This window comes from Drosophila melanogaster, chromosome X (genome assembly GCF_000001215.4).
Source record: "Drosophila melanogaster chromosome X".
NCBI lineage: Eukaryota > Metazoa > Arthropoda > Insecta > Diptera > Drosophilidae > Drosophila > Drosophila melanogaster.
In genome coordinates this window covers 7,711,975-8,826,147 of record NC_004354.4, presented here as the reverse complement: position 1 = coordinate 8,826,147, position 1,114,173 = coordinate 7,711,975, and the positions used below count along the sequence as shown (strand labels likewise).

Sequence of the window (1,114,173 nt, the reverse complement as noted above, 5' to 3'; positions counted from 1 at the left end):
TTCTTTCGCTTTTTTGTTTTTTTTTTTTTGTGTTGGCTTGACATATATCAAGGCGTTGCCACGCCCCCTTTGACCAACCAGTTGGCAGTTGGCTTCTGTTTTGTTACTCAATTTTGCACGTTTCTCCACTCTTTGCCTTAATATTTCCAAGCGTTTTTATTTTGGCATTTAATTACAGGGCAGCAGCAGCAGTGGCAGTAACCTTGGCCAGTAGCAGGGGTATTATCCGCGAAAGCAGCCCGTGGAAAGCCCCACATTCTTGCCCCTCACAACATCTTGGCATCGTTCGCGTGCCGCAGCGATTAGATGCATCCGAAAGATACGCGCACGTTTATTAGATTCCATTAACTGATTGCAGGCCCCCAGTTGTCGTTCAGTGAATGCCATAAATATATTGTACACATGTATGTATGTTTCGTATGCATTGTATGTGCATATACAGCATATGCATATTTCAGCTTGCCACGCCCCATTGTTGTCGTCTGGTTTTCGCACCCGTCAACGCCCACAAACGCTTTGGCCGCCTATCGAAATCTATTCAATTAAAATGCAAAAGTCATAAATCTCGTAAATTATTGCATTTTAAATGGCCTCCATTTTTAGTTTCGAACTTAGGCATGCAATTTATGTACATTTTCGCCTGATCGATCGGCCATCGATTAATTGTGTCCATTATGTCCATATAGTTTTCGCACTGCTTATCGCTAGCAACTAATTGACAATGTATATCAAAAACTATCAGCTTGTGTTAGCAGAGTATTGCAATTTATGCCAATTAAATGTGGCTGTAATTGCCCCAATTCAGTAGCTTAGCTAATACTTTCTTTAAGAATATCAAAAATATTATGAAATTTCATTTGCAATTGAAAATAATTCATAATTTTTAGCGAAATAATTCTGCAACAAATTGAACAACTTTGTTGGAACATCGTGGTCACAAATTGTGCAATTCTCGCTGCATATATAATTTATACATACATATATATATATGAAAAATCAGATTTTAAATTAAAGTTAAGCAGAATAGTGACGAAAGAGACAAAACAAAAAAAGCGTTTAATAACTTTAGCAGCATGAACGGTTTTGTGTATTAAGTAATATAGTAATTACAATTTAATCCCAAGCGTTCGAGCACACGAACATTATGTTTTTCTATATATGTACATATAATTGCAATGATGCGTAGTTGTGTGTGAATTACATATTGCATTTACATATTTTGCACGTTATAGCGGATAAAAATCCCCCTTCGCTTTCCATCAACATATGTAACCTCAATTTATTGCAGTGTTTTCTTTTTTGCGATAGAATTGAAACGCAGAACCCACTAAATAATCTTGGTTATGAAATGCAATACTCAGCTACAATTTAATGTTCGAACTATAATTTATTTTCTTAAATTCTGTTTCTGTTAAAATTGTATTAAGCAGCGCAAATATCATCAGCATGCTCGAATAAATTCGATGCTCATATATAGCATATGCTTAAAAATCCAAATATTTACTGAGCCACGCGCAGCGTAAAATTATTATTATTATTATTATTGTAAATGTGCAATGTTCGGGAGCAGCAGGAAAAAATGAAATAAAAATAATTGCAATGCCAAAATGGCTGTAACGTGATTATACGAACTAAGTGTACCTACGAAATTAATTAATTATTATTCAATAATTAGCATAAATGAGTTTACTTACACTATAAACAAGGATTTATTAAAGGAATAGAGTGTAGCCAAAGTATTGTTAATTGTATTAAACTATAATATAGCTACATTTAAGCCACGACTCCACATTCCCAAGTCGAGTTAATCCTTTTGACGAGCCATCAGATAAATTCCAGGATATGAAAAAACATAAAAACAGCTACAAAGTTGCATTGAAAAAACATGGCAAAAACATGTAACATGCATAAATATGTTTTTGTTTGCCAATGCATTTTTTCCCGCTTTTCTTTTTTTTTTTTTATTATTATTATTATATTGGTTGTAGTTGCTGTTGTTGTCGACACCATCGACAACAAAAAGAGTTGGCCATTGTCGCCAGTTGTCGTTAATTCAAATATTTTCGCATACAAATTTTTTTGTAACCAGTGCGCAGTCCTTGTTTTTTTTTTTGAATGGCCATAATGACAAAATATACTTTTGCCCATCAACACGATGCAGTTAAAGAAGACAAAAAAAAAAAAAATTGCATTAAAATTGCTGCAAATATGGCGAGGTGCACACGCCTGTGTAGGTATAATAAATATTGTATATAATCGACGTGGCCAGCGGATATGGGGGAAATGCAAATATTTTATAGGAAAAAGTAAACACGCTCGAAATTATTGCAATCATTTACGTTTGACGAGGTTTTTGTCCAATATCCCAGGTCAGAGTTGATTGATTTGGTTGAACAACACAACAAACTTCAATTGGGCGAAACTCGTGGCATTTGCCCAACTTAAAGCAACTCATTTGAAATGCTTTTATTTCCAATTTATTTTTTGGCAAACAATTAGCTTATTCCTTACGGAAATCGAGTACATTTTTTTTTTTTTTTTGGATAACTACAATATTTGATCCGTGAATTAAATTGATCCGATTTGCGCAAATGGCGCTTGACCATCATCCATCATCCATCATCCATCATCCACCATCATCAGCATAATGCATGAATGAATGGATCATGTTCGGCTTTCATGTTTCGCTCTGCTATATATGGCCATAGCTTTGGCTTTAGCCGATCTTTCCTACTGATTTTTCCCGATCCACACAACATCGAAGAGGAGGCAACACTCCACTGACATAATCGAGACAACGACCAGGAGTTGTTTGGCCGCTGCTCCAGCTCCTTGGAGCTGCATTGCAATTTCGTTTTAAAAGAAAAATTAACGTGAATTATAAAAAATAACTTGAAAACGAAGCGGCGAGGAGTTGAGCGTAGTGCAACCGGCAGAACAACAACAAATAATTGGTAATCTTGCAGATATAATGATAATCACAACAGCAGCCAGTTCCCGGCAGCCACTTCAAAAAAAAGAAAAAAACAAACTAAAAATAAAAGCAAAAATCCAGCAGAAAAGGAAAATAAGCGAAAAAAAATCTAAAAAAAAAAAGAAAACGAACCGAACCGAACTGAACTCAACGTGCACTGAATGTCCTCATTGAAGTGAAGGTAAAACAAAAACGCAAAAATACAACCAGAAGGATAATTCCTTTTGGCCAAAGCCCAGCGGCAAATACACTATTCGAAAAATAAAAATGCGAAACATCACACTTTTTATAAGGCAAAATATTTAAATGCTGTTAAAAAATGCAATTAAGTAAACCTTAAACCATTTAAATAGCGCGAAATAAATCTACTATTTTTAAACCATAAAAAACAGAGGGATGATTTGCTATTTAAGTCTGATGAACACCACGCTATTAGATATTATTATTATATAATAGAAATAATTTTAATTCCTACTTGACTTGACAAACTCCGCCATTTACAGGGTATCGAAAATATAACTAAAATGTAGCGGAAGAGAAAATGGCAACGGCCATTGAACAGCAGCGGCAAAGCAAACGAAGCTGCAACTTGCAACGTGCCCGGTCTGCCGGTACACTGAAAAAAAACTAGCATAGCATATGATAATAACATTAAAATATATCCATTGCTCGATGCTTAAGTGTTTTTAACACTCGAGATATTTAAAATGGAATAAACATTTCATAGATCTGTTTTATTTTTATATACAATATATATTTCCAATGTAAATCTTTTGCTGCTGCTTTCTGCCGTGCAACCTGGAACCTGGAGCCAGGAGCTTGGAAGCTATGGACCAGGCTTATGCCCACACCCACCAACCCCCATCCACCATCTGCCCTCTCTTTCGGACCGGCTCTATCTGTCTCTATCTCGCGTTGCGACCGCGTTGCTACGTGAGCTGCACACGCGGCGCGATTACCAAAGTCCGGCGGTCGAGAATCGAGAATAGAGGTTGAGGTTGCGGTTGCACCTGAAAGCCGGCCACTCGCAGCAAAATGTGGCAAGGTGAAATAATTGAAAGGGCGTTTAAACTCGGCAATACCATGCGATTTTTCCATTTTAATATGAAAATATATATAGAGAGTGAGTGTACTTTACAAGAAAACGCCATTAAATGTAGCTAAAAAATAGTTAATATTTAATTATAATCTATGAAATATAAATTGGCATAGTTTGTGGCAAGTATATATTTGAAGTTTGTGCTTTCAAATTGCACGCGAATTAAATATGCTATCGCATACCCTTTAATGGGGAATCAGAAAAATGTGCTGCAGTTGAGGTGGAAGCGGCCTGGCAACGAGAAGAGCAACTGCAGCAATTGCAACTTTGTGGCGTATAGAAGAAGTGCAATTCAAATGCCCCTCCCCCTGCGGTACGCCCCGGCACCCCCCTCCCCCCCTTCTAGCCCACTCTTTTATAACGCCGAAGAAACTTGCAGCCATTGAGGAGGCCACAGCAGCCATAAACATAATTTCATATCTGGCAAGCCCAGCAGCATATAAACTATATACGTATATATGCTCATATATATATACCTGCACTCCCCGCCCCTCCAACGCCCCCTTTTCCTTTTTGTTCTTTATTTTTTATTTTTTTATTTATTTATTTTTTTTTGCTGCGGGGGGAGTGGCGCGAAATCAAAATAAAACGATGGGCGTTTATCGTTATGCGAGCTGAATAACTTCTGGAAGTTTGTTTTCTATCCCCGAGAATACTCCACTTCCTTTTGGCCTGGACATCGGATTCGGATTCGAATGCGGACTGGGAATGGGTTTTCGACTTGGGATTGCAACTTGAGATTGGCCTGAACTTCTGGCCCAGAACTTCCACCTCTTTTGGCCCAGAAAAGCTGCCTTTGATTTGCCTTCACTGTGCTGCGCTTCTTGTTTTATTTATATATTTTTGCAGTTTTCCCATCATTTATGTAAAGATACTTTTGAGTTTTGAGCGTTTTAATTCAAGTACCTGTAAGTGTAGTTATATATTTACTGCATACCATATCTTAAGTGCTCTCCTTTTGACTAGCTCCATGGTATTTATTTCCAGCTGACCCTACTAAAAAGTCCTCATTGTGCGCTAAAGATCGCAGAAAAACATCGGCGTGCAATTTGTACGGCTCGGCTATTTATGCTTTTTTATGTTTTTTATGTTTTTCGGTCATTATGCGAACTGCGGCATATGACGTGCAGCGATGGAATCGACAAAACCGGCCGATAAGATGGGGATCCCTCGGTGTTAACCTGTAGCCACCTCGACGGGGGGACAGACTTTTCATTGCCTTCTGGCGGCGTTCGGCGTTTTGCCTAATTAGCTTTTCGGTGCGTGCGCCATTTGGCAGGTTGCCATATATATATATATATATATATATGTGTGTGTGTATATATTTTTGTTTTATTTTTAAGTATTTCTCTTTCATTTCTTACTGCCGGTCTAATGAATTTTCAATTGTTAGTGCCTCGTTTACGAGGTGTCCCGTGGCGTCGTCGAGCACTTTGTTGCGTAACCCGGAGCACGGGGTTCTCGGTACGGGGGCTCTTCGCTAACTGGCCCCACCGACGACGACGACGACGACGACGACGACGACTGCTGGCCAAAACTCTAATTACAAATCACAAATGGCTAAAACGCTACGAAATGGCCCATAAAAACGGTAGCCAGTCGAGCGCATTACGCAAAACGTTGGCGGCGATGCGACAAGAGGGGGAGCAACAAAACTAAGCCACTGAAGAAAATAAGAAACAAAACCTTTTTTGTTTTTTTTTTTACATATTCAAAGAGCGAAGTTTGCATTGTAGAAAAAGGGGGGGTGGAGGGGTAGGAACATAAGCGGAAAATTGAAAAACCTACGGGCGATCGGCAGCTCGCTAGTTCGCATTGTAAAGTTAAACTATTAAGTGCGTTTGGTAGCATCAAATGCTACTAATTCACATTGAAAATTGAAATTGAAAAGCAAAAGCACAAATGTAAATTGGCTTTAGAGTTTTTTGTAGATTTTTTAAAAGATTTTTTATATTGCTCAAATATAGGCAATTAAACTATTTACTTTTTCTTAAGTTTCTTAAGTTACCTTGTGCGGTTTCTTATGCTGTATATTGTGATGAGCAACGCAAGTAATATTATATAATATTTGCCTGAAATTGGATGCTCATAACTATTGTAGATGATATTATGTTGGTCGCTCTGTTCACATTGTTGTTCGCTTATTACGCATACGCCACGGTGGTGCTGTAGTTGCTGCTGTTTTGAATGTTGCTGCTGCTGTTTTGGATGTTGCTGCTGCTGTTGTTGTTGCTGCTTCTGCTGTTGTTGCTGCTGCTGCTGTTTTGGATGTTGCTGCTGCTGCTGCTGTTGTTGCTTCCGCTGTTGCTGCCCCGACACGACGACGCGTCGGCATCAAATCACAAATGGCGCCAGTCCGACACAGCAGCAGCTGTCGGGGTGAAAGAGTGAGAAAGATAGAGAGAGAGAGAGAGAGCGAGAGAGAGAAAGGGCAACACTGGCGGCCAGGGGCGGCGACAAAGGGGGGAGCACAATGCGGAAAGGGGGGCACAGCAGCAGCAGCAGCAGCAGCATTTCACATCACATCACTTCGCACGTGACCGACGGTTTGGGGCGCAGCTTTTGGTCAAGTTGAAATGCAAATTGCAACTTCCGTTAAATTGCAGCAGCTGTACAGCTGTGTAGGCTGCACCGAGAGAAAAAAAGGGGTCTTAAAATCCAGACAAGTTAAAGCATACTAAAAAAGTAAAAAAATTTAAGCTATGCTCTTTTAGAGGATTTTAGTTGAGAGTTACGCTAAACTAAACAAGACTGTATAAAGATCTTATCTTAAATCTTAGCTCCCTAATATAGCTGTACTAATTTTTTTCCAGTGCACAATATCGAAGGCGAAGGACAGGGGCAGACATTCATTGATGCTCGGTTTTACTGGCTTGGATTTGGGTTTTTCAGTTCTGGTTGTGGCATTCGGTTTCAGTTTCGGTCTCGGCCAGTGGCGGTGGCAAATGGCGTTGAGTTGCACCTTCAACCTTTGGCCAGCCCCCGGAACCTACCCCCCCCTCCCCCCACTTCGATGCAAGCGATTCACCTGGCAGTCAATCACACGTAGGCAGCTTCTGCTCGTCAGGCCCGTTGATGAATTATGGCCATGGAGCTGCGAGCTCCAAGCTGCAAGCTCGTCTCTTTGTGGCCTTTGTGCCTCCGTTTCGAGATGGCGATGGTATTGCCGATGGAATTGCAATTGGAGATGGGGCTGGAGTTTGGAGTTGTAGCTGGAGTTGTAGCTGAAGCTGTTGTTGCCTTCGATACCCTTTAGTTCGCATCTCTTTTGGGCTCTTGGGATCGCGAAAAAGGTAAAGGCAGCTGTGAATGGAAAAGCAATTACCGCAGAAATAGATTCCATGGGTGTCTTGTCTGCCATGGCTGAAGTGAATGCAAATTAAGTGGGATATGAGATGTATCATACTTGCAGGCTTTGTGTCTGAGACTTTGAGCGAAAAATCATAATAAAAACAAGGCAACAAAGCCTAAAAATGCAACTTAAAAATAAGTACAAAAAAAAAAGATTGCATACCGGAAATTATTACTTGCATTAAATCCGAACCAAGTTTTTTACTTTTTGTTAATCCATTGAAAGTGGTAGACAGTCATATCTATAAAGATTTATGAACTTGTTGAGATTTTTAATGCCACGTTGAAGCTATTAATGTCCTTGAATATAAGCTCCTGTGTATTTTTGCTACATACTGGTTTGCCGCTTGATTTATAGAAAAAGTTGCAGCCAATAAATGTCAACATAAACTTGTGCTATCCCCCACAATGTTCCGTCTCTTTCGCCTCGGCCATTCGCCGTCTCGCTCTGGTCGAGTTTCAGTGGTAAGCAACATTTTCTAATTACAAAACTAACATTTACAATGTAACTCGAAACAAGAAGGACGAGAGCGAGAGTCGCCGGCGATGAGAGCGGTTAAATGCAACAAGTTGCATACACAATTAGCACAAGGATACAGCAGCACTCACACACACATGCACATTGCAGGAGCGCACTCACCAATGTACACAGATACAGTTGGCAGAACACACACACACACACACGCACACACTCAGACAACGGAAAATCCCTTTGGGCCGTGGAAGCGTCTGTTTAACTTTCAAGTGGCGTTCTACGATACTCATAAAATTTCCTCCAGGTAATTTTCTGTCATGTTTCGGCTGCATGCGTGTGTGTGATTGTGTGTATGTGCGCATTGTTTCACTGGACTTTCCACTCACACACACACACACATACACGCACACTGGCTTCCTTAGACTGCTGACAATCCTTCCCGCCCCTTTGGCCTTAGCCAACTTCAATCACATTGCACTTTTGGCCACTTAAAGCTCGCCATGCTGCTGCTGCTGCCAAAATACCCTAACTTTGTGGCAGGATAATGCTGATCGGGCAGAAGGAGATTAAAGGATAATCGCGTAACAATATATTGTATTTCAAGGCGCTTTTGGTCATTTGTTAAACGGGCTTATAGCAATTTTGCTATAGCCAATAGTTTTGATTAAGTTTTGCTACTCTCTTCAAACAAAAATATTTTATAAAATATTAAATATCTTTCATAAATGGTAACATTTCATTTAGCTTATTGTTTTGTTAATATACTTAAACTTATATAATGTGACATTGTAGGGCATTAAAAATTGTGTGCTTAAAATTGTTTTTATTCCGCTTCCGTGTTGTTGGCTTGTTTGTTGCTGTTTGTTTGTTGTTGATTTTACTGCATTTAATGAACGCTGTCCGCTGGCGCCTGCAAGTATGCAGCTTGAATTTTGTCAAACGCATTAAAACATTATTAAGAGCCAACTCGCCACTCGCCGCCACTCGCACTGCTCTCCATGTACGTGTGTGTGTGTGTGTGTGTGTGCGAGTGTTTGTGCCTTAAATATTTAATTATATTTAGCTGCCTAAAGTACTTACAGTTTTGCGCTCCTATGGACATCCGTGCGGACAACATGGCGTATGATTAACATGTGTGCTTTTGCCGCCGGCAGCTAAATTTTGTGGCTGCTAATCGCTTACGCAAGACTACTCAGCATAATGGCCAAAATGTCGAGCCAAAAAAAAAAAAAAACCAATGAATCCGACAGATACAGATACAAATACTGATTCATACATACACACATACATACACACTAACAAACACAAGTGCGCGCTCTACTCCGGCCCAGCAATTTTTCCATAAATAATTTCCATAAAAACTTGTTAAAGTTCAAGACAAGTAAATAAATAAATGGAGTGAGAGGGCACACACCAGAATATCCATATGTTCGTGGAGGATATGGATACGGATGTGGTGACGAGGGCGGGGTTTGGGGCCGGGCATTGGCGGGATTGGGGAACAAGATATGTCCATGCAGTCGACTTTATGCCCCGGAGCATAAAGTAAACACTTTTTGGTGTCTCCCTCACTCACTGTGTGCGTGCATCCTGGTTATTTAAATACCCAACACTGATACAAACGGGTACATGGCTTTATTGGAAGCTTCAATTGCTGCTCCATTATGGGAATGATGTTGAAATAGGCTTTTGAAAAATTGCAATAAAAACAAGAAAGCAAAACAATGTTAATGGAATTCAAATTGTAAATGTTTTTGAATTACTTATAACATTTACCAAACTATTTAAATATCATAACCAAGCATTAATGTAAAATGTATTAATATTAAATCATACCTTGCTTGCCTAGCATATTTGTGGATTGAAGCATCAGAAGAGCGACAGATTTTCCTTGAAAACTCGCCATTCCCTTTCATGTTTTTCCCGACTCACTTTTTCTTTGTATATTTTTTCTCCGATTTTTCTTGTCCATTTTTTTCGTGTACTTCTCGGTGCCGTAGTTTTTCGCTGGTCTCCGTTTTGTTTGGCAACTTTTCGTGGCTATAAACACGTACGCGTTGCCATCGCAGTTTCAGCTTTTCCGCACACACACACACACACACACACACAGACACTCACACATATGCGGGAATATAAAAAAATAACACATGAAAAGATCGCTTGCTGTTGTTGTTGGGAAAACTCAATTTAGCTTTTTGCAACCTTCACAGAAAAAATAAGAAAAAAAAGAGCGGAGAGTAGCTGCAGAAGAAAAGGGAAAAATCCGGGAGAAATGCGGAAGATGCAGGCGAACAAAAAATGAATTCCTTTCTTTTTTTTCTGCAGCCATCTCGCTCTTATTCGTTTTATCTCGCTTGCTCGCTCGCTCTACTTTATTCATGTCAAACGAGAAAAATCCACTAGAACACACACAAACAGACACACATTCGCACACTCGCAGGGAAAACAACAACAATAGAGCCCCTGTCAACGTTTTCACCCCCCACCTCCCCTCCTGTAGGAAAATAGGGAAAAAGAGTAAATAGAGGGGAAAAAAATAGGAAAACAAGAGCCTCCCAAAAACTGAGAGGAATCTTTTGACTAGAAATGGACTGCATGTCCTTCTCCGCCTGCCACGCCCCCTCTTTCAAAGCCGCCCCTGTGCGCCTGTGTGCGTGTGTGTGTGTGTGTGTGTGTGTGTGTGTGTGGTACGTGCCTCGCTTGCCGCTTATTAGAAATCAAATCCCATAAAAGCCACACTGAGCCACCAGAGCAAGAGGCGCCCGGAAAAGCAGTGGAATGGGCAGGAAAAATGGGGGGGGGGGGCGAGGCAGGAAAAATTGGGGAAAAGCAAAGAGCACTAGATGATAGCGCCGAAGGGCACATGAAGGCGCAGCTCCAGTTGTTCCACCACATTTTGGTCTTATTCTTTAAAATGTTGTATTTAACTTTGCATTTATTTATGTCATACGAGTGTCATTGGTCATACTTGTCGTATACGCAATATTTACTTGATTTTATTCTATTTAAGCATACTTTTTTCCTAATTTACTATATTTTTTTAATTTGCTCAAATATGTTAAATATTCAGTCGAATTTATACAAATGAAATAAATAATTCCACTAGTCGTGTAAATAAATCTTAAATTCATAAATTCATATAAATCAAATAGATAATTCCACTAGTCGTATACTTGATATTTCACATGATTTTTTTTTCCCCAACTACAGTTCGTTTTATTTCTTTTGATTTTCCCAACTGATTTTCCCACCGTTCAAAGTGCTCGAATGCTCCAAATTCGCACTGGATCGCAATTTTGGCTGCTGGGGCCGGAGGCCAACAGAAAACAGAAATAGTTAGTCAGCCCGGTTATCTGCGGCTTTGTCAAATACACACACACACACACACACGTGTGTACAGAGATGCACTGGGCTCAGCACAGGTTTATATATGTATATATACATATATATGTATATATTATATACATAAATAAATTCTCCTGACTTTGCGGTTGGCTTAACATTGTTTGCCTTCTACCTGAAAATCGAAAAATAAAAAAAATAAATGCCATCAAAGATTTCGATGAGATGGGAAAACCTTTGGCCCTTTTGTTCTTTTCAACGGTAGAGTCTTAAATTCGAAATCATATTTCGATATATTTAATATAATAGCGAATAAATATTAGAGTTTGTTGTCTCTTTTCGGCGCAACTTGATTTCCTTTTGATAACCACATTTTTACGCTTGCAGAACCTTTCATTTTCAAAGTTGATTTTTTGATTTCGACTGCTTGTAAATCGGGAATATTATCTTTGCCATGGCAAGGACATGCACATGGTAGATGTTGATGGTGTGGGGGGGGGGGGTTTTGAAATGCTGACACTGCACACAGTTGCCACTTAAAACCGAAACCGACACACCCGGGAGGCGTGGCATCCAATGGGGGCGTTGGGCGGCGAAGAAGAAGAGCGACAGTGACGAGGACGAAGGGGACAAAAGCTGACAGACAATCCGCACTGTCCCACCTCCAAAAAGACAACCCACCCACTGACTCCCATGATCACCAACCTCACTGCTTTCAGTGAACCCCCCCCCCCCCCACCCCCCGCCATCGTTCTTCTTATACAGAGAAAAAATACTTTTGCTAAAGCTAGAGTTATAAAAAAAGAGTTACGGAGCAAAGAGCATTTTTATTGGTATACTATTTCAAAAGTATGTGTCTAAGCTAAATTAAATGTGGACTCCCCATTTAATTTCTTCAACAATAAAATGCCCACTTTTTTGTTTCAGTGCAACAGCTGCCCCTTTTTCCTGGCCGTTTGTCCACCGGCCTTCGTTTGTGTCTGTGAATCGCACAAATCCCCAAGTGCCCTCAGAAATGAATGGAGGCTCGAAAGGGGAAAAAGGGTAGCGGTGGGTAGCGGGGGCTCTCAGTGGTCAAGGGGCGGCGGTTACAGAGGATAGGAGCGTGCAGGGGGGGGGTTCGGTTTTGGTTCGGAGCGGGGTTTGGGGGGGGGGGGGTTTATACTGTGCGACAGACGACAGTTGCCATTGCCTTTGGTCTGCTTGATATTTTGTCATTTGTGTCACGTTCGCCATTCATGATGATTTCGTTCTCGTTCTCGTTTTGTTGGTATCCTTCTCGCTCTGTGTGGGTTTTCCGCACCGACCCCCCTCCCCAACCCCCTCGGAATCCCCTTTGGCCTGACGTTGCCGGCCCATTCATTCAAGTTACCCCTTCCGCAAGCCGCCCCGCTCTCTATCTCTATCTCTCTCCCACTCTCTCTGTGGCATTTTGTGCGCCATTTTGCCGTTTTTATTTATGGAATGCAGCTACTCTCTGGCGTTGTCGTTGTTGTTGCTCGTGTTCGTGCTGCCCCCTGCCACGCCCTTGCCCCTGCCCCTGCCCCTGCTCGAGCATCCACATCGCCGAGTGTCCCTGTGGTACGTGTGTTATCCTTCTGCGTTCATCCATTTCGAGTATTCCGCCTGCCACAATAATTCCCACGTACACTACGCTGTTGCACTGAAAGAAAATGTTTCCTTGTAGTATGATCAATGATTTCAAATCAAAAATATGATTTTCAATATTCGAGTGACATTTTTGGATTTATTTATTTGCCAAATTTCACATATAGACGTTATATTTTAGCTTATATAACTTTGTTTTACATGTAAGCAATTGTTATCAGTAATTTCTTTCGGTGCAGCTTCCAACTTCAATTTCCCACTGCAAGCCGAAACTTTAGGCTCTCACTGTCTCTTGCTCTATAAATGTATCCACTTTCAGCATTTTTCTCTGCCACACCAACACCACCCCCCCCCCCCTTGACTTTTCCCCACTCCCCCCACAGCTTTTCTTCAGCCACCTTTCTCCGTATTTTTTGTGTCAGTGCAGAGCATAAATTTCCAGCATTTTTCTTGTTGCCGCCTGTTTGGCAAAGAGAAAAGTAGGGACCAATCCCACAAATCGGTGAAGGGGGGGAGAGAGGGGAAGGGCACAGGGATAAGCGCAGATAACGTCCGGCGATTTTCTATAACATGAGTGGTTTAAGAAGTTGCCGAGAAGTATATATTTTTAAAAAATAAAAACTTTTAAGTTTGTTGAAATCCAGAACTCAGAAATCACATAAAAATAAAGACTATTTCCATTCAGGTAATTACATATTCCTTCATAAAAATGTAATCTTCGGGTATTCTTTTTGATAACATTTTGTATAATCTATATTTTTAAATATATTGAATAATATATATTTACATAAAGCTTTTCATAACACTTTGAGCCACCTCCTCTGTGACTGCCATTGCATAGTTTGCTTTGCTATTTTTTCGTTTTTGGTTATTTGTGGTTGGGTCCCTTACTCGTTTACTTTCCCATTTTTTTTTTTTTTTTTTTTTGGTTACCCAGGTTTTGTGATAGTTAAGCCGAATTTTTTTCCTGTTCTTGAGTGGGAGAACCTTCCATATTCCCCGATACTCCGAAAACGTTGTCAAGTCTGCATGGGATTTGCATTTTATTTGCACAACCGAAATTTATAAAACAACACAGGAAAGATGGTTTCATATTTTGGAATGAAACTTAAAGATACCCTTTAATACAGGAGATATTCTCTCAAAAAACCTAAGATGTTAAAAATGCTTGAAATCTATTGAGCAATTATTCTATTCGTGTCTATTGTCAGTAATTAGGATACAACTAGAGGGAAGTAGCTAAATTCAAGCATGAAATCTGCCGTAAAGGACTCAAAAATTGCCATCGCATGGGGAGCACAAATGCTGGGCAGGACATGTATTTGACATAATATTTCAGTTATTTACATTCGGTTTTAGTTTCTTTTTGTCCGCTTCACGTTTTTTGGACACCTAACGGACGTCAACTTTTAGGCTAACAAGCAGACAAAACCAGAAAACATAAATCTTGGCCACATTTATGTGGCTGCAACACCTTCCACAATGCCAAGCCCATTTTCCAACCCAAAAAACAAAAGCAAAAAAAAAAAAAGAACACAAGTCCCGAAAGCTACTTTTTCAGGTCCTGTTTTCCCCAGCGATGGCCGGCAAAAACCCAATGAAACTTTATGCATATTAAACTTTTTACATTATTTTTTGTGGCCATCGCCGAAAGTTGGAACAACCGAGTAACAACAGCTACAACAACAACAACAACAAAAAGGCAAGAAAATCCCAAAACACCCAAAAATAAAACAAAAAAGCAACAACAACAAAAATATATATGAAAAGGATGAAAATAAAAAGAAATTATGTGAAATGGAGGGCGCTAAGCCACGAAATATTTTTTACTTTATTGTTTATTTTTGTTGGCCAAAAGGTGAGAAGCTTAAAAGCGGTATAAATTTAACCGAACAGAAGGTGCCGTGAAATAAATAAATGCAAAATTATGAAAATAGTTGGTAAACTTTTGGCGAACTAAGTGGAAATTTTCTTTTAATAAACGCGTAAATTGTTTTCATTTACTTTATATTGGCAGAGATATCGAAGCATATTAAAGTTGAGACAAGAGCACATGAAGTTTGTAGTTAAACTCTCGAACCTATCTTAAGTTTTGGCAACACAAAACGAAACAATAAATTTGAGCCAAGATCAGATTGAAATAACCCTAAAATATACAAGTGTCCACAAAACCTGCTGCTGCAAATTATTTACAACGATTTATATTTCCAAATCAAATTTAACGCAGTCAGCCGGAGAAGTCCGCAAAAATTCCTAGACACAAGACGAGTCACAAATCACACACAGATACAAACGCACAAACACTTGTGTGCACAGAGTTTAAATTAACAAAGCAGCCAGCAGATGCAAAGATACAAAGATACAAAGATACACAAAAGATACTTCATGGGGTAGAGTAAGGGTGTTCGGTTATTATTGGGGCTGGGGGTATGTAAATGATATGAAAGATGCGAAAGATACCGAAGACAACCAAAACTGCAATATGATATAATACAATACACTTGCACACACGCTGGCATACCGAAAATATCTTCAAATGGCAAAGGGGAGATCTAAAACAAACGCAAGTTGAGTTTTTGGAAAATTCGTGGTCTACTCCGGAGGCACATTGTTTGCGGCAACCAAATAAATTGCAGGGAAAAAGGTCAACCAAGAAATACAAACATTGCACAGTGGAATACTCCATTTATGCTTACTATATACAAAAATAGTGTGACCATGCAAACTCTCTGTGCAAACATAGAGAGACCATAAGCTTCTTTTGTTTCGCCTTGTTTTATATTACAATATTATATTGGGCTAATAACCATGCCTTTCTGTGCAGGACAATATTATAAAATTTCGTCTTGGTTAGGGTTGAAGACGTTCTTACGTGGAAAAAAGAAAAATTTCAACTAGCTATATGCAAAACTGAATCAAAAACAACACGAAAACATAAGGTTTTAGGGGCGGGCGTTAAGCTAACAACTGGGGGATGGGAAATCAGTTCACATGCATGTCACAAAGAGCACAGAGAAAAACTTGAAACTTGTCTGACATTACGTGAAGTTGACAACATGTCAAAAAACGAGAAAAGATATCCCCCCGAAAGGAGGGGCCGTGACAGCCAATGGGGGGAGTGAAAAACTACAAGAACTTGGCAAAAACCAAGTGACAACATTCATGTTGCCAACGCAAACAAACAGCAAGTGCAAAAAAAAGCAAAAAAAAAAAAGAGGAAAAATAATAGAAAAAAGGGCGGAGAAGCGGGTGAAATATAGGGGAGGATATCTAGGTACCAACTACATTGCCCTTTGCTAAATCAGAAGCCCCATAATATTTGAATAAAATACGAGGGAAAAAATGCAAACAAATAAATCCAAATAAAATGCAGGCCAAGATAAAACCAAGCATGGTGGATAGAATATTCCCCCAAGTCAGTACCCAATATGCAAGAGGTGCAAGCGAGACAGAAGACGAGACACCCACACACACAGGGGGTGGTGGTGAAACCCCTTTTGAAAAACAAATAAGAAAGAAAATTCGAAACTTTCTTCGAAAATGCAATGGGGGAATCTTGTTTTCTTTATAACATCAGGTAAGGGGATAAAGCTTGTGATTTTTGTATCAATAAGGAAGTGTGGTATAATATCTCATATTGGAAAACAATCACTTATAAACTATATTTTTCACAATAATTTGTTAAATATTTTTTGATTTTTTTTGCAATTTGCACATACCCCACCGCTGAGAAGAGTTATTTTTCCGCAACAAACAAGCCAAAGTGACAACGAACAGCAGATTTTGACTTGCATTTTTTGTCAGTGTTGCAAACAGTGTTGCAAACACACACACACACACATACTGGCATAAATGTGCACTAGGGCGTGGCACCCAACGACCGCCCACTTGGAACGGCGATTTACTTTAGCACAGCGTTCGCCTTTGGGTTTGATTTTAGGTTTACTACATTCCATATCTTTTTTTTTTTTGTTTTTGCCATGCGATTTTCTTTGTTCTAGTCGGTGATTTGCGGAAAATGTGGGAGTGGGTGGCTTTTCGATGGTTTTCGAACGCTTGTGCATATCAATCGCAATGCGATCGACCTTTTTCTCTGTCAGTATTTTTTAGGAGACACACTCTAAAAAATATAACATAACATTACATGTACTCCCGTATTTTAATACTTAACCTTAATTTATTGCTGGTTTTTGGCTTTTTTTCCATATTTTTTAGAGAGCATCACTATGCTCATTCTTTTTTTTTGATTCGCCCCTCGTTTTCTCCTCATGCCGCTCCCCTCCTTGTAAATCCTCTTTCTTTTCGTGACATGGCGACGTCCGTTTGCTGTTTGTTCAGTTCGTGACTGGTCGCATTTAGGGGGCGGAATGGGAGGGGCAAGTGGGCGTGGCGGGGCAACCACTTGACTCCCAAAACTTGGGAGCCGCGTTCTTCGTTGTTGTCAGAATCCAAATCATTTTTCGCAATAAATAAATAGTAATTTAAGGTTAGGAGGAATCAAAATTATCATAAAGCTTAGAATGCACAGATATCGAAGATATATTCAAAAACAAAGTATTTAACAATATTTTCACAAATTTTGTAAAATTTGTAATTTTTTTTTTTTTTTTCAGCCACTATTCTCTTGACCGCAGCTGTACACCCCGGCCCCCAAAAATATCGCCTGCCAAAAGTTTATGGCGCGTCGCGAAGTTCGTCGCGCTTTTCTTGCCTTTCATGATTTTCTTGCTTTTATTGTTGATTTTGTTGTGGCCATCGACCTGCCACCCCCACTGCCGCCCCATTTAGGTGGGCGGTGCTGTTTCTGCAGTGTGGGCGTGGCAGTTAGCTGCGGCTTATCACGGCCTGTCCAACATTTTCTTACCGCTACTTGTTTGTTTTCGGTCGAGTAGTCGTTTTTTTTTTGCAATCCCCTCACCAAAAGTCCGAATATTTTGGTACCTGGCCAGATTTAAAATATTTATTTTTCCTTTAAAACCGACATCTAAAGTAATATCTAAAGTAATAGTGACTGTGGCTTGGATTTGAACAATTATTCGTTAAATGGGGTTCATTTGATTTCAGAAAGAGTATTCAAGAACATTGTTTTAAAACTGTTGTGCTCCTGCTTGTTTTTCGTTGCTACTGCGATTTTTTGATAACTGACATTTGTTGGCAAAGGTGGAAGGAAGGAGGTGGGTTAAGTGGAGATGAGGACAGGACGCCAAGTGAAGCTAGAGGGGATGCAAAAAGGAAGCAGAGGAACCTGAGCAGTTACAGAAGCCAAAGGTAAAGGTAATGTTAAGGCAAAGCCAAAGGTAACGAGCGCGGCTGAATGAGATGACAGATTAGGGATCACAATGTGCTGTGGGTGGATCCCCAGCTTGGCTCTTATCCTCTATTCCTTATACCCAAGACATTCTCCTTTTCCTTGTGTTCTTTTGGGGTCTTGAATGTAAATAACTTGTTGCTTGCCAAAAAGTGTATTATAAATATCTTATTCCTCGAGAGTAGTTATGTAAGTGTTTTTGCTTCAATATCCTTTTTATTCCATTCCTATTATGTCCTCATCCCTTTTGCTCTTACTAAATTTGGGGCAAAGCAGTTTTCAAGGCCGTCAAAGATCAACTGATTTCGATAACTTTTCGATAGCGCAGAACAAGTGAAAAGTGACACGCACACGCAAAAACAAAAAGCAAGCACTTCACAGCTTAACACCCTAATGTGCAATATTTTTGACTACCCCACATCCACGCACACAGCAAACGGCGCTCTTTAACCCACCACAGCCCCCTTATTTTGTGTCGAACATCTTCTTCTTCCTATCGAAGTGTGAGTGAGAGGGAAGACCGTAAGGAGTGAATGAGAGCGGGAGCCTCCTCCCCGACCTTTATAATGCGTTCTCTTTTACTCTCACTTATTTTATGCATTTTTTTTATTTTATCCAGTTTTGTCTTTTCTTGTTGTTTGTTTAGATCTTTGGCATTTTTGCAATTTGAATCCTATATTATTTCTTATGGTTTTTATTGGTTTTTGTATTGGTTTATTTTTACGATAAGTGTCTTGCTATAGATTTATCTAAATCGAAAGCTTATTAAAATTGCATTTGTTAAAGAAAAAGAAAAAGATATAATATTTTGCACAATTTTAAATGTTTTTTTCTACTAATTTTTTGTTACTTGCAATTTATCTAACACTTTTTCTTTGCTTTTTTTTCTTCGCCTCCGTTTTTTTTTCTTGCTGTCTCCAGTGCGTTAAAACGCCAAAGGGGCGTCCCTCTCCAGCTAACGCCCCCACCACCCCCCGCCACTAGTGCTCTCCCTTTCGCACTGCTAACGACAAGTGACAAACACAAGTTGCAGAAGAGGCAGCCGAACAAAAACAACAACTAAAAATAAAAAAGAAGGAAAGAAAAAAGTTTTTGCGACCAACAGTTGACAGTCGAAAAGCATTTGACATTTTACCTTGGCACGCACACAAGCACCGCCAAGTGCGAAAGGGACAAAACGCGGGCAAATGTCACTTTGAAAAATGCCATTGGCCCGGCCAGCGAGTGTGAGCGAGAGGGCGCGACGGCCGGAGAGCGTGAGAGCGAGAGAGCGCCATTTTGCGCATCTCTCAATGAAGCAACAATAAAAAAACCAGTTGCTTAGCAACGCCCCCTCTAACCGCAAAAAAGAGAGCTGGAGAGCAGGAGAGCCAGTGTTGCAACAACAATGGGCAAAATGGAAGGGCAACAACAGCAACAAAAACCAAAAATATCCTTACAGGAACAACGCCAGCACCAATCTTGAGAAAAGGATCAAAAGCCCAAGATCAACAGAAGAATGTGTGTAGAATTTAAAAAAAAAGTGAATTTTTGGATTTTTAAAATCTTATGAATCTAACAAGCATCTAGTAAGGCTAACTAAATATTTAGTTATCATGCTAAATATATCAAAATTTTCAAAGAACTTATATTGTGTATTATCGAACAATCACCTAAATTAAATCCTAAAAAAGGAAAAAAAATTAAGATTTCTTGATATTTTTTTCCAATTGTTATGAAATTGTATATCCTTTTCCAAAATATTTTTAATAATAATCTAGATATGCATACCAAATATTCTAGTCATATTTTTTCCATTTTTTTAGAAAACGTTTTGAAAAACAATTTTTTTATTTAAGAATAATATGATTTCTTCATGCCCAACACGAGAGAGCCAGGAGAAGCGACGGAAGCGAGAGCGAGAGAGCCTGCGACTCCATTGCAGCGCCGCCAGCAGCGCAGTCGGCGTCGCAGCAGCCCCAGCTCAACATTCGCTGCATCTCGCTCTGGCGCAGGCGAAATATGCGAGCACTGCTTGCCGCATTCGGTAGCACGAGTGCGAGCGATGCGCCTGCTAGCATCTCGCTCGCACCCAGGCGCGCCATTCGTCGCCGCTTCGGCTCGCCGTTCGTGTGTGTGCGTGTGCGCTCGGCTGGCAGCTATCGGTAATCGGGCCGTCCGCTTTGCCGTCGCGTTTGCCGTTTTCCGTTTTCAGTTTTTGTTTGACGTTCGCGTGAAGCGCCCGCAAAACGCAAAGCGCACGAGGCAACGCTCGAAAAAGGAGCCAACGCAGCCGTTTACCGTTAGTCAGCTGTTTACCGTTCCGCCGCGAGATCGAAAACCGAGAATTTTTGCCGTTGTTCAAATTTTTTTGCAAGTGAGAATCTTGAACAACAAGAAGAATATACAACACATAAATACAACAAAACCAAGGAATCGCCGAAAAGCCGATAGTGCAAAGTGTTTAAAAAGAAAAGAATCAATTTCATATACAACAACTAAAGAAATACTGGAATATAAGGCATAATAGAAGCGGAGGAAGTTTCTTCAACTCAAAGAGGAGCGGAATTTCGCGCTTTGTTTTTGTTTTGCCAAATTTGCCGCCGGCACACACGTGCTATCCCCCTCTTGCTCGCACCTTGCCACCCAGTCTTTATGTGCGTTAACCGTTAAGTGTGCAGTTGGGGCCCGCTCCTATCTTTCTCTCCCTCTCTCTCTCGCTTCCGCACCCGCACACACACACATATATCCACACCCACGCGCGCCTCGTTCACATACGCACACACACGCGGGACTTAACCCATTGACGGCCCCCCCAAAAAAGCAGTCACTCTTAACCCCCCCGAAAAAAAGAAAAACTCCATCCCCCCGGCATCAAGATATTCGACAACAAAATTCTCACCGAGGCCTCAAAAGCGCCCCTGAGGGCCGTCGCACTGGCGTCATATCTGGGCGACGGGTTCGCCGCCCTCGGTAGCCGCGCCCCCCCGCCCAAGGACCATCTGATGGCGTTCGGGGCGGTACTACACACCAGCCAGCACAATATCGGTAAGTGATCGTTTTGGGGAATTTAGGCATTAAGCGGTTAAGGGTCCAGGAAAACATAGAAAATCTGGGGGGTTTGCAGTGAGAATCCCAAACAGGCAAGTTCTTAAGGTTAGTCACATATAGGATACTGCAATCGAAATCATTTCATCCAAGAATCAGCACTAAATCTTTGAGTTGTGCTTGTAGTTCTATAGAATAATATCATTGGGAAGTCAAGGATGAAACATTTTACAGATCGAAAATAGAAGTTGTTTACATCTAATCTAGATTAAGTAATATTCATGATGTCCTCTATCGAAATAGAATGAAAACACCTGTTTGTAGGCTTCGTATAATATTTAAATTGTTTATAAAATCTGTAGACGAGTGATCAATGACACCAATGACACATTTCAAAAATACTTTTAAAAGATGGCAAAGAAGTGAATTTTCGAAAAATGTACTGACAAAAAAGTGGAATCTATTAAAAATGGCTTGATCGCTATGCCGACGGGATGTGGTCTTAGATTTTCAACTGGTGGTAGAAAGACATAAGAAAAGTAGGGTCGAGTGCGGTCGAAAGTCCTTAAAAGGAAGTCAACCCCTTGAAGGATCGGCGAAATGCGATCCCTAGGATGGTGGGTTAATACAATACCGCTTGCCCGCAATGGGTTAAGATGGCCAAGGAGTTTTTAATGGCGACGGCTGGGCAGCAGCAAAGTTTTTGCACTTTTGAACTTGCTTCCCGTTTTTAGGGGACCGCCGGCGAGGAGGAGAGGGGCGTCTAATGCCCCGTCGTCCATCTGCCGTCTCTTTTTCGCATTACCATTTTGTATGCTTTTGAAGTTCTTGTTCATCTGTTTTTGTTTCGGTTTTGTTTTTCCTCCTCTTGTTTTCCCGTTCGTTTTTGGACTGAAAAACTTTTGCGCAGTTGTCAAAGTTTTTCAGCTTCTTCTTCTGCCGTTCTTCCTCTACCCCATCTCATTTTTTTTGGCTTTTGTTTTATTTCATTTGCTCTCTGTCAAATTTTCACTTTTGCTGACTGTTTAATGTCAGGAACAAAAAAAAAAAAAAAAAAAAAAAATAGTAAAAAGGGAGCAAAAAGTTCAGAAATGAAGGCTCCCCTCTAGTTTTGTATTTTGTGATTAGTTGGTGAGGAATATTTCGTTTATATGTATGTATGTAGCTCCCCATCAATTTGAATAACTATAAAAAACATTTATAAACTACAAAATTAAGGATCTGCAGAGATTTAGAGACCGAACACTCTTTTCGAGTATATTTTGGATTCTTATCAAAAGAAATGAAATGAGAAATGATTTAAGTACATATTAGTAAAAATGTAGTAAGGTATTTTATACCACAAAAAATTTTTCAAAAATATTCTAAAATCCTCAATAGCTTCGTTTTCGAACCAGTGAGGTTCGATGGAAATTGCAACTGCAAATTCTCCATTTAACTTGTTGACATTGGACATACAGCGGCCGACACCTTACTTCCCCCATAAATTGGCTAGAGAACTGTTGGGGTTTTTGGGCTTGGGGCCTGCAGCTCCGGGGGCGGTTCAAGTCAAAAGCTGTCGACATTTGACTGGAAAATGGATGTTCAGGAAGCCGTAGACCCGCACAGTGGGCCACCTTACGACGGCGGACTGATGCCAAGTGGAGTCGTAAAGCTGCCAAGCTTTCTTCTTCCTGCTTCTACTGTTTCTCGGTTGGATTTTTTTGTTTTTGTTTTATTTCTCGCTCATAGACATACCCATTAGCTAATGACTAAGTGTTGGCAGTTATGAACTTAACTTGCATTTAGTTGGGGAAAACTACAAAGTAAAGTACCACTGAATATAACTCGGCTTAATGAAGATAACTTTTCCGCGCAGTAGCTGTATCTTTTTTCGAAAGTTCGTAAAGTAATTTGGAATCAGGAAAGATATCCAATTTTTTATGGTATAGTTAAGGTTTTGAAATGAGATGGAAAAAATGTATTGGAAATACTTAAGATAGGATACCAATTTAGGTCGTTGAATCTTTGGTAATGTGTTTATTCTTAAGGAATTTAGTTTTCAAAACTTCAATAGAATAGGGTAACCCCTCGTCGTTCAATTACCAATATCATCGGCCATTTCTCTGGTCGACTGCTCATTTTTCTTCGCATATATCTTGGTGGCAGCATCTTTTCAATTTTTATGTTGCTGCTAGCGAACACGGCAGCAACATGCAGCAACAGCAACGTGCAGCAACAGCAACGTGCAACAGCAGCAACGTGCAACAGCAGCAGCAGCAGCAACAAAAGCTCAGACCGGCAACGCCTTCGACAAAAGTTTGCGCTGCTGTTCATCAACATTTATGACTGGCCACAAAGGAAGATCATTACGATCCCGAAGATTACGATTATGGGGTGTAGTAGGCTCATGCATACATATGTATATACTCGAATGTATGCAGGCAGGATGGGATCGTGGGGTCTGTGGCTCCTCTGTTTCTGTGCAACATTATTTCCGTGGAAGCTTTTGTCCAAGGAAATGTGATTTTTCTAGCCGTTTTTAGACCTGCGCTGTTGGACATTTACGACGACAGCAACGTGGACTCAACTGCAGCTTCAACTTGTCCATCAACGGCTCTATGGATCCTTTCGTTGATTTATGGGGCAAGAAGCAAGAAGCGTAGACACGGCAGCCGTGCTTATGCAGCTGCCGCATTTAGCAACTTCAAACTGCAAGTCGACAGTGAGGGGTTAAGGTCTAGTTCCAGGGCGTGGCACGGCCCATAAATTGCCATGCATAATGAGGCGTTGAGACCCTCTCTTCTTGTCAATATATTGTGCGATTTTCACTGCCTTCTCCGGTGGTCGGTCGCCAAACTATCGCTGGCTGGAACAAAGAAACACACACACACACACACACAAAATTGGTAATTGGAAACCCGTTTCTCGATCAACGCCACTTTCAAATTAAAAGTCATTACAATAAAGTCGCTCGATCCAAGACGCAGATTGGCGGAAGTCAGCCGAAGAGTCTAATAAAACAAAATCGAGGCGGTTTTAGAACTTTGTAGAACAGCAAACTAAATTATACATCTTTTCTTAGCGTGCCTTCAGTTTTTATATGAAGAAATCCATTATTACAAATCTAAAATACTTTTATGTTTTTAATTTGTTTACGTAGTTTAGGCTTAAACTGATAACCTGCCATTGTTGAGAAATTGCAATGCCTTTATTTGAATATGGACAATATGAAATCCTTTACCATAGTCCATTTGATCGCCCCCTCTCGCTCTTGTCACCGCTCTCCATCTCTGTCTGACGCCTGTCGCCGTCTCTGTCTCCGTGTCTGTTCCTGTCCTCTGTCCCTGTCTTCTGTCCCGTGCTATGAGAGTTATGAGGGGCCCCCCAACTGTTGGGAACTTTTCAATTTCTGCAATCCGGGGCTTGGCCCAAACCAAAGCGAACCGAAACCGAGCCACAAACTGAAACTGAAACTTGGCCGATGGTATAAGGCAACGTCGTCGCCTGTGTCCCCTTTTGCAGCTCTGCCCCCTTGCAGCGCCACCCCTGCAAAGAGAAGTCCCCCCGCCACCCCACGGACCGACCCTTTTTTCCCCGACTGGGAGCGCTTTTGGGTCGAAAACTGAAATAGTAATTCACATTCATGGACTTCGGTGTCTGGGCCATGGTTTTCTGGGCTTTCTGGTTCTGCCTTGGACTCGCTTCACTGTATTTTCGCGTTTTGTTTCTGCCGTTTTTTTTTTTTTTTTATGGATTTCTTGGGCCATTTTACGATTATTTTAGAGCTGTCAATAGTCCGGCAACGTGTGAGATAATTTATATGCCATAAATTTCATTTGGCAAACTTCTGCGGCCCCACTTCCTTCGCCCGCCGAGCCCATCCCCCTACTTTTTTCCCTTTTCTTTCTCTCTGCGCAATTTTTTTTTATTATTATTTTTTTTTTTTTTTGCTTTCTTAATTCTTTTTTCTAGCATTTTGGTGCCGTGTTGTTTCGGTGGCTTATCGCCTTCTTGGGGCTTTGATTTACAGCCCGGCACTCAACAGGTTAAGTCGCCTAACCCTAAAAAGGCTCTTTCTCTTTCTAATTATAATTTACTATTACACCGAAATTCTTGCCAAACTTTTTTTTTTCCCGTACTGGCAGCAGTACTGGCCAAGAGGCAACTAAAAACAAGAAGAAAACGGTAGCCGAAGCCTCGGGGATTGATTTATAACCGAGAGATTGCGAAAAGCCCATGCGCAAATGGAGGAGAAGATGATGGAGCAGCCAAGATGATGCGAAGCAGCAGCCGTGGAAAAATAAAATTGACCAGCGGGTACACGGCAAATAAATGTGGCGAGCATCGATACAATATACCATTAAATGGTTAATGGAAATATGTATTTGTTTAAGCAACAATATACAGTTTTCGGACTTTCAGATTTAATATTTAATGCAAAGTAAGCAGCATGCAAGATAGTCAGATCATTGTGCAACCGCGTTTTGTGCAGTGCATCATAAGTTGTGGCGACTTTGGCTGTGTTAGCAATTGAGCCACTTGATGCTCTCACGCAGCAAGTTCTTTGTGGCCATGGGGGAGGCGGGAAAGGGGCAGGCATGGGGGCGTGGTCGCCGAAGAAGGCGTAAGGGCAGGCAATCGGAGGTGGAGTAGTGCCCGGGCTGACCTTTAACCCGCTGAACCCGCGCGGGAAAGAGACCGTCGCGGGTCGAGTTCGTTCGGCTTCGGCTGGAACCAAAGGAAAACGATCGCAGACCAGATGACCGCATCGAACGTCGATTCGTTCCATGTGCTCCAGCAGTTCCAGCATTTACAGCAGCAGACGAGCCAAAGCGGCAGAGGTTACAGCAGCATTTGCGGTTGCACAGCACACACGGTTTTCAAAATCGTTTTTCAGACTTTGAAAATTATGTATGGCATTCTGTGGGATGGATTAAGTCATCGAAAATGTAGTGAAAAAAAAAAGAAAAATATTACATAAATTGTATTGATCTTGAACTGATTTTCAACTTTGAATCTCAACTTTAAAAGTAGAATTTATATATATATATATGTATGTATATATTTGTATTTAAGAGTGGTTCCTGTTCTTTTGTTGGTTGTTTTTCATTTTCGTGCGTGGGTGTGTATGAGCTGTGTCCCCATATCATCAGTAAATCGTGGGTAAAAATATAGGCAAAGATCGGCATAATGATCCGTGTAATGCTGCTGCTGCTTCGACTTCCCAATCTAGCCATCTCTTTCGCCGTCCCTATGCCCATCTCTTTCTACGCAGTGTGTCTCCAACTTCTTCACTCATCATCGTCATTATAATCACTATCATCATCATCGCCATTGCCATCGCCTCGCATCAATTTGTTATGCATTTTTATTGTTCGTTTATTAATTTGATTATACGGCTGCATTATAAAACGCTCTGCCGCCGTCGCTGCCGCTGCCGCTGTCTCAGTCGACGTCGGCGTCGCGGGCGCCAAGAAATTAACGCAGCTCTTACTTTTTATTGCTCGTATGCAAATTAATTAATCAAAATCCGACGCTCCGCACACACTTGCCAAGTCTCTTCTTTATGGCCTTTGTTGGTCTTCTTCCTTCTTTGCCCCCCCCCCCCCCTTTATTTTCTCTTATTTTTTTCAGATCGTTTTCTCAATTTTTTACTTGACTTTTGTTATGGCCGGTGTTTGGCAAATCATTTGCGGCAACATCAAAACGCAGCAGGAGCGGCTAAGTCTTATCAATGGGGCCCCCAAACCCAAATGAACCGCGCATTTCGGCCCAACCGGAACCAATCGAAACGGTTACGAGCCGAAGCGGTTAAGTATTGGCAAATGGGTTAGTAAATATTTTCAGATTAGCTTGCATTTACCGCAAGTGTATCTTATGGCCACTATTGCTATTAAAAAGTATTTATTACTTATTATACCTAAATCCCTTGAATGTTTTATTCGGTTTTATTTCAAACCGATTGTGTTTACCAACAGTTTATCAATGGCATCTAATTGCATTAGTATTCGAACGAAATCTGTTGAATAAGCTTCTTTGCTTGCTGCTTTAACACGCCGAATGTAACCCGGTCATTAAATGTTGTCCCAGTGGTTTTTAAGCTCTCGCCGAAATCAAATCGCTTTAACATATAAAAGCGGCACTTGTTGGAAAATCGAAAGCAGGCCACAAGAGGGGGAAAAACTGACAAATGCCCAACCCATAATGCTCGGTTTTTCTTATCGGCGAAACAGACGGGCCCCCGTTAAAACGGATTTCTTTCCGTTTTTCACTGGCACGTTCACCCCAGTCGCCGGTCCTTCGTCCTGCGTCCTGCCGCCTTCACCGCGCACAGTAGTAGGCAGCCCAGCCAACCCATCGCCGCCCCTTTTTATTTTTTTGGGTGCGTGTCCTCAGCTGCTGCTGATGCTGGTCCACTGATAAGCCTTGTCAAAAGTTGACTTTCCACCAGAGGGGGATGATAATGGCGCAAGTACGGTCGACTCCCGGCTACGTGCACTCGCATTCAAGGTTAAACTGAGAAAAGATTGCGATAAAACGATAAAAGAAGAATTTCATGTTTATGTTTCGTTGGCGCAAATGGCCGGGGTAAAGGGCATAAATTTTGAGCTTATCGCTTGGCAGCCCCAGATAAACTCGCCCCCGGAATGGTAACCGCAAAATCCTGACCACCCCAAGTGCGCCAAAGGAAGTGTATTTATCGATAGTCAAATCACTGTGAGTGATATTTGATATTTTAGCCAGAGTTTTCTGTGCAATCATACCGCATTCATCAAGTGATCATTTTGGAGTGACATTTGATATTTAAGCTAACTAAAAAATGGTTGTAGGTAACGCTGTTCTCGTTTCGATAGATAAAATCGATAAAATCGATAAAATCGATACTTGATATTTTTGTATAGTTCGATTCAAGTGAATCGTACTTGCTGTTATTATCGGGCAATGAACGTTTTTTTTTTGAATTTATTTGATTTATCCATAAATATGTCGATCACTTAGAAATGTGAACAAATGTGCAGTTTTAAACTAGTGCAGTTTTAATTATTATTTTGCTAACTCAATCGTTGGATAATTTGTATTTGAGTTGCATCCCAGTTAATTACAGCTTATTATAAAATCAATATTTGGGATTTTCCTCAATGTTAGCCGCTTGTAGAATATGCCATTTTGTGCTACTGGATGCGGCGTAATTTAATTTGCAGCTTTCCTTAAATTTTGCGAAAGGTCCTAAACCTCTAACCACCTAAAACAATATCTCATCGATATATTGATACGACTTTGGGCTGCCTAAATTTGGGTTGGTTCGAACTGTTATTGCTGCCGAGACGGTGCCAAGATTGTTTATTATTAATTGCATTTTGGGCTGGCAAATGCAAATGCAAATGCAAATGCGAATGAAAATGCAGCCGGACTTGCACGGCAAAGCGGCGAGCACAAAGCGCAATAAATTTTGCAAAATTAATGCGCAAAACCAATTAAAGGACAATTTGTGCCATGTGGCAAGCAGCTATGGCCGAATGTCCTTGCTGCTGATCATTATAATATGCATAATATTATGCTTGTCTTGGCCCACAAAATGGGGCCTGGCTAAAAAGTTGCCAACTTTGGCCAGGCTTCGAGCTAAATTTTGCCAATCAAAGCAGAAATTTTCCAGCACATCAGTGCAGAGCACTGGTCGTTTTGGGGGTTGGAAAATTGCATACGCTTTATTTGGCACAAAACTTTAAACCTTTAATCGCATTAAGCGAACCGACTAAAGTCAGTCGGGGAGAAAGGAAAGCGCTTTTCCCCGCACACAATTCGACGTCGAAAAAGTAAAATACAGATAGCGAGTGCATTCGACAAAGACAAATTCGCACATTTATGAGCGCCACGCCCACGCCCACGCCTCCGCCCGTATTAAATATTGAAAAATGCAAATTTACAAATACATCAATTTTCAATGAATCGCCAACACCAAAAGCATTTAAAATCAATCAATGGCCAGCAGCGCAAAAAAACAAAGGCCTTGCGGCTGGGTGTTATTTTTGGGAATGGGTGGTTGGCAGTGGGTGGTGGGTGGTAAATACCACATCAAATGAGCCCGGCCAGGTAACCGCTGAACTTAGCCAGCGAGCGGAGCAGCAGAGTGTCGCAATATTAACAAAATAAACAGAGAGCAAAACCCCGAACAGAAACCTGAACCAAAATCCCCCAACAGCCGACCGCAATGTGATGCACATCATGTCCTTGCGGCCAAAATTGCAGGACTGCAGGATGGCAGGATGGCAGGATGTCAGGTGGGGCGGTGAAATGGGGCGGTTACAGTGCCTGGTCTTTAAACAAAAATTCATTTTAGTTGGTCGTTCAGAAATGGCGAAACAAAAGGAGCACACCAGAGCACATAATGTATTGGAATTATATCAGCATTTAATATTCAAATATTAATGACCAATTAGTATAGCTCTCTAAATTCTATATTAAATGATACAAAGTGGATTACACGAGTTTATCGGTACATAGTAATAAATAGAGCACTTTTATTGAATTTACTAAATTATTGCAAACTATATCATTTACTTTATTCTATAAATGCTGCAAATTTTCATGCATTTTCTATTTACTGCCAAAGCACAATTCCTGAACTTTGCTGGCATTACATACATATATATATATGGGTTCTATCACCCAAAACCCCCTTCATCTTTCTCGTTCGATAAATATATATATATATATTCCCCGCATTTCTTTTTTTTTCGTTTTGCTGAAATGCCATCGGCATTCGCTGGGCCTGACTTAGAAACCACTCCTGGGGGTTGTTGTTGTGTGTGCAGTGCAGCCAGCATATCAAATAGGAAAACCTCGGCAAAATATGGAATAAAAAATTGGGAGAACCCAGGACGAAGCCAGGAGGGTGAGGGGGGGGGGGGGTTGGTGTCTGGGGGGAGGTTGTTGTCCCGTTGGCTCGTGTTTGTGTCCATGGCACATCACTCATACGCTAAGGCTTATCATTGGCTATCTGTCTGCTGACAACAAACAAGAGCAGCAACAGCAACAAACCTCCCAGGGGGGGTTGCTTCGCCGGTGGTTGGGGTAGCTTGTGGGTGGTTGGGGGCTGGCCAGGGTGGTGCAAAGAAGAAGAACCTGAACTTACGAGCCACCCCAAAACTGTTGCCATCTCGCTCCCCATCGAACGCCCCATCTCACTCCGTCCTTTTGGCCAAGAAGTGTGATTTTTATGGGGCGACAAAAGGAGGCAAAAAAAGAAAGAAAAAAAAAGAGGAAAATATATATATATACATACATACAGCACAGCACAGCGCAGTGGAGAGGAGAGGAGAGTGAAGAAACGACTGAAGAATCTCCCTTTGGGGGGGCCTATAAAAATCTCTGCAACTGACGACAATGTTGATGATGACGACTATGAAAATGGAGATGAAGATGAAGATGGAGATGGCGATGGCGATGACTATGAAAATGGTTGATGAGATTGAAATTGAGATTGGGTATCGTGAGTGGCAGCGCAGAGAGTTAACTTAAGAGGTTCCCTTAAAGACCGGGCCATAAATATTGACTAATTGGGTGAAGTTAATGTCGAGGGCTGTTATAACGAAAAACGGCTTCATATATCGATATATCAACAAAAAAAAATGCATTATTGATGTATAAAAAAAAAACACAGTTCTTACTATAACATTTAACAGTCGCCTAATTGCTACAGGTCTTATTATATAACATATATGCAACTTGCATTGTATATCACTATTTGATTATCGACTATCCGTTGAGTTTTGGCTCACAAGAATTGGCCAACTTATTGTATTTAGCAGAACTACCCTTTCCCTTCTTTCCAGCTCGGCCATTTTTGTCATGTAAATTTTTGAGCTCTTGTTTTCTTTCGTATTTATATTTTTGCAACACAGACAACCAAGAGCCAAGGGGAAACGGGGGGGTGACGGCGATAAGGAGAGAGTGGGTCTGCGAGAGGAATACGCCTCCTTTTCTGTAACTCATGCATATAAAGTATCTGCTAGATACACAGACGTGAAGCCAGCGAATCGATGGGCCTGCGAGGAAAGGGGGGCGGGGGACCGGGCCTTTTGGGGTCTGAGGTGAGGCCTTTGGATGTAGATAGGCGGCAGCCCAGAAGCCATCGTCTCGCATCATGAAATTGTTTACTTTGCCATTATATTCCATCCACCCCCGGCCCCCAAAAACCGGCTAAAATAAGGGGAGTGGGAAGTTTGGTGGTAAGGGAAACAAAAACCAGAGGCGGCTGAAAGAAGACCCCCTTGCTCGTCATTCATCGAATCCTGGCCAATATCGAAGGTACTAGCCCTTAACTTACTTCATTTTGTGCGCCTTTTCCTCTTTTGCTTTTTCGAATTTATTTATTGTTTTTTTTTTTTTTTTTTGCAACTGCATACTGGCCTCTTTCATATCTGCTTGTGTCCAACGACTTTGTTTCTGCTTTTCTTGGTATTAAAATTCAGAGGCCTGAGATGAAAAGACATGGGGATGAGGAAAATGACGATGGGTATATTTAAATGCCACATCCTTTTATCGGGAAAAGCGGTGCAAGGAGCTTAAAGGGTTAATCTCTTGCGGTGAAACTGCTTGAATTACTCTAGTTTTTTTTTTACAGGCTACTCAATGGCGCGATTAGTTATTGTTTACCGAAGTTGCCGGAATAAATAAATACAGAGTTTTTCATTCCCTTCCTTCCGAATGTTATAGTTTCTATTTTAGAGCTTCTTTCTCCCCATATGTACATATCCATATCTTGGCCCCTGGTTTTTCACCTTCTCCAGACCCATTTAGCTATTTTTAATGCAATTCGTTGCGCCTGATTTGACAATTTTGATTGCATTTTCCACTCGTTCCCTTCGGTAGCTCGCTTAACCCATGTCTGCCCACGCTTTTGCGCCCCTCTCAGCCTTTTTCGTATATATGCATGTAAATTATTCGGAAATATCAAAATCCATAAAGAATATTAAATGTTGCGTTTGCTTCGAGGCTAAAGTTCAACCGCTTCGTTGCGGCTGTCTCTCTTTATTTCTTTTTTTTTTTTTTGTATATTTTTCTCTTTTTCTGATATGCTTGAAATATTAATATAAAGCTTAACACCTATTTCTCTACGTTTTGTTGTTGTCATCGATCCGCGCTCGCGTTGAACTTGTTAACATTTTAATTACATAATTAGTTGCGATATTAGCAAAATAAAGCAAGAAACAAAAACTGTGGGCAAGAAAAAAGAGAACAAAAATGTAAATAAATAAGACACGACAAAAAAAAAAAATAATAAAAAAACAGAATATTAATGAGATTTTATGGCACATAATATGGGTTGGGTACAAAGAAACCTGAACGAGGGTAGTGGGAAGATTTCACGCTTGTGACTTCGGCATAGTTGCAAAAATGTTGTCAGGGGTTAAAAAAAAAAGAAGGGGAAAATGTTTAAAAGTAAAGCACTGCTTGAGATCTATATGTGATATATGTGAAATATCAGATAAAAGATACGATTTGCCCACTAATACGTTATCAGTTGATGTTTTTTTTTTTTATTCCACACTCCCCCCGCTTTTCTTTATCTCAGCATTTTCCCATTTCCATTCCACTTAAGCCATTTGTTTGGCTTTTTCCTTCTTTGGCTGCTGCATTTCCATTTGGATTTTTGCATAAGATTTGCCAGCACCCACAAAAGGAGGAGAAAAACATGGCTTGAAGTAGAAACAGCAGCTGGAAAAAAATGATTGCGATTGAGCGACGGTTGCTGCTGCTGCTGCTGCTGCTGCTGGTTTGGATTTTCTTTTCTTTCCCGTGGCTTTAACATTTTAGTCACGTTTTCAGCTGGGCCATGGGGCGGGGGGCGGTGGGCGTGTCGGAGGGGGGATGCAAGAGGCGGGACAGGGGGCGTAACCAACATGGCGCAGCAAGTGCTTTGGCAAAAAGTTGAAGCTGATTTTTATTATTTCTCCTTTTTTCTTGTTTTTTTTTTTATTTTATTTCACTTTTTTTTTTTTGTAGCTCTGCGTTGATGTCGAACGAATTTTTCACAGTTTGTGGCGCAGACGACAATGGTCAAAAGTTTGTTGTGGTTGCTTCTGTGGCCATTGTGCACAGTGGGGTAAATAATTGAAAGAAGTGCGGATGCGGCGTTCAAAGTTGAAATAAAATGGAAAATCCGTTGTAATTTCGAAGAGTTAACGCTTCTAGGAGCAAATAATTCCATAGATAAATGCATTAGATTCATTATTACAATATAAGCAAAATATTTCCTGGCCTTATTTTTTCTAACTTTTTTCTTATTGACGCCTATCAATAGGCCAACTGTGCGTGGCTTCACTGTACTTTTTGTGGTCGAGCTGCAGCATCAACAGCAGCTGGGTAGCCGAGTTCAGTTCATTTGTTATTTTTCTACAGCCCCATCCTTATATTTCTTTTCCTTATTTTTTGTATTTTTTTTTTGTTTTTGGGCTGGTCTTTTGGGTGTTGCCAGGAACGGCCCAGCGAGCCATGAAGAAGCTGCTGCATTATAAATGCAGTTAGTCTGTGGATTGCGGAGAAGCTGGAACACAATTATATAGCTACACAGTGTGTGTCTATGTGTGTGTGGTGTGTGTGTCTGTGAGCGCGGAAAATGTTGTGCAAAATGCTTTGTACGTGCTTCGGCAGCAACTTTGCACTTTTCTCTCCGTTTTTTGCGCTGCGGTCAATGGCTGCCGTACAGATCAAAAAAAAAAAAAAATGTACAGCGAAAAAAATATAAAGTTAGTTATAGAACAAAAGAAAAATAAGTACTCATAAAATAGATACCATTTGTATTTAAATCTTTGGCTACAAGTCGACTGTAGTTCCCAGTTCTTTCGCCCTGAAAATCAGCTTAAAGTCCCCCGATATATTTTCTTTCTCTGCCGGGAAACTGGGAAAGTGGAGAAAAGAAGAGCGAAAAATCCAGGGTAGAGAGTGAGTGAGCGCCTAGAGCCGAGACATTTCGCTTCGTTCCAGTAGCAGGGCAATTTTTCACATCGTTACATAAATTTCAGCGCAAAATAAATGGCCAACGGTAGCCAAAAGTGCACTCAACAATATTTAAATTGCGACACTTAAGCGGCAACAACAACACCAACAGCAGCAACAACGTTGTCGGCGTCTGCAAACAACAATTTGTCGCTTTTTAAAAACGCGCCAGAAGGCACGAAAAATAAAGTCCAGAGAGCCGTCAATGTGCCGGACACAACTGACAGACCAGACGGTCAAGAAAAAAAAAAAATGTATATATATTTAAAAATTGAAGAGGAGCCCGAATAAAAGCGCCGAAAAATTGGCAAAAGACAGCGGAAAGCACAAATTGCTGATAGATTCGGGCGGCTTAAATGCCACAGAACAACGAATTAAAAATGCCCTGAACTTTGCAGGAAACAAAGCCTCTTATGGCAATCTATTAAGACCACAAATATTAAACAGAATTAGTCTCAATCTTGGTGTCTTGCACTTAGTAAGACTATCACTAACATGGTGATCAGGGAACTTGCAACATGCACATGAGCAACAGCACGCAGAACATTTAACCCATGCTAGCAACTTGCAACGCTTTTCGCCTTTTTTGCGTTTAGTTCATTGAGCCTCGAACTTAAAACCTGAAGACAATCGCCCTCTTCTTCTTCATTTTCTTCATCAACCTCCGCCTCCTTCTCCCGATGCCCCGCGTCCCGCCCATTTCGTTCCGTCTATAAACGTCTATAACCTTCATTAAAAATTGTCTGCAGCGGCATGAAATGATTGATAACATCCGTCAATTTTGACATATGCGGCAAGGTCTGGACTTGAAACTTGCAACTTGCCACTTGCGATGATGTTGCCCGCTTCTGCTGTTGCTGTTGCTGTTGCTTTTGCTTTTGCTCATGATTTGCTTGTGCTCGTGCTTTTCTGCTGCTTTTGCTTTTGCTGGCGTATTCGATGCGATGGATGTTCGTTATAATTCTTTGCTGTTCTTCGGGCTCTCCTTTTTGGTTTTGGGGGGCTTTCTGTTAGCGAAAATGAGTCAATTCGTCAATCAATCAGTGTGTCAGTTGCTCATTTATAATGGCCAAGCATGCTCGTGTTATATTTTTTTTTCTTACCAACTCATCCATCCACGGGGTTCATTCATTCATTTGGCCAGGGTTTTATCAGTTCGCTCGAGGCAGTGGCTACTGTCGGCTCGGTTGCACGGGGCGTATGAGCAACAGAAGGTATAAAATAAAACAAAAAAAAAAAAAAAAAAAATAAAAAAAAAACGTGAGGAATGGTTTTGGCATAGCAGCTCCCTAAGCTTTATTAATGTGGGTCATTGTGGGTGGGAAGGGATGGTCATGGAGGCGGTGGGAATTTTTCGGGAGGGCTACGGAATATGATATATTTCACTGGCAGCAGATCCGCACAAAAATCCAGTTCGTCATCCACCTCAATTTGTCTTCTGGTTTACGCTTGCCTTCTCCTTAACATAGCTTCATCATCCGAGTTCCTTAAATATTTATGTATTTGTTTTGGCAGCTTGTAGCGCTAATTATCAAATATCTTACATTTTTGTTCTTTAAAGTTGCACTTTCGTATTAAAACCTTTATTTGATATGGAAAGTGCAGTGTTTTTTTTTTTTTTAACTCGGTTCTTTTTCTGTACTTGCCTATCGAGTTTGCCCATCTTCTTCGTTTTTGGTCGGCAACCCTCCCACTTCCTTTCGCCATTCATATTGCCCTTCCCCTTTCCCCTTCCTTCTGCCTTCTTCCTCTTTTTCTCACCTTCACCGCCTCTTCGCCCCTTGCTGTTCGAAAACTTTTTGAATGAAAACAACATTTTCACACACAAGTTTGCGTTTTATTTGGACTCTCCGCTGCTTTGGCAGCGTCCTAAAAAATTGTTTTTTTTTTTTATTTCTGTTTTAAGGTTCTTCCCCCTTGTGTTTATATATGTTTTGTGCCTGGTCACGCCCCCAAATCGGCCCCACCTGCAAATGTTCCACAAACGAAGACAAACGCTGTTGCGTCGTTTGGGAAATATATTTCTTTTAAACGATATTTTAGCCTCTTGCAACTCCATTGACTGATTGACTGCGAAAGGAGGCTGTTTTTTCTGCTCCTTGTTCACGGGCTTCTCCTCCTTTATCCAATACTCCTCCTACTCTCCATCCTACGCCTTCCCCCCCCCCCATCTTCACTCATTCGCCCTCCCTTTTTTTTTGCGACTCAAGTTTCTCAGGCCTCGGGGCTCCATTTTAGCCTGGCCACTATCATTATACGGTTGCACTTCTCTCGATTCGCATACAAATTTGTATATATCATATATTATATAGGTATAACTAAATATATATACCAATATGCGTGTGCCACGCCCCCACGAACGCCCTTTTGTGGCAGAACCAACGAGACTGAAAAATGTTTGATTCACAGAAAGTTCACTAGATAGTACAATATTGAAATGCTCGCATGTCATAGTCAGTTAAAGATCGTTAAGTACGTAAATACTTAATACGCTATTGAAAAGGGCTAATGAGCTTGGACCAATGGAAACACACAAGCTGATGGAAAGTGGTCAAAGTGGGAAAATAGTTGGAAAAACCGGATGTTGCCATTCCCCGCTGGCAGCCGGGCAAATTTATCTAAGTGCAAAATGCAGAGTGCAAATTGTAAATCCTCAAATGTTTGCATCCGTCCAAGGCCACGCACCTGGGAATTGCTCATTTACAGGTGTGCTACCTGTGTGGGTGAGGGGGGGGGGTGGTTGGTGTAGTGTGCGGTAGTGTGTAGATGAGTATGCGTGCGTGCCCCACACACATGTGCAAACTTAATGAGGCAAGCAGAGCGAGGTGCTAATTTGCGCCTCGAAGGATTTTCCGACGCACAGTTGAGTGCGCCCACATCGCCCCGCTCTCCCAACGGTTTTCCACTTGAACTGACCGCCCAACGCATCAGAATTTCCACAATTAAAAGGTCACTCGAGGTCAGGCCACTAATCGTTTGGGAAATGATTTTACTATATATTTACACAAATTAATCTTTTTTAATTTTTTTTTTTTTTTTTTACCAAAAACCAGGTCGCAGTGAACCGCCGGTGGGCGTGGGCGATCCCTGCGCCGGATGCAACAAGCCCATCCTGGACAAGTTCCTGCTGAATGTCCTGGAACGCGCCTGGCACGCCTCCTGCGTCCGCTGCTGTGAATGCCTCCAACCGCTCACCGACAAATGCTTCAGCCGCGAATCGAAGCTCTACTGTCGCAACGATTTCTTCAGGTGAGTTGAAATAGCCAATTACAAATGCTAATGCTAATGCTAAATCGCATTGTTAGAGACTTAAATCCCTGTTCACCTAGGCGTATATAAATAATTTCGCAGAAAAATTCTATAATCTTTACATACACCAAACCTCTTGTCAATTTAAATCCACGCTTCCAACTGGAATCGCTTAAAAGACTAGAGCTCAAAGCCAGAAATAGAAATAGAAACAAAGACGTGGACAAATCAAAACCGAAGCAATTAAGTCAAGTTGGCAGTCGCGACTTTTGTGTTCCATTTGATTTCATTCCGTCGTCAGCTAATTGAAAAAGAAAAATCGACGAAATGGCGAAAAAAAATCTCGAGAATGGCTGGCGAAAGCAATTAACATGCAAAATACCTGAGCAAATCAAAATGAAATCAAATCCACCGTGTGGCCCCTTGCAGTTCCTTGATTCGCTAAAAAAGGGTGCAAAGTACAGGGGGGGGGGGGCGGCATAGGACCTAGGTGTGTGTCCCATCAATCAGCGCCAGTTGAAAAAGGTTAACAAGTGACGGCGACAGACAAAAGCCATTCCATAAGCTAGAATGGTTCGAAAAAAGGGGGGCAGCAAATCGAATGGATCGGGCTTGAAAGGCATTCGAGATAATAAATAAAAATGAAATGAAAGGACTATTGTCAACTATAAGCAAGCGATGAGACTTCAATTTCAACAAACTTCAACTATCGGGAAAAAAAGGATTTTGTTGGGAAAAGGTGGACATCTATGGGAAATACGAATTTATATCTTAATTGTTGACTAGCAATGTATCCATGGGCATACGCAAGCCGAAAGATCTGTTTATGACTTTTGTATCCTTTGCATTCTTTCATTGAAATTACATGATTATTAATTTATTTTTTTCCGCCCACAGACGTTACGGCACCAAGTGCAGTGGGTGTGGCCAGGGTATCGCGCCATCGGATCTAGTGCGAAAGCCCAGGGACAAGGTCTTCCACCTAAACTGCTTCACCTGCTGCATCTGCCGCAAGCAATTGAGCACAGGTGAGCAGCTCTACGTGCTGGACGACAATAAGTTCATCTGCAAGGACGACTATCTGCTGGGCAAGGCGCCATCCTGCGGCCACAATTCGCTGAGCGGTAAGTTCTGGCCTATATGCCTGTGTGTAGCAACGTAGTTTTAATCTACAATTTATGAATGCCTTTATTTTAAATTTAGTAGAATTTTTATTTTTTGGGCCACTACTTGGCTGCAATGTTTGGGGATTGCAGCGGAGTCCGGCCTAATCAGGCCACCATAAATTTTCCGGACATCCCAATTGGGGCTCATCTTTGCTAATGAGAGCCACACCATGGGTCCAACCGCTCTGGCCATTTATATTGTGGCATGGAACCTAAAGCCCCTCACGTATCTGCAATTCCATCAGCAATAAATACAAAATTACGCATACGACACGTGGAACGCTTTTGGGTATATTTAGGCGCAATTTGTGCCACGCGTGTTTCTGGCCAAAAATATTTTAATTTCTGACGCAGTTTGTCTATTTGTTTGCACTAATTGTTTATCGTTTGCCATAGAAATATTTGCCATTCAAATTACCGTGGGAATAAAAGAAAATGTTCCCATTGTTTCGTTGTTGCTGTAAATGTCGTTGTTGCTGATTGTTGATTTTTCAAGCGCAGCTTTTTGTTAGGAGGTTTTTTCTTTTTTATTATTTGTTTGCACATTTTTTCTGTTGTCTTTGGTAATCCCGGAAAAGATATATTTTCTGCACTTTTGCGACGCCCAAGAAAAGCGTGCAAAAGTCATGGGCTAAATGCTTGGCAAATATTGACACAAATCGCATAAATAAAACAAAGGCATGCATAAGATAATAGTACACATGATGGGGAGGGAATTGGGAAAACAAGGACAGTGAAAGTTGCAGAGGGAAATTAAATTTGGATAAAATATTCTCTCAGAATTGTATATTCGTTTTTCGTTGGCTAAATGCAAAATATAATTAATATGATAACTCAGTCGATGTTAGGAATGCTTTTCTAACATTATTTTAAACCATTCCTGCATTTCCTGCTAATTTAAAAATTCCGTTCCAGCAAAATTAGATCCTTTAAAGGTTTTTCCTACCATAATTCTCACATTCCTTGCGTGGCCGAAAAATTCAGCAAAATGGCGAGAAAAAGGAAAAACTGAAAACGCATTAAAGCCAAAAGCAGCTGCAAAATGGAGCCCCTGCCTCTTTGCCTTTGTTTACCCTTTTCACTCGACGGGCAAAGTTTTAAAGGATGTGTGTATATATATGTGTGTGTGTGTGTGTGTGTGCGTTCGAGTGCGAGCAAGGGTTAAGCTTTAAAGTTGGCAGGATATTTATTTGACATTCGCCAAGTTTTTACTGGCCAAAAGCGGCAATTAAAGCCTTAAAGGGAGTTGTCATTAAATTTGTATCATGCAAACATTTTTCTACATACAAAATTCAGAGACTCTAATGCTTTGAGTATTTGAACTCAACTTTTGGACTTTTTAGCTTCCTTCTTCATCTCTCTCTCTCTCTCTCTTTTAATGGGCTGAACTTTATTTTTACCATCATTTTCGTTTAGCTAAAGTAACGAAAGCAATAAATACGTGGAAATTTGTTCGCTTGTTGGGAAAGATATTTTCGTAGCATACTTAGCGGCGTTAAATATTTCAACGCTGCCATTTTCTCTCCCTTTCCACGGAGAAAGAGAGCAACTGTGCGACGCGAGAGGTTGGGGTTGAGAGAAGTGTAGAAAGACGGAGAGCGGCGGCGGCGGCGGCGAATGAGAGAGCTTCTCTTCTCATCGCAGCTGCGCATTTGCGGCGGGCGCTAGAGCGAGATGCACGATGGCAATGTGACGTCGTGCTGTCGACGTCGACGCAGGCAGAACAAAATGGCCGCGAGCCCCAAAAAGTAGGCAAGCATTTTCACCCGCTCTCTTTCGAACGCTCCTTCTCGCTCTCTTTTCGCAACCATTCATAATCCAGCCAATAATTCAACAATAATTATTATTTATTTCAGTTGGAATTTTTCTCAACAATTTCTTAAAGCCACCACAAAAAAAAAAAAAAACAAAAAATGCAGAATAATGAACAAAAAAAATTGCAGGGGAAAACTCTGCTTGTCTTCTGCCCAAATGGCTGCAGCGACGTCGACCGCTCTGCTGCGCCGCAGTCGACAGCGACGTCGGTCCAAAAGGAGCGCAGGTCATTAATGTTTTGATTTTAATTGCGTTAATTACGTGCAACGGATTTTTCACTTAGCCACAACACGAGTCCCACCACACAGTTTATGCAACTATTTCTTTTTTTTCGACAAAAAAAAAATGAAGAAGTGTCAACACATCAAGTATACGCCACTTTGAAAACTCCACTGCAGATCAAAAGACAAATGAAACACAACAGTTTGTAAAAGGAAACGTGTGACTCTTTTTTTTTTTTTGTTTTTGCCGCTTCGACGCGTCAATTTATTGCTTGTCATATAAATTAAACTGTTTGCTGTGTGATAAACAACAACAATGAATGGCCGGGCAGCGGCGGCGTAACTGAGGTAATAAATCAAGCAAGAAATAAAAAACATTACAAAAAAAAAAAAACAAAAAAACGCAAGGAAGCGGGGAACACAAAGTGCAATGAAGTTGAAACTTTTGAGATAAAAAGAATGAAATGGGTTCTAAAAAAAAAATAAATAGCAAATAGACCTAATTACCAAGTGTTTGCAAGTTCCCGGTTCATAAACCAGTTAAATAATCTTTTTTGAAAGTTTCAAGGCTAAAATCTTTAGATTTGTTGAAACCAGATAACCACTGTTGACAATTTAAATAAAAGGCAAATAGCTGAAAAAAATAAGCAAATGCTAAGAGGTATTTAAGCCATACATTAAAGCAATTAATACGCAATATTGAATTAGCCAACTTTTCGTCATTTTCGCCCCCACTGTAAACCCTAAACTTTGTGAGTTATCATCAACACTTCGAGTGACTTACGGCGCTCGAACATAAACATTTGGGAGTCCTTCTACATACATACATATGTGTGTATGTGTGAGTTGCGTACTTAATGACCCTTAAACGACCTTAACTCAGACTTGGCCTGTTGTTTTTGAGGGATTCTGTTGTTATTTTTATGACGGCTGAAAACAAAATTTTTATGAACCCACACAAACAACACACGTTCTCCTGCTTTATTGTCCTGTTTGCTTTTGTGGTTGTTGCCGCTTTTGTTGCTTTCTTACGCCTACTTTTTTTCCGGCTTTGTTTTGCTGGCCAAAAGGGTCAAAGGCATATGGCCAAAAAAGTCTCTAAAGTTCAGCTCATCTCCCACTGTTTATCGTTATCTTCTTTGCAGCGATAAACAGCTGTTGTTGTTGGCCTTTTTTTTTTGGTTAAAGCCAACATTTAAAATTAAAGTTGGACCCAAAGTACGAACTCTTAGTCAAATGTTTATCATTTTACAGGGTGCCAACGTGGCGTATTAGTAATTTCATATTTTCGGTTCGAAATGAAGCCACTAATTTAAACTGAAATTTGAAAACACATTTATTATTAACTATCTGATTGTCTGAGAAAACACACTTTATTTGAATGGGTAATGGGTAATATTATATAGCATAAACCTTGGTAACCTCAACCATTTTACTCCCTTAAAGTCCGTTCGACCACATGAAATATACCGCAGATTTACGGTTGTCATTTTGCCGGCTGGTCACGTAATATAGTACTCTTTATTCTCGATGGGACCCCGTTGGTAAATCGCTGGCTTCATCTACGCCCTTGGCCCCTTGCCACGCCCCCTTTTGGGGGCATCCATCCTCACCCCTTGATACGCCAACAGCCTTGCGGTTGCTACTTCTTCTCTAGGAGTTTTTTTATTATTTTTATTTTTATTTGCAGTTTCAGTTTTTGCAGCGGTGGCAGTTTTTGTTCAGTCAGTTCGGTTACATGACTTCTATATGTATGTACATATTCGTACACAGCAAAGAAAGTATTATATTATATTATAATAAAATCAAATGCAAATATTATGCAAGTAGATTTTAAGAATGAAATTTCAAAAAAGAGTTTCTATAATATCCTTTATTTCCAGCAAAAGTTTTCGAATTTTTGGGCTTATACATTGTGGTTCACTACGTTTCTTTGTGTGTACATATATTTACACACCAGCTATATAAGTATTTATATGTACTATAATTTTTTTGTTTTTTTTTTGGCCTGGGGCTTTGCAGCTCGAAAAGTTTATGGCTTTGGCTGCTGCGGCTGCCTGTGGTCCAATCTGTTTCCCGGAGAGAAAAAAAAAGGGAAAGAACCGAAGGAAAAAAGTAAAACCGTTAAAGTTTATTTGACATTTACTTGGGCTATTTTTTATTTTTATGACTCTCTGGGTTTTTACTTTTTGTTATATACACGAGAGTGACCACAGCCCCCTCCTTTTTTCAACACCGGACTTTCCCTGCGTCTTTTTTTTTTATTTTTTTTTTGTTTTTAATGTTTTTTCTCTCACTGTATGAACGTTGGGATAATAAATTTGCGGCTATTTTGGGGCCACGAATTTAATACTTTACCGATGTGCGATAAAAAAAAATAAAAGCCCGTACCCGGAGCGAACCAAAAAACTGGTACCTTCCTCTTCTAACGCCTTTTCAACGCCTTCGTAAATCATTTGGCCAAGTGCGTATGTGTTGCCAACTATTTTCCATAAAACGCGGCTTTGATTTGTGGCGACCACAGGAAAAGTCCAAATAAAAATCCAAATTTATAACGCCCAAAAGGTGGAAAGGCCAGTAGACTTTTGGCACTCACTGTGGCGGAAATGTCGCCATTTTTAGGCGGAAACAGTGGAGAAAAAAGGTTTGGGCCAAGTTCATAAATCACGAGCATAATAATTCAAAGGTATTATTGCTGGATGTGGATAAAAATAAATGCCTAAATATAACGAGGGATAAATACACAAGTTAATTGGTTGGGAATGCCTTAAAAGCACCATTTATGGTATTTAAGTAAAGCAATTTGCTTTAGTTCCTTTGTTAATCTATGGAAATACTTGCCGACGGTTTTTCTGATTCAGAAGAATCTCTTCTTTTCTAATACTTATGTATCTTCTATCCGCCGTAATCGATTTTAAATTCAAATGTTCAACCTGTCGCCGGACTTGTAACTTTTCAAACACCACCCCCCTTTTCTGGGTAATAACTCTTCCCCACACACGCACACACACATTCACTTGTTATTGTTTATTGTTTATGGGGCATTTGTTGAACGACTTGCGCGCCTTAATGACAAAACTCGTAAGGCTACGAAATAAAATGAAAACGAGGCCCAGACGCTGCAAGGAAAAGAAAATGGTGAGAGGGGGGTGGGGGGAAATAAATAAAAAGGGTCTTCTCAGCTCAGCGTTTTCAGCATTTTAATGTCTAACTAAAGCGAGCCCGGGGGGCCAGTAGAGGGTTAAGGGGCCAGTCATTTGATGATGTGTCGGGGCAAATTACGAGAGGCGTTAAAACTAGAGCAAAGTCTTTTTGACTCGAGTGAACTTTAGTGCCGAAAGCGGACTCGTAACTTGTCCCATAAATCTCCAATCAAAAATTGAGTGTCTCTTTGCTTTTTAGGGGGCTAACTTGATGAGCAAACAAAATCAAGTCCCCTGATAATGACAATGAGAGAAGTTCAGCTTCGGTTTCAGTTTCCAGTTACCAGTTGCCAGCCAGTCGGTTTCCACTTGGCTTTTGTTTTTTTTTCTTTGATTTTTCCTTATTTGGCTCTTTTGGTGGATCTCCATAAAAGAGCTTTAAGTGCGGCACTTTAAGGAGCTAATTTCCCAAACTCTCAGCTCTAAACAACTGAGATTTACGAGCCGACGAGTTAGTACACGGAGAAAATTTGATTTGGTTTCCAAAAGATCGTGTAATTGTTAACAAAGTAAATAGGTTGTTTCTTTTCCATACATATATATATATATATATATATATATATATATATATATATATATCTTGATATATTTTTTATTTGGAATGTTCTCTGCGCTCTTCCCACTGCGCTTTTTTCCATGTGTACTTAGAGCCCCCAACTTCTTGTAATCGTGTCATATTTCAAGCTTGGCCAAACATTTTCACCAGTCAAAAAATAGAGTCGGAAAAGCGCAGAGCAAAAAAAAAAAGAGGAAAAACCTTTCCCAAACCCCCCTATCACCCCTAAAAAAAGGGGGGGATTGGAGGGAATGGTTGGGTGGCAGAGATAAGCGTCGACTGCGTCGCTGGCAGCACACACAAAAAACGGGGGGGGGGGGGAGAAAAAAAAAGAAAGGCGGGCCTCGGGCCAAAAACCAAAGGAGATGGCAACAAACGAAATGTCCAAAAGAGGGATGGCAATAGCAGGAGCGAAAGCCAAAAGATGGTGAAGTGGGGCTGACAGTGGCTGGTGTTAGTGGGTGGCTGGGTGGGTATGGCGCTTTTGGGGGTGGCTTGCTTTGGCGGATTTCGCGTTGGCGGCTGACTAAAGAAAACAGCAGCCGCAAAAAGCGAAGAAAAACGAAACAAAAGGCGAGAGGAAGCTGCAAGCGAAAAGGGGCGAAGCCGTGGCGAGGAGTGGAGAGGTGAAGCAGTGGAGTGGGCGGGACAAGTGGGCGGGGTGGGGCATTCGAGAAGGACTTTATTCTGAGGTCGCACAGCACAAATCCAACTGTCGAAACCAAAAGCACGCAAAGCTTCACAAAAACTGCTGCAGGTGGCATTTGCCAAGGAAAGAGACAGCCGCAAAAGAGTCTGGGGGCGTTAGAACGAGAGGGCGACAGCATTGGGGGTTGGCATCTAAGGGTGGCCATGCCAAAATGTGAATTGAGGTTATGTATACAAAACGGAAACGGAAATGTGCAGAGCTTTGTGTGCAAAATGATGTCTGCCAATGTAGGAGGCAGGCGGGCCAAAGAAAGGCGCTTGGGTTTTTTCATACAACCACCACTACATACATATATACATATATAACACCACTGGCTTAAGGCCCCTTGGAAAAGCTTAGAACGGCGAAAGATTCCAAGCACTCGAAATACACGAAATCGATTTCGATTCTCTCGTTTATTTTATTTCCCCTCTCTGCCAACTCGACTCGCAAATAAAACACAATGCCATACAAATACCGAAAATGGCTGGCACTTTAAGCTTAAAGTTTCCTCGTATTCGCAGTGAAATTTTTTCACCGAAGGGGTGGCTTTTCCTTATCTCGCTTCGCAGATCTTTGCCATTGGCTGCGTTCCTTCTTTCCATTCCCTTCCTTTTTATTTTTGCACACTCATAATTCATATTTGTATAAATATGTATGATATATGTGGGCATATGTTCAGGGGAGATAACTGACTGAGTGGCAATGTATGTTATGGTGTTATGGTTTACCAAGAGTTTTTTGCGACTGTTTTCGGGTTTTGAAGTAAGAGATACTCGGTGGATCTTTACACAATTGGTTTTTCATCTGACGAATTTTCGATACATAAGCACAGGTACCCATAAGCGCGATAGAAATACGAACTTGCCCCGATCTTCGGTAACCCAGATAAAACGCACCTGTAACCGCTGAAGCGAAACCATTGCAGCATAGATAAATTCCGAAAACCGAAACCCGAGCCCACTTGTCGGGGTCACCATGCCGCACCAACGTTCTCCAAAACCTTTACTTCGAACCTGTTCCCAATCTCGTGTATATTTTACGAGTACTCCCAATTCGAGGCATGTTACTGTTTCTGTTCTGTTTCAGTTTTAGGTTTTAAGTTTTCTATCTCAAAAGCCCGCACTTGGGGAGCAGTTAATGTTTATTTTATTTTTAGTTTGGCTTTATTTTTTACAGCCACTTCGGTGCTAGTTTTAATGGCCTTTTACTGCCGAAGCACTTTTTGGAGCCTGACTTTGGAGTCACAGTTGTTGCGCCGCGTCTCTTTTCTCTGCGCTTTTTATTTTTTTGTTCCTTTTGTTTTTTTTTTTTTTTTGCTTTTTTTTGTTTTGCGCGCGTTTTGCGTAATGCGCGTGAAAATAAAGTTTTTCGCTTGAAAAAACGTTAAATAGGCGGCTATAAATGACATAACAAAACGGCTACAGCTCAGGACCCCGAAGTTTTCCACATTTTCACGCCTGACTCACGTTTGCCAATGAAAATGACTCAGTTTTCAAGCGGCGGCGATTGCAATGATCCATCGGATCTCAGTGACTCAGTTTTGGCCGGCAAAATGGCACAACGCAACAACGCTTTTGAAGAAATATATACAATATATATATATATATATATACAATATATATATATAGATTTGTGTGGGCCAGGTGAAAAGGGCGGGGCAGTGGGCCACGCAATGTGGGTCAGGCGAAAATGCATTTTCCGTCTAGAGAGAAGTTTTGCCTTCATATTTCGAATGGCTGAAATGCGAGATCAAGTGTAGATTGCGTCTGGGAGTAGGTGCTAAAAAGATGAATGAACCGCAAACGGTGGAACTAATGAATCACTTGAAATATGACTTTTAAGATCGCTGAAACTGGGCTTGCTACGAAGATTTATGGAGCGCTGACCTTAAAGATAAATTACCATTTCATAGAAGTGTCGCAAGGAAGTAATATCTGAACTATCAGATTTGAGATATTTTTAAATGCAAAGGAAGTTAAACTACTGCAAAGCAGCAGCTTGATTTCCCACCAATCTAGTTTGCATTAGCTCTAGATGCCACAGCCATATCTCATCACCTGCTGTTTGGATTTTAGCTCCCCTTTTTTTTTTTGTGGCAACTTACTTTTTAGGTTGGCGCCCACTTCCCACTCCGGTTTTTCATTCTGCAAACTGCAAGCCAACATCAAATGCACAATTCATTTGCGCATAAATTTGCGCAGATTTTTACAGCTGCAGATTGCGACTGTGTTGGAGTGGGGGGGGGGGGGGGGGGTTCGGTGTGGCAATAAAAAGGGGCAAGCAGTGACAATTTCTCGGGCTCCGCCAGATTCCTCAGTTCTCGCGGATGCCCCAAGCGCGGTTTTTGGCCCACGCCGGCGCTATGCAAATGTCACAAATGATAAACGCAATAAGCATAAATAAATAAAGGTTCCGCATATCCCATAAAGTATCCACGAGGAAGATGGAGTGCGTTTAAAAATGTTTAAAAATCGGTTTGGGGGAAAAAAACGGTTGGTGGGATAAGGGGTAAGGGTAAGGTGAAGGGTAAGTAAAAAGGGGGAAATGATAATGCAGGCGGGCTTTTGTTGCTGCCTTATTTATTAGTGTCACAAATCGTTGGAGTTAATGCCTGTTTTCGTTTTATATGTGTTAATCGATTTGTTGTTACTCTTGTTTACGGCGAGCATAAATTTATTTTCTTGTTCGCCACTTCCAAACAAAATTTGAGTGTGATTTATAATTTTGAACTTTGCTCGTTTTTCGGCATTTTCTGCATGCAATCCATCAAAAGTTATAACAAAACCCAGGCTACAAAATAACAAAAAAAAAAAAACAACAAAAAACACGAGATACGTGGATGGCGGGCAAAAGAAAAACATGTCAGAAATCTAGCAAAGAAAACAAAAGCAGAAATGCTGACAGACAATTTATGAACAAACAAATAAAACAACACAGGGACACATAGAAAGAGATGGCCAACACACGCCGCAGAGGGAGAGGGAGAGAGCAATAGCCGGTCCGGAGGAAAATTCGCTTTGAAATTGATATGTTTGACAGCGGGGCCGAAACCGAAATAGTAATAACAAAATACGGGTTGGGAAAACAAACAGAAAGGGAAATCCAACTATAACAACATGAAAATCTGGGAGAGTCGGCCGCGAAAAAGGGAAAGTTGTCGAGGTGGAAAATATGCCAATTTTTGGTTAGACTCAATGTTATGTGAACTAATTTGTGATTTTATTTAACATGTCTGGCTAATTTTGTATGCTTGTTGATTGAAGTGAAGGAGCGAAATGAAATCGCAATCGAAATTTTACTTGGATTTTAAAGCAAAAACGGATTAAATATTTATTATTCATCACAATCTCAGTTTTCCATTAATTTATCGTACTCAACCCATCCATCTATCCATCAACTTCTTATTACTTGGAAAAATCACCAAAATTACTCCAATTAAGGCAAATATTGTGTTGGCCCACCAGCAACTCATTTACTTTCACTTTCTGCGGTCTTATGCCATTGACCCCGCCTCCAAAAAACAAAAAACCAAAAAAAAAAAAACCAAATGTTTCCCCCTTCTTAATAGCATCCAAAACTAAATCGTTTTACGGAAGTTCTCTGCGAGATTGGAGACGCAGATGTGGATTGGTTTTGTTGCTCGTGTCTTAAGCTCAATAATCAGGCCATAAACTTGTGCACAGTAAGAAAATATATGCACTTAGCATATACATTTTAACTGCACATTTTTGTAAAGCTAACTTTGTGTGTGAAACCTATAGTTTTCTACAGTAGCATAATATCCAACTATAGTTGTCTGTTAGTCATTAAATATATATATTATTATGCTATGCTGTACTTTAAGCATTTGCATACGAATTTTTCTCACTGTGTAGCTGCGGGCCTTTTGTCATAACCGCAGAATCCACCGCCACCGCTGCTGTGGCGGCTTCGCCTCTAATCCGTAAAAAGATCTGTTTTACAAATCCCCCGACGGATGCCTGACTGGCATAATAATCTAGGCGCGCTGATCTCTGATCTGCCCTCTCCTCTCCTCTCCCTCTCACTCTACCACCGCCACGACTATATGGTATATATATATATTTTCGATCGCGTGGGCAGGTAGACAAAGTTGTTATTGTCCCATTCGTCAATGATCCGACAGCAGAACGCGATCTGGGGATCGTCTGGGGTTTCGGCCACGGTTATTTTCGGGCCTGAAAACTGAATCTCGAACTGAAACTGAACCTGAAATCGTATCTGTAGCTGTAGCTCTCGCTGTATCTGTATCTGTAACTAAAACTGCGGCTTAGGCTCGCTTTTCGACACTTTGTTTGGCACGGCTTTAAGCCAATTGTTAATCGCAATGGCAGTGCTCCTTTTTTCGGGTCACAATATAACCAGCTGAATCCGGGGTATAAGCGAATGGGCATAATCCCAATTGACAAAAAGTCAACAAAGCGCATCAATTCATTTGCAATTCCCATTTCACAGAAGGTCATATACATATGTGTGGTCCCTTGGTTTCATCGATCCTTAAGGTTCCTTTGGGTTCCATCCCTTTTGGTTTGCTCGCTCGTGTTGCGATGTCAACACATATTTGTCATCTGTGTGGGCATGGTCCATAGTGTCCATAGGATCGGCTGATCTCAGGATCAGAGCTAACTGCCGTTTCTGTTTTTATTTTAGTTTTTCCGCCTGGTTGCGGTTTTCGATTTGCACGAATGGTTTTGAGGTGGATTAATAATAATAATAATATTAAAAAATATATTTTGATAATAATATCTTGTGCTGAACATTCGTTCGCTTTAAGAACTCTTCAAAGTAAGCACTCGCATGTAATTGAGCAAACGCAAAGGGGGCAGACGAAACATCCTGCGAGTCCTTAACTTCCATTACTTCCGCTCGTCGCATTTTGGTGGCTCAAAGCGACGCCATTTTGTTTATGGGCAATTGTCCTTGTGTTGTTCCTGCTGTTGTTTTTATTATTGTTATTCCTGTCAGTTGGTTCGTCGCTCGCCAAAAAGGAGTTCACCTTTGCTTGGCCCGGCCCTCTTCCTTAAATTCCCTCTTGTTTCATTTTTATTTTTCCCAAACGAGAGGCGCGTTGAAATGAAAGAATAACACTACAACGTACGCAATAACAATAAAAACAAAACGGTTTCGTTTTGTTTTTTTTTTTTTTGGTTTTTTGTTTTTTTGGCAAGGATACTGAGCCCGAACATCATTGGTATCAATTTCAGAGCGAAAGACATATATATGTACAACTGTATATAGAAAATGTTAAATGCCAACAGGGAAAACGAAAACGGGGTTGGGGTGAAAAGCGAAGAAGGGTAAGGCAAATCCTTTTTGGCACAGCTCAACGCGTTCCAAGGGAAAACGCGAGCCTCGCAATCCTGTTGCTTTAGGCGGAGTAGCAACGTCCTGACAGCAGCATCGCCAAACACTTCAAACAAAACAAGAAACATATAACAACTAAATTTTAATTCAATCCATATATGTATACCTCTTTAATTACGTAGAAGGTCCACAAAAAACTAAAATTTAAAGGCCATGTTTTCAAGATATTAAATTATGTAATACATGATGGTTTGTAGTTAATGAAAATGTATTGTTCTTTTGTTTATTTATTCAAATTTAGTTGTGACCACAATACTTGTGCTCTAACTATACATAACTATAATCCCATGTAACTTTACTTCCTATGGGCTAGAATTTTTCGCAGTGCAGCCACAGCGATTTAAACATGCGATGAAAACAAAAGGGAGAAAGGTCCTTTGGTCCTTTCGGTGCCTGTTCGTCTGGCTGTAAAACCAACAGCATGGCAAAAAAAAAAGGGATCACTTTACAAATGCCCACAAAATGCGGCCGGTTCTTGTTGTTTTGTTGTTCTTGCATATTGTTGTTGTTGTAGATTGTCGCTTGTGGCACTGCCACAAAATGCTTGAAATAACAAAAGCAACAAACAGCGGTGGACAGGCCACATTTGGCACAACAACAAGCCGAAGGCAGTTGCCCAAAAAGGTAACAGAGCGTACTCACTTTTCTAACTGTTCTTGCTCCTCGCTCACCGCTTTCCCGTTTCCCATTTTCCGTTTTTCGTTTTTCCAGCCAGCAACCCCTTTTACGATTCCTTGAGCATTTGTAAGAAACACGCATAGTAGTTATTGTGCCCGTAATGCCAATCAAAACAAAGATTTTCGGTTGGCAAAATGGGGTTTTAGCAACAGGAGATTATTCAAAGAAGCAAGATGTTTGTATTCGCTTGGAAATTAATGACAGGGAACGATTTTAAGCAAGTTTCTTAAGCCAATTTAGTTGAAATATAAATCTGCATTAGAGTGGTTAATTTAAGCCTATAGTAATATATTAGAGATTGTTATTGGCACTTGGTCTGTTTCTGTTTTCGGCTAAATTTGTGCTAAAGGATATCGTAAGGATTCAACACTTGACAGTTTGCTTGCTGCCCTTCATGTTTGCCCCTTTTCATTCGCAGAAGAACTTCAAGTTTATTGTTTGCAGCAAAGTGTCAAACAAAACGAAGTTCGAACTGAGCCAACTTGTCTGATTTTCCCCCGCGCATTTACCCATCATTTTCCACATAAAGTTGAGGCGCTCAAAACATCATCAAAAGTCAAAGTCACAAAGGCTCAAAAACTGTTTCTGACACTTTGAGCGGCGGCCACGAATTTCGAGACAGATATGGCTGCAAAACTTTGAACTGAAAGCCAAAGCCACGGCAACGACAAATGAATTAAACAAATGTTATGCACTGGCCAAAAATTGTGGTGACTTGTGCGAAATGTGCCTACCAAATGTGTGCCCACTTGAGGCAAATAATTATAAAGTCTTTCAATTACTTTTTCCATTGAAATAGGCTTCCATTTCACTTCTGAATCTTTGAATCATCTCGATTTCTCTCAGTGCAACTGCGTGTGTATTTGCTTGTCTCTGGGTGTATTCGTGAGTGTGTGTGCAACTATTTGCGAGGGTGCAACGGCAACAACAAATACCACAACAATTTGTAATGCCGCATCAAAGCGTGAAGAACGTGAACCAGTCAACAGAAGGAGCAATTTCCACCAAGGTGGTTGGAATGGGAATGGATGTGGGAATGGGGATGGAATGACGATGAGAATGGAGTATGCGTATGGGGTATGGGGTATGTGGGGTTCGCCACTGCTTGTGGGTGGGGCAGCAACTTCATTTAGCCGTCGAGGGGTTGGCACTACACTTTCCACTTGACTGAGCATGCCAAGTGGCTAAATCGGAAAAGCGGGGAGCCGAGCACAAGGAATTTCCCAGTGCTATGCCCACCCCCACACCCCACTATGTGGAACCAGGGGCAGACGACTGCTGTTTGTCTATAAATTTTAAATGTTTGTGCACGCAACACACAAACAGAAATTAAGTGCAAACTGCCCGGGCAGCAACTTGAACAGTTTTCCCCAACTTGGTCAACTTTGGACACTCATTACCAATGACCCAAGGCTCCAACCGTATACATATATATATTTATATCTATATATGTGTGTGCGTGTATTTATACCCGTGCGGGTGTGTGACCTTGACATGACGCTGGTCAGTTTGTCGCTCAAGTGGCACTAAATGCCAACAGACGACGACGCCCGGCAAATTGATGACTCCGACGGAAGGGAAAAACACGAAATGAAGCCAAAGTGCAGGAAAGAAAGTAAAAAATTAGTCTGTCAATGACACGAGATATAAAAACCAAGGGGGGAGGGGGTGGGGTGGAAATGGGAAAATTGGTCTAGTTCCTTGTAAATCCAATTTTGGACTTAAAGGCCAACTGTGGCGCTTTTTGGTTGAGTGACAGATTCTAATAGAATATCCAGTTCTAAGTTCAAAGTCTTAAGTCTGCAACTTTTATCGAATGATTTTCTAGAACTAGAAATAGAACCTCTTGCCTTTAAAGCCACCGAATATATATTACTGAAATCAAACCGTTGGCAGCTTTTATCGCCCATCGGCAATCGGCTATCGGATCTCAGCTGGGGATTGCATAACATTTGCCAACTCACTCGATTTGACACTTTTCTTGCGTAACTGTCACATATGGAAAAGAGTAAAAAAACGAAAAGGAAAATATAAACCCCGAGAAAAAGCGAAAGAGCAGAAGTATACATACATATGTACATGCATGCATCCATGTAGGATGAGGATGAGAGTCAGACAGTCAGGGGATTAGAGTCGTCGTCACTAAGCCGCGATCGGAATGGAGCTTGTCGGTGGGTTAAGAGGGGTTCCGTCGGTGACTACTGGGGGCCATGAGGAGGCGCAGAGGGGCTGCTGGTGGGAGCCTCGGAGGAGGAGACGTCAGCGAACGTCAATGCGAATGGCACTCAAAGTGCGAGTAAATCCCATGCCAAAGAGTACGAAGTTGAGAACCAGGTGCCAAGTGTATGCACTGCGACAAAAATGTATCATTAGCAGGCCCAATGGCAAGACAAAATATCAACATTTATCGTTATTTCAACTAATGATTATTATTTAGCTGGCTCAACTCCTTTTCTAATGCACTCGAATCGATATGGCGGCAAACAACTCACAAGCGGAACCACATAGTATATTAGCAGGTGTTCATTACTTTATTGTTATTACGAACATACCAGTGTATATAACCCTCCTCTTCTGTGACAATTCAAATCAGCAACGCACTGACAGGAATTAACCTAATTTTACAGCCAGCAAATGCGCGACTCCCCTCGGATTTCATCCGATGAATGGAGAATGGGAAGAGCCCAAGAACATGCAGAGAACCCAAGAGAACCCAAGAGAACCCAAGAACCCAAGAACCCAAGAACCACGAACACCGAACTGGGAATCGAGAATCCAGAATGACTATATAGTATAGTATATGGCCATGTCTGCGCTCGGCGTTGAGGCGAACGACTTTCAGAATGCGCTCATGTAGAAAATCCAGCGATCTGTTCCACGTCCATGCCGCATTTTTCATGCCGCACTACGTTGTGCACTTAATAGTTGCCCATAAACACGAACCGAGAAAAGAGAAAACACACACACACACAGGATGGCCAGAGTGCCAGAAAAACCAGCTGAAAATGCTGGGGAGCTTGGGCATTCGATGAGGACGATGGTTCGTTCAGCGTTCAGTTTTGTGAAAAGGAAGGGCGGGAAGAGATGGTAAGGGGGGCCATTGGGGGGGAAGGGAACGGAGAGGAAAACCCCCCTCGATTTTTCTGCATCGTGAACCACATGATGCAAAACTAATTCGAAATTAATGTGTGTGCGCTTTGTCTACGTCGATTGGTGGTGGCTGCTGCTGCTGCTGCTGCTGCTGCGGCTGCTTTCTCCATCCTTCGCTTCGATTTTGAGTCCTTGGGGTGGAACAAACCACCCACTCGACTTTCCCCCCCGTTTTTCTCCCTTTTGGGCGGATGAGGCAATGACAGGTAGATATTCGATGTCCTGACAAAACTATTTACGTGGGGCAATAAAGTTTTCGGGGTTGGCCAGAAGTTGAGCGGGGAATTTCGAACATTTCACCGAACATGATATGGGTTATTTCAGTTTTTTGTTCTCGTTTCTTGTTGGAGGGGAAAAATCGTTTAAGGTGCCTGGACATGACCTGAATTCAAAAGATTTTGCAGCAAGTCCGCAGGGATTTTACACTAATTTAGTGTATTCAAATTTTTAGCTGCACCCGCTGTGACATTGTATTTTACTTAACGAAACTATAAATTACTTGCCATAATACTTTCCTTTTTAACGTGGCTCAGCCATTCTAAGATTCTAAGACCTTCAGACTTCGGCCGCTGATCCACTCGAAGTGAACCGCCCAACGAACAGGTGACATCACAACACAACACTACCACCCACCCACCCACTCAACCTTTTTCGAGATCTTCTGCAAAGATGGGCGAAATCTATTCAGGACTTGGAAACTGGAAACTGTTGCACTTGACTATGCAAACAGGCCACGGAGTGGAAAAGGAAAATCGAGGGGGTGGCACATTGATGGATTCATGCCACCAGGCGGCGGCGCCTGTTGTTTATTTATGTGCCTGTCCTGCTTGTTTGCCCAATGATTCAGCTCTCAAGGATCTCGGCACTTGTTCGGCATCCTCGACAGCGGACGTGAATGTGGATGTGGATGCGGATGTGGATGAGGATGCGGATGTTTGCCAAAGAAAAACATGAGGAATGGCGAGGGGGATATTGGGGGTTGGGGCAAAATTCAGAAGGCCACGAGGTTACTGGAAATATTTTTCTAAGCGCGAAATGAGTGTTTGAACTTTTATGGCTGCCGAGGGTTGCTTCAATGGTATAATTGCTATTGCTACAACAACAATTACAAACAACAACTGCCGCAGGGTCAGGGGGCGGTTTTGGGTAGTGGGGTGGTTTCCCAGTTTCCCGGTTTCCCTGTTTCTTTTTTTTTTTTTTTGGTTTCCACCAACGTTTTCTGTGGCAATCAAATGAAGTGTTCCTGAATGGTTTTCAAAGTTAATTTGAGTGATGCTCGAGCCAGTTGTTGTTGTAGTTCTTACTGGTACTGACAACCCTCGGCGTGTTTATTAACATGTGTTTACAACAACTTAAAGCGCCCATATGGAATCGAATCGTAGGTATGAAGGCACCAAAACCATTGACCAGGGATCTTTTGGGCTTTAAACCACCACCACCAACGGCACCATCACCACCCGCCACCCACTTGAGCTACGCGAAATATTCGAGGCATTCGGAGTATTCAGAGCAGCATTCAAAGCATTCGAACCATTTGAACCACCCAGTAAACGATGCTGGTAAACACTTGAAATTTCCGTACCGTTGGCTCTGTCTGCGGGTCAATTGTTGAAGGACCTTTTTTGGCATCCAGCGACACTCGACCAAACGCTCGGAACACTCCTCGAACTGATTAAGATCTCTTGGGTTTTGTGTGGCTTAATCGGGGGCAACCAGATGGTGGGAAGTTTGTAGATGAAAGGATTTTACTAACAGGCTACCAAACTGGAGATTCCAAAACTATACTGATTGGTATAATAATATATACATAATAGTGATATGTATAAGAAAGAAAAAAAAAAAAAAATAAAACTGCAGCTTGTCAGCTCTTTTTCTTTACCTTCATGGATATCTAATTCGAAAGCTACCCCCCATCGACTAACCAACTCATTCAGAGACGTCTGGCGATGATTTCGCATTTGAATCACTGGAATCTCATCATCATCTCCACTCATCCCATCAGGCCGACTTGCATTCATCTCGGGATGAGTTAAGCTCTTCTTCTCCAGATTCAGTCGATGTGACAGGTGCCAGATGAGACCATACCAAACCAGACTAGACCAGACCAGACCAGACCAGACCAGACCAGGCGAGACTACGACAGACCACGACTGAAATCGCAGAATCACAGTCACAGAGCTCTGATCGTTGGAGAGGACAACCCCCTTGGGTTGCATCTGGTGCGGATTAGATTATGCATAATAAAGTGTAATTTATTTCTGGCAACTGTCCCTCGGGAACACGCTTCTCAGTGCCATACTGTCAGGTCAGGTGCTCCCCGAGGGTTACCGCACAGATTTACCAAATCCTCGAAACTTCCAGACCGAAAACCATTCAAAACGCGAACGTTGTTTCCTTTGAGTGACACGTTTCGAAGCTCGTTTTCTCGCTTATCTCGAATGGAACATAGCGCAGGGACACTGGGTAAGCGATGAAACTCGAACGCGTGTCAGCATTTTGCATGGCCCAGAGCTTAATAGTCAGCACCAGAGAACTCAACAGAGATAAGACCCCCCTGCCACTCCTCCTGCCACTCCATCGACCTAATCAACTTATATAGAAATCAGCGAGCAACAACTGCAGTTGACACGTGACCCGAACACCGAACGCCAGTTAAGGGAAAGACCAGCTACTTAGAGCATGAAATGGCGACACGTGACCCAGTCAGCCAAATAAACCCAATCCAAACGCGATTCCAGCGTCGTTTTGGGCTTAGCCCAGCGCAAATATTATTTATTGCAATTGTATTTTAAGTGGAATGCCCTACAATCTACAGGCCCAGCAATTTGTTCAAGCTGTGCTAGTAACCCCCGCTCCCCCCCGCCCCCACCTTCTATTTCGAAAAACCTCACACTACTATATATCTCGCTTCGATTCTCGATTCTTACAGATTCATTAATGGGCTCGGCGAGCGAAGACGATGACGACGATGATCCGCCGCATTTGCGGGCCACGGCACTCGGATTGGGCGTACTGGGGCCCAACGGACCCGACTCAGCGGGCGGACCTCTGGGCACATCGGATATATCAGTACAAAGCATGAGCACCGATAGCAAAAATACCCATGACGATTCCGATCAGGTAAATATCGTTGCCGATGTTGCATCATTAACTTGTTTTCCACGTTTTTCACTCGAGTAATGAATGGAGTGTGGCTACCCTGTTGTTTAGAAACTCGGAGAGTTTACTGCTTTTCAAAATTAGGAGCTTAGGAGCTTAAACTAAAGTTTTGATTCATTCGAATCCTTGTGTAGCTTATTAGTCATCACTAACATCAAGATTAATATCATATTTGGCTAAAACTACTTATCCAAACTGATTAAGTACACTCAATTGAAAAAGGGTATTTGTGTAATCTCATCCGAACAAAGCGGACCAAATAGGCTTTGATGACCGTTCGGTTAGGTGGCATTGTTGGGGTCTCACATACACTCGGACTCGACACTCCAACATCCACACTCGTTTTGATTAATGATTGGCAAACGATTATGAGGCCCGGCATTGTGTGCACTATATGGACAGCACATAACCATACATCCCCTTCTCTCTTGAATTCAGGGCTCCTTGGACGGCGATCCGGATGGACGTGGCGATTCCCAGGCGGAGAACAAAAGTCCCGACGATGCCAACGGATCGAAGCGACGCGGTCCGCGCACCACCATCAAGGCCAAACAGCTGGAGGTGCTCAAGACGGCCTTCAATCAGACGCCGAAGCCGACACGCCACATCAGGGAGCAACTGGCCAAGGAGACCGGGCTGCCCATGCGAGTCATACAGGTGAGTGCCATCTGCTGCTATAGGATATAAGGTGCTGGGATCTTAAGTTAATATATATCGAAAAAACCCTAAGAAACTCCGACTGCGATCTGAAACAATGAAAGTCAGTGTCAGAATCTATGATCTAAAAAGTGCCCAACAATCTGTAGCAGTGCATAATCATAATAGGGGGGGGCTATCTTGTTTTAAGTATAAAACTATGCCATTTCCTTATTATAACCCGTCCACATACATATATGTACCATCTGAGAAACGCATAAAAGCCGGCAAGAAATGAATTTTAATTGGTGAACCCATGGATTTGCCGCCTTCCGTTGAAAAAGGCAAGTGCAACCCGAAGCGGAAGAGGCCAAGATGTTTTGGATTCGAGCTTTACTTTAACGATTCCATTTGCTCGATAGCTGGCGACTTTGTGTTCATCGAGGTGGTGGTGGTAGTGGTAGTAGTAGTTCCACCAGCGACCTCCAAGTCTTTGGGTTTTGGTTTGGCTTTGGGTTTCTCGAGTGGCGTGGAGCGGCCCGTCTGCGTTTCATCAGCATAAAAAAGGCATAAATTAAGCTCGCTTTGACTGGCAAATGTTTAAACTAAAGCAAACGCGGTCATCGCCGCAGCCCTCCCCACCGCTCCGCGAAGTCAAAGAAAAAATAATAATAAAACAAAAAGAGAGAAAGAAAAAAAAAATCATAAAAAATAGTCGGACGCGATTTTTCAACGTTGCCGTTGCCGCCTTGCAACGCTTCATTGCCTGGCCAGTAAAACCAACAACAAACCAAATACAATAAAACTAAAATTAATGTCGGAACGAGGGCGGACGCAGTCGCATGTGGGCGTGGCAGCGCATTAAAAACGGAAGTTCAATGCGCTTGAAAAAAAGAAAATAGCCAGCGAAGAGCAATTTGCCAAAAACGAACAAGTTTAATGTGCAAAAATTCCAGAACGACCCTCCTTTGTAGAAATGAGAAGCTCTGAGAAAGGCTTAAAAATGTTAACTAACATGCAATATTGCGATTACAGGAAAATCAGGGCTAGAAGCCTACATAATGGGATTAGAAAAATTGCTTACAAATTGAGCACATTAGCTAGGCAAGCAGAAAGTGGATAAGCATTATATCTAAAAGACCTTGGTTTAATTGAGGAAGTGTTGCCAAAGCAGAAACTTAATTGCAGCTTAGTCGATGCACTTAATGTTTGAAGTCCACCGATCGTAAGTAATAGGATTTCATATGATTGTGAACTAGGGAAACTCCAATTACATAGTTCGTAGTAAACATTTAGTGCTGTTGAAAGTGTACTCATAAATCAATGTGTTTTATAGCACTTCAATTGTGGCAAACGGTTTCAATAAAAGTTAAATGACTACTTAACTATACCATCACCTTTCCAATTCAAATTCCTTGCTGACAGATCTCTAAGTTGAAGTTCCTCCCAGTTTTTTTTTTTTTTTTTTTTGGTTCTCTCGTTTTAAGGTTGCCATCACCTTTCGAATCCTTTTCCCATCGTTAAGCAGCTGTTCGTTTGACCTGTCAAGGATATCCGCAGCATATGTTGTCTACGATCTGACCGCAACAACATCATTATGCCGACTTTTCTTTCGCCTCGCTGCGGCACCTTGCTCGCATTTTCATCAGGTTACTAGAGCTACAAATTTTCCGTACCCTCCCTCAGTGGGTTTCCCATTGTTTTCTTGAACTCCACGCGATCGGAGGCACTCGAAATACCCAAATTCCGATCCCATGAGCACTTAACGGAGACTTAAAGATGAGCACGGGTTCGATTCGGTGCGGTTCGGTTCGAATGGGTTTGGTTGGTTCGGGATCGTGAGCACTGGGCTCTAAACTCGGGATTTCGGTCGCTGGCCTTTGATGTGTCATTGGTTACAGTTAAAGGATATTTAGGCGGCGTTCGTTTCTTGTCGCTCCTCCGGATTCCATGCGCTCTTTCTCTTGAGGCGACAAGTGTGACACAATCAACACCTCTTTGGGGTCCCTCTTCACAACTAAACGAAAGTGACAAATGCCAACAAGTTGAAGAGGAGGCACACCAAACAAATCTTAATCTGCTCGAGAGAATCGGGAGTATCGCCGGAGGTGGTGGAGAGGGTCTGGGAGGGGGACATCTGTGGGCTGTCAGCGGCAGTTGAAGATACATTTGCATCTTCATTAAGGCTGCACTCTTTTTTTTTTTGTTTCATTTCACCAATATCAAGCGTATCAAATGTCTGTGGCGGCATACAGATATATCAACATAGATATAGGCAGCTTCCAGCTGATTTTCTGGGGAAATAGCTTTGAGTAACTCGATCCCCATCAAAGCGTTGACTTCGGGAGTTCGTCAGCTCATCAAGAGCAGCGGGATGGGTATGGGCATGAGTATGGCTATACGAATGGGTTTTGGATGTGGATTCGTTTGGGATTGGGGGAATCTCCTCCTTTACCCCGCCAGAGATGTCAACGAGAAAATTTGTACAACTTTAGGGGGCCGGGGAGCATCTTTCTCTTGAGCGGCCGCCCGCTGTGAGTTTTATAATAAATTTTACAACAACAGCAGCGGCAGCAACCTGAGGGCATGACACAAAAACTTCTTAAGAACTTTTGCCGACACACAGATGGTGGAGGGCTGTGGCGGGGTGGGGCGGGGCAATGGCCGCGCCACGGGACAGAAGTTGGGCCCCACGTTGGGCGCCAATACAAACAGTATGCCCCGACTTCATTCGCCATACCCACCATTCTTGGCATGTCTTGAACTTTGACATAAAAGCACTGAACTCGAAGGCAAAGCAGCAAAGCGTATCCAGATCGAAATAGATCAGAAACTTGACCAGACTCAACTGACAAGTTTCCACATACATATAAATATTTCTCTCTACTATCTATTACTAAAAAATAATTACAAAATCGTATGGCATTTAAATAATGCATCAGTAATCTAACTTTTGAAAAGATAAATGTAATTTCATGTTAAGCAATTCATTATTTTAATTTGAGTTCAGCATCTGAGAAACCCACTGCAAATCATTCCCATGAGAAAGGCCATAAAGCATTTGTTTAAATGATAGATAGGTGGATATTTCAGCATATCTAAACAACATAACTACCATAGGCAGACATAAAAACCAAATGCGTTTCGAAGAGTTATGGCCACAAATGTCGTATGGGAAGTGGCCGAGACAGATATTCCGGGACAGAAAGAAGTCAACCTGTTTTGCGGGCGCCTCGAGATAAAGAGAGGGGGTATCTCTAGGGTCAGAGGCGGCGGATCTCTGTTTTTTTTTATTTTATTTTATTTTTTTTTGGGTTTCTTTCGCTCCATTTAAGATTTGAAAAATTATAAACAAATAAACGAGTGGAGACCGTGGGGGCAAAATCACACAGTCGACGGAGCGCGAGCGGCAGCTAAACAAAAATTTTAATGTGGCATGCGCTGAGCTTGGCGCCACTGACTTGGAGATACAAAGATTCAAAGATACTCAAATGCCAAGATACTCAGATACCCAGATGCCCAGATGCGGATGCGAGGAGCCGGACATTTGTCAAGTGATGTCGCGCCGCCGTGCAGAGGCGTTTATTTGTCAACAGAAAACATATTCGAGAGCATTTCCAGTCGTGATTTGCATTTGCCTGCCCCCTTTTTTTGTTTTGTTTTAAGATTTATACTTTTTATATATTCTATTTGGTATCTCTTGCGGCCGTCGGAAGTTGACAAATTTAGGTGGCTCCTCCGTATAGAGTTTTCGTTTTTTTCTCGTGCCTTATGGACAACTAATTAGTCAAAGATCTGAGCTGTGCTTTTATTAATTGAGCGGAAATTGTTTTGATTTCGGTGGGCCAACAAATGCAAGGGCTTCGGCAACCGCAGAACTTGAAAAGAAAAAGAAACTGATCTTCAGTTTCGGAGATTGAACCATTCACAAGAGGCTAATTTAACGCATTTATTCCAACATGAATTGGTAGTTCAACTCGGGGCGCCCTCTTGCCCATGACTCGGCAAATGATTTCGATGGGGGGAGGTAAAATTATAATTTCAACAACTCATCAAGTTGCTATTAATTTCGATTGAGGCGCCGGAGCTACCAAAAAAAAGGAACAACTGGAAAAGTGGCCGAAAGAGAAATATAACCCGAAATCGAAACGCACAAAACTAAAACTGCTGGGTCATGCAAGGAGCTCTCCTCTTTCAGTAACACCTACTAAACTATGGGAACAAAAAAAAAAAAAAAAACAAAGGCCCGAAGCGAACGATCCACCTGAGATGCGGATGGAAAAAAGAAGAAGTTAATTATCTGTTAACTCTTACTCGAGGCCAATTCACGCCTCACCAAATCGGTAAAATCGGTAGAAAAAGCAGCAGAAACACACTGAAAAACAAGAGGGAAAACGAGCGGTAGTCATCGATATGTTGACTTGAGGGCGTGACGACAGCCCCCCTTCGTCATTCGATAAATGCAAATCATCGGCGAGTGCTTGAGGTCATCATCGTAATCATCCGAATCGCCATCGGAGGTCCGTCCGCAAAAGGATTGTCGGCGCTTCTAACATATATCGTACCCAAATCTTGGGTATCCATTACATGGCATTTGTCTGGCTAATAATCATATATCATATGCTCGAAGAGCCGCTCCTTCAGGAGAATATGGAATCGTTTGTTAATCAGATTCATATTTATGGTTACAAGAAGATCGATCACAGAGCAAGTCTAGTATTTCGAAATACAATTTTTTAGCAGAACCACTTTTTTGAAGGGGTTACGTTTTGGGCAATCTTAAGATTACACCGATCGCAAGGGTAACCGCAAAATTCCAGGAAATCCCTGCGATTTTAGATTATTTTCGATTTTCTTGGTGCCAAAACATTTCACGTCTTGAATGCCGCCGTTGATTAGCTTTAAAAATGCTTATTGCCAACTTCGTTTGCTACCATTGTGGCATAAAAAGCCAACCGAAGTTGCCCCATTGTTTTTGGCAATTAAGCGGCGAGTAGCAGCAACAACAAAACAACATGAAAAGGCAATCCAAACAAAATAACAAACAAATCTTGCCGCATCATAGCAAACTAATTTAACAAAATAGCCAACGAACAAAAAAAAAATAAATGGGCGGCTAGAAAATGGTAGCCGCCAAACAATGGGCTAATACCGAATGGGATTTGGTATCAAAGTCGGATGGATCGTATCACAATCACAAACACATCTCATATCTCATATCTCAAATCGCAAATCGCACCGCAACCAATCATATCAATCAGAGGCAACCAGAAACGTGACACACATTTGGCTGCCCCTTTTTTTCGGAGGATCGCATTAAGATGGTATGGGAATATATATATATATATATATGTGGGTATGGGTATTATATATGACCCCATCGCTCAATCGGCGAAATGAGCAACGAAAACAAAAAAAATGGGGAGGGGCAGGTGGGAGGCCAAACGCGCTGCCGTTTAACATAATTTGCTATAATTTCCAACACAATGCAGATGGACGTCGAGGAAGGTAGGAGAGCACACCTCGGTTAACTTAACCCTCTGTGGCCGAGGAGCTCCCTGTTCCACACTGAGAGAAAAGAAACTAGCCACAATGACTTAATGGGTTGCAAAAGAATCAGTCCAGGGAAGATAAATTAGGATTCGGATTTCGAAAGATATACTTAAATTCGATTGAAAACATATAGCCTTGCATCAAATCGAAATTACGTCCGGATTTCGCGCAGTGTGTGGCTCCGGCTCCACTCAATGCAATAATCATTTTGTTATGTGAGGGATTCGGTTCTCGGGGGCCGACCCCTTGTGATTGCTACCATGGGCCATTATGCTACGTTGTTTGCCCTTTTATGTCAGAGCCTAACCTATAATTTAACTAAATGTTCAAATGTTGCTGGCCGCGTGTTCAACTTAGTTCAGTTTAAGTCCACCCCCCCCGCCCCATTCACGGTATTCCCCATTCCTCGAGTCGGAAATTTGTTGAAAGCTCCAAATTGGAAACAAATTTCGGCTGCCCAAGTGCGGAAATAAAATATTAGCCGTACATTTTTCAAAATTGCCAACAATTTGGTGAGGGCAAATGTGTGTATGTTCCGCTGGTAACCGTAAATGATGCGATTTTGATATATCATAATATCCGATGATATGATGATATCCACATAATAAGCCAGAGGGCAAAATGTGAAAAAGTGCGCGAAAAAGCGAGCGAATCGAGTTGCTAAAACTAAAATTAAAATACACACGAGCGCTAACGAAAATATATATATATGTATGTATGTACACACACATGCGTGTGTGTTATTGCAACAGAGAAAAAATATATGAAAGCCCCAAATCAAAGGCAGAGGAAAATATTTTTCTCAAATTTATTGCGGAAAAATGCTTTTCACGCCCATTTGCTGTGCGCCAACAAAATTGTTGCGCTGAGTAAACTGGAATTTTGATTGCCCGATTTTGGCCGTGCACAGGAGTTTCGAAAAATTAAATGATATTTTAGATTTTAGATTTACAAATAAAGCGTATGTTTTGATTATGTTCGAAATAAATGTGCTTATTTCATCAAACCATCCACTTCGTTGGCATTTCATTCGTATGTGCCCACCCATTTCGATCCCCAAATCTTACATAATATATGGATAAACCTTTTCGCGCAGTGTATGACGCCCACATCCAATTCGCAATTCTGCGTTATATTTTTTTTTTTTTTTTGCACTGCTATTTCCATTTTGTTGCACTTTTTGTTGCCCCACTCCATTTGCCATTTGTTGCTATTCTTTTTCTTTGTGGTCTTAACAAAACAATGGCGAAATGCGCCGCAGAGTACAAAAAACTCAAAGAATTGGGAAAACTAAACTGAGCTGCTGAGCTAAAAAGGAGCAAAAACGCAAGGAAAACAAATTCAAAACTATTGTAAATGCATATTTTAGCTTACTCTGTACTCTTTTTTTTTTTCAAACAGTTTCCCACTCCCTTTATTGTTGTTGTTTCTTTTGTTTGGTGTGCATATGAAAATGAAAAATTATGTGACCGCAGGGCCCACAGAGGCAAATATCGCATATATGGAAAAATATGGCAAACACAGTGGAAACGATGTGGTTTTTGTGGGCTGTTCGCGGGTGGTTCTGTGGGGTTCTGGGGGGATCAAGGGGTTCTGGTTGGGTTTTGGGTGGCTCGAGGGGGTCTCACCTTTTATTTATTTCGCTGCAGTGCTACGTGTAATTGAAATGCGGTGGCAGCTTAGCCGCGTGTTCTGCGGATTCTGCACTCTTTGTTGGTTACCCTTTGTGTGCATGCACTAGATGTTTGTGCCTTTTTTTCCGCCGATTCCAGTTTACTGCCGGATTGAGTTTTGCCACGTTTACGACGTTATCAAGGTGATTACGTCATGGGTTGGATTCCTTTACTTGGAGCCACAATTTTACATATGAAAGGCTCTGCTCCACCCACATAAGTCGAATGTTTCAACACTTCTACAAATCTAAATTTTAAATAACAAAAGAAGAAGATCCATTAGCTAAGCATAATATGCTAAATGAGAGTGGTAGTGTGGGAAATCAATTAGCTAAATGAAAGATATATTTTGCTCCTTTGCTTGGCCAATTTGCATGGCCGCATTAGATGATTCCTGTGTTCCCATTTGTGCAACTTCTCCAACTTCTCGCAGCGGATTATCTTCCTGGCTGTCATAAAGTCACACGCTCCGCCAAGAACTCGAGATGGTAACGTGGCTTAGGATTGAGATTCGGTATGGTGTACGAGTATACGAGTATATGCGCTATATGTTTGGAAGACTGCGATCCAACTATGCACAGCATGTTACTTCCTTTTGTGTGCATCCTGTTTGCCGACAAGAGATGATGAAAAATGAAAAAAAAAAAAATAAAATAAAATAAAAATAAGAGGAAAAAGCTTCGCCTTCTCCTCATTTTGCCATGCTGGTTTCCTTTTTGCCGTTCTCAGTTCTCAGGCCCCGAAAAAAGGCTTTTCTAGCGAAATTCGCTGCGCCGCCGAATGTGTCAGTTTATAAATGTGAAATGTGAAGGGCCCCCCCGACTTATATGCATGTCTAGTCTACCCGGGCGAGTTCATAAATTCAAATGAACTGCAGAACGGCGCTCATCATTAAAATTCACGCTCAAATTGCCTCCTAAGACTTTTGGCCAACAGCTGCACTGGGTCGAAAATACGAAAACAAAAACGAAAAAAAAAGCTAAGAAACACCAGAATCTAAGCCCAATTCATTGGAAACTATTTGCCAAAAAAGCGGAATAATAAAATAACCAAAAAAAAAAAAAACATATGAAGAGCGCGGCGCGCAAAGACATAAATCAAAAAGTTTCATTGAGAAAAATATATGAAACCAGGAGAAAATCAAAAAAGTTGCAGCAGATCATTAAAAGAGCGTCCCAGATATGAATATTAAAAGAGCCAGGCGAAAAAACGCAAAAAAAAATGAAAAAAAAAAACAAAGGAGAGGAAATAAAAAGGATGAGAATAACAAGCGAGGGACAAAGGATCGGCGGAGAGCGGCCCCAGAAAGGTGCCACTAAAACTTTTGAAATATGTTTTTATTTTATAACTTTGCATGCTGGGCACGGTGCTTCTGGAGCACCCGGAACGTAAGCCAAAGAACCGAACCGCAGAACCCAAGAGCCGAAAACCCACAGCCAGAACGTCGTAAAAATGGCATCGATGTCTGCGAAGATGCGTCTTCTGTCCGCTGTCCGCTGTCTTCAGTCCTCTCGATTTCTGTTCTGTGTTGTGGAGCGAAGTGAACTGATGTGGTCGAGTGGTGTGGGGAATGGGGCTAATTTTGCGACGGCCGCCCGGTGCGGCGGTAGCATCAATGCAAAAAAGGCCACAGCCAGCCACCAGCAGAATCAGAATCTATAGGGCCACAAGAATCGCGGGGCAGCAACAATTAGGCATGCGCCTCCATAAAGCGATGCATCGAGACATCGCAACCGGATCCACAAAGAAACCAAATAGGTTGTCCTAAAAACTCGTAGGGTGGGATTACCTAGATGCAGTACAAGTGTTCATTCCAAATAGTTTATTTAATAATTCGTACATTTTGAAAGCCTTAAACTAAACTTGTATCTACTTCCACTCAATTCATTTCCAGGTGTGGTTCCAGAATAAACGGTCGAAGGAGCGACGCATGAAACAAATCACCAGCATGGGCCGCCCGCCCTTTTTCGGTGGCGCCCGGAAAATGAGGGGCTTCCCCATGAACCTCTCGCCCGGCGGACTGGACGACGGACCCGGCTTTCCCTACTTCGCGGCGGACGCCAAGTTCGAGTTCGGCTACGGCGGACCCTTTCACCCGCACGACGGACCCTACTTTCCCGGACATCCCGGCGGACCGATGCCCTTCAATGCGCCAGGTGAGAAAAAAAAAAGCAAAGAAATAAAGTCTCAGTAGATGGAAAGTAATTACTGAAAATATTGTGATGTTATCATTATTTTTAACTAGTTTACAAAAATTTAAAGATGATAATTGTATCTTAGAAGGGACTACTTCAATTATGGCAATATACATATAGAAGAATTGAAATTGAACTGAAATTGCTTTGCCATCAAAAAGTAGTCGTATTTGGGGTATCCTAGAAACTAGCCCCTTTTGAAAATCATAAAAAAAATGAAACTAACCAGCAACTCTCTTCCAAAATCTTAGGTGGCCCCATGGACCACAGCGGACCCATTCCGATGGTGAACGAGTTCGGACTGACGCCGGAGGCGACGTTCCTTGGGCAGGCGGGCGGTCCGCCAATGCAACTGCAGTCGGCCGTCGGACCGCCGCCACCGCCGCCGCCGCCGAGCGCCGAGCACTTGATGGCCGCCGCAGCGGCAGCGGCGCAGCAACAGGCGGCGCAACAGCAGCAGCAGCAGCAGCAACAACAGCAGCAGCAGCAACAGCAGAATGCGCAACAAGCGGCGAATCAGACGCAGCAGCAGCAGCAACAAAATGGCCCCCGCACCAATTCGCCGGAGTTCATGAGCTCGGCGAATTTCAGCGAACCGCAGAATATGCAAAATGAAGGGCTCGTTTGGTAATATACGAAACAGTTGGCAACGCGGCTGCTGCTCTTCGGCAGAGAGCGAGAGCGAGAGCGAGAGAGAGCGGCGCGAGTGGAAGAGTAAATGAGAGGGAAGGAGAGTCAGATGTAGTGCCGTCTCGTTCTGGCCAAAGGCTAAGCCCCACCCCCTCTGCTACGTTTTGTTTTTGTTATACTTTTATTATTATTATTATTATTAAAACTGTGCTATTTTTTTGTATTTCAATTCGGCGCCAAAATATTTGTAAATTATAAAACAAAAAACACAAAAAAAAAAACAAATAGACAAAGGAAATCTCTCTTAAATGTATAAAAATCAAATAATGGGCGCTGCACATAGTAAACAATTTTTTTTAACAAACAAAAACATAAAAAACACAAAAGAAAAGCTCTAAAAAAATTAAATTAAACCCAAACACTAAACGTCTTGTCTGTAATTAAAACAAAAATACTATTTATGTGTATCAGTGTATAAAAACAAAATGAAAAACTGTAGTCTTAAAAAAAGGATCTGCATAAAGAGATTTTTTTTTTTGTAAATTAGCACATTTTATTCGTATATCTAAAATTTGTTTATTTTTGCCTGCATTTTTTGACGAAAAACGTTTTTTTTTTTTTATATTATTACACGTAACATATGGATATATATTATAATCGTTGTCTAACAACATAAACGTAACTAGGCATGTACTAGCTCCTAAGTCTACATAAACCAGATATTATATATACAAGAGCTACATACGGCAGCACACACGTACACGGCAAAAAAAAAGAAAAGAAAAAAGAAACACATAGCAAACTAAACTAAACTTTTTTTTTTTTTTTGTGGTCTTAGAACTTAAGCGAACGTAATTTATTATAAACAAATGGATAAAAAAAATGAGACGAATGGGAGGAGGAAGCAGCAGAAATGCTAAAACTAAATGTAAACCTAGAAAAGGATGACACCTAAACAAAATTACACGTATATATAAAAGGTATATGAGCATAAATATATAAATTTTCCAATTATAATGATATAGCAGCGAAAAAAAACGAGACAAAAATCCCCCAGCTAACAATTTTGATTATTATTATGACGATGCGAATTATTATTATTATTGTAAAAAGTATTTAGTGTTAGCATAATGAGTAAGTTTATTAAAGAACAGAAACAACAACAACCACAAAACAGACAACTAAATCCTTATATTCATCAAGCGATTAAAAATGAAATGTGCAAACGAAACGGCAGCAAAAGAAAAGTAAAGAAATATAATAAAGGCTAAAAAGGAATGTGAAAATTGCAAGGAAAGGCGCCCGAGAAATTCACATAGGAATAAGCGCGCGGCAAAGGAGGAAAAATCAATAATAAATAAACACAAATTGTTAACAAAACCTAAAACATAAAAAGCATGACGATGAAGAGCAACAAACAAAAAACGGAAATGAAAGAAACATTTGATGAGAAAAAAATATATATAAAATAAAAAATTAAACAAAACTGTGTGTTTAGCTTTGGAACAGGTTGCTATAATGCGGTGACTTCTCTTGACCCATTTACAGGGTATTCTACATTGATTTGATCTGAAAAAGAGATAAGTAAGTAATGTCTGCATTTGCAAAAATCGGTAGATCTCACTAACTTTATTGGTCCTAAGATAACATCCCTCTAATTGGCTCTTCCGAGTAATTCAACTTGCAATGTAAACAAGCTAAGTAACTCAAAGATGCATTTAAATTCCTCTAACTAATAACACCCTATAAATATTGTGTTTATTCTTAAATATATTTGTGAAGTGAATGACCATTAGCAGGGAGCTCATCTGTGCGGCAGCGTCTTTAATCGCACTCTCTTGTCGGCCAAGTTAATATGCGTGGCTAATATCGGGACAGCACAGTATTGATGCCCAGGACATGCACATCCCAGGAACATGCACACATGGACATGGATGGGGATGCGGATGTGGATGTGCATGTGGAAGGGGCCTGGGTGGTTGGTTAGATGGCTGGCTGGCCAGTCAGCAGTGCCTTTTGTTCGACACATGTGCGCGCATTCACACCTACGACCGAAAACACGACCACGAACAATGAAAATGTTCGTCTGGGAAAGGGGGGCCGGGGTCCAAAAGGGGGCCACTTGAGGGGTGGTGGACACGGCAACGTAGATAGCATTTAATGCAAAACAATGCCACACTGTTGTTGCCGCAGGAGAGGCATGCAACAGCAGCAACGCAGCAACAACAACCATGACGAATTTCGTACTCGCCATATAGACACATACATATATCCACAGATGGCCACAAACATACATACATATATGGCCACATATATCCACATCTGCAGGCGTTGCAAAACGGGGCACGCACTTGGACATGGAAATGGACATGGACATGGACATGGACTGGCACACACGCAACAGTGGGGCCTCGATCACAGAGGTCGATCAGCAAAACAAATATATATACTTTATGAGGAATTCAAATAGAGTTGAATAGCTTTAATTTCTTTGATTTTGTGACCTAAAGGAATCTCCCCATTCTTTTACGCTTGCTTCCCCATTAGCCAGGCTCCACTGTACCCATGGCGTTCAGCTGAGCGTTGCCCTGTGATGTGTTGCACTTCACACACGGATGCGGCCGCACGCACACCGCTGCACTCGTGTGCTAGTGGCTTGTCTAAAACGCATATTAAATGTCCATCAGTAGCTGCTGTGTGCGTGAGAGTGAGTGTGTGTGTGTGTGTGTGTATGGGCGAGTGCGTGTGGGTGAGCCGTTCAATCTGTCCTGGGCCATCAATCCACAAAAGCGTCGAGCCAGGACGAGTTTCTCCTCTGGTCCTGTCCTTTTCGTCCTGCCAACCGCCCAAAGTCCTGACGTGTGACGTTCGTTTATCAGTTGGCAGCCGCCCGACGGCCAGCAAAGGGGGCATGGTCGTTGCAGAGTCGAGCCATGGGCGGAGGTCAGGCGGAGGTCAGGGGGCGGACGTGAATGATGGACGTGAACGGGGCCATGCCACTGCTTCCAACAACATTCGCACAGTGAGCAAAGTAAGTCGAACAAGAACGTACTGGTATTATTCCATATACCAGTAAAAATTCTTTTCCCAATAAAAAATAACAATTATTAAAAATGCTTTGAAAATCTTTATGTTTGTGAATTTTTATCCACGTTGTTAGATTTCAATAGTTTTTTGCCTATTTAACCCACTGTACCTGGCCGTGTGTGAGAATTTGCTGTTTGCGTTGTTTCCGTTTCCGTTTGTCGCCAAAAATGAATTTGTTAACATTAAATGGCATTTAGACCGGTGTGCCAGAGGCGGCAGAGGTGTGTGTGTGGGCGTGGCCAGGCCCATCCATTCCGCTCGCCACACCCCATCCCCTTGCCCACCGCCCAACGACTTTCCACTTCCAGAGGTCCTTCATCAGGCATTCATTCATCATCACTCATGTTGGCATGTCCAGCATTTGAGCAACAAACTGTAATTGTAGTTTCGGACTGCGACTGTAACTGTCGTTGCAGTTGTGATAAATGCTTTCGGACTTTTGGCTTAGGACACGCGTTGCCATCATCATCGGGGTGAATTTTTCAAATGGGGTGAAAGATCGTTTATAAGGCAAAAAAATTATAACGCAAAATAGCCCTTAAAGTGCCCGAGATCAGCGGAAAACCCACGCTATGTTACTTAAAGTTAACAAAAGAAATCACACAAATCACTAAATGATATCATTAATTCGTCGATATTGTGCACTCAAATTTATTTTATAACTCATAAAAAAGTATTTTTAGTGTTATATATTTTTGTATGGAATAAAAGAAACAACTGCGTTCGTTTAAAAAGCAATTCAACCGTAATAAATTTCGATTTCAAAGTTAGGATTATCACGCTTAAAAATTACCCTAGATCTTGTTATGTTTTATAGAGCATCGTATATTTCTGTGTAGCTACTGTTCGTTGTTGCTTGCTGTTTGTGGTTTTCATCGGTGTTTGTTGTTGTTTGCCGGCATTTGTTGATGTTTGCCTGATTGCCTCCATGAGCGCCGTCTAATGACTCAATTTTCGATCAAAACCCGAGACAATTATTGCCCCACAATTATCGGCATGTGAGTCACACAGTGGTAAGGCGAGACGGGCACGGGGGAGGGGGGGTGTATGGTGCACGAGCGGTACGAGCGGTATGTGCGTGCCACGCAATGACAGCCGGAGCGACGATGTTTGATTTGAAGCTGTCGAAAAGCAGCTCAGCAACATGGAACAAAGAGCTAGAAATTGGAAACAAAAAAAAAAAAACGAGTAAAAGGGTTTGAGAAAGGGTGGAAAGTGGAATCGATCCACCGATACCCTAAATAAGTGGCTTAGAATTAAGCGAATTAAAATGAGCCTGAAATTGAATTCGATTTAAGCGAATTGACAAGTCGAGCGAAGAGTATTTAAGTTTACAACGATAATAAGTTTTTAGCATAAGTTACAACAAAGTACCTCAACAATTTCGTATTAAATATTCGACAGGGTATTCCCGAGTGCTGAAACAAAAAGCCCACAGCTGGGGCCAAAGTGAAAAGTTCAAGTTGTGACGGCAGACAGGACGCCAAAGGATCCAAGGATGGGAACCGAATGGAACATCCACCAGTGTCTGTCCAGATGGCCAGGAGGGGGTCCTTTTAGGGTTCTGCCGAGGTGATTTTGGTACTGCGATAGTGCTACTGTTGCTGACACGCAAACGTACTCCAATTTCCAGGGTCCGTCCGCCCAGCCAATCCTAACCCCTCCACTTCTTTTGGCTGCCAAGTGTCGGAAAACGAGCAGGAGGGCAAAGAATTCCGCTTTCGACACAACGCTGACACCTCTCGGGGATTTTCAGGCAGGGTATCGAAAAAACATTGGCATCAGGGGTACTGGTTGTGGATGTACCCCTGTTTTGTCATTAAAACGAAGCAACTGCAAATGCCAAACAAAAGCAGCTTATTAGTTCAGCTAAGTGGTTAGTCTACCGACCGATGCACACTAAACTGCTCTTTCAATATTCATTATTATTGACATTCCATATTTGGGTAATTATTTCCAATGTTATGATCAAAATACCGATTATTTTTTTCACAAAAAATCTGGAAATTATTCTTGGCAAAAAACTCAATTTTCAAGTTGGCTTTTTTTGCTATAACTTGACTAAAAATGGTCACAGAGCAAAAAGAAGTACCATTTTATACTCCTTAAAACCAATACTAACAACCCCTTTTACTTTTAAACTGATTTTGTAAAATAAATTTTTGGCCAAATTTTCGCATTTTCATCAAAATTTGCAAAAAATTGAAAAATCCTAGAATTCCCAAACTTGAATGCAAATCGATTCGAATTTAAAAAACAAACTCAACGAGGTATAACATTCCATATTTGGGTAATTATTTCCAATGTTATGATCGAAATAGCAATTATTTTTTTCACAAAAAATCTGGAAACTATTCTTGGCAAAAAACTCAGTTTTCAAGTTGGCTTTTTTGGCTATAACTTGACTAAAAATGGTCACAGAGCAAAAAGAAGTACCATTTTATACTCCTTACAACCAATACTAACAACCCCTTTCACTTTTGAACTGATTTTGTAAAATTAATTTTTGGCCAAATTTTCGCATTTTTTGTAAGGGGTAACATCATCAAAATTTGCAAAAAATTGAAAAATCCTAGAACTTCAAAACTTGAATGCAAATCGTTTGGAATTTAAAAAACAAACTCAACGAGGTATAACATTCCATATTTGGGTAATTATTTCCAATGTTATGATCAAAATACCAAATATTTTTTTCACAAAAAATCTGGAAACTATTCTTGGCAAAAAACTCAGTTTTCAAGTTGGCTTTTTTGGCTATAACTTGACTAAAAATGGTCACAGAGCAAAAAGAAGTACCATTTTATACTCCTTACAACCAATACTAACAACCCCTTTCACTTTTAAACAGATTTTGTAAAATTAATTTTTGGCCAAATTTTCGCATTTTTTGTAAGGGGTAACATCATCAAAATTTGCAAAAAATTGAAAAATCCTAGAATTCCCAAACTTGAATGCAAATCGATTGGAATTTAAAAAACAAACTCAACGAGGTATGACATTCCATATTTGGGTAATTATTTCCAATGTTATGATCGAAAAACCGATTATTTTTTTCACAAAAAATCTGGAAACTATTATTGGCAAAAAACTGAATTTTCATTTTGGCTTTTTTGGCTATAACTGGACTAAAAATGGTCACAGAGCAAAAAGAAGTACCATTTTATACTCCCTACAACCAATACTAACAACCCCTATCACTTTTAAACTGATTTTGTAAAATTAATTTTTGGCCAAATTTTCGCATTTTTTGTAAGGGGTAACATCATCAAAATTTACAAAAAATTGAAAAATCCTAGAATTCCCAAACTTGAATGCAAATCGATTGGAATTTAAAAAACAAACTCAACGAGGTATAACATTCCATATTTGGGTAATTATTTCCAATGTTATGATCAAAATACCAAATATTTTTTTCACAAAAAATCTGTAAACTATTCTTGGCAAAAAACTCAGTTTTCAAGTTGGCTTTTTTGGCTATAACTTGACTAAAAATGGTCACAGAGCAAAAAGAAGTACCATTTTATACTCCTTACAACCAATACTAACAACCCCTATGACTTTTAAACTGATTTTGTAAAATTAATTTTTGGCCAAATTTTCGCATTTTTTGTAAGGGGTAACATCATCAAAATTTACAAAAAATTGAAAAATCCTAGAATTCCCAAACTTGAATGCAAATCGATTGGAATTTAAAAAACAAACTCAACGAGGTATGACATTCCATATTTGGGTAATTATTTCCAATGTTATGATCGAAAAACCGATTATTTTTTTCACAAAAAATCTGGAAACTATTATTGGCAAAAAACTGAATTTTCATTTTGGCTTTTTTGGCTATAACTGGACTAAAAATGGTCACAGAGCAAAAAGAAGTACCATTTTATACTCCTTACAACCAATACTAACAACCCCTATGACTTTTAAACTGATTTTGTAAAATTAATTTTTGGCCAAATTTTCGCATTTTTTGTAAGGGGTAACATCATCAAAATTTGCAAAAAATTGAAAAATCCTAGAATTCCCAAACTTGAATGCAAATCGATTGGAATTTAAAAAACAAACTCAACGAGGTATAACATTCCATATTTGGGTAATTATTTCCAATGTTATGATCAAAATACCAAATATTTTTTTCACAAAAAATCTGGAAACTATTCTTGGCAAAAAACTCAGTTTTCAAGTTGGCTTTTTTGGCTATAACTTGACTAAAAATGGTCACAGAGCAAAAAGAAGTACCATTTTATACTCCTTACAACCAATACTAACAACCCCTATCACTTTTAAACTGATTTTGTAAAATTAATTTTTGGCCAAATTTTCGCATTTTTTGTAAGGGGTAACATCATCAAAATTTGCAAAAAATTGAAAAATCCTAGAATTCCCAAACTTGAATGCAAATCGATTCGAATTTAAAAAACAAACTCAACGAGGTATGACATTCCGCATTTGGGTAAATATTTCCAATGTTATGATCAAAATATCAAATTTTTTTCATAAAAAATGAGGAAATCAACTTTTGACAATAATACAACGGCTTGGAATGGTTTTTCAAACACATCTTGGCTGAAAAGTGTCGCACAGTGTTTTCAACAGACATTTACCAATGCTTAGATTACCCAAAACGAAATAGGAAATACAATTGTATATTTATATAATATTTTTTGTATCTGCCCTCGTTAGCCTGGAATCGAGCATGTCCCGGTTCCATTCTGTTCACCTTTCGCATCCAAATACCGATTCACGACCACAGCCGCGTCCCCACATGCAATGCTACTGTTCTGGGCTGTCAGAGTTCAGCTTGTCCACTTCCCTCCTCTTTTCTTGGCGATTCCAGCGATTTGAAAGCGTGCACGCAATGTCATTTTCATGCTAAATGCGAACAATTCGAAATCAATATCCGATATCGAGGTACCCTAATCAACAAAAACTATTGCACGCCCATATCATTTGTTTGCTTATTTTGTAAGAGACAACAATAGTAAGTTCACTTCATTCGATTCCACTTTATAAGTATTAAAAATTTAAAAATATATCAATTTAAATAACGCAATCCAGTCTGAAAGGTTCTAGACATTTTCGAAGTTCCAGCGGAACAGAAACAGGGACATGTCCATGTCTATATATCAGAGGTGGGGCGAAAGTGGTACCAAGATGAAGGGTGGGGGGTTTCTTCAGGACATGCCACGTAACAGCGGAAGCCGGCGCATGCGTGGCAGCTGGGGTTTTTTTTTCGAGGGGGCTTACGTGGCTCTTACGGTGGCTTTGGAGTCTCAAGAAGTGGGAGCCGCAGATGTCAGCGCTTGGAAATGTGTTAATATTTGATAAGCTCAATATGTGGTCCGAAATGCGATCGGCGAATGCATGGAGCTGGGCTTCCGATGGTGCGTGGGGCAGTGGTGGCGGCGGCAGGGGTCAGTGCATGTCGCACGCAAGCTAACCGAAGAACCCCGTCACAAAAAAAACCCCTCTGACCAACACGAAATGACACCCAAAACCGTATCGTTGGAAAATTGTAACAGCAAAGTATTAAGGCCTTGTCACTTTGACACCTTTCGCCCGAAAGGGGGCGGTGGAGGGCGAACAGAAGCGTGGAAGGGGATTTTTGGAGGGGGGCACGACTGACAGAGAACCGAAACAAAATGCTGCCAACTTGCTCAACTGTCACTTTGCATTCGATATGGTCGATGGGTAACCGAAGGCAAAAAAAAAACAGTGCAGCCATCAAAGGTTGCGGGGTGGCAACGTAACATGCGATGGTCATGTGTCTTTAATTCCTGGCGAATTGTAACCTCGATTTTAAATAAAAAAAAAATTGGGAAAATTAGGCCACAAAGTAGGGGAAATTGCAATGGATTTAATATCTCGAATTGACCTGAATCGAATCGATATTCGATTTTCAATTCGACAGTAGCCAGAGAGCAGTCAATAACAATTAAATGTAATTTAAGAGTGTCCCAGCCAGCCCCTTAAATTTCCATAATTTATTGATAAATAAATCCCATTAAGTCTCTATTTAGTGAAAACAATGGCCAAATACCGAGATGCATTTGAATGGAAGCTGCTGAGGCAACAAAGTGTGAATATTAAGACTGCCATTTCCTGCAATGTGGCCCATTCGGTCGTAAATTCAACCGGCGACCACCTTTCAGTAATTTCCATAATGAGCTTTAGGAAGGGCTTAAGATACAGGCGAGTATCACAGCATCTGGGCATCTGCATCGATGCATCGAAGCATCTGTTTTGACTCCGACCTCAATAAGATGTTTTCGCAATTTGCATTCATTTCAATATTGATCGAATCGAGCAGACCGAAGCATTAATCTGAGCCCACACACCCACACTTGAAGCGCGTGTGCATGGAAAATATATGCGACTCCTAGCATAATTAATGTAAAATACAATACGATATACGATTTGTTGGCGAAAAAGTTTTAGCAAAAAACAATATATAAAATATAGAAAAAAACAGAAATTCTAATCTATAAGCGTTGTTAGGAATTTATTCCACTCAGTTAGAAATTCACATGGTATGAGAACTAACGTACCGACTAGCTGCCATCTGATATTCTTATCAAAATACGATACATTTCAATAGAAATCACATCGAATTGCTAGTATTCTGACCGCAGTCGTATTGCCCACCCACTCGCAGATACAGATATCGATGCATGTAAATGTGCATCCTTCAGATACACACGCGTATCTTTGGCAGCGAATCCCTCATTGCTCGTGTAATAAAGCTGTCCGCCTGTCTATATCTTTCACCATGTCCGCCGTCCGATGTCGGCTGTCTGTTTTCCCAAAAAGGCGAACACGTGTCGTCGTCACCAAAGCATCAGGGCAAAAGAGCAGAAAAGCAAAGCAGGAAAGCAGAAAAGCAGAAAAGCAGAATGGCATCGGCCCACGTAGCCCCACCTTTTCAGATGTCTACGCAGATAGATTGGACTAGATTGCAGCTGAAACAAGTAAGAGTTCGCTCGTTTGGAGCTACAGACCCGAAAAATACCCAATGCCATTGCAGAATATACATATGTTCAAAAATAATTCAAAAAAACAAGATTCTTGTTACTCAACTGATTAATTTAAAAGCAATAAATATGCTTTCATATATGCACCTTGTAAAAGTTAAAAATCGCCATGTTCTGCAATTACATTGTTTGTAAAATGTATTTGTATTAATTCATTGATTTAACTAAACTAGAAAATACATACTCGACTAACTCTAGATACCCTAATTTGTCATATTACAGGGTATAAACCGAGCGAAGAACAGGAATCAGAGCAGAATAGAATGGAGCATGGATGGGGGTACGAATATTGGACTTGGGGAATGGGAATGACTATCAGGCGCCGTCAACATGCCTGTCACACACACTGCCACACACTCGCACACACACACACACACACATGGATACTATGCAGACTTGACAGTGAAATGGCCTTCGGTTGGAAGTCGGATTGGGTCGCTTCATTTGCATTAAATAAGCTGAAATTCAGCAGCGGCATGCTCCATTTAAACGCTTTATGCTCGGCGGTCAATCCAAGATTTCTCGGGAACAAGTGCACCATCCATCCGCTTTGCTATACAAAACTATATATGTATGTGTATATAGCGAGTGGTTTTGGCCTGAATGCTCCACTAAAATCATGCGAAATTATCGTGTAATTAAGCGTGGCGCCTGGGCAATGGCAATTAGGGCTTGCCAAGGGGTTAAGCTCAGGGTATAGAGGGTTAACATCATCTGAGGGATACTAAACAAAAATAACAAGCGAAAATGCTATAGTGGATTGACTCGACTATCACGTACCCGTTACTCAGCTAGTGGCAGTGTGAACGAAATATTTCTTTTTGGTATGGAATAAAATGAAAAAATTGTGTCAGTTTCGTGTGGCTTGTGGGCGTGGCAGCATGGGTCAACAAACTTGCGCTGCCAGAGTCCTTTTTATACTTTTTATACTTCTTAACTAATCTAGTATACCCTTTAACAATATGTGTATCGGGTATAAAAACAGCAAGTGGCTTGCCACCGTTGCGCTCGATTTGTTAGATTTTATCCCGAGATGCGAGTGAACTGAGTTTTGATTGCTCAGAAATTCCTTCCATGATTTAATTTTCTTGCAGTTCAAGTGGTTTATAAGCCATTCGAATATCAAATGACTACTTAAATATTGGCAACCTAATTGAGGATTGTTTAAGAATAACCAACTTCAATACTTCAATACCAGTTCCAATATTTTACGAAGCTCAAACCATTAATGCAATTCCATCGTTTTGGGGCGATATTTTTATGAATGCACCGACCCTTTTTTGGTCGAAATAAAATAGTCATTGATATGTTATTAAATATGGCGTCGGCTGTGCAAACAGAGGACGAAAAAGGGACATAGAGCCCACAGGATGATGACACACATGTATGCGTATTTATGAATATGGCTGCGAGTATATACAACCAGATACGAATTTGCACAACACTCACACCCACCGAGCATACACATTCACATTCACATTCACATTTACATTCACAATTCAGGGCATTGTTTGCTTTGATTTTATTACGATTTTTGTGTTGATTTTGCTTTTATTACAATCCAATGTTGAATACTCCCGAATGCGAATATGAATATTCATTGTATGCCTGTTTTGCCATTGTTATTGTTGGGGGCCACATGAAATTCAGCAAAAATCAGAAAACCGCAAACACAAAATGCGCTTAGATCGACAGAAAAAACAATCAAAATCCGGCCAAAGACAATTCCAAACGGCCAATAAAAATTTCATCATTTATTTACGCACACACAAGACCATAAATATAATGTCTATATACGGATATTTTGTGTAGACATCGATTTCTAAAGCCGCCGATCCATTTAATAGTTGTGTTTTCTGCGCATTTAGTTTTGGTATTCGAACAACTTAAATTCATTTGTCCCATAAATGGTGATTAAATGCATTTAAGGTGAACAAAGTGTTAGATTTTAGATGGGCAATAGGTCAAGCAAATCATTTTCTAAGCAATGAAGGTGTTAAGCCCTTTCCAACAAATATCTCAATAAGTGATTGAGTTTATTCAGCTATTTTAACTTTAATGCTTCATTAATGGTTAATATTTGCGATGGGGAAAAGCGTAATGCCCTAATAAAAAATTTCGCAATTTTTCACATGAACTCCTCGATTATTTGACTTTTGCCGCATGTTCAGAGAAATGTTGGGTGGCATTTTCCCCGATTGCCGTACTGTAGATTTCCATTCCCCCATTTCTAACAACTCTTACACAGCTTTATGTTTGTTTTGTGTTTAGCAGACAAACAGCAAAAATGAAAATCAACAAGAGATTTCCACCGCCCTCGAGTCATTTTTCTCGTTGAATGGCCTACCATTCAATCCTCTTTTGTCTCTAAAAATATCACAAAATAAAATTCTTATTAAAAATTTTTCATTTATTTATTTTTGCTTTGCTTTATTATTTGTTTTGCCATTTGCTACACACACACACACACACACAAACACACACACAGGAGAAAGCAAATCGACAGGGGAAAAGTTGGGGCTGGCTGGGTGAAACGGAGAAGCAAAAATTTATGTGTGTGAAGCATTTAAAAGCTTTACAAACATTAAAATGTCTGTCTAACAGTGAGTGGGTGTGTCTGTTTGACTGTCTATGCACTGGACAAAAAAATGGTTACCATTACAACACTATATTCTGCAGCACAAAAAAGAAACGTATTTTGGCAGAAACTAAAGTTCAAATATGAAATGATTTTTTGTCAAGAAAAATAATCAGTATTTTAGAGAATTCGCAATCGATTTGTATTTAAATTTTGGAATTTTATTATTTGCCATTTTTGTTTTTAATTTTTCATGATGTTATACCTTAGGAAAAATCTGAAGAATGGACCAAAATGCAATGTTGCAAAGTCCGTCAAAAGTTGAAAGTTATAGTTGGAGTAAAAAGCTGTAACTGTTTGAGCATTTTTAGAAAAATCATATAGAAAAAACCAATTGTAAATGGAATAGTTTTTATTTCTCTGTGTGTGTGTGCATGTGTGTACGGCATCAAAAATTGCGTACGTGTGTGCGCGAGTGTATCTGTGTGTGCGAATGTATCTGTGTGTGCGAGTGTGTGTCTCATGTTTGCGCAAATCGTTAGAGCGAAGAGTTGTGTAAATATTTGTGTGAAAAATTTTTCCAAACGTGGATTAAAAACTTTTACCATGTTGCTTGGTTATAGTGCGAGCGAGACGGTAATAGCAGGTGGGTGGGGGGGCTTGTGCTGGTACAGGTGTACGAGGGGCGTGGCAAGTGGTGAGCGGTGGGCGGTGGGAGGATTGCATTTAGTTGTCGTTGGCTATTTGGTTGCCTCGCATATCTGCTATCTATTACAGATTTATTTTGAAAAATTTATTAGCATATTTATTTACTTTTCGTGTGCGTTGGGGCTTATGTTTTGGTTATTTTTGGCATTACGCAATTTTTGGGCAACTGTGCTGTTCTGCATGTGATAAGTTGCAGCATTTGCATTGGCTAAATGATTACGAAATCGGATGAGTGTAGACAGACGTGGTCGGGGATGAACAAACTTCAAACGGCTTAAAGCGCTTAAAGAATTTGGCTATATGTATTTATATATTATATTTCAAGGTGAGCTTTGTGTTGCTCTAACAAAATCTGGCAGTATAAAGTGCTGGCAATTGAATTGAAAAGCGAGAAGGAAACATTTCAATAACGACAAAAGAAGTATGATTTTTTTTTTCTATGAGACTTCCATTTATTTTATTAAAGTCAATGGTAAATTATAGTTTATTAACAAGAAAGAAAAAGCTTTGAAAACCACAAGCGCCTTAATATAATATTAACTTCATACACAAACTCAAATATGCTCACATTTGCCCAGCCTTTAGCATTTCTGCTACTATATCTCAGTGCCAAAAGGTGTCCCTCTGGTATTATATGGTTGGGAAATGCCCAATCTAAACTTTACCTATTTCAACGGCAGGAGAAAGTCCAGTGAAAAGCCTGGAAAAATGTTGCTCAAGTTAAATTGCGACAACTTTTTCGCTTTAAACAAGGCAAACAACAAAATGGGGGAGAGTTGGAGGAAAAAAGTGTGAAATTTTAAGTACTTGAAGTGCCGTTGGGGCGAAGTCAGCTTCCCCGACCCTCACACACACACGCACACACACACACACGCACACAAGCAGCCACCCACACACGCGCGCACACAAACACAGAGAGACTTAAACAAGCAATGCGTATTCATAACGCGTATACGCCATGTTGTTGTTGACAGCCATTTTGTAGATGATGCGCGCGCGCCCCCACTTAACAGCAGGGAAAAGCTGGGGAAGCGAGAAAACAACTCCCCCCGGGTGGAAACAGGCACCTCCCCAAACGCCTCGACTTTCCCTCAGCAATCTGCATCCGTTACACTCGCAGAAAAAAGTGTGTGAAGATTATGTGCTTTCATTTTGTTCTGCATTTTTGCGAAAGTAATTGTATAATATATGTTTTCTTTTACTTTTCGTTCGTAAAATTGTTCGTTTAATGTGTATTCTTAAATTGGTAACTTAATCCATGGATCTAATAAATATTAAAGGAAAGGAAAAATATTAATATTTCTGATGTTCTCATATTTTTTTGCCCAGCTTCGATGCTTCGTTGTCTCTTAGAGCTACAAATTCGACGAGGCGTTCGTTTATTTGAGCAGCGCCACCTTGGCGTGGCGAAAGCTCATTTCGGCCTGTCCACCCCACCCCCACAACTGAAAAGCAGGCTGCCATCCACCAACCTACCTCCCACCCACCCAAAGTCAGAGCAACAAAACGCCCCTGTCCTGGATGCCAAAGAACCCCCTCCCCCCCCCCTCCTCTCGGCAAGCAGGGCACGTAAATAAACACAGCTCAAGCGAAATATATTGACGATGTTGAAGCGGAAGAGCATCATCATAGCGGTAATCATGTTACCTCAATTCGAAATGAATTCATAACTGAATTTTCGCATTTTCCACCACACCACCACACTTACCCAAAAACTAAGCAATCCAACCGTCCAACGAACGCCTCCCACTCGAACCACTCAACCAGCCCGGGAATGTCACTGGCTAACCCCAAAAAAGCAACACAAACTGATAGACACAGGTTGGTTGGGCACAAAAAAAAAACAGAAAACAGAAAACCCAGGGAGGAGTGGAAAAGCTGACTGCCAGGATGTCATGTTGATGATGACGCCGTTGATGGGCATGGGCCCCTTGAATCCTGTTGCGAAGGCCTCGAATCGTGTTTTTAAAGCGTAGCAGGCAAAAGCAGCAACAACACGGCGACTACTGGGGCAGCAACAAATATGAAATCAGTAGGTAGTCGTCCTTCGGTCCAAAAACAAGACGCACCAGGACATACACTTCATTTGATTCCAATGATTGATTCCAAAACTCTAGCTTAGCTGCATATTCGAACTATTTTGAATTTATTTCAAAGCTAAAGATTTTTCAACCTTCTCGGTTTATTTGGCATTCACTTTAAGCTTGTGTATTATATATTTTGAAAAGCCATCCCCTAGTTGCGAGGACCCTGTTCGGGCGCCATCGCAACGTAGAATGGAGAAAACTCGTTAACTGGCATTCCACTGCCCATCGTCTCTGTCTCCCGTCTATGTGTCCGTCCAGGATTTGCAGCTGCCTCGTCTGAAGGACAGAAACGATGAAGAAATGTGGGGAAGGAAAGAAGGAAGCGGTAGGCGATAGGCGAAAGGAGGAGGCGACAAGGGGCAGAGGGCAAGGACATGAGGTGAAGGGGTGCGCGACCTGATGAGCGTCTGATGGGCAGATGGCGGCCTTCTATTTGCCACCGTTTCATGGCCTGTCCATATCCTCGTTATACACTGAAAAGAAATAGAAAAGCTGCTATTCTTCCAAACCGATTATAAGTGACTGCCAAAGCTGCGCAGTTTTCGAATGTGCGATGAGTTTTCGAAATGGTTAATCAAAAGACTTTCTAAATATCTAAGAATGTCAAATCTTTGTACTATATATAATATAATGAATCATAATGTAGCCCATCTTTTCGCTGTGTGTATCTCGACCGAGTTGTCCTTGTCGTATAATGTATTTCGTCGTGTCTCGCTTTCTCCTTTCAGCATTCTCCTTTCCCGAGCATGCATTTTATCTTGTTGTCGTCATCCTTGTTGCGCTCCCCCGGCCATTCCAAACCCCCCCCCCCCTCCCACCATCCTGTCCCCCTTTTCCCGCATTTCCCAACTGTATGCGCAGGATGTTGCTCGTTAAATTTTCTTTATGAAGTTAACTGTAAATGTCCCTGCTCGTATATCCCAGGTCCCCGTTTCTGTTTTTGCTGTTTTGCTCCTGCCTCACTTCAATTTCATTGCGCGCAAAATAAAATGAAGGCAGGCAGCAACAGACAGCGAAGATGGTCGGGAAAGTGTGGGAAAATGCGGGGAAAATTGTGGCAGCAGCAGCATCAGCAGCAGCAGCAGCAGCTGAGAGGGAAAAAATTACTCAGTAATGCAATTTCGCAGCTGGCAACTTCTTAAAGCTTTAAGGCGCAACTGTTCGCCTTGCAATGCAACTCAATCTGCTGTTACACCTTCCATTTCTCCATTTTCCACTTCTGCATTTTTCTTTTTTTTTTTTTTTGCAAAGATCATCGCAACAACAACAATGCGTTTTCCACCGTGCCATGTGAATTTCGCTCGATTTTCCAGCGTCACCGGGGGAAACTCCCCGTCGGAATAAAACAAAAACAGCGAAATGCAAATATTTAAATTGCATTCGCGACTGTCGCCCACGCCTCGTCCTTTTTTTTTTTTTTTTTTGTCCTTTCGCTCGAACAACATTCACCTTAAATCATTCGTTCCGCAAACAGATAATTTATGTTCTACAAGAAAATACCCAGGAAAATTGCACACAAAAAACTACGCGAAAGGATGTGCCAAAAAATAACTACCTAGATATTAAGATAACTTTGAATTTCTTGAAACGAAATTTGTGTATCTTTCAACTTCTTCAACTTTTTGGATTTATACCTCTGATCAATAGAAAGTTGCCGTGTGGAAAGCACAACAACTTTATTGTATATAAGTAACAGAAATGGAACCAGCAGCCAGTGGAAAAATAAGAAGCCATTCAAAATGGGAAAAAGAAAAATTACAGAGTCGAAAAAGAAAGTCATGAAAAATGCTCCAAGTAGTCGAGTAGCACAGCAACAAACATGGCGAGGGAAAAATTGAGCACAAAGTCATCTCGAAGGGGCAAACATAGGGGGATTGCTGTGGAAGTCTGTGGCATATTAAATGGCACCGAAAAGTAAAGAAGTAAAAAGTAATATGGTACAGGAAAATCGGGCAAAACAAGATTCAAATAGGAATAACTACTTATGATTTTCAGCTAGCTTGAAATAGAGAAACTCAATTAACAATAACAACTGGCGTTCACTAAATCGAAATATACAAAACATCTGATTTATTCGCATTATACTATATATAATTGCGACTTAAACGAGCTATAAAGCCCTTAGAAGATGCAACAAATTGTATGATTAAAATAGTATTTTACACCGTTGATGCCACAATGCCATTTCCCAATAAAAGCGCCAAAAGTGGAAAAATACTAAGGGTAAGGGAAAACGAAATGTAAAGGAAAAACGAAGGGAAAACGGCAAAGGAAATGAAGCAAGAAAAATTACAATTCCCGACATGGATGTTCTTGGGTTGGCGAAAGGTGCGGACTCAAGATGGAGAAAGCTGGGGGGGGCGTTAGAATTGAGTTTTGGTGCCAGGACGAAGGATAAACGCGCAGCGTACCAAAGTGGGCGGGGCTGCTTGGTCTTTCGCCATTTTGTATGCAGGTGAATTGGCAACACAACACAGCTGCGTAAGGGTGTGCGTGTGTAATTTTTATCTGCCAACTTTTATCATTTTTTATTTTCATACACATTTCGTTTTGGCTGACTGTGTGAGCCTCATAAAGAGCGTCAAGGTAAAACGGCTGAGGAAATGAATGCTGGCCGTGTGTTGGGGTAAAAACAAATCCCCCCCCTGTCCCAACTCACCCCACACTACCATCCAACAACACACAAGCACACATGTGTGCGTGTGAATAGAGGACGCAAGAAAAATTGCGTTCAACTTTGAATGAGTTTTCCAGCACCAGCATCTACTCAAGCAATGGAGATTGAAGGACGCAGTGGCTCTCAAGGCTACTGACTGCTGACTGGTGGCTGGTGGCTGTTGGCTGTGGTGGCCACCCAAACCCACCTGATGAACAAACAAACAACGAAAACAACAAAAAACTGGCATTGTCATCGTTTTTATTGTTGCCAGGGAAAAAAAAAATAAGGAGGAGCAACTGAAACACAATTACCTGTCGCCGGCGGGTGATATATACACACTTGCACACATTAAGGATTCCAGTTGTGTAACATGAGACGCTTAAGGATCTGATATTTTTGGTAGCTCAGCGCACAAGTTCAAATCGAAGTTTAGAGCCTTAAGTTTTGATCAAGTAGTGCACTTCCTAGAAAATTGTATATATCCACTGATATTAAAACCCAGAACAATAAATTTAAAGGCAATATGATAGGATTAGTGTCTTGCTTCACTATTTGTGGATGTAGATATGGTGTATCTCAGGATATATTTATAGGTGAGGTTCAAATTTAGAATTGTCCTTTCTGGTTTCGCCAGAATGATTTTTCATTGAGTTTTTTAGCCCAGGTAGCCAACGATGGTCGCTTCTCTGGCTTTTCCGTCTTCCACTTCATTGGGGAGAATAACAACAACAACTTAGCTGGCAGCCATCTTGACTGACTGCACCACCCCCCCCCCCGCTTTTCCCACTCGAAATTTTTCCCCAACTTTTCCGACTTCCTTCTCTATCTGTTTTATGCCCGAATCACTTTTGCAACTTTTGCACACGCTCAAATACAAAAGGGAGAAAATGGGGCGCTGTAAAATGCAGGACTTGGGCGGGGTTAGATGGCTTAAGGAGTTCGAGGCAAGGAAAAACTCATTCCGAAATCATTTTTGGAAAATCGCCTGTGGCTGTGTTTTGTTAAAAACTGAGAAAAACGGAAATACTACAGCAGAAAATGTGCCATTCCGATTTTCCTCTGGTAAAGTGGCTGAAAACCAAGGGGATTCTTCCCTTGCCGTCTTGTTTAACTTTCACTCAAGTGGATTTTTGACTGCAAACAAAAAGCAGAAGAAGTTGTACAGAGGCAATGGGATGGAGGCAATTCGGTAAAAAGAGAAAGGACTTGTTATTTTGCATCAAATATAGAAAAGTTTTTATGATATTCCATCGGAACTATACTATTTAAAATTAAAAGTACTCAATAATTCTTCTGAATTGCCTTCAAGTTGGAAAATATAGAATAAATTCCCATTTTTATTCCAATAAGAACAGATATTAAATAGATAATGTTTGAATTTGGCAAATGGGTGTTATTAAATTTAGAATTTACCATTATCCTTATAATAGCTATTCTATTGTGATTATTTTCTTCTAAGCTTTTTTATTGTGAGTCCTACGATTTCTTTTTGGTATTTCAAATTCACTGCATCACTTGGTCGAATTTTTTTTCATAATCAAATGTTGAATATATCGGCGAAGGAAGTTATTGTCAGCTTCGCAAGGAGGACATCACCCCAGCGAATCAATTGCTGAGGGACGAACAAATAAAAAAAAAGATACAGATGCATTTAAGGGCACATATGGCAGTTTCTGGTCAACATCCGCGGTCGAAGGCGCACCGAGCCAAATCAGGGTAATGTGATATATGTCCGGTCTATAAACCCACACCCTATATATGTATATATATTCCCTTTACATCTGGTCATGTGCCAGGGCCCGAGCCTTTTGCCCTTGTAATTAGATGATCCCCAAATCAGCCGCTAATTTTTCCGCAATTTGCTTAGTAATGCAATCTAAATACAAACAAAATTGTTCCCTTTTTATTTTTCGACAATTCCAGGGGTGGACCGCTCGGCAGGGTGGCCCGGTGAAGGGAGTCAGCATTGGGAATGAACGTTTGGCGGGCCGTGAAATACACACTCGAAAAAGTGAATGGCATATGCACACATACGAGTATATGCCCCGGAGTGTTGCACATGTCCCTGTGCGGCAAGGCAAACAACAACAGCAATAGCCGATACCTAAAGCTGCCATTCGCGACAGTGTTGCAAAATAATATAGCCAGACTTTGTGGCCAACATAGAGAGATGGGAAATAAATATATAGAAGAACACAAGTTTTCTTAGTTTAAAGATTTTAATTTTTAAAAACAAGGAAATTCCATATTTTCATCATGCTACTTTACATTTTACATTTAGGTAGTGAAAAGTTCAGTTCATAAAGTTCAGCTATTTGTGTCATCACTTTTTGGTCCTGCATTTTGGTTTGTTAAATCCAACCGACAAGCGATGGGTAAAGGACCCAGGGCCAAGGACGAAGGAAGATGCGGCGCATCTCTCTGATCCCAGCGGGAGTTCTGCAAACTGCCCGAAAATCACAGCAGGGGTCGAGGGTTCGCGGCTGGTGCTTTGAGCTCTGTTTTTGGGGTTGACCTGTCGCCTGCCGTCGACAACTCGAGCCCTCAATGTCCTTGCGTATTTTGCCATACAGTTGCCATGGACGAAATCCTGCTGGTTTTCCCTCTATGCACCCTTCACCATCGTACTCATGCTTTTCCTCCTGCTCCTCCCTGGCCCACATGCCGCGCTCTTGGCTTTAATTTCAGCGCATTTGGCTTTTGTAACGTGATTATCAGACGATTTGATTTGGCGCTAAATGCAATTGCCAAATGCCAAAGTCAACGGGCTGCGGGATAACACCACGGCCAGAGCACAAGTGGCAATTGTTGCTGGGACAAAAAGTGCGCCTCTGATAAGCCAATTATATCGGAAAGAGATACGCAAAAGATAGAACAGCGAATCGAAACTAATAGTTCTCTATAGACGAATGTGTTAGTTTAGTGCCTATATCATCTATTAACTAGCGTACCAGTTTTTATTAGGATTTCATGTAACTCAAGTGTGACCTTTAAGTTTGTTAAGTTTGTTGTGTATATATGCCACATCAATCGATAAGTTATATACTGTGATCGCGTCGGCGGAGTATGCTTACATTATTGCCTAGTATGCCATTGCTGGCTGGGATCAGGTCGCCACATGGGACCCATCATATTCGGAATCATCATCTTCATGCGCACAACATTTTTCCTAACAGATGCTAACTTCTGGGCTCGCTTGCTCAGGATCTTCTTGCCTCCCGTGGGAGCAGTTGCTACCGTTGGCAGGGAAAACACCTCGCCGGCACACAGGTCAACTCTATATATACATACATATATGTATGTGGATATATAACCCTCGTCGCAGCGATTTCCCTGTGCCATTTTCCCGTAGCGTAGTCTCCCGTATCTTCATCTCCATCTAAGCGCACATAAATATGGTAGAAGGAATAGCCGGGGAAGGAAAAAAAAATGCAAATCACTGAAGCTCAAAAGCCCCGAAGGGTGGTGGGTGGCCCTGTTCTGTTTCTGCCGGCAAAGTCAAGCCATGCAAAAGTATTACAATAATTATGATAATCTATGCCATAAAAAAGAGAGCCCAGTCAGTACCCAAAAAGTGAACCTGAACCGAAAGTCGCATTTGTGGCTTGACTTGCTGTCGGATAATGTGGGTGGCTGGGCGCTCTGGGTGTGGTGTTTTCGGATGGTGCGAAAGGAATTACCATACTTTAAGCTACCGCAAGTAGAACCAGAATGGGAAGCTAGCTGCTGGGAAAATGTGCATAAAAGTCTCCGAGTTTCCATCTCGGGTATCCCCACTTCGAAGGGAATCAGGGTATCGTTTTTTATCGCAAACAAATTAAATATTTAGGTTGGGAGTATAAAATGGTACTTATTTTTGCTCTGTGACCATTTTTAGTCCAGTTATAGCCAAAAAAGCCAACTTGAAAACTGAGTTTTTTGCCAAGAATAGTTTCTCAGATTTTTTGTGAAAAAAATAATCGGTTTTTCGATCTAACATTGGAAATAATTACCCAAATATGGAATGTTATACCTCGTTGAGTTTGTTTTTTAAATTCCAATCGATTTGCATTCAAGTTTTGGAGTTCTAAGATTTTTCAATTTTTTGCAAATTTTGATGATGTTACCCCTTACAAAAAATGCGAAAATTTGGCCAAAAATTAATTTTACAAAATCAGTTCAAAAGTGAAAGGGGTTGTTAGTATTGGTTGTAAGGAGTATAAAATGGTACTTCTTTTTGCTCTGTGACCATTTTTAGTCAAGTTATAGCCAAAAAAGCCAACTTGAAAACTGAGTTTTTTGCCAAGAATAGTTTCCAGATTTTTTGTGAAAAAAATAATCGGTTTTTTGATCATAAAATTGGAAATAATTACCCAAATATGGAATGTCATACCTCGTTGAGTTTGTTTTTTAAATTCCAATCGATTTGCATTCAAGTTTGGGAATTCTAGGATTTTTCAATTTTTTGCAAATTTTGATGATGTTACCCCTTACAAAAAATGCGAAAATTTGGCCAAAAATTAATTTTAGAAAATCAGTTTAAAAGTGAAAGGGGTTGTTAGTATTGGTTGTAAGGATTATAAAATGGTACTTCTTTTTGCTCTGTGACCATTTTTAGTCAAGTTATAGCCAAAAAAGCCAACTTGAAAATTGAGTTTTTTGCCAAGAATAGTTTCCAGATTTTTTGTGAAAAAAATAATCGGTTTTTCGATCATAACATTGGAAATAATTACCCAAATATGGAATGTCATACCTCGTTGAGTTTGTTTTTTAAATTCCAATCGATTTACATTTAAGTTTGGGAATTCTAGGATTTTTCAATTTTTTTCGGCCACTTTTTTTTTGGCATGTGCAGCTTTCGAACATTGGCTTGATTTTTATCTGTGTACGTGCCGTGGCTCGCAATTCCACCTCCTGGTTTTCCTGCTCCACATCCATTCCTGCAGCAGCAACAGTGTCCCCGGTGTGCGACGTGGCCAGTTGAACGGTGCAAGTTGCCCATTGCATGTTGCACGTTGCCTGCTGCACTGACGCCTACATATCCTTGTTGCCCAGCAGTGTTGTTGCAGCTGCCAGTGGTATTGCTGCTGATTTCAATGTTGTAGCTTCTAGTGTCCTTGCTGTTGTTGCTATTGCTTTAGCTGTTTCTGTATTGTTGTCGACAGGCGATCAAAATCAGGCAACGCTGCTGTTGCTCCCAAAACGCTCGTATTTCGTTTACAATTTGACCCCTTAAAGGCACACAGACAACAAACAAACAGCGGCCATAGCCAGAAGAGAACGACCACAGCGAGGGCTGACTGTAAAGTACAGAAATGTCTGCAAGGATCTATCTTAAGCGGTTAATTTTCATATTTCCGGATTTATATTAGATTTATATATTATTCTCCAAATCCATAAAATGCTTTATTCTATCATAGAATAGCTTACAAAGCAAAGAACAAACGAATGTACTTAAAATCATTCTTTAAGGACAAGCAGTTCTATTGGAACGACCCACGTCTATACTGCAGTCGGACGACAGGTTGCTGTTCTATGGCTTTTCTACTTTTTTTTTTGTTTTTTGTCGTTTGGGGAAAAGGTCGTGGAGTTTCCATGCCCAAGCCCGCACAAAACTGAGCCTGTGTACCATGGGTAGTTTTGGTAAAATGTTTCAATGGCTGAACACATAACAGTTGACTGGCTGCCCGTGTCTGTGTTAGTGTTATTTTGTGACAGTGTGTGCGTGCTCGGTGTGCGTGTGTGTGTGTGTGTGACAATGAGCATAAACTCCAATGGAAAAAAGAAAAACTCAGTACACAGCGAAGCCTGAGGCTGAAACTCTCAAGCTCACGGCTCATGGCTCCCAGCTAACAGCTAACCCCCCAAAAAAATATATACATATATATATATATACATATATCTATATATGTGTTTGTATATATCAGCTCCACAAATACCCCCACCAATCCAAAAATCATGTTGCTGCTGTTGACGATGCAACGCTGACTGGCATTTTGGGGTGGCGACGGTGATAAAAAGTTGTGCTTGCTCCAATAAAAACAGGGTCGAGAACTGTCGCCGATGTTGATACTACAGCACAGCCATGGCCAAGTAGGTAGGTACACCCCGAAAATCGGGACACTAATAGATCTCTAACTTTATTCAAACTTGAACTTAGTAGCAAAGCTTCGCACTTGGGAATATAAAGAATGAAATATGTACTTAATACGAATGTATTTCTTTTTTAATTTATTATTTTATTTCTAGCTTCTGGAATCTTTTGTTTATATTTCTAAGCAGCGAAAACAGTTTTCAAGTTTTAAGAAATAACCTTAAAGAATAAACATCAGCAAACAAATAACATGGTATAAATATATATACATATATTTTTATGCATTACATAGCTTAACTTAACAAAACACATCAACGAAATATCAAATTTCAGTTTTTGCATTTACGTCTTAGTTTTGCTACTTATTTCATAGACAACACTTTTTCTCTAAGTGTATGAGGTGGCTTGGGGCCAAGACCGAGTGAATGAGGCTATTTGGTACACAACGATTTCGCGAGGACGACAACGACAACGCTTCTGATTCTGATGCTGATACTTACGAGAATGGAGATGGCTGCTAGCCGGGAATAAGGATGAGGATGGGAATTTGGTTGGAAAGAGGACGAGGATTGAGATGGAGATGGGAATGGGAATGACGATGATGATTACACGTTGACTATGAGGACTAAGTCGCTGCCGCTTTGCCTCCCACTCAAACTGACAATTTTATCAGCTTTTACACAAAGAAAAAAAGTTATTTTCCAAAACTTCATTATAATATTGAATAACATAAATAAAATGCCCAAAAATATTTATACCGGACTAAAAGATGTTAAGCGTTGATATTATAGATGAATTTTTCTTACAATGTATGTTTTTTGTGAAGTTTCTTAATGTTGATTGGCCGCAATCTCTTTATCTGTATTTCGGTGTAGATTTCCCTTTACCACTTGCCCCAATGCCAACAATTCTCCCACTTTCCGTGGAAGATATTCATCGAAAGCAGAATGACAGCCTAGAGACACATTCAAGGCGAAGGCGAGAGATAAGAAATGAATGACAGGCCCAAGAAACCAGAACCAGAACCAGAATCAGTGTTTGGATTTAGGATGGCGAGGGGCCAGGATATGGGCGGCAGGATCCGGAGGCAGGAGCTGGCCCAAGGACCTCCAGCTCCGGCACATCAGTCAGTGTCAGTGTGAATGCGAAATTGCGTTGCTTTTACGAGCTCGCCTTGGCAGCACAACTGCCACATAAAAGTAATGCCTGATGGATATATCCCAACCCCTGACGTTCCCACCTCGCCAGATCCATAGATCCTGGGCGAAAGGTAAACCCGAGTCCTTGCCATCGTTAGAAGATATATATCTGTGCGTTGGGGGGGGGGAGGTGGGTGGTGGGCTTAAATCACAGTTGCTGGCGTTTCGGGGCCAGATTTGTGAAGCTAGAGTCCTGAATCCAGAATCCAAACACGATGTTTCAACGGAATCACAGCCCATTTGGCGCACAAATAATTAGTTGCCAATGCAATACCAACTAATTTTAATATTAAGATGTTTCAAAATTATTCTTTATATAAGCCACCAAATTAAACTGCGTTGTTTAGACTGAAGGCAAGAAGAAAAAACTGAAAATGAAAGATTTTGGTTTATGATTCGATTTCAAAATAGAGTGTTGTAATTTCCTTTCTCCCATTTCGAAATCCTCCTTTCACGCTGCATCGAATTCAAAATGGACTAAAACTGCAGTTTGCAGAATGCATTCTGCTGGCAAAGCAGGAATGTCAATAACTAATGTCAATCAGGTGGCTGCCCGTTTTATTTCTTACCATATTTCCAACGCTGCCAATCGAACTTTGCTCTAGGAATTATGCTTATATAAGGGGGCAAGTTCCACAAATCAGCAGCAGCAAATACGTGCAACGACGATTCAGTCACGTACCGGGATCGAAAAAAAAAAAAAAAAGGAAATGGAAAATCAGGGTGGAGGACAAAGATAAAGTCGAACTGGAGCTGCCGAGAAATATTTCCATTTCTCAGCAAAGCAGAGCACAGCAAAAATACCAGCCGGATATAAGCAAAATACAGTTCGCATGGGTGCACTGGGAAAAAAATATATTTAAAACCGAAAAATAACAATCACAAAGGAAGTTTTCTTGTGCCACAGCAAAATCATATCGAACTTTCATCTTATATTAAGTTTTATTGTAATTGTTAATATTTTTTTTTGAGCTGAATAAAGTACTACTATTATTGTGTAATATGTGTTCTTAAATGCATTTCGCGCAGTGCACCCATCCACTTGTTTTACATGGACACACCGATATATGTATAAATATACAATATCTATATATCTGCTTGTGGGCGTAGCATGTCAACTGTGATGGAATCCTGAGGAGGGGGGGCGTGGCAAGTGGATTACGTACCGGGTGGAAAGTGGAGCAGGTGGGGGTCGTTTTTCGGGTGGTTTTCTGGGTAGATGGCCACGCTTTGGCGGCCATGCCATAGTTCCCTCATCCTTCAGTCAACGTCGGCCTATCTTTGGCCATACATTTCTATATGTACGATACGAGCATATCTGCCAAACAGACAGCCAGTTTGCGGGCCTTTCTTTCAAATCGGAGCACAGAGAAACTATGGCATATATCTACAGTAACTGAAAGTAACTGTTCAACGAATTCGTATCTATAGATGTATCTTAAATATCCGTAACGCTTGATAACTAGGAATAGTAATTATGTATCCATGACCCTCGAATGTAGGGTTGTAAACTATCTTTACATTATTATTTTTAAAGGCAAACAAAAATGGAAAATTACTGTGTTATATAAGCCTGCGTGGCCTAAAATAACTGTGTAGCCTCTGCATCGTCGGTTAACTTTGACACCCGACCGCTCCTTGTGGCGTAATAACTTTATGCGAGGATAACACGGAGGTCGCCGACAACGGAGGTTAACCAAAATCGGGCCCAAACAAGCATAAAACTTGCCAAACGCCAATGGGTGCGAGTGCCTGTGTGTGTGTGCGTGGACATACCTGTGTGCGTGCCAAGCCCTCGGATTCAGATTCAGATTCTGATGCGGATTCGGATTCTGAGACGGAAGGCAGAAGACAGAAGACAGCGGATAGAGGAGCGGGGACAGCAGACAGACAACGATGGAGCTCCTCTGTGCGTCGTGTTTCCTTCGCTATATCAGCGCAGTCATCATCGATATAAACTCTCGACTGGCTGAACACACTGACAAACTGACAGAAACGGCCATGGTTAGACAAGCACTGAGCGAAAATGTGCTCAGTTCAAATATGTTAACAAACTTTAAGCATGTGAACTTTAAACTAAATTGTCCTTAGCTATCAAAAAAACATTAATGCAGCTCTAAACGCAAACATAAAATGCAATTTTTTAAAATTATATCATATGTTAACTCCCCACCACCAGTTTATCTCAGTGCACCTGCGCCTTTCCCAGGCTCTCATCTCTTCGATCCCAGCTCGCAGTACCTCGGGATTTCCTCGGAGCTGCGCTGAGCCGGGCTGAGCTCATTCATCCATTCATTCATGCCGGCTCTCGGTTGCGCTATAGTTCAGTTCAGTTCAGTTCAGTTCAGCTGAGCTCAGTTCGGTTTTGGTTTTGGTTTGGTTTCGGATGTGTTTGTCGCTCCTTTCGGCTTCAGGAGGTGGGGGGAGGGTAGTGGGACATTGCGGGCGTTTGCTGTCCGGGAGAGGGGGCGTGGCATTTGGGGAACGCAGCCACATAGCCGCAGACAGACGACAAGGAGGTTGGTTGGTTGGCTGGCTGGATGGCTGGATGGCTGGATGGTTAGATGGTTGGTTGGCAGGGTCCAAAGTTTGCGGGTCCCGCCATGCGTATACGTAATCTGGCATTAGATTACTGATCCATGTCAAATCTTTGGCTAAGGTCCGTCCGTCCTTCCGTTTGTCCGTCCCGCTGGCCGTTCACTTCGCTGGGCCTCCGTTCGCGTTGTTTTGATTGATACGAAGGACCGGCGAAGGGACAACTACACTGCGCGAAAAAAAGGGGTGGTATTCAAAGGAATACCAAATTGTAAGGAACTTAAATGTTCTATAATCATATGTTATGTCATTATTATTTTCAGAATAGAAAAGGAATGCACATGAAGTTATATATGCAATACAAGATTTGTAATCATACATTTTCATACGATTTATATGAGTATTTTATTTTTTTTTAAATATTTTAATATTAATATTATGCTCGAAACTGAAGCTTTGTTTGTACTGTGTACTCTACCGTCTGGACTGCTTGCCAGGCTGCTTTGGTGTCGACAACCTCCTGCTCCTTCCACAAGAAAGCATACCCCCTCCCCCCTCCCCCCTTGAACGACCCTGCACTCTTAAGACCCCCCCCCCCTTTTGGTCACCACCCCCCCCCCCCTTTCTTCCTGCCATACGCGCCGCTGATTTTATGCGCATCGTTTCCACATCACAAAACAGGCGGCGAAAACGCTTCCCAATCCCCCATTTCCACGGGGCGTATAGCCACCAACCTGCCAAGGGGGCGGGGCTAAAAAGGTGAATTACTTATAATATTAAACAGTGGCCAAAACGGACACGAGGCGGCGGCAAGTTGAGCAGGTGAATTATTGGCTTGAGTTCCGGGGCGAGTTTGAAGAAAATTTCAGTTGATTGAACTTTTATTTGCTGGGTGGCGTAAGGTTATGGAAGGGGCGACTCAACCTATGAAGTGGGTGCGCCAGGCGGAATCCAATCTCGCACTTCACTTAGCCGGCAAAAAAAAAAAACAAAAAAAAAGGCTAAGGCCGCTGACCATTGTAATCAGCGCGAGATTATAACCAGATTGCGATGCGGCCAGGAATAAATTCTCATCTGCGGTTCTCATCTGATTAGGTGGTTATAAGCCTCACTGCGTCTAAGCGATTAATTCGATTAGTTGTTGGCAGAGGATCTCTCTTCCACCTCCGACTGCACAGAGTATTATCCTGGGATCCTTTACAGGGTACATGTGCTTGGAATTGATAGTTTACAGAAAGGTTTACAGATGCATTCTTCTAGTTTTAAATTTAAAATCTAGCTAAAAGGTTAGTTAGTTCCAAAGAAGTCTATACTTTATTATTTCAATCGAAAATTCGATGTACAAGCTATTTCCTCCTACTGCCGCTTAACTATTCACATTAAGCTTGCCATCTATGATATTCAGCTGTGGCCATTGTTTTAGCCCATGACCCTTCGATGAAGAAAAGTGAAAGCCCAAACAAATACGACCCCTTCACGTTAGCGTTTCGTTTTCCCTTTCGCTCTTTTCGAGTCCTGCACTTCATTAATAATGCACAGTTTACCTTAAGAGGATTTTCAACGCCTCCTCTGCTAATAATCAGGACACAAAGGCACATACACACACACACACACGCGCTCATTCGCGCGCCACGCCCCCCACCACAGCCACCGCCCCCTGCTCGGCCCATTTCACCCACGCCATTTGGGAGGCACAATATGAAAATATGTGAGAATTCTGTGATGCGCTGGTTCTTAGAGATCTTTTTTGGGACAAACTAAGGGAAGAAGCTTCATTTGCTCTGAACTTAAGTACACTGGAAAAAAATTACAGCAAAGTTTGACAACTGAAAGTAGTTATGGAAATTATGTTCATTCTGCGTGCACTGTTATTAAAATAAAAACAAAATTATATAGAAACCCAAACACAATTTCTCTTTGTGTACCAGTTTATGAGGGACGCGAATGGAGACTTTTTTTTTCCCAGCACGCCCTAATTTCAGCTTATTATTAACCAGCTCGCTTGTGTTTGGTGGACTCACAAGGGGGATGGTCGGCAGCGGGGGGTGTGAGAGAAGGTGCTGAGCAGGGGGCGCGGTGTGTGTGGGGGCGTGGTCACAGTTAACGGCAACAACATCTGTGAAGATGCCAGCATAATTATAATAATCATTTCATAATCATATTTTATTTGTAGTTTGCTTTTTGCCGCGTCCACCCCCTGCCTAACATACCGCACCCTCCCCCCCCCCCCAACCTACGTCGTCACTGATCGCCCGCTGTGTGCCACGCCCCCGTCGCTGAAGACGCCTTCCCCTTGGAGAATTCACAACCCCGCAGCTTTGTGCTTATAACCATTTTTTCGAAACAGTTGCCAAAAAAAAGGAAAGCAAACGGACCAAAAGGGGAATCTGTACACTGAAAATAAAAAGTGGCTGCAATTATAGTTTAATTCCTTTGTGTTTAATATCAGATGCTGTCTGTGTAAATAGTTATAGTTTCTAAAATAAAAGCCATAATAGTTAATCAAAGTCTAAGTAGTGAAAAAGTTCATAAATGATATTTACTTGCTAACTATTATCTATATATTATCAAATATTATACATATTTGTATTTTTTGCAGTTAATAGTGAACGAAACTATATAGTTAAATATTAACTAAAATAAATCATATTTAAAGTGGTTTACACGTAGAGTATTTAATAATATATAAGAAAATGAACAATTTCGTTTAGGTAACTATATTTTCGCGCCGTGTAGAGCTCAGTGGCGTAGGGGTTCCAGCCTCCAGGGGGGGGGCAAGGATGCGGATGGCAATGAGGATGTGGATGCGGATGAGGGCGAGAGTTCGAGAGTTCGAGGGGCTAGCAGACACAAGAGCGACAGATGTGTTTCTCATTCGATTTTTAATATGCGGCCAATCTAACTGTAATTGGTTTGTTATTGTCTCCCCCGGCAAGGACGACTGGGTGCGACAGGGACGGCGCGAGTCAAGTCCCTGGTGTATCAAAGGACTCGAGGGTTCGCCATAAACCCCCCCCCCCTCTCTCACTCTCCTTCAACTCAGTTATTTTTTCGGGCGGGTTCCCTGCTGCGGTAAATATCTATCGTTTATTGTTATTGCTCTTGTTCGCTCTATTGTTTTCATTGTTCTGTAACACCCCTCCCCTCCCCACCACTCCCCCCGCCCCATCATCCTCAACGTGTTTGGTTAAATTTATGAAAAATGTTGTTCACACTTTTCTTGCCAGCCGAACAACAGGAGTTGCTGCCAAGGGGGAATGAAAGAATGGCAACAGTACCGAAGGCCACCTGCTGAGGGGGTGGTGCCACCGAACGAACAGGTGGCGATGGGCGATGGGCGGTGACCTCTTGTTGGTGTACCAAATGGGTTACACGCTCGCACATGTGCCACACTCACACTCCCCCAGATTAGTCCTCAAATGCTTGTTACCACTTAACCCCCAAGCCCAATCCCAATCCCAATCCCTATTCCTATCCCTCGGTCTCGAAAACCCAAATCCCACAACCAATAATCCAACCCGAAAAGCCAGCCAAAGTTGTTAAGCTCTACATGACAAAAACTAACATCCAAAAAAAACGTGTATCGAAGTTGCCACTTTGTGTACGATACTTTATAATGGCTGACCAGATTTTAAGAGGATCAACATGGTCGAATGGAGACAAGGACCTTCAACAGCGCCAGATAATATGGGCTTACTTTAAGACGCTGGCTATTTGAGGCTTTCATAAAAAAGGCTTCTAAATGGGAAATGAAAGCGATTTGATTTGATTAGAAACTACATCTTAAAATTTGAACTTTTCACTTCAGTGATGATCTCCTGTGATGATTAATTCACCATCTCCCGTTTTGTAATTAACCAAAAGTCCAATTTTTATTTGCAAACCAAGTGCCTTTCATTGCGGAATAAATCCAAATGAACTTTGCCCTGCTCACCTTCGGTCAAACTGCTTCCGCTAGTTTGCAAACCCTTTTCCATTCCGGCGACCAAATGGCCACAACTTCTTCTGACCGCCATGACAATCGCATCAGTCAAGATGCACTGCGAGAAATATGTGCTTATGTGCCAGCTAGATGGCTTAAATCTCAATTGAAACTAGGCCTTAAGTAGGAGTTAACAAAACTAATGCCATTGAAATCGATTTGAATATCTTAGCACATTTTATGTGGATTGTTTTTATACAACTAGGAATAGTTTACATTACATAGTACATTCAAGAAGAAACTAGAAAATTAACTAAATTTACATTTCTTATTTAGCATAACCACTTCTTCCTTCCAAGTGTCCTTCGGGATTTGGTAGCTGACGGAAGGGGTGACCATTTTTGTGGGTGTGCGCTTTACACGCACATAATCCTCGACCGGGGACGCATCTGAGTCCGCATCCTCATCCTCATCTCCATCCCAATCTCATATCAGATTTGTCGCTATCGCCAACGCCCGGCGTCGTGGTCTAAACGATTGATGGCACTCGTCGACATCGTCTGCCATGTCAAAAATGCTCATCCACATCCATTTCCACATCGACGGCAGCAAACCCCCTTCGCACTGGGAATTTTGAAAGTGTGTGCACGGTGTTTTCTGTTGAGGAAATGATAAATTGCGCATTTGGGAGTTTTAAAGGTCAATTTAGGGGTTAGTCTCACACTGTCAATTCCGATTACGTAACAAACTGACTGAGAGATGAACGTATAGAGGATAATGATTTCTATATGTTGTTTACTTGGCTTTTTATAGATAACTAAACATTTTAGATAGTAGTTAAGATGGAGTGACATTAGATTACTAAAATCTAAACCAGAACTTTTTAGGTTGATACAAATGCTTTTGAAAACTTCTGTGAAAATAGCCAGCGCTGTCTATAAACTAGCTAGATGAGCATCGCTCATCAAGCCATTCATATAAACAGCGACACTTCAAAGTTAACTCGCCCAATAAAAAGTCCATGTACGATTGCGACTTACGGATAGTAACAGGGTTGCACTTCAGTGCGGTAGTCCTTCAGATTCGTAGTCCTCGCCCTGCTTTGGATTCCGATTCGGATGCGGATGCGGATGCGGATACGGGTTGGGATCCGGGGCCCGAAGTCTCGGGATCTTTGCACTTCGACGGGGGGTAACTGCGTGAACCGAATTTGCTTATGGGATTTGTCTAGTGCGCCTGTTGACTTGCCAGTTGGCGTTTATATTAATGGCTCAGGTTGGGCTCGTTTCACTCCTCAACTCGTTTATGTTTTTTCCACCGGATTGTTAGGGATCGTTGCGAACTGACGCGTGCCCGCTTTTTTCGGGTTTCCATTTAGGGTTTTACGGGGTGGTTTTGTATTTTGTATTTTGTATTCTGTATTTTTTCTTTTTTTTTTTTTGCTTCCCCGTTGTCGTGTCACTTATAAGGTGCCCAATGGCAGGTAAATCATAACTGTAACTATGATGACAGACAGATTGTCTAAAGCAAATGTCATGGCAGGGTTGTCACCGATTATTTTGATTTAAAAAAAAATGTAATAGATAACGTTCTTATTTAGTGTTTTTTAGCTCCATCTTAGTCATAAGGAATTGCACAGCTACAATTATTAAGAGAAAATATATTTTAGCGCAAACTTAAGCATTTTTTAAGGATTGCCATCGTACAAATTTGCAAAGACTAGACAAAATATAATTATAAATATTGTGCATCATTGATAGAAAATGTAGTTATAAGTTTAGCGATGCATGACATTCCATTATTGAAGAACTTCATATTTTTTCATGGGACTTTAAGCTGTAACTTTATTTTTTGATATTTTACTTGACATTATTTATTAATTGAATGTCATTCAAATGTATAACAGGTAAGAAATTCAAAAGAAATTGAAAAACAATAGCAGCATAATTGTAATGATTTATTTGACGACTGAATTATAATGGCTTTTATGCACTTAGCAATTGTTTGATCCCAGCATTCTTCAGTTCCCAGCCACGCCCACCCCCGCACAGCCCACACAGCCCACTCGCGTCAAATCCCCGTAATTTGTTTATCAATCTGGAATTGGCTTGCAAATGACATCTCCGGACTGCCTTCGAAACCCCTTTTCCCCCTGAACATTTGCCGTGCATCCGGTTCCCAAGCAAGTGCCACGCCCACAGCCAAATCGCAGTCACTAGCCGCCCCCAGAACCGTGACATTGAACGGAAACATCGACGTCGCTTCACAAGGCAAATGCGCACTGCGCAAAAAGTTAGCTACTTTTGTATCATGCAACCATTTTTATAAGAATATTTTAAGTCTGTAAAGCCAATATCTAAATATCTAAATATATATCTAAAGGTTAAGGTTCTAAATCTTAAGGTTTTTTACCGCATTCTTCTTCTGCTGCTAGAATATTATTTCGAATTTCCGTTGCATTGATTATTTCTCTCTGTGCAACCTTAGCGTCTGGTTTTTTGGCTACGGTCGTGATGGAAGGCACGTGTAAAAGTTTGCATCGCCGGTCACGTGACCGCACGTGTCCCGCCAGTTGACCGCCCATCCAAAAACCGAAGTCGACACCCCCGATAAGGAGTAAGGGCGTCAGGAACTCGGCGACTGGGCCGCCGTGATAAGCGCAACCTGACAACTCAGCGCGTGTTCCTGACTAGATGTCACAGACCAGGTTCAGTAACTCTTGGTCCCGGGACTTCTGCAGTTCTGCAGTTCTTGAGTTTTGAAAGTCTGGGAGTTCCGCTCTGGGCGAGGGCCGCCTATCAGCGCGTGTGGATCTGATCTGGGATGAAAGGGACTGGTCCAACCTTCCATCATTGATGGTTTTGTTAGCGTAAATATCTTAATTCACCGCTTCGCCGCCCACGACACGCGTGAATCGTGTGCATTTGACATGGGAACCGCTTTCCTTTACCCCACTTCGCATTCGCGGCGAAAAAAATATTTCACGCAATTCATTCTCACACACACACACACACACACAACGCGATTTAACGAGCTTACAATGAATGCTTAATCCTGTTTTGGGAACAGGACTCCCAACATGCTCATATCCTCTTTTTTGTGGACTGCAACGTGGGAAGTTATGAATCATTGGAAAAGTGCGAAATGTTTTAGATAAAATCAATTTATCCATATTTATAAGTAATCTACATGGATATGGTGGTCTATATAGCCTTTGAATGAATCCATTTTATATTCCTTCACCAATCCTTTTGCAGCATATGTAATATTAAAAGTCAAAGCAATGAAATCCCTTTCCCAAACACAAAATAACCATATTTTATGTTTTTTTTTTTTATCATTATATGAAACAATCATTTATAAATTACCCACCAATCGTTATTAGCTGGGGTTTGTCTTTGCCATTCTGTAATTATATTCGTTAAATTCGGTTTGAAGCAAACACTTAAGCGCGAATTTGCTTTGTCCATTGTCAGGGGCAACTAATATTCAGGGAAACCTTGACCTGCCCGCCCCCAGATGGGTAAACAAAAATAGAAACGAAACATACACTGCCACCCCAGTTGCATGCATATTCATTCGGAGCAGTCACACACATGTGCCCACCGCAATCACAATACCATTTCCATTCATTCATACCCAATACCATTTTGCCCGAACCCCTCGCAGTTTGGCAGTTAAGTTTCAAATTACAAACCCAATTGATGCTAGTTAAAAAATCTGTGCAGGTTTTGCGTTACCATTCGGACTCATCCTCAACTTCATCCCCGATGAGCCCGGTTTGTTGTGATGCACTCGTGACAAGTCCGATTAGGTTAGCCGTACACCGCGGATCCGATCCGATCCCATCCATCCCATCCCATTCCCATTCAAGTCCCTTCCATCCCCTTAACGCCGGTCTCTAGCCATCTATTGTTGTGGAAAGTGTCAACATAGCGATCTATTTTATGCATAATTTGGCGTGCCAAAATGCGCGACTCATCAAAATGGTGTCATATGTTTTTAATCGGGGAAAACAAGGACCAGCAGGCAAACAAAAAAGAAAAAAAAAAAAGAGATACGGGGAGTGTTTGCCCGGTTGTCTGTCGCCTGCGGTTTTCAATTCGAAAAGTTGCAGCCGGTTGCTTATTTTTACAAAAGACAAACATAAAAAAGTTACATTGAATATTGAAAACTTATGTTGCATACACTAACTTGCAAGAGCACATATAAAATATTAGTCTTGAAATGTTCCTCGGAGATAAGAAGAATGAATTTAAAAAATAAGCTGACTTTTTAAATAAAACATTACAAATGTTTAAATTCAGTTTGAAGTTGGGGTCATGACTTGGCTAAGCGTACCTAACTTAACGAAACTCGCACTAAATTTGGTTTGTGCCCTGGAAAGATCTAAATTTCGTTAAATATTTAACGAATCTGAAAAAAGCGTTTAGTCGAGTTACATACCCATTCGCTTTTACTTTTTCTTGTTTTTTTTCGGTATATATTATTCTATTCGGTATATATAAATATTCTGATCAGAACATTCGAATTAATGACCCAAAACTAGGATGCCATATCTCATTTAACTTGTTACTTGCATTTGAATTGCATTCAAAATTGGGAATTATATATGTAATTCCTTAATCCAAAACAATAAAAATCATAGTTTTGTCAAAAGTCTTCAACTAACACTTAATTGCTTTATTAACTAGAGGGGAAATATTCTATTTCTTGCGTTCGTAGCGGAATTTGTAGACGGGCGCACTGTCCTTGGTTCCCGGCTTTATTTTCCTCGGCTTCAGTAGGCGTGGCTGCTTGAGGGTGTTCTTCAGCTGAATCTTCTGCTGGACGATGCCGAGTTCCCTTTCACGCTGCTCGCGTTTCTTCAGCTCGTTGATGCGCTGCTGTTTGATGGGGTTTGGTTCAGTTGTTTTCTACAAAAAATTTAAAGGCAATCGTTACACACAAGTAGAATCATAAATCATAAGTATAATATCAATTATAAATTAGTTTCTCACAAAAGCTTACAACCTCGTTGGTTTTAAAGAGGTGACCTACCGATTTCTTCTTCTTTTCCTCCTCTTCCTCCTCGTCATCATGCTTTAAAAGCCATTCGCCCATGTCCAACTCCATGTATCCGTCTTCGTCAAATTTGATACGTTTGTTGGCTGCTCCCTTAATGGCATCCACGTCCACCAGCGAGGCCTTCAAGCGTTCGATCTTCTTGCGCTCCATGGTGCGCTTCATCACCACGTACTTGAGGTCCTGCGTCTGCATGAGGGCCAATTGCTCGGGCGTGTGCTCGTCCTTCGTGTCCTTCTCGTGGTGCTCATCGTTGGACAGCTTGGAGTTGATCATATGGTGGTAGAACTCATCGGGATTCTTGTTCTGCGCCCGGCGGTACAATAGCTTCAAGGTCTTTTGCTTTTTCTGTGCGTCGATGGCTCGCTTCTTGTAGTCCTTTTTCTTCTCCAGGAATCCCAGATGCTGGCGCGACTCCGGCTGGTGGCGCTCCCTGTGCACCTTCTGGTTGCTTTTCGACGCATTCTTCCACGATGACATCTTCAATTTATGCTAATCCTCGACAGCAATCAAATATGTTCTGTTTTGATAAACGTGCGCTTGGGGAATTAGAGATGCACAACTACTCGATAAATGTATCGCATTGACTCAAAACATCGAATGTGGTGTTAATCGGGAATTTTTAAAAAAATCTCATTGGTAGAAATTCAAGCTGCCTTCTTGAAGACATCAATACAAATCCCACCCGAATTCTACGATTTAAGACTTCGTGTAAACAACATTCATGTGCATTTCACAATGGTAATATGATTGACGATTTCCGTGACATTGTAAAGTAGATAGTTGAGTCGCGACTATCGACAAAGCGCCCATCTCTAAACCGCACACGTGCATTTTGAACGGGCAACAATTTCATTTGCATTATTTACTTCGGAAAACCGGAGTTTTTAAGTGAAAAGTGAACGCAGGAAAGCCGAAGCATGGTGAAGAAGAAAATAGACAACCGGATACGCGTGATGATCGAGAATGGGGTCAAGCTGGGCCACCGAACCATGTTCATCGTCATCGGGGACAAGGCGCGCGACCAGGTTCCCATTCTTTACGACATCCTGACCAAGTCGACGGTCAAGGCGCGACCCACGGTCCTGTGGTGCTACAAGAACAAGGATGAGGCCATCTCCAAGTGAGTATCCAACTGTAGAACTATTACACAGAAACTCAGCTAACTAGATACATTTTTAGTCATGGCAAAAAGCGAGCAAAGAAGATTGCTGTGGGCAAAGTGGATGTCAATGAGGCGGACCTGTTCGATTCCTTTCGAGTGGCCACCACCATTCACGGCAGATACTACTCCGAGACGCACGCAGTCCTCGGACGAACCTACGGCGTGTGTGTGCTCCAGGACTTCGAGGCCCTGACCCCCAATCTTTTGGCTCGAACTGTGGAAACGGTTGAGGGCGGCGGTCTGATCATCCTGCTGCTGAAGACACTGCAGTCGCTGAAACAGTTGTACACCATGAGCATGGATGTGCACAAGCGATTCCGCACAGAAGCCCATCAGACGGTGACCTGTCGATTCAATGAGCGACTCATTCTCTCCCTGGCGGACTGCAAGCGCTGTCTGGTGGTCAACGATGACCTCACCGTGCTGCCACTTAGCTCCAAGACCATCAACGTGGAGCCAGTGAATGTAAGCTGATGCTTGTAAATCTTCTAAAGCAGCTAATACCATTTGTTTCTAAACTTTCAGCCCGCAGGCGCCGGTCGATCGCCCAACGAGGCTAGCCTCAAGGAGCTGAAGGAGAGCCTGCTCACAGTTCAACCAGCAGGAGCTCTGGTTAATCTCTGCAAGACCTACGATCAGGCCAATGCCGTTGCCCAGTTCATTGAGGCGCTGGTCGACAAGCAACTGAAGCCGCCCATGTCCTTAACAGCGGCTCGTGGTCGTGGTAAATCGGCCGCCCTGGGTCTGTCGATTGCCGCCGCCGTCGCCTTTGGCTATGTGAACATCTACGTTACCTCACCGCATCCGGAGAACTTAATCACGCTCTTTGAATTTGTGCTCAAGGGCTTCGATGCCTTGGAGTACCAGGAGCATGCTGACTACACCATTATACGCTCCACCAATGCCGACTACAAAAAGGCGATAATAAGAATAAATATTACGAGAAGCAGCAGGCAGACCATTCAGTACATAGCTCCCAGCGATACTCATCTGCTGAACGCAGCCGATCTTCTGCTGATCGATGAGGCGGCTGCCATTCCTTTGCCGCTGGTAAAGAAGATGATCGGTCCGTATTTGGTATTCATGGCCAGTACGATAAATGGATACGAGGGCACTGGCAGATCGCTGAGCTTGAAGCTCATTTCCCAGCTGCAAAAGGATAACAATGCAAGGCCGCCACTGAAACTGGAGGAATCGATTCGGTATCAGGAGAACGACGACATAGAAAAGTGGCTGATCAACCTGCTGTGCTTGGATGCCAGTACGGTGCCGAGTATTAGCTCGGGCTGTCCCACGCCGGATGCTTGTGAACTGTACTATGTGGACAGGGACGCCCTGTTTTCGTATCACAAGGCTGCCGAGGCCTTTCTCCATCGCCTGGTCTCCATTTATGTGTCCTCGCACTACAAGAACACACCAAACGATTTGCAGATGATGAGCGATGCCCCGGCGCATCATCTATTCTGTCTACTGGGTCCGGTTCAGCGAATGGACGCCCTGCCAGAGATATTGGTGGTTATCCAAGTGGCACTGGAGGGTCAGATCTCCGCCCAGAGCATCAGCGATTCCCTGGGCAGGGGCAAGAAGGCGGCGGGCGATCTGATTCCCTGGAACGTAGCCGAGCAGTATGGCGATCGAGATTTTCCCAAGCTGTGTGGCGTTCGCATTGTGAGGGTAGCCACGCATCCGAATTACCAGAGGATGGGCTATGGCAAGCGGGCCATTCAGCTGCTCAAGGACTACTATGCAAGGAAGCACACTAATCTGGAGGACGGTCCAGTTGCCAGCAAGGATGCTGGTAAAGGTGAGTGCACGCACGCCAATGGTTTATTATGCACTACATAATACTTTAAATTTTGCATAGGTATCGAGGAAGTGGAGGAGGAGGAACTTAGTCTGCTGAAGGAACAAATCCGGCCACGTAGTCGTATACCCACACTTCTGCAGCGCTTGCACGAACGTGTCCCGGAACACGTGGACTATATTGGCACATCCTATGGCCTCACCACCGAGCTGCTGAAGTTCTGGAAGAACGCCGGCTTTGTGCCCGTCTATTTGAGCCAGAAATCTAACGAACTGACCGCCGAGCATAGCTGCATTATGCTGCACACGCCCAATGCCACGCCCTGGCTGGGCCTGTACTACCAGGACTTCCGCAGGAGAGTCCTCAAGTTGATGGGAAAGACGTTCAGGGAATTCGAGACGAAACTCTGTTTGGCCTTGCTGAAGAACAAGTCCGTGGACACGGAAGGTAGTGCACTGAAAGTACTCGATAAGCCAATGCTGGATGTTTACTTCTTGCCGCACGATCTGCAGCGCTTGGAGAGCTACGCCCGCCAGCAGTCCGAGTTTCGTCTAATCATCGATCTGCTCACGGACATTGCCCAGCTGTATTTTCAGGGCAGGATCGATGGTCTGCAGCTTGACCTGGTGCAGCAGGGCATCCTTTTGGCTCTGGGCGTGCAGGGCAAGACTGTGGATGCGTTGGGTCTGGAGCTGAATATGCCGGGTAACCAGTTGTTGGCGAAATTTTTCGATGCCATGAAACGGTGCAATCAGTGCTTCCGGTCGGTACTGGAGGAGCATATCGAAGGCGGCATGCTGCGGGAGGCGGATCTGTCCAAGGGCGAGGAACTGCAACCGCTGACTCTGTCCCTCGACAAGGAGCTGGATCAAACCGCTCAGAAGCTGAGCAAGCAGCAGCGCAAGGAGCTGAAGCGCCTGAAGGCCGAGCAGCTGGACGAATTCCAAATCAAGGGCACCGAAGAGGATTGGTCCAAGGCGCTGGAAACAAACGGAACAGGCGGTGGCAGCGGGCTGCTCTCCGTCAAGAGGTAGGTGCGCCTATTTTTTTTAATAATGTGCTTAATACATAACCACGTTTATTTATTTGTCTCCAGTTTCGTTTTATTATAAACATCACTCAGTTAAAAAAAATATAACTTATTTCGTATTTGCCTCTCTTTCGTTTCAGTGGCGTAAAGCGACTGGATGGACCAATCGAGACGCGTGAGGATGGCGACCTGGCAGCTCCGCTGTCCAAGAAGAAAAAGAAGAACAATCCGAAACAGAGACGCAGTCAGGGCAAGTCCCTGATCTAGAGTTCATAATTTTTTTCGTTTGGGGGGAAAAAGAATGTGGATTTTAATTCTATAGAAAAGTACATATTGTTGTAAGCTCCGTTAAAAATAAAGAGACCTAATAACTGAACTATATCTTGATATTGGCAGTAGCCTTGGCTGCAGCGGCGGCCGCCCTGCGCCGTTCCTTGAGGTCATTATAGCTAACGCCCGGCTCCTTGTGGGAGTTGCGCTCGAAGCGCTTGACCTTGGACTTCTTGCGGCTGACGAGCTTTGTCGTGGGCAACATATTGTTGCGTTGCAGCGTGTGGAAGCGGTCCTTCAGCAGACTGCTCTCAGTCTTCACGTTGCGCAGATTTCCGGCGATATCCTCGGGCAGATTTACGTCTAGGTCTGGCTCCTCGAACTTGTGACGCCCCAGGCGTTTCGGCTCAAACTTGGCCTTCTCGGCGCGCTGCTTGCGGCGCTTCTTTAGATCATTCAGGTCCTCCTCCTCATCGTCTAGCTCGTGGCGAATCGATTTGATGCTGAATGAAGAAACACAATAGAGATTAGAGATGGACCACAACGCCATCAGTTAGAAACTTACCGTATCAGGTCAGCCGTCTGTTGCTTGAGCTTCCTCTTGAGCTCTGTTTGACGCGCCAGCTCCTTTTGCTTGAGCTCGTTGCGGCGAGCCTGCTTGCTCTTCTTTTTGTTCTCCACGGGAGCGTTGATTGTGTGATATGGCTTTTCATCATCGTCCTCCTTTTTCTTCCCATTCGTTTGGACATCCTCATCGAGCTCACTACCCTCCTCCTCGTCCATGCCTTGGCTCATTTCATTTAGGCGACGACGATCTCTCTCCTCGGGCGTCACCTTGGAGAACATGCTGGTGGTCACGCGCTTAAGGTGCTGTTCCTTCTTAATGATGCCCTCCTCGCGTTCCACCACCTGATCAATAAGCGCCTGATGATCCTCGGGTGCGGGATTGTAGCTCATGCCCGGATGCGGGAGTTCGAATTTCCTAAAAGACATATTACAATCAATAATAACCCGACTGCTTAAGGCCCAGCAAAGTGTGCTCACTTGGCTTTGGTGGTTTTGTGGTGCAGACTAGCGTGAGTTTTCACCACCTTCTTGCCAATATTTCCAGCTGTGTGCAGTGCCAGTTCGCGACTGATCCAACCCTTCTCGTCCTTGAGTCCAGGAATCTCGTCGCGAAAATCCACCTCCTGCCAGATGTCCTTCTCGACATCAAGCTTCTTGTTCTTCTTGTCGGCCAGACGCTGTTCCAGTTTTACGTAGTACTGAGCTCGATCGCTGTTGGCCTGGCGATGGCGCGGCTTGGTTGGATTGCACACCTCCAGCTCGATGTTACGTCCGTTCTTCTTCTGGCGCACATGGTTGCTGCAGGGATTTCAAGATAAATGAGATCGCCTGTCAGGGATATGCTGCAAACTCACCGCTTGGCAATGGGATCTTGGACTTTGGATGTGTTCTCCAAAGCCTGGTAACTGCGCATGGGCTTCTTGGCATTCAGCTTCCGCTTTTGCTTCACACTCAGAACGGTGGCCTTGGTCTTCGGGAGGCTGGAGTCCACAACGAACAGATCCTCATCCTGTTTATCCGCGAACGTTCTGTAATAAGCGCAGTACGCAAATGAATGATTCCGGATGGCCACATTGTTTACCCGCTAACTCACCCAACGCGCTCCTCCTGGCGCTGATCTTCGAGGAACTGCTCGACATCCTGGATGTCTGTTTTGCGCCATGCCGATTTGTTCTTCTTCGAGATGCGCTTCTTCTTTGTCGCTGGCTCTACGGCCGTCATTTCTCCGGATTATTTGGAAATTATCAAAGTACAAAAAACAAATGTTGAGCGGCACACGTGCAATCTGCACAGGCTTTCCAGCACGTTTGGCGTCGTTTGCCAACACTGGCAGCTAGTTGCTGTCAGCTGCTTAGAGATGGCAAAAATCAAGTGTGCTAAGCTACAAAACTAGAGTTGGAACTCTATATATAAATATGAATTAAACTATTACTATATGCATTTGGTTTTAATAGCTTGGATTAATTTCTATCAATGGAGCAACAGGAAAGTAGCTTAAAAGCGACGCTAGCTCTTTACCAGCTGGAAACTGGCTTGCGCATCTCTAACCCTGCCTTCACTCGGATTCAAAACACCTGTGTGCGTGCATGTGCCTACATTTGTGTGCGTGACCAACTGAGCTGCTGCTGCTGTGCATTGTAATTCATTTCGAATTTATAGCCACCCGCGATCCGAATCAAAATCAGTAGCACTTGCGACGAGCTGGCGGTCAAAAGGGCAAAACCATAAACGTCACCGAAAACTCACGCACGTGTGTAAAGTGTGAAAAACGCCGGTAAGTGAGAGCAGCGACGTCGACTGCGACGGAGGCGTAGACGCGGCTGACGTGTACCAAACAAAACGCGGTAAACAAACTTGTCCGCTTATTTTTATTTGTATTTGGATACTCTTGCAAAGGGTGTGATCACTTAGACATTCCGAACGATCTAATGTCTATATCCTATAGCTCTTAAGGCAGTATTAATTAATAATTAATTAAAAAGATAATCATATAAATGCGAGGGTATTCAAGCATCAGCAAGCAGCCTGCTCACGTTTTTTTTCCAATTGCTATTTTCTTTTTTTCTATTTTTGTTTTTCACCGATTACGCCGTGTTATCGCCGCGCTGAAATAGTTTAACTCGTTACAAATAGCAGATCGCGATCTCCGGCAGCGACAGACACACTTTGGACACCACCACGATGAGCACCTTTCCCAGCTTCGCGGACATTTCGGCCAAATTCTCGGAGGCGACGCTGGACGAGATCATCCGAAACGCGGGCGGCACCCGGCACACCTCGTACAAATTTGGCCCAAGTGGCAAGAAGGGCGACGCCTATCTGAGCCGTGTCTTCCGCATCACCATCTACGGCGTCAAGGAGGCGGAAGAGGGCCAGGATGAGAAGCAACTAGAGATCAGTGTGATCGTGAAGGCCATGCCCGACAATCTGCACCGTCGGCGACTCTTCCGTTCGGTGATATTCTTCCGCAACGAGATCAACTTCTACACCAAGGTGTTGCCGGCCATCGAGGCATTCCAGAAGTCCCGCCAGCCCGCGCCTAAGAAGCCCTTCGTGGAGTACCCCCGCTGCCTGGCCAGCCTGTGCGATGGCGTCAACGATTTCATCGCCCTGGAGGATGTGGGTCCCAGGGGCTACAGGGCACCTGTACGGTTAGTTTATTCCTCCTCCTCCTCCTCCACCCCTTTCGTATGAAATCAGCTTTCTATAAATAAGTGTAACTACACTATCTGTCGACTTCCCATACAATAGATTATTTCAATATCTACCATTAATACCATTAACCCTTATTGATTATAAATTATACAACTACATTTACTTCAATTACCTTACCTTACCTTGCAGTCAAGACTACATTTCGCTGGAAGATGCCCTGCTGACGATGCGGACCCTGGGTCGTTTCCATGGCGTGGCCCTGGCCTTCAATGCCCTGGATAGCAAGAACTTCGAGAAGGCTGCTGGTTCGCTGGAGGAGACCTACTATGGCGAACACACCCGCGAGTGGTACACGGGCTTCCTCCTGCTGGCGGAGAATGTGGCCACGGACGCCGTCAAGCAGATCTATCCGAATAGCAAATACGAGACTGTGGCCACAAACTTCCTGCAGCCGCCGCTGTTCGATGATCTGATCAATCTGGTGTCCACTCGCTCCAAGTTGAGTGTCTTCGGGCACGGCGATTGCTGGACGCCCAACTTTCTGACCAAGTACAACGAACGGGGACAATCGGAGGAGATCATCATCATTGATTTCCAGTTGGCCAGGTGCTCCTCCTTGGCCCTCGACCTGAGCTTCTTCATCTATTCCTGCACTAGCCAGGAGCTGAGGGAACAGCACTACGATGAGCTGCTCCGCGCCTACCTGGAGAGCGCCCAGGATTTGATTCAGGATCTCGGTGGCAATGCAGAGTCTATCATCTCCTGGGAATCACTGCAAGAGGAGCTAAAGAACTTTGGTCGCTTTGGTTGCGGCATGGGCATCGAATCGCTGCCGATGACGATGATGGAGGACGATGAGGTGGCCGATCTGGATGGAATCAAGGAGAACGCCATTCTCACCGACATCTGGAATATCACACCCTTCAAGGAGTCCGCCAAGCAGCAGCGACTGGCTGATATCTTCAAGCACGCCATCGATCAGGGCTACATTAAGTGAGCTCATTAATTTCTATGATAAAATCGAATTCATATAGTATTGGGTATTTCGTAATTGTAACCCATATAATGTACAAAACGTAACTCCAGATAATTAAAAGCATATTATAAACACATTTTGGATTGGATTAAAAACAGATCTTTATGGGCAATAACTGATGAATAAAATAACATAGTTTGAAAGGTATGTACATGGTATGTGCTGGTGCTAAAACTAGGTTCGGAACGACCGATTTAGAGGCACTGTCCTTCGTGGAGGACGCACCAGTGCGGAATAACTGCATCCGCATGGATTCCGCGCGCCAGGAGTCGCTCCCGGTAGCGGTAGAATCTTCTTTGGGCCAACAGGGCTGAAGACTTTGGATTTGACCACATTCGCTCGGCTGCTGCTCCAGCTCGCGGCCAGATTCGGGATTCTGTAGGGGATTGGATTGGGTTTAATTAAATGGGTTTGGTTCACCGTTTGGTTCCCTAGCGTTTACATACCCAGTGAGTTCTGATCCACATACTCGCTCCACATGCACACCTCACCGCCGAGAACCTGATCCTTGCTGCGACCAACGGGCATGCCACTGGAGTACACGGTGCGCCAGTTGTAGTACGATGTGCTGCCCCAGAAGCCGTGATCCAGGTACCAGGCATTCTTCGTGGACACAATCAGTCGGTAGCCTCGCTGCAATAGCTCCCGATTGAGGGCATCCTGTGACTCCACCCATGTCTGGATTATGAACCGCTCCTTGGGCAGGTAGGTCTCGATGTACCGGGGATTGGTGAGGTGACTGGACCAGATGATCACCGACTTCGGCTCCTTGATGCCCGGATACATACGCTCGTTAATCTCGTCCCATGCATTGAGGTTCCGCTGATGGAATTGCGACCACAGCCGCAGGAAGCTCTGCTCGCTGAGATCGTAGCCACGTGCCCGCATCCCATCCCGAATCTCGTCGGTGTTATTCCAGCAGGGAAGGAACACCTCGTCGCCGCCCATGTGCAGGGTCTCCTCGGGAGCGCCCACCTCGGCTACGTCCTCGAAGATCTCCTTGAGCACTGCGTACATATGATCGTTCAGGGGATTCAGTTGGCCGCACGGTGGCTGTACACAGAATCTCCTCCAGGGCGATTGATTCAGGCACACGGACATGTTGCCCAGTCCGGCGGCAGGACCCCATTGCCAGCCATTGCCCGCATGCGAGGGTCCATCGATCTCGATCAGTATCCGTATGCCCCGCAGTCGGGCATATTTCACAAGATTCAGTGCATCCTGGCGCGAGTACGTCTGCGATGAGGAGTACGCTCCGTAACGCTGCATCTCCGGCACCCTGGTGATCTCCAGCGGAAAACTGTGCGTGTCCACCACATGCCAGTGGAGCACATTCAGCTTACTGGCCGCCATCGCATCCAAGGTGCTGCGTATAAACTTGAGCGGCACAAAGTTACGGGCCGTATCCAGAAGGACGCCGCGATGCGAAAAGGCCGGACGATCGGTGATGTTGGCCGTGGTGACCATCAGCAGGCCATTGGACAGGCTGCCGGTGACCAGGTTGCTCAGCGTCTCGAAGGCATGACGTGCACCGTACACCGTCGTCGCTTGGATGTCCACAAAGGTGGCCGTTTCAGTGGTTCGCACCACCAGGGCGTAGCTCTCGTCGGTGGGCCAGTCCAGAACGAGGCTCTCGTTGGCCACCGTGGATCTGACCAGAATCTGCTTGCTGGTCTCCAGCGTGCAGTTTCGTATGCACTCCTTCAGCAGATTCGAGACGAACAGCCGGTTCGTCTCCCTGAGAAACTGGGTGGCCGCCTCGCCGGGCGCCACAACATGGAAACGCACCTTCCACGGATCGAATCGTACCCGCCTGTGCGATATGGTGCACTCCTTGCCGGTGGGCATGGGCCAGATGGCTCCGTACTTGCCGCACGACAGTCGGCAATCCCGCTGGCTCTCGAAGATCTCCGGCGCGTACTGCAGTCCGGCCACCATCTCGCCCTCCGCGGTGCAGATATCCGTCCGGCTGCACAGCCATTTCCTGGAAATTCGGAAGATATTGCTATAATAAAGCTAAGTACATATATATTTAGATACATAAAGCAGATTTCACTTTATTTATTGCAAATTCTTTTCAATAATATATGCAGCTGCATAGAAAGTAGTTCTTATTCTGTCGCTTTGCCTTTTGCACTTGTTCCCTTTACGAAAATTGCACTTGGAGCGAATGCAAATTAACATGTAAATGCATTTGGCACAGTTAAATTTTCACCTGTTTTCTTCTGTTTGTTTTATTTTCTAGTTTTTAAGACTGATTTCACTTGTTGCTCTCAGTTATTTGAGGAGATATTGGATATCCTGCTGAGCATAGACACCAACCATTTGTTATCCGTTGGCAGTTTTTTAAAGTTCTCTTTTGTAGAATGAATAGATTTCCTTTAATATATTTAAAAGTAGTGGACTTTTTGGACTTTTTTTCACTAGTCTGCTGAGCGCATATAACACTTGAAATTTCATTGAAAATAAAGAACAGTCAGTTTTTTGTATTTTCACTGCATTTTGTTAGCAAAAATTGTTATACTTCCAAAACAAAACATGTATTTAAAAAAAAACTTGCACTTGTTGCACTGATTTCCTTTATGAAGCAAAGACACAAACCTGCTGGCGCTGCCGGCGTCGGCGTCGCTGCCGACGTCATCTGCCCGCGTCAGCGCAGCGCCGACCGCGAAGGATAATAGGGATAATAGCAGCAGCGATCCAACAGCAGAGCAAAAGCACTGATAACGATTGTAGCCGCTGAACCGCATCGTTTCTTTCTAACGGCTTCTTTGGCTGCGCCGCTCGCTTTTATAATTTCTGTTCGGTATTTGCTATATTTGTTGTGTTAGGGGGGTGTGTACGGTGTATTCGCTATTTTCAACCGGCCGCCCACCCGCTCCGCTCGCCGAGCACAACAACACTGAAGAGCTGAAATCGAAAAAGCGAATAAAATAAATCCAGCGAAATTTCACTTGCAGCGCAGTAGCGGCCGCAACAACAGCAATAACAAGTCGAGCTTATCGTCAATTGAATTGAAGAGAGTGCAAGAGCGCGAGAGAGCGCGGATTGAAATTACACTGCGAGAAACGCCAAGTCCTTGCATTACACTGCTACTCCACATTAATGCTTGGCAATTAGATTTTACAGCTTTATTAAATGAGCTTCCCTATACTAACAGGACACTTGATGCATGAAGTGCCACGTCTTTTCTGCCTGTGTAGTGCTGTGAAATCAGCATATCTCCCACTCTTTGAAGCAAACCCCACCCCCTGGAGAGTGGCCCACATACGGAAGTTGTGGGGTGAGTGATAAAATGGAAAATATATACATACATATGTATGCATGTATGTATGTATATGCGGTGCAAGAACCGCAGCAACAACAATAATCGTGGGCTTGAAAACTGCCAGCGTGCAAAACACCAAAAAGAATTTAACTAAATCAACCTAATTCTTCACAAATTTCGGCACAAATGCAGTTAAGAAAGCCAGCATATTAATTAAACATAAGTACATACACACATGTGTAGTATGTAGATACATGTAGTATATGCCAATTGAACTTGCAACATTTAAGATTCCAATAATACATCTCGAAAATATTATTCAAATGAGTTTCCACCCTCGAGGTAAACAAAGCAGCAGTTAATTATAAACAAGATAGAACGGTGTATCAATTTTCAGTTAACACAAATAATCAAAAAATTATTGTTTATAGTAGATAGATAAACAACTCAGCAATGGGGAATGGAACCACCGTCTTATCCCTCCAAAGATACACAACTATATTTGTGCTTTTTTAGTATTTATCATTTGTTTCTGCGTCGATTTTTCGTTGAGTTTTCGCATTTGATTCGTCTTGTATTATCATGTTGTTGCACGTACAGTTGAGGCCGTGACTGTAAGGCAAAATAAAAGATGTATTCCCTTAGTTGAAATGGGTAATGTTGGGTAATAAATTTGAATGCATTCATATAAAAACTCTGCATGCACATTACTTTAAATCCATTTAATTGGCTTAATAAGTTAATTAAATCAGTGACAAATTGATTTGTGTACCACTCAGCCAAACTGATTTCATAGCAATATGAGTAAGAACATTTATTTTACTTCAAATTAACAACGAAGTGAACATATTGCTAAAGCAACTAACTAACTAATCACTTTCTTAATAAATTTATTTACAAAACATCTACTTGTTTTAATCTGGAACATAATTTTAGTCGCGAAACGCGCTGTTGTTCCACCCTCATTATGATTTCGATAAAAGCTTTGAAGTTGAAAACAAATGAAAAAAAAAAAAAATGGTGAAATAAAAAACATTATTTGTGTGTGCGACTGGGCATTGTTGATTATTATTTTATTGTATTCGGCATTCGCACATCTAGTTCTTGTATGCGCCCATGCATCTCTCTCTCTCTCTCTCTCTCTTTTATTAATAATATGTATTATTATGTGGTCGCTGGCTTGGATTCCAATTCCAATTCCATTTCCATTTTAATTCCATGGGCGCCTTTTGTGCGCCTTCGAAATGAATTTTGAATTATGCGATAGCGCCGCCTTCGCTCTTTATTCTTTTGCCCATTGTTGTTGCCCGTGAGCATGTGTGCGTTTCTGTGTTTAGAATGTAAAATTATAATAATTAAAAAGAGTACGTGCGAGTGCTGTAATCGGGCGGTTGAGATGATGGATGCGGGGATGTTGGCTGAAGCGATAGTTGCACATTACGATTCCCCTCACTCACCATTCAACACGATCTCGAAACTCACCACGACTTTTCTCGAAATAATCCGTGCACTATCTTTTTCGTGCTTCATTGAAGCCACAAAACTATTGAATACGCACATACATATTTCAAAACTAACAAGGTTTTGAATACTCACCACTTTTAAAGGTAGCTGGTAAGTTAGCTTTCCAACATATTTATATAACAATAACAATAGTAAACGCATTTTGATTATATTTAAGTGAACAAGATATATACCTCATATGTGCACTTCTCACGCGCTCATCCCCAGGATTTCACACATGTGGGCGGACCAAATGAGTTTTGCCCAACTCGGACATCAGGTCCTGAATGGAAATCAGCAGGCGGAGGATGAGGAGGAGTTGGGGCAGGCTGCGGGGATTGGATGTAGACATGGTTATGGATATGGGAAGGCGGTAGACTCTATGATGATGAGGAGCTGCAGCTGTTCCTGTCGCTCCAGGACAATGCAGATGCACAGATGCGTCTGCACTGGGAAAAATAAGGTCAAAAGAATTACTGAAGCTTTCTAAACCGAATGGCTAGCTATCCGATTAATAACAATATTATAAATTTTAAGTCTTAACTTAAGTTAAGTGCTCAAGGTGAAATGAAAAGTAAACATATTGGGCTTTTATTTCGAGTGCATTCAAATGGATGGGGGGGGGGAGGGGGTTGGGGGTTCATCGCCACTGATTATGATGTTGATTACATTGCGGCCTCTTCCTCCCCTCACCTGGGCCACGCCCCTTTTGCACAGAGAGAAAATATTGTTAGTTCATTTCATGGATATAAATTATTTGCATTTAACTTTATAATAGCAACTCAACAAAACCAAACAAGAACCTGATGATTTTAGAAATATGATGATTATGATTATGATCTTAAAAAAATGATATGAACTTTGTTTTCTCTGCACGACTTTGGACAGGATGCAAGTGCCGAGTCCGTCAGCCGCTAGGTTCTTCATTCCGTTTGCGTCAGTCAGCGCTGACTGCCACACACCCCCCCCCCCTTGTGTGCCACGCCCCCCTCATAGGCCACGCCCCTGGATGCTGCTGCTTAGAACAATGCAAGATTAAAAAACTGTAACAAATTACAAGCAAAACGGCAAATAAATTACACAAAAAACCAAGAGCTGGAAATGAAAAAAAAAAGAAAACAAAATAAGAAATAAAATAAAATGAAAGGAAAAAAAAGTAAATCAGCAGAGGAAATGCAAAACAAAAAGCAAGCGCAAAAAGTTGCAGCTACCGAAGAGGGGTTTGGGCAAAAGGGGCGTGGCTGAGGTCAGCGGCCCTGGGGGTTGTCATATGATTCCCAAAATGGGGGTGGGCCGGAAAATTGGGCGTTGGGCATGTGTGGAAATGCAAAGTTATAGGAAAAGTTAATTTGGGTTTTGTGTCTGCGGGGGGCTATTGCAAAAATGGCTTTGTCCTTTGGCCGATTAAATCAGAGTTTGTTGCAAGGAATGCACTTGGATTCTCGAAATATTTATTGTTTTTTAAAAATATTGTTATTTCATTCGTGAGTAATATATTTAGGGACTATTAAAAATGTAAGCTAAGAGTATAGTAAACTAAATAAATTAATAAATTCAGTAAATTATATATAAATTATATATATTTTTACCTATGGGACTCTTGAAAGCGTAATAAGCAGGTATCTAATAGTCGAGGTTTTCGTATACAGGGTATGCGGTATAGGTGGTTACGAATATCGAGAGTTCTCAGCATGCAATTGCCATCAAAAATGAAGAAAATAATAAATATATATAATGGATATTATACAATATTATATTTTATTATATTATTTTATAATATAGTTTAAGGAGCCTACAAATCCAATAATGGGCTTACAAACTTAAATAAAATATTTTTTTAAGCCGTTTATCGGGTTTGTAATGTCACTTGGCTGCATTTTGTATTGTTTGCGATGGGCTGACTAAACGCTTGGCCTTCGAAGGGAATTGTGGAGGGGGGGGGGGGGGGGGAGTGGGGTGTTGTGGCAGAGGTAAGTGGGCGGAAGGGGGTGTCGAAGTGATCGCAAGTGGATAAGGTTTGTTCGCCCGCTGTGGTTGTTGCTGTATAGTTGTGCTTGTTCTTGTTGTTTTTGTTGCGTCCGGGGACCGTCAAACAATGCAAATTGCATGAATGAATGCCATTTTTCATTTCATTTCAATGCCCAGCACCCCACCACCCCCTTGACCCCGTTGACCCCCGTGCAGCCCCTTTTTTCCTTCTATTTATTTTCCCCTCTGACGGCCCTGGTGAACCTGACTGCATTCTATTTTTCTTTTGATTAAATCAAATGCATAAAATGTTTTCAATTCAATCAGAACAAAAAAAAAAGCACACGAAACCAACTACAAGAGTACAAGAACAACGGGAAAAATCACATTTACTGAGGTAATACTGTGCATACCCTTTCATCGAGGGTAATCAGTTTGTAATATATGTACATAAATACTGAAGAAATTGCACATAGGATCTTTATGCTTTTTTATGATATTTACTTAAATCTAAAAAAAAGCTCATAATAACTGAAAACTGTTATATGTTATCTTTTTGTCATTTGTTTATATTTTTGAAACGGAAAATGAAAGTTGTGCGTGTATATGTAGTCACCCAATTGTGACACCGTTTAAAATATTGGCAATTAAAAAGCAACAGGAAATCGTTAAAACTGATTAGTGTTAACCTCTGTCATTGTTTTTAATTCGAATTGTTTTGAATTTGATTTTGAAATAGAGTCAAGGTTGCTTTAGTTAGCATTAAAAAAAAGGAAAGTGACTAAGTTTCTAATTTGTACTATATGCATTTTTTAGCATGTAATGTATAGCATAACTATCAGTTTATACGGTTTAGGATTAAATTAAAAATATATCTGCAATCAAAGGGTAAAATTGAAGAAAAATGAAGAGTGAGTGCAGGAATACGTAGAGAATCGAATGCACAGTCTACCATTCTTTTCGTTCTATTTTTATTTTTATTTTTTTTCTTTTTTTAATTTGTGCAAAGTTTTCTGCCTTTTTTCCACACACACACACACACACATGTGGTCTTTTTATTTGTCTGCCCAACCAGTGTGTGTGTGTGAATCTAGCTTTTTAATTAATTGCACTAACCGCCCCCTTTTTCCACACACACCCCCACTTTTGCCAGTCGCTGGTTTTTTGTGTGTTTTGTTTTTGATTCTTTTTTGAGTCGTTTTTTGATTTGATAATCCAACAATTGTTGTTCAAGTTCAAGGCCCTGCGAATGTTCTTTGATTCATGAATTAACTTTTCAGTTTGCTAGCTTTTTATTTGCTGATTTATTTGTGTTTTGATGGGTTTTGATGGGTTTTTGATGGCAACGGGTTGAATTTCGAATTGCTAAATATATATGTATACTTACTAGTATGAAATGAGAAGCATTGTAATTATAAGTTAGCTAACTAACTGTTTAAAGATACATTTGCGATAATTTTGAATAGTATTGTTATGCTATCCTTTTCTCATATATCTTTGACGTATCTTAACCTTTGTCAAGTTGCATTTTAGTAATGTTTTTCATGAATGTTTTTGTTTTGTTTCATATGTTTTTAGTCTTAACAAAAAAAAACCGAGGGAAACATCTCAATTTCCAGGCCTTTACGTTGTGAATCGAATTTTGGTGTCCTTTTTTGTTTAGCAATTTCAGAATGTTGCCGAGTTGTTCGCCTTCTTCTTCTTCTTCTTCTTCTTCGCTGGCAAACCCAACCAACCCCAGTGTCGCCGTCCCTGTCGCACCCTAGCTGTCTTTGTCTCTGTCTCTCATTGGAAGGCGCCAACATAATCAGTATAACAAATGAGATCCTTGTCGACAGTTGTTTGCTGCTTTTGTGTCAGTGGCGTCGTCGTCATCATCGTTATCATCATCACCAACATCATCATCATCTCAATGCTGCAGCAAGGGGGAGGGGGGTTGGTGCTGGTAAGGGGGTGGTACTGTGAAACGGGGGGTACTGCTGTCAACGTCTATCTACTTTCTGCCCGACGTTCTACATTGTTATTGTTATTATTTTTGCTGCCTTTATGCAATGTTTTGATTAATTTTTGCCGCAGCCATCTTAGCCCCTCCCCTCGCGCTACAGCCCCCTCTCCATCCAACCCAACGCCCCTGAACCCATACCTCTAACCCAAAGCCCCCCCCCCTCCCCCCTTCACCACACCCCGCGTGCATTTGCTTGACTGCATTTTCCTAGCTGCCTCTGACTTTTATGCACTGAAAAATCATTCATTAGATGATCTCAACTATTTTTAGTTGTCTGCTTAAGTATTGCTTATAATAGTATTTCTATATTTCATTTATTCTACATTACTTTTACACATTATTTAGTGTGTCAATTTAAGTACTAAAAATTATTAAATATGCTACTTTCAACACACATTTTTCCACAGTGCTTGTGGAAATGGGAAAGCGCAGGAGGCGCTGGAGTAACGGCACTGACTGGTGCTGATGATGGGCGGTTGGAAGCGGTGGAGTGGGCGTGGCTGTTTTGTTTAGTAGTTTTATGGTCTCAACTCGCGGTAAACAATGAAAAATTCTGTCGCTGTTCATTGTCTCGAGTCGAAAAACTTGGGATAAAAGGAGACGAACATTTCTGGGTGATGGTGAGCGGGCAAAAGAGTCCAGAGATTCAAATGGAAAACTGGGAAAGCGGGGATTTCATCTTTGTAGATTTCATAAATCAAGATGTCGTTGGTGGTTGCAAGGATAACGACAATATTATCCCGATTAAATGGTCATTGAAGTGTTCTTCTCGTGCACTAATAATTAAATGATATTAATTAAATTGAAGCAAGGCCACGTACATACATATGTCTTGCCCATTTTATTTTGGCCAATAAATTTCGGCATATCGCAGCCCAATCAAAATCAAAATTGCAAGCAAAATGCATTTGCATTATTGCACTTTTCCAACGCACCTGCAATGCAATGCTAAATGCAATCAATATAATTGATGCAACATCCGATTCTGTGGCTGCTTTTCCCCTCATCTTCCGCTTTCCCCAGCCATTTCCATTGAGACGAGCCACAAAAAAAAAAAAATAAAAGGACTTAAATGTGCATCCATTTATAAATTCATTCACATAAACTCCCATAATACTTTATAATTTACAAAATTGATTTTGGTCAAATGAATGCGAATGATTTCTCGGCTTTTGGCAGGAAAATCAGTGATTGCAGTCGGCAAATAACGCGTACAGTTTTCTTTCGCACGGAATTAAAAAAATTCGTCTGACTTTTTAGTATTTTGATCAAAATATTAGAAATAGTGACTCAAATATGGAATGTCATACATCGTTGAGTTTGTTTTTTAAATTCCAATCGATTTGCATTCAAGTTTGGGAATTCTAAGACTTTTCAATTTTTTGCAAATTTTGATGATGTTACCCCTTACAGAAAATGCAAAAATTTGGCCAAAAATTAATTTTACAAAATCAGTTTAAAAGTGTAAGGGGTTGTTAGTATTGGTTGTAGGGAGTATAAAATGGTACTACTTTTTACTCTGTGACAATTTTTAGTCAAGTTATTGCCAAAAAAGCCAACTTGAAAATTCAGTTTTTTGCCAAGAATAATTTCCAGATATTTTGTGAAAAAAATAATCGGTATTTTGATCATAACATTGGAAATATTTACCCAAATATGGAGTGTCATACCTCGTTGAGTTTGTTTTTTAAATTCCAATCGATTTGCATTCAAGTTTGGGAATTCCAGGATTTTTGAATTTTTTGCAAATTTTGATGATGTTACCCCTTACAAAAAATGCGAAAATTTGGCCAAAAATTAATTTTACAAAATCTGTGTAAAAGTAAAAGGGGTTGTTAGTATTGGTTGTAAGGAGTATAAAATGGTACTTATTTTTGCTCTGTGACCATTTTTAGTCAAGTTATTGCCAAAAAAGCCAACTTGAAAATTGAGTTTTTTGCCAAGAATGCTTTCCAGATTTTTTGTGAAAAAAATAATCGGTATTTTGATCATAACATTGAAAATATTTACCCAAATATGGAATGTCATACCTCGTTGAGTTTGTTTTTTAAATTCCAATCGATTTGCATTCAAGTTTGGGAATTCTAGGATTTTTCAATTTTTTGCAAATTTTAATGATGTTACCCCTTACAAAAAATGCGAAAATTTGGGCAAAAATTAATTTTACAAAATCTGTTTAAAAGTGAAAGGGGTTGTTAGTATTGGTTGTACGGAGTATAAAATGGTACTTCTTTTTGCTCTGTGACCATTTTTAGTCAAGTTATAGCCAAAAAAGCCAACTTGAAAATTCAGTTTTTTGCCAAGAATAATTTCCAGATTTTTTGTGAAAAAAATATTCCGTATTTTGATCATAACATTGGAAATATTTAACCAAATATGGAATGTCATACCTCGTTGAGTTTGTTTTTTAAATTCCAATCGATTTGCATTCAAGTTTGGGAATTCTAGGATTTTTCAATTTTTTGCAAATTTTGATGATGTTACCCCTTACAAAAAATGCGAAAATTTGGCCAAAAATTAATTTTACAAAATCTGTTTAAAAGTGATAGGGGTTGTTAGTATTGGTTGTACGGAGTATAAAATGGTACTTCTTTGTGCTCTGTGACCATTTTTAGTCAAGTTATAGCCAAAAAAGCCAACTTGAAAATTGAGTTTTTTGCCAAGAATAATTTCCAGATTTTTTGTGAAAAAAATATTTGGTATATTGATCATAACATTGGAAATAATTACCCAAATATGGAATGTCATACCTCGTTGAGTTTGTTTTTTAAATTCCAATCGATTTGCATTCAAGTTTGGGAATTCTAGGATTTTTCAATTTTTTGCAAATTTTGATGATGTTACCCCTTACAAAAAATGCGAAAATTTGGCCAAAAATTAATTTTACAAAATCAGTTTAAAAGTGATAGGGGTTCTTAGTATTGGTTGTAAGGAGTATAAAATGGTACTTCTTTTTGCTCTGTGACCATTTTTAGTCAAGTTACAGCCAAAAGGCCAACTTGAAAATTGAATTTTTTGCCAAGAATAATTTCCAGATTTTTTGTGAAAAAAATATTTGGTATTTTTATCATAACATTGGAAATAATTACCCAAATATGGAATGTCATACCTCGTTGAGTTTGTTTTTTAAATTCCAATCGATTTGCATTCAAGTTTGGGAATTCTAGGATTTTTCAATTTTTTGCAAATTTTGATGATGTTACCCCTTACAAAAAATGCGAAAATTTGGCCAAAAATTAATTTTACAAAATCAGTTTAAAAGTGATAGGGGTTGTTAGTATTGGTTGTATGGAGTATAAAATGGTACTTCTTTTTGCTCTGTGACCATTTTTAGTCAAGTTATAGTCAAAAAAGCCAACTAGAAAATTCAGTTTTTTGCCAAGAATAGTTTCCAGATTTTTTGTGAAAAAAATATTCCGTATTTTGATCATAACATTGGAAATATTTAACCAAATATGGAATGTCATACCTCGTTGAGTTTGTTTTTTAAATTCCAATCGATTTGCATTCAAGTTTGGGAATTCTAGGATTTTTCAATTTTTTGCAAATTTTGATGATGTTACCCCTTACAAAAAATGCGAAAATTTGGGCAAAAATTAATTTTACAAAATCTGTTTAAAAGTGAAAGGGGTTGTTAGTATTGGTTGTACGGAGTATAAAATGGTACTTCTTTTTGCTCTGTGACCATTTTTAGTCAAGTTATAGCCAAAAAAGCCAACTTGAAAATTCAGTTTTTTGCCAAGAATAATTTCCAGATTTTTTGTGAAAAAAATATTTGGTATTTTGATCATAACATTGGAAATAATTACCCAAATATGGAATGTCATACTTCGTTGAGTTTGTTTTTTAAATTCCAATCGATTTGCATTCAAGTTTGGGAATTCTAGGATTTTTCAATTTTTTGCAAATTTTGATGATGTTACCCCTTACAAAAAATGCGAAAATTTGGGCAAAAATTAATTTTACAAAATCTGTTTAAAAGTGAAAGGGGTTGTTTGTATTGGTTGTACGGAGTATAAAATGGTACTTCTTTTTGCTCTGTGACCATTTTTAGTCAAGTTATAGCCAAAAAAGCCAACTTGAAAATTCAGTTTTTTGCCAAGAATAATTTCCAGATTTTTTGTGAAAAAAATATTTGGTATTTTGATCATAACATTGGAAATAATTACCCAAATATGGAATGTCATACTCGTTGAGTTTGTTTTTTAAATTCCAATCGATTTGCATTCAAGTTTGGGAATTCTAGGATTTTTCAATTTTTTGCAAATTTTGATGATGTTACCCCTTACAAAAAATGCGAAAATTTGGGCAAAAATTAATTTTACAAAATCTGTTTAAAAGTGAAAGGGGTTGTTTGTATTGGTTGTACGGAGTATAAAATGGTACTTCTTTTTGCTCTGTGACCATTTTTAGTCAAGTTATAGTCAAAAAAGCCAACTAGAAAATTCAGTTTTTTGCCAAGAATAGTTTCCAGATTTTTTGTGAAAAAAATATTCCGTATTTTGATCATAACATTGGAAATATTTACCCAAATATGGAATGTCATACCTCGTTGAGTTTGTTTTTTAAATTCCAATCGATTTGCATTCAAGTTTGGGAATTCTAGGATTTTTCAATTTTTTTGCAAATTTTGATGATGTTACCCCTTACAGAAAATGCAAAAATTTGTCCAAAAATTAATTTTACAAAGTCCGCCAAAAAGTGATATGAATTGTTAAATTTGGAAATGTGATGCAGCAAAAACATATTCTCTTAGCTGTGTGACCATTTTTAGTCAAGCTGTGATGTAAGTTAGTCGAAAATAAAGCATTTTGGCCAAAGTCGTTTTCCTGATTTGTCGTCTAAAAATAATGTTCAGACAACAAAATGGCTTATATTGGAATCTGCAATCGATTGGCATTTAATTATGTCTAACTAAAACCATAAAAGACGGCATACGAGCACCTCTTTTAATTCGTGAATCAACTTATCCTGATGCAATTTCCTTTGTCATCTGTCTCTCACTTGCCACGCGTATTTTCCCCAGCCGTTTTCACTGCACCGGAGCAGCCTCCACATTTTCCAGTTGCAGCGGCATGTGGAAAATTAGCGCTCAATGTTAACATTTGCCCACATTGTTGCGTTGTGTTAATGTATTTTAATTTTCCTCAGCCTCGAGTCCTCTGACATCCTACATTCTGGCAAGATAACTTTGGTCTCGTGTGCTGTTTATTTATACATAACAGAATTTAGTATAGTTGTTCGAATTTTACATATGTTGTAAAGGTACGTTTTTATAAAGTGCAACAGCAGATTTCGAATATCAAATTTGCCATCAGTATTTGGTAGGTCATCTTGATTTCGTCTTAACCGGATTGAAATCTTCGTATCTTACAGACTTATTGCACAGCCGCTGTTGCTGCTGCTGCTGCTGTTTTTTTAATTACTTTTTTTTCCAACTCATTTTCTTTTGTGAAATGCAACCGGGCTCTGACTGATGCCGAGTCCTTGCTGGTTGAGTTGAGTCGAGTTCCCGGATACGGCGGTTTGTCGTCCTCACAGTTCATCGTGGCTGTTGCTGTTGTTTTTGCTTGGCTGCATTTGCAGCATAAATTCAGTTTCATCATCCCGTTCCCCTGTAATGCACACTGCGAGAAATGACAATTAAATATATTCACCATGACAACAATTCGTGCTTAAAATATTCCCCAAATGAAACGTACATTTATTCTTATACATTAGATGATTCTGAGCAAGTGCACGGATTATGTATTTGTAAGATACATATGTATCTTTTACACATTTGGAGTTAACAAGATAGTGTTGCATACTTTTCAGTCATCTAAGTATAGATACATTACCTATTTGTGTTGTCAAGCTATAAAATAATAGCTTATATTTGAGTTTTTTCGCTCAGTGCATCTTTCATCTCGTTTCGGCTCGTCTCCGCTGACAGACAGCTGTCATGGGCGCCTACTGAGCCCCCCTTTTGGCCCCGCCCCTGTCCCCTCGTTTAGCCCAACCCCCTGGCAAAATGACATTGTGACTATGCAAATAGTATTATGAGAAATATTTTCTCATGTTTTTCTGCATTATTTTTTTTTCGCCCTCTTTTGCAGCTGAGGTGCCCGGACCACGCCCCCCTTTCGACGCCCCCTCGCAAAAAAAAACATCACGGTGTGCTTTTGTGTGGCGCTGATTATAATTTTTGTGTAATTTTTGTTTTTTTTTTCACCCTTTCTCTGTCTCTCTGGCGTACAAAAAATGTAATTAACTTAATGATTTTCATAAGCGAGTGCCAGGTGGGCCAATGTGGGCGAGGGAATGGGCATGGGGAGTGGGGAGCGGGGAGCGGGGGTGTTGCACTCATTATTGGGGCAATTAAAATGATTACAAAATGCAACAGAGAGGCATGAAAAATATTAAATAAAAAGCAGCGCCAGGGAAGGGGTCGGTGGATTGAGATTACAGGACCTAGTTTTATGCGTAATGTACTTAGGGTATAAAAGGAAATTCCATCTTTATATTTTGTTTTCGTCCCTGCCTTTGTTATCCTTTTGGTTTCGCACCAGGACACTTTCCTCATCCTCTCCAACTTGCTTTGTCTTGTCCTGCTTTTTGTTTCGGCTTTTCCCCTCCGTTTTTTTCTGTTTTTTGTTTTTTTTTTTTTGTTTTGCTTTTTTCGCCAGCATTGACAAATCATAATTAAAAATTCCAATTAACTAGCGTCTTTGGCGGCGAAGAAACCAACTGAATAAAACCACCCAAAATCCTGTCGAAACCACCCACTAACATCATCATTTCTTTCACCGCAGGGAATTCTTCTTTATTCGCGCAAGCCACGGTAAATTGTATTGTTTATGCTGGGTTTTGATGTTGGTTTTCACTAGATGATGGGTGCTCAAGTTTCGGTTATGCCAAACATTTGCATCTGGATTTCAAACTTTAGGTTAGCAAAGAAACTATATAGTTATATATGTATACAACTTAATTATTAAGACATATGTGGGAATACAAGTCTTAGCCTAGATTAGTGCAGACTTTGAAATAAAATGTTGGCACAATCTTAATAATATTCAAATAATATTCGGTTTGAAGTACTTTTAAGTAGAACCAAAATAACAATTGTAAACGATCATCATAGTATACAACATTTCCTAATAATTTCACAGATACAATTCAGAAATTACCATTATTTACTATGTAGAAAACGTCTTTTCAGGCAAAACTCTGCTTAAAAAGTGTTGCCTACTTATGAGCGCACGACGAGCAGACGCCATTTTGTTTCTGTTTTGGCGGCATATTAAATCAAAAAGCGGTAAATAAATGGCTGCACAAGTGGTAAGGGGGTTGGAGAGAGGGAAGGCGGCAGTGAGACAACAAGAAGCGGAAGAAGAGGAGCGCGCTAAAATAAATAATTAACAACGGCAGCAAAAGGCGAGAGCGAGAGGCAAAACAACAATGGAGGGCGCTCGTTCACTTACTCACTTACACACACACACACACACACACACACACGCATGCAGAGTGAAAGACCAATCAGCGCGACAAAACAATGGACACAGACACAGGGAAACGGAGAGTAAGAGAGCGGTAAAAAGTGGGTGGGAAAACTCCTCGCTCAGGTGGAAAGCGCGTTGCCTAATGAATTCCAACAACAGCAGCAAAGGGAAAACGGAAATGGGAAACAACAACAAGCGCATAACAGGCCCAGCATCAAATTACAAAATTAAAAATGGTGCTGAGGGAATGCCATGAGGAAGGAAGAGAAATGTAGAGAAAAGGAGAGAAAGTGGGTAGGCGGAAATGTAAGCACGACAGTTAAGAAGCCTCATAAACTTACTGAAACTAACAGGTACAAAAATTAAACTACCAAGATTCATAATTAAAATAAGAACTTACTAAAATTTAGAGAAATATTAAAATAATACTCGAAAGTGGCACAGTTTTAAATCGGTTTTTATAAAGTTGGATTACATGAGAAATATTTTTATATTATTTTAAATTATATTAAAATAAGTCTAATAATATTTTCTGTAGATTTGAGCTTTCCTGCTGTTATTCCTTAGAAGTTAATTAAATATTGTTAATTATTAAACAAAAAGATAGTTCGAATTACATGAGATTGGTTTTTAAGCTCATACATATTTTTGATGTTTAGATAAATTCATGCTCTTGGAAAACTTTGCGGTACTACTTATTGTAATTACCCAAAACGACAGTAAAAAACGAACTGAAAATTATAAACACAGATGAAAACAATGAAACGTTTCTGTGATAATTTCGCGTAATTTGAATGACCTTTCAACGTCGAGCTGTCACTTGTTTTCAGCTCGTTATCCTCGATATCCTGGTCAACCCTCGCACACAAACACACATGCACACTGGGACTTGAGCACCAACACATGGACATCTGGTCTCGCTTATGATTGGCCTGTGTGCAAAAGGAAGCAAATGAAATAAAAGGCGGCACACAAAAGCGTTGGCAGGTGGCGAGGAGGGGGTGGTGGGTGGCTGCTGGGCGGTGGAGTGCCACGCCTATTCTTCATAAATAATAAATAAATATAATTTCCAGCGCAAGCGCAGCGCACAAAAATAAAAGCGAAACAAAAACATAGCACAATGTAAGGCAAATGAGAAAATTACATCCCTTCATTTGTTTAACACACACACACACAAACTTGCACAGGAGAGGGGGATTTCGGGAAGAAGAAGAGACAGTCATTGTTTCCCCTCTCCATCCAACCACCAGCACTTTACCACTCCCCCCCGTCATCGTCATCCTCATCAGCTGTGGTGGCAACCTCATTTTCTTATGCGCCCTTTGTGCTCTTCCGTCCTTCCCACCACACCATCTCGTCCTTCACCCCCCCCCCCCCACTGCGTATGTGTGTGTGTGTGTGTGCGGGGTGTTGCCTTATTGTCATTGTCCTTCTGCCGAAGTCGGCGTCGCTGCCTACGCCGCTGCCGGCAGCATTAAGTGATTTGAATTTTATTATTTACAGGTATATTTTCATATACGAAACAATACAGTGGGGCAAAATGAGAAAAAATAAAACTTTAAAAGTATGATTGGCACTACCAAATGACTTACGAACTAAATTAGAAAGTTTTAAACTTTAGGAGAGCAATAACAAAAAGGTTATAAAACACTACAAATAAAAAAAACGTTGAAGAATTTGTATTATGGATCTAATCATTCATCTAATCATATCAGTAAATTCAGGTTACATAAGATATAATTATTATTATTTACTTTTTATAAACAATAGTACTATGCTTATGCTTAGTATCGCCATTTCGATAATGCAACTTAAAGCTTGAAAACTGTTGTATAATATTTTGAATGTGTTTTTTTGTTGACTCCTTTAGACTTTTTGCCCACTGTGCGCAAAACAACAACGCTTATGACGTTTTTGTGCTTGTGCCGTAATTTAACGAAGTCAAAACGAGAAGACAATAACAACAACATCCTGAGAGAAAGGAGAGCCGCGGGAGAAAGCTTTAGCTGCAACAAATGAGAGAGCGAGATTAACAATCGGAGGCTGCGCAGCGTGGCCAAGGAAAGAGGGAGATGGCAACAGCCAGAGATAGAGAGAGAGGGAAAAACAACAGAGCAGGACAAAAATAATTTTAAAAATGCAATTAAAACATAAAAAATAATATATAAAAAACAATTACAAATAAGCCCTTTCAATAATTGAATAGCATTTTTTTTAATAAATCTAAATTTTAAACACTTGCTAAGGCAACAAGTAAGCTTTACAAAAATGCAATTAGCTGCATTGTAAGTGTGTGTGTGAGTTTCTTAATTATAAAGCGAGTCGCAGGCGCACCCTCACACACATACTACGAGACAAACACGTACATACATATTAGCCCGAGTCCTTTGGCAACTGCATAAAAGCCGCAGGATGCTGCCTGCATTTCCACAGTCGCTGGCCAAACGCTCAGCGAAAAGCAACGAAATCAACCTTTGCTAGAATTGCCAACTATTTTTTTTTTTTTTTTTTTTTGAAAGTGGCGCCAACTGTTGGCGATTTAGAAATCAAATGTTAAAACACAATTTTTGTTTCGTGTGCCATAAGTGAAAAATTATGAAAAACCACAATCAATATCAATCTATAACCTAAACAAAAAAGGAAACGTGATGAAATAATATACAAATCTAGCAACACAGTATTCAAAACTAAAAAAAAAGTGTTCAGTAACATAGTAACCTAATGTCATTATAGTCGTGACACTACGACAGTTTTATTTTTGTGTGTCATATTAAGCATACGAAAAACTAGAAAATTCACAAAACAAGTCCACTCGTGCAGCTAAAGTGTACAATTAATAAGCATTCGAGTAACCGAAACATTGAACACTAATGGCAGGTCCTTTTATATCACCGCTGCCCGGCGATCTGCTCACGGAGTATATGTTTGGCCGTAGGCGACAGCGCCGGAACCGGACGACCTTCACGCCACAGCAGCTGCAGGAGCTGGAGGCACTCTTCCAGAAGACCCACTATCCCGACGTCTTCCTGCGCGAGGAGGTGGCCCTGAGGATCAGCCTCAGCGAGGCACGCGTCCAGGTGAATTCCCCCTACAGACCAGGCAAAGTATCCACCCAGTTGATCCGCAAACCTGCGAGATCCGATTTAAAATCCTATATAGAATTTGGGTGATTCGTAATGGGTGATTAGGAATTAACTCTTTTGGGGTGTTATTTATAGTTAAGGTACTTCTTCTTACCTTTAATGGCTTAGAAATAATTAGTACACGTTTCTTTATTTCATTTAATTCAATTTCCCATTTCTTGTATAAAAAATATAATTTAATGAATTAAAACAAAACACACTGAGTTGTAAGAGCGCAATGTGCAATATGTACAACAAATATAAGGAAATTGAAGTGATTTTGATTAACTTGGTCAAAAATATAAAAATAAAATTTTAGCTTTACTTGGCCTTTTGGATTATTATCTCATAAAATCTTGCAAATATTTCAAAAATATTAAAAGAATATGAATCTAGATCTTCGTTTTTAGATCCAACAACAAAAGGCCAAATCTATATAGAGTAAATTACCTTTTTTAATTGCAGGTGTGGTTCCAGAATCGCCGGGCCAAGTGGCGCAAGCAGGCACGACTGCAGCTCCTCCAGGACGCCTGGCGGATGCGCTGCCTCAGCCTGGGCACGCCCCCCGTCATGGGCGGTGGAGCGGTGCAGGGCGGATCCGGCAACGGAGCTACGGCTCGACCGCCCAGCCAGACGCCGGAGAACCTCTCTTCCGCGAGCAAGGATTCGGAACTGGCGGAGGTGGGCAATGGACCCAATTCGGGGAGCTTCACCATGATGCACCCGGCATTCCAGCAGCAGCATCAGCAACAACAGCACCAGGGACACCAGCAGGCCACGGATCAGGATAAGCTATCGAAGACCTATACAGAACTAAAGCTCTATAAGGCGCCGTCGCACGGCATGGAACTGGGCGGAATGGCCGCCCTATCCGGACACTCCGACGAGGGTTCCGATGGATCCGATTCCGAGGAGATTGATCTCACCTCCGGCGCCTGTATCGATTTCTCCCAGAGCAGCAAGCTCCAGCAGCAGCAGCAGCAGCAACAACAACAGGGAACTCAGGGGGCGGCGGGATCAGCGGAGGCGAATGGAGGCCTGTAGACGAGGACTTTTATCAAGATACGGACAGATATAAAGATGCGGACACGGATACGAATGCGGATACAGATACTGAAACTTTCACTTGTACAGTGCTCACTCCAATAAAAGATTCGAATAACCACTTCATAAGCATATCCTAAACATCTGTATGCGTATCTAAAAGTGGTTTCCTTAGGTGATGAATTTCTAAAACGGACACAACACATTTTGAATATCCTAAATTTCAAATTCGAGCGCAATCTGTACACATAAATATGGCGATGTATATACAAAACGGACATTTAATGTACACTTTATTTAATCAATTACATCTGTTTAGCAATAAAAAAAAGATATATGAAACCCAGTATCAAGTTCTTTCTCTGTTTAGATATATATTTATATATACATTAGTATATACATTTCTATTATATTTTAATATTCAAATATTACAAGTAGGAATATTTTTTTTTTTAATCCAATAGATAAGATCACTTTTTAGGTTTTTTATTGGATTTTTTCTTACAAGCAACTGTGGAAGTATTTTGAAATTGACTCAAATCGGCAGAAAAGAGAATCTGAAATAATGATATTATAAGAAACACACAGACTAAATTGCAACTTTCAGTGTACTTACAGCTTGAGCCCAACCGGCATACTTTCCGTGTAGCTTTTGAAAATGTTTCGAGACCTCTTCGTAAATCTTCTTGGTTACGTTCTTTTGGCCGGTTAGATGTGGCAGGTAGTAATTTTGGGCAATTCTGTAAATATGAATGTCGACGGGCACTGACTCCAAGTGACCCATTGACATAAGGCAGATGCAATCGGCCACTTTGTATCCGATTCCGGGTAGCAGTGTCAGCTCCTCGCGAGCTTTTTCGAACGGCATGCTCTTTAGGCTTATGAACCAGTTTTGTCCCCCCTTTTTCTGGATCTCTTGCAGCGTTTGTGCTATGAACTTGGCCCGATAACCGAACTTGGCAGCCCTTAGCTGGGCATTAAGATCCTCGCATGGGATGTCGTGGAATCTATTTATCGTGGGAAATGTATACGCATCGGCACCATTGAAGTGACCAATCTTGGTGCCAAATGTAGCGCAAAACCATTCAATCATAGATGATATGCTAAGAAGAAACCAATTTACTGTATTTAATGATGGGATTCGCATTTGATTGAACCACCTACCGCTTGATGTTATTGTTCTGACTGCAAAGGAAGCTAAAAATGTTTTCGAACGGCTCCTGAGAAAGGAGGCGCACAGGCTTACTCAAGAACTTCACAAAGTTATCATCTTTGCTTAACCAATCTTTTTGGTTGACCTTTAGGTCGAAATCAACACGTAGGTAGTCAGATATCAAGGAAGAATAGTCCTTCGTGGCCAAAGGACTGCTGGTTCCGTATGCCTCGTAAGTTATGAAGGATTCTTCTTGCTGGAGCACCCAGTAGGTGTTGAACACCACTCCGCCATATTTCGTTCTATTACCATCGCATATGGATCGCCATCTGGCATGTAAAGTTGTTTTGAGTACATATGTTCATTATTAGTATGGATAGCGCTTACCGGAAACTCTGTCCTCCAAGCAAAGTTCTTTCCAAATCGCATTCTTCGAGGGATAAGCCTATGACACCCCGATCCTGTAAAACAGCCTTCATGTTTGAAAAAAGGCGCTTTTTATGGAAACCTAGGTTATGAGCCAGCATCCGGTTTTATAAACAACTTAAGCCGTGTTTTGGCATACTTAACAATAGTACTTTGTCACGTTTAAATAGTAAACCACATTAAAACTCGAGTTTAAATCGAAAGAAACAAACTCGCTGAATAAAATGTGTTATTGCTATCAGCTGTTTAGCATTTGTTTACCGTTCGGGGTATTCACAACATTCTACTTTTGCTTAGACGCCAGTGTTGGAAAATGTAAATTTTCTGTTCACAGCTGCACAATAAAGTACCAATAAATGCAGCAATGTAGACGAGGGCTTCGAAAAATGCACCTAATTGAACAGTTATATAGTCAAGCCTGTTGCCTTGAAAGGAAAAATAGTTGCAGTATTTTTCATGTTGCGTTAAAGCACGCAGTACGAAATTACCTTTAGGTATAAATAAGACCAGGTACATCCCGTACATGAAATATCCCGATTATATTATCGAACCATATATTATCGATAGCAGACGACTAATTTGATTTGCAAAAATTGCACTCCAACAACAATGATTTCTATCTGCTGTTCTCGTTTTTCATGCATTTTATTTTTGCTGTTCCTGATCTTTTCCCTCGTGCTGAGCTACATATGGTGGAGCCCGACGAAAGGAGGAACCAATCCGGAGGTCCTGCCGGTCGTTCTGTGGCACGGAATGGGCGACACCTGCTGCGTACCCTTCAGCCTGGGTGCCATTATGAACCTGATCGTGGAGCAAACAAAGGGCGGCTATGTGCGATCCCTGCAGATCGGCGGCAATGTTTTGATAGACTGGCAGAGCGGCTTCTTCATACATCCCAACGAACAGGTGGATTACGTTTGCAAGCAACTACTGCAGGATGAGCACCTGGCCAAGGGATACCACGCCATCGGATTCTCGCAAGGCGGCCAGTTTCTGCGTGCGGTTGCCGAACGTTGCCCGAATCCGCCAATGAGGAACCTTATCACACTCGGTGGGCAGCACCAGGGCATCTTCGGACTGCCCATGTGCCCCACCTTAACCGAAAAGCCCTGTGATTATATCACGAGGCTACTGGACAACGCCGCCTACGCACCGTGAGTCTATCTGTTGTTAAGGAATCCTAATATAATATAATTCCTGGAATTTACATGCTTATTAATCCAACACCACCATGTCGCCATCCTTGTCGTTTCCGTGTTAATTCTCTCTTCTCTCTTGCATACCATACACCCAGTGAAGTGCAGAAGGCATTGGTTCAGGCCACCTACTGGCACGACCCGATCATGGAGAACAAATACCGCCTGGGCAGCACATTTCTCGCGGACATTAACAACGAGCTCTTCATCAACAAGTTCTACATTGAGAATCTGCAAAAGCTTAAGAAGTAAGCGCGTATTATACTTATACATTTATCAAATATTATTAACCTCTGCTTTGCAGATTTGTGATGGTGCAGTTCCTAAACGACACAATTGTCCAGCCGAAGGAGTCCCAGTGGTTTCAATACTACACCACTGGGCAGAACAAAGTCATCCAGCCCTTTACTGAGAGCAAAGTCTATCAGGATGTACGTATGCATATCTATCACCTAACGTTCTAATATGAAATGTACATTTTTTCCTAAAGCTGGGACTGGACAAGATGCATCGACAAGGACAACTTGTCTTTCTCGGCGTCGAAGGTGATCACTTGGCCATATCCAAGGCCTGGTTTATCCAGAACATAGTGCCTCTCTTACTCGAAAAATAAGATGGTGCCCAAAAAGCACGTATTGTGACAAAAATGTTTGCATAGGTTTAATCCATTCTTCCTATTAACATAAGCATTTTAATATTAATAATGACTTTTTGATACTTTTATACATGTTTAATTAGATGTTTAATAAATTCAGTTTGGACATACAAAATGTGTTGATTTACTGTTCTTATTTTCCTCTTTTTCTCGCTTTCACTGTTTATCTTAATAACTTAAACGTTAGGATTACGTCTCTTGTAGATGTCTTAAGTAGTTGTGCCCGATATTTCTCTGAAATATTCAATGCAAGGCAACCGCGTGCTCCGACTAAAATTCCATACACGTATCCGTATCGTAAATACTCCGTATATATATATATATATATATATATATATATATGTATGTATGTATATGTATGTTTTGTTAGGTATATAACGCTATGTACATGAGGCAAATAACAAAAGCAGCTTACAGACAACCATAGACAGATAAATGTTTACACATAGCTATAGTTTAGATAGGCGATTGGGCGGAGAAAATTGCGCGAAAGGTTGGAAAAAGGAAAGTCAGCGGGAGCGGGAATTGTAGAATTGTATCCAAGTCATATGGCAAGCACATTATAACTTGGACTTTGGATTGGTGTTGCGCGCAAAGAAGATTTCCGGATCCTTGTGCGGACGCTGGATCTCGCGATAATTGTTGACTATCTTTTTGGACTCATCTTTGGGACACGATTGCAAATTGCGAAACACCTGAACCTGCAAATCAAAAGAGGTTTCTCAAATTTAGTGTTCCAAATGAAAGTATTTGGGGGATCATCTTGGTGAGAAAAACACGCACCTGGCCGCGAGACACATAGATGGGGGTGCGGTATATGATCCAGGTGACACTCTCAAAGTACGGCGCCGTTGTCAGCGAACCCTTGTACGTGTAATAATGTTTGCTCAGCTCCTGCAGACCAATCCATGATAGGCAATCTAAAAAAGCAGAGCCAAGAGTAATAGAGTAAGTCACATTTTTAAAACCATACTCGGTGAAAATTGCACACGCACCGGAATCCAGCGATGCACTCGTATGGATCTTTTGAACGATGCGGATGCCCTCGGTGATCTTCTTGAACTCGGGACAGTCCTTCTCGCCGCAGGCCTGAATAAAGAATGCGACGACGGCCAGGCCATCGGGCTTGTTCTTGGCCTCCGTGAAGTCCTTGTACTTCGAATTGTAGTGGACGGCATGGGCCTCCATTGAGTACTTCATGCCCTCCAGTGTATGCTCGCAGCCGGATTCATCGCAGTCCGACCAATGGAAGTGCAGCTGCTCGAACACGTACATGTCCTGCTCCAGGGCACCGCCGATTATGTATGGCTGTTGTTTTCGCTTGCTGAATGTGACCATTGCGGAGGTGCCTGTGTTCTGTACCCGGGCCACGCCCACCGGCTCCCAATGGCCATGGTACTCTAGTGGATCCACATCGTCAATGTGCTCGATGGCACGGTTGCTGATCTCAATTGGGGATTGTACGGGCATTGCGCTTTCCCAGATTCCTCCTCGAATTAAATTATGCTAAAAAACAAAAGCACATCGACATTAGAATTCGCCAAATATTTCATAATTAAGATGATCAAAGCCAGTGAATTCAAAGCTCATTCATAATAACATAAGAAAAGACGAGCCAACGATCAATGTATAACAACAAGTGATCAATGATCTCAGATCTCAGTGCATTCCGCACATATGCACCTTTTTTCCAGTTTTGATCTCCTAATCCTAGCTCCTAGCACCGATTCCTAGCACCCAAACCGCACTGGCTACTCCACTCCTCCACCGACGACGACTCCCTATGTGATATGCGCTGCGTTCAGGTATTTCTTCTTCCGGAGCTTGTACACACGCCCGCGATCGTCGGCGCTGGCGTCCAAATGCTCGGCTGGTGACAGCAGCGCGGCTCGCGGCGGCGGTGGCGATGTCGACGTCGTGGTGGCGACTGCTCCGCTGGGCGCTCGCGTCTCGGAAAAGTTCTCTATGCCGGCGCCTCCAACGACCGACGCCTGCTCCTCCTTTTCAGATCCACGGATTGGTTAAGCCCGCTTGGAAATGCACCTGCAAGAGGCAGAGAAATCGAGTTAATAATGTTCAGCTACTTTAAGGATATAAACAAACGCGAATTCATGAGCATCTTCCGTTTTGGGTGTAATTTCTATAACCGGATATATCCAGCAATATCAAGTGTGTAAAAGCGGTAATTTCCTGTATCCAGAGCGAAACGAGAGTCTACCATTCACGGCCACGGAATCAATTAAATGTTTAGCGACTCGCGTGCTGTTGATCCGCCCCCTTCGCCATCCCCCTTCACCAACCCCTTAACCAACGAAAATTGATACTCCGCGGCCAATGCATTTACCACCCGCCACCCGACCATCCGCCTTTGATTAGCCATTTGTGTAATTAAAGTGCGTCGAAGGACAGAATAAATGTCTCCATTCAATGGTGGAGCACCGCCTCTTTTGGTCAACTGCTTAAATATTCTGACGACCAGAGTACCAAACAAAGTTGTCATCTTGTTTGCACAATTTCCAATTGACTCGTTATAAAGTAATTTTCATCTATTGATTTTCACTTTATTTGCAATTTCAATAAGGCACAATTGAGGCGAGCTTTCGACTGGGAAACGTTGCCACAATTAAATATTGATTGGCAGCGAAATTCTTGCAATTGACGCAATAATGGAGTGTTAAGGATATGCACAAAAACCGATGGCCAATTTATGGGTCTATTAATCTATAAAATCGATAAAGGGTTTGAAAATTCCGAAGATCCCAGTAAATGCGATGATTGCAACACTCTGGTTAATTAAGAAAATACGTGGATTAGACATTTGGATGATCATTTATTAACTAATCGTCAATCAGTCTTTATTTATAGTCATTTATAGGAATGTCATTAAGATATGCAATGCATAGGCTAGAAAGTCCATCATTTCTGGCTATCAACAATTCAAACTCACTGCGATTATTCGATTTTAATATAAGACCGATGAGTGTGCCATATACCAAATTAGTTAGCTATCGATTTATGGCAACAGCTTAGAGTCCAGATTAACGCGACTGGAGTTAAATATTTGGCAGTCATAAAGCGAAATATGATTTTAATTGACAGCTTTATAATCCGCCAGTCGACGCACTCAGCGCGATATGGAACTAGAACCGCAGTTCCAGACATACGACTTATACGACATACAGGTGCAAGTGTCAAGAAGGCGATTGGCAGACGAGGAGCGAGGAGCTTATCGCCGGGCGATAGCAACTTGAGCTATGTACATTACATACATACATACATGTATGTACGTACATATTTACGACAGACATAATGGGGCGACTGGAATAAACGATCGGCAGGCGATCGCAACGAAAGCATTATTTCCAGATAACTCCGACTTGACTGCCAATCCGTTCCAAGACGATCCGCGACCTCGATTCGATTCGATTCCGATCCATACTCCTCAGTTTGGTGGTCACCAGAGACTTCCAGAACGGATTGACTCAGCCAAATGTTGAGTTTGCACTGTTCGTTGGCCTTTGCAGCACTTTGGATGTGTTGGCATTATAAATCGATCGAATAGCTTATCTGATATCTGATTATTAAACTTAACACTTTGCTTCCGACGTCACTGATATGTATGTACATAGGCATGTATTTGTTACATGGCCTAGTATATGAAACTCAATCGCTTCTCCTCACGTGATTCTTGATTTCTTCCAATAGTTTCCAGCTAAGGAATTTCGACTCTATCTTATCTTACATTTATACTCATGTTTCGCTAATCAGATGATTCAATTCTCTTAGTTAAATACATTTTTTTCGGATATTAATTCGGCTGTTAATTTGTCATTATTAATCCCAATTCCAATTCTATCATTTTACTTTCAGTTTTTTGTATTTATTCTCAACTGTATATCGTATGCACCCACACAACTAATGGGAGCAACTTGCTCTTTCCAGTTCGCACTGGCTTTTCTGTGTGACACATGAGAGCACCTGATGCTTTTGGCCTTATCTTATCCAAATATATATGATGTTTTCGTACTTCTCTGACATCCATTTTCCATTTATCTTGTATTTATTTGATACTCCAGACGCACAGTGCCTGCTAAAATTCGTTGCAGCAAGTTGAGAATATTAAAGTTGAAGATCATCTTGTGCCATCTGGTGCATCCCTGCATCCCGAATTTGTTCCTAACTCTTGCGACGACTCTTTCCGAATTCGGATTCAAACTTTATTTCTGATTGTGCTGGTTTTCTAACTTAAACGTGTTCCCAGATTAGAAATAGTTTATATCCTCGTTTCCACTGCACTGGCACTGAATGCTTATCTCGCCTAACTTTTTTACTATCTGCATAAAATTACACAACTAATGATGGGTAAACACAAAGGGGGGAATCGTATTTATAGACCGGTCGCCGCTATTTGAGTTATCATTATGATAGAATTTGCATAGAGTGGAGAGTGGATTTCTATTTTTTTTTTTTTTTTTTATATATTTTCGGCTATTGATAAGGTGGCAGGCGGTTGGGATTCGATGGGTGGAAAATTAACGGAGCCGAATTCAAGTGGCGGATTGATTCAAGTGCCTCCAACGCGTCACCGGTGGCCTTGGAGGAGGGGCTGCGATCTGGGCGCGGGATTAGGGGCGTGGCCGGAGTTAGGCGGTTTCGACCAGATAAAAAAAAAAAAAACTAAACATGACAATCAGTCATGTTTCCACTATCAATTGACTTTTGATTTCCGATACGAATCGGGAGCACTGTCAAATTCCATTTTCGTGCAAAAAGCGTAGGTTTGAACGAAGCTACTAGAATAATTCGTATTCGAATGTATTTAAACTTGATAAAGATATTGTGTCATAAATGATATGAAAACTATTGTCATCGGTCTTGAATCATACTAAAAAATTACTTAAAAAATTACTTAAAAAATGACATAAAAAATTCCATCTAGCGTCATACAACTTGAATCACTATCCTTTATATTTTACAATGCAAGCATTATGGGCATTTTCAAAGGTTCAAAGCTCAGCGATAAGTGAAGTTACCCATGAGAATTGAACAAGTTTTTTGCACTTAAGCATTTCGAACATACTTATTTACAGTTAGCAGAGTAAGTATATCTATCCCCTATCGAGATGATGTCGAACCGAAAACGTCAGCAGTTTCACTTAGTTGACATCGTATCCGAATTGGAGCTTATCGCACCAGCCACGGGACTTGTTCCCCCGGATGAGATCGACTCGAATCGAATCGGATCGGATCGGATCCATGTCTCTGGAATGGTGTGGAATCAGCGCAATTTATGCGGTTGCAAGTGACCGTGAAATGGTCATGTAGCTATGTACATACATGTATTGTTCGTACGGGTAGTATGTATGTACATAAGCCGGTCGGAGCGGCTTACTCCGCAATAAATAAGTGTGCTTAAGTAATTGCATTGACCGATGGCCCCATTGAGCAAATAAGTCAACAAAACACAGAACTACTCGACGAAATGCTGGCAATACAGTAGCACGTTTGGCGAAAGATGAACCATGGAATTATTTGCCTGTCCACGTTCCCGCATCACTTCAGGTTGTATTAATTGAGAAGAGCTTTTCATTTAGGTCTGGGTGGGGTTCAGCTCCATTTTTTTTTTTTAGAGTGCCATAGACCGGAACAGGAGTTCCAGTAACGACAGCTACGTTCTCAGCCTTATATGACCTCATCCAGCCATCAAATCCAATGCGTTATCCAACTGGCCATCCCAACTGGCATTTCATATGGGCAAGCCAACGTTTGGCTAGGCGACAGAAGGAGCAACAGGAGCCAGCTATCGACCAAATAACACGTGTCCTAACGACTCAAAGCCGACGATAGTCGAAGGTGGGGTAATAGTAGGTCGGGAAAGGTAGTACTTGTACTTAAGTACACATGTATGCGTATCATTGGGTTTAATTAAATGCGGAGCGTTCTATTTTTATGCAACAAATATCAATTTGCAATTGGTTGACAAACAGTCGAATAAAATGTAAACAAAAAAACATACATAGTGGTATATAGTATGGTAAATATTCGTTATAAATACGCTTATTTTTGAAGTGTACAAGATCAATGCTAGGGTTTGAGGAAGAGTTCATAAAATCAAAGGATCTAAAGGATACCCTTTATTTTTGATTAATATCATTTTTTGTTTACATCTACGCATGTTTTGCATGCCCAACAGATGGCGCTATCTTGCCAATCTATGCTCCCTATTCTTCTCTTTTTTCGTTCTTAGTGTCGCTTGTCACGCGACATTATGTACCCGACTCTATGTACCCTGTAATTATAGGGTATTTCAAGTTTAGCCTCAATCAGCTGTTTTTCTGATTGCTCTTTTTGCAATGGCATGGAAGCAGGAAAAGAAACCGCAAGAGAAGCGGAAAAAAAGTGAAGCAAATCAATAATATACAATATTTTTGTTTTTGCTCCAAGTCCAGGGTCATAGTTGACCTTCACATGGACGTTGTGATGGAGCGAGAGGGGTGGAAGAAGTGTGAAATTCACGTGGACATTCATCTATTTCTGGTAGAAGGGAGAGGGGTTGTAAAATTATGATTAACTGCGGGAGCAAAGACAATATGTGTAAAGACAGCCGCTATCTCGGTCGCTCTTTCGCCGCTCTATGTGCTCTTCTTTACACTCTCTTCCCTGCTCATTCATTTGCATTTCGTTTTTGGGTGTTTTTTTTTGTGATTTTTGGGACAAGCGGCCGGCGTTGTTGTTGTTTCTTTTTAAGTGTTTGTTTTTTTCCGTTAGCGGCGACAGACATTTTTAATAGCGAACACACACACACACACGAGCACTCCTAATTTGCGCATGTGTGTGTGTGGCGTGAAGAGGAAGAGCGAAGTTTCGGAAGTTTTTGTGCCATCTTCCTATTTCGCTGGCAATATTTACCTGTTGATTTAGTTTTCGCCTATTTGCCGTTCTCCGCTCGTTTTCCCGATATTCGCCGATAGCTAATTAGCAAACAATCGACGGCATTTATTTATGCTTGTAATTTCGCATTTGCCGCCGCGCACACAAGTACCACACACATGTACACACGCACTGCGCAAAAAAACAAGAACAAAAACCGTGTACGAACGCTAAACGCGAAGTTCGAAGCGAATTAATTTCAATTCCAGAACGAAAATTCAATGCGCGCAGAGTGAATTGCGATTGGTAACTAATAAAATAAACCCATGGTTCACTTCGCGTCCATTGCGGTTCGTTGGTTCCGATTCCGAAGTTTATGGGTGCAAAAATCACGAACTAGTTGCAGTTCGAGATTCGTGTGCGATGCATCGGGTAGTTATAACGTAGTTTGCTATTGAAACGAATTTGTTTGGCCAAGGGATCTTCTAAAAGAATGTACAATTAGGCTATGCACTTTTCCAACTGCTATTATTTTGTTAGACTTAATTTTAGTTCGTAATTTAATGACGTGTACACCCGGCTCATACAGAAACACTAACGCGTTCGGCAAAATACCAAAGAACTGGTTCTTCCCAGAATGGAAACATTTTTTTTTAGCGGTTTCTAGGAATTTCAATTTTTCAGATTTTACAGTTTATTTCCATAATTATTAAAAACTTCCTGCTTTATTTTGCCATTGCTCCAAACGTTTTATATGGAATGTATATTTTGTAAGGGAACTTTGTTTTCCATACTTCACCCATTTAAATCTTTAAAAAACTAAAAATTTTAACATTTTTTATCTACAGAGCCAATAAACATTTTACAGTGGGGGTTCCCCCCTCCATGACTCACATAATAATGCCTCCCAGCGAGAAAAATATAGGATGAACAAACTATTCGTATCGTATTTGTTATATATGTATGTATAAAATCAACATGGGTTCACATCTTTCGCTTGAGGTAAACGATTCTCATAACAGTTTTGGTAATTTAAATGGTTATTTACAGTAGTTGTATAAATATAATAATAGTTGTTATGTAAATATATAAAATCACTAGGGGGAAGTGTGAATTCGACCTCGGAAACTATAGGTTAAATATCCGTTTTTGTTTTTTTTTTTTTAACATATTTTTAGAATATTTAGTGTGTATGTGACATGTTATTTGTTATTTAATAATAAGCAAGCTTTTTTTAAATAATACTTTCTTAAATAAAAATTCGTCTTTTTCCAGGCAAATAAGTGATGTTTCAATTTGGTTCTAGTTTCGTTTAGAAGCAAATGGATCCTAAAAGAGATTTTTTATAAACAAATTACTTACGGAAAGCAACATGTTATATATTCAGCAATACCTTTACGAATAAGCAACTTTGGATTTACAAAAAAAAAAAGGCCTAACTCTAAAAACTATGCGAATTACAAAAAACAAAAAACAAAAAAAAAAAAAAACAAATTCCTATCGCCAAAACCAAATTTTGTATATACAGTTTCCGAGGCGAAAGTGGATTTCACTACATTTCTTCGCCAATTCCTATCCTGCCCTTCGATTTTCTTTGATCGGATGTTAGCTGGCACGGCTTTGAAGGCGGGAGCACCTGGGACAAGGATCGTTTTGGTTGCGACACCGACTCCTGACCTTCCAGCAGCCGTTGTGGAAGCAGGCACCGCACCGATCGCAGCGTTGGACTTTTCGCTGCCACGGATAGATGAGCTCACCGCCCTTGCAGTGCTCACAGACGAAGGCACGACCTGTACATAGCTGAAATATATGTAAGATATAAGATCAAATAACGATCAATGAATGGTGCTTTCAGCCATCCCATTTCGGACTACTAACCACACAGTTGTGGACGTGCTGTTCGCTCAGTGCGATCACCTCCTTGATGGAGCGATTCATGCTGGTATTTTGCACGTCAACGAAATCGCACATGGACCACATGTCCGGATCCTGGGTAATGTGCGCCGGAATGGCATTGAAGAATGACTGCTCCCTGCACAAGAGGAAGACATAAAAGAAGTGATTGCATAGAACGCTTTGTTTCTTTACTGTCCCACTTACCTCGTTGCAAATCGACAGTTGGCTATGAATCCCTTGACCGCCTGCAGTTGCAGCCTCCTCTTTCTCGCCTTCGCCAGTTCCTTGTGCTTGTACAGTTGGCTATTCAGATCTGGGACGTGGAACAGCGGAAAGGCGTACATCTGCTCGATTAGACGGTAGGCAAATGAGCAGACTGGATAGCAGCGAAAGTCCCAGGAGCGCAGAATCCTCGCGGGAATCGCAGAAATCTGATTGCGATGACAGCCGGTGCACAGGTATTTGCCCAGGTAAGTGCAGTAGCGAAAGTGCTGCTGCAGGTGCTTGGCCACCCGCATTCCACAGCCGGCACAGCGATGATTCTGCTTTTGCAGCACCTTGGATCGGCTCTCCGAGGGATGTTCGGTGAATATGATCTGCTGACGCGGCGGCGCCCAACTGGAGGTGCCTCTGGTCAGACTGGCCTGCTCATGATCCTGTTTCGGCGTGGGCAGCGGCAACAGTTGTTGCGGTGCCTCCTGCTCGGAGACCAGCCACTTGAGATGGCCCAAACGGGGTAGCTGCTGCTCACTGAAGCGGGATATTAGCTGGAGACCCACGGCCTCAGCACTGTGATTCTGCATGCCGCCGCCGGGAATCTGCTCTGCATAGGGCATCAAATTCGGCTCCGACAGATTATGGCTCGTCGGACCCGCTGGTGTCGCCAGTCTCCTGCTCCACTTGACGTGCTCTATGGCCGTAATGCAGGCCTCCGAAATCCTGAAGTGAGCGTTCTCCTTCTCCAGTTGTGTATTGTTGTGCGTTTGCCGGGACATTTGCAGGAAGGAGGCCAGCGATTGCTGGTCCATCTTATCGCTGCCGGGCGTAATGCTCACAGAACTGGACGCTGTTGTGGAAGTGGTACTGTCGCCGGCTGATCCTTGAATATCCCATGGTGCCGACGAGATGCAGGCTGTGGAGGATGCCGCCTCGTCCAGCATGCTGACGCCCTCGAAGAGGGTGTGCTGCTTCTTTAGCTTTCGACCGTTCACGGGCAGGAAGGTGTCCAACATACCACCATCTCCCGAGGCATTCAGATCGTCGCCGACGCCGCGATGAAACCAACTGGTATAGAGAGGCGGCGAGCCGAAGAAGCTGCCCAGATAGCCGCCCACTGACGTGGACGCTTTGGATGCCTGTTGCAACTTTTCGTGCACCTCCTCTGGCACTTCCTGGGGCGTTTGGTCGGTCCAGATCTTTATGTCATCACAGTTGATCAGCTGAATGCGTCTGGGACTGTCGTGGGACGAACAAGAACTGGTAGATGGGGCATCCAAGTGATCCTCCCTCAGCTTGTGGCTTCTGGAGCTGCTGAATGTTTGGCAACGCCGTCTGAAGGCTGCTCTATCGTCCAGCTCCTCGTCCTCCTGACTTAAATTTGGTAGGCTCTTCAATCGCCGCAGGAAGATGCGTTTCTGCAGTCTCTCCTCCGGCACCGCTTGCAGTTTGGGCGATATGCTAAAGTTCGGCTGTGAGCAAGTGCGTCGGTGGCGCACCTGATGCCTAACCTCCAGCTGGCTTAGCAGTCCGCTCTGATTGAGCTGGACAGCCGTTAGGCAAACGAACAAGGCGGTGGCATCACCGGATCGTCGCAGGAAGGCTTCCTCGCTGGGATAGTACAGCTCCATTAGCTCCGGATCGGAGACCAGCGTCTGCAGGCACTGCGAAAGGCAACGGGCACGCAGGCAGCGGGTAGTCCACTCGCCGAGAAACTCCTCGACTCCGTTGACCATTGACGCACTGTCTCGGGCGGCGTAATCCGGTCGATAAGGCTGCGGTTTGGTCTGCTGTTGCTGTTTTCCCGCACTGGCCAGCAGAAACTCAAAGTCGTCCGCCAGTCGGCGAAGTTCCACGGGCTGCAACTGATAAGAATGGAGAGTGAGGCGTTGCATAAATACAATTCGATTGCAAAACAATGGGGAAAGTCTACGACACGCGCGCAGCGAGTAGCTGATACTCTCTTTATGTGGGACAGACATTCAGGGAAATTCATTTGAATACATATGTAAATGTTTATATCATATTTGATTGCTTACTGCAAAGAGCTGATTGCATAGACTTTAGAGACTCCCCTACTTTATAATTAGTTATTGGGGTATTAGGTTCACTTGATTCTGTAGAAATATTTACCACTTGAGCTGAGTTAAGATGATTTATCTTTAAATTATTCAACTATTGTTTCATAGTGCAAGATGAATGATCAAATCAACATGCCTCGCTCTAAGTGTAGGGTATTCGCCGAGGTGTGTGCGATGCTTTCGGGATTTCCACGGGCAAATGCGACTCACCAGTCCATGCTGCAAAATTCTAGTGCAGCTTTGGGCCAGCAACTGCAGTCCGTCCGTCGATTTGGCCGCACGGAACCAGAAATTCGTTGACCTTCGCAGGTCCGCCAGCAGGGAATTCCTCGCTAGCTGCTGTTGTTGTTGTTGCTGCTGCTGCTGCTGCGGATGGTCATGTTGATGATGCAGTGCCTCGCCTGCTGCGTACACCGCGCCTTCAATTGCGTCTGATGCGAGCGTGGGCGGTGGCGGGGGCGTGGTCATGGCTGTGCACACTGTCAAAGGGGCGCGGGGGGGCGGAGCGGTTGCATATTCGCGGTGCGCGATTCAATTGATTCCGAGTAACTTCAGCTTGTTTTGATTGTTTTTTAATGCGATTTTTTTTTGTTATTGTTTGATTCGATAATAATCGATGTGTCCGAGGCCCATCGCCAATCGATACCAAATCTTCGCAGTTTTTCGTTTGCATAGACAGGCGTGCTGCGGTTTGTGTCATGACTACGCCGGCTCTTGTATCCGCTAATAGGCCTTGGAAGTGTTGCTGGGCTGCCGGCAGATGTCGCTCTGTGAACAACACCTGCTGTTCCCACTATTACCGTTATGTGTGTGGGCGTAGTTTTGCGTTTGGAATCCACACTTCTGATTGGTCGAGAGCGTCATGGAGCTGCGCAGTGTGGAATTTTCCAAAATGTCAAAATGCTGGCCACGCCCTTTAAATGGTTTTTGAACTGTTTCATCTTCTTTCTTCTTCGTCGACTGCGCTGATTTGGGAAACACTCTTCTTCTTCTTCTTCTTACTCCTGCTTTATGTGTGTGTTCGTTGGCTTGTTTGTTTGTTTGTTTGTGCTTCGTTTGTCGTATAAGTGATGAGTCAATTAACCCAACATTCCTTTCCTGGAGGCCACATATTGCTTTAATTAAACAGACAAACAAAATTGCAGCAGCAGCAACAACAATATCGCACTACTTTTGCCACCATTTTGTTTCCAGCTCCGCCCACCGCATCCGTTCCACAATTTGTGACTTTTGCCAAATAAATATTTGCATTTATTTTCCACACAAAAGCACACTCGGACACACAAACACGCGCACATCGTATAAACACACGCACACACATGCAACCTTGAAACAAAAGCAAGAAGAAGCACTGTACTGGGCTCTTAATTAAACTTTAATTACTTGTAATTAATAAAGTTGATTGATTTGCTGGCCATAAAATAAACGCGCTTTATTTGCATTTTTTTCTCATGTTTTTTTTTCTTCTGTGCTCTTCTGTTGCCATGTAAATAATGCATTTATAGTTAATGGCGATTTTTTGGTAATATTTGATTGGTTCTGAGTGCTAAATTCTATTCTAATAGTACAGGACTTGGTCTAAAAATCAGAGACGCATTAAAAGCTTTTAGTTTAAACATACATATATTGTTTGGAAACGGTTTTTATTTTTTATTTGAAGAAGTCACAGAGTTTCTCCATTTAATTGATTTTATGCTAGCTCAATGAGTGGTATTTTTAGACGCCTTTAACATTTTGTTGCCAATTCTTTATTCTGCACACAATCTTCCAATCAGTTATACTCAACACTTTTCCAGATAAGCTCTCCTATTCAGCAATTAAAATCCCTTCAGCCGGAATCATTTATTCCTGCATCTTTGTGTAATTATTTCGATTCACCCGAAAAACGCCCGGATATCCCCCTATTCGGGAATCCAAAGTGGCCCCCGAATGTATGCTGCAAATTTGCTTATTAGCTTACAAAAGGTTTTAAGCAATTTCGGGGATTAATTCACTAAGAACAGGAAGGATCTTCTCGAAGATTTTGCATTCCCCAACGAGGACAGGATTAATTGAATTTTGTGTGGGCGTTTCTGCAGGGCAAAATCCTTAAGATAGTGTCCGTAACCCAATTTAGTGATGTCTATTAAACTATTTTTACAAGCAACATAGAAAGCAAACATTTGGTTTTCATTTACTACATCGGAGAATAATAAAGATGAAGTATGGATGTAATCAATTTGATTTCATCTGCTATTCTAAAATAATTAGGGATAAGAAATTGACCGTTGACCAACTCCACCGTTTATATTGCATTGCATTTTTAGTTGTCTATTTCATTTTCCAGCTCTTGGTGTTCGATTTGTAGTAGTCCTCCATTGTGGGTTAATTTTCCTTAAATATTGGCTCACTTTTAGCAGCCATAATTCTTCGTTTTGCGCCCAGACAAATTGCCGACTCGAGGGACACTCATTATCCTCTGTCCGCAAACATATCGTCCTGACCACGACGAGGATGATGAAGGTGATGATTGGGTGACTATGACGGACAATGGGCTGTGTCAGTCGCAACATATGCAGATGGATGCAGCCAGAATGGATGTGGGTTGGGAATAGGAATAGCGATAGAAATAGGGATAGGGATAGGGATAGGTGCCGGGATAGACAGAGGGCGATGCAAATTGCTCTGGCCAAAAGCAATTGAAAGGAAGCAAAACAAAGGCGGCAGACACACAAGTAGGAATAGAAACCGAAATAGAAGACGCTCTCTCTCTCTCTCTCTTTCTCTCTCTCGCTACCGCAACTACTGCACAGTGGAAAAATTGACAATGGACGTTGAACAATGGAATAGAACTGAAAACAAATTTTGCATGCAAAATGCAACAAACAAAAATAGCATTTCGAGTACTGGACTGGTGTACTGCAGGCGCAAATGGGAGTTTGGAATGGGAGTGGGAATGGCAATGGGCATAGGAGCAGGAATATCGCACTCAATAAAGGATTTCCACTTGAATGTTTTTCGGGAACAACACAATGGGTAAATAGGAAAACAAGAAATCATGAAAATGCCAAACAAATGGCAATGAAACGAAGCTGCAAAACGAATTTTCTCCGATATTTTTGTTTTCCATCTCTTTGGTTGCTTGTATAAGCCGCAAACTCTAAATAACGTGCGTTTCAGAAGTGTAAAGCAATCTTCGGGTATTCAATTAGAAGTGAGTTTTTAGTCAGTGTCCTTGCATATTTGAAACTTAACTGTCAATTAACTTAATCGAAATAAACATAATTCTAGAAAATATCTAATGATGCAGCTATTTCGATTTATTGTTAATTTGAATAAAGAATGTGCCATACAGTGGCGAAACGCACTGTCGCACTGTTGCATAGGTGCGGATTGAGATACATATTTAGATGCAGATTGCAGATACCGACTGCAGATATGTACATCTGCGCGACGCATCCACACTTGATCGACTTCTGACTTAACGCAGCTCGGGCGTTCAGAATGCAATTTAGCGAGCCTCGCAAATCTCGCTGAAGGGAAAACGGAATGGAATCAAAGAGATAAAGAAAATTGGGATATGAGAGGGCAATCATCAAATAAATATGTACGTATGTATGTATGTTTGTATGTGAGTGCCTCTCCAAAGTGCCGAGTCCTTTTCATTTTCAATTCGAAGGCGAATGTAAATAGAGGGGCAAACAAAGGCGCACAAAAAGAATGGAGAATGGAAAATGAAAAAAAAAAAAAAAAATCGAGGCCCCGTCAAAGTCGAAGTCCTTTGAACATAAATTTGATACAAATTGGAAGCGATGATCTGGAAACGTCGAGTTTCTGCGTTTCTGTGCAGATACTATCTGGAAGATGGTAATGATGATGCCAATGATGCCGATGCCGATGATGATGATAATGATTGTTTATTTGAGGCAATTTAATTCGCCAGATCGATTGCGGTAGTTGATCTTTGGAACGTAATTCCGCACCAAGCGATTCGCTCGACTTGATGCGAGTTGAGTTGGCCAAGCGCATGGATGGAATCGTGGATGAATGAATTTGAATCGAAGGAGGTGGTATCGCCATTCGCGATTATGGATTCATTGATAGGAAACAAAGTTGTGAGAATCGTGAATGGAGGCAGACAAAGAACACAAATGCAGATAGAAACGCGGAATGCTATATGAAATATATATAAGAAATATATCTTGTCAATCACGAGCATGGTGGAGATACAGTCTTACTAATTGATAGATGGAATAATCATGATTATTATTATGAATTATGAAGCTGGCATTAAACTATAGAAAGGACTCTTGACCCTCCTTGCCTTCTATGCTATTGCCAACTTCCTGTCCGCGTGATATTTATGGCATCTCGATCGAGCATCACTAAGCCAATCAATTGCCATCTGCGAGTCCTTTTTTCGATTCCCTCTCACTTTTTATAACTTCCGCTCGTTGGCCAACAAAAAAATTGCATTAGGAAAAATCATTTTGGGCACGCATGTGTCCTGTGTTCTGTGTCCTCTTTCTGACCCCTCTGCCCTCTGACTTTTGGTCCCCCTCCGATTTCATTCGAGCCCGAATTTGGTGTATCCCTTTGTTTTTTGCACGTCGCGCGCCGCCCGCGACGAATTGGATGTCCTTTGCAACTGCCTTGACTTCCTCGCCTCTTTCGCCACGATTGCACAGGATTCCGTGTGTCCTGCGCCCTTTGTCCTTCCTTCCTGGTAGAAAGAATCTTCGATCAGATCCATTTGGAACTGGGCACAAAGTGCTATCAACATCACGTATTGGATACTTTTGAAAGGCATGTTAATTACAAGGATTAAATAGCAAATCACTCTGCTGTGAATTATGAACTAAAGATAACGACAAATGCAATAAGTTGCTACACTTTCATATAATACTTTCATTATTTCAGATAGTTTTTTCTTTACTCTAATGACATAATTGCTTTCGTTACGTTGCTTTCGTTTTATTGTCCATTAAGTTTTTCTTTTTCGTCATAAGCTGCTTTTATTTCTAGTTCTTTTTACATTATGTTCCTAAGCTTTCATTGTTGAATTCATAGAATAAAGTTAAATGTTAGATCACTTCTATGCAGTACTCAACGCATTCTGATATTCCAGTTAATAAATTGTTTATTTATATGTACATATTTACTTACATTAATTCATACCTATGTTTTTTTTCCTGTGTAACTATTAATTATGTTGCCTTTTTACGACCGTAGAACGTAGCACATAAATGTGGTTTTTGGACTGTAAGTGTGTGTGTGTGACATGTGTGTGTGTGTCATGTGTGTGTTCGCGGAGGACAACGACGACAGTTAGTCTGGGCAGAACGGCCATCATTTGGGATTAGTGTGAGTGTGTGTGTGTGTTTGACCTTTTGCATCTGCCAGAGGTCGCTGCTAGTGGGATGGGAAATGGGCCAGGGGGGAGGCGAGGGGCAGGGGGAATGCCGTGCTCGTTACGGAGTCACGCTCTTTTTTAGCTGCCTCTTCTTTTTATTCCACTACTGGCCCGACTTCCAATATAAATTAAGATCCCTAAATGCTGACAAAGGCCACTAATTCAATGGCAATAAAACGGATATTAAACACACATCGAACTTCGGCTACCGACGAAAGTCAGCCGAAAAGCGAGGGAAGTGGTGAGGGGGTTTTGGAGGATTTGATCACCCCCCATGGCGGCCGATCACTATGCCCCCACCCCCTTCTAGCCCCTTTACACTGTAACAAAACTTTAAGTAACTATAGCATTTCAATATAGGCACTTTTCTAATGTTTTAAGTCATTTAAATACTTATTAATTGAAATTAAAATATAAGCTAAGATTTAAATAGCAACTTTTTATATTTTAAAATAGCACAGTATATTCTTACAGTGTAACCCATACCATTCCAATTGCCGTGCATCGTTTGCATTAATGAATTAAAAATTGAAGAATTTGGAGGGGGAAATGGTAGCTATGGAAAAATGCGTTCAACTGTTTTTTTTTTTTTGAAATTTTTTATGAAAGAAACAGAAAAATGTGGCAAGAAATCGGTGGGAAATACCCTGTAACTTTAGTTTTAGTGGGGAAATGATGAACGCTTCGTTTGCCAGGTCAAAAAAACAACTTTTTTTCTAGATTAATTTTCGAATCAAACGTGTAAATATTTGTGTTTTAAAAAATGTCACATTCAAACGCCATCATCGAGCCCACTGAGGGTATACAATAATTCGTATCTACTTTCTTTTCCAGCTTCCCCAACACTTTTTTATGACCCACCGCCCGAGCTGATCACTAATTCATTTTTCTAATTTTCCAAATGTCCGAGGGGGAAAAGGTGAACCGCAATGCGTGTGTATTGTGTGTGTATTGTGTGTGTGTGGGGTTATCGGAAATATCGGAGGGTCCGAGTGTGGCGATCGATTCATTATGTGCCGTAATTTATGTGCCGCTGTCAACTGTGAACAATTGCGCGGCTGCAACTGGTCTTCAATCGCCTTTTGGCCCTCATTCTGGCCTCAATTCGGTTGCCCCCACTCGCTTTGCCGCTTTCCCGCTTTTCCTGTGCCAAAGGTCACTCACATCGAATCAGGTGCATCCTCTGGCAAGGGGCCTCATAAATTAGCCATTACCAACCAATTATCAAGGCATCGCTGGACAATGGATTGGGAAAACTGCTGAGGGCAACCCCGGGAAAGCGGCAGGGAAAACAGGAAGTTATCGCCTCTGTGTGTCACTGCTCGTTATACGAACTCGATTGTCCCTTAAAGAGTCCCATTCCCGATCCAAATCCGAGTACGAATACGATTTTTAACGGGCTTCTGGAATCTGCACAGAAAAAAAAAGATCTTAACTACTAATTAAACATTGCACTCATCTATTAGGTTAGTTATTAATATATCATTCTTTTTATCATAATAAACTAGCATTTTTTATATTTTCATTAAGTGTTGCCAATTCTTAGCTCATTTTGGTGCGCATTTTTCTCAGTGTAGCTACTGTGCTACGGTGACCACATGGGAAATGGTTTGATTATTTGCGCAAAATGCGGCCAAAACATCGATGACAGGCGCAGGATGAAGGTGGAGGTTTGTCCACAAGGACGAGGGCGACTCCTTGCGGAAGTGGAAGTTGACCGGATATTGAACAGTGCACGATGCCATGGACGGGGTCCCCAGATCCCGAGCACTTACAGGTGGGTGGTCCGCAACTCCATTGCCACGGGATCTAACAGAATAATCAGTGAGTCCTCACTCACTGGGCCACTTGGAGATGATTAAAGGTGGGATGCTAAAAAAGAAAAAACAAAACCAAACAGTCCAAAATCTGTAGATGTATTTAAGCAATTGGAATACGACTGCAAATCCTGAGATTAATGAGTAGCAGACAAATTAAAGCTATTCAATTTGGAATACAACATCATTGAATTTAAACGACCCACAAAGCTGTAATTGAATGTTTGTTAAATATCAATTAATTGATGGGTTTTTCTCGAAATTTTCCCAGGCTCTTTAGAGATTTCCCAGGGTTTGTTATCCCAAGCGAAATGGAACTCATGTTGCATGTCGAACACCCCGTGACCCCGACAACCAAATCGAAAAGCATTAAACTTGTCCAAGCCCCCCTGCCTCACAAATCGAAATCAATCAAATCGGACAGAAGTAAAACAGATGCCCATTTGGCCAAGTGACTACCGATTCTGGCCAAGCTAAGGGCGACCACCCTGCGCGCACTCAAGCCAAAGTCCGGCAGCGAAAATCGGTGGGTGGGGGGGGAGTTACACGGAGCTAAAGCATATATGTACATATATGTATATATTTATATGTATATTCAGGAGGCGGAGTAACCGGTCGCCGGTCCCGAGCTGTCTGCAGTTTGGAACCTTTGGTCGCGACCCCAACTCCAGGGATCTTTTCCAGCTTCTCCAGCTGCTCCAGACTGCAGTTCGTGTGGCAAGTGTCTCGCTATGTTCATACACAGCAAAAAAAAATGTGCAGACTTGCAGTCGGTTTTTGGATGAATGTACTAGCACTAATGATCTTTATACAATAGTTCCTAAAGCAATATTTCTCTGCACTTCCTGCGCTTGCTTAGTTATTGTGAATACTTAGTATTGACTACTAACTTTAGCATACATTTTCTCTATCTGTACTTAAATTCACCCACCTCACCCCCCCGCCCCTTCTGCCGGATGCCATGCTGTGCCGTTTATTAATGACACACAATTTTTGTATCATTTACGGGTCACAATAATGTGCCCCGCTTTTCCAGCGCTGCATGCCCCTGCGAGTCCCAAAACTCCAAACTCCAAACTCCGATATATATTTATTCTTGTTTTTTTTTTTATTTTTTTGTTGGGAGGGGGGAGGGCGGTTGAGGTGGCCTGCAGTGCACAGAAGCGCATTCTTTAAGCTCCCTGGCCGGTCATAATTTATTATGCGAGAAATCTTATTCACGTGACTTATTTGCTTCTGAATGCCGCCAGAAGAATCGAAATCAGCAGCAAAACTGAAACTGAACTCCGAATCCGAGCCAGAAATCGTGGACAATTCGAACGGATGACTCACTGGACTGGAGTGGAGTGGACGCAGCTAGATAATGGCGGTCGCCTTGATGTGGGTCCAATTCCCGATTCCCAATAACAATTTTTGATACCCCCACACACACACACACACCCAGCGAAGCGATCCCGCGAATCCCATTGGGGGGCACAGTTCAAAAAGTATAAAAAAATAGTAAAAAAAAATTATAAAAAAAAATAAAAAACAGTATTGAAAAGTAGTAGTCTCTTGTGACGACAGCGGGCAGGGATCACAAAATTGGCTAGTTATGTTATGTTTATTTATAGAACTGGCGGATGTGTGGGAGGTATTCGAAGTACAGAAAATAATTCAAATAACTTATGGAAGGTATTCGAAATAAAAGTTAAGTATTCAAATGACTGCAAATAAATCAAATATAGAAGCGATGTATTATTAAGATATTTGATAAGCTAATTTAATTAGTTTAGTATTTAGCCATGCAATTTGTTTAGTCTATGAATATGTTAAGGATTTAAGGATTAAGTTTCAATTAAATAATAAAAGTAGTATTGAAGACGGTGAGTTTGGAAACTATTTTTTTTTTCTTGTTGATAGAGCATTATTATATTCGGCTTCGCTGTTCGCATTTGCTCACCTTACCCATTTAATATTATTTTTCTCGCTTTGCCTTTGCGCTTTGCTTTAATTTATTTTCATTTGGGGCCGCGTGCGATTTTTATGCTCATTTTTGTCGAAGACATTTAATGATCGCATATATAATTTGAGGGAATGCGCATATGCATAGCCGTGTCCCAAGTCCCAAGTCCCACGTCCCACGTCCCACGTCCCACGTCCCACGTCCCAAGTCTCTGTCCGATTCGCTGGCATTATTGAAATGAGACTGTCCCTGGATCGGTGGCTCTTTGGATCTTTGGATCTTCTCAGCTTCGGTTCGTCGGATCCTCGGATCCTTGGTGGCTTCTCGATTTGCTGTGAAGTGATGGAGTTGCAGAGCTGGAGAGGATCCCCCCCCCTTCGTTGCAGTTGCTCATAATTTTATGGGAGCTGCTTCGGCAAATACACTCGCTAAATTTATGCACATTCCAGCCGACCCCCCGCTACCCATTGCTCTGCCCTCGCAGAGCATAGTCAATTTGCATACCGAAAGGAGAAATTTTGCAACATATTTGCTTGCGAACTTGTCATACCCTTTTTCTGACGAAAATGTTGGGAAAATTTGATGAGCAGATTATGCGGCCAATCGATGTGAAGATTGTTATGCGGCTGCAAGCATAAATAATTAAAATGAAAATGGATCAATTAAGCAATATACCCCAACCGTGGCTAGGGTATTTCGCCAGTTCACCAGGTGCACGGACGGATCGCCGGGCACTAAAAAGGAGCCGCTCGCTCAGTTGGAGCTCTTAACAAATTTGTTCGGGGCAACACGCCCAAAAAAATGGCAACAACAATTGAGTTGGGATCGCGAGGGAGATCCAATATGTTAACCCCTCTGTTGGACGCTGTGCCAACTTGACCACACACCCCACACCCCACCCACTCCCCCTTCCTGGCCACGTTTCTAATTACGAGCTCGTGTGCTGAGCTGCGTTTCGGTTTATATTTTTTCTGCATTTTTTTTCCCCCACCTTCGATTTGTGTTCTGCCTCTGATTTTTCAGTTTTTGTTGGCTTCGATCTGTTTCGTTACGCTTCTGGTTTTTGGTTTTCTTTTCACTTCTGCGCTGCGGTGACAACATGAAGAAGCGGCAAGAGGCAAGTCCAACATCTGAAAGGCCGCAGCAACAACAAACAAACAGGGGAAAAACAACAGCGCTTGAAAATACATATAAATATATACATATACAATATATATATATGTACATGTATATAATAACAATGACAACGCCTTGGATAAGCTGGGTCAAATTAGGAAAGAAAAGGGATTTGGAGGGGGGGGGGCGAGGAAAAGGGGGCTTTTCGGTAGCCCGCCACTTGTAGGCGCGCCACTGATTAACCCGCAACTCTGCCCCTTTTCCCACTCTTTTCCCCCACCTCCACGTAGCCCATTACTTTTGACCAATATCCCCCAGCCTCTTTCTCAGTTTTTTTTTCTCCCTTTTTTATCTGACTTACGGTAGCGGCTACATCATTTTTTCTTTAAGTGGTCCAGATTGAAGGATTCTCAATTAGGGTGTGGCATAAAAACACAGCGCTGAAAACTCGGGAGAAAGTAAATGCCATAGGTATGCTAAGATATCTCGAAAAAGAAAAAACTAAAAAAAAAAAAAAGTAATGCAATGTTTTACACACTTTTAACTATATCCTTGGTGTACGAAATGAGATTGGTGTTTAATATCCTATCACAACAATTCAACACCTTGAAGTGAGCAGCACACTTCACATTTTGGTATCGATTTCACGATAAGCATCCTTCAGATCAACTATCAATATATCACATGCACATCTCCTCACCTCCTCAAGAACTTTGCGAATAATTCCCCATTGACGACGATGTGCCAAAAGTCAGGCCAGTGTTTCAGCTGATCTTTGACCTCCTCCGAACACGCCCTGAAAAAATCCAATTGAGATTCAGATTTCAGATGTGAGATGCGAGTGGCCAGATCTCCTTTCAATTAGCCAGGGGCGTTGGCCAGGCTAATTGGGCGAAGATCAGACCCAAAAGATATGCCGTGGAAATTCGATCGCCGTAAAATATCGAATTTTTTGTATACGAAACATTAGCTCCGTTTGTATGGATGGATCTGCGTTGAAGAAAGATTCTTAGGCATTTTCCTCAAAATAGAAGTGCGCAGGCAGATCAGCGACAACAATTCATCTCAATATGCCAAAGTCGCCTTTCAACGATCCCATTGTTTGGACATTGGAAAGAAAAGGTGAATATAAGGGTCCCCCGGATTCTCGATTCCCGTTTCCCAGTGCCCAATACCCAATCCCCGGTAGAAAAAGGGCCAGACTTTGGGACGCCCAAAGACCCAATTTTCAGATCGAGAAGTTGCCGGCAGCTTAGCAGAAGAAAGGCGAAAAAGAAAAGAGAAAGGAGACAGGGAACTATGTATGTAGAACCAGCACAAAAAAAAAGCAAGAACAAGAACAAGAGCCCAAGAAAATGAAAATGAACAATAGGGCAAGGATTATCCCGGCAATGATCAGTGGCCATATAGAATGAAGACATCATCTTCCAAACAGTAGGCCAATTCTCACACCGAAAGAGATGGACTGAGAGCTCAGAAAGAGATGGAGAACAGGAGTTGAAGTGCACGGTCAAAAATTATTAATATCCCAAAGTATCAATTGGAACATGATTAAAAATCATTGATTTCATTTATATATTTTCAATATATATATTATATATATTCAATATATATATTATATATTTCAATTTTACTGTGCTGTAGAAGCTTTGTTATATTTTCAAACAAACCCCCCCTTTTTGCTCAGTGCAGGCTGAACAACTTGTAGCGGAAAATGGAAAGGTTACACAAAACAAAGGTCGACCGCCGGCAAGAAGGGTAGGGGGGGGGGATGCTGATGAGGTCGATTGGTGGGGGTGGGGGCGGTCTCGACAGGTAACGTCGGTAAGTAAAAATCAATTTCAACTCGAGCAACACAATCACTTACTCATATTGCGTTCACACATTGCACTGAGAACAATTTTTGTAACGTGGTTTTCGCTCAATTTTCCTAAAAATTGTCACACAGTTAAAATAATTACAGTTTTTTGCAGCTTATTATCTAAACTAACCAGCCATATCATATTTTTGCTGATTTTCGGAAATTAAAAATTTGTCAAATTTTCGCATTTTTTGTAAGGGGTACCATCATAAAAATTTGCAAAAAATTGACAAAATTAAATATTTTTAGGCTTGAATGCAGTTCGATGGGAAATTTTGTAACGAATTCAGCGAGGTATGCCATTCCATATTTGGCCCCTTACTTTTTATGATATAGCAAAAATACTGCATATTTTATTGTAAAAAATTGTGTTAAAAATCTACGCAAAAAATTGATTATTTTTTATGTTTCTTTTTTCCATTACATGTTCAAAAATGGACTCACAGCTAAAATAATTACAGTTTTTTGCAGCTTATTAACCAAACTAACCAGCCAAATCAAATTTTTGCTGATTTTCCGAAATTAAAAATTTTTCAATTTTTCGCATTTTTTGTAAGGGGTACCATCATAAAAAATTGCAAAAAATTGACAAAATTAAATATTTTTAGGCTTGAATGCAGTTCGATGGGAAATTTTGTAACGAATTCAGCGAGGTATGCCATTCCATATTTGGCCCCTTACTTTTTATGATATAGCAAAAATACTGCATATTTTATTGTAAAAAATTGTGTTAAAAATCTACGCAAAAAATTGATTATTTTTTATGTTTCTTTTTTCCATTACATGTTCAAAAATGGACTCACAGCTAAAATAATTACAGTTTTTGGCAGCTTATTAACCAAACTAACCAGCCAAATCAAATTTTTGCTGATTTTCCGAAATTAAAAATTTTTCAATTTTTCGCATTTTTTGTAAGGGGTACCATCATAAAAATTTGCAAAAAATTGACAAAATTAAATATTTTTAGGCTTGAATGCAGTTCGATGGGAAATTTTGTAACGAATTCAGCGAGGTATGCCATTCCATATTTGGTCGATTACTTTTTATGTTAGAGCTAAAATAGTGATATTATATTTATTTCTCAGTATTTGGCTAACTATACTTTTCTCCCAGTGCAATTGTGTAGGCAGCCGAAATCGAAATTTGGTTCGGCTGTCTTCAATCTCCAGTCTTCAATCTGCACACACAAATAGTGTCAATCAAAAATGGTTGCACAACTGAGAAAACGTCGAGGCGGGTTTTCATTTTTTGTTATTTGGGCAGCAGATAAACGGCGTAAATCTGGTGAAATCCGTTGCACCGTTCTCAGAATTCCAGGAACGAAGATATATTCTGTTATATGTATATACAATATATATATATATATTTATCCCTACTCTCACACCATTCGAAAATGTTTGGGAAACTCTACGCGCATTGACAACATTTTGATTTGATTTGATTCGATTCGATTCGATTTAACTTGCTGCGTAGGGACTTAACTGAAAACTGAATATGCCCCATAAGGCAATCTGTCCACTGGCCATTGTTCATTGTTGTTATATTCCAGTTGGTGTTTTGTCAGCATTGCTTTTTAAGCCACGGAAAAATAAAAGCAGAAAAAAAAATAAACGCTGATTGACAACGCTCATTGTTGAGCGTTAGCGATGGATTTTCCGAGGAAAAGGAGGGAAAAGGGGGGGAAAATCGGGGTCACCTGCCACCGAATTGGAGTCCGTGGGTTAAGTCGGCGACTGGAAGTCAAAAGAAGACGGAAAATGTCGCCATCATTTGGAAAACTTTTCGTGTTCAACGCAATCAATCGGAAATGTTTTTTTGATTGGAAACTAGATTGGTAGTCAAACGGAAATGTTGAAGAATGTGTACACCTAATCTTTGGAAACAAAGATTACTAGATGAGTGATGTAAATGATAAGTTTTAGTTAGTTACGTTTTAGTTACCAATGTTGTGAATAAAATTTAATGAGCATTTGCCTTTATAGGGTTCAAATTTAACCAGATTGTTGGACACTCAAATCAATCAATATCAAACAAAACCGCAAACATTTTTCCCAACACTTTGCAAAAGTTGTTTTTCACCCATTGAAAGTTTTATGAAAATTGCGCATACGCCGCATGGCCATCTCCGCATCGCCCTTTCTCTTTCACGCGCCGTCGCCCCGTCTCGCTCACCGCGAAACGTTCAACTGTAAATAACGATGGGGAAATTTTCAATTCGAAATTCCAATTTCCAACAATAACACACAAGATATGTATCTACATATCTTTATATCGGTTATATTCTGATTTTTTTTCGGCTCTTTTTTCGTATCATATTTTCAGTTTTTTGTGTTTTGTTTCGTAGTGTGTATTGTTTAGGCATTTCCGGTGTGCGGCTATGAAGGAAATTTTTATGACGTCAACTCGCACACAATGGCGATCGACTCCACCAAATAAAAAGGAATGAAAATAGTAATAATAATAAAAGAAATGATTGAAGTTGAAACTTTAAAGTTTTCTTCTTTTTATTTTTTCAACCCGCTTGCAGGCCAATAAAAATGAGTTTTCGAACAGACAAATGCGGGATCGAATAAATAAAAAAAAAACTGGAAAAGTACAGTGGTCATTCGGAAATAGGAATTTAGTCATATACAAGATTCGGATTTTTTAATTTGACATTGTACGATTTTCAATGGTATAAACACAATAAAAATCCTTTATGTACATCATGTATGTACATACCTCCTTTCAATGGCATGTTTTCTATATATTATATACATATCTATTAAAATAATACCTAATTTATTTGATACATATAGATTTTGTTTCTAACCTCCAGCGATCACTGTTTATTTTGTTTTGTATTGCTGTCGTATTTTTGTTGGATTCCGTTTTGTATTTTGGCAATGAGCCTACAAATTGGCTTGCTTGTCTCGGGCCGCATATGCATAATTAATTTTGTTTTATTTTTCTTTGACAACCCCCACCCCCCCCCCCCCCCTCCCCCGATCCATCCGCCTCATCATTTATTTTTCTATGCAAGCTTCCGAGCAGATACAACAAAAAATTAATAACACAAAGGCAATCCCTGCGACGCTGTCTTCCCTTTCTTCTTCAACACTAAAAAAAAATCAAAAAAGAAAAAAAAAAATACCTTTTTCGCTGGGCTTTTTTGTTCAATAATGAGACGACATTTCGAACGCATAAAATCGTCATAATAATTTTTGATATATGAAGCAGCACAGGGCGATACCAGAGCGCTAATATCAAACGAATTCTTTTCAAGATAAAGCAGCCTACAACAACAACAACAACAGGCAGCAGCAGCAGCAGCAGCAGAAGACGCAGTGGCAGAAGAAACCGAAGACCCAACGAGAAGACTCTCGTGTTGGAGTCTCAAGGTGATGCCCGAAATCAAGCTGAATTAAATATCAGTTAAGGCGTGTGATTAAAGCAATCAGGTGTAAATTAAGAATTTGTAATAATTAAATCTACACAAGCTACTCAATTTAATAGTAATTTCAACTTTTTATTGCATTTCCGCAATATTAGAATAAAATAAATTGAAAATATGCTATATATATAAATATCTAAATAATTATGCTTATCACATAAAAGTATTATCAAGTAATTAGTTCTGCTTAGAAATCTGCAATAAAAGTGAAGAAATTCACACATGATCTAATATGTTTTAAATTATTAATTATTATTATTTTTTTTTATTATTCAAAGATATTTATTTCCCTCTAAAAAAAATAGCCAGACTTGAAGGTCAAAAAAGAAGCCAACTGGTCAGCATTTTTGGTCAGTTGGAAACTTGATTTTGTTTTTGTGGAGCGACAGTAGCTCAGTTGCAAATGGGTGGAGTGGCCACTGAGTAGGGCAGCAGCGGCGGGGGGGAGGGGGGGCTATATGGGAGGGGCAGACTGATGCTGACGCTGACCAATTCTTATAAGAAAAGCCCCAAAAGAGGCAAAAGGCGAGGGACATAAATAAATAAAACAGCCACAGAGAGTCAGAAAAATCGACAATAACAACGGGCGAAGAGTAGGGGGGGGGGGCGAGGTAGTGGGGAAAGGTTGTGGAAGAAGGGAGTGGCGTTGGATGAGCGGGGGGATGGGTGCGGGGGATGGGTGCTGGGGGGCAGCCCAGAAAGAAAGAAAGAGGAAAAAAAGAAGAAGCATTAATCGTAACAATGTTATTAGTCGTACAACAGGGGATTAGGCTACCGATTCGTGCATCCAAGGAGTTGGAGTTGAAGATGGAGATGGAGATGGAGATGGAGTTGGAGTTGGAGATGGGCAGCCGGAGAACTTGGCTGTTGTGCTCCCACTCTGTTTCGCTCTCGCTCTTGCTCCTGCTCCCTCTCTGTCGCTCTCGCTGTCTTTGTTGTTGTTGTTTGCTTTTTGGGGCGGGTAACCTGCAGCTGCCATTCTGCTGCTGCTTCTTCTTCTACCCATTCTCCACTTCTTTTGGCTGCTGCGCGCGCTCTTCTTCTTCAGTCTTCAGTCTTCGCGGCTTCTGATTTCTTCAGCTGCCTCTTCTTCTTACCCAACTCGCGATCTTCACCGGATACCCTCTAAATGGTATATTGCGGTATATGATAAGAACTTACTTATCTTCTAAGATATATGGTACTATCAATATCAAGGGTTTACAATTTTAAAGGATTTAAATTATGTTTTTATCACAATATATATATATTTGCTTTTAACAATGTTTATCAACACATCTTAGTGTCATCCGTGGCAATCACAAAATGTTAAAATATTCAATATAAGTAAGTAGTATTTTTTCTCTATCCAAAAATCACCGCAATGCAGGCTGCTGACTTCCGTAAGTGAAATCTTTCGGATAAGCCCATCCGAGGGGTAAACTCTAGTCAGAACACTTCACACATAATGCGATTCTGCTGCCCTTCTTCCCCTTACCTTCTTCCCCTTACCATGCCCTACCCTCTCCCCCTCCCCACGTTTTGGGCGCATTTTATGGACAATCTTATGGCGGTGATTAAATCATGTTGCACGGGGAATGATGCTGCACCCGATGGGTGGGGTGATCAGGGGTCATAAGAAGGGGTGTTCCTGGGTGTTCGGCGGACTTGGGCGGGGTGTGTACAGCGCTCTGTTTGTTATTCCACCAACGCCAGATGGGTCATGATTGTGATTGTGCGATAATTGCAAGTCACGGTGCTCGGAGTACCCTATACAAAGTACCGAGTGGCACTTTTTATTGTTGCTAATTTTATTGAAGGCGTTGCCCTCGAACGGGGGATGCAATTGCTATTTATTTATACTTCACAACTACATAATCATATATATAAGATAACTCAGAGTCTAATCCACTTTATATCGTTAACTAATACCATTTATAAACTTGCTTGAAACATATTCTATTTAATATTGTTTATTATTGTACAAACACCAATTTGTTGCAGCTTCCCATGAATTTACTACCCATGGCTAGAATGTTTCGTTTGTTGTTCGACTAATTGCATTAATTAAATGCAACAGAAGCTCCTGAAAATACCAAGAAGAAGCTGGAGTTTCAAGGGAAGACTGGTCATGAGTCCACATGAAGAGGATGCTTCTCCTTTTCGTTCGGCAAAGTTCTTAAAATATTTTATGATGTTCGGTTTTCAACATTGTTGCTTTATGGCCCAAAACAACTTTCACTGCATTGCCAAATGGCCAGCAAATGAGTTATTACTGCACAGTGGCAACTTGCCGCCTTAAATTCGTTTTTACCTTGGATTGTAACAGAAAGAGCTAAGAATATTTGCAAATTTCAAACAAATTATACTTCCAAAAATAGAATACAAAAATCAAATTGCCAAATAATTACATAACTTGCCAATTCAATACACAAATTTGCCAAATCAATCGTCATAAAATCTGGAAACGCAAACGACACCAATAAATGAAGACATTAAAAATACCGCCGCCTGTCAACACGTCACTCCCCTAAGTGCCACGCCCATTTGCGAATCCGCAGAGGTGAACAGCAAAAAAAAAAAACACACACACACTCAATGAAAAACGCCCAGGAATAAAATGAAACGCTCGGGGCGAAAAGGAGGAAAATGGCATGGTAATCGGGGAGGGGTAACCGCAATGATCGATGATGGCCATCGAAACTAGAAGGAGGATCTGGGAAAGTGAGGAGAACAATAGGGTAAAAAGAAAGCGGGAGACCTCTTGCCGTAATTGCCCAATAATAATGAAAGGACCTCTTCGCTGCTCTAGATCCTCATCTGATCCTGGCCCGCAGCAAAGTTGCTCCTTTTTTGCACTACCTATTTGCACATCGGTTTGCCGTAGCGTCTGTCTCTTTTTACCATTATTAATACACACAGAACATTGGTAGTTCTATTGTAGTAAATGAAAAATTTAATGGAATACTATTTAAATTTTAGGTTTTAGGTTTTAAAAAATATAACTTAAGATATTCCCTTGTTTCTTTAGTGATTAAGATAACGTACAATTAATTTGTTCATTTTTTGTTGCTGTTTGTTTGCTTATGCGTATAACTTTTTTCTCAGTGTACCTTTCAGTCGGCCCAAGCAGGCGTAATTAACGCGAGTCGAGTAGTTGAGGTGCAAAAAAGGAGGTGTTAAGAGCAGGGGATTCGGGTAGCGGGGCTGACCGAGTTTTTAATTGAATGCATCTTGGCGTAAAAGGTGAAAATACTCTGTCTTCCCCCCTCCCCCCTCCACCACTTCCTCCACCACTTACGCGTTAAAGGCGAAGGACCAAAAATTTGCGGTGAGTATATATGATGATATATGATATGATATGGTATCATGATGATATATATGATATGGTGATATAGCGATAAGGCTGAGATAAGAAAAGTGTTAAGTTTAGGATGATAATAAACTGGCACAGCTATTTGGGTACTAAAATATAATTTATCAATAATCAGTTTATGAATACATATATTTTATTGATAATTATTAATAATAAAACATTTTAGCTTTAGAAATTTGTTTTGTTTTAGTTTTCATTAAAGCTTTCCAATTATCTTGTATTTCGACAGATTTTTAAGATATAGAAACCTTTTGCTGCATGGAGTTTGAGTTTTGGGTGGCAGGGAAACCCTATCCAAGAAAACCCCATCACCCCAACCCCCCTTTTCACTGCTTTTACACCAATCCACCTCACCACCACGCCGTTCATCGTTCATCGTCGACTAGCTTGTGGCCTGTTTGCTTCGCTGGCTTGCCAATTTCCACTTTTCCGGTTTTAAGCTCTCACCAACACACACATGACTGGCGCTCAGCTTTCCACTCATCCCCGCTCCGCAGTCCCGCGCTTTTCCAGCACCCCCCCCCCCCCCGCCCCTCGGCCTACCATTCCTTTGGCTCATTTTCCATTCGCTTATGCATTTTTCATCATTGGCGTGAGTTAACGAAAGTTCTTTAAGTAACTTTAACCAACTGTTAATGGTGCTTTTGTTCCTGAGACGCGAGTCTCCTTCTTTATCCTTTTTAAAACAATAGCTACAACAATATGTACAAAGAGCAATACATCAGTGAAGGGATTACAGGTGCATATATGAAATGTGTAAGCAGATTAAAAGCATCTTTTTTTATGTGTACATTTTGTTGTACATACATACATATATATGTATACATATATATAAACTTATAAACTTATACAATCAGCTAGATAATTTGGATAAACCCCATTTTAAAGATCGAATTCGCATGTGAAAGTGAGTGGAAAATCAAGAGGCAGTGGAAAATCGCAATATGATGAATGTTGATGTAGCCGCTCGGATCGGTGTAAATATCAACTGTAAACATTATGGCCTGCTAAGCACACTTCGGCTTGATTAACTGCAAATTGCTGGCGAAACATCAACAGAAATCAGCGGCGAGTTTATGATTCTCCATACTCCCAATATATCCCCATATAAACATAAAACAAAAAAAATGTTCGCATCCCAAACGAGCTGAAGAAGTGAAAGATCACAAAAACAAACGATGAGAATCTTCAGCGAAGCGTGCAACAATTAAGTTTTTTTTCCGCCACCTAAAGAGCTAAACAAAAAATATGATTTTCATTAATAAAAGTTGCGTTGATGAGGAAAACCCAAGTCATCGTTGGAGTTTGGTGGAGGGGGGGGGGGCGGGGGATGGGGGTGAACCGAAAGCAGCCGAAAGACAAAAAATAAATCAGCTAAAACCAGAGGAGGCCGCAGATTGTCGCTTGTCTCTGGTTTCTCGCTGTTTGATCGACAGCCTCCACTCCATCTTTCCGATCCCCAGCTCTCGCTCCCGCGCGCTCTCTTTCTCTCTCTCTCTCTCTCTCTCTCTCTCTCTCTGCATCGGTATATATGTGCCCGTCTCTTTCCCCACACACTATGCCCCTCTCTTTCGCGGACCACGACGACGACCGTTCATCATATACCCTTCAGTCCATTTAACACGTTTCTGACACTAATCCTGCCTTGATGAAACTAATTTTTTTCTCCGCTCGCATGTTTCCTCTACCCTCCCCCCCTCCCTTCTACCATATACCCCCCCCCCCCCCCCGCCTCCATCGTTTTCCATGTGGCTCCACCAAAGCCCAAGACCTCGTAACCCCGCTAGGCAACGAGCAGCCCCCCATTTGGCCGAGCAGCCAGTTGATTTATTTCAGCGTGCGCTGCTGGTGATCTCCGATGCTTAGACAAAGTATATGGCTATATAAACTATATACTAAACCGGGCATACACTGCAAAAGAAAAGTAGAAAAAGAAGTAGCTGAGTAATTTAGTTAATTTCAAAAGTTGCAAAAGTGCAACAGATGTCAACAACATTTTGGGTTTAGCAACTAACTTCATTGCATTGCTAAATTCTCGTTTTGTGTATTTTAATTCCACTTTCGCACTGCCCGTTTCTCTGAGTGCACTGAGTGACTGACAGGCGACGTGTTTTCATTGCCGCAGCTTCTGCTTGGGCTCATCGCATCTCTTATTTTTTTCTCATCGCAACTCAACTCAACTGAAGTGAACCTGACTGGCCAAGAAGTCGGGAAGTCGGGAAGTGGAGTAGTCGGGGTACCCAGAGATAAAGACGGCGATTCGGAGGATCGGATCGGTGGATCGGATCGGATCGGGTACTGGGACTGGGACAGGCTCTCTCCGCGAGCCGCGATGTCTTGCTGTGATATGTATGGCTATATCTCTGGCATGATCTTGCCACAAATTAGTTTGGTTAGCTGCCGTTGCCAGTTTTCGTTGGCCTGCTCTAAATGTGGCACCGCCGTCCGTTGCGGTTCCCTGTTTATTTTCACTTCGTTTCGATTCATTTTCCTTTTATTTTTTGCCCTGTCAATCATTGAAATGTTTGCGGGGACCCGAGAACTCAAAGTCGAACTGAAAAGTCGAAGCGTGGTTAAAGCGACTTCAAGTCCGCTTCGATTTGCTTATTAGTTTGTAGGGTATGCTGCATGTTGCACATGCACTTGTTAGCTTGGTAAATATTACTTGTAGAATAGTTAGGATGATAATCGATTAGGATGACGTATCCTAAGTATTTGTCATATTATTAACTCTGTCGTGCATTTCCCGAGGTATCAATTAGTCGTAGATCCTGCTGCTGCCAGACTTTCTGGTTCTTCTTCGGACATTGCAATGTCATGCTTCATTTCCTGGGTTGTCAATTTGTCTGGCAGTGGTCGTTGCTGATCGGCAGCGAGTGGAAATCAAATGAATTATCGCTTAAATGCCAGCAAATGATCAAAACAGCAGGTGTACGCGGCAACTGGATCGTCGCCAGGGGGGGGGGGGGAGTTGCCTAGGCAATGGCAAGGATATCCTGGCACAGCTTAAGGTCTTACAACATCATCTGGCCTAACGACCAAACAAAATCAAAAGTCGGAAATCACAAATCAGAATTGGGAAATGTGAGAACAACCCTCGATGCCAAGTTTTGATTCCGTTTCGGATGCCAAGTGGATTGAGATAACTTAATTGCTGCCAAAAAGGGGGAGGACTCTACTTCTACATACATACATACGCACGTACTTTCAAAAATACGAAAAAAAAAAAACCTACCGCTCAAGCTCAAGGGGTAAAAACGTAAATCTCATTATCGATAACGCGATAATCGCCTGATAATCGGCCATGTTATCATCATCATCATCATCATGAGGCGGCGGCGGCGTCTTGGGCCCTTTGTCATCATCAGGTCTTCTGGCCCTTCCCAAAAGGGGTTTTTCCAGCGAAATCCGTGCGCATCATAAACTCATAATCACCACGGTCGGGAAAAAAAGGGGTTCGATGGATTCTGGGCTTAGTTACCGGGCTTATTACTATACGGGATAGGTCAGTTTCGTCAACGATGGCAGGTCACTATCAACTCCTTCACCATCACTTGCAGGTCAGGTTGATTTGCATCCGTGGATGGCACGTTTATGACCTTAACCGCAATTTTAGATGCCGGTTCTATTGTTTAAGCCGCAGCGGGTTGCATTGTGCTTTTAAGTGTTTCAAAATTCCCTTTTTCTTAATTTTAAATTAACAATTTCCTAACAGAAGATGCAGAAGATTGTAGGTTTTTAATGTTAGCACTTGAATGTCCCTAGAGTTGAGTTCAATTTACTTAATATTTCGATTATTCAACACTTCATTTGAGTCGTTCGGCTGGGTGTCATCCATATGGGTCAGGTTTAACTGGACCGTCTGGTGCCCTGTCTTGACCAGCAGGTCAGATGAGTCCTGCGGCAGGACTTCACTTCACAGGTCGGCCTAGGCCCGAGATTAAGTACCGCCTTCGCCGCCCGTCCGTCCGTCAGTCGCCTCGCATTTGTATTGTTTCCGCGCACTGGGACAACAATGAAGGCGATTAAAGGCGTTTTATCCTGCTAACCGCAGCGTGGTCCTTGGCGGTCCATGTCCATCCTTTTGGCATGCGGTTAATCCTTTGGCAATGTCGCACGCGAGGCGAGGGCGGAAAAAAAAAGAAGACGAAAGGACTTGGCTCGCTGGGCTGAGCGATTGGGCGAACGGCGAAGGACCGTCTACCGCACAGGTACTCAAGGCATTACCCAAAACTTGTGCAGCTTACGCGAAAGTCCTTTGCCTGAGTCCGGACTACCAACTCGGTCCTGGCCACGTGCACTGCGAGAAAAATATAAGTTCCTTTTTGGCCTCAGTATAAATACACAGTATCAATTCGTATCAGTTTTAACCGTATTTATAAGTAATGAAAACTTATATATCGAACAGGACACATTAACTTTTACCTATTTAAAGTTGTTATTCGTTTGCATTGAAGGCAAACATTGAAATTCCAATTAGTTTCTTTCCACTCTTTTCTCGCAGTGCACTCGCAGTCGTCCTTGTCCCGCTGCCTGGGCTCCTTGCCACTTGGTCCTGCGTCGTGTGCGCGGCCACTTTGCGGTTGCGAGCGCTTAACCGCATCATAAAACCATCAGCGAGCATAAAGGCAAGCCATTATAATCATCGGGCCACGCACTGCGAATTAAGACCGAGATCCCGGTAGCCTTGGTACTCGGATCTAGGATCTTGCATCTTGCATCTCGCATCTCGCATCTGAAGAACCTACCCGCTGGGCTCTACGCCTACCTAGCCTCCTTTACAGATGCATTGATCCTGCGGATCGCCTTAATGAAACTGGGTAAAATGCATTGAGATATTGGCAAATCCACGAGATCTGTATCCGCTGCACTTGCCGCACAACAAACTAATCGTGCTGCTGGTTTTTCCTCGGTTTTCCGCTGATCTCTTGACATTTTTATTGATTCAAACGGTTCGCAGCTCAAATGTTATAACATGCCTACCCATTTCTACCCAATGTTGATTAAGGCTATTAATCCATAAACTTAGATTAAATTGAGATTACACCGCTCGAGTGCAATTGAAATGTAAAGCCTGATTATCTGGGTATATATAAATGAAATATAGAAACCAATTCCCTTTGAGTGGGCTCCTTCTGGAAACAAACTTCTTCAATCTTTGATGGACTGTTGCCGGGGTAACGAGCTTATTTAATCAGGCTGTTCATGCCACGCCCACACAACCGCCTCATAATGCCACTGCCACGCCCTTTGGCCCCGCAATCTTAGATCCCCGCCACAGCCCCGGCCAGTAAACCAAACCCCCTTTTGCGAAGACAATAAAGACAGCGGCTTGAGGCTAATGAAATTTACTGGCTCGCAAGGAAGACGAAGGGGGGGGGGGTGTCATAAGGGGGACCCTCCCCACACTGCAAACAATATTGTTCGAATTGCCACATATTATAGAAACTGCAAAGTTGAAATCGATTTATTCCGGCAGTTATTAAGATGTATAAAAATATACTTTGAATGAAATGTATAAATGTCATTCGTTTGTTGCCTTCAAATTCTTTACTCATATTTATTTATTTTGTGCAGTGCATGTTGCATGCCACGCGCCTACGACAGAGGCTAATGAATGTGCTGGGCAATAAAAAATCAGCCAAACGAATTGTCGTTAATCAGCCAGCAAAAAAAAAAAAAAGCGAAAAAATTGTGAAAAAATGGGCAGAAGAAATCGCAATAAAAAAAAAAGTAGTGGAGGGGGGTAAGCAAGGCAAGTTGCCTGCGTTTCTAGTCGAAAACCTGAACACCCACACATAAGACCCCCCGCCACCGCCCCTTCACAGTTCTTTTTTTTTTTTTTCTTGCCCCACGGAGCAATCAAAACTGTCGCCTATGAAAAATGTTTTGGGGCAAATGGCGGCGAACTTTTCGCGGCTGGCGACTCGCGAACAAACAAAACAGAAAAAAAAAATAGGGAGAAAATAAAAAATGATGGCAAAAGTACACCCACGTGTACATATGTGCGCTCAACTTTGAGTATTTTCATTTTCAAATCGGTTTTTTACTTGCTTTGCGTTTTTTATTCGCTGACGCTGAAAAAGGCCGAACTAAAAAAGATACAATTTTCATGTTGGCAGTTGTAGTTTTTATTCGTATGTAATGAAATTTACGCGTTAGTTACTTACATATACTCCAAAAGATAAGACCTATAATTGTTAAAGTCTTATTTCAATTTTGGTTTTTCACAATTGAAATTGAAGTGAAAAAAAAAACAAACTTCCTATTGAAAGTTTAAATTAACTATTTGTAAATTGTGTAAGTAAATTACAGTTTTTGTCTAACTAAAACTTTTTCATTTGCGCGCAGTTTTTGCCTCCGTGAATTTTACTCCAAAAACATTTTACATTTCCCCGCAACATTTTTCATGAAAATTAGGTTTTTGTTTTATTTCATTTCGGGCTCTCTGTACAATTTTTTTTTCGAGATTTCCCGTTCGTTGTGTCCGAGTCCCAATTTGTGCGCTAAGCTTTTCCCCTCGAAGGGTAATTGCCTCATGTTTCATCTACACATCAATTAGCCGCAACAATTTAATTTGCCCGCCTGGAAATGGGAAAAGTGCGGTAGCTGGATAAAAAAAAAATAATAAGCACACAGCAATTTCAACAAGAAAAATCCATAAAATATTTGTGCAACATTTTCTCGCCGCCCAAACCTGCGGGCCGTTAGTGCGAGTGAGATGGCCAAACAACTGTCGTCAGCTATTTCAAATTGTCATAAAAATTTGATAAGGTTTTTTCCGCTGCTCCCCCAAACCACCCAACTCTGCGAATTTTTATTCCTGCGTCAGCTACAAGGCAAAAATATAACAGAAAAAAATGTTTGGGCACAAAAAGTGTTGGTTGCTCGAAAATATCATTTACAGTTAGACTGCCATGGTAGAGAATTTATAAATAAGCTAATTAATAATTATAAGCTAGTTGAAAATTAAAACTAACAAAACCGCTTTGCAAAACTAAATCATAATTATAATAGCTATATCTATTGAAATCATTTATTAAAGACCTCTTTTGAGCAATTCTTAGCCCACGAATAGCAAACTAGACTTTAAACCCAAATCCACCTTAAGTTTCGATTCTTTTCGCCTCACTTTGCGTAAATGATAATTGAACAATGGGGGCCGCCCATTGGGGCGAAAGAGAGGGGGCGTGCCAAGTGTGAGTGGCTGGCTCTCCCCATCCCTGTCGCGCTTTCGCCGCTGGTGTTGTGTGTGCATGGCAATTTGCGACGCAGAAGTAGAAGAGGAGGAAGCTAAAGAAGAAGCAGTAGCAGCAGTAGCAGCAGCAGTAGCAAAAGTAGCGGTACTGACCAGCGTCCTTTAAACGCCCGTCGCCACCTACCCCCGTTTCCTTATCTTTCGCTGTTAGCTAACAAATTTTTGCGTTGTTTTCGCTGTCTTGTCGTTTTCATTAAAATTTCATTGCTGCCGCGCAAAAATACGAAGGTACGTTGTTGCTTTTTTTTCCTCCTTTTATGACTATGTATTTTTTGCTCCTCGTTTTTTGCTCTTGTGGCAACAACAAAGTTGTTGAACTGAATTTTTTTGGGGTGTGGTCCCACACTCAAACGCACACCAGCAACGTACACACACGCTCATACACGCGCGCACACACACGCGCAGCAGCAACAACACAGCGGTAAATACAGCTGCTCAGCAAACGGTACCACCAGCAGTTGTCTCGCTCCCACTCAGTCAGGTTGTAAGCGGCGTGCGAGAGAGATGCCGCAAGAGAGTGAGAGAGAGAGAGAGAGCGAAATACTGAACGACTGGAACGGAGCGAAACTACGGCTATCTCACTCTGGCGCGCGGTAGAGAGCCGGGCAGCCATTGCTAAAAGCAGGCACTCACTCGCTCTCCCTCTCGTTTCCACCACCGCTGGTGTTTGTTTGTTGTTTTTTTCCTGCTTCTTCTTCCAACATTTTTTCTTGTTGTTTTTCTTTTTTCGCAGACTCTGGTCGAACGACTTTTGCTCTGCCCGCTGCTCGCTGCGCTGCTGCCGCCGCTGCCATCGTCCGTGGAAGGTGTACCGCAATTCATTTCCAGAGTAACTTTCGTGCCGCTCGGGTTGTTTTTGTGCGTCGTCCGTCGCCCAGTTGCTCAGTTGCTCATTCGCCCCGTTCGCCGCTCGTTCGATCGCTCTCGCCACTCGCCGCGTTCGCCGATAAGCAAGCAAGCACCAGCGCAAGCCAATAACAACAATCAATTCGCCGTCGCCAAACCGAATCAAATCAAATCGAAGCAAACTAAACCAATCAAACACAAATAAACAAATATCAACACGAGAAGCTATAGCTAACACAGCTATAGAGAAACAAAGAGCCCCAGAGGAGAATACTAAGTAATACAGAGAGATATATCCTTTTGGATATAACGCAGTGCCAAGTGACGAGAATCTGTTTTTTTACCGTGTTGCCAGTGCTAAACCATAAACATCGCCCAAAAAACATACATCTCTGGAATACAATATTTATATATATATAAATATACATATATATCTTTATATATATGCATGTGTAAAATATACTCATGCCATAACCATATAGTAGTTGGATCCGAAAACAAGTCACCATTGGAATACAGCACCGTTTTGCTTCTAGTTTTGTTTGTGTTTTTTTTTCGGTGAGTGCGATCCGCCGATATCGAGAAATCGGTAGCAATCTATATATCCAGCAAGGAATGTGGAGCCGAGAGATAAGCACGGATTACATGGGGAATCTGTAGACCTAAGTAGTTTTTGGGGGAGCGGGAATCTATCTTAGGGATTACTCTTATCAACTTGTTTATTTAGCAGAGATATTAGGTCACAAGTCTTACATTATCTATGACATATTTGAAATACACTCTTTAAACTTGGAATAATATTGAAAGATCTAACACGCTGTAAAGCTTAATTATTTTCTTTTTCGTTATCGCTTCAACTTTATTCTTGAGCCAATCTTCATTCTTCATTATAAAGCTCAGACTTTAGAGATATGTTATAATATGTTTGGTTCACTATTTTCGATTAGCCGAACTTGACAGATCTTTTGTTTTTCACTTACACTTCTACATATATTTACAAGGTTAAAATGTTCTTCCAAATGCTATAATCAACCGATATTATTTTGCCACATATACTAGTCTTTATTTAGCTTCAGATTCAATGGATCTTAGAAGTCTTTAATTGGAATACTATTCATTGATTTCGGGGACTCCCAAGTCCAACAATAGAGTTACCTATTCCATGCCCGAAACTTTGTTTCAGTTCCTTCAGCTCTTCGTGATATGATGGAGCCTTTTTTTTAAAAATCTGGTTTCGGTCAGGAAATTTCCGCCTATGACTAATGTGCTGATCGTAATGTGAGAAAATGCGCGTTTCGGAGATTCGTTATGATTTTCATAATTTTAATGGGCATATTAAGGCCGCCTCCCCTAATTAGGCAAAACAAAAAGAAGCCAGCAAGAGCCGACCAAATCGATACGAGAAATGTGATATAGAAAAAAGGCTAACAAAATGATAGGGCCAACGGCGAAGAAACCCCAAGAAAATCAATACTAGATACAATAGAAGACAGCCGACGGACCCGTTCGGGTCACATTATTCACACATATTCCCAACATCCCCACATCACCACATTCCCACTTCCCGATGTTAGCGATCGGATCGTCTAATTTCAAAGCGGCGGCTATAAATTAAAATATCTGAATAATACGTTGACTCCTCGCTGGCTACTTTGTTGTTCTGCTTTATTATTAATTTGCATATGGTTTTCTAACATAAAGCAACTGAATATTAAATATGCAAGTCGATTCATTTTTCTCCCATTCCGATAGTCTTTCTCCATTCGAATCAAAGTGTTGAGAATGGGATTCGGATTCGGCTTCAGATTCGGATACGGAGTTCGTGCAGTTGGTGTAGCTGGTGAAGCTGGTGGGGATCTCTTGGGATCTATTCGGTCCCACCCACGCTTGTGCTTGCTGGCCCTGCCTAGATCCCCATAGTATCACAATACCTCAATGTACCAATCTTCCAATGCCAATTCATTCATTCACAACATCCGCCCAGCGTTGTCGATTGTGAATTGAAAGTCGCCGAGATCGCGTCGCGACACATTTGATACCTTATCGCGGATATCCATAAAGCTCAGCGAATAAGTGAATTTCGCTCTAGGAAGCACTGAAAAAAAAAGTACTCGAAGTTGTAGATTCACATAGCAATGGCATAGCTAAACATTAGATCAAGAATTCATTGGAAGTACGTTGGTTCGATATGCTTGTGGGACATGATGTGATAGATATTACAACTAATAGTATTTATCAATATGTTAGCATTCCATATTTTGTACTATTGATTAAGTATTGAACAATACTAGTAGTTCTAGCCTATTCCATAGTGGTTTTTGAGTTATATTTTAATATGTGGGCATATTTTCGCTCACTGTGAAACGGTATCCATTGTTCCGCTTCCCTAGCACGCCCCAAATCTTTCGGATCGGTTTGGTTGCGATCAACTCGAACTCCCACACACTTGGCATGGGTATGGATATATATGCTCGTACCTGGGAGATCGGGTGTTGCCTTTTTTTTTTTTTTGTTTTGTCGTCATCTTTTGTCAATCTCTTGTGGCGTCGCCTCGCCTTAAGTGAGGTTTCATTTCGTTTCAGTTTATTTCATTTCATCCAGCGTTTCTTGGACTTGGACGCACTTACTGACTTTTTTTCTCCCAATTTTTTTTTTTGCCTACCAATTATTTGTATTATTAATTTTTATCTCTCTTCACTCTTTGCTCATTACGCGATACTGGCGGTGTTGTTGCTATTCGCTTCTCAAATTTCGTTGACAAAGCCATTTAAATAGAAATCACTCAGACGGAGGTTTATTTTTTTTTTCAGTTTTCAGTTTTCAGTCTTCAGGTTCCATTTCCAGTTTCGACTTATCAAGATCACATTGACAATGCGTCAAATAATAAGTTTTTCTAGCCGCTGTCGTTGTTTTTCTTGCTGTTTTTGTTTGTGCTGCGATTCGACTGGAGCTCTTTACTCTATTAGTCTATTATTGATATGTACAATATATTTTTTTTTTGTATTTTTGGTCCACTGTCCATGATGCAATCATTTGTACAAGGCAACAACAATAACCAAAACAACAAGCGCAATTCATTCAACATTTTTTTTTCTGTTATTTTTTGGTTGGTTTTTTTTTTGTGTGAATGGATTTGTGGGAAGAGGCAGAGAAAATGATGTAAAGCCAGAAATTTATTGAATTAAAAGCAATTTTATGGAAATTTATTGGGTTTTGTGTGTCAAAAAAGTGGCTTGTGAATGAACAGGTAGATCTAGGAATATAGGTATATTCTGTTTGAGAGCACTTTACATCATATGGAAATATAAAAACTTCTTGCTTATACAATTGCAATTCGTTTAACTCACTCGTTTATATGTGATAACCATATCGAATCGCTAATTGTTAACTTAATGGGAAAGCAATTAAAAGCAGCAATTTGTTAGCATAGTCGAGTATATCCATCATATATCGCAATTCTCGTTGATAGGGAGTACGTTTTACTTGGACAAGTCGTGGGGATTATGCTTAAATCTATAGACGATAGATTACTATGATTGAGCAATCTGCCTCGTATCTGTTAATTACACCGACGTCTGCTCATGTGTCAATTCGATTAGGTAAATAATAAATAATTTGCCGTGCGATAAGCGAAAATACAGAAACTAATTAAAAAATGTGGCCAAGTGGAAAAGTTGTCGCAGCGCCGCAAACAGTTAGTCGTTTGATTTCTAGGCCATATGTACATACATATGTACATATATTGCAACTGTGAGTGTTCATAGTCGGAGGCTAGATTTTAATGCCTCTTAAACTTGTCAAATCTTCACACTTTTTCAATTATTTGGCACGTTGCTTAATTAAACTTCAGCCAACGTCAACGTCAAAGTCAAAAGTCAGTAGCTGGAATCCACATCCACATCTCATCATCATCATAATCGCGATCCGATCCTCCAGCGGCAGCAAGGTTGCACTTTTCACCAAAGCCAGCTGGAATAAATAAATATAATTTTATGCGAAAATTGCAAATTTAAATGTCAAAATGCATTTGCGTAGAAATGGCAGCGCGACTAGCTCCGAGTTTTCCTACCCGTTTTCATCTCTTCGTTTTATTTTTCTTTTTCTTTTTTTTGGGACGTGACTGGTGCAGTGGCTACTTTATACTTTATACTTTATACCTCATACTTGGGGGCACCACTTCTGCTTCGCGTTCTTTGTTGCATTTATTAAGTTGCATTATTGCCACAGAGACAGACAGACAGGCAGACAGGCTTATTATGCTAGACCAGAAACAGAAACTCAGACTCTTAGACTGAGACTCGAACTCGGACTTTGGGTCTTCGGACCGTCTAGTTTTAAGTTTGAGTTTGGGTTTTATGCCGCATATATGTATGTACATACATACATATGTATATAGCATATTCCAGTAGCCGCGGCTCAATGTAAATGAGCCTGAGAAATGCATTTTTCATCTGCCACCTCTTTCGGTTTGTATGCCTCCATCTCTTTCGCTGCCATAACGCGTTATCCATATAGACGAATATATGTGACTAGCTAACACTGGCTAGAAACTTGGGCTTACTAATGCGATTTGTGCATCCTAAGATGGTTTTCCAAAGCGATACACTACCGATTCCAATTGCTGATTGCAAAAGAAAGCCAAGTTTAACAATATTACTATGTTGTTATAAGAGAACCTTTAGATTTGATCGTTTTCAGATAGCGATGGTAAATAAAATTGATTTTGCTTGATCAACTGAAATGGCACTCCAAAACAATTGAATTGCATTTCACCTGACCGCTAACCAGTGTGCAGTAGGAAAATGTGCAATATGCCCGGGCACATTAAGTTGTTGCGATGCTTGTTAAGGCGGCTAATAGCAGCGACTACCAGAAACTAGCAGCGATTACTACTACTACTAATACTAACTGCGATCCGGCGACTGACAGGTTAGCACTCCTGACAGCTGCACACCGCTGTATGCCCGACTGACTAAATTTAAATATAGATATAAATATGCGATCGCCGAGACGGCATTTAATATTTCATATTAGTCAGAGCCAAATGCGTAGACCGAAAGTTATGCAAAGACGGACCATTAATCAAACGGGCAAACGGCGTGGAGATCCACAATTCCCATGGCCCAAATGAACAGTAGCCAAGTGGCAGTTCGATTTCTATTCGAATCTTGAACTCTTCGACTTTCCCAGGGACCGTCAGTCGGATCATCAGCGAACCAAAACACTTGGATGTGCGGGCTTATAAAGGGTTCAGTACCCCCCATCCCCCCCCATCTCTCCATTACAGCACTCTAGAAAATCTCTAAAAACCCCCAAAATCTTACGGTAGCATCGCTGAATCTCTGGGCTTTATTTTGTTTTCCTCCCGGCTGTTTGTCCAATAAATATTATTTTGACCGTAATTACGCGCGGACAAACGAATTGAAATGTTTGTGAGGCGGCGGAAATGGGAGTAGATATAGAAATCGAGAGTGAAAATTGAAAAACATTCGCTGAGAATGGAGCAAATCAGAAGATCGTACCGAACCGAAAATCATGAAAATGCCGAATGGAATTTATAATGAAAGTGTCCGCCGTTCGTACGTGATATATGTCCAGCCCAAATGATTTTGTCTCGACTCGTTTCGGCCTCACAATGGATCTCTTCAAAAAAAAAAAAAAAAAATGAAAAAAGTGCCAGCGGGGCCTTCTTGTTTTCTTTTTTTTTTATTTTTTATTTTGCTCTTTTTGCCATTTACCATGATTTTTCATAATCAGCGAGGGCGGAAGGCCAAAGGGGGCTGTGAAATGTCTAGAAAATCACGTAGTGCCGTAGATCGCCATTTCATTCCATATTCCAACCCATTTCTTTGCCGGGATGTTTTCGAAAATGTGTCACATTCGGTTTTTTTTTTTGACAGATGCTGAGAGTTTGACGACGAGGTTTTTTCTTTTTTCTTTTTTGGAGCTACATTTCACATTTCTACCTTCTTCGATCGTTTGTAAAATTTTGGTTAATGGAAGTTGTTGGTTAAATAAGAGCCATGGGAACTTTAATGGGATGGGGTAAATAAGAAAAAGAGTTCGCTTAAAACTCAAACGTGATTAGTTTGGTTATTTAAGCTCACCTTTTTATTTCTTGTTAATAGCTCAATAGTTGCGATTAGCTAACTTTTTTTTTATATTCTGGTATCACAACCTGTTGTGCATATAATCATAATGCTATTACTATTATTTAATTATTACTTTAATCAACTTAATGCAACTATCAATTATGGCTTTGGTTTCGATCAGCTTCCGTTTAGTTGGATTCCCGAGATGGGCAGCGAACCGAAACGGGCATTTTGGTGGATGGTTAAGGGCGAATCCTTTATAGAGCACATCTCTCGCTGTCTCTTTCGCTGTGTTCTTTTTTTTTTTCTTTTATCGCTGCCCTGCCGAATCTCGAATTGAAGCCAGATGTGTTATTAATTTGCGTGTGCGCGTGAGCATGTAATTTGGCAATTCGAAGGGCAGGAGGAACAGGCTCCGGGTCTGTCAACGCACATCGGGGATCGGGGATCGGGTGCTATATCAGGGTCGGGTTCGGTTGGGTTTCTGTTTCTGTTTCGGTGCTTTTTGTTTTTCGCATCTCGGGATCTCGATGTATTTGCGGCTGCATTTTGAGGCCAAAATGCATTGAGCCATGAAAACGACATGACAAAACAAAACAAATTTTACATACACTCATCGTATGTGGATATCTTTCTCTCTTGATGTGACAAATAGTTCCGTTTTCCGTATTCCATGTGCGGTATTCAATTTCAAAACAATGCGAGAGGTGTTCGTGCTAATTCCGCAATTACAACCTTCTCTTTTTTTTTTTGAAACTATTTGGACTTTCTTTCCCTACTTTCCCCGTCCAAATAGTGCTAATTTTTTTCGCACGAAAACCGACGAGAGTAGTGAAGAACAGGACAAAGGGAATTTAATCCAGGCTAGTTGTCTCTTTCTGGGCTTAATCTTAATGCCCATTGTCCTGGATCAGTCCGTCTCCTCCCCGTAGATATTCATCGTGTGTGTTAGTAAGTGTCTGAAATAATCCTGCGGCTAAGCGCAGATCAAAGATCTTTAAACCGCAAGATAAGCCCGAATGCGACTTCGTATCGGTGTTCGGGTTTTGGGATTCGGGATCTCGCTACTCGGGATCTCGAAATCTCGGGATTCGGGTCCCCGTTTTGGAGGCGGTTGGGTAATCTTCCTCGGATTCTGTGTGCGCTGCCCAGATTAGAAGATTTTACATCATAGGCAAACGTCGGGATTAAACCGCAAGGAACGATCGTGAGTGGGCGATAGAGCGCGTGAGGGCGCGACAGAGATGGTAATAGGCGGCAGACAGAGATGGTGGCACAGACAGCCACATAGATCAAGACCTAGACCTGCCATATAAGTCCCGGTTCTGTTTGGTCTCGATCTTAGAATGTAATTGGAACTCGTGGCAAGAGCTTAGCCCACCACAAACAAGCATCTTATCCCATACAGAGTCTTGGCGGAATAGCAAATAGTGAATTTCACAGATAATTGGCGAATTGTGAGTGATTTGTTGGCATCAAGTGGTTTTCGCACAGATTTTCCTAACTCACCGACTCATAATTGCTTGCACTGCATTTTCCTATCTTATCGCAACTAAACCGATAAAGAATCTTATGTGTTCTACAGTAGCATAGGTGACATTGTTCATTATAAAATTCAACAAGCTGTATTCTCTCGATACTATTACTTTGTTAAATCACTAATAATAGCTAATAACTTATACCATCTTACAGATCCTACTGAAAGGACCTAGAGCGCACTAACCAGCGATTATCGCTCTACTTGACTATCGATCGGAATACGTGAGTGACCTGGTGGATAGATCCAGCCAGTTCCAGCTCCAGCTCCAGCTTCAGCTACAGATACAGATACGGATACGGATACGGATTATAGAAGCCTGAGGCCAGTGGAGACACACAGCTTCAACGTGGCGCTGCACTCGACCGAGGCCTTAATGGCGGCGGGCTTCCTCAAATCGGGCGATTTGGGCCCCCATCCGCACAGTTACGGGGGTCCGCATCCGCATCATTCGGTGCCGCACGGACCCCTGCCGCCCGGCATGCCCATGCCATCGCTGGGGCCCTTCGGCCTCCCACACGGACTGGAGGCCGTCGGGTTCTCCCAAGGTATGTGGGGTAAATATCGCAACAACAATTTTGGTATATGCACAAACATAATTGTGCAGCACGTAAGCAAATCAGATCGCTCAAATGTGCTGAAAGTTTGGCAGAACAAAATGCCAGTGACATGCGTATCGTTCGAAAGTTAAAGTTAAAAAAAAACATAACACAGATGGAATATGGGGAATTTTCGTATGTTGCGTTTTTTTTTTTTTTGCCACTGCATAGTTCGGCTTCCTCTTCGTTTTGCTGGCTTTCAATGTCAGTTCGCATCGATATTGCATCATTATCAGTTAAATTGTCAAAATGAATAATGAGCTTCGGGCAGTTTTCGAAGTCTCCGTAGTCTTCGGTCTTCGCGGCGACTTTATCTTCAAGTTTTCAGCTTTAGATTCAGCTTTTCGGTTCCAGTTTTTTTTTTCGCTTCCCTCGGTGACGCTGCAAATGACAAACAAAAACCTGACAAAAATCACAAAAAATTGGCTACAAAATGCCAACAAAAGACTCTCTGTCCAAGCGGCACACACAAAATTATTGAACGGCTACAAAAAGAAAAGACTAAAAATCATACAAGAAGAAAAAAAAAAAAGAAAAATTATAAAAAGAAAACAACCATTTCATACTCGTAATCAATTTGTGTAGTTTTGCCTTGCGTTGCCTTTACTGCTGTAATAAGCCAAGTAATTGACAGAATTTTAACTTGTTACATAAGCCAGTTGTATTGACAATGAAGATATAATATGATGAAAGAGGCCATAATGAAGAAAAACATTAATGGCGGAGAAAAAGAAAACAAGTATCAGACAACTTACGGTGATAAAAAAAATATAACAAAAAATGAGCACTTCTTTAACAATCTGAAATTCTGAAATCTTAGTTAGACAAACCTTGAGCTATTTTGTTCGATCAAAAAGCTGCGAGACCTTCCAAGAAATCCCATAAATTAGCCATAAAAAAAATATTATTTGAAAGAAGTCAACAATTTATAGGTGCAGTTAATTAAACGAACGCGCTCTCTCCATAAAGCCAAGGCAAAAAATCATAATATTAAGTATCCCAAAAATATTAAAAAAAAAAAACGGCAGACAGACACAAATTGCAATTAATTGTGTGGATATAAAGAAATAAACCAAGTTGGCAACCATTTTGAAAGCGAAAACGAAACTGAAACTGAAACAGACACTGAAACGTAAACGTAAACGCAAACGAAATGCGGCAGCTGCAAAGTGAAGTGAAGTTTTTTATTCAATTTATAAATTCATGACCAAAATGACTAACTCATTAATTTTTGATAGAGCCAGAAAGGGAGGGCCATACAGTCGTATAGTCGGCATGGTCGCATGGTCGGGGTGTATTTGGGACAAAAAGAAGTATAAATATAGGGAGTGGGCCGATGGCAAAGTCTCGATCTTGATGTTTCGGGTTTTTTTTTTTGGACTTTTCGAGCCATCATCGAGGGTGAGCGATAGAGAGAGAGAGAGAGAGAGAGCTGACAGGGCAAACAATGCGGCGGCTTAGTACGCACACACACGCACGCACGAACTCTCACACACACACGCACGCAATGACTATATACGCCTTACATATATAAACATTATGTACTGGAAAAAAGGGAGTCGTTTCTTTGGGGCGGCTGCTGCACGGGGGTTGGTTCCTTTGCCAGTCCTTTTTATTCTTTTAGGGGTTGGCCGTCACATTTTTCGGGGGTTGCTATACAGCCACATCACACACATAAAAGTGTAGTGGTAGCACACACACACACACAGGCACAAGGGGCAGCAAAATAACGGTTACTGTCGAAAATATTACTGGGAAAAGTCACGACATCCATGGCGTATACGTAACTTTCCCGCGATGAAGAACTTTCAGCACATTCGGTTAGGCACTCGTTTCGGCTTGTGAACTTTATAACTTATAATTTGTATCCTTTTTCGTTTCTCCCCTTTATGCGATCTATGCTATCCAGGCGTCAACACACGAAAACAGCGTCGCGAACGCACCACATTCACACGCGCCCAATTGGATGTTCTGGAAGCGCTATTTGGCAAGACCCGTTATCCGGACATATTCATGCGCGAAGAAGTGGCGCTCAAGATCAATCTGCCCGAATCTAGAGTACAGGTAAGCATACAATCATAACTTGGCAACCTATAATGCTATCGATATTGAAACTTGACAGAAAAGAAAGTGAGTTATTTAAGCAAGGATCATGTGAGGTTTTCAGTAAATAGTACAAGCTAGTTTCCTTGATTAGAGCATTTAATTGAAATCAGTTTTTTACATATTTTCCTATGAAAGATGTGCCATCCAGAGTACTAACTTGCTAGGAATTACTTCCCAATCTTCTTTCCAAATTTCCCCCCCATAAATTGAGTTAATTTCACTGCCGGTATCGCATTTCCTTTAACTTTTTCTCCGCCCCAAAACGCAAATACAAACACTTGCGCTGACCTGCTAACTCGTTTTTTTTTTTTTTGACTTCGAAAGCCTCAGTGACTTGGGCACACGCCCATTGCGATTACGATTACCAGCACATGTGAGCTTTTTGTGAACCCACAAAAACTCGCACAGATACACTTGTATAGTTGGTTTAATTAGGCGAAATGCCCTCGAAAAATGCCGACAAATGCGGCGGCGGACGTCGAAGGAAATCCATAAAACAAACAAATTACAACAGCTCGTAACAGATTGTTGAGAAGGATAGACATATTACATATAGCCAGGATATGAGGGGGTGGTGGTGGTTGCTACCATGGCCATGTACGCATATGGAGCGCACAGATTTGATGACTTTCATCCAATGCAAATAGACTGGCAGTTCCGTTACCGAGAAGTCCCTGAATTTTCCCCCTCAAAGGATAACGGCGCGATATAAATTGCCGTATTTGCCGAACGTATTTGCGGGGTATGACAAGTCACCCCTTCAGGATATTGGATAGAAAATAAAATGCCGAAGTAACTGAAGTTTGCTCAAGGCATTAGGCGAGCATAATTTGCGCTAATTTCTAGCGTCAGCCAGATGATCACGATGACGGCAAATTGTACAACTCAATTTTCGGGTGAATAAAGACGGAGCGTTGGTACCTCGTCTATTTGTTTAGGTGTCCACGATGATAGGGCCTAAATAAACAAATCCAATTCCCTAGCGCCGTTGGCCCGAAAAACTGCCAAATGGCCCAAAAACGATCACAGTTTCCGGTCGTTGGAAAAAAAAAAAAAAAAACTGTCATCTCCTTTGGTAATTTCTTGGGCAAACACAGCCGCAACATCGATCGTTTTTGGACACTGAAACTGCAATGAAAACACACAACGCCAGGCGAGTGTACAAAAAATAAACATTATTGGCAACAGAGCTACACATTGATCTATCGATTTGTTTGCTTTTCTTCTGCTTCTGCTTTTGCTCTTGCTTTGCTTTTGCTTTGCTTTGCTTTGCTTGCCCTTGCTTTGTTAGCCGCTGCTTTTGTCCGTGTAATTTGAGGACGTGACACTGCAGGGTTAGAATCATGCAACTTTCATCAGGCTTATGAAAGATATAAACAGAAACTTCTGTAACAAGACGTCTAACTTTAGTATAAGTTGATAAGTTAGTAGAGCGCTCTAAAGATAAAGATAAAAACAAGAGATAAAAGATATGAGAGTAAGGATACCAAGTTAGCTACTTAGATAACGAGCACGCTTTAAAAGAAAGAAAGAAAGAAAGGCAGTTAATAGCAAGTCAACTTTAAAGACCTGGCCGTAAAAAGCAACAGCGATTAAGGAGGAAGCCCCTGCAGTGGTCGGCTCCGAATGAAAAACGACACGTTCTATTTTCGAAGGGGTGGGGAGGGGGAATGCAGACCGAATGAATGGTGAGCATGGAAAGAATACAGCAAGGACACCTTGCACATGTCCCATGAATCGCCTGCTACTGTATTGTTTCCTTTTCAAAGTTACGTTTTTTACACAATTGATTCGAGTAATGCACACCGGCGAAACCAAGGGGCGATATACATATGTATGTGTATAAGGAAGTGTGGATGGATGTACTATATATGAATGTCGGGGGTGTAGCTGGGAATTGACATTTGTATAGATTTTCACATTTTTCCACACATGTCGCTTCTTCTTGGTTAGTTTCTTGCGTTGTTCTTGTCGCCACGGCTTGATTGATTTTCAAATGCGAGTACAGTGGTTGCATCATCGGAATATTTCAATGATATTTACTAAATCGTGTGCAAATTTCTTGCAAATATCATATGATATAGTACCGATTACATTCAAATCTTAACCCCATTTCGTGCCACTGTACCTCTGGGTAGTAACGCAACATGTCAATGCATCCATCCACTGTTATAAAAACACATAGGCACCCACACTCGGTCACGTATCAGATTACAGGCAGGAAAACTAGGAAAAACCTTAAAAAACCCCAACCGACTGAAAACTGCGAATGGAAATGGAAATGCTGGCCAAAAAGGCGGGGAAAGAGTAGCAGCAGTTGGGGCAAAAAACACGATTCGCTTGCATGTTACAAGGCGTCTGGCTTTTGGTTTTCGTTTTGGCTTGGCTTTCGGTTTGGGTAACTACTGGGTATTCAGCATTGGGGATCCGATGGTCTGGCCTGGCCTGGTCTGGTCTGGTCTGGGTTCTTGAGAATGGGGCTTCGTGTTTGGCACTGCCAAGGAAGCCAAGCAACTCAATTAGCCCGAGCAAAAAAACTAGACTGCCGACGGCAGGGGTAAAGAGTTAGTAGCTGGTTAGTTTGACTAGAATTTAAAGTGGATTATAACAAATACATATTGCCTGAGATAATAATAATTGAGAACTCGTATTAACTAGAACTATGATGCTACCCATATTGAGAGTGCAACCATAGACAGACCACCTTTAAGACCATCATATTATCGTTACGACATTAACATTGAGTCCTCGCAACAGGAGGCCTCCATTGAAAGGTCACCACGTTGTCAGTGGAACAGAATATCATTTCACATAAATAATCATTACCGCCGAGGTGAGAATCAGTAACAGAATCTGAATCCGAATCGGAATCCGAATCAGAATCAGAATCAGCATCCCCGCAACGAAAGCGGAGTCATAATCAGAAGGACGGGGCTTAGGGTCTGGTAAATATTAATTGAATGATAGGCATCTTTATGGCCCAGTAGCGAGATTCAGAGTTCAGAATCCGGAATCCGGTATTTGGCATCCGGGGGTGGGTTTACCCCGTCCCCCTGTGTCTCGTTTCCAAGTGAGAGGGCGTTGATTGCAACCAATACAAATAACGTAATAATTTTACGCAGCTTATCTGCACCAGAACAGAGCAAACATTTACGCCCAAATGTTTTCATTCGCCGTTCGAGGGTGCGGATCGGGTTTTTCACTTCTCTTCTCTTCTCATCTTTTTTTTGTTCCATTTTTGGTGCCTGTGGGTCGGTGGTCGGAGTTTGGATGGCTGCCATCGCTAGCAGTCATAAATCACGGGGAAACTGGCAAACTGGTAAACTGGGAAGCCAGCAGCGGCAGAAACATCCCAATCCCAATCCCAATCCCAGCCAGGCAAGCAGGCACCCCTAATAATAATAACCCCTCTGCAGCTCCTGTGCACTAAAAGAAAATCTTCCGATTTTAAATGGAAATGTTCGAAAACAGAAGTTCTTCAAAGGGGGATCCCTGTTTAGTAATAACTTGTATAGGTTTTCAATAGATGAACAAACACTATCCTAATGAAGTCATTGAAAATGTGAAGGATCTTTAAGACATGAGTATTTCATAAAGCATACAGTTAGATTGCAATCATACTATATCTCTGAGAGATCATACTATATCTCTGATAGATCCTATATTTATAATGGAATTTTTTCCATGGTGTAGCCTACCCCTTCTCGTGGGCTCCCTCCCCCCCCTTCTGCCCCTTTATCACCACGGATTCCAGATATGTTCGCCTCGTTTTCAGCTGTTCGTCGTCGGGGGTTGGAATACGAGCGCGAAAGAGACGGCAACAATGGGTGCGAGGGAGAGGGCGAGAGCGCACCTAAACTTAGCCAACTCTTTTTTTTTTTTTTCTATACGTTTTCCATTTTCCCTTTTCCTTTGTTGCAAAAGGATTTGTCTGCTGCGCGAAATGAGGGGAGAAGCGTAGAAGGGAAACTTTTGCCGCACAGCTGTTTTATAAAATTAATTTTCCCATTGCGGATTAACAATTTCCACTCCTTCCACTCATGCCCATTTGCGCGAAAGAGAGCGACCGATGCATCATATATGGAGCTTAGAAAGAGACGCTGCGAGAGTTATGCATAATTTTCAATTTGTTAATGCAATGCGGAACATTATATGTGTGCTTAGCTAAAAGTCAGTCCGGGAATCGAGTTAATAAAAATAGAGACTATTACACACTTGCTAGCAAAAGAACTGTTCATTAGTAAGCATAAAAAATAAAATGGGTAACTTGCATACTTAAGCTCAGCAATTATCTTTAGAATGTCGGCTATAATATTTAGTTCAGCAATCAACTTTAGAATGTCGGTTATAATATTTAGCTCAGCAATCATCTTTAGAATGTCGGCTATAGTATTTTCCAACTTTATGTTTACTCGGGAAATTCCATATATGGAATATTATTTTGGGAGATCTTCTCAAGGAACCAGATATCCAGAATTCTCACAGCCTCAACAATTTTTGCCTCAAGTGTTGTTTGCCTTAGTCAAGTGTCTCAGTAAAGTTTGCTGTTACTGAATGTTTGCGTTTGTTTGTTTATTTGTCAGGGGGGAGGCGTGAAAGTGGGCGTGTGCCTGATGGCCGGCGGCTGCAATTTTCCCACATCAATTAGTTTGCCCGGCGAGCAATGAATAAATTATGCGGGGGGTGTTTGCGGGCTGTCCTCCATGGCTGGCTGTAAATGTGGAATGGTATGGGTTGGGCTGGGTTTGGGATCTCTGGACCCACAACAAGTGCAAAAAGTCACGCGCTGTTCTGAGAGAGGAAAAGTTACATCAACAGCCGGCGGCCAAAAAATTGACTCGATTATATTGTCACACGGAATCACACGACCCCCTGCCACCCACAGACATGAAGTGGTCCGGAAACCCATAACCACCCACTCAAACGCGCCCCTGGGCGAAAAACGCATCCCCTTGTGGACCGGAGAATAGAGTAGAGTCCTGGAGACAGGAGGACAACAATAAACAGCCCATAAAGCGGCACACTCGAGCGCAAGGAATTCACTTAGTCTTGTTTGTTATGCTTAAGGGGCTGCAAACAATCCGCTAAGTGCCAGTTCAGACGGCACACGGCGGCTTTCCAGCCAAAATTAGGCATTTTAAAGCTAAAAAATAGAAAATATTCTTTCAAAAAGCGTGCTAGTTCGAAATGAATGATAATTCTAATATGGTTTTAAGAAGTTCAAAAAAGAATCTCTTCAATTCGGACAGTACGTTTAACTAGCAGTTCTATGCATTTGAAAATTGCTCAATACCGAAAAACTCTGGCAACTCTGGCTGGCGGAAATCAAAGCACAAGCAGTGCTGTTCGTCAAGCAGTCGAATTGGAAAAGCAGTCGGACCGATGCTGACTGCATGGCAAATGTTATTTCAGTGATTTGTTGTTTGGGGTTGGTGTTGCTTGCTAATGGCTTGTGCTTTGGTAAACAGCTGAATTTATTACCGCCCCACACCACCCACTCAGCCCAACCGAAACCCCCCCCTTTTTCGGAAGTTAACACTTGCCACGCGGCTGCGGCCACTCGAGCATTTCATTGCCGTTTTCTCTGTTGATTTTCATGGGGAGTTCGAGGATGAACCTTTCCACAAAAAAATAAAGAAAAAGGGGGAGCCAGTCGTGGAAAAAAAAAGAGCATTAAACAAGGCGTATCAAATTTCATTATTTGTCAGCACAACGCATTGGCCCATTCCACTTGAGGCTGGAAGGAAATTCAATTACAATTTTCAATTCCATTTTGCATTCTCGTAAATCCCCTTTTGTGATTTGACTTCGTCCGCTCTGATTTCCTATGACATTTTCTTTGATTCCGTTTAATGAACTGCTCGCAAATTTCATAATAATATTGAAAACACTAAGCTTGGGAATTTTTGCAAATTTTAGCACAAATTTAGACAACATTTGGCGATGTTTTAAAACGACGACAACTTGATTTGTCCCTCTTCTAATGAACTTCAAAGGAAAGTCAGGGTGGGCCAACTTCAAAGTGATTTCTTTTTATTTTATTTTTTTTTTATTTTTGTATAAATTGTTGGCTCGTTTGCGGTTTTACCTTGTTTTTCGATTTTCAGGACTTAGCGGGGGATGGAGCTTTTGGAATTTGTGTGCACATGATTTGCTTGAATAGCCACGAATTTGTAATATCGATGGTTGATTGATTTAACAGAATCTTTTGGCGGGGGGTTGCCATTTCAAATTGTGATTGATGTTAAGCATTTATGAAGTGGTCGAATTGGGAAATTTTCCTAACTTTGCACCCAACTTAAATCGAAATAGAACCCCCACTAATTAACTTCAATTTTTTGGCAATTTTTTCTAGGTGTGGTTCAAGAATCGCCGCGCCAAGTGCCGCCAACAGTTGCAGCAGCAGCAGCAGTCGAATAGCTTGAGCAGCTCGAAGAATGCCAGCGGTGGCGGCAGCGGCAACAGCTGCAGCAGCTCCTCGGCCAACAGTCGCAGCAATAGCAATAATAACGGCAGCAGCAGCAACAACAACACACAGAGCTCCGGCGGCAATAACAGCAACAAGTCGTCGCAAAAGCAGGGCAACTCACAGTCCAGCCAGCAGGGCGGTGGCTCCTCCGGTGGCAATAATAGCAACAACAATTCGGCAGCAGCGGCAGCCAGTGCAGCGGCAGCGGTGGCAGCGGCCCAATCGATTAAGACGCACCACAGTTCCTTTTTGAGCGCCGCAGCGGCGGCAGCATCGGGCGGTACAAATCAGTCGGCCAACAATAATAGCAACAACAACAACCAAGGCAACTCAACGCCGAACAGCAGCAGCAGCGGCGGCGGCGGCGGTAGCCAAGCGGGCGGACACCTATCCGCGGCAGCAGCAGCGGCTGCCCTAAACGTGACCGCCGCCCATCAGAACTCCTCGCCACTGCTGCCCACGCCGGCCACGTCCGTCAGTCCGGTGAGCATCGTTTGCAAAAAGGAGCACTTGTCCGGCGGCTATGGATCCAGTGTGGGTGGCGGCGGCGGCGGCGGTGGCGCCTCATCCGGCGGCCTCAATTTGGGCGTCGGCGTCGGCGTTGGCGTTGGCGTCGGTGTGGGCGTATCGCAGGATCTGCTTCGCTCGCCCTATGATCAGCTAAAGGATGCCGGTGGTGATATTGGTGCCGGAGTGCATCATCATCACAGCATCTATGGCTCGGCCGCCGGCAGCAATCCGCGCCTGCTGCAGCCGGGTGGCAATATCACACCGATGGACAGCAGCAGCAGCATCACCACACCATCGCCGCCCATTACACCCATGTCGCCGCAATCGGCGGCCGCAGCGGCCCATGCCGCCCAATCGGCCCAGTCCGCCCACCATTCTGCCGCCCATTCGGCCGCCTATATGTCCAATCATGATTCGTATAACTTCTGGCACAATCAGTACCAGCAATATCCGAATAACTATGCCCAGGCGCCCAGCTACTACTCACAGATGGAGTACTTTAGCAATCAGAATCAGGTCAACTACAACATGGGCCATTCGGGCTACACGGCCTCCAATTTTGGTCTGTCGCCATCGCCATCCTTCACGGGCACCGTGTCCGCGCAGGCCTTCTCCCAGAACAGCCTGGATTACATGTCGCCGCAGGATAAGTACGCGAATATGGTGTAGAATCTACTCTTCCAATACTGCAGCGGTGGCAGCAACAACAACAGTTCAGCGGGGGCAAGTGGTTCGGGTTCGGGTTCGGGTTCGGGTTCGGGTTCGGGTTCGGGTTCTGGTTGTGGATCTGGTTCTGGTTCTGGTTCTGGTTCTGGATCGGGGAGCAATAGTTCTCCCCAGCTGGAGCAGCACCATCATCAGCAGCACCAGCACCAGCTACAGCAGCATCAGCATCACCAGAATCATCACCAGAATCAACACCAGAATCACCACGGCCATCATCATCATCAGCAGCAACACCATCATGATGATGAACAGCGACAGGATATAGGGCATCAAGGAGATCAGCAGCAACTGGATCATACGTTCGGTTAAGATTGATATAGCGAGTATAGAGCCACATGGATACATATCTACAGCCCACATAGATACAGCCCCCGACACTCCGCTGCATTCTCAGAACAAATTCGAAGACACACCGACCGTAGATACACTTCCTTTGCGATCGTATTTGTTGGAAATAGGAAATTCAAGTTCTCATTGATTTCGAAAGACTCTTCTTGACTCGTATAAATTCAGAGTGATAGATATATAGATTTCTCACATTATTGATTGTTAGATTAATTATTAAATTTCATATTGAGGCATTTAGATTTCAATATCAATATCGTACATGGTTATTTATAGATTCAAGAAAATTCTTTTAAGTCTCAAACTTTCGAACATCCAATTTAGCAATGCCAACTATGATCGCGAAATGGAATGCACCGCGTTGGAGGTCTATTTCCATTCTTTTTTTTTTTTTTTTTGTGTAGTTAACAAGAATTTTTTTTTAAATATATATATATATATATGTATTAGAAGCGTGTGTAAAAAGCGGGGGGAGTTACAAGTTTATACAGCCCAAACATAAACGTAAATCTATAACTAAACATAGGTATTATAGGCCTAGCTTAAGCCGCCAGGATCAACGAAGTAAATGAGTGATAAATCAAGGAAAAAAAACCGATGACAAACATTTGTTAAAATCCAGAGAGTAAATGCATGCGAGGATTGCGAAAAGTGGGGCGTTAATTGTAAGTTGGCAGGAGAGTTTTTAAATGCAATACGTAGACCATTACGTGGTACAGCCAGGGGGGCGTTGGGTGGCAATCAACCCAAAAAAAAAAACGTATGGGGACATTTGGGGATCGCCAGTAAGAGGAGAACAGAGCTGCACCACCAACACCACCACCACCATAGAACTGGTGGTTTGGACCAGCTCAGCATATCATAAAGCTAAAACTTAATTCCAATTTCAAGTTCTTTAAACCAAACTAAGACATAACATTATGAAAACAAAAAAAAAACAAGAAAAGGAAAAAAGAATGTTTAAAGTTCAAATCATCATTTTGTCGTCTTTATATAAACAAACTAAATGAAAAACAAAAACGAAATCGAAAAAAAAACAAGAATATTTATACATAATATATATATATATATAAATATAAAAGATATATAGAGAATACAAACCCAAATCAGCTAAAACGAATTAACATTTCAGACTTAAAAAGCATAAAATAATATGAAAACGAAGGGAATTCCCAACTAAGGGAAAGAGTATTTAGCAACTAAGCGACTCGAAATGATAGAAATGACGAAGGCAAATGATAAATGATGGAACTCCACACATGACGATTGATATAAATTATATATAGGAAATTTTATTGCAAATAAAAAACAAGCCACAATCCAAAAGCGAAACAAAAACAACAGCAAGAAAATATTTATGAAATAATTTAACGTAATTTTTAAAAAATGTACAAAACCTAAAAAAAAAAACACATGAAAAATTCTTGGTAAATATATATATATAATGATATATATGTGTGTGTGTAAATGTTCTTCATAAAGTACGATAAAAGATTTATAAATATATATATATAAATAAATAACGAACAACTTTTGTAATATTAAAACACACACGACACAGACAGACCCACAAACAAAAGTTAGTTCAATGGAGTTCTTCTGGAATTTTTTGTTTAGTTTTAATTTCAATTTAATTGTAATTTAAGCTTAACAATTTGTTTAAAAAACACAATCACACACACACACCACACACACACACACACAACGACAAAACAACACACACATACAGACCACACACTCATAAGCGAAAAGCATGTAAGGAAAATCGAAGAATATTTAGCATTTAATTCACTTAATCTAAGAACATTTTTTTTCCGCGGGATACATTTTAAGCGAAAAACGATGTAAACGATGATCTGGAAGCAAGAGAAAGATAAACAAAATTAGTTATTAATATTTAAGAGCGGATCTATATACAGCATATATAATTATATATATGATCCCTATATATATATATTATATATAATTATATGCTAACGTTTAAGCAAACTGGTTAATTCTTTTTTTTTTTTAATTATAAAACCGAAAGAAAAACTAAAATAATTGTAAAAAGTTCACAAAAATATGATCAGATGAATAATATATATATAAAGAAAAAAAAAACATAAGCACGTCTTTTTATTTATTCAACTCTCTGCAGGTTTTAAGCAAATGTTAAGAAATAGTTTAATCAAATACAGTAATAATCTCGCAATTCCAACTGGCTTGAGTCACACGTCTGGCATTCCCAACTCACCTGAGTTATTCGGAATAAATAAACTAAGGATGCGGAATTTGGCTGGGCAAATAAAACACGATCCTTAAAGGCTACCAGGCTAACATTCCGTTGACGGCTAAAATACAATCACTTCTGATCTTCCAGTGGCTCTGGCTCTGTTTGTTTGCATTTGCGCATTTATTGGCAGCCGTGGGGCACGCGTCTGCTGATCCCGATCCCGATCCCGATCCCAAAAGGTAGCCCTACAACAAAACCCATACCCATACCCACACCATTTCCATTCCCATTTGCAGTCCGCGGAGTGCAAAGCGAATTGGGCGAAAAAGGGCGAGTCGAGTCAGCAGCCATCATCATCATAAACCATTAATTCAGATCATAAAACTTATACAACTTGCCACGCCCCGCAGCCCACTGCTACACTCAACGAAATGGGTATTAGGTATACGCGTTTTGCATGCGTTTTAGTTCTCTCAGCGAGTTCAGCGAACTTTCGGAACAAAAAACTCCGACGGTTTAAAAAAAAAATATTTTTTTCCTATCAATTTTTTTGCCAAAATAATATCAGTTTTTTGGCCAAAACTTCAAATATAATGGTCCAAAAGTGGAAAGTTATAGCGCGTTGAATTCGTAACGAAATTCCCAATCGAATAGTGGCGAAAGTTTGGAAACTTAATTTTAAGCCATTTTTCGCAAATTTTAATGATGTAACCCCTTACAAAAAATCGAAAAAATGACTAAAAATTTGAGTTTTTAGAATTTTTCCAAAAATGATACAGATCGTTAGCTTGGCTTTCCAGCTTCAAAATACAGTATGCCATTTGACTATGCGTCTGATTTTGACCAAGTTACAGCTGAAAACCTGGCCAAATAGCTTATTTTTGATTACTACTACTAATAACAACTTCAAATAACTACCATAAAATGCTATATAAATACCAACGAATAAAGTGCAATAAAGTTCTATGAAGTGGCATGGCTACCATTTTCTAACCACAAGTGCCCAGGTATTTACCTTTACCATCATAGCCCATTTTGGAGTTAATCTACAACGACCAACGCCGCTTGTTACTTGCGATTAATTATGCTAATGAAAATGCTATGAAATTCATTTGCCATTTGCGGCTAATTGTCGCACCAGCTGGCGGCACGTGCGGCAGCTCAATCAGATTGCGAATCTGAGAAGTTGAAGTTGAAGCTATCCTATCTGGGCGATCCATCGATTCCCAAAGTTCTCGGATGGCTGGGAACCCCTATACCATACTTTCTTTGCCAATTCGTGTGCTATCTGTCGAGACACGCGACCCATTTCTATTTCCATTGCTTTCGCTCGTGTTTTTTTTTTTTTTTCATCCATTTCCATTTCTATTTTCCAGAACAGAACCCCAATCCATCTCCATCGGCAGTCGTCGTCATCAATGGGCGCGTGTTGCTTATAGAATTACCAACTAATTCGGTATTTATGAGGCTTCGTCGAGTGCATTTTGCTGGTCTAGGAATCGCTGTCGGTTGGCTTTCCTTTCCTTTCCATTCCATTCCATTCCTTCTGTTCTGTTCTGTTTCGCAGGTTGTTTGGGATTGGATGTGGGTTTCGGTTTGGGTTTGGGTTTGGGTTTGGGTTTGGGGGGGTCACCCAGCAAGGAAGCCAGCAAATTGAGATGCTTCCCCCTGGTAGGCAGGAAATTGTTTTTAATCTTCCGCTGCGCCTTTTCAGCGGCACGTAACCCCAAGCCAAAGAGCGGCGCTAAAATAAAATAGCATCCACTCATTATTTTTGGTAGCATGTCAATTTTTGGGGTTGCTACGATTAAAACTGGGCTCTGATTTACCAGAGTGCAGCGACAAAGATTTGTTGCGGTTTGGCACAGATACATAGAAGATTGCTAGCAAAAAGTGCCAATTAGTTGTTGGCCTGCAAAGGGATAATGCTGCTGCTGCCTGATTTCAAAGATGTCCAATTGAATGGCCATGACTAATTGGATGCCTGACCTTAAGTTGGCACTGGAACGTAGAATATACCAGGTGATAATTGGGTTTTGAATACATTTAATTGCATAATTCAGTATAACTATGATTGAACTAGCTAGGCCATCACATATCAAATTTAAGTAGTTGCATAAAATATATCAACACATCCATATTTTGCCAACAGCAAACATTTCAACCATACATATTTATATATATATGCACCTTATCGCTTGCCATTACCAAAAAATCTATTAGAGTGGACCACTTTTTCTGCTGATTAGCGGTTGCCTGCCGCTGGTCGATTTGTCAGTCGCCACGTGACCTGCCGGCCCCCCCTTCATCTGATTAAAAGCCACTGAAGTCCCAGGGTATCCAGATGCCAGTTTCCGATCCCAATCCCAATCCTGATGCTTCGGCAGGAGATGATTGGGATGATGATGAGCCGTCCGTCAATGTTTTCATCTTTCACGCTGGGCGACGGCGTTCTGCCTCTTTGGCATTTTATTTATCAACTTAATTTCTGGCCTGGCTTCGGCTAATGGAGAGCCATGTGAACCATGTGAATCACCCCCACCATTTCACCATTTTACCAGCCCACCACCATTGACTTCAGTCTCACTGTCCCTGCAGTGAGAGAAAAAGGGTAGTAAGTACATGCGTATGGCGTTGTAATATGATTTAGAGTAACTGTTACACTGATCCAAATGGAACAATTAATGTTTGCTTGTGATAAGCAGTATTGAATAGTTTTCTGCATGGCATAACACCATTTTTTTTGCAGTGTAGCCACCCCGTTCCGACGGCGCCTGCTGCACTTGCCCGATAATGTGCGGCGTGTGTGTTTATTTTGATTTCCAGCACGTAACTCCGCCTTCGGAAAGTTTCCCCCCGGAAAACGCTGAGATGCCAGAAAAGCACTGAAAAATTCACCCACCCCCTCCCTCGCAGCAGGTTGAATGGCTTCGCCTTTGAAGTGGCCCGCTGATCAGCCGTGAAGTCGGCAAAAAGTCGATGAAAAAACTTATGCTAAACAGAATCATCAAGTCGAAATTTCGATGGGGAAATCTCACTCACACTCATCAACACTGCCTTTTTGTCCATCGCTTGACAACTGATTAATTGAGCTGGAACACAAAGAGTTTAACAAAGGACGTTTGTTTGGCACATGGAAAATTTTTGGCAACAAACTCAATAGACATGACCGAATTCAGTATGAGAGAAAATCTGGGGAATTAAAGCCGCTAATTAATTCCATCTTGTGTTAGCGGATCACAGCCTGATCGAAGCCTGACAAATTAGTCGGGAGATCTGTTTATTCAAGCGCCAGTGGAAATCAATAAATATGAAATATGTTATAAGTTGTTAATGGATATGTAAAGTTGCACAAAGAATGGGCAAGTTTCTTGGGGTCAAGTGGAATTAGCTATCGAAATATCGTTAAATACTATCTCCTATATGAACTATATAGTAATATCAATAACTATCATCACATGTGAAAGCCTCACATTGAACATACGCAAATTGAAGGAACAATTTGGAGACTGGAAGATAACAAAGTCCCAAACTTTTGAGGTGCTTCATCTCGTTGGAGCTGGAGCTACTTGCCCACCTTCGCATATTTCGGCATTCACCCCATGCCATTCCCCCCATCCATGGGATATTTCACTGATGGTAGCTGGGTAGTCCAACAACAAAAGGTTAAGCTTAATTTGATTAATTAGTATGAAAAATGTTTTGAAAAATACCCATTTAATGCGCAAGCGAGATGGCAGCACAAAAATACGATGATTCCGAATACGTTTGGCTGCTATTTAGTACATATATACATACATATTCTTCATAAATATAGATATATATATATATATAAAAGTGTGTGTATATGGATTTTCGGGCCTTTGTGTGCTTCGGCTTTGGCAGTGTTGTGGCTTGGAATGTGCTACTTGTATTGAAAAATGGCCCACAACAAAAGATGAGACTTGGAAATCAACGATATTACATATTAACATTTGCATATATTTGTTATTAAACACGCATTGCTTTAGCATGTGATTTAAGTTGAATTATTTATGCGATTTTATGCTATTTTTGCAGCAACAAAAACGCCACGAATTTATTATTGTTTTTTAAATACAATATTTAAATGACTCGGAATCGCCCGCCCGAAATGCGATAAATAATGCAGTTGGAGTTTGGGTTTGGGTTTGGGCTTGGGCTTGGGCCGGTACTCGACTCCTGCTGCTGCTGCTGCTGCCCGTTTCTCCCTTTGTGCTCATCTGATCTGATCTGACACTGTCATTGCATAAATTTCGGTTTTTTACAGCTGACAACAAAGCGCGTCCAGCTGACAAGAAGAGTTCGTTAAGGGAAGCCAAATAAATAAATAAAGAAATGCCTCCACGGTGGCTCACTCCGTTCATTTCGCTCGATTCCCGTTCATTGTGCTCCTGATAAAAATATAAACTTACTTTATGAAACACAATCATTTGCGACGACGATTCTACGTCGGTGAATTGAATTGGATCTATGGTTGGTTGGCAAATTCCAGTAAGCAGTGCGGTAAAAAAAACTGATGCAATTTCAAGGAAAAACAACCAATAAATAGAATAAATTACATTTAAATTGTGTGTTTTGTGTGTATCATATTTAAATTACATTAAACTTATATTTCAATTTAGTTATGAACATTCATGCCTAGGAAACTCAGTGACCTAGTTTTCAATTGAATTTATTAAGAACTTTGCTCTTTGGCATCTTCTTATAATATGAAACTTAGAATGCGTTTACTTAAATATTTTACATATTGCTTTTCATATTTTAAGCTGAAACAGAACTCTTATAAATCAAATAGCAAACTTAAAACATAGGCCCATTTGAAGCATAGTGAACGAACTCTTCTCGGACCGTTCCCAGCACCGGTTCTGTTCCTACTGTTCCCAGTGCCATGTGGAATGCGTTCCACACGCTTACACGCGCTCCACTTGCGTTCCAATTGCGCCAGTCAGGCTCTCTCGCTCCCACTCGCAGCAACAACGCGTATGCCCATCTCGTTCTGCCGCGGAGGGCGTTCACAATGTCGCGACGCAGCGCGTTGCTTACCGTTAAATTGTCGCCATTGCAGTGCGAGCGAGACGAAAACAGGAGTCGCACATTAATATGTGCTTGTGTGTGTCTCTCTTTTTGTTGCATGTATTTGTTTGCCTTTGCGTTGCTTACATTAATGTTTCGTTTCCACCTCTTCTTCCGTTTCTTCCATAACTCTTGGCTCTTTCTCTGCTCTTTCCGTTCTTTTTCCGTTTTTTTTTTTTGTGGATCCGAAAAGCCACCTTCAACAACATTTTTCGCCTCTCGCACTTCAAAGTCACAAAATTCGTCCTCTTTTCCACCTCTTTTGCTGTCTTCTTTCACCTCTTCCTCCTCCACACCACCCCTTCCCGTATTGCGATTCCTCTTCTTTACCCTCTTTACCAATCTTGTTGTTTTTCTGGGATTGTATGCGGTTTTTTTCTTGCTCTTTGTGAAATTGGGGGGGGGTCTGATTTTCTACCGTGCTGTTTTTCCTCTTTTCCAGGCATTTTTCTTTTCTTTCGCTACATTTTTCCCTTCTTCATTTGCTGGCAAAAATGTTTCTTTTCATTTGGCCAAACAGGCAACGCCAATCAAGCCAACCCCCATTCCCCGATTTAACCAACCCCCAAAAACCCCCTTTTTTCGGTACATAAGCCCCCTCCCCATCCTGCTGGTGGTAGCCCAAATATCGTACATAAAACTCGGGGAAAATCCAGGAGGGTTTAGGGGGTGGGCCATTTGGTCGTAGGGGTTGGTATAACGGCACCAGAGATAACGAACTAACTAACTAACTAACGTTGAAATCAAAATCAAGCAGGCAAAAATTCCACCTCGATGGAATGAAACGCGGGAAGGAGTACGATGGCAATGGAATACGCATGATAGGGGGTGAAAAATCGGAGGGAAGCTAGAAAGAGACCAGAAAATAGGAGAATGGGTGAAAGTACAAAGGCGGGAGGAATGTCGAAAAAGAAAACAGGAGGATATATACAGGCAATTGCACGAAGAAAAATAATTGGGCCTCTACTCTAGATCGGTGCTAATAAGCAATAGTTGTTAATTCAATATTCAATGTAAGAATATTATATACATATATATAATATAGGAATAAAGTTACATTATGATACCATGTTATAGAGCTGCAAGATGTAGTACGTAAAATATAAAGTGTTAATTTTAGCCAATAAAGTGTTAGATAAGTGTTTCATTTTTTCGCAGTGCACCCAAGAAAATCTATGGATAGTGCAAGGATACGTAAAGGGTAGTGAAATAGGGGGAGTGAAACAGGGGGCACCATATAGGGGGTGCTCATCAGGTCTTGCACCGATGTAGATGCATGTACATATGTACATCTATATATATAGTTACATATCACTGCTGACTAGGCCTTCTCCCTGCGATTTCCTCACCCGATACGTTTTGCAACAATTTTTCAGTTGACTTCTTCCTTTTTGTGATGTTTGCTCCTGTTTGTCTCTGTTTGTTTTGGATTAATTGAGGGACTAAGGCAATTAGAGTAAAAATTGATGGGCTTGAGGGATTTGGATTTTCACCAAAAATTGGCCAACTTTATTGGCTACCAATTTGTTTCGCCTAGAGGAGTTTCAATTAAGATCGCTTTAAAGTGTGTGGAAAATGATAGAAAATCCGCTTAGAAGAAGAAGATTAAACAAAGGTGTTTATAATTTGTTGAGATTAAGTTGGCAAATAAATGTAATATTTAATAATATATAAATGCAGTTTTATTTGTATTTAATAGAAGGTTGTTTAATTTTTCTGAAAACCATCTTGAAGAACCAATTGTTCACCTTCAGTCTTAATGAAAAAAAAAACCTTAAATATAGCAGCTAAACAAAAGACAGACAATCAGGCAAAAGACAAACAAATAAATGTCGACGAAATTAAAGAAAATAAAACCGTATAAAAAATGAGCGGATTTTCGTTGTTATTATTATTTGGCATTATTATTATTATTCTGATTACATTTTGTTGTTTATTGTTTTCATTTCTGACTGCCTTTGTAGTCGCTTTTTGCTTTCGGGTAATTTGCTGATTAAAACAACACAAGGTAAGACAACTTGATGCTGTTTTACCTGTCTGTTTGCTGTTTGCTGTTTTCAGTTGCCAGTTTTCAGTTTTCAGTTGTCCCTGTGTGTGAATGCTTTTAAGCATTAAGCATTTTGAGTTTTCAATTCATTTGACTTTTCATTGCAAATGCCAGGGTATTATCCACACGCTTTTAAATTAATTAAATGCAGCACCGCCAGCACGGCAGTCACATTTCCAGGGTGATGTCAGGGGGGGGGGGGGGGGAAGCCGCAGGGGGTGAGGAGTTATATGTGCATTTGCGTGTGTGTGTGTGTGTAAAAACACTGCAGACAAATACAGGGAAAGCAATCCCAAAACTCAAACCCAATGCCAAGTACCCTACGGTAGTCAAGCAGCAACATCAGCAATCATAATCGTTTGACGACGAGTCGAGGGGATCTAACAGAGCGGGGTGTTGCGGGGGGTGGATGAAAATACCCTAACCCCCCCCCCCTCCACACACACACACACACACACACACACACACACTCACACGCCCCTGACCCACCCCCTTTTTGCAGTGCCCAGTGCACACAATCAAAAAATACTCCATAATTACCAACACAGTTTATCTTTTTTATAATGCAATTACAAGAAAGCTGTTAATACTTTTATAACCTAATTAGAACTAGGAACATCAAAAAAAAGCTGCTAAAAAGTCACATAAAACTACTAGTAATTTAATCGAAACATAAAATAAGTTATAATTTATTCCTAACCAATTGTTTGTTGCATTATTTTATTGAATTTACAATAAAGTTATTTAAGACTTTCTAAGCTTTTCTTGTTAAGCGAATTATAACTTAAAATTCGAATTTAAATTCATACAAATTCCGTTCGGTGTGGAAATTCGATAATGATGTCGATAATGCGAACTGGACTGGAGATAAATCTACGAAAAAACAAATCCTATAGACGAAAGGCCAACCCTGCTGCCCTCTTAACCCCCGTGAAACCCACCTCTTAACCCACCGATGGCCACATTTTCCCTTATGCTAATTGGCATATGGTAAATTAAGCAGTGCGGCAACCAAAGCAACCAGCAACAAAATTCGATTGCAGCTAAATGGCAGCAAATGGCAGCAATTTCTGAGAAAATTACACTAGAAATCTGAGGCAGACAACTCGCCAAAAATATTTAAATTAGGCCTTCAATCGAGGATATTATATATTAGATATATTATTATCATCATTTAACATTTGAGATAAGATTTCTGGAAAAAAAAACATTTTAGTTTGCAAACGTTTGCGAACAACACCATAGATAAAGTTGCTGTGGCAACTGCAATGGCTACAAAAATGCAGCCGAAATAAAAGCATCAAGTGTAACGAAAGAAGCCATAGTGCTAATGCCAAAAGCCGAAACACAAAGCAAAACAGTAGTGACAAAGACCTCTCACGCCTCGTCACCAACTTTAACTGGCAGCCAACGACATTTTCAGCTGAAGAGCGATACATTTCCCTATATTAAATAGCTTCGTAGGAACTATTTTAAAAAGCTGATAACATGGTGACACAGAAATGCTCTTTCTATACGTGATAAGTTGATATCATGATATATCGATAGCTAGACTTATATAATTCCGCCCTTAAGCTACAAAATCACAAATGATTAAGGTGGCAAGCAAACTGATATTATAACAGTATTGTATTGCGCAAAGTTCTCTAAGAACTGAAGGAAATCCATTGCAAGTTGCAGCTGCAACACTCAGCAATGCCAAGAGCAACATCTCAAGCCGCTTTGCCCAACTAGCAACCTGCAAATCCGGACAGGAACAACGGAATATTCATCATCGACAGGAGCAACAGGAGCAGAGCAGGAGCAGGAGCAGAAGTAGCCGGAGCAGCGGGAAGGAGATGAAACAATTACCGGGGCAGAGGGTTTACCGACTGATTAGATCGGGGTAACTAATTTCAGAGCCGCATTTCCATTTTCCATTTGTTACGCAACATTTGCAGAGCAAGTGCGAGAGATTGGGATAGCAAGAGAGTGTGCGGTAGTGGGAGAGCTTCTAGAGCTGCTACTGGGATTTTAAAGGGGCAACGCTGGGGTTTTGGCCCGGGATTTTCAGGGGGATTCGGCACTCAAGATTGCGTTGCTAGGTGTTGGCATTAACTCGCTGGCAGAGCAGGAACATCAGTCATCATTTAGCCATAATCAAAGCAATCACCCGCAACCAGGGGTATTATTATTATTATTATAATGGGAGGATGGGGTTTGGTCTTCACAACGGTCCGGAGAGTTTAAGTCAAAATGTTAATGTACCGTTCCATTCGGATATTCTCGTGTTCTCGTTCAAGTTAAATGCATATGTCAACATTTTGTGGCATTTTCAGGGATTTTCCATATTCAATGAGGAAAAAAGGGATAATGCCAACTGCCGGAGGATATACACACGCGTATATATGTATAAAATATAAGGAATAATGAGCGGGGTGTTTCGGCTAATTAATGAAATTTTTCACTAGCTTAGCTAGCAAAAGGCGTTCGTTTACATTCCGTAATTGAGTTGTTTTCGAGTGCGACAGATATGTAATTATCTCGATTTGCATTGAATTGTACGACATACAACAAAGTTATTGATTGTTAATTGAATACACGATTTATATGTATGTATATTCAGTTATTATTTATTAGCTATTACAGTCACTTTGTGGGTATTTATACTCAGATAGAGCTACCTGGCGGCCAAGGAAGTATTTAGCACATCTTAATTAATTGCCTATATATCAGATTTATTTAGCACATGTATTGAAAATGCATTGAATTTATTGTTTGTTAATTAAACCTAAAGGTTCTTCGGGTTTAATGAAAATTAATGATGCATTTTTTTACTCAATAAGGCGTAGATACGGCTATATATTATTATTTTATGAATTTAAAGTTTTTATGGACACTTTGGAATCCCTTAGAGAGGCGATCCCATTCCGTTCTTTTTAACAAAAGCAATCAACACCCGAGGCAAAAGTTTGTCCCTTTGTTTGGTCGCCAACTCTCGATAGGTGATAGTTCCAATTTCAGAGTTATTTCCCGATTCAGATTCACTGATTCCCGGCACTCTGAGGTTTCCAAACTGTCAATCAAGCGATCGGCTTTCAGATGGACAAAAACAAAAAAAAAAAAAAGTGCACTCAAAAAGGAGGACTCCGAACTCATCTGTTCCTCCCCGAAATCGAAATCAAAATCAAAATCGTGGCATCCATTGTGTTGATGTTTTGTGTGCTGCCGATGGCGACACCATCGATATACAATATATATATATTGCCAAGATCATCTTTGCGTCCATTGTTCTCGATATATATATATATATGTATGTACATGCGTATAATGATGATCTTGAGGCAGGCGGACAATCCTTGCATTGACATTTCTCACTTGGGCGCGATAAGCGATCAGGGATCTGAAAACTCGCATCTCGAATTGGAAGCCGGCGAGTGTCAAAAACCATTTGAGGCCAAAATAGAGCAAACATTTCAATTAGGCAATATCTGGTAATTCAATATGCCTGGGCTGAGCTCTTTTTTTCATCTTTTTTGTTACTTTCAAGTCCTCACAAAATGGCGCACCCATTCGATTGATTGAGTAAACTATAATAATATCTTAAGTATTTCAAATGGTATTTAAATATAGTTAGGCCAATCCACATATAAAGTATATATACAAAAACATGCTCTTTACTATGTCTACGTATTTTTTCCATAAATAGTTACATTTTTAAAGCTCTTGGCATTCCCTTGCCGAATTTAATATGACTTTTCCGCCATTTTGCACTCTACCACAAGGATCCTTGAACGATCCCTCCTACAAAACTTGTACTGCGGAGCAGGAAAACTAAGACTCCAATTAGCCTGGCTCTTCAGCTCTGCCCACCGAGGCTCATTATATAGTAGGTGGGTTTCGGTTCCGGCAGAGGAGTATTTGCAGCGAAACGTTCGTGTGTCTCCAGTTCAGGGAAAACGTGAAGCACTTGCTGTGGGCCCTAACACTTGGCATCTGGCCAAGGGAGAGCAGCCACGGGTATCTGGTGACAACAGCAATGCTGGCCAATGGTCCACAACAAGAACAGAACAGCACACACACAGAAATCGGCGTATCTTTAAGAAAAGTAAAAATGTAATGTAATATGTACATATATAAGCCGAATGAAAGGATGTACCATAGCCAAGCGACGACGACGATCCCTTGCCGGCACATCGTGTTGCCCAAGTCCTTTGAGCTTTATGGAAATTTTGATAATCACTAACTTTTCTCCAAGTGCATGGATGTGGGCTGAGCGGGGGATCTTATAATGTTGCTGTAACTATGCTTCAGCTTCAGGTGGCCAACAGGTGAGCGGGGATTGGAAATGGGCTTGCTTGCTTGGTTGGTTGGTGGGGGGAAGGAAAACGTCAACATAAGCAGGCAAGGTATTATTTTTAAGCTCTTCCTTCATTGTCTGCCCTCCCAGACGTTGACCAACGACATGGGGAATTGGGGGAAGACAATGGCGATGGAGGACGGGCATCGGGCATCGGGAATTGGGAATTGGTAAACGTGGGTCCAAGACCAAGACCAAGAAAAAGCCTTAGCCGAAGCTGAAGAAGAAGATGTTGACGTTGACGTTTGGATCGAACTAAATAAATGTATTTACTTGTACTTTGTGGCTCAATATAAGCAGGGGGAAACAACAACAGAGGTGGGCGGAATATGGGCTGAAGGGTTGGGGTTGGGCGGTTGTAATTCAAAACCCTCGCGAACTGAGCAACTGAAAGAAGTAAATTAAAAGAACACAAATGCCAGCGAAGACAACGGAGGCGAAAAGAGATGGCAACATATATAAATAGGTAGACAGATAAAGTTAAAAGATACAGGGAAAATGTATTAAATAATAAAATACCATAGATGAAATCTATTTTTAATATATGATCAAATAGTTGATCATGTTAAATTAACAACTTTAGTTGATTGTTATGACATTAGGACTTTGCCATTTTGTGTTGTTCCTAAGATATGTATGTTGTTCTATTTAGCGAATTTCGACTGTAGAACGGGAAGCCTAAGTCGTAGCTGGCGAAGCACAAATGAAATGCCAAGAAATATGTCAATGAATTCCGAGTGCCCTGACAACCGAGCGAAGGGAGGGACCGCGAAAGAGACGGCCATATGCGATGGATGTCGGTGCGAGGGAGAGATGAACAGCTAGGGACTTAGTGTGGTCCAGTCCACGGTGCCCATGTCCAAGTGCCCAAGCCCCAAACCAATCCAATGGAACCTGGACTGAACTGGCCACAGGGAACGCTCAATGTTGGATGTTGGATGTTGTACGTTGGACGTGGGACGCCGTCACATTGATGGACGCGAAATGGGATGATGCGGGGGACAAAATCCGGGGGGCTATTCGAGGGTGGGCGGGGTTGTTTCGATGGACACAGAGGGGGCGGGGCAGCGGCTTAAGCTGGACCCAACCAAGTCTGTCGCTGACTGTGGCCCCCGGTTTTCGGGATACCCTAATATCGATGGCAAGGGTAAGTGGCCACTTATTCAAGCCACATAAAATTAAAAAAAAAATTTATAAATATAATACGTTTATTTACTCTAATTCAAAGTGGAATTATTTATATACATAGCTAGCCCGTATATTTATACTTATTTCTTTGTTAAATATTAGTTTTTAGCTTTGGTTTTTAGTAGAAACTCAAAGCTATGACGCTGTTTCTTGACAACTAACTATAATATAATATTAAATTTAGAAACACTAGACTATATTTTCGTATTTGTTTAGTTTCGCAGAGCATCACGAGTGCGACTTGAATTCAGTAAAATAACTGCCTGTTGTTACTCGCATTTTGATGAGGAAAAATGTGTGCTCTAATTGACAGTTTTTAGATTTTAATCTTTGGCCTCTTGGGAGCCGGCAGGCGAGGGGAATAGAAGGGAATAGAAGGGGATCGGGGATTGGGGATTGGAGAATAGGGAATGGGGATCGGGGATGGGGATCCAGTGAGCGAGAGAATTCGACTCCTCGCTAATGCATTTTTAGCGTTTTTGGACGCCCATGCGATGACGATGGACGTGGATGTGGATGTGGAGATGGAGATGGAGAGATGGCGAGATGGCGATGGGAGCAGCTTATGGCCACCAACAATGACATGTGTGATGGGCGGTGTGGGTATATTCATATATTCATTCATGCATCCCATATGCTCTTTGTCAATTAAGCAATCAGCAGGAAGTTTGCTGCGCACTTTGCCTTATCATCGTTCGCTCTCTTTCTAGCCGCGTGTCGCCGTCTCTTTCATGTGGAACTCGCTTCATTGCATCAGAAAAATCACATCATCAAAAGCCTGCGTCTTTTTTTTAACCGATACCCTCGATCGGGATAATAAAGATGGGGTTGTATGAATTCCAGTCAGTACAAAAAATAGAGGAAGCACTTTCAACTGTGGATAAGTAACTTTCACCACATAACTTTCAAATGTAATGTTTTAATATATTTGCCATTTTTGTAATACCTTAGAACATAAGACCACTTTTTGCCAAAAGTGTAAACGTTAAAAACAAAAGGAAAGTGTATTTAAATGCGTACACGGTATGCCCATCGTCGATCATTCTGTGTGATCTTTTCATCCTTTGCCGTTTGCCTTCTGACACTTGACGTTTGTCGTTTGTCGGCGGGCGATTTTCATTTTCACAGCAGTCGCCAAAGAAGAAGGAGGGTTTACAAAATAAAAAAAAAAAATAAAAAAAGAAAGAAAATAAATGAAAGGAGCGAGGGAAAAAATGCTCGGCGAATTGAAAAGAATGTTGAGCCGCATATTAAATACCACCGCCTGAGCTCAAGTGTCAACAGAACTCTACGACTCCGTCTCCGCTTGCGAATCAGTTGCCCACCACTCCTCTTTATTCCGATCCGGCTTCGGATTCAGCTTCAGATTCTGATTCAGGCAATAATCGCGGCAACAGGGGCGAAATGGCAAAAGTAAACCGGACCCGGCAAAGACCGCCCGCGGCGTAATTGAATATTTGGAGTGTAAAAACCGCACCCGGGTTTTATGCATCAGCGGGAAAATTATATTATACATAGGTGGTGATGGCCATCTTTGGTTCCTTCACCCTGGAACTTTGCATCAAAAGATCTACCGATGATTGCTCATATGAATCGAAGATTTGCGCAATGATAGGTGCTAATATAATGTATCTAATTACATTCAAATCTTAGTTTATCTGGCTAAATAAAATGGTGTACCAATTTATTTATACCAAAAAGTATACTTTCAATTTCATCGATCAGTTCGCTAGGCGATTTACCACTGTACGTCGTAAGGGTGAAAGGGTAGTGTGGGATGTGTGTGTTTGATGTGTGTAAATAAAATGAATGACTTTTTGCACGCATGTGGGCAAGTGGCTTTTGGGTGAGTGGGAGCGAGTCAAGTCGCCTGATTATTAAAAAACACAAGTACAATAAAAATATAATAATAATAAGCAGCATAATGACGAGCTCAATAACCAAACGAGCACTACAAAAGGCGGCGACACAAAATAATGCCCGAAAAGAGGGGCGCGTCGGCAAGCAGAAGAATCCTCATTGAGTCTCTTGCAGTCTCTCTTTTTTTTTTTTTTTTAAACGGCCAAGAAGGAGCTGTTGCAAAAGGATGTGGAACGCGAAAAGTGGGGGGGTGGGGGGTTTAGGAAGGGGAAAAGGCACTGCGACCATCCTCAAGTAGGGTTGCCAACAAACTCATGAATTGCTCATTTAGTTGCCAGAGCTGCCACTCGAACGAAGAACGCTCGAGTGCCGAGTGCCGAGTGACGAGTGCCGAGCGACGAGCTTTGTGCGCGTCTGAAGAAACTAGCGGAGGTCCTGCGTCGAGTGAACAATAAGGAAATACCCTGGAAAAAGGGAAGATCCTAGCCGTAGGTAATCTAAGGCGAGACAATATTACTCCATAATCCTAACATTCTGTTCGAAGATAGTATTAGCTAAGAGTTATAACGACACAAGTTAAAACTGAATAAACGAAACATAAGTATGATATGATTATGACATTATTCTGGTAGGTAGAAACTACCATAGCTTGCTTGTACTCAAAAGCAGATCCTATCAACGATATACCCTGCAAAATTGCCAAGCGGCGACAGGGTATCGGAAACAAGGACAATTGTGCCCCGTGTCGAGTGGTCGCCGAGTTGGAAAACAATGCCAAACAATTGACAAGGACCGTACGTATGTACATACATACATAACAATATATATACATTAAGATATATATATTCATATTTAATTGTATATGTATAGTGTGGCTGGGGTGAATGGGAGCAAGTGGCACCTGTGCCTGGCTTCCAACATCGCTGGCACTCCCACATAAGTATTTGTCTTTGGCATTTGCCATTTGGTAGCGATGACTTTCCTTTCCCATTTTCTTTGTGCCGCTCCTCGGATCTCCACCCCTTGCATTTTCCCAGCTTTCCCATTTAGTTTGCCCAAGAGCTTAGTGCTCCCAGCCCAGAGTGGAGTTCGCAGTTTGGCCTGTTTTTATCGGTGCAAAGGTATAGCGATAGCCGGATATAGCCGGACTCGCCCGGATCACTGCCGGATTATAGTGACAATTCAGGACCAAATGCGATAAGTGATTAAGCCACCGATCAGCCGGCGGATGAGAAAGAAGCTTACCCACCGCGGTTTACCCAAGGATATGGTTGATATGGTCACTAAATGGTAATAGGCCAAGGATCTTGTGCGATCATCCTAATCATATTTACCGATTGTGCAAATTTGGTGCTTTCCTCGCCAAAAATGACCGCTGAACGCGTTGAAAAATGTTTTTCATTTAAACGACATTTGTCAGGTTTTTTTTTTTTGAAGACAGTACATTGGCCCCTTAAGCCAAGTCGGAAATCATGGAATCGGTGGCTAATTGCTCAGCCATTGTCCAAACAATGACGCAGTTGAATCGAGGAAAACCCGCCGAGCACTTGATTTAATTAGCCCTAATGACCGACGACCATCATCACCCTTTACCAACGCAACTCAAAGGCAATCGAGTCGCTAAGTCATGACGGTAATTGCCTAGAACCAGGTGGGCACCATATCAATATCATCATATCACGCCGCCTAATCGAAAATAACTGCCTCATGATCTTAAAAAAAAAAACGACGGTGAATACCGCCAAATTGAATTCAAGTTGTAGAAATGAACACAAACATTACTTTTCTATACTTATTTATCGCATATTTTTATGCGATTTTTACTAAACCATAATGAGTATTTTTTCTATAATAAAAAAAGTAATTGTTCCTATCGAACTGCATTCAACCCTGGAAATATTTAATTTTGTCATGTGATTTGGCTGGTTAGTTTAGTTAATAAGCTGCACAAAACTGTAATTATTTTATCTGTCAGACCATTTTTGGGAATGTAATGAAAAAAAAACCATAAAAAATAATCCATTTTTAGCGTAGATTTTTAACACAATTTTTTACAATAAAATATGCAGTATTTTTGCTATATCATAAAAAGTAATCGACCAAATATGGAATGGCATACCTCGCTGAATTCGTTACAAAATTTCCCATCGAACTGCATTTAAGCCTAAAAATATTTAATTTTGTCAATTTTTTGCAATTTTTTATGATGGTACCCCTTACAAAAAATGCGAAAAATTGAAAAATTTTTAATTTCCGAAAATCAGCAAAAATGTTATATAGCTGGTTAGTTTAGTTAATAAGCTGCACAAAACTGTAATTATTTTAGCTGTGAGACCATTTTTAAGCTTGTAATGGAAAAAAACCATAAAAAAATAACCAATTTTTAGCGTAGATTTTTAACCCATTTTTTAACAATAAAATATGCAGTATTTTTGCTATATCGTAAGAAGTAGTCGACCAAATATGGAATGGCATACCTCACTGAATTCGTTACAAAATTTCCCATCGAACTGCATTCAAGTCTAAAAATATTTAATTTTGTCAATTTTTTGCAAATTTTTATGATGGTACCCCTTACAAGAAATGCGAAAAATTGAAAAATTTTTAATTTCCGAAAATCAGCAAAAATGTTATATAGCTGGTTAGTTTAGTTAATAAGCTGCACAAAACTGTAATTATTTTAGCTGTGAGACCATTTTTAAGCTTGTAATGGAAAAAAACCATAAAAAAATAACCAATTTTTAGCGTAGATTTTTAACCCATTTTTTTACAATAAAATATGCAGTATTTTTGCTATATCGTAAGAAGTAGTCGACCAAATATGGAATGGCATACCTCACTGAATTCGTTACAAAATTTCCCATCGAACTGCATTCAAGTCTAAAAATATTTAATTTTGTCAATTTTTTGCAAATTTTTATGATGGTACCCCTTACAAGAAATGCGAAAAATTGAAAAATTTTTAATTTCCGAAAATCAGCAAAAATGTTATATAGCTGGTTAGTTTAGTTAATAAGCTGCAAAAAACTGTAATTATTTTAGCTGTGAGACCATTTTTGAACATGTAATGGAAAAAAGAAACATAAAAATAATCAATTTTTTGCGTAGATTTTTAACACAATTTTTTACAATAAAATATGCAGTATTTTTGCTATATCATAAAAAGTAATCGACCAAATATGGAATGGCATACCTCGCTGAATTCGTTACAAAATTTCCCATCGAACTGCATTCAAGCCTAAAAATATTTAATTTTGTCAATTTTTTGCAATTTTTTATGATGGTACCCCTTACAAAAAATGCGAAAAATTGACAAATTTTTAATTTCCGAAAATCAGAAAAAATTTGATTTGGCTGGTTAGTTTGGTTAATAAGCTGCAAAAAACTGTAATTATTTTAGCTGTGAGACCATTTTTGGGCATGTAATGGAAAAAACCATAAAAAAATAATCAATTTTTAGCGTAGATTTTTAACACAATTTTTTACAATAAAATATGCAGTATTTTTGCTATATCATAAAAAGTAATCGGCCAAATATGAAATGGCATACCTCGCTGAATTCGTTACAAAATTTCCCATCGAACTGCATTCAAGCCTAAAAATATTTAATTTTGTCAATTTTTTGCAAATTTTTATGATGGTACCCCTTACAAAAAATGCGAAAAATTGACAAATTTTTAATTTCCGAAAATCAGAAAAAATTTGATTTGGCTGGTTAGTTTAGTTAATAAGCCGCACAAAACTGTAATTATTTTAGCTGTGAGACCATTTTTGGGCATGTAATGGAAAAAACCATAAAAAAATAATCCATTTTTAGCGTAGATTTTTTGATTTTTTTTGCAAATTTTTAGCTATTTTAGATTAGGCTTAGAAAGTCTGTAGAAGGCGCAGTTCTTCTGTCGCTGAAAGCCTTTTCCCTCTCTTTCACAGCAGCTCTCCATCTCTCTCTAAAAATCTGCTGTGTTGTTGCTTTTTGTGTGGATGTAAACACGGGGCTGGCCGAACAATAACTGTTGACAGCTCGTAAATTAATAATTTTGCACAGGCCCACGGCGGGGAGGGGGGGGAGGAGCGGCAGCGAAAAGGGAGTAGGAAAATGGTGAGGGAAACTGGGAATGGAAATGGTAATGAAAATCCGGGGCAGGGGTGCAAATTAGCCGCGTTTCCGCCTCGATCCAACGATCCAACACGACAACAATGATGACAAATAGCAGCGGCAGCAACAAATAAATAGAAAAATCTCCGTGCCCCTGAGCCCTTCTGACACTTCCTGACTTCCTGTGGCCTTTTGCCATATCCCAAATGTGTTCCACATTTCTGTAGATACATATGTATGTACATATATACATATATGCACATACATATATGTACATATGTCTGCTCGACCCAAGCATTCCATGGTATCGCACATTGAACGCTCGAACGTTCGCCTTTGTTGCCACATTTTCACTCTCCAAACAAATTTCAAATCGAAATCAAAACAACAATTTCGATATGCCCATCACTTCGTCGTTTTTTCCTTGGCAGGAGTTTGTTTTGAAAGTAGCCGACAATGGTGCAAAAATAATAATAATAAAAAAAAAAGGGCATCGGAACTCTGGCTCAATTATCCTTACTCCAATTGTTCAATTGCCAAATTGTTCGATTGCCAATTTTCGAAATCTGTGAATTGTGCGAGTCGATCTTTAATGAAGTAGCCGCAGTGGGCGGTATCCTTTATCCTTTTCGGATTCCCTCAGTGCAGCATGTTGATCAGAAATCTCACGAAAAATCATTTGATCATTAGGGAATCTTTAGAATAAATGGATCGGCAATAGGTTATGGTCTTATTTATTCACTTTAGTTGCAGTAGAACCAAGTAGTGATACACAGCTTAGATGGAGAAAGTACACACCGATCTTTCGACTTTGGCTCCCAAGGCAAAGCAACCGAAATGGAAAACTGCCCACCGAATGGCGATGACTGGCAGCTTTCCTCAATTTGTGCGGATGACTGGACTGGGAGTCATGGTCAGAGATTGTGGACAGCCAGATTGGAAGCCCCGAGAATGACAGATGATTTGTACGATTGCGATCGTAATTTCAAGCTAATTTGCTGCAATGAAGCTTACAGAATTCAAAATCAAAAATGAAAATAATACTTATCAAGAAAAGAAATATAGAAAAAACAGCAAAGTAAGTATAACTGAAATGAAATGAATGAACTTGGCTTAATTTCCTGTGCAGTGGAAACGGAATTCAATCTGACAGCTATTTATGGACGCCGATCGACAGGTTCGATCACAAAAGATTCGAAATGGAATCGAATGAATGGAAGGAGGAATGGAAAATCGTGGGCAGCCAGGGGAAAAGTGAAAAGTGTGGGAAATACGTGTTCTTGGAAATCAAAGTCCGGAAAATATCCGAAATACCCGGCGTAAACAAAAGTCCCATTGTTAACCAAGGAAGTTGCAGTTGCCCAAGGCAAGTGTGTCAATCCGACTGTCCCTTTCTTCGGCAATATTCGCCTCTCTGTCGCACTATCCATTCAGTTTGATCCACCTGGCTATTTTATATATAATAGTTATAGTATATATTATCGCTTATTTTGCTTCAAAAACATATGTTTAGTAGTACATGTAATTAATATTATATAGTAAGACTAGCACGATTCCATTTTGCACAACGATCCATCCAGAATTTTAGCTCAGATTTGACAGCATTACCTGTCGCGTTCCCAGGCGGACGTTGCTACCTGATCGCCCCGCCCCCTTTTATGCCCTTTTTCGACCACCGCCCCCGCCCATGGACCGCTGTCAATGTCTTTCCTTTCGGACTGCTACAATTTTAATGCGTGTCCGCTGCGTCAAACGGCATAATAAAGCAGAGGCGGCGGATGAGAATGCGGACGAGGATGCGTATGAAGGAGGTGGGGTCCATCGGCAGTGGCTAGAGAATGGAAAACTAAATGCATGCATGCGTGCGTCTTTTATATTGAAATAAAATAGCATAAAAATGGGCAACTAATGAATTTTCACAGCAATTCCTGCGGGAATCGACCTTCGGTCCACTTCACTTCTGTTCCGTTTCGATATACACAGCGCATAAATATGTGTAACATTTTGAAACAAATATAAATAAATTATTACCCTTAAATTACAGAACAACCTAACATTTAAAATCTAATTTTAGGTGTGCAATGGTAACTGGAATTAAAAATTGAAAATATATTTATTAAATAGTTTCCAGTGTACTCTATGCTACCACTCAAAGAAGCCACAAATATACAGAGAAAGAAAATGCGGCGGAGAGTGGGCGCTCGAGAGGTGGTATTCACGTTAATCGCCAAAACCCGAACCCCATTCAAGGAAACAAAAAGAGACATAGTCCAATCCCACCCAGAAAGCAGCCACTAGGCAAACAAAAGGAAACTCAAACCGCAACACTCGACCGCCCACCGCCCACCACCCCATGTCCACCACCCCCTGGCGAAGGCTATTCAAGCAAATGTTGTATGAATGTAATTCAATACTTTTTCAATCTTGTTGCCGTTGCCGGTTACTTTTTCCGCGATGCACTGAGAACAACTGAAGGTAAGTTCTGCAATAGCAAATCTTTAGTACTCAATTCGATAGGAATACATTCTTGTTATAAACTACGAACTTTAATAATAGCAATTTCTCTCAGTGTTTCAAAATGTAAGAACAATGAGGGGGAAAATGTTGCTGGCGAAGTTAGAACAAATTGGAAACACATTTTACCCTCCTGCTTGCTTAAATACAATAAAAACTCAAAGCGAATTTGTTAACTATTTATGGTTCAAATTTACTAGCAGCAGTGTTGTTTTGACTTTAATAATATTATATGAAAATGATGAACGAATTTTCCGACATTTTACAACGCGCTTTCCCATTATTTTCCAGACTCTGACAGTCGTGTCACTTATGCAAGCGTCACGCCAACAGGTCTCTAATTTCAACTCGCTTGTCTGCGCTTTCTTTCTCAACCCCTTCAAAAAGTGCACTTTGTTTTGGTACACTCAAAAAAAAACAGATAGTTAACTAACAAAATAAACAAGTTTTGCTCTAATACATCCTTTTTGGTAAAAAGAGTCCTTTTTGTAAATGGCAAATAAAAGTGCGTACCAAAAGTGGCCAAGTTGGGAAATATAAAAAACGCTGCTCCTCCTGCTCCTCCTCCTCCTCCTCCTCCTCCTCCCCCTCCTCCTCCTCCTCCTCCTCCTCTTCCGTCTCCTCATCCTCCTCCTCCTCCTCCTCCTCCTCATCCTTATTTCGTAACCCAAAACCGTTTTCGAATCAAAGCCTCTGTCTGTTTTGGCAAAATGTTCAAAGTGTTTGGCCTCTTTTCGCGTCATCAAAAGGGAAAATGGGACGACTGATGCCTGATGGCCACGCCCCGCGACATCCCCTGCCATTTCACCACGCCATTCACCACCACCACCACCCGCCCGAATGGTGGGTGAGGCGGCGGAGGGGGCCGCTAATAGATTTTCTATTACCAGGGGAAGGCAAGGACGCTACAGGATACTGGTTACCGGGTACCGGGTACTGGGTACTCGGTATACCGCACCCGTTCACACGCATGACCGAATTCCCATTTTACGCCCCGTCTCTTCCGGGGCCATCGGTCGTGGGCCAAAAGTCCCAGCGGAATCGATGCGGCATTATTATTATTATCATTATTAAAGGAGTCGATATGTGGCGATGGCAAATCCCGGCCAATGCGTATAATATGCCACATGTCCAACCCACTACATCTGAACCCTCCCCCACCCCTCTGATTTTGTTGTATATATGTACATACATATATATTTAATTTTTCCAAAGAAGCCACAAGCGGCGACCGCAATTTGTATCTCATGTGAATTGGATTGCACATGTCAGTATTAGTCATCAAGATTTGCACTTTAGGGCCGTTGCAAGTGTTTTGTTTAAAAAAAAAATAATACTAATAGTTAGTACCCACAAATCACTTAAATATGTATCAATTCTATCTGATTATTATCTCACACCAGATTAATCAAATCATTACTTTTCTTTTGAGTTTACAAGCTAGGAGTACTTCATGGGATAATAAATCCAATGCATCGAAGTGCAATTGCAATCAGAATTATGCGCATGCACACAGTATATATGTATGTATAATCACAGAGTAGTTGGCGCCCCCAAATCCATCACCTCCTCCTCCTCTCTCCCCCCCCCCCCCCCCTTTGAGCTGTGTGTACGTGTTGGCCTATTGAAACAAATTGTAATTAAATGAAATGTATTCCAGGCCGCTGCGACGCAGGCTGCAGCCGGAGGCAGGATCTCTCATTCTCCCTCGGTTTGGGTCACCATGTCAACCAGGTCGCCAGGTGGAAAGGGGTCAACAGTGGCTATGACTGTGGCCGCAAGCATTTTTCCACTTATCCGGGATTAGCAAAAATGCCACATTAAACTAAGTAAACAATTATCGACAGTGGGGCGATATTTGTTAGCTGCATCAAAAGGTAACAATAACTACGTACCCAATCAACCTGATAGCTTGCAGAAATGGAATAAACTTGGGAAGACGACAGTATTTAATTGTATTTAATTATTCACAAAAAGCTCGCCCAGGGTGCACAACAATTAGCATTGTGTACTTTCGCTTGCATGAGTAGTTTTCAATGTCTATTTCAATTTTATTGCTCACTGTTCTGGAAAAGAAATTAATAACAAAACATTAAGAAAACGGCATTGACTCTAATTTGATATTCTTGTAAACAATATAAACTATTAAAAGAAATAAATCTTACAAATCTTACAAAGACATTTTTAAGTTTCTCCACTTCGCTATTTATGTTTTAAAGTCTCCACAATTAAGCTAAGCCAATAAAAAGGACACAAGGATATTCCTCTTTCTTATCTAAGTTCCCCACCTCCTCCGATCACAGTTTAATTCTCCAATTTGCCATAGTTTAATTCTCCAATTTGCCATAGTTTGACTCTTCACTTTGCCATATTAAAGACTTCTACCAAGACTAAAGTCTCCACTGAAACAATCAAAGGATTAGTGGGTAAAATTATCCACGGGAATAATCTACTACCACTAATCCTTTGATTATGGAGACTTTAGCCGTATGCAGGATCACTCTTATCATAGTTTTCCACCACTCGATCGCTTGCCAACACTGATGCACATTATATCGATCTATCGAGCGCGCGATCGGATCTATTGGCGGCAAAGCGCAACCGCAACTGCCATCGCTAGTGTGTTTTCACCGCCTTTTTTATTAAGCGAATAACAAGTGAAGATTTGCTGGGGGAAAACAGGAGCCGCAGGAAACAGGAAACAGGCAGACAGAGAGTACAGCAGAATGCACGCTGGCGTTGTTAAGACGCCGCTCAGCGGCAGGAAAAAAGATGCGGCTGTGCCGGCCAAATCAGCGGAAAAGACGGCCAGCGGTGGCAAGAAGTTCGTGCAGACGCGTTTGCCCTTTAAGTTATTAACGCCAGGCGGTGGGGCGGTGCCCACATCCTCCTCCTCCTCATCGTCCCCCGCCACTATCGGCTCTGGCCCCGTCACTGTAATCCTGGATGAGGACGATCCCGCTCCGCGCAAGCGAAAACTTTCGTACGACGATGAGTCGCCATCGGAGGGCACTGGCTGCTCTACGGGGCAACTGCGACGTTCGACCAGCAAGGAGAATCTGGATCTGGCCAGTTCCATAGCCACTAAAAAGGTCAAGACCACGGATTCGGTAGTGGAAGATGTCATAGAACTGGATGAGGACGAGGCCGACAAGGAGATAGAGGACCAGGATCAGTTGGTAGAGGCCAAGTCCTCCAAGGAGGTCAAGTTGAAGCCCAAGAAGTCGGAGGGCAAGAAAGGCTCGCCGGCACCCATACAAATCAAGCTGCCATTGGTCAACAAACGATCAAAGCGCAGAAAATCCCTGAAGAAATCTGAGGAACCGCTGGAGACTTCGACCGCGGATGTTGCCAAGGGGGACAGCGAGTCCAGCGATGACATAGAGATTATCGCCGAAGAACTGAACCCCCAGAAGAGGCAAAAAGTACAAACGCCGCGTGAGAAATCCCCAGAAAACAGCTCTACAAGCGGCAAGCACACGGAGGAGGTCATGCAGAAGAATGGAAAGGACTCAAAGAAGCAGGAGGAGTCCATGAAGGCGGTCAAGGAGTCGAAGAAGGAAGAGCCAAAGACCGCAGAACAAAATAAAAAGAACGATCAGGCCACAATAGATCTCTTTATGGGAAAGAAAATGGAAACTAATAAGAAGGATAAACCGGAGGTCAAGACCACAGCTAAAGACAACAAGAAAGATCCACTGATTGCAGAGGATTCCAAACCAAAAGAAGTCCCTAAGAAGGAAACAAGCAAAACCGGAGGAAAAGGCAAGAAGGAGGGAGCAAAACCAGCTGAAAAGAGTAAGAAAGAAGAGAAGGAAGACAGCACAACAAAGTCAAAGAAAGAGAAAGCAGACTCACCTGCAAATAATCAAAAAGAACAACAAATTGGAGTCAAGAAAAAGACTTCTGAACCAGAAGATGCATCGAACTCACACAAATCGGTGACGGCCAAAAAGGATTCCAAGAAAGACGAGGCATCTACTCAAGTTAAGTCGGACAACGAATCTCCGGAAGCAGCAGAAATCTCGATGATCCTCTCGACCAGCGAGGCCAACAGTTCCAGCAGCGAGCACGAGATGGATGCGGATACGGACACCGCGGCCACCGACAGACCCTCCGCCCAAAAGGAGACTCGCCTGAACAGGAAGAGTCTGCCGGAAGTAACCGGCGCCCCGAAGGGTCTTACGCCCAAACAGCAACGACTCATGGAGCAAAGGAAAAAGGCTCGCGAGGAGAAGGAACAAAAGCTGGCGGAGGAGCGTCGCCTCAAGCAACAGGATAAGGAGCACCGCGAGCAGCAAAAGAAACAGGAGCGCGACGAAAAGGAACAGCAGCGGAAGCTGGAGAGGGATCAGAAGGAGCAGCAGAGGAAGATGGAAAAGGAGGAGAAGGAGCGCAAGCGACAGGCGGAGGTGGACTCCAAGAACGAGGAGAAGCGCAAGCGCAACGAGGCCAAGGAGGAGGTGCAACGCAAAAAGGACGAGGAGCGTCGCAAGAAGGAGCAGGAGCGTGAGGAGGCCGAGCAAAAGAAGAAGCGCGCCGCCGAGTCCTTCTCCAAGTTCTTCGTGCCCAAGCAGCCCAAGTGCGGCAGCGGATCCAACAACACATCCTACCTGGAGCACGAGCAAAGCAGCTGCGACAGCTCCAAGGCCAGCAGCCAAACGCTGGCCTTTCGACCATTTCAGATCAAGGACGACATGCTGCTAGCACCGATCGTGCGCAACTCGCTCGGCCAGGAGCAGCGCTCCCAGCTAGATGGACTTTTTCGACACCGGGACGAGGAAGCTGACGACGAGGAGGAAGAGGAGGAGCAGGACATCGTCAGACGAAAGCCGCCGAATCGGGCTAATCTCTATCTTAGTGAGTTGAGCAGCGGACGGCGCAAGCCGCTCAAGATGCAGCGCGATGTGAAGCTCCAAAGACGCACCAAGGACGAGGAGGATGATGACGATGTTCAAGTGATAGGTAGGATATGGCTGCAAGATATTAAAGAAGCATTTGTTCTTCACCAATCATCTGCATCTACAGATTACCTTTCACCGGCGGGTCTGCCCATCGAGGTGGAGCAGCCCAAGCAGCTGACCCGAATGAAGGCCAAGTATCTGCATTTCGCCGACAACCGGAGGCCACCGTACTACGGCACCTGGCGTAAAAAGAGCAGCAGCATCTCCGCCCGACGCCCGCTGGCACAGGATAAGGTATGGATCACTTCTTCTGGCTTAAATATCATAACACAAATATCAATAATCATATAACGCAGGTGCTCTTCGACTACGAAGTGGACTCCGATTGCGAGTGGGAGGAGGAGGAGCCGGGGGAATCGTTGAGCGCTAGCGAGGACGAGAAAGAGAAGGAGTCCGAGGAGGAATCGGAAGAGGAGTACAACGAGTGGTACGTGCCGCACGGACATCTCAGCGACGAGGAACTGCAAAACGACGGCGACGGAATGGAAGACGGCCACACGCGGGAGGCGCAGAAGGCCAAACTCCAGGTGCTGCAGCAGGAGTTCGCTCAGGAAATGAAGAAGCAGACGAAAAAGATCAAGGCGCGCCTGTTGGGTCCCGTTTGGCTGGACGAGAACGGCAACAAGTCCGAGCTATTCCCAGCTATCTTTGCCCACACCATCGACATGTACGCCTGTTGGCAGGTGGAGCCACTCAGCCTAGAGCCTCCGCCAGAACCGGAGCGTCAGGATCAGACGCCAGAGCAGCCGGTGCCGCTGCAGCTGGACGATCGTCTCATGCAGCAGCTGGTGCGCCTTACCCACGGCAATCGGAACTCGAAGACGTTCCTGATCAACGAATATTTAGAGTACCTGAAAACCCAAGCGACCGCCGAGGCCAATCAAACAACGCTGCCCTCAAAGGCTGTGCTGCGCGAGAAATTCGACGAGCTTGCCAGCTGGAAGACCGTGGAGCTGAGCACACCCGAAGCCGCTGCCGCCAGTGCCAACAGCGCCAAAAAGGGCAGGAAACCGAAGAAGCGCCTCTGCTGGGTGGTCGCCAGCGATATGCTGGAAAAGTTCCAGCTGCCGGATCTCCAGTTGCAGAATCAATGGAACTACACGTTGACGCCCAAGGTTAGCGACGGACCAGATGCAGCGCAGCAAGAGCAAAGTCCACCAGCGGATGCGGTACCAGCCGCCTCGCCCGCTTCCAACCAGACCACAAACTCGGCACCCACAACGCCCATCAGTGGACAGACGCAGGCGGGTCAGGGCGTCAAGAAGCGGGCCACCCTGATCATGTCCGTGCCCAGGGATCAGCCGATTCCCTCGGCCACCAAGAACAAGCTGATTAGCCAGTTTCTGCAACGCCAGAGCGATGCCAGCAAACCCAAGGAGAAGATGCAGGAGAAGCCACCGCCCATTGTCTTCGATGATGTGGTGATGCTCTCGGATTAAGACTAGGATTAAGCTAGATCCCCTAAGGATCTTCCGCTTCCTGCTAAGCGAGTATTTTAAGAATACACATTTTTTTTGTCGCTAGTTTCACTCGTAAGTTGATTTAATTTTAAATGTTCCGATGTACGTTCGACTTGTATGTCCTTCTCAGCCAACCCATCCCCACCAGGGTCACCCCTGCCCCAACCAGCATCCCACCCACTCGATCGCAAAGTTTTTAAGAAGTTGAGCAACAGAAGCTCGCAGGATTGCAATTTTCATTGAGCCAACTAAACATATATAGTATATATGCAATAATACACTACCTACCTGATGATGATCTTTCATTTGATGGCGATTTTGGGTTCGCATTGGAAATATATAGACACAATACATAAATCTATAGCTACATTTTTCATTTCAGTCCCAAATTATTGGGGGTTTCTTGGTGGAAATCAGTGGAAACAGCGCTTGAAGTTATTTTTAAAACTTGTTTGTTTATTCTTTTTGCCATTTTTGTTACGATTTACGTTTCAATTAAATGAATTATTTAATATACATTTAGTTAAGATTCCCGACAAAAAAAATTAGAAGTGTGTGTTTGGGGATGTGTTGTCTTTAAAAACGTGGACGTGAACGTGTGTCGTACCATTAGATCTGCAAGAGTTAGAGTCCCATCTACATTTAAATACGATTATCCGATTATCCATTAATTATTGCTATTGTAATCGTTGTTTAATTGTTATCTGCCGTCGATATTAGTTAACCGCCGCCCCCCGTTTATCCTCCTTCCCACGTTCCCAAAAGTTTGCTATGCTAACTAAAAGAGCCGAGCATTGTGAGGAAATCTCAAGTTAAAAAAAAAGTGCGTTTACACAGGCGATTATTTTTGAAATAACCGGATGGTGGAGAGGATGGAGCCGCGCAGGAGAAGAGGCTGGGGGTTCCGCTAACAATGCTGATTTACAGGATCGCACATATAGCTTTGTATGTACACGAATATGTATCGTTATATTATATATAATAAGGCAAATCTGACGAGGGGCAATCAAAAGTGTGGCTTCCTTTCGTGTTTTTATGGATAGTGGTAAGTGCAGTGCGTTTCGGCCGTGTAAGGCCTCGTTGTTCGGTGAACCGTAGTGCAAAATGTAGCGTCATCAGAAAAGGCAGTCGTTAGACTAGGTGAGTTGGTCGTAAGTACAAAATATTAGGAGGGGCGTTAAACTAATCCATTGCTGCTATTACACCTATGAAACGCACTGCCTGAACGCATTCATGTATTGTCACAGAAACCAGTCATTCGTGTGTGTGTGTGTATATTTTTGATTAGTTTTAAACAGCGAAAAATCGTTAAGTACTTAAATGTTAAGATCAAGTCATTTACAAAATCATTTGCATGTTTTCACAATGCAACACATGTCAAGTTGGGGCTTTCACTTAGGAAAGTTCGTTTAAGAATTTAAATATTCTGGCTTGTGTACAAGTACAAGTAAATTGAGGACAATTCTAAAGAAGTTTGCCCAGAAGGCTTCCTCGCTTGGGAAAAAACTATTAGTTTGAAAACCTAAGAACACTTCGAATCAAGTATTTTTTTTTTTTCGTTTAAAACAATTACATTTTTATAGCCTACTAGGAATAGTTCCAAAATACCGTCCTTTTCTTTTCCGTAACGTAAATAAGAGCTCTGATATCTAAGTAAAATTAATTCATACTTGTCCCATCTATAAAATCGACCCAGCCTAAGGTGTGTGATAAGCGTTTCGTTGTCGTCAAACTCTCCCTTCGTTTCCATTTTGTTATCAAGTTATTTGGTCGTCTTGTCTTTTAGGCTTCGGCTGCTCCACTCATGTGTCCACTTCGGCATCGCTTGAAGCTGCTCCTGCCTCCAGCTGGGAGCCACTGCGTCAGGGCAGCAGAAGCGGGCGGAAGTAAGCACGACAGAAGATCGTCGATGCCGAGGGCGGCAGATCCTGATTGCGATAGTACATGTTGCACTCCCGCTCCGTCAGCTTGTCGAACACGGCTGCATACTCGCGATGGAATGTGGCCAGGTCCACGTTGGACCTACCGATGGCGGTCAGGGCCAGGAAGAGTATGTCGCGATAGAACGAGTGCGATCGCTCCACGCCGTTGCTCTTCAGCTTGTGTCGCTCATTGGCCAAGCGCTTGAGAGGAGTGGCGAAGTCATTGCACCGGATGGCCGAAATGATTTGCTGAATGACACTGGGTGACACAGAGACATCATTGGTATAAGCACTAACTACTATCTTGTTTGCATCTACTCACTTCTTGTTGAGCTGCGCCTGATCGGTGAGCAGCGCCTTGATGAGCGGACTCGTCGGCTGGGTCTCCCTGTACAGCAAGTACATGGGTGGACCACTGGCCTCCGTATGCAGGCTCAGATTGTCCCACAGGCACTGGATGTGCACCGTCTTCACCTTGCTCAGCGGATCGATGTGCTCCTTGTCGCTCTAACCAGTTGAGAAATCAAACAATGGTAATCAATGGTACATCATCATAAGGAGCCACATTGAATGACTTACCGGCACGGGCAGACAGAGCTCGGGCAGGTGCGTCTTGCTCTCGATGCGCTCCATCAGCCAGAGCAAGTTCCAATAGATGATCGGGTGCTCATCGACAAATTCCGGTTTTATCAGCGCAATGTCGCCCTCCTGCGTGAGTATGTTCTCCAGCTCCTTGCGCAGCACCAGCGGATTTAGATACGGCACGGTCAGGCTGGTCTTGTGGCTATTGCCGTTGGCTATTTGCTCCTTGCCGTCCTGCAGCGGATCCGACTGTTCCGACTCCTCCACCTGCCGTTCGATCTGTACGCTGAGGAAAGGCACCGTGAGCTTGTTGCAGGCATGGCAGGTGGTGTTCAGGTTAGAGTCCTCCGCCGTCCAGCCGCTCATGATCTCCTCGTCGTAGACGAGCACCGAGCAATTGTGGCACTGCGAGCAGGTCGTCAGCTGGATCAGCACATCGCAGTCACGATCCGCGGCGTTCTGTGGATTTAAAAGTGCAAAAGTGGTTGAGGATACAATCACATTCCAGGCTATCAGTACTAACCTCGCTTGTTAGACTATAGAGGTTGTCGGGCACAGCGGGAAAGGCGTGCATGTGAAGGGCGCCGGTGGAGCTGTTCTCGCCGAGCGGCACGAGGTTATTGTAGCTGGATTTACGCGACTCGCTGAGCCTGCCCCATGGATCCAGGTCGCTTGAGACGCGACGCAGCTTGCCCTCCTCGTGGACGGCGGCATCGTGCTCCTCCTGCTCCGCATTGCCGTGCTGCGAATGATGATGATGGTGGTGGTGCGGATGATGGTGACCATGATGCAGGCCATGCGGATGGTGTCCATTGTTCGTTTTCGTCGGCGTTGAATTGGCCGATATCACGCCTTTGATCTCGTCGAACTTTTTGGTCAGCGAATTGGCCGCCGATTTGATGCTGCTCAGACTGCCCTGGATCAACTCGTTCGACTTCTTGCCCGTCAAGCTGGGACTGGATGGTACAAAAGTCGAGAATTAATTGGGTTGATTGGGCTTAAAGGCTAAACAATAATGAATTATCATATTTCTATGTACAACGAAACGAGAATGAGTTAATGTCATTAGCAGCTGATTTCTCTGGTTTTATCTTAGCAATAACTGGTTAATATTATTCTTAAGTCTTACGGTAGTTTTAGGAAATCCCTAAAGTTAATCCAAAAGTTATATACATATATGAGATCGGGGAAATCAGCTGCTGGTGGTGCTGTTATATATCGCATGGTGGTGCGGTGCTTGTGAATGGCCGTTAGTTAGTTAGTTTGTTCGATTTAATCGAGTTAGTGTGAATGCTTTGCGTGGCTTTAGTCAAACCTTGAATTGCCCGCCACCAACGAAGTTTTTTTTAAGGAGATTATAAACCATAACCATAACTGTAACGGTAACCGTACCCAGAACACAAAACGAAAACAAGAGGTTAAGACTCTGTTGTGTGTGTGGGTGTGTGTGTTTTGTTGTGCCGCTGTGTGTTAATTGCCGCTGTCCACTTGTACATTGCAAATTATTAGTATTGTCATGTTTTACAAAACATAAAACAAATTTAAGTACAATATAGTATTTAGAAATTAAGAAGACAAGACATAGGAACATCTCTGAAAAACTGAAACATATAACATAAACTTAAGATTTACATTTGAACACAAGGAACAGATCAAAGTGGGAAATGAGATTATCTTAACTTATCTTTCAAATAAAAAAAAAACCTCCATCACCGAGAGAGCACAATTTGAATTCCAGGTGAAATAGCGTGGAAAGCAACACAACACACAAGTGGGTGTAGTTTTCGGGTGTTTGTTTGTCAAGTTGTTCTCTAAGAAAGGTCTCCACTTACCTTATGCTCGATATATTTTCTATAATATTGGCGGGCAATTTCAAGTCTTTCTTAAGGGACAATCGTGCGGGTGAATAACGTCTAAGATATAATTATATATATATATATATGTAAATAAATCATAAACGAAATGTGGCACAGAAACTGGTTCGATTCAGAAAGAGGTAGTAGAAATACATGGCTTCTCCAGTTTTCCACACCATTTGATTGAATTGAAAAATTCAGAGCATTATCAAATGGTTTAAGCTTATAACAAGTGATGTGAAAAAGGTGAAAAGCCATGTTAGTTAGGGAAGAAAATTCGAAAAAAAAGGGGAAACTAATCCGCTTGTTTTGGTGATTGGACTGTGGAATGCTTGTGGAATAGTGTGTTCAGATGATTTAAGGGAGATACAGAATGAGGGATCGGAGGAGGAAAGGCTGTGGAACGCCGGAGTTACCCGAACGTGAACTTCAGCGAGGATCCGATGTTGGCCAGGCTGTTGGTCACACCGCTGCTGGCCACCGGCATCGTTTCCGAACGGTGCATACTCTTCCCGATCTGCGTCGACTCGTCGAAAGTGGCGCTCCTCTGGCCCCGGAACAGGATCGGCTTGTCGCTGTATATGCTGCTGTCGATCTGCGACTGTGAGTGCTGCTGCTCCTGCTGCGTCTCCTGCGTGGGCGTGGCACTGGCGGCGGACTCCTCCTCGTTGAGAGCACCCAGTGGATCGTTTTGGGTCACGGGCGTGCGTGGCGAGATTCTAAAATATAAAGTCTTAATTCGATTTCGATAAGCTAAGTAGTATTCCCAAACTCACTTGGTTGGACTCTGCACTCGCTGACGTGCCCGCTGTGCGGCCACATGCTCGTCGACTTCATCTTCGTCCTCCTCGTCCGCCTCGTAGTCTCCTCCACCGGCGTATTCCAGGTCATCGGCGCCCGCTTCCAGTTGCTTTTGCGGCGTGCTCGGCGATCCGGCCGTGTATTCATCTTCGTCCTCATCCTCATCATCGTCATCGCCGCCGCCAATGCTCATGATCTGTTTGCGTGGCTGCTGTTGCTGAAGTGCCTTGGCCAGGATTTCGGTGTCACCGCCATAGGTCGGCGTATTCGGGGCGCTGAGTTCGCCGGGTATGAGCAACCCAGTGTTGTTGACCGCATCGCCCATTGTCTCGTTATTGCCGCCCGTCACCGTCTGCCGCACAATGCTGCCCAACTTGTTCCTGAGCCGATCGAAGGCGGCAAAATCGAGCAGTCCATGGCCACCGCCATCGCCGGAGGAGGAAGCCAAACTGGTGCGCGACTGTCCGTCCACCGTTTCCAGGGTGCTGAGGTTCTGGTCCTGGGACGCACTGAGCGACTTGTTCACCTTGGAGGCGGCCCTTTGTTTGCCAGCCTTGCGGAACTGCGCCGCTCCCAACACCACGTTCTTAATGCGATTCCAGCGGATCTGGCTGATCGTGGTACTGTCCTGGGGCCACTGCGACTCAAGGACGCAGCGGTTGTAGAAGCCATAGGTGAGCGCATTGGCCTGCACGCCAGAGCGTTTCATCAGGTAGTGCAGACGGACGGCCAGCACAGGCAGATTGTGAATACCGCATAGCTGCATCATGATCCTGTAGCAGAACTCGTCACAGGTGATCTTTAGACGACTGGCTCGCACGAGGACATCGTAGGCGGCGCGCAGTATCTCTGGCTCCTTGCCGGCGTGCCGCGGATCCAAGACCATGGATGGCAGGATGAGGAAGTACAGCGAGTAACAGGTGGCCAACAAGTATTTGGACCACGCCTCCGGATGCTGCTGACAACGGCTGGCCATCTTCTGGGACAGCTTAATCTCGTGTTTGGTTCGCCGGGCAATGGGTGATCCTGGCGAGAGGGAAGCGTTCAGCTGCAGCTGCAGAAATTTCGATAAAGCCGTCTTCTTCGTGCTCTGCAACAGTTCCGGTTGCAGCGTAAAGTTCTCGTAGTTGTAGGCTAATCCTCCTCCTCCGCCGCCAGGCTGAGATCCCGCCGGAGTTACGCTGTCCGGCGGAAAGATGTACTTGGTGCGCTCGCTGTTCTGCCCCGTGTCCCAGTCCACCAAATGCAGCTGGGCGGGCGTTTCATCGTAGTTGCCCACCTTCTCCGCACACTCGTCGAAGAAGCTGAGACCATGATCGCCATCGGAGACAAAGGAACGCTCCTCAATGAAACGGATGAACATCTGGGTCTTCATCATCAGCTCGAAGAACTTCTGGTGCGACTGTTCGTGGGCAGTTCAAAGTGTTTTGTCTGACTGACTAAGCAAACAATACTAAAACAGTTTTCTTACCTTATCACGCGATCGCAAAAAAGCCTTCAGCTGGAAGAGGGCACTTGGATCGGTGGCTCCCACCGATGGTGCCTTGGATATGGGCACCAGAAAGTCTCTGTAGCCGCGCAGAATGCTGGCCATGAAGAGCAGAAAGGCCTCCTGGATGCGCTGCTCCAGCACCAGTTCTCGTTTCCGCTTTCGAATATCGCGATCCAAACTGTTTGTGGAGTCATAGCTAATGGGCTTGGCATTCTCCAGTTCGGTGAGCGTCTGGCGAAGTAGGCGGGCTGCCCGTTTCGGCAGCAGCTTGGGTGACAAGTGACGCTGCGACTCACATAGCTGCAAGTATGGTAATAGGTGCGATATTGATTCATTAGGAACACATTTCCAATCGGAAAACTAGGCCCAAACGTACGCTAATGTTGTTGGTGTCCAAATCGATGCAGGTGACATCCGTGGGCGGCTCGTACAAATCGAAGAAGCGCGAGTCCACGCCAATGAGATAAGGCAATGGGGCATGGAGCACCTCCGCCAAGCCCAGCGGACAAAGTGGGATGTACGGACACTGCCACTTGAACGGAAACAGCAGGGAGACAATGGCTTCGGCCACAGCAGTCAACGTGGCAGGTCTGCGGCGCGAATAAATCGATATGTAGGATACGGTAAGGATATTCGGTACATGTGATGCACATACCTGAGTGAGTGGATGAGTATCTTCTGTTCGGTGAGGGCCAGCAGCAGCACATGCAGACAGTTGTCGGTGCCCAGGTTCTGGAGCAGTATGTGGAAACCGGCGCCACTTCGCGGCAGCGGGGAATCTTCCGGCTGTGTGAGCAGTATGCGATCGTTGGACTCGCTGGACAGCTGCAGGTGAATGCTGGGCGCCGGAAACGGTACTTCGTCCAGCAGCTGGGTGATGTAGCGCTCCACGGGAATGGGTATATTAACGTCATACAGAACCATTCGCTATAACGATAAAACCAGATATGGATTAGATTCTATCAAAGTTATGGGGAGTGTAAGCTCACATGAAGGTACTTCAGCCATTTGTCGAAGGTGTCGCCAAAGGGATGATGCGACAGCAGACATATAGCCTTGATCATGTGCAGCGAGTGCTGGGCGCCGAACTCCTCGTCCCAACCGAGCAGCTCCTTCTGCTCAGCCGACAACTTTGACTCACTGAAAGTGTAAATCCTTAGTGTATATAATTTTTGAAATATATTCAATTGCAATTTACTCGTAATCCTCGTAGAAAGTTAACGCCGATCCGTAAACCTTGTAGGTGCCATCGCTCACGGTGAGCACAAAAGTGCTGAACACCGGACTGATGGGTTTCCGCTTCTCCGTGCCGTTGACGTGTGGCCAGGCCTCCAGGGAGGCGCCCATTGGCAGGCAGAAGAGCGGCACGCTCGGGCACAGATTCAGCGGGAAGTCGGTGTGGTCGAAGGTGGGGTAGCGCAGCAGGATCTCCGGCTTGTAGCTGATGTGCTTAGGCCGGTACATGGACTTCTTGTAGCACAGGTAGACGTCGCTGCCAACATAGCCCTTGTTCAGGGTCTTGTAGATTAGGCAAAAGGCGTGCGGAGCCCGCTCACCCTTGCTCTGGACAATGACGCACAGTTCGGTGACCACCAGCTCGTTGCAGGGCATGTCCGCTCGGGCGCGTCGGTACGTGAGGAACGTCTTCGCGGACGAGTTGTTCACATTGGCCACCCTGCCGCCAGGCGTCTCCGCAACGATTTCCGCATCCGACATGATCCGCTCGTGGCCATCGTACAGGACTCCTGCAAGAGTGGAAAAGATTAATATAAAAGTCAAGTTTTATTACTTAGAAATGACGACGCAAGCATTTAATCACCTATAACTGTACATTTTATATTGACTGTGAACGATTTTATTTGATTTAAATAAGCAACAATTTGTTGGCTTTATCACGAGTCGTGTCGAGATTACAATATTTAAATTTACTTTCGTTATCAAGAAATAAAGCCCAGTCTTTCATTTCGATTTCTTAAATCTACCAAAAATAACTTGGAGTTCTTAGAAAAAAAAAAAACACAACCGGCAGAAATGCACCCACCTATGTCCACCAGCGGCGGGCGATCCTTGCCACGCCGGAAGTAGATGTAGCAGTCGGTGGTGCGGACCGATCCGTGATTGAGGTTCGCCTGTAGACCCGTGGGCGTGTGCGAGAGGATCTCGTATCCCTCGGGCACCTCCTCGCCCAGCAGCGGGAAATAGACGCCGATGTCCGTGATCGGTTCGATGGTGGTGGCCGCTCTCAATCTTCCCGAGTCATTGAAGCTGTTCTCCTGCAGCAGCTGCGGATTCTCCGGCATTCCGGCCACCACAAAGTAGTCGGCGATGCGCTTTTCCTCCATGGCGGCGCCGTTTCCTCTGCAAGAGACAGCAAAAGACCCCGAGTGAGTGGTTAATTTCTTGGCATGGCGGGACTGGCAGACCAGATAAGATAAGGTCGACAGGGAACACCAGTTCTACTAGTTGCGGTGGCTCCCAATTTCACATTAATTAATATTTTGTTAAGTAATCATCACCTGGGGCCAAAGTTAATAGTTCTTCTTCCGAGGGTAAGATTCAGATAAGCGGCACGCACAAGTAATCGTGTGATTCCCTTGGTTCGTGCAACGGACATGAGGAAACATATATAAATCTTTATGTTTTTAAGATTTCATGAAAAGAAACATGTTTACTTTGCGGTTTTTCGAACGATGTGAAAATGATGTTATCTCTTGAAAACCAAATGGTAAAAAAGCTGAGAACTGATATCTTTAATATTTCATCACATCCGATCGCATTACCCACAAAGAAGAACCGCAAGATATTATGATTATTTTGTGGGTGACCCACTGGAGTACTGGTTGGTGACACCAAGCGCATGCTTCACTGTATCTTTGCCCGCTGGGCGCAAAATGCTTTTGTTTACATATCATATAATGTCGGCGTCCGATTGGAATTGCATGCATTAACTGATATTCTGATTGGACTTTGTATGCTGGCGACTTTTTTTTTATGCTTCGCGCGGCAGCAGCGACAAAAGCAACAGCAACAACAGCGACAGCAAGAACAAATGGAGCTGGGGAAAACAAGTTCCGCTTGATGATTCAACTTCCTTCACTTCCGCTTTACAGCACAATAGCACCAACGCATTTTGTTTGTGTTGATTGCTGATGCGATGTTTTTGTTTACAGGAGTCCAATTGGCAGGTGTGAGTGGAAGACGTAGGGCACAGGGCGCAGGGGAAGAGGGGCTGGCTGGTTAACTTACTGCACTCCCGTTAGTTGTCCTCCAAGGGGGCGCGGGGACGAAGGGGGCGTGGGCAACCTTCAGTTGCTTTTGCTGTTCGCCTTGGACTGCAATTGTCGCTTTTCCTTCGCTTTTCTTCTTCACACTACGTTAATTTCCACACACCAACACTCACCGCACGCACACACACACACACGCACACACAGTTGGACTACTTGAGAGTTTTCCTTTACATCATTTTCACAGTTTTCCAATTGGACTGCTTAACTGGGCCACTTTGACTAAGACGCGCCAAGTGCGTTGAAATCCACGAATTTAGCTACTTTAAAAGCTACGCAAATACGTGTGGAGTGCAGTGGACAGAAAAGTAAGGAATAATGTTCATTTAACTGGCCTGCCAGCCGTGTGCGCGGCTCGGTGTGACTGGCGGAATGTGCCAATCGCCTGTATGCGCTGCTTGGCGAACTATATAATTAACATGCAATACGAAACACGCGACTATTATTATCGGATTTACTATTATTAATAACTATTTGGCCTTTGCTTCAGGCCATTTTCAGCGTTGCCAGATAAGACTAGCTTTTGGTCTATCGATAAGCCTAAATGCTGATTACTTTGAAAGTATATCATCGCCAATCGCAAACTTTTTCCGCCTGGTTGAATTATAATTTTCAAAGACTAATTTCAAACAATTTGAACGGAGTAATTACAGAGGCCACTTACATGGATGCGTAATAATTTATTCTTTATTCTTTAATTTTGACAGCTGTTTTTTTATTTCTATTTGATATATTTAACGCTTATCAAATCGATAACGATGCCTTTGGATGCCTACTACTCTCGATAGACTCACCGTGGCATAAGTTGCCATCTCTAAATTTCTGGCCATCTCAATTGCAAGCTTGAAACGTGTGAAATATGGAACAAAATGCGAAGCCTAAACGCTCCTTTAAGCGTCCGTTTACCTTTCCAAAGAACTGTGTTTACCGCCCTCTACGTCAGATAAGCAACATGGAGCGTAGCCAGAAGCTGTCCGCCGAACAACCCACCTGTGAGTAAGCAATGAATGTGGATTCGCAACGGCATCCATATGTGTACTTCACATTGCAGACTTCACGCTCAATGCACCGCCCTCGTTGGTTCCGGCCAAGAAGTACTCGGATATCAGCGGTCTGCCCGCTCCTTATGCCGATCCGCACACGAAACTAAGGTTCGCCAGCGCCGACGAGTACGCGTCCATGCAGCACATGCCCTCGGACATCGTCAATGGCTACCTCATGGTGCGCGGCTATACCAGCGCCGTGGGATAGTTTGTTCGATCCATATACTGCATACATCCCAAGTACTCGCTGTGTTCCGCACCTGGAGGCCTTGCGTTGCAACTACCACTCATAATAGGCAATTAGAGCGCTGCTGACCTTACTCTTACTGGCATTGCGTGCGAGGCTGTTGCTTTCAAGTGATTCGATGACTGTTTCCTGCCTGGAACACCGCGTTCAAGGGGAGTTACATCCACAATTACCATATATATATATATATGCATACACTGCCTAAAAGGAGATGATCTCTGTAAATTAGTTATAGAGATTTGTCACTAGTTTGACCGCAAAAATAGATTAGGTAATTCCAAGGTGAGATGAATACCTTGGCGGTTTGAAAGTGTCTAAATTAACGAAACGGCTGCCACATAGATCCTAATGCGAAAAGCAAATATTTAAACAGCCGACTCGTGCAAGTTTGGAGTTCGCAATGAACGGCCCACAGATTAATATAGTGTTAAGTTAACCAGCTATACAAAATTCAGCAAGAAGGCAAAGTAAACAAAACTGAATAATATGATTAATGAGTTTAAGATATTATATTCATTTTCTTATCGGGCATTTTGGCGAAAGGACGATTTATAAATGTTTCATCAACTATATTCTATACTCGCATAGTCATTATTATTGTGTATTATTTGAGGACGATTTATAAATGTTTCATGAACTATATTCTACATTCGCATGGTCATAATTATTGTGTATTATTTAGCAGCTATCAGAAGTACCAAAAGCAAGTTTCTAAAACTTTTGTAATTACTGGGGCTTCTCCCTCGTTCGCTCAGGTCCTCCATTCGTCATCTCTCCCGAAAGTGTTATTCGAGCTCCAATACAAAGAACCGGACTAGTGGCTCCGTGATTCAACACCATTTTTCCACCTCATTCCATTTTGTGGCAGTCGACTCCGGCTTATTCCTTACGGCTTTGGACGCTAGCCAGCTTGGTTGATGGGCCGGCTAATACTGTTCGGCTGTGTCAGCATCTGCAGGTCCGAGCGGAAGCTCCTTGGCAGCCCCGAGATGTCCAGCTGGTGCTTGAGCACCACCATGGTGGCCAGGGTTTTTAGAGTGGGCTCAAAGTCGAGCACATGCAGATCGCTGTAGTCGATAAGCGCCACACCGGGCGGAACAACTCCGCCAGCCGCTGCGGCTCCGCCCGTCTCTTGAGTGGGTGAAACAGCTGCCGGCGAGCTGGAGGAGCCGCTCCTTGGACTGGTGCCGCCAAACAGGAACATCCTAGTGCCCATCACAATGGCGCACTGTCTCCGACGCGCCGTCGGTGCCTTGCCGTTGGCCCGTATCAGGTTCCACAGCTTGGTGCGCGGATCGAAGGTGTACAGATCGTTGAAATGCTGATCCAACAGGCCATTATAGCCACCGAAGACATATATCAGCTTGTTGTAAACGAACATGCTGTGGCTGCGTCGACCAACGGGCACCTTACCGGCCGTGAACGGTCGATGCCACACCTTGGTCTTCATGTCCAGGTAGACGATCTCGTGACAGTAGGTCTCCTCCTGGCTGTGGTACGGACTGTGCTTATCGCCCCGCCCGCCGAAGATGTACATTCGCTCCTGTTCGTAGGCCACCGACGCATGAAAATCTCTGTAGCTGGGCGGCACGCCAAATGTCTGAACATAGCGCCACTCCATGGTGTCCAGATTAAGGGAATGCACATCGCTGCTGAACTCGTTGATCTCATCGACGAATCCACCGAAGATGTACATACTATTGCCAATGACACAGGCCGAGTGACCATCCCGCGCTCCGGGTAGACAGCCAGTGACCTGGGGCCTCGACCACTGCGCTGTCTTGGGATCGAAGCAGTAGAGGGTATTGCAGAGATTCTCGTCGTTGCGACCGCCCCAAATGTAGATGCGATCCTTGTAGGCCACCACCGTGTGTCCGTAGCGCTGGAAGGGCACCAGCGGATACTTGAGTGGCACACCCGCGTCGTCCAGCTGCTGGGGCACCAGAGTCCAGCGCATTGTGTGTGCATTCAGGGCGTGCACATCGATGGGCTCATTGTAGCGATAATCGTATCCGGTGCAGTAGCCACCAAAGCTGTAGATGAAGTCGCCCACGCCCACCGCTGCGTGATTGACCCGCTGTGGCCCACCGTCCAGATGCACCGTCCACAGCATGTCTTGGCCAACTGGATAAGCTGTGCGCTGTGGGCTGCGAGCCGTGTAGCACCAGTGTGCTGTGCGAGGAGACGGAGATCTTTGCTTTGGGCCCAAGCTGCCCGAGCAGCCCAAGCAGCCAAAACACACAAAGGAAAGCAAGTGCGCCGCAGTTGTCGCTCCTTTTGGGAGCGGGGGCAGGGTGGTGCGGGCGCAGGTGCGAGCAATTGAAGGCCACACAGGTATAAACACTGATACCAAGCGCTAGCTGCGCTCCGCTCTGCCAGTTTTGCCAGATGTTGAAACGAAACGAAACGGATCGAATTTTTGAACAACACAAGCACACAGAGTTGCGTGCGTGAGCGGACGCACGAAATAGCAGGGCTCCACTGGGTCGTGCTGTTATCGATATCGATAGTATAGATTTCTGATTGACAATTGCATTTAAAAAATGACAAATTCGAAAATCCAATGTATTTGCATTAAATATTTAGCTATTTTAGCGAAACAGTTGCAATGGCAATGTGCATTTACACTAGATTGATTTTTAAGATGAAGCTCCAAACAATGAATTAGAATATTCTAATGTCTTTGGTCAATTTACCTGAACTTTTTTTCACTCAATCACAAATTCTCATTGAATATTCTTAGTTTTTGCAAGCTTAGTTGCGATATTTATTTACTGTTGTATATATGTGTTTTTATATACGTCAAGTGTTTGTGTGTAAATTAGATTGATTGTAGTACAAAAGTTATAACAAAATAAATAACAAGAAATCATTTAATACAATATTACGCGAACATACATTATATATGATGCAATCTATGCACATTTTGGTTTACGAATAGTGGTCCCCATGTGTCTGGCCACAAAAAAATAAAGGGACGCCGCAGCGGGATTGGTACGAAAATTGGAGGCAAATCAAATGCTACGATTGCAGGGAAGGGGTGGGCGGGGGGGTTGGGGTGTAATGGAGGAAATGGGGTATTCGAAGCCCCGCCTCCTATACATTCGTGGGCGCGTCCATGCCGCAGATAACCGACTTAACCACCGACGCCGCCGAAATGGCAGCGAAGTTTTGCCACTTCCTGGTGGACGTGCCGTCCTTGTAGTCAGCGATGCCCTTCACCAGTATAAAGCTCTCTCTGCAATTGCCAATGATGCTGTCCAGCACGCTGCTCATCTCCACATCGGTGGCCAGTAGGCCGTACTTCCTGGCGAACTGGGTGCGCAGCTCGTCGCTCCTCACCAGATCCCTTCCGGATCCAATGGGACCCAGATGGAGTCGCAACCGATTGACACCGTCCACCTCGTCGGCGGCAATGGGATGGGCCACCTCGATCACCTCGTTATTTCCAATGTTCATAAACAGTTTGTCCGTCCGCGCGTCCGGCCGGTTGAAGTCGGCATCCGTCTTCTGGGCCAACGCCTGTTGGGCCTGGTTCAGGTAGTCCTCCCACGGCCGCTTCACCTGCATGTTGGCCTGCAGGCTCTCGGCGATCTGCTGCAGCGAATCGTTCACCGGGAAGTAGGTCTTCACGTCCTCGCCGCTCTTGTACAAGTACACGTACGGTTTCTCCTTGCTGTGAAGAGCCATACATGAATGCGATTGATAGATTGAAGATTTTATATTCGTGTAACTTACCTATTGCTGATCAGTGCCCGCTGTTTGTCCACATACGAGATGACCACATCGCCCAGTCGCACGTGCTTCTTATAGTCCGTGTAGTGGGGAACGCCACCGGCTACGCCCACGATGAAAACATAGTCGACCTTTTGGAATGTGCCCAACAGACGGGTTGTGGTATTGCCCGTCGCCGTCATCGCCTCCCGATTGCTGCCCACCGACGGGAGCTTGGTGCTCACGATCCTGTGCGCCCCGATATTGCCCAGAGTATACACATTCGATTCGCCTGTGGAGTAGAGAGAAAGTTTGGATCAATTGATTGGCTTACAGAAAGCGGTTTACGTTCAGGACATTGATAGATACATATATACCAAATTATACAAAGAGGAATGAAAAGAACATGAAATAAGGAACAAATCATATTTAAAAAAAGAAAAAGAAACACCAATTATAATTTTCCATACATCCCATATTCTTTTGCGATCAAAATACAAAACATAAACCAATTAATGAACCGAGTGTGTGACGGATCTAATCAATCCGTCTAATGACGTAGTTACATGTGTATATGTACAATATAAGGTCATGTATCCTGGGGCAATCCTTTACCATAACAACAAAACAAATGAAACAAAACAAAGCACCGACGACGATACAGCACAGACACACAAAGGACACGAAAGTTACAACAAATCGAATTATTCTAGGCCAAGTTCATAACTTTCTATCCAAGTTTATGGCAACTCATTCGCGTACAGTGCGCACTCGATACATGCGAACGCTCCATGTTCAATCGATTGCATTACTATTGTTATTTTTGATTCAAAGATGATTCTTTAGAGTATTAATGATCTAAAAAAAACTCATGAACTTGACCTTGGATATACATATGGGTGCTTCTGAGTTAAGGAGTGGATTCTGGACATTTAGCTTACCGAATCTTCGTTTCTTTTTGGACTTTCTGAGTGAGTTCGTTAGATTGGGATCGGAATCTGTTACATGGTTTGGTATTTTTCGATTCGGGGGAAAGGTGAAAGGTTTGTATTTAATTAATATCATTGCAGGCAAGTAAACATCAGCAAATTTGTATGCAAATTCATTCGTTTATGGCGAAATTTTCGTGGTGATGAGGATATATATATATTTTTTTTTTGTTTCCACAAAAGTCGAGGTATTTGGGATACAGAAGTGGAAAGAGAGAAACAGAGAAAAGACGGTTAGACGAGAGTTTGATTAGTAAGAGTTGAGGGAAATTCGATTCGCTATCGAACTGAACTGAACTGAACTGAACCACCTACCGACTGTGGTGTATCGGACGAATGTCTCCTTGTTCTCGAGCATTGCGTCCACGGCGAGCTTCTCGCAATATTGCGCCGTGATGATGGCAATGGTGGGCTGCTTGTTGGAGGCGATCGTGGGCATCTGCTTGACCACCTTAATCTCCTTGTCCTCGTGATGGATGCGAGTGTACGCATTGTACTCCATCGACTTGATCAGACCGCGCTCCTGCAGTGACTTGATCACCAGCAGCACATCCTGCTCGCTCCAGCCGTAATCCCTGCATTAAACAAAATGAATTAATTACATCTCAGGTCTAGACTTCAAACGGATCTTGATGTACTCACTTGGCCAGATCCTCGGGGGACACGGGATTGGGATATGCCTGCTCGATGAGCTCCAGCACCTTCTCCTGAGTCAACGGCGGTGATTCGAACTGCGATTCCTCGAGCGAAACTACGGGGATGAGAGCAAAGGAAACAACAAACACGATTAAAGCACAATGTCTGGGCAATTCCCGCTACCAATGGTTATACATTTAGCAAGGACTCTTCTGTTAGCGGGCAATGACATCTACTCTGAGCGGTGGGCGTGGCTGGTTAGGCGGTGTCTGTTAGTAAAGGAAACGCACAGGCACACGAGCACACACACACACAGTCAGACGGCTGGCAGGGCGGTCAATTAAGTGCTCAAGCAGCGCATTTTAATTGCAGACAGCAGACAAATTGGACACTCGAGATGTCAACTGCATTTTGAGGATAACTAAAGGGGTAGGGAATGCTTTCGGGAGTTTCAAACCAGCACAGGATGCGGAAGACAACAGCACAAGTAGAAAGACCAAAATTGCAGGGTATTATTTTTTCCGACAGATTTCCAAGTGTAGATTCACCACCTAGCTGAATTAGCAATGGAAACTCATGTGGCATCCTTGTGGATTTGGAGCAGTAACTGCAGAGCATTTGACACTAGCAATTTTATTTTATTTTATTTCGCTTTTTTACATATCCGTTCTTTGTTTTTCAATACTCTGAAGTGCACAACACTTTTTGTGTACATATTTAATGCGTTCTGTTTTTTTTTTTAGTGAGTTTTTAGTGCGTGCATTAGTACGAAAAGGAGAAACGAAATAAAAAAACGAACGAACAACAGGAAAGGCGGCGAGGAAATGTGCAACGAAGCGGATACAAAACGAAGTTCGTTGAGCGGATTGGATTAGATGATGATTAGTTGTGGGGAGCACTGGAGCAGTGGGCCATTGGAATCGGGATTCATTTCCGCCGGGCGCTCAGCTGCTCGGTGTACATGTCCAGCCAAATGGCCTTCATCAGATTGTCGCCGTCACCTGTCTTTCGCTGCGCCATCAGCGCCTCCTCGAACTTTCGGTTGCAGTCGCCGTAGCAGTAGATGATGTACCCATCCCGGGCTGATATCCAAACAAATAGAAATAACCACCCGCACAGCCCAGAGGATAGATGGAGCCATGTAGTTCAGATGAAAAGTCAATTTCGCATACTACAATCGACTCGGAAAGTTAAGTAAGACATGGAATTTGATATTCACCGAGCAAAAATGCATAAAAATAGGCTACTCACAATATGCAGTGGCATAAATTTGATTCAAATGGTACAATAACTCGAATATCAAGTTCCCTCTTATTACATCCGCATAGAAAGGAATAGGGTATACTCACGTGGTCGCGAGGGTGGTGCGGATGTCTCCTCCAGGATGCGCAGCTCAATCTCGATCGACTGGATCTCCGAGTATCCGTGCTGCAGGAGCTTCATTATCTTCTTGATGAAGCCCACGTAGTCTGTAAAGAGAAATAAAAAGCAAATCAAGCAAACCTAAAACTTCTCATAACCGCCTTCTTTACTTTGATAAGAAGTTCTGGATTTTCTTATCATATTTAATACAAGTAAACCATAAACCATATGTATACATTTAATAGAGGCTTGAAACCATTGGTTCTACTATCAAACCACAACTGCTTTCAAATCAATTCAGACCCACCTCTGGGAAAGTCCTGCGGACTGACCAGCTCCTTGAAGAAGTCCTGGGCTATGTGCGCCTGCTTCTCCTCGTTGGTCAGCCAGTCGCGGAACCAGAAGCGCAGGGTGCGCGACTCCTGCGAATGCTTGCCCGTATTGGCGCTGACCAGAAAGACGCGGAATTCCAGCGATAGCGCTGCCGCCTTGCTGGCGCTCTTCTGTCCGGCGACCGTGTCCTTGTTAATGATGATGCCCGTATGATCACCGCCGGCGACATGAACGCGATCATTGATCTCATCGACCAGTTTGCGTTCGATGAGGATCACCGTACTGTTGGCCGTTTTACCGCGTGGCGTCATCACAACCTGTTCTGTGCGTGGTGGCGACTGGCTCCTTTGAACGCCGCTCGAGTTCTGAGCCAGCGGCTCCTGGTCTTGGACTGCGACAATTTTGTTATAGTTTTTATTGCCATTCGGCAGGGTTCCGTTGCCAGTGCCCGTTCCTATGCCTGTGCCGTTCCCAATACCATTTCCATTGGCTGTCTGCGATTTGTTTGGCTTGGGGGGCGGCGGTGGCGGCGCCATCTGTATGTGACTCCTGCGCTCCGACATGGTGCTGGTGCTAGTTGCTCCGCCTTGCTCCTCCTGTTCCTTGGTGCTGGAACTGCTGCTCCTTCGATCCGATACGATACCGCTGCTCCGGCGACGTCCTTGAGCCCAAACTTGCTGCTGCTGGTGCTGCCGAAAGAAAGCAAAAGTCGACTGTCATTAGTGGCTGACAAACAGGGAACTTTGCCTACGGTGGACACTTATTTAATAATTAAGTATGATGCAAAATAAACAAATTTCTAGCATAAGAATATCTAAAACTTAGTTTCTATAGTTTATTTGTTTTCTGGCTTCAAGCAATGTAACCCATTTGCCACACGTGGCAGTTAAAATATCGCTAGTAGCGACTCTGCACTGTGCCAGCTGTATTTTTAGCCCGGTACTCGGATTACCATATTTTGCCCCACCCGAAACCATCGGTCATATCAAATGTAACCTGTACCCTTCGACGCCTTTGGAATTCGGGGCTTCTTTCGCCTGCCTGTCTGTCTGTCTGTCTATCTGTCTGGCAGTGGGCCAAACAAATTTAGAATTCATAAATAATGGGTGTCATAAATACGAAACCCCCTCACCATCCTCCCCCCTTTTTGGCCGCTTACTGCGACCCAGTGACTTCGATTCGGGCCTACGGAATAATAGCACTAAAAGAAACCAAAACAGAACGCCAACGGAAGAAAATCAATAGGAACGTGGTAACGCCATCTGCATGACAACCATAAAAATTAGGGCTACGAATGGTTTACAAAAAAAAAAAAAAAAAAAAAATAGCCTTGGGTCAACCAAGTCAACCTGCCACCCCACAGCAATTAAAGGCAAAAGCCAACTTCCGGCCAAATGTCACCAAAAGGGCCACAAAAAGGTTTTTGAACTCGCCCAGGGAAATGGCGACAGAGATGGAAAATTGGTAAGAAAATGGGGCGGCGGTGTGGTGTTGTTGGTGTTTTCCTTGGGGGTTGAGCTGCCGCTAAATTTGCATAGGACAAACAACAGGAGATTTCGCCCCGCGGGAAAACGAGGGGCGAATGAACTGGGCATGAAAAGCGGAAAATGCAGGGTATATGAAAATTTACATTTTTCAAATGCCAGTTCGTGGAATTCTCGGTGGTCCCAAAAGGATGCATGTATATATGTTCTTTATATGTTTGGGTTCCAAAACAAAGACATTAGTCATGTGAATTAATTCGGCTTTTTGTTTACTTGCCGCTGAGACAGAAAGTTATTGTTATTATTCAATTGAAAATATAGAAACTCCAAACGCACTTATTACATATTTTGTTTTTCTTTTTTTAGGTCTGCACTTTGTGCGCTGAATGAGACATTATTTTATCCATTCCAATCATCCCGTTCACTTAATTAGATTAAATCACTTCAGCCCTCTTCAATTTTCATCGCCAAAGGGTGCAGCACTCGAATTTCACGGCCGGAAATTATTCGCCGTCTGCAATTTCAATTAAAAACACTGGCAAAACAATAAATATTATATGATCAGATCTCGGATCAACTGCAGCACAGCACAGTACAGTGCACACCCGCTTGGAAGTTTGGAAGTGCATTGCTTCACTTCCGCTGGCCAACGGGTTTTTTTTTTTTTTTTTTGAGTTCGTTAATTTGCCGATCTTTTTTTTTTTTTTTTGGGCGACGTCCGATATGGAAATTCCTATCGCAAGTGCCTGGCGATGCGTAACTGCCACAACTCCAGCGTATCCCGAAAAGGGGCAAAGGCAAAGGCCTAAGGGCTTGGCTCCCCATCGAAAACCCTTCACGCTTGACAGCATCCCAGTCACGTGTCTTGTAACTAAAAAAAAAAAAAATATAGTAGCTACACATTGTGCAGATACTACGAAATCAAATTTCATACTATAACTATATATGGCTGAATAAAAAACAACAACAGCACACACACACAATTTCCATCGTTAGTGCCTTCCTCCACAACCCACAGTTGTTGAAAACCACTCTTTTCACAGGCTCACTTTTCCGCTTTTTCCCACTTTACAAATGAAGGAAAATGTTGGAATGTGTGCAAATTAGCCAAGTTTATTCATTTATAATTTAAAATAAATATTTACTCAAACAAATGCTTTGTTTGCTCATCGCTGATAATGGAACAACAACACTCGATGATTAACTCATATACGTTTGTTGATTGAATTCAGCTAGTGTGCTGTAAGTTTTAAATAGATTCAAGCTGCATTTAACTGCACTATTTTCTCGCAGTGTGCCGCTTAAGTGAGGCGTGGACCAAACCGGGCAAACTCAGCCAGAAAGTGGGTTGTCCGTGGGCCCACACATGAAACTGTCATATGTAGACACTTTTCGCCGGCAATTTCCTGTTTGCCACATTTTTTATATTTTCTTTTTTTTTTTGCGTGGGGCTCCCTCATTTGTGTACTTGCCCCAAAGAAGTTGCATAGTAAGCGCCCGAAAATCGAGACCAAATCTCAATATTTTCGCAAACTGATCGCATGGTGGATTCGTTTTCGGCTACTGCAAGCGTAACAAGCGCTAATTACCGCATAATTTCAGTTAATTTCAGTTCCCTTTGCCGTAATTAGCAAAAAGGGGGGCGAGAACGTGACTCAAAGTCAAAGTTTCCTCCTGAACCGCGTCGCTTCACAAACGAACGCAATAAGCTGCAAAGTAAACTAGTGTACTTAGTGACTCACGGCGGCAAACGTGATTCGATCGAACTTTGTTGATTCAATGGTTAATTGACAATCAACTGCATTGACCTGACTTATCCGGCGATAAGAGAAGATATAGTCGCAGTACATATTACTACATACATCTGTTCTCATCGATTCATTGGGCAATGGAAGAGATATATGTAGATATGTAGATACGTTTGTCTGCATCTTGCCCCATCGAGCTGTAAATAAACTGTATCTACAGTCAAACCGAATCTCTGGACATTTTCATAGTCTCGTTTCGCATGTCAAGGTTTTTCGAAAATCAACCTGCTGCCTTCATCGGAATGGCTGTCGGTTGTTTATGAAACCATTTTGAAAATGTTGTAGCCATATTTTTGTAGCAGCTTCTTGTGGCAATTTATTGGAAACAAGAAAGAAAAGAAAAACAAACAACAAATTTGGCAAGAAATTCGGTATCGCAAATAGAGGCAAGTGTTCATTAGAACTATATAGTGTGATCTTAAAAATATACTTCTTTATCGAATAGTTGCGTGCCTCGAATGATATGAAACTAAAAGCAGACATCTAACTAGCGAATGGAATGGAATTCATGACCTGATCTTTAACTGAAAATCGAATTTGAATACAAATTCAATCAGTATTTGCATATCTATGCATAACGTTTGAAATTGTTTTTCCATTTCGGTTAATTGAGTTCGTTCGATCGTTCTATTTGATTTTAATTTGGCTAGGCGGCTTGGGCTTGTGCGAGAACCTCATCGAGATTGGGATTTCTCGACCAGGCCCAACCAAATCTGCAATGACGTCAGCCCCTCAAATACATATATACATATATACATATATATATAATGAGTGTATAGTATTGTATTTCATTATGATGACTTTTATCGCCCGTGACGCAATATTCGTGGCATTTGCGACTATTGAAATCGGCAAACCAGTTGCCATCTGAGCGCTCTGACCTTCAAAAGCAAACAATCTGAGCTTGGAAAAGAACACGATAGCTCGGGAAAACCCATCTAGTGCTTATCTTCAGCTTTAGTGGGCCACTCCATTGTTACTCACATATTATTCTATGTATGTTTCGCTGACTTGTTACCAAGAGATCATCAAATTAATAAACTTCCTATCGTCAGTTTGTCTGGACTTTCGAATCGCCGAGTGAATCATCTGCCGCCGAATGTTGCGCAAATTGGAAAAATATTTATGCTCAGATAGCAAGATTTATTTATCTTTGCCCAATCTCTCGTCAGATGGCTCACAAGAACTATTCATCGAGTCTCTTGTGTGGGCGATAGGGGAAAAACCTAATAATACAATAATAACATTAAAGTTCTCGGGCGAATCGGTTTGATGCAATATTTTTGGGGCGGCTCTTCTGTTCTGTGGCGACATCGCTGTGGCATGCGGCATTACCCATGCGCCCCACTACCCAACATCAATTGGAGTTCTACGAGTGGATCATTCGATCAATTAGCCGCGGATCAATACTCGGATGCAGTGCGTGGGTTCCAATTAATTCCCTCACTCCTCGAAATGACCAAACTCCATCATGGCCACTACATCCCCATTTCCATGTCCGCTGGCTTTTATGCCCTTTGTGCACGGAATAGAAATGGGATTATTAATACGCAACATGTGCGACTAATAGATACACTACGCAATCATTTGAAAATGCTTTAAATCGGAAACAAGCAAACAGTCGGGCTAACTTCTAATATATTTTCTTAAAATCTATATTAATAAATATGCCTATATCATTACTAATCTAATAACGTGATTTGCTTACTCTTTTAATTACATGTATATACTATTCTTACTAATCAGATTAAATGAACGTGTCTAAGAACAATAATAACCCTTTGCAGGCTGCACAATAATTTCCTGGCCATATATATAGTTTGGAAAATCGTATGAAAGCAATTACAGAATGCGTCCTATAGACGATTTCCATTAATTCTTAAGCAAAAACCCTTAAGATACGTGCTAGAAGTGCATTCGTTAATAAGTTCACTCGAACACGCGAGAAAAGAAAAGTCGGCTTCCCTTTGCTAACACAATACACAAGGCAATATTCTGGGAATTAGCGTGGCAAAGTTCAGAGCACCACCCTCTTCAAAACACAAGAAAAAAAAAAAACCGTGGTGGTTGGTGGGTTTGGGTGGATTTGGTGGTGCTCCATAAATTAGAGCAACTTGGCAATATGACCAGCCAGTCGGACAGTTTTATGGCCACGGAACATAGAACGCACATCGAAAATGCAGTTTACAAATGCTGAAAGACCCCCGCTTTTCCACACACACACAACCCCCATCCCCCACCCCCCTCCCCACCATCGATTTCAAAGAAAACCCCTTTTCCTTTTTGAGGGCAAAGTTCTTTAATGTGCCAGTGGGCGGTTTTCGCTTTTGTTTGCTGCTTTTCTTTTTAAAGGAGCGTCGATTAGAGGCTAATTAAGGCGTCATTAAGTGGCCTAGATAGCGATTAATAAATGAAATCGATTAATAAATTAAAAATAATGCCAATTTGGACTAAATTGCCATGTTTAAAACGCGATTTTCGACGTAAATTAATCAAAAGTGGTCACAGAACTTAAGGAAGTACCGTTTTTTAATCCTTATTACCAATACTAACCATTCGTATCATTTTTTGTAAAATAAAAATTTGACCAAATTTTTGCATTTTCTGTAAGGGGTAACATCATCAAAATTTGCAAAAAATTGAAAAATCTTAGAATTCCCAAACTTGAATGCAACGAGGTATGACATTCCGTATTTGGGTAATTATTTCCAATGTTATGATCAAAATACCGAATATTTTTATCACCAAAAATCTGGAAATTATTCTTGGCAAAAAACTCAATTTTCAAGTTGGCTTTTTTGGCTATAACTCGACTAAAAATGGTCACAGAGCAAAAAGAAGTACCATTTTATACTACTTACAACCAATACTAACTACCCCTTTCACTTTTGAACTGATTTTGTAAAATTAATTTTTGGCCAAATTTTCGCATTTTTGTAAGGGGTAACCATCATCAAAATTTGCAACAAATTGAAAAATCTTAGAATTCCCAAACTTGAATGCAAATCGATTGGAATTTAAAAAACAAACTCAATGAGGTATGACATTCCATATTTGGGTAATTATTTCCAATGTTATGATCAAAAAACCAAATATTTTTTTCACAAAAAATCTGGAAACTATTCTTGGCAAAAAACTGAGTTTTCAAGTTCGCTTTTTTGGCTATAACTTGACTAAAAATGGTCACAGAGCAAAAAGAAGTACCATTTTATACTCCTTACAACCAATACTAACAACCCCTTTCACTTTTAAACTGATTATGAAAAATTAATTTTTAGCCAAATTTTCGCATTTTTTGTAAGGGGTAACATCATCAAAATTTGCAAAAAATTGAAAAATCCTAGAATTCCCAAACTTGAATCCAAATCGATTGGAATTTAAAAAACAAACTCAACGAGGTATGACATTCCATATTTCGACCATTATTTTCAAAGTTTTGCACAAAAAACAGATTTTTTCGAATCAAAATTTGCCAATTAAATGCCAAAATCTAAAGTCTAAAATTTGATTGGCGATCGTTTGAAAATCGAATTAGAAAGACCACCAAGGTACGACACTCCATTGTTGGTGCATTCTTATGATAAGGATATTGTTACGAATTTGCTTTGAAGGAATACAATAATGGGCATACAAAGTTGCAGCAAGGCCCTTCAGATTCAGGTCACATCCACTCGCATTTCCATGTGCACAAATATGAGCATATTTCCCCCAGCTCTAATATTACAAAACAACTTTCAAATGGGCCGCCAAACGCACAGAAATGCGGGTGAAATTCGCAGCTCATCTCGAATTGCATTTGTTTATCGACAAGCGACAATGAGGTTGAATTCCCCATCGTCCCGCTGACAAAGCATCCACATATCATTTGACACCAGTTGCAGTTGCAGCAACGGGCAGCCGCACGCCTCATTTCATCCATGTAAAAGTGGCAACGCGATCGGGCCACAAATGGCAGAGGAACTCAAGTCAGGAGAAGATTGAGTGGAGATTATTTTTAAATGCCGAGCCGGACGATTGACCGAAAGACCGGGCAACCGGGCAGCCGGGAATCCGGCGGAGTGGCAGTGGTTGGGACTCCCAGTTGAATGACCCACACACCGGCGCCGAATATATATATGTACATATACATATATATATGTATATATCGAACAGATAATTATAATGAGAGCAGATGGTCTCGTCTCTTCGGGCTGAATTCTACATAGTAAGTGTATATGTACATATGTATGTATCTGAATTGGTAAACTCATCAAATATATATCAAAGTTCTAAGTGAAGAAATAGCATAGAATAGTTATTAGAATATTATTCAAGAAGTTATTTGAGCGATTATCTAGTTTTTTCATGATTCATAGCTGTCGAAAATTCTAGACAATGAGTGAAAATAGATGTGGCATCTAAGATTGCCTAGTTCTCCTGAATCTTTTAGAATGTGCAACAAAATTGCCTGGGCACAAAAACTGGAAAAAAAAGCCAAAAAAAAAAAAAAAAAAAAAAAACTGTGCCAAGTAAGCAACAATAAATATGAGAATGAGATCATTTTTGGACTTCTCTCACGAATCTTTTTCTTTTTCAGTTTCTTCTCGCTCTGCTCGCCGTTGTATACATTTTGTTAACCAAATGTTTTTAGCATCGTAGAAATTGTTCGAATTTCCACCGACTGGAAGAGCGGAAATATACACAAAAAAAAAAAATAAAGTGCGGATAACGTAGAGGGGGGTAAATGCAGGTCAGACGAATGAATTAGAAACAAAGCAATGGCAAATAAACTGCGACAACGAAGCGGAAATGGATTTAGATAAAACCAGTGTAAACAACAAAGAGGGCAAATAATGTTATCAAAGCAGCAAGTGCAAAATGTACCAAATACAAAATACGAATTATATTCAAATAACAACGAATACCCAGACTCATAAACGGCAATCATTCCGGTTAGTTTAGTGGGGGTCAGTATCGTTATACTCACTTGGCCTTGCTGCTCAAATTGCTTGAATTTGATGAATTGAAATTAGAAAATTCAAATGCAGCACGACAGCCAATTGTTTGTTTATGATACCCTCGCACTGCAAATTGTAATATGATTGTCACGTTCTTGGGCATAGTTCATTTTTTTACGGCACATCAATTTTTGGGAAGCTAGGAGATACATTTATTTGCAATAGAAAAATATATATATAATATATAATATATGTACATATTCCTCCTATCTGCTCTTAAGTAAAACGAAGTTACTAGATTCATTTATGGCTCATTAAGCTGGTAGACATTATCTAATCGGGCGATGAAACCAACCAGTCAAATTGTTCAAAAACTGACCAAAAGTGGCAAAGGAAACTAGTCTTTTTGTACTCGTAAATAGCCGTCATTATGGCCACCAAAAAATTTTGGTGAAAGTGCCACAAAACAATACAATTACCACCCGCATTTTGCCCGCTTTTTAGACTCACCTGTTGCTGGATCAAACAAACGAACAAATGACGTGTTTTATTTGCCACTTGATTTGCAACCGGTTCTCCCTTTTCGGTCACTATTATTTGCTTAATTTGTTTTATGTTTTCCTTGCTGGTTTGCTTCGTTTATTCCACTACTTCTAAAAAACAAAAAAAAAACAACAAAAAAACGCCAACGAACGTGTGTGTTAACAACTTTTCACAGAATTCTGATTGATGCACAGCGCATGTGGAAAAAAAAAGAATGCGAAACACGCGAAGCGAAGAATGTTTATATCTTATCTTATCAGTGATTGGATGGCAAAGGGGGTGTTGGGCAATTTTTCATTATCAACTGATGATGATAGTGCCGTACACATCGATATTTGCTCTGTTTGCTGTTTGCCCTTTTGCTTGTTGTTTTCTCGCAAGTAATAGTCACCAATTGCTTAGCATTTCTAAATGTATCCAGCTGACGTCAGAGCGTCAAAAGTTGTGCGATCTTCTGAATGCACCGCAAAAAACTAGTGGATCGATTCCGAGGCACATACTTTACATTTTCAATGACATTATTACTCATCAATTGTTGGTTTGGCTTTTTAAATACTTAGCATTCATTAAGTGATCTCTTTTTGTTCAGTGCACCTTAGTCATCTGATCTGTAAAACGGTTTTTAGTGACGTCATGAATGACAATAGCAGAAAGAGATGGCAATAAAAGGGTTGCACTTGAAATGAGCCAAACAATAACAACAACAGCACACTGGTTCACCTTCAGCTGATCAGCGGGTACTGCCATCTCCCTCCCACACACCCCATTCAAACTTCAAACAATTACAATTCTCATTCTGTTCATATTGTTCTACACTTGCAAAAACCAACAGGCAAACAAGAAGCACTGGCAAGACAAAAAAAGAAAAACCATTAATGCGAAGAGTAGAGAAGCTCACGTTCGCAAAACAAAGTGTGTATTGAATTACGCGCTATTTATATTAATTAATGGCACACTGTTCGCATTTTCACCGTTAGTGCGCGCGGCGCATACGACGGACGGTGGATGGGAAAGGGAAAGGTCGCGGCAAAGGAGCGCGCGTACACTTACGCCAAAATGCCGGCAAAAACAAAATGAAAACACGGGGATAGATGTTGATGGATGGAAACCCTTTTCAAAGTCCGTTTTGTTCAAAGTTCGCTTTTCAACTGACCAGATTCGGCTTTCGGTTGCGCGGCCAAAAATGCCAAATGCCGCGCATAGTGTGACCATCCGTCAGTGCAGCGTGAATACCGAAAAGCTCACGCGCTGATGCTCCGGTTACACTACAACAAAAGCTTTTGGTACAAATCGAAGCTTACAACAGCTTTTTAAAACGCAATGAACAAAATATTTACAGAGTATTTACACGACGAGCTTTTTTTTTCAATTGTCAACTAATTGAAAAAAAGCTCGTTGTGTAAATATTTTTGACAACCTCTGTGTATATATACATATGTACATATTTAATATGTTACACATTTTTTGAAAAATAAATAATTGGCGCAATACAGGGCCACTTTGGTTTACATAGCACAGGCAAAACATGTTGCTTCGGAGATTCTAATACACGATATAAACGTATGAAAACAAGCATGAACGAATATAAAGTCCCTTCGGCTTTCCAAGCCTGCTGGATTTATCTTCATCGGAGGTTTCATCTGAGGTGATATGGACGAAGATGGAATGACGAGGCATTTTTTTCCGATTTACACGCAGAAGCAGCACGAGCGTCCTTTTTATAGCATTTTAATATGATTGTACACAGTTCGATCGTCACTATGCGATTGTTTAATCATTATTTAAGCTTTTCAAGACATGTGACCAGATTTTAGTCGCCTTTCAAGCTGAGATTCCGAAAATCAGATACTTTATACTATGGCGCCATTCGCGCAGCCTCACACTGATTGAAAACAAGTAAGCTGATAGCTGGATACGCTGCAAGGCAAAGTATAAAAAACATAAAGTAAACAAATGTAAACAATTCATATAAGCCAAGTTCAATGAGCCAAATCCAAGTAAACAAATGAATTTAGCGGCAGAACCGGTTGTTCTTGCTTATATAATACAATATATTGCTTTCGTTTCGATTCTGGCTGCTATCAAAAAAGCCCAAAACTCGTGTCACAAAAGTCAAGAAGCGACCGAGCAGATAATACAGCTCGGGAATTAAACAAATGCGTATTTTTTTTGTTTGAAATCAATAAATCCAAGTTGGCACGACAATAATCAAAATGTATAATGAACGCGAATAACCTTTATTGTATTTCAAACAGAAAGTACAAATTTATTTTAATGCTTTTAGGAATCTATATGTGCAAAAAAAAAATGCACTATGTTTGCTCTACACTTTCAAGTTTATAGAATTCAAAAAATAAATGCACTTTTGTACTCCCCATCTATATTGTATGTATATTGTGTCGCTTTTCTCACTGTGTGTCCGTTGGCTTTCGGTTAATTGGCACTTGGATGTTGGAAGTTGCCCGGCTGGTTTCTGCTTTCCGATCTGGGATCGCCACTTGTCGAGCTGACCCCACTGCAGTCCGCCGCTGGCGCTGATCAAGAACGGAGGATGAGCATTCGGTCTACCCATTGCATACCCACTCGTGTGTATCTGCACCTTCTGCTGGTGTCGCTACCACTTTTGGCAGGTGAGTACAGGAATATCTGATCGATCAAGGGGTTTTCCCAGCTCAGTCGCGTCGAGTGACTGGCTGACTCACATGTATTTCACATCCATTCAAATGGTACTTTTTTCGTCGAAGTTCACGCCACGCCCGCCATAAGTCCGCAATCGTTGCGCGGCATCATCTTCCCCGTCGAAACCTTCGATGAGTGCCAACTGGAGGACGTGGCGCGGACGAAGGGCACCTGCCGGCGCATGGAGGACTGTCCCAGTGCCCTGAACGGCTGGCTAGAGCGGCGCGAATCGCCCAAGACCTGCTACTTTGTGAGGTTCGACCACTATGTGTGCTGCGCCCCAGCTGTAGCTCCAATTGTCACCCGATCCAGCCAGCAGGGTAAGCTGACCCACCTCAACATATCCATAAATAACAGACATATTGTATTATTGCAAGTATATGTATCATTTGGCCCTAGTTTCGAGCCTTATAATGTGTTGTCATCCATGACTAACCACAGGGTATCCCCTGACGTTTCCATTTCCCCCAGCCTGCAATGAACTGAACAAGGTGTCAAAGGTCAAAGAGATCGACGAGTTCTTCGTGTCGGTGGTGGGCGGCATGCCCACCCGTCCGCGGGAGTTCCCCTTCATGGCCGCATTGGGCTGGCGTTCGAACTTCGATCAGAGGATATACTATCGATGCGGCGGCGCCCTTATCGCCAACAACTTTGTCCTGACCGCAGCCCACTGTGCCGATTTGGGCGGGTAAGTTGGAACGCTAATCTGCATGATTGGCGGTTTTTCCCTGGCAATGGAAATATCCCCTGATATTCGTATGTACATAGATTGTTGAGCTCTCAATCCTAATGTCGCTTCTTCTCTTCCAGTGAGCCACCCAGTCAGGTGCGCCTCGGTGGCGACAATCTAACCCTGACCGAGGGCGAGGATATAAGCATTCGGCGCGTGATCATCCATCCGGATTACAGTGCCAGCACGGCATACAACGATATTGCGCTGCTTGAGCTGGAGACGGCGGCCAAGCCGGAACTGAAGCCCACTTGCATTTGGACGCAGAAGGAGGTGACCAACACGCTGGTCACGGCCATTGGTTATGGGCAGACCAGCTTCGCCGGTCTATCCTCCGCTCAGCTGCTAAAGGTGCCGCTGAAAAGCGTGAGCAACGAGGAGTGCCAGCACCACTACCAAAAGGATCAGCTGGCTCAGGGCGTGCTGGGCACGCAGATGTGCGCCGGCGATATAACCGGCGAGCGGGACACCTGCCAGGGCGATTCCGGCGGACCGCTGCTCATGCAGGACGGCCTGCTTGGCTATGTGGTGGGCATCACATCGCTGGGACAGGGATGCGCCAGTGGACCGCCATCGGTGTACACCAGGGTGTCCAGCTTCGTCGACTGGATCGAGGGCATTGTGTGGCCGGCGCAGCAGGTGACGAACGCACCGCAACCCAACCAGATGACCAGTTTCAGTCCCGAATTCGATCTGCGGGCGACGATCTGAGTTTTGCTTTCGAAAGCTCCATATATATACAGGAATAGATTTACAAAATGATCCAGCAAGAAATTATTTGAATATTTACATACACTATTAGGTAAATCAACAAATTTCAAGAAATATTTATTTTTGAGCTCGTTTAGTGTTTAAAACTTTATTTAAACTTAACCGTAAGCAAAAGCCAACTGCATAATAGCGCATATCGAATAAACTTGCTAACAAAATCAACAATTGAGATTTTAAATAAACAAAACCATATTTATAACTTTTCACTCATGTCCGTTTGTTGGATTGAGTTTCTTGTTTGGAATCATGTTGCTATTTCAGCCGATACCCATTGGATAAACAGCTGCGCAGCATGGATATATAAGTGGCCAGAACCGCAGGAGACGGATACTTGAGCACGAACCGCTGACCACTGATGTACCGCACCGAGACTCTGCTGCTAATCCTGACGAGCGTCGGGATACCGTCACTGGCCTATCTGCCCGATGTGAACATATTCACCAACTACCGCACCGAGGTCTATAATGGTATGTATAATAGGAATTGTTTGTAAAGTGTGGCGGACTAATAAAGAAATCCCACAATATCGCTAGGCATTCCATCGGAGATTGATACCACACCGTTCGTGCGGATCGGGGACAACTATTACTACATCGAGCCCATGAATAAGGTGAATTGGTTTCAGGCGGCCGGCGCCTGTCGCATGATGAACGCCCACTTGGCCTCCATCGAGGATAAGCCGGAAATGGAGGCGCTGATCAAATACATGAAGGCCAAGGGGTTCAAGAACAATGATTACTTTTGGATATCGGGCAATGACCTGGGCACCGAGGGCGCCTTCTATTGGATGTCCAACGGCCGCCCGATGACCTACGCCCCTTGGAACGGGCCCAAGCAAATGCCGGATAACTACGGCGGCAACGAGAACTGCGTCCACATGTTCGCCACCCGGGAGATGATCAACGATGCCAACTGCAAGATCCAGATGCTGTACGTCTGCGAGGCGACGGAACCGAAAACCTTCAAGTTCACCTACATTAAGTGGTAGTTTTCGATTGGTTCTAAAATAAAACCAGCATTACATACATATATTAAAATAAGTTCAATTGAAGTTGGGGCAAAACCGAGTTGTTTTACGAATATTACGAATATTGGTACATATTAAAAACAAAAGTTGTAGTTTTTGCCGGCTTTTATTTGTCGCATCGTTTTGCTTATCGCATCCGTTATTCTCTTTTCGCTAATTATACAATCAGTTAGATTTACGATTTTTGCATACTAAATTGTTACGATTCCGATTCTTACACAGCTATTGAACTCTATCATATACATACATGTATTATCGATCGATTCATTTGATTCACTTGAATTGAATTTAGTTGCGTTAAATGTAGTTAATTAAATTTAATTTAATTTATTAATACCCACTAATATCGCGACGACAAAAAACTGTGTATGTTTCGAGTATATGCATGTGTGTTATATAACAATAACGGCACACGTAATATGAAAGTTGGGAACTGCGAACGGAGCGCAAACTGAAACGAAAACGAAGGACTGAATGGGCAATGATGGACGAAGGATGAAACGATTTCGAATGCATGGAATCCAGTGGGGAAATGGGTTAGTTTTACAGTTAGATCTGCGGCTTACTTGCTAGGCTAGGCGAAAACGTGATCGATATTGAAAAAATCTACGACATAATCTCAACATTCATAGCGAGTATGCATGTAGTGGTGTATTCGTGTGTGTGTGTGTGGGAGTGCTTATGTGCTTACATATGCTCTGGTACACAGTTATGTAGTCTAAGTAGTTGTCGATTTACGATTTACCATTTACGAGTCTTACGTGGCTAGATTGCTAATTCTAAACATTTGTTTGTTCACATTAATCCACAAGTTATGCATATAAATATTGTATATTTATCAATTAGTTAATATTAGTAACTACATACATATAATTCATATAAATATTCAACAGACGAGTGCATAAATTTAATAATTCTTATATGTTACTCTCGCTCGCTCTCTATTTCGTTCCTTATTACTTTATCTCGCTCTATCGCAACCGCTTTCTCATTCTTACTAACGGCTCATTGCCCCGTCTTCCCCAACTTTCTATGCTAACTTTATCGTTAAGTGTCCCTCTCTGTTCGGGTATCTGTGTGGGGGGAGCCTTTGCGCTTGTGTGTGTTTGTGATGTGAGTGAGAAAGTGTGTATGTGTAAGGTGGGCTTCAAAGCTGCCAGCTTGTAGGAGTCGTCGTGCGAAAGGGAGAGCGCACCTTCGGCCTTTGTCAACATTGAACATCGCTTTAATTCACACTAGGCAACAGAAAAAAAAAAGATATTGAACCTAATCTCGATTTTTCTGAAATATCGAGGGTCCTAAATGACGTTTCTCTTTCACACACATTTCGAAAATTAAAAAATTAACTTTAGGTTTTGAACCACTCAAGGTCGATACTTCAGATTCAATACTATGAACTCTTAGCTCACGATTCACAAACAAGCTTAATGTCGCAACAGTTCACAAATACATACATATGATCGAAAGGAAAGCCAAATGAGAAACTATAATAGAAGTTAAATATTAAGACATTAGACATTACAGAACTATACATAAATGATGCAAACAAAAATTGTGCTATCACACCATACAACAGAGAAATCCATATTCAAGTATTGCAACATGTTTTGATGTACATTTAAAGCCGCGTTTTTTTTTTTTTGTGTATGTCATTTACAATCTCCAAGAATCAGAAATGTTGCACTTTCAGAATGAAATTTTAAATGTTGCCGCCTAGTATTACAGAGCTCTATGTTCGCGACTCGATTGACAAACATGTTCGTAGACTATTTAGGTGACTTTACAATTAGTTGGGTTTATGTTTCTGGTTTGGGCTTTTTTTTTGTTTTGCTTTCTTTGTTTCTTTGTCTCTTACAAATGGAAAAAGAAGAACAGCCTAAAATGTTATACATGTACAAAGTCTAAATCTTCTTTTCTACTCTTCTGCTAGCTCCTTTTCGACGTGTTTTTTAAAAACCTTTCTCAAAATGGCAGTGCGTTTAGAAGGGGCGTGGTGGGTGGGGCGGGAGGCGTGGCGGTGCGTCACAGGGGGATGGGCGGTAACTAAGTATTTACAGAGATTTGTGAACAACTATACAAACAAATGGCAGGAATCTATGCAAAATGCACAACATTGCATAATCATAATAGTCAATTAATCATAAATAAGTTTAAACAAAAGATGCGTTGTAGGTTTTTTTTGCTTTTTTTGTCGTTTTGTTTTGTTTCTTTGTTTTGTTTTTTTGTTTTTTTTTTTTTGTTTTAGCTTTAAAACACAATTGCTTTGGGGTTGGACAATGTGTTCGAACAATTTAAGTAGGCTCACAATTTTTTTTACCTTAATTATAATAATAATAATTAAAACTAAGTATAGGCTTCAAATATAGGCTTAATCATAATAGTAATAGTGGTATCATAAAAACATTTACATTTTAGGCATAAAACTAACTCGGAATAATATAATTAAACGAGTTTTTGGAAGTTACAAGGGTCATTGCGCATTTCTATTATTTCTTTGGAAAATGGTAATTTTCAATTGCATTAGCGGTTATGTTGCTTTTTTTTACATTTTGCGCGCAAATTCACTTAGTAATATTAGCGTAACATTTTGCGCGCGTGATTTCCGTTTTTTGAATTTTTTTTTTTTTTTTGTATGGCAGGAAATGGGGTGGATAGGGAATTAGTTACGTTTGCAAAAATGTTTACCATTGCACTAGACGGAGAGCATTTCAGAAACTACAAAATACTTTAGAAGCTTGAATGCGCATGATGATGGATAAAAAGGGGGGGGGGGGGGTATGGGAAAAGAGATTAGCATAATTTCATACTTCAGTTTATCGATCTTTTAAACCCTTACAATCTACTTATGAGCTAACAGTTATGCTTATGGTACAATTTAATTTAATTTAATATATATCTATATATATAAATATATATATATATATATATATATATTCTTTGCTTTCATGTTTATTTTAGAAACAAACTGAAATACATTTAGCGCGATCAGAGGCAAAGTTCCTAACACTAGGCTTAGTAGGTCTGCGTCGCTCTCCCAATTTAAGCAAGACAGCAGTGTAAAAGAAAATCTGATCGCAGTTACATTGGTTGAGGAGATGCTTTCGGATTAGGTAGAGGCGGGGGGGCGGGGGGGTCAATGATATTTATTAGAAAAATGCAGCGTAGTTTACAATTAACCTGAGAAAGAAATGTAACCCATAAATATTGCTAACACCGTAACTATCTCTTTCTCTCTCATTCTCTGTCCCTCTGTGTCGCACTCTCTTTCTCTCTGTGTCATAGACATACACAATATCTTCCTACATCCTATTCCTATCGCTCGTCACGCTGCTGATCCTGACCGGATCTTGACGAACTGGAGCTGCTGCTAGCAATGGATGATTCTGAGGATATGGAAATGATTGATATTGCTGACGATGAGTTGACCAGCGTGCCCCTTAGCGGCGGCAGTCGGCTGTTGTTGCTGCCGCTGCTGCTGCTGCTGTTGCTGCAATTACTGCTGCTGTTCGACGCATTGCCAGCACTGATGATGGGCGATCCGCCCAACGATTTCTGGTATCGATTGCCGCCGCCCACACGCAGATGCTGCGGCCGCTGCTGGTGGTGGTGCTGCTGCTGGTGGTGATGCTGTTGTCGGTGACTATGATTGCCATGGCTGTGGCTGTGATGGTGTTGCTGGTGATAGTTGGAGGAGGAGTTGGACTTGCTCAGCTGCTGTTGCATCGGCGGTGGCACGTAGTACTGCTGGTGGTAGTAGCCGCTGGAGTTGTGGTTGTTCCGCTGGTTGTAATTGCGGCCGCCACTGCCGTCACCGCCTCCCCTGTTGGAACCGGTGCCGACGTCACCCGGTCGGATGAAGCCATTACCTCCAGAAGTCTCTTGGTGCTGCTGTTGTTGCTGTTGATCCTCAAGCTCGGGGTCCATTTCCTGGGCAGCGATGTGTGCGATTTCCGGCTGTTTTGGTGGTGAAGAGGTTATATATGTGTGCTTGCTGCTGCTGTTGCTTCTAGTCATGCTGGCTGCAGTTGCTCCCATGGTCTTTGGATGAAATTTTGTTTGGGCTTTCGGTTTCAGATACAACCGGGACTCAACTGCGGCCAGCATAGGAGCATAGCCGACCACCTGATGCCTGGGCATTAGGCAGCCGGCCACCACCAATCATCATGTGTCAAGGCGGGGGATTGTGTGCATTACCGACGAGCCCGTGGATGAGCTGCTGTTTCCGTTTCCATTGCCATTACCGCTCCAACTGTTCGACGCAGGCATTCCGACAGCATGCACTGGCATGGGCATGGACATGTTGGCCAGGCCATTTGGCGTCGATAGCGCGATGTCAACGACCTCCTGAGCACTCGACGTCGTCTCGACAACATCGCCGTCCTTGCTATCCTCGGAGTCATCGCCCGACGAGGTGCTGCCGCGTCTATGGCGCGACTGCGATTGGTTCTGTGTCTGCTGTTGCGAGTGGGTATGGGCCGTCGCATTCTGTTGCTGTTGCTGCTGTTGGACTCCGCCGGCTGACACGCCCACGGTCACCACCGCCATCGTTGTAGTCGTCGTTACAGCAGATACAGTGGTCCCGGTCACATACGGCTGGCACAGATGGGCGCCAGGATGCGCGTGCCCGTGACTGTGGCTGTGCGCATGGCTGTGCCCGTGAGCGGTGGGCACCTGCACCGGATGATGGTACAGCTGCTGGACAACGGCGCCCGAGGGCATAATCACATATTTTGGCGCCCCATTGGCGGTGGCGTACGCAGTGGGAGCGGCAGTGGGCAGCGGCGAGATACGATCCACCACCACCAGATGTTCGAAGTTCTCGCGGATCCATTCGCGATAATCGATCACGTCGTCGGTGATGTGAATGATTCGACCTGCATTAGCGAACAAAGGAGACCATTACAAATCCACATCGATTCCACGAAACTAGTGTATATACGCGCATATAACAAAATTGTTGTTATCAACGTGTCCAGCAGTAAACATTGCTTAGCTATGTGCAATTTTGTACTGTGAACTGTTGGATTGCATTAAAATATTTGTATTTTTTCGTTTAATTAACTAATAGAGCGTGACTATCACTTACCCAGTATCGAGTTGACGCGCGGATCGATGCCGAGAAGGTTGAGCGGACTGACGGCAAGGGCGAGCACGCGGTAGGCGCACTTGAATGCCTGTTGCACCTGGAAGACGCCGTAGCTGCTTCGACCGATATCATTGCCTGGCGTCAGCGGATCCTCGATGCACAGGAGCGAGGGTCGATGGCCATCGACCATGTCACGCTGCAGCTCATCCTTGGGCATGTAGCGGCCACCGTTCTTTATGGAGATGCCGATCTTCATGTAGTTGAAGCGACGTCCATAAAGTTCGAAGAACTCGAGGAGAAGCACCCCCAGATTGGCTGTATCGTGGTAGATACCGCGCGGATGCATCTGCAGGAAGCTGATGCACATAAGGATCAGCGAGTAGGAGGAGATGCCGCCCGTGAACACCTCGTTGAGATCGCGAAGTAGTAAGAACTGCTTCAGCACAAGCACTAGCTTCTCCAGCACTGGATAGTCGCGCTTAAACTTCTTAATCAGCTCCGCCGACTGAACACCACTCTGCATGTTGAACGATATGTCTACCTTCACTTGCGTTTCCCGGTCCGTCAGCTTGATGATGGGCACTGATGCCTTGTCCAGAACACGCACCGTACAAGCCTCGGCGATACCACGGCTCACTAGCTCGAACTCCAGCGTTCTCAGCGGCAGCTTCTCCCACAAACCTGAAAGTAAATTGAAGAGATTAGGATAAGATAATAAAGCCAATGCATAAATAAAAAGTCAATGCATGTGGGGGCCACTTAAAAAGCTAGTACCGTCCCTTCACTCACCTAACACAACGAGATCTATGTCGGAGGTGGGCAAAAAGAGGCCAGTGCGAAAGGAGCCAAAGATCTCGACTACTGCCTGTGGCCAGATGGAATGGACAACGGCCTCGATACGCTTGACCACCTCGTTGCGGATGGCGTGTTCGCAGGGCGTGGGCAGGACGTACTGATAGAAATGCTCGATCTCCTCGTGCAGCCCGATAACGCCCTCGCCATACGGATAGTCCGGCTTGCGCCACGGTTCGCCCTTGTACTTGGCGATCATCTCCATATGGTTGTTCATATAGTAGTGGGCTCCGCCAGCCTTGTTCTCCGGTCGTTTCTTCCGCGATGGATTGTAGTAGATGCTGTTCGTGCGGCTGGCGGGCGTGGTCGTTGATTGTGGCGGGTTGTTGCTGGTGTCGCTCATACTAGTGGCTGGACCAGTCGTGGTCGCAGCTGTGCTTGACGCTGTCGTCGCCGGACTATTTGTACCGGTACCTCCTGCTCCTGTTGACGTTCCCGTTCCTGCTCCGGGTCCGTTGGTTGAACTGCTATTGGCGGGTGAGTTATTGTCCCGATTCGTGGTGGAATCTGCCGACGAGCTAGTGCTGCCGCCGCTTGTGGTATTGATGTTGGTGCTGTTGCGCTGAGTGGTCCCGTTGAGCTGCTGCTGTTGTTGTTGCTGCTGCAGGATCTCCAGGGAATCCGCTCGGAAATTGAGCACCCGATTTAGCGAGCTGTAGGGTCGCGATAAGTAGGGTTTGGCCGATGAATTGTTACCAGTGTTATTGGTCGTGTTGGTGATAGTGTTATTGATGATGTTATTGTTGTTGTTGTTGTTGTTGTTACCACTATTGCTGCTGCTGCTGCTGCTGCTCGTGCTCCCGTTGATCGTCGTCGCCTGCTGTAGCTGTTGATTAAGCAATGCGCCCATCTCTTGGGCATTCGTCTCCCAAATCTTTAACCATGTGCACAGCGATGGTCCCTCCTGTTCCTTCTGAAACCAGCCAACAAATGGATCCATTCAAGACGGGTTCACACGGCTGTTGGCTGGGCGGGAAACGAGGGGGGCGCGCGTCTCTCCTTCGCTTCGTCCTTTCACCTCTATCCTCTGCGTCCTGGTGGTCTGAATATATAGACGTGACTCTATATAGATCCGATGTGATCTTTGTGCTCCACAGGGAAAAATTAATTAAAGTCGCTGCCGGGACTAAACCTCTTTGAATGCTGTCAGCATTCAAGTGCTGTAAAGAGTGTCACGAAAAATGTTAATTAGTTACCGGAGTAGGAGTTATGCGTATCCTATTCTACTACCTCTACATACGTTTAACGGTTCAAAACAATAGAATTCTCAGTTATGATCACAATATTACACTAAAGTCATTGCCATTTTAATTTCGGTATATTCTGGTATAGTAGGTAGACTTGTCAATCTTATTTGTTAACAATTAATGTGAAACAAGGCAGAACACCTAATTTGATTAATATTATTAACTTATCACTCAATAAATATGCCAATGTTCGCAGTTTTGCGAAGAGAGAGAGATTGGCTTATATTAGGAAAGTTCTGGAAGAACAAATACCCTCCATTTGTTCACTAAGTACAACCATATACATTTCGATATAATCTACAGCAGTTGTATTTCGAGGCTTTAACCAGTTTGGGACTCATTGTTTATAATAATCCTAAGTCAACTTCAAGTAATTTGATAAATCAAATAAATACTGATATCAAAATACTGTTATTGATGTACAGGTTTTAGGTTAACTCGGGGAGATAAATAAACAAAGGAATGGGGTTGAGATTGAAGGAAAGGAAACAATAGTAACAGTAGTTGTTGGTGCTGCTCTTGTTATTTTTGCTCTTTAAAAGGGGTTTGCATGCATTTTACACAAAATGGAAAGCGTAAATGGCAAACTATTACAAATTATGCGCTCTTTTTCTACAAATAGAAATGCCCCGCTCTCTCACACATCCCCTCCCTCCCACCACTTTCAAGCGAGCGCTCTTATTCACTCCTTTTTGCAAACCAATTGCAGCTGAAGCGTTTAAAGGCGCCAGTCGAAAATTGTTTTTCAGAGCGCGAAAAATCACACATACACACACGCGCTAGAAAAAAAAAAAACAAAAATGGGCCACAACAAAAAGGTTTTTCACATACGAAAAGCAAATCAAAATGCAATAAAAACAACAAGCAATTCGAAAAAAAAAAACAGAAGGAAAAACAGCTCACGAGACTCCGAGACCCGCAAATAAATGACTTCCCAAGTGATATTATATCTCGCACCAATACACTGATAGCTACTCTAGTTTTGTGCAGCGTGCGTGTGACTCTGTTGGGTGTGTGCGTTTGTGTGTGAGTGTGCAAGGGCGTACAGGTGGCCGTAGTATGGGGGTGGGAGTGGGAGCGGGACAGCACACATGCACATGTACCGAAAGGCGGCTTCGATTATGCAAAAAAAATATAATACAATAAGAAAAAAGGGAGAAGAAAGATGGGCAGAGAAACCGCTAAATGCGCACACACCTACACCTAATGCATATTTTACCCGATACGATTTTCATTTGCTGGCTGAATTTTCGGTAAAAAAAAACTTAGTTGCATTTGACAGAGGAAAACTCCCGTACACCCACACACATTTACAGCAGGCCATCGCGCACATGTACTTGTACATTTTAGGCAAATTAACACTTTCTTAATGTTCGCCAGTGTTGGCTAACGACCCAAGGAGAGCAAGTGAGAGAGCGGGGCGAAGTGATATTGAAGAAAGGCAGAAAGAGAGAGCGATTTATTGTTTTAACCGGCAAAAAACATACAGAGGCTGAAATTAGTCGGAGTAATTAATTGCAGTGGATATCGATAGACGGGCCTCGGTGTTGCCACCTGGCTTCGAAGGGCTCTCTCTCTTTACAGCACTGTCCGGGGCAAATGTAAACATTTAATTTATGCAACCGCTGCAGTAATTAAGCGAAAATCAATTAAGCAGACTACTCCAAACGCACGCCCGCTCTCATCCTCGTATTCTATCACACGCACACACATGCGTATCGAACTGCTCTTCACATGATTTCTCGCGTAATTCAGTTGGAATTTTTCACACACAATTCGTTTCTTCTTTTTTTTTAGCCGTTTTACCTTGACAAGTTTTGGTTCTCGTTGCGATTGCGTTGTATTTCAAGTTTATCACACATACATATACTCACACCTACACACGCAGCAAAACGTGAACAAAATACACATGTTGGTTATAAAAAATAAGCCAAGTTATATTATGCCAGTTGTATTATTGTGCAGCACAAAACCCGCCCAAAAATTAATGGAAAATTACAGTTGTTGTCGGTCGGCGTCGCTGCTGCTTCTTCCGTTCTTTCTTACTGTCTCACTCTCCCTTCTCACATATCCTTATAAGCACTAACAATTTCTGCTTCTCGCTCACTTTCGTTGCGCTGCCGATGGAGCTCTCTCTTTCACTCCTTGCTGCCTCTATGCCTTTTATGCACTCCCCACACACCCGCACACAGAGTGACATTTGAAGCACATACAGACGCACACGACTGGTTCTTTCGAGAATCGAACATTACCGAATTTATCAAATTGCGCTTCGCAATTGTGCATTTCCTGTGCAGATCGCAGGCCTCAATCGCGGCACGATTGTTTTTCGCCCTTTAGCAACGTTCCCTGTCAATTTCTGTGGATTTATATTGCAATTTGCGTGCGAACACGCGACCGTTTCGCGATAGAGCTGGTTCACGAATCGATTGATGAGCGATGTTATCGATAGACCTGATAAGCGAGAGGTGGATGTGCTCGCTAGATTCGCCAAGGTTGATGACTCCGCTAAGTGAATGGTCCTATTACAAAATATCGATGACATCCAAATTGCTTGTTAAATATAGTTTCAAATTTAACTGTAACATAAAAAAAATGTATTAAATCAATTTTAAAAAAACCCAACTTAGCATTTGTTATTTGGGGAAAGTCCATGCTATTCCCACCTACTCAACTGACAGGACGCATCACCAACTAAATTCGTTAAAAACATTGTGATTATTATAAACAATTAGTATTATTTATCCTGTGGCTTATGCGATTGGTTGTCATGCGATATTCTGGCTTTCACCATGTTCTCTGTACTACTGTACAGTTCCGCCGCTAATCAGACGTCGTCATCACTGATTCACCAGTTACTCATATGTGATGAGCAAGAGGGAGTTTTTGCCCGTGCCCTTACTTTCCCATTCGTCGCCTAGCGAAGGCAATGATGAAACAGCGAGGAATTCCATTTGGAGCTTAACTGTGTAGCGAAGCGAATCGCTTCCATTAGGGACTTTCCTCAATTCATAAACTAAATATACATATGTATTCACTTTAATGCTAAAAATTAACGAAGCAATGCCTGAAATCAAGAGACTTTGCCTCGCCACCGAGAATAGTCATATCGCAGCCAATGCCATGCTGCTAACAAAGATAGATGGTATGTTTGTGACATACATATCTTATAACACCGGATCATATTACATTACCTAACCCACTTAGAACTCAATTCCCAAGTCCTGTCGCAGCGCGCAGAAATCGAAAACTTGACGAGGGCGGTTAAGACACTTACGGAATTCGTTAAGCAGTCGATGAAAACGACCAAGCCGAAGGCGAAGGGAAATCCGGACGATGATTTTCCAATTATGTATGAGGAGGATCTGGTCGAAGTGAATCACAAGATAAGCCAGGACTCCAGGGGGATCTATGTAAGTTTCTCCTTCCTCATGCTTTTCCATCAATAGAATATTATATAGTTGTACTTATATGATCCCTGATCAGACGAATTCCATGCGGAAATTCCTGCGCCAGGGAAGATTAAGCCGCACCATAAGACTCATTTTCTCCGAGGACATCCTTCTGAACTACAATATTGATGGGAATCAGAAAAAGAAAAGACTAAAAGATCACGAACATCTGTTTCGTTCGCTTATGAGTAAGTTTAGTGCTCGACATCCAACTTTTAGTGATCCATTCAATAATTATCCCCAACTACAGACGCCATCGGTCAGGTGGAACCGACGCTACCCTCGGAAAAAGTCTTATTCAAAGCCATGAGATGCGTTAAGAATTGCGCAGCCAAAAAGAAGGGCAAGGTAGATGATGACCCCTTGTCCGTTTTGAGCGTGGAGAAATCATAACTGTGCCCATGTGAGATGACATAGTAGAAACAAGGATTTAAATATAAGTAATGATTTACGGGCGAATCAATCCGAATTGAGGATGAATACCCAAATAGTGGTTGATGGATCATCATCACTTTGTTGAGAAGTTATCACTTCATGGAGAAGAGCGAGAGCAAAACAAAAGACGAAAAGAAAACATCGATTTTTCACTATACTATCGATGTTTCACGCCTTCAAAGTGAAATGTCCAAAAAATATGCCTCGTTTTCTTTATATGATTACTAAATGACACATTTTTTTAAAATAATATAATTATTAAATGCCTGGTGATATTAGCATTATCACTCTTGTGAAAGCAATTTATTTAGTTATGGGTTATCCACCAGCAAGAACCTCTTGCGCGGTCACGATGCCATCGCTAGTGGCGGGTGGTTGGCATCAGTGGTGTGCCATCTCTAATTTGCGGTTTACCTAAACCAGGTGGAAGAGTGCAACTCTAGTCTGCATTGGTTGAATCGCGCAAAGGAAAAGGAAACCATGGCGCTGGCCATTAAGAAGCGCGTAGGCACCTACGTGGAAACGGTGGACGGGTCGCCGCCGGTGAAGAAGCTGCGTCTGCAAACGCTGGCCGCTGATGCCAAGGGCGGGAAATCCGGAAAAGTGGGCAATGTGGAGCGCAAGCTGACGGCGCTCAACCAATTGGACGCCTATGTGGGCAACCTGCCCGCCGGTGCGTTGGTCCTGCCCACTGGGACACCAGTTGCTTCGACGGGAGCCCCGTCAACAGGTGTCATCGGAAATCCGCCGGCTGCGGCGACTGGAGCTCCCCCAATGACGGCCGCGAATAGCAGGGAACTGCTGGAGCTCTTGGTCAAGATAACCGATGAGATATCCTATGAGGACGTGGAAATGGGCGAGCTTAAGGAGGTGGCCAGCAAGATCTTCCAACTGTATCAGCTGCAGGAACGCGATAGCGACACCTCCATCCGGGTGAAGCTGCTCGAGCTGCTGTCCGGATTGGGTTGCGAGTGTGCCACCGAGCAGGCGCTTACCATGATCATCGACTACTTTATCTTCTTGTTGAGGAAGGAGGTGTCCCAAAAGGTGCTCGCCCAGGGCATGATGTGCCTGTTTCGAATCGGGGAGCGCAGGAAGCACATGTTGCCCATATCGTACAAAACCCAGGTGGCCCACCTAGCCAAGGAGCAGCTGCGCTCCGGTTCGGCGCATACGCAGAAGAACGCCATGCTGGTAATCGGTCGTTTTGCCACCAAAATGGAGGGTGAGCGTCATTACGTATGGAAGTTAGCCTTCTACATCGACTCGCAGGACTCGAGCGTTCGTGCCCAGGCTCTGCACGCCCTGCTGACCCTCGGCGAACGGGGATCCCAACTGCCGGCGGTGCTCTATAAGCGTGCCGTCGAGGCCATGAAGGATGACTACGAGTGTGTGCGCAAGGAAGCTCTACAGCTGGTCTTCATGCTGGGCAATCGGCATCCGGACTACATTTTACCCTCGGACCGCCAGCAGGAGGAGCTGCGCATGATAGACGCTGCGTTCAGCAAGGTCTGCGAAGCCCTGTGCGATCTATCGCTGCAAATTCGCGTGCTCGCAGCGGAATTGCTCGGTGGGATGACCGCCGTAAGCAGGGAGTTCCTACACCAGACACTCGACAAAAAGCTGATGAGCAATCTGCGCCGGAAGCGAACGGCGCACGAGAGAGGTGCTCGCCTGGTGGCCAGCGGTGAGTGGTCATCGGGTAAACGGTGGGCGGACGATGCGCCGCAAGAGCACCTCGATGCTCAGAGCATCTCAATTATAGCCAGCGGCGCCTGTGGCGCCCTTATACATGGCCTAGAGGATGAGTTCCTCGAGGTGCGTACTGCGGCAGTGGCCTCCATGTGCAAGCTGGCCCTCTCTCGACCGGATTTCGCGGTGACCAGCCTAGATTTCCTTGTGGACATGTTCAACGATGAGATCGAGGATGTGCGGCTGAAGGCCATCTATAGTTTAACGGCCATTGCCAAGCACATAGTGCTGCGCGAGGATCAGCTGGAGATAATGCTTGGATCGCTTGAGGATTACTCCGTGGACGTGCGTGAGGGACTACATCTCATGCTGGGCGCCTGTAGAGTGTCCACACAAACGTGCCTGCTAATGGTGGTGCAGAAGCTGCTAGATGTGCTGGCCAAGTATCCACAGGATCGTAACTCCACCTATGCCTGCATGCGCAAGATTGGCCAGAAGCATCCACATTTGGTGATGGCTGTCGCCGTTCACCTGCTTTACGTGCATCCCTTTTTCGAGACGCCCGAACGCGATGTCGAGGATCCAGCGTATCTGTGCGTTCTGATACTTGTCTTCAATGCTGCAGAACATTTGGTGCCCATTATCAGTTTGCTGCCCACGGCCACCCATCGCCATTACGCCTATCTGAGAGACTCGATGCCGAATCTGGTGCCCCAGTTGCCCATTGAGGGTGCGTCCTCGGCGAGTGCGACGCACAGGATCGATTCGGCTATGCACCAAGCGGGCAGTTCGGCGGAGTACCTGCAGATGATTCTCAGTCACATCGAAGAGATCTTCACCATGACTGACGAGCGCTTGGAGCTGCTCCAGACTGCCCAATCTAATCTGCAGGTTTGTATGCCCGCTGGGCTTACTACAATATAAATGAACACTAATGTTTACTATGTTTTTTTTTTAATAAACTTTAGCGCCTGGGATCCATTGATGCGGGCATGTACGGCACCTCAAACTTTCTAGAGACCTTCTTGGCGGCCCAGATCCAGATCGAACAGATGCAGCGTTGCGCCAGCACGCAACGAAGCAGGGTGCCCTTGAAGGAATCACTGGCAGCACTCATCCGAAACTGTCTCAAGCTGCAGCACACTTTCTCCGGCCTCAATTACGGCGATATCTTGCAGGTGAAGCAGCTGCGCCTGAGGGCTTGCGCGCTTCACTTGGTCCTCGTGGTCAGGGATCGCTCACAGAGTGCATTGGGCCCGTGCCAGATGCTTTTGCAAACCGCCGGCGATATAAGTGAGTTCATCAAGGCGAATACGAAGGATGAGGAGGAGAAGCCACCGGTGGTAGAGACCGATATGCCCATGAAAGAGTCGGTCAGTAGGGATGCCCAGCCGGATAGCTTCACCCGCCAGCTGCTAATCAAACTGGATGGCATATCGGATCCCAAGCCGGGTCGCGTCTTTCGCGAAATTCTGCCGCTGGTCCAGCAGGCTCCTCCGCTTGCATTGCCACCCGCCAATGACAAAATACGCCGCTGTGTGGCCAACATCCTTGAGCCGTGTCCGCTGCAATCGCAGGATAATGTAATTAAGGTCACGGCTGGCCTGATAGCAGCCGTTCCTTTTGTTGCGGAAATCGACAATCTGCTGGAGTCCCAGAAGGCGGACATGCGGATCAAGATCAAGTATCCGGACCAGCACATGCACACCGTGGTGCCGAAGCAGAGTGACTTCAAGCCCATTATGACGGAGCAGGGCGAGCACAAGACCAATGTGCGCCTGCGCACCACAATCCTGCTGTCGCACAGCGTTTGGACGGAGTCGTCGCTGGTGGAGATCCAACTGTGCCTGGCCGTGCGTCCCGGCAGCGAACTGGAGCTCTGCAAGCCGGCAAAGGTGCTGTTCGCACCCAAACCAGTCAGGCGGGGCATTTAGCCTGACTTCCAGGTAATGGACTAGGTGCTTTTTGTCCTGGCGACGCGGAGCGAGAAGCTGACAAGGCCACACAGCCGCTGGAGGAGGAGGAGAAGGAGGGGGAGGAGGAGAGCCCAGGGAATTGGCGCAACGAGCAACTGTTATTTAAATATATGTATGTGATTGTTTAAGATACCATAGCAGTTGGTTGCCAAAGTTCTTTCTAAATCGAAAAAACCGAATGTTTAGAGCATCAGTTGTGCGTAGCTTACTTATATCATAATCATATGTTTAAGATGAATTCATTTCAAATAAAGTGTGTACCATAAATCTTTAAGAAAATCGTACATCATTTAAAATACTTACTGTGGGGGGGAATGAAATGCCTAAGACTTGTTCTTTTCATATAGTTTCTATAGTTTATTTCTCATTATAGGTTTTACAGCTTACACGTTTTCTGATCATTTTTCTGGATAACCTTTTCTCCATTTTCTCGTTTTGATTATTCTCCTGCTTTTTCTGATCTGGTTGTGGATTTTGTAGACGCTGCTATCATTTATGCTTGTTTGTTGTATACGAATTTTTTTTTAAATCTTAAGTTTATATTTGATTCGCTAAAAACTCATTTTAAAAAAGTACTTTGTATTCTTGTTGTTTTATCATTTGTTTTCGATTTCATTCTGCGTTATATTTAAGTTATTGTTTGGGCCTTTGGTTAGCAATAATAATCGTAATAATCATATGCAAGTAAATTGATCAAGTTGGATATTACTGAGTGGTTAGATAAATAGTTCTTGTTGCAAACATTTTTCAGCATGCTGTGAAAAATATACGTACAATACAAACACATCGATTTCCAAACCACACAAACACACAAAAGTCGATAATTAATAGCGTTTATCGTTAATTGTTCATCGTGTCTCATTGTTTCTTGCTAGGAATCACAGTATTGTGCAAATTACCTTTATTAGTTTCAAAATGTTTGCTTGGGATGTTGTTTAGCTTTCGGCATTCTGAGTTTTCAATTCTGAATTCCTCCGACTGGCGCTTATTAGAGTGTGTGAATTCTTATGATTCTGTAAATGTAGATGTAAATGTAAAATAGAACCCGACACAGGCAGTGCAGTTGTTGTTGTTGTTCTTGTTGTTGTGGTTCTATCGCTATCGAAGTCTAAGCTCTGTCATCGAAGACGAGCGATTATTTCGAAAATTCCACTGATGAACACTTTAGTTAGTTTTTTATTTCATACGACAAAGGAGGAAATATTAGTTTAGTTAATTGGTTTACGTTTGGTTTCTCAGTTTCCACATTGTTATTGACTATTTTGAGTTTTTCTTTTTTGTTTTTGGGAAATCACAATATCTATGCAAAATCTTATACATCTCTCTATATGTTTTGTATGTATATATATATATCGCTTTGTCATGAACATTAGATTTAGATCGTTGTCCTCTATACTGTAAATATATATCATATATCCATATATACGTTTGTATAGCAAGTTTTGTTTTGTATTGTTTTATGTAGTTCTTTTGTCTTGTTGTCCTTGCATGTCCTTTTTCCGATCTAGTTTCCTAGTTTTCCCTCCGCTCTACTTCCTCATCGTATATCTGCTATATCAATCGTTGGGATATGCGTGGTGCAGGTGAATTATGTTTGTGGATCGTTTCGGTTGTCTCCCAATTTTTTTTTTAGTGTGGGCTCGGTTTTTGGGGAGGCTGGGTATTGGTTATTCGATTGAAAACTATGCTGAAGCCGGATATTATAGTTCATTATACATACATAGGTAGCTAATTGAAATAACAACAAACAGAACGCAGTGCACAAAATATGAGTCATCCAATTACACGCCTACACCGGCAATTATGTTTTTCGTAATCCGTAAATCTATGCAAAAATTTGACTAAGCAACCCTGTATGTTCGTTAAAGACCAAATTATCATAAGCTTATTTATCCACCTAAGGTATATACTTAATATACTGCCTAATTCGCAAATAAAGCCGAACCGATTCGAATTAACGTCTCAAAAATCTAGTCAGTTATGGGATTGTGTTTTTGTTGTTGTTGTTTTTCATGTTCTTCGGGTGTCGATTAAAGCGCAGTGTGTACACTAAAAAATATATATTACTATATATATATATTTTGATCGAGTTTCATACAAAGTTCAAAGCGTTTCTTCTCTCAAAGCGGCAAAGAAGATTTTCAAAAACTAAAATTGTATTTTTTTTTTACTTCATTTGTTTTTATTGTGTTTTTATTTCATTAGACTCTAGTGCCACTTTGTGTGTGTTTTTTAGTTTTTAAAAAAAATTATGAATACATCGTTATTATTACAGATATTTGGATTAAAGTGAAAACCAGAGACGCAACTGGCATCTCGAGGGTTTTTGTTTTTTTAACATTTTCATTCAAATAAGAGGGAGTACTATGTGGAACAATTATAGGTTTGTCAGCTGCGTATTATTCGTTTAATCATATAGGTTACAATGACCGACTCGTGCGAGTGGGCCAACTAATTTGTTAATTAACTAATTTGCTTTACTTAACTCATTAATGGACAAACTGAAAGGATTCTGTTTAAATACTAGACGCGAAAAATTGCATTAGACTATGGACGAAAATCGGAACTTATACGATACACATACATAAATATACATATATGCGAATTGCCGACAAAGGAAAGCTGCTGCTGCCTCAGGCTCTCCTGGATTTTTTTTTTTTGAATTGGCGCTGGAATATCTGCTCTGCCCTTAAAGTCTTTGATTGGCGAACAGTTGATCGAGTTCAAGTTGAGTATTTGACTTGCTGCTAGTTGAACACATCGATATATTTTGGTTAGTCATTGGACATTGAGGAGCAAAATAGTCAAGGCATTTTCTTCGCAATTCAGTCATTGATCAATTGATCGAAGCTGCCCGATGGTTCTCATTTAAGCCTTGGTTTTTTTTTTTGTACATTTTGAACAGTTCCTAGTTTAGCTGAGACCGGAATCGATATATAAACGCATATATCTGTCGCTATTGCCTCCATTCCCTCACTCGACTCCTTGGTTCGCCGGCTCTTTGGCTTACAAACTCGACTTGGTTTCCATGTAGACAATGATATCCTTGTGCCACCAATAACTTAAAGGTATTTTTGTTATAAAAAAAAAAAAATTATTACACAAAACAGGCATTATCATTAATCGTCCTTCTACTTCTCCATACATTTGTCAACGTTTACATTCATTTTTTGTGTTTTGGTTTCTTTTTTTTTTTTTAAGCTTATACAAAAGTTTCTTTGTTTTTGTTTTGGAAAAGGCGTTTAACTGTTTGCTATAATAATTTCATAAGCCAAAAGAAGCAAAATTATATGCTTTAAATTCATGCGAGTTTTTCTTCACTTTACAATTGTTTCTCGATTTGAGTTAATTATAATGTTTTTTCTTCTTTCTTGTTTTTTTTTTTTTTTTTGCAGACACTTAAAGCAGTTTTCGTTTTACACATAGAATTACACAGTTTCTTTTTTGTTTAAGAGGCGTTTGAATCGTTTGGTAGAAAATCAGGAGAACAATGGGGCAAGTGAATCCCAGCCACGCCTCTTAGACGTAGGTGGCCACGGCTCCGGCTGCAGCTCCTCCATTGCTGGCAGCTGCTCCTCCGGCGGACGATGCTCCACCCGATGCTCCGGCTGCTGCTGCCGATCCGGCTGCTCCCGATCCTCCGGCAGTTGGCGCCGCCTGATGCGCCGCAGCGGAATTGTTCAGTGGCTGTGGGCTAACCGGCGGTTGGAGCTTTCCAGGAACATATTGGCCAATGAAGGAGCCATCCTCGGTAAATTGTCCTGGGATTAGAAAGATATATACAATATTAGTTTTTATTCTATTTACAATTCTCGATTCATTCTATTACAACCCCATTGCAATTGTGTTTTTGCCGGTGCAAAATGATATGTTAAATTGTGTCTTTTCATTGTGTTACGAATAATGTTTATAATTTAGGTTAACCACAACCAACACCAGTGAAAATTTCGTTATCGCGTTTTAATATAATTCAAAAGTAAGTTAGTTTTGTTATAATTCGTATTCCGCTTATTTAAGGATGAAAATTTCGGGAAGTTTGGGTTAAACTACAACTACTTTGTCAGGCAAACTACAGAAACAAATAATTACTTAAAAGATAAAATAATAATAATAATACTTGAAATTATACTCAACTTTACCTGGCAAATGCGTCAGTTCAAAATGAAGAGAAGCCAAAATGGAAAGTAAATGAATTCGGTTTAACCAAATATCAATAACAAGCCTACTCTGGCATGCATTTTTGTTTAATTAAAAAATACAATAATTGAAAATAATGTCTACACAAATGTCATTGTTTATTATTCGGTTTTCTTTATTTTATTTGTTTTCTTTCTAAATTTATATGCGAACGTACATCAACATATGTAAAAAAAATTATATTTTCATATAATTATGATGTTTTCGTCATTCATTCTTTAATATTAAATACACTGAAAAAATACACTTCATTTTTGTTGCTCTTCCCGGAAAACAAACACGAGGCTATACTAAAACATTGTTTCAATTTCAAAGCAAAAAAATTCAAAGTCATTACACGAACTAAAAAAAATAAAATAATGAAATAAAAACAAAATACACACAATAGGCTTAAATAAAGTAGTAAACATGTAAGCTAAAAGAGAGTTTCATTTCGATTTACGACCAATCTAAAACGGAGATTTGACATTCAAGTGCTGTTGCTTTATAAAAAAATTACTAAATTATAACTTATTTACGCTTTATATTTATAAATATATATGCATTACAAGTAGAGAAGGGAGAGAGCGGGACAAAGATATACAGAGTACCGGGGACAGAGTGGGACAGGTAGACATGTGCGCAATATAGAGATTTCATAAGCGAGCTTCATTATTTTCCTCATACATAGTTTCTTAAATTTCTTTAAAATAAAAAAAAATTACACGCATCATCCCCATAACGTCCAGAAAATTATATGATTTTTTTTTTCATAATTCGGTTTGATTCGCATGCATTTCTTTTTCGATAACTACTTCTTCCGATATGAAGACTTTTATTTTGATAATAGCCTTTTTGCTGCATTCTCGTTGTTGTTGTTTTTGCTGTTGTGTTGCTTGTTGTTCAAGTTGTTTGGCAGTATTGATTTGCATTCATTTTGTTTGTTTGTTTTTTTTTTTACACATTTTAAGATTTTAATAGTTATATATAAAACCTCTATTTTTATATATACTTTAAATTAGTCGTGGTGTTTGCACTTATAGTCGAATAAAATGTAGGCTACTATTATTTTCATTAATTTTTTCATTTTTCTGCTGTGATGGTGTTTGGTCTTGTTGATTTTTTGATTTTTGGGGTTAAGGGCTCGGTTTCGATATTATTTTTGAGTTGCTGTTGCGGTGCGCTGCTTACTAATTAAATCAAAGTCCTTTGCGTCCATATTGGCCAATAAAGGATCCATCTTCATTCATGCCTGGATATTGGTTGTCGTTGTCGATTTAATATTGATTGTGATTGTGTTTATTTTACGTGTTTAGGAAAAAGAAAAAAAATGATACAAATATAATATAAATAAAATAGAGTGCAATTTAAAGTAATAAACAATATGGAACGTATAAACAAAGAACACATAACAAGGAACACAAAATATGTAAGTGGCTCGAAATGATTTGATGATCGATTTCCATCGATATTTTCGATAGTCCACTGGTGGACAGCAGCAAATGAACGAATATTCTCATTGATGAGCATGGTTAGTATTAGAAGAGAACGAACAATCAACAAACTGGAAGGGAAAGCAACTTCGTGCAGAGATCAATAAATCAATGGGGGAAAGCAAAAGCGCAGGAGCGGCCTTATAACGGCAAGTGGCTCTCTTCGGTTGCCTGCAAGGAGTTCGGCAGAGCCTTGAACTTCATGCAGCATCTTGGAAGCGGCATAAGAGAGAGGAAGCACGACACTTGCAGAAGCAGTCAAATGTATAGCAGGGTCAACATTTTTGGAACAGCAACATTAATTTAATGCATAATCTTCATAGTATCTACTTTACACTAGTATTTTCGTACTATTTTCATTTTTATGTGTGCTTCCACTACTGTATTTGGCACTAAGCTCTCTTTAAAGCGCAAGGAATTGAGCCGCAGGGGAAACAGAACAGCCAGCGGTACGAATTAAGAGAGAGAGAGAGAGAGAGAGCTACCTGGCTAATTGGATAACAACAACAACATTGACTGGGAGAGCGAAAGGATCGCTCCCCCTTTTCACCACACTCTCTCTTAGGCCTTGCGGTGCTCAGCATCCGCCACGCACAGTTCGTAGGAGGGCGGGGCAGCAGTGGGGGAGTTGGAGGTGGAAGATGGTGAGGGTGAGGGTGAGGCCAAGGAGATCAATGGAACAGTTGACGCCGACGTCGACTGAGGTTGTTCCTGTTGTTGCTGCTGTTGTTGTTGTTGCTGTTGTTGTTGTTGGGTAGACGTTGGCAGCGACGTTAACTTGCTGCGTGCTGCGGCAGCTGCACGAGCAGCGGCTGTGGCCACAGCTGATCATCATTATCATATCCCCAAACACAATCGTCATCAATGCGAAATAAAACCAAAAACAAATGTGGCAAAGGAAATCAAGAGAGTGAAAAAAACAACCAAAGAGAGACAACAAAAATGTAATGAGCAGTTGTAGGTGGGGTGGTGTGCTAGATGTGACTCCAGTTGGATAACTCTATCAAGTACTTCCATAACGGTAATGCAGCGTTTTAACATATCACTATCGAAAATGTATACAGACAAAACATGCGACTAAAAAAATACATTTTTATTTTTAAGTTAAGATCACAAAAATCTAATAAAAACGCATTTAGATCTTCAGTGCTATCTACTCTGGCCAAAAAAAAAAATAGTGTAAAAAAGTTTCCAACGTAGCATTACCGCATTCGAGGATAGTAGGAAACTCAATGTGAGTAGCACTGGAGGACACACTCGTATGATACATACGTAAATGATATCAGAGAGAGTTGACATATAAAAAGGACTCTAACCTGTATCGCCATCACCGTATTCGGCCATCGAATCAGTATCGCTTTCCACGCCCGGTTTGTTCGCTGAACTCACGGATTGGCGACCAGCGCTCTTGTTATCCAACCTGTAGTATTTAGAATTTGTTATTCGATTTGCTATTACGAATTGATTATATGATTTTGGGACTTACGGTTGCGAGTACTCGTGGAATCCGCCCTCTTCGGGATAATCCCGCCGGCCGTTGGCCAGCTCCCGATCGTGGACATCGTACTTTCCGCCCCGATTGCGTCGGATAATGCAGATGATGATGAAGAGGATGATGATGAAGGCCAGGGCCAGCATCATGCCAATGAACCATCCGGCATTGGCCACCGTCTCGTTGGCCACCATTATTGGTCCCTCAACGGTGTTCGTGTCGATCTCCTGCGTGGCACTCTCCGTGTTAAAGTGGCCATCCACGGACACCACGCGGAACTCGTAGGCGGTCTCCGGATCTAAGCCACCGACCTCCTGGTAATCGGAGTTCTTTTCCTCATTCTCGCGTATCCATTGGGTTTCGCCCTTGATCCTGTACATGGAAATATATTCAATTATCACTTGCTGTCAGTCGAATATACATATATGTGTATTTTGATCATACCTGTGCATCGTAAAGAAGTGAGTGCCTGGATGACCCTCGGTACTTGGCAGCCAGTTGATGCGGAACTTGGCTAGTCCATTGTCGGATGGCAGTTGCTCCCAGGAGAAAGATGGCGTGGCAGGGGCCACATTGACGGCATCCTTGAGCGTGGTCTTTTCGATATAGTGTCTATAGAAAGCAGGACGAACAATTAGTTAGTTAAATACAGACAGAAATACTTATGGAGTACAAAATATACTTACTCAGATCCCTCGCCCATTTTCGTGGTGGCAGTGATGGAGATGCGGTACTTGGAGTTGGGCTTCAGGCCGGCCATCTTCATGCGTGTGACCCTGGGATCGGTGATGTGTGGATCGTATTCGCGTCGCTCGCCCACATAGCTCTCCTTAACCTCCTCGTAGTAGATCTTGTAGCCAGTGAGCTTGCCATTGGGATACAGCGGCTTCTTCCAGTGGAGCATGAAGGCCGAGGAGCCCAGAGGATAGGCATCCAGTCCCTGAACCGGCGATGGTACACCCTCCGGAGTATCGAAGTCGATGACGGCACTGGGTGGGCCATTGAAGCGTCCATTGTAAGCCAAAATGCGGGCATAGTTCTTTGAATCGGGCTTGAATTGTGTGACCAGAGCGTTGTGGGTATCACCCTTCACATGGATCTCCCGCAGACCCTCCTCGCCCTCGTTCTCCGTCCACGTTTGGATTTTGTAGCCCTTGAAGTGTCCGCGCACCGATTCCTCACTTACCGGCGTCCAGGCCATGTAGCCACTGGTCGATGATGTGATTTGCCTCATTGTGAAGTTGGTGGGCGCATCCAGGGGACGATCTTCGCCAGAGTAGCCAACCACCTCCTCGGCGGCCACATTGGACTCACCCCTATCGTTGATGGCCACCACCTTGATCAGGTATTTCACGAAAGTCGGTTGATCGGCAATCACAATGTTGTTCTGTCGCCAGTCGAATATGTTATTGTTTTCCCACGCAGCGGCAGGAATATCGCGTTTCCAGCTAACATAATAATGGAAATTGGGGGCATTGTGCTCGATTTCGGGCATGGGAGTCCACGAGATGACCAGATTGTTGGGCTCAGTGCCCTGGCCAACGACATTGTCGGGATTCTTGAAGGGCACATCCGGCTGGGTGGTGCAGCTATCGCTGTGCGCCGACGGCGGCGAGGCTCCGATCTTGTTGAAGGCAATCACACGGAACGTATAGTTGGCCCACGGTGACATCTGGACGACGAACGAGGAGTCCGTGTTGGGCACCTTCTCGTAGGCGGCATCCCAGGAGGCGGGCGTGAACGATGTATTGAACTGAATGGTGTAGTGCAGAATGGGCGAACGATTGTCACCCTGCTGTTCCCAGTGGATCTCGGCCTTGTCGGCCTGGCAGGTGATGCCGGTCAGTTTTGGTGCATTCGGCACATCCTGGACAATCAAATTCGCCCTGGCCGTTGCCTCATCCAAACGCGTCCGGGCCACGCACGTATATTCGCCAGAATCCAACTCCATTGTCTTGGCAATCGTCAGGGAATTATCATTGGTCTTCACGAATCGCGGCTGGGCCTCAAAGTCAATGGACTGGCCATCCTTCCACCAATCGATCTCAATCTCCAGCGTATCGTCGTGGGCCTCGTTACAGCGGAACGTGGCCGATTGTCCGGCGGCCACCTCGTAGTTTTGCGGCTCTTGGGTAATTCTCGTATGCTCCTTGACCACCAGCGAACCATCGGCTTGAATTTCACCAAACTTGTTCTGCGCATAGCATGTGTATTTGCCGGCATCCGAGAATGTCACATCTTGGATCTCCAGGTCACCGTTAGCTTGGACATTGTAACGACCTCCGGTCAGCCAGTTGCTGGCCCTTAGCCATTTAACCAGAGGCTTGGGGGAACCGTTAACCCTGCACTTAATGGTCACATTCCTTCCATCGACAGTGGATACAGCTGCTGGAGCTTCGGAAATCGTTGGCGGCTCAGCCTGGACATTTAGATAGACATCCTTATACACATATCCCAGCGAATTGGTGGCGTTGCAACCGTAGTTACCAGTATCGCCCTTAACCAGATTGATAATGCGAATTGTGTTGTCCGTAACCGTTCGTCGGGGATTCGGGGTGCTCTGCTCGATGGGCTTACCATTGTGAATCCAACTGATCTTGGGCTCTGGTACACCAGCAGCGCGACACTCGAAGACAACCTCTTCGTCTTCGGCGGCGGTGGCGATTTCAGGTTCTTTGGTAAAGTACGGCACGGAGTTAACATTCAGAATGATGGAGAAGGATTGGGCATTGCCCACACCGTTGGACACGTCGCAGGTGTATGTGCCGGCATCATCGAAATTTGTCTGCCGAATGACCAGTGATTTGCCATAGTGTCCTTGCGTTATTCGATCGCTCCACTGTATACGCTGGCCATCCTTGCTCCACACGGTCTGCGGCAGCGGTGTTCCACCGTAGATGCAAAACAGTTCCATTCGCTTGCCACGCAACGCCAAGGACTGGCGACGGGAAACATATTGACGCACGGGCGGATGCTTGTTCTGCGAGGCACTAACGCCCATCTGTTTGACATCGAGGAGCACCTTGTTGCCAATCTTGTATTCACTGCGAAACACCGAGGTGGCCGAGCAGGCATAGTAGAAATCGGAGCTGGCATCCTCACGGGTAACATTCGAGAACCAGAGATTACCCTCAGGATCGAGGGTCATGCGAGAGTTGTTGATCGACTTGATGCTGCCATCGATGGACTCCTGGATCATCCAGTTGACTGTCGGACTGGGAAAACCATCGGGTGCGGCACATTTCAGCATAAAGGGCTCACCCTCGACGGCCTCCAGTGTCTTGGCCGCCTCATCCTTGAAGGCATTCAGCTCGGCCTTACGCACATATACTGAGTTCGAGGTGGCCGTTCCGAATTCATTGGACGCAAAGCACTGATAGTGGCCGCGATCCTCGTCCTTGGGTATGGTGATCACCAGGGTGCCACGTCCTGGCTGCCGCAGCATGCGGTTATCGTACGCCTGCCAATCGAACTTCTTGCCGTTCTTGATCCAACTATATCTGTGGGTTAAAAGTAGAAATAGTGGGGGGTGTCAGTCGATAATGAATACCAATAGAATACTAATACACATAATAGTTTGCCTAAATTAATACATATCTGCCACACTAACTATTTAATATTATTTGTTATATTTCTTTTTTGCCTCGGCACTTTGAATTGCATCTCTAATTGGTTATTTCAACAACAATTTGGACGCAGTTTTCCGCATTTCCTCACTTGCCAATCGACTGACTCATTAAGATCGAGACTCTCTAACAAGTTAATTACCACATTTAATTTAGCTTAATCAACATTTCTCTTAGGCGGCGCGCTAAGAAGAAAATTAAGACACTTTTTATGCACAAATTATGACAACTTGCTTAATTTCCAATTGCGAAAAATGTTGATTGAAGTGTGCGTGGGGATGAGGGGGTTTTTTTTTCCTCTTTTTTATTTTTGCTTGTTTCATGTCTCAAGTAATTGCAATTAAGCCGCAAAAAAAAAAAAGGAAGTCAACGAGCTGAGCCCAGTTTTTGCTGGTTTAATTCATATAAGTTTGTGCATCATCTTGTATTTTTCTTGAATCATTTTTCTTGTAACTGTAACTATGCCAGACATTTATATATATTTTTTTATTTAAGGATAAAATACATAGCACTTGGCACTTTAAACTTGAATCAATTGATAGAAACTATAAGCAGTTACTAACCATATAAAAATATATAAAATATTCTATAATCCCACTATTATTTTCACCGCAATTGTGAATAGTTGTAGACTTGTTATATATATATATAAATATGTATATGAAACTGAAAAGCTCGAGTCAATTATGTGAACAAGCCGCGCTGCTTGAGCTTGTTAAGCATTTTCTTTTTATTTATTTCATTTTTTTTTTTTTTTTTTGCCATACTTGAGCTGGTCTTTTTTTTCAGCTCTTTTCATCTGGGATCTTTTTGGGTTCGGTCTTGACGACGGGTCATGCAATAGGTCAATCATTTGAATTGTTTTTAAGTGTTGTAAGTTGAACTGTGTAGAGAACTCTGGGGCATTTGCATCGGCGAGGGGGGGATCGGTCAGTTTGTTGAACTGCAGTCATTCAAGTGACTCAACTGATTTTATGAGTCGTGCTGGTAGTATGCAGATTAAGAAGTTACAATTTAATTGGTGCCGCGTACTCCAATTAGATATTCTAGTTAACACTTTTATAGTTTCAACTACAATTACTTTTCACATACTTTTCAAATGTTAATTGAATTTAGCCCAAAGTGTTAATTTGTGTCAATGAAAAGTGAATTTGTGAACCCTCGTCGCGTGGTTTCAAAAGTCAAGCAATGAGACAGCGAAATGCCAGGATATTGCCATCAGGCCACGTGGATCAAAGTATAGAAACTTAACCCCCTGATGGTGAAAACAGTCTGAAAACCGTTGGCAATGACACATTAAGCGTAGTTCAACCCCGACAAACGGCAAACACTAAACCAAACTATGCGCCCCAAACAAACTGGTCGGCGGGTCAATAAATTGTTTCTGCCAAGTGGCAGGTAACCCAGGCAAGGATACCAATGGTGGCAAAAAGAAAGAAAAGGGGCAGTCAATCGGTAAAGCACAACGTCTGTCGCCATCGCTCGACACCATCAAAACTTTGGCTGGCTATACCTTTACCGCTTTAGCGTTCTGCCAACGGCGAGGCGGTCACCTGAAACGGTTGCCAAAGACAACAGCTAAATGGCCAGACAACAGCTGCTGGACACGCCCCCTCCCAACGCCCACGACGGCAGGAATTCACCCATTTGCAAGTTGAACGATTTGTACATTTATATTCTTATGACTTGTTTTCTAGAGGGTATCGTATACATGTTAGGGTATGCTCAACTGCGCGCACAACAGTAAGCTAAGTAACTGAATGTTTTCAAAAAGAAAACAGTCGTAAAGAAAGTTAAAAGTAAACCATTATCTTGTAAACTTTCTTTAAAAAATCTTTACACAGCAGACTAGGGGGTATATGTATTTGAGCTTCATTTCGTAGCTCGACACCACTTAACCCCAAAGTGCGCTGATAGTTTTAGGGTTGACTTGGCTTCACTTAACTTGCCCGCCCCCTTTTTCCGCCGCCAGTGCAAGCCAAGCGAAGTCAGGCCCCTCTCAGTGGATTTTCCTTCAGCTGGCTTTTCCTTTCCCCTTTGCATTTCCATTTGCCAGCCATTCATGGCGATAGAAATCTGTATGGAGAATGCGCCAAGAAGTGCCAGGATATGGCTGCTGATGACTCATCAGCCCGGCTAAAACACACAAACAAAACACACACACAAGCACACACACACACAAGCTGCTTTGCATAAGTGTGGTTGGGGGTGTGTGTGTGAGAGCTGAGGGGGTTTGGCGGTTGGGCTCCATTTGTGCATTACTTTTTGGGGTTGCAAAATAACAAAATGCCGTAGCATACTTTTTTGCGCGCTCACTGACAAAAAATAAACAGGGAAGTGGTCACAGTAAGGGCAGATATACATACGTATGTAACCCAGTTATATACAATACATATATACAGACATACATACATAAGCCTAGATACATATCCATAAACAGACATACAAATACAAGCATTCAATTAGTATTTTTCGAAGTTGCTATGCACAATGCAATAAATAACTATGTCTACATAGATGAAACTCATAAAAACAAAATAAATATATAATTCAAAGAAGATCCCATCTGTTTAAGCACTTTTCTGCATCGGGCTCTATTAATGTGACCGCAATTGTGGCTACTCTGCCAGGGCTGGAAGTAAAAGAAAAGGAGCCAGGCCAAAACCGCTTTTAGCCAAAGGCAAATTTCCACCATCAAAGGAAGAAGGGAGGCGGTCGAGAGGTGGAAAAGTGGGAAGTTGGGAAGTAGACGGCGAGACAGTGGACTGAGAGGCGGGCGGAGAGGGGGCGTGGTGGGTGTGTTTCTCAGACCGAAGTTAAACAAAAGGAGCAAAATGTGTATTAGGTCTTAGAATGCCGCATCCTGCACTCAGCCGCAAATTATTACTGTCAACAGGTGGAAAAGTTGAGGCATTTTTTATTAGCCATCCAAAAATATTGATTTAATAAATATTGATTTCATTAACAATTATTCCATTATCCATTAAGATAACAATTAATTTTTGTATATATAATTTGTAATTATTATATTACATGTTTTCACTTACACATACAACTGCTGACTTTATTTAATTTATACCATTTAATGACTCATCCTAGAACATTTAAATTAATTAGCTCGTTTCTTGTATTATTCATTGCCCAAATTAGTCACGTTTTTCACCTTCCCGTGAGACTTTAGGGTACATTAATTCTTTTCGAATTCATTTCGTGAATTTTGGCATTCGGACAAAAAACTTTAAATGGCCTGTGGCTCCATTTGTTGTATTCTTGTATTTTATTTTTATTTTTTTTTTTTTAAGAGGGGGTGGAAATTGAGAAAATGCCGCCAAGGGTTGGACCGCAGTCCATTTTTGAGCTTGGGCTGCTGTAAAACAGCAGAAAGCTCTTTTGGCTAATACAACATCGGAAAATCCAGCTGAAGAGGAAATGGAATTGAAATTCGCAAGAAACTGGGCGTGTTTGCCTCATCTTCGTCAGTTTTGTTGACATTTTTCGCATGTCAAACGAGCAATGACACCGAATAGCACTACAGTGGAGCTTCAACAACTTGAACAAACAACTTTTCTGCTGTTCTGTGCTTGCTATGAATTACTTCCAAAGAAAAGCGACATAATGTGCTGCATTGCCTGTATTTCGTAATAATAAAAAAAGGCGGGATATCGCATAGCGGAAGTGGGGAAAACGGAAGCGTCTCCAAGGTATCAACTACACTATACTATAACAACAATACGAAGCACGAAAATAGGACATTGGACATTGGGCCGAATGAAATGGGGGAAACAGCGCTCATTAATGGCCAACAAACATGCAAACAACAATGTTTTTTTTTATAGTTCGATGGAGAGCCCAAAAAAGGGAGCAGCAGCAAAATGCAGAAGGAAGAGGAAGGGGGGGGGAGGGGGGAAAGGTCCTTGCAGGAGCAGGTGACACCCGACCAGCGACCTCTGGCATGGCAACAGTTGATGAATGGCCCCAAAAGAGCGAGCGACTACAAAAATTAGGTGTGACAACGACCCGAGGGAACGCAAAATACAAAAAAAAAAAAAAAAAAAAATGGTAAGGTAACACTACTAACTGAAAAATCTCGAGGGTCCTGTCCCACCCTCAGCTGGTCAGCCTAATAAAGTTAACCAAATCATTCCGCTTTTGTGTGACAAATTGGGTAATTCCACGAACAAATTACACACATATATGCATATATTCGTAAGTAGAACAGTCAGTACTCTTAACCATTATTTGTTAAAAAAAACTCAAATTCTTTAGCATCATTGTAATCTTGTAATGCTGCTAGTGCTACTACCAACTTAAGTAGAGCATACAAAATAAGTTTCATACATTTTGCAATCGTGTAAGCGCCAAGTTTTCGTGATTATTGTGCTTTTCTTGTGCTTTCTGATCGAGCAAAAAAAAAAAGAAAAGCGTAAGAAAAAAAAAAAAAAAAAAAGAACAATTGACATTGTCGTGCCCTTCTGTTGGTTGCCCAATCTGTTCGTCCATCTGCCGAAAATGACAACATCAAGTGAAATAAAGTAAAATTACAACAGACACGCAGCAGTAGCATTGAAGATGAACGTTGGAGCATTTGGGGAAACGTCTGAATCACCGGAACATTTGGGCAATCATCAAGTCACCGAGAGTCCGACGAAATTAGCTTGTGGCGATCGGTTGTAATTTTTCAGTTCTCTTTTCTTTCATCGAGGTTGCTCAAGTTCAAGTGGACTACCCGATTACATATATGCACTAAATATATATATATATTTATATATGGATATGGCTTCCTCGCATTTGTCTAGTGGCTTTTGATTTGACTCATCATATCAACAATGTCAAATGTCAGTTATGATGTTTCTTTCAATGCGTTTTCAATTGCAATTATAGCATATTAAGAGCTCAGATGTGCAGAGAAAGAAATTTTTAATGGATAACAACCTTTAATCGTCATGAATTTTGGTATGTGAGCAGTTAATGGTTAGATATGCACACATAACAAAAATCAAATTCCATAGAGTTTGAACTAGCAACATATTTAAAGTTATATATATCATATGATTATATTCGCTGAGTGAATAATCTATTGATTTGCGAAGCGAATGAGAGAAGCGCAAAGGGAGGCAAAAACCAGATGGGAAAGGATTAGACGGGAGCAACAAACGCTTTTAGCTAAAACAAACAGCAAAGGAGTTGCCACGTGCCGGTTTCAGCGAGAGGGGCACGAAATGGAGGGGGGGGGGGGTAACTTGATGGCCAGAACTGGGGGGAATGGGAAAAGGGGGCCAGGACGATGACTCATCCAGCCAGGCATAACTCCACTGAGTGAATTGAATGAAAACGCAGCCACCTAAGGGGGCAATGTAAAGAGGAATGGCGGCACACCGAAGTTTGTACTTAACATCTGACATGAAAAACAACATGAGACTCCGAGCTCCAGGTACTGTGGAATAATTAGACAAATACTAGATAAAAAAAAATATAACTAGAACCTAAATTAAGTTGTTTCTTTCCAATTTTAGAATGATTTTGTTTGTTATAAGCAGCCAATGCTTAAGACAATTCAAATGATTTCTAAACATCTAATATATTGATTCCACTGTGCTGGGGGAAATGGAAAAGGGGAATTCCTCTGAAGGGTTGCACCCGCATTCCAATACACTCACACACTCACACACCCACGCACTTGAATCGAATGAATGGAGTTCCTTTCTCCTGAAGTTGAACTTTTTTTTTCCGCTTTATGTTGCAACAGGATGCCGCAGCATCAAGCAAGGGAATGAGGGTTTGAGTAGACGTCTAACGAGTTGCAAATATTGTCTGTGTGTTGTACATATTTAAAAAGCCGTTTTTCGGTTTTACAAGCTATAAAAGATGATGACGATGATGCGGATTGTGTGGGAATTTAGGAAAAGGCTTAGGAGTTTAGGGCTCAAGGGAGAAGTTGCCCCAGTGGCAAGTTGAGTGCGCAGAGGTTTTTGGGCTTTGCTTTTGCAAAAAACAAAAAAAAATAATCTAATTGTTTAATTAGAATATGAAGAACAAGTAACTTGCATTCCATTTCAATCATTCCAAAATATTATGGATAACTTAGCATTTTATGTGTGTACCCAATACTGGCTCAATTTGTTGGCCTTTTTGCGCAGCATATGTGTATGCATGTTGGCCAGTTAACTACCATATTAGCCTTCAATTTCGATAGCAACAACGTGTTCCGCCCAAGGGGCATCCCCCAAATTAACGTTTGCCATCCCGCTTGCACATAAATCGATGGCGAAGGAAATATACACTGAGCGATTGCGGATGCATCTACAAATTAAAATTACAAACCATTGTAAATCAAAAGTATACAATTTTCGAGTACTTTGCTTCTATTCTATTTCAATTTCTATTGAACACAAAAGACACATTATCTAAATTAGAAATTATATGCAAAATGTTACATTCATTTCTTGCAGTGTGACATTTGTTTAGATACCGCTGTAGATGATGCTTCTGTTCTTGACAGTCGAATCAAACAAACATAAACATTTGGTGACTTGAAGAACGGAAGGAATTCCTGTGCAAAATGAAAACAAAACCGGCCACAGTTGATGGGCCGCAGAGAACACCTGTGGTGGACACACCTGGACCGGAAGTCGTCGGGGTCTAAAAATATGTTGATATCATTTTTGGGTTTAGCTATATTTAAATTCTCAACGTTATGCAACGTCATTAAAGTCACGAAACTTGAACGAGTAGCAGGCGAAAGAAACGCACAAAACCACTCATTTCATTCCGTTGGTAATTGTTATGTGCGTAATGTTTCTTGTGCCCCCATCTTGGGCTCCACTGTAACATATAAAACCGTAAAAGGGTTAAATGAGTGCTCGAGCCACCGTTAGACGAAGTCGTCGGCGAAAGAAGAAAGTTAGCCGAGAAGTATGGTTGGGAAATCGAGGAATCACGATCGTGAATGCATGCACTACGCAACGTGAGAAAACTTTGGGAAAAGCTACAACACAAAGTTCTCAAATTTTTTTTTTTTCAGTTTTTCGGGTTTCGGATTATGAGCACAGGTTGGTTTTTTTCTCACTTTAATCTTGAGCCAGAGATCTGAGTGCAGACCTTTATGATTTATTTCATCGTGCGGAGAATTTCAACTGCATAATAAATGGAGAAATGGAGCAGATCCCGAGATCTTTTGGGTTATTTAAGTGCATAAGTACTTTCATGAAGTTGAAGTTGCTGCAACTCAAACGTTCTTCATGGTTTCTTGTCTTCACTTTTGTAATACAATTAAGAGCTTTCGTAGGATTTAATAATCAATCTTCTAAGTACATCATTTATTACCCTCGAACAATGAGTCACTTTCGGTTCGGTAAGTAAATAAGTAATATCTCCATTTACTTTCCACCCTCCAAAGCTATAAAACACAAATGATATAGGAAGCCCTACTCTTATTACTCGTTATGTCTTATTTCTGCCGCTGTCGCAGTTCATCGATTTTCTTCAATTTGGCTGCATTAAATATGCTAAGATTCCCTTCGATTTTCACTCCCTTTCCACAATTGTTCGTTAATTCTTCATATGCGCAATAGCCAAAATAAGTCGGAAGAATGAGCCAAAGAAGCCGAATAAATGACAAAAATGGCAAGAGACAACAACAATGGGGACGTGTCGTCATCAGTTGACTCCCACCGCTCACTATAACCTTTCACCCCTCTCCCACTTTTCGCCCTTTTGACCAAAAAGTTTGATTGATACGCATGAATCATGCTCTGTAAGGGAGACGAGAAAGACCAAAAAGGAAGTACAGTCGACTTTGGCTATGCTAAGCCATTCAAGGACAGAGTTGCTTTTCAGAACACGAGCAGTGTGACCATGCTTTTAAGAAATGCATCATGCTTTAAACAACATCGGTGCGTATATTTAAATAATATTGTATGCCCAGCAAAGTTTGCGTTCCTCTTAGCTAGGTTTCACCGTACTCAATCTTTCACCAAGTCATTTGATGACTCCATCACTTTGGGGTTGCAATTTCCGGATTTTAATCGGACTACTTAAGAACCGAATTGTTCAGTTGCAGTTTTTCCCAACATTTTGTTTTCCCTTTTTTTTTTCCCTTGATTTTGAATTTTTTTGGGGGTGGTCGCGGCCAAGCTGGCGCCAAGCTGACGAGACAAAATCATTAGGGAAACATGAAGCTAAAATAACAAAATTAACGAGGGGAAGTCGGGAAATGAGAGAGGGTGGGCCAAGTGGAGGAATGAAGGAAAATAACATTCAAGGACATGAACTAGTAGCGACAGCTTTTGAAGGACTTTGTGCAGCGTGGTGTGAAAAATCAATGAGCCTTCAAACTCCACTCATTTCTCCATATTTTTATCTCTACTCGTATTTATCTTCCAGCAGCTGGCATACACTGCGTATGTGGAATATATTCTGGGTACGAAAGGATAAGCGATAATATTCTAATTGGCTGCTTTAAGCTGAAGCTTTGTGAGTAGGGAATGAACTAAATAGATTAGTATGGAGTTTTTTTTATTATATAAACAAGCATTTTCCATGACAATCGAAAAGCTCTGCTTCAGTTTCGTGGCATTTTTCAAAGCATCAAAAGAAAAGAAAAGCAAAGTATTTGTGTGCCTTAAAGTTAATATGACTGCCATGGCTCCCACACATGCATAAACATAATGAAAAAAAAAAAAAACTGACGAAACTAGTTTTTCTTCAAAGTTTAAGCAAACAACTTTTCAAAACCAAACGGCGTAAGTTTTTTTTCTTTGTCCTATACTGCCAAGCCTAAAACCCTACAAATTCAAGGGCAGTTTAAAGAATGCTTTTTACACTTTTTACAAGTTTAAACTGTTGACAAAGGGGAATCGAGAGGTTTAAATAACTGAGCTTTAACCCGATTCAATTGAACTGCTTAACCCCAGACTGCCAGAAACGAGAAGAAGAAAAGGCGAGGCACAAACCATATGGAAATAGTTTCATTTGAAAGAGGCAAGAAAAAGTCAAAGAAAAAAGGGAAAGTAATACGCGGATAATCGTATATTATTTCCCTTAGGGAAAACTTTGTAACACTAATGAAATGATAAATGATTAGAAAACACGTTTCTTGACTTCAGTTTTTTTTTTTTTTGGTTTTCAATTCACATGGATTAATCATCTTTCGATGCGTCAGATTCTTCCAAAGTGTGCAGATGTGTTTGCAACCTATACATATTATTTAATACAATCAATTGAAATATGCCTGGCAAAATTCTGACTCATTTTTATTGAGTAGAAATAGAGAAATGGAATTCTGTCGAATATAAACATTAACGGGAAAGAAAAAAACCAAAGTATTTATGAAACTGTAACTGAATATAAACATGAATCAAAACTGTAACCCTGTCTTTAATCGATCGTAGTTCGGTCATATATGGGTTTTGTTCGTTTGTTGCCTCAATCATTGTTTCATTAAATTATTGTAATTTCTAAAAATATCCACGTTATGCATTTGCCACTGCAATAGCAATAGTCACATTTTCACAGCAGCAAAGTAGCGACATAAAACGCAGAAAATGCGACATCAGACATCAGACGGCCAATGACAACAATAAAAGTGTGTCATGCTGAATCACGGAGGCGTATAGATAGATATAGATGTGGATATATAGATAGAATGCAGCACACATACAAAAAAAAAAGCTCAGATACGAAAAAAAAGTAATAGAAAATCGGGCGCACGTCTGATGTAATGCAAACAGGGGAAAAAAAACGTCTAATATGAATATAATTTATGCGGCCTGAATTTGGATTTTATACACTTTAAATAAAATTCAATGGTATTACGCAAATAGCTAGTAAAATAAAATATATTCTCTAAAATATCATAGTTATTTCTATTAAAATATCCAAGGATTTCTTTGTTAAGTTAACAAGCAAATCCAAATGCCAACTTTTTCTCTGTGCATTGAAACCAACACAAACCAGCTAGCATAACAAAATTATTATGAATTAAAAATGGAAAGAAAAAATGCTAGTAATTTCAGCTTATTACATGCCTAAGATAAAATATGAAAATTGGACAGCAATTTCCGTTTTATGCCCACGCTGTTTGCATTGTAATAAATATCTTTCGCAATAGACTTTCGAATTATTAAATCGAAATCTTTGTGGCATTTTTTAATCGATTTTAGTTAAATAGCTAGTTTTCCCAACTATCCATTTAATAACTAAGCATTAAAACTAGATGTTATAACTGGCAACTAAATATAGTAACAATTTTCGCCTGTAGATGGCGTCCGAAGTGGAAATCTATGGGACACTAACCAATTTCCTTAAAATTCTATGAAAAAACTGTTAAAAATTGTCCGGTGAAATTACGTAATGCCTAGCCGGCACAGTTGAGTAAATTTCTTTTTTTTTTCTTTTTCTCTTCAACAATTTGTTTCCATTTCGTTTTGGTTAATATTCTCAACGTGCTTGGCCATCCGGTCAAACTGGTTTTCTGTGATATTACCGCTTTTTGAATCTGATATTTTTTTTTATTATTTTCTAACACTGTACCTGAACCACTTGCTGTGACAGAGCGGGATAGTGATCGTGATATATGGGTAGAGAGAGAGACAGAGAGAGAGAGAGTGGGAGGGGGGAGAGAGAGAGGGCCAAAGGAAAAGCGCACACATTTCCCACTATTAACCCATTTTAGTTTCGTACGTGTAAAAATAAACAACACACAATTTTCCCATTCCTTATGCTTCTTCTTGCTTTTTATTCTTAGTATTCTCGCACATTTCTCACGTTCTGCACTTGTGTGTGTGTGTGTGTTTTTTTTTCCTATCTGTGTGTGTGTGTGTCTGTCTGGCATTCGGCCATCTGTTGCTATTCTGCCAACGTCGACTGCGCTGCTGCTGCGCTGCTAGCACTTGTTGCCAATTTTTTATTGCAATACAGTAAATATCAACTAATAAGCTACCAAATCCGCAAATTTTTAATTTAGCAAAATAACTTTATTTGCAATTAGATTTTAAGAGCGAAATGTTGAAGCTGAATTTTTTCTATGTCGTAATTTTTTCTTATAGCCAATAGCCTCTGTATTTAATGCAATATGCATGTAGCTTCGTAAAACACTGCTTTGAACATTTTTTTTTTTTTGCCTGTTTATGGTAATATTACTATATTAAGAAATTTTGAAGTGCAAAATGAGAATGAGGACCAAACTATTTTACACCACAGTTCTATTTTCCAGACACTATGGAATTTCACAATGTCTTTGACCACACCACCACCACCACCCACCCACACAGTTATCGGGCAATGAGGTCATGCCATCATCATGTAGTCATCATCATCATCGTCACCAGCCACTGTTTGCCCTTTGTGCACAAAAATGTTAACTTCAAATTCCGCATTTTCCAAAAGGGAATGACTCAATTCCACTGCAATGGTCACCCACCCAAGTACATGTTCTACTAATAAAAATGTGATCTAAGCTGTGTATATGAATAACAAAATCGAAACGAAACGTGTTTCGTAAACAGGTTCAAATCGAAATTTATGAAGCAGGTCTATGTGTATTACGCAGAGTAACGAAAATCACTTCACTTCCTCAATGCGACCTGCATCATGACGAAAATAAAATAACAAGTAAAATGAGAGGGGAGCCCCCAATATTCTAAAAAACTTCTAAACACATTTAGAAAGATGTATTTTTGGACATTTCGGCGACACAAATAGCGCAGTCACAAGAACAAAGCCATGTGTTTGATATACGAAGTATTTAATACCCTTTAAAGTGCAATTTGAGCAGAAGATTGTATATTTGAATGTTATTTTTTTAGCCCATTTTTCGTAAACGAAAAAATCGATTAAAATTCTAGCTAAATCATAGCACAGCACCGTATAGCATAAACTATGTTTTATTTTCCATTTATATGCGAGTTTCTCAAATGAGTTAAAAATACTCGTGACGACGCGAAATATTTCGTAAAAAACAACCCGTCTAGAACAACAAGGCTGAAATGAAATAAACAATAAAATGCGATTTCTTACACGCACTCTTTCTCTGATTTGTGAAACTTTGTAGACGCGACTGCTTAAATTTGATTTATGTGAATTAAAATAGAGGGCATCATGATGAGCAGAGTACATAAACATATATATATATATATATAGACAACGAGCTGATATAAAATAGATCCAAACTAAATGTTCTAATTCCCCCAAGATCTCTGCTCTTCTTCTCGTGCCTTTGCTATTCGATTTGGATGATGCTCCAAATCTTCAGTTGACTTACTCTGGCTCGGGTTGTCCATCGGCTTCGCACTCGATTATGAATGGATTGTCACTTTCCTTATTCTGTTGCGCCACTTTGAAGAGCAATTCTCCGGGTGCCGGTTGTTTGGTGATTCTTGGTGGGCGATTGCCTGAAAGAATTCGTGAAGGGGAAAGGAATGGCAAGATCGATGAGCATTGGTTGGTGGTTTTAGTCTACTAATTGATCGCATAAATTGAAGATTTCCCCAACCCATTAAATGCTTGGCGTATTTATAGCAGTGACTAATTTTTGAAAACACGCTTGGGGAATACGAGGCATTAGGTTTTGGTTGAAATCTTCAAGTGATCTATGATCGAGCAGTTCCATAAATTGCACTTAATATAGATACGATTGAAGCCCAAGTGGGTTATCAATTAATTATAGATTTTTTTTTTAAATATATATACTGATTTTGATCGCTTACCTTTGCTTTCTGCACTGCCCGCACACAAAAGAGCCACTAGTAACGCGGCCAGTATCGTTGACTGCCGCCACATTTTGGTCGTTTGGCTCTCCGCTCGCCCCCTCGAGTGTGTTTCGTTTTGGTTTAAACTTTTATTGGTTTTCTGGTTGCTGTTTTTTTTTTTTTGTTTTTCTTTTCTATTATTAATTTGGCTTGGAATGTGTGTGTGTGTGTCTGCTGCTGTTGATTCCGTTTATTCCTCGGTTGCCTCTTAAATATCAAACAATTTTCCCACTAATGAAAATTGCATGCGAGCCGAGCTTTTATTACTTTCTGCTGTTGCACTGCAAAAATGAGATTATGACAACGCTGATAATGGTGTCTAGAACTTTACACTTTTCAATTGTGAAAATTGCGAAAATCGCGTCGCGACGAGCGTGTGAGTGCGAACGAAATGGCGTTATGGCTGTTGGGTGGTGTGGGCGGTATACGCTTTTAATATGGCACGTCTCATGTCTGCAAAGAAAGTGGAAAGAGTGGAAAAAGTGACGTGAGTAATGCGATTTACTTAACTTGATTTCAATGAGAAAAGTGTTCGCCTAATGACTACCAGATGTCTCATCCGAAACTCTTCTTTGTTCGCGCGACTTTGTTCAACAATAATGTTCAATTCTCACTTTCAGAAGCACGCAATACAATCTGGTTAGATTCTTAATGATTAAAATATATGAAAAAAAATAGAATGTTTTTAACGATCTACTATTTCACTATAACTTCGCTAGAAAGGATCACTTCTTTTCATGTGAAAAATCAAAACTTCAATATACTGCGTATAATGCGTTTTTTCAGCATAACTTGGCCGAAAATGGTCACACAACTAAAATAATTACCGTTTTTTACTCCCAATTACTAATACTAACCATCCCTATCACTTTTTGGCGGATTTTGTAAAATTAATTTTGGGCCAAATTTTCTCATTTTTTGTAAGGGGTAACATCATCAAAATTTGCGAAAAATTGAAAAATCCTAGAATTCCCAAACTTGAATCCAAATCGATTGGAATTTAAAAAACAAACTCAACGAGGTATGACATTCGGTATTTGGGTTATTATTTCCAATGTTATGATCAAAATACCAAATATTTTCTTTACAAAAAATCAGGAAAACGAATTTTGGCCAAAATGGAATATTTAAGTAGGGTTTTTAGGGTATAACTTGACTAAAAATGGTCACACAGCCAAAAGAATAACAGTTTTGTGCTCCTAATTACCAATACTAACCATCGCTATCACTTTTGGAAGGACTTTGAAAAATTAATTTTTCGATGAATTTTTGCATTTTTTGTAACATCATCAAAATTTGCAAAAAAATTGCAAAAAAATAAAATTCCAAAATTTGAATGCAAATCGATTGGAATTTAAATAACAAGCTCAACGAGGTATGACATTCCAAATTTGAACCATTATTTCCAATGTTATGATCAAAATACCGATTATTTTCTATTTCGAAAATCAGACCAAAAAAAAAAGGGTTTAGTTTGTACACTTATTGTTGGTTGTGAGCAAAGAGACTCTACAATTTCGATATCGAATGCGTTTTACCATTTCGAATCATTAACCGCACAAAGGCAAACAAAAAGCTAAAATGCAAGAACACAAAAAAAAAGAAAACAGCGAGAAAAACAAACGCAGAGGCGACCGAGAATCGATTATTGCGAATTTATTACTTTTGCGACGATATTTGCCTTGGGACAGTGAAAACAGACGCGAAGGAAATGGCCAAGAGAACTGTGACAATTGGTAAACGAAATGCAGCGAAGGACCAGAAAACTAGAAAACCACACGCACAACCGCACAATGAATCAATATGTACATACATACATATACATACATACATCTATGTACATCACATTTGGTGGCTATGCGAGGTGGTAACGTCATAGACCTGGTTAGAAAATGTGCCAGGGCAGTTAGCATAAAAATAGTTCGAAATGAGATGGAAAACAAGTTAAAACGATAGTGCAAAAAGGGTGTCGACAGCGAAGTACCCTTTAATTCGAAAATTGCTATGCAAAGTACAAGTTGCACTTTAGTTCTTACAAAGCAAAGACTGTTTTCGAAACGAAAGTATTTGAAATGATTATATAACAATTTAAAAACTGTGGCTTTCTTTCTATGCTTTGATTTCTTTGACACCCGTTTGCTTTAAAGTGAAACACCCTGCAAATACCTCTTATTTCGACCAAAACAAAGGGTTGAAAAATCCCCCGCATGCTAATTGAATTAGCGATTTTCCATTGACAGGTGCCAGTGGCGCAGCCATAGTTCGTATTTTTCTGCACTATTCTCTGCCGGAGCCTCTTCAAATAGACTAAAATGCTGAACTGCATCGGACGTTCCATGAATTCCGTTCAGTTTCCGTTTTTGTTTCTGTTTCCGTATCGGTTTTGGTTTTGATCTTCTATCGCATTGCTGATCTAGTGGATAGTTAAATAGATCTGGGCTAGCTTGGTGCCATGAGTCACCAGGAGCAGCAGTTCCAGCACTACCCTCATCATCAACATCATCATCATCATCATCATCATCACATCCATCAGGTGCAATCGGAAACGCAGTTGGAGCAACGCAGCTCCGACTTGGAGCCAAATCGCAGTAGGAATACGGATCGGATTGGTTCCTCTATGGATTTTCGAAATCTATGCCAACGCATCGATGTGGACGGTTTGAAAGGTAGGAAATTGTTAGGACAATGGATTCGTCATTTTTAGACCAAGGTCGATATAGTAGAATCAATCAATATCAATACTTATAGTATAGGCTAGATTCCTTATTCCTTTTATCATAGTATTTGATGTTAATTATAATCTTTTAATCATAGCCAAATTGCCACAACTAAAGTTGCCCAAATCGCTGCCCAAGTTGCGTGGTCGCAAGATATTTCGCAGCTCCAAAAGCGGATCGAATGCAGCAGGAGGAGGTACAGCGGGTGGATCCGCGAAAGATGGCGCCGGAGCAGCGCAGCAAACGCACCTTCAGGTGGCCGGTCAATCGCAGCAGTTCATCAACAGGACGCCACAGAGAATCTCCACCATCAGTTCGCTAATGTACGAGGGTGAGCAGGAGGAGATCCGTGCAAATCTGGGACAATCACAGCCGGGAACGTATCGAAGTGCTGGTAGTCTGGATGACGATTACTATGCGCCTGGCAGCGGCGATAGAGCCTCGCGACCCATAAGTCCCATTAAAATTCCAGTCGTTGGTGCATTGGATGACAGCTCGCCCAGTGAGAATGGGAATGTACGCACCACGTTCACCCAACGCCTGCAGAGGGGATACAAGAGTCTCAGCGAACTGAGGATCAAGCACATCTTTGCCAAGCAAACGACAGTGCGAAGGGACAACATCGAGGTGGATCGCTATGTGGAGCAGTACGAACGGGAATTGAAATCGGAGAAGCTGGCCAGGGAGCGCAGGGATCGCGAGATAGCCGAGAACTATGACATTAAAATCAAAACATTGGCGGGCACTCGACAAAACACCTTCGATGACGACGACGTGGAGCACGAGCAGTTCGAGAGGGGCAAGATAAGCCACGAAACGGATGAGAGCGGCATGGAGGCTACACCGCCATTGCCAAGTCGCCGTAAGCCCGGTATAGCTGCCACCAGATTCGCCAAGGTCAGGAAGCCACCACTGGAAATGGAGGAGGAGCAGCAGCAGGCAGCGGCGGAGGAATCTCCACAAGCTAATCCACCACCACCACCACCACCACGTCCCAGTAGCTATAAGCAATTGCTCATCAACAAGTTGCCCCATCTACCCAGTCTGCCCAATTTACCCCAGTTTTCCAGGACCAAAGAGGAGACAACAAAAACTGCAGAAAATGCTGACGAAAACAATGCCAGCAGAAAGCTGAGCATAAGGCAGAACATCAAGAGACTCAGAAAGTCCATTAAACGACCGAGCAAGATTAAGTCCAAGGCTGCGGCTCCAGTTCCAGATTCAGACGAAGAGGAAGCAACGCCGGATGGTCAAAAAACGAAAGATGCACCTACCAGAAGCTCCACTGCAAATCTGAGAGCTCGTCTCAGTCGATTTGCATCCACGGAGCAATTGCAGCAGCGCTGGCGAAAGAGTTTCAAGGTTGCCAAGGAACCCGAAGAGCTGGAAACCAAAGCGGAAGGTAGTGCTACTGGTGGTGCATCGGGAGTTCTGGGCGGGCTGCTCGTTGGAAGTCAGCTGGAGAAGACCCTGGCCAAGCTGAACGAGAAGGTGCATCAGCTAAAGTTTTTTCAGCGTAACGCCAATAATCAAAACGCGACAACGTCCAAGCAACCGAAACCCAATACAGTGGGTCACGAACCGATCGAAATCGATGATGATGAACTGGAGGCCACCTACCATCGCAGCGATAGCCTCGAGGCTGAGAACGGGAACGGGAACGAGAACGATGACAGCGGCGAGGATATATCCGCTGAGGAGGCATTTGGCCAGATCCAGGAGGAGGACAACGAGGAGGATCACAGCCAGGATCAGACGAAGCGGGGCCAATCATCCGTATCGGGAATTGCGACCGCCCACGCTGCTCGCCAGATGGCGAAGCTGGCTGAGATTCAGGCGGCGTCGAAGAGCGGAGCGGCTGCCTGGAGCAGTGAATCGCTGGAGGAGATCGCCGACGAGGACTATCCCAGAGTGCTCATCCATCAGGAGCACTCCGATGCCTACGAATCCACGCTGATCATAGCGGTGGCGTCGAAGGGGAGCTCGATGTCTCCGGTCGTCCGAAGTTCCGGACTTAAAAGTTCTCCAGCGGCGGGGCCAAAAACATCGCCCCATCCGGAGATCAGAATTTCAGCCTCTGGACCACAAAAAAGCATGTCGTACTCTCCAGGCAATCCGCGTGGTGAGCCTGTGACCAAGAGATCACCATCGCCGGAATTCAAAACTCCTGCTGGGGGCAACAAAATCGTGCCAAAATCTGAGACCAGCGCCTGGTTGCCCAACGAACAGATCATCGCCGGCTTCAAGGAGCAGACATCGTGGCCAGCTCCAGCTTTGTACAAGCCCAAGAGCATCGATATATTCGAGGCATCGGCCGGTGGATCAGCTGCCTTTGCCGATTTCGATGAGGCCCTGCGAAATGCACCCGTTTTGAGGATCAGTGCTGGGAGTAGCATTGATACCAGTGGCGAGGAGGCGGACGACAGTTGTTCGCGGGTCACAAGGATACGGGTGCAGAGTCCACAGATCGGGAACAGTAGGGAGAGCCTTATGGCGCAGGAGGAGGAGGACAAAGAGGCGGAGAGGGATTCGGAGGAGGAGGAGGAGGAGAGAGATCCCTCGGAGCGTCCGCCATCGGAATCACCGCCACCGCCGCCACTACCACAGCGACGTCCGCCTACGAAACGCCCAGCCACGCCTCCCATTTACGATGCAGTGCCTCCGCCGCTGCCAGTCAGCAAACCACCGCCGCCTCCGTCGGTCGAAACTATTCCATCGGTGGCATCGCTTCCCTCCCCGGCTCCCGTCACCCGGTCAATGGCGCAGAGAAGCGCCTCCATGTCGAGACCGGCCAAGCCGTTGGTCAAAACCAGTTCCCTGCGCCTCACCTACAACGAACAGGTGCGACCAGGCGATGTGGGCAAGGTCAATAAGCTGATATCCCGCTTCGAGGGCGGCAGACCACGACTTTGCCCACGGCGGATGCACAGCGAGGAGTACGAGCGATGTGCCCAGCCCGAGGATGAGGAACCGGAGATGGAGCAAATACTGGAGCTTCAGATAATCGAAAGACGAGCCGTCGACTCGGTGACACCAACGAATCGCGCTGTGGTCATACCCCAAATAACTGTCAACAACAACAATAACAATGAGCGGCAATTGGAGCAATCGGATCAATCGGATCAATCTGCTCATCAGGAGATCACCGACACAAGGAAGACGAAGTCCATGGAACTGGCCCTGGATCGACAGAACTCCAATTGCAGCAGATCCGAGTACGGTTCGCCGCTATCCTTTCCCAGCAGTCGTCGCAGTTCCACGCCCACCAATCTCAATGCCAACTCGAATTCCAATCCGAATCCCAGTACCAATCCCAATCAGAATCCATCGCAAATCCTGCAGCATCAACGACGTAGCCGACGTTCCATGACCCGCGATGATGACAATTTCTATAGCTTCGATAGCGACGAAGGTAAGGTTAATTCATAGATATTTTCCATACAATTACTCGAATGAAGTTTATAAAACAATATAAATTCACTTTCAGAGAATAGCTACTACTCCATTAGTCCCTCGGGCAGCAGTCGCTATGTGGTGGAGATCTGAGCGGATGAGGATTATGTATAGAGGTTAAGGATCTTGAAACTCTATATAGTGCTTCTAACACAAACATAAACGTGTATTCAATTGAAATCAATTCTAAATTATTGTAATGTTTTTTTTTTTCTTTTGTATTTTCAAAATTGTAGTTTCGGTAACCAACTTGCGTTTTTCGTATGCCCAAATATAAATTTTCGAACACTACTTCAATATGCTATTTACTACTAACACTATTTATATTCAAATCAACTTGAATAATTTTTTTTTCTAGCCTAAGCCAAGAGTAATAAATAAAGAGTACAAGTTGTATAACTTTAACAACAAAATAAACAAGCGGCATATAAACAGATAATCGTAGCTTTTGGCACAAGTTATTCAAAAGTTAATTCCATTTGGAAGCAGATAAAATCCATTTTTCGGGGATGGAAGTTGATTAATAGCGCTAAAATGCATCGGGGAGTGGAAAATGCTGATATAGGTGCCAGCTGACGCTCGAATTCACCACCATATATGTACATATATACTCCATATATATATAACTATATATATATATGCATTATTGGTAGGGGTGGTTGCAGCGATCCTGAAACCGGAATTTACTTCCCCTATCGCCCGCTGTCGGCAACTGACTCGAATCGCTGACTGAGCGCATTTTAATTGATAATTTATGCTAATTAATTAATTTGGTGGAGGGTGGAACTTGGCTGCAGACGCACATTATAGTTTTTTTTTTTTTTAGAACGCAACATATGGCGGCTATAAGGATAATGCCCTGCTACCTTTAATAGCCGTAAACTGCGAAGGATCATGCCGCCAATACTTACAACATCTGTTGTTTAGTATAACCTTTTAAGTAGTGCAGTTTCATGTGGGATTTTCTTTAGTTTTCCCAATATTCTGCAAGCCATTGCACATTTCGTTTGGCTTTCTGACTCGGGTTTTTTTTTAGTTTTTTTTTTTTTTTGGTGGCCTTGGCCCTTTGATTCGACTGCAATGCAGTGCCCATATTTGTAGCATGTACGTATGTCTGTTGAGTTCAAAACTAGCCCCCACTTTTACCCCACCCGATTGCCCTTTCATTTTCACAGCTTAGTCATTTTCCGGCGGACCGATTCATTAGGCGGCTTAGAAAGCCCTTTCTCCTTTTCCTTCTCACTTTTCACTCATCCGTGTGAGCGATTGAATGACTCTTGTGAGGTCATTTGGTGCCTTTAATCAGAGCAAATTAATAAGCACACACACACACACACACCGCACACCATCCGCCCCGTTTGATTAATTAAACTCAGCTTGTTGTGGTGACTAATTTCCCCGCAGTGTGGAAAATTCATTTTTCTTTTTTTTTTTATTGGCGCATTTATGCTGCATAGCAGTGTAATTTCTCGCCCTCATGCCAATGCATTAAATGCCAATAAATTCTATAAATTAAGAATGGGCATTGCTACCAGCATTTCGACATAACTCAATCGAGAAAACTGTTGACTTTCCGTGGGCAATTAAGAATGGAAAGTGAAAATTCTCCGGGGTGCCATGGGGCGAAAATAGTAAATAGTAAGTGCAAAATTGCTGACGATTTTAGGTAGCTGGCAAACAAAAACAGGATACTACTTACTATAGATGCGTATATCCTTAATATCCCACACACACACATCACAATCGCATATCGTATATGGACGTACATATTTGTATTTTTGCAACCCTCGGGAAAACAGCTGCAGCAAGCACAGTTATTTGACACGCGACCAAACACCAATATGCAGCCATCCAAAAGTATCTACAAAGTCGCAGAGATACGGATACACACGCCGTTAACCCCTGATGTGATCCAGAAATCCAGAGCCACCCCAATCAATGTGAATGAAATGAAATCCGCAACGCTTTTGTCTTTTTCCCTTACTCTGTTTTTTTTTTGTGTGCGGTCAGCATGGAAAATGAATGAATGAATGAATGAGTGATTGAGTGACTGATAGAAGGACGGCTGACCAAACATTATCTCATTTTTCTATCTATAAGTTTCGAATTTCACCAAAAAGTTATCTCATTGTAAACATAAAAACTTTGTTTAATTTATCCACTATTAACGTAAAACAAATATCTATATTTACACCAGCTTGATCACTTAATTAAACCGCTTTTTAACCCACTAAAAAAGTAAACTTTTCCGCAATCAATCAATCACGCAAACACAAATTTCCCCCGCACCGCGCTCTCCCACAACGAGCATTTCCACCGCGTGCGGAAAATTCAAAGGAAGTGAGCAAAGCTGACGCAAAACTTTTAACCAAATGGCTGGAAGGAAAGTGGGTTCGGGGTGGCGCATTTTCCACTGGGAGTTGCTGTCAGGTTTCCGGACCACAGACGAGAAGTTCAATGCTCCTCTGGCGGTGGCAACTTTGCTCCATTCGCCGGCAACATAATGCAATTTATGAAACGGGAGCTCTCGTCGCCCCACCAACCCCACTAATATCCACACTATATCCACAACATACGCTAGTATCCTCAGTTTAACCACATTTAAAGCGGGCCAACTAACGCACTAAACGGAAGTTTAGTAGCCCCACAACACGAACAAAAAACTAAAAAAAAAAAAAAAGAAGTATAAGATATTCATCAAACTAATGGATTTCTTTAGAATTCCCAAAGGTCAAAGAACAGCAAATAAATATTACAGATAGATATTACAAAATATTCCAGTTACTTTTTAGCTTACATAAGTGCTCATTATGTGGGTCAGTCGTCTGTTAATTGCCATAATTATGTAGATACTTCTACACTTAGCAGTTAGCCACGCCTAAACTACACACATACATACATGCATACATATATGTATGATTCAAACTGATATAACTGTCAAAGATCAATTGTACAATTCCATTTCCCACCAAATCTGAAGAATAAACAAAATAAGAGCGGCAAAGAGAGAGGCTCAAAAAAAAAAAAAGCACACACACACACACACAAGAAAAAAGTGGCAGCTTGTCATACAAATTTTTTCTCACTGGGTGTGTCCGATAATACATAAATAAACAAAAAAAAAAAAAATATACCTGAAAAAAAATGAACAAACACACAAATCGGGAAAGATATAAGCTTGAATTGGCTTTGAGTCACAATTTGAGGCTGGAAAAAAGCTCCATAAAACGACGAAGCTTTATTTGTTGTTTGTTTAAGACTGGAAACAAACTAAATGATAAATTCGATCAAATACGAGTAAATGCCGGCAAAAAAAAATTGTTTGCATTTGCAGAAAATGAAACGCGATCGCCTGTAGATCGCAAATATACAAGTAAATAATGATAAAGTTTTCAAGATAATTTCACTTTATTGCGTTGTCTTGTTGATTGATCAATTAAATCGCAACAAAAGTTCAATAATCTGTAATTGTACATTACGTATTGCAAATGCAGTAAGAGGAGCAAGTTAACCCACTTAAAAGTAGTTTGCAATGATCGTCTGAATGGTAATTCAATTGAGATATTTTTATTTCGAAATACCAGTTGCCTTTCAAACTCAGCGTTTCTTTCAGTTTAATTAAAAAAAAGTGCCATGCCCCTTTTTCTACGCCTGCTCGCATTTAACCCAAATGACAAGAGGGTCCCCAAGTAGCCCCATTGGGCATGGAAAATGGTGAAAATGGTGAAAATGCAAACAAGAAGTTGGCGGTGAGTGCACAAGAACTAAAACATAGCGAAAAGCTAATGCAAATTGCACTCGCTACTCCTGTCTGTCTCCCTTTTTCCCATATTTTTTTTTTTCTACTTCTTTTTTTCGTCTATTTGCAACTGTGCCACATGGGGCTTTTCTCTGGCGTCTTTTCCCGCTTTCCATCCGATTTCCCAGGCCGAAAACACTTAAAAGTGCAATGCACTTTTAGACGCCGGCAGAGCAGCGGTACTGGCACCTAGAGCAGCCGCAAAAACGGCTGATAAAACAAGCGAAACTAACAAACTAACAAAATGCACTTGGCAAAAAAATGGGCGCAGAACATAGAAGCCAATTATTAGTCAGGAAATCAAAAATGCAATACTACAAGCACTTATTTTTTAAATGCTATAATATAGTAGTGTTCTGCGTTATAATTGGTATATCAGCTAAAGTTAATATGAATTTCAAATATAAGCAACTTTAATTACAAGATTAATTATTTAAAACAAGCACATTTTTTTTTCTCAGTTTCGAAAAAAAGCTTGGCAACGAAAAATGATAAATAAAAGTAAAACAACAGACATCTAAGCGCGATAACCGCGAAAACCGCGAACCGGCATCGCATCCCCTTAACCCACAAGAGTACAGGCACACTTTGCCGCCTTAACCCTTATGCTTTCAACAAAAGTTTAGCTAGAAAGAAAATTGAGATGATTGATTCGGAATTCTATGAAGTTTTTTCGGTGTTTATCTTTATTCAAATCAAAGCACATCCGCTCAAAAAATTGTTAAGCTTATATCAAATGCTACAAATATATTATCAATTTAAGTAATAATACATTTTCCTACATTTTTATACGAAGAATTGGTAATCTTGATGAGCGTTTCAAATAACTAAATGTTGGTTCATTTACCAGAAAGCATGGTATGCCATGCAAATAGCAAATCGGATATGATATATGTATATAGTTTGTTTAAATAGGGAAAAAAAAAATGAAATGTGGGGAAACTAACCAAGAAACAGGCCAATTCTCGAAGGCAATGAATGATGACATCAGCACGCCGTTTTTGTGTGTTTTCTGTTTGTTTGCGGAGTAGCGAAGTGAAAAAAAGCTGTATTTCCTGGCTTTTACTATTGATTTTGTGAACGAGAAAGGATTTTTTTTTTTTTTGGATTTTTTCATTTTTGTTGTTCTTTTTTGGCCTGAGGCCTGCGACATGCGACATGCAACATTTGAAATGACATCATAAAAGGATTTTGTTCGTGGCCAACGGACGGAATTGGATTAAAAACTGGTCGCAGAGCGGCAGAAATGTCGAATGAAAATGACGCAATCGCCATCAGCCACAGCTGTTCAAGAGATGAAAAGACTAAAAATGAGATCCGAGAAGACCGTCCACATGGTAGAGCTTCGAAAAAGATACAGATCGCGGCGATGATATCAATATATATCCAACACACACACACACACATTGCCGCACAAAAACGCATAAATTTATAGGTACATATATACATATGTATGTATTTATCCACTTGGAACGCACAAATTTGTGTACGAGTATATATGCCTGCTGATTCCTACCAGCTCCCCCAACTTTTTGGGGCGTTCCATTTTAATTATAACAAATGCCAGGCAATTGCACGCCCAAAAAAAATATGAAAATATCAACATAAATCTCTCATAAATTGCGCGAGAGTTCGCAGATAGATATCGATGATATCATATTATGTATGTATGTATGTACATTCAGCAGCCAACAGAAGTGACAAAACCAATATAGTGCCTCAAGTGTGAATCAAGAATTGATCGACTCAAAAGTAGATAACACACAAATTACAAAAGCCCCAGGAGAATTGATAAACGAAAAGTTCGCCTCTGGCGTTCAAGAACAATTCAATTACGAGGAAAATCACCCAAGATCATACACATGTATGTAAGTGGCAATATGGAATATATTTGAGGTTTAGGAATCCAAGATATAGGAAAAAGCTCCCAAGTAACCAAGTAAATCCAAGAACATATAAATATATGTAAGAGAGTAATCAGTGATCTGCGTATGATTTATTGTTGACAAATTGAAAATTTATATGCGAAAAATCACCAAATAGCAAATAGGCGAAGCATGACCAAAAAAAAAACAGTAAATAGTAGATGCTTTGTACCTATTCAAATGGCCTCGAGTGTGAGTGTCCATTTCAGTACCTACTCAATTAATGAACTGCTTTAATTATGCTTGACTTTTCCAATTGTTAATGGCATAAATTATAGGGGATGTTTCTCTATCGATAAAGCTTCAATGTTTCGTTTCAAGTTCTTTTCTTATCGCTCTCATTGAAAACGATCCCAGTTACTGGAGGTTAGCCTCATTGAAAGGGGACTTGAATTTATAAATAATAGTAATAGTCTTTCACATGCAACATGGAAATATTCTCCGATCACCTTGGCCTTGATTTTTTCAAAGTCAAGAATGGCCGAAAATTATCATCACACTGTGCTTGAAATAAAAAAAATAGCTGCGATTACATATCAGCAAAGTGACTTTGGATTTGGTTTCGTTTGCTTAAACATTTATTCTTGAATTAACTTTTGAAATTTGCACTTAAATTTTTTTTTTTTTTTTTTTTTGCTGTTGTGGTCGCCGGTTGATAAAACTTGTTATCAAAAACTCGTACAATTTTAGCAAATATTTTTTATTTAAATACTTTTAATATGTTGTAAGCATGTGAAGTAATATCTTCATCACTTATTGTATCTTGTATCTTTAGCCGGACATCCCCACACCAAAAGGCCAACAAGGGCATTTATTAACTAGCTAATTTTTAATGCTGCTTCAGTTGACGCAGTTTCAGTTTCTGTTATTTCTTTATTTATTTATTATTATTTTTCTTGATACGTTTTTGGGTCGATTCGGGGCGGAGGCATTGCTGTCGACGGCGTTGCTGGGGCGGAACGAACTGCCATATACATATGCATATATGTACATACATATATATAAACCTATTCACAACGATGACGTCGTCGCGATGACCGCATGGTCAAAAGCAAAAACCACAAAAAATAGCGGAGAGAAGTACAAAATGTATATATTTACCTAACTAAACTCAATTCAGTTTGCAATTGAGAATCATTGAAAAAAATTGAAAATCAGTTGTTTCAGATATTGCTAAATTTAAAGAATTTTAAAGTAAATGAATTAAATGGCTTAGACGAAAATAAAACTGAAAACGCTAAAAGATTGTTTGTTTTTTGTATCTTCTAAATTGTAAATGGAAAACCCGTTATCTCTGTACTTGAGGTATGAAATCGAAAGAATTTAGAGAGAAATCGCTAGGAACGTGGAAAGTACATGTGAAAATGCGAGAAGAGCGCCAAAGTGGCGACGAACGAGGGAGAGGGCAAAAAACGTAAAAAGAGCTCAAAAAGTGATCTCTTGAAGCTGCCCCACCTTACACACACACACACACACACACACCAAAACAAGAACACCGACACACGCACACACACATGCCGTAATTCGCGCTCATTGTCTGCGCTCTTCTTCTTCGTCACCATCTTCGCTAGCTGCTAGAAAACCTGTTTTAGAGCCACCAATAAAAATGAAAAGAAAAAAACAGTGTGTGTGGAGTTAAGATTACGCCCTTGGACGAAAACTTGGTTCAAATCCATAATGCTTACCTTTAAGTCATAGAAGCCAGCAGCAGCAACAACAACTAGATGACGGGATTCTGCCAAAAAGCGCTCAAGAATCCAAAACTCAAAACTCAGGTAAGAGAGAGAGAGGAAGGCGGGAGAGGGCGACGCGCCAAAGCGTGAGAGACGGAGCGAGTGAGAAGGAGCCACTCAATAACTCGCTTACGAAGTTTTGGCTTCGTGGTAAATACATATGTACATACAAAAACAACTAGAATACAACAAAAAAATAGGAAAAATAAAAAAAACACAGAGCTTTAAATGTTGAGGTTTTGAGCGCTCTTGTACAGTTAATGGCGCCCATTGTTGCTGTTGTTGTTGCCTTTGCGTGGCTTTTGGCGTCCTCCGATTTGCTCTCCTTCTCCTTTTTTGTTGTCATCGTGTGCTTCGTACAATATTGCATTGCCATTCATTTTTAATCAATTGCATTAATGAAAACCATCAACTATTTAACTTTTTGGGTGCGGCACAGTGTGCAAAGTAAAAAAACAACAAAAAATGAAGGTGGAAGTAACGCAAGGAGACAAACAATTTTGTTTTGGGTTTTTTTTTCTTCCTTTCGTTTGGCAACCAATTTTTCTTATTTTTTTAAAACAATTCCCAGACAAGCACACCCGCACACTCACACACACGAACGCACACTAAAAAAAAAAAGCGAAGGCAGAGCTAAAACCAATTTATATATTGGCGGAGTAAATAAGACAATTTTCTACGCGGCGTCAGTTCGTTTTTTTTCCTCTTTTTTTTACTATTTTATTTTCAATTCCCGGCGCTCACTAACACTAACACCGACGCATATACACACACACTGGGACAGTTATGTTATACACGCGGAATTTTTAGGAAAAAATAAATAAAGTTAGTGCTTAAACACCCAAATAACGATATATATTCGCTCGGCTGCGAATATGTATCGCGGTGTTTTCGGCGTAGTTTTCAGTAAATACGATTTGGCGGACATACACAACCAGCAGCGCGGATATTTTCTTTTCGAATGCGGAGAGGAACTGCCAGCCTCGCGAACGGTAACAATCGGACGCACGGAATGCGGGGTGGCATCACCGACAAACTGGTTTACGGTTATCGATATTTATCTAAGATATACCAACTATCGATTGATTACCAGGGATGCGATATACTTTTAAATAACCTACGCTCTTATCGATATTTGTAACTCTTTAGAGACTCTTATCGATAGTGTGTTCAATGCTACCCATAACATGAATGATATATCGATTGATGAACTGGGCGCCAAAATATTCAAATTCAAATGGTTTTACGTTTTAATTACAATTCTGAGCAACGCTAAACAGAAACATAATTAATTATAAAGATATTGAAACTATTTGGATTTCTTTCGTTTATTCCAACATATTTATTTAATTGGTATTATTGTTTCAAGTATTACACAATATTGATGCCTTTTCTCTTACGTTTTCAATTAATTTATTATTATTATTATTATTATTGTTATAACTAAATATCGATCACATTTCCTTTCAGAACGTCTCTCATTCTCATCATTTTAATCCCTGTTCACTTTTTGATGCGGAGCAGAACGCACAAACTCCTGCATACACACTTCCTTTCCATCGTCCTAACTAATTTGCAATCATATATATCGCAATTCGCGGTTTAATTATTGCTTCTCCTATTTCTTTTTATCGCTCGCGCTCTGCGGGGGGGAAATGGAAAGGGGGATGGAAGGGGACAATGAGAAAAGTAATATTAAAAAAAAAAACAAAATCGAAAGCGAGACTTGCAAAAATCAAATCTGCGCTAATACTACATAATTGGTTAAGTGTAAATTAAGGATTTAAGTAGGCTCTATTTACGTCTACGTTTTGCAATTATTATTTGGCTGTTTAAGGTAATCAAGAGCGAAAGAATCAAGAACCAAAGTGGGAGAAAACAATTTGCGTGGCGTAAATGTTCTTTTAGTAATTCTTCGTCGTCTTTTTCTCCCTATACAATGTATATACTTTTCTTTAAATGTGTATAATATTGTCCTAAAAGCCTTAAAAAATATGACGCAGCGGCCTGCAATTCTACATATGCCTATATATAGCCTGTATATATACCATAATCGCACATAATTTCTCGGTAGAGCAAAAGGAACACAAGCAAAAGCCATGTGAAGAAGGACACAATGTAAAATGATATCATATCTCTTAATATCTCTCGCCTCGAGCATTCGACATGCATCATTAAAAGTTAGTTCGTTTTATAGCGGTTTCCGTTTCCGTTTCCGTTTGGTGTTGGGAGGTTTTTTTTTTTTGTCTTGGATTTAAGATTTTTGGGTGGCTGGAGGAGGCTGGCTATACGTACAATTTCTATGTTTTCTGTATATTTGTTTTAGGTACATAACAGTTCTTTATATTGTATGGTGTGTGTGTATGTGTGGCTGCCTTGTTTATCGTTCTACGTTACTCCGTACTCCCTATTTCGTTAGCTACATTAGTTAGGTGCGTTTAGTGTCTCCATTCCGGATCCGTACTGCATGCCCACCGACATGGTGAAGAGCCACGCCACCGCCAGCAGACTGCTGCCGAGCAGATCGCCCAAGGCCGTCAGGTAGGGTATGGCCGAGTTATCCGGATCGATCTTCCACTTCCACATCGCGTGCACAATGATGTGGGCAATATACAGCAGCAGCATCACCTGAAACGATCGCAGCACATTAGCGTTGTGTTTTCGGAGGGTTTATAATGACATATGTATGTATGTATGTACATACATCAGCAAACGGCCTTAGCATATTCAAAACTCACCTGAACCAAACTGGCGGTCAAATAGGAAAGCACAAACACCCAGGTGACCGTCGAGGTGCTATAGTTTATATAGTCAGCAGCAAAGATGAACAGAACATTGCCGGGTATGGACATGGCAATAAGTATCCTCGCTGTCTTCGCATAGGGAACTGTATGAAGAGCACAAATGAATAATAACCCGATTCCATTACCAATTGCCAATTCTGATTGAGACCTACCTCCTTTGAAGAGCGCCCGCCAAGGCCACTCGAAGATCTGCGTGTGCGGTGGTATAATCCCGATAATTGAGCTCTGGTGCAGCATTGTGGATATCTTGCTGGCCTGCACCGATACCAGATTGCCGCCGATTCCGTTGATGATCGGTTGAAACACTACGAATCCATTAAACACCTCGACGGCGGCATCCAACACAAGGCCACCCAGACTGTAATGAGATGAGGGAATGATTCAGTAATCGGATCAGTTAAATACAGCAGTCAGTAGTTGCACTTAAACCCATTGTTGACTTCATTTCATTTGATTTTAATTCTGATTCGAACCAACTCAAGTGTGTTTGTCTTTTGAAGTTCTATTGCCGTAAATTTCCCAGTCATGGCGAGTAATTACGCCCGGGAATTCAAATCCTAATGCTAAATTCTAATTATAAGAGCACTTGACCTGTCGCCAAACACGAGTCAGGGACATCAAACCGTGCGAATGATTCCCATGGTCTCGGCTACTCATTACTCCCCACAAAAAACAATCGCCTGGACATGATTGGGCATTAAATGAAACGATCTGATATATCTAAATATAGCGGCCAGCTTGACGTCTTTTCTGCTTATCATGGTACCCCAATTTTATTGTCCCTAAGATTCGAGAGTTCGATCCAATCGAATCGAATTGATTTGCCAGAGTGCGCAGTTCGTAGTTCCCAGTTATTATTAGTACGCAGTACGTACCCACTTATGCAGAGGGCCGAGAGGACGGGAACCCATCCGCTCTTTAGCACCGGCCGCGTGTACTCGTTCCTCAGCACGATCATCACCCACATGGGCAACAGCACCAGGTAGCAGGTGACCACGATGAATGTGATCCACAGGTGCGTTTCTGTGCGAAAATGAACAGCCATTAGTTAGATATACACAAATGGATAATATAATATAATATAGACACATACTGATATGATCGTACAGCAGCGAGGCGATAAAGGAGAGCAAACTGATGGACACCACGTCACCAATGGAGGCGGCCAACGGTGTGGCCAGGTTGTCCGGATTGAGGCGGTACTTCTGCGAGAACAGGATTACAGCCACCAAAACGAAGTCTAAAATTAAAGAAACGCCATTAATATAATTGAGAGTGTATGGAATGGAAAAGTCGCAGGTGCAATCCTACCCAGCACAAAGCACGACGAGGTGGCCGTGAACATGGCCGAGGCAGTCAGCAGCATCATGTTCTCGAAATAGAAGTCACCGGTCATGGCCGCGCCCACGCTCACCGCAAACATGGCCACCAGAAAGGAGGCCACCGTCGCCTGGACCTGCACCAGTGCTATGTTCCCCACTATCATCCGTATTACGCCCTGTCTGCTGGTCATGTTGCCCAGATTCACTTGCGTGGAGAGACGCGATGCCAGGCACATGTCCAGGTTGCCCTTGAGACCCAAAAGTGCCGGCACCAGGATGAACAGCTCGCTTACGTTCTTGAAGACATACCATTTCTGGTTAAATTGGGCGAGAGAAAAGGGAATATAAGAAATTAATGAACGGATAGATCGGATTACTTACTTGGTTACAACAACTTATTAACAAGTAATTATATTTTCGTTGAGAACCTTATTAAAAATACACCTTCTCTAATTCCCAATTAAGTTCTAAAGCAAATATTTGAGCATATTTATGGCTCAGCAATAAATCTCCTCCAGATTTAACCAATATTTTCAGTTCGTTTCGGGCATTGGCCGCCTGTAACTGGCTGAGTCTCCAGTTTGGCCCAGAAGTTTTACCATCAATTAGCGGGCAAATTAAACGTTAACTATTTAACACGCATGTACTATGCATATCTGCATGTGTATACTTCACAGCCATAAATAAAACATTCTAAAAGGAATTGTGCCAATTCACCAGGTACACAAATCGTGGGGAAAGGTTTAAAAATAGCCGAGCTTTGTCTGGTTTCAGTTTGATTGAGTGGCTCTTGAAGTCTTGAATCTCGAACAGATTGTTTAAGTGTAATGCGTACTTATAGCTGATTTCTAATTTTATCACGTGGCTTCATCGCACAGGATTATTGATGAGGCAAAGCCATAAAGTGTCCTTATCTGCATAATTGTATTTGCTGTAATTTGTTGGTCTTATCAAATGGTGACATATGCTTGCAAATAAATATATAATCTTGTCACTTCTCATAATCATTCGATTTACCTATGGATGTATGTTTACTCTTTCGCTGCTTGGAATTTTCCCACACAATATGATGAATTCAGCTCAAATGTGCAATTAACTAATTTGCGATTTACTTTGTACTTGACTTGGTGTAAAACCCATTTTATGGGGCACCCATTCCATAGAGCAAATTTTTACAATTTTACAATTTAATTTGGCGTAATTAACGCTGTCGTTTCTATTCGCCTTTCTTGGCGTTTGTACTTGTCGAACTGAAGGGAGATTAAATACCTTAAACTGTATCAGTTTACCAAGTCTATTCTATTGCAATTTAATTATATTTAAAGCTGTCTAATTGATGGATAAATACGAATACACAAAGTAGGGAAAGTACATTTGCATTTCAAATTAAAAGTATAACTATTCGAACATCTTATTGCTATTATTTGCTTCTATTTCATATTAATATACTATTGATTATAACAAATGGACTCACCTCAACGCGTCCCAGGACAATGCCAGCTCCGATGGTACCAATCCCGGCCAGAAAGAACGGAATGGATACCTGCAGTAGGATAGTTGTCCACTTCTCCTGCTTGATGCCGGGTCGATTGAGCGCCAACTTCTCCTCGGAGCTGCCATTGATGCCGGCAATGCTGGAGGCATCCGCTGCCACCAGGGCACCCGATCCGATACCGCCATTGCCTCCGCCGCCGCCGCCGCCGCCACCTGCTCCTCCTATTCCGCCGCCGCCGCCGCCGCCGCCGCCGCCGCCGCCGCCGCCGCTCACCGCTCCAGGATCCGGTTCGGAGGATGCTATGGACGTCGTGATGATTGAGCTTAGTGAACCGGTTGTCGAATGTGGTAGGCCCGACAATTTCTCATTGTCGGGATCTGGGTTTTCAATCGGATTATTTCGCACGGGGGAAAGAAACGAAACGAAACGAAACGAAACGAAAGAAGAGGATTGCAAGATGCGGGTTAGTTTTGGGGATCAAGGCGCAGATCGTAGATTAGATGTGTTCCAAGTGGGTCGCCGGATTAGGTGCTCGGGTCTCTCTCTCGTACATGGCTACTACTTTTATATATCATATAAATAATTGTTGCATGCATTAAATAGACTAGTGCCAGTGCTTGAGTGTGCGTCTGTGTGTGGCATGCATTTAAATTTAGCTGTATTATGCAATTAGCAAGGCAATTAATTAGCAATGCTATAAATTAAGCATCTACACAAATAAATATAATCTATGTGCTTGTGTCACTGATTTTCTGTGTTTTATTCATTTCAGTTTTTTTTTTCGACAGTCTCCAGGTGGAGTCTTCTTCAAGCAGAAGCAAAAAAAAAAAAAAAACAAAGAAAAAAGGGGCAAAAAAAACTCGTTTGATTAGAATTCTCGCATATATATTTGCGTTTTCGGTTTCTGTGTCGACTCGTAGCCAAGTTCATAAACCACAAATCGTTCGTCCATAAACAAATTCGCAAGCCGCCGAGACAGCGACAATTAAACATCACAAAAATAACAATTAAGACTGCCATAGTACAAGATGAATGGGTATAGACCATTAACTACCCCTTGACTGTTGTTAGCTAAATGAGTTGAAAGTTAGTTATAATATATATATATATGATATGCATATATATATATTAAGTTCTCAGAATGCTGTATACCAAATTTCATATGTATAGCTGCTTATTTTATCTGTGAGATACAATCATTCTAGACTTCTAAGAGGTCATATGATGATAGGTCCCATTTTAGGTGCAACCCAATTTTTAATAAATCATATTTTGTTTAATCAAGGATCATAGAGATCCTTGAAACAGCAGTGTGTATCATTAAAATACACATGCTTATAAAAATTCCATATACCGCATTTGGTTTGGATTAAGGATCAGTTCCCAGACGAAGTGGTAGCTTCGAATCGAGATATACATACATACATACATATTACGGGTGAGGCAGAGCATGCATGATAATTGTTTGGTAAATATTCTGTGGGTTTTAATCGCAATATAGTCGAGACATTTGCAAGGCAGGGCGATTATTGCATGGGATTAATGTAATATAAAAAGGAGTATAAAGAATATGGATATATGGATACGAAGGTAAATATGTTGTAAAGTGAACAAAAAAAAAAAAAGAAGGGGAAACCAGTCTGGACGCTTAAATATAAATATTTGCATATCAAGAGTAAATACAAAAGATAGTAAGATAAAGTCAGCGACAGAGCGAGAAAGATTTAGAGGGAGAGAGAGTGTGAGACAGAGAGAGAGAGAGAGAGCGAGAGAGATAGAGCGCAAAGAAATCAAGGAAAGAATCAACAATACCGATGGTGTTGTTTCTCTAGTGTTTTAGTGTGACCAAAACCTCATAATAATTCCCCAAAAAGGCCTATCTACACGAGAGCGCCGAGTATTGCTGCCGTCTGTTCGATGTTGATGTGGAACATGTGGAACTCATTTGATTTCATCGTGTTGGATTTTTATCAACGGGGGGAGGTTGGCTTTTATACTTTTATACTTTCGTATACTTTCACTCACCGTTTCCATTGAAAATGGTAAACAATCTGTATTTATCATCCGGTGCCACATCTAGCGGTGTTGTTGCTGTCAGTGTGGACAACTGTTGTTGGTATATTGGTGGTGTGGCATATGCAGATGGTGGCGTTGTTGATGCTGTGTTGTTGTTGTTGTTGTTATTATTATTATTATTATTTGTATTATTATTGTTATTGTTGTTGAAGAGGCCAATGTTAATGGTGGTGGGCGGGGGATCATCGCCAGCATTATCGCTGATCGCTTGCGGATTAACGTAGCCCGATAAACGACGCACATTCAGTGGCGTCAGGCGGTGTTTCAGCTCATTTGGTTGTGTGGTTCTTGTGGATGGTGTTGGTGTGGATGGTGTTGTGGTTCCTGTTGCCGTGGCTGGTGTCTGTGTGTCTGCGGATGCTGGTTGGCTGGGATTGTGCGGCAAGTTTGTCTGTTCGTTGGGCAGCGACATTTTCGCATTGATTTGGCCTGTCTTCGTCCGTCTTGTCGTCGTGTGTGGGGGTCTTTATGTGTCGGTGTAGAGCAGCCCCAAACGGCGGGCGTGCATGCGTGTGCCTGTTCGTGTGCGGGGGACTTCTCTCAAGCGAGTATTCGCAAATACAACTCATCGACTAAACTACTAATATTTGAACTAAATCCTGAGTGTCTAGGCTTTGAAACTATAAATTGGCTTAAAATCAACGGAAACTAAACATTCAACACAAATTATAAACTGTGCTCTAATAAATATAGTTTTTTGTTTTATTTTTTTTTTTAAGAATTACTTGTCTATGGGTTTTGCATACTTTTTGTTTTGGTTTTTTTCTTTCTATTTTTTTTTTCAACCTATGACTAAACACAAAAAAAGATATCACAAGATGGTTTTATTTTTCGATAAATAATATATATAATAAGTTAAGAATTATGGAAAGTGCATTGATTGCTGTTCAGTATTACGTAGGCTTACGTTTTTTTTTCGGTTTTTTGTTTAAGGAATGAATGAAGAATACAAATCGGAACAAGAATTGAAAGAATCCGGAGAATCGTTTGGTTTACATTTTATTGAAAATGTGGGAAATGTTGGGGCGCCGTGTGTCTGTCGCAGGATGTGTGCGTCGTAATGTCCGTGGTTTTTGGGGGCCAGGATGTCGTACTACTGGGGATAGTGAGAGGTAGTAGGTAGTAGGTAGTAGGTAGAAGGACTGAGGCTGAGGTCGAGGTTGAGAGGTTGAGCTTAGTCACCGGACCGTTGATATGGCTGCAAGGCAACAATAACAACGCATTTGGTTTATTTCTTGTTTAAGTTATGCATTTAAATCGATTTGAATAATTACTACTAGATCGGCTGGAACGTGGAATCAATGTAAATCAAGAAAAGCAACAAAAGATCGGGTCACAAGTCTACAAAAAAGCGACAACAATTTGTTTTCGGTTTTGAAAAGTCGAAAAGTTTATGCCGCATATCCTTCTTTAACGAAAGAAACGCCAATTTTTGGAAATTTAATAAGGACCAAAACCTTTATAAGATTTTACTACACCTTCTCACTCATTGAGACTCTTCTTTTTTGGACTGTTTTATAAGTTAACAATATAATATGTAGCAAATTTAAATTAATGATATAGATTATTAGATGTTTTCAATAGATTACAAATGAAGCTATTGAGTCCGCTTATTTTCTGCAAAAATTCGCCTCTGACCTGCCCAAACATTTTATTTGGAACTTCCGCATGGCCGAGGAATCGAAAGGCCATGACCAAGATATAGTTAACATAGTTTTGGTTTTCATTTTTTTAACCTGTTTGCTAACCGTTTTCGAGATCGTTTGCATTTGTGTGTCGATGTTTGGCCGCATGATGAGATGAGTTGGAGAAAAGGAAGTTTGCTAGTTATCCAGTTTGTTTCCAGTCTTTTTTTTTTTTTTGCTTAATTTCCAATGAACTTTAAAGGCTCTATATAAAGTCTTGACAACATCTCCAGAGCCACTCACACGCCTGTCGGCGATAAGATTTTAATATTGCTTATTTGCCAACGCGTTGACAACAGTTGGACACAATAAATTGCCGCCACTTGGCTTTGACAACTAGAAAATACATTCATATATGTGTACAATACCGTTGACAGGAATGATTGAGAAGCGATTCTACATATATTGAATGATCCACTCGAGACTAGCAAAGGGTTTTTACGCGATTTTTTTCTTATCGTCGTGAAGTGAAAGCCTTGCGCTCGCAATTCAATATCACGTCACAAATCAGCCCCACGCGTCGGCTACGTAGCAGAAAAACAAGAAAAAAAAGAAAATACAACTTGATAAGTGCAGCAAATAGCTTATAGCACCTGCATGTTGGTCTTATCTTTATCTAGATGCTCTTTAAAATGTCACCATAAAACGCAGGAGAAGTTGCTATAGATCATCGCATAATATAAGCAATTATATATATGATTGTGTCTGTGATTAGTTAATAGTAGAAGTCCTTTAATCTTTTATTTATAAATTATTGAGCACAATCACCGAGTCATGAAAAGTTCCCCTGGCCATTGAACAAAACGCTGGTTAAACCTTACAACAAATGCCATAAATTTCTAATTCTGACTAAAATCGTTGCTGACTAAGACGTTTTCGATTACAAACTGTGCTATTGTGTTGTTTTCTTTTTTTTAATAGTTTTTGAGACCAATCTTATCGGTTAACAATCCTATGCGATTACCGCTGATTAGTGGGAAATTGTCGAGAAAGCCGCACGGAGTAGGGACTTTGCAACAATCATCTGTAAACAAAAGAACCAGCGACGAAAGATTTCCTCAACGTTGTGGAAAACACACTTGTCAACGGAATGGAATGGATATGCATATAACGACAGCGAAAACATTTCACATCAATGGTAAATTTAATATTTAAATTGTCAATTCATTTGTCACTTTCTTGTCAGGTGTTAAGCGATAAGCTTTCTTTACCTTTGTACCATCTGATTCACATCGGTTTATTTTGGGATATGGAAAATTTATGACTATCGAGATAATAGCATGGTTTCATATCAAGAAGTTATGATTTTCTACTACTTCTTATCCAACAAGTAGCAAAATCATTTCTGAAATATATTTCACCCACAAACAGCAGTCAATTGGTTGTAAAAGACAAAAAAAAAAAAAGAAAACTATAAAGTCAACTATTGATTATTTACCAGAACCCGATAAGCTTATCATGGGCCCAGCACAACTTTAGACTGATCGAATAACGAAGGGCAATCCAAACTATATTTACGTTACGTATACGCAGCGTGCCCAGAAATAGCTAGTGAGTTAATTTAATAATTTTTTTTTTTAATGTTATGTTAAATAGTTATACTTTACATGCACAAAACAATTTTAGTGGCGATAAATCACAGTAACCGAAAAAAAAAGACACCGAAAAGAAAGAGTAAAGTAAAAAATTACGTATACGCAGTGTTTCCCAAGCGGCGACTGATTTTTCTCTTTATTTTGTTCAAGTTCAAAGTCAAGACAAAACCAAAAACATATGGATGGATGGGCGCGTGTGGGCGTGGCAGTTCGCTTGGGGACTACATTTTCAATTTTGATTCCCTTTCGCCCCCAACTGTTTGCATGCGGAACTGAGTATCGCAATTATATAGCCGACGGATCGGTGGGGCATATAAATGCAACTTGATTAGTGGATCAGCCGCCGGCGCAAAAATTCGCCGGCAATCCAAAACACAATCGATCGATCGATCGTCAATAGACTTTGCCGCCTTTCGGTCTTGGTTTCTATCCACCTATTTTCTTATCGATGCGATTGGGGCAGCAGTAACCAATTGATTTTCAATGGTTATTGTTTTACGATTCGCCCGCTTAAATGTCAAAAGTTGTATTCATAATTTCTTGTTCTCTTTTTCCTTGCGGGTTTTTTGGTTTTCTGTTCGCAGACGATATGTCTGCGAAATTCCAGTTGGGTATGGAAATTTACAGAATGCCAAGAGCAGGTTTTATTCGGAACCAGTTGCAATTGTGCATGGTCTAAACTGAACTAGTTCACTTCTTTTTTTTTCGAAATAAATGTATATTTTTAAGGTAAATTAAATGAGAGATATGTGAGTACAATAGAATATACACTCATATTTATGAACATATAAACATTTGTGAACATTTAGATGCTAACACCAAACAAATATTAATATTTAGTTAAATTTGCAAACATTAAAAACTAAATCAGGTTTCAAAGTGGTAAAACGAGAGCTTTAGTCCCAATAAATTAACTAAAAACTAGTTCAGCTTTTTAAGACTAACACGAGTCCAGAAAGAAATCTTAAATAACTTAAGTAATTGTGATATATGCATGCCATAAACTAAAACAAACTGATAAGTAAACAAAGTGCCGCCAAATGTTAAATAGAACATAATTTGTTTAATGGCACCGGTCTTAAGAGATTTCGACCCACATATCTTGAGTCATAAAAATATTTAGAAACATATCCAGACAGTAAGCTTTGAATCTACAAGATAGTTTACGATGAGGCGCCCTACAATAAACTATTCCTATCTGAGGGCTTCACATGAAGATTTGTTCTTTTTTTTTGTGCTAAGTACATATATAGTATATTATTATCTAGCGAAACTAAAACGCCATAAACCAAGCAATCTTGGAGCTGGTCAAGATCTCAAGGTTGAAGTGAAGTGAAGTCTGCAGCCAAAACTGATAATAAATCAATTAAATGGCATTTAATCACTTTTGTTTGAATTCTGCACGGCAGACGATTAGATTGCAAACAAAAGATTAATGATAGATCTTCTCATGTGTTCTCATTAATGGGAACAATAAAAATCACAAGATTCGGCAAGATTTCTTTGATTGGGAATACAAGTGTCGGTCATATGGCGCACATTTAACCCAAGAATGCCCACAGTCATTGTCGGCATTAATTAGCAAAACGTGCGCTAAATATTAAATGTGCAATGATGCCCCAGGCTAATTTCTATTAAGTGCGCTTAAAAAGTCGCTGTGTTCGCTTCTCGTTCACATACATATGTGCATACATACATATATAATGTGAACTCATATATATGTATGTACAATATAGGCGAGAACATATGTTTTATGATTAAATTGTTCCCAGGCTTCATTAAAAGCGATTTTTGCCCTCCTGTGCAAAAGTACTTTCGTACTAGGAAATGCATTTTAAATGGGCTCTGCTACCCTGAGTTTTCATATTTATGCAGGCATATGGGTTTGCCATTCATTCGATGGCATTACATATTGATAAAATAATATACGATATCACTATCGCATACCCATTAAATGCCAACTAGTAGCCGGTATTTAGCATTTGAAACATCAAACGTAATCCTCTTAGCGGATTTAATACTATATATCTATCTATGATATATGCATATTTCTCACGATGCGGCGAGTAAAACGTGCGACCCACTCGGCCGGCTGCGTAATATACGAAAATTTCATTAATTCATAATAAAAAGTGTGCATAAATATGCAAATCGTTCACGTGAACACAAGTTGGACTCATCTACCCGCCTCATTTGCATGCGATGTAAACGAACTCTGGCCAAAAGATAGAAAAAAGCAATCACATTCGAGATTGGAAACGCTTTTCATTTCATTTCATTTCATTTCAGTTAAGAGAGAGAATCATTTTCATAGCCCTGGCAACAGATAAAAACTAAATACACAAGTCTTTCATATGGGATTCGCTGCTGTTGTTTTGGTTTTATGGCTTTTATTCTGTTTTATTGTTGCGTATGTCGCAGGTGAAATCGAATTCGATTCTGGACACAATAATTTTTGTTAATGAATCGCCTTGTCAGCCCTAGAGACCCAAAAAAAAAATGTGTACATATATATCCGTGCGAAACAAACAAATTGTTTGGCCGTTAATTCGAAAACGAAATTATTTAGCCAGGTAATCAGCTAACCGGCTCGACTTTCATACATACATCTATATATGTAATTCTTTCTAAGGTGTAAAGTGTAACGAAGTGGGATTGAAAAAACTGGAAACGATTCCAAAACCGAAACTGTATCAAATGTCATTCAACTTGGCAACAATGCGTGAGCTCAGATTGAAGTTAAGTCAACAACATATAAATACATATACTATACACACATATTTATATACATATAATTTGTTCATACCGAATCTAAGTCGTGGGAAGATTGGCTAGCGAAGAGGATGTCCACCTGTTGAGTGAATCACTTTGGCCGCCTGCCACTTGCCTGCCATTTATGGATTTCTTTCATTTTGAATACACATTATCAGCATTTTGGGTTGCGGATGATATAATCAATTAAATAGCTGAGTAATTTCGATCAAATTGTATTTATTTACCCCATTGAATCACTGCGTTGACAAATCTCCAAATTGATAATTGGATGAGCACAATGTAAACTCAAAGCAGTTGTTTTAAGGACTTTAAAAATAATGATTATTATTTTGGATTAAACGATGCTAGGGAATAAGAAAGTGTTTATTTTTAAAAGTAATGAACAACAAGTCAAGATTGATTGATTCCAATTTGTGTGTAATTTAATAAACAAGTTAATGGCAATTTTAATTTGCCTAAAGAGTAAACAATCAAATTGATTTATTCAAACAACAAAGTCATATCGGACTTAATCAGATTGAAAGCAGTATTTATAAAACAACAAATTGGGCAAGTCATCGAGCTAGTTAAAAGCCAACTTAAGACAAATTAGGAATTACGATAATTAAGAAACTAAGAACTACAATCCTATAAAAAATCTGGCCTTTGATGCTCGCACATTTCTGGGAAATTCCCCGCCCCGAAAAACTTGAGCTCTGTGCGACCCAGCGACGACCTTGCCCACCCAGTTACCCAGTTTGCAATCTGCAGCCGGCCAAGTTAGCGAAACCAAATCGAGTGAATGGCAGCAGTAGCTAACTGGCTCGCTAGAAATCAGATTGGAGGACCCAACGAAGCTCATTAGCCACACGCAGCAGTTGGGGCACCCAGTTGGGTGTATCTCGATACTTGTTTGCGATCATGTCGGAAAATTGGGAGAAGTCAGTTAATACACAAAAAGGTAGATTCTCTACGAGATGGGGAAAATCCAATCGAATCGAATCGGAAACCCTAGAGGTGCAGACATTGAACCGCCTGCCAAAAGCATAAAATCCAATTCCAAATGCAATTTGGCCGTGAAAACGAAATACCAGCAAACATAAATTAATTATTATTGTTAATAATAGATTTTTTCTTTTGTTTTGGTTTGGTTTTCTTCTTTTGGATTAACTATGCATAAACCCAAAGCTTTTCAGCCTTTCGACGTTTGTAAAGCTTTATTTATATATTCATACACATTTTTTTTGTTTTGGTCAGTTAAGGTTGCTCTTCAAATACGTGTTCATACTATTTATAGTATTTTATTTTAATAACTTGGTTTTAAGCATAAAATTAGCGAAACGAAAGAAAACGGCATTAAATTACATTTGAGAATACAACTATTTATGCTTTGATTTATTACTTGAAGTTTGCCGAGTTCAATTAGTCCAATGTAAATTGAAATACACCAACATGGCTAAAATAGTTAGCAAAAGAGGAAAATGCAAAGATCGTTGAGAAAGAGTTTCTGGCAGAAGAGTGAGATCATCGTAGGATCTTCTTAAGAAAATCGCTGTTCTAGGTGAAAAGAAATCCGCGCAAACTGTTAACCATCGATCAATGACACACGTTTGGCAAAGACCGAAAAAAAAAACAAACTAAAAAGTGTTGGCCAAAAACTTGTTGGCCAATTCGCTGCGAGTGGGAGAAACGACACGAAAGACTAGAAATATGAGATCCGAACGGATTCTGTTCCCAATTAACGGCAGTGGTAATTGTGATAGTAATAATGACTTCAAGATTCCGATTCCATTGATTTCCGCCTTTCAACCTTTCGCTGCGGGATTGTACAAAATCTGGGCTTACTTTAGTCAGCTGTACTTCCTGGGGCGATTTTCAATTCACTGGGTTAATAATATATTTTTTGATCTTTTCTTTTTTTCTTTTTTTAACTTTTTTTTTTTGTGGTCACTTCTAGCACGTGTTTGCAACTACTGATTGAGGTATGTTTTGTACTGATAATGACTTTTATTTTGTACTCTTTGTTTTGTCACAATAAAAAAATAATTGTTTTGACTTAAAGTCAAAAGTTTTTCGCGTGGCTTGTTTTAAGTTTTGAAAGGGCAACCTTTTGTGTTTTAGCTTTTCTTTTTCTTGTACTTTTTTGATATATATGTATATATATAACTTTTTTCTTTTTGTTGTTTAGCTCGAATCGTGTGATCGTGGCGAAAAGCGTTGTCTGCACCGTCCGCCGGGATATCGCACACTGAATGTCCAAAGACGGCAAACACTTGTTATTATAACGCGTCAAAGCGTTTCCATTTAGCGCTGACTGCGACGCCGACCGCGACAGCGACGCCGGCAGCGGGCTCATCGCTCGCGTCGAACAGAAAAACGGAAAAAAAATATATATACATATGTGTGAAATATAAATGACGATGCTGACGCCCGAATCTGGCCCGAATCAATAAGCCACTTGGGCCTGTCGTTGGTCTTGATAAGAGCGTCAGCAGAGGCGGCGACTGCGACGCCGGCAGCGGCAGCGACGACAACATCGAGCGGTACGACAGGTGAGCGTTTACGCTCTCGAATCCACCTGTTATCAGCTGCGATCGCATATCGAGTGCATGAATGAAATCGCAACAACATAACAACGTTGAAAGAAATCGAGTTATCAAAAGTGCGGAGGCTTATTAGCAAATGATAAGGCAGAAGAATCTTCTCAACGAGTGAAAGGATCGTTGCTAAAACATATTTCTATTCTTAGCTATTGGTTCTAGCGAAGATGAAAGATAATCTTACAGTATAAAGTTGGGATCAAGATTATCCTTATGATGCCAAAGGAACTAGCTGAAGATCAGCTAACTTATTAAAATTAACAAGGATTTGCTATTGCAAACGAAACCCCAATTCAGAAAGGTTTAGTACCTGTAATTCCCCACAGAGAAGATCCAGCGAATTACCTGCGCCGGCGTCTCTGCTGCTGCGACGCGACGCTCGTGGCGTAGACCGTTAGAACGAGGCAAAGCCGAAGAGATGAGAATACCCGATGTCAACTTCGTGACCGTTCGTGGCGATTCGTTATAATTGACGATGATTTTTGACAGTTAGTTGGCTCATTATACGCTGGCAACGCGGCGTATGAGTGATGCGAACGCGTGATTTTAAACCGAGAATTATCTATGATTTACTATTCCCACAACCCTTTCGCCCATTTTTTTTTTTTTTGAGCATCTGCATCAGATAATAATTCAATATTAAGTGTTAAGTCCAGGCAACACAAAGTTTTAATTTATAGGGACAACTAGGCGTATGAGTGATGCATCTCATGTTTTTACAAGTTAAACTAATAAATAAGCGCAATTTTCACGGCTAATGTCTAATGAGTGATGTCTAGTTGCTATCTTTGAAAGTGCATTTAAAGTTTCAACACTTCGTTAACTTAAAACTTTAGATTATCGAAAAGCCAAATAACAACACATTTATTTAAGAAAGTTGTACACATTAGGTAAACGTAAATGAAAAATTATTTTTTAATGCGTTCTATGTACCACTGTGTATCTTACAAAACCGATTAACCGAATATACTAATGTACGAAAAGAGTCACGTAATTTTTCCAAAAATTTCTACCGTTGCAAATAAATAATTATTTTTGAGGTACATTTTAATCAAAAATCTGATTTGCTTTAATTGACAATTATTTTCGAACCGATATGACTGTTGATTGGGGGGCAAATGTGACAAAAATTCATAGATTATTGTACCTATATAGATGTTAGATAATGATTACGATGTATTAAATATAAAATAGAAATGCTTACGCAATAAATTTCCTTTAAATCGGATCATGATCCTCTGACCAAACCACTTACGTCTTAAAATAGATTACCAAACCAAAAATAGTTAACAAATATAAAAACGTTTGACCCAGGGGTACACAAAAAGAGCTAAAAGAAAAAATAAAAAGCCAAACAAACAAGGAAAGTGTTTTAAACTTTGCCACTCGATTGTGAAGCACTCTCTCAAATTTGACAATTTGTTTCTGTTTTTTTTTTGGTATGTGCCAAGATTGAAATTACCAACATCTGTACTTGAATTTACTTGGATTTCGTTTCGTTTCGTCTCGTATCGTATCGTTTTATTTTATCTACTTATTTTCGAAGCTTTTTTCATATACATTTAATTTGTTTTTATTTCGATAGACCAAACTGGTTTTCCGCACCCGGATGAATTGTGCCGAGAGAGTCCAAGTCGAAGAGCCGAAAACAAAACACCGAAAACGTACGCCCAAACATCTGGCATTTGGAATCTCGATTGGAAGCCGCCGCGGGGCTTTAATTAAGATTTGAATTCGGAATTGAGAATTGAATTCGCTTGGCTTTCAGGATGTTGTGAAGAGATCTCTCAATGGATGACCGCATGAATGAACCGAAACGAATGGCAACGCGTTTACAAATAGTTTTTGATTATAAGCTACAACGTCAACAAATTGTAAATGGTAAACCAATGTTTGCTTACTTTGATTGGAATCGCATTCGCGTATTTAGGACATCAATCTACCGCCCTCTGTGTTTTTTTTTTTTTTTTGTCTTTTTTACTATCTCAAATCACTTGTAGATCTAGATTTGCACTTTAACTAGGTTATCTTTCTTTCCTTTTAGCTGGAACTGGACAATGAGACAATTGATCGGAAAATATTCCCCTCTGAGGAATTCCCCCTCCCATTAAGACATGCAATGTTTCTCGCCCAACCCCCCCTTTGTTTATTTTTCCACGTACAGTTGCCACCTGAACTCGAACGGGGAAGTACAATATCGATCACTGGCGAGCAAATAGAACAATAAAATAAACAACAACAATCAGACAAAAGATACATTTGCCGCTTATCAGAGATACTATTCGTTTCGAATAGTTGATTTACATGCACATAGTTGACATCGATGAGCCCGCTGGCTTTTTTCTTTGTAATTTTCCGTTGCTGTATTTGCCGAGGAAATTACTCAAATCGATTGGCAATTGATGAACTACCGTTGGTTTTTCGAGGGTATATATATACATATATATATATCTTTTTTTTTGTTGACCTGTTCAATCAAATTGCCTGTCAGCTAATTACAATCTACTATTTGCCGGCAGATCAGCGCCAGTTTCGTCAGTAAATTGTTTAAGTCTGCCCCTTTGTCGCATTTTTTACGCCCACAACTGAAACCCATTCCTGGCCTACACATAAAAAAAATATATGAAAACTATTGAAGAAAAAAATCAATTTTATACAGCTAATCAGCTGATTGCCAGCTGTTTCATTGCAGCGCGACCATGCCCACTAACTGAATGATTCCTTTTTTCTTTAAGTGTATGTTGAATACCATATAAATAAGGTCATGAACTTCTCGCGGTGTGGGTAAACCCTCAACTTGAACTAAGGATTGAGAGACTTGTTTTGAGCTTAGCACGCGATTGAAATAAAATTAGCAGCTGCAAATTGCAACATGAATTATTACGCCGACGTCCCTTGGCCTTGAACCACCCCTTCGAGCCACGCCCCCTTGTAGTCTTCACCTAAATACCAACCAATTATACAAATATAATGAGCTTTAATTGTGTTTTAGGGAAATAATTTGCTGCACACCCAACTATTGACAGGTGCCAAGCAAGCACAAGCGACCAATAAAACAATAAAATCGTTGCGAAAAAACCAGAAAAAAAAAAAAGAAAAAAACTCCGAAGATGTGCCCGAGAGCTCATAACACAATCTTATCGTGCAAGATGTGCATATTAATTGCATACGAGAGCGAGTATATCAAACGCCTGACAAACGATTACATTATATTCAACCGTGTTTCTCCACCGAAAAATGACTGAAATAATCGAGAGGGGAAAAAAACATGGGAGATACCAAAAAGATACTTAGATAGAATACCGTCAACCAATTTGGCTACGGGGTGTAAATGTCTTTATATGACTCATTCTGGAATATCCAACAATTGATAGCTGGGAACTTTTGTGGATGCCGCGGGATTTCGGAAACTTTCCAGTCGATTTCCAGAAGATAATTTACTTTATCGAACTATATGCAGCAATGCAACTAATTGAAAGATTATCGTTCACGTAATAACATTTTAATAGCCGATGGCATAGTTGATTCTTGGCGAATTTTTAATGAGTGTGGCATTTCAAAGCTGCCAAAAACTGTCATGCAAACGTTTGTGTATGTAGAATTTAAATATTGATGACATCAAGGTAGTCAAGGTTTAGGGGAACTGCGCACATATGCTTGAAATGGATGATATTTGTGATAATACAAATTGGATTCAAGTTATATGGTTTTTATATACATATAAAGTAAGTATTTTGGTTCTTGCGTATGTGACAAAAAAAAAAAAAAAAAAAAAAATTCAAGACCAAAACAACACTCGTAGGCCAAAGATAATGACAGTTATCAATACTGTACTGTTTGGGTCACCTGAATAGGTTCTTTGACTCCGCCTGACCATGAGTGAATCAGGTATTATTGTCCGATGGTTCCGATCTGATCCCACTAACCAGTACCACTCGGCTGAGCATTGAAAGCCGTTTAAGAGGCCACTGGGCGAGATAATGGTTATCGATCGATCGATCGAAATTGGCAGAATCGTGCTGGACATAAGTGCCTGCCGATGACGCAAAGTTAAAACCGAAAATCATAAGACACAGGCCCCCTTCCAGCGCCTCATCCTTTTGACCACTTGAGCGATACAATCGAACGGAAAAATGTGAGCTACTACTGAGACGGCAATAAAGATGCCCTACCTATGGTAAATACTACAACCTTGCATCAATATTTACTTTCCAACACTTCATTTAATGTCTTTTAGCTCTACTTTATATCTTCGTAGTTACTTTTATTTTGCAATAGCATGCTTCCTTGTTCTTGGTCTAAAGCGTGATTTCCCAGTGCATCGACCCTTCCGACACTTCGATAATAAAGGGTATTCCCTGGAAGCGTGCGTGAATTGCAATTGCGTCAGGTAAAATGGCTTTATCCCGCCGATCGAGCCGTATTGTTCTGCCCTTTTCGCGGTAGTACCCTCCTCTACCTATTCACCTAGTCGGATGGATTTCGTGTTTCGATTTCATTTCCTTTGGCATTATCAGTTGTCACGTACATGGCAAAAAAAAGTTATCTCTGGCATACAGCTCATACAAACTTGATCTTGATGTGAAGTACCGCAAGTGAAGTCCAGGAATCCGAAAGGGGGCGAAGATGCAGGGCTGGACACGATGGAGGCCATGGAGTGGAGCCTGTGTTTACACAAAGCTACATATGTGACAAATATGTATGCAGGTACATTGTACATATGCGAATCTAATCGCAGGGGAACTTTGCACGAAATCTCTATTTTTAATTAAATCCAATAAGCACGTTTGCATTCCGTAGAATTTAGATTTTAAGATACTGCACGGTTGTTAAGAATCTGTTCTTTAGTGACTTTTGACCAAATACATTTGAAGCCAAACGACAGTTGAATGGTTTAACAAGTTATGTATGATCATTATTGGGATTCTGACAGACGTACCCGGAATCCTCGCCAGAAACGATGTGATTCCCATCACGTCGAGTGCATTCACAGTGCTTCCCAGGTGTTTTTTCTTTTGTTTTTTTTTTTGGGTTTGTGCAACTTATCAGCGGGTTTAATCACGGCCAGCAACGAGGCTCTTTCTGATGTCGATTTCGGATTTTTCTTCTTTCTGAAGAGTGGAGACAAAAGCCAACGACACGCGTCATTTGCCTTGATTAGTATTCCCAGCCACAGATACAGATACAGATACCGATCGAGATACAAATACAGATACACCCCGCCTATAGATACGGATATGTGTGTGCGAGGCGTTTATGTAATGTTTTCTCGTTAGGCGTTCAAAATGTTTTTATTTAACTTTTTATTTTGGGTGGTTTGGCATCTGGCCTTGCCCCTGACCTTGGATTTTTATAAAAATTGTCGGACGTGGTCGTTGACAAGTTAGCGCCACTGTCTTTTTATTGGATCACCTCATTATCACTTCCTCGTAAGCATTACAACTTTGAAGTGCTCAGCGATAGACGATCGAAAGTTACAATTAAAATTACTTAAAACTGTCATCCACTCTGTTTACTATCTTTGAGAATTCTCCCTAGATAATGATGTTAAGGGAAGTTCCCGAACGAATGAAAATGATAAGATTATACAAAGTCCAAAAACTCCCATTCTATACAAAATGTAACTTATTGCCAAAAACGGAAGTTTCCAACGATTGAGATAGCAATTACTCTTCAACAACTAAAAATGTAGTGAATTAGCTTTACTAAAAAAAAAAACAATTTAAATGCGACTAAAATTATATAATAACATTTTTGTACTTACTTTAAATTTTCCAAATTTGACTTAATTTTTTTCACAAAAAATCAGGGAAACGATTTTTGTCAGAAAACGCAATATTTAAGATGGGTTTTTGGCTATAACTTGACTAAAAATGGTCACAGAGCAAAAAGAAGTACCATTTTATACTCCTTATAACCAATACTAACAACCCCTTTCACTTTTAAACTGATTTTGTAAAATTTATTTTTGACCAAATTTTCGCATTTTCTGTAAGGGGTAACATCATCAAAATTTGCTAAAAATTGAAAAATCCTAGAATTCCCAAACTTAAATGCAAATCGATTTGGATTTTAATAACAAACTCAACGAGGTATAACATTCCATATTTGGTCTATTATTTTCAATGTTATGATCAAAATACCAAATATTTTTTTCACAAAAAACCAGGAAAACGAAATTTGGCAAAAAATTTAATATTTAAGTAGAGTTTTTTGGGTATAACTTGACTAAAAATGGTCACACAACTAAAATAATTACCATTTTGTGCTCCTAATTACCAATACTAATCATCCCCATCACTTTTTGGCGGACTTTGAAAAATTAATTTTTGCCCAAATTTTCGCATTTTTTGTAAGGGGTAACTCATCAAAATTTTTAAAAAATGCCAAAAAAATAAAGTTCCAAAATTTGAATGCAAATCGATTGGAATTTAAATAACAAGCTCAACGAGGTATAACATTCCATATTTGAACCATTTTTTCAAATGTTGTGATCAAAATACTGATTATTCATATAGCAAACAATTTTCTGTGTAACTTGGAAAGTGGTCTCATTTCCGATTTTGTTTACTGAGTTTTCATTAATATGAATCAATTCCAAAGCAATGCGATCAGCCGAAAATATTTGTATGGCCCAATGATATGGACAAAGCAATTCGAAAGGCGCAGTCGAAGAAATCTAAGATTGAGGCAGGACTATACGGTGTTTACCAATCACCAATCTTGACCCATGTGAATGAAAAATGATTCACGAGCCCAAATTCGGGCATTCATTCATTCATCCATAAATGACGGATATTATCTGGTATGGTACGACTGGTAGACTGGTGCTTATCAACGGCATTATGGGGAAACCTCTATCAACGTCGAAAACAACAAACAATTCAAACGAATTGCGACGGAGCTTTATTATTTTACAATGCTCGGCGAAAGATGATCACCTTTTTTTGTTTGAATAACTCAATTCTTAGAGGGCAGCGCAAGCCGACTGTAAAAAGCGAACAGCAATGGCAATAAAAAGAAACGCAATTGTAAATTTGATAAAATAACCAAATGACAGTGTCAACAGTTCGCTGATTGCACAAGGAGTCAGATGCTAAGCGATAAATAATAGCAGACAAAATAGTCAAATTATTTAAGGGTTCTATGTGCTAGCGCATCAAACAATCAAACAATCAGATAGACCTGATCTCGAATTACCACATTAGTCTAGTGAATATAATTATTGTAAAGTGAAAAATGAAATGAATAAATCGTATTTCCTTAGAAAATAAATGTTTTTTTCCTGCATAAAGCAGGCGTCAGAAATGTATTATCATAGCAAATGTCAACAATTATCTGAGCAAACATGTTGTAGCGACGCAAACAAACAATTTAAAATCGACAATTCTCCGTCAATTTTCTCTCCGTCTCAAAATCTTTGTGCTCACTAACTTCCGAAATTATTAATTCTCTGAGGGATTCACAGACATACCTGCCTCATCGGTGCTTTCGTCATCACAGGTGTTCACGAGTCGGGCGTAACCGCAGTATGTGCCACGCCCACACCGCCCCACTTGGCTACCCAGCAGCCGATCCATAATTTCGATTTATATCTTGAGATCGTTCAATCTATATCAATACTAATATAGCACAAAGTTGTCCTTGAAAAGGCAACATAATTTTTTTTTAGAAAACAACACGAAAAATAACCGATTTTGCACAAAAAAAAAAAAACATTCAATTTTCTATCTCAATTTTGATTAATTCCACCAACCGATTCTCAATGTCGACTAAGTTCCGACTAGCAGGGCCACAGTTTCTTATTTGATTGCTCCAGAAACGCGCATTTGCTGAATATCTCTATTTAAACACATGTGTTATGTAGAAAACTCTCCAAAGGAATTAGTTTTTGTCTTCGAAAGAGCAGCAAAAAAAAAAGAAAAGCAAACGGACTTTTGGTAAGAGTTAGGGAAGTTCCACTGTACGATGCCTTAATATTTTCAAATCAGTAGCACTTTTAATGGTTTCAGGTTGTCGAAGTGGACCCAATTAATTAATTTATTTCCCATAGATCAATTTGCAGTGGGCTCCTAATTCCCGCTGAGTTATCAAAGACAACAAATGACGTTGTCTGTTAACTGGAAACCAAAGATGAGGTGTTAATGCCAATATTGACGCGATTGTTTACCAGGCAGCATGAATGCAGAACCACTGACGTCATAACGAGCACATTGGGTCTTAGAAAGCTTTTGAGACACCTACGCAAAAAGACGCAGCTCATTCTGAGCACCCCGGATATACACATGGGGTAGAATTAATAGTAACAGCAATCAAATATTCGAATTCTATTCCAAACGCATTAAATCAATTGTTAATGTATATATTTCTGCAATTCGCAAGTCAGTTTAGCAGTATATATGTATACACTATACGCATTCTGTTGCTATTTTTTCGAACGCAAGTGTACCCGTGTAAGTGGGCGCGTGTAAGCCCTTGAGCCCGAGATCGAAATGGCCAAAATCCACTCAAAAAGGGTAAACAAAGGCAGCGAAAAAGCAAGATAAATCGAAAATGATTAAACGCTCATGCGCTGGGCACTCAAAAAACCGTTATGCGCCGCTGCCTTTTAAAAAATTATATGAATACAAACAAAAAAAAAAAGGGTGAAAAGCCGACTATGGCAATGAAAATAAATAAACAAACAACAAATGCAACTGCAACTGGAAATGTTTGTAAACAATGCCGTGAAAAATAGGCCCCAATAACATCAAACTAAATGTTACTAGGCTAAGTTATTCAATTCACGATTCATTGGGCAAGTCATAACCTATAGAAGATATCGATTATGTTGCTCAATATGCACCAATGACGTGACTCGACCATACAGCTTGGGTGCGATTAATAGCATAGCTGTATTTCAAATTAATGATATAAATTAATTAATATACATTCGAATTACATATGAATAAAGGTTATTAAAGGGTATTAATTTGTTAAACGACACCCCCCACCCCACTTCTGCTGACAATGCTAGTTAGATGACCGCCGCTGTAGCTTAAATGCAATCGATTAAGCTCCGCATAAACAGCTGACTGCGATGAACCGTTAAAGCCTCGTCATCTGGCAATGGCAATGAAAGTGCAACTGCAAGTGTCATTATAATATTGCAACCGAGCAGCCGATTGCAACAAAAAATAAAACCACACAACAAATAACAACAAGCTAACAAATAGACGCTGGCGTGTTTACAGAAAATAAACAAATGGCACCAAGTTGGGAGTCAAGTGAAGTCGGGCCAACTCAAGCAAGAAGTTAAACGCCATTTCGGCGAAGCAGTACACTGCTTGCACGCTGGCCTTAAACTTTGCGTTTCAGGGCCACGTTAGCAAAACCAATTGTTAGCATAATGCAATTAGTGTAAAAAATCAAACAAACTATAAATTAATACTTAGCATTACATTAATTGCTGCGAAATTCCTCTTTACTGCGTTCTAAAAATAGCGTGCAGCAAATTATGGGAAAATGCAATAAAAGATGTCAAAGCGAAACAAACAAACTAAAATAAACTTAAGTAAAACAAAAGGAAAACGGAGAGAGGCCTCTAGGAATTTGTTTAAAAAAAATTAGTAGCGATTCGAATTACATTTTACAGTGGTGGCTGTGAAATTGCCAATTTCTGGCACTTAATCGTTAGCTTAAAATCGTTAAATATTTTTTATAAATAATATGGCAGTTAGAATTTGCAATTAAATAAATGCATTTTTTGCACTCTGTTAACCCCAAACAGTAAATATAAATATGGAAAGTGTACCCAAGGTGGCCATTCAAATATTAAATTAGCGTTAGTAAATAAGGTTACACTAAATAAATGTCAATTAAACAAGCAAATAAATGAGAGTTTAACTTAAGATATAAAACGGTTAACTTAGCATCGGGGATTAACGTAATTCGGGGTGAAGTGCAAAAATATGACGGTCTTTTGGATAAGGTGTCAAAATTTAGCTTACATATGGGCCGGCGGCGCATGCGGGTCTCATTTTTCTCGCCGCCACTGTGGGCACCGCTACTGTTAAACGGCTGCATCTTGCGACTGAGACAACAACAAGTGGTAAGCGGTATTTTACCGATTCGATTGGCAAAGCAAATACGTGAAAAGAAAAAAGAATCAAAAGAAAAGCAAGAATTTAAGTAAAGCAAAACTATAAAGACAAGGATAATAATTTTGTTGTTAAGGCAGCATTACACTGTAGGGTTCGAGCACCCTGATATTTTTAATGAAATCACTTGAAAGATTTTTCGATACTGAATTTGTCAAGCTATTTATAAAAGAACAACAACGAACTGTGTATTACTGCCCTATTAATATATTTGCGCTTTGCAAACCAGGCACTTCGCAGACAGATGGGTGTTCCTAATAGTTGCGTCCACGACTGTGTGCGGTTCGCTAGAGTGAAGCTAATAAAATAACCGGTTCGTGGCAGCCAAACAAAAAAAAAGAAGATATTTCTCATGCACAATTCACTTTTTTATTTGGCAAATGTTGCTTCGGATTCTCTTGGCAAGCGAAATTCTCTTTGTTTTGTTTGGACTGTATGCTTTACCTCTTACTTCCCCTTTTTATTTCAGCAAAGACGCGACGAGCTAAAATGTTCGAAGGCAACTAAAAGCAGCAAACGGAAATTCTTAGCCGCCGACCGGCAAACAATCGCATCAGAAAAAAAAAACAACAAAAGCAGAGAAGACAACTTTCGAGATGTTCCCAAATTCAGAAACTCACTGTGCTATTTCAAAGATGGTTGGTATTGTTTGTATTTCTACACCATCAAACATTTCATTTCGCATATTTGTGAAATTACGTTAATATAATATTATCACACAGCACAAGATTTTGAAACCACTTATAAAAACAACATTTAGATGTTATAAAATACCATGCAATATCAGATATAAAGCTTTAAAGACCTTTATATTTTGGAAAACAAAGTGATGGTTTTTCGAAAACAGGAACGTCGATTTTTATCACATGAAGAGTTTAAGTCGTTAATTCGTGTTTGAGGGACACATGTCAAGAACCGCGAGCAAGCGAGATGGAGCTAATGGAGCACTTATCTGGGAGCCCGACGAGTCCGGTTCAAGAGACCTATATTTTTGTATTTTCTTTATTTTGTTTTTGGTGATAAGATAGTTGCGGGAACAGGATAGTTGTATAATCGGTATATTGATAAGACGACCGACAATATATTGGCCGAATCATTTAATCAATTAATTGCTGACAAAAACGAACCAAAGTTCGAAGGTCAGCAGACGGCATTGCAGAAATGTCCGTGACATTGACCTCGGCACCTGGAAAATGAAATACCACCCAAAAAAAAAGAACATCATATCTATGTCACCATTTGACCCAGTTAATCGAAAATCGTGGAATTAACGAAAAGGAATCAAAGAAATATTATTTCGTTGGGCCGTGTGTGGGAAAGAGAGGTGGCGCAAACAAGGCGAGAGAGAGACGGGGCGAACACGCGTTCAACAAACTTGATTAACGGTTTATCGATTTGCCATCGCACTCGCACAAGCACGTGCTTTGTTTGTCGCTCCTATTGATTTTTACGGCATTGCTTGGATATGAAATAACCGCACATTTCTACTTCTTCCTTTTGTGCACTCCTTCCAATTTCATAACGTTGTTTATTTGCATGTGTGTATCGCATGTACAAATGTCCATTGTTGTGTGTGGTTGAGTCCACGTGTGTTGTTTTTGTTAATGACTGTGATTTTCATATGTAAAACTCTTTGTTATTATTATTCGATGGAAGGAGGAGGAAAACGAAACAGATGAACATGGCGTAAAGTTGATGAAACACCGAGAGGAAATAGAATTCATAGTCGTTGCGTTTTGCACACTCGCAAGATAACCAACTAACGACATTTACTAACAATAAACAAAAACATAACTTTACACGAGAACACAAAAAACACAAAAAAAAAACAGGAAAACAAAAGGCACACACAGTCACACACTCACATCTCTTCCAGACAACTTTTGTCGCGGTAACAGCGCGAACTGAAAGTTTGCTCCTGGCTTCATTGACTCGCAATTTCGAACTGAGTCTGATGAACAAGAACAACAGTGCGCCGTGTGGAAAGCGGCATTTTCCACCCCCTAAAAAGCGGGCCAGCAACAACAGCAACGACAGTAACAAGAACAATTTGAAGGTAACAGAAACTTTTGGGGATGACACGGAACAGATGATGCCGCTATCGGTGTCATCGATAGACGGCGATAACAGGAGTTTTTTAACCGCTCAGCAATATATTTCAAGTATATCATACACTTGTGTATTTCATTTAGAAAGTATTCAACAAGATCAGATATATTTATTTTGTTGATAAAATCACGAACCAACTCCATTGATTCATTTCCGCACATCACTATTGCCCAATTTCGTTTGTCGGCATCCTTCCAGGCACTGGAAGTTCGTTCTTATACTTTTCGTTCGCATTCTAGTTCGCGGGTTCTCTGAAAGGCTAGATCGCGCCATTCGCTTCAATTCTTCGTGTAACGGTGCTAGGTGCGGATGCCAGTGTTATTTTTAATTGTTAATTTAATTGTTAACTATTTATAAAAATAGAATTTGTACAACAGAAGACGAACAGCAGAACACCGGTAATATCTCGATTCGATTTTAACTGTATTAGTTGAAACATTTATAGTAACGGTAATTTGTCAAGTGACGAAATTAACTAATTAAGCGCAGCATGAGAGGCTTTTAAATCATTAAATTTTAAACAAATATTTAATTTTCATCAGCTTCATCACATTTAATTTTGCTCTTTTGCTTCATTTGCCTTTCTACTGCGCCATCTTGAATTCGCAGGTGCATATTGTCATCTCGCTCTGAAGCCCGGCTTGTATGGAGTCGGTTAATAATTGGAATATATTTGTATTGCAGCAAATTTGCTTTAAAACTATTAAAGTTAAAAAAACTATACAATAGTTAACATAAAATAAGTAATAAAGCTTAGTATGCGCACTTCTTAGTGAAACGACAATAGATAGCAGTTGAAAAGTGATTGTGAAGGTCAAATAGATCGAGGTCAGGGCCCTCTTCTAACTGTTAATTGTGCAATACTTGTATTTCAAAGGGAAAACATGACAAAAAAAAAATGAAATGAATAAAATTTAAGTTTCTCGATTCCAGAGTCGCCATGGACATGCAAGTGCAGCGCCCCATTACGTCAGGCAGCCGGCAGGCCCCGGATCCGTATGATCAGTATCTGGAGAGCCGTGGACTCTACCGTAAGCACACGGCCCGGGACGCCTCCAGTTTGTTCCGTGTGATCGCCGAGCAGATGTACGACACCCAGATGCTGCACTACGAGATTCGGCTAGAGTGCGTCCGCTTCATGACCCTAAAACGACGCATCTTTGAGAAGGTAGGCCTCTAACAATCACACATTTTGTAAAAAAAAAAGAAATAATTTTATTTATATCCCAGGAAATTCCTGGCGATTTCGATAGCTACATGCAGGACATGTCCAAGCCCAAGACATATGGAACCATGACAGAACTACGCGCTATGTCCTGCCTATATCGGTAATTAATCCTTAGTTACTATTTTCTATTAAATTCTACAAATATATATGATTTCTGTACGACTTCCAGCCGCAATGTTATCCTGTATGAGCCCTACAACATGGGCACCAGCGTCGTTTTTAATCGTCGCTATGCGGAAAACTTCCGTGTCTTCTTCAACAATGAGAATCACTTTGATTCGGTTTATGACGTTGAATATATAGAAAGAGCCGCCATTTGTCAATGTACGTAGCCTATTAATATATCCAATTTTGCTTTTTGTATATGTACGTTGCTTTCAGCAATCGCCTTTAAGTTGCTGTACCAGAAGCTTTTCAAATTGCCTGACGTATCCTTTGCTGTGGAGATTATGTTGCATCCACACACCTTCAATTGGGATCGCTTCAATGTGGAGTTCGATGACAAGGGCTATATGGTTCGCATTCATTGCACCGATGGACGAGTTTTTAAGCTTGATCTGCCAGGGGACACAAACTGCATACTGGAAAACTATAAGCTGTGCAATTTCCATAGCACCAATGGAAATCAGAGCATTAATGCTCGAAAGGGAGGCCGGCTGGAGATTAAAAACCAGGAGGAGCGAAAGGCATCCGGCAGCAGTGGCCACGAACCAAACGATCTGTTGCCCATGTGTCCAAACCGATTGGAGTCCTGTGTCCGCCAGCTGCTAGATGATGGTCAGTAGAGGTGGTTTCAAACATCAAATGCTTACATAATACTCTCTTTTTAGGTATCTCTCCGTTTCCCTACAAAGTGGCCAAGTCCATGGACCCCTATATGTATCGTAATATAGAATTTGATTGCTGGAACGATATGCGCAAGGAGGCCAAGCTTTATAATGTCTACATAAATGACTATAACTTTAAGGTAAACTGTGCAGAACATTGGATTATCGTTAGCACACATACACACGCACACCAACACACGTTTCATGTCAACCACCCATCCAAATTAACACCCTTTCATTTTCATCTATACACTGGATACACCTTATACTTTACTATACATGTATGTCTTGCCTTATCCTTCCTCGTCTCGTCGCCGTGTTATTTGTTTTCCAGGTGGGCGCCAAGTGCAAGGTGGAATTGCCGAACGAAACGGAGATGTACACGTGCCACGTTCAAAATATCTCCAAAGATAAGAATTACTGCCACGTCTTTGTTGAGAGGATTGGCAAAGAGATAGTGGTACCTCTTCTTTTTATCTGATTTTCTAGACCCTTGCAGAGAAATGCAAAAATTTCGATTAGAAACGATTATCATATTTAACAATTAGTTAAATTTGTTAAAGTTTAGTTAAAAGTATATTAATTGTGGCCCAATGAACTGGTATATAAGTCTATAAAATAATTGATCTGCAAGGGCTAAAAATGTTCGGTATCCGAAGCTAATTGTAACTATTTCGCTTTAATAGAGAGCTTACTAATATACAAACATATCTGTTGGCTTAGGTCCCGTATGAATCGCTCCATCCCCTGCCGCCAGATGAGTACCGCCCATGGTCGTTGCCATTCCGCTATCATCGCCAGATGCCTCGCTTGCCGTTGCCCAAGTATGCCGGTAAGGCCAACAAGTCTTCCAAATGGAAGAAGAACAAGCTGTTCGAAATGGACCAGTATTTTGAGCACAGCAAGTGTGATTTGATGCCCTACATGCCCGTGGACAATTGCTATCAGGGTGTGCACATTCAGGACGATGAGCAGCGGGATCATAATGATCCTGAACAAAATGACCAGAACCCGACTACGGAGCAGCGGGATCGTGAAGAACCGCAGGCACAGAAGCAACACCAGCGCACGAAGGCATCAAGGGTTCAGCCGCAGAACTCGAGTTCCAGCCAAAACCAGGAGGTTTCGGGTTCGGCTGCCCCGCCACCCACTCAGTATATGAATTACGTGCCAATGATACCGAGTCGTCCTGGGCATTTACCGCCACCTTGGCCTGCATCTCCGATGGCTATTGCCGAGGAGTTTCCGTTCCCCATTTCAGGAACCCCGCATCCACCGCCAACCGAAGGTTGTGTATACATGCCATTCGGTGGTTATGGTCCACCACCACCGGGAGCTGTTGCTTTATCGGGACCGCATCCATTTATGCCGCTTCCTTCTCCACCGCTAAATGTTACCGGAATTGGCGAGCCACGTCGTTCTCTACACCCAAACGGTGAAGATTTGCCCGTGGATATGGTGACTTTGAGATACTTCTACAACATGGGCGTGGATTTGCATTGGCGCATGTCGCACCACACGCCGCCTGATGAACTAGGAATGTTTGGATACCATCAGCAGAACAACACTGATCAACAGGCAGGACGGACTGTAGTCATTGGCGCCACAGAGGACAATTTGACTGCCGTGGAGTCAACACCACCACCTTCGCCAGAGGTGGCAAATGCCACAGAGCAGTCACCGCTTGAGAAAAGTGCCTACGCCAAGCGCAATTTGAATTCGGTTAAGGTGCGCGGCAAACGTCCGGAGCAGCTGCAAGATATTAAGGATTCGCTGGGGCCAGCGGCATTTTTGCCCACTCCAACGCCATCGCCAAGCTCGAATGGCAGTCAGTTTAGTTTCTATACTACTCCATCGCCGCATCATCACCTGATAACACCGCCGAGGTTGCTCCAACCGCCGCCACCGCCACCGATATTCTACCACAAGGCGGGACCACCACAGCTAGGGGGAGCAGCTCAAGGACAGGTAGGAGTGATACATGCACTAACAAATTCAAAATATTCTATAGGCAATCGACACTCGACCATTTTTAGACTCCCTACGCCTGGGGCATGCCAGCTCCGGTGGTGTCCCCCTATGAGGTGATCAACAACTATAACATGGACCCGTCGGCTCAGCCACAACAACAGCAGCCAGCCACCTTGCAACCAGCTCCCTTATCTGTCCAATCTCAGCCGGCAGCTGTCTATGCTGCAACGCGTCATCACTAAACAAAGAAAGAAAAAAAAAAGGGAGCGGGGGCAAAAAACAGATCACTTGAAAGAGAGAGGCCATACAGATCGAAGGCATTACATTCCATTGCAATTAACGGCTTTTAAAATTTAATCTCACTTTTAAATTTGTAGTTAACTTTTTATAGGCCATAAGCGTTGGCGCTCTATCATAAACCATTCAGCTTCTGTACAACAATCGATTGCATAACCTAACGCAAATGTCAACCCAACTTCATTTTAAAAATGTAATTTAACGTAATTTTATGCGAATTTTTTTAAAGTTAGCCGTCACGAAATCAAAGAACCACCTATTTATATGATTTATTTAAAACCCTTCTAACCAAAAATATCTACATACTATCTACTATATATATACATATATATATATATATATATTTATGTGCTCGCTGTTCGGCTAGAGACTCACCTATGTAAAGTGTACCATCAAAAATTAACCATAAATAAAACAAGATTCAACTGCAGCGCAAGAGACAAAATGTACAAAAGACTTTTGCAGGTGCTGCAATTACGTGGTATTCTCGTGTTTCGGCGCGATTTCAGATAGCAAACAAAAGGTGTGGATTGGCTTGGATTACTTTGATTCACCTCGTCACATCACATCGACGCTGATCTTCGAAACGATAAAGAACTCTGATGTAATCCTTTAGTTTCATTGTAAAAGTTTGTTATTATTGTATGTACTGTCTTTATTTGTGTCATAATTTGTTTGTCTATGTTAGTTTTAGAAAACGCTGTTATTTTTGATAAGCAGATAGTTTTTTAATGCATGGGTTTATATTGTAGCATATTACATCAAATTAGTGCATACTAACTAAGAAAAAAAAAACAACAAAAAGTATTTACAACTAAGAAAATTAGATATTAGAAAATTTATAAGGTTCATTAGTTCAATCAATCACGATTACTTTAGTATGTAGTACATTGAAAATGTTTTGAGCTGTCAACATTATCCTGCTAAAACTAACCCATGTTAAAACCATCCAGAATGCTGAAGATAAGTTGAGTTAAGGAGTGCAACGCCTCCATACTGGTTTCCGTTGTCCGTTTAGATAAGGGCTAGTTGGAATAAATTATGAAAATAAGTATCTTAAACAAAAATTACAAAATATGCTAAAGTACTAAAGAACTTGGAAGCTAATAATACGATGGTATCACAGAAATCTTTGTACATAAGTTTAATATTTCAATTCACCAACGTACCTGTATGGTTTGTTTAATTTGAATCGGCCAATAAGCAATATATGTCTCTGTAACAATTTCGGTTATAAGGACTTTCTGTGATACCCTGGACAAAATTTGTTATAGGTATTATTTGTTGTTATTCTATGGTTAACATATCAGTCATTGTTAAAACAATACTAACTTGTCCAGAACAGTAGGCGATTATTGCGAAACACAAACCCATTACAAGGAAGCATAAGTGACTCATTTCGCCTCTGTTGTTGGTTATTTGGTTTTGTTTTTTTTTTTTTTATCACCGAAAAGTGTTCGCAAAAAAAAATATTTGAACTTGAAACCGATTTGTTTTGGCTCGCTTTAATAATTCTGTTTAGTTGGTTATTTTATTAATGCTCTCAATTTATTTCTGCTTACAGACTGAAATCTCTGTGCAAAGGTATCGCATTTTTATGCTGAATTTTCAAACTGCCAAATGGGCGGCACTGGGCGACCTAAATTGCGATTCCACCTGTCATCAGCCGAGCTCTTCTTTGCCTTACCTATCATTATAGCCGATTTTGCCGCCCGTTTGTTATTGAACAATTGCGTGGGATGCCATTGGCATAACGCACAACAATGGGGAAGGACAACCAAACGATGTGTGTAATGACAGCCTGCGTTTCGGATTTATTGTATTTATTATATGCGACACTTGTTGCTGCGAATAAAGTTGCGGGTAAGTCAGTTCTCCCATCATTAAATCGATTCTCATCATATGCACTTTGTGTAACAATAATTATATAATAATATCAATGATATTACTCACTGTCTATGCTATAAGTGTATCAAGTTTAAAATGAGTCGCAAGACTATCAATAACTATCAATTAGAGTATATATCTAATGATAGTTTAATTTAAATATAACTAGCATCTAGATTTCACCCTTCATCGAAAACAACATTCAGCTTGGGTATAATTGTTTTTTTTTTTTTGTTCAAATTTTTTATTTGTTTTGCAAAGAAACCTGAGTGCCACGCCCCTCCTGGGCCGTTGAATGGGTGAGTGGGTGGTATTGGGGTGTGCATGAGTGGGCGTGGGCGTAGGCATGGGCGTTGGTCGATCAGGCTGTTTTTTTTTTTTTTTTTTGTAAAAAAAACATAGTAACTAATCAGCCGGATAAGCGAATGACTAAACCAGCCGCTTCAGTTGATTCCGGAGCCGCAGCAGTCATCCAATCCGTAACTCCTCCGCATCTGTTACCTAATAGGCGGGAGCAGCATAGCCGCCATGTCCGGCTGGACCGGCGCTATAGTGCTGATGGCTTGGAGCGGGACCATAGGGACCCTCACGCTCGCCGGCGATGTTGGCAAGAGCGGACAGACCCTGGTTGCCGCTCTGGAGCAGCTGATAGCCAGCGCTGGCGGCAGCGGAATCAGCTCCCGAAGCGTAGGCGGGCAGAGCACGGCCACCGTCATGGGGTCCAGGACCATGGGGTCCAGCACCGTGTCCACCGTGTCCGTGTCCGCTGTGTCCGTGTCCATGGCCACCGTGTCCATGGCCGTGTCCGTGGGACTGCGAGCCCTGTCCGTAGCCCTGCTTGTTCTCGTTGACAAAGTACTTCTCTGCTGGGGGCTTGACCACATTGACGAACACGGGCTCAACCTTGACGCGACGTGGGTGGTGCTTGACGTAGACCTTGCGGAGAACGATTGCTGGGGGCTTGTGGAGCACCACGGGAGCGGGCTTAACCACCAATGGTGGATGGTTCACCAGCACCTTGGTGGGCGGACGCTTGACAATGATGGGAGCGGGACGATGGATGAGGATCTCGCCCTTGTTCTGCGGGTAGGTGATCGATGAGGTCAGGGTGTTACCCTTGGTGTTCACCGGCTTGTACGGAATGTTCTGGTCGGATCCGTAGCTGCTCTGGCCAGCCTGTGCCACACCGGCGGCATCGGCTCCGGATTCGAGAGCACCAGCACCGGCGTTAGCACCACCGTACTCGCCACCAGCTCCACCGGCACCGCCGGCAGCTGCTGCGGCCGCTGAAGCGGCATCAGCACCGCCATCGGAGGCACCGCTTCCGGACTCGGGTCCATAGCCCTGGGAACTGCCGTAGTTGGCGCTTGCACAGGCCTAAAAGTAAATTGAGGGGGGGGGGGTGGATTAGAATTGGATCGACATATACATATACTTAAAATAAGTCTAGCATCGATAGATAGCTTGATTCCGTTTCAAGTAATTTAAAGGAAAGTCAATTTGCTTTTCATGTACGATTTACATGGCACAAACGAAAGCAGTCAGAATTGATAGACTTGGTTTTCTTGGGATTAATCCTAAGATTTCGAGCTTGAACACTTACGATCAGGCAGGCGGCCAGCGCCCAAATGTAGGTCGATCTCGTCATCTTGTCTCCCAGTTGCAGTTCCAGTTGCTCTTCGGCTTCTGGTGTGCTCCCGCTTGGACTGTCTGCTGTCTTCTGCTGCCCTCCATTGGTGGCCGACTACTTTAAATATGCTCCGGACGCGTCTCCGGCTCCGGGTACGTGACATTTGGATTGATGCCAACTCCGGTGCCGGCTGTTCCGCTCCGGGCCCACGCGATGCGAACGAAACATGGCCAAATGTTGATAGATCGCACGCATCGCTGCCAGCGCATATCACGGCGTCTCTTCCACTTACGTAGAAGCCACAACCCGAAAACCCCACTGCCCACTGCCCAGTTGCCATTGCCCGTTTTACAATAACAACGAACACATTGCCACCGAATCGGAATCAACAGCCGGGCTGTGAATCTTTGCCGCATATCGAGGTCCGAACGTCTGTTCAGATAGCGAAAATAGTTCCGCATTGGCAGACACAAGACTCCGGGAGTCGGAATAAGAGGTAATCCGAGGTGTAAGTGGATAGGGGGAAATGATTAGCCACCCAGCTGTAGTCCTTGAATTTCACACGGATTGCGCAGATTCGATTGTCTTTCTATTGTATTGTATTGTATTGTATTGTATTGTATTGTATTGTATTGTATTTCTTACTATAAATGTGATTAGATTGTTAGAAGAGTGGCTATCTTCACATGACCATTTTTAATTTAGAAAATCCATGTAACTGATTAAACCATCAGTTTAAAGTACCATATAAAAATGTATACTTAATAATTGCCAGATAAAATAAATCTCTAGTTGCAAAGAGATTTGAAGATGAAATATGGATCTTTAGCTATTCCAATTAGGAATTCAAAGGCTTACAAACACCTAAAAAGATTTCCAATTCTTCAATTATTATGTTGTTATGTTTTAAAACAATCTTATGAAACTCTAATATGAATTTGGCGTTTCAAAAGAAAAGGTTTAAATACGTATTTAATGCATTAAAAGTGCTATATTCTTTGTTTAAAAGAAAAGAGGCCGTAAAATTATAGTTGCTCCATTAATTCATAGTTATGTTATTATTTATTATTCATTCCGGAATCAACAATATGTTGATAAAGATGACCTTTTGATCCCATTCTTTGCAATTAAACGATAACTGGAATAAGATAGCTACCATCACAAGAGTGTGAAATAATTTCATGCATGATAATGCTATCCAATATCTTTCGAATTGTATCTCATAAAATGCGTACCATGTTTATGCATATTTATAGAATAGTTAAAATACTTGTATGACCGTAGAGATTTCAATTACAAACTTATTTATACTCGTTCATAATTTTATGTTCATACTTTATACCATTTTCCCCTTTATTATTTATTTTTGAAGAAAACTAGATATAATTTTTTGTTCTCTCATGCATTCGTATATATTTATATATTCATAAATATGTGCTTAATCTGTGTGCTTCATTGCCACTCAGGTAGCCCCTTCCGGTCGAAAATAATTGATGACAAAACGTTTACGTTTCAAGTATTTTTTTTTCATTTATTTGCGCTCAGTAGTTCGGCAAAGAAAAAAAAAAACAAAAATTTAAATTAAACCAGCTGTCGCAGCTGAGGAGCAACCCATGCCCAGGATGAGCACCTTAGTAGTTGGGCTGGCCATAGGGCGCGGGGCTGTTGTACAGTGGAGCCTCGTTGCCGTAGGCATTGCCATCGGCAGAGGAGGCGGCACCGGCGGCGGAGGAAGCAGCTCCGGCACTACCATAACCCTGGGGCTGGCTGTACTCCCTGGGCTGGCTGTAGACGGGTGCAACCACCGGGGCCAGTGGAGCCTCGATCTTCTTGCCGGGCTTGTAGACCTTCACGTAGACGGGGTTGAGGCTCAGCGGAGTGGGCACCTTGTTGATCACCTCCTGTTGGTAGATGACCGAGGGCTTGATCTTGTAGATCACCGGATTGCCGCGCACCACAGTCGGTGGGCCGCTGTTCACATGGGCTGGTGGTGCACCAGGCTGGTGGACAATGATTGGTGGCAGGGGCTGGGTGGCGATCACCTGGTGATTGTTGTGGCCCGATGGCACCAACAGGGAGCGGAACAGATGCTGGTCAACGAACTGTGGCGACACCACCTTGATCTTGCCCTGACGGATATTGCTGGCCAGATTGGTCTCGGCCAGAGATTCGGCAATATCCTCGGAGTTCTTCAGCTTCTGGTAGTTGGGATCGGCATTGAGGGCCTGAAGTTGGGCCTGGACGCGACCCAAACGACGGGCCTCCTCCGGCGTGGGCTGGATCTCGGCCTGTGAGGCGATCTGATTGGCAGCCTGCTGGTTGCCACCAGACGCCACATTCACGTACTCCTCGAGTCCGGCATTGGGACCGGACAGGTACTGTCCATGTCCATGTCCGTGTCCGTGTCCGCCAGCGGGACCATAGTTAGCGCTCACCAGCTAATGAGGAGGAGGTAAGAGAGAGAGAGAGAGAGTTTGCGAGATTAGCGGGATGCCCAATGCGAATGCCATGGATAAAAGCTACTAACCGGCGTGGCGGCGATGGCCAAAATGCCAAACCAGAGACCGAGTTGCATGTTGCCGTTTACGTGTGGATCGTCTACTGCTCGCTGTCTGGCGATGACTCCGGCTCTTTATAGCGCCTATAATCGCTGCCCGCCATGGCCGGCTACGTGATCCATCTCCATTTCCGATTTTGCGCCGCATCTTTGTCTCGCCATCGTGCCCAGATCTCTAGACAACCAACCTCCTATGCACCTATGCACCGTGGTGCACCACTCTGCTTTCCGCTCGTCGCAATCTTCTATTTTTTGGCAGTTGTTTCCCTTGGCTTGAATCATAGCTCTTCCAAAGATCGAATATGATGCCAACGCTACGAGAGTCTCGTTTTGGTTGCCTTGTTGCGATGATTACAGCTGTGCTGCAATCTCTCTGCAATCCTTTGGGTTTGAAGTTAATATCCTTTATATGTTTTTACATTGCATTTTAACTTGGGACTTATACTGAAATGTGTACATAAACATGCCCTGCAGCAATGTTTTTTTTTAATCACCCAAATTTAAAGATGTTATCTATAAACTGATAAATATCTTACGCTCGAGATATATGAATAGATAATTTTTGTAAAAATTTCCGAGAAAGATATACCATGTAAACCATATTAGCAGATTATATTAGATATATAAGTACATTTATAACCGCATTCAATTCGATGCAGTTTTAAGCTTTAAGTTTGTGTTTATTAGCCATATAATTAAATTCAAAGGTATTAAAGACATTTAAGTTATTCCTCTTAAAAGGCATCTTTATTTTTAAAAATAAAATGCAACATTCTTATATTTTATGATTTTCGGTGGATTGTTTCGTCTCAATGTGAAATACAGTATCTTATATTTAAATCATTTGTTATACCTAAACTTATATAAACATTGTTACTAAAAACCTGAGCAATGAAAGTTAAATTGTTGATTCAATTTAAACTTGTAGAGTAGTGTATTATGAGTCACTGAAATTTTTTTCTTGATAAGCTCTTAATTCAATTCAAACACAACAAATTTTTGTATATATATATATTTTTTTTGTATTAATTTTATTATTTTTTTTAATAATTTCCTTAATCTCAGTGTTTGTGTAGTTCGTGTTGTGTGTAATGTGTTGGCGTGTGTGTATGTGTGGTGTGTGGTGTATGGTGTGGCTCAGTCCCATTTATAGAACTCAATGGTCTGGAGACCGCAAGTCTTTGGTTTGACGTGGACATGGATTTAGCTTCTAGAGACCCCGCTTATAAAGAAGGTAGGTGAGATCTCGTGCTGGTCGACTGCCGTAGTCATTGAAGGGTGATTTGAAGTTGAGCTGACCGCCAAAGGAGTCAAACTCCTCCTCGTGATGTTGTCGATCCTCTCCAGCTGATTTCATTGGCGAGGGATTCGATTGCTCGGCGTGCAGCTGATCTTCGCTAGAGTTGATAATATAACTCTGCGGCTTGTAGTTCTGCTGCCCATAATTCTGAGGCATTGCATACGTGTTTCTGTGCGGTGTGTGCTGTGGGTATTGTGGTTGTGGTTGTGGTTGCGGTTGCAGTTGTGGTTGTGGTGCATAGTGTTGTGCATGCTGTTGGGCATAGTTATAGCGTTGCTGGGCAGGATGCGATTGCTGGGTCTGCTGATGGATGAGATACTGCTGTTTCATGGCCATGGCTCGATTGTCGAAACCCTGACGATAAGCTGGACGCGATTGGTGTGGCGCAGGTAGAGGAGATGGAGGCTGGACTGCGCTGCCAGGTCGTTCGGCCCCCGGTAAATACTCGTGATGCACCTCCTCGTGGACACCGTTCTGGGTCCGGTTAATCAGGCGATTGTACTCTTCGTTGGTGCCGCCCACCTGCAGATGGATGGCATGTTTGAAGTCATCGCCCAGATGCTTTAGCCAAAAGCTTTCGTCCACTTCGCCGGTGGTGTAGATTCTCGTGGTCTGTCCACTTCTGGGCTTGCCCATCACCGTACCGGTAGCTGTGGCCACATCGATCACATCGTACTGCTCCCGATCACCCTTATCGTATGGCTCAACGCGAGCAGCCAAGCGATTGGTGGTCTCTTCCAGCGGCGCACCCGGAGTTGTGCTCACATTGTATTCCTCATCGGGGCCGGGCGTGGATTCACTTAGATTCTGAACGAATAATGAAGAATATACAAGCATTATTTATTTATTGTATAAACGGAGTGTATATAATGAACCCACCTCAGCGTGAATAATGGCCTGTGTTGAGACCAACAAGAGTAGTATAGGCCAACTGCCGTCGGCTGCCATTTCGACTGAGGGCCCCGGCTCCCATGGAATCCATTTAAATACCCACAAAAGTAGCTCGATTCGGTTAAAAAATAAAATGGCGTGCCGGGACGTGATCTATAACCAGATATGCCATATTCACTATTCACTAAATGTCTCATCCACGAATCTCCAGCGATCTTGATGCGTCAGAGAGAAGAAAAAAAACAAAAAAAAAAAAAAAAAAAAACTGTGAGAAACACCAAGCCAGGGTCATTCGAATTCTTTGGCACTAGTCAATGGGTTCGCTTGCAATAATTTAACGATACTTTAGTTGGTTTTTTAATGGGTGTATGTGCCATTAATTGGATGCTGTAAAACATTGTTGACATGCCGAGAATTACAAGGTCTTGGGATTACATCGCATTCGATTCTACAAAAATCGCACAATAAACTATGTTACTAAACACCCTACTTCTTTAATCAAAGGATAAGTGAGTAAGTCTGCCTGACATATTTTATAAAATTCTAGTCTGAAACGATAGATTAATAACCAGTTATTGCATTTTGCATACTATACATTATTTATTATTACTTAGTACCTATGAATCTTGAGTATTCTTCTAGAAATGTTTTGCTCTTATGGTCACGAAGTTCAGTGAGTTTTTTGTGGCTTTCGGTTGCGAGTATCTTTTGGCTTTTCAATAGTATGCAATCGCAAGAATTTTGTCGCTGAATGATGAACCACCACCACCATTTGTTTATGTAGAACAATAAATATTTGGCCATTAACAGATCGTGATCGTATGCAAATAAATCATATATATTATATATACTGGCTCTTTAATGATAAGTGAGCTTACTAAGACTAACGACTAAGACTAAAAAACAGAAGAATTGTGTTAGGTAAATAAATGCTAAAACCCTTAATTATTTATCAAAGTAATATGCCATTAGGCTATTATAATATTTGAAATGCTTAGGATTAAGAGCTGTTCATTTCGGTGGGCATACTTTTAGGGGTATCATATAGCTAGCTCTTTCTATGCCAAAGGTGCACCCAATGGAACCCCAAATCATCGAATCGAGCACATTTTAATCAGGCAAACACTTTATTAACCAGTTAATTGGGGCAACTTCTTGAAGTGCCGACAAAAGCGGAAAACGTAAACAGAAATCGGAGGTTGGATTCATAACTTCTATAGTACACGTAGATACATATATATATATATATATGTACATATATACAAGCGAATGGAGACCCGAAAGCGGAGTGCTCCACTGGCCTACTTTCGGCTGGATTTTAAGCCGAGCTCAGCAGATCGATGGGTTGGGTTGGGTTGGGTTGCATTCGGTTTGGAGTTTTGGTTTGGGTTTCGGTTTTGATATTGTTGGTTTATATGTAAGATCTCTCTTCAGTAGCCGTAGCCCGCGTCTTCGCCGTAGCTGCAAAGAGAAGAAAGACGAAGACGTTGGGTGAATAAAGAAAGAAACACCACAATGTATTTTCAATTTATTATATTCTGTTTTTTTTTTGTCTTTTGTTTTTCTTTTTGTTTACTTTTCGTCTATGATTTTCTCTGTTTTTTTTTTTTTTTCGTTTAAACTAAGTTCTAAACACTATGTATTTTATGTTGGTTAGATTGGGCACTAGAACCAGGCCCTCAGGTAATCCGTAATGGGTGGCGCATTATAGGTGTCTATACTGTAGCCATTTTGGGTTTGGCTATTATAGCCATAGGTCTTCGCGGGTTGTGTGGAGTAATCATTGTGTAAACTGTGCTCGGTTTCCGATCCCTGATCGAAACCCCAGCCGCCCAGCCGGCCATCGATGAGTTTCTTGAGAAAATCCGTCGTCTGTTGCTTTTGAATTGGCTCCGGATCGACCAGACTGCCCTCGGTGGAGTAATGATCGTAGGCAGGATGATTGTACACTATCCCGGAGATAATGCTGTCCAGTTGGGAGTCGGAGACATGCTCCACGGGATAGCCACCGCCGAGACTCGTTAGTGGTACACCATAGGATCTTCTTGTAACCGATTCCAAATCACCGGCAAACTGTAACGGCGTGGAGCTATACTCCTGCGGATCCGGCACAGAAGTGGTGGACAACAGGCTCCTAAGCTGCGAATCATCCACGAACTTGTAGTCCTCCCGACGGCCCAATGGCGAGGGAATCTGCAGGGGATAGTAACCATAGGCGGCCCTCTTGGCGGGAATCGAGTTGAGCTGCTCTGGCGGTTCCGTTTGCACAGGCTGCGTCGTTTGAGGCACTTGCTCCTCCTTGGGCATTGGCTCTTCTGGTGGTGGTGCCGATGCTGTCATCGCTCCACAGCCCACGTGACACTGACCGGGCCTAAAGTCCGGATTCAGAGTCTCGGGCATAAACTGGATTATTTCCGGCGCAGTCAGATCTATCTGGGATCGTTCTTGTTCGAGCAGATCAAACTCTCCCTTAATATCTCGCTTTTTCAAACGCCTTCCCAATCCCATCCAGCTCGGCTGGGTTTTCTTCGTCTTTCTCTTGGTTTTGGGTGCGGCAGCCACTGACTCTGGTGATTCCACGGGAAAGAGGCCAAAAAGTTTAAGCTGATGCTTCTCCTGCGCAGGAGTCAAATCCTTGTGATAGAGCTTCACAAAGCGTGGCGGACGCTCCTGGATCTTTTGTTGGCGCATTAGCCGACGGCGGAGCAGTGAACCTGGCTGGCGAACATCCCGGCGACGACGAATGGCATTCGGCGACCTGACCGGTGAAGCTACGTACCTGGGTTTTTGGCCGGAGCAACTCGAGCAGCCGCATGTTGACTTGTTCTTGGCCTGGCAATCTGTATAATATAAATCATAGATAAAGTTGTTAGAGGAAAACATGGAGAAACATGTATATAGAGAAATGTCCGCCCAAGAGAGAGAACTGTCCGCTTAAGAGAAGTTTTTCATGAAATCATTGGTTGTTTTGTTTGCACTTACCCGCTTTGTTGACTGTGATCCGGTCCACCTTGGCATACAGCTTGGCGGGATTGTTCTTGGGCGGCGCCGGTGTCCTCGGCTGCTCCACAGTGAAGTCAAAGCTGTAGGTAATCTTGGCTTTCGTCTGGACGGGCTTCTCCACCCGATAGCCGTACTCGCCACCGACATACTTCTTTGGCTTTGGGGTATTGGGCACATTTAGCTGGTAACCCAGTTGGGTGGGACAGGCGCAACTTTCGCCCGTGTAGACGACCTCAACGGGAGCGGCGTGGATCAGTGCTACGAGCAGCAGGCCCAGAATCGGGATCATTGCCATGGAGTATCGCATCTCGGTTAGATCTTCTCGGTTGTCTGCCTTGCTGGCTACTAGCCGCAGAATGTATTGTCACATTCTTTATATCATCTCGGCCAGCACGCGGACCCCAATGGTCTTGACTTTGGGCAAGGTCTTCTTCCCCAGAGACGCCGGCTTGGCCACTCTGTTTGTTTTTGTTTTCGCTGACCTTTTCAAATAGTTCGCGGGTCATGTTTTCCGTCAAAAGTCATGTTCCCGACGTTCGCCGCTTTCTTCAGTGTCGAGTGTCTCGATGGCTTGAGATCCAAACGCCAAACGCAGAATTGTCCACAGTGGAACCTAGCCAATGCGAACGGAAAGTAAACATTTTAGTTTTAAACGTATTGTGAAAAACATTTTGAATTATGCCAGCTTATACAAATGTTTGTTTATATATAATCAATTATTTTCTTGTGCAACATATCGCATTACATGGCATTCATTCAAAAATAAACACACTGTATTACAAACTATTAAACAGTGTAAAATCTCTATTAGATATGCTCAACTGTAATAATGCAATTCATAAACAAATAAGTCAAATAATATGTCGTGGGAATATTTAAAACACTTAATGATACATTTAATACATTTAAAGTACACTTAATGGTTTATTTATAGATTTAAATGCAAAGTAAAATTCTTGCATTCTATTTTCATTGGCCTCATATAATTTTCTAAGCCACATTTAAAACTATTAAACAGTGCCATGAAATAGTTAACCAAGTTAAAAGTAATAAAGTATTTTTAGAAGAAAGCCAATTGCTGTGCATTTTTTTTAAAAACGTATGTATATTTTTTAAGACTAACTTAGACAAACATCCATTCTCTCCTTGGCGTATATACATATTTACAAACGTAAGGATTGGAATTGGATTGGATGGGGGGATGGGTTTGATTCAGTAGTAACCGTCGTCGGACTCCTCTCGTTTTGACTTCCGGTACGAGGTGATCCGGCCGGGCTTGAAGCCACAGTCCACGGACACCTTGCCGGCCACTTTACCGTAGCCGCTCTCGCTGGAATCCTTGTAGTCCTTGTACGCATAACTGGAGCTGGAACTGCTGATCTTCCTGAACTTGGGGTTCTTGTATTGCTCGGTGATGTAGCCCAGCTGTTTGTAGGTGAGTTGCGGTGCCTCCTCATCATCGGAGGACTGTTCCTGCTCCTGCTCCTCCTCGGCGTACTCCTCCTCATCCTCCTGCTTGGTCGCATAGGTGCGCTTCTTCAGCGTGATCACGTCGCTCTTCAGCTTGAAGAGATTCTCCTCGGGCACGTTGGAGAACACCACCTTTTTCTCACCATCGACGGGCTTCTGGGCAAATCCGTAGGCCAACTTGGCCTCCGGCACATTGATGGCCTTTCCAGCCTGGGCGGCCAGACTCACGCTGATGGGATCCGCAGCTGGACTGTTGTCCACTATCTTCTCTGCGGCATAGTCGATTCTGGAGAAGATCGGTTGTGATTAGATTCTATAATATCGCACGCGGTTAGGATTTTCCTTCTATACTCACTTTCCGTACACGGATCCTGAGCTGGAAGAGGAGGCGTAGCTGCTGTCGGAGCTGATCTGCTGGCACGAACAGGTGGGCTTGCATGGCGTGGTCTGTGTGAATTGATCAAATCGAGAGTTCAGTTTCGGTTCGGATAATCGGTGGATGGTGTATCTAAATGGGTTCTATCGCATGGAGCTTCGCATAGCTCTTGATTTTTAGGAGCACGTACGCGGCGATATATGAGGGCGTTATGCATATATTTGGATGACGATGCTATGTTCTGATCATGGTGACGCAAAATTGGTACGGTGATAATGATGCACGATGCGGAAATCGTAACTGCAGCTGGGGGGGGATGACGTTGGATGAATGCCACTGCCACTGGTTGCTGATTATAGGTGTCGAAACTAATGCTAATGCTTATGATAGGTAACACATATTGTTTAGCTATAAACGTGGAGTAGCATATAAAATATAGTAACTACATCTGAAATATATTGTACAATTGAAAATTGTACATGATATTTTCCAACTCTTTCGTGTATTGCATATGTTTAGTCTGGTGGATAGGGTCACTGGTCACTGGTTATGGTTATGGATGTGCATGTGGATTAGTCATGGATGATTATAGCTGATAGCGATGGCCGGAGGCGCCCCTCTTGAAGCAGTCGATCCGCTCCAGACGCTGCAGCCGTTCGGCCAGACGCTGTGCCGCCAGCGTCTTGGCTTCGATGGCGCCCTCGAGCATCCGACGGCCCAAGAGGTTGTTGAAGGCGTTCATGTATTGGAACAGCTCACGTACTTTTCCGCAGGTCTTGGGCAGTTGGGCGGGTTCGATCAGCTGCTTGCTGCACCAGCAGTTGTCTCCGATCGGCGGCAGGTTAACGTCACTGGGCTCGTAGTATCGGGGCTTCGGCCGGATGACCGTGGATCCCTGACAGCTTTGGCAGTAGTCCGTTCCCTTTTCGGAGCACACGCAGGCCGCCATCAACTGTAGGGGTAGTTAAGGTTAGTTATTAATAATCCTTGTTCTTTGTCGGTTCAGTTCTTTAATATATTTGTTAGATCCAAGTAACACATGGGGTATCATCCCTATCTCCAATTGCAATTTCACACAGTGTTCATTGACCAGCAGCATCCTTTCATCTGTTCAATCCTTTTATATTAACTATTCTTAATTCACGGAAACTTCTTGTATCCCTTTATCCTTTAACCACCCAGTAAACAGTGTTAAAAATCTTTCTAGGAAGCACTCTTAAGCTTTTGTAATCACTGCACACTAAGCAGTGTTGATCAGTTCGTTCGAAAGCTTATCCTTGTTTTTTTTTTAACAAATTCACTTTCTTTCTAATGCACTCCCACTTCGATGGACACTAATCGATTTTTAAGTTTCTTACCAATTGAATGCAGTGCATTCCCATGACCAACGCGAGAAGAAGCTTGCAGGCTAGCATGTTGTAAAGGTTCTTATCGGATCACTGTGTTCTTGGCTCGTCAAAAGTTTGGACTGACTGTGGGAGCGGTCCACACGGCTTATATAACCGTGATAAACCCGAAAACCGCAGATCGCCGAAAGCTGTGCTCATGCATTAGTTTTCCGCAGCTGGGCTGCTCTCGATTTTGATCGAGGTGAATGAAATTTTCACTCTTTCTTCCAGCTAAATGAAATCTTCTAGGGGTCACTTTCCCGCTGAACGACATTGAACGGAGGACAGGGTCAGGTTCAGGTATAGCCTGTGTTCCAAATATGCTTTCCATTAGGTCCACGCCTGCCCACTAAAGCTGCGATGCTACGTGCTTCGGCTTGAAAGCCCCGCGCACTTTTGATAATACCCCTAAATCAACATAAACAGACAGATGTGATGCTATTACCCACTGCCACTGTCCACTGGTGAATTCCAAGAACTTTGGACGATACCATGTGAGTGGCTAACAATGAAGTAGGGGTACACCAACCAAGATGTTCCAGCCATTCAAGACTGGTCATTATCCAACAAGCAAAACAGCAAAGTTATCAAGATTTTGGCATTCATAGGTGCATAGAGGTTTATTTTTGATCTTGGATTTGCAGTTATGTTGCAATATATGAATATATTAATATGTAATTATATATTATAAGAAAAGGGAAGTAGTGCGACTTAGATAATCTGTATACTCTATTTTGCATAGCTATTCCCTCCATCAAATGTGAGCTTATTTGGTTATACTACGATTAGAACTGCGTTCCGTTCCCGATTTCTAAATGGGTCAGCGTCATCTCGAAACGAGAATCCGGGAATCGGCAGCAGACTCCACCGGAATATAATAAGGCCATTAACCTAATTCGAGCTTGTTATTGGCGAAAATATAGTCAAAACAGCAAATTCTGGAAACACTGCCGTCTATCGATAGATCTTGAATATAGATTTTAAAGCACTTCCCTTCCGATCGATAATGTCTATAGAAATATGGAAAAATCACATTTCTAGGCAAAAAAAAAAAAACCCCTATATGACACATTAATATATATGTACCTTACGTTATCTTTAAACATGCGATTTAACGGATGTTTAGTAACGAGAGAGTTCATTAAATTCACACGTGTTACACTACCCATGTAATTCACAGGCATATATTATATGTATTATGTAATTGCAAAAACCATTTGCATTTTATTCGTCTACGAAAGTTCAACGACTGAATGCGATAACCTGTTATGTGATTCGGAAAATAAACATATATACTTAAAATAGGAAAGCAGTTTTAATGGGAAAAAACTATATGAATGGAAATTTATTTAATTTGTTTTGCAAAAAAAAGAAGGGACTTTGCTTAGACAAAACTATAAAATGTACTATTCTACTTTCCACATAATATTGTCCCCATCTGTGCTACACTATTAATTGTTGCCAACTGATTTGTTTACAAAATTCTTTGGTTAATCTCTTGCACTAAAAAGACAACCTTGACTTAGCGCCATATCAAAGGAACTCGATGAACTTCAAGATGACAATCGATCAGGTTTTTGGCTCATGGGAAACAGTGGCAAAGCCAAAAGGGGCTTGAAAAAATTAGCTTATTCTAATATGAAAGTATAAAATGAAATGAAAAGTATAATCTATGTTAAAGCATATAGAGCAATTTGTTTGTTAGGACATTATCTAAACTATGTCTATTTACCAGGACCAGGCCCCCGATGCGTAATATTGGCGCACCACTCCATCAGATTCCAGAGGTTAAATGATGCGCCATGGGTCCGGATTACGGTGCCAAAATCCCAAACATTACAAATGGTTAATGGCACGGCAACAAGACCAGACGCCTGAACCCCGGCTTATCAGTCGATTGGGTTGTATAAAAGCCCCAAGCTGACATCCCCACCAGTCCAGAGCGCTTCTCCATACGGAATCGGAACCTGAGTTGCTCAGTCGAGCATAAATATATATACAATACATATATATGCACATATAGTTGGCCAATCGAAATCGGAATAAAGCTTATCAGTCGAAAACAGAGTCCAGTTGGCAAAGCCCGGAGGAAATAAGGCATCAGTACAGTCGTACAGCTTCAAGTGAAAACAAGTGGAAGATTCTTCAGTTCCCGAAATCCTCAAGTACCCGAAATCCTTTAAATCAAAATAATGGCAGCAAAGAGAATGGATTTAAATAGACGCACCTTTTTGGTGTTGAGCGGCAGCTCAAATCCTTTGGGTCAATCCCTGGCGCTGGAGTTCTGCCGTCGCCTGGCCACTGGATCCCTTGCTTTGATCTTGGATGAGGATCAGGAGCAGCTTCGGGAGCTGGAGAATCATCTCCGGAGCGAACTGAAGACGGAGAACGTTAAGGTGACAATCGGAAAGTTGGACAAAGATCACTCGAATGGTGTGCAGCTAATGGAACAGGCATTGATGGATAATTTCATGGCGGATAAGGACAATCAACGCTTCGAGCGTTCCATAATCCTTCACAACGAGGGAAAGGCGGCCACGCATATGCTCCTGGAACCCCAGAGCGACGACGATTGGAAGGCCTATGTCCAGCAGCAGCTCTATGCTCCGGTGGCGCTCAATCAGACGTGGCTGCAATCGAAGCACTTGGAGCGAGTGGAGAAGCTGGCGGTGAATGTGACCTCATCGCTGATGGTACGTCCATTGGTCCATGCTGGTCTGCTTTGCTCGTGCAAACGGGCCAGGGATATGTACTTCCGCGCCATGGCCGCCGAGGAGTATCGTTTCGGTGTCCATGTGCTCAGCTTCTCGCCCGGTCTGATGGACACCCACGAGGGACAGTGCGATGTGAACGGCAATCGGATCACTCCCGCTGATCTGATAGCCACGAAGCAGTTGCTCCAGCTGCCGAGAATCAAGCCCTGCCAGGCCACACTCAAGCTGATCAACATTCTGGAGGAGATATCCTTTGTCTCCGGTCACGATGTCGACTATTACGACACCTTCGTTTTATGAGTAGCACCGTGGCGGTGGGCTGCGTCCCCGATGGACTCGGTTCTAATCTTGGTTGACGATTTAAATGCTGTACATGACTTGATCGCCTTGGAAATTAATAAAATCTGGCCAATGTCCCAGATTTCAGACCTGCAAGTGCACGAAAATCAAGCACACGAACAGGAAAACGAACGAAAAATTATATTTTTATTTTGGGTGGGTGGGTAGAATTTTAGATTTCTATAGGTTTGCCATTCACAATATTAACATATATTGTTGATTTGCTACTTTCAACTGAATTTGAAATTGAGTCTATTTTTAATTAGAATAGACAGGAATCACCGAAGCACACTCCTTATATTTTACCTATAATATATTTAAAACTGATGTTCAAAAAAAGAGTACTGCAGAATATACTTAGTAATTAGTTACTATTGGTAAATTTGTATGTGCAGGCGTGAGTTTATGAGTCAGCAATGCACAACAGATTAAACAAATATACAGAATATACATATATATATATATATATTTGTTAGCTCAAAACAGAAAATGAGACAGATTGAATAGTCTCAGTGATAAGAAAACCCACACGTGTTCAAATGTATAGAATTTTGTATGTGTGGTGTTGCCGGGTCGAAAATTTTCAAAATTCCCAATAGACTGATTCTTGATCCGGGTTTTCAAAATTATATGTGAAAATTTGGCTACTGAATTTGTAGTTAATAACTAATGAGGTTTTGACAAATCTTTAATCTATACAGTTATAAATGGCTTAGTTCGCCTCATTCTGATTAAATGTATTTATGGTTTTCAATTTTTTTTTTTTTCAGTTTACTTTCAATGAATCAACTGTTTTATATTCAAGGCATACTTTTGGGTATTCCTTATAGAAAAGTAATTTAAAAAGCCATAAGTTGCTCAAAATGTTGCTAAAGCTTTCCTAATCAAATTACAAATGAAATATTGTAAAAAGCAATCAGGAATTATAAATGGAGCTTCCCTACAATGTTGCAAAGATTCTGTAATCAGTTGGATTTTATAGTTTTTCCCTTGGATGCGGGGAATAAACATACAAATTAAATTTAATGACAAATTGAGAGCTTGAACTTTATAACAAAGTTGCAGAGCTTTCGAGAGAAGATTACTCGAGTTAACTCTTTAAGATGCTGACCTTGACATTGACTTTCTAACACATATTATATACATAATATATTAGCTGGGTTACTTTCATAAGGACCATAGGTTTTGATATATATGTATATATATATATATGCAAGCCTTTACGGCAAACTCTGTACGTCCTGTCTTCATTAAGCTGATAGCAGTGAAAGTCGTACTGCTCATCTTCAAGCCATAAATTTTTATTAAATTGAAATAGCTTGCAATATTTTTATACAACATTCTGATAGCTTTACTTGATTTACTTAATGAAATTTGGTAATCCATATAGGGTCACTTAAGGATGCGATGAAATTTTACTCGAACTCCATTCGCATGACAACGACAGTTTTACACAAGGGGTTCCAGAAGCAAACTTCTATCCGAATAAAGCAGACTACACCTAGAGACACAGAGCTTGTGTATAAAATCTAAAATTATCTATATATATATATATATATATATATAAATTCGGGCATCAGGATGCGGAAGGTGCAGGCTTTGGTTCAGACGCGCGACGGCAAGAAGACCGTCTACGAGGTGGATCGCTTAGGAACGGTGGCCAGCCTGAAGGCACGGATCGGGCAAGCCATGTCCGTGCCCATGGGCTTCAGTCGGCTGTCGTACAAGGGTCGCGTGCTATCCAATCAGAGCGTACTGGAGGATTTGGGGCCCAATAAGTCCACCCTGGATCTCACCTGGAAGCCGGTCGTCCTGACGGCCAATCAGAGCAGCAAGTTAAGCAAGTTCGGCTATGGCAGGATAGACGATAGTGAAGTTATGTTTACACTGATCGGCGGCTACCAGCAACGCGAAGAATATCCTGGTGGCATAGTCAATCCACCGGACGACGAAAGTCAACAAAACTTCAACGCAGGTGACGATGATGATGCACTGGAGGCCCAGGACATGACTGGACACGATTTGTCCTCAATTCAAACCGATGATTTATCGCTCAAAGGCCAGACGGAACCGGAGCTGGATTGCTCCATTGGATCTCATGGATTCTCTGGATCTCAAGAAGAAGGCCAAGAATAACGACAATGTGTAGTAGACTGTTGTAAATTATTTTAAATTAAAAAGATTTAGTCCTCGTTTCAGTCCTCAATCTAAATTTACGATACAAGCATAAATAATAAATCTTTAGTCGATTTTATCCGTTTGCATTTCATTTCCAATTGTTTACACTCAAACAAATAATTAACGATGGCCAATGCCATAACAATTTTTTAAATTTATTAATTATAGACTGCATGGTACGATCTGCTGCGATCGAAATGCTTCTGAAAATGCCAAAAAAAAGGGGAAAAAAAATTAACTCAAAATAATTGTAAACAGTAGTGCGGCAAACGAAAATCAGGGAAAACATTAACAAGCAGTTGTTCCATAAATCCAGGACGCAACTGGATGCGTAGATTTATATGGAAGAGGAGAGTAGGGGGGAGGGTAAACAAATCGATTCACTTGGAGACCCCGTGTGCCAGGTAACATATACTACTACATGCTATATATTGTAGATATACCATCTATATGTATACATATGTATGTACCCACTAATTGGAATGGCCGTGGCTGATGAAAAGCAGACGCACCCGGTTAATCGGGCTGTTTCACTTTGATCGGTCCAGTTTTCTCGGCTTCCCCGGATCTCCATCTCCGCTGGTCCCACATTCCGGGCTCCAATGGCCAACAGACGCCATTTTCGACCGCCCATCTCACTCCCTCTTGTGGCGGAGGTGGTGGCCGCCGCTACACTGAGCGCAAATGCTAATTCAAATTTTGTAAGAAAAATCAATATAAATTTAATGACAATTTGCGAGCTTGAACTTTATAACAAAGTTGCAGAGCTTTCGAGAGAAGATTACTCGAGTTAACTCTTTAAGATGCTGACCTTGACATTGACATTCGATCACACATTATATATATAATATATTAGTTGGGTTCTTTCCAAAAGGACCATAAGTTTTGATATATAGTGTAGTATTATATAGTAGCGGTTAATAAAACATAGGCAATTAATTAAATTAAATCGTTAAGCAAGAGCCGGCGATAACCTTTCGCATCGAGTGAAGCTTAAACCGTGAGAGAAATGTGCGAATCGAGAGCACAAAAAGCGGGGAGAGCGGGAGACATGGGCGGGTATATTGGGGGGCTAAAATTTCCAAAAATAATAATTAATTGTTTCTACAAATACTAATACCTTTAAATGAATAAACGAAATGAATAACCTGGTCATCGCTAAAAGTTTACTATGATACTATTTAATGGGTATCAAAAACTACACTACTTATATTACCCCCTTTTAGAAAGTAGTTTTGCTTACGCTCCTGGTCATAAAAATAAAAGCACCAAGCTTTAGTCAGCTGTGCAAAAGCTGCCGGAGAATCAGGTAAAAGCCAAAGCGAGTTAAGGCAAAAAGACAGCCAACTGTTGCCACTTCAGCGGTGTGGAAATTAGAAAGTAATATAGTCCGTGTTTTTCACGCAATCATGGACCTGAAACAGCGCACATATCTCCTGGTGACCGGTGCATCACGTGGAATTGGCCGTGAGTTCGCCCAGCAGTTAGCCAAACGGATCAAAGCCGAGGGTTCCATGGTGACGCTTCTGGGACGCAATCAAACCCTTTTGCAGGAGTCTAAGGCAGAGATTGTCGCCACAGTGCCAGATCTATCCGTGCAAACCTATTCGCTGGAGCTGGAAACGGCCAAAACGGAGGACTTTACCAAGATTCTGGAGGCATCCGGTGGAAAGAACAATTTCGAGCGAGCCATAGTCATTCATAATGCCGGCACAGTGGGCGATACGTCAAAGAGGGCCAAAGAAATCGGAGATACCGACTTCCTACAGCGCTACTACCACTCCAATGTCTTCTCGGCCATTTCGCTAAACTGCGAGTTTATGCGCGTCTTCAAGGGAATCCCAAAGTTGGTGGTTAATCTCAGCACCTTGGCAGCCATTGCACCTATATCCTCGATGGCACACTATTGCACGGTGAAGGCAGCCCGTGAGATGTACTTCCGAGTGCTGGCCACCGAGGAGTCCGCCGAGGACACCCTGGTGTTGAACTACGCGCCCGGCGTCATAGACACACAGATGACCGTCCAGGTTCAGCGAGAGGCCCACGATCCCGCCGTGGTCGCCATGTTTCGAGAGCAAAGGGAGTCCAAGACCATGCTGACTCCCGCCCAAACGACGGAGCGATTCATCAAAGTCCTGGAAGCATTCAAGTTCAAGTCCGGCGATCATGTGGATTACAGGGATGAGCAGTTCTAGCTAGTTAATCAGTATGTTGCTATCTGTGGTAATGGGGTTTTTCGTATTGAAACATTAAAATGAAACTAAAAATGTGCGCAAGTGTTTTTGCTACAACACCCAATACATCTTAATGAACTTCAAAGCTGATAAGATATGTGTATGATGTTTATGATTTACGCATTCTTAAATCTTCTTTCCAACAACTCGGCATCTATTTATAAGAAATATACAATTCGTAACAACACTGTGGGACTATGTATAGTATTCTCTAATGAAATTAAACATGAATAATGTAGCTGGGTTATGGGTAATGTTATGTACTAAAAGAAATCGGCTGCAGTGCGTCGTTTAGTGGGTATCTTGAGCAGATCGTCCGTGAGCGTGGATCCCGTATCAATGGTAACGTTCTTAGCCGGAGTGCTAATCTTGGCCTGCTGTTTGGGTTTGGGTTCACCCAGTATTGGCGTATTGGTGCTCCTCACCACGCCGGGCGTAACCTTTCGTTTTCTGCCGCTCATCGGCGATGGTGTGTGCCTTAATCGGGGCGTGCCGCGGATACCCAGCTTACCCGTGGCCAGTAGCTGCGCTGCCGGCGACATGCTGGCCAGCCGTTCCATATTGGTGCGTATCAGTGGTGAGCCAATGTTACGACGCGCCGTATCCAGAGCCATTTGTTTTTGATTTCGCATCCTTTCGCTGACCCTTTCGGCCAAAGCGATGGCGATGTTTTCGCGCCGAGAGTTCTCATTAATCCGGAACGAGGGTCCTTGTGTGGGCCGCAATGGGGTATCGCCTCCGTCCAGGCGAAAGGGAGTGCCATCGATCTCACCCCAGGTCATTATGGGCGAGAAAGCCTCTCCGGGTCGCGGTGATGGTGAACGCAACAAATCGAAGCCGCGTACCTTCGGAGTAGCTGTGGCACCACCAGCCCCATTTTGGGGCACTTCATCATTCAGCTTTTTAGTGTCCATTTCGCGATGCTTTGCCTCATCGGGCAGCCTGGTGGCATTGTGTTGGATGCTCTGCTTCCGTTCGGCCAACTGGACGCGCTCCTCCTCTGTGTACTCCACGCCATCGGGCACGTACATAATGGAATTCATGTTGGTGTAGTTCCAGGTTTCGATCTTTCTCAGCGGATCTGGCTCCTCGAATTGCGTTTCTATGCTGGGCAGCATTAGGGCCCGCTGCAGTTGCTCTGCGGAGAGCTTCTCATGGTTGTACAGTACTGCGTATTTTTGGCGCAGCTTGGCCTCGGCCGTTTCGATGATCTCCTGAAAGCTCTGGTTATCCTCGCTGGTGTACTTCTGCAGAAAGGCGTCCAGCGATAGCTTCGCGGTGGTGTCCCTGCCCTCGGCATCGCTCTTCTCGGAGCCGTCCGTGGAAAATGGTGTGTCTGTGGCCCGGGAATTTGGCAATGGGGTGTTGCTACATTTCGCCTGACTCACTGGTGTCTCAAATGTGGCCGGGGACATGGCTGAAATGAAGGAATTCAAAAAGTTAATGGGTCTATCTATTGAACTTGGCCAATGTATAATTTCATCAGACTTGATTTCAAGTAAGATAGTAGCAGACAGCGATGTGCCAGTGGTGTTCATCCAATTGAGTACAATACCCACCATTATTCCGTCGGCTGGTGCTTCTTCCTGTCCCGGAAATCCTGCCCAGACTGTAGCGCTCCCGAATCTCGGCCATTTGTACAAAGTCGCGCCGTGACTCCGCGTCCAGGTAGTCGTTTTGGGCACGCAGCCGCTCCAGATCGGGAAAGAAGTCGCGCTGGATGATCTTAGACATCTCCTCGATGTACTTCTCCTCGGTAAGGATCTTTGGCTTGTTCTTGTGGCGCACCATCGCCGTGGGCTTTTTAAACTCGGCGAGTGCTGAATTCTGGACGCGGGCCACTTCCATGGCCAGGCTGCCGGGAGTGCCAGGTGTCCCCGGTGTGGCAGGTGTTCTAGTCGTGGCGCTCATTGCCGTTTATATCTCGCTTTTTTCGTAAATAACTTTGTTTTGTTTAGATATAAAAAGTGAATATTTTTGTCTGCCAGCAAAGTGTGACCGTTTTAAGTTTCACTCAGAATAACAAAACGTCGGTTCAAAATATTTCCCTGTATTTTTTTTTAATTCTCGGATGTAAAAGGTGAAATTAATCAGCTTAAAAGTTTCGACTTCCTTTACAATAAATTGGTGAGTATGAACCAATTTAAATTTAAATAGAAACAAAATGATATTTTGCTAAACTATATTAATTAAAAACTCTGGCAAGGAGTACTTATCGACGTGTTATCGATAAGTGTGGAACGCATTCAAATGCGCGCTAGCATTTGAATTGAAATTTTAATGCGATTAGCTAGCACTTGAAAATGAAATTTATTACGATTTTGCAAACATTAAAGATATATTTTTAAAACATCTGGAAGTTTCGCAAGTGCGCTGACTAACCCGCTGAACATAATTTATGAAAATGAATGTATGCCAAAGAGCGACAACTTTAGCGTCGTGAATCATTTCAAAACACTTTTTTTTCTCAACTCACCAATAGAATTACTGTTGTCGTGGTGCCTTATCGTAAAGCTGTAGGTATATATGAATAGGGTATAAAGCTCGGCAAAACTCAAATCACTCATTGAACCTTTTCTACTCCCTTAGTTCTGGTTCAGCTCCGTAACCAGTCGCAACATTCGATCGTCGTGAAATTAGTTACATCAGTTATCAGCCATGAAGTTTTACCTGTTGGTGATTGCAGCCCTCTCGTTTTTGGCCTACATCAGTTGTGGTAAATGTTGTACCTGCCTAAATGTTGTTCCAAAATAAGTTTCACTTTTAATTTTCATCGGGATCGTATTTTTTTTTTTTTAATTTTCTTTTTGCTCTTTGAATTGAAAAACTTATTGAGTGTTTTATATAAGGTGTGATAAGCGGTGATATCATGGACACGGAAATAAATTCATGATAAGCTATCAATAGGCGAGTTTCCAAAGAAACTTTTAAAGGTTCTTAGCTTTGTAACTGGGCAAACATATTCTTTTTTTTCTAAGTGTGAGTGAGCCAGCAAAAAGATGTGAAAATTGTACGCCATATATTTAAACCATGTGTACATACAGCTGTGTTCAAAAAAATAGCAGTGCAAGAGAAACTAAGAAATGCGACGGTTTTTTTTTCATGTTTCGGGATCGAATTTTTATTCCACTTATTTTTGTGAATTGGAATGTGTAGATAGGGAAAAAAAGAAAATGTCGTTAGTTTTCTATGCTATCCTTTTTTTTATTTACATTCTTGAGCAAAATCACAACTTTTAGGCTGTTCAACAGAATAGCAGTGTCTGGTTTTGACCAACGTAAACTCCCGAAATGATCAATATTTTCTAAAAAGTGAGTTTGAATTTGAATTTGAATTTGTATATTTAAAAGGGCAATAAATTAAAAAAATAAAAAATAAAGAAACGCAGAAGCAAATCGGCTAAGAATAAGTTCGTTCTAAGTCAAGTTGAATTTTGTTACTATTTTTTCATAGCACTGCTATTTCTGCTTGTTTTAATCTATATTTTCGAAACTATTAAAAAAATGAATGTGAAACATTTGTTGAATTGTTTAAAATTAAATACCTAATGATATTATAAAAAAAATTTTCCCATTAAAACTTGAAATCTTAAGATTTTTTTATTTTAAACTCAAGCACTGCTATTTTTATGAACACAGCTGTATGTCAGCGGTAATTTAATTTCTCTTTGTGATGAAGTACATAGTTATTCCGTTTCATTATTAAAGTTGAAACATAATCTCGTACATTCGTACTTTCATGTAAACACTTGGTAAATATTTAATATTTACTGCCACCTGATATGCTAAATATAATTTGCTTGCAAGCTTTCGATTTATAGCCAATGTAAATTGACTCTTCTTATCAAAAACATACAAGTTTGCTGATTCACTTGTCATGGGCATGTTCGTAAGAATCGATTGTGGAAAATCGAGACAATTGCCATCCGAGTACAGTGCGCGTCATTGTAATAAGGCATGCAGGTAGATACATAAAAAGAAATAATCAAACACATTCAAACACATATGCACTGTGGTAGGTAGGCAGACTTTGCACGAAATCAATATGATGTCATTATGCCAACGCAACGATTACGAAAAACTTGATCTAATCTAATCAGGCATGACTCAATCGAAACGCTCCGTTCCACTCGCTCAATTTGCAGATGGATGCATCCAGTGCAATTCGAAGGACAACGAACGCTGCGCCACAGATCCATTGAGCCTGCTCAATCGCAACTGTTCCGATGGATCCTCCAACTGCTATTCCCGCGTCCTGGGTATGTTATCGCATTGATTACCCTGGCTGCACCATCTAATGGTATCTTTCGCAGATGGCTACACAATTCGCGGCTGTGCCGTCGATCTGGACAACGCCACGCGTAATTCGTGCAACAACGAGCTACTGTGCCAGCTGTGCACCTACAGCGAGGGATGCAATCGAAACACCTTCCCGTTGAGCCGCCTCATGTGCCTACAGTGCACAGGGAACTCGACCTCGTCGTCCTGCGCCACAGAGACCTATGTATCGGCCAAGATCTGCCCGCTGTACAAGTTCGGCGACAAGTGCTACATTCGCAATAGCAATCGCACCGTGGACGGATCCTTCCAGCGCGGCTGTCTCACCTCGGCGAATGCCAGGAAGCAGTGCGTCAAGGATGGCAACTGTTATACGTGCGAGGGACGCGGCTGCAACTTTCTGCTGGCCAATGATACCAACATTCCGCTGGCACGCGACAGCGGTGCCCAGTTGATCATCTCCATGACGCTGCTGATCAGCGGTCTTGTCGCCGCCTGGAGACTCTAAGATGTAACGACGGCCAGAGTCGAATGATGGACGAAAGTCAATCATGCCACAGACCCAGTTCTTTTAGAAATTCCCGTCTTATTATTTTCTACATTCTAAAACATCATTATACATACATACATACACTGGGATGTTACATTTATACTCGTTTATTTCATTACTTTGAACAAAACGTTAATAAAGATAACTAAACTAAAGAAGACAAAAATAGAAATGGTTTAGTTATTACATTTTGGGATTGGGGGATAACCAAAACGTTGCTCACTTTGAACAGTTCTTCATCGTAATGTTTTTTGAAGCAAAAGTAAGCATAAAACTTTAATGCATAAACACAGTGAACACACATTTCACTTTTTACGAGGTGTCAACGGGTTGGCACTGCAGTTGACAACATGCCACTGTGTTTATGAAGTCCCGATTTCAATTGCGATACCCTATACCTCTATTCCTCGATTCCGATCCCAGACCAAGAGAAATCGACGACGAGCCGCAAGTACCGGAGTGGCAGTTGGAAAACCGGAAGCTCTCGGCGCAAATGAGGAGTGCATAAATGTGTCGACGCCTCCGAATGTTTGTCAATTACTTTTCACGGCTCGCTTTTCCGGATGCCATTTTCCATTCGATCGAACTGGATGTGCGGAAATAGATCAGTTTTGTGCATGGTACTCGGCTCCAGCGATTTGTTAACTAAACTAACTATTTATAGGCAACATACGTACGTGGAAATATATATACATATGTACTGTGCGGGTTTTTAAATGCAAGTTATAATATTAGTCAATTTGATTTAAATGCTTTTTTCTTGTTCCAATTAGGTAGTCAAATTCATTTCGCTAGAACTTCGTTGCCATCAACTTTCTGATAGCTTGTACTTGATTTTCTTCGATTTTGTTTATGAAATTCGATTGGAGAATCAACAAATGTTGATTAGGCTATAAGGTAATCCAAGGATGCCATGAAATTTTACTCGCACTGGCATTCGCATGACGACGACAGTTTTACACAAGGGGTTCCAGAAGCAAACTTCTATCCGAACAAAGCAGACTACACCTGGAGACACAGAGCTTGTGTATAAAATCTAAAATTATCTATATATATATATATATATATATATATATATAAATTCGGGCATCAGGATGCGGAAGGTCCAAGTTTTGGTTCAGACGCGCGACGGCAAGAAGACCGTCTACGAGGTGGATCGCTTAGGAACGGTGGCCAGCCTGAAGGCACGGATCGGGCAAGTCATGTCCGTGCCCATGGGCTTCAGTCGGCTGTCGTACAAGGGTCGCGTGCTATCCAATCAGAGCGTACTGGAGGATTTGGGGCCCAATAAGTCCACCCTGGATCTCACCTGGAAGCCGGTCGTCCTGACGGCCAATCAGAGCAGCAAGTTAAGCAAGTTCGGCTATGGCAGGATAGACGATAGTGAAGTTATGTTTACACTGATCGGTGGCTATCAGCAACGCGAAGAATATCCTGGTGGCCTAGTCAATCCACCGGACGACGAAAGTCAACTAAACTTCAACGCAGGTGACGATGATGATGCACTGGAGGCCCAGGACATGACTGGACACGATTTGTCCTCAATTCAAACCGATGATTTATCGCTCAAAGGCCAGACGGAACCGGAGCTGGATTGCTCCATTGGATCTCATGGATTCTCTGGATCTCAAGAAGAAGGCCACGAATAACGACAATGAGAAGTAGACTGTTGTAAATTATCTTAAATTAAAAATATTTAGTCGTCATTTAATTTCGAAATTCCTTTAAGCCAAACGCTTCGATTTGGAATCTAAATTTACGATACAATAATAAACCTTTAGTCGATTTCGTCCATGATGGAAATTTTACAACAAATGCATTACACTCATTTATATATAATATTTATATAATCGATAAAAAAGATCGAATATCGAATTTATGAATCATTTAAGTAATTTCTTCGAAGCAGTTAGCATTTCATTTCCAATTGTTTACACTCAAACAAATAATTAACGACTAAAATGGCATGGCCAATGCCATAACAATTTTTCAAATTTATGTATTATTTATGGACTGCATGGTACGATCTGCTGCGATCGAAATGCTTCTGAAAATGCCAAAAAAAAGGGGAAAAAAAATTAACTCAAAATAATTGTAAACAGTAGTGCGGCAAACGAAAATCAGGGAAAAACATTAACAAGCAGTTGTTCCATAAATCCAGGACGCAACTGGATGCGTAGATTTATATGGAAGGGGTGAGTAGGAGGGAGGGTAAACAAATCGATTCACTTGGAGACCCCGTGTGCCAGGTAACATATACTACTACATGCTATATATAATAGATATACCATCTATATGTATACATATGTATGTACCCACTAATTGGAATGGCCGTGGCTGATGAAAAGCAGACGCACCCGGTTAATCGGGCTGTTTCACTTTGATCGGTCCAGTTTTCTCGGCTTCCCCGGATCTCCATCTCCGCTGGGCCCACATTCCGGGCTCCAATGGCCAACAGACGCCATTTTCGACCGCCCATCTCACTCCCTCTTGTGGCGGAGGTGGTGGCCGCCGCTACACTGAGCGCAAATGTTGCTCACAGCTAATTCAAATTTCGTATGAAAAATTAGCAGTAATCCTTTTTTTTATGTATTAAGTATTAATTCATATTCTCTTCGTATTTCTTATGTTTAATGCAATTTTTTCCAAAAACTTATGATTATTCCAAATGAATTGAATTTTTTGGGTGCGCCTTGCCAACGTCTTAATATTCCGTTTTCCTTTTTACGGTTTATTTAGTGTCGAGGTTATGGCGCAATTTGTATTTATGGCCAACAGCAGCAGCAACATCTCGGCTGCACTGCAGCATTGAGCGGAGCACCGCGAGATCCACGAGCAACCAGCACCACCATGCGTGCGGCAGTCCAATTAAAAGCGTTTTCCAAATGAGGCCCATGACTCTGGTCGGCCACCCACTCCACGGGCCACGCCCACTGATCAGCGCGCCCCCCTGAAAAAAAAGAGAATGAAGAAAACAATATGCAAAAGTGGGGATCACCTGCTCCTCCTCCTTCTTGATCTTCTCCACCGCCTGCTGTTTATGGTCAAAGACCACGCCCCTTCAAAAAAAAAAAAAAAAACAAGAGAGAAGTAAACAGTGGAGCAGAAATTAGTGAAACGTGTGGAGAGTACAGTGATCTATATACTCTAAAGGATACCTCTATACTATTTACATGCATTAAGTTATTAATATGATCAAATTAGATTACATAAATATAACTATGTTAAGCATAGTTTGCATAAAACCAAACAAAGAGTTGCAGATAGCAAACCCCAAGTGTTCACCAAGTTCTAGGCCTCACTGTAGCCACATCTGGTAAATGCCTTGCGCGCACCCTACGCTCAATTCTGCGCGGCATATTCATCCACTTGATACTAGGCTAGATCCCAGGCGAGCCAACACATGTCGGTGCGATCCAAGGAGGAGTAGAAGGAGGAGAAGGAGAAGGAGGAGGAGGAGGAGATGGAGGAGGAGGAGGTGGCCGTGCGGCCATTGGTGGATCGATTGGTGCGGCTGGCGAGTCTAAATTTGGATGCTGCGGCCGGCGATTGGCGGATAGATTTCTCGATTTGGGGAGATGGTCCGTACAATGCGGCATCTTGGGATCTCGAGAGGCAGCGATGCATCTGCCCAGCAGCAGCAGCAGCAGCAGCCGCAGCAGTAGTTGTTCTCATTCGGCGGACCAGCGCTTGACGGAACGGATGTGTGCGTGATCAGAGATCTAGGCATCCAGAGATCGCATTCGAAATCAGATCAGATCGATATATCCGCGAGATATAAACATAGGATACTATACGGGATAATCAGTTCGCACTTGGCCGGAAGAAGGTGGCAATTGAGACAACTCAACGCTTTCTGCCAGTCGAATTAGAAAGAAAACAAATAAAAGAAGTTCAAGTCAATCAATCAGCTAACACAGGGAATTAAAAACAAAAAACAAAAAAACAAAAAACAAAAAACTACAATCGGGCAAATTTTCGCCAGTCAACGCGATCGGGCCATAAAAACAATTCGAAGAGAATTAATTTGATTTTTCATTCGATTCTTGAACTCGATCTCGATTCTGATTGACAACAGCGAAAGGTTGGCGTTGGATTTTCGCACCACTACATACTTTTTTTTTGCAGTGCACAGTGAGTGAGTGAGTGAGTGAATGAGTGAGTGATTGTGTGTGGGTGCAATAATCAAATTTGACAACTGCGCGAATAACGTTCGAGATCAAAACAAATTGTGCCGGAATAAATGGAATAAATGGGCCAAGAACTCGCTGCGATTTCCTTTCTTCCACTGTGAGCATCACATATCCAGCCATCATATATATATATCATATATATATATATTCCAACGATCACGCTCGCCATGACGCACCTGATGGGCCCCACTGAGTGCGCCGGCGCCATGATGACCACCACATCCATGCAGTTCCTGGACACCAGCCTAACGGACTACAACTGCTATGGCAACGACTACTGGACATCGCCGTACATGACCGGCGGACTCAGTCCCATGAAGCAGATCGAAGGTGAGTCGTTTGAGTTGACTTAAGCTGGAGAGGATTAGGCAACTCTACCGCGGAGTATTTTAAATCGGATATTAAGATATTAGGTTGTGTACCTTTAAAAGTCGCAAACAAGCATACAAGTAGATTTTTAATATGTTATAACTTTTGCATGAACTTTTACTTTTGTTTAGACTTTTAAGTCCTGTAAAGTATATTTTTTTTTTACTATCTGTTTCAAAACTTAAACTAGAAAATAGGCTTTTAGTTTATATTAGCATACTACTAGTTAAACATATTTTTCCAAGATTTTATTAGCTTTACCTTTCAGTTCAATCGAATGTACAACTAAAACTTCTTAAATTCAAATATATGCTTTAAATATTTATCAAAGAAGTATCGCGTAGCAAACAAAAGGCGAAGCAACAAAAAAGTCATATTTTCCATTTGACTATTCGATATTATGTTTTTTGTTCAAAAATCAGGCAATGGAATTTTGCTAGCAAACAAATGTATATATTCCATATCATTTGTCTGCCTGCAAGTGACCCAAAAAACTGAAATGGAATCCGTTTGCGATAGAGTAATTAGCAAAATACACCGAGCATGGCAGCGGCGGCACAAATGACATCCAAAAGTTTAAAAAAAAAAAAACTGAGAAACTGAGAAACTGAAAACCAGAGAATCGGAAAACCAAAAGATCAGAAAACCAGAAAACCCGATCAATTAGCTCAGAATTCCCGGATCCCCGAGATTTCAAGTGGCATTTCTCTCGTGTTTGTTGTTGTTTGATGTTGTGCATGTGACAGAAAAACGATTTGTTGTGCCAAACGTTAATTGATTTTAGAATTCATTCGTGCAGCAAAAAATGCTAAAAAAAAAAAATCGAGGAAAATGGGCAACTATTTAGCGCTAAAGCGGCTAAATGACCTGTCATGGGTCATTCGCGGCATTGATTGCCATTGCGGCAATTCCCGCAACTGCGAGCCCAGTGACAATTAATTGCTGAAAATCTCATCTCATCCCATGCAATCCCATACCATACCATACCATACCATTTTACAGGCATCCCCCGAAAAGGGGAGATCCTAAATTTAGAGCATGCAACTCAATCAGCAGCCGCCGCTACTCAGACGCCTCTTTTATAATTGGACATGTTGTCCCATTTGCCCCAAACTCGCAACTCGAAACGTACAAAAAACAAAAAAAACAAAAAAAAAGAAGTCGGTGTGTGGATATATCATCAAGTGATATTATTACAAGACTCCTTTAATCAGAATTCAGAACTGTGAACTGCGAGCTCCAGAAGTGAGAAATCTGCGCCGGCGTGGCGTCTACGTGCTTTCTGCCCCACTTTCTCATTTAAATCGCATAAATCACATTGAGTATGAAATTAGCAAATCCCAGCAGCTATATACATGCATATATATTTTATATATATAAAACCCATTCACTTGCTATAGAATTTATACGCGCTACGTGTTTGATTTATAGTCGCATATTTTCCGCCCATTTGTCAGTGGGATATGAAAAAATACAGGGGCTTGAATTGAGATATCTTCATTATTAATTAGTTTATAAAGGGATAAGGATAGTTTATAGGGATATCCAAACTATAGTTTTCTTTAAAGTAAATCGAGTTTTGTATAGATTTTTTACATATTTTACATAGCCACATGGATTACTTGATCATTCTTCACTTTTAATGAGCAGCATTTTATGTTACATTACTTTTACTACTTAACCGCCACTTTAACCGCGACTTTAACCCGCACTTTAACCACCACTTTAACCAGCACTTTAACCACAACTTTAACCCACACCTTAACCTCCACTTTAACCCGCACTGTAACACCAACTTGTGCTTCACTGCAGCCTGCATCCAAACGGCTGGCAAGGATCGCAGCTCGTACAAGCCGCTGGAGCAGATCGATGCCAAATTGGCGGACATCGAGACGCACAGTACAGGCAGCACTGGCACCGCGAACAGCAACAGCAGCACCAGCAGCATCTCGAATCCCAGTTGCCCGGATCAGTCGTCGTCGTCGTCATCGTCGTCCGTATCGCTGCCAACCGATTATGCCGGCGTACACAGTGAAGCCTCGATGGCACCAACAGCCGGCGGCACGGCAGTCACAACGACATCAGCTGGCGGAGTCAGTGCATCCACCGCGTCCAAAAAGTTCAAGGGACAGCACAAAAAAGACAACAACAGTGCGGAGAACGGTACAGTGAAGCCCAATAGCCATAATATCAGCAAAGGTGTAAGTAAATTCAACGATGGGAAACGAAATAAATAATAGATCATTTAAAATATATGATTTCCAATTGATAATTAAGGAATCGGAGCCAGTGCATCCATCGCTGGCCCAGGCCATTGTGGTGCTGGAGACGAAGGCGCTGTGGGATCAGTTCCATGCCCAGGGCACCGAAATGATCATCACCAAGACGGGCCGACGCATGTTTCCCACGTTTCAGGTGAGGATCGGTGGTTTGGATCCACATGCCACCTACATTTGCATGATGGACTTTGTGCCCATGGATGACAAACGCTATCGCTACGCCTTTCACAAGTAAGTTAATGTTAAAAAGCCATGGCCACATGGAATTCGATGAAAATGATGCACTTCAATTTGCAACAGCTCCTGCTGGGTGGTGGCTGGCAAGGCGGATCCCATTTCCCCGCCCAGGATTCATGTGCATCCCGACTCGCCAGCCGTCGGCTCCAATTGGATGAAGCAGATCGTGTCCTTTGACAAATTGAAGCTCACCAATAACCAGCTGGACGAAAATGGACATGTACGTTTCATTACTTATATAGATAGATAGATAGATATATAGATAGTTAGATAGATAGATAAATAGGTATATTCAAATCCTGCCTCTTCATCTCCAGATCATTCTGAACTCCATGCATCGCTACCAGCCGCGTTTCCATCTGGTTTATCTGCCACCGAAGAACGCCTCCTTGGATGAGAACGAGCACTCCAGCCACTTTCGCACTTTCATCTTTCCGGAAACGAGCTTTACGGCCGTAACTGCCTACCAGAATCAGCGGGTGAGCATGATATATATATGATATATATATTGTTAATATATGATATATATTGTTAATCGAAATATGCTGGTTGCTATTTGTAAACATTTACCATAATGATTTATATGTATTATCAATAAGTTCATCTTGGCATTCGAAGCGGCCAAAAAGGCCGCGACCATTTTGTGCCATTTTGGCCTTATTGTTTATGTTTTTCCCATAATTTATAACAAACGGCGGCCAAAGCTAGCACAATTTCAACCATAGCGAATATATATATGTATATATAACAGCAATTGGAAATGCGAGCACAGACCATGCAGATACTCTAACCCGAAAAAAAAAATATTAAAAATAAAAAAGTAGCATACACAAATACACAAGATTTTAGAAACCACGTTTCCAATGCACTGTGGCTTTCATTCGAAAAATGGGGAAGATAAGATTATCAGGTGGGATTGATATCAGGTGGGTGCATTGATATTAGTAATGAACAGTGAACAGCATATCTAATCGCAAGTTGAAAGAACTCTCGACATACATATGTACATTGTATACCCTCGGTTTTCCACATTTTTTTGTCTTGGTTGTGATTCATAATGATGGCCAGGGGGAGGGGGAGGGGGGAGGGAATTTTGTGGGTGGCTAAAAATATAACCATAGACATCGTTGGGGCAAGTATTTAAATTATTTATGTGGGGGTGTTAACACTTTTTCCACCCGCCCTCGAATTTATCGCAAATCATTTTTACCCCGCCGCCAGCGGAATGCCACATATGCCACATAAACATATTTTCTTTTATTATTTTTTTTTTTTTTTAATTTTTTTTTCACTAATTTGTTGGGTATTTAATTTATTTGTTTGGCCCGCCAGCTTGTCGGCATGCCTCAAGCGCTTTTCCAGTCGAATAAAAATATTTTCCACCAATTTTCCGGCCGTCTTGCAGGTGACACAGCTGAAGATCTCCAGCAATCCATTCGCCAAAGGCTTTCGGGATGATGGCACCAACGATGTGTAAGTAGTTCCAAATCTTTTTGTTATTTTAATTTTTTTTTATTTTTACCTATTAACTATGAAAGCTGAAATCAGCTTGCAACTATATTTTAATGCGATTTCATTTGTCTGCGAAAATGTGGCAAAGTAATTTGATTGTCTAGCATTGTGTTAAAAAAAAAAAAAACATGTGCTTAAAATTAGTTCTAGATTTTTGACACGAGCATTTCAAAATGCTGAATGAATAAATTTCAAAATATATATAATAATAATAGTACACAATTTTCGAACGTCTAGAAGTAGTATAAATGTAAATATGTAATAATAATAACAAATGATAAACAAATTGACCCACTTTTCAAAACTTGAAATACACAAATGTCCAAAGTGGAGCTAGACATTCGGTCGACATTCGGCATAGATATTCCCGGAAAATATTGAAAAACTTCAAATAACGCAACAATAACTCAAAAACAAAAGAACTTCAAAATGCCGAGAATGTGAAGCTGGAATGGAAATGGAAATGGGAATGGTTTAGGGAATGGGAATGGGAATGGGAATGGGACTACTGATGATGATGGTGATGGGTGGACTGACAGATGTGCCGGGCGGCATAAACAATTTATTCGAAGGGCTTTTCATATTTGTCGAACTTGCCAGGCCGCGACTTGGTAGCATAGTGTAAACAAATTCCCCAATTTTGTTTACGATCGTGGTGCTTAGGCAACTTGTTTATTACGAGGAAATACTTCAAATAATTTTCATTTCTTTTCTCCGAGTGTTTGGCTTATGGCTTTCGGCCTGGTTATGTTACAAATCATAACACTAATATTTATAATATTGCACGTTTTTACACTTGGCCAACTGAGCAGCATTCGCTGTAGATTTAAGCTGTAAATGTTGCTTCATGTTAGTTATATATTGTATATATATTTTTATAAATTGCCATTGTTTGACATTATAGAACCACTGGCGGTGGCAGCAGCATGTCCTCCATGAGTCACGAAAGTCAGGCGCGCATGAAGCAGCAACAGCAGCAGCAGCAGCAGCAGCAGCAGCAACTGCAGCAGCAACAGCAACAGCAGCAGCAACTCAAGGAGCGAACGGCAGCAACCAGCAACTTTGGCCTGAGTTGCAGCGAACTGGCCATTGAGCAACAGCAGCAGCAGCAACAGCAACAGGGAGTTCTGCAGCTACCGGCCACGCCCTCCAGCAGCTCCACCTCCGGCAATTCACCCGACTTGCTGGGCTACCAGATGGAGCAGCAACTGCAACAGCAACACCAACAGCAGCAGCAACAGCAACACCAGTCCCAGCAGCAACATCTCCACCAGCAACACCAGGCTAACCAGCAACAATCGCTGCTCCAACAGAGCCAGAATCACACGCAATATGGCAGCTATCATCATGCGTACCAGGCACAGGTGCAGTCGCATCCCCTAACGCCGCACTCCAGCAGCTCCGCATCCCCGCCAGCAACTGCTGCGCCGGGCGCAAGTGCAGCAACAGCAGCAGTAGCGGGAGGAGCAGGAGCAGCAGGAGCAGGCGGAGCAACGTCAGCCACACAAGTGATGAGTGCGGCCAATATCTATTCGAGCATTGGACAACCCTATGCCCAGGAGCAGAGCAACTTTGGTGCGATCTACCATCATAATGCTGCTGCCGCAGCGGCCGCTCACTATCATCATGGTCATGCCCACGGCCACGCCCATAGCCATGCGCACGCCCACGCCCACGGACCATATGCCAGCGCCTACGACAAGCTGAAGGTGTCGCGTCATGCGGCAGCTGCCGCCTATGGCATGGGCGCCACCTATCCAAGTTTTTACGGTTCGGCTGCACATCACCAGATGATGCGACCGAATAGCTACATAGATCTGGTGCCGCGCTAAGGGAGCACCAACTGGGAAGAGAAGGATTTCGGATTTCGGATACTCTAAGCAATTAACTGTAAAATTATTGTAAAATCCAAACAATGACGTAGTCTATCATCCATAGCCAAAGCTATACATATATATGTGTAAATCTCATGCCAAAGATTCGTTCTAAAATCAAGAATCTATTTCCAAAGTTTAGAAAGGAAGCCTTTAATTTTCGCCCATTAAAAAATGTTTTAACAAAACAATAACATAACTAAGCTTAAGCCAAAACTATAATAACAGGAATTATTTTTTAGCAAGCTTAATTTTTAAGCATTCAAATTCATTCTTTTTTTAAAGGGATTTGATTCTTGATTTTAGAATCAATTTCAAGTATTAGCAGCCAGAAAACCAAAAATAAATGCAACAAGTATTACAAGTATTTCTACATACAAAAATTACCATTAAAAGTTAAAATATTTTTTTTTTTCTAGCTTAGGACGTAAATTTTATTGATTTGTGTGAAACTGAAAACGCATAAAACATTTCGGTGTAAACTGTAGTGTAATTTTAATATACATATTATTATTATTATTTTTTTTTTTTGCTTAACACTCTAGGTTTTTTTTTCTATGTAAATACAAGTACATATGTATGTCGCTATATATATATATATATATATATATATATATTTAAGAACTGCAACAGTTTCAAGCAATAAAAACAAAGAAAATTTTAAACCGAAACTCTAGCAAACAGAAGCATAAATTAACCAAACGAAACGGAATTTCATTTCAAAATGGACGAAGTCAATTGGGAAATGGAAATGGAAATGGCAGGGGGAAAAGCGATTATCCATTTACCATTTTGTTTATGCTATATAGCACTTTATCTCCATCTCTCTTTTAGGCGAACGTTTTCCGTCTCTTTTTAAACAAACTGTGCCGCGGTTTTAATTGAGATAAACCAACGAAAGAGCAGCGCGGAAAAAAAAGGCTGGAAAATGCGGTGAAAAATGGGGAAATCGTGAAAAGGCGGAGTTGTACGCCCAAAAAAAAAAAACAAAAAACAAAAAAAGAAGATATGTATATGCATAGAAGAACCAAAAGGTGAAAGGTTATGTATTGTATTACCTAAGATCTAAAGTTTGTTTTTTAAACACTTTTCGAAAACGTCAGTTTTTTGTATAGTTTTTGCACTTTGAAAATTCTGAAAATGTCAAGATACCTTCGAAATTTTTGGCGCGAATTAATGGAAAGTGGAGTTAAGCTAGAAGTTGGTATATCCAAGGAAAATTGTAGTTAGTCGTTTTGAGAAAAGGAAGCCATAAAATCGTATCATCCATTTTCCAGCGCTTTGATTTCCCAGCGCGACTCCACTTTGTTATCATTGCGGGTCCATCGACCCCCGAAATGAGTTTTCCACACTCCGATAAGTTTTCCAACGCCGACGATTGACACGCCGAATGGATCCGGATCTCGAGCCAATGGCACATCGATCTCCAAGTATATAGTATATACAAGATATTTGAAAGAATTTGATTTAAGTGGCAAATGGGAAATTTTAGGCTATGGCTATGTGGCTTTCGGGGATATTATAATGAATAAGAAATATATATATATATGAATTATATTATTCAATCGAAAATGCCTTTCTTCAAAGTTCCTAGCTGCCTGCTATGGGAGTTTCCTTCCTTTTCCTACCGCCACTTAACTCATCCTATATGGCATCATATCATATCTATCTACATATATCCATATCCATGCCCAAATACCCAAATACCCCCACTGCCATCAGAAAATCCGTCGGCGACACATCTGTTTGTTCTTAGGGCGTTGTTGTTTTTGTGAAAATTTTATGCAAGTGATGAGAAATTTATGTTCTACTTGGTCGACGCTCAACGGCGAATTGCATGCCAATTTGTTCTTATTTATGGATAAGGGAACTGTGCCCGAGAATATATGCCATTTACTCATAGTATTGTGGTGTTATTAAATTCTAGAAATACTAGAAATTCTTTTGAAGCTGCCGCGCCCGTCTTCAATGCGAAATGCCCACTTTCCAAAAAAAAAAAAATTATAAATACAATATATGGATGCTTTCGTTACTCGAGTGACAGGCCAAAGTTCAATATGCCGTACAATTAATCTCGGAAAACTCGCATCGTGTCACAATTTTCGTGTGACTAAAATGAATGTCACATTTGATGGCTTGTCATAGTTTTCTTTGAGTTGAGTTTTCAGTTCGCTTAAGTTAGGTAAATGTCAGGCGTGTGACGTTACTAATGATAAGAAGGCCCCGCTGATCGTTCCGTCCGATTAGCTATATATATAACACGCATGTATATATATATGCAATGATTGATATATTGTACGTAGTACTACTACCTGGAATACATCATTTTTTATTTTATTTGTTTTTTTTTTTGTTTAAGACTTCTTGTTGCTGTACGTCATAAAGTACTCATAATAATAAACAAAAAAAAATGTGATTCACCTGCATTCCAGTGATTCAGTTTTGGGCAGCGATAGTCCATAATAAACAATAAATGACTAAGTTAATCCAACTAATAACTGACTAATGTTCATGTTTTTCATATATCCCATATCCATTTCGTAAGTCTTGCAAAATTCTAAGTTTTCACTTTCTTACATAGCATGCTCATTTTTTTTTTTTTTTTGGTATTATCGGCACTGATAAGTGGTGTATATATGACGTACAATATCGGCTTATATATGTATATATGCATGTATGTATGTACAGTGCCTATCATTATGTGGTGATAATGACCAGTGATTGGGGTAACCCGAAAAAATTGAGAGTGTCGTTGCGACGGCGAAACTGGCCACTTGAAATGCGATGAATTATGGCTGGATGGCTGGGCAAACACGGTTCGGTTTGCTGCCACTGTAAAAAAAGTGAATAGTTTGAATATTTATTGTTGCCCCAGCGCTGTGGTAGGTCCACTCTAGACACTCACACACACACACACATCTGTGTCATTTGTTGTTGGGTTGTAGGTGTAGGTCGCTTCTGTCGTTTCTATCACTCGCCTGGTGTCGAATTGCTCACTTTTTCCAGCAGGCACTCTAAAAAAAACTTCGAAATATATATAGTATAGTATATTCAACAAATTCTTCTTTCAGTTAAATAGTTATAAAAATCTCTATTCATTTAAGCTCTAAAAAAATGGTCTTTAAGTTAAAAACTTTAAGATATATATATAAGCATATTATTGAAATCAAATTGCACTTTAAGTTTTCATTGCCATCAAGAATTTGAGAGAAAGTGATCTCGCACATATATTTAATTTATATTTAATAATTTCATAAATTCATTTACTTATAATTGAATCATTTTCTCAGTGCTGTTTGGCAACTGTTTTTCTTATCGAGTGTCTGGTGCTTGTTGTCATTTCTGGATTTTCGATACAAAAAAAAAAAAAAAACAGGGGGCGCATCCGTGGCTAATCGCTTTGAAAGTGAAACCGTGTTTATGTTGTTCCCTACAATTTTCCGCTCTACGAATTTTCCTCCTTGGATTTCCTGCTTTTTCCGTTAGCTATGGTTGTTGTTGTTGTTGTTGTTGTCGGTGCCCGACACTTGAGGCTTTGTTTAGGTTTCCTAGGGATACGATATATATATATATATATATACATATATCGGGCATATTAGTCCACAGATTAGGTTCCTTAAATATATAGATATATAGATCTTATATGCATGCATAATTTTTAGAACAAATTTCAATTTCATTGCACATTTACTGGGTGCACTAAACGCATTTGCAGGATATCACACATTCGACTATCGCTCAGTTTCGCCTTCTCAAGTGGACGAGCGACCAAACCCGAAAGAGATCAAGGATGATCATCGTAGGATGCGGATGAGGGATGGGGTTCGTAGGATCTGAAGCTAAAGCTGGAGGCACACGGGTCATCCCTTTTTTTGTGGGCACGCATGCGCGACTGTCGAGTGCAATTTTGACATATTGCTGACACGCCCACAAACAAATCTTTCCGTGGATCTGTCATTGCCCCTTGATATTTACGGATTTCCCCTTTGTTTGCTTGTTTTTTTTTTTCTTTCTCGTACAAGAAACTCTTCTCTTTTTTCTTCATCATCTGGCGCACGTGCTTCAAAATGCAGCCAAAACACAACAATGTTGCTGTCGTTTAACGAAGCGTGAAAGTTATGAAATAAAATTGCAAGCCAATTTGGAAAAATTATTTCTGGAATTATTGCATTTCCAGTAACGAAAGGCGGAAATGTTCTAGCGAACGTTTTTCAACGTTTTCATAGCCAAGAGCCTTTACATATATTATGTACTTATAATTCGTACTTTCATGCACTACATTTATTTAAATAAATGACTCTTAATGATTATGGTTAGCCATGCCAGTGTATGGCAACTGTCAAATAAATTTAATGACACTTTTGTTGGTGCAAATTATATTTTGATGGCTTGTGACCAATTAATATTACACAATGCGTATAAGGAATTGTGTGGGGATTTATGTGCATACATATATGTAAGGGCCTCTTCGATTCAACGGAAATTGGGCGCATAATTCACAAAAATGTCGTGCCATAAAGATCGTGCGTTGAAAGAGCAAGAAGAAGAGGAGGATATAGACGAAGGAGCCCGATGCAGAGGATATAGTCGGACGCACTTACCAAAATTAATGCCATCGATGACAACATAGCCAGCAACAATAAAAGCCAAGCGAACAAAAATAGCCACAGAAACGAAGGGAAAATGTGAAATGAAATGAAATGAAATGGTTTGGTATGGGTATGGTGTGGTAGGGAAAAAGGGAAAATCATGAATGGAAATGATGGTTTTTTTTTTTGGGAGAACGTGTGGGGACAATGCTGCCGCTGGCTGCACAATTATTGCCAACTGCTAACAGATTTGTGTTGGCACTGAGCAATCGAGGGGCGAAACATTTGTTTGATAATGATAATGGCCATGTTGAAGGCTCACCAAAGATGCAACGGAGTGCAACTCCGGCGAAATTGAGTCATTTTCACGCGGAATTATTGACACATGCAGCGGCATGCGGCGGGCTTGAAATTGAATAATTTTCGAAATTAAATGGCGATTGCAAGTGCCATAACCATTTGAATGACGCGCCTAAATGGCTTCCACTGCAAGTGGACTGCATTCATCGATAGGTGTGGAACGTAATTTCAATTTAAAATTTGATAAATAGAAGCTTTTACTAACTAAACTGCTTTTGTGGTTTTGCTAACAATTCGAGAAGATGATTTTACGTATTTTGTTCATTAAATGGGAAATAATAGTCCAAAAATTAATTCTCATACCACGTTAAACTTGTTTTTTTATTCCACATCGATTTGGGAATTTTATTTCTAAATAAAAAAAAAAAGTGATACAGTTCGTTAGCATTGGTAATTAGCTGTACATAGCAGTTATTTTCTTAGCTATATTATCATTTTTAGGGAAGTAATTATGAAAACACCCAACGATACAAAAAAAACTATATTTTGCCAAAATGAGTTTTTTTTTGATTTTCTGTCCGTTTTTTCCGCCTAGCTTAACAAATAATGGATAGAACACAGAATGGCATACCTCGCTGGATTCGTTACAAAATTTGCCATCGAATGGCATTCAAGCCTAAAAATGTTCGATTTTTGAAATTTTTCGAAAATTTTAATGATACAAAAAATGAGAAAAATTTTCAAAAAATTTAAATTGCCTAAAACCGCGAAAATGTAATATGGCTCGTTACATTGGCTTATACGCGGCACAAAACAGTAATTATTTTAGCTGTGCGTATATTTTTTGCCAAATTATGACGAAAAACCCCTATTTTTCGATAACCAAATTGGCGCCAAAAAGCTTTCGAGCTGCCAGTGCTGCCACATCCGCTTGGATTGCGGCTTTTCTTGGCGCTTATGCGGTGGCCACACTTTTGTTATTAACATTTCTGTTCAACAAAAACATTAATAAACATTAGTAAAAGTGCAATTGTTAGTGCAATAAAGACAGTTCATATACAGAAACGTAGTCGAGAGCAGCTGGTGACCTCCACCGGTGACATAGTAGCCTGTGCAATTTAACTAATAAGATTAGGATTTACTTAGTATCTTTTTTTTTTAAATTTAACGCTTCCGATGTCGGATTCGCTGATCATTTGCGTTTCCGACTACTGGCGGCGATGTCATTACCACAATCGTCAAAATCGTGAAGCCGGCGACGCCTGGCCAGAAGCCAAACCGCTGCGGAGGCTGTGCATCGATGTGGACGCCATCAATGGTAATTACTATCTTCGCGAGTTCCTGCACCAGCACGTGCTTGCCCAGAGCCTTATGCACAATCATGGTGTCCAGCTGGTCTGGCTGCAATTCGAGGAACCGGAGAAGCACACCATTGACTACAAATTCGCCGACATGCTGGCACACACGCTGTGGGAGCGCATCGAGGTGGAGCACCTCATGTCCTGGCTGTCCACACTGGGCGGCGGATTCTCCGCCCTTGGCGAGCAGTTCGAGCGATGTGTAAGTAATCCATCCATCCTTCCTACATGGTTTATCCCACCCATTAACCCACTTTCAGGCGAAAACGGCTGGCAAGATTTCGCTGCAGCAGTTAAAGATTGGCATGCGACTCGGTGATCCCTTCCTGCAGACGCGCTGCAAGCTCTACTACAGCATTTCGCTAATCCAGCGTGGTCAACTACGGATGGCGAAGCATTTGATCCGACAGCAGTATAAGTTTGCGAGTAGAAACATCGAGAAGGATGTGCGCCTGATGCGGATGTGTCTGGGCATTTGGCGGCGACTTAGCTACGAGTACGAGCAGCGAAGACTGCGGAAAGGTGGCAACTAAGTTGGACTTGGAACCGCAGATTATTTCGATCAAAAAACTAAAAATTGTAAATTGCATTAGGTGGTCACGATTCGAGCGTCGATCGTGTTTTTTTTCCTCTTTTGTTAAGCAAAAGTCAAATATAGTTTTCAATTTATTTATTTAATATGTAATTGTATATACGTAAAAAATGCATTTACATTATTCATTTATTTCTCGTTCGTATTTGTATATATATATATATTTTCAACTGCCCGCTACTAAAAATCAAACGTAATCCATGGAAGGGAGAACTGAGATATTTCTTTTACCTAAGCGCTAAACAAAAAATTATTGTTGTACAGAAATTGACAAAGACTTGTGGGACGACTTGGACGCGGATATATTGCTTGTGCATGTGCACATCCTCCTTGAGGATCGGGGGGGATGGATCTCGAAAACGAACAAAATAATGTACAAAAAAACTGAAAGCCGGTAACTCGAACTCATTTGGATGCTGCTCGAAGATTGCTGCTCGTAAAGCTTTATATATATTGTATTTTAATATATGTTTTTTTATATGTGTGTGTGTGTGTTGGGTGTGTGTTGGGTGTGTGTGTGTGTGTTGGGTGTGTGTGTGTGTGTTGGGTGTGTGTTAGGTGTGTTGGGTGTGTCTTGATGGCAACCTGGACCTACTGTGCTAGCGTACCCATGGGATCCCAGGCAGGCAGTACGATCGGATCCATGTCGAACACGCGCAACACATCCTCGGGCACGTACTTCTTGTCGACGACCACCTCGAATCCAAACTCCCTAAACCAATCGGCGTTCATCACCAGATAGCCCTTCTCGCCGCGATCCTCACCCCACGAGTTCTCCACACGCAATTTCTGGGCCACGCCGCTCTTCTGCAATTCAAATTGTTTCAAATGGTTAACAAACGTATAGCAGGCTGAATTAGTGCTACTCACATCCACGGATACGGCGGTGAAAACCATGGCATGGGTCATGGCCGATTCACCGTAGATCAGGCGGTCTGCCTTGGAGAATGTCGTTTGTATGTCAATGTCGAAGACCAGCTTAAAATCGTGGCTACATGGATAATCATCAGTTGAATAAAGCTAGCATAAGCAAATAACACGAGTCTAAGACACTCACACATCCACATCCTCGATGCCCTGCTTGGAGGCGAATCGCTTGCTAACCTCGCAGCCAAACCAAACGGCCTCGCCGGCCTTTAGCGACTTGGTGACAACCGCAAGGAGCAGTTCGACGGACTGATTGTTATACAGAACGGGTCGACCGCCAACCACGTTGCCCAGGCAGTCAACAGTGTATGCCTGGTCATAGCTACTCGTCGGCCGAGGATCGGTGACCAGGCACACTTTGTCCTCCACGTTGAAATGCGGCTTAACATAACGCTCATAGAACTCCAGCGAACTAACGGGTCCGATTGACTGATAGTTCTTGCTCTTGTCATAGTACTCCCAGGTGAAGGTCTCCGAGGGTATGCCCAGGCAAATGCCAACCACCTTGTAGATCTCGGCCATTTGCTCCTGGATCTTGCAGGCGATCTCCTCATCCGTGGGATTCTTCTCCATCAGCACGCGCAAATTGCGGGCATACTCCCGTAGCTAAAATAGATAGTTAGACTTTCTATATACCATACCCATCACAAAAATCGATTTGCTCACCTTGCTCTTCAGTATGGCGTTCATTCGTAAGCTGGACTCGCAGCTGAAGCTCTCGGGAAAGCATTTCTTTGGCATAAGGCCGTGTTTGGTTATCAGATTGACCAGCATGTCCCACTGGCCGCCATCGGAGGTGGGATCGAGTAGCAGGAACGACACCAGACGACCATCAACCTTCTCGCCGCGCTGTGCCGTCTTCACAACATTGTTGAGAAAGTAGTTGCAACGCTCGATCTTGTCCCAGTAGAAGAGGAAGGCCTGCGAGAATTCGAACTCGTCCAGATTGTAGTTCTTCATGAATGGCAGGCGGATGCAGTTGAGGGCCGCAAACAGCCAGCAGCGGCCGGAGCTCCTTTGATTGGTCACCGGCTTGCCCTCCGTTTCCACCTTGTAGTTGAACACATGATTGGTGGTCTCCAGTGCCTTCCTGGACAGGCACACATCGAACGGATCAACGCGTGAGCAGACGTTCTGCGCCAGCAGATTCTTCGGTTCGCTGTAGAAGTTTTTCCGCCATTTTTCCAACAATTGATTGGTGATCACACTGGTCTCAGCGAACCTGTGCGTCGAGTTCTTACCACTATTGGCACTGTTATTGTTACCGGCGCCACCGCCACCGCTTCCACCTCCTCCGGATCCGCTGTTGTTGTCAGCTGCAAGTAAATGGGATTGGCAACGTTCGCCGGATATTGTGTGAGTTTGAACGGATTCTTTTGAATAGTACATCGCCGGCTCCTGCTGCTGCTGCGGATACGGGATTCGATTGCGATACGTATTTGGATTTTGACTCAGTTTCGGGGAATTGATCTTGATCTGCGTCACTGACCGCCTTACCGCCCAAACTGGAGGATCGGATTACCCAGAAAAGAAACCGAAAGCGATAATTTTGTGTTGATCGTCCAGGTAAAAGAAATAAAAACGACGGCGATTTTGGCCAATTTCAAAGCGAAACATTAAACAACAAATAACAAAGCAATTTTGTCAGCAGAAACTGACTTACGCTATTCGTCCGGATCTGTAAATCTGTAGATTCATAATGAAATCTGGGCAAAACTGTGACAAAAAAGTTAAATAAATGACAGGAAAAGAAGGGCTGTCTAATTTTGTTTTTGAAAATCTCTACATTTCCTTTCTAATAATGAAAATTAAATATCAGAATTTGCAATTTAAAAACATTTATCCCAGCAATTTGAACGACAAACACAGCTGAGTTGTTCATCATTTAAATTGGCAATTAAATTGAACAGGAATGGCATATTTTTTGCATCGCACAGATGTTTTTTTTTTTTGTTAGAACAAAAGCAATTCTAATATTTTACGAGGTCTGTAGCACGATTGTCGACAAGGAGATTGGATGTGATAACACAATCCTAAGATAATGGCTCCAAACTTTCCAGAACTTTATGCTATTATAACTCTGATAATCCCGATAAGACGGTATGCATATGTATATAGAATTTGCAGATACAAAAGGGCATCCTAAAGATGCAAGGCAATCCAACAGATCCAAAATAGAACGCTTGTGACGCAATCTGATGAAAATCTGGCAAAGATTGGGCATTACTTGCATTATTTTCAACTTAGCCAACTTCCGGGTCTGCGCCCCCCTCAAAGAAGACGTGGGCGTGGCACGAATTCACAAAGAATTCACAATGAGTAGGAGAACCAAAAAGAACAGCTGCATTGCAGCAGGGGCCATTAACATGGGCATAACCATTATGCACTTTGGATTCCGCATCTCTTTCACTCGCTTCTTTAGCCATTTACTCTGTGTGCGCTTTGTGTTTATTATTTATCTGCATATGTGCACACTTCCAGGTATTTAAAAAAAATGTCTGTCCATGTGTGTGCAAGTGCATGCGTGTGTGTGGGTGATGCTGATAAGCGAAGCTGACGGGATACGGGTTAAAAGCCGTCAAGAAATGCCTATTTAAACCGTTACGTGCGAAAGAGAGGGCGATGCAATTAAGCAAAACCAGTTTAACGGGACTCGCACACACATAAGTACGCACATATGCATGTAGCGGGTGAGGAGCGAGCGATGAAACGGAGGAAAACGAAGAAGGAAGAGGAGGCGAAGGAGAGAGAGGACAGGCAAAGTGCCGTTTTAACAGCTTTCGCGGAAAGCCGGCACAAAAACAATCTAAACAAACTAAAAAGAAGGAAAAACAAAAACCTGTTTGTCCAGTTTGACAAACAAAAAACGTGAGGAAAAAAAAAACAAACAAAAATTTGGGTGAAATTTTACTTTCGTCTGGTTTTAATTTGTTTTTGTTGCTGGGGCGTCAGCAAAAACTACCATCCCTTTCCCTCTTTCGCTCCTACACTCACACACACACACAGCCGCACACCACAGCAACAACAAATAAAGAATGTCGCCGGAAATTAGTTTCACTTAAAAGTTGTTAATTTTCACTCTAAGTACGTGCATTTTATGCAAGACTCTTCCTTTCGTTTATTAACTTACACATATTTAATGGTTTTTTCTCCTTTCTTTTGTGATTTTACACTTGTTTTGATTTTATAAGGTCACTTCGAATTTTGCTCGACCCAGATTTGGATGTCCTTCAGTTTTCCGAACTCCTGACCACTTCTGGCTACTGCAGTCGTACTATGCGCAATTTGGATAATTTTTTTAATTTGATTTTATTTTGGTTTGCTGTGGAGTGTTTTTTTTGTTTCCTAATAGTATGACCATACAATGAACCCTCTTTTATACCATCCGGCTTTCAAAAAAATATACTTTTAATACCACATTGGATTGCCATACGATATACCGGTAATATACCAACTTCTTTAAATTATTAAGCACTGTTTTAATACACCGAATTTCATAAATGTTCCATACATATAAGCGTATTAATTTATAAATCAAACTGTAACTGTTATATCGATCTGTTGATCTGGCAGCGTCGTTGGACCTAGGCCTAGGCCTATCAAAAACCCATATGGCAACACCCCAATCAGCTGGATCTTTTGCCGCCGTGCTCTTCTCTTCGTAAAACGTTGTGATGCAATTTTGTTGTTTTCATGTCTAAAAGTGAAAGTTGCCACTGATAAGAGGCAGTAGACTGAGACTCCGACGTAAAATTTATCCGTGGTGACCCCGTTTCGTGTCAGCCAGGCGACGAGGCCAGCGTTTGGACCAGCCCCCAACTGAAACCAGCCGTTCTGCATCTGCATTCCAAAGGGCGGCCGCACATGGAGCGCAGGGTCAAAGCCGCGCCAGAAAACCAAAACCAAGATAGCACCCGCCGATGAGCGGGCATCGAGGAGTGGGCGCGGAGGTCTAACCTCAAAGCACAAGCACAATCCGCAGCATCAGCACACAACGAATCCTTGCTATTCACACCATTCCCTATCTCGATTCCGAAGTATTCACAGGATCCAAGGCGTAGTCATCATAGCCGCAGGATGCAGCGCGTCATGCCGGCGTCCTGGAGCAGCGGGGGCAGCCTGCTGCCCTTTCGCGTTTCCACCACCACAAAGGTGAGCCTAGCTAACTTAAGTACCCAGAACTTTCACGAAACACCCTCCAAATCCCCACCAGGTTGTGCTCTTCTCACTGACCGCCGGCGTGGCCCTAATGAGCGTACTCTCCCGATTTCTGCGACGTCGCAAGCCACCGCGTCCGCCTCGTCGAGCCAGGAAGTACACGGGTCGGCGCAACCGCAACAGCATGCGCAGTCCAAACGATCTAATCTCGATAGCCGGATCTAAGGCCTCGGCCAGATCGGGGAGTCCTGTGGGCTCCACACTGGCCTACTCGGATCGCCTGTCCATGGCGTCCGGCTCGATTGGCGTTGGTGTATTGGGCGTACAAAATGCCGGTCCTGGCAGCTCGGTAGTCACACAACTGACGGCCCAACAGTTGGGCATGATGGGCATGGAGGCACTGGACACAGTGATCAACTTCTGGGAGGATGCCCTGGCGGCACACTACTCGCCCGGCGGTTTGCCCGCCCTGTTGACCACGGCGGAGGACTCCGAGTTCTGTCGCGAGATCCAAAACCTGCTGGAGATGGCCTACACGCTGCAGGAGCAGAGCGAACTGCTCTTCCTGGACCAGCGATCGGTGCTGTTCCGCGAGGAGCATTCCATTGACGAGGCCGAGGAGGAGGCGGGCGAGGCCGATGACGATCGGCGGTCACGCAAATCGGGCAGCGTTCTCAGTCGCGCTGGTTCCGATCCGAACTTTGATTCCGCGGAAAGCTTTGCTTCCGCTCTCGACCAGGTGGCGGATCTGCGTGAGTTCGATGGCTTTATTGAGACCTCGTACGAAGAGTATCCGCTATTCCAGAGTGCACTGAAGCATCACGATGAGTACACGGTGCCGTGTCGTACCATTCGGGCGGAGTTGATGCACTGCAGCACCGATACCGAATACCTGGCCAAGCTGCACTGCGTTCGGTTGGCCTTTCAGTTCCTCTTCAAGGATCCCGCTGTGGGCCAGTGGATCTGCGATGCTGGTCGGCAGATTCTCACCGATCTGCTTTGTCTGGGCGATAAGGATACCAAGGAGTTTCTTGTGGGCTACGAGGACATGGTGAACTATCTGCACGATAGCAACAACTGGCCCTGCATCCAAATGGAGCTGGAGCAGCGCAATGTCAAGGCGATGACCTTCTACGATATCTGTTTGGACTTCATTATCCTCGATTCGTTCAAGGATCTTGATGCTCCGCCTGCCAGCGTAACAGCGGTTGTCCAAAATCGCTGGCTATCCAACGGATTCAAAGAGACGGTAGGTGGTAAACTTAGCTTTAGGTCTAGGCAAAATGTTAAGCCCTATGGTCTTTTGATTCCAGGCATTAACAACAGCCGTGTGGTCGGTGCTGAAGGCAAAGAAACGGATGCTTAAGTTCCCCAACGGGTTCATGTCCCACTTTTACGTGATATCCGAGCAGATATCACCGCTAATGGCCTGGGGCTTCTTTGGACCCAACGAGAACTTGCGCGACATCTGCCACTACTTCCGAGAGGAGCTGCTCGCCTTTCTGGGCGACATCTTTAGCTTCCAAAAGAGCCGCTTCACGACCATCGAGGAATTCTCGCAGGATGTGCTGCAGCACATGCAGACGCGCGTCAACAACATTGGCGTGAAATTTAGCCAGTAACTGGCGTTCACTTTAGCTAGCCTTCTATCCATACTTCTTGGACTCCCCTTCTATATATTTTTTACAAAAACCATTTGGTTCGGTAGTTTCCCTAAGAAATGCTCCACAAGTTGACTAATTTTAAAGCCACATACATCCAGCCACACGTACACCAAATCCACGCATCGTCATTGTATGAATAAGCTGCATTTAAGTCACCAAAACATTTGTAAAATAAAACTGTTTACCGCCCGCTCCGAGCGAGAATCCAGCTGAAATACCTCCGATTGCATGGGTAAAGTGGATCCAGGTGACAGACGCGCTGCATACCCTGTTATACTATGTTATTCAGTGATACATTTAGTACACACACTCAAATAACCACGCACAAACTATACTAAATTTGAGAGTCAGACATGAACTAGTTATTTTATGACATTAAGACCATTGAAAGGAGTTGGCTGTTTTGTTGTTTAAATCCTACTAAACTGTAAAACTATATATTAGTTTAATAATCTGAGATTATTGATATAGACATGTACTCTTAATGTTTCGATATTTTTCAAAACGATAACAAAATATTGCAGATAGGGAATCAGTTAAAATACTTCAGTTTTCCGACTAACGACCAATTGTTTTTTCCAGTGATGAATCTAAAAATTGAAGTAGTATCCCCCATAGAAATGATTTTTGTAAAATTATGAACTCTGAATTATGTGAAATATAGTGGTCAGATGCTGAGTAAAAAACGTGCCGTAGTCCATTATTTAGCTATATAGGGTAGTATGGTAGTAGAGCAAGAAGTGGGCTGCCCACTGCAAGTTAATCTTCAGCAGACCGGCAGTCTTTGGCTTCGACTCGGTGGAGCACAATGTGGAAGAGCCTGGGACTCGGTTGCGGTCTACTTTCTCTTGGCGCCTTCGTGAGTTCCTAGCTTCTAGTTTCTATTCCTGCCAAGCTTAGTTTGCTCCGCCATTCGAACCCAAACACAGATCTCCTGCTTTGTGGCGCTGCACATGCTCAACCAGATTATTCACATCGAACTGGACGCCTCCGTTGACGTGACCATGCAATTGGAGGCCGACAAAGATTTGGACGTACGCTGCCATGGCACCCTGATCGTTGGCAATCCGGATGCAGCGCATCTTAGCCGGCAGGAGTTATCGTATTTGCGCTGGACGGTGGTGTTCACGCTGCTCTACTCCTTCGCGACCACGCTCCTCATCCGGGCCAAGTACTTGGGCAATTTTGAGATTAGCCTGGCCACCTCCAATGCGGTAGATGTTATGGATATGAAAGCATTTACATACTAAAATCCTCCCTTTGCCAGATGATGCTGATGGGATCCCTGCTATCGGTGCTTCTGGTTATGGTCACCGTTGCTCTCCATCAGCATGAACCATTCCCGGATCTGCGGTGCAACCAGTTGGTTGTCTACCACTTGTACTACATCGCCCTGAACACCGCCATCTCAGTGGTGTTCTTCCTGGTCCATTCCATTCAGGAGCTGCTGCTGCATCGTTTACAGCCGACATTGAAGTACTAAGTACCGAACCTCCATAATCAAGGTTTTAAGAACAAAAAAAAAAAAAACCCAATCGATATATGCAGCTTCCTCCACATCGAATCAATAAAAAAAATGCGCTAGAATTTTATGTAATTTGATTTTTATTCAAACAATTTGCTTTCATTTGGTTGGTTGGTTTCCTTTTTTTCTTTTCTCATTTTGTTTGTTTGTCGCTTATTTGAGTGTTGACTGCAGTTCAGGAAAGGCATTTTTTAACGTTCCTCGAAACTAGTGGCTAAACGTTAAACTAAATACATCAAATGAGTTCTTTCTGTGTGTATTTGTGTGTGTGTGTGTTTTTTTTTTGATAAATATTGAAAGACAAACGACGCTCGGTGCTTGAAATCGCCAGTTCTGGTTTTTTTTTTTCAAAACTGACGTTTTCAAAAAAACCGCACAGTTTCGCTCGAGATGTGAAGCTGCGGCAAACAATCTCAAAACCAAAGTAAACGCACATCCTTCCTTCTTACCGCCATTCACTCATTCATATATCCTCTTTTGTGTGTATATAACTAACTTTTAGGTTCTTTTTTTTTTTTTCTTAGCGTTTTGCTTGCAACTTATGTACTTAGAATTAGTTTCAGGGGATTAGGGGAAAACTATAAATCTTAGTGGATATACGTGTTTTGTTAGCCCAGTTTAGTTGGTAATTGATTTATCATACGATAGATAGTGTTACTAATTACTCCGATTACTCGCCCTATTATGGACTTTTTTCTTGTAGACTCGCCCTCGCGAATAATCATTTGATTACCACCATGGAGATAATGGTGGATTTTCGAGGGCTAGCACATTTTGGTAAGGTAATTTCATCTTGCTTTTCGTACTTGGATGCGGTACCTTGAAGGTCCGCTCTGGCCTGACTTGATCTCCGCTAGCAAATCGTAGTCTTCACTTAGGATCTAATAAATAAATGTTTCTTGGTTTTATTTTCCATGGTTTGCTTCTTCTTTTTTTTTTTGTTTGTTTTTCTTTTTTTGTATGCTTGCTTTAAATGTTTATCCATCCGTTTTGTTCTCAGCTTAGTTGCAAAGCTTACTCGCCCCATTTATCAGTTAATTATTTATTATGTTTGTATATAATTAATTGTTGGTATAATGCAGTCTTTACGGCAAAACAAAAACAGAATTATGCTATTTGATTTCTCAATTTGTTTTCACTTAGTTATCATCGATACTTGCATCATTATCATTAATCGTTTCATTGTTTCTCATTAAATACATAATAATCAAAAATATATCTGTATACTATATTAATATTAAGTTTTGCTTTTTCAAAGTTCTTGAAACCAAATACACTTATTTAGGCTTTTCGATCTATTTGTCCGTTGTGTCTGTCCGTTTGTCGGCTTGTCCGTTTGTCCAGTTCTCCGTCCGTCTGTTAATTGTTAATTGTTAATTGTTGGTTGCTGTTGTTGTTGTTGCTCTAACAAAAAAAAAAAAATGTGTTGAAAGTACAAGGTTGAAGTGAAGCAATTTGCAGTCGTGTTTTAAGAGAATACTAACTTCGCATTCAAAATGTGGGCTTGCTTAAATTTCAATAATTCTTGAATCTTTCGAAGGCAGTTAGACGTGAAGACATTACACTATTGTTGGTTTCTTGCTTTCGTTTGTTTTGTGATTTGTTAACAACTATTTTATTTACACTTAAATTACACTTAAATGTTCTCGTTAGGTTCCATTAGATTTGATTTGTTGTTTGTTTTTTTTTTGTTTCATTTTCTTTTTTACATTGCTATATGCATTGTGGCTTACAATTTAGTATTCAGTTTGTCAGCTAACTTAAGACTAATGCTTAGTGGCTAAGTTAATTTTGCAATTGTAACACGTTCTTCGGCCATCGTCGACCTATTCACATATTCGCATACACAAAAAATACATTTCGGCTCCGATCTGTTCAATATCTTTCATTTTTTTTTTTTTTATACCTAAACCTATCTCTTTCCTTTCCGCGCTAGTTATTTGTTCCCTAAAGGCATTTTCATTTCTCGATTTTGTTTATGCAAATTAAAACATTAAAAAAAAAAAAATAAACAAAAAAAAAATTGTATACCAAAAATGTGTATAAATAATCGAGGGAAAGAAAAGTTTGATATTTCTCACTAATTATATGTAATTTCCCTTTTACTTTCGTTTTAGCTATTTTGATTATGCACAAGTTGAACGATATGAAAGTTGGTTTCATGTTTTTAAGCACAAATGAAAATTGAACTTGATGTACGAATGAGGCAATTCACGTTTAATTGGAAAACATCAATTTTGTTTGCGTATGTACAATGATTTTGGGTTCTGTTGTGGTCTGGAAGTACTATTTCTTCAATGATTGTACAATTGGCTATCGTATCTCATTTCGTTTTCCTATTTATGGGTGAAGGCACGCCAAAACATCTAGAGTTTGTTATTTTATGTTTAACGTGAGTATTTCTTTCATTAGTTTTTGTTTTTATTTTTACCTCTTTTACAACGAAAACATTCTATTATTGCTTATGATTCGTTCGTTCGTTTGTTTGTTTGTTTGTTTGGTTGTTTGTTTGGATGCCTTAATATTATGTATATGTATACGTATGTGTGTGTGTGTGTGTGAGTGTGTTTGTGTATGCGTATGCTTCGTTAAGTTAACTAAAATATTTACTTTCTGATTTTAACAACACAGGAACAAGTTTGTAAATCTACACTTAAGCGAAATACAAAAAAAAAAAACATTACAATATATATATATATATATATGTGTTTCAGCTTATTGTTAATAAGTCGCGCATTAATCGACTCCTCTTCCCTCTATCCTATTACAATGTTTTTTTTATTTTTGTCATCATCTTACAGGAGTTCATTCTTAATTCGATTCGAGTTTCTGCGCAACACAAAAACTGCCAGCACAAATTAAAACATACATAATTACTTTCTGCTTTTCCAGTTTTGTTTATAATTGGTTAGAAGTGACCAGATATAGGTATTTGTGTGTGTTGTATATATGCATAATAATATTAATATTATAATCGCATTCAAACGCATTTCGTTTCGTTTGTTATGCGCCCACACGCAGCACTTATGTATAGCATTTATTATGTAGGACTTATAGCGAAAACAAAAAAAATTTCCTATGAATATACAAGAAATTAATCAGTTGTTCTTCAGATAATTGATAACTATCCTAGTGGGCTTTTCTCTGGCCCCACCTCCTCTCCACGGATTTTTACTTGAGAATTGTAGTTTGCTTGGCCAGAACTGAATTGGAGTTCAGCTTCAAAAAAAAATTTAAAATAAGATAGGAAGCTGCGAGATCCGATCCGCCTGGGCACCTTGCTCGTATCGTCCTCTTCCTGTCCTGGTGATTAGTTCTACATGTGTGTTCTCTTACTTTCACCACAATTGATTGCAATTGCGATGATTGATGGTGACTCATCCAGGCTATCCACAGATTTCGGTTATATACGTAAAACGCTGTCGCATACGTATTTTCTTTAAGTCTAAACTTATGTTTACCGTGTGGTAAGCTCCCTTGCTTACCATCTAGATGTTATTGAGGTTTCTGGGATACTTCGGGATCGAAATCATCTATTCGCTATCTCTGCTTGTTTGTTTCTGGTGTGCTCGCTTAACTTACAAAGTAGTTTAAACGTAAATCTGCAAGAAAATGTGCGCAGTTTTGAAAACTATTCAACGATTCAACAACGACTCACTTACCTTATATTTTAAATATTTGGCTCTTGATTTTGTTGTTGCTGCGGTGTTTTGTTTGTTGTTTGTTGTTGTTGCTTCGCTGTGGGTGCTTTTCGCTTCGGTGTCCAGGCTTTCTCGAGTTTAGTTTAAATGCGGCAAGCACACGAAAATAAATGTGATGAAAAATGACTTGAACGAATAACCAACAAATTCGAAAAGAAGCTCGTGGCTATTTGTGAGTGTGGCGTGTTTAGTGTTGTAGTGTTTCATCATCGATTTGAACCATTTTAGTTGAAATTTTTTTTTGGCACGGGCAGCGCTAGCTTAGAAGGGCATATCCAATTCGTTGTTCTCCTCCTCCTCGATCAAGTCATCAACATCGAATTCGCTGGGCGAGAAGCTGGTCTGTTGCTGCTGCGGTTGCAGCTGTTGCTGCTGCTGCTGCATTTGGATACGTTGCGGCTGCTGCACGATTATGCTGTTGCGTGTGCATGTTGTCACCTTGGCGCCTAACATACGTGCATTGGCCAACGCGGCCGTCTTGAGAGGATTACGCAGATGTGTCGCCTGGGAGGCTAACGAAGATGTGGCGGCTGATGCTGTGGACGATGCGGCGTTAATTGTGCCCGTGGTACCGGGATCATTGTAACGTGGACGCTTATTCTGCAGCTTGGTTGCCCAGCATTCGGTGGCCCGGCGACGGGCATTGGCACAGATATTATCCCCGGATGAGGACGATGAGGAGGAGGTGGAGGGAGCTGCTGCCGCCGATGAGGTGGAGGCCGGATTGGCCTTCTCCCCATTAAACATTATATGGCGGCGCTCTTCCTGGGTTTGCTTCATCATCTGGTGATAGTTGACCATCTGTTTCAGACGAGGCATACTATCAACTGTGCTGGACAAGATGGTCGCGGGTGCTGATGTTTGGTCATTCGACGATGATTTAGAGTGCGCCGCTGTTGTATTAACAAAGATATTATCAAGGGAAGCAGTCTTGTTATCGGCCAAGACATTTTTCTCCAGTTCGTGGGGATCACCGCCGGCTTGCAGACGCTGCTTTTGACGCAGATGCTGCAGCTCCTCCGCCGAACGTTGCTTGCGGAAATCAAAGACCAGCGGGTATATGTGCTGGATAGCCGATTCAACGTGGTTTACGCTAGCCGCTAAATAAATATGACGAAAATTAGAATTAGAATTAGTTTTAGTACAGTTTGAGGATAACAACAGTACTCACCGGTGACTGTTACGCTGCCGGTGGAGAAGATCTTCAGGGTGGCCTTTGGATCGGGATCGCGCATCTTGTAAGTCACTCCAGGATGCAGCTCGGGCTCGTAGCTGGCGTTCTCGCGATGGCGCTCCGAAAAGTTGACGATCTTGATGGCCCACGGCATGCTGCAGGTGCCCAGTACGTTGACAATGCGAAAGTTGAGGAAACGAGTGGGAAATCCCAGCTTGCCAAGGCATCTGGCATAGCGGCGTGCAGCGACCTTGGCCTAAAAAGATCATCAACTATTGAGATAACAAAAATGTATAATTTAATGCTAAATCATACCATTGACTCGGAAGTGGCACCAGTGCAGGTAATCCTCCCCGACGACCAAATCGAGGCAGTGGTGTATGGATGGCGGAGCTTCATTGTCACCATTCCGTTCTCGCGACGGTACTCCACATTTGATCCCTGCAGCGCAATTTCGCGCAGCTTCAGGTGACAGCCGACGCTAAACGAGCAGACCACATTGTTTATCACAATGTCCAGCTCGTGCTCATTATCAGCAATTGGCTGGTGAAGGTCAATGGGTTTGGCATTATTGCTGCTCTCTTCTTCGTCTTCAGCGACTTCCTTTTTCTCCTCGTCATCGTCATCAATCACAGTTATCGACTGCATGACCTCCTCCTCCAATAGATCCATTTTGGCTGTGATCAGACCATTGCCATTGCTGGCGACGGTCGGCAGATTAGCCTTATTTTCGCTGCTAGTAAGGAACATATTTTTACTGCCGGTTGCCAGAACAATGGTATCCCCGTTGGCAAGTTTCCTTTGCAAACTGGGTCCGCCGGCCGTTTGCATTTTGCTGAATTGCGAAAAATAGCGAACGGTACCGGCTGTTGAGGCTGTGCCAGATGAACCACCGACGACTTGTCCGCTCATTCTTCCGGTGGACGCCACTCCCGCCATTTGGCGATTGGTCATGAATGTGGAGGAGGGCGTTAGGTATACACGTGGGGCATTGGCCAGCACCGCCGAGGATACGACGCCGCCGGAGGTCACTACACCAACTCCGGAACCGCTGCTGGCCGCTTTAAGGCCGCCGTTCAAATTGGCCACCGGTATGCTGACCATATCGTTTTGCATCAGCTTGTGCTTTCGATTCCCCTTCAACGAGCGCTGACTGGCCTTCTCCAGCTGCTTAATCTTGATCAGATAATGCTCGCGCTGCAAACGCAACTGACGTTTACAGTCCTCCCTATATTCCTTCAAGAATCGTTCGTATTCCAAGCGCTGTTTCTCCTTTTTCTGGCGCAATTTACGTTCGCGTTTTACGCGATTTTGCTGACGACGATGCTGCTCCTTCTGTTGGCGCAATTTTTCTAGGACAAACTGTTTCTGTTGCTCAAAGAGGTGGCGCTTTCGCTCTCGCTGCTCCTCCAGTTCTTTCTTCTGTTGCAACTGTCGTAGCTGTAGGAAGACTTTATCCTGTTGCAACTGTCGCTCCTGTGGCAAGTGTTTCTCCTGTTGCAATTGTTTCTCCTGTTGCAAGAGTTTCTCCTGTTGCAAGAGTTTCTCCTGTTGCAAGAGTTTCTGCTGTTGCAAGAGTTTCTCCTGTTGCAAGAGTTTCTGCTGTTGCAAGAGTTTCTGCTGTTGCAACCGTTTCTCCTGTTGCAACCGTTTCTCCTGTTGCAACCGTTTCTCCTGTTGCAACCGTTTCTCCTGTTGCAACCGTTTCTCCTGTTGCAAGAGTTTCTCCTGTTGCAAAAGTTTCTCCTGTTGCAACCGTTTCTCCTGTTGCTCTTGTGGAAAGAATTTCTGCAAAAGTAGTTTCAGATACTCATATAGCAACAGTTGCTCCTTTGAAAAGAATTTCTCCTGGTGCCAGAATACCACCAGTTGCAACTTTTGATATTTTTTTAAATGTTTCTGTTGCTGCTTCAGTTGCAGGTCCTGTTCTGGTTGGCCTTCCTCATCAATACTGCTGTATACGTCTTCCAGTTTGTAAGCTCCAAATACCTTATAGAGCTGTATGCTAAGGTCCAAACTAGATTTATCATCCCCTAAAGGATTTGTTACGAATTTCAAGAACTTCCTTTCCTTTGAGAAGATAAATGGTTTATAATCCTCCTCAGAATCACAAATGTGATCGTCGTAATAAGAAGCTGGATCCTGATCGTCGTAATAAGGAGCTGGATCCTGATCGTTGTAATAAGGATGTGGATCTTGATCGGTTCCGAATTCAGGAGCTGGATCTTGATCGACTCCGCCTTCAGGAGCTAGATCTTGATCGGATTCGCCTTCAGGAGCTGGATCTTGATCGACTTCGCCTTCAGGAGCTGGATCTTGATCGACTCCGCCTTCAGGAGCTGGATCTTGATCGACTCCGCCTTCAGGAGCTGGATCTTGATCGGCTTCGCCTTCAGGAGCTGGATCTTGATCGGTTTCGCCTTCAGGAGCTGGATCCTGGGCAGATTCCTCAGAACTTGAAGATGATTCGAAATCGGAATGGGAATCGGAATCGGAATCTAAATCTAAATTTGAATCTGAATCTGAATTTGAATCTGTATCGAAACTTGAACTATCTGAGTCTTCTTCGTCAGAGCATTCGCTTTCCGTATCTTCACGTTTTTCCTCCTCAGATTTGTCTTCCTCACTCTGCAAGTTTGGTTTAAATTTCTTAGAGTCTGTACAATCAAAAGGCCATTTACGCTTTAAGGATCTGCGACTTCCCAGAGACGATAAATGTGAACGTGGGTCTCCTTTGTCACCGTCCAATAATGGTTTCTTCGAATACGAAGAATTCCCAGTGCCTAACGATTTTCGCTTATTCTGTTGCTTGTCTGGCGAATGATCGCGTCTATCAGAAGAAGTATGTTCAGCCGGCGACTGTTGTTCGACGTCGTCGCTTTCTTCCTTCTGTTCGTCTGTAATTTCCTCTGACGACTCCTGTTGGCTTTGGTCGCTTTTTTCCTCGCGTTCGGTAGAAGTTTCTCGCCGGCGCGATAGCCACCCAGTAACTGGATCGATTAAGTAGTCCGAGTCCCCAGAAGACGATTCCTCATCTGAAGCTTGTCGCGACTCGCTTTCAGAGTCTTGTCTCTCCGGCGAAGATGACTCTAAAGATGAATCCGATTTTTGATTTGGCCTATTGATTGGCTGATTGAATGGCTGATTGATTGGGTTATGGCGACGATCGTCGCTATCAACTTCTGATTCTCCTAAACGAGGGAGATGTACCTGACAAGCGTAGGATCGTAAACGGGTATATATGTTTCTTTTTCTAGCGGCCTCTTCCTCATCAGATTCAGGATATTGGTACTCTCGATTCAAGGCCTGATACTCGTGATTTGAGTCCTGGTATTCGTGATTCCAAGCCTGGTACTCGTGATTTGAGTCTTGGTTGACGTGATTCAAATCCTGGTACTCGTCACTTGAGTCCTGATCGCCGTGATTCAACTCCTGGTACTCGTCATTTGAGTCCTGGTTGCTGTGATTCAACTCCTGGTACTCGTCATTTGAGTCCTGGTTGCCGTGATTTGATTCCTGGTACTCGTCATTTGAGTCCTGGTTGCCGTGATTCAACTCCTGGTACTCGTCATTTGAGTCCTGATCGCCGTGATTCAACTCCTGGTACTCGGTATTCAAGTGCTGGTACTCTTGGTTTGAAACCTGGTACTCGTTATTAGACTCCTGGTACTCGCGATTAACTTGATTCAAGTCCTGGTTACCGATATTCAAGTCCTGGTACCCGGGATTCAAGTCAGATTGTGCATATTCCCTTGTTCTTCCTCTTGATGAAGTTGAATATTCTTGGTGCAGCTGTTCGTCCTCGCTATTAGAAGAACTTAAGCGATCTGCGTATGATGAAAAGAATTTGTTTAAAAAACATTTTTATAATTCTCACATTATTTTACCACTAGAATTGCAGGCATCCCCGTACGACTCGTTACCGCTGCTGTTGGCTTCGTTCTTCTCAACTTCTTCGTTCGAAAACTGGTCAGCTTCGTTGCGACTTGAAGTATCTTTACCAACGTCAGAGCCTTGCTCACGATTTCCGATGGTGCTTCCGCTTGATGAAGTTGAATATTCTTGGTTAAGCTGTTCGTCCTCGCTATGAGAGGAACTTAAACGATCTGCGTATGTTGAAAAGAATTTGTGTAAAAAACATTTATATAAATTAACAATTCATTTTACCTCTAGAATTGCGAGCATCCCCGCCCGACTCGTTACAGCTGCTGTTGGCTTCGTTCTTCTCAACTTCTTCGCTCGAAAACTGGTCAGCTTCGTTGGGATTTAGAGTATCTTTACCAATGTCAGGTCCTTGCTCACAATCACCGATGGCTCTTGGATTGGGGGATTGATTCGGCGATTGGTTCTCCTTATCCGAATCTTCGTCCGGATGTTCAACCGGATGTTCCGGAAACAAATCCTCGTTCCTTAAGTCTCTAGCTACTTGGTATTCTTCAAGTATTCGAGTCGGGGAACCATCCCCCTTTTTGACGCTACAGTTGTTTTAGGGAGACGAAGTTCAATTATATTTCATTGGGTATTTATGCTTACTGTTTGTGTGACTGTGGCGGTGTGGATATGCGGCTCTTTATATCTACTGTATATCGTGTAATAGTTCTTTTTTTTTCTCTGTATGCCTACTTACGCACTGCCCATCGTTAAAAAAATATTTCTTGTTATCTTTTTGGGTTTCTTGATAGGACTCTTGCTCTGCGTTTTCTTGCTAGCTTCTTAATTATATTTAATTGTATATAAGGCTAAAGGTGATTCTTCCTTGGTGTTGTATTACATTCTTTCCATTGTTTCGTTCATGTGGATGTGTATGTATGTGTTTGTATGTGAGTATGTTTGCACTTAAGGCCAAAAAATACTTTTTTATGTGTGATTTTGTATTAGAATTAATGTTTTCTTAGTGTTCTAGTTGTTGGGTTTGCTGGTTCTCTAATTCTATCTACTATGTTTATGATTATGTCTAGTCTTCCGTTCTTTTCTCCTGGTTAAATTTGCTTGTAGTTTTTAGTTGTTCCGTTTAGCAGTCTGCAAGTAGAAGAGAATATAATAAAAGTTAATAATCGTAAAGTTGACATTTGGGAAAATGAAAACATGCAAATTGCCTTGATAAATACAAATGCATTTATTAATTGGTTTGATAGCGCACCTAATAAACACGATGACACTATTTAATCTAATTTCCACTTTTATATATCAACCCGACCCCCGACAACCGGCACAAGTGAAGGGTCTAGGTCTAACCCTCTGGGAGTTTTCGTGGAATATTAGTAGTTCCTGTCATGTTAATAGAGATGGAACTCTGAGCCGGCCCTTATAGAGTGGCATGATTCACGAAGACTCACGAAGACTCACGCTTTGCCTACCCAAAAAAAAAAAAATAATACGTCTTATACATTTTTAAAATGTAATTTTTAAAACAAAAAAAATGAGAAGAGATCATGACCTACTTATAGTAGTTTTACAAACTAAAATATTGTATTTTACAGACGACTTCACTGTTAACGGGAGCTGCGTTTAACAGAGAGCGCTGTTCGTTAACAGTCCTTTTTATTAGGATCGCCTAAGTGCGCTGACCTTAACATAGATTTTCGCATGCCTGCTAAGAGTATGCACGAAGAAGGGGCGGAGGAAAACGAAAAGGCGACACAAAAAGAGGAAGAGAAGAAGGGGTTGTATGTGTACGAGTGTGGGGCTGTGTTTGCAGTATACTACTTTTGGGTCAAAAGTGGAGCAATCTGTCAATTGAGCGCGACGTCGGTGCAACAACACCAGCATCGGTGACAAAAATGATAGAAGAAACAAGAAAATCAAGCAACAACAACAACAGTTATGCACCAACATCGATTGTTGCTATCCCCCTTCCACCAGCCGGCTGGCAAATGCAACACTGCACTTATTTTCGGAGCAAAGTGCAAATGAACATTGTTATTGTAAATACGCAAATTGCCATAAATTACAATAGAGAGCGTTTATGAGAATGGAAATATGTATGAGCCTATCTACAGTAGATACTGCTAGGAATATATTGCATATGTATGTTTAGGAGCTTCACTCATTTAATGCCAAAAAGATCTATGAAAATTCTCTGTTTACTATACAGAAGCACGACTGTGTGTTTAGTCAAATTGCTCGAAGCTTAGTTGTTTCTAGTTGAAGATTCCCCCGACATTGCCGATTTGATAAATGCCTCGTGCCGGATGTAGATTTAGCGCCAGCCCATCTTTCTTCTTTCAATCCACTTCCATATTTTTGTAAATCATACATATGTGCATCCAACGAAACTAACTAAAACAAAACGGAAAGAGCAAAATCTGTGGGTGTGTGTGGGTGTTTCGGTTTCTTTTTGGATGACCCACAAAAAAGCGAATTGATGCTATTTACAAAGCCCACATTTTTTATGGATAAACAGTTTGCCCTAAAAACGATTACGATTAGTTTTTAGTTAGTTCGAGAACAGATAATAGTGAAGTCCTTTTTTCATTCAGATTCACAGTAAAGAGCACAATATTTTTTCTGTATGCGTTTTAAAAAATGGTTCAGTTATTTCGCGTACCTGTTTAACAGTTACAATTTCTCGTTGCATTTGAGAAGGATCACCGCTATTTACTACCAACTTATGCGGATGAATCTTTGAATTCGATCGCTTGGTTTTTATTCACGAATTTTCAAAGAATCTGCATCTTTTAGTAAAGGATCACAGTTAATTCGCGTCGCAACTTGCCGTTATTTTCTGTAAATAGTAATCAGCAAACGAAACGAAGCAAAACAAAAAGAAATGGGAAACGTCACTTGCACCAACACAATTGCTGCGTGCGCGCGTGCGTGCGTGTGTGTGCGCACTCACATGACGTCGACATTTGACAGTTTGTTTTGCTTTGTTTGACATTTCGCGCGCTCTTCGCTCTCTCCGCTCTCTCTCTCTCTCTCTCTTCATCTGCCAATTACCGCTCTTTCTTCTCTCTTGCCGTGAGCAACGACTATTTTTAACAGCTCGGCAACAGAGGCGCAGCAACTACAAAGAGGGTCGAAAATAGGAAGCAATAAAAGCGAAATCAAATGCACAATAAATGCAAATGCCGCTCATTGCTTGAATTTCAATAAAGAACGAAGAATAGCACCATGGCAGCCCAACCAAAAGAAAATGCGAAAAATGTGCAAAAATATTTGATCGAAATCAAATTTAAACCCCGCCTAACACAAACACACGCGAACACTAGCGCGAGCACCGAGAGAAATGAAAAATTTAAATTTACGCAAAAAGTGCCCCTTGATATAAGCAAACAACAAAAAACGGTAAAATTTCAGTTCATTAACCCAAAACGAAAATGAAAACGAGAACAACACTCACTCTGCAATGTGTGAAGGGAAGGAAGAGGAGTAGTACGCAATTTCGATGATGGGGAAGGGGGTGGAGTGAGTAAGAGAGAGGATGAGCACCAGATAAAACAAAAGGCATTATACTAAGAATAATAACCAGCAAAAAGCACGAAAACAGTGAGCACACGGCAAACAGAAACAAAATAAAGAAAAGCGCAAAATTCAGGTTCAAGGCCAAGCGACAATACACAATTCACAATTGACGAGCTGCCATTTTGGCTTGATTGTTTATTACTTTTCCTTAATATTTTATAAATCTATGACGGCTAACCTTGCTTTAAGTGCAGTGCACACCCGAAACCATAAGCTATGCACTTTGCTATTTCAATAAAAGTTGCCGCCTTACGAGTCTTAACTGTGCCCACATGACATCTTTTTTTTGGCAGGGAATTAAAAACCGATTGAGAACTGTTTGCCTAGTTAGTGTTCCACGCTTTTTGCTATCACATCACATCAAATTTGAAACTGTCTTGAATGATTTACGATAATATTTCCCACGATTCAAGGAATTTATTCGCCCCTTTTTTTGCCGCCCCATTTTCCGCCCACAAATTCGGAGCTATCCAATTTCAGTGGAACTCGACTCGTTGTTCAAGATTCGAGAAGGCTTTCGTAATGTGAGCTATGTGTACGTGTCTGACAAGAGGAATCATAAACTACAATAAAATATGCAAACGAGCGCACTCAGATACATACATATGTATGTATGTATGTATATACATACACCACAATTCCCCGTTTATTGTACGTATTTATTTATTTCCGTTCCACATTTGATGGGTGTATCAGTCAAAGAAACAAAAACGGGGAGTGCATTTTAAATCTGTGTACATATTTCTTTTGATCGCCGCACACGGCATATCAAATTGTAAAATTAAGTATGAATTTTTTTATATGGTTATTTTAAATAATTTTGATTTTGAAAAACAGATGCTCATAGAACGATGCACTTGCAATGTGACCGCACATTGTAATCACAATCATCCGGCGGATATAACAAGTGCTGCCACACATCCGCGCAACATGTTTGTTCGTGCCACCGCTCACGTTCGTTTTCATGCCCCAATGGAGCAGAGGGAGTGGGTGCGATTGTGACGGGAAGGGGAAGGGGGAGAGTGGGGGCCCAGCACCTGTTTCGCTGCCTCTCCAGAAAATTCTTGGAGCGGAGCGGTACGTCGTGAATCATAATAAAAGCAACAACAACAACTGCATTTCACCATCACTGTAAGCGATAGCTCAGCTTTACAGTTACATTTACAGTAGGACAAGTGCTGTTAGGGCTTACAGTGGAACCCTTTATGTTTATTCTAATGAGTTCATTATTAATTTTTAATATTATTATTAATCCTCATAGAATACATCGATTTACTTTGTGATTCTAGAGTTGCGATTAAGTTAACAGTCAGCAGAAACTCGTTACAGTGACCCAAATTTGCTGTTACAATGGCCAGCTAAAAAAGTATCAGTCAATCAACGAAAAATGACCCTGTTCAATAAACGCACTTATGTATGTACATACATATATACATCCAGAGATGATAGCAACAATCTTTTTGATTTTTTTTAGATTTTTTTTTTATAATAGGTTTTATGACATCTTGGCTGTACGTATGCAAGTAGTGAAGAAGGGGGCCAGAAGAACTTGTGTAGTCGCAAACATGCAAAATGTCGTAAAATAAAAGCAGGACGCAATTGTTCAATGTTGACGTCAGTCAAGAGGAGAGATGTGTACATATGTACATATGTATTTGCATTTGAAAAATATACCTTAAATTGATGAAATCAAATGAATGTAAAAAGCTGATTCATCGAATTTCGTTTAGTTGCATGTTGAGCAAGCAGGCTTAAGAGTTAGTCACGGTCTTTTAAGTGACCTCATCGATAAGGATAAGTCATACCCAAATCTGCAGAATGGCAGAACAGATGGTTGGAAAACTTGCGATAATTTCAAATCCTTCGTTGGTTTTTGTTTTATAAAAAAAAAACTTGAATAATTAAGACAACCATTGTTCATTTAACATAGGTATGCTTAGAAAATTTCGGATGTTATCTGTAACAATTTTCGTACTGCTAATTTAGCAGTCACGTTTCCCAATTACAGCATCTACTTTAGCAGACTTCAACTTTGGGTGCACATGGTAACCGAATAAGTCATGCAAGAAAAACCAGTTAGGGAAATAGAAGAGAGGGGCTGGCTTTTTTTTTATTTTTTTTTTCACGAGAGCCGACCGGCTTTGGGGCTTCGTCATCAATTCTTCGCATTACTCAGAGAAAAACTTTTTGCACGTGTTTCGCCGTTTGAGTGGTTAGCAGACGCGATTAACCAGTTAACATTCGCGATTAACATTGCACTTGACATTGGTATCATTTTTATCGATAGCGATTGATCGCTTTGGATTACTCACCTTAATTATTTGAATGATTTTTTCTTTTTTTTGTTTTCTAGCTTGTCGTAGACGCTGGTAATCGCGACCACAGAGCCTGCAACGAAAAGAGGCGAACGCTGTTTAGTGGGTGTGGCAAAAAATCAGGAAAATAAAACTTAACAATGCTAAGCAAAACAGCTGGTCAAAGACAAAGGCACAGAAAATAGGCAAGAAAACAAAAGGAGAATAGGCAGGGGTGAAAAATTTGTTCCAGGTGTGCTGAAGATACAAATTAACATTTGCATTTGTGTACCACTTGCCTGCGCACTTTGGGTCACGGTATTAGCACCACTAACACAAGTTTTCGATCAAAAGCGAATTTATGTTCAAATAAATTCGTTTTCTTTTTTTAATTAATTAATTTGTATTCTTTTTTATGCACTGTTTTTTTTTTTTGCTCCGTATAGCTCAACCGATTTGGTGCAACTGATTTTTTTCACCTGACTTGTCAGGCTTCAAATGAAGTGTCATTTATTAGGACTGACAGAAAAATCAAAGGCAACTTGATGGGCATCTTAAATTTTTCGAAATTTTGCGTCATTTTGATAATGGGGAAGTTTTTGTCTAGAATTTCGTATCATAACCGGGTTTCTTCCATGGTCTGTTGCACTATTGTTGTGACCGCTGCTGTTCTTTGTATCTAAAAACCAGAGGGGAGCTACAAAATGGTTTCGCAACTGCCTAGGATGTTATAGTAGCATTGATTATGAATTTTTTTTTGCTAAATACCTTGCATTTGAGGGTTAAAAAACTGAAAATGTCTATGAAATTTGCAACAACTAGGGACTGATTTTTAAAAATTCAATTTTTATTTTTAGTGGGTGGCAAAAAATAAGGGAAAAAAACTTAACAATGCTAAAAAAACAGCTGGTCATAGACAAAGACACAGCAAATACGCAAGGAAGCAAAAGGAGAATAAAAAAATGTGTTCCAGGTGTGCTAAAGATACAAATTAACATTTACATGTGTGTACAACTTGCCTGCGCACTCTGGGTCACGGTATTAGCACCGCTAACACAAGTTTTCGATCAAAAGAAAATTAATTTTCAAATAAATTTGTGTTCTTTTTTGAAGGTTTTTTTTTTTTTTTTTTTTTTTTTTTTTTTTTTTTTTTTTGGTTTTTTGCTTCGTAATATGCTCAACCGATTTAGTTCAACTGATTTTGTTCAACTGACTTGACAGGTTCCAAATGGAAATGTCAATGTAAGGACTTACAGAAAAGTCAAAGGCAACTTGATGGGCATTATTAAATTTTTGAAATTTTGACCTGGAATTTCTTTCTTTTTGCTAATGGGAAAATCAGATTTTGGCTAGACTTTCGCATCATAACCGGTTTTCTTCCATGGTCTGTTGCACTACTATTGTGACCGCTGTTGTTCTTTGTATCTAAAAAACCAGAGGGGAGCACAAAATGGGTTGACAATTGCCTGGGACAGCGAAACAGAAACATTCATATCCAAAAACCAAGACCCGGAGAGCGGAAATGCTGCGTGCACGAGAAATCAACGAGCTCTACAAAAATCCCATTACCAAGATAGATAAACAAACACCCCATGTATGTATGTATGTATGTATATATGCATGTATATACACCCATCACGAATCTATATGTACATTTATATGCTTAACTGCATGAATACATAATTTGTTCACTGCACTTAGTCGACAGCGTATGACTCAATATGATAAACAAAAAATAAGAATATTATAACAATTTCTAGAGAGTACGTGCCAGTGTTGAAAACGACATGCTCCATATTAGATATTCAAGAATGTCCCATGGAGAAAAGGGCAATAACAGTAAATATAAAAGACAACCCCGAAATCGTTGGACGCCCCTAAGTCATTGAACTGGTATATTCTTTTTTGCCAAGTGCCTAACCTTCTCCCCTTTTCTTTTAAACGCTCCTCCTTTGCACAAAAGCGAAGAAGAGACGCCAAGAAGAAGAAAGCAAAGAAGCAGACAAGCAACAAAAACCAAGTCGATGACATGTCCTACACAAAAAAAAAAGACTAGCCACTATGGGATTGCAGACGGAGTCAGCTGGCGATTTGTTATTATTTACCGTTATTTCGTGAGGGCAAACGGGGGGTAGCAAACTGGAGAATCGCTGAGAAGAGAGCAACTTCAAGGCCCCCAGACAAGGGTAATGAATTGTAATTCCTAAATACCCTACATTTTCGGGTATAACTTAAGACTGGTCTATGTAAACTCTAAGGCACTGAATATACAGTGATTTTGTTCAACTGACAAATGAAAATGTCATTATTAGGACTTACAGAAAAGTTAAAGGCAACATTTATTGAATTTTTAGGAATTGTATTCATCAAAAGGAGAATAAAAAAATATTTTCTAGGTGTGCTGAAAATACAAATTAACATTTCCATGTGTGTACAACTTGCCTGCTCACTCTGGGTCACGATATTAGCACCACTAACACAAGTTTTCGATAAAAAAAATCTTTTTTTAATAACTTGTGTTCTTCTTTTATTTTATTTTTTTGTTTTTTTATGCACTGCTTTTTTGCTCCGTATAGCTCAATCGATTTAGTTCAACTGATTTTTTTCACCTGACTTGTCAGGCTTCAAATGAAGTGTCATTTATTAGGACTGAAAGAAAAGTTAAAGGCAACTTGATTGGCATTTTAGAATTTTTGGAAATTTTGGTCATTTTGCTAATGGGAAATTTTTGGGTAGACTTTCGTATCATAACCAGGTTTCTTCCATGGACTCTTGCACTATTGTTGTGACCGCTACTGTTCTTTGTATTTAAAAACCAGAGGGAAGCTACAACATGGGTTTACAATTGACTGGGACAGCGAAATAGAACCATCCACATCCATATTAGCACATAACCATATAACACCATATTAGCATATAATAAAAACCCCAATTAAATTATAGAGTATTTGGAAGTTGTCACACATTATAAAGGCAACACCAAAAGCAGGATAATGAAATCAATACACTCAACGGGTGAGGGGGGATCAAGCGAAAAGTTCGGGGAGTTAGTTGGGGGATTTCGTGGCTGTCTGGCGAGACAGGATAAAAAGTCAGACGGAAAGGAAATTAGCTTTTATCGCTGACCTTGCTGCTACTGTTCGTTGTTCGTGAAAAGCGAAGTATATGTACATATGTATGTACGTACAAAGATACATTGGTATGTGTAAATATATGAGCAGATATTTATAAATACGTAGTGGCATTGCTGTTGGCATAAACCATGTGCTAATTGATTGCGTTTTGCCTAAACTGCTAACTCGCTGTAACCACAATGCGTGTGTTTGACCAACAACTAATAAAAAATATAGTACATATGTATGTATGTACATATGTACGTATTCATGTGCATACATTCGTATGTACGAACTTATAAAATTGAGCTCCTTGGCAATGAGTTCAACCGTAAAACACTGTCTCAAGAACAGCAATATTTGTAATAGGACATTATGAAAAACATTATAAACCACTGTGACTGCGATTTGAGTGCCTCCTTGTAATTTTATTTTCATTGTGCTTCATTTAAAAATACAAATACAACTTTTTGCGTGTTAATCAATTAAAGCAATATACATACATATGTACATACAGACACATACATACATATGTGTACATTTACATACATTTATAGCTTTAGGCTGGGTTGTAGTTTTTTATTGGCTGACGTCAGAGAAGTGATAAAATACTTAGCAAAATTTAATGGTTAATCCTTCAGTGCTTACGCATTACACTTTGGGAAAAAGGGGGTCAAGCTGAATAAAAGGCATGTGGATGACACACTTATTTCTCTCTCTGTCCAAGATTTCGATTCTCTTTTGCGCTGGTGTTCTGCCGTGGAAGAAGACGCCACAAAGAAAGCGACCACAGCGAAGGCGCAAAAAATTTACAGTTATGCGGAGGAAAGTAAAAGTCGAAATCAATGAATTTGTATTGTTTGTTTTGAAATGTATGCGAAATGAGTAAAAAAAAATCATTGAGAAGAAAACAAAACGAAAAAAGCCGAAACAAGGTTGTTTTTGTACGTCAAAAATTCGCTTGCTTACATTATTGAATATGTACGAAAACATAGATATAGATACACATATACATATGTACATATTCATATGTTTGCAAATTTGATAGTTCCAGACTTTAAACTAATATTTTTTACAACAGCCATCCCGCTCACACAAGCAAGTTAAATTTACCGTTGCTCATTTTCATCTTAGTTCTTATTTTTTCTGCTCATTTTAATTGCCCACTAAAAAGAAGCAATAATAACAACAGGTTGATGAAGATGAGAAACGAAAGAAGTGACAAAAAAAGGCAAGAGAGGGAAAAAGAAAGAGAGTGGAAGTCGAGAGCAGAGAGAAACAGCATTGAAATATTTCCAGCCCAAAATAAACAAATGGTTTGAATTCGAAATCAATTATCAAGCAGAAAAATTGGTAGTGGCTTATCGCCTTATCACAATTACTTTAAAGTCATTTGTTTTTCTAACTCAGACCTTCCCCCTTTTACCGCCATCCAGCGAGTATGGAAAGAAAGAAACCAATGAAATACAGTGGAATTTCGCAGTTAATGTACATACATGCATGTACACACACATACATACATACATATAAATTAAAGTACTCCGTGGTTTGTTTATAGTTTTTATTTGCAATCTCTGCTGATTTTCCCCCTTATATTCTTTTTTCATGCTCCATTTAAAAAAGAATACATATTTGCATTTATTGCAATCACTGCCAATTATTAACTGCTTATGCTCGTTTTCCAGCAGAAACCAACAAACACAAGCAAAGTGAGCACAACAAGTTCATCTAATGACGTCATGTCGCTTTAATGTAAAAATGTCAGGCACTTGAAACAATTTTGTTTCTGTGCCGACGCTTTTCCGACGACTGCCAGCGAACTGGGTCAATATCTTAATTAATTTTAATGGGCTTAATTTAAAGGCAAAGGAAGCGAGCACTAACAAAGTTACATCAATCATTTGCGTATTTCAATCGGTCGGAAAATGGGGGGAACAAAAGGGGTTAAGCCAATGCTTTTTGTTCTACTTTTGGAAAATGCGACCGCAGAGAAGGAAAAGTCGCACTTACTTTTAATATTACAAACCAAAAGAGTAGCCAGACCAGTAAATAATGAAACAAACATTAACAATTACTAGGATGAGCTTGATTCTTAAAATTCGTAATACAATAACGGCAATCTCTTTGGTTTATAGTGTGTATGTACATGTATGTACATACATATGTAAATGCGTAATGTTTACATATTATGGCAGGTGTTTACTTTTCTTAATGAGGGATAACGGAATCGGAATCTCTGGGTCGCCGCACATTCTACAGATAATTAAATAAAAAGGGCGTGAAACCAAAACAAGGCTTAGAAATACTACAAGCTGATACAGATACACCCAACCAGCACACACACATACACTAGAATTTAGCGATAACAACAAAATGCGGGCAACTTATTTATGCAGAAACAGTGAGAAAGAGCGAGAGGAGGGAGAGCATGAGATGATCAAGCCGGAAGTAAGGTTTTAAGAAAGAAGAGGAGTGTAACAGATTCATTTAACAGTAACAACAACAGCGATCGCTTACAGGTAGGGCATATGAAAGGTAGACAAACGAGAGACAGAAGAGCAAGGGTGGAAGGGAGAACTGCAAACTGCGATTTATTTAGGGATGTCTCTGTGTGCGCGCACTCATATGCACGTGCATTTGCATGTGTATTTGTGCCAGTCTGACCTCGTTGGCAAACTAAAAAAAATAATATTAAAGAGCATGAAAAAGTGTGGAACATGGCAGAGCGAATGAAGGCGGAAAAAAAGCCGCACCTAAAAAATCTATTACATCACTAGGGAAAATTGACACAAGTATTAGACATTTACATACACGCACACACAGAACCGTAAGCGTTTAAAGCGCACAAGTGTGTGCGTGAGTAAGCATGCTGAAAACGGAAGCGAATTGAGCATTGAAAAATACACTCATTTTGACCCCTTAAACATGTGAAATCCAATCAAAAGAGATAAGATAGTGGGGAAACAACATTATATGAACGACCACCAATGAAGGCTAAATACAGAGGTGGTCAAAAATACTTCAATACTGTAAATACTTTTGACCACCTCTGTATTTCAGCTAGTCATTGTATAATAGAATATGTTGAAAATGAGAAATATTCATTGATTTGTCTAAAATGTACGAAAGTGGCAAAAATCACATACATAAGTACTTGTTACTTTGAAAACAATATTTCTCCTATAGTTAACAGCGTATACCTGAAAGAAACCCTACAAAAAATATGATAAAATGCTTAAAAACCCACTCAATTTAACATTTGTGGGGGAAAACTTAAGCTATGCCGCAACAAAACCATAACTTGCGGAAACTACAAGTGCAAAAATGTACAAATATCGAGTAAAAACTGCCTAAAACCCCTCGTAAAATGATAAAATATCCAAACTAAATGAAATTTACGAACGAAGAGCAACATAAAAAATACAATCTAAGCCCATGGGCGACTACAACTACAACTGCTAGAAACTTCTTTTCAAAGGAAAGAAAAATCATTGAAATTATTCCCCGAAAACGAGAGCGAGACGGAGAGCGGCCGGCGACAAAGCGACAAGTGAGCGTGAGGCGAATTCAAGAGCCCAATACTCGCTCACACTCGCTTGGTTAACTTGGCGTGGGGACGTCGACGTCGGCAGCGTAGCGAAGTTTGTTGAAATTTTGAATGTGTGACAACGCGGTTCAGTCTGCCGCCAGCGCGGCCCGAAGCAGTGGTCTGTTACAAAAGTATATTACGATTTGCTGGCGAACACTCATCCACTGACTAACTCTCCCCCTCACCCTTTCGCCTTGTGGCTCTGGCTGCCCTGCCGCTGTTAGCGCTTTCATGTTAACGCACACTGTTAGATGGCGAATTCGATGCGAAAGGATAAAGATTTGCCGCTGGGGCAGCGAAAAAGAGAGAAAAAACACAGTGGGCAAGTGGTGCACTTTCCATAGAAGAGTGTTCCAATGTGCCCATTGTAAACCAACGATACTTTCTTACTATGACTTGTTCCACACAGCTCTGGGCCAAGAAAAGTAACTAGGAGCAAAAGAAGCAGCCCCGCGTGATGTCAGACGTCAGCCCGCCCACAAAACACACTCGAAAGGATTGAAAAATGCAGACATTTTTGTTTGGTTTTTAGCAACTCTCTTTTTTTTTTTTTGTTAATGTTTATTGGTTTCTTTTACGCACCGCTGAAATGTTAATAACAGCCCTCGTTACTGTTAAATGTTCACACTCTCTCTCTCTCATTTATTTCTTTGTGGTTTCAATGAAAGTGAGCTACAAAGCTGCAAATCGAAATTCGTAATGATTTTGAATTGATTGGACTTTTTGGACGAGAATTAGGAAAGGCGTTTGATTCTTAGTGGGGTGAACAAAGAAATATACAACTGAATAAAATATATATGAAATTTATGGAAAACGAGTTATGAAATGAGAGCGAGAGCTAGAGGAAGTGTGCGAGGGAGAGAGAGAGCAAGTTACATTATTTGCTTTGGCATTTCTTGGTACGTACGATTCGTACGATTTTCACTTAAAACTAGACTAGGCGTACAAGATGTGTTAACTATAGATACCACAAAATACAACTAAAACGAAATTCGAAGGGGGTAAAGAAAGAAAAATCAAAAGGTAAAAAGAATGAAATGAAAAAATTATCACCTTTTTTTGTGTAGTAGGTCGTCGTCTAGCTCTCCCTCCCTCTCACGATCTCTTTTGTGGCTGTGTTGCTGTCGCTGCCGCTACTCGCTCTCCCGCCTGCTCTCACTCTATATCGCTGCTGCGCTGTCTCTCTATTTATCTCTCTTTCTATCCCGTTGCCTTGCAGCGGAGCTCTGCTGCCGTCTCGCTTGCACTTGGGCTCCGCTGCTTTGCTTCAGCCGCTGAATTCGCAGTTAAGTTTTCGCTGCTCTCTGTGTCTCTTTCTGCTGCTGCTTTTGTGGTTCTTATGTTTTTGTTTTCGATTCGGATTGTAGAATCTTTTGGATTTTGCACACTTTTGGTTGATATTTCTTTAGGTTTCTCTTTGTTTTTTTTTTTTTTGGCTTGTGATCTTTTTTAGTTAAAACTCTAAACTGAGACAGGGGAGGAAAACAATGAGGGTTCGTCTAAATTTGGAGCAAGCAAGTCACACACAGCCAGGCGCGGCGGCGAATTCGGGCATATCGACTCGAGTTGCGGCGAGAGCGAACGCGGCGAACAACGGACAACACTGTGGCATTGGCAATGGCAGCGCTTGTCGCCCGCCTTCACTTCAGTGTGTGAGTCGCGATAAACGCGAGCGAAACGGGCGGCGCAACTGAAATCGCGTACCGACTGGCGCAGACACGCACACCACCGCACAACAGCGCGTATACGTATACGGGCGAGAGAGCGCATGCTCTCCGCCACACACACGCGGTCAACGTTTTCTCCGCTTTGTGGCGCCGCGCAAGTTTTGTCGCAGCAGCAAACACGCAATAAAAGTTCAAAAACAGTTGAAGTATACCGCGACGCGAGTAAAAATCTTTCCTTCGACGTCGTCTCTGTTCGTTGTAGTAGTTGTTGTTGCTGCTGTTGTTCTTGTTGCTGCTACTGCCGCTGCTTAACGTTTCTATAGTGTGTTCCGTTCCGCGAATTCTCATGTGCATTTATGAAGATATACATATATATATATATACATATATCTGCATATATGACTGACCAAAAGGTAAAACAACGGCAACAAATAAAAACAGTATACAAATTGTTGTCAAATATAGTGATAAAAAGAACCCCCACCCGCGGTAGTTCGATCGCTGTTTTGTTTAAATTAATCTGCATATCATGTTGTGCGGCGGCTGCATTTCATTTATTTTTTGCTCGCTGAAGAAGAACTTGCTTGCTCCAAAAGAATTAACAAAAAAAAATATATCTGCGTTTCGGCGCTGCGTCGACGGCATTGTTATTTCGTTCGTATTGTTGTTAAGTGTGAGTAGTAGTAGTAGTTGTTGTTGTTGTTTCGCTACCAGAGCTGAATAATGTAGTTGACCAAAAATTTTGAGAGCACAAGTCTGAGCACACACGATACGTCTTCTTCGTTTGGCCGTTTCACTTTGAGCAGCGTGACCGTGGTGCGTCGCTATAATATGCCCCGCGAGCCGTGTGCGTATGCACTAACGCGTGCGGTAGAATGCCGCGAAAAAATACTAAAAAAAAATCCAAACCGAATACCATGTGGTGGAAACGGACTCGCGCGTTGCATTTGCTGCACTTTCCCGTTTAAATATATTTACCCGTTTGATTATAAGATAAGGGTTACATTTTGTGCAAATATACGCTTGCCAATGTTTTTGAAAAGTAATATAAACAATTTTATGGTGCGCAGACAGCAGAAAAAATATGCTGCAAAAATACCAACTTGCTGGCTATCAGAGACTCGAACCTTCTAGTGCAAATCAGCTGTGATCGATGTTTTTTTCCATTAAATTGGCACGTTTATTTAAAATTGTTTATGCATTTAGTTTAGGTACATGAATGTTACATGGGACTTTTACAGAGTGGCTAAAACATATATACATACAATATATACATATACAACAATTTGAATTGCAGATTCTCCACCGCTCTGGATATGCGAACAAAGTCCTTAGCTGCAGCGACATTAGTTTAAATTTCAAGCCGGCTATCGCATGGTGATTCCACCTGCACGTGCAAAGCGCGACTGTGGATATCGCAGGACGAGAGTCGCGTCTTCTCCTGCGAGGAGCAACTGCATCATAATCATAGCCACAGATTGAAAAGACCGAAAGCAGATGCAAGCTCAACGACAGGACTAAGAATCGGAAGCAAAACTTCCCCAAAGCAATGGCACAGTAAGTAGACAAGTGCTGCGCTTTCAAGAAGATGAGCACTTTAATCAAAACCATTTCGAAATTCTTGTTTAGATACACCCGGAAACGCAAAAGAAAGAAATTTAAAGAGCTGAAAGCCCCGTGGACTTCATGTAAGCTGCTTACAATAAGCTGCCTTTTTAGATGCACTAAAAAAAAACTACTTTTGCTTATAGGAACCCAGGTGCAACAAATAATTTCAAGGAGAAGATGTTTTTGTGGTCAAAAACGTGCAGATGACTTCTAAGAAGTTGGAAAATCATGTATTTACTCGGAAAGAAGCCAGAACTGAAGTAGCATACTTATTAGTATTATCAAATGATGAGTTTTTTCATCATAGTTTTAGTTCTATATTTATAGAAAAAAAAAACTTTCCTTGTTACTTTTAGTTTTTTCATTTGAAAGACTGCCGTTGACTTTTTCATTTTATTCGCGTGCATATTAAATATGTGTGTTAAATATACATAATAATAAATGATCGCTGTGTTTATGCACTTGCTTTGTTTTCACTCTTTATTTATTTATATTTATTCTTTTTGATTAACTATAGATTGTTTTAAAAAGGTATAAACGACGTTTAAAATTTTTATCCTGGACATAAACCAATGATTAAGCGGTGTTCCACACCCATGAGTATTATGTAGTATTTTTCACAGTATATACGGTATATAAAACGGTCAGCCAGAAAACGGTCTGTCTAATCGTTAATTTCTATGTTAATAAAATTTGAGTATTAAAATACATCGAAAGTGCAGTTTTTTTTTGTCCACTTTTTCCTTTATTTCTAACTTTTCACTAAGAATTCCAATAAATTGTTTTATCTTTCTCTCGATTCCCTATTCCTTCTTTCGCTGTCCGAGCATTATTTGTTATACCTTATTCGCGTTTTCTCTTTGGGTGTACGCCAAATTTTTGGCGGGCTCACGATTCCGTAAGATTGCAGCTACTTTATTTCGCTTTTTCCTTTATTACTCACTTTTGATGATGCTCGATTTTGGCGCGCTTTCTCATTTATGGTGCTTTAGTTGTAAGCCCAACTCGTGGATGTGGTGGATTTTTTGCTTTGGTACAAATTCTTTTTAACAGACTTCTCAGCGATAACGCATTTGACAATTATATTTTGAATCAAATGCACGTTACAAACAATAACATGTGTGACCAATGTAACGTTATCGATAACGTATCCCACAAGTTATACAACACTGCTAGGCAGCACTTTCCAGCCCTGGAAAAATACCAAGACATCTACCATCTCTCTAAAAACGAAAACATCAAAGATTTACTACACCAAATTAAAATAAACTTATAAATCTTTGCAACCTTAAGTCCGTGGCAATTTCCATTTTGCATTTCCATATCCGGCTGGCCAAATAATTCCACGACATTTACGGATGTCGCGGTAACCTAAACACAAAAAAAATAAATAAATATAAATAAAATAAAATAAAATACATTAAAACGGATCATCAGCTGTCGTTAGAACCGAAACGGACTAAGGGCGGAGGAACTGGCACTGAACCTATGGGCCAGCATGTATCCGGTGGCGTTTGTCTTGCTGCTGCTGGTTGCACCTAATGCCGACGCGAATTTGGGACGCGATGACGAACGATTCCACGAGGAGCTAGTGGTTCGTCCATTGTCCGGCGACCATGTCAACACCTACTTTCAGTTCACCACGCGCTGGCACTACGGCGAAAAGGATAATCGTGAGTTTTTTCAGCGGCCGAAGTCCGCATCATTGCGATTGCAAAAATGGGGCGGGAATCTCACCCACCGGCATACGAAAATACAGGCCATTGCATGCCGAAAGGTGTTCCTACATATATGTATACATATGCGCCCCATTGAAGCATCATTAGAACTTCTGGTTAACCGATTAAATGCTTATATTGTGTCTACCATTTGCTCTTTCAGTTTACCACACCCAATTGACGCCTCGAGTAATTGCGGAGCTGTTGCAGCAGTTTGCGGTAAAGGAGCTGCACATTGGCCTAACCCAGGGACTGTGGCGCTACGAGACATGGGGCTATCCCATTGTGGAGGCCACCAGCGGTGCCGAGATGTGGGCGTGGTTCAGTGGCGCAAATTTGACCAACCGGGATGTGGATCGCCAGTGGAAGGAGTTGGCCAACGTTTTCTCGGGCGTGTTGTGCGCCTCGTTGAATTTCGTCGACAATACGAATAGCATTGCACCGAGGCACTTGATTCGTCCACAATTTATGCCAGCCAATGGCCAAAGATTCGTTCGCTATGCCACATTGCCGCGTGAGATCGTGTGCACGGAGAATCTGACGCCGTGGAAGAAACTACTGCCATGCGGTAGTGCCTCAGGCTTTGCCTCACTTCTCAACTCGGGACATGTACACAACACCAAATACCATTCGCTGGGCCTGAAGGTGCGCGTGCTCTGCGAGGATCACGATGAGGACAATTGCATTGTGGAGCTGACGCAGACGGCCAACTTGGTCTACGATCTCCGTCTGTTCGAATTGAGCAACAATGATTTCTCGCTGCGCCGCCTGTTCGGCATGGGACTGAATGGCTATTGTGAGCTGGCCGAGAGCTCCAAGATCTATGTGCAGCGCAACGAGCTGGGCGAGCGCTATCAGCTGGTTCCAGAACCCGTGCACGAAGTGAAGACCACTCGTGGTGGGCATAGTGTCGTCTATTCCGTCTACGATATGCACGAGCAGTTCAAAGAGGCCGGCGAACGGCTGTTTAATGTCGCCTGGCTGGCGCCGAAGAGCGCAAATCGTCGTCGCAATTTGGCGAAGCCATCACTGCCACCGGTGACGGTTCATCGTTATCTATTGGGACACGGCCAGGAGCGTGGCAGGATCGTTACGGAGGTGACGAACTCGCACTACGACGCCCTGCCCATAATGCTGCAGGAGGTGATACCGTGGTATGTGCACGCCTATTTGCACACCCTTTCCATACGTCGCAAGCCGCAGCGGGTCAACGAATACGGAGGCCAGCGATTGACCTTCAAGCTGCTCCACTATACGCCCGGCAAGCAGAGGGAACTGCCGTCCCATTTGGAAATTGGCTTCATGCTGCCCGGCCAGACATCGGCGCTGATAAGCATCGATGTGGATTATTTGCTGCTCAAATGGTTGGAGTATCCGCCGGATGCGAATCACGGCCATTACATCGGCTCGGCCATTGTGTCCAGCCAACTGCCGATGGGCAGAAACTATACCGCTCTGCCGCCGGAGGGGCATCTCTTTGAGCATTCGTTCAATGCCACACGTCCGAGTTATGTTCTCAGTTTGCACACGGAAGCGCTGATTGTCTCACTGCCCACGCCGGACTTTAGCATGCCGTACAATGTGATCTGTCTCGCATGCACAGTGGTTGCCCTGGCCTTTGGACCCATACACAGTGTGGCCACCAAGATGATCATTGTCGGTCGTCAGACATCGGCGCCGAAGAATTTTGTTAAGAAGATCTTCAATCAGCTTTTCCGGCGCGGCAAGGCCACCGATGAGACAGCTGCCGAGGGCGAAGGATTGCCAGCGGCAGGAGCAGCAGCAACTGGAGTTGCATCGGGGAGAGCAGCGATATCGCCAGGCAGTCCATCGGGCGACCAGCCGCTGCTGGAAGATCTCGACGAGGAGGAGGAGGAGGAGCAGGACTAGGAGGTGATACAAAAAAACAGCCATCGGGAGTCGTGATAAGCTCCCACTGATAGTATACCCTTACAATTCCAATAAAGTATATTCACAAGGATACCAAACTGGGTTGCAATTCTCGATTTTTAAGTTATTTCAATTTATTTCGGGGGTTTTCAAAAACAGTATTTTCAGTTATTTTGCTAAGAAAAATCAAAGAAATCGCCATGGGATTTCTATATATATTGTAGATGAAATATGTATAAACAATGTAAGAATGAGAATTGCAAAGTATACTTTTAGCTTTTTAGAAAGCTAACCAAATTTGTAACGAAATAAACAAAGTGAAAATGCACGTTTTGTTTTTATAACTTTTTCGATTTTGTTTTTATTTTGCATTTCGAAAATAGAAATTTCTAAATGCTATTTGATAAACATATATCAAAATGTCTCGATGTGAATGCTGAAATAATCGGTATATGGAATCAGATTATATCAGATCGGATTAGAGCAGCGCAGAAATAGCCAGACTCTTAATTAGAGCGAGAAAGATTCTATGTGCCTAGTGGAACTTTTGGAAATACGTAACGATTTCAGTTTCAATTTTTTTTTTTGTTTTTTACCTTGCTAGCGAGTTGCGTTAAATGTTGTCCAAATTTTTTAGCTCTTAGATTTAGATTTTAACTAATCTTACATAATTTTGCATATTTAATAAATAATTTAGATATCAATTTGAAACTCTCTAAAGTGCAAGCAAATAATTGTAATAATCGTTAACAGCACTTACATAAAGTATTTCATTTTAAATTTCAATTATAGTTAAAATTAATCTTGTTTTAGGATTATTGGCATTTATATGTATCTGCGTTGGCATAGAGAGTGTTCACTGTACACTGCTCGTCCTCCGTTTGCTCAAAATTTCCAATGCATTCGCCTTTTTGTTTAACTTTAAATTTAAGATTTATTCATGATTTGCGCTTGCTATTTATAGTTTTTAGTTTAACTTTAAATAGTAAATGTAAGCTTATCGTATAAATATATATTGGCTTTTACAAATTACAATCTTTCGCTGCAAAAAAAATAAACTTTTGGAAGAAATCGGGAAAATGGATACCGAGGATAATTAAATGTAAAATTGCTACACAAAAAAAAATGCACAAACATTAAAATAACAGACTAAAACAGACAGACAAAAAGACAAACGCAAAAATACAAAATACACATATATATAGTTAAAATATTTAGGTCATTAATTTAGGGTTTAAAACACGCACTATTATTCTGCTGCTCCATCGTCCTCTTCCCTACACTTAAGTATATTAATATATGTATATGTATAAATCGTTTAGAATAATCGTTTTCAAAGGGGAGCGGAACCTACTTAAAAGAGAGAATTAATAATATATAAATATATATATGTATAATAGGATGGATCGATTGCTATGGATTGATTGGATATTCCCAGAAATGGGCGGCGTAATCCATAAGCAATTACAAGCAAAAAAAACTGGGGTAATTCTTTGAAGACCCATCATGTATTTGATATAGCTATAGAATCCATATAGACTACACCAGCCCATTGCCCATGCAAGTGATTCGTCACTAAGCTCAAAACTTGAGCAATCCCGAGTAATCGATCCATCCATTTTGTTTTGCATTTTTTGGGCCTAGGACACGATTTCTTGTTCGCTTGCGCATCTTAATCAGCTTACTTAGTTCTAGATCGCTTCTTCACTACGTGTTTGCTTTCCATTCTTTTGTTCTAGTTCTACGCTTTCCGGTTCATTTTCTCGCCTGCTACTTGCTTCTGCTATTTATCACCGAATTTAAAAAAAAACTGCCTGCAACTTTCGTACAGTTCAGTTCGAAATTCGAGGAATTCGCTGCTTGAATGTGGGAATCCTGAATTTCCATCTCGTCTTCATTTCTCATTCGTCGTTCTTTTCGCCTACTTTAAGTCTTATGCTTACTCGTCCGTCTTCTATCCGTAATCCTACTACTTATAATCCATCTTCATCTACCGCGTCTTCCACACACTTAGCTCTAATCGTAGTCCTCTCCTCCGCCTTCATGCTCATGCTCCTCCATGCTGCTGTGCCGATACAATTCTTAATCATATGCCTAGTGTAACGCAATCTGCTTCGTCTGCTCCTTTGTTGTCGTCCAGTTATGCTATTACTCGCGCTGCATCACCTCCTTCTCCATCGATGATCGGCCTGTAGATCCCAATCTCCTCTCCACCTTCAACCAGCGAATCTCAGTCGAGAATTACTTGTTGTGGAGACAGCCAGGTGGCAGCGGCGGTAATAGGCTGTCCCTTCCTCATTGGGGCGGCTGTTGGCTATAATATCCGTATGCGCCGGTTGGTGGTGGACCCTGTGGTGCTCCTGGCGGCGGCATCTGTGCGCCGGCGGGCCTATAGCCCTGATAGCCCTGCGTCGGCGGATACTGTGCATAGCCACCGGCCTGAGGTGGCTGATGGTAAGCGTGGCCAGGATACGCGCTACCCGGCGGCGGTGGTCCATACGCCTGTGGTGGTGGCGGTCCACCGTATGGTCCTTGTGGTGCGCCCGGTGCCGGCTGGTATTGATTCGGTGGCATCGGCGGTGTGGCTCCATTCGGAGGCGGTTGCTGATTGCCCTGTCCCTGGGCATTTGGTGCTCCTCCGCCGCCGGCGGATCCGCCAGCCGATGGCGGTGTCTGTTGTTGTTGTTGCTGCTGCTGCTGCTGTTGTTGCTGTTGCTGATTGGGCGGCGGCGGAGCTCCTGGCTGCTGATTGTAATTGCCAGGCGTCGAGTAAGTGGGCTGGACTTGCGTGGGCAGCGGCGCAACGCCGGAAACCACTACACCCGGTGGCTGTTGCTGCTGCGGTTGTTGTTGCGGTGGTCCCGCATACTGCTGACCAGCTCCGCCAGGTCCGCTGGGCCCCGCTCCGCCACCAGCTCCGCCCTGCGGCGGCGGCGTCGATTGCTGTGCATTGGGTCCGTTTGGATTGTTGTTGCCACCGCCTGCTCCGCCGCCTCCCTGTGGCGGTGGCGTCTGACTGGGCGCCGTGGTGCTGTACGCTCCGCCCGGCGGTGGTGGTGGCGCTGCCCCGCTAGTCGGCGGTCCACCCGGATAGCTACTGCCCGGCGGTGCACCTGCTCCGCCACCAGCGGCCGCTTGCTGCTGCTGCTGCTGTTGATACGCCTGATAGGGACTCTGGGCGCTGCTCGTGGGTGGTGGTGGCGGCCAGTAGCCACTGGGCGGTGGTCCACCGCCAGCACCAGCCTGGCCATACTGTCCCGGATTCGGCGGATAGCCCGCATAGCCCATCGGAGGCGGTCCACCGGCGGAGTTCTGCGGCGGCGGCGGACCGTATTGACTTTGCGGCGGTCCAGGTGGCGGTTGCTGCTGGCCACCAGTCGGCGGCTGTCCGGGTGGCGGTGGTCCCGGCGGCGGTTGCTGTTGTCCCGGCACCGGTGGAACTTGCTGGCTACCGGGCGGCGGTGGATATGCACCCGGCGGTGGTCCTTGTCCGGCTCCGGCATTCGGCTGATAGCCATGCCCACTGGCTCCCGTCGCCGCACCGGCCGGACCATGATGGTAGCCACCTTGAGCGGCATTTGGTGGTCCCGGCGGCGGTGGCCCATAGCCCTGTGTTGGCGGTCCATAGGGATAGGCGCCCTGCGGCTGGTACTGCGTCTGCGGCTGTGGCGGATAGCCTGGATAGTGGCTGTGCTGCTGCTGTTGCTGTTGATAGCTGACGCGATACGGACTCTGTGGCGGCGGTACACCTGGTCCGCCGGCACCTGGCTGCGGTCCTGGTCCGCCGGGACCGGTCTGCTGCTGCTGTTGCTGTTGGTTGGGCGGCTGTTGACCGCCTGGTTGCGGCTGCTGTTGCTGTTGCTGGGGATTCTGCGGTCCGGAGAGGGGTCCGTTGTTAGGACGCTGTTGATCTGCAAGGCGAAAGATGTTTGGATGGAGATGAGTAAAATCACAGCCTACAACATACCACTGACTAAACGTTTTTTTTTTTTTTTTGGGGTTATACCCAAATTAAATTAAATTCTTAAACAATATGTTAGGATTTCGAATTATATTCAACAAATCAACAGTTTTTTAATATCACAGAAATTGGTCAAAACTAAAGGCATCGATATCGAATTCTTTTAAAATGAAGTCCAACCACATCCGATCATCGTCATCGTCTTGAGCGGCTACACTACACTTACTGGGCGCGGCATTCGGATTGATGACGGACTGAACCGGCCCCTGGCCCTGGCCAGGTACCTGCCCAGCTCCCGGCTGTCCTTGACCCTGGGCATTCCGATAGACGGGATGCTGCTGCTGCTGCTGTTGCTGCGGGCCCGCTTGGCTGACCTGCGGTCCCTGCTGTTGGCCGGCTGCTACGGCAGCTGCCGCTGCTGCTGCTGCCGCCGCTGCTGCTGCCTGCTGTTGTTGTTGTTGCTGCTGCTGCTGCTGCTGCTGCTGTTGTTGCTGCTGCTGCTGTTGCTGAGATTGCTGTTGAGCGCCCGGCGGCAGGCCAGGATGTGGCTGCGGCTGCTGTTGGGCGCCGTAGGGCGGCATCTGAACGGGCGGTCCCTGCGGATCGCCGCCATGCTGTTGCATGCCCATCTGCGGCGGACCCTGACCAGGTTGTCCCGGCACTGGACCCTGTCCCGGCTGCTGCTGCTGTTGCGGCGGACCACCCAGCATGCCGTGCGGTCCGGTTGGCGGCGTCTGCTGGCCACCCTGCTGCATCGCTTGCGTTTGGAGGATGTGCGGCGGCTGCGGGGGGATAGATGGTATACATTATTGGCGATCAGAAAGAGATGTTGAGCCAAGTCAAGTTCAATGAAATAGCAAATCTTATGATCGTGCACTTTGTTCTTTTTACCCACCGGCAGTATTTGTGAGATGTTCATGGCGGGATCGGCCAACTGGGCGAGGTAGACCAGATTGCGATGCAGCGCAACGTGATAGGACATGCACTCCTGCGCCTTGCCCATGCTCTGGAAGTCCTGAATCGTCTGGATGAGGCCGCAATTCTCGTCGAGCATCTTTTGGATTTGCGCCGAATTCACTTGCTGCGGCACACCACCACCTCCGCCGCCCTGCATATTGGCTCCGCCGCGTGGTGTTGACGTTGGTGTGACCATCATTCCGCCACCGGGCATACCACCGCCACCAATCACACCGCCGCCACCGCCGCCGCCAGAGATGATGCTGCCCGGTGATCCTGGGACGCCCATGGGCGGACGTTGCTGCTGCTGCTGCATGCCCATGGACAGGATGCCACCGCCGCCTGGTATGCCACCTCCTCCTCCGCCGGGACCTACTCCGGATCCAGGCGGTTGTTGATTGGGCGCGGAGTTAGGTGGAGGTTGCTGCAATTGTTGTTGCTGCTGCTGCTGTTGTTGTGGCGGGGGAGGCTGCTGCTGCTGCTGCTGCAGTTGCTGCTGCTGTTGCGGCTGCTGCTGCGGCGGTTGCGGCGAATAAACTGCAGACATTTTACTGGCTGCAGTCTTCTTCTTCCGCTTGGGGGTTTTCTCCTGTTTTTCCACAATTTTAGCGGTTATATTCGACCGTTGGGGAAAGGAAAGGAAAATTTTCGCAGTGTGCGGCTTTTTCTTCACATACACACTCGCACACACACACACACACAAACAACCGCGAGTGCTAGCACAAACACACACACAATTAAAGACACGCAAACACACGCACACGTACACGGGCCAAGAAGTGGCTATCTTTTTTCTCTTTTGCTTGTTTTTCGCTGCACGGAAAAACGCCGGCTATGCGGAAAATTCGTTGCTAATTCGGCTAGCAATTGTTCGCGTGCGACGACCCTCACAGGTTGGCAATGGAAAATGGCATATTTTTCATTAATTTTCCGACACTTTTTCGCAAATTGCATGGAACGCAACGACGCTTAAAACGATAACACAGGCGGCTCAGGCCGATTAATCGGTCGAATGCATGATCAAGCCGGGCTGTTAGTTAACAGCCGAGGAACAGACTGTGTTAGGGTTGATTTCGAATTCAAAGTGTGGTTTTATATGCTTCATTAAGCACATTTAAATATAAAGGTGGTCAAAAAAAATTAATTAAATGACTCGGCATGTAACCAAATCTCTTAACAAGTCTTTAAGCTATGTATAGTTAATTTGAAATGACAACATAATATGGCTTGCATGACGATTAGGACTGAACGTGCTAGGTCGCCTCAACATGGCGTTCGATTGTGTTGTAATCAGTGTTGTAACGCAGCGATTTGCAGCACTGGTTAAAATGGATACCGGTTTCTTGTTGTTGCTATTTTAAATGTAATTTTATTTTTAATTGAAAAGTGCAATATTACTTTCTAATTTGTTTACGATTGTCCTGCTTGACTTAATTTTACTTAGTAATTTACTTAAGCCATATATATATATATACATAAATATATTAGTGAATTTTTGAAAACGTGTTTATTTTAACGTCTTTTTTTTTAATTTTACAATTTGAATAAGACTCATGACTTAGCTATTAGTTAATGCACATTTACTTTTTAGCTACTCAACCCAGGTACTTTTTAACGTTAGCAGCACTGGCTAATGCGGTTGAACAGGGTGATTAATGCAATATCGATGTAAACAAAATCATTTGTTGATTTGCTTTTGGAATATGTTGTAATATTATATTAAAATGTAAGTGCATATGAACTAGAATCTATTGAAATATATATTTAAATGTCTGAATTAAAGGACAAAGTCGAGAATTTGCCGCACTTGCTTGGAAAGTCCGGAAGTCATGGTCAATTCATTTGATGTTCCACAAAATTTGGGATATAATATAATATTACCATATAATATATATCTTATCCCAGTGCATACAATATCCATTTTATAAAGGGGATTTCCTACCCGAAACCATTTGTCTGCCGCGCCTAAAGGATGCCAAAAGTGCCTTTAAGATAATTACAAAATGCAGAAGGAGTCACCAATTTCTCAAGGAATCTGAAATAAAAGGTTGGTCGGATGAAAGGAAACGTTTGATCCACACTTCCACTTAGCCGCTAGCAATGAGCAGCAATTCCAAGTCGAGATGGAGGAGTTTGAAACTAGTTTATCAATTTGAAAGTAGCAACGATTTCGGAACAGAAAGAGATGCAGAAGTCGACACCGGAGAAGGAGAGAATTCAAACCATGAGACTGAAGTGCATCAGCCAGAGCAAGAGTCCACCGAGGATGAGCGATTCCAATGCCACGTCAAGAATGAGTCCATCAACGAAGATCTCTCAGAGGAAGAAGATTACAGCGAACTGAGCACATTAAGACTGGAGGACATTGAAGAGAATGTCCTCGAAGGTACTCCTCGAATCGTTGAGATGCAGGATGACAGCAAAGTGCAACCAAACCACAAATACGTCAATGTAAAAATGTTTATTTTATATACATATAAATAAGGAAATTAAGGATGTTATCTATGAAGATGTATTTTGATTTGTAAAGATCTATTTGATAGTATTGTATGAGCTTGTGTTATGATACTAACAAGTGCTAGCAGAAAAGTGATTTAAAATATTTAAAGAATAAGTGTAACTGCTCATGTCTGCGATTATTACTGACTTCTTTCTGTGAAACAAACTCGTAATGATGTATATATTTAAGTGAACTAATGAAGTAGTTTGTTTTGAACTCGCATCGAAACGACTATTGTAGCTACTTAACTCTGCTTTTCGAGGAATAAAACTGAGTGAAACTGCTGCTGCAATTAAAGTTCTTTACCGCACAGCCAATTGTTTATTGCGATAATTAAAACGAATCCATGGGATATCCGCTGTCTTTGTCCGCTGCAAGCTGCCTAATGCGAATTTGAAGTAGGCCAACATACATACATACAACATATGTACATATGTACATACATACATATGTTGTAGTGTCTTGTCTGCACTAAATAAAATGCAACTTTTCGCCGGATTATGCGCATGTGAGTTGAACACGAAATGACTTTTTTCAGCCATTTTCGCTGTGGCAACTGTTTCTGCGTGTGCACTGCAAGAAATTCGAGCAAGTTTCTTAGTCAGCTAAATGTGGATTCATTTTGGACGCGCCAGCCTGGAAATTGGAATTAAATTTCTGGTTTCGAACTATTGAATATACATATATTTCTAACATCAAGTGCATCCATTTCCGTTTGCAGTGCATGATGTGTGTTTGCCTGCAGATTTTCACTTTATTCATGCATAAACTTGCCTGAGAAAGTTTTCGCGTGGCAAAAAGTTGCCACGGGATTTGCTTGGCTGTGTGGAAAACCCTACCAAAAAAAAAACCCATACCCATACTCAACCCTATTCGCTATGGAAAATCCCCATCCTTTTTGGACACATGCAAATAACATATCGATGCAGCTTTTTCAAATAAACCGCCCCCTTGCACCGCTTCACCGCCCATCCAAGCGCTGCCACGCCCCTTTTTGTGGCCGCCGCCTGTCGCCTGTTGTCCCAGAGGGGATTTAGTGGCATTGGCGGAACGTGCTGCTGCACATGCATCAATTTGGGCGCCACCGCAGCCTCCGATTTCCCAGCAAGCCCCCTCCCCCCTACACCCGCTCTCACTCACCAAAAACCAAAAAAGGGAATTCTCCACCCAAAAAACCCGTTAACCCTTATAGCCACCCATTAACCCATTTAGCTAACTTTAACCCCCTGCCACATACGCACATTAACCCATTGATAAAAAATTACCTACTAGCTACTTTATTTAACTGACGAATGCTTAATTTGATGTACATATTATTTATATTTTTTTAGGCTCATTTTATTAGCTCATATTAACCCTACAAATACCCAGCATCTTAAGCAATTAAAACGTGGTGTTAAAGTAAAAATAAAATACTCGCAAATTTAGTGTGCGGGCTTGATAAATCATATGTGGAAAACCATGTTGCCCTGCATTTCATTTCTGTTGATTAAAAAGCCGCAAAATTAAAATTTAAACCATAAATCATTGGCCGTTTCACCCCCCCCCCCACTTTCCACCGCTCCCTACACCATAATTTATATAAATTTTGTTTGCATTTCAGCCTGCAAATAATTGCAAAATGCGGGTCAACACAAGAATTTCACATATTTTCTTCTACTTATTTATCAAGTTTTACATTTCATTTATTTGTTTTTCAATTTAGCTTTATTTATTTCGGCTTAATGTTGGATTTAATTCAAATCTAAATAAATAAATTACTTTTTAATGCAATTTAAATTTGGTTTTTTTCCCTTGCAACTTTTGATTAAGGTAACGAATTAAGCATTTTTCGTCCAGAAAAAAAAAGTAATATTATTTAGCTTTCGCTTTAACTTTTGCGCAGGCAACTTGCGTAAATTTCGCCAGCATTATTTATTTATTTTAATTTTTATGCATTTTTGTGCGCTACCCCATGGCTTTGATTACATAAATTGCGTATACGCAGTGTGTGCGTGTGTGTTCGTGTGTGTGTGCGTGTGCCAAAGGGCAGGTGCTGTTTTGTGGCCTCTCTTAGGTGTAACATGTGTGCCAAGGTGCTGGAAAAAAAAAAGAAAACGAGAGTCGGGAAAATATTATAAAAAATGGTCTAAAAAAGTGAACCGAGCGACTCAAGGCCAAAACACTTGACTAGAACGAGATGGCGCCACAGACAGTCAGACATGAATGGGCGTCGCTTGGGATTGGGGGTTGCGGGGGCGTGGCAGGTGTGCGTGTGAACCAACGAGAGGTGCAAAGTAGTTGCCACTTAAAAGGCGCAAAAAAAAAAATATATATATACATATATGTATATAAAAAAAAACTTCAAACAAACAGCAGCCAAAAAGCTTTGAAGGGTTTTCCCTCTCACATTTTTTCTCATTTTTTACCCTGCAGCTGTTACCGCTTTTCTTCTTCTTCATCCAAGGGGGGGGCGGGGGCGTGGCAGGCGGTTAGACATGAGCTGGGTTTCGTTGCTTTGGGCCATTGACAGTAAATCCGCTCAGATCGACCTGCCATAAATGCCAGTATGCAAATATGCAAGTCCCCGCAAGAGCTGCATTCAAAAAAAAAAAAAAAATATCGTTTTAAAAATCTGCCCTAAAAATGATATATTTTATAGTGGTTTCTATCCATTACATAACTGAAAATTGTCAAACAACCAAATTACTTTCTGTTTTGCACAGCTTGTAAGCTAAACTAACGAGCCATATTACTTTTTTTGCTGATTTTCGAAAAATTAAAATTTTGTTCATTTTTTGTGGTATTTTTGTAAGTTATAAATCATCAAATTTGGAAAAAAAATAGATTAATTTTTTTTGAACGCAGTTATATTTAAAATTTTATTACAAGACCAATGAGATATAACATTCCGTATTTGGGCAATTATTTTTAAAGTTATGGCCAAAAAACGGATTATTTTATGACGAAAGTTTCAAAATTCTAACTTAACAAAAATTGTCAAAAAATTGATGCGAATTTTTAACATAACTTTGCTAAAAATTGCCATATTTATGAAAAAATAGCTTTTTTAAGTAGCTGATTATCAATGCTAACGATCCGTATCAATTTTGGTTGGATTTAGAAAAAATAATTTTTTGACATATTTTTGCATTTTTTGTAATCATCAAAATTTGCAAAAAATTCCAAAAAAAATAAATTTCCCAAATTTGAACTCAAATCGATTGGGTTTTAAAAAACAAACTCAACGATATATGACATTCCATATTTGAACCATTATTTCCAATGTTATGATTAGAAAACTGATTTATTTGATCAATTTATAAGAGGTAACAACATATTCGATTCAATTTCAATTGGCTACCGCTTTCCATTTGTTTTTTACCTGTTGGATGGCAGCGATTTAAAAGATTTTAAATATTTAATGACATCTGCTTGATTCGCTGGCTGTTATTTATTATTAAAGAATTCAGCTAAAAGCTTAATGTTCATCCATTCATATTTAATTATTTTTTTAAAGTTTTTTTTTTTTTGCTGGCTTTTATTTATTTTTTCCCCGCACCGCAATGCTAAATATATATTTTTTCGGTTGCACTTTTTATGCCTTTGAACTAAATTGCTCTCCCTTTCGCTCGTCCTTTCTCTTTCACTTTCTCCGCTTGCGTGTGATTGTGTGTGTGTGTGTGCGTGTGAGTGCGTCTGTGTGCGTGCGTGTAAGTGTGTGTCTGCCCACATTGTTGTTGCTGCTGCTTCTGTGGCTGCTCTGCCATCATTGCCACCCAAATCATCATCCCCTTCGCCATCATCATCATCATCATCATCGCCGTCGTCGCGGGCGCCTGGCAACCCTGACCTGAATTTAACTCTAAATTTTGTGTGAGCTCTCTGGTATTTCACTTTACCACATTTTTTCGCCTTTATTTCTCTGTGCAGCAAATCAGTAAGCGCGCGTGTGAGTGTTAATTTAATATTTGTTTGTGCAAAGAACAAAACACAAAAAAAAAAAAAAAAATAAATAAAAAGGAAGATGGGAATAAAACCAAGGGCTGCCACACAATGAAAATAAGAGAAAAAGAGTTAATCCACATTTTTCAAGTTAGTTGCACTTTGTAAGCACGGAAAGGTGCAAAGCATGCAGAAGGAATTTAATTTCGAAAAAGCAACAATATATTGTAGTAATGCGTACGCTTAAAAGGTTTCCTAACGAATATAGATTACTTATGAAATCTCCTCAAACTCATAAGCACATCTCAAAGGTGCGTATGTAAGTATGCCACACATTCGTTCTGAGCCAAAAGCTGTTTTGATTTTGATTAAAAAAACACCCAATATCTTCTGAAACCAACCCACTTCAGAAAGCTATAACTCCTGAAACCAATAACTTGTGGTATGTCACACGTACCTACTCATCCAAATCCATACCTCGATTCGTAGCTACCAAATGCAAGTGCAAGTAATCCCCAGGTTAACCAGTTGATGCAGTGGTTCATTAATAAGTGACCAAGCGGTGTCATAAGCAGTTCATTAATTAGGAACATGAAACACCCTGGACAGCAAACAAGCCGGGCATCCTTTTTGGCCAGGACTCCTTCTCGTCCTACCAGGACCTCCACCACTTCCATCCCTTTTTGCATTTGCCTGCTCGAATCTGTCACGAAAATTCGCCCACATGGCGGTGGTAGAGCTTAAACACAACTCGAATGGCCAGCTACTGGCATTTATGCTTTGTGCCATTTGTGCTCACCCATATTCCTAGAGGTTTTCCCAGAGTCTCTGCCATGGGTCTTGATCCAACCAGTTTCCGTTGGCAGTGGCAGTTCCATAGTTCCATAGTGCCATAGTTCCATACTTCCATTCCCTTGTCAGGTATTTCAGCTTGTTGTTTGCTGCAGTTATGTGTTTAACTGCCACACACATACACCGAGCACCTCCCCCCCCCCCCCCCCTCTTTAATCCTTGGACTGTTGGTAAAGGGCCATGTCAACTGGCATACGAAACCAATTTCCTTTTTATGGCAAATGAAATGAAAATTTGAAATGACCACAAAACCGAAGGGAGCTGAAAACTCAGCGAGATGCAGGCGAAAGAGGGGAAGATAGTGCACTCGAAAAAAATAAAAGAATTCCATTCAAAAAATATTCAAAAAAATTGAACCAACCTGCAATCAATGGAAAAAAGGCAATAAATAGTTTTTACTACTCCTTTAATTTAATAGGTTATGGTTTTAAGTTGATACCGATTGACGCAATAAATTGATTTAATTGCAGTGTAGAGTGGATGCAAAGGGAATTCCCCAGAAGGTGAAAGGCATATCTGCACAGGAAATGGGCACTCGGACATGATGCGACATTGTGCTGGAATGCCGCTCGCTCGTCTAACTGCCCACTGAAAACAAATATGTTTGTATGTATATACACGTATATATGTATATCCTTAAGAATCCGGCGATCCTGCGCTGACCACCGACACATTAACGGATGAAAAGTGACCGAAACAACTGAGTTAGCCATGCACCGGCAGCTCAAGGAGTTCCAGGCTACAGAATCCAGCATCCAGCATTCAGCATCTCCTGCTCCATCTGCATTTTGTGGCCAAATGGTTATGGCCATGTACTATGTATATGCCACGCTGAGCATCCAAACATCTGCTGCCGCTCCTCCAAGTCCCTTCACCTATTTTTTTTTGGTTTTTTTTTTGTTTTTGGGTCAACCAAGCAATCTACCCGCAGCGGCTTTGCGGTGGATTTATTTTATTGCCAGAAATGAGACACCAACACGAGAAAGCATCGGAAATGAGCTGAGTTCAAGTAAACGACGCTGTTTTCACACTCATAAAACGAAATGAAATCTAATCAAATGGAAATATATGTTTTATAGCTCTAAATAGCTGAATAAAGGTATAACAAGCAAGTTGCACCTAAAAAGTTATTATATATGAAATGATTGTGGTATATAAAATAAACATATTAAATATAATTAAAATTTATAAACAATATTCCGCTATATTGTAAATCCGTTGATGTATGGTTTAAGCTTTACTCTGTTTGTTTGAATTTTTAAAATAAATTAGTATAGTATTTAAAGGGTACAACTTAGTAGAGAGATAGGATAGGTTGCGGTTGTCCCAGCCAAGTTTTTTTTTTTTTGTGTCCGACTCTCGCCTTAATCCTTTCGCCTCCCAACTGCCTAAGTAACCTAACCAATCGAGCTGCTTGTTTTCGTTTCGTCCTTTTTGGCCATCTTGTGATCCTGGAAAGCGGTGCGCAGCTCATAAAACGCCATACATATGCGCATTTAATTTGATTTGATTTAATTTTATTGCCTTTTATGTACATTGCTGCTTGGCTGCCTCTTTGTTGCCAAATAGGAAGAAAAAGAAACAATTACAAAAAAATATATAAATGAAATAGAGACAAAAACAAAGGGAAAAGCGAACGGATGTTTTCGAATTAATTATACGCTTTATTCGCAGAGTAAAATTATATAATTGATTGCTTGATAAGAATGTAACGTGCATATAGAAAATAGAAGATAGAACTTCTCCCACTAGGTGGCGCTGCTATCTTAACAGAGTGACGAGTAATAGGTATCTGCTAGTCGAGGTACTCAACTGCAGCGTTCTTCCTTCTTTAATTTGATTTTTATTTATTTATGCCAATGGAAATTGGTTTTTGTTTTCATTCAAGCCAGTCGGTCGAGCCAGTTTACAAAAGTCCAAGGCAAAATGTTCTGGAAATGCGTACGCTTTATTTGAAATTTAAACCAATTCCACAATCAATTAGGCCAAAAGCTCAAGTCAATTGAAAAAAGCCATAGTATTGGCAAATTATTTAATGATTAAAACTCAGTGTATCAGAGACTCCAGCTGCATTCTTTTGGTTTTTTGCTCAAGTAAAGCACAAAATAAAATGTAAGCCTAAGAGTTTGAGTTTGTTTACGCCAGTGTGATTCGAGCTGCTTTTTTTTGTACTTTTCTTTGGGCTTTTGCATACCCTTTGTACAACTGTCAATCTATTTTTTGGCCAAGTCAGTCAGCCAGTTAGCCTGGTTCAAATGTTCAACTGCTTTTGTCCCGGCCACTGAGCCTATTTGTCTGCCACTGTTTTTTTCAGGTTTTTTGTTTTCTTTATTTTTTGGTTTCTCTAGATCCTCGAAGAAGCGGAGTTGAGTCCGCTTATATGGCCAGTCATGTGGCACGCATCATCATTTATCAAAGAACGCGGCAACAATTCGCAGGGCTGACAACAAGCCAAAAAACAACCTCCAATCTTTCGTAACGAAAGACACCCAACTTGTTCCACCCACAAAAGACGCCGCCGTTTTCGTGTCGCTACTATTTTTACCCACTCCCAGAAATTTTTGTTTTTGTTTTTTTCTTTTTTTTTCTGTCTATTCGGTCTCCTGCGTTTCCTTGGATGCTTTATTGTTGTTGTCGACGCTTATCTGCCGTTTGACATTGATGTGCTGGGAGTACAGTGGTCGAAATGGAGAAGTACACTTGATTATCTACCAAAAGTAAAAAAAAACCGTTAGTTTAAGTAGATTTATCGGATAGTTGCTTTATAATAGACCACACTGCGTATGAGTAATATTTTACAGAGCTTATACATAAAATATTGCAAGTGGAATAGTTAACATTTCTCTAAATGATTTAAGTATTCAATTATTTTAGCCACTTTGGTAGTAGGGGTTTCACTGTACGCGGCGCTTGTTGGTCCTGTCATGTAACGGTTAAATCTGCATGAAAAATTAATGCTGTGTTGTTGATACGGGGAAAGTGGAGAGGGAAAATGGTCGCCGTATTGCGTATGTATGTATGTACATACATATGTACATTTATCTGCCTCTGCGAATTGTTGTTGTGTCGAAATTAGCATCTCGAACAGCTTGCGTTACTATTCCACCCGCAGATTTACAGTTACCCACTTACATATGCACACTTGGTTTACCCTTGCATTTGCTGTTTTTAAAGACATTGATTTCGTGAGATTTTATTGTACTATTAAGTTGACCGTTACATTGGATTTATCTCTGTCTGGCTCATGGGTGGGAACAATTTGCGAGAGTAAGTGGGTGAGCACGGGCGGCATAACGGGATACAGTGAACACTCAGTAGCTGGGACGCCATGGGGGATATGGACAGTGAAACTGGCGCCGCTGCTGCGTCGACTGCGACGCCGACGGCGACTGCGACTGCAACTGCAACTGCAACTGCGACAGCGGCTCGTCTGCGTCGCGTCGCTGCAGCAGCGCTGCCGCTGCGCGGTTAACCGTTTCGCGCCGATAGCCAAGCAGCGAGTTACCGTTACGCGATTGCTGCTGCTGAGCTGCCACCGTCAGCGTTTCCCTTCCCGCTCTCCGAACAGCTCCACCAACTCCAACTCCCCTTCCCCCTCCACCACCAAAAATCGCAGCTCCATTTCCCCTTTTCGTTGTTGTTTTTGCCGTTAACACTATATGCTGCGCAGTCCGCTTCGCTGTTAGGGGTGCTGCTGTTGCAGTAGCAGCTGTAAAGAGTTAACATGATTTTTTTTTAACTAAAAGAAGTACAAAATGTTAAAGGAATTTATCAAAATCCGAAATTGTACCCTCGTAAACCGGCTTACCTGCTGTCTTCTTCATCTGTGATCGATTTAATCCCTTCGTTTTCAGAACCATTCCATTAGATTCCGGCTTGGCTGTCAACGAAGAATGAGTTCCACATACCGCTTTGGATGACAGCTGATCGTCCAACGGCGGAGCCTTGCCACCCGAACCGGCTGCACTGCGTCTGACCAACGTTCGAACATTGGTCCGATTAGAGATAGATTGTTGTATCGAGCCCTGGTGGCTCTGCAGCTTGGCGGTTTGTTTCGATCCCTCGATGGCAGACGGACTTATCGGGGACTCCTGCAGATGCTGCGCCTGCTGTTGGAGGATCTCCGCCTTGCGTATCTGCTGCTGGGTGCGGAAGGCACGCTTGTAGGCCGAAACCTGTCAAGGATCATGGGATATCTATGAGATATATGTGAGTTAGACATATTACCTACCTGCGAGGCACTCGCCACCAGCAGCTGATTGGCTCCCTTGACCTGGCCTGGTGTCCTGTCCTCCCGCTTCTGATTCGCCTTTCTTTCCGGTTTCTTTCCGAGCTTTGGATGCGATTTCTTGGAGGCATTAGCCGCCGTCACGTCATCATCTTTGGCCGGCTGCAGGAAGGATCGATGGCTGGAGCGGCTAACCTGGTTGCTGGTCACCTTGGTCACTCGCGGCTTATCATGCAGAGTCTCAAGCAGCTGCTTCTTCTTGACATTTTCCTTAGCCTTCTCCTTGACCGTGTCCTTGACCTCGTGGGGACTGATTGGCACATCCTCGCACTTGGGTTCCTCCACTTTGGTTGAGTTCTGCAGACTCTGTTGCTGCAGGTGGACGCGACGCACGGGTGCCAGGGTGGCTCTATTGGACTCATCTTGAACTGAAGCCGCTTCCGAATTTGCTTGCGAAGTGTCGTGGGAAGTGGAACCGGAATTGGAATTGGCTTTACCATGCTCCGAATTCAATTTCGTCGATTCCAAAGTATCGTCTTTGGTTTTTCCCTCAATCGAGCGTAATTTTGTCGCAGATCCCGATGGGATTGCCCAATTTTGACTACTGGCATTTGAGTTACCCACCGAAGCGTTGTCTGATTTTGCTACATTTGACATCAAACCCTTGCCGCACGGGCTACTTGATCTGGGGTACTTGGGCCAATCTTCACCTGGATTAACATCCCAATCGCCTGATGTGTCTTCCGAACTCTTTGCATATCCGAAATCGTTAACCGACCTTTTACCTAAGTCTTCTGCATATACAATTATTATAATTATTATCACTCACATACATATATGATTATATCATCTAGTTGACTTACCTTCATATCTACCCAAAGAATTATCCCAAGTGATTGTCGAGTTGCTGGGCCTGAAACTAGTCCGCGAACTGCTGTCCAAGCTGGATCCCCGAGTGGTTACATCGAAGCCCCGTGGACCGGGTGGAGTGGCGGGTCGCGCTATGGATTCCAGCGATTCCATTAGCTTAACGCCTCCGGACTCCAGGCTTCGGCTCCTCTGGCGATAGTTGGCGTGCAGGACATTGTGAAAGCTAAGCTGGCGCGGCTGTTGTCTCACCTCCGAACGTCGCGTGGTGGCATTGGTTTTGGTGGTATTAATTGACATATCCGAGCTCTTCTCAATTCGGCTCCTTGGCGAATCACGGATACTGGCATTGATTGGTCTCTGCTCGTTCCGATTGAAGGCATATGTGGCCACGGGTCCATCGGCGAATTGGATGTACTCGAACTGCTTGATGCGATCGCCCAAAGTCTGAAAGCGGTGGCGCATCTCCGACGGCTGTTGTCCGTTTCTGGTGGTGGTGCTGTCATTTCCAGTGCCTAGTGGACCGAGTCCAGACCGCTTTCGTCCACCGTCCAGCTTGGTCAGCACCGAAATGCGACGCTTGAGGGCGGCATCCACTGGCATCAGGGAGTCGCCATCGCTACGCGGCATTTGGATGCCCTGCGCCAGTGAGCTCTTCGCCATGGCGGCTATGTGGTGTTGCCTGCTTGGCGGCATCATTGCTACGGATCCCAAAATGGCTGCAGATGGACGGGGTGGCATGCTCATGGAACGGCCACTGAACATGCCCATATCGACCAGATGAGACTCCTCTTTGGAGTCCTTGCTTTTGCGCATCGATCGGCTCTGGCGCTCCCGTTTCGCTTTGCTTTTGCGGAAGGATCCGACCAGGAATCCGGTGCGGGATGACTCGCTACTGCGCCCGCTGGAGCAGCTCGAACTGGCGACCCTACGCACGGAACTTTGACCGTAAACGGAGGCGTAAGGACGAGCCGCCGTAAAGGACATGGAGCGTGAACGATTCGCCTGCATCATCGAGTACAGAAATTGGCCGGAATTGCTATTGCTGGCCGCCGATGCCTGATCCGCTTGCATGATGTGGCTGCGCGGATAGATATCGTTGGCACTGGGCTTCGCCTCCGCCCTCTTGATCCGTCGCAAAGGACCAGCGTTCTCAGTACGGAAACGTGGGTGTCGATTGTCTACAAATTGATTGTATACGATGTATTTTACTTTACTTATATATAAGAAATGTTAGTTATAACGGTGAACTTACGTGAACTATAGCCGCGCTCGTAATAGGATCTAACGGCACTTTCGTACAACTCGCTAGTGTTGCGCAAAAACCAGGGTTGCATTCGGGTATTCACTTTGATCAAACGATTTATCTGGTCGGGTTTCATCGTAACGCCGGATAATTTCTACGTCCGAATGTTGGCAATATTCGAATTTGGATAAATGGCACAGGTATTTGTGGCCTATAATAATAACTAGTTTGGCTTCTATCTATTGGCTTGAACTTGAACAATTTTGCTTTCCAAATGCACTGAATCGAAGTTAATGTTTGAATTTTTATTTGCCTGTTGCTCAGACCACTTTTGTATTGCTTGACAATTTAATGCTCTTAAAACTAATGGCTTGGGGCAAAACGGGAGAAAAGTAATCGAAAACGTAACTAACTGCGGTGTACTAAAACATGCCGGTGCGTGAAAATGGATATGTCTGTCTGTATTTTGAAAAGAAAAAAAAGAAAATCACACGCACGAAACTCAAGTAACGTCAACGTTAAAGCCGAGTAAAAAGAAGTGTTACATTTATTTCGATTTTGACACAACAATCGGAGTCTGCCGAGTTTATTCCCTCTATATCTATATATATTTCTAACACGCGCTACAAATCAATAAGTCAATATGAAGTCAGGCTAACTTTAATCCAAGGAATTCATCTGTGCATCAATGATCTTTGGTTAGTCCATATGAAGTCCAGCAATCTTGAATCCAAGAATTCCCACAGTGAATGAACACACGAGCACCCAGCTTAATTTAACCTCGGTTGGCTCAGTTTGCGGATTTCGCGTGTCCGTAACGAACGAAACGCCGAACTTAGTTGTATAATTATGTGTGTTTCAATCAAATTAGCCCACACCGGTCATACATAATGCACTACCATGCTCACTCATTCGTTAGTCAACGCTGCTAATCCGAGTCAACCACTCACTCCAACCCGCCGGGTAGCCAACGTCATGGACTCACGAAAAAGCAGTCATTTGACATTGATTTATCAGTGGCTGTCAAAGTGCCGTCATCCGCCACCCCCGCTTTTCCAGCCCGCTTTTCCAGCCCGCTTTTCCACCCACTTCCAAACACACCCCCCCACCACTTTGGCCGCTGGGCGTGGTCAAGGTAAAAATGTAATAATTAGCCGCAGTGATGTGATGATGTTCGGGGTCACCCCCTCGTTAGCCATGGTATCGTATCTCTGGCCCATCGTGGTGCCTCGATTTTGAGCTTGGCCAGCAGCAATTTGTCAAAGTTTGGCCTGAAAAATGAATGCTGGTCGTCCTGTTTGTGCACTCGAAGAAATTACGCAGTGAAAGTCATTAAGAGATATCCTTAAACTTCTGTTAAACTTCTTCTGGGGACACAAGAAAGGTTTCATAGGCTTACTATACTATTTTTCATTACACACAGTCTTAATTATGCAAAATAATAAATAGTTTAAAGGTATATGCCTATTTTAAATTATATTCCTGATATTTAAGCGAATTTTTTAGTGATTCATAGCTAGTTTTCGGGCTTATTACCTGACATACTCTGCTTTCAGGATAGCCAGCTTTTTGGCGAGTGCCTCTCCACGCCTTGGTGGTGGAGTGGTGCTAGTGGTTCACCCGGTCGAGTGCGTGCACGTTGGTTTGGCGGGTTTGGGGGACTCATCCGTCGGTTGACCAGACCAGTCCATTGATGATGTTGTTTGCTTGTTTGTTATCGACGCCCCAACGCATCGCCAATATCCCGATGAGCGGACCGCTGGCGAAAAGTGCGCAGAATGCAGAAAAAGCGAGGAGGAGCTGGAAAATCAGAGCCGGACACGCGGTGAACAGGAGACCCGGATCCGGACCCAGACCCGGATACAAATCCGGAGCAGCTGCAGCGGATCCCTAGCTAAATGCATGTGCATGTGCGCACGAATGCAAAAATTGATTGTAATTCAATTACAGTGCGTAATTTATGCATTGCCAAAATCGACCACAAGACCTAGTAAAACGCCCGCGGGTGTTTCGCCTTTTTTTTTTTGTTTTTATTTCCGTATTTTGGTGTTCGTTTCCATTTTGGATTTTGAGTTGTGAGGCTGGCGAATATTAAAGACTTTCAGCATACCTCTTAGCTAAATAATTGACTATAAATATTATGTCTATTTAGTTTAATGAATAGCTTAATTACCAACAAATATTGCATACATATATTTAATGACTTAAGTTGAACAAGTATTTCAACTTCACTTCACTTCACTTGGATGTCTGTAAAAGTTTCGACTGACTTAGGTTAATTAATTGACGCATTGCTGATTTTTCCCCTTTTCTTCCACTTTTTATTGTTTTGTTTTTTGGTTTGTTTTGTTTTTTTTTTTACGCCACCTTTGACCTTACTAATTGCAGCTTAGAGGAACACGCACACAATCGCAAAGAAAATTGAAAGCAGTAAAAAATTCGAGTGCAAAACTTTTGCCGGGGCCCAAAAAAAAAAAATATATGCTGAAAGCTAAAAAGGGGGGACCCTTCTCTTTTGTCAGTTTTTTGCTTTCTCCGCCTCTAAGCTGCCACATTAGCAAGTGAGGTGCAAAGTTTACGAGTGTCCTTTTTCACATCTTCTCTTGTTCTTGTTCCTGTTCTTGTCCTTACTTTCAGGCGTCACTCGCGTTTCGTTCTGCTCAGGCCATTCGACTACCCTGTACTATATCTTTTCGCTTTTTAGCAAACTTTTTTCCAAATTCAATTTGTAAATTCTTGATTTGATTTTTCCAAAAGCATAAGTACAATATATTACATTGAATTATATACATATGTATATGTATGTGCCTTGCAGTGTCATTCTACCGCTTTTCCTGCTTTTCCAGGGTACTTACCGCTTCCATTCCATTTCCCTACACGGCCTTTCGCTTAAAGTCAACTTTGCTTCAGTTAAGTCTGCTTATGTCTGCAGTTGGTTCGTTGTTTCTTGGTTTTTGTTTTTTATGTTTATTGCTGTTGCCGCTGATGTTGTTTGTTATGATTTTGAGTGGATGCGATGATGGGAGCCCAGACCACGCCCCCAAACGTCCCCCCTCCCCCCCCAGCTTTCCTCCTTTGACAGGTGAATGAGAGTGGCACGCGCCTTCGGAAGAGGTGACAAAAACAGGATGCGAATGGTCCGATGTCCTTCCTTGTGCAGTGGCCTCATTAAAATTGACATTCATTGCATTTTGGGCAATTAGACTAATTGACTTTTAACCAGTTCGCGGCACATGTGACCCAACTTAAACCACCCACAATCCTCCCCCTCTTTTTACCCCACATATGTATGCATTTTGCATCGCTTGGCGCATTTTGTGCGATCTGTTGGGGCTGTGGGCGTTTGCATAATTGGGGGCGTGGTCGGGCAATTTAGGTTGCTGCAGGTGCCCAGTTTATGCAGCACAAGAATAATCTATAAAATATCGGCGTACTTAATCGTTAATCGATGGAAATGCACACTGCTTAATGTCAATTTTGTGCCAATTATGCAGAGCTTATTGGGTTATTGCTGAAAAATAGTTCAATTTGGTATAAAATAAAACTATAAAATATTGAAAAAAATAATACAATAATGAAAGAATCATTTAGGAAGTGAAAAGAATGCAAGTATGGCTGGGAATTTTCTTGAGATTATTGCAAAAATCGATGAAAACCAGCGTAAACTTTTTTATTTCTTTTTTTTCTTCTTAATTTCACTTCCTTTGTGTAATTTTTTTTATTTTTTTTTTATTAATTTCTCTAATGCAAGTCCAGCCATCCGTGTGCAAAAAGTTTGTGTGGGGAAAGAGCAATCGATGGGATTACAGGAAAGTGAAAACTGTGATAAGGATCAATCAACTGAATCCTGCGGTCCACAAGCTCTGCCGCAAACCCATCGCGACCCCGCTGCTACTGGCTCCTTAAGCTGGACGAGATTCTGGCCCAGGGCTTGTCAAGGAACTGACAAAAGAGCCAGTGAGCGCGGTGAACGAAAAAACCGCACAGGAATGTGGGAAAAGCTGTGAAAAGCGGCGATGGTGGGAGGAGGAGGGGGGGGGGGTCGAAAGTGGTGGAGCTACTGCTGCAGCAACGCGGAATGGCTGCGAAATGGAGATGAATGATGTGCGGGGGATTTGGAAACAGTTGCCACATGGCGTTAGTCAAGCTCAGGGATGCAAGTCAACTGCGCTTAGCACTGCACTCACTTTGGCCAAAGCGGGTGGGCAAAAACCCAAACCCAAACGCAAACCCATGCCCTGCCCAGAAAAAAAACCCCAGCAACAACACAGTCCATCACTGGCTCCGCACTGCAGTTGCTCATTCATTCATTTGCCCAGTCAGGCATTCATTCATTTCCTTGATTATGTTTCTTATCAATGATAAATGAATATGAACGTAGCGAGCACTCAAAACTGCTCTAAACTGGCTGGCAAAGTGAAAGTAAAACCAGCAGGGGATGCCTCTTGGCTTTACCCGCAGACTGCAAAACGGATTTAGTTCGACTTAAGCGATTTGCCAGATCTCCTCCTTTTCAAGCTAAAATATTTCAAATATTTCTAGATTTAAATATAAACGTTACATATACATGCTTAAACAATATAGTTGCCCTACTAATTGGATTTTTGTAAAAAGCTAACGAACTATTGCACTTGAAACACTTTAAATGGGCTAAAATACTTGTTATATATCGATATGCCACACCAGGAGGCACAAACTCTACACACATTGCAAATCCTAGAGTTCGCTGAGGCGAAAGCCAAAAGGGAAAACGAAAGTCAAGCGCAGTCCAGGACCAAAGGAAACCCAACTGCTCCTGATGCGGCTGCACATCGGTGCATTCAACCAACCAGCCAGCCAGCCACATGGCCCTTCCAACCGTTCCACCCACAGATCCTTTAGCCAGGATACCCACATCCCGATCCTGGCCAGACCAGACCAACTCAGAGCCAATCCAAATCACTTCGCCACTGAAAGGATGAACAGACTTATGCATTTTGAATACTTTCCATTAATATCTTCTGTGCATTTCCACTAGGTTTTCAATTTTAAAATAATATTTAGCATAATATAAAAATATATAACTTATATAACATAACTTTGCTTAATTATTTCATACTGATGTTAGCATATTATATAATGAAAACTATATAATAAAGACACTTTTAGATTGAAAATCAAATGTCTAAAAGCTGTACTTAACTTGTTTATATCTTCAGATGCATTATATAATATGCTTAATATTTTTGCAATAATTTTTTTTTTCAGTGCAGCACACATTCGGCCCGCCATCACTTGATTGCCGCAGCGACTTTGGAGCGCAAAGTTCTTTGTGGTCAGGCATGCGATGGGTTAAGGGTGGTGGGGCCAGCTAGGGGTTAAGGCATGGCATGGCCAAAACTCTCGCCGGGAAACAGCTAAAACCGGCTGAAAATGTAAAAGGGACGGCATTTTGGGCCGATTCAAGTGGGCGCTCGGCAATTTTCCAGCACTTTAGAAATAAAATTTTTAACAACTCGTCGAGGCGGCCGCTAAGTGCGCCGACGTTTAAACTCCCCAAAGGCGGCTAAAAAAAAAGCGGTCCGCAGGTGCGGTTGCACTGAGAAATAAAAGTGATACTGACATGTACTAAATACAATAAATTAGTTGGATTTTAAGAAAATTCAAGTTGAACTTGTGTAAGATACAAAAAACCAACTAGTTATCATTCATTACCATGTTAGCATGAAGCTTATTCATTTTTGTTAGCATCTAAATTAGTTAGTTACTCATAGTTTTGCATATGCAAATCCAGCTCATTGCAGTGCAACACTGGGGTCAACTTTCGGCCGCCTTCCTTGACCTTCTGTCAGTTCCAATCCCGCTCAGCGCACAAAACTTTGGCCATGCAGCTAAAATATGCAGAAAGGAGCAGCGGCGGCATCCTCATCCTCATCATCGCCATTGCCATCGCCATCGCCATCTTTATCCAGGGGAATATCAGGAGTGGGATGAAGTGTCGTAGCTGGTGGAGGAGCATGGCTCTAACATCAATTACGCACACATTGATGTGCCTGTGCCACGCCCCAGCATCCTTCGTTATCCCTTTGATGGACTTTCCAATGAATTAATAATGCTGAGTGGGTGAGCGAGCTGCATATTCTTGCACCTCTCTATCGGCCACGCCAATCCATGTAATTATGTCACGGGCTAATAGAAGGTGAAGGGGTTAAATTCTCTGCCGTCCTGCCGTCCTGCCGTCCGTTGTCCGTCCGTATAAAGGCAGCGATTGTGTCCTTGTGATGGCGTTCTCTTGGTTCCTGTTCCACTTTCTCCTGCATTATTTATGCCAATTGACGTTGAATAATTAGCCTTCCGTTTTTGCCGGGGGCTTAAAATTGTCAGGCCAACAATAACATGGTGGCGCAGTAGCATCATACCCACCAGTGGCCCCACATCCATTCGATGGTCATTAAAACACCCCTGGTGCTTTGGTAATTTGTGATATATGACTAGTCAATGGCGGCCATCAATATTTCCCGGGCTAATGACTCCGCCGGCTTGCAGCGTCATCGCTACACAAGAAAATGCCCGGGAAAGTGCATCAAAATCAAGTGCAAAAAAAAACAAAAAAAAGAGAAGAAGATGAAAGGGAGTCTCTTAGACGCAGGGATAATGACCATAATGACGATCCAAGTGATGGGGCAGTAAAAACATGGAAAAAGGGGAGAAAATGTCTTGGTCTAGTTATGGCTATTAGGAAATTCTAGTTAGCCTTGAATCCTAAACGACTTCTGCTGCCTATGTGTATGTATCGAAAATACCTGTGCAAATAAATTAGTGGAAAATACAATTTTAATTTTTAAACAAGCTATTTGAAAAAAAAAAAATACAAAATAGAAGTTAGAGGAAACTGCTACTTTTTTGCCACTCTCCCCAGGGACAATCAAACGGAATGCGAAAATCTGCAACCGCCAAGGAAATGGAGCCGGAAAAGTACGGCAAGAAAAAAAAAAAAGAGAAACAAATTGTGAAGGGCGAAAGAGTCGGAAAAGTAGGGAAAATTCAGGGCTCATGTTCCATGCGATACTCTTTTCAAAAGATATATTTCTAAAGATACTAAAGAGATATTTAAAAAAAGCAGTTAAAAAGTAGTTATATTTTTTAATGCTTAGATAATATAGAATATTAGAATAATAAGAATATAGTGCTGGGTTTACAATGTTTTTATACATATTCATTTTCTATGATTTTTACTAGTAATAGTCACATTTATTTTCCCAAAACATTTGACAGAGTATGGAAACTCCTGTTCGTGTTGTTCGCTTTTGTGACTCCTTTTCATTTTCTTTGTATTTTTTTTTTGCTGCTGTTTTGTGCGAGCTCCTTTTTTCTGTGTGTTGTGATGTGCCGGGGGAATTGGCTTTTGGGCTTTTGAGTCCTGACAAGTGTGCCGAAATGTCCCAGACATTTGTCATGCCTACGAAAGCAGGGGCATCTGTCGTCTGGGTGTGTGTGTGTGTGTGCGTGTGTGTGTGACTGAGTTTGCGGGCCAGAAGTCACATGGATATATTGAATGAGGGGCCAACAATCAGTGCCAACCCCACCATTTCCCTGCCCATTCCCCTTACCCTTTCCACACACAATCATCAGCTGTCAGTCAATCAAATAAGCAGATAGCTAAATGTAGGTGGAAATGGGACTGACTCTTTAAAAATCCCGACGCGTTTCGGTCAGCAGTTTAACCAACAGGTTTCGAGTTTAAAATTACATTTATTATGTTTGGCTTGGTTTGAACTAAATTTGTGGTAATTTGAAGGAGCACACAAGTTGAACTGGTAGGTTTTGGTAGGAATAAGGGGAAACGGATTAGATAGCTGATATCTATGTATCTTTGAGATACAACTAATTAAGGAGCATGTCCTTAAATCTTCTGTATTTCTTTGCCATTTCCATTGCTCAACTAATCGATCTATTAACTTGGCCGGGTCTGTTCGAAATGAAATCCCCACAAGTACGGCTGTAAGCAGCTTTTCGCCATTTTCCCGGGCGCCGCGAAGTTTATGAAAAAGTAAATAGATCCATTAACCTGTTAACGTGGATTATCTGCCACTCGCGCATTTTCCGTTTTGCTCGTTTCCTTTAGTTTTGGGCGAAAATCTTCGCCTGGATTTTTACCCCCAAAGGAGAACTTCGTTTCGGGACGAATTTTAAATGCAAACGCAGTTAAATAAATTGCCACCTGATAGGAAAGTCAACAGGGCGGCCTCTGTTAGTTCAACGACAAGGAAAAAGGAAAATAAGGCCAAAATAAGAGCCAACAAAGGCGTGGCACGTACAGAGCTCCTTGGAAAATGTGCACTTGAAAAAAATTCTTGACTGAGCTCAAACGATTTAAGTGGAGAATAAAATTTGACAGAACATATACATATGTTCTCGGAGTTGAAAAAAATAGAGCTTTAGCATTATTTGATTTCACAAAGTTATAAACTCAATTTCGCAGTGTATTCCCCATCCATTTTTCTCTGACTTCGCCCTTCAATGGCCGACTGAAGGTGAACAAATTGACAAAGGCGTCGAAGTGAAGTTGCCCCGCAGGACTTGCTGCCGCTACTCCTTTTGCCCCGCTACGCGCTACGCGTCGTCCCTCGTTTAGTTTATGCCACTGATTTCGCTTTCACCTTCTGCGAATTCACGTTTGGCTCCTTTAGCCGGTGAGCCAGATTACGCATACGCCGCGTGTGTCACGCATTTTTTTTTTTTTACGGCACTAGAGGAGTGCAAAGGGGGCGAGTCAGAGTTCAGCTGCGTGCGGTTCGCCTCTGTTGCCTACAAAAATAAAATTAAATGCCTTTGATTTATTTATTTATTTATTTATTTATTGTTCGACATCTTGCTGCTCGCTGATGGAATTTTAAAGAGGTTGTATGGGAAAAATGGCTGGGAGTTTCTTCTGTTTTTTTTTTTGCTTTAAATGCACATAAATTATGCAGTTCTGGTCAAAGCAAAGTTAATGGAGGTCACTTTGAAAGGTGGGCTAAATTCTAAGGCACATGTCATTGGTTTTAATAATGGGCAATCGTTTTGAAACGACAGCGAGATTTATTTTTTTCACAGTAAAATCAACAATTTAATTTCAATACATACTCTTCAACTAAACCCTTGACTTTTTAGCATATATGAATATGTATAACACTCTATCTGAATGAGCAGCCGGGCTGCTCTTTTTTTGGTGATTTTTATTTTCTCCTCGTTGCCTGCCGCCTGCCACTTTTCACAACGTTTTCCACTTTTTCCCCACTTTTCCCACGCTCACCCAGCTGCCTTTTGTCTGGCCCTTTTGTTGTATTTGTTGGTCTACTCCACATGACATTGCTCAGTTGGTTGGTTGGCTGCTGTTAAGCCACCATTTCCCGTCGCACACGCTCCTTTATTTTTTTTTTTTTACGATTTTTTGAACTGGGCGCGAATTTGTTTTCCACGCTTTTCAGTTCTTTGCTTTTCCGCCTTACCTCTGCTGCTTTGATTTCACTTTGCCTTCTGTGAGTGCATATGTGAGTGTGAGTGTGAGTGTGTGTTTGTGTGTGTGTGTTGAGTGGCACTTGACAAAGTTATGACACACCCGCAGGTGCGGCCAGAATGCCGGCATTGATGCTGATGATGATGATGATGATGATGAAGGAGGAGCAGGAGGCGGCTCTGAAATTTGCCAAGAGAATGAGAGGATGAGCGGCAGGATATTCCTGCTGCCGGCAATTGATCCTTACGATCGGCGTAGGCTTTCATATCAAATGTACGGCCGTTGTGTAGATCAGTTTCAGGAGATTTTCTTTTTGGGGTCATGAGTTCTACAAATACCACTGAAATATCTAGCACTTAAACATTTACAGAGTCGAAAATTTGACACTTTTTGGTTTATTTACTTCTAATATTGCCTTGCTATGAATGAAAGCCATTTGTATTTCGATTCCACTCGCAATGGCAAATGGTAAATATGTCAAACGTTTGCGTTAACTTCATGTTCAGGTCGTAAAAGAAAAAAAAACCGTCGCGACTTGAAAAAGTTGACTGTCGGGCGACGGTTTTCTTGAGCAATTTCCTGCCCCGCGTTGGGCGCCAATTATTTGGCCGGACGACAGTGCCATCAAAGGCGATTGATGGGCGTATCAACAGGTTGTCGAACAATTTGATACCCCCTTTTTTTTTTTAACTTTCTGCGTCATAGCCATGGTCTCTGCCATTGATTAAGAGGAGGTAAAGTTTGTTGTCAGTCTATTGATGACTTCAATGACTGCTTTTCAACACCTCAGACTCGACTCTCTGTACTTTTTGTCAGTTTTAATGGCAGTTTGCATGTTTGTTCGCCCCCTGCCCATCAGTCAATAGATTTCATTATTGCCCATAGGACAAACTTTCACTTCGATTTGCCGCCAGGCTGACTTTTGACTCGACTCTTAGGCGAATGTCCTTTGTCTTGCCCGGTTCCTATTTCCTTTCTCTCCATCACTCGCCTTTGTGTTTCTCTTCCCTTTCCATATTCATTGAGTTTTTGTTGTATTTATATGGGCCAAAGATTTTATTGCTCTTACCACGAAGACGACAGACGACAATTTTGCACAAATTATTTGCTCAAAGTTTCACAAAGTGAATGTTTCCTTTAGGGATCTTTGAATACCCTGTATTATTGCTTGCCATTAAATATCAGTTACATCAGTTACATATTTCTAAGAAAAATTTATTATAAAAGTATTCTAATAGCTAAAGTTCTTTGTAAACTTGATATAAGCGCATAACATTATTTTAATAAGTATCTTTTAGTCGATAACCTCTTGGTTTTCTAACGCACTGGTTTTCATTGTTCTAGCTTGTCATTGATCAGCGTCGGGAAAACCATTTAGTCACCTTTGATGGCTGCAAAACGAAAAGAAGAGAAAGCAAACAAAATTGGGGACGTCTAGAGAGAAATGCAAAAAGTTTTGCGTTAAAATTCGAATTAATGATGTGCGTTCTTCCCTCGATATTTTCAACTTTCAAGTGCCGAATCGAAGAAGGTTACATGCCATCAAGAAAATCTGGCAACAGATAGAGACCACAGATGCCAGGGACACTTGAATCATCAATTCTTCCAACTGGCAGCACAACTTCCTTCGTTTTGCAGCACAATTTTCCGCTTCTCCTTGAGCCATTAGCTTTTCATTAGCAACTTTTATGCCCGTCGATTTGCCGGGTTTTTAATTAAGCAAAAAAGCGCCGCAACAAGCTAAACACAATTTGCAACAACATTTTTATGGCATGTGGCAGCACCGCAAACTGATAAGCAGAAATATGCTTTGATTGTTAAGCGAGAATGGGTACTGTGATTTACCAAATCGCTTTACGATGTACGAATTTTACGATTATATGTGGTATATTAATGATGGCCATGAAATTTTACAGTGGAGTGAATTTGCAATGTGCCCATTTCAATGTGGCATGATATGAATGTACCAGCTAGCTCTTGAGCAATGCCACATCTTTTGTAAAGTATATTGAAAACGAAACCATTCCATTTTGCAGACATGCAAGAATAAGCTAATATTTATATATATATTATATATAAGTGAGTATTTTTTTTTTGGCAACCACTGTGTTCTCATGTTTGGGCATCGTTTTGCAAAACAGGACGATTATTTTGTTAAGCGGGACCCATGGCATCCGTTTCACATACCAACGGGATCATTACTTCTGCAACATTTTTCGCCCCCATCTGCTTTTCTTTTAATTAACAACGCCAGGCGCTTTTCGTTTGGTCGGATTTTCGTGGGAATTGCATGGGATTTTCGGTGTGACAGCCTACTAAACTCCTTTTGTGGAGAAGGTGAGTGAGGTGTCAGGGGTCAGGTGGGATGTAAGCTCAACTTGCAACACACTCTGACACACACACACACACGGGGCGGGCTTAAAACTGGAAACTCAATTAGGTTGCATGCGAGAGCTCATCGCTGCCTTGTCAAACACGTGGCATGAAGCTGTTCCGAGCGGCAAGGAAAATGGTAAAGCGGGAAATTCCGGTTTGGCGAAGTGATGGGAAAGAGGAGAGTGGCGGTGGGAGGGGTAAGGGGTTTGGATATCAAAATCACGGCGACAACAGAAAGTACAAGCGAAGTACAACAATTACACGATGGGCAGGGGCTGGGGGCGACAACACTAAATACCCAGCAAGTGGAAAGTGGAAAACGGAAACGGAAATGGCACACAGTAAGAGCGAGATGGCGGGAAGTGCTGCTCATGAGCATGCATGCATGCATGTGTGTGTGTGTGTGTGTGTGTCGCTTGTAATTCATAGAAATAGCCTCCAATAGCACATGGAAAAAAGTGCAATTTTTATTGCGAATAAAGTTTAATTGAATCAAGGTGACAGTTAGCGTTACGTGTACTTAATTTCCCTTCTTAATGCAGGTCAAATATATATAAAAGTTATAAATAAATTATTATTTAGTGCACTATCTAGTTTAGTTTTGTGTTTTTTATCTCTGTTAAATTTATTATTTATATTTTAATTATGAAAGTAATTTGAAAGCAGTTTTAAAGTCACTTTTCGTACTTCTTACCTTTCGCAGTAGTTTATGATCAGTAACTCGTTTTTTTCTAAGTGTGCCCCTGTTTGACGCCCCACCCCCCGCTGGCCCACCCACAACCATGACCATGTCAGCATTTTTAACTTGCATGTGTTAAAAACGAAAACCGGGTAAAGCAAAGACAAACGAGTACGGGACATGCCAGGCCAAGAACTGAGCCACTACAATGACCCATCCTTCTGCATCCTCCGTCACCCATCCCGCACACCCTCAACCCCCACCCCCCCTATCCACTTGCCCCCACTCCCCCTTTTGCCCTCTCTTTCGCGGGGTGCTCTTGCCGTCTCATTCGTTCGCTTGTTCAAAGCTTGCCAAGAGCAGAGCTCTTCAATTCAATTCAACTGCGCCATGTTCATTGTTTATTTTTCATTTAATTTTACACTATTTTTTTTTACCCTGTCTCGTTCTTTTTTGTTTTTTTTGTTTTTCCCATCTTTGAGAGATGATGGGCGTGCGTCTATTTGGCACTCCATTGGATACCCTGTAATGTTATTTATATGTTTCTGCACTTAATTCAAAATATCAAGAAGGGAATATCCTGTCTAATTACAAAAAAAAAGAATTTAATGATAAGTGTATGATACCATACCACCATTTCATAAAGGTGCACATCTTTTGAATAGTTAAACCTACTTATTTAGACAATTTATTATTTGTTTTTCTGTTTGTATTGCTAGTCAACTTCGATTTTTTCGACCATATGCTCCATAAGGTATTTTCATTTTCTTTATCAGCTGTAGATTGTTGCCATTGTCTTGTATTTTTTTGTGTTAGTTTCAGCAGCAGAAATTCAATTATGGGAACGAAACGAAACGGAACGTAACGTAACGGTACGGGGGCGGCGAGGTCATCTAGGGGGCGTGGCCGGTCGCTGGCTGTGGGGTGGTGGTGGCAAGCTTTTGGCTCGTTTTCTACGATGAGGCGAGCAAATTTTCGGCGCGTAAATGACAAAAGTTTTGTAGCACTCGAATGTTGATCTTTAGTCAGGTCTAGGATGTGGGCGTTGGGTGAGTGGGCGTGGCAACTGGAACACACGGTAAACGGGCAACATCGTTAGCTAACTGACAGACGTGGTGAAGGAGTAGGGAGGGGGGGGGGTGGCGTTGGCGAAAGGGCGCGGTAAGTGGCATCCTTGAAAGTTGCGTTGAGGCGCCGCACGCAATTTGCCGCAACAACAACGACACAGTGTTGTTTCTTCTGCCCGCCGCCCACTAAAAAAAAAGCAAAAAAAAAAAATAAATAACTAAAGAGGCAAGAAGAGGAAACGAAAAAGTATATAATAAAATCAAAACAAAGGTCATTACAGAAAGAGAGGCAATGCGCGTGCGAGCGAGTCAGACAGACTGCGTGCCAAGGGGCACTACACAGCGCTTAAAACCAGTGCAGTCTTAAACTAAGCGTATGTGACCCCCGAACTTTATGAAAGTGCATTAAACAGTAAGTTATTAAAGTGCATTAAAGTGCATTAAAGTGCATATAAGTTAATAAAGTGCTGTAAACAGAAAGTACTTTGCTATTGCTAGTTAACCGAAGACATCATAAGCACATGCTGATTTATGCTCGACTTAGGTACACTCATCACGTTGTTTTAGTGTTTTTCTTTCAGTGCATATGTATGTATGTATGTTATGTATGTATGTATGTATGTATGTATGTATGTATATGTGTGCAGGACTCGAGCTGAGTCTGATGCTGAGGCTGCGGCTGACAGGAGCTGAACTGAACTCGAGTCGCCGTAGTTGGCAGACAGCTGCGACAGCCACGAGCTCTACGCCCGAGACCAAAATGTGCCAAATTGAGATAAAGAACCATTGAGAATTTAGTTGCAGCACAACTCGACGGTTCACGGTCCGTCCGCCGGGGGGCGCTGTTGCAGCAGCGTAGCGGTTCAAAAGTCCAGAAAATGTGTTAATTGCAATCGTTTTTTCGATTTGATGGAACTTCATCTGTGTAAGCTCTTTTTTTTTATTATACATTAAAAACTCTTTAAAAACTGAGGCATTACATTTAATTTTTATAAAATCATAAAAGCAAAGCTGACTAAAAGTAGGTTGATTGACCAGCAAAATTATGTACTAAAATATGCATAAATTTTTTTTTACCCACAACATAATGTACTGCTGACATGCACTAATTTATTATTATAAAGACACCGAAAGTTGAGTAAAATTCTAAGGAATTTTATTTAAAGTAACCCAGAAAGCTCCTGTCGACTGGCCATAAACACATACTACAATATTTTGAGCCATTGTCCTGCCATCAGAGAATGTCCTGTCCTGCCATGCAGTGTGCAAAGTCCATAGGTGAATCCGCCGGGAAGCGGATGATTGAGCGACCATTAGTGATCATTACACGAGCGGTGGCAGCCGGAGTCCTTTTCGAACGGCAGGAGGACACAACAATGGCCTTTGTTGGATGCCACCAAAAATTATTATTTGCGTGTGTGTGTGTGTGTGTGAGCACGGCGCTCCGTTGTCCTTTTGTTCGTGTGTCTGCGGTTTGTCTAACAAGGCGCAGGGCGCAAGGCCATATTGTTTTCAAAAAACAATAACAGCTGGCGCTGAAAAAGGACAGCGGAGCCGTGAGGAGCCAAGAGGAGGAGGGATGCGCCGAGTTGGCAGGACAATGAGCGACGTTCGGCGAGGAGTCGACAACAATTAAATTAAATAAACTTGCTTCAAATGTTATGTAAATGCAGCGCTCGACTCGCTAATTGAGTCGTCGTTGTTCTCATTATCCTTCGTCCTGCGTTTGCCTTTTATACGCTCTCAGCTGAATGAAAGGCATAGTGCTACCTTATAATCCCATTTATGGTAAACAAAAAACAAAAAAATACAACTTTCTTGTAATTTTGCAAAATCTAATGGTTTTCATTGCGTTCTTTGTTGGTATGAAAGGCTTTTTATTTGCGTTACAATCGCTTTGGAAGTAATTTAAGTAAGGCAATTACCTAAGGAAATATTCAAATGATTTATCTTGATTGTTAATATAGGCCTCACTTTTTTAAAGGGTATTTTATTTTGAGACTGTCAACACGATGAAGCGAACTGCCACCTTTTATCCTTTTCGGCATTCTTTGGCTGTTGTGGGTGGCTATTAATGATGGATGAACTTAATTTTTATTGCGCGACCTTGAAAAAACAAAGAACAAAAAACAAAAAAAAAAACCAAGCCGAAAGCATCGAGCGACCCAAGTTATTAAACGGGAAATATCAATCAGCATTTTACACTAGACTGCCGACGGATGTGTCAGGAAAAAGGATGAAGGACGAAGGACGAAGGATATGGGACGTAGAATGAGGCTTCGGTTTTCCCTTATCCCTGTCGAGGCATTAAAACAAAACATTTTAATTAATTGAGGCGGAAAATGCTTCAGCTGCTGGGGCTTCTGATGGCATTCTGGTTGGGCTTTCCCATTTCTGCTTAATGCCAGTTGCATGTTGTCAACTCAGGAAGCCCCACCAGAAATTGTGGAAAGATCGAAAGGGTTGTGGCAGCCCGGGTTTTTGGGTTATTTGGGCATTTGACGCAAAGTTGGCTTCTTGATGACGGCGAGCAGTGTTGGGACTACTGATTTGCCTCACTTTGTTCGCTTAATGGCTCAATGATGTGCGGCAGGTTCATTGAAATAAGTGCCCAAGTATGTGTTGCATGTTACATGCCACCCCGCCCCCTTACTCTGGCATCTTTTTTGCGGTTTCGCGCCATTGAAACGGGGAAATGATGAAAAGGCCGCGTTATTAAAGGGTTATTCAAGCGGCATGTCGGCTGAATAATCCTTATAAGCGCAAGGAATTAAGCTGATTCACATGGAATCATCGAACGTTTCAATTGAAAAGTAGTCAAAAAGTGATAAGGATTGTACATATTGGTAATTAGGAGTACAAAACGGTAATCAATTAAGTTGTGATACCAATCAAGTGGTCTAATGATATTTTTGAAAAATCTTTGTTGCTCTGATTTATGAAATAATCAGTATTTTAAACATATAATTCGAAATAATGGCCCAAATATGGAATGTCATACCTCGTTGAGTTTGTTTCTTAAATCCCAATCGATTTGCATCCAAATTTGGGAAATCTAGGTTTTTTCAATTTTTTGCAAATTTTGATGATGTTACCCCTTACAAAAAATGCGAAAATTTGGCAAAAAATTAATTTTTCAAAGTCCTTCCAAAAGTGATAGGGATGGTTAGTATTGGTAATTAGGAGCACAAAACTGTTATTATTTTGGTTGTGTGGCCATTTTTAGTCAAGTTATACCCAAAAAACCCATATTAAATATTGAACTTTTGTCTAAAAATCGTTTTCCTGATTTTTTGTAAAATAAATAATCGGTAATTTTAGCACAGCATTTTAAATAATGGTCCAAATATGGAATGTCATACCTCGTTGAGTTTGTTTCTTAAATCCCAATCGATCTGGATTTAAATTTGGGAAATTTAATTTTATGCCATTTTTGGCAAATTAGTATCCCTTTCAAAAAATGCAAAAATTCATCTTAAAATGAATTTTCCTAAATGCGTTAAAAAGTTATAGGGTTCGTTAGCATTGGTAATTAGCTGCTCAAAACAGTTATTTTTTCATCTATTTGATCATTATGTCCAAAGTTATGATAAAAATACGCATAGAAATTATTTCAATTTTTGTCAAAAGCCTTCTTCAAGTCTTTAGCGGTATGAGTAACTTTGGTAGTTGTTTGATTTGTATAAATAAATGTAAACCTTTTAGGTAGTATTAATTAAATGACAGGTAAACTGGAAATGCAATTAGATGAAGTGAAAACTACAAGCCCGTAATGAAGTCAACCAGAGCTCTTAGGAAGATATCCTTTGGCCACATAAGTAGGTATTCCCTTGCTTGTGTCAGGCTAAAAACATTGTCAGTCATCGTTAGCTTTAGTTTCCAGTTGTTGGTCCGCCTCACATTACTGGCCATTACACTGCAACACATTTCTAACCTTCCGAATTTGGAGTACAGAGTTGCAGGTCCAGGGCAAGACCCAACCCAAAACGAATCCATCGACCAGCCCCAATCCCAATCCCAATCCCAATCCCAAACCGAAACCGAGAACCAGATCCAGACCAAGATAATGCAGAGTGCAACACAAAAAGCATCAATTTGCATGCAGTCTAACCACCAGCAGCAACCGACAGTCGACACTCGCCAATGTCCAGTGTTTTCGCACCTACACTGAGAAAAACGTTTGGAATGTAATAAGTGCGCTTAAAAGTATTATTTATTCAACTTTGACTTTAACTTATTTATAAAATTTGCTATTAATGAACCAATGTTATGAATATAATATAAAGTACTTGATTAGCAGCAATTTCTCGCAGTGTTTGACCACATCTATATGTGGTCATCTCAGTGGCCCCTCGACAGCATTTTGTTGGTGGTGCAACCAACAGCTTGGTGGGTGGGTGCTTCATCACAATTCATTCAGCTTGAATTCTGAATACGTAGCTCGACACCGACACCGTCGACGTCACCGAATCTGAATCCGTATCCGAATCCGGATCCAAATCCGTGGATGTGTCCGCATCCGGGTGCAAGTATGGCGCTCTCTTTCATTAACCTTTCTGGCATCCAACATAATTCAATTTGGCCTCAAGTCGAGCGTTCCGCACTCGCAGCAGTACGTACATATGTACATATGTATGTATGTATGTGTGTATGCCAGGAGCCACCGTTCCGTATCCAACATCCAGCATCCACCATTCTCCATCCTCCATCCTCCATTCAGCATCCTGCTCATTTGCATTAATGCCATGCACGTGTGCAATGCAGGACGAAGGACGAAGGACCCTCGACTGCAGACTTCAGACTGCAAACTGCACATGGCGCACTGCCTCGAAATTTTCATAAATAAATTGATTTGCTCCAGCTGGCATAATTGTGGCTAACTGCGGTTAGCATTAATGACTGTCAATTGCCACTTACCTTATTGGCTGAAATAGATGCGTAAACTTCACTCAGCAGATGCTTACCAAAGCATAACGGTTTAATTAGAAAGTTCATCGGCAAATTTCCTCCTCAATTGCAGTAAAGCAATTTGAATGGAATGCGTCAATATTCTATCATTTCTTTTAATGGACAACCAAGTAAATAAATAAATATTCAAAAATAAAAATGTCTTAAGTGCTGTACAAATTTTAGAACTAAAACGGAATAACAAAGATTTCTTAATACATATGCATTTGGCTAAATTTGCAATCAGCAGTAATAATTTTGACAAATTTCGAATAGAGCTCCGTTACCCCTTCCCGCTGCACATTACGCATCCGCAACGTTGGCCGGCTGGCATTGAAAAACTGCATTCTGCATTCGACCAAAAGCATAAAAAAAAGGAGTCACACAGTGCTGCGCATGCCAGGGAAATTTTAACAGAACGGGATATTTCTGTGCCGCAGCAAGCGCCTAACAGTAACAGTGGCTTCCACACAGTGCGAGCCACAGCAGCAGAGCAGAACAACAGTAGCGCAGCAGAAGTAACAGAACCTAACGGAACGTAACAGAACAGCATCCGTTGGCAGAATGCGTGGCTGATCAAAAACAGTATGAAACAGGACTCAGCGCTGACGGCACGCGTTTCGCTTCGAGAGAGAGAGAGAGTTACCCGAAAAATAACCAAGCAAGCAGCACAAAAAACGCGCTAAAGTCGCCAATTGTTGTTGTTGTCGTCGAAAGTCGAAAGTCGGTTGTCGCTTGTCTCGTTGTTTCCCGTTGTTTCTCGTTGATTGTCGTTGTTGTTGTCGCCGCCGTCGTCGTCGGTTGTTGTCGTATTGTTGTTGTTGCTGGCTCTCTGTTTTTTTTTGCGTTATTTTGTTGTTGCCGTCGTCCCGCCGCCTCCGCCTTCGCCGCCCCGCCCCCTTTTCGTCTGACTGTCTGCGTGTGAGCGTGTGTTGGTGTGTTGTGTCTGTGTCGCGCATGTGACCGCCTCAGCTGTAGGTTTACCGTTATTTTTTTTTTGCATTCTCCACTTTGTTGTTTATAATTATTTATAATGCTAGCTTTACCGTTTGAATCCACTTTCTTGTGCCAGGCAATCAGGGAAGAGAAAAAAAAAAAAACAAATAATAATATATAGCCGCGATAAACAAAACAGAACAGCTGGGCAAACGGGCTGCGAGTTTGTGGGGTTAACAAATTTTTAGTTGCAACTTTGTCGCTTTTGGCGGATAAAACAGCGCCCGAAACGCGGGCAAAACGCGCACAAAACGCTTACATAAGTTGGCCATTTGTAAGCGCAACTGTGTGTGTGTGTGTGTGCGTGTGTTGCTATTTTAAGGCTAGAAAATTACCTAACCCAAATGCTTAATAAAAGTAAATGAAATTTTTGTTGGAAAACGTCACACTTCGAGAAAGACAAAAACCCGAAAAAAAGCGCGCGACTTCTTGGTGAAATAAAGAAAGAAAAAGGAGAAATGGTTTAAAAATAAGAAAATGGGGTGGAAGAAAAAAAAAAACGAAAGAAAAAGAAGGGGGCAAAGAAAACCGAAATTGTTACACGGTCATTGCGGAGGTCGCGCCAAACTAAAAGAGAGATTTTATTTGCGAGCTGCCAAGGCAAAACACAGCCAAGGGGAATTAGAAATCAATTGACATGCAATGTTTCGTAATAATAAATTGAAAAGGGGAATTCCCGTCAAAAGTTACAACTTGTTGATTGCCAGCAAAAGCGTCGTGGTTATTATTTTTTTTTTTACGAAACGTGACAATGCCAGATATGGTCTTAACTATTTATCAATGATTTGTGGTTATGCGAAAGTTTTGGCAACGAGCAGAGATTTGTAATTAAAGTTCTTAGTTGAGGCAGAAAGGCTTAAGTCGAGCTTGATTTATTAACAATTTAGTTAAAGGCATTTGTTCCATATTTTACTATGCTTTTCGTTTATTTTTCTTTTAAGTTCAGCTGAGAGCGAGACCAACCCACAACTTCTTTTTTTTGCTCTTTTTTTTAATGTTCCAAAACCAAACGAATTCAATAAAAATAAAACCAAGGCTGAAACTTCAAAACAAATATTGGAAAATTCCGAATAAAAAAAGGTGTGCCAGTTAGCCGAAGGAACCGAATGCAGATTGAAAGCTAAAGTTCGAGGAAGCCAACAGGAACCAAAACAAGGAAGCGAGCCCCTGTCCGTGCGAAGGACCTCCTGGGTCTGTGTGCGTGTGTGCGTGTGTGGGTGCGGCGACACCACTACCACTACCGCTATCACTACCACTATAGCAGCATCGGGCGAAATACTTTTTGTGCCAAGGTAAGATTAGCATTAGGATCAAAGTTAATGTCTTGTTTCTTGGGCTAGGCAAATATGCGCCTTTTGCAACGAGGCAGCCAAATGTGGGCTAAGCCACGTTGCAAAGAGTTGAAAAAGGGGATAAAAACATATGTGTAGATTTCTAAATATGCATACTATAAATATTTAAGATCGGGATAGGTCAGTTCAACTATTCAGTGCCATTATTACATTATTTTCTATCGATTATTGATCCCAGAGAATCAATTAAACAATTTTTTTTTTTTTTTTACTATATATTTATTTATTTAGAAGCGATGAATCAATACAATGCAATAACAGTAACATAACAGCGCAATTAACATATAAAAGATAAAACCAAACCTCTCACTAATCATGTGAGGACTTACAACTTTGTCTCATATTTCGAGGGGGTCTTTAGGGTTGTCCAAGTGTTTTGGCGAAACCCTTCCTTTTTAATCTCCTTAGAGGCCTAGCAGGGAGTAAGCGTCTAGCAAGTATACTGTGGTGTCGTCTTAGTCTATCACTATATCTGCTGGTGTGCCTGGAGATCTGCTCTTCCACTGTATGAAGATTCAGATCACGAAAAATTAAACAATGCATTTAGAGTACAAGTGTAGTGTTTGTAATCATCAACTACCTTTCTTTTGAACACGTATCATTTCAATTCAATCCTCATACAAAACAACTAAAATGAATATTTTCTTCGAAAACAATGACCACGCCCAGGCTTTTCAATTGAATTAGCCCACACGTAGCGTTTATTCCTATTTTATGGGAAAACTTTTAAGAATTGCCCCTGTGCGTATGCAATAGAAAATATTTAAAATGTTTGCCAAACAATTTTGAGCGATTACGAAATGTGCGTGTGCGTGTGAGTGTGTGTGTGTGTGTTGGTGTTTGTGCGAGGCAAAATAAGTGTCGGTGTGTGCGTGTTTACGCGCTTGTGTGTGACATGAATGGCTCCAGTGGGAGTGGAAATGCCATTGTTGCTGTTGTTATTGCTACACTAACAAAAATTAGCTGCTCTTCAAAGCGAATTCGTTTTCAAGTTAATGGTTAATAATATTCGAACAGTATAAATTAAAGAATAGTGTTGAATCGCAATGAGCTATGGTTCTACCCTTTGTTGTTATTTTCATGATAAATACATTTTGAAATATCTAAACAATCGTTTACCCTGCATTCCTGCTGCTGTTGTGGCCAAAACAGCGAATGCGCCTATATTTATTCATTTCAGCCAGTTTGTTGCTATTGTTCGCCATTCGGCGTTCTACATCCGCCACTCTTCGCCATGAAATCTCTGAAATATCTGAATTCTCCATTCTACATTTGCCACTCCGACCATCTTCAATCTACATTCGGGGCTTTTAATTAAATGCAACAACAATAACAACGATGGCAATGCCAAACGGAATCAAACAAAAGCCATTCGCACACTAAAACATGGTGTCGTGGGAAAAGCGAGGGAAAATCGGGTTAAATGCGGGGGAAAATGTCGAGCGAAAATGCGGATGATTGGCAGTGGGTGGAGAGGGGGGATGGTAAAAGTCAAGGGCCAAACGAAAGCTCCCGAACTGTGACCAACTAACAACAAATAGCGATTTGTGCATGGAAATTAAACGAACTGATTAAATGTTGAATTAGTGCCCGAATGCCAAAATCCAGCGCCACTTTTCGCACCCTTCATTTGACATGAAAACGAAAACGAAATTGATGTTTATTATTCGTTTGGTAAGATGGAAAAGCCGAGCGAAAAGTAATTAAGCCAAGTTTACTTAAGTGAGTGAAGTGTTCTTTCGCAGCTCTTTGCCTTTGTGGGTTTTTTTTTTGGTTAGCAGTGAATGAAGGCGCAACGATTTTATCTCTTTAAATAATAATAATCATAAGTTAACAAGTCATACCAAAATACTTGCTACTACGCATTAATGCGTTAAAATAAGAATCATATTTTATATAGACTCAATTTTATTGAGCATTGCTTACGATTGCCTAGCACTAAATGAGCCGGACTTTGTTTTATTGAATACATTCCGGTGTTCTAATCAACTGAGATGCATTGCGATCTATGTATTTTCAATGCTGGTCCAACTGCATTAGCCAGTTGACTTTTGTGCTATGGCCATTCCTTTTCCATATCGAGGGCAATCGTGGCGCTACAGGACTACAGAAATGCAGAAATACAGATATGCAGAAATTGGCTAATACAGTGTCGGCCAGCAGATGACCCACTTGGGGCTGTGCTCTTCTGGCGTTGACTGTTTTGCATTTAAATCGTTTTAATTGTTGCCGAAAAACAAGCGAATGTGTGTCGGTGTCTGTGTTTCTCTGTGCAGAATGAATGAATGAATGAATGAATGAATGAGTGAATGAATGAATGAATGAACTTAGCATTTAGAATGTGGCTCTCGTTTCGCCATTGTTATGGTTTTCGGTCCGAGTTTCAGCACAATGGGGCGTATGAGCAACGTGGATGGGGGTGGATTCGATGGCCACGTTGCTCATACGCCCCATTGTGTCAGGCGAATAAAATGTTAACATGGAAAAAATCGTTGTGGCCCCGGCCAAATGAAGAGATTATTGAAATGGCCAAGAGCAGGACCCTTCCTGACAACTCGCTGAAAATTTTGTGCTCAAAACAAAGCCCAAGGGTGGCCTAGAAATGCCAAAAGGCCAGGCTATCAAACGTAGGCAAAAAACACTGGCGCAAAAATTAGCAAAATAGTAATCAATGCAATCAATGGCAATTACATTTTTGCTTAATTAAATATATAACATCCAGTAAGTGCAGACATTTTCACTTGCACACACATTTGGTATTTAAGCTGATTTAATCAGAGAGAATTCCTCACTTAACTTAATTAATTAATTTAATCAAAAAGCCAGTCGTTTACATTCTACATTTGTCACAAACAAAATACAATAACATTATTAATCTACTTTCATTTATACTATGTATGCAATCTGCAATCCGCTGTGCTTTCCTCTTTGAATTGAAAGACAATTGACATCGCATTTTCGCTCAGTGTGGCGACCTGGGCGAGTGGTCTAATGTCCTTCTTCTTCTTGTTCTTCTTCGGCCCGCTCCTTGTGCTATCTCCATCTCACCGCTATCCTTGTCGTCCTTGTCGTTTGCCTCGTTGCTTTTTATGGCCCATGTCAAACATTGCAAATCAGTTTAAACTAACAAGCGCCACTTGGATCTGGATCCGGATCCGGGGATCTGGCTGTGGGCGTGGCCCTGTTTTGTCTGCATTGCAGCTGGCGCCTTTCGAAGCGCAAAAAGGATTAAAAAAGAAACAAGCGAACGAACGAACGAACAAACGAACGGGAAATATACACAGGACGACAACTTTAAATTGTAGACAAATTTTTTAAGTGCCTCAGTCCTTTTATTTTTTATATTTTGTATTGCTCCCCTTTGTGCGGCGGTCAATTTAAGGATCTGAATTATTGAGCGCGAAACTGAAACTTACACACACACACACACACACAAAAGCACATCACGAATACAGGTGCACCGGTTTTCCTCGCTCACACACACAATTAACCAATTAGCACTTTTTCGCTTGTTTCTTGCTTCCTGGCGCCGGCCATTTTATGATTTTTTATTACCGCTTTATTGTTGTTTGTTGTAAACAAAAATTTTTGTTTGCTCATAAAAAAAAACAATTTTTAATTGCTGCCGCACAAAACAATGCAAAAAACAGCAACAACAGCAACAAAAAAAAAAAAAAAATAGAAATAAAACGTGGCAAAAGTAAAAGGAGCGAAGTGAAAAATGTGTGAAAACTGTGAAAAACTGTGCGATGGCAAAACAAAGAGTGGCTGGCTAATAAAAATAAATATGAATGCCTAGAAGGAGAGATAAGGAGTGAGGGGCAGGAGGCCTATTTGTGGCGCCAATTAGCTTACAGCGAGGGTCCATTCAGCAGTTTTCCGATTAGATTCTAAATAACTTTTCCCAGGAACTTTAATAGCTGTCTTTATATTTGTATTTGATGAGCTAATATTTGTTTACTTTTCGCATATCTGTGCTATTAGTTTATATTGTACCATTTAAATATTATATATTTTTTAATTTATCTCTTACTTGAAACTTTTCCATCGACCCTGGCAGCTGTGCCCTTGTCCTTCTTCCGTTCGTCCTGCTTTTCCCACTCCTCCTGCTTCTTCCTGCTCAAATTTCGCACTTTCCGTGCGGTTTTCAATGTGTTTTCCTCATTTTACTCTCCTGCTGGTTGGGGGAAGAATTTTCCCCACCATTCCCTTCTCTTTCATTTTTTGTTTTTTTTTTTTTTGTTGGCCTACCACAGTCAACGCACAAAATGCGTAAAATAAAAAATTATAATAAATATATATAAATTCATTTTTTTGTTACTTCCTGCCTGGCTGCTGGCACCCATCCCAACCCCTCCCCCTCCCCACTCATTCGCTAGCATTTTCACTTCCCTTTTGCTGCTTCGTTGGCCGTTTTTCCTGATTCGCGTAAACTTTTTAATAGCACTGAAAATTCCTCGAAAAAAGCCGCAGGAAGCATTTTGAGATTTGCGATGATGACGATGGTTCCCTTAGTCTTTGTATGTGTGTGAGTGGCTGCGTGTGTGTGTGTGTGTGTGTGCGGGACGTGCGTGTGTATTTTCTTCATTTTTTAAGGGGAAAATTTTAAATAATAAGCTTGGCGCATTTTCCACTTGCGTAAGTTGCTTCTTTTTGCAAAAACGCAAAAAAAAAAAGTCGAGAAGAACCCATTGAAAAAGCTAATTTAACTCAACGGATTAAGTATTTTTATGGTACAGAGATTTTACATGATGAAAATTCGAAAATATCGGAGTAAGGCCCAAATGTTATTTCCTTATTGCGAAAATCCCCGTTTGAAAATTACAACAATTTTTATGTCTTAGTAAAAGCAATCAGAATTTCGTTGCTGGTTGCGCTTGAACTATTTGCAATGTATTTGATTTTAAATTAAATATATAAAACTGTTCAAATATTTGAACAACTGGCGCAAACATTTGCTCAGTTCACAAACTCAGAAAATATCCACAAATATTTGTGCATCTGTTTGTCACCGGTGTTTAATCAGTTTCTGTTCGAACATATATTTCTTAATTTGCTTTTTGGCTTTCGTCTTGATATTCCCTTGTTATTTGATTTTATTTGCTCTGCTTTTCTGCTTTTTGGACATTCATTTGTTTGTAAATTTGTCATTTTATCTGGCTGCGCACACACCACACACTCGCACACACACACACACACTATAGTTTCCCATTTGTCACCAGTGTCAGTGGCAGTGATTTTTCGGCTTTTTTGACTTCTATTTGTTTAATTTGGTTCCCAGCTAAATAGCGAAGATATGCAGTGAAAGACTGATGGTTGCCATAGGTTTATGGGTTGAAAATGAAACTTTAATTTAAATGCATTTATTAAATTATGCACATATCCGTTGTTGGACAGTTTAAAAATATACCTAATAGTCGGATATGCAAATACTTTTGTTGCATCAAAAGATTGTTTTATAGACACATTGTGTTCGCTGCATTTTTCGATCTGAGCGAGTGACAGCGCTCTCATGTATGTACACATATGCCACCCAATTTTCCACCCGATTTTCCGAACCATTTTGCCCGTCCACTTTTCCGAGCTGCGGCAAAAGTTAACAATGTGCCACACAATAAGGCGACTTTGTCGGCACTCTTTAGCCAACCAGCCCCGCCCCTCTTTTGGGCTGCCGCCCGCTTTCATTACCATTTCCTCTTCAATTACCAATGCAGTCAAATGCTCCGCCTTTTTTCCCTCCTCCTCCTCCTCTTTTTATTTTCCTTTTTTTTTTATGGTCAACAGAGTTGCACTAAAAAGTGTCGCTTCGTTTTTGGTCGCTTTTGAAGTGCATGTGTGCTCGGCTCTTTGACTTTGTTGTCTCCTCAACAGTTTATCCTCTCGAATGTTAATTGAGTTTTGTTCTAGCTGAAAAACATACGGGAAAAGTAAAGATTTACCCGTCATCGATTCAATCTGCCAGCTGTCGCTATCGAAAAAAGCGAAGAAAGATTAAGTAAAGCAAAGGGAAGGAAGGGGAAGGGGAAGGGGAAAGAAAGCCACGGGTAGTCATTTTCGCTCCAGGGGGGCATACGTTGCGTATACGCAACGTGAATGAAAACTGAAGAGATGAGATGAGGCGAGATGCGATGAGATGAGATGAATTGAGTTGAGTTGTGTTGAGCTAATGCCTGCCACTGACAACTGACGATTTATATAGGCTTGTTTGCGGGTAGCATATGTAAGATGCCACTGAGCTCCTTTAATGTGATAAAGGTTCATTTTCCCACCGCCACCTGGGGGGCAGGTGAAAAAATTGGCTGGGCGCATTTGCAACGTTCCGGTTATTTATTTATTCATTTACCAACAATTCCTGGACGATTTTTCAGCATGTAAATCAAACAGATGATGCACATTTTTAACCCATATTTGTTAGTTTATGTGTTTGCATTGTTTGTTATGCATGTATGTTAATTTTTTATAAAGTCAATTTGTGTGGCAGAGTCTATCAGAAAAAAGAAACTTTTTAACGCGCTGCTTAAATAATTTAAGTGATTTTGCAAACAAAAAATCATTTTTTCTATAGTTTTGGATATTGGCTGTGGTGTGTGCTTACGCTTACGACTTCCTGTCACTTTGTGAATAATTTGTTAGTTTAATCATAAGATTACACGTTCAAACAGAAAACTTGCTAAAAAAATTGACAGTTTTACCAAATGCGAGAATTAACTAATTTTTTTTTTACTTTCAAATGTACACATTAGAATTAGAATGAGTTGTGCACAAATTTGTCGATTAAACAAATTCGGCTCAGCCTCTTAAGACCCCGGAAAAAGGACAAAGGAAAGTGAAAGCAAACATTTGCACATCGACACAACAAAAGGAGCGAGGGAACTATGAAATATGCATAAGGATTGTGCCATTTACAGTCATTTGAATTTGAGTTCGTCGGAAAAGGATTTTCCTTGACACACACACACACACACACAGTCCAGTGTCCAGCGTCCAATGTCCAGGACAATTATTCAAAATGTATTTGCCAAGGATATTTACTAAGGATAAGCGACTGGCGCTGAGACGGTGCCCAAGACTAATGCGAGGAATCTCGGTTCGGATGAGACTAAGAAGCATATGCAAAAATGAATCCTTAGCATAACAAATGCGACCACTGGCCAAGGATTAAGCAGATACTAAGTATATGCATACAGCCGTGTTCAAGATAATAGACCTTTGCAAAGAAAAAAAGATACAATAACTGCAGATACAATATTACACACAAGAACTTACTTGCATATACTTGCCTAATTACTTCAAATATATTATTAAAATATAAATAGTAGAGGTTGTCTATACATTTTGCCTATTCTACGTGCCTGAATATAGGTGTCTCTTGGGGCTTTCGAAAACGGAATGAGTTTGGAGCATTTGGGGGAATGACTTTTGACTTTTCTTGCGACTATCCTTGAAAGCGAATCGCAGCCCGATGATTTGGTAGACAAAAGTGCGGCGAACAATGGCAACTCTCTCTCAGCCAGACATCTCAGCTCTTCCCAGATGCCCGGTTTTTTTTTGGCAACATTAATCGAAGCTGAAATGCTGAATGGCCTCCGCAAGGATGAGGCGATGGAAGGAAGGAAGTCGGGAAAGCGACCATGGTCAGGGATATGGGGAAAACGAGAAACGAGGTCAGCGGCTGGAACGAAGAAATGCACTGAAAAAATAGTGCACTAACTTGACCAGAAAGTACAAATGTGCACCCTAAAATGTTATTTTTAAGTTCAGCAAACTGATTTTCGGGAAAATGTTTAAAAAATTTCAAATTCAAAGATAGAATATTGAAAATTATGTATTTCATGAGGATTGTGAGGATTATGCTTTGTTTATTTTTCTCTGTGCCTAAAGCAAAGATGATGGTTTTTAGGAAGTCTTATGATTTATTTGCCTAAACAATTGATATGACTATTTTCTTTTCGACCTCGTCCTTTTGCACCGCCCATACATGCCATGTGGGTGGGGGCGTGGCCAAGACATGTTCTCGCAACTCTTTTTGAGCCGCAGCAGATGAAAATATGTAAATAGGATTTATGGCAAACTTTTAACAGGATTTTCCTGACATATCCCGGAACGGGCGCCAAAGGATGTTGAACCACGCACACAGATACACATGGAAAGACAAATAAACAAACACTCACACGCACACACACACACATACAGCCAAAGCTATCTGCAGTTGTAGACACATTTATCCAAGTGAGTGAGTCCTGCCCGTGTGCGTGTGAGTGATTGTGTTCAAGTGTGAGTGCGAGTGTATTTGCCTAAATGCGGGCCGAGGGGCAATCGAAGACTTTCGTATTTACTCATATGGTATATTAGCATTTTGCAATAAATGTAAATAATAACCTTTGATTAACATACTTTTGAATGCATATTGCATTCACTTAGTCATTTTCATCAAGTCAAATATCTTCGTTACTAAAATTACTAACATGCCAAGAATAACTTAAGGTTTCCTTTGAATGTTATATATTTCTGATATATTATTTTATATTTATTTGAATAGATTTGATGTGACCCTCGTTGACTCGATTCAATTGTGTTGTCTTAGGCTCTTCGCTTAACTGCTCGTCCAACATTCTACGCATCATCGCACCTCATCACTTACCCGTCTCCTCTTTTTTGGTCCACTCTACCCCTTTTCCCATATGTATGTGCACACCATATGTATGTATATATTTCTTAGCCATTCAGCCCACTTTAGAATCCGCACTCAACCTGTTTCTGTTTCAGCTTTTTTTTTCATATTTTTATTGTTTTTTTTTTGTGTGTGTGTGAAATTTGTTGTCTTATTTAGCTTGAGTTGCCATTCAAAATGTCTCCACTCAGCTTGTCTTTTTTTGTTTGTCATGTGAAAATTAAGCCGTCGTCTGGCTGAGTTTGCCCCATCCTTGGATGTAACTTGCTCTACACATCGTCATCATCAGCATCATAATCATTATCATTATCATTATCAGCATCCCTAAAAAGCCACTCACGAGGAACTTCTGTCGCATTGTTGTCCCGAATCTCTCATTGTTGTTGTTGTTACTGCCTTTGTTGCTGTTGTTGTTGTTGTTGTTGTTGTTTATATTCCTTCTCTCGGCTGTCGACTGTCGGCCGTGTTTTGGTATTTACGCTTTCAATAATTCATGCTTAAGGGATAATCAGGATATGCGTGTATGTAAATTTTGATAATGCCATTTTCGAATGCCAAAGGACATTCCATCCACTATCTCACTTGCACGCACGTCCTTCTCTCCGATTGCTGTGTGTTCCCAGAATTTTCACACCTTTTTCCTTTCCCTATTCGCATTCCTTTTTTTTTTTTTTGTTTTTGAACGCACCATTTGCTTGGAGGGGGCGGGGTGGTTTTTTCGCCCAGCCAAATGTTGTGTTGGAAAAAGCCAGGGATATTAGTTTTATTCTGGGATCAGCTGAATTGCCAGATTATACTGGTTAGTGTGGAAGAATCTCTGATTTATTAAGATGATATTCGATGGGGGTTTTGTTGTGGGGGAAAAGTTGGGCAGCACACGGTTGGTTGATTCAAACGCTCATTTTATGGGGCCAGAAATGTTGCAGGCATTTAAATTACGATTTGACTTGGAAGAGATTTCGGTAAAGTTTTCATATTTATTCGTATTTAATTCGCGTCCCATTTAATTGGGCAGCAAACATTGGTTTTCTGACTATTCCAAATGCCTTAAAATATTATTCAATTCATTCTAATTCCAATTATTGCATATCCTTTTGTGAAAGCACAGCTTTATTTCTCCAAGTGTGCATAGACAAAATACCAATTCACTAAAGTTTCAATCAATTGGCCACACAACTATAAAAGTGCTATTACATTTAGCCATAAATTATTTGGCCATTTTCCGACTTGGACCCTTTTTCGCAGGATAACCAACTCGTCCAGAGCCCCAATTACTCCATGTACATCTGGATTTATCTCTATCTTGCCGACTGGTTGTCGACACCATCCTGGCATCCTGGTCCTAGTAATTTAGTAAATCGAGCAAATGCCCCGAACAATGGTGGGTGGAAAATGTCTTGGGTGGAAAATGCCGCAGTTAGTCATTCGAGCTATTTACTCATTCATTTCATGCATTTATTCACACTGACTTTCACCGCTTTCCCCCATTTCCCAGGTGCGACTCATTTGCCGCTCACGCATTTCTCTTGTTGAATTTTGAAGCAACCCCACCTACTTTCACTTTCACTTTCGTTTTCTCCAGGGAAACTGTCAGCGCGCACCGAAAATGAAAAATGGTTTAAGACAAAAAAAAAAAAAAAACCAAAAGAATGGATAGAAAGGGAAGGAAAGCGAAACTCTTCCCTTTGACTGAGCGCCATTTATCCAGATCAAATTGCCAAGTTTTGTGGTGGCCATCCTTGGAAAATGCTGTATGCCACTACTGACCGAGCCAAACAAACCTAAATTTGCATGGAAAATCTGCAATTCGAGGGGGGTGGGAGGGGGTTGTCGCTTTCCAGCTGCTGCAACGTCGCTTTCAGTTGCAGTTGCAGATTTTCATATGCTGATAAATTAAAAGGAAAGTATGACAACAACAATAGCCGCTTGTGGTATCATCTGGGCGTGGCACGTTGCACCAAAATACGCTGTGTTTTCGATGAAAATTCCCCAGAAAAAAAATAACAAAAATCAAGCGCAAGGAATATACGCTTAGTGTTGAAATAATAAACGTACAGATATTAAAAAGCTAGTTTTATACAAACACGATCCACTATTCAATCGAATATGTATGTATATATTTAATTATTAAATTCTTTTAACACATAATTTGTGTTTCAAGGTGCATAAGTTCTTTAAGTGTATTCTAAAAAAAAAAATCAATTTAGTTTGGATTTTTATTTACTTTGGCATTGTGTCTTGCCTTCGTGCACCGTCGTTCAGGTGACACTAACAGGTGGACGGACATATATCACTCACGGTGCAACTGGCCACGCCCCCAGTGGCGCCCACCACCTTCTGTTGTCACATCTGCAGACATAAAAATGTATTGCATACTGCTCGACGCACACCTGGACACGCTTGCATTCCTTTGAGCAGGTGACCAAGTGATTGGGATTGGGATTGCGATTGCGAGATTGCGATGGGGATCGCTTTCAGGTTGGAACTCTCGGTCTGAAGATGCCATCGAATTGGATTCTCTTTGGCATTTCTGGTTTGCGCTTTATTGCATTTTGAAATTTTGTTAGCTAACTGAATCGGTTACAATGTATATGGTTTTGTTTGATTTATCCTCGGCATTTCCGCGTTTACCTCGCATTTTAAGTTTGCTTTGTAGCTAGTTGAACTTATGTTTTATGAAGTGATATCCTTTTTGGTACTACGACTATTGTTTGCTCTGTGTTTTTGCGCATTTGGTTGGTGACTCTGTTCTCAATTTCAGCAGAGCTGCCCCCGTTTTTCGAGTCTTTTTCCGTTATTTTTTTTTTTTTTTTTGTAGCCGACCCCCTTTTGCGCCGCCTTTGTGCGCTGATGCACGAAATTCCGAGGCATGTTTAGTGCAGTTTTCCCCTCTTTTGCCTGCAGTTTACTGCTTAACTGCACATATTTCAGCGTTTTTGCTATTATGCGTGTGTATGTGTGTGTGTGCCTTTGCGCGACAATAATTAAAATAGTTGCTGCCTATCGTCGCATTACGCATACGCCGCGTGTGGCACATCCCCCCCCCACCCTCCACAGCTTTGCCTATTTTCCGCCATTTTTTTTTGCCAGCAATACGTAATTCATAATGCGACAGCGACTTCCGCTTCTTGTCTCCCACCCACCAGGCACTTATGAATATTTCTGCACCCATCTACTTCCTGCTGCAGCCTTCTTTGTTGCACTATTGTTGTTGCCGGCTAAAAGCGCGCAATTTGCATAGTTGTAAGTTGCATGTTTGTTGTCATAAGTTTCTCGCTATTCTATGTTTTTTATCCACACCCATACTCCTACCCATACTCATGTCCATTTTTCGAAAAAAAAAAAATACGAGTGCATCGCAGCAGGGGTATTATAATTTTCAACACAAGTTTGTCTCCCTGGAAAAGTTTGTTAGTTTCTTTAATAGCAACGAAAGTATCAGGAGGCAAAAGGCATATCTTATCTAAAAACATAATTCTTAAACTTGTTAATACTTGCACATACTTTGTTTGTTTGGAATTTTAATATGTAAATGTGCAACTTTGGTTTGAGAGGAGGCCAGGTATCTTTCAAAAACAAAATAAATACGATAAATTGTTTTTTGTTTATTGATTAACATAAAATACAATGTGCCATTTTAAATGTCCCATTAAATTTGTAATTTATTCTTATATCTGCGTACTGGGTATGCTTAGCGTCGACGCTCCACAAACTAGACAATATTTCATGACTTTTTTTCGTCTCGTTTTGCCACGCTTTATTTATTTTTTTTTTTTTTTTGTACGGGCCATGATTTATGCATGCGTTGACATCATTCACAAATGATGTGGGGACCAGGTTTCTTTGGTCTGCTGGGGGATTTCTGCTGGCTCCCACGACGATACACAGAGCTCGCTTTAAATGCAGTTTTCCCAGCTTCCCCTAAGCTAGAAAAAAAAAAGAAATAAAGAGGGGAACAAAAAAAAAAAAAAACGGAAGGAAATCAGGCGACTGGCCAAGCCAAGCGGCTGTCTGACTTGTCATAAATCAAAAATAATTACTTTTTCCACACGGTGACAAGAACTTAGCGCACTTGCTGGCACTTCTCCTCGCAGTTGGCCCAAAAATGAAAACCACTGGACAAGGACTTGGACTGTGCAGGATTTCTGGCCAGGATTAGGCTTCGCAACGAGGTTGGAGGTGGTGGACAGCTGCAGCTGTCGGCAGCTATGACCTCTCCGAGCAGAAAATCAATCAATTTGCACTGCGCGTCTCCGCACGCTTAATTTATAGAAATGAAATTCATTTTTGGACAGGTGGGAATAAATTGAATAAACCTTGCAACGAAATACTTTCACAGAACTAACCATTCTTTAAGAGATTATATTTTCCATTCATTTGCGTGCTTAAACTTAAACAACAAAAACAACCCCGCCCTTTTCAATCGAATTAAATCCTTTCAAACACCGTATTACTTTTGCTCATCGGAATGCGTTTTGTTATTAACTTGTTACACATTTAAGTACTTAATGCGCTGCATTTTTAAATTGTTCGCTGTTTGTTTTCTGTAATTTCGAATTAGCGAAATCATATTTAATATTTGCATATTTAAACGCTATTTCCTGAATGATTACACACATTTTATTGTCCATCAGTCTTGTTATCTTTCGCATCCGCATTTCACTCATATTTTGGCATTGTTAGTCACTGCGCTAGCTTTTAATTGATTTCAATTTTTTATTCCTGCTCCCTGTTGTTTCATTTTTTTTGTGTTGTTGCTGCTTGCAATTTCAAATTCAATTTGTCGCAATCGTGCAGTGAAAAGCAACGCGAATAAATGAAAAAAAGCGAACGAAGGCGATGCAGAGCTTAAAATAATGAAAATAAATGCAATTATAAAGCTGGCCAAAAGCGAATTAAGCGCACAGGGCATTCAATTGCACTCGGGGATCGTCACGAACAGAAAAATCCTCAAAATACTTAACCTGACACCCGGACACCCCAAAACCCCCCGTACCCGCACTTCAAACCCCTTTTGCCGCAGCTCGTTGAAAACTTTAAGACACTTTTAAAATAATTTACACAAAAGAGGGGGCACAAGTGACGGAGAGGGGGTTAATGGAGTGGGAGGCGGGGTGGGCCAAACGTTGAGTGACTTTTGATGGGAGAATTGTCTCGCAGATAAGGAAGAATGAGGGTGCACTGCGAAAAATGGGAGGTGCTTTCACCAGCTTAGTGCTTAGAGTAGCAAAAAAAAAAAAAAACGAACTTAATTTTATATTTTTCCTATATTTATAGAAAGCTCTTTAGCTAATTTCCATTGCTTTGTGAATAATAAAGCACATTTTCTTTCGGTGTGTCAGTTAAAAGTTTCGTTGTCTCTGCCTTATCAGCAAATTGCAACCAGAATGTCGACGCACTGAACACAAAACTCCATACCCGTCAGCCAGTCAAATCTCTGGGCAGACATCCCACCCAAGCCACCAACCCACCACCATGCCACTCGAGGACTTTTCCGAGGACCACTGCATCCACCCAATGGCCAGTTGGCAGTGGCTAATGCTAATGCAGCTGGCAAAGACCAAGGACGAAGGGCTTAGAGGGCGATGAGCACTGCTTAAATGCTTTGTCCTGTCCCCAGGATTTTCCTGCACCTTTCCCCTATTCATCCATTCGCATCCCGAGCACTGCGCTCCTGCGTCTCCAACTTGTCTCTTGTTGCAACTTCTGACGTCTGGGACATGGCCAAACCACCCACAACCACCCAAAAGCAGCCGAGCACCTGGGCACCTGAGCACCTGGGCAACCCATCCAGCTGAGCACTCAACCCACTCGCATACCAGCCGTAAGCGGCTCGGGAAACTTGTGCGTAAAGTTTTCCTCCAAAATCAGATGAATGAATGGAGAAGTGTCTGGTGCGGTGAACGAATCAGAAACATAAGCCCCTCTTTGTATTCCTGTAAGCAAAGCGTAACTATTTTCAATGTTTACTTAATGTGTTGCGATTTAGAATTTAATATATTTTATATTTCGATTTTTTTTTGGAATTAGTTATAGAGATTACATCTACATTTCGTTTGAGTTGGCACAAAAAATATTTCCAACTTGCGAAATGATTGTGCTAATTTTTGTCACCCTACAATGTGGCTTATCCGCTGGGGCACAGTCTTGTGCGCAATTTTTATCCAGTTGTTTTGGAAAATTCAGAGATTATCTTTAATGGAAACTAACGGAAAGACCAAACTATGCGTTGTGTATATGTATGTATGTACATATATGTATGTTATATACAAACTTTTGCGGGCCCAGAAACATTTCCCTGCTGTGTGTTCCAAACTTCTATTCTATTCTGTTCGAAATTTATAACGCCCCCGGTTGGGGTAAAGTCTCACCGCCGCTGTTGCACCTGTCAGGTGGAGAGGCTTCAACTTTCCACCATACCACAATCTGCACCACCACCCCCCACTGCACCACCCGCTGAAGATGTTGGTGTTGCATTGTTTTGTGGCTTTTCTGTGAGCTTCTGTGAGCGTAAAGGCGAAACAATTTCGGAATTTGTTTATGGTATTTTGTTTTGCTATTTATTTATTTAAGTTTGTTTTCCTTGGTCGCCTTTTTGCAACTTTTTTTTTGTCTTTTTGTTCGCTTTTATTTTCTTTTCGCAATGCGTATTCTATTCAGGCTAAAAAGTTTGCAGCTTGTTTGCTGAATGAGTTAAGCTTTTCTGCGATTTCTTCTTGCGGCATTTAGGTTAATAATTAGTTTTCATCTGCCACGTTAAGCTTAAGGTTTCATTGGGTTTTTTTTTTTTAACTTTAGCTAGCCTCAAATACACAACAAAACACTTGATGTCATAAGTGTTTGAATAGCATGTTGAACGATTTATAATTTTGTTCTTTTCGATTTTAGTTGCCAAATTATCTGGCTGCATTTCACTAATATTTTTTTTTTTTGTTTTTCCAACACGGCTGTAAATGTGCCATTCTATGTTCTTTTCCTTTTTTTCGCTGGCAATTTTGCTGACTGATGGTTCGTTTTTAGAGTGTGCCAGTTGGTTTTCAGCTTTTCCATGGTGGCGCGTGATTTTGACGGCGATTGCTTAATAGCCGGCAGGCATTGCTGGCACTTTGGGTCCATTGAAATGGCTCATTTTGTGGCATTTGCGTGGGGAAAGTGCTTTGGCGCGATGGAAAAAGCGCGCTCGACCAATTTGTGGCACTTTAAGTGGATATCCATTTTCCCTTTGCCTATTCTACGCCAACTTATGTAAAGTAGTAACCTTAAAAAAGAGTCTGTTTGGCTTATGATTAAGCCATTTGACGCAAATCGCAGTTTCGAATGAAAATAAATTTTTTATATATACAATATATATTTTTTTTGTGTGTCCAATGCAGCTGCCAGTCGACGGGAAATGCGTGTGTTGCGATTAATATGCTCGTACATACATATATGATTCTCTCTCTTTCACGATTCAATATAGCTGTCTCTTTTGCAGCCCTATGTCTTTGTCTTTCATTTTTATCGCATTCGGCTAAACGAAACAAAAAGCGAAAGTTTTGCGCTTTGGCGTTTCATTAAAGTTTTGGCTCACAAAAGTATGCTACAAAATATACGAGTATCAGGACCACGTGCGTGCGTGTGTGTATTTGTGTGCGCGCCCGTTTATTTGTATGTCTGTTTGTGTGTGTGTGTGTATATGCGAGTGGCAAAAAGTTGTAACTGCTATCAGTTACTTCTCTGCAATGAGAGACAGAGACAGCGACGGCGACATTCACATTATGAAGATAAGCCATGGAAAACAAAAGGCCAACCATCCTGGGGAAAAGCCTGCCACACACACACACACACAAACATATAGACAGGAATATACACACACATATATGCGGGATGTGTTTGTGTATTGCCTGTGTTCGTGCCAGCGCAAAACGTTTTGACTTGGCCTCGGTGTTCGTGCTTGTTGCTATTAGGATTAGAAATGCCAAATGAGATTTTTCTTTAGCAACTGACCCAAGAGAACTCGGTCTACGAATGTGTTAGAGATCTGAATATTGGGATGCGGGTGTTCTTCGAAATTAAGTAACCATAAAGTAAGACAGTTTATCGAATAAATAGTTCGTTTCGTTGTAGTTCTAATAAATCCCTAACTTACCGCTGGGAACTTGGACATCAGCCAAATAAACCTAACAGTAAAATAATATGGTCTAACCTATACGAAACTAATATCATATCTTAAGGTTTGGGCATAGTAATATATAGCCAAACTGTAATGTATTGCCCAATAAATCTTGAAATCATGTCAGAGCAAAATGAATGGTACTCTCAACTCGGAAATCAGCTGGCTTGCGGTCCCCCGGCCATTCTCATTATAGTTTTCCCTTTTTTATTTTTAGTGGCCAGCATAAATTGATTCAGTTCCTTCGGTACTGGCATATTCCAGCATATAGTATTTCCCCATTCTTCAAAAACCAAAGGCCCCTTCGCCAGGATAGAAACGAAATGAAAGTTGTAACTTTCACTGGGCCCGGCGCGTGTATCTGTATCTATATATCTGGATGCCAGTCTGTGTGCTCTACACACAAATCAAAAACTTTTACTGCCTGCCCCGGCCCACATCCATAACTATGAGCCACGCCCCCAAGCACACTTCCCAATACCCACCTACTCATACATACGCCCCCCCAAACATCCAATCCCCCTCCCCCACCACCATCCCAAACATTGCCATTTCCGTTTCCATTCCCACTCGACCCAAAACTAAGTTCATTTGTCTGCCCGTTATTTTTCGTCTATTTCTATTTCGCCATTGTCTTTGCGACTCATTTTCACTGGGGCTTTTGTGAGAGAATTTAAAACAATATTTACGCATTGCAAGTGGCAACGGCAATGGCAACAGCAACAAAAGCCCTGCAAAATGCCAAAAAAAAAAAAACAAAAAAAAAATGTCTATGTATATGTATATGAAAGCAAAAAATCAACAAACAGTCGCGACATTAAGCCCAACACCGAGCACACTGAGTTGGCCAATGAGGAAGCTGTCAACTAAGGCCATGTCAAGTGGCAGTGGAGAGTGGCAAGTGGCAAGTGGCGACAAGTCGGTGGTTCCGAAATAAATACACTCAGTGAAAATCAGTTTTCAAATATAATGGACATGATAAGGGGATCAAGATTTCTATATCAATCATAATAGAATGCTATATAGATAAAGCGCTATATCTTATTATGCTACATCATAAGATTGAAGTTTATAAAGTTATATAACTTTGTGAATATATTTGCAAAAATTTAACATATATTTCAATTAATTTTGAATATTAAATACTTTACTTTGTAAAATCCACAGTTCCTTTTTATGGAATAATCTTTCAGCCCTGTGAGCGTTTTTTTTTTCTTCTTGTTAGCCATTTGAGCTTTGTGCTGTTTGCAATTTGCTCCCTGCTTTCTTTTCGCTTTCACTTATCGGGAGCAGACATTTTTGGCTGAGTGCCGAGGCTTTGAGTGTGTGTGTGTGTGTGTGGGTATTCGAGTGTGTGTGTGTGTGTGCGGGTGAGTGAGTGTTTGCTCGTCTTTATTGCTTTAAGTAAGCAATTTGAAATTTGAGCTGCTAAAACAGGCAGCGACAAAGACGTCCTCCCAAATTGTTGTGAGTTAATTTTCTTTTACATTGTTTGAGGGACAGACAGGCAGGATTTTCCCACACATTCAAACACACACACACACCCATACATACACAGACTCACACATGATTTAAGGGTTAATTTAACATCAAATTGAATTTTCTTAAAGCCGCCTGACTGATGGCCAGAAAGTAAGAGCATTTCTCCTTTCTTTCTTTCTGTACTGCTTTCTTTTTTTTTGTTTGTCGCGAGAAGAGCTTGAGAAATTTCTAATTACAATAATTAATGCGTCGCGTTGAGTGTTCTGTTGCTTGGAATTTTTTTTGCCAACGCTGGCTGAGTGCCAGGACAATTTCGCAGGCCTCGTCCTGGCGGCTGGCGTCTTTATCATGACAATGCCAACATGTCGTATACTCAATTTTCAGGCATCATGTCTCCTTCGAATGTCGACGTGAGCCCACGTACCGAACGGTAGAAAGCAAAAAAAAAAAAAAAGGAAGTCGAACGAGTAGCACCAGCCACGCCCATCGAAGCAGCAGCAACAGAAGAAAAAACCAGATGATGAAGATACGAACTGAATAAAATAAAATAAATTCTAAATGAAATAAAAGAATGGGGGGGTACAGGCTTCCTCTATGCGCATATTCTGAAATAAGTCCTACGAGTTCGAATTTCTGCATGAGATGCATTAGCATATCATAATATACGAAAGGTGCGCGGTGTGGAAACAAGTGACTTGACTTGTAAATAAAGCGGAAGAAACGCGAAGGGAAGATGCTGTGTCTTCGCAGTCAAGGCAAAGAATTTAAATAATTTGGTGGAATAAGGTATAAAATGCATACATTTACATTTTATATCAAACTCATTGTCTTGAAATATAACTTCCTTTGGCACTCACTCAATTCAATTGAAGATATACACAGCTATTAAGCAATCAAATGCTTATATCAAGGCACATATCAAATGTTTATATTATCTTAGTGTTTTTTTTTGTAAAAGTTAATAGTTTAAACAGAAACCTTGAATAGAAAACGAATAAAATTAATGTTAAGTGCCTTGTGTGAAACCGAATTAAGATGAACTGCAAGTGCGAAAGGCCAGTTGAAATTTAGCTCAAGTTCGGCAATCTGCTGGCAGTTCATAACCAATCCACTTCATCGCCAGTCAACTGGCACACACACATGCGAGCGTTTTATTCGACAACTCCTTGAGCCTTGAGCCTTGAGCGCTGTGCCTTCAGCCTCCAGCTTTTGGCCGAGTCCTTGGCCAGATTCTAGTGGTGGCTCAGTCGCAGGCTCAGACTTCGAGTCCAGAAATCTGTGCCACCGCCTCGTGGACGGCATGCAAATGGCTACCGGATAACGGAAGGGGAGGGTGATGATAGTGCTATATGGGATGTGATGTGATGGGATGAGCAAGGATAGTGCAGAAGAGCAGGAAGGCTGAAGAGGAGACAGGAAACGGATGGAGGAAATGCTAGAGTGCTGCAAAGAGAATGCATGAGCAGGCGTAATAGAAAATGTAAGAAAAACTACTCAGGAATTTGTTTTCGCCATTCGCCATTTGCACATTCGGCACTTGGCATTTGGCATGTGCAAATGACACGTACATCTGCTAATCCAAACACTCGTTCGCACATACATACATACATGCATGCACGCACATACATCATATACGTACATACATACATATGCGATGTCCTGAAAGGCGCACTGCCGCACATTGCGCATACGACGCGTTGCACATATCAAATTATCATGACTTATTATTATTAATATAAATTGGAATGCGTTGCGAAAACTTTCACCGTTGCATTGCCAGCACTTTTTTTTTCGTCTACACGGGTGGCATTTTCCTGGGGTTTTTCACTGGGGCTTTTCGGTTGATGCGGTCTGTGCGGCAATTAAGCCGAGTGCACACGCACACAATACGTGTGGCTGCTTAACTATATGCGTATCTCGGTGTCTCTGTATGCGTGTCATGTGTGTGTGTGTTAGTTTCTGTCTGTGTGACACTGCCAAATGCGACTTGCGGTTGGGTCAAGAGCAAGGCGTGGTAACGGTGGCTTTGGCGAATTGTCCTGAGAATGGGTTCATTTTGCAAGTGAATTTTCTGAAAAGAAAAAAAAATATTTCATAATTATGGCAGGCACTTAAATATTTAAGCAAATTTAAACAGAACTTGCACATTAGGTTCAGTTATAGCGAAATTCGTAGTAAGCAATTACTTAGTTACGAACTAATTGCAATGCACTTTCGTAACATCTCTGTGCATAGTTTCGGCGTAATTTAATTTAATTTAATTCGAGCACTCGATCACACCGCATGCATTCACGAGTGCACTCACTCACTGTCATTATTCATCGTTGTGCCGCTTACTGCAAATACGAACTCTGGGCCATCTCCCATATGCCACATTCATTTTCGTGACTCGGCTTTGGGAAATTTCTTTGGATTTTGCAGCGTAAACTTTTCGGGGCCAAAAAGTTTGCCTAAGGTAAAACCAAGCCAAGAAGGGAAAATTGAGAAAATGGCCAGGGTGGGAAAGTAAGGGCCAAAATGGGAAAAGGCTGGTCTGCTGGTTTTAGATCAACAGAAGTAGCCGGGATACTCCAAAACAATGAACTTTTAAAGCGCCTCCTGTGGCTATGCAGCACATTCACTCACTCGCATACATGCACTGCGAAAAATTGGGCGAATTTTCATATCTATCTATATTATCCAGAAATCAATCTACTCTAATATGTTGGTTAAATTTTAGTTTATTGTTTTTTTTTTTAGTTTATTCTATATGCACTACTTTTTCCTTGTGTACTAGTGTATTTTTCCTGCCAAGTGTTCTGTTATAAAAAGGCAATCGAGCGTCAGGACCACTGCGCCTTATGTCCTTAATGCGTGCATGTGTGTGTGTGTTTGGGCTTGATGTTTTTGTGCTTCTCAGATTCATGGAACATTTCACTGTTTTAATTTTCGTTTCGTTTCATTTGCTCTTTTTATAACCGATAACCATAAACGGGTATATTGGTTTCTTGGCCAACAAGCGTGGCACATTGTTTAACAACTCTATTTTCCGCGATTTATTTTCGCAGATTTTATGTTTTTAGCTTGCTGGGTAAATAGTTTTTCACTTAAATATAACGACTGCCTTAAAATTGTTTGTTACTTTTAAACTATTTTAAAATTATGCATGTAAAATTAAGCCTTCCTGCTAATTAAAAACTGTATGCTAGGGAATTCCTTAGTCTTAATCTGTATATTTGCCCACTAACCATTTTTTTTTGGGTGGAGATTTGTTTTTTCTTTTGGATACCATGTGTTTTTTTTTGGGTTTTTACTTTGGTAGAAGGCCGACTGCAAATTGCGTTTCTCGGCCATATAGACAAATACATAATAACAATGCCCAAGCCGCAGCACGCACGCACACACACACACACACACACATTGCCAGGGCAGCAAATATTATGGCCAAAACAATCAAAAGTGGCAACCACAAGGCAAATAAAGAGGGGCTCGGTCGTGGCACACAAAGCCAGGCCAAAACAAAACGAAACGAAACGAAACGTTGGCCGTTGGCTAAAAGGCAATACAGATTGCAGAATGGGAACAGCTACTGGGCCATCTGGAACTGGAAGCTGAAAACTGAAAAATGAAAGGCAGAGAACTGAAAACGGAAAACAGCTACTGGACTGTCTGGTTTTGGCCAAATAATTTGGCCATTTTCGAGGCACACACACACGCGCACTTACACACACACACACACACAATAAATAACTCAATTGCAAGCTATTTGCTGGAAAAGTTTCCTACGCCCTCAGGCAGCCTGCTGACTTACAAAAATCCCCATTCTCCAACGGAAAACATAACGTTTTTCCGCCCCCCTTCGCCCCTCCCCTCTTTTCGTACAATTTTCCTCGGTCTTGGCATGCAAAAGAGTTGAAAAATGTAAATAACCAAAGGAACGAGCTGGGCGAAATAATTCATTAAAAGAATATCAAGTGTTAAAATTCACACAATTTACAAAAACACAAAAGAAAATTGTGCCATTGGCAATTTCCCACCCGCAACTGCGTTTCTCCTCTTGTGTGTGTGTGTCTGTGTGCGTTTGTATGCTAGTGTGCGTATGTGCGCTTGGGTGTGTGTGTGTGTGAGTGTGAATCCTACCCACAGGATAATGGGTAACTTGAGGCTTGGGCATAACAATTTCGATAGCTATCGCAGCACTCGAGGCGGCAAATTAAGTTCGAGCAAAAAAAGCAAGAGGTAAGCTACTTGCATAATCGCCGATAGTTTTGGCCTAAAAATTGATAGTAACTTCATTGTAAGTGAGTTTGGGATAATTATATAATTCGTATACTAAAGACTGTGCACTTAATTCAAGGAATCTTTACTGATTGCTATAAACAAGCTCCATATAACTCAAATGATTTAGATAATATATATGAAAGTATATGGAAGTGCCAATGGAATTAAGCTTGATTATATAAATTAAAGCACTTTAGAGTGACAGCAGTTGCTATTGCGTAATTTAAGTGAAATCACGATCCAAGAATACGTTTGCCCAGGAGCTCAAAACTCATTATAATGACTATTGTTATTTTTGACAGGACTCCGTCCGTTTCTCGGGGCGTATCAAAGCCATTAATGCGAATAATCGATAAGTTATCGTTATTGCCCAGCGACGAGCGATGCTGTTTATGTTGGGGCTTAGTGAATCGAACAAAGCCGAAATGAATGCATAATGAATCGCCGAAAATTGCCAACTGCTTTCTGGCCTACGCGTATCTAGGGCCGACAAACTAAATGAATAAATGCAAAGCGATGGCAAATGGCAGCCATATGGCTTTAAGGACATTTCTTGAGCCATTTTTTTTTCTTTTTCGGCAAGTCAACGAAATGTTAAATAAGCAAAACGTGACTTTATTCGCAAAATTATCGGCCCTCGGGTTTGGGCTTGGATTTTCGCCAGAACGGTGAAAGTTTTGGGGGAGGAGGAAAAATGTAGTTTCTGCACACCTTTGCCAGTCACTGAAGCTGGCGTTTCGTACCTTTCATTAAGTGAAAGAGTATATTTGTACACTTGAATATGATGTTAGGTGGCATGATTGTTTTAAAAGTAAAATTCCAAGAAATCTAACAAAATGTACAAATTACAAAAGCTTGAGTAATTTTTAAAAGAAGTAAAAAGAAAACGTTCGTTGAACACATAAATTCTTATGTACCATTTAAGGATATATGTATGTACATTCATATAAGGTATGCGAAAGGGCCTGTGTTTCGCTATGTCCTCTTCGTCCTGTTGTTGTGGCTCCTGTTGGCTTTAAGTGCTACTGGCAGCTGACGACGGCCGAACAAAACAAAAGCAAAAGGCAGCAGCAAAAAAAAAAAAAAGTAAAGAAAAAAACCAAACAAAAAATAGTCGAAGCCAAAAATTGCTGACAGCATTTTTGGAAATTGGCGTCGAAGGCTCAGCAAGGATTCTGGATGGGTGAGTGGAAAAAGGAGAAAGGCAACAAGGGAATGGGGGTAACGGGAAAATGGGGAAATTGGGATATGGGAAGAAGACCGAGAAAGCAGAGAGAGAGAGCGGAGAAAGCGGAGAAAGGGGGCGACAAGTGCGTCTGACAGGCGTGGCATTAAAGCCGCTATAAAGCTCACATCGATGGTTTTTGTTGTGCTCTTAATGTGGTGGCCATTGCCATTGTGCCGTGGCCAAAACCAAAGTTTGTCATAAAGTGTCAAAGTGAATTGAAAATTTCCATTAAGCGCTGCAAATCTGTTGGATTCGCGTTTACCGCAGAAGCCGCGCTCACAAAACCGCATACCAAAAAACATTGTTGCAATACTACTGAATAGTAAAAGCGAGACAAAAAACTACAAAACCAATTGCAAAACAGAAAAAAAAAATTAAAAAAAATGAAAACACAAAATCGCAATAATTGAAACATTCTCGCTGACAAAAGGGCGCTTGTAAATTGATTCGAATAATATCAATTATTGACCATCAGCGAGTTGTGAGGGCGGAATGCGTAATTTGGACAGACTGGTTGATTTTTCATATATGTACATATATGTTAATCAGTAGAATGGTATTGAAATTAATCAATTAGTGTGAAATTGTAGTTAATAGCTTTATAACTTACTAAGAACTAAATCGGATTGGCTTTAATGCGGCGCTAGAATTGTGTAGCTATTCTCACACAATCTTTGCCCCACACGTATTTGGCATCCATTGCATTTTGCATTTTGCCGGTACGAACCCACACTTGAGCCAGTTCAAAGTGCCATTTTCCATATTCGTTTTGGGCGCTTTGTGCCTTTGACTTGGCCCCTCGGCCATTGTTAAGCTGCTCCTTCAAAAAAAAAAAATGGCCCTGCCAGGACTCTCACTCCCTTGATTTTCCAAGAAGGCGATGGATCCTTTGGCGAATACTTTTTTGTATGCATTGCATGGATCGTGCTGGAGATGCTGCTGGTACTGGGCATTACGACACACACTTGGCCAAAATAATGGGAGGAAAGCACCAAAAATGCATATAAATTTAGAAATTTCGAAAAATATGATGAAAATCTATTTGAATGAATTATTTACAAATGATTTCATTTGAGCTTGGAAACAACTTGATACAATAGTTTCTGGTTTTAAATGAATTCAAGAGCATTTTCTCGCTGTGTAGCGTCGTGTGTTCGGCGTCATGATTGATGCCCAGTTTGCGCGAGATTTCGTTTTAATGCCTTTGACAAATCCGTTGGCACAAACGAGAGGAGCGAGGCGTGAAGGGCCGCAGGACCTTATCCGCCGTTATATGGCAGGACAACGAGACAACGAGGCAAAGTCTTAATGACAAAAACATTGGAGTGTCGATTTTTTTTTTCTCTATATCCTTCTCCTTTCTCGTCGTCAACGCTGTAACCTTGCTGACTACGTGTGAGGCAAAGGAAGTGAAGCGAGCGAAAAGTTTAGGTCAAGAAATTAGGGTCTTAAAATTTTCAAAATTTGGGTATTATGTAAGTAATCGGATGCATCAGCTGGTTTCTTAGGGAAAATATTAAATTTTCGATATTATTTAAAGCAACTAACTTATTGCGCCCCCTTTGCAAACCTTTGGTTTGTGCTAATTTCCGTTAACGAGGCCAATAGTTCAAGCACCTTCAAGCGCAAAATGAAGTATTATGTGTGACTAAGGAGCAGGACCTTCGCCCCCCTACCCCCCCTTGCAAAAAAAAAAACCCAGCTCCAAACTCAGACCCACTCATTTCCACTCTCCAACTCCCCCAATGACAATCTGCTAAAAGAAGGCAAAATATTTGCTGAAATTTTAAGCATTGAAAGGTTGAAAGGTTCGACACTTTGAAGGCGACATTTCAAGGAGAGTGGGCCAACAAAGGCGAAGCTTAGAAGCCATGGGGCCAGATGAAGATGAATGGACGTTAAGCGCGGCGTTGAGGAATTAGAAGGAGACAGGCCAAGGGATCCACCCAGATGACAAAAGATGATGACAGCCAGGCAGGCGTGCGATGGCGATGGGCATGATGATGGGTCGGTTCGGTTACAGAGCCACATGGTGGGCACACTCGGGTAAAAACGTACACAAATTGACACGAATACCAAGACTAAGTGCACAGATAGCCATTAATCTGTTAATAAAGTGTATAAATTATAGATGGAGAATCGGGCTAAAAACATTTGCCAAAAATGCCATAATTCAAATGCGATATTTTTGCGATAACTTGCCTAAAAATAGTTGCATAGCGAAAATAATTACTGTTTTATACAGCTAATTAACTAAGCTAACGAGCTATATCACATTTTTGCTGATTTACGGAAATTAAAATTTTCGCCATTTTTCGCATTTTCGGTAAGGGGTAACATCATCAAAATTTGACAAAAATGGCAAAAATTCGATATTTGTATATTTCAAGTCCATTGGATGGGAAATTTTCTTACGAATTTAGTAAGGTATGCCATTCTGTATTTGAGCCATTATTTTTTAAGTTATGGCAAAAATACGATTCTTTTTGGAAGGAAAATCGGGAAGAATCAGGAAAATCAGGAAAAAAATTTACATGGGATTTTTTATCATAACTTGACTAAAAATGGTCATAAGCCTAAGAAAATAACTGTTTTGCATAGCTAATTACCAATGCTAACTAACTGTGTCGCTTTTTTTGAGTTTTAGAAAAAAAATTATTTGGGTCCATTTTTGCGTATTTTTTGCATCATCAAAATTAGCAAAAAATGGCAAAAAAATAGAATTCCATTTTATGAGCACATTTTGATTGGGAATTAAAATACGAACATAACGAAATATTACATTTCATATTTGAACAATTATTTCTTATATTGTGGTCAAAAAAGTGATTTTTGCATAACGGAAATTCGCATATTTTGTAGTGGCTGTTATCAAACTTTTCAAAAAACAATTTTTACTGCAAATCTTTTGGGAATTTTCTCGCTAGTTAAACGAATTAAGTTTTCTTAAAAGGATTTCACTTACTGATCCAATTTTGTTGCGGTTTAAATGACTGTGTCTTGAACATGCAAATGGGGTAATTATAATCAAAATGAAATTAAATTGCAGGCTGTGACAAAGTTTAACTGATTCGTGATTTTGTTTATTAATTTCGCGTGATTTCATTTTCGAAAATTGTCAAATGGAATTAACTTTAAATTTTGACTGATGACAGTGGGTTCCTTGGCTGTTTTATGGGGGATTTTCCGAAGGGCGGTTTTTCCTATGCCTGTTGTTGATGGTAACGTTCTGTGCCGCTTATAGCCACGCCCACTTGGATCACCGCCCTCCCCCAGCCCCCCCTCCACCCATCACTTTGGATCATTCTCTCATGGCGTTTGACATAAAAAGCATAATTGATTGCACGCATACAAACGCACAGAAAAACGCCAAACACACAGAAAGTACCGCAGGCCGCGCCCCCTTCGCCAAAACCGCCCACTTTTTGCGTTTTGCGAGCGTGTTGGAGGCAGCTTATGACGTTATTCAATTATGGCTTACTTAATGCGTAAAATTTGCTTTCATTTTGAACCGAAAAAAATTGCATTTGCCTGCGGGCCAAATGCCATTAGAGGCAGCGTCATAAGCGCGCTGTGTTGGCCAAGTTTAAATGGCCAAAAACGAGAGCTCAAGAGCCAAAGTGTTCGTGTGTGTGTGTGTGTGTGTTTGTCAGTGTGTGGGTGGGCCACACATTAATGCGTTCGAGTGCCTACCGTGTGCAGAATGAATGGACTCTCACCATCCATCATTCGAGTATCAGTCAAAATTAATGCATAAATGCGACATAATCGTAATAAAATGTACATTTATGTGCAATATATCATTCAGCTAATTTTAGCTTGAACATGCTCTTAAAATTGTAATATTTTCAAAAATTAGTTATAAATTCGTTATAAAAGTTTTAATTCATTCAAAACGTACATACATATGTATGTATGTGCCATGTTAGCATATTCACATTTTAAAAGCTTATGTTTATTTTAATTAAAACACAATCAAAAGCCTTTTTGCCAGCCCGTTCAAAGTTAATTTAAAATGGCCAAAAACTTGAATACCCAAGGTATTCACATGTCCCATTCAAATGGCATATATGTATGTATGTATATATATATATGTACATATTCCCCAGACCGAGTGAAAGCTCATGCATAGTTTAGGATCCCCGACGTCAAAGGATCCCGCAGAGCGGTGGCTACTGGGAGACGTGGGGCGTGGCAGGCCGGACCGGAAGTCGTGCGCCAGGAACCGGAAGTGACCCACACACACAGACTGTGCTTTATAATGCGACGTTGTGTGCGTGCTTGTGTGTGTGTGTGCCCGTTTTTTGGCCCGACTTTCGGTGCTTAGCAAAATGTTTTAATTATAATAAAATTTCACAGAGCAATTTGTTGTTTCAAGGTTGTGGGCGTGGCACAGAAGGTGGTCGAAACAAAAAACTTGTTGGCTTTCTACTTGCAAATTTGTGTTTCAACATTAAATATAATGCCATTTATTGCACTCGAAGAATATTTCGAAATTTGTCACATTTGCCAGATGGTCTTGCTGCAATTTCGACTATTAAATTTCTCTCACTATTTTTGTGGGGAGAGGGCGTGGCACATGTGGACCATGCTTATGTTTAACAACAACAACAACTCATACAACTTTCCAGAAAGGACACACACATACACCCACGCCCACACCCACAAAGATGAGTTGACAATACGAGTGGCAATTATTTAACTTGATTTATTTGCTTCAGTCAACATGTGAAGAGGCGGTTTCGGCGGCGGTGGCGGCGGCGGGGGGGCGTGGCCCTCAGAAGTGGCATAATGAAGCGGCCGGGCAAATTTAATTAGAGCATCCTCCATAGCTCGCTGGCCACTTCACCTGGCCAACTGGAACAGCAGCAGAAACAGAATCATCAACGAGAAAACTCAACTTTAATGACAAAACAAACCTTTCAGGGCAACAACTCTCCAGGGTCGAGCTAAAAGCATTCAGCCAACAATTGGAGCAGGAAAACGAGCATCAAAGCTGCGGATATCCTGCAAAAATTGTGATTTATTCATTTGGCTTTTGGGGCAAAATGTGATTTGAATACTTCCTTTTCGAAAACTTCAAGTAAACTCAAGTTACTAATTACATTTTTAGACAAAGTTTTACACAAGGCTGACAATTTCTTTTTGGAATGATATAACTTAGGCTATCAATGATCAGACTTTCCTATTAATTAACTTGGTTAAATCAAATAATTGGCATTCAAATTTGTGTCATAATAAAATTGAATTACAATATCTTGTTATTTTTAAGGTGGGCTAGCTTAAAAGTCGATATTGTGTAGATTCTGTATAGGGTATCAAGCCAACGAGAACAAGAACATGACCATTGCCATGACAACCATTTGGTCAAGTGTCTCATTTTGTGTATGAGGCAAACAAGCTGGGACAAGCTCGACAAGCATCGTCTTCCTTTCAACTTTCTGTCAATAAAAAAACAAGAGAAACACAGGACTTGAGCTGCAAAAATGTGCAAGGATCTTGCTTTGCGTCTGAAGGGGCGGGGGTGGCCTTATGGCAGCGATAACAAGTTCCACGCGAACGGATCCTGTGCAAGCGGAAACGAGTAAAACTGCGACTCATCATAACAAGCCTTGGCAAAAAAAAAAAAACAAGGAAACCAGAAAACGATGAAGAAATTGCAGTTCGCATTAAATTGAAAAAATATTGTAAGCCATCCAACTAGCGCGGCCAGTGGAGGGTTAAGAAGGCCAGACGCGGGTTAAAGGGTTACCTCAAGTGCATATCAAATGGCCATGGCATTAAGCCATTAATGTCAGCCTCAAGTTGCTAAAAGTCTGTTAAAGCCAGCCATTGCAATGATAACTGGAAATAAAATGCATAAGAGTATATATATATATTTGTAAAAAAAATAGAAACAGAAACCAACAATGAATGAAAAGGTTTAGAAGCGGGAAAATGTGGTGGTTTAAATACACATATAAATGATAAAGCACACTTTTCCTTGTGCTTCACTGGTTTTGCCCATGCCAAAACCCCTTTCTGCGATTTTTTCTTCTTTTTTTTATTTTGTGAAGACATATATGATGCCCATGAACTCGTATAATTCATGGCAGCTTAGTCGAACCGCATCGAATGGGGCAATAACCCGTCACATAGACACTTGGGATAATCTCGAACAAGATAATCAATTCTCCGGCTCGTAATTTGTCACTCGAACTCGAGCAGGCCGCAGTCGGGAAAGCCTGCTGGCAGCGCTTTAAACAGCTTATAAATACAAAAGAAATGAAACATGGTCTCGGCACACAGTGCGTATGAGCAATAAATCTCTTTGGCGAGTGCCAAAAGGAAAAATCCAAAATAAGTAGGCAGCGGCAGCAGTGGCAAAGACAAAGGGCGAAATGCGAGATGCGAAATGGGAAATGGGAAATGGGAAATGGAAAATGGAGGTAGAAAGCACAAATCACAGACGGCAGCTGTGACAGAAATCAACTGCCAAGGCGAAGGCGAACTTGAGCGCGGTTGGGTGGGCGAAAATTGGGGCCTGGGGAAAAGCCCAGTGTTTTCCCGTTCCTTTTAGAAACGCAAAAACCAAACAGAAATAGGAAAAAAAAAGAAAAAAAAAACCAGCAAGGGCACGCTGCAGGTTGACGACTGTCACCTGCGAGTGTAAGTGTGCGAATTGCAGGCCACCGAAATGCAAAACCAGCGACAAGGACATTCGAGTGGGTGGGAAAACCCAAGGCGAGCGAGCACAGGACACCCAGCCATAAGTAGACAATGAGTTAAAAGCGAAAATCTAGCATCGGTCGGTGGCTGCGGGAACGGGGACGCCATGGCGGCGGTGGTGGTGGCGTCGGGGTTACCAGATCCTAACCCGCAGATATATATGCGCACATATATCCTGGCCACAAACAACGGCAAAAAAAAAGAAGGCAAAACGGAGCGCAAAAAAGTAGGCAACATTAAAGATGCCAACGCAAGGACAAAGCTCAGCTGGTGGGCGTTTAGTAAGGGAATGGGGGCGTGGTTTGAGGAAAGTGGCCATAAAAAAAAAGGGCCCCAGAAATGTGTGCGGCTGAGAGCGATTGAAATGGCTGAAATGCGACTGCAAATCGTACATATACACCGTAAAAACATTAAGAAAATATCCATTGAAAAGAACATTAAATGGATAAAATTAAAATAAGCAGTGTAAAAATATAGTTAAAAACATTTATAAAAAGATTAAACGTTATTGTTCAAATTATTTCAACCCAAAATAGTTAAAGATTAACCAAAAAATCGTAAAGCATGTTTGTGATATTTCAGTTATATACATGATATTTTCTAGTGTAATTAACTTTCGCAATCAGCCATTTCCTCCAGTGTTGTCAATTCATAAATATGCTTGGCAATTGATCAAATGCAGCGACTGTTTATGTGGGCATGTGTGACCAGACTATGTGTACATATATCGTTGGATATCGGGGCAAACCAGTATATAGTTTGATGCCACTGCCGGCGGGCCAATAATGCCGCTCAATTTGAAATGTTGATGCCCGATGATTATGTTGATGACGCAGCATCATTTGGAGCAGAGCAGCCAGAGAGAAAGGGAGAGAGAATGAAATAGATTTCTGGCGGGGATCTCAGTCAGTTCAGTGGCAGCAGCAGCAGTATTTGAGTGCCAGTGGGTGAAAGTTGCGAGAGAGATAGGGAGAGATAGAGAGTGGGAGAAAGCGGGGCGAATCAACTAGAAATGCAAGGCACATTGTTAACCCCACTTCATTGAAAATGCTAATCGCACTCATTACACGAAATATGCATGTAATAATAGCAAAATCAGCAACAAGCAGACAACGAGCGATGCGACAGAGATGGCGATACTGAAAAGAAAGAAACGGCGACGAGAGCTAGTCAAACGAAAGAGATAGACAAGCAGCTGCTGCTGCTGCTGAGCATGCGAATGAGTAGCCCAGATGATAATGATGATGTTTCTGTTGATGGGAATAAAATTGTTGCCTTAGCCTTTGTTATTCCACTCCAGACTTTTGACATATACCATATTATAAAAGCCAGAAATATTAAGAAATTATAGTGTTGCGGGGAACTAAGTGGATATGACACAAAATTGTCCAAATGTCATTTTAATTGGAAGAGAAGTACGCACATTTAATTCAAGGATTTTCAAAGTTTAATACTACAAAGTTTATCACAAACAGGGATATATGGAAATATTTTATTGTAGTTTTGCAGTTCTTGTAAAGTACAAAGTACAAACAAATTCGAATTATAATTGTGAAAAGTAACATTCAAGTTGGCTTTACAAATTATTTATAAACTATATAATAACTTGCACATTAAATTTTACTGATTTATGCGTATGGCTTCATTCCAGACCTTGGCCATAACTTAGTCAACTAACTTAGTCAGACTGTATAATATAGTTATTACGCCCTTTTATCCTCGGTCGCGGCTTCGCATGATTAGGGGTTAAGGGTCAGGGGTCAGGGGCTCCAGCTCACCCCTCATTTCCCATCTCACCCCAACTCATTTCAACTCAACTCATTTCATTTTTTTTCGCAGACTTGACATGCCGCTAGCGCCGCCTAATGAGCGCCCATAATGAGCGACAAATGTGGTGGGGGTGGTTCAGTTTTTCTTTTTTGGGGGAGGGGGTAAGTGGGTGGTGGTGCGAAGTGGGTGGCTTGACTTCTGGGGGGGCAAAGGCCGTGGCAGTGGCAACTATCGCGTGATGACGGGGCAAATTGGGCGGGCAGACAAACGGATGTTGACGGCGAAAAATCGAATTTCTCTCGCGCTTTTTGACTTAAGTTCCATCATTTACCCTCGCTGCGGGGTATTCTAAATTTAATCACCTTTTTGCTTCTAATATTTAAATTATTTAAGCTGATTTTCAGAAGGAAAACGGACACTATTTAGTGTTTAAAGCCAATATAAAGTTTTTTAAATAAAAGTAAATAATTGTGCTTATATTAGAACACTTTCAAAGTGAATTAAAGATACTTAAAGCATAGAGAAATGTAAAAAAAAAACGCAAACAATTTTGTTACCGAATTTAAGCCATTTTGCTGTAGGTAAATATAATTATTTTTAAGTCCATCCAATGTACAGATTCGATGTATAATAATGCACTCCTTTGGCTTTTGTCGTCCTGTCGTTTCGCTCGTATATATACATCTTTTTTTTTTTTGTTTTTTGTACATTTCGCCATGCATTTAATATGAAAGGACAACAGGCGAGGACAGGCAGGTCCTGGCAGGACGAAAAGGACGCAAAGGACGACGTCGGCTTTGCCTTGCCCTGTCAAACCATCAAGGCGCTGGCAAGGACAATGGGGAAAGTCTTAAACGCTGTCAACGTTGGCTTTTTCAAGCTTCAAGTGGCAGGACGGGCCGAGACTGCGAGTGCGAATGCGATGGCATGATGCCCATGGCACATTTTTTTTTTTTTTTGGGTAGCCCCCCCCCGAAAAGTCGCCGTCTCTTTCAGTCGTGCGGCTGTTTAAATTGACACTTGGCATCTTTTGTTGCATCAAAAACGTGTCGTCCTCGAGCCATCCTTGCATCGCATCGCATCGCATCGCTTTATCCTGCCATGTCCTGCCATCTGCCATTCGCCACCTGCCGCTGCAGGCGACCCTTAACCCTCTAATTGAGATTCATTCGATTTATCACTACGAATTAATAAAGAAATTTCGACAAAGATTTCCTACGAATTTATTGTAGAATACATATATATATGTTTATTAACTTTTAATGGTAATCTATGTCTAAGAAAATTCTAAAAATATTTTTGAAAGCTATGTAAGGAAAATGCCAAACGTCTTTGAATGGATCATTAAAAATGCATAGCGCTCGCTTAAGCTGCGAAAATGTTTGGAATTATGCGTAATTTTCTGCAAAATTACAGATATGTCACTTGGGCATTAAGAGGGTTAAATATTTGACAGCATGAGGTGAGCACTCTTCATGGCAAAGTGGGCGGTGGGCGGTGGGCGGTGGGCGTTGAAAATGGGGGGTGGTAAGGTCATGCACACTCTTATGACATTTTCTTAAATTACTTCCGAAAACCTTTTCACGCCCTCGCTGAATTGCTCATTCATGCCACTCCCACACTTGGCACCATATTTTCCCACGCCCCCATTCACATTTTCCCACGCCCCCATTCACAAAATGTACCCCTCAACGTCTCCCACCTTTGGGTGAAAAAGCCAAGCCCACCCCACCGCCGTATACCCTTCATTTTACTCAAGTGGCGACTTAAAGTCGCCCTAATTGAATTGCGCAATAATGTAGCAACTTTTCAGGGGCACTGAATTGCTGCTATTTCTTTTTAATTCGCCATAACTTTGGAGTACATTTTGCCCTGAATAAAATTAGGAAAATGCGCTTGCCAGCACAATTTCAACGTGTAATTTTCGTAGCCAATATCCTAAATGGAGAATAATGTCAAATAATTTTGCTTCACATTGCAAGCCTTCAATGTCATGTCATGTTTACTTATTCTAAGCACCGCATGACAACTTGGCTTCTTGCAGATAAATCAAGTTCAAAGGTGACAGCCGGATGTTTCAAGGACAAGAACGTATCGATTTTCCTCGGCCATAATTGTGATTAAAATTTACATAATGAGTTCGGGCAAGATTCGTCTTAAATGTATATAAAACGCTCATCATGCTTAGTGATTTCATTAAAATATTAGTTATGCTTTCGGATTTAAACAGTCACAGTTTAGCAATCACTCAGCCGCTCAAAGGACTTTCGAGATTATCCCAAGACAATGGAAAACGGGAAAAAGGGACAAGTCTCGCTCGTCAAGTCTCTTCCAGAGTTATTAATTAAATTAACAGACCCAACGGCGCCCCATTGCCAGGAACAAAAACTTTGGTATACCTTTGGTAACGGGCGTAAATGAATTACGCAAAATTAGCAATTAAAATTCACAAATTGTTTGCGGCCCAAGACTCAAAAACAAAAACAAGAAGAAAAACAAAAAAAAAAAAAAACGAATTGCCCTATTCTAAAATATACATATCTACATTTCAAACAATCCAATTTGGGTCAGCGGTCTGAGCAGAAAATTATAATTAAAATCAATTTGCATAAACAGAAAAATAAGAAAAGTCCTGGAAGGGCAAATATATTTCAGATTTTCCGCTCGGCCCGAAAACTTTATTGTGAATGAGTTTGGCCAAGAAAATGTTTTTAAAAAAAAGGAAAGATTTTGCCTAATAAATCACAAGCAAATTTTCGTATGTCACTCGAAAAAGTCTCATTTCGTTTGAAAGAATACAAAGCTTATACAAAATTTAATTCCGCTCGGTATTTAATCTTAATTTTTGGAGTATTTCTATTACTTTAAGGGTAACCAAGTTGCTCTCTCTTTTGCTAAATTGTTAAATTCCCTTTGTGCAAACTTAAAAAATGCTCATACATACATTTCGCCAGCGAAATGAAAGGAATTTTTTGTATCTAATGAAAGCACTAATTAAATGTGTCCTTTCCTTCCAGGACTCGCCCTTTGTCTATCTATACCACTCCCCTTGCACTCTTCGCGGAATAACGTGGAACAAATGAAGGAGGAAGCGCAGGAATGAGGCGATGTGAAGCAAAAGGACAACGAGGACAGCAAGGAACACAACAAAGGCAAAACCGGAAGAAGGCCACCAAATTGAAGAACACACACATTTGAAGAATTTTAATCGAAAACTGCCAAGAAACAAGTATATTTACAAATATATTTATATACCTTGTAAGCCAAAAAAAAAAAACAAAAATAAGAAAAAAACGACCGTACATTAATAGATCTAAAATATATAGATACATATATAGAGAAATATGTTATATTTACTATGAAATCGAGGAGCATGGAAGCGATACCCAGAATAATAATCGATGTAAATAAATGCTGCCAATTCGATTACACTGCGAATTAAGAACTGCAACTGAGATGCATAGAACGCACAACAACAATCCCAGAAATACCAGGAATCCACAATCCATGAAGAGAAAGTTCACTTTTCCCGCGACAGCTGCGCCTGCGCCTTAAAAACTAGACATAAACATATATATATATATATATCGTATCGATCTTGGAACTATTAAATTGAAAGGATTGGAGCCGCCAGAGCCGAGGATTATATATATATATATAGTCATATATATATATATATATATAGAGCGAGAGAGAGAGACGGGGCAGATCCACCACCGCAGCACAGGCAAAAAAAGCGTGCAGAGGGAAATGAGATGAAGTGGTTTCAAGTGACCATAGATATGATTCTTGTGCTTTCATTTATATCAAGTAAGTGGCTTGTATTTATTAGCCTCGACCCAATCTTGTTTGGCCTGCCCACTCATACATACATACATACATTTATATATATATATATAGTTGCCCCAACCCCGAATACGAATCTGAATCCAAATCCCCGCCCTCCCTCGATTCGAGTGCCATTCAAACAAAGCCCGTCGACGGCAAGGACTCGCAACACAACACAAAACAATCGCATGACATTCGCCCGACATCCTCTCGACACTCAAAACATTCTCCAAGTTCCGCCGGCTTTGGCCCCACTACCCCCCCCCCCCTAGAATCCCCTCCTGGAAACCACCATCCACCGATTCTGCGTATCCGTATGTCCATTGAGGCGCTCGAGTGCTTTGAGTTAGTTATGTGGGCGGAACTGGGAGGACAGGGCCAGCCTACACTCAAAAAATACTTCAATTGATCATTAGATGTAGTTAATAATATTCTTTGTATAGGGTAATTATTATATTTCCCACATATATGAGACAAATAGACGCAAGGATATGCAAGCAGTTATGCTATCAATAAGATTACCTAACTTATTTATTAATTGAATTAAGCAAACATACAAACATGGGGCCCTTTTTCTGTGTGCATCATGGAAGTGGGACATCAAGGCAATCGGTGGCCAGGAATGAAATCCTGGGATGATGAGGATCCAGTCGAGGCTTTCCAGGACCGAGGTTAGCTGTTATTGTCTGTGCCAGGCTTTATTGCCAAAGCTTAATTTGGATTTTGGCCATTTTGGCCAGCGAAAGGAACAGAAAACACACACTGACGGCGGCAGGGAAATAAAATAATAGCGAATAACAAATGAAACAAAAATAAAAATCACTTGATATAAACGTTTTGGGAATTGGGATTAATGAGACCGCTTTAAATCGTAGACGAAAGAATTTTATCAGCATCGAATGGAATTTAATAAGAGAATATCTATATTCTTTCAAACTATATTATGTAACATTTATTTTCTCACATATTTATCGAAGATCGAATGAAAATTTCAAAAAGTTGTGATGTCCGAAAGTTGAGCTGTGAGCTGCAGACGTTCAGTTGGCATGAAATGGAAAGTGAAAAGTGGCGAGAGCATAACGGGATGAGTTGGCTTATGCAGCCGAAAAAGGACGAAGGACAATGGTCCGGCTGAAGCGAAGTTTTTAGCACTGGCTTCGGGTGTTCGGTCTCAGTTTTCAGATTCAGTTTCAGTTTTAGTTCTATTTGGCGTCTGCAAAATGAGGCCGCCGCATTGTATCTGTATCTGTGGCCCTGCATCTGTATGTATGTATCTGTATCGGTGTATCTATGTGTCTGCGTAGATGCTTGATTGTGTGTGTGTGTGGCTGCATAGCCGAAACTGGCACAAGGCAGCCACGCCCACAATCAAAGCAGCCTCCCCCACTTTCCCTTCTCCATCTTCGTTTTCTTGGCCAACAACGCATTGATTGCGAACTGAGCCTGCCCTTTTCCCATATTCTTGGATTTTTTTTTCACCCATTTTTTCCCCTTTTTCGTTTTTTTTTTATATTTTTTTTTGCATTTTTTGTTGTATTTCTCACCACCCACCGGCCAACGCCTTCCGATTTGATTTTCCATTTTTTATGCGCATCGCGTCGCGACGCGTCACCAAGGCCAGCCAGCCCACTATTCGCTCTATTCACTATATTCACTGTATTCACTGTATTCACTTTCATTCCTTGGCCAAAATCGAAACCGAAATCGCATGCTATCACAAAGAATTTCCTCTTTGCCACAGCAATTTGGTAGTATGTATTTTCAAGCACCACCACTGCGATCCTTGACAGAAACATATGTGCTGTGCGACAACTATTTGTTAAATAAAATAAATCGAATACGCATTAATCAACATTCATTCACTTTACTCGCAGTTGCCGGGTCTGGATTTTCAAATCCAATTTGTCGTTTTCGCTGCTTTGGCAAATAGAAGAGCGTACAATTGAAATACGCGACTGGTTATAAACATTTTTCTTTATATGTACATATTGCAAAAAGAAACATACATATATACATATATATAATTTACAAATATAACTAGCCTTTTAAATTGTCTGCAGGATAATTAGAGCCTACTTACCATGTTCGAAAACATTTCTTTGGTGCAAAGAAGAGCAAATAAAACGAAAAAAAAATGAAAACAATAATAGACGGAATGAAGGCAAAGTGGAAAATAAGTACTGTGAGGGTAAACATAAATCTCGAAATTTGTTTTGGGGCACACACACTCACCAGTCGCTGTCTTTCTTCGTTCATTCTTCTTAAACAAGCATTGAATTTCTTTCGATTTAAAAAGCCATAAATTGCGCTCGAAAAGCTTCCTGGCTGTCTGCTGACTGGCCTTAGGGCCGTATCCGTGAAGTTTCGGTGTGGGGATCCCCCGGAACCGCCAAAGAGCATTCGAAAAACTCCCCTAGAAAACCAACACCGCCAACACCCCCCACCACCCTGCTAGAAAACCCCAAGCGAAACGGAATCAGAGAGCAGCGCCCAAAAGCGGGCAACACAATTTTTCATGTCATCATTTTTCGGGGGGCCAAGGCATTGGGCAAACATAAATATAAATGGCAGTAAAGCACGCCCAATGATAGAGAGAGACAGCGACTGAGTGAGAGAGAGAGAGAGGGAGGGAGTAAGAGAGAGAGAGAGAGAGGGAAGAGCAACAAACACATATGCACTGCCATCAATGGCTGTTGCAAATGGCTGCTAATGCAGCTGCATCAGCCGAAGACGAAGAACCAGCCACGCTCCACTTTCCGCTTTGTGGCCATTAAACAGGCACACACACTCACACACACACACATATGTACGGGCTGGGCACGCACACTGCTGCACTCACACGTACACCGCAAAATATCAATTTAGAGCAGTTAAAGAAATGCATCGGGGGAGATTATAGATTAAAATATAAGACGATCGCACTGAGGGAAAAGATACAAGGAATCTACTTTCAAATCAAAATTGTATCACATTTTCTTATAGATATATAGATAAATATAGTAACAATAAAGTTAAGTCCATTTTTGGCATTATTTTAGGCTTATAGATGTTTTTATCGGCATAAATTGATTTACTTTGTCATTTAACACGAGATTTTCTCTCAGTGCCGAAGAACTTCGGCCCAGCGAGTGCATCTAACGCCCTCTTTTTTTCTTGTAGCATCAAACGGCAGACGACATCAAGCCCATTTCCACAACTTGCACTGCCCCGTCAGTCGGCAACTTATTCCACGACTGCTTATTTCAAACGGCGGGTCAAAGGGGAAACTATAACTTTGCGGCATATATTACACACACACACATACATATGCACACACATGAAATGGGTGTGTGTGTGCTTACGTTGCACTATAGGCTGAATGGTACCTTTTTGTGGCCAAAAAGCCACTTTTTCCCTAATACTAAGTTTTGATTGCGTACGAGTTGCGTAGTTGGTTCCGTACATGTTTTTTATAAAGAATTTCTCAAATGATGTACAATAAATTGCACTTTGAGTTTATTTGCGACCATGGGGGATTTTACACACAAGATGTGGGGCGTCAAAACAAACGACTTGAATTTATTGCAAAAAGTAATGCAGAAAAAGTGCACTTTCATTTGTGCACTTTAAGATGCAATAAAGCATTTAAATGCATATTTGTAAAGTGCTCGTCATATTGAAGTTTATAAGTCAATTAGATGTTGATCGATTACGATAGTGAATATAAATTGAAAAATATTTTATATTCTTCGAATGTCAGCTGATATATATATTTTCGAAACTCCAAAGTGTATTGAAATATTGCCATTGTGCGACGCTTATCAGCAAAGCTTCGTATAATTTTTCACTTGCAACCACTTTATCTACTGCGATACTAATGTCCTCCAACGCCCATTATCCTTTCGCCCAACCAACACCAGTGCACCGCACCGCATCCCTCGTTGTCCTTCGTGTCCTTCGCTAATGCAATTGCCACGCCCCTGCGGCTGCACTTACGTGGCGCTAATATAGAAAAGTGAAGTGCCACCGACAACGTTGACGACAACAACAACAACAGCGTCTATGGCACTTGCAAAAATGGGGCGTGTCGTCGCCCCGCTCGAGTCACTCTACACTGAGAGAAAAGTAAATAGGCTTCGCGTTTTATCTCACATGCTACTGGACTTTAGTTCTAGTTGAGTGACTATTAGTTATTAATTTTATGTACACTTGCATAGGCATTTCTCTCAGTGCGCCCAGTAAGTGAGTGAGCTGCTGAACGCCCACTTTTTGCTGAGGCAGTGCGGCAAATTCACTGCAGCAGCAACGGGAAAAGTGGAAGTGGAATGTGGAAACAGGAGCGTCGTCTCCATGGCCACGGCGTCCATCGTTTGTCCCACGTTCGACGTCTGGGTTGCTAGGATGCTGCGATGCTGGGATGCTGGGCCATTGGGTTGCCTCAAGTGGATGACGACCACCAGCCAGTTTCGCCGTATCTGGCCACCACAATCGACGTGCCACAACGGCTCGCAATCCGAGAATCCCAGAATCGTTGGACCTGCACCCAGAGGAGATGGTGCTGGAGATGGAGATGCGGTAGCCGGAGTGGAAGTAGAAGTGGGAGTAAAATTGGGAGCGGGAATTTGGGTCAGCATCCCCTTCTCGACGGTGACTGCAATTTTTTGGCATGATTCATGACCGCACCATGGCAATGTCGTTTTCGTCGTCTACGCGCGACTTAACACACACAAAAAGCGGCACAGACACATGCAGCATGCACTGCGAGAAATTAATAGGAGTGCGAGTCAAATTGGATTAGTACGATTTTGTAAGAAGATACCATACATACATACCATATATATATAAATAGTTATTTTACATTTAAAGAGCATGTAGTATAGTGCAATTTTCGCAGTGCATATGCTCAAGTGGAGTCTGGGAAGAGACAGACGATTGGAAGCCTGCGGCATCCTTCGGTCGGTCAATGTGTTTGGGTGCTTGCCACAATGGGCGTCAGCTTCGCAGGAGTAAAGGATGTACATACGTGTGCATCACATACAGAATGTACGTAGAGGGTTTGCTTAAACAGTGAAAACTATGTTTTCACTCAACGCACCTGCATGCCTCTTCTTCAATTTATCCCTCAGAATGCAAGGATATTTATTATTTTCATACCAATTGATACTGATCCTTTTGCAAGTGGCTATTCAAAAATTATGAAGCAATTGCAATCGTTCACCAACAGCAATAAATTTTTCCTCAGAAACTCAATTTAAAATAACACCTAGAATAATTGTGTAGGACCATCGTTTTTATCGATAAACAAATCTTCGATTGCAGGTAAACGCTGCAACGCTTCTTGCTTAACATTTAACGATTATCGAACTCTATTCTCCGCTCGTTTATCCCTTGTTTATCGCACTGGCTATTGACTGAAAGTATTGCATTACCCGTCCTTTTCGCCACATCTTCCCCTTCAATCGCTTTATATCATTTGCGATTTATTGAAATTGCTTGAAGCCAGCGGACTCGGGACTTTTCCCATTTTCCTCTTCTTTTCTTTTCTTTTCCTTTCTTTTCTTTTCATTTGATTTCTTTTTGCCATTTCTCTGTGCAGATTTTGCATCGTAAATTCGCCACGTGCTGCCATTGTCTGGAGCCCGATTCTCCTTCTTGTGCATTTTCCCTTTGGCTTCCATTGTTATTGAAAATTGATGAACACCCACGTACTTATATTGCGAGAATATCGGTAGAGATTAGCGGGTCGCATCGGGGGTTTCGGGGATTAGCGGTGAGTGAAAGTGCTGGCGAAATTATTGACGACTGCATTTTCGGGCTGTAAATCAAGCAAAAGTGAAAAAAAGTAAAAAAAAAAATTGGAATAAATATAGAAGTTTTCAACACTGCTATGTGGCTGGAAAAATGCATTCAAAGAAGAGAACAAACAGCTTCATTTGCATTTCCACTTGCCTCCACTTGTCTCATTCAAATGCGATCTACACTTTCACGGCCAACATTTTAAATAGACTTTCCAGGAAATCGCGAAAAAGCCACTGTGACAAAGGTAGCAAGCTGAGGCAAGTTGTTTCCAGAGATTATGGCCTCGGCTCATGATTAATTCATGCTAAGCGATATTGGTCGATTTTTCGCTTTCCTTTTGATAGTTTTCCAACATCGATAAATAATACGTAAGCCGATATGTTGAATTGAAATGATAGGCTTTGTATATAAATACTTTTTCAAGGCAAAAAACTGTGGTTCTTGACCAGCAAAAAAAAAAAAGAAAACTATGATTGACTGGTAAGCGAAAAGATTGATGCCTTAGAAACTTGTAACTTGTATCGATCGCTCTGCACATCTCTGATGCAACTTTGGTCTTTGCTATTCTGGCTTTCTATTTTGCAGTCCCGATTCCTCAGCTCCTGCTGCAAAAAGCCATTGAAAAGTTTTCAGCTCTTAAGTACACTTGCCCTTTGCCACCAGGCATCAGCTCCAGTCAGAAAACGGAAAACAGAAACCAGAAGCCCGTAACCTTGCCACCTCGCAGCCCCCATAAACCCCATTCACCCATCTGCCATCCACACCAGTATGTGTGTGTGTGTGTGTGGGCCTTAATAAACTTTTCAAATGCATGATTGATGATGTTTCCTTCGCTGCTCGGCAACATGAAAGTTTTTTGATGGCATTCTGTAAACGAGTCGCGTCCGCGAATGCGGCGCTAATTGTTGTTTTGCGAAATGCGCCAAATGTAATTACACAAATGAGAATGCATAAGGGGTGGTATTTTTGACTGCCTGGCAAAATGGCAAAATGGCAAAACGGCAAAATGGCAAAATGGTTTGCAATCCAAATGTGTTGACAAATTTTTGATTGGAGATTTTCGGGTAGCGGGCTGCGTTTTTGGGTGTTTCGCATTGGGGGCGAAATGCTCATTTAATAGATAATGCCCGTGATTGATGTCGCAGGCCTTAACCCCATTTGGACCAACAACAAAGTTGATGGGCATAACGCACGCGATGGATGGTAGATGATGGCGGTGGTACATGTACACGTATCGTGAATTGGATTAGGGATTCATTCCGCTACAGAATCCAACAGAGACTGATTACCGGGCGACAAACAATGAGGATAATTTTTGGGGCATACAATCGTTTCGTTTGTTCTTTGGCACAAAGTTAATTGGGAACTGTGACGTTTAGGAGATGTCAGTTGATTTACATCAATCGCTTTCGCCTTATGATCGTAAATAAATAAAACGATACGAGAGCAAATGTGAATGTCATTTGGATTTCTAAAATTTAATGACTCCAGCCTGATTTACACATCCGAAAATAAATGATCTAATCTGGAATTTAAAATGTAATCAAAATTTCAAACAAATGGCAAAGTACTATATGCGTTAATATATGTTAATTACTTCGCTTAGTGTTTTCAAAGTATTTCATAAATGAATTAACATGTTTCATTTTGAATTTTCACTTTCAAATCTAAAAATAAATTTTACATTCAAATTATCTAATCTGGAATTTAAAATCTAATCCAAATTTCACACAAATGCAAACATATAAATTGGTTTTAGATAACTTAGTGTTTTTGAATTGTTTCATAATTTATTTAACCAGTTTAAATACTTGCAATTATTAATTAAAAGTTCTTTCCATCTTTAGCTGTTTATAATTAATATATAGAATATATATATTTATATTTATTGCATTTTCTTAACACTTTAGTGGCTGATTTGTCTAGATAGTGTACTTGTATTTATCCACTGCTCGTGTGTAAGAAGTGGGCGTGGCACTGACCAAGTGCCATTTGGCCAGGAATTAGGTTAGTTGGCTCTTTGACTCGAAAGGCCAGTGGGTGGTGCTGAATAGTGGGTAATGTGGGTGGTGGGTGGTCGACGGATGAAGGGAATGGACGACAGCGAGTGTTTTGATAAATGAAGTTGTTGTCGCTATTTCAGTTGCAGTTGCATTTGCTGTTTCTATTTCGCCCCGGCACTTTTCTCCACTACTTTTCCTCGCTTTTCCACGCTTTTCCTTACTTTTCCCGTCCAACATTAATGTTGGCCAGTTTGCCAAATGAGCCCGGGGGTGGTGAAAAATGGCCAGAATGAGGCGGTGGACACTTGAAAATTTTTAAGCTGCGACAAAAGAATTTTCGCCAGGCAAGGCAAGGAAGTATGACAACAAACCGCAAGGAACACGCAAAAAAAAACTATATATATATATATGTATATATGTATAAAACGGGCCAAAATAGGAAACCTGCAAAACGAGGCGAATAAGAAGGAGCGCAACTGACTTTGGCGGAAATGGCAGAGCTTTCTTTTTTTTCTCCCATCATTTGTACTCCATTTTTTCATATTTTTTTTTGGCTGCCGTTGTCCTTCCTGCTGCAGCTGAAAATTGCATTTATCTTCAAGTTTGAGTTTCCTTCTCGGTTATTTATTTACTCACTTTTTTTCGCCATTCGCAATTCCTTCTGTAGCACACACACACACACAAAAACACACACACACTCAGCCGCCCACAAAGGAAAATAAAAATTGCATGTTGGCTGCTGTTAGGCTGATTTTATGCAATTTGCTTTCAAGCGACATTTGAGAAAGCTTTACGGTAGACAATTCCGCAACGGAGTGTACAGTGCGTTACGGCACTGTAAATATGCAAGAAAAAAAAGGGAGTAAAATTGTTAACACACTGGCATTTCATCTTGTATTTACAACAACAGTCAAGCTTAAAGTAGCGTAAAAAAAGGGCATAGATGCATTACCTTTGTGAAACGCACTGCACTTTCCTTCGAGTTTCTCAACTTTTCCTTCATATTCCGCCGATGGGTCATGCATATTTCATATCTGTTGTGCATATGTGTGAATATATATATATATGCGAGTAATCCGTTAGGGAATCGCTGACGGTGGCTACACTGCTGCACTTGCTCCACCTGTCCCAGCTGCCTTTTGTTGCATTAACCTTTGCATAATTTGATGACTTCACATCGGCTGCACTCCAGCCAAAAGTTGTCCAAAGTTTTGTTCAACAACACAGCGCCGAATTCGTGGATTACTCTATAAAGTACATGGAAAATATCATACGGATTTGTAGCTCATTGCAAAGTTTTTCTGAGTGAGCAACTTGCGAGCAAAGTGAATTACTTGGTTTTCGGTTAGTTCCTTGGGCTTAAATATATATTCCATAATTTCCCCTGGCCAAGTTTACCACTTTAATTTAATTTCAACTCATTTCGTTTGCCGGACGAGCGACGAGGGTGAAAACATGCCAGCACATGGAGAAATTGTGCATTAACTAATAGAATCAGTAAGCGATCAAAGTAAAGGATTCCATTGAATGAAGTACTTACTTCGCTACTTACTTCGCTACTTACTCCGCACTCACCGCTAAGAACTGACTTCGTTGCAAATATACCTTAAGATCCACTCGTTTCTCTCAGTGCCGCCGACGTGGAGTGCAAACAAAAAAAAAAACAAGTGTTGCCTACATTCGCGGGCCGTGGGCAAAATCACCGCCAGGCCAAAGCAGGCCAAATTCTGGCAGCGGGCCGGAGGAGCTGGCTTTACGGCGGAGCTGGTGAGATGCCGGCGGAGCAGCACTCAACGCTCCTTAGGGCCTCATGCATATTCAAAGAGCATTTCATGAACTCATAAGCACGCCACTCACACTTTCCACTCTCCACTCGCCGCTCGCCGCCCTTCTATCTCCTCCTGCCATCAAAGCCCCAAACGCCCGGAGGTCCTGCAGCATGAGTCTTTCCACCCCAGCACCAGCACCATCGTCACATCAAGGTGTCCGTGTCAATGCTAGTGGGCCAGGCAGGATCTGAGGTTACACTGATGCCCGGATGCTTGGTTGGCTGGCCTTCTTGTGGGTGATAGTCGGGCACTTTCGAATGGCCTGAGGTCTGTGTGGCTGCTAGCTGTTGGCTGGTGGGTGAGATTACCGCTTTCCTGCTGCTCGGGGGGGGGGGGGGGGGTCATTGGTGGTGGTCAGCTACCAGTTTCCAGTTTCAGTTAAGTGGTTCGCCCGAGGAACAATAAAACCCCAAGGGTCCTGCGGATTTTTGACACGCTATATATGAATGAATATCTATATCCTTTCCAACGAGTTTCACCGATCGGCAAACATTTCACTTAAGGGGCATTTTAATGAATAAAGTTTTTGCTTTGTATTCGAACGTATTCAATAAGTAAATGATCAAGACAACAACACATTGCTTGAAACACCACTATCGTAATATGCAATTTTATATGCCCGCCACAAGCTCGCTAGCCACTCAGAAATGATAATAGTGTGTCATAAATTCAGCAATTGTATGTTTAACATTATTGGTGCGATTTGTGGCTGCTCGAGGAAACATAGCATAAATGGGGGAGTGGGATTTATTAGCCACTAACCGCTGCACTTAGGAAGCAGAATGCCACATGCCAAGGACTTGTGGTCCTTTTAGCTACTTTAGCTCCTTTGGCTCCTCGGTCCGGTGCAAATGAAATATGAATAACGCAATAAAAACGTCTTCCCAACGTTGGCGCATGTGTGCGAATGTGTGGCCCAAGAAGTTGTGACATCCGAATACAATTTGCATCCCAACCGCACCACCCACAGCACCACCCACTTCCACACATGAATGGCTGCGCATAAAGTGACAGTTACATTTGTCGTTCGCTGCGTGCCCAGTAAACCAAGTAACTGTGGCAGTAACCAGTTGCCAGTAACCATTTGCCAGTTGCCAGTTACCAGTAAGCCAGTCGGTGCACTGAGAGAAAAACTGTAAGGGTATCGATGGCTGTCAATGCTAAGACAAGAACACGTCGGTTTATTGAACAAAAACCTAGGAAAAGTGAAATGTCATGCCTTAACTAACTCGTATTTGCATTCTCAACCGATTCGTGTTTTGATTTGGTAAATTTATTTTTTAATTTTTTTTTTCATTTTTACACCTTACAAAAAATGAAAAAATTCATTAAAAAATTGATTTCTCTAAGTCCGTTTTAAAATGATATGCGTAGCTAAAATTGGTTATAAGGAGTAAAAAACTACAATTCTTTTAGTTCTGGGACCATTTTTAGTCAAGTTATACCCAAAAAACCCATATTAAATATTGAATTTTCTGACAAAAATCGTTTTCTTGATTTTATGCGAAAAAATAATCGGTAATTTTAGCATAGCAATTTAAATAATGGTCCAAATATGGAATGTCATACCTCGTTGAGTTTGTTTCTTAATTCCCAATCGATTTGCATTCAAATTTGGGAATTCTAGATTTTTTCAATTTTTTGCAAATTTTGATGATGTTACCCCTTACAAAAAATGCGAAAATTTGGTCAAAAATTAATTTTTCAAAGTCCTTCCAAAAGTGATAAAAGTAGTTAGTATTGGTAATTAGGAGTGGAAAGATGTAATTATTTTAGCTGTCTGACCATTTTTGGTGGATTTATACAGAAAAATCGCATTGTAAATATTGTATTTTTGTCGAAAAACGTTTCTCTGGCTTTTTGAATAAATTGTAGTTGGCACCCATTTAAGAGTTATTTTTTCGCAGTGCAGAAGTTTTTGCTGCAAACGCATCTGCCAGATACTCAGATACTTTGCTCCTGATACGTCTGATATATATCCAGCAACTCGTTTCTCTCCCTGCATTTTGGCCAGAGATTGGGGAAGGCAAAGAGATAAGGATTGGGCCATGACGTTGATGGTTTTGCATACGCTTAATGCAATGGGGGTAGGGATGTTTTCGGGACAGAACGGCGGAAATGTCACAAAGGGGACAGGGGCGGCGTTAAGTAGTAAAAAAGTGTAGGATGGGGAGGGTGGTGGGGGGTAGGATTACGTAGCGCATGTTAGTGGATTGTCGGTTTCTGCGACGGGTTACGGACTTTACCTTCCGCCATTTGTATTTGTTTATCAAAGCGCGAACTTTTTGCAGCACCCCCATTTTCCTCATCCGAGTTCTGTGCAAATTTGTTACCAGCTGCACTTGAGAGCTTGTATGCGGCTGTATCTGTAACTGTATCAGTATTTGTATCTGTATCTGCATCAGTATTTTTATCAGTATCTGTATCTGTGTCAGTGTGGCTTGCAGTTCAATCTTCAGTCCTGTGACGCATTGCATTTTACGGCTTTCAAGCTCGTACATTCACACATGCCCCCATCTGCATATCCCCAGAGTCTGAATGTTATTACTACATTTGCTACATATTTTTTCTTTTTTTTTTTTGTACTGTATTTTGTATTATACCAATGTCAGCAGAAACTGCCAGTAGCTTGAACATTCCTAAAGTTCTGCAGCAGCCAGCCTTTGTTTGCATTGGAGATTATGGTTGCAGCATTAATTTGCACAAAAATAGGGGTTACATATACATATGCAGATTAAGATAGGATACTAAAGAAGTTTAATTCTATATTGCAAGGAGTCTTCCTTATTTTTTCAATTTTACCCGGTTATGTTTAACCAAGAAGCTGATCTTAGACTTTTTCAGTTGCTTTGTAGCATAGCACTCCTTGGATTCTTACAGCGCCAATTCAATTAAATACCATTTCTACTCACTGATGACATTTGCCACCTAACCAATCTCAATCTCAACTTGACGAGCCCCTCGTCCCTTTGCCGTTTGATTGCCAACCAACCGCCAATTGCTCATTTGTCTTCCGCTTATACCTGTTCGTGAGTTGCGGTTGTGTGTGTGTGTGTTTGTGTGTTTGTGTGTGGCGTCATTTAAAAGCCACAAAGTGCGCGGCAAACAAATCAATTTGCCATAATCATCAAGTAACCGTAACGGCAGCAGCGTAAGGCAGTGAAAGTGAGAGAGCTGCCACCAGTAAATGACCCCCCGATGCCCTGAAACTCAACTGAACTCCTGACCAAACAACCAGAAAAGGCGAGGAGTGAAAAGCTGAATGCGTTCACCATTGGCAGTTGCTGCCGCAATGCAATTACATTCTTAAAAACACTGGCAGAAAATAATGGTGTTCTCAAAGTTCATAAGTTTACAAGGTATTCACTACTCAGTAAAAAGTGGACAATGTAATGAACGATATGAGTACAGCTTTTGAGTTCATCTTTAAAAAGTATTAAATATTTTTTATAGTGCATCAGTGGCGCCTTGAATGTGGGGCACGTGAATTGGCCGCTTCCCGTTTGTAAAAGAGAAATGGGTAGAGGGCGAGGAAAAGGGATGGCGAAACACGAATTCGCAATTAAGTGATTTTATGGTCGCGTATTTCAATTTATTGCCAATCGAGCGTTGCCAATCTGCCACCCACGAAAACGACGCTCTTTGAGAGAGATTTTCCTTCGCGGGCAGGGGGTTCCCCCCAACACACTGCTGACATTGACATGTGTGTGCATGTGTGAGTGAGTGTGCGGAAAGAGGTGGGGGGGGTAAGGAAAAAATCGGGGGAAAAGTCGACGAAAAGCCGGGGAAATGCGGGCTCCAACGCAAAGCTTTCTTTCAACATTAAGCGATATTAGATTTATAGCACACACACAGTCACGCACACTCACACACACCCACAGGCGCACACATATACGCATACGCACAAATATCGCGTCATCATCATCGCCATCTTTTTAGTGCTGTCACTGCCGCTGTCAATGGCTGCACTTCCGTTTCCGTTTCAGAACTGCGCTTGTGCGCTAGTGTGTGTGTGTGTGTGTGTTATCTTGTCAGCGAAAGCGACTCGACTTGATTACGTTGCCATTTGCTTGGAACACACTCAAAACACACGCACACACACACACAACACATGCAGCTAGCACGCATCAGGGGGATCAGGGGGATATATGTTAGCGAGCAAATGACATTTTTATATCAATTTGCCATGCAGCTGCGCAAAACTTTTGATTATATTTTCTCAAAGAATATGCTAAATATGGATTTCTATAACTAAATCTTTAAATTATGTACGATTCGTGCAATTTGTACATCTGTTCCATTGTTTACAAACATTAAATTGTACATTTAACACACTTAAATGTCTGTCCGCACTTGTAATCCCCAGTGAACCCAAATGAGCTCTGTAAACTTTTGACATAGCACACATGCACCCGCCTTTTCCCAAAGTTGCCGTTGCCGCATTGAAGTGGATGCAATCGGATTATTATATCACAAAGAATGGAGCCAGTATGCGGACACCATGGGCAAATGAGACCTCATTAAAAACTAACTTCGAAAATATTAGCACAGCTTAGTTACAAGCAAAGTGAAGCGAAAGTTTTGCCAATATTTTGACAACCAATATAGCTTTCAAAACAAAAGGACAAATGAGTTGAACTTTTTGTAAAACTGTGTGGATAATACAGCTAATTCCGCAAACTCTGTGCATTTTGTACGCATAGATATATAAAGCTTCTAACGCATAAGTATTGTTAACGGAATGTTGAAGGCTCTAATTGAGAAAATCTTTTGAGAGAGTCGTCGCATTTCTTAAACATTAGTTTTGTAACCCATTTGAGGTCCTTTCGTCCTTTATGCCCGCTATGGCATTCCATTGTGCCAAAGTAATCAGCTTTCGTTTGCCTTCCAGCCAAGTGAGTTAGAAATGTGAAAACGAAAGTGGAGGTGGGCCAAAGTTTAGGTTAGCACACATACATAAATGCTAAAAATGTTTCATGCTCTTCGCGTGCCAATGATGCCAAAAAAACTCACACACACGGAGAAACATTCTGGTTTCGTGGATGGGCAAAGCAAATAGGGCGTGGCCGACTCCCACCAAATTCGATAAAGCCAAAGAACACCGGATTTCAGCATTCGCATACACTTGCTATGAGCCCAAATACTTTTGCTTATGCTAAAAATATAAACATAATATAATATTTTCGTATTACTTGTAAGAGTTAGTAAATAGTTTTATTTACCACTTGCCAAATGCAAATAATTAAATATATGATGATTTCACCAAGAGAGCATTTGCCATTTAAAGTGCTGTTGACTGGCTTTGCTCGTTAGAAATGCGTTAGCAGCAGTGCCCCCCCCTCTACACTCCAGTTTTCCCATTTTCCCATTTTCCCGCTTCTCGTTTCGAGTGTGCGTGTCGTCGACATTTCCTACTTCCTGTTTCCGCCGCTTTCCCAAGTTCCTTACACCAACGAAATCCGATCTGCCCCCGCAACTGCGACTACTTTGGATCGTTGTTCTTTTTTATTTTTGTTTTTTTCGGCACTTGGCCATCGTAGGGAAGTCCCGATTCGTTTTGACACATTGCCATTGCCAGATGGTATTAAAGGCTAGATTGCAGGGGGCTACTGGTAATTCCTGTTCGTTTTTTGACGCATGGCCATAAAAAATGATGATGGGGATCATGCACGTGCTCTACGCTCAATTCATCAGGTTGCAACACCTACAAAACGAATGAAATTCGGTATTTCCAAATGGCTGCGATGTATTGGGTGTTTGTGTGTGTGTGTGTGCGTACGTGTGTGTTGGCTAGTTGATGGGCATCGCCTGACACTTGGCAAAAATATTGCCATTTAAGCTTCGGACGCAGCGTTTACGCCCCTGACAGGACCAGCAAGGATATGACGATGACTGGCGAAGGCAAAGCATGGAAAATGGCGTGGAAAGTGGGAAAGTGTAGAATGTGGAGAAATGGAAGCGGATATGGTGGGGCAACTGGCACAGGGTGTCAGTTAGTGAATGATTGCATTCGTTTGCATTTGATGGCCATGTAATTGGTCATATCACCGAGAATATATCAAACAGGATGCCCCAAATTCCACACGGAATGCAGGCAAGTGCAGTGGGGGGGGGGGGGGCAATGGAAAAGTGGGTAAAAGCCATCGGAAAAATGGGTGCAAACAATCCATGCGTCCGCTGAAAATGGATATAAATTCGTTGGACATTTTGCATATAACAAAAAAATTAACATCTACACTCGTCTTTTGAGCTTTGGTTTAAACTTAAAGCCAAGATAGAAACATTATAAAATGGCTGTGGCGCACTAAAACGTAACTGAAAAAATTCCCTCTTTTGGCAAATATTTTAATTAAGCTCTGTGCTTGAATTTAAATATAACCATTTATTTTGCCATCCTTACCAAAAAGCGAGATGCCTTCTGGAATACGCAAAAGCACACACATGCGACTTGGTCAGCACTTTCATTTAGTTTGTTTTTTTTTCTCCTTAAACCGTTTTATGCTGTGCCATCTTCGTGGGTCACTTGCTCTGGCCTCCCCCCAACATAAAAAAAAGAGAGAATGCTATAGTCGAGTTTCCCGACTATCAGATACCCTAGCGTGAGCTAGTATGAATGCGAACGCGAAATTTCATTATTTTTCTGGGATATCAATAGATATTGGGGTATAAAATGATTAACAATTTAAAAAATTATAAAAAAAATTCTCGACGTTCGTACGGACAGATGGACATGTCTAGATCGACTCCGATATGGATTCTGATCAAGAATATATGTACTATATTCTTTTAATGGTCGAAAACGCTTCCTTCTGCGTGTTACATACTTTTGAACGAATCTAGTGTATCCTTTCACCCTACTAGTAAGAGGTATAAAAATGGTATAAAAAAATGGGGACGCGACTAACAAAATTATTCATATTATATTTACACAGTGGCTGTCTGCTTCGCTTTTCCCCTTTTTTCCTGCGTATTTTCATCTGCAATCTGTTTCATTCTTTTCGCAATTTTTTGTTGCCCGCTTTTATTGGTGGAATATGTGGAAGGTTTTCGTTTGTTTGCCCAATGTGCGTGCCACCTGCAAATGCCGCTGGCCAAAAGGGGTGAAGTTGGTGGTGAGATGGGAAATCCACTCGCGATTGCGGGTTAACAAAACGCGGCCAGTTTGTCACCCACATTCGAAATTCCCACATTGGTCATTCACATTGTTTGGCAGCGACCCTTAACCCTCTGCAAACCTCCTTTTTCTGCGAGCGAATGTTTTATTATTCATACGCCCCGTTGGCCCTCGACTGCAGCTGCACTTTGCAGTTGCCCCCAAAAAGTCGGACTGCTCGCTGCTTTTTTTTTTTGCTCTGATTTCACCGCAAAGTGCAACCATCCGATAAACACGATCAGATCGGACGTGAATCTGTCCAGTTTATCATTTTTGCATAGTTGAATCAAAGGAAAACTGGCAGAAACAATAAAAATAAAATGTCGAATGCAAGGGAAAACTTTTCAACATTTTTGATGTCTCGTGCGTTTAAGAGGTAGTAAATAATATGTTTTTTATTTTGTGAAATATATTTAGGGGCTTAAGCAAGGAGTTTAAGATGAAGTTTTACAAACTTCATCAAGTATACGCCGCGTTGGCTTGGCGCTCTCTTTCTCTCTCACTCTATCTCTCTAATTATCCAGCTTAACCGACGCCTTTAATTAGCCACTGCCAAAAGGGGCGTGGCAAGGGAAAGAGAAGCCTCTGATAACTGGGGAATTTCGCAAGTGGCTGTCATGGGGGAAAGTTTCCTCGATGTGCCGCAGAGAATTTCACTCAAATATATTTATATATTCCGCAGGAAAACTCCGTTCGTAGCAGCTGCAATGCCACCCACAATGTTCACCTGTTTTTCCGCTTTTCCTTCAATTCTTTTTCAACTTCGCCTCGCTTTTTTCTGCTCCCTTTTTCTATTTCTGGCATTTTTTTTTTTTTTTTTTTTTTTGCTTACTCAACTGCAAAAGGCGAATGCAATTTTTGTGTAAACAACGCCATAAATTCCAATGGAACTAAACAACAAAACGTTTGGCATTGGCAGACAAGGCCGATGGCAAAGACGAGGGGAAAACTGAAGGAAAAACGAAAGGGGGGGAGGGGGTGGTTTTCGTCCCGGAAAAGCGGAAAAGCAGGGCGGCTTCAATAGCCCAAGAAAGAGCTGAAATTATCATGAAAACGCTGCTTGGTTTATTCGCTTATTCTTTGTTGAAGTTGGTTTTGGTTGAGCGCTGCAAATTTACACGCAATTATTGTGAATGAATGAACAGCGAAAGGAAATGCCCACTGGAAAATGTATTTTCCTGTTAAATTTAAACTACCATTTGTCGGCCTTACTTTCATAGATTTTCCAGTTCGACGAATGGGAACTATAGGTGTTTAACTTTTCACTAACAAAACTACCACATCAATTGTATTTATGAATTAATGATTGCGTTAGGATGTGCATATATACATACAATATTTCCTCTGCCCTTTTGGTTTGTGTATTATTGAGCTCAATTTACAACGCATTTGCAGCAATCCCCCAAATTAGTTGGTCAACTCATTTAGGGATTTGCTCACAACCGAACGACTTACAGCTGCGAAACGCCACTGTCCTTGTGCTCTCTTATTCATTAATATTGTCGCCACAGAAATGTAAGGAACAAAAGGTTCGGGGAGTAAACTAATCAGAAGTTCATGGCACATTTGCAAAGCCCCAAAATGTTTGTTGTTGGTGTTGAAACAACAACTGAAGGGAGCAGAGTAAACTAGAAATAATTATTTAGGAGCCAGAAACACGGTCGGCAAAATGCTGGTCCACTGAAAGTGCGAATAACAATGGGGGTGCAAAATACTCGTACAGGAAAATTGCATTTGGTTGGCAGCCAACAAGCACTCGGTGCTTTAATTAGAAAGTCGAGGTCAGTGCAGAGTCTCCGATTTAGCCCACTCCGATTACTTCGCTTTGAATTCCAAATGCCAAATTCCAAAAACCGAATAGCACATAGTATTCGAAATGAAGTCGAGCCATTCGAATGGAAATTTAATTGCCACCGGTCTTATCAATTAACTGCAAGCGAAAGGCCAAACAACAAAGTAACTTCAGTTTTATATTTGAGGACACAAAACACGGCTGGCTAAATACCAAACAAATTTAGTTACAAATGTTTCGGCACTGACCAAAATATTTCAAGTTAATACATTCAAGTTAGTACATAATAGTCGTTTTAAACTGATTTAGGTTGGTATGTGTTTTTTAAATATAAACATAGTTACATTTGGTTTTGCAATGCACAGAATATAATTGCTTAGTGCAATTTTCTTTCAGTGCAGCCATAGCCATGAACACTTGTTTATGTGTGTTCATTTCTGTGTGTGCTTTTGACAATAAACACATTTACAAGTGCGGGGAAAAAACACGCAAAGCAATCATAAAATGTGCTTTTTTGGCTACCTTAATGTGATTGTCATACACACAAACTCACACACACACAAACACACAAACACACACACACAGCGGCAGTCGATTAACACCCACACAGGGAAAAGCAGCCTGTGCTTGGGCAATATAAAGCATACGCCGCGTATGACAGGCCCAAGTCGAGCCCAACAAAAGCGGTTGCCGCAAAGGTCCGTTTAACTTAACGCTTCCCACGCGAGCCACAATCCATATACGACTGTATGTGTATGTGTATGCACACACACACACTGGCACACTCGCACACCCACACACTGTGTCGCATAAAAGTCTCACACCTTGCCAAATAAATGGGTGAGTGTACACTCTTGAAAAATTAACAAAGAAACTTGCCAACTCTTTCGGAAACTTTCTTTAAGAACTAAAATAAATATTTAATCAGCTCAAGGTTTATATTTCAAAGTAAAACAACTATTTTATTAGAAGATTACATTTTGTAGCCAAACTTCTAAATCTTCGGATAAATTCCGCAAAAGTTGTGGCCATCTTTTTATGAGTGTACTCGGAATTCAGAATCCAGCAGCCATGTGCTTGCCCAAATTACTTGACGCCATTTAACGGCCTCAAGGCTCGTTTAAGATGTTTAGGCCAGCCGCAATAGGTGGCCAAAAGTGAGTACACCAGATGGTAATGTCACTGGATCTGGTTGTCGCAAAAATGAAATAGGTCAATGAAATAGGTCAAAGGTAATACGATATTCCGCTCTAGAAAGGCTTTCTCTGGATTAAAATATCCATTTAATCATTATATTGTATAGATAGAAAGATAAATACTTAGTTACACATTTAATACTTCTTAGAAGCTAGTACAATAATAATAAATTTTTGCATTACCGCAGGCAAAGTTTCCTGTTTTGCTTGATTTGTGATGTTCGACTGCATTATTTTGCCATTATAATTTCATATTAGCTGACGTTCAATTAAGGCATCACAGATTAAATTGATAGTTTATATATTCGTTTTATTCGTTTTGTTGTCAAGCGAACGAAATTGGAAGCACCTAAATCCTAAATCTGCCACAATGATGCCTGCCTGGCAGCATAACGATTCGGGATTAGCTGTATGCCATTAACATTGTTCGATGCCGATTCCCCTCTTCCAATTCCCCTCTTCCCACTCCACCTTGCCCCATTCCACCTTTGCCCATTTCCCCTTTCTCATTTCGCAAATTCCTGGTAGACATAGAGCATACAGGCATTATATATGCTCGCATTATGGTCATTGTGCTGCTGCCCATCGTCGTCGCCTCCCATCGGACAAAGTCAATTAATGTGCGGGACATTAAATTAATGATATATGCCGATAGCCACGCCCCCCGTCCACCGACCACCGCCCTTCGCATTGACCATTGTGACCGGCTAATCTGGCTGGGTCGCTCAGCTAATTAGCTTTTCGTCCGGGACCTTGGCTTTGCTTGCCCTCGGAAAAACGATTGGAGTATATACAATACATATGTATGTATGTATACAGTACAGTACGTATGAATGCAAAACATCATGCAGAGCGGATAATGTGAATGGGAAATCTTTTAATTGATTTATTTTCGCTTTGTCTGCGACTTTGGACAACATCTCCATTTCAATACGCAGTCGGTAACTATTTTAATGCGCTTAGAGCCCCAGAGATGGAGGCATTTTTATGCCCCGATGTTATATAGTAATGATAAGCTGATTAGCGCAAGTCTCGCATAATGACATTGGCGACATTTTACAGCTGCCCTATCTGCTTATAGTCCCACTCACACTGTTACACAAGCATAGATAGATGAATGAATGTGTATCCATTTCCGTCTCCGGCTCCCTTTCATTGCGATTCGAAATCAGCTGCAGACTGCTGGCTGATCCGAGCCAGACTAAGCCAACCCCGCGGGCGGATGGCTGTCGCCCCCAGGCGAGGATGCCAATCAGGCTCTGCTGCTGATGCTGATGCTGATGCTCCGCGCTCCTTGCTTTGCATGTCAAACTACACTGCGAGAAGTTAATGAAAGCTTATTATACTAAATGGTAATATGGATATAGCAAAGAGTTAGAGCTAGAAGCTAATACTTATATATATAGAAGCGGTGCTTCCGCTTTTCGCCCAGTGCAGCGGCTGGAGTTAGTGGAGCGAAGCGGTGGAGGAGCAGCAACAATGGAGGCCAACGCTTGACTGAGCCATTGGCCACCCGCCTCGCTGAACGCTGTCGCTGGGCGAGCTCCTCTGCCCGCCCGACCTCTGACCCAGATCCTGTTGTCCTGCCAGCGCTTTGGCCATTTGCTCTTTGCTGTTGGTGGTGCCACGTTGTTGCCGTTGTTGCTGGTGTCGCTGGCATTGACGGCGCATTAACTCATTTCCTGCATCATTAAGGGGCACCTGCAATTTTCGCACATTTACGCCGCAGACGTGGCCAGGATGTCGGCAGATACCCCCCCCCCCCATCGCTACCTTAATCAATTTAGACGCAGGACTCCACTTAACTACGCTTTGACTGACAGAGAAGCGGCGGATTGAATTCGCTGATGATTTTGTGCGATTTATTCGTGAAATTGTTAGCTATAACTGCAAGCAAAAAGGTGATTAGATGCACAAAGAATTCAAAGAAAAATATTACGCATACGACACGTTGGCCCCTACTATAAAGTAGTATAGCATATGCAATTCATAATGCTGGCATTTCTGTGCATTCACACACAATAGGTGTGGAAATCGAGAATGTTTAATAAGCTAGAATAGTTGAAATAGCCCAGGGTGATTTGAGTTCGAATCGGTAAAGTTTCCACTCCGAATGCACTCACCAACATCTATGTACATACTTATATACATACGTACACAGCTCCTCGGCCATTTGATGACCCACTTTAACGGCATTTATCCAACGACAACGACTTAAATCCTTATCCGCTTTTTATCCTTTTGCTTCCACGTTTTTTTTTTTTTTTTCTTATCCGCAGGCAGCACAGCGAATCCGGATGCGAAACGATTGTACGACGATTTGCTGAGCAACTACAACAAACTGGTACGACCGGTGGTCAATGTGACGGACGCGCTCACCGTTCGCATCAAGCTGAAGCTATCGCAACTGATCGATGTCAATCTGAAGAACCAGATAATGACCACCAATCTGTGGGTGGAGCAGTCCTGGTACGACTACAAGCTCAAGTGGGAGCCCAAGGAGTATGGCGGCGTCGAGATGCTTCACGTGCCCTCCGATCACATCTGGCGTCCGGACATCGTTCTCTACAACAAGTGAGTTTATGGGATATAACTAATTCGCTTACTTTAGAATAATATACTGAATATCTGCATGTTTAATATTTAATAATATTTATTGTACTAACCGATGCCAAAGGTGTTTGTTAACACTCGTGATTAATTCGCTTACCATGTTATGTAAGCCAATGTATTATAAACTGATGAACTTTTCAGCGCCGATGGCAATTTCGAGGTGACGCTGGCCACCAAGGCCACGTTGAATTACACAGGACGCGTCGAGTGGCGACCGCCGGCGATTTACAAGAGCTCCTGCGAAATCGACGTGGAGTACTTTCCCTTCGACGAGCAGACCTGCGTCATGAAGTTCGGCAGCTGGACATACGATGGATTTCAGGTGGGCATAACTAATATACATATATGCTATGATTGCAATTAGGTTTTAAATGAGAGAGTCGTACTTTAAGTTTGGTTAATTTTTAAGTTTGGCTGCTGATTTAAACAGCAGATTTTATGCCAGGTAGATGATCATTAAGCTTAACAATGTATATCTTGAGTTTACCAACTTTATGTTCACCGCGAACCCATTTCGTTGGCAACATTCAACTAGTCTTGGCTAAGAAGATTTTCAATTTCGCATTTGGAAACATATCTTTGATGTCCCTTTTATGTGTACCGCAAATTTGGCTGGCGGCTCCTTGACACAGAGATAGAGGGAGATCCTTTTGCATTCCCACATTTCCCCGCACACGTGATCCAATTTAAAGCACACACAAATGAAAGTTTTGTCGGCCGTCTGGCCTTTGGCTAATTGGTTTATAAATCTGTGGCAAGTGTTCGAGTCGCAGCAGGACATATATCAGGCAGATACATATGTATGTATGTGTGTGTTGCCATTAAAGGATATGCCAGTGGGCCAAAAGCTCCTTATCTCAACCCATTTCCCATTCCCCATTACCCATTTCCCATTCCCCGGTGACTATCTCATTTACACATTTACAAATTGCTCACCTGGCGCTCCTTTTTGGGCGTCTCTGAGCCCGGTTTAGTGGTCATAAACCGGAATACGGTCATAATTCCTTTTTTGGAATACTGGCATGGAATTTCTCACGTTTTATGGTCACAAAACACAGCGGCAACAAAGAAGGAGACGGCTGCCAGGCAAATGGTTTTGGAATAGACCGACAAACAGTCAAACAGACAGACAGACAAAGAGACAGACATACAGATAGACAGTCGACCACAGGGAAGCTTCATAAAAACGTCTCCAGTGGTTTTTGGCCAGCGGGTCGAGGAGTAAATACCAAGGATGAGGAATGAACTGGGTACCTGGAATTTAGGGCACAGGACACCGAACGCAGGACACTAAGGCAGCTTGACACCTGCCCGGCAAATCGGCAAATGTCGGCGACTGGCGGTCGCAGGCCGCGTTACATCGTAAAATTCTCTGCACCACACAAAAATGCAAGCCTAGGCGATTGTACACTGAGAGAAATTTGAAATAAAATCAAGAAATTGTGTATTTGAGATAATGAAAGCCATAGATGCCACACAAATCCAAAAAGAGACTTCAAATCACGTGTATAGGTGTTCTAAAATAACGAATTAATCATAATAATGAATAGAGCATTTTCTTCATATTTTCAACCATCACCCGCCCTCAATTTGAATAGATTTTCTCCGTGTGTAGATTTGGGAACGGCTGGAGAACCCCGTTGGATGCTTTGCGGCTTCGTCCTGCGGTTGGGACCTTGCCAGCTAATAATGAACTGGCATTAGGTGGGTATCTAAGCCAAGCGGCTCCATTCTCTTAGCCCTCCATTGAGGCGGAAAAAGTCGGAGAAAGGGTTAACCACATGCATCCACTGAGCAGCATTAGCCAGGCCATAAAAACGCCGACCAGGTCGCGTTTGGTTTGAAAAATTATAGTCTTCTCGTTGGCAGAATGAAACCAAAGAAGAGCTGATTAGAGCTGTGTAAGTAGTAGCAGAAAGTAGAGCTTTAAAATCGAAATCCCCATATTAATGCTATCGAATAACAGATGCAAAATTATTGTTAAATCAATTTAAAGCTTAGCCAACACATTTTGGCCAACTAAAATCAAATGGGTCGCCTTATAAATTCGAGTGAATTATGCATAAATTCAGCATTCACACAGCCCCATGGATATTATCTCGGAAAATATCAACAATTTAATGGCACACACATTAAGGTCTACTTAAAGTCAAAAGTCCCGGGGGAAAATGGAAATTGTGTATTTTGTTTCAATCACTCAATTAGCAGAGCAGTTAAATTGTATCTATGTGTGTTATTAGCTTGACTTGATGCCTTTGTTTAATTGTTGGCACAATTAGCAGAATGTATCTACTTTCTCTTGAGAGCTATCTCTCCTTCTGGCCAACACATACATGCATGCATTAACACCTGCTCACCTACAGACACACACACACACACACACACACACACACAACCGCACTTAGTACAAAGAACACACAGACAGCTGACTAATTTGGTAAAAAGCTAAATGCTCATTTACTATTAAAAAGGAAAGGCGCTAACAAGCATTTGACACGACACGAAAAGTGGCGAAGGGGCGGGGACAGAAAAGTTGATGCGGCCGAACATTGTCTCAAATGTTGCTTACACTGAAAAAAAACGGAAAATAATATATATTTAATAGGAATTTCATAATTTCATAAAGAAGTGCGGAAATATTTGCATAGTAAATGCTTACCTATGTCACGATTGCAATCAGTTTAAAATTTGTATTATTTTTGTAGCAATGCATTTGTATATAAATAACAATATTTGTCTGATTTTTAAAAACTATTATATAGTCAAGTCACCAAATTTTCCATCATAAGTAGTTCCCTGATTAATTTAAGTGTGCTTACATTGTTCACCGTGTAAACGGTGGCATGTTGTGTTCAACTTCACGCATAAATCAACCGCAAAATGAGCGATATCCTAACATAGTAGCTGCAAATTATTTATGAAGACACCAAGCGAATGGCATTCATTCATTCGCAGTTTCTCCAGATGCCAGTGGCATCAGTCTGCCTGACAGCGGAAATATTTCATTAAATCATCACTTCCTTATAGTGAAATTTCCGCAACCACTTAAAATAACAATTTCCGCATTGGCAATTCCACCAGCAGCCATTGCACCTGGCTTTGGTCCTGCTCGTTCTCGTCCTGTGTAAGCCACATCCTGTCTGGATTATTCTACGTTTTGGCCCAATCTGCGCCATAGCTGCATCTTCGCAGCCTGTTTTTCATTCATGTTCAACCAGCGTCGATTTCCTAATTTTCGTGTCAATGAGCCAAACTTGAACGGTGAAAATTCGTTGGGAAAATCGAGTTGGGAAATCCTGGAGTCTCTGCGCAGTCGAACAAAAGGCAAGGGCAAGTTCATAGGCTCAATTTTTACACTTGATTTAGCGCAGGAAACCCACGCACACACATGAATACGACACTTGTAAAAATTGAGAACCTTTACTTTTATTGCTTAAAAATATGTGGTGGTTAAGATACCACTGAATCACTTTCCTTCTTTGGCTTTCAATGAAATAGTAAATGATATAGTAAATATATATAGTAAGTACTTGCTTATAGTTTCTTTTAAAGCTTACACGTTTATTTTTTAAGTGCATTACTGAACTTAGCTGAAAGAGAGAGTGAGCGTAGTGGCATAGGGACGTGAAATCGTATTAACGTCACTTTTCAAATTTCACGCTTTTCCAAAAACGCAACCCCACCCCGCGCCCACAATGTCAACTGGCACCTGCAAAACGGCCATACCACCACCCACCGCCCACTTTGTCACTCCCCCTTTACATTGCCACCTTGTCGGCTACTTTAGACCCCAATCCGCTACCCGCTCGTCCTTTTGGAGGCCATGGAAAATCGTTGAGGCGTAAATTGGCAGACAAAATGCTTTAGGAAATTCAGTCGAAGAAAGGAAGGAATTAAAAATTGCTGATGGAACGAATGCACTTCCGGGTTAATATTCAAACGGCAAGTGTACACAAAAAAGCTGAGCAAGCTTGGCAAAAACTAGATAATGCAGTTGTGGAAGAGCTTTATGTGCGACCTGGCCAAAAAGAAAATAAAAAAGGTCAGTGTTGAGAAGGGAAATTGAAAGCAAGATAGGCTACAAAGATCAATCTTAAATACGTTTTATCAAGAACAAAGGGGTATTAAAAAATATTTATATATATATATTTATTTATACAAAATATGTAATAGATTAAGTTGGCATAAGTTCAGGAACCCAAATATTTAGCACATCTGGACGGAATCGAGTGAAATCCAGACGAAAATTGGAAAGGCACGAATCAAGTTCGATAGAGTGTTGCAATCGCATGTCAAATACTTTATCCGGAACTATTCGACCTCGGACATGCGAAGGAATGCTGCCAATGCACCTTCCTCTTGGCCAGCTGGATAGGTGGCTAGGTAGATAGGTGGGCAGTAGATGGTGAGATGGAGAGATGGCCAGGTCCTGTCCATGTCCATGTCCTGTCAGCTGCAGTCGTGCCGAACTAAGCAAAACTGAGCACTGAAACTGAAGTGCAGCCTTCGCATGTTTGTCCATTTCGGTATCGATGGTGTCTTCTGGAGCATTTTACTCTCCATCTGGCCACCTGGCCAGCCGCTCTGCTCCTGGCAACACTTGGATCGGGTTGTGCAGTTTCCCAGCTTTCCCGTTTCGAGAATGCTGCCACTGAGTTTGACAGTCAAATCGGAATGGCAGCCAGGACGCGTCAGGATATCCGGGGCCGGGAAAAAAGGGTCGAAACAGAGAGACATCTGGCAGTGAGTGCAGTCCAATTATGTTCGCTGTCAGCGCAACGCAGTATTTGTCTAATCACTGCAAACTGCGAGGAAACTCAAGGAAGTGATGGCACTTTGGCCAGATATATGTACGAGTCGATTGTTATTAATTAGACTAGTGCACATATCTTTGACGATATGTGTATATTTATTTATAAAGTAAATTCTTTTGTTTAAATAACCACTTACTTTCCCATCGTAACTCCCTAATATATTGCAAATTACTCAAGTGTAAGTTAAGTTAAGCCGCCGGATTGTGCAGTGCACCACTATAGCAACCTGAAAACTAACCACTTTGCATCCACTTTCAGGTGGATCTGCGGCACATCGACGAGCTGAACGGCACCAATGTCGTGGAGGTGGGCGTGGATCTGTCCGAGTTCTATACGTCCGTCGAATGGGATATCCTCGAAGTTCCTGCAGTGCGGTAAGTGCCAGCCATTCAGCTCACCAACCATCCAATTGAAACCATTACAACCGACCAACCATTCCGGTGGCCCACTATCCAGTGGACCAAACACCCATCCATCCAAGCATCCACCCACCGAGAAAGCAACAGCAACAACAATTATTTTTGGCAGAAACTCCTTTGGCAAGTTCCTTGGAAGCTTTGGACGCTGTCACAAAACACAAACACAAATCTTTCAGGATGTCAGAACGCACACACAAACATACACACACTTACAAACACACACACACACTAACGCAGGTCAAGGATGCAAGTGAAAGAGACAGACATAGGACGGTAGAAAGAGACGGAGAGAAACGGGGCCTGACCTGAGTTGAGTTGTCGATGCCGATGATGATCTTTTGGGCATGAACGTGGGCGTGGTCCCTATTTACACTTTACACCTCCCTCTTCTTCTCGCACCCTCAATATTTTTCCCTTGAAGTTTTTAAATTAAAAAACTTTGCCAAAAGGAACTGCCAAAGGAATATAAAAAAAAAAAAAAATACAAAAAAAAAACAACCAAAGCGACACAAAATTATACATATAAATAAATAGAGGGTCCTGTTTCTTATGTTTCTTCATTCTGGCCGTCTGGTCAGGCATATGTGTTGTGCGTACAGCAGCGGCTAGAAAAATAGGTCTGCTACTAGATTTCAAGTTAAAAATCTATAAGCTGTGATTGCAATTTGATGACAATTTTATAAGCAATATATTATAACATATTTTATCCATTTTTTAATTTACTCACTCATTCTGCACTTTTTAAAGCGTAGTTTTTAGAATGCAACCAAATGTGTGACCTTCGTTGTGCCAGAGAAAGTGAAAGCTGTTCGCTTTTTGTTTCCTTGGCTCGGAGGGGGCGTTTGCTTAATTGCCACGCCCCCCGTTGTGGAAGGAGGGCAACAGCACGCTTGTGTGCACACCCACCGTTTTCGGTTTGGTAAGAAGTTGCTCCAACAGAAGCTCGTCTTTAATGCATTAAGCCCCAGACAAAAGGCAACAAGGAATTTTTGTTTCACTTAGCGCAACTTTGTTCGAAATCTTTGGGATTGTTGGAGTTGAGCAGGTGAACTTGTGGGCGGGCGGTCATGGGTTAAAAGTGGATGGAGTTGCAACAAATGGTGGGCGGAGCACTACTGTTGAGTGCTATTAATTAGTTGATGACACGTGCTAGATGAAGTGAGAAAATTAAGTTTTCATTAGGCTCGCCCATAAACTGAAACTTTATTTAATCTTTCTCCAATTCGCATTTAACATTTGATTAGCAGCTTGTATATAATTTTTGTCTTCAAATTTTTGGGAATTTTATTATTGCAAATAACTCTTTGTTTCACATTTCTGTTTCAATTGCCTTCCTGGTTTATTGCCCAAAACTTAGAGCAACAAAAGTTGAGTCAGTTGATTTTGCAGTCAGTTTTTTTTTTCACAAGTTGTATATTATATAATAAGGAACAAATTTTCGTTTTTTTTTGTAGCATTTACTGTTGCTACTTTTGTTTCTCGTTCTCGCCATCGGCACGCGTGGAAGCCACAAACAAGTCGCGACTCCGGTCTCCAAAAGTCATTTTATTTTTATATGAGTATTACGAGCCAGGGGATAAATGGTTGGATTTTTTCCATTTTTTTTTTATATTTTTGGGTGGGCTGGCTGTGTTTTCCCGGCAAAAAGGTGGTGAGGTGGAAAAGCGTCGAGATTGTCCGTGAATGTCGTGAAAGTGTTGTTTATGCATCAGGTAACCAGTTCACCCAAAGCGAACCAAAAATGGAGGACAAAAAGCAGTAAACTCTTCAGGTGTATGAGCTTTTTTTTTTCTTTTTTTTTTTGTGTGTGGCAGAGAAACTGAAAGGGAGAATGGTAGAAAAGAGAAAGTAAAATGGCTGCGAGGCAATAATTTCCTTGAACTATTTTGAAGTTGCGTGTGGGGCAAGAAATAGTCAATAAATCAGTGGCAAGAGTTTTGCTTCGCTTTCTCCATTTCTTTTCTCTCACCTATTTCTGCAAAAGCACACATACTTTGCTATGTTATATATATACGTATATATGTATTTATAAGTGAGAATTACATTTATTTTAAGTAATAATATTTACCAGTGTGCGAAGAAAGGCAATTATGTCGAGAACTCTTACGTTTTGATGGCACCTATAAATGATTCGAGTGGTAAAAACTCAAACAGCTTAATTCGTTTGGCTTTTGACCTCCAGCCCCGCCCAACATTGCCACGCCCACCCCATCCACCATATTTCATATCTCATAAGCGGTACGTGACAGACGGAAATGACGCGGCTCAACTACAGTGAGCAGTAAATAAGTGAAACAAGGCGGCGGAAAAAATGTGATACCCTAAAAAACGGTGTCGTTTGTTGAGTTTAGTTTAGAATACCTGATCTCATAGCCGCCGTTTGCAAAACTGCTGACAAAGTTGTAATACCCTGGAGGGTCAGGGTATCAACGGCATGCTAAGACCTTTCGTCAGCCGAGAGCTATAAACCACTGAAAACGGGGCTCAAGTCATTGACGGGAATTAAAAAGTTGACAGCGCCAGTTACGTGTGTGTGTGTGTGTTTGGGCCTCTGCATAAGTGTGTGCATGTGCGTGTGTGTGTTTTCTATATGTGTTTGTGCACGAGTGTGAGTGCTGGCTGCTTGGTTTATTTGGCGTGGCATTGGCAGTAAATTATGCCACAAGTGCGTGACACACTCACAAAAGCTGCCGCCGGCTGCGAAGTCTCTAAACCTGCTACGCCCACCAGCCACCCACAATTTGGGGCCACCTAACCAATGGCCTTCCGAGCCCCCAAAAGTCAACCAACAATGCCCCCACGCAATAAGAACCCCCCCCCCCACCCCTTTTGGTTTACTCCCTTGGCAGCTTTTATTGTCTGCAGGCTGCCGCTGCTGCGCCTAAAATGCTGCAACACAATTCACAGCACGTAGAGCAATTTTCCCATGAAGCCAGAATCTCATCCTCCTCCTGCTCCTGCTCCTTCCACTTCCACTCCCATTCCTCCTGCGCCAGCTCCTTTCCAAAAACTTGTGCAGAGCCTCCGACAGGATTCAGTTTTAATGCGCATCGACAGTTAAATTAACTGAGGGGCGGCGCATAAGGGGCGTGGCAGGCCGCAGCACGTACAGGTGGGAAAATTCGGTTGGTTATTGCGGGTGGCGGGCGGTTTCTACTCACACAGACCATAGACCATAGACCAAGACGAAGGGAGGGGAGGCAGACAATCAGGCATTGATTGACAGGCGGACAGGTGGGCAAGCCATCCAGAAGATGGTGAGACAAAAGGGGCCAGAAATCGAAAGTCAAGGCAATCACGGAGCCATAAAATTAACCCTACTTATACCCTTTTCTTCAGATCCGATACGAAAAATAATGGCAATTTGCAGTTTATAGTTAGGAAAAATATTAGAAAATTGAGAAATATTGTTTATACGTACACATGTTACTTTCATTCATCTATTCGCTATAAATATGAGTGGTTACTTTAATAGTAATACCTAATTCAATCTTCTAAAAGATTGAGCACCTTGCAATTAACTCATTGTCGCCAAATTCTCAAAGCTTCTTTCCATAATAAACTCATTGTTTGCGACATTTCGGCGAGTTGCCATCATCTTTGCTTTTGATCCGCTTATTGAGTTGTCTTTCGCTCTCGCATTCTAATACCCATTCCCCTGGGAGCTGTATTTTGTTTAATTGCCGCAATGGGTCTTACAAACACCGAACGAATCAACACGCAGGGCACATACACCAGGGCAAAAGCCCACCCACTTGGCCACCCAAACGTTGCTACTTGCCACCTTGCCACATCGCCACGCCACTGAACTGAGCCCTGATTACGAGGCACAAATTTTGGTTGTGTCTGTGGTTGTGTTCGCTCTTCTTCTTGCCTTATCGCAGATCGATTAAAATCATAATTAGCAAACTTTCCACGAAATCTTCTCCCTTTTGCTCTACCATTTCTACCATTTTCCGCTGTCCTTGCGGTTACACCTCAATTGGCACGCCCCTTTTGGAGACTTATGGCCATCGAATGCTGGGTGAGATTTGTACGCCTTCTTTTTTTTTTCAAGTCATGCAACGAAGCGTGTTTATGTTAGTTATTAAAATTCTATTACTTACTTTGATTTCTGGATGGTCCCAAAGTATCGAGTATACGAAGAAAAAGTGCACAGCAAAAAAAAAATATAGATGCCCCTTATTGAATTGAACAGCAATTAAGCGCAAAGTTCAAGGCACAGCCAAGAGAGACGTTCCGGCTGGGAAAAGCACTTTGCGAGCGTTCTAATGAATATGGATTAATTTTTACCCAATCTCTTTTTCGATATTTGTTAGAGTGCAGCTGAAAAACAAGAAGTCAAGGCATAGAAAACACTCGAAAGCTCATAGAGAACTTTTGGCTCAAAGTTGCTGAAATCAATCAGGCGTTGAGACCTATTCTCCCTACAATTTTTCCCGAATTTTCCGCAGTTTCCTCCCTTCCCGCCGCCGAAACTGCCAACGATTTCTAGGTGGCAATGGATTGGTTGGTGTTGCTGGTAGTGCTTTTCTTATGCTACGCTTTCTTTATGTCTTCGTTTCTTTTTTTTTTATGTTGCCAATCATTTCGTATTTATGCGTTTGTTCTTTGACTGCAATCAGCACGCTGTTTCCCCTTCAATTCCCCACGGAATTTCCCGTTGTCAATCAGCGATTTGACCATTTTCGGTCACTTTAGTGCGGTAACCCCAGTCCCAGGAAAAACATCTCCTTTCGAGTCCCACATTCAATTTCACTGGAATTTCACTTAATTTTTTTTCTTCGAAGGGTGTGCCGTTTGGAAATCTAAATGACATTTCACCAGCCAAACACACGTAGCGGGGAAAAAAGAAGAAATGTGACTAATATCTTTCCTTTTGGCTGTCCTATATATTCACTTTTTTGCAAAAAAAAACCAAGTGTCATACCTCGTTGAGTTTGTTTCTTAATTCCCAATCGATTTGCATTCAAATTTGGGAATTCTAGGTTTTTTCAATTTTTTGCAAATTTTGATGATGGTACCCCTTACAAAAAATGCGAATATTTGGCCAAAAATTAATTTTACAAAATCCGCAAAAAAGTGATAGGTATAGTTAGTATTGGTATTTAGAAACTCAGAAAGGTAATTCTTTTAGTTGTGTGATCATTTTTGGCACTTTTATGATGAAAACCACGTTCACATGCATACTTCAATTTAGAAAAAGGACTTTCTTTCCAATTTTCTCGTAACATTTGGAAGAGCTTTAAGCAGAGTGATACAGACTTCGGCTCCTTCGACTGATTTTGGACACATTTCTGTCTCTGTTATCCCATCCCTGATTACGCATACGCCGCGTGGCCCGACGCATTGATGAATTGTTGCCAGTTTCGGAATTTAAGCAAGTGGGTTGTGCTCTGTGGGAAGGAGGGGGGGGGTGGTTTATTCGGGGGGTGTGGAAACATGGCAATCAGAGAACTGCAGCCCGCCACTCGCACTCTACGTCCACCCGATAAACACTCGGTACTCTAGGCACCCCGTTTTTTTTGACACCCTACTTGCGGCAACACAAAATACTCGAGTGTTTTACCGACGTTGTGTTTTTGTTACGAGTAAAAAAACCACCCGAGGCCTGCTGCGCAAGAGCCGTATGGGTGAGTGGACGCACAGTCAACGATCGGCCGCAGGTCATTTTTTGTATGCGGGCTGCAGTTCTCATTTTTTGTACGCCTAAAATTTGTATGGGTGGAAGCGTGACGGGTATAAGAAATGAAGGGTAAAAGGGAATACCCAAGAAAATTTTTGTGCTCATGTCTTTGCTCTTTGATGGACTCAATGGGTGCCTCCCATTTCAAACACATAAAGTAATTGCAATTAAAGACGGCATTTGTTGATTTTTACGTTTTTTAATGTCTCAATCTAAATAATAAAAACATAGTGGGCTTAAAAAGTATCTATTAAATATAAGGAACTTCATTACTTTCACATTTTTAGGATTTTGCATCTAATGTCTTAACAAATAACAATCTTATATATTATTAATTAATACTTATACTTAATACTTAACACTTATACAAAAATTAAGCAAATAATAAGAATTAATAATATAAAATATACTTATAAGAAGGAATATCTATTGCGAGTTGTTTAGGTTTTTGTAATAGGAATGCAAAAAAAGGAGGCTATCTACAGATTTTGGGCATAATCTATTTCGCTTTTCTGTTATTATATTACCTGCTAGGGAAAACACTCTTTCAGCTGCTGCGCTACTGGCTGGTATTGATAAAAGTTTTAATGCTAACTTTGACAACTGAGGGTATAAGTTTGCGTTATTTTTCCACCACTCAATTACTTCAAAATTTTGAGACAATGGAACTCTTTGTCTAATATATCGTTCAATTTCATCTAATGGAGATTCATTGAAGTTGGAATTAGACTCAGTTACTAACTTTGGGAAGAAGAATTCGTTTTCAGAAGATATTGTTTTGTTTTTTTTTGGAAATAAGTTTGGACTTTCTAGACTTTCTGGAGTTTCTGGAGTTTCTGGAGTTTCTGGAGTTTCTGGAGTTTCTGGAGTTCTTGGAGTTTCTGTAGATTCTAAGCTTAATGTGTATGAAATTGGGACTTGAATTTGTGAAATGCAAAACACCTTTATTTCAAGAATATCTTCTTCCTGAAGATGTGCTGCGGGTGGATATAAAAAAAATGCCGCCTTATGCCATATGCTTAGATTTGCCATCCAAATCTTACGAATATTTTCCAAAATTCTTTCCTTAAGCAATGCTGCTGCAGAAAGGTCTAAAATATTCGGCTCGCATAATTCTAAAATTTTAGAGATGGATGGCAATACGAAGCATATAGATGGTGAGCTAGATGTTTGCAACTTCTTAAATATTCGTTCAAAGTCTCCTAGAATATCTACCACAACTTTTAAAGATGATTTATTAAAATCTACATGGATATCAGCTTCACCTAATATTTTATCCACACTACGCCAGTTATCCAGAATGGACTTCATCATTTTGTAGTTGGAGTTCCATCTAGTCGGACAGGCGCTTTTCAAAGTGGTTTCTAGAGTATGCTGCAAATTTGATTTTTTGCAGTACTTCACGATTTTTTTGCATGATTTCACAATTTTTTTGAGTTCATTGGCCTCGTTAAACGATTTTTCTAAAACATTTGACAACAGGTGACTGCTACAATTTAAACGGGTATTGCCCTCTAAAGCCTTTTTTATATTTGCTCCCCTGTCAGTCACAAACTTAACATTATCAATGTTCTCAACATTGAATTCCGAAAATAAACCTTTAATTTTCATTAAAATGTTTTCGGCAGTCGATTTTTGAAAATTCATCGATTTTAGTCCCAAAATCATGTCACAAAGTTTAAATTCTTTTTCGTAATGGAAAGTGATGCCCAAAAAGTTTCTTTGGACATACTGGTCAGTCCACATGTCGACGGTCGCACTTGCTCTTCCGCTATCCACAGCTTTTTTTATCTCGGACGAGATTAGACTCCTCTTCTCTTCTGCATCCGATTTGGCCTTCCGACTTAATGTTGTTGGATCAGGTAGTAAGTCATCGACGTCTACCTGTTCCCCATAGATAGCGCCGATTTGTAGGAAAAACTTCACCAAATTTTTAAATCCGGCTCCGGTTACTGCAGAAAACGGCCGACAATCTTGGACAACCCATTGGGTGCATTTTTCAATAGCTACTTTCTTGTCGTTTTCCGAAACAATTTTTAATTCCGTTGGTCGTCTTAATGTTAGACAACATTTATGGCGGGATAAATTGGAGGTGTTTTTGTGTAAAAATTTGAGCACTTTCTGGCATTGCCTGCAGAACAGCCATCCGTCCAGAACAGTTTCATCTTCCTTTAAAATGTCACATAAAATGCTCCAAATAACACTTTTCCCTTTATGTTTATTGGCAACTGAGTATGTTCCATTGTTAATTTTATTTTTAACGAAATCAGCCGCTTCTGCCATTATTGTGACCTTTTCCTTTGGCTTCCAAATAATACTGAATCCTAACAAGCTAGTAATTGCATCGTAAAAAACAAAAAAGGGGCAATTAACAGCCGAGACACTGGACCAAAGACACAAGAACTCAACAATCATTATGTATGGCGCCATTTGACTCGACTACCTACGAGACCACTCGAGTATTTTTGGAAACACCCGAGTATTTTTGGAAACACCCATGTGTTTAACGGTATACCCACAAGTGTTTTTCTCACTCATCCCTTTTTAGGCACTGTGTGAGCGGCACCCGCGACGCAAAACACCGTATTGATTCGGGTGCGCACACAACGGGGTGTCTTGTCTGCATGTTCAGATTTATACTGTGTGTTTGTAAGTACCCGCGATGTGCGTGGCGAGTAGCACCCGCACACAAAATTGTAGGGTGTGAGTCGAGTGGTAAAAAAGTGCCACCCTTGCAGTTCTCTGATTTATACCTATTTCTTTTGCGCTGTTCCATGTCTTCCAGAGTTTTCCAAGTGCCTACAAGGATTGGGGCAAATAAAAAAAAATAACGAACAGTCCGCTCGACTCAATTTACAAAAATTCTCTTTCTTTTTCTTCATTACTTTTTTATATTCTTTTCTTTTCTTTTGTTTTGGTTGTTTTTTTCTTTGTTATTTTTGGTGGGCAACCGCAGTCAGAGATTATTAACTTTTAAATTATGCATTTCGCCAAAGGATGAAAGGGGGCCAAAAATATGAGAAAAGCTCAAACGCTGAATGACTATCGAACTGATTAACGCAAATGGATGGAAGTTTCAATCAGTTGGTCTCTTTAAGTGGATTATTTTGAAAAAAGTTTGCATTTGTAACTTGAAGATCTAGAAAAATTATTAAATATTTACTTCTTAAATGCTAAATACTCTCAATTTTAACTTGACACCACAGTTTCAAAGTCAATCAAAAAGTTTGAAAGCCATTGCCGTTCGATTTGCAGCTATGCTAAAATACACAAAAAACCATTTTGACACTCAGTTAGCAGTTAGGCCAATATTTTTTCAGCATTTTGCAATATTTATCATGCGGCCGATGATTTATGTGATTGGAGTGCCATATATCTGCGGATATATGCGTGTGTTTGTTTATGTAAATAAATATAGGGTTTCTGGGCCTGCTGCATTGCAAAAGCACCGCAAAATAAAAAAAAAAAACAAAAAAAACCCCCATCAAAATAAATATCGTCAGACCGAATGAACCTTAATAAATATTTACGCGTTGCGTAGCAATTTGCCTAACTCATACTCGCAAATTGAGCTCCACTGCAATGCATATGATGATACATATTATATATATTAACCCGATCTCTTCCAGAAACGAGAAGTTCTACACGTGCTGCGATGAGCCATATCTGGACATCACCTTCAACATAACGATGCGTCGGAAGACTCTCTTCTATACCGTCAACCTGATCATTCCCTGCATGGGCATCAGTTTTCTCACCATCCTCGTATTCTACCTGCCATCGGATAGTGGCGAGAAGGTGAGTGCAGGGTATCAGTTAGTTGGGAGAAGAAGTATTTCAAGCTTGGTAAGCTTCAAGAGCTGGCTTCAAAAGTGTTTCCTTTGCATAACTATGCTCCTTCCAAGATATTTTTTTTTTGTGATTACACAAATGTTAATCGACTTAAAAAAAAGAAACTCCTAATAAATTAAAGCACATAATTCATTCGCCGAGATATAGTTATATTTATTGTACCCATGGTGGCAAAAAATAATTATATTTGATATTTATAGCCATCTTATTTATGGAGTTTATATGCTGTGCGGCTCGACTGATAAACGCGTTCAATTAATGAGCTAAAGTTTAATTAAATCAGTCGCAAAATAGTGGCGGGCCGAGTGTCTAAAAGCTTTATCATCTGCCAATTGGATTTATGCTAATGATACGCATGTTATTGCATTTATTCGCAGTGGAATTAACCATTAGAATCAAGTTCATTCGCAGCTGAAATGCATTAGCTTGAATATACAAAATTTTTCGTTGTTTTTTTTTTTATTTTCTTTTTTGTCCGCCCGATTTTTCCGCTGTATTTGCTTTGTTCACATCTGCTGCCATTTTCCCCGCGTTTTTCACCATTCTGACATTTTTTTTTTTTGCATTAAACCAATTGCCATAATTTATTGCCAGCTCAGACCACCAACACCACCCCCCGCCCCCGCCATGCCCCTCGCCCATCTGCTAAAAATGTGCTTTTAATTAAAAAGCAAAGAAAAAAAGAATAATAATAATTTCACACTCAAATGAAAATGAAAATGCATTTCAACATTTTATACGTTTTGATTTTAATTCTGTTTTATTTTTTTCGCCCGGCTTGCCATCATTTAAGTTTGAGTAAATAAAATTACACGATGTATTCAATTTAATGCGAACAAAAGTCTGGCGCGTCTATATAAACATATTTATGTATGTATATATATGTACACATATTTTCCTCTTTTTTTTTTTTTTTTTGTTGCGGTTCTTTGCGCGATTCTTTGAGGGGAAAAGCCAAACGAAAATGAAAACACGAAATGGCATAATGCATAAATATAAACATTTACATGCTGCTTGGGAGTTATGAATAAATTACGGCCAATTTTCAAAATAAATAAAATGCAAAAATAATTTGTGTGCGCAAGCGGTTTGTGGATTACTGATGCCGATGTTGATGCCGATGTTGATGTCGATTTCGATGTTGATGCCATCCGACATTTTCACATCGCTCACGGGGCATAATTTATGTTATAAATATTGACAGTGCCGGGCATTTGGCATTTTGCATTTGGCATTTGATGGGCCATCCCAGTAGAGCGGCAATCTTCAGCAGGCATTATGTAAATTTGCCGATTTGCGTGTGCATTATCGAGTTAAGAGCGGTGTGTTCACTGAGTGCTCATCAACACAAAACACGTATTTAAACGAAAGCGACATATTCGAGAAGTTCGAGGATGTAACTATGCATCAAATTCCACTCAAATAGCAATATTAGTAACTATTTTAGATTTCAATTGAGAAGTATTTAGGTAATAAGAAATGGCTTATTCTTATTGTAAATCAAACTCAATTGCATGCAATGCAATCAATATTTCGTTCGTGGCATTTAAAGTTGCCTGCTTCGATGCAAAAAATAATCAATTCGTGTGTTATTATTTTGCCAGGAGTTTGCCACGTTCAATTTTTTTTTTTGTATCTTTTACGATTTGTGCCATGTGGGCACATTTCATTGCACTGTTGTCCCTTTTATGGCCCGGCACGCACACTCATGCACTCACACTCACACACACACACGCACACACACACACATGGACAGACTGAAGCACTGACACACAGAGCTGGCAAATATTTGCGCCTAAAAGCAGGCAGCGAAATAAAACAGAACACAAACTGTGGAACAGTTCGCAGTTCGCTCGAAATGCCGAAACGCCACCGGTCAGTCAGTCTGCAGTTAACTGTGGCAACTCTGGCACGTCCGCCACGCCCACCGCCCCTACCCCCCTTGCAGTCGGTTTGGTCCTTTTGCAGCCCCGTGGCCGAAGTTCCATCGGAATTGGAATTGGAATTGCCAATTTACATGCATATGTGCCACAACGCACTTCATTCATGCAATTGCCGATTGCGAGAGTGTGCGGAAAGGCGGTGGTCAAAAATGCTTGCCAACACTGGCAAAAAAATTACGCCCAATAGAGATCAAATTACGGGGTTTTCCAATGTGGGGAGTTTCGCCATTTAAGACGTTACATTATTCGAATATACATATCTAAATAGAAAGCCACCAGCTTTAAACTAAAAGAAGTGTAAGTATTATAAATATTTTAAGCAAGTCATGCATTTTTTCAAGTGTGCTTAAAAACGACTGGCTACTTTTCCCGATACTAAGTAGCCGCACTGTTCCCAATTCGCCGACGTTTATTTGCATCGTATTTTTATGGCCGAAACAATTACGTTTTACGAACGGAGTCCAGATTGAAACTGGCCCATCATTTGGGGCCAACCGAACCATCCAGTTTGCATTGAACTCAACCCAATGGAACCCAAATCGCAAACCGAAATGCATTTGGCCACCTTAATTACACCGAGCATTTGCATAAATAATTAGCAATTCGTTAGTGATGGCAGCGTGAGGCGATTGCCCACGAATCGGGTTCATTGTAGCCAATCGTATCACCGCTAAGGCAATAGTTTAAATACACTTGAAAATATTATTTGAAAAGCAAATATATGTATATGGATTAAAAACATATACTATAAACCTGTTTTATATGTCGTAGTTCACTATTAAACCTTTTACATTTTCAAATCATAAATTGCATCTTATAATTATTGGGTAACTACGTGAGCATTTATCTCAGTGCATTTGTAGTTGAAAGATCGAGGATGTTGGCAATGGATTTGCTTGGCAAGTTGTAACCTTAATTAGGCAACGTCACTAATCGCTTTACAAGCCCTGGCCCCAAACTAAGGCTAATTATCATAAAATCATTAAGCATCGAAAATTTATGCTGCACACACAGACGCACAACCACCCACACACACACACACACACACCGAGAGAGAAACACACAGACAGACAGAAGAGAGGCTCAAATCGCCCGTCTCATTTTCGACATTTAATTACTTTATGCACACACACACACACACTCACAGCAAAAACCCATACACAAGCACACTTAATTACAATCAGCTTAGGCATAAGTAAGGTAAACTGCCACGCCCCCTCCGCTTCTTTCACACCCACAAATCATTTTTCGCTTTATTGAGCGCCCCAAAAAAAGTGTGCCGCGTTTTCGTTTTCATTTTGATTTCAGTATGAGGTTGGTTCGGGTTTTTCCCACCCCCTCGACTTATTCAAAAAAAAAATTTCTTTTTCGGCACTTTGCCGTTTTGGCCTTGCATATGATTTGTTGGCCAGCTTCTCTGGCAAGGCCGCAAAATGCCAACTGACAAACCGCCTTTTCATACGCCCATTGCCTCGGCTTATTATTTGCTTGTGATGCCCGCTTAGGCATTCTAAATCAATTTGGATTTGTGGCTCCAAATTGCCGCCCAAGCGAACGGAATCGGAATCTGAATTGGAATCGAAATCGGATTCGGATTGGTAATCGGCATCTTGGCAATTATATGGCATAGGAATTAAGACCACAACCTTGTTTCATTAGGCAGCAGGAAGATTGGTTAAAAAAAAAAAAGACAATCAAACGATTTATTTCCAAGAAAAATTGATTGAATTGTAGCTTCTAAATGAATTAAAATAATTTAGAAAATTAAATTACGTATATTAATACTACTTATCTATCAATTTATATAATCCAAGGCAGCTTATCGATTGCCTTCGTTAATTAACAGCGCCCAACTTTTGCTCATTAATTATTCCAAGCAGCTTAAATGTCCTGCCTATTATAACTATTTAAGCCAGCGGTCTTTCGTTACTATTTCATATAAATTAATTACAAGACACATAACGTCTTACGAAGGTGTTTCTATGTTAATAAACTAATCTTATTACTGAGTAATAAAATCTACTTCAGTTCCTTTGCTGAACTTTAATAATAGTACTAATCACTTATGATTCTCTTAACTAAATTCCCAGACACTTGATTTTCCACTAAGCGGTATTATATAATCGATATGTTTGCACCAATTTCGTCACTATTAAAGCACAGAGCAGCTAAAAAAAAAAATGTCGGAAAGTGACTGTAGGTTGGGAAAACGAGCTTAAGCTGCGTCTGAGCAATATTTTTATGCATTATAAATGAGATAGATACACCTTATCGTTCCGGGAGTTTCCCGTTGTTGTTCGCAGTTCGCAATTGTCGCTTCTTTATGGCGCTTTAGATTTTCCGCTCGACGTGCAGCTCAATTTGCCACGCCCCCAAAGCTCCCAAGCCGCCCACTTCCTGTCTCGCTCGCACCCACCAACATATTGTATATATGCACATACATATATGTACATTTTTATATACGAATATACATATATTTTTGCAGGTCTCATTAAGCATATCCATTCTGCTGTCGCTCACTGTGTTCTTCCTGCTGCTGGCGGAAATCATTCCGCCCACATCGCTGGTGGTGCCGCTGCTGGGAAAGTTTGTGCTCTTCACCATGATACTGGATACCTTCAGGTGAGTAAGCCCCCCCTCCCACCTCCCCCCCTCCCACTCCCTTGACTTTTTTTCCCGATTTTTCCCACGATTTTTCACCGATTTTTGCACCGCCATCACGAAGCCATCAATAGTATTTGCTAACGTGATAAAAAGTTCTTAAATTCCATTTATAAGCATACTAATTGCAATCCATTGCATCAATTATAATTACTCACACTGTTGATATCGAGACTTACAAATAAATAAAAGGATAACTGCATATAATTTTACTATCCTATTTATGAGATTATGAACATATTTTCCGTTCGCTGTCGCACAAAATCCAATAAATCACATTTCGTTATGGAAAAAGTCAAATGCTTTGTCTACTCTTAATTATATATGATATAAAAATTTAAAGCAAAAAAAAAAAAAGCAAATAGCAAATTTAAAATCTTTGAAAACTTTCGAAAATTTCGAGCAACTTTTCTTAACTTCGACGACTGCTTTTTGAAGAAGTTTGCAAACGCAGGCGGAAAATGAAATTCGTTGGTGGCTTAGTGCCACGCCCAATGCCACGCCGTCGCCCAACTAACACCCCCCCCCCCCGCTGGGGGGGCCTATTAAATGGCTGCGGCAATTTACAGTCATTTGCCACGCCCACAAAGGCAACTGGGCAGCTGGCCGACTGGCACACCAAATGATGGCCGCCTAATTGTTGGTAAACAAAAGTCGACGGAGTCTGCCAACAATGGGAATCGCCAGTGGCGCAACAGGACCTCGCCTCAAATGATGTAATTAAGGCTGGCAGGACAACCAGCACCACTACACCATCCCCTCATCTCCTCGTCCTTAGTCCTGCGTCCTTTGCCGCCTTATTCTTTCCCCAACGCCTTGGCCAGCTGCTAATTAGACGTGGGCGTCGCAAGTTAATTACCCAGACTAAGAGAGCAACTCACTTAAGTCCTTTCTGCATGTTGCCACCAACCGCCGGTGTCGCATCTTATCCTTGAACAACTCAAATACAATATAGTGACACTTTATCAAGCACTTGCAGCGAATATAATAATTTATATGATTTATTTAGATTTTTATATCTATTGTACATATGTATTATATACAAATACAAATACAATAGGTTATATATATATATTTGCAAGTGAATATCCATATACTGACCACAACCCGATTTCTTTTCGATGCAGCATCTGTGTGACTGTATTGGTGCTGAACATTCACTTCCGGTCGCCGCAAACGCACACGATGGCTCCTTGGGTGCGGACCGTGTTCATCAACCAGCTGCCCCGCTTCCTGGTCATGCGACGTCCGCTCTATCCGATCAGCGAGATGATGTGAGTGCCCTTTTGCCCAATGTCCCCCAATGCCATTGTTCTTTCCCATCTCTGACATCTACCATCCTCCATCTTCCATCCTAATCCTTAGCAAATCCTCGCGCCGCCTAATGGTGCGCACCTGCAATGGACTCGAACTGAGGGATCAAATACCACCGCTGCCACCGCCGGTGGCCTTGTCTCGGTAAGTTTACATAGCATTTATTTATAAGTCTGTTAGTTATGCAACGCAAAAGTAACGAAAACAAATCGATCGAGAATCATAAATAGCTAAGGTAAATGAGCATGGCTTCCGCATCTTTTTTTAGTATGCACCACAGCCCGAAGACGACATCGCGTAGCACCTCGCCGCATCTGCAGCACCGCGTGCAAACCTACAACCTGATGGACGAGTGCGGCATGGGCATGGGCGGCGGTGCCTCTACCATTACCGGCCATTTGAGCTCCCTGTATCCGCCGACGATGTCGACGGCCAACCAACAGACCTCGACCACATCATCGCTGATCGATGCCCAGTACCACAATCAGTACCAGCAGACGGGCGGTTCGCTGCTGGACCATCCACTTACGCCCACCAAGTTCCGCCAAATGACTTCGACCTCCAGCCAGACGGGTCAGAATGGCAGCGGGAACGGTAACGGTAACGGTGGCTACGGCGGGCATGGCCAGAGCGGTGGCCATCATCTGTATCGACAGCAGTCGAGCTGCTCGGCGAATTTCTCGCCGCTGCCGCAGCACGCCCACCAGGCGCACGCCTCCACCACCACCAGCGATCTGGGCATGGCCAATCCGAATGTGATAAAATCGACGACGACGGTTAACTCGGTGGCCACCGCCTCGACGCTGGCGGACTCCTGCTGCAGCGGCACCATTCAGATCCACCAGGGCATGGGCGCCGGAGCCGCTTGCCAGTCGTCGGAGCTGCTGCACCATCAGCAGTTGCACCACCAGCAGATGCATCACCAGCAGCAACAGCAGCAGCAGCAGCAGCATCACCACCACCAGCGACCCACCACCTCGGCAGCGGCGGCAGCAGCAGCGGCAGCCGCCGGCGGACCCAGCACCTCGGCAGCGGCAGCTGCAGCAGCGGCGGCAGCGGCGGCCGGAACGCCACCCCCACCGCCTCCGCCGGCGGGCGTCTGTGATATTCTGCCCGCCTGCCAGCGCGAGGGCGGGCCGCACTGCTGTTCGGGGCGTGGCAATGTGCGCCAACGGTGGCACACCTGTCCGGAACTCCACAAGGCCATGGACGGGGTCACCTACATTGCGGATCAGACGCGCAAGGAAGAGGAGAGCACAAGGGTGAGTAATGTCCCAAAAACGGCGAATCAAAGCGAATCAGCTCGTGACCCACTTATTTATGTTTAATTAAATGTGGATACACCAAAGAATGTAATCGTTTCTGTTACTGCAGACATTAAAAAAACATTCTAAGAACACTTGAATATTATTTTTAAAACGAACTTTTTTCTTACCCCATTGGGAAAACAATTTTCCCTGCTTTTTTTTGTTTGCAAAAGCCTCAATTGCAGCTGGCCAGTAAAGTAAGAAAAAGGAAGCTGGTAAAAGCAAGTGGCCCAAAAGCCGCTTAACGTTTGAACACAAAAAGTGATGGCGATACCTGGGAAAGAGACAGCAACTTAGAACTAGAAAGAGAGAGAGAGAGATAGAGGGAGAAAGACTTTGATGCTTTGATGTTAATAAGCCTGGCGCAATAAATTAGAGCATCCTAAGGCGGGATTTATTGGCACGTCGATAATCGATGGCCCAGGACTTGCGGCTGGAACTCGAGACACTGGAGTCCAGAGATACCTTGATGATGTCCGACTGTCACTGGCTCTGTCCTTTTGTTGACCTTTCCCGTCCGGTGTCCATATGTGTGCCCCCTTGGGGCATCGACGCCTCTATGGGCGCTCCTTATGCCGGCTGCGCCAAAAGTTTTAATGACTTTTCATGTGCGCCTTATTGAGCAGCGACTATGGCCATGTCCTGCCGTTGCACACTTGAAGAGAATGTCCTTGCTGGCGAGAAACAATAGTGCACAATTTTAGGGTTGTAAAATGGTGAAATATCATTAAAGCAGACTCTTCTGTCTGGAGAAATCAAGCGTATAAATAAATCATTTGAATAGGAAATGCTAGAATATCCTGTTTCTTTAAGTGCAGCCCTGTTCGCGAGCATTGCTGTTGCAGAGGCAAGCTCTCATCATAATGAATGTTTTCTTGTGGCATCGAACAAAATGCCAATAAAAGTATTTTATTAAAATTACGCACACATTCAATCATTATTGGAATGTCCTGCCGGGCATAGCGCCCGAACAAGGAGGCAAACGATGACGAGGGGCGAAGGGAAATGAGGTGGCATGGGACTGAGACTACGTTACTCCCGGACACTTGGACAGAACTAGGGCACCTCCGGACGGAAAATGTGGAACAGAGGACACGGGGCACAGCGCACGAGACACAGGACACGGAAACCAAGAGCAGTGTTGTCAGTCAGCTGAAAACCAAAAGTAGTCGCAATTATTGAAGCCTATATAGCCCTAAAATACTTATACCTATAGATACTTATACCATTGGCAAAGCTTCCAAACAATATATAAATCGATCAATCCTCTCGATTTTGTCCAACAATATTATTATATATTTTCAAAACTGTTGAAAAGTAGGCAATAATTTTGTTGGCGATAAAATAGCCAAGTCGCTATTCACAACGAACATCGAATGCTGAGAAATGCGAGACAGCTTCGGCGGCATTTACATTGAGTGCGTGTCATTTGCGCCACGCCCCCTGGGCGACGAAAGGCGCTCGTAGTGGGGGCGTGGCTGCGGACTGACTGGGGAATTAGTCGCAAGACGCGTGGACGAAGTTGAACATATTGCCTGGCTTATGAACTGCAGGCCCAGCGAATGAATATCGAATGAATGTGAATCGAATGGGGAGGGGCAATCAGGTTGGCTAAAAAATTGAATGCCTTCTTAAAGATGTGGCAAGTTAAATATTGATGTAACAAGTAAATATGACAGCTACGAGTAATGTAAGGCAGAACCATAAAAAGGTTGCATAACATAAGCTGTTTTTAAGTGAGTGTTTAACTCATTATAGATGGTTTAGATTAGTATTAACATTTCGAATATATTTTTTCCACTTTTTGAAACAGGTGAAAGAGGACTGGAAGTACGTGGCCATGGTGCTCGATCGCCTGTTCCTGTGGATCTTCACAATAGCCGTGGTCGTCGGCACCGCTGGCATTATCCTGCAGGCTCCGACGCTCTACGACACCCGGATGCCCATCGATATAAAGCTATCGGAGATCGCCTCGACGACGGCCAAGCCGAATGTGGCCAGGCCTGTGTTGTAAACGGATCGATAATTATCGGTTCGCGCGGATCGATCGATATTCAGTATTTCGAAGAAACCACAAACCACACACACAGTCTGATGGAGCAAAACACAAGTAATGAATGAAATTCGCATTTGTTTTTTCTTTAACCAGAGACGGAGGATAGAAAAAAAAAAGAAAGAAAAAAAATAACAAAAAAAAAATAACCACAAAACTTGTTCCAGAAAAACAAAGAGAAGCGACGACGAGAATCCAAGTAACTATAACTAATAAATTGTATTTGTTGTATACATAAATGGTATAACTAACTATAAATAATTTGTACACTAATGTTTAAACAGGCAACGATGCTAAACAAAAACGGTTTTTTTTCTAGGCAACCTAAAATGAACAGAGAGACAAAAGTGACGAAAAAGCAAAAAACAGAAAACAGATAAAATACGAATTAATTAAGTAAAACAATTCAACTGAAACGAAGCGCAAAATAGTATGCAACAGATAAACAAATACGATTTATGGTAATAATTGAGAGCGAAATTAAATTAGTGAAATTAAATTAGCCTAGCCAAAACATCAAGAATAACGGAAACAAAAAAAAAACACAAAACAAAACAAAAAAAAATCGTGTATTTGTTGAACAAGAAAGTGAGTAGATGAAGGACAACATTAGTTAGCTAAGCGAATCAACATAAAGGAACAGGAAAAAAGCCAACAAAAATGGCATATGTGTGTAAAAGTGTGTGTGTGTCTGCACTGAAAGAAAAACGTAGGAAGAGAGAACGCGACGTTGTTTGCCATTTAGAGCCTTTGAATACCATTTAACTTGAAGAGATTAATTCCAACTTTTGAATGTAGTTGCATACATACATACATAACAATAGCTCACAGAAAGTTAACAGAGAACATTTTGCCTTTAAATCAAGACAAATGCATCTTGAAGATAGTTTCCATAAATATTATAATGTTTTTAAAGTTTTCTATGGAAATCTTTGGCTGATTGTTTGCAAATTTTTATATGTAAAAGCGTATCTGTTAAGGAAGTTATGATAAATCAAATTTAGAGACTTACGACGACGCGAAGAAGCCCTCTTTTTTCCATTTTGAATACTTCTGCTCGATTCATTACATTTTCTCCGTGTGCATGAGTGTGCGTGCTGCCGTGTGTGTGTGTGTGTGTGTGTGCATATGTGTGACTGCAAATGAGGCATGCAAATTAGTGCAAATAAAGCGAGAGAAAGTAAGAGGGAAAGAGTGTAAGAGTGAGAAGGGGGGGTAGAGTGCGGGAAACCGGAAAAGCCCCCGCACCCTCAACATCACCCACACCACGCTTTCGCCTTGGGGCAATTAGTTAGCACAAAGCTTTAGTTATTATGCCCAAGTGTACGTGGGCCTGTATGCGTGTTGGTGCGAGCGCATGTGTGTGCATAGTAAATAATCACCATTAGAAATTCAAATTCAATTTTGGCGCTTGCACTGCCTAATTGGCAAAAGCGCGTCCAAGTTGCTAGTGATTTTTTATTTTTTTTTTTTAGTTTTAGTTTTTAGTTTTGTTTTTGGCCGCCCAATTAACATTTCCCACGCTCGCCGCGCTCATAATTTATGCTAATTTCCAGTTGCATAATTCACTGAAAACGAAAGCAGCAGCAACAAATAACACGGCAAGTTAATGGCCAAATAAAAAGGCAAGTTACCTTACCTTCGCCTTTGAATTTTTTCTGGTCTTAAATATAGCTATTGCTATATTTGCAGTCCCGTTTATTTGCCTTACACTTTTTTTTATGGCCCATAAAATCAAATGATGCCTGATTAGGGGGAGCCAACAAAAAAGGTAACAAACAGGACATTGATAGCGGGGAAATCCCCTTTTTTGCATTCGGAAAACAGCAAGTTTTAAAATCTACGCAACATAACAGATTTATGTTAGCCAGAGGGAAATTTTAACAGCAGCCAGGCGACAAAAGTTTCATTTTCGCTATTGCCTTCTTCGAAAAGGGAAATTTCTTTATTATTCTTTATATCTATATTTCCCCAACTAGCTATTAATTTCAATTAAGAAAATATTTTGAGAAATATTAGCTCTTAAATGGGTTTATCTTTAAAAATGCATACATTATCTTCTTTTAATTATTTTTTTAAATCATTTTAAAAAGGTGTTACTGCAATTGTTTTGTGATTTTTGGTCGCCATTCAATGATTGCCAAAGCCAACAAAAACCACATTGCGTGTGTCGTCACAAGCAAGTGTCAATCACAGTCACCGCAGTGCAATTGTCCTGCCACGCCCCCATTACCGCCCACCCACACGCACACACAACAAAACACTTTTCCAGTTTTTAATTAAATGAAATGCAAGCGAAGAGTTATAGCAGACACTGCGCCAGAGCGAGACGGGGCGATAAGTGAAATGCACACAAAATGAAAAGCCATTAACGAAATATTATATCTGAAGATGGAGGGAGTAGCAATGTCAGCTGCATCCGGTTTGGGATATAAAAAGCGCACAAATTTCGGAAGTTTTTCTGCACCAAGAGAAACAGTTGTGCGTGTTAGCCAAAAAGTTTAAAAATATTTGTACTAAATTTCCCAGTTTTGGGCAACACAGAAATATCTTGAAAAGCTATTCAGTTTCGAAAATAGCTGAAGCTTGGTGTTTAGAGGAATTTCTAGATTTTTTCCTAGTGTCTTTGATGTTATTTATGCGCAAGGCATTTAATAGGTTACCCCCGAATTATGACTCGCCCCAAGTGAAGAAGAAGTAATTCGGTCATGGAGGGGGAGGGCGGGGGGTTGCTTGTTGGAGACCGCAAATCATAATTGTTGCGGACACACAAGACACAACAAACTCAAATGGATGGTCCAGGAGTTGGGGTGGTGGTGTGGTGGAGTGGACTCCTCCACGTGGTCATAACAATGCAATCTGTGTGGCCACACACAAAAAGGACATTAGCCCTGCTCCTTTCCACGCCAGTTTGCTTTGCTTTCAGCCATTGGCTGTTGCTGGTGCTTGTGGATTTGACCTTTATACTTTATACTTTATACTTTGTTATGTATTTTATTTTATTGGGTCGCCAATGAGCGATGAGTATGAACACTGAAAGTGCTTAAGATACTGTGAAATGAGCTGGGACGGCTTGGAAAGCGGTTAACCGCTTAACCGGTTCATAACCGATACGGATTCCTGAAAATGCTCTATAACGGATATGCCAAAGCTGATTAAAACATTTCAGCGAAAGCAATTGAGCCGTATATCTCTAAATCCCTTTCAACCAACCATACAATGCAATTTTGAATTCAAAAAGCTCGTCAACGAACAAAAAGGGGAAACCTATGCTCTGCCAATTGTTGGACCAACAAAATGGAATGGCAAAAAAAAAAACGAAAAAAAAAGGCAAAAGCTTAGCCGGAAATATCCATCATTGAACATTTCCCACTGTACCGGCGTTTTATCTATGGGCCCGCGTGTTTCGCGTGTCGCTTCCCCAAACGCAACGGGCAATACAAAAGCAATCATAAAGTTATAGCCCGGTCGAAACAGTCGCCACTTCGGTCGTGCCACACTGCCTGCACCGACCATACTGCTGCCAGTTGGCCATTTCCATTTCCATTTCCACTAACGTGGCCGGTTTTCGGTCCAGTTGCTGGCCCCCAATGAACTCGAAGCAAAAACCAACTTTACACCCTAGGGCGACATTATCCACCAGGCAGAACATCCACCCATCCGCCCACTTTCTAAAAAACAGCGCTGATGTGTTGTCTTTACACCACACAAATATTGTAGTGAATTTTCAGGTGAATTTCTACTTCAAAAGTATTTGAATTCATAATTGATTTGAATAATTTTCGATATTTTTTTGATAGGCTTATTTATTGTCTGGGTTTTAAATCTTATTATATGCTCTTTTTTTTATTAAAGATCGCTGGCATTTCCGCTTTTCCTTTGCCCATTTCCCCCATTTTACCCACAACCATGTCATTTAATGTCCTATCTATGTTACTGCTTCTTTTTTCGCCCACCTTTTTGGCTCAATAAGAGCGACGAATTTATTGCTTGCTAATAGGAAAACAGCCTCCCTTTGGACTTTTCCACAAGCCCCCAACATTTTCCCCATTTTCCTCGGCTTTTCCCTCGTTTTGCGGGACGACAAAGTTTGTCCACATTTTTTGTTTGCTTTGTTGGAATGGGAATGGGAATGGGAATCGGGAATGGGAATCCCCTGGAGCAGAGGAAAAATATGTTTTCAACATAATTTCATTCATTATATTCGAATTGTTATTGTTGTTGGTCTGTTGGCCGATGTTGGCGCTCATTTTCAGCCGACCCATTATCGGGCCACGCCCCCCCTTCAATCTCTTCTCGCGGAGAAAGACGCAAGGTGTGGGCGTGTAGCATTTTGGCTAATTTGAATTTGATTTCATTCGGAAAGTTTGCCGTTTTTGGCATTTGTTTCATGGCGCTGTTTTGATTCTCGTGCGACAAGTGCAAATGATTGTGCTCGTGAGTTGATTAATTGAAAATGAATGCGCGGGTAGGGGTGAAATTGATTATCGTTTTGCAACCAATTTTTGGATTTTCTTGAAATTTATCGAAATTATCTCTAGCCAAAAAAAAAACACAAAAAGAGAAGGTCGGAATATGGAACAATTCATCATCAGCTTGTTTTGCCAGACCCAATTAAATTCAGCGAAATTAAAAGGATACTAAATATTTGGCCCGAAATTCGGCGAAAACATCCTTAGCACAAATGAAATGAACCTCTAAGGTTTCACAGGAATACAAAAAAAAAAATAGATGTTCCACAAATACGGATTTAAAAAGTCCTCTCGCGGCCCAAAAAAAAAAAAAAAGAAAATCCTTTCAAATGCGTGAGTGTGCGTGCGTGTCATATATATCACTAGTCACTAAATTAAAAAAAATAAACAAAAAGGAAAAAACAGGCGTTGAAGAAAACCTAATTAATAAACATATTTATATGGTAATTGGAGCAAGCATACGAAAACCGACTCAAGCGACAGCGAAACCAAAGTGTAAAAATGTTGAAATATTTTTTACAAATCGAATCGGGCTAAAAAGCTAACAAAATGCCCAAAAATGGGGCTAAAAGGGGTTGCACTTTGGACATTAATTGAACTCGACCCTTTGGGGTCGCTACCATTTGCCACAGGACATTGTGTGCTCCAGCAGTTTATACATAAACGCATAGATATATGAATATAAATATATAAATATATATATATAAAGATATTTGGGATCGGGGGCATTGTGGGGCCGGCGAAACTAACACTAAAATGATAATGAAAAAATCGAGCAAATCGCATAAAGGAGACATTTTTTTTAGAACGTACCTTTAATAGAACGATTAAGAAGCGTTCACGCAGAACAACTAACACTAATTTTAATGCATACATTTAATGGTAAAATTAACATAAAACCAAAACTAACAAATGACATTGATAAGCGATATACACAGCGAAAGGAAATTAGCAAAATTGTTTAATAATAAGCGAAGCAAACCAAACACGAATTGAATTAACTTTTAAGAACATAACAAACAAAAAAAAAACCGAAAAAAAAAACGAACAAGAAATTAAGACAAGATATTTAAACGAAGCCAAGAAAAAAAAACTATAAAATTATACGATTTACAAAACTAAGAACAACAAAAAATAATTGTAAAAATAGAGACAACTTTTTTTTGCTCAAAGCCAGGGGGCAGATCCCTCACCCTCATTCACTTTCCCAAAAAAAAAATAAATACATTTAAACACGAAAATAAAAAATATATTTCGCGGCACGTAAAAATTTGTTCGTCACGAATGTAAACCAACCACAAAAAATCCAACACAAAACGATTTTCTAAACGAAATGTTTGCAGAAATTGGCCAACCCAAAACCAAATAATGTTTAAAATTAAACCAACATTCAAGTAAAACCACAAGAAGATAAGAAAGAAAAAACATAAGAAATTATAATTAAAACCAAAACTTAGCTTCTAGTGAGAGAATTTTTAAAACAAAGCAAAAATGAAACGATAGAAAATGCCCCAGAAACCAAAATATGAAACAATGTTAACAAATCGAGGAAGGATTAATATAAAAATGGAATAATAAGATCGGCTAGCCGACACTCAAATACCCTTGCAATCGATTACAAAAGTCTAGAATCATGAAAATGGAATACGAACTCAAATCTTTCAAAAAAAAAAAATATCCTCTTTACTGTTACTTTAATTACTAAGATACTTTTTACTGAGTTTTTTTAAATTGAAGAAATTTTTTAGTTTACAGACCTAATACGTAAATATGTTGTACAATTAAACAGTTCTAAAATCGATTCCGATTATGAAATGAGCAAATGAGAATTCATGTTGAGAACGTACGATTGCAAGGATATCAAAAACAAAGTTTCGAAGGAAGAAACGCGAAACCTAAAACCAAATGAGAAACCGAAATTTAACTAGAGAATTCTTTTCAAATATCAAATAAAGCAAGAACATTAATAATATAATATAATATTTCAGCCACGATGGGAGAGCTAAGAAGTGAATAAAACAAACGAATGCAACCAACCCAGTAACAACAACAACAACACACACACACATTTCAATTGCGCTCGTTTAGCCCATATATAGTATATTTCAATTAAAAGAACGAAAAAAAAAACAACACATTACAATATTTCAATATGTCATTAAGTCACAGCGAATAAACAACAACAATAAGTTGAAGGCGACTTACAAATCTAAACGAGAGAGAAACTGCGATCGTGTGTGCGAGGGAGAGAGAGAGAGAGAGAGTTGGTATAGAGATATAGTAACTATATGTATATATATCATCAGCGACGATCTCCGTTGGCGCCAAAAATCGAGCGATACTAACTAAATTTGCTAAGGTCTTTCAGCCGCTTGGTTTATGCGTGCTGTCTAAATCGTGATTGGTAGATATTACATTTAATATTGATCTAGAGTTTTTATAAATAATTGTTAACTAGTGACAACAGTGCGTCAATTGTTGTATTGCTCGCATCGAAACGCACTGTGGTTTATTATCGAATAAGTACTATTAGAACAGTGCGTTTGGCAACAGTCGAATTCGACGTTTTAAAGATATATAACATTATTTTAAATACTTCTAGGAGATTAATTTTGTAAGCCTCACTTTTCGATTTTTGCGTATATAGCCTTTGAGATTATCTGCACGTTTGATTTATCGTTTATATTCATGTTTTAATTTTGACAACCTTTAGTTGTTATGTTCTTAACGCGTATATTTGAATCGTTGAGATATTTAAATAATTTTTGATTAAAAGCTACCAACTGATATTTTTAAAGTCTTTACAACAAAAACGTTGACAAATTTACAAATTTTCAAGTGTTAAATATTCCTATTTTTTGATTACGATCTGAATGTTGGCCAAAACGCACTGTTCGCGCTGATCGCGTTCTAGCTAACACGCATAAACCGAAATCAGCCTGAGTGAGAGAGAGAGAGAGAGCGCTAGTTTCAACTTTGTGAGTTATTAGCCTAAGCTGAACTTGTGTCTTTTTTGGTTTGGTTTAAGGAAATGTGGTTTTCTACTGTGTAAAAGTGTGCTGCGTCCGTGCGGTAGGACGCGATTAGGTATCAATGGCCTGGTCATCGTTGTCATCCTCCGGCTCATGGCCACGTCCCTCGCGAATTCGCTTCAATTTGCGCTTAAGCATCATGACGCCTGCCAGGGAAAATGATTGTTAATCAGATATTCAACATCGGTTAGTGCAGGAAGCTTACATTTTATGGCCTGAAAGGTTTTGGCCGAGGCCGAACTGGTTTCGGAGGGCAGCGAATTGGACGTGGTTCTAATGTGTGCCAGCTTTACCTCCAAATAGGCCTTCTTCAGTGTCTTGTAGTGCCGGAACTCACTGGTGTCCTTGACCAGGATGCACTTAGCCGCCGATCCCTCGCCCGAACAATCCGACGGCGCTGTGTGATATATCTGATGGTAGAAGTATTGCAGCACCGGCGAGTTCCAAATGGAGAGGCCGTACCACAACCAAATGGGCACATTCAGGGAAAGCTTAAAGTTCTTGGCGAACAGCGTGGGTATGAAGTACTTAAAGGGCAGTAGGTTGACAAACACATACGCCCACACCATGATGCGCAGACCGAGGAAAACCTGGTAGATGATCCGGTGTGAATTGGTGCTGGGCAGGACCAACAGGGCTAGCACCTCGGTGAGTATGCTGTACAGACCCACCGTTAGATTCAGGCCCACAAAGTAGTTTTCGTACCTAAAAATAAAGAGTATTTAATATTTTCGAGCTTAAATGGCTCCAGGCTAGAATGGTAGGGACCAAACGTGTCTCGACTTGCCTGTAAACATCGATGGCGACGAGGGACAGCAGGTAGAGTCCCTTGGAGCCCACCTCCAGGAAGTCAGCGTCCTTGAAGTCCAACCACGCCCCATGCAGGTAGAACGTGATAATGAAGATCGAGTAGAACTGAAACTTTTCCGCCTGATGAGATCGATAGAAGATCAGGTTCTCCGAGGAGTAGAAGAGCGAGTAGCGTCCTTGGTTCTTCATCAGCTGCGGCAGGATCATGAACTCGTTGTAGAAGTGCAGGAACAGGCAGCTGGCCGCATAGAAGGCGATGTTCCAAATGACGCGGGCGAACAGCCTCCGCTGAAAGTGCTTCATGCTCGACGACTTCAGAAAGAACTGAAAAGGGAGAGGAGCAATTAGTCGAGCATTGGTCTTGGGTCACTACAGATAATGGTTTATATGGCTTATGGTCAGCGCCGATGGGTCGACTGTCACCGGACTTATGCTATCACCAAAGCCAGGAGCGAAGTGCCAACCGAATGGGGAAGGAAGTACATCTGAATCCCTTAAACAATGACTGTCGGGAGTAAAATCAATACTATCTTCGCCTTATATTGATTTTACAAGAGACAACATATTTAAATAATAATCATTTACAGCTTAGTTGCAAGCCAAAACAATACAAAAAGTGCCGCATTTCGTTGTGTTTTGAAGCTTTTCAAAGGGTTGGTAACAGTATTTTTAGCGCCCCACTCGGTTGGCACCCCGTCCACCCCCGGAATGCGCGAATCCGGCACCGTGTCCGCTCTGTTTATTTATAAACGGCAAATTGGCCGAGCAACCCCTCAAAAGAAAAGTGCAATTGGAGGCGCCGCGTCGAGGGTGCTGCGATTGAAAGGATTTGCCACGTGCTGGACCCACCTGGAAGAGCCGCTGGAAGGCGTAGTAGCCGCAAGACAACGCCACGAATATCCAAAAGACCCCGTTGATCAGGTAATAGAGGTCTATGTCCCGCACCATCGAATCGAAGCGGTCGTTGGTGATCAGGTATTTCAGCGGCAGAAAGAAGTTGCTGATCTCCGCCCAGTAGTCGGGCGGACCGGCCTTCATGTCCAGAATGGAGGTCATGCTGCTCCTCGGCGGGATTTCCCGTTCTGCCGCCCCAGAATCGCGAGTTGGTGTTCCTCGTTTTCAGCCGAAAATTGGGAGAATTTGTTTCGTTTCTATGTATCGATAGTAACCGATAGCTTCGCAAATATAACGTGAAATCAACGGCTATCGATTATAGAACCGCTGCAAAGTACTGCGCTTCTGTTACAGTGCTGTTAGCGTTAACAGCGCGCAAAGTGCGCCAAATTTGAATGACAGTACATTACTTCAGTTATAAGGGGCTTTACCAATTAACATTAAATGTGTATTACATTTTCAAAATGTATAAGAATATTTTTCGCTTCAAGGACCCACCAATATGACCTCCTCTTTGGCCAAAATCGAGGACTTTCCCTCCGATCCCGTTGAATTTTTTAAGGAGATCCTTCAGGAAGCTGCCAAGGGACATCCCGATGGATTCATACAGGAAATGAACCTGGCCACCGTGGACGAGGAATTCGGTGTGCTCAACCGCACTGTTCTGTACCGCGGACTCACCCAGGATAACTGTGTGTTCTACATCACCCATCGGTACGTTCGCAACTTCAAGAACCTTCAGGCCAATCCCAAGGCCTGCATCACCTTCTATATGCCAGATGTTAAGGATAAGGCCGGAAATCAGAATGCCTGGCAGGTGAGATTGATTGGAGCCACCGCCGTGGAACTTGACCAAAGCGAAATGGATGCTTTGTGGGCGAAGGAGAATTTGGCTGCCCAAATCAGGGGTCACATCTGTCCCTGTGGAGAACCGATTAACTACGATGATCTCAAGGCAAAGCACGATCAGTTCCTTCTGGATCACAGAGGAAAATCCATCGAGAGACCAGCAAGCTAGTGAGTTTCGAAGTTTATATGTATATCTATATTTAGTAAATTAACATATACATAATTACAACTTCTTCTAGTACCGCTTGGAAATTCCAACCGCAGCGTTGGGACTTCCTGAAGGTGGGTCTCGACCAAATCGCAGACCGGGTGCAGTACCGCCTTCAGAAGGATGGGAAATGGAAATCCATGCACGTGTCCACCTAATTGTGGTATACCCCCAGTAAAGCCATTATCTTGATTTTGGACGATTTCATTTTATTCAACAATATCTTTCTACAAACAGCTAAACGTACAGACTAACAACTAAATTTGCTTCCTTTTCGACATGTTTAACATACAATTACAACATAGTTAATAAATATTACACAAAACAGCAAAAAAAAGGACGTTTAAAGAATACAGTTAGCATAGAGTTACATAGGTTCGAGTAACATTAGAGCAGGTTAGTTACATAGTACATATGCTTAATTGCCTTACTTGCTTTGCTACACACACACATAATACCCAGTGAGTTTCGGTTCCGTTTTCTACACAAATGCGCTGAGGGGCGTGCCGCCGCCCCCTGGTGAACTATCCCGACTATATCGCGCTGATCGTCTCGCGGATCCAGGCGGCATTCGAGGCGATCTTGTCGTACATCCTGGGCCGCTCCACGCCCGTGGGTCCGCACGCGATCCGCCAGGAGGAGACCCCAATGAGCGCCCACTGATTCGTTCCGGGAATCAGGCACTGGACAGGCGCTCCCGAATACTCCTCTTGCTGAAAATGAACAATATGAAATTCAAAATATAATAATAAAATATAATTTTGGTCCACTCTAAAAAATGATATATAGTTTAAATTTTGGTTGCCAACAGTTTCTGTCCACTTTCAAATTAAATATTTTAAAAATAATTTTGTAATATTATAATAGGATCCACTCTGTTTTTTCAATATTTCACCATTGAATTAAACTCGTGCCACCCCAATTGGCGATCGTGACGTCACACGCACGCGACATGCAGCAACGCGCTTGGCGTAGAGCAACAAAAACAAGCAGTCGAAGCAATAACAAAGTTGAATGAGTAATTTTTGCTTCTCTTTTTTACTCTCTCCAATTGCCATTCAATGTGAGCACGAGCGAACACACATAAGCAACCCCCGTTACCTGCGAAGGTTTACCTAGGATAGCAGAAACAACAACTATGAGTGCAGCTGCAGGCAGATAAAAGGAAAAAGGGAGATAGCAAGAAGAAGCAAGGGACACCGCAATAACAAAAAAAAACACATAAAACAGAGTGCCAACTGTTGGCTTGCATTCATTCGATCGGCAACATTCCAAGCGAACGCATCGCTGCGAGAAAAACAGTGCAAAATAATAGAGAGAGTTGAAGAAGGATTACCAGTGTGAAGATCGTTATCAATTTTACTACTATATACGAAAAGAAAACCAAAGGATGGCCGATATCAGGAGCAGCTTGAAGGTTCTCTTCCAGGGCGAGACCAACCTCATCACTTGCGGATCCTCGAACACTTACGAAGAGGTCATCTCCCAAGGTGAGTCACGAAATTTGAATGGAAGAGTGAAATACAGTGGCGTCGTCTTCCAAGCCAATTTAAAATTTAATTCAACAACTAAATTTGCGTGCCTTTGCTTTAAGAACACTGAAAAGTATTGAATCCCATTCACAGCGTTTTCTTTTCCTAACTAAATATCAAAAAAATATTTGTTAAATAAACCTTTCATGAAAATAAAAAGTTTAAAATTTGGAAGACAATAAATTGAAAGTAAATTGTAAAGAATCGGAATCTATTACATTATTCTAATATTAATTGACTGAATTTTTTTCCAGCCATGACCCGCTTCGCCATTCCGGAGACACAAAGGAAAGCCCTCATCCTGACCAACGGCAAGGACTACGTGTTTGAGGCGCATTTGCTGGAGTATTTCCTGCTTTTGTTCCCCTGCCCGGAGATCACCTTTCACCTGAGATTTGACTGGTCAAAGATGCGCCGCAGTCTGGGCCAGACCGAGTCCCTTAAGCGAAAGCGTCTAGTGGATTTGGAGCAAGCCGAGGGTCAGAAGGAGGAGGACCAAGAAAAGGAAGATCCGGTGCCGGAGTACAAGCCGGTGCCGGTCTACCGGATGAATTGCTTCCTGGGATCGCTGCCCACTGCCGGCGCCATTCCTGTGCATCGTCAGAACTGTTTCCTTAGGGAACAGTCGCAGCAGCAGCTGGATGAGATTTCCATACCTCGGCTGCAGGAGGACGATGACCAAAAGGAGCCGCCCAAGAAGCGCCAGCGCGTGGACGTCTGTTCGAAGCCAAGACGCACAGCGTCCACGTCGGTTGGTCCGTCTCCCGTTCCTGTCATGCGCTCGATTCGCATCTAGGTCGCCAATCATGGATTGTACATAGCTCTACTACGTATACGATACTCCAATTAGATGTATTCATAAGCTAAAAGGTTGAACCATTGTTCCTAAGACTTACACTGCAGTAATCGCACCAAACAAACGTCCAAACCAAATGTTATATTATGTAAAAAATAACCATTTTTGTTAATAATTTTAAGCTATGTGAATGAAACATACTTTAGATCCTAAGCAATCTTCTGGCCTATTATGATTTGAGATTTAATTAATCGCCGTAATAAACTTTTTTTTCAAATAAACTAGTTATAAATATAAAATTCAATCCTCTTTTTTATACAAATTACTTTTCATTACGTTGATTATAAATAACTAACTGAACAATTAATTTGTATCCCCTCCTACTCTCAATGAAGTGAATCAGTTTAATAAAGCTAAGTAATATTTTAGAAAATACACTATGCCTTTCCCAATCTTTTGGCTACTCACCGTGCAGTCGTACTTCTGGTAGGTGGCCTCCATGCACATGGAGTTGACGGTCGCAATGGACACATTCTCGCAGGGCGCCATGTCACCCATCTTTAGCTGGACACGCTGCAGGTGATCCCGCTGCCGGGACCAACCGAGTGTATTGCAATTGGTCCAGATTTGCTCCTGGGCAGCCGGAACAGCCGCCAAAATGGGAGCCTTGGTGGCTATGCGGGCGGCGGTGGAGGACGATGTGACCGTGGAGGAGGAGGAGTAGTAATTCACCTGCGGCGCATGATCCGGCAGTGGGTAGCCATCCAATTCTTGGTGCAAAGCCTCCGCTTTGGGCATATAGGAGGCGGCTGATTCGCCACCAAAGTGATCCTCCTGCTCGTCCTGATCCTCATCCCCCTGGTTCTCCGTGGAGCTGTCCTGCTGCTCCTGTGATGGTATCAGGAAGAACTGCTGGTTCTCCTGCGATAATCGACTTCGCTGTTGGCTCACAAGTTGACCCTCCAATCGCTCGGCCACCGGAACATGAGATCTCCTCTGGGCCGGTGGCTGCTGGAGCAGGCGTCTCTGCAGGGCGTCCGGCAGGCAAATGGGTCGCACATGATCCGAGTAACTGACCGGGGTCTCCAGGCGCACCAGTGCCGCCGTCGAACCTTCTACCGGGCTCTTGATCATGCCAATGATGCGGCGCCTCTGCGTCCACGGTGCCTTAGCGGACAGACGAACTGCACCCACAATGGCCATCCAAGTGGCACGCGGCTGGCCCTGGAAACAGCCCTCGGTGGTGAGGACCCAATCCTGCGTGATCAGGGTGCCGTCGCAAACGTGTATATCCTCGCGGAACAGGGCAACCAGCCAGGGCCAATCCCCAGGAGCGGACATCTTTGGCAGCGAGAGGTGCTGCTTGGCATTGAAAAGCGCCGACTGGACGCCACAGCGCAGCTCGCCGCAGCCCACGTAGAGCACTTGCCGCCGGGGGCAGTGCGTCCGTATGAAGCTGATCTCCGGCGCATGTGGATCCAAAACACGCACGTAGTCGTTCAAACGTTCCGTATCGTTCTGCACATCGAATATTTCCACGGATCTAAAAAAGTTATTTTATGTATAAATATACATATAATATAATACATTTAATATAATTGCATCCTTACTCATATCCCAGGGACTTGCAAAGTGACTCGGAGACCGTTTGGCGCACCACCAGCTTGGCATCGCCTTCCAGACCCTCGGCGCACAGCTTGCCCACCACTCCCTTCTCGGAGAAGACGGCGTAGCCGGCGGAATGGAAGCGGGAGAGGTACGGAACCAGTGGCTCCGGCTGCAGCAGATCGGCGGCCAGTGGAGCTATAGATACTACAAAATATTTAACAGCATTTAGAGCATTGAAATCTTTTGAGGTGGTTCCTGGGAACAACTGGTGGTTACTCACAGCAATCCTTCTCATCGGCGCCATCCGGACAATCTGCCTTGCCATCACATCGTGCCTTGCGCGGAACACACGCCCTGCCACGCCCACAATACAGAGCGTTGGGTGAGCAAAAGGCGCAGCTGCGCTCGTCGGAAAGATCCGGACAATCGGCATAGCCATCGCATAGCCGAGGACTCTGGACATTGGATTGCATATCGCTGACACAGTGCGGCTTCTGGTGGCACGACTGGGTGCCCGTGGACTCCGGGAAGCGTTCGCAGTCGAAGAACTGGCGGAAACGCTGCGGCAATCGACCGCCACAACCGGCCATGAAGGATTCACAGTACTCGCGGCATATCTGGCCCGGAGTTGGCTGCAAATCGGAGCCGTGCGTATCGCACGGCGGCTGAAGGAGCCGGCACACAAAGTCGTAGGCCTCCCGATGGCATTCACCGTCCACCAGTTCCCGGAAGACGATCACGTCCTCGGCCAACTGTTCGTAACTGGCGTGTCCCAGAAGATTCGGATAGGTGGTAATGTTGTAGCCCACCTGGCGGCAGTAGGATAGCTCCAGCGGTGAGCAGCGACGTGGCGGAGCCGGAGTGGTGGTGACCACCGGTTCGGTGGTCTCATCGTGTCCGCCCAGCGGGGAACTGGACATTATGGGCTCCTCGATCAGGCCAGTCGTCTCCTTGATGCTTAAACTGGCCACATCCACCGTCATGTTGGCAAAATGGCGGCGCTGCTGCGGCGGCTGGGTCATCTCCTCGTGGAATAGGGCCAAAAGGTCACCACTGCTCACCAGACCCGCGTACGGATCGAAGATCATGTTGAAGTGAACGACTATGTTGTTGTTATCCTCGCTCCTGTCGATTTAATAACCAGCAAACCAATTATTGTTAAGGAAAATGTAACTAAATAAATTATAAATTATAAATAGACTTAATAATGTTAAAGCAACTTCAAAGGACAAAATAAAGGAAATGAATGAATGAACTGTGTTTTTTTTTGGGGGAAATTGGAAATCGTTTTCCTGATTTTTTGTCAAAAAATAATCAGTAATTTTAGCATAGCACTTAAAATAATGGCTCAAATATGGAATGTCATACCTCGTTGAATTCGTAACAAAATTCCCTATCAAACTGTATTCAAACATGGAAATTTTAATTTTTTGCCATTTTTCGCAAATTTTGATGATGGTACCCCTTACAAAAAATGCGAAAATTTGGGCAAAAATTAATTTTTGAAAGTCCTTCCAAAAGTGATAGGGATGGTTAGTATTGGTAATTAGGAGCACAAAACTGTTATTCTTTTGGCTGTGTGGGCATTTTTAGCCAAGTTATACCCAAAAACCTATATTAAATATTGAATTTTTGGCTAAAAATCGTTTTCCTGATTTTTTGTAAAATAAATAATCTGTATTTTGAGCAAAACATAGTTTGGGAATATAGTTTGTTTCTTAATTCCCAATCGATTCAGACTTGAGAATTCTATGTTCTGCTAAACTCGAAATCTGACGGCCCAAAAGTATGCAACGAAAATATTGTACACCAAACGAATGGTACTGCTGGCCGTATGCAAAATTTTTCTTGTACATTTTGTAGGAAAAATTGTGGGATTTTCGTTTAAAATACCAGTCAGGAACAAGAATCCCAGAAGCTGACCAACGATCAATTGGTACTCCGTTCTCAGTAGCCAGTTGTACATAACCAGGATAGGATGGGAAAAGAGGGATATGGGGATGTACTTTTTTGTGCTGTCTTAAGCTAAATAAAAAAAGTAAATGCAGTTTTACGCACCCATCCAGGGCCAATATCTCGCTGCCCTCGTACGCCTCCCGCAGGTCAGATCGGCGCAGGGTGAGATTGATCCGCTCCCGGTAGTCGCGCGCCTTGTGCTGAAACCGCATCGAGTTCTGGTTGGCCAGCTCCATGCTCCACTTGTCGTTCAGCACCATAAAGCGGCCGCGAAAAACGCGATCTGGCAGCGGCTCCGGTCGAAAATAGGTATCTGCATGGGATAAACAATCGGTGGGTAATGTATCTGTATCAAATACAATATTTTTGGTTTACTAAAGTACTCACATCCCACATAGACAAATATTCCGGCGACGAGGAGGGCGATGAGGAATCCAGCGATGACGGCACAGCCGCACTTTTGGCCATCGCCCAATTTCCGGCGGGTGAAGCGGATGTCCGAGTCGGTGGACAGGACGGACTCGGATTTTCTCCGCAGCCCGTGATTGTGCTGGTGCATATGGAGTTGGTGTTCCCGCTCCCGTTCTCTGTCTCGCTCCCTGTCTCTTTCACGTTCCCGTTCCCGATCCCTATCTCTTTCCCGTTCCCTTTCCCGCTGCTGTGTGGCTTCCATTGGTGGTCCATTGGCCAAGCCTGCAGCTCCTCCGACGGCGGAAGCTGCACTACCATTACCATGACTGTGGTGCGGTTTGTGGTGCCTTGTGCATCGGGTGTTGTGGAAAACTTTTGGCGGCTGAGCCGTGGTGCCCACACCGCCACTCGGATTGGGATTACTCTGGACAATGCCCTGCGAAGAACCGAATAAAAATGAGGAAAAAAGAAAGAGACACACACACAATTGCTTGTGTTCATCAGTATTAAGCACTTTTCGGCGGACTCAATAATTAAGCTAGGTCGCTGACCAGCTAAGCGCCTTAAATGCTGTTCAATTTTCAGCCAAATCATGCCGTTAAATCAAATCACGGAACGAACCGGCTGAGAAAACTCTTAAACTGGTGAAAAATTCAAAATCTCGCACTTGAAAATTATGATTTTTTTTCTCGTTTTTAATGCTGCTGCAGCATGCAAATGCGACATGCGATATTTGGATTTTGTGCGAGGAAGCAGCAGCATTAATTAAGGAAATTCGCATTGCATTTCGGACTTCTTCGTTTTCTGGGTATTTTCTGGTGTGTATTTATGCCTAGCAATTAATTCAAATTGCGCGCCGTTGGCGTTGCCAACTTAATGAAGCGTGCAGGAGGCGGCGTTGCCAACCGAAGCAGATGCAGCTACCGTTAACCGGAGGTTAGTTTGAATTTAAATTTAAATAAGAGAATTTAGAAGGAATTTTCAATTACAAAAAATAAATAATTCATCATTGCTGTAGTATGATCCACAGCCCGTGTTTATTTTAAACAGACTGAAATAGCACGTAACAAAGCGGCGAATGAGGAGAGGAATTGGCTTTTATGTTGCAGTTGCGAAAGCGGCTAAAAACAGAAGAAACAGAAAAACAGAACGCAGACACACGGGCACAATTTAGAAAAAAAAAAAAAAAAACAATTAAAGCGCAACTAAGGTAAGAGGAAAAAACCACTGCCGGCTGTTGCCACCACTTTTCTTGGGGCCAAGACGAAAACGGGTCAGCACTCGGCCCAGTTTCAGTTTTCCTCATCGGCTGCGTGCCTCCATGTGATGTGATTCCATGTGATTCCATGTGCTTCCATACGATATGTGATGCTGCCAAAGCCAGCTGAAGAGCAATAACAATGCAAACTAGAGTCCAGCGAACAACAAGTAATTAAACTCGAATGGCTTCCTCGTTTCATAATCCCCACATCGGTCATCACTTTTCGCCGGCCAATTTCACACTCTTAACGCTTTTACGCACTTTAACTTTACAACTCGGCCGCCCAGTTTCCCAATCGCATTTCGCCAATTCTGTTTAGCTTTTCAAGCATGCAAATGAGTGCAATAACCGACATGTAATTGTTAATTAGCATTAGAAAGTGATTTAATAGCTCGAAGCTTACTAGTTTACTTAAACAAAGATTATTTAAGAAAATGCTACGACAAGAAAGGTTTACTAGTATAAGAAGAGAAATGTATTTTTTTTTTAACGAAAAGAAACGAAAACAATGCTCCGTTTGTGATTATTACTTTTTTTTGAACCTAGTGTCTTGCCCACGACTGTATTGACATACTGGGCCGTCGTAGGGTTAAAGTTGGAGCATCACAGTGTCTGCAAGTGCGAGCGAGTCAAGAGTCAGTCGGCCGCATAACGGTTAACGTGCTCGTCGCACGTGCATCAAGATTTTTGCAGTTACCTCATCTCATTTCGCATCTATCGCACTCGCATTTTCGCGCATTTCCCTGCATTTTCCATTCCGCCCACCACTTTCGCTTCTGCTTTACCTCCTTAATTTCCTTAATTACCGCACAGTTGCGTTGTTAATTGCGCTCACCTTCCAATTTTTACCGTTCGCCTGCATGCTCTTCTCTTTGTTGCGATTGCTGCAGTTGTTGTTGTTGTTCTTCTTATCAGCAGCCGATAAATTGACAGCATTCGCATTGGTATTGGTGGCGGACAACGTGGCGGATGATTTATCCGCGTCGCGCGATTTCTTCATCTACAAAATGATAAAACCAAATTAATTAAGACACCTTTAGCTACAAATTTTGTAAAAAGTATTCAAGCTTCTGGAATTTTTCAGATTAAATACACATAGTTTGCCATTTATAAGCGGACACCCACAATAGAAGAAGAGATTACTAGACAAATTGCATTGAAAGAATTCGATTTTGACAGAAAACATTACTTACTTAGTTGGAAACGGGCAATTTATCAAGATTTGGGCAGCATTTTGAGCAGTTATCTAGCCAAAGCAAACACCAAATAAACAAGAATTCAGTTTAAACACAAGCGCCCACGGCCAAAAAAGTTATCTCAGCAATAAAGGCAAAAAGTATAACTCACTAAGCTACAGTAGTCATACCCAAGTGATGACTTTCCAGGTTTTTTTATTTATTTATTTATTTATTTTTTATTAAGCAAGTGGAAGCTCTACTAATCAGATCAACTTACTTATTTGCTCTTAATTAATAGATTAAGTTCACTAGCTTACAGTTTGATAATCCGCTTAAGTAATATACTCATTTGCCAATTTGTATCGATCCGCAACTAACTCTATCACATAACTAAATAATAATAAGCACTTTCGCACATTGCAGCATGTCAAATGCTGCAATTAAAAATGTGTCACAATCGTAATTGCCCATTTTGGTCATTTAATTGGAATGGTGGCCTGTCGCTTTCGACAGGGTGCTCACTGTACCGCGATCAGCCGGCCAGCGAGTGGTGAAAATGTATATAATCCATTGTTACAGACCTGGTAATGGAGACGACATGCGCCGGCTGCCCGAAACTAGTCAGCTAGCTAAACCAAGCGGACGGACAGGTGCTAATTGTGTGACTACGAATTTAGCACGGTCGCCCGTACAGTGACCGCCGCCTGCGGTGGACCGCTCGCAACAACAAAACGCCGTTCACCAACGCCCTCCGGTGCCCATTTGAGCATGGCTCGAAAAATGTGCGAGGCTCGCTCCAGTTTTGACCAACACAAAAGGCCAACAGCCGCCGTCAGCCAACAGTCATCATAATGCAGGGGCATTCGTTCTCCAATGTCAAGAAAAGAAAGTTTCGCTGTTGATTTTTCGCTGCTCATATTGTTTACTTATTCCATTTCGTTTAGCATATTTACATATTTTTTGATTATTCGCTGGCACAGCCACCAGTTTGCTCCCATTAATTTGGCTTATTTGACGCCTATTTCGGTCACTGATCTCCGCTAGCCGAGATTTGGTATGTGGACCAGCGAAACAACCCATATGGTTACGTCAATAGTGAGTTGGGAGATATAAAACGAAAGATCTCGCTGTAAAGAACCTATTCCAGTTGAAAAGGGAAACCCTCTGTTTGCTTATTTCTTATTTGCCATGCTGATCTATTATAATGATATGATCTATATGATATATGATATAAGATAAAATCTATATAAATATCTCAACCAATCAATAAAATCGCGTGCGGCAAGGGCACCGTTGGCGAATTCGGTCATCAGTGCGGTCGCTTTCCTTTTCGAGCAAACGAGAAGAAAAAAATATTTAAAAAAAATGCCGAAAATCTCGCTGCAACTTTCTTTGCGTCGCAAAGAGCATAAGGTCAACCAGTCTAAAGTTGGGATGCTTATAGGCTTTCGATATGTGGCAGAGTTCAAAAGACTGAGGCCACGAACTTGTTTTTCCCCATTCCCATTTCCATTTTCATTTCCATTTCCACATTGACAAGTGTCATTCGAGAAAAAGCGAAGAAGCTTCGCATTTTTGAATCGTTCGGTTTTGGCCTGGCTAACTGGCTGGCTGGCTGGCTGGCTCAAAGCGAAAGCGAATTTTTTCGTGCCAATTGCAGTCGAAAAAACACTGCATTTTTATTGCATTTTTGTTGTATTATATGTGCCCCATTGTTGTTGCTTTTGCAGCTATTGTACATTTTCAAAGCCAAGGCGATGCAGCTGGAAATGAAAGTGTTTTTGTTGCCGCTTCTGCTTCTGCCACCGCAAACACGTTTCGGCAAACATGTTTGCAGTCGACAGTCGACTCTTGGCTCCCAAAAACCACCGTAGAGCACCGCCCCTCCCCGCCCCGCCGGCCGCTCTATCGCCTTTCCACGAATTTTCCTAATTAGTCGCCCGTGTGAAAGAAAAGCGAAAACGAAACGTGGCTCCCAAAACATAAGGCAATCTGTGGACTTGTATTCGCATTATTATGCGCCCATGTTGCGAGTAAGAGTTTCCACAGAACAATTAAAAGGCTGCAAATAGCCCCATGTACGAGTGTATATGGCAGAAACAATGGCTTATGGAGCCATGGAACCGATCCAACAAATTGGGCTAATAAAATGCGGTTACAATGGCAGGCCTATATATACATATACACATATATAGCAAATTGAGGCATCAAATGGATGCTTCTTTGTCCCTGGTTCCCACTGTACCATCGAGTCTGCGCTAGGAAATCTCTATAATACCAAAGTCTTGGGAAGTCAATTAACTTAATTGTCTGCTCCGATGCGTTCAAATATCCACTTGAGTTAGGAACTCGGATATTAAATCATATTGGCGTGCGTTTCGCAATCGCATAGTAATGCAACATGGTAATAGCTAGTCTGGGTCAAGTTACAATTGAGAGTAGGCTTTTTGTGCAACGATCAGGAAATCCAAGATAGTGGCCAATAGGGCTGTGGGTCGAGTTTCACGACGCTAGACCATCGCACAGCCAAGTTAGCAGAGTTAGGAACACCATGGAACACCATACGCATAATATTGCGGCAGTGCACCCACTGGTCAAGTTTCACACCGATCCCTGGGCCACAAGTCCAGTTCGCTGAGTTAGGAGCATTTCGAGTTGTTGCGCTCGAATATCGCATTTCACCGTGTGTCGACGAGTGCATTGTTGCATTTGGAAGTGGAGACACGTGCCTCCAAAGTGCTGGAGGTAGCGGGTAATGCAGCGGAAGCGGAAAGGGAAGGGAAGGGAATGAAATGGAATGGCACAAAACGGCAGCTGTGACAGCTTTTCACTAATTTCCCTGCAAGCAGCCGCCGCAGACTCCGTGTTTCTTGAAGTTTTTCTCGGTTTCCTCAGTTTCCTCAGTTTTCTCAGTCGCAGCTGCCACTCAATCGTGACGAATTAATAACGGAACGTTTGCCGAACGAACGGGGGAAAGCTGCAGCTGAACAATAAACGGGCGGAGGAGCCCTCCTTCTTTCAAAGTGGCGCACAACAACAACAGCAACAACAAAAAGAAGTAATGGTAAAAACACTAACAAATCCGACGACAAGGCGACTTTAGCCGCAAGATAAAAGCGAACAGCTTTGACCCCTTCAAGGAGCATTTGCCACTGCAACTGTTGCGCTCTCACTCTCTCCGCCATGCACTGGGAGAAAAGTGTAAGTAGAAGTTCTAAACTATAGTGTTTTAACCATTCAGCAGATATCAAATGGTTAGCAAACCGCCAAAAGTATATCTATCTATAACATCTATATCTATAAACATGCCAAGATAACGCCTATAACTAAAAGTACAATCTTCTTTTCAAAAATATCTAAAATGTTTTTTCAAAACTGAACAGCACGCCTTTTGCCCCTCAATCGTATGGGTACATACGTGCGTACTGGATTATCTTTTGGATAGGATCAGATGGGATCATATCGGGTGGGGATGGAAAAGCGTACGCATAGATGTCCGCTGCCTGATAGATGACTTCGGTTTGGTTTGGCGTGGCTAGTGCCGAGAAATCGGTGACGAAGACGTGACTGAGGCCGATTCTCCGATTCAGCGATTCTCCGATTTTCTGGCCACTTGGAAACTGGGTTGCCTTTTATTATTTCTGTTTTTTTTTTTCTGGGTGTGTGCCTCTTCGCTGTGGAAGTGGGTGAAGTCGGGGAGTGACTCACTCGTCAGCCTACGATCACCAATTATTGCAAATCAAAATGCAATGCAGCAGGGGAATACACTGCGAAGAAGCGGTGGGATACTAACTTAGAATAAATCATAATCCATTGGATGGTTAAATGGAAAAAAATAGAATTAATTATAGAAGAAAGAATTCAAGTTTCTTGCTTAGTTTCTCCTACTTTTGCATGCAACACAAAAATCGATGTAACATGGTTTCTTGCAGTGTACCTTGACAGCTCTTTAAGTTGGACCCACTGCTTTGTTGTGAATTCCAAATGAAGTAGAAAGTTCTCAGTTTAAACAAAACGAAAAAAAAAAAAAAGAATCGATCATTGGAATGCCGCTGGGCGCTTTCTTGGCCATTTGTTCATTTATTTTCCTCTGGCCCACCGCAGCTATCGCCCTCTCTTTTTGGCCTCACATACATATATGAACCCTCCTGCTCTTCTCTTTAGCCGTCTTCTGGCTGGAAGAATTGTCTATTCAGAATGCGATTCTTGGGGCCAAAATGGGAATGGCTGCGATTATGTGGGAACCAAGGTAGATTTCAAAGATAAGCTTAAAAATTAGCATAAATAAATAATAAATAAAACTGAAAAAGAGAATAGAAGCAGACGCCAAAAAGGGGTTGATGAACTAAATGTCTGCATCGAGAAATTCCTCTATAGATAGATCACTTTACGTAACATTAATGCTCATTTTAATTTATTGTAAAACTTCAATTTCATCAAAGACTTTCATGCAGATCCCACGAGTTTTTTTGCATTTTCAAGGCAAGTCCAAAATGTTTTTTTTAAACTTTGACATTCCCACAATTTCAAATAAAAAATTAATTTCCGCTGCGATTAGCATATTTAATTGAAATTTTGCAACTATTTCGGACGATCAACTGCAGCAGGAAAATGCCACAAAAGGTAAACAGCCAAAAAGAAAACAATTCGAATAAGAGACGAAAAAAAACACGCCTTGAAAAGGCAAGCAAAAATTAAAAGTAAAAAAAAAAAAATAAAAACAATTTGCCCACGCCGCTGACGTCACTGGTTCAAGGCTGCAAGCAGTGCGCTTTTTGCCAATCGTTTTCTAGTTTTCAAGTACTATATACACACATATATGTATCTGCAAGAATAAATCAGAAATATATTTAGTAAGCAGAAATAGCCATAAATCGAGTAATAAGTGTTCATTGCGAAAGAGCAAAGAAATGTTGTGAGGAGAGCTTGAAGATTTGTGCCACTTTCTTCTGAGAGCGCAGACTTCGCTTTTGTGGCTTTTGTCACTGCTTGTTTTGTTTGCTCCTCCATTCTTCTGGCCTTCCCCCTGCAGCACCCCACCCCCCCTTCCACCTTCTTTACTTCTAATTTATTTGAATGACATTTGTCGAAAAATGCATGCAGCGGGAGAAAGTTCTTTTCTCTCTTTTGCACTCACAGGAGCAGCCGTAAGTGTACACGGAAAAAAAATTACTACAAAATCCATTGTGTTTTTTTCCTTTAAGTTTATAACAAATGGCAGGTAACGTTTGACGTGAGTTACTTATGTATTTTCCACAGTGTTTTTTCCGCTGCTTAAGCGCTTTACTGCTTTAATGATTTGCTACTTTGCTCTGTCAAAAGGTCGATTCAGAAAATATTTGATTGTGCTCAGACCAGCAGAAAAATCAAGCTCAGCTTAACCCACTAAAGCCCACGATCGCAAGCACTGGAAATGTTACGCGACGTGAAATAAAAAGTTGGTAGCATTGTGTTTCAATTTGGAAACTTTTAGGCAATATTTGCTTATTTAATATTAAATAATTATACAAAATCTTACATTGTTTGCTGTAGTTAGTAGTTCTATTAATGATACATAGATATATATATTGTGTATATATTAATACAATGCATATATTAATGGAGTAGCTGACTTTCAGAGAGTTAAGTCAGCTTACTTTGTTGCCAATCCCCCAAGTTGTTGCTATGCTGTGGCATTTGGCCAAATGGCAACAACATTTTGTTTCATATTGTTGCTTTTTGTTGCTATTGCTGGATTTTCTTTGGTAAGGTGAACCTGTTGCACATGACTGCAAAATGCGACAGCCAGTGGAAAACGCAGCTTGAAGATGGATGAAAATATGGCTAATAGGCAAATCTCTGTGCAAAACGAAAAGTTTCCCCACATCTTTGTTGATTTCAAATAAATTTGGTATTAATTTGATTTTTATGCACTCCCAAATTTGGTTTATTACTGATAGTTGCCAACCGATTGAGCGCTTTTGTTGTTCTTTTGCGCTCTTAAGACTTTAGTGATTTCTGCTGTCGCTGGTGATTGTGCAAAAAAGGCGAAGAAAACAAAACCAAAAAAAAAAAACAAATAAATTGAGAAGAGAAGAGAGTGAGGGAAAAATTCGCCAACGAAAACCGAAAATAGCTAAGACAATAATGGGGCCCCACGAGTCAGATAAGCCTAGAAAAACATGGAAAAAATCGCCGCAAAGCAAAATCGTCGGCAGACAACTGAAAGTTGTTGCGTTTGTTTCTAAGCCAAACGAGTTTGTTGTTGCTGCTGTTGTTGTCGTCGCTGCAATCACTTTTTGGCGCATAAACTCAAACTCAAATCCAAATCCAAACTCAAACCCAAACCCAAACCCAAGCCCCAACTCCAGACCGAGACTAGACCCATGGACTTATTGGAATGCCAAGCCACACACACACATGGCGACGCACAGTCGCGGTCACAGCACTATGGTCTTTCCTTTTCAGATGGAAAACATTTATTAATTAATTATTCATTACCACCATTGAATGCCTATTCAATATAGTAATACGCTTAAATGATTATTCAATTAAATAAATTTACTTATGTTGAAATATGCATTTTGTGTAGGTAGAATAACATTTCAACAGGAGAACAAATGTTGTTTACTTTTTTTGACCATTCTTTAACTTGGTTTTTTCCATAACTTGACCAAAAAAGATAGCACAGCAAAAATGATTACTGTTTTGTGCTGGTAATAAACCAAACTAACTTTCCCTATCACTACTTTTATGATTTGGGAAAAAAAAAATTTCACGAATTTTCGCATTTTTTGTAAATTCATCCAAAATTTGCAAAAAATTTAAAAAATCTAGAATTCCCAAATTTGAATGCAAATCGATTGGGATTTAAGAAACAAACTCAACGTGGTATGACATTCCATATTTGGGCCATTATTTAAAATGCTGTGCTAAAATTACCGATTATTTTATTTACAAAAAATCAGGATGACGATTTTTAGCCAAAAGTTCAATATTTAATATGGGTTTTTTGGGTATAACTTGGCTAAAAATGCCCACACAGCCAAAAGAATAACAGTTTTGTGCTCCTAATAACCAATACTAACCATCCCTATCACTTTTGGAAGGACTTTGAAAAATTAATTTTTTACCAAATTTTTGCATTTTTTGTAAGGGGTACCATCATCAAAATTTGCAAAAAATTGAAAAAACCTAGAATTCCCAAATTTGAATGCAAATCGATTGGGATTTAAGAAACAAACTCAACGAGGTATGACATTTCATATTTGGGCCATTATTTTAAGTGCTATGCTAAACTTACCGATTATTTTTTCGCATAAAATCAAGAAAACGATTTTTGTCAGAAAATTCAATATTTAATATGGGTTTTTTGGGTATAACTTTGTGCTCCTAATTACCAATACTAACCATCCCTGTCACTTTTGGAAGGACTTTGAAAAATTAATTTTGGCCCAAATTTTCGCATTTTTTGTAAGGGGTACCATCATCAAAATTTGCGAAAAGTGGCAAAAAATTAAAATTTCCATGTTTGAATACAGTTCGGTAGGGAATTTCGTTACGAATTCAACGAGGTATGACATTCCATATTTGGCCAATTATTTTGACTGCTATCGAAAAAATACAGAATATTTTTAACCAAAAAAAAATTGACAAAAATCAGATAATTTCAAGCATGGTTATTATCTCCGTAACTTGGCCAAAACGAAACCTATTTCTTCGCTTGCAGCTGTGCATATGCATACGTATGTATTCATACAGATCGCAGTTTAAATTACAGCGGGCGGACTTGTGAGAAGAAAACGAAACGAATCGAAATGAAATGAAATGGAATGAACCCACAACAATCGCAGCAAAACTCCAAATTGCTCAATGCTCGTTGTTTTGCCTTTGGCGGCCAACACCAACAATTACAACAATTACAACAGTAAGAGGGAGGGGGGGTAGAGGCCCTATTTAAGCCACACACGCCCTGCAACAAGCAACATCGACCAAGCAACAACTAACAACAATAAACAACTAACAAGCGAGAAAAACTTTGGTCAAACTTTGGTCGAAAAGCCTTGGTTCCAAAAATGTGGTGAATAATACCGTTAACAAATGTCTTTCACATGCAGTTTTTTTTTCGTAGTCCATGGCCTTGGTTTCAATTGCGAACCCATTAGAACGCAACATTTAATGGAGACAATTTGTTGGAATGGATTTTTTAAAACATAACAAACACTCTTCTTCTTTTAATTTTTAGATATTAAAAGTTACTAGCTTTTCAAATCTCAACTTAATTCAATAACAAAATCATCAATCTGCTAGCAACTTCTTTTGAATATTTCAAGGGTAGAGCATAGCATATTCGTTTTCAAGCCAGCAACTTAACACTATTATTGTTAGAAACGACATATTTTGTTATTCGAAAAATTCTCATCAGGCGAGACAACAAAAGAAAGAGAAACACCCGTCCAAAGTATTCAACGACTCATTTCACAAACAAATTTATACATGCCACCAAAAAAAAACAGTTGCTGATTGCTGGGAGAAATACAAAATACAAGACACAAAATGCGAAAGACAAAAAGAAAAAAAAACAAATAAAACAAGACACAAATTACAAGAGGGAAATAATAATAATAAAGAAAAGCAACAGAAACAACAGACATTTTTGCAAGAAAACAGTTGCAAATTAAAATCGCAGCGAGCTGAAGATTTGCGAAGACGCAGAAGACGACAACGCATTATGCACAGAAAGAAATAAGAGTCTAATTTGAAGCAATTCCAATTTGTAAGCAATACGCCAATGCAAATCAAGTTCTATACGTAATTTAATGAAAAGCCAACCATTTGGGATTCTACATAACTTTCTTGTTAAATATCTAAGTTTAGTCCCTAAGTTAAGTCACCACTTTTTTTTTTGCAGTGTGACAAACTTTTGATTTCTTTCGTTGAGGCGGGCCAGATTTTAACAGCGAAGCGCCCGCGGCAAAAGCAACAATCAACAATTTTAATAACAACAACAGCGAGCGGCAAAAGTAAGTTACTAAGTCAAAATTGGCTTATAACGGGACGCACTTTCACTTAAACGCAGCTCAAGTCGCTGCTCTCTTTCTATGCATGTGTGCGTGTGCATGTGTGTGTGTGTGTGTGGGGATGCTGCTGCCCCCAGCTACGAAAAGGGGGCGTGGCATTGTAATTTCCATAAACTTAGCAGTAGCCAAAGCTCACACAGTGGGCCAAAATGCAAGCAAAGCGGTCAAATAAGTCTATGATTCAATAGAAATATACAAAATATTCAAGTGCAATTTTTATAAATTACTATATTAAATACATTTTAAGCTACCATTACATTTTGCTTAAAATTAACTCATTTTCGAACTTAAGCTGCTGCTTTACCTGTTATTAGAAGTGAATGCACAATGAAGTGGGTGAGTATTGTAACATTTTATTGCTGTGTAATATGAATGATCATACAACTGATTACTCTAATGAGCGGAATAGTAAGTGTGCGATCGCAAGAGGGCGTTAACACGAGTGGCCACTGTACATGCGCGGACGACTACTGTGGATGCGATCCCGTTGCAGATTGGAAATCGTTAGCAGGTTACCGATATCGCCGTCTAGTAGTGCAGCATTATTGCATAATGCCAATCCGCAGCACGACAAAAAACATATAAAAAAAAAACCAAACAGCCAAACAACGCGACGCTTTTACTTTTGTTTCATTAATTATGGCAGCTCAACGATTTCCAATTATGACAGCGATTGGAAAGCCGTTTAAGCCGAGTGACCAAAAATAAGCCAACGAAAACCAAAAAAACCGAAATGACCAAATAACCAGCGAGTGTTGTTGCCCTTTCAAGAATCCCCACAGATAATCGCAGCCCCATCGGATTTTTTTGGAATTTCGAAAGGCATTTCCAAAGGCATGGCAATGGGTAATGCTATGGTAAATGGCCTCCAGGAATCCGCGGATATATTTCACTATTGTCTGGGAAATGGCCAAAACAATGCACTTGATTTTGGCCCCTGGGCGCAGGGAGAGGCTTAGGTCCTTTTGCTTTTGCCACTCAATATCTATGTATCTGCGAGATACTAGATTTTCTATCTAAAAAACTATCTAAGGCATTGGCAAGTTACGAACTGAGATCAGCATGGCTTTCCAAACTTTTCTAGTAAAAGTAAATCAAATTGAAATGGTAGTTTATGTGCATTTGGAATCCAGAAAACTGTGCTAGTTTCTTAATTCTTAATTAGACATATAACAGCGTTCGCAGATTTAATTAATCATACCCAGGCCATGCAGAATTTTACTGCCATATTGGCCAGTCGCGAAGAAAGAGAAGTTCCAAGTTCGCCTCATAATCCAATTAAGAACCGGAGAAATGTGTACTTTCAGACCTCTGATTAAGTTTAACTACTGGCCGCTGGAATTAGCCGCATTTCCTGACAGCGGCCACGCGTAATTGATTTGAACTAGAACTCACCTGGCTGTTGCTGCAGTAGTATATGTCCGACATCCTGGTTCTGGGCTCCGATCTCGATCTGGCTCCCGCTATGGATACGGATCTCGAGCTGTCCTGCGCCTGCTCCGCTATCGCGGATTCGCGCCACTCGCAAAACCTTTCAGCGTTTCCCCGCTTGCTTTCGTTATGGAAGGCGAAACAAAGTGGACAGCATGCCCACCAAATTAGCCAGGCGGTGATCCAGGTAAACTGGCGAGCAGGTGAAGCAGCCCTAGGTGCTGGCCAAAACGACTATAATGGCTGGCTATGATGGCAACCTGTTTTGCTGCGCCGCGGAAAAGTGTCACACAGCCCCGCTTGGCTTGCAATCGATATGGCCAGTTGACGTCGCCAGTTGTTGCGATCTTTGTTTTTCCTCAGCTGCTTTTTTGTTATGTTTTTTTTTGTTTCGTTTTTTTTGGCGGATTAGGTTTTCCGCATATTTATCCGCATTTAGGCAGAGGCACACAATACAAACAAAACAAAATACAAAATAAATACATATGTGTATATATAATATTTATATATATTAAATGCAAACAATGCCGCACTTCACGCTCCGTCTTGCAGAACACACGACCGCCGCTTTTGCCGCTTTTGCCGCTTTCCATATGCGCATGCGCGCACCTTTCTTTCTTTCGAATATATCGCCAAGTGATGCACTCCGTATGCTGGAAATGCGCGATTTGGGGGAATTTTTGGGATCTGAGTGCCGATGCGATGAGAAAAGATGCACGACCGTCTCGAGCGGAGCTAAAACGCTAACTAACTTGGCCCAAACGGGGCGACTTCTTCGGCGGCCGCAACGAAAGTTGTCGCAACCAGTTTTCAGTCTTCTGATGCCTAATATTTGCCCACTCTACACGCGCCGAAGAAATGAAACAGATGATGTGTAGAATAATATTTGGAGTAATTGTTTCAAAAGAGTATGAGTTCTAAATCGCTTAGTTTATTTAAGATTGGAAGTCTTAATTTTCAGCGTTTGGCATGCTTAATATTATATGTGTTATTTGCAGTATTGTTACATACAAATCATTAAATCATTTCAATTCTGTTCTCTGTTTACAACTGATAAGTGTTATCTTATGCAAAAAATTAAACCAAATTTCTCTCTGTGTAACGAGAATAACGCTGCACTTTTAAGCCGGTAATTTATGCGATGATTAATTCGTATGAAGCGGAAAAGATCCTGGCCAGATATACATAAGTACGCACATACGTTTGTATGAGTGTTAGCTGATAAGAGAACTGAAAATAAAACAAAACATTTAATTTTACGTGGTAAAAACTTCAAAAAAAACTTCTATCAAAACTGTCAAATATTTAACAACAAATCATTTAAAGTCAAGAACAAAAATAAAATATTTACAATACAGTTCTGAACTTAAATAAAATAAGTGAACTATATTTAATTTGAAGTAATAAGTTTTAAAAATTCGTTTAATTTTGAGAGCGCGAATAAATTAGTTGAGTGGCTCCATCTGTGATTTGAGATTTGAAGCTTGATACTGAGTTCGCTCACAAGTGAATGGCCAAACAAATTGAACAGCTGTTCACTAGCGTTGCCAACTACAGTAACACTTGAACTTGAAGGTGGTAATCGAAGCAGGTAACAATATCAAATATATACTTTTTGAATAGAAAACTAATTTCGGAGATTTATAAATTGGTGTCGCACATAAATTTATATTTAAGGAATAAATTTAAAAACCGATAAACTATTGCGATTGACCAGCTGTCAACGCGGCAGTTGGCAACGCGGTCGGTCTGTCAAAGCAAAATCCGATAAAAAAAAAGTTGTCTCCACATTAAAAGATCACAGGAATATTTTCCAGCATTTCGGTAGGTCTTCGCCCACTTTTGGCATCCTCCAGGATCCCCATTCAGGTGGCAAATGGCGGTGCAGTGGAGGAGCTGACTCCGAAAACGCACACGAATCGCGAACAATCGATATGCGGGAGTGTTGTGCCAACCAGCGTACCAAAACACTTATGTAATTTTTATTGGCTCCTCCGATTGCAACGGATTTTTGGTTACCATCTCGTTGCAGAAAATATGATACGGGCACCGCTAGTCAAGGCGCTGGGCGCTCTGGGCTCGCCCACACATCAGATGGCCAGCCGGGCGGTGCGAACCAGCGCCATGGTGGCCCAGACACCGGCGAAAGCGCCCGAGAAGATCGAGGTCTTTGTGGATGACATTCCCGTGCAGGTGGTACCCGGCACCACTGTCCTCCAGGTTGGTTTCCAGTCCCTCGTTCGCGGGAAGTGCCTTCTAAACCCATATCCCCTATGCCCTGCAAATCCTAGGCTGCTGCTCAGATCGGCGTGGAGATACCCAGATTCTGCTACCACGAACGTCTTGCGGTGGCCGGCAACTGCAGGATGTGCCTCGTCGAGGTGGAGAAGAGTCCCAAGCCAGTGGCCGCCTGCGCTATGCCCGTGATGAAGGGCTGGCGCATCAAGACCAACTCGGATTTGACCCGCAAGGCGCGCGAGGGCGTCATGGAGTTCCTGCTGATGAACCATCCGCTGGATTGCCCCATCTGCGATCAGGGCGGCGAGTGCGATCTGCAGGATCAGGCCATGGCCTTCGGTTCCGATCGATCCCGCTTCACGGACATTAACTACACGGGCAAGCGGTAAGGAGAATAATCCATAAAGTTCCTTTTCCATAACCTGAACTGAATTCTACCTAATGCGTTAACAGCGCTGTCGAGGACAAGGACATCGGACCGCTAGTCAAGACCATCATGACACGCTGCATCCACTGCACCCGCTGTGTGCGTTTCGCCTCCGAGATTGCCGGCGTTGATGACCTGGGCACCACTGGCCGTGGCAACGACATGCAGATCGGCACCTACGTGGAGAAGCTCTTCCTTACCGAACTGTCCGGCAACGTGATCGACCTGTGCCCCGTGGGAGCGCTGACCAACAAGCCCTACAGTTTTGTGGCCCGTCCCTGGGAGATCCGTAAGGTGAGCAGCATCGATGTGCTGGACGCCGTCGGCAGCAACATTGTCGTCAGCACCCGCACCAATGAGGTGCTGCGCATCCTGCCCCGTGAGAACGAGGACGTCAACGAGGAATGGCTTGCTGACAAATCGCGCTTCGCCTGCGACGGTCTGAAGCGCCAGCGCCTGGTGGCTCCCATGGTGCGCATGCCCAACGGCGAACTACAGGCCGTAGAGTGGGAGGGTGCCCTCATCGCCGTGGCCAAGGCCATTAAGGCAGCCGGTGGACAGATTGCCGGTATTTCTGGCCAACTTGCCGACCTGGAGGCTCAGGTGGCCCTGAAGGATCTGCTGAACCGTCTGGGCAGCGAAGTGGTCGCCACTGAACAAGGATTTATTGCCGGAGGCACCGACAACCGTGCTAATTACCTCTTGAACAGCACCATTGCCGGTTTGGAGGAGGCCGACGCCGTTCTCCTGGTGGGCACCAATCCCCGTTACGAGGCTCCATTGGTCAACACCCGTTTGCGCAAGGCCTATGTGCACAACGAACTGCAGATTGCCTCGATTGGACCCAAGATCGATCTGTCCTACGACCACGAGAACCTTGGCGCCGATGCCGCTTTAGTCAAGGACGTGTGCTCCGGAGCTCATGCCTTCTCCAAGGTCTTGGAGGGTGCCAAGAAGCCGGCCATCATTATTGGAGCCGATTTGTTGGAGCGTGCCGATGGTGCCGCCATTCACGCCACCGTTGCCGAGTACTGCAAGAAGCTGAAGAAGCCGGTAAGTTTGTCATCCCTTTGCTCACATGAATTCCTGCTTAATCTCATGCTTCGCTTACAGAACTGGAACCCCTTCAATGTGCTGCAGACCAACGCCGCCCAGGTGGGCGCCCTCGATGTGGGCTACAAGGCCGGTGCACAGACCGCTGTGAAGGCTCAGCCCAAGGTGCTGTTCCTGTTGAACGCCGACGCTGGCAAGGTGACTCGCGAGCAGCTGCCCAAGGACTGCTTCGTGGTGTACATTGGATCGCATGGTGACAACGGCGCCTCCATTGCCGATGCCGTTCTGCCTGGTGCCGCCTACACAGAGAAGCAGGGCATCTACGTGAACACGGAGGGCAGGCCGCAGCAGACGCTGCCTGGTGTTTCGCCACCGGGTATGGCTCGCGAGGACTGGAAGATCCTGCGCGCTCTGTCCGAGGTGGTGGGCAAGCCGCTGCCGTACGACAACCTGGACGAGCTGCGCAACCGTCTGGAGGATGTGGCGCCACATCTAACGCGCCTGGGCCAATTGGAGCCAGCCGGCGATGCCGGAGCAGCGGGCACTATTGTAAGTTGAAATTATGCTCCATTGAAAGTTGTAATTTATTACTGTTTGTTTGTTTGCAGAGCAAATCCATCGGCGGTGGCGCCATCGATATTAAGCTAAAGGAGCTGCGCGACTACTTCATGACCGACGCCATTTCGCGCGCCTCGCCCACCATGGCCAAGTGCATATCGGCGGTCAACAAGCAGCAGCGGGAGAACGAGGCCAAGCAGAGTGTGGCTATCTAGGCGCCCACTCTCGCGTCTGATCTAAACTAATAACTAATTAATGTTTTTTTTTAAACTCTGCCCTTCGTCCTTTCGCGCCGCACTCGCCCACTAATTAACGGACACAAAGACACCAGGACGAGCCGCGGGAAGAGCCAGCGCAGTAGCGGGATGAGGAGCACGATCGGCGGCTGCAGAGGCGCCAGCGCTGCGTCAGTTGTAAATGAAAAAGTCTTACGTTGTTCAAAACAAAGGAGTTATTCAATACGAAAAATAGGAAAACCAAAATAAAAATGTAATAGAAAAAATATCACAACAGCGACTTATCAATGGGTTGGGTTTCACTATGGGTATATTGGGCTATTCCAAGTCGCTTGGTTCATAGTATAGCCATCTCGCTTTGTTTCGTGGCATCCAATCGGAGATACCACCTCGAAAGTGTTCCATACATACATATATGATTAATGCTAATTCCTTATAGAAGCTATTGAATTCTCTTTGCTGTTCATTAATTGATTGCATCAATTTACTGTCTTAATTTGATTTTGATTTGCTTGCGAGGATTCCTTAGGTCATAAACTTCAACCTTTTCGTAGCTTCTATTACACTTTATCACGCACTGTTTTTCCTTTGAAAACTAAAGTATAATTTATTACCCACTGATATATGTATCTCCAGGGTGCCATCGTTCGTAGCTGATTTATAGCCCTCGAGGGCAAAGATTCCCCTAGCAATGGCATTAGCAATTAGTCGGGTGGCTAACAAGTTGTCAGGCTGGCAGACAGAATCGATTTAGCCAGGTCAAGTCAAGCCATTTGCATGGCTAATGAACTTACTTGATTGAAAAGGCAGAGGAAGGGCTAAAGGTCGAGGTATGTTTTAAAGGAAATGCACAGAACTGAAACACAGAGGGGTTTGTTGGTGAAAAATTATATTCTTCAACCGTACATTTAGGGGATTTCATAGTTAATTTCATAGGTTCAAACAAATTCAAAATTTTGAGTGCATGTCGGCGGCGCAGCAGTCGTGGGTTGGGCTGGTCGCGCGGGTAGTTCCACTGGTGTCGTTCCACCCGCCATCGCTGCCCAGTGCCCCTCCCTTGCGCAGAGCTATTGTGTTGGGTGTTAATTGTGGAAACGAAACGGAACTATTGAACTCATCGATCGCTGGGCCGCGACAACAACCATTCATCTACGGGATTTCGGGTGGAGCAAGCGGCTTCGACACGTCCCAGGCGGCTGAGCTGCGTTCCCGCTTTAGCTGCAGCAGCTGGCCGGCGTGGGGTCCAGTCCGGAGCGCTTGGTGATGGCCAGCCGGGTGAATTCTTCGGCGGTAGTGGGATGGATGCCCACGGTGTTGATCAGCGTGTTAATAGTCAGGCCAGACTTCAAAGCGGCAGCGAATCCCTGGATAACCTCACCGGCCACCGGGCCAATATAGTGCAGTCCATAGACGCGCTGGTCACCATGGCGCTCGGCCACAGCCTTCAAGTAGCAGTAGCGCACGCTCTTCTGGGGAATGAAGAACTCCGTGGGCTTGTAGTAGCCGTGGAACACCTCGATCTCATCGGCTCCGAACTGCTTGACGGCATCCTCCTCGCTCAGGCCGACGCAGGCGTACTCCAGGGGCGTGAAAACGGTGGTGGCCACATCCTTGTAGTCCATGCGCTGGGTAGATCCTCCGTACAGGCGGCGGGCCAGCAAACGGCCAGCCAAAACGGCGACGGGCGTCAGCTCTGGCTTGCCATAGATGATATCGCCGACAGCGTAGATGTTTGCCACATTGGTAGCCTCCTGGGAGTCCACTGGAATCTTGTCCTTCTGCACAGTCACGCCGGCATTGGGCAGGTTCAGATCGTCCACCAGACCCTTGCGGCCGATGGCCCACAGAACGGTGTCGTAAACATCCTCGGCCTCCTCGCCGGTCTCCACGTTCTTGTACTTCACGAGCAGCTTGCCATCATCCTGCTTTTCCACGGACAGCGGCACCGTCTTGCGGAGGAAGGGAATGCCACGCTCCTCCATCGAGGCTGCCACCAGCTCGGCCATCTGCTGGTCGAAGCCACGCAGCACAATAGAACGCACCATCACAGTGGGCTCGTAGCCGAGACCCTTCAGGAATCCAGCGCACTCCAAGCCAATGTCTGAGTGAAAGAGCAGAAACCGAATGGGTTATTCATCAATTTGATGTAAGCAAATGAAAGTAGCTACTTACAGCCAGCTCCCACCACCAGGGTCTTGCCGGGCTCGCGGTCCAAACTGAACAGATCATCGCTGGTGATGCCATACTCGACAGCACCGGGAATATCCGGATAACGTGGTCGGCCGCCAACGGCAATGACGAAGGTCTGGGCGGTGATTGTGCGCTCGCCGCTCTTCAGCTTGGCCAGCAGTGTGTGCGAGTCCACGAAGGAGCCCAGTCCATTGATGTACTCCACTTTCCTGAGCGCAAATAGAAGGGTATAATTAGTGGGGATGCTCGAGCGGAAGCCATAGATATAGTCACACTTACTTGTCGCGCAGATCCACACGGGTCACCCAGTTGACGGACTTGATGTGGTTCTGTACGGACTGCACCAGCTTGTGCCAGTCTGGCTTGATCTTTTCGTCCACGTTCCAGCCGTAGGCGGCCGCCTCATGGACAGCCTCGCCCAGAAGGGAGGCCTGGTGCATCAGCTTCTTGGGAATGCAGCCCACGTTCACGCAGGTGCCGCCAACGCCCCACTTGGTGCCCAGAGTGGGCGTGGGCTTAACGAAATCCAGACAGGCCACACGGGCTCCATTGAGGACTGCCTCCTTGGCGCAGGCCAGGCCAGCTGAGCCGCCTCCAATCACAATAAGGTCGTAGTCGTAGGATCCTGCAGGAGAAAAAAGGTTTTCGTTTGATTCATCGCCTTTTGTCTATAGAAATATGTAATCTACTGCCAAAATTGGGCTTAAAGAGGTCAAGAGGTCACAGAACATGAGGAGCCGTCAGGAAATCTAATCGTAGCACAGCCAATTCACCTTGTATTATTAAAAACTTATCACCGTTAGTAACATCAATAGCCATGTTGTATTGGCATGGTCTGTTTTTGTTCTTAACCAGTATCTAGATTAGTTGAAAATCCTTATCAGTGATAGGTAATGATATCAATTAGCCATGTGGTGCCAACTACTCAAGTTTCTCTTTAGCTTCACTCATGATTATGGCTAATCCCCGCCTGCCTTTGGTGGACTCCTCGCGCAGTCGTATGTCCAGATAGGCGGATCGGTAGATGCTCCTCCGGTGGCGTGGTTCACCCTCGACCAACTGGGAAGCCGGTATGAATTCGAACAGATGCATCCAGACCAAAGAAGTGCGGAACGAAGACTGTTTGGCCTCCTGCAATCCGTAATCTGCACCGTGCAATCCCGTCGAGCTCCTTGGCTTCAGTTGCCAGGTAGCGATAGTGCTGCCGAATGCCACACATGCCACTGGGTCAGTGGGAGTTCGAATCAAAGTGGAGCAATCATCTAGCGACATCGCCACACACCAAGCCACGCCCATCCCAGCCCGGCCACGCCTTTCTTCCGTCCGTCCACCTACGCCCCCCCATTCGGTTTGCTTTGACCCGCCGGACTTTGTCATGGTTACGCCCCAAAACTAGTTGGCAACACCACACACAATTCGCTTTTATCGGACGGAATGCTAATCCTGGCCAGGAACAGGGGGAAATCAGGTGGCTACGTACGAATGCGAGTGCAAATAAACAATTGTTGTCGTCACACTGCAATTAATTGCGGAATGAAGTGGTGATGACGCAGCTCAGCAATGATGATGAAAGATCAAAGACGATGGCGGGCGCTCGTTGAGCGACGGATACGAGAGATACGAAATAGAAAACACAGATAAAGGGAATAAATGCACCCGACTGATATGGTGAAATCATCATCATCATCATCATAAAGCGATTCTCGAACATTCCGCAAAGGGTTATTCGTTCAAGAGCACCGCATTCGACAAAAATCACACATATCACGTTGGTGCTTTAAGAAATCCTATTATACCCTTAATTACCATTTGAAATCAGAATATGGCATATATTTATAAGTAAATTCTTCTATTGTTTTCGGAATTAGAAGCTTCGTATCTGCTCGATTGGCTAATTATTCATTTAACAAGAAAACTTGATCGTGGCATGTGGGATTTATATTATATTACAAATTAAAACATCAAATACGTTTAACTTCATATAAATAGATATTAGTTTTTTTTTACCAGCTAAAGGCAAAATGGCAATACAAGTGACTTGTATGAATGTAATTTAACAAATATTATTAATTCGTTAAGTCATATGATGTAATTCTTTTTTGAGGCAAATAACTGATATTGTTTAAGCTGCAATTGAGTAATGGTTTTATGAGCAATCCATAATTCAATTAAAAAAATTCGACTGACATAGTATTTATACGCGATTCAGAACTTTGTTGACCATTATACTTAGAGGATGTGCTCTTTTTGGCGCCCACAACGATGGCGCAAATCATGTACTTCAGCATGATACGAGTTTCGAGTGCTGTTCGCGCGACCCCGACTGTACAATTCCAGTTGGAGCGGGTGCGCGATGACGATTGACGATGACGGTGCAAATGTGAGACAGCAAATGCCGGGCAGGCATATAAACCCTTGGCGAATACGTGCCGCAGAAACCCGATAAGCCAGGTAATAAGAGCAGAGTAATGGACTTTTTGGCCAGGCAACTAACGGTTATTGCATAATGGCGTCGGTTAAACACAAGAAGACCCAGAAAAAACAACAAGCAAGAAAACCGCGACAATCGACCGCGTTGCCAACCGGCGGCAACAGGAGCAGCAGCTGCGGCGGCAACAGCAAAGATCTAATCAGAATATCAATCGATATCGATGCTCACCTCCTTTGGTGCTCATCTTTCGCACCGGTTGCGCGTACATGGCCGCCCTGTCGCAATGTGGATGCTGGAAGGGTGGTGGTGCGCCGGCACCGGATCCGGCTGGAGCATTCCCACCGGTAGCTCCAGTACTGTCGCGTGATCCTCGCTGTCCCGTCAAGTTCATAGTTCGCTGAAACGTGTGATGGGCACAGCTGAGACTACTGGAAATCCAATGGGGAACCTTTGTTGTCAGTGAGCCTCTGTTTTGTATAATGCCAGCCGAAGGAGACGTTAAAATCGTCGAGCACTGCCGCACGAACGTAACGGAGAATCTCGAATTGCACAAGTTCATCTTGTTGGCCTTTCCCCTTCTTCAACGTTTGGCGTTTCACTCTACCAGCTGGAGGCGAAACGAAACTATTCGCGAAAAGGGTGCAGAAAAATGACGGCGGAACACACAACACAAACACGTTCGCTGGTTCGGCCGGGAATGCTGCGAAAGCGGTGGGCAGGCAGAGGCGCCGATAAACGGCTACGTAACAGAAGCAGCGAGAAAGAGAGAGGGCGCAAGAGCGCGTACCGCAAAAACGAGAATGTTTGGGATAAAATGGATTTGCCATAAAGGAGCATCCATTGGATTGCGAAATTCCATTTGGGATTTGAACATCACAACAGTTGTTCTGCCCTTTGCCAATTGGAAATGTGCGAAACGCACGTTTGGCAATGCGCAAGTGTATCGATAACTCGCGGATGGTTGGTAACACTGCTGCTGTCCGAACGAAACAGCCGGCCGTCAAAATTTTTCCTAACATTTCACTATTTTCACGCTTGTGTTACGGCAATAAAGTCGATTGATAAGCACGGAAAGATCTGGCTGCGGGTCTGGTGAAATCCACAGAACACACGGAACCCGTATAGTAGTGCCGCCCTTTATTGGTTTTATCTCAAGTACGACGCGATAAGATTTCGAGCAACTCGATCGCGGATCTTCGGAAAAAAAAAACATGAACTCCATCCTGATAACCGGCTGCAATCGAGGATTGGGTCTGGGCCTGGTCAAGGCGCTGCTCAATCTTCCCCAGCCGCCGCAGCATCTATTTACCACCTGCCGGAATCGCGAGCAGGCAAAGGTGAGAGATGTTTTCTTCTTATTTTGCGTTGTCTCTCTACTAAGACAATCCAGTAATCCAACAAAACCGGTGACTCACAACCGTCGAGCTACAGAAACTACAGAAGCTACGCGAACAATCCACAAGAGCCACTATTTCTACAAACCGCTTTTTAATCGTCCAAATGGGCATGCATAAATTGAATGGTTCAATTGGAATCGAATTAACTGTGAAACTCACCTTGCACGGGCGCCATTATTTTGTTGCTTGTTGGTAGGTGCTCCACGTAAATCAGACAGAAAACAAGGATCAACGGCGGGTAGTGAATGTTGTTGTAGTCGAAGCGGAAATGTAAAAACTGCTAAGCGTGTATTGTAGCGGCTCTCGGCACTCGCGAAAGCACGAAACGAATAAGCGGAGCCAACTTTTGCAATAGCTTTTGTACTTTCGTACGAGCGTGCGAAAGGGAGACGTCGATTGGCTTGTCGATTGCTGGGCCGACTATTGTTCGGTCACACCAGCAGCACTTATCGTCTATCGGTTATTATGGCACTAACGCGCTCGTTGGGCGCGCTATTTAAACTCTCATGAAATACCAAATTTGCCTCTAAAAATTACAGTAATTTAACTGGAAAATTATTCATATATAAACTGCTTTTTTACTAATAATGTGCTTCTTATTCAAACATTTTGTCTTTCCCAATTTGGCCCACAGGAGCTGGAGGATCTAGCCAAGAACCACTCGAACATACACATACTTGAGATTGGTAAGCATTATGTTTTACCAGCCGCTAAACACTCTCGCATATAAATATATTTTCCGTGCAGATTTGAGAAATTTCGATGCCTATGACAAGCTAGTCGCCGACATCGAGGGCGTGACCAAGGACCAAGGCCTCAATGTGCTCTTCAACAATGCCGGCATAGCGCCCAAATCGGCCAGGATAACGGCCGTTCGATCGCAGGAGCTGCTCGACACCTTGCAGACCAACACGGTTGTGCCCATCATGCTGGCCAAGGCGTGTCTGCCGCTCCTTAAGAAGGCAGCCAAAGCGAACGAATCCCAGCCGATGGGCGTGGGCCGTGCCGCCATTATTAACATGTCCTCGATCCTTGGCTCCATCCAGGGCAACACGGACGGCGGAATGTACGCCTATCGCACCTCTAAGTCGGCCTTGAATGCGGCCACCAAGTCGTTGAGCGTGGATCTGTATCCGCAACGCATCATGTGCGTCAGTCTGCATCCTGGCTGGGTGAAAACCGACATGGGTGGCTCCAGTGCCCCCTTGGACGTGCCCACCAGCACGGGACAAATTGTGCAGACCATCAGCAAGCTGGGCGAGAAACAGAACGGCGGTTTTGTCAACTACGACGGCACTCCGCTGGCCTGGTAAACGATGACAGCGGTTAGTTTACCTGCATTTTGTTTCTGTCTGTTAATTGTTGTTGAATAAACTGGACTCCTAAAGTCAAGAAACGCTTGGGTTTACTTTTTAGAGGTCCCGTCCCCCCATCATTCGCATTTCTGATTGTATTTTGTGAGGTGTCTTAAGTGTTTTACATAGAAAAATAATTGATTTTCCAGCCCGCCATAGAACACATTAATTTGAAGTTCCTTAGCCTAGGCCCTGAATTGGCGATAACTACATGCTATTTGGTTCTTGGTGGAACCTTGGCCACCCTGGAGGGATCGATGCTGATGCTGTGGGCCAACGGTGGCAGGCGCACGGCATTGGCATTTGGTCCCGCTCCGAAACCGCCCACATCCGCTCCACCGGCCGGTGGATTGTTGGGATCCGGATATGGAATCTGGCGCTGGGGTGTTACCAGGGCCACGGGACGCGGCGAGATTGAATCTTGTGCTGTAGGTATTGATAGTTGTGGCTGAACCAGCTGGACACTAGAGGACTTCCCGTCCAGCGGGTGGGCCACGCGCTTGCGAAGATCTAGGCGTGGACGACTATTGTTTAATTTGCAGCTCTGAGAATCCGCCGAAATGGGTGGCGGGTCATTCCAGCCGGGAGTCAGGGATCCTGTGCGATGGAAAAGTTTAGCCTTGGCACGATTTGAAAGCGGAATCAACTCACCAGGAAACGCTCCCGATGGAGCTATGATTTGCCCCGTTGGCGGTGGCGGTGGAACGCTTGCCACCTGCTGTGGGTTAATACTATTGGTGGCACGAAGCGGCGGTGTTGGATCCATGATGGCTTCTTTATTCTAATTGTGCCGCTCCCTTCTCACTGCTGGATTTTGACAACGGAAACAAAACGATTTTAGCTTCACTAAAACAAAAACAAGACTCATTCGCCTGACGTATCGGGCTTTGTGCTACATCGATATGTTCAATTTAGTCTATCGAAAACTATCGGTACTAACAAATAAATTTCACGGAAAGCCCGCACTTTTTAAAAACTGGAAGCAACTTCTAAATTTCTTGATTTGGTTTTTATAAATGTTTTTATCAACTTGCCACCCAGAAAAACGCAATCTGAAGTTTATATTTCTTGGTTTGTCGATTTTTTTTATTATTATTAATATTGTTATTTCATCTGACTTTGTCCGCATTTTTGCGTTAGGGTTACTCATAAATGTCGTTAATTTCGTACAATGGCTATTAAACCGTGCCTATTTTGCAATCCGCTTTGTTTTTCTTTAGGTATTTGTTTCGTATTTAGTTTAGTTTTGCTACACCACACACATACATAAATAAAAACTTAAACAGATTTACTGCACACACATTTTTTTATACCTTGTGGACTACAAAAAAAAAATTGTTTTTTGAATTTTATTATTACTTGCCCCGCTACCATTTCCGATTTCAATTCAAACTCTACCAAGAATCCATTATTAGTCCATCAGATCGAAATATGATCTCGAGGACTCAAAGGATACAGGGATAATCTGGCAAGTGCAGCCATCTAGCAAATGGATCGAAATGGAAATGGCAAGCGGGACACCGTATATGTAGATTTTAAGGTATATTAGATATCATTCGCTTTTAGAAACTTTCAAGTGTTCAACATTGCGTAACATAGTTTGCTATTTTACTTGACCCACACTTCTTTTAATATAAAATTCTGGTTTTTAGCTGCTGCTCAATGGAATTTGTATAGATCTCTATATGCACGGTATATCTAGTTAGTTAGTTGTGGTTGGAATTGAAACCAACTGGATCTGCCGCCCTGCCATCCCTGTTCTCTCTCTAGACGAATTGGTTTAAATAATTAATTACAACAACATTTACTTGGGAATTACTTTGTTTTTCGTTTTTCGATTTTCCTTTTGTTTTTGCTTTTGTTTCGGATACCTTAGCCTGTTCATTTTCTTTCCGGCTTACTATTTGCATTCGTTTATTGGGTTTTCCATTATCTTACAGTGCTTAAAGTTGGCTAAGTATTTTGTTTTTCCGTTTCCGTTTTTGTTTTTAACAATTTCGCTCGTGGAGTGGTTTTTTTCTAAGTGATTCTCCTAACTCTCCTCATCTAACACTCTCATTTATTTAACTCTTTTTGTTTTTCTCGTTTTTCTTGTTTTTTTTTTTTTTGGCAATGACTTACTGATTTTGTTGTTTCTCTCTTATGAACGGTTTTATTTCTTAGTTTTCACTTTGCTCTTGCATTCGTTTTGTTAAAAATTAATTGTATTAAGTACGCTTCGATTTATAATTTATGTGTATGTATATCCGTATAGTATATATTTTATAAAGTAAATAGATTACGTAATTGCAACACTTGCATCTGCATCTGTATCTGCGCTTCTGATTCGGTTTCTCTGTATGTTTCTGATTCTGCTTTTGAATTTGAATCTGAAGATGAATATGAATCTATATCCGACGGATCGATCTCCCCTCGCACAGCTGCCTACGGATTGTTCTGGCTCTGTTAACATTCGGAGTCGCTTATGGGTATTATTACACATTTTATTGGGTACTAGGGGTACTATCATATCGATTCTGGCCTTCCTTTGCTGATTCGTTATTTTACAATTTCAATTTGCCCTTTGAAATTAAGGAAGTGTCCAAGCTTAATTTAAATACAAAAAAAAAAAAAACATTCTTTTACAGTATATAAGTTAGTGGTAGTGGTAAAAAAAAAGAGGAAAACGGAAGTGCCACAAGAAGCAATATGGTTTTTGAAATCACTGATTTCAGCATCACCATTTCCTCTGTGGCATTCCCGAAATCGATTAATCGAACAACAAATTTTGTGAACATACATAAAGAGGTTGGAATGCTTTTAAAACAGGAGTACACACAATTAAAACTCGATCTCTCTCTAAGACTAAAATGCACATATGCAACGAATAGTATAAATATATATATATTTATATATAATATTGGAGGGGTTGGGATTAATCGCATCGGCAGGCAAACCGAACTACTGGACTGGAATCGATCCTGCTCTCCGCTTCATGGCTCAATTGAAAATTGTATTTACAAAGAGTTTGGGTTTGCTATTCATTTCTTGGGTGTTGATGGATCCTAGGGAAGATGGTAGTGTGGTGGTTGCGGGTGCTTTAGAACCCATTATGACTCGTCGCGATTGTTGTGCACCCACTGGGCGGGCACCCATTGGGGCTCGCGTTCCAGCGAGTTGATCTCGGCCAGCAGTTGGTGGTAGGCGCGCTCCGTGTCGTTGTTGATTATGATCATGTCGAATAGGTGACCCCAACGGGCCTCCATATCCCTGGCCGTGGCAATGATGTCTTTGAGCTCTTCCTCCTGTTTAAATAGATTCGATTTAGATTGGGTTTTATTTGATAAATTGGAATGTTGGAAACGCACCTTGAAGGGTTCGCCGTTGCGCAGCTTCTTTTGGCGCAGCTTGTCCAAGCTGGGCGGCGCCACCAGCACCACGTACGGCTTGAGGTCAGAGGCGCGCAGCAGCTTAAGGCTCTGCGGATGCAGGTTGAGCACACAGATCTTGCCGCTGGCCACCACCGTGCGTATGGCCTCCAGTGATGTGCCTGTGCGAGAGTTGGGAATCACATTAGTCAACAGTCCATCTTCTCCATTTGGAAATTCAACTCACCGTAGTAGGCCTTCTCATATTCACCGTGCTCCACAAAGCGGCGCGCCAAAATATCCGCCTCAAAGGCCTGTCGCGTGATGAAGTGGTAGTCCACTCCGGGCACTTCGCCCTCCCTGCGGGCTCGTGATGTGTCTACGGAAAATGGCAAAGCGCAAGGATTACTAAAACGTATTTAAGGAGAATATTCTAAGGGGATGGATTTGGTGTACGGTGTGTGTGTGTGTGGGTGTTGGATGACCTATGTCTAGCAATGGCTCTGGGATTTGGTGGCTCTGAAGCGCAGCCCTTTACCCTTGACCTGAGCCTTGATCTTGGCCGGCTTAAGCCGCTCCTCCAGCAAATAGAAGACTGCCCGGCGGAAGAGAGACAGACATTAAAGACGGTGGCCCATTGAATGCATTGCATGACAGCTGTAGACGATGCAGCAGACCTGCTCCGTTTACAACGCTCTTAAGGTAATAGCAACTAGCTTCTTGGATTTAAGGATGGACAGGATCGGGCGACTTCACTTACGTGGCACTGCGGCGGAGAAACGCTCCGAGTCGGCCATCAGACGTTGGCGCAACTCATGTCTTCCAATGTTGGGCGGGCCGATGAGGACGATGGGCCGCTTGTGGGTAGCGCGGGGATAGTACAAGGCCACCTCCTCGTAGGTGAGTATCTCCTCCGGATCCGTTTCATCCGGCGCCGTGGTGGCGTATAAAGGATATCTACAATTGAAAATTAAATGTTTAAATGATAAATCCCTTTCGAGGAGAATAAATATGCTTACCCCGCCTCGGAGCTGGCCTTCTTCTTCTTTTTGCGACCCTTGCGCGCACACAGGAGCGTGGCTCCTTTGCTGCCCGATCCGTCCTTACCGCGGGATCGCGCCAGACCCGCCTCCTCCGCAATGGCCAGCTTCATGGTCTCGCGCTGATGCTGGAACGACTGACTAGGAATAAGACCGGCCAGCGTCTGGTCCTCCTCGCCCTCGCGATACGCCTGCCACCAGTTGGGATCCTCGCGGCTAATCACGTGCAGTACATCGCCCTTCTGGAAGCTGATGCCCAGCTCCCGGCAGGGTATATACAGATCGTCCTCTGGATCGTAGTCGAAATGCGCCCGTACGTGCAACACGGCGGTGTCACGATGTGCTCCACCCAACCCGGCCAGTTGACTGCCCGTTGTTCCGCCCATCACGCCGACGGACGGTGGACTACCCGCTGGGACGATCAGGAAGGTCAGGGTGCCTTGCATGGCGCCCAACAGGGCGCACACTTCGTTCACCGTCTTGCCACGCAACTCCTGACCGTTGACCTCCAGTATCTCATCACCTTCGTGCAACAGTCCCGACTTCTCCGCCGCTCCACCACGCACAATCCTACCGATGACCACCGCCTCACCCTCGTTGCGCACTGTGGCGCCCAGCGGCTCCGTTGACTTCTCGATCTGGATGATACGAATGTTGTCGTTCTGATCGTTTAGCGTGCCAAAGCACGCACTCATCGGCAGATTAACGGGCATGGACATGGGCATTGTAGCCAGTGGTGGCATGGGAACCGGCGGTGGCGACTCCCCGCGAGGCAGTGGCATTGCTCCGCGTTGCGCCAGTGGCGGTGGTACCACGGGCGGTGGCACCACCATACCTAGATTTCTCTTGGGTCCAGCCACCGGACTGCTGAGTGTCGATCCCGTCGCCGCTCCAATTGCCGGAGTGGGCGTGGGCGTTGGCGAGGGCGTGCCATCCGTGTGATTGGCAATGCGATCGTGGGCCAGTAGCAGACCCTCCATTTCATGGCTGGTCAGCAGGTTGCCCAGCTCGATGGCCGCCGCCGTATTCGATTGCGTTAGCAGCTCCACAATGTCCTTCTGCAATCCGAGGGAACTGTGATGCAGTGGACCAGAGACGCGGGAACGTCGTCGCTGCAGTACTGCGGTGCGAGCGGCCAGGACATGGGCCACACTGGCGCTGGCCAGGACACTGTGGGCGGCCGAAACGCGACCCGCCAGCGTGCTCAGTCCGCTCTTGCTCAGCTGGTTTTGCAGGCGGGTAAGGGCCGCTATCAGTTCGCCATAGCCTGGAGGGGATTAGGCAGATTAGATGGCGTCATTTGAGGGGGGCAAAAGATGTGTACTTACCATCGATCTGTTCCGCCTGCGGCTGGTCTTCGTCGGGCAGATATGCCTCATTCTCCACGCCAACCACCTGGGTGGCCAGCGTTGCCTGCTGCTGCTGCTGGGCAACCGCTTTACCGGGCGTAGCCGTATCCTGAAGCGCCTTCAGCTTCCTGGAGCCACGAAGACTGTTCCGCAGGAATTCATTTTGCTGCGCTATGCGCTCCTCCTCCTCGCGTCGTCGGCGCAGTTGCTCCTGTGGATGGAATCAAATTGAATGATTATTTACGGAATGGCTTCAATTGCGTGGACAGATTGGGACTTTGAGGAGCAGGGGATGTGGGCAAAGTGGTAAAGTGATAAAGTGGGAAAGTTGGAATGTGCAACTGGGGACTGCAACTCTGGGCGTTGACTCTTGAGTGGCGCACTTAATCCGCATTTACCACAATCGCTAATTTAATTAGTGGCACACTTCCACCAGGAAGTCAAACAAGCAGGGGCTTTCAGCTTGGCCAATACCCTGTATTTTAATATATATGTACTTAATCTACAATATATGTAACTTGAATGTGTGCCATATATTTGATTTCTTTTCTTTTCCACTTGAAATTGTAAGGCCCATCCTCTTAGTTTTTATAGCCCTGTTAATCTTGGCACTCCAACATTTTATCAGTTAATTTATATGCAAAAGTCTTTGAGCTAATTAAATAAAAAAACCAATTAACAACACACGTTTCGATTTCAATATAGAGTATTGCCGATTATATGTACATGTATACCCTGCCCACTTGCTGGGTATCGTTGCGGTTGCATTTACCCCAAAACGGACCAACTCAGGTGGGTGTTTCGATGGGCGTTCTGGTGGGCGGACGGACCAGCGTGCCCACTTGGCAAACCCAAGCAAATCCCGTCGAGGGCCTTGGCGATGAGTTAATGAGCGTAAAGGGTTGACAAAGGTAACTGGGGACAAAAGCGGTGCTGAGGTGGCGGTAACTGTTGCAATTGTTGCGGAAGCCCCTTAAGTGCTCCCCATTCATCGGAATGGGGCGTGGACGTGGGCGTGGGCGTGAAAAATGGTAAATCTGAGGTCTGGGCATGGTCAGCCCAGTCCAGTGGCTGCCAAACTGTCATGGTCAATAATTATGAAAACGTGATTGATTCCCGATTTCGTGACCAACAAAGAGAATGAAATCAGATCGATGACAACAATGCAGAGCAAAAGTTCCCACACAAAAAAAAAATATATACATATGTACATATATATGTATATATATTCAACACAAAAAAAAAAGCCAGAACGACCACATGATAGAAAGAAAGAAAAAACTTAATTGAATAACAACAGAAAAGGCGCTCGACATTCCAAAAGGCGGAAGAGGCGAGCAACAGAACCGAGGAGGAAAATAACAATGCAAAGCCACTAAAAAATGAATTCAGCTGAACTTGCATAATCCGAACGGAGGAGAATCAGCAGAAAATTCACGAGTTCTTCAAGGGGAGGTTGGGAGGCCCAAAGAATGGAATGGCTGAGAAATACCACCGCCATGTGAACTAAAACTCAGTTTAACATTGAAACCTGAATGAAAAACGATGACAGCAGTTTGGCATTAAAAAAAAAGAAGTAAGTAAAAGGCGTACAAAAGCCAAACCAAAACAAAAATCGCTCAAAGTCACAGCATCGCAGAAAATGGGTAAAAAAAGTGGGTATAGTACGGTTTGACAGCCACTAGTTGTAGCGCTTCCAAAACTGTGCTAGTACATATACACATACATATATTTACGAGTAAGTTATGTAAATGAATCTTTTATTATATCCCCTTTTGACCAACTGTAAGCCATATTTCCCTTTCAATGCTTTTAAGACATTTAAGCGTGCGGATTTAGTGAAAATTCCAGCTAAAATCCGATTTGTGCTGCAATCTGAGCGCTGCGTTAATTATGTTAGGTAATTCTAGGAAAACTGCTTTCTGTAATCAATACTATGCATTTTCCCATTAAATGAGAGTTTAGGTGCAGCTTAGAGATTTGAATTTCAGCTCAAGCAATTAAAACCAACAAGGCAGGCAACAACTCCCACGCAAAAGTCCTATAAATAGGCGAAGGTATTGATTTTATGGTGAGTTGAGACCATCAATCATCTTACGCCAACAACAAAAACACCTTGAGCAAATTGTAAAATACTAAAAAAAAAACAAAGCATAAAAGGTGAAAAATATTAAAAGAAGGGGCATACTTCAAAAGACAATAACAATTGGCGACGGCAACAACACCATGACATCATCATCTCAATTGCCGTTGCCAACAAATGCCGGCATAAATAAATAACAAATATTGAAAAATACAAACGCGTACCGGGGAAATTAAAAATATATTACTGCCAATACCCTCTGAGTCGTTTGTGGGGTATGCTCGGTTATCTCTACGTCTTAACAATGTGTGGGAACCTAGGGTATTTGGTAATTCCTCAACTCAATGCGACAGTTTGGCTATCGCTTAGGTAAATTGTTTTTGCCTTTTTTCGTTTTATTTCTAATTTTTTTTATGGCTCGGCAGCCAGTTAGCCAAGTTGTCAACTGGTTGTTGCTGTTGTTGCTATTGCCGCTGTGTTTTCGTTAGCATTTATGCAGATAAAGCCAGTTGTCGCTGGCAACAGTGCATATACGTACGATCTGATCAGATCCAGGTATATGCAAAGTTCGAGGTTTAAAAAAACGTTAATCACATTAAGGCAAAACTTTCCCCAAGTTTATGATACACTTTAGTTTCTATCAGTTTAATAGTTTTGGCAGCCTTAAATGCCACTTTGGTCACACCTCCGCCATTGAGGCTCTGGTCACATTATTGTGCTTTGAATAACTTCTTAATTACGAGTACAGTATGTGCCTTTGTGAAGATATGTATGTACTTCCCATGACGCAGGTATAACCTATTGACTTGCCTGTTGTTGTCGCAAACGCGTCGAGGATCGTTGAATTTGAATGCCGCGACGCAGGGCGGAGGCGGTGCGCTGGGGCGTGGCAGCGGATGATACAGGTGAGCCGACATATTGGTCGGGGGATTGGGGGGTCAGAGATCCCGGTCCACCACTACCACCGTTTCCCATTCCAACTCCATTGCCATTCATATCACAATAGTCGCTGTTATTGTTATTATTGTTCATATGGTTCTCCTTTTCGTTCTGCTGCTGCTGCTGCTGCTGCAGTTGCAGTTGCAGCTGCTGCGCCGACAGCACGGCAAACTTGGTCGGCGATGTTGCTGCCCCAACGACACTGGCAGCAGCAACGGCAGCAGGCTGCCCCGCAGCAACATTGCCGTTGTTCTCCAGCGTTATGTGCAAAGTGGACACGACCATTTTCGAGCTGCACTTTCATCGATCTTTGTCTGCGTGGCGCGACGAGGTGCGGCGACAATCTTTCCTAGCAAACCGAAACCGAAATGGTAACCAAAATGGAAACTGTCACCAGATGCTGCAGCAGCAGCAGCAGCAGCAGCAGCAACTATGCAAATGGCCACGCCCACACCTGGGCAGTGCATAAATTTGCATGGGGAATTGTGAATAGTGTGTTCCAAATGAAATGCAACTTAATGCGCATTTCAACTCAAATTGCTGCTGTTAATGCTGCTGCTTTTTCTGCTGCTGCTGCTGCTGCTGCTGCAGTGGATTAAAAGCCATAAAAAGCGAAAGTTGAGATGGCCGAAATAGTTCTGGCCCAGACACGCACTGCTAGCACAACAAAAGTAGCGGCAGCTTTCCTTTCAGCTCGTGTAATTTACAACTATTTACTTTTACACATTTGTTTATTTGTTTATTTATGGGCTTTTTTGTTATTGTTGAATTTTTTTCACTTTATTGTTGCTGCCGTCGTTCAGCATTCAGCATTCAGCATTCAACGTGCCTGAACTCTGGAATGAGCCGCACTGCTGCTGTTGACGCTGCATTTACGCTTGGCACATCAATAACAATAAGAAGCACTCGCACACATACACCTTCACGGTAAAAAAAATAACAAAAAATAAAACAAATAAGTGAAAAAAAAGTAAAACAGTTCACCTCAACTGTTTATCATTTATATTAAAATTTTTCAGCTGCCTGCTGTAGGTATTTGCGAGTTGTGAGTCAGAGCAAAGTCCAAAACAGGCAATCACTTGATTGGAGTATGATAAAAGTATGTGATATATTTATTATTCATAAATATGTACAATGCGCATCTTTCATACTGTTTACGCAAAAACTATAGACTCTCAGCTCAAATGACAATTTCTTTTTAATTTATATGCTTTCTTGAATGTACGACGAATTTACTTAATTAGTCAGAGACGATCTCACTCTCAATGAAGCATGGTAACACTTTTCTCGAGGCTTTGGATAACAAGTCCTTTGAAGCGAATGTATATGGCAATTCTGGCTGCCTACTTATGTGCACTGGTAACACTGGTGGCCCAGTTTTTATCCTGGGCACACTAACACGTTAAATCCTTTGCCTTGTTGGCCTGGCAGTTTGAAAGCTTCTTTATGCTCGCAACCAGTTCATGTTTGCGTTATTCAGCCAGCATTTTTTCAATAAGGTCTGCCGTCACATTTTTTTCGGGATATTTCATTTATTTCACATATTTTCAGTTTCTGTGCCTTTTTTTCACGCTATTTTTTGTTTTTTTGTTTTGCGGTTACGCGAGCAACTTTCCGTTATGGTTGCAACTGCCACGCCTGTTTTAGCTGTTCTTTTTTTCCGTTGCCGCCTGCCCATAAAATGTTGTCGAATGTTGTTGCGTTGCCGTTTGGGGTACTTGCAAATGGTTGTTCGTGTGGCGGCTGGTACGTGCTTTTTGGTCCCAGAATTTTTGCCAGCTATGGTCGCTTTTTGTTAGCCGCGCCTTATTTGCATGGCTCCAATTGCACACAACACACACACACATACAATCACACACACGCACGCACATGCACACGTGAACAAAAAAATAGACACCACAAAAAAAAAAGGAAGCCAGTTCTCTTAAAACCTCAACACTGCTCAACAAAAGAATTCATTTCCACGGCCGAAATGCAGCCATTTAAGTTGGAATTTTCGTTGTAGACATACGTATGCATATGGCCTTATCTAATCGCTTATCGGTTCTTTGTCACGCACTTGGCCCGCACAACAGCGAAGAGAATAAAACAAACGGTTAAAATTGGTCGAAAAAATCAACAAAAAAAAATTGCGGCCGATCGCAGAACGCGTAGAAAAACAACTAAAACGCCAACTGAAAATCATAACAAACCAGCGCCGCCAGAAGACGTCGACGTAGGCAGAAGCAGAGGCGTCGGCAGAGTCAGTGGAATATACTGGAAGGGGGGGGGTGGGGGGGGGGGTCCCCTCCAGCTCAGAAGAAATGAAAGAGGGAGCGAGTGAGAGAGGTAGAGCGAGCGAGCGAGCGGAGAACAGGTGAGCAAAAGAGCCAGCGCACAGGTAAAAGTACGTATACGTACCGTACATATATGTGCTAAGCCGGCATGGAGAGACAAATGCGCAAAAATGGAATGTTTAACTAATTTGCGAACATGCTTGGCCAGGGCTAAAAGGGGTGGTGAAGGGGGAAGAAGAGGGTTTGTCTTAAAAAGCGAGGGTGATAACTACCGCCTGTGGCAACCGACAGTAGCAACCACCCCATCGGACAGCAAACAAACAGTGCAGCAGTGCAAACAAGCAGGTTCAATTTAAACAATGTTGGCCACTCTATTTATACAAGATTTACGATAGCGATAAGCAGAGCACGATAACAATGTCAAACACGATAAATCCCATAAGAATGGCTATTAATTATGACCATGATAAGAGCCCTGAGTGGGCGTAGCGCTAATGAGATTCAATTACATAGCGCCGATAATGCAGAACCAAACAGAACCATAATCTGACAACACTGATTCAGAGATACGCATTATATCGAAAATATCGCTGGCAATCGAACAGTGATTATCGCACAAATTCCTAGTTATAACGATAATGGGACTTAGCACCAACTTTAGCGTTATCTTTCATATGTAAATAGCTTTGGAAATCTTTCGTAAGCTGTTGATTTTTAGATTTTCACTTTTCTCTGTACGCACAAATGCATGAAGGTAGATTTTATGTGCGTTCCCATTATCCGTCGCCAACCCACCTCCCCCCCCACCCCTTTGCATCACCCATTTGTGGCTTCGTTCTCCTAATGAGCTTACATCCATAATCACCACCATCACCCACCCACAACCCCACTCGCTTTTTACACTTAATAGTGTGTGCTGTTTTTTTTTTTCATTTCCCCCCCGCACAGCTCAATGGCTGTCAAACTGTATGGCACTAGTCGCTTTGCAGTTTTCAATTAATTACATTTAGCAAATGTGTTTTAGCCACCACTTTGCCCTATTGCCGCCTCCCTTCTCCATCCGCCGTCTCTGTCGCTCTATTTTTTGTTTCTATAGCTCTGTCTCTGTCTGTACGTAGGTGGGGGTGGGCGTGGCTGAGGGCGGAACGTAACAATTCGATTAAAAGTTGCATAATTAATCATTGCATTAAACAACTTTTCACCATGCCCCCGTCTCTTGATGGCTTCCTATGAAACAACGCCTATGGCAAACATTACCAGCCCCCACCCTCCTCCCACATCCTTACCATCTCGCTTGGTGAATCATCATAAACCCCCCGTTTCATCATACCCACCCCCCTCCAATTTTGTTAGCACGCCCATGGAAAATCCCACCCACATGGCCTGCAGCCTTCCAAATGAATGCAAAATGTTTTACTTTTAAACGGCATTATAATTCCACTTCCAGCGCCCCTTTACCCCCCCCCCCCCTCATATTAACCACCTTCCACTGCTTTTAACTCGCTTTTGAACCCCAACTCTTGCCACTTTCGAGTGCACAGACAGAAAAAGTTGTTGGGCAACTTTTTCACGCCCCCACACACACACAATACCGTTACGCCCCCGACGTTGCCCCCGCCCCTGTCGTCAGGTTTATTGTCTTTCGGTGCGGTAAACTTTTTAATAGTTTTACTAGTTAAATGCAATGGTCAGGCCGGGACAATAAAAATCATGAAAAATTTCACACTTTGTATTTGGTTAGTTGGATGATCTTTCGCAGGGCGGCCGCTTGTGATGATTACAGTTTGGAGCTAACTGGAGACGGTCAATGGCCATTGGCCATTGGCTTACCAACGAAGAAGTAACTGAACATTTAGCGATTATTGGTCATAACAATGGAAACAACGAAAGAACGTGGCTCAAACCGGAAGCATTGAAGCCGACATTAATCAAAAAGGCATTTATGGATGACGGAGGAGGAAGTGGGTGAGTGCCACTGCCATGAATGCTAATGAGCTGCATTCGGGCCAAAAGAAAATTCTAAACAATGGAACTCTTACTGGGATTTACCAAATATTTCGCAGCACAGTTATAACGAAAAATAAATGGATGAACAATTTTTAATTCGAATTAACTAATTAAGACCTGGGTAGTTTTAAAACATAACTATTTAATGCCACTCCTTAGCAAAGTAGAAGCATTTAGCAGGATAATTTCATTGTGATCAATATAACCTTTAATTTTGTTTTTAAGGAATTAAGGATTTTCTTAAGAAAGTCAATAAAAATGCATTCAAAAGTAATTTAAACGTTTGTATAAATTAAGTTATATTCTTGGCACAGTTTGAGAATGCGAAAGTTTTTGTAGCCTAACCATTGGGATGCGTGCACAAATGGCATACAGTTTGAGAGGCATACCACTCACCTGGTATTTCTTGATGCTGTCCAGCTGCTCCAATGTGGGCTCAACAATCTGGGCGATCTGCTGATGCTGCAGCGGATGCGTTGTGGCGCCGCTGCTGCCGCTGCTCGCATTTCCCGGCGCCCTGCGATCCGGCAGCTGTGGTGCGGGTGAGCAATTGACCAGCCGACCATCCTTCTCCACCCGCAGATGATCACGTGGCGGCGGTACGGGCTTCGCATTCCCATTGAGCTGTGCGGAGTAGAGCGTTCCATTAGTTGCGTGCATACTACGTAGCATACGTTTTCAAGTCGAGTGTTTGTAAGTGTGTGAGTGTGTGCTTATGAGTGTGTGTGTGTGTGTGTGTGTGTGTGTGTATGGCTGATGGTCATTAAAGTTGCATGAGTTTATTTGTTGCCAGTGTTCACACGAAAAATGTCCTTACATCGAGTGAAAAGTGTGCATGAAACCAAACCTTCACCTTCAATTATTTTCGAAAAATGTGTTCATGATATTTCATAAATATTGTTATGTTTGCATCTATTTAAAACTTAAAAAAACAAAGAAAGAAAATACTCTTCCCTAACATTTTGGCTCATTTCTTTGTTGGTTTCATTTACTGGCGCAAATTGAATACAGTACGTATTTAAATGCATTTCCTTTTATGATTCCTTTTTTGTTTCGTCGGAAAATAAAGAATATGACGAAAGCGAATGAAAGAAAGGCGCACATTTTGCTTTTGTTCTGCAGCCATTGGAAAATTAATCGAGAGCAATTTCATATAAATGGCATTTATTTTTCATCGCCTGAAAAGAGCATTTTCCAGCGCAGGAAAATGGGCGGCTGAGCCGAGGCGTGGCGGGGTGTGGTGGGTTTTTTCAAAGTGCTAGCTAGCGAGCTGCAAATGATGAAATAAGCGGAACAGCAGGCGGTGGCACCACCGACACCACCCACCGAGTGGTTGGTTGGCCAGGAGGTGGCACGAATGGGTGTGTGTGTGTGTGTGTGCGTGTTTGTGTGGCTCAATGCTGTTAGGATTATGCCCCGCTAACGAGGCCAACGCAGCGGCTCTGATGCCGTGAATTAGGCCAACCGGCTGAACAAGGTGACAAGCTGAGTGGTTTGGGTAGCTGGTTGGTTGGTTGGTTGGTTGGTTGGTTGGTTGGTTGGATACCGGGGTCTATGGGTCAACTGGAGGCTGAAACGGCTCCCGGTCGGACCTGCACCGCCGAATACAAGAAAGGGAATCAATGCGTATGATGCGGGGTTAAGTGCGCCCGGTGTTAATTAGCCGCGTTTGGGGTCGCTAAAATTATCGATTCACATTTAATACTCGCTTATGTGTGTGTATGTACATACATACATATGTACATACATATATGGGTCATTTCATAATTTCCGGTTCTCTAAACATTTAATGCCATATTCATGGAACCCATTCAACTGTCATGGTTTTTCTCTCTCTTTTTTTTTTAATTCTATTTTAAATAGCTATTAGCAGGGATTTTCATTTGCCGTTTCTATCAAGGTTTTATGCTTTATGTTGTCTTTTTGGCATTTTAACGCAATTGTTTTGGTGGCTAACGGTATGTATTATTGCAAATAATCCGTTATAATCACGCCTATGCATGCCCAATTTTACTAATTAAATTGTGGCTAAAATTGCGCGTTGACTTCGAGCATTTTTTTTTAGAATAAAGGTAATTAAATGCTTTCAACTAATATAGTTTAGCACTTCTTTAAAGTCTGCAATTAATAATATATTCGAGTACATTTCAAATGTTTTGCTTTCGTTGCGTTGCAGGGATTACCATTTGCCCCTGAACTTAATCAACTGCCAAAACACATCACTGAAAAACACACACTAAAATGAAAGGATTCAGATTCAGAGAGATTAGTGAATTAGAGAATTAGAGACTTAGAGAAACGGAGTAGAGCGAAACGGGTGATAGAGAGAGAGAGAGAGAAAGAGAGCAGAGTGGAGAGACGCCAGTGAAAGGCTGAGACAGATAGCGAGTACAAAATGCAATGTGGTATACCTCATCGGCCACCCGCCTCGCATCGCCGTCAGCAACACCAGAAACCGCAGCAGCAGCAACCGCAGTGGTTGCACATGCTGCTGATGCTGATGCTGCTGCTGCTGCTGTTGCAGTGACAGGCGAAGGCGCCACGCCCATCGAGGAGAGCGTGGTGTGGGCGGTGGAGGCGCTGCCGTTCGACAATAGCGATCCGCGTGAGGAGAGATGAGCTGGTGGCGGATATCTTGGCGTGGTCTTGACCATCTCGATAAAGCTGTCCGGTACGTCAACGGGCAGCTCGCGATGCTTGGCCATCGGTGGCAGCAACATGGTCACGGGCGTTGCAACCAAATGTTGTTGCTGCTGCTGCTGGCTCACCTCGTAGCCGGGTGGCGCCAGGCTCAGATCATCGGGCACCGTTGAGCTGCTGGTGGCGGATGATGATGATGTGGCACTGGCTATGTTGCTGCTGTGACCGCTGCTGCTGCTGCTCGTGTGCATCGAGCTGTTGCTGCTGTTCAGCGAGTTGCTGTTGCTGTTGCTGCTGCTCACGCCTGTTTTGGTCACCGTTGCCGTTTTGGTTGAAACAGCTGTGTTGTTGCTCGTGTTGCCATTGGTGTTGCTGTTGCTGTTGGTGTTGCTGTTGGTGTTGCTGTTGGTATTGCTCGTGTTGCTGCTGCTGTTGCCATTGCTCGTCGCCTGATGCTGCTGGTGCAGGTGACGATAGGCGATGCTGCCAAAGGAGTCCAGGGTATGTTTGCTCATCACCTCATCGAAGGCGCTCGATGAGGGCGAGGCCGTGTCCTTGCGTCCCTGATACAGGCCATCCACAACGCACAGGAAATCATCGGTGATGCTGCTGTTGTTGCTGCTGCTGCTGCTGCTGATGCCAACTATGTGGCTATTGTTGTTGCTATTGCTGTTGCCATTCGGATCGCTGCTCAATGTTGCCTGCAACTTGTGGCTGGGCGTCTGCTGTTGTGCCACCTGTGTTGCTGCCATTGCGGTTGTCGCTTGATGTTGCTTCTGTTGTTCAAATTGTTGTTCGTGTTGTTCATTTCGTTCCGATTGCAGGCAATTTTCATAGTTTTCGATTTGTTCCAATTTGTTTTGTTGTTTTTGATTGTACAAATTTTGTGTGGCCACATCGAGTGCAATTGTTGTTGTTGTTGTTGATGTTTTTGATGGGTGTTGTTGTTGTAGTTGTTCATGTTGATGTGAAGAATGATATGCAACAATTAACATTTTGTTAGCATGATCATTGTTAGTCAAAGCTGTGATTGTGGTGGTGGTGGTGGTGTTGGTGCTTTTCTTGTGTTTCTGTGTGCGTGTGGGTTAAGTGGTGCATGTGGTGGTGGTGTTGGTGGTGGTGCATGTGGTGTTGGTGAAAAAAGAATGAATGCATGTGTGAATGATTTGAATGTGAATTGGAGTGGCTTTGGTTAGTTACGTCTATTTTTTAGGTGGGTTTATGTTGTTGATTTCTACATAAACGTTGGTTGTTGATTAAAAAATACGTTTTTTTTTTTGGGTCTTTTGGTTGGTGGTTGTAGTCATTGTTAGTTAAGGACAAATGCGGGTTGGTTATTAGTTGCTGGATGTTTGTTATTCACTTTCAACTTAATGTGGTTATTGTTTTTAATTTAAGGGGTTTCCATTGGAGTCCACTAAGCGGTTGTTATGTAAATGAACTGAGCATTGGCATTACAATTTTGGGAATATTTCGATTTTGGTTGGTTGCTGTTAATGGGACTCATGGTTTTTGCCAGATTCCAAACACATATATATGTATATATATACACATTAGCCTAAGTGAATGTGGCAAAATGTTGTTAGTAATTCTCGGCTTTGGCAATTTCACAAGCACTACGCTGCCTCGATTTATGCAAAGTTATCGTTGGCCTATGGTTTCAACTGGTTTGGAATTTCTGGTGGCTGGGTGTGTTGTGTAGTGGTTCTGTGGTTGTGATTGTACGTTGGACTGGGTGGGTGGTTCTTGTACGGATTGCAGATTACGGATTGCATAGTACGGACTACGGATGCCCGCTTATGCTTACCTGTGGTGGACGGGGTGGCGGATATCGGGGTGGCGTCTTGTTGCGTGCGATGAACGTGTCCGGACAATCGACGGCCATCTCACGGTGTGGACCTGAACAAAATGGTATGGAATGGCATAGAACAGAGCGGAACTTGGGTCAGTTCGATTGTTGGTGAACGTGGGCGATGTTGGACACTCACCGTTATCTTGGTTCACGGACAACATGGTCAACATTTCCTGGTCAATCTCCCTGATGTCGCCCGAGTGCGTGCGATAGTGTTGCTGCTGGAGCGGATGTTGCTGCTGCAGCTGCTGCTGCAGTTGCAGCTGCTGCTGGTGGTTCAAATGATGCTGACCGCTTATGTAGTCATCCGGCAGACATGGCTTCAAATCGTCGCCATCCAGCACAACAATGCTCGATCCGGAGCGCCGGCGATTCCTGTCAATCGCAAATCGAACATAAAACGAAAAGAAAAGGTGGATTCCGTCAGTTGAGGTCCGGATACAAATCAGTTGAACCGGCGCACAAAAAGGGATTACCGGTGAGATCTCGGTCAGAATAAAAAGGATTTGCAATAGCTTAAATGGTTGACTTTGAGCATTGAGTCATTATGTACAAGTAAAAAGTTATCAATTTATTAGTATTTATTAGCAAATTGATCTGGTTTCTATTGTCTAAAAGCATTTTAAATAAGCTACTTTCTGGTGAAAAATATTAAAGTCGTTTGCTGCACTTTCGGATGCACTGTGTCGATGCAAATTGGCAGCTTCTGTCGATGGCAGGCATTTACTGTGCTTTCAATTTTGGCCCAGGTGGCGGACACAGTTTGGCAGCCACTGGCCGGGGGTCGGGTGGGCGGTGACAGCCTCTTTTATTATTTCAAAAAGTTATCCGCACAAAGAGACTTTTTTTTTGCGGCGCTTAGACGAAGTAGAGGTAACGTTAAAGGTATAGGCCAACTTGAAAATGGTATGCTCGCCGAAAACTTTGTTATAACTTTGCACTTTTGCGTGGCTCTTTCATTATGCAAGGTGGCTGGGGTTGAAGGCAATTTGTGCCTTAATTTGTTCGGCTTTCGGATTATGGACTTTGCTCGTGGATGGCATAGGGATGTGGATGTGGATGTGGATGTGGGCCAAGTCGGCTGGCTAATTGCAAAAAGCTCAAAGTGGATTTAATGCCGGACCAGCCTAGAAGTATGCACTGCCATTCAGTCAGTCCCAATTCCCAACCCAACCCAACCCAACTCAACCCATCCCAGCCCCCAATCGCTTTATCGCCCTTCTACAGGCGCTGATGCGACAAAAGCAATTTCAGCCGCAGCCTGGCAACGACATTGGACTGCAGTCTTAACCCCATCTTCATCACCATCACCATCACCAGCTCCAGCTCCATCTTCAGTTTTCCCTTCTGGAATCCCTTTGGGTAATGATGAACGTCAGTGGCAGTAGCTCCAATACGTGACCCACCAACCGATTCGCACAGAGCAAAAACAAAACAAAACACATCACTTTGGGGGATTTTTCAGATCAAAAAGTACATATCTGTAAATGCATTTGATGGACTACATAGAGAGCAAAGTACTCAATGCAATAGCTTAAGTAAGATTTTTTTATAAATTAATTTGTATCATTAGAAATAGAAGGTATTCCTAGAGTTTTCTGCTAAAGTTGCATAAATATGTGCTAGATAGTGGAAATTGTAATAGAAAACCAGTTTTTCCTTGTGCAACTCAAAACTCCACTTCATCTACAATTTAAACACTTCCTACTCATTTTACTAGCGGAATTCAGTTCCGTTCCGTTCAGCTTTCTCATCGAGATGGTCTGTGTCACACAATGGCTGTGGAGGGCATTAAAAACCGATTTCTGTAGAATGCAACGACGATGGCCAAGATGGCTCCCTTATGGCCAAGAACAGGAAGATGGGTTGCGATGGCGATGGCGCTGAGTGAAGAGAATGTGAATCCAACACGGGGCAACGGGCGAGACAATTCAATTTGCGTAACAGCAGAGGACCAGTAATGGCAGGAGAACCAACTGGTGGCATGAAGAGAGGCGGCGGCACAGCGAGATTGGAGTCAAGTCAACGGACAGTGCAAATGAGTCAAACAGACGAGAAGAAAGGACCAATGGACGGTGGTGCGGGGTGCGGGGTGCGGAAGAGAGCGGACCATAAACGAATTAAAATGCCTTTGGCTCTGACATCAAGTACCGACCAAGGCCAGTCGCCTAGTTGCAGCAGCAACATTGCAACAGCAGCAGCAACAGAAGCAGCAGCAGCAACAGCTGGTTAGCTGGTCAGCTGGTCAGCCCCCATTTCTATTTTTATCCGCCTCATCAATCTGTCGACCTCTGAGGAGCTTTTATCTGAAGTTTCCTCCCTTTTGGCAGATGTTCGATTAGGGACGCACAAATTGAGGACAGCCTCCTCTTCTAGAATTAAACCACTGCTCAAGTTGCTTTACATTAAACATTACACTTCACTTGGGATAGCCGTTTAATATAAAATTCCCTAACGATTAAAACCATACGATTCAATGCAATTCAATGCATTTCAATGCAATTCAATTCAATTATGTCCTGTATACACACACATCAATGCTGTTGACCAACTAAATTAGTAAGATGGGTAGTACGAGTGGCATATCAATCGGCTTGCTGGCCGTCATATCCCTATTTTGCCAGCAATTAGCAGCGACCATAGCCGGCAGCTATCTGTCATGCATCTGATTGTCACTCCGACATGCTCCATCTAATGACCGCATCGGTGCTTGCATCCGCATCCGCATCCACACTCGCACTCCCACCCCCAATCCCAATACTCAATCCTCAATCCTCAATCCTCAATCTTCAATCCCATTGCCATTCCAAACGCCCCATTCGTATCTGTATCTGTATGTGTGTATTCGTATCTCTACACCATCTGTATCTGTGTCATAACAAGCAGAGCACTGCGTGATGCCCACGAATAAACCCCATTGCCCCACATCGAACATACCGACCCCCTTTTTGATGGGATCATCAATAACCCGACGGGGCGATAGAGGGTTAAATGTGGGTGGGTTGTTGGTTGGTGGTCAGTGAAAGGCATCGACGCAGCTGTCAAAGTGGGCAATGCAATCCATACATCGATGACAAGCCAATGGCATTTTGCATTACGGCCTTGTTTTTTTTTTTTTGCCAATCGTAAAAATATTCAAAAACATTCCTCTGTCAACAACTAAATCATCAATCAATATTTTATACTCCACAGTTAATAAAGGTGCTTAAAAATATTTGCAAATTAAGGTCAAATGAGAAGTGTAACATTAATTAAATTTAAAGAGCATGTACAATGAAATGATTATCCATAACTTTTAGATTAATTGAAAATTCTTATGCACTCTTTTCGCAGTGCACATTGCCGCAGGTTAAGGATGGCAATTAGCCATGCTGGAGGGCGGTCGGAAAAAGGGGCGTGGCAGCGGGACAGCGATGAAAGGAGACAGATAAACGCAAACAACACATGTGGGGAAACCATTAAATGTATTTTGCATTTCCAGCTGCCCATCGGTGTGTGTGCGTATCTGCATCGGTGTGTTTGGCACTGCAAGTGTGTAGTGGTGTGTGTATGAGCAACTGACCAGAAGAGCAACACACATTGTTGTTGCTGCTGCTGCAGCACGACGGCAACATGCGACATGTTAATTGTTTACGGCCAACAAGCGAGCACGAGACAAAAGTGCGGGGGGTTAGGGGTTAATAAACAATTGCGGACAATGGAATAGCATACAGTTAGCTGGGTTAATATTCATTAAATGTAGCTCTTAAAGTAGATCTTAAATTTCTTATAAAATATATTTACTTCAGCACAAAGTGTTAAATATCAATCGCTAGCTTACAAAATATACAGAAACTTAATTGCTAGCGTACAAAATATACAGAAACTTAATTGTGGTTTGTTGAGGTAATTACTCTGAACTTTGTTATCTAAAACTTAGATGTAATGCTATTACTTCTGCCGCATTTGCGTTCCACACTATATGATATATGACAAACAGGTGGACGGAGGGATATCCCCTACAGACCGATATAGCCAGCGATTTTGGGAGGGTTCATGCTTGATGGCTTGTGGCAACAAGTGGCTGGAACAGGTGCAGTCCGAGCATTCGACATCGGACAACGGACATGGGGGATATCGGAAAGCGAGTATCGTGATTCCGGAGCTGGGAATTGCCGGAGGGGCGGGACCGGAAGACACTTATTTGCAACGGAAGTGGCAGCCATGAGTCACCCGTTTGCATCGCATTCCAGACCACAATCCCCAATATACCATTTACCATTTTCCATTTTACAATTTTACCATTCAACATTTACAATTGCCCCTCAGGTAGAACCTCCTCAATTCGACCAGAATTTGTGGGTGTGACCATGGCCAGACACCGAACTGAGCTCAATTTGATTCAGAACTAAGAACTCTGGGCTCAAAACTGGAAATGAAACTCAAACTGAGAGGAGATCGTAATGGATTGCGGTTGTGTTTGGATGTGGCTCCAGGAAAAGTGTTGGGTAAGCAGAACAGGCGATGTAAAAATGAGCGGAGAGGGGTTTCCATACAAGCGGTAAGGTTCTATATACTATATACATATATATCTGAAGCTGAAGCTGAAGCTGGCATTCCATTTGAATTATTCATTGCCAAGGCAGCCACATGGGATCGAAAGTGGAAATGGAAGTGGCAATAGCAATTGGAGCTGGTTTAATTGCCGAGCAAACCAAAAGCTGGAGTAATGCCATAACCGATAGTTAAAACACGGTGATAAAATATCACTAAATTGGTGCATATTCTTTAAAAGTAATAATATTCATAAAAATATTGTTGTACACTAAGCTATGTCATTAAGCTTTTTGTAAAAACCAACATTTTAAGTTCACAACTTGTTGACAACACGTTTTTCTCAGTGCTAACTCAACTCATGGGAAATTTTGCAATCGAAATCGCAATCACATCATCGATACCGCTCAATTGCACACTCGATTCGTCACTCCAATTTTCTACCCTCCTTCTCCTCCTTCAAAACAAAAGTTTTCCTGGAAATGCCAGTGTAAGAATTCATAAGCAAATAGTGGTCAGGTTGGGAAATTTCTTAAGAATTAATTAAAACCCAAACACAAAGGCAGTCAAGGTGAAAAGCTCTTTTCGCCCCACAAAAAAAGGGGGGGTGTGCTGTGACTGTGAATGCAATATATTTATATATATATACAGACATATACATATACCCTTTTAGATACTCAAGCGAAAAGTCGAAATTTCGTTTTCAATTTTGCGAGAGGTGTGGCTAATGTGGGCGTTCAATTAAAGTTCAGTCGAACTCATTTTGCCATTTGGCAAATTGAAATGAAATTTAATTGATTGTGGGCTGCAGCACTTGTGCATTGAAATCCCTACAATCCTCGTGCCTTCGTTCCCATTGCCCCCTGGGGCTTCCTCCCCCTCTCACCAAGAAGCCATGGAAATTCCAAGTGGCGAAAGAGGTGAGAGCGTCCTGATTGCATGCACTTGAGGGGGGTGGGGTGTATGGTTGGTGTGTGTCCTGATTGCACACAGGTAACTCGATGGTGAGGTGGGGCTTATGCATTCGGTGGGTGGGCTTCATATTCAGGCTGGATTTTAGCTTGACGTCATTCGGCATTGTTTTCCTTTCTCACAAAAGCTTCAGATTAAGTTGAATATAATTTTCAAACATTTATTTTCCATTTGCAAACACTAAAATAATTGGTATAACGGGCATTATGAAACCTGCACAATTCATAAGGTTCTAATCCATAAAACTGCAGATTACTTAAAAGATTCCAGCTTAATTTAGAGTTTGCATTCCACACTATGGAATATTCGAACCGAATTAACATTTCCTTTCTATTTTGCTCAATTTAATTTGTTTCCTCTGCCCAGGTCCTCATTATCCATAGCCATTGCCATAGCCATGTTCTTTTCCAATTTCCAGCTCATCTCTCCCGTCTTCGCTTGCAATTTACCTGGTAAATTATTGCTCAAATTATTGTTCTACCAACTTTGCGCATTTGCGTTGTGGTTTCTGGTCAACATTCTGCTCTGTTCCATTCTATTCCTGCGCCCATTCCAATCCGAAAACCACCTTCGGCATGCCAAGACTTTCCACGTCCTCTCCTTGGAGAGTTTTCCTGGGAAATTCTGGTAAATGGATGGCAAAAACGGGGAGGGGGGTTATAATCTGAATGGGGGAGGGGGGTTGGTTGGCTTGTGGGCTGCCTCAACTTCTGAATCCCTTCACCAGTTTATCCGCAGACGAGGTGAGAAACTATTTGCCGCGGAGATTCGTCCAGAAAATTGCTTTTACCCCGCACAAACGAAAGCGAATTATGTAATTATGGCATTATAATATCCGAACTATCGGAATGCGGTCTTTAAGCGGGGTGAATTATGTATGACTGCACTTCAGGTTGCGTTGGCGGCGTAGATCACGAAATATTTGGTTTCGCCCCTCGTGTTTTGCATACAAAATGTATCTATAAGATACAGCTCAACAGGTCGTGCATATAGATAAATATGTCTATAGATAATACGCGACGTCTCTACCCATTAGATCATTTTGGTTATTATGATATGGATGGATATGATATGGATGGATATCCATATATGGATATTGTTATAAAGATTCTAAAATACGATTTAAACAGTTTTATTTTTTGTTATGGAACTAATATTTGAAATTGGGAATTGTTTGGAAAGCGTTTTAATAAAGTTTTCCGTGAATGTGTCTATTGTATTGTTCCCAGCTGTGGAACAATGGGCAGTTATAATGGAAGTGTGGATTGTCAAGAACAACAAAAAAACGACGGATGTCAGTTGAAATACCAGAATGTGTGTGAGAGGAAAGGGTTTTTTTTTTTATTTTTGGAGGTGAGCCGGTCCGAGGGGCTTTCCCCATCCCCAACTTCGCACAATGGGGAAAACAAAGAAAAACACTCACCATTGCTTTAGGATGCGCATATCTGTAATCCGTTCGATCTCTGTCGCCCTTTCTCACTTTTTCTGCGTCTTTCCCTCTCTGTGTCTGACTTTCTATTACAACTTTTTTTTTTGGTTTCTAAATATTGTTTTTTTTTGTTGGTTTATCCTTTTGGTTTACACATTTCTGCTGCCTTCACACGCACGGAACACAAAACGAAAATTTGTATTTAATTAAAGGGAAAATCTTTAAACATCAATGTGGTGGTGCGCTTGCGCCATGGCAACAAAGCAACAAAAAAAAAAACATGGATTCACAGCAGATATTGGTTAAAGAAAACACCAATTTTATATGTATTGAAAATGAAATAAATCTTTTCAGATTAAATTTGCAACTCAGAAGAACGATTTCCTCGATTGATTTTTAAAATTTAAGCCCATATCTACTGCATGCCTCTCACTACTCGACTATGTCTGCTTCTATCGTTTCGTTTAACACTTTCGAAAGGTGTCTGCAACTTGCAACAACAACACTACAACTGACCAAGTTGCATGTTGCATGTCCAAAACTCACACACGCATGCACAAATAGTTATTGCCACTTTTCTTTCACTTTGCAGGCAGAAAAAAAAGGTAAAAAAAAAGGTATGCTACGCAAACGGTCTGGCAACATTGGCTAACCGTTTGTTTTGTTGCTGCTGCTGCTGCTGCTTCTTCTTCTGAGCGCTTTAATTGCAATTTAATGAGTTAGAACCACTGTACGTTGCTGTTTTTGTTATTGCTACTATTGCAAATCGATCGTGCAGCTTAGCTAACGGCAAATTGCAGTTGCACGTTCTCGTATCGCATCGTATTTAAAACATTGTCGCCGCGCTCTGCGTATTTGTTGTCGTGTGTGTTATTGTTGTTTTTGTTGCACTCTCGCTGTGGCACACACGCGTTTTTACCTCGCGGTACGAACATAGAATGAAAAAACCTGAAAGCCGAGCTGAAAATAAAGCAGAAAATAGCTGGCAGCGCTGCTTTCAAACAAAATCGAGAGAGAGCGCGAGAGCGCGGCAGAGAGCGTACCTGTTTTTTTCATTTTCAAGCAGCGCAAGTGCAGCGCGCTCAATCGCCCCAGGATATGTATATGTGTGTGCGATTGTGTGCTCAACTGTTGTTTGCGAGTGTGTGTGCTTGGCTGAGAGGGGAGCAAACAATAGCAAAATATTCAAGTGTGCAAACAGGCGAAGGAGGCACACAGGAATAGAAATAGCACAACTGAAGAGCCGCAAATTAGGGCAATTGCGAATATGGATACCCTACTAGCAGATCACTTCGAACATAAATGTATTAAGACCTTTTTTGTGGAATTTCTTCTAATTTCTTATTAACAGCCCTTTTTATTAGTTAGCATTGTCAAAAATCTTTCCTTAAAATGTATATTTTATATTATTGTATATGTTTTGAATTCATTTCTGTGTATATTTAAGATAACATCTGAAACATTTTAAAGTGTGAATAAATGCGAATACTGAAACGGAAAACCCACGAATTCCATTCTGCAAACAAAATGTTCAGAGAATAAAGGGATTGTTGGGAAAAGATCATTTAGTCGGCACTCCCTCGCAAAGTTCGTTAAGCACTTTTGCTTCCTCTTCTCGTTCCTTGTAAGTGAACCCTCCTGAAGAAGAGGAAGAGCTGCTATAGAGCAGGTACAAAAATAACTCGTACTCTTACTCTTCGGCACGCACACACATACATATGTACATACATAGTTACCGTCCATTGTGCCACATAAAAGAACAAAAGTCTTACAGGTGTGTGTGTGTGGATACGTGACTCAACGCAGAGGTATGTATGTCGATTCTCTCAGTTTCTCAGAAGATTCAAGAGCCTTGCCCCAAGATTCAGATGGAAATCGAAGCTGGGGCCTTAGGTGAGAATTTATCACTCCCAAAAATGAATCAGGGAGAGCACGGGAGCGGGAGAGAGAGACAGCACAATTCAAAGAGAGAAATTTCGTAGGAGTATTGAGAGATTGAGATACAGGTAGAAAACTATCCACTATTTACCAAAATAATAAAACCATCAACCCTCTATCTGATTATTTTCCCGCTTTAATTTTCAAAACTTGGTACATGTTCTTTACACAGCTTCACATCTTTGAAGTTAAATTCTTTTAACTTAGATAACTTTATGGTTTATTTATTTATATGTGCAGTCAATGAATTGCTTTGAACTAGTGCAGCATGGCTAAACAAATTTGCTGTCAATCTTTTGCAGACTTTGTCGATTGCTGACCACATTGATTGCCACAGACACGACCAGCTTAATTTCCTTTTGCCGTTAAGCGATAATTATTTAATTTCCGTTTGAGAGGCACTTGCCACTTGCTACTGGAACAGCAATTAAAAGTGACTGGGTCAACTAAGACTACACCGGAAAAAAGTCATCTCAATTGATATGCGATAATCAGATCAGATGCATCAGCGCAGCATACTTTACTACACGTTTTTTGGGTGCATTTAAACACCAAAATATAATAATCTGTTGTCACCTGTTACAGCTCAAGTAATTTTTAATTATTACAAAAAAATTCTTTCAAGCATCCCATACTTTTCAAAACACACTTTCGAGTAAAGAGGATGGTCCAACTTTTAGATATAACCTTAGTCCCCCCTTTTGGCTCAAGTTTCGTTTGTTTTCGTTGCTCTTTCGCTGCCTGGCGATCCCACGAAAAGGCGCAGGCTAATGACGGACGAAAAGAGGGAGGAGGGGCAGGAGGCTGAAGAGCGTGGAATGGATGGAGAGGTAAGGGAAGGGCCAACAGGTAAACAGGTAAGATATGGAAGAGATTCACAAACACACTAACACTAACTAACACACACACACCTACGAACACTCGGCGAACAAAAGCAAAACAAAAACAAGAGGCAAACAAAACGTTGATTGCTTGGCTTACCTGCGAAAGAGAGGGAGAGCAAGAGAGAGAGAGAGAGAGCGCGGGAGAAAAAAGGTTGGGGAAGAAGAGAAGCTCCAAAGATACTAATACAAAGATACAGCGCCAAGCATCCTCCAAAGATACAAAGATACAATCGACACACTTGAGCTGAAGTATGAGTGTGTGTGTGTGTGTGTGTGCCTGGGCATCCACATTTATATATGCACGTATGTATATATACAGGTATGTATATATCCAACCCAGATGCTCAGAGTTATTATAACGGATTTATCTCAAGTTACAAGCTTGTGTGTTTGTGTGCCACACATGGCAACACAAATATGATTTTATTTTTTTTTTATAGTATATTCTCGAACTTTTTCATGCGCTTTGCCTTTTAGTTTTGTTGCCATACAAATAACTTGCAACTCCTTTGAACTATCGCTTCTTGTTCTTCTTTGGCTACAGTGTTAACTCGGTAAGTGAACTTCAAGCTCAAGGACATTAAATCTATTGTTTGGATTGGGGTGATTGAATCCTACATTCTTTAGATTGAGATACTTAGAACTTTGCTATCCAAACAACAAAACAACCACTGAAGAATAAGGTACTAACTATTCCAGGCCTAAAAAAAATTACAGTTAGGAAAACTCGACTGTATTTCTAGGGCATTTTTGTTCTGTTTATTGCTGCATGAAGGCCATTATTTTTGTTGTTGCCAAGACTGCCTCATAACGACAGGAAATTAATGATTTAATTACATTTTTGGCTAGCCAGCTGAGCAAAGGACGGTGACCAAAGACAGAGACAGAAACAGAGATTAGTTAATGGCGGCACCTTTAATTGATTTTCTTTCCTTGGCTCCCATGGGAAAGTGAGCATCTTGATACATAGTAGTAGTAGCTGTCCATCCCCCTTAGCCACCAATTTCCAAAGTCAAGTCCTACCTCAACGCAGCCAACGATGAAAAGGCACAGAACAGTACAGCAAACTCGAACGAAAAGAACAACATGCGGACAGCAGTAGAAAAAATGCTGCGCATGCGCGTGCCGTGAATTTTTTAAAAACCAGACTCGATACCGCGATCCCAAGACTGAAGGCCTGAGCTCTGAGTTCTGAGCTCTGGGTTCTGAGGTCCCCAAGTCCAAACGTGTAGCCGCAGATCCAAAAACAAGGCTCGCATGCCAAAGAAGAATCGGGCGGAATTCTCCAGTTGTCTGGACTGGGCGACTCCTCCAGTTTTAGCAGCACTGCTCTTTAATTATAAGGGAGATTTCTTGATTTATTTACTCACAAGCTGGGCCAAAGTTAAGTTAGTTTTAATTAGGCTCTTATTCGAAGCTTAATATTTAAAAAGTTAATGAATCTGCCACGCAAACGGTAACGCAAACAATCAAGGCCCAAAAACTGAAAGCGAATCTAAATCAATTTCGGAAAAATCCCACCTCAACTTGACTTTCCCATCTGACCGACCGAACAAAAAAGCCGAGAAAGAGAAATGTCATCGCACATTGATTGTTGTCAGCCGATGTCCATGTCGATGTCGAAATGAGTGGATATAGCCAGGGTGTACGGATCACATTGGAGGGGGGGGGGGGGGATCCGGGCAAGGGGAGTACGCGTAGTACGTACGTATGTACACATGTATGTACGTACGTTTGTACATACATCAGAGTGACAGTTTGGCAGGCAGCACAAATGCACAGCACACAACTACAACTCGTAGATAATGCACATCAAGTGCAATGCGTCGTCGTATCAAGTGTCGTCAGCAGGAGCGTTCACAAAAGGGGTCAAAAGTATAAACTACGGTACTCCAAGTCTTAAGAATGAATATAATGAATATAATTAACACGCTTAATGTGAATAACCGGTGCTTAATTCCAATTGGTGACACTCATTTTTGCATTAAATACACACTACTTAGAAGTATCCAATCTATTTTTCATACTTTCGATAAATGGCAGCATAAGAAACCCTTTCAAGCACGCCACTGCCCATCATCATCATCATCATCATCATGGTCATCAGCGACGTTTGTGGGCTGTCACTGTCTGCAACTGATTAGTCAGCAGGTTTTCAATTGTGGACGTTGGAAGAGGACACCGAGGCCATAGAACGAGTCATCTGGCATCCGCAGAAGGGTCATCGTGGAGTGACCACAAACTGACCCGCAAAACGGTAAAACAGTAAAACGGCAAAACGACAAATGGGCAAAACGGCGACCCCATCGGCCTAATTGCTATATGCCATATCAATGGCCACCAAACTGTGCAATCGCCATCAAACTGCGGATGCTTTTAGCAGTCTGGAGCGGAAAAATCGATTAAAAATGTATAAATATTCATCGCCGGGCGAGGAAAATAACTCGTTAATTAATAATGAGCATAAAATGAAAGCGCACGTGCTTAAATGGGGCGTTGTTGGCGCGGGCAGGGGAGGTGGAGTTGTATTATGGGCCAGGCGGCGCGGGGGGGATTGTAAAAAAGGATGCTGGGTTGACTTACGCGGATGCGTACAGCGCAGGCCATAAATATACATATTCAAAATCAGGAACCCGAGGAAATAAAATTTCTACCTAAATACCTTGTTAAAAAAAATTTTCAAGCTTTGCAAATAAGATCACAACTAAAACATAGAAATAATTGCGTTAAGCACCCAACGCATCATATGGTTGCTAATCACTTTTCCGCTGCTGTCTGCGAATAGTTTGTCGCTGAAGGCGAAATCACAACAGGTTCGTTTGGCAAGGACGAACGAGGGGGAGGGGTTGGGTGGTGCCAAAACGAGAGGGACGGAGTGCGAGCACTGGGAAAAATGTGTGAAAAATGTCAGCGATGGCCAAAGGCGGAGCTCGAACAAGGATGCGAATGCGGATACGAATGCGGATGCGAATGCGGATGCGGATGTGAATGGGAATAAGGATGCAGGGCGGAGCTGCTGCGATCCAGCCAGGTGGAAAACCCAGCGAGCAGAGCGAGTAAATAAATAAGCAGTCATAAAAACTCAGCTCGTGCAGTGTGTCAGTGCATTTGGGTGTGCATATGTGTGTGCGAGTGTGTGTATGTGTGTGTGGGCCACATGTTGGGTATTTCCGCAGCGCGAAAAATTCCATTCAAGCCGGAGGGCCATCGCTGTGGACCAGTAGCTACCAAAGTTGGCAAAAAAAAAGAAAACAAATATGAAAAAAGGAAGCGAAAGGAAGGGAAGAGAGGGGAGCGCCGAGGAGCGGTAATAAATGCTTCATAAAATGCAAACACAGACACACAAACACGCTCGCAGTGTTGGTCAAATAAATCAGCAGACAAACAAACGAAAAACAAGGCAGTTTGACAAGCACTGCTACCGGAAAGCGCCTGCAGGTTAGGCTACACATTATTCGACTTCCCGCGAGATCATTTAGCAAGGACACAGTGACTCCCTATTAATACAGTAACTTATACTACTAATAAACTTATGCAGATATTAAATAGATGTTGTATAAACTCACCCTCTGGGATCCTGCCGCAAACTCTGATCGCCCAGTAAAAGTTCAGTTCTTCCAATTGATATGCTACTTGTGGGACTGTTCTGTTGCTGCTGCTGCTGCTGAAGTTGCAATTGCTGCTGTTGCTGCAACTCGTAGGCGGCACTCAGCAACTGATGCTGCTGCTGCTGCTGTTGCTGTTGCTGTGATCTGTTGCTGCTGCTGGCGATCGCTGCTGCTGATGCACTCGTGCTGTATGAATGCACATCACTGGCTTGATGGACTATGACGTCTTCTAGTAACTGTGGAATGGGAGAAATGCATATAAATTATAAAATAAAACACAATCGCAGGCAAATGCTGGCTCAAAACAAATCATTCATTTCAGATAATAAATCCAATTATAAGCCCAATTAAATAAATTATTGAACAACTTCGAAATCAATTCGTAATTCACTTGCACACGCACAAGGAAATTCAAGAGAGTGAAACTCAATACAAGCTAGAACCAAATGAATTTCTCAATTTAAAATTTAATGAAAATCAATCAATTGCTGCCAAAAAGGAAACTCAATATTCCACAAAAAAAAAACCAAAGAATAACAACAAAATACACACAAATGCGTGGTGGTCAATCATGCGACACCTGTAATTCAAATATATCACCTCTCTTCTCGGTGGATACAGATTGTTCGATATCAGTAGATCACAATTCTTCATCAGAGATGCCGTTGTCTGTGCCGCTGCCATTGAATTATTGCTATTATTGTTGTTGCTTAAAAGTAAATGTTGCTGCTGCTGCTGTGTTGCATTATTGTTGCTCGAGTGGAGCTGCAATTCGGCAAAGGCCTGTTGCAGTTGGCCACTGGATATGGCCGTGGAGTACTCCGTTTTGGGCGTGGTGGTGCCATGCACATGCCGCTCCACCACCACCACCGCTGATGATGATGACGACGATGGTGGCGCTGCATCCACATCCGCATGCTGCGAATGAAGCTGCTGTGCCATCAGCGGTGATGTGGATGTCTGGGCATCCACGAAACTGGGATTGACAGGACCTCCAAGCTGCAGTGGCGCCGGTGCTGTGGCTCTATTCAGTTGGCTCGCCGTTGGTGGGTGGTTGTGGTGGTGCACCGGCTGCTGCTGCTGTTGCTGCTGCTGCTGATGTTGTTGCTGCTGCCTCTGTTGGTAAATCGCCGCCGTTGTGGCCAATGATGCAGCTGCCGCTGGCAATGCGGTCGTCGCCGGCAATGTTGTCGTCGGCAACTGGGCATGTTTGTTGTTGTAGCTTATATAGGTTATGCCACAATAGTTTGCCCCATCCACATCGTCATCATCGTCCAGATCCTCGTTGTCCACCTCCTCGGCCAGATGTTGCAAGCTGCTGGCCAGCAGGGATTTGGCCTGCAATGGCTTTCCAGCCGCCGCTGCTGCCGCAAGCTGCTGCTGCAACTGTTGCAACTGCTGCTGCTGCGCCTGACTGGTCTGGTAGATGTGGCCCGTGGCACTGCTGGTCGATTGGCTGCTGGTGGTGCTGGTCGTGCCAAGACTGCTTGTGCTATTCCCAATGCAATTGGCCGTCTGTTTTAGGGCCGCCGACGTTGTGCTATTCGCATTGCGATCCGCTGCAGTGGCTGCTGCCACAGCGGCACTGACCAGCGCCGATGCACCGTGCTCGATCTGGGCCACCACCGTGGTGGTGTGGGAGGATGCCGTCGGCACGGTGGTAGTGGCCGTCGCCAGCGATGGTGCACTGATCGGACCGCCGGCGGTGGCCGTCGTCATTGTGGAACTGCTGCAGGTGATCTGGTTGCTCGTGAAGGATGTCACATAGATCGGCGTCGATTCGTTCAGGAAGCTGAGATCCTGGCGCTGACTGGTCGCAGTGCCGCTCTTCGTTTGCTGCAGCTGTTCCAATCGACAAATGTGTGGAAAAAAATTCAGAATGTAAAGGTGTGAGCACAGAAATCACAAACACCAAAAAGTCGAATATTTTTCCTTCTCAAGTGTTAAACAAAAGTTCAAATATATCAAATTGTTATTCTTCATTAAAGATCACCATAAAACAATGAGAAAAACGCCCTCAAACTTGAAATAAATTCATTTTTCAACGTGCTATGGATATTTACTCGTTGAAAACTGTCAAACATTTGACTACACGTGTTGCACTTCATGCGACTATTATGATAACCATTTTATTGAGTGCACCAGCACACATTGTCAAACCATCATCATCTAAATTTCTGTTTGCACTTTTCATTGTGGCAGCACAAACAGCGAACAGCGAACACCAAAAAATAAGTAAGAGCTAAAAACTGTCATCGTTTAACAACGCTGACAGGCTTCGTTTCGCATATATGAATGTATGTACGAGTTATAGTATGCAAATCAATCAAATTCCATTAAAATAAAGCTAACCAAGCTAACGCCCACCTTCACTGCCACGCCCACGCTGAAGTCGTGGTTCTGTGTATTGATGCTGTTCCCCTAATGAAATATGAATTATTAATGCGACGAACACATAATGGATGTGGCTGGGCGTCATGTGTGTGTGTGTGTGGGTGTGTCTGCGTCTGGGTTAGGTTTGTATTTCATTCCATTTTTTTTTTTTTTTTGTTCCATTCTTGTGGGTTTTTTATACGACCCACCAAAAAACCCACTGGAACTGCACCCCACAATCTACAACGCATTCAGTGCCTGTCAATTAAGACGCATTTAGGTCTCGAATATATATACTCCACATACTATATCCTAGCCAATCCAATTGGCCTTAACCTTCATCGGCAGGTTAAGTCGCGCCCTTACACGTATGCCAATGGCTATGGCTAAGTGTCAGCATATAAAAAAATAAAAAAAAAAAAGTGCAAATAAATGAACAAGTTGAATTATGGGGCTCTTTTGATGCAATTACCTGAGGATGAGACGGCTAAGCTGATGGGGGGGTTAGTAGAATGAAAATATATATGTATATATATATATATACAAAGAAAAAAATGAACGAGTATGGGGATCTGCGTACTTAACGCCTGTGGCACATTCTCACTTCACTCCCTATGGCTTATATGTACGTATATCTATATAATTCTTTTTCTTTTTTTTTTTCAAGCCACACATACGCCGTGAGCGTATTTTTTGTTCGCATTTTATCGGATTATTGACAGCCAAGTCGGTTTGTCAGTCTACCGCATCGGCTTGTGGATTCTCTCGATGGCGGCGGAGTGAAGTGTCGTTGTCGTGGCTTCGGTCGCAGCTTCAGCTAGCTCCCAGTTTTCACATATAAACCATTTGACATCCACACCCCCATCGCCACAAAAATCCACCTACGTACGCACTTCAACACTTATCGGATAAATCGATGCATGTACAAGTATACACGACGCGAAAATAATAGTCACAATTTGAGTACAACTGTACAAAAGTAGGCTAGACTAGAACTTATTATCCACTGTGTATGTGGAATATTCTTTAACATGGTTATTATAACTTTCTATAGCTAGTGTTACTTTCGCTCAGTGTACTCATATGCATATTCACGTTTGTTTGTGTATGCAAAATCATTTGTTCGGTTGGCCTGGCAACAAACGATTGACTCCACTGCCCCGCAGCGCCACTCTAGCGCATCCTAGACAAAAAAAAAAAAAAAAAGAGAAGATACCAACCCCACTGCCACTGTGCCACCCACTCCAGTTGGAGTAACCCAATCCAATCCAAACTGAACGCTGCCCAGCCCAACGCAATCTCAGATCCCCAGATTCGTAGCAAAACCTAACCAAACCAAAAACGAACCGAACCGCACCTGACCCCCATTCCATGCGACGTCCGGAAAGCTGAAAGCAATTGTTGGAGCGTTCAACTGTGATGACGATGATGACAAAAGCACTTGATGCGCTTAAAATTGCTGGAAGCACGAGGGGATCGGCATTGGGGTTTCCAGCGAATTCCGGGGGGGGGGGGGGGGGTTACCGGGTTATTCGGGTTTGGCGCAGCTCTTGATGCGGTTAATGCGTGGAATACCATCCATTCCATCGCAATGAGAGCCACTCGAACTTCGCGATTTCCCATTTGGCCATTCGGATCGAGTGACCAAATTATTGGGCACAACAATGCCACTCAATTCAATCACTTTGGAAGCATTGACAAGAGAATTCCGCCCTTGTTTTTTTTTTTTTAATACTGAAAATACCTAGGTGTGTTCATTATTGTTTTCATATAATGAATCAAATGCAATTTGTATTTTGAGAACTCATCGCAATAAGAGAAGAAAACTCATAGTATATGAGTAATGCACTGAGTCAAAGTAAAATAAATAGTTGCAGTGATTTAAATGCAGTGAATATACAAATCAATGAAAGCCAATTGTTTAAATGCAATCGATGTTATTTGCATGCAAATGATTCGCAATAAGACATTTCATTCAGCGCGATCTTTTGTGCTTAAACTGTAAACGCAACGAAACTGTTAATACGCACAATGAATAGCTAATGAATTTATTCACTGACCCACAGATTCAAAAAACTACACGGGAAAAAATGATGCATTACATTTATATGTTATGAAAGAGCAAAAGTTCAAATTACTAAAAGATTTTTAGGGAATTTCTTGTATTTTTAATGTACTTATCCAACTGATTTGAAACCATTTTATGTACATATATTTATCGATATATATATATGTGTACATTTCTTTTCCATGGTGTACCTAATTTTGGGAAACGGTAATGTTATGTAACTTTGAGCGAATCGCTTTATTAGTCCCATGTGAATACACTCACTCTTTTGGTCGCACATGCAAATGGGATTGCAGCGTTCACTTTCAATTACCCACATATGTGATTTGCATTTATTTTTTTTTGCCCCCCTCGTCAACTGTTTTATTTTTACTTGTATCTGTATTTGTAACTGTATCTGTATCTGTAAATGTATCTGTATCTGTATCTGTATCTGTATTTGTATCTGTAAATGTATCTGTATCTGTATTTGTATCTGTATCTGTTTCTTTTATTTTAATGTTTTATTTTCCTCGATTTTTTTTCCTCATGTTTTGCGTAACTTTGATGGCAATTTTATTTTTTTTTTTTTGATTTTGTTTTCAAGTTTATACAACATTTGTTGTGAGCTTTTCTTTGTTTTATTCACTTTTTACCTTAGTTGTGTGTCTGTGTTTTTGTTTCCACTTTTAGTTTCAGTCCACTATGTTATATGGTTTTTGTAGTCTACGAGTTTAGTCTACTGGCTCGTGTTGGGTTTGTTGAATTTTTAATTGAATTTTGTGAGCGAGCATACTTCCTCATTTTTTGCATTTCGCATTTTGTATCTTGCAAGCTGTGTGGTGTTTTTTTTTTTGTTTTTTGTATTTTGTATTTTCTATTTTGTATTTGGTATTTGGGAGTGGCCTCCGGTCACTCAGTTATGCCAATAACAGTGGACTCCACACCATGTGTGATAGAAAGCTGTTTTGATAAAACGTTTTCGTTTTCAATTTCAGTTTCCCAACCAAATCGGGCCAAATACACAGCCTGCAAATAAATGGCTCACATTCATGTTTGCCTCAATGCCACACGCCACACAAACCGGCAAAAAAAAAGGAGAGGAGAAAAATGGTGTAGCACTTTCCGGGAATTCCCCATTCTGATTTCCCATTTTTTTTCTTTCCTTCTTTTCCTTTCCATCAAATATGCATTTTCAGCAGACGCAAGAGAAAATCCTACGGAAGCCCCCCGCTTAAAAAAAACATGGGAAAACCTAAAAACAGCAATGTTATTTCTCGGAAAGAAGTCTTGGTCTTGCTAATGTCCTTCGGCAAAAAACAATAAGTTAATCCTGTATAGAAAACAACAACAACAACAACGAATTGCCGCAGTTGACCTATAATCCCAAATTGGTTTCCAATCTCTGTAGTTGCCTCAATTTCGTAAAGCATTACCTTACATGCCAGCTAAAAATTAATTTCTCAACTGAAATTTTGATTTAATTAGTGTTGAAAACTTGAAAAATGTTCCAGACCATGTGTCATTAAAACTTCGGAAAATTCCGTGGAAATGCAAGGCAAGTGTGAAGAAACTGGCAAGTTTGCAACCGAAATTTCCCGAAAATAACCAAAGAATATATGTATATAACTCCTTTGCAAGCCAGAAAACTTTTTAATTGGAAAAGTATGCTAGATATTCCACCTTTTAAATGGAAGAAAAAAAAAACTCTTAAAAACCTCCCGTTAAATTCGTAGGCAAAGAAAATTTCGTTAAAAAAAAAAAAAACGTAAAATCCTCAGAAGTGAATTAACAATTTGGGAAAATGCGAGTTCAATTAAACTTGAAATTCTTACAAAAAATTCCATAACGCTGTGATCAAACTCCCAACCAGAAATTGGCATGGATATGAAGGCCAATTGGGCGGGTCACTCACCTTCTTGGACAGCTGGGTGATGTCGACGGGCGTGACCCGGTTCAAGGCCGCCAATCTCTGCAGACGTTCGCGGGCGTGCTCCTCGACGGCGATGACGAAGGCGTCCTGCACCGAGTTGCCAATGTCCCAGGCTGCAAGAGGGAGGACAAGTGGATGGAATAATTAATTTGGGACATTAAACATTTAGCAGGGAGCCTAATTGACCGGGATCTGTCGAGCAGAAAGAGCCCCAAAAATCGACAGAAGATTTGGTCTGGTGACGAAGGCATGCTCTTATATTTAGTTGTTGTATTGTACATTAAGTATCATAACTTAGCGTTATAAGCTAACCCTTAATTCATCCCAACAGGATGCCACATATATACATACATGTGTATATGTATCGAATACATTCCGGTCTAGTGACGAAAGCCGCCTGTGATCGTTTTGGGTATTCACCGTCACTGACCTAAGCAATGATTTGCGTCATTATGACAGGCAGCAAGTGCGGCTTAGTCCTTTTTGGATTTTTGGTATTCCCCGATCGCTCATTCGCTGCATTCACGGCGCTCTAAACGAATCATTCGATACATATTCATGAGTGCATTCACGGGTCACAAAAATCTTGCCACCTGGGAATCGTTTTTATGCCTGTTTCTTTTTCTTGTTTTTTTCTTTTTTTTTTTTTGAGTATGTGTGGGTTTTTTTTTTTGGTTTTTTTTTGCTTAGGAAGTTGGAGGTGGCCAAAAGTTTTGCTAAAAATTTGCTGGTTGCTGACAGTAACGACTAACCCACTGTACTCCCCACTCCCAAATCCACGTTCTCCTTGTCCTTATCCTTATTCTTCGTCGCCCACTCAGCGTCTCAACTTTTCTTGTCACTTTTATTGCTTTTCGGCTGCACTCCCATCGCAAAAAACGAAGCGAAACCAAGCCAAAGCCCCAGTCCAAGTCCAATACGCCCACTAAGCAACCACCACCCCTTCCATGACCTCGGCTTTAATTTCATTTCGCTGCCCTTGCGTTTTCGGCTGTTGATTGCGTCGAAAAGCGGTGGGCTTTACAGGCTGCTGGGTATGGGGTACGTATGGGGCTAAAGACGTCCTCGATCCGAGGGCGCATCCCCCAACACCCGCCGCCCACCAGCCGACCCCCGTCTCCCGTCGCCCGCCTTGATACCCCGCAGGCGTGCCCGGGCAAAAGTGGAGCGCTCGAGCCAGATCCAATTAGGCGCCGCGTTGTCAGCCTCGATGTCGCTACATGTCGTTGAACCTACCGCCCCCTCACTCTTTCTACACTTGGAATAAAACCAGACGTATCTACAGATACGGACAGATCAACTGAAAAGATTGAACATAGGTGTGACCTAGGTCAAATAATAGGTCAAACAATTCTTACGTAAAGTTAACAAAAATAAACGCATATAAAATGAAATTGAAATGTAGCTCTAACTCTATAGAAATTGAAATAGTTTAATGTAATTATGTGAATTTTTTTCGGGCAGTGTATCGGGTTTTCGCTGCATGTAGACGAAGGGTTGGTGCGGGGGCGTTTTTGCGAGTTGGAGCAACTACCGTGCGTTTTCCGAGCTTCAAGTTTCTGACTTTTAATCTCATTTGTGCGCGCGAGAGAGTGTATGTTTGTGTTTGTTGGTGTGTTTGTGTGACCCTGTCCGTGTGTTGGTATTGGTGCGAGTGTCTGTGTGTGTGTGTGTGTTTGTGGATGTAAGCGGGTGTCCATGTGTGTGCCGTTCGCTTGTGTCATTCATTTCCGCGACACCGCCCCTTTCGGCATTCCTCTCATAAGTCTTGACATGCCGTGTCAGTCGAGCGCCTCTTCAAGTCCGGGCAATTGCGATTGCGATTCCGATTGAGTTCATGTCCGTCCGGAGAAAAAAAAAACAAAAAAAAAAGAAGAAAAAAATAGACAAAAGGGTGGTATTTTGGGTGGTTGGTTGAGGGGGGCTGTTGTCAAAGGGCGGACACCCAACACCGAACATCGAACGCCGCCCCCCTCCATTGACACATGCAAATGCTCGTAATCGAGTAGCAAGCTGTTGACGTAGTCATCACAGGTGTCCATTACTGTCCGTCCATTTCGTTTGTCATCCGTCCGTAGTGCCTTGTTCGCTGTCCACTCACTCTACGTTGCCCATTGTCCATTGTTGGCAATTTGTTGTTCTTTGAGCTCGTTGCTCTCTGTTGTGTTGAGTGTTTGTGCAATATTATTAACCTTAATTAACCATTAATAGGTCTTGCGGCCCGAGAAGATGACAGGTGAGACCAAAGAGGAAAGGGTAAAACAAGGGCATATTCCATTCCATCTATCAGGCAGTTTAACGAGTTTAAACCTAAGTCTTACCATACATATTCGTAACATTTTGATTGAAGTTAAAATCGATAAAGAAAAAAACAAAATAGTAACCTACAGTTTCAAAAAAAAAAAATGGATAAATAATTTACTTTGTGGTCTCTCATTCATTTTGCAAATAATATTTATTATTTAAATCCGATCTACGTACACAACTGTCATGTCTGCACTTTATTCGCAAATAAAAAAAGGGAATTTTGCGTTTACTATCATTTTGCACATTTGTGTTTGTCGCTGCGAATAGTGCATAAACATCTCAGCTATTTCAACAAAGTGCTGTTTGTTGCACAGTTGTTAACTTTTAGATGTTTTCGCAACGAGTTTGCGAGTATATGGGTATATGAACTTTTATTGTCTGCTCCATTAAGTAAATAAACCTTTATCATCGCCTTAATTATGGTGTGTCACAGAGAGAAAACTAAAAGATACATATTTAAGTAATGAAAACTTCAAACTATTGTAGTATATCGCTTTCTTTTAGCGCTACAGTAATTAAACAAATTGTATGCCAAATGCAAATTGATTGATTATTGGAATTTGTTTATATAGAGTATTGTCACGTCGAATGGTATTGTATTCTCTGCCGCATCTCTTGTTACCCCGCTCTTGTGGCACTTCACACATTTCAAGAGTAACCGAGGAGCCAAGGTGATGGATGGAAACTTCGCCGTTTAATGCGTCCATGGGTCTGCACTGCAATCTGGGAAGACTCTTCAATCGCAATGAAAAGTTGCGGAGTAGAAGGGACTTTAATTGCCCGCAAGCAAATCGATAAACAATAAACCAAAGTGCACTCAAATTGCAGAAACCACGCGAGAAGTGCCTGCAACATGCAGCAACCGATGGCATTCGCAAGAGCAACAATACATGGATGTACATATGAATGTACATGGATGTACATACAAAATGGGTGGGTGAAAAGTAGCCGCCAACTTCCTGGGTTTCCAAACTGCAGGTGGAATTGCCGGAATCAGCGCTCGATGAAATCGATGTGGATTTCAATTGGCAATGGGAGCGCTAACCGCAAATCGAGCTATGCGAAACTTTCCGGCGGATTGGATATGTGTTTTTCACCATAGTAGAAACCAGTAAAATCCCGATGCTCGTGGTATATTAAATAGCCATAATAGCCAACATTGTACAATTTTGTAATATCTGTCTATCGAACTGAGGAATTCGCTATTTAAAAACATAACAATGAGTATTAAGTGAGCAAGTAGCAAAGTCTCACACATCTTATACAAGTTTATTGAATTCTCAATGAAGGCCAGGCAAAATAGCAAACTGTTTGCCATTTGCTGTCATTTTTAATTCAGCTTTTGTTGCTTACTTTTGGCCCTGGCCTTTAGCACAGAAAGAGTGAGCAGGAAAATAATAACAAGGAAAATAGCAAAAAGATATAGAAAAAATAATGAAAAAAAATAATAACAATGGTCGCTCGTCGCTCGAACGAATTTATTTGTGCATTTTGCAATCAAAATTTAATTGCCACTGAATTGTATTGTTTGATGTATGAAAATAAATAAAGGGTATACAATATGTCGTAACGGCGAATGGAAAAGTCACACTTTTGTGGCAAACATACTAATTGGCCATTAAATGATTAACATTATAATGCAAATATGTTGATTTTAAATATTTTAATGAGAGAACTTGCCAACTTAATTGCAGCGAATTCTTGCGGAGCGAACACACATACATATATATGTACATATATAAAAAATGATATATGTAATTATTATGATTATATTTTGGCCTTCTTCGTTGGCTGTTTTGCGGCTTAAATCACATCTTTTTGGTTTTTTTGATGTGAGCGAAACGAAACCCGTTTGGTTAATAGAAGAAGATTTCGTTTTATAACGCATTATCTCCGAGAGAAAAACACATCGATACAGCGACACACGGATACAGAGATACAAAGATACAAAGATAGAAAGATACAAAGATACAGGTGCGCTCAGTTATCGAAGTGTGCGAATTGTTATTATTTGTCTCCGTCTTTTATCTACGAATCATGTGCACACGGATTATGTAACCGCACAATCGAGTATCGGATTACCCGTCGCCGGCATTGGAAGCCATCTTCTTCTTCGCCGAACTGCAGCGCCACTTGGGAATGTGAAAAATCTGTCTGATCTGGCGAAACCATGGCCAAGACCATCTGAACTTTTGGCTAACCGACTGGCAAACTCAATCAAAGGCTGAAGGTAAACAGCAGGGCGGCCGGCAATTAAAATCTTAGATGCTTGCATTGCCAAAACTTTGCAAAAGTAATCAATAATAATGAAGTTGCAAATAATACAAACGAAAAGTTACAATTCTCGAAACGAGCAACGTGCGAGTCAACAGAAACACCTTGATCCCCATTGCGATTAGTCAAACAGTTACAATCGTTTGTCGAGAATCTTGCTACACAATTAACTGAATATGACGACCATAAGTCACATTACTTTTTCCTGTTACCCGAATATAAATCTGTCAAACGGGGGGAAGTCCACAAAAGCGGTTTTTCAACTCAATTGTTTGGTAAATAAAAGGCATGCATATCAATTGGTGTCAAAGCAGATTTGATATAGCCAATCGCGGATTGAATGAATGTGAGCACCTGACTCAACTACTTTTTTTTTATTGTATAAATATATAAACCCCCCCCCCAACATCCCCCCCCCCCTCCACCGCCAAAGTGAAGAAACCCCTTTGGGCATATTTGAACATTACTCATACGCCGCATGGGCCGCCGTTGCTTTATCGCTTATCGCACACTTTTTTTTTCGTGTTGTGCTCCATATTTCTTTCCCACTCATTGGGATTTCTGGGTAAACATGAAAATTGTTTAATTGCGTGGCCAAAGGGGTTAAGACAGCGGGGCGGGGAGGGGCGGTTTTGATTACGGCTGATGGACGGTCGCATTGTTTACCTTTTTTTTTGTCATTCCATGTTCCTCGCAACCTGATTATAAAAGTAATTGAAAGCGATAGCCAAGTGGAAGCTTAAGTGCGATTTTCATCATTATTCGGAATATGGGGACCAATTAATGTAATTCATATTTAAAAAATCATTACTTTATCTTAAGTACACGATCTCTTTTCCAATCGTTATACTCTGCCGATTGAAATGAAATTCGCTTTAAGATCACAAATCGCAAGAATGAAATTCGTTTTAGATTTAAAAGGCATTTTGCGAAACCGGAATTGAAAATCATTTTCTGCTAACAGAATTCAATTAAAGCTTCACTTGACATGCGATGAGCTGACGACAATCATCATCTCAGGGTCATATTCTCGTTATATGTGTATTCGCTGTTCTTTATTATGTTTTTCAATTTCTTCATTTTTTTTTTTGTAGTGTCTCAGGTGCGCATTGTCTCACGTTTGTTTGCTTATTTGCGCGCTTGATTGCCCCACACACGGCGTTTTCTTTGTGACGACTTCAAATTGCAATTAGCTCCAGAATCCCCCCGCCTGCCACAGCTGCGCCACCGATCTGCCACGCCCCCCCACCTCCGAAATCATTTACTGAAATAATTTAATTCTGCGCTTTTTTTTGCTGTTGCGTGCAGGGTTTCGCTTCGCCTGACAACGAGTACGATCTTTTCGAGATTAGAAACAGATTCGAAAAGAATGGAGCTGCTTTATGAAAGTGGAAACACAGCCTAGGATAATATCTACATATAATACATATTCCATTTAAAACGCCATAATTGAATCATACAAACTGGGTTTATGGCTATGCATATGCATATATGTATGTATGTATGTGCATATCTACAAATTGGTAAATCACTGCGAGCCACACAGACTGCCTGCATTTGTACATAATTTATATCGAATGAATTGGCATTAGGGAATTATCTGCGCATATCCAATTAGAGAAGCTAACGGTAAAGCGCTGAAGAATCCAAAGAATCGACAACGGCACCCAAGAAATCAAGCATTCCGATGCCGCAGAAGAACGGAACGGCACAAAGCGATTCTTCCACTCAACCTTTCTTCGCTGTTTTTCTTATATACATACATTTTTTTTTGTTATTAGATAATGCCCTTCGCGATGGAGAAAAACTGGGGAAAATGCTGTTTTGTAAGTGCAACGGTGAACGGTGGAGCAAGAAAATGTGTTCAGGTGAACACAAAAAGAGCGCAGAACGGCAAACAAAAACAGAAACCAAAACAGATGTGCGGAAAAAGAAAACGAAAGAAGTCAACAAATGCAGCAGATAAAGAACCAGAAATGTGATTAATAAGTGGGCGTGGCACTTGGCTGTCATGCCGAAGAAAATGATCATAGCGAAATTAACAGCATGAATATCCATCGAGTTGGATTGCCTTCAGTCCAGAGTTAGTAGTTTCAACGATGAATAAAAATTAATTATAATAAAAGTTAATTTCTCTACTCACACAAATGGATGCCAGATATCTAAATTTAAAAAAAAAAATGCCATTGTTTGCTCCACATTCTCATTGTTTATTGTACAACCAAATCAGTGATATTTCCTTTGCATTCACTATGCACTTTGTTTGCTTCGCACTAAGAATGCCAGGAATCAATTATTCAGATTAAACTCGTTAGGGGGTAAATGAATACAGGTGGAATTAAAATACACCTACAATATGTGCACACAGACAGACATGCGGATCTAGGTGCCAGCAGTTGCAGGCAGTTGGTTGCAAGGGCATGCGAGTCGATCGAATAATCGAATAATCGGAATTCACTGGCACCACATTAGATGGACCACTGGGCCTCCTCATTCCTGTGGCCACGGAGGTCGACCCAAGTCGAAGTCATGCGAGCATAGCCATCCATAGCCACATCCGTGTGCAGCCCGCCATTCGCGCCCCCAATTCGGCTGCATCCTTGCAGATAATACACTCGGAAAAAACGGATGTTTCTTTGTGTAATTGGAATTGGAAACCAAAACATTTCGATTCAGTATATATTCGAATTGAAAATAATATTATCAAATATCAGTTGTCAGTGTCCAATATGATTCGCTCAGTGTACTAGCATCTCAATGCAATTCCATGGCCAAGTTGGAAAACAATTTGGGCTCTCCCCTCGCTATCGCCATCTCGCCCTTGTGTCCGCTCTCCCTCTCGCTCGCTCGCCTAAGGCAATGACTTTTACACATCGCAGCACATGGCCATCTCGTACCTTTTCCAACCAACCCCACAGACCGCCCCCTCACGCCCCTCTTCATTCACCACCCAGCGCATCTGAGCGCGCTCAATTGTATCGCTTCAGATTGAGATTCAGATTCAGCTTCAGCTTCAGCTTCAGTCGACGTTGGCCGCGTGTAAAACTTAAAGACTTACTCACACAATTGAGTCAGCAGATACACTGGAAAATAAATCTAGCCCAACTAACTTCAAAAACTAAAAGGAATAAACAGGATTATTGGATGGGAATTGTGAGCTACAAAAGGGTGAGCCATATAGACCGTCTTTGTTTCGTTACGAAGAATATTGATGATTTTAATGTTGAAATTACATACAGTAAATTGTTTACCTGTTTAATCGATTTCGCTATTCATTTTATTGTGCGGCTTTCGCTCACAATGTGAAATATTAAATAAGTAAATATACAATTTTAATTGCTCAATTAACTTTATCGAGAGGACATTGAAACGTGCAGTTTGCCAACTTGACACACAATTGGTTTTATTTGTAACACCCTGATTTCAGTTTGTAGCATGTTATTTTAATGACTTTCATGGTGTTGACTCTTCAATTCATTCTTACTTTAATTATAATCAAAATGTGCGCTGCTCTCTCTCTCTTCTTCGTTTTCCAATAGTTGGATAGCACTCATTCGATTTCGTTTCTAATTTCTTGCAGTGTTCTTTTGGTGCCAAGAAACTTGCGTTACCGGATTTTGGATGCTGTTTACCCTCTCCCTCTCGCTACCACTCTCTCTCTCTCTCTTTCACCCAATCGTAGGCCATCCTGCTTGCACCTGCAGGCGAGCCCATAGACGAACATTGAAAACTTTGGCCATAGTTTTTAGTTTGAAGTTTTTTTTTTCAGCTTCGCACCTCGCTTCCTCTGCCGGCGAACTCCCATTGATTTCGCTTTGAACAAGAAATACATTGCTTAGGAATGTATTTGGTGTTTTAGTGCTTTTCGAACCCGACCCCCCCCCCTCCACCTTTCCTTTTGGTATTTGTATTTTTTCGTGTGTTAGCCGCCGTTGCAAACTGGAAATTCTTTGAGCTCTGTTGCAGTTGACCCAAAAATAAAAGCGGTTTCGAGGAGACTGCAACTGATTGCCGCCTTATCAATGGACCAGCGTCAGCAGAGGGGGGGAGGGGGTTGGTGCCATATTCTGGGTTGCGTATACGCCCCTTGGAATGCGGCCCAGTGCAGCCAAAACTGTAATTCAATTGGCTGCGGATTCAGCAATGTGTGCTCTCGAAATGGGTCAGCATCTGATTGATTTAGTATTCGCACAATAATGTTGCTTTTTTGCCGTAATTTCAGTTTACTTTCAACCCGTAATTGGATTTGTCTTGCGAGCTACTTACATACATACAAACATAAATACAAATTGACTGACCTACGGTCGTCGTGCCTGGGAAAATTATAAATTTATTTCCAAATCCACACTAATTTTATTTGATTTTATCGATTCTGCTGTCTAAGTGTAATTCACTTTGTTCGAGAAAGTCTTAAGATGACAAATTTTAAGGGTCGTTTCAATCAGAATTCGAAGATATGAAACCAATTGATTTCATCAGTTGTTAATATTTTATATAATTGGCTTTAAGGCTCATTTCTAAACTGTTTATTATATTTTTAAGTAGCTTTAAGTAAATAGCAACTAAACTAAACTTAGCTTGTTCGTATTTTCAGAACTTTCCTGCCGGTTATCCGTTCATTTGCATCCGAAAATATGTCTTGGTAATTCCACTTAATGAGTGCATAATGAATGCTCCTTTTGGTATGTGGGTCCCATAAAATGTGTATTTTTTCTTTTTTTTTTTTGGCCCCTTTATGTATATTTTTTATTTTATGTTTTTGACAGTTGATTTCCACTTTCGACAAAACTTGTTTCGTTTTGAGGTTAGTTTTCTTTGCTGTCCGCTTGGCTGTTTGTTTGTGTGCTCTGTGTGTGTTGTTGTTTCTTGTTTAGCCGCTTTTTATGGCAACAACAACACGTGGCCCACAACGCAGGCCAAACTGTAAGCAGCTTTTATTTCTATAGCCCATCTCTGTTGCTCTCCGCGCTCTTCGCAACGCCCTGTCTCGCTTCCTCCTTGTCTATTTTGCAGTAATTTCCAGTTGGTTGAATTCGGTGGGAGGCAAACAAAAAAAACAACAACAACAACAAAACAGTTGAGGAGGCTGCAAAAAGAGAGAGGAAAATGGGGAGAACGAGAGGTCTTATAACTCCCACCATTTCCATTTCGAAATGCTTTTTGTTGGCCACTTTGATGGTCAATGGGGGATTTCGTATCTGTATCTACATGTGTCGGCCCTCACTTTTTGCACTCTCACGCCCACAAAACACCACAAAAATGAGTAAAAAAAAAAAATAATACAAAAAAAAAAACAGTAGAAAAAAGCTGGAAAAAATCGCAATAAGCGAGTATAATAAGAGCAAACACCGCACTCATCGCCGTGTTAATGGGTTAAACTGAAGTTTTGCCCATAATAATGAAGCGACAAAAAACTTTCCGTGATTCGAAACGGAATTGTACAGCCGCTGTTTACGGATACAGTCAAGCCTCCAGAACTCCAACTTCCTGTACTCTCATTCTTTTATTCCCGCTTAGGTTTTACACCGAAAAGATGCCAATGGCAATCAGTAAACTGTCTTTGGTTTGCATTCAAATATCTTTAGTCTCCTTAATAAATTATCTTTAGCTCATCTATACGTTAGTCTTTTTTTCTATACATTTACTGTAAAGTATGAACGGTTTGGCTTTTTTAAAATGACAAATCGCAAACAAATAAATACCTTAAAAAATAAACAAGACAATGCAAATACCAAGTTTCTGTGACAAAATTGATTTATTAAACTCGAGTCAAATAACGGCGTTTGCAAAAAGCACGCAATTTCAAAGTTAGCATCGGTTTCTATTACAAATAGACCATACAAATTGTTCACATGTCAAGAAAAATCCTCTAAAAAATCGTTGCAAACATTCCGAGTGTGTATACATTGAGAGAAAACGAACTGTGCAACGTTTGTTGTTGAGCTCAGTGCTAATATTAGATGCCACAGCATCGATTATACTCTTTTTTTTAACGGTGTAATTAAAGGCATGCAGGTTTGACTGTTGTATCCATTGGTACATAGAAACCCGTATATATGTACATATGTATGCATCTATGCGGCTGTACATTCATATCTGTGTGTCTGTGGCCAGGTATGCCAAACTAAACACTAACAATGTTGATTCATGACCCTGCCATAGATAGTTCGCCCAGTTTTAGAGCCACTGGTCACTCACCCTGCTGCGCTGCTGCTGCTTTTTCTGCTGCTGCCGCTGCTGCTGCACCACAATAAAACAACAACAAACCAAATTTGTTACACCGAAAAAAAAAGAACGAAACGATTGCAAACCACGTACCAAAAACGAGACGCCAACGCGTGCGCGCACTTCAAAACAAAAGGCGGATAACCGAAACACCGAAAACGAGAACGCAGTCCGCCGGTGGGAACGAGACGGCGATACTTGGGGGCAATACGGTCAAAGCGGCGACACTGCGGCGCTGACGCTACGGAAACGTCGACGGTCGCCTCGCAACTGAAACTGACGCGGCTCCATTGCCAAGCCGCAAAAGCACCAAAGCCCAGCTGAAAAGAATGAGAGAGCAGATCGCGAGAGCTTTTGTCTAGAAAATAGCTGTTTCTGTCTCTCACGAGAAACCAGCGACAATTCACCATATATAAGACTAAAAAGCTGATTGGACAACACTGGCGGTAAACCGTTATTTTGACTTAATACTCGAATATTGATCTAAGAAAATAAGAGAAAAACAAGACTGCTTTAAATTTTCTCTTCTCAAATTTTATGCTTCAAAAAGAGACAATTTGCAACAGACTTGTTTTTCTCTTTTTTTTCGCTAGATTTGCGAAATTGATGCCCTTCTCTTAAAGATTTGTTTTGATAATTTGAACAGCTGTTTTAAATTTATATAATAATAATAATAATGAGATCGCGTGGTTTAGGTGTTTACAAAATGAAAATAAAAGTTGTTAAGTGATCGCGATACAGCATCTGTTTTACCCAAACATATAAAATACATGTACATATATGTTAGAATAGCCAGTTGAATGCAAAAATGCAATACTATGTACATATGTATGTACATAAACATGTATGTGAAGAATTGTGATCGCGTGTACAAATTGATGTCTGCATGTACATGTAAATGTAAAATGTACATTGACATCGTCCAAAAGGCATTGCCCACATAAATCAAGTAAATTTAGGCCAAATTTAATTTTGGCCAACTTGTGCTCATCCGCATTCGCGTTGGTGTACATATACAGTTAACTACAACTTGTTTCTCTAACTGGGCTGCCAGTGGCTCTCCAACTGCACAGGTGATCGTGCGATTAGAGAGAGGTTTGGCAGCCATTGTGATTAAATTGATAGCGGCTTTTACTTAATTGTGAGTGTCAAACTTTTCACAAACATTTCTCCAATTAAATGTTTTAAATTATGAGAACAATTGACGAAATATCAACAAATGGAAATGCAATGTTCTTCAGAACTTTAATTAATAATTAATTATTGTTTCATTTAATATAATTTAATTTAATTGGTACTTTTAGAGTCGTGAACTTACCCAGTCGTGAATCATTCTTCTTTCGCACACGCAGACAAATGGTGCAGGATTTGATGCACTGCGGACGTATCGAGCGGATCGAAAAGAAGAAACGAATATAGAAATTAATTAGGAATGCTCAGGATGTTGACCACAAGGGGGGATAATGGGTAATGGGGTAACCGTACGTCGTGTATGTGCCGAATGACCTCCGTGCGCGATATATTCTCCAGGGTCAGGCCATTGACCTCGAGTATCTCATCGCCCACTTCCAGATTATCGCGATCGGGCGGTGAGCCGTATAGTTTAATTTTACCCTCCACATTTTCGACGAGTATGATGACATAGCCCGATAGTTCGACAACTTGTTGCTGCAACGACAATGGACGATGTGTGATGCTTTAATTAATTAATGGAATATTGTTTAAGGATCATTAACGTAAAATGCTTGAAAGTCCCTTAGCCACTGGGCTGTATACTTAATGCTTAGTTTCTTAGCCAACTCTTTGGAATGCACGATTAAAATAAACGATTCGAGCAGCAAACATTTTATGCTAGCTTATAAATGTTTAATAATTACATCCCTTTTTTTTTTGCCACACACACGGCGTATGCTTAATGCCAAACGATCCCTTCGCTCACGAAATATTTACAAACTCTTTTGCAAATGTCTAACATAAAGTCATTTTCATAAATGCTGCCTAAATAGCAGAGAACAACTTATTTATGCCACGGCATGTGGGCGAATGTGGGTGTGTGTGTGTGTGTGTTCGTTTCTACTTACTACTGAAAACAAAACGAAAAAAATCAAATTAATTACACAAAAGGATGAAGGACAAAGGCAACACAGCCAGCCTCGAAGAGCAAACAATCCAACTTCAGTTCAAATACCCACACTTCTGCGAGTGTGGGAAGTTTTGGCCATTATTGCTTGGGCTGGCTCGTTATGTTAATTACAACAAATTATGCTCATGCGGCAATTGCGGGGGACTACCCACTACCCACTCTCCACTACCCGCTACCCATGCTCCATTCTCCATGCCCAGCTGCTAGCTCCTGGCTCCTGGCTCCAAACAGCCCATGGCAATACCCACATATCCCTGAACCACCCAATGCCAACGCCCTCGAGCGTGTAATCAGTAGGCAGCAGGCCAGTTAGTGGGTGTTTTTAGGCGGTATTTGTTGGTGGTGACTCTGATTAGCCCACAGTTTGACATTCACTTTAGCATCGAGCCATAATATCCATGCATTTCGATTTATGTTCATGTCAGGCACTGTACGGTCGAAAATACTCCAAGTATTTATCAATTAATTAACAAATGGCAAACATTCCATAGCCAAGAGAACAGAATGTAGCAATTTCACTAAAAATACCATAGTAAAGCTGGCTCGTTTTTTGGTTGGTCTGTCCCTTAAATAAGATCAGCATGGAAATGGAAATGCTTTTGCCCAAGGACCATGACAATCTAAGTGGCATTCAGTGACGACGCACAGCATTCCCAAGCTAATAAATTATTTAAAAAAAAAAAAAAAAAAAAAAAATTCCCCTCAGTACGCCTCAGTTTCACCTGGCGTTGGCATGAATCCTTAGAATAATTCATTGGCTGTCGCATTTAATTCGCACAGATGCAACCTCTTCCACATCCATAGCAATTTAAATATGCCCCAAGTTCATTTCACACAAATGCCCAAAATGAAAGCGACACAAAGAGAGCAGCGACAATGATGCCGGCATGCCACAAAATGCAAACCAAAAATTGGCTAAAAGCACTTGAGAAGCATTTAAGCCTGGGCCCTCGACCAAATAATAATAATAATAATAGTAAAAAAAAAAACAAGGAGGAGAACAAAATATAAATAAATAACGGCCCAGTTGAGATAAATATAAATGTGCAAAGATATATGTATATTTACTTATATATAGAAAAGAACGCAGAGATCGCCTAATTACAAAACAAAAGTGAAAAAAGCGAATGGAAAAAGGGAATAATTCGACTTTATTGGGTCACAAAAGTGAATAAGCAGGCGTTGCTGTGGGCGTGTGGGCGTGGCAGTGTGGCAGAAACAACCATTGTTGCAAGCGCATGTCGACAATAGCAATAGCAACCACAAAAAGCCACAGGAAGAAAAAAAATGTTGCTATTTTCCATTGTGCAATTAGTAATTTGGCAGTGACGAAGACAGTTGCAAAAAAAACAACCCTCGATTAAATTAAAACGTTAATAAAGACAAACAAATGCCGCTTAATTGGCGGACATGTCGTTAAAAAAAAAATTCACAATACAATGCGTTCATCACATGCACTTTACCAACACTACTGACGTTGAATACTAAACGAATTTGAAACTGTCAGGATCCTAATCAAATTATACGCTTAAAATCAGCCCGATTTTTCGCTGTGTAACACCAACCAGAGGCGACAGGCAAAACACTCAACTGGAAGTGAACTCGAGTTGAGCTGGCAAACGGCCAAAAAGGACACACAAAGGCGGAATGTCCTGGGCCAGGTGCTAAAAGGGCCAAAAGCAGCCGCACACAAAGCGGCGAATAAACAGGAAGACAACTCGACGCTGCATCTGGTGGACCAAAATGGGTAGATGTGCAGATGGGCAGATGGGTAGATGGCCAAATGGCCAAATGGCAGGAATAACCAGTGGCCAGCATTTCCATTCCCATTCCGATTTCCATTTCCATCGGTGCTCGCGACTGCTCCAGCCTCATATTTCACGCCTTTTTCGTGTTCCGCTCGTCTGGTTGTTAAGCAAACATTCATATATATATGTATATATATATATGTGCTGCGGATTAACATGGCAAAAAGTCAGGTCAATTGATGAACTGCCACCGTTTGCCAGGACGCAATGGCAAAAAAGCAAAGCGCAAATAAAAAAAAAATAAAAAAAAAAAACGCCAAAGGAAAAACCCTGGAAAATGTGTCTGGGCGAAAAATGCTGGGCGAAGTGGAGCCAAAGGGAACGAAACGAGAATCTAACCTAAGCTTCATAATTATTGGCGCTTCAACGCCGGATGCAGGAGCCATCCAACATCCGTACGGGCAAAAAGCTCAGCGCAATACACCGCAGGGCGAAAATATAGTGGCGATTAATCAGTTGAGCAACAAATGCCGGCTAAAATTATATATATAAATGCAGTGATTTAAAAGTGTGTGCATTTGTTGTTTGCTGCTTTACTTTTAGGCACTCGAAATGTACTTTTTAGTTGCAGCAACATTTGAAAGCACACACATGTATTTTGGTAAACGCTTCTCGGTCACCATTACTATTATGATCCCAACTTTTGTTTACCATGCAACGAGGGGATGATGCACGAACGAAGTCGTGAAGACTGACGGGGGCAACTGGCGACATAGACAAACTGGGGCACTTGAGCAGCAGTAGTAGTAGCTGTGGCAGTACCGCTCCACCTCCTGGACCGCCCACTACCGCACCACGCCCCCCTGGCCAGCACTTTGTCGCACTCGAATGAAAAATGACAGCAATTACGCTTAAATTATGCGTTTGTTTTCATATGAGCGTCCTTGTCAGTTGTTCTTGTTGTTGTACTTGAAGCTCATTTCACACATAGACACATGGCAAGTACAACAAGGCACACACAAACATACACATGCACAGAGTCTAGGCGACAAGTTTTTCCCTTTTTCCCTCTCCTTGCGCCCCATTCTTCATTCTGTCGTTCATTGTCTCTTCTGCTTTTCTATTTTCTTTTTTTTTTTTGTTCTTTGCCTTTTGCTCTGGGAAATGCCATGAAAACTGCACCGAAATTCAGTCGAGCGTGATTCGATGGCCAAGAAAATATTTATATATATATATATATAGAAAGTTTTGGGAAAAAGAAAAACTAATTTCACGATAGCATACCTTTATGGGTTGACTGAACCACCGGAATGTCTTATAAATAAAGACAAGACTAACGTAATGAACCATTGACAGCCAATAAAACTTTATTTCGCCGGTCTTCAGAAATCTTGACCAAAAAGAATGAATTTCCTTAAAGTTCGTTTGTCAGCACTGATAATAACGTTGTTCACCAACACTTATCAGCAAGCATTCTATAACAAGCAGTTCGCTGTTTCCAAACGAGGTAAACAGTAAGCATGATCATATGTATTGAGTTAGCTAGCTGCATCTGGTATTGTTTCAAAGCAGGGAAATTATCTAGACAAATTGGTTCGTTTGCCAACACTTATCCCCCCTCCCCCGAAAAAAAGAGCATTACAAATTCCCTGTGATCTCGCTATAAATTCTCCATTCGCTCCGCTTCTTTGCGCTTGACTGCTAATGACAAAGCCAAGAACAAAAACCAGAAACGAAAGGCGAAAAAAAAAATCGCTGGAAAAAGTGGAAAGAAAACAGAGACAAGAGAAGGATGCGGCACAAAAGGGAAAGGGAGGAAAGCGGAGGAAAGCGGAGCGGAGAAGGCAGAAAGGCGAGAACAAGAACAAAGCACTTGACTTGTCATTTTTGACATATAAATGGCGAAACAAATCTTTGGATATTGTTTTAAATGATGCACACACATACCTACGTACCTAAACATACACACACACACACATAGGCAGAGGCAGCTAATAAGTGGTGAAAAAGCGCGGGGGGGGGCGGTTATTTTTGTGAAGGATGAAAAAGGATGTGAAGGCAGCTTGAATGGATATTCCGTATTCCGTGGGATTTCTCCCAATGGGGTTATGGTTATGCAACAAAGTAACACAAATGATACGCACAATTGTGGCTATTGTTAATGTTATTATTGTTGTTGTTGTTGCTGTTGCTTTTTCGCCTTGTTAAAGCTGTATATTTGCGAGCATATGTCTTATGATGGAGGGATCCTTTTGGGGATTTTATTTTATTTATTTTGTTTTTTTTTTTTGTTTGCTGTTTGTTGGGCAGATGAGGGTGTTGGCGGGGGGATTTTTGCAGGGTATAGAATGGTCCAGCACATGCGCAATTGCAGGCACCGCAATCAGACACTCACCAGCACACACACACACACACACACACACGCATGTGCGTTTCTTTATTCCCATGCCACCCACCCACGCTTTTTTAGTCCTTTTTTGCGGCTCTGAATTAAAGGCAATACAACAAAAACAATAAGCAGATGAAGGAGAAGAAGAAGACGACGAAGAAGAAGAAGAAGAACAACAACAGAGGATTCGGTGGGGGATGGGGAAGGGGGAGGGGGGTGAGGTTGTTGGAAAGGACACACACACACACGCCACTTAATGAAGCAAAATGTTTCATACTTTTCATTCTTCTGCATCATTTCACAACCACACACACACGCGCCCAACTAATAGAAGAATACCATTGCCAATGGCCATCATATATAAAAGTTATTTGAAAATTTCATGGCAATTCATGTAAAAAAAATAAAATAAAAAAAAAACTTTCCCTGACAGCCGCAGAAAGTAGCTGGCAGCCAAGAAAATGGCAGAAAGCGAACGCACTGACTGATGGACCACGCGGCGTATGCGTTATGCAGAAAATATTTATACCAATGTCATATTAATGTGTTTCTCTAATCATAAATCAAAAGGCAACTCCAAGCCACAAAAAAAATCACAAATTTAATTTGGAATTACAAATCTAACAAAGGAAGGTGCGAATTTTCGTAATAAATAACGATTCAAAGAAAATTGTTTTAAACTAAAAATAGTAAATAGAATGTGAATTCACAGCGGTGGTAAGACAACCAATCCATACGTTAGTATCATATCGTTAACTAGAAAATATCATTAACTAGAAAAGGACATGGAAATCCTTTCAATGAATACCTTAAACGAATCGAAAACGAACATTCACTTGCTTTGTGTGTCTTTCTCCGAATAAACCGATGTAAGTAAACAACTATGAAAAATATGCATTTCCAGGAATTTGTATTTTTAGGCGGTCAGTTTAAATGGAATTCCATTAACCGAAAATAGGCAACATGGCAAAATAGCACACACACACACACAAAATCATCGCTGCAATTCGATGAGCAAAAATCGAAAGAACAAAGAGTTTGAAGTGCATATGAAATGCAACTGGAATTTTTTTTGTTTCTTTTTTTGCTTTGCAAAGCAGGGAAACGCAGGACACAAAATCCACACACAGGAGTATCGAGCATTCAGCATTATCCTTGCACTTAGGCAATGGCCGGCACTGAAATTCTTGGTGCAAAAAATCCTTGCCTACTTTTTTGGGCCTTTCAAAAAAGTGCCAACTGAGTGCGGCGAAAAATTGGTGCAGCAAAAAGGCAGAACACTACACTTCGTTCGATGATAGTAATGAAAAACGGTAACGGTGATTTCCAACAACTACCCCTCACCACCCCCTTTTGCAGCCCGCACCCCTATCACGCACAGAATTGAAGTCAAAGGACCTCCACTCAGTGCGAAATAGTAACTTCAAAATGTGTCAGTCTCTGCAGAATTCGATTCAAATCGAAGCATTACTCACAGCGGCAGCTACACAGAGATTCAAGACTAGTTCGTTTATAATATTTCAAAATAAATTCGAAATATTTCGAAAGCGTTTTGCTTAATTAATACCTTACTTTTAAGTACTTTAATCGGTTTTATAGGTGATTTGCGGCATCTGCATGCGTTTTAAAGATCAATAAAAGCTTTTATATAGTGGTATTTACGTTTTTCTTTTTCGTTTCGTATTTGCGCGCTGCACCTGTGTGCGTGTTTGCATCTGTGCGTTTGTGTCTGTGTGTGTGTGTGCGTTTGTGTCTGTGTGTAATAGCCCAAAACGGCAATGTTTAATTAAAAACGATAAAGGACACAACGCCGGCAATGGGCAATGCAAATAAGAGACTGAATGCAAAGGGCGCCCAAAAGGGGAGTGGCCCATGGAGGCGGTGGGTCCTTTGCCTACAAGAGTTGGATGGAAGGGGTAGGGGGGAAGGGGGGGTGGGTGGTGTACAAGGGGGCTGCATTCATCAGACGTCGCTCGATTGACAAGCAACGGATGCAGCAGTGTACCCCAGTTACATTTATGTTCCCCAACCATCAGCACCACCATCATCATTCCTTTCCTTTTTCCCTTTTTAGCCACCCACGCACACGCCAAACAAATTGAAAGCGGAAATGTGCACCACCACCCCCCCCCCCCCTCCCCTCTGCGATGCCATCCATGTGGCCAACATGAGGAAGCGAACTGACAAATAAAATTTCACTCGAAGTGAAAGCCATTTTTTCCCCGCTGGGAATTCGAAATACGAAATGTACGAATCTTGGCCCAAAATCGAAATGCCGTTTGAGGGTTATGATGACAGGCGAACAGGACCAATATTTATAATTGCAGTCAATAAACATTGCATAATTGTAATGGCCATCAATTCGCCGTGAGGTGGAAACCAATTCAATTTGATCCTGCGCCTGGTCACAGATTAAGACTCAAAGGCAAGGCATTCAAATTGATGGTTACAGTCAATGTGCATACACACATATGTATGTTCATCAATTCGGGCCAAATATTATATGTCTGAAAATTGTTATGCAACACAATTTATTCGGATTGTCATTTACCAATGAAATCGTTTCGTACAAATAACATTTAAGATATTTTACTGTGTCAATATCATGTGCATGAAGACAATTACTCATACGCCACGTTGTCTTTCCGAAAATTAATTATTATTAAATGTATGCCGCATTCAAGTCGTATTTTAATTGGTTGAGTAATGGATTGTGAAAGTTCAATTTCAGGTTACTTCGTCATAAAATTGACATAAAAAAAATGAAAATGTTGTTTATAAATTTGAATGCAGATTTTAAGATATATGAACAACAAACATTTTGAGGTATGCCACTTTGATTTCCGATTTATATAAGTTGAGTTATGGACTTCAGAACTTCAGTCTTGGGGCATTTTTCAACTTTTTCGAATTTCCGACATCATAAAAATGACAAAAAAATTTTGAAAAAATAAATTTCCAATTTTGAATGCAGATTTTTAGAGAATTCAATCACAAACATTTTGAGGTATGCCACTTTGAAATGCGATCGATATAAGTTGAGTTATGGACTTCAGAACTTCAGTCTTGGGGCATTTTTGATTTTTTAGAATTTCCAACATCATAAAAATGACAAAAAAAATTTTGAAAAAATAAATTTCCAAATTTCAATGCAGATTTTTAGAGAATTCAAACACAAACATTTTGAGGTATGCCACTTTGAAATGCGATCGATATAAGTTGAGTTATGGACTTCAGAACTTCAGTCTTGGGGCATTTTTCAACTTTTTCGAATTTCCGACATCATAAAAATGACAAAAAAATTTTGAAAAAATAAATTTCCAAATTTGAACGCAGATTTTTAGAGAATTCAATCACAAACATTTTGAGGTATGCCACTTTGAAATGCGATCGATATAAGTTGAGTTATGGACTTCAGAACTTCAGTCTTGGGGCATTTTTGATTTTAAGATCCAACATCATAAAAATGACAAAAAAAATTTTGAAAAAATAAATTTCCAAATTTCAATGCAGATTTTTAGAGAATTCAAACACAAACATTTTGAGGTATGCCACTTTGAAATGCGATCGATATAAGTTGAGTTATGGACTTCAGAACTTCAGTCTTGGGGCATTTTTGATTTTTTAGAATTTCCAACATCATAAAAATGACAAAAAAAATTTTGAAAAAATAAATTTCCAAATTTCAATGCAGATTTTTAGAGAATTCAAACACAAACATTTTGAGGTATGCCACTTTGAAATGCGATCGATATAAGTTGAGTTATGGACTTCAGAACTTCAGTCTTGGGGCATTTTTCAACTTTTTCGAATTTCCGACATCATAAAAATGACAAAAAAATTTTGAAAAAATAAATTTCCAAATTTGAACGCAGATTTTTAGAGAATTCAATCACAAACATTTTGAGGTATGCCACTTTGAAATGCGATCGATATAAGTTGAGTTATGGACTTCAGAACTTCAGTCTTGGGGCATTTTTGATTTTTTAGAATTTCCAACATCATAAAAATGACAAAAAAAATTTTGAAAAAATAAATTTCCAAATTTCAATGCAGATTTTTAGAGAATTCAAACACAAACATTTTGAGGTATGCCACTTTGAAATGCGATCGATATAAGTTGAGTTATGGACTTCAGAACTTCAGTCTTGGGGCATTTTTGATTTTTTAGAATTTCCAACATCATAAAAATGACAAAAAAATTTTGAAAAAATAAATTTCCAAATTTGAACGCAGATTTTTAGAGAATTCAATCACAAACATTTTGAGGTATGCCACTTTGAAATGCGATCGATATAAGTTGAGTTATGGACTTCAGAACTTCAGTCTTGGGGCATTTTTGATTTTTTCGAATTTCCGACATCATAAAAATGACAAAAAAATTTTGAAAAAATAAATTTCCAAATTTGAACGCAGATTTTTAGAGAATTCAATCACAAACATTTTGAGGTATGCCACTTTGAAATGCGATCGATATAAGTTGAGTTATGGACTTCAGAACTTCAGTCTTGGGGCATTTTTCAACTTTTTCGAATTTCCGACATCATAAAAATGACAAAAAAATTTTGAAAAAATAAATTTCCAAATTTGAACGCAGATTTTTAGAGAATTCAATCACAAACATTTTGAGGTATGCCACTTTGAAATGCGATCGATATAAGTTGAGTTATGGACTTCAGAACTTCAGTCTTGGGGCATTTTTGATTTTTTCGAATTTCCGACATCATAAAAATGACAAAAAAATTTTGAAAAAATAAATTTCCAAATTTGAACGCAGATTTTTAGAGAATTCAATCACAAACATTTTGAGGTATGCCACTTTGAAATGCGATCGATATAAGTTGAGTTATGGACTTCAGAACTTCAGTCTTGGGGCATTTTTCAAGTTTTTCGAATTTCCGACATCATAAAAATGACAAAAAAATTTTGAAAAAATAAATTTCCAATTTTGAATGCAGATTTTTAGAGAATTCAACCACAAACATTTTGAGGTATGCCACTTTGAAATGCGATCGATATAAGTTGAGTTATGGACTTCAGAACTTCAGTCTTGGGGCATTTTTGATTTTTTTCGAATTTCCGACATCATAAAAATGACAAAAAAATTTTGAAAAAATAAATTTCCAATTTTGAATGCAGATTTTTAGAGAATTCAATCACAATCATTTTGAGGTATGCCACTTTGAAATGCGATCGATAAAAGTTGAGTTATGGACTTCAGAACTTCAGTCTTGGGGCATTTTTCAACTTTTTCGAATTTCCGACATCATAAAAATGACAAAAAAATTTTGAAAAAATAAATTTCCAATTTTGAATGCAGATTTTTAGAGAATTCAATCACAATCATTTTGAGGTATGCCACTTTGAAATGCGATCGATAAAAGTTGAGTTATGGACTTCAGAACTTCAGTCTTGGGGCATTTTTCAAGTTTTTCGAATTTCCGACATCATAAAAATGACAAAAAAATTTTGAAAAAATAAATTTCCAATTTTGAATGCAGATTTTTAGAGAATTCAACCACAAACATTTTGAGGTATGCCACTTTGAAATGCGATCGATATAAGTTGAGTTATGGACTTCAGAACTTCAGTCTTGGGGCATTTTTGAATTTCTGCAGGCTTCTTTTGATTCTTTAAAATGAATACTTATGGTAAGAGTATAGTTAATTCGATTGAACCCACCTTGCCCTGGGACGAGGAGATCGTTGAGGCCGACGGCGTGCCCGAGGATTGTGCGCTTAAGTTGGAGCGGCTGCTGTTCGCTTGCATCGCGCAAGGCAGAGGCGCCACTTCAGCGGGGGCTCCTGTTCCCCCTTATCCGGTTGCTCTTCCTGTTGCTCCACGAGTTCAGCTGTCTAAGCTCCAAGACGAACTCCAATTGGCATCAAAGTCTCACCTGTTGGCTGCGCCTGACAATGGGTGGCGGAGAAGGAGATCAGATTCTGATGTGGATGTGGACTCGGATTCGGATTCGGATTCGTATTCGGAAGTGGAGACAGAGATGGCACCCAAAACCAGGTGGCACTGATGCTCATGGCGCCCGTAGTCGAATGTCATCAGATCGAAAGCATTACGTCTTTGGATTGCAGCTAAATACAACAGCTTGATTTGGTTAACGCTCTTAGTCGAATAGTTCCTTAGTAAGACTTGGTGTTCTGAAAGGAATGGAAATGGAATGGAAATACTACTTCTTAGATCTCTGACATAAAGTTAAATCTAGTTAATGTTTTTAGCTTAAATTTAACACGCTGGCTGCTCTTTTGTTTGCTCGATTGTTCATTTACTCTCTCTCTCTCTCTATCTCTTGAGTTTGTCTGGAATAAAGTTCTGTCTCTTCCGCGGAGCGAGGAAAAATCAACAGAAAAAAAGGAAAGAAGCTCTGCCAGCAGCGCAGTCGCCGCGCAGCCGCAGCGCAGCAGCAGCGCTGGCAGTTGACTCTGAAATGGCCAAAAATAGGGCTAGGTCATCCACATCGTGTTACCACTCATGCAACACAAAAAAGAAAAAATAAATGCACAGAGAAAAATGTCATTAATTTAAATAGTCTTAAGTGTTTTAAGTGCTCAAGGGGCTGCCTAAAAGTCAAGGTTTTTTTTTTTTAAATAATGAGTTAAATATGAAAAATAATATGTGTACACCTTGAAAAAGAACTATGTTTTCTTGAAACCAAACAAAAGCAAGTGTAAGACTAACAAATGGCACTGATATCAGGCCACAAGAAAAATCATAGCATACTTATGGACAGCTCTCTTTCAAGTTTTAAACGCTTGACAGCTAATTTCGAGTGATTTTCGCGACTTTAGCCACTAAAACAGTTTGCCAGCAATGGTAAATATGTAAAGCATCCGCATTTTCGAGTGTGCAAAGTATAGTACAATGAATGCTTTGCATGGACAAGGACAAAGGCGATGCCGAATATCCTTTGGATGCTGCAGTCACGCCCATCGAAAAAAAAGGGGCGACAGCGTTTCCATGCCAAGGGCATGGCTCGTAGCACCCCATTACCATTACCAAACGACGCCCACTTGCCACCAACCACCCGATGGCCATCCACCCGGTTTTTCGCCACTTTCGCAGCGTTTTTTTGGATCCCAAGCACAAGCACATTTTGCGGCGCAGACATAACCTCAACTTCTTGCGCGCTGCTTACCACGCTGCCGGCGTCGCAGTCGGCGTCGCGGCTACCAGCGGCAGAGGCAACAGCTTTACATGGATTTATGTCTATATGTGTGCGTGTATGTATGTGTTTGCCTTTGTGTAAAAATGTGTGTCTGTGTGGGTTTGTGTGAGTGAAGGCAGCCATCCGATTTTCCCCCGATTTTTCTTTTGGCAAAAGCGAAAATAGTGTCAAGGAAACTATTGAGAGACGGTAAAGAAATTAAATAATAGATTAAGTAAGCTGTCAGTCAGCGAGATTTGAGCCAAACTAATTTTAGACTAACAGTTTTACATTTTCATAGTGATAACAGCCTGCAAGCGAACGATTTTCGCTGATATCTTCTATTTTTCTGTTTTGGTTTTGCTTCTATCAGTTATTTGTTCCTTAATGCTTAACAATGTTTTCCCTGCCCTAAAGTTAATAGCATATGTTTAATCGTTTTAATTAACCAATAGTTTACCTCGGTTTTGCGCTGCTGAAACTGCAGTTTGTTGACTTAGGTGATTATTTTAAATTAGTTTTATTACTGGATCTATTTTGGCTTTTTTGTTGTGCGTTTCGTTTTCCTTAAAATTAACTTGATAATTTCTATAAATATATGTATATATATATTTTTTCTTTTAATTTTTTATTTACTCTTTTTTACTCATGTGCGTTTGCATCATTGCCCGTTTTACATTTTCGCCTTGGCTTCTCGCATTTCGATCATTATTTTGTTGTATTTCATTTCAGCCAGGGATTAAAGAACGGCAAAAAAAAGTTACCCAAAAAAAAAACAACAAGAAAATAGCGACACACACACGCGCGCGAAATCACACCCACACATACGCACGCACACACACGCACGCATACGCACACACACACACACACACTGAAAAACGCGCACGCGGCGGAAAAAAAATATGAGCAATTTTTTGTATTTTTTGGTTATATTTTGTGTTCAAATTAGTTGGTGCGTAAAGTTTATTATTTATGTATATTTTCAGTCCGGTTTCCGGTTTCTGCTACATTATTCGTGGGATTTCGTGCAAGATGGCGCATGCAAGACGCTACGCAAAATTTACGATTTTCTTAGCGAAGAGTTAGCTCTCTTTTCGGTTTCTATTGTGTGTGATTAGTTGCGTTTGCCGTATTTTTAGCCCGTTCCGGAGGATTTATTACGTGCAATCCGCCCGTGCGCTGCGCACGCCCGCGTCTGCCGCCGATTTGGAATTGCCACGACGTTGCGTTGAAATGTTGCGCGTAACTGAGTGGCACAGCCTGGTGCTGCCGCCGTTGCTGCTGCCACTTCTGCTGCTGCCGCTGCCGCTGCCGCTGCTGCTGCTGGTGATGCTGGCACACAGCCTCGCCGACCACTGCCGAGACTGCTCTCCTCTCCGGGCGAAGCGAGTGGCGTTTGCCCAGCGGTACAGGTCCTGGTCCTGGGCCGTAGTGTCCTGCGCCGCTCTGCTCCTGGCTCCGGATCCGGCAAAGGCTGTCACTACGACTACGGGAGTTGCGGATGTAGCGCCACATCAGCCAGCAGCCCGGTTTCGTTTCGGTTTCCATCGGCTCGGCACGAGTCGCTCTGTTGCCGAAGCACAGTGGGCCCAATCGGACCATAATTAGATGTTCAAAATTGGTTAATAATATTACAATATTTGTGCAACATAAATGTGAAGAAAATTATCTACGCTATGTTTCTAGCACTCGCTGCTTGTACATTTTTTAGCAATAAAACCTTGAAATATCATAAACATGTGTATAAAGATGTTGAGATGCATAAAATACACTAAATTACAACCAATTAGTTAATTATTGTTTTAAATTATCGGCTTAACTCTTTAAAATGTCATATTTTTATGGTTTTTGAGCGATTGATTAGCATTCCATTCCACTGTGCGATGCCGACGCTGGACCAAAAGGATGAACGGCGCAGCGTCGCAGCCGAAAGGACACGAGCGCCGCCGAACTTTTCAAGGGAGCGTAGCAGAGGGAGGGGACTTACTAAACACATGGCATGGACTAGGCCACCCAGCATCCACAAGCCACTAACACCCACCACCGACCCAATACACACCACCCACCACCCACACAAGGGCGCGTGTTGGGCGCCCGACGAGAGAGTCAGTGGCGTGGGTGGGGGGTTGGTGGTGTTGGTAGTGAGGATACACAGTATACACAGCGTTCCGTTCCGCGATGCAACAGCAACATCATCAGGCCATATCCGCATCGGCAAAACAGGCCAAACAGCCAAAGCGGCCAAAGCAGCAGCAGCAGCAGCAGCAGCTGTAAGCCCCCCTTTTCCATGGATTTCCCCGACTTCTCTGCAAAAATCATGCGCATCACGAAATAGCCGAATATCAAAACGGAAAACATATGACAGCGACATTCCATTTGAAACGTGATTTTAAATAATTATTTCACATTATGTGATTTAATCGAAGTGCATGACATTCGATATATTCAATCTTTAATAGTTTTAAATGAATGCAAGTGTTACAATAGCCCCATTGATGGTAGCATAATTTTCAGTTTGCATTGATAACGACTAAGTTCAATTATTTATTCGATTAAATATTAAGTTGTTAAGTTGTTAAAAACTGAAGAAGTTCAATTAATGCAATCGTTCTGGTTTACGGTACTTTAAATTCAGTTAATTTAAATTTACACATCAACAATGCTTTTGAGTTTTGCATGTATGTTAATAGGATTTAAATACTAAAATTTTTACATTTCAAGCACATTTCAAATTTGAATATTAACGGTCAATAAAATAATCGACATGATAAATACCAATATTGAAAATACTGAATAAGGTATTTTGAAATACCAAATATTTTGCGTTGCCCAACACCGTTTTGATGGCATTTTTTAGTACATTTGCGAATGGAACTAGTATAAATGCAGCAACTGGTTTATGTGAGCCACAACAAAATGATCGACAAAACCTTGTTCTACCACAAATATTAACAATTACCAATATAAAGGTATTTAAACAACTACCTTGATCACAATTTTAGTTAAAATTATGCCAACGAACTGGAACCAAAATCCCAGGTGAACCGCAAATGTAACCAGTTCACTCGGCTGGGTCCAAAGACCAGTTCAATTAAACTAGTTCACATTTGAACAGTGCAACTCTAGTTTTTTTTTTTTAATACATATGTGTTTAAAAAACATATGCAGAAACGGGCTAATAAAACGGATATAACCGATTGCACAGGATCAAGGATAGATCAAAATAACCGACGACGTTAACGGCGACTGCGACTGCGAGAGAGCGACCATGGTGTGCAGCAGCGCGTGTGCGTGTGTGTGTGTTTTGTACCGTGTTGTCTGATTGTGTGCCGTTGTTGTTGTGATTGTTGTTCTCGCTGTTGCTATTGTTTTTGCTCTTGTGCGTGTGGTCAACGGACGGACAGACGGACGGACAGTGGGACACAAGGAGAGTGGAGAATCCGAATCCGGTGGGCAGGAGAGCAGGATTAGCCGCAACATCCTTACCCGTAAGCTGACCCCACCCCACCCCCTTTGGCAACAAATATTACTAAGCTGCTGCTTCTTCTTCGCCCCTTTTGCGGTTTTATCTCTCTTTCACACACAGCGAAACAAAAGCAAGTTAAAAAGCGAAGGAAGCAAAGAGAAAACAACAAAAAAGGAAAAGAAGCAGAAAACAAAAACAAAGAAGAGATTCATGGTTTCCATGTCGCCAACTGTGCGCCTCTGATGCCCTCGCAGGTCTCCCGAGGATTGGACACCACCAACATGCTGCCGATCAGCGAGGAGCAGCAGCTGCAACAGCAGCAGCAGCAGCAGCAGTTAGAGCAACTGCATCATCCGCAGATACCAGAGATTCCCATACCAGATCTAGAGCAAGTCGAGACCCAGGTGGGCGATGGCAGCCTGTGGACCGCGCTGTATGACTACGATGCCCAGGGCGAGGATGAGCTGACACTGCGACGCGGCGAAATCGTTGTGGTCCTGTCCACGGACAGCGAGGTGTCTGGCGATGTGGGCTGGTGGACCGGCAAGATTGGAGATAAGGTGATTGATTACCTTTCTAACAATGAACCATTGAACTAAACCCCAATCTTTCTCCTGCAGGTCGGTGTCTTTCCCAAGGACTTTGTCACCGATGAGGACCCACTGCAACTGAATGTCTCGTCCGCCATTGGCGACATCCAGCCGCATGAGATCGAATACAATGAGCTGGACATCAAGGAAGTTATCGGCTCCGGTGGCTTCTGCAAGGTCCATCGTGGCTACTACGATGGCGAGGAGGTGGCTATTAAGATTGCCCATCAAACGGGCGAGGATGATATGCAGAGGATGCGGGACAATGTCCTGCAGGAGGCCAAACTGTTTTGGGCCCTCAAGCACGAAAATATAGCAGCCCTGCGAGGAGTATGTCTGAATACCAAACTCTGTCTGGTGATGGAGTATGCCAGGGGAGGAAGTCTCAATCGCATACTGGCTGGCAAGATACCACCCGATGTACTAGTCAACTGGGCCATTCAGATAGCCAGAGGCATGAACTATCTGCACAATGAGGCGCCCATGTCGATCATACATCGCGACCTCAAGTCCTCCAATGTGCTGATCTACGAGGCCATCGAGGGCAATCATCTGCAGCAGAAGACGCTCAAGATCACGGATTTCGGTTTGGCCAGGGAGATGTACAACACGCAGAGGATGAGTGCGGCGGGCACGTACGCTTGGATGCCACCGGAGGTCATCAGCGTTAGCACCTATTCCAAGTGAGCTCCATTTCTCTCACACTCTGTCGTCTGTCTTCCTAACTAACAAAACTCCTTACCCGCCAGATTCTCCGATGTTTGGAGCTACGGTGTCTTGCTGTGGGAACTGATAACGGGCGAGACGCCCTACAAGGGCTTCGATCCGTTGTCCGTGGCCTATGGCGTGGCTGTTAACACGCTGACATTGCCCATACCAAAAACCTGCCCCGAGACGTGGGGAGCCCTGATGAAGAGTAAGTGAACGCAATAGACAATGATCCTATACATATTATTGTAATATTTCATTATGTCCAAATCCCGCAGGCTGCTGGCAAACGGATCCGCACAAGCGACCGGGCTTCAAGGAGATTCTCAAACAGCTGGAGAGCATCGCATGCTCCAAATTCACCCTAACGCCCCAGGAGTCGTTTCACTACATGCAGGAATGCTGGCGAAAGGAGATCGCTGGAGTGCTACACGATTTGCGCGAAAAAGAAAAGGTACCAACTGTCTGGAAAACGCCAGGCAAACTGAAAATATAAACTCCCCCTACCTGTTTGAGTTGCTCTAGATCGTTTCTAGACCGTTCCTTGTTGGCCTTACGCCGCGCCCTTCAGTTCTTCCATAGTCGTTCCCCTCTTTCTCCCACTTGGTCGTTGTTGATGAAATTCTAATAATTTGGTATATACTCTCTCTCCAAAACAAAACAATACAAAATTCCCTTGTTTTACAATAAAACATCCAACGACGTTAAGCGTTTCCAAACCATCGAAGAGGTAAGCGCGTCCAACAGGTTTCTCTTGCCCGCCGTTTGCGTTTCAATTGCGTTGCGTTGCGTTTCGTTCTGTTGTTTCGTTTCGTTTCGTTACATTACTTTACTCTATTCTACATTACTTTACTCTATTCTATTTTACCCAAAGTTATCCTGTTTTTTTTTTATTATTGGCTGGATAACTCCCACGATAGAGCCGCACACAAGCCAACAGCTGCATGGTTTCTAGTTCCTAGTTAATGCTATTTTCTAGCACATGTCCCCGTGTACAGTGATCATGCTTAGCCCACACTAACCCGCCACGTTCCACCATGTTATCCCTTTTAATCCCGACAGGAACTGCGCAACAAGGAAGAGCAGCTGCTCAGGGTGCAAAACGAGCAGCGCGAAAAGGCGAATCTCCTGAAGATCCGGGAGCAGAATCTGCGCGAGCGTGAAAGAGTGTTGATCGAACGGGAGCTTGTCATGTTGCAGCCGGTGCCATCGAAACGCAAACACAAAAAGGGCAAAAAGGTATGTGAGTCAAATTAGCCAAAAAAAAATCTTGCATAACATATCTTATATCTATCTTTTAGAACAAACCACTGCAGATATCGCTGCCCACGGGCTTCCGGCACACGATTACGGCTGTACGCGACAAGGCGGAACAGCCGGGATCACCTTCCTTCTCCGGATTGCGCATCGTGGCACGTGAGTACTTTGTCTATCCCAGAGATCTGATTAATTTGAGGGTATTATATATAGTACAGTCCTATGATGAATTATACTTTTCAATCATGGTTTTATGGTATATTTGTTAGACTTAACTCTATGTACGTATGTCTCTGATGAGAATTCAGTGCATTATGCAGGTCTTTGAGATAAGATTAGGCATTAAGTAGACCCAAAATTAGAACAGGAGACTAGACGTCATGGCCATGGGAATGTAAGATACCACCTCGTATCGTTGGACAAATTGAACTAGATTATTTGCATATTTTTGTTATCATTATTTTTGAATTAATTTTTGTATATTTTATTGATTTGCCTTTGGTTTCTTCGTTATGTTCTTATGTTCCGTATTATTTTGATGACATTGGGGTGAATCAGTGACCGATGGGCACAAGGGCAAGACGTGGGGCCCGTCGACGATGCACCAGCGGGAGCGATCCCTATTGCCTTCGCAACTGAGCGGCGGTCAGCCGGAATGGCCCGCCCAGACCTCAACTCACTCCTCATTCAGCAAGAGTGCTCCGAATCTGGACAAGAAGCAGCAGCAGCAGAACCAGCAACAGGTGGCCTCGCTGACACCGCCGCCGGGTTTGGGAATTTTGGGTGGAAGTGGAGGCGCTGGTGGGACGCCGGCCACACCATTGTTGTACCCAGGTATACCCATTATACTAACGCGCCCCAACAACAACAACATTGGCAATTGTAAAGCCATCACCACCACCATCACAACTACCACCACCACAACCACCAACAACAACAACAACAACAACAACAGCATCTCCGCCAACAACAACAATCAGCTAAATAATATTAGTACTATTAATAGCAATAACAATAACAATCAAACTAACCTGACCTCCCAACCGAACACGATAATTGTCCTCCAAAACGGCCGGAACAACTCCAACAGCAGCACCACCAGTCAATCCCCAGCCAAGATCTACCATCGCGCCAGGAGCCAGGAGTACGGACTTGATCATCCGCTTGCTTATCAGCCACCACCACTCTATTTGGTAACGGATGACAGCTCGGAAACGGACACCGTTGCCAGTCCGACCGGTTGCTTTCACTTCCTGAAGTCCGGCAATTCATCGGCGGCCAGTGGTGCCGTGCATCTGCATCGCTTTGGCGGCAGTCTGGGCAACAGTCCAGCTGTGGGCAGAAAGAAGCATTCGCTGGACAGCAGCAGTCATCATCCGCCTGCGAACGGTAGCAATAGCTTTGCACTGCCCAACCAGTTAACTCTGCCATCGGAGGATAACAATACGTATGACCATGCCTTCTATCGGGATGTGATCAAAAAGATGTCCATGGCCAGCAGCGAAAGGGTAAACTCCAAATCCAGTGGCGACCTGACCATGTACAACTCCAGCACACCGCTGACTGCCAGGGATTGCGATGATGCGGAGGAGGCCTTCGAGGGTGGACGCTTTCAGCGTAACTTTTCCGGCTCGCAGTTTCCACGGCACTGCTTCTTCACCAGGCAGGAGGAGGAAGGGGAAGCAGAGGATGAGGACGCGGTGGCGGCGGAGGTGGACACAGCAGATGCGGATGCCGACGATGAGTGTCAAGTGCCCGCCAGTCAGATGCGCCAGAACTCCACCACGTCGCGCAAGAGTTCAGTGACCTTCCAGAGCGTCAGTTTCGAAGAGCCCGATTTTGTGGCCACGCCGCGAACGACTGCCAGATCGGATCTATATACATCCAGTGCCTCAATTAGCTTCGCCACCTACCGCTCCGCCTCGCCATCGCTGTCCTCATCGTCCACCACTGCGTCCGCCTCACCGTCCATTGCTTCTACGGAAGCCGTGAACGGCTATCACATGCAGGAGAACTCCATACTGAATACGCGTCGGATGCAAGATGTTCAGCCGCATCCCGATGTCATTAAGCTGCGGGCCCAGGAACAGCGCCAGCAGACCAAGAACCAAAAGAAGCAACGGCCCAAGCACATAACCAAATCCAAGTCTGTTGAGGCGCCAGTCGAGGGACAGCACCATGAACATGATGACCACAATGATCCCCAGCACCAGCATCACTCGGCTGGATCGAGCAAAATCCGTGCCCTTTTCAATCTCTTTACGCGCTCGCGAAAGAAGTACAGCAAGCTGGCGGAGCACAACATGGTCGGTGGACCCGAGTTCTGTGCCATTGATCCCTATCAAACCGATTTGGCGATGGGGGGCAGCAGTCGCTCTTTGAAGCGCAAAGGCAAAAAGCCGCAGACGCAATCCTGCGAGCAACTGGAGCGATGCTAAAGTCCCAGTTGTGCGCCGTGCTGCAGTGTTGCTGTTGGAGTTGGCCGCCAGATGAGAACCGCCTAATTAGCTCATTGTTTTATATTAAAACTGTAGACTAAGTCAGACGCAAAGGAAGAGCGAAGAGATGAAACAGCAGGCGAGGATTAGCCATAGCTAATGTGTGAAATTAGTAGGGCCCAGAGATACAGATACCTATCCGAATTCTTTCCGTCTAACGAAATCATAGAACTAAACAAAAAACCCCTCTGTCCGCGGTTGGCATTTCATAATAACCGAATTGTTCCTAACGAATGCAATATGTTGTGCGAAATTCACAAATCAAGTTAATCCCTAATTAGTCCAGTGATTTGTTTTGTTTTTTTTTTTGTGCCAGAGGAGTGGCTAGAAAATTGCAATGTGTAGCACAGAAGTGAGGACGAACTTTTGAGGATCAAACGGATAGATAGACTAACGCCGCTTGTACGTAGACAAACAGACACGGAGAGAAAAAACGTGTGCATGGGCCAATGGCAAAATATATTGAACTAAACCATATACATAAATGTGTAACAATTGGATTAACATTAAGCTATATTTATACCGATGCGTAAGTGCGTCCTTACACATTACACATTACACACATCTTAGTTGAACTAAGTTCTAGTTTTGTAGGAACTCGAACATTTTTTTGGAGTCCTTCCTCCTTTTTTTTCACCCCCTCAATCTTTGTAAGAGATATTTTCCAAAATTTCCATCGCTTGCGGCATTTCGTTTGGCTTAAGTACACTTAACGAAAAGTTGCGGTGCACATTAATTTTAATTTGATATTCGACTTTTTTGGTATTTTGAGCACAGTTTTATTTACATACATTTATTATGCAATCGGGTTTTCCATTTTATTTATTTATGATTTATTTCTACAAAAAAAAAAAAAAAAAAGCACAAGAATAATCGCGCAAAAGAAAGAAAGAAAAAAAAACCTGTGATCAAAAAACGATGATGAAACGAAAAGGAAATGATCATTTTTTTGTATTATTTTTATGAAAACTTTCAATTGTATATTTATACTTCATTTTACGATTTGTTCATTCTACGTTTAGTGCTCGATTCTATTTCAATGTACTTTGTATATTATTGTATTTTCCATGTTGGGGCCAAGCCAACCCCAAAAAAAAAAACAAACAAAAAAAAAAGAAGAACCAATACCCAGAAACAGAAATCCGACAATAAAACCAACTTAAGACAATCTGCCGACCAGTTTTGATTGCCTCGCAGCTAAAAAGCACAGAGAAAGTCCAATGATCCAAACTAACATTTAAATTACTTAAACTTATTTAAAGTGAAGCTATCTTTTAATGTCAATTTAACGTGAAAATGACTGAATGAAGAATGGATTTTCTCTGTGCATGAGCACAATCCACAATTTTGGACAGAGAGAGAGAGAGAGAGATTAACCTATTAATATAGGACGAACAGAGTCTCCTTGGTATGCGGTGGTTAAACTTTGGTGTTGCCTGCGGTTACTATCCAACTACTCTTGTACCCCCCGCCTCCGACTATCCGATTACCACCCGACTACCGACCATATCCCAGCCATCGTTCCCCCAAGCCAGTACCAACCATATGCCGTAACTCAATCATGTCTCATATCCGCCTTGGAATGCTGCCGATCGGACCGACCAGGCTACCAGGGCAATAGCAAGATGGATAACTGGCGTCCGGGTGCCACCAACATGCCGATTATGTCGCCATCGCCATATCTCCTCAGCCGCTTCACCAGCAACGTGCCACTGCCGACACTCTATGCCGGCGATTCGGCGCGCAAGCCGAAGCTTTCCGTGATCGAACTGTTGCTGTACAACATGGCATCCCTGCTGGCCGGAGTGGCGGCCGGATATGATGTTCGCATGTCGAACGTGTCGCCAGTGCATCCGACTTTGCTCAGCGAAGTGCCAGCTCTGAAGGCGGCACCAAAGGCAGCGATTACCGGAACGGAAGAGGTGGTGGAGGATTCACTGCCGGAACAGATCCTGGAACTGGAAGTAAATGTGCCACTGAAGCAGCAGGAGCTCAGGGAAAGCACGCCACGTAAGATAGTCACACAAGCAAGGTAAGTGCTAAATGAATCCGAAAGAGCGCGAATTCTTTATACACTATATACTCTATTCCTGCCCCCCAGATTTGGTGGCATTGAAGCTCCGGTCAGCAAATCGCAGCCCACATCTCTGGCCCGGCGCATCGGAGGCAGTCAGCCGTACTACACACCTGTGCAGCGGACACCACAGCATCAGTTGCACCATCACCACCAGCAGCAACAGCAACAGCAGCAGCACCATCATCATCATCCTCACCAGCCACAGCCAGTTCCATCGGCCGTGGTGACAACAGTAGCGCCATCACAGCCGCCAGCCGTGGTGAGTGCACTGTATGCCGGAACCCAGCCACCGACGCCATCGCCACGGCGTAAGCTGAGCAACAGCAGCTTTGGCAATGCCAATCCTCAAGCGGATGTCTTCGAGGAGTTTCGTGTGGGCGGTGGCATTGGTCCACCGCCACTTTATGCGCCAGCCGATTACCTGAGAAACGGACCCAGTTACTCCAACGATGGGGGAAACTACCGAAATGGTTACTTCGGTGAGTGGGCAAGCCATTAGACATTCGAGGAGAATCCTCCAATTTAAAATATACTAATTGCCCGTTGATAGGTTCCAATTACTTTCCATACCGGCCGGAGTTGAACTACAGCTACGAGCGTGACTGTAAATCGTATCCGGACTATTCCTACGACTATAACCATCGCCTGCCGGACTACTATGACTACCAGTATGAGGCGCCACCAGTGGTGCCGCTGCCCGTGACCGTTCCCTGTCCGGTGAGCCAGACCCGTACACCACCACCGCGGGTGCCACAGATGGGCGTAAGTGCGGCCGGACACCGACGCACTCCCTCAACCGTTTCGAACAATTCGAATGTACTGCTGGAGCACGAAGAGCTGCTGTGCTATGACTACAACAATCTCAATCTGAATGCGGAGTACGAGAGGGAATGCGAGCGGGAACGAGAGCTTGACCAGGTGCCGCCGCCGACAAAGCAGGAACTGTATGCAGGATCACCCAAGCTACTGAACCGCCTCATCCACAGTCCGTTGCCGATGACCAAGAGCAAATATGCCACGGCGGCGGTGACGCGACCAGCCAGTCTGCCCTTCGAGCAGCATGCGCTCTCGCTGGGCTATCAACAATCCGGAGCGGGTTCGGTGGTTGCTGCACTACCACCACCACTGGCCGGCCAGTCAAAGCTGCGCAGCTCGCTAAAGAAGTACAATAGTGGGAATGGTGGCAATGGGTCAACATCCTCGCAGCAGGGCACACCCACTAATCCCACGCCGCCGGACTCGTTGACCAGCGATGACAGCTCCTACTTGAGTGCCAAAGAGGGTTCCATTGGCTCCCAGCACAGTCGGGTGCGTTTCAGTCCGGAGGCCTATCTGGATGCCAATCCGCTGCCCGCCTTGGGACGTCGGATGACGGCACCGGCGATGCAGCTGCCACACCAACAGCAGCAGCAGCAACAACAACAACAGCAGAGACGCCAGCGACAGGCGTCCAGTGGCAGCACTCCGTCGCCATCGGCCTCATCCTCCTAGCAGTCGCGTCTGGCGCTAACCTTGCAGTTGGCGCGGAGTCCGGGCGCGGACATTGGGACCGGCGGAGGAGCCGCTGACTTGGCGCTGCATCAGCAGCGAGTACCATATCGCTGGTACTCGGGAGCTCGGCGATCTCGATCGGCGCACTATGAGTACCGCTTGTGAAAGAGCAGGACAGGCACATCCAGGCAAGCGAAAAAGAGAGGGTTAGCCATAGCAGCTGGAAGATCTGGGAGGCGATAACTCAAGTTCACAGAAAGCAATTGGAAGAGAAATGCAATATCAAAGCGCAGATAAATCAAATGGTTTTCAGGAAGAACTAGATACATACATATATATATATCTATATCAAACGGATGACAGTAGTTGAGATGGGGAATACTACGAAATATCCTTGTGGCTAAGATTCCAGATACTATAGGTTCTTGCAGAATTTGATACCCACTGTCTGTACATAAAAGTAGCTACCCAAGTTGTTTACACCCAAGTACATATATCAACTTCGATGTTAATGTTAGCCAACCTATAGGCAGGGAAGGAAATCTTCAGGAGATTCACACAAAGATACTCCCGATCGAAAAATGTGCCCGAGGATTCAGACATACACACCCATAGACCCATAGACTTGTGCAGCCCCCGACTTGTGCGATTTGCCTTAAAAGTAGAGTGAAGACTTCACTAGTTTTGCCTAATGACGGATTCCAAAACCAAATATATGTATATCACACATCCAAACGAATCCCAAATCCCTCGTATAAGATTAGCCGCCCCATCAACGGATGGCACGGATATGGCTGATATATACTCCCATTTATGTATTATACACCTAGGTATACCTATGTATAGTGACGAAGGCCTCCACTTGCGTTCTCCGATTTTTGATTCAGATTAAGTGCAGCCAGCTAGCTAGCAAGCCATCATCAACAACAATAATAGATAACAAACAATTAATTCCGAGGACACCGCATCCCGATCAAGACACACGCCAGCCGTAAGCTCCATTTTTAAGTCTGAAAAAAATGTTTATATATTCATATATATATATATATATATAGTTATAGACAACTAGATATAGACCGATATAGACGCGTTAACCCACAAAATCACTAGCTCTGAATTGAATACCAGTTTAACTCGATCGATTTACAATTACATATAATGGATATATACGAGTATATACATGCATATACATAAAGAAGCATATTGCTGCTGTTTTTTCCAAATACTGAATAGCTATGATATTGATATAATGGCAATGAATTTGAACTACCTTTGCATATATGTATGTATGTATGCCACGTACACAGATACTTATTATATAATCATGTTTGTTTGCAAAGTGGTTTTTTTTTTTCTATTGGAAATATCTCGAGATATTCCTCAAGTTTACCAATTGAGATAATACCGTGTATATACATATATCTTAAGATATTTCCAGAACATCCCGAACGCAGGATGCACAAAATAGCTACCTTCGACTTTCGAGGAGCTGAATCAAATTGAAGATTTCGTTACTCGACTCGTTTGCCACGCGACCAAAACCCCGAAACTCTGGGCTACATTTTCTTGGAGCTGGTGGCAGGCAATAGAGGCCTCCTCATATGCATATGCGCATAAATTAATAACTATAATTTAGACAAATTGTTGTTTATGCTCACACACAAAGCCGAAGTTAACCAAAAATAGGAACCGATTGAACCACAAAACCAAGCAATATAGCCACAAATATCTGCCCAAAAAAAAAAAAAAAAAAAAAAAAAAACAGAAGAAGAATGAAACCAGTTAACCTTTACATTTACCCACTAGCTTAATTGCATTTGCCTGCATTATTTATTAATTAGTCGGAAGGATGGGGTTCTTCGGGTTCTTAAGTTAAGTTTATTTGTATTTGCTGCTTAATTGCCTTTGAATTAGCAAGCGAACGAAATTGAATTGAAATCGAATTGAAAAGTTCGATTCTGATGGGGGGTTGGGAATAATGGGCGGTAGATTTGGGGGAGGGGCGAAAAGGACTCACAAATATGCAATAACAAAATGCTGCTTGTGACTTATGTTATGTACAAATTAGCAATTAACAATTGACGATTCATTTAAATCATTCAGAGACCAAAATGCGAAAATAAAAAACTATTTTTTATAGAAAAAAAAAAGTAACGAATCGAATCGAAATGAGGGTCAACTTTTAATTGGGCAGCCTATAAAAGAGGCCATTCGAATATTCCCAGGCGTCAAAAGTCCATCAGCCATGGCGGTGAGCACTCGTGTGGCCACAAAGCAGGAAGTGCCCGAATCCCGGCGAGCGTTTAGGAATCTCTTCAATTGCTTCTATGCCCTTGGCATGCAGGCACCGGATGGCAGTCGACCGACCACGAGCAGCACATGGCAACGCATCTACGCCTGCTTCTCGGTGGTCATGTACGTGTGGCAACTGCTGCTGGTGCCCACATTCTTTGTGATCAGCTATCGGTACATGGGCGGCATGGAGATTACCCAGGTGCTGACCTCCGCCCAGGTGGCCATCGATGCGGTCATTCTGCCGGCCAAGATTGTGGCACTGGCGTGGAATTTGCCATTGCTGCGCAGAGCAGAGCATCATCTGGCCGCCTTGGATGCGCGGTGCAGGGAACAGGAGGAGTTCCAATTGATCCTCGATGCGGTGAGGTTTTGCAACTATCTGGTATGGTTCTACCAGATCTGCTATGCCATCTACTCCTCGTCGACATTTGTGTGCGCCTTCCTGCTGGGCCAACCGCCATATGCCCTCTATTTGCCTGGCCTCGATTGGCAGCGTTCCCAGATGCAGTTCTGCATCCAGGCCTGGATTGAGTTCCTTATCATGAACTGGACGTGCCTGCACCAAGCTAGCGATGATGTGTACGCCGTTATCTATCTGTATGTGGTCCGGATTCAAGTGCAATTGCTGGCCAGGCGGGTGGAGAAGCTGGGCACGGATGATAGTGGCCAGGTGGAGATCTATCCCGATGAGCGGCGGCAGGAGGAGCATTGCGCGGAACTGCAGCGCTGCATTGTAGATCACCAGACGATGCTGCAGCTGCTCGACTGCATTAGTCCCGTCATCTCGCGTACCATATTCGTTCAGTTCCTGATCACCGCCGCCATCATGGGCACCACCATGATCAACATTTTCATTTTCGCCAATACGAACACGAAGATCGCATCGATCATTTACCTGCTGGCGGTGACCCTGCAGACGGCTCCATGTTGCTATCAGGCCACCTCGCTGATGTTGGACAACGAGAGGCTGGCCCTGGCCATCTTCCAGTGCCAGTGGCTGGGCCAGAGTGCCCGGTTCCGTAAGATGCTGCTCTACTATCTTCATCGCGCCCAGCAGCCCATCACGCTGACCGCCATGAAGCTGTTTCCCATCAATCTGGCCACGTACTTCAGTGTAAGTCCGCTCTACTATTAGTTACCATAGTTAGAGATGATAGGTTATGAATAACAATCTTGGCTTAAGAGTTAGAGGATTACCAACTGAGGACATACTCTTTCTATTTTCCAAATACAAAGCACATACCAATTTTCTTATCCTTAGCATGATGTTTATAGATTTTCCTCTATATTAATAATATTTTCTCCATATCTTTAGATAGCCAAGTTCTCGTTTTCGCTCTACACGCTCATCAAGGGGATGAATCTCGGCGAGCGATTCAACAGGACAAATTGAAGACCATTTATCGTTGATGCACTGAGAAATACATATATATAATCTATCAAATTTCGCATAATATGCGTATCTATATATATATGTATCTATAGGATGCGCTAGTTTTAGGGATTTTAAATCCCAACTGTAGCTTGATTATCCATTCCAATATGATACACACTGTATTGTAAGCAAATAAATTAGAACACGATGTGCCAATTTGTTTTTTGTAGTGTATTCCCTGCTGTAGATATCAAGTAGATACCGAATTAAAAGCGAAATCAATAATGATCGCTAATCGGCCAGAACAGAAGCCTGCTAACCACCGAATCGCATTGGCGCACCTCTATTCCCGATCCCCAAACCCCGATCACCGCTATCGCAATACTCATCCACTTTTTTGCATCCCAAGGCGAAGCACCTGTCAGGAGCGGAGTGGCCACCTCTTCGTCGCCATCTCCATGCCAGATCCACTTGGCCACCGATTTCTGGCCCAATTCGTAGTGGTGACCACACTTTGTTGTGCTTTACCGTTGGCCCGTGCACTCAGCGAAAAATGTATATGTTATATATGTTTATATTATTGTATAGTATCAAGATCTCAAATCAGATATATAAACGTTGCTTGGAATATATGTATATAGTTATGTTATAAAATTAGTTATAAATACCTTTTTCTAGATTGAAATCAACTTTTTCTGCGTGTAGCTGTTGGCCAAAGTGGGGAAAAGTGGAATGGAAAGGCTGGCTTTCCCAGTCTGGTTCTCAAATTCTGGCCAAGCTGGAGATATTCGAGGCTGGCCAAATGTTCTTCTGCTCTCGAGCCGACAGGTTCTGCTTATTTTTCGGTCCGTCGCGAAGTTGCTTTCGTCGGAAATGTGTGTGAAAATTATGTTTTATGTTCAGTGGATTAGTGGCCAGTGCTGATCCTGCTCCTAAATTGCAGCCATAAGATACATTTCCATCTGAGGATCATCGGGATGGTAAGTTTGAACTTGCTTTACTTACGTTTCATATGTTTGGGAAAGAAAAAAAGGAGGCAAAGTCGCATTTGCATCCACATCCAGCAGATCCAGTTTGTGCTGGCTACTCTTGCACTTGGCCTTCGCCTATTTTCACTTTGTGGGCCAACAGGTTTTCCTTTTGGCATGTGCCACATTCGCCGAAAGTAAACCACCTACAAAAAAAAAAAAAACAAAGTAGACCGCAGGGAATGCACTCGAAAAATGCCTCAAAATCGAGTTCTTAGCATTGTAAATATATAAATATAATCGAAAATATTGGTATGATGTATCTGAAACTTATTGCTGTAGTTTTTATATTATATAATATAATTTAGAATTAAGCAATTGATCAGAATTTCCAAGTATTAGGGAATTAATCATATAGAATATTTGAAAAATTGTTAGGTTTAAGAAATCGGTGTGTTTCGAAAACGTAGTGTTGTAAAAGTGTATGTTATGTCGAAATGTCACAAAAATGATTCGAGAAGCAGGATAATCAGGAACCTTCGAGTTTAAAGTACATATAAGCGGGTTATTTGCAGCCGTTCAAAATTCAAGTTGCCACCTTTCCAAATTTCATTTGCTCCGCCTGGAGATTGGATCACTGGATCTTCGGTGGTCATCGTTGCCATCGCCCAAAACATCACCATCACTATGAGCCGACAATTTATGCATTTACCGCTTCACAGCCGGCTGCGCCGTTTGAGAAGCGGATTGGAACCGCCATCCGGCAATGTCGTGGATGACAGAATGTGCTGGATTTGCCTGAGGGGCGATGAGGATCACCGCCGAAGGGATTGGGTGCATCCGTGTCGCTGTCGCGGCACCAATAAATGGGTGCACGAGGCCTGTCTGAGTCGCTGGATCGATGAGAAGGAGATGCTATCGCCGGGTGCTCCCGTGACGTGCACCCAATGCCGCACGGAGTACATTATAGTGATGCCGCCACTATGCCGCTTCGATGCCATGCTGGAGCGACTGGACAAGGGCTGCGATCGTATGTGTCCCAGTGTTCTGATGGGCATCCTGGCGGCCACCGTTTACTTCTCCGCGGTGATCTACGGAGCACTCACCGTGCTCCAACTGGCCGGCTACAGCACGGGCATGAAGCTGCTCCAAGAGGATCCCTCGCTGCTGATGATTGTGCTGCCATCGGTGCCGACGCTCCTACTTCTCAGCAGGCTTGTGCGCTGGGAGGACTGCGTGATCCGTTGGCTGCGTCGGCGCAAACGTAGCGCCATTCCCGCCGAGCAACTGGATGCTGTGGGTCTACCCCTGCCCGGTGCTCCGCTGAGCGATGAGTACTTCGATGAGCTGGAGCGCGAGTATCCGGCCTCGGATGGCCTAATTGGCGGTAACTTGGCAACGGAGCAACTTGGTCGCGCCTCCACCAGCTTCTGCATTGCCCTAAGTCTGCCCACCATTTCCGTGGTGCTGGGACAGAAGCTCTTCGGCAGGATCTACGAGGAGAACAAGTTATTGAGCATCCTCCTGGGCGGACTGACCTTTGTGACCATCAAGGGATTGGCCAGTATCTTCCTTAGCCAGTCGCAGTATCAACAGAGGCGCCACAGATTCGTCATGGACTACACTCCTCGCAATCGTATCAACTATCAGTCCCGGTAGCGCTGAAGGCATCTAGAATCTGCAGGCATCCATCAGTTACAACAAAGATCCACTGATCCTTATTTAGTTTTTTCTTTTATAGAATGGCCAAAAATCAATAAATTAGTATAAGTTGCCAAATATTTATTAACAATTGTTTGAGAAATTCCAAAAAAATTAAGTAGCTCCAGTTCACCGGAGTTGGCATGTCCAGGACTTTGAACGACGGACGGCACCTGGCCGAGATCAGTGTCCTTGGCCATATATAAAATAAAAATCTAAATGGCGGCTAAAGCCCGCCTAACTGCTCCCAACCGGTTGCTCAGATTCCGGACGATATTCATGATCCTGATACGCGATCTCTGGACCATCGAAGGACCCGGATGCTCCAGCTCAATACATTTGCCCGGCCAGACGAACATTATGTTGGAGGCCACCGCCTCGTCGAAGAGGAGCAGATAGCAGGGTCGCAGTGACAGCGATTCCTGCACAAAGTACTCGAGAAAATGCTTCTCCGGCGAATGGGCAATGGATTCGTCCAACTCCGAGGGTAGTTCGCATATGACCAGTGCCCTTTGCGGTGCAGTGAGCGTGGAGTTCCGCCAGCACAGCGAGCTTGAATTTCCAGACTGCTCCCTCTCTGCAATGGATTGGCTGGACGATTGCTCCTCCGACTGGACATGCTGCTGCTGCGGCAGCGAGCTCAGCTCGTCGCAGTGAACCAAGGCTGTTTCCGGTTGGGCATACAAACGAATGGCAACACCTGGCGGTTGCTCCAGACGTCCAGTGGCCAGGAAACGATATAGGTACTGAAAGGGCAAGCCCAGATAGGCGTAACTGGATCTTGGCCTTGGACTCGAATCGCCCAGCCGCTGAACATTCCGCTCATAACTGATGCTCAGCAGATGGCCGGGCTCCAAGGTGGGTCGTGCCAGGCCCAGAAAGCGGCAAAGTCGCCGCAAATGCAATCCCGACATGCGGCGCAGAGTGGGCGACGAGGGCGTGGCCACCAGGATCCAGTGCAGCAAATGCAGGGCGTCCACATCGTCCGGCATCAAAGCGGCATACTGCTCGTCAGTACTGGGGCAGTCCAACATGATGCGACAGGAGGGCCAATTATCGGCGACGGCGTGACGCAATCGATCCACTTGGCAGCCGGAGCCTGGTGCCGCTTGAAATTGTGGCGGCACCGGAATGAGAGTTCTCTCGTGCTCCACACTGCTGGCCGCCGCCGTGAAGATCAACAGGCGAATGTCACTGGCCTGAGGCTGAGCTCGCAGCGCGTCCCGAACCTCAGACATTGCACGCTGGAGCGGAATAGGACGTGAGGATACCGGCGGAGGTACTTTTCCCTTGCTTTTGTGGTTAATAGGGTTGGAAGTCAGTGGGATAAGGACTTTGGACAGTGACGAAACCAATGCTTACTTAAACGCTAAAACGCCATCGTGTGGCTCATCCGGCTGGAGTTTGGTTCTGGGCTTGGTAACGGGTATCGGCAGGGGTCGAGGATTGAGGATCGGATTGAGACTGTTGGGCACCATGCCCATCGGCATTGTTGTGTCCATGTCCGGCAGCGATTTTTTTTCACGTGCAACACACAATGCCAAATAAATCTAAAATATCGCACTAACTCTTCTAAAATTTTGACAAAGCAAATATAGTTTCGAAAACTCTGAAAACTCAACGGCGAGCTACTTGGTGATTCAATGTTGATTGATTTTGAAACGGAAAAACACAACCATGATTAACAATTAATATTATTAATATTGTTTTTAATTTCCAAATTGCGTGAGAATATCACTTTCCATTTGCAAATCGACAAATAGTTTTCGTGACGTAACTATTTGCGAAAATCAGCAAATAAACTGCTTGCGCATAACAATTCGAATGCATTGAGTATACGCACTGTTGTACTACGAGTATACATACGTACCTCAAACCAAAGTCGAGTTTACGCGAAAAAAAAAACGAAAGCTACGATTACGATGGGATGCGATGACATTGAATCCAAATGGCAGGAAGTATTTACAAGCTCCAATACGGACGGGCCCCTCTGTTGTAAACGGCCAATCAATCAATAGTGAATAATAATAATACAAAATATTTATTTATATTTAATTGCGTCACGTTGCTGAATGCTGAATGCTGATTATAATGCTGGACTCTCTTGAACTAGACCTCACACTGTGCTATATTTTTGCCAGCTTAACTACACCAAACAAAAAGGCCTGGGAAAACTTCAGTGTGGCCTTTATATACAATATATATCATCATCATCATTAAATATTGGGAATTAAATCCCAATCATCACATAAACATGTACCTTGGACTTGAACTAATCCATGAATCCTTCTCGAGCTCGCAGAGGTCACCACCATGACGCATCTGACCTAGAAGTGGTAGCCAATTGAGAGGCGAGCTTACGATCCATGGGTCAACGGGTCATCTGGATGGGCAATAGCTACGTCAATGCGGCGATCACAGTCCAGACATACGCGTATACTATGGCTGGCTGGATGGGATGCTGATACCGAGTGCCCAGTGCAAAGTACGACATTCCACAGCGGATGGATGGATGGATTGCTGGATTGCCGGTTTACGGAGCTCGTATTTGCACAATACAATCACAATCATGTACATATGTCTTATGATATGCTTTTACTCTTTGGAAATTTCATTTATTAAGTTACTACGCCTACAACTAATTACGCACAGGTGGTTTATAGGGTATCTATGGGGTCTACAGCTAGTTTAAAAAAAACTTGGTTTTCTGGCAGCCTGTTATCGATTCGTTGGCCTAAACTAGATTGAGTGACTACAACTAGGTGTGTTAGTACATCGTATCGACTACTACGCATTATAATAGCACTTGACAGTCATATAAATATGTTGGTAATTTAGCCTAATACATAGACGTGGTGTCTCTGGCTGTCTCTCCTCCTCCTCCTCTCACAATCTGTTCATCTAAGTACGGATGATGATGGTGTTTTGCCATGCTCTCCCATTGAGTTTCAAACCCAATTGCAGCACTATGTGGCGGTATGTTTGGTTAGCTCCTTTTGCGGGCAGGCGACTTTGGGATACACAAATTCCTGCCGGTCGTCGTGGGCCAACTGGAAATATGGAAAGAAAAGCATATTGTTACTCAAACTCAAAGGATTCTAGAAATTACAGCTAAGCTGTATTCCAATTCAAATGCAAAGCATAACGATAGAAGCGATATGGAATTGAATGGAATAACCACATCATTCTTCCTTTGAAAGCATAAACATGAATGGTAGCTCTACCCACCTAGGTCTCTTAGAACCGCTTGTTGTCGCGCAGGAAGGCCTTGTGACGCACCTCCTCCTTGAGGCACGGATCGGTCTCCTTTCCGGAGCCGCCCCGCTGAACGCAAACGGTCTCGGCCTTCAGGCCGAAACACTGCGTCTGCACGACATTGAAGAAGAGCTTTCCGATGGCGTTCGCATCCTCGTCGCCGGCCATCTTCAGACACGTGCGGAACCGTAGATCACAGCTGCAGTGTGACAGCGTGTACGGTCGATAGTTGAAGAGATCATAGCGATTGGACATGCCATCGATCCACATTTTGCAGTGATCATGCTTCCGGCAGCATTTGTCCGCCTTGGAAGCGCCGCCCAGATCGTTGTACGTTCCATTGGCCAGATTGCCGCGTCCGCACCACCGCGTGTTGGGCGCAATTAGCCAATCGGAGAGTTGCCGCCGCTCCCGACGATGCACTGCAGCAGCACCGCGAACGCCACTCTCGTCCGTGTGGCTGTGGCTGTGGACATGGGCTAGGGGCACCGTTTCCGATTCGATTTCGCTTTGAGGGTCGCGCAATCTGATGGCCAAGTGCTTGGCATCCGTCCCGGGAAGAAGGCACAGCTGCCAGGTCGCCAAAATCACCAGTGGCATCAGTGCGCAGATAGTGCGTTCGTTCGCGATCCACATCGTGTTGAGTTCTGTCTGTTTTCGTTCTGCTTTTCTTTTTTTCAGCGTACGGTGCCCGTAACTGATTGCTCGCCAATCCGAAAAACACTGCCGTTTTATATGCTCGCCCACCGCCGCCAAAACAAAACGAGCGTGTTCACACTGGCCTGCATCTGCGCAGGCCATGTTGTTTACACGCTATCAGCTTCTAACAACCAATTAAACTATACAAGTGATGGTTTTACATTGATTTGGTGTTAAATGTAAAATAATAACTAAATTTAGCACAATTAACACGCTACCAGCTAAAGTTTTTTGTGCAGTGCGAACACGTGTGTTCTGGTATACTAACGCGACGCCAGTGTTGCACAATCCTCGTTGGATACACAGCTGTTCCGCGGAGTCATGAACGAAAATTATTATTAAAATTGAATTAGTTGATTCAAAGAGGATAGCCAGCAGGCGGCCAGAGGAGCAGCCAAGATGCAGCGAGTCCAGGCCGACCAAAAGCCAGCCAGAATGCACCAGCATGCACATACGCATTCGCACGCGCACAGTTTGCAGCATGCGGAGGAGAAGGAGCACAATAGCAATGAGATGACGACCAACTTGTCGTCGACTGGCCGAATTGCGGCCAGTAGCAGTGCCACGCCCAGCGCAGCAGCGGGAGGCGGGGCCAGCGGAGCACCCACTCCGCCCAAGAGTCTGGCGCTCAATCAGAACCATCACTATGCACCCGGTTCGGATACATCCGGGGAACAGGAGGAGGAGCTGCTGGACTCGCGATACGAGTGCGCCATTTGCATCGATTGGCTAAATGAGCCGGTGTTGACGTCGTGCGGCCATCGATTTTGTCGCAGCTGCCTCACCGCCTGGATGCAAAAGAACAATCAATGCTGCCCCATGGACAACAAGCGTCTGTCCGCCGAGCACGACATCTTTCCGGACAACTACACGCGCCGCGAGATCGAGCAACTCAAGCGAGATTGCCCCAACTCCTCGCTGGGCTGTTCGGTGGTTGCCTCGCCCATCGAACTGCATCGCCATCTGCCCAGTTGTCCCTATCGGCGGCAGCAGGAGCCGCAGGAGGAGAAGTGCCCGTTTGCCAAGATCAAGTGCGATTTTGTGGGCCGACCAGAGACCAATCAGTTGGAGGAGCACCTCAAGGCCGACATGCCGCATCACATGCAGCTGATGCTGCAGGCATTCCAGCAGACAGCCATTGCCACCTGGCAGCCACACAAGCCCAGCACAAGTGGCGCCGCCGTGGAGAATGGTCATGGCCAGCAGCAGCTGCCGCCACCGCCGCAATATGCCAATGGTGTGGATGAGCAGATTGTGCAAACGATGTACCAGAGAATTGTGGTTTTGGAACAGCGGACACGCGAGCAGGAGACGCGACTGGAGAATATGCAAAAGCAGCTGCGTCTGGCACGCCAGCAGGCGCCCGTTGATCCGCGCTACAGCAATGGCACGATTGTGTGGCGCATCGAGCAGCTGGGCGCCTTGGTGGCTCGCCTGCGGGCCAATGCCAACAATCAAGTGTACTCGCACGAGTGCTACACCTCGCCGCATGGCTACAAGTTCTGTGCGCGGCTGAACATTCAGCCGCGGAAACCGCATGTGCTCAGCTTGCATGTGCATCTGATGCAGTCGGAGAACGATTACCACTTGGACTGGCCCTTCAAGGGTCGCATCAAGTTGTGCATGGTGCATCCGGCAGATGCGACGTTGTCGCAGCACGACACCATCATGACCAAGCCGGAGATTCTGGCGTTCCACAAGCCACGCGAAGCGATCAGCACACGGGGATTCGGTTTCCTCGAGTACGCCAACATATCGAACATCATACAGCTGGGCTTCTGCGCCGACGATCGGCTGCTCATCAAGATCGAGATCAATATTGTGTGAATTGGCAATGGAAAAGGAAATGGAAACGCGGCGGCACCGATGTCTTCCGATTGCGTTAAGTTTGCACCAAGGTGGATCGTGAATCATAGGGACCCAAAGGTAAACCGTGCAAGTAGAGAAAAATAGCCAGGTATTAGAAATACATAAGTACGCATGGTAGCAATCATAATTGTCATCTTTTTGAAGCGAATTCATTCCTCTAGCAGTGTGAATTCGTTCCCTAGATAGACAATAATCCCATCTCCAAGGAGTGCTAGCCTAATGCTTGACCTGTTATCACCGTGGCAATATAGTTTAGAACTACTGATAACAAGGCGACCCCGCGATTTGTGTGAAATTAGTCGATCGATCCACTTTAGTGAACTCGTGCGCCAACGTACAACAATATGCAATACCCGATAGCTGACACACACGTATATATATTTTATATAGACCTATATATATATAGTATACGAGAGACCGCTAATAGTCACCGTCTAGCAAGCATCACATTAAGCAATCTTGATGATATTCAAATACTAATCGATATTAGCCTAGTATCCTAGAACTATCTCTTATTCTCTATTTGTATTTCTAGTGCTATACTATTACTTACTATTGGTTCTAGTGAACAAAAGTCAATGCAGATCACGTAAATACATAGGTCTATAATTGGAAAACTTAGTTGGTCTTGGGTTTACCCGTGATACCTTATCAATGCATTTTCAGTGCTTAATTAATCTTTAGTTTTCAAAACATTCTCGTCAATTTGATTGATTTTAACTATATTTGTAACTGAGTACGTCCATTTGGCAGAAATGTCAGCCCTATTTTAAACTAGTTTACTTAATATTGCATCTAGAATTATGCTAGGTTTTAATTCTTCAGTTTATCGCTTCGAAAAACTAGTAATGAGTGAACCGACCAGCGCATAGAATATAAAATATGTACCTTTTTTGAAAACAACGAAGGGGCGGGAATATATTTTTTTAACCTTTAACGCAAAAGCCTCCGTTTATGATCATCAATTTCGTTTGGAAAAAAAAAAAAAAAAACAACAAAGGCTGTATGTATTATTTTATCCCAATACTTAACTTAGTCCATAGCGATACGAACTACATGTTTAGAGCTAAGAATCCCGGGTAGAATGCACACGCTGGCAAGGATTAGAGCCCAGACTCATCTGGACTTGGATCGCTGACAGCTTGGAACCCTCTCCGTTTAGGAAACCCCAATAAAGGACACTTTTGTACCGCAAATCAATCGTTTTATGCATCTGCCTTCTGGTTTCTTACGATTATTAATTCATTTCCAATCTTCTGATTTCTCTCATTTATTATGGCGCAATTTGGAACTTATAGATGAACTACATCTAACCTTATATTAATCCTAGCTAGCTACTCAGTTGGCCAGGCGCCAAGTGGTGGGTGCAGTCTCGGTTTGCTTTACCAGCTGCTCCTCCACATTGAGGTCGATGGCCATGGTGATGGTGGTGGTGGGCGGACTCTTGCCCTCGATCACCTCGATGGTGACCGATTGCGGCAGCGGCTTCACAGCTCCCTTAACTCTCGCCGGATCATGGCTGCGCATGTGGGCATTTAGACCGCCGGACTGGGCGAACGTCTTGCCGCACAATTTGCACGCGTACTTGCGCTGCTCAGAGTGGAGCAGCTTGTGCACCCGCAGCGCCTTCTTCCGTTGAAACGTGGAGCCGCAAACGTCGCAGACGAAGGGCCGCAAATTGGTATGCGATACAGCATGGACATTGAGGTCATGAAAGCTATAGAATGCCTTGCCGCACACCTCGCATTTGGCCGGCCTTTCGCCCGTATGGCGACGCATATGCGCCGTGAGAACGCCTCGATCTCGGCAAGGTCGTCCGCACACCTCGCAGATGCAGGGCATGCGACCAGTATGGCAGATACTGTGCGAGGAGAGCTCCTTTTGCGTGTAAAAGGTCGCGTCGCATTCCGGACACTTGTGCGGCTTGATGCCACTGTGTCGCTGGCGGTGGCGCATCATGTTGCCCGACTGGGTGAAGGGTTTGCCGCAAATGTCGCAGAAGATTCCCGTGTGCTTCCAGCGATGGCCGCGCAGATCGCGTTCGGTGCGAAATGTCTGGTTGCAGGCTTCCTCGTTGCATTTGTACACCTTCGGCGGACCTTTCCGCTTCTTGCTATTGCGTTCACTGGCGGATTTGTCCAGACTTCCGCCGTTGGCTTCGCTGTGCTTTAGGCGGCGATGGCTCTGCAGGCTGCGTTTGGTGTTGTACGCCCGGTCGCACTGATCGCATTGGAAGAGCATGTCCTTCGTGTCGTTGCTGTCCTTCGTGTCATCATCATCCGATTCCCCCTCCTCCTCCTCGTGAGTTTCATTATGCTCCGACTGCTCGCCGCCCGTCCAGTCGAGTTCGATGTCCAGCAAATCCTCGCGAGTCTCCACCAGGGTGTTCTTCATGGCCGCTGCACGCTGGTAATGCTGGCGTTTGGAACCTTCCTCCTTCTCCTCCTCCTCCTCCTCTAAGTCCGGGCTAGCTTCCTTTGCCAGTTCCTCATGTAGCTCCTCATTTCCCTGTACTTCGACGACGTCCTGGGCAATGGGATCGCTTTCCAGTTCGTTGGAACACAGCGAGCTGGAGCTGTTCGTGAAGTGTTTCAGCCGGAAGTGTTCCGGGTAGCCGTCCAACGGCAAACGCTGGTCGCACAGCAAGCAGCTCACTTCGTAGGAGGCGGGTGCACTGAATAAGACCTCGCCGCAACGCAGATTGTGGTAGCCACCGGCCACATCCGGCGGTGGCTGCACCTTGATCATCGCGGCTTGCTCCCTGGTCTGCCTGTGTGGAAGTGGCGGTCAACTGGCTCCGGATTAGCAGAGGATTCCAGCCGTTGGCGTCGCTTTTTTGTAAGTGTTTGTTTCAAGGGGGTGGGGAAGGGTGGTTTTCCCCAGCTGATGGTAGTGTTGGCTAACGAACCGCAGTGTTGAGCTTACCTTGGTTGTGGCGCCACATTTGAAATGGTATTTACTCCGATAAGTTCGTTATCACAAGTAGTTTCTAGTCATAACTTGGCGGAAAATCATCATGCAGCTTAAAGAATAACTGTTTTGAACAGCCAATTATCACTACTAACGAACCCTATCACTTTTGGGCGGGCATAGAAAAATTTATTTTTGTGTCATATTTTTCATGTTTTTTAAGGGGTAACATTAAATTAAAATTTGCAAAAAAATGGAAAAATTTTGAATTCGCAAATTTGAATGCAATTCGATTGGAAATTTCATTACGAGTTCAACGAGATATGACATACCATATTTGGTCAATTATTTTCAAAGTTCTGGGCAAAAAACTGATTATTTTATGAGGGAAATTCGGAAAACCGGCTTTTAACAAAAACAGAACAAAAATTTAACAAATTTTGACGCCAATTTTCATCAATACCTTGTCATATTGATGAAAATTAATAATAATAACATCGTCACAATCTTTTATCAAGTTCTCCGAAAATAAAGGATATGTAACGGTACATTCTGCCATTTACCAACGGTAAAACTTATCGATAACCGACCGCGCCTATCGCTGTGTATTCGGATTTTCGTATTCGAGTATACACTTTTTTTCGGATTGATTTTTCGCTGTCCAATTGGAGAAGTTCGAACGGGATAGGACACACAATCCCCGAGAGATATCCATAGAAGCGCCATCTCAGAGCAACCATGTCGGAGGCGGCGGTGCCAGCGAGCAATGCGAACGCGAATGCCACTGAAAAGATGGCCAGTTTGGTGCGAGAGGCGGAGAATTTGAAGACCAAACTGGAGGAGGAGCGCCAGAAGCTGAACGACGTCAATCTGTCGAACATCGCAGAGCGGCTGGAGCAGATCGCCTATGTGAACATCAAGCCGCGTAAGGTGCTCAAGGGCCACCAGGCGAAGGTCCTGTGCACCGACTGGAGTCCCGACAAGCGTCACATCATCTCCTCGTCGCAGGACGGACGTCTGATCATCTGGGATGCGTTCACCACGAACAAGGAGCACGCCGTCACCATGCCCACCACCTGGATTATGGCCTGTGCCTACGCGCCGTCGGGCAATTTTGTGGCCTGCGGCGGACTAGACAATAAGGTCACCGTGTATCCGATAACCTCCGATGAGGAGATGGCCGCCAAGAAGCGCACAGTGGGCACCCACACCAGCTACATGTCGTGCTGCATCTATCCGAATTCCGATCAGCAAATCCTCACGGGCAGTGGCGATTCCACATGCGCTTTGTGGGACGTGGAATCGGGCCAGCTACTGCAAAGCTTCCACGGACATTCCGGCGATGTAATGGCCATCGATTTGGCTCCCAACGAAACGGGCAACACCTTTGTCTCGGGCAGTTGCGATCGCATGGCCTTCATCTGGGACATGCGCTCTGGTCATGTCGTTCAGTCCTTCGAGGGTCATCAATCGGATGTGAATAGCGTTAAGTTCCATCCTTGCGGAGATGCCATAGCCACTGGATCGGATGACAGCAGCTGCCGGCTGTACGATATGCGAGCGGATCGCGAGGTGGCCGTGTTCGCCAAGGAGAGCATCATCTTTGGCGTCAATTCGGTGGACTTTTCGGTCAGTGGAAGATTACTGTTTGCTGGCTACAACGATTACACCGTCAACTTGTGGGACACGCTGAAATCGGAAAGGGTCTGCCTGCTGTACGGGCACGAGAACAAGGTGTCCTGCGTCCAGGTCTCGCCCGATGGCACCGCTCTATCCACCGGCAGTTGGGACTACACCATACGGGTGTGGGCCTAAGCCATGTGGCACCTTATTGTTGGGGGATGCATTTGTCCAGGACAGATGCCGTCTCGCTTTGTTTTCCCTCTCTTCTGATTTGTTTTTTTTTTTTTTTTTTGTGTTGTGCATCGCATCTCTAGGATAGTTAAGTTACGGATTCGGTGATCCCCCAAGTGTGTACATATGTCTCATGTCGGGATTGCCAGCATGGATGTCTTGGTTACCGCAGTGTTATGCTTACTACCAGCTGCTGTACCAAATTGAATCTAAATATATACATGTATATGCATCCAAGTGTAACCAATATGCGACTAGTTATAAGTTCCTGTTCGAAATAAATGTTGAGCTATAGACAAACTGGCTTCTTTGTGCGCCCATTTGAAAGTCCATGTTGGAGTAACGTGTATCAGAACATTTATTGTACATACGTGGTTTGTCCTAGTCGGAAGCAAGGTCTTGGCTTAAAACTAGCTAAACTAACAGATATAACAGCTTACACACGACTTCTACTGATATGTAGGTACTAATTTTTGAGACACAGAAATGGAAGGCTTCATCACTTAAATTAAAAAAGAACATTTGCGGCCTTAGATTGGAAAATGTCTAATACTATTTACAGATATATATATATATGTGAAAAGTTGGAACGAAAGAGTCGGGTGTCCATAAACATTGATAAGCTATCTATAAAATCTAGAACAGTGAACATTGTTTGTGGTGTATCTTGAATATCTTGAGTTATATGGAAATAGAGCTTAAGGCGACAGGAGGTTTCCACTCAGTTCGGTCAGTAGGTGAAAAGCATCTCGATGGGTTCCGCCTCGGCACCCTCCGTCGCATTTACGGACGCCTGGAGCTTGTGCGCTCGCATATGAGCGGATAGACCTGCCGCCTGGGCATAGGCATTACCGCAGATCTTGCACTTGAACTTCTTGATGCCCAAATGCAGATGCTTGTGGTGATAGAGCGCCTTCGGGCGGGAGAAGGCCGAATCACATTTGTCGCACTTGTAGGGCTTCTCGGTGGAATGCATGGCCTGGTGCTCGTTGAGCAGCGACTTGGAGGCAAAGCGGCGGGCACAGGTCTGGCACTGGAAGGGTTTCTCGCCCGTATGCGTGCGCCGGTGGACGATCAACGCCTCCCGGTAGCGGGATCTATAGCCGCACAGCTCGCACACGTAGTTCCGCTCCTCGCTGTGGACCCGCCGATGCGAGGTGAGGTTGTGCTGGTTGACAAACGACTTGCCGCAGTTCTCGTGCTCACACTTGAATGTCCTGGCGCCGGAGTGACCCTGCACATGGCGAAGAAGGGATCGCGAGCTTTTGAACACCTTGTCGCATAGCTGGCAGGCGAACTCCGTGTGCTCCTTGCGACGATGCTGGGCCAATGCTCGGTCCACATCGAAGGTGGCTTTGCAGTCGACGCACTTGAAGGCCTGCGGAAACGGATGGCTCATCTTTAGGTGGGTGTTTAGGTATTTCTGCGTCGTGTACCTCCTGTCGCAGTGTGGGCAGTTGTAGTCCTTTGGTTGGCGCTGCTTCTGCAGGGAAAAAACATATTCAGATATTGGATTTCCTTCTTCAAGTGCACGTACTACAGTTTTTCTACCTTAAAAACAGACTGGTGCTCCTCCCCGTCCTCATCCGGTTGATAGTCTTGCGGATTTTCCACGCCCAACAGAGCCTCCAGAGCGCACCCCTCGTTGACGGATGCGGAGGAACTGTCATGATCCGGCTGCCACATCGTATCGATGGTCTCCTCGTCCACGGACTGTTTACCCCCGAGCACCATGATGCGTAGTGGATTGCCCTCGTCCTGTTCCAGTCCCAGCTCCTGTTCCGCGTCCTCCTCCTCCGACAGAACATCCTCGTTGGGCAGGTACTCTTTCTTGAAGCTGTCCACAGCCAATGGTTCTGCGCTGACCCCTTGGAACTCCTGTTCCTCTCGTGCTAGTCTGCCCAGTCCCGTGACCGTCTTGGTGAGCGGTCGGCCCTGCTTGTCGAAGTGCACATTACGGATATGGCGGGCGAAGTCCTCGAATCCAAAGTGCTTCATGTCGCAGAGCAGGCAGACCAGTTGGAATCTATTCGCCTCCGGTTCGTAGAAGATCTCGCCGCATTTGGGACGCAACTGCTGCTGGGCGTGCAGGCGGACGTAGTCGACGTTGGCGAGGCAGTGTCTCAACATTTTCTGATTCTTATTTACATTAAAATTGTTGCAATATTATTTACCAAAATTAAAATAAAATATGTAAACAAAATTTCGATCGACTTCGATAGACATTTAGTGCAGACTCAAACCAGCACTGATTTCACAGCCATTCAGCTATGTTTCAAACCAAACTAACCGTTTGACCGAATAAACTACAAAATAAATTTTAAGTTCAAAATTAATTATATTTGATCTATGTATATTAAATAGCTAAGCAATATGCTCCTCTCAAGTGTTACCAATTTGTTACCAGACTCTTAGAAAGTGATACTGCCTGTTTTATTTATAAGGCACTTCAGTTGAAATAACGAATCGGTTACCCGGTTTTTTTAAATTTGAATATGACACAAAAATAAAATGTTAATTACTCCACTGAATTTTATGCAGTGTTAAACTCGCGCCGATGAAAAACACTTGAAACCACTCTTTTGATCTGCAGATCCTTCAGATCCGTGGTTTCGGTGGCTCGCTGGTTCCTCTGGCGGTGAATCCGCTTGTGTTGGGCGTAGCCCGCCGCCTGAGCGAACGACTTGTCGCACTGGGAGCACTTGAAGCGCTTCCCATCCTCGTGGAGCGTCCGGTGATGGTACAGGGCCCGCGAACTGGAGAAACCCACGTTGCAGTCGGTGCAAATGTGCCGCTGGCGTCGCTCGCCGGCGTCCAAGTGCCGCTCCAAGTGGCTTTTCAGCTGATAGCTGGCCGGGAAACGCGCCTGGCATTGCTGGCAACTGAAGGGCATTTCGCCGGTGTGTCGCCGACGATGGATCTGCAGATTCCAATAGATGCGCGTCCGATAGCCGCAGAACTCGCACATAAGTCGCCGATTATCGGAGCTGGCAGCTGGACGTTCCGCCGACATGGTCGGTCCGCGTGTGCCAAATCTAATCGTCGGCACTATTGTTAGACGCACCCCATCCAATACCATCTTGGCATTTGGCCGCTTTAGCAGCAGTCGACCGATTAATTGCTGTCAAAGGTACCAAATCGCTTGGCTAATTTTAAACGCGGGCTCTCTTTTGCGAATCAAATTCATGTTATGTATATTTATCAATACAAAAAAGTTAACCATTCGAATACTAGCCACATCCGGTTGCCGAGATTACGGCGTTCGATTTGGTTCTTGGAAGCATTGTGTGCTTAATGTATAGTTTAAACCTTAACAAAGTTTAGTTATTATTTGAGTTGGTAGTTTAGAAAATTCATGGAAATGTAGTTTAGTCTTAGTACTTACAATCGAGCCAATTAAATTTGCCTCAAACTAAGTTCACTCGAAACAGATTAACAAACTTTCAGTTTATCTAAAACTAGGGATATTATTTACAGTGCGTGTCAAATAAATTCGATGGAAACCCGTGAAACGAGGACCGAAGAGTCACATGATACCCGCTCCATGCCGGAGCAATGCAAAAAACCATTGATTTCTATGGTAATCCTATATATAGCCTATGCCTGAGTTCCTGAACTTAAACGTCGGAATTGGAAGATACAAAACGTACAACTTAGACTACGACCTCGGTGATCCGGATCCTATCCGTTGAGCTCGTCGTTCCGGTGCTTGCGCATATGTCCAGCGAGACCGGCGGCCTGGGCATAGGCATTCCCGCACAGCTTGCACACGAACTGCTTGGTGTCCGCGTGCAGGAACTTGTGGTGGTAGAGGCCTTTCTGTCGGGAGAAGGTCGCACCGCAAACGCTGCACACATGCGGTCGCTCCGTGGAATGCATGGCCATGTGCTCTCGCAGGCCGGAATGGGAGGGGAATCTTTTGTCGCACACTTGACACCCGAACGGCCGTTCGCCCGTGTGGCTCCTGATGTGGACGCGCAGCGTCTCCTTGTTCCGGCAGCTGTAGCCGCAGCTCTCGCAGACGAAGTTCTTTTGCTCCGTGTGCACCTTGCCGTGATTGCGCATATGACGGATGGTGAAGAAGCGCTTGCCGCAGCCGGGATGCGGGCAGGGCACGTTCCGTTCGCTGGTGTGCTTGAGCTGGTGGCGTTTCAGTTCGTGTCGCGTCTTGTAGCGCCGCCCGCAAACCACACAGGCAGCGCCGCCATGCGCCTGCACCATGTGCTCGTCCAGCAGGCGCAGGCGCGGCAATTGGGCCTCGCATTCCAGGCAGGTGAAGATGGCGGAGCCTCCTTCCTCGCCGTTGTCATGATCCCGCTTTAAATGCTGACGCAGACTGTATTTGCCATGGTAGATCTTGCCGCAGTGCTCGCACTTGTACTCCTGGGCAGCGGACTTGACGGGCGCATCCTTGGGCGGCTCGTAGTCCGCGTCCTCGCTGTCCACATCCGGCGAGAGAGTGTCTTTGTGCTGGCGCATTATGTGGCGTTCGAGGACCTTGCGGCTCTGGTAAACTTTTGTGCAGTGCGGACACGAGTGCGGAATCTTGGCAGAGTGCCTGCCTTCGCTGTCCAGATCCAGCTCCATGCCGCACTCCTCCTGCTCGGAGTCTTCCTCCTTGTAGTCCACCTTGAGGGCTCGGACTTGACGTAGAGATTCGCTGGTCAGCGACTGATGGTCCTGCCACTTGATTATGCTTCTGCCTGGCCGCTCATCTTCGTCCTCATCCTGCTTTTCCAGGACAACGCGCTCATCGTCGCTGTCCTCGTTGTGATCGCCACCAATCTCGTACCAGGCAAATGGATTCACCTGCGCCACAATGGGCACCGGCGAGTTAGGCTCCCGCTCACGATCCCGCTCCTGCTTGAGATTCGCACCGGCGTCCGTTGCCTCCGTCTTCAGCAGGCCGTTCTCGAAGTGAATGTTCTGGACGTGGAGCAGGAAGTCTCCGAACACAAAGCTCTTCATCTCGCAGAACGCACAGTCGATGCGGAAGCTGTGCAGGCTCTGGAAGTAGATCTCGCCGCACTTGGCGTTCGCCATTCCGGCGTACGTGTCCGGCTTGAGGGACTTGAGCATGATTGCGGCTCCCACCTGGCCGTTGCTCCCCAGGATTTGCTCCTTTTTTCGAATATATTCGCCGTTCTAATTGGAACGCAAACTTTTAGTCTTGGCGTCAACAGCTGTTTTTATTGGAGGTGCCACTGTGATGGTAAGCGGAAAAATAAACCGAGTTGAAACCAGTTCTTTATATGAGACATCTTTATTATTATTTCATTTACTTTTGAAATGTTAGTGACAAAAGTATCATATCTTACTATTCGCTGAAATATTTATACAAATTTCCAATATCTAGATATAATTATAGCTATTTTAAGCTTATTGGCTATTTTTTAGCCACCGTCGTCGTTTCGAACGATAGACGCAGTTATCGAAGAACGATAGCTCCGATAGGCTGCGTTGTGGCAACACGAGATTCCGGTATTGAAATTCCGAATTTCCTTGAAAGATACAACCATTGAACCGCCAGCTATGCATCCCGATCTCACGGAGCGCATTCTCCAGCATTTGGAGACCACCGACAAGGCGGACACACTGGACCTGGCCGCACTCTTTGCCGAGGATCACCAGAAGATTGTGGGCTCATTGAAGAGCATACAGGCGCATGGCGAACTAGTCACCGCGGAAACGGTCACCCACAAGAGTTTGGGCCTCACAGACGAGGGTCGCGCCGTCGTGGAGAATGGCAGTCATGAGGCACTGGTCTACGACCTAGTTCCGCCGGAGGGAATCGCCCAGGCGGCTCTAATGGCAGCCGGTGGCGCAAATGCCAAAGTGGGCTTTAGCAAAGCCATGTCGCACGGCTGGATTTTGGTGGACAAGAGCGTCACGCCGCCGCTGGTGCGCCGCAAGGTGGACACCATTACGGATGTGGTGCGCAATCAACTGCAGCAGGTGGCGCTGGGAAAGGGTGACCAGCTGCCTGCCAAGGAGGTGGCCGACTTCAAGAAACGCAAGCTCCTCCAGGAAACGACCACCAAGAGCTTCGTGCTGGCACGCGGCCCTGAATTTGCCACCACTCTCACCAAGTTGGAGACGGATCTCACGGTGGAAATGCTCGCAAATGGATTGTGGGACCAGCTCAAGTTCAAGGCCTATAACTTTGATGCGTTGGGTGCACCACCAACGCGTGGACATCTCCATCCCTTGCTCAAAGTGCGCACTGAGTTCCGGCAGATATTCCTCGAGATGGGCTTCTCAGAGATGCCTACGAACAACTATGTGGAATCGTCATTCTGGAACTTCGATGCGCTCTATCAGCCGCAACAGCATCCAGCTCGCGATGCCCACGACACCTTCTTCGTGAATCATCCGGCCAAAAGCCACAAGTTTCCGCAGGACTATCTGGAGCGCGTGAAGAAGGTGCACTCTGTGGGTGGCTATGGATCGAAGGGTTACGGCTACGACTGGAAGCTGGAGGAGGCGCAGAAGAATCTACTGCGCACGCATACGACGGCCGTGAGTGCGAGGATGCTGTACAAGCTGGCCAACCAGGAGGGCGGCTTCAAAGCAGCCAAGTACTTCAGCATCGACAAGGTGTTCCGCAACGAAACACTGGACGCCACACATCTGGCGGAGTTCCATCAGGTGGAGGGCGTGATTGCAGATGTTGGTCTGACGCTGGGCGATCTCATTGGCACGCTGTACGAGTTCTTCAGAAAGCTGGGCATCACGCAGCTTGAATTCAAGCCGGCGTACAATCCGTACACCGAGCCCAGCATGGAGATCTTCTGCTATCACCCCGGCCTGGCCAAGTGGATCGAGGTGGGCAACTCGGGCGTCTTCCGGCCGGAGATGCTGCTGCCCATGGGACTGCCGGAGAACGTGAATGTAATCGCCTGGGGTCTGTCGCTGGAGCGACCCACCATGATCAAGTACGGCATCAACAACATTCGCGATTTGGTCGGACCCAAAGTGGATCTAAAGATGGTGGAGGAGGGCCCCATCTGCCGGCTGGATCATGCTTAATACCTTAAAAAATCAATAGGACCTGCGATCAAATTGCATTTTTTTTCACACATGAATGTTCCAAAACATATTTATAAATAAAAGTTCCGCCACAGAAACTGGGTCTATATTGATAAGGGAAATATAACATTTGGCGAACCATTTTTGTATTTTCCCTCCAAACAGCTGTTGTTCAGGGTTGTCAAGTGCAGCCGATTTATGCTATCTGCATTTTAGGTTATTGTTTGAGGGAAGCATATCGGGTTTATAAAATTCGGAAAATTTTTAAAGAAACTGCTTAGAGTGAGAATCCTAAAATATGTGAGAATAATAAAAACATGTTTGACAATCAGTCAATCAGTTGAAACTATTTGACAACTTTGCCACAAAACAACGTCAAACGAGCGAAGAAAACAACAAAGGAGAGACGCAAAAAAGAAGAAAGAAAAAAAAAAATAAACAAATTCGTCATCGTCGCTGGAGTTTGGGCCTTGAAAAATGGCAAGCAATCCGAAGAAGTCCCTCCACCAGGCGATCCAGGCCGAGTTTGGTCTCCAGCCCACCAGCGATTTGTCCAAATTGAGCAGTATAAGTGGCACGAGCCCAGAAGCGATGCCAAAATTCACAATTCCGCAGCTCAAAATTCCACAGCTTAGAATTCCACAATTGCAGCTGCAGACGAATGCGGATGCCGCTGCCGAGCAGGAATACCGCCGAGAGGCGGAGGCACACAATCAAATGCTACTCAATGAGATCCAGTTGAGGCAACGGCAGCGATCGGAGGGCGAAAACAAGCCGCAATCAATGGGATTTGTGTTACCCCAACTGGTCGCGATGCCCAAGGAGCCCCTGAACATACCCCTGCTGACAAGGTTGGAGAGCGGCATGAAGAAGCTGGATATAGGCGATGGGACAAAGGTGAATACAGCCACGTCAGCACCCCCACTCATTGACCTCACGTCCACGATTATCGCCAGGCATAAAGGCGCACCGCCCAAGGAGCTGGCCAGCAAGGCGCGCCAGTTGACCAATTGTGAGCCTTTTGCCATACCCTTCATTGCCTGCGATCGCGGAAGAAGGAGCACGACCGGTGTAACTCTCTTGGCCAGCAAAAGATCCATCAACTACGACGAGGACGTGCTGGCCGATCGGTCACCAGCGAATAGCGACTACCGGGAGCAACCGGGACCCATTGGGCTCATGCTGGACGAAATGGTGGGCTATCCGGAGCCGAGAAAGCCCCGTCTAGTGTACGCCGTCACTCCGCTGGAACGGCAGCACCTGCGAATGTGCCAGTATAAGGATTACGGCATCCAGGTGAAGAGATTCCGCTTTGATACTCCCTCGCCGGATGAGCTCGTCAAGCAGGCGCTGCAGAAGTCCTGGCGCTTCTCCCGCACTTGACTCCAGTTCATCCTGGTAGTTGACAATTACCAATAAGTGAATAAAAACAAAAAATCCACTACGTTCAAAAATAAAAGCTGTCTGACTTGATTCTTGCAGGGAGTTGATATCACCCATCGATTTAGTAACTAATTAGTTGGCCATCCAATCCCATTCTTTTGTGGCGCAAATATATTTGCGAACAAGTATATTTATGATTTTAGTATTAAAATATGTAACAATATTTATGTTGTTTATATGAATTTATCAAAACGATCATTAGAATGTTTTCACGCCTTATTTTATTTTGAGCCGTGGCGTCGAAGCTTATTCGCGTTTCAGCCAACGGTCACACTACACAGTCGGTCACACTATTGTTGGGCAGCAAGTCTGGGCACACTGCAACTTTGCGAATAGCAAAATCGCGAAACGCAAAAAATTATATTACTCCCATAAAGCACAATTCGAACGTAAAGTGAACTACTAACGTATAGAAAATAAACACAAAGAGCATAACATAAGAACAAACAACAAGGAGGCGTTTAAATATTTATCAAAATAAGTTCTCTGTTCTTGTTGTGCCTCTGTGTGTTTGTGTCTGTGCGCTCGTTTAACTGTGTGTGTGCTCCTTGCGTGTCGGTGTGCGGTGCCTGTGCTTTGGTGTGCGTGTGCGTATAGCTGTCACTTTCTGGCGCGCACACAAGATATATACACACAGAAATTTGAAGAAGCGGTGCCCACCACACGGCCCCCTCCCCGTTCCAGACAACCATCAACGCCACCAGCACCACCACCACCACCCCCTCCTGTTGGCGCGGCTCGGCTCGGCTCGGCTGGATGTGTGCGCCCGGTTCCGGTGCCTTTTGGTTACCGTTCCCGTGCATCTGGACCTGGAAGCAGTGTGTGCGTGCGAGTGAGCGGGCACGATAGAAGTTGAAAGAGCAGGCGAAAGGAGCAAGAGCAGGACGACAGAGGAGCTCGAGTTGCCGGTACCGTTACAGGTAATATTTATATGTGCGAGACACTCGGCGCAAGTGTGTGTGTGTTAGGTGGGGGTTGAAGATACGGATACAGATACATGGATACATTCCAAAGCGGCTGTATGTGCACTTTTCGCTGTTTCCCCAATGCACATTTAATTACTTATTTATTTTTGCGTTTAACTCGATCGTACCCCTCTTGCCGGCGACGCTCATGTTTTTTGTTGTTGTTATTTTCGGTAATTTATTGCCCCGCCTTCGATAAGATGGAAAATTCCAAACTGCCCACAGATTAGGCGTGTGTACATACATACAGAAATATACACACATTCTGGTTCTGTTTCTGTTTTCTGTGGCTGCTGTAACTCAACGAAAGCAAAAAAAAAGCGTCTGCAAACGCAGACATTTGACCTTGTTGGAGACAATAACAACAAGAATAGCAATAACAACGGTAGTGAAAATAGCAAGAACAGCAACAACCCACGCAGACGATTGCATTTGCGATTGTCGTTTTGGAAATGGAAAATCTAAATTGAATCTTTCTTTAGAAATCTGAATGTGAATCTAAGGCAAAAGTTAATAGATTACCCATATACACACGCTCGGGCAATTATCACAATAACATCGTCATCAGGGTCGAGCTTTTATCAGATCCAGCCGCTCACGCACACACATGCAAGCCAATTATCAGGTTTTAATTGCCAAAGCACGCACAACTAAACCCATTCCACTATTCCAGATCAGAAGTGCACAAGGGAAGCAGCAGCAGCATTAGGACTGTTCCAGTTCCACTTCCCAGTCCCGTTCCAGTATTCCAGAGAAGGTGATCGAAATAAAACTAAAACTAAAACTCGACCAACGCCAGCAGTGAGAGCAGTATTCAAAAGGCAACGCAGAGTTGGAGGAGGAGGAGCTAGTGGACGCGGAGGACACCAGGAAAGCCCAGGAGAACTCCCCCCCCCTGAGACCCTGAGATGTTGCCATTCACCCCGCAGGTGGTCAAGCGTTTGTTAGCACTCAAAAAGGGCAACGAGGACAACAGCGTCGAGGGCAAGTGGTCAGAGAAGGCCGTCAAGAATCTGGTCAAGAAGATCAAGAAGAATTCGCAGCTGGAGGAGCTAGAGCGCGCGATCTCCACACAGAACTGCCAGACGCGGTGCGTGACGGTGCCGCGCAGCAAGCCAGCTCCCGCCGGCGAGCATCTGCGCAAGGGTCTGCCGCACGTCATCTATTGCCGCCTGTGGCGCTGGCCCGATCTCCAGAGTCAGAATGAACTAAAGCCCCTCGATCATTGCGAGTACGCCTTCCATTTGCGCAAGGAGGAGATCTGCATAAATCCGTACCACTACAAAAAAATTGAACTGTCCATCCTGGTGCCCAAATCGCTGCCCACGCCGCCCGACTCCATTGTGGACTATCCGCTGGACAACCATACGCACCAGATACCCAACAACACCGATTACAATGCGGCGATCATTCGCAGCGCCTCGTTGAGTCCGCCGCAGTACATGGAATTGGGCGGTGCCGGGCCCGTTTCCGTATCATCGTCTGCCAGTTCGACGCCAGCGACTGCCGCCGGTGGTGGTGGTGGTCCCTCCTCGTCGTCGTCGTCGTCATCGTCCGCCGCCTCCGCCTATCAACAGCAACAGCAGCAGCTGTCCTTTGGCCAAAACATGGACTCTCAATCGAGTGTGCTTAGTGTGGGCAGCAGCATTCCCAACACCGGCACCCCGCCGCCCGGCTATATGAGCGAGGATGGTGACCCCATCGATCCTAACGACAACATGAACATGTCGCGTCTAACGCCGCCCGCCGATGCAGCGCCGGTGATGTACCACGAGCCGGCCTTTTGGTGTTCCATCTCCTACTATGAGCTAAATACGCGTGTCGGCGAGACGTTCCATGCCTCGCAGCCCTCGATCACGGTGGATGGCTTTACCGATCCCTCCAATTCGGAGCGCTTTTGCCTCGGACTGCTGTCTAATGTGAATCGCAACGAGGTCGTGGAGCAGACACGTCGCCACATCGGCAAGGGCGTACGGCTTTACTATATTGGCGGTGAGGTATTCGCAGAATGTCTGAGCGATTCGTCCATTTTCGTACAGAGCCCAAATTGTAATCAGCGATATGGCTGGCATCCGGCCACCGTATGCAAGATACCGCCCGGTTGCAACCTAAAGATCTTCAACAACCAGGAGTTTGCCGCCCTGCTGTCGCAGTCCGTGTCGCAGGGATTCGAAGCGGTCTACCAATTGACACGCATGTGCACCATCCGCATGTCGTTCGTCAAGGGCTGGGGCGCCGAATATCGCCGCCAGACGGTGACCTCAACGCCCTGCTGGATCGAACTCCATCTGAACGGGCCGCTCCAGTGGCTGGATCGCGTGCTCACACAGATGGGTTCGCCACGGCTGCCGTGCAGCTCCATGTCATAAGCGCACGGCCGGTTCCGGTTTTCAATCTTCCCCCTCCCCCAATTTTCCGCACAGAAAGCGCCGGAGTTTAAGGCCCATTTTTGGGTTTGAAAGAAGATCCACAGAAATCCCAGTAAACGGCTCTGACAAGTAACACTGACGATGAATGGATACTATCCTCAAGAATTTGCGGTAGTCAATATCGTTTATTATCGATTTTTATTCACATTCGAGAGAAATTTCAATGGTTATTAAGATGAAATTGGTATGCAATCAATGTGCTTTTGTTCGGCTTTGTAGTGATGTAGTTTAAATACCCTCTGTCAGGGTATAAAATTTAATTATGTCACTAGCTCTAGAAAAAGTACATTTCACTTGCCGAAAGCTGTACAAATTGATGTTGAAAAAAACTACTTGAATCCTTGATGTAACAAGAACTTCCGCATCATCCAAAAATACTATATACAGCTCTATTCATGTTGAATATGACCCGAGATTCATCAGTGTTACTAGTCAGCAGCTCCGCGGGATATCAAAATGAGAATCGGAATTGGTTTCAAAGAGAAAACCAAGAAAAATTCTGAGAGCACATATGAAATAAGTTCAGGCAAATTATATACGAGTACATAAATGAGTAATTGAAAAACAAATGGTAGATGCAAACCAGATGCAGATATATCTATATACAAAGAGCACACACTTACATGTGGGATATATATCTTTACAAGCATATATGAGAGAGAACATGTATTTGGCGTTACAAGTTTAGGACTATATATTGTGTAGGTGGAAACGTGGAGAGAGTTACAGTTTTCGATAAGAAGCAACAATTTTTTTAAACATTTTACATACAAAAAAAAAAAAAAAAAAAGAAAACCAAAAGCACATGAGGAAATAACCGAAATGGAACCGACCAGGAACACAAAAAAACCAAAAGATACCCCGAATCTGTGTGCGTAAAGTTGGTAGCGCTAGAAGCGAGAGAGTCAAAATTCTTTGAGAAAGAAGCAAAACAATTAAATTGGTGATTTGGAACAAAAATGAATGAGCAAAACAGGAACTGGGATTTATCAAGCTTGAAGCTTACACACACAGACACACTACCATACATTGCAAATGTACATAAGACCAAAATAATGAAATTATTCACGCAGGACCTCCACTTGATCGAGTATGGGATTATAGATATATCCGTTTGAAGATGGTTGTTAAACGTTTCGATTTTCGCTTAGTACGTGTGTGTTAAAAAATTCGTAAACTCTTAAAGCGCAGTCAGCTCTTGTTAGTCGTAATATCCGTAAAATGCGATCATATATCCTATGTGTAAAGCACTTGCCCAACAAAATTTGAATGCCGCAAGCCAGGTCTGGCCCATCTAAGGTGCCATTTTGTTCAGAACTGCATTTATTGTGTACCAAATGAGAGATTCTTGATTCTTTTACAGCATCGTATTTGAAACGATAGCTTAACCAACCAATATGCAATATGGTTTGCCGTTGCTGGCCGGATTTTGCTTGGCAAGTGCACGTTTTTCTTGGGTCTAGATCTTAAGTCTATATATGTAACAAAATTCGCTAGCTTATCTTAACGTTTAAAGAGCCCAAATCCAGTTTAAGTTCAAGTTCAAATTGTTTTTACGTCAATATTTGCTGATTCTTTTAATTCTTTTGTTTTTTTTTGCCCATTGCTTCGCTGTTACGACCAAAAATAACTGTACCGCCTGGCCAGTGTTGGGCAGTGAATGGTGCGTGGCGGGCAGTGTTGCCTAGCGCACTTGTCCTCTGGTTCCGGCGAAACTTTAATTTAAGTTTTGTCTATTGTTTGCCCCCTTTGTTGCTTTTAAGTTTCTCACGTGTGCAGTTTAGTGCTAAGACACTTAGTCCTGATTGTCAATCAATCGAATAAACGACCGCGAACGAGATTGTGTTTTGTTAATTGGCTCTAATCACTGTTTTTAATCAAACAATTGTTTTCGTATTTCCGGCTAAGCCCGCAAATAATGTAATGTAATCCTTAAGTTATGCCTAAACGAAACAAAGCAATGCAGGCGAACATGCAACAGCAACAGTCAACAGTCCTCCGAGGACACAACCACAGAGAACCAGCAACCCCGTACCCGTAACTTTATAAAGTATAAATACAAATATATACATATATCTAATATGCAAGCATGCAGATAAAGACAAACAGAATCGTATATATAAATAAACACTTATATTGAATGGAAAGCGCAGACCAAGCCCCCTTCCGGGGGGCAGCTTAGGGTGGGGCGAGTCTCGGATTCGCCTGGAATTCGATTCGAATGGACAGGGAAATCGTACCGTATACTAACATAATCAAAGTGCTCTCGAGCTGTCAACGCTCGTGCACCTTGAGGTGTTGCTTATGATTGGATTTGCGCAGAAATCGTGCTGGACAGAGTGGACAGGCAAATGGTCGCTGCTGGGTGTGGGCAATCTGGTGGTGCTTCAGCTCCGAGGCACTAAAGAATCTCTTGCCGCACTCCGGCTGTGGGCATGGGAAGTCGCGCTGATTGTAGTGCCGCTTCAGGTGGATGCTAAGATAGCACTGATCCGTTAGGACCCGGCTGCAAACCGGGCAGGTGAAGCTGAGCGCAGATGTATCCCGTTGCTCTTGCTCCGCCAGCGGATGTTCGGGATCCGGATCCGTTTGTGCCGCATGCCTTAGCTTTGTGTGAATGCGCCGCGCGTGGATGGAATGAAAGGAGAGATGACAGTCGGTGGCCAAACATGGATATGGTTTCTCTCCCGTATGCAAGCGTCGATGGACAGTTAGGTAGTTGGCATACCGGAAACCCTTGCCGCAGATATCACATTTGTGTGGCCGCTCCGCCGTGTGGGTCACTGCATGGATGCGTAGCTTGTTCAGTTGCCGGAATCCCTTGCCGCACTCCACGCACACATGCGGCTTCTCGTCCGTGTGCGTCATCTTGTGGATGCGCAGATTGTAGGCTTCCGAGAATCTTCTGTCGCATATGTCGCAGGTGTGATCCTTGCCAGTTGTTCGGTGGCGTTTAGTGGTTGGTGTCCGCTTGGGCTTGCACATGTCTGTTGGCTTATGTTCCGTGGTGTTTCGCTGCTGGAGAGCCTGAATGAAGGAGATTGATTATGGATTCATTAATAGTGTGCAATTTACCATTTGGACCGTCAACTCACCCCATTCACAAGTTCCAATAGATCGTATTCCGAGCCCGGATTCAGCAGCTCCATCTCCATTGGCAATCTTTCTCCGGAGAGATCCTCCAGTTGGGCAAACAGTTGCAAATCCTCGAGGCAAACGTCATAGTTACCCAGATCGTCGTCCGCCAAAGTGGCGTTTGCCATTTGGGATACGGGATCTATGGATCGCATGATGGTCCTCCGCTTCCGTTCGGACTGCTGTTGTTTGGCCAACTGACGATCAAGACTTCCGCTACCGCAGGAAAATAGACGGCAATGCCAATGGAGTCCGAACGAGCGTCGATAAGATTACGCCGTGTTTAATTATGTAGTATATTATTACAGGTCGCAGTTGTAGTTGCTTGCCATGAAATTCAATAGAACAAGCTGTTGCGGTTGCTCTTGTATTATTATTTTATCGAAATGTCGTCCATAAAGTTTGCCCATAAATGAATGATTAGCCCGGTCTGCACTTTAAACGCTGGCGGTGCGCACTTTGAGCCAATTGGACGATCCCTTTCGTGGACTACCCTAAATATGTGGTTTCATATATATGTAGTATAACCATTTTCTTGTCTACCGCTCAACTTTATCGGTTTGCCCTGATAAGACACATAAGACACAAGTGCAACAAGTTCTAATCGTTTGGCTTCCAGTAGTGAAATGGTAGCTGTGGGAGGTAAGCGATCGAAGGTATTCCCCGTCGTAGAGATCATCTAACGCCAACTAGTTCCCACGGACTCAAAGTTCGAAATGAAATGAAAAGCAAATCAAACATCTGAGATCGACAGTTTGGTGGACCAGAGAGCGGCATGGACGGCATTGGGAATATTTCTAAAGGGGATGGATGGGTACTTTAAGTTTATGAAGCAAATACAAGTCATATTTATCTCAAAGATATGGTATTAAGATTAATTTAAGGACTCAAGGGGAAACCCCTCACAAATGTTATCAAAGAGCTCTTTTCATGCTAGGCACTAATAATGATATCAGAGAGCTGTTCATAGTTTAGAGCGGGACAAACTGAGCTATAGACGTAGTAATATTTAACTTTGAGGGGTTCCATTATTTTAAATATTTAAAATCACAAGGTTTTCATGTTCAAAATATACTTTTATTGCACGACTCTTGAATGAAACAAGCTTTTTCAGATGGCGCCCGTGCAGGGACCCCACGTCTCTAAACTATTTCGATGTCAATGTCAAAGAGCAAGACCTAGGCACAATTATAATTTATCATGTTTGCAGTGAAATCGGACAATAATTGCTTGGGATTATGTATGTGCATTGCGGTTGAGGCTGTAATTGAATAATATCGCACCTAGACGGTGAACTTTTGCAGCAGATGGCGCAACTCTTCGTTTTGGCGACGCAGAAAGACGACTTCCGCATCGTACTGCACACGCATCTTGAGCACCTCAACGTAGTGATTCAGTCCGTGCTCCAGTGTCTTCCACAGCTTGCACTTGGAGGCCGGGAAGCAGGCCGAGAACTGGCGCCAGAAATTACGGATCTCCGCATCTGTAATCTGAATGAGATTTACCGCATTGAGAATGCTACCCGGTTCGTGTTCGTACATCTTTTTGTGCATCTTGGAGGTGAACAGATTCATGGCGTGCAGGCAGAGGGCCGGTTCCATGACCAGATAGTGATTGTGACATCTCTTGGCCGCCACCTCGCTCTTGGGTAGAAATGTATCCCCTGTCGACCTATGCTCCTTTTCATCCGGTTGGCCACCCGCCGCGCCCTGCAGCCGATTTGGCTTTTGATCCTTCATGAACACCTCGGCACACTTGCGTGGACTCAATCCCTGCGGCTGGCAATTCGGACAGTAGGTGTACGGCATGAAAACCTTGGTCAGTTCCTTGACATCCCGCAGATGACGAATTCGCAGCGCCGCAAATATATTGTCGATGCGTACCAGGCATTTTTCCTCCTCGGAATACGGTTCAAGAATCTTTAGCAGACGCTCCTCGATGAGGAAACCGCCGCGATCGGACAGCTTGCGAATAAGATTACGCATCAAGCGTAGTGAATCCGGCGGAAGCTCCTTGATATCCGGCTTGCAATTTACGCCCGAGTTGGGCATCACCCTGTTCTTGGGAACCCGGCCAATTCGCATGTCAAACTTCTCCAGAATGTTATTGCGCTTTTTCTTCGCCTTGTTGATGTTTGGAATGGGTGGCACGGGGCTGGACCACGGCATGGCCAACTGCTGCTCGTGTATGATGCGATCGATGTGGTAGACCCGATCCACCAGCAGGTTCAGTTCCTTGTAGTTGATCTCCCAGATGCGATCGAACTTTTCGCGATTGTTCAGCCTCGCCTGATGCGCCTTCGACTCCATATCGTTGATGTTGGAGTGCAGCTTGTAGATGTCCGAGGAAAGACGGGCTATGTTCCGCTTGCCCGTGTTGTAAAGATTCTTCAGGCCACGCCGGGTGCGTCCGATCGCCTCATGCAGTCGGGCCACCCGTCGCTTCTGCTGGTTGTTAATGATCACGTTCTCCTCGTTGCGCTTCTGGAGAACCTGATAGTTGTAGTCCAGCTTCTCGGAGTTCATCAGCACATTGTCGCGCGTGCGACGTAGCTCCAGCTCGAGCCTCTCGCACTCCTTCTCCAGCCGAATGCGAGTGCTCTTGGTCAGCTCCTCCTGGGACTCGTTGATCTGCTGGGTTTGGCGAGCATAGAATTGCTCGCGTGCCCTTACCAAATTGGCCTTCTCGTCAAAGTTGGCATTCATCGCATCGAAGAAGGTGCGCCACTTCTCCACCGCATTATCGGCGAAGATTTGACGCTCCTCCTCGATGGTTTGCCGCAGCATTTGGATGTGCTCCTTGTAGGCCTCCTTAAGCGTCTCCACCTGGTGATCAACGCGCTCCACCAGACAACAAAGATCCTGGGCCTGCCGCTCGCGATCGAACTCGTACTTGGCATTCATGCGGTCCACCTCCGCTTGGCAGGCAGATATCATCTCATCCTTGCGTGCCATAATCTCGGCAATGCGTTTCTTTTGCTCTTCGATTTGGTCCCACAACAGCATCGGCTCATTGGTCTCCTCCAGCTCCGTCCAGCGCGCCTTAATGTTCTCGAAACGGGCCATTGTCTCAACGCTTTCGCGTTGCAGCTTCACATGCATCTGATTCTTCTGCGCACCCTCGAAGAGTCGGCGATTCAGCTCCCTTCGCTCGTTGGCCACCCGGACATTGGTCACTAGTTCTTTGCCAAAGCGCACCAGTTCGTTCAATCGCTCACTGGACAACTCCAGCCGTTGATCAATCGGCGACTTCTGGGCCTGGCAACGTTCGGCGACGCCTTTCGGGGCCTCGCGGAACTGCTGACGCACCCGGTTGAGTATCGCCAGCCGGCGTTCGTCCAACTTCTTCACCGACTTGTCGCATCGCTCGTTAAAGATCAGGCCATCGATGCGGTCATTAAAGGACTCCCAACTGTCCACTGGTCCCAGATCGGGCTCCACCTCCTCCTCCTCCTCGACACTGCCGTCGCTGACCAGCTCCTGGTGCTCCTCCAGCTCATCCTCGTTGTCGTCCATTGTTTAAAATATATGCCAGGTCGAGATTTGGATGAGAATCGCTTTGTTGTGCGGAATTTCTGAAGGCAACTCTGCTCCAAATCAAGGTGGTTTGTTGTGTGACTGGAGAAGTTTGATCGAAGGATCCCGGGTTCCCTTGGTTTCGTGGTCATTGCCCATTTCGCCTACTTTTCCGGTAGAAACAAAAATGTTGTCTTTACGTTTGTTTACTTCTGTTGTCAGTGGTGCCCGCCCCATTAGTGTTGCAAAACAAGAGAAGTGCAGGCTTAAGCAAATATACATGATCTTTTTTTTTAATAAAAAGTGTCTCATGACTGCTTTACCATATTTTGTCAATAATAATTAACAATAAATCATTGAATAATACGTATTTAATACATAAAAGTCTATTTAGTTTTGAAATTAGTTCATCTCCACCCGAAATAATCGTTATCGAAATGGAGCAATAAGTGCTGTAGCTAAAGTTATTTCCTTCTCACTTCCTCCTGCTGTATAGCCCGTGCTGACGTCACCGGGGCCTTGCTAAATGCAAAATGAGTGGAAAATTCCATTGCCAAAACCGCAATGACCCCTTGGTACAACCAAAAGGCGCGATGTTTGACCCCTTGGTTGCAATCAACAGTCCGAACTTGATGCCCTTTAAAATACAGCCCTGCGGATTTGTACACACTGGGTTGCATTCGACCAAAAAACTTGGTACTGCCATTCAAAAACAAAGTCAAGCGAATGAATTCTTTACATGATAGTATTTAATTGCGACCTATATATGTACAAAATTTGCGCGGAGTTGCGGCACTCAGTTATCCTCAGTCTTCAAGGTGATTTCATATATCAGCTCGTCGTTGTAGTCCTGCCCTCGGCCATGATGCTGCTGATGCTGCTGGTGATGCTGTTGGACAGCGTTAAAGTACTGATCCTCGGTTAGCAGCTCATCTAAATCCTCACCGCCATCCTCTGCGTCCACTGCGTTCTCCACCAGCAGGTGCTGGTCATCGTAATCCGATAGCTGCACATACTGTTGCTCGCTCTCGTCCAAATATTGGCGATTGGACGGCGAACCCTGCTCCTCTGGTTGATTGTCCTCAACCAACAGGCCGTCATCCTCGTCGTACTCCTCCTGCAGTGGGCCCATGCCGTCGTAATCGTCGTCCTGGCCATTCATATTGCGACCGGAAATGGATTCCGAATCGGATCCTTCACGATTCCCATCCGCATTCACAAAGCGACGCGTATTGCTACGGCACTGAATCGAACGCTTGTGGGCATCGAAGTAGCTGATGTCGGTGAACTCCTCCTGGCACAAATGGCACACGTATGTGCCCTGGCTCAGATGCATCTCCTTACGATGACGGGCCATCTTGTGAGCATCGCGACACTGCATGCCACAGAATGGGCATTTGAGCATCCGCCGCTTGCCCATGTGAACATTGCGGATGTGCTCCTGCAGAGAGAAATTCTTGTAGTAGGCCTTCTGGCAGTACTCGCACTGGAATCGCCGCTTCTTCTCGTGCGTCGCCTCGCGATGCCGCTTCAGCTGGGTATTCTGGGCGAACGTCTTGCCGCACACTTCGCAAATATGCTCCTTCTCCAGATGTCGGCGCTGATTGTGCACGCGCAGATCCTGCTTGGTCGAAAAGTATAGGGTGCACAGTTCGCAGACGTATGGACGGATGCCCATGTGGCGCCGCGCATGTCCGGCCAGGTACTTGCAGTCGCGATACGTTTCCGTGCAGTAAATGCAAGCATAGCGATTGGTGCCAGGCACCAGATGGGTCTTGTGGTGCTTGGACAGCTTTGATTTGTGCATCACATCTGGGCAAATGCCGCACTCCACCGGCAGCTTCTCGTCCATGATGTCGCTGATCATGGAGAACTCCACAAGGGGTGTGCTATCCTCGTCAAAGTCCACAATGGTGGCTATCAGGTCGTCGAAAAGCATGTAGCGACGCGGTCCCTTGAACTCCTCCAGCATCTTTTCGCTTGGCTTCACCTCCTTCACGCTACCATCATCGTCGTCGTTGTTTTTTTGGCTGACAAAGCTACGTAAGGCGATCTGGCGGGCAGAATTTCTAGCTTTGCTAGCGGGCTGGACAACAGGCGACGGCGGCCTTGGTGGCGATGGTGGCAGCGAGGGTGACGACGGTGGATACATATCCAGATCCTCTTCCACCCTTTCGTTATCGCGCGGATGGCCGTAGCTAGGTTCGTGCTCGTAGTCGCCGTAGTCGCCATAGTCCGCCTCCTGTTCCATCTCCGGTTCCACCTCCACCAAATCCCCCACTTCGCTCATATCCAATTCCCTGACCACAAATTGCGGCATCTGTTCGTCATCCGTCAAATCCTTCACCCGGGAGCCCACTATAAAGTCGCGCAGCTCCTTGCTCATCAGCATCTCCTTCTCCACGCCGTTCTCATTGACGATGATGATGTCCTCTTCGAACTCGTTGCCCAGGTTGTCCAGAAGCACGTAGGTGGCATCATCGCTAGTGTTAATCACACGAACGTTTCCACGGTTGTCTTCGTCCGAGTAATCGCTATTGGCCGGCAGGACGAATTCGATTACCTCGTTCGCAAGGCAGCGTTTGTGGCTCATCCTGGTCACATCAACTGAATTAATTAATTAATTCGCACGACTGCCGAAAAAAAACGTAAAAAGTTGCAAGTGTGACCAGTCGCAGGTTGCTGGCCGAAACTAACTATCGGATACCAGGTATCGATGCAATTTTCAACAAAATACTCGCTTTGTAGAAATGCTTGCTTCCTTCCGCTTTCATACATCGACTCACTCTGCGTAGATCATAGATCATGAAAATCCAACATTTTGAGCTGTAAATGCCACTCGATTTGAAACTTTATTACAAATTCAACGAGGTATGACATTCCATATATCGACCAATATTAATTTTGTTTCGATCAAATAACTGCTACTTTTTGAAAAGAAAAACGAAAATTCGAGAAATGCGAATACATCTATTCGAATTTCGATCATTGCCTGTGTGAAACGTGTATTTTCTTTACTAAAATATATATAATAAATAAATTAAATATTGTGCCGATGAATAGATCGCAAAATATCGATACATGCGCATTATCGATAACGCGCAATTTGAATAGGTGCTTGCGCGCCAAAAAAAAACATCGCTGGGCATGCGCGACGTCGGCCAACGTCTTTTGCCGCTTTTGGCCCCTTCCCTCATTGTTGTTGTTGCTGTACTGACTGTTTTGCGGTCTGCGCTCGCGACTAACTTGGCTAACTTCTGGACTCGGAATTGGCCCGGTGCATTGCATCTGCACACTCGGTGGCGCGCGCTTGTCTTCTTGAGACTTCTTCAATCCAAAACGGGCGTGTTTCGCGATCTCATCCACTTGTTCAATAGCAGTTAGTGTTTTGTTTTTTTTTTTACGGTGTTTACTGTTTCTGTTCGTTGAGAGCGTGCGAAGTGCGCGCATGCGTAGTAGCTGATAATTAACCAATTTGAAAATTGCGGTTCTTCTGCTTTTTTTCGCAATTCAAATTGACCGCATAATTGCGCAAGGAATGTGATTTTTTTTACTGTTTATAATATAAGTGTTATAGAAAAAGAGAAGAAGCTCAACGCGAAATCTTAAAGAATGCTAAAATTGGGATGATGAAAGGATATTAAATTCGTTCTAAAAGGTAAGAATAATATCAGTTATACATAAAAAAAAAAAACTATGTCAAGTTACAGTAAAAACAAATGGTTAAAAAAATATCACACTTAGATTTAAAGAACTTATCTGTGCGATTTAGAATAAGGACCAACTGAAAGGATCGTATAAGTTTATTGACAAAAAAACATCTATACAATTGTAACCACACATGTTATATTGAATAATATCTCAGTATATTAATTTGTAAGATTAAGGACTAAGGACATAAGCCCTATGATTTTGAAATAACTCAAAACGAGTGAAGGGCACCGTCACTTCGAAAGATACAAATACATACATACTTGTATATTTAGTTTTTAAGTAGAGTCCAAGTTATATTGTTAATTGGGCTGATTACAATGCCCAGTCAAGTTAATAAGAGATGGGAATCACAAATACAAATAGAGAGCACAATAAGCGAATAACCAACCATACTAGCTGCCAGCTAGTAACATCACAAAATAGGATTACGCAAAGTTGCAAACGCATTATGTTGATGTTGATTTAAGCTTCGGTGTTTGCCTTTATCGCATCTATTTATTTATTTATTTGTTCGCCGTGCTGCAACATCTTTAGCCCGGTAGCCCCATGGCTCCATAGCTCCATTGCTTTATAGACTCCATCCAATCAAACAAATATGGGACAAACTTGACCCGCTTTCGTCGCGGATTTGGCATCACATCGCATCGCATGGCATCGAAAATGGGCAGGGAAGGGCTACCCCAGATTGGCCTCTCGTTTATTTGGCCATTAAAAATTACATAAAGTGACAGCGTTGTGCCCCTTTCCCTTTTTCTATTAGCCCTACAATTGATTAAAATCATCAATATTGCTAGCTATACCTTTAAATAGTTATTTAACAATTGAAGTACAAAATTTCCAGTTTAGTTAACCCATTTAAACACGAAAGCCCAGCAGCAACAAGTACACACCATGCCCCCCCCCCCCCCCCCGTAATTACTTGACCCAAAATCATCGCTATGCTATGTATGCAACTAATGCATTTCCATTTCGCAGACAAGATTCTCGAACTTGGACTGGGAGTAGGCCAATTAAGAGTTAGCCACGCGGCCGCACGAACAGGTGTCGTCGCTTCCAACACAGCAACATCTAGTGACAGCAGCAGCAACATCCAAAGACAGCAGCAACAAGTGGCATCATTATCGTTTTGCGGTTTTGATCATCGGCGGGGCGGTTTGCCGTTGCCACTGGTAGAAAACGGGAAATCGGAAACATGTTCTCCTCCAGCGCCTCGGCCGCGTCCACATCCTTCAATCTCGGCCAGCTGCTGCCATTGGCCATCGCCATCGGAGTGTTGCATCTGCCGCAGTTTCTGTGTCATGCTGCCTGGACAACCAGAACGCCGGAAAGTTTCATTAACGATACGACCACCACCACCACCACCACCACCACCACCACAACCAAGACCATGCAAATCCAGGCGATGCAGGTGAACTGCAGCCGGGAGCTGCTCGAGATGCATCTGGAGTTGAGCCGTCCCTTTCGCGGATTACTCTACGCCAAGGACTTTCCGCTGGAGTGTCGCGCACGTGGCAAGGACTCGACGCGTCTGCATCTGCGCATCCCAACATCGGGTTGCGGAGTGAGGGCAGAGCCACTGGAGGACGGCAGTCTGGAGTATACGGTGCGTGTGATGCTGCAAAAGGAGCAGAAGTTGCGCCAGAGCACCGACATCCTTAGCTCGGTGAGATGCCAACTTCCGGCCAATGCGATGGGCATGCCACTTCCGGTGTTGCGACAGGAAAAGGGTCACGATAGGTAATTCTACAAATGCTTTAGTTAATGTAACAAGATGGAGAAGTTCTTTTATGATTCGATATATATATATATATATATGTAGAAATGCCAGGATGCGAGCCTTGGCAGCTGCTGCTGCAGTTCCAGCTCTCGGCGCCACTTCGTCCATCAATCAACAGCAGCGGGAGACGCCACGCGTTAGGATCTGGTTAGAATTGGGCGGTCCCAATGGCACCGGATCCGTGGAGGTGGGCGTCGCCACCACGCTGACGGTGAGAGCCATCGTGCCCGGAAACATCGGAGTGCGGGTGGTGGACTGTGCGGCACTCGATGGACTGGGCGAATCCACGCAGCAATTACTCGATGCCCGCGGCTGTCCCATCGACGAGCAGGTGAGTGAAGCGATCAGCTGAAGCTATCTATCTATATGCATATGCATATATATATGGACGTATCTGGTGGATCGTTCATTTGCGTAACAGGTGCCGGCGGCGCGACATTCTACGCCAGACCAGACCGTTAGAAACTTAACTTGGATGCGACGAGACGAACGGAAAGTCATTAATTAGCCACGATCTCGATGCTGTGGGGCGATCTGCGATTGATCGCATTTAACTTTCATTTTTATGTGCGACATCTAGAGGGTATCAATCTAGAGGGTATATCGGGCCAATCGATGGGAAAAACAAGTGGGAAAAACAATCCATTCACAAAGTTCGCTTAAGTTCATCTGCCAAATGATTTAAGCTGCCAGAACTAAAGTATTTCCAAAATTTTAAAAAGAAATATCATAAAATAGTTTTCAGTCGCATCAACTTCACATACCCTGTAAATTTCTATGGGTTGCGTTTTAGAAACGTTTTAAGTGCATTTTGAAGACGACGAAAATGTAAAACAAAAGCAATTTGATTTTCGATTCTTTGCCACTGATTTCTTGATTGCTGCGAAAGGGAAATCCAAATAGATGGGACAACCTATTGATTGGAAGTCTTTCTTGGGATATTTTGCCGCCAAACAAAAAAAGATACATTATCAAAACTAAGCCTGGCTCATTAAGTGTAACAGTTATTACAGCACCGACCATAAATGTGAGGCAAACGGCAGCAAAACCGAAACTGTTAGCCATAATTACGCGATCATCGTTAGAACAGTTTTCGTTGCCCAGCCAACCAGGCCCAAAAGAACTTAACTCAACTCGACTCGACTCGACTCGAATCCACTGAGATTGGCCCAAACGATTAGGTAAAGTGGGAAAATGGGAAAAATGCGAAGAACAAGCAAAGTGTTCTAGGGGTTCCCTCGACTCTCCAGCGCCTCAAATCTCAGGTTCTTCTTGAGTAAATTAGGAGGTCACAACAATTAGCCAACAGTGAAATACATAGAAATATTTATCGTTTAGCATTTTGACATGCCCCTGTTGCGGTTGCCACATCTTCCTTTACCCGCCGCCACCTAACCATTTAGTCGCTGCACAGTGGAACTTACAGCGAATAAAAGTGATACTAGGAAGTGTGGGTTCAATTCGAATTATTCGTGTTTGCTCGAAAAAATGCATATGCCACATTTTAATATCATTTAATAGTAAATATGTGAGAAATACCTTTTTATATACAAGATTTTGTTATATGTTTTTATGTATGTATATCCTACAAGCAGTTAATCAGATTTTTTTCTTTTTTAAGCTAATTAATAATAATAATTTAATTTTATAATTTAAAATTATCAAACAAGTAATTTATTTAGTAAATTATGCAAATATTCCTTGAAGCTATGATGCACATATTTGTGCATGCTGCTCTGCGACGATTGGGCCCACTGTGCGACAGTGGCCAATGCCATTGCCAGGCATTTGCATTTCGGTCGCCGGCCGTCGCAGCTTTGTGCACATGTCATTCATCCATTCACGACCAGGCGGCCTTAAATGGGTCAAACAAATCTCCGGCTGACGGCTTTGCTACTTCTTTGTGTTGTTGGTGGTCAGGGCAGCGCTAGAAAAATCACACGGCTTAATTTCTGTTTTATTTTAACGGAACGGGCTAGAAGACACATAGTATATATTTATATGTGCATACATACATGCAAACAAACATGCAAACATACATACAAACCCACGAAGAAAACCATTTGCATTTTATGTTTGTTTTATTGTTCAGCTCTTGGCGGCTGTCTTCCGTTTTAGCACATTTCATTTTCTTTCGCGTTGGTTTATTGTTTTATTTTTCTGTGCCTTTTTTTTTCTACTTTTTTTCTTTTCATCTATTATTTTGCTCTTTACCTCTTCATCAAGTCGCTCCAGTGCGATTGCAAATTTATGCGCGCACCCATCACAGGTTGATTTGTTTGGTTAAGAAACACTTCTGGGTCAGAGCGTGGAGGAAAAGTGAAATAAAAACCGCGTCTTTTGTCTGCAAACGGCGCCGATGATGGTGACCCACATTTCGCCATGGAAGCTCTAGAACATGACCCACTGTGCAGGTGGCGTACCGTTAAAAGGGTGAAGAAACCTAAACTATAGTTACTGATCCCACACAAGGTTATCTATTTGCATGAAACTACCATCCATTGCATCTATCGATTAACCCTGAATCCTGTCGATTATTTCGATTAATCCATTTAAGTGTTGGCAATCACCGCGTTATCCCTGTCTTCTTTTTCACGGGAGGAAGCATTTGGCTGTTGTTACATTTGCATTCGTACAATCTTTCTGCACGTGAACTCATTTGAACTTCCGCAACAATTTGCTTTTTCTCGTTATTGTCTCGGATTTCGCATTCACATCCACCCGCACATTGAAAAAACACGTGCTTGGGCGTGTAAATTGAAACTGTGGTACGCCATCTAAGCCAATCAACGTGCCTTGGATGCAATACTACGATTCGCACATACCCTCTTTGGATATATGTACTATAATCAACTTATATCAATCTTGAACTCTCAGCAGCTATCAAAGATCAGATGCAAATAGTATCTGTAGATATTCCATTTATTCGTATGTTTGTATCATATCAGTTAGGGTATTTTCGCATTCGTTTTTCCGGCTTGAACCCTTTTTTGCTTTAGTTACCACCAACAATGGCGAGATGTAAATCGCAGCGTCTTGTAATTCCATACATCTGTTTCCAGCGATCGCACATGCATCATACCATTCACATGTAGCATCCATATCCACAATGTGCACCACTTGCAACTTGCGACTCGGGCGTTGTTGTCATTGAACTTGGCTTGGCCACCTTTTGCTCGCTGGTTTCTTGGTACTAACTATGGCACCATATTACATATATACGTAACGGAAGCGACCGTGTTTTGTCAACCCGAATTATTGTATAACAGGCGATAAAAAAAAAAAGTAGAGAGGGCCATGAAAAGCGCACAACTGGTTGGAGTTCAGGTTCAGGGACAGTGGTGACCATAAACGGAGACAGGTTCATATTCCCAGATTCAATCGCAAATGTGACATAACAAATGGGGTGGTTCCATAAGTTCTCAGTTCGCTGGAGTTCTTAAAGTTACCATCTCATTAGGTTCTTTCTTAAACACATTATAATACAAAACATAAGTGCACCAAGTAATGAGAACCTTTAGCAGTCCACTTTCTTGAGCAAACGAAACCGAAAACCACCCAAACTGGGTTTAGCCACTTAGAAAAAAAAAAAACAACCTTGTTCGCCATGCATCCATCGCCTATGAATCTATTAATTTTCCGCCATGGTCAGGTAATGCCCGCTCTGCACACCCAGCACCGACCGGCGGAGGAGGGTTGGTCCAAGCAGCACGAGGAAGACCTGGTCGAGCGGACGTTCGCGGCCACGTTTCCCGCCTTCAAGTTCCCGGACCGCGAGCGCCTACACGTCAGCTGTGGCGTGCAACTTTGCAAGGGGAAGTGTCCGACTGTGAGTATCCCAAATACTTGTGACACACACCGCACTTTAAGTGCACTGCGAGAATGCAGTGGTTAGTTCGTAAGGCAGAAGGTCCGAGTTTAACTTCCAACCAGGGCATACATATTTTCCTAATTTTTGAAATACTTTTGCTCATAGTTTTATTAACTAGAATCAGCTAGAAATATTATAAGTTTAGTAAGCCATCTTGCAGATCTTAAATTACCTTTGAGTACATATGTAAATTATGCTAGCCTTGATTTGCTGCTCAAACGGAAGTGGCAAACTGAATAAGCTGATTTATCATTGCTGGCTAGCCTCTATTTCTCGCTGTGTACCGACAAAATGCACCGCTCGCATGCATCTCAATTAATTGCAACGAAAACGAAAGTGTTGCCACCGCGCTGGCTGCCGCTTCTGATGTTTTCTGTTTCTTCTGCTGCCCAGCGTAGCGTGTTGTTGCGTCTGCTAATTAATGTGGTTATTGCACCGAAATGCAGCCAAGTGGAGCCACATACCCACTTAGAGGCAACAGTGCACAAACCGATGCACTAGCTCCACTTGAAAGATGAGCAGCTTGATAAGCAAAAGATATTGATGGGGAGAAGAAGTACAAGAAATGGGCAAAAAATACACACAAATCAGTAAGAGCTAAGTGATTAAGATTTATGTTTATGTCTCGATTCCAGCTAAATTGTCGCCTAAAGACGCCTCCGCCGGCGTTGAGCGCCGAGCAGCATCTGGCACGCATCGAGGTTTTCAATTCGCTGGCCGTGACAGCACCCCAAATCGAGGTGGACCGCCTGCGCTACGATAGGCGGCACAACATGAGCGGTAAGTGGATGCCACCAGCGGTTGGATCTGTGGGCGTGGCAGTGGGAGTGGGAGTACGTGCCAGTCACGGCTGCCGTACCACCCGAAAACCAAGTGCTGTGCCAAAAGCCCAAACATTTCGATTTCCTTCACTAATTACTTGTAAACACTCGTAACACTCGCAAATTAATTGGGGGGTTTCCTTCATGAGGTTTTCGCTTTCATCATATAATTGTATATAAATGTATGCCTTCGATTGAAGTTTGATATTATTTAATTAAGTGTACTATGAAGTATAGATTTGTAATCTAAAATTTAAACTTCGAAACTTGATCAATAGTAAAGTGAGTTCATATTTCAGGCGAGGATTATGCGCCGCATGTGAGGGGTCAAGTGATGCCCGGCGAGGGAACGCTCTGTCTGTCCATCTCCAAGCTGGCCATCTCGTTCTGCGTTCTGGGCCTGATCTTTCTGGTGGCCGTGGTGGTGGCCATCTTTTCGCTGATTCGATCGCGTCGCCGGGAGCGTCGTCATGGAGCTGGCTTGAGTCTGGGTCTGGGAGTAGGACTGGGCATCGCCGGGACGAGCACGTCGAACAGCAGCAGTCGATTGCATCGGGATCGGGCCGAGATTTGCACCTCGATGTTCTCATCCAGCAGCGAATCGGCGCAATCGCAGCCGCGTTTCGGGGCCAAGTTCCTGATGCCCTACTATCCGAATACCCTGCCCTATGGCCGTGTCTACTAATTGATTGCGTGGCGGAGTTATTTAGTGGAGGCGCCTCCCAGAGACTGACGGAATCGTCTAACGAGTGGTACACCAAAATAAGGTCTAACTTTAGCAATATTATGCGTAGTTCTGTAACTTTTCGGTTGGTTGGAAAGGATCTTGAAAGCGTTTTGCAAGCGGTTTGGGGCCAAAATGCGTTTTGATATCCTTTCGCTGTAGCTGTATGTAATATCTACATAGATCTAAGAGTAAAAACCTAACATAGTTGCATCCAAATCAAACTTAAGGAACTTTGAGTCTTTAAAGGTATTTTTTATATATTTTGTTTACCTTTTTTATTTCCTGAACAAGTTTTAATTTGGAATAAACATACTTCTAATATACAACTTTTATGTTTATTTCATTTTAAAGATTTTTAAAATTGCGCGCTCAATATTTAAATTTCTTAGCATGCGGTATTTGTTTAGTATTTAAAGCTGCTCTGGTAAACAACGCTAATGCCACATGGTCACACTCCGGGACAGCTGATTTGAAGAAGAAGAAGCAGCACGTGCACGTTGTTGTCAAATTTCAAATTAACTTTATTTGAAGCCAGCTTTTAAGTTAATTTCATCTTGCTGACACATCAAGATGACGAAAGTAACGCCGAAAGGGCGCCCGAAGGCTAAGACGCCGTACAAACGCTACTTCGACGGCCAAAAGGACACAGAAACGGGCGACGGCGATCTAAAACATGTAAAAGTGTTCAGCAAAAACCGACAGAATTTCACTGGCGATTTTATCAGTATGATTAATAAAACGAAGAAGCCGCGTCCCCAAAAGGCTCCCGCCAAACCCACAAAGGAGGAGCTGGAAGCTAGGCCCAAGAAGAACCCGATTCCCAAGGAGATCCTCGACAAGTACTCACGTGGCGAGCAAGTGCAGCCGAAAGGTGTGAAAACGCGGCACTTCAAGGAGCAGCAGACGCGCAAGGAGGTCTACCTCGAATACGCCACCGAGCAGGCGGCCCGCACAGAGCTCCTACTCCAGGAAACCGCTGGGCAGCTACAGGCAGATGAGGGCGAGACCACCGCCGAATTTAGACAGTCCCAAATTGCCGAGAATGTGGATATCCAGTCATCGGCCAAGCACTTCAACCTGAACATGGAATTCGGTCCTTACCGAATGCGCTACACCAAGAACGGCAGGCATTTGCTGCTCGGCGGCAAACGCGGTCATGTGGCCGCCTTCGATTGGGTGACCAAGCGTCTGCACTGCGAATTCAATGCGATGGAGAGCGTCGAGGATGTTCAGTGGCTGCATGTGCCCACCATGTACGCGGTGGCCCAGAAGAGCTGGGTCTATTTCTACGACAAAAAGGGCACCGAACTGCATTGCATCAAGCGGCTGAATCGGGTCAATCGCCTGGACTTCCTGCCCTACCACTTCCTCCTGGCCGCCGGCAACAGTGCGGGCTATGCTTCCTGGCTGGACGTCTCCATTGGCGAGCTGGTGGGTAACTTTAACACGGGACTGGGCGATATACGCATGCTGCGACACAATCCCCGAAATGGTGTACTCTGCATTGGCGGCGGACGTGGTGTGGTGTCCATGTGGTCGCCCAAAGTGCGTGAGCCGCTGGCCAAGCTCCTGTGCCATTCGACAGCCATGTCTGCTCTGGCGGTGGAACCCAAGGGCCAGTATTTGGTTACCGCTGGCTTGGATAGGGCTGTGAAAGTTTGGGACATTCGGATGCTGGTGCACGACAAGCCGCTGACTCATTTCCAGCTGCGTCTGCCCGCCAACGAACTGGATGTGTCGCAACGTGGCATGCTGGCGCTATCGCAGGGCACCTATCTGGAGACCTACTCGGATCTGCTCTCCGGCGGAGGTTCGGGTGACGGTACCCGGTTGCCTTATATCCGCCAACGCTGCGATGCCTTTGTCCACGGGCTGCGTTTCTGCCCGTACGAAGATGTGCTTGGTGTGTCGACGGCCAAGGGCTTCCAATCGCTATTGGTGCCCGGCTCTGGAGAGCCCAACTTCGATGCTATGGAAGACAATCCGTATGAGACTTCGAAGCAACGACGCGAGCACGAGGTTCACGCTCTGCTGGAGAAGATTCCGCCCGAACTGATCACCCTGGATCCGCAAGAGATCACTGGCGTGGATGCGCCCACGCTGCAGGAGAAGATCGATGCCAAGAGGAAGCTGTTCCATTTGAAGGCGCCGCGCATCAACATGAAATCGCGCCACAAGATGAAGGGACGTGGCGGCACTGCCAAGGCGGCGCGCAACAAACAGATCGTCAAGGATGCCAAGCGAAAGGTGAGTGCTAGCACCATTTTACTTTTTAGCCCCCCATCTATAACCAAGTCTTTGCCACACAGGAGTTTATTGCCGAGGTGCGCGAGGCCAAGAAGAACGTTATCAAGCAGCACACAGCCGACGAGGTGGGTGCCAAGGGCAAGGCCAAGACCAAGGCACCACGCTCCGTTCTGGATCGTTTCAAACCCAAGCCACCCAAAAAACAGAAAACCTGAACAGAGTTCGTCTTAAGCAGAAGGAATATAATGTATACATTAAACTTAGAAGCTAAACAAAATTATCTGACTGTGTATATTGCGGATTCCCGTCCGCAATCACTAGTTGTAGCCGAGTACAGCCTTTAGGTAATCGGCAATTCCTTTGCTCTCCACCCGCTCCTCCAGCTGCTTAACTGAACGCTCCAGTTTTCCCTCTTTATCCAATTCTCTGGCATAGTAGAACAAGTTAAGAACACGCTTTTGGTTTTCGAACTTCTCTTGGCCTTCGATATCGCCCGTGATCTGCAGCTTATCCAAGTGACTGACTATCTCAGGAGCAGAACGGACTAGAGCGGCCATGAAGACTCCATTCAGTTGGCGGCAGAGCGTGGCCATGGCTCGCAATGTACTCTCACCCACTGTTGGCTTCAGCAGCAGTTGCGGCAGATAGCTGAGAAACGGAGTGAATCTCTGTTCGCCGCCAAAGTGCGTGTACAAATCGGAACGCTCCACAATCTCGCAGAGAAGGTTCAGCACTCGAGTGGCAACGCCTTCGCGTGTGGTAAATCGTTGGCTCACATATGCATCAATGGATGCGCTCAGCAGGCTGGTCAACGGCTCCGTCACGATTTTCATCAGCGATGTGGCGTTTTCGAAGAGCAGCGCACGCAGTGAAGCCACCAGTGAGAGCTGCTGCTCCGGCGAAAGCGAATTAAGGCGTTTCAAAGTCTCGTGCATGTACTCAATTAAATGCGCAAACATTTGAGTCTGTCTCTCGACGGGAGTCGGAAAGAACTTACAGGCCAGCTGGACAATACCCAGGTTTTGTGGCATACAAAGTTCTCCGCCATCTACGGCTCCCTTGTCCTTGGATGAATTCTTGGTTGCCAGCGGTATCTGTTGATAGGGAAAACGACTGCCGTCCTTGTCCAAAAAGTTGAGCAGGAACTTCTGGGCATAGTTTTTCCTCAGCCAATCGCTTAGCTCCGTGGTATTGTGCTCCGCCTCATGCTGCTCAATTAGATTCCAGAGCAGACTCATTAGACCAATCACCACATGCAGACTGGCCGCCGCATCTTGGTTGAGCAGAGGTTGTTGCTGCTGCGGCCGCACCTCCATCCAGTTGTCCTGGAGTAGTGGTAACAGTTGCTCCACATACGTATGCAGTTGAGTGCCTTCCGCCGTTAGCTTGGATTCATTGAGGATGGCATGCAGATTGCGATTGTCATGGCGCACGGGACACAGCACATTGTAATATTGCGGACGCATCTCCTCGAAGTGAACCACACGGGCAGCGGCTGACTTTGGCGTCTTCGAGGTGACTAGCGTGCTGAGGATCTGCTGCAGACGGATAAGCACCTTGGTGCGCCACTTCACAGTCGTCTGCTTGCCCTGACTCAGGTTCAATGTCAACGTTCGATTCGAACGCTCGTTGTCGTGGCGGGCGCGGGAGATCATGTCGATGAAGTTGCCAATTATGGTGCTGGCACTCCGCTCGGCCAAGAAAGCCGGTGGTACGCGCAACAGTAGGACGTCGAGCATGAGCAGCGAGTCCTCCTGGATGGCGGGCAGCACGTGAGTCATGGCGCAACGCAAATAGGTGGCTATGACATGGAAGAAGGGCGCCACTGCTTGTGGCTGCAGTGCCTCTAGCAGAACATCAAGGGTCTTGAATGATTCCTTTCGCGCCGACCCCTCCATGTCCAAAGCTCCGGCCGCAATTCCTTGGAACAGCTCGTTCAGATGACCAATTAAATGGTCCGCATTGCCGGACTTCAGGGAGTCGCGCACATTGCGCTGTGCATCAGTGCGGAACTTGACACTATGATGCTTCAGACGGGACAGTGTCTCCTTGAGATTGAACTGTCGCTGGCCCGTTTCCGAGTAGGAGGACTCCTTCAGCTGCTCCCGAATCTCAATTTTGCGCACCTTGAAGTCCGTCTTGGTCACGTTCAGGCCCTTGGGCAGCTTGGCGCCCTTCAGCTTCACTTTGGCCTTCTCCGCACGCAGGTTCTTCTTGTGGTGGCCGCCCATTTTTCCAGCTCTGCAGAATATCGGAGGTGGATTTGCAAATTAAAAACAATCAAAACATGTGCGCTCCAAACTCAACTGGTGGTGGACAGTGTGACCAAGTAAATATGAAAGGCACAGTATCTACCAGATATACTTAAAAAATCTTTTTAAGATAACTTAAAAAATAAGAAAGCTTTTTACTTCGCATTTATGTCAAATGTAAATTTAAATTTAAAATGTAAATCACAGTGATTGTTTCATGTTAACTCATCTGATTTTGTCCTGATTTAATGATAATTTTTTCAGAAAAGCATAAAATATATCATTGCAATATATCTATTTTATACGTAAAGAATTAGAAACAATCCTTAAAAAGTATATTTTTTTTTGAGACAGTACATTACTCCTAACTATCACTAAGATTAATATCCTTGCATAATCTTGTTGTCTACCAACATATATTACAATTTCATAAATCTAAGGAAATTTAAATAAATTTGTCTTAAATCTCTTTTAAGTTGTTTAATATAGAGCTATAAGAATATGGAAAAATTAATCTTCAAAACTCAAAAGCTTTTTAGGATAAATTATGTGACATTGCAAGTTGTGGTGAAATCACAAACTGCAGAATGTTCTAGATTACTAAATTAAATAGGTGGAGTAATAAACTTTTAAAACTATAGAAAAGCGTGTTAAGTATATGTTTAAGATGGATTAGTTTTTAAACGAGAAGTCAATGTCTGGGAAAAATGTGAAAATAAATCAAGAATTTGCAATTGCAAAAATCTTAACAAAGTAATGTGTAGTATTAAATGAGAATTGTAAGGTCTTCATAACAAAGCCCAAATCTATTAGAAAACGAACACTTTACGCGTTAAATAATAAATAAATAATTGATTTAAGCAACACGTGCTGCCTGCCTATCGGACTGTCGCTATCGGTTGGCAAAATAACTTAACGCGTCGGCCAGTGGCTTTTCGGCATAACAGCAGCTGGGCACATTCAAAATTTGTATTTAAAGTGGAGCGTTTTATTGTTTTGGGCATTCGTTAGTGTTAATAACACTGTTTACGTCGACGGAGAATTTGGCGGCAAAGGAAACGCAATACCAAAGTCGCGTTTAAAGAAATTACAAATATACAAAATAAATACGGTAATTTCGAGTCGAATAATTATTGTGAAATACCCCCCCACACACACACACAAACACACTCTCACACCCACACACTCAGCACAATTCCAATTGGAAAGAACCTTTCCGGGCGGGGGAGCACGTTTCGCGTAAATTTCGCCCATGATTTTAGAGATTTCTTGATCTCTATTCCGGTGGCAGCCGCATTTCTATAATTAAAACCGAAGCTGAACCAGCAACAGCGAATAAAAATCCAATTTGAAAGAAAACCAGTCCGCATTATCTGTTTACATCCAAAGAGAGCAGCTGACGCCGCAGCTGTAAATTAGAGGGTGTGAAGTGAGGAAAACACGCGACCTGCTAACTGAATCATTTGTTATTTTTCTTTTTTTGTTCTTGTAATACTAATAATCGTGAATTCAATTTCGATAGAAACACACACACACCAACACACATCGCAACACCAAAAACATAATAAGGAAATAGTGAGAGCGCAAAAACAGCGGTAAATTCGGCAAATAACGTTACACAACCCACCAAAACTGCAGCGAGAGAGCGGCAGAGAGCGAAACAGAGTGACGAAGAACAAAAAGCAGGTCAGTGCACATTTTTAATAATGAAAATGGTAATCTATAGCAAATGCATAGTATGTTTGAATAGAGCAAATAAAGTTCTAATATCTCCATCGCGTTGTGTTCGTTGTTAGCTGTTGGTCTTGACAAATATAAAAAACTTACGAAAAAACGACCTGTGGCACATACCACTTGCAGTGGCGCATCCGCATTTATTTGAAGGGGGGGGGGGGACTTCTGTTGCGACATTTTTTGTAGCCTACTTTTTCAATAAAACTCGAATCCATATCGTCATTTGGTTTATTTTCTGTGAAAGTTTTCGCGTTTGTTATGGTAGTACATTGTATAACAATATTTATACACCCATTCCGATTGGACAAACGCAACAGCTGAGTGGACAGGAATCCAATAGCCGCACATTCTTATTGGAACGTCAGCGCGCGCGTGTACATTTGTTTTTTTTTTTGTGTTTTGTTTGCGCGTGTGTGCGTTTGCGACTTCCCTTATGCCGGCAATTTGTTGTTGGTGTTGGTGCTGTTGGTGTGTTTTTCTTTGCCCCGTGTTGATGTTTTTGCTTTTACTGGTATTTAATTTAACACCAGTGGCGAGTCGGGTTTTATAATGATTCCGCTCAAAGGGGGTCAAAGTGGCACGGCCTTGGGCTCCGCTGGGCCCACAATTGTGGTCAAGATATTAGGAGCATCGAAGTAAAAATATGTGTAAAAAATTATACTTTAAACTAGGCAATATTTTGTAAAGAGGAGTGTTTTTTAAATTTGCAAACTGAAATGAGTAATTGTGTAAATCCAAATACGTTTACAATGATTCATGTAGAACCGAAAGTGAACTTCCTAGAAAGCAAATCAAATTTCTCAATTAACTGATATGATTGCTATTTTTATGGGCCACGGTGTTAATAATTGTGTCTATAGGTACACTTTGTAAATGCGTAATTATTGGGGGGCCAACTATTTTTTGTTGCTTTTTTTATTGATTTTCTATGTTTGTGGCTTGTGGTAATTACCGGTCAATTCGATTTTAAGTATCCGCCGGACTTTGTTGTACTTTGTATTTGTACTTTCCGGTGTGTGTGTGTGGTTTTTGACAACCTTGACATTAGTTCATTTATATGTGCATGCGATTTACAGACCCTCATCTGATTTTTTTTTATACCATATACTACTATATATACTATATACCATATTTTCGGATGGTAAATTATCGACCTTGGGTGGAAACTTCTGGCATTCTATAATACTCTCCCATTTGGCATGACCAATCGAAAAATGTGTAGCTGCAATGGGTGCCCTCTAATCACCGATACGCCGATATAAAGCCGCGCAGTTTGTGCGATTGTGCCGAGTCACTGTTTGCCGGCGAAAGTGACGTCATGGAGCACGCGAGCGGATTGCTCATACGCTGCGTTTGACCGAGCTCTTATTGGGTATTCCTCTCCAGCCAGCAAATGGAGATCCCCGCCGAAAAACAAAAGAAATGGTGAATTGAAAATCGTTAGGATGTGGAAGTGTTTGCCGCAATTTCACCATAATATGCAAAGTTTTCGGCTGACGTCATTTCGGGATGGTGGGGATAAATGGGAAGGAGGAGAAACGAAAAAAAGGAGCGAAAGAGGGCGAGAGGTAATCGAAAAACAAAATATCATATCACTATACTTTCCTGATCTATCAGCATGAGAATGCAGAAATATCTCACGAATTATGAACGTGAATCACACAGCGGCGGCCACAGTGATGATTCGTTTTGAGGAACGCACGAAAACTATAAACTACTTGAACTATAAACTACTTAAACTATAAACATGCTGGCTGGCTATATAGTTTTGAATGGCCATAACTTTTGGGAAAGTAGCTAGATAAGAATCGAATTAAATGGTTGCTTAAATCTAAATAGTGTTCATTAAACGTAGTATCCACTGTACTCCCCACTTCTCACACGCATCTCACGATCAATTACGACTGTTTGCTGTTTGATAGCGGCGTGCGAAAAACAATCAAAGTTTTTCAATGCCTTTTGCAATTGTTGTGACATTTGCCATTATAATCGCACCATGACTTGCCCCCCAAAATACCAACTGTAATAGATATGCTTTAGTTCGATGTAGATGTATGTGATGTATGGATGTATGTATCGAGCACTTTGGATAGATAAGTACCCGTACATTACGCATACGCCCCAGGGTCCGTTCAGATAGCGACATTTGGCCTTGCCTTAAGTTAGCCTTTATTGAGCGGCCTAATCCCGTCCCATTGTCACGCACCACAAAAAGCCGCACTCGAAATGCCATTGGCATATTGCTACACCGAGCGAAAAGTGTTGTACAATCATGAGTGATTATGATTTAATTACGAAAAATCACATCAGCATGATATGTTGGAGTTTGGGAAGGGGGGGATATCTCTTATCAAAACCTTATCGCCATGATGCTTGAAATACATTTAAAAAAAAAACAGTTTTATCGTGTTTCTTTTTTTCCATCAATTATATGACACATCCTGCACGTTTTTTTTTCAAACTGTTAGCCATGCAAATTAGCCTCAAATTTCGTTAGTAGTTTATCAATTGAAGTAGTCTCACCCTTTTTTCTCGCCGTGTACTTTTAGGCCCCAATCTCCAGCAGGTGACAATTTGCTGATGCGCATTAGCGGCCAACTTGTTTGAGTAATCGCTTTTACAGCCGCATTGTTAATATAACCACTGATTGCCTTCGTTTTTTAGTGCATGTCGTGTCCTTGTTTTAGCTTCTTAATTGCTTCTTGGAAAACGATGTATGTATGTACATACTTGTGGCTATTTACTAATTTGGCATGTAAATCAGAGTCAAGAAGACTCGTTCGTTTTTACTAAGCATCATTAGACGGAAGTTTCTGATTTAATTAAAATGAAATTATCTTAATTAAATTGATCGAATGATAAACAACGCAATACAATGGCCATGATAGTTAATGTTGAATAGTATGTTTTCTAAGTTGGTATGCTGCGTCGTGATCTCGTGACTAATCGACTTCCGCTCGAAGTTCTCCAGGCGCAACGATCTTAACTCTTAACTTTATTAGTCATAACTCAAGTGCAGTGCACTTAAGTAAGTAAGTGAGTGTCACTGCCAGGAAATGAATTTCACTCGCGTTACTTTTGTTTGATTTGATTTTGTTTGTTATGGCTTTAAAAGACTCAAGTAAAAAAAAAAAAATAGTGTCACATGTTTCACATTCAAACTGGAGATCGTAATCTGCAGCAGATTGTTGGGCCTAGATACCTCATTAATATATTTATTATATATATATATATATATATTGATATATACTATTGTTTTCCGATATGTTTTGCCATCTCGAGTGCGTCACTCCTGCGATTGTTCTGGGCACTTTTGTTTGCACTCTATTTTACGCAATTGAACGACGGACGACTGTTGCTAATTAAACAATACAACTGGTAACAAATTCACACATATGTATGTATGTATTCATATACGCATTCATTTGCACAAGTGCATCAACTGGCAGCAATAACAATTAGCGAGCAACGAACAAAACAAAAACAAAACACAAAAAAAAACCACCGAAAATGATTAAACCGATCGACGCACACGTGCTATTGCCATTTAAAGCGATCAATTTGTGAATAGAAAGGGGTGGAGGGGGTGAAGGGGTATAAAATGTTTGCTAATTTCTATTGTATAAACATAAAATACAATTCACGACTGTTGCTGTGAGTTAAGTCAGAGATACAAACGAGTGTTTATATAAAGATGATCAGCTGAGATGGAAACTAAGTTTAGTATAAGTTTAGTTTAGTTTAAGTTTGCTCTTAAACCAATTCCAAGTAAAAGCCTATTTAAATGTGAAAAGCGTAGAGCAGAGAGAAACTACAAAGCGGAGCCATTTAGTTTTGTCCAATTTTGATTATTTAAATAAATAACGTAATATTTGTAACCCTTCGGTTAGTTTTCATTAAATATCCAACTGCCTAAGCTATTAATATTTGATCGACGCTTGGCAAACAATTAAGATATTAATAATCACAACGACGTGCACGCTTCTCGTCTTTCAAAAATTCCTCGCCACATGAAACTCAGTGGCCCGGTTCCCATATGCATAATACACGCCCACGTCGAACGGCGGGCCCCCCAATTACTTGGAATCCTCCGAAAGCCGCCCCTTCTGCCCCACAGTAGCCCCATACACCCCCCCCCCCCGCATCCCATCCCATTCCCGCACTGCGACTGTCATGGCCAAAGTGAATTTATTACGTCGCAATTCAGTGCGACGACGACCGTTTTATGAGTCGTATACGTAATCTGACCGTTATCTTATAATTTTTCCTATGCACTTCGCTTTTGCCGAAATAGGCTTATATTTCTTTAATTTCTATTGTTGGCTCGAGTCTGCATGCCTAGCATTAAATCAATTAAAATTTAAGCTTGTATGCAATTTTAAACTTGTTTTGCCTATGATTTCGCAGAAATGTGCATTTCAACATTTTTATATCTGCAAGTTTTTGCCCATGTCTTGCACTTCCCGCGCTCCCAACGATTGGCAAATGGGCAAATGGCTTTTGTTTTCTATTTCACTGGCTGTCTGGCGACCCTGAAAAAAATAAAATAAAATAAATAAAAAAAAGAAGCAAAAACATGGCAAAGGCATCGCCAAGTTGTGTGTGTATGTTTTGCTTTGCATTTTCTATTGCTTCTTTCCGCATTCGATTCGAAATTCTGAGTGTGCACATAGAAAACGTCATGTTTGGTAAACATTTAATAACAAACATATAGCAAATGTGCAATTATTATATTAATAACTTGCATTCTAAGCTGAATAAAGAAGTTTCGTAAATACCCAGAAATGGTAAAAGTTTTAATTTAAACTAAGTCTGCTGACAAATAAATCTATTTTTAAACGAATCAGATAAAACCCTTTTAATTTGGTTAATTTTAGATGTGCTAAACTAAAGCGTTGCTGAGAAAGCATATTTGAAAATGATTTCTCTCTGTGTATTGGTAGGCGGATGTTCCGATTCGCTTGGCTTCCGTTCGAGGATTATGTTCATGTGATGCGTTATGATTGCTGATTGACTGCTGATTTGGCGACGCCATTCAAAAACCCTTGAAAATGTCAAAACAAAATGGCATGCGAATTCGCATTACGTATACGCAGTGTAGTGCGCCGTGGGAAAACCTTCAATTGGGCAAATTTCGTGCGAAATATCACCAAATATCACAAAAACCCAAATCGAAAAGAGTCGATAAAGAGTTGTAATCAGCAGTTGTTTAGCCATATTGCCGCGTCTTATGAACTTGGCCTATCAATCAGCCAGTCATTTATGCGACTTCCCAATTCCAATTATCGTTTTATCTTTTTTTTTTTTGGTGTGTAATGTACGGCGAAAAGGCCGGCAAAAGTTGAGTGAATCATCGCATAATTCTTGGGCTTTTCATTGTACACTAGTTTAAAATCTAACAAACACAGCCGCAAAATGGTATCATTGTTGGCTTCGCCCACTGTTTTCATAAATGACATGGCACAATCCAAAAACGCAAGAAAGAAAAAAAAAAAACTCAAAATCATTGTGTGGCTCTGCCCTTCGTCAAATTCGATTGCGTTGGTCAGGATCACGACCAATCAGGCATCGCAAAAAAGCGTTTACAGTTTCACGGCGAACATGTAATTGTTCATATACTAGATACAATAATTATACATATACTAGATACAATTACATATATATTAATATATAGAGATATATGAGGGCGGTGACGTTGCAATTAACGACTCACGTGTTAGAAGCCAAAATGTACACACTAATTAGCAGATATTTAGATATACACACTTTGTGAACGATGAAAGATAATGGGACAAGATTGATATACTTTGGTGATAAACTTAACATATGTACATTACATAAAGGAAATGGCACGAGTGTAAGGAAAAGTTCCTAACGATAAGGCGCTTCATCCACTTCGCCCAGTAATTTGCCTAATCCCGAGTGTAAAATGAAATGCTGGGTAACTGGGTGCGCATTATCTAACCCCATGCCAAGTGCATATATGCTTGTGCAATTGAGACTTATCTAAGCGCATTTGCATCGTCGCAGTAAGTCAGTCGGTAAAAAACAAGCAACCAGCACTATCTTTTGCTAGCATTTTCAAGCCCAGGAATATGGAGACTAGAAAAGATACATTTACAGATGCAGATATAGATACAGATACAGTTACAGATACAAATACAGACACACTTACAGATACAGGTACACATACAGATACAGTTACAGTTACAGATACAAATGCAGATACACATACAGATGCAAATGCAGTTACCCACTGATAGAAGCCACAAGTGTCCACTCGTGAGGAGCACTCCTCGTGCGAATCTATCTCCTTTTGTGTTCCGCATTCAACTTGTTGATTTGTTGTCGCATTTGCTAATCAATCAGTTGCCAGCTGTGATAGGAAATTCCAAGTGGGAAGAGGAATTAGGACGATAAGTATATTTAGTTTTGAAGGCAGAAAAGTAGTCATAAGCCCATAAAGTTAAGATTTTGATTCAGTGTAACTTACTGCCAATAAAAAATGATAATCTCAATGCCAAGTTTACAAGTTACTGACTCTAAGCGCTGTGTGAAAAATGAGTAGTGAGATTCACACATCTGGTTGGCTCCATTGAGTTCCACGCTACTTGGCGGCCAAACAACTTCAGGTGTTTCTCCATTACCTGGATTCCTAAGTTCTTCGGAATGAAAGTGTAGCACTGCATCTGGACATGCGATGGGACCAGAGTTTCCAACGATACTACCTGAAATCGTACACCCACGGCGAGTTCACAGAGTCCGGCGTGAAATTCAATTGTATCATGTACGAATTTAGAAGTCCAACGAAATGATGATGATATACTGCGGGCAATTGATTGAAACCTATGCGTTTCCTCTCCGTTGTCGCATTGAATATTATAAAGTAGCCCGAAACTTGATTGGCAGTTATTTACAATTCCGATGTCGTTTCGAGTATTTTGTGGACAAAATGCCATACCGCCCGCCGCCCCATCCCCAACCCCCCCCCCCCTCTCGTCGCAATCTTTATGGAACGGTGGTAAATCAGCGACAAAGGCCCCGTGAAATCTATAAATATGTAGCAACTTAATATATATAATAAACCCTTCTCGCCAGATTACCAGATTCGCCAAAATATATATATATATATATATAAATGTGAATTCCATACTGTCGTCCAGCGACGAGTAATTCTAAATATAATAAATAACTGCCCAAATAATTATAATGGCACTCGATCGTTTCGAGTGCGCGTCCCGTTCCGTCCCGTGTTCCATGGATCATTTATGGATTGCCTCGGCTCTTCGTGGCCCGTTTTATGGCCACCGATTCGATTCCGATCGTCCAGATATGAACGTCCAGCTCCATGCTTCACATATTCCTTGCTCTTCCGTTCCGGCTGCGTGTGCCCACTTGTGGCCCAGTAAACCCATCAATCGATGGTCCAACCCATCGAACCCATCCAGCCTTCGTCCATCGACAACGGATTCGGATTTTTCGGTTCGTCGTCAGCCGATTTCGATTCCGATCGCCATCGGCTCCGTAAAAAACTGGAGTCTGGTCGCGTATAAATTTAGTCGCTATTTGGCCGTGGAGCGACAAGAAACCTTCTGCCAAGAAACTTTACTTTCCAGTTCAAATTGTTTATCGAAAGTGTTAATAAACCAGCGAGCGAGGCACACAAGAACCAGAAACAGGTATCCTTAACGAAAGTGAATTTAAGTGAAAAAATCTCAAGTGTTATTTTTTTTTTTTGTGAACTCATATTGTAGTGAAGTATTTCTAGGTCAAAGATCCTTTTTTTTGGTATGTTATTTTGCTCTAGGGAATTGCTAGTCAAAACAAGAAGTTTTCATTTGTAGATTTTTGTTTCTTCTCTGATTTTAATCCACTTATTTTACCAAGTTTAATTCATAAATGAATATCAAAATTTAAGAGCATCTTTAAGAGTTTTAAAATAGAAATAAATATAGTTTAGTATTGTTTATAAATTGAAGCTTGACATTGTGAATATTCCATATAGAAAATTAGCATTTGAAGTTGTTCAGCTGTTTGATCGGCTCTTTTTTTTAGATTTTCAAAAATCAGCTCAATTACAATAGAATCTCGTGTATTCAATGGTAATTACCAGTTGCCCAGTTTAAATTCAACATTACACAATCGCATCGAATGTCGCTCCAAATTCCTTTGTAATTTAGTGGCCTTAACAATTTGGCTATTACGCTCCACTGGGTTGGTTAGTTGGCCTGAAAGCTAGTTGACTTTGATTTGGGTGAAGCTGGTGCAGAGATCGGATCGGATTCCCATTACACATTTCCATTCCGTTGACATCTCAGCCAGTGAACTCGACTGAAGTGGAGTGTTTTTATGGTTTTTTTTTGGTTTTTGGTTGAGTGTTTTGGTGGCGGTCGTAAATCTGCGATCTGAAATTTCCGATTCCCCCCGTATGATTCAATCAGTTCGAGTGGCGCACAGCAACTTGTTGGCTGTCTAAATATACTATAAATGTATATTTTCCACACTTTTACAAAAACACAAATACGTAAATACATACATACGTGCGATCGGAGCACATGGAATTAAACCCAAAGGCTGATTTACTCACGTTATCAATTATTTGATTAATATTTGGTCCGTTGTCGCACCTTATCAATTAATTGACTCAAATGTTGTAAATTGTGCGAGTGTCAAGAGCAAGGAGCAAACAAAAAAAAAATAAATTAAAAAAAAGAATGCACACGAATGCACTTTTGTGTTCGTCCACACCATATAACTTAACGTAGATAAATTAATTGAATTCCACCGACTTTCGACTGAAACTTGAGGTGCGGCCAATGGAGGGCATTGACTGGCGATCGGCGGATACGGGATGTTAATTAATTATTAAGCATGCGTTTGCACAGAGAGAAAAAAATCGAAGAAAAATATGACAACTTAATTAAATGCAAAGCATACAGGATTGACTATTTCCAAATAGTTGCATGCAACTTAATTGTAATTATTAAATATAGTTTTAGCAGAGGTATTTACCAGTTCGTATATGGATTAGATTTCGCATGCCATTGCTATAGGGCAATCCAAACATTCGAATCTAAATTCGCGCTGGGACTTCTTGACCTGCTCCGTCATATCGTTTATGCAATTGCACTGCAAATGCAAATTACCAACTGCAATTGTCTCGATTGCAGTTTTTCATGTTCAGCCGAATGCGATTGCGATTGCGATTGCGATTGCACAATGTACGCTAGTTGAAATGGAAACGAAAGTGGAGGGATGGACATGTATAGATGGAATGGTATATTATTCCGGATGATAATGGCGCAGTTGTCGTAGTAGTCTTTTCCGGACGTCTCATCGGATCGGTTTCGTAAGAAAAAAGTGGGGTAGGGATAAGGAATAGGGATGGATTAGGATGCCGATAGGGATAACCACTGCCATGGTCCATGAGCGTTAGTAAAACAAATGGTTTTTTTTTTTCACATCTTTTTGCAGCAATGGGTCTACTGAGCGAGGGCAGTCCACTCTCCTGGGAGGAGACCAAGGCGCTGGCTGATCATGTGCGTGAGCATGGCGTCAATCAGTTCATCAACTTGTACCACAGACTCAAGGATCGCCAGGGTGACATATTGAAATGGGGCGACGAGGTGGAGTACATTATTGTCAAGTTCGACGATGAACAGAAGGTGGCACGTGTGGCGCTGCGCGCCCAGGATCTGCTGGCACAGCTCAATGAGAAGGAACTGGCCGATCCCAATGGTGTCAAGTCGCTGTGGCGTCCGGAATACGGAGCCTACATGATTGAGGGCACACCGGGCAAACCCTTTGGCGGTCTGATGGCACACTTCAATCTGGTTGAGGCCAATATGCGCTATCGTCGCGAAGAGGTCACCGAGCTGCTGGCCAAGGACGAGTGCGTTATGTCCATTACGAATTTCCCACGACTCGGCGCACCAAATTTCACTTATCCGCTTGCCCAGCCGCGTCCCGAGGATCCTCTCAGTTCAGCCCGCTCGCTCTACTTCCCGGATGAGGCCATCTTTCCGGGTCACCCGCGTTTCAAGACACTCACGCGTAACATTCGCAAGCGACGCGGCGAGAAGGTGTCCATCAAGCTAAAAGGTAAGCATTTCATTCACGAATACACCATTAAAGGTGCGACCAACTAATCTATATCTATATCTTTGCCATTGCAGTTTTCAAGGACACAAAGACGAAGCTACCGGTGGAGGGTGCTCCGCCTGGCGAACCGGATGTGGTGCTCCTGGACGCCATGGGCTTCGGCATGGGCTGCTGTTGCTTGCAGCTCACCTTCCAGGCCTGTAACATTACGGAGGCGCGTCGCCTCTACGATCAGCTGGCTCCCCTCTGTCCGATCATGTTGGCTCTGACGGCCGCTTCGCCCATTTACAGGGGCTATCTAACCGAATCGGATTGTCGATGGAATGTGATTAGCTCCTCGGTGGATTGCCGCACGGAAGAGGAACGCGGACTGGCGCCGCTGGATCAGCAAAAGTTCAGGATAGCCAAGTCGCGATACGATTCGATTGACTCGTATTTGTCGCCCGAGGGAGCCAAATATAACGATGTACCGCTCACATACGATGAGAAGGTCTATCAGCGTCTGGTGGAGGGCGGTATCGATCATCTGTTGGCCCAGCATGTTGCCCATTTGTTTATACGCGACACCGTGTCGCTGTTCAGCGAGAAGGTGCATCAAAACGACAACGAGGATACGGATCATTTCGAGAACATTCAGTCCACCAATTGGCAGACCATGCGCTTCAAGCCGCCGCCACCGAACAGCTCCATTGGCTGGCGTGTCGAGTTTCGACCTTGCGAGGCGCAGATCAGTGATTTCGAGAATGCGGCCATCGTGTGCTTTGTGGTGCTGCTCACCCGTGTGATTCTCTCCTACCAGCTGAACTTCCTAACGCCGATCAGCAAGGTGGACGAGAACATGCAGACGGCCCAGAAGCGAGATGCTTGTCGCAAGGAGAAGTTTTGGTTCCGCAAATCCTCGAAGACCACCGAGCAGAGGGCGGCCAAGGCGCAGGCACAAGCTCAAGCGCAAGCTAAAGCCCAGGCCCAGACGAATGGCAAGGCCACTTTGAATGGCAATGGACTGGCGAATGGAAATGGGAATGGCAGCGAGAACAGTGACCAGGAAGAGCAGCAGCCTCTGACCAACGGTTCGGCCAAGATGAATGGCCACGGAAGTGGCACCACTAACGGCACTAATGGCTCCTCCAATGGATCATCGAATGGCACCGATAGCGATCACACCGACACCGATGACGAGGAGAATGAGCTGTTCCAGCTGCTGTCCATCAATGAGATCTTCAATGGAAAGGTGAGTGAAACAATGTCCAGCATAAAGTAAAGTAGAAACTTATGTCATCTTACCAATCTACCAACAGCCCAACGTTTTTCCGGGTCTGGTGCCATTGATCCGCAGCTATTTGCAGTCCATGGAGGTGGACACCGATACGCATTGCACCATTGAACAGTATCTTCGCTTTATCCAGAAGCGTGCCGCCGGCGAGCTAATCACCACGGCCACCTGGATGCGCGAACAGGTGCTTAGCCACCCGGATTACAAGTAAGTTATATCTATATCTAGATGTTCAACCCTGCAACTGAACTAATCCAATATTGTATTAAATAGGCAGGATTCCGTGGTGAGCGAGCGCATCAACTACGATTTGCTGAAGCGCATCCAAGGCATCCAGGAGGGCAAGCAGGTGGAGCCAGCGCTGCTCGGACAAGACTATCATTCCAAGACGAAGACGAAAGACTTCATTCCGCCGGCCTTGCAGAAGCAGTTAGCCAAGAACGGCTGCTGCGAGGAGAAATGATCGAGGAGCGCGCTGCGGACGCGTTCAGCGCAGCTGGCCGCCGGTGGCCGGCGCATGTGATTCGGGTTTTGTGGGTCCGTTCGGATGGAGTGCGGCATATATGTTGAGGGCAAAGGCAAAGGCGAAGGCGAAGGCAACGGCAAAACGAAACGGAATGGATACGTTACGGATACGGAGCAACATTTATCAATATTATTTTTAATAGCATAATTTCAAACGGATTAACAATTAGCGTGCACCAAGATCCTAATTGTGGACAAATGTTTTGCGGCCGTGCGTGACCTTTTGGAAATGAAAGTCAAGCAGACCAGGAAGGAGGAGGCGACGGAGAAGGAGAGGATGGATTAAGGAATGGTTATGGGGCACATGAGGATCCACGTGCCGTAGGATCCTCCGCCAGCCACGATATCCTCCAGGAAGTCACCATGCTCTCGTCATCGTTTCGATGGAACTTCGAGTTCCTCGAACCGTCGATCGCAGCCGATTTGCCATAGTTATATAGAGAGCTAAATGCTAAACCAACTATATACCAGCGTCAAGAACTACAACGGCAACATAAATCTCAACTAAGTGCCGTTCCACGAGACCTACAAAAATATGAATACATATAGTTCAAAACGAGGCAAGGTTAAAAGTGTATTTCTGTTTGTTTTCGTTTATATCATATATATTTATTATACTATTCCTATTCTTATAAATGCAAGTACAATGAAAAGTTGTTTATTTTTTTTAATAGATATATTTACACACACACACACACATACACACGCAAATACACATTTGTTTAAAAGTGGCCTGCTGTTATTAAACTAGATATGATAAGTACACATATAACGAAAAAAACAACACTGTGCTATTATAATTTATTGTGTATGTGATTGTTTCCCCATTATGATACGATTATGATTTATTGTGACCACAAGCAAGCAAATAAACGGAAAATATTGTTGAATCTTTAAACTTAATCGAATTGGGTCGTCCAGGACTTAGGAACTTTTTATATGATGCCTTCTGAATCAAACAAAAACTGTACTTATAAACTATTTACGCCTAGTGAACGTTATTACAAAGGGGTTTCCCCTGTGAATTGTAGTCTAAAATAGCAAATTGCGGTTATAACTAATCAAAATGAAAAAATAAAAACAATATATATACTACATATGTGTGCCACAGGCAAAACGTTTAACCAGAAAAAAAAACTTGCTAGCATTTAAATAAACATTTTTATAACGCATCCCAAGAATTAGCTTGCCCTTAAAATCAGTATTTTTATATAAATCACTACACGTACTGTCCCCCACAAACGAGTTAAATATTATATGCAAATAAAGAAACGTTTTCCTGAAAACCGAAAGAGATCGAGCTTTTTTTCAACATTTAAATTCTAGCGCCAAGTTGGCAGCCCACATATATCTGATATCGATAACGATAACAGGCCGGCATGCCCCACCTCTACATTAAAAGGAGAAGAGCAAATAGGAAATAAAAACAAGTGATTGGATAATTTTTGTTTGTTGATCCCGCTGTCTTTGTTTGGTAAAATGGTGAAAACTTAGTTAACGCCACTTGGATGTGCTCAAATTTTGGTTAGTGTTATTCGTGGCTTGTTTAAAACAATATATAAACAAACTCTAAACGCCGTTAACCCTTGTGCGCGTGTGTGTTAGCTTGCGGCTTTTTTTTGGGTGTGGAATAGTTTGTTATTGTTGTTGTTGTAAACACATATGTATATCTGTGCAACAACAATTTGTCGCTCATACTTTTTAGATACAGTGCTCTCTCTTTAAAGCGCATAACAAGTATTTATTTAAATAAATTTTGAAAACTAAACAATTGCCAAAGAGTGAGTGCGGTTTTTAAACTGTTAACATTCAAGAAAATGTTAATACAATTGCAACACTTCTTGTTGCTAAAGTTTCGCCTTATCGAGTGATCACCGCCCCCCACAAGAATTCCCTTTCCGACCATCGCCCCTCCCCGGCGACAGACAAATAGACAGGAGAGCAAAAGAGACATAAAACAAGTGCATCGCATTTTGCCAGGAGAGGAGCAGCATCACCCTTCTCGCATCGCCCATTGCATTTCGCATCTCGCATCATTGGAATTAATCAAGTGAGCTTCTCATTCGCGTGCTGCGGCCAAAGGGAACAACAACAAGTGATGGAGCAGCGGAACTAGCTGTGTCGCCTTCAAAAGGACATCGAAAGCACAAAAGAGAGGAGCAGCAAACACGCCCATCGTCGGAAGGCAACATAAAGCACACACATCCACACACACACACACACATATGCAAACGTCCTTGGCTCCTGGACGCCAACAGCGGATGTGCGGGAGGGCGCAGGACGAAGGATAGCTGACGTCTGAGACAGGAAACAACAGGAAGAAGACAACAGCAGCAATAGCGACTACAACAACAGCAACCGACAAACGCAATTACGGTAAAAGGTGCGCCCAACAACATGGGTAAGTGAGCGGGGCACATTCTCATTGCATCCTTTTTGTGTTGTGCCCATTGTCGCATTTCCATACATTACACCCATTCACCGCGTGTCCTTGTGTGCGTGAGTGAGTACAGCAGCCCTGCAGTTCCGAAAATCACTTTGCATTCGAGAGCATTCACCAGGTGAATCATCGGCGACAGAGGGGCCTTCGGTCCTATTGGATGTCCAATAAGATTTCTTTTGGGGCAGTCCTATAGGAAATACAAGGTTTTCTTTAGAACAGTCCTGTACATCTATTACTATCCTTTGTAATTTGTAACTACACAACACTTGTTTATAGTAAATTTTGAAAAGTAGTTGATTTTGAAGTACTTAAAGCAAATGATCTAGTTCATTTTAGGTTTTATTAACCGCAAAATATTTGAAAAAGTGCGAAAAGCCTAACTTTGAAAACGTCCATTAGTATTGTAGCTTTATTAAAAATTAATATACATAAAGATATTTGTGAAGATTTAATGCATGCATTATATTAAAACCACAAATGTGGGCCACAAATATTACTGTTATTTGTACCGCTATTCACTGGCTTATTTATGAACCGGTTCACTCTTGCACGGATATCCTGCGAGAAAAAAGTGTGAGAGAAAGATAGAGAGAGAGAGAGAGAGGGAAATGCGCGCGCGTGGAGAGAGAAAGCACGAGTGGGCGGGGCAGTGGAGGGGGCGCTGTGTTTTGAAACGGATTTGCTCGTGTTGAGATTTTCACACAAAGCAATAAAATAGGCACCCAAAGAAAATTTAAATTTAAAAAAAATCTAAATTTGTTTTTAAATATATGTAAAAGTTCTTAGGACAGAAGTTGGACTTGAACACGTACCTTTCTCTCTAAACTGTTCAAAATAGTGTATAAATTGAATGCACTTTGTGCTTTTTTCAGTGTAGCGTGGAGCGTAGAGAGCGCAGAAGCCACGTGGCTCTCTCTGGCGTGTTTGTGTTTGTGGGGAAAACAATGTAAGCTGAAAAGGATCAAAAGCGCAAGGCGTTGTTGCAGGACCTAAAAGCAGCGCACAAAGCAGAAACGGGAAAGGCAGGAAGAGCGAGCGAGTGAGCGAGCGCAAGTGAAATATGAAAATTGCATTTTCCTCTTCCTGTGTGGGGGTGCTCCATTAAAAATTCCACCAGCACGAGGAGTATCCTCTTTGACGGCTCCGTGCGAATCCTGCGGAACTCAGCAGTTCGCTGCAGTCCAGTTTAGTGGCACGAAAAAACATTTTGGAGCATCAATAAGAGTGTAGCCAGTGCCGTCAGTCCGCAGTTTGGCCCTCGGCAGTGAACTTAACTTTTTTTTTTAGCGCCTGCTGCAGTTTTTCCCCGTGTGCTTGTGTGAGTGTCGACGCCCTTAAAGTTTTTCAAATTTTCCAGCTTTGAAAATCACTTAAAATCAATCCGTTTCGATTTAATTCTTTTTATTTTAGCAGAGGCAGCGGCAGGAGGTGGCCCTGGTGGAGGAGCAAGTGTTCCCAGTGGAGGAGGTGGCAACGACATCGGTTTAGGCATCGGCATCGAGATGCTCAAGGCTCTGTACGACTTCCAGGCGGTCTATCCGAAGACCATCAGCTTCGATGAGGGCGAGTACTTCATCCTTTACCAGACGTCCGCCCGCCAGCGCAATTGGTGGCAGGTTGTCAGCATGAAAGGCAACATTGGCTTTGTGCCCTCCAATTACGTAATGAAGATTAAGGTGGAGTACATCGCTCACTAGTGGCTAAAAGGATTACTAAACATATGCAAATTTTGACAGGTGGAGCACGACTTTCTCATCAGCTTTCTGAACTCCTCGATAGAATCGCTGGAGAAGTGCACGGACCATGAGATCAATGGCATCATGTCCAAGGACGAACTGCTGGACAGGCTGCGCGAGAAGAAGCACACCATGGAGCGTCTGTATGCGGTGGGTAGATTCTAACTACTCGTATGGCCAAATGAATGTTATTGATGACCTATCTCCCCTCCTATCTTGCAGGAGAGTTCCGAGCGCGACGGTGACTCCTCGCTTTCCTATTCACACAGCTACAGTGACAAGGGTAGCCACCGGCACTCGCATCCCCATCCCACCCAATCCCAGACGCAGCTTCATTCCCAGCACAGGCAGCACAGTCCGCCGCCCAGCGGCGGCAGCGTTGGCTCCCAGCGTTTGGACATGAGCAAGAAGAGCATGTCAAGTCCAGCGGTGGGCTCATCGTGCGGCCTGCCCCAGAATCAGGGCATGATCGAATCGCCCAGCATGGGCAGCATGCAGTTCCAGGGCAGCAGCTGCACCATCCAGACGCCGCAGCAGCAACAGCCGCTCCCAGCACCGCCAGCACCAGCTCCCTCGCCATCGGCAGCATCGGCCACACCCACTGCGGCATCAACGAGCAAAGCGGCCACCGGCGGTGATGTCGCGCAGGACAATAGCATTACGTCGGAGCCCTCGGAGACGACAACGACCACTACGACGACCAGCGAAGATGTGGTCACCACATACAAGGAGACCAGCCAAATGAGCACCAGCCAGCAGCATAAGCCGCAAAATGGGAGCACTGCCTCGGCGTCCATTTCCGCATCTGCCTCGGCCTCAGCTTTGCGCAGCAACGGCGGCAACGGCAAGGCCAACGGTAGTGCCACAGCCCTGCATCAGGAGCTGCAGCAGGAGGAAGCGGACAGTGCGCCGGACAAGTCGGATGATGCCAGCGCCGTGCAAAGTGACGACGGTTGCCCGGCCAACGGAGATAGTGCGGATAATAGCCAGGCGCTGGACAGCATCGACAGTCCGTCGCATCGACAGCGCGGCCTGAGCCTGGGCAGAATCGAGGAGGGTGCCACAGGAGGAGGCCAGTTGAAGGTTGAGTCATCGGATGTATATCAGATTGTGGACGCCCTGCGGCGGAACACCAACCTCAGCTTCGATCTCTCCTGTGAAGCATTGCGCGTGGTGCTGACCAGCCTGGAGCAGCTGTACAACGGTGCCATCAATCCGTACCTGGAGGCGGTGGCCGTTCATGTCACTGGCAAAGTGGCCACGCCCAAGGAGCTGCTGGGCATTACGCACGACGCCAAGCGCTTGCAGTATCTCTTTGCCCAGCTGGCGGACTGCAAGAACGATACGGAGCAACGCACTTGGATGCTCTACGAGGATGAGGAGGACATCATTCAGTTCCTTGAGGAGCTTGTTGAGATTTTGGTAGGAACTAGTTTTTTTTTTGTAACTTTAAATCTTAAACTTATATCACTCCTTACAGATCAATGCTGATGAGAGCATCAGTTGCTACGAGATGTCCTGCGATCAGTACCAGATGTTTATCAATCTGGTGCAGTACTATCAGATGGAGACGCGCTGGTCCATCAAGCGACTGCTGCTTAAGACCTTTACGGCCGCTTGCCATCTGGACTATATCATTGTGGACATATTGCTGACCTCGGTGCTGCCATTGGAGATTGTAAGCAGGAGCTCAGATTGTGCCACCTAATGGTTTTCTAAGTTTAGAACTTAACATACTTAACTTTCAGGTCGAGGACATGAAGACGCACTTCTCCAATCTGGATCGCTTCAAGCAGCTGGTCAAGATGCTCACTATTATCTTCTCACTTGGACAGCCCATGCCGGTTAATCATCAGGGTAAAAGCTATCTTAACTTATTAACCAATAGTTGCATGCTTATACTTTGATGTCTATTATAGATTATTTGGGCGTACATTTTGCCAGCTTCCTACTGGAAATCGTCGAGGGCAATAATCCGGAGGTCTTGGTGGACATGGTCATTGCCTTGATCTTGGCCTTCAATCAGCAATTTAGCGAACATACCTATAATGTCATCATCGAAGGTATGCAGAATCTGCCATCCGCCAAAGTGTTTACGGAGAAGTTGCTACTTTTGCTCAATCGAGAGGGTAAGTTTTCAATTTTAAGCATACTTTTTAATTAACTACAAAACATAAGCATGTAAATTGGATCGATTTCTTCTTGAATTCTAACCAGATGATCCCACACGCTTGCTCAAGCATCCCAACGAGCATATGAACACGGTGCTGCGAATGTTTATCGACATATTCAGCCATCCGGATACGGCGGGCATGTTCTACACGAATGACATCAAGGTGCTTATCGATATAGTGGTTCGCCAGCTATCCGATTTGGATGCCGGCAGTACGGTGAGTCCGCCAAAAGTCAATGCAACTATAGTGCTCCCTACTAAGTACACTTTAATTTGGTTTCAGACGCGACCATGCTACTTGGAGCTTTGCCGACGCATCCTGCGCAATACGAACTATCAGGAGCACCAGCATCGCAAGCATGATCTCATGAAGATCTTCACGCGCATCTTCTGCGAGGAGACCGAGTGCAGTGCCTCCGATCAGCAGCTGGTGCGGGAAATAGCGAACGAATTTCCGCAGCTGTTCAAGGCCTAAGGATTATTGGATACGTATACCAAAACAACAACAAAAGCCCAAACCAAAAAAAAAAAGAACAAAAAACACGGAGGGAAACCAAAATTGTAAAGCGTTGCTAGTGAGGCGAGCCGTTGAAAGCGAGCCAAACCTTAAAATCTCAAATAATTTCAAGTTTGATCAGTGCATTTGTTATGCGTTTGTTTTAGCGTTTCGGTCTAGGATAGCCCTCGTCAAAAAAAAAAGTCAAATATTGAAAAGAATGCATTTCGATCCATGCCGGATCGAAAGGGAGCACACACGCGACTCTACATATATCTTATGAACATAGTCTGTAAGCAGGACAAATGTACTAGTTGCATGTGGAGTAGATGCAACCTCATAGAGATGATAACCCAATCTAGCGATCTAGGCGAAAGAAATGAAGCTATAGCCTATAGCCCATATAGTCTAACACTAAATTATCCCCTGTTTAGGATGATTTCACTAATTTAGAATTTAGCCAGGGACAATTTTAGCCAGAAGCAGAGTCAGAGATTAGCCTCACTTTTAAATTTTTATAGTTCCAATTGCCCATTTGTTTGGAATTCAAAATTTTGACAAAACAAAAGAAGATGGAAGCATAAGAAAGAATGAAATCTTTCGAGGAATATAATATTTATAGCCTAATTATACACCTATAATGAAAATATACATTCATGGCGAATGCGAATGAAACGTTAATTGCAATCTACAAGTAAACAATTGATATATTAACGATGTATGATCGCAGTATTTGCAGCTAGCAAAATCCAAATCGATTCGAATGTAACGAGCATATAATGTTAAATTTGTTTATATAATCTATGAGATGGAGAACTAAGCCGAACAGGAAATCATTGACAATTGTTAAAGCTCAAATACTTATTAATTGGAGGCTAAGGAGGCTGGAAATTGAAAATAATTAACTATGCAAGAGCATTGAAAGTTAGGACAACCATTTGCATTTCTCACTCACTAAAAGACACGAACACACTGTGGCACTTGCATTTTGAAGGTATACAGAATTCCGAATTATATTAAAACAAATTATTGCAGTACCAGTTTTATTTTTTTTTGTAATACTTGTTAATACCTTTTCTTTCTGAACTATAGGGTTTTAACCTCCAGCAAACCAGCCACATTTTCTCTATATATCTCTCACTATTTATCAAGAAAAAATAACAACACAAAATTCCCAGCGGATCCAACGAAAAGATCCATAATTTTAAATTTTAATTTTAAGGCAACTCTATTGTATTTGTTATGTTATTTAGTAGTTAGATTCGAAGAGGCCTAGGACCTCTCAATCTAGTTTCAAAGCAGGAATATTGTATTTATTTCTGATAGCACGATCCGCTGGGATAAGTTATATCTATCTCTATATAAACACATACAGCCAACAAGATAACAACATAAAGAGTTTTGGACAGATTTCAATGGCCTATCTTTGTTATTGTTACGTCACAGTTATAAATCTTAAAAGTTAAAACAACGAAGCTCAAATGAAAATTAACATTTTAGACCAGATTAGTAATGAAACAAAATTAGAGGGCGGAAACCACATATGATATATATTCTTCATTGGATTTGGTTACCTTAAACGTAGTATAGAAATCTTGATATCATTCCACTTTAAAAAAGCAATACCCTTTTAAGTTTTCACCCCCTTCAGTTAACGAAAAGTGGTTTAGAAAACACTGCCTATAGCTTAGGAAAAAATTGAAAATTCGCCTCAGCCTGAATTGAAGTAAAAGTTAACGTAATTATAAAATTCAACATTTTGCCATAAATTTCTATTGTGGTTTCCCCCCTTAAAACCATTGCGATCCAATTTGATTTAAGTTTTAGAGATTCCCATTGTTATATTGTTTAAGAAACCAATTTTAATCAAAACGCATGAGCATAATATTAAAAGATCTATTTAAAAACCCCTGTATGGATCTAATTTTTAAATTAATATTAAAATTGAGACAAGCTGCGCTGATTCATGAACGAATTTAATTTGCCAAGTTTCATAACGAATAGGAGTATTTACAAACAGTTAAAAACTAAACTAAATCAGAAACTAAAACCAATATTAGCCACGAATTGTACCTTTCGATTTTGAATTTAAATAACACTCTCGGTATTTGCAAGAAAAATAAAAGAAATAAATAAAAACAATAAGGCAAAGAGTAAACGAAGCTGCAATAAAAACAATTGATGTTTAAAAGTACTACGTTAACAAAAACAAACACGTTTTACGTCAAGCAAATAGAGCTAATTTAAAAGATTGTTATCCTCTCATTTTTTAACACGAAATAGAGATCCTAAATACAGAAAACCAAACAAATTACAAGTTTTAATAAACGCATTCAAAATGTAACGGAACGAAATTACAATTGTAAGAGATGAAAATAATAAATGCAAAAATTCAAGTATACATTCAACGAGTTTAAATTTCAAATTCTGAAAGCTGATTTTTTTTGAAAATTGTACGCAGAATAATTTAGGTTTGAAACTCGACTTGTGGCCATTGAAGCTTTGAACCACTTTTGTTCAGTGGTATATTTTGAGAATCTTGCGGTATATTTTAACGGTCATCAATGGTCACACTCTGCAGGCGCTGGTCACACTACAAATTTTCCAAGTCTTTCATATTCCGGAAAACAAAACAAAATTAATTAAGTAATTAGACACGAAGTATCTAGGAAAATGCACAGGGAATCACGGTGATTAAACGGAAATGTGGAGAAGTATCGAAGCGTAAGAATCGACGGCGACCGTCAGTCCACAATAACACCACCCACGAGCAACAATAACAACAATACAACTAAAACGGGAGGCAACTGCAAATATACACACACCGAGAGAAATCAAAATAAAAAGGTACAGAATATGTGTGTGTATGCATAATTGTTTGATGAAAAATAGAATTACTTTATATTTAAAATATATCCCGGATATTTGCGAGTGTGTGTGTGTGTGGGAGAGTGCGACAACAACATCATCAGCCATAGACGAACAACAACAACAATAGCAGTTTGACCCCCGCACAGCTGTGAATGTTTTCCATCTCTCTTTGGCGCCCGCAATCCCCATCGCCCTCTCTCTCTAATTTCGCATTCTGCTGCCTTGAATTCAAAATCAAACTTCCAATCGCCACATACATATTTACCTCTGTTTCCAGCAATTCGCCGTTAGTCGGGAGCCCTAAGCTGAGAACGTGCATTTGTACATATACATATACATGTGGATCTCTATAACTTCCCCCGTTAGCTTAGTTGCAATATTTTCTTTGTTGTGCTATTGCCATCCCTTTTGCACACCACCCTACCCCACCTACCCGAAAACTACGCACTTTGCTTTTGGCCTGCTTATTGCGTTGTGTTTTCGATTCTCCCCCTGTTTTGCGTTTCAAAAGTCTTATCAGCACGAACAATTAAATGTGCGCTTTAAAGCTGAGTAATAAATTGAATGCTTTTACATCAACAACAATTTGCTACCATTTTCTGCCCCTCCCCCACACAAGCGTACACACACACACATGTGCAGTCAATGACCCATTATGCATGTGTGGGGGGAGGTTGCAAAAACACGAAAAACGAAATCCACTAAGACGTCTTCCTAATTTTTGACTTTGATTTTGAGTTTGCTTTCGAACCTTTCGCTTAACCGTTGCATTTGACCTCGTTAAATCTCCTCCTTCATTTGCTTTTGGCATGTGTATTTGTATATATTTTGTTGCTAGGCTCCACACGCACACACTAAGGCAGTGACATGTGTGCAATTTTGAAGGGCATCGCCACTTCGGCTTTTTAGCCTCTCCCGTCTCTCTACCCTTTCAGCCCACTCCCCCTCCTATTACCATTTCCCGTTTCATTTCTTTCTCTAGCTTCTTGTTTTTCTGGCTTTGCTTTGCCTTTGCTGCATTTCACAGCTGTCGCTGTCCTTGATTATAGCTTTTCTTTGCTTTGCTTTGCTTTACTTTAGGGGCTCTCTTCGTCCAATTTGTTGTTGCTCATCGCTTTGTTATTATGATTTTCCTTTGAAGGGGGTCCATTACACTAAGAAAAAAGAGCCACATAAGAAGTTAAAAATTTAACGTAAAGAAGCTAACAAATTTATTCCATTTACCATCTGGTTTTGCCTTGAAGTATGCAATATATTCGGCAGACTACATTTTGTTTCTATTTCACCGTTTTCAATATGTTTATATGAGGAATTTGGTAACTATTTTATTACTTTTTTATAATTATATTGCCTTTATTTAAGTACTCATTAAGTGTTTGGAGCTGCCATACGCAAATATATTTCTAATTTGAAATTGAATCGCAGTTTAGTTTTTCCCGTGTACTGCACTCAGCAATCTCTCTCTCCCTCGTCCCTCTTCTTCCACCCGTCAGCCCCCACCAACCTTCTCTCTTTTGCGCTTGCTCTCCCGATTGTCGCTCTCTGCTTTATGCTGGCGTCGCTGTCGCCGTCAGATGCTCGTGAGCTCCAACGTGCGCTGCTTTCTGCTTTCTGCTTTGGGGGCTCGAAACTCTGTTGCCAGTTAATTTTCAGTAACTAGTTGAAGTAGACAACAAAACGAGCGAAAACGAAAACACACACATATGTAGGCTGATATATGTGGATAGGGGAGACGGAGGGCCAGCAACAACTAAAAACATCATCACCAAAAACCACAACAATAGTTGCAAGTAAATAACAAAGTCACAAAAATCCGTCTTATATAGGTATATTTGCAAAAAGTTTAAATTTAAATATTTAATAAGTGTGTGATTATTTAACGGTGATGCCAATGGTGATATTATAAATGAAGACATTCATAAAGAGTGAAAAGAATTCCACCTCCAAGAGACAACAACAAAAGCATCAAATTGCAGCTGACTTTTATTATTTTGTTTGTTTATTATTGATGTTGCTGCTGCTGACTTGGTTGCTTGGTGATCTTCCATGTGGTGGCATCACAAGTACACACGCACACTTCCACTTCCACTCAAGAGTCTTGCACAAAAGCAATGCAATGCAAAGGCAACAACAGCGACAGCGACGAGAGACAGTATTACTTCGCTTATTGCGTACAGTAAGGCCAATAAAAAGCAAAAACAACAGGCACAGTAATGCTTCTCCACACAGAAATCGAAAGAGAATTTCACAATTTGTTAAACTAACGAAGCCAAACCGTGACAGAAAGACAGAAACGGAAAGATTTTTGATATGTGGTGGCCATAAGGAAAAAAAGAGATAGGGGGCGATAGGGGAGCCAGCGCACACACACACACACACACACACAGAAACATACAATCACATACAAACACTTGACAAAGTACAAGAGAGTAACAGCAGTAACAGCAGAATTAGCTCATCCCAAAGCGTAGAAGAGTGGTGAAGAGAGAGGGAGAGCCATAGAATGGGGCACAGTGGGGTAAAGCGATATATTCAGAAAGAATATATTATAATTTGAAAATTTTATTTTTCCTGAAATTTGTGTAACAGTTTTCATAATTCCGTAACGTTCGTTTGATTTACGTTGCTGATCGATCTGCTCATGTTTCTCACATCCCCACTGTACATTTGTTGATTTCAAGATTGCGGTGGGGCTGCCCCTCTTCTACTCTCTTTCTGGCTCTCTCTCTCTCTCTCTCTGGCAGTGCTCCGTGACTTTTGAGCAACAACATTAAACAGCTGAGCTTGTTTGAAAACAACAGCCACCCAACCAACCAACTAGCACAAAAGCCCTCACCCACCGAAACGGGAAACGGAATTGAAATTGAAACGAAATCGCCAAGAGCAAGTGAGTGGTGAGAGAAAGGATGAAAGAGTCTGTGGAGGGGAGGGGAATAGAGCATAACGGTATCCCGAAAGTATGCAGCAAAAGTCCGCTGAAATCCGTTTCGAAGGACGGCGATTTTTGCAAATGGCAATGAGAGTGAGAGAGCTGGAGAGAGAAAGCGGGAGTGGTAGTGGGTGGATTTGGGCGACGACGTCACAGATTGCTGACATAGTTTCCTCATTTAGGCCAAGTATGCATGTGCATGTTCTCTATGTATGTGTGCGAGAGCAAGAGATTCGCTGGTGACCTACATAACCATGAATATAAATATATATACGGGACATAGATAACTCAGAAGGTAACTCGACCTCCTCCAGATCATATCCCCTGACTTGGCGCCACAGTCCCAATTGGCTAAGTTAAACTTTTGCGTGATAAAATTACCAGTAATTAAATGTGCATTTTTAGAGAACATCTTATAAAAAAGGATAAAATTAGAAATGTTAGGAACACTTTAAAATTTAATATATTTATTCCTTAAAAATATCCTATCTATATTTTTAACTCCATAACGTCTGAAAAACTATAAACTTAGAAAGCAAAATTGTAAATAGGTATTCAAGTAACATCCCAATACTTCCTTAAGTTGATGTCTCTATGCTATAGATGACACCACCTGACCTATCTCTAATTTGAATATCCTTGCTTATCCTTGTGTCCATTAATTGCCATTGCAGGCAGCTCCCGTTTTGCTCTGGACGGTGCCAGTGAGAGTTGACGAATGCGGAGCAGTTCGTGGCTGGCGGAGCAGCAGCTGGGCAACCGGAAGCGGATAGCGGATGTAACTCAATAGCAATATTTCAAAGGAACAACATTAAGCATACAACTTATAGATAACAAAGATAACACCGCCTTAGCCTTAGTGAAAAACAACGAGGAGACGACCACTCCAAAACCAAATCAAATCAAACCAAACCAATCAAATCAAAAGCCAGGCAACTACAATCCCAAATAAACCAACAAAATGTCCTCGCCCAGTGCCGGAAAGCGACGCATGGACAACGATGTGATCAAGCTGATCGAATCAAAGCACGAGGTGACCATCCTGGGAGGCCTCAACGAGTTCCACGTCAAGTTCTTCGGTCCAACGGAGACGCCCTACGAGGGCGGCGTGTGGAAGGTGCGCGTCTACCTGCCCGACAACTATCCCTTCAAGTCACCGAGCATTGGTTTTGTGAACAAGATCTACCATCCGAACATTGACGAATCCTCGGGTACGGTGTGCCTGGATGTTATCAATCAGGCCTGGACGGCGTTGTACGATCTATCGAACATATTTGAATCGTTCTTGCCGCAGCTGCTCACATATCCCAATCCGGTCGATCCGCTCAATCGGGATGCGGCCGCATTGTACCTGCACGAGCCGGAGGAGTATCATCGCAAGGTGGCCGACTATGTGCAGCGCTATGCCACCGAGGACGCGTTGCGGGCGGCGCAGCAGGAGCGGGAGAGCAGCGACAGCGAGTCGAGCATGTCCGACTACAGTGAGGATGAGGCCAGGGACATGGAATTATAATATCGGTTGGACCGCCAGCCTACGGAACTACCGCTAACACTAACACTGACAACAGCCTAATACAAATGCTTCGAGAATCCATTTTCCTGCCACCCAATTTCCCCAAACAAACACACTCACTTATACTTTCACCATACCCCTTCAGTTGGCGATGGAACAAAAAGCAACAATATATATATATATATATCTATATATATATATACATAATTGATAAATGATAATTGGATTTTAAGATAGAAAGTGATTCGATGATGGCGTGTGATGATCAGCGCACACACGCAGATACATATAAATATATACATAATATATATATATATATACACTAATGTAAGCAGAAAGAAAAACAAGATTTAAAAACTCTTAGTTTAGCCATCAGTAGCTGATAACAAAACGGATTGGAGCAACGATCGCAACAGATCATAGCAGATATATAGACCACAGTAACAAAAAAAAAATGGAACGGATGGAAGAGCAAAATAGAAACAAACAGAATAGAAACACAAACAAACAAACAAACAAAACCGATAAAATACAGATAGCAGAGATAAAAGCATAGATGCAAGCGCAATTTAAATGGTTATAGTAAGTGCACATGCAATGCGAAATTTGACGAGAAATTGCTTTGGCCTTGATCTGGCATTAAACAGACTTCGATGCTCGTCGTTCTTTAGAGTTTAACAAGTTGATAGAAAACGTAAACACAAATACCACCATCAAACATAAGTTTTTGGAATGCCCTCACCACATATAAATACCACACGACGATAACCCAATTATCCAATTTGCAATCCAGAGGAACGGAAACCTTAGAACGATCGATCGATCAGCAAAACTGCGGATTATTATTTGTTCTTATGTAATAGTGTGTACTTTATATGTTTGTCTTGTTTTTGTTCCGTTTAATTGTAAGCGCGAATTTTTTTTTATTGTCTGTATATGTGTATTAAGATATTTGGAAACCGCAGAAAATCATCAGACTTAGCAGCACTTTCTCTGCCGAAAAGTAAAAAAAATATATATCAAAAGGTGAATACGATCGATACTAAATGAAATGAAATAGAAAGCCAAGACAAATCCTAGAGGAAAGGCATGGAGGCGATTGCGTGGAACAGACGGAATAATCGTTGCAGTTCTTTTTCTTGTTAATTAATCTTATTATACGGTTATTATGTAATATTTTAAAATAGGATTCGAATTGATCGTGTAATTAAATGCAATAATTCTTATGTCTAACTTATGTCACCCGTGTTTAAGCCAAAAGCATATATTTTTTTATTATAATACATTTTGTCTTTACACCACATTTACTACATGATTTATTGTTCTCTCTCTCTCTCTCTCTCTCTCTTAGTCATCTCTCTCCCTCGTTCTCGCTTTTTAAAATTGTTAATCAAATTGGAGAAATGGAGAATTGGAGAACATCCGGTGGGTTGGAATTTTGATGAGGATGTGATTTTTAGAAGGCGGGTTCTTAAGTGAAATCAAATGAAAGTGCAGATATATAGACATTAGCGATCTACTGTACTATGTACTAACACTATAACAATACTTATGCCTAAGTCTAACAGCAGAATTAATGAGTAATCTGATAGTTGTATATAAGTGACACACACACACACACTCAACATACATATATAAATATATATATATATATATATGCCGATATCTATCAGGATACACAATAATTAAAACGTAATTCAAGCAATCGAAGTCAGATGGAAATAAAACCCCATGGACGAGAGTGGGACAAAAAATGAGTAAAAATAGTAAAGAAATATAAAAAAAAAAAATTAAAAAAAAACATGTTACAAACAAGTGAAATCTAACAAATAAAAAAAGGAAACAAAAGAAAAGAAAAGAAAGTTACGCCCGTTTCTTGGCCTTGTTTTGTCAATAGTTGTTGGTTCTTCGCCTGGCACCGCCCCATATATCCTCCAATGGGCCAAGCTTTCTCCTTGGCTTCTTGGCTCCACTGCTCCCTACCTAGTCCAACTGACAATGCCTGCGGGTTTGTCAACGCCTTGGAAACTGATGGAAAGTGCCACGTTTGTTGATTCCTTCAGCGCCTTTTTACCTTTTGTTGTGGCCCAAGGGCCGAGGGACACGGTTTAACGCTCCTGCGTGGAGTTAATCGGGCAATCAAAACAACAACAACAACAACAACAGCAGCAGCAGCTAAAGCGCCCAGAAGCCAGCGAAACATGGGTATCTACTTTAAAGATCTATCAAACAAAAACCAACAACATTCCGTGTCTCTCTCTCTCTGTGAGTGTGTGTGTGTGTACTCGTCGCTTTTGTGTCTGTGTGTGTGTGGAGTAATTACTCCTGGCGTTTCGACAATTGCCATAGCATACTTTGCAGCGCGCCCCCAACAAAGTGCCCCATTCTGCGAAATAGTTGAACGCAAGTTGTTTGTCGGCACTGCAGGCGAAATTCCATTTGAGGTTTAAAAAAAAAACAAAATAACGGTGGAGTGAGTGGGATGTCTCCTCAAAAGGTCCTCAAGTCCATTGAAATTCCACGAATGAGGCTATAAAATGGGTGGCCCGTCCACAGGCACGTCCATCTGTGATGTAATCCTTGCATATTTACATACATTGCGTCCACATGGAAAAGCCGATATTTTCCTACCAACTGGCCTGCAATGCAATGTATCAGTAAAAATCAATAGAAAATATTTATTTATGCAATGCCTTAAGAACGGTGTCAGTTTTTTTTGTATACATATACCAGCAATTCGATTCATAACATAACCCATTGTATATGGTTTATGGGCTCACTTATTATTCATCTCCAGTTTCTGATTGATTTAAAAATGAGTTTCAAATTACTTCTCAATAGAATCCGTGTCCATGCCCGGAGTAGATGATGCCTTCGCTTGGCTTGCAAATCGCGACTGAGGCATTTCTAGGGATTGGCCAAAAGAACAGGCGAGGAACAAGCTCGTCCAGAAGGTCCTTTGTCATATGTAATTGGGGATATATGTTGCAGTTATTTGAGCGGAGGCGTCGGGTGCAACCCGTTGATGGACTGCCAGGTCCAAAGATGTTTGATTTAGTTGCCCCATCAGAGGTGGTCGCTCAAGTTTGGGTGTGGGTTTGGGTTTGGGCTTGATCCCATGTTGCAGGTTTTGTGTGGCAACCGGGCAACCGATATCAACAAATTACACGAAACTGTATGCCGTACATACATGGTATCGGGGGTCTAGACAAACGGTTCTCGGTGGCCCGAACCCAACACGCTTCCCCGTTTCCACATCCACTTTCATTGCCATTCCCAAAAACTCAGTTCCCCCCCTCCCCAAGTGGAGCAAATGAAAATGCTAATAAAATTATAGTGTCTGGGGCGCAGATGGATAGACATAGACATAGACAGACGGGACCCCATATGTTGCTCCTTCACTTATATGGGTAATCACAAGATAATAACATTTTTTCTCAAAGGAGACACGAAACAACAAAGCGGAGAAGGGAGGACTTCGGTGGCAGAGTAGATTGAAATCAAAGTGAGCAGAACAGTAAATGAGTGCACTTAGACAAAAAAGAAGTATCAATCAGTATCACTGAATGGGATTGTGTACATATAATATCTATAATATTAGTCCAATCGTTATGAATTTATGTGAGATATGGTAAGATACTTTGGATTGTAAATCTCATAAGCATATGAGGTTTGTATACCAGATGGGGTGCAGTTAAGTTCTCAGCTTTTGGTTTCGCTCAGTGTATTTCGAATCGAAATAGCCGGCTAAAACAATTTATGAGCCGAATGTGAACGCTATTACCCATTTGAATGGGCCGCGAATGGGGTGAATGGGGGTATGGGAATGGTTTTGATTCTGGCGAGGCGCATTTGCATTTCAGGCCTTTTGTTTGCTCTGCTCCACATCCACACACTTGAAGGGCCTTTGCTGGCTAAGCTCGCCAAGGAGGAGGAGTTTATTTCGGCGCCAGGAGTTTTGGGGGTGAGCGTGTCGACTTTGACACATAAAGCAGCAGCAGGCCAACACAAAGACAGAGACACGCACCCATGTAAAGCTGAACCTTATTTTTTTTTTGGGTTGCAGGAAAGGCGGGCGCTGGCAAGGGTCGTTCGCCAACACCGACACCCAATCGGGATGGCGGGGCAACGGCTGGTGCTGGCAGTGGTGGAGGCGGTGGTGGTGGTGGTGGTGGTGTTGCAGCGGCACCCACAGCAACTGGCGGCACCACTGGCGTTGGTAGATCCACACTACATGCCAACAAAACGATACTGAAAACGGTATCCGTGTTCCTTGCCAGCGGCAAGCGCAACTCGAGCAACCAACAGTCGAAGGCCGCCGCGGCTGCTTTGCAGAACAAACGGCAACAGCGGCAACGGAGGATGGATGAGTTGAGCGGCAAAGTGAATCCCAAGCTGTTGGACAGCCTGCGAAAGAAGACGCGGTTTACGAAGTGAGTGAATTACATACAAACATACATACATAATTTGGAGTACGATGATGAACTGTATGTGCCACTTGGCGCCCGAATAGGGACGAGCTGGATGCGTTGTGCCGCATCTATCGCAAGCTGGTATCAAATTGTCAATATGCGGCCAAGACGCTGGCCTCCAGCTCCTCGAGCGCAGCTATTGCCAAGCCACATGCTGCCGTGGAGGTAACTATGAACAGATCCTGTCAAGAAATGGTGTTTCAGCGCCACTCTTCGTAGGGCATCGATCGCATTGTGTTCCGCGAGCTGTTGCACAGCACTTTCGACATCGTCACCGAGGAGATCCTGATGGAGCGCATCTTCTGCAGCTGGGACAAGGCCCACGAGGGTTTGCCCCTTCGCCTCGAGGGCTGGCTCATTGGACTTTCAACATTCCTGCGCGGCACGCCGGCGGAACGGGCGGCTTTTTGCTTCCGGGTTTACGACCTGAACACGGATGGCTTCATCACCAAGGATGAAATGTTTACGCTGCTGCGAAATTGCCTGATAAAACAACCGCAGGACGAAGATCCCGACGAGGGCGTCAAGGATCTGGTGGAGATTGTGCTCAAGAAGTTCGACCTGGACAAGGACGGCAAGGTGAATGGATTGGTGGTGGTATAATTCCTTACAGATATAATGATTTGGTTTTCAGGTCTCCCTGGAGGATTTTATGGGCACGGTCACCGCGGAACCATTGCTAATCGAGGCATTTGGCCAGTGTCTGCCCACAGATAGCGCTGTGGTTTCCTTCTTCTCCACGCTGCAGGTGTGATCAGCATCCAAATATCTTTGAATTTGTTATATTAATGTAATTAATAAAATTTTAATCAATAATTTATGCATAATATACATATATTTCGGTCTTTAATGGTGCAGTACATTAGTACATTTATCATCAGACGTTTAGTTATGAATGCCAATACTTTGCACGATCGATAGCGTGGAACTTGTTTATGCATCCCACCTGAACTGGTGATCCCTACAAATAGCCAGACTTAAAGCGGGTCCGATTCGCGAATGCTGTTAAGACTAATTGCGTTGGCTAGTTGACTTAGTGGTGACCCCGACCCACGACAGGGGTGCAATTTGCAGTCGCAAATCTGTAATTGGCACGTATCCACATTGGGATCATTCCCCAGATGAAGGTGCGAATTGAGATGGATGCCGCGGATGAGTCGCCAAGGCGTCATATTTATGCAAGCCTCGGGTGAAACAATAAGCCAGTCAGTTAGACAGTCAGCCAGTCAGTCAATCAGTCAGTTAGTCAGTTAGTCAGTTAGTCAGCTAGTCAGCTAGTCAACCGGTCTGGTTATGCGAGCTAATTTATTCGATTAGCCAGTCGCATCCACAGCAGAACAACTATAGCCGCATAGATACAGATACACAAGCCCGCCCGACTAGCGAATTGTCACGAATCTTGTTCATCTATTGAATGCATTCATGCAACGCAACGCCCAAAGCCTGTTTCTATTCGAAATTGTTTTGTTTTATTGGGTTGCACTACGCCACCCAGCCACCGATATCTAGATAGATGGCTTCCATTCCATCTGGCATATGGAAGGTGGACCGGATCGTTTCGAATCGGATCGGATAGACGGCGAACCGGAATGAGTGAGTGCAGCATGTCAGCTATAAGGTGTCCGTCCAAGTTCGAGTAGCCGGAAAGGAAGATGCTGCCCTTGATGGAGAGGCGAGCAGATAATGTTAATCAACTTGACTTGGCATTACATCTCAATATTAATATACAAAATTTTTATATTTTACTAAGCTTTCAGTATTCAAACTAGAACGATTTAACACAAGTAATAAATGCTAATGCACTTACTTTGGAATTGCAAACAAAGTATCACCCATGACGTTGACCATAAATAAGTAACAGATATAGCAGATATAGTTAAGATCAGATTAATCGCCCTTTATAGATCTGGTTGCAATTTAAAAGTTTGAGAAACTATTGTGAATATATTAGTAGCACAAGTCTCTAATTAGTCATTAGTGTTGTCAGCTGTAAAATATATATATGTGCCATATAAAAAAAAACCAGTCGTTTATGAATAATTAAATTCTTAGCAATATACTTAATTATATAGAAGCGCCTGTTTGCTATTGCGGATGAACGTTGAACGTTAGTTATATCGCCGATGAAGTGATCACTCATATAAATGTATTACCAATAACCCAAGGAATCCCATTCTTATCTTCATGGGTTGGGCTCTACTCGCCCGACTCTCTATATGGTGAGAGTCCCATACTTTGACCCAATGTTCCAATCGAAAAATAATGCATCATGCTGAGCCGGCAAATGGCAAGGAGCACTATCTAATCGCAATCTGATTCCTATGTCTCAGGGGTCAAGTAGTGCACAGCTAAGACCCTACCCTCTAACCATCATACCCTACCCTGATAAAAAAAAAAAAAAACTAAATCTTTGAACCAAATAATACCTCTCATTGGCGTACATTGTACATTGGTTCTGGTTTCCTGAGCTTTTTTTGTTTTTTTTTTGCCGTAGGCCAAAGATCATCCTGCCAGTGCTTATCTTCGCATATGATTTGGTCAAAAAAAAAATAAGTGAATGAAACCGATCTGTTTAGGCGAAGCTTTTGTGTGTTAATATCGGCGCCGTAGATCTACCTTGGCATTAGCACCCCCTTTGGCACTTTTTTCACCTTTGGCTTTCGCACACCGCATCTCTGTATCTCATCTCTCTGAGTATCGAAGTATCTGTGTATCTAAGTATCTGGGTATCTGAACGATCTGGGTCGTAAACTCCGCCTGGTTGTGTGTATTTTTATATATGACACATATATATCTTATTTATGGCCGACTAGGGTATTATTACCGGACCCCGGATTAACAAACAGGCATTTGCTATCTAACAAAAATAAATACATACATAGAAATATGCATTTCATACCGGCTGAACCGTTGCACATCCGCGGATATCGTTCGTTCCATATAGATCGGATCGGATCGGATCGCATCGCATTGGATTGTAATGGTATAAATCGGAATGACAGTGCCATTGAACATATGTCGTAGTTGTGTTTATAGAACGCTCTGCCTGCGTCGCTGCCGCGGTCGACGTCAACGCTGCCGGCAGAGTGTATCTACAAGTAGTGCCGGTGTGCCAGTGTACCAGTACCATATAGTATTTGAAAACCCAGTGGTGTGTGTGTGTGTGTGTGAGTGTGTGTGTGTGAGTAGATTTGAAATAATAACTTATAAGACCGGCGTGGCGGTACGGTGCGTAGTGTTTACTTTGCTCAATATTCAGTCCGAATTCGTTAACAGCCGCTAACGGTTTGCTCCGGCTGCTCCGATCCCTTCCTATATACGTATATATATATATAGATATATATATACATTAACGATCCTCGCAGGATTTAGCCAAATACACGAAACATGTCGAAAGTGACGCAAAGGTGGGTAATCACCGAAACAGAAGTGCTACCCACCAGTTGGTAACAAATCAAGAAAAGAAAAAGAAAAAAAAAAAACCTAAGAGAACTATCTTATCAACGGAACATTTGGAACAAAGTGTAGTGCAATATTTTAATCGCCAGCGATAAGATCACCTTATCGACTTGGGTCTACAACCAGTGGCCCGGAGGAGCAGGGTTCAATGAGCACCAAATACTAACTAATACTATTCAGCTCGATGGAATAATTGGCCCAGAGATCGCATTATAGATGACCAAACCATCCATATGAATGATGATGGATGATCGCTTCAACCTTTGACCAACCATTGTGCAATCTGTATCCGCTCACTTAAGCGCCATTCACCTTCGTTCGACTTAGTTTAACTATATCAAATTGCCCTGACCAAAGATCGCCTTACACTTATTGACCGGGCAAAGGATCATTTGAAATTTTTTTTTTTCGGTGAAATAGTTTTCACACGCTTGAGAGGACATAAGTGCAGAGGATCGCAGTTCAAATACTATGCTACTTTCCAAAATGGAAAATATTTTCCAATATTGTGGGCTGTTCGGAACGATTTTGGTCCGATTCCGAACGTCGTACTATAAATAGCATTCCAGAAGTAGCATTCCGATAAGAGCAGTCTCCATGGCAGTGAAATGCGCAAGTGAAACGGAGCGATAGAAAGTGCAAGGGGGGCGAGAGCGAGAGAGAGAGGGACATGGTAATGATGGTCAAGTCGATGGCACGATCTGCTAGAATATATAGCAAGTATATATATATACATATATGCATATACTATCGCACTACGTAATGCATGGGCGAAAACACATTGAAACCACACCAAAAAAAAAAAAAAAAAAACCAAAAAGCTGGAAACAGTTCGGCATTATCAAGATCTCACGCAGCTGCAGCCAGCGAAATATAATTACAGAACATGAGCTGGGAGAAAACACGATGACCCACGTTGGAACCACCCAAACCCGCCCATTGCCGCCCCCCTTTTTTTTTTTTTGGCTATTTCCGCATTTCCCACGAAAAACCGAAACACATTACATGACATCATTGATAAGTAAATAACAGAAATGTGTCATAAAAAATGGAATGATACAAAGAAAATTTTTCATTTAAGCGACTTGTTTTCTCCCAGTGTAGCCGCAAAAAGTGAGGATGGCAAAGGTCATGCGATTGTCGCTGGCTGTAAGATAAGGCATATACACGCACATACTTGCCATCCAAATGACTGTGGGTCATGCAAGAGTTGGAGGGTTCCGGATTAATCCCATTTGAACTCCACTCCGCTTGATAATTATGATGATGCCCAAGATCAAGAGTCAATGTAGAGAAAGCACGCACTTGCCACAAAAAACCATAGCATTATGTGGTTTACTTTATTATTAAAAAGCAAATATATATATATTTAATGTAGTTTACAGAAACATGCTCACAATTAAGCCTTAAATTTACCCTAATATTTGGTAATAATATCGTACATATTTCTTTCAGTGCTGACAACGGCAGCAACGCCAACAGCAATGACATCTACAACATTGTCCTGCTGGTGGTTGACATCGTGATGCTGATCGTCAAATTCTGGCTCGCCATTGCGGAAGCTATCGTTGGACTTTTCCGCGCGCCGCCGCTCGATGATGTCAATGGCAAGGTGGTCCTGATCACCGGCACTGGCCACGGCATGGGCAAGGAGATGGCACTGCAGTACGCCAAGCTGGGCGCCACCATTCTCTGCTGGGATGTCAATGAGCAGACCAATAACCAGACCGTCAAGGAGATCAAGAACAATGGTGGCAAGGCCTTTGGCTACGTTTGCAATGTGACCAAGCGCGAGGAACTGATCGAACTGGCCCAGAAGGTGCGCAAGGAGCATGGATTCATTCATGTGGTGGTCAACAATGCCGGCATCATGCCCTGCCATCCACTGCTGGAGCATACCGAGAACGAGATTCGTCTAATGTACGAGATCAATGTGCTCTCTCACTTCTGGGTAAGTTGATGTGATAGTGTTAATATCGATGTTATCTCAATAGTAACATTGACGACCATTCACTTCATTCACAGATCATCCAGGCGTTCCTGCCCGATATGATTGAGCGCAACGAGGGCAGCATTGTGGCCCTATCCTCATGCGCCGGACTCTTTGGACTGATCAATCTGGTGCCCTATTGCGGCACCAAGTTCGCCGTTCGTGGCTACATGGCCGCCCTCGTTGAGGAGCTGCGTCAGAAGAACCCACAGAACAACGTAAGTACCAACTCACTCACACTTTTATTAGCATTTAGTTGCTCATTATAATCCAGTTGAGTGTCCAATTAAAAGGTTATTAGGTGGTTAAGAGTAGCTAATTAAAAATAATATATTATAGCTCGTACCAAGCAGCCCGTTTAATTCTCACCGTTAGGCGAGCATCTTGGTTTCACACTACGATTTTATTATCTCATATGGATGAGACCTTTTCCCATAATAACTCCATGAATTCGAAGTTTAATATAACCCACCTACTTTCCGCTTGCAGGTCAAGCTGACTACCATATATCCGTATATGATCGATACGGGTCTGTGCAAGAATCCCCGCTACCGATTCCCCAATCTGTTCAAGCTGATACCCGCCGATGTGGCCGCCGGATCGATCATCGAGGCTCAGCGCCAGGGATTGGAGGAGGCGGCGATTCCACGACATTTCGTGGCCGCTGAGAAGATCGGTCGCCTGATTCCACGCAAGGCGATGCGATTGGTCAACGATTTCTTCGACACGGGTGTGGATACCGATAAGTCCTAGAGCTCAGCTCCAAGTGGCCAAATTGAACACCCCATTATCCATCTAAAAGTGGATGATTTAGCTTTAATCTTCTCCCCCCCCATTTGTTCACTTTATTTTGCTTATTTTTTTTTTCCCAGTGTACTATTAACTCCATTTAATTGCTGTGTAGAGAAGTGCAACTAATGCTATATGAAAAGTGAATTTAACGAACTAAATTTAGCTGTTAGAAAGGTTGTTACTTAATTAAAAAGTCGCACGTAGTCGGGCTAATTGTGTTGGTCGTAATAAAGGTCTCCAAAGAGTACTCCATAATGTGATTAAATGTGGTTTGACCCGCTAGTCATGGTCTTAATGGTGCTCATCGTATGGGGTTTCATCTGTTTCCCGCAGCTTTGGCAAACAGTTTGTATTTAAATGATAACTTTATTTCAATTTGCACATCATATCAACATATCCAATAGTTCATATTCATATTTTTTTTTACTGGTGCTTCATGGATCCTTGCGAAGCTCTTGGCTCTCCCGAAGTCCTCTTGTCATAGTTTCCCGACGTCTGAACCTTTCGCTCGGGCTTGGTGTATACGACGGGCTCACCCTGAAGCTTTTCGTCAGCCGGATTCCATTCCTCAAAGACCGTACGCTCCATGATCACCTGCCGCTTGGAACGCTTCCTCTCCACACTGAGTATGATGTCCTGGAATTCGGTGATGGCCGTGCGAAATTCTTCATCGCCCTCGATCATCATCACAAACTGATCGGGATTGTCGGGATCCAGCTCGAGAGTGGGCGCCAGTTGTTGCTGCTTCCGGACACGTTCCTCCTCGGCCATTTGAAGCGTTTTCCGCTTTAGCCTAACTTCATCATAGCGAGCCTCCAGTAGTTTACACCGCACGATCTCCCGCTCGAACATCTTCCAGAAGATATAGTGTTAATTAGAGAGAGGGGATTACATTACAGAATGTTCAATTCTTACGGCGGCCATGAGTGCCTTCTCCTTGCCAGTTGCCTGTCGCATGGACTCATCCAGTGTCATGATGTGAGTGTCGCCGTTTTTCAGGCCAATGGCCAGCAGATCGCCCTCCGGCCGGAAGACCAAATCCGCAATGGCTACCTTAAAGTCCACGGAACGAATGGGCTTACGGTGATGAAGCAACAGATCCCAAAAGTCCACCACGCCGTTTATATCGCCAGTGACGAAAAGGGAGCAGCGACCTGTGCTCCAAGCGCCGCATAAAATCTGTGCATTCTTCCGGAAATACATGGTAGACGGACTGTCCTTGACCTCCTCCGACCAAATCCTTGCCCGCCAATCGCCCGTGACCAGAAAGTTCTTGACGAAAAAGGGATTTCGATTGATACTGCGCACGGGTCCGACAAAAAGTTGATAGTGAGCCAGAAGGGTTTCCATCGGAGTCATACCCTTGCGATTGCCGACAAAAACGTGACCCATATCGCTGCCGATGATGAAGCGCACCGGGATGGTGTATTCGAACTCCAACACCGTCACTCCATGCGAATCCATGCGCGATTGACGCTCCTGCGGTTCCGGTTCGAGGAGCAGCTCCTGCATGGGCATCTTCAGATCCCTGGTGTCCCAATACTTAATGGAGCCATCCAGGGAGCCCGAATAGAATTCCGTATTGGACTTGGAATGAACCCAGCAGAGGGCCGAAGTGGTCTCCCTGTGGGACACCTCCAGGGGGCAATTCCTTATGGGTAGTCCGCCCTTAAAGGTGCCCCACAGACATACCTGCCCCAGCCCCGTGCCACCGACCATGTTGTTCTCATCCTTGGGACAAATCTTGGCCAACGACACCTGCTGCTTGCTGTCGTAGGTGATCCTCGGCTTGAGTGGATTCTTCACATCCCACACATAGAAGCCATTTGTCCCGCCAAATGGTTCATCCGTGACCGGCCGCAGTCGCTCTCCCTTTGCAAAGTGATTGGTATACTGGGTCATAAACTGTCGGCTATTGTTGGGCATCCACTCAATGGACCTCAATTGGCGTGCTGGCAGCCAGAGATCATGGAACACATTGGCCACCCGGGCGCGAAACCTCATCTTGATGTCATGTCCCAACTCCGGCGGCAGATCCGCAAAGAAGTTCTGGTAGATATTGAGGGTATTGTTCTGCTCCGCCACCGACATCGTGGTGCGAATCATAGACAGGACCTGCTCACCCCAGCTATCTTCGCGTTCCACTTTCTTGCGATGCCGCTGCGTCTGCTCCTCGTCATTGAAGTTAACCTCCTTGGGCCAACCGCCCTCGTAGTGATACATTCCGTGCTGGTCGAGAGTCACGTTCTCCGTCTCCATGACGGTCAGCGCCATTTGGCGGCTCAGTTGGGTGGACTTCTCGGACGGATTGGCCATGATGTACTTTAGACGCTGGCGGCCACTGGGATGTACGCTGACCATCAGTTCATTGCGATCCTGGAACCGGCACTGCCGCCCAAAGCGACGCCTCTCGCGGGAATAGATGAACTGATTCTGGTACATGTCGTCAAAAGCACAACTACTTTTTCAAGGGATTTAAGCCAATTCTTCAGGGAATCCAAAGCTAAAGCTGCAGAGAAGGAGTTCTATGTGATTGGATTGCAGCGTGAAGGGCATTCAGATGTTTCGAGCAGTCTGAAGAGATTTAACTGCCTTTCCCAAATAGTTCTGCTGCAGAATCCAGTGTACTTCTGTTCCTCCTACTCCTGTCTTAAGTTTTTAAGTTTTTAAGTTTTTTTTTTTTGGATAGTGCCCGTTCGTATTTTGTGTTTTATGTTTGTGTGTTATGTACATTTGACTAAATAAGAAAATCCAACTAAGCATATTCGGGGACAAATGGAAAGGTGACCCAGCGCACCTGTTTAGTCCATGGTTTTAGCTCAATGTATAGTTAGAGTGCATTACTTTTTGATGAATGAAAATAATATAACAAATAACAAGTGGTTAAACATAATACGATATAATAGAGAACAGAAATATACGTTAATAACTGGATCTGTAATATTTTAATTTTTGTTACTTTAAAAAACGGTTAACTTGCACAGTGTGATCAGCCTTTAATAACTTAGATTCCGATGACAACAGCGAATGTAAAGTGACCAGCTTAAGCAAGCGCTAGTGCTATCGAGAAGCAATGAGCCCAGACAAAAACGTCTGCTGTTATCGATAACATATCATAAAAAAATATTAAAAACATCGCCCTCCTCAACCCCCCCGCATGTAAATCGTGGCGGAAAAACGTGGGAAAAACAAAGCAATGACAGTTATTTAAAGAACATAATATCAAATATATAATTCGTCCGAACAGTTCCAGCAACTGATCAACCTAAGGTGACTATTTCACATTAAAAACTATGCCCAATCACACTCAGCCTTAGCTCTCCAAGAACAAAATAGTTCCCGATTCGCATACCTTTGCCAGCAGGTCCAGTTTCAAAACATAGCCACCGCGCATCAAGTCGCGCCAACGTGAATCCGTTCACGGAACTTCCACCAACGCCATGCTAGCCAACGATTCTGCAACGACTGACAGCGAGGTGTCCACACCGCCGTCGTCGAGGAAAGATTTGGCAGATGGTGTTGCCGAGGGTGACAACGACAACGACATCGATACCGGCGACACGGACGCAAATGCGGATGAAGATGTGGATGCGGCTGCTGCCATTGCCCTGGAGGCCGAAGAGCGCGAGGAGCTGCAACAGTTCATAAGCGAGCTGCGCGAGAAGATCGAGAGCAAGCGACAGCTGCGCCTCCAAAACTCCACAATCGAGCTGCCCGGTGAGGAGTACTTCGCCAAACTGGACTCCAATCTCAAAAAGAACACGGCATTCGTCAAGAAACTGAAACTATTCACGGCCACACAGCTGGACGGACTATTGCGTGAGATATCTGCTCTAAACCTGAGCAAATACATCTCGGAAATATGCGCCGCGCTGGTCGAGGCCAAACTGAAAATGACTGATGTGCCGGCGGTGGTGACGCTGGCCTCTCGGCTGCACTGCACATATGCCGACTTCGATGTCCATTTTCTGGAGGCCTGGCAAAAGGCACTGAACATCAAGGCCACCGAGAAGATTGGCAATCCGAGCAAACTGCGCGTGGATCTTCGCCTGTTCGCCGAACTAGTCAGCTCTGGTGTGATCCAAATGAAGCCCGGATTGGCCCAACTGGGTGTTGTTCTGGTGCATTTGATTGCCCTGGACAAGGATGACCACAGCAACTTCTCGATCATCCTCTCATTCTGCCGGCACTGCGGCGAGGAGTACGCCGGCCTAGTGCCGCAAAAGATGCAACAGTTGGCCACCAAATACGGGGTGGAGGTGCCGAAATCCGACTTCCTGACTGCCGACAAGCAGCTCAATCTGCGCACCATGCTTAAGGGTTACTTCAAGGCCCTGTGCAAGCATGTCCTGGCCGAGCAGGCCGAACTGATGAACATGACCAAGAACATTCGGCGCACCATGGAGTGCAAGGGTGAGATATCCACGGAGAAGCGCGAGAAGTGTGAACTGATGCAGGCCGGATTCGATAAGCTGCTGGCCTCCGCTCAATCGCTGTCGGAACTGCTGGGTGAACCACTGCCCGAGCTGGCCAAGGAGTCTGAGGGCTGTAATCCGGGCACAGTCATCGACAACATGCTGGACAGTGCCTCCTTTGGTGTGCTGGATCCGTGGGGCGACGAGGAGACCCGAGCCTTCTACACGGATTTGCCCGATTTGAGACAGTTTCTGCCAAACTTTTCGGCACCCAAAGTCGATTTGGAAACGTTAGAGGAGCCCAGTGAACTAACCGAAGAAGCGATCGATGCCAATCTAGATGCCGAAATGGATCTAGATGATCCACCGTCCACCACTTCGGATACGACTCCGGAGAATCCAATCGAAGAGCAGCCAACGACGCCAGTTGCCGCTGCGGAGGATCTCAAGCCGCAGAAGATGGGTAACGCTCTAATGGAACTGGGTCGCCAGCAGCAGCAGCAAAGTCAGCTCAACCAGAATCCGATCCAGATCCAAAACCAGATGCGTCAGCAGTTCGATGGCTTCCTGGTCAACCTATTCAACTGTGTGAACAAGGAGCTGATCGATTCGGCGGCCATCGAGTTCCTGCTTAACTTCAATACCAAGCATCAACGCAAGAAGCTGACGCGTACGATATTCTCGGTGCAGCGTACGCGTCTGGATATCCTGCCCTATCTCTCCCGCTTCGTGGCCATTGTGCATATGTGCAATACCGATGTGGCCACCGATTTGGCCGAACTGCTGCGCAAGGAGTTCAAGTGGCACATTCACAAGAAGAACCAGCTGAATATCGAGACGAAGCTTAAGATTGTGCGATTCATTGGTGAACTGGTTAAGTTTGGTTTGTTTAAAAAGTTCGATGCCTTAGGATGTCTGAAGATGCTGCTAAGGGACTTTCAGCATCATCAAATCGAGATGGCCTGTGCCTTTGTGGAAGTCACCGGCGTCTATCTGTACAATTGCCGGGATGCCCGTCTGCTGATGAATGTGTTCCTGGACCAGATGCTGCGCTTGAAAACAGCCACGGCAATGGACTCGCGACATGCGGCGCAGATTGAGAGCGTGTACTATTTGGTAAAGCCGCCGGAATCGTCCAAGCGAGAGCCCATGGTTCGGCCGGCAATGCATGAGTACATCCGTTACTTGATCTTCGAGGAGCTTTGCAAACAGAACGTTGATCGTTGTATCAAAATGCTGCGCCGCATCGATTGGCAGGATCCGGAGACAAATTGTTATGCCATTAAGTGCCTCAGCAAGGCGTATCTGCTGCGCTTCCAGCTCATCCGCTGTCTGGCCGATCTCGTATCCGGACTGAGCTCCTATCAGCCACGAGCGGTTACCATCGTGATCGATAATGTGTTTGAGGATATACGCGCTGGCCTCGAGATTCATTCGCCACGCATGGCACAGCGGCGCATCGCGATGGCCAAGTATCTGGGCGAGATGTACAACTACAAGCTGGTGGAGTCCACGAACATTCTTAATACGCTGTACTCCATCATCTCGCTGGGCGTATCGAATGACCAAAATGTCGTCTCGCCACTGGATCCGCCCGATAGCCTGTTCCGACTGAAGCTTGCCTGTATGCTACTGGACACGTGTGCACCCTACTTCACCAGCCAGGCCACGCGAAAAAAGTGAGTGAGATCTTAGTTTGTCAGCCTCAACGAAATTGGGCTCCTGGTTCTACTAAAGCTGTCCTTCTTTTTTTTTTTTAGACTGGACTACTTTCTGGTCTTCTTCCAACACTACTATTGGTTCAAGAAATCCCATCCCGTGTTCAGCAAAACGGAGAACACCTCCGATTTGTTCCCCATCCTAATGGATCACACCTATCGCGACTGTCTACTCAATGTGCGGCCCAAGCTGAAGATTTACAAGAGTCTAGAGCAGGCCAAGGCGGCGATTGATCATCTGCAGGAGAAGCTCTATCCGCAGCTAAAGACTACCAATAATGCTCAGGATCCGTCGCTGGGCACAATCAGTGAAATAAGCGAGATAGACGAGGGCGTACGTATTTCCACAAAACAATACACCATGCAACTAATTTCATGTCTGATTTCTACTTTGCCAGGGCACTGATGAGGATTCTGGGTCATCGAATGATCAGCGAGAGCGCCAAGTGTCGGGCCAAGAGCAGGACCAGAGCAACGACTGGACAGAGAACGAGGCGGAGCCACCGCTGCCGCCGCTCCCGCCGCCAGAAAAGTCCAAGGAGGACCTGGAGTTCGAGCAATTGTACGAAAAAATGACCACAGACTCGTACCAAGAACGGCTTAAGGAGCCGATAAAGGCTACGGCCAAGGATATACCTGTGCCGATGATGGCGCGCCTGCAAAAAAAATCGTACGATCAGATAACAGGTGCTCAGACCATCGGCCCTGGGATCAACAATATGTCACAGATCTCAAAGTCGGTCCCCAATCAGGACGGAACGCCTGGCTCTCCAGGTGCAGATTCACCAGATGGCAACGGCAAATCCGGCGGCGGTGTAGGTGGTAGCGATGTTGGTGCTGCTGGTGCTGCTGGTGCTTCTGGTGCTACATCTGTACCCTTTGTGCTAATGGTGCGCGGCCACAAGGGCGGAAAGCAGCAATTTAAGTCATTTGTGGCACCATCCGACTCGCACTTGGCCACCAACCTAAAGCGGCAGGAGCAGATGATACGCGAGGAGAAGGAGAAGGTCAAGCGCCTTACGCTTAACATAACTGAGCGCATTGAGGAGGAGGACTACCAGGAGTCGTTGATGCCGCCGCAGCATCGAAACTTCACCCAGAGCTACTACCAGAAGCCCAATAAGCACAAGTTCAAGCACCAAAAGGGTGCGCCCGATGCGGACCTCATATTTCACTGAAACGTTGCCCCCGCTAACGGATCCGAAAACAGCCGGTGCCGGTGAGTGCGGTAGCTCGCTGGTTTTTTAGGTGACAGCCACTTGTGCGTTTCCCAGCCTCCTTCTGGCCGTCGTATTAATACCACTGTGCTGTTGCTGTTGCTGCTGCTGCTGCAGCTGCAGCTGCTGTAAGGCCTAAAGACTGCGATTGCGATACCACGGAAGCGAAATAATACGATGCGGAGAGTAACGCTCCAAGAGCCAACGACTCTCCGCCAACGGAAGAAGCTCCGGAAATTGCGCGATCCCAAACACAAGAGACACACCAACCTCAAGCTGTACTTAAGTCAAACAATTCACAAAACAACAGGCCAACATGTTAAGCCAGCCACTCAATCCAAACCAATCCAAGCCAACCAATATACAACAACAGGCCAACATGCCAACATACTAACATACCAAGCCACTCAATCGCAGTCGTGGCAGCTGAAGCCCATCCAAATGGACCCTGGGACCTCGTCCTCGATATTATCGTGTATATATGTAGAAGTGCTGCTACGATCCCGATCCGTAAACGTATATTTTAACACTACTTAGTACGTAAAAATGCCTAGACTTGTTTCGAAAACACAACCCAATTGAATAACAAAGCATATATACAACGATATATACAGATTGTTATATAATGTTACATACACACACACACACACACACACACACGCATTCGATAATGCCATCCGATGATCCATTCACATTTTTGAATCAAATGCAGAATGCAGTCGGAAGTGAATTCGTCTCCATTGGGAAAGCTGTTTGGATGAGCAAATGGAAAGATCCCCCGCCACTGAGTTTCTTCTGGGGATGCAGTGAGTCCAGCAAGTCTCGAACTTAGCTCGCTTGTGTATTGGAGTTTTAATTGAATAATTCTCGGATGCCCTTTTGCATTGATGCTAGGTACTTTATCTCATGTTGTATAAGAAATAATAACTTGTAAACAATTGATCCAAATTTCTGTACTCAAATTTCGCATTATTTCCATCCGATGAATAAATAAGATACACGAAATATGTATTTCTCTTTTTATTTATTTTACTAAAATTAGCGTCAAACAATTTAATTTCCACATCTTTTTCATATTGCCACAGTGTTTCCACCTTATTTTTGTATTGTTTTATCATTCAATAAAATTACTCAAAATGTTTTCTTTTTTTTTTATACAAAAGTTTCATTTCATTTCGTTTTGGTTTTGTATTACTTTAAATGTTAATCAGTAATCAGTACAAATGGCAAAAAATATATATTTATATAGTAGTATTAATTTACTATTAATGATCGAAATTCAGTTAAATAAAACACACACACAAGGGACAATTTCCCCTGTTGCCACGCTTTCGTTTTCCATAAATAAAACATACAAAAATAAAAATGAAAAGATTTCATAGAAAAACAAAAACGTACCCGGGGCACTCTTGCATTTTGAAATTAACAATTACAAGCTTAAATGTTAATTGCTTAAATATTAATTGTAAAGTTAGCTTTAAAAAAACAATAGAAAAACATTAAGACGTTGGGGGGTTTGGCATTGCGAAGGACGACCGTTTTGGGAGGGTAGCAGATTAGTTAAGTATCCCAATTCTGACTTTTGAATACATACAGCTATATTGCAGTGGCTCTTCTCGTTAATAATAAATGGGGCTCAATGAAAATAATTAGAATTAGGTCGATAAAAAACACAAAACAGCAATTACATATTAGGAGTAAAATAAAATACAAATTCTGGCGCTGGCTTGGATACTATTGGTACGAAAAAAAGAATACAAAAATCATTAATCTTAACTATCGTTCGTAGTTCATTTCTTGGCTGGTTTAATTTTTTTGTTTTTCCAATTTTTTTTCCGATTCTTCGCTCCGCGTTGTTGCTGTGCGTTGTCTGCTTACTTGTTTGTATACACATATACATACGTATAGATTTAGTCTAAAATATGTCGCAAGGCACAAATCGTTTGCTCGTTAAGTATACGCAATGTATAAAGGCTGCCCCATGGCGGGGTTTCTTGTGTAAATGTATATATAAATATGCATATATATGTATATATAGGGCTGACTTAGTTTAGAACGCGTTTCAATGGCAGTTGACTTCAGTGGTTTTGCACCCGGGCAAAGCAGCTTCGTCGATGTATTCAGTGGTTCGGAGTCGGAGTCGGTACTGAAGATTGATTGGTTGGTTGGTTGGTTGGTTGGTGGTGCGGATTTGTTGCTGGTGTTTAAGTTTGACTGGTTGGGGTTCCTTCTGATTTCCGGTTCAAGCACAGACAGTGGTCGTGGAACGACACTAGTTATAATTCCCTAATGTTTAGTTAGTTAGCGAATCTATTTGCCCGCATACATGGGGTTCTTGAAGGTGGACGTGGCCTGCTTGTAGATGGGATTCTCGCCCTGTGAGTCAGAAAGAAAAAAAAACGATTATCGTTTGAGAACGAGGTTGGAAAAGAGGTATGTATATGCGGGCTAGCTAAACTTACCGTATCCCACTTGGCGTTCATGCGCTCCTTCTCGAAGCGAGCGAACTCCCGCCGATCGTGGATCGTAGTGAGCAGCTTCCACAGCAGGAGAATGGCCAGACCGACCAGGACAATGGCGGCAATTACGCCCATAACGATGCCCAACATGAAAACCTTGGCCGGACACTCCTTATTCTCCTGGGCATACACATGCAGCTCACCCTGTTCGCTGTACTTGAACATAAACTTGCAGTCGTCCTCGTCGAAGAATTTGCACATCTGCTCGTCCTTGGTCTCATCGATCTCCACCTTTTCCACGCCCACGGGCACAAATTGAGTGCAGTTCCTGGCGCAATCATCACCGTTCTTCAGCTCGCCCGTCTTGTACATCTGGCACTGGACACAATCCTTCAGCTCCTGGCACCTGCCCGAGCAAGTTGGACACTTCTCGCAATGTCGGCCCGAGAAGCGTCCCTGATCGTTAACCGTACACTTGCAGACACCGCATTCGCAGGTACCATGACCGGAGCAGATCTCGCCGCCTCCAGGTGGCATACATGTATCGTTGGACTCCTGGCAGCCGCAATTGGAGCCCGTCCAGCCTGGCTTGCATTTGCAACGGCCGCACTCGCATGTACCGTGATCGGGACCCGAGCACAACTGGTTCCTGTTCCGTTCGCAGCTGAAGTTGTCGCACTCGCAGTGTTTACCGGATATGATCTCAATGGGATTTGGTCGCTTGTGGCATTCGCAGGCGCCGCAAACGCAATGGCCCCGACCAGAGCAGTCCGTCGTCGATGTGCTATCCGCTCGACAGCTAGTGTCGTTCGCGAATTTCGATGTTAGATCCGTTGCCGAGCACTCGCATTTGTTGCCGAAATAGCTATCATCGCAATTGCAGATGCCGCACATTGAGGTGCCGTGGCCGCTGCAGCTGTTCGCCTGCACCTGATATCCAATTGAACCGGGATTCTCGCAGGGACACGAGCAGAGCATGGTCAGCTGGATTTGCATGACCTCGTTGATGCCGACGGGCGAGATGTGGATCGTCTGTGTCCAGTCGCGCGGATCCTCGGGACACTTGAGCAACTGAATCTGAGCTGTGAAGCTCACCTGCTGGCCCTCCTTCAGATTGTCGCACTTAGAGGTCTGCACTTCGGGTCCGTTGCTCAGGCATGACGAGAAATAGGTGATCTTCACATCTCCAGTGGCGTTGTCCTTCATCTCCACCGAAGAGGAGATTTTCTGCATGCATAAAGTATTAATTTAACGTTCTGTTCATTGCTGATATCTCGATGAATCACTTACGCGATATTCTTCCTTGACCAATTCAACCACATTGGATGAATCGTTATCGAGCTTGGCCGCCGAAGAGCCCTGGATGTGCTCCACCAACTTTTCGTAGACAGACAGCTGACTGGCAGTGACGGCGAAGATAATATTGATGGCATTGTCCTTGACCTTCTGGTTGATCTGCGAAATACTGGGATAATCCTGCAGCGTCGAATGCGTGTACTCGCCCTTGGGACTCAAGTGACACTCGCCATCGTTTGGAGCAATCACACCGCCCAATTTGCCATCGCCAGCATAATGGAAGCCTGCGTCCGTCGAGAAGACCAACAGCCGACGAGCCTGTTCCCGCCAACCGATCTGCGATCGGCAGGCAATGGCCTGCATGATGGCATCGAAACCTCCTTCGGGAGCATCCAAGTTGCCCGACACTGTGGCATTCTTCACCTCGTTCTGCCGTACAGACAGAAAAATTTCAACAATTAGTTTTGTGTATTTTCTGTGCGATTTTGGTTAGTGCAATGGATTCGTATTAAAATGCAAGCTGACACACTCTGACGGAAATGCCGGATTATTTCGACCAGGAATTCTCTCCTAGCCAACTTTTTTTTAAACCTTGAGCAGTCTATTAATATTAGTTAAAGATAGCAAATGTTTCCATACTACGATAAGATATATATATGTATATACAGTCAAGTGTGATTAATAGCAAATGTCTCAGGTAGCTAAGGGCATTGAATTCCATATTTGGAAACCTCGAATGAAAAACGATCGTTTTATATGTCAAGATCAACTAGATCATTACAAGATAGAAAGTGAATCACATATCACATTGATCCAATGGCACAATATGTATTATTAGTCATGTTATGCTAACTAATCGTCAATTAGGCAGTCGTTTTCTATGGTTTAATATTTTTTCACATTTTCAGTTCAGCCTGCCATGGTTCTTCTCCAATTAAGAATTTGAATACATTTTTTCAGAGTGTGTCAGCAGATAAGAGTCCAAACTACAAACATATACAACCAGCCAAGCAGAAAAGCCAAAGCATGCATGCAAAAAAGATGTAACCATTATCCATAACCAACATAAATGCTAGATTAGATAGATGACTATGTGGTGTTTGCTACAATACATCACAGAGTTAAGGAGCAGGCGGCGTCCAAACAAATAATAATAATAATCATTTTTCGTGCAATAACAAATGTGCAAAGTGCAAAACTTGAAATATGAACAATGTTAGGTCATTAATTTTGAGGCTAAATGCTTCGGATGCGGTTGCGATAATTCCGAATCCGATTCTTTTTGGGATGCTGATCTGGACCACTTACAGTAAATTGGGTTATATTCTTATCTAAGACCATTTGGTGGTGAAAGCCATAGGTTGCTGTGCAATTAGCGCACGGCTCCACCAGGCTAATTTTGGTTTAGATTCCATAGTATCGTTACAATTTGTTCAAATTTCGAGCCAAATAACGGGTCATATTCAAATGCACATGTACAATTTATATAGGCCAGATTTATATATGAAGATAGTGATGAGTACACAATGAAATAAAGAAATAGAGAAACAACAAAAGAGTATATAAATAAATGACAACATCGAGTAGTGCAGATAGTTTACGATATAGATACGATACCAATATATATGTAAATGCTAAATGCTATATGCTATATGCTATGGGCTATATGCTATACGCTATATAGAGAGTGGAGGATAAAAATGTCAAAATGTGCTGATCAGCGATAACCCGATCCGGCAGCGTACAACACAAAAAACTATAGACAAACACTTAGGTATAGTACTTAAACTAGAAGGTGCAATGGATGGGATAGGGCCAGCAAATGGGATAATGGGGAAACATGCACATATGTAAATCCTACGGATCTTGATCTATTTGATATTTGATATCGATATGGGAGCAGGCACAATTAGGTGGATGGGTTTATACGGGTGCAGTATACATTAATCGTCTCTTACAGAGAAGCTTTCGGTGTTATTGTTGAGTGGCATGTGATTTTGGTAACCATAGGGAGCCTTGCAGTTTTCGCATGGATGCTCGAGTCTATGGATTCGATTCGATTCCGTCGAGCGTTGATGTTGTTTTGTTGGTGTTCGTTCATGGTTTGGTTGTAAGTATATAAATATTAAACAAAGTTAGCGGCTGTATGTGGTATGTTAAATTAGATAAAATTAGCTCAAAATTAAACATATAGAGCAGCATTGGGATACACAGAATGTTGAGCTGCACTTTCAATTTTATAGAGCCAATGGGTTAGGAATTTATGTATTTCGTTCTACAGTTAGCAAGAGGAAATTGTTTTGGAATTCTATATTGATAAGGTGATGGTGTTATCAATTTTATCAATCATTATCAATTTGAGTTTTTTTTTTTTTTTTTTTCGAAAGTCAAGCGGCAGTGCTGCCTGCAAAAGCGCTGACAAATAGGATATGACTATTGCAGAGTTTCTGGAAAGTAGCATCACTTAAAAATAAACTTAATTTGATTCGCTATTTGAATCATAAGCACATTGTCATGACTAGAGGGGCTATTGTACGCTACAATAGACAAATCATAATTTTAACAAGTCAAATACGCTGTATAATATAATATATAAATACAATAATTTAATAGGCCTTAAAGAAATGCACCATCAACTGACGGCATCTGGCATCATCTTCAATCAGCAAAATTTGTAGAACTATTTCCAATTCATGGTTTTCCTTCACATTTATGTAGGTCATACTCACTTTTTGGGAATGGTCGAGACATAGGGCATGAGCACCTTGTCCACAAACGAACCGAAACCAAGATGGAAATTGTTGGTGATGCGTTTCATGGTCTCGGACAACTTGTCGCCCAGCGTAGACAATTTGGCCTTGTCGTCCTCCATAGATTTGGAGAGATCCATCAAGTAGTAGAGATCCACCGGATATCCCTCCGCCTGGGAATAGCTAATCTTGATGTTGTGTTTCTCATCTAAGGTGTATTGATAAGCAAGTAAGGGATTAGTTTGTAGGTCACATGGATGATGCAATCGTTTGCTACTCACTGACGCGCAATGCGAGTCGCATGGACTGCGGTTGGATTTGGACAATTTCGCCGGCAGAGTACTCTTCGTATCCGCTGGCGGAACTGGATCCCGAGGAGCTCTGCGAGTAGAAGCTCGACGAGCTCGAACTCGACGAGTAGGAGCTTGAGCTGCTGCCGGACATGGCGGAGCCGCCGCCACCAGCCGCCAGTTCAGCTTTGTATTGATTCGTTAGTTTGTTGTTCACTAGAATCTGCTCAACTGTTATCGGACTGTAGGCGAACTCCTCCGGACACAGTGAGCTGGTGTTTTGGTAGCACCGCGACTGGCCCTTAAAGTCCGGCTGCATGCACCAGGCGCAACCCTCTGTCTGGATGCAGGTGTGACACTTTTCCTTCGATGCACATGTGCTCACTGCCGTCAGTTTGGCCGCCTTCTGGGCATCCGTTTGTCCAGCGATGGCGGCCAGTATTGCGATCATGAGGAGGGCCAGCTGGCACCTCCGGTTTCTCTCGAGGATCATGGCTTTGGCGGTTAGCGGTTGGTGCAGGTTGTGGATGATTCGGGATGCAGGAGGATCGGATATCCTTGGATGTGCCAGGTGCTGTGTGTGCTCTGTCTCTGTCGCTTCTGTGCGCCGGCTGCAATGGTAAGTGAATTAAAATTGTTGGATTTAGCACTAGATGTTAAGTAAGGGGCAGAAATTATTATAAAAGCCATTCCTGGTTCACTTATATTTCTAATGCTACATATTTTATATTATTTTTTTTTATATGCCTTAATCTTTCATTTATTTTTAAGACACAATTTGATTTCTTCGATTTCGCTGCAATTTTTACGAACGCCGGTGTACGTAAAAGTCCAGCTGCTGACTGCACTGCTTGTCGAGCACTGCTTTCTCCGCGTGCCCTGCTTTTTTCTTTATTGCAACAACAAACAACAGCAAATGGCCGCACATCTGTCCCCTTTTTTTGTTGTTTCTTTCGCTCTACCTTAATGTTTAATTTTATTTTCTCATCAACTTGGCCAGATGACTCATCTCACAAACACACACACACACCAAGCGATTGATGTACGAACTTGTGTGTGGGTGTGCGTGCCTGCGTGCTTTTGTTGTTTTTTTTTGTTGGCCTCCGAAAAGAAAAGGAAAAAAGCGGAAGGAAGAGAGCTTTCGATAAACGTCAAATGCAATGCGAATTACTCATTCGAGCACGTTCCGTTAGCACGCTCTCTCGCTCTCTTGGCTCCTGGCAAAATGTAAACAAAGGCCGAACGAACAATGAGTGGTCATTGAGTCAGCTTCGCTGGGTTTCCTTTCCGCCTAAAGCCACATGAATCACTCACTCCAAGCCACTCAAGACTCAAATCAAAATTCCATATGCACGGAACGGAAAAAAAAGGGCTGCAGATTACGTATACGTATGGGTGTTGTGTTGGTCGGCTATTTTTAAACGCCCACGCACACACAACACAACGAACACTAACACACCACAGAGCTTGATTTGCAGCAGATCGTGTGCCGAAAGGAAAACAAACTAAAAACGACTAAGCCCATGTTTATATACCCTTGGATTGAATAATTTCATTCGATTATCATTTATACACCCAGTCACAGCATATCAAAGTTATGAGTTGTGCACTTAGTAGTAGTTTTAATCAGTTTTTTAGCTAGCAAATTCGTAATACTATAAACCGCCTGAGTAAACAGCATCTGCAGCGCATAGTTTCAACCACGGATGGACGCCCACAGCCATTGGGCCAAAAACGAGGCACATCTGGGCCGCCCACATGTGGGCGTACTGGTTAAACCAGCGGCGCGCAGAGGATTTCATTTTTTTTATTGTTTTTTTTTTGATAGCTTTGGTAAAATTGGTTTTTACTTCCAGTTACAGTTGGTTTCAAATTCGGTTGGCTGTTTATAAAGTGGACAATTACCCCGAAAATCTGGGCAATCCCCTGACAAACACAAATTCCTGCTGCTGCCACTGAGCTCTTGATTTTTGTACGCTCTTTTCGCTTCTGCCTACGTACTCTACTCGATTTTTAGTTCGAGTGCAAGATCTCCGGGGTGGGGAAGTTGCACTGAAAAGGGAGGGGGCGTAATCAGCAATTGGCGTCGCGAAGTCGCCGATATGCACACTCAAAGAAATAAATAAATATGATGAATAATAATAACAAAAAAAATGAAACGAGTGAATGTATCGTGAGGATTCATTATTTTTTTTAGCTCAACAAACAACCCACACACAGATACGGCGTTCGGTGTGTGCGTGCCTGTGTGTCGTCACTGCGAATGAAATCATCGAAAAAAGAGGAGATAAAAGTAGCGCTTCGATATTGCTTCCTCTTTTTTTGGGCAAATGCAGCCCGGAATCCATTGATTTCTTACGTAATACCCACTATTTCACCCGCTATCTGATTAATCGCAGCACTTTGGCTTAACTTTCGCTGCGTTTTCGCTGATAATTCGCGATATTAATTTCCATCAGGGCGGCACTTTTCTTATTTTGATTTGCCTTCTCGCACACTTGTGGAGTTCCCACTCACACGCACACACTCGCACACTAAACACTAGCACTGTGCACACACGCAGTTATTACAATTACTTGCCACCGTTATTCGCTAGATCAGCGAATTTAACTCTTATCGGGTGACACGAAAAACCAAAAAAAAAAATACAATTCGACTGCAGAAGCAGCAGCTGAAGGCCGCCAATTGGTGTCGGGAATTGGATTTGGATTAAATTAATATTTACTGCTTTGCTTTGTCCGCGGATCTGGTCTGTTGTTCAGTGTTACCAGATGGTGTCAGCAGGGGGTGGAACAACAGTCAATGTTCTTTCGATATTTGCCATCCGATGTTCGCCAGTGTTGTTAAATAGCTCTGGTCACACCGAGCCTAGGAACAGTGTTGCACAGTTTTGGAGGACTGTGTCTCCGCTAAAAGAGACATTTGTGCTCGCAAACACAATCCGATAAGTAATCGAGAAACACGTAAAGGAACTCTGGTTATCGGAGTCACTTATTGCACGATAGTTTCAGACAAAAACGCCTGCTTATATCGATGACAGCCTTGTTTTTGTTGCGCTTACGTTACGAAATTAATGTAAAGTAGCCGACGAATCTACGTTCTACCAGTATAAATGGATTAAAACTAACAACAGCATAAGTGTAAACTGCTGGTGAATTTCCCAAATAGCCATATGAAAAAGCTAAAAGTACGTGCAAATGGTTGAGAAAAGGAGAGAACGAAAGCCACTATGAGTTTGCGAGAGTATGTGTGACTACTTTGCTCTCTGGCTCTCTCTATCACACACACTCGCACAGAACGCTCTTCTCACATGCTCTCTCTCGGCCGGTAGCTCTAGCTGTCCCGCTCTCGATTTATCAATAAAAGCAGTGCGTTAGAGCGGCATAGCCGCATGTACCAAGCGCGTGCGCCTCGTGCCCGTCGGCTGTCCATGTGTGCGTGTGTATTCGCATTTTCAGTAATTTCGAAAAAAAATTTTGTATATTTGATGGCGACTCAGAAGAAACTCGCGCGTTTGTCGAAAAATCGTAGCGCGTACGTATATATCGGTGTGTAGAAATTACTAAAAATTGTGGTAAAAAATGGCAAAAATTATATAAATTTGTGTTCGAAGTGGAGTGCTAATTGCGGGGGATCAGATGCGAATGGAAAAATGTTGAAATTTATAAGATTTTAGCGCCAAAAAATGCATTTGAAAAATGTGAGACTTCAATGGACATGACAAATTTTTTTTTTCATTTTTTTCGGTGGTGGAACAAAAGCGAACGAAAGAGGAGCAAGAAGCAGAAACGTTCGTCAGTGTGTGTGCGTGTGTGTGTCGAGTGAGGGGGCATGAGCATGAACGTGTGTAGTCACCAAGTGAATAATATTAACAAATAAAAGAAGAAAAAACGAAAAAAGAGGAATACACACGCAGAAGCGCGCGAAAAGTTTCACTCGAAATGAGAAAAAACAAAAGCAAAATATACTAGCGCTAGTTGATTTTCGCTAGCAAAAAGAAACCGACGTGCACATTGAAAATCTATAATTTTGTCGATTTTGTTATTGTATTTTTTGATTTTGCGGTTTTGCGGCGCCGTCGGTAACGTTAGCATACCGTTACGTGGCCTACGTAGCGTGGTGACGTACAGAAGACGCTTACGTTGTGGGTTACGTTACATTTGTCGCTGGGGATTTTACTCTTTCTCCCTCTCTTTACGCCACACTCATTCTCTGGCGCGCGCAAATCCAAAAATCTCGAGAAAAAAAATAGTGCCCGATGTGACCAATATTTTTTGTTTTTATTTTTACAGTTGCAACTTTTTAACAATCGTGTACAATCTGTATGTTGTATATGTTCAATTCAAAATTCAGCAACAATAGCAACAACGCAATTCAGCAACAACAACAAACAAAACCGACAAGCTAAACTTGGCTAAGACAAAATCAACATCCAGCGGCAGCGCGGCCATAAACAAAGCCAAAATCAAAAGTCATTCGGATATATACATATATTCGCCCATAATAGCGAATAAACAGTAACAGAACGAGTGGATTTAACGAAACAACAAAAAGAAAAGAAGAACGATAAAATCCAAAGGAAAAGTAAGTTTAAAAAGTGCAGCGCACGTGGCGTTTACCCCCGCCTCCTCCACCACTAGCCGCCCACCTTCGCACAGTGGAAAACGACACAAGAGCGCGCCTCTTCGGTTTGCCCCAAGGACACTTTGCATTTTCTGCTAGTTTTCGAGTATTTGCTTAGGGGTCAGCAACCCGGCAAAATGGAGGGAAATTTCGACACGACAGCTGCTTTTCCCCGGATTTATTCAACTGCCGCAACAACCCTTTTTTCCCCGTGGCCTGGGAAAACGATGCATTCCATGTTTATTTACAATTTAACTGTGCAATAACTGAGATACCAAATGTTCCCAGGGTGATTTCGAATTAATCTGCTACTTCTACTGATCCTAGATTTCTTTTAACTCGAATGCAACATCATATCGTTTTTGAAAGCAAAGCAGTCCAAATGATTATTATAAAAATAAATAAACTAATCTAGTTTACTATTTACATTCCCAAAGATGTGATTTGTTGGAAAGATTTGTTCGTTTCACTTTTATATTTTGAGAGATTTTCCTTTATACTGTGAATATTATTCATATATATTATTCACTATAAATAAATAGTATCTGTGCATCCCACAGATTTCCTATATTTTATCATAATATTCAATGGCAAATGACTTCGCGCCCTCTCCCAATTTCCATTTCTCTCTTTCTATAAATCGCATATATCTGCATATGTACTTTTTACCGGCATTTAGGATTTTCGTTTATTCGCTCTCGTTTGTGTTCAATTGTTGTTGCTGCTGCACTTTGCTGGTTGGCGCGTAAATAGGCAAACGCAATTTGTTTGTTTACTTGTCGGGCGCTAAATTGAAGATATGTTTATCGTAAATAAGCGCAAAATTTCGATTGCGGTGCGGCGGCTCTCTCACTCTCTCTCTCCCTAGCTGTGAATTCAAATTCATTGATGCTTTTTTGGTGCTTTGCTCTTCGTTTTTTGCTGCTTCTTCTGATGCCTCTGCTTCTTCTTCGGCTTCTGCATTTGCTGCATGTTGCCATGTAAACCGGCTTTAAATTCGTGCCACTATTAGCACGATTTATTAACCTAGAGGCAGCTCCCCTTTCCCACCCCCTTCCATCCCATGACTCTTTATCAGACCCGCTCCCTCTTTCTCGCTCGCTCGCTCTTTTTGCAGATACACAACGATGGCACTAAAACCTACAACAACAAATGCTCTCCTCGTCCGAATGCCACTTCACACACACACACTCGAACGCAAACACACATGGACGGCGACATGCCGCCATATTTGCATTTGGCTACGTATTACGTAGCCCCCTACTGTTGTCTCGCTCTACCGCACGCCTGAGCAGCTGCAACTTTCAGTCGAGAGCGTGCGTTAGTATGTGTGTGTGCCAGTGAGTGTGCTTCACTTGAGAATTTTATTTATTTAAATAAAATTGATATATTTGCCCGTAGTTCAAGTGCATGGATTTTAAGCAGGACAGAAATAAAAATATTTAATTAATGAGTTGAGTGCTTGGTGAATGAGCTTTAGGCTTGCGAGGTAAATAAAAACGATGTTTATTTTTCCTGCTACAACTGTTGACCTTTATTTATTTGTTTGGACGTAAGACAGATTTCTGATTTAGTTGTAAAAAAGAGCTTAAAATAAAAAAGAAATCACCATAATGGAAATATAATAAAATGAGTTTTCAATCCTGGGTAGCGTTTAAAAAATACCCATTCCCCATTTCATTTCCAATGCATGCCGTTGCTGTCTCTGCTTCTTCTTCTTCCGCAACTCTGCTTCTTCCCTACGTCATCGTATCGTTCTACGTGAATTTCTGTTGAAAACTCAAAGTCTACTGTACTACATAATTACAACCGCACGTTCGCCCGCTCTTTCGCTTTTGCTCTCTTGATACTCTCACGCTCGCTCTCTCTCCCTCTCTCCTGTGTTTAGAGTGCTTGTGTGTGAGATAAGTGTGTTAATGTTTTGTTTTGTTGTGAGAGCGAGAGAATCGCCAGCTATTGTGTATTAAATATTTGTTATTCCTAATATTCCAATTATAAATATGGCGAGGGGAGATTCTAAACTCCAAATACGTTGCTGGCCTTGCTGGTGTCTACCTTCGTTCGTGTTCGTTATTCTTCCGTTTAATTTTGCGTCACAAACGCACTTACACACACTCGCATACGCACACTTGGCAACTAACAAAAACACAGTGGGCCAAATCGGACCATTAAGTGCATCTTAAAATATACAGCTGATATCTGTAAAGCCCAAAGTGAAAGCGATCAAAAACAAAAAGAAAGATGAAAAGAGAAGAAACATCACTTGCCGGCCGGCGGCACAAATCCACTTGTGAGTGTGCGTGTGCGAGTGTAAATAAATTCGCAACATCAACAAAAACTCTAGTTGGCTAATAAACAAATCGGCGCTAAAAAGCAATGGCAAGTGTTTGTGCTTGGCCTACATATACGAATTTATTATAAACATTAAGAAAACCGTAATGAAAACCAGGGACTTTCCAATTAACTGTACAATGGATTTTAAAGTGCGACTTGAATGCAATTTGTCCACTGTCATTTAGGAATATCGGCAAAAGGCAAATTATTCCACTGTATGCGTGTGTGTGTGTGTGTTCGTTCTTCCTCTTTCTCGCTCACACTTAGTTGCTTAGTTGAGGGTGTTAAATAAAATGTGAGAAACGTAGAAAAGTTGGAATTACGTGCATTTTATTGCCTTTTTGTCATGCCGTTTTCACTAGCGCTGCAACAACAACAAACAAAACGAATGAATCATGCCGAATGACAAGAATTCAACTTTAAAAAGGCGGCGTGGTGAATTTCTCTTCATGCAAACACAACACACGCCATATTCGTTCTATGTGTAGTGAGATTTTTATTGCGTGTGTGAAATGAAATAAATCATTCGTTTGTGCGTCTGCATTAATGTATATTTATTGTGTTTATTGAAGGCTTTTTTTTTAAGGTTTACTAAACGTATTTTGCAGCGTTTAGCGTGCGCCATTTGCCTGCTTTGCTTGTTCTGTTTCCTCAAGTGCAAGCGAGACAGCTCTATTGTGCGGTCTGCGTATGCGTGTATGTGTGAGCCGGGCGCTCTCTCGAATTTCGAACTAGAAAATGAGAGCGCCGCTCCTGGCTCATCTTTTTATTTTTTTTTTGGTGTTGCTCTCTGTGAGTGCCAAAACGGCGGCGGCAAAGTAACTACTCACGACCAAAACGGTGGAAGGGAAAAACTAAATGAAACGGCAGACACCGCTAAAAAAGTAAAGAAAAACGGCTAAAAATAATGTTGAAATCTAGAGTCAAACGCATAAAGTAATAAATACTAGAAATATTGCGAAGCAAGTGATTTGATTGCTGTTTAAAAGTGCTCGCAATTGATTGTTTTGCACTTGGCTTGTGTGCGCCAGTGTATGCGTTTTGTCGTTCTCCCTGTTTTCAGCTTCTTCCGTGTGTTCTGTTTTGTATTTTCCGTTTTCCTGCCGCCTCTGCATATTCTACATTCTACATTCGTTGGTGTCGCATATTGTTTATGGCAACCGCCGCACTTTTAGTGGTACATTGTGATTGTTATTTTCGTTTCTATCTGTTTGTTTGTGGGCCTCATTATTTATTTTTTGTTTATGTAACCCACAATGGAGGAGTGTTGTGAAATGCAAATCCCACGACTAGAGTTGCAAAATATCCGAATGTACCGGCTAATTTGGCTTTTTTGTATTTTACTCTCTTTTACAGATTTATAGCCGTCTGTGCTGTACTAGGATTTTTGTCAATAATAAGAAAGGATACAAAGCCACAATGACTCTAGTAGCAGTTGTACTTGTCAAGTCCTTGGCCCTCGAATCAGGTGAAGCCAGCCGATTTCAATGAGAGGAGCCTGGGCCCTGAGAATCTGGAGCAGGCGAGGTGAGTACATCCTCTAGACTCGAAATGCTCCTGACAATCCTAACTAAGTCATGTATTTTCTCAATATCCACAGTGCACAGACATTGCTGAGCATGAAGCAATCACTACGGACCACTACACAATTTTATCCCTTGAACAAGAAGAGATTCTTATCAAAAACCAGAACAGAAGCACCAGGATCAGGAGTTGAAAAAACGATAGGCGGCGGAGGATTACCAGGAGTAGGAGTCGCAAGAACAGCAGGAGAAGGCGTAATCAGTCGCAGGAGGAGGAGGTGGTCACCGGCCACATAAGACCAGTTCCCCCCCCTAAACCCACTTTCACCCCCCCTACATACCCTCTAACGAAGGAATCGCAAGGAGGATCAAATCAGTGGAAAAGGAGGAGAGACGGAGGCGGCCCGTGTGTGTGTGTGTGTGTGTGTAGGTGGAGTGTGTGTGTTGGCCGTCTCAGTCGGATAACCATCAACCCGGATCCTTAATCCCAAGACACAAATCTCAAACTGAAGCACCAGAACCACCACAAGAACCACCACCACCATGTCGTCCAGTGAGCCACCGCCTCGTTACGAGCCACCCGTGGAGCCAGTCAATGGCATTGTACAGCCACCGGTGATTCCACCAGCGGAGCGGCCCGGCCGCAATACGAACCAATTGCAATATCTGATCAAGACGGTGATGAAGGTGATATGGAAGCACCACTTCTCGTGGCCCTTTCAACAGCCCGTCGATGCCAAGAAGCTCAACCTGCCCGACTACCACAAGATCATCAAACAACCCATGGACATGGGTACGATCAAGAAGCGGCTGGAGAACAACTACTATTGGTCCGCCAAGGAGACCATACAGGACTTCAATACGATGTTCAACAATTGCTATGTCTACAACAAGCCCGGCGAGGATGTAGTGGTTATGGCCCAGACGCTCGAGAAGGTCTTCCTGCAGAAGATCGAATCGATGCCTAAGGAGGAGCTTGAACTGGAGCCGGTCACGGCCAAGGGTGGCAAAAAGAAGCAACGGGCGCCGGCTACGCCCAAGTCATCGTCGGGTGGCGCTGGAGCATCCACCGGTTCTGGTACATCCTCGGCAGCAGTTACCAGCGGACCAGGTAGTGGCTCCACCAAGGTGTCAGTCGCTGCCTCATCCGCACAACAGTCCGGCCTGCAAGGAGCGACGGGAGCAGGCGGTGGATCTTCAAGTACACCGGGAACTCAGCCGGGTTCCGGTGCGGGAGGAGCGATCGCCGCCCGACCCGTATCCGCCATGGGCGGCACGGTTTCATCGACGGCCGGCGGTGCACCGTCCATACCACCGATTAGCACAATGCCACCGCACACGGTACCCGGCAGCACCAATACGACGACGACAGCGATGGCTGGCGGCGTTGGTGGGCCAGGTGCAGCTGGAGCCAATCCCAATGCTGCCGCCCTGATGGCTAGTCTTCTGAATGCGGGCCAAACGGGCGCCTATCCCGGTGCGCCCGGCCAGACGGCGGTCAATAGCTCCTCGCTTCTAGATGGCAGTACAGCCGCAGTAGCGGCGGCAGCAGCAGCGGCTGCGGCGGCGGCGGCGGCGGCAGGAGGTGCAGCGGGAGCCGCTGGAGGAGCAGGGACAATACCAGCAGTTGCCGTCAATGCCGCTAACGCCGTTCAGGCCTATGTGAATGCGGGCGTGAGCGTCGGAGTGGACGCCGTGATACCGCCTCAGCAGCCCGCCAAAATAAAGAAGGGTGTCAAACGGAAGGCGGACACAACAACGCCGACGGCCAATGCCTTTGAATCCCCGTACACGCAAATGGACTCCAAATCGGCCAAGATTGCGACGCGGCGGGAGTCGAATCGTCAGGTAATTGGCAAGAAGGTAAGAGTAACGGGCATCGCCAGTCGTATAAGTATGATCATAGTCCCTCAAGAGCTCGCACATATAAGTTTATATTCAGGAGTGTATTTTTTTTTGGAGTTCACACAAAGTGTGCCAATCTATTAGATCAACTAGATTGATTCAAAAGCGTGAATTTGTATTTAGTTTTAAAGTCGTAATTGTCACACCGACTCTTCTTAGTTTAATTAAAATTATCATTCAATTAAAGCTCCTGTTTTGCATTACTTTTGATGTATCAAGCTCATATCTCGGTCAGACTGATCATTTGAATAATTTCCTTTGCAATTACAATAATAACCAATCCAAATGCACAACAACAATCGATCAAATCATACACTATACGCCGTCCTGCCTTTTACTCGAAAGCCATCTCATAGATTTGTAAATAAATCGAAATACGTGAGTGGGGATTTGATTTGACCTACAACATATATGTAATTATATAGAGTCGAATTTCATCCTCATGATCGGTAATCATTTTGTCACAATGACATGCGAAGGGGATTTAAATTGACCTGCGATTTCAGGCGTTAAGTTCCATTGGCATGATCTGCAATCATTTGTTTTGGAATCATTTGATTTATTTCGATGCTAACCCCATGCTGCTTTTTGCTCGTTTTATTTTCTTTTTCTTTTGCGTTGATTTTGTTTGCACTCAACCAACCAACCAATCAATCGATCGATCAAATCAACACCAACAACCACACCAATCAATCAACAACACCAACAACAACAAACCACAAATCAACCAAATCATCAAAAACCGAAACGATGGGTCATTCTGAACCACAGGATCTTACATTCCAGGGCTCGGGATACAATATGTCGCCGCTAGGCGTCTCCGGAGTGCCCGGACTTGGCGGTCTAGTTGCCGGCGGCGTGGCTGGTGTTGCGGTGGCCAAGAACAAGGAGAAGCTGTCGGATGCGCTCAAGTCGTGCAACGAAATCCTCAAGGAGCTCTTCTCGAAGAAGCACTCGGGCTATGCTTGGCCATTCTACAAGCCAGTGGACGCGGAAATGCTTGGCCTGCATGACTACCACGACATCATCAAGAAACCAATGGATCTGGGCACAGTCAAGCGGAAAATGGACAATCGCGAGTACAAGAGCGCGCCGGAATTTGCCGCCGACGTGCGATTAATATTCACCAACTGCTACAAGTACAATCCGCCAGATCATGATGTTGTGGCCATGGGTCGCAAGCTGCAAGACGTATTTGAGATGCGCTATGCCAACATCCCCGATGAGCCGGTAGCCAATGCGGCCCACCATCACGGACATGGCCACGGGCATGGTCATGGCCATGGCCACGGTCACGGGCATGGTCACGGACATGGTCATGGTCACGGATACGGCGGCTCCTCCTCACTCAAGCACGATGCCAGCGATTCGTCCAGCGAGGACTCCAGCGATACCGAAAACGAATCCAACTCGGATGAGGAGCGGAGCGCTAGGCTGAAGATGCTCGAGTCCAAGCTGCTCGGTCTGCAGGAGGAGATCCGTAAGCTGTCAGAGGAGGCCTCCGCCAAAAAGAAGGCGAAGAAAAAACTCAAGGAAAAGAAAAAGTCAATAGGCGGCGGATCAGGCTCTGGTTCGGCTTCGCACCATTGTCACGCCACGGGCGGCGGTGCAAATGCTGGCGGAGCAGGCGGTCCCGGATCAGGCGGCCATGGGAGCGTTTCCGTGCCAGGCGGTGTCGGGTCCTTGGGTCCCGGTGGAGCGGGCGGCGCTAATCTCAACGCGCTGCTCGGTGGCTCATTGGTTGGCCATGGCGGAGCGGCCGTCGCAGGAGGCGTTCCCAATGTGGGTGCGTTGCACAGCCAGGTTCACGACGTGGCCATGGCCTTTAGCCAGATGGCGGGCGGCGGTGCCGCGGCCGGTGCTGGCTTTGGTGCCGGTGTGACAGCAGCAGGAGCATCGTCGGGCGGCAAGGCGGGCACACTGGCCGGCGCTCTGGCAGCGGGCGCAGCGGCAGGTGCCGGCGGTACGACGGCTGGCAGCGGCAGCAGTAAAGGTGCTAAGAGCAAGGGCGGACGTGGCGCAAAGGGCAGCGGAGCCGGCGGCGTTGGTGCCAGCAATAATGCCGCTGCGGGCAATGCGGCTGGTGGCGCAGCGGGAGCTGCAGCGGGCGCTGGATCTGTTGGAGGTGTTGGCGGTGCAGGAGCAGCGGGCGGCGGCAATGCCTCCAAGCGGGCCAAGGGCAGCAGTTCGGCGGGCGCTGGCGGTGGTGTTGGTGGCGCGAATGCCAGCGCCGGTGGCGCCGGCGCACGCGGCAGCAGCAAGAAGAAGCCTAGCCAGGTGATGAACTTTGACTCCGAGGAGGAGGACACGGCCAAGCCAATGTCGTACGATGAGAAGCGCCAGTTGTCGCTCGACATCAACAAGTTGCCAGGTAAGTTGTCGATTTTATTTAATTCGAATTGGGATCGATGGATACGTTTTCGTGCACACCCATATCTTTGTAATAATTACTGAACCACAATGATGATCCTTTAAATCGTAAAAGTGCCAACGATTTCACTGTAGAGCTTCACTAATTACCCCATTCTGTTCGCAGGGGACAAGCTGGGCCGTGTGGTTCACATTATCCAGAATCGGGAGCCATCGCTGCGTGACTCCAATCCCGATGAAATAGAGATCGACTTCGAGACGCTGAAGCCGTCGACGCTGCGCGAGCTAGAAAGCTATGTGGCGTCGTGTTTGCGCAAAAAAACACGTAAGCCATATTGTAAGTTTGTAACTAAACCGAGACCACAACAAAAGCCAAAGCAAATGCAAGTGCAAATGCAAAAGCAAAAGCAAAAGCAAAAGCGAAAGCAACAGCAAAGCAGCAAGAACAGCAAAAGCTAATCAAAAATAAAGTACCAAGACCAAGTACAAGAGTCAAGTTAGAGGCAATCCATACTCATTGCGAGATAAATGATAAAATTTAGAACAGAAGAATACCCATTTCCATTTTGGCTTTGCTGACTGCGCTTCCAAATTTGATTTTAATTTCGAACCGAAAACCGTAGTGGTCATGTTTAGTTAGTTAAACTCGAAAAAAAACAACAACCAAATCTATCAAATGTATCAAACTTAAATCCTTATGATTAAGATTTTCAACACTCGAGAGTTTCTATCCAGTTCATCTGTTCCAGTTCCTAGCAAGTGCATGCAAAAAAAAAAAAAACCAAATAAGGACAAAATAAATGAAACCCCCTTTTCCTTTCCTCAAGTAGCTTGTGAATGCTGTAGAAGTGCCGATGTGTTACAGAAATCTCTAAAGCCTACAAATTTTATCATATGGTATGATCGCAAAAAACCTTTTTGATATTGGGTTTTGATTCTCAAGAGATTTTTGTAACATCGCTAATGACATTGCCGCTTTACCTTTTTTTTCCCCGTCCAAATTTTGAAGACATTTTGTTTCGAGCATGATCTTATATATTTTCCCCTCGATCAATCTTCCCTCCCACTTCCATCGTCGCTCTATTGGTTTGAAAATCAATCAAAGTGTGTAAACAATTTGTCATTTTTCCATCTCGCAGATAAAAAGCCTTCTGGCAAGTCGAAGGACGAGCAGATGGCCGAGAAAAAGCAGGAACTGGAGAAGCGCCTGCAGGACGTCACCGGCCAACTGGGGGCAAGCAAGAAAACCGCCAAGAAAGGTATGTACACACGGTTGCGACACGGTGAACATGCAATGACCATGGAATATACCTTGGAATTTATCACTTATTTGTTGTTACCAGTTGCTATCTTTTGTACTTATTCATTCAATTCAACGATACTTATTCCGTAATATTAATTACTTCCCGCAGATGAGTCCGCTTCGAGCAAGGTCGAGGCAGTGCAGCCGGCGAATCCCGTGTCGTCGAGTTCCAGTTCCAGCGATTCATCGTCGTCGAGTTCGAGTGATAGCAGTTCGAGTGACTCGAGCGACAGTGAAGCAGGTTAGGACGCGTTTTGTTTGTTTGTTTATTTTATACAACTTTTTTTTTATTAGTATACATAGAAATATGCAAATAGAAATATATATATATATATATATATACATATATGTATATATATAGATACGTTGTTTGAAAAACAAACAGCAAACTCACTAAACACACAAAAACCGATGCAGATGCAGATACAAGTGCAGATACAGATGCAAATACAGATTGCGACTTTAGATACAAGACCCACAATTTTATTATATTATCGTTTTAAATTAGGTAACTATAGATACAAAAAAAAAAAATGAAAAAAACATAAAGCCAAGGGGCGGGGCGGGCGTGGCTTGAGTCAGAGAAGAGAAGATTCGAACGAGTAATGAACTGTCGTGAAATTGTAAAAATATGTATTGCAAATAAATATGAATTGAATATAAAACGGACAGAATCAGGAGACTTGAGCAAAGCGATTGGCTTAATTCATTGAGTTGGAAATAAATAGGTTTATCTAGTTGTAATGTAATAGCTACACCATTAGCACGCCCAAGAGCGTATGCCAATACAGATGATCGTGTTTTTTTTTTTTGCCTAACATTTCTTTCTATTATTTTGTTTAAGTTAGATACGAAAATCAACACACTGAACTACGAAATAGAAGGAGACAGACATAGACACTGAGTCGCGAGCTGGGGAGCGAGCGAGAGGGGAAATGATAAGGGTATTGTTTCGATTGAAGACGAAGACCGACTGACCAAGAAATCCCGCTCAAAAAAAAAAACGAAAACGAAAACCAACTTCTCTCTCTCTCTCTCTCTCGCTCGAATAGGGTATCTTGAATTATTGAATTTAGCGCATTTTGTTTATGTTTTCGTGTGCTAAACAACAAAGGAGAATGACAAGACGACCCTTAGACTGCAAAAAATTGAAACTTCCATTTGCCAATCGTCTGATGACTGATATGAGAGGCCAACGAAAAGGACATCCAACTCTGATTTAATATTTTTTTTTTTTTCGTTTTTTTTTTCGATCTGTTTATTTTTACTGAATTGTGTTGTTTTAGAAATGCCCAAGAACCAAGTTCATGACAAAGTGCAATATGCATTTACTCTAAGAAAACAAATGCACCCGAATATATGGAGTCTAGCGACGTGAATTGTGTCAGTTGAATCAAAATTTAAATGTATTTAATTCAGATATTTGAGATAAATATTTCGAGACGTAGCCAAAAGCCCATATGGGAAACAAAACATGTCGAAGATTATTAGTTACATGGCAGAGTTGTTAAACAAATTTGCTGAGGGAACGTTTAAACTGAGGTTTTTGTTTCGATTCGCACGTGAACCACATCAGAGTTGGGTGATGATCGGTCAGTATCACAGTATCAGACGGTTGGAAGGGCCACTCAGTGAGATACATATACACTTATCCATTTGCATGAAATAGATACACTAAATACAGACGAGAACAACACGAACCGAACGGCAAAACATTATATAAGCGATATGTATGTATATATATATAGATATATATATATATATATCTAGGTCTAGTACATACTTAATTATATATACACACCCACACACATATATATCATATTTAAGCATTTGTAGGTATTAAACGAATTGTATTTGTAAATGAAAAAAAATCTTACACAACACACATACAAAACTATCTAAAATGAGAACATTATGCAAAAAAACACACACACTTTAACTACTTTAAGTCTTTTGAACAAGAAAAACCTTATTATTACCAATATTATGATTATTATTATTATTATTATTATTATTATTATGATTATTATGATTATGAGAATATGCTGAAAAAATCGTGAAGCAATTGTGTATTGGGGGCAGCCAATTTGAAAAAGAAAGTAATGAATTCCAACTCCAACCAACCAGTCAATCAATCAATCAATCAACCAATCAATCAACCAACCAACCAACCAACCAACAAACCAACCAACCAATCAAACCCAAACCAACCAATCGAACCAATCAACCAAATATCAAAGCTCCATCAAATCTACAAAGCAGCAGAGCAACAATGCATGATTGATAAAAGATCAACGAATAAATCGAAATATAAACTTATCATCCACACACACATGATAAGTACTATCAGAAGTACTATCCATTATGAGTATATATATCTCAGAGGCAGCTTACTAGCAATCTTCATCGATCATCATTATATCCATTCACCACTCCCCCACTACTAAAATCAAATGTTGAAATGATCAAGGGTTTTGCACTCTACCAACTAGGCCAGGCCACCAATTAGACCATACATATATGTAATATGTATCGCATAATAGGCGACTCTAGAACAATCTTCTCCGCCGATTTTCTTTCAGGGTGCAAGTCCCATAGTCCCCGAAACGAATACTTCTGTGCCAATTTCACATGTTTTTCTAGTCCTGTTTCTTGATAATTCAAATGTGTTAATCCAAGCTCCATTGTGACGATCCCTACTGTCATGCTGTCTGTAAATGTAATAATCCAGCCGATAGGTTTTTTTTTTAGTAAGCTGATCAAAACACGCACATATAAACCACCTACAGAACGTAACAGAACTATGTGTAATATATAATAATAATTATGCAAATGAACAATAAACATAATAATATAAACTGAATGAACCAAATAGAAGAAATAATTAACATATGCAAAAAACGTATGAAATTCTCGATACACTTGCAGACAATGTGTAAAAACAAAGAAAGTATGAAAAGCTTCGAAAAGATATGAAATGAGATACTACATCTATACGCAAAAAATTCAAATACGTAATTCGAAATACAACCTAAGGAGAGAATACGTAAGAGAACAGCACAGAGAGAATGAGAGAAGAACAGGGGCAAAATTCAAATTAAAATTCGAGGGCAACGAGACATTGAGGAATACTTTCATTTTACTTCTAATTAAGTCGGCTGACTACTGTAAATGTTAAATTGTGATGTTATTAATTATTTTAACGTTTTTAACCTCAAAAAAATTTAAAAATATATAAAAAAAAGTGTTTCCAGGTGGAGCGAATGAAACTGAAACACTGCAATTAGCAAAATTCGCAAGCAATAGCTCGCACTATCACTTTGAACCGCGATTTGCCTAATATCACTCTATAATTGTATATTCGTATCATTAGTTCGTGGTTAATTGTTTGTTGATGTCATTAACTTAATGTGTAAATGTGGGAGAACCGTCATCCGAAAAAAAAACCGCTTCCAGATCACTTCCAAGAGGACTCCATGAGTAAAAAACCGAAAAGACAGCTTAATGATAAATACAAATCAACGGATTAAAAACAAAATATATTGTAAATATCCAAAATCAATTATCGTGAGCAAAAACAATCGAATACTTAAAGTGGGGTAACGGTATCGTGTTCTTTCATCTATCTATCTCTTTCTCTCTCTCTCTCTGTGTCCTTGCCACTGTGTCTGTCTCTGTCTGTAGAAGTAACGGTATAACTAACGGTATGAGAGAAGCGGAACGAATCGGAATGGAACCAAGCGTAACGTAAATAGAGTCTTGCTCTATAGCTTACTAAACTCAAACTAGTTCTATATACATAGCTATACTTACATAGATAGATGTATGCTATACATATGATCAAAAGAGGTATAAAACAAAAACAAATACAAAAAGAAAACAAATAATTAAATGTATTTTAAAAACATTTTATTATTTATTTTTCGGCTGTCGGCTTTCCCCTTTACACATTGTTTGCACGTTTTTTTCAAAAAAAAAAAAAATAATAAAAATAAATATATATATATTATATTACGAAAATATACAAAAAAAAAATGCATAGAAGAGATGAGAATGATTGATGATATGACGAGATGATAATGCAATGGAAATAAAGAAAATTTAAAAAAACAAATTGCATAAAATCAATTTAAATATAAATTTTTACTATTAAATTAAATCAAATTAAAATCGCCAGGAGAAAAATGAAATAAATTACAAAACCAACAATAATAATTATTAACAACAACAAACAAAAGCACTTTCCACAACATGTAACAATATTTAATTTCAAATTAAAAAAAACTTAACGGTCGAAAGCAAGCAGTTTTTAAAGAGAGCCAATCAGTAAGCAAACAAAGCAGTCAAGAAAAACGTTGAACTATTATGCCCCAGATTATTTATAGATTTGGATTTTGTTTTTCAAACCCGATTGCCTGTTCTTCAGGATCCAGACATTTTGTATGTAGTCAGGTCAGGTAGTCGAGGTCACCACACCCTAAAAACGCTTTTTCCAATTCATTTATATGTTTTATCTTGAAAGCCCAATTATTGTAACCTGTTGTTAAAAAAAAAACTGATCAGAGAAATGCAATAACACCAACATTACACAAACGTTAACACGCTTAAAATCGTTTTGTTAAATGTCGAAAGCAGAATTTTTCGAGCGTTAACATTAAAATCAAAATGAGGTATGATAAATCAGTGCATTTTTGGTTACAATTTGCACAGGCGACTCACAACAAATGAAGAATAAATAAAATAAGGTATAAAATAAAATAAATGAAAGGATAAATAGTTAAAATCTTAGGGAAAGAATAAAGGTAGAGGGAATAAGAAGAAAGGAAGAAAAAAGAGCGGACGACGCGAACTACGTAACGTAACCCGACACACGAAAACAAATACAAATACAAGCAAACCAACACACACACACATTTAGCATTATGGAAACACACGCATACATTTAAATATTTATAGTAAAAACAATAATAATATTTATTATTAAAAAAAATGGCAGCGCAACAGCAGCAGCGAAACAAACAACAACTAAACTAAACTAAAAAAAAAAACGCAATGAATACAACAAACAAAAACGAAAAATGAGAAAAGAAAATGTTTATTAAAAAAAGAAGAAAAAAACTTTCTGTGTGTTTTCTCATTACCGCCAAAAATGCATTTCTTTTCACAGTGGAGAGATAACTAAACGATAAAAATGCGAAAGTAGCGATTATTTAACAAAACCGATAACAAATATCGATTGGAAGCCCCGATGGTTGGTTTGGTTGCGATTACCCAATGTCCTCATCCATTTGGCTGGAGCATTATAAAAAAAAAGGAGTGGGAGGGGGGGGGCGTGGACGAGGCGAGGGGGTCTCTGGTCGTTCTTTTTCAGTTCATTCACAGTTTAGATATTGAAAAGTGAAAGTGGGCGGAGAAAGGCAGATAGACAGAGAAGTGCAGAGAAGAGAAGAAAGAGTGCCGAAAAGCGGCCGCTCATCCACCAAACTCCAAAAACCACCACCACGATAACCCACCCACCACGACACAATTGTTTCATCGATCGGCATTGTAAGAGGTATTTTTATTACACCTATATTATATCTATTTATATTTATATTTATGTGAACCGTATACCACCGCTAACGTATTGTTTGTACGACATGTATGAATTCGATCTAAGTCCTCAAAATTTACTATCGCTTATAACTTGGTTGGGTTGGTACTCTATGTGCTCCAAATCGGTCCCAATTCATAAGTATAAACTTACTGCTTCGTTTTAGAGGGCAATCTTAATACGATTTACGTTTTAAGTTGCTCAATTTCAGTTGCGTTCTAATTTCATCCTCATTTTTATAAACCAATTTGACGTGACATATAGAGTTCCACCCCGGAATTTTTCCCTTACTTTGTTGCTGTTAATTATTTTAAAGCCCATTAGCTCTGATCCGTTCTGCGATCATCGCGGTCGCCGTTCTTAGCCAATCTCTCTCATTTAAAGTTTTGGTTATTCCCGCTCCAACAGGTGATGGTGATGAGCGACCGCCGCGCAAGAAAAAATCCCGAGACTCGAATGGAAGCAATGTAAGTACCCAAATCCAGTGACTCAATGTCAGGGCGATGATACGGAAGAACATACTCTACACTACATACATAAATACCTATTATTATTTCGATCACTTATCATCTGATCAAATTCCAATTGGCATTGATTGCATATTTGATGCAACACGATGATGAATAATCTGAAATAATCAAGTGCCAAATGCAGCGTACTTATTGACTGTCGTGATAACCAGAGTTAATGTAACACATATCCATCTACCCGTTCCCATTTCCATTCCCTCTCTCCACGCCGCGTCTCTCCTTTAAATCTGTGCTCGCAGGTAAATAATCCAAGTATAAATGTGGTAATGGGCGGCAACCTGCCGAGTGGCGCCCTCTCGCCGACGACCATGCTGATGGGTCTGGATCATGTGGTGAACTCCAACACGCCCACATCACAAATGTGTAAGTAGAGCATAGTCGGTGTATATGTTTACAGAGATTTGTGATTACCAAATCTTATGTTATGGCTATCATAGGCCAGAGATCTCTGTAAACCATATATACATATTCGTGTAAAGTGTGTAACTAACTAGCGTTTCTTGTGTGACTCCCAAACTTCCGTGATCCTCGTGTAGCCAATATGCTGGGCAATGCCAATCCGCTGACGGCAGCTGCCATGCTAAATAACAACAATAAGACATCGCTGCCGGGTAGCAACTTTGGTGGTGCGCCCGCTCCCGGGAATATGATGCATGCCGGCGCCGGCGTTCCAGTTGCCGGTGCTGCCGTTTCGGCATCGACGGGGCAGCAGCACAACAAGAATGGACCAAATGATCTAAGCAAAGTGCAGCCTGGTGGTCCCATCAATGCCGCCCTGCCGCCGCACAGTTTCGCCGGAGGGACAGCAACGGTGGCCACCAGTCAATCGAGCGGCGGCATTCGCATAGCCAGCAATCTGCACAAGCCGTCCGGCCTGGGCGGCGGTGATCTTGGCGAGCATCATGCGGCACTTGCTGCTGCCCTGACGTCCGGTATAAACAGCACCGGCACTGCTGGCGGCGGCATTAACAATAACGGTGGCAGCAATAACAACGCTAATCCACTGGGCGGATCGCATGGGGATGCGATGGTCAATGCCTCACTGGCCTCGCTGGCCTCAGGCCTCAAACAGATACCACAATTTGATGATCCCGTAGAGCAGTCGCTGGCCTCGCTGGAGTTCAGCGCCGGTTCTACGGGCAAATCGGGGCTGACGGACAATTTCTTGATGCAGCAACACCTAATGCAGCCCGCCGGACCCCAGCAGCAGCAGCAGCAGCAGCAACAGCAACCATTTGGCCATCAACAACAACAACAGCAGCAGCAGCAGCAGCAACAACAGCAGCAGCAACATATGGACTATGTGACTGAGCTGCTAAGCAAAGGAGCTGAGAATGTCGGCGGCATGAATGGCAATCATCTGCTGAACTTCAACCTGGACATGGCGGCGGCCTACCAGCAGAAGCATCCACAGCAGCAACAGCAGCAGGCGCACAACAATGGCTTCAATGTGGCCGATTTCGGCATGGCTGGATTCGATGGTTTAAATATGACAGCTGCATCATTCCTCGATCTGGAGCCCTCGCTTCAGCAGCAGCAGATGCAGCAGATGCAATTGCAGCAGCAACACCATCAGCAGCAGCAACAGCAGACGCACCAGCAACAGCAGCAACATCAGCAGCAACACCACCAACAGCAGCAGCAGCAGCAACTAACCCAGCAGCAGCTGCAGCAGCAGCAACAACAACAGCAGCAGCAACAACATCTCCAACAGCAGCAACACCAACAGCAGCACCATCAGGCGGCTAACAAGTTGCTGATCATACCCAAACCCATCGAATCGATGATGCCCAGTCCGCCAGACAAGCAGCAATTGCAGCAGCATCAGAAGGTGTTGCCGCCGCAGCAGTCGCCCTCGGACATGAAGCTTCATCCAAATGCGGCGGCGGCTGCTGCTGTTGCATCAGCGCAGGCCAAATTGGTGCAGACATTCAAGGCCAACGAACAGAACCTGAAGAACGCCAGCTCCTGGTCCTCCCTAGCATCAGCGAACTCACCCCAATCGCACACGTCGAGCAGCTCGAGCAGCAGCAAGGCAAAACCGGCCATGGACTCGTTCCAGCAGTTCCGCAACAAAGCCAAAGAACGCGACCGTCTCAAGCTGCTGGAGGCGGCAGAGAAGGAGAAGAAGAACCAAAAGGAGGCCGCTGAGAAGGAGCAACAGCGAAAGCACCACAAGTCGTCTTCATCCTCGTTGACTTCGGCCGCTGTGGCCCAGGCAGCAGCCATTGCAGCAGCAACAGCAGCGGCGGCAGTGACATTAGGAGCTGCTGCAGCAGCGGCGTTGGCCTCCAGTGCCTCGAATCCTTCTGGCGGCAGCAGTAGTGGCGGTGCCGGTTCGACCAGCCAACAGGCAATCACTGGCGATCGCGACCGTGACAGGGATCGCGAGCGGGAACGTGAACGTTCCGGCAGCGGTGGCGGTCAGTCTGGCAATGGGAACAACAGCAGCAATTCGGCCAACAGCAATGGACCAGGCAGCGCGGGCAGCGGTGGCAGTGGCGGCGGCGGAGGCAGTGGACCAGCCAGCGCCGGTGGACCAAACAGTGGCGGTGGTGGCACCGCCAACAGCAACAGTGGCGGCGGCGGCGGTGGCGGCGGACCAGCGCTGCTTAATGCTGGCAGCAATAGCAATAGTGGTGTTGGCAGTGGCGGCGCCGCCAGCAGCAACAGCAATAGCAGCGTCGGCGGCATTGTTGGCAGCGGCGGACCTGGCTCCAATAGTCAGGGCAGCAGTGGAGGCGGCGGCGGAGGGCCAGCCAGTGGTGGTGGCATGGGCAGCGGCGCCATCGACTACGGTCAACAGGTGGCGGTGCTAACACAGGTGGCTGCCAACGCCCAGGCTCAGCATGTGGCGGCCGCTGTGGCCGCTCAGGCCATTCTGGCCGCCTCGCCATTAGGCGCCATGGAGAGCGGAAGGTAATTCCAAACTAGACCCCTAATCTTAACGGCTCAATCTGAACGTACATTTTTATTCGTAATAATTGCAGGAAAAGCGTGCACGATGCCCAGCCGCAAATTTCGCGCGTGGAAGACATTAAGGCGTCGCCGGGCGGCCAGGGTCAGAGTTCGCCGGCACAACAATCGCCGCAGGATCGGGCAGCCGCCAAGCGAGCCGAGCAGCGGCGGGCCGAACAGGAGCGTCGCAGGCGCGAAGCGGTAAGTCAACCGACGCGTTGTTTCCCATTTCAATTCAAAGTCTAAGCAAATGTCCGTGCTTTGCAGTTGGCTGGCCAAATCGATATGAACATGCAGAGCGATCTCATGGCCGCCTTTGAGGAGACGCTGTAGGCCAAGGCCCGGAGAAAGTCGACCAACCGGGGCATTAGCGTCAACGGCATCACCACTACAACCACTACAACCACCACCTCATCCACCATCACCTCCGGCGGCCAATCGAAGCGGCGGACAAGGCGTCAGTACCACCGCACCACGTTGGACAACGGCTTGCAAGAGCAAAAGCAAAACGGCTAGGACAGCAAAAACGACGACGGTTCGGCACAGAACTGTCAGAGCAAACAAATAACCAACCAACAACCAACAAACAAAACATAGAAAACAAACAAACCAACCAGCAAACAAACCAACCAACAAATTAAGGAAGCAAAGAGCTAAGGTTTAAACCAAGAAAGCAATGTTCTATGGCGTAAATAACATACGTACATTTAGTGAGTATATATATAATGCATATACGGATGGAGCGAGCGCTAAGGGAATATGTTGTGAAAAAGGTCAGCGAAACCAATCACCCAACCCATCCGCAGCAGTTCCAGCAGCAGTAACAATTAAAAATAAAAAATAAAAAAAATGGCAAATTTCCTTCGGTTAGCAAATGATTCTTCGCAATTTTTTTAAAAATCACTTACCATCTCGCTTATTATTTTGTATTAAAATTACGATTATGATGATAATGGATCGTGGCGACAAAGATGTCCGCACATGTTTCCAAAGCTTATTATTTTTAATATTATTGATTGCCTAGGCAAGTTTAGTTCGTAGGTATACACTTAATTGATAATACTTATTTTTTTTTTTCATAATTGTATACACACACACACACACACACACACCTATGCTTAGAGTTGTTAACTAATTTAAAAACAAAAAAGGAGAAAACCCCAACAAAAAAAAAAAAAAGAACAAACTAAAGAAAATCGAAACAAAATCAATTCAAGAAATCCAACCGCAAGGGAACGTCTCAGTCCAAATTGTCGGTACACGAATTCTTATTTTATTTGATTAACCAAAAGAAAATGTTATTAAAAATGTAGTCCGATCCCCATTCCCAAATCATCATCCTACGGACCGCTATGAGCAAATTCAATGAAATCTTATTGTTTTTCGATTTTAATTCGGCACATCACCCATGCACCTGTAATTTATACACACGCAAAAGGAACACCCACACACGCACACACACACACCCACACCTACACCTACACCCAAACACGCCGGCAGACACTGGGAAGAAATCCAGCACGATCCGCAGAATCAGAACCACAAACCAATAATATGGATACAAATGTAGTTAATAAGTCACAACAACCACGACATTTTTGTATATGCCAATGACGCGCCTAAACAAAAAAAAAAATGAAAACAAAAAAAAAAGAATGAAAAGTAATCCGAAATTGCTTTCTAATGACCAGAAGCCTTCGCAAGTAGGTGCCAGGATGCAGGATGCTATCCCCCAAATTGCAGTGACAATTCAGTAAATTAATGATACATGTTTGGAGTCTCTGCCGTCTTCCACCATGTGTATTCTTCGTCTACATCTTCACCCCCACCATCTGCATGCATCCAATCCTCCTTGTCAATGTGTCCTTGTATATAGATCCATGGGTCCTTCCAGATCATCTTTCCATCGGGGACTCTGATCCTGAAATAGCAGTAGGATTTATGATAGCAACTATCTGTGTCGAATCTAACCAAATCTGTAACTGTATCATGCACCTTTTTTTTTATGTATATTTGGGGTTCTGATTTCTATTTATTCTGTGCGTGAGCCTGTGTGTGCCCTGCAGTTGCATTCACCGATCCATTTTCATCGATGAATCACCGCTCAATTTGTTTTCAAAGAGCGATGAATTGTGGAACTGCAGGGTGTGGTTGAGATTAGGGATGCGTGTTTGTCTTTGTATATAGAGGCGGTCAATAGGTTCGTGTCTTTCCCCGGCTTACACTCGCAGCAAATTTCGTTTTGTTTGTGTAAATTAGTTTTTTTTTTTCGAAAGCGAGTAAAGAACAGAAAAAAAGATCACAAAACAACCCTTATTCTATATAAAGAACATATATATATATATATACAAAAATATATATATTTAAATACGAAAAATGTTGTATCTAGTAATACATATACAAAAATGAGAAACATTTTTTTTCTATACTTAATTTTAGCATTTAATTGAGAATAATTCGCACGAGGAGATAAACGTGAAATGTATGAAAATAAAAATTGGGAAAACCAAACGATTCAAACAAAAGAAGTTTTTAATTCAGTCAATATATATATATAAACAGGAACATATATATAGTAAAACCTCTATATATAGCGACATCCCTATATTTGCATATATGAATATAACACCAACATATATATATATATATATATATATTTTAACATCACCCGACGACAGAACAAGACGCATTTGATTTTGTCCAATCTGATCGAATCGCCCAAGTTCTAGCAGATGCATTTGGCATACTAGCATATAATTGTTGACCTTTTGTTGTTACCTAACGAGGGCATTAACTAGAAGACGATGATGATGATAAGGCGTAGTATAGCAAGATAGAAAGATAGAAAGATAGCCTGATAGCAGGATGGCTGGATAGCTGGATAGGATGGGTCAAGTGGAGTCGAGTCGAGGAGTATGTACCATATAGCAAAAAAAAAAAAAAAAAAAAAAAAACTCACTAAAGAATCACTTTTCTGAAACGTAAAAGCAAACGATCTTAGCCTTAAGCGCCTACCGCTAAACAGAATAACTTTAAAGCAACGTTACGTGTGGCACGTAATGCAGGAACTAATAATACTATTATTAATAATAATAATATTAACTATTACGATTATGAAGCAGAAAATCAAGGGGGAAACTAGTTTTCGCTGGCAGAAAGGGTGGATATAGAAACCATTACATTAACATACATGACATCATTTTGGCCCCTTTAGCATTCTCTAGATATACAAATACAAGAATTCTTAGTAAGCCTATTATTAATGGAGGAGAGCGTGTAAGCAGAAAATGCGAAGGAAACCAATTAACAAGTAAAACGTAAAACATAAAACATATTTTACCTTTAATGCGTACACTTAGTATTAATGAAATGGCCGACAAAAGCAAAAAACTATAAGAAATGAGACAAAAAATAAATAAAAAGGAAAAAAACAAAAAACTAAAGAAAACAGAGAAAATTTGCAAAAAAAAAAAAAAATAATAAAAAAAATAAACAAAAATTCATAAAAAAAAAAACAAACAATAGTGTGTTCTTATTTCATCGAAATTGTAATCGAATCGTTATCAATAGTGCCTTTTTCTATATTTATATATATTTTTACATATGCACAGTAATCAATGGATTGATTATTATTGTTTATTATTGTTTATTATTATTTTGTTTATCTCGAACCTCAGCTGAAATAATCGCAAAAGGGTCGCAACCTGCCAGCAATCACAAATCGTGCGATAAGAAGGTTATCTGCAGCATCAGCACCTTTCTGGGGGCTATAAAAAAGTGATCGCCACCGAATGGGGCGATCAGTTTGACTTTTGAATTCGTCGCGATGTTTTCGATTAACGCCGTGATCCTGGGCATTTTGGTTACTTCCGTTATGGCCCAGGATGCAAGGGGAACGTGTGAACTGAGCATCGGTTCTCCGGCTCCGGTTGTTATTAGCAATTTTGGCTCCCAGCGTTTATTGTTCGATTCCGTGCGAAAATTAGAACGGGAAAATTACCAGACCATTGACCTTTTCTGCGCGAGCGGATTTTCCATAGACTATTACAAGTACTGTTTGATTATCTTCTACTCGCATTTGCTGATGATTTGCTTTCAGCTATTACAACAACCAGATCTCGACTACAATCAAAGCGACTAAACTTACAATGACCTGCGACCCTATTCATCGGTTTACCTATAAAGATGGCATAAAAGATGTAATTAGTGTTCGGTGTCTGGAGGTCGGCCCTCAGTTGTTTGAGAGCATGAACAAATTGCCAAATTGCACGGGCATGACTCTAGTTGTCGGAAGAAAATTCGATGGCATTGGTTTAATAAAATATTCAGCATTGTGCTATGATTTGGCCGCATTTCAATTGAAATATATTGGTTATACCACAAATTTCAATAATATCCAGATTTTCCCAGAGGTGGGTTGTGTTAACTTTTTGAGCAATATTATATATTGTTATATATTCACGTATTTTGTTTTTTTTTTTTTTTTGTTCCATATACATACATGTGTAGACCCAATTGGGACAACTTAACGATATCGGACTTGATACTCCTATCAGTTACCAAAAAAATCTATTCGAGACCATCAGGTAGGTGCAATAAGGAGGTTGCGCTATTCCTGTGATTAGAGGAGTGGCTCTTTGATTAAAATCATAATTAACATAATATCAATTCGAGCAGCAAGAGTGAACTTGATGCGTACTTGGCAAAGGAGAAGCAGTTGTTCACGGAGGACACTTTTCAGGTTGGCAGTTTGGTCCAGGATGAGATGGTTAGTAGACACTTGGTTGTCTACGAGGACTTGCTGACCACCGTCTGGTTGGAGGTTCTGCGTTCCGGCAACTGGAAGCATTGGACGAAGGCAATGCGTGATGCCATCGGTGTCCACTTCGACATTCGTTTGGGTGTTTCCGGAACCGTGAAGCTGCCGACGTTCGCCGGGCAATCATGCAACGGAAGCCGATCGCTCAACATTGAACTGATTGGTGGCAAATTCCTGCCCATTCCCGCCCACATTTGGGCCCATGTTCACGCTGTGGAAAAGTCCGGTACCGGACAGGATGAGTTCGTCATCATTGGACACAACTCGCCCTTCGTGCGTAAATGCCATTGAATGTGTTATGCTCAGAAATATTCAATCCTTTCGATCTTGCAGTATCGCAGTGACTTAAGCAATCTGTGCCCCTCGATGTGCAACCAAGTGTCCTGGCTGAGGAACACCCTCTTCTCCAGACTCCACGAGTTTCCCGCCTTTGGAATGGTGCAGTGCTGCCGTGTGGAGGATGTGGCCCACAAACTGGACAATTTTCCCGGTCCCTTTGAGAATGAAAATATGAATGTCAGCAGGACAACCGAGGCTACCACAATATAAACAGTTCCCTTTATATTATCCCTCTGTTCCAACAAATATGGGACTCTTTGTGTACATGCAATTTGTATAAAGCGCCTTTTAATGCATTAAAATGCATTTAATGCAATAATACTTGTCTATATAATCAGCCCGTATTGCTTTGTATCCGTATACGATCCTTAATTCCAGTAATAAAGTCACAATTTGCGCATATTTGAATCTTTAAATATTATGTCAGTCTTCGACTAGCTCTTGTCGAACGCGGATGTAAAATCTTCTATTCTCTCTGAGAACATTTTGGTGTACATTAAATATTTTCTGTTTTCTTCTTTAATTGTGATATTCGCAAAAAACTACAATCAAACGTTCAAGTGATGCAATTGGCGATGCTGAAGCATCTGCCGTTGAAAAAATGCGTACTAAAAGGAATAAACCACTAGTGGAGCGCCAGAACGAACGGGGCTCCAAGCAATTTACAAATTATTTTCGTCCACTACAAACTTTAGACGATGATAATGATGATAAACCTATTGAAACGGACACACTTGATGAAATAATAATCAAACCACCTCCTATAACATTAATTAAACAAAATACAAAATTTGTACACGAGCTAATGGCTAAAATTAAAACTGATGATTACTTTATTAAAACCATCTCAATTGGAATTAAAATATTTTTACCAAATATGGACTGTTTCAATGCAGCTTGTAACCAACTCAAGGAACATAACTGTGAGTTCTACACGTACGATACTAGATCAAACAAGCCATACAAAGCCATTTTATCCGGGCTGGATAAACTACCAATTGAAACTGTCAAATCCATGCTACAAAACCTAGGATTACAATGCACCGAAGTCAAAATTGTGGAAAAGAAAACTAAGTCTGATCATGAATTATTACTGTACATTGTTTATTTCGTAAACAAAAGTATCACAGTAAAGGAACTGCGCAAAAACTTTATGTATGTCAACCACACTAAAGTACGCTGGGAGTATAAAGTGAAATTGCAGAATAAAATTACTCAATGCTACAATTGCCAACTATTTGGACATGGATCAAATAATTGTTCAGTTAAAACATCATGTGCCCATTGTGCTGGATCACACCAGACTGCCGTATGTATGGACGTAAACAACAAAAAATGCGCTAACTGTAAAGGCGACCATCCATCGACAGAACTGACATGCCCATGCCGAATTTCTTATCTCAATTTACTTTCCAAACGCTCATCACAACGCATTGGAAGAAATAACTTGGAAGCTCATGGAATGAGGAATTCTAAGCAACACATCGCTCCATCTGCTCTCTTTGGAAATCAACCCCAGATCTCATTGCCTACTCAAACTAAGAGAGTGCAACAACTCAACTTTGGTAGCTATAGTAATGCACTCACCAATATTCATACTTTGCCTAATCCCAAAGCAAATATCACAAATGAAACTAATCTCTTTTCATGTGAAGAGATAAATTCTCTTTTGTCTGAATTAATAACAAGACTTAATGAATGCTCCAATAAGGGAGAGCAATTTCAAGTAATTTCTCAGTTAGCGATTAAGTATGTTTACACAAACAAATAATTTTATTGATAATTTGAATATTATGGCATGGAATGCTCGTGCCGTTAGAAACAAACGTATAGAACTGATCAAGTTCTTAGAAAATAATCACATTCACATAGCACTTATAAATGAAACGTGGCTGACTCATAGTGACCGTTTTAATATACCCGAATACACTATATACAGAAATGACAGGAAGGAAAGTAGGGGAGGCGGCGTTGCCATTGCAGTTAGTAACACATTGATACATGAACAAATACCCTGCATTAAAAGTCATGTTATTGAAAATGTAGGTATACAAATCAACACTGACTCTAATTCCAGTCTAAAAATTTACTCTATTTACTTTGCTGGAAATACTTCAAAATGTATTCCTAGTTCATGTGATTTATCTTGGGACCATAATCATTTAAAAAGTTTGTATAGATCTGATCTCCTTAAGATCTCACAAATAAATGGAAATTTTCTAATTTGCGGGGACTTCAACTCGCGCCACAGAGCATGGAAGTGTACCCGAGCCAATGGTTGGGGCAAAATTCTCAATGAACTTTCAGATCTGGGAAAATTCAGTATTTTGTACCCTACGCAACCCACATATATTCCGCATAACCATAAAGCAAAAGCATCAACATTGGACCTATGCCTCACTAATATCCCTAACCAGCTGGCTAATCCAGCAGTAATGCAAGAGCTTTCCTCTGATCACCTACCAGTGGTTATTAAATACTCTACAAATTTTATGCGCAATGTAAAAACATATCCGATTTTGGGAAGGGCAAATTGGGCGCTTTTTAAGAGAATTATAAATGAAAGGCTGATGGTTGAAGAGGTGGTTGTCAACTGCTCACAGATATCGACTTTGGATATTGATAATTTAATCGGCTCTTTCACTAGAGTAATCAATTATGCCTTTCTTAAAGCAGTCCCTCATAAACCTATACATCACTCCAAGCTTACACTCCCTGTACATATAACTGAATTATTTAAAACAAGAAATATTATCCAAAGACAATGGTTTAGGTCACGTCATCCATTATTAAAATCAAGATGTGATCATTTAAATTACATCATACGAAAAGAGCTTTTCATATATAATAATGCAAAATGGAACAATAAACTTCAAAAGCTGGATAAATGCAGCAAACCCTTTTGGAATATAACCAAAGCAATTAAAAAAAGAAAACAAATTGTTCCGTGTCTAAGTAAAGCTGATGAAATATACGCTTCTGGAAAAGAAAAAGCGAATATTCTTGCTGATGTCTTTCAACTGAAGCATAATCTGACACATTCATATTCAAACCAAAATACAATTGACCAAGTCAAAATATCTTTACAATCTATAGCTGAAACCCCAAACAACATCGCAGAAATTTGTAGAGTCACTTATCCAGAGGTTTTTTCAATTGTAAAAGCTCTCCATACTAGAAAATCTCCTGGAATTGATGGAATACCTAATATATCCTTGAAAAACCTTCCTACAAGCGCCATTAATCATATTGTTAACATTGCCAATCACTGTCTTCAGGCAGGCTATTTCCCACGGGATTGGAAGATAGCAAAAATAGTTCCAATTCTCAAACCAGGAAAACCTCCTGATAACCCTGAAAGCTACCGACCAATAAGCCTATTAAGCGGATTGTCCAAGATTCTGGAAAAATTAATTAAATTGAGATTGGTGAAATTTTTGGACATACACAACACACTACCAACGGTACAGTATGGTTTTAGAAATGGTCTAAATACCATACTGCCGACCTTAAAACTAAGAAATTATATTAAAGAAAGTATCCAATCCAAACAATCTGTAGGGCTGGTTACACTTGATATTGAGGCTGCATTTGATACTGTATGGCATGACGGACTGCTGCACAAACTAAAGATGATTGGAACTCCCATATACCTCATTAAAATAGTTCAAAATTTTTTGACACATCGATACTTTAGCGTTAATTTGAACAGTAGTCAATCTGCTAGACGAATTTTAAATGCAGGTGTGCCACAGGGTTCTGTCTTAGGGCCTACATTGTTTAATATTTTTACACACGATATTCCACAAGCTACAAACTGTGTACTTTCACTGTTTGCTGACGACGCCGCTGTCTACAGTGCTGGTTTCTCGTACAGCGAGATAAATCAATCCATGCAGAGTTACTTAAATGAATTAGACATATATTACAAAAAATGGAAAATTAAAATTAACCCTAATAAAACGAATGCTATATTTTTTACAAAAAGAAGGAAACCTCGTTATCTTCCTGATAGACAGTTGCGAATACTAGACTCTCCAATACAATGGGTTGACAACATTCGATATTTGGGTATAATTTTTGATAAAAAACTAACATTTAAATACCACATCAACAACACAATTATGAAAGTTAATAAAATTATTTGCACACTGTACCCTCTAATAAATCGTAAATCTAAATTATCAATATCCAATAAGATCATAATTTTTAAAACAATTTTTAATCCAATATTAATGTATGGGTCACCTGTTTGGGGTAGATGTGCTCAAACTCATATCAAAAAACTTCAAATATGCCAAAACAAGCTGTTAAAATTAATAATGAACTTACCTTATTACACAAACACTAAGTACCTACATATAAAAGCAGGTGTACAAAAAGTTCAACAAAAAATACAATATTAACAATCTTTTGTTTCAAGTCTTAGTTTTTAAGTTAGTTGTAAGTCAATTAAGGTTTTTCTTCTCCCTTGTTTTCCTTAATAAATAATAAATATTGTTATACAAAAAACTAAAAACAGGTCAACTAGACATAATTAATAAATATTTCAGATGAAAGCCTTAGCTAAACACTGTAAATACCTAATTATACCATTAGCTTTAATGAAATGTACATATATATATAAGGGATAAAGCACAAATAAATTAATTAAAAAAAAAAATTAATTAAATATTATGCAGATACGTAGAACAGAGTATAATGCTGAATAGGCTGAAATACCAATTGTTGTCTCTTAATATACCCTATGAAAGTACTCCACACGCTGGATTCTCTACGTAGTGGCAGCCAAACGAGCGTTGGCATATCCCCTTTCCCTGACCACGTTTATTGTGCATTCCTGGTGCTGCTGGTCACCCAAAGTGGATGGGTGTCCAGTGAACGTCCAGCGAATACAAGTGGAAGTCACAAGGGAGCGGAATGTCAAGTCACTTTCATTATCAACAGAACAAAAAAATGGGACGGTCAATGGTTGAAATTCAGAATCGAATCTAGAATACCCCTTGCGGTTTTTGCACTCGTCATCATTCATGGACATGGATCATTTCGTGGACTTCACGCGATGTACATATGATGTACATACATATATTTACCAACGAGTCTTTAATAATGCGACATACATATAGAACATTTCGAGCAATGCAATTGAAGATGCCCTTGTGCCCGCGAATGGCAAAGGCCACAAAGGCCATTAACGCTGAGCGGATTGGGCTAAAAAGCAAAGTCAAAGGCAAAAAGGAATTTCTTGATTAAGTAATAGGAATGTTGGGTCGGTGCAGAGCGGAGAACACACTGGAATACCAGAGCACCAGAGCACCAGAAATGTCAGCGGACATGAGTGGCGTTTTATCTCGACTTGACATTCCACCAATGGCTGCGAATTTGAGGGCTTATCCTGGCAAATGTCCTGCGACCAGTGGCCACGGGTGAGTCAATAAAGCATACTGATTAATGCCCAAATTTGTGCTTGGTTATTTTGCATAAATTATGCATAAAACAAAGCGGCAATCAAAAAAAAAAAAAAAAAAAAAAGTGAAACAAAAGAGGTCGCGATGCGCAATTGTTCCCCAAAGAATCATCCCGCTGCCACGCCCCTTGCCGCCCCCGCATTTAAGCCGATTTTATTCGATTTCATTTGATTTTGGACGAATTTAACCGCCAAATGCCTCAACACACAAAATACATAGACCAGTAAAAATAATAGAAATAATCACAAAGAACACATTTAGCAACGTTAAGGTAAATAATTTTAACATTTATGTAACTATAACTTTTAAATTTCAATGTATATAATATTTTAAGTATTTTCAGTTGCCCAATGCAAATGTAATAACTACCAAAGAAGTATTTTCAGTGCATATACATATTTAATATTTAAACAAATTATTAAGTACTTTGGAAACCAATTTTTTTGAGTGGCTAAAATAAATAGGGTGTCTGAAAGTTGATCAGTTCGCCATAACTGACTTTATTCGCTCCTTGATGCCGAAAATGCGGAAAAGCCTTCATAAAAGGGAATGAAATTACCACAGGATCTGTGCGGAGGTCCTTCGCCTTTTCGTCCTGCAATGACAACAACAGCAACAATCAGCCACCACGAAAATGAAAAAAAAAATAAAAAAAAATAAATAAATAAACGAAACGAAGTGAATCTGTGTACAAATTTAATTTGCCCTCCATTTTTTTTTCTTTTTATATGCGTTTTATGTTCCCACAAAAGCTGAACGGAAAATGTCACATAATCAAATTTTTTTTAACGCAAGCGATTTAAGAGTTGCGGCCGCTTGCAAGAAAATTCCAAAATTTCCTGAGGATGACGGCTGACAAAAAAAAAAAAATAAAGAAAATGTATAAATAAAAGAGAGCAAAGTGGTGTTTCTGCGGCTCCTTGCGATGACATATGAAATATTAACAAGAACACCGCGTGCTTTTTACATTTTTGGAGGGCAGTGTATGTGCGTTATGTGAGTTTTGTGGGGCGGTGTTTCGAGAGATGAAAGTGCCAAAATCTGGATAAAAAACGGGAATGAGGCTCAAGCGGTGTGCCAAGGATCAAGCAAGTCGCACAATTCGCCATCGAGCGTGAAAACAAATTTACTTTAACGATTCCCGCAGCACGAAGGTGGCTAATTGGGAAGCCCAACGGGTTTTGCTCGATTTTCAACTACCTTCGAATTAAACAAGCATATTTATGCAGCGTTTTTCTAATCAGATGTTCTCATACCTATTTATGACAATTTGCAATTTATGAGCATAGCATATATTAAACGGTAATATGATTGCAACCGACAGTTTGGAATCTTCTTTGTAATTCTTTGTAATAATATTCGCTTAAAGGGTATCAACGAACTTCCCCCAAGTTGCGCTCTGCTCTGCCTGTCTGCCTGTCTGTCTGTCTGGCTGTCTGTCTGTTTGTATATAAATTAGAACACATCAAAAGTTTGTGACATTAAATTTGGTCCCTCGGCCGCGTTCGCCATTCCAGAAAAGCTCGTTCACACACGCCACCGATTGGGCCGCAGATAAATGTTTTAGCAGAATGTGTCTGCGGCTCAAACTGCGAATGGGTATGGGTATGGAAATGCCGTTGGCAGTAAGGATGCTGCACGGGCCCCAAAAAAAAAAAAACCCGGATCTATGCCACAGTCCCAGTGGCAAGGACTACCTCAAGCGTTACCTCGGCTCGGCCTATACAGTGCAATCTCTGAAACCAAAAAAGCGAACTCAAGCTGAATTGAGTTAACTAGTAGTTGATTATTCATTGAATTAGTTACTTGCACTTGGCCATTATGATTACGTTTCTTTTTTAATGTATAATTTGTATTATTTTCACTTGTATCCGTGCTTCACTGTACTGTTGCTAAGCGGAAACAGGCGGTCACGATGAAGGTTGGCTTGATTAAATGTTCTGCTCCTGTGTATTTTGTATGTTTGTGTGTGCGTTGTGTGTGTTTGTGCGTGTATGTGTGTGTGCGAGCGTGAAAATGCAATGACAACAGACCGAAAAAAGCGATTACGCACACAGACGCACGCACACACGCACAAGATGCGGAACGCGATGCCTTCACGTATGCCATTACGTTCGGTTGCGTTACGCATACGCCGCGTATGCCGCGGACCACTTGACTTTTCTCCCTTTCTCCACCACTGGCCTCAAAAAGTCGCTGAACTACCAGAAGAACCATGGCATAAAAGTTGAATAACTTAAAAAAGAATATATATATATATATATGTGCATAAATATATGTAGGTGTGCCTAAAATTGTGGATTGTGCGAGTGATTTCGCCTTGAATCTTAAATTATTAATTTATTTAATAGTTCATTCAATACATTGAGCATACAAGTGCGTGTACATATAGGCGTTTGTTCCATTTCGCCGCCCCTCCTTCGGATGTTCATTCTTATCGCTCATTCTGTTTGACTTTTCCTTGCCCTCGCTTACATCTTATTTTCGCTAGATTTTCCGCTGGCAAGGAGTGGAAATGCATGGAGCGTATATGTGTATATGTACATGAAGTCTGTCATCTGCTTGAAGGCTTCCAAGTCTGATGAATTAATGCTAATGGAATGGAAGCTGTTGTCTTTCGACTGCCAATATAAATCAGGCAAATAAATTTGACTAAAATAAAAGGCTGTAGAAATGTGGCAAATCGAAAACTATGACAGAACATTTTAATTGATGGCAATTTACATGATTTCTTCTCTGTGCAGCACTTTGGTTTCCGTAATGTAGTTTGTCTCATTCCCAAGCCCCCCGCCACGCCCACATTTCTTTTTTATTATTTTTTTTTTTTTGGGTGTGCGTGTACGCCCGTCGCCAATGAATATTAAAATATTTGTTGTTTCGTTAAAAACTTTTAATTGGATATTGCAGCGTTTTTAATACTCTCATGACTGCCCCCATCGCCACGTCCTTGCCCCTTTATCATGCTGGTCACACAAAAATTGTGCACAAAACTGAAAAATCAATTAAAATGGCCGCTCGCTGAAGGATCAAAAATTTCCAACAAGGACAATGAGTAACGAGAGTCCATTATTGGCGGGAATTAAGCCCTCGAATAATATCAAACACTCTGCGATTTCCGGTATTCTATTCCGTAGATAAAACGAAAGGAGACTCGACTTGACCATGCAATTCATGCGAATTGCTTGATACGTCAATGTAATTAATTGATAAATATTTGGCATTGTATCAAGTACTTGTGGAATGCATTCCATAGCAGTCACACAAAATATTCAATGAAAAATGCATGTTTCTGGTATGGTGGTCAGTTTTTATTAGATAATTATACATTTTACTTTTTTTTTGGTTTCGCTTTCGCTTGGTTTTTGTTTTTTATAAATATTTCATCTACATAGTTTATATATTCATGTGTATATATATTTCATTTATAGCCATAGAACAATTATCACATCTTACATATGTATGTTGGCTACACTTAAACGTATCCATTACATGTTTACTCAAATGTATGTCGGTGTGGTTGTGTGGATGTGTATGTGTTGGTGCATTTATGTCGATAGGTTCAACGGTAGTGAAAAGTAAGAAAAGCGTGAAGGTACTGATAGGGTTGGATTAATAGGGAATCGAATGGGGCGACTAGAGGATTCCCCTTTTTGTGAAAGAAACACATGGGTGCATGTGGTAAGCTCCTGGCTGTTGGTAGCCCATCTACCATGTCCCATGATCCCCTCTGCGCCAACTTTTCACATTTCCAATAAGATCTCATACCAATTTAATATATATTTTTTTCTCTTTCGATTTTTGTCCGTCTTTCTCGCCGAGTTTCTTGGTAATTAGACTTGGCAACGTCGGGTTGCATCAAAAGTTTGCTCATTTATATTGTATAAACAGAGTGAGTCCGCCATCCATTTCTTGGCCATCTTGTTTCCGGCCAGTTTGTCCGTTTAAGTACGTTCCGTTTCATTCAGTCAGTTGGCCATTTAATTTTTCAGCTGGCGCTGAGAAGTATGCTACAGTTTCGTCTCAGCCAAGTTCAGTGCGCTTGTGTGTGTGTGTTTCTGTGCGCGCGCGCTTGTGTGTGTGTGTGTGTGTGTGTGCGTGTGGGCCATGCTTTGTAAGCTGTGTCGTATTAAACGTTCTAGCCTGGCGGCGCTGTCAGTCGGCAAATTTCAAAGGCTGGCCAAAACAACAAGGGCAAAGGGCACAAACAAAGTCAAAGGCGAAAGCAAAGTGAAAGTGAAAGTAAAAAGGGTGAACAACATGGGCAGGATTGGTAAATGCATTAGTTATTTAAAGAGTGAAAACATTTGTTTTGCCCTGTTGCCCTTACACACACACACACACACACACACGCACACATACAAACGCGTTGATAATGCTAATGACCATGCAGATAAAGGGTAAAATACAAAGCGACTACAGTCAAACTTCCATAAGGCGTAAAAAACAAAACAAAAAAAAAGTGATTCCTCTGATTTCTGTTGCGAATTTCAAAGTAAAGTCAACAGAAACATTTAGGCTATCAGTTAGTTACTGTTAGTAAGAACTAACTAACCAAAATAGGAGTAAAATAACCTTTTTTTAAATGTTTTTAGATCTGTTTTCAAGCTTTTTTTGCTAAATATTCAAAAGTATTCATGAGTTAAGCTTTCAAAATAGACGTGAATGAGTTTAGCTTTTGCATAGGCGACTGTTGAAATCGAAATTCTCATATTATCCATGCCGTGCGCGTGTGTTGTATGTGCTGTATGTGTGTGTGTGTGTGTGGGTGTGGGTGTGAGTGTGTGCTATGCCACGCCCCCATTCGCCTATTCGCCTAATGCCTAATGTACGGCGCCCCTAATAGATGCACTCCCCCAGCAAATCGCAATCGCCCTTCTCCAATGGCTTCAGCCACAGCGGATTGTAGTTGGGGCACAGTTTGCGGTGAATGGGTATGCGAATTTGTACGGGCGTCGCAGCCACGCCCTCCCAGCTAGACCGCCCCTCGAAGCGAGTGCCATCGGACCTGTTGCACTGCATGCTCAGCGGCTCCTGCATGTACATGGTGTACAGCTGATCGATACGCGGCTGGGTCCATTCGATGCTCCGGTAATTGGACGACCTGGCTCCATTCAAATGCACGCCATGCTGATGCTCCGTGCTGCAAGCATACAAACGGATAATAAGGATTATATTATTATATTATATATAAGTTCTATCCTAACACAAATCGAATTCGCAACAATTAAGATTGTATACTAAATAATGTCTCAAAATTATCATTTATAAGTTATTATAAGTTTATACGTTTTTTTTTTTATGAAACAAACACAATTTGAATGCAGATATTTAAAACGCCTAATTGAAACGGAATTGATTAACTCCAAAAGTTTAAACAATGCACGTATCAAATTTGGATGAATAATTTAATCCTTTTATTACTTGGCCTTTAATAATACTTTGTTTATTTGTAGAACATAATATGAACACAAGAGTTGAGACCAAACGCCTGCTAAGGGACCAAAGTATAACCGCAACAATAACTTTAACTTTAACTTCCCACCACCTGGTGGATGCGAGTGCGGATGTTTCGCATTCCACATTCCAAGTTCCAACTTGGATGCGGTGGCCCTAATCTAATGTAAACTTTGCCATCAACCGATGCTCAACTGCTTAAAGTTGGCAATTAGCGAACACCTTTTTGTTGCCCAAAACCAAGGAAATTGTGTGTCTTGGAAATGGTTAGGGGAATGGTTAAAGGGTTTGGCTGGCGGTGGGGGTCAGGGGCGCGGCCACAGGAGGCGAACAAAGAGCATTTTGGCCGTTATGAATGCGCCGACGGAATTGAGCCTCGAAAGGGAATGCCGAAAAGTTTCCCTTTGATGCAGAAGGAGCCGAGCGGAAGAACCCCTCCCCCCCCCCCCTAATGAAAACCCACAATGCCGCCGCTCATCACCCTTAAGAACCCGCCACCATTGGATACCCGCCACTGCTCCCGTCGGATACCCGCCACTGCCCCCATTGTGACGTCGCCCGTCGTCGCCTTCGCTGCGTAGATTAAAAAATATTTCTTCCATTAACGCCACAAAATGCCCGCGGGACGGATGGATAGAATGCGATGAATGTGCAAGGGCGTTATAATTCTTGAATAAATGGTGGAAAAAAAGAGGAACAAAATAGAAAGGATATGCCAAAACAGATGGAATTAGCCGGCGGCACTTCTACAAAATCAAAGGGTTTTGCGTTCAATCCGAATTTAATCAAACTACATAAAGAGCTTATCACTTAAACGGATAACTGGCACGCATCAATATATATTGATTGCCTAAAATTTAGTCATAGTTTTCGTTACAAATGTGTTAAATATAAAATAAATATATAATAAAGCTGCAGCTCACCGCTTCATGTAAATAAAGTAATTCTCGAGCGTCTCCTCGGAAACGGAACTCTTGCAGACCTCCAGTTTGGTGGCCGGATAGTAGTGGATATAGTTGACGCACATCTCATCGCTGATGGAGAATCCGCCGAGGGCGGCGGTCTTGTCATCCTTGGTATTGTAGTAACAAGTGGTTACCAAAGCGTCGCCCTACATAAAAAAAAAACCAATTGATAGATCGCACATAATTGTACACATTGTATTAATGTTTTTTAAATAACTATGATCGCGATGCAGGATCTTACGGGCAGGACACGCGGCTTGTAGTGCAGGGTGCGCATCTCCTGGAAGTGATTCGAGTAGTAGTCATCGCGGTTCACCTCGCGCAGCTCCTGTTCGCCGCGAAAGTGCCGGGTTAGGACGCGAACGCCACGCAGATGCGTATGCAGCTGAGAGCCAAAGATGATGATGCCCGTCGCCGGCAGAGCGGCTCGTGTGCAGTCCGCCACACAATAGCCGCTCAGCGGGAAAGCGGTTTGGCCAGGCGGAATGGCCATTTTGTCGGTGTACTCCAGACCCAGTTCCATAACGGCGGCGTCATACTGACGCAGTGTCTTCGACATCTTGATGCGAAAGCCGGAGTTGTCCACCAAGCCTGAAACGAGAATTGACATTGAATGATTAATATGGGAAACAATATTGCGTATACGACTAGTTAAACGGTATGTAAGTTTCACATTTTTCTTTAATTTCGCTGTAGATATATGTACATATATTATCAATTGATCGATAAGCCAACGTTTTCCACTCAAACACAAGCGATGCTGCTCATCACTTACCCAAATCGTTTCAGTGTAATCTTCTTAGAATCAACCACTTCCATTTCGCCCTACTCTACTCACCCGACTGCTTCTCCGGATTATTGAAATGTACCTCCAGTCGAACGTACGGATTGAAGCCGGGTCCGCCGATTGGTAGACCGGCTTCCGGAGGATAGGTAAAGGTGCCCGCGCCCATGGCCCACAGGACCATCACTTTTGAGCAGATCTTGGCCCGTGGCGGCAACTGTTCACAGTCGCCGTTGTACAGGGGAATCTCCTCGTGCTCACCGGCCTCGCAGTGAAACACTTCCATGTGATGCACGATGCCCGGCGTTCGGATGAGCGGCTCGAACTGAACGATATGATGGCGACGCCGGAGATTGCCCTCCAGTCGCTGAACGTGACACCAGTACGTGGTCTCCTGACTGGGAATTGGCGCCTCCTGCAGTGTGATCTCCATGTGATCCAACTCGCTGGTGGGATAAGTAGTTACGCTATATACTACATATCTCTACACATATATCACAATCACTTACGTTTCGGGTATAAGTATCTTGTCGGCCCGTAGTAGCTGTAGCATCTTAACACCCGCCTCGTGCGGTGCCGTCACATTGGGCAGAGCGAACTGGTGATCCTCCAGGGCCAGTTCCGTTTCACCACGGGCCCAAACCACGTACATTGTGCCCTCCTGCATAATACACACACATCATTATCTCCGATTTCTGACTGCCCGATGCTCAACTCACATGGAGTCGCAAATCCAAAGGGTCGCAGGTGTCAAACTTGCGCCTAAACGCCAACGTGAACTCATCCATCTTGAAGACCTCACAGTCCTGCTGGTAGTCCCGTCTCACCCACTGTCCATCCGGACTGGTGTACGTATCGGTTACCGCATTGAAGAATCCATTCTGATTCTCAAAAAAGCAAATATCCGCATCCGCCAGGCCGCCGCGCTTGGAGAAACCCAGATAGAACCAGCGGTGCTGTTCGTTGAAAGCATTCTGCAAGTGGAAGAGCACCTCCTGCTTGTACCAGTCGACCATCCAGCTCAGCTTAATCTCCTTGTCGTCCAGGTAGATCTCGTGCAGCTTTGTGTCGGATAAGCCTTAAGATAGTGATAGAGAATGAAAGCATTGTTTCATAAGGAGCATTCATCAAAATTTGCAAAATATGACATATTACCGATTAATTTTATTAAACAAAAAATCAGGGAAACGGTTTTTTCTAAAAAATTCAATATTTAAGATGGGTTTTTTGGGTATAACTTGACCAAAAATGACCACACAGCCAAAAGAATTACCGTTTTGTGCTCCTAATTACCAATACTAACCATCCCTATCACTTTTTAAAGGATTTTGTAAAAATAATTTTTGGTCAAATTTTTGCATTTTTTGTAAGGGGTACATCATCAAAATTTGCAAAAAAATTAAAATTCCTAGAATTGCCAAACTTGATTGCAAATCGATTGGGATTTAAGAAATAAACTCAACGAGGTATGAAATTCTTTATTTGGGTAATTACTTCCAATGTTATGATCAAAAAACCAAATATTTTTTTCACAAAAAAACAGGAAAACGATTTTTGGCAAAAAACTTCATTTTCAAGTTGGCTTTTTTGTCTATAACTTGACAAAAAATGGTCACAGAGCAAAAAGAAGTACCATTTTATACTCCTAACAACCAATATTAACAACAACAACTCTTAAACTGATTTTGTAAAATTAATTTTTGCCCAAATTTTCGCATTTTCTGTAAGTCATCAAAATTTGCGAAAAATTGAATAATCCTAGAATTCCCAAACTTGAATGCAAATCGATTGGGATTTAAAAAACAAACTCAACGAGGTATGACATTCCAAATTTGGACCATTATTTTCAAAGTTTTGCTCAAAATACGGTTTTTGTTTTTCGCGAAAAATCTGAAAACCATTTTTGGCTAAAAATGCAATTTTCAAGTTTGCAATTTTCGCATTGCACATTTCGCAGCCCAGTGCCATCGATCGCTTAAAAATTCCACAAAGAATCATCCTTGGCGACGGATTTGTTTTGAAATATGTTTTCATTTGAGTACGCTGCTTTGGAATAGTTATATTCCCATATTCACAATATCAGTTGTCAGATCAGAAATTGTGAGAAATTTATTTTTATTCATTGAATCGAGAACAAATTCCAGAGCGGGATTAAGTATAGATTTTTTTTTTGTTTTTTTTTAAATTCAACCAATTGTTAGTAACCGAAATGCTGCGAATGGATACGGTGCATCGTGATAAAGATCAGGTGGTAATCTTGAAGAAGGCCAATTACTTGCCCTATCTGGTGAACCTGTTCATTCCGAAGTTGTTTTACCCAGAGAAGATTGTGGTGGCCCGCCTATATCTCGATGTCAATAAGCACGATAAGCAGGCAGCCGAAAACTTCGAGGGAACCGAGACCCCATGCTTTGATGTGCCGCCATCCCTGTTCGCGGATAAGGTTCCAATGGACAAGATTGTCTTTCTGCCAACGTCCATGTTGCCCATGGGCTTCGAAGCTGGCGGTGTTTTTGGGCCGGGTATCCTTACGCGTCGTTCCTATCCCATTGACTTGAAGGCCGCGGGTCACAAGGGTCAAACGCCGCCGCTGTTTGTCGGTTTGCGCATGGAAGTCCAACCGCCGACAAGGGTCGAGAGTCTCCTAAAAAAAGACGGTGAGTCCCAACCAATTCAGGACACATTGATGAATTGGTTGCATGCCAGCAATGATCTTATAAATGGGGCACAGCCAAAAGGACAAGAGCTTCGTGATGAATTTTCGCTATCGATGGTCTTCAATTTGCCAATACCACCGAGTCCACCATCGCCCTATTCATATGGCCGTATCCCGTTGCAGTGCAACATTTATACGCCGGATCTGTCCAATGTTCTGTTGCTTATGTCGCACCAACGCGATCTTACGGTGGCGATACTGTCCACCGTTAACAATCCGCATGTTCCATCTGTGGCATTCGCCACCATGGGCGATGATGCGGAGTGCCCCAAGTTCGAGCTGCCCATCGGAGTCTTTCCCATTTGTGAGGGCGTCAATCGACCAATTTTTCTGCCCAAACGTTTCATGCCCAAAGGATTCGAAGCCGGTTGCGTCATCAAGCCGGGAACTCTATCCGAACTGTGGTTCATGGACTACATCGGACGTTTCGGTCCACCACAGCCACAGTATAATGGTTCCATCACACCACCGCTATTCGTTGGCAAGATTTGTCGCGAAGAGCCGGCCGTCGATATGATAAAGAAAATTCAATTTGAGATCGAAAAGAAAGCCAGCGATGATGCTGAGTCAAAGGCAACGCTAGCAGGTGTCAAACCTAAATTTGATATTTCCATCACCAAGGGCTTTATGGTAATGGAAACGAAGGAGCCGAAGTCACCAAAGGGGGCATACAGTGTGCAAAACTACGACGAGGCCTTTGATGATGGATGCATTGTGAGGGTGGTTAAGAAACCGGCCACTGCTGAAGAAGCCACAGAAACTCGAGAAAGGAATGAAATGTGTACAGTGGGCGATCAGTCGCAGGAGTTGGATAAATGCTCAACTGAGGCTGATCAGAAATACCTATCGTGCTTTCATGTTGATAGCGACATTGATAATATTGCCATGGCCATGGCCCGTTTGGGCATCGCCGATATGAGTCTGCACGCCGACGAGGAGGAATTGTGCGGCATCGATGGTGATAACGCTTTGATTCAGTTGCGTCATGTCCTCGAGGATCGTAATCAAATACGCTCCCACACTGACCAGTTGATGCAGGATCATATCTTTCGAATGAATCGCGATCGGATGCTGGCCCTGCGTCAGCCATTTACTTGTTTCGGATGCGGTATTCATGAAAAAAAACAATAGTCCAAATGTTGGATGCTGTAACTCAATAAACTTTTAATTCAACTACCAATCGAATGATATTTACAGCTGAAAATGTTTTATTTTGACTGTTTTGTTTAATAAAAAGTTAAATCAAATTGCAAATATTATTTTTAATTTTATAAAAGCAACGTTTCCAATTGCAAAAAAAAAAACTCTAGAACCAAACATTAAATAGTGGTTCTATTAACAATTTCAGCAGTTTTTTCTTTTATTTTGATTCAATTTCTAAATTTGTGTGTTATCAATTGAAATTGAATTGCCAGCCAAATTAATTGGATAACGCTTTGGTTTGGTTAGATACGAACATCCTGTGGAAAGATCCTGGTTCAATTTATTAATTAGGACACTTGAGAGATACCATGCGATGCGATTGAATTGCCCAGCTGCGGAGCCAATTTTCAGCTGAAGCCAATGCTGACCGTGTTATCCGACCTGTTACCCGGTTAAAATCCTTCTGGACCCTCCAGCCATCCAGCGTCGGACGGAGTTATTGCAGGCCATTAAGTCGGCTACACTGCTTTGGTTACCAATTCATGGGCAACTGGACAACATCCGTGGAGATAGCGCGATAATCAAGTTGCCTTCCACTAATTACCCAAAATAAAAGCGAGCCACGCGACTTCAATTTATCCACTACCCAGTCCATATGCCCATATTAACCAGCAGGAACTCAGTAGCGGAGTAGCTAGCGATGTCGTGGTTAACCGGGGCATCCATGAAGTCTGGGGCATAAAGGACAGCGTGGATTTATGTTGGCAGCGACTTGGTCGAAACGGCAGCACATCAGGCACATCAATTACGGCAACAATATCAACAACAACAACAACAATAGCAATCGTGGATCCAGTGGAGCGGCAGTAACGAGAGCGAAGGAAAACCCAATAAAATGTCAAATCCAATTGGCAAACATACGCCGAGATCGAGGACGATGAGGATGCGAAAGCGGATGGGGATGAGGATGAGGACGAGGACCATGGCCAGGACTCTGGATGCGGATGTGAATGGGGGCTATGCACGGCAGTTCGTAAAGTATATCAAGTATATATTGCCATGGCGCTAAAACGTACAAAAAAAAATATTGGAAAAAATATAATAATTCATGAAATGTATGTTTCGTGGCACATTGACAGTCATGAAAACGGCTTACGTTTTAAAACCAAAGGAAAAATATAAAAGTTGGTAAATAGATATTAGAATGATGCCTAATAAACCAACGACTCTAGTACTCAAGCTAGTTATAGATCAGAAACTAAATTTAAACGAATACAAAGAGCTGCTTAGCTGATTATTTCTTACAGTGTAACTAGATGAAGACACAGAAGGCAGCGGAGGAAAAGCGAGAGCGAGAACGAGAGCGACAATAAAAACACTCGATTACAATCAAAAGTGACAGGGGTCCGTGGTTTTTTTACACGGCACCCGAGGGGGTGGGGTGGCGAGCGGGTTTTTTTTGACATGGGTGCGGGCGGAATGGAGTAAAGGATTCCGTGCAGTGGTGCGTTGATGAATTTCGCTTTCTGCTCGCTCGCTGTCCATGCCAGAGCAGTTCAATCACGTTCGACGGAAGTAATATGCCCCCAAAAACGAGTTTGGCCACCAGGCGGCACATGGCGCCCATCGTCCAGCAATTGGCTGGCACCCACACTCCTCCCCTTTCCGCACCTTAAACCACCGTCTGTGTTTGCTACTAAAATTGATTTGTTACTGTACATATGTCTCACTTCACTTTTACAAGGCGCACGGACACGGATACGAATACAGATACAGATACAGATACAAATACAGATACAGATACAGATACAGATACAGATACAAATACAGATACAGATACAGATACAGATACAAATACAGATACAGATACAAATACAGATACAAATACAGATACAAATACAGTTACAGATACATTGGCCCAACCGCAAGGATGCCAACGAAGCGGAACTGGAAAACCCCAAAAAGCCCCGCCTGCTTTCTTTTGCCGGTGAAAGTTTGGTAATACGAAACAAATCGTTTTCGTAGTTACGTTCCCAACATTTGCCATTTCGTCATTGTTGCGAGGGAAATGAGATGTGAGCATTCGATAGGAAATGGTTTGAACTCATAATTGGCTCGTTGATCCCAAAATGTTTGGTTCGTTTTTTGAGCATATTGAAAAAAAAAGGAAGAACATTTTAGAACATCTTCTTTCTGTGATGGAATCAGCAACCTTGAGCCGCATCTCATTGGGATTCTTTATGAGTCTCGCCATATACACCCCACCTTTCCAACATAATAGCCGTACTATACTGATACTCACAAATATCCATATCTACCTAAGTAATTCAATTTGTATCGCTGCTCTTTTGTATTACTTTTTCGTTTCGTTTGGAATGGGTTGGTGCGCGTTCATTGTAGATTCAGTTGATGGAACTGGCCCAGTTGATTTGATTTGGCATTGATTGGGTTGCCAATCGAAATTTACACACTATCTGTTCGATCTTTTGGCCTATTTTGCGAACACGGCGAACAATTGCCAATATGCATTATATACAAGAAAATACATATATCCGCACATCCAGTCCATAAGACGATGTCGGTATAAGTGTGATAAAATTTAATAAACTTGAAGTTTATTGCATTTGCTCGACTGCGTCCCTTAGCCAATCGAAAAGTTTTTCGATTTTTCCAATCCGCTTGAACTTGAAATGCCATTTTGACGCACCACTCATTCGGCTTCATTTTTGTTTTGTTTTTCCCCTTTTTTTTTGTTTTTTTTGCAGGCGAAGGAAGTTAAACTGCGGCGGATCCTTGGGACTGCGCCGCATAGTTTTGTGTCTCCGGACTGATGGGATGACGGAAGCGATGACAATGTTGGCGTTGGCGGAAATGCCAAGGCGCACAGGAATTTTCTTTATTATTTACTCGATGCGATGCGGACGGCACTTGAAGGCATGTCCAATTTCTTGCCAACCCACCAGTTCTCAGTGTGGATTCTCCGCACGCCCATCGAACATACCGAAGTGCTTCTCCAAAACTACACTGCGATAAATTGGTGCGTGAAATGAGAAATGCTTCATTGCCTCACAATAGAAAAAGCAAAATTTAACAAAATAAGCAGCACAAAAAAAAAACGCTCTTTATTTATTTGATTGGCCACATTTAACTTCACATTTTTGGCAGTGTAATTTTTGCATTCGGACGTTGGGCTGCCAAAGGCGCTCTGGGATGATGTCATTATAATAATGTTATATGCACAAATCGTCAATTGGTTTGGCCCGAGGACGATTTAGCATGGCTTTAACCATCGCCCCTCCATTCCCCCCCCCCCCTCTTATTTGTCGCATTTCGAGCATTTCCTTTCTGGTTCCCCTTCCCCTTCCCTTCCCATTCCCATTCCCTTCCCTGATCCACTCGCATTCCGATTCCCATTCGCTCATTCAAATTGGCGCTCAAGTGACGCAAAAGCATCTGGGGAATGAAATGTTCGTGCTTTCCCCGGACTTTCTCCCTGTATTCCATCATTTCCCCACCCATCCCCCTTTTTTTTTTTTGGCTGCCCCACTTAACACTTTATTGGATTCCATTTGCGGATGCCAGTCGGTTTGCTGTTCTTGCTGTTCCTCTTATCACTTATCACTTATCATTATCCGCGCCCTCAGCTGTCCACTTCGATTGCCATGTTGCCCGGGACATTGGCTCACAATATAGATCCATTGGGTTATGCAATAACTCGTCATGAGCAGTTCGCCAATCGTCAAAGCACCATTATTCATTATCCATTATCCATAATCCATCCCTGACCAGTTGTAAAATATGTTTACAGCAGCATAATGTTTTGAAAAGTGCTGCCTTCCTTTTTATAGCTTGCACAAGTTGAATAATAAGTATCATTTAGTCGACTTTTTCATGAGCTTGCGATATGGTCGCGCCTACTCTTTGATTGAGACAAATATTTGAACAAATTTCGCTTTCGCTTAGACAACCCACAAACATTCCTTTTCGATGGCAAAACCCTCAGAAATGCGGTGGCAGCTCAATATAAATTATTGAGGATTTATTGGATGTACTGCCTACACACACACACCCACGCGCACATACACACACATGTCTATTGGCATTTTAATGGACTTCCTTTCACTTCCACGCACAAAAAAAAAAAACTCCTTGATGATGATAGCTTTTTTTGTGATCCTTGCATCAAAACGGCAACAAAGAAACCCAAAGTTTCGAACATTTAAATGCTATGTTAATATGAAATATTTTGGTATTAAAAATATATTTTTTTTTTTGTGTAGAAGAATTTGCATTTTCTTCGCTTTCTCCCTTTAACAAATCACCAAATCGCCAAATTCGCACATTGTCTTGTACAAATGAGCGCACGTTTAGTTTATCATAAAGCATATTTATGGCAACCACTTTGCGCCACCTTTCGATGATGATTCCCAATGTGATGATGATGATGATGATGACCGATCCGGGGAAAGGTGTGTTCCAGTACATATATAGACGAAAATGGGCGGAGGCAGAGGGAGGCTGTTCACCCAAACGCCGTGACACATTGAGTAATGACACCCTCCAGTCGATAATCCATTAGGATGTCCGACACACTGGGCCCTATGAATCGTTAATGTCTCCGGGGAGTGCTCTTTAGTTTACTTTTACTTATTTCTTTTTTTTTATGCGAATAAAAAGGATCTGGGCTAAATGGCTGTAAGTGGTAGAATTGTAACCGATGTGAGAAGAGCGTTTTGCCATAACTCGAAGCCAAGTTAAATGGCCAACTGTCAAACTTATCAAAAGCAAAGTGAAACTAAACTATGCCAAGGCCTTAAGTTTGGTAATAATACACTAAGAGCAATGTATATCGAAATAGCGAAGCTCATCGCCATCACTATTGTTTTTCGAAGTGTAGTTAAGCTTTCAAGGTCGTCATTCTCAAGGATCTGCGACAAGTCCTTCGCAGGCTTAGCTTCGATCATAAAGAGTCATAAAGAGCCATAAAACAGCAAGCGTATTTTACGCGTTAATTTAGTTTGCAGTTTTTTTTTTTTTTCTTTCTTTTTTTTTTTGGCCAGTTCACGTGGCATATGGATAGCCCCCAAAGGCGACATTTGGGCATGCAATATGGGAAAAGGAAGCGGGAAAACGGAAAGGGAAAAAACGGAAAACCGGAAAACCGGGAGCTGCATATGTTAGAAGGTGGCGAGGATAAACGTGGCGTGGCCAAAACGCACGTGAATGTTAACTGCCGCAGGCTGTTGCATAAATAACAAAGCCGCCAAATTGCCACGGCCACGTTTTTGGCCCAAATGACGCTATGACCACTCGCAAAAAAAAAAAAAAAAAAAAAATAATGAAAACCAAAACCGAAACCAAAAGGAAACCAGCATAAACCACAAAAAAAAAATAAAAAAGAACTAGAGTGGGAAGGTCCAAAACTGCGGCTGCGACTCTGCGGCCTGTGATAAATAAATTAAAAGGCACACGCAAAACAGCGGGAATAGCCCAAAGTTTCCCATGCAACTTGAACCTAATAAAGCTGACCACGCACCGCAAACTGGGCGGCTGAGGGGAATGAGGCGGTGGGCGTGGTTGGGCGGATGGTACATGTGTGGCCACAGAGCCAGGCAGTCGGTAAAAAAAAAAAAAACAAAACAGCCAACGCGTGGCCACACAACGGCCCAAAGCGGCAAAAACGGCCCAAAAGCGAAGCTGCAAAGCCACAGTCCTAAACAAAATTGATAAAACCAAAAAAAAATACAGGCGCATGAATCATGATCGATGCCAAAAATACCCTATAATTTAAGCCATTTCAGCTTAGTCCCAATCTAAACAAAAAACAAGCACAAAACAATATATTACTTAAATTCCAAACACTTAATAAAAAACAACGCATTCAAGCGTAAAACAAAACAATACAATTTAAAAATATAACTTTTACCTTTTGCGCAGAACATTTAATTTTTGATTTTCTCTGTGTGCAAAAGTTCGAAAAGGGTTAGTGACACAAATTAAATAAAACTATCAACTTTCTGATCTGTTCGTAATAATGAATTGCGAAAGTTTATCCCAGCTGTTGATGCGAACGAAATAGGGTTTTTTTTGTAAATACTTTTTCGCCATTTGCAAACTTTGCGTCCGCAACAAAACAACCAATTTATATAGTAACAAAAAATAAATAAAAAATACCCACTTCAACTTCAAATGGATAACAAGCGATGTTCAAACGAGTGCAGCTGCAAAACTGCATGCTGGCTGCTTGGTGACGAAGGACCAAGGACCAAGGACCACGTTTTCATTTGGTCCTTTGATGCCTCTAGCAAAAAAAAATGTCTAAATCGGCCGAGTAGCAAACGGAGAAACCGAAGAAGAACAATCTAAGGTGATCAAAAAAAGAAAAAAAGAAAGCTGATGAAAGAAACATATTGGGTTTCCATATGCCAACTATGCAGGACTCTCTAAAAGCCTACATTGCTTAGATGGTCTTTCTCATTTCTCTAGTTTCAATCACAGGTATATATATATATACAATATATTAATCCAATTAGTATTTAATAAATACAAGTATGTATGCCGTGTTATCACGGATTTCCGGATCTCAAGTCAAGTTCTTGAGAGCTAATCAGTCCACCCAACTGATTCGGGTTTTATGATGTACCGAAAGTCCCCTTTGATGTTCTTGGCTATAAGGCACTTGTCCCGTTAACTTGGTACTACAAAAGCAAAAAAAAAAAAAGGGGCGAATGGGGCGTGGCAGTGGCCTGTGGATGGTGGTTGGCTGTTGGCGTTGTGGCTCACAGGCTTATCAGTGTGCCTGAGTGGGTGAGTGAGTGTGTGTGCGTGTTGGCTAAATTAGGTTTCATCTTTGGGCAATTTTCCTTTTGCTATTTTGCTGCCTTTTTTGCACTCTGTTTGCAAACTAATTTACCGTTAGTTATTACTTGGCATCTGTGTGTGTGTGTGTGTGTGTGTGTGTCTGTGTGTCTATCTCAGCATGCATATGCCGGCCATTTGTCTGCCACGCCTTGACCATAAATAACACGTTCTTTAGGGTCCTGGATACACCAACACAAACGTGCCACACACACGTACCTACAGATACAGATACGGATACAGATACAGATACATATACTCACACACAGATACACGCACGAACACAGCTGCAGAGTTGTCACTTATAAATGTGCAGCTATTTCCATTAAGTTGTTGTCATCACTAACATTCCTGCGAGCCCCATTTGACCATCGCCAACGGCACTTGGCCAAAACAAAATTTGCTCCTTCTGCCCACATACTCTTCGATTCTGGTTGGAGTTTTGGGTATTTCAAAATATATATATATATATCACCTATCCACTTTAAAGCATCTTTATTAAATATTCAAAAAGAAGAAAAAACTGTGTGAACTGCTTATAGAAAATATTGTTGTGTATCTTTTATCTTTAGTTACGTGTATAATAAGTTCATATCTTTTCAATATATTTTTTTTTAAACTTAACAAGCATTAAAAACCATTCCCTTAAATTCGAAAACTGTTCGAATAACAAGTGTATCAGAACCGTTGACGAGGCTGTCTTTGTCGGACTCCTTGCCTTATTTTGGGTTTGTTTAGGCCGGGCTAAGAGAAAGGTAAGGGAACAAGTCACTAGGTAATCTACGGCTAAACGGCAAATGGTCGGTGGGGTGTGGGGTGTGGGAATGGGATTTGAATGAGGTTGGGGAGACTGATGGGCTGACTGGTATCCACTGGGTGGGTAACCGACTTAATCACAAGAAAAGGACGTCACAGTCTTAACTTGGCCTGCTCCTCTGCTGCTGCTCCCGTCTCCCCTCTCTTGTGGTATCTTTGTATATGTATCTCCCCGTTTCACAGCCCCCCCCCCCTTCCATTGCCCGTTGTTTCAGTCATTCGAATCTGCAGTGTCAGCCATTCATTTGGTTAATGACATTGTGGCGGTTGCTGCGCCAAAAGCCACAGTAGGCGAAAGGAGGGGAATTGGGGGTGGCATGGGAATGGCAATGGCGATGGGGATTCATGGCTAAGAAGGAGGCAAGAAAGTATCTCCAAGATACTTTTCAACTGACACATAAAGTTTTCGGTCGGCCCACCGTCATGTGTCCTTTGCATACACAGAGAAAAAAAGTTTAAAGAATGTAAATAATATCAGTTATATATATATATTAAAGTTTTGATTCGATTAAAATTCAAATGAATGGATCGCCCAACAAATTTCTCTCAGTGCTCGTGTATATGTATATGTATGTATGCTTGTTGTGTTGCTCATGCTGCCGTTTGTTTCTGCCTGTGTGTGTGTATGTGTGTGTGTGTGTGTGTGCATATGAAAGTGGTCGTCCACCAACACCACTTTTGCCCCTTTATGAAGTCCAAACTCTGGTTGAATTATTTTAGCAACAACTGTTGTCTGCCGTTGTTGTTGGCTTTGTGCTAATGCAGCATGCCCATTCACATCTGCCCCGCCTTTTGTGTCCCTTGCAACACCCGCCACCTTGGGATGTGCCAGCAAGAAATGGAAATGAAATTTAAATTAAAAAAAATAAAAAAAAAAATAAAATAACATTAAAATAGACAAACAGACGACGAGAACGTATGGAATGTAACTGAATTGAATTAAATGTACATATGTCGAGGGCTGAGCCAGATACGTATACATATGTATATGTACACATGTACATATATGTTAGTATATACATATATGTACACATATGCATTTGCATAATGTTGATTTCATATATGCCTAGGATGAGTACAAAGTACAATGGTGGTATCTAACATAAATTGTTGATGAATTATTGTTTCGCATTCAATCATATTTTATTATAACATTATTAACAAAATACTGCTAATAAATTATATAAATTACATTATTAATAATATATATATGCCCAAAGTAAGTAAAAGCAAGTTGACATTTCAGTTTCGTATAGCAAAAAGTGCATTAAAGCTTCGGCTTGCAGTTTTCATTTTAACATCAAAATGTCATCATTAGACCTCCGCTGGCAATTAAAAAAAAAAAAAAACAAGTCACTAATTAATGCGCTGCTGTTAATGAAATGTAGGCCAAAAGTAGAAAAATTACCGAGGTCTGACTGGGGGCTTGACCAATATAGGCGCCCATCGTCGAGCGCTTTAGTGACTTAATAATGGCTCAACATTTGCATGGCTAACACACACACACAGCTGCTGCACATGGCCAACACACACACACACACATACTCATGCTTGTATGTATGATTCAATTTGGCTGCAATGAAGACATTGACACGCCCCCAGGCTAAAATACCGCCCATCGCCGTCACATTCCACAACATTCTTCACATCGCCCGCATTCTCTGCATGGCAACTCCCACATTTGCAACCCAACTGAACTCTCACTAATGAGTTTCAAATGGAAAGTACTCAATGAAAGTACCCCATCGCTTCGGTCCACTCCACCTTCACTCTCCGCTCTACTCCTTTCATATTCCATATTCCCTGCTCGCTGCTCCTGGCCACGCCCCTTAATCGCAACGTCCTCGATTTGGAATTTTTTTCCATTCTTCGATGTTGGACAGAACGACCCTTTTGGGCACTCGGGCACTTGGGCACTGGGACTCTTGGGCACTTGATGCATCGCACTCGAACGCCCGGCGATGCGATAATGGCTGCATGGAGATTGTTGAATGGAGGATGCATGCAAGATGAAGGATGAAGGCTGAAGGATGCAGAATGGATCGGCTGATGATTCCCGATTTCCAAATGGTTTTCCTTTTAATGTGCGCCACATACCATAGTTGACCCAAATCGGCAGAGGAGCAGTGGCTGCTTGGTTGCCTCAGTCGCTTCATGGATATGGATTTGGATGTGGATTTGGATTTGGCTCTAGAGCTGGAGTTGCTTCTGGTATGGACTTTGGTTTTGGGCCAGGCCAACTCCGCCAAAATGACTGGCGGCAGACAGAAGAGAAATTTGAATTTTGCATAGAACATTTTGAAGCCATAATAAATCCGCACAAATTTTAGTGCTACTACTGAGAGAAAAAGCGGATTAAAGATCATTAAAATGCGGATTTCATGCGTGTGCTTCTGTCTAAAAATAAATACAATTTATACAAAAAAATTAAATATTAAAATCTGAAATGTAAACTAAATGAACGATTATAATAGATCTTAAATACTTATTCTTTGCAGCGCAATGCCGCCTCCACTTCGTCGACTTTAATGAGTTGCGAAATGTTCCACATGGAAACATTTGAGAACGAAATGAAGCCCGCCAGCGTTTTGTAATTGGCTAAAAGAGAGCGACGTGCGGAGGGGTGTGGGGATGTGGGATGGATTCAAAAATGAAATTATACACCACAAGGACAAGAACGGGATGGCTAAAAGTGGATGGGGCTGAGCAAACGTTGCACGGGCGAAACTAATTTAATCAGGCAACGAAAATCAATTTAAAATAGATTTACTTTGGCGCGCTAATTGAGGCGCAGCCAAAACGAGCGCATTCAAGTGGTTTGGGAATTAACAAATATTTGCCGAAAACTAAGCGCGGCTATATGGTGAGCAGTTAGTTAATTAAACGCTTTTCAACGCCCCAGAAATAACAACAGCAACAGCAACAACAGCAACAGCAACGACAGCAGAAGCAACTGGGCCAGAAACAACGCGTTAACAAGCAGCGTAACGGCAACAACAATAAAAGTTGTTTAGACATAAGTAAATTACTTGGAAGCGCCATTTTGACACTTGGCTGGCGGCGGCAATTCCACAGTCCGTCGCCCACCGCTGCCACCGCCACCTTCTGGAAAAGAACCCCTTTCCCGGAATATCCGTTCGCCCCCTTTTTTTGGCCACTCCCACGCTTCACTGATGGATTTAAGTTCTCAGCAAAAAGTGTAAACAAGGGGAAACAGCTTTCAATTGCGAGTTACCCATTGGTTTGGATACACTTCAAGTAGTTTTTGGACTTTGGACAAAAAAAAAATTTATAAGGGCAATGATAAAAACATTTAAACTCGGTTAATAACATATTATATTCATAAAATTCATATTCTGACATTGAGAGTATATAACAGATTGTATCTAAAATCATAAGATTGCCTGCGAAGTAATATTCCAGTTAAAAAGTCATACGCACCGTTGCCTCTTGGTCGAAGCTAAAATATTACGTATACGCAGTGCTGTCCATAACTTTCGACACTTATCTTTATCTTTCAATTCAAATATTTCGAAAATATAATTTGTAAGTGCACAAATGGAATATACCCCGATATTAAGCGCATACCCTTTAGCCAAGGAGCTGATGAAGAAGCGTCTTCGCGAAGCGGCTAAGAAAAAGCGAGAGCGGAAGTCTGGAAAAGCTGGGGAGAAAGCAGCAGCCAAGTGCCCACAAATACATTCAAATTTAATTGAAATACAAATTGGCAGCTTTTGTTGCCAATCGTCCGCATAAAGCTCAAGCAGAAGTGGAAGCCGAAGCGAAATAACAAAGCAAATAAACAAACAAAACGGCCAGGGGAAAGGACTGAAGGACTGAAGGACTAAAGGACCAAAAGGACCAAAAGGACCTAGAGGACCAAGGACAGCGAAATTCTGAAAGTGGAAAGCAATTTGAATTGAATCTAAATATTTATGCAGCAGTTGAGCAAAAGAAATGAAATGTTGCTTATGAAACGAAGCCCTGAATGAGCCACTAACGAAGAAAGAGGCCAGAAAACTGCGAGTAAATAAATGAATGCGCATTAACCGATCCGTGTTACCTGGCAAAAAAAAAAAAGTAGATATTCAGGTCAAAGTTATCGAAGGTTCCCTTTCAGTTTCCATTTGAATCGAAATTCAATCAAGTGACCATTTCACTCGGAAAATAAAATCTGATTTCCTTAACGAAATACTTGCGAAACCGCGAAGCAATCGTAAAGCTTATTAAGAAAAAGAAAAAAGTGCACACTTTCACCAGGTGAGCATTTAAATAATATAAAATAAAAGATGAAAACAAATGTGTTAAAGTAAACCATCATTCCAGCTGCATGGCGAACTTTTAAAATGTTTTCGAAATCAAAAATTCTCGTATTAATATTTAATAAGCTGTACTGAATGTCATTATTTATTCAACAGCTCTGTCTGTCAAGTTATTGTTATCAATTAATGCATTGTGTGCTCTGAGAATTACAAACAAAAAAAACAAAAAATGGAAAAAACATACATTTTAAGCTCATTCACTCGTGCTGATGAAATTACATATTCCCAGAAAATTCTTTGGAGTCACTTTTCTTTCATCCAAAATACCCCATCTCTTAAAACTGGCGAAAACAATTTTCCAAGTCAATGATAAGCCCATCCAAATGGCCGCAAAACGGATCAAATTTGTGAACGCTGTGCATCCGAAAAGAATTCCTTCAAATAACATTGAAATATATACTTTTTATTCCTTACATATCGTTATTTTTTTTAAGCAGCTCGCCTTCTTTTTAGTGTTTGTATACCAATATGATCAAGTGGGATTTGCCCCTGGAGCGTTGTAAGCATCTACCGGATTGCATTCCGTGAAGGTCTCGCGGTTGTGTTACCCACCTACCTTCCACATGCCACATGCCACACGCCACATCCCACCATTCCTTTGGTCATCTTAAATCGTATTAAAGTTCTTACAACCACCATCGAAGTCAGCCAATCGTGGTCTCTTAAGAATACCATCGACATCCTTACGTACGCACACATATGGATTAAGTGGCATCAAATGATTTGCCCAATTTAAATTGCCAACACAAGGATGCACAACTTCGGTTAAAATCGCAGCACTACCTCGAAATATCTTGATGGGTATAGAAATATGGAAAATTAATATTTTGTTTTATTTTCAATATCCATCTTCCAAAGTTCTTTGATATATGTTCAGAGCAAGATGATTTGTTTGCAAGACTCATATAATATCCTATTATTTTGACCGCAGCTGTACGTTCGCATGCACACAGCCAAACTAAGTCTGGTTTTTTCCTTTTTTTTGGAGGGGGATGGGGGGGGGGCTTGAGTGGGGATCTGGGGGCCAACAAAACATTTCGATTCCTTCACTAACTGGAGCAAATTCAAAGAAAAATTTTCCTCAACGGCTTTGGCTTGCTTGAGCGCACTTCAAGTGGCAAACACACTCACAAGCACACACCAAACACACACGTGTTGCAGGGAAAATCCATGCTGGTGGAAATGGTAAGCGAGAACGGAAAATGCAACAGAAAAACTAGCGACGCTTAATAAAGCCACACGAAGCGGAAATGAGCGTGTAATGTAAACGGAAATGCGTTGAATGACGCCATATTTGTTTTTAGGTTCCGAATGCGAATGTGGATTGGTTTCGCAATTGAAATGCTCCTCTAGCTGCGGGACACCAGTTATCCTAGTTGCTTCCCCCGAGCGGCGACAAAGTGTTAAATTGTGTTCGCCAAAGAATGACAGAACGCCGGGAAGATGTGAGGATGCGAAAATGGGTACATGGGAAGACAGCCAGAGATCGGGGGAATTCCCATTTTATGTCACCGAGAGCTGCAGGCAATACCCGCGGCACAGTGCAACGACAATTATCCCCAAATCGGGCAGATTATTAATCAAGTCATTTAATTTTCAATTGATTAACAGTGGTTGAAGTCGAAAATAATGCGAAAATTCATGTCGCAAATCTTATCAAACGAGTTTGCCAGCTACATAGCTACAAAACATTCAACGGCAGCCGAAACGTATTAAATGCACATGAATATTAAAGTTGCATTTAGTGTTTTCTTTTTATTTTTATTTTTTGTTAACATTGCACCACTGTGCACACACTGCACTCGGGGGAACGAGTTGTGCAAGTGTTTGTGCGAGCAGGACATACATCATTGGTTATTTATTGGTTTCCACTAAATAAATCGAACTGAAATTGGCAAACGTCGCAGAATGGCCATCATTGGCCTCTCCTGACCCCCTGACCTGTGCCATCCACGTACCATATCCTATATGTATTGCATATATAGCATATATAGCATACACCATATACTACTGCTCACGTTAGCCTCGGACATATTAGGGCTGCCACCGAAAGGCGAACGGCGGCGACACGAGTAGCTAAAAGTTTGCCCAACAAACTCTCAAGTCACTCCAATAAATGTTGGGCAAAGTTTTTGGCCCGCTTTGGTTCGAGCTTATTATTTATTCAGTCAAGTTTTCACTCTGACACCAAATCCCAATACATGTCCCCCGTTTATTGGGTCCATATGGGCATAGGCTATATATAGACTTTAATACGTATTTGCGATATATGTATGTATGTAAATAAGGGGCTATCTCATTAGTTAGTCGTTTGGGCTGTTCTTAGTTAGCGGATGATTTGCTCGATTGTCAACTGATTGCAGTCGCACCCAAGTTGGCCAAAAAGCCGAAAAACAGGACACCGAATCCGGATGAATTCAGATACAAGGGCAACTTCCAGCTGTCAAGGGGATTTGTGGGTGGATGAGACGAGGTCGTTGGTGGTAGGTAAGTAAAAACGATGCTGGCGATAAGAAAGGTAATAACTTTTAACAACGCTTCGAGCCACCTAACAAAGTGTGACAGAAAAAGGTTGGGAAAATGGGATGGTCGCTTCGCTTTTGGGCAAATCATTTGACATTATATTCGGGACAGATTAGATAGCTGTTTTTGTAATACTCACAATCTGCTGCAATGATAAATGAAATATTTTAGCATAAATAATAGGGCCATATTTAGCCGGATGACATTATCTGCAAAATGTGTGTTATAGATCTTAAAATCAATGGAAATTGAAATATGTACGTATAAATCAACGGCAGCTGCGGTTCATTGATCCTTCTATCAATATTCACATATTTTCTAATTTAAATAAATAAACGCACACACACACACACATCGATGATGGCTTCTTAATCCTTGTGTGTATGGGCAGCAAAATTTGCAAAAATCGATGTATAATACTCATCTAATTAAATTTTCATAGCATACTTTGGCGGGTAATTTTTGCTCTTGATTAATGACAAGTTTAGCTTGCACAGAATTTTCACTGACGACAACGAACGAAATTGCAATATCAGAGTGTTTTTTTTTTTGTAGTTTACGCACACTAATTTTATGCCCTGAAGATTGGAATTTATTAGTTTATTTAGTGTGAATTATGGACAAACACTATTTATGTCGGCTAAATTTAAGATAAGTAGCAATATAGCTGCTAGACAACTAATAAATAAATTGATATCTGCTGGATGTATGGGTTTCCAATGAATCGTCGTTAAATAAATAACGCAGTTAAAAACCCTAGACGAAATACTATATTATTCCAGTTATTGATTTATAAGCATTTTGGCTAGAGATTTGATATCCAAAAATGATTTTCCATCTCTGAAAATGAGAAATCTCAGACGCTCTCCTTCCAGTCTTTTAATTTTCCAGTCAAGTCCAGTTAGCTTAGTGCCAAGCAGTCTAAAAACAACAATAAGAAAACGGAGGGGAACAACAACAACATAAGCGTGAGCACTTTGCACACAACAAAAGTCTCCAAACAATAACAACAACTAAATCAACACCAAAAACGGAGCATTAAAAGCAAAAGCACCAAGCGAAAGAAAGAGACAGACAGAGATGAAAGTCGAGCAGAAGGGGCCTAAGAAAGGGACAGAAGCTCGAAGAAAGAAATAAGGAGATGGTGAAGAGAGAGAGAGAGAGGAGAGAGGGAGAAAGGGGCAAGTGAGCAAGAACTGCAGCTGAGCACATAAAACAAAAGCAATGCAGCCAGCAGAGAAATAAAAAACAAAAACAAAGTTAATCTCAAACAAAGGCGCCGCTTGCGAAAAAGTGGGTGAGGGGGGGTGGGGGTGTATAAAGTGGCAAAAGGAGAGGGGGCCAAAGCCTCAAAGCGCACAGCGAAATGCTCGTAAAGCTTTCAATTAAAATTAATAAAAATCTACGCGAATTAAATAAATACCAGCTGGATTCAGAAGCAGTTGGTCAGGACAGGTGCCACAAAAAGGTGAGACCTACAAACACAATTAAGACGACAGACATAAAACGCCCGCTGAATTAAAGGGTAGGTTGGGTGGTGGGTGATGGGGATTTAACGGTAAAAGCATTTAATTGTGCTCTCATGAAAATCGATTGGGTTGCAATTTACAGAATGTGCTTTTTTTCCAATTTACTGTATTTGGCATAACAAATCTGGAAAAATACGTTGTTAAAAATCTTTTGATTTTTTAATAAAATAAACAATAACCGATATGATTTCTGACAATTCTACAACATTTTTGTAGAACTATTCAGTTTAAATAAAATATTTAAGCTAACTAATCAAATCCAAATAACTTTATTATGCCAGCGCATTGGCGAACTGCAATTCAATTGTTGATAGCGAGGCATTATCTTCTGCACAGCGTGCTAAATTCAATTTAGCAATTAAGAACAGTTTTTTTTTTTTGTTGAATCAAATTGAACATCTCTAGTGACAGCAATTAAGCCTTTCGTTTTCGCACTTAAACTGCTTACTTTTCGTATAAACTTTGTTGCGAGCGAAATTCAATCAAATGTGCGTTTGCATAAATGGCGTTACACAAGTCAAATGCAACTTTAAAAGCCCAAAAGGATTGGAAATGGCAAAAAAAAAAATCATACAAATTACAAAAAATACAACAGATATTGTGGGAGGGCACAGCAATATGTAACACGCATCCAGTTACGTGATACATTTAACGTGACATTCGCATCCACCGTGGATGTCTGTTGGTGACACATTAACCTGGAACGTAGAAATCGGAGGAGCACCGTCCACCGGGCACCCACTGTCCGCCGGATTATATAAATTGAATTGTTTGGTACAACATGGCCCTGGCCATTGAGCAGGAAGCTGGAGCAGAGCTCCTCCTCCATACACCATGTGCGTGTGTCTGGCGCATAGAAAGTGGCCAAGGCTTTTGCGGGCAACTCCGTGCCATGGCGCCCCGTTGATTCCAAAGCTCTCGTAAGCCGGCCAATCGGCAGACATAAAAAAAAAAGAAAAAAGAAAATAGGAGAAAAACACACGACAAGCAAAGTGATTTCACTCGAGTTTCTTTTACATTTTTTCTTTCTATTTTTTTTTTTTTTGTCAGTTCCTTATGGATTTATGAGGCCCAACCGTCGAAGGTAAATAAGTGGAGTAGCCCCATCCTGAACTAATCAGACACTTATGTCGGATTTGGGATGTCCTGTGGGCAGGCAGCCCGGACGGACGAGCGCCCACACGTCGGATACGTAATTTGAGCAGCAAATGGGGAAAAATGAAGCAGAAGGACGAAATAAAAAATAGCAAATTATTTTGCTTATTTCGATGTTTACGCTTCGCATTCAAATTTTGTTTTATGGACACTCGATGGCCAATACGAAAGGAACATATAAAGTTTCATTCGCATACACACTGCCACTTACACTGCACAAAAAAAAAAAAAACAATAAAAGTTAGTCAAAGCTTAGTTACTTTAAAGAAGTAACTAACAAAATCGTATGGGCTGCTTGCCTGCTCATCTCACAGTCTTCACTTGCCCAACGATATGTTTCGTTTGATTTGAAACTTATTTTTTTCACAGTGCATCGAGTGGAGCATCAGCTAGGATGGCCATTAAGAATGTTTGTCCCGTTTATGATTCATGAATGCTCTTTGTTGCTGCCATCGGACCAATGAACTGTCATCAAATAGCTGGCGTAACTTGAGCATCAATTTGGACTTGTTGCCTTCGATGTTTGGATGTTTGGGCACTCGAATCGTTTACTTTACATCTCTTCAAGAGTATCGAGTAAATGGATTTGCCTAAACTCATAGAAATGTACTTGATTGAAGGTGTATATATAGCATTGATTGGAGTTCAATTTGATATCCAAACAATATGCCATTAAATGCGACACATAAGCACAAACAACAACAAATTCAAGACTTGAGCTCGTGTATTAAAGTGTTTTTGGCATCTCGCTTGGCTAAAAATCGTCGTACAGATTAATGATTGACTGTTTCGTGTAGCTAATTATATAAATTAACCATCCCTATCAATTTTCTACTGATTTCAAAAATTTTAAAATTTTTGAATTTTTCAAATTTTTTTTAAGGGGTAACATCATCCTTTTTTGCGAAAAATTGAAAAAATCAAAAATTTCTAGTTGTGAACGCCACTTGATTGGAAATTTTATTACGAGTTCAACGAGGTATGGCATTCCATATTTGGACCATTACTTTTTTGCTAATGACAAAAATACTGAGTATTTTTTGCGAAAAATCCAGTTAAGAAATAATGGAAAAATTGCATATTCTTGAGTGAATTTTTGGACATAACTTCGTTAAAATTGGTCGCACAGCTAAAATAATGACTGATTTGTGCAGCTTAATATCTTAGCTAACGATCCCTATCACTTTCCTGCTGATTTCAAGAAATCTAAAATTTTGTAATTTTTCAAATTTTTTGTAAGGGGTAACATCATCCTTTTTTGCAAAAAACGGTCCAAATTAAAAATTTCTAGCTGTGAATGCCACTTGATTGGAAATTTTATTACGAGTTCAATGAGGTATGACATTCCATATTTGGACCATTACTTTTTTGCTTATCACAAAAATACTGATTATTTTTTGGCGACAAAAGTGAAAAAATGAAAAAAAAATTTAATATTTTCGGATTTCTACCCTTTTCTTTATCAATGATATTAAGCAAGTGTAGTTGTCTTTTATGATTGGCATAAAAAGTCTTACTCCCGCTTGCTTATCTTTTTCCAGTTTTTATCGCTTTCATGTCGAGCGAATAAATTGTATCCCACTGCATGGACTATTGTGGCTGGGGATCTGCAAAATCAGTCGTCCGATGACGTTGGCACACCTGCACGGTCCACATTCCGTTCCCCGGAACACCTATAACCCTTGTAGTTACCAGCGACGTCGTGGGCAGTGGAGCATCGAAGCGAACCAGTCAGCCAGTCGGCCATTCAGTTAGTCAGCCAGTCAGTCAGTCAGTCTGTCAGCGCACAAATGGCGCCACAAATGTTTTGCCCCTTTTTCGCAATGGAAGGATACATTTGTAACTTCTATTGATTTTTAATGCACGCCTTCTGTCCTGCCAGCCAAGGCGTCGTCGTAGTCGTAGTCTGAGTAGTCGTAGTCGGTGTTCGGAACAAGCCACCAAGCCATGAACTTTACGAGGCGAGGAAGCCACCTACACGGGCCCAGACTCCGTCTGGCATACCATCGTCCTTAGTCCTTGTTCCTTCGTCCTGCTACATCTCAATTTTACCCTACTCTGCGTTTCTTCGGATTGTGCGGGGGTGTGCGGGTGTGCGGGTGGGTGCGAATTTTAATGCTTGTAGCTGGGAAACAAACAAACATGTCACAGTCGAGAGGGCTGGCCGCAAATCCGCCATCTTCTTCGGCGATGCCATTGCCATTGCTCCACTTGATAACTTAATGCCCCACGCATGCTTCCACATCCACATTCCTCGACACACGCACAAGCACACGCACACATACGCCATTACCCGTACACACGGACTGACACTCACGGAGACAGACAGACAGTCATCCGGACGGACGGACAGCCATCCATCCGGACGGACAAACGGACGTACGGAAGGACAGGCTTTATAAACAAGCAGGCAAACAGGCAACTGAACTTGCCTTCCCAAAATGCTGTCCCGCCTATGCATTTGCGTAATTGAGATGACGGCGTGAGAGTTTCGATTGATGCCAAGCCAAGGATCTTGACCTTATTTTCCGCTACAAATAATAAGGGTTTTTCACAATACAAGCAAAATAATTTAATACCACGCTGAATTCGTATTGAACTGGATAAAACGAACTAATTTTGATTTCAGATAATAGTTTAGATAGTTAGGTAGTTTAGATAGTTAGGAATTACTTTGCTGTGCAACATTTCTAGGCATTTTTTAATATGAAAAGCACTATAAACATACAAATTATTGGTTGGCATATATCGAAGCATCTACTTACGGTTGGAGAAGGCGCTCAGCGGGCGCGTGAGCAGTGTGGCCATTAGGAGGAGCAGCATCACTGGCATAAATGTCGGCGAACGTCCTTGCTGCACTCCATTTTGCTTTTGTTTCTGTTTCGCCTGCTGCTGCTGCTGCTGCTGCTGCTGCTGCTGCTGCTCCTGCTTGTGATGATGATAAGCCAGTTGGTGGTGGTGATGGAGTCGCCTGGCGAATCGGGCTGGCCAAATGCCATCCTGACTGCTCAGCTGCAGCGGAATTTTAAGCATTTTGAGATTTGAGATTGCACGGCCGGCAGATCGGTGGCGGAATTATTGTTCTCGGATATCGTTTATCGCTAATCACTAATAGCCAAACACTTTGAAATTAATTCGCTATGGCTGCTGCTGCAAATGTTGATATTGCACAATTATTGATAGGCGAAGTCCATCGATGATGTGTTTGCATAAACAAGACTACTTGATACCCTCTTTTCATAAACTTTCTGGGAATACTACATAGATTATAACTAATTCCAAGGTTATATTAAGTTGTATGCTATCTATGATATCTATGGCCACAGCTTAGTTCAAATAAACTTTATTAAATTGCAAAATGGCCGAAAGTCATCATACCCCAGTTCATTTTCAAGCAGCGGGTATAATAAAACAAATCCGTGTACAATTTAAATCAGACAATTGACAGATTTGAGCATGGACAACAACGACAAAATTTATAAGCACATAATAAATGTTTACACGTTCATTGTATTGTATTTACATGGCAAATTTATCTGGCGACATCGACGCGATGGTTTTGTGTGGAAACATCGGTTTGGAATGGGTAATGGGTGGCGTTTGATGGGTAAATTATGTGCGGTAATAATGATGATGGTGGTGATGTTCTAATGGCCGCTGGGCAATTTTCACGTGCCTGTGTGCATTAAAAATTTTTTTTTGGAAATTTTCGTGGCCGCGTACTTTGCAGCCACGCCTCGTTTTACGACATGCCACATCCTTCAACTTATTCCGAAAAAGTTTTCAACGTGCCAGCATCACAACGGCGACGTGTAACTCACTTTCAACCGCCCACTTCAGGCGCTTTCTCCGCCTACCTACCTCCCTCCACCCCCCACCCCACCACGCCCCCTTGACAGCCTTGACAATCTTGGTACATAAAGCCAGATTCGTTGGGCATAAATGGCATTAATCAGTTTGCGGTTTACTTTCGCAAGTCATCCAACTTCTTGGTGGGAAAGTAAAAGTGCCAAAGTGTAACTTTATCGTTTAGGGAACTTGCATATCGAAATCTACAAGTTTCTCTCAAGGAATTCCATTCAAGCTGGTTTATGTTTTTCAAGTAATTTCGCATCATGGCTTATATAATGGATATTTTAGGAACGCATTCACAAATAAAAAGCAATTAAACGTGTACCCAATGCACCTTTGCACTTTTGGGTCATAAGTAATAATAAGGTGGCGCACAAAAAACCTCCACGAATCATTCGTTTCTTTGGAAATTCAATTTGCCGAGAATTCCCCGATAACAGATTTCAATTTCAACAGATTGCTATTTGCGTAAGATTAAATTTCACAAAGAATTTCTAACGCCTTGTGTGCTGTGCACCCTGCTACCTCAAAATTTCCAATTAAACGTATGTTTGTACGTATGTCGATAAAAATCGAGCTGGTTCTGCTCAAGGGAGAATTCAAAGAAAAGTAAAAGGATATCAGCACCTGGATGGCAGGGCAAATCATGTTATGCTTTTATACCGAAAGAGATAATAATATGAATTTCCCAGTCTAAAATGTGTGTGTGTGTGTGGCTGGCATGAACGTAAATTTAACACTTTAATGATTTATGCACAGTATTTAATATTTTAAATTAAATATTTTCTCTGCACTGAAATTGTTTCCTGCATATTTCAAACAACAAGGCGAGCTGCCTGAAATTGCCACGGACAATTTAATTTGCTCAATTTAAATTAAAATACAATACTACAAACAAATTCATGTTTTGCAAAAGCCGTAGTAATTATTTCTAGCTGAAATATAGTATCACAAAAGTGGCAAGCAAATATTTATTGAGGTTGATCTGAAATAAATTCGCTGACACGCTAGCAGCAGCACCAATGAATATAATTAGCTTCATATCGTACATATTTGTATTGTCAAACGTATTGTGGCTGATGAATCCGCCAAATTGGCTGACGTGAATGAACTTTTGGCCCATGAATGAATACCCATGGAGCTGAGTAACCAAGGCCCAAAACCCAAAAGCTAGAATCCAAAACCTTAACCTAAACCTAAACCGTGCCAAATTTAATCGCCTTGCGGGGGATCTGCGTATTTGCTGTCAACTCGGGCATGAGTTAAGCAATCCTCGAGGCATTAAGTCTGCCCTGCGGTTGGCTAGACCAAATTGAAAACGAATTAAAATGAAATCTCAAACGCTTTGTGCCAAAAGTTTTAGCCAGCTTTCGCTGTGCACCGCGCCACACGCCGAAATACTTTGCCAAAGTACTTAAATGCCGTCTATTCTAGTCTATTCTATGCTATTTTTTTGTTTTTTTTTTTTTTAAGCAAAACTTCGAAAGTTCTATACGAGTATATATTCGCAGCACTTTTTTCATTGCGTTATACGAGCAAAGAATGCAATTTCCATTTTGATTGGTTTATCAAATGGAAGAGCTCAACCATTCTGGGCGATTTATAAACTTTAGGGCTTTGAGCGATCACACTTTTTGATCAGATTACTTGTTGCCAGACTTCGTTTAGTGAAAATCACACAACTGGCTGCACTTTCAATAAAATAAGCTTTTCACTTAGGTTACTAAACCATTTTGGTTACTAAAGCTTAGTGTCCTTCGGAAAATATATTTTGAAATAAATTGTGTCACCGTATAAAGAGTTCCAGATGTGCTTTTAATTTTCAGTTGCTCCGCTGGAGTTTCCGACATTTTACGAGCTTCCCCACTTTGCATTGTTAAGTGGAAGAGTGCCAAATTGACAGCAGAAAGTGCTAAAAACATAAATGTTTAACGCAGGTGTTTTCCCCCGTCCGGTTGTTTGAAATATGCTTGTGAAAAAGAACATGGAATGGAAAACATTCCATTTTTCTTGGCTGACTGGGAGCGGTGCTAACATGGCTGATAATGGTGAATTTTATATTGATATCACGAACTGCGCTAAATCATCAATTAAATGATTTTATGATGCCATTTTGGGGATTTTTACCCTCAGGCAATTTCGCTTGTGGTTTTTAGCTCTCGTGTCCTGCCCCACCCCCCATTTTTTTTCTGTCCGATCTGTTTTTTGTGATTTGGTTGAAGTTGTGCTAACGTTGGAGTTCCGTACAGTGAACATTTATTACGATGACTACTTACAATCGACAGGCAGCAACTCAACTACCTACCAAATATAACTGCATATCTTATTTTCTTATTTAAGCATATTTTAATAAATAAAAGAGTACTTTTGTGATGACTTTCCTTATACGAATACTAAGACAATTTTGAAGCTATTTTTAATGCAAATTTCACTTAGGTAGTTTGGCCTGTGCTAATTTTTTCTGGATAACACCTGCTACCATTTTGCCGGGGCCAAGATGCTAACGGTAATGGAGAGACTAACGGTAACAGGGACGACAAGAACACCAAACCAACTTGACGAAGCGACGGAAATGCAACACTTTTCCTTTACTCTTCCGTTTTGCAAATTCCCGTTTGTTTTACTAGCTTTTGTTCCTGTTATTTCTTGGCCACTGTTTGAACAACGACACAAAAAAAAAACACCTAAAAAAAAGGGGAAAATAACGTAAAGCGCACAGGAGCGCTTGAATAAAAAAAAAGGAGGGGGGGGGCGGTAACACAGGGAATTACCAACATCAACACAAACACAAACAAGCGCCCGCCGGATTTATAATGGCAAAGTAAACAAGCTTACGAGTCGCGCGCGACTTTTGTCCCGTTAGCTTGGCTTTTTGTTTTTGCGCGCGCTTTTTTTGGCGCGCTTCTACGCTTTCGTCAGAGAAATCGCGTAACGAATAGCACGAACAAGTGGAAAGCGCGTCCTACGCCAACCGAACGCAGAATGCAGGCGACAGCGCAGCCATCAGCGGCTTTTATACGTGGCCCACCGACCCGAGCAATCGTCGCCCTTCGGCTTCGACTTCGGCTTCGGCTTCGGCTGCGGCGAGAGGGAAACGGAAGTTAGTGGGTGAGCGATAGAAAGCGCGCGGCGGGGGCTTCGGCTCGTTTAGCATATGTCTGCCGCCATCGACATGGGCATCACTGGCACACGTGTGTGCGTGTGCACGCACAGCAGAGTTCACAATAACAGTGATAATTGCATATTCCTTCCAGCTGAATCCTTTCCATTTATACACTTCTTAGATTGGTAAAGAAAAAGATATATATTTTTATATTTATATTTTACAAGGAAATTTTCAGCTAATTTTAGATTTTTTTTTTTAATTTCTCATCCTTATTTATAAGTCTCTACTAGTCGTTCAGCATGCGCTGTGCGCGATTGTTTGCATATTTACTTTATGAATGTGTTTACCAGCAAACTTTGGCGCCGAAAAGAGACAGCAGGCGGCGGGCGAGCGAGAGGTGCGTGCGATAGTGCCAACACTCGCATTAATGACGCCAACAACAGCAAAAGGCAACAACAAAGGGCAACAATTTGAATTGTAAGCCAGCGAACAGCCAACAGCTCAATTAACTATCCGTCCGGCGGATGGCGAAGTGTGTCCGCGTTGACTTTCTCATACGCATAATTCCCATTATTTTGGCAATTACAAGGATGTAATGGCACTCGCATATGCTTGATATTATTTAACCCGTAAGTGTGTGCCATCGCATTGGGGCCGGCCAGGCCAAGGTAAATATGAAAAATGCATTGCAGCGCTGGCATTTTCATTGTACGAATCGCAATTATTAATGCAGCACATGCACAGGTTGCATTGCCTGTGTAGAACTTAACAAATTTAGTTATCTTAAAGAGCAGTCATGATTTACTGACGTAGATCACATTTTGTTATCCTCGAGGAGCTCAATAAAAAACTCAAGACATATTAATTGAGCAAATAGTTAGTGATCCAAAAGTCGTACTGTACTTCTGTGTGTGTGTGTTTTTTTTTATACGGCTGTGCATGGCGCATCTGTTTGTTTGCCAGTTCTTCGTGAAGCATAAAATGAGCAGCAAGTAATTTACATGTAAACAGGTTAAGGGATAAAGTTCATCACATGTAAATGGATATGCCTGATTAATGGCAAATACAACAAGACAGACAGAAGCTTCGGCAAACGAGTATGGATGTGTTTGCTCCTGTCGCTTTTCGCCAGGCCTTTATTACATTCGATATTCTGGCATTCCTGTGCCTGCATGACAATCAGTGAGATATGTATGTATTTACCTGCTAACGATTTAATACAATAACTGAGTATATAGTTCTTAACTTTAACATTGCATTAAGAAGTTCCTAGATCCATTAAAATCATCAGCGAGTCAAAAGTTATTTCTACGAGATAACATGGTTTTAACTCATACATTATCCTTACACGCAGAACTCACTTAACTAATAATTTGCAGTATGTTTTCCCATCTATCTTGTAATTGCTGCAACTTTTAGCGAAAAGCTCTGAACCACTTGCAACTCGAATCGAAGTCCCCTTTCAAAGGCGAACCACTCAAACTTGAACTTCCAGACAGGGCTGCACATGCGGGCCAAATTCGATGGCAAGTTCTGGCCAAGTTAGTAGTTTCATAAGCGAGACCTCAAGCCGAACAGCTCAAACTTGAACTGCTTCCTGCCACTTGGATTGGTGAAATGGTGTGAGTGCAAGGTAATTGAGATGGATCCAGGCTGGTTGGCATCACATCCCGCGGCTTTACGCAACAAACACGCCGCACCTGCCGCACTCTCCCGGATCCGGCTGCATTCCGTCCGGAGAATGTTGTGTCACCTGGCGGAGAAACGGGCAAATTGGGTGAGTGACAGGCCCCGACATTCCTTCGATACCTCAAATTGGGTTGGTCCATGTGTGTGCACTATGAAATAAATAAATAAATGGATTAACGAAATATCCGTAACAAAATGAATGTATCTTGCAAATAGATACTCGTAATAGATACTCGGCTTGTCTTAGAGATTCATTTCGAAGATAGTTCGATTTGTTGGTGATTATCCCAAGGCCAAAATCATAAATAATAATGAATAAAATCTGACAACTATAATCATTAACAAATAAAGTCTTCAATGGTTCAATAGTCATAATGTTGCCAAAACTACACAAAAATGTGTGCTATGCGATGCATAGTTTTTGCGAGTGTGCACAGCTTGAGCAGTTTGCGTATATTTTGCATGGCTGGGATAACTTTTGGGTTCATTGACAATGGCCACCACCCCCCCCCCCCATCAAAGGCCCCCGCATACCTAGCAGCCTCAAGGATTTTCGGGTAGCATGTCTCGCATTTCACTTTCACAACTTGCCAACTGGCAGAGCAAGCAGATAGAGATGAAGAATTCATGAATACATCCCAAGAAATGTCATGTATATATATGTATATGTATGCATCTGTATATACATATAACCTAAGACTGGGGAGGACATCGAGGAGTCGGCGAACAATTTGTATTCAAACGATTTGAGAGCACTCCTGAAGTAACATCATTAAAAAATTCTCCATCGCCTTGAGTAGCTTGACTCGTCTTCATTCTCAAGACCTTTTCTTATATTTTCTTCGTATTTTTGAGAAAACGGGAAAATCGCACCCCAGAGGCCTCAATCATCACCCGTCCCGAATGGCGCCCACTTTCCCTCCCATTCCCCGCGAGAGTCATAGTCATGGGAACTTCATTCAAATGCAATATCTCGTAAGCGGCCAAATTGTTGTAGAATATATGGTAGGTGACATTCCAGCGAAGGTACAGCGTTTATGCCATACAACGAATGTATAAACTTTAAGTTTGACTTTTTTAAAATAGATCACTGGATAAATATATTTTTTAAGCAAATCTTTATTGATTGTCCAAGTGTGTAAAAAAAGGGTATACACTTTAGTTTATTTGAAACTAAGTTAAATCATTTCACTTTAATCACTTTTGAAAACCACGAACAGAACACAAAAAAGTGTAGCATACATTTGTGCGCACGCAACATTCAAAATTCGAATTTCGAAATGTTTTATTGTTATGTGCCTATGAGCTTAATTTGAAATACAATAGATATGGGAAATGCAACACGCATAAACTGGTTCTCTGCTGAAAACGAAACAGAAACCAATCCATTCCGACCCCAATCCAATCCAAACCAATCCAATTGAACGCTCGTTACCTTTCCGCTGCCATTCCGATTCTTGCTGCAGGCTGTCAATCGAAGTTTACACGGGATATCGATACCGGCTTCCCGGGAATCAATTGGTAAGTAGTAGTGGTGCGGCACGAGCATGGGTATGGTCCATGATCCATGGGGCATGGGCCATGGGCCATGGGGCGCAGGAACTGGCATCCAGAATCCAATAGAAAGTTTCACCTGCACCGCAGCAGCAGCAGCAGAGGTAGCAGCAAAACAGCCGTTGACTGGCAGTTCGGTTAGCTTGGTTCATGGGTGAGGTGGGGAAGGGGGGGGGGCGGTGGGGGACTCGGCGTTTTCACAGAATTCACGGGATTCACTGGATTCATTGGATTCACTCGAAGGCGAGAGGGTCAGGTTGCCATCGCTGCCAGGCAAATAGCTAAAACATTTTTGCCCAGGTAACTTTTTAATTAAAGCTGCCAACGTTCGAAGTGTAATGGTGAAGGGGGAGTGGAGAGGTTCTTGGCCAACCACCAGCTCCTTTCTCCATTGCCAGGTCCTCATCATCGTCATTATCACCATCGTGGTCGTCATCTCATCGGGCAGCAGTTAACAAACGCTTCCTCGATGGCCACAATAAAATGCTTTTGCAGCTGCAACAACCACAAACCCCCTCCCCCCCCCCTCTGCGGTTTTCATCACGATTATTACAGTGAATATTGGTTATGTACACACAAACATACATGCATACATATATAGAAATTGTATTATCCTTTCAATTTCCATTGCCTCCCTACAAATGCCTTCTTCGTTTCTATCAAATATTATGAAAATTGCCGATTATATCATACGACATCAAGATAGTTGACACCATTTGGCCGCCTTTAGCAAAGTGCACTGTACTCATCCAGATTGCAATTGTTATTGGAATTTTTGCATTTTATTCATAAGCTCAGATTCTGGCCGACTGTTGTTGAAACCAATTTCAATTTATACAAATAAAATCAATTTCATTTATCGCTGGTTGCATCTCTCCTTTATTTTTTATGGCTCTGCAGTTGCAGTAAGCATTTTTTAATTGAATGAGAAAACAAAAATAAAAGAATGAAACGCACGACACGTGTGCCAATAAATATTCCCACAACTGTAGCTGATCTCTCTCTCTCTCTCTCTCACTCTCACTCTCCCACGTCGCCAACTCCCAATGCGATCCCCCAACTCGCTCGCCATCTCTTTCTAGCCTGTTCTGCCAAAATTCTGAATTATGAAAAGTCACAGGTTAACGTTGTCCTGCTGCCAGGAAAATAATCAAACTGCACAAACAACTCGACCTCATAAATAGTTAAGAGTGGGAGAGTACGGGAGAATATAAAAATGTTATTCCTAGTCCCACATCCTGAGGCCTGGCGGCGTCTATGTCCAAAGTCCACTGGACTGGATTCGTCCCTCCCTCCCTTTCGCTCCCATGCACCTGTATGCGTGTGTATGGTGTTGTGCGTTCCCTGTCTGCGTCCCTGTTGCTAGTTTCCTGCTGGAAGGCTGGCAGCACTGTTCATTGCTCTGTTCCCTTGGCTTTTGTTGTTGTTGATTTTTTGTTGCTTATTTTGTTGTTTGTGCTGCTTCCATTTTTATTGCCCGGTGGCCACATGCGAGTGGAGCCCAAGCTCCTTGTTTACACAGTCCAAACTAATTGGATTGGCCGTTTGCAACGCAAGAAGGAGCCGGCGATATATTGCAATGCGTTTGCCTTGTCTCCATCCTTGCTTTTATATCACAACGACAACGATAAGCGAAGGGAAATCTGATCACGCTAAGGATCATAGGCCTGGTATCATTTTACCAAACCAACTTTTTCACAGTTAAAAATTATGACTGGCATATATGGATATGTCCAAAATCACACATTTCTAGCTGTGAATGCTACTCGATTGTGATTTTTATGATGAGTTCAATTTTTACTTATGACAAAAGTACTAGTTATTTTTTGCGAAAAATCCGCGTAAGAAATAATAGAAAAATTGCATATTTTCGAATGCATTTTTGGTCATAACTTTGTTAAAATTCGTCGCACAGCTAAAATAATGACTGATTTGTACAGCTTAATATCTAAGCTAACGATACATATCACTTTCCTGCTGATTTCAAGAAATTTAAAATTTTGTAATTTTTCAAATTTTTTGTAAGGGGTAACATCAGCCTTTTTTGCAAAAAACGGTCAAAATTAAAAATTTCTAGCTGTGAATGCCACTTGATTGCAAATTTTATTACGAGTTCAACGAGGTATGGCATTCCATATTTGGACTATTACTTTTTTGCTTATGACAAAAATACTGATTATTTTTTGCGAAAAATCCAGTTAAGAAATAATGGAAAAATGGCATATTTTCGAGTGAATTTTTGGACATAACTTCGTTAAAATTGGTCGCACAGCTAAAATAATGACTGATTTGTGCAGCTTAATATCTAAGCTAACGATTTCTATCACTTTCCTGCTGATTTCAAGAAACTTAAAATTTTTGAATTTTTTAAATTTTTTGTAAGGGGTAAATCATCCTTTTTTGCGAAAAACAGACAAAATCAAAAGTTTCCAGCTGTTAATGCCACTTGATTGCAAATTTTATGACGAATCTGAAAAGGTATGACTTGTTTGCATTGGACCAATATTTTTTTAGTTTTGTCCAAAATACTGGCTATTATTGCCCAAAAATCAGCTTAGAAAACATTGGAAACAAATGTTAGTGGAGCGGTGAGGTATATTGCTCCACATCATAGGGCTGAGTAAAAGATACATTTTTCCTTACCTTTTGTTGCACAAACTCAATAATAAGAGCTATCAATTTCTGCTATGACCTTAAAAAAGTCCGATAGCCTAATGTATTAGGCCATCTACTTAATTTGTTGCGAACTGAGAAGTGGAATATTTTTTAATTAAGTGAAAATTGTGTAAAGTTTTTCGGTTAAGGCGCCTCGAACGGCAATTTGGCAAATTAGTCCATCCACATGGCAGGTCCATGGCTTCACCATCATTTGCTTTCCCTGGCTTTTGTTCTTTTTTTCCTATTCCACCTAACGAGCTATGTACGTTTGGCGGGGTCAGGTCGGCCATCCACTTGTTGGGCGCAGGACTTGGTCCTGCTTTGGTCTTTTCGTCCTGGCTTGGTCCTGGACCGCCACAGCCGCTTTCAGTTGTCCTTACACATTTCGCTAAACAATAAAAATGTTTAAAGCAAATTGAAAACTCCGAGACGGAGCTATGCACTATGGGGCCAACTAACACTATAGTTGGCCAAAAAGGATAATTTAAAGTCATCGAGATGAAATGAGATGTGCTAGGAAAATAATATCAGAATATATGTATATAGGATCGATTGAATATATCCTTTTGCTGTTAGACCATACATTTGTAACGAAAAGACATTTAACTGTGAAAATAATTTTTAAAATGGCCCATTGTGCAATGAAGGCATAAAGTTTGTGGCTTTTTCAAACTGTTTCTCCGTCTTCTGTGTGGTAACAAAAAATCTAAGTTTTCTTAAATAAATCAACAAATTATAGTTATTTTTCATGATATTTTTATATTTAAGATGTTATTAAAACTAAGTGGGAAAATGTGTTCAATCACTTGACTACTTTTGATTGTGCAACATAAATTTATTAATGTTCTTGCTTTTGAGAACTGCAATTTTGCCAGTGTGTAAAAACTGCTGTTGCCACTTTGATGTTGGCAACTTTGTTGCAAAATGTGCAGCAAGTAAGTGGGAGAAAATCCGGCGGCGAAAGTTGCAACCGGGATTGAGTCCGGGAGGCAGTACGTTTCGTTCAGTTTGGTTTCGTCACAAACATTTCGCAACGTCGCTCCGTTTTAATGGCGACCCATGCCCGACCATCGCGGAAAGTAAAGTCGCGTCCCTTTTGTTGCTTAATTGGCGGCCGGCCGAGAGAAGCGTCTGCACTGCCACAAATTGCCGGTCGAATTGACTACGTGCTGCTGCCCCGGATACGATGGATCCCGATCCCAGCTGGTGTTGGACAGATTCTTGGATGATTGCACCAGTCCAATGGCCAGAGTTGCATATATACATATGTACATACATTTTCGCGCCGTGTTCATCCATCCCACGTCCGTGTGCCATTTGCATTCCGCCATTGTCCTGCGCCAAGTCGTTTGGCCGGGTTGAAATTCAGGGGTGCTTGGGGGGATTGGGTGGATGGGTGGATGGATGGATGGATGGATGAATTGGGTGGTGGTGCCGGCGTGGTCGTGGAGTGCTGGAGTTTCGCTACGTGTGCGCCATATAACTTGGCCGGCGTCATTGTCATCGTAGTTGTCCATTGTGCACCAAGTGCAGTACGTAATCACAACAGCAGCAGAGAAGCACAGTGGTCTTCAAGCAGCAGTGTTTTCAATTACCATCCAATTACCAAGTTAATAAATTATATACACTATATTTCATTTTTAATTTAACGAATTTCGGCTATTGCAGCAATTAAAGTTGTTGCGTTTGCGTAGAATTAAAAAAAAGTCGATTGCATTTGCTTGATTTTAAATGGAAAATGCAATTAATATGATTCTTCACATATTTATTAATAAATAAGTTAATAAATAAACTTAATTACAGTACTTAAGTCAAAGTGCACAATGTGACAAATGTGCAGGACTGGCTTTTGGTAGCGGTGGTTGCCATGTTGATGATGGTGGTGATGGTGCCACTTTTGCTGCCGTGGCCAGGGGCGCCCACTCCACTCCATCCCCAAATCTGGGTCTCTGCAAGGTTCTGGTTGGGTGTGGGTGCGAGTTCGAGTTCGTGCCCTGGTCCTGCTCCTACTCCTGCTCCTGCTCCTGCTCCTGGTGCGGCCATTGCAGTTATGTCACATGTCTGACTTAATTCATTCATTTAGACGACGCTGACAATTGTAGGTGTCGGGTGCGCGCCCTGTGTCATTTCGTTTTTGTCAACGTCGTCGACGCAGTGCACCAAATGGGCCAGGGGAGTGGATGGAATTGGGTGGCGGCGATGGGATATAATGGCTTGCGGACGAAGCCAAAGATAGAGAATACTGGCCACCGGAGCCAGTGGAGAGCCATTATGGCACCGACATTGTCAATGACTGGCGAATTATTATTGCCTGACGGAGGCAGTTGGACGCCAACGAAGTGAGCGCACCCCCTCCACCCCCACAGCCACGCCCCATTGTTCCTGGTTGCCACTGCCACATTTATGTACATATGTATTTAGAGGTGTACGTGTATGTGTGTATGTAAGTGTGCTCCATCTTGTTATGACAGTTGGCACCAATTTCCGCACACGTTGCAGGTGGCCCATGGCCCGTGGGCGTTGGAAAATTGCGAGGGGGGCGGGGTCTACCACCAACCATTTGTCAGCCGGTCAATCAAAAGTTGGCGACCTTTAGACTTATTGCATTACATGGCGTTATTTCACTGCTGTTCACTAAATTGATTGCACTTTAATGCTTTTCATACAAAATTATGAATAACAGTATTTAAACGTATGCCTTCGGTTCATTTGCATTTTATTTCACGATAAATAAATTATATTGAAATTATTTCTTGAATTTCTAACGCCTTTTCAAAATAGCAGTACATTGCACGGTTGCATTGGGCGCCGAGTTGCCAGTTAGCGGAAATGGGGATGCCAGATGCATGTATTTAAGTTTCAACTTAAAAAGTAACCGTGAAAATAAAGACACGTTAAAATAATGCAACCCTTCGCATATTCAGCTTTCCGTTGTATATTAACCCATAAAAAGTAACAACATAATTGTATATATGTATATATTTCATATGTATCATACAAAATTTCCATTTTAAGATTTAGCAACTAAATTGGATTGAGTTTTTGTTTCGTTTTGAAGTGCACAAATTAAAAAAAAAAAAAGATTACTAATTAATTAATTAAGAAATCGACGCAAATAAATAACAAAAAACTAATTCAATATATGCATATGCTAGATATAGTGGAGTTGATTCCATTGCAAAATCGCCGTACGGAGAGATTTGATGTTTAATTTTTGACTTTGTTTTTATTACAGATTAATTTTTTTAAGTTTTGCTTAGCGACTAAATTTTGTTATGCGTATTAAAATTGCTTGCTTGAGTGTGTGTGTGTGTGTGTGTTTGGACATGCGTGTCTATGTGAGCGTGTGGAGTCGTGTGTATGTGTGTGTGTTCATGTATTATCGTTCATATCAATATGTATATAAATATATAAATAAATTTATAGGAATATGTGTTGATTTATTTTTATTTTTTTCATATTTTTTTTTTTTTTTTGCTCTTATTTCCCTTCGCTTTTTTTTTAGTTTCTTTTCCGTGAAGCTTTACGAATCGAATATGTATATATTGGTGTATATATGATGTGCTTGTATAACCATTACGTCTTTCTTCATTTTTGCTGGCCTAGTTGCTGATATATTTGATAAAACGGAAGGACTCGCGACAGAAGTTTTGTTTTGTTGTCTACGCTAAAAGATTTCTTGTTCTCGTTTGTAGATATTCTCATCGTATAAAACGTATAAAAAGCTAAATAGGTTGTTTAAAAAAAATCTCTCTCTATGTATACGTAGATCTTTATATATAAATATATAAGTTTGTTTCTTCATTTTTCATTCACTCGTATCTCCTTGGGTCTATCAACGTTTCCTTCCTATCATTTTAATTTCGTTCATTTTGCAATTGTTTAGGATATATCAAATTCTTGTGCGACTCTTCTTGGCGCTTCAGCTGCGTGGATCAATAATTAGGGAATCCCCGCTTGGTTGGGAAGTATGTGTGTGATTGTGATACTGATGACGCGTGCAGCAACCCATTCGGGATGGTCGTGGTCACGCCCTAGAACTCCCACTGTGTGGCCGAATCGGTTCCATCATCCAGCAGCTTGAACGCCCCGTTCTTCGTAGCGCCCAGGTACTTGCCCTGCTGCGATCTAAAATATAGAGTATCGGCATTAGTTAACAATCATAATTTACAGCCGTTTTTAAATGACAGCAAATGCGGTCCAACCTTATGCAGATCCTGGTCGGCTCGCGAAGCTCGAGGAAGAAACCATCGCTGGGCGCATCGGCATCCACCGAGATGCTTTCGCCCTCGATGCGCCAGTATTTGCCGCTATGCGCCTTCAGATGCACCAGGCCCTTCTGGGCCCGCTCCACCAGAATCGTTTCATAGGTGGCCTTATTGCACTCGAGCTTCAGGTTGCCGGGCGTGCGATAGCCCACGAATCCCTGCTCGCACTTCAGTACAAGAATTGGTCTGTTAATTTAACAAAAACAATGCAATTAAAAACGGAAAATACAGAATGGTGTAAACAATTCCCTTACCTATTAATCAAGTAGAAATAGAACTTGGCTATCTCCTCGATCGACTCCGAGGTGGCAAACAGATGACCAGAGCGCTTGGTGGCCAAGAACTTGCCGTTGTTAGCCCGGAACGAGAGCGAGCCATCGCCGTGCCAGATCAGCTCGAAGAGAGCGTCGGCACAGCGACGATTGCCGGTGGCCTGGATGCCACCGCCCGCCGACAGACACCAGTAGCGATCCTGGGTGGTGCGGAGGGCCCAACGGTGCGCCGACCAATCGTACTCCAGCTGGAACGTCTCGTTCTCACCGACCTCGTCCTGGTTGGCCGTCACATCGACGCCCTGCTTAACGCTCACATATCGCAAATTGAGTCCGGCTATAAAGGAAGCCTGGGGCAGCGAATCCTCCAGCGAGAAGAGCTCATCCCGCGTCACTGACGACGAGCGGGACTTCAACACCGCCTTGGAGCCAATGGGCGACAAGTACTGACCCTGACGATCGCGCAGCGCCAGATGGCCACCATGATATTCGGCACTGAACAGGCAATCCTCGTTGCACACCACCTGCAATTTTCCATTGGCGTTCAGATATCTGCAAAGGGGAAAAAAAAAAGTTAGATGCATTGTAGAGTCAAGGCAATGCAATCACTCACTTGTTGTTGCACGTATGCAGAGCATAGCGACCGCCCTCCTCGGCACGGAACTCCAGCGTAAAGAGCGTATCCTCGCCCCAAGGAATATTGGCGTCCACATGGATCTCGTCCTGCGACTCCGACAAATGGGCGAATCGCTTGCGTCCGATGGAGCGCAGATTCACCTGCGGCCGGGCAGCCAAATGGACCGTCCAAAACTCACTGGCGCCGGGCGTCTTGGCCGTGCAGACCAGTTTGTCCGGAGTGCCGCCCAGAAAGTAGCCGCGCGACTCGTTCTTCAGCGCCCAACGTCCGCTGCCGTCCTCACTGATGCTGATCTGGAAGCGGCTGCCCGCGTCCCTCTCATCGCTCTCGCACAGCACGTTGCCAAACTGATCGACCGAAAGGTACTTGTTCAGATGAGATCGTAAGTAGATAATACCTGAAACAGATATGGTAAAGTCCATGGATTAGTAAGTCGCTTCATTGGCGAGCTATTGCTGCAAGGAAAGCATTTTTCGAAGAATTCCTACATTCGTTTTTTTTTTCTAAGATGAGAAAATGCCCCCTGGCAGCTTGGAAAAATTTAAAAATCGATTTGTCTCGCGCTCCGTCGTCGATGGCATTTGGAGCTATCGATATCCCCCGTTCATTTCGACCATTGGCTCGCTTTCCAAACATTTTGAATGCTATCATCTATTGAGCCATTTAGCCATTTGCTCAATCCGTATCCACCAAACAGCGGTAATATTCAGTTGGGAGTTGCACTCCACTACAGGAGCAGCAAGGCCGAGAAATTTTCAATTTGGATGAGCTATTTTAATGACCACAACGAATGCCGGCTGACTTATGGCTTTGGTATTATAGAAAATGTTTATTAATTGCCAGTGGCAACGACCAGAGTGGTGTCGGCGACTGTATAAAAACCAGTTGCAGTTGCTAGCCAGCTTTAATTATAATTGCTGGCCACGGACACAACGGACTGCAGTGCCATGCGCAAGACCGACTCCAAAGCCAAAGCCAACTCCAAAGCCAACTCCAAAGCCAAAGCCAACTCCGAATCCAATTCCAATTGCGATGCAGCCAGCCGCCAGGTTGATAAATGATGCCAAATTCGTGAGGCGCTTTGCTTTCTACTCTCCAGCACATCAAATTAGTGCAACTGGACTTATCCTCCTCTTCGCCAGAGACCCCAGATGATTTATGTTGTAAACAATAAAAAAAAAAAAAAACAAAAAATAAGACTCCACTAACTGGCCAAGATGATGGTGATTACGGTTGGCAAATGGCTTCGACTGCGCCACTTAAGTCCAGCAGTTGGGGTAACTGGTTTCCAAATAATATATGTACCACTCCCCTGCTAAAGCAAACAAAAAAAAGGAGTAAAAAAACATAAAACAAAAAATCACTTGCAGTCATGGGATTTACATGCTTATCGGTGATATTTGCAGATAACACGCACATGGATATTGTGTTTACCACTCGAATGTTATATGCCATCGATTGGCCCCGAATGACTGAATTGTTAATCTCGCCACAGCTGTGATTGAATAAAATAGCATTTGATTCGAAAACTTTTCTTTTTCCAATCGTAATCAAGAAGAGATGATCAATCTTAAACCAAATCCAGATACATACAGAAAATATCCACAGAAGTATCCTAATTCAATTCAGCATTCATATCCTTAACTTTTGCTTACTATTCCTTAAGTATCTTAAATCTTTCAAGAACCCAACTAACTAACATTTCTCCCATCTGTTTAAGAACCTCTACTCACTTTCACCGGTGTTCGAGGGTTCCAGCGTCCACAGTTGCTTCTTCTTCAGACTGGCGCCATTGGCGTTGAGCTTGAACCCAAAGGTCTCCGCGGTCATGTACTTGTGCTGGCCGTTGATCAGGCCGATGGTCCACCATCCCTTCTGTTGATTCTGTGAGATGATGTCGCCATTGCTGTGGCCCAGCTCGCAGCCCTGGCCGTTCATGGTGCTGATGGGAGCAATCTTGAGGCTGTCTCCGGAATCCGGCTTCTTTGCGTAAGGAAGATCGAACTTAATGGTGCTGCAATGAAGGATGTGAGAGTGGGACGATTAGTTTCCGGGTAAAGTCATGGTAAGTACCATTACAATTAAATTTAAAGAAGTTACTGTAAGTTGAGCACTTTGTTAAAGTTATCTTTAGCCTTTCATTCAATGTATTTTATGGTGAACGATTTGGCTTTGGCAACGCCCCTGGGTGAAAACATTGATTATTCGTTTAATTATGTAAAACTATCCGCTTGATTGATGAACACTTTGTCGAGGGACGGGCGGCGAAGGGGCGTGCCGGGTCTGGGCGCAAGATTTATGGGTCGTCGTCGTCGTCGTCGTAGTCTTTTCGCTTCGGCACCACTACCATCCTGGCTGTCAAACAGGGTCTCCACTGTCTTCACTGTCTGGACTGTCTGCCATGTGTGCTGCATGCATGTTGAATGGCAGTGGGTTCTGCAAGGGGGCTTTCTCGGCATCGCCAGGAGGGAGCCGAGAAGTTCTCCATACTGAGATCTTTGGCTATGCCATTCATCTCAACAGGAAATGCAGATAACATTTGCATTACATGGCGACACATGTCGCTGATCCACAACTCTGACTTCGACTTCGACTGCAACTTCAACTCCAACTCCTTTCTTTTCTCCGTATTCAAGTCAGCTCCAATAAATTCAAACGCAACTGGCAGCAGTCAGCCGTCAATGCATCGATGACACTCGTATCGGATCCTATGGGATCCATCGATAAAACTGCGATTCGTAGCAGGTGTTTGGCTTCGCACTTCGATGGAACTGGTATCACACCTACTGGGAATACACACACTGATCCAATTAATTAATCTGGAGCATAGTGTATTTCCCACTTTGTTTGCATAATTGGATTAACAAGCGCCGAGCTTGAACTGCCTAGAACTAATCAATAGCAATCAATTTGCCGGTTGAAATTAATCAACAATTGATCTATTGAATGTTATTGCTTTAGTGTTTTATTCATAATCTTTTGCAATTGAATTTCTACAAATTTCTGAAAACCGTTTCCGCAACCATTATTCACTGATAAATACATATATCGGTGTTTCGAGTATTTAGCAGCTGCAGGCAACATTAAGGCCATTAGCAATTGCTGCAAGAAGAACGCTGTGTGCATAGGATAAGTACATATATAGGTAGAATCATAATAAACATAAACCGAATCAAGAACAAGAACAACTCATTAGCGTGACGCGTGCCTGCAAATCAGAGCTTATGAATCGCCGGGCCCGGATGAGTCAACACAACTCCGCCAGCCGACCGACAATAAAAGCGTACAGCACAAAAAAGAGGCCCACAGTCAGTAACGCTAAACATAAATTAAGAACATCAAGAAGAAAAAACAAAAAAAGGAAAAAAAAAAGAAAACTATTTATAAAAAAAGAGGTAAAATAAATATAAAAAAAATACTCAGGGGCACAGACACTAAATGCGAGGAGAGAAAAACAGTCACGGGGGCACAATAATCATAATAAATAAGCTGGGGGAAACACTGAAAACAGAAACAGTTGATGCCACAAAAGGTAAGTGTGTATGTGTGTGCGTGTGTGTGTGAGCGGTGGTGTTTGCAACTGTAGGGTTTAATGAGGAGCGGGAGTTCGGTAGGCGGTTGGATTTTGCATTCTAATTTCTCAAAAAGGCAAGCAAACACAAAAGGGGCGATATAGGAGTTGAAGACAAAAGCGTGACAGCGACTCCTACATTTCCCAGTTGTATTTTTTTTTCTTTTTGACTTTTTTCTTGTATTTCTAGGCGTTGGCTCCTGGACAGCGAAAAAAAAATACATATAAAACATAAAATTGGCCGGAGGACGATGGCCTGGGCGTTGGCTTAAAAGCAAATCGCAGATGGCAGATTAACATAGTATGAAAAGCAAACGAAAATGAAATGAAAATACGAATAAAAAACGTGAAATGAGTGCCGAAATTGCACAGGCAAATATATGATCATCTTAAATGTGATATAAAGTCACGAAAAACTGTCATTAGCTTTTGCTTAATGGAAATATGTTTAGATCAAGAATACAGTTGGTTTGAAAGGCAACTAGCATGTACATATATTTATAAATGGGTAATTAGTGAGATAAACAATATTTTCATAGGTAAATTATCTTTTTCATAATTATTATTCGCATTGCACTTGACGTGTTTCATGGGGTTTCTGTGTGTGTATCTTTGGGTTTTCCTTCGTTATTTTCTGGAGTCAACGCTCGCTACTTGGATGCCTCGTCAGCTTAAAAACTTTTTTAGCAATACCTCATCCTCTCACCTTACCTTTCCCCGCTTCTTTTTTCGACCAACTGCCTTCCCTCTTAACGTCTTTCGACATTTGTCTTCAGGCTAAATGCAATTCGATAGGCGAAAATGTTTGTGCAATTTCGCTGGGAAATTAATTATGACCATTTACAAGACGATTTCCACACTCGTGAGCAGTGCAAATCATAATTAATTATGCAAACGAGTCGTTTTTGGTATTTGGTTTTTATTTGCCAGTTTGATACAGGGGTCAGACGTTAGATCTCTGGTGAAGATACACACGGACACGTCCTCAAGCAATTAGACAAAGCAATGTTGGCCGGGCAAATACAACAGTTAGGCACCGTTGCAGCAGCAGCAACTTGCAGCAGCAGCAACATCATCATCATTGCCATTATCATCATTATCGGAGAGCCTTGGGGCCACAAGCAGCGCCAATTACTGCAAATGGAGTGCCGGGCATCGCCAAGCGGAACAAATGCAGCAGCCGCACTGCCTGCCTTCGCATCCACACAGCCATATCCACACATCCACATCCATGCGCACATTATCTAGGCGAGAATATCCTCATCTTCATGTTCGTGTTCATCTCGATGCCAAAAGGCCCAGAAGCTGTTGCCAAGTGCTTTTGATTCGGGCTTTGTCTGCGCTCACTACCCACCCTGACCTTGAAAAGTGGCGCTCTTGGCTTTTGGGGCAGTTAAAGTATTTCAGTATCAATAAAATATGTACTCTTGATGTTGAGATAATTAAACGAATTTTGTTGAAATGCAATTTTCGGAAATAATACACATAGTTCTACCAAGTTTCGCAATAATAATAAATACTTTTTCCAGGGTATCTCAAATCTCGTTCTTTCAACGGACACATCTTCTTGTCTGCTCATTATTATGCCGCTGTTGCTTCGACTTTTTCTTCTTGCTTCTCTGCTCTGCTGGCAAATCAATTAAATTACACTATCAATATCGCCGCGATTGAATGTCGCTATAGTATGTTCCCATGTTCCAATCTGTATGCATGTCTGTGTGTTTGTGCGAACTTCTGCAGCAATTGTATGGGATGCGTGTGTGTGTGAGTGTGTGTGTGAGAGAGAAAAGAATGATGGTGTATCTGTATCTTTTATCTTTCCCTTGATGTGCTCCTGTGTATCTGTGTGTGTGTGTGTGTGTTTGTGCTTTTGTTTGTGGCATTATTAAAACGCAATCTAATTAAATGAAATTGCACACGCACACTACGACATGTGCTCTCCTATTTCGTGTGTGTGCTGTTTGCTTTTAGCAAATTACTAAAATGTAAAATATGATGGAAGCTTTATCGCATCCAGCGCACCTTTCACCAATTGACGTGCTGCTCTGCCCGACTCTCCACCTCCTCCTCTCTCCCCACTCTCCTTTCTCCTTTCTCTCCACGACCCCCCCCCCCTCTCCTCTTCATTTCGAGCGACCAACCTGCTTTTTATTTTGCGTGTGTTTCGCTCTCATGCGTGCTCTGCCTGCGTCGCTGCTTCTGCGTTGTCTGTTGGCTGGTTAATGATAACGGTACAGCTAGCTAGCTCGCTAGTTGGCTAACTGATAAACGCAGTCGCATTCAAACAATGCGAACAACAGATCCAAGATCTAAAATCCGTTGTCAGGTTGGTTTTCCAGTGCAGCTGCCGCTTTGGACGTTTGTTCGTTCGTTCAGCTGTTGCCACTTCAACTTCCCCTTCTTCCCCACGCAAGCGAGCACAGTGAACACCCGAAATAACGAAAATGAATCAACTAATACAGAAACTGGGTTTAAAATGTTAATGAGCACATGATTACAATGTAATACAAATTGAGTGATATCATTGCATTTAGGGTGTCTATCGTGATTTAATCAATCAATGAACAGAGATATTATATAATTCACATTTAGCCATGTCATCGCAAGCTTTTTGTAATAAGATTGTCACACTCTATTGATCTAGTTTTGCGTTGTTTATACAACTTGTGACCACCGCAACAATAAGTGTGTTACATAAATCCAATGGGCTCATTGGACAAATTGCCATTAACGGGCTTCCACTGTGCCGCCTGGACAATTTCCATGCATTACTTTTGTACTTTTTTTTTTCGACTGAAAGACTAAAGACCCCTGGACATGGTTTTGGCAATTTTTCTCTCATAAGCGCAATAAATCAGCGACAAAAGACGCAGACATCGATTGTGCGATTTTCTTTCATTCTGTTCGCTAACTGCTGGCTGCTCTTGTAAAGCATTTTATAAACAGCCTTAAATGAGGCGGAGTAGGGGGTTGGTGGGGAGAGGTATGTATGCTGCAGCATACGGTATATTTTACTGTAATGCAGCAGCAGCAGCAGCAAATGGAGCACCATTGGCGTTCTGAAAACACGAACACATGCGCAGATCATCTTCGCCTTGCCTAACAAGCCATTAAACGTATTGGGGGGGGGGAGGAGGAGGGGGGATTGGTCTTAAAGCCTCAGGTTCTCGGCTTCTCGTCTTCTCGGCCTGTAAAGACTCTCTTCTGGCCAAAGAAATAGAAACATTGAGGAGGCACCACTAACATATAGCATATAAAAAACTAGACTGCTACAGTTAACGAGTCTCCCCATCAACTCACTCCACCACCTGTCTCTGTTGCACTTTCTTCTTGCCATCAAGTGGCACGTAGCGCCCTCTCGTTCCCACTTGCGGCTGACGCACGCGCGCACGCGCTCTCAAGCGTTGCAGCATTGCATTGTGATCATGTTCGTGTTGCGACTTTTATGGCTGTCAAGAATGCGGCGCAACAGACGCAAGGAGCCAGAAAGAAGTGCGAGTGCCGAACACTTGAATACCCTTTCAGTATGCACTTTACGTACATACAAACGTAGAAATGTACAAACATCATAGTTAAAAAAAGTTAGTTAACATAGCATTAAACTGAAACAACTGAGTTGAATGTAAGCTTAAATGATAGGAACGATAATGAAGTGACAAATTTTAGGCGAATCTAATGCCTGTAAACCGCGTATTATACAGGGTATTATGCTGTAGGAAGCCATGGTAATGGATGGCAGCGATTCGAGCGGAGATACTCGAAATGTGAATAGTGAATAGTGAGATGCAAAAGCGTTTACATCGCGCACACACTCTTGAGCTTGATGAGTTGCCTTGGGCCTGTTATTTATAAACCATTTTGCGGTTGTTTATTGTTTTCCCCCATCAACACAGGCGTTGAAAACAAAAGAAAACAACTTTCTTCATGTTTTTTTTTTTTTTTTTTGGCGAAGAATTAACATACATGCTGCTCTTGCAAATGAGATTTCGCCAAAAGACGCAAAGGCCACACGATTATTTGCAGTTATGCAGGCGAGCAGCTAAGAATCGAATCGATATATATATATATATATATATCGATCAGTTACGATAATTGCGGACATGCTGTAGGATGGCACACATTTGTTTGCCCGCTGCTGTGCGCCGGAGCAAATTGTTACATACCCATAATGAATGAAGCCTTACGATCGACGACCACAATTCAATTAACGACGAATTCAATAGCCGATCTGGTCTATAACCGGCGATCGTTTGTCACGGCAACCACTCAACTGAGATCAACTCAACTCGACCACTCATCAACAGGTCACCTTTCCAATTGTTTTATAATTGCCAACCGCAAAGCTTTTCTTTTTTTCTTCTTTTCTTTTTTTTTTTACACCATCTTTTTTTTCCTATTTTTGCGGCCTTTGCATTTTAGAAAGCGCCAAAACAAGTGCAGCAATCAATTATTACGAGGCTTTAAAAGTAAAAGTCTGCCGAACAAACTACAAAAGATTAACCAATTTGTTGTATGTTTTTGGGTTTTCCGGTTTTCAGTTTTCTGTTTCGGACGATTTGCCAAAAACCGTTAGAACCGCGCTGGCGTTCGCAATCGAAGTTGGCTCCAAAGCCAGTGTTATGCAAATTTTGGAGCCCAACGGTGCTACCTAAAAATAACAAACCGAATTCGGTTTTCAACGATATGCACGATGAAAAATTATGGATAATATTATATCAAAATTCAACAACATAACGTTTGGCAAATCGAAAAAGTTGTAGTTTATTCACCTTTGTTTTAACACGTTCAAAATGCTAAGAAAAATTTGAAAATGATTTTTAATGTAAGTCACCATGTTTCTCTCACTGTATGCTGTATCAAAACAGATCCGATCCAGTGCAATTTACAGTTGAAACGAGACGATCGGATGGACGGACGGCAATCAAAAAATCAAAATCAATAATGAAATGGAGTGATTTCAAATAGAGAAATCAATGAAAGCCACCAAAAAAAAAAAAAACTGAACGAAACAAGACAAAACGGTTTTGGGTTCGAGTTTTGGATCCAACTCTATCTTTTCTCCTCTCCTCGCCTCCCTCCGCCGCCCACCACTTCGCATTTCTTTCTTCCAGAGATTAGAGCGAATGGGTGTAGAGGGGGGGGGGGGTTGCAGAGAATATAGACGGGGGATGGTCTGCAATTAAGTTGGGGTTCGGTTTATTGAACACATCTGGGCTTATGTATGAAAACATCTGTGGCATGGGCATGGGATACAAATGTAACTGAGGCAAAACAGTTAACGGTCTTCTTCGTTTCGTTTAGTTTCGTTTCGTTTCGATTGGTTCGTTTCTTCGTTGTTGTGGCAACACTGAAATTACCGCTGCGCTCTTGGCGAGGCAGGTAAAATGATTTATGCGCCAATTATATATGAACGCCGACAGCAGAGAGCGCGGGAAAGTCGCTTGGAAAATCTTCGAAGCGTTCGACCCACCGTCTGTCTACCACATTTAAAACACCCATCCCCACCCCCCTCCATACAACCACGCTCCATCCCGTGCTCCATCTCCTTGCCATCAACTGGTGCACATTAATAATTTGTTCGCATTTTCAATACATAATAACAATGCGCATAAATATCACGGAGTCGAGCAAATTGCATAGACCAGATGCCTCTGGCGGGCATGAAAAAATGCATTTTACCCCCGGATCAATATATATATATTTTTTTTTTCATCTCTCACAAGGAATCAAATCGAATTAAGGGGCTGGCCGTTGTTGGATTGGGGCCATTCAATTCTAATTTATTATTATTACCATGAATTATTTGCAGAGCTTAGAGCTGCATAATTTAGTGAATATTATTAGTGAATATCCAGAAATCTGGAAAAACCTCTAAACTCGACTTTTATAAGGTATAACATTAAACCTGCCTTTTGCTATGAGGGAAGTGTGTGTAAATGTCGTATTAAATATTTAAATTGAGCATTTTGTTAGTTGCAATGGTTAGTCAAAGCTCGAAATGAGTTGGACAAACTATCTTTGCTTTTGGTTAACCTCAAACTAAACCTGGAGCTAAAAAGTCTGGGACCGACGCACCGCGGCATTTATGTCTCACTTGACAACCAGCTGGACCAGTTGTAGTGGGATTCGCATTCGGATTCGGAGTTGCTGCCGTGGCCTCCAGTCACTGCTGCACTTCACCCAAAAGCATCTTTGGTATCTCGTTGCGGTTTTTTCCATCTTTTTCAGTTTGCAGCGCAACAAGTTTATCAACGGCAACTTGCACTTGTGTGGCATGCGCCACTTGCCACGCCCCCTAGTAAGCCAGCCTTCCAGTTTCCCGCAAAAAAAAAAGAAAAAACCAAATAAAAAAGATGGTTTGGACAAAATGAATTTGTGGCGACACCACTGGCTAAAAAAAAAACCGAACGCCATTTACCACCCGTCGCTGACGAAATTAGCATAAGTCTTGCAAAGATGCTAACAAATTTGAACCATTCAAAACATATCCTAAGAAATGAACATAAAACGTTGTGAAAAGTACCGAATGCCAACACATAAAGATATCAAATTATTTATAAATATCTTCGCATTTAGTTCAAACGTCAAATGAAATGAATTGTTTGTTAACCAATCTAAGCCATTGGAGATAATTTCAGTAAGTAATATTCTTTTCAAAATGAATGTGCCACAAGCTATTGTTGTAAATGTTTTTGTTCGTATATCATTGACACCACATTCATTGTTCCTTTCGATTGTCAATTATCTGGCTAGGCCAAGTGCTTCTCTTTGGCTGATGGGAGTTAGTTCTGTTGATAATTCGGTTTTATAAATATGCATTTCACTTTATCGAACGGAAATGCTGATATGTTTGGGCCTGCTGATGCCGAGCGGCCAATGAACCCCACAAAATATCGTCGGCAGAAAAATCTGAAAAGTCTGACGGCAAAGGACCGAGAGAGCATATCAATTATTTGTACTGCAATCGCTGCAAGGGAATGGGAATGGAAATTGGAATGGGAATGGGAACTGGAAGTGGGTAGGACCAAGTGCAGCAGAAACGACGACAGGCGGGCGCCTTGAACACACCCGCCGGTCCAAGATTTTAAAATACCATGCCCATTTGCATTGATAATGCCCACAAGTCGCGGGGAGAGGGGGGGGGGGGGTGAGTGAAGTCAACGCGGGCCATTGATATATGGGCCTTAAGTGAGTTTTTTAAGTTGGCAGCAAAGGCAAAACACAAGAGGCAGCCTGAATCACAAGTAGTCGGGGCAGTACGTTGGGCATTCCGGGGGGAGCGTGAGTCGTTGAAAGCGAAACCAGTCAACAAAGCAGTCAAAAAGCAAAAAGTAAAAAAAAAACCAATAAACAAAAAGGAGTAAGGAACAGGAATAACAATGCAAGGGGACACATGAGTCAGCAGGCACAGCAACAGATATACGGGAGCACTGGCAACACAGCCGAGAAAACTTTGGGGGGAGTCGCTCCGTTGCCTAAGAAACTGACAAAGAGTTCCACTACGGATTCGAAATCAGAATATCACTATCAAACGGAACTGAAACCCTTTTGTGACCCGCAGGGATTACGAATACGATTATTGCCACACAAAGAAGTGCCAAACACCAAAAAAGAAAATAAGCGAATGGACTGCGATAATGAAAAGGGAAATGTACTTGCGGGCGATATAAATTTAATAATATATAATAGAACTAAGATATGTTATTCAATAGAATAGTAAACTAAAGAGGTTCTTCAATTTAATGGAGAAAAAATACCAATTTGATGCCACAAATGTGGCGCCAACCAAAAATTAGCTTTAAATGCAAAACCGAACAAAGAAATGTGTGCTGAATGAAAAAAGAAGTGTGCCTTCGGGAATATTTCTACAGGGAATATATATATAGCTTATCCCGTTCAACCCTAGACACACCAATCATTCCACACCACACCCCCACCCCCAGTACCATCCGTTCCACACCCCCTCCGGCAACAATGAGTGCGTAAAGTGCGTTCAAGGACGGGCGACAGCTGCAATTGATGACAGATACTGGCGGGGTGTTGGGGGATTGGCGAATGGATGCGGGGGTGGTGAGGCGACACAGGACGCGGGGGTGTAATGCGAGCATATGCAGCCGAAATCCACAAACAAGTACATAGGCACACAACCATAAATAAGCGCGCGCATACATACAACAGCGTCCACAAATATAGGCGGTGTTTTAGGATATCACTTCAAGTACGAAAGTTTTCAATAACACTTGCTGAGGTTTGACTAATAATATTAGAATAATATTTACAAAGGCACCATTTTTGGTGCACTTTGATTCATTTTTTTTTTAGATCGGTCCCAATGCTAATGGGATGAGCACAGCTGTATTGTATGTACTTCGTCTTTGGCAGAATGTGGCGACAATGGCTTCTGCGGGCAAAGAACTTCAAGAAACGAAAAAGTGAAGAAGCAGCTCGGCGGGTGGGTAATCCAGGGGTGGGGGGTTGTGCTGGCAATGACTGGAGCTAAGGTGGTGTGGGTGTGCATTGGAAGGGGTTGGGTGGGGGTTGTCTTTGTCGGTGTACCTGATTTCCGGCGCGCAGCGGAAGCATTCGATTGCCATTCCACATAAGCAACCGACCATATGCACGTACATAATATATAGTATATACTTATATGTATATATGTAAATGCATATATGTATAAAATATGGGAGACGCTGCCATTAGCACTGGCAAAATCACACAAACAAAACGTGACTCAGTGAGAGGGGTTTTATGTGCTATAAGTCTACCTTCCTGCCATTTTCAGGGGAATTTCGCTCCTGGCATACTAATTGATCCCGAGAACCGAAACGCAAAGCCCGACGAACGGCTAAAATGCAAAATCCTCATTGAAAATTATTGATTTGCCCATTTTACTGAGGTAGGGCAGGATACCAAAAAAAGAAAGGTGGGGGAGGGGGGTGGTAAGTAGTGACAGGCTGTCAGGGGGTGATTGTGCAAAATGAGGCAGAAACGCACTGCGAAAACAAAAGAAATATCCATGACGTGTCGTCCGCACATCGCCCACAATGGGTCCAAAAAAAAAATGTTTGTCAAAGCCAAATTGTAATTTTCCAATTGAATGCAATTCCTCGAACGGAAAATAATACTCTACCGAGTCGCAGTGGTGCCTTAGTTTCGGGATCGATTTCGATTACTTGTAATTAAAGTGCAAATACAAGTATGAGCAGTTATTATGACGAATTATATGGAGAAAGATATAAACAATTTAATGATTTTACAAATTCTAAATGAGTAAGCATGTACGACTAAATTCTTAGGAATTAACTAAGTTTAGATGGCGTAACTTTAATATTGCATTCTAAAATAGCTTAAATTTAATTTCCATTTCCATTTTCCAGTGCAGACGGACCGGCAGGACAAACGACAGGACGGACAGGAGCGGAAGAGCAGACACGGATACATACACACGAATACGTATAGGAATCGGATTGGGATGGATATGGATTGGATGCGTTTTTGAGCATGGAAACAAAGGACCAAAGAGTAAAGTCCGTGCGGCGGAAGGAACGGAGCCGGAGAAAATGTAAACACGGCAAAGCTAAACATGAAGAGGGAGCGATAAGTGAGAGCGAGAGAGAGGAATAACGGTTAGAAAGGGGGCGGGGCCACGAAAAGGGGGCGGCGGCACCTTTACTGCGTGTTTATGTCTGTTTATAGTTGAACTTGAATGATTGAAACGAGTCAGAAAAGAGAGGAGTACAAAAAGCCACAGAGAGGAGAGTGGAGCAGAGCGGGGCGTGAAGGACAGACAAGGAGAGGAAGAGAAATGCCAATGTCAAGGCAATTAGCCAGCCGAAAGCCGGTTGGAAAAATCAGCGGCCGAACTGGAAAACAATGCCACAAAGTGAGGTGGAGCAGCCGAAGGAGAGCTCAAAATGAAATGCTAAAGTGAAAAATGCTAAAGCAAAAAAGTGAAGAGACAGAGGAAAAAACAGGCAGCGAAGCGAACTGACAACTGCCATAGATTTTATGACTTGCAAGAGGCCCAGAGTAAAGACCGTGGCCATTGGCATTGGCATTACACCTGGAAATGGAGCAGCAGCAGCCGGCTCTGTCTAATTTGCACAAGACGTCTGGAAGTAGAGATGGTCGCGTGACACGATTATCTATTTTCCCCAATTAAAAACTATTTATAAGTCGAAGTATGAAACTAATTAGGTTTCCTATTTGCAACGCAAGAAGTCCCAGATTCAATGTTTAAGTGCAAGTATGTATATTTGCTTGAAGCTGTATTCCCATTTCGAGGCAACAAGCTACAGGAAATTTTTATAATATTTGTTAGATTTTTTGGAAAATAACAAATTGGTCGTGGCACAAAATGGAGCACGGGCCATCTCTAGTCTGGATGAGAGAGCAAAGGCAAAGGAGAGGAGAGCCATCTTTGGGCAAGGAATTCCACTTACTTTCTTTGCTTTTGCTGCTCCTTCTTTTTGGCTCTATGCTCTTCGCTGATTTTGTTGTTGTTGCTGCTGCTGGCGCTGTTTTTGTTGCTGTTGCCGAAGTTGTAACTGTTGTTTTTGTTGTTTCTCGGCGAGATCGAGATGTCACTTAGTTGCTTGTTTTATAGTATTAGTTTGCTGATTATTATCCTGTTTTCGCGTTTTCTATTTAGCACTCGCTCTCTCGTCTCCTTTTTGTCTGCCTTTTAGCCGGTGTTTTTTCAGTGCGTTTTCGTGTGCGTGCGTGTGTGTGCGTCTGTCGTCACACCCTTCACTTCGCCAATTCGAATTTCGAATATATATATCTCTGGGAATATCTGGAATATTTTTTGGCCAACAAATTTCTCACACTCACACAATGTAAAAAAAAGTGAAGAAAAAAACGTAAACAAATCACGGTCAGGGCGGCAATTAATTTGTAATTTCCTGCTCAAATTGGCAGAAGGCAATCGAACGCTTTGCTTTGTCCGGCTCTTTTTTTGGTATGGCAGAAAAGGATTTTCACGATTCGAGATTACTGATTGCAGGTTTTTCTAAGACGAGACGCATGCGCGCACAAAACTTTAAGTTTTACTTTTGCGAGAGAGAGGAGAGAACGACCGCTCACGAACTGCACTCCAGTGGGAATGAAACCCGTTGCGAGCGAAGTTGCGCTATTTGTATCGCCGGCCAGAGATGGCACTGTTGCCATTGCGGCGGCTTCTCACCATAGCAGCGCTCTGTTAGCACAGCCGTCTGGCTATCTTTGTAGCTTACCTAGTGAATTGGATACATGAAAAAGGAGTAGCTATATGTGCGATCCATTATTGTATAAGATGAGCATGTAAGAATTTTATTTTTAGCCTTCACAAAGGAATATCGATATCGATCGAATGGTTGACAAAATGACACACAAAGAAACATTTAGCGGGAAAAGAGCTAAGATCGCAGTGCATTCGAAACAACAGCCAGTTTGTTGTTGTTGGCTGTTGGCTAACAACAGCAGAAACAGACGTCTGCTAGCCAACAGCGCTGTTAGCTTTCGCGCGGCTTTTAAAATACGAAATCGTAACGGTCCCTGGGCAAAGGAAATGTGCATAACTTAAGTGCATTGCATATTTAATTGCAGCTGCAGCCAAAAACTGCATCCGAGACTGCAGCTGGCCACCCGAAAGACGCGTCTCGGCCGTTTTGCTTGGCTGGCAACCGAGACTCTGGTGGAGATGCTTTATGCTCTAATAACCCAAGCTGCACTTGCTTTTATTGGATGTTGCACGTTAGTTTCGGACCTCAGCTCCGATTCGGGTCCGGATTTCACCAAAATCCTTTAAATCAACACACATGAATATTAATACTGATTTTAGATTTTACAGTTGTTAATCACTGAATATTACCAGCGGCCGTCTCCGCTCTTCACGGCTCCTTGACTACCAGCAATCTTAAGCGGAGTTAATTATGCTCGCAAATTAATGTTTGACTGCATGCCAAGACATTTTCGATTCACCTGCACTGTTTTCAAATACAATTTAAGCTCTAGCAGCGCGCGCTCTGCTAAGTTTGTCGCCCCACAGCCATGTTCTTAGCTGTTGTCAACGCAGTGTCGCACTTAACATAGGGTTGTCAAGCAAGAAATAATGATAATGAAATTTAAAAAAAAAGTCAAATAAACAAGAATCTTACATTTATAAGCATATCAGCATATCACTTTTGTAAAAATTAAAATAATAATAATTTATAAGAATAAGAATATATATTATATTATTATTATTAAATATTATTATAATATTTATAAATAATAAGAATAATTTATTTATATATATTTGACTACATAACGTGCCTAACACAAATTTTAAAATTGGCTAAACGTTTTTTCTGATATGGACGCCCTAAGTATTATTTTCCAAATCAAATAATTCGGCTTGCATACACCTAAATTTTTCGAAAGGTTAACATTATTTTGAAATAACCGTTCTAAAGTCGACTTTGTATGGTCACTCTAGCGGGCTGCTCTACACAGCTGTGAAACAATCGATTTCCGGGCATATCGATGTTTTTCAATCCACCATCAAAGCGAATCGATACCAATAACAATAATTCTAGAGTGCATTTCAGTTTATTAGTTTGTAGTTACATAGCAAAATGCGCGTTTATTTCGGCTCAGTAAATTAAGAACATTTTCGTTACACGTTGCCACGCCCCCCCATCCAACGGCAAACCACCCCCCGCCTCCGCCTTCAAGACAGAGAGAGAGATAGAATAAAACAGAGAGAGAGCAACAACAACAATATATAACCAAAACGAAAGATTTCCGCAAGAAACCACAAAAAAAAACAACAATTGCTTTGGTTCTGATGATTCTCGTAACAGCAAAAACAACAAGATTTATAATCTAAATCAAAAGAAACTGTGCTCTCCGCTGTGCGTGGCTGTGAGTGCGTTTGTGCGGTACGGTGCGTGCATTATAACAATTATTGCACAAAAGGCATGACAAACGTGGGGCGGGGGTGTCTGTAAATGTGAGTGCGATAGAGCGCGACATATTCAAACAAGCTAGGGACGGAGTAGGTGAGCGAGGGAGAGAGAGAACGCGACGGTGGCAACAACAAAGGGCTGTGATTTTACTTTGCCCCCTCCACCCTGTACCCCGTCCCATCCATACACTTGCGTATTTACCAAATAAACGGAACATACATAAGCCAAAATAGGCAGAACAACAACAACATTAAGAGTCAACTAAACAGCAAATCGAATAGTTTCGTGGGAGAAAGGACAGCGTAGCAGAGTCATTGGAAAACTGGCCGCGTAAGGGAGCGCAATGGATGTCCTGGAAATGCTGCGCGCCAGCGCCAGCGGCAGCTACAACACAATATTCTCGGACGCGTGGTGCCAATATGTCTCCAAGCAGATCACAGCAACGGTAAGTGCACTTCACCCTTTCTTTGTCTTTTTATTTGCTTTGACTTTGGCTTGCTGTTTGTTTGCAATATGAGTGAGTCAGTTGGAAGACAATATGTGCGAGAGCGAGAGGACGCGAGGATTAGAAGGGCAGCTGGAAAGCTTAAAAAAAAATGCGATGCAGGATTACAGCTGTTCGGGCTTGTGTCCGTGCTTAACGCGCGGGAGAGAGAACGTGAGCGAAAAGAGAGCATGTGGATCTTACTTGAGCAGGATAACAGCTGTTTTAGGTTCATGTCCAGGCTACATATAATATAAGATTAATAAGTATTTACGTACTCACGTCACAATTCTTTTATATAATTCAAGAATTTTATTATGAATATAGCTTTTTTTTGTGACAACATCCATAAAGATTAGGTCCCCTGATAAAAATCACAGAATGAGCGATAAAGCAGACCTAAGTAGTTAAAGTAAAGTAAACAGACATTATTCAAGAAAACCCACTTGAGTATTGAGAGCAAACACCTGTTAGAAAATTCCACTGTATTTTGTATGCGATTTTTTAATGTGTAATCCCATTATCTTTATGGAAATTTTTCTAAAAAAAAATTTTTACAAAATGTTAGCTTGACGAATAAATGTCGGCCAGACATCATAGGTTAAGTACTTAGATTTATAGGTAGAAGAATCGAAATAGTCGCTGTTCCTGACTAGTTTACCATAACTTAGTTCTAGTAAACCCTATCAGCGGATTGAAGTTTAGACCCCAGCTAAAGTTTAGAACGATACAGGCTAAGGCAAGTGTGGATTTCAGGACTCTAATCTCTCTTAGAACCCAGCCAAATGATAAGAAAAGAGAAAAACCGGAAGAGAAAAGGGGAAACTTCCGTGTTTTCATTTGTCGCCACAAATCGAAATTGTTTTGTGGCCTTACATAAAACAAAACGAATGAAAAACAAAAACCACTGACTACAGTAGCCACATGATAACACCACACGACCATAGTATTGATAATGACACCCAGGCGACCCCGAAGCAAGCAAAAAAAAAAAAAGAAAAACTAAACCACCCGAGCTGATAACTATGATAACCGATTGCTAATCAGAAGCACGTGCAATCGTGGGCGGGGGGTGCGTACGAAATCAGTTTTCAATAATTCAATTAACCCCTTGGGGCCAAATCAATTTAGCCGCCTTGTGACTGCGCGAATTTTATCATTATCGTGTTGTTATGCGAGTGTGTGTATGTGTGTGCTGTCCGATTAGATCAAAGCAAATCCAATTGGATAAGTGCGTGTGTGGCGCAGCTTCGGCTTCCAATTAGACCGACTGAGTCAATTGGTATTTATGGCATTTTTTCTTGTACATTTTGCAAACCTGTTGTAAAAATAAACTGTAAACAAACAATAATTGCTGGGGGTAATAAAAGACAAACAGTAAGGTGCACAGTGAGAAAGAAAATGTGCAACTTATAGATTAAAAAAAAATGTTTATTTCTATCGAAAGAAATCGAAACTACGCCACTATAATTAACGTTTAATGAAGTGCGAGAAAACGCTACATTTTTCGCGCTGTGTAGTATCAAATGCGGAAACTGCAGACAATAACAAATGGGTAGCAGCAACAACAAATTGCCCGAGAAACTACTGCCACAACAAAAACAGCAAATGCAACAACAACAACCGCATCGAACAAGAACAACTCACTCAGAACCGCTAGCAACAAACAATAAAACAAACATACATACATACATACATACATATGTATGTGCAGCGACGTTGCGTCGCCGTTTCAATGTCAAAGTGCCGAGTGCAACAACAAGATTTAGGGAAAATAACAACAAAACACAGCTGATGCACTTGATTACACGGGCGTGACACTTGCTTTTGGGAAATTCCAAGTGTCTTCGTGCTAAATAATTCATCCTAAATAACTGGGCGACGTGGAAAATACGAAATGAAAATCATATTGGAGACGACATCAAAAACCCTTATATCCTTTCGTTTCAATGTCATAAGCTGAAGAAGAATGGGAAACTAATTAACCAATTAATTAATAATTAAGAAACGTGATTTAGCAAAGGAGTTGGCACATTAGTACAAGAATTCACATTTTTTTGTTTTGCATTTCAGCAAAAGTGAAAAACCATATAGAATCAAAAGCATATTATATCATAGTTAGATTACCCTTTCATTTTACTTCAAAAACACTTTCAAACACTTCAAACACTTTTAGTTCAATTTTAGATCAAGAATAACAAAAAAAAAAAAAAAAAACATTTTCTTATATATATATATAGATTTTCTTTATATTAGCCTTTAATAGCTCTATTAAGAATGTTAAGTTTGGAACCAGCTCGATATGACATCGATTTCAACTTCCGAGGAAATCAGACAGTTTTCACGTGGTTGCAGCAAAGAGTTCTACCAAACTCCACAGCCATTATAATGAAGGCCTTTGAACTGAGGAATCAACTAATTGCGCGCTATCTTATACAAATTCCTTTGCAGGTGTACATGTATTTCGCCCTGGTAATGATGAGCCTGCTCTTCATAGCCTGGTTCTTATACTTCAAACGAATGGCACGTTTGCGTTTGCGCGACGAGATTGCCCGTTCCATTAGCACCGTAACCAATTCATCCGGCGATATGCGTGGCCTGCGTTTCCGGAAGCGTGACAAGATGCTATTCTACGGCCGTCGAATGCTGCGCAAAATGAAGAACGTGAGCGGTCAAATGTACAGCAGCGGTAAGGGCTACAAGCGTCGTGCTGTCATGCGTTTCGCGAGAAGGATACTCCAGCTGAGGCGGGATAATATGCCGCTAGAGATGCGCACCGTGGAGCCGCCAGCCGAGTATCTGGAGGAGACAATCGAGGGCAGCGATAGAGTTCCGCCCGATGCACTCTATATGCTCCAGAGCATTCGCATTTTTGGACATTTCGAGAAGCCGGTCTTTTTGCGGCTCTGCAAGCACACCCAATTGCTGGAACTGATGGCCGGCGACTATTTGTTTAAGATAACCGATCCGGACGATAGCGTCTATATCGTTCAATCGGGCATGATCAATGTGTACATCTCCAATGCCGATGGCAGCACACTATCATTGAAGACGGTCAGGAAGGGCGAGTCGGTGACATCGCTGCTCAGCTTTATTGATGTCCTGTCGGGGAATCCCAGCTACTATAAGACGGTCACCGCCAAAGCCATTGAGAAATCGGTGGTCATTCGTCTGCCCATGCAGGTAGTTTATCTAACTAAACTAAATGTTCATTGAACACTCACTTACTTCTTATTTTTTTCCTCCTTGCTTTGGCAGGCATTCGAAGAGGTGTTCCAGGACAATCCGGACGTAATGATTCGCGTCATCCAGGTGATTATGATCCGGCTACAACGCGTACTGTTCACCGCTTTGCGCAACTACCTCGGTCTAAATGCCGAACTGGTGCAGAATCACATGCGCTACAAGAGCGTATCCACAATGAGTGGACCGATTAACTCGCAGACCTCGCAATCCTCACGCCAGGCGCCCAATGGGCCGCCCATGGTGATCAGCCAGATGAATCTGATGCAGTCCGCTGTTTCGGGAACGGGATCATCGGGTGTCTCGGTGACCGTAACTCGACCACCATCCTCGCCATCGCGACACTCGCGCGAGGAGCACACGCTATCCGATCCGAATCCAAATCCGGATGGTAGTTTTCACGGCACTACCAATCTGTTCACCGAGGTGCATGGCGATGCGCCCAATGCAGATCTATTCCATCAGCAGCAGCAGCAGCATTCGGTGGGCAACCTATCCACGCGTCGCAGTTCCATAACTCTGATGGCACCCGATGGTTCGCACTCGTGTCTACAGACACCCGGTGTGACAACCTCGATAGACATGCGCCTGGTGCAATCCTCAGCGGTGGACAGCCTACGCAAGGAATTGGGTCTGTCCGAGGAGGATTCCCACATCATTGAGCCTTTTGTAGAGTTAAGGGAACTGGAGCCGAATGTCACCCTGATTACGGAGGGCAATGCGGACGATGTTTGCGTTTGGTTTGTGATGACGGGCACATTGGCTGTTTACCAGAGCAATCAGGATGCCACGCGGGCCAAGCAGGATAAGAGCGACATGCTCATTCACTTTGTGCATCCCGGCGAAATCGTTGGTGGACTGGCCATGCTAACGGGAGAGGCCAGTGCGTATACCATTCGATCGAGAAGCATCACCAGAATAGCCTTCATCCGACGAGCAGCTATTTACCAGTAAGTTTGGGCGTTTACATAATGAAGTAAAATGATTGCTTTATGATTGCTTTATTTCCTCGACAGGATCATGCGACAACGACCACGCATTGTTTTGGATCTGGGCAACGGAGTAGTACGCCGTCTATCGCCTCTGGTGAGGCAGTGTGACTATGCCTTGGACTGGATCTTTCTGGAATCGGGCAGAGCTGTCTATCGGCAGGACGAGAGCAGCGACAGCACATATATTGTGCTTAGCGGGCGAATGCGTTCGGTTATCACGCATCCTGGTGGCAAAAAGGAGATCGTCGGCGAATACGGCAAGGGGGATCTTGTGGGCATCGTTGAAATGATCACGGAAACGTCGCGCACCACGACGGTGATGGCTGTGCGCGACTCGGAGCTGGCCAAGCTGCCCGAGGGCCTGTTCAATGCCATCAAGCTGCGCTACCCCATCGTGGTGACCAAGCTGATTAGCTTCCTTAGCCACCGCTTCCTCGGCTCGATGCAGACGCGCTCGGGCAGCGGGGCGCCGGGCGCGCCCGTCGAGGCCAATCCCGTCACGCACAAGTACTCCACGGTGGCCCTGGTGCCCATCACCGACGAGGTGCCGATGACGCCCTTCACCTACGAGCTCTACCACTCGCTCTGTGCCATAGGTTCGTATAAAGCTAGTGAGCGCTCCAATCTGTGGGACAATAGTACTATCTATACATTATTATTTGTCATTGATTAAGAAGAATGAAAGGGATATATATGTCTCTGTAGCTATACAAGGTTCTATGATAGTTAAATGTTCACTTTAAATATAAAAACTATGAAAAGGTAATAAGAGGACAAAGTCCCAGGCATAGCGAGATTTCAGCATATAGAATCTTTTACACTTCTTTTCCGCTAAGATTTATTCAGAACACGATGGATAAGTCCGGTAACGTTTCACATTGCTGCACTGAATCTCCGATATAACCGCCAATTGTAACGTTTCTCTTCTGTTTCTCGCTCAGGACCCGTTCTCCGTTTGACCTCCGATGTGGTGCGCAAGCAGCTGGGCTCCAACATCTTTGAGGCAGCCAACGAGTATCGTCTAACCTCGTGGCTGGCGCAGCAGGAGGACCGAAACATCATCACCCTCTATCAGTGTGACAGTTCGCTGAGCGCGTGGACACAGCGCTGCATGCGACAGGCTGACGTTATCCTGATCGTGGGCCTCGGCGATCGATCACACCTGGTCGGAAAGTTCGAACGCGAGATCGACCGGCTGGCGATGCGAACGCAAAAGGAGCTCGTCCTGCTATATCCGGAGGCCAGCAATGCCAAGCCGGCCAACACGCTTAGTTGGCTAAATGCCCGACCCTGGGTAACAAAGCACCACCATGTGCTCTGCGTCAAGCGGATCTTCACGCGCAAAAGTCAATATCGCATTGTAAGTAAGAAATGAGGAAGTGCTCACAAGTTGGCCAATAGCCTTGGCTGCAATGTCTATGCTAATCATCGATCTATTTGTTACCTTTCAGAATGATCTCTATAGTCGCGTCCTGCTGTCCGAGCCAAACATGCATTCCGACTTCTCGCGTTTGGCGCGCTGGCTTACGGGCAACTCGATTGGCCTGGTGCTGGGCGGCGGAGGAGCGCGTGGAGCTGCCCACATTGGTATGCTGAAGGCCATCCAGGAGGCGGGCATACCTGTTGACATGGTGGGCGGCGTCAGCATCGGTGCCTTGATGGGAGCTCTCTGGTGCTCGGAGCGTAATATCACCACGGTAACGCAGAAGGCGCGCGAGTGGTCAAAGGTTAGTACTTTACTTTCATACACATTCGTCGTATGTACATATATATGTTTAATGTATATATGTAAATTCTTTTAGAAAATGACGAAATGGTTCCTACAACTACTTGACCTCACCTACCCGATCACATCGATGTTCTCCGGACGAGAGTTCAACAAGACGATCCACGACACTTTCGGGGACGTGAGCATCGAGGACCTGTGGATACCCTACTTCACCCTCACCACCGACATAACCGCCAGTTGCCATCGCATTCACACCAATGGTAAGTTAGTAGTCAAAAAGCTCCCGATTTGATCTTTCTTTCTGTCTGTCTCCCTCGCTTTGTATATGGCTGTCTCTGTCATTTTCTGTCGCTTAGTCGCTATTCGTTTTTATTTTATTTGGGCTATCGGCTAATGGGAATGCAATGTACTTAACTAGTATGACCTTTAAAGCTAAATCTTATGTACATACTAAAAACTGATATTCGGCTCTGAATACTCTGAATTTTTATTTAGGCGAGTAAATTAAGTTACATTTTTGAAAGAAATTGAAATGTGTAATTTGAAAAGTTTGAAACTGCTGTTAATACATTGTACTCTTGATTGTATATCCCCGTTTTGGTTTGCTTTATGCTATAAGTTTTTCTTTGGGTATTTTCCTTTTTTATGCTTTTTGTAGTTTATTATCCCCCCTTCAATGTGTTATTGTACCGTTTTGTTGTCCCTGATCCTTTTGATCCTTTGGTAGCCTTAGAACTGAGTGTGCCCAAAAATTAAATCGCAGACAATGAGACGCCCACACAGGCACGCACACACTTGCGCACACACACACACACACACACACATAGGCACAGCCTCATTCCATGGCCCGCAATTTTGTAGAGGCATTTTCACTTTTCTTAATGTTATTTTCTGCTGTGGAATCGACTAGTTATCGGCGTTATGCTGCCAATCGAATGTGCCGTTTTGTTTGAACTTGAAACATAACAAACCAAATTAAAATCTCATTGTTGTCGCTGTTGTTGTTGTTGTTGTTTGGAGAGCTTGTGCCATAAATCGAAATTGGCTATTGTGCTCTTTGCTAGAGGCTAAACTCGTTGCTCCTCTTTTAAGCCACCCCGCATCGCTGCGCCCATTAAAACCCAATCCATTGGTGCTACCCATCCCAAAAATTCTCCATTCCATATACCCCTTTCTCTCCTCCATTAAAAAAAAGATAGCTCAAAGCAACTTTCTCTCAATCTTTCTTATTTTTCTCTTCTCCTCCCCCAAAACACAAACACACACAAAACACCCACCGACTTATCATTGCTGGCATGTGTCTGCCGTTGATTTTAAATACCAGGATCTCTGTGGCGTTACGTACGCTCCTCCATGTCGCTCAGTGGCTACATGCCGCCGTTATGCGATCCTAAAGATGGGCACCTCTTGCTGGATGGCGGCTATGTGAATAATCTGCCAGGTAATTAGCACTTAGCAACTAGCAAATAGAATTAACAAAAAAGAAAATGCAATACAAATACAAAAAAAGAAAACGAAATATTTAACCCAGTGCGTTAATCCAACAAAAAATTATCACATTCAACTTCCAATCTAGAGCTGAGTTTTTCGGCACACAGAGCGCGCGCGCAGAGTGTTGGAAATTCCACTTGTTCGATCATGCTTGCCTGCGTTCTACGTTCCTCACGTTCCATTCCGTTTGCTTCGCTCCGTTCCGTTTTTGGTCCCTCTTTCCCGGCAAATCCATGAGATGATGTTATATTTGTTGTTCTTGTTCTACAAGATGTTTTAAATGTTTGAGAGTTTGAAAGTTTTTCGCGCTGGCAATGCCAGTGCTGCCAATCGATAGTTTGCGTGGCCTGCATTTCTAACGGTAAAGAGCATTCGTTTGCACCATCTGTCTCACTCCCTTCCACGTAAACACACCGAACACGCACACGCATACCTATACATAATTACCGAATCACAACTATAATTGAGTGCACAAAGTTTCTTTGGTTTATCCTCTACCTATTTTAGTTTTTTTTTGTGGTATTTTGAGTTGCTTATTAGTTTATTTGTTCCCCAATTGTTCGCCTTGACCATTTTGTTGTTGTTTGCGTATAAATAAGACCAATTTCATATGTAGCTTTAGCACTAAAAAAAACCATTATTTCGTGGATAAAAGTGTGTATCTTTCTCTCTCTCCCTCTCTCTATCTTTATCTTTGACACACGCGACCTGTCTCTCTCACACACACACACAAACCAATTGAATAAACCAATGCAATCCCCCACGTGTTTCCGTGTCATCCACAAAAAATACGATCCACAATATTGTGCTGTTGTTGTTTTGTCCGACCTGTGATAAAAAAACAAAAACAGGCCACCTGTGGCGGTACTGCCGCGCCAGCATGTCGATTGCCGGCGTCTTCCCACCATTTTGTGATTACCGCGACGGCCACCTCCTGCTCGATGGCTGCTACACGAACAACGTGCCAGGTAAAAAAAAAAAAAATGAAACACCATCCATATTGGCGATGCACGATCCTGATTCCAACGCTCTGCGCCGCCCCCTGCGTCCGTTCCAGTTTTGGAAATTCGCGATGCTCGTCTCCCAGCATCTTATTCCAATGCCCAATCCAGTTTCAATCAAATTATCCACACATTCTACTCTCGAATTAAAAATTTACGATATACGCAGATATCACAAATGATTGACTTGGCCATAGGACTGAGATGCTGCGGGATAAGATTAATCAAATGCGTTTACAATGTGAATTTAATCAATTTTGAAAATTGTTTTCAATTAAAAATGATTACAATATATTAAAACTAAATTGTAAGCGCAATTTGTTAAATTAGTTTTTCAATACCGTAAAACCAATAAGCACAACTAATTGAACATTTGTATTGCATTCACAACATATCCTACACATCGACCAACTAAATCACCACCCGCATGCTGGCCATTTTATTTCCTTGGCCACCATTTAGCCGATGTGATGCATAATCTTGGAGCTGCTCACATAATCGCCATCGATGTGGGATCCCAGGATGACACTGACCTGACCAACTATGGCGACGACCTAAGCGGTTGGTGGCTGCTCTACAAGAAATGGAATCCCTTCACATCGCCTGTGAAGGTGCCCGACTTGCCGGACATCCAATCCCGACTAGCCTATGTGTCCTGCGTACGCCAACTAGAGGTACATACGTTATTCCATGAAATCGAACTTAAAACGCAATTAACATATTTTTTTCTGCAGGAGGTCAAAAACTCCGACTACTGCGAGTATATCCGACCGCCGATCGATAAGTACAAGACTCTAGCCTTCGGCAGCTTCGACGAAATTCGAGACGTGGGCTATGTGTTTGGCAAAAACTACTTTGAGAGCATGGCCAAGGCTGGTCGATTGGGCCGCTTCAATCAGTGGTTCAACAAAGAGCCACCCAAGCGGGTTAACCATGCCTCCCTCAACGAGTACACGTTCATCGATCTGGCGCAGATCGTGTGCCGTCTGCCGGAGACATACGCCGTGAATACCGCGGAACTCTTTAGCGAGGACGAAGACTGTGATGGCTACATTTCGGAGCCGACCACACTGAATACGGTAGGTGATCCGGTAACATTGCAATATCTATCTATGTATACTTTTACTAAATAATTATTTCGCACAGGATCGGCGTCGCATCCAGGTGTCGCGCGCTGGCAACTCGTTATCCTTTTCCGAAACGGAAATGGACTCGGACGTGGAGCTTGACCTGAAGCTGGAGCGCAAGACGGACAAGTCCACACAGTCGTCGCCGCCGAGTAACAGCAGGTCGGACATGCGCGGCAAGGAAGAGGCTAGACATATGTCTAATTGGCATTGGGGTGTGAAGCACAAGGATGAGACTGGCAGCGGAGCCACTGAAGCCACAAAAACACAAACCGGTCAGGAGCAGGAACTCCAGCAGGAGCAACAGGATCAGGGAGCTACGGCTGAGCAGCTGGTGGATAAAGACAAGGAGGAGAACAAAGAGAACAGAAGTAGCCCGAATAACGAAACCAAAAACTAGCTATATATGGACAAACAAAACAATTACAAATACAATGCAAATTCGAAGCGTGGCTATATACTCAACAAGAAGCATTAACAAGCCGAGGACGAGGTGCCTTTCGCTTGCCAGACGCCCAACGGCACAAGGTAACCGCCCGCCCCCCCCACTTCACCAAGAAAGCAACCGCAACTACTCAATCATCAAATCTCCAACGAAACGAAGTAAAATATAGCAATGACAAGGAAAATTGTTAACCTATAGGTTTTATAGCAACCAAGACTTAGGCTTAGCTTAGCGTATGAAACGATTAACCCACAATCCTGCATCCCATCCCTCTCATTCACCTAACCAATCCACACACATTGTAATGGAAGGCACAAGAAGTCCACAAACTTTGTATATACATATAGTTATATATTTTTACTGAAGCAACCGATATTGTAGTACCGAAATTGAGACTCCTTCGCAATGAATCCCCCTCAACACAAAATTTAGCCCCAAAATTGCCGCACACTCGTGTAGTCTCTCTATTATTTTAGGCAACAAATCTTTTGTTTAATGGTCGGATTTTTTTTGTAAATGCAAACAAATAAATTTAAAAAGGGAGTACAAACAGATTTTGCTCTTTTTATGTATGTTCAATTGTTAATTTTAAAATATGAAATGAAATCATATTTCGTTTTTACGAAAGGTATGAGAAAAAACAAGACCGTTGAAAAATTCAAATTTTTTTCGCAATGTTTCTTTTTTATTTGAACGAAGCACAAATCAAATACGATTGCCTGCAGGCAGCAGCAGCTCATCCAGTAGCTCGGCCACAAATCGTGCATCCACCACAAGATTTGGTTCCGGCTGGCCGTGTGGTGGCCAGTGGTCCGTCTCATGGTAGTGGACCGGATAGAAATAGACATACTCTTCGATATGCTGGCGGGGCTGAGAGGACATGGGACTGTGGAGCTGCACATGCCGTCGTCCAGGTGGACGATGCATTTGCAGCTGTTGACCCACGACAAGTAGATCCAAGGTGTTATTATTGGATGCTTTGAATTTAACCGATTTATTCGGATGATTGCGTCTGATCTGCGTTGTCTGCTTCCTGGCCATTGGCAACGGCATCGGCGTCTGCTGACCACCACCGCTCATCCGTTGGCCAGGATGGGCGACGAACGGTGGCTGCAGGAGCGGATCGTGGATGAGCAAGTCGCTGGACCTCTTGCCCGTCAGCCGCTTGAGGCGTCTACCAATCCTGTCCCACTCGTTAAGTTGCCGCTGATGCGCCTGCTGCAAGCGCCAAAGTGTTGTTGCAACGTCCATTTTGTTGAATTTTTTTTCCAATTTCAATATTTTTTTTTTGTAATATTTTCTACTAACCAAAAAGGTGGCAATTCTATAATTTTGATAGCCATAGTCCAGGGATCCGTGTAGGCATTTGTATTGGTGTTGGGGCAACTGTCAAGTTAACCTCACTAAAAACGGAGGCGAACTTTCAGTATTGAAGTGAGTTTTCACGTTTGCAGAACTCTGAATAATAGAAACTCTGAATTGCTGACCGGCTGACTTCGAACTTTTGTGAACTTTTAATTTGATACTTTGTTAATTTAAGTGCTTCTTAGTGTTGTGGACCAATAAGGAAAATCAAAATGGCTAAACGGGGAAAAAAGGGAGGTAAGAACACAAAATAGCCTGTTTTTCTTTGCTTTTTTCTTCGTTTGATAATCTCAACTGTCAAATCAAAAAAAAAATAATAATAATTAATAAGTTATTCATGCCTCTAAACGTTCAAATTCAATTGGCATTGCAGGCATACCGAGGGCCGAAATGGTGCAAGTGGCTTCCGCGAATCGCGACGAAAACCAGGTGACAGAGTTGAAGAAGGCCGATTACTTGCCCTATCTGTTCAATCTGGTCATGCCGAAGATGTTCTTCAAGAGCCCCAACAGAATTGTGATGGCCCGCCTGTATCCCGATGTCCATAAGCACGATCAGCAGTCAGCCGAATATTTTGAGGGCTTCCAGGCGCCCTGCTTCGATTTGCCGGCTTCCCTTTTCCCGGATAACGCTCCGATAGATAAGATCGTCTTTATGCCCACGGTTATGTTGCCCATGGGCTTCGAAGCCGGTGGGGTTTTTGGGCCGGGTGTACTTCCACGTGATTGCTATCCCGTTGATCTGATTAGGACGGAACATGAGGGCCCAATGCCGCCGCTGTTCGTCGGTCTGCGCAGCATGAATATCAGCCTGGCGTCGATGATCGATAGTTTCCTGGACATGTACGACAATCCGGAAGGAGAGGACGCATTCGTGTATGAGATGCATGCCACCGATCATCATTACGATGATGATATAACCGAGGAGCTAATGCTTCGCCCTGACTTCACCTTGTCGGTGGCCTACAGTTTGCCGGCAACAATGCGTCTACCGTCGCCCTATCCATATCCTTGTGTCCAGGCGCAGGACAACATTTATACCCCGGATTTGTCCAAAGTCCTGATGCTTATGCCGCACCAGTTGAACATTACGGTGTCCATTCTGTCCACCGTTAACAATCCGCATGTTCCATCTGTGGCATTCGCCACCATGTGTGATGAGGAGGAGTGCCCCACGTTCGACCTGCCCACCGATGTCTTTCCCATTTGTGAGGGCGTCAATCGTCCAATCTTTCTGCCCAAGCGTTTCATGCCCAAGGGATTCGAAGCCTGCTGCGTCTTCAAGCCGGGAAGTCTTTCGGAGCTGTGGTTCATTAAACGGATAGGTCGATTCGGCACTCCGCAACAGCAGCACAACTGTACCATTACACCACCTCTGTTTGTGGGCAAATACTCCCGCGATGGTGAGTGCACCGATATGATAGAGGAAATCAGAATGAATTTTGACAAGAAAGCCCGCGAAAGTGCCAAGTCCATTGCAAGTTTAACGCTTGAAACTCTCGGGGGGCTTAGTAGGCACATAACCTCCACCAAGGGCTTCTTGGTAATGGAATCGGACAAACCGACGCCTCCAGCGGGTGCTTACAGTGTGGAAAGCTACGAAGAGGCCTCTGAAGATGGATGCATTGCGAAGGTGACCAAGGAATGTGCCAGTAAAATCACAGATACTCGAGATGATGGAATAAATACAGCAGACTATCAGTCTCAATTTCCCGAACTGGAACCGGAACCGGAACCTGAACCGGAGGATGAAGGCGAAGATGTGGCCAATAAGAAGAAATGCCTCTCGTGCTTTAAGATTGATAGCGACATTGATGTTATGTCTCATGCCATTGCCGAATTGACCGTCGCCGAATTGAGTATGCTGGGCGAGGAGAACCCAGTGCCCGGGGTCGATACCGAACTCGCCTTGGACCAGCTGCGCGAGGTCTTAGAGAATCGCGGCGAGATTCGATCCAACACCGACGACTTGATGCGGGATCACATATACAGGATGGAGCGTGATCTCATGCTGGCTCTGCGTCAGCCAATCCGCAAGTGCTGCGAATGCACAGTGAACTTCTAGATGCATTATTCCAATGTTTGTATTTTGATTACATATAATGTTGTAATGGTTTTTTTTTTAATTTTATTAAGGGTTTTCGGTTTGTCACTCAGAATGCACGTTTACATTATCTTTTTTGGGTGTACTAGAGTACTAGGGGCTGTGTGTGTATTGTGTGTATTGAGTGTGTATTGTGTATTGCTGTGCTGTGCCATTTAATCTCTTAAATCATGTGTTTTTCTTGTTTGTTTGTTTTGCAGAATTGAATTTAGTTAGTCTAGGAGGCCAACCAAAACATCTAGATTTGTATAACTAGTAAAAAAAAAAAAAAGATAAAACTGTGATATATTAATATTTAATTATACAAGATGCAGCTTCGTTTTCAGTGTATTTACAATTCGTAGCAATTCTTCCATGTCTTTTCGTGTAACGCACATGCAATTTTTCTATAACTTGATGGAAATTTATACCAATTACTAGACAACCAGGTTTTTTTTTGCCGAAGATACTATCTTCAACAATTTTGAATTTGCTTGAAAAACCTATTATATATATGTATGTATATACTTCTAGATATTGAAATATTAGCTAGTCTTTGCAGTGGCTCAATTTGATCGTTCAAAATAAACATATGCGCTCAAACAATATCGAAGTTCCCTTGAAGCGCCGCCTAAATAACACACAATTTGTAAAAACTAATAACAAATTCACATCCGATGATCCTAGCGTTTCCAATTCAGATTGATTACCCTTCTCGTTCTTTCAATCATCTTTTTTCTTATGCTTCTTAATTACATAATATTTATGTATAATGGGGCATGCAAACTAGTTTCTATGCATTTCACAATTCGCTTTTCGTTTATTGTTTTTTTTTTTTTTTTTGTATCATTTTTCGTTTATGTTGCAATTAACTGTAGTGTATATTGTATTTGTATATATTAACTATATAATCTTTTTTTCATTTTTTACATGCACAAACTCATGAGTCCAATGTAGGCAATTTTATATTGTGTAGTATCGTGTTATTTGTTACTCGTAATTTGTTATTTGCCTTCTTGCCTTTCTTTCCCTAAAAAAAAAAATCTATAAAGTTAAGGACTTAAGACTTAGTTTAGGTAGAACGCAACTGAAGACCCGCGCGATGCACCATCTCCGTTTTATCCAGGCTGTTTTCGCGTCGTCTTTGCCCAGCAAGTGGGTGGGTAATAATATTTGTAATTTATAATTGGTTGTTAAATATTGTTGTCGATCGCAAGATTATGTGATCTTCTGTATAAGGTGTATTATGCGTTTCTCACTTAAAAAGTTGACAACAAACAATAGTATAGTTGTCGGTATTTCGTATCCCTTTGCATCCATATTTATAAGTATTGTTTATGTATTAAAAAAAAATGTTTAATATCAATTAATTGCAAATTGCCTACATTGCTTCTAGGTGCGTTTGGGGCATGTGGTGGGGGATGGGGATCGAAAGCCGTAAACAAAATGCAGATGCGTAAACGGATACGAAAAGCCGACAAAATGTGGAAACTAGCTTTTAGTCAGGTGGTTGATTGGATTAGTGGTGATTCAGCTGCTGAAGGCGGATTTTGGGGACGGGTGATCGTGTGGTTGTGTGGTTGGGTGGTTTTGTGGTTGACTGGTTCGACTAGGCGTGGATAGGGCATCTCAGATCTGGCCAACCAGCTCCTGGATGCTGCGCAGTAGATCTTCCATATTTCACAAGAGATCCCGGTGAAACACCCATGTGTGTTTTGTATGAGCAAACTTATGGGACAGCCACTGCGACTCCAGGAGATTGAAGCGGTCTTTGCTCAAATACAAAGGTTTGCCGCGCCTGCAAAGTAGTTTAAAAATAAATTACAATCGTAACATATTATATTAAAACTCTGATTACTCACTTGAGATCGCGATCCTCCTCATCGAAGTCGTCCAGATAGAGTGAGCCCCAAAGGCAGGCGCGTCGTCCGCGGATAACAATGATGTACGTGGAGGTGACCACCAAAAAGATGCCTATGCCACCGCCACAGGATAGCGTATGCTGATTAGGTGATAAACCAAAGGGATACGCATTAGCACTTTAATCAACATCGAGTGAATTTTAAGACTACTCACGCGAACAGCCTCGCAGCAGTCATTCTCCGCGCAGCAGTTCTGCTTGAGGCATACGATCGTCCCGCACAGCAGGCAGATGGAGCTCTCCTTGGGCACTTTATAGCAATTGAGGCACGGCCGCTCATGGTAGTACTTTGGGGGGAAAACGAAAAAATCGTATTATTATTACATATCCAAAATCAACATAGTAAGTCACAACTCTTACCGTGAACAAGCGTTCGTACTCGCGCGGCAATTCAAGAAGTCGCGGCTGCTGCCACAACGAATGCTGATTGATGAGCACCAATTCTCTGACCGTATCGGCCGGCGGACGCACCTCCATCAACTGCTGGCACCAGAACTGGGGCAGCGTTGTCTCAGTGCCGGGAATAAAGCATAGCCCCTTGCTGGCATTAAAGCAATCCCAGTCCATAGAATCTGTTACGAGTTCCAAATAGTAAACAAGGCGCACAAATTCCAGTCCCGGTGCCGAGATCTCCGGCATCTCATGGCGATAGAGATGCTGGCGCAGCAGGGCAGCTACTCGCAAAAACGGCAAGCATAGCGCCTGCAGCTGTAATTCCATGGACTTCAGATTAACCTCGATCGTCGTGGCAGAGGAGGCTGTGGCTGCGCTAGCTCCATGGTTTGTGGACGTTGTGGAGGAGGAACCAGCCGCCGACGCTGCCGCCGAGCTGCTGGTACTGGGTATGCAGTCGCGTCGCAAGTGAACTAGGTCATTTGTCTGGCTCAGCACCAGGGCCATGGCCTTTCCTAGCTGCGAGGAGCTCTGCTGCTGTTGTCCAGCACGGCGACGGTTGTTCGTTGTCCCGGCGGCAGACTCCTGCTGTTGGGATTCCGCAGCAGAGTTGTCACTGCCAACGCTAGTGCTGCCGTAAACTTTGACAATGTGATCGCACTCTAAATCGGTGAGAGTAACGCACAGCTGAACCACAATTTGATAGTACAGCAGATTGTACATGACTTTCACCATGCACGTAAAGTAATCTAAATGGGATAAAAAAAACCATTGGTATTTAATAGTGCCATATAATGGTAATATATATATCATGCACAACTACTCACCCTGATCGAGTTGCAGTGGCGCCAGCAGGATAAACTTGAGCAGCAGAGCAATGGGATCCGCTAATATGCTGGGAATCAATTCGAGGCAGTGCGCCGGCAACGGTTCCGTAGCGGTAACGGGCAGGCCAGCTAACGAGGCCCAGCTGCTCCACAGCGGCCATTCAACCAAGACACGCACATGTACCGATAGCACGTGCAGTAGCGGTACGATGCATTCCCGCTTTGGCTTGTACCGCGTGGCATTCGCTGTACATAGTGATCCGCCCCGCTGGATGATCTCCGCCTCCAGGTTTGTACGCGCAATCGAGGTAACGAAAATGAACAGCTTGCGGAACGTTATCGAGGAGCATTTAACCTTGCGCTGGGCAATGTTTGTCATCACCTCCATGGCATGGCCCATGGCCTCTGTCAGTTTTGTTGGCTGCTAAAAAGTATAAGGTTATGTTTTAGGTAAATAGTTAAATGGCTTAATAATCATTATGCCTACCGGTATCGTTTCGTTCTCTTTAATCAGATCTGTTAGATCGGCGACCAGACGTTCGAATGGCTGATTACCAGAGCGGACCAGGTGCGTGGGTCTGTCCAGTTGTGGACTCAGCGGCAGCACCGAGTTTGAGAGCTGTCGGCACACGGGACAGTAGAACTCGCCACGATCCTGAACTGGCTGACGTTGGGTGGTGTACAGCGTCTTAAGGTATGCCTCTAGGCAACTGAGATGAACGTGGTGGCCACACGACTGCACATGTACACCGTTGTCGTAGGCCATATTATTGGACAGATACCAGGACTCATCGCCAAACTTCAGACTGAGCAGTTCCGTGCGCCTGTTGAATTCAGCCGCCAGTCGAGTGGTGTGCGCCAGTCGGGACTCATCCTCCGCGTTTATCGGCAGCGGCAATCGCTCGGCGATGCGCCGCCGATGACCAACAATGCCGCTGGACTCGACCAGAACGACCAAGCCGATAGGATTCGATTCGGTACTGGGCGTAGTGCAATTGCAGATTATGCAATCGTACTCTTTCTCACGCGGCTGCTCCTCGTACAACTCCTCATCGTCCTCGTCCTCCGGTCCGTAGCCCATGCCACTGGATGACGCTGCAGCGGATTGCATGAAGAGCTTCTGCTTGTTGGCGAAGTCTTGCATCATCTTCTGCTGGCGCTCACGTGCTTTTTTGCGGCGCTCCTCCTTCTCCTTGGCCTCGCGTGCTTTCGCCTCTGCTTGTTTTTCACGCTGATTCGGCCAGAGTCTGGCACGGATGTCGTCGATGCTCTGGGCGCACTGCTCATCCTGCTTGGCGATCTTTCGCAGCAGATTACCAATAAAGAATGGTCCGTCACCGATGCGCGAGGAGGATACATGAATGTTCTTGTAGTTGCGCTTACTGCGTCCTCTCTCAGCCAGGGCAGTGCTCTCCGCTGCTGCCATGGAGGTGCTGGCTTCGTTACAGTCCACATCCATGGTCGAATCGTCGTCAGATGATTGATCTTCACCGTCGCTCAACGAGAAGCTATCTAGTGTGCCTGAGAGCTGAGAATGAAGCTTTAGTAGCAGGGACAAAATGCTTTCGTCCAAATGCAGCTCATCCTTATTGCTGCCACCGATGGCAATGTCCACGGATCGCTTACGTGCTCCACCCGTTTCGTAGTTCATTCTACGTCCAGTGCCGCTACCACTTACGCCGGATGTGAAACTTCCGCCGGCACCCATGGCATTTGATGGTACAATATCCATATTACCGCTACTGGGTACGGCTACAGGCTGAACCCGCTGGAAAGGCAGGAGCATACCGCTGCCTGTGGGTGTGGTAGGCGAGAACATCTCATTGGAAGCCCCTGCTGGTGGTGTGGCCGATGCATTGGCGCCACCTCCAGCTCCACCTGCAATTGCGCCCATATTATTCGTTTCGGCTAGCAGAAGATCTCTCCGAATAGCCACCTCCATTCCGCTCTCCGGCAAAGTGATCTGCTGCAGCGGAAAGTGGAAATCGAGAGCAGCCGGTGGACTCATATCCATGGCATGATTGCCTTCTCTCAGTAGATCATCTTCGTTGCTATCCTGGCGGATAACCACACCGGTTTCGGCAACTACTGAAAGATCCGGTGGTAGGGCGACCTCCATGCCGGGCACTCTCATCGGCACCAGCGCCTGAGAGACATTCCTTCTGCTATGAGCTCCCATTCCCAGTCCAGCTCCACCCGTTGCCTCATCTCCTTCGGGGTCCCCTTGACCAATCATGCGCATCGATTGCTCTGGATCCGCTTCAACCTCAAAGTCCAGATCTGAGTAAAATGGGTTCGACCGATAGCTGGAGGTGATCACTTGCGGATCGCGTGACTTCAGCGACACTTTCTTGACCACGTGGCGCAGATTGCAGCTTAGATTGTCCGTGGGATAGCAGTGGAAAAGCTTGGGCGGCTCATGCCGTCCCGTGCCGTAGCCATGATAGCCCGGCCCGCTAGATGACTCCACCACAGCAGCCAGCGCAGGAGGGGCCCGATCTCCAGTTCCACTGCCAACATCATCACTTGTTTCCACAGCAATCTCTAAGAGGAACACAGCCAGAGCCAGCAGATGCTCGGAAACATCACGTGTGTGAACTGCACGGAAAAATATCGACAGGATGGTGGAGTGAAAGATGCGCGAGTTCAAAATCTTGCAGGGATCACTGAAGGAGCTCGTTGCGGGCAGAGCATGAGGCAATCGGAAGGGTGGCCATAGGTTACCACTTGCCGGCATCTTATCCTTGCTCTTCACATAGTTTGTAAAGCGGTCCAGCGATGATTGAAAGTCTCGACGATGAACTGCTCGCAAAAGGACGTGCAGCGGATCGTAGTGCTTCTCCCACACCTCGTCGATGGGCGTGAAGAGACCCTGCTCCAGGTTCTCGCTCCCACTCGACGGAGCCTTGTAAACCGATAGCTTCTTAAGGAAGGTCTCAAAGTTTTTGGTATGCACATTGCCCGACCGCTCCGGCATTAGTTCAAGGAGCTGCGAATGCGTCTTGTTCTCGGTAGCCAACAAGGCACTGATCTCAATAATGCATTGGGTGGCTTCATCGTTTCCCAGATTAGTGCGACTCGTCACCAGGGTGGCCAAGAAGGTTAGGAATCCCTCCAGCATCGAGGATTGCTCCGCCTTTTGAGGCTGCTTCAAGGGAGCTGTCTCCAGCCATTGACCTACGTCGAACAACTCGATGGTGTTCTGCAGAAAGAAGTACTGCGGCAGGTTGGTGGCACAGATTTGCAGGAAGAACAGGTCCATGTCGGCCATCGAGTTGCAGAAGTTCGCCTGGATATAGGTCATCGCTTGTCCCTTGATTTGGAGACCATTGCGCACCCATTTTCCGGCCAGGATCTCGTAGAAAAAACTCTAAAAACGAAGTAAAAATAAATTTAACATTTAAATTTAATTTTATATACAAATTTTATTCTATTCTCTTAAATATAAAAAATTATTTCACGCACATAATCTTTATTTAAAATTAATAAAAATAAAAAAAAATTAAGTAACCGTACACCAGCGAGTGCGATAGTTATGAAACATCGATGACTTGCGAGCAGACAAAGTTATCGAAACTCGCTGTGACCTATGCTGTCTATCTGCCCCTCCCCCTTCCCCGACAACCGACAAAGAACGGTGCAAAACAAAGAAACAGAGCCCGTCTCTCCGCATATTTGTGTCTGTCTGTGTGTGAAACAGGGTGTCTACAGGCGGCGGAAAAAGAAGGAAAAGAGACAAGTGAAACCCACAACTGTACGATTTTTTAATCAATCTCCGAGCGGCGAGAGCAGCACAGCAGATTAATCTGCCAACGTCGTCGAAACTCGACGCTCGAGCTCGAGACAAAACTCGACTCTCTGTTTTTGTGACTATCCTCCCATTTGCGTTTTGATTTTCAGCGGGCGCAGTTGCGTGCCAGCCCGTGTCTATCTGTCTGTCTGTGTGTTTGCTTGTTTGTGCAAGCATTTAATCATAATATTTAAAAGACACCCCACCATCGTCAGCACAACATCCCCAACGATCGTCAAATTTCGCGCTGCAATAAATAAATAAACATTCATATACAAAACGAAACCCAAATAGCACTCACGCACAGCCGGCTGCAGGATGAGATTTATAAATTGGGTACTTCCCCTGCTTCTGGCCACGTTGGTCGCCCTGCAACAGCCCACACTAACGGACGCTCTGATCGAGGATGTCCTGGACATCATACATGTGGTCAAAGAGGTCACCTCCGGCGTCCTCAAGGCCTGGGACATTGTACAATCCTCCCCGTTGGCGGCCAACATTGATTTCCCACTGATGCGCGAGAAACAGAAGAAGGTGTTGCAGCGCCTCAAAGAAGTCAGCAAGCAAATAGACAATACCGAAGATCAGGTGAGTCAGCGGCAAGCTAAGACCGCTCTTTAGCTCTTCTTTTGTGTACCCTTGCAGTGGGCATTGCCAATTTGGTGAGCTGTTTGCACCATAGATAATAGATCTAATCGCTTGTATGCTGCAAGGGTATAACAACCATGGCACATATCAACTGTATACCTAACCCACACAAAAAAACCCACTTCAGCACGCTCAATATGTTGCCTTGGCCATCGAATCGGTGACTAGCTTCATGCACAACAACGCTCCAATTATGGCTAAGATGAATGATATCTCGGACACGATCAATAGGATCTCATCGCGCTATCAGCAGATGCAGAAGTACGAGGCTTACAAGGACAAGTTGGAGATGTCCACGCTGATAACGTTTGCGGAGTGGACAGTGTCGCCGAATGCACATTCGGTGCACCATCTGATGGATCGTCTGCATATCACTCTACTTGGCAACGAGGATCGATCTTCCAACACAACGTCCACCAATCTACTCCAACAGCTGGCCACTGCCTATGAGGTAATATAGTTTATGTGATATGACGCTTATTACAGGCGAAAATTTTGGGATCATCGAACTTAAAGAGCATTTTTAGCTTGAGTCATTTTGAAAGACATTTTATCAACCGGCTCCATCCACTGGGATAACTGTAAAAGAAGCTAAATTTTTAAGCCAAAAAACGTATTAACCCAGAAGACAGTCAGAAAAAAGGAAAAGTGTAAACAACCATTTGCTTTGATTACATTGTAGGGTGCTTTGAGCTGAGGCATGCTTCACTGTAAAAATACGGATTGTGATTGGGGTGTCAATTTGTGAATTGCTTCCTGCATGCCTGTTAACCGGATGATTCACGAATGATGCTCGCCCGGGATATGATATAGGTCTAGACACGAGGTTTTAAGCATTGTAAACTCGACTTTCCGGTTGACGCGTCAGTTAAGTCGTTCTTTTTTTCTCATTTTTTTTTGGCAAAAGAAAGTCTTGCAGTGTATTAGTCACCGTTTCTTTTGTCGCCAAATAACGGTTAAGGCCTCTGCACGCACTCTCTCTCACATGGAAGGCGCACAAATGCTCCCATTTCTTGCGGGTGTGTGCGTCTACTATTTGTGTGAGGTCAAAGGTCTTGTGTCAACAAAAGACTGCGAAACAAGTTAAACAAAACAAAAAATACACAAACAAACGCCTGAGGGCAATGCAGCAGTTTTGCCCCCATGCTGCGAAAAAGAGAGCAGAGAGCGCATCTCTTTGTGAGTGCATTGCGTCACGAAAAAACGGAAAGAGAGAAAGGAGAGTGCTTACAACGCACTCACTCAGCTGTTTGCCATACCAATTAGACGTCAGCCGAAACAAAAACAATGCGGCCACAACTTTCTAGTTATCGATTGCTAGGTATGCAAGTGCCAATATGATCTCCAGTCGATTGAATAATTAAGCTAACTGAGTAGGGTATTATTGCTGTGTGTGAAACCGAAAAATCAAACGAAATTTGCTGAATTCCTGATTACTGCTCACACAAGCACAAGTGTTTTGTGTGTGTGTGTGTGTTTACGCTTCTCATATCGTCTGGTTGTTAAAAGACCAACAACAATGCATGAAAAAAGAGCTTCAGTCAGCAATTTTTTTTCGTATTGTATTTTCAACGAGCACACATCAACACGAACACTTACACACACACACAGACACAAACAAACAATCGCTGAGCGTGGAGCGCTTTAAAGCAGAAACTGAAAAATTACAGTAGCTGAACAGCACTCAGAACCACAACACCCAGCAGAGGCGAGCGGGAATTAAAGTAAATCGCAAATCATAAAAAATCGTGAAATCTCAGCTGTATCGAGGACGAGCATTCTAAAACGAGGCTCGGATTCTTTGTTTCCAATTGAAGGAAGTTGAAGTTGAAGTTGCGGAAAGCAAGCAGTGCACCCTGCTGTTGCTCTTCTTCTTGCCTTGCCCTTTCATTAGCAGCAAAGAAGTAAAACCTCAAATACGAAGTATAAATAGAAGAAGCAGAAAACCCAAGGCTAGACAAATTGGAAACATACAGGGATACAATACAGGGACAGGGAAATCCCCGTATTTTATATTCGCTAGCTGGATACATATCTTATCGGGCGAGTAAATATGGCGCCGCCTTTCGGATTATTAGCTGCTGTTGTTGCTGTTCTTGTCACGCTTGTGATTTGTGGAAATACAAAATCGGCGTCGTCCGAGGGATGGATGCACCCAAGCACCCCACAAATGGAAGTGGACGCTCTGCGCACCGAATACATCGCCCTGGAACGCGCCCTGTGGAATTATCTGGCCAAAACGGCCAATAGTCAAAACAATAAGGAAACACAGATAAGGAAAGTATACGATTCGCATCGCGATTTCGATGCGAAACCCCAAATGAGACGCACCTTCGAGGAGCATCGCTACAAGATCCTCAATCACTACGAATGGTCGCTATTGGAAAGGGATCTCATTTATATCAGCAAGCTTTACGATGCCTACAAGGTATTTCGACTCTTATACGGGCTGTTTTTTAGATAGATCATAACATATTAACTCCTAATTATCCGAATAGGACACCTTTGTCAAGCAGAGCAACAGCGTCGAACTGGATGAACTTGCCGTTTTAAATCTAGCCGGAGCAATCCTGCGCAACGATAACACCGCCTCAATGCCACGAATCCTGCAGGAAATCGAGCGAGTGATGGTTTCTCAGACCCTCTACTACCGAGCCATGATAGTTAGTTAACCCACCCATCAGCAATATGAAAATTTCAATACGTACAATATTGTTGTGATCATATGCACTTTAAAACATATGCACAAAATCAAAACAGGAAATCCCTTGTTCCTTATTGAAAGCGAAAAAAACCTCGCAATATCTGATCACATTTTAAAGTAGTAATTTTCAAATTAAATTCTCGTAAAAACATTAGATATCATATTTTTTATACGATTCCAAAATGCAATAGCTAATTTTACACCCCCACGCGATCTGTAATTACCGTTCTATAATAATAATAATAGTGGTATGGAAAAGATTTTAACAGCCAGATGTGATGGCTTGCTAATTAGAGCTAAAAACAAGAGTAACACTACCTGGTAAAGAATGCCAGATGGATAGAAGGAAAAAACAGCTGAATATTGATCATATTAATGAATTTCGCAATAATATGAACAAATTTCTTGCTTACAGGTGTCTACCGATCAAATTTGCAATACCATGCAATCGGCCCAGCAGTTTATATACTCACTATATGCGGATATAGCCCTGACCGAACTGAAAGCCTACACCATGATGGAATTCTCGTGGATGATGTTGCGGGTCTACGGGAAGGGCAACTACACCCAGGAGGCGGAAATCATGCGTTCCGAATATGAGAAGAGGACGGAACGCACACTAAAAATACTCAAGGATGTGATGCTACGAGCTGATCGTATCGTTTACCGCTGTGATCCGACGAAACATGTACGGGGAGTCACCTATGACGAGGTCACGCGCCTCCTTCAAGGCTACATTGAAAACGAGGTGGATTTGAATAAAGAGGAAACTTGCCGAGAGACGTGTGACTTTTATCAGTCCACCCGCAGTGAAGGCTGCTTTAAGGATCTCTACTGTTCCCGTCAGCCGAAATGTAGTGGTCGTCTGTACAACTGCAGGTTCGTAGACTCCGACATGTGGGTGTGCCCGTCGCCACAGAATAGCACGCGGCGCTATGAGTTCATCGAGTACGAAAACGGACGCGTCCTTGGCCAGCGGGGTAAGTGCACCAGGGGCACCACCAAGGTGGACAGCTGGTGGCGTTACCTTCTCTGGCACTGCAGCTACTGCTTCTGCCTGTGCGACGAGGAGGGTCTGAAGTCTGATCGTTTCTTCAATCTGCGGGACACGATCGCCGATGTCAAGCGCAACCGGTAAGTTCTAGTTGAATCTGTTGATTTTGAAATATCAACCACATATTTACTAATTATTCTTCAGAGTCGTGACTGGTTTGCGTTTTGTAAAGCAAAATCGCATTTTCCATCTGCAAATCCAGGAGGGCGAACTCCTGCCTCGTGGTATTGTCAATCAAAGCACTCTGGAATGGAAACCCGTGGAAAAGTACAACGTCTTTGATCGTCATGTGAAGAATGGCGTTGATTATCATAAGTTGAGCTACGAGAAACGCACCATCGATCTGGACGATGTGGATACGGATGACAATTCCTTTGTCGTTACCGGCGTGCGATTCCGTGTGGTGGGCACACATCTGAATTTGGAGGCCTACTACAGTGAGTTTGATTTCCGGACGGGTCAGCTCATCCGGCCGGAGTACAATAGCTATTGGAAGTCCAACGACAATACCGATGTCAGCGGCGCACGCAGGTAAGTGTGTCCTCTATTTTCGGATAGCAAAAACTAAATAACTAACCCCTTGATTTCAGGGAGAAACTGCGTCTGAGCAACGCCGACGTGTCTACGCGGACAATAGCACACTCGATACCTCTGTCGCGCCACAATCAGTACATCGACTTCACTAACACTGGACTGGACAAGGATGCCGCCCAGAGCACAGTGCCGTTTATGGACATCCAGGACGTGGTCTCGAATCCACCAGTACCACTAGCCGGCATTGGCATTTACTACAAGGGCCGCAACGGCTACGGCGGCTTCCTGGGCCCCAAGATCATCACCTACGACTTCATGCCCCACGTTCAGGTGCCAAAGAATAGATTCTAAAGCGGAGAGAAGCGGTGCTGTTTCCATCCCGCACATATGTCATAGCTTTTTTTTAGTTGTACACTACCTATCAATACACACTTGCGTTTAACTGTCGCATAGTCTAAGTGAGATCAGAGGAGAACGAACCGCAGGAGATGCAGAATCCGGCAAGACAAGAATATAAAAACAAATTATATTGAAAATAACAAAAGAAATAAAAACGAATGTGAATCTGAGAAACCAGAGAACCGAGGACCTTCTTACTATTTAAAGCGAAAATAAGCGAAATAAAGGATTGAAGACTCACCTGGACGCGAAGTGGATGGATCATCAGCAGGGGCAGCAGATAGGGGCGTGAGGGCAGCACATCGTTCAGACTGATTCCCATTTTAGTTACCGCCTGGCAAACAAAGGCAGCCAGATAACGATGCAGGGGAAAGTGGAACGAAGCCTGCATCATCTCCTCCTGCACGGATAAATAAAAGGATTTTATTGAAACTGCAATAAACGGATTGAAAATACCAACCATAGATAGACGCGCCTCCATAAAGTAAATAGAGTCTAGCCACTCGTGCAGCGTCGTCACACAGTAGTTGATGATCTTCTTTGCCAGATGGGCATGTGTGCCATCCTGCAGATGCGAGATAATCGACCACATGGGATAGGCACTGGCCTCAAGCTCACAGGAGAACGCCGCATAGTAGCTATTTGGCTCGAATTCCACATGAGAAGCCGTCTCGCGCACATTGACATTCATGCCCTGGAGCATCTGGAGAAACTGGAACCACATATCGATGAGATTGTCGTCCCGCAGAAAGACCAGGGCCACCGATTCGTGTGAAAGGACGTTGTTAAAGTCCGAGACTAGTGGCCAGTAGCAGTGGTCCTTCATCACCTGACGCGTGCAGTCGATGACGAAATGAAAATTCTTGTTGGGATCTGAACGAAAAATGGAAATGTTCAAAGAGCTACAGTCGGATATATAAAATAATTCTCACCATGCAATGTATTCTGTATGAGTATCTTGGACATCATTAGCTTCAGACTAATAATCATTACGTGCAGCAGCGACAGCTCGTTGACCATCTTGAGGGCCAGACTTTCGTTAGAGAAGAGTTGGACGCTCATGTGGACCACCCGGTTGCTGAGCGTGTCCGGATCACGGGACATTTCCAACACGGACGGTATGCGGCTGTAGTGCATCACAAATGTGCGGGTGAGGTGTTCCTTTTAGGGCAGAAAACGAATAAATATTGATATAGATATGTAAAAATCATATGATCCCATCAAGACTAACCTTGTAATCCTGATCAGGCAGCATGTTCAGCAGAAAGCAGACCAGAGTCTGTGGAAACTCGAACTTAAATGTCCAGAAGATGAACTCTTCGAGTAGCGTGGTGTGGACCAATTTGTCGCCCAGCGCGGGCAGATCTCTGTACTCATCGGGTGGCTCTGGGTTTGGGAATCTATTGACGGCATCCTCGTACTTCTCTCGGTTCGCCTTCAAGAAGCGTCCATTCCGGGTGTCCTGGCACGGTGCTTCCATGAAGAAGGCATACACCTCCGGATTTATCAGCGTGCGCGTCATCACTTTGCGCATTATTTCGCCCATGTTGTTCAGATCGATCAGCATGTTGGCGAACTCCTCGCAGGAGTACGACGTTATCGCTTGCACCTCCAGTGGGGTGTCGCTGTGCTCACGGAAGTGCTGCAGCAGGCGGAAGAGCAGCTTGGGCATTATGGCCTCGGCCACTGCCAAAAGATTGTTTGGCACCGGATCGCGATTCACCCGATTATTGATGCCATGATCACTGCAAAAACCCTCCGCCTTCATGACCGAGGTGTCACCACAATCGCAGGCACCGCCCGCCTGTGACAGGAACATATTGAAGTCGTGGTTCGTGTGGTTGCCCTTCTTGAAGCAGTCCCGGCATATGGACATGCAGGGCGATATGCCGCAAGTGCGGCACCTGTAGGCCACCACATGCGGTACCCATACCAGACCGCATTTGGCGTGGTTGTCATAGCTGCGCACTGCAAGATAAAATTTCAAAAATTAAAAACCATTAAGCAATTCATTGAGTATATGGCAGACGCAGAAGAGAAGCCAGCTATAAAATAGGTTTGGACACATAAGGAGCAAGGGCATCGCCACATTGAATCACAGAGCTAAAAAATTTGTTATGTTTAACCAACAGACACATCCGCAAGTTCTTAAAAAGTTAAGACCTTGCTCTGTATTTATGTGAGAGGCCCTGGCCAACTATCGATTTTCTTAAATATTATGGGTCATTGGAATCCGGTTATTACAGACAAAGGACATCAAGAAATCAGTGCACAAGCACAATTTTATAGGCATGCGTAAGACAATCTTGTTGGTACGTTAATCATGATTTGTATATGTGTATAATAATAATAATTTATTAATATATCCACGGTAATTTGACCTAAGAAGTTGTATTTGGGGTTTTTAACCAATTGAACTCAACGAATTCATATGCAAAATCATCGAAATAATCGGTCGATTGCAAAGCATTGTTCCCGCCTCTAATCACAAAACGATTAAATATCGCTTGCAAATTTGAGCGATGAGGTGAAATTGTAAAACCAGTCGAGGCTAGCTGATTTTTTCTGACCGACCGCATTGCCTTGCTATTGCTATTGATTTGATTTGAGTTCCAAAAATAAAATGATGCACTCATTGCTTAGTTAATTTCTTGCTTTTAGTTGCGTGACTCTTTGATTTTTTGTCTTCGGCCTGCGTTCTGGGGCGTATGTACATGTATTTATGTACATACGATTGTTTTATGTTTCGTAGTTTATACACATATGTATGTTCATATGTATGTACGTATTCCGCTCGGACCTTGTTGACTAAAAAGGTCAACGTTGTCGGCCGCCGCATGCGGAAGGAAATCGAATGGATTGGCCAATAACAACCACAGTGCAGCGGAAAGTTGATTGACAATGTTGTAAAATTGTAATAGCGATCGATCAACGGAAAGTTAGCAACTCTCTCTCGCTCTCACTATCTTGGCTCAGCAGTCTCTTTCTAACTGAGAACTTTTGGACAAGGTCCGAATGGAGGAGCAAGGGTGTGGCGAAGGGAAGGGGAGGTGACATGACATGGGAACGGAAAAAAGGTGCACTCTCTCACCCTCACCCATACACGCACGCACGCACACACATACACACCACCCAATAACATAACGGTCTTTCGGTCAATTGCCGTTGACAGCTTACAGTGGGCCACATCACATCCGCCCCTCGCGACCACTGTGCGTGTTTTTGTCAAATCAACAACAATGACGGTCAATCAACTTTTTCCGCACCAGTGCAATTTTGCAATTGTTCTTGCAACGAGTAACAAACAAAAAGGTGAAAGAAATATAACACAAAAAAAAAAAAGGAGCACCTAGCGGTGACAAAAGGTGCCATCATATAATCAAGCACCATCTACATTCGTGTTCGTGTGGTTTTGGGACGGATGCTGCGGAAACATTTATTACGCAAGGCGTACCGAAACAGCTGATACAAAGCCACAAGGTGCAAGCTGCATTCCACTGTGCGTGTACGTCTCCGCCCGCCAGTTTGCACGAGTGTGTGTATGTGTGCGTGTGACAGAGCTGACAAGTGGGACAAGACAAGACAAGACTAGACGCGACAAACAACCATAAACGATAAAAGCAACTTTGGCGACATACGCAGCCTGGCACAAAAAGTAATAAGTAGTGATGAAAATTATGCACAAATACAGCATTGCAAATAGATGAGCAGTTGAGATTAAATTGGGCTAAAGTTGACTCCCCTAATCAGTGCATATGTGTGTGTAGTGAGTGTGCTGTGTGTGCGAGAGAGTGCGCTTGATTGCTGTTGCCATGGTGGTGCACTCGCACTCTTCACGCTGCCTTGCACCTTGCTTTTATGCTCTCTTCCTCTCTACCTTTTCTTTGCGTGCCCTACAACCATTACATTTCACAGACACACACACACATAACGCAGGTAACACACACATGCTCGGTCAGAGTTTCAGGGGCAACGGACTTGCGATCAGCTGTTTGGCGATAGAAAATGCAACACACTTATCGATATGCACACATTGGGACGTACCAATTTTAACAAACTCCTGCGGCGTCCGTCCGCCGGCAATGAGCCATCGTATCCACTCGATGTTGTCCAGATTGTCGATGGGCGTCCCCGGATTGAATAGGGTATCCATTATGGAGTCGAGATCGGGTGTGGGGCTGCCACGGCAGCATTCCGTGTTGATCAGGGCGGCCACCTCCTTGCGGCTGCGCAAACTGAACGAGGAGGCGCCAAAGAAGAAACTTGGCTTGGCGCCGGCATCGTCGGATAAGGCGGACGCGGCTCCCGATTCCGCGGCTGTGCCGGAGCTTGTAGTTGTAGTTGGTCCTGTCCTGGGCGGTGGCGGCGGTGGAGCAGCAGCGGCCGCCACACTGGAATCCCAATCGTGGAAGGGGGAATGCGAGTTATCGGTGGTTGTTGGAACTGCTCCAGCTGCGACCCCTCCGCCACCAATTGTGGATCCACCAGCGATGCGCACTGATGCGGGCGATGGTGCCGAGACTATGGGTGGCACGACGTACACCGAAGACAGATCCACGTCGGATGACCCATCTTCGTTATCCAGCTCCTGATCCTCTTGCATGGGCGGATGGTGGGTCTGCTCCCGCACCACCTCCTCGTCATCTATGCTTATGTCGGCATTGGACAGGTTGTCATCCTCGTCCATGGTGATGGGCGTTTATTTGGTGACGTCGCCGGTCCGCTGCTCCGTTCCTAGCACGCTGAAATTCTGAAATTCTTCCAAACTTGGCCGCTGTGCTGCTGCTGCTGCTCTTTTTCTTCTTTCGGTTCGGCCTTTTCAAACAAGTTTTCTTTTCGTCTTTTTTCGGCTTCGGCTGCTGCTTCTTCTACGTTACTGCGTGATTTTTTCTTATGATTTTATTTTTTTGTTGTTTGGGTAGTGGCCGAATTTTACCTTTATGTTTTTGTTTATGGCGATGTTGCGTTCAATTGAAAATTTTGATCGAAACTCTTGTGGTGTCCGGGGATAACAAATTAAAGAGGGGAAAAGGTTGGCAAATTGGCTGAACGCTGAACGGAGAGCTGGAAACGAAAAATTTCACAACACCAAACACTTGACACTTAGCTCCGTCGGTTCCTGGGTTTGATTTTTGATGTTTAACTCTCGGCGACGTCGCCCAACCAACCGACCGACCGACCGACCTATTGTGTGCTGTGGCTTTCGGGGAGCTATTGGCTGTATCATCTATATCCCCATTATCCGTTTCCGGATCGAGGAGTACTCTGGCTGATGGCCTTTTCTCGATATCGTATCGCACCGTACCGTTCCGTTCTGTGGCCGTACCGTGCCGTTTTTCCCCGATATTTTGCTCACTTTTCACGCTGTTTCATCCGCGAGTCTTGCAGATATACGAATATGTGCGCACACATACTCGTCGCGGACACACACACAAACACGTACGGAGACGACACCACACAAACAGGCACGCACACGAACAAACATACACTGGCAAGTGTGGCCAAATATATTAGTCGTGCATTGAACTTGCCAATTACGCCGATTTTAGCTTGTTAGTCGCAGATAAATGAACCGCTGGGCCAGCTAGTTTGTTTCTTTGGTGCATGGGTGGCCCTTTAGCTGCTGCCTCTGCGTTCGCGAATGCCTTTAATCCTGCCAACTTCGATTTGCTCCACGAATCCACACACGGTCTTCGTTGGCGTGTATATCAGGATATCGATAGGTCTTGAATTTCATCCAGTGTGACCGCTCTACACCTGCACATACCATTGGTGGTCCCAACCATCACCTATCGATAGCACCACCTAACGACGCGTTGCCACTGGCCACAATGAAACACATGAGCCCAAAAAACATGCCCTTGCCACTGCATTTATGCATGTATTTAATAGTATAAGAATATAAAGCAGCGTCAAAAGCGGGTGGCACGATCCATTTCTACAGACGACGACCTCGGCGACCGCCCTTCCTGCGGGTAGAGTCCGATGGGATAGGGGTCACATCCTCGATGCGGCCAATCTTCATGGACGAACGGGCCAACGCACGCAGAGCGGACTGGGCGCCGGGTCCGGGGGTCTTGGTCTTGTTGCCGCCGGTGGCACGCAGCTTAATATGCAGGGCAGTGATGCCCAGTGTCTTGCACTTCTCAGCCACATCCTGGAGGGAATTGAAACCGTTAGACGGGCTCCAACTGGACCGGAGAGCGCACAACTCACCTGAGCGGCCAACATAGCGGCGTAGGGCGAAGCCTCATCACGATCGGCCTTCACCTTCATGCCTCCGGTGACACGAGCGATGGTCTCACGGCCGGACAGATCCGTGACATGGACGAAGGTGTCGTTGAAGCTGGCGTAGATGTGAGCCACTCCGAACACGATCTCGCCGTCGCGAACTTGGGGTCCCAGCTGGACCTGAACCTCCTCCTTCTGAACTTTAGCCTTTCTTGGAGCCATTCTGCAGAGTCTGGTCGTCGATCAGCAACTAAAAGAGAAAAAAACACCATGTTTATTTGCCGGCTCAAATCACTACAAAAAAAAAAACAACACAAAAAAAAATGGGGGAGAAACAAATTAATTCGCCACCACTTTCACGGCGTCCGCAAAATTTTTCATTTTATGCTAAATCACTGAATCATATTTAGCAGCAACTTTTCGCTTTTGCCGCCAAATAAGTCAATTGCAGTAAAATTGAACAAAAAAAGGGAGAAATAGCAGAAAACCAACCAATTGCGTGCGCCGGATGCGAAAAAAAGAAGGCAAAAACAACACAGCTGGTAATGCGATAGTTATCGACGCATAGTTACTTTGATGGCGCAATCGGGCTACCACCGCGTTGGGCACGCCAGGGTGGCAACTCTTCGGCTTGTAATGTGCAATTTTTGTAAACATTTCGCCAATGTCCTTATAAATCAAATATTGCAGCACTTGCAGACCCCAAACCGAACCCAATGCACACACAAAAATGTCTTGTAGTCATTTACATCGTATTTTCCTGGTTTATTACAGTGCACCTATGCACACGAACAGAAAAGCTTTCTTATCGCATACACAAATGCAGTATTGTATTTCGACCGCAAACATAGACTACTGCTTTCCAGATACTGCCATCTACAGACGACGACCACGGCGACCGCCCTTCCTGCGGGTGGAGTCCGATGGGATGGGCGTCACATCCTCGATGCGGCCAATCTTCATGGACGAACGGGCCAAAGCACGCAGAGCGGACTGGGCGCCGGGTCCGGGGGTCTTGGTCTTGTTGCCGCCGGTGGCACGCAGCTTAATATGCAGGGCAGTAATGCCCAGTGTCTTGCACTTCTCAGCCACATCCTGGAGGGAATTGAAACCGTTAGACGGGCTCCAACTGGACCGGAGAGCGCACAACTCACCTGAGCGGCCAACATAGCGGCGTAGGGCGAAGCCTCATCACGATCGGCCTTCACCTTCATGCCTCCGGTGACACGAGCGATGGTCTCACGGCCGGACAGATCAGTGACATGGACGAAGGTGTCGTTGAAGCTGGCGTAGATGTGAGCCACTCCGAACACGATCTCGCCGTCGCGAACTTGGGGTCCCAGCTGGACCTGAACCTCCTCCTTCTGAACTTTAGCCTTCCTGGGTGCCATTCTGGGTTTGTTTGTCGATCAGCAACTGCGGGAATAGCAAGGGAATTTCCACATTTATACCACGTGTTTCACAAATAAAAACAAATGCGTGCGAACAAACAAAACAAAAAATGTAAAAAAAAATTAGCTGCCGGGCAGCTTGTTTGTCATTTTCAGTCGACGCTCTGAACACTCTGGAGGAAGGCACATTTTTTAAGTTTAGGGGCTCAAAGTCGGGTTTTTTTTCGCAAAAATTAAGAGGGAAAAATTAAAGACGAACCACTTGCGTTAACCGGATATCAAAAAAGAAGGTTGACGTAGCTGTCAAAATGACAGGGTTGCTGAGTTTTGCGATGTTTGGCGATAGCTTATCGATAGGGAGTGTGTCGGGGCTTCAAACCCCAGGTGGATTTAAAAATGCATTCTTTTTTGTGCGTCTTTTAATTGGTTTAGCACTTTTATGAAACATTTATTAGTTTCAGATAGACTTATATTATAATTAAAAGCCACGCCAGAGGAAAGACTTCCAAAAAAAACCGAATAACTGCAGTTTCTGCGCTTATTTTCGTAGACGGTTGATGTCTGGGCTACTCTTCTATCGATGTTGGTTCGTGTATCTGCTTAATGGTATTACATTTATATCTCACAACGGCCACATTTTCATCGTGTCGGTTGGAGTCTATGCTAAATACCGAAATATCGCATATGGTCACACTGCGTTCTATATAAAAGGTTCTAAGTATCGATAGCGTAATAGTCGATTGGCAGCGGTCTAATCACAAGACACCGCAAAAAAATAAATAAATATTTATTTATTTAATTGACTGACATCCAATCTTAATCCAGCTGAATTCAAAGACCATGTCGTGGGTCTCCGACTACAAGTACACATGGACGGAGCGGATAGCGATGCGAACGCTGCGCGCCTGTGGCTACATTCCGCACCACGTCGCCTTCGTGATGGACGGTAATCGGAGGTTCGCCCGCTCACAGCAGATTGATAAGATCGAGGGTCATTCGCGGGGATTCGAGAAGCTTGCGGACTGCCTGCGCTGGTGCCTGGACGTTGGCGTCCGCGAGGTGACCACCTTTGCCTTCAGCATCGAGAACTTCAAGCGTTCCAACGAGGAGGTGGAGGGTCTGTTCAATTTGGCCAGAGAGAAGTTTGCCCGCCTGCTGGAGGAGACTGCTCGACTGGACGAACATGGCATCCGCATTCGGGTGATTGGTAACATCGAGCTACTGCCACACGACTTGCAGAAACTAGTGGCTTCGGCTATGCTTAGCACGGAGCGCAATGACAAGCTCTTCCTGAACGTCGCCTTTGCGTACACGTCGCGGGATGAGATTACGCAGGCGGTGGAAACGATACTGCGGCATGGCAGCCAGGATTTGGCGGGCGAGGACATCAGTGAGCGGTTGCTGGAAGAATGCCTCTACACGCGACACTCGCCGCCACCGGATCTGGTGTTCCGCACCTCCGGCGAGACTAGGCTAAGCGACTTCATGATGTGGCAGGTGTGTAGAAGGATCTCTTCCAGGAACAGTTGTTTTTAGTCACCCCCTTTGGCAGATTTCCCACTTATTTAGTTTGATTAGTGATTAAGTAGTTACCTGTGCCCAATGTTCATTCGTTGAATTTCGCTCTGCGATTGCATCATTTTTATAAAATGCATTTAAAAATTGAGATCTTGACAGTTTTGCGGTCTTTGATAAAGTGGAAAAGCTTAAATATTAAACGACTGTTTTTACCATTTCAGTTAAGCACATCCGTGTTGTACTTCAGCAACGTCCTGTGGCCGCAGATCACTTTCTGGCATTTCCTGGCCAGCATTCTGGCCTACCAGCGTGATCGCTGGCAGCTGGACGACTTTCGGCGAGCGGAGAGGATGCAGAGCTGCCAGCTGGCCAAGGCGACTGACTTCTACAGCGAACGCGTCCAGAATTTCCTGACCACCATCGATGAGGATCGGCGGAAGCTGCTTGTGCGACTGGCCGCCAACTAAGTCCCTTCTGAAGTCCCGCCTGAAGTCCCTTCGATTTCCACATGATGATGATGTTTGTGATATCAGTGGGGAATAAAATCGTGTAAATAGCGTATACCTGTACGTACAGATGCTACTGTTTTCCGGCCTATGCAATAAGGCTATCCGCCTTTCAATATATGTGCCGTTGGAGATTTCATCACCTAAATGCACTTGTTTAAGACATTCAATTAATTTGTAGCCGAATTGTGGGCTTAGCTAGATTGTTTTCACTTTCGGTCGTAAAAAGTGTTTGCCTTCCATTTGATAAGTAAATTAAAGAATTAAAAAAAAAGCAACAATTTGTTTAAATGTGGAGGGGGGAAAGGAATAATTCCAAATTTATGTAAATTGCAATATAACACCCACTTATATTTGTATATTTTATATATATGTACATATGTGTAGCCTTTTAAGAATTGGTATCACAAAACTTTTTTTACGTGCTTAATTTATTTTTATCTAGATATCATTCTTGTATTTTTTATATATCAATTTATTTTGGTAACTCGCTAAATGTTTTTTAATTTTAGTATTTGTTGGTTTTAAATTTTAGCGGTAAATTAAGTGCAATAATGGTTAAACAATATTTATCGATAGTTTTGCAGGTAACTATCGATGCCAAAATACATCGAACGTATCCCATCACCATTGACTTTTGTTCCAGCTTTACAGTTCACATGCAACTTTCTGCTGAGCGCGTTTTTTTTTGTTATAAAAATCTAAAATACAAGAATTAGATTTAGCGAACTGGCTCCTAGTGTTTAACCAAGTACACCTTTAGTTAGCATTACGGTTACTTTCCCGTGGCGAAGGAATAATTGCAAAACCATTAGCTCTCGACAAAAGTTGTGCGAAGCAAAAAGAGAAGTTCGCGAGAAGAAGACGCCTGTGAGCGTGACGAAGAGAGCCGAGCGAGAGAGTGAAGAATATCGAATCGAACGGAACAGGGCCTCGAAAGAGAACGTGAAGGAAACGGATCGAAAAATCGCAGACTTTGACAACCGAAGAAAAACCCACATTCAAGACACAAAATTCCGGTTGCCTGAGGGGCAAATGTCAAATTGCGGCGCATAAATTACATTAATTTAAAGCTCCCCGCACAAGGCTCATCCAAATTTTCACACATAGGCAGCAGTTGTCGCAACAGAAAAAAGGTGAGTGCGTGTGTGTGTGTGGCGTGAAAAAGCGGTGCACTTTTTAAAAGTGTTTTTCTAACTAAATGAGAGCGTGCTCGCGCTTCTTTACCTATGCGGCGCACTCTACTTGTGTGTGTGTGGCGTGAAAACGCGGTGCACTTTTTAAAAGTGTTTTTCTAACTAAATGAGAGCATGCTCGCTCTTCTTTCCCTTTGCGGCGCACTCTACTTGTCTCTCTCGCGCCTGGTTTAGCTCTCCCGCTATTATTTTACCTCTTTGCGTCTCGTGTGCATTTGGCGATGCTGTATTGATTTTTTTCGGTGGTGGCTAGTGGGTGGGTTAAAGAACTGCCCCGCTCTTCACCATTCGAAACTAAGTCCCCCACTTCGTCCGACCCCCTCCCTCATGCCATAAAGCCCCTGCCCAAAAAGTCAAACGCGTTTCGTTTCTCTTTTTATTTTTACTCTGAGAGAGAGAGAGAGGCTCTTGACAGTTACAAAAGTGCAAAGTCTTTGTGGTGGTGTGTGCGAGGTATCTCCATGCGATTTCGCTGAACTTTTGTTCATTTCTCGACAGGATTCAGCACACGATGTTCGCTGGAGCATATGCACCCAACGCTGGGGGCGTTCAGCAGCACACTGGCGGCGGTTACTATGGCAATGGTGCCGCAGCAGGCGCTGGCGGTAGCGGCAACGGGGCCCCACGCCACGAGCGTCAATACTATCCGCGCGGCAATTTCGGCGGTGCCGCCGGGGGAGCTGGCATCAATGGAGCAGCCACTGCGGCTGGAAGCATGCACTTTGGTCAGCCCTATGGCGTGATGACCTATGGCATCCAGAATGGTCTGGGAATGGGAGCCGCCGGTTCTGGTGGCGGCAATCCGTATCGCCAGCAAAACGGTGTTGCATTCGCCGGTAATGGACTTGGAGGAGGCGCCGGTGGCGGATCCGGAGGATCTGGCGGATATGGAGGACAGCGTGGCAAAAATCCAACCTACGCACAGCGTTATCAGAAGCCGAACAACGGCGCCGGAGTTGCTGGTGGCTACCAAAGCAATAACTACAATGCTGCCGCCTTAGGCATGCTTTCCAAAGAGGAGCGCGCCGAGATCCAACGTGAAAAGGCCAAAAATCCCGGCCGAAATTTAGTGAAACCCAAGTGGGAGAACCTCGAGCCCTTCCTCAAAGATTTCTACAACATTCATCCGAATACACTGGCCAAATCAGAGCAGCAGGTGGCCGAGATCCGGCGCGAACTGGAAATCACCGTGTCTGGCAATGAACTACCACACCCGGTGGTCAGTTTCGAGGAGAGCTCGCTGCCCGCTCACGTCATTGAAGAGATGAAGCGCCAGGGATTCACCAAGCCCACTGCTATCCAATCGCAGGGTTGGCCCATTGCCTTAAGTGGCCGCGATTTGGTGGGCATTGCCCAGACCGGTTCAGGCAAGACGCTGGCATACATGCTGCCTGCCATCGTGCACATTGGCAATCAGCCGCCAATAATTCGCGGCGAAGGACCCATTGCTCTAGTGTTGGCCCCCACCCGGGAGCTGGCCCAGCAGATCCAATCTGTCGTGCGAGACTATGGACATCTGTGCAAGCCAGAGATTCGTCACACTTGCATCTTTGGCGGCTCATCGAAGGTGCCGCAGGCACGCGATCTTGACCGCGGCGTCGAGGTGATCATCGCCACACCAGGACGTCTGATTGATTTCCTTGAGAATCGCAACACTAACTTGCAGAGATGCACTTATCTGGTGCTGGACGAAGCCGACCGCATGCTGGACATGGGTTTCGAGCCGCAGATCCGTAAGATCATTGAACAGATTCGTCCCGACCGTCAGGTGGTCATGTGGTCCGCAACCTGGCCAAAGGAGGTGCAGGCCCTAGCCGGAGACTTTTTAAACGATTATATCCAAATCAACATTGGTTCGATGAACCTATCGGCTAACCACAACATTCGCCAGATTGTCGAGATCTGTACAGAAATAGAGAAGCCGCAGCGCTTAGTATGCTTGCTCAATGAGATTTCTCCCATCAAGAATTCGGGAAACAATGGGAACAAAATTATCGTCTTTGTGGAGACCAAGATCAAGGTGAGTTCTAATTCGATAAATGGCTTAAAGAATTCGAAATATTCTTTCGATTTACCATTTTAAATTGTATTTGTTCTCTTTTCGTTTTACTTCGAAGGTTTATCAACATATTCTTTGTTTTTTATAGTTGCATTTTACTTGCAAAAATCCGAAATGACCCGTCAAGAATATATTGTTTATGTGATATTAATTAGAAGCACCCCACTAATTATCAACCGTTTTCTTGCCCTTATCCAGGTGGAGGACATCTTGCAGATCATTCGAGCCGAGGGTTACAACGCCACCTCAATTCACGGCGACAAGACCCAGAATGAGCGTGATTCAGTGCTAAAGGATTTCCGTAACGGCAAGTCCAACATTCTGATTGCCACCGATGTGGCTTCGCGCGGCCTCGATGTCGAGGATCTGCAGTACGTAATTAACTATGATTACCCGAACTCCTCGGAGAACTACGTGCACCGTATCGGGCGCACTGGTCGCTGCCAGCAGCTGGGAACTGCCTACACATTTTTCACGCCTGACAATGCCAAGCAGGCCCGTGAACTGATCTCTGTGCTCGAGGAGGCTGGCCAGACGCCGTCGCAGGCTCTTTTGGATCTTGCTCGTTCGATGCCCAGCTCGGGCGGCTATCGCGGCAACAAGCGCTGGAACAACAACAGCGGCGGGGATCGCAACACTGGCGGTAACAACGGCATCTATCAGCAGCGCAACAACAATCCGCTGAATTACCAGGCCGGTAACAACTATAACAACAATCGCAGCGGCCCCCCAACTGGCAGTAGCTACCAGCAGTATGCCGCTGGCGGCAATACCTATCTGCAGAATGGTGCTGGTGGTGGCGTTAATTGGAATCGCATGAACCAGATGGGACAGGATGGAGGAGCCGGACAACAGCAGCGAAACGGCAACACCTATCGCCCGAGGGCTCCGTTCAACAATGGCGGACCACGCGCCATTATGGGCCATCAGGGTGGCGGCGTCGGAGCTGGTGGAGCAGCCGGCGTAGGCGGTGGCCCACAGCAGCTCATGGCACCCCAGCAGGGCGGACAGTATATGCCACAAGCATACCGCGGACGTAGCCAGTTTGTGCCGCAGGGAGCTGGTGCCGGTGGCATGCCGCCACGATTCCAGCAGTATCCCAAGCGGGAGTACCAGCAACAAGGAGTAACCCACTACGGTCAGCAGGCTTTGCAGCATCAGCAACAACAGCAGCAGGCTGGCCAACAGACCAAGCCGCCCAAGGACGAAAGCAACAAGTATGTTCCGTCGGCTGCGGTGACCAGCTCGCTGGTCCAATACACGCCAGCCAATTCGCCAACGATTGCGGCCGTAGCTGCTGCCGCTGCAGCAGCCGCCGGACGAGCTGCAGCTGCAGCTGTGGCTCCGGCTCCCGGTGCCGCCTATATGTACGATGCGGCCGGTGTTCTCACTACCGCCGCTGCGCCGGGCACCAATCCATATGCCAACCAGTTCAGCATGCCGGCCACCTACTATGCCGCCCAACATCACCAGTTCGCCCAAGCCGTGGCAGGACCCGGACCAGCACCCGGCCAGGCCATCGAGTAGGCGGGACAACAATACGCTAACGCGCTCATGGGACGAAATGGAAGTGGATCGTGGAAAGCTACAACAACAAAAACAACAAGAACAGCAGCAGCAGCTTTAATAAAATCAACCACATTGCAAGCAACAACAACTCAAACAACTATAACAACACCAACGACATGGACAAATGAATCAACAGTTATCCACATAACACATATAAAATCCAAATGCATATGATGATAAATGAACGAATGGATATAATTTTGCCAACATAACAGAGCATAGCAGCTCTTTAACTTTTGACCAAAATCGTTGCCTTTTTGTTTCTATATTTATTCACACCTCACTACTAATATTAGTAGAACATTTGTGTTCTCTTTCGCTTATTTAAGCATTCGCAATTTTTTGTTTGCGATATTGACAACTAACCTTAAATTCGTTAATGTTCTCTGGACAAACTGCCGTTAACCATCAATAACAAGGGGTAAGTTTGTGTTAATTTACATACAAAGTAACTAGTAGTTAATGGATCTTTTCGCCCTACAACAGCCAACGCACGAACATCGCCTTCGAAACCCTTTTATGTTTTCCAAACACAAGGTAAACCGAATCAAAACTCAAGAAAATCCAAAAAGGGAACGATTTTTGTAGTTTTTAAGCTCTTTCACACACAAATCACACACACACACACCCCGACAGTTGCATGTTCTTCGAATGTTTAAAAAGAATTGGGTAGATTATGTTACCAATGTTATGTTATATTTTTTCTTAGTATAGCCATTTGGTATATGTTATACTAAGAAAAAAAAAATGATCCAGGGACAGACACTGTTAATTAATTGATTTTCGAAAATTCATGTGTATCAATCTTTACACAAAGCTAAGAACACAAGCACGCAACCAAAAAACACGAAAATATTGTATTCGAAAATTGTCAAAAACAATGAAAGGCATTGAAAGAAAAACCCTTTTCGCTAACTTGGTTGGTATGAAAGGACGGTTTGCTTATAATAACACATATTTAAATACATTTTTAATTATTTAAATATATATATATATATATATTTAGATATATATATTTATATATATTTTTTTTTCCGAGAAAATTTTGCAGCAAACAATTACAACAAAGGGAAAACTAACAAAATTCTACACAAATTCCTTTTAAGAAAACGCAGCTAACGGTTGAGATATTTGTATAATGTACAACACACATGTTTTGGCCGAATCCAAAATAAGAGAAAAGGGAAATGGGCAGCGCTGCTTTGGTAGGAAGTATGTTAAATTAAAACTAACAAAACTAAAACAAGTTACAATCGGTAATAATAAAACGATTATAAAGCAATGGGAGAACACGTACACAGCCACATAGAACCCCCACAAGCACACGCACGCACACACACATTGACACTCAACACACACACACAACGAACATCACAATGACAAGCAAATTTACAGTTATCATTTAATTTCCCATTTTGATACATATACGTGTGTATTCTATATATGCTATATATATATTTACATCTATATGTAGATTCGAGCTTGATTTTCAATGGAGATTAAAACAAAAACTCATTTTGTTGAAGATTTATAGAATTCGATAATAATCCCCTAACACAAAAATTCGCATAAATTAACGAGGTTTTTTCAAAAGTTCTATGCAAATACTTGAAAAAAATTCAATTACAATTTTCAATTATTCAAAGACCAAAGAACAGAAGCAGATGAAAATAAGAAGAAAGAAAGCGAAGAAAAAAGAAAAGACGCCACATTCATCCATAAAAACAATTAAAGCGAACACGAAACAAGAGGAAAAGAAGGAGGAACACAAAACAAGGTTAGAAGATCAAATAATGCCAAGCAATGCCACACGAAAATAATGATAATAATAATACAGCAAACATAATGCATACTTCTGACTATTCCAAAAGCTCTTTTTTTATTTCCCCATATCTTATTAATTGATTTGAAAATCATTTTGATTTGCATTATTAATTTCTCTCTCTTCCGAATACTTTTGGCCAGAGTTCAGGACGAGTAAATTAGTAGTAGTAACATTAATTGGCAGCTCCAGTCATATAGTTAGCAGTAATATATCCATATATCGTCTGTTCAAGCAGTTGTCCATGTTGTTGCAAGCAGTGCGTTATCCTCGCCACGGGAAAGCAGTACAAAAATCCGAAGAATTTTGGGAAAACGTAACGGACACAAGGGAATATTCTACAGTGGAATTGTATGAGAACAAGAACACAAGGAAAATATATGAAAAGTCATGTAGATTATATTAGAAATATATTTGTTAGCCGATCGGGGGGTGTGAAAGAAACATTTTTGTTAATTTTTTTTGTATAAGTTCTCTACGTATACGGTTTCTTTTTAGCAAATAAATAAAAATCGGGGAAAACAAACGGAAATATTTATATATGTAGGGTATATCGTCAACACAAGGATCTCTTTTTAAAGCAAACGAACGGAAGACTCGAATTCTTCTATATAGACCTATAATTCATAGAGAAGCTCGCTTTTATTTCATTTCATATTGGTAGATTTCTCATACATTTTGAAAATCATTGGAGACGGGATTCGAAAACTACAACTAAAAAATGTTTTTTTTTTTATCTACTCAAGGGGTATACACAAAGTTACCAGTGAATTAACGTATTTATTTTTATAATTGCATACTTCGTAATTATGATTTTGATGCAACCGAATTGTGATGATGTGATAGACTTATATAAACAAACGAAAATACAAAAATACTAATTAATAACCAATTTAAATGAAGTAATCGCAGTGCCCCCAAAAAGGCCAGGCCAAAAACACTGAAACTGAAGCAGAGGCAGCTGAAACTGAAGCTGAATCTGAATCGAAATCAGTATCTGAATCAGAAGAGGAATATGAATATATGTTATGTATTTGTATTATTGTCGTTGTCGTTGTCGCTCATAGACAATGTCTGATGGCTAAAATATAATGTATTATGGATGACTTGAGGCATACATTCTTTTTTTGAAGAAATAAAACTATAGAACGCGATATTTGTATTGTATTTATCTATAAGTTGTTGTGTACACACTGCGAAAAACAAACAAACCAAACAACAAACTAAAAAAAAAAAAGCAAAAAAACAACATTGAAACACACAAAATCAAATGAAAACAAAAAGGAAAAAACGAGAAAAAAAAGAGCAAAAGAAGTTGAAACTGATAAAATTTAAGAGTAACTGAAACCGAAAGCCCCCAAAAACTGAGGGAGGAAAGCGGAGAATTTGTTGTTCCCTTCGCACTTTTGAGGCAAGTCCTTCGTTTAAGTCCTTATCGATCGCTCTATCTCAGTCTTCATCCCTATCTCTCTCAGCCCCCCGTCCCGCCCCCATATACGATATATTTCTCGCTCGCAGTCTCTTCTTAAAACGATAGATTTAAAACGATAGAAATTCGCATATACATATATTTTTGAAAGTATAGAATTGCAACTTTTGAAAAAATGCAACCAAAAATAAAGACGAAAGACTAAAGCCAAAAACAAAATGAATTCAATTGTTTGAAGCAAGAACAAGAGAATAACGGAGAAAGTGAAACGAAGTGCCGTTATTTCGATAGTTTGTATAGTTGTTTAATACTTATTTTCTGTTTCGTTTACTTAGAGAACTAAAAATCGTTTACACACACACACAGATACGCGTTTATGATGTAGTTTACGTTTTTGCGTTTGTTTTACTTTGTAATTTGTTTTGTCTTAAGCTTTATCATTGGTTAACCAAAATATGTATGTATATACATGTATCAATGTCGATAAAGTCGATAAAGTGAATGCATTTACCGTTACAGTGCGATACGCACAAGTGCCAAAAATGCAGCAAAAACACCCGCACACACCCACGCACTCGGACACACACAAACAAACACACACACTCACACGACAAACAATTAAACAAAGACACATCTGTACACGCCAACACCCACCCACACAGACACACAAGTTTCTTATAGATGATACAAACACAAGCGAACACATTACATGTACATGTGTACATGCACGCAAGACCTGCAAAACAAGCATACTTTTAAGCGCCAAAGTTAGGAGCGGCTTTTGAGGGTTCTGAAAACAAAATATGGAAACCATTAAACACTAGAATCGTGGGGCAAATAACATTTAGCTGCTGCATGTAAGCTAAAGTTGCCACCGGCAAACGGAACTAACTTTAAAATAATAAAAATAATGCAAGTTGAAACCAAAACCCATTGTGATAACAGCTGCGTAAACGAAACACGTTAGAACCTTACTTGTACGTATTTCGATTGGAATTCGATGAAACGGGGATCCCCCACTAAGTCCTAAATAATATAAATTCAATCAAAAGCAAGCAAGCCAACAATTTATCCAAACTAGTTTTTAAATGAATACAAAACTCATCCAGCCGCACATACACACGTATTTTTTACTGATTTGAAAAGAAGGGAGAACTTTTCTTGATTTTCATTTGTTGTGTTGACCAATGCTAATTTTTAGCGAAAAAATTGAGAAGAAAAAATACACATACCAGGAAACACAAATGCAAATTCTTAGCCATTTCGAAGGAGCGTGCATTTAGAACATTGCATCGACTAATATTTACACTTGCATATATTGAAAGCATTTGAATAAATTCTAAATATTACTATAGATCACTAACACAAAAAAAAAATGCATACAATGTTGATGCAAATCAATAAAAAACGAGAAGCCAAGCAAACGCGTTTGAATCAATGTTTGCAGCTTAAGCTAAGTTAGCACACACAATATTATATTAATTATAACGAAACGATATAGGTATGCAGTATAATGCATATATTTATAATGCACCGCCTCCCCTTTCTCCCCGCGCAAACACACAAGAAAATTGCGATGGAGAGGGGGCGAAAACTAAATTGTAATCGATTTACCTATCTTATACTAGGCTATACAAACCGAACCCATTAAACATAACCAAAATCCAAAAGGTTAAACACGAAAACGTAAGGAAAACGCATAAATATGAAAAATGTAACGGAAATCTTTACAAGAAGCGAAATAGGTGTCTTCTATATAATAAATAAACGCCAACAGAAAATCACTTTTAAATTGATTTTGCTTTTTTGGGAGGAATGGAATTTGCACTTAAGATAAAGTGGTACGTATTACATAAATAAAAATAAGTTCATGTGCTATGTACAGAGCTCGTACAAATAGTTTGTACATTTTGCCAAAATTGACAAAGATAAGGTTTGTATATGTGAGCAATGAAAACGAGCTTGGTTCACATTTCCCATAATACTTCTTTATTGAAACGCCCACACATTCCGACCGCCAGTTGCCCGGATCGGAAGTGCGACTGCATGTGTATACATAGGTGCAGCCTTCCGATCCGATTGGTATACATAGATCCGCCGTGGAGGCGATAAGAAGGCCCACAACATCAATAGCTAGCAAAGGGCCAATTTTGGACCGCCGTGCCAACACATAAGTGAAGAGAAGATTATGTTAAGCACATGGGTTTAGATCGTAATCTGTATTGGTAGTAATTAACATTTAGATATCCAAAGCGTAGACATATACAGACAGGTAGACATTGGGTTAGCGGACTATCGTAACTGGCAACTGGCCATCCTATTCATACAGTATATAATATAATATATATATATAGTATATAAAATTAACTAATTCATTTATAAAAAGCAATCATCAAAGCCCAAGTCGCACCGCTCCCTTGGAGTTTGTTTGGTTGTAGTTTGTTGGTGTTATCGTGTTATCCATTATCCTTTGTGTTGTCTTTGATTTGCATTTTCTGGTGTTTCCTGTTGTGGTTGTTGCTTGAGAGGATTAGCGTGTGGTGGGGGGTGATGAGAGGTGCAGCTGTCGTCTAGGTGAAGCTGCAGCAGGAGTTAGTCTTTTTCGCCGTCTTGTAGAACGCCTTGCTCTGCAGCGACAATTTCTCCGACTTGCTGACCATGTCGTCCAGCTTCTCGCCCCGCTCCAGCACCGCCTCGATGGTATTCTTCAGTATGATCTTCGTTTCGTCCAGGTCGTTTTGCATTTTCGTCAGCGGATCTGCTTCGACGGGATTTTGATAGCGTGCTAGAAACGCTGGCAGCAAGTCAAATGAGATAGTGGCCTCCGTGCCATTGGGCCACTGATCGGCCGACACCTTGGCCGTAAAGTCATCCAGAATCTTTGTGATAAGCGTGTGCGCCACGCGATGCGGATACTCATGATCGGCGATCAGTACACCGGCCAGATTGTCCGCCCGCACATAGACATGACACATGTAGGCATCCTGTTTCACCGATTGCCGCAGGGCCGGCTGTGTGCGCTCCACAATCGTCTTCGAAGCGAAACTGCAAGAGGAGGAGTTGTTTAGGGGGGTGTTCGTCATTGATGACTCTTTGAGCCTGCGCCGTTCTTTGGCATCCACATGCATACTCACGTCATGAACTCGTTGACGGTGCCACGTTGGAAAAAGGAGAAGGACTGCAGGTCCGAGGCGGTCTTCAGGAGACGCGCCTCGCTGGCGCCCTTGTGAAAGATGCTCAACGCGAATAGTTTGACCATTTTGAGTGGCTGTGGGCTGCCAAGACTGGGTCTGCGGGTCGCGGGTTGCTCGACTGTTGCTCCTCCAATTAAATGCTTCTGGGGCACTGAGCTGAACGGTTGTCCTGGCTAATCCTACTATGCTCCGGCGGATGGGTTTCACTTTCAGCGCACTGGCATTCGTGGAAAAGTGCGACAAGTGAGTTTGTTTAACGCAGTAAATCTGTGCCGTTCCCCTCTGTGTGTGCGTGTGTGTGTGCGCGGGTGCACATATGCGTAGTGTGTGTCAGCTTATTAGGGATGGTACGTCTGGTATTCGGATGCCATCCGATTATTATCGATTCCAATGGTTACAATTAATAAGCGCAACTTTCTGTAAATGTTTTAATTGTGGTTTTTATCAAACTAAGTTGTTAGCAATACTTTCTGTTACTAACTGAATCTACGGCCATTTGTGGTGTACCATCACTACAAACATCGATAACTACTAATCGGCGGTAACGGCAATGTAACGGTTTTCTTAAGCACTGCAATCTGACTGGTCGCGATTTCTTAAATAATTTCAATGGCAAGGCGTATTAAGTTCCAGCGGTTGGCAGAGATGCGTCCCACAATGACCCGTTTCTCCACCGTTGCCCTGATTGTCTCCAAATCCTCGCCGAACATCTTCTATGACAAGATGAGTGGCACCGAACGAGGGGTTCTCAGCTTGACCATCCGAGATTCCCCCAATCACCTGACCAATTGCAAGTGCTGGGGCCAGCGGGACTGTGTGGATGAGTACGCGGCCATGCTGCAGATCGGCCATGTGGTAGACATTGTGGGCGCTAAAGTGATGTCCATACCGTTTGCTGCTCCGGGAGAACAGCGTTATCAGCCCCAAGCGACGGTCTCCTGCGCCCTGGTGGTCAACGAGGGATCCGGCTATGTGGTGCGCCACGACAATGACGACTTTGGCCAAATAACAATTCTCCAGCAGTTACTCCATCAGCCCATAAGGCCACTTGGTGCGGTCCTTAAGCTGGCGGATGTGCGTTCCGGCTTGGGATTTCCCGATAAGATAATCACCACCAATGTGAATCTACTGGTAGTAGTGGCTGCAGTGCGTCCAGTGCGTCAGATAAAGCGAAAGCTGCAGGGGCCACTAAGTGAGGTCCAGGAGCTGCTACAGTGCTTGGAAGTAATCGTGATCGATGCCAGCTATCCGGAAGGTATGCTGCTCTCCGTTTGGCAACCCGACTGGATACAACGTGCCCAGCAATGGCAGCCACGTCGCACTGTCCTTCATTTGATCGACGTGCGTGTTTCCTACTCGAACTTTCATCGTTCTCTCGTCCTCTCCCATTCCAATTGCACACTTATTTGCGAAAATCCTCAGGCGGCTGGAGATGATTGCCGTCTCTTGCTAGCTTTCGCCGCCACTGTGCCTCTAACAACTTTTAGTGGCTGTGACCAGGCAGAGCTGGACAACATGCCTGCAGGTGAGTAAAGGATAATTAATGCAGTATTATTATTTACTATAACTCTTTCAGTTGCCAGCATTCAGGCGCAGATGACGGTAAGACAGATATATTCACGCGCCGAGGGCGAACTGCAGGATCCGTCCATACATCAGTTTACTGCAGTGCTGTATGGGATGGTCACCAAGTTCGACTTGGATGGATTGACCTCCCACGTCAACAGGAAGTGGTGGGTGTTGTACATCCCCATCCCTTCCTAACCGCCGAAACGCTTCCCACTATCCGTTACATAGTTTACAAGACATATTCTTAAAAGCCCTTTTATTTTACAGCATTGCCTGTCAACAACATATACCACGGAACCTGCAAGATTGCGCCTCGGACGCCTGCCAGCAGTATTTTTCATTGGACAATGATGAACCACGATCCATTAGCTACTTCAATATCAACATTCATTTGTCCGACCAGACCGGCACTCTCGTCGAAGCCCGGTTAGCTGGACATCCGGCAGAACGTATCCTGGGACTTCGGGCTGAAGACTTCGAGCGACTGGCGGAGCGCGAGAAAAGCGAGCTAAAGTGGCGCTTTCTGCTGAAATACTTCGAGGTAAGATTGATGATCAAAAAGCCGGTGGGAGTGCGCAATCATCTCGTCATTGTGGTCGTCGACATGCAAGCCATTCCCCTGGAAAAGCTTGTCGCAAATATGGTCGTTTTCTAAGTGTATGTGGGGTGGTCCCATCAAAATACTGGTGAACCATCTACATAAATAGCGATCTTTATTTCGCATTTTCACATAAAAGTGTACAACTGCAATACATAAATAGATTGAAAGCGCCTCGAAACTCTTAATGTGGGTCCTAAGTGGGATACGTTTGGCTCATTGGGGATGAATCATCTAAGTGTCATTTTGCCTAGTGTTACAGAAGGTGCCGGTGTCTTTGGGTCGTGGTGGTGGTGGGTGGGTGTCTACGGGGCGTTTCAGGTCCACAAAACTGATTTTGGGTCAATTCTAAATGTTGTAATTTCGAGTTGTGTGTTTTAACATGGTATCAAAATGCATTTGGATAACCACAAATGCTTAAGGATTAATGCTTCTTTAAAGTCCTGACTTGCGACTGTTTTATTGTGTTATCAAACGTTCTGTTTTTTAAGACAGCCTCAATCAACGCTTAGTCTTTAAGATTATTTGATACCATTACCAATTTTGGTCAATTAGGAAATTTCAAATACAATTTTTAATTGATGGTTATCGATGTGCAACAATTGAATCATTTTAATACAAATTCGAAAAAGAATACAATGTGTGTCAATACGGAAGTTGCTTTATGGCCATGGAACGCACTGTTCTGGACGCCCATTAGCTTGCCTCAAACTAATCTCACCTGTTGTGTTTCTATAATATTTTTGGGGGGAGGATGGATCTACAGCTGGCGCGGCATGGGAATCACAAGCACCGACTCAACGCCAGCTGCAGACGCAACTTTGGGCTCAATATCTGCTACTAAACTATAATTAAAATCAATCCAAACTGAGTGTCACAATTTACTATACGAGTATATAAACAACGATTTGGTACAACGCTTAATACTGACCTATGTACAGACATATACACATAACAAACAAATCTGGCTACAGGAAGTGATGGACGAACGAATCAACAAGAACTGAATTCATATGGATTGTAAGTCTGCATTTGTACAGGGAATGATACTGGTACTACTGAGTTGTGTTGTGTTCTACATAACTATTCTTTGTAATCCCTTTCCTCGGCTAAATCAACAATATCCACCGGTTAGAAAGAGGGAGAGCATTAAACATTGAACATAAAATCAAACAAAACATAACATAAATAAAAAAAAGGGTTTAGGTTAAAGTAAAATCTAAAACGAAGTGGTTCTTCTTAAGTTCACTTCACTTCGAACTGCCCGCTTGCGAATGGTGGTGCTGCTGCTGCTGGTGGTGGTGGGATCCGTGGTGGTAATGCGATTGGTGGTGCGAGGCGGCACCACCACCGGTGGCGCCACTCGCGCCAGCTGAGGATCCGCTGGCCGACGAGGATCCCTGATGGTTTTGGTGACCCCCCGTGGATGCACTGTGACCCCCACCACTATGATTAAGCGAGGGCAGCGAAGCTGATGCCGTGGCAGCCACCAGTGCCGCAGCGGCGGATGCAGCTGCCGCTCCAGCAGTAGCCGTATTTAACTTGGTTCCATTGGAGTTGCTGACGCGCAATTGTCGGATTTCAGGAAAGAACTCAATCATAAGTATCTCCAGCAGCTCCTGAAGATTAGAGATACCAATTGTATATTTGGCTATATGACCACTGAAACCACTACTCACGTAGAATAGCTGCTTGTTGTAGGCGGGATTCTGCAGGGCATCGAAAACCTTAAGGACACCCCGTTTGGCAGCCTGTGCACCGACCAGGTTGCACAGTACCTCCGGTATGTGATCGGTGAGCAGGGCCTTGGCCGCCGTGGTGGTCATTTCGCGCATATCCTCCGATCGCGTCGGATAGGCGGAGGCAAGAACTCCGCCTGGCCAAAATGACTTGAGGATGGCCGAAAAGTAGTTGTGCAGCATAGACTCCTCAAAGAGATAGGCCACCGATTCGCGGATCTGTCGATTGATCGTACGGCCGTATGTGATCTGCACAAACGAGATGAGACTCTTACGCAACCACTTGAAAACTCCGCCCATGTCAAAGATTTCGCCCATTAGAGCGTACATCGGTTCTGCTATCGAATCCTTGCTATCCAGATCCGCTGCTAGCATTTTAGCCTCACCGCCGGACTCGCCGTCTAAATAGGTAGATATATCCTCGTCATCGCGCTGCAGACCCCAAAACGGATCGGTTGCCTTGCTGGCCTCGTGAGCTTTGCCAGCATCGCTGCGGAATAGCGTAGATAGCGAGAATTTGGACTTCTTTGGCGAGGGCAGCGATTGTTTCAGGTGGTCGGAACTTGGGCTAAGAAACGTGTAGATGGCCTCGCTGCCATTCAAATGATCGTCCTCCAGGATAAACTAAGTGGCCAAAAAGTATGGAATCACAAACTTATCTATGGTGTAAAAGAAAAAATTAAACTTACATTCAAGAACTTCTGAATCTGTGACTTGGCCTTTTCCTGACCATGACGATCTGTTTTCAGAAAAAAGAACTTAAAGTTCGTAGGCAGGTCGATGGCCTTCAGGTTAGAGCTCACGTGTCTCAGCTTCCGTTGTAGTTCCTTCACAAATAACCAAAATGTTAGTGAGAGTGATCTATAGAATCTTAAAGGGAATACACACATGGACTTGATTAAGGGAGCGCATTACTACCCAACCACTGGAAATGCCCGACGGTCGCTTACGTAGATTGGCATGGCCGCTGTCACCGTTTTTGGATGAAGTCGGTTGTACTGGGGCATTAATATCCTCGTCCACATGAACCAAGATCATAAACTGCAAGGACTCTTTCTCATCGGAGACCTAAAAGATGCAAAAAAAAAAAAAAAATTGAAGATGGCTGATAAAATCACTCAGGGATGGAGCACTGACCTCTACACTTTGGATGGTAGCCTTCCACTTGCCCAGATGCTCTGTCCAGGCGTCCGTGCGACGCAAATGCGCCTCTGTCTGTCGCTTCTCGCTCTTCAGCCACTCCATCTCCTTTTCGAGAATGGTCAGCACCTTGGACTCCGGCTTCACGGAATATTTGAGGGCGTCCAGCGCCTGATTCTTTTTATCAATCCGTTCCTGTATTTGTTCCAATTTTCGTCGTGCATAGGATGTGTGGGCGGCCACATCGATGGCACCACCAGCTCCGCCATTTAGTCCATCCGCCGCGCCCGGTTGCTCATCCGCCAGCGGCTCCTGTACATCGCCAATGGTGTGACACATTAGCAGCGTGGGATCTGCAATCTCATTGGAGTCCAATGCCTCCTTCAACTGACGATATTGATCGCTGAGCACAAATGGCGGATAGTACTTTTCCTCCAGCGTGCGTAGTACATTGCGCTGGATGTCATAGAAGATGTCAGGCTCGGCATCTCCCAGCAGGAACGTCTCGATCAGTTTGCGTTCGTGCTTGTCAATCTGGATCTCTGACTTGGGCACTCTGATGTAGGTGTAAAAGATCTCCGTGCCCAGCTGATGGCTGGCCGACTTGTGCGCGTGCTTGATCTCCTCCACGGCCAGGTAGAAACCAATCAGAGCGCTAGCCTTCAGCGGCTCCAGGAACAGGGTGAAGTAGCGCCGGCCAACCGCAGTGTTTAGGATCTCGACCAGTGTTAGGTCCTGCAAATAATAATTGAGTTTATCAGTGTTGTGGATATGGGGAATGCTAAAGTTTAATTACAATATCACTCGAGTAATTGCCATTCCAGCCGAACTTGGCCAGATTCTTCTCGCACTCGCCCTTGGCCATTGTGAGTTGGCGTACGTAGCGCTTCAGTCGGACGGCGGCTGTGAGCTCCGACTTGGAGAGCGAGTGGTCCTCGTGATCCGGATCGAGGCCTTTGGCACGCTGTAGATTCTGCATGGTAGTAGCATGCATCAGATCGTTTACTATGCTCTTGCGGATGAGCGAGAGCTCCTCGAGGTTGCCCGAGTTGTTGATGATTTTGAGGAAATCCTCGAAGCTGGCTGCATACTCGTAGCTTCTCTTGCTCATGGCCGCCGCTGCCAAGCGAGTTTCAATGTTTTGGACCACCTTCTGGTTGATGTAGTCCGGTGCTGTCAGCATTTTGATCATCGGAAAGAAAACTGCGGACAGGATACTAAGTAAAACGTGTCGTTTATTAAGCGGCAATGGTTCTTACTCTTGTAGGAGAGAATCTCGCTGAGCAAGACCTTCAATGGGGGCAGGGAATAACCGCGTGGCAGCAGCAGGATCACCATAATCTCGCAAAGCTTGCGCAGGAACTCCATCTCCTTCTCCTCGTCGGCGAGGTACGAGTTTGTACTAAAAACTGGCGGCGTGTTGGTTTCAGCTCTAAAAAGAGGAATACATATATTTATTATAGATCTGAATCGTTGAACAATGGAATGCAAAGTAATCGCAGCTGTTGCCTTTCTGCTTATTGATTACCAATTTAATGATTTGGGATTGATGGCCATTCTCTGAGGCATATAAATTACATTTAATTCTGTTCACTGCATTTTTTCACGCAAAGATAAACAACAACTTATTGTGGCCCAAAGCATTAGAGAGTAAAGGTATTAAACAAAGAGTCGAATTGCACATTGTATCTTTTATATCCAATCACAATCATCCTCTATGCATTTCTTTGTTTGAGCGCAATCAAAAAAATGTATTGGATTAATCCGATATCTTTGCTATACATTACTTATCTGGAAAGGTTTTTGACCTACTCTGTTCATTACTAATATATATCTATTTATTTAAAAAGTTTAATTTTGTGGATACTAAGCCAGGTTAAAGTGAAGTACTTACGCTCTGGCCTCAGCGATGCGAATCTTCTCCAGATGCACTGTCACCCGGTTGACCATGTCCACGGCTATGATCTTGGCGGCGTCCATTCTGAGGGCGCGCTCATGGATCTTCTGTATCGCGTTCCACAGATCTTCGCGCACCACATCGTTGATCAGCTTGGGCTTGGTGACCACGTAGCCCAACCAGGGCAGCATAAAATCGCGCAGCACATATTCAATGATCTGCTGGAGCTGCAGGTCCACTGTTTTGCCGAAAATCAGGGGCAAATTCGATGGATTCTTGATGGGCTTGGGTAGATCGAAGATGTTGCTTCTGCGGGTCAATGGAGATAGAGATATATACATATATATCATATAGAACAAAGTCCGCTACTCACTTGGTGGCATTGTAGAGCAATCGCGAGGGCACGCGACTTGGTGGCGTCGGCTCGTTGGTGGTGAATATATAATGGATATAGACGGTTCCCGCCACAGCTGTCGGCGAGATAAGGGCAATTAGATATTTGGCATTTTTAATTAGGCGCTCGTTCGGAACTGATTGCGCCCGATATGGTGACTCATTTGCCATCATTCCATTAGAAAACGCCCTGGAACGAAAGCGGAAGACTTACCCGCAAAAACCAAGACCAGGGAATAGACCACAAAGGCGAAGAACAGAAAGAAGGTGGGATAATACCAGATGACGGCCAGCAATGTAAGCGTGATGCCCGAAACAATAATCCTCCAATTTAATTGCAATGCACGTAGTAGTCTGTAAGGGATTTCAGGGCTAGTCTGTATCCAATATATGTATTTGATTGGACATTATTTGTATGGACTTACCGGGTGGCAAGGAGCGTTAGGCGTTGCGTTGCCGTTACGGATGGCTCCGGTTCGATGGGAAACAGTGGCAAACGGCGATTCTCCATGGCGTCCACAGCGTGCTCCTCTGATTCCATCGGCCGATTGACTTCGATTCGGGACTTCCGAATCACTGCCTCCTCACCTTATTGCCTACTTCTTCTGAATATTTGATGAGTTTTGTACATTTTCGACCCGCTGACCATTAAAAATAGTTCTCAACAATTGCGTCAATTCCGCTTTGGTCTGGTGTCCACCACCTCCTCCTTCTTCTACTGCTCCGTTGTCGACGACCTCTCCTTCTTCTTCTTAACCTCCACCGCCGCCTCCACCGCCTCGCCCGTCAACGAATGAGAAACGAATACAAATATGGTATCGCACAGTATTGTATCGGCTTTTGGAGAAGCGTCCGTCGTATATTGAAATATATGGGCAGAGAGACAGCTGGCTGGGAATCGAAATCGGAACCACAACTGTCGGCAATATGCGCCAAATCAATACTGGGCGACGCTGCGGATCCGCAACAAGTTGATTGGTTTGACCAGCTTTATCCGGAGCGGAGTTTTGATTTCATTTCGTTTCGAATCGTCTCGTCTCGTTTCGTGTTGATTCGTTTCCGAGGAAAGGAAATCAAAACAAGCGACTCTGATTACTGATTACACGCTCCTTCGATTCAGCTTGATGTGTTGTTGTTATTGTTGTTGCTGTCGCTGCTGCTGCGCAGTTGGGATTGGGCTGGCCCTGATAACACGTCACGTCATGAATCCGATTCATTACATTTCACGCCCGGCTATACACTATCTTTACTGTTATGTTTATGAATTTTGCCCTTTGCTTTGCTTCTTCGCCCTGCGCGAAGTGTTGTATCTCTTTCTGTCATTCCCATCTCGCCGATTAGCCGAAGGGCGCGCCTATCGATGACCAATCGATAGCTATTGCCGTTATCGACACATCCAATTCAAATTCAAATTGGATCCGAAAAACATGAAAAATCATAGGGAAAAAGAAAAATCGCTAGCAAGAACAAATAAGAAGTTAAATACAAAATAAAGGACTGCAAATAAAAGGCGTTATTTATCATTGGAAACTAGATATATACATATATCTAGTAACACATTTTTTATTGTTTACATGACATGGCTGTTTGCGAATCTTCAATGCTAATTAATGACAAAAACTAACTAAACTTAGTTTATTTCGGAAAAATGTTTTTTTTTTTGGTATTTCAAGCTATCTGTTTGTGGATTCGTATGACACGCGGTAATTACGTAAGCTATTTGACTAGCCGGATTTTCCCCACAACCCAACTGACCCACTCATCATCCCAACCGATTCCCATTAAATGCCTCCTCCGCCGTATTCATCCTCAATAATCTACTGTTCCTTGGCCAGGCGGCGCAGGGCACGTTTCCGGGTGCCCAGGATGTTCTTCATAACGATGTTGCGTGCGAACTGTTCGCCGAACACCGCCTCCGTGAAGTGGATGACCAGCTGGAGTAGAGCATGCGGCAGATAGCCCGCCGTCTGGGTGGCAATGCCCAGGGTGGACAGCGCCGAGCGGACATACGTTTCCGGCGAGGGAGCAAACACGCTAGCCTTTCGGATCTTAGACATATTTGTGGCCACAAAGCCCGGCTGGACGCTCTGGATGAGGATGCCGTGCTCCTTGTACTCCGTCTGCAGGTCATCACTGAATTTGTTCACAAAGGCCTGCAAATTATAGGTATTAGTAATTAGCCTTCTATCACTTCTGATGATATCCACTCACCTTGGTGGAACTGTACACGCTCAGCAGCGGATTAGGAATGACTCCGGCGGTGGACGATACATTTATGATCACACCACGTCGCTGGCTAATCATGCCGGGTAGAAAAAGTGCGGTCATGTGCGTCACCGAGTGGATATTGGCAGCCACAATGTTGCGCAGGAATGGGGGATCGGCTTTGTAGCAGTCCAGAAAGTACTCGGGATGGCCGTAGCTGATGCCCACGTTGTTGACCAGCACTCCGACATTGAGGCCAGTGGTCTTTTCGCGGATCTTATCGTAGATCTCGTCACCGCCGGTGAAGTCCACATCGATCACACGCACCTCCACACCGTATTTATCGCCTGAAAGTAGACCGCAAAGAGCAGTTGTTAGTTGAAGTTGTTAACTGTATTTTAGTGAGCAGACTTACCTATCTCCTTGGCCACCACATTCAGTTTCTCCAGGGATCTACTAATCAGCACCAGTTTCAAGCCCCTGCGAGCCAACTGAAAGTGATTAAATATTTATTAGCCTGCTCATATTTACGTACTTTTGGATAGTAAATTCTTAGGTCAGAGATAAAAAGCAATGGTGCTTTGGAATGGGAACACTGAACGTTTCTACCTAAAGCAGGAGTTTCAAAGACGAGTAACCCGTAGATTTTAAGAACAGGAAGTCATTTAAGTGTACTAAGCGTGTATATGAATAGAAATTGGGTGTGAACATTGAACCATTTTCTGTGCGTTCGACGCACGCCGAATGCTAATTTGGCACAAGCTTCGATCGGGGCCCTGTGCTCCACTCTATAAAGTAATTGCCATTCAGGGGACACGTGTTCCCTATAGCTTCTAGCTTCGTTTGCTCCAAGTCTGTGTATTACAAAATAAAACTGGCAAAAAAAAAAAAAAATTACCACAAAAGGTAGAAAAATCAACTGCGATTGCACTTTGTAAAAATAAATAACGAAAAGTACAAATGTAGCGATTTGCAGTCAAGCAAACACTATTAGGGACTGTTTGCGACTGGACTGTTGACTGAAGATCGATTTCAAAGTGCAGATTCACTTGGCTAATGCATTGGCGACCGCTAAACCAATGTCCAAGTCATCGTGGGCGACACTCAATTCGGTAATTAGTAATTACTAATTGCTCATTATTACTATCGTTTTTTGTTTGTTTGTTTGCTTGACCCGTTTCCCATTTTACTATAATCATCGGTCGAGCTTGGACGGACTTTGCTTGCGCTGGTCAAGATTGGGGCAGCCCTTCCATGTCATCTTTGTGTACATACCTCCTTGGCGTAGGCCTTGCCAATTCCATCGGTCGACCCGGTGACAACTGAAAGTCGAAAAAGTTAGCCAATAGTTCTGTGGGTTATCAGTGGATTTATGGGGCGTGGGGAACGATCTTATCGGTCACAGTGAAAAAAGTACTGAACTCCATTTTGGAAAGATATATAGTGTATTCCTTTAGGCAGTTAATGCAAAATTGGAAAACTTGAAAGTAGAGTGTTTGCAATTTGGAAATTCCCTTTCTTCACAATTTAATTGTAAAAGGGTCTTTAATCTTTTTAACTACACTTCTTTAGCAAACTTGCTATTCATTTTTTCACTGTGCACTCGGAATCGACCCCGTTTCCGCTCCTTTCCGGCATGTTTTTCCATGGCAACCGACTCACCTGCCCACTCGCCCATTTTGGAGAGATCCACCGAGGAGCCAAAGACCTTGGGGCCAACAACATTGGCGTAAATCCAGGGCAGGACCTTCCGGAAGACCTGGAAGCCCACGATTCCGATGGCCAGACCGCCCAGCAGGCTCAGCACTTGCGAGTTGTTCTCCTCCATGATGTTGATGATGGAGATTAGTGGTTCCTGGTTCCTGGTACTCCTAGGCAATGGTACCTATTGTATGTACTATATGGTGCGATTGCGATCGGTCGACTGCTATAGCCTCTGCCGGCTGATTAGTTTCTGATTCTACGATTTTCGAGCTGCAATGCCGAAATGGAAATGCTGACGCCGCTGCTTTTTTTTCGCCTCTGCCGACTGCGCTGCCTTTTCGAACTGTATTTGTGGTGTGTTGTAGTAATTCTACACACACACACACCCTTCGAAATCGCCACTGATTTTCGATTACTCGATTTATGTACGCGTGTTTTTTGCCTGATTTGTATTCCAAATGCGTTTTCTTTGAAAGGAGAAACTTAGGGTAGAAGGGGGAAAATAAAAACAAATGGAAAAAGCGATTGAATGTCAATTGTCAACGGCACAAAAGCAAATGAACGGTTCTTTTTCGTATCCATGTGCCCCCCTCAGAGGGGTGTGTGTCTGTGTTGTGTGCCCACTTATGTCATTTCATAGCGCTCACGCACACCACCAAAAAGCGAAAGATAAGGGCGGCTGCAAACAGTGAGCGCAAAAATTTATCACACCAAGAACCGTTATGTTGCACTAGCTGATTTTAAAAGAGGGATGAAATGTAAATTCAGCAATAGTTTTCCGCCTAAGGGTTCACAGGTTCATTACCGTATATCCTTCTTTTACTAGTCTATTAATTAGTTTATTTAAAAGCGAAAAAAGCATGCATATGTATATCATAGGAGGGCAGTGTAAGTTCTATGCTCTCACCAATACACGCCAGAATGGGGCAATCACCGAAATAGTCTGACTAATTTCCTGCACATGCGCAGGAAGCAGAAAGTGCGATAAACAATTTAACGCAGCGAATGCTACAATTAAAGTCGTTAAATATTTTTGATGTTTCTGAGTAAAGCCCGCTATATTAACGGTAAATTATTGATGGAGCGAGATGGCTATAGCGGATCGCGTATGTGCGAGGGTAATCCTTTGCCTATCGATAAATATCGGTTACTTATCGAATTTCGAATTTGAAGCTTAATTTGACAGTAAAAGAATGGTAGTTTATCTGTATTTTTACTCTAGGCTCTTAACAATTAGTAAAATACAGGTATTTCTGAGCTCAATCGCCCGATTTATTTGCATGCCGAGCTATACGGATTCAAAGGACCTTGTTTGGTGGGTAGAAATCCCTGGATTGCAAGAATGCCGAGAGAGATGCTGGCCTTTCGGAGCGGATTCAGTGCCGAAGCAAGTGTGGGTGAGGGAACAACAACGCCGAAGGACCGGCAAAAGCAACTTTTATATTGTTAAATATTTATCAGAACCATCCGCCGAAAAGAGCTTTTTTCCTGGACAAATGCAAACAAAAGAAGAAAAGAAAAGTCTTTTTCTTTTTAAAACAATCTTGAAGATTGCATTATTTTGAGCTTGAGAGGTGAGTGGCGTCTGCTATTTGTTGTTGTTGCTCGGGTAGAGGGATTCCTTCGGATGAAATAATAGGGATGCGGATGCTGGCCATGCGCAGAGCATGCCCTGACCTACATTCCCGTTTATTGGCCATCCGAGCAGCAGTTGCAAAAGGATAAATACACACGCAACACGAGCTGGTTAATAAGCGCTTTTCCGATTTTCCAATTGTCCGACATTCCTATCCCTCCAGCCTCCATCCGCGCGCTGAAAAGTGTGCAAAGAAATCAACAAAAAAGAGAAAAAGAAAAAGTAAATATACATATATAATCGAAAAGGACACTCTGAAAAAGAAGATACTTGAGTGCAATATGTCCAGCAATATTTTGCCGCAGGGCAATCGATAAGCGAAGCGAAGTGAAGTCCGTGGAATCATCGCTGGCGATGCAGTGGGACGCTGATGCAGTTGGACTTGGATCGATATAGAACAGTTTAGAGGGGCGTTCGTTCATATGTGCATATCCTGCGGCGAGTGGCGCCAGTCGATGCATCATCCCGCATCCTGTTACCGTATCCCGTAAGTCGGCATATGAAGACACTCCGCTGCAGTGATGAGATCGAGGCTGTTTTGGATACTGGCGATTATATACTCCTCACTCCATCACATCGGCTCGGGTTCCACGTCGACCACATGTGAGTCTCCACCTCATGCCTTAATCACATTGCAAACTTTTACCCAACTCAAACTTTGGCACTTTTAAGCTGAAGATTAAGTTCTTTTGTTTACTTTGCGGATTACCCAAGTGAAAAATGATTATTTTTTTTTATGTAAAACAATTATTTTACTACTTAGTGTGCAAGCATTATTCGAAACGAAATTATTGTTTTATTTGAGTTTTTCTTTTATACGTGATTTTAGCTGAGTGCATTTTATTTTTATATATTATATGATTTTCATATATATTTTAACTATATCTATTGAAATTGTTTTTTTTCGAACTAGTGAAACGACCGCGAGCTGGCGATCCATTCGACACGTTTCCGAAGAACTTCTGGCAGGAGTTCTCATCGCCGTTCACCGACACGCCCGAGGATGAGGAGCTGGAGGTCACCGAGACGACCACCCACGAGCCGTTCCCGTTCTTCGCCGATCCGTACACCACGCTGAACATCAGCACCCAGCTCTCGTCCAGCGTTTATCTGCACTGCCGGGTGAACGATCTGCAGGGCAAGACGGTGTCCTGGATGCGTCGCCGTGGCGATGATCTCACCCTGATAACCTTTGGCCAGCACACATATAGCGGCGACTCGCGGTATTCGCTGGAGTTCGAGGAGCCCAACGATTGGAAGCTGCTCATCCAGTTCGCCAACGAGCGGGACGAGGGTCCCTACGAGTGCCAGGTGTCCTCGCATCCGCCGCTCGTCCTGCTCGTTTACCTTACTATAATTGGTGAGCAACTGCTGTCGGCTTGCCAAGCAAAACCTGCTGATCCATGCTGATCTCATTCGTTGTCCATCCGCAGTTCCTCACGTGGAGATACTCGACGAGCGGGGCTCGGCCACGCCGGAGAAGTACTACAAGGCTGGCAGCACCATCGAGCTGCAGTGCGTCATTTCGAAGATTCCGCATCCCTCCTCCTATATCACCTGGCGGCACGGACCGCGCCTGCTCAACTACGATACTAGTCGCGGAGGAATCAGGTAGGATTTGTCGTATATGGTCTTAATAATCGTAAGTTAATTACCATGCATTTGATATCATTTGCAGTGTCAAGACGGACATGCTGCCAGGACGAGCTCTGAGTCGCCTGTATATCGCCAATGCCAATCGCCAGGACACGGGCAACTACACCTGCATGCTGGGCAATGAGATTACGGAGACGGTGGTGGTGCATGTGCTGAACGGTAAGTGTGCAAACTCCCCTTGGCTATTCATATAGAATCCGGAATTCCAGGTGAGGAGCCAGCCGCCATGCAGCATGCGAACGGAAGCCGCCAAAAGGCCAACGCCTCCACAATGGTTGTGTTATTTCTAGTGTACGTTTGCATCTCCGGTTCGATTTCCGTAGCCGGAATGAATCGGGGATTGGGCTTGGGACAAGTGTGGGGATGGGGATGGGAATTAAGACGATGACGACGCAGCCTAATCCGGGGATCGTAGATCCTAGATTGTGTCGCGGGAAATGCATATACCAAAAGAGTCTTGTCCAGGATTGCATTTTCGACTTTTACTCTAATCATGGGTTGTTTAACATACGATACATAGCATAAACCGAATATTAAGCTTAAGGTCAAGTGTATTTAAAAAGAAAAAAAAAGGCGGAAATCGAAAGCTCGAAAGCAAAACCAAACAAACCAAAAAAAAGAAAACGGAAATGAAAGTGAAATGAAAAACTCGTACTAGTAAGGGCGTACGCGAAATATAGATGAGATATTGATTTTTAGCGCTAGAACATAACATTATTAGTATCATAATCGAATCGAATTGTACTACCAAACGGCCGTGTTTATGTTGGCTAACATATTGATCTTATATACAAACATGCACATTATTGCATCTAACGTATCCATTTAGCTCTTTGTTACCTCCACGTCATTATGGATATATGTACATGCATGCATACCTAGATTTGTAAGGTCCAAAGTTTAAAGCATAATTTTTTCTCACTCGGACGGATCGCCTTCCAAAGGTCGCGCATCACCGAAATATTAATATTTCCACAACGCTCGTGTGTATTCTATATCCCGATTAACGTATAGTATACACCTCCGATCCAAGGCCTTGTTAATGAAAATATGGTTGTAGCTTCTTGAAATCAAACAGCATATCAGTTGGGATCATTCTAATCGTAATCAATAATAATCAATACCGAACAAAATCGTACTTCATTTATCCCTAATTTTCAGTCCTTGATTTTTTTTTCGTCCTTGTCCATGTCCTTGTCTCAGATTTTTTGAATACTTAAGTGCATCGATAACTGGAGGAGAGCTAGAGAGGTTGTTAAATTATTAAATAATTCGAAACATTATATGTGCGTGAGCTTGATCAGTAGTTGGGTTTTCCTCAGTTTATCCACGATCTAGAAATGTAAATGAGAAACACTTAGGAAATGTTTAACGTTAACAAAACTGTGCCATTCAAAATGGATACATATCGTTTAATTGTTGTTAATTCGGTTGCGGAACCAATGACCATTTGAGGCAAAACCAATTAATTGTATATTTGTATCTTTTTCAAGTCGAAAACACAACACAACTCGGACCAATGGGTAAATACTTGATTCTTTGATTGAAAACGGTCCCTAAAAACCAAAATCAAAATCGAAATTGAAATCGAAAACCAAAACCGTAATCCCTAAAAGTAATTCAATTAAACGAAATAAATCACGATCAAGAACAAGAAGCAAATGAATACTTGCCACTTTCATTTCTCGAATTGGGCGTAAGGTGCGGACCCTTCATTCGGTATGCACATAGCCAATGCTCACTGTACCCTTCCCCCACATGCGAGTATATCAGTTTATGTCTAAGGCTTTAGCTTTCGCTTCAAACGATCATCGCCTATGTATTTAAAGCCCCGAAAAACTTTCGATATCCTTACTCACTGACGGCATTCCAAATTCATATTGCTTTTAAGATCGGTTATTATATACAAACATACCCACGCTCTCTTTACAAATTGTATTTCGAAATCAAAGCTCAGCTTGAAAACACACAAAAAAAAAAACGGAAAAAAACAGAAGTAAGCAAATTTAAGAAACGAAATTATTGATAAGGCTTGAGGCCTAAGTACTTGGGTAAACTAATTTCAAATGGTCCAGTGTAGTTATTGTAAATTATTCAAATTGATCCCGACCCGAATCGGTCCTTGGAGTATGCCCTTAAATAACACAAATGAAAAACAGAACAGAATAAAACAAAACAAAACAAAACAAGACAAATGTTGGAGTGAGATAACGAAACAATACTTAGAGACTAATAAAAAGTGACGAAACGAAACTTTTAGAAAGATTTTGGTTACAGAATTATATTTAATAATTACTACATTTAAAATTGAGATTATAAAACTACATACATACATAATGTATAACGCGGGCGTCTGGTCAATATGGCCGATGCGACTGCGACGGCGCCAAAAGATACCGTCATTGTCAAGCAAAAAACCAAAAGCAACTAAAACTTAATGCAAAATTGTATAAAAAAAAAACCACACACAAACACACACATTTGTTTTTTCTATTAAAACATTCAAAACATCTGAAGTGGCTTTCATTTTCCCACAGAATAAACATCTGCATTTGATTTTCACTGCATATGTAGGTATATTTACATATTTAACGACTATCCGATATTAAATAGTAAAACAATATCATCTTAAAGTTATCCTTAATTTACACCGCCTCAGCCCTCGTACTCCACATCGGCATCTGTGTACATCTTGGCTGGCTGCCCAGCCAGGCCATTATCCGTCTCCATCATTTCCACATCGCGACAACTGGCCGCCTGGAGCTCCCTTCTCACATCGGGTGTAATCTTGAAATGGCTCTTCTTTCTGCAATTGTGATTTACAGTTACTAACAGTTCTAGGGTTTCAATAGCATTCGATTTACTTACTTGAGCAGCTGCAGCAGTGCATCCCGCTGTTCGGAGGATATATCGTTCTTGTATCGCTGGGCAAAGGTGAGCAGGCTCTGGTGCCATAGCACTGGTAACTCACGCTTGTCGTTCTCGAATCTGCAAGAAACCATGTTATTTCGATTTCTAAAAGGCATTGTAGTGAGAATACCAACCTTAGAAAATGAAAGACTGCGGCATCCACGACGCGATAAGGCAGAGCATACCGCTTGTCCAGAAAGTAACGGATGAATATGGAGTTAGCTCCCGAATAGGCCATCTCACAGATCTTCAGCAGGCAGGCGGAGGAGTGCAGGACGGGAATAGAGCTGCGGGCCACCACACTGCCGAAAATGATGGCCTCGCGCAATGTGCAATCGCCGCCCTCGAGCAGCGGCAGAATGATTCCCTTCATGAAGGCAGCCGGCTTGAAGAGAGCCCTCTTCAGTGCATTGTACAGATGCATATTGAGCTTCTTATATTCGCAGAGATCATCACGAACTCGTGGCAGGAGCACCAGGTTATAGAACCTCTGGGCCATTGCCTGCGACAGCACCGAGCAGAAGATGCGGGTGCCTTGGAACATGGCGGCAGCGCTCCAATTATGGGGCTCAGTGATGAACAAGATCTGCTCCCAATTGCGCAGCTTGGGTATGATCTTGAAGGCCTTAGGGATCTTGCCACTGCGATAGCGTTTCAACACATCGCGCACGCCCTCGTACATCTCCTTCACTTTCGGGTCGATTTCCTCGATCTTTAGTGAGCCCTCGTCAGAGATCTTAGTGTGTATGTCGGCCTCCTTCTCCTGGATCTTCTGCATGATCATCTTGGACAGGTGCAACGTACGCTTGCCCTCCTGTGCTGGCTGCTGGAAGCGCTCGAACGCGGCCACATCGTCTTCGTCCATGTCCAGGTCGGCCATGAGGTCAGTCTCGTTGACCTCTTCATCCTCCTTGACATGGCCATCATCTAAGTAAGGACAGGTAATGTTGGTTAGCTTAGCTTAGGATAGTGAAACTTAGGGCGCACTTACTCAAACTGAAGTTGACTTTCTTGACGGTCACCAGACTGGGAAAGTTCTCTTCGTCCAGCTCCAACTGCTGCAGCTTGGCCGCGGCCAGGATCTTTTGACTACTTCTGGCATCGATGTTCTGTGTTCAAATAGGAAAGAATTTGTTTAAAAACACAAAACGCAGTTCAAACCCGGATTCTTACCGCCGATTCCTCGGCCCGCAGTTTGACTTTATCCTTGTTCTTGTTTTTCGCCACCCTGCCCTCGGTGATCTGCTTCTCCAGATTCACATTTTTAATCGTTGCCACGTTGGCCTTCTTCGGCTTACCCATTTTGCTCGGATATTGTCAAAAATCAAGTGTAATAATAAGGGCAACAAAAATTGTAATCACTACACGTGCTGCAACAAAGCAGTGGCGTTACCGGATATTTTGAAAGAATCGAAAAACAAAACACATTTTCGCACGTGTGGCAACGTCGCAGGGCTGGCTTTTCGATAGGCTTGTGAGACCAGGGATGGTGGCGCAAACGATATTGAATGCAGTAATTCAATAAAATCTATATATATTGTTTTTGAAGTTTATTATGAAATCGATTGTACCGATATAATTCGTTTCAAGATGTATTTAAAAAGTCGCATAAATAAATATTTAGAACGCACAATATAGCATGTTTGATGAATCAGTGCAATTATCTCCATTCTCGTGTATTATTAATAACGAGTGTTATTTTCGTACTTATTTGGCATAATTCTTATAATTTTAATTAATACAAACAATTTAGTGATCTTCATAGTTTTAATAAACTCATTTACTTTTTAATATTTGTTATGTCTCAGTTTTAATGTTATAGTGAAGGTTGGATATATAAATCCACTTCATATTTTGGTACGTTTTTACATCGAAAGAAATTATTAAATATCGCCGTGAGCACGAACTATCGATATGCGGCGGTACAGCTGGTCGATCTGTCATCTCTACTTCCTCCTATCGGTCTTTTTCAACCCTGCGCTCGCAGCCAACAGACCTCCGCCGTTTCTTTTTTTTTCTGCGTTGCGTGCAAACAGACCGACAATATGAAGGTGTGCTAAAAATTTGTGATAATACTGATATAAATTATATCAATTTGTGAAATATTGCGAAAATGCTAAAGCGCAAGCATTGGCGCGGTGATCAAACAAATTGCAAGCGAAAATGTCCAGTGATTGCGTTAAAATAAGTGGATGATATTATCTCCGCTGCAATTCGACTTAATATACATTTATATGTATGTTTATGCATTGTGTGTGACTTTTTTTTTTGCATTGTGTGTTCCAGCTCAACGTTTCCTATCCCGCGACGGGATGCCAAAAGCTATTCGAAGTGGTCGACGAGCACAAGCTGCGCGTCTTCTACGAGAAGCGTATGGGACAGGTTGTGGAGGCCGATATCCTCGGTGACGAGTGGAAGGGCTACCAGCTGCGCATCGCCGGCGGCAACGACAAGCAGGGATTCCCCATGAAGCAGGGTGTCTTGACCCACGGTAAGTTTGCAATGCGATTTACAATTATGGTGTTGAGCAGTGAATGATTGTATCTGGCTAGCCGGCATAGGTTTAGTCTTTTGTACGCCTTGAAAGAGTGGTTCCTATTAAGAAACGTATGGAAATCCTTTTAAGCATTTGTAATAAAGCCTAGCAACCTGGATCAGTCTTGTGATAATATATCTAAAAGAACATAACCTTAATATGGAAGCGTCTGTGTATACTTCTGTGCATATTCGTGGCGAGTTTTTCGATTCTTAGTAATACAAAGCGAATATTTCCAACAATTTAGTTGCAACGTTGCTAGCAGCTAGTAATTTACTATATGTGATTGGAGTACGTTCCAAAGATGAGCAAACAATTAGTAGGATAAATTTCCTTAAGTATTTGCAAACACATTTCCTTACACCCGAATGGCTAATGGCTAACCAGATAATAACTTTCCAATCACTGCTCATATCCATGGACTGCTCTCAAGAAACTACTACAAAAAGCAATCATCTTTTCCAACAGGCCGTGTGCGTCTGCTCCTGAAGAAGGGACACTCCTGCTACCGTCCACGCCGCACTGGCGAGCGTAAGCGCAAGTCTGTGCGTGGATGCATCGTGGACGCCAACATGTCTGTGCTGGCTCTGGTCGTCTTGAAGAAGGGTGAGAAGGACATTCCCGGTCTCACCGACACCACCATCCCACGTCGCCTGGGACCCAAGCGTGCTAGCAAGATCCGCAAGCTCTACAACTTGAGCAAGGAAGATGATGTGCGTCGCTTCGTTGTGCGTCGCCCTTTGCCCGCCAAGGACAACAAGAAGGCCACCTCCAAGGCCCCCAAAATTCAGCGCCTGATCACCCCCGTTGTGCTGCAGCGCAAGCACCGTCGCATTGCGCTGAAGAAGAAGCGCCAGATCGCTTCCAAGGAGGCTTCCGCCGACTACGCCAAGCTGTTGGTGCAGCGCAAGAAGGAGTCCAAGGCCAAGCGCGAGGAGGCCAAGCGCCGCCGTTCTGCCTCCATTCGCGAGTCCAAGAGCTCTGTCTCCAGCGACAAGAAGTAAACACCGCGACACGGAACCCACATTCTTCGTTTAAGCAGAAACTGAACGTTGATCACAACCAAATGATCCACGAGAGGAGAAATAAAACTTTGTAACCATTTATGTTAAATAAACGCGATAAATGGTATAGAATGTGGTGTGTTGTGTTCAATTATATTGATCGATTGAGCGAGTGTAAGCTTTAGGATATATATACTAAAGTATCGGGTGTAAATGTTTTCATATTGCATGTGATTTTGGTTATGAGCTAGCCAGCGGCATTTTTTGGTAAGGAAACCATGGAAAACAAACACTATCTTGGAATTCCAACATAAGCCATTATATGGCCAAATCGGAATCGGAAAGAGATGGAAACAGGAAATCGTGAGCGGATATATGTAGCTATCTCTTGCGATTTGCTGCAGTCCCCGCCAAAACAATAATGGTCCCATGTGTAGATTTCTATGTTCCGTATGGAAACCCTTTTAAGCATCTGTAATAAGCCAAGCAACCTGGGTATCTTCTGTCATGAGGTTGCTTGTCTTCTTCTGTCATTAGCCAAGCAACCTGGATCAGTCTTGTGATAATATATCTAGAGAACATACCTTAAATATGAAATCGTCTGTGTATTCTTATGTGCATATTCGTGGTGAGTTCTTCCATTCTGAGCAATACAAAGCGAATATTTCCAGTTGCTAAAAGCTAATAATTAACTATATGTGATTGGAGTACGCTCCAAAGTTGAGCATCCAATTGGTATAATAAATTTCCTTAAGTATTTGCAAACACATCCATCCATGGACTCCTCTCAAGAAACTACTTAAAAAAACAATCATCTTTTCCAACAGGCCGTTTGCGTCTCCTGAAGAAGATACACTCGTGCTTCCATCCACGCTGCAATAAAGTGCGCAAGTGCAAGACTGTGCGTAAATACACCGTGGAAGCCAACGTATCCGCGCTGACTTTGGTCGTTCTCAAGAAGAATCCCTCCCCATGTCGCCTGGGACCCGTGCGTTCCAGCAACATCAGCAAGATCTACTATTTGTGCGAGGAAGATGATGAGGTTATCCCTGTTAAGCTGCAGCGCAGGCACCAGAAGAAGCGCCAGAATGCAACCAAGGAGGCTATCGCCGAATACGTCAAACTGTTGGTCAAGCGCAAGAAGGAGTCCAAGGCCAACCGCGGCCGTTATGTCACCATTCGCAAGCCGAAAAGCTCTGTCTTCAGCGGCAAGAAGTAAATACCGCAGACTCTGAACCCACATTCTTCGTTTAAGCAGAAACTGAATGTTGATCACAATAACCATTTTTGTTAAATAAACGCGATAAATGGTATAGAATGTGGTGTGTTGTGTTCAATTATATTGATCGATTGAGCGAGTGTAAGCTTTAGGATATATATACTAAAGTATCGGGTGTAAATGTTTTCATATTGCATGTGATTTTGGTTATGAGCTAGCCAGCGGCATTTTTTGGTAAGGAAACCATGGAAAACAAACAAACAGTATCTTGGAATTCCAACATAAGCCATTATATGGGCAAATCGGAATCGGAAAGAGATGGAAACAGGAAATCGTGAGCGGATATATGTAGCTATCTATTGCGATTTGCTGCAGTCCCCGCTAAAGCAATAATGGTCCCATGTGTAGATTTCTATGTTCCGTATGGAAACCCTTTTAAGCATCTGTAATAAGCTAAGCAACCTGGGTATCTTCTGTCATGAGGTTGCTTGTCTTCTTCTGTCATTAGCCAAGCAACCTGGATCAGTCTTGTGATAATATATCTAGAGAACATACCTTAAATATGAAATCGTCTGTGTATTCTTATGTGCATATTCGTGGTGAGTTCTTCCATTCTGAGCAATACAAAGCGAATATTTCCAGTTGCTAAAAGCTAATAATTAACTATATGTGATTGGAGTACGCTCCAAAGTTGAGCATCCAATTGGTATAATAAATTTCCTTAAGTATTTGCAAACACATCCATCCATGGACTCCTCTCAAGAAACTACTTAAAAAAACAATCATCTTTTCCAACAGGCCGTTTGCGTCTCCTGAAGAAGATACACTCGTGCTTCCATCCACGCTGCAATAAAGTGCGCAAGTGCAAGACTGTGCGTAAATACACCGTGGAAGCCAACGTATCCGCGCTGACTTTGGTCGTTCTCAAGAAGAATCCCTCCCCATGTCGCCTGGGACCCGTGCGTTCCAGCAACATCAGCAAGATCTACTATTTGTGCGAGGAAGATGATGAGGTCATCCCTGTTAAGCTGCAGCGCAGGCACCAGAAGAAGCGCCAGAATGCAACCAAGGAGGCTATCGCCGAATACGTCAAACTGTTGGTCAAGCGCAAGAAGGAGTCCAAGGCCAACCGCGGCCGTTATGTCACCATTCGCAAGCCGAAAAGCTCTGTCTTCAGCGGCAAGAAGTAAATACCGCAGACTCTGAACCCACATTCTTCGTTTAAGCAGAAACTGAATGTTGATCACAATAACCATTTTTGTTAAATAAACGCGATAAATGGTATAGAATGTGGTGTGTTGTGTTCAATTATGTATATTGAGCGATTGAGCTAATTAAGCTTTAGGATATCTATTCTAATGTATCGGGTGCCAGCGGAAACGCTGAAAAATATTTTTGATTTTTAATTAATTATTTCAATCTATTTTTCCCCCAGGTAAATGCAACAGTTCCGACAAATAGTTCAATTAAAGTAAGGCCATTTATTATTTTCTGAGAAAGGAAGGTCGAAAAACTGTTTAAATGGTTTTTTTTTTACAACATTACGATTTACCCAATCATAGGTATATTAATATTGTTAAACAAATAAACGCAGAACAAACACTATCTTCGAATTCCAACATAAGCCATTATATGGGCAAATCGGAATCGGAAAGAGATGGAAACAGGAAATCGTGAGCCGATATATGTAGCTATCTCTTGCGATTTGCTGCAGTTCCCGCCAAAACAATAATGGATTCGTTTAAATTCTGATCTAGACATATATTCTATACGTAAGTTAAATAAATGTAAAACAAGTAGAATGTGTGTATATAAGATATTTTAACGTTTTTAGGGCAGTCGAGCAATTTCCAGTTGTAACATGTACGTGGCTAGCAACTCATCCGCGTTACGATTTCTACCTGCTGGCGGTGCCACTTGGGATGGGGCTTCCTCCGCCAGCTGCCGGCACGCTTGGAGCTACATTGGAAGTCGGAAGGGTATTAGTCGAGCCCGCTTCTTCGTATCGCGTTAGCTTTGCCTCCTGATCGGCCAGCAGTTCGAGCAAATCTTCTTGATCCTTTTGCATCGCCGCCAGGGAATCTTGCGCCGCATCTGCACTCTGTTTTTCGGCTGATAACTGCTGACGTAGTGTCTCCAGCTCCTTAGTTAGACGAATGTTTTCGGCAAAGTACATGTTGGCCTGGTAGCGAGCGGCATTTAGCTCCTCCTCGTTGGGCGGCGTGGCTTCCGCACCTTGGGCGGACTGCACCTGACCGGTCGAGGCTCCCAGCTGTGCCTTAAGCAGCGTGTTCTGGTCCAAGAGCTGCGCCTTGAGCGACTGCTCCTCACCAAGTTTCTCCTTCAGCTCGGCATTCTCCTGTTCCAGTTCTTTGGAGGATTGCTGCAGTGCTTGGATCTGGGCATCCATGCCGCGGATAATCCCCTTGTACTGGGAAACCAATGCAGAAGCTTCCGAGCTCAACGTGAGTTCGGTCAGTTCAATGCCATCTACATCAAATCCGCTAACCAGCTTGGCAATCAACGCCTCCAGTCCCTTGTACAGCTTGCAATACTCGAAGTCAAGCAGTAGTTCCCCAGCGGATTTGGCACGGATCTGGGCCTGCTTGCATGCCCGACTGTAGGCCTCATGTCGCGACACTTCTGCTAGTTTGCTACAGAAGCTCTCCTGGCCAATTCGCTTGATGATCAGCTGACTGATGTCCTCGCGCTTCTGCCCCGGCAGCGAGTTGTCATTGAACTGGATGCACAGGCCCATTAGGAATGCGCACATGCCCTGGACAAGGAACTCTCGTTCATCGTGCTCGTTGGAGCAAAGTTGAGCGGTCAGGTAGGCCATGGTGCCCTGCGTTTCCAGCAAAGCCTTCACCGCACCTGGACAATGCGCCAGCCACAGGCTGAGTAGCATTAGCAGACCCACCTTGCTTTGCAAACGGTAGCGTTCCTGCTGCATGAGATTAGTGCACTGCTCGAGTAGCGTGATAGGCTTTTGGCCACCAGGAGTGGCCAGCAGTACGCGCAGTAGTTCCTCCTTTAGGGCGACATTCTCTACGAGTGAGTGCATTAGGGCCACAGCGGAGAACCAGTTGGCAAGCGCATCTGTGGAGAAGAGTCCGGTGCAAAGGAGTTGTCCCGTCGAAAGGGCACTCACATCGGACGCACTGGAGGGCAGCAGGGTCTGTACAACCGCCCGCTGGCCATCGGCATTGCGATAAAGAAAGCACTCGAAACAGTAGAGTACGGCGCAACGCAGTGCCAGCAGTTGTTTCTCATTGATCATGGACATAAGAAGGACCACGATGGCAGGTCTGGGTGGACTGCTCGGAGCCATAACTCTTCCCAATTCATCCTGGTTGTCCCGATCGCCGCGCACCACTTCGGCCACTGCATTGATGGTTTCCGTGAGTATATCCGCAGGGACACCACTGCTCATCAGAATCTCGCAAAGAGCATGGAGCAGTCGAGACTTTTGCATGACCCGCTGGCAGGCGGCCACCACCTGCTGTTGATTACTGGGCGTGACCAGTGCCCGCACCACCTGCAGCAGACAATGGAAGTTTGAGACCTTCTGTGGCGACCAGCCAACCTCTTCCGCATCCTGTGAGAGCTCAAACATTGGCGACAATCGCTGGATATAGCTGCCCTCCTTAAAGAACTGCTGATTACTGGAGTTGTTCTTGAGAAGATTCAATAGCAGAATTAGGCAATCCTCCACAACAATTCCGCCATCCGAACAGCCCTCCTCACGGACAATTTCAAAAAGGCGGTCAAAGGCATTCTCAAAGGCCACAATCTTTTGGATGTTTGAGTTGCCCTTGGTCAGTTCGATAAGCAGCAGAAGGACATCGTTGCGAATCACTTCGCGGCTGTCCGTCAGCAGATCCATCAGCTTGGAAACGCCCATCGGACTGACCAGAATCAAATCCTGCAGCTCCCGCGTCTTGTTCGAAATGAGGGACGTAATCAGTTGGATGGCAGCGCGACGCACTCGAAAATCGTATTCGTCCAGATAGCCCATTACCAGGGTTACATGCTCCGGTGTCTTGATGAACATCTCCGTGAACTGCTCGCCCACATTCACCGAAACGGTGGGATTATCAGCCTCCTCGTCGAACTCCTCGCTAGTAACCACGTTGCACAGTGTGTCCAGCGCATAGCTGATGATCTCTGCATCCTGTCCGTCGTTCTGGAGCACCTGGACCAGCGGAGGCATGCCCTGTGCGCCCACCTCGATGCGGTACTTGCGGGACAGGGCTTTTAGCGCTCGGCAGGCATCCCGTCGATCCTCCAGGAGCGTTGAGGAGTAGACACGGTCCACCAGCTTCTCCACCGTCTCGGCGGCACTCGGCTGCTGACCCGGCTCCGTGCTGCCCAGCACCGTTTTGATGCCACTCTTCAGGAACTCCATGCGAGTGTGTGTTTACGGTCTATTCTGGGTTTTTTCGCATTCAACAAGACACGTCAATTCATGAAAACAATTGACGGGCGGCTTAGCGATGGCTAAAGTCCGATAGACGCCCACTTATCGATAAGCGGCTTGTCTTTAAATATATTAAATATATTTTTAGAATTACAATTTACCATATTTGACCATGTTTGTGTAATTACCTATATTTACACTTTTTTGATAATCTAAAACTTTTTTTTGAATTACATAAAATATTGCTACTTTCTAGCTGACGTCGGGACTTAAGCTGAGTGGCATCCCTGTCGGCGATAGTCTTACTGCCAAAATTTTATTAAACTAAAAACGACTCGACAGCCCTGGTGCTATCGATGCTATAAGTAAGTTGAAAACAAAACTAATTTAGCAAATTTGTGTTTAAAACTAAACGAGAGAATCCCAAAAAATACAATATAAAGCGTTCCACACACGCGGCGTAAGAAGTTCTCAAAAATATCAACACAGTTATCACGACGCTGGGAGAAATCACTCGTTTTTATTACGTAATGCGGCAAAATGTCAACCCATAACATAACAATCCCCACATCAATTTGTGTAAATCATATGTAAATCTCGCCATCTCCTGTGCTTGTCTTGCAGACCTATGGGCAGTGGGATTGTGGTTCAATTGGCTCGAAAGTACGGCGCAGTGATATTCTTTCCCACTGTTGCAGTCGGATCGATTTACGCAGATTGGTCGCACACCCGCCAGTGGAAACGCCAGCAGCTCCAGTTGGCACACCGAGCCCAGCTGAAGGATCAGCGCTAAGAGGATACACAAATATACACCATGGTCTTGGGACTGGATAAGCGAGCACTGTGGGGCGCGTTGCCCCTGCTGGGATTTGCCATTGGCCACTTCCTGGACAAGAAGGAAACGGAACGTATGACCATGTTCCGGGACAAGAGTGCCCTATACGGCCGTCCCGCCGGCAGCGAGGGTAAGGCGCCATCCTGGTAGGCCTGCCCAACATCGCCATCCCAAAATATTATTTTTTTTCCCCCAATTCACTGTTATTCAATAAACCGGAGAAATGTGAAATACGCCTGTCGTCTAGTTTACCTGCATGGCCAGCGGACGAGATTTGCGGTCGGGAACGTGATTTATTTGTGAAGGATTGCGTACCATTGTTTGTTTTACTCAGGAAAAACATAAAAACCTCAACACACGTCTAACGATAAGCCGAAAACCAATGAAAAATCCAAGGAGATAACTCGTTTTTCGAAGGATTTTACCTGGGCATCGCTGCACGATATGCGAGTTCTGCTTAGTTCGGATCAGGGGCGTAGGCTGGATATTTTAGAAGAGCATTGGTGTATTCTACCAAAACTCTTATTATTTATTGTAGAACTTCTTGAGCATGTCACATAAATCACTTGAAATGTGGTAACCGAGAGTAGTCTTTTTAAATGAGTTTCGTTAAATGGCATTGAATTATCTAATACATGTGAATCGAGATTTTTAAGAATTAATAGAAAAAAAAAACTTTTATAAGCATGAGCCCCCTAAAAACTTTCATTTGCACGACCATGCCTATATGTACTATGTAACTGCTTCCAGTAAAAACCGTTAGACAGAATGGATAATCGCTCACTTCAAATATGAAATATGAAATCCGATAAGGACATTTCCACTTTAACAAACAAGGCAGCAAATTGAAATGCCAATGGAACAAAACTAATTTATTTTTATGGCTCAGGGCTAGGGGTTTGTACTCGGTTTTGGATTCCGGTTTAAGATCGGTTTTGGGCTCGAGTTCCAAAATTGAGCGTGATGAATCGCTGGAATTGTGTTCTTGGGCGTGCTGCCCCTCTCTAGACCATTGTTTCCAATGGTCAGTAGTTTGTACACAGGCGCAGTGGGATCAAATGGAACGGATTTTCCAGATTTTCGCCTTTCAAGGGCTTTCTCTCTCTCACAGCGGGGGAGAGCGTGAGCGAGAGGGTGAGATGCCAGAGATTTGCAAGTGGATACCGTTGAACTGTGGTTGGGAGCGAGAGGGTAATAGCACGATCTTTGTTCCTGGAAGGAAACGAGAGATCCAGACGTGCAACAATAACATAACAGTGCTGGTGTCTCTCGGCGGGAAAATAGCCAAATTGGGCATTAGCATGCAGGTGCGAAAGGGTTTTATGGAGAGGTTATTTATATGAAGGTCAGGTTGAAATGACTGCTATCAATTTTAATCGGTAGTTGTCTTGTATATTGGTTTTTAAATAGTTTTGTATTTTAATCCATATTACAATTTCTTAATTTAATGATGAAATAGCTATTTGTTTATGTATGTAATTATATCATTAGATTGCATATTTGCAAAATGTATTTTGTAAAAATTACAAATCTAGCTTGTTTTTAGAATATTCATTCTTCCGCCCTATTTAGCGGGGTAGCGGCACTACTTAAACCTCTCTCTCGCGCACTTGTTGTTGCTCTCTCTCCCGTTCTTGCAGGTAGCAATGAGAATTCCAGAAATCCTGCATCCCAAAAACCAGTCTCAAATCGTGTTTGGGTTTTGTAGCAAGCGGATCATTTGTAATCGGCGGCGGAATACCCAAAATACCCAAAGAGTAAAAAAAAGACTTAAGGCAAAATGAGCGGAGAGGAATCTGCCGGCATGGACTTTTCGCAAAAGACCCTGCAGGATTACGAGGTTTTGGCCGTGATGGGGAATGGATCCTTCGGCACCTGCTACAAGGTGCGCGACAAAAGCACCGGTGAATTGTTCGCCTGGAAGGGAATGAACTACGATGAACTGGACGAGGCCAAGTGCGACGCTTTGGTTTCGGAAATCAGTGTTCTGCGGCAGCTCCAGCATCCTAACATTGTGCAATACTACCATCATCTGGTGAACCGAGAGGCCAAGTCGGTGTACATTGTTATGGAGTGCTGTGCCGGCGGCGATCTCGCCCAGATTGTCCAGCGAGCGAGATCCCAGAGGCAGCGGTTTGAGGAGCCCTACATCTGGCGGGTGCTCTTCCAACTTTGCCGGGCGCTTCAGGTGTGCCACAACAAAATCCCCAACGGAACCATCTTGCATCGCGATATCAAGCCAGCAAATATTTTCCTGGATGCGGCCGGGAATGCCAAACTGGGAGATTTCGGTCTGGCCAGAATGCTGCGACGAGATCAGAGCTTTGCCGCCTCCTTTGTGGGCACTCCGCACTACATGAGTCCGGAGTTGGTGAAGGGCAGGAAATACGATCGGAAGAGCGATGTCTGGGCCGTTGGTTGTTTGGTATACGAGATGTGTGCCCTAAGACCGCCGTTTCGCGGCAGAGCCTTTGACCAGTTGTCCGAGAAGATCGCCCAGGGTGAGTTCAGTCGGATTCCGGCAATCTATAGTACTGATCTGCAGGAGATCATCGCCTTCATGCTGGCAGTGGATCATGAACAGCGTCCTGGCATCGAGGTTATCATTCGGCATCCTCTGGTGGTGCGTAATATTAGCGAGTTGGATGGCAAGTTCCCAATTCTAGTTGATTCTGGAGAGGATTTCTACACACTGCCTTCGGGTGCCAGGCTTTTCGAGGACGAAGAGGAAGATGGAGTTCATCCAGAGCTATCGAGCACCATGTTTACGGAACAGTACAGCTTCAATGAAGGCTATGGGCAAAGGAGACTCAGCGTTACTGGTGTGTTTACTCCAGATTTGCGAAGTGAACTCTTCTACTCCGCCAAGCGCAAAATCTTTCCTGCCAAGAAACTACAGCTGTCGGATCCCTCTCTTTATGAAAGTATAAGGAGAGAGGAGCGAGCGGAGGAGAGGCAGGTGGAACTGGCGGAAGAGCGGCGCCGTAAAAAGGATCAGGAGCAGCAGAAAAGGGATCAGGAGCTTCTAAAGGAGGCCCCTAGCAGTCCTCGTGCTCTTACCCAAAACATATTCGATGAAGTACTAAAGACCCGTCTCCACGCCATTCGTGCCCAAGAATCCCTGTTGCAGCAGAAGCTCGAAGAGCTGCAGACCCGGGAGCAGGAGTTACAGCTGGCCGAACAGCGCGTGCAAACGCTGGAGCGGCAGATGCAGGAAAAACTTCTTCAGCAGGAGAAACACACTTGTAGTTGCAGACAGCCGATAGCTCCGCCCATTCCTCCTAGGAAGCCAGCGAAATCGCACCATGATGACACCTACTGCACTATCGAACTCAACGAGACGTCGCCCACGGTGGCTAAACTCAATTTAGCCACACTTCCGGCACCAAAATCGCTAAATACTCTGCGTAAGGTTACCTTCAAGTCGCCCCAAAAGTTTGTTACCTATGGTATCGAGAATATGCCCCCACCGGCGGTTAAACCGGCAGTGAATCCTCCGCCCACTGGCGTTCCCATGCAAATGAGCGTATCCAGCAATGATTCCGGTGACAGCCAGGCCTCCTCCACCCGCAGGAAATCTATACTCTCGCTTTTCGGGTTGAGTCGCGGATCCAAGGCGACATCCAAATCCTTGCCATCGGTCAACCAGGTAGCCCAAGCAGCTGCAACTCGCGTGCAGCGACCTCCTTTGGCCGTCAAGCCACCGATCACGCAGGAACAGCCGGCAGAAGTTCCACCAGTGGCCAATCTCTGGACAAAGGAGCAGAAGAAACAAGCCTTCGAGCTGCTGGCGGCCATGAATGCAGCCGAGAGGGAGGCAAGCGGAGGTGGAGTCGTTGGTTCTGGACCCGGAGGAGCACGTCGCCAGCATCTGCGGCAATCGGTGAGGGAACGGAATTCCACGCTGCAGCGGAACCGCATGCGGAGGTCTTTGGTGGTGGCCACTGGCCATCAGAAGCTAACAACGCGCGACCAGATGGTGATCTGATCAAATTGATCAGGAAAGATGTGCAGTCCAGGAGCCATGGCAACCATGGAGACTATGAGCGTTGTGATGTGGAATAAGTTCCGAAATATTTACATTTTTTTTATGCAAAAATTTTTTTGAATGCCATATTTTAAACACGTATTATTAGCATTAAGATTCCAGTTTTTTCAGCTGCCATTCATTGTGCAATTTGCATTAGTCTTAAAATAAATATTGATGAAATGAGATACATTTGTGTTTAAAATTTCAATTTTCGTGTTTTTATTTATTGTTGTTCGCTTGTAACCGTTAAGTTCAATTTACGCATTTTCAGTGCTGGGTATTGTAAAAAGAATATATAAACTTAGCATTGCATCTTTACAGCGTAGTTTTCAAGCAATATACTTAAAACAGCAAAAATTAAAAATTACATTTAAAGAATGCTAACTAATAGAAAATTACCAGTCGCTTTAATCTTATTTAACAGTTGCCAACACTTTTACCGCGCCAGCTGTTGCCTATCGATAGACCGATTACCGGTTTGTTACGCAAGCAACAGGTCTGGCGTGATTTCTGATTGGATTCTTGCCATTTACCTGTGTGATTGCTGTGCTAGTTAATACAAATTAATTAAATTCCAAGATGTCCGCCCGACTGCTGCAGGCCACGCGTCGCTGGAGCGCCCATCGCAACTACAGCTCCAAAATCGCCGAAGTTGTGGTGGTTTCGGCAGCCCGCACACCAATTGGCAGCTTCCAAAGTCAATTGGCCCCACTGACGGCTACCCAATTGGGAGCCCGTGCCATCGAGGCGGCCATCGAAAAGGCCGGAATTGCGAAGACCGATGTCCAGGAGGTGATTATGGGCAATGTGGTATCTGCTGGTCTGGGACAGGCCCCCGCCCGTCAGGCTGCCATCTTCGCCGGACTGCCCACCAATGTATGCTGCACCACGGTGAACAAGGTGTGCTCGTCGGGCATGAAGGCCGTTATGCTGGGCGCCCAATCCCTGATGCTCGGCTATGCTGATGTGGTCGTTGCCGGCGGTATGGAGTCCATGTCGAATGTTCCCTACTATCTGAAGAGGGGAGCCACGCCCTATGGCGGCGTCAATCTCACCGACGGCATTGTTTTCGATGGCCTCTGGGATGTGTACAACAAGTTCCACATGGGCAACTGTGCCGAAAATACGGCCAAAAAACTGGAGATCACACGTCAGCAGCAGGATGACTTTGCCATTGAATCATACAAGAGATCGGCTGCCGCGTGGGCCAACAAGGTGTTCCAGGACGAGATTGCCCCGGTGAAGATTCAGCAGAAGAGGAAGCCGGAGATCGTCATCTCAGAGGATGAGGAGTACAAGCGGGTGAATTTTGACAAGTTTGGACAGTTGGCCACCGTTTTCCAAAGGGAAAATGGCACTGTGACAGCCGGAAATGCATCCACCTTGAATGATGGCGGTGCCGCCGTGGTTTTGATGAGTGCCGAGGCAGCCCAGAAGGCGGGCATTAAGCCGCTGGCCAGGATTGTGGCCTTCCAGGATGCGGAGACCGATCCCATTGACTTCCCCATTGCCCCAGCTCTGGCCATTCCCAAATTACTGAAGCGTGCCGGCGTTCGCAAGGAAGACGTGGCCATGTGGGAGGTCAATGAGGCCTTCTCCCTGGTCGTTTTGGCCAATATCAAGAAACTGGATGTGGATCCAGCCAAGGTTAATGTTCATGGAGGTGCCGTGTCAATTGGCCATCCAATCGGCATGTCCGGAGCCCGTCTGGTGGCCCATCTTTCGCACAGCCTGAAGAAGGGCGAGCTGGGATGCGCCTCCATTTGCAATGGCGGCGGTGGAGCCTCCTCCATTCTCATCGAGAAGCTGTAAAGGTCACCTGGCGGACCTGCTCTCAACCAGAAATGCATTTACTACTGATCCATCGAGATTATTGTGGAAAGCTCTATGTTTTTTTTTAAATTGTTAAGTGTCTTGATTGCGCGTGGCCGCATTTAACGAACTATTGTGATTTGCATAATAAAATTATGAAACAGTCAATAATTATTATATGTATATCAAATCAGTGTTCTTCCATGACGGTAATAGGGTTCAAAGTCTAAACATCTTATATTTGTTCTGTGAAAAAAATGAATTAAGTGCTGAAAATGTTCTTTATTGTTGAATTTATATATATATATATATATGCCTATAAATTCACCATTTAATATATACCTAAAAAAATGATAATTTCGGCATTTAAGGATATTATACCCGTTACTCGTAAAGTAAAAGCATTAGCATTCTCTCTTGTTTTCATAATTTATTTAGTAATAATAAGTAAAATATTTTGTTCAGAGCCCTGCTCGTCTGGAGGCCAGAAGTTCGCATATGAAGACGACCAGCGACAGGAGATATAGTCCTGCGGTCAGGATGTAGACCGCCCACAGATCCGGCTGTCGGATGCGCTTCTCCCGGTACAGGAACCGACTGCGGAAGTACCGCTCGCTAGCCATTTGGCCCGCCCAGTGGTGCACCAGGCCAACGGATCGAATGGACATGACGAGGTGGTCCAAGTGGCTGGCCAGATGCGAGTGCTTCTGCAGATAAATGGCCAGCTGCTGCTCCAGAACGTCTTGCGGTATGATGTGATACGCTCCAGCCCGATGGCCCCGTTGGGTGAGATGGAGAAGTGCATCCTGGGAAATCAGGCCAAAGAAAAGTGGATGTGAGCCGGCTCCTTCTCGCAGCGTACACCGATCTAACGTGCGAAGCACCTCCTCCTCCCGTTCAGAGGTCACTATCACGGATTTGAGACCCAGCAGATCCTGCAGACTGGGCACCTCCCTCAGATCTTGCAACGTGGTCCGACCCATTACGGCCGCATAGTCGCCATGGGTTAGATCCTGCAGATTTCCTGGCAATCGCTGGTGCAGATGGTATCGCAGGATGAAGAACAACAGCGCCGAGTACATGGATCTAACGATCAGGCCAAAAATCAGCCAACTGGCGAAGAGCAACTGCAGCGACGGCCGCTCAGGGGGATCGATGGGCAAGCCAAGTGAGGCGGCATAGACCGCCAGAACGAGAGCCAACCGATCCCCCGCGCCGCGTCAATGGAGCAATGCTAGGCAGGATATACTCAAAAAACTAAACACCAGGCAGATCCAAGTGAGTGCCTGAAACGGAAACGACCAAATCTCCAGGCTGGTCAGGTTGTGGGCATTCAACAGGAGACATCCCACCACCCGGTTCGAGTAATGCGGAAACACGGGCGTCAGATTCGTTGCGTACTGGATGCGCTTCCTCACATAACCAATCGCCAGGTGGGCTATACGCTCCTGGACCTGTTCAAATATTATTAAAATTATCGTTCAATGAAATTCTCAAATGATCGATCCTACCAGCTTCTGTAGCAACTGTTTCTCCGTCCATGTTGTGCGATTCTTCAGTTGATCCTGTAAGCCCGAAAACTGTATGCTAAAGTTCATCCTGCGCGACAATTCCTGCAGCAGACGCCCCTCCAAGCCGCGAAGCTCTCGCTGCCCCTCATCTAGGTCTAAAAAGGGCGACACTTTCCTAGCCAAAACAATCAAAGGGCACCCGTTGAGGTTATGCAACTTGGAGGGAAAGTAGTCGCGATGCTTCCACGATTCGCCCAAAAACATATTGATCCTGGTCGGCTGGGAATCGTTGCATTGGCCAGGCGCGTAAGGGAAGTACGTGTGGAGCAGCACCTGGCCACCGGAACTCTGCGTCATCACATTGCAGTTGATCAACTGGTGGCGCCAGCAGTACGCGAACACACCCTGCATATCGTGCGGAATCAGTGCATCCCGCTGCTGCAGGAAGATAAAGTAGTACTCGCTGGTGTCCGACTGCGCCGTATACGTGTGGATCTCGATGTCGCTGGAATATGCATATAATTTTAGGTTACCGAATTTTTTGCGTAAAAGTGTTTTTTTTTGTGAAAAAAATATCAGTTTTTTGGCCAAAACAAAAACAATATTGGTCCAAACGTGGAATGTTATAGCTCGTTGAATTTGTTACGAAATTCCCAATCGAATAGTGTCCAAAATTGGGAAAAAAATTTTTTACCCATTTTTTGCAAATTTTAAGCCCCTAAAAAACAGCAAAAAATTGCCAAAAAAAATAAAATTATATGAATTATCCTAAATTTATACAGATTGTTAGCTGATCTTTTCAGACTCACAAAACAGTCACTAATTTCGTTTATGTGGCTTATTTTGACCAAGTTACGACTGAAAATCTATCGAAATCTGCAGGATATTACATTTAAGTGGTTAGCCCTCGAAAGAAGTTGCTAATCACTTTAATATCTTACAGCAGTGCATCCAGCGAATCCACCAGCAGTAGATTGTGAGTCCTGGGACCGGCGATCCGACGCGGACGACCGAGCTCGACCAGGACTAGCTGAACGATCATCGTGTCCACGCTCTCGTAGAGCAGCTGCATAATGTTGCGGTAGAAGTTCATGGGACTGGGTCGCCGGCAGGAGAGGACCACAATAAAGGCGGGAGCGATCCGCTGATAGAAGTCCTCGATGAAGACACGAAGGGCCTGGGCCACGTGATGATTTATTGACGCCGCTTGCGTCTGGGCGCCGATGTACTTCATCGACTCGAAATTCAGCAGGCTGGTCACGTTCATGTCCGTCTATCGAAATCCGGGAAGAATACTGCCGAAATTGACAAGTACACGCGGCGAATTCCATTTCTATCCGGTCTCTATTTGCATCTCATTAGTTGCCAAGTCAAATAAGACTATTGTGGGACACGCACCAAGTTGGACAATTAGGCGGGGATTTTGTCCATCAGCTGGTCAATCGTAAATATCTAAATTTATATGGCCTATAAAAGGTGGTGGTTATGACTCGACCCTAACTGATGTCCATAATCGTATATGCTTATGGGTCGGCAGGTATGCTCCGTTTACAAGGTGGTGGGCATTGCTTCATTGATTGATGTAATCTGTTAACTCGAAATTCTTTCTTTAGCTAACGCTCTAATTATATAACGTACACTGAACTTTTATATTTTCACAAGACATTAAATTTGATATAAAAATTAATTCAATTATACGCGATGTACGAATAAACGAATGATTGTTTTGATTGCATTTGATTGTTTTAATATCCTTCGCCAGATTTAATTTTCCATTTATTTGCCTTTAATTAGTACAATCTCGATAAAGATCAGACCATGAATGAACGTGAATCCAAATAACCCAGTCCAGGTTTCAATTGAAATCATGTCCTTGCAGTCGAGCATAAAAGTTGGCGCCATGAATACCACCTCCGATTCCAATGCGGGTTCAAGCTTAAGTTCCGGTTCCGGTTATTCGATCTATAAAAGCTACCTGGAGAATTCGAGGATCGATATGCAGGGGGAGGACGCCAATCTGTATGTGGCCCGGGCACTACGTCTGGTCATCGAGAATGTGCTGGCCCAGCTGAGCACCACCCTGGTGGTGACCATTTCCACGCGTCACCTGGGCACCGCCCATTGGTTTGAGTATATGATGAACATCCTAATGGATTCGTGGCGAATGGTGGCGGTGCAGCTGCTACGCATTCGTCCGGATCTGGTGGTCAATCCGGTGCCGGGCAGGAAACGCGTCAGCCTGTTGATGGTGGACTCCTATCAGGGTTTGCTGTAAGTTAACTAAGTCAACTATAATCTTCGCCAGTCTTAATCTTTCTCTTTAGGGACACCAACATCACGGCCAGCAATGCGAATTTCGATGATCCGGACTACTACTTCATCTTCTTGCAAGCGCGAGACCATCTTATTCCCAAGGAGCTTCAATTGATCCTGGATCACTGCTTGGCTCACTTTTGGCTGCACTGCAACGTGATGATCCAGACCGCCCAGGTGGAGGTGTTGGTCTATACCTATTATCCCTACACAGCGGACGCCTGCCAGAAGGCTTATCCCATTCCAGTGAATACTTTTGATGGTCGCAAATGGAAAGCGTCCCAGATGTTTCCCGACAAACTCAGCCAGATGCACGGCTGTCCACTGACTGTGCTCACCTGGCATCAGCCGCCCTTCGTAGAGTTGGTCTGGGATCCGAAGCACAATCGCAGCCGTGGCAGTGGCTTCGAGATCCAGCTGGTGGAGCACCTGGCTCGTCGGATGAACTTCAGCCTGGAGTTGGTTAATATTGCGCTGCTGCGTCCAAACGCTTATCGCCTGGCGGAGGGCTCCAGCGAGGGACCCATAGAAAAGGTGAGCAATTATTATTGCTGAGTTTTGGATTTTCAAATCGATTTCATTCCAGCTCCTGCAACGAAATGTCAACATCAGCATGGGTTACTTTCGCAAAACGGCGCGCCGGAATCAACTGCTCACCACCCCCATGTCGTACTACTCGGCCAATCTGGTGGCCGTTCTCCAGTTGGAGCGCTATCGTATAGGTTCGCTTGCACTGTTGGTATTTCCCTTTGAGCTCTCCGTTTGGATGCTTCTGCTCCTGGCATTGCTGATTCACCTGGGCATCCATCTGCCATCTGCAAGGAGGGGGAATGAAGAAGATGGTGGCGGGGGATTGCAGGTGGTGGCCCTGCTTTTGGGCGCCGCCTTGGCTCGACTGCCGCGCTCCTGGAGGCATCGCTTCATTGCCGCCCACTGGCTGTGGGCCAGTATACCCCTGAGGATATCCTATCAGTCCCTGCTCTTTCACTTGATCCGCCTGCAACTGTACAATACTCCATCGTTTTCCCTGGATCAACTGCTGGCGGAGGGATTCCAGGGTATTTGCACTGCGAATACCCAGCGATTGCTGCTTGAGATGCCACAGTTGGCTCGCGATCCGGATAGTATACAATCCGTGGACACACCTTTCGATTGGGATGTTTTAAATGTATTGACACGGAATAGGAATCGAAAAATATTCGCCGTTGCCAATCAGGATGTCACCCTATCCTTTCTACACTCCTCCGCACATCCCAATGCGTTTCACGTGGTCAAGCAGCCCGTGAATGTGGAATACGCTGGAATGTATATGCCCAAACACTCGTTTCTATACGAGAAGATGGACGATGATATTCGGCGGCTGGATGCCAGCGGATTTATTCACGCCTGGCGACGCGCATCCTTTGCATCCGTCCATCGAAAGGAGCAGGTGCACATGACCAGCCGGCGGTACATTAACCATGCCAAGCTATCCGGGATCTACATGGTCATGGCGGGTCTGTATCTTCTAGCTGGTCTCCTGTTCGCAGGAGAGGTATTACTTCGGCAGAGGAACTAGAAGCTCTGTATCTGTAATGTATTTATTGAAATAAGATATTTAGTTAGTATTTAATTTGTGTTAGCATATGTATACATAACAAACAGATTAGCGGATTAATTAAGATATTTAATATTTTAAAATGTACGGGTATTTTAATGAAATCTTTCTTCTGAAAAAAGAAGCATTTTGCATTGCATTCTTTTCACATGATTAGTTTTTTTTTTTTGTCAGTGGTTTTGACCCAATTTTTGTGTGTAAGTGAAACAACCATTAATCATGAAACTTTTCCGGGCAATTAGCTTGAAAGTTACACAAAACTTCTAATATGATTCGGAGGCAATATTCTGGTCAGGATATGGATATCCTTCATTGAGCCACCTCATGTCCCGGCGGGATGAACATCAGCGCACTGCTCAACTCGTACTACGATTTGTCCGGGGAGCAAATGAACCACATCAACGAGTTCGTGGCCCGGGCAGTGCTTCACGTAGTGCACCACTACATCCTGAGTGTGACCCCATCGTTGGTTTTGACCCTGTGTTGCCGGAGCAATCACACGTGCAATTTCTACAACAAGATGATGAGCACTTTGTTCCGGGAATGGGGCTTGGCCCCCCTGCAAATCGTCAATGTGCTGCGTGGTGTTCCATGGCATCCGGTTCCGGGTCGTCGTCACTTCAATGTCATTTTCACCGACTCATTTGCCGCCTTCGAGGAAATCCGGATGGAGTACTATTCCAGAGAGTACAACTACAATGAGCACTATTTCATATTCCTGCAGGCCAGAGATCGTCTGCTGCAGGGCGAGATGCGGCTGATCTTCGACTACTGCTGGCGCTATCGGCTAATCCATTGCAGCATCCAGGTGCAAAAGTCCAACGGGGATATCCTATTCTATAGCTACTATCCCTTTGGAGAGCATGGCTGTTCGGATATGGAACCGCAGCTAATCAATCGCTATAATGGCAGTATGCTGGTCGAACCGGATTTATTCCCTCGCAAGTTGAGAAATTTCTTTGGGTGTCCCCTAAGATGTGCCCTTTGGGATGTTCCTCCCTTCCTTACATTGGATGAGGACCAGGAAGAGGTACTGCGGGTCAACGGTGGCTACGAGGGTCGGTTGCTCCTGGCGCTAGCCGAAAAAATGAATTTCACAATTGCTGTGCGAAAGGTGCATGTCAATATGAGGGACGAGGCTTTGGAAATGGTGAGTCCTTTCATTTTCCAAGGAACATATTTTTCACATTTCACATATTCCAGTTGCGACGAGACGAGGTGGACTTGACTCTGGGCGGGATCCGCCAGACGGTGGCCAGGGGCATGGTGGCCACCTCGTCGCACAACTATCACCAGACCCGCGAGGTTTTTGGAGTCCTTGCCTCCAGCTATGAACTGAGCTCCTTCGACATCCTCTTCTACCCGTACCGCCTACAGATCTGGATGGGAATCCTCGGAGTGGTGGCCTTGTCCGCTCTTATCCAATTGATCGTTGGCAGGATGTTGCGCGAGCGCATGGGATCGCGGTTCTGGCTTAATCTGGAGCTAGTCTTTGTGGGCATGCCGCTGTTGGAGTGTCCCAGATCGCACACCGCTCGTCTTTATTGTGTCATGCTGATGATGTACACCTTGATCATTCGGACAATCTATCAGGGATTACTGTACCATTTGATACGAACGCATCAGCTAAATCGTTGGCCACAGACCATTGAATCACTGGTGCAAAAGAACTTCACCGTGGTGCTGACACCCATTGTGCAGGAGGTGCTGGACGAGATTCCCAGTGTGCAGCACATGAGATTCCGCCTGCTGGAGGCAAACTCCGAGCTGGATCCCTTGTACTTTCTGGAGGCTAATCATCAGCTACGGCAGCATGTCACTGCCTCCGCTCTGGACATTTTCATCCATTTCAATCGCTTGAGTGCGGATAAAGTGCATCAGAGGGGCGAGCAGGGATCGGGAGCTCACTTCGAGATCGTTCCGGAGGATATCATCAGCATGCAGTTGACGATGTACCTGGCCAAGCACTCCTTTCTCATCGACCAGCTCAACGAGGAGATTATGTGGATGAGATCAGTGGGTTTGCTCTCCGTTTGGTCCAGGTGGGAATTGTCCGAGAGCTATTTGCGCAACGAGCAGAGCTTCCAAGTCCTCGGCACTATGGAGCTATATGCCATCTTTTTAATGGTCCTGGTTGGCCTGATCGTTGGCCTGCTTGTCTTTATCTTGGAACTTGTGTCAATGCGATCCATCTATTTAAGGAAACTTTTTACGTAGTTTTGTACTTAAAGATAAATTTAGCTAGCTATATTTCGTAGAAGTGAATAAGTAGCTTTATCTATATCAGAATTCAAGTTATTTTATTACAAGCGAAGTTATAAAACGATTTACTTTCAATTATTTATTTTTTTTTAATGTAATTAAAATATTGTATAATTTAATTATTTGCGAATTTCTTAGATACAGCTAAATTATATTTCCAAGTGTGGGTGACTGTGGCAGGCGTGTGGTCTCTATAGAGGTCAGGACATTATCCAGCTATTTGTAAACCTCTTACGGCCGACATGGTGCTCGCATGAACCTGACACTGACGGGGTGTTACCGGCAGTATCCACACACCCAACTAGCAGCTACCCGCCGACCCACTCCACCCACTCCACCCACAGGTGTGTGTGTGTGTGTCTGTGCCGCTGATGGTGTTAATTTATGGTTATGCGCCTCATGCATAATACTGACACCCGAAACCTGTCACGCACATGCCTCCGGAACGGTTCAGTTGGGTGGGTTGGTGCTGGTTGGCTAGATTCCTGGCTGGCCCGGAATGGTGGGGCGTTTGGGTGGTGGCCATGGGTTGCTCGCCCGTACGCAGCAATTAGTTTAAGTGATGAACACAGATTTGTTAATGCATTACCGTTACAGGCACGTTACTAGAATTAATTTGAATCGCTCGGGAAATTTAAGTAACTGGCATGAAACTATCGTTTTAAGTTAAATTAAAAAGGCTAAAATAATGGCTACCTTATTTACACATCAATGCAAGGGAATTAGAAAGTACATTTATAATTTCTTTGTGTGTTATACACTAATGAAACATACTGTATACTACTGTATGCATTGCAGATTTTTCCAAATTGATAGTGCAGCCCCAAAATCCCTGAACAAAACAAATCTAGTCCCTTGGATGGCGAGAACTCAATCAAATAAATTCGCAAAAATGTTGCCAAATGTTTCACATTCGCCATGGACATTCGTTGCGTTGTGGCACTGCTCCTGGGTCTTTGTAAAGTGCAAGCGGTTGTGTGGCCCCACCAACATCTTTTGGAGGAGCAACTGGCTAGCCAGATTTCCGCTACTCTGCAAAAGATTTTCATCAATGGGCTTGCGGTTTATAATTTTGGTGTTTTTATCAGCACCTCCTACGAGGAAATGGACAGGGATCGGGTGATTCTGGTGCATCAAGTCCTAAATCGAAATCTATATCCACCGAATTTCCCAGTGGCCGTTGTCCTGGCCTCCAAGATGAACCGAAAGATAACCGCCCAAGTCTTCACGCAGTTGCTTTTCGTCCAGAATGCTGAACAGGCCATGTAAGTTGCAATGTATTATTACATAGGCATAAAATATTCTAAAGTACATATTACATAATAATTGAATTTAGATTTGATTTCCATTTCAGTGCCATTGCCGAAGGAGTGAACAGAAACGGGCTCTGCGTTATCGTATTGCTGACATCCCAGCCGGAACGACCCATAATGACGAAGATATTCACGTATTTTATGCAGGAACGTTACAACATCAACGTGGTGATCCTGGTGCCCCGCTTGCACGGAGTCCAAGCCTTCAATGTCCGGCCATACACACCCACGAGCTGTTCGAGCTTGGAGCCCGTGGAAATTGACATAAAGGATGGCGATTTATGGGACGTCTTTCCGAGACGATTAAAGAACCTACATGGGTGTCCATTGAGCGTTATCGTTTGGGATATACCGCCCTATATGAGAATTAATTGGAAAAGTAGTGATCCGATGGACGGACTGGACGGATTGGATGGGCTGCTTTTGCGGATCGTGGCGCGCAAAATGAACTTTACGCTTAAATTGATTCCCAATGAACCGAATGGACTAATAGGTGGTTCCAGTTTTATGAATGGCACCTTTACGGGAGCCTACAAAATGCTTCGCGAGAGAAGGGCCAATATAACCATAGGATGTGCTGCCTGTACACCAGAAAGATCCACCTTTTTAGAGGCCACGAGTCCGTACAGCCAAATGTCCTACATAATCGTGTTGCAGGCCAGAGGCGGTTATAGTATCTATGAGGTTATGCTGTTCCCTTTCGAAAAATACACCTGGCTGCTGCTTAGTACGATATTGGGTCTTCATTGGATTGTGGGCAGTCGATGGCGAATGCCATCCCCCATTTTGGCCGGTTGGATGCTCTGGATCTTTGTCATTCGGGCCAGTTACGAGGCATCCGTATTCAACTTCATACAGAACTCACCGGTGAAGCCATCTCCTCGCACTTTGGATCAAGCTTTGAGTGGTGGCTTCCGTTTTATCACCGATCATGCCTCCTATCGGATGACCCTGAAGATACCGTCTTTTCAGGGCAAGACTTTAATATCCGCGGGACAGCCGGTGGATGTATTTGATGCTCTCTTGAAGGCTCCCTGGAAGACAGGCGCCTTTACCAGTCGCGCCTTTTTAGCCGATCACTTGGTTAGGCATCGGAAACATCGCAATCAGCTGGTGATTTTGGCTGAAAAGATCGTCGACAATATGCTTTGCATGTACTTTCCACATGGCTCCTATTTCGCCTGGGAGATCAATAAATTGCTTTTCAACATGCGTAGCTTTGGCATTTTCCAGCACCATTCGCAGATCCTCGCCTGGGACAATCTGCCCACCACCACGGATACGGATACGCCGGGTAAAAGAATTCATTCCTCTACGGAGAGTGTAGCCACTGGATTTGCTGAGTCCATGAGCTTCGTTGTGGCAGCACTTAATTGCTTGATGGGAGCACTCTGTATTTCCATTGTGGTCTTTGGTCTGGAGTTGCTGAGTCGAAGACGCCACTGGACGGGATTAGAATGGCTATTTGAAAGAGTTTGAGTGGTATTAAATTATTCTGAAAAGTATATGGAAAAAAATATAAACATTTATACTTAAGCCGCCGAAAATAACTATTATGTTTCGCGCCATTACTTTTTATTGACATATTGTTTTTGTTTACCACGCCTTAAATGTATTTAAACAAATTAATATGATTAATATATTATGCCGCATATCTGTTAATTACATTGAAAGCCCTGCGTAATCTTCGATGATTTGTGGTCAAGATCTCCAGGATGAAGACAATTAAGGCCACAAGATATAGCCCTGCACAGCAAACAAAAATTCCACTTAGTCGCCAGATGGACAATGGCTTGGGTTCCAGGTTCCGCCGCTTGGACACTCGTTTAATTCGGTCCATATACATCTTTCGATAACGGGCAACGATGCCTGATGACATCATGGCCATGATTAGACGATCGATTCGCCTCTTGAAGTAGGAATGCGGTCGCATGTAAAAGGTTAAGGGGGCGGTCATCAGTGGATCGGGAAGGACGGTAAGGTGCCTTTTATTTGGTCCCGAACGAAAGTCAAACTGGTTGACAGTGGGCTGTAGAAGAGCCACTGTAATACCTGGGTCATCCTCATCACGTAGTCGGTACAGTGACTCCTCAAGTGAGAGCACCGCATGGAAATTGGTGGTGGGCATCGAATCCTTGAAGATCGTCCGCAAGGCGGGCAGAATACGGAACTCATAGTCCTTGGCCAGCACCTCGCTAAGGGACTTAATTGGCGATCGCATTTCAACATCCTGGAGGAGAAGGTATAACTGACCCGTATAGGCGGCCCGGAGAATCAGCGTTTGCAGGAGCCACATCACCAGAATGTATCTGGCAAAGTTCCTTTGTGGATTATATAAAGCCAGACCGCCAAGCAAACTGGCCCACATGCCCATAAAGGGAAGACGATTGCGTCTGCCCAGCACTAGATTTCTCAATCCCGGCAAAGCCGTAATTTTCAGAAGACAAATCAGCACGAAACCGAAAATCAGGCTAACCAGGATGCAGGACCAAATTATGTAGCGAAAGGGTCGTGTCAATCGGCCCATTGGCGATATGGATCCCCCACTCGGAACTACAAGGACAATCGGGAAACTTGTGTACGATGTACTGGGTAGCATCAGATCCGAACGGGCTTTGCTGTACATAAAGCAAACGAATGTTAGATTCACCTCGCCATCGACCATCTGCAAAGGAATACGTATACTTAATAAAAATAATGGTTCATTACGTATACGACCGGTTACGGTTACGATTAAATAAGTGCTCTTAATTAATCATACCATTTTTAGGATTCCCGTAAAATTTCCATCAGGCAAAATTTCGCCGCGGTTCTTATCCTTTTGCTCTACCAATTTAATAGTAAAGTTCATCCGCTCGGCCAGGGATCGGAAAATCAAGCCTTCGATGCCATGAATGCTTCTGCCTCCCGGAGTCTTGGGATCATCTTCGATGATCACATATGGCCGATGCTCAAAGGTTGCAACCACCATTTCACAGCCATGCATGTTGGTCAGTTTTCTGGGGAAAAGCGGCTTGGTAAGACCGAATCCGTTCGCCGGTGCGGCTAGATCCTGGAAAGCAGTATAGTAGACAGGCAGCGAGGACTGACAGTGATGCGGTCCATAGGGATAGTAAGTGTACAAATGGACCGTTCCATCTCTTTGCAGAAACACATTCACATTCAGCACGTACATATTTAGCAATCGTCGAAACATGATCTTCAGTGACTCCATGGGCTGATCCTCCAGTCCGGTGTAAATAACCAGAAAGAAGCCATTTCTCTTGTACGGACTGCCCAACTGATTCAGGTACATCTCCAAGCGAAAGTATGATCGCAAACTGTCCAGGAACCAGATAGCAATGGGTCTGCCCGTTAATCCACTTGGAGGTGGCGGATCCGTATCGGTTTCCGTCATCTCCACACGGTCATCCTCCAGCAGAAACTGAATTCTTCCCGTGCCCGATGATCTGCCCAGGGCGGCATCTATCAGATCGTTGTGCAGTCTTCTACTTTCCCGACTCGTGGGGAATTGCACCACAGCCAGTGGTGTGCTGGTGGCCATTCCATAGTAGTTATCTATGGCCCAAACGAGGGCGTAAACCAGGCTCACATTGTGCACGGCGCTGTGCAACATCGTGTTTCATCGGTGGCTCCTAGCAAACTGATGTCCTGCACTTTGGCCAACTCCATCGCATGACGGGTTTGCAACGCTGGAAATATTAATTGATGAGTGTGATGCCAAAACATTCTGATTACTAAAGGTTTTACATCGTAGAAAAAGTACTACTCGTAAATATTGTTTCATTATTATAATAATGATTTTTGTAAATAATTTGTTTTATGCATATTTGAATAGCAGTTCTCATAACACTTGGCATTTTTTTCTGTGCATCAGCTCGTTACTAGTATCTAAACAGGAATCACTTAACTGACGGGTCAAATTGCGTGCTGAAAGCTCTATCGGCGAAATCTGAAAATGCAAATGCACAATAAATTAACTTTAAATATATAAAATCCAAAAAGCCGTATACACATCGATGTTTATTGCTTTCACATTTCTTGTGTAAATACAAAAAGGGCACGGTAAATATACTTGAATGTAGGTTATGGAAAATATTTGATTACATTGGCAATATGCCAATAATTACTAAACATATTTTTTAACACCTTTGCATTGCTTTTTTTTTTTTTGCTTTTTGACAAGCCTGACATAATTTTGCAGAGCTCAAGGGTTATTCAAAAATAAATAAAAAAAAAGAGTTGTAAGATATCAATTATAGTCAAAAAATGTATTTGATTCTTTGCCATACAAAACCACACCTGTGTTGTGAATAATATTAAGATTTTAATTCAATGAGTTTTTTCTTAGGCAGCTTACGCATTTCAGTCGCCGGAATCGTGATTAAATGTGAGATAGCTGCGGCTCATGAGTAATTTTATAAAGATCAGAGTCTGCGTTAATCCGAAACCAAATCGGAGCCAGCCAAAGGTCGCTGTACCGAGTTTCGTTTCGCACTTTTTGCTGACCTCCACAAAAGCCACCCGCTGCGATGACAGAAGCTTTTGTTTCTCGTGTCGTGTCTACAAGCTGAACCACCGCTGACCTCAGCAAACCACGGTGGTGGTGTTGGTGGTGCTTCTGGTGACACATAAACCATAAGACGATCGCAAGAATTCTACGGATCGACGCTTGAAGGGCAGACACACCACGGCCCTCAACAAAAATCAGGGGCGGATTGCGCTGCAGTGTATTTCTATCTTTCATAATGACTCTTTAAATGTTATAATATTACCGTTTCCTTAAAGAAAGTTTTTGTTTAAATATTTATTTCAATTGTTTGTTTTTTTTTTTTTTAGTTGAGAATTATTAGTGGCAAAAGAGTGACGTGAAGATAACTTCCCCTATTGATTTCGCGGCTTTGTGGTATATTTTCGGCGCCTTCCGTGTGATTCCAGACCTGATTTCGTTCATACTGTCTACTGTGCATCATTTGCGCTGAATTCGTGGAAAATGGTGGTGAGCGGAATAGTTGGGCAAGGTTTTTTGCAGCAAATGCAGCTGCGACGGCTGCTGCGGTCTGTTTTTCAATTGGGGGCACACACACGGAAACACTGGCCGTACCCCGGTGCGTGTGGCGGACCCGGGTCCGGGTCACGATTTTGAAGACGTCTGCAGTTCTTCGCCGCCGACGCGGTGGCAAAAAATCTATTTGGACCACTAACCGGCGGCAGTCGGCAGTCAGTCGGCCAACGAGCTCCGGCGAACACAGATCGATCTTTAGCGATTTTTCCGAGTTTTGCCCAAATACAGGATGAGATTGTTTAGCCTTCTGCCGCTCCTGGCGCTTCTTGTCGTCCAGGCTGCCGGACAAAGTGAAGTAACCTCTGATGATCCTGCAACGGATGCTGGATCAACGACCAATTCCACCACGGACACCAAACCAAGGATTCCCAGTCAGGATGAGGTGAGTACGATTAGAGAGAATTAATCATTGAGTTTGTTTAATGCAATCCTCTTGATTATATTTTTCAATTCAGATCCTTGGCCAGATGCCGTCCATTAATCCCATCCGCACTGGCAATCCCCAGATGGACGCATTTTACATGATGTTCCCGGCGTTGGGCAGCCTGCTCAAGTGGGGCAGCCTTTTCCCAGCCTACTCGATTCTGGGCGCCATTCCCGACAATCTACAGCCTACAGCGGCAGCCTCCAAGGTGGTCCTTGTCCTGGCCGATGATGCGACGGCCAAGACTCGAGTTGCCCGTCAAAATCCGCCACCAAATCCACTTGGTCAGCTAATGAATTGGCCCGCTCTGCCGCAGGACTTCCAACTGCCTTCCATGGATCTGGGACCGCAAGTGGGCTCGTTTTTGGCCCAACTGCCTGCTATGCCTACCGTGCCTGGTCTTCTGGGTGCCGCTGCTCCAGTTCCTGCTCCAGCTCCTGCTCCCGCTGCTGCTCCTCCTCCGGCGCCAGCTCCAGCTGCAGATCCTCCGGCAGCACCTGTTCCAGATGCACCCCAACCAGCCATACTGGGACAAGCCGCTCTGCAGAACGCTTTCACCTTCTTTAACCCGGCTAACTTTGATGCCTCCAGTCTTCTGGGCCAGAGTGTACCCACATTTGCTCCTCCAAATCTTGATTTCGTCGCTCAAATGCAAAGGCAATTCTTCCCAGGAATGACACCGGCACAACCTGCTGCCGCTGGCACGGATGCCCAGGCCTCCGACATTTCCGAGGTAAGGGTACGTCCTGAGGATCCGTATTCGCAAGAGGCACAGATGAAGATCAAATCGGCACTTGAAATGGAGCAGGAGAGGCAACAACAGGCTCAGGTCAAGGATCAGGAGCAAGTGCCTCTCCTCTGGTTCCGAATGCCCACAACTCAGAATCAGGATGCGACTGAAGAAAAGACTCTGGAGGATCTGCGGGTCGAGGCCAAATTGAGGGCATTCGAGCGCCAGGTGATAGCCGAATTGAGAATGCTGCAGAAGATCGAACTTATGGCTAAGCAGATGAGGTCCAGCGCCGCAGCTCAAAACGGAGATTCACCCTACAGAATCAGTTATCCACTGAGTCGGACACCCATTCACAAGATCACCCGTGCTGATATTGAGCAAGCCCTTCGGGATGATTATGTCCGCCGATTGGTCAACAAGGAAGCGCAACGAAGGGCTAGAAATTCCGGCATAAACACCCAGAAGGCAAATGCCTTGAAGCGACAGGCCAAATCCCAGGATCAGACTCTGTCCAAGGAGGATATCGTCCAGATTATGGCGTATGCCTATCGCATGGCCAACGAACAGATGGAGAGCGAGAAGGGCAAGCAGGACAAGGTTTACGCGGCCTACAGGACGGAACAGAATCCAATGATGATGCAGCAAAGACAATGGTCGGAGGAGCAGGCCAAGATCCAACAGAATCAACAGCAGATCCAGCAAAATCCAATGATGATGCAGCAACGACAATGGTCGGAGGAGCAGGCCAAGATCCAACAGAATCAACAGCAGATCCAGCAAAATCCAATGATGATGCAGCAACGACAATGGTCGGAGGAGCAGGCCAAGATCCAACAGAATCAACAGCAGATCCAGCAAAATCCAATGATGATGCAGCAAAGACAATGGTCGGAGGAGCAGGCTAAGATCCAACAGAATCAACAGCAGATCCAGCAAAATCCAATGATGGTGCAGCAAAGACAATGGTCGGAGGAGCAGGCCAAGATCCAACAGAATCAACAGCAGATCCAGCAAAATCCAATGATGATGCAGCAAAGACAATGGTCGGAGGAGCAGGCCAAGATTCAGCATGATCAACAGATGGCACAACAGATGGCACAGCAAGGTCTCATGATGACGGAGCAGAGGCAAAGGCAGTGGTCAGAAGATCAGGCCAAAATTCAGCAGGCTCAACAGATGGCCCAACAGACACCCATGATGATGCCACAGATGCAACAAAGGCAGTGGACAGAGGATCCCCAAATGGTTCAGCAGATGCAACAGAGGCAGTGGGCAGAAGATCAGACCAGGATGCAAATGGCCCAACAGAATCCAATGATGCAACAGCAGCGACAGATGGCAGAGAATCCGCAAATGATGCAGCAAAGGCAATGGTCCGAGGAGCAGACCAAAATCGAACAGGCTCAGCAGATGGCACAACAGAATCAAATGATGATGCAGCAGATGCAGCAAAGACAATGGTCGGAGGATCAGGCCCAGATTCAACAGCAGCAGAGACAGATGATGCAGCAGACCCCCATGATGATGAAGGAGCGCCAGTGGGCGGAGGAGAACCCCCAGTCTGTCCAGCAGCAAGGGCCCATGATGATGCAGCAGCAGATGCCATCGATGATGCAGCGTGAAGTAGAGGACGAAGATAATAAGGCAGAGGATGACTTAGTTGGCGAGGCGGGACCCCAAATGCCGGAGAACGAAGGCACCGCCAGGCACAAAGGTAATCTCTTCGGAGTCTTTCGCAATCCTGACTCAGTGCCATCTGTCTCTCCCACAGTCGATGCCCTGGGAGTTGGCGGCAACAAGCGCAAGAAGTCCAAGTCCAAGTCGGCGCCGCCAACGGTAATTAACTATTACTATGCGGCACCCCAGCGTCCGGTGGTTCAGAGTTACGGAACAAGCTACGGCGGAGGTGGCTATGGATCGAATGCCTATGGTGTTCCTCGTCCAGTCAATTCGTATCAAAGTCAAGGCTACAGGGCTGCCGTGGGTAACGATGAGGTAGATGAGATGTTGCGCCAGCACCAGACAATGGCCAGGGTAAGTTGAGATTAGTGTTAAACCACTCGGATATACCAGACACCACTACAACCACACCACATTGAGCACCACAACCACACACACACACAAACACACACAGCCATACACTGGAACATGTAGACAGTTGCCTTCATTTGATCCATTTCATACGATTCATTCGCCTTTTTCTCATGGCATTAAACAGGCGACGCATTTCAGACAATAAACCCGAAGCAACCAGGCGAAGTCGGTGGATCGGAGAGCCAGAAGAGCAACTCTAATCCTCCAACGACGTTGACACCAGCTCCACAAGAGCAACCGCAAGAGCATCGAGTCCACAAAAGGTTAGCACATTTCCACAGGTTTGGGCGAGAGGCAGGGTTAAATGCGACCACATCCAAGGGTTGCGGATGTGGCAGGTTGGATTGTCTGTGCGGCAGGAGTTGTCGATGCGGAAGAAGAGGCTTGGAATCTAGAGTGGTTTCTAGTAGAACTTCGGGAACTTGCCAGTGCAAAGCCAGTCACCGGAACAAGCGTAGCGTTGAATATGGAACCTTGGAGACCATCGATGAGGGTTCTCTTAACGAACTTAGAAGAGAATATAAACTGGGACTAAAAGAGATCACGCTGAGTCCAGATGAAGATCCCGCCGAGGCCCTGATGCGCTACAATGCGGCCTCCATTCGCGAAGCTTTGGAGCGAGCCAGTATGGAACCGCTGGAGATCGGTGGGGATCAGTATGAAGAGGATGCGCAACAGGAGCCCATGGAGGAGGAGCAACTACAGCATGATCCCAACACAGAGCCCCAGTACAATCATAAGGACTTTGTGCGGCTAACCACTTCCACAGCATCTCCGATCACAAGTACCACAGAAGCTGCCACTCCAACAGGCAGTGACTCTACTTCAGAAGCAACTGTGACACCTGAAGTCACCACCACCACTAGCACATCCACAACAACAACAACCGAAAGCACCAAAGATGAGGGACTGGACATGCAGCAAGACTCACAGGCTGAGGCTGAGAGTTCTCATGTCACCAAGTCGATATCGAAGCAGGAGGCCGAGATTCATCAGCTGCACAGTATTGTGGAGGAGCTGAAGAATGAGATCCTTAAACTGAATTTGCGTTGCAGCACGATAATATCAAACAATGTGGCCAAAGAACCGGTCACAGAGAAGAACCCACCCGTGGTGGAGGAACCATCCAAGCAGGAGGATAAGCCAAAGGTGGAGGAGAAAGTGATTGCCGAAGAGCAAGCCCCAGTGGAGCAGGAGGAAGAGCTGGAAGAGGACGAGGATAGTACCTCTATTAGTACGACCACAGAGACTCCTTCACCAAGTGGTAGTTACTCAACAAAACCTGGACTTTCCCTTGGATCGCCTAGAGTGGATGAACAAAGTGGCTCGTCCAATAAACTGGACTACGACGACGATAACAATTGGCAACGCATTCTGGCCAATCGTGGCTATGACACGGACTACCTAACCAAATCCCATGAGCGTCAGTTTGCCCAGGGTCAAAACCTGGAGATGCCCAAGAACTGCAATTACGATGGAAATGGCAGCCAAGAGTATGGCCCCTATCCGGAGTTCCAAGCAGATGAACCCAGCACGGATACGGAGGGCAAGGCTAAAAGGGCTTTAAGTGTGAAACAACAGGCGCAGCTGCTCAATGCGGCCCTAAATGATAGTGGAAGCGATTCGAGCGATGGCACCACCACCACCACCACACCCTCTCCGTACGCGATGAGGGGAAAGTTTGTGAGACGGAGGAGCACGGCAAGAAGGGTTCCCATTCCAAAGATAGGAAAGGCGAGCGACGAGGTATGGGTACGATCTCCTCGTCAAGCGAAAATGCCCCAACGACCCAAGAAGTCCATGTCCAAGCCGAAAAAGCAGAGCTCGCAGGTGACTACGCAGGCCACCGTGAGCAGCACTAAGCTGGACAGTTTGGTGGATGTGCTCAAGGATCTGGTGCGCCTGCAAATTCAAAAGGAGAAAAAATCCAGCCTATTAAGAACCCAGAGCAATAACCTTTCGAAAACCAAACCCAAATCTATTAAGCCCGTCAAAGTCATCAAGCGAAAAAGGTTGCGCAGGAGGCAACACAAGTCTATTGCCACGACCATCAGGAGTCCCATTCAAACGAAAGCATAAGATTTCAGCCCATTTAACTAATTCACAGATCCCAACTAATCCTATACATAATTTAGATATAGTATAAGCATATTCACTATTCGTTCGCAATTCATTCATATCCATCCATCTTTCATTTGCATATCCCTCGTCCATATCGCCAGTCCATCATCAGCACCATCCGAAACCGAAATCGAAAACGCACCATCATCTGACCCCCAAGTGGGTTCCATTTTCACCTACGGCGAGGGATTGCTGCATCCGTTTATGGGTCTGCTGCCGGTGGAGAGGCCCGATGATCCGTGGAACCAGAAGCCATACGATCCTCACCATCCTCTCTACACGGGCGGTGGGAGCTACGATGCCTATCTGAGGGACGGTCGCCATCGAAGGGACACGCACATCATGGGTCAAGGTACGCAGCATGGCATCCTGACACCCGGCATGTTGGAGAGACTTCTTCGGATCAAGATGGATTTCCAGCGTAGATTTCCCCATTTGTACAAGGGTATGCTGAATCACCATACGAATCTTACCCGTGTAGAGGTACAGCCTCCGGTTCTGGGCAAGATTTCTAAGCCGAAAACTAAGACCAAGCCCAAGAATGAGGACGAACCCGTCTTCGAATTGGGAGCCGCTGAGCGTAGCCTGTTCGAGGACGAGACCAACGATTCTTTAGAGAAAGATCCCGAACCAGAACCGGATGAGGAGGATGACCGGGATGTGGAAGAGCCCAGCGAGAGCAGTGAACCTAGGGGATTCAGCAGCAAAAAAAGCCGGGATGAGAACGACATCGATTACTTCAATTTCGATGACGATGATGTTGATGATTGACTTTTATTATAATTGCCAATAAAAATTAATATTATAAATGTAGAAACAAGAACATTTTCCAAAAAAAGTAAGGGCTATCAACTCTTTTTAGCCAGCCTATAAATCAGTATCGTTAACAGTAAGTTAGTTTCCCAAGGGAATCGACTTTAATGTGATATGATTAACGCGATTGGTCCGGGCCATTACCAAAATTTCCCCGGGGATCTGAAGACTTCAGTACTCCAAAGTGGCCACATTAACACATTCCTTTGGCAACTCTTTAGCCATGAAGTACTGGTTATATATACTTTCTTGCTGCTCCTTGGTGGCCAGTACAATGGAATCCAGTTCGGATTGGGACTTGGCGGAAGCTCTGGCTCAAGTGGTGGCCAACTCGGAAATGGGTCGCTTCAAGACCTTGTACATATACACCCACACAAATTCCCAGTCAACTGGTGGCCATTTGGAGGAGCTGCTTGACCAGGTGCTGATGATTGTGCCTAACAATTTGCAGGCACGTAGGCTCTTGCTCCAGCAGTCCATGGAGTATAAACCATATGTCCATGCTGTCTTGGCTCTGGTCGATGGTCTTCCGTCTCTTTCGGCGATCTACGCTCGGATTCGAGCCACCCAGGATTTGTCGCACACACTGATATACATGTCCATGCCCACGGATGCATATGGTGAGGAGATGCAGGCGACCCTTCGATTTCTGTGGCGACTAAGTGTACTGAACGTGGGCGTAGTGCTGCGTCCACCTGGCGATCATATCCTCATGGTCAGTTACTTTCCATTCAGTGCGTTACACGGCTGCCAGGTAATCTCGGCCAATGTAGTAAATCGCTACCAAGTGGGCACAAAACGTTGGGCTAGCCAAGATTATTTTCCTAGCAAGTTGGGGAATTTCTATGGCTGTCTTTTGACCTGCGCCACTTGGGAGGATATGCCCTATTTGGTTTGGCGTCCCGATGGCAGTGGCAGCTTTGTGGGCATCGAGGGTGCTCTGCTTCAGTTCATGGCTGAAAATCTAAATTTCACTGTGGGTCTCTATTGGATGAACAAGGAGGAGGTGCTGGCCACTTTCGATGAGTCGGGCAGAATTTTCGATGAGGTGAGTCTTGGATCTAAATCCAGGTATTGTTATACAATTTGTGTAATTTTCAGATCTTTGGCCATCATGCCGACTTCTCCCTAGGTGGATTCCACTTCAAACCCAGCGCTGGCAGTGAGATTCCCTACTCCCAGTCCACCTACTACTTCATGAGCCACATCATGCTGGTGACCAATCTGCAGAGTGCCTACTCCGCCTACGAGAAGCTGTCCTTTCCCTTTACTCCGCTTCTGTGGAGAGCCATTGGCTTGGTCCTGATCCTGGCCTGCCTGCTCCTCATGCTGCTGGTGCGCTGGCGACATCACCACGAATTGCCAAGGAATCCTTACTACGAGCTTTTGGTCCTAACAATGGGTGGAAATCTGGAGGACCGATGGGTGCCACAAAGGTTTCCCAGTAGATTGGTATTGCTCACTTGGCTGTTTGCCACCTTGGTCCTTAGGAGTGGCTACCAGTCGGGAATGTATCAGCTGCTAAGGCAGGATACCCAAAGGAATCCACCGCAAACTATTTCGGAGGTGCTGGCCCAGCATTTCACCATTCAGTTGGCTGAGGTCAACGAGGCAAGAATCCTGGCCAGTTTGCCGGAATTGAGGCCCGAGCAATTGGTTTATCTGGAGGGCAGTGAGTTGCAATCCTTTCCGGCTCTGGCCCAGCAAAGTGGCTCATCAGCCCGGGTGGCCATTCTTACGCCGTACGAGTACTTCGGTTACTTTAGGAAAGTGCATCCAATGAGCAGGAGATTGCATTTGGTTCGGGAACGCATCTACACCCAGCAGTTGGCCTTCTATGTAAGGCGTCATTCGCATTTGGTTGGTGTGCTAAACAAGCAGATTCAACATGCCCATACCCATGGATTTTTGGAGCACTGGACGCGGCAGTATGTCAGTGCCGTTGATGAGAAGGACGAGAGTGTGGCCAGGATAGCCTCCACATCTTATAGCACCCTCGATGGCATCGATGGCGACCCGAGTCTATCGGAGTCGGAGGAGGACCAGCAGGTGGCTCCCGTTCGACAAAATGTACTCTCAATGCGGGAACTGGCTGCTCTCTTTTGGCTAATCCTCTGGGCGAATCTTGGAGCGGTGGTTGTCTTCGTTCTGGAATTGCTGTTACCCAGAATAAAACTTAGGAAAATATTAAGGAAAATGAAAAGTGACATAAAAAAGCAAATTTCTAAGTTGGTTAGAAAATAGAGGCCCACATCGTTAATATCTAAAGAAAACACACAACATTTAAACAAAAGATCAAAAAAATAGTGTTGCAATTAAAATGAACGTGTTCCTAATAAATTCGTATCGTTTTAACGAGAATAATACTGATATCCCTGTTCAAAAAAGTCACATTCTTTCTGCTTGAAGACATTAATAATGCCAGATTTATTTGCGGGCCAGGCGTTTTAATTAAATTACTTCATAATCCACAGAGTCGACGAGAGCCAGTGCCACTACCACATCCACTCTGTCCTCCCCTTCCACGACAAAGGACATCCCCTTCAGCTGCAAGGATGGCTTCCAGGATAGTTGGCCAAAGTGTTCGCTGCTCGTATCGTAAAAACGCAAAACGTTTTATCTAAAAGCGATAAATTTTGAAAACCAAAACTTGCGCTGGCGAATCAACCCCCACCGATCTGAAACCCCCTCCCCGTTCGCCGAATAGTTGTCCTTCAGCCGCCCAGCAGAACCCACCAAACCGAACTCCGAAACCCCAATCCACCCGCCGCACACATAGACATCAATTTTGTGTGTGCTTCTTGCCGGCAATCCTTGCAACATTTGCGGCTGCCGTTGTCGCCATCGACTGGTTGGTTACATGTAAGTGCTGCCATTGCCCCCTGAACCGACCAACCCGACCCCGCACTTGGCCACCATCCTTGGCAATCTCTTGCTGCTTTGCTTATCGCCTCGCACATTTGAGCTTTTTGAAATTTCTCGCCACAAAAACTGTCTGTAATGGGCACAACGTTGCCCGGCTTCGGTTTTATGCACTCGCAAAAAAATTTCTTTCTTCAATAAAGGTAAATATTTACGAATCCTATTGTGAACTTGATGTGTATGTATAAAAACTCGGACTAAGTTAACTAAAAGCGCAGTTTGATAAATTCACATAAAATATTCGTATCACAAAAAGTATAGTTCTGCGTGTTGTTGCCTAGCTTCCTTGCCTTCCCTGTGCCCCCAAAGTTTCCGACTCATCCTTGGGAGCCAACTAGTCAACGACATCGTCTTCGTCCTTGTCGTTCGTTGGAAATTCAAGTAAATGTATTGAACTTAAGCTCATTGCCTGCGATGTCGTTTTCGAAGCAGTCGCAGTCAGCGTCTGAAGCGATACATCCCATCCAGCAACTGGCGTCTGCCACCCCCATCTACATTTTCCATTTCGCAACCGCTTTTCCACACCCCCCTCCCCCCCAAACCTCTTTAATACGCTGCGCTGTTTAGGGAAAAATCAAGCAAAAAGGAGCCAAACTTTATGCAATTCCTTTTATAAAATGTTTCCTATTTTTGGTTTTTATACATCATTCACAGGAGGCTCTTTCGGTAAGAGCTTGAGAGAGAATTTCATGATGAAATTTAAAAGGTTATGTGTTTCGAAATATTATATATTAATATAATTGCTATTATAGATGGAAATATGAGTTATACACAAAATTGATTTTTCCATTATATTACGAGTTAACAAATTCAAATGAAATGTTTTTGTCATAAGCCAACATCACTCATACGCCATGTAAGCCGAAATAAATGATTTTTGCCATGGGTGCCTTGTCCAATGCCGCCACTTCAGCTCAACTTGCAGATCCGTTACCCAATTTTTTTTTTTTGCAGCTCAGTCTGAACTACTCTCGGCAATTGCCACTGCCCCATCCACTGCCACTGCCACCGCCACTGCCACATCCTCGTCCTCATCTCCATCTATTGCCGCAATACTTTGGCTCGTTTGGCAATGAATTTTTATGGCGCGACTTTTACGTCAGCATCATCCCGGGTACAGGGGCGTGGCTTCAGGGAGGGGCAGCAAAATGGGGGGAATGGTGAATCCTAGACCAAAAGTCTGAATCTGATGGAGCGGAACCCTTCAAGGCGAGACATGGCTGCTCGCTAAACAAACATATTCATGACGAGATTATGCTCGCCCATCCAAACCGCTGTTGCACTTAAAAATTTGCATTGGCAAAAGGGGGCAACCAAGGGGTTGCGTACTAAAAAAAGGAAGCGGTATTGCGGATCTGGTCTAGAAATTGTCCTCCTAATGGCTGCCCGACTGCAGCAACTGCCAATTTCCGGCCGTGAAATTACATCTAATTAGCTAATCAACACAATTATGGTGCAACCTGCGGCCTCGCCCCCACTCACACACACACACACACACACATTTACACACCAGCGGACAGGATAAAAGGACAACTGCACACATATACACTCGCAGGATAAAGGGACTACCGCGAACTCACACACACTTTGGCATGGTTGCTGCAACGGAAGTTGGCCAGACACAGCAGCAACATCGACATCACCATCATCGCAATCGACATTCGACATCGACATCGGCATCGGCAACATTCGATGAGGAGGCGGCTTAGGACCAAGTTCGCTGCACAGCCGCCACATCCGGCCACGCCCCGTCCTGCCCACCTAAACGCAAAGCCCACAAAGGCAGCGGGAACAACCGCTGCACAATGTGGCAAATGTTGGCCACTCATTACGGATTGCCGAGGTGCCAACTGGAATCCCCCTGGCTGAATCTCGAATACACCACGTTCGAAGCACTTGATACAATTAAGTTGAAAGAAGATGAAAATATGAAAATATATATTAAAATATGAATAGCTCCATTACCAAACCCACTTTCAGTTCCAATCTAGGGCCGCAATTTGCAGGTATTATTCATGGTCTTGCCGTACATTTAATTGATAATCCCAGGGAGAACTCCAGCTGCGATCCGCGTGTGAGTTCATTGATCCCGACCAGGTGACCAGGTCGCCCGGTCAGCTGCACACATGTGGTCTCCACTCAATTATCCGGCGTACATTCGTTAGCTCATTACGGCTCCTTGCGCGACAGGAGCGCGTCGCGTCCTTTGCCGGATCCTGCTACGTCTCCTGTTGCTGGTCATCGTCCATGGTTAATATCCTGTGTCAACTGTTGTCCATTCAATTTGCATTTTTGCAATTATTTCAATTAAATCGACAAAAGAAAAGCGTCTGCTTTCCGCAAGGCAAGGCGAGGCGAGTCCGCCAAATGAGTCGATGATTGTGGAGCTGAAAGTTGGGGGCTGGAACGGGATCGGCTGCCCGGTGAGGAATATAATTTCCTTGCGCCGGATGTGACAATGAATACGCATTAATAAGTGCATACAAACGGGACACACACACTCTTATTATAAGGCAACAGTGATAAACGACGGCAGCATTAATGAATAAAAAGTAAATAATATTTATTGCTTACATTGAAATTTATTCTTAAGGGGTATGAAATATCAGTCTATTATAATTATCCATGTAGTTAACATATAGTTGTATATTTCGTAGAGCCCACAGTGCTGTGGGCTTGTGTAATTTATTCATTGGATTTTCTAGTGCTTCACGCCCACGGTGGGATATGTTTACGATTTTTGAACTCCCGCCGAGACGAAGCGAATCAAATCGAACCGGGTCGCATTCTTTTGTTGCCACTGATGTTACTGCTGCGTGCCTTCCGGTGGATAAATTGATATGGCCCCAGTCGCCAACCTTCACCCACGTAACCGTCCAACTACCCAACCACCCAACCACCCAACCACAGACGCTGCCCATTCACACACAAGATGAACGGCATGAACGGAATGCGGCATGAATGGCGGGCTAATTTTGTGGAGCGCAACGGGCGGCGCGCTTTTAACAATATTAATATGCAAAATAAAATAAATGCCGGCAAATGAAGGATAAGCCGGAGACAAAGCGCCGACAAGAAATGGCATAATAAAGGAATGAAGCTGGCAATTTTCATTCGCGCAGCGGGAAATTGGATTTGGACCACTCCGCCGGCACTCCACTCCACAAATGCGTCCGCCATTCGGTGGCATATAGTTTCATACATACATACATACATACATACATACATATTGTACGCGCAGTCCTGCTGTCGTATACGTAATATGATTATTACATGCTGCCAGGGTTGCCAACGCCACCGCAGTTGGTGCGTGTCATAAAGATGAAATTATATGATTTGAATAATAATTGAATTAGAAAATCACAGAGACGCATTCGGTACATGCCTGGCATTTTTCGACCCGCCATATGTACGCAGTAGGTGTTAATATATATGCACATTATTTCTTTGGTATAGATATAGAAACTAGCAGCTTTGTTACGCAATCGATTAGCTGTGACATATCATCATAGATTCGTGCAATTAAATGCCATCAATTTGTGAAAACTAGCATCTCCCAAGCCTGGGTGCATTATCCTTGGCCATTTGTTCGACTCAAGTGGAGGCAGGCAGGCAGATCCTAGCTTCCAGATCCTGGCAAGTGGCGAGTGAAGTTGAGGACTAGTCGCACGGTGGGCACACACACAGCCATTTACTGTTTCTTAATAATTTGCAAAAATGGTTTTAACCAAAATGGGTAAGGATTTGTGTATGGGTTAGGGTAAAAGTAGTTCTAAAACGAAATGTTTCAGTGAGTATGTGTAGTGTATAGTGATCCTCTACCACTGTACCACTTGCCAACTATGTCTAATGCTCTCGACATTTGTCGCCTTCAACTGGTTAACAAGTTTCTGCAAACATCGACAGACATCATTACTTACCACCCCCACTGCCATTCTTCGTTCTCCGCTCTCGGCTTTCTCCGCTCCACTTTCTCCTCTCGCCACTCGGCTGTAATCATGTGAATCCGCTTAAGCTGTCGAAGTGTATTGTGCGTCATTATTCTCTCTCGTGCCATTAGACTTGAATAGTTTTTCCATACTAAGAAGTTAAAAGGAGCGCATACAAAAAAAAAGAACACTAGAATGGCTAAGAAAGCGACGAACGCAAATCGCATCGTCGACTTTGCTGCTCATCATTTGTTGCTGCACTTCTGCAAAAATATCTAAAAGTGCACTGTGAAAAATTCCGACCTAGAAGTGCGCTTGTAAATTGCATCTGCAAGGTGGCAATAAATGCAATAAAAGGCAATAAATGCCTTTTTAATTTGTAAATATTTTGTAAGGAACTTTAAAAATAAACTTGACATTTTATTTAAACTATCGACATTTTTTTCACCCTGTAGAAGTGTCACTGTTCTCGATTTTGTGCACTTGTGTGGGAGTTTGCTGCGATGCCCCCTTGATGATGATGACGACACTCGACTGCATTTCCACTTAAGTGTTCGCCTTTTTTTTTCGCACCATCACACACTTTTCCGCTCGCACCACTCATTTTCCGCCATCTTGATCAGCTTGTGTCTGTTTTTTTTTTCCGCATTCAACTGTTTTCCGTTTCAATTTATTTGGGTTTTTATTTCATTTTTGCCTACAATTGTGGCCAATTTGGCTTAATTGTTTTTATTAAGAGTTCGCCACGCCAGCACAGCACATCGCCCCATCACTCCACACACCCTTCGTTCCACAAATTTTCCGTCGCCCAACAATGCGTATAAATAAATCACTTGAATTTTATTGAGCCTCGCCTCTCGTTTTGCCGTGGAAAATTGCATTTTAAATGCATACACAAATTGAAAATTGCCATAATGCAATATGCACATGTATGTACGTGTGTGTGTGTGTGTGTGTGTGAATGGGCGAACTTTTGCTTTGGTAAAACGTGCCTCATTATAAAGATCAATGACATGTCCCGAACAGATATTAAACGCCATTTGAATGTAAATTGTTGCTCTTTTCATTTTCATATAGGCGTAGGCAAATGGTTCAAAATTTAGCATTTTAATGTAGTTAAAGTAAAGCCCGGCCACAATGCGAGCCAATTTGTTTATTTACTTAACATTAATAGTAGTGGTGTAGCTTAATTTAAGTGCGTATTCTAAAAATAGTAGTAAATAGAAAAAAGTGTATAAATCAATATATTCAATATGCTAAAGCGTTACAAAAACTGAAAATTTGTATTTGATATTAAGCAGATGTGGCTCCGTCAAGGCCAAAACGAAAGGAGAACTGAACATTTTTGAAGCTTGGGGTGCAAATCCAAATCGGAGCTGAAATTGATGTTAAAATTATGGGCAACATTTTCGAATTTCAAGGCTCATTAAAATTATCTGTAATATTTTCTTATATACACAGGAGTAACACGGGAATAGGTTAGAGTTTGTACTGTGGGAATTCTTTCTTAGAGATAATTCCAGATTTATTTCGCATCGAAATTTTTGCATATCAAACTATTTAATTGACGATTTAAATATATACATGTACAAAAAGTTCGAAGACGATTTTATGCCACGCTACTAAAAGGCAATCCATGTGAATACAGCTGCGAAGGATCATCGGCTCTTCTGACCCGGCTCTTTGTTCTCGCATTGGAATTGCGAGGATTCCGGTGGCGTTGGTAGGATTGAATGGGAGTCGTCGGTCTTGACCAACAGTTCCGTCCGTTCCAGTTCCTGATCGATTCGCTCCTTGGCCCGAAAGACTTTCGACTGAATGTAGAAGCTACCGCCGGTGGATTTGTCGTTCACACGAAACAAGTGCTGGTAGTGCGTATCTATCGCCTGGCGGTTGGTAAGGTCACTCACATCGAGAATCTGCTGGGCCTCCGCCAGGGTCATTGTCTTGGCCACCGCACTCCTGCCGCTGTTGGGATCGTTGGCCTTTAGCGTTTCCTGTAGGCGTGCCGCATCCTCGAAGGCCTGCAGCTCCTGGCGCATCGTCTTTACCAGCGCCCGGCCAACCAGCTGGGCACCCAAAATGATGATTTGCGCTAAGTACCGTGCCATTTTCTGCTTGTCTAAAGGGAATTTTGCTCGCGATTGTGTAGAGATCTCCGAAATCATAACCTGAACATAATAAGAACTATAAAGTGAAAATGACTCGATTGCTTTGTGAAATCATCGAAATGATCAGAAATATTTATAATGTTTTAGATTAAGAGAAAAGCATTGGTCCAGTACGGAGTTTTATAAATTACCCATGTGCCCTTTTTCTTTTTTTGGAAATTACATTTTCCTTTTACAATTTGTGAAACTGTTTTCCCTGTGAATTGAACCTTTCTTATCCAACAACTTATAGAATTTAAGCCAATTTTGTTTGCCTTTCCAAATTCACAGAAAATTGATTCACTTTATGTAAACAATGCGGCGTCTGGAAACTCTTGAAAATGTTCGAATTAGTTTGTACTGATGGACAAATGCCTCCACACTTTTATTAAAGCATTTTAGTTTTGACTGAATTTGGTTTGATTTAAAGTTGATGTTTTCATTTTTAATACACTTTGCCACATAGAATCACACCCGTTGAACTCCTGACGCACTCAAGTGTCTAAAAACGAGTATGTCATAAGCTCACATTTGTACAGCTGAGGTCAAAATGGTAGCAATTATTTGCAATTATTTGAAAACAATATCAGTAGTAAAGTAAATTGCATTAGAGATGCAAAATGTACTTCAACAACGAGAATATTGTATTGCAGAACAATGTAGTGCACAAATTAAGTTGCCCAGCAGTTAAAATATTTGTGTATTATTTATGTATGTAAATTTATTTTATATAAATTGCACTTTACTCCAATGTTAAAATATTTTATTATTTTCACCATCTCTGTTCCTTAAGATTCAGGGAGACCGAGATAGCTGAATGAAATCAAAACGTTTCCGTGCTCTGATTTCCAGCTTCCGTATCCGTTCTGCAGGCGTTTTTGCAGCTGTGTGCGTGCGTGCTTATGTGTGTGTGAAGCTCGTAAACAAATTATACGCAAATTGACAGACTTCCGGCCTTATGACCAGGCGGACATCAAGTAGTTTAGTCTCCAGCATCTCCTGGATGCCACAGTCTCTCATTTACCCGGGGCAAAATCTCTCCCCGGAATGTCCTGTGTGTGGTGGCTGGGGGGGGGGGGGGATTTGGGTGAATATTAACATAATTACAATAATGACTTGTTGCCGTACCCTTTACTACTGAGATATCCGCAATTTCCGAATCTGCCTAACATTTCCATGCAGCCGTTTGGAGCAACATGGCAAGCTGCTGCAAAGATGGAGTTGGTAACCCTGGCTGGCAGAGTCGCCACCACCATCCATTCCCACCGCAAATGCACAACAATGGCTTTCTGGCCATTTGCCGTTAAAATTCACAAACTGTAATTGATCACATTTGCGTTTGTCGTTTGATTTCATTGTCTTGTGCGTGAGACCAAGTCGGTGCCACCCCCACCATTTTCCCGCCCACTTTTCCCAATTCGGGAGCCACAGTTGATGGTCAGCGGCTGTTGTTGCCGCTGGTTGGGGCTCATTCATTATGCAAACACCTCGACATGGCTATCTAAACGTGGCCACGTCCGATGCGCTAGGGAACACTTCGAAAAAATTAGGCCAAATTGGAAACGGTATTAAAAATCAAAACATATAATAATACTAATACTAAAAAATGATTGAATGTAAGGATTTCAAAAATAAATTATATTTTAATAGTCGGCAAATTGATAAATTGATCTCACAATTCTCTAGTATTGAAGATTCTAAAAAAAATTTATTTAAAATTACCATCTTATTGATAGTTTTTTTCTCCCTCTGTAGAAGAGCAGCCAGCCTTTTGCGATTAGTTGCCATTTAAACTACTGTTACCGCCCCTGAATCCTCGTCCGATTCCCATTCCCAGCTCCATTTGATTCCAAATCGTTTGGGGTTTTTTCCGGGTGTTTTATTTTTTTTTTTTCGGCGAATGGGCCTCGGTAGTGGACTCCATCCGTTCGTCAGTTGTGTCCGATGGCTGGCCGCCATAGCATTTTGATTTCCGCACTGCATCCGGCAGTTTTAATCCCCAGACGGCAGCGTTGCTGTACTCCAAACCACTCTGTACCGCCATCGCCAGCGGTACTCTTCCTAAAATGAAAAAAAAGTTGAAGTGTAAATGCAGCAAGAAATTAAACAGAAAGTATAAGTCTAGATAGCCTTTAATTTAGGTGCATTGCTATCCTAAATTTCACTGGCATAACTTGAAAATATTGTTAAGACTTAATAGTCGTGTTCACAAACTATTTATTAGCTGATATAACCGTTTTCGCATAGAGAACTGTAGCTACCAATGCGAGGGAGTCAGGGAAAATGCGAACAGTTCACTATTTACCACACACGCAACGTGGGATCCTCTGCAGCACGGTGGTGTTGGTGAGTGGGTGGAGCGGGTGGAATGGGTGCTCTATTGGCGGTGGCCATCGGTGATGCATGGCCATGGCCATGGCGCTGAAAATTCTACTGCCTGCCGTCCAGTTGGTCCGGCCATCCAGTGTCGCATTCATTGCCATTCATTCGCTGCTGCCGTTCGTGGTTGACCCACCACCCACTCACTCATATGCCGCCCAATGGCACCACCACTCCCCTTGGGGATGATGCTTGCTGTTGTTGCTTGTGGCTAACATGCAAGCTTAGGATTTGGAAAACAATTTCACTGTTAGTGGAATGTCAACGTCAGGTCTCGCTCTGCCAACGGCTACCCCATCCCCAACCCCGCCACCATTGCATGCCGCCCACCGCCCACCGCCCACTGACGTCCACCTCCCCCTTTTGGTGGTCAGAAATTTTAGGCGCGATGCGTCGCACACATCACTAATTAGTGATGTGCAATAATCGTGCCAGTGTGTGGATGTGTGTGGAGTAGGGCGATGGGTGGCTTAGTGGTGCAATGGTGCACTGGTTCAGTGGATCAGTGGGTGGGTGGTACACAGAGGAAATATGCTACATACCTTGTATTTTATTTATTTATTTTAATACAATCTCCAAACAACTTGAATATGTGAGAGTTATTTCATTTGCATTGCATTTTTTCTTTAAGTGCACTTTAGCCGTGGGTAAGATTTCGACAACGGTTCGGTTCAAAAATTGCGACATTGTTAATCAACTGTGCGTGTCGTATAAGTTGCATTTGCTTTCGGTCGCTTGGTCGGAATGGATTGCATGCGATTGCCGTTTTGGTGGGTTAAGGCGGGGGAAAAAAGGGTTAAATTGGGCACTGGGTTGTGTGATTGGTTTCCATGCTCCAGAGAGGCCGAACCCAACTGACTCAACAGAGCCGGGCATCTAAGTGAGTGGAAATTTGCTGTTGTGGGGCAATCCGATAATCATATGCATTGGGAATTAATTATTCTTGACCGAGTTGAAGGTCGTTTTGGGGAACAATCGAATGTATTACTTTGTTATATAGGTTTAGTAAAATATTAGCCCTTCATTATCGAAATTGCTGCTAAGCTTTTTTGTTTCGAATGAGTAATGGTTTTTTTTTTTCGTCTATATTTATGGCTAGGCAGGTCATGTCATATTTTCGTTACTGAGTTTTAAGCATTCTGTGCATTTTATTCGAAATTGGCACTAGGTTTTAACGGCTTTCAATGAACAAAATGCAATCTGACGGGAAGTGCAAAGGGCATGGCAGCGATGAAGCTGCAGAGTGCAGGAGCAGCCAATATGGTTGCATTTAATTGACCAGAAAAACAGCAAAAGGGCTGCGGGGTGAGCCTAATTGAAATTTCATGTTGCAAAAGTAAGTGAGAGCCGTCGGCAGGGGAGGAAATCAATGGAGGCAAGTGTGAGCTGCCATTTTTCGCGATTTGTTATCAAGTGGAGAAGAAATGCACAACTTGGGGCAGCTGCCATTGCAAAGATTAATCCAATGAATAACAATTTATTTCAATGGAATTCTTTAAATAATATTTTAAATCTAGCCAGCCTTGGATACAATGTCAATTGTCAAATTCTCTAAGGCAGAAGGTCGCCTATGAAAAATCAGTATATTCGAACTGAAACGGCATTCGGTTCGATCATCAGTTATTTCAACTAAATTCGAGTTTTTTGCTTTTGGCGAATTGAAATTGATATATCAAGAAAACGATTTGATATAATGGCCCACAGGGAGTACAATCGTCGTGATGGCCAGGCAGAGGGATTGGGTCTAGGTGGTGGCGATGCAGACAACAGTGTGCGTATGCGACACCCCACCCCACCACCGCTGGCGGTGCAGCATGCAAGATCTGGGGCGATGGTTGTGGAACTGGCAGTGGACCCTTCCCGAGCGATGAGGTCGACCAACCAGCAGCAGCCAATTGATCGGGATCAGTTGAGGATCAGCACGGAGGAAAGCTGTCAGGGATCCGAGTTGGTTGTCGCATCATCACATCTATCCAAAAAAATTCAAGAACATCGCCGACCAAATCAGCTGGTGCGCTTTTGCCTACGATTGGGCTACAACACCCTGCTGTATCCGTACGAAATGGCCAAGGTTCTTATCCAACTGGGACATGAACCGCTTCAGGCGAAGCCCTTTGTTATGCGACTGATTCAACGGCGGCCACGCCTCTTTTTGCCCAGTGTCCATCGGTATGTGCAGCACATTCAGCATATAGATGGCTATACGGGAATGTATCGTGGGTTGACCGCTCGCCTGGCCGCCAGCATAGTAGACTATTTGCTTGGCGATCTTCTGCTGGCTACCTTGCACTTTGCACCCTATAAGAGAGGCCCCAAGGAGGGACTGAGCCTCAAGGAGTTCTGGTGGAATCTGACAAGGAACAGCTTGCGCATTACCACCGTAGTGGTTATAACACATCCCTTTTACGTGGTTATGGTGCGCCAGATAGCCCAGTTTGTGGGTGGTGAACACGTTTATGAGGGTCTCGTTGGCAGCCTGATGACTCTTGCACAACAGGAGGGATGTGCAGGACTGTTTGCGGGCATGGTGCCACGCCTTTTGGGCGAGTGGAGCGTCCTTTTCATTACGAGCGCTCTGAGTCACCTTTGCCGTCGTCTCCTGCCAATGAGCGAACTCCAGCATCAGTATAACACCGCGGTAATTCAGATGATGGCAAGCCTAGTGGCCTATCCACTGGAGGTGACATCCACCTGCATGGCCGGAACCGGAGCACCATTAACCGCATGTGAGCCACCGAGCATGCCGCTCTACAATCACTGGGTCGACTGCCTTACGGATCTCTATGCCCGCGGTGGCCAAAACCGTGGTGCCATTCTCTTCTGGCGCACGGTGCCCAAGATCCAGTTGCTGCGCAGCAAGGATAATTACACTGTAAGATCGATTTAAAAGAATATGGGGTATATCAGTGGAGGATGAAGAGTTCAGAAGTGGGAAAGAATCAATCGATGGCAAGCACGGAAAATAGAATGAGATATGGAGAAAACGTATTTGGAACAAACTACAAACGAAATGAAAAAAGGCAAGAGAATATTTCCTGGAGCGTACATTTTGGATCGTGAAGAAAATTAGGAGTTAGTTAAATTTACAAACAAGTCGGTGGAGTGATAAGACCATGGATATTCAAAAGATTATAGTGTGAAAAACATTTGATACGAGGACTACAGAAGAAACACAGAACTGATAGTTTGCGGATATGTGAATAGCAGAACAACCAAAGGCAATCATCGTTTACTGATCTGTGCGAGAAATAATAATGTTGATAACTTTTGAATATAGTTACTGTTCATAATATTTGGAAATAATAATAATAAAAAAAATAATGTTTGGAATTTGGCATATTATTAAGGAAACATTCAACAAACACTTACTTACTTACTATTTGGTCCATGAAAAGGGCTCAGATGGATGACGAGGCTGCTTGGCAAAAGAAAAGACCCCCAGTTGAGTTGTAGATTTGCACATCCTCTTGTTGTTTTCGCATTCATAAGCTTGTAAAGCTACAGGACCGCTCTTTATCTGTATCTTTTCACTGGGGCTGCTGTTGCTGCTCCTGCTGCTGCTGCTGCTGTTTCACCAAATGTCAGCAGAGATTAAGCGACTGAAATCCGGGCAGAATGGAACTAACCAAGGCCAGGACACATGTACGACATTCTATGTACTCCTTAACCCCCGACCCATATATGTGCATGCGTATGTGTGCACATACATACATATGTACATATACGGTGCACATACAGTGAGTGCACACCCACACAATGAGGCGTAACTGGCAGATGCACGTAATGAAAATATCAAAAATCTACAACGAAATGTGCCAACAGGATTTCAGTGGCCAGTGGCGTGCGGCAAGGGGTGCGATAAGGGGGCGGTGGCGATGGCTCAGACACAATTCAGTTTTGGTTCATTTGAATGCGACACATTTGCGGGCCACACTTCGGTGGGCAGAGGGTAGCATTCCGGCACTCGGGTCTTTCGAAAGCTCAAGTGGTAAATGAGCTGGATGCCACATTTCAAATATAGTAATATTTTTTTATATATTTCTTAAAATCTTAGTTTAGAGGCAGTAAGTGTTGCACATATCGAATGTTATATTTGACCACAGGGTATTTCTTAGTCCAATGACTAATGGCAATCGATTATCTAAATGCCAGTTATGCTCAGTTGTTGTTGTTGCAAGTTGGTCAGGTTCATTTGGGCCAGAGAAATCAAGAGTCAAAAGTTGGACCTCCTACATCTTCCATAAACGTTGCAAAATTACTAGTTATTACATGAGCGTGTCTGTGTGTGTGCGCGTGTGTGTATGTGTGGTTTCTGTATGTCCATGTGTGAGTGTGTATCTGTGTGACGATGACAGTGCAGTGGGTATAAGTCGTATCGTCTTAATAACCAAAAAATGGCATCAGCCGTCAGCCTTTGCAGGACTACAAGGACTACGTGTCCTGCAACATTCACGCATGCCTGCATATATATATATATGTACATATATATATATATATTGTATATGTATTTGGATGTATAGTGATTCGATATATCTATGTATGTATGTATGTATGTATAGGGCTTCGTGTGTGTCTGGGCAACTGTTGAGCAGAACACGATTCTGTTGTTACTGTCGCCTAGCAAAATGCAATTAGACTAACGATGCAACACAATTTTGTCTTCAGCTTCATAAAGATGCGATGTTCGGGATAAAGGAGGCGGCAATATTGGGCGGCCAGTTGACATAGTCAGATGGTCAGACGAAAATCGAGGGGTTGCCATGGACTTCCTTGTTGTCATTGCAGGCAGGAGCATTAAATTGTTAAAAATATAAAAGCAAACAGCCACAACCAAACACTAGTTGGCTGGCTATCTAAGTTATCTATACACTTTTGGAATTGCATGTTAATCTAATACTAATTTTGTATTTATTTCATTATAAAATGTTTTCAAACAACTAAATTGCAATTGTTCTCGAACAAACCTCGCACATTCAGCCGAAGTCTTATGCCCAACAATTTCATGTTTCAATTTTTGTTCATCTGTGTCTATGTGTAGCGGAAATGCTGAACAAAGTCATGCATTTGCATGGATAACTTGAGGCTTTGTCTTGGCCTCAACTTGCAAAACTGCTAGTTTCTGGGCCCAGAACTAATTGCCCTGCGTTCGGGCTTAATTAACATTAATATCGAGTCCATTATTAAGTCAATTATGAATTATTATTGGAATCAGATCTGTATCCGTTTCCAAAACGATATGAATGTATACATTTATATATATATATGTATATGTGGGCGGGAATAGGAAAATTGGAGGGTAAATGTCATAATTAACACAAGCCACTAAATGCATGTGTGCGGTTCTCTTGGTTCAGCTTGTTGTATTTCTTTTTTTTTTTTTGTTGGCTGCCAGTATAGGTAATGCTTTATTATTAATAGTCAGATATGTTCCACACAATAAAATCTCTTTGAAATGACAGCAATAATAAATATCTATCTATATCAGAAAGAATATTAGTTGATGTAATATATATATATGTATATACATACTTCTTTGGTGGTTTTGTGAAATCTTTTGTTTGTAATTATGTGTATTAAAACGATTTCAGGGCTGGGAACACGTTCTGTTCTCATCACGATAGGATGTGCCACGGGGGAAGTCGACGTTTCCCGGCGGTTCACAAATATATTACGCATACGCCGCATCGGCTTCCGACTTCCGACAACAACGTCGGCGGTTTCAATTTTATAACGTTAAACCAATTAACAGGTTTTACACACACAGACACACGCATTTATGAGGTGTTAATCGACGTCATTCTGATGTAAAACGCGATGAGAAGCAATATATATTTTATGGGTTGCGTAATTAACGGGCAACAACAATAACACACACACACATAACACACACACATACACACACCAAAGAGCGACAGGTTAATGAGGCTCCATTGATTATGCATATGAGTTTTGCGGGTGCGGAATGTGTGCGATTGTGTTGGTGCGGGAGGGGGCGGTACAAGTGAGAGGAGGCGGGGCAGGCGAGCGGCGGCTTCCCACATCAAATTAAAATGTTACATATGCTAATGAAATCAACCAAAATTATGAGCAATTATGAATAGCTTAATGGGATTGCCGATGACTGGCATTGGTTTCGCTTGCGCTCGATTTTCCTCTGTTTATACAACTCATCCTTTGAGATGCTTTCTCCTTTGAGTTGGCCCATAAAGCGTTTTTATTTAATCAGCACTTGCCAAGATATTTACATAATAGCGTATTGATTTATTTTATTTGATGCTATTTTTTTTCAGGATTTAATCTCCTTTGGAGTATTTGTACAAGTATGTTTTTTTTTTTCAAATCTGACATGTGGAATTATTGCGTTTGTTTATTTTACGCTCCCATTGACACACTTTCACCACTGATTTCTTCCTTAAAGCAAATTTTTGGACATGCTACTTTTTGGTGGGGGGAAATGCCAGGTGAGCAGCCAGGTGTAAATTACAAAACTTGTAAGATTCTCCATTTCCTCTGCGGGCGGGGCGGGGAGATGATGATGATGATGGCACTCCCGGCACGACTGTCGTCATAGCTGGCTGCCCCGGATCTCGACTCGAAGGTAATGCCAACAATTACGCAGCTGAATATTTTATGAGCCAAGCAGATTAATATGAATATTTTATTATCATTTTAGATTCCTTATTTCCCTTCTATCGCAGTCCCATTCTCTGTCCACAAAAAGAGCAAGAAAGCGTGGGCCAAAACCAAAAGGAAGGACCAAGTCAAAGTCAACTCAGAAATATGCTTTGTTTGGGTTTTCTCTGTGAGGACACATAGCGAACCAGATGGAGTTACTTTTATGCAGCTTGTTGCAATATGTGTGTCAAATTGTTAGATTTGACATTACATTTACAAGGCTTTCCTAATTCAATTGAAGTCTTATCGACCATAAATATTTTTGCCAAAAAGCATGCTGTTTTTTTTTTATAATAGTCCCTAAAAGTGTCCCCATCAGTGCAGAGCATTTAATGCTCGACTTTTTCTTGACGGAATTTAATTTTTAGCTGCCTTGGCTGACTCTTGATGCTGCCACAGTTTTTTGCACCTTGGCAGACGAAAATGTTTGTGCCGGCCCCTTGCCAATGGCAAACAAAAAAACGGCAAGGAATACGAATAAATGAAAAACGCAGGACTCGCTGGGAAAGGCGGCTGGGAAAATGTGGTGAGAACGGAATTTATGACCACGAGCCTTCAAAGGGCCAAGTTGCCTAAATGTTTTTTTCTTCGCAGCGCCAGCTTCAGACAGGCAAATAAAAACGGGCCAAAACAAATTGTGGCCCAGAGAGCCGGCCTCGTCCTTCGTCCTTCGCTCGCGCCCCTCGACCCTCGTCCCTTTTTCCCCGTCCTTAATTCGCAGTCAAAACCAGAAAGCCACTTGGAAATGTGTAGGGTGCAAAAAATTAAAAAAAAGAGCAATGCTATAAAAAAAGTCGAAACATTTTCTTTCATTTGTTGCGTTTTAAATTTTCATGCGCAGCGAGTGTCGGCAATTACCAAGGCCTAAACTATATATACGTATGTATATAGTTTTCCGGGGGGGCGAGCCTAGGAGGCAGGCAAATAATAACGTCGTCATGTATAAATTGCCTGCCACGCCCACAGACGACTTGGTGGCTTGGCGGGAGGCATCTCTGATTTATGCAGCCCATAAAATTGCCTGGCGTGTAAAAAGTGGAGAAAGTCGAAGCTGAAGAAGTGCAGCAGCAGTCGCAGCCGCATCTATCGAAGGGTAAAGGCGAGGGGGAGCAGTGCGTTGCGGGATCGCAGTCCGAATCCAAGTCTGAGATGGCTTAGCTTCGGGCTGAAAGGAGCTCAACGTGTTTTGGATGCAGTCGCAGGATGTCTGTCAGCTGGGCCAAAAGGGTTACCCTAATCCTAGTGCCGCGTTCCTAACCGAACTAGTTCCTCTGACTAAGCGCTAAAGTTATGCAAGTCATACAAGAAAGTTGGCATTTTAATTGTGTTAAATGCCTTAATTTATTAACGCAATAACTATGGGATTCGAGAATTAGCAACCAATCAATAAAGTCAATGAGGGAAAACATCACATACTCGGACTCGGTTTTTGTGTTGTCTGTGAACCGGTTGCCACGCATCCTTGGCTGCTGTGCTGGCCTGTTAGTCACGTAGCTTAAATGAAGTCCCAGGAGGATTGAGGGACGGGAACGGGAGGCGTTCGCTCACGTTCATGTCGGTTGGCAGGCGGCATTATAATGCATTTTCTGCTTTTTTTTTTTTTTTTTGCAGCCCGTCTCTCCGGCTTTGGCTGGCACTCATTATGCGTTCGTCTTGAACTCCGCACTACTCCGGACTCGGGACTCCGGACTGACAGGTCCTGAATAGGCAACAGGCAGAAGGTCTCGTGCGATTTTTCCTTGGCCGCACATGCCTGACTGCACTTCAATCAAAATCAAATATTACACCCGGCAAAAGGGGAAGGCAGGTGCCAGCGCATACACTGTAAAAAATGTACATATTAACAAAAACATTTGGTTTTTAATTGGCTTTAAAATATATAATTTTTTTTGTAACTTCGAGTTTTTTAATTTTATACCGCTACACTATGGGGCATTTGGCCTGTTTTTTTTACAAAAATTAATACCTCCTAAACTATTGGAGATATTTGGATGAATTTTTTTTTATGCGTTACACATGCCTCCAGGAATATTTTGGAAAAGTGGGCGTGCCCCAACTCCGCCCCAATTTTTTTTTTTTTTTTTTTTTTTAACAATATATTTTTAAAGCTTATTTTTAATTTCAATATTGTATAATTCATAACCGTCTTCCTCTTCACAATCAGTAGAGTCTGAAGAATTTTTATCAGCTTCAAATTCGCAAGCTAACATTTCAATGACTTCTGGTGGAAGAGATAGTCGCTTATGTTTTCGCCTCTTTAAATTTATTGATGATATTATGGGATCCGAAGTATCCATTGTTCTGTAAAAGACATTTGCGAAGCTACTAATAGTTTTTGCCGTGGCTGGGTTCAACAAAAGAATTTTAAGTATGGCTGCAAGATCCCGCAGGTAGCACTTCCGTGCAGCTTGAACCAAAATACGTTCGTTGTGATTCTGCGCCCTTACGAGTTCATCTGCTTGCTGTCTTCGGCCACTCAAATTTTTTAAATAATATGACGTTTTCGGGAGTCCAACTAATTTCCTTTCCTATTTATTTTTCTCCTTTACCTTCAGGACTAGGTGTTCTTCTAACCAATTTGAAAAAAATTTTAAAAATTCATTTATTTTTCGATTGCATTTTCTCCAATTTCGCAAAAGATTGACTGAAATCATTCGTTATTATTATTATTAGTTAATCGTTTATTAAAGTCTAGCTTGCTATCAGAAAAATGCCCACTGATAAAAGTGCAAATAGAATTTTCCTTTTGACGAACACCCTTTTGCGTGCGCCACACTTCCAGCAGGGCAGCATTGGAAATCGAGATATTGCTCCCTAAAAAATGAAATTTCTCAAAAAACCGCAAAAAACGCACATAGAGACTACCTGATATGAGTTAGGAATTGAACACACTACAACATGGATATAAACACATACTGAACAAATTTGAACAAATTGTTGTAGCTCTATTCAAAGTTGAAAAATTTTTCAAACAACTACATGTTAACACCACTTGCTAAATGTACAAATTGTTAGTAGTAGACGCACACAATAAACAATATATTAACAGAAACACATAATACAAACCTGTAGATTGATTATCCATTTCAAATTTTATTCTTTTGCGATCTTCTTTTTAAGTTCTAACACTTTGAAAGTTAAGCTAAATTTTGCGCTCAATGCAGCCACGTGGTATGTGCTCGCAACAGCTGACTTTAACAGCTGTTATTATAATGATGCGCTGTTAAATTAACTTTTTCGGGCTGTAACATAACAGTTTAAAGTATTTCCAATATACTAATACTAAAATACAGCAAATTTGCATACTTGTGAAAAACACATTTTTGTAAAAAAAACAGGCCAAATGCCCCATAGCGCGCTAGGCTGCAGCTAGCTGGCCTTGCCCCAAAAAGTATGCTATGCAAATAGTTTCGATAACGTATACGACTCGTTGACGTGCTTGCGCGATTTTCCAATGGCAATGAATGGATTTGTTTCTCAGTGCCACATATGTGCACCGGCTTTCGCCTTTGTTGTGTGCCTCAGACATGCAGACAGATATAGCTGGCCATGGCTTGATTACGCACGTTTATTACTGGAAAAGCAGCAGGAATTGGAAACAGGATCGGAGAAAAGGATTCACAAATGGGCGTTGGGCGCGGGGCTTTGGGCTTTGCCATCAATATGCGTTGTGTGGCCTGCAAATGCACAACATGATTACTTGCAAATCACCTGAATGCGATGCGGATTATGAATGGCAATGTGTGGAGGGAAGCTGTGGAGATGTGGAGCAACAAGTGCTGGAATTATTTATTTCTAATTTAAATTTTAAGCGGTCGCGCCGCTGGCTCATGAATATTAATTTCGATTTTAAGGCCGCAAAACAGTGCAAACTAAACAAGAATTACAACTAAATATTTATAACTCATTTTCAGCGCGATGCGCATACACAAAGATAAATAATAGACAAAGTTAAATAAAATGGATTTACCAAAAGTGAGTGAGTGTGTGTGTGTGTGTGTGCGTGTCGAGCGTGAGAATACACAAAAATTAACTTGTATTTAAAATTTAATTAAAACTTTTGCTGTTATTTACATGTGCGGCCTTACTCCGCCCATCGCTTTTTATAAAATGCTAAAACTTTCGCTGGAAGGCGTGGCACTGCGTACTGCAAATGCAGCTAAAATGTGGCCAAAATCATAATGCATTACATATGCATGGCCATCGGCATGCCAATTTAATTGAAATATCGTGCACTATTTTTGGTTTATCGCATCACGAAGAAAAATTAAAATACAGAACATCGAGTAACAACTGCAGCGGCGGAAAAAAAAGAAGCGAACGGATTTTGGCCATGGCTAACTGGTTGTTGCGGCTTTCGCGTTTAGCATAATTAGTCTTTCTGACCGCATTACGTAAAATGCGGTTGATGCCTCTCAATGCAACGTTTCCCTCTATTTGGCCCAAGGCCGCTGCATCCGCACAAACAATGCCAAAAATGGAGGGCAGTAAAAAAGCATTGCTTTCGACCGTTTAATATGGCTATCAGGAAAATATCATATCATATCGATTAAGTACTTTTGGCTTCTAATTCCAATTTTCCACATAAATTTAATGAATCTATATGTAGAAGCGATATGCTGAGATGTAACTGATCGCTGGTAACGTTCTGCATCTTTTGTTTGCTTGGTTTATAGTCTAATGCAGGTGTTCCCTGATTTCAGCCAAAAAGTATCAATTTTTTGGCCAAAACTTCGAAAATAATGGTCCAAATGTGGAATGTCATGGCTCATTGAACTCGTAACGAAATTTCAAATCGAATAGTGCCGAAAATTGGAAAATCGAATTTTTACCCATTTTTCGCAAATTTTGATGATGTTACCCCTTATAGAAAATCAAAAAATGTCAAAAAATTTTAATTTCCTTAATTCTTCCAAAAATGCTACAGAACGTTAGTACTGCTTGCTAGCTTTAAAAAACAGTCGGTCATATGGATTTTTGTCTTATTTTGGCCAAGTTACAGCCGAAAAACTGAACAACAGAACCATATTTTCATAAATAGAGAGATTTTCACCTTAGAAATGTGTATATTTTCTGCTTATTTTTCTGTGATAAAAATCTCTTGCTGATGCCACTGTATTCGAAACGCATTACTCAACTGGCTAGTAATTTGCAGCGTTAAATGAACGGAAATCAGTAAACCCGCCACCGATTGCTTGAATTAATTCCCCTTTAAATCGAGTGACCACTGTGCTTCCATTCGTAAGGGGCGCTAATGAACAGTCGTTATATGTATGTATGAGTATGAGTATGAGTATAGAAGGCACCAGCCACCGACTTTTTGGGGCGCCACAAAATCGCACTCGTAATGCGTTTGGGCAACTTCGGGCCACTCGACTGACCAAACAATCCAGAGAGTGGCGCTCGCTCTTGCAATTTATGGTAAATTAATTTGTAATTAATTTTTATACGAAACGAAACGAATGAATTTGTATGGGCCATAGTGCCATATGGCCGCAAGCAGCAATTCTATTTGTGTTTTTATTTCTATTTTACGCTAGTTTAGTTTCAATTGCGTCCAATTAAACATGCGGCCATCGCCCAACCGCCGCTAAAATCCGCCATTTCCGATTGCCTGGTAACATCCAACATCAAATTTTACATCCCAATCCCAATCGCTGCCGGTTTTCCGCTTTGCCCCCTCTCTACACCACCAGCCGGGGCACATTGCCATTTCCATCCAGTGAAATCCTGAGCTGTGAATCCTCTGCGTGTTGCACGCGTTTTGTGTTTTTCGGAAATTGAAATTGCATATTTAAACAGGCCATTCCCACTGTGTCCATCGCACTAACTGTACGTGTATGTGGGTTTGTTTTGAGTGAGTGTGTGGGATGTGTGTGCATAGATGTGTGCGTGTCGTCATTGTGGCAGCAAACGGAAATAAAGTGTGTTTCTTGTTGCTATACCATTTCTAAGCACTTGACTGCGTTACGCATTCGCTTCTATAATTATTATTGTCCTGCTGCCCAAGGACATTCCAATTGGAATTACACTTGTAGAGGAATAATTTAAATTATATTTGGAAAATGTATTGTATAATAATTATTTGAGTTCATTTATTTAACTCAAATATTTTGTTGTTTTAAATATTTCGAATGAGGTTTCAATTTGAATAGCATAATAATTAGATCCATAGCTTGGACATTTATCTTTCAGTACAGCTTTGGTTGAACCTACGTCAATGATTTCGAAGTACCTTTTGAAATTCCCTGAGGAAATTCTCAAGAATTAATCAGTGGCTAAGATGTTTGACCTATGAGGTGGCTGCCAGCGGCAAAATGGCTCTCCAGCTCAAATTTGATATCTGATGATGATTTAAAATTCCATTTATATCTCGGGTTCCGGATATTGGTGTGACTGACAACTGAAGAGATTACCCATCCGAAACAAATCAACAACAAGCGGTAGTTTTGGTTTTCATATAATACTTTCGCTTTTCATTTATTAGTTTTGCATTCTTCAATTTCGTTTTCTCGGGAAACAATACCTTATTCGTTCACTGCTGCTAACCCGTTCTATGCTTAGTAATTCTTGCATTTATAGTTACATAGTTACATTTTCATATGGCAACACAATAGTAACTTACAGTCGTAGCAAAGTGTTACCGAGTTGAGGAATTCGAAATTCGAAATTCGGAATTCGTTTCGATCCCCATAGCTTTTATACAAATAGTTAATGCTCTACACATAATCGGGGGGCCATTTAGTATGTTCCTTAGTTAGTTGGTTGGTTGGTTGGCCCAAAGAAATAATTGCACAAAGTGTCGCTCGACAGCTGCGAATGTGGGAATTGAACGGATCTGATATATATATGTGTGTGTATATATATATATATATGTATGTTTAGGTATACTATATATTCGTGTATATTATACAAACTCAGTTGGTGCTAATTGCTAAATGCTATTCAGTAACTTAGGTTCTACATTAGCCATAATACTTGTCTTTACAGCACTTTACAACACTGTTCGTCTTCAAAAAAAAATGTCATTTACTTTATTTAAATATATATATATATATATAGATCGTTTCTGGTTTACTCATTAATTCGAATTTGATTTTCTTGGGCTTTTGTTAGCAACACGGCTAGTTAATCAATTAATTAGTTAATTCTAATGCTTGCCTTCTAGAGCTAAATTACGTAATATAGCCCATTCAGTTTAGCTAGTTGTATACTCCATGACTGGTGACTAGATTTATAGATATATAGATGGCCGCTAACTGAGGATGGGATGTCCTGCCGGATTATAAATTTCGAAGCCAAGTATATAGACGCTTATAGATGCTTTGGTTGTTTGTGTTGAGTACCTAAGGGTGTGGGAGTTATATATAGCCAACCTATATAGCGTACCGATTTTTGTTCAACTTCCTGGCTGCATTGCTTAGTAGTTCGTATTGGTTTTATTTTAGTTACTGCACTGTCTCGATCGTTCGTACATATATAGTGGTGTATATATAAACAGAGGTGTCACAGAAATCGCAGCACGATTTGCATATTTTTTTAAAACGTTTTCGAAAGCATCAGATTCATTTATTTGGAAAGAAAGAAATGTCTTGAAATTTTCAATCCTGTGCGATTTCTGTAGATCCCCTGGTTGAGTGTGGTATATATGTGTGTATATATATGAATTTATATAGATACCTTTATTTTTGTGTATATTTATATGAATATTTACTTTTTGTTAATTTCTGTTGCCATTTGTTTATATTTCGTCTCTAACTCTTCATTAATCTTTCGTTTCATTTTTGTTTGTTAGTTATTGTCCACCCATCCAGTTTACGGAAATTCTCTTATTTCACTTTGTAGTCGCATTTTTTTTTGTTGCTCTTAACATTTTTTATTTATTTTTTGCTAAATTGTTTTTGGTATATCGGCATATAACAGAGGAGGCGAATCATAAATGATTATGAATTTATATGTATACCTATATGGGATGCATTGAATCGGAAATATTTAAATGAGCCGCCCAGATTAAATCTAAGCTTTTAAATCGACCAGATTTTCTGTTCGACAAGAACATCTATTCAAAAATAGATGATTGAAAAGCAAGAGTCCTTGTTTATTAAATTAACACACCCATAAATTTACAAAATTTAAGCTTTGCATAAAAAAAAAAAAACGATGATAGACTCGTGCTTTTTGCGCTTTGCATAAATACATATAGATTGAAGACAAAAACCGAATTGTATTAAATTTCATTGAATTAAGTTCTCATACTCCGCCACAAGAATATGCAATAACATTTTTACGGAAATTTTCAGCTACTATTTGCTATTTTTCGCTAGTGTCGGTGTGCCAGCTTTTTGTTTGTTAAATTTAGCATTTGCGTTTGGCATGGCATTTACTCTATTGTTATACTCGCTGTATAAGCATTCCTTTTCCGTGTTTTTTTTGTTTTGTTTTTTTTTTTTTGTATCCTGCCTTTGTTACCTAAATTTGTCCTGCTCTCGTATTATTAATAATAATGAAATAAATAATACAATTTGCTGTGTTGCTGCTGCCGTAGGAATATTGCAATTGCAAGCCAAACGAATCCTGAGTTCGTGTTGTAAACATGAATATAAAAATTGAATGCGACATAAAAAATGCAAAATGCTTCGTTGCCAGCCTCAGTTGTTGATGTTTTTGTAACCAGTTGTTGTCATTATAGTTGTAATTGCTGTAACATTATTTACCACACATAATAATAATAATAATAGCAATAATAATAATTGCTTTTCGCGGCACTCGTAGCCCAGTTGTCAACGTATCAAAAGTCCCGTGTCGGGTGACCATCGATTCGCCCTATAGTACATATCCTTGTACATCGAGGGGCACGCATATTGATTCTGTTAATATTGTAGAAAAGTGGGTAAAGAAATTTAGAATTTAATATTTTAGGCAGATATATATACTTGTTGTTAGTGTGCTAAAAACACACGGTTGCAGGACTCAAAACTAAAAAATGTAGAGATATAAATATTGTTCGAAATCGTTACAATGTTTAACACTTTACGCATGTGCCCACAAAATTGCCACCCCCTTTGCATTAAAAATAAATTAACAGAAATTATACTGCCATGTTAATGCTATGAAAAAGTAATCAGCGATAAAAGTTGCGCCCACACGACTACCCCAACCCCAACCCCATTAAAAATAAATGAACAAAAAATGTGTAAATACTATAATGATGTGACCACAAATAAAAACCGTGTCCACTTTGGCAACCGTGTGGCGGCTAATGGGTTAATTAAAGCGATGCCACTCACCTTGTTTCGCTTAAAATCTATGTTCGTTCTTACGGTTCTATGGTGTAAACTTTGCACTGGTCGCGCATTATTACCTAGTGGAGCTTTGGGTGTACTCTCGGAGCCTTGCATCAGTCGTCGGAGTTGGTACAACTGGAATATATATGAAATATAGCATAGCACTGGTGTTATCAATTATCGATAATTGCTTAATATTTGGGCCCTTAGGCGGGTGGTTTGCCTAACTGGATAAATTAGCCACTAATTGCTGCCAAATTGAGTGGTAAATTCGCTGTGCAATGTGTCAAGTGTTCAATTGATATGACTGGCATATTGCCGATCAAATATCATTTAATAAATTTATTATGCAAAGCGCTACTAGTCAAAAAGCATCTAGAGAAATTATTCTTTTAATTCTATTTTCCTGGTTTTTTTTTTCTTAATAAGATTCCCACAAGTATCGTGCAGTTCCGAAAAGGCCTGTGAAAATCACAATTGTCATTCGCTGACTTGTTTACATTCCACTTAATGCATTTTGGGGCTTTTTGCCTGTCCTATTTATTGTTTACTCATTTACTTTGAGTATTTTTTATTTCTGCCAACACTTTTGACCCCAGCGGCATGGCCATTACACATGTTTCATATGCATTTATGCAAATTGATTAAACTAACCAAATATTGTTTTTTAATTATGCACAGAGCGGAATATTGACCGCATTCCCACCGCGATCTGACCAATGCCCAAATTGATGAGCAATTTTATAATTGCATTTATGCGATTTCATTGTACTTCCAATCAGCGACCAGTAAAAAAGGAGTGAGTACTACAGTATGCAAAAAAAAAAAAAAAAGAAGATAAAATAAAAACAACAAAAAATAGGGAAAAACGAATGGCATCGAATCGAATCGAATCGAACATAAATAAACCAGCAAGTACAAGCCGCTCTAATTGCAATTGAAAAACACACGAAATGCATTTAATTATTTGCGGTCCGCAAATGGAGGGACCACAAACTCACCTCCTGTTTGGTGATATAGATGGGCTTATTAACTATGATCCAGACGGTGCTCTCCCAGCAGCCCGGATGCGTCGTGGAGCCCTCATAGGTGATGTAGTGATCCGTGTTCGGCAGCAGCGACCTCACGGATATGTGTCGGATGGGCGTGGAGAATCCTGCAAGTGTGGAAGGTGGCACAACAAGTTAGAGGGCTAAGTTCAAGGTGGGTGGCCCCGGCTATTTATGCGCATATCGCACAAAAAAAAAAAAAAAAAAAAAAAATGTAGTATGAAAACACGTCTGCCGGGCGTCTAATGAATTATTCAGGCCAGTTCTTAGTTCCCACTTTTCAGTTCGCAGTTCCCCGTTCCCGGTGGCCAACCTGACCACTTCAACGTCAGCGCTCGGCTTTATTCATACAAATCATTTTGCCAGCCGGAAATGAAGCAACTCGCGGCTTGCAGCCCAAGTCGAATGAAATCCGCGGAAGGAGACGGTGTTTTCTGCGTCCCAACGAGTGGGAGTTCCACTTTTGGGCTGAGTTTTTGCATTGCGGTTGTAGCTATACTCTGACATCAATCAGCTGATTGAGAGGAGTATCTCACGGATATGTATGTTGGCCAGATAAACAAAATTGCGTATGTCTAAAGTATTTTCTAAGCAAATAATCATTACCTTATGGTATGAAAATAGTACTACAATATTGATAATCTATCAACCTCTTTAACTAACTTTTCCCAATATTTTCGTTAGAGTATCTGCATTTTAAGTACTTTAAACTTTACATAGCCGCCTTATCCTGCAGTTATTACGGTTCTTCTTGCTTTTGTTGGCGAGTGGCCTGGCATATTTCTTGGTTCTCGGCTTCATTCGGTCGGTTTCGCCCGGGCATTTTACAAATTAAGGCTGGGGCTGGGCCACCATAAAGTTGTACGACCTGTAAAAAGGCTATTAAACTGGCCAAGAAAATGCCAACGAGACGTGCAATGGGTTTTCTGGAAGGGGGTGGGGTGGGGTGGGGGGGGAATTATTAAGTGTCGGTTTAGTGTAATTCGAGGTTTCATTTTCGTCACTTTGTGCCGGCCAGTCTCAATTTGGCACGCCCCATCTCAGCCACCTCTGACCCTTCGATTTTTTTTTTTTATGGTTCGCCTGGACATAATTATGGCCCACCGATATAATGTTGTTGTTGTTGCTGCTGCTGCTGCTGCAATGACATCATAAAAAGCGGGCAGCCAAAGAAAAGGCAACTTGCAACGGTATTAACATTGCAACATTTCCGGTAGCATTTTGCGTAGACGGAAATGATGGTGGTCGGTCAGCGGTTTGGGGATTGACGATTCTCGTTGCTGCCAGCTACCAGCGGGCTGGAAATTTGCACTCACCTCTATACAACACCTTGTTGAAGGTGCTCGTGATGATCCGTAGCTCCGGATTGGGCGTCTCGCCAATTTGCACCATCAACGAGAGTCCAACGATTCCCTGCGACTTGTGCTGCGCCTCGGACATGTTGTGGTACAGCTCCTTGTTGAATCCATAGATTTGGATCTACAACAACAATTGATTACAAAAAAAATGGCAAATATGTAAAAATAGATTTTTTTGTATAACATTTGAATATGTCCTTGCAGAACTAACCTCGCCGGGAAAGCTATAGCCCTGGATGAAGTGCTCGGATCCGCGAACATTCTCCGTGCCATAATGTATGTAGATCTCCTCGAACTGGTAGCGGTAGGCCAACGGTCCACCGGATATGTTCACGTGCTGCTTGGTGTCCTTGTCCACGCGGAAGACCAGCGACTGGCCCGTGTTGTGCAGAGTGCCGGAAACCTGCAATGCAAATGGGATATCCAGGACATCCGGGTCAAGTTAAGGGTCTCGCCAGGGGGGGGGGGGGTGGAAGTAGGTGGTGGAACACCTCATGACCTCGTGGCCTCTACGCACCTTGTGCTTGTCAATGTGCAGGGGCCGCAAATATGGATCGAAGAGCAACTTGTCGGGCACCACGTCGATGGGCGATTGGCGGCGTCCTTTGTTGCACATATTCCACTGCGGATTGATGAGGCCCCAGAAGCTTGGTCCTGGCAAAAAAAAAAAAAAATGGATGAAAAACGGATGAGTCGTCGCCACTCGAACGGATACACAGAAAGATACACAAAAGTTGTGAGTGGGATTTTTGGCTTTAATACTATAAATCGAAGAATTTAAGCTAACAGGGGTAGCATATATATACATAAGTTATTAAGGTAACTCTTATATTTTAGTTACCAGATATGTGGCCCATAATCAGAGAGTCTAAAAAGTGTTTTCTACCGTACAAACATGGCTATATACATCGGTTATTGGCCTTCGTATCTGTTCATGTTCCTCTGCCATATATAGTGTTCTGTCAATCGAGCAAATGGAAAACGTGTCTTCGCCTCTTCGCCCAATGCAAACAGAAACAGAAACAGAAACAGAAACTGCAGCAGCAACATCGATGACAATTTCAAATGCCAAATGAAATTTCATAAGCTCACCAACTGGCCCCATCGACCCCCTTTTAAATGGCAATTAAATGCAATGCACCGATGGGGGTCAGTTGCACCCTCACATGTTTCGGTTTGAGTTTTGGGTTTTTGGTCGCTTTCCAACTCCGATGTGACGGGCTGAAAACTGTCGAAAGTTTTCAAAACAATGCTTCACCAAATAAGTGTGTGTATGTGTGTGTGTATATTGGCTATCTGAGTAGGGTGTGTGTGGTCAAAAGGGGGCGGTGCTGTGGTCCCTGGTAAAAAAAAAAGTAGTGGCAAGTGGCTTTAGGTCTATGTGCCTCATGCTAAATTTAATATTTTTCTCTCCATGTAAATACTAGGTGCCGTACGCTTTTTACTGCGGTTTTTAGAACAAATATTAGATACACTTTACAAATTATTATTGTAAGACTTTTGCCTCATTGAGTTTTGAAAATTATAGATGCACTTGATTTCCTATGCAAATTAAACACGTTTTTTGAATATTTAATTATCCGAAATTGTTCAGCTTTATTGATGAATCGCAAAATGTTTTTCAGAATTTTTGCGATTCGAATCCCGTTTTCTACACTTTGGTATCGATGGCCAACTGTTGTGTGTGAGCTGTATGGTTGTTTGCCATTGTATTTGTGTGGGTGCATTGATGCCACGCGGCGGCAATAAATGCCAAAGTTTAAAAACTGCTCCGTGGTGATGCAGCTGACCCGCCCATTGTATTGTGACCCACTCCGCCCACCATCGCCCCCTTGCCACCCGGCAATTGTCGCTTTTGTGGCGGCTGTTCATTTTGTGTTTTGCATTCATTTGTTGCTATTGCTACTGTTGCAGTTGCATGTTGCTTGTTTCTCCTTCCCCTTCTTCTTTTTTTTTTTTTTTGCTTTCGTTTCCTATTTTGTTGCTAAAAATGCATCAGGGGATGAAGGGGAAGGGGAAAATGCAGACAGTGACAAGCAACAATTACAAGAGCAACAACATCCCACACCCACATTGTTTGTTTGTCTGTGTACTCTGTCTGCGTTTTTGTTGCCAAACCATTTGAAATGTAATTAAATCAGCCGCAGCATCCGGCTGGGGGTGCAAAAGTTTTACCAATTTATTCATATGAAGATTCAAACATTTGGCAAACATTCACAAAAGTAATTGATTAAAGGGCGGTAAAAAGGTGGGGCTTTGTTGAATATTTGTAAACTGTTGGTGTTAAGTCAAGGGTAAATAGTTGATTTCATATTTGTTAAATTAGTTCAACGTTTTACAGCTTAAAACAAATTTTGTAGCACTTACCGGATATGCCATCGTATGTCCACCACTCTTCCCAACTAGACAGGACCTCTGAAAGTAAGAGAGAGAGAGAGTGAGCAAAAATACCAATCAAATCGAGAGGCTTAAAGCTGAAAGGTAAGCACCAAGGTGCCAAGGAGCTTAAAGTCTAGACAAGTTGAAAATGCCGGTCGAATTCCACTCCAAGGAGCAGTTAGCCCAGCCCGGGATACCGAATCCCAGATCTCCGAATCCCTTTGCATATGCAGGAGCGCAGGAGTGCAGAAGTGCTGGGATTGGGATGCGGAATACCCACACCACCCGCTGGCAGCAAAATCTCGGTTTTTCAATGCGCATAATTCGCTGCCAATGTAAACAGCGCATGAAATCAACTAATGTAAGACTTCCTCGATTTCGACCCCCTCCGCCACCGTTATTTCACCCGCAGACTGAAAGTCACCGGCGAAGTCAGACAAAACAAACAAGCGGCTGCTTCTTTCTGGGGGGTAAGCGATGACTTTAGTTGCCAGCCATCGAGACGCCATCGGATCTCGTAGTGGTAGTGGTCGTGGTCGTCGTCCTGCTCCTGGTCTTCTGCTTATCCTGCGTGTCGCATGAGTCAACGTCCAACTGGGCCACACACAAAAAAGCAGCCGGGATGCCAGGATGCTGGTTTACTGGATTCGGGGTTAAGGGATGAGCATGACAACAGCGATGTCGCCAGGCAGTCTGGCGCCAATAAAGTTTACACTCAGTTGCCACATTTCGTTTATGGGCAAGTTCTGCTTCCGCTTTATCAAGCGACAGACAATTTTCGCTATTTTCTATTTTTTTTTCTTCTCATTTTTAGCCAAGACCCCCTTTGACCCCCACTCCCCACCCTTTCCCCTTTGAGCAGTTTGAGCGTATTCAAAATTTATGCTATATGCGTCGTAACGGAGCTTTTTGGCAGGAGGATTCTGCACAGGGTGAAGGGTTGGAGCGTGGTGGGAAGGTGGGCGGGTGTTTGGGCGGCAATAAAGCCCAAAGAAATTGCTGCAAGCCAAAGCGGAAGTTCAAAAGGGAGTCGCTGGAACTGGAACCGTTGCCCGCTTCCTGTTCGCTGCCATCAGTGCGAATACCCTGGGGCCATCAGTGGAGCTACTCCGACTTTGGGGCGAAGGAAGTGCACTTATCGTGACTTCCCAGGGTCATCATAATTCTACCTCAATTGGTCTTTCCCATCAGGACTGTCGTTTTTATATTGATATAATTTAATAGTGCATTTAATGAGCTGTCTTAAGATCTAACATTTGCAAGTCTTATGTCAATTATAAACAATTATAATTATATTTAAGATTTTCAACAGTAAATTGAATTAAAGATTTGTTCCTTGAATGTGCTAATAAAAACTAAGAAGCAGTCAGTTTTTTTAATGACTCCAATAATGGTGAGTGCTCCGCAACTACGATAGATAGTGTATCCCCAATTTGCCAGTTGATCCTTGGGCATCTCGTGCCTTTGTCTCTGTTTGCTTCTGCTGAATTCCTTTTCGGGTCCGTCGTGTTGCTTTTCTTGGCATAACAATGAACGTCCGTTTTTTGTGAGCCGCGACTCGGCGACGTCACTTCATTTTGTTCATTTGTTTGTTTATTTGTTTGTTTGCTTGTCGCTTGCCGGCGATTCTTTTTTGCCTCATATTTGCCCGGTTGTTATTGTCTGCTTAGCGCTGTAAAGTATGCTATTGAATTGGCCCAAAAAAATGGAAGAGCGATAAATGCTTGCAAATAGCATTGAGGAGACCCCGGCGCACTTTGCAGACCAAAGGCTCTGCGATTCACTTCCAGGACTTCACTCACTTCCTGCGATTCGTCAACCAAATCATCCAGTCCACCCTCAAATACAATTCAGTCATTTGGTAAATTCGTTTTTATGCTGCAACAGCAACTTAATTTATTGCTATAACAGTTTTATTTCATCGCACCCGAAAATTCGTATGCACGGCAAAAATTTGCATGCCAATTATAGAACTGATTTTTATTTTGAAGCGAATTTGAATTTTTGTAAACAAAAAAAAAATGAAAAGAAACTTTCTGTCTCCAAATCGGCTAATAAATGTGAAATATTCGAGGTTTCAGTAAATAGCTTGAGTTCTTTTTTTTTATGTGATATAAGTGTGTTGGATTTTCTTGGTTTAGTGAGGGGAGAGGATGCCAAAGACAGCCAGTCTGTCGCCACAATTTTGTGTGTATTTGCGAGTGTGTGCGCTTTGGCCAATGGTTTATGGGTTCCTGTTGTTGGCCATTCAAATGGAATCTGGCTTTCGGGTTATTGTCTCAATCGACCCCCGGCCCCCTTCAAAACCCTCCACCATATATATATGTAGATGTACAATACCTCCATCTCTATCTGCCTATATTTATAACTATCTATTTGGCCTCACTGGCATTCGGAGCATTACGCCTTTGTGCCAGTTCCAGCTGCTTTAATTCGTATCTAAGGCTGTTTATCAATACCAGCGGCCAGAAGTCGAAACACGTATATATGTTTATGGCCATAGTTGGGCGTATAAATAGTTCATGGGTTTGCCGATTAGATGTCTGGCCCGGACTAAATTCAATGTGTTCAATTGGGTTTGGATGACAGTTTTATTTAATGAGTCCTTGGCAGTTCACTTACTCAATTTATCCCGTTCTATATGTACCAATTATTTAAAATATATTTAAGCTAGAGCACTAGAAACATGTTATCATTGTTAAATTTTCGTTCGTTTCAATAAATCTTCTGTTGTCTAAGAAGACCATTAGAATGTCTACAACTATCATGAATATTTAAGTATAATTTCCACTTCATTCTTCCTTTCAAACTGCATGTTATTTGTCATTTCCGTGTGCTTAAACCCTATCCACAGTTTATTACTTTATCACAGAATGGACTTATTAATTGCCGTGTTTGTGCTTTTACCCACACGAAGGAGCGTGAGTCACTTGCTTATCAATAACAAGCGCGTTTAGATGACTAAATTAACTGCGATTTCCATTTGGCTTGTTTATTTGTTTGTTGTAATCAGTATACGATATGGGCGTCAAATCGGGAATCAAAATCAGAATCCGAATCGGAATCAAGTGGGCGAAATGAAAAGGGTCGGGTCGTGTGCCTGGGCCATTTAGCCATTGTTATTTGTTTGTTTGCTTGCTTGTGTTTGGCGTGTGCGTGAAAATGGCGTAAAGATGGAATGTTTGGCTATCAAAAAGCAGGAAAATGTCCTCGACTTTCGCCGCAGTTCCCGTTGCGGTCTTCAAATATAGTCACGCACAGCATATCGTGCGTGGGTGCCATCAAATGAGGTCCAAACACGCCCCACTTTCACATTTCAATGTCTAAATGAATTAGACAAGCCAAACAAAGGCTGCTCAAGGCAAACGATCGCGGGTGTATAGCCATAGCCCTTTTATGTGTAAATTATGGGTTCAATATAATATTGACAGTGAATCAATAAAAGGAAATGTCCTTAAAATTAATAGGCGACATTTTGATATTGAATTACTCGCTGTGTCATCGCTTTTAATTAAAATTTCTAGACAAGGGCGCGGAATGCACACAAACTTACACACCATATATATATATACATGAATGTGTGTGTGTGTGTGCATTTATCCCGGCATGTCCTGGCAGAATTTATTGCTTCCTGTTAAGCGGGCAGAGAAGCGCTGATTAGTATCTGAAGCGCTGCTTCAGTTTATCAAACTGTCGCCTTGGCAGCCCCCTCAAAAGATTGACGACCACAACTCCATAGCCCCCGAACTTCCCACATGAGGTGTTTCCTATTTTTCCACCCTTCACTCCCCTCCCTTTCCCAAAGTCGTTGCAAGTTAATTTACTCGCAAACATTCGATCAGATTTCCTCGTCTCTCGTTTTCTGCATTTTTCGCTTAAATATTTAATTTGTTTCCCGCACTCGAGCTGAAAGCTCACACTGAATTTCGATGGAAAGCGCATTAATACTGATTAGCTGCATAATTCATTTTCCGAAACAGGGAAAAATAGTTCAACTAAAGGTAGCGGAGAGCAGACGGCAGCTTTAAATATATTATTAACTGAATTCAGCGAATGCTAAACTACTATACATTTTCAATGTTTTTGAAAATGCTCTCCAAATAGTTGAACTATTGAGCTTTCCACATGCTCATCACTCTCAATTGGTGAAATGCATATTGAATAGTTTTTGAACATTTAATGATGTACCGAAATGATGTACCACGTTGAAACTAAATTAATGTTAAACACAGAATTTTCCCCAGTGAATTCGACTAAATAATTACGCATTATTTAGGGGAGTTTGAAAACTTGCTGTTAAACTCCCTGGACTGCCATTCAATACACAATTTACATCTAATCGCTTAGCAAATTAACCAGCAATAGGGAGAGAAACAATTTCCACGCCATTACATGATTTTTCTAAATAGTTGGCAAAAGTTTTTCCATTCCCTCAATCCAGAAGGAAACATTGTAAGAATTCCCCACTTTATTTCTTCTTCTTTTTTTTTATTATTCGAATTTTCATTTTGTGTTCTTGCAGTGAAATACTTTTGTTGGTTCTTGGCGCCAAAAAATAAAATTCCCATTTCATCTTCGGGGGTAAATTAAAAAATGGGTCAGGAAAAACCAAAAAAAAAAGCGAGGAGGAAAAATCGAGGGGAATGCTGATGAACAAAGTGGAGGGAAATAAACGTTCAACTCACGCGATGAGTTAACAGCAAAAGTTGATGTTTGTGCTGTTTGATTTGTTATTTTTTCGCATGCTGTGCAAATGCGTTTAAATGCTCCCGAAAACGTTGATTGAAAAGCAATTTCACCCGGATAAGGATCAGCTTCGAAAAAAGTCATTAAATAAAGTATAACCGCAATGGGAGCCGCGCTAAAAAATGTTTACGAGTCTTTTAGTTATGTTTTTTTTCATTTCTTGGAATTATTTATATTATTACATTATTTATAGTTTTAATTCTCTTGTATTGTATGTCATGGAATATCATGGAACTTTTAGCCTAATATAGTTTATTAAGTACTAATGTTTTTTCCCAAGTGCATGGAGGTAATTGCTAACAAAGTAAGCCAAAGCTCATGTTCAGAAAGGATCGGGGACGGAGTCACAGGGCGAGCAAATACAACGCTTGAAAACCATAATTTGGCTAAAAACCGTCTAGACATTTGCCGCTTGCAACTAACCAACTATCTTAATTTGTTGGTGCCAACAAACTTTTACACACCAACTCCTTACTCATTTCTCCCCCTAAAAAAAGAAAAACCACCTGGCAGAAGTGGCTGAAAGAAAGCGACGAAGAAGGCTCAAGAGGAAGTTGTGGCCGCTGCTGCTTGGCATATACAATTTCGATAATAAGCAACAGTACATTTTCCTGTGCACCATGGAAAAGTGGGTGGTGCTGGAACAGGAGCTGGAGCTGGAGCTGGAGGTCAAAGGTGAGCGGTCACAGCCAAAAGGGGGAGATGCAGACACACACGTGTGCAGTTTTCGGTAGCTAATGCGAGTCACGTCAACGCTGCATGCGAAATCGTTTTTTGAAAACTTTTTCCAGCTTGGCAACTTCAACTACGGATATCTGCGCTGTCTCAATTAGTGGCATTGGCCCTAAAAAAAAGGGAAAAGTACTTGGTACTTCACATCTCTTCTTTTAGTTGCAAGCAAAATGTTAGCACTCCACAAACAGTTTTTGACCAAAATTAGGGCATTAAGTGGATAGTTGCTACATTAGTTATTTTAGCTATATTAAGAGCCCGAAAGTATTTCATTCCTTTGCCAATATATTTCGAATCTTCTAAATGAATCTAAAAATCTCTATTTCCTTGAACGCTGCTGTGTTTCAAAGCACTTGCAGCAGATTGGGGCAGCCACTTAAAGTGGATCGGTGGTCAAACGAGGCGTATTGCCCTCCGGCTGACATATGTATTGGCGTCTATAATACGACAGACAAAAGCACAATCAGCTAAGCACTTCTTCTTGGAAAAGCGGAAAAGTGGGATGAAAGGCTGATGGAGTACAAAAAATACGAAAAAAAAGGCAGGAAAATCGCTGCCTCTTGGCTGGTCATGTCAAAGTGATTTTTCACCTCAAGGGCAAATTTAACACAATAATTTGCACAATTTGTCAAAACAACCCTCCGGCTAAATGGTATCATAAACCACACACAAACACACACACGCACATACAATATATATACACACTATTGAGTCCTGTGAGTGCGACGGTGTGTGTTTGTGAGTGAGTTGATTGTCCTGCATGCATTTCTGCCATATAGTTCGCTTCTGTTACGCCCCACAAAATGTTTTCCGTTTTTCCTTTTCCCGCTTTTCTCGCTTTTCCTGGGCTTCCCGGCTTTATTTTTTATGGCCTGCCTTCCATGGAAAGGCCTTTCGATTATTATCAGGGTGTTTTGGCCACATTCATATGATTAGTCGGCTTTTAGATTTAAACTGACCTGATTTGGTAAAAGCATTTTTTGGCTGTATCATCGCTTCGAAGTTGAAAAAAATGGATTTAATTTAAAGTGCGCTTCACTATAAGAGACTCCATTTTATATTAATCAATTTGAGTAATTTTAAGCTTAGTAAATGCGATTTTTTAAGATTCAAGTTTGTTTCATTTTAAATGTACCGCTAAATATTAAATATTTTTCTTAAGGATTTTAGTTCTAGTGAACTTTTTTTTGGCATTAATAATTTGCCATTTATAATATCAATCATTTACTAGAGAAGCTTACTTCTTTGTATAAATTTTAACTCTTACAGTCAATATTTTCACACTGCAAAGAGTATTGCGGGTTCGTTTTTTTGTTGTGAATACAGTTTAAAATATTTTCATATTTATGACTGGCAGTGTTTTGTCGCCAATGTCCCGCTTTTCACACCCCTTTTTTATTCGCTTCACTCGTTTTTCAGTTTTGCACTTTGCAGTTTATGCAATTTCAGTTGCTGCCACTGTTGTTGTTTCTCTTCTTGTTGTTGTCTGACCGCACTGCCACTGTTGTTGTTGTTTGGGTTTCGCTTATTTTTATTTGCACTTGTTTATGCTGCAATTTTTATAACAAACGCCAGAGTGTCCTGTTTTGTTCCCCGACCACCTGACAACCAACCTCGTAGCCCGATTCCAAAATAATAAAAAAAAAATAAAAGAATTAAGATCCCTGTTCCAAAAACCGATCTGTCTGCGGTTTTTATTACTAATGCGCTGTTCAATGTGTAAAAACATTATGAATATAAAATTTAAATATAAATATATATTGTACCCATCAATTGCAAAAGGCTGCAGTGCAAAACGACAATATAAATTCGTTGGCCACTGCAGAAAATGTGTGCAAAATGCATGGAATTAAGCCAGCTTGATGAACTCGGTCTGTAGTCGGTTTTATTATTTAAGGCGGCTTTTATTTTTTTCTTTTTTTTTGGCATTTCAATTGGAAATGGTTATAAATGTGCAAAATTATTTAAAGTTGTTGAGATATTTGTGTTCATCTATTAGTACCTTTTTTTCCACATACTAAAACACTTTGTGCAAGAATTAAGCTTTAAACGATCTGCGGAAAACAAGCTATAGCTGAGTAAAAAACTAGTTCAGAACATTAGATGAGGACCAATGGAAACTCGCTTTTGTTCTGAGCTTGAGGCTTAGCTAATTGAGTGTTAATTTCTCACGGTCTCACCCGAAACTGTATTCAACACATTTTTGTGTAAATATATTTATGCTTTCGCCGTTTTTTGTGTTTGCAACGAAATGCATTAACCCAGCTGAAGTTGTCCGAGAACATCCTGCCACACATGTCCTTATGTCGTTGTGTCTGAACGCCCCTTTGTCCATTTGTCCAGACCTTGGCAATGTTTTTACCGCCTGCCCTTTGTGCCAGGACTTTCGTCCTTTCACTGCTACTGCCACTGCACCATGCGCCACTCTCTGTTTGTGGCAAGTGTCGGTGCGTTTCTGTTCGTCTAGCAGTAAGTGTATCTGTATCTGTAAATGTATCTGCATCTGTGTGCGGCACTGCCAAAATCCTTTTAAACTTGCCTCGCAAAACATTTTACATTCGATGACGTTTCCATTGCAAGATGCAACGTCAACAATAAACCAGAAGCTGGCAAAATCAAATTTGTTGGTCAACAGAAAAGAAATCGAGGCAGTGAGTTAAGGAGTGAGTGCAGTGGTCTTCATTCCCCTGAATCTGGGATCCTGAATTCTGGACACTGAGTCCTGAGTCCTTTTGTTGCGCATATTTCACTTACCGGAACTGCAAAGCAGAACGATTGCTGAGCAAGCGATAAATCCTGCCGTGGAGCAGCAGAATGATGTGTGGTGTCCTGGCGACGGCATTTCTATGTGACTGTATCTGTTTGTGGCTGGACTTTAGATTGCGCTAGCTGAAACTGGAACTGGACTATTGCTCCTGGGAGTTCTGGGGGGGTTTAGTTTTTGTGTGCCCCTCTTAAGCCTTCGGCTGGTGGGTTGGATTGCGCACGAGTCTGCAGTTAGATCTCACGCTTGAGTCTTGTTTCGGTCAGTTTCGGGCTCGCTTTCATCTTAATTTCCATCTTCATCGCTCCTGAATAGCCCGCCCACCGCCGCCCGCCGCCTTTTGCATATATGCAAATTTTAATTTCCGTTACTTTCTCCGATATGCACACAACTTGCTGGCTTCATTTCCGTCTTCTGTTTTCTCGTTTTGCTATTTTTTTTTTTTTTGCCCGTCTCTTTTCACACTGCACACTCGAAAAAAATTGTTATCGCTTTTCTTCTGCCTTGCCAATTGAACGGTAAGAGCGTGCGTTTTTATGATTTTGGAAATTTTCAATTTTCGCGCTTTTTCGAAACAACTGCAATCGAAGGGCCGACAGGACGCGTCCGTCTGTCTCTGAATGCGAATTGAAACTGAACGGCGCCGTCAGTGGCATCAGCGCCAAAGGATATGCAACGGGCTTCTCGGCAGGCGCGCAGCAGCAACAGCAGCAGCAGCAACAGCAGCAGCAACGGCAGCACACTACCAACGGCGGCAATGCCGAAAGGATGTTCGTGGCAGGACGAAAATGAACGAGCGGAGCCGAGCGGCAACGATTGCCTGCCTCACGAAGAGCTGCCATTTGAAATACTGGGACTGAAATACAACATAAACTTATAAAAAACGTTGGGAAATAGCGAAATAACGAGAACAATCCAACAGGAAAATGGGAATGCAGTGTAAAAGATTGCTTTCTAAAGATATTACATTTTTAATCTGATTGATTTGTCGTTAGGTATTAATTATATAGTATATTATCAAAAGTAATAATCATTTAATATTGAAAACATATTTGTGCTTTATAGAATTAATTTTACACTCATTACTAATTACACTTTTATTATTCTCAATTGAGAAACTTACATTTTTTGTAAGTTAAATTTGTTAATTTGTTCCCACAAGGGCCAAAACTCTTATACGGCAAGACCATACTCTTCGAAAAGGCGAGCTCTTCGGCCGACTTCGTGGCAGGACACGAGGTCCTTGCGTCGCTGCCGACGCCTGCGCGACTTTGGGTCGACGAATCCCGCGGATCCGGCGAATTACAACGCTTGCCAGCCACGTGCAAGTCTCATCATTGTTGTTGTTATTGTTATTGCTGTTATGCGATTGTCCTGGGTTATGGTTTCGTCCTTTTTTTTCCCCAATTCCCACCCCCCCCCCCCTTTGGCAGTCCTTGCTGCTGGCAATCAGCGAAACGTTACGTGCGTTGCCTGCTTTTTGTGTTTTTGTCCTGTTCCACAGGACGAGTTTCTTATCAGTGGAGCAAGGAGAAAGAAGATGAGGCCGGCAGCGAGGAGCAAGGAGCCTCCGACGACGAGGAGTCCTCGGATTTCGTCGGGAGCCGTGGCTGGGTTCTGGTTTCTGCTTGGCAGCCGGCGTTGATATAAATTCTTATTGGCGCATTACAAATTGCCGTCTTGCCTGAAGATGTGTGCTTGTGTGGGATGGTCCTTGCACATAATGTAATCGCCTTACATAACACAAGGCATAAACAGTTTTTCTTACTTGATTCGCGACAGACAACGGATTTGGTCCTTTGTTTTGCGGTAATTAGATTTCCACCTCATTTGCATACAAATGAGAACGAATCCATGAATGGCGAATCAGTCTCTCAACAAACACGCATAAATTAGCTGAATAAAATATATGAACACAAATATATATATACAATATATATATATATTTAATGAGGCCTTTGTGGTATTAAATGCTTAGCGATAACATATTAATGCCGCTAAGTCAGGCTTTACACAGTTTTCATTTTACCCGTAAAGTTAACATTTTCCATTCGCTACGCACCCGCATCGGCTTCAAGTTTTCGTCGTCTAATCCATAAAATCGCTTTCGCCACTAATTCAATTCAAATGTTTCGCTGCATTATTAAAAGCATTTCAATCACAGTCAGTCAGCAATCGGCGGCTGTGTGAAAGTCGGAAAATCGCGAAAACGGCAGGCAGCTGCCGACGGTCTTAACCCCACAAATCACCACCCATTCCCCCCCCCCCCCCTCCTCACGACCCTCCTCCACTGGAAGCCAATCACTTGACATTGCAATTGAATGCGAGGGCAGACCAACAAAAGCAAAGCCACCAACTAGCAATAACAATGCGAAAAACAACATTATATTCCAACCCGATGAAACGGCAAGCCTGAGATTTTTTTTAAATATTTACATGGTTATAAAATACTTTTAATAAATTATTAATTGCAAATGAAATATTTTTACTAGTCAAAAAAGTTGCCTTAACTATTCAAGTGAGGAAAAGGTTTTATATTATATATATATTCTTTATATTTTTTTATATTTCTAAGATCAAATAGATTAATTACAGATATAAGATATTAAGACTGACTTGCAAGTAGGCGATTGAAAATATTTTTTTGGAGAGAAATCATTGTATATCCGATGTTAATGCTCATGTAATTGGCAGGCATTCGGAATTGATTAAGGCCAGCTACGAAAAGTATGCAGCGCATTTTGCTGCTCGCACTCACACATAGACGCTGACAGCTACACGCACACAAGGACATGAACGCACACATTCGCATTCGCATTCACACTTGCACTTGCACATTGCAATTGCAGGCAATGCAATTGAATTCGTGGCAGTTTTAATGTAATTAGTTTTTACACCTTGCCAAACCGAATGAGAGACAGCAGGCACTGCGAATTGAATGTGTGGACGGGGAATGGGGGGGAGGTGGTGCTAAGGGGTCACGGTGGCGGGGGAGGGGGCGATGGGGTGGCAGAGTGGGTGTTTGGCGCAGACACTGCGCATTTTCTAATTAAAAACGCCAACGGCAATTGCAGCATCGCAATTGCCATGGCATTTCCGTGTCTCTCGGCCTTCCACCCACTCACCTCTCCACCCATTTTCCACCTCAATTTCCATCGCCCCCGACGACAGGAAACGGCGGCTAATTGGCAACAAGACAAATCGCTGTGGCAATTTGCTGAGAATTATGCGACAAGATCAATTTGGCCGTCGAATTGGATGCGAATCCAAGTGCGAGTGCGGCAGGTTCAAGGTCTGCAATTGTTGTAAATTTCCATCGAGCGAAGAAGAAAACTGAACCAACAAAAAATTGTAAGATGTGCCTTGGTCGGGAAAAAAAGTCATAAAACTTTTACGGCATTTTCGGTTCACGCCTTTGGCGAGTGGGGTGTGATTTGAAATTAATATAACTAAAAGGTTTTACGGCGCCGCATTCTATCCGCGTTCTATCATGAGTTTCCCATTTTCCTGTCTCTCTATTTCTTATTTTTGTTTTCCTTTTTTTTTTTATTGATTTTCACTCAGCGCTGCTTGGTTATTTCCCCGATATATATGTATATAGTATAGTTTTTCTTTTCGCGGAAAACCCTCTCTTTTCCATTTTTCCGCCGTTCTCCCGTTCCGGTCCGCCGGAGTATCCGTTCCATTCTGTTCCGTTTCATTTGCCGGCGGTGCGTTTAGTTGGTTATTCCTTTGACGCTGACGCTTCAAGCGGAAGTACAGATACGCTGGTGTGGGTATTGCCAAACAAAAACACACACCCTTTCTGACGGACAAAGCCTGCCTTAACCCTTGGGCCTTCTGACGGACCAATGCAGTTGGAAAGTGGACATTGACGCACTCGAACAGACCACTAATTAAATTGGCGCTTCAACTCCAGGCGCTGGATATTCATTTTGGTTGATAGACCCTAAGGGATACAAATGGCATACTGGTAACATTATTACCTAGCATTCCAAACAGAGATTTACAGAAAATTCGCTAAAAGCTTAATTATAGTGTCATTAAATATTCAATTCATGACTTAGACAGCCAGTAGATTGATTACAAATAACTTTAACAGAGACATCCTTAAGTAATCCTTGTGAAAGTCTAATGTCAACCCTTAAAATTCTACCGCAAAACATATGGGCTAGGAAGCGATGTTCTTTCAACTAGCATATCATTCATATTTTATACCAAACTTTCAAAATGTAATTTATTTATTTATTTGTGCATTCTTCGGCGAACATACAAATATTTTCCATAGAAGAAAACGTAGTCGAGACTGAACTTTTGCGCTATCAAGTTGCCCAGGCACTTGGAGAGTCCTGCCCACCTGCTGTTTCCTTTTAATTCGGTTTACAGAAATATTTCCGTTTTAGTTTAAAGCGCCATATCCGTGCTCCTTTTTCCCCAAGTGCAACACAATCCGGTCCCTTGTGCTTGTGTATGGCCTTCAGGTGTAAACATTATCTGCATTTTCACGCTCCAAACAGAAATTTATTGCCGATGCTGGGATGCTCGAAAGGGCGGTGGAATATTTGTACTAAAGGAAAATGGGTTGGAAAACCAGCCACATCCTATCTTTGCGGTCTGGGCAATCGAAGAGCAACTTTATCGCTGCAATTCCGTCTCATCTTCCAGCACTTGACTGTTGCTCTGCGTAAGTGTGTGTGCATTACGCTAAATTACATTTTGAATATTGAATTGACGGTGCAGCTAACCTGACCTTACCTGTCAACCATCCCCCATGTACCAGCCCCTTGTGCCCCATCTTTCTAGAAAATCGAATTCGTTTGTTGCATTCCTTCAATTGAATTTTTGCGGTTACCCGGCGTCGCCGTTTTCCCGACTTTCTAGGTGTCGACTTTCCGCTTTCACATCTTTTGGTTCTCCTTGGGTGTCTTCTTTATCTAATTTGACGGTGACGCAAACAAATTCGCTGCACAACCTGGCAATTTTCCGAGTTTGTCGAGGTTTCCACGGCATCGCTTTCATTTGCCATTTCTCTATACGACAGCGATCGAATTTTGGTTGCAACTTCGCGCCAATGAAATATGAATCGATTGGTTGACAAGGCTTATCTACAGCAAAAAGAATTTCAACAACTTTAAATATTTGCAACAACTGTTTTGTATACATAATTAGCTAAACAAACGAGCCATTTTAAATTTTTGGCTATTTTCGGAAAATCAAAATTTGTGAATTTTTCGCATTTTTTGTAAGGGGTACCATCATCAAAATTTGCAAAAAATGGCAAAAATCTAACATTTCCATGTTTCATTACTATTGGATAGGAAATTTTCCGACAAATTCAGCGAGATATGCCATTCTTTATTTGGATCTATACTTCATTTGTTATAGCAAAAATAATGAATATTTTTATGCAAAAAAATTGGGAGATAAGTTTATGGTAAATATGCAATTTTATTAGGGGGTTTTCTTCATTGCATGCCTTAAAACGGTCGCACAGCAAAAATATTTAGTGTTTTGTGTAGATAATTAACTAAACTAACGAGCCATTTCAAATTTTTGACTATTTTCGGAAAATCAAAATTTGTGAATTTTTCGCATTTTTTGTAAGGGGTACCATCATCAAAATTTGCAAAAAATGGCAAAAATCTAACATTTCCATGTTTCGTTACTATTGGATAGGAAATTTTCCGACAAATTCAGCGAGATATGCCATTCTTTATTTGGATCTATACTTCATTTGTTATAGCAAAAATAATGAATATTTTTATGCAAAAAAATTGGGAGAAGTTTATGGTAAATATGCAATTTTATTAGGGGGTTTTCTTCACTGCATGCCTTAAAACGGTCGCACAGCAAACATATTTACTGTTTTGTGCACATAATTAACTAAACTAACGAGCCATTTCAAATTTTTGGCTATTTTCGGAAAATCAAAATTTGTCAATTTTTCGCGTTTTTTGTAAGGGGTACCATCATCAAAATTTGCAAAAAATGGCAAAAATCTAACATTTCCATGTTTCATTACTATTGGATAGGAAATTTTCCGACAAATTCAGCGAGGTATGCCATTCTATATTTTGACCTATACTTCATTTGTTATAGCAAAAATAATGAATATTTTTATACAAAAAAATTGGTAGATAAGTTTATGGTAAATATGCAATATTATTAAGGGGTTTTCTTCACTGCATGCCTTAAAACGGTCGCACAGCAAACATATTTACTGTTTTGTGCACATAATTAACTAAACTAACGAGCCATTTCAAATTTTTGGCTATTTTCGAAAAATCAAAATTTGTCAATTTTTCGCATTTTTTGTAAGGGGTACCATCATCAAAATTTGCAAAAAATGGCAAAAATCTAACATTTCCATGTTTCATTACTATTGGATAGGAAATTTTCCGACAAATTCAGCGAGGTATGCCATTCTATATTTTGACCTATACTTCATTTGTTATAGCAAAAATAATGAATATTTTTATACAAAAAAATTGGTAGATAAGTTTATGGTAAATATGCAATATTATTAAGGGGTTTTCTTCACTGCATGCCTTAAAACGGTCGCACAGCAAACATATTTACTGTTTTGTGCACATAATTAACTAAACTAACGAGCCATTTCAAATTTTTGGGTCTTTTCGCAAAATCAAAATTTGTCAATTTTTCGCATTTTTTGTAAGGGGTACCATCATTAAAATTTGCAAAAAATGGCAAAAATCTTACATTTCCATTTTTTATTACTATTGGATAGGAAATTTTCCGACAAATTCAGCGAGATATGCCATTCTTTATTTGGATCTATACTTCATTTGTTATAGCAAAAATAATGAATATTTTTATGCAAAAAAATTGGGAGAAGTTTATGGTAAATATGCAATTTTATTAGGGGGTTTTCTTCATTGCATGCCTTAAAACGGTCGCACAGCAAAAATATTTAGTGTTTTGTGTAGATAATTAACTAAACTAACGAGCCATTTCAAATTTTTGGCTATTTTCGAAAAATCAAAATTTGTCAATTTTTCGCATTTTTTGTAAGGGGTACCATCATCAAAATTTGCAAAAAATGGCAAAAATCTAACATTTCCATGTTTCATTACTATTGGATAGGAAATTTTCCGACAAATTCAGCGAGGTGTGCCATTCTATATTTGGATCTATACTTCATTTGTTATAGCAAAAATAATGAATATTTTTATTCAAAAAAATTGGTAGATAAGTTTATAGTAAATATGCAGTTTTATTAAGGGGTTTTCTTCACTGCATGCCTTAAAACGGTCGCACAGCAAACATATTTACTGTTTTGTGCACATAATTAACTAAACTAACGAGCCATTTCAAATTTTTGGCTATTTTCGAAAAATCAAAATTTGTCAATTTTTCGCATTTTTTGTAAGGGGTACCATCATCAAAATTTGCAAAAAATGGCAAAAATCTAACATTTCCATGTTTCATTACTATTGGATAGGAAATTTTCCGACAAATTCAGCGAGGTGTGCCATTCTATATTTGGATCTATACTTCATTTGTTATAGCAAAAATAATGAATATTTTTATTCAAAAAAATTGGTAGATAAGTTTATAGTAAATATGCAGTTTTATTAAGGGGTTTTCTTCACTGCATGCCTTAAAACGGTCGCACAGCAAACATATTTACTGTTTTGTGCACATAATTAACTAAACTAACGAGCCATTTCAAATTTTTGGCTATTTTCGAAAAATCAAAATTTGTCAATTTTTCGCATTTTTTGTAAGGGGTACCATCATCAAAATTTGCAAAAAATGGCAAAAATCTAACATTTCCATGTTTCATTACTATTGGATAGGAAATTTTCCGACAAATTCAGCGAGGTATGCCATTCTATATTTTGACCTATACTTCATTTGTTATAGCAAAAATAATGAATATTTTTATACAAAAAAATTGGTAGATAAGTTTATGGTAAATATGCAATATTATTAAGGGGTTTTCTTCACTGCATGCCTTAAAACGGTCGCACAGCAAACATATTTACTGTTTTGTGCACATAATTAACTAAACTAACGAGCCATTTCAAATTTTTGGGTCTTTTCGCAAAATCAAAATTTGTCAATTTTTCGCATTTTTTGTAAGGGGTACCATCATTAAAATTTGCAAAAAATGGCAAAAATCTTACATTTCCATTTTTTATTACTATTGGATAGGAAATTTTCCGACAAATTCAGCGAGATATGCCATTCTTTATTTGGATCTATACTTCATTTGTTATAGCAAAAATAATGAATATTTTTATGCAAAAAAATTGGGAGAAGTTTATGGTAAATATGCAATTTTATTAGGGGGTTTTCTTCATTGCATGCCTTAAAACGGTCGCACAGCAAAAATATTTAGTGTTTTGTGTAGATAATTAACTAAACTAACGAGCCATTTCAAATTTTTGGCTATTTTCGAAAAATCAAAATTTGTCAATTTTTCGCATTTTTTGTAAGGGGTACCATCATTAAAATTTGCAAAAAATGGCAAAAATCTTACATTTCCATTTTTTATTACTATTGGATAGGAAATTTTCCGACAAATTCAGCGAGGTATGCCATTCTATATTTTCACCTATACTTCATTTGTTATAGCAAAAATAATGAATATTTTTATGCAAAAAAATTGGGAGATAAGTTTATGGTAAATATGCAATTTTATTAGGGGGTTTTCTTCATTGCATGCCTTAAAACGGTCGCACAGCAAAAATATTTAGTGTTTTGTGTAGATAATTGACTAAACTAACGAGCCATTTCAAATTTTTGGCTATTTTCGAAAAATCAAAATTTGTCAATTTTTCGCATTTTTTGTAAGGGGTACCATCATCAAAATTTGCAAAAAATGGCAAAAATCTAACATTTCCATGTTTCATTACTATTGGATAGGAAATTTTCCGACAAATTCAGCGAGGTATGCCATTCTATATTTTGACCTATACTTCATTTGTTATAGCAAAAATAATGAATATTTTTATACAAAAAAATTGGTAGATAAGTTTATGGTAAATATGCAATATTATTAAGGGGTTTTCTTCACTGCATGCCTTAAAACGGTCGCACAGCAAACATATTTACTGTTTTGTGCACATAATTAACTAAACTAACGAGCCATTTCAAATTTTTGGCTATTTTCGAAAAATCAAAATTTGTCAATTTTTCGCATTTTTTGTAAGGGGTACCATCATCAAAATTTGCAAAAAATGGCAAAAATCTAACATTTCCATGTTTCATTACTATTGGATAGGAAATTTTCCGACAAATTCAGCGAGGTATGCCATTCTATATTTTGACCTATACTTCATTTGTTATAGCAAAAATAATGAATATTTTTATACAAAAAAATTGGTAGATAAGTTTATGGTAAATATGCAATATTATTAAGGGGTTTTCTTCACTGCATGCCTTAAAACGGTCGCACAGCAAACATATTTACTGTTTTGTGCACATAATTAACTAAACTAACGAGCCATTTCAAATTTTTGGGTCTTTTCGCAAAATCAAAATTTGTCAATTTTTCGCATTTTTTGTAAGGGGTACCATCATTAAAATTTGCAAAAAATGGCAAAAATCTTACATTTCCATTTTTTATTACTATTGGATAGGAAATTTTCCGACAAATTCAGCGAGGTATGCCATTCTATATTTTCACCTATACTTCATTTGTTATAGCAAAAATAATGAATATTTTTATGCAAAAAAATTGGGAGATAAGTTTATGGTAAATATGCAATTTTATTAGGGGGTTTTCTTCATTGCATGCCTTAAAACGGTCGCACAGCAAAAATATTTAGTGTTTTGTGTAGATAATTGACTAAACTAACGAGCCATTTCAAATTTTTGGCTATTTTCGAAAAATCAAAATTTGTCAATTTTTCGCATTTTTTGTAAGGGGTACCATCATCAAAATTTGCAAAAAATGGCAAAAATCTAACATTTCCATGTTTCATTACTATTGGATAGGAAATTTTCCGACAAATTCAGCGAGGTATGCCATTCTATATTTTGACCTATACTTCATTTGTTATAGCAAAAATAATGAATATTTTTATACAAAAAAATTGGTAGATAAGTTTATGGTAAATATGCAATATTATTAAGGGGTTTTCTTCACTGCATGCCTTAAAACGGTCGCACAGCAAACATATTTACTGTTTTGTGCACATAATTAACTAAACTAACGAGCCATTTCAAATTTTTGGGTCTTTTCGCAAAATCAAAATTTGTCAATTTTTCGCATTTTTTGTAAGGGGTACCATCATTAAAATTTGCAAAAAATGGCAAAAATCTTACATTTCCATTTTTTATTACTATTGGATAGGAAATTTTCCGACAAATTCAGCGAGATATGCCATTCTTTATTTGGATCTATACTTCATTTGTTATAGCAAAAATAATGAATATTTTTATGCAAAAAAATTGGGAGAAGTTTATGGTAAATATGCAATTTTATTAGGGGGTTTTCTTCATTGCATGCCTTAAAACGGTCGCACAGCAAAAATATTTAGTGTTTTGTGTAGATAATTAACTAAACTAACGAGCCATTTCAAATTTTTGGCTATTTTCGAAAAATCAAAATTTGTCAATTTTTCGCATTTTTTGTAAGGGGTACCATCATCAAAATTTGCAAAAAATGGCAAAAATCTAACATTTCCATGTTTCATTACTATTGCATAGGAAATTTTCCGACAAATTCAGCGAGGTGTGCCATTCTATATTTGGATCTATACTTCATTTGTTATAGCAAAAATAATGAATATTTTTATTCAAAAAAATTGGTAGATAAGTTTATAGTAAATATGCAGTTTTATTAAGGGGTTTTCTTCACTGCATGCCTTAAAACGGTCGCACAGCAAACATATTTACTGTTTTGTGCACATAATTAACTAAACTAACGAGCCATTTCAAATTTTTGGCTATTTTCGAAAAATCAAAATTTGTCAATTTTTCGCATTTTTTGTAAGGGGTACCATCATCAAAATTTGCAAAAAATGGCAAAAATCTAACATTTCCATGTTTCATTACTATTGGATAGGAAATTTTCCGACAAATTCAGCGAGGTGTGCCATTCTATATTTGGATCTATACTTCATTTGTTATAGCAAAAATAATGAATATTTTTATTCAAAAAAATTGGTAGATAAGTTTATAGTAAATATGCAGTTTTATTAAGGGGTTTTCTTCACTGCATGCCTTAAAACGGTCGCACAGCAAACATATTTACTGTTTTGTGCACATAATTAACTAAACTAACGAGCCATTTCAAATTTTTGGCTATTTTCGAAAAATCAAAATTTGTCAATTTTTCGCATTTTATGTAAGGGGTACCATCATCAAAATTTGCAAAAAATGGCAAAAATCTAACATTTCCATGTTTCATTACTATTGGATAGGAAATTTTCCGACAAATTCATCGAGGTGTGCCATTCTATATTTGGATCTATACTTCATTTGTTATAGCAAAAATAATGAATATTTTTATTCAAAAAAATTGGTAGATAAGTTTATAGTAAATATGCAGTTTTATTAAGCGGTTTTCTTCACTGCATGCCTTAAAACGGTCGCACAGCAAACATATTTACTGTTTTGTGCACATAATTAACTAAACTAACGAGCCATTTCAAATTTTTGGCTATTTTCGAAAAATCAAAATTTGTCAATTTTTCGCATTTTTTGTAAGGGGTACCATCATCAAAATTTGCAAAAAATGGCAAAAATCTAACATTTCCATGTTTCATTACTATTGGATAGGAAATTTTCCGACAAATTCAGCGAGGTATGCCATTCTATATTTTCACCTATACTTCATTTGTTATAGCAAAAATAATGAATATTTTTATGCAAAAAAATTGGGAGATAAGTTTATGGTAAATATGCAATTTTATTAGGGGGTTTTCTTCATTGCATGCCTTAAAACGGTCGCACAGCAAAAATATTTAGTGTTTTGTGTAGATAATTGACTAAACTAACGAGCCATTTCAAATTTTTGGCTATTTTCGAAAAATCAAAATTTGTCAATTTTTCGCATTTTTTGTAAGGGGTACCATCATCAAAATTTGCAAAAAATGGCAAAAATCTAACATTTCCATGTTTCATTACTATTGGATAGGAAATTTTCCGACAAATTCAGCGAGGTGTGCCATTCTATATTTGGATCTATACTTCATTTGTTATAGCAAAAATAATGAATATTTTTATTCAAAAAAATTGGTAGATAAGTTTATAGTAAATATGCAGTTTTATTAAGGGGTTTTCTTCACTGCATGCCTTAAAACGGTCGCACAGCAAACATATTTACTGTTTTGTGCACATAATTAACTAAACTAACGAGCCATTTCAAATTTTTGGCTATTTTCGAAAAATCAAAATTTGTCAATTTTTCGCATTTTTTGTAAGGGGTACCATCATCAAAATTTGCAAAAAATGGCAAAAATCTAACATTTCCATGTTTCATTACTATTGGATAGGAAATTTTCCGACAAATTCAGCGAGATATGCCATTCTTTATTTGGATCTATACTTCATTTGTTATAGCAAAAATAATGAATATTTTTATGCAAAAAAATTGGGAGAAGTTAATGGTAAATATGCAATTTTATTAGGGGGTTTTCTTCACTGCATGCCTTAAAACGGTCGCACAGCAAAAATATTTAGTGTTTTGTGTAGATAATTAACTAAACTAACGAGCCATTTCAAATTTTTGACTATTTTCGGAAAATCAAAATTTGTGAATTTTTCGCATTTTTTGTAAGGGGTACCATCATCAAAATTTGCAAAAAATGGCAAAAATCTAACATTTCCATGTTTCATTACTATTGGATAGGAAATTTTCCGACAAATTCAGCGAGATATGCCATTCTTTATTTGGATCTATACTTCATTTGTTATAGCAAAAATAATGAATATTTTTATGCAAAAAAATTGGGAGATAAGTTTATGGTAAATATGCAATTTTATTAGGGGGTTTTCTTCATTGCATGCCTTAAAACGGTCGCACAGCAAAAATATTTAGTGTTTTGTGTAGATAATTAACTAAACTAACGAGCCATTTCAAATTTTTGGCTATTTTCGAAAAATCAAAATTTGTCAATTTTTCGCATTTTTTGTAAGGGGTACCATCATTAAAATTTGCAAAAAATGGCAAAAATCTTACATTTCCATTTTTTATTACTATTGGATAGGAAATTTTCCGACAAATTCAGCGAGATATGCCATTCTTTATTTGGATCTATACTTCATTTGTTATAGCAAAAATAATGAATATTTTTATGTAAAAAAATTGGGAGAAGTTTATGGTAAATATGCAATTTTATTAGGGGGTTTTCTTCATTGCATGCCTTAAAACGGTCGCACAGCAAAAATATTTAGTGTTTTGTGTAGATAATTAACTAAACTAACGAGCCATTTCAAATTTTTGGCTATTTTCGAAAAATCAAAATTTGTCAATTTTTCGCATTTTTTGTAAGGGGTACCATCATCAAAATTTGCAAAAAATGGCAAAAATCTAACATTTCCATGTTTCATTACTATTGGATAGGAAATTTTCCGACAAATTCAGCGAGGTGTGCCATGTCTATATTTGGATCTATACTTCATTTGTTATAGCAAAAATAATGAATATTTTTATTCAAAAAAATTGGTAGATAAGTTTATAGTAAATATGCAGTTTTATTAAGGGGTTTTCTTCACTGCATGCCTTAAAACGGTCGCACAGCAAACATATTTACTGTTTTGTGCACATAATTAACTAAACTAACGAGCCATTTCAAATTTTTGGCTATTTTCGAAAAATCAAAATTTGTCAATTTTTCGCATTTTTTGTAAGGGGTACCATCATCAAAATTTGCAAAAAATGGCAAAAATCTAACATTTCCATGTTTCATTACTATTGGATAGGAAATTTTCCGACAAATTCAGCGAGGTACGCCATTCTATATTTTGACCTATACTTCATTTGTTATGGCAAAAATAATGAATATTTTTATGCAAAAAAATTGGTAGATAAGTTTATAGTACATATGCAGTTTTATTATTTATGTTATAAAATTGAAATCTTCCCCTATAAATATATTCCCATTAAATATTATATTTATTCTGTTATCTATTCCCATTGGCCGTGTTTAACCCTTGCAGGTTACTCGAATTTCCTCAAGCCGTCTATAAATCATTATCCCCTGTTATCCTTGCCGGTTTGCCCAGCTAGAGCTCGGCACAAATCAAAACTCCGGAAATTAGCAGCTACTGATTTGGAGTCCAAAGTCTTTATTCAGACTTGGGCCAGCTTAACTTGGCCTACGTGTGTAGAGTGGCCTTTGGGAGTTGGTGGGTGGATTGGGTGGCTTAAGGGCTAGGGAGAGCCTTTATTCTTTTGGTCACGCACATGGCGAAAAACATTTCACTGGCACGCAACACCTGACTCCCAGCTTTTGTGCGTATATGTGTGTATGTGTGTTTGTTAAAGTGGGCGGCTGTGGGTGAGAATATCCACACTGGGCTTCTACTTCTTGAGCTGCCGACTGCCTTCTCTTTTTATTACTCAACTTTGGCACCGCCATTCAGTGACGAGCCTTTTGTTTGCTCTTATGAGTTCGGGTGTATGTCCTGGCTTGACTTGTAATAAAATGTAATTTTAATGTGTTAATTCAGTTGGTTTTGTCGTGTCAGGGGTCAGTTGACTTCTTGGCTAGCTGGTCGAACGGAAGGAAAGCTTAAGGAAACCGAAAGGAAAGGAGGAAGTAGACAAAGAAACATTTGCCGTTTTCAATTAACAACTTTCTATATTCTTTTTGGTTTTTTTTTGAGACCAACAAAAGGTCTTTTTGCAATGTTTAACAACGCGCTGCGTTGCCTAATTGATTTGCGGGTCCCTGTTAGGTCCTAGATCCAAGTCGTACAGCCAGACAATGCACCACCATCCAACTTCGTGCTCATTTGTTGCCAATTAGTTGTGGAGCACCGCAGTCAATTGGAAATTCTCGGTAGACAGGAACAGGTAGGAAAACTGTTGACCAGTCGACTGGTATAGGTACATGGGTACATAGGAACGGGCATGGGTGCTTTGGTGCGGCAATGACAACACGAAGTTGCCCACCGGAAGGATGCTAGATCCTGGCATCCTGCTCCTGTTGCTACTGTCTCCTGTTTTGGTTATCCATTTATCGATGCGGCAAACTTTCGTAATGACTTTGAAAATAAAAACAGCACAACAAATGGCAAGAAAACATAGCAGAAGGGTATGGAAATGAAACAATGGGCAAAGCGAGAGAGCCCAAAGGGTCTGAAATTATCTACCAACTATTGACAATAATGAGCTTTCCTAATGAGTAGTGAAATGGAATGGAGTGGAGAAGAGGCTGGGGTAAAATTGGGGCCAGCAAATGACAAAAGTTTTTGGCCCTCCTCCACTTTGGACATCGGGAATGTTTGGAAAATTATATTGTTTGGTGTTAATTAAGTGCTCGCCCAAAAGTACTCCTGGAATCCAAATGGAATAACTTTGCTCCCAACCGATTTTATGTGGCGAAGAGTTACGATCGGAGTTTGGGACTGCGAATCCTTATCGATGCGCCAATGAGTTTCGACAGTTCCGTTATCCGTGGTTGGACATGGTGAAACCAGGAAAAAATAAATCTTTAAATATAAAAGATTATTTAAATTGATAAGCAAGCCATTCACCATTCACTGAACGATTAAGAAAAATGTTACAAAATTTGCACAATAAGGTAAAATAACCGCAGCAGCAACATCATAATCATCTAAAGCACTAACAATCACGACGCCAACAATGGCAAAATGTAGCAATAACAATAATGGCAATACCATACGGGAGAGGGGTAAGGGCATTAGTTATTTTACAAAAGGACAGCAGACACACCTAAGACATAAGCCGCTATCATTCACCCTTAATCCCTTTAAGGACACTTGACGTGTGCACGACCAACAACAACAACAACAACAACAACAACAGCAGGATCTGGCACACCTCGGACCTAGTCGAAATGGCCATGTCCTTGCTCCTGGCCCTTTTCACCTTTTTCCCCGAATGTCACTTCAAGGAAAACCACGCCCCCTTCCGCTAAAGCCAACTAAAAGTCAGTCAAGTTGACCAGAAGTGCTGGAGTTTATAAAATAAAATGACGACAACGATGATACAGATGATGAAGATACGAAAAGAGAGTTAGAAAGGAAGCTGCACTGCAAAAAATAAATATCAACTACAAATTATTTATATATATATGTTTAGAAATGTAAACAATAAATACAAATTTCAATGATGGACTCAAATATGTTTATACTTTTGTGATGCTTGGAATGGTTATTTTTTACAGTGTTATATAAAGAATCCGGGCGATGTTGATAGTTGGGACCAGAACGCTGGAAAAATGGAAACATAAAGAAAATAGATGAAAATAGAAAGAACACGGGAGCCCGCATAGAAAGTGAAATAAAACAAAATACCAAGACAAGGGCTGCTCTTCACCACTTCACCTGTACTTCCACTGCCACTTCCACATCCACTTCACCACCTGGCCCGGTGTCCTTAGATGCCCTGTGTGTGAATGTATGTGCAGGGTGGTGTGCCTGTTTGTGTGCGGAAATCTGAAGCCTGAAATCATCCACTTAAAAGCTAAGGGTCGATAAGTTACTGATGCCTGACAGTTTATGGAGACTAAAATTGCGGCGACGGGCCTGCCTATTCCTGTATCTCCGATACGCCCGAAGTCCTGTTTAGTCCATCCAGTTGCTTCCATCTACCATCTCAGATCTCTACCTATAGCCACTTGAAGTGGCCAGACAAGAAGACGTTTTATTTATGGTCTGTTGTGGGTTAAGGTTGAGCGGTCTTTCAAGGTGTCGCCTCGTCTCGTCGTCTCGTTTTGTTTCATTTTGTTTCGGCTCGTCAATCGTTTCACAAGTGGGCCCAAAAAAGAAGGAAACTGACCTTGTACAAATACATATACAATACAAAGGTACATGGGGAAAAACAAGTTTTAGTTGGTTCGAGACTTTCAAATCTAATAAAAACGCATGATTAATGGGGATTTACTTTAACATTTAAGCAAAAATCGAAATGGGTAATAAATAAATTGGAAATATTCATTTTTTGTAATTTAACATTTCTTATTTCCGAGGGCATTCGTGTATATTATATACCATTCCTAAAGTCACATGACCGCTGCGTAATGCATTCATTTGCTAAAAACTTAGCAAGCAAAACTCCTTTCAGCCGAGTTTTTATTTGAGAGTGGCCAAATGGGGAGGAATCTAGGGGCCAGAGCCGTACTGGCCACATTTATTGTGGCATAAATTTGCACTTTGTTGTGGTTTGCCGTCTGGCGATGTTGTCATCAGTCTCATCCCATCCTCATCACCATCATCATCATCATTATTCCACCAGCTTCATTGTCGCATCTTGCTGGCGTTTTGTTATTTAGCCGGCAAATTGTTTTATGTTTTGGCTTGTCTGGCAATTTGTGGCCAACTAAAGAGGGCAAGGAGAAAAATCAGAGGGGAACAGAGAGTTGGCATACCCATTTTAAAGTTGAAACAAGCTTAAAGCGATTTCTTTGCCGCCACTCTTCATAGATCTACATGTTCTTCTTCTGGCTTATTTTTTTTTTTACTTTCCAGCAAAACAATTAAAAAGTTAGCGCCCCCAAAAATTTTTGGCGGCTCCCTCAAGACGAACATTTTGATGGCTGGAAAACTCAACTTGTGGCACGTTCTACGGCACAAACAACAAGAACAACAATACCATCTGGCTGGGGAAAAGACAATGACACAAATCAAAAACTTTTCCCTTACTCTTCGTCGTCTCCTTCATCCTTCTCCTAGCTCCTTTCCGTTTCGTTTTGGCTGCTTTCTGCAACTAATTGCATGCTAATTGCTGCACTCACGCACCAGCAGCAACATGGCGTATACGTGATTTATTTGCTAGCATTTTCTTGGTGGCTCGGTTCTTGCTTAATCGCTAGTGTCAATATTTGTAAAATATTTTTAAACTACGTGGCAGACAAGGTTGAAAATCAATTGGCCAGACAGCTGACAGATGTTACTGTTGCTGGCGGGTCAAGAGCGGTATTTCAAAGCCAATCCGTTTACTTCCATTGACAGTTTTGCGACACATGCGTTGGAGTTGCCAACGTTTGGGTTTTTAGGTCTGGGGTCTGGGTCATTCAATAAAACAAGTATCGCCATTTGTTGTTTGAGCCCATGAACAACCATGTCACCGGAGGGTGGAAAGCACTCAAATTAATAAACTCCATAAAATTCGAGGCAGACAGTTATGAAAAAAAGCACCCAAGGAAGCGTGTGTGCAGCGTTAAGTGGCTGGTCCTTTTGCTCCTTCCCATTCCCCACGTAAATCAATGTGAAAACCGGACCCAGACAGACTGACAGACGAGGGGAAAAGTGTGTGGGAGGTGGACGGAAAACTGGGTGAAAAAAATATACGAGGGTGCCGTTGCTCTTGGCCTTTCGCACTGCCGCTCACTCAGTCAGTCAAACTTTTGTTTTCACAATGGGTGCTCCACCATTCCCCCAGGGAACTGAGAATTGGTCCGGATCGGATTGGATTGGGCGGAGTATATGTATAGGTAGGTGTTGGGGTCTGGAGTCTGAGGTCAATTCTCACCCCTTATTCCGTATGTCAATTGGATCTGCTCTCGACAGGCAGTGGTATCTGTTTGTCGATGTTTTTCATTTAAATAGTCCTCGGGGCTTCGTCAACAACAAAAAAAAAAAAGGATATGGCGTCGACCGAAAGGGCTTAAGGGCAGCTAGAAAAATCCTGCGATTTAAAAAACGCTTAATTAACAGCAATTCATTTGGCACAAATGCAACAGGTTTTTGCCTGTCCTCCGAAAACGTGCAAATTGTTCGCTCTAATAGGAAATTAGAACTGAACATTTTCATACACTTAAAGAAAGAAAGTTAATTTAACGTAACGACATATGTCAAAAAGGGTTTTCATTTCGTAATGCTTTTAAAGAATTTTTGCCTGTTAAACATTTATCCAGATTTAAATGGTAGAGATTTTAGTCGTTGTTTTTGCCAGTGTCAAAAGACCAAAGATAGTGACAGAGTCACTGGCAATTCAATTTGTTAACCAGTGGCAAATTGAGGCTGTTGTTGTTGCTGGGCAATTTGCCAGCCAAGAGAACGGAGAAAAGCAGAGCAGAAGAAAATCTTGCAGCAGGTGAAAAGTGTGTGGCGACGTGGGGAACGGGAAAAACCCGGCGGAAAGGTATGTGTGCACTGGCAGCATTTACTTAGGTCCAAGTTTGCATTTCCCCAACCGCTTCCTCGTTTTGGTGGCTATCAACTGTCTCCAGTTTTGGCAGCTGGCAAAAGTTGCCGCCGACACTTTGCCGCATCTATTTTTTTTTTTTTATATTTTGTATGATTTTCACATTTTTTTTTTTTTGCTTCAGACAGTGGAAGATCCTGCAGCAGCGACTGCATTTCATTAGCCAACAACAGCGACAGCGGCTGGCACTTTCTGCATAAGTTAGTAAATATGAAAATTTTGCACTAAGCACAACAAAAGCAACAGCAGGAAGCCAAACAAAAAATCAAAGAAAGAATTCTAAAGTCAAGAATGAGATGACAAAAGTTGTCTGGCGAAAGTTTGTAGCTCTTGGCTTGGCTTTTTATCCTTAACCTGGGGAAATTAGGGGGGTTATTTCTGTCAGCGGCAGACCACAAAGCGTTAATTCCATGCCTTAACCTACTTACGAAAATTTACTTAAAGTTGGAGGACTGAAATACTCTTTTGGGGCTTGTACAAAAAATATCTACACGTCTAACAGCAAATTTAAATGATAGTTAAATGATAGTCTTTCTTATCATTTCTGAGAATCTAAAGATAAGATTTTAGTTGAATTATTATCTGAATTATAAAGCGTCGTTATACCAACGATTTGAATTTGATTACCTATGCACCACTTATGTCGTCGAAATGCGGATCAATTTGTGTAACAACTTTCGACTGGCGACCGCTCATTCTTACAACTTATTGTTGAACGCAGAACGCATTCGGGGATTTACGGATGTACATTTTGTGGAAAAGTTTTGGGGCAAAGTTGCGAACGGTGGGTGGTTCACTCGATGAACTTGTGTGCAACTTTGCACCAATTAAACTTGTTAAAACGCTCGTTTTCGGTTATCCAAAAGCTGACAACTTCACTACACAAAACTCTAATTACATTTTACGGAACTCCAGCACAGAATATACATACATACATATATATCTCACACATATGCAAAGCAGCCCTTAGTTGTGCGTAATTAAAAGTTATTTTATTGTGTGTCTGCCCGTATGTAATTGTTGTGTAGAGAAGCTGCATATGGAATAATTGTATGGGAAAGAATTGCAAGTAATGGTTGGACTTCAAATGCATACGAAAACAAGCAATTTTAAATGGCTTATGCGTTGCCTAACTAGCTTACTTTTATACATACTTTATTAACTCGAGTAATTCAAGAGATAAGTAATTAATTTACATTGTGAACAAGGTGGGTTTCTTAGAGAAAAGGAGCGATAGGTATATAAATGCCAAGCCAATCAAGGGTAAAACAAATTGAGGTTATAGACAGATTGCAAAAGTATCCTTTTACCCCCAAAAGAATATCCAAAAGTTTCGTTTGATTTGGCAACCTTTAATCCGAGTCGCATAAACTTTTAATTGGTAAAGTTCTGCGGAATATTTCCATTCCACTTGGGCTGTTGTTACTGGTTACTTTGTGGTCAGCCTAATGGCTAATAAACATAAAAATATGCCGCTGGCCTAAAAGCGCAGCTACATAAAAACCAAATTAATATATCCTTGGAGACTGAAAGTACATTAAAACTGACGGCCTTCCTTTTGTGGCTTTCCTGCGAGGGATGTTTCCTTATACATATATAGATATTTGCCTTTTTTTTTTTTTGCTCACAAGGTGCACTTTGGATACGGCCAAGAATATTATGTTGGCCATTCGTTGATCAAAGATGCGAAACTTTATTTGGCCGACAAGCAAGTCGGCAATTGTTGTGCAATTTTCGGCAGCAGCAGCTGCTAATTCTGTCAGAATCACACAAAGCAATACATCACACAGGCTCCCCGGCATTGCCCGCCCCTTTTTCATGGGTGGAAAATTCATGGCGGGCGTCGGAGATAGATTGCCAGATGGCCCCATTTCGTCGTTGTTGCCCCCGTTGCAACCGACGCACTTGCAACACACACACACACACACAGTCAGCCGCCCCCGTTTGTTGTGCATTGCCGCAGCTGAGATTGAGTTGAGTTTGGCAGCTGAGTGGGCGGTGCTGCATGGCAAATTGCACGGCATTTGACAGCCGCATCCATTCAGCGGCAGTTCCGTCTCATTTTTCTTTATTTTCACTTCGCCTTTTTTTTTTGTGCCACAGCGAATTCGCTAGTGCAACTGCGCCACCGCTGCATTTCGGTTATAATGCAAATGGCGCCTCGAAAACTAGGCTACTATGTTTCGATCGTGACAGGTGATTTGAAGATGAAGTCATGAATTATAGGACACTTACTCTTTTGGCAGCGCGATGATATAACCCAAAACTACTGATAAGTGTAAGAGCTTTAAGCATTATTTAAAAATATATATTATTTAACAAAGTTAAAATCACAGTTTTACTAACAAAAAGGTAAGATGTTTGTTTTCCTTCAATCGCTACAATAACAATCGCTTAAGTGAACATAAAAATCTATTATTCAGGAAATCAATAGCTACAAGGAAAAAGCCTTGTTTTTACCCCCATTTTCCGCTTAACCCTTTTCAATGTAGCTGAATTAATTGCCATGTCATTCAATTAAGCAAAGATAATTCCCCTAAAAATGCTTCAGTTACATGCAATCACAATTAGCCAGAAACAAAAACAACAATAAATTTGGCAAGCGTAAAACAATAACAATTCAAATGGCAGTAACAATAACAATAAGTGAAAAGGCAACAAAAAGAGGAGTATTTTTCAGCTGAATGCTTCGACATTTTCAACATTTTGCAACAATAAATAAATAAATAAATAAATAAATATTTAAATGCCAGAAAGTGTGCGGTGTGCACGTATTTGGAAAGAAACGCACAGCACGGAAATCAAATCGAATGAAATAAAATGAAATAAATTCTCAGTTTTAGCCAAGGCCCAGTGGCAAAGTGGTTGATAACGCATTAGACAAATATTCAATAAATATTCGAGTTCGAGTCCGAGTTCAATCGAAATATTTGCATTGGAATTCCGCTCAAATGCTCAAACTACTGCCTCGATTCGAAGTTGGATATTATCATCGACAGTGCATTTGGAACAATTTCAGTTCAGTCCATATTTCGCAACTTGTGTTAGCCTTTCGACTTAAATGCGGTTGAAAGATGGCCAACGGCAGCAAAGTGTTTAGGCCAATACAATTTGTACATATATATATTTCGGAAATTGAGCAATAATTATGTTTCGATTTGTTAATCAATATTAAATAACTGGCAAAACTAAAGGAGTGGTATGGCCAAATAATCGATTCAAAACCATGATTACTTACCAAACAGCTCGGGAAATAAAGTCATGCTAGGTAATAATAATAATATTGTAATAATCATAATACTACGAATGTGCTAAGTAAATATTTTGTAATAATCGAGGTCTTGGCCACTTATCAACATAATTTCCCCTTAACCTTTAACCCATGTCTCCTGTCATATTTTTTCCTAACTGCTATTAAGTACTTATTCCTTGGATAGCCATATCTTTTCTCCTTAACCCATCCAGATATTTTCAATCGCTCCGTCTCTCATCCCGCAGCAGCCGACGCGCTAAAATGTTTCAATTTAAATTAATTATTGTTTGCACCACAAGTGCCATGGGCGGGCGTATTGCGGTACTCATGGGGGCGGCGGGGATCGGCCAGGCAGCACAACTTTTAATTATGGTTACAAAGATTTTTAGTCCTTGTCGATGGCTGCTCCTGTTCCACGGCCCCCTTTCGTTCAGCTCCTTCACTCTCTTTTCACTGCAAATGTCTGTCTGGCGGAACGAAAAATACCCCCCTTAGCCCGAACAATCCACCCCGCCCCTGTGCGACGCCATCAACTTTGACCAACATCGATTAAAACGATGAAAACGCGGAAAATTGCGCCAACTAGAGGAAAACTGCAGCGGCGGCAAATGAAAATGGCAAAAGCAAAAGCAACTCCAGCTGAAAAAAAAAAGAAAAACAAAAAATACAAAAAAGAAATGGGAAAAGAAACGCTCAGAATGCAAGGCACTAGGCAAAAGTTGAACGTTTTTATTACGTCTGAAAAAGTTGTGCAAAAACGCGATTGCCGCCGCTTAAGAGCATCGAAAGGGTTAAGGAAAAAACCAGAGGGGGGGGGCGGTGGTTGCGAGTAGAACTGAAGTGGAGTTAAGGCAGCCGACGACGTCATCCTCGAGTTGATTTAGGTTTTCCCTCCTTTTTGTTTGTTTGTAATTTTAAAATGCTGTTAACTGGTTTTTGTTTCTGGTTTCTTGCGGGCTCTACTCCAAATCCTCCTTTTCCTTTTCCGTTCCCGATTAACCCGTTACACCCCCTTTAACCGTCCCAGAATATCCTCGACACTAACAAATTAAGCACAATGGGTTAACAGCGAAGGGCAAGGTTAAGGAATATTATTTCTGCTCTTAAAAGGCTGCCAAAGAGAAAACTGAATCAACTTGAAAATAGTTTAATAGCATTTTCGTTTTCAGCATCACAAAACCTTAAAAAACAGAATCCAATGCAAAATTTGAAATTCATTTTTAAACGCATGAACAAAAGTATAGAAATTAGATGGCTTCTGAATATTTATTTCCCAAAAAAATCCAAAACACCCCTTTTCCAAGTAAATCCAAAATAATACGCCTATTTCCGCTTATCAAGCACTTAACCCTTTGTTGCCCATTGTGCTGGCACTCTATATTCTTCACTCCCATTGTTGTTGCTTACTTTCTTTCCTGTTCACCCACTTTTATTTTCGATTTTTTTTTTTCCAACGCTTTTGTGGTTAGAACCTTCATAACGCCAACGCGGCAAAAATTGTTGGAAATTCAATTTGTAGCGAAACTTGAAAATGCCAGCGGCAGCGGATCCCTCTATTCCGCCCGCAAATCCAAAGTCACCTCAGCAGTCGGCGGGTGGGGATTTCGCCAATCCTTCCCGTTTCCCCACTTTGCAGCCAATGTTTATCCATGAAATTTAATTGGCTGCACTTAGAGAGCGGCCCAGAGAAATGCAAGAAGTAGCAACCAAAATCCACCTGGCGACGGCCACTTGAGTTTGCTTAATTAGTGTCCTGGCCATGGCTTTAAATGTTGGCGCCTTTTCAAGGACTTCCCCATCAATTTACTGAAGCCACTGGGCTTTAAGCTGTCGTGTGCTGAAAGTAAATCCGCCGCCAGACGTGACGTGACAATAATACCGAAAAATCTGTCAACCTAATGCGGGGAAGCCCACTTTACCTCCTTTTCCCATTTCGAGTACTTTACACTTTTTCCGGCACAGAGAAAAAATTGGGATAATTTAACTGGAACATTACAGTTAAAGAAGTTACAATAGGAAATAAATACTAAGCTCTTAATTTAGAATATAGTAATACAAGTAAGTCCTTTTGTGTCTTTTAATAATAATAATACTGTAAGAATAATAATACAATAATAATGATTATATCGCAGTGTAGGTTCCAGCAGCGCTGGTTGCCCCTTTGGGCAACTTTCATGGTGTCTGCCTTACATGTGGCTGCATAAATTTTACGCTCATCACCTGCCGCTGTTCCGCCCCACGCAGCTTGCCACCGCCCCACTTGCCACCGCCCACCGGCGGTGACCTTGTTGTTGCTGGCGCTGAGTTACTTATTTAGCATAGCATACATTTGTGCGCGACTCTTTGAAAATGGCACAAGGCTGAGCGGAGGCTGCTGACGGTTTCACACTTTGGGAGCCCTTGGCTCGTAAACAAATTGAATTGAAGTCATAAAAGTCGTCGCCCAAAAAGATGCGAGGTGAGCAGAGGGGTGGGGGGGGGGGAAGGGTCTGAGCCTTATGCTGCGTGTCAGTGATTGCGTTGTTCCTTCCCCCATATACCTATATGGTTATATATACATATATATATATATATCTCGTTCCAGTTTGCTGCTTGTCAGCGCCATTATGTCGCACTTGTTAAATCCCCCCCCCCCCACCCCTCCACACACACACACACACACACTTACACATGCGGCGCGGCAGCTTCCCTTTTTTTATGCCTCAATAAAAATACAATACGTTACAATTGAATTGAACTCAATTGAATTTGATTGAAGTTGTAAAGCTCAGACAGGCACTGCAACTGTCTTCGTGTGTGTGTGTTTGTGTCTGTGTGTGTGGGAGTGAGATGGCTGCTGGATTTAAGGAAAGGGAGGGAGAGAGGTAAGCACAGCGAGCCAAATGCAATATCGTCTACACTGTGAAAAGAAACACCATGTCGGCTTTTAACATTTGAAGTATACTACAATGTTTGAAATATTACAAAATATATATGCATTTATATGTATTCCATTGAGGAGTATATTTTTATGATTTTACTTGAATTCGTATGCTAATAGAAATTCGATTAATCGATTAAACATTTCTTACGGTGTTCTGGGAATTCAGAACTGAGGAACTCACTTCTCGGTTCTCGGCCTGACATCAATGAGGTGTCAATGCTGAAAACGACAACGACAACGGCATGAGGACAATAATGACAACCAAAGCTAACAATGATGATGAGTACGATGATGATCATGATGATGATACCCTCGATGATGAAGTGCACTGCCATAAATACATCTTTGAAGACAAATGTGTTGGTAGCCATGATGATGGTGGGGTTAAGCGGCTCCCCTTCACCTCGCTCACCCCCTATTCGATGGGCAGGGAAGGTGGGTTTAATGGGGGAGGTGGGGGGTTCAACTCGTAAAAGGGGGCGTGTCACAGACACACACATAGAGCAGCCACAACTTCCGTTCGCCTGCAATCGAAGCCCAATATGTGCAAGGATATTCAGTGACATGTGAATACATGCGCATCATTATATTCGTTTTCATATTTTGCATTCATATATTAAGGTACATGTCGAGGGTATGGCCACCTGCTGTTTAATATGCTCCATGTCACGGAGAATGCGAATATATATTTCGTATTTCGGCGAGCTTGCCGAGCTCAGGTATTTGTTTCATTGTAGGCTTTGTGCACTAATTGATTTACAGTGATATTGATATCTAAGAAGTATATATTTATGTGTTTTATATTGTAAAATATTGCAATTAAAATGTAGGTAAATCGAAACTAATTTCAGGGTCTAGCTAAGCAATAACTTTATAAAAATTTAGTTTTTGATTCTTGGTATTTGATACATTTTGCAACATGGAGTCTTACCAACGCGTTGCATCATTTCACTTAAAAACGAAAACCTAAAATGTTCGACAATCTGCAGCTCGCCACTCTGTGCATGTCCTGTGAAAACTGCAGTCTGCTGTATTCTGATATCTAATGCTAATAGACAGTTGGAAGGGCGAGTGTGGAAAATCGAGGAAAATCCACAGAAAGGTGACACCTCTTGCGCGATAGAAAGACAACAGAGAATGGGGCACAAACGAAAAATAGATGAAATTGAAAATAAATATCGAGTATGGGGAAAAATCGCGAGTGCTTAAAGGGGGGGGGGGGGTTGGTTACTGGTAAATAAAAACAGTGTACCAAACAATAAACGTGTCAAATAAATATACGAAAGCAATTTTTGCATCTCCAATTCGCTCGCTAGCATACTCCGTCTCTTTCTCGCTGGCCTGTTGCCCTCTCTTTCTGGCCCCTGGTCGATTGGTGTTGATAACACTTTCTGGCGTTTGCCCAACAATAAAAAAAAAAAAAAGAAATGTAGTCAATGTTGAGACGGGACGTGGGGGCAGCTTGTTAATCCCTGGTTGTTCATTATTTTCATTCTTTTTTTTTCCATACCACTCCTTTTGACTGGACAACCCTCTCTGTTGTTTGCATTGCACGCTTGGACATTTTTTAATTTCCGCTTTAAATGAAAACCACTTTCCCGGTGAGGGGGGGGGGGAGGGCAGGGAGTAACAACAACAAACACAAAGCCCAACGCAAACACGGTAGCCAGGCGCAAAAACCAAAATTGCCATTAAGGGTCCTGAACGCAACAATTGAACGCTGGGCCATATATGTTTATATTCGAGGCGAGGGGTGACCGAGGAGTTGGGACCTGCATTGCCTCGGATGATTGCAAATTCTCGAAATGCAAATGCAAGTTACCAAAATGTGAATTTGTCTTGGTCCTGGACAATCGCCCGCTGTTTGGCACGTCAATGCCAGGACACACTCGCACTCCAAATCACTCAGGCCAAGTACACCTTGTTCTCGTCCTTGCACAGCTGTGGTAAAGGAAAAAGGACTTTGTGCAGTTACTTAACTTATGTTTTATACCATTATGTATGTACCATTAATATATGTCTCATAAAATAGAAACGTTCGTTTCTTATCACAACCGATAATATCACAACCTATAATATGAGAAAGTTTATTGAATAATATAATATTATAAACTATCTTTTTGTCCAGCTCTCCTAATCCCTATTTGCTTGACCTAATCTGTAGAAAACCCCCCATTTGAAACAGGTACATAATGGCACACACTTGAGCACGTCGAGCAATGCGAACGGATTTCGGGTGAGAGAAGTCAGCCACCAAGTCAAGTCCTTGTGCCCCGCCCCCTTATAACCCACCGCCCGAATTCTGCTTTCCCAACAACAAGAATAACAGCACAACTCGATTAGTGCTGCAGTTGCTGTTGACAATGCATTTGCCTTACATGTTTAATTATGTATTTACCTAGGCCAACTAAACTGAGCTCTGCGCCTGCTATTTCAACCCACGACGAACAATGCCCCCAATAGCCATCGGAGTCCATCTGAGACTTTCCAGGAGGTGGAGTATGTGGACGAGGACATCAGTGCATCGGTTAGAGTTCCATTCGGATCGTCGGATTGGCAACCAGGCCAAAAGTGGTCGCAAAATCGAGGGGCTGCACAAGGAAAACTGCATTAGACCAAAACCGATTTGAAAAGGAATTTGAAAATTTAATAACTAGTATAGTATATAGTATAATAGTAACTTTCCCACTCTAATTTAATACCAAAGTGTACAGTGTATCTATTTCTTTAACTTAGCTTTCTTAAAATTTAGCCATATACAACATTTAAGCTAAGAACATTAATTTCAATAGTTTTTAGTTAACATTTCTGTGAGTGTTCCATGCGCTCTGATTGCAAGCGTGCAAAATGCCAACACCTTACCGGCGCAGTTCCTCAACCGACCCCGGTCCACTGGAGGCACTTCCGCCTCCCCGTAGCATTTTGAAACCCGAAACCAAACCATCCCATCCTATCCCCTTGCACAGCTCTTCAAAATCCAACTGCAGTTGACGTGAATTGTTCAGTTTGAAATCTATGATTGCAGCTATAACTGCACACACAAGTACACGAATAGATAGGAATGTGTGTACGGTGTGTGTGTGTGAGAGTATGTGTGCGTGAGGCAGGGACGTTGTGGGCGTGGCAGCGTTAAGAGCAAGTGGACATGCATAAATTTCTGACTTGCTGCCTGCCATTTAAGTGGAAAATGGAACATTTTGAGGCCTGCAGCGAGTGGAAAAGGAGCTCAAATGGGCGATGGATCAGGAGCAGGATAAGCATAACGATAAGGAGTCACTGGGAAAGGAGATTCCGAAGGAGCAGGAGCCGAGAACAGAGGCAGAATAAACAGTAGGAACAAAACTTTAAAAAGCCATGTGAATGACTTGGTTCTGGCCACATACATAAATGGATGAATGGAATGCACGTTGCGCATGACATATTGATTGTTTATTGTTTATTGAAATTGATTACCATAAATTGATTGGGGGGATTCTGTGACAGCGGAGTGGCCTCCTCACTTCGGACTGGGAGGTTCGAAAAGATTATTGCTGGACAATAGGTCGATTGGCATCTGGAATAGAGGAAATGCTTGAAATTATAGAGAATTGCTTCAGCTTCAGTGTAATCAAAATGTTTAGTTAAAGGCAAGAGTGTTTTTTTTTTATATGAAAAAATAAAGATTTTTCAAGCACCATCTGACCCATTTTTACACCATCTAGTAACTGAAAACATCCCAGGAAAAGGACGTTCCCCTTTTAAACAAATTTCTGGCAGTTGTTTAAAAATAAGTTGTTTGTTGGTTCGTGTATTTTATTTTTATATGCCATGGTTTGGTGTACATATTTCCTTTTCGCTTTTATTTGCACTCACACATTTTTCCATCTTTTGCTGCACTGTAAACAGCAGGGAAAATTCCGCATCTTCCATGTGCCAAGTGCCAAGTGCTGCCGCTTTTCACCAACAGCCGCTTAAGGCGGCCAACAGCACACAGACACAATCTGGCACAAATACACACAAAATATACACACACGAACACACGCACTAACACTTATTGCACCAGCAGCCATTTTCTAATGCAGTCCACACACAGCGCCATATGCAAATACTTTTCTACTGCAATTGAAAAGCCGAAAGAGAAAAAGAAACGGTCGAAAAACAAAAACAAGCTCCGCCAGCGGAATTATTCAGGGACAAGGATCCAAAATCCAGATCGGTGGCCAGAGGGGCTTTGTCGTTGGAGCATCAGATGAAGGTATAGTCCAAATAAGCTCTGCTGTGATGGCAGTCCCAAGAGAAGGATCTCGACTTGGACACTAAGCGAAAAGTCAAAGTTCTGCAAATGACAGCGGATATTTTAAATAAATGTATTTAAATTTGAAATAAAAAATTAAAAACTAAAAACACTGACTGCATTTTTACTAATATATTTTTTTTCTTTTATAAACTGCACCTCCTTCCACGCCAGCTAATCTTTTCATATCGTTGCTCCAGAATCTTTGCAGCTGCACAAACTGTTTTGCCTTCACAAGCAGCAAATATTTGGCTTAAAGCAAAGCGAGCCGTTCTCAAAGCGAATCAGGAGCAGGAACTGGCGCTGCTCAATCTTCATCAGGGCTGTCAGCAGTTGGCCAACTCACCTAGAGCCGCGTTACCCTCATCTTTCGATTTAGATCATCATCCACTGCCTACTGCCACTGCTCCTGCTCCTCCAGCGTCGCGGATTTACTTTCTATTTACGAAAGGACATCAACTTGATTATCATACAACGTCCGTGCGGCAGTCGTTCGATTTTGGCGCCCAGCGATGCCATTAAGCACTCAATCAGTCTTTATCAGGTTTTGACAACGATTAACGCTTCGGGCGCCGAATGCTTTTGATGGATGGCCGACTTGACTTGGTGCAGGCTGACCGAAAATTCACGGATTCACACCCCCCCCAACTGCCCCTCGATGTGGCAACTGTCAGGCGTCGTCCTGCGAAATTGATTTGCAACATGTAACACGGACACATTCTCAAATAATTCCCCGATGCTCAAACCGAAACCGTATCCCAAAATCGACCTCAACCTAGGCCACATTAGCTTTTGGGCTCTTAAATTCGTTTTGCGGTCTGGCAGACCAGCAATCGATTGGCCCCGTCACGGCTCATTGACTTCGACTCCGACTCCGAACTTCTTGACTATCCCGGATTACCGGATTCCTTACTTTTTGCGGTCACTTCCACGTTATCCTTTGTCATGTGGACGCCGTTAAATGTTTACTACAAAAACGTTGAAAATGACCCAAGCCCGACTCATCAATTTCAAGCCGAAGCACGTGAAATGATGTCTTGAAACAAAAAATCCAAAAGATATATCAGCTAAAAAGGGTTTACCAACTACGAACGCTTACGTAATTGAGTAATCGTATCACACATATCTATGCCTTCTTAATTACATTTAATAACTGGTATATTTTGTTTGATTTATACAAATAGAAATGGGTCAAACAATGGCGCTAGGCTGTAATTAATAATTGTATATTAAATTGCTATACATTGTTAGATTTTATCAAACTAAACCTATTTTCTTTTTTTTTTCTTAAAAAAAAAGGTTTTCCGATTGATTTTATTTTGTGGCCGTACTACTGCTTTGATTTTTTGCCATGCTTTTTCTTGACTTCAAAGCATTTTGAGGTTGCAGAACGATATTGCGTGTTTAGTTAACATTAAAACGCAGCCAAATTAATTAATTAAAGCGCTTCGAGCCGCGTACAAATACCCACAATCAAACAGACACACACATATACATATAACAAAAATTCAATAAATTTCAATTAGGAAACAAAGGACATTTAATTGTTCGGGGATCCAGGCAAAGAATGCAATTTGCAATGCACAGCAACGCACAAAAAAAATATTCAATTATGATAAGTAAATAATAGAAATGTAACGGCAAAGCGTGCCAGGCCGTATTTTAATTATGCCAATAAAACTAGCTGGCTTTAATCCCTTCATTTTGTTGTCTTTTTTTTCAATGGTTGGTTAGGCATAGAAATACATTCGCAAAAAGTTTCTCGTGCCTTGTCATGGCTTGTGTTTTTAACGACTCGCCTTGAGTCAAATGGAACAAGAGCAATAAAAAATATTCCTTTAGCCAGCGAAGACATTACATCATAGCCGGTCGGGGATGGGGGTTGAGCGAAAGTCTCATAAGTCATTAACATTCTAAAAGGTTTTTCTAGTCTATACGGTGCCGACATCATCATAAGCCCCATCAAAATATCATCCCCGTGGCAGAGTCATTATCATTCTGTTGCCTCGCTCCTCAGCTGTAAGGTGCGTCCTTCACACAGATTAACATACCGGAACGAAGACATGGATACTCAGGATATTCTCACACACAGCCGCAGATACAGATACATATGTATATATGGGGACAGCTACAGACAGCAGAAATCCCGATGATGTCATTTCATTAGTTTCATAAATATTTATTCGATTTGTTATTGTTGTTGTCGCCTTTATCCATAATTTATCAATGTAAGCTGCAACATTTTCAGCGTCGTCTTGCCGGCGTTCTTGCCACACCACTCCGCCTCGCCCCCACACACACACACACTCTCACATTCGGGAAAAAGGACCCTCCCTTCAACGTTTTCGTTGACAATTTTCTAATCCAATTGATTTGTGCTGCGGGCCACAGCTCCACCCCCACCCCCTCCTTTGCTGCTCATCCATAACTTGGACAGCCGCAACGCGCGTTGTTTATCTTCCTGAATATATATCTATACGTATTTGGATGGATATGCACTGGGAATTATGAAATGAACAGATTTTCTTATTTATCGTTGATAAGCAAATCGATATCTACTCTTAAATGAGTGTTTTTTAATACATATGAAGAATTAAACTGACTTTATATAGAAGATGAATGAAAGAAAAGAAATATTGTATGGATTGTATGATTTACCAATGTTTTTCCGCAGTGCATAAACATATATTTCAGTGTTGGGTGCGGGGCTGCTTTGGGTATTTTATTTATGTTCGTTATGTATTTTTGTAAATTTGTTATGAATTCTTTTCTGGCTTGTCGCATTAGGAATGCAAAATTGCCACACACAAACGCATTGTGCTGGCACACACACATAAATATACAACTAAATACATGTATTTTATTTGTGCCGTCCATGTTGCATATTTATTGGGGTGATTGTAGTTCGCATAACCGGAGGACATCAGACATTCATCTGGCAGGAAAGGGAAGCTTGCTTCCCAGAAATATCCCTGTCCAATCGCACCCCAAGTCGGCAAACACCGGCTGATTGTCATGACAGGATAACATTTATTAGCTGTAATATTATGGCAAGCCAAGCACAACAGACGGAATAATATTATCCCACAACTCCAAAGTCGAATGTCCTCCGACAACTCTCGGTAATTATCCAAACAATAAATAAATGCGTACTTGGTGATAGTTATCATTGACTAATATGCACACATATCCGTAAAGCCATTAAAATCACATTTAATGTTGGTCCAAACAGATATAGCTGCCGAGATAGAAATACTACTACTACTACTAAATACTTTGATTAGAAAGCTGAAACAGCAAACTCTTTTAGATTTAGCTGATATACAATGAAGTAAGGAATTTCAAAGTTTTTGCTTATCAAAAGTGTCATTTAATTTACAACTTTGTCAACCAATCGTTGCGGTCAAAGTCTGATTGAAACGTCAGTAGATTATTGCATTAGAAATAAATGCAGCACACACTGTGCCAACTTAATTTATGTTTCAACAATCGCCAGTAATTATATTCATATTCACTCTCGCATTTGATTTGAATTGCAGCTGGTAGCCAGTTGTTTCCACATCCCAAATTACTATATTTACGTTTCAATTGAATGATTGATGGACAGATTGGAAAGTTGGCCAACATAATTATGTTTTAATCTATTAATTAAGCATTTTGATTTCAACCACTGCGGCGGAGTGGTAACACAATGGGTTACCCCTAAAACCCGGCCCATGCATATGTAATCTAAACAAATATTGCTCTCAATTCTTGGGGTTAATTTGTTGATTGAAGTCCGCATATAGCGCGTGTATAATTTCGGGAAATGGGATGGCGATAAAGTCGGTCGAATTATCAAGATTGCTCAATTAGTCAATCAATATGGCAGCAAATTGAATATCGGACATTTGGCCATTCACTCGACTGTCGGCACTAATGACAGTTTGCCGACTTTGATTGCCCATAATGCCTATAATGCTGCCATTCAAGGACGCACCTACCTACCTCCCCCCAGTAATTGTCGGATAGTCTTATGATATTCGATATCTTGAAAGGTCCGACAGTCAAATCGATGCACTTAATTTAGCACCAAAGGGAGTTCAACACCAAACATTCGATTGAGGAAAAGGCTTAAATATCTATATAATAAATCTATACATATACTTTTTAAAAAATTTTTTGATTAAAAAAGTAATGAAATGAAATTGAATAAATGGCACTGGAAGGAAAAGACAATTCTGATTCTGATTGAAAAAAATCCTGCTGATTGCTAGGAAACATGCTCACCGAACCAAAGCTAATTGTTTTGTCTGGCTTAACTTCTTATTCCCGGATGCCATGCTCCTCCTGCCCAATATCCAGATAAATGTTCCATGGATTTATCTTCAATCCAGTCGATTGTTGGCCGGCTTCCGAATAGCCCGTCCATTACCCCTTTTGTACAGAGTCGCCAATGGAGAAGCAGTAATCAGTAACCCGTAATCATTTCGAATGGTCCATCGTTGTTGGCATTAAAACGAGAGTTTGGAGTGGAGTGGGGTGGTCCGTACCCGACCCCTTAGCACTTGCCACCATTTCGAGGACTTCATCTTCTGGCCAAAACAAACTGCGCCATCCAACGGACGGTTGCAGTCGCCAGTCGAACCAAGTTCATTATTTGCGCTACGTGACCTGCAGGCAGCATTTGCCGAAACTTCCGCCCACTCTGGCAATCCCCAGTTCTATAAACCTCCTTCGCAAGGCGTTGCAACAGTATAATTGGGATGTTGTATGTGCCATAACTAAGAAATATAGTAAGTGCGAATGCAGGGCGTAACAGAGATACGAGCACGAGTGTGGCAAAAAAAAAAAAAAAGTTTCATGCCATCTATTGCATATGAGAATTTCTATAGATGAATATAACTTAAGGATATATACTCGTAGTACCAAGTCAAAGAATTCGTCGTTAGCTAAATTGCAATCACGTGGCCAACTCTAGAATGAAATGTTCGAGGGCTTTATAGCTCACCTGACCACGCCCCCATAGACCAAAGACCATAGCTAAAAAAAGCAAACAAAAATGCGGTGAAAAGTAAAAACCGCAAAGTTTTAAGCCAGCACATAAATCATCTGTTTCTTTTGTTTTCACTTCCAGCGATGGACAAACAAACAGTGGCGACTGGCCATAAAATTGGCAATGCACCTGACGCCACACCCCCTTACCAAAAACACCCATTGACCACCAACCACTTTGATCTGTATAAATATCTCTCTAATTGAACATATCTAAAGCTGATTTAAAGTTACTTGTTAGTGCACCGGGCAGAAGATAATAACCTTGCTTGTTAACTCCACTTCTGCATTTTCTGGCACTTTTACGACTGAGATTGAATACTCAACCGCGAGATTTGCCTGTCATTTCCCTGTCGTGGTAGTCTCATTTGAGCTACCCCTGATCCACAACATCCACCTGTTTCTCGCCGCCCCTTCCTTTTTTTGGCTAAAAACACCAAGAAGCCAAAAACCAAACACGTAGCCCCGCTGAGGGCACGAAAAGTAAAAGTTAATACGATATTCATGAGCTGCTAAGCGCAGATGTGACTCGCATTGTGATACAGTCTCCGTTACCGAATACCAGGTACACTGGCCGAAAAGTTTGCTCCAAGCTGGGGAAATTATTTATAAAATGAAATGTTTCGTACTTTGCCAGCTGCATTAGCTTTTCTTGTTGCTGTTAGCAAGTTAAGTACTTTGATTACATGTAAAAGCATATGTTAGTTTTCTCTTGGTGTACAAACGATGTTAAATAGAGATACAATACCGTTACAACTGAGCACCATACCGGATCCACAGCCATATCCTCCGAATCCCTCCGCTCCCAGACTGAAGTTTAATTAATTATTTAATTTTAAGCACTTGAGCGCACCGAGCGACGATGGTGAGGCGATGGCTTGGGATTAACTTAATAATATATGAGCCATGTGTGCGAGTGTCCATGTCCTGTTGCCTGCTATCCGGCCGTCCCATTGTCCTGCTGCTGTGTGTCCTTGTTGGCCTGACCGCTTGGCCGCTTCAGTTAATGCAGACTAATGAGACATTGTGGAACGAATTAATTTCACGCATGATTAACACATCAAATGCCACTGTAGTGGCCCAAAAACAGGATATCCCACCCACCCACTTTCATCGTTCTCGCCTCCTCGAAGGACATTAGTGGCGAAATTCTCGGGCAGAAACTTTTGCAGTTCTTGGCGCTGTCAGCTTGCCACATTAACCCAGTTCCCAGCTCCCAGTTCCACGAGAGTAGATAACACGGAAGTGTCATCCTCAACATTTTAGTCGTCTACCAGTGCAGTTCAGAGTTTTCCAGCTTCCGAGTGTAAAAATATCACAAAAAAAAAAAAAAACGCTGCAAAAACATTCCTCGTATGCCGCATAAAAGCATGGGAAATCATGAAAATATGCATATACCCACACGTACGCGTATGGGAATGTGCTTTAACTAAAAAGTTGTTTTTTTCCCCCGTTGTAAGTGTGTTTCAGCTAGTGTTTTTCTATGCCCTGCAAACCATAAAATGCGGAAGGGTGTGTCATGCCAGTTTTGCAAGGATTTTCGGTTTTACCTGTGCTTAGTGGCTGCTATAACTTTAAAAACGCAATAAGCCAAGTAAACTTTGATGTGCTATTTTAAATAACAAAAAATATTTAATTTGTATACCTGTATTGTATAATATAGGTATAGGTATAATTAGTAATACCTAAGATAGGTTATATTAAGCCTAAGAAAAATGAGAGTGCATTTAATGGTTGTTATAGCCCCACACCGTTTTCTGTGCTGGTGTGTCACTTTTGTCGGCCTGACTGCCAAAGGTCGTCGTGATGAGAGATAAATGCCAAATGCCCCAGCGAACAAATCTGGCAGTTGTGGGTCGCATTTAATTACGTAAGTACCGTTCACAGCTTGTTTTGGCCACGTGTGCGTTAGCCGGCTTTAAATTAGCATATGTAACGTCGCTTAAAGCTCCATTTCGGCCATATAGTATAGTATGCCCTTATAGAAGGACATGCCTCGCCTAATAAGAAATCAAATGGCCAATGGCAAATATTCAATAAATTCGACTTTGGTAGTCACGTGCGCTGCGAAGTGCGAACACGTACACAGGCCAGTGCAACTGATGCCTGAATCTCTGAGACGCGGACAAACCGGATTCCGGTATGGCCAAGACGGTTCTGATATCCGAGATACCCGAGATGAGGAGCTGTCTACGTGGACCTTGGGCCAGGTGCAAAGGTCCCAAAAAGTGGGTGGTACATCAATTGCTGTCTCTGCCAACTGGCTAACTGGCTAACTGGCCATCTAGCTATCTGGCCAATAGACAATTCCCTTCGTCTAACCCCGCTTTTGGCAGCACGTGCTGCTCGCAGGCTACCAAGAAGTTGGAGACGATTGAAATTGCTGGTGGCAAGTGGATAAGTGGACATTAATCAAAATAAATATGAGAAACGTGCTGAAATACGAGAACTCACACGTGAGTGCCATGTCCAGCCTTTGCAAACGTTTCAAACTGTTAAGTTCGACTCCTAATGAGGTCCTGTTGAAAGGACATCTAAGCTAACAATCTGTATCACATTTTGGTCTGTTCAAAAATTTTACATGCTTAGAGAATATTCAATGTCATTAAAAATGGCGACAATTGTTTAAAGGGAACTAACCCTAAAAATAAGCAATTTGTGATAAAATTCGTTAGGTTTTCAGCTGTTACTTGATCCAAATAAGGCGCATTGCCGAACTACCAACTGTTTTATGAACTCTGAAAAGCAAAGCTAACGATCTGTGTCATTGTTAAGATAATTCAGAAAAATTCGATTTTTGGCAATTTTTCGATTTTTTATAAGGGGTAACATCATCAAAATTTGCGAAAAATGCGTAAAAAATAAGTTTCGCCATATTGGACCCTATTCGATAGGAAATTTTATTACGAATTCAACGAGCCACGACATTCCACTTTTGGGCAATTATTTTGGCCGTATTGGATAAAAAACTGATATTTTTTGGCTGAAAATCAAAAATTAACATTTTATAAAAAAGTGGGTTTCATAGTCATATTTTCAGCTGTAAATTGGTCGAAACAAGCCGCAAAGCCGAATAACTTACTGTTTTGTGAAGCTGGAAAGGCAAGCTAACGACCTGTGTCATTGTTAAGATAATTCAGAAAAATTCGATTTTTGGCAATTTTTCGATTTTTTATAAGGGGTTACATCATCAAAATTTGCAAAAAATGTGTAAAAAATAAGTTTTGCATTTTTGAACCCTATTCGATAGGAAATTTTATTACGAATTCAACGAGCCACGACATTCCACTATTGGACCATTATTTTTTATTATTTTCGGGATTTTTGTTGGTATAAAAGCACAAACCACTATTTCTAATAATTGCTTTTTAACTGTTTCATTATTATAATATGCCGCATCGCCAAATGATCCAAATGATCCTGCTGTCAACAAAACCTTCTGATTTTTATTGTAATTTGAAGCACAAAGTAAGTGGCACCTTTTTTTATGTAAAAGTTACTAACTAAGTTCAATTGGTGATTTGATACCTAAACGCTAATTTTCCATATATCGGCATTTTTCTTTCGATTTTGTACGCAGCATAGAACATCCGTCGCATTAAAATTCAAAACACATTTTATAGAACTGAAAGGAAGGATGACTGTAAACACCCACAAAATACATCAAAGTTCAGGCGATAACTTTTGCTCAACTTCTAAGCAAATTATGCATGAGAAATTCAATTTGCATTTATTTTGCAATAATTTTATATCAACATCAACAGCAAACATGAGATACAACAAAATTTCGCATGTAAAATAATCTCATATGCTCTTTAGAAGGGAAGCTCAAATAAGGCGTTCTTCCTACAAGTATTTTTAAAATAAAAGTTTATTTTAACTAAACCTATGAATTGAGTTATACACTTTTATAAAAATACAAGTATAAAAAAATTTGACTAAAAAGTCCAAATCTTATTAGCTCTATTTTCTTTACGACTTATTTCTTAAACGACAAATTCTTAAATTTCAAAATAAATATAGGGCAACAGACAACAGCCTCTTAAAATGTTTGAGTTGGAGAAGGCCAAAAAAGCAAGAACGGGAAAAATGGAAACTTTTTCAATATTTTACGAATCAGGTGTTTCCTGTCGAAGTTTCCGCTTAAGGACACGCACACGACGCACACAATGGCCCGAAAATGCCACAAGGCAGGGAAAAGGGGAGGGGGCAACGGATGGAAAGGAGGGAAAGCAGACGGCACGGCAGAAATAAAATTTAATGAATTGTAACTGGATATGCCAGGGCCCACAGGCCTACAGCTGGCCAGCCTCCTGCAGGATATTCGCAATCCCCACTCACAGGATGGGAAGGAAACGCAGACAGACACGCAGGCAGACAGGTAGAATGTCAAAAAGCCTATTTAGCATATATTTACTGGCAAAAGAGGAAACCAAACAAGGCCGAATGCCCAAAACACGGCACAAAACTTTTTGGCCAAGAAATCCTTTTCACGATTCCCCTTGGCCACGAGCCCCTGTCATTTGAAATATTATAAATCATGTGCTACATTAGCCAAGCATCGAGTCTGGTGGCTTCTGCAAATTGCCAGAAAATGTATAGAACAAACACAAACAACACTTCCAGTGGATGGAGTCAAAGGATCTGCAGGAGCCAAAGGAGCACCAACACCCAGCGGAAATGAAGTTCATTGACGCAGCAAACTCTGGCCAAGAAATTGAGGTAAAGTACGGCAAGTGAAGTCATTGTTATGTGCTGGAAAAAAAAAGTCACTGGGGGTATGTAAGTAATTTTATTGTGTTGGTATTTACAAGTATTTGTTTTAGTTATATTGCAAAAATTCAGCTCGAATGGCAAATAATTTTAACAAATTATTAAAGAACAGGAGCATTGGGTTTAAATGTTTAAAACTTCACGAAGAGTTGACACTGTTCTCACTTGCTCCACTTGAAGAGTATTTGAACTGCGATTTTCATCGAATTTAGTCGTATTATTTTCTGTATGTTTTTCGGTGTATTTACTGTTGTTGTCGACGCTTTGAATCACGCATTTGAAGCGGCACCAGTCACGCCCACCACCCCGACATTTTCCACATTTTCCGCGGCACTTCTTGCACTCTTGTCACGCCAGGCACGGCCAGCAACTGCAATTCAATTGTTGTTCAACAACGCCTTGGCTCCTTCCAGTAGAATTTGGGTCCTTCCCCGGATACTTGGATCCCTGGATCCTTGGACAAATGTTTGAACTTCTTTTCCCCGACAGCAATTTGCGGCGAAAATTGTGATTTGTTGAGGAAAGCTGAGTTGAGGCGCCCGCTTTCGCGATTTTCATCAGCTGTCGTCCTCATAGTCGTCATCGTCATCGCCATCGCCATCGTCCTGTGTCCTGCGTCCTTTGGCAGCTTTGCATTTTGTTCAGATACTTATCACACAGTTTTGGCAAAATGCTGCACAAAGTTTTGCTTAATAGCCTGGAAGTTTTTAATGAAATGCTTTCGCCACGGCCACAGTCACAGTCACATTCACATAGCGATTCGGTTTTTCGGTTCTCGGTTTTGGTTTCAGCTTGCCTTCTACTCGTACATTTTTTTCCTTTCCTTACCAGTTGCCCTTCTCCATTTACTTGGTTCAGCTTTAAGATTGAATGACCCTCATCACGTTGAGAGCAAGATGGAAATTCCGTTTGGAGACAAACAAAAAGGTGAAATGTCACACTCACATTTTTGCTTTATTAAAATAATACTTCTGGATTGGACAAAGAAGGGCAAGGCGGCTGGCAAAAGGGAAATTCTTTTCCACTCTCTTTATTACACTCCTTTCCATTCGTTACCATTTTCCCCACTGACAGCTGTCCACTGTCCATTGTCCAGGGGCCTAAAACTATTCCTGCCAAAGATTAAATGTTTGCCAGGGCAAAGAAAATTAATTTGCCTTGGCATTAAGTTTGATTTTAATAAAGTGGCCCACAGGGTCAGTGGACATCGTTTCAGTGGCGTAGAACAAGGGGGGCTTTAAGCCTTACCAATAAATGAATAGGACAAACTGACCTTTACAATTAATATTATATACATATTAATATAATATTATATTAATATTATATTATAATATATACTACAATATTTTTTAATAATACAAAAAAAACAACTTATGTAAAATCTTCGCCAAAATCCTGCGTGCGCCCCTGAATCTTTTCACTTTTGTTATTTTTGGGTGGAAACACAACAGGATGCTTGCTAAACTTAATAAACTCACTCCTTTTTTTCGGACACCCCGAAACATTTGTCATTTGCGCTAAGTACTCTTGGCCGTTCATTTTTTTTATTTTCTGGGCAAACATGACAGCAAACATTAATTTCGCCAGCACAGCGCGGTAATTAAAAGCGAAAGTGTTTGACGCCCTCAAGGGGGCAGTGCGAAAACAAAAAAAAAATGAGAAAACCCCTTGGCTCAAATGAAAGTGAAATACGAAGAAAGATCTGTAGAAATGGAGTACACACCAATAGAACAGACACTTCTGGGCACTTTCCGTTTGCGAACAGATTTATGATGGCCTCATTAATTACGGCCCAAAGTTGAGAAAGAAGGCGACAAACACAAAGCCCGTAATTAAATGTGCTGCAAATGCCACGACACGCAAATCAACATAAATTGCAGGCATTGTTAGCTCCATATGGAGGTCATAAAACTTTGCCAGTTGATACGAGAAAAAGGCTAAGGGAGAAGTGCCAAAATAAATTTGGCACGCGCCACACTCAATAAGCAATATAAATCCGAAAAAAATGTATTGCAATCCGTAGCTGCACATGAAAAGGAAATTAACTACAAAATGGGGAAAATAATATTTAAATATCTTTTTCGATGGGGTTTTCAATGGGTAACGGAAAATTGACATATTTTATTTAAGGGTTTGAATTTTTACTATCTCAAGACTTTTGATATATTTTCAAATAGAATTACCAACTTCGACCACATTTTTTTCATCACTGCATAGTGTTGTAAGCCATGGGCATTGCCAATTTGCCGGTTGGCCGATTTTTTATAGTCCAAAAGGGTGGGGTGGCATGGATTTCGCAATGGCATGGGAAATTCATTAATTCCGTCCGTTGACGACTGTTTGGCAAGTTTTCTAATTAAAACAACAAACAAATGGGCAGCCGGGATACCAATACATATGGAAATCAAAGTGGAGGACTCACCAGTTTCCCCGTTTTTAGCCAATTCCAATGCCTCCTTTGTGGCTGTGTGTGTGTGTGTGTGTGTGTGTGTGTTTGTGTGTGATGGCCGGAAACTGTCTGGCAAGATGCTAATTTGGTTAAAAACTTTTGTCGTCAAGTTTGCAGCAAAACGGAGTCACCCTGTCAGTCATCCTGGCATAAACTTGGTTTAATTCCGATTCTACTGCTGCTTTGTTCTGCGGCGCATGCAAATTGATCCAGATCCAGATTCCAGATTCCGAAATCCAGAAAGCGGAATCCAACTCCATCTTCATGGAATATGCTTTGACCTAGAAAGTCTTAGTTTTAAAATTCATTAGAATAATCAAATAAATAATAATTACTATGTTATATCAACTATTATAATTCTCCCTATCATTTTTAGGATTAAAAATCTGTTAGTCTTAAGTAACCAAGACACATTGTAAAATAAAATAATTTAAGCAGATCAAATTAAGTTGCCGCATGGGTAACAGTGCGTTGATCAAATAATAAAAAAAAAAAAAAAAAAAAAAAAAAAAAATGGAATATGCAGCAGTTTGCCCCAAAATTGTGCTGGCTAAATATGCGCGTGCCACGCCCTATTTTTTTTAGGTAGGAGGGGCAGCTGAAGTGGCCATGACATCGTTGAAATGCCAGAAGTTTGTTTGCCCATTTACATGCTTGAAATGCTTGAGAGGACATCGCAATCAAAAGTAATTCCAAAAAGTATGCAACACTTTTATCGATGGTCGATTGGAAGAATCCGAGTGTAGCGAACTTTCCATTTGCGGAAAATGCATGGTAATTATGTAAACAAGGAATGCAAAAATAATTAAATATGTTAAAAGAAAACGTCCCATATCCATAATGTTTGCATATCAGATATTTATAAATGTAATATATTCTATTTATCGTTCTTCTAATCTTTTAAACACTTGCTCGCTCGCCACGCCATATTTGCTGATGGGGGGTATCAGCCCCCATCACGCCCTTAGCTAAACATTTATTTTGCTAATAATTTATTTATATGCCCTGTCAATATACATACATGCCGTACCACTCCCCCCCCACCCCTCCCCCCTTGCTTAACATTGCTGGCCCTCGGGGCGCACACACAATTTGCTGAAATAAGCAGAAAGAAACAAAACTGTTACGGCAACATCGAATTGATTTGCTTTATGGAACGTCAACGCTAGACTTATCCTCATTTTTTTTCCGCCCGATTTTCTGCACGCTTTTCCCGATTATTATGCACCCCCGCCCCCTTTGCGGAAGACGTCGGTTGTCGTTATTGAGTCAGTGACTCATATCATTATGGCGCCCATGTCCTAAGGGGCCACGCGCCTGTCCCCACCCACTCGCTATCCTGCAAGTCGAATATTTTTATATCTGTTAATGCTAGATTTAAAGGGTATACTAGATTCGTTGGAAAAGAAATGTCAATTAAGCTGCTTGACAGCCCAAATTAGATCTTTCCTGAAAGCCTAGATTGCAAGGATCTGCAAAGGCTAGATACATCATTTTTGACTTTTATAAATAATCTATCGTTTATTTTGGCTAAACAATTAACTTAGGTATCTTATCAGGTATTATTAGGTATTATTAGGTATTATTAGGTATTCTTAATATATACGAATTTTTTTCTATGTTTACGAGGAGCACAAACCGCACTCGATTTCCACATGAATAGGCCAGGCCAAGCTTAGGATCAAAATGGAAATGAGTCGATGACGGAGTGGGATGGAAAAACGTCTGGAAGGGCAGCGGTAGCGGCGGAAAATGGAAAATGCAAAAGTGGGGGATACCTGTTCGCCATCTCGGCCATTTCTTCATTCATTTTTATTTCCCTCTTCTTGCCGTGTTTGCCTCATTGATTAATGCGTAAATATGCGTTCGAATGCTTCGAGTTTCCTGTTTGTTGCCCGTCCTTGACTCGGCTGCCTTTGAGCTCAATCGAATCGAACAAAATCGAGCAAGGACAATTTTAAAGCCGATAGCTAAAACAATTTTAGTACCTTAAGATATAAAATGAGTATATATTTGTATGGCATAGGGTATTTAAAGTATAATATATATTTAAGAACAGATGCAATTTGATGTTCTTTGCATGGTAAGTATTTACAAAATGGTAACAATGTTAGGCACAAACGTGTCTTAATCAGCCACAATATTTTGCTGAACATGAGAGTACATTCATTTAGTGCACAAAATATGTTGATAATTATCTGGAAATCACGCAATCAACTTTGTGACGTCTGCATGTCAGTGGCTCCAAAGCGGCAACAAAGTGTTAACACCCTTGATGGCGCACCTGCAAAAATAATGGCATTTTACGGCTTGAGTTCGCAGGACTCACAGCCACAAGCTTGAACACCCACACGCACTCAGTACAGCGATTACGTAACGCGACAAGGGCCATCAATCATATTTAGCTGGATGGCAGAGAATGTAGAAAATAAATAATGATGCCCATTTGTAGATGTCGCAATAGCATTTAACATTTTTAACTAGCCCAAAAATAATTACAAGGTTTTTTCCCCCATTTTTCGGGCTGCCAAAAAAAAAAAACAAAACATTGAACAAAGGAAAAGCGATGGCGGAAAATGAAAGATAACTGGAAAACAATTTCTTATGTGGGATTTGCAGGGCTCGTCGTGAAATTGGAAGCGCTGCATGTTGGATGGGCGAATGCGCCGAGATGCTCAGCTGCTGATAGGGATAGTGATAGTGCTAGGATGAAGCCACGCCACCCCCTGAGTCAACCTTATTCCCCCTAAGTACTCCCATCTTGATGGTGGCAGCGGATTAAGCAGCATAAACGCATGAACCGCCCTGTGACGTCAGCGATGGGGGCAAGCAACAAAAATAAAGCAAAGCGCAAAAACACAAAAACACACACACAAACAGACGAAAAAAGCTGCAGTTGAAGCACAAGGATTACGAAAGGATTCGTTTCTAACGAGATTGACAACAAACCGCACTCTAATACATGTGTGAGTCTGTCTGTTTGTGTGTGTTTGCGTATCATCGGATGCAGCGTTATCATTTCTATTCTTACCCAGATCAAGTACTTACTCTCCCAATCGATCGGATGCCATGTTCTATTGAGGTAATGATGAATTTCGGTTTTCAATAAATTAGCTTTGCAAATGAGAATTAAATAATAATCTGAACAAAATATGAACGTAAAAGAAGATAGTTTAGTTTGTAGAGATCGTGTTATTTTATTTAGTTATTTCCTGTTAATTTATATACTAAACTATTTCAGCTAAGAGACTCAAGAGAACTGAGAACGGACACTATACAATTACAGGGTATCTTATAGTTGAAGTGACCTCGATTTAGGCAGATGGCTTTGTGGTTGGCCGCGTCCCAACCCCCTTTCCATTCCCATTCAGCAAACAAAGCAAGTTTTGCCTCATAAAACTAAAACGTTGGATTTAATTTTGCAAAATAAACAAAAAGAAAAATCCAAAAAATTGTTGAAGCAATGGCGGAATAAGTATACGCAGTGAGGGTAACTCCAGTTTCTTGGTCCACAGATGGATAGCCGGATATCTGCTTTGTGGATCTGATTGAAGTGGAAAGCTTTCATTTGAGCCCATGAATTTTTGCGATAAGTAATGCTAGCCCAAGCACACACACACACACACCCATATCAATGTGCACAGCAGATGGAAAACAGAAACAGAAATCCGAAAATGTGAAAATGAAGAGAAATTCATTATTCATTTGGCAGGCAGCAAAATAAAATAGAAAATGCAAATACTGCAGAGGGCGGCGGCGAATGAAAATACTGTGGCGCGTTCAAAATCGTTTTTTGAGTTTTGCTGTTGCTCCAGCAGCTTTTTTGCTGCTGAGCTGCTACTGCTGCTGCTGTTGTTGTTTGGTAAAAAAGTTTTCTAATTAAAACAACAACTGACAACGCAAAATTGTCAACGTGCAGATATATATATATATATTATATATATATATATATACTGATACATACATACACATGCAGATACACAGAGATATATTTGCCAACTACAAAATGCTTTGTTAAAACAACTTGCACAAAGCCGGGAAAATGCCGGGGGAAAATGGTAGGGAAATGGAGGCAAAAACCAGTGGCTGCCCTTGGCGTTTAGATGGCTCGCTAAAAAAAAAGGAGGAACGGGGTAAGGGGAAAAGCCTGGTTCTTATTGTTAGCAGTTGTTAGATTAGTTTGACTTTTCGACCCCTACTCCCCCTTTTGGCCAAAACGTAAATGTGCAACGGGCGGCGAGAAGGACATCGCAGAGCCGCAAAATTGTCAGTTGATGATGGCTTAAACTGAAATGGGAAAACAAAAATAGCAAAAATAGGACTTCAAAAACAAGAGCAAACAAACAGGATCGGGCAATTGTTTACATGTAAATTACCTGGGAACAAACTGGCCAACGTTGAAATCCTTAATTAGCCGCTTTCCATTGGCATTTCATTGGGAATTCTGGGTAAAATAAAATACCAAGCATCCGTTTGACATGATTTCATCAAAGTTTTTCGAAAGCAGTCTGCTTTAGTAGTTAAACCTATGAATTAACTAAGCAGATTTTTAATAGCGTGCTTATAAGTTTCTTTACCTTATTCCAAATCTAAATCAGTTCTAATTTATCATACTTTAAAATCACTCAATTTAAATACATTTACGCTGCAATTTTAAAGCAGAAACTTTCCCTGAAGCTAATTCTCGCAAATGGATTTGCCTGCACTAAAGTAGGATGGGGAAAATCCAAAATGAATTTGCTTTTGCAAGTTGTAATGGAAAGTTTTGCATTCGGGCTTCAATCAAATTAATTTGTTTATTAGGAACAGAGCTTGGAGCTCCTCTAACTTCAATACACATCCTATTTTTGCCGCATTATATTTGACTGTCTGTCTGGGTGAATGAATCATAATTTTTATGATTACGTATACGCCGCGTGGGCGGACACTCATTCCATTATTTCGAGCGCAAATTGCTGTTGTTATTGTGGCAATTATTTTGCGGCGTAAGCACATTGAATGGGTGGGTGGCGGGTTGAAAAGTTATTATTATTTTAACAATTTTCCAACTCTTTTGCGCTTGAACGGCGCCAGCGAAGGTCGCGTAATTCAAAAGCAATTTGTTGAAATTAAATTTGATTACGTTTATTGCGCGCCAGCTGCTCTGGTCGAAAAACTTTCATCACTTTTTCCACGGAGTTTCCCGTGGAAACTCTTCTTTAATCGCTTGGTAATTGCCCCAAATTGTACGACAGAGAGCGCCACGCAAATCACCGATCAAGCGAGTTTTTCCGTTTCCCATTTCCCGCCCATTACCCATCCGCCCCATATCCGCCCCACTGACAGTTGAAATTGGACAGCCGCACACGAGATAATTAAGTATTGTTTTGTCAAAAAAAATAAATTAAGTTTCAACTTGTCTCAGTTGAAAGAAATTAATGGTAGTTGCTTGAGCTTTGAACTGTAACTTGCTCTTTAAGAACTCGAAATATGTATTTTAACAAATTGTAAGCTTTAAATACATAACAATTTATAGAAAAATATACATCCTCGTATGAAGGCTAATGTAACTAATGTAACTAGTCCTTATAAGCATGTGGTAAGGGCTCATAGCGCTGCTGAAGGCTCTCAACATAAGGATTAGCTTCATCGCTGGCGAATTCACGTTTATAGTCCATCATGGGACTATTTACCAATTCGGGCTTGTTAGCTAAAAATGATAGAAGTTCTTAGATTTTTGAAAAGACTATTATAATTTGGTACTTAACCTTGAAAGTTGTCAAGCACATCCACGTCACGATGCTGATTAAAGTTATTTGTATTCACGTTGAATTGATTGGCATCACGATTTAATTGATCTGCATCCAGACTGAAATGATTTTCATTCTGATTCAAGCGGTCTGACACCGTATTAAACTGATCTGCATCAAGATTAAAGTGATCTGCATTAAGCTTAAAATGATCGGGATAATCATGATCCATTACACCCAGCTTGCGATCAAAGTCTGATTTATAATCTTGGGCTAAAAAGTGATCAGCTCTGTTATCAACTAGCGGTGCACCGGCTTGGTACTTTGTCAATTCAAAATCAAATAGAGGCTCTTCGTGGCCATACAAATCACCTTCAAGTGGCTTATATTTATCATCCTTATGTACTTTGTGTCTATCCGGCCAATTCAGAAATGCCTTGAAAGCTAAACAAAATCCAAGATATACAAAAAAAAAAGAAATAAATAAATAACATCCGATCAACTTACGATTCAGTGATCTATCGTAACGGCTTTGCTTGATGTTCATAATTCCATCCTCTGGACACTCGACTTCCTTCTTAGTTAAAGGAGTTCCATGAACCTGTTCATGATAAAAGTCCAGCAGACCATTGCGATTCACACCTACTATTGGGTTATTATGATCAATTAAATTATGGAATATCTAAACCTATACACATATATATTCTGCTTACACGAAGGCTTACCCCAAACGCCGGCCAGGAAAAGCAAGAAAAGGATGAACAATGGTGTCCAAATGGGTAGTCCAAGAGGCATTTTCCTCATGCTCGCTTTGGTTTCGTTTTTGAACAAATTTTAAAAATATATATTTGAATTATTTGTTTGATAGCTAAAAATGAACCTAGCGAACTGAGAAATAAAAGGTGAAACTTTGAAAGGATATAAATTGGCCTGCTGAGTTTACTCTAATACATTTATATACATTCTATGCATTTGAACAAAGATACCATTTGGGGAACCCTAATTAAATTGTAAAGGAAATCTAGGGAAACTTTAGACAACGCTCAGCTAATGCGTTACCGCTTAGATTTAACCATTATCACTTGTTCTCCGCTTTGTGGCGCTTTTGAGCTTTCTCGGCCACAATTTTGCCTTATGCGGCTGACCACCTTTAACCCCTCGATGCCCCCTGGCCAGACGAAGTTGCCAAAAAGTTAAAGTTTCCGTGGCTGCCAACAACAAAAGTTGCAACCCATCAAGTGCCACGCCCGCACACACACATAGAGCCGCCCACTTGCGTAAACGTTTGCTAACAAGCTTGAAGGGAAAACTATGGGGAAAAAGTGAGAGGAAAATGGAAATTCGAATTCTGAGCGAAACCAACAAACATTTTTGGGTGGGTTGGGGGTTGAGGTAGGAAAGTGGGTACCCCTAACTAAACACAAACGGATATGTGGATAGTTCCATCACCATCCGCATCACCACCACCACCGCACACCCCTCTTCAATATTTTAAAATCCAAACAATTTTGCCAACAAATTCATCTAGCAAAAAAGCTGAGATGAGTAACAAAAAAGAATCGAAAGAAAAAATTCTAAATGAAATGTTTGAGGTTTGCCAAAAATATTTTCAGCATTTCTATGTGTAAATAGTGAAAAATTGCTGCTTTTGTTAGCCAAAATAAACCGAAGTACTAGTATCTAAAGTTATTGTCCCTTATCCCTCATACCGCCGCACAGGGTTTCCCTTTATTAAAATGTCAAGCCATTGAGATTGGTGATGTAGGGAGTATTTGGCCAAGGGCTCGGAGATTTCAGCAATAAAACGGATTCTAACATTTGTCATCGTGTTGCTGTTGCTACTGGGGGGGCCATTAAATGCAGAAGATGTCAACAAAGGCCAAACTGGCTAAATGGCAAACGCAGGAGGCGACGCGGAGCACTCCTCTTCACATGCCGGTTAAAAACATCTTAAAAGCTACTTTTAACCACAATTGTGTAAATATTAACACAAACGAAACATAAGACAAAAGCACAACAGCCGCAGCATAGGCAACCTCAATGGAACGAACACATTCACATCCAGACATTCCCACGCACTCATACCCCCTTTAAAGGGGAGAAGTCACGAACTTGGAAAATACTGCTACTCACTGTCATACGTTTCATAAAATATATGAAAACGTATTGTATTAAAAAAAAGTATTCGAAATTAATTTAACCAACTTCATATGGAATATTTTCTAGAACATAGGTTCAGTTTCTTTCTGTGACTTCAACGCACAAAATCACTTCTCATCACTGACTGAGCCTATGAACTTTCAGAGCCAGAACAACAGGATCAAGGTGGAAAAGTTGAAAAGTGGTAGGAGGTGGAAACGCAGAAGCAACAAACGGGTGACACATCAAGCCTGCAAATGTCTGGAGTGTCGACAACACAACCATTAGCATCTGGATGAGTGCGAGATGTACCACCGCCCACACTTCTCGGCCGCCCATCTTCGCCCACTTTTTCCACCAGGTGTTGAAGTTAATGTCAGTCGAATGCGTGCGAGTGTGTTGTCTGTGTTTGTGAAGGGGACACAATCCCCAAGATGAAGGCGGTGTTAATAAGCAAAAAGGGGGGGGGGGGGGGTGCGGAAAATGCGAAAAAGGTGGAAATTGTGGGCGGACAGAGACGCCAGTTGGCTGCCATTATTATTGAAAACTGTTAGACATGACAGCAGGTCACGTTTTGTCAGGCCACGCCACTCAGTCATTCGCTCAGTCACTCATTGCCTCATTCCCTCATTCATTCATTCAGTTAGTCCTTCCAGGCAGCCCAACAGTCAATGAAATGAGCAAAAGAAATGCAAAAATGCACAGACGACAATCCGTTTTCATGGCTGATTTAACCGAGTTTGAGTTTGAGTTCTGGTTTGGGTTTGGGCTGGAAATGCCCCGACAGAAGCGAAGACCCAAGTTAAATCCAGGAACTGAGCTCCGAATTGGGATGGCAAACAGATCGAGAGGGCGATGGGATGGAACTCGTCTCAGCGGAGAACCGACAAACAAGTTAAGGGACTTAATCTGCTAAGATACAAGCGCAAATACCCTTTGAATTATATGGTATTAAAGTCGTAATGGTTTATTGCATCTATAGGGCTGCTAATAAATATATTGTAAGAATACAAGTTGCACAAATTAAATAAGTTAAGTACTGGGTATAGTTTGTTATGTAAATACTATACGTAACTGGTTATTATTAAATTCTATTAAACTTCAAATGTGTAATTAAAGAAGATTCATTGATGGGAATTTGCCATCTTCAAAAATATGTAATTTCTAGGAACCCACAATACGCAACTTGTTGCCAAAGTCAGAAGCCGAAAAGAGATGAAAATTATTTTATAGCATATACAAGGCGAAGAGAATGGAAAACCGAATTCACATTAATCCAAAAAAGAGACGGGAAAAGTGGGCGGCAACAAGGGGCGGGCGGGCAGTAGATGGAACTAACGGAAGGTCCTTGTACAAATGCCAATCCAGTCACGGGTTCTAAAAATCAAAAATTTGAATTTCGATCACGTCTTCAATTACGTCGAATCGACGTGCATATAAATCAACTCTATAACAGGCCACACACACACACACACACAGAGAAACACGCTCAGACAGTGAGTGGGCGGGCGGCGGTATATAGTGGGGCCTATGGGGGCGTGGCAGTCAGTCGTCAGTCAGTCAAATGCGGCTTTGTTGTTGCACCACTTGCCCCTTATCCTCGTTGTTGCGTTGAGTTTTGTAAATCAAGTGGAAATGCCACAGAGAAAAAAAAAACAAAGCACTGAGTTCGGTGAAAGCGGAAAACCCGGGCAGGAAAATGGAACTGGGAATGCGAACCACACCGATGATGATGACGATCCAGTGGAAAAGCACAACCAAGTCGAGGAGTCAAAAGTTGAAGTGCTGATGTGGCACAAGTGTGTGGGTGACTATGTTTGTGTGTGCTACGCCGCCCCCTAACCCCGCCCCCTCGCTAAGCACTCATGCAAAGTGCAGTTGACATGCGGAAATTGTAGGTGTGGTCACGCCCACCGCCCTTCAAGGACACCAAATCGTGCATAAATAAATTGAATTAAACGTTGGCCACAAAAATGGGCAGACAAGACAATTCATAAATCGCATAGACAGCATAACATGGGAAAGTGAATTCCATTCAAGGTTCTGATAAATACATTGGTAATTAATTGAATCTACCTTTGGTGGCCAATCTCAATGATGCAGCCGGCTAAAAACCGAAAGCTCCGGAAATTGTCAACCAAATGGGGGAAAACTTTAAAAGCAGGCAATGCCTGTCAGCCAGGCCGATATATTTGGCATTAAAAATTGTAATTTCTGGCCAAGACATGCAATCGGGAACTTGTTGTTCAATTTCCCCCCATCACGCTGATTATCCTGACGCCCTCACACACACACACACACACACACACGCATGACATTGCTGACATGTCCTGGTTGTTGTTGATGTTTGTCGGGAATTTGATTTGATTTCAGGCAACCAGGAACTGCAACTGCATCAGGAGTTGTCCTCGTCAATGTTGGCACTGCAACCTCCATTTCCAGCCCTTGCTGCTGCTCCTGCTCCTGCTCATGCTCATGCTCATGCTTATCTTCCCGTTTCTGATCCCGATCCATCGCATCCTGCCGCAGCTACTGCTCCTGCTTTGTGTCCTTCGGCTGATGCTCTGTGAAATGTCCTGGCCTGCCATTCGCTTGAAATTACTGACAACTGCTTCAAGCAGCGGCAAAGTTGAATTTGCATTGCCCCGAGCCTCGTGTGTGTTGGTGTGTGTTGCGAGTGGCTCTGAGTAGGTGTGTGAGCGGGTGTCCTGCGAGTGTGTCCTGTGTCTGCGTAAGTGTCTGTGTGTGTGCGAGAGTTGTCAGTCATTGGCACAAGTGCACCACACGAGGGTAAGTCAACGAATTGGACAAGTCAGAAAAGCATTAAACTAATCATAGAAAACAAAAAAACTTGAATGCTTTTGTTGAATCAAGCTCTCAAGCTGTATGTGATTTGCATTACCTTAATAATATTTATATAAGAGGAAACATAATTATATGGCCATTAACCAACCCCTTTAAAGTCTAGACAATCATTTAGAACAGAAAATTCCGTTTATAATTCTCTAGTTTACATAGTCTTACTATCCTGAGAACCCCTAATGTGAGTTTAAGAGAAGAAGACCCTGAAAAAAAAACAGCATCTTGCTACACATGCATGTGTCTGCAGTTTGGTCCTGGTTTTTCCCCGATTCCTTACCATTTCGTCCTTTCTTTGACGACAGAGCAGAATGTTAAAACGAGGGGGGTGGGTGATGGAGGTAGGAGGCAGACTGTGTGACAGCTTTCTTGAGATGCACTTCACGTGCATTTGACTGCTTAAATAAATTTTGCTCATGGTAATAAATTCACTTAAACTCAAACTACCATTGCAAGGATGTGGGCCAGCCAAAAACCGCCCGCTCATATGCGAGGACAACGGGAATGCTGACGGCTTTATAAGACTTTTTGTTTAGACACTCATAAACATAATTGACGTCATAAAAACAGACAGCAGCAGCAGAAGCAGCAGCGGCAGCATCAGCAGAAGCAGTAGCAACAACAATGACATAATGTCATGTAAATCTGTGCTGAGATTCCGTATGGGTGTGGGCGAACCCCCCTTTTTGGCCAGGCTTTTCCTCTGTCGCTGTGGTAAGTGAAAATCATTAGTTTCAAGTCCACACAAAAGCCGAGGCATTTGTTTTGTTTGAGCTGCTTTAAAATGAAATGCCTCTCATGTTTTATATGGGCCGAAAAGGACCTGCTTTCCCGTGCCTCTTCATATGTATGTGTATTCTATATATACACCAGTATACCCCATTTCTATCTCGGGCAAAGCGGCCTGCATTTTTTGTATAAATTCTAACAAATTGTCTACACTTCCGACCAAACTGCGCTCTCTCATAGAAAAGCCCCTCTCGACCGCCGACCTCCCCCCCCCCTCCCCATTTTTTTTGCCCACTGTGTCTAACCTAGTCCCGCTTGGCTCTCCATAAATCAAAAAGTGCTTGGCTACAGTTTTACAGTTTGTGCATTTGCTTTGTGTCCTATCTGCCCCCTCTCCACATACTCCATAAGCCCCCCCCCCCCCTTCCATCACAGCCACTGTTCTCCTTTCTTTACATTTTTTATGAACTCCACATTAGTTGGTTGGCTGGCGGGAGGGGGGTTGGTTGGGTGAAATTGAAGGGTGGCCTAAGGTTTGGGGGGTAATGGTCCACATGCTTGGCATGCCGCACTTTTGTGCGTCGTCAACTCTCGCAGTTTAACATATTAAAAGTAAAGTGAAGTGGGCACACTGAAAGAAAACTTGCACTTAAATGGAATGATGAAGAAAAATTAATACAAAATGGATACACTTTAAAATATATAGCGGAAATGGACACAGACTGAATGGCTTATAAAGTAATGCTATATATTTATATATCTATAAAATTAGATATCGAAATGAATTGTTCGATTTTTCAAGTGCATCGGGCTACTTCTGGAAAAATCCGACAATAAGCTGGAGAAAGGGAGCAGAAGAATGTGATTTCGAAGGAGGAGCACAAGTCTTTCTATTGTTGCCAGCCTGATGCCATTCATTATTCACCATTGGCAAGTTCTCGTGTGGAATGTCCTTTGTAGCACTAGGCGAGATAAGTTCCCATTCCACAGTTCAATCCAAAGTCTGCACATCCTGTTGCATATCCATGCAATAATTAACGAAGGGGACTGGGACTTCGTTTTGGGCTGAAAAGAGGGGTTAAAGTTAAGCTTAAATGAGATGAGAGCCTTTGAAATATAATACCGTTATTTACACATCACTTCATTGAGCGCGCAATTTTTTAAGCAAACAAGTGACAAGGAAGAAAGAGGATCTTATCGTCTCGGCTCGTTTATCAAGCTCATTAGTCGCTGTCGCATTTTCGTCCTCGTTCCGTCCTTGTTTTCCTCCTCCGTTGCTGGCCGTTTGCGGGAAATTATTGAACAGCATCGAAAACATTTTAAGCGAGTCCTTCGGCACACCGAAGTGGCCACCAAGGAGACGCTTTTCCGACCGAATTTCCACCCCCTTCGAAGACGCTTTTATGCTTATTAATGACACTACATGCAATTTATGTCGGTAGTTAAAGCGCCGCGCAAATAAATGGACGCAATGTGCAATGTCCTCCAAGGAATCGCGCACATCACTCGCAAAGGAAATCAGCTTAAAGGCAGATAAAGCTCTGCCTAATTACAAATGAAACGAAAAAGGAAAGAACTACAGACGAATATTGATGAGCCGAAAAACGCTATATATGAGAAATATTTAAAAAGCAATTCAGTTAAAGAACAACTAAAAAGCATATCAAAGATCACTTTAGCTACTTAAACACGCACTGGCTGACGGCCAATTTAATTACTTAAGCTCATTAAGGCTCATTACCCTCAAGTTCGACTGCTTGAAGCAGTTTAGCAGTTGAGTTGAATTAGCTGCAGCTTACAGGTGAACGATATAGCACACAGGCAAGGAGATAAAAACCCAACCCGAAATGGGTTAACCCGCAAGGCGAGGCTTAACCCCCTCTACCCACCCCTTCACCCCTTACTCGCTTTTCCTTCGAGGAATTTTCCCCTTTCTCTCCTACTAAACTCTACCACTCCTCTCTAAACTTTTGCACAAAAGGCAAGCCCTCAATGGATATATATCCCCGGTGCCCTTAACCCCCTACTGCCCCCTGTGGACTGCAACTTTTTGACTTTGTGCGCCTTTTGCGGCTGTTGTAGCTGCGAAAATTTATGGCCAATTCAATAAACGATTTTATTACATGCGCACGTTGTGTTAACAATGTTATTATTATTGGCGCCCAGTTCCGCAAAAAGGGTTGCGAATGGAAGGTCCCGGGGCGATGCAGTCAATTGGTTCCTGGGCGACGAGCGGGTTAAGCGGTGTAAGCGTAAGCCAATTATTATGAAAATTAATTTATTTTCTATCGGTAATATGAGGCCAGAGCCCAAATGGGCAGCTACCTTTCGATGGCGAAAAGAGCGGGAGGGGTGGCCAAAGGACGAGCCTGGAGCTGGTTCTTATCGCAAACTGGCCAGCAGCCAGGAGAGCTTCCATTGCATTACCCCCCTGAAAGAGCCCTATTTGGCCCCTGGCCACTTATCCACCGAAATTGCAGTCCAAGCCCACTGCTTTCCTCCATTTCCAAATGCTTTTACTTTGTTTACTTCCCCCCCGCAACTGCACTGGGATAAATTCGAGCTATAATTAGTGAATATAAATGTAAGAAGTATTCTTAGGCTTTCTCGACAGTCTTATAAGAACTTTTGGTAATGCAGATCATATTCTGAAGATACATATATCGAAATACTTAATTAGTTATTATTTGACCATCGTACCACTGTGCGACCCACTGTCTGTCAACGGTTTGCGCTTTTGTTTGCCCAATACACAAAAGACCAACGCTCACATACTTTCACACAGATACAACGCGCGCGTTTGTGTGTGTATGAAACCTTATTTTCTGCAAACGCATTGTGCTTGTATACGTGTGTGTTTGTGTGTGTGCAAGCACAAAGAATTCATAGAAGGCGCACTCATGTGCAACCCAACAAGGCAACAAAAGTCTCATTACTTTTACTTGGCAAATAATGAAGCTAACAACAAAACAGAAACACACACACACACACACACTCGCATACACACTCGCCAGCATATGTCGCTCTCAATGTGTGCGTATGTGTGTGTCAATTTGACAATTGACTTTGGCTTACTAACACACACTCACGCTTCATTCATGAGGGCAGCAATTTGGATTTCGTGGTCTGGGGAATTTGCACAAGTAGATGTATCGCCGAATAAGAAAAAATTTCCCCCTTTACTCGCTTCTTTTTAATTAAATTGTTTTGTGCGGTGTTATGTAGATTTTTCCATTCATTTATTAGAAAATAGTAAAATTTTTTTCATCAACTAACTATAAATTGAAATGTACATTCTGAGTGTTTCCCAAACTCTCTCCTTCTCTCTCTCTCTTTCTTGACTTTACCCTTTTTGATAAATAACTTGAATGAGTTTAGTTAATGGCGCCACAAGACATTTGCCCAATCATTTTGCCCAATCATGCTGGCACTCAATTTAATTGATTTTAAAGTTTCACCAGAAGCGAGCGTAGAGTTTTCGGTTGAGATGGTGGCAAACGGACCTGCAGCGAAACAGATGTGTAACAGGTTGACCCACCTGGCCGAAAACCATCCACTCTATGCCGAGTAGACCACATAGAAAGGCACCGACCTCACCCCAAAAAAAAGCCATAGAACGAACACACAGCGCTGAACAAAAAACAAAAAACAAAAAAAAAATTAATAACAAAAACGAAACTCAGCAACAACACAACGCGTCGTAAAGCTCTTGAAACTTTTGCAGGGGCGTGAGGAAAGGGGGCTTCAGCTCACTGGAGTTCGGTTCGGCCAGGCGGCTTTTGAGTGCTTTCCACCTGAGCACAAACTTAAGTGGCGAAACTTGATTAAAACCGCACACTCACACACACACACACATACACACACACAGACGCACACTGTAGGAGCCAGGGGCGTAGGGCGGAGTCCAAGCCAAAAACCCGAATCGGGCCAAAAGTTTGTGATACGGCTAAGGACAGGTCGGGGATTTAGTTGCGGTTATCCACTCCACTGACGGAAAGTCAAAGTTGCACACATTTCATTCCACACTCCAACCAAAAATAAAGGCCACTCAAAAATAACGTACAATAGTTAGTGTATTCAAGCCCTTTCGAAGCGATTTAAGTCGGTTCTAAACTGCTGTGTTTTGATAATTCTAAAGTGAATGCTCTTACTGACACAATAATAAATTCTTGAATAAGTATTAAGTCTTTCGTAATAATTTGTCGTTGCCTTTATTTATTATTCTCGTACTTCAAAAGATGCCTACCATCTTCTGTTAGCAGCAGAATCATTTTCAAGACTCAGGTCCAGTTTCCGATTATGTTGTTTGTCCTCGAACGGCAGATCCAATGCGTATTCCTGTTGCTGTCTTAGCAAATGCTGAATTCCCGGATAGTCCACAAAGATGGGTGCGTACCTTCCCAACGAATCCTGTTCAATATCGATGAGGAATCCATTGTCAACTTGTGGGATATCTTCGGAAAGACGTTGGTTGTGTCTCAACGGTGGCAAGTAGGCATTTCCTGGCAACTCCGCGGAGAAACAACAGACTGCAACCAAAAGGATCAGAATCAGGATCAAAGAATATTTCAGCATCTTAGTGTCTTCGTCGTAGAGCTTCAACTGTGCTGATACCCAAATTGCAGTTCTCTTTTATGCTAAAAAATATTAAGGCCACATGAAATGCACTTTTTTATATATTCACTTGCAGTCTGTCAGACCTTGTGCTGAAATTAGTATTTGGCAGCTTATTGGACCTAGTTGTAAACTGTTTAAAATTCACTTTGTGAGCAAATACATATTTTGGCTCTTCATTAGACATAATCGTATGCTGATCCTGATCTTCAGCGCTGCGGCAAACCTTCGCTTTTGTCTCGTTATCTTGCATAAATTTCCCGATATTTCTATGTCCCACTGTTGATACTGGTTTTGTGGCTCTTATACCAAAAATGTGGGAACAAAAACCGACGCATCTCCGACCATCGAATGTCGGATTTTTGCAACGCATGCGCCTTGGGCGGCAGAATATCTGACGAATTACAGCGTTTCCCGCCAAACTCGATGATGGAGGGCATCAGGGCATCCATCTGGCGACGGCTTTGTTTACCTTTGTTATCAGATCTTATCACACGGCGTCTCACCGGTATCCGCTGGGTGTGAAGTGCCCGCCCATTGGTTGGATATGTTTCTCTAATAAGGCAAATGTTACCTATCCGCCCCCATTCCCATTCCACTCCACTCCACAGCAATTAAATGCAATTAATACGATGGGGCCAGGTAAATCACAAACTTTTGTTTTGTGTGTCGATTGGCAAGAGCAAGTCTGCTAAGCTCCAAAACGCATAATTACGAGTTAGTTTTGCAGCAGCAACAACAGACTGTGATAACTGGTAGCCGGTAGATGTTAAACAACAAAACAGGAAAGCCTATTCCAAATTGATAGGGTAAGGAACTAGTCATTATATATGTACATGGCTCTGTCATAAAGTTTAAATTGCTCAAATTCTTTAGGCACAACTGAATGTCAAATTTTTATATTTTTTTTTAAGAACGCCAAAGACTGTAACAAGTTCTTCAAAAATCACTGCGTCTTTTATAATAAAATGGTTTTAAAGGACTTTAAATAGGTTAGAGTATGCTGACAGTGACTTATGACCTTGTAATTGAATTCTACATGCTGACAACATTTGTTGCTTGCAGGCACTTTTAGGGACGAAAAGGGTTAGGGTGGGACGCCCACTCCTGATGTGGCCTGCAACACTTCCGGCATTTAAGCAAACAAAATATGTAGCAACAAGGAAAGCACACGACTGCAACCAGCCAGATCGCATTTGTGTTCCATTTAGGAACCTGTATGCCCTTCAGCCCCCAAAAAACGCTAGTATTCCTAGTATACCGCTCTCTTAATCCACCTTTTTTAACATTAAAAAATTTGGAAATTCTTTTTAAAATTTAATGTGAGCTTTATTTGATGTTATATTTTTCATTTTCAACAATAGATTATAGAAATTACCTAGAATATGAAACAAGATAATTTTTACAAATTTCTTTATCAATTTACCATTTTCAATTTATATCTTAAATATTTGAATTAAACTTTTAGTGCTATTAACTGGACCGCTGGTGTACGTACATATGTTTTACCCCTTTCATGCTGCCACATGTGTGTAGGCAGAAAATGCGGCCATGTAGGCTAATGAGTTCGTTCTATGTCGGACGTGTCTTGTTTTTGTCCTATTATTTTTTTTTTTCCTCCCAAAAACCTCCTCTTGATTTTGTTGCCTTGTTGCTCTTTATATGCCGGCTAACGAGGACTTTCCATTGTCTTCTGTTGCCACAACCAAAATGCCAGCGGCAGTTCAACAACTGGCTACCCATATGGCGATTTGAGGACTTAGATTTGAGAACGGAAATTCTAGACTAGATAGAGCAGGTAAGTAGACACATGTGTAGCTTTAATTAGCGCTTAAATATTTGTATTTTTTTTTTTTTGAATTAATAAAAAAAAGGTTTATAAATATACTATTTTTAAGTATATAACATCAACTACTCAAAAATTCTCCTCAGCCAGACAATCCGTTGGCTGAGAAGCTCCAAGATAAAAGCAACAACAGCTGCGGACAGCCAAATCAAAGAAATATAGTAAAGACCGCAGAAGGAATCCAAGGGTATGGGTGTCACCTCATAGTCCTCCTCAAAGGGTTTCCTGTACTGACAGGCATCGAATTCGCGCACAAAATATCCAATAATGCCGGCAGACAGGAGCTGTTTAATTTTCCGATCGAAGGCGAACTTTAGCAGCGAATGGCGGCGCAAGTAGATGACCATTTGGTAGAGAAAGATGTGCTCCTTGATGTGGGTCAATCGACTGGTGCTCCAGTGCATCATATTGTAGTACTCCATGGTGGCGATCAGGGAGGTAGTCGTAAATTTACCCTCCTTACCTAATCCTTGGATATAATCGAAACGATCCTTGGAACCATTTCTGGTTAGGACAGTCAACTCGCGCGGATAGTAGTCGAGATACTCCTGGTTAATCAGTGTATAATTAGATCGGATTAACTCTGATATTTCCGTGGGCAGCGGTTTATGATACGGCAATCGAAAGGAATCGAATAGCTTGCCCTGGTAAACGACTCGCAGGACCAGGACCAAAAGCAACCAGCCAGCATACAAGATGCGCAGTCGACTACTTCTGGGCAGGCTTCTGGCCTCCAGGGGATTTCCCATAAGGGTGGTGAGCACTTGTAGGGCATGACTGGCCAAATCGGATCGTCCGCACACGAGTCGATTTCGCATCCAGAGCACTAGAACCAGCAGCAAACTGGAAACCACTAATGCTAGCCAAACAATGACAGTAAACGGCACCGCCAACTGGGCCACTGCTCCAAACTGGGAACTCATGTGCATAATGAAGACCAGTGAGCTCTGATGGTAGGAGCTCGTGAAAGAGAAGTGCGATCGATGCTGATGCGAACCACTCATGGCACCGATCAGTATGGATGAGTTGCTAATGATCACCTGGTCGAAGCACCCACTGCAATCATCCTTGATGTCGGGCGACAGGCATTTATTGCACGGCTCCTCGAGAAGAATGCGAAAGTCAAAGATGCTCGCCAGCAACTTAATGAGCTCTCCGTCGATGCCAGTTAGTCGCCAGATCTGTGCCCTTTCCTCGGGATCACTCGAGTTGCCGATGAAGGACACGAATGGTGGCAATGGATACCAACTGACCTGCAGTGGACATCCGGACAGACTGAGGACCCGGTTGAATGACCTGGCCTCGTGACCATGCCGAAATAATCCATTTTTATAGATATCTATTAACTCCAGATTGACACTAAGATCGCAGTCCATATTTAACAAACGATAGGCGTAGACCAGGACCACACCGTCTCTCTTCTCGGTTAACAAAATCACATTTGAAGTGTGAAATCTGACACAGGTCCTCGATATATCTCTCAGCACCTGAAGTCTCTCGGCTCTTGAGGACATGCGATGTGTCAACAGGATGAGGAAGTTAAATTCCCGCGTGGAGTGGATATCGGTAAAGTGGAAACCCAGTGTGTTAAATGCCTGTGCGGAATTAACCAGAAAGACCACGAAGCTGGCTGGAACTTCGGCAGGTGGTTTCTGGAACGTCCTCAGTGCCATTTCTGAACCCACCGATCTGAGGATTATGGTCATTAACTGCTCCTGCCGTTCATCCCGGTGCTCAGCATCTTGCGTTAGATCCATCACGGCCAAAGTGCTCTGCGAGGGACTAACCTGCTCGGCCAGGATTTCCAAGGCAGCTGCGACCAGGGGTGTCATCGCTTCCGGTTGCGGCGGATGCAGTGCACCCATTGCCAGGGATCGAAGTCCCATCAGGAGCCACAGATGGTGAAACATTTGAAACGAAACTGTTGCGAGTTCACAAGTAAATGCGCTGTCTAATTTCCCTAATGGTGAGCTTTTCTGTTCAACTTAATCGCCACTGCTCCATGTTTCATTAATGCTAAGCTAGCCACTTTGGCCTCGATCCAATCTTATCCTATCGCCCCATCCAATTAGCTTAATGTTAAGGGTTTAATAACATTTGTATAAGCGAGACTGATTACTGATGATAACTAACTTTTTTTAATCCTTTAAAATGTAATATTTCAGAGTTACTTCCGTTTTTTACGCATTGAGTGCTTGGTAATCAAGCAGCAGCAATCATCGCAAGAGTGGCCGCAATCCCGAGAACAGTGTAAAACGCAATGCAAGTGCAAACCAAAAGCCAATTCAACTGTTTTTCTCCTTTTGACCACAAGTGCGGGGTTTGGGGATGAGCAAAGGATAAGGATAAGGGGTATTCCCCTGGCTAGGACCAGTTTTTATTTATCTTTGTGGAAAGTAGTTACCGCACTGGACCCACCGAGAATGCAAAGCAAATGCAGCATACATATCTCTGCGGCTTGTTAGTCCAAGCGAAAGGAGGCACTGCCACGCCCCCCCTCTGTCTACACTTCACGCCCATCTGGCGCGCATAAAAATTAAAAATTTCATTAAATTCACAAAAATGCTTGAAGTGGAAAAATGTAATATCCTTTGGGCACAAAGGATGTGCATATAAATGCAAATGCGGTACTGTTGCCCGGGTAAAAACGAAGCGATATGTCCGAAACGCCCACTCAACGCCGGAGCCACGCCCCTCACCGCAACAGCGCCAGCTGCATGCATGAATGCACACGGTACACTGGGAGAAAATGTTGCTCTTTAAAATATACTTGCGTTTACTCTTTAGTTTTAAATATTTCTAATTTATAAATACTATTCATCATTTTTGTTAAGAATACATTTATATTTAACTTAAAGAAGCCGGCAAAGAGGTTTAATTAATTTTTGACAGTGCCCTTGAGAGCCAGGCAACTTTTCACATACTCGCTTATCTCCGCCTAACCCCCCTTTTCGCCCACCTCCTCCACGCCCCCCGCCCATTACCTATGTATGCAATTAGTGGGCGACTTTTATAAACAAAGCGATAAAGAACCGGGTAGAAGGGAAAAGAATATGAGATGCAAAACGATATTTAAGAAAATCCCGGCTTGCAGAGCATTTCCTTCTGGAAATCCACATGGCTCGAGTGACTCTCGAGGAAAAACTTTGCAGCTTTTCATTTGCCTAATAAGACGTCATCAGATTGGGCCAATCGAGGAGAAAGTGTGGAAAGTTGGGATTGGGGGAAGGAGTAAGGAGCAAGGAGTAAGGAACACAGAGCAAAGAGCACGGACCATATGCCAGCCAAGCGACAAAAGTTCGAAAATTAAAAGTTTTCCAAAAAGTATGCAAAAGTCACTAGAGAAAAGGAGTGCTGAAGTGGATGGAAAATGGAAAATGTTGGGGGGAAAGAGTTGGCAGTCAAGCAGCTGCGGAAAACTGCACATACACATGTACGAGTATACTCGTATGTGTGAGCATGTTTTGTGAACTGTAATTATGATACTTGTTAGCAGTTATTCCACATTTTCGTGCCTCATTTCCGCAGCAGCAATTTTTTTTTTTTGGTTCCAAACAAAGTTGATTTGACTTAACCTCTTTTAATATCTATTATACCGTTTTAAGACCATAACACGATTAGGGCAAACAAAAAATCCCAATCATGGGTCCAATTAAATTACTGCCCAAGGGCAAAAAACAAGACAACAAGACAACCCCTTTCCCTTACCCCAGCCACAGTTTCTTCCTTAAGTTTTGCGAAAGTTCAGGCTTGGTCTGCGCATAAATTAAAAATGACAAGGATATGCCAGGATGGGTGGGTGGATTGGCATCGTGTAACCAAGAAGGCAACAAGTTGCAACTTAACGTTGCCCACATTCCGATCCCCCCGCATCCACCGCCCTTAAAACCCCTTTATGGCATATGAAACATGAGCACCCCCCCCAACCCCGAGAAATTCTACAAATTCAGCGAAAAGTATTTTCCACCTTTAAACATGGATGTGAAGGTGAGGCTGGGCAAAAAAAAAGAGGGAAATGATTTATGAATGCAAAAACTTTTCGGACCAACTTTGTACGGCCGTTTTGCCTTTGTGTGTGTGTGAGTGGGAAAATCCTCATGTTACACATGGGAGAGAATGGGGTAGCGGAGGAGCGATAGAGATAGAGACACGACCGTTCGCTTAATGGAATTATAAAAATGTTAACTTCAGCAGAAATTCAAACAGCGCCACACTCTATTCTTCACCCCCGCGCCCAGCCCCATTCTTAACCCATTCCAGTTCCTTTCATGTGTTCGACATGTGTGGGCAACTAACCTTTTTCCCATTTTCCTCCCACGAACTCAGTTATAATTTTGTTTAACATTTAAAGTGGCTTTGTTTGCAAACCTTCGGAAAAATAAAAAAAAAATAAAATTGTGCACCGCAAACGATTGAAAATATTTGTATAGACACGAAATTAAAAACAAAGCAAGATGGGGGGGCAAACGGGAAAAAAACCACCCAAAGAAGTCGAAACATTTCAACGTCAGCAGCAGGCGGCCTTTGGCTAACAGGCTAATATATATCAGATATATACATATATGTATAAAGATATAGATATAGATGGATAGATGAGCAGGCATTCACAGACATATGGGTATTTGTGGCTAGGCCAATCCAATATACTTTTCAAAGCAAACACGAACACAACTTGAGGCTGCCACAAGGCCCAAAGAAGAAGAAGATGGCAAGGGCTGACACTTGAACCCACAGCCGGGAAAACACCACCCACATAAGCATCCATCCAAGCACCCACCACCCCCCTGCAACAGCAGCAGTCAGCCAATTTCAAGCCAAGTCCTGGAAATGGACCAACTTGTAGTCCTGCAGCTGCACTTGAAAATACTTAGGCAATAATTTCATTTCAAGTTGTATGTTAAGATATACATATGAAACTGCATTCAAGTTGCCAATGCTAATTATAAACGGCTTAACTAATATATTTGCAGTTTATGGATTCATTTACTCACCAGACATAATACGGCAGTATTCAGTATATTTCTCCCAGTGCATCCGCTACTCCTGATGATGTGTCTTATCTTGTCCTGCAGTGGCTGAGCGATGCCAGCGCATCCTGGAAGCTTTTTATCTTGGCGTCATGTTGATGTTTGTCGGAAACTTGATTATTTTCATCTCGCTTTTTTTCGCCAACGCCAACGCCAGCACACATGTCGGTGGAATCGCCGGCCCATGTTGCTCCCACTCGGAAGATGTTTTCGATGCTGGGCCCGCGGCAGACAAACAGGAAAGCAGCGGACTGGGATTAGCTTCACTCTACTCCAACCACCAAAAAAAAAGAAAATATTCCCGGGAAAAGTATAGAAAGATGTATATACATACGTACGTATACGTTTGTGGCCAAATATTAAAAATAAAGACTTTTTTCCCGATGTAAATGCACCTTTAACTCGGCACACGGGGCCACAAGGACTCGGTTACAGGTTGTGTTCGTTTTTTTTATTTTTTTTTTATCCTTATATTTGTTGCTGCCGTTGTTGTTGACAAACAAGGAGCGCATAAGTAGAATAAGTTGTAATAAGAGCAGTTAACAACATGAGTGAAGTCAAGGCGAGCGCACAGCGGGCAGAAAGCCAAGACACCTGAACGTCACGGAACGAACGTGGCTACAGTGGGGATACCACATAAAGTACCCGCCCATAAATAAGCCATAATTTCGAAGGTTCCCTTAAGGCTTCACTTTCTATAATATATTGTGCATTAAATTAAATGAATACAATGTGATTCATCAACATCATTTAAAAGTCATTAAGGCAGGCTTCACTGTATGGATAGGGCACGGGCGGCCACGCTCCTGACAACTGACAACTCCTTTAAAATGTAGTTACTGTTGTTATTATTCAACCTTAATGAACTTAACAAGCTCGCACAGCGACGGGCCGAAGAACGAAGGACGAGGCGGCAGAAGGACGACTCTTGGACACAGGATTCCCGCCCGCCGCCCCCCTTTCACATACACACATACCCACACACACCCACATACACTTACATACACCCACAGTCAGACAGACAGACAAACGAACAAGTCAAACAAAGGGGTGGTAAAATGGGTGGCTCTGGATGGTTTTGGGTGGTATTTGGCTGGTAAGTACGTATGTTGCATGTTGCTTTCGGGGCACATACGCCCATCGTGTGTGCCATGTTCATGTCGCAAGAAATTTCCCAGCTCTCAATGGCGCAGGGTCACGTAACTCAAATAAAGCGCCAAAGCCACCAGCCGCAAAAAAAGGAAAACTTAAAAAAAAAAACCGAAGACAAAGAAAGAAGCCGGCTCCTTGTGCATTTTTGCCAAAAGTGAGCAGAAATTAAAAATGTTTTTCAAATATTGAGAGAACGCGGCCAGAGACAGGATTCGATTTTAATTTCAATTTAGGCGAAAATTGCGAATCAAGTGATACTATGACTGAAATCATTTTAGGTTAATACAAGTTGTTGCCTAATTTTATAATCATCAGTTTTCTAATGTTGTTAAAAAAAGTACTTGTTTACTAAACTAAATAAGTAACTATATTATATATTAAGTTATTTTCAAACATTTTTCATAATGAAAGTGATCTTAAGGTAATATTTTTTAGAAATTTACATAAACTGAAATTTAAGCTATGGAAGAAATTTATTTTAATAATGCTTATTTTTGCCTAACTGCTCAATATAATATAAGCAAATAACTCAGTTCGCATTAATAAAATGCTCATTTTAACTGTTCCCAGTATTTTTGCGTCTTATACGCAATGTTGCTGCTTAAAAACGAGCTGCCTTCGTGGGAAAACCAGCAGTCGCTGGCTGGCACTCAAAGTTGCCGGTTGCGTTTTTCTTTCGAGTAAAGCAGAGCTTGAAAAATGCTTAAAAAAAACTATGCGACATTTCATTAAAATTAGGGTACGAAAACCACATTATTTATTTATTTATAAAATATTATACGATCTTTGAAAATATAATAATATGTAAATTTATATGCAAGTTAATAAATTAAAGTTACTAAGATTCACAACAAACATTTTTCCTCTTCGAAAGTAAATTAAATGATATGTTTTTTAATCAACATAAATTCAAATGTTTCGTATGTACAAATACCACTTCATTAAAGAGACATTCCTTTTCCAAAATAATCAAAATTCCATTAACGAGCGTTTCATCAATTTTATGGCCTTCAGGTATGGATATGCAATATACAATATACAATAATTTCAATCGACTCAAAAACGAACTCCATCCGACTTGATTATTTATTAACGCAGCTTGAGCTGGAATTGAGCCAGGATGTTGTGAATTGTCGGTTGAAGTACTCTGGATTTCTCGGTTCGCATTTCAATTTCATTTAGTATGCCCGTTCCAGTTTTTGCCATGGCTGCAAATGCAACTGCAACTGCAACTGCAACAGCGACGGCAATTGCATTGAGTTTTATGGCCGCGAGCCATTTTAGTGTTATTAAATTTATTTATTGAAAACGCCGCACGGTCCCCGATCGAAAGGTTTTATGTTTAGGTCATCGATATGCAAATTGATTGACAAAAACACTCTAGTTAACAGCACACACCGTAGCAGTTTTATTTATTGGATGCTGGGCGAAGGCGAATGCGAAGGTCCTCCTCGTCCATTTGACACAATTAATTGTGGCACGAACAATTACGGGGCGAGACACCGAGATACCCAGCACAATAAGGATATACATTTTAATTAAAGCACCTCGAGCAACTAATTACATTGCCAGAATGCCGGAATAGTGTGAGTGTGTGGATGGTGTGCTGTGTGCGCTGCGGTGGCCGAAATGTCCTTGAGCACCTTTATCCGTATGCGGTTGCCCGCAGATTATTGTGTGAGTGTGTGTATGTGTGTAAGAGAAAGTGAGTGCGCCACTTGATTCATGGGCTGGCAAATTGAATGCAAAAATTCTTAGCATACTTTTCAGCGCGCCGCAACACTCGAGATGCCACAAAAGGGTTATGAACGCGGTTTCGTCCTTCGGCGTTCAAGGGTATTATTTATCGATGGGGAGGTGGTGCTTCATTAGTATGTTAATTCGATAGGGTGAATATAAATAAAAGTTTATTCCAGAAATAGGCCCTTAAATCATATTCAATCTAGTTCATAAATACCGAACACCGAGCAGACAGGCTTTTCTTTCGCTGTTTGTTTAGAACAATTGCTGATGGCAACAATTTAGCACCTTCTGCCGCCTTGCCGAATAATCGCAGTCTATCATCGCCGTCGAATGAAAAAAAAAACAACTTCACGAAAACTTTCAGTTACTCAGTCTGTCAGTTCATCAGTCTGCCTTCGCTTCATGTGTTTGTGGCTTTGTGTGTGCTGGAGTCAGACAGTGTCAGACATAAATAAAATGCAAGACGGCAGGCGGCAGTCGGAGGCACGACGCTGACAGGTTAATGTCAAATCGCCCAGCCAAAACCGAAAAGCCAACGGACAAAAAAAAACTAAGGAAAAACACTGAAGAGTGGGAGGTTTGCCTAAATACGGACACTCTAAATACCCAGCTCATAAGATTGGTAAAAATTTACACATATTTATACATATAATGCAAATATTTTTCATGACAGCAGGAACCATTTAAATGTTTTTTTAAATATAAATGCTTAATGACTTATAGCCAAAAATACCTTCATTTACACGGTAAGGAAGCAAAGCAAACCCAAAAGGGTGGCGGGTGATAAGTGAGGAAAATGACAAAAAAAAAAAACACACAAAAAACAAAGCGCCAAAGTTTTTTTTCGTCAACGCCAGAGGACAGAGGAGAAAAACTCTGGCTGGCTGGAAAAGCGACTCTGAAGCCGTCAACTGACAGTTATGAGAAAAAGTAAAGCTGACGAAGACATCAGCGGGGCAAATTTGTTTAGTCTTAGTCGCTTTTCCGCCCAACTTTTCGCCCACTTTTCGTCCTTAGCCCGCATGCCATTTTGGTAATGATGGCTTAAAGGACGCCCGCTGCGACAATGTGTTTGTTTTGCCTGGAAAAGCGTGGATCGTGGAGTGGAAACTCAGTGGGTGGCATGGGCGAATGGTTGGATTGGTGGCCGCCGCAATGGAGGAGCGTCCTTCGCGAGAACGCGCCGTTAACAGAGCATGTCGTGGCTTTGCTTTCGGTGGGATTTTGGCCAAAAAGGGGCCAGGGTGTCAACCGCTAAAAGGGCGTTAAGTGTTTTATTTACCCTCAAAATATAATTTATATTGTGGCTGGATATGTGTGAGTGTGTGTGTGTGAAGAGGGAGAGACAGAGAGAGAGACGACAAAAAAGAGAGATAGAAACGGCGAAGAGGATTTGCTGTGAAGTGATTTAAATTTTAAGTACTTTTTGCATTTGTGTTTTGTTGAGTATTTACCACCCCCCAAAAGCCAACGCGAAAAATCCCTTCCATCATTCCATGTTTCTCTTACTGATTACTTTTCTCATTTTGCAAATTGTCTTGATGACATTTTCGGGTAATTTACACAATTCTGCTTATCCGTTTAACCAAAGAGACCTTTTTTCGGATTTTATTTTTTCGGGGATTCCCCGAGGCCATCGAATCTTAATCGTTTATCTGAAACATAAGCGGTCTATTAATGAGCTGCGACTTTACAATTATGGGGGAGCCATGAAAAGAGAAAGTCAGCCACTGCTTAGAATATATACGTTTTTATTTTTCTTTTAATTAATAGTAAGAGAATTCAGTGTAATTAAAGTGTTAATAGCTAATTAGCTGTACTTGCTCAACGCGAGCTGAAAAAGTGGAAATAAGCCCAACCAATTATTTCGAAAATAGAACCAAACAACTAACTCCTTTCGCACCTCCCCCATCTTCCAAAAATGTGCTGAGCATTAATTTAATGTCACATTTAAACGGGGGATCCCAGTTTGTCGCCCCACCACCACCCGTTACCCTCATTTTTCAGGGGCGTCGCGACATTTTGCGGGTGGCGCTTTGGCAAGTAAATTAAAATATTTTAATGAGTACAATTTATCACGCGCCAGCGGCTTTGGCAGCGCAGTTTAAAGTGTTACCCGGTGGCTTTGTCCTTCGTCCTTCGGCATCCCTTTTGCCCATATTTTTTTTTTGGGCGAATCCCGGAGTTTGGCAACTTGTTGCGACATTTAATTATTGGTGACAGTATAATCAAGTAAACTCGGCAAGAATTTCAATTTCATTTAATGGTTTAACACATTTCCAAGGCTTTTCTCGGGGTTAAGCCTCAAGTGTCATGTAAACGACGTTAAACGGGTGCCGGAAACGGTTAAAACCCACAAAAAGGGGTTTAAGCTTTAAGCATTATCCTTATCCCAGCTGTGTTCTCTGGTCTATTCTGTTCTGTTCAATTGTGTCCTTTAACTTTTTGGCTTTCTTATCGCTGAACAATTAGTAGGGAAAAACAGAACGAAAGCACAGCAATAAGCATAAACATGATGTCAAAGACAATTATTAGGGTTTTATGGATTTAAATGGGTTGTGTAATCGCTTGGTGGTTAGTTGTCAATTTGGCACTGTGAGAATTGAAAAAAGGGGAAACTGTTACCAAATACATGGGGACTTTGTAGAGCTAAGTGCTTTAAAAATTTAAACTACGGAGATGTGCTTTCAATTTGCAACACTATTTTAGCTAAAAGACTTTATATTATAGGCATATTCAACAATATTTTTTGCTATATTTTGCCAAGCCCACTTTTAATACTTCCTTCTCTTTGCTTTCAATCAAATTTGATTCCTTTCTTTGGCCTTTTGACGACTGCTGCCTATAAATTGCCATATGAAAATGCAATTGGCTTTCTCACTGATTTCATTTGCTACCCAGCGGAAAACGCTCACAAAAAATATCGTGAGCATAGAAAAACACGGAGTAGAAAGTGAAGGAGAAATTGCATTTGGCCCACAGAGCTTTGAAGTGTGGCGCCTGATTAGATAAGCAAAAACAAAACAAAACGAAACACAAAAAAAAAACATAGTTGAACAAAAACAAAATATATATGCATATACATATATATATTTATTAAAATACTCTGTGGGTGCTGCTGGCATCTCACTCTTTCAGTTGTTGACTGCTGCAACTTTGGCTTACAAATTGTTTTTTAGTTGGCAGAACTTTTAATTTGGTTATGGTGTGAAAATGTTTGTTTTCTCCATCTTTCTACCGTTTCTTCTTTTTTTGTTTTTTTTTGCCCGCATTTTGATGAAGTTTGTGGTGCAAATTAATTTGCATTTTCACTCCAGCTACGTATACGTACATGCTGCAAATGTTTGTATAAACAACTTTGATACGGCGACTTTTTCAATTAGCGGAGCTCAACGGAGTTTTCCCATTGCGTGACCGTGGGCAATTAGGGGGCAATTAATATGGCCTTGGTTTACATGTCCGGCGACAATGGACATTAATCAAATACAAATCAATTTTCATATCAGATAGCCGTGGCACTCAGGCTCAAGAGCTATCAATCTATCCATCTATCTATACTGCACGAACGAGAAACGATATTCGTTTCATAAATGTAATAAAAAACCTTAAAAGCCTCACACGTCACAGGCAATTCGATTTCAGAGGCGGAAAATAGAACAAAACCAAAAAAAAAAAAAAACATACCATACCATAACCATAACTGAATGACAATTATCGGGGACTATTTACTGGGCCTCTAAAAGCCAACTGGAACTGGGTCGCTTGTCGTGGCCCAAACCAACAATGCCACCATATCCATCTTCCCAGGCCACCAACAATTCAATTTGCTTGACGTCCTAAATGGCTTTGACTTTGGCTTTGGCACTTTTTGTTTGAAGGGTCACATGATATGTCGTCTAGTTCGGATCAAGTTTTACTCCCGTTCCGTCTCGCTTTGTTTCCCGTTTACTTTGTGTTGGCTTAGCAAAACTTTCGCATTGATAAGTGAACATACAGTGAGTACACACGGAAAAAAAGAACTAGATACTAACTTTGTAAAGGTTATCTAAATTGGAAAAGGCGAGCACTTATAAATCAATTATATTTTCTTCTATAAACTATATTATATGATATTCATTTGCATTGCATAAAATGGGAACTGTTTTGCTCAGTGCACGAATGGAATAGATCTGTGCCTGCCTTCCAGCATTCCCACGCACTTTCCATCGCTCTCTCTCTCTCTCTCTCTTCTGCGTAATGAAAAGTTTTGGCGTAATGAAATAAGCCAAAGTTTTTGCAGCTTTCAATAATAACTGTAAAAGTAACTAGCCAAAGTTTCTGAAAAGAATGGGAAATGGGTAAGAAGAGGAGAAGAATCCAAAGCTGATAAACTTTTTCACGTGTGATTGTGTATGTGTGTGTGCGAGTGTGAGCGTAATAAGGGGCATTTCCCATTCGATTTTTCCTTTTGTGTTAGTCGGGCTATCAATGTGATTATGAAGTGACGACTAATGTGTCTACTTGAGTGCACTTTGATATGGTGCGGAAAAGCCCAAAACAATACATATATACGAAATTAAACATATTTAAAGATTTAAAGCATGCTACATTTCTCGAAAGAAACAATCCAGCACTGTGTCTCAATTCATTTTCCCTATTAAGTTACATTTTGCTTATTACACAACCCGTTAATCTCGCCTTCGTTCCTTCCTCTCGGACTCCGTGATTCATTTGATTACTGCGCCTCATATCGGCTTTCCACGAATTATGTGCAGCTCATTGAACAAGTCATTGAAAAGTAAACACCAACCACATAATAACAATTAATCATAATTAAAGCCCCGAATGATACAAATTTAATGCGAGCGGTAATGGGCTTGGGGGTGGGAAAACTGACGTAAGGTCTGGCGCAAAGCTCCTTGTAAGTGGAAAATCCGTATCCATTGGCCGACTTTAGCTAACTGACCTATTGACTGTCGACTTGTGGCGCACGACAGGTAATAACACTGAAAGAAAAACTAAGTCACATCAATGCAGTTATGTTTGATAACAGATATTTCGAAACTAACTAAATATATTTCGAAACTAAAATATATCAGTTTTTTGGCCAAAACTTCGAAAATAATGGCTCAAATATTGAATGTCATGGCTCGTTGAACTCGTAACAAAATTTCCAATCGAAAAATGCAAAAAAATCAGAAACTTAATTTTGGCCCAATTTTCGCAAATTTTAATGATGTTACCCCTTTAAAAAAAATCAAAAAATTGTGAAAAATTTAAGTTTTCAGAATTATTCCAAAAGTGAAACAGATCGTTAGCTTGGCTTCTAAAATTCATAAAACAGTCGGTCGTTTGGCTATTCGGCTTATTTCGACCAAGTTTCAGCTGAAAACCTCATCAAGAAACAATTTTTTTTTACATATAGTTTATTTTTGATTTTCAGCCAAGATTATGCGACTATTTTGGCCAAAACTTCGAAAATAATGGCTCAAATGTTGAATGTCATGGCTCGTTGAACTCGTAACAAAATTTCCAATCGAATAGTGCAAAAAAATGAAAAACTTAATTTTGACCCAATTTTCGCCAATTTTAATGATGTTACCCCTTAAAAAAAAGTCAAAAAATTGTCAAAAGTTTAAGTTTTCAGAATTATTCCAAAAGTGAAACAGACCGTTAGCTTGGCTTTTTAACTTCATAAAACAGTCGGTCGTTTGGCTATGCGGCTTATTTCGACCAAGTTTCAGCTGAAAACCTCATCAAGAAACAAATTTTTTACAAACAGTTTATTTTTGATTTTCAGCCAAGATTATGCGACTATTTTGACCAAAACTTCGAAAATATTGGTCCAAAAGTTGAATGTGTTATCTTGTTGAACTCGTAACAAAATTCCCAATCGAATAGGGTCAAAAACTGAAACACGTAATTTTTACACATTTTTCGATTAAAGCCACAGTTTTTGTTTTTAGTGTAATTCCGCGCTGTCGAAGCCCTCACCTCCCTTAAACTGACCGCAACGTTAATCAGGCGTTAAATTAACGCACTCATTAGCACAAATTACAAATTGAGCTGCAAGGCAGAGGACAAAGTGCCGTGCCAAAGGGCATATCCTGGAGGAGGCGTGGCAGGGCCATGGGTTGCGATGCGCTGTAGGGCAAGGGGCTGTGGTGGGGGTGCTGATTCGAGCTAAGCCAGGTGCTCAGCATAAATCACTTAATAATCAAGTGCAGCCCATTTAATTGGCTTGCCGCTGGAGCGAAAGCGGGGATGTCCGTTGTCTGTTGCCTGCGAGCAATTAATTATTTCATTATGCTGGCTGACAAAAGCTGCCTGCCGGGCAGCAACTCGCCCTTCCGCCCTGCGCGCTGCCACGCCCCGTTTTGTTTATTTGTTTGGGTGTTTGCTTGTTTGTTTTTATTTGGTGACATTTAATTTAAGTTTTGCAATTTGCAAGCGAATTACAGCGACGCTGATTGAAATGACCCGCAAAATTCGAAATTCCCCCAAGGGCAACGGGGGATTTTGGCATGTGGAAACTAGAAACTCTTTCATGTGAAAATATTTCCAAAAATCAGGAAAACGACAAAAAAAAAGGACAGCCAAAGGCAACAACAATTTACGAAGTTTTTAATTGCCAGCCAACCGCTGGGAGTGACAACCGCAACAGAAATAGCAGCGGAAACGGAAGTGAAATGGGAAAGGTAATGGGAAAACGGAAGTTGCTACATATTTTCCTCAAGGTGCTAGATGCATAGCGATCCAAGAGTTTTAAGCATTCATCAGCAGCACGTAAACTTGAATTTTAAACTGAAACCTCTTTAAGACATACCACAAATGGGAGGACGAGCTTTAAGCGTCACAGCCGCAGTCCTGACCTTTTTACCCATTAGAGATCCTTTTTTTTTTGCCACTCATCAAGTTCAATGTCGAGACTTTCAATGGCTGCAAATGCCTGGCAATAAACTAAAATTGCAAAATAGCCCAACTCTGCAAGTTTAGTTCATCCAAGCCTTAACCACCTTCATTTAGAAAATACCCGCCCCATCGCCGTCATCATCATCGGCATCATCATTGGACAAGCGACGACGATGTGCAGATTTGGAGGCAAATAAATCGAAGCATTTGCCCGGCCGCCATAAAAATAGACAAGCCCCAAATGAGAGGCTCCCAATCCTTCGCCGCCGAATTTGGAATATCCTTGGGCCCCCGTTTGCCGCGATAAGGACAACAGATAGCGGTTAGCTTCAACTGGAAAGCAATCCACTAAACCCCTATCTCTATTTCCTCCTTCAAGACGGCCAATCTCTCAAAGTGCCAGACATGCCAAAAGGACTAAACAATTTTCTGGGCTGGCTGTTTTTATGGCCAAACGATAAGTAAAACGATATTGAATGTGTATCCCTTTGCCGGGGAAAAATCAGAAGGGGTGGCACGAGTTGGGCGGCAGAAGCCACCGCATTAAATGCTGATAAGCATCGGCTTTGTCCTCGAATCGAAGGAAATTCCATTCGATGTCTGTGCATTCGGACTGTCTTTGTTTAAAGCTTATTAGCACGTTTTTAGCTAGCCAAGACCAAAAACTTTAAGGACATCCCTGCTGCAAATAAACGGTGAAAAAGTAAAGTGCACACATAAAAATAAGGTGGTACTTTTGAAAGCTTTTCCAATAAATAACTACCGCAGAACTTGACTTTTCATTGATTCGCCACACTGTTTTCCAAAATTGCAATATTTATGAAGATATCAATAAATATTATAAATTTGTTGCCTAAAATTGTCGTTGTGTACAATTTGCTGGTAAGAGGGGCAGAGAAGAGGGAACTAAGGCCAAATTAGCTGCACGAGTGCAAAGTGCGAAATGTGAAAATGTTAAATGGCCAACTGAGAGGGCCAGCGAAATGTGGCAAAGGACCTTCACTAGCCCATGGAAAAGTCCACCCGCCCAGAGGAAATGCTGCGTTAAAAATTATGTTTGGCCAGCCATCCAGCAGCCCTCCTAGGAAAACAACAACAACAACAAAAAAATATGTACATATATATTCATTGCATTTATAAAAGTCATTTGGAGTGGACCCAATTGGTGAAGGGGATGGTAAGGTGCATGCAAAGTGCGGCCATTACGAATCGAGTGCCCTACAACATGCAGGGCATCATGATGTCATTGAGGAACTGGAGTTTTAAAATAGGAACCATTACTCGCAAACTTTTTCATTATGTAACATTTAATTGGCCGTCGTATTGGAATTTTTTATAAAAGTTATTATTAGTATTGAATATTTTCAATTTAGTAGATGCAGTCAAAATGCCCGCAGTTTGGATAACAGAGTGCCGAGAGGTTAAATTGCTTTGACTTTCGCTTGCGCTTTTCGCCACTTTTTGGCATCGCCTTTCGGTGTTTCACCATTCCAACCATTTCTCCCTTTGGGCCATTTTGCTGCCAAGTGCAAGAGCAAAATGTTTATAATTAAACTTTAATGTGTATTTAATGAGCTTGGGGGCATGGCCGTTAGCGGGGGCCTTGAAAAAATAACTCGAAGCTAAAATTGCGAATATGAATATGAAAAGCGTAACGCATTTTTTGTCTCTGTTTTAGCTGCTGTTACGACTGACTGCCATTTTATGCTTGTTTAAGCCCTTTTTTACACCCGTCATGTTTACAAGGCCAACAAGTTGAAACCGACCCGGGGATATGAGAAGATATGTATATGTATGCCAGACAGGCAGACAGAGGAAGACTGAGAGTCACCGGATAGCATGGCCAAGTTTATCCCTTGATAATATAAATTTAATCGTTCGCCTAATTGTCTTCATGTGAAACCGACTAAATGGTGTTAAAACTTTAGCAAACAAATTGCAACTAGTTGCAAGGAGACCCAAGGCAAATCCCCAAAAACCAGGACGACTTGAGAACAAATTTCTGGAGTCGCTTTGAGCTACTTCAAATTGCAAGTTGCTGTTGCCACTGATACTCGTACGTTTCCCAAAGTTTAGCTATCCGAACTTTATCCACACAGCTGCACAGAGAAAAAATAAATTAATTATTAAATCGATCTAAGCACACATTAGATTATAATAGCAAATTCCAGAGCAAGTTACACGTTTGCAAATGATAATATACTAAATATGGTAATGGTACAGTTGTATGTATATCATTGCTTTAAAATATCCAAAACTTTTGCCGGTGTATGCGTAAGTCGGTTTTAGTTGAGTCCTTGGCTTTGGGCCTGGTCACGGGCTTTAGGCCAACAACTTGCTCTGCTCACAAATGAAATTTCACTTAAAAATTTATGAAAAACCATTCTGACGTGGGATGACCGAGTGGAGTGCCAGACAAGGTGGCCAAAAGTGAGGGAATCCTCTCCAGCAGATGGCTTAACATTAGTTAAGGTCCTTTATGTGAGCTCAACTGGTTTATGATATTCAAAATCAATATTTTTTGCCGCAAATAGTTACAAATAATTGCATTAACAACGATAGTTTGAAACCTAAAGACAGCTCTAAATTTGAGCCCAAAACTTACCGATTTTTATGGCTAGCAACTTTGAGACCTTACATATCCAAAAATATACCTCAATTAAGACCAGTCTTTCCGTCAACTTCAGCTATTTAAATAAAATTCAGTGCGTCGTTTTCGACAGCTCTCGAAACCATTTGCACTTGCTGTAAATGTGTAAAGTTTGATTATGGAAACTAGCTGGGAAAAAGTATAGAAAGGTCTGCAAATATATATATATATGTATATGACCTCCAAATGTAGAGCAAGACGACTAAACGGGGGACCTGGCAAAAGTTTCTTTTGTAAAATACCATTTGTTTTATTGCTGGCATTGCTAAAAGTTTTGCAAATTGCATGCACACATAGTCGGGGGCATAAATACACATTTAGAAGTCGTCGGAAGTATATTTATATTTAGCCATACATATAGACGCATAGACGTCTAGTGCTGGGATATCATAAAGAAAATCGTATAAATCAATAAACTTATTCAATAAATGTTCGAACCGCTGGGTATTTTGACATTTATGGCGACAATCATTATGTGCAGCAGCCGCCATCTCCGCTCGATGGGTCGTTAAACGCATAATCGATACTAATGAAGCTCCTGGATTTACTTGCTGCTAGCAATTATTGTGACTGCACCAGATACGGATGCGGATACCAGATCCTCGACCTCATTCCCATACCAATCCTCTCTTCTCCTGCTTCGAGTGGCTCTGCATCCGTTTCATGGCATAATAAATTGCCTTCGTGCGTTTAAATGGCTTCATCAATAAGCAGGCGAAACATGGCTTAAATCCTCCGGTGGCATAAAGATTTTATGTTCCCTATTTTGTTTTTTTTTTTTTTTGGCTAAGATTTGCTTACGCGGGCAATGAGTGGAAAAGCGGGTGGAAAAGCCGCGTTAATGAGACTAGGCCAACATTTTATGTAGCACACTTTTCAGCGCGACTAATGTAATTATCTGATTAGACTCGAAAATGTTGTGGGTGTGGTGGGATAATGATTCGCATTTAAAAGGGGGCCAAGAAAGTAATGGGAATGGCAGAAGGTTTATGGTATGGTGCCTGCTTAAGTCATTTGTAAAGTGAACCCATAATAACTTGGTTAAAATCTAAAAGAAAGTAAGATAGTAAACGACTCAAATGCCATAGACATCCTTTAAATATATGTGAAATTTGAATCACTAATCCTGCACTCAAAGGAACTTACTTCATAAGTATATTCCACAAGATGCAATGCATTCGCTCCCAATATAACCGAAATTGCAATTCAATTGAGTGGAATAAACTTATATAGATGCCGATTCTCTATTCGCCGGAAATTTATGACTGTCCGCGAATGGAGCCAAGCCCTTGATCGTTGGGCTGGGCCAAGAGCTGGCATGAAAACGCCCGGAAAAACTGAAGATTGTGGACTTCTTAGAAGACAAACGGCTCAATAAAGTCGCAATTGAATTGCTGACAATGGCAATTGCAATTGCATTCCGATTGCGATGACGATTGCCGGTCGGCTTATCAGTGGATCGCATTAAATGCACACAATAATAACCCCAAGGTGGCAATCGAGGGTTAAGAGGCATCCCGCACGCCCGTATCAGAGGGCGTGGCAACAACGCCCAAGTGTCGCATAAAATAAACATTTTCCAAATTGACACTTGCGATTCAAAACCAAACACTCAATTGCTCCAATGCCAGCGACACCAACACTAATACTAACAGCTGCAATAACGACTATTGCAAAAACAGCTACACAAAACACTATAAATAAATAACAATAACTTTTTTTTTTCAAAATAATGCCTGAGCTTCTATTGCATTGTAAAGGTATTACAATCGGTTATTAATTTATATTATTATGAATATTATGTTTAAAGACAGGCAAAAAGGAAAGAAAATGCAAGACATTATTTTTGAAAGCGATATATATATATATTTTTCTCAGTGTTCGGTGCCAGGACGACACCATCATCAACTACAACAACCACAACAACAGGGGGTGAAACAACAACTATGGCTGATGTTGTCGTTATCAACTAAAATTCCTTGCATCGACGCACAGGATGCACCAACACTTCCACACGAAAGCCTGGCTCAGTGTGTGCGTGAGTGGATGTGTGTGTGCGTGTGACGCAGGATGGGCCGTGGTTGAGGAATGGGGGGGGGGGGGTGTTTCCAAGGAGGTAGGAAAAAGGCACTCCAATGGAGCCATAGAAAGTCACCGCCACAGTCAACGCCATGACCATTATCGACAACCTCAGCCTCCGCTGGCATTTACCAACCAGCTAACTTTTCGAACACCACTAACCCCCCTCCCCCCTCCACGTTTAGAACACCGCCACCCATGTCCTTACCGCATCGTCATCGACATTTATAAACTGCACACACAAAACACTGTCCAACTGTCCCGCACAGTTGCCCGTGGAAACTTTGCAGTTGTTTGGGCTGTTGCTTCGATTTCCCATGTCTGGTTTTACTCTGTATTTTTTTGGGGGGCGGGAAGAGAGTTGGTAATCTGGACAAGGGGAACCAGTTCACCAAATAAATAACGTATCTCTACGAGCATTGAAAAATGTTTAATCTTATATGACAATATATAAGAATATAATAAAACTCCTGTATTATTAGGCCATACATTTTAATTACTCCTATTATGAATTACGTTTAACTTGCAATCAATATGTTGTACTATAATAAAACGGTATCACTTTTAACTACAAATTCTTGGTAAGCTCCGAACATGTTAACTTTTTTTGAAAAACATAAGCCTCCTTTTCGGAACTAGTTCCTTTCGATAAATCGCTTGTGAAGCGAATCGCGCAAATCGAATAAAAGTTGAGACGGCATTTTTGTTGCTCTAACGACCATTTCAATGCGACTGTAAGTGAAGACGATAATGCTGATGATGATGATGGGGTATTGGGTATGATGGGTGGGGATGGCTTGCTGCCCCCCCCCCCCCCAACCCCCCCGATGAACGATAATGAAGCCATGCACATGCGGTCCCAACTGGAAGGCAGCAGGATAGGAAGATGAGTGGACTTCAGGATGCGGGAAAGGGAGGATGGGAGGAGCGTTAAGGAGACACAACCATGGCCACAGTCACGGCCACAGGACCAATGTCCGCCACTTGCCGGACCTCTCAGCTTGTCCACCATTCCCCTTCACAGCCCTTCACACTCCTTTATGCCTTTTTGCAGCTATTTCATACGGCAGAGGGAGAAAAGAAGTGATACTGATTTATTAAATCAGTTTCATAGAGGTTTTCTAAACTAAAACCACTTTATTAACACTGATGTATATAAAAATGTTATGAGTACAATGAGAATATGTTATGCTTCATCCCACAAACAAATATCCGAACATTATGAACTCTTTTTGCAGTGCACTAACTGGCATCCCTTTTTTTTGTGGCACACACACACTTGCACAGCTGCGGAGTGGCGAAATGGAGAGTGTAAAAAGAGAAATTCCTAAATGAACGATATAAATTGTTGGCAGCCACAAATAATGAAAACACTTTGCGGTCATTTAGCGCTATTCGAAGCTCTCACACAGATACTCACACCCGCAGATACCCCCGCACACACTCACGCAGCACTGTTGACAGTTATCCTTGCAAAGTCGAAGGGGTGGGAACGAGATGGATGGACAGATAAATGTTGGGTGCCCAGCTCCAGCTCCTTTTCGTCCTTCGTCTGGCGGTGACATTTTTTCTGCATTGACCCCAGTTCAAAGTCTATTGCAATTTGAAAATGACATACGAAGTCCATTAAGCGCACAAATGTGCAGCGAATGCGGCACAACAATTGCTAGCAGGACCGCATCCTTCGACCTGCGTCCTGCAGCTGCATCGTTACTCGAGCTCGGACATCCAAGGGATTCCTAAGCGGCAAAGGCACGGTCTGGAATGGCCAGTTTGGGTCCTGCAACCCAAATTATCTTAATCAACTGAAAGACACAGTGGAGAGTCCTTAAGGAAGATATGACAAGGCAAGTAAAATAGACTATATTTATTAATTAATAAAATTCCAAAAACAAATGAGTACAAAATTAAAAGGATGCTTAAAGGGAAAATAAATATTTCCAATGACAAGATCATTATCGAAGATTTCTTCCATAGAAATCTATATATTTTTGTTTACGGACCTTACATTATTTTATATTACTTAATATGAAATATGCTTTTCGCTATAGGCAAGAGCCACTGTTCCACCAAATAAGAACACACACCACCTAAAATTCGGCACAGACAAAAGACAAGGACTAAGGACGAAGAATGCATCGATATCCACGTCTAAGCCTGATACGTTTGTCCCATTGATAATGAACATTGACAACTTTGAATGCAGACAATTGAATCTTAATTTCCACCGCACTCTCTTCCAGATGGAGGATGGTCAGGATGGCGTCCAAAGGACATACAGACGTCAAATCCATTACGCCATCATCCCATGAATCAATGTTTGAACACAATAAACATTTATTTATAATGCAGCAGAAATTTTTATTCCATTTCACCATCTGTACTGTATGATCCTTTTGTGCGACAATTCGTTTCGAGCACATTTCATTATTATTTGGTTGTGTTTGGGAAAGAAAAAGTCCTCGAAGCTATAGAAAATGACTAAATTGCTAAATTGATGGGACACCACTTAAGTTGGAGTGATTGTATTTTCGATTCTTCAATTTGCCTACAAAATAGTGAGTTTTTCATCATAAGAGTATATACATATATCATCCTTAAAATAAAAGCACTTGTTTTTGATGGCAACCAATGGGTTATCTGAGAGTACTTCACAATCTGCTGCCTTGAGCTTAGCTATCTGCTGACCTAATCCATGAATCAAATGTGCACAATGGGCATTTATTTATGAACTGGCTGCTGTCCACAGCTTCTGGAGACGGCTTCATCCCTACAAAGCATTGCATACTTTGTTTTATTACCTGACTGCTGCAGTTGCAGTTGCAATTACACTGCCTAAGCCAAGAACTGTGCAAAATAATAATAAATCCTTTGAATAAACAATGCCTGGCAGTCCAAGTCATCTGCTTGCTTCTTTCTTACTTCAAAGGAACCACAAAAAATGTTGACTTTTATGCTGTAGTGAATGAAAAATAATTTCCGATTTTTATTATTATTGCATTGCAAACATATTTCAAATAAGAATGCATTGGACATAGAAATAATATATACTCATTTAAATAAATTCAAAAAATTGACATACATAGAAGTGCTGATGACTGCCGCCAGGTGGCGCCTGCCTCTGTCAGGATTATGAACTAATTGACGCACAAATGGCAGACAACTTGAGTCCGGATTTCTGTCTGCTCACGCTGCCGCACATTTCACAAACAGCAGACAGTCACGCCCCCCTACTTTTGGCCCCATATCCGCCTTTTTGGGACCCCTTAACAAGAGTGACAAATAGGCGTATGAGCAATGCGGCTGCTGCTGCTTCTGCTGCTCCTGCGATGGCATCAGTTCGCATTCATTATGCATTACAAGCTGCTTAATCGGCAAGTCGGCGGATCTTGAGCGATTTTTCCATTAAATTACACCGAAACTGGCTGCACTGACACTACCAGAAATCCGACCTTCCCTGCCATCCCGCCAGGAATCTTAATGGGAAATGGTAATTCGGCGAAAAGAAAATGCTCCCATTATAGTTCTGCGCGTTTTTCTCGTTTCTTTTCCTGGGTGGTGAGGGGTTAAATATTGCGAAACCTCATAATTGGCTTAACCGCAGGAAAAGGGGCAGAATCCCGTGGAGTAGCTGTGTTAAAGTGGTAAATATGTCAGCGGCAGTAAAGATATAAATTTTCGTTAAGTAGACGCGCACACGCAATCGCTGCCAGAAAGTAGAAGAATCACTTCGCCTAGAATTCAAGTCGCGAAGATCTAGATGTGTTCCGAGGGAGTGGGCATGGTACACCGATAGAAACGAAAATATTCTTAAGGTTTAAAGCAGATGACCTATTTTACTAATATTTTTTAACACATAATATTCCAATTTAAGGATATGAACATATCACAATATAAGTATTCAACTAACTTAGGTCACTTTATGCATATACGATTTCAGTGTAGTAGGCATTAATCGGTTGGTCTAATCTAGCTGCGCTTGAATGATGATGATGTGCCACGCCCACAGCCTTCCGCCCGCTACACACACACACATGCACACACGGACGCAGCCTTAATTACAACGTGCCAAGAGTTAAGCCGAATATTTTTTGGTTTTCTGGCGAAGACGAATGAATTGATGTGGTGTGGCCACAAAAGGGTGGTAAGGGCGGTAAGGGCGGCGCTGGTGGAAGATATAGGGGGGCGTGGCACTGAAGGGGCCAAGAAATTTTTGGGAGAACACGTGCGCACATGTGCAACTTCCGTTAAAAATCTATTGCTAACTTTCAACAATTCACAGACACAAACGTGGGCAGGCGCACACACGCACACACACACACAGTAACACGTTCACCCAGAAAACCCAAACGCCAACACACCCACGCACACATATTTGAAAGGTGCGCGCTTTGGCTGTTTGTGTAAGTGAGTTAGAGTTTCCTGCAGCTGTCGTGGCAACTTCCGGTTCCTCTTCTTCTTCTTCTTCATCTACTACAACTGCTTTTGCAACAACGTTTATGTCGACGCCAAAGTCCATGTCTCGGCCCAATCCCCCCTGTAAGCCCCACCCATGTCCTGCCTTCTATCTCCTGCATGACGGCTAAAACACTTATTTGGCTTAAGGCTAAAAACTCAAAGCCGAAAATAGCAATAACAACTTGAAGCAGCCAGAAGTAAAAGTCTGAAAGTTGAAAAACGTACAATAGTAAAAGCCACGAGCTTAATACACTCTATAAGATTAGGAGCTCCTTTTTGAATGGGTTTATTTTCATCGAAAAATCGTAATTAAAGAGTAATACAGATCTTCCAATAGTACAAGAACAGAAGTTAATTCATAGAAACCAAATTAAAGTAAGTATTTCCGTACGATTCAGCTATCCTAACCTATTTTTAGACAGCCTTTTTGGTTGATTTGAAATCTGTTAAAAATTTTCGTGCCTATCATCTGTCAACAGGCTGCACTATTGATACACAAGTATGCACATAGGAGCAGCCCAAACGAATCTCTTTGCCAGTTATCAATTTTTTTTTTTTAACATGCATTTGTAATCAGCAGACGTAGATAGTACGGATGAGTAAAGTAAGTAGTACGCATGCTGCTGCCTGTGTGTGCTTAAAAAATTGCACAAAGTTTAAGCTTTGTATGCACGTGTGCATGGGCGGGGGAGAAAAGGGGGGACTGCCGAGTCAGTCGTGGAACTGTTGCTGAAGTCACGTAATTCAAATAACTAAAGTTGGCGTAAATATGCCGAGCATACAACACACCCACTCGAATGGAGTTGAGTTACTGGCAAAAGACAATTGCTCACGCAATTACTTGTTGTTGTTGTTGGCCTGGCTTAAAGTTCATTAATTTCTCTCACTCTGCTTGTAATTTGTTTTAAGCAAACAACTGACGAGAATGCTGCCGCCTCTCAACAGGGGTTACATTTGCATCAAGGACTTCCGGTTTGTGCACACCAGCCGAAAAGTATGCAATGGATACTGCGTTTTCATTCAAATGTGGTTGAAATGAGCGTTTCGCATTCAACGAAATCATATTGCTTCACTTAAGATCTTTCGAATACACTATACATATGCTCCAAATACTTAAAGGTTACTTACTATTGAAGAAAGTAATATTTTAAAGCCAAAATAGTTAATGATCCCGTCTTGATTTAACTTCAAAATCTCCCCACCAACATTCGTAAGCTTGGAAAATTGGGGATAAGCTGCTAATTACTCGCTAAGCTCCACTTTTTTACCAGCTAGCGAAAAGGCGAATAAACACTTCAGCAGTGCAGTTTGGCCAGCACTTGGCTCAAGTCCTGCTCTCGAGGTCCTGCCTTATGAGCCATGTCGGGATTTGGCGCTGGCGCTGGACGTCTGTTGCGTAATTAGTTACCAGATTTGTCTGCACAATTCGCTCGGCTACTTTATATGTTAATGAGTTTCTGCCGGCCCCACTTGGCCAAGTTCGTTCTTCTTTTGACACAAATTTCCTTTGTCTTGGCCATGAGTGGAGTCTGTGGTTTGCGACAATTGAATTGGAAAACAGCTTTCGCGGCTTACATAACGCGAGCACTGTTACAAAATATAACCACATTTAGAGTTAATAATATATCTGAAAAACAATTACTTATCTAGCTTAAATATAAAAAAATAAACCAAAATATTTATGAGCTTATTGTTCAATTTGATTAGCACTTAAAAGCAATATTTCACATATTTTTTCTATGTGTACGACCCCCAACATGGGAGGTTCTCTGGGGGGGGAAAAGGAAACGCTGAAAATTTCACAAAATATGAAAGTCGCTGTCCTGCTTATCGTACAAATGGCATGGCCGGGAAAAGGCAAAGGGATGGCATGCGGGGTACGGTGATACGGGGAATGATGTTGTGACGGTGAGGGGAAGGGAATGGGGAAAGGGGGCATGGGGTTATGGGGCACGGGGAAAAACTCTGCTAAAGCGGCCGCTTTTTGCCAAAGTTCAAATTGCATTTGGCAAAAAGGAAGGAGACGGGCGAAAAGAAAATGTGCATTGCAAAAACCATTTTGATAGACAGCGGGGCAAGCAGGAAAAGCGAAAAGGCACCACATGTGTGTCGGTGTGTGTGTCGGTGTGAGTGTGGCAACATTTTCTTATCTAAACAATATTGCGACTACTGCACTTGCAAAGCGACAACAACAACAACCGAATCGCTTCCATGGCTGATTGAACAAAGTTTGTTAGTTGTTGTCATAACAAGAGGGTATCAATGGGATGCTCTGAAAACCGAAAATCAATAATTTAAAACAAGAGCAAGCAAGTCAAAAAGCACCTGACCGCTTAACTTCTTATTAATTACGAAATATTTAATTTTAGATATATTTCAAATTCATAGGTATTAAAAGTTCGTCACTTACACAGTTTTTTGCCAACTTTTTGAGTTTTGCACTGCACATGGGAAAATGACAACACAATGTACTTGTTTCTGTTATTTTGTCAACAGCATGTGATGCCCGGATGACTCTGATCTAGAAATTTTAAGCAAAAAGATGGTCAAGTTTTGGGAAGAATCCTGAAAGGGCACAAGAAATATACACAAATATCGAAAAGTTATAAATAAATCCCATTAAAATATTATGATTCACCTGAAAGAAAATTAAATCCATTCCAAGCTATGGTCAATTGTCTCTGCATAGATAAAAGCAAAAGCAATTTTTTAAATATTGAAATAAACAATATATCAATAACGCACTTATCTTTAAAATCAAATTATCTCATTAGCAACACATTAAGTTCCGACTTGTTATCTTATCTCATTGGACAAACTCCAGAACTTGACGTGGCCCATCTGATTTCATGGTTACAACAGCAAATTACAGCAAAAAAAAACATACAACGGGAATAAAACTAGAGCTGATTTATTTAAATTGTTTATTTTTTCTAAAACCTATTTTATCATCTGGTTTTTCTTTGTTGGTTGTATGGTTCTTGTTTCGGTACGGGTAAATTACAATGTAAATTAATTATTTCACATGTTGAACATATTGTTTGGGTATTAAATATTTTTTAAGGAGTTTGATTTGTTTGGTTTTCTATGCCCTCACAACATTTCGGCGCCGACTCTATATGAATTCTGCATAATTCCTTCACGCCATAAGGTAATTAAGGTTGATTTAACAAAGTTTTTGTTATTAAAACTAATTGTAAATTTATAAGTTATAAACTTTTCTTAACAGTTTGTTAAGAATTTGATAGCTTGTAATATACAATTCATACGCATTTATTATTTGTTGTCTCTGCTTGCGGCTGTTTTCTTTTTTTTTTTTAATTATTTAATTCATTTTTGTTTGTCTGGAGGAAATAGCTGGTTGTTCTAAATAAATGCGTACGTTTAGGAAGCAACATAAAATGTACAGTGATAGTTTCTTGTTGTATGTTTCTTTTGGATGTGTGTGTGTGTGTGTGTATTCAGTGAAGAAATGTATACTAATTGTGGAATAGTTTTCATTCTTGTATTTTGAACTCCGCATTTATGACTCTGTCAGTGGGTTAAATTGATCGATTAACAACGGACGACAAACAGTGGCACACTGGTACATAATGGATCAAAGAATAAAAGCCATTCCATAGGATCCCAGATCCCTGCTGGCCGCCTCTTTTGCAATGCAAGGCATTTTTTATACACACAAGCGACAGACAGATTATCATAAAAAAAAGTTTGTTAGCAGATTTATATATCTCTTTGTTTGTTGTTGTTCTTCTTCTTGTTGTTAGCGGATGATGTGAAAAAGTTACAATGGATGGGTGTGTGCTTGGGGTCTGAGGCTGAAGTAGATAATGGCCGTCCAAAGATCCGGCTTAGCCGATCATCAGCCCGCAGCCGAGTCTAAAGTTGTTCTTCACGTGGTTCATGCGTCCGCTCAGGGCTAGTGTGAATGGCAATGGAGCCAGACGCTTCTCCAAAACACCAAAGATTTGCCAGTTGGAATCAATTCCGCCTGAAAGAGCAAACAGTTAAGTTATTGGGTTCGAAAAGTTCACAAAGGATATGGTCTACGAGTATGGTTATGGTTTAAATCAACTAGTATACCCCACTCACCTCTGAAGACCAGATTCGCTTTGGGCAGATCGATCTGATACGCTAACGTGGCCACCGACTCCTGCATCCGCAGACTGGTCTCCACCTCGGCACCGATCTGCAGCTGGTCGCTGGCCTTCTGGTAGTAGCACACGTGCAGACCGCTCTGACCCAGAGTCCCCGACCACACCGAGCTTCCAGCCGTATAGCGGCCCACGACGGACATAATAGCTATCTGACGGCCGGGGACGTTCGGACCGAACTGGTAGGCCAGTTCGGAGCCCAGGGCGAGGGCTGGAGTGACTGACTGGAGATATTGGCCAACGACCACGCCGGAGTTGGTGAATATGCTGGGATTGGCCACCGTCAGCGAGAGGGTGTAATCACTACCGCGATAGTCGGTCGTCAGCTGTGAGGCCACCACCTTGGACTCCTGGATCTGTGGAATATAGAAAAGGATATAATAAGTAAAGTAAATATATGGCTTAGATAAAGGTCGATATACAAAGAATCAGCAAAAGAATCTAAGCTTCTCACTATCTACTCTTTTTTGAGCTCTATTGATGCCCAAACTTAACTAGCCTAATGTTAACTGGCACGGGCGGTGTATCACTTCTGTGTATCGACATGCTGGTTTAAGTGGATGCCTTAGCATCTTCCGAGCCTAATCGCGGCCAGAACTCACCTGCGAAGCGAATTTGCAGCGCAGACGGGCAGAGAACTGATGGATAACATTGGCGTTGAGGTTGCCAGCCGGATCGATGTCGCCCAGGAGCACGGGAAAAGCTTCCGTGGGGCTGAACTCCTTGGTGCCCACATAGGTGGCTCCGAAGCGATATCCACTGGGTACCACATTGCTCATGTTGATGGTGTGCGACACCTGGAAGTGGTTGCTCAGGCCCTTGTTCAGCATGATCTTGGCGCCCTCGAAGGTGATGGCCTGGATATCTGTGGCGAGTAGTGAATAGTGCGTTGATAACATATAATATATAATAACACCCCGTCCGATGCCAGCCCCCGTTTATGCCCCATCTCGCTCCCGCATGTTGTAGGTTATGTCATCATAGGTGCGGAGGCCTTTTTGCGGGGTTGTTTTCGGTCGGACTGACTGAGATTTACTGACTGAACTTCACATACCTTTGCACTTTTTGTGAAGCTCCTCAACGGTGCCGGGATTCTCCAGCGCTGCGTCCTTGGCGGCGGCAAGTGAGTCCAAGCCTTCGGCGGACGAAGAGGATTCGGTCAGTGAGCCGGAATTAGAGGGCAGGGGAGCCGGTTCCTGTAGGCCGAGGCCCAGATTTGAGGCGCCACTGCCTGGGGCGCCGGAGGAAGCCGCTAGCACGTTGCCCATTTCGAATGTCCCGATGTAATCTATGTAATTTCAAAGCCAACACGTTTCGATATCGGACTTCTATATCGGAGGTTATTATGTCTCGACCAGTGTTACCAGATGGTAAGACAGTCTTTGCTCCGCCAAAAGATGTCAGTATGATGTATGCCTAAAAAAGACCACAACGTTGCGAAAAAAGTTGGTCTGGGAACACTGTCACATGCGCGAACAAATTTGAAAAAGATTTTTCCAACTTCTTTACATTACATTATTTAATTTGCACTACTAAGAAACAAGTAATGATTAAAGAATTAAAGGAATTACCTGTTGTTGCCAGACCGATGAGGCCACCAATATTTATGGAAATTTCCAACAAAATCTAGATTGATTGAGCACAACTACGAAGGTGTAAAACAACAATAGAAATCGTCGCAGCTAAGTTTTGGGTTATCTATCAAGTGGACTAAACTTTGCGAAAAATTTAATAAACGAAATAAAGCACATATATGTAAACAGCCGCCAAATATGCCGCGAATTCTTTTATTGTAAAATTGTAAATTTTGGAAACCGTGCAGCTACGAACGTTTGTGTATCACACAGGTTGCTTTTTTGACAATTGCTTCAAGACTCCTTTGATTTAACAAAGCGGAGAAATGTGCATAAAAACTCTAAATCGATTAGATTAGACAAAAACAAAGCCCAAGCTAACCCTTGATTAACCAAATGCATGCCGTCCGTATTAATAAAAACGTTTATATTTCAAGTTTTAAGTATATGTATAGCTTTTCCTTTCGTATTTGTGTATGTGGAGTTATGTGTTGTATGAGTTAGGAGCGCAGAATCTCGGCTACGTATACCTCGTGTGACTGGCTATCAATTATAGGGGCGAAGTAAACATAATTTGGAAAGAGGGGTTCAAACTCAATCTTCACTAATTACCGTGAGTCACCGAACTAAATATTAACTTAAAAGCGATTAACTATATGTAATTAGAAAAAAAACGCATTGTGTAAATATACGTAACTGTTTTGGTTTTTTAGCTAAACTAGACGATTAAACAAGATTAAAGAGTCAACAAATTGGTGTTTAGGGGGGAAAAGGAGTACTGGTGGGTCATACGATACAAATCAATGTACATAAACAGTATTGAAAATAATAGACAATGAGGTCGGGGTGAATCAACAACATGATGACTTTTCCGGCTCTGCTACGACGAGATTAAAGTCCAGACTATTGGGTCGCGAAAAGCCAGACTTGATGCCGTCCCATCCATCCTCCGCCTTATATTCGCCGGATCGAATGCGGGCGTACACCTCCTGGGTGACCATGCGAAATGCCTCCTCCACATTGGCACCAGACCGGGCCGATGTCTCAACGAAATGCAGACCGTGCTGTTTGGCAAATTTTTGTGCCTCCTCTGTGGTCACCTCCCGGTGTCCGCCCGCATTGATGAGGTCCAGTTTGCAGCCGACCAATGCGAAAACGGGGCGGTGGGGCTCAATGTGACGCTGTGCCTCCATCATCCACAGCGGTATGTGCTCGAAGCTGGCGTGATTCGATATGTCGTAGACCAGCAGCACGCCAACCGAGTTCCGGTAGTAGGACTTGGTGATCGAACGGAAGCGCTCTTGGCCAGCAGTGTCCCACAGCTGGAGCTTGATCTGTGTGCCGTCCTTCATTTCGATGAGGCGGGCAAAGAAGTCGACGCCAACTGTGGGATCGGATAACTGCAAAATGTAAATATTGTGTTATTTATGATTAGGTGGATTCTTGGGAGGCAGTAAAAAGAAACGCAGTTTAGAGCTGTAATGCTTTTGAGAACACTTTTGATTCCACACAATTCATGATATCTCTATGTTTTTAAATTTCCCGCGCAGTTATTTGAGTATCCCTGGTCCTATTTTGGACTTGTGTGTTGTTTTTGCTGCCTGCATTATCAGGCGAGCACACAAACATGCACACCAGCACACACACACACTGACAAGGTGACTAAGGCAGCATCTTTTTAAAATCCACTCCCTTTGTCTATTTTTTGTTGTATCTCGCCCAATGCAATCACTTAATTATGTAATGAACGCATTAACTGCATCTCACGAAGATCGCACAGTGGGCCAAGCGTCCAAGTACAGTGGCCAAAATCGTTGGACATACGCACCTCGGCGAATTTGCCGTCTGTGAAGAATTTGAGCAGCGAGCTCTTGCCCACGGTGCTGTCGCCGATTAAAATCAGTCGAAATTGATACTCGAAAATGGGTTCCACCATTCCGAAGCCGAATTCGAGGGATTTGTCTCTTGGAATTGAATCCGCAGCAAAAAATCTGCCTTCCCTTTGTAAAGTTTGATACGCAAATCGTTGATTTGCTTATGCTGCTCGTTTTTCTTCTTATTTCCTGCAGTTGTATTGCAAATCGAAACTTTCTGTTCTTCACACGATTACTGGCTTTGCAATGAGATATTTCCGGCTGTCGCTGGTGGTTGTTAAATTATAAATATTCGAGAATTCAAATTCCTTCGAATTTTGTTTTGTTTTGTGTTTTTTTCTCATATGCGTGCGCGTGTGTGTGATAATGACAACGTTGCCAGACCAGCAAAAGTAATCGATAGTAGCCACAATGAAATTATTTCATTACCATTATTAAACAGTTATATCTTCTAAATTATTTAATAAAAATAGTGTCCTCACATCAATTTGGCAGTTTTCAGATTTTTTAACAAGCTTAGATGTATTTTTCGGCGGTACACAAAAACTAGCTAGACTTGGCTTGAAAACGGTAACCGGCTAATGGCAACACCGCCAGTCTGGCACCGCCGCCCAATAGAGATGGTCAAAGAACGCGATTTCGCGTGACACGATGAATGCATACAAATGTAGTTAGTTTAAATTGTTCTGAGAAAATATGACAAAAAAAATAAAATAATCTTTCATATTAAGCTAATAAATTTACAATAATTACACAAAAAGATTTGGCCTTGTACAGTGCTTTGACACATAAATTAAGACGTGCGTGTTCATTTTCGTTCTAGGCTGTCTCGTGCAGAGAAAAACCCATCGCTAGTACGCACTGTATTTTCTTTTTACGTTTGTTTTCCGTGAACACCGTCCGCTTCGTATTTCACAGCACACAAATGTACAAACAAGCCGCCGGCCAATCAAAAGCAACAGCGGAAAATAAGATCCCTTTGTCAGCAACCGGCAACCGGAGTCGGTGAATCAGCCGGAGGCTCCGGGATACGGAATCCACCACGTTCTCCTCCATCTTCTTTGCCTACTCCTCCCCCGATTTGGTTACGGAACCAATATCATTACCGTTAATTATAGCCACAGCGGGGCGAGAGCATATACAAAATCTCCATATAGATGTTCAAGTTCGTGCTGAACGACGCCGCCAGCTACGTGCGATCCAATGTGCGGGAGTTCAGTTTGAATGCACTGCGTCTGCTGCCGCAACTGCCTCAATTGAGTCCATACGATGTAAGATTTGGGGTTCCTGGCAAGTGTCATTAGCAAGCTGGGCAGGGTTCGTAAAATGTAATCAGTTTGTAAGATCTTCGATCGAAAGTACTTCTTTACTTATTAATTATTTTGGATTTTTCCTATTGAAGCTACTTTTAGAAACCACAAATCTATGCATTACATCCCTAAGCCGTTTAAAAATTTAACTATAAAGCCTGCATAATTTTCTGAAGATCCAATAACTACTTTCAAGGGCTTTCAAGAAAGTCCCGAGTGTTTTCCTATAAACAAAGTGAACGACGTCGACCCGACTGTATTCGATTTTCCATATTCATATTTCAACTACAGCAACCATTTATAATGCCTTTACTGAGCAGTTAATTTCATTTGATCGTTTGCACTGGACAAGAGTCCATACCAAGCGGCTTAAGAACAAAATTTTTAGGAACCGAATAAGAATTAACTGATTAATAACTATTACCATGGGAACCTTTGTAATTCCCACATAAAGAGTAAGAATCTGTATTAATGTAAACTATTTTCACAGGTTAACCTTGTTCTGAGGGAGAACGAGTTCGTTTACAACTTTCCCGTGGATGGAGTCATCCGCAGCTATGAAACAAATCAGCTGGGATCAAACTGGCCCTGCGAGGATTCCCGCACGGAGGCCAGCTTCCTGCACCGCAACGGCTTCATTTGTGGCATTTTCGACGGGCATGCGGGAGCAGCATGTGGCCAAGTGGTGTCCAAGCGACTGCTTCGCTATGTTTCGGCGGCCACGCTGCCGCGCCAGGTGCTCCGGGAGCAGATGAAGCAGGGTGCCGACAGCCAGTCGTTCCTCAAGTGCCACAATGACAACGTGGACTTTGTTAGCATGATCAAGCCCATGTACGAGGCTAGTTTCCTCAAGTATGTCAATCAATTGTTAGAGACACCGCAACGGGATGTATCCAGTGAACTGGTGAACGCCTTCCTCCAGCTGGATGAAGAGATCTCGCAGGAGGCTCTGACCAGCAACGATGTACGCACCATGAACGTGGCCCTTTCTGGTGGGTGATGTATCCATTTATTTATGTATATAAGTTGCCATCCCGTTTCATACTTTCCTCTTCATAGGGGCTTCATTTCTAAACTATAAATGTGTTTATTTTCCAGGAGCCGTTGCCTGTTTGGTTCACATTGAGGGACTGCAGATGCACGTGGCCAGCACGGGTGATTGTGGCGCAGTGTTGGGCGTTCTTGATCCCCAGACGCAGCAGTGGCACTCAAAGAAGCTTAACATCGAACACAATGCTGACAATATGTCCGAGGTGCGTCGCATTCTGGCCGAGCATCCCAAGGAGGAGCATGAGACGGTGATCCGAAACGGCAGGCTGCTTAGCCAGCTGGCGCCGTTGCGTGCCTTTGGGGACTTTCGCTACAAGTGGTCCCAGGAAATAATGCAGCAGAAGGTGCTGCCGATGTTCGGCGTGCAGGCAATGGCGCCGAATTACTATACGCCACCGTACCTAACCGCCCGCCCCGATGTCCAGCAGCACGAATTGGGGCCCAACGACAAGTTTCTAGTCATCGCCAGCGACGGCCTATGGGATTTCCTTCCGCCCAGCGAGGTGGTCAGCTTGGTGGGGGAGCACATCAACTCCAAAAAGATCCTCGAACCGATGCGCCTGCCGGAAGGCGATACAACGCTGCAGGAAATCTCTCAGCAGCTGGCCGAAAGAAAGTCAGTTATCCTTTAAATGTATGCTTGTTATTTATTTATTTATTAATTACGCTTTTATTGCATTGCAGGGCTGGCCTCACTCGCAAACCCGTAGACCAAAACGCGGCCACGCATCTCATCCGGCATGCTTTGGGCGGCACCGACTATGGGATTGAGCACTCGAAGATCTCGTACTATTTGACGCTGCCCAGGGACGCGGTGCGTCTGTATCGCGACGACATCACAATCACTGTCATCTACTTTAACTCGGAGCACATTGCCAAGCTGCACAGCGATGTGGATCAAACGGAGGTCACTGCGCCGGTAGCATGATCTCTGCGAGAGTGCATATGTGTATATTTAACGAGCCTAACCTTCAGCCGAACTAGCCTAAGTGTTGCGTTTAAGTTTGTTTCATCCGCCATCGGACCTCGGACGACTGCTGCGCCAAATAAATCGCACGCGGAAAGCGAAAAATCACATATGCAAATTGTCTTGTTATTCATAAAGAGCGATGATCGGTCGTCTCATTTGTTAATAAAATAAAAATGACATGAAAATCCCAGCAAATATGTATATATCAAGGGTTATAAGCAATCAAGAAGGTTTCTTCATATATTTATTTCTCAAATAGTTCGTGATTTTGTAAAGTAGATACTATTTTTTCTTTTAAAGCAAGTACTTATATTAATTTTTGCTGTTTAAAATTTACAAGCAATTCGTAATGTATATAATCTAATTCAATTTAAAACTTCTTATTCTATAATTTACGCCAATTTTCTTGTTTTCAATTTAGTTCGGTCTATAAAACGGGGGGGAAACCAGGATAATCCTAAGACTTAGGTATAGATCATCTGTTGCAAACAAGCTATTCAACTTTAAGAATTTCGAATTGTGTAGTTTTCGAGAATCGATTTATTTTCTTTTATTTCCAATTACAATTGATTGTAACGCTGGCTAATATATATGTATATATATTTTTACTCGAATGGATGGTGTAGAGGGGTGAAGGATACAGGGATCCGGGGTTTCGTGGGTGGAGGATAAAGCTAATTGAAGAACGCGGAATCCACGAACTTGCAAACTGGTAAACGGTACGCATCCTAATCCTATACATGGAAAAAACTAGGCAACTACTCAGGGATCGTATTGGTTGTTTTTTGGGGAACATAACTAAAAACAGGTGTCCCTAATCCTTGCCATCCTGTTCGGCCGCTTCCTGCCGGCTGACACAGTTGAGGAACTCCATCTGAATGTGCGTAATCTGTGTCTTGCTGAAGCACTGCATCTTCTTCTTGAGAAAGTCAAAGAACAGATCGAGCTCATCACGCTTGGCCAGTGCCTGGGCCACTTGTTGCTGCTGATGCTGCTCATCCTCCTTGATGAGATTGTTAGAACTGCTGGCCGCCGCACTAACGGCCAATGGCTGGCCAGATCCGCAGTTCAAGGGGGGCATCTGAATGATCGTGGCCGTCGGCGTGGATGTGAAGGATGTGGTATTGCACAGCGCCGCTGCTGGCGTGGTAGTCACGGTAGTCGCATTCAGAGAAATGGCCGGCGTGCTTGAAATCGTCACACTGGTACTGGTCGCCTCTGTTACATCCACCAGGGAAATTTGCTGCGTTGACACTGAGGAATCATGACGATTGGTTGATCCACCGCCCCCAGCCGCAGGAGACGTGGTTGTTACCAGCGTGAGATTCTTTACCTTGCCATCGGTTACCACAGTCCCACCGGTTAGGACACTATTTGAGCCATTGCCCGATCCACCGCTGGCCGAGAACTGATGCTGGCTGGAGCGAACTGTCTGTGGCTCAATGTCCGATATGCAAAATTCGTGTGTATCGATGTAATGGAAACCCTTGCCGTGGGTAACATCGCTACCGCCGTCCACGGCGTCACCCACACCAATTTCGCAATCCACATGGGCACCGCTGGCCTCCTCGTACAGGCACACCTCTTCGTAGTCCACCTCGGCGCCGGTTGCCCCGTCCTCGTCCAGTTCGTGCTTCACAATATCCAGCTGACCGTCGTGGTCGACCACATCATCTTCGTCATCGACATCATCGACCACATCGTCATCGTGGGCAATCTGGGAGAGCTCAATGCTGGAGATGCTGCCGTCGTGCTGCGACTGATGATGATGGTGGTGGTGGTGGTGGTGCGGCTGGTGATGATGCTCCTGCTGGTGATGGCCATGATGATGGTGATGGTGGTGCTGCGATACAGTGTCATCCGAGACGCCCTCCTCGTAGGCGGTCAGGATGAAGGTTTCCGCCTCATCGCTGACCAGGGTGATCTGCGAGGTGCCGTGATGTGAGGAGAGCGTGGCGGTATCGTGATCCGATTGCCCGTCATCGTCCATCACCTCGTCGTCGTCATCGTCCACATGCTGTTTCAAATGCAGCATAGCTCCAATGGGCAATGTGGTACTATTCGCGCCTCCAATGCCTCCACCGGCGCCGGCAACCCCACTCGTCTCATAGGTGATCTGTGTGTTCCGGTGCGATTTCAGTTTCGGCTGGTACACCTTCGACAGGAAGTCCAGCTCCTTGGCGTAGCGCCACTTGGATAGCCGCCCTTCGATGTACTTGGGCGTGCGCAGACGGTACTGGTGGAAAGTGTCCCGCAGGTTCTTCCACTTACGACGCACCTCCTGCACCGTGTACTTGTCTGGAAGAAAGAAAGAGGTAGTATAAATATGAGCGGGGTTTCAAAGGAATCGTATTCCTTTTACAGATAATTGATACAAGCTAGAACCTCTTCAAAGGCATCACATTTATGAAAACGTTTCTAAGTAACGATGAAATTATGAGTTGTGTTATAGTAGCCGGCGCCAGAACACTAGCCTATCAATACAATATGCATGTGGTATTTAAAACCAACTTTAGCGGAAGCTTATATTAATTCTGGAAGAAGGCTAATAGTCGGACATGAAGCAGGCCATGACTAGCACTCACTTCCTATCTGCTGGGCCACCTCCTGCCATCCGTTGAGGACATCGGAGCGGCGTCGCTGGTTCGGCTGCAGTTTGTAGTTGTAGAGAACCGGATTCTGGCGCACCAGGTTGATCAGCGTAAGGATGTCGTCCGTGGGCGCGTTGTCCTTGTGGTAGCGCTTGCGCTCTTGCGTCGACGAGGACATGTTGCTTCAGCTTCTGTGGGTTTCCACTGTTGTGCTCTCCCAAATCCTGATGATCCTTATCCCGATACCAATGCTGCTCCTCACATTCAGGTGTTTTGTTTTTGTTTACCCACGAAAAGAGAGGCTTTCGTTCTCGTCGAAATGCACGCACAAACACATACACAAGCGCACTTGAACGGAGCCAAACACCAGCTTATGTAGGTGTAGGAACACGCACGCACACACTCTCGCACACTCGATGCAAAGGATAGCGACTGTGTGCAGCAGGATCTCCTTTGTAGTCGCTACGGGGCACGAATCTCGGCAAGAATCGAGACGCCTTGTCCTTGGCGTTCAGCTCCAATTGTGCGAATTTGACTGCACTTGATGCTCTTGCTTTGCTTTTGGCTGTTTTTGCTGTTGCTTATTTCGCGCTAGGGATGACACATCGCGGAATTGGCGTTCTCTTTCGCCGTCACTGAAAAGCAAAAGTCCGTTTCCCTGTATTTATAATCCTCAATTAAAAGTTACGTTCTTATACAATTAAGTCGTATGGGAATGATGTTCTAAGGCAAACTAATTAAAGGTTTTTATTTTTTGAGTTCAGTTTTTTTACCAACACTATTAGAAATTAGACTTATATTGTATTTGTGGCCCATATAATTTTTTTTTATTATCTTTATTAATTTTTGTAACATTTACCATTCTACCAATAATAATAATACAACTATTTGTTGGCAAAATAATATTAATAACTACATGTTAAACATACAAAGTTGGCTATTACAAGCCGTGCTGATACGTGCACTATCGATAACACCGCACATGTGCAAGCCTGCGCTTATTTTTTTGTCTCCTCGCTAGCAATAAAAAACAACACAATTGTGTAGCTTCGTGTCTTGTTTTGCTCAATTTGCCGACGAATTGCATGATAATGAGCACACCGGCGAAAAATAACAATGGAACTGGACTGGAGGACGTGAATATTCCGGGTCAGGCCTATCTGCGCGAGGCCCTGACCTCCTGCACTGATCCCTTGAAGGCCATCGAGAGTTTTCAGGTTTGTTTACGTTGCACCGAAAAATGGGCGCCAAAAGTTCGGTGGGCTTATTTATCCAAATATCACCTGCCTTTTTAGCTTGAGAATGGTGTATTGCTGCCTTCACTGCGCCCCATGTTGCCTTTACTCGATTTGCACGGCGTGCGTCGACTGGACTTTCATACCTCGCTGATGGAGGAGCTGCGCGACAAGCTGATAGCTCACATCAACGAGATGGGCCAAAAGGAGCCCCGGGAGCGGGACAAGAAGCTCAAGGAGCTGCTCGTTAAGAGCTTCCCCGTCGTTCGGGTGAAGTCGCTGCGGCCCGTGGTCATGGCCATATTGAGGAATACCCAGCACATCGATGACAAGTACCTCAAAATCCTTGTAAGGGATCGGGAACTGTATGCGGACACGGATACGGAAGTTAAGCGGCAGATATGGCGTGATAATCAATCGTTGTTTGGTGACGAGGTGTCGCCTCTCCTCTCACAATATATTCGCGAGAAGGAGCACATCCTGTTTGATCACACCAACTTGAACAATCTGTTCTTCCACCCAACGCCCAAGGTGCGAAGGCAGGGGGAAGTAGTCCAAAAGTTGGCCAACATGATTGGCACCAGTGTCAAGCTGTACGATATGGTGCTGCAGTTCCTGCGCACTCTATTCCTGCGCACCCGCAATGTTCACTATTGCACGCTGCGTGCAGAGCTACTGATGGCCTTACACGATCTCGAGGTGCAGGAGATCATCTCGATAGATCCCTGTCACAAGTTCACCTGGTGCCTGGACGCCTGCATAAGGGAGAAGAATGTGGACATTAAACGTTCACGGGAGCTCCAGGGATTTCTTGACAACATCAAGCGCGGTCAGGAGCAGGTTCTGGGCGATCTGTCCATGACTTTGTGCGATCCGTATGCCATCAACTTTTTGGCCACGTCGGCCATCAAGATATTGCATCACTTGATCAACAACGAGGGCATGCCGCGTGACAATCAGATACTCATCCTGTTGTTGAGAATGTTGGCCTTGGGCTTGAGTGCCTGGGTGATGATCGATTCGCAAGACTTTAAGGAGCCCAAACTTGATTGCCAGGTGGTCACCAAGTTTTTGCCCGCCCTCATGTCGTTAATGGTTGACGACCAGTGCCGCAGCTTGCACGCGAAACTACCGCCGGACGAGCGTGAATCTGCTCTGACCACCATCGAGCATTCGGGACCGGCACCGGATGCCGTGGAGGCGTACATTCAAGAGAGTTCCGTGGCCAGCATATTGGCCATGTACTATACGCTGCACACGGCGCGCCTGAAGGATCGCGTGGGCGTGTTGCGCGTCTTGGCCATTCTGTCCGCCTGCAAAGACGACCGCGCATATGAGGATCCCTTCCTGCACTCTCTGGTTAGCATTTATAGCTGCTTTTCTAATATTTACTTTTCTGACTCGATTGCTTACCTCTACAGATTGCCCTGCTCATCCCCATGAGCGAAGAGTTTGCCACGGAGGACTTCTGCACCACGCTCTTCGACGAGTTCATCTTTGCCGGACTGACGCGCGAGAATGTGACCTCTCGTCACATGCTGAAACTTTTGTGGTATGTGCACAATAAGCTGCCCGCCGGTCGTTTGGCCACATTGATGAAGGCTATGCAGCCGACGACGGCCCACAACGAGCACATCCACAAGTTGTACGAAATTCTGCAGGAGAGAATCGGCACCGGGGCGGCGGAGACGCCGGTCATTGAAGCGCCGCCCATGGAGTTTGATTCGCCGCTAAAGAGTGTGCCAACGCCAGGACCGCACTATAATGTCCAATAGCTAGAGGCACCGGCAGTCGCACCACCTGCGGCTGTCGTCGGATGATGATGGTTATTTGTGATGATGATGTTGATGTTGATGATGATGATCGGAGGCCATGTATGTGGCTACCTCATATACTTCTCTGGAGCAGCCGACCGGATGGCAATCCCCAATTAGCATGCTTGCGCAAATAATAATTCTACTGTTTAGACTAAACATAAAGCACTGCGACCGAGCAATCGGATATAGTTTACATATTTACAGAATGTATGGCTTTGTTGGCAGGCATCAATCAGTTGTCGCTGGCTATTATATATATTATATATTACTGTTACGCTAGTGTAACGATCGATTCTAGTACACAATATAGAGTACAAATCTAAGGCAATGTCTTTTAGTTTCATCAGGGTTTTTGAAAGAAATATTGGTTCCCGGTACCAGTTTCTGTAATCACATACTCAACTTTTAACTCATCTTTACTCAAATTTAATGATTTACATAACTGGAGTTTCTTACGGACATGGATAATTGAAAGATCCTAATAAATTTCGGTATAAAAGTTTTTTAACGCTTATAGCTTAGGGAAATACACACAATTTAGGAGGTTTATTAGGGATAGGAGTCTTTCGTCTCATGTCTGATCTGTTTTGGAACTGGAAACTGGAGCTGATCCCGCTACGGAAGCGGCCGGAGATGTGGAAGCAGCCCCACCGGACGTGGACGCTGGCGAAACTTCCACGGGAGAGGTATCCAACGGAGGTAGTGAAGATGAGGCCGACAAAATCTCATCATCTATGCAAACGGTGGGCGAGTCTAGAGTTTGAATCTCTGGCGAGAGACTAGGAGCTGGCTGTGGCACAGACAGCGATGACGTGGATGATGACGATGATGATGATCCGGAACCGGAAGTGGAGGAGGATGAACCGGATGAAGAAAGTGAGCTGCTGGCGGTTGTTGTTGTTGTAGTGCTTGTACCCGTTGTCACAGCCATTCGTGAACCGGCTACAACGGCAGCAGCTACTGCTGTTGCACCATCCTTTTCTGTAACCTCCTCACCGGTTGCCTCCCCTGACCTTGGCGATGAACCCGCTGAAGAGGCAGTTTTTTGCTGTGGCGGAGCGGGTGTGGCAAAGATATCCTTCTGCCTCTCAGATTTGCACTCCTTTAGCAGCTCCGTGTACTCCGAGTGCAAACGATTCCATTCGGAATGTGGCTTGAGCGTATCCAGAACACACTGCATTAATTCCAACTTTGGCACGAACTAGAAAGAGAGGAAAGTAGAGAGCATATAAACAACACGATCACCTACTATGTGTAGACTTCGCTCACCTGTGATATTCCCGGCTCCGGCATGCTGAGCAGATCGTCCAGGAACACACGCATCCGCTTTTCGGAGCCGTGAGTGGCCAGCTGGAACGTGAGCATCTTGTGCCAGTGCTGTAATTCGTCCAGCGACTGGAGGGCCTCGCATAACTTGATCTGGTTTTCGATGAACCTGATTTTTGCGCACTGCTGCCAGCTTTCCGAATGTCTCCTAAAATATATAGTTTATTGCATTTAGAATCATATATTGAAAAGGAGTATAAATAGTTTTCACTTACAACTCCATGCTACCAGTGAAACTAAAGTAATTCTGACTGCTGGCCTGCATGCTGAGGAGCGGAAACTTCTGTTGCATTTGGTCCATGTCCCTAGGCAGTGTCCCCCTAATTCCGTGGTACATGATCGCATCCTTGGTGGCCAGCACCAGCCACGATTGCAAGCTCGTCGAGTAGGAGTACGAGTTGCCGCTGGGGAAACCAATCAAGGGCATGCCCTGATTCGTTACCGAGAACTGTGCGGCCGTGCCATGCTTGTTTAGCAGCTCCAGGCAGCCGGCGGCCAGGCTGACGACCTTTTTGGCAATATCCCATATACGCAGCAATCCGCACTCGGTCAGCACACCAACCAAACTGTTGTCCGGACTCTAGAATAAATAGCAATTAATATAAATAGCTTAAGACACCAATTATCGCGACTGGATTTCTCAAAAATAAAAAAAAGCAGGATCTAATGCAAAATCGAGTCGTGATTTGGCTGCATTATATAAGTGCTAGTTATCCGGACTCACAAAGGCGCAATGCACTGCAGAACTGGTCAGCGAGATGGCGGGAAAGACTGGACAGCCCGTCTCCATGGAAATTAGTCGCATGCTCCCATCCAGAGAGCACAGCATGGCGTATTTTTCACACAGATTCAGATTGACCAGCGGAGATCCAACATAGAATTCCCAAAGCATTTCCTTGGAATCCGATGCGGTTACCTTGGCCAGCATACCGTGTTGTGTCTTTAGGTGACCGTTCGAGACATGCAGGCGATAGTCCAGAGCGGCCTTCACAAACTCACTCTTTCCGGTGGCCGTTACATTGAGATTGCTTGGACTACAGGTGCTACTTTGGTGCTCCTCCAGCCGTGGAGTCCGTAACAGTTCATTGCTCTGGCCGGGGTCAAAAGGCAGTGATTGACGTCGCTGGCTGGCGGGTTGGGTTTTCAATCTAGAATCCAGACGACCCAGATCTATTTTGCTAACCAAAGGCTCCAGCGGCATCAGGGGCGTGGCAGCGCTCTCCGTTGGAGCAGCAGCCGGTAGCGTTCCGATCGCCGCCGAGCAAGAAGTTAAAGCTGTTGTAGACGATCCACTACTGGACACAATGTTCATGCTCAGCGATGTGGGTCCATCTTCGTGGAGAGGTATAAACATGGGAGTGATTCTACGTTTGCCATCCTTCGTCCTCGTTTCCGTTTGTTTACTAATGGGTCGCTGGTTGGCCTCGTTATTGTTACTAAGTGGAAATTTTGTGGGCTTGTCCCCTTGAGGCAACAGCAATCGCTGCGGATGCTCCAAGACTGGGGCAGACTTTCCCAGACCGTTCACATAGTTCTTACCATACATCTTTCGTATAATGGCATTCTGTTCTTCTTCGGAAATGGCCTTACCCAGTTCCTCTTCGGTGAACTTCAGGCAAGCTATGCTGCCATCCACACTGCAGGCCATTAGCAGGCATTCCTGGGGGCCCCACGTCAAATCGAGAATGCTAGCATTGAACAGTTCATGGATGACAACCATGGGACGCTGCAGGGCGGTCATCCAAACGGATAGAGAACGATCACGAGAGCCCACAGCCAGACAGCAGTATTGCAATGGTTTGCTGGGACTGCCATCGTTTTCCTGGCGGCTCAAGATAGAATTGTGAAACCTAACACACGTCACTGCCTTGCGATGACCCACGAAATCCTTATCGCACTTCCAGCCCTCGCGCTCAATTATCTGAGCGGTAGGTCCGCCACCATTCATGGCATGTGCAGAGACCAGATATTGGCCATCCGGTGACCAGGACAATCTCAAGATATGCGTTGTACCGCCGCACTCCTCGAACGGTTCGGTTATCGTGTGCGATAGGCTCCAGTTCATGGTGTTCCAGATTTTGATGCTGCGGTCATCGGATTGCGAGGCCAAAAAGCGACCCAACGGATCCCAGGAGACGCCCTTAACGAGACCCGTGTGTCCTTTTAGAGTGGCCACCGAATGTGGAAATGCCTGGGCATCCCAGATAATCACCGTGTTATCAATGCTGCAGCTGGCCAAATAGACATCGTTGGGTGACCAGGCCAAATCGAGGACATCGCCATCATGACCACGCAGTGTGTAGAAGCATTTCCACGATTCGTGATTCTTTTGCATGCCGCCGGTACCGAAAACTCCACTCGAACCGGCAGACTTGCGCCAGATCATAATGAGCTTATCGTCGGATCCCGATGCCAGGTTCTGACCATTCTGCGACCAGCGGACGCAGTTGACACAGGCCAGATGCTGGTCCATTTGGCACAACATCTTCGGAACATCCGCATCGAATTCCGCCTTGTCGGAGAGCACCGGCAGCAGATTCCAGATGACCACTCGTCCGCAATCGCTGCCCTGCCCTCCAGTCGCGAATTTCGTGCAATCCTTATGGATATCCACCGAGAATATCTGTTTGTCTGAGGGGATAAATATGGGTTTGGATTATTTCTCAATCAAATTGGGAGCCACCAATTGGAAACCCGGCTTTTGCGGATTTTCCGCAACGTGCAAACTTACCATCGTGATGCACCCAGGCCGGCTTAAGGAGCCGCATTTACGATTTACTTATAGGTATTATCTTTTCAGTGCAATTAAGTTAAGATAAAGTTAAGATTATTTTACGACTGAGATTGTTGATAAACTACCGCTATATCGGTATCGGTAACGATGCCCATCACCTATTCTTGATCGTCATCGATAGGCGCTATTATCGTTGCCGACTTTTCGATAAAGAGATCGAATGGGCACACTGACAAAGGCGCGAAATTTTCAAAAATACTGAAATAGTACGTTTATAGCCGTAAGTGATAACCACGTCGCACATTTTTATAAAATGATAGCGATCCTTCATATATCAAATGAAACAAAGGCAAAGCTTAAAACAACACATATGTTTCTTAGTGTAACTTTTTTAATTTCAATTCTACATCATTCATATAAGAATAGATCTTTCCTTTGTTATTCATTTCTTTGTTATGACTGTGGAAACAATGACAATTTATTTTGCGATTATAGCTCCTCCCTTTTAGAGCACCTCTCACGCTATAGGACCCATTTTTTCTAGTTTATTTTTTCATAACCACTGGGTGGGTGGAGTGAAACTAACGAAAGGAAACGAACAACGGCAAAACGCCGAAAGTTTTCCTAAGCGCTTGATTGCCATTGGTCTCCTTCTATTCCGTGGGCGTGGCGTGGGGACAATGGAATGGGGGTGGAGTTGCGGGTAGTATCAAATGAATCAAAACAAGACTAATATTTTGAGAAGACGAACGCCAAGTTTATCCAGCGATTTAGCTAGAAAATTGCTTTTGCAAAATTTACTCATTTGCTTAATTTGCATGCGTGAAAATTGTCGTTCAAAATATGTTGTTTGCCCCAGTTGTTTGTTTGCCTTGCCAGTTGTGGGTGTGTGTGGGTTTTTCCCCATTCATCCAATGCAAATCTCAAGCCTCCAATTGACTGACAATCCGAACTGTCTCAATAAAGTGAAAAGCGAAATAAAAGCAGTGCCAACTCACTTTACCTGGGACAATTTGCAATCCAACGCATCTGTCGCCGGCAACATGTGGCGTCAATGATGTTCCTCTAACGTTCCCTTTCCCCTTTCCATGAGTTTTTCCATAGAATTTCCCACCCATTTCTGAATGCCACTTGACAATTGTCAACAAAGCGCACGTAAAGCGATTACAGTCTGCGTGAGTGCAGGGACATGGAAATGGAAATGGGTGTGTGGCAAATGGATCCTGCTCCTGGGATTCCTGCTCCATGGATATCTTTTGTGATACACTGTGTGTATCTGACGGATATTTGCCAAATCCGACGCCAGCGGCACTTAAGCTGCTCAAGATTGTTCGCATTGTCAGGATTGCAAGCTGGGTTTTCACGGAGGGCAGAGAAAATGCAGAAATACTTACATATGTATGTGGCCACGTGGTAATAGAGTTATAATGCCAATAAACAAATGTATGAAATGTATAAAAACTTAAATAAATATTGAATATTTACAAGGTGTTTCACTTGAAAAAATTCAAAATCTTTTTAAAAGACACCCCCCACCAAACAGAAAATAAAATTTTAATTTAATTTATGCAAAAGTCCAACGAAAAAAGTTTTAAATATCCCGCCCACTAATTCATTAGCCGCTGCCCCCCAAAAAGCATATTTTACCCGCTTTTGGGCCAAAAAGGAAAAGGAATCTTTTTTTTGTTGGCCTGAGCCCAAAATCAAACCCACAAAAAGCTCTCGCGCGTTTGCCTTGATTGTCCTTGATGGATGGATGAAATGGATGGATGATGGACGTTCCACCAACCGCGCGAACCACTCATAATGGAGAATGGAGGGTGGTAATGCGGCGCTAAAAGCAAATGACAATCAGCGGAGGGAGCGGCAAACATTTAACAAAAAGACAAGAAACAAAGTTTAAAATCTAAAAAATTGAAACGGGCTAATGGTGGTGGGGGGTGGAGGGTGCAGGTCTAAGAACGGTGGTACATTGCAATTTACATGCAAACAAACAAATAAGCCCAGCCAGCCCAGAAAACCACCCACCACCACTCAACGTATGGCCTTCCCTTTCGCACCGCTTTGTTTGCTTTCACCACCCAACCACCTCAAACCTTCTCTGTCTGTCTCTCCGTCTGTATATGTGCGTGTATGTTCGCTCAACATTTCAATCAACGCTCGAGTGAAATGTGAAAAAAAAATCATAATAAAAGCAAGGATAATATGGCAAGCGAGTGGTTTGGCGGATGGGTGGAGCGTTGAAAGTGGTGCCGCCGCCCAAGCGGAAATGGATGCGCATCACAAAAGTGGCACAAATTGTGTGGCATGTGTGAGACGTTGCATGCGGCTATAAAAGAGAGGAAGATATAGTGTCTTTAAATTGTTAAAAGCACGCAACATGTCCCTCGAAAATAACTATAAATTTAATTTTATATTTAATTTATGTAGGAATCAGCATCACTTCAAACTTTCATCGATCAACACAATATCGAAATGCAACTCTGCATTTCAAACATATTATGATCTACCTATTTAAATCACACTTTATTCATCAGCGTACCTTGATCATACTTTTCATTTTCTGATATGCTGAACATTTTCGAAATTCCACATCTTTTGACCGCCCCAACTTGCAACTTATTCGAGGGGCTTCCCCACTGCAACAGCCGCTGTTACACGCTATAAAACCAGGTCCCTTTTCCGAACGGATTGCCATAACAACCGTTAACCGAGTTGTATTCAAAATCTCGAGCTGAGTCGAGTCCAAACAAAAATTAAAAAAAAAAAAGGTGGAAGGGAAATGCGACGACCAGAACCAAATCCAAAGTGTAAACATTCACAGCCTCCGTTGGGTGAGGGAAAAATGGATTTGGTGTGGGTTTTTGGTGGGTGATGGCGGGGAATGCTAGACAATGCCGAATGCCAAACGCCCATACCCAAACTCCCTGGACAGAAACAGCTTCCTTCCGTGCTGACGTTTGATGTGCAGCCATGGGAGCTTTTCTTTTTTTTTTTTTTTTTAATACTGCGAGTGGGTGGCAAACACGCAACCAACGTGTGGCAACAGCTAACAACTAGTGCAAAAAAGGACGAGCCAAAAAATGCGGTATTTATTTCAAACAAGCTCAGCCCAGCAAACTGCAAAAAAAGCTACACGAGTTTTTCAAAGCTATTGCTCTGGATTCAGATTCCATTGCCGATGGCAAGTTGCAAAGATGCACAGCCGAAAAATGCTATAGCCACTGTTAAATGTTTAAATAAAATCCACATACCTTCATCATAATTATTTATGATTATTTAAGTCTTAGCACTGAGTACTAGAACAAACAAGTAACTACACACAACTATACCAATAACAGTGAAATTTTTCCAGTGATCTTCGTACACAGACACACGATGCAATTGCTTGGCAACAGCTTGTGGGGAGGTGTCGCTAATGAAGTCGCAAACAGTCGGTGGCAGCAAAAAATTAAGCAAAGAAAGCAACGCAACGCTCTACATATCCAACCGCATCCGCATGCCTTCATTGTAATAGAAATTATAAGCTTATCCTGCTCAAACCGGCCCATCACCCACCTACTCCCGCAGTTGAGCTGTCGTTTTAGCAACACGTTGCCCGTAGCCAAGGACTGCATCCATTGTTCCACTGGCAACATCCGCCAGAGATTGGTAATTGAAACCGGGGAACGTTGCCCGAGAAATGTGGAAAAAAAAAGTTCCATCACAGTAATAAATATAACACTTATTCTTGAATTTAATTCTTAGAATTTTGATTTATGATAATGCATGATATGATAATGCTTTGTGTTCCGAAGCACATAAGCCCCAGGTTGGGCGCCAAATAAGCAGTTCATTACCTAAACAAAACCATTTTAAGAAGGTCTCTTTACTTCCGTTTCCCAGTCGATCTTTAACGTGTAAAATTTGGCAAGACTGCACCAACCGGAAGCGATCAACCCATAGACCAATGAGCTTACGTCTCGCTCTAGTTTTGGTCGTCTTTTTGAAAACTTTTTACCTTTCTTCGAGGGTGGTTTCCATGAACACTTTAGCACTGTTGCTGCTGGTGATGTTGCTACTGCTACTGCCACAGTCGATGTTGCTGCTGCTGATGCGCACCACCAATGCCACAGCGACTGTGGCGCACCACCACCCACCTAGCAGCTCTGCTGGCGCTCTGCTTACGCCTCGTTTCATTTACAACAATTCATAATTTTAAAATCGCACCGAACTCGCCTCGTTCTGGTTCTGGTACTCGGTCTCTGTTTTTCTGTTTCTGTCTCGGCCTCAGGACTCGTTGGATGCTGCTCTGCTTTCCTGCTGTTGCCGCTGCTGGCACTCATTTCATTTGATTTTTAACTGTCATCGACGGCAGTTCAGACCGCTAGCAACGCGTTACCCAAGCAGTGCTTATATTATTTTATATATTTTTTTTAAGTGAAATAAGTTTTAAACAAATATATCTATCAATATAGTAATCATAGGTGAGAAAATTGATCAGCTCGCAAGATCGGATTTGAATGTGTTAAAAAAACGCGTCTATAAAAAATATTATTGTGAAAATGCAATCAATGATTATATTCCAACTTAAGAACTCCTCTTTTAATAAAACACAATTTGGACATTCTTAATAATTAACCTGATATTTTAATAAGGTTAATAATAAGCTAATAAAATCTTATATATAAGCTTCATAAGGCATTCGTTTACAATTAAACTTTTCGATCAAAGCCTAACAAACCCAAGAACTTTACTAATCTTTCTTGAAACATTTAATCCAAATGATTAGAATAAAACCAAAAATACTTTATGCACTTCAGTCAGTCTATGAACCGAAACAATCCAAGCTAAACTTCAAATTTTCATTGGAGAAATTATTTAGCCATAATTCAAACGCATCCAGGGGTTGCACTTTACTTCAACCCTTTGCAAAATCCCAGATCAATCTACACGAAGAACCTGTCAGAAAGGGTTCAACGCAAATTCGATTTTGAAAAACGTTGTGATGCATGCGTATCTCTGGCAGCGGGCAAAGTTGCAAATGAAATTTTGTCAAATTTTCAGGCAACCCAAACGGACACGAATACGGACAACATACACGGGACAGAGTTCCCCGGATGCGGGGCAGGGGTAACTGTCTGCTGTAGCCGACACACATGGACAGAAAGCCACAAGTGGCACATTATTTTAATTCGCAGTCAAACGCTGTAACGTTAACACCACAACGCCATGTCACCAACAAACCAACAAGTTCATTTGTCCCCATATGTGCGTGGATATGAGCGGGGTGGCTTAAACACAGGGCAGGAACAGGCAGGACGCTTAACGAGCAAGGGTTAAAAATGTTATTTATTAGTCATTTGAGCGATCTAGTTTGGTCATAAAAAAATTTTTTATATTTAAAATTATTAGCTAATTTCAGATTTACATTCTTAGGCAGCTACATATTTTCCAATTCTTCATCCTTTGAAACTATTTAACTAACCCGATAACAATCCACTGTTCATAAAGCCCCACATTGGGCGCCAATTACACGATACATCACGCTTTACAAAGATTACAACCGCGCCTGAATGGCACAAAATGCGAACATAGACTTCGTTCAGGGTTGCACACCAGGTGAGCACGAGGAGGGTTGCTAACCAACTCCATGGGTGGGAAGATGAACTCCAGAGTGATTTCGGAATGAAGTGGCATGGGCAACTTATCGCTGTTTGATATGCAGTAATTATGTTATAAGGTTGCCCAGCCCAAGTGCCAGTTAAGTGTACGCTTACAGGGGTTGCCCGCAATCCCAATCGGCTCTTCTATTTTCCGGTGGTGGCTTAAATTTAACATCGATGATGCGACATCAATCAGCTGGGCAGCCTTGAGTGGGTGGATCACCACCCAAGGGGAATCCAGTGGAGGGATTACTTTCTACTCTGGTTTTAATTGCCACGCTGTTTGAGAAGGGGAAAAAAAAAGAATTTCGCAAAAGTTAGTACTCAGCTTATCCCCAGACGAAAGACAAACAAAAGTCGGATGCACTTTGCGCATTAATCTCAGCTCCATATTTTTAGTTCTCGGACTTATTCTCAGCTGCAAAACTTATGCACAAACTTGGGCATGGGCCATAAAAGAAAGTTGGCCGACAGCTGCTGATTGAATATTAAAATGCTGCCAGTTGCTCCAGAGCCACCACAGCCATAACCAATTTAAAAATGAGAAGAGAAACTGGCAATTAAAGCTCTGCCCAGCATCAATCAGTGCCGGGGAAAATCAACGGAATTTCCACCGAGTACCAGATGCCGGGTTGGCCACGCCTATCACCGCCCACAACCACCGCGCCTTAATTAGCATAATCTAATTTTAACTTTGTCGCAAAAATGTCGCCCTAACCAACATTTTTACCTCTCACGAACAACGGCTGCCAAAAAATGCAAATCAACACCCGTCCGTTTGAAAATCTCCGCCTCCGAAACCCCCAATCATATATTCCTTTTGCGACGGTTGAAAACTTTATATATTTTTACAACGAAATGAAAAAACAATATAAAAATAAAAAATTCCACAAATCCAACATGGAATAACGGAAAAAACAGAAGGAATGCAAATGAATGTTCCAAGCAATCGTATAGAAGCTGATGATACCTAAAAATGCAATATATTCTATAATGAATAATTGCAAATTATGTTTTTCGTTTTCGAAAAAACCATAGAAACCATAGAAGGAAAAAATCATGAAGGATTAATTCAAAGTTCACAAACTAAGTAATGCCTTCAAATTGTTCAATTTGTGTACTCCTTGATATTACTTTCGTTTTATTATAGGGTATTCGGTAACAGGCGTCGTCTGTGGGTTGTTAAAAACTTTTTAAATGCGAAAATGAAAGAGCAACAAGGCAATGGAGTCGTGGAAATGGGGGGGGGGGGTCCTTCAATGCGTGATTCTGTACTGTTCCTGGTTAGAATTGACAGGCACACAGGCGGCACAGGATACAAGCAGCCAGGACACAGCGTCAAGTGCCTCAACAGTTTGGCAACACAACAATTGAGTTTGTCCTCCAACGTTCGCGGAAATGGAGGCGGCAATGAGGGTGGTTGGGTGTCACTGCTGTTGAAACATTTAATTTACTGGAATTTGGCGCGATGTGTGTAAGCTTATTAACAGCTTTTAAGGGATCAGCGGGGAGTTGGAGACGGAAAAAAAATTATGGGGATAACGGAGAGTGAGGGAACTTGCGCGCCTGTTTTTCTATGCAAATTTCATTTGTTTTTTGGGTGCTGGGCACAGATGTTGGCTTAATAAAGTTATAATAAAGGTAGCTTAGCTGACGGCAGCTGTGGAACAATGGATTTGATGCACATGGCAGTTATGCTATTACAATTATACGAATACAGGACTCTAAAGGTTGCGGGCTTGATGCTTAATGCTTGAACTGATTTCTAATCTACTTTTCTATCAATTACATTCCATTTGCTAACATCTTGGATTTTCAGTCAATCTTAAGACGCTTTCAAGTTCAACACCAAGTCCCTTCAGTCATTATTTAGACTTCCTTGCCAACCGAGAAAACTCACACACATTTATACATCGAGACAGATTCACTCGGAGCAAACAGAAAATTCAGATTTAATTGTCCCGTGGGTAATGGTTGGGCGGGAGCATGGAAAAGGCGGTGGAATGCCAGTCCAAGACAATGCAAATATATATCCCTATACAAATATAAATTTCAAGTGACTTCAGCCACAGAACTGAGCCAACGTCTTTTGTGTGTTCTTAACTTTTTTTCTCCAACAGCAGCAGCAATGAAGGACAGCAGTAACAGCATCTCGTCGAGCAACACAGCAGGGATGCCATGCTCAACGGGAGGAGCAGTAGCGTCAGCAGGGGTAACCACCAGCAATGCCACGCCCAGTGCGCCTAGTACGCCCACAACAGCAGCAGCAGCAGCAGCAGCAGCGGCGGCAGCAGCATCTGCTGCAGATCCAACCGCAACGAATCCGCAAAATCCGCAGCAACGCAGCAAGAGCAACATCCATGAGCTAAGAAATCAGGACTACGTCAGTCGTTTAATGGCAGCCACACCACCGTATTTGTATTCCGCACCCGTGGGACCAAATAATTTCTTTTTCAGCGATATGCTGCGTTCCTTGGTGCAAGCGCGAAATAATGAGACGGCGCGTGTCTTGCAGCTGCAGCAGCAACAGCAGCAGCAGCAGCAGCAGGCACAGCAACAACAGCAGCAGCAACATCAGGCCGCCTTGGTGAGGCGGCCAAGAAAACGCTCCTGGTCGCATCGTCCATACTACGAGCAATTGCGGGAGCGACGCGATGCAGAGGAGAAGCAGCAGCAACACCAGCAGCAGCAGCAGCAGCAGCAGCAACATCAACAGCATCAGCAGCAGCAACATCAGCAACTTCAGCAGCAACTGGTGCCGGAGAAACCTCTAGAGCTGACCAATAAGGCAATGACACCCTATGGCTATGCCAAAATGGAAACCAAACCAGGTGCTATGGGTATAACACCGCCAACGCCAACGACGGCACCACCAACGGCTGGCAATAAGACTGGTGGTCTGGGTGGTGCCGTCGACACTAACCTGCAGGACAATACACCGCCGGCGGCATCGTTGCCACCACAGGATTTGGTCCTGCCGCCACCACCACCGGTTTGGTATCCACCACTTTATGCACCCTACGGCATCGATCCGTTGCACTTCTTCATCGATCTTCGCGTTTCCGGACATATATACGATAGAAAGAAGGAGAATGTCTCACCGCTTTCGAGTAGCAATAATGCACTTGCCGAAGAAGGTTCACCCGGCTCGTGTTCCAGCTCGGGCGCCACTTCCGCTTCCGGTTTGGCCAGTAATTTGCTGAGCAAACAGCGTCATGGCTCCGCCTTCACTGTACCCATACCCAAGGCGGCCCAAAACGATGCCATCAATCTGTGCGCCAATGCGGCAGGATCAAACGCCGGCGGTGGTGGTGCAGTGACCACCAGCACATTGGGCAACAAATTCGAGCACTATGCCAAATACTATGATCTGGGCGAGACTAAGGAAAATCAACCGTCCAGTACGGCTGCTAATCTTTCGGCAGCCGCTGCTGCCGCTGCTGCAGCTGCAAACTTATCGAAATCGGGCGCCAGCTATATGTTGCAACATCTGCCACGCCTTTACAGTCAGTTTGCCGCCCATCAGGCGCAGGTGCAGAGTCAGGATATCGATGCCAAGTCGGAATCGGCATCGGTTAGTGCCTCACTTTCGGCACCCGATCTTTGCGATGAAGATTCACTGGAACGAAATTCCAGTGATACGGGTGCCGGTTTGGAGGGAACGAGCGGCAATCAGGGCAATTGTGACATCGATGTGGAGATCATTGACTCCATCAAGTATCGCACGGATGGCGAGAGCAGTCGATGTTCCAGCAATGACGAGGCTTCCATCACGCAAATCGATTGAGGCTACTTATTTAAATAATACGAATAAAGTTAATGTGTCCATAATATGATCATTGTTTATTTCATTTTCTACAGAAATTGGTGGTTTTGAGAAGGTAAGTAACTTGAAGAATAAGAAGAAACAGTTACGCGCTCAATAAATGCTTATACAACAAAATGATAGAGATCTATCAAATCAACGTTTCTTTGCAAATAAACATGACAGCTTGTAACTGAAACTGTGGCCCAAGTTGAAGTTTCCCTGCCCCTAGAAATATGCAACGGTAAAAGTAATTTCATAAATCATTTCACGCCGTCGTCGTCGCCTGTTGGTTCATCTTCCACGTATTTGCTGCCTTAAGGCATTTTTTAAATGTCGTTGCACGAATTGTCGAGCTTCAGGCCCACCAACGTTGGGCGCCACATAAAAAAGGAGCCTTCATCATACCGCCACCGAGCATTACACGCCTGACTACGCTTTGTGTAAATTAAAACTGCTGCCGGCTGCTGCTGCTGACGATGACAATGCCACCCAATTCCCGCCACAGTTCTCTTGCATTCCTCGTTTTTTTTTTTTTTTTATTCTTTTTTCATTTGAGCCCCACAGGATATTAATTTTTACACCATTCATTGATTTTGTTTGCTACCCGGTTGCTTAATGAACACATTGCAATGCAAAACGGTGGGGGCGTGGCGACTTGTGCGTTCACCAGGCTCGTTTCCGTTTCCGTTTTTATTTATGTTGCTTCTTGTTTTCCCCCCCCCCCCCTTTAACATTGTTATCAAACGTATGGATTTTCATGAGTTTGCAAATTTCTGCACATTGAGGCAGAAAAAGTGCACTGAAAGCCAATCAAAGCAGCAGTAACAAA

General features: G+C 42.5%; 132 protein-coding genes, 6 long non-coding RNA genes, 5 other non-coding genes and 3 pseudogenes across 313 annotated transcripts, besides 9 other annotated features; 78 read left to right on the top strand and 68 right to left on the bottom strand.

The window, feature by feature from the left end:
- Positions 1–20,343: 20,343 nt before the first annotated feature.
- On the top strand, positions 20,344–69,609 carry Lim1 (LIM homeobox 1). Of its 2 annotated transcripts, NM_132277.3 has the most exons (7): positions 20,344–21,184; positions 37,219–37,414; positions 38,312–38,538; positions 57,206–57,396; positions 57,874–58,092; positions 67,192–67,453; positions 67,744–68,888. In NM_132277.3, the coding sequence occupies exons 1-7, from the start codon at positions 21,142–21,144 to the stop codon at positions 68,121–68,123; spliced, it is 1,518 nt and encodes a 505-aa protein (NP_572505.1). In that variant the 5' UTR covers positions 20,344–21,141; the 3' UTR covers positions 68,124–68,888. The 2 variants fall into 2 exon arrangements, with proteins under 2 accessions (NP_572505.1, NP_001259358.1); NM_001272429.2 differs by lacking the exons at positions 20,344–21,184; positions 37,219–37,414; positions 38,312–38,538 and adding an exon at positions 40,795–40,964 and having other exon boundaries at positions 67,744–69,609.
- A 9,367-nt stretch (positions 69,610–78,976) lies between these two features.
- Positions 78,977–79,082: a mobile genetic element.
- A 21,164-nt stretch (positions 79,083–100,246) lies between these two features.
- lncRNA:CR43297 (long non-coding RNA:CR43297) lies at positions 100,247–101,474 on the bottom strand. The gene is made up of 2 exons (NR_047780.1): positions 101,039–101,474; positions 100,247–100,655 (listed from the first exon to the last, which is right to left on the bottom strand). It is a non-coding gene; the product is annotated as a long non-coding RNA:CR43297 (long non-coding RNA).
- Positions 101,475–104,644: 3,170 nt separating this feature from the next.
- On the bottom strand, positions 104,645–105,628 carry CG1789 (uncharacterized protein). Its single transcript, NM_132276.3, has 2 exons — positions 105,039–105,628; positions 104,645–104,914 (listed from the first exon to the last, which is right to left on the bottom strand). The coding sequence occupies exons 1-2, from the start codon at positions 105,540–105,542 to the stop codon at positions 104,705–104,707; spliced, it is 714 nt and encodes a 237-aa protein (NP_572504.1). The 5' UTR covers positions 105,543–105,628; the 3' UTR covers positions 104,645–104,704.
- A 242-nt stretch (positions 105,629–105,870) lies between these two features.
- Positions 105,871–109,435, top strand: l(1)G0020 (lethal (1) G0020). 2 transcript variants are annotated; one of them, NM_132275.2, is made up of 5 exons: positions 105,871–106,185; positions 106,245–106,692; positions 106,753–108,031; positions 108,092–109,061; positions 109,202–109,435. In NM_132275.2, the coding sequence occupies exons 1-5, from the start codon at positions 105,983–105,985 to the stop codon at positions 109,326–109,328; spliced, it is 3,027 nt and encodes a 1,008-aa protein (NP_572503.1). In that variant the 5' UTR covers positions 105,871–105,982; the 3' UTR covers positions 109,329–109,435. The 2 variants fall into 2 exon arrangements, with proteins under 2 accessions (NP_572503.1, NP_001285025.1); NM_001298096.1 differs by having other exon boundaries at positions 108,092–109,065.
- CG1785 (uncharacterized protein) lies at positions 109,083–111,212 on the bottom strand. Its single transcript, NM_132274.3, has 5 exons — positions 110,992–111,212; positions 110,753–110,926; positions 110,376–110,696; positions 109,897–110,313; positions 109,083–109,834 (listed from the first exon to the last, which is right to left on the bottom strand). Exons 1-5 carry the CDS (start codon positions 111,117–111,119, stop codon positions 109,438–109,440), a joined length of 1,437 nt encoding a protein of 478 aa, NP_572502.1. The 5' UTR covers positions 111,120–111,212; the 3' UTR covers positions 109,083–109,437.
- An 11-nt stretch (positions 111,213–111,223) lies between these two features.
- Positions 111,224–113,676, top strand: CG2004 (uncharacterized protein). 5 transcript variants are annotated; one of them, NM_001272424.2, is made up of 3 exons: positions 111,224–111,672; positions 112,013–112,549; positions 112,743–113,676. In NM_001272424.2, the coding sequence occupies exons 2-3, from the start codon at positions 112,080–112,082 to the stop codon at positions 113,548–113,550; spliced, it is 1,278 nt and encodes a 425-aa protein (NP_001259353.1). In that variant the 5' UTR covers positions 111,224–111,672; positions 112,013–112,079; the 3' UTR covers positions 113,551–113,676. The 5 variants fall into 5 exon arrangements, with proteins under 5 accessions (NP_001259353.1, NP_001259354.1, NP_572501.1 ...); NM_001272425.1 differs by having other exon boundaries at positions 111,485–111,672; positions 112,032–112,549; NM_132273.2 differs by having other exon boundaries at positions 111,485–111,672.
- On the bottom strand, positions 113,670–116,496 carry Hexo2 (Hexosaminidase 2). The gene is made up of 3 exons (NM_080342.4): positions 116,191–116,496; positions 114,036–115,573; positions 113,670–113,965 (listed from the first exon to the last, which is right to left on the bottom strand). The coding sequence occupies exons 1-3, from the start codon at positions 116,337–116,339 to the stop codon at positions 113,784–113,786; spliced, it is 1,869 nt and encodes a 622-aa protein (NP_525081.1). The 5' UTR covers positions 116,340–116,496; the 3' UTR covers positions 113,670–113,783.
- A 1,467-nt stretch (positions 116,497–117,963) lies between these two features.
- lncRNA:CR44508 (long non-coding RNA:CR44508) lies at positions 117,964–118,174 on the bottom strand. Its single transcript, NR_123838.2, has one exon. It is a non-coding gene; the product is annotated as a long non-coding RNA:CR44508 (long non-coding RNA).
- On the top strand, positions 118,142–118,935 carry lncRNA:CR44507 (long non-coding RNA:CR44507). The gene is made up of 2 exons (NR_123837.1): positions 118,142–118,464; positions 118,547–118,935. It is a non-coding gene; the product is annotated as a long non-coding RNA:CR44507 (long non-coding RNA).
- A 13,592-nt stretch (positions 118,936–132,527) lies between these two features.
- On the top strand, positions 132,528–134,328 carry CG11294 (uncharacterized protein). Of its 2 annotated transcripts, none has more exons than NM_001272423.2 (2): positions 132,528–132,891; positions 133,402–134,328. In NM_001272423.2, exons 1-2 carry the CDS (start codon positions 132,685–132,687, stop codon positions 133,978–133,980), a joined length of 786 nt encoding a protein of 261 aa, NP_001259352.1. In that variant the 5' UTR covers positions 132,528–132,684; the 3' UTR covers positions 133,981–134,328. The 2 variants fall into 2 exon arrangements, with proteins under 2 accessions (NP_001259352.1, NP_572500.1); NM_132272.3 differs by having other exon boundaries at positions 133,402–134,105.
- Positions 134,329–134,336: 8 nt separating this feature from the next.
- Positions 134,337–135,821, bottom strand: Ogg1 (8-oxoguanine DNA glycosylase). The gene is made up of 4 exons (NM_132271.5): positions 135,521–135,821; positions 135,145–135,462; positions 134,597–135,083; positions 134,337–134,537 (listed from the first exon to the last, which is right to left on the bottom strand). The coding sequence occupies exons 1-4, from the start codon at positions 135,658–135,660 to the stop codon at positions 134,451–134,453; spliced, it is 1,032 nt and encodes a 343-aa protein (NP_572499.2). The 5' UTR covers positions 135,661–135,821; the 3' UTR covers positions 134,337–134,450.
- A 99-nt stretch (positions 135,822–135,920) lies between these two features.
- Ppt1 (Palmitoyl-protein thioesterase 1) lies at positions 135,921–137,521 on the top strand. Of its 2 annotated transcripts, NM_001298095.2 has the most exons (5): positions 135,921–136,069; positions 136,130–136,713; positions 136,854–137,003; positions 137,060–137,186; positions 137,246–137,521. In NM_001298095.2, exons 2-5 carry the CDS (start codon positions 136,169–136,171, stop codon positions 137,366–137,368), a joined length of 945 nt encoding a protein of 314 aa, NP_001285024.1. In that variant the 5' UTR covers positions 135,921–136,069; positions 136,130–136,168; the 3' UTR covers positions 137,369–137,521. The 2 variants fall into 2 exon arrangements, with proteins under 2 accessions (NP_001285024.1, NP_727284.1); NM_167166.4 differs by lacking the exon at positions 135,921–136,069 and having other exon boundaries at positions 136,102–136,713.
- Positions 137,388–144,896, bottom strand: CAH3 (Carbonic anhydrase 3). Of its 5 annotated transcripts, none has more exons than NM_001298094.1 (5): positions 144,320–144,896; positions 139,094–139,453; positions 138,406–138,916; positions 138,194–138,330; positions 137,388–138,111 (listed from the first exon to the last, which is right to left on the bottom strand). In NM_001298094.1, the coding sequence occupies exons 3-5, from the start codon at positions 138,878–138,880 to the stop codon at positions 137,971–137,973; spliced, it is 753 nt and encodes a 250-aa protein (NP_001285023.1). In that variant the 5' UTR covers positions 138,881–138,916; positions 139,094–139,453; positions 144,320–144,896; the 3' UTR covers positions 137,388–137,970. The 5 variants fall into 5 exon arrangements, with proteins under 5 accessions (NP_001285023.1, NP_572497.1, NP_001259350.1 ...); NM_132269.3 differs by having other exon boundaries at positions 144,320–144,597; NM_001272421.1 differs by lacking the exon at positions 144,320–144,896 and adding an exon at positions 140,358–140,522.
- Positions 144,897–145,235: 339 nt separating this feature from the next.
- On the bottom strand, positions 145,236–149,085 carry Rubicon. 2 transcript variants are annotated; one of them, NM_001272419.2, is made up of 4 exons: positions 148,684–149,085; positions 146,381–148,257; positions 146,159–146,312; positions 145,236–146,080 (listed from the first exon to the last, which is right to left on the bottom strand). In NM_001272419.2, the coding sequence occupies exons 1-4, from the start codon at positions 148,939–148,941 to the stop codon at positions 145,886–145,888; spliced, it is 2,484 nt and encodes an 827-aa protein (NP_001259348.1). In that variant the 5' UTR covers positions 148,942–149,085; the 3' UTR covers positions 145,236–145,885. The 2 variants fall into 2 exon arrangements, with proteins under 2 accessions (NP_001259348.1, NP_572496.1); NM_132268.2 differs by having other exon boundaries at positions 145,446–146,080.
- Positions 149,086–175,466: 26,381 nt separating this feature from the next.
- Positions 175,467–195,989, top strand: oc (ocelliless). 6 transcript variants are annotated; one of them, NM_001369965.1, is made up of 4 exons: positions 175,467–176,054; positions 183,281–183,682; positions 185,634–185,788; positions 192,186–195,989. In NM_001369965.1, the coding sequence occupies exons 2-4, from the start codon at positions 183,502–183,504 to the stop codon at positions 193,842–193,844; spliced, it is 1,995 nt and encodes a 664-aa protein (NP_001356934.1). In that variant the 5' UTR covers positions 175,467–176,054; positions 183,281–183,501; the 3' UTR covers positions 193,845–195,989.
- Positions 188,689–188,719: a mobile genetic element.
- A 23,854-nt stretch (positions 195,990–219,843) lies between the features above and the next one.
- On the top strand, positions 219,844–224,011 carry Caf1-180 (Chromatin assembly factor 1, p180 subunit). The gene is made up of 3 exons (NM_132267.5): positions 219,844–222,198; positions 222,262–222,431; positions 222,494–224,011. The coding sequence occupies exons 1-3, from the start codon at positions 219,960–219,962 to the stop codon at positions 223,634–223,636; spliced, it is 3,552 nt and encodes a 1,183-aa protein (NP_572495.1). The 5' UTR covers positions 219,844–219,959; the 3' UTR covers positions 223,637–224,011.
- Positions 224,012–224,111: 100 nt separating this feature from the next.
- Positions 224,112–234,117, bottom strand: Crag (Calmodulin-binding protein related to a Rab3 GDP/GTP exchange protein). 3 transcript variants are annotated; one of them, NM_001169239.2, is made up of 14 exons: positions 233,557–234,117; positions 232,352–232,668; positions 231,509–232,055; positions 231,300–231,450; positions 230,966–231,237; positions 230,687–230,900; positions 230,290–230,610; positions 228,794–230,220; positions 228,434–228,736; positions 227,994–228,074; positions 226,685–227,117; positions 226,159–226,620; positions 225,902–226,086; positions 224,112–225,838 (listed from the first exon to the last, which is right to left on the bottom strand). In NM_001169239.2, exons 2-14 carry the CDS (start codon positions 232,650–232,652, stop codon positions 225,520–225,522), a joined length of 5,016 nt encoding a protein of 1,671 aa, NP_001162710.2. In that variant the 5' UTR covers positions 232,653–232,668; positions 233,557–234,117; the 3' UTR covers positions 224,112–225,519. The 3 variants fall into 3 exon arrangements, with proteins under 3 accessions (NP_001162710.2, NP_525080.3, NP_727281.2); NM_080341.4 differs by having other exon boundaries at positions 224,917–225,838; NM_167164.4 differs by lacking the exon at positions 227,994–228,074 and having other exon boundaries at positions 224,917–225,838.
- A 301-nt stretch (positions 234,118–234,418) lies between these two features.
- CG12659 (uncharacterized protein) lies at positions 234,419–235,373 on the top strand. The gene is made up of 2 exons (NM_001272415.1): positions 234,419–234,586; positions 234,646–235,373. Exons 1-2 carry the CDS (start codon positions 234,454–234,456, stop codon positions 234,843–234,845), a joined length of 333 nt encoding a protein of 110 aa, NP_001259344.1. The 5' UTR covers positions 234,419–234,453; the 3' UTR covers positions 234,846–235,373.
- CG12081 (uncharacterized protein) lies at positions 235,374–237,337 on the bottom strand. Of its 2 annotated transcripts, none has more exons than NM_001272414.1 (1): positions 235,374–237,337. In NM_001272414.1, the coding sequence occupies exon 1, from the start codon at positions 236,995–236,997 to the stop codon at positions 235,786–235,788; it is 1,212 nt and encodes a 403-aa protein (NP_001259343.1). In that variant the 5' UTR covers positions 236,998–237,337; the 3' UTR covers positions 235,374–235,785. The 2 variants fall into 2 exon arrangements, with proteins under 2 accessions (NP_001259343.1, NP_572494.1); NM_132266.2 differs by having other exon boundaries at positions 235,438–237,337.
- A 282-nt stretch (positions 237,338–237,619) lies between these two features.
- Positions 237,620–251,842, bottom strand: CG12065 (uncharacterized protein). Of its 7 annotated transcripts, none has more exons than NM_001382017.1 (10): positions 251,741–251,842; positions 250,658–250,797; positions 241,893–242,607; positions 241,573–241,692; positions 241,168–241,305; positions 240,230–240,338; positions 239,903–240,162; positions 239,540–239,596; positions 238,623–238,890; positions 237,620–238,560 (listed from the first exon to the last, which is right to left on the bottom strand). In NM_001382017.1, the coding sequence occupies exons 3-10, from the start codon at positions 242,479–242,481 to the stop codon at positions 237,981–237,983; spliced, it is 2,121 nt and encodes a 706-aa protein (NP_001368976.1). In that variant the 5' UTR covers positions 242,482–242,607; positions 250,658–250,797; positions 251,741–251,842; the 3' UTR covers positions 237,620–237,980. The 7 variants fall into 7 exon arrangements, with proteins under 7 accessions (NP_001368976.1, NP_572493.1, NP_727278.1 ...); NM_132265.4 differs by having other exon boundaries at positions 241,225–241,305; NM_167162.4 differs by lacking the exon at positions 250,658–250,797 and having other exon boundaries at positions 241,225–241,305.
- Positions 251,843–252,554: 712 nt separating this feature from the next.
- On the top strand, positions 252,555–255,049 carry spirit (Serine Protease Immune Response Integrator). Of its 4 annotated transcripts, none has more exons than NM_001169236.2 (5): positions 252,555–252,586; positions 253,149–253,320; positions 253,435–253,689; positions 253,841–254,057; positions 254,180–255,049. In NM_001169236.2, exons 2-5 carry the CDS (start codon positions 253,242–253,244, stop codon positions 254,808–254,810), a joined length of 1,182 nt encoding a protein of 393 aa, NP_001162707.1. In that variant the 5' UTR covers positions 252,555–252,586; positions 253,149–253,241; the 3' UTR covers positions 254,811–255,049. The 4 variants fall into 4 exon arrangements, with proteins under 4 accessions (NP_001162707.1, NP_727276.1, NP_001259342.1 ...); NM_167161.2 differs by having other exon boundaries at positions 252,555–252,619; NM_001272413.1 differs by having other exon boundaries at positions 252,555–252,635.
- A 150-nt stretch (positions 255,050–255,199) lies between these two features.
- On the top strand, positions 255,200–255,940 carry CG12111 (uncharacterized protein). 2 transcript variants are annotated; one of them, NM_001272412.1, is made up of 2 exons: positions 255,200–255,337; positions 255,404–255,940. In NM_001272412.1, exons 1-2 carry the CDS (start codon positions 255,226–255,228, stop codon positions 255,856–255,858), a joined length of 567 nt encoding a protein of 188 aa, NP_001259341.1. In that variant the 5' UTR covers positions 255,200–255,225; the 3' UTR covers positions 255,859–255,940. The 2 variants fall into 2 exon arrangements, with proteins under 2 accessions (NP_001259341.1, NP_572491.1); NM_132263.4 differs by having other exon boundaries at positions 255,404–255,896.
- Positions 255,941–255,988: 48 nt separating this feature from the next.
- Trf4-1 (Topoisomerase related function 4-1) lies at positions 255,989–265,826 on the bottom strand. 7 transcript variants are annotated; one of them, NM_001103444.2, is made up of 6 exons: positions 265,082–265,253; positions 262,601–262,995; positions 261,773–262,488; positions 260,984–261,664; positions 260,092–260,771; positions 255,989–259,851 (listed from the first exon to the last, which is right to left on the bottom strand). In NM_001103444.2, the coding sequence occupies exons 3-6, from the start codon at positions 262,176–262,178 to the stop codon at positions 259,210–259,212; spliced, it is 2,409 nt and encodes an 802-aa protein (NP_001096914.1). In that variant the 5' UTR covers positions 262,179–262,488; positions 262,601–262,995; positions 265,082–265,253; the 3' UTR covers positions 255,989–259,209. The 7 variants fall into 7 exon arrangements, with proteins under 7 accessions (NP_001096914.1, NP_001259340.1, NP_001096913.1 ...); NM_001103443.2 differs by lacking the exon at positions 265,082–265,253 and adding an exon at positions 265,335–265,519 and having other exon boundaries at positions 258,528–259,851; NM_001272411.1 differs by having other exon boundaries at positions 261,773–262,995; positions 264,889–265,253.
- On the top strand, positions 260,970–261,740 carry asRNA:CR46195 (antisense RNA:CR46195). The gene has a single exon (NR_133520.1).
- A 129-nt stretch (positions 265,827–265,955) lies between the features above and the next one.
- Positions 265,956–267,269, top strand: CG12112 (uncharacterized protein). Of its 2 annotated transcripts, none has more exons than NM_132261.3 (4): positions 265,956–266,227; positions 266,290–266,495; positions 266,569–266,722; positions 266,785–267,269. In NM_132261.3, exons 1-4 carry the CDS (start codon positions 266,125–266,127, stop codon positions 266,925–266,927), a joined length of 606 nt encoding a protein of 201 aa, NP_572489.2. In that variant the 5' UTR covers positions 265,956–266,124; the 3' UTR covers positions 266,928–267,269. The 2 variants fall into 2 exon arrangements, with proteins under 2 accessions (NP_572489.2, NP_001259338.1); NM_001272409.1 differs by having other exon boundaries at positions 265,962–266,227; positions 266,305–266,495.
- Positions 267,270–267,366: 97 nt separating this feature from the next.
- On the top strand, positions 267,367–270,909 carry IntS4 (Integrator 4). Its single transcript, NM_132260.3, has 2 exons — positions 267,367–269,552; positions 269,630–270,909. Exons 1-2 carry the CDS (start codon positions 267,450–267,452, stop codon positions 270,593–270,595), a joined length of 3,069 nt encoding a protein of 1,022 aa, NP_572488.1. The 5' UTR covers positions 267,367–267,449; the 3' UTR covers positions 270,596–270,909.
- A 68-nt stretch (positions 270,910–270,977) lies between these two features.
- Positions 270,978–308,775, bottom strand: Nrg (Neuroglian). 9 transcript variants are annotated; one of them, NM_001258652.1, is made up of 9 exons: positions 308,639–308,660; positions 294,129–294,451; positions 293,684–293,813; positions 278,485–281,298; positions 278,243–278,410; positions 277,793–278,170; positions 277,623–277,726; positions 276,792–277,130; positions 274,941–276,065 (listed from the first exon to the last, which is right to left on the bottom strand). In NM_001258652.1, exons 2-8 carry the CDS (start codon positions 294,199–294,201, stop codon positions 276,868–276,870), a joined length of 3,930 nt encoding a protein of 1,309 aa, NP_001245581.1. In that variant the 5' UTR covers positions 294,202–294,451; positions 308,639–308,660; the 3' UTR covers positions 274,941–276,065; positions 276,792–276,867. The 9 variants fall into 9 exon arrangements, with proteins under 9 accessions (NP_001162705.1, NP_001259337.1, NP_727274.1 ...); NM_001169234.3 differs by lacking the exons at positions 274,941–276,065; positions 276,792–277,130; positions 308,639–308,660 and adding exons at positions 270,978–274,398; positions 308,728–308,775; NM_001272408.1 differs by lacking the exons at positions 274,941–276,065; positions 276,792–277,130; positions 308,639–308,660 and adding exons at positions 272,816–274,398; positions 308,728–308,775.
- Positions 296,450–300,761, top strand: PIP82. Its single transcript, NM_132259.3, has 3 exons — positions 296,450–296,836; positions 296,985–300,299; positions 300,375–300,761. Exons 1-3 carry the CDS (start codon positions 296,623–296,625, stop codon positions 300,431–300,433), a joined length of 3,588 nt encoding a protein of 1,195 aa, NP_572487.3. The 5' UTR covers positions 296,450–296,622; the 3' UTR covers positions 300,434–300,761.
- A 343-nt stretch (positions 308,776–309,118) lies between the features above and the next one.
- Positions 309,119–336,800, bottom strand: CG33181 (uncharacterized protein). Of its 8 annotated transcripts, none has more exons than NM_001272405.1 (11): positions 336,133–336,333; positions 334,118–334,200; positions 316,030–316,692; positions 315,444–315,923; positions 313,398–313,795; positions 311,913–312,237; positions 311,695–311,841; positions 311,477–311,624; positions 310,754–310,959; positions 310,536–310,684; positions 309,119–310,425 (listed from the first exon to the last, which is right to left on the bottom strand). In NM_001272405.1, exons 3-11 carry the CDS (start codon positions 316,061–316,063, stop codon positions 310,222–310,224), a joined length of 2,091 nt encoding a protein of 696 aa, NP_001259334.1. In that variant the 5' UTR covers positions 316,064–316,692; positions 334,118–334,200; positions 336,133–336,333; the 3' UTR covers positions 309,119–310,221. The 8 variants fall into 8 exon arrangements, with proteins under 8 accessions (NP_001259334.1, NP_001259335.1, NP_001096911.1 ...); NM_001272406.1 differs by lacking the exon at positions 336,133–336,333 and adding an exon at positions 334,712–334,803 and having other exon boundaries at positions 313,398–313,717; NM_001103440.2 differs by lacking the exon at positions 334,118–334,200 and adding an exon at positions 314,748–315,058 and having other exon boundaries at positions 310,048–310,425; positions 315,444–315,578; positions 316,682–316,692.
- On the top strand, positions 336,613–341,140 carry otu (ovarian tumor). Of its 5 annotated transcripts, none has more exons than NM_078534.4 (9): positions 336,613–336,774; positions 337,310–337,544; positions 337,607–337,704; positions 337,774–337,928; positions 337,986–338,381; positions 338,435–338,571; positions 338,766–338,891; positions 339,155–340,399; positions 340,468–341,140. In NM_078534.4, the coding sequence occupies exons 2-9, from the start codon at positions 337,317–337,319 to the stop codon at positions 340,642–340,644; spliced, it is 2,562 nt and encodes an 853-aa protein (NP_511089.2). In that variant the 5' UTR covers positions 336,613–336,774; positions 337,310–337,316; the 3' UTR covers positions 340,645–341,140. The 5 variants fall into 5 exon arrangements, with proteins under 5 accessions (NP_511089.2, NP_996379.1, NP_001259332.1 ...); NM_206656.2 differs by having other exon boundaries at positions 337,296–337,544; NM_001272403.1 differs by lacking the exon at positions 338,766–338,891 and having other exon boundaries at positions 336,613–336,679.
- Positions 341,141–341,567: 427 nt separating this feature from the next.
- Positions 341,568–341,954, bottom strand: lncRNA:CR43834 (long non-coding RNA:CR43834). Its single transcript, NR_073639.1, has 2 exons — positions 341,869–341,954; positions 341,568–341,724 (listed from the first exon to the last, which is right to left on the bottom strand). It is a non-coding gene; the product is annotated as a long non-coding RNA:CR43834 (long non-coding RNA).
- A 308-nt stretch (positions 341,955–342,262) lies between these two features.
- CG33223 (uncharacterized protein) lies at positions 342,263–360,458 on the top strand. Of its 2 annotated transcripts, NM_206655.2 has the most exons (2): positions 342,263–342,562; positions 359,645–360,458. In NM_206655.2, the coding sequence occupies exon 2, from the start codon at positions 359,836–359,838 to the stop codon at positions 360,388–360,390; it is 555 nt and encodes a 184-aa protein (NP_996378.1). In that variant the 5' UTR covers positions 342,263–342,562; positions 359,645–359,835; the 3' UTR covers positions 360,391–360,458. The 2 variants fall into 2 exon arrangements, with proteins under 2 accessions (NP_996378.1, NP_001285021.1); NM_001298092.1 differs by lacking the exon at positions 342,263–342,562 and having other exon boundaries at positions 359,770–360,458.
- Positions 342,837–344,311, bottom strand: Cp38 (Chorion protein 38). 2 transcript variants are annotated; one of them, NM_001169232.1, is made up of 2 exons: positions 344,190–344,311; positions 342,837–343,963 (listed from the first exon to the last, which is right to left on the bottom strand). In NM_001169232.1, exons 1-2 carry the CDS (start codon positions 344,232–344,234, stop codon positions 343,088–343,090), a joined length of 921 nt encoding a protein of 306 aa, NP_001162703.1. In that variant the 5' UTR covers positions 344,235–344,311; the 3' UTR covers positions 342,837–343,087. The 2 variants fall into 2 exon arrangements, with proteins under 2 accessions (NP_001162703.1, NP_511088.1); NM_078533.2 differs by having other exon boundaries at positions 342,974–343,963.
- Positions 345,625–346,829, bottom strand: Cp36 (Chorion protein 36). The gene is made up of 2 exons (NM_078532.2): positions 346,744–346,829; positions 345,625–346,654 (listed from the first exon to the last, which is right to left on the bottom strand). Exons 1-2 carry the CDS (start codon positions 346,789–346,791, stop codon positions 345,848–345,850), a joined length of 855 nt encoding a protein of 284 aa, NP_511087.1. The 5' UTR covers positions 346,792–346,829; the 3' UTR covers positions 345,625–345,847.
- Cp7Fc (Chorion protein c at 7F) lies at positions 347,828–349,031 on the bottom strand. Its single transcript, NM_132257.2, has 2 exons — positions 348,953–349,031; positions 347,828–348,880 (listed from the first exon to the last, which is right to left on the bottom strand). Exons 1-2 carry the CDS (start codon positions 349,019–349,021, stop codon positions 347,984–347,986), a joined length of 966 nt encoding a protein of 321 aa, NP_572485.1. The 5' UTR covers positions 349,022–349,031; the 3' UTR covers positions 347,828–347,983.
- Cp7Fb (Chorion protein b at 7F) lies at positions 350,077–352,311 on the bottom strand. Of its 2 annotated transcripts, NM_001201634.2 has the most exons (3): positions 351,947–352,311; positions 351,744–351,804; positions 350,077–350,425 (listed from the first exon to the last, which is right to left on the bottom strand). In NM_001201634.2, exons 1-3 carry the CDS (start codon positions 352,272–352,274, stop codon positions 350,395–350,397), a joined length of 420 nt encoding a protein of 139 aa, NP_001188563.1. In that variant the 5' UTR covers positions 352,275–352,311; the 3' UTR covers positions 350,077–350,394. The 2 variants fall into 2 exon arrangements, with proteins under 2 accessions (NP_001188563.1, NP_572484.1); NM_132256.3 differs by having other exon boundaries at positions 350,077–351,804.
- On the bottom strand, positions 353,061–355,260 carry Cp7Fa (Chorion protein a at 7F). 2 transcript variants are annotated; one of them, NM_001382069.1, is made up of 4 exons: positions 355,172–355,260; positions 354,427–354,765; positions 353,793–353,884; positions 353,061–353,723 (listed from the first exon to the last, which is right to left on the bottom strand). In NM_001382069.1, exons 1-4 carry the CDS (start codon positions 355,226–355,228, stop codon positions 353,180–353,182), a joined length of 1,032 nt encoding a protein of 343 aa, NP_001368953.1. In that variant the 5' UTR covers positions 355,229–355,260; the 3' UTR covers positions 353,061–353,179. The 2 variants fall into 2 exon arrangements, with proteins under 2 accessions (NP_001368953.1, NP_001033837.1); NM_001038748.1 differs by having other exon boundaries at positions 354,577–354,765.
- CG12116 (uncharacterized protein) lies at positions 357,136–358,705 on the top strand. The gene has a single exon (NM_132253.2). It carries the CDS (start codon positions 357,394–357,396, stop codon positions 358,213–358,215), a length of 822 nt encoding a protein of 273 aa, NP_572481.1. The 5' UTR covers positions 357,136–357,393; the 3' UTR covers positions 358,216–358,705.
- Positions 360,459–361,709: 1,251 nt separating the features above from the next.
- On the top strand, positions 361,710–362,852 carry Sptr (Sepiapterin reductase). The gene has a single exon (NM_167157.2). It carries the CDS (start codon positions 361,842–361,844, stop codon positions 362,625–362,627), a length of 786 nt encoding a protein of 261 aa, NP_727265.1. The 5' UTR covers positions 361,710–361,841; the 3' UTR covers positions 362,628–362,852.
- Es2 lies at positions 362,799–364,669 on the bottom strand. Its single transcript, NM_132252.5, has 2 exons — positions 364,226–364,669; positions 362,799–364,083 (listed from the first exon to the last, which is right to left on the bottom strand). Exons 1-2 carry the CDS (start codon positions 364,575–364,577, stop codon positions 362,930–362,932), a joined length of 1,506 nt encoding a protein of 501 aa, NP_572480.1. The 5' UTR covers positions 364,578–364,669; the 3' UTR covers positions 362,799–362,929.
- A 580-nt stretch (positions 364,670–365,249) lies between these two features.
- CG15347 (uncharacterized protein) lies at positions 365,250–367,654 on the top strand. 2 transcript variants are annotated; one of them, NM_132251.4, is made up of 3 exons: positions 365,250–365,382; positions 366,811–366,924; positions 366,979–367,654. In NM_132251.4, exons 1-3 carry the CDS (start codon positions 365,325–365,327, stop codon positions 367,449–367,451), a joined length of 645 nt encoding a protein of 214 aa, NP_572479.1. In that variant the 5' UTR covers positions 365,250–365,324; the 3' UTR covers positions 367,452–367,654. The 2 variants fall into 2 exon arrangements, with proteins under 2 accessions (NP_572479.1, NP_001188562.1); NM_001201633.2 differs by having other exon boundaries at positions 366,766–366,924.
- Positions 365,706–366,309: a mobile genetic element.
- An 861-nt stretch (positions 367,655–368,515) lies between the features above and the next one.
- Positions 368,516–369,311, top strand: CG32713 (uncharacterized protein). 2 transcript variants are annotated; one of them, NM_001298091.1, is made up of 1 exon: positions 368,516–369,311. In NM_001298091.1, the coding sequence occupies exon 1, from the start codon at positions 368,588–368,590 to the stop codon at positions 369,140–369,142; it is 555 nt and encodes a 184-aa protein (NP_001285020.1). In that variant the 5' UTR covers positions 368,516–368,587; the 3' UTR covers positions 369,143–369,311. The 2 variants fall into 2 exon arrangements, with proteins under 2 accessions (NP_001285020.1, NP_727264.1); NM_167156.2 differs by having other exon boundaries at positions 368,516–369,219.
- Positions 369,312–371,078: 1,767 nt separating this feature from the next.
- Positions 371,079–378,457, top strand: org-1 (optomotor-blind-related-gene-1). 2 transcript variants are annotated; one of them, NM_001298090.1, is made up of 7 exons: positions 371,079–372,016; positions 373,868–374,256; positions 374,333–374,565; positions 374,635–374,791; positions 374,889–375,050; positions 375,977–376,044; positions 376,988–378,457. In NM_001298090.1, exons 1-7 carry the CDS (start codon positions 371,854–371,856, stop codon positions 377,913–377,915), a joined length of 2,100 nt encoding a protein of 699 aa, NP_001285019.1. In that variant the 5' UTR covers positions 371,079–371,853; the 3' UTR covers positions 377,916–378,457. The 2 variants fall into 2 exon arrangements, with proteins under 2 accessions (NP_001285019.1, NP_511085.2); NM_078530.3 differs by having other exon boundaries at positions 371,279–372,016; positions 376,988–378,307.
- Positions 378,458–383,799: 5,342 nt separating this feature from the next.
- On the top strand, positions 383,800–384,901 carry CG12123 (uncharacterized protein). Its single transcript, NM_132250.4, has 2 exons — positions 383,800–384,406; positions 384,465–384,901. The coding sequence occupies exons 1-2, from the start codon at positions 384,023–384,025 to the stop codon at positions 384,735–384,737; spliced, it is 657 nt and encodes a 218-aa protein (NP_572478.1). The 5' UTR covers positions 383,800–384,022; the 3' UTR covers positions 384,738–384,901.
- On the bottom strand, positions 384,884–389,091 carry CG1440 (uncharacterized protein). 4 transcript variants are annotated; one of them, NM_001298089.1, is made up of 5 exons: positions 388,854–389,091; positions 386,390–387,228; positions 385,854–386,329; positions 385,667–385,787; positions 384,884–385,603 (listed from the first exon to the last, which is right to left on the bottom strand). In NM_001298089.1, exons 1-5 carry the CDS (start codon positions 388,855–388,857, stop codon positions 385,388–385,390), a joined length of 1,656 nt encoding a protein of 551 aa, NP_001285018.1. In that variant the 5' UTR covers positions 388,858–389,091; the 3' UTR covers positions 384,884–385,387. The 4 variants fall into 4 exon arrangements, with proteins under 4 accessions (NP_001285018.1, NP_572477.1, NP_001096906.1 ...); NM_132249.2 differs by having other exon boundaries at positions 385,212–385,603; positions 386,390–387,039; NM_001103436.1 differs by lacking the exon at positions 388,854–389,091 and having other exon boundaries at positions 385,212–385,603; positions 386,390–387,039; positions 387,111–387,440.
- Miga (Mitoguardin) lies at positions 388,328–392,225 on the top strand. Of its 3 annotated transcripts, none has more exons than NM_001298088.1 (3): positions 388,328–389,875; positions 389,937–391,130; positions 391,195–392,225. In NM_001298088.1, exons 1-3 carry the CDS (start codon positions 389,801–389,803, stop codon positions 391,501–391,503), a joined length of 1,578 nt encoding a protein of 525 aa, NP_001285017.1. In that variant the 5' UTR covers positions 388,328–389,800; the 3' UTR covers positions 391,504–392,225. The 3 variants fall into 3 exon arrangements, with proteins under 3 accessions (NP_001285017.1, NP_572476.2, NP_001162702.1); NM_132248.3 differs by having other exon boundaries at positions 389,347–389,875; NM_001169231.2 differs by having other exon boundaries at positions 389,347–389,875; positions 391,195–391,757.
- Positions 392,226–392,338: 113 nt separating this feature from the next.
- Positions 392,339–393,061, top strand: CG32712 (uncharacterized protein). Its single transcript, NM_167155.3, has 3 exons — positions 392,339–392,404; positions 392,475–392,759; positions 392,813–393,061. Exons 1-3 carry the CDS (start codon positions 392,354–392,356, stop codon positions 393,026–393,028), a joined length of 552 nt encoding a protein of 183 aa, NP_727262.2. The 5' UTR covers positions 392,339–392,353; the 3' UTR covers positions 393,029–393,061.
- Positions 393,062–393,136: 75 nt separating this feature from the next.
- Trf2 (TATA box binding protein-related factor 2) lies at positions 393,137–416,876 on the bottom strand. 6 transcript variants are annotated; one of them, NM_001272400.1, is made up of 11 exons: positions 416,807–416,876; positions 415,459–415,866; positions 407,722–407,797; positions 402,573–402,964; positions 402,113–402,420; positions 401,836–402,051; positions 398,261–401,772; positions 397,943–398,201; positions 396,733–397,871; positions 396,556–396,672; positions 395,953–396,489 (listed from the first exon to the last, which is right to left on the bottom strand). In NM_001272400.1, exons 4-9 carry the CDS (start codon positions 402,581–402,583, stop codon positions 397,033–397,035), a joined length of 5,145 nt encoding a protein of 1,714 aa, NP_001259329.1. In that variant the 5' UTR covers positions 402,584–402,964; positions 407,722–407,797; positions 415,459–415,866; positions 416,807–416,876; the 3' UTR covers positions 395,953–396,489; positions 396,556–396,672; positions 396,733–397,032. The 6 variants fall into 6 exon arrangements, with proteins under 6 accessions (NP_996377.1, NP_001162701.1, NP_001259329.1 ...); NM_206654.2 differs by having other exon boundaries at positions 393,137–396,672; positions 401,833–402,051; positions 402,479–402,964; positions 415,459–415,871; positions 416,784–416,876; NM_001103435.3 differs by having other exon boundaries at positions 395,953–396,672; positions 401,833–402,051; positions 415,459–415,871; positions 416,784–416,876.
- On the top strand, positions 414,490–418,140 carry lawc (leg arista wing complex). 4 transcript variants are annotated; one of them, NM_001258650.2, is made up of 4 exons: positions 414,490–416,485; positions 417,370–417,629; positions 417,702–417,760; positions 417,824–418,140. In NM_001258650.2, the coding sequence occupies exon 1, from the start codon at positions 416,174–416,176 to the stop codon at positions 416,393–416,395; it is 222 nt and encodes a 73-aa protein (NP_001245579.1). In that variant the 5' UTR covers positions 414,490–416,173; the 3' UTR covers positions 416,396–416,485; positions 417,370–417,629; positions 417,702–417,760; positions 417,824–418,140. The 4 variants fall into 4 exon arrangements, with proteins under 4 accessions (NP_001245579.1, NP_727260.1, NP_001162700.1 ...); NM_167153.3 differs by having other exon boundaries at positions 416,050–416,485; NM_001169229.2 differs by having other exon boundaries at positions 416,050–416,745.
- A 744-nt stretch (positions 418,141–418,884) lies between these two features.
- On the top strand, positions 418,885–421,613 carry PIG-T (Phosphatidylinositol glycan anchor biosynthesis class T). Its single transcript, NM_132247.4, has 2 exons — positions 418,885–419,353; positions 419,562–421,613. Exons 1-2 carry the CDS (start codon positions 419,179–419,181, stop codon positions 421,286–421,288), a joined length of 1,902 nt encoding a protein of 633 aa, NP_572475.1. The 5' UTR covers positions 418,885–419,178; the 3' UTR covers positions 421,289–421,613.
- An 18-nt stretch (positions 421,614–421,631) lies between these two features.
- Positions 421,632–427,208, bottom strand: CG10555 (uncharacterized protein). 2 transcript variants are annotated; one of them, NM_001298087.1, is made up of 3 exons: positions 426,145–427,208; positions 425,476–426,031; positions 421,632–425,199 (listed from the first exon to the last, which is right to left on the bottom strand). In NM_001298087.1, the coding sequence occupies exons 1-3, from the start codon at positions 426,751–426,753 to the stop codon at positions 423,584–423,586; spliced, it is 2,781 nt and encodes a 926-aa protein (NP_001285016.1). In that variant the 5' UTR covers positions 426,754–427,208; the 3' UTR covers positions 421,632–423,583. The 2 variants fall into 2 exon arrangements, with proteins under 2 accessions (NP_001285016.1, NP_572474.2); NM_132246.3 differs by having other exon boundaries at positions 422,206–425,199.
- A 641-nt stretch (positions 427,209–427,849) lies between these two features.
- Positions 427,850–428,991, top strand: CR15345 (annotated as a pseudogene).
- Positions 428,992–436,643: 7,652 nt separating this feature from the next.
- Positions 436,644–440,367, bottom strand: CG1387 (uncharacterized protein). The gene is made up of 5 exons (NM_132245.1): positions 439,833–440,367; positions 438,574–439,758; positions 437,714–438,504; positions 437,291–437,657; positions 436,644–437,191 (listed from the first exon to the last, which is right to left on the bottom strand). Exons 1-5 carry the CDS (start codon positions 439,957–439,959, stop codon positions 436,794–436,796), a joined length of 2,868 nt encoding a protein of 955 aa, NP_572473.1. The 5' UTR covers positions 439,960–440,367; the 3' UTR covers positions 436,644–436,793.
- Positions 440,368–458,978: 18,611 nt separating this feature from the next.
- On the top strand, positions 458,979–549,948 carry nAChRalpha3 (nicotinic Acetylcholine Receptor alpha3). 2 transcript variants are annotated; one of them, NM_001298086.1, is made up of 12 exons: positions 458,979–459,344; positions 460,402–460,658; positions 496,007–496,799; positions 518,848–519,142; positions 519,323–519,503; positions 524,254–524,369; positions 533,730–533,898; positions 538,381–538,517; positions 539,684–539,830; positions 539,922–540,014; positions 540,139–541,132; positions 542,991–549,948. In NM_001298086.1, the coding sequence occupies exons 3-12, from the start codon at positions 496,745–496,747 to the stop codon at positions 543,189–543,191; spliced, it is 2,388 nt and encodes a 795-aa protein (NP_001285015.1). In that variant the 5' UTR covers positions 458,979–459,344; positions 460,402–460,658; positions 496,007–496,744; the 3' UTR covers positions 543,192–549,948. The 2 variants fall into 2 exon arrangements, with proteins under 2 accessions (NP_001285015.1, NP_525079.3); NM_080340.4 differs by having other exon boundaries at positions 542,991–543,350.
- Positions 460,913–461,243: a mobile genetic element.
- lncRNA:CR43695 (long non-coding RNA:CR43695) lies at positions 500,959–501,657 on the top strand. The gene has a single exon (NR_133519.1). It is a non-coding gene; the product is annotated as a long non-coding RNA:CR43695 (long non-coding RNA).
- Positions 512,977–513,268: a mobile genetic element.
- Positions 529,865–532,845: a mobile genetic element.
- On the bottom strand, positions 549,698–552,736 carry CG1636 (uncharacterized protein). Of its 3 annotated transcripts, none has more exons than NM_001298084.1 (4): positions 552,394–552,736; positions 551,522–551,868; positions 550,940–551,391; positions 549,698–550,880 (listed from the first exon to the last, which is right to left on the bottom strand). In NM_001298084.1, the coding sequence occupies exons 1-4, from the start codon at positions 552,598–552,600 to the stop codon at positions 550,786–550,788; spliced, it is 1,101 nt and encodes a 366-aa protein (NP_001285013.1). In that variant the 5' UTR covers positions 552,601–552,736; the 3' UTR covers positions 549,698–550,785. The 3 variants fall into 3 exon arrangements, with proteins under 3 accessions (NP_001285013.1, NP_572470.3, NP_001285014.1); NM_132242.6 differs by having other exon boundaries at positions 549,947–550,880; positions 550,940–551,439; NM_001298085.1 differs by having other exon boundaries at positions 550,728–550,880; positions 550,940–551,439.
- CG15343 (uncharacterized protein) lies at positions 552,342–553,824 on the top strand. Its single transcript, NM_132241.2, has 3 exons — positions 552,342–552,465; positions 552,930–553,455; positions 553,527–553,824. The coding sequence occupies exons 2-3, from the start codon at positions 552,941–552,943 to the stop codon at positions 553,651–553,653; spliced, it is 642 nt and encodes a 213-aa protein (NP_572469.1). The 5' UTR covers positions 552,342–552,465; positions 552,930–552,940; the 3' UTR covers positions 553,654–553,824.
- Positions 553,686–573,478, bottom strand: CG1632 (uncharacterized protein). 2 transcript variants are annotated; one of them, NM_001258648.2, is made up of 9 exons: positions 573,261–573,478; positions 572,692–573,090; positions 561,895–562,059; positions 559,775–560,234; positions 559,490–559,700; positions 557,712–558,556; positions 557,434–557,635; positions 556,292–557,366; positions 553,686–554,208 (listed from the first exon to the last, which is right to left on the bottom strand). In NM_001258648.2, exons 2-9 carry the CDS (start codon positions 572,722–572,724, stop codon positions 554,029–554,031), a joined length of 3,171 nt encoding a protein of 1,056 aa, NP_001245577.1. In that variant the 5' UTR covers positions 572,725–573,090; positions 573,261–573,478; the 3' UTR covers positions 553,686–554,028. The 2 variants fall into 2 exon arrangements, with proteins under 2 accessions (NP_001245577.1, NP_572467.1); NM_132239.3 differs by having other exon boundaries at positions 572,692–573,478.
- Corp (Companion of reaper) lies at positions 554,739–556,250 on the top strand. Of its 2 annotated transcripts, none has more exons than NM_001258649.2 (2): positions 554,739–554,985; positions 555,282–556,250. In NM_001258649.2, exons 1-2 carry the CDS (start codon positions 554,886–554,888, stop codon positions 555,821–555,823), a joined length of 642 nt encoding a protein of 213 aa, NP_001245578.1. In that variant the 5' UTR covers positions 554,739–554,885; the 3' UTR covers positions 555,824–556,250. The 2 variants fall into 2 exon arrangements, with proteins under 2 accessions (NP_001245578.1, NP_572468.1); NM_132240.3 differs by having other exon boundaries at positions 555,282–556,118.
- A 982-nt stretch (positions 573,479–574,460) lies between the features above and the next one.
- Positions 574,461–577,497, top strand: ND-75 (NADH dehydrogenase (ubiquinone) 75 kDa subunit). 2 transcript variants are annotated; one of them, NM_078528.3, is made up of 6 exons: positions 574,461–574,551; positions 574,760–574,947; positions 575,019–575,350; positions 575,419–576,445; positions 576,506–576,994; positions 577,054–577,497. In NM_078528.3, exons 2-6 carry the CDS (start codon positions 574,765–574,767, stop codon positions 577,216–577,218), a joined length of 2,196 nt encoding a protein of 731 aa, NP_511083.1. In that variant the 5' UTR covers positions 574,461–574,551; positions 574,760–574,764; the 3' UTR covers positions 577,219–577,497. The 2 variants fall into 2 exon arrangements, with proteins under 2 accessions (NP_511083.1, NP_727255.1); NM_167152.2 differs by lacking the exon at positions 574,461–574,551 and having other exon boundaries at positions 574,697–574,947.
- A 617-nt stretch (positions 577,498–578,114) lies between these two features.
- Trxr1 (Thioredoxin reductase 1) lies at positions 578,115–583,620 on the bottom strand. Of its 4 annotated transcripts, none has more exons than NM_078527.3 (4): positions 583,417–583,620; positions 579,709–580,054; positions 579,412–579,638; positions 578,115–579,340 (listed from the first exon to the last, which is right to left on the bottom strand). In NM_078527.3, exons 1-4 carry the CDS (start codon positions 583,430–583,432, stop codon positions 578,454–578,456), a joined length of 1,476 nt encoding a protein of 491 aa, NP_511082.2. In that variant the 5' UTR covers positions 583,433–583,620; the 3' UTR covers positions 578,115–578,453. The 4 variants fall into 4 exon arrangements, with proteins under 4 accessions (NP_511082.2, NP_727251.1, NP_727252.1 ...); NM_167149.2 differs by lacking the exon at positions 583,417–583,620 and adding an exon at positions 582,089–582,566; NM_167150.2 differs by lacking the exon at positions 583,417–583,620 and adding an exon at positions 581,651–581,959.
- On the top strand, positions 582,132–584,647 carry sni (sniffer). 2 transcript variants are annotated; one of them, NM_001298083.1, is made up of 3 exons: positions 582,132–583,197; positions 583,892–583,943; positions 584,005–584,647. In NM_001298083.1, the coding sequence occupies exons 1-3, from the start codon at positions 583,072–583,074 to the stop codon at positions 584,568–584,570; spliced, it is 744 nt and encodes a 247-aa protein (NP_001285012.1). In that variant the 5' UTR covers positions 582,132–583,071; the 3' UTR covers positions 584,571–584,647. The 2 variants fall into 2 exon arrangements, with proteins under 2 accessions (NP_001285012.1, NP_572466.1); NM_132238.3 differs by having other exon boundaries at positions 582,788–583,197.
- A 17-nt stretch (positions 584,648–584,664) lies between these two features.
- Positions 584,665–585,464, bottom strand: CG2147 (uncharacterized protein). Its single transcript, NM_132237.3, has 2 exons — positions 585,264–585,464; positions 584,665–585,209 (listed from the first exon to the last, which is right to left on the bottom strand). Exons 1-2 carry the CDS (start codon positions 585,376–585,378, stop codon positions 584,827–584,829), a joined length of 498 nt encoding a protein of 165 aa, NP_572465.1. The 5' UTR covers positions 585,379–585,464; the 3' UTR covers positions 584,665–584,826.
- Positions 585,465–585,673: 209 nt separating this feature from the next.
- On the bottom strand, positions 585,674–647,599 carry sdt (stardust). 14 transcript variants are annotated; one of them, NM_001258647.1, is made up of 19 exons: positions 647,172–647,595; positions 646,568–646,695; positions 644,631–645,103; positions 634,154–634,336; positions 633,987–634,044; positions 621,845–621,975; positions 616,110–617,351; positions 615,468–615,745; positions 602,282–602,520; positions 602,101–602,192; positions 600,065–601,069; positions 598,050–598,277; positions 590,328–590,559; positions 588,979–590,266; positions 588,720–588,916; positions 588,498–588,554; positions 588,207–588,338; positions 587,960–588,141; positions 586,721–587,896 (listed from the first exon to the last, which is right to left on the bottom strand). In NM_001258647.1, exons 3-19 carry the CDS (start codon positions 644,715–644,717, stop codon positions 587,702–587,704), a joined length of 5,826 nt encoding a protein of 1,941 aa, NP_001245576.1. In that variant the 5' UTR covers positions 644,718–645,103; positions 646,568–646,695; positions 647,172–647,595; the 3' UTR covers positions 586,721–587,701. The 14 variants fall into 14 exon arrangements, with proteins under 14 accessions (NP_001259326.1, NP_001285011.1, NP_572463.1 ...); NM_001258645.1 differs by lacking the exon at positions 616,110–617,351 and having other exon boundaries at positions 647,269–647,595; NM_001272397.1 differs by lacking the exon at positions 588,498–588,554 and having other exon boundaries at positions 585,674–587,896; positions 600,422–601,363; positions 646,568–647,599.
- Positions 647,600–648,962: 1,363 nt separating this feature from the next.
- Positions 648,963–655,919, top strand: slpr (slipper). 4 transcript variants are annotated; one of them, NM_001201631.2, is made up of 9 exons: positions 648,963–649,076; positions 649,276–649,595; positions 649,694–650,133; positions 650,194–650,846; positions 650,913–651,079; positions 651,150–651,325; positions 651,934–652,110; positions 652,173–652,287; positions 652,687–655,469. In NM_001201631.2, exons 3-9 carry the CDS (start codon positions 649,855–649,857, stop codon positions 654,564–654,566), a joined length of 3,447 nt encoding a protein of 1,148 aa, NP_001188560.1. In that variant the 5' UTR covers positions 648,963–649,076; positions 649,276–649,595; positions 649,694–649,854; the 3' UTR covers positions 654,567–655,469. The 4 variants fall into 4 exon arrangements, with proteins under 4 accessions (NP_001188560.1, NP_001188558.1, NP_001188559.1 ...); NM_001201629.2 differs by adding an exon at positions 651,581–651,601 and having other exon boundaries at positions 648,963–649,595; NM_001201630.2 differs by having other exon boundaries at positions 648,963–649,595; positions 652,687–655,919.
- Positions 655,882–660,315, top strand: CG2278 (uncharacterized protein). Of its 3 annotated transcripts, none has more exons than NM_132229.2 (3): positions 656,088–656,658; positions 656,728–657,182; positions 657,254–659,207. In NM_132229.2, the coding sequence occupies exons 1-3, from the start codon at positions 656,252–656,254 to the stop codon at positions 658,192–658,194; spliced, it is 1,803 nt and encodes a 600-aa protein (NP_572457.1). In that variant the 5' UTR covers positions 656,088–656,251; the 3' UTR covers positions 658,195–659,207. The 3 variants fall into 2 exon arrangements, with proteins under 3 accessions (NP_001285009.1, NP_572457.1, NP_001259325.1); NM_001298080.1 differs by having other exon boundaries at positions 655,882–656,658; positions 657,254–660,315.
- Positions 660,316–660,439: 124 nt separating this feature from the next.
- On the top strand, positions 660,440–661,882 carry Or7a (Odorant receptor 7a; the record flags this gene model as incomplete). The annotated part of the gene is made up of 2 exons (NM_078526.1): positions 660,440–661,603; positions 661,805–661,882. 2 exons carry the CDS (start codon positions 660,440–660,442, stop codon positions 661,880–661,882), a joined length of 1,242 nt encoding a protein of 413 aa, NP_511081.1.
- A 685-nt stretch (positions 661,883–662,567) lies between these two features.
- On the bottom strand, positions 662,568–662,847 carry lncRNA:CR45536 (long non-coding RNA:CR45536). Its single transcript, NR_123836.2, has one exon. It is a non-coding gene; the product is annotated as a long non-coding RNA:CR45536 (long non-coding RNA).
- Positions 662,848–663,355: 508 nt separating this feature from the next.
- CG10761 (uncharacterized protein) lies at positions 663,356–664,608 on the top strand. The gene has a single exon (NM_132228.3). The coding sequence runs from the start codon at positions 663,520–663,522 to the stop codon at positions 664,489–664,491; it is 972 nt and encodes a 323-aa protein (NP_572456.1). The 5' UTR covers positions 663,356–663,519; the 3' UTR covers positions 664,492–664,608.
- CG15337 (uncharacterized protein) lies at positions 664,596–666,094 on the bottom strand. Its single transcript, NM_132227.2, has 2 exons — positions 665,896–666,094; positions 664,596–665,826 (listed from the first exon to the last, which is right to left on the bottom strand). The coding sequence occupies exons 1-2, from the start codon at positions 666,033–666,035 to the stop codon at positions 664,749–664,751; spliced, it is 1,218 nt and encodes a 405-aa protein (NP_572455.1). The 5' UTR covers positions 666,036–666,094; the 3' UTR covers positions 664,596–664,748.
- A 705-nt stretch (positions 666,095–666,799) lies between these two features.
- GIIIspla2 (Phospholipase A2 group III) lies at positions 666,800–668,520 on the bottom strand. Of its 2 annotated transcripts, none has more exons than NM_001298079.1 (2): positions 667,762–668,520; positions 666,800–667,583 (listed from the first exon to the last, which is right to left on the bottom strand). In NM_001298079.1, exon 1 carries the CDS (start codon positions 668,422–668,424, stop codon positions 667,771–667,773), a length of 654 nt encoding a protein of 217 aa, NP_001285008.1. In that variant the 5' UTR covers positions 668,425–668,520; the 3' UTR covers positions 666,800–667,583; positions 667,762–667,770. The 2 variants fall into 2 exon arrangements, with proteins under 2 accessions (NP_001285008.1, NP_572454.2); NM_132226.3 differs by having other exon boundaries at positions 667,131–667,583.
- Positions 668,521–668,761: 241 nt separating this feature from the next.
- On the top strand, positions 668,762–671,549 carry Traf6 (TNF-receptor-associated factor 6). The gene has a single exon (NM_078525.4). The coding sequence runs from the start codon at positions 668,887–668,889 to the stop codon at positions 670,312–670,314; it is 1,428 nt and encodes a 475-aa protein (NP_511080.2). The 5' UTR covers positions 668,762–668,886; the 3' UTR covers positions 670,315–671,549.
- Positions 671,550–671,614: 65 nt separating this feature from the next.
- On the bottom strand, positions 671,615–673,200 carry CG18262 (uncharacterized protein). The gene has a single exon (NM_132225.2). It carries the CDS (start codon positions 673,102–673,104, stop codon positions 671,695–671,697), a length of 1,410 nt encoding a protein of 469 aa, NP_572453.1. The 5' UTR covers positions 673,105–673,200; the 3' UTR covers positions 671,615–671,694.
- Positions 673,201–673,872: 672 nt separating this feature from the next.
- Positions 673,873–675,417, top strand: Gbeta5 (G protein beta subunit 5). The gene has a single exon (NM_132224.3). It carries the CDS (start codon positions 674,005–674,007, stop codon positions 675,079–675,081), a length of 1,077 nt encoding a protein of 358 aa, NP_572452.1. The 5' UTR covers positions 673,873–674,004; the 3' UTR covers positions 675,082–675,417.
- A 44-nt stretch (positions 675,418–675,461) lies between these two features.
- On the bottom strand, positions 675,462–677,365 carry CG10959 (uncharacterized protein). 2 transcript variants are annotated; one of them, NM_132223.4, is made up of 2 exons: positions 676,672–677,365; positions 675,462–676,603 (listed from the first exon to the last, which is right to left on the bottom strand). In NM_132223.4, exons 1-2 carry the CDS (start codon positions 677,248–677,250, stop codon positions 675,851–675,853), a joined length of 1,332 nt encoding a protein of 443 aa, NP_572451.1. In that variant the 5' UTR covers positions 677,251–677,365; the 3' UTR covers positions 675,462–675,850. The 2 variants fall into 2 exon arrangements, with proteins under 2 accessions (NP_572451.1, NP_001259324.1); NM_001272395.1 differs by having other exon boundaries at positions 675,462–676,597.
- Positions 677,366–677,442: 77 nt separating this feature from the next.
- CG15336 (uncharacterized protein) lies at positions 677,443–678,199 on the bottom strand. Its single transcript, NM_132222.3, has one exon. The coding sequence runs from the start codon at positions 678,131–678,133 to the stop codon at positions 677,654–677,656; it is 480 nt and encodes a 159-aa protein (NP_572450.4). The 5' UTR covers positions 678,134–678,199; the 3' UTR covers positions 677,443–677,653.
- Positions 678,200–678,292: 93 nt separating this feature from the next.
- CG2129 (uncharacterized protein) lies at positions 678,293–680,309 on the bottom strand. Its single transcript, NM_132221.4, has one exon. It carries the CDS (start codon positions 680,197–680,199, stop codon positions 678,802–678,804), a length of 1,398 nt encoding a protein of 465 aa, NP_572449.1. The 5' UTR covers positions 680,200–680,309; the 3' UTR covers positions 678,293–678,801.
- A 236-nt stretch (positions 680,310–680,545) lies between these two features.
- Positions 680,546–682,244, top strand: alpha-PheRS (Phenylalanyl-tRNA synthetase, alpha-subunit). The gene has a single exon (NM_132220.4). The coding sequence runs from the start codon at positions 680,653–680,655 to the stop codon at positions 682,147–682,149; it is 1,497 nt and encodes a 498-aa protein (NP_572448.1). The 5' UTR covers positions 680,546–680,652; the 3' UTR covers positions 682,150–682,244.
- A 68-nt stretch (positions 682,245–682,312) lies between these two features.
- On the top strand, positions 682,313–683,598 carry CG17982 (uncharacterized protein). Of its 2 annotated transcripts, none has more exons than NM_001298078.1 (1): positions 682,313–683,598. In NM_001298078.1, exon 1 carries the CDS (start codon positions 682,627–682,629, stop codon positions 683,530–683,532), a length of 906 nt encoding a protein of 301 aa, NP_001285007.1. In that variant the 5' UTR covers positions 682,313–682,626; the 3' UTR covers positions 683,533–683,598. The 2 variants fall into 2 exon arrangements, with proteins under 2 accessions (NP_001285007.1, NP_572447.1); NM_132219.2 differs by having other exon boundaries at positions 682,543–683,598.
- A 270-nt stretch (positions 683,599–683,868) lies between these two features.
- Positions 683,869–689,107, top strand: Smox (Smad on X). 2 transcript variants are annotated; one of them, NM_001298077.1, is made up of 2 exons: positions 683,869–684,512; positions 685,231–689,107. In NM_001298077.1, the coding sequence occupies exon 2, from the start codon at positions 685,466–685,468 to the stop codon at positions 686,924–686,926; it is 1,461 nt and encodes a 486-aa protein (NP_001285006.1). In that variant the 5' UTR covers positions 683,869–684,512; positions 685,231–685,465; the 3' UTR covers positions 686,927–689,107. The 2 variants fall into 2 exon arrangements, with proteins under 2 accessions (NP_001285006.1, NP_511079.1); NM_078524.4 differs by having other exon boundaries at positions 685,231–687,757.
- On the bottom strand, positions 689,102–690,324 carry CG2120 (uncharacterized protein). Its single transcript, NM_132218.3, has 2 exons — positions 690,082–690,324; positions 689,102–690,013 (listed from the first exon to the last, which is right to left on the bottom strand). Exons 1-2 carry the CDS (start codon positions 690,274–690,276, stop codon positions 689,261–689,263), a joined length of 948 nt encoding a protein of 315 aa, NP_572446.2. The 5' UTR covers positions 690,277–690,324; the 3' UTR covers positions 689,102–689,260.
- Positions 690,325–690,434: 110 nt separating this feature from the next.
- On the top strand, positions 690,435–704,868 carry cyr (cypher). Of its 3 annotated transcripts, none has more exons than NM_132214.2 (6): positions 690,435–690,763; positions 698,326–699,087; positions 699,170–699,458; positions 702,780–702,956; positions 703,634–703,778; positions 704,119–704,868. In NM_132214.2, the coding sequence occupies exons 2-6, from the start codon at positions 698,543–698,545 to the stop codon at positions 704,502–704,504; spliced, it is 1,542 nt and encodes a 513-aa protein (NP_572442.1). In that variant the 5' UTR covers positions 690,435–690,763; positions 698,326–698,542; the 3' UTR covers positions 704,505–704,868. The 3 variants fall into 3 exon arrangements, with proteins under 3 accessions (NP_572442.1, NP_001285004.1, NP_001285005.1); NM_001298075.1 differs by lacking the exon at positions 690,435–690,763 and adding an exon at positions 696,863–697,294; NM_001298076.1 differs by lacking the exons at positions 690,435–690,763; positions 702,780–702,956 and adding an exon at positions 696,863–697,294.
- CG10958 (uncharacterized protein) lies at positions 691,181–693,863 on the bottom strand. Its single transcript, NM_132217.4, has one exon. The coding sequence runs from the start codon at positions 693,634–693,636 to the stop codon at positions 691,405–691,407; it is 2,232 nt and encodes a 743-aa protein (NP_572445.1). The 5' UTR covers positions 693,637–693,863; the 3' UTR covers positions 691,181–691,404.
- CG2116 (uncharacterized protein) lies at positions 694,365–696,336 on the bottom strand. The gene has a single exon (NM_132216.4). It carries the CDS (start codon positions 696,227–696,229, stop codon positions 694,433–694,435), a length of 1,797 nt encoding a protein of 598 aa, NP_572444.2. The 5' UTR covers positions 696,230–696,336; the 3' UTR covers positions 694,365–694,432.
- Positions 704,869–705,000: 132 nt separating the features above from the next.
- On the top strand, positions 705,001–707,066 carry CG2260 (uncharacterized protein). Its single transcript, NM_132213.2, has 2 exons — positions 705,001–706,793; positions 706,856–707,066. Exons 1-2 carry the CDS (start codon positions 705,117–705,119, stop codon positions 707,006–707,008), a joined length of 1,830 nt encoding a protein of 609 aa, NP_572441.1. The 5' UTR covers positions 705,001–705,116; the 3' UTR covers positions 707,009–707,066.
- On the bottom strand, positions 707,018–709,136 carry CG1575 (uncharacterized protein). 2 transcript variants are annotated; one of them, NM_001298074.1, is made up of 2 exons: positions 709,101–709,136; positions 707,018–709,034 (listed from the first exon to the last, which is right to left on the bottom strand). In NM_001298074.1, exon 2 carries the CDS (start codon positions 709,022–709,024, stop codon positions 707,111–707,113), a length of 1,914 nt encoding a protein of 637 aa, NP_001285003.1. In that variant the 5' UTR covers positions 709,025–709,034; positions 709,101–709,136; the 3' UTR covers positions 707,018–707,110. The 2 variants fall into 2 exon arrangements, with proteins under 2 accessions (NP_001285003.1, NP_572440.1); NM_132212.3 differs by having other exon boundaries at positions 707,018–709,136.
- An 864-nt stretch (positions 709,137–710,000) lies between these two features.
- On the top strand, positions 710,001–723,967 carry Gclc (Glutamate-cysteine ligase catalytic subunit). 4 transcript variants are annotated; one of them, NM_080266.3, is made up of 6 exons: positions 710,001–710,156; positions 710,568–710,731; positions 720,254–720,880; positions 720,955–722,111; positions 722,179–722,360; positions 722,427–723,566. In NM_080266.3, exons 3-6 carry the CDS (start codon positions 720,256–720,258, stop codon positions 722,614–722,616), a joined length of 2,154 nt encoding a protein of 717 aa, NP_525005.2. In that variant the 5' UTR covers positions 710,001–710,156; positions 710,568–710,731; positions 720,254–720,255; the 3' UTR covers positions 722,617–723,566. The 4 variants fall into 4 exon arrangements, with proteins under 4 accessions (NP_525005.2, NP_001285001.1, NP_001285002.1 ...); NM_001298072.1 differs by having other exon boundaries at positions 710,001–710,731; positions 722,427–723,967; NM_001298073.1 differs by lacking the exons at positions 710,001–710,156; positions 710,568–710,731 and adding an exon at positions 718,334–718,458.
- Positions 723,968–724,052: 85 nt separating this feature from the next.
- CG2258 (uncharacterized protein) lies at positions 724,053–731,898 on the top strand. 4 transcript variants are annotated; one of them, NM_206648.2, is made up of 10 exons: positions 724,053–724,202; positions 724,390–725,061; positions 726,532–726,797; positions 726,858–727,007; positions 727,080–728,279; positions 728,338–728,535; positions 728,606–728,714; positions 728,777–728,986; positions 729,075–729,247; positions 729,314–730,105. In NM_206648.2, exons 3-10 carry the CDS (start codon positions 726,624–726,626, stop codon positions 729,503–729,505), a joined length of 2,406 nt encoding a protein of 801 aa, NP_996371.1. In that variant the 5' UTR covers positions 724,053–724,202; positions 724,390–725,061; positions 726,532–726,623; the 3' UTR covers positions 729,506–730,105. The 4 variants fall into 4 exon arrangements, with proteins under 4 accessions (NP_996371.1, NP_572439.1, NP_001285000.1 ...); NM_132211.2 differs by having other exon boundaries at positions 724,053–725,079; positions 729,314–729,550; NM_001298071.1 differs by lacking the exon at positions 724,053–724,202 and having other exon boundaries at positions 724,694–725,079; positions 729,314–731,898.
- Positions 731,899–732,083: 185 nt separating this feature from the next.
- UbcE2H (Ubiquitin conjugating enzyme E2H) lies at positions 732,084–738,604 on the top strand. 3 transcript variants are annotated; one of them, NM_167145.2, is made up of 2 exons: positions 732,084–732,373; positions 736,001–738,604. In NM_167145.2, the coding sequence occupies exon 2, from the start codon at positions 736,288–736,290 to the stop codon at positions 736,837–736,839; it is 552 nt and encodes a 183-aa protein (NP_727233.1). In that variant the 5' UTR covers positions 732,084–732,373; positions 736,001–736,287; the 3' UTR covers positions 736,840–738,604. The 3 variants fall into 3 exon arrangements, with proteins under 3 accessions (NP_727233.1, NP_572438.1, NP_727234.1); NM_132210.3 differs by lacking the exon at positions 732,084–732,373 and adding an exon at positions 734,035–734,187 and having other exon boundaries at positions 736,001–738,139; NM_167146.2 differs by lacking the exon at positions 732,084–732,373 and adding an exon at positions 734,035–734,223 and having other exon boundaries at positions 736,001–738,139.
- A 330-nt stretch (positions 738,605–738,934) lies between these two features.
- CG2256 (uncharacterized protein) lies at positions 738,935–742,130 on the top strand. Its single transcript, NM_132209.2, has 5 exons — positions 738,935–739,044; positions 740,906–741,272; positions 741,353–741,476; positions 741,531–741,890; positions 741,946–742,130. The coding sequence occupies exons 1-5, from the start codon at positions 739,041–739,043 to the stop codon at positions 742,063–742,065; spliced, it is 975 nt and encodes a 324-aa protein (NP_572437.2). The 5' UTR covers positions 738,935–739,040; the 3' UTR covers positions 742,066–742,130.
- asRNA:CR45535 (antisense RNA:CR45535) lies at positions 740,383–741,892 on the bottom strand. Its single transcript, NR_123835.1, has 2 exons — positions 741,302–741,892; positions 740,383–741,246 (listed from the first exon to the last, which is right to left on the bottom strand).
- Positions 742,131–744,542: 2,412 nt separating the features above from the next.
- Positions 744,543–747,798, top strand: Ldsdh1 (Lipid droplet subset dehydrogenase 1). The gene is made up of 4 exons (NM_132208.2): positions 744,543–744,718; positions 746,226–746,721; positions 746,796–746,978; positions 747,250–747,798. The coding sequence occupies exons 1-4, from the start codon at positions 744,699–744,701 to the stop codon at positions 747,511–747,513; spliced, it is 963 nt and encodes a 320-aa protein (NP_572436.1). The 5' UTR covers positions 744,543–744,698; the 3' UTR covers positions 747,514–747,798.
- Positions 747,799–747,907: 109 nt separating this feature from the next.
- CG1571 (uncharacterized protein) lies at positions 747,908–750,271 on the bottom strand. The gene is made up of 2 exons (NM_132207.3): positions 748,468–750,271; positions 747,908–748,404 (listed from the first exon to the last, which is right to left on the bottom strand). Exons 1-2 carry the CDS (start codon positions 749,992–749,994, stop codon positions 747,976–747,978), a joined length of 1,956 nt encoding a protein of 651 aa, NP_572435.1. The 5' UTR covers positions 749,995–750,271; the 3' UTR covers positions 747,908–747,975.
- A 410-nt stretch (positions 750,272–750,681) lies between these two features.
- On the top strand, positions 750,682–755,904 carry Upf2. Its single transcript, NM_132206.3, has 3 exons — positions 750,682–753,646; positions 753,728–754,019; positions 754,084–755,904. The coding sequence occupies exons 1-3, from the start codon at positions 750,993–750,995 to the stop codon at positions 754,861–754,863; spliced, it is 3,726 nt and encodes a 1,241-aa protein (NP_572434.1). The 5' UTR covers positions 750,682–750,992; the 3' UTR covers positions 754,864–755,904.
- Positions 755,905–755,910: 6 nt separating this feature from the next.
- Positions 755,911–764,503, bottom strand: mys (myospheroid). 4 transcript variants are annotated; one of them, NM_001298070.1, is made up of 7 exons: positions 764,068–764,503; positions 761,689–762,308; positions 761,387–761,615; positions 760,616–760,700; positions 758,652–759,086; positions 757,365–758,588; positions 755,911–757,278 (listed from the first exon to the last, which is right to left on the bottom strand). In NM_001298070.1, the coding sequence occupies exons 2-7, from the start codon at positions 762,188–762,190 to the stop codon at positions 757,213–757,215; spliced, it is 2,541 nt and encodes an 846-aa protein (NP_001284999.1). In that variant the 5' UTR covers positions 762,191–762,308; positions 764,068–764,503; the 3' UTR covers positions 755,911–757,212. The 4 variants fall into 4 exon arrangements, with proteins under 4 accessions (NP_001284999.1, NP_001284998.1, NP_524793.2 ...); NM_001298069.1 differs by having other exon boundaries at positions 764,278–764,503; NM_080054.3 differs by having other exon boundaries at positions 764,423–764,503.
- A 208-nt stretch (positions 764,504–764,711) lies between these two features.
- On the top strand, positions 764,712–788,340 carry fs(1)h (female sterile (1) homeotic). Of its 9 annotated transcripts, none has more exons than NM_001272392.2 (11): positions 770,011–770,181; positions 770,255–772,040; positions 772,869–774,453; positions 774,619–774,777; positions 775,592–775,711; positions 775,865–775,996; positions 781,733–781,815; positions 782,118–782,241; positions 782,415–784,797; positions 784,869–785,037; positions 785,104–788,340. In NM_001272392.2, the coding sequence occupies exons 2-11, from the start codon at positions 770,721–770,723 to the stop codon at positions 785,167–785,169; spliced, it is 6,141 nt and encodes a 2,046-aa protein (NP_001259321.1). In that variant the 5' UTR covers positions 770,011–770,181; positions 770,255–770,720; the 3' UTR covers positions 785,170–788,340. The 9 variants fall into 9 exon arrangements, with proteins under 9 accessions (NP_996370.1, NP_727228.1, NP_996369.1 ...); NM_078523.3 differs by having other exon boundaries at positions 770,255–772,025; positions 772,854–774,453; positions 781,757–781,815; positions 785,104–787,357; NM_206647.3 differs by lacking the exons at positions 781,733–781,815; positions 782,118–782,241; positions 782,415–784,797; positions 784,869–785,037; positions 785,104–788,340 and adding exons at positions 764,712–764,772; positions 765,990–766,281 and having other exon boundaries at positions 770,255–772,025; positions 772,854–774,453; positions 774,619–774,789; positions 775,865–780,712.
- A 290-nt stretch (positions 788,341–788,630) lies between these two features.
- Positions 788,631–790,407, top strand: CG2233 (uncharacterized protein). Its single transcript, NM_132205.3, has 5 exons — positions 788,631–788,886; positions 788,936–789,248; positions 789,346–789,422; positions 789,514–789,928; positions 789,989–790,407. The coding sequence occupies exons 1-5, from the start codon at positions 788,663–788,665 to the stop codon at positions 790,202–790,204; spliced, it is 1,245 nt and encodes a 414-aa protein (NP_572433.1). The 5' UTR covers positions 788,631–788,662; the 3' UTR covers positions 790,205–790,407.
- Positions 790,408–790,418: 11 nt separating this feature from the next.
- Positions 790,419–794,653: a mobile genetic element.
- Positions 794,654–798,753: 4,100 nt separating this feature from the next.
- On the bottom strand, positions 798,754–830,451 carry Tbh (Tyramine beta hydroxylase). 2 transcript variants are annotated; one of them, NM_176711.3, is made up of 8 exons: positions 830,355–830,451; positions 826,493–826,877; positions 803,385–803,743; positions 803,175–803,326; positions 802,720–803,111; positions 802,123–802,472; positions 801,840–802,027; positions 798,754–800,602 (listed from the first exon to the last, which is right to left on the bottom strand). In NM_176711.3, the coding sequence occupies exons 2-8, from the start codon at positions 826,758–826,760 to the stop codon at positions 800,299–800,301; spliced, it is 2,013 nt and encodes a 670-aa protein (NP_788884.1). In that variant the 5' UTR covers positions 826,761–826,877; positions 830,355–830,451; the 3' UTR covers positions 798,754–800,298. The 2 variants fall into 2 exon arrangements, with proteins under 2 accessions (NP_788884.1, NP_001284996.1); NM_001298067.1 differs by lacking the exon at positions 830,355–830,451 and having other exon boundaries at positions 826,493–826,973.
- CG15333 (uncharacterized protein) lies at positions 804,803–806,625 on the top strand. The gene has a single exon (NM_132203.4). It carries the CDS (start codon positions 804,884–804,886, stop codon positions 806,510–806,512), a length of 1,629 nt encoding a protein of 542 aa, NP_572431.2. The 5' UTR covers positions 804,803–804,883; the 3' UTR covers positions 806,513–806,625.
- Positions 830,452–839,546: 9,095 nt separating the features above from the next.
- Positions 839,547–862,124, bottom strand: sn (singed). Of its 4 annotated transcripts, NM_167142.3 has the most exons (7): positions 856,387–856,445; positions 855,777–856,129; positions 843,497–843,777; positions 841,740–842,160; positions 841,109–841,678; positions 840,792–841,040; positions 839,547–840,714 (listed from the first exon to the last, which is right to left on the bottom strand). In NM_167142.3, the coding sequence occupies exons 3-7, from the start codon at positions 843,699–843,701 to the stop codon at positions 840,621–840,623; spliced, it is 1,539 nt and encodes a 512-aa protein (NP_727226.1). In that variant the 5' UTR covers positions 843,702–843,777; positions 855,777–856,129; positions 856,387–856,445; the 3' UTR covers positions 839,547–840,620. The 4 variants fall into 4 exon arrangements, with proteins under 4 accessions (NP_727226.1, NP_727227.1, NP_511076.3 ...); NM_167143.3 differs by having other exon boundaries at positions 855,777–856,445; NM_078521.3 differs by lacking the exons at positions 855,777–856,129; positions 856,387–856,445 and adding an exon at positions 861,976–862,124 and having other exon boundaries at positions 840,063–840,714.
- sws (swiss cheese) lies at positions 857,912–869,328 on the top strand. 3 transcript variants are annotated; one of them, NM_167140.2, is made up of 11 exons: positions 857,912–858,708; positions 861,199–861,930; positions 862,006–862,940; positions 863,007–863,578; positions 863,924–864,342; positions 864,434–864,709; positions 864,785–864,971; positions 867,054–867,170; positions 867,666–867,877; positions 867,938–868,282; positions 868,350–869,328. In NM_167140.2, the coding sequence occupies exons 1-11, from the start codon at positions 858,607–858,609 to the stop codon at positions 868,728–868,730; spliced, it is 4,278 nt and encodes a 1,425-aa protein (NP_727224.2). In that variant the 5' UTR covers positions 857,912–858,606; the 3' UTR covers positions 868,731–869,328. The 3 variants fall into 3 exon arrangements, with proteins under 3 accessions (NP_727224.2, NP_511075.3, NP_727225.1); NM_078520.3 differs by lacking the exon at positions 867,054–867,170 and adding an exon at positions 866,036–866,152; NM_167141.3 differs by lacking the exons at positions 857,912–858,708; positions 861,199–861,930; positions 862,006–862,940; ... (2 more) ...; positions 864,434–864,709; positions 864,785–864,971 and having other exon boundaries at positions 866,779–867,170.
- asRNA:CR45620 (antisense RNA:CR45620) lies at positions 865,250–866,874 on the bottom strand. Its single transcript, NR_123834.1, has one exon.
- Positions 869,329–869,445: 117 nt separating the features above from the next.
- Positions 869,446–870,084, bottom strand: CG15330 (uncharacterized protein). Its single transcript, NM_132202.3, has one exon. The coding sequence runs from the start codon at positions 870,024–870,026 to the stop codon at positions 869,481–869,483; it is 546 nt and encodes a 181-aa protein (NP_572430.1). The 5' UTR covers positions 870,027–870,084; the 3' UTR covers positions 869,446–869,480.
- A 73-nt stretch (positions 870,085–870,157) lies between these two features.
- Positions 870,158–872,296, top strand: CG15332 (uncharacterized protein). Its single transcript, NM_132201.2, has 2 exons — positions 870,158–870,377; positions 870,514–872,296. The coding sequence occupies exons 1-2, from the start codon at positions 870,353–870,355 to the stop codon at positions 872,202–872,204; spliced, it is 1,716 nt and encodes a 571-aa protein (NP_572429.1). The 5' UTR covers positions 870,158–870,352; the 3' UTR covers positions 872,205–872,296.
- Positions 872,265–890,252, bottom strand: Ubr3 (Ubr3 ubiquitin ligase). Of its 3 annotated transcripts, NM_001272389.1 has the most exons (12): positions 889,429–890,252; positions 888,537–889,368; positions 885,724–886,460; positions 885,425–885,653; positions 884,953–885,365; positions 884,734–884,892; positions 875,851–878,733; positions 875,364–875,784; positions 874,504–875,285; positions 874,299–874,430; positions 874,085–874,224; positions 872,265–874,020 (listed from the first exon to the last, which is right to left on the bottom strand). In NM_001272389.1, the coding sequence occupies exons 2-12, from the start codon at positions 889,177–889,179 to the stop codon at positions 873,903–873,905; spliced, it is 6,657 nt and encodes a 2,218-aa protein (NP_001259318.1). In that variant the 5' UTR covers positions 889,180–889,368; positions 889,429–890,252; the 3' UTR covers positions 872,265–873,902. The 3 variants fall into 2 exon arrangements, with proteins under 3 accessions (NP_001259318.1, NP_572428.3, NP_001259317.1); NM_132200.4 differs by having other exon boundaries at positions 875,364–875,787; positions 888,537–890,252.
- On the top strand, positions 879,240–884,670 carry orion. 2 transcript variants are annotated; one of them, NM_132199.4, is made up of 5 exons: positions 879,240–879,741; positions 879,929–880,252; positions 882,921–883,639; positions 883,704–884,090; positions 884,150–884,670. In NM_132199.4, the coding sequence occupies exons 1-5, from the start codon at positions 879,472–879,474 to the stop codon at positions 884,442–884,444; spliced, it is 1,995 nt and encodes a 664-aa protein (NP_572427.1). In that variant the 5' UTR covers positions 879,240–879,471; the 3' UTR covers positions 884,445–884,670. The 2 variants fall into 2 exon arrangements, with proteins under 2 accessions (NP_572427.1, NP_996366.1); NM_206643.2 differs by lacking the exons at positions 879,240–879,741; positions 879,929–880,252 and adding exons at positions 881,463–882,229; positions 882,300–882,464.
- A 103-nt stretch (positions 890,253–890,355) lies between the features above and the next one.
- On the bottom strand, positions 890,356–891,250 carry RpS14b (Ribosomal protein S14b). 2 transcript variants are annotated; one of them, NM_080427.4, is made up of 3 exons: positions 891,216–891,250; positions 890,709–890,973; positions 890,356–890,649 (listed from the first exon to the last, which is right to left on the bottom strand). In NM_080427.4, the coding sequence occupies exons 2-3, from the start codon at positions 890,943–890,945 to the stop codon at positions 890,431–890,433; spliced, it is 456 nt and encodes a 151-aa protein (NP_536352.1). In that variant the 5' UTR covers positions 890,946–890,973; positions 891,216–891,250; the 3' UTR covers positions 890,356–890,430. The 2 variants fall into 2 exon arrangements, with proteins under 2 accessions (NP_536352.1, NP_001284995.1); NM_001298066.1 differs by lacking the exon at positions 891,216–891,250 and having other exon boundaries at positions 890,709–890,976.
- A 220-nt stretch (positions 891,251–891,470) lies between these two features.
- Positions 891,471–892,406, bottom strand: RpS14a (Ribosomal protein S14a). 2 transcript variants are annotated; one of them, NM_080145.5, is made up of 3 exons: positions 892,374–892,406; positions 891,878–892,139; positions 891,471–891,818 (listed from the first exon to the last, which is right to left on the bottom strand). In NM_080145.5, exons 2-3 carry the CDS (start codon positions 892,112–892,114, stop codon positions 891,600–891,602), a joined length of 456 nt encoding a protein of 151 aa, NP_524884.1. In that variant the 5' UTR covers positions 892,115–892,139; positions 892,374–892,406; the 3' UTR covers positions 891,471–891,599. The 2 variants fall into 2 exon arrangements, with proteins under 2 accessions (NP_524884.1, NP_727218.1); NM_167137.2 differs by having other exon boundaries at positions 891,878–892,406.
- A 390-nt stretch (positions 892,407–892,796) lies between these two features.
- On the top strand, positions 892,797–894,403 carry Dhdds (Dehydrodolichyl diphosphate synthase subunit). Of its 2 annotated transcripts, NM_001272387.1 has the most exons (3): positions 892,797–892,825; positions 892,940–893,611; positions 893,854–894,403. In NM_001272387.1, the coding sequence occupies exons 2-3, from the start codon at positions 892,955–892,957 to the stop codon at positions 894,097–894,099; spliced, it is 903 nt and encodes a 300-aa protein (NP_001259316.1). In that variant the 5' UTR covers positions 892,797–892,825; positions 892,940–892,954; the 3' UTR covers positions 894,100–894,403. The 2 variants fall into 2 exon arrangements, with proteins under 2 accessions (NP_001259316.1, NP_572425.1); NM_132197.3 differs by having other exon boundaries at positions 892,816–893,611.
- Positions 894,404–894,765: 362 nt separating this feature from the next.
- mahe (maheshvara) lies at positions 894,766–903,990 on the top strand. 2 transcript variants are annotated; one of them, NM_132196.3, is made up of 4 exons: positions 894,766–895,274; positions 895,833–897,354; positions 897,592–899,383; positions 899,449–903,990. In NM_132196.3, the coding sequence occupies exons 2-3, from the start codon at positions 895,846–895,848 to the stop codon at positions 898,918–898,920; spliced, it is 2,838 nt and encodes a 945-aa protein (NP_572424.1). In that variant the 5' UTR covers positions 894,766–895,274; positions 895,833–895,845; the 3' UTR covers positions 898,921–899,383; positions 899,449–903,990. The 2 variants fall into 2 exon arrangements, with proteins under 2 accessions (NP_572424.1, NP_001284994.1); NM_001298065.1 differs by having other exon boundaries at positions 899,449–902,009.
- Positions 903,991–904,181: 191 nt separating this feature from the next.
- On the bottom strand, positions 904,182–905,739 carry Ykt6 (YKT6 v-SNARE). The gene is made up of 2 exons (NM_132195.3): positions 905,348–905,739; positions 904,182–905,258 (listed from the first exon to the last, which is right to left on the bottom strand). The coding sequence occupies exons 1-2, from the start codon at positions 905,470–905,472 to the stop codon at positions 904,784–904,786; spliced, it is 600 nt and encodes a 199-aa protein (NP_572423.1). The 5' UTR covers positions 905,473–905,739; the 3' UTR covers positions 904,182–904,783.
- Positions 905,740–906,016: 277 nt separating this feature from the next.
- Positions 906,017–907,631, top strand: hdm (hold'em; the record flags this gene model as incomplete). Its single annotated transcript, NM_132194.1, has 3 exons — positions 906,017–906,932; positions 906,984–907,140; positions 907,244–907,631. The coding sequence occupies 3 exons, from the start codon at positions 906,017–906,019 to the stop codon at positions 907,629–907,631; spliced, it is 1,461 nt and encodes a 486-aa protein (NP_572422.1).
- A 72-nt stretch (positions 907,632–907,703) lies between these two features.
- On the bottom strand, positions 907,704–914,059 carry snz (snazarus). 2 transcript variants are annotated; one of them, NM_001298064.1, is made up of 11 exons: positions 913,169–914,059; positions 912,958–913,097; positions 912,724–912,820; positions 912,348–912,659; positions 911,713–911,885; positions 911,250–911,656; positions 910,451–911,188; positions 910,202–910,381; positions 910,003–910,140; positions 909,254–909,937; positions 907,704–909,193 (listed from the first exon to the last, which is right to left on the bottom strand). In NM_001298064.1, exons 1-11 carry the CDS (start codon positions 913,282–913,284, stop codon positions 908,825–908,827), a joined length of 3,354 nt encoding a protein of 1,117 aa, NP_001284993.1. In that variant the 5' UTR covers positions 913,285–914,059; the 3' UTR covers positions 907,704–908,824. The 2 variants fall into 2 exon arrangements, with proteins under 2 accessions (NP_001284993.1, NP_572421.1); NM_132193.2 differs by having other exon boundaries at positions 908,708–909,193.
- Positions 914,060–914,262: 203 nt separating this feature from the next.
- spidey lies at positions 914,263–917,217 on the bottom strand. Its single transcript, NM_132192.3, has 5 exons — positions 916,611–917,217; positions 916,224–916,270; positions 915,364–915,439; positions 914,955–915,295; positions 914,263–914,896 (listed from the first exon to the last, which is right to left on the bottom strand). Exons 1-5 carry the CDS (start codon positions 916,774–916,776, stop codon positions 914,561–914,563), a joined length of 966 nt encoding a protein of 321 aa, NP_572420.1. The 5' UTR covers positions 916,777–917,217; the 3' UTR covers positions 914,263–914,560.
- Positions 917,218–917,861: 644 nt separating this feature from the next.
- Positions 917,862–922,444, top strand: dpr14 (defective proboscis extension response 14). 2 transcript variants are annotated; one of them, NM_001258644.2, is made up of 7 exons: positions 917,862–918,049; positions 918,114–918,226; positions 918,452–918,891; positions 919,202–919,648; positions 919,722–919,899; positions 919,967–920,103; positions 920,154–922,444. In NM_001258644.2, exons 3-7 carry the CDS (start codon positions 918,810–918,812, stop codon positions 920,330–920,332), a joined length of 1,023 nt encoding a protein of 340 aa, NP_001245573.1. In that variant the 5' UTR covers positions 917,862–918,049; positions 918,114–918,226; positions 918,452–918,809; the 3' UTR covers positions 920,333–922,444. The 2 variants fall into 2 exon arrangements, with proteins under 2 accessions (NP_001245573.1, NP_572419.1); NM_132191.3 differs by lacking the exons at positions 917,862–918,049; positions 918,114–918,226 and having other exon boundaries at positions 918,334–918,891; positions 920,154–920,501.
- Positions 922,445–922,504: 60 nt separating this feature from the next.
- On the bottom strand, positions 922,505–924,268 carry bys (by S6). The gene is made up of 5 exons (NM_078519.3): positions 924,028–924,268; positions 923,846–923,963; positions 922,989–923,781; positions 922,813–922,932; positions 922,505–922,750 (listed from the first exon to the last, which is right to left on the bottom strand). The coding sequence occupies exons 1-5, from the start codon at positions 924,154–924,156 to the stop codon at positions 922,600–922,602; spliced, it is 1,311 nt and encodes a 436-aa protein (NP_511074.1). The 5' UTR covers positions 924,157–924,268; the 3' UTR covers positions 922,505–922,599.
- A 548-nt stretch (positions 924,269–924,816) lies between these two features.
- RpS6 (Ribosomal protein S6) lies at positions 924,817–926,524 on the top strand. Of its 2 annotated transcripts, NM_078518.3 has the most exons (3): positions 924,817–924,905; positions 925,141–925,345; positions 925,859–926,524. In NM_078518.3, exons 1-3 carry the CDS (start codon positions 924,900–924,902, stop codon positions 926,392–926,394), a joined length of 747 nt encoding a protein of 248 aa, NP_511073.1. In that variant the 5' UTR covers positions 924,817–924,899; the 3' UTR covers positions 926,395–926,524. The 2 variants fall into 2 exon arrangements, with proteins under 2 accessions (NP_511073.1, NP_727213.1); NM_167136.2 differs by having other exon boundaries at positions 924,817–925,345.
- On the top strand, positions 924,846–927,710 carry CR33222 (annotated as a pseudogene).
- On the top strand, positions 924,945–925,086 carry snoRNA:Or-aca2. Its single transcript, NR_003731.1, has one exon. It is a non-coding gene; the product is annotated as a snoRNA:Or-aca2 (small nucleolar RNA).
- A 450-nt stretch (positions 927,711–928,160) lies between the features above and the next one.
- On the top strand, positions 928,161–928,898 carry CR11386 (annotated as a pseudogene).
- A 258-nt stretch (positions 928,899–929,156) lies between these two features.
- Positions 929,157–932,117, bottom strand: p115. 2 transcript variants are annotated; one of them, NM_001298063.1, is made up of 1 exon: positions 929,157–932,117. In NM_001298063.1, the coding sequence occupies exon 1, from the start codon at positions 932,019–932,021 to the stop codon at positions 929,511–929,513; it is 2,511 nt and encodes an 836-aa protein (NP_001284992.1). In that variant the 5' UTR covers positions 932,022–932,117; the 3' UTR covers positions 929,157–929,510. The 2 variants fall into 2 exon arrangements, with proteins under 2 accessions (NP_001284992.1, NP_572417.1); NM_132189.3 differs by having other exon boundaries at positions 929,362–932,117.
- Positions 932,118–932,349: 232 nt separating this feature from the next.
- CG45089 (uncharacterized protein) lies at positions 932,350–933,095 on the top strand. 3 transcript variants are annotated; one of them, NM_001298060.1, is made up of 2 exons: positions 932,350–932,398; positions 932,658–933,095. In NM_001298060.1, the coding sequence occupies exon 2, from the start codon at positions 932,662–932,664 to the stop codon at positions 932,824–932,826; it is 165 nt and encodes a 54-aa protein (NP_001284989.1). In that variant the 5' UTR covers positions 932,350–932,398; positions 932,658–932,661; the 3' UTR covers positions 932,827–933,095. The 3 variants fall into 3 exon arrangements, with proteins under 3 accessions (NP_001284989.1, NP_001284991.1, NP_001284990.1); NM_001298062.1 differs by having other exon boundaries at positions 932,350–932,560; NM_001298061.1 differs by lacking the exon at positions 932,350–932,398 and having other exon boundaries at positions 932,587–933,095.
- On the top strand, positions 932,350–933,095 carry ND-MNLL (NADH dehydrogenase (ubiquinone) MNLL subunit). Of its 5 annotated transcripts, none has more exons than NM_001169222.2 (2): positions 932,350–932,398; positions 932,732–933,095. In NM_001169222.2, the coding sequence occupies exon 2, from the start codon at positions 932,848–932,850 to the stop codon at positions 933,016–933,018; it is 171 nt and encodes a 56-aa protein (NP_001162693.1). In that variant the 5' UTR covers positions 932,350–932,398; positions 932,732–932,847; the 3' UTR covers positions 933,019–933,095. The 5 variants fall into 5 exon arrangements, with proteins under 5 accessions (NP_001162693.1, NP_572416.1, NP_001284988.1 ...); NM_132188.3 differs by having other exon boundaries at positions 932,658–933,095; NM_001298059.1 differs by having other exon boundaries at positions 932,350–932,560.
- A 1,406-nt stretch (positions 933,096–934,501) lies between these two features.
- Positions 934,502–937,082, top strand: Nek2. Its single transcript, NM_132187.3, has one exon. The coding sequence runs from the start codon at positions 934,649–934,651 to the stop codon at positions 936,854–936,856; it is 2,208 nt and encodes a 735-aa protein (NP_572415.1). The 5' UTR covers positions 934,502–934,648; the 3' UTR covers positions 936,857–937,082.
- A 280-nt stretch (positions 937,083–937,362) lies between these two features.
- On the top strand, positions 937,363–939,018 carry Acat1 (Acetyl-CoA acetyltransferase 1). Of its 2 annotated transcripts, none has more exons than NM_001298058.1 (1): positions 937,363–939,018. In NM_001298058.1, the coding sequence occupies exon 1, from the start codon at positions 937,478–937,480 to the stop codon at positions 938,708–938,710; it is 1,233 nt and encodes a 410-aa protein (NP_001284987.1). In that variant the 5' UTR covers positions 937,363–937,477; the 3' UTR covers positions 938,711–939,018. The 2 variants fall into 2 exon arrangements, with proteins under 2 accessions (NP_001284987.1, NP_572414.1); NM_132186.2 differs by having other exon boundaries at positions 937,363–938,879.
- A 153-nt stretch (positions 939,019–939,171) lies between these two features.
- On the bottom strand, positions 939,172–941,488 carry Ir7g (Ionotropic receptor 7g; the record flags this gene model as incomplete). The annotated part of the gene is made up of 3 exons (NM_001382032.1): positions 939,172–940,164; positions 940,222–940,726; positions 941,163–941,488. The coding sequence occupies 3 exons, from the start codon at positions 941,486–941,488 to the stop codon at positions 939,172–939,174; spliced, it is 1,824 nt and encodes a 607-aa protein (NP_001368933.1).
- Positions 941,489–942,121: 633 nt separating this feature from the next.
- Ir7f (Ionotropic receptor 7f) lies at positions 942,122–944,209 on the top strand (the record flags this gene model as incomplete). Its single annotated transcript, NM_001144705.1, has 3 exons — positions 942,122–942,492; positions 942,546–943,068; positions 943,121–944,209. The coding sequence occupies 3 exons, from the start codon at positions 942,122–942,124 to the stop codon at positions 944,090–944,092; spliced, it is 1,866 nt and encodes a 621-aa protein (NP_001138177.1). The 3' UTR covers positions 944,093–944,209.
- Positions 944,210–944,468: 259 nt separating this feature from the next.
- Positions 944,469–946,348, top strand: Ir7e (Ionotropic receptor 7e; the record flags this gene model as incomplete). The annotated part of the gene is made up of 2 exons (NM_001144704.1): positions 944,469–945,281; positions 945,335–946,348. The coding sequence occupies 2 exons, from the start codon at positions 944,469–944,471 to the stop codon at positions 946,346–946,348; spliced, it is 1,827 nt and encodes a 608-aa protein (NP_001138176.1).
- A 963-nt stretch (positions 946,349–947,311) lies between these two features.
- On the top strand, positions 947,312–949,185 carry Ir7d (Ionotropic receptor 7d; the record flags this gene model as incomplete). The annotated part of the gene is made up of 2 exons (NM_001144703.1): positions 947,312–947,658; positions 947,748–949,185. The coding sequence occupies 2 exons, from the start codon at positions 947,312–947,314 to the stop codon at positions 949,183–949,185; spliced, it is 1,785 nt and encodes a 594-aa protein (NP_001138175.1).
- A 115-nt stretch (positions 949,186–949,300) lies between these two features.
- On the bottom strand, positions 949,301–951,754 carry Ir7c (Ionotropic receptor 7c). Of its 2 annotated transcripts, NM_132183.2 has the most exons (3): positions 951,622–951,754; positions 950,468–951,398; positions 949,301–950,371 (listed from the first exon to the last, which is right to left on the bottom strand). In NM_132183.2, the coding sequence occupies exons 2-3, from the start codon at positions 951,320–951,322 to the stop codon at positions 949,349–949,351; spliced, it is 1,878 nt and encodes a 625-aa protein (NP_572411.1). In that variant the 5' UTR covers positions 951,323–951,398; positions 951,622–951,754; the 3' UTR covers positions 949,301–949,348. The 2 variants fall into 2 exon arrangements, with proteins under 2 accessions (NP_572411.1, NP_001245572.1); NM_001258643.1 differs by having other exon boundaries at positions 950,468–951,754.
- Positions 951,755–952,507: 753 nt separating this feature from the next.
- On the bottom strand, positions 952,508–953,321 carry asRNA:CR43615 (antisense RNA:CR43615). The gene has a single exon (NR_047779.1).
- On the top strand, positions 952,926–958,987 carry dec (defective chorion). 6 transcript variants are annotated; one of them, NM_001258641.1, is made up of 5 exons: positions 952,926–953,153; positions 953,278–955,642; positions 955,700–955,962; positions 956,161–956,285; positions 958,245–958,949. In NM_001258641.1, the coding sequence occupies exons 1-5, from the start codon at positions 953,001–953,003 to the stop codon at positions 958,912–958,914; spliced, it is 3,576 nt and encodes a 1,191-aa protein (NP_001245570.1). In that variant the 5' UTR covers positions 952,926–953,000; the 3' UTR covers positions 958,915–958,949. The 6 variants fall into 6 exon arrangements, with proteins under 6 accessions (NP_001245570.1, NP_727202.1, NP_727203.1 ...); NM_167132.2 differs by having other exon boundaries at positions 953,227–955,642; NM_167133.2 differs by having other exon boundaries at positions 953,227–955,642; positions 956,147–956,285.
- Positions 958,988–959,179: 192 nt separating this feature from the next.
- On the top strand, positions 959,180–961,200 carry Ir7b (Ionotropic receptor 7b; the record flags this gene model as incomplete). The annotated part of the gene is made up of 2 exons (NM_132182.2): positions 959,180–960,004; positions 960,058–961,200. The coding sequence occupies 2 exons, from the start codon at positions 959,180–959,182 to the stop codon at positions 961,198–961,200; spliced, it is 1,968 nt and encodes a 655-aa protein (NP_572410.2).
- A 6,153-nt stretch (positions 961,201–967,353) lies between these two features.
- CG1409 (uncharacterized protein) lies at positions 967,354–967,975 on the bottom strand. Its single transcript, NM_132181.2, has one exon. The coding sequence runs from the start codon at positions 967,916–967,918 to the stop codon at positions 967,466–967,468; it is 453 nt and encodes a 150-aa protein (NP_572409.2). The 5' UTR covers positions 967,919–967,975; the 3' UTR covers positions 967,354–967,465.
- Positions 967,976–971,903: 3,928 nt separating this feature from the next.
- On the top strand, positions 971,904–973,667 carry CG10920 (uncharacterized protein). Its single transcript, NM_132180.2, has one exon. It carries the CDS (start codon positions 972,030–972,032, stop codon positions 973,221–973,223), a length of 1,194 nt encoding a protein of 397 aa, NP_572408.2. The 5' UTR covers positions 971,904–972,029; the 3' UTR covers positions 973,224–973,667.
- A 5,267-nt stretch (positions 973,668–978,934) lies between these two features.
- Positions 978,935–980,367: a mobile genetic element.
- Positions 980,368–983,468: 3,101 nt separating this feature from the next.
- Positions 983,469–999,951, bottom strand: CARPA (Carbonic anhydrase-related protein A). Of its 2 annotated transcripts, none has more exons than NM_001298057.1 (8): positions 999,314–999,951; positions 991,070–991,117; positions 989,220–989,356; positions 988,914–989,105; positions 988,661–988,823; positions 987,297–987,451; positions 986,299–986,430; positions 983,469–985,878 (listed from the first exon to the last, which is right to left on the bottom strand). In NM_001298057.1, the coding sequence occupies exons 1-8, from the start codon at positions 999,399–999,401 to the stop codon at positions 985,792–985,794; spliced, it is 1,002 nt and encodes a 333-aa protein (NP_001284986.1). In that variant the 5' UTR covers positions 999,402–999,951; the 3' UTR covers positions 983,469–985,791. The 2 variants fall into 2 exon arrangements, with proteins under 2 accessions (NP_001284986.1, NP_572407.3); NM_132179.4 differs by having other exon boundaries at positions 985,463–985,878.
- Positions 999,952–1,041,615: 41,664 nt separating this feature from the next.
- Positions 1,041,616–1,041,848: a mobile genetic element.
- A 4,929-nt stretch (positions 1,041,849–1,046,777) lies between these two features.
- On the bottom strand, positions 1,046,778–1,047,943 carry CG32718 (uncharacterized protein). Of its 3 annotated transcripts, none has more exons than NM_001272385.1 (4): positions 1,047,783–1,047,943; positions 1,047,577–1,047,714; positions 1,047,088–1,047,513; positions 1,046,778–1,047,029 (listed from the first exon to the last, which is right to left on the bottom strand). In NM_001272385.1, exons 1-4 carry the CDS (start codon positions 1,047,871–1,047,873, stop codon positions 1,046,899–1,046,901), a joined length of 786 nt encoding a protein of 261 aa, NP_001259314.1. In that variant the 5' UTR covers positions 1,047,874–1,047,943; the 3' UTR covers positions 1,046,778–1,046,898. The 3 variants fall into 3 exon arrangements, with proteins under 3 accessions (NP_001259314.1, NP_001259315.1, NP_727197.2); NM_001272386.1 differs by having other exon boundaries at positions 1,047,795–1,047,943; NM_167131.3 differs by having other exon boundaries at positions 1,047,577–1,047,711; positions 1,047,795–1,047,943.
- A 9,043-nt stretch (positions 1,047,944–1,056,986) lies between these two features.
- Positions 1,056,987–1,057,411, bottom strand: CG34338 (uncharacterized protein). Its single transcript, NM_001103433.3, has one exon. The coding sequence runs from the start codon at positions 1,057,369–1,057,371 to the stop codon at positions 1,057,039–1,057,041; it is 333 nt and encodes a 110-aa protein (NP_001096903.2). The 5' UTR covers positions 1,057,372–1,057,411; the 3' UTR covers positions 1,056,987–1,057,038.
- A 1,910-nt stretch (positions 1,057,412–1,059,321) lies between these two features.
- Ir7a (Ionotropic receptor 7a) lies at positions 1,059,322–1,061,166 on the bottom strand (the record flags this gene model as incomplete). The annotated part of the gene is made up of 1 exon (NM_132178.1): positions 1,059,322–1,061,166. The coding sequence occupies one exon, from the start codon at positions 1,061,164–1,061,166 to the stop codon at positions 1,059,322–1,059,324; it is 1,845 nt and encodes a 614-aa protein (NP_572406.1).
- Positions 1,061,167–1,086,169: 25,003 nt separating this feature from the next.
- Positions 1,086,170–1,089,255, bottom strand: Tom40 (Translocase of outer membrane 40). 3 transcript variants are annotated; one of them, NM_001272384.1, is made up of 5 exons: positions 1,088,982–1,089,255; positions 1,088,465–1,088,826; positions 1,088,013–1,088,275; positions 1,087,349–1,087,766; positions 1,086,170–1,087,247 (listed from the first exon to the last, which is right to left on the bottom strand). In NM_001272384.1, exons 2-5 carry the CDS (start codon positions 1,088,676–1,088,678, stop codon positions 1,087,108–1,087,110), a joined length of 1,035 nt encoding a protein of 344 aa, NP_001259313.1. In that variant the 5' UTR covers positions 1,088,679–1,088,826; positions 1,088,982–1,089,255; the 3' UTR covers positions 1,086,170–1,087,107. The 3 variants fall into 3 exon arrangements, with proteins under 3 accessions (NP_001259313.1, NP_996363.1, NP_652003.2); NM_206640.2 differs by having other exon boundaries at positions 1,086,576–1,087,247; positions 1,088,465–1,088,698; NM_143746.5 differs by lacking the exon at positions 1,088,982–1,089,255 and having other exon boundaries at positions 1,086,576–1,087,247; positions 1,088,465–1,088,787.
- Positions 1,089,256–1,089,391: 136 nt separating this feature from the next.
- On the bottom strand, positions 1,089,392–1,091,225 carry Rab39. Of its 2 annotated transcripts, none has more exons than NM_001258639.2 (2): positions 1,090,813–1,091,225; positions 1,089,392–1,090,384 (listed from the first exon to the last, which is right to left on the bottom strand). In NM_001258639.2, exons 1-2 carry the CDS (start codon positions 1,090,918–1,090,920, stop codon positions 1,089,836–1,089,838), a joined length of 657 nt encoding a protein of 218 aa, NP_001245568.1. In that variant the 5' UTR covers positions 1,090,921–1,091,225; the 3' UTR covers positions 1,089,392–1,089,835. The 2 variants fall into 2 exon arrangements, with proteins under 2 accessions (NP_001245568.1, NP_572405.2); NM_132177.4 differs by having other exon boundaries at positions 1,089,669–1,090,384.
- A 271-nt stretch (positions 1,091,226–1,091,496) lies between these two features.
- Positions 1,091,497–1,094,369, top strand: Pdp (Pyruvate dehydrogenase phosphatase). Of its 2 annotated transcripts, none has more exons than NM_001258638.2 (4): positions 1,091,497–1,092,129; positions 1,092,659–1,093,160; positions 1,093,267–1,093,834; positions 1,093,903–1,094,369. In NM_001258638.2, the coding sequence occupies exons 1-4, from the start codon at positions 1,092,016–1,092,018 to the stop codon at positions 1,094,144–1,094,146; spliced, it is 1,428 nt and encodes a 475-aa protein (NP_001245567.1). In that variant the 5' UTR covers positions 1,091,497–1,092,015; the 3' UTR covers positions 1,094,147–1,094,369. The 2 variants fall into 2 exon arrangements, with proteins under 2 accessions (NP_001245567.1, NP_572404.1); NM_132176.4 differs by having other exon boundaries at positions 1,091,710–1,092,129.
- A 49-nt stretch (positions 1,094,370–1,094,418) lies between these two features.
- On the bottom strand, positions 1,094,419–1,097,393 carry CG12155 (uncharacterized protein). The gene is made up of 2 exons (NM_132175.3): positions 1,096,774–1,097,393; positions 1,094,419–1,096,486 (listed from the first exon to the last, which is right to left on the bottom strand). The coding sequence occupies exons 1-2, from the start codon at positions 1,096,955–1,096,957 to the stop codon at positions 1,095,003–1,095,005; spliced, it is 1,668 nt and encodes a 555-aa protein (NP_572403.1). The 5' UTR covers positions 1,096,958–1,097,393; the 3' UTR covers positions 1,094,419–1,095,002.
- Positions 1,097,394–1,097,786: 393 nt separating this feature from the next.
- On the top strand, positions 1,097,787–1,100,152 carry NELF-B. The gene is made up of 3 exons (NM_132174.3): positions 1,097,787–1,097,996; positions 1,098,075–1,099,373; positions 1,099,436–1,100,152. The coding sequence occupies exons 1-3, from the start codon at positions 1,097,865–1,097,867 to the stop codon at positions 1,099,787–1,099,789; spliced, it is 1,785 nt and encodes a 594-aa protein (NP_572402.1). The 5' UTR covers positions 1,097,787–1,097,864; the 3' UTR covers positions 1,099,790–1,100,152.
- Positions 1,100,153–1,100,230: 78 nt separating this feature from the next.
- Positions 1,100,231–1,104,029, bottom strand: Hira. The gene is made up of 5 exons (NM_132173.3): positions 1,103,889–1,104,029; positions 1,101,882–1,103,788; positions 1,101,373–1,101,737; positions 1,101,101–1,101,305; positions 1,100,231–1,101,032 (listed from the first exon to the last, which is right to left on the bottom strand). The coding sequence occupies exons 1-5, from the start codon at positions 1,103,923–1,103,925 to the stop codon at positions 1,100,403–1,100,405; spliced, it is 3,144 nt and encodes a 1,047-aa protein (NP_572401.2). The 5' UTR covers positions 1,103,926–1,104,029; the 3' UTR covers positions 1,100,231–1,100,402.
- A 4,186-nt stretch (positions 1,104,030–1,108,215) lies between these two features.
- Positions 1,108,216–1,113,365, top strand: CG15478 (uncharacterized protein). Of its 2 annotated transcripts, none has more exons than NM_132172.4 (2): positions 1,108,216–1,108,357; positions 1,111,657–1,113,365. In NM_132172.4, exon 2 carries the CDS (start codon positions 1,111,665–1,111,667, stop codon positions 1,113,321–1,113,323), a length of 1,659 nt encoding a protein of 552 aa, NP_572400.1. In that variant the 5' UTR covers positions 1,108,216–1,108,357; positions 1,111,657–1,111,664; the 3' UTR covers positions 1,113,324–1,113,365. The 2 variants fall into 2 exon arrangements, with proteins under 2 accessions (NP_572400.1, NP_001162692.1); NM_001169221.1 differs by lacking the exon at positions 1,108,216–1,108,357 and adding an exon at positions 1,111,032–1,111,177.
- Positions 1,113,366–1,114,173: the final 808 nt, after the last annotated feature.

Bases quoted from the DNA above. Each gene is read 5' to 3' on its own strand.
- CG12065 (NM_001382017.1), bottom strand. From the start codon at position 242,481: ATGTCGGAGCGCAGGAGTCACATACAGATGGCGCCGCCACCGCCGCCC. The intron at 241,306-241,572 runs GTGAGTATACCC...TTTGGATATCAG, and splicing joins CGCACCACCCTCGCGACCAC to CCCGGGATGGGTACATCATC. The intron at 240,339-241,167 runs GCGCCCGGCGGA...TCATCCCCGTAG, and splicing joins CATGTACACCGAGCAGCTGA to TTTCGCTCGAGGAATCGCAG.
- sdt (NM_001038746.3), bottom strand. From the start codon at position 644,717: ATGCAAGCGAACAGCAGCCGCTCCAACTTAAGCGCACAATCCTCGGGC. The intron at 615,746-616,109 runs GTGATATATTTG...CCCATTCCACAG, and splicing joins TGTATCCACCGAGAAGAGAG to TTACTAGAAGACGTCATAGT. The intron at 588,142-588,206 runs GTGAGTTGAATT...ACTCTCGCACAG, and splicing joins ATATGAGAAGGCCTACTACG to GCACATCACTGGAGGCCATA.
- CG1387 (NM_132245.1), bottom strand. From the start codon at position 439,959: ATGAAACCCGACCAGATAAATCGTTTGATCAAAGTGAATACCCGAATG. The intron at 438,505-438,573 runs GTAAGTCAACTA...TTGTATATGCAG, and splicing joins TTCTTTGGGTAGATATGAAG to AAGACTTAGGTAAAAGGTCG. The intron at 437,192-437,290 runs GTAAGCCGGTTT...AACTCTTTACAG, and splicing joins ACAGATGAAGAAGACAGCAG to CTGCTACTGCAACAGCAGCA.
- mys (NM_001298070.1), bottom strand. From the start codon at position 762,190: ATGATCCTCGAGAGAAACCGGAGGTGCCAGCTGGCCCTCCTCATGATC. The intron at 761,616-761,688 runs GTGAGTAGCAAA...AATACACCTTAG, and splicing joins GCGACTCGCATTGCGCGTCA to ATGAGAAACACAACATCAAG. The intron at 757,279-757,364 runs GTAAGTTTAGCT...TCTGACTCACAG, and splicing joins TGAACGCCAAGTGGGATACG to GGCGAGAATCCCATCTACAA.
- Sptr (NM_167157.2), top strand. From the start codon at position 361,842: ATGGACCTGAAACAGCGCACATATCTCCTGGTGACCGGTGCATCACGT.
- Cp7Fc (NM_132257.2), bottom strand. From the start codon at position 349,021: ATGGCAGCCGACGGCAGTTGGCCTATACTACTCTTGTTGGTCTCAACA. The intron at 348,881-348,952 runs GTGGGTTCATTA...TTATTCGTTCAG, and splicing joins AGGCCATTATTCACGCTGAG to AATCTAAGTGAATCCACGCC.
- CG12116 (NM_132253.2), top strand. From the start codon at position 357,394: ATGGCAGCAAAGAGAATGGATTTAAATAGACGCACCTTTTTGGTGTTG.
- orion (NM_132199.4), top strand. From the start codon at position 879,472: ATGAGATTTATAAATTGGGTACTTCCCCTGCTTCTGGCCACGTTGGTC. The intron at 883,640-883,703 runs GTAAGTTCTAGT...ATTATTCTTCAG, and splicing joins GCCGATGTCAAGCGCAACCG to AGTCGTGACTGGTTTGCGTT. The intron at 884,091-884,149 runs GTAAGTGTGTCC...CCTTGATTTCAG, and splicing joins GATGTCAGCGGCGCACGCAG to GGAGAAACTGCGTCTGAGCA.
- CG34338 (NM_001103433.3), bottom strand. From the start codon at position 1,057,371: ATGCTGAAATATTCTTTGATCCTGATTCTGATCCTTTTGGTTGCAGTC.
- CG15478 (NM_132172.4), top strand. From the start codon at position 1,111,665: ATGAAGGACAGCAGTAACAGCATCTCGTCGAGCAACACAGCAGGGATG.
- CG2116 (NM_132216.4), bottom strand. From the start codon at position 696,229: ATGAGCCACAAACGCTGCCTTGCGAACGAGGTAATCGAATTCGTCCTG.
- CG12123 (NM_132250.4), top strand. From the start codon at position 384,023: ATGTCGGATTCGCTGATCATTTGCGTTTCCGACTACTGGCGGCGATGT. The intron at 384,407-384,464 runs GTAAGTAATCCA...ACCCACTTTCAG, and splicing joins GCGAGCAGTTCGAGCGATGT to GCGAAAACGGCTGGCAAGAT.
- Lim1 (NM_132277.3), top strand. From the start codon at position 21,142: ATGGCGTTCGGGGCGGTACTACACACCAGCCAGCACAATATCG. The intron at 38,539-57,205 runs GTAAGTTCTGGC...CGATTCTTACAG, and splicing joins CGGCCACAATTCGCTGAGCG to ATTCATTAATGGGCTCGGCG. The intron at 58,093-67,191 runs GTGAGTGCCATC...ATTCATTTCCAG, and splicing joins TGCCCATGCGAGTCATACAG to GTGTGGTTCCAGAATAAACG.
- CG12155 (NM_132175.3), bottom strand. From the start codon at position 1,096,957: ATGTCCTCGTCGACGCAAGAGCGCAAGCGCTACCACAAGGACAACGCG. The intron at 1,096,487-1,096,773 runs GTGAGTGCTAGT...TCTTTCTTCCAG, and splicing joins GGTGGCCCAGCAGATAGGAA to ACAAGTACACGGTGCAGGAG.
- RpS14a (NM_167137.2), bottom strand. From the start codon at position 892,114: ATGGCACCCAGGAAGGCTAAAGTTCAGAAGGAGGAGGTTCAGGTCCAG. The intron at 891,819-891,877 runs GTGAGTTGTGCG...AATTCCCTCCAG, and splicing joins CCGCTATGTTGGCCGCTCAG to GATGTGGCTGAGAAGTGCAA.
- CG2233 (NM_132205.3), top strand. From the start codon at position 788,663: ATGTTTTCGATTAACGCCGTGATCCTGGGCATTTTGGTTACTTCCGTT. The intron at 788,887-788,935 runs GTACTGTTTGAT...ATTTGCTTTCAG, and splicing joins TTTTCCATAGACTATTACAA to CTATTACAACAACCAGATCT. The intron at 789,249-789,345 runs GTGGGTTGTGTT...ATACATGTGTAG, and splicing joins ATATCCAGATTTTCCCAGAG to ACCCAATTGGGACAACTTAA.
- CG32718 (NM_001272385.1), bottom strand. From the start codon at position 1,047,873: ATGAGGAAAATGCCTCTTGGACTACCCATTTGGACACCATTGTTCATC. The intron at 1,047,715-1,047,782 runs GTAAGCAGAATA...ATAACCCAATAG, and splicing joins CGTTTGGGGTAAGCCTTCGT to TAGGTGTGAATCGCAATGGT. The intron at 1,047,030-1,047,087 runs GTTAAGTACCAA...TATCATTTTTAG, and splicing joins TGTGCTTGACAACTTTCAAG to CTAACAAGCCCGAATTGGTA.
- nAChRalpha3 (NM_001298086.1), top strand. From the start codon at position 496,745: ATGAAGTGGTTTCAAGTGACCATAGATATGATTCTTGTGCTTTCATTT. The intron at 533,899-538,380 runs GTGAGTGCAGGG...ATATTTTTGCAG, and splicing joins CATCGGATAGTGGCGAGAAG to GTCTCATTAAGCATATCCAT. The intron at 540,015-540,138 runs GTAAGTTTACAT...ATCTTTTTTTAG, and splicing joins CCGCCGGTGGCCTTGTCTCG to TATGCACCACAGCCCGAAGA.
- CG12659 (NM_001272415.1), top strand. From the start codon at position 234,454: ATGGAACAAAATGCGAAGCCTAAACGCTCCTTTAAGCGTCCGTTTACC. The intron at 234,587-234,645 runs GTGAGTAAGCAA...TTCACATTGCAG, and splicing joins GTCCGCCGAACAACCCACCT to ACTTCACGCTCAATGCACCG.
- CG15343 (NM_132241.2), top strand. From the start codon at position 552,941: ATGACCTCCTCTTTGGCCAAAATCGAGGACTTTCCCTCCGATCCCGTT. The intron at 553,456-553,526 runs GTGAGTTTCGAA...AACTTCTTCTAG, and splicing joins ATCGAGAGACCAGCAAGCTA to TACCGCTTGGAAATTCCAAC.
- Cp38 (NM_001169232.1), bottom strand. From the start codon at position 344,234: ATGACGAGATCGACCTACATTTGGGCGCTGGCCGCCTGCCTGATC. The intron at 343,964-344,189 runs GTAAGTGTTCAA...ATTTACTTTTAG, and splicing joins CGCTGGCCGCCTGCCTGATC to GCCTGTGCAAGCGCCAACTA.
- CG18262 (NM_132225.2), bottom strand. From the start codon at position 673,104: ATGATCAAGGTGCAGCCACCGCCGGATGTGGCCGGTGGCTACCACAAT.
- Trf4-1 (NM_206658.4), bottom strand. From the start codon at position 262,775: ATGGATCCATTTGTTGGCTGGTTTCAGAAGGAACAGGAGGGACCATCG. The intron at 261,665-261,772 runs GTGAGTGAAGGG...ATTTACTTTCAG, and splicing joins CATAGATCTCGTTGTGTTAG to GTTTGTGGGAGAAGCTGCCG. The intron at 259,852-260,091 runs GTAATGCACACA...CCACCAAAACAG, and splicing joins GCTCATCCACGGGCTCGTCG to CCGGAAATCGCACACATCGC.
- CG2258 (NM_001298071.1), top strand. From the start codon at position 726,624: ATGCTCAAGGCTCTGTACGACTTCCAGGCGGTCTATCCGAAGACCATC. The intron at 728,536-728,605 runs GTAAGCAGGAGC...CTTAACTTTCAG, and splicing joins CGGTGCTGCCATTGGAGATT to GTCGAGGACATGAAGACGCA. The intron at 728,987-729,074 runs GTAAGTTTTCAA...AATTCTAACCAG, and splicing joins ACTTTTGCTCAATCGAGAGG to ATGATCCCACACGCTTGCTC.
- Trxr1 (NM_167149.2), bottom strand. From the start codon at position 582,419: ATGAACTTGTGCAATTCGAGATTCTCCGTTACGTTCGTGCGGCAGTGC. The intron at 580,055-582,088 runs GTGAGCATCGAT...TTTCTCCTGCAG, and splicing joins AAAGATGAGCACCAAAGGAG to GATCCTACGACTACGACCTT. The intron at 579,341-579,411 runs GTAAGTAGCTAC...TCTTTCACTCAG, and splicing joins CCTGGTGGTGGGAGCTGGCT to ACATTGGCTTGGAGTGCGCT.
- Traf6 (NM_078525.4), top strand. From the start codon at position 668,887: ATGCAGCGAGTCCAGGCCGACCAAAAGCCAGCCAGAATGCACCAGCAT.
- Crag (NM_001169239.2), bottom strand. From the start codon at position 232,652: ATGGAGGAAAAGCGCATCGCCGACTACTTTGTGGTGGCCGGAATGCCG. The intron at 232,056-232,351 runs GTGGGTGCATTT...CCACTCTTGCAG, and splicing joins CCCGCCGCTGGTGGACATAG to GAGTCCTGTACGATGGCCAC. The intron at 231,451-231,508 runs GTAAATTGCAAT...TTACACTTTCAG, and splicing joins ACTTTCTACGAGGATTACGA to TGAGTCAAAGTTGTCGGCTG.
- CG10555 (NM_001298087.1), bottom strand. From the start codon at position 426,753: ATGTCTGCAGTTTATTCGCCGCAACCGCCGCAGCAGCAGCCGCAACAG. The intron at 426,032-426,144 runs GTGGGTAAAAAG...ATCCCCCCGCAG, and splicing joins ACATCTCACAAATACTGCCG to CCGCCGCACATCCTCCAAAC. The intron at 425,200-425,475 runs GTAAGTGTAGTG...TTCGCCTTGCAG, and splicing joins CAATCCGAATGCCGCGCCCA to ATCAACAGCGTCCTAACAAC.
- oc (NM_001272416.1), top strand. From the start codon at position 183,502: ATGGCGGCGGGCTTCCTCAAATCGGGCGATTTGGGCCCCCATCCGCAC. The intron at 183,683-185,633 runs GTAAATATCGCA...TATGCTATCCAG, and splicing joins GTTCTCCCAAGGTATGTGGG to GCGTCAACACACGAAAACAG. The intron at 185,789-192,185 runs GTAAGCATACAA...AATTTTTTCTAG, and splicing joins TGCCCGAATCTAGAGTACAG to GTGTGGTTCAAGAATCGCCG.
- RpS6 (NM_078518.3), top strand. The intron at 925,346-925,858 runs GTAAGTTTGCAA...CTTTTCCAACAG, and splicing joins GCAGGGTGTCTTGACCCACG to GCCGTGTGCGTCTGCTCCTG.
- sn (NM_078521.3), bottom strand. From the start codon at position 843,701: ATGAACGGCCAGGGCTGCGAGCTGGGCCACAGCAATGGCGACATCATC. The intron at 842,161-843,496 runs GTGAGTAGAGGT...TATCTGTTTCAG, and splicing joins ACCCTCGAACACCGGTGAAA to GTATTATCTACTTACGATCT. The intron at 841,041-841,108 runs GTAAGGGAATTG...TTAAATTAACAG, and splicing joins TATTTCTACTTGATTAATAG to ACCAATTCTTGTACTGAAGT.
- alpha-PheRS (NM_132220.4), top strand. From the start codon at position 680,653: ATGCATCCCGATCTCACGGAGCGCATTCTCCAGCATTTGGAGACCACC.
- slpr (NM_001201629.2), top strand. From the start codon at position 649,855: ATGCTGCCGATCAGCGAGGAGCAGCAGCTGCAACAGCAGCAGCAGCAG. The intron at 651,602-651,933 runs GTAAGCGCGTCC...TAATCCCGACAG, and splicing joins GTTTCCAAACCATCGAAGAG to GAACTGCGCAACAAGGAAGA. The intron at 652,111-652,172 runs GTATGTGAGTCA...TCTATCTTTTAG, and splicing joins AACACAAAAAGGGCAAAAAG to AACAAACCACTGCAGATATC.
- Caf1-180 (NM_132267.5), top strand. From the start codon at position 219,960: ATGCACGCTGGCGTTGTTAAGACGCCGCTCAGCGGCAGGAAAAAAGAT. The intron at 222,199-222,261 runs GTAGGATATGGC...CTGCATCTACAG, and splicing joins TGACGATGTTCAAGTGATAG to ATTACCTTTCACCGGCGGGT. The intron at 222,432-222,493 runs GTATGGATCACT...CATATAACGCAG, and splicing joins GCCCGCTGGCACAGGATAAG to GTGCTCTTCGACTACGAAGT.
- cyr (NM_132214.2), top strand. From the start codon at position 698,543: ATGTTCTCCTCCAGCGCCTCGGCCGCGTCCACATCCTTCAATCTCGGC. The intron at 702,957-703,633 runs GTGAGTATCCCA...TCTCGATTCCAG, and splicing joins GCAAGGGGAAGTGTCCGACT to CTAAATTGTCGCCTAAAGAC. The intron at 703,779-704,118 runs GTAAGTGGATGC...TTCATATTTCAG, and splicing joins TAGGCGGCACAACATGAGCG to GCGAGGATTATGCGCCGCAT.
- CG15330 (NM_132202.3), bottom strand. From the start codon at position 870,026: ATGGACGTTGCAACAACACTTTGGCGCTTGCAGCAGGCGCATCAGCGG.
- sws (NM_167140.2), top strand. From the start codon at position 858,607: ATGGATGTCCTGGAAATGCTGCGCGCCAGCGCCAGCGGCAGCTACAAC. The intron at 864,972-867,053 runs GTAAGTTAGTAG...AAACAAAAACAG, and splicing joins CCATCGCATTCACACCAATG to GCCACCTGTGGCGGTACTGC. The intron at 867,878-867,937 runs GTACATACGTTA...TTTTTTCTGCAG, and splicing joins CCTGCGTACGCCAACTAGAG to GAGGTCAAAAACTCCGACTA.
- CAH3 (NM_001298094.1), bottom strand. From the start codon at position 138,880: ATGCCCGTACAATCCCCAATTGAGATCAGCAACCGTGCCATCGAGCAC. The intron at 138,331-138,405 runs GTGCGTGTGCAA...CTGCTTTTTTAG, and splicing joins GAGTGCATCGCTGGATTCCG to ATTGCCTATCATGGATTGGT. The intron at 138,112-138,193 runs GTGCGTGTTTTT...TTTGATTTGCAG, and splicing joins TCTATGTGTCTCGCGGCCAG to GTTCAGGTGTTTCGCAATTT.
- CG17982 (NM_001298078.1), top strand. From the start codon at position 682,627: ATGGCAAGCAATCCGAAGAAGTCCCTCCACCAGGCGATCCAGGCCGAG.
- Ir7c (NM_001258643.1), bottom strand. From the start codon at position 951,322: ATGTTGCACAGCGCCGTGCACAATGTGAGCCTGGTTTACGCCCTCGTT. The intron at 950,372-950,467 runs GTATGATTAATT...ATTCCTTTGCAG, and splicing joins TTACGGGAATCCTAAAAATG to ATGGTCGATGGCGAGGTGAA.
- sni (NM_001298083.1), top strand. From the start codon at position 583,072: ATGAACTCCATCCTGATAACCGGCTGCAATCGAGGATTGGGTCTGGGC. The intron at 583,198-583,891 runs GTGAGAGATGTT...TTTGGCCCACAG, and splicing joins GGAATCGCGAGCAGGCAAAG to GAGCTGGAGGATCTAGCCAA. The intron at 583,944-584,004 runs GTAAGCATTATG...TTTTCCGTGCAG, and splicing joins CATACACATACTTGAGATTG to ATTTGAGAAATTTCGATGCC.
- PIP82 (NM_132259.3), top strand. From the start codon at position 296,623: ATGAGTCACCAGGAGCAGCAGTTCCAGCACTACCCTCATCATCAACAT. The intron at 296,837-296,984 runs GTAGGAAATTGT...TTTTAATCATAG, and splicing joins CGATGTGGACGGTTTGAAAG to CCAAATTGCCACAACTAAAG. The intron at 300,300-300,374 runs GTAAGGTTAATT...ATTCACTTTCAG, and splicing joins TAGCTTCGATAGCGACGAAG to AGAATAGCTACTACTCCATT.
- CG1632 (NM_132239.3), bottom strand. From the start codon at position 572,724: ATGTCGGACATATACTACTGCAGCAACAGCCAG. The intron at 562,060-572,691 runs GTGAGTTCTAGT...ATCATTTTGTAG, and splicing joins ACTACTGCAGCAACAGCCAG to ATGAAGAAATCGCGCGACGC. The intron at 560,235-561,894 runs GTGAGCGCAATT...GGTTCTTCGCAG, and splicing joins CGAACGGTAAAAATTGGAAG to GGCATTGTCCAGAGTAATCC.
- Ogg1 (NM_132271.5), bottom strand. From the start codon at position 135,660: ATGCTGGCTCATAACCTAGGTTTCCATAAAAAGCGCCTTTTTTCAAAC. The intron at 135,084-135,144 runs GTAGGTGGTTCA...GTTTCTTCTTAG, and splicing joins CAGAACAATAACATCAAGCG to CATATCATCTATGATTGAAT. The intron at 134,538-134,596 runs GTAAGTACACTG...TCATTATTTCAG, and splicing joins ATGCCGGTTGGGCTCAAGCT to ATTCTCTTTTCTGCCGATTT.
- Smox (NM_001298077.1), top strand. From the start codon at position 685,466: ATGTTGCCATTCACCCCGCAGGTGGTCAAGCGTTTGTTAGCACTCAAA.
- CG10920 (NM_132180.2), top strand. From the start codon at position 972,030: ATGGCCCACAGGGAGTACAATCGTCGTGATGGCCAGGCAGAGGGATTG.
- Ldsdh1 (NM_132208.2), top strand. From the start codon at position 744,699: ATGTCGAAAGTGACGCAAAG. The intron at 744,719-746,225 runs GTGGGTAATCAC...TATTTCTTTCAG, and splicing joins ATGTCGAAAGTGACGCAAAG to TGCTGACAACGGCAGCAACG. The intron at 746,722-746,795 runs GTAAGTTGATGT...CTTCATTCACAG, and splicing joins ATGTGCTCTCTCACTTCTGG to ATCATCCAGGCGTTCCTGCC.
- CG15332 (NM_132201.2), top strand. From the start codon at position 870,353: ATGGCTAAACGGGGAAAAAAGGGAG. The intron at 870,378-870,513 runs GTAAGAACACAA...TTGGCATTGCAG, and splicing joins TAAACGGGGAAAAAAGGGAG to GCATACCGAGGGCCGAAATG.
- CG1636 (NM_132242.6), bottom strand. From the start codon at position 552,600: ATGACCTCCATTCTGGACATGAAGGCCGGTCCGCCCGACTACTGGGCG. The intron at 551,869-552,393 runs GTGGGTCCAGCA...CTCCCTTTTCAG, and splicing joins CCTTCCAGCGGCTCTTCCAG to TTCTTTCTGAAGTCGTCGAG. The intron at 551,440-551,521 runs GCAAGTCGAGAC...CTTTATTTTTAG, and splicing joins GTCGCCATCGATGTTTACAG to GTACGAAAACTACTTTGTGG.
- CG32712 (NM_167155.3), top strand. From the start codon at position 392,354: ATGTGGAAGAGCCTGGGACTCGGTTGCGGTCTACTTTCTCTTGGCGCC. The intron at 392,405-392,474 runs GTGAGTTCCTAG...ACCCAAACACAG, and splicing joins TACTTTCTCTTGGCGCCTTC to ATCTCCTGCTTTGTGGCGCT. The intron at 392,760-392,812 runs GTAGATGTTATG...TCCCTTTGCCAG, and splicing joins GCCTGGCCACCTCCAATGCG to ATGATGCTGATGGGATCCCT.
- Hira (NM_132173.3), bottom strand. From the start codon at position 1,103,925: ATGCGGCTCCTTAAGCCGGCCTGGGTGCATCACGATG. The intron at 1,101,306-1,101,372 runs GTAAGTGAAAAC...TATATATTTTAG, and splicing joins TTCACTGGTAGCATGGAGTT to GAGACATTCGGAAAGCTGGC. The intron at 1,101,033-1,101,100 runs GTGAGCGAAGTC...CTCTCTTTCTAG, and splicing joins CGGAGCCGGGAATATCACAG to TTCGTGCCAAAGTTGGAATT.
- Cp7Fb (NM_132256.3), bottom strand. From the start codon at position 352,274: ATGCGATACTCCATGGCAATGATCCCGATTCTGGGCCTGCTGCTCGTA. The intron at 351,805-351,946 runs GTAAGTGCAAAC...TATATTATACAG, and splicing joins GATCACAGTCAACAAAGCGG to ATTGCCAGGCCAAGAACAAG.
- CG11294 (NM_001272423.2), top strand. From the start codon at position 132,685: ATGGCAGGTCCTTTTATATCACCGCTGCCCGGCGATCTGCTCACGGAG. The intron at 132,892-133,401 runs GTGAATTCCCCC...TTTTAATTGCAG, and splicing joins TCAGCGAGGCACGCGTCCAG to GTGTGGTTCCAGAATCGCCG.
- Upf2 (NM_132206.3), top strand. From the start codon at position 750,993: ATGCTAGCCAACGATTCTGCAACGACTGACAGCGAGGTGTCCACACCG. The intron at 753,647-753,727 runs GTGAGTGAGATC...TTTTTTTTTTAG, and splicing joins AGCCAGGCCACGCGAAAAAA to ACTGGACTACTTTCTGGTCT. The intron at 754,020-754,083 runs GTACGTATTTCC...CTACTTTGCCAG, and splicing joins TAAGCGAGATAGACGAGGGC to GGCACTGATGAGGATTCTGG.
- org-1 (NM_001298090.1), top strand. From the start codon at position 371,854: ATGACGCACCTGATGGGCCCCACTGAGTGCGCCGGCGCCATGATGACC. The intron at 372,017-373,867 runs GTGAGTCGTTTG...GCTTCACTGCAG, and splicing joins TCCCATGAAGCAGATCGAAG to CCTGCATCCAAACGGCTGGC. The intron at 374,257-374,332 runs GTAAGTAAATTC...TTGATAATTAAG, and splicing joins GCCATAATATCAGCAAAGGT to GAATCGGAGCCAGTGCATCC.
- Dhdds (NM_001272387.1), top strand. From the start codon at position 892,955: ATGTCGTGGGTCTCCGACTACAAGTACACATGGACGGAGCGGATAGCG. The intron at 893,612-893,853 runs GTGTGTAGAAGG...TTACCATTTCAG, and splicing joins GCGACTTCATGATGTGGCAG to TTAAGCACATCCGTGTTGTA.
- CARPA (NM_001298057.1), bottom strand. From the start codon at position 999,401: ATGCCGTCGCCAGGACACCACACATCATTCTGCTGCTCCACGGCAGGA. The intron at 989,357-991,069 runs GTAAGTGCTACA...TTTTTTTGCCAG, and splicing joins GACATACGATGGCATATCCG to GACCAAGCTTCTGGGGCCTC. The intron at 985,879-986,298 runs GTGAGTGGCATC...CAATATTAACAG, and splicing joins TAGATTTTAAGCGAAACAAG to AATCAATATGCGTGCCCCTC.
- CG12081 (NM_001272414.1), bottom strand. From the start codon at position 236,997: ATGCTGTGGACGGTGCATCTGGACGGTGGGCCACAGCGGGTCAATCAC.
- Rab39 (NM_001258639.2), bottom strand. From the start codon at position 1,090,920: ATGGTGGAACCCATTTTCGAGTATCAATTTCGACTGATTTTAATCGGC. The intron at 1,090,385-1,090,812 runs GTGCGTATGTCC...TACATTTTGCAG, and splicing joins CAGACGGCAAATTCGCCGAG to TTATCCGATCCCACAGTTGG.
- PIG-T (NM_132247.4), top strand. From the start codon at position 419,179: ATGTATCCGGTGGCGTTTGTCTTGCTGCTGCTGGTTGCACCTAATGCC. The intron at 419,354-419,561 runs GTGAGTTTTTTC...TTGCTCTTTCAG, and splicing joins CTACGGCGAAAAGGATAATC to TTTACCACACCCAATTGACG.
- IntS4 (NM_132260.3), top strand. From the start codon at position 267,450: ATGGCGCTGGCCATTAAGAAGCGCGTAGGCACCTACGTGGAAACGGTG. The intron at 269,553-269,629 runs GTTTGTATGCCC...AATAAACTTTAG, and splicing joins CTGCCCAATCTAATCTGCAG to CGCCTGGGATCCATTGATGC.
- bys (NM_078519.3), bottom strand. From the start codon at position 924,156: ATGGGTAAGCCGAAGAAGGCCAACGTGGCAACGATTAAAAATGTGAAT. The intron at 923,782-923,845 runs GTAAGTGCGCCC...GTCCTTACTTAG, and splicing joins GAAAGTCAACTTCAGTTTGA to ATGATGGCCATGTCAAGGAG. The intron at 922,933-922,988 runs GTTGGTATTCTC...GGTTTCTTGCAG, and splicing joins GCAGTCTTTCATTTTCTAAG to ATTCGAGAACGACAAGCGTG.
- dpr14 (NM_001258644.2), top strand. From the start codon at position 918,810: ATGAGATCGAGGCTGTTTTGGATACTGGCGATTATATACTCCTCACTC. The intron at 918,892-919,201 runs GTGAGTCTCCAC...TTTTCGAACTAG, and splicing joins GGGTTCCACGTCGACCACAT to TGAAACGACCGCGAGCTGGC. The intron at 919,649-919,721 runs GTGAGCAACTGC...GTCCATCCGCAG, and splicing joins CGTTTACCTTACTATAATTG to TTCCTCACGTGGAGATACTC.
- Nek2 (NM_132187.3), top strand. From the start codon at position 934,649: ATGAGCGGAGAGGAATCTGCCGGCATGGACTTTTCGCAAAAGACCCTG.
- Ubr3 (NM_132200.4), bottom strand. From the start codon at position 889,179: ATGGACGAGGATGACAACCTGTCCAATGCCGACATAAGCATAGATGAC. The intron at 886,461-888,536 runs GTACGTCCCAAT...TTTATCTTGCAG, and splicing joins GCAGGAGTTTGTTAAAATTG to TGCGCAGCTATGACAACCAC. The intron at 874,431-874,503 runs GTAAGAGTTGTG...TTCCCCCCAAAG, and splicing joins AGTACGAACGCTTGTTCACG to TACTACCATGAGCGGCCGTG.
- CG2260 (NM_132213.2), top strand. From the start codon at position 705,117: ATGACGAAAGTAACGCCGAAAGGGCGCCCGAAGGCTAAGACGCCGTAC. The intron at 706,794-706,855 runs GTGAGTGCTAGC...TTTGCCACACAG, and splicing joins TCAAGGATGCCAAGCGAAAG to GAGTTTATTGCCGAGGTGCG.
- CG10958 (NM_132217.4), bottom strand. From the start codon at position 693,636: ATGGACGACAACGAGGATGAGCTGGAGGAGCACCAGGAGCTGGTCAGC.
- CG32713 (NM_001298091.1), top strand. From the start codon at position 368,588: ATGCGGAAGGTCCAAGTTTTGGTTCAGACGCGCGACGGCAAGAAGACC.
- CG1785 (NM_132274.3), bottom strand. From the start codon at position 111,119: ATGACGGCCGTAGAGCCAGCGACAAAGAAGAAGCGCATCTCGAAGAAG. The intron at 110,927-110,991 runs GTGAGTTAGCGG...CGCTTATTACAG, and splicing joins CGCCAGGAGGAGCGCGTTGG to AACGTTCGCGGATAAACAGG. The intron at 110,314-110,375 runs GTGAGCACACTT...TATGTCTTTTAG, and splicing joins CACAAAACCACCAAAGCCAA to GAAATTCGAACTCCCGCATC.
- Hexo2 (NM_080342.4), bottom strand. From the start codon at position 116,339: ATGCGGTTCAGCGGCTACAATCGTTATCAGTGCTTTTGCTCTGCTGTT. The intron at 115,574-116,190 runs GTTTGTGTCTTT...CCGAATTTCCAG, and splicing joins GACGCCGGCAGCGCCAGCAG to GAAATGGCTGTGCAGCCGGA. The intron at 113,966-114,035 runs GTATGTAAACGC...AATCCCCTACAG, and splicing joins TGTGGATCAGAACTCACTGG to AATCCCGAATCTGGCCGCGA.
- snz (NM_001298064.1), bottom strand. From the start codon at position 913,284: ATGGAATCAGAGGAGCACGCTGTGGACGCCATGGAGAATCGCCGTTTG. The intron at 911,657-911,712 runs GTAAGAACCATT...TCCTGTCCGCAG, and splicing joins CGAGATTCTCTCCTACAAGA to TTTTCTTTCCGATGATCAAA. The intron at 911,189-911,249 runs GTAATTAAACTT...TATTATTTGCAG, and splicing joins GCAATTACTCGAGTGATATT to GACCTAACACTGGTCGAGAT.
- mahe (NM_132196.3), top strand. From the start codon at position 895,846: ATGTTCGCTGGAGCATATGCACCCAACGCTGGGGGCGTTCAGCAGCAC. The intron at 897,355-897,591 runs GTGAGTTCTAAT...GCCCTTATCCAG, and splicing joins TTGTGGAGACCAAGATCAAG to GTGGAGGACATCTTGCAGAT.
- Cp7Fa (NM_001382069.1), bottom strand. From the start codon at position 355,228: ATGCTAGCCTGCAAGCTTCTTCTCGCGTTGGTCATGGGAATGCACTGC. The intron at 354,766-355,171 runs GTAAGAAACTTA...CTACCCCTACAG, and splicing joins GAATGCACTGCATTCAATTG to TTGATGGCGGCCTGCGTGTG. The intron at 353,724-353,792 runs GTGAGTATAGAA...GATCTTCTCCAG, and splicing joins TCAGGATCCGTGTACGGAAA to AATCGACTATGCCGCAGAGA.
- CG1789 (NM_132276.3), bottom strand. From the start codon at position 105,542: ATGTCATCGTGGAAGAATGCGTCGAAAAGCAACCAGAAGGTGCACAGG. The intron at 104,915-105,038 runs GTAGGTCACCTC...AATTTTTTGTAG, and splicing joins AGGAAAAGAAGAAGAAATCG to AAAACAACTGAACCAAACCC.
- spirit (NM_001169236.2), top strand. From the start codon at position 253,242: ATGAGCATTCGGTCTACCCATTGCATACCCACTCGTGTGTATCTGCAC. The intron at 253,690-253,840 runs GTAAGCTGACCC...CATTTCCCCCAG, and splicing joins CACCCGATCCAGCCAGCAGG to CCTGCAATGAACTGAACAAG. The intron at 254,058-254,179 runs GTAAGTTGGAAC...CTTCTCTTCCAG, and splicing joins CACTGTGCCGATTTGGGCGG to TGAGCCACCCAGTCAGGTGC.
- otu (NM_078534.4), top strand. From the start codon at position 337,317: ATGGACATGCAAGTGCAGCGCCCCATTACGTCAGGCAGCCGGCAGGCC. The intron at 337,545-337,606 runs GTAGGCCTCTAA...TTTATATCCCAG, and splicing joins AACGACGCATCTTTGAGAAG to GAAATTCCTGGCGATTTCGA. The intron at 338,572-338,765 runs GTAAACTGTGCA...TTTGTTTTCCAG, and splicing joins TAAATGACTATAACTTTAAG to GTGGGCGCCAAGTGCAAGGT.
- CG15337 (NM_132227.2), bottom strand. From the start codon at position 666,035: ATGGACACAACAATGCCGATGGGCATGGTGCCCAACAGTCTCAATCCG. The intron at 665,827-665,895 runs GTAAGCATTGGT...TAACCACAAAAG, and splicing joins GATGGCGTTTTAGCGTTTAA to CAAGGGAAAAGTACCTCCGC.
- Pdp (NM_001258638.2), top strand. From the start codon at position 1,092,016: ATGTTCAAGTTCGTGCTGAACGACGCCGCCAGCTACGTGCGATCCAAT. The intron at 1,092,130-1,092,658 runs GTAAGATTTGGG...CTATTTTCACAG, and splicing joins CTCAATTGAGTCCATACGAT to GTTAACCTTGTTCTGAGGGA. The intron at 1,093,161-1,093,266 runs GTGGGTGATGTA...TTTATTTTCCAG, and splicing joins CATGAACGTGGCCCTTTCTG to GAGCCGTTGCCTGTTTGGTT.
- Cp36 (NM_078532.2), bottom strand. From the start codon at position 346,791: ATGCAACTCGGTCTCTGGTTTGGCATTTTGGCCATCGCCGCCACGCCG. The intron at 346,655-346,743 runs GTTAGTAGCTTT...CCTCCTCATTAG, and splicing joins TGGCCATCGCCGCCACGCCG to CTGGTGAGCGCTAACTATGG.
- Tom40 (NM_001272384.1), bottom strand. From the start codon at position 1,088,678: ATGGGCAACGTGCTAGCGGCTTCCTCCGGCGCCCCAGGCAGTGGCGCC. The intron at 1,087,767-1,088,012 runs GTGAGTTCTGGC...TATATTCCACAG, and splicing joins GCTGCAAATTCGCTTCGCAG to ATCCAGGAGTCCAAGGTGGT. The intron at 1,087,248-1,087,348 runs GTGAGTGGGGTA...TTGCTCTTTCAG, and splicing joins AGCGAATCTGGTCTTCAGAG to GCGGAATTGATTCCAACTGG.
- lawc (NM_001258650.2), top strand. From the start codon at position 416,174: ATGCTCTCCGCCACACACACGCGGTCAACGTTTTCTCCGCTTTGTGGC.
- CG33181 (NM_001103441.2), bottom strand. From the start codon at position 316,063: ATGAGTTGTATTTGCGAATACTCGCTTGAGAGAA. The intron at 312,238-313,397 runs GTGAGTCCATTT...CAATTTAACCAG, and splicing joins TTGTCCTGGGACGCGTTGAG to AAATGGTATGTCTTCAAGAA. The intron at 310,426-310,535 runs GTGAGTTTTGAA...CGATCGTTTCAG, and splicing joins TGACCGCCAGTTTGGTTCAG to GTGATGCTGCTGCTGTATAT.
- CG2256 (NM_132209.2), top strand. The intron at 741,273-741,352 runs GTGAGTGAATTA...GCGCCCGAATAG, and splicing joins AAGAAGACGCGGTTTACGAA to GGACGAGCTGGATGCGTTGT. The intron at 741,477-741,530 runs GTAACTATGAAC...CACTCTTCGTAG, and splicing joins AGCCACATGCTGCCGTGGAG to GGCATCGATCGCATTGTGTT.
- CG1440 (NM_001298089.1), bottom strand. The intron at 386,330-386,389 runs GTGAGCAAATCG...TATCTATTTTAG, and splicing joins ACGCCATACTGAAGAGCAAG to CTACGGGAGTATGCCCGCAA. The intron at 385,604-385,666 runs GTGAGTAGCACT...TTTGAATTGCAG, and splicing joins TCACCGCCGTATCCGTGGAT to AAGAGCGGCGTGGCCCAGAA.
- Gclc (NM_001298072.1), top strand. From the start codon at position 720,256: ATGGGTCTACTGAGCGAGGGCAGTCCACTCTCCTGGGAGGAGACCAAG. The intron at 720,881-720,954 runs GTAAGCATTTCA...TTGCCATTGCAG, and splicing joins GGTGTCCATCAAGCTAAAAG to TTTTCAAGGACACAAAGACG. The intron at 722,112-722,178 runs GTGAGTGAAACA...ATCTACCAACAG, and splicing joins ATGAGATCTTCAATGGAAAG to CCCAACGTTTTTCCGGGTCT.
- CG1575 (NM_132212.3), bottom strand. From the start codon at position 709,024: ATGGGCGGCCACCACAAGAAGAACCTGCGTGCGGAGAAGGCCAAAGTG.
- CG2278 (NM_001298080.1), top strand. From the start codon at position 656,252: ATGGATAACTGGCGTCCGGGTGCCACCAACATGCCGATTATGTCGCCA. The intron at 656,659-656,727 runs GTAAGTGCTAAA...CCTGCCCCCCAG, and splicing joins AAGATAGTCACACAAGCAAG to ATTTGGTGGCATTGAAGCTC. The intron at 657,183-657,253 runs GTGAGTGGGCAA...GCCCGTTGATAG, and splicing joins CTACCGAAATGGTTACTTCG to GTTCCAATTACTTTCCATAC.
- CG10959 (NM_132223.4), bottom strand. From the start codon at position 677,250: ATGTTGAGACACTGCCTCGCCAACGTCGACTACGTCCGCCTGCACGCC. The intron at 676,604-676,671 runs GTAGAAAAACTG...TTTTCCCTGCAG, and splicing joins AGCACCAGTCTGTTTTTAAG to AAGCAGCGCCAACCAAAGGA.
- CG1571 (NM_132207.3), bottom strand. From the start codon at position 749,994: ATGTACCAGAATCAGTTCATCTATTCCCGCGAGAGGCGTCGCTTTGGG. The intron at 748,405-748,467 runs GTAAGAATTGAA...ATCTTCTGGAAG, and splicing joins AGAAGGCACTCATGGCCGCC to ATGTTCGAGCGGGAGATCGT.
- Rubicon (NM_001272419.2), bottom strand. From the start codon at position 148,941: ATGACCACGCCCCCGCCACCGCCCACGCTCGCATCAGACGCAATTGAA. The intron at 146,313-146,380 runs GTAAGTGGGACA...CCTCTTGTGCAG, and splicing joins AACTGTCGATTTGCAACGAG to GGAGCAGTCATTCTTCAATG. The intron at 146,081-146,158 runs GTTAGTAGTCCG...CATATATTTCAG, and splicing joins AGCACGTCCACAACTGTGTG to CTATGTACAGGTCGTGCCTT.
- dec (NM_078517.3), top strand. From the start codon at position 953,001: ATGAGATTGTTTAGCCTTCTGCCGCTCCTGGCGCTTCTTGTCGTCCAG. The intron at 953,154-953,226 runs GTGAGTACGATT...TTTTCAATTCAG, and splicing joins GGATTCCCAGTCAGGATGAG to ATCCTTGGCCAGATGCCGTC. The intron at 955,643-955,699 runs GTAATCTCTTCG...TCTCTCCCACAG, and splicing joins AGGCACCGCCAGGCACAAAG to TCGATGCCCTGGGAGTTGGC.
- Es2 (NM_132252.5), bottom strand. From the start codon at position 364,577: ATGAGCGCCACGACTAGAACACCTGCCACACCGGGGACACCTGGCACT. The intron at 364,084-364,225 runs GTGGGTATTGTA...CCTTCATTTCAG, and splicing joins CACCAGCCGACGGAATAATG to CCATGTCCCCGGCCACATTT.
- Acat1 (NM_001298058.1), top strand. From the start codon at position 937,478: ATGTCCGCCCGACTGCTGCAGGCCACGCGTCGCTGGAGCGCCCATCGC.
- CG12111 (NM_001272412.1), top strand. From the start codon at position 255,226: ATGTACCGCACCGAGACTCTGCTGCTAATCCTGACGAGCGTCGGGATA. The intron at 255,338-255,403 runs GTATGTATAATA...CAATATCGCTAG, and splicing joins CCGCACCGAGGTCTATAATG to GCATTCCATCGGAGATTGAT.
- spidey (NM_132192.3), bottom strand. From the start codon at position 916,776: ATGGAGGAGAACAACTCGCAAGTGCTGAGCCTGCTGGGCGGTCTGGCC. The intron at 915,440-916,223 runs GTATGTACACAA...AATCACTTTCAG, and splicing joins GCAAGGCCTACGCCAAGGAG to TTGGCTCGCAGGGGCTTGAA. The intron at 914,897-914,954 runs GTGAGTGGATAT...TATAATTTGCAG, and splicing joins GCGTGTACAGTTCCACCAAG to GCCTTTGTGAACAAATTCAG.
- ND-75 (NM_078528.3), top strand. From the start codon at position 574,765: ATGATACGGGCACCGCTAGTCAAGGCGCTGGGCGCTCTGGGCTCGCCC. The intron at 574,948-575,018 runs GTTGGTTTCCAG...TGCAAATCCTAG, and splicing joins CCGGCACCACTGTCCTCCAG to GCTGCTGCTCAGATCGGCGT. The intron at 575,351-575,418 runs GTAAGGAGAATA...ATGCGTTAACAG, and splicing joins ATTAACTACACGGGCAAGCG to CGCTGTCGAGGACAAGGACA.
- CG10761 (NM_132228.3), top strand. From the start codon at position 663,520: ATGAGCCGACAATTTATGCATTTACCGCTTCACAGCCGGCTGCGCCGT.
- RpS14b (NM_080427.4), bottom strand. From the start codon at position 890,945: ATGGCTCCAAGAAAGGCTAAAGTTCAGAAGGAGGAGGTTCAGGTCCAG. The intron at 890,650-890,708 runs GTGAGTTGTGCG...AATTCCCTCCAG, and splicing joins CCGCTATGTTGGCCGCTCAG to GATGTGGCTGAGAAGTGCAA.
- CG33223 (NM_206655.2), top strand. From the start codon at position 359,836: ATGCGGAAGGTGCAGGCTTTGGTTCAGACGCGCGACGGCAAGAAGACC.
- p115 (NM_001298063.1), bottom strand. From the start codon at position 932,021: ATGGAGTTCCTGAAGAGTGGCATCAAAACGGTGCTGGGCAGCACGGAG.
- CG12112 (NM_132261.3), top strand. From the start codon at position 266,125: ATGCTAAAAATTAACGAAGCAATGCCTGAAATCAAGAGACTTTGCCTC. The intron at 266,228-266,289 runs GTATGTTTGTGA...TAACCCACTTAG, and splicing joins GCTGCTAACAAAGATAGATG to AACTCAATTCCCAAGTCCTG. The intron at 266,496-266,568 runs GTAAGTTTCTCC...ATCCCTGATCAG, and splicing joins AGGACTCCAGGGGGATCTAT to ACGAATTCCATGCGGAAATT.
- CG15336 (NM_132222.3), bottom strand. From the start codon at position 678,133: ATGTCGGCGGAACGTCCAGCTGCCAGCTCCGATAATCGGCGACTTATG.
- CG2147 (NM_132237.3), bottom strand. From the start codon at position 585,378: ATGGATCCAACACCGCCGCTTCGTGCCACCAATAGTATTAACCCACAG. The intron at 585,210-585,263 runs GTGAGTTGATTC...TCCATCGCACAG, and splicing joins TCCATCGGGAGCGTTTCCTG to GATCCCTGACTCCCGGCTGG.
- NELF-B (NM_132174.3), top strand. From the start codon at position 1,097,865: ATGATAATGAGCACACCGGCGAAAAATAACAATGGAACTGGACTGGAG. The intron at 1,097,997-1,098,074 runs GTTTGTTTACGT...CTGCCTTTTTAG, and splicing joins AGGCCATCGAGAGTTTTCAG to CTTGAGAATGGTGTATTGCT. The intron at 1,099,374-1,099,435 runs GTTAGCATTTAT...TTACCTCTACAG, and splicing joins ATCCCTTCCTGCACTCTCTG to ATTGCCCTGCTCATCCCCAT.
- Miga (NM_001298088.1), top strand. From the start codon at position 389,801: ATGCAGCGCGTCATGCCGGCGTCCTGGAGCAGCGGGGGCAGCCTGCTG. The intron at 389,876-389,936 runs GTGAGCCTAGCT...AATCCCCACCAG, and splicing joins GCGTTTCCACCACCACAAAG to GTTGTGCTCTTCTCACTGAC. The intron at 391,131-391,194 runs GTAGGTGGTAAA...TTTTGATTCCAG, and splicing joins CCAACGGATTCAAAGAGACG to GCATTAACAACAGCCGTGTG.
- UbcE2H (NM_167145.2), top strand. From the start codon at position 736,288: ATGTCCTCGCCCAGTGCCGGAAAGCGACGCATGGACAACGATGTGATC.
- CG15347 (NM_001201633.2), top strand. From the start codon at position 365,325: ATGAAGTTTTACCTGTTGGTGATTGCAGCCCTCTCGTTTTTGGCCTAC. The intron at 365,383-366,765 runs GTAAATGTTGTA...TAATCTAATCAG, and splicing joins TTTGGCCTACATCAGTTGTG to GCATGACTCAATCGAAACGC. The intron at 366,925-366,978 runs GTATGTTATCGC...TATCTTTCGCAG, and splicing joins CTGCTATTCCCGCGTCCTGG to ATGGCTACACAATTCGCGGC.
- Trf2 (NM_001169230.2), bottom strand. The intron at 402,052-402,112 runs GTAAAATGAATT...CAACATACGCAG, and splicing joins GGATGCTCGCAATTCTAGAG to ATCGTTTAAGTTCCTCTCAT. The intron at 397,872-397,942 runs GTGAGTACTGTT...ATATTTATTTAG, and splicing joins CGGCAGCGTAACAGTCACCG to CGGCTAGCGTAAACCACGTT.
- CG2004 (NM_001272424.2), top strand. From the start codon at position 112,080: ATGAGCACCTTTCCCAGCTTCGCGGACATTTCGGCCAAATTCTCGGAG. The intron at 112,550-112,742 runs GTTAGTTTATTC...CTTACCTTGCAG, and splicing joins GGCTACAGGGCACCTGTACG to TCAAGACTACATTTCGCTGG.
- CG1409 (NM_132181.2), bottom strand. From the start codon at position 967,918: ATGGCACGGTACTTAGCGCAAATCATCATTTTGGGTGCCCAGCTGGTT.
- Ykt6 (NM_132195.3), bottom strand. From the start codon at position 905,472: ATGGTCAAACTATTCGCGTTGAGCATCTTTCACAAGGGCGCCAGCGAG. The intron at 905,259-905,347 runs GTGAGTATGCAT...CTCCTCTTGCAG, and splicing joins ACCGTCAACGAGTTCATGAC to TTTCGCTTCGAAGACGATTG.
- Tbh (NM_176711.3), bottom strand. From the start codon at position 826,760: ATGCTTAAAATTCCGCTGCAGCTGAGCAGTCAGGATGGCATTTGGCCA. The intron at 803,744-826,492 runs GTAAGTAGATGC...CACTATCTTAAG, and splicing joins GCTGAGCGCCTTCTCCAACC to GCTTATCCGACACAAAGCTG. The intron at 802,473-802,719 runs GTGAGTAGAGTA...TTCTCGTTTCAG, and splicing joins TAATCCGGAGAAGCAGTCGG to GCTTGGTGGACAACTCCGGC.
- Ppt1 (NM_001298095.2), top strand. From the start codon at position 136,169: ATGATTTCTATCTGCTGTTCTCGTTTTTCATGCATTTTATTTTTGCTG. The intron at 137,004-137,059 runs GTAAGCGCGTAT...TCTGCTTTGCAG, and splicing joins AATCTGCAAAAGCTTAAGAA to ATTTGTGATGGTGCAGTTCC. The intron at 137,187-137,245 runs GTACGTATGCAT...TTTTTCCTAAAG, and splicing joins AGAGCAAAGTCTATCAGGAT to CTGGGACTGGACAAGATGCA.
- Nrg (NM_001258652.1), bottom strand. From the start codon at position 294,201: ATGTGGCGGCAGTCAACGATACTGGCCGCGTTACTAGTGGCTCTTTTG. The intron at 293,814-294,128 runs GTAAGCGATCAA...GAATTCTTTCAG, and splicing joins GGGCAGTGCAGAAAGCAAAG to GCAATCGCCCACCAAGAATC. The intron at 278,171-278,242 runs GTATGATCAAAA...TTCCATGTACAG, and splicing joins CACTTCTTTACGATGCACAG to GATCAAGGGCGAAACCCAAT.
- CG15333 (NM_132203.4), top strand. From the start codon at position 804,884: ATGGATACGGTGCATCGTGATAAAGATCAGGTGGTAATCTTGAAGAAG.
- CG2129 (NM_132221.4), bottom strand. From the start codon at position 680,199: ATGCTCAAGTCCCTCAAGCCGGACACGTACGCCGGAATGGCGAACGCC.
- Corp (NM_001258649.2), top strand. From the start codon at position 554,886: ATGGCCGATATCAGGAGCAGCTTGAAGGTTCTCTTCCAGGGCGAGACC. The intron at 554,986-555,281 runs GTGAGTCACGAA...ATTTTTTTCCAG, and splicing joins CGAAGAGGTCATCTCCCAAG to CCATGACCCGCTTCGCCATT.
- GIIIspla2 (NM_001298079.1), bottom strand. From the start codon at position 668,424: ATGTGGATCGCGAACGAACGCACTATCTGCGCACTGATGCCACTGGTG.
- Gbeta5 (NM_132224.3), top strand. From the start codon at position 674,005: ATGTCGGAGGCGGCGGTGCCAGCGAGCAATGCGAACGCGAATGCCACT.
- CG2120 (NM_132218.3), bottom strand. From the start codon at position 690,276: ATGCGATCCATAGATCCCGTATCCCAAATGGCAAACGCCACTTTGGCG. The intron at 690,014-690,081 runs GTGAGTTGACGG...TCCTTCATTCAG, and splicing joins TATTGGAACTTGTGAATGGG to GCTCTCCAGCAGCGAAACAC.